The 1149586-nt window shown below is 38.6% G+C and overlaps 3 protein-coding genes, 1 non-coding gene and 3 pseudogenes across 5 annotated transcripts; 3 read left to right on the top strand and 4 right to left on the bottom strand.

Moving 5' to 3' along the window:
* Positions 1–50095: 50095 nt before the first annotated feature.
* On the bottom strand, positions 50096–50199 carry LOC115835314. Its single transcript, XR_004030301.1, has one exon. It is a non-coding gene; the product is annotated as a small nucleolar RNA U13 (small nucleolar RNA).
* A 3315-nt stretch (positions 50200–53514) lies between these two features.
* LOC115835206 lies at positions 53515–55501 on the bottom strand (annotated as a pseudogene). The gene has a single exon (XR_004030202.1). The product of XR_004030202.1 is annotated as a cysteine protease ATG4D pseudogene (transcript).
* A 40654-nt stretch (positions 55502–96155) lies between these two features.
* LOC115835209 lies at positions 96156–98878 on the top strand (annotated as a pseudogene).
* Positions 98879–144532: 45654 nt separating this feature from the next.
* Positions 144533–319060, bottom strand: LOC115835067 (UDP-glucose:glycoprotein glucosyltransferase 2-like). Its single transcript, XM_030812463.1, is given in 32 exon segments — positions 144533–145219; positions 148488–148572; positions 149713–149808; positions 152537–152622; positions 156232–156316; positions 166152–166237; positions 166569–166684; positions 166687–166726; positions 173351–173540; positions 176732–176811; positions 179720–179822; positions 183414–183509; positions 184039–184163; positions 189975–190106; positions 192030–192242; positions 208928–209062; positions 216706–216841; positions 217657–217742; positions 218994–219113; positions 238905–239055; positions 241412–241503; positions 252331–252391; positions 254870–254969; positions 258809–258909; positions 271081–271153; positions 274537–274633; positions 288666–288840; positions 298971–299083; positions 299556–299686; positions 307518–307556; positions 307559–307599; positions 318774–319060. Coding segments are annotated over 32 exon segments (3588 nt in total). The 5' UTR covers positions 318932–319060; the 3' UTR covers positions 144533–144973.
* Positions 319061–347666: 28606 nt separating this feature from the next.
* On the bottom strand, positions 347667–356019 carry LOC115835207 (translation initiation factor IF-2-like). Its single transcript, XM_030813585.1, has 2 exons — positions 355034–356019; positions 347667–348538 (listed from the first exon to the last, which is right to left on the bottom strand). Exon 1 carries the CDS (start codon positions 355926–355928, stop codon positions 355077–355079), a length of 852 nt encoding a protein of 283 aa, XP_030669445.1. The 5' UTR covers positions 355929–356019; the 3' UTR covers positions 347667–348538; positions 355034–355076.
* HS6ST3 (heparan sulfate 6-O-sulfotransferase 3) lies at positions 355964–1132388 on the top strand. Its single transcript, XM_003257426.3, has 2 exons — positions 355964–356751; positions 1125313–1132388. The coding sequence occupies exons 1-2, from the start codon at positions 356045–356047 to the stop codon at positions 1126019–1126021; spliced, it is 1416 nt and encodes a 471-aa protein (XP_003257474.2). The 5' UTR covers positions 355964–356044; the 3' UTR covers positions 1126022–1132388.
* On the top strand, positions 849098–850543 carry LOC105739777 (annotated as a pseudogene).
* Positions 1132389–1149586: the final 17198 nt, after the last annotated feature.

Below are 1149586 nucleotides of genomic sequence, written 5' to 3'. Positions count from 1 at the left end.
TAGCATTAGGTATATCTCCTAATGCTGTCCCTCCCCCCTCCCCCCACCCCACAACAGTCCCTGGAATGTGATGTTCCCCTTCCTGTGTCCATGAGTTCTCATTGTTCAATTCCCACCTATGAGTGAGAACATGGGGTGTTTGGTTTTTTGTCCTTGCGATAGTTTACTGAGAATGATGTTTTCCAGTTTCATCCATGTCCCTGCAAAGGATATGAACTCATCCTTTTTTATGGCTGCATAGTATTCCATGGTGTATATGTGCCACATTTTCTTAATCCAGTCTATCGTTGTTGGACATTTGGGTTGGTTCCAATTCTTTGCTATTGTGAATAGTGCCGCAATAAACATACGTGTGCATGTGTCTTTATAGCAGCATGATTTATAGTCCTTTGGGTATATACCCAGTAATGGGATGCCTGGGTCAAATGGTATTTCTAGTTCTAGATCCCTGAGGAATCGCCACACTGACTTCCACAATGGTTGAACTAGTTTACAGTCCCACCAACAGTGTAAAAGTGTTCCTATTTCTCCATATCCTCTCCAGCACCTGTTGTTTCCTGATTTTTTAATGATGGCCATTCTAACTGGTGTGAGATGGTATCTCACTGTGGTTTTGATTTGCATTTCTCTGATGGCCAGTGATGATGAGCATTTCTTCATGTGTTTTTTGGCTGCATAAATGTCTTCTTTTGAGAAGTGTCTGTTCATGTCCTTTGCCCACTTTTTGATGGGGTTGTTTGTTTTTTTCTTGTAAAGATGTTTGAGTTCATTGTAGATTCTGGACATTAGCCCTTTGTCAGATGAGTAGGTTGCAAAAATTTTCTCCCATTCTGTAGGTTGCCTGTTCACTCTGATGGTAGTTTCTTTTGCTGTGCAGAAGATCTTTAGTTTAATTAGATCCCATTTGTCAATTTTGGCTTTTGTTGCCATTGCTTTTGGTGTTTTAGACATAAAGTCCTTGCCCACGCCTATGTCCTGAATGGTATTGCCTAGGTTTTCTTGTAGGATTTTAATGGTTTTAGGTCTAACATTTAAGTCTTTAATCCATCTTGAATTAATTTTTGTATAAGGTGTAAGGAAGGGATCCAGTTTCAGCTTTCTACATATGGCTAGCCAGTTTTCCCAGCACCATTTATTAAATAGGGAATCCTTTCCCCACGTGTAGTACTTTTCTATGATGACCCGGGCCGCCTTCTTCACGGTTTTGGTGCGAATGCGGCCCATGTTAGCGGGTCCTTGGTAAAAAAGCGAGCCCTTCTTAAAGAAACTACCATAGACAAACTTCAGCCAAATAAAAGCTCAATGAAAAAATTGCAGTATAACATCAATTCTACTGGCAGGATTAAGACCAAAACAGATCTCATGCTAGGGTTGAGGATGAAAAGTTAAATCTATAAATTCTGATGATGTAGAAGTGATGTAGCTATTAAAATTTTGGAGGGTGAGATAGTGAGAAGGTATGAGGTGACCTAAGTACTATGTTTTTGTTTTTGTTTTTTCTTGAGATGGCTCTGTGGCCCAGGCTGGAGTGGAGTGGCGCGATCTTGGCTCACTGCAAGCTCTGCCTTCCGGGTTCACGCCATTCTCCTGCCTCAGCCTCCGGAGAAGCTGGGACTACAGGCGCCCGCCACTGCACCTGGCTAATTTTTTTGTATTTTTTAGTAGAAATGAGGTTTCACCATGGTCTTGATCTCCTGATCTCGTGATCTGCCCCGCCTCGGCCTCCCAAAGTGCTGGGATTACAGGCATGAGCCACCGCACCTGGCCAGTACTATGATTTAATAGTTACAGATTGAGATACAAGAAATCATTGAAATCTGGTATAAAAATAATAGATGGCAAATATATTTAAGGATAAAAGTAAATACTAAAAAAGATAATAAACAAAAATCAGATAAATGGGGATGTAGAAACAAAAAAATATACTAACATTATTGTTCGTAATCAGAGTAATTCATACTGTCTAAAAATAGATGATTAAGTATTAAATAATTATAGCTATCAAAAACTTTGTAAAAATAAATGCCTCTAAGATGGAGAATGGGTACCTGGGAAGACAGGAGAAACATATTTGTCTTTTGCTTTGAGACAGAGTCTTGCTCTGTCATCCAGGCTGGAGTGCAGTGGTGCAATCTCAGTTCACTGCAGCCTCGACCTCCAGGGCTCAGGCAATCCTCCCACCTCAGCCTCCCGAGTAGCTGGGACTACAAGGCTCATGCCACCACTCCTGGCTAATTTTTTGTTTATTTTTTGTAGAGATGAGGTCTCCCTATGTTGTCCAGGCTGGTCTCGAACCCCTGAGCTTAAGTGATCCTCCTGCCTTAGCCTTCCAAAGTGCTGGGATTACAGGTGTGAGTCTCCGTGCCCAGCCAAGACATATTTTTCAATGTATATTCTTATACCTTTTAAAATTTGTACCATGTTCATGTATTAGCTACCAGAAAATAGAAAAACACAAAATAACAAAAACAAGGTGAAATTATAAATGTAAACATTAGAACAAAGCCACCAGATTTTCCAATTATCATAAAAACCACACCAGGCCAAGTGTGGTAGTTCATGCTTGTAACACTAGGGCTTAGGCAGGCCGAGGCAGGAGGATCACTTGAGGCCAGGAGTTCAAGACCAGTCTGGGCAACATAATGAGACCCTATCTCTACAAATATAAAAAATTAGCCAGGTGCGGTGGTGCCCACCTGTAGTCCTAGCTACTTGGGAGGCTGAGGTGGGAGGATCCCTTGAGCCTAGGAGTTTGAGGCTACAGTGAGCTATGATCACTCCAGTGTACTCCAGCCTGGGTAACAGAGCAGACCCTGTATCAAAAGCAAGACAAAACAAAATGAAACAGCACATACACCCAAACTATAAAGAAATCACAGCTTATAGAAAGTATTTTTTAGGCAACGAAAATATTAAAAATGTAACAAAATAGGATGACAGAACTAAGACCAAACTTACCTCCCACGTTTATAGAGGTGGGTTAATCTCACCTGATAACAATAAAAAGACTGATTGAATTACTAGGTAAGACCCAACTATCTGTTGTATACAAGAAACATCTGAAACAAAGTGGAGCAGAAAAGTTGGGAATAAAAGGATGAGCAATGGCATTAACTTAATATCAATTATTAAAAGGCTACACCCTTGGCCGGGTGCAGTGGCTCATGCCTGTAATCCCAACACTTTGGGAGGCCAAGGCGGGCAGATCACTTGAGGTCAGGAGTTTGAGACCAGCCTGGCCAACACGGCAAAACCCAATCTCTACTAAAATACAAATATCAGCCGGGTGTGGTGGCATGCCTCTAATCCTAGCTGTGTGGGAGGCTGAGGCAGCAGAATTGATTGAACCCAGAGGCAGAGGTTGCAGTGAGCCAAGATTGCACTACTGTACTCCAGCTTGGGTGACAGAGTGAGACTCTGTCTCAAAAAAAAAAAAAAAAAAAAGTGAAAGGCTACACCCATGGAATATTGTTATCAGGTGAGACTTCCCAAGTAGCTGGGATTACAGAAATGTGCCACCATGCCCGGCTAGTTTTTGTATTTTTAGTAAAGATAGGTTTTCACCATGTTGGCCAGGCTGGTCTGGAACTCCTAACTTCAAGTGATCCACCCGCCTCAGCCTCCCAAACTGTTGGGATTACAGGCATGAGCCAGTGCGCCCAGACTTAATTTAGATCTTTTCAATTAGGAAAGAGTTGGAATTTTCTGGTTCATATATTGGTCATTTGTAACTCTTACTTTCTTAATTGTTATTCAATTACTTTGGCTATTTTTCTTCAATCCATTATATTGTAAAAAAAAATGTAAGTATTGAATGTCAATGAACTTTTCAAGCATCAAGAAGTACGTAGGACGGGGTGCAGTGGCTCACACCTGTAATCCCAGCCCTTTGGGAGGTTGAGGTGAGTGGATCGTCTGAACTCAGGAGTTCGAAGCAAGCATGTACAATACGGCGAAATCCTGTCTCTACTAAAAATACAAAAACCAGCTGGGTGTGGAGGTGTGCACCTGTGGTCCCAGCTACTTGGGAGGCTGAGCTAGGAGGATCGCTTGAGCCGAGAGGTTGAGGCTGCAGTGAGCCGTGATTGCACCAGTACACTCCAGCCTGGGTGACAGAGTAAGACCCTGACTCAAAAACAAACAAATAAAATAAAAGACATACCTAGATTTTGTTTAATTATCATCTCAACTTTGGAAGGGCATAGTGACCTGAAAAAAACTGCACAAACTTGCCATTCAGATTTTCTTTCCTAAAGAGATGCTGACAAGTATTAAATAGCAAAGAACAGATGTGATTCCCTTCAGGCTCCATGTGCCTAATCAGGAAATTCTAAATCATCTAGGAAAAGGCAAGGGAAAAGGGCTGCTCTGCATCTTTCTCCTCTTGCTACCTTTTGTACCATTTCTGCTACTAGAGTGAGGGTCAAATTGTCTTGATAACTAAATCTAGGCACAGCGGGAAAGCAAGAAGCAGAGTTAAGTCATGATAGAAAACCTTTCATACTCCCCTATACTGTCTTTATTGAATGCATGAAAACATGAGTAAATGCATCTTTTAAGGGTGTAGAAAACTTAGGTTGCTGGGTTTCAGTTTAGTCAAAGTATAGTCGCATAGCCAAGAATGACCTTTGGAGAATAACGTTGGTAGAAAGGCTTCTACAGCAGCTTATTGAATGGACTCATGTTCTTAGCCTCACTTATTATTACATTTTATTGCAGGTATTTAATAAGTTCTTGATAAATACAGATTAATGATAAATATCATTGCCATTTTACAAATCTCATTAACAATATATTTAAGATTATTCATTATTCTTTTCACTTTATTGATAAGGAAGTGGTGCCCAGAGACTTGTCAAAGTTCATACAGTTAGCAATGAGATTAACCAGGCCTAGAACCAGAGATTTCAAATCCATGCCTTTCTCTCAATGCTGTATACAACTGTAATTTCCACTAGGTTACTGCCTTGCTTCCTAATAGTTATGCTAAGCTCGAATTCTTCAGTCTGCTATTAAAGGTTCTCCAGAATTCGGGTTAACCTTATCTTCCAGTCTTTTTTTTTTTTTGAGATAGTCTCGCTCTGTTGCCCAGGATGGAGTGCAGTGGCACGATCTTGGCTCACTGCAACCTCCACCTCCCAGGTTCAAGCAATTCTCCTGCCTCAGCCTCTCAAGTAGCTGGGACTACAGGCACGTGCCACCACGCCTGGCTAATTTTCATTTTTTCAGTAGAGATGGGGTTTCACCATGTTGGCCAGGCTATTCTCAAACTCTTGACCTCAAGTGATCCGCCCACCTTGGCCTCCCAAGTGTTGGGATTTCAGGCGTGAGCCACTACACCTGGCCTGAATGTTCTTGTATATGTCTTTTTGTGGATATATATTTCTTGGGAGAATTCCTAGGAGTGAAAATACAGGACATTATGCTCATTAAAAGTCCTAGACAGAGAAACCTTGAATTCTGGACAATTGGGGCGCTTACCTAGCTCAGAACTACTTTACTAGATTTTGATGGGATTCTGAACTCTGCTTGTATTTTTTTTTTACAAGAAAATTAATCACTATCAAACTATCAGGATATCATTAACATGTACCTAATATACACTCTGGGCACCTTGCATCATACATCATCTCCTATGCTGTTATTTACTAGCTGTTCAACCTTGGGCAAATTACTTAAACTTCCCAATCGTCAGTTTCCTTATATGTAAAATAAGGATTAAAAAGAGCACCTACTTTGGAGAGTTTTTGTGAGAATTAAATGAAATAGTGCATATAAAGTCCTTATTAAATTGTCTAATACATGAAAGTGCTCAAAATAATAACTCATAATAATCATTATATAACATCTTACAACAACCCAATGAGAATTACTACTAATTTTCAGAAGCAATAAACAATTTGTTTTATTATAGTTACAGAATGAAGAGTGGGATGCAAATATAGGTCTACTTTGGCACATAAATTTGGCACCAGGCTGGGCGCGGTGGCTCACGCCTGTAATCCCAGCACTTTGGAAGGTGAGGCAGGTGGATCACCTGAGCTCAGGAGTTTGAGACCAGCCTGGCCAACATGGTGAAACCCTGTCTCTACTAAAAATATAAAAATTAGCCAGGCATGGCGGTGCATGCCTGTAATCCCAGCTACTCAGGAGGCTGAGGCATGGGAATCACTTGAACCCGGGAGCCAGAGGTTGCAGTGAGCCAAGATCATGCCATTGTACTCCAGCCTGGGTGACACAGCGAGACTCTGTCTCAAGAATAAAAAAAAATTGACACCAAAGCCTGAGCCTGTTCCACTATATCATTTTGATGGGATAGGTTTTTTCCATAGAACATGTCATTTAATCTTTTTTTTTTTTCCTGAGACAGGGTCTGGCTCTGTCAGGCTGGAGTGCAGTGGCACATTCTTGGCTCACTGCCACCTCTGCCTCCTGGGTTCAAGTGATCCTCCTACCTCAGCCTCCCCAGCAGCTAGGACTACAGGTGTGTGCCACCATGCCCGGCTAATTTTTGTATGTTTTGTAGAGACGAGGTTTCACTATGTTGCCCAGGCTGGTCTCAAACCCCTAGACTCAAGTGATCTACCTCCCTCAGCCTCCCAGTGTTCTGGAATTACAGGCATGAGCCACCATGCCTGGCCTCATTTCATCTTCACAGCAATTCTGTGAATGATTTCTGCCAATTTGAAAAGAACAAGAAGGCTTTGATGGAAAGAATATCATCAACTAGAAAAAAAGTGGTATGAGACAAAGTATCAGAGAAACTTGGAATATGATTTAGTTTGCTGTGATTTTTGTCAAACAAAACACAGATACCCAGAAGTCTTTTCAAGCTTTCCAGGGTTCCATGGGGTTATTCTGCCAGTAAAGGTAGGATTGAGGTGGGTTTTTTTTTTAACTTTTCTAAAAATTTACCTGTAGATTTCAGTTCTCTCTTCTTTCTTTTCTAGTGCAATTGGTCCGCTATTATAATCACAGCAGGATTACAAATGGCACACTCAGATGAGAGTGTGGGAGATTTTAATAAAGGAATTATTTATACAAGGGTGGGCAGAGTGAAGGCAAACCCACAAGACACAGTAACGGACCATGGGGATGAAGAGTGGGAAGGCGTTCCCACCCCTGCATCTGCAGATGCCATGGAAGGGCATGGCTATGGGTGTATTATGGAGAAAATCGCTCTGTCTGTAGGAGAGGACTGCCCAGCAGTGTGTCCCTTGGTGGAGGGACTCAAGATCTTTGTGATGGCCTAGCAGAGTGGAAGACAGGGAACCCTGACCTCCCTCTGTCTTTCTTGGATCTGTGCAGGCAATGGCGACACACTCTGCATGTGACTAGTGCAGTCAGATATTATAATGCACATTTTACAGATGTGGAAGTAGACTCAGAGAGTCTTAATAACTTGCCCATGGTCATAGAGCTAGGAAGTGAAAGAACTGAGATTTCAATGTGGGTTCAGGTCAGTGGTTCTTAACACTGGCTGAACATAAGTATCACCTGGTATATATCACTTCAATATTTTAAGAAAATACTGAAGTCTGAGCCCCATGCTCCGAGATCCTGATGTAATTGCTCTGGCTTGGGGCCCAGGCAGCATATTAAAAGCTCCCCAGATGATTCTAATGTGCAGCAGGGGTTGAAAACCATGGTTTGATTGAACTCCAATATCTGTGCTGTATTTACGGTAATATGAGCGGCTACGGGCATAGGGCTAGTGACAGAGAAGTTACTGATTGAGGAAACCCACTGTCTTATGCTAAGAATACCACCAGAATATGTTGAAACCAGGGAGTGCCCTGAGATGCTGGAGGCAGTTTGGAGGAGTGAGGGGAGACTGCTCAGAGGAGCTAAAGCTTGTGCTGGGCTGGGTGGTAGTGACAGTAACAATACTTGCTTAGTGTGGTTTTCTCATGGGCCGGCCATTACTCCAAGCACTTATTAGTAGTAGCTAATTTAATTCTTATCACCACCCTATAGATAGGTGCTATATTGTCGTAATTTATTTATAATCTATTAATTCAATTAATGTTTTATTAATATGTTTTGTCCATTTTACAGATAAGGGTGCTAAGACAGAGGTTAAGTGTTATATTAGTCTGTCCTCACACTGCTAATAAAGACATACCTGAGATGGGGTAATTTATGACGAAAAGAGTTTTTTTTTTTTTTTTTTTTGAGACGGAGTCTTGCTCTGTCCCCCAGGCTGGAGTGCAGTGGCGCGATCTCGGCTCACTGCAAGCTCCACCTCCCGGGGTTCACCCCATTCTCCTGCCTCAGCCTCCCGAGTAGCTGGGACTACAGGCGCCCGCCAACACGCCCGGCTAATTTTTTGTATTTTTAGTAGAGACGGGGTTTCACCGTGTTAGCCAGGATGGTCTCGATCTCCTGACCTCATGATCCGCCCGCCTCGGCCTCCCAAAGTGCTGGGATTACAGGCTTGAGGCACCGTGCCCAGCCAACGAAAAGAGTTTTAATTGATTTACAGTTCCACATGGCTGGAGAGGCCTCACAATCATGGTGGAAGGCAAAGGAGGAGCAAAGTCATGTCTTGCATGGTGTCAGGTAAGAGAGGGAGCATGTGCAGGGGAACTCACTTTTATAAAACCATCAGATCTCGTGAGACTTATTCACTGTCATGAGAACAGCATGGGAATGACCTGCTCCAGTAATTCAATTACCTCCCATCAGGTTTCTCACACAACATGTGGGAATTATGGGAGCTACAATGCAAGATGAGATTTGGGTGGGGACATAGCCAAACCATATCAAGTGTCTTGCTTGAGGTCACACACAGATATAGGTGGGTTTAAACCCAAGCATTTTGACTTGAGAGCCCATCTGTGTTAGCGCTATTAACATAGGTGAGGCTGGGGGTCAGGGGGAGAAGAGGGAAGATGGAGGGTAGAGAAGGTGGTGTTCTAGGCAGAACCTAAAGCAGGTGAAAGATGGAAGCAGTCAGACATAGAGAGCATTTAGTGGATCTTTGCTGGAGCTTGGGGTGAGTGGTGGGGGTGGGGGACAGGGGGCAGGGACAGTGCATTTCCCAGAATGGGGTTGCATCACGTGCCTTATTCTAAAGGCAATAAGCAGCCAGAAGAGAGTGACTTGGTCAGATGATCTGCTGGTACCATTTACAGTGGGAATCGTTGTAGAAAACCTGTGTACGCCAAGGTCAGCAGCAGCAAGAGGTTCTGGGGAGGCATCTGTGCTCTTCAGGGTGGGCCACTGAGAGGCCCCAGCACCTGTGTGACATTTAGAATGTACCCAATGCCAGAGGACCTGGGCAGCAGCCCAGAGGGAGCCCCAGCCATGAGGTGAAAGCTCTGGACTAAGGTTCAGCCTTCCTCCTGGTTCTCTGGCACCAGGATTCTTATACAATTCTGTGAAAAGTAGGAAGAGATCCTCTCTCATGTTGAGGGAGTGGGTGAGGCAACTCACAGTGTAGTGGGTTTATCTGACTTAGAAAAAGGAAGAAATGTGAAGTTTCTCATATTTGAGTACTGAAGAATAAAAGTCTCATTTTGCCACAGAAGAGGAGAGGTATATTAGTCCATTTTCACACTGGTATAAAGAACTGCCCCAAAGTGGGTAATTTATAAAGGAAAGAGGTTTAATTAAATTACAGTTCTGCATGGCTGGGGAGGCCTCTGGAAACTTCCAATCATGGTGGAAGGCAAAGGGGAAGCAAGGCACCTTCTTCACAAGGCGGCAGGAAGGAGAAGTGCTGCGTGAAGGGGGAAGAGCCCCTTATAAGGCCATCAGATCTCGTGAGAATTCACTATCATGAGAACAGCATGGGGGAACCGCCCCCGTGATTCAATTACCCTCATCTGGTCTCTCCTTCGACATGTGGGGATTATGAAGATTATAATTCAAGATGAGATTTTGGGTGAAGACATGGCCAAACTATATCAAGAAGGAAACTTTTTTTAAAAAATAGAGATGGGGTCTCACTGTGTTGTCCAGGTTGGCCTCGAGTTCCTGGGTTCAAGCAGTCCTCCTGCCTCGGCTTCCCAAAGTTCTGGGATTACAGGTGTGAGCCACTGCACCCTTTTTTTTTTTTTTTTCAGAGCCTGGAGGAAAGGATTTGAGGGTAGGATTGATGTGATGAATTTTCCAGTGGAGGACAGACTTGGAGGTTGAAATCGTAGCATAAAGAAATTTAGGATCTGGCAGCAATGTGGCTGAGGTAAGGGAAAAGGAATATGAAGTCAGATTTATGACATCAATATCAATTGAAACTGTGTAGGTAAATTCTAAGTTTTGCAAAAATCCCCATCAGGAGGAAGAAAATGGCAACAATCCATCCCACCCTGCTTCCCCTACATCACCTTCCCCTCAAGTATCAGCAGATTATACCTGCCAATTGCTTGGTGGTAAACATGCGATTACATTTGTTTATTTATTTCTAGTCTTCACAGCCAATGAGACTGGTTTCGATCTAGGCCGCCTAGCTTAATGAAATCAATGGATTAAAAGCTTAAATCTGTACTTTGGTTTAAACTTCTTCTTTCTCAGCTCACAGGATATCTCAGTCCTTGGACCTCATCCCAGGGATGGAGAGGTTTTTTTCTTTTAAATGAACTGATTGGATGTAGGTTTAAGGACTGTGTGAACAGACCTTTTCACATAAAATAATAAAAGTGATATTGACCCTGGCTGTGAGACTGAAGCCTTGTGGCTTTGCTGAAGAGTGTTAAGAAGAGCAGACTGCAAAGGCCTGAGGCCGCAGAAACTGCTTAAGAATTGTAAGTGGCCTATTTTACCCACAAAAACAACCAGGGAAACATTTTAATCTTCTTCTTGAGTCCAAAATAGAGATCTGATTTTATCTCCTCAAGGCAGAATAATTTCATATGGCCATAAATAAGCCAAAGGGGTTTCCTTTTGCTCCAACTAATTGTTGTAGAATAGCTGAGCTTTTTCCTACATGGATATAAAGGTAGAAAGAACAGTATGAAAAGCGCCAGTTTCTTACCACCTGGAATTAATGTAGGATATTTTTGTCATACGTATCTTTTTATTTTTATAATGAAAGGAAGTATTATGGGGAAAACTTAAGTCAGGGTTCCCCAACCCCCAGGCCACAAACCGGTACCTGTTAGGAATGGGGGCCACGAGCAGGAGGTGAGTGGCAGGTGAGTGAGCATTATGACCTCCTGAGCTCCGCCTCCTGTCAGGTCAGCGGTGGCATTAGATTCTCATAGGAGTGCAAAGCCTATTGTGAACTGTGTGTGCGAGGGATCTAGGTTGTGCACTCCTTATGAGAATCTAATGCCTGATAAGCTGAAGTGGAACAATTTCATCCCCAAACCATTCCCCCCATCCATGGAAAAATTGTCTTCCGTGTAACTGGTCTCTGAAGCCAAAAAGATTAGGGACTGCTGCCTTAAGCGACATTTGACCTGTGTCCCATTCATGTTCCCACCACCACTACTATGAGTTTTGTAGGTATCTTTTCAATTAATTCTATGATTTCTTTTCCTATACATCTATACAGGTTGTGAGTATTCTTTTTTTTTTTTTGAGATGGAATCTCACTCTGTTGCACAGGTTGGAGTGAAGTGGCACAGTCTCAGCTCACTGCAACCTCTGCCTCCCGGGTTCAGGAGATTCTCCTGCCTCAGCCTCCCGAGCAGCTGGGACTACAGGTGCCTGCCACCATGCCTAGCTGATTTTCGTAGAGACAGGGTTTCACTATGTTGGCCAGGCTGGTCTCGAACTCCTGAGCTCAGGTAATCCACCTGCCTCGGCCTCCCAAAGTGCTGGGATTACAGGTGTGAGCCACTGCGCCCGGCCCAGGTTGTGAGTATTCTTAATCCAAAAATCTGAACTCCAAAATGCTGCAAAGTCCAAAGCTTTTCGAGTGCTGACATGATGCTCAAAGGAAATGCTTGTTGAAGCATTTCAGATTTTGAATTTTGGGGTTAGAAATGCCTAATAGGTAGGTATAGTATTCCAGAATTCTAAATATTCAAAAATCTGAAAAAGTCTGAAATTCTAAACACTTCTGGTCCCAAGCGTAAGGAATGCTCAACCTGTATGTATGGATGTGTGTGTGTGTGTGTGCGTATTTATATATATATTTATAATAGATAAATATATATATATTTATAATAGATATCTATTATAAATATATATATATATATACACAACCAGTAGGTAATATTGTTTTGTGAGTTGGTTGTTGCTTTCAGTGTAAATAAGTAGTGTCATGCAAGACATATTCATCTGTATATTGATTTTTCCACCCAACATTGTTTTTCAAACATAGTATGTTCATACAAATAGATTTAGTTCATTGCTTTTAACAGCTTTATAGTCAATGTACCATATTTTATTCAGTTTCCATCTTTAACAGTCTCATTATTATAAACAATACTGCAATAAACATCCTTATATATGTTTCCTTGTGCAAATGCATAGCGGCTTCTGTATGTTATATACTGGAAATGGAATGGCTAGGTTGTAGAACATGCACATTTTCCATTTTTTTAAGCACCTATTGATATGGTCTGGCTCTGTGTCCCCACCCAAATCTCATCTTGAATTGTAATTGAAATCATAATTCCCACGTGTTGGGGGAGGGACCTCATGGGAGGTGATTGAATCATAGAGGCAGTTCCATCATGCTGTTCTCATGATGTTGAGTGAGTTCTCATGAAATGTGATGGTTTTTTGAGCGGCTTCTCCCCTCTTCTCTCTGCACTTCTCTCATTCTTCTCCTTCCTGCTGCCATGTGAAGGACATGTTTGCTTCCCCTTCTGCCATGATTGTAAATTTCCTGAGGCCTCCTCAGCCATGCTGAACTGTGAGTCAATTAAACCTCTTTCCTTTATAAATTACCTAGTCTTGGGTATATGAGAACGGACTAATATACCCGCCAATGTTTCTATCCCAATTTACCCTTCTTCCAGAGGTATCTTAGACTGTCAGTGACCCATTTCCCTCCATACACATAATCTGGAATCATCTAAACCCAGACTTTCTACAGTCTTCCCATCATGCTCATAATAAAACACAAACTTGTCCACTGGTCAACAAGCTCTACAGCCAGGCCCTTTTCCTCACTCCAGCCTTAGCCTCACCTCTTAATGCTCATGCTGCTCCAGCTATGCTGGTTTTCTTCCTTCCTTCCTTCCTTCCTTCCTTCCTTCCTTCCTTCCTTCCTTCCTTCCTTCCTTCCTTCCCTCCCTCCCTCCCTCCCCCTCCCAGCCTTTCTTTCTTTCTTTCTTTTTTTTGACAGGGTCTCACTCTGTCACCCAGGCTGGGGTACATTGGCATGACTATGGCTCACTGCAGCCTCCACTTCCTGATTATGGCACACTGCAGCCTCCACCTCATTGCAGCCTCCACCGTCCTCCCACTTCAGCCTGCTGAATAGCTGAGACTACAGACACCATGCCTGGCTAATTTTTTTGTATTTTTTATAGAGAGTGTTTTGCCATGTTTCCAAGGCTGTTTTTGAACTCCTGGACTCAAGCAATCCTCCTGTCTCAGTCTCCCAATATGCTGGGATTGCACGTGTGAGCCACCACGGCCAGCCTGTGCTGGTTTTCTTGATATTTCTTGACATCTCAAGTTTGTTCTGTCATCAGAGTTTTTGCACTTGCTCTTTCATTAGACTGGAATACTCTGGTCAGATTTTTCTCATGGCTCGCTCCATTATTTCAGGCATTCTCTAAAACAGTTCCCTAGTATGGCTCTTTTCTTGGACCACCTACCTAAAACACCTACCTCTCCTTCCAGAGCGATTCTACCATTCAGCATCCTCCTTACTGCATTTTATTTTTTATTTATAGCACTTCTCACTATCTACATTATATTATGTATTTTTTTTGTTTATTGCCGCCTTCACTAAAACATGACCCCTGTGAAGGCAAACAACTTGCCTCTTTTGTTCATTGCTGTGTTTACTATCCTGGGACTACCAGAATAGTGCCAGGATAGTAAATGCTTAATAAATGTTGAAGGAATAAACATAATTGTGGAAGAGCAGGGATGGAGGGGTGACTTGCAGGTATTAGAGGGATGTTAAACATTTTTTATGCATTCACACCTCCAGCCTCATACCCTTGTTTTGGAATATGCTTTTCCGCATGATGGAAGCAGACAATATTCAGAAAGAACTGGAGAAGATATTGAAATACTGGAAACAAAAATCTGCATGAACATCTTTTAAAAGTCAAGTTTAAATCAGAACACTGTCTGCCCAGGATAGTGCAGCGGATTCTATGTGTCCTTTTTTTTTTTTTTTTAATACTAATTATTTTTCATTTATTTATTTATTTATTTATTTTATTATACTTTAGGTTTTAGGGTACATGTGCACAATGTGCAGGTTTGTTACATATGTATCCATGTGCCATGTTGATTTCCTGCACCCATTAACTCGTCGTTTAGCATTAGGTATATCTCCTAATGCTGTCCCTCCCCCTTCCCCACACCCGACAACAGTCCCCGGAGTGTGATGTTCCCCTTCCTGTGTCCATGAGTTCTCATTGTTCAATTCCCACCTATGAGTGAGAACATGCGGTGTTTGGTTTTTTGTCCTTGCGATAGTTTACTGAGAATGATGTTTTCCAGTTTCATCCATGTCCCTACAAAGGACAAAAACTCATCATTTTTTATGGCTGCATAGTATTCCATGGTGTATATGTGCCACATTTTCTTAATCCAGTCTATTGTTGTTGGACATTTGGGTTGGTTCCAACTCTTTGCTATTGTGAATAGTGCCGCAATAAACATACGTGTGCATGTGTCTTTATAGCAGCATGATTTATAGTCCTATGGGTATATACCCAGTAATGGGATGGCTGGATCAAATGGTATTTCTAGTTCTAGATCCCTGAGGAATCGCCACACTGACTTCCACAATGGTTGAACTAGTTTACAGTCCCACCAACAGTGTAGAAGTGTTCCTATTTCTCCACATCCTCTCCAGCACCTGTTGTTTCCTGATTTTTTAATGATGGCCATTCTAACTGGTATGAGATGGTATCTCACTGTGGTTTTGATTTGCATTTCTCTGATGGCCAGTGATGATGAGCATTTCTTCATGTGGTTTTTGGCTGCTTAAATATCTTCTTTTGAGAAGTGTCTGTTCATGTCCTTTGCCCACTTTTTGATGGGGTTGTTTGTTTTTTTCTTGTAAAGATGTTTGAGTTCATTGTAGATTCTGGATATTAGCCCTTTGTCAGATGAGTAGGTTGCAAAAGTTTTCTCCCATTCTGTAGGTTGCCTGTTCACTCTGATGGTAGTTTCTTTTGCTGTGCAGAAACTCTTTAGTTTAATTAGATCCCATTTGTCAATTTTGGCTTTTGTTGCCATTGCTTTTGGTGTTTTAGACATAAAGTCCTTGCCCACGCCTATGTCCTGAATGGTATTGCCTAGGTTTTCTTGTAGGATTTTAATGGTTTTAGGTCTAACATTTAAGTCTTTAATCCATCTTGAATTAATTTTTGTATAAGGTGTAAGGAAGGGATCCAGTTTCAGCTTTCTACATATGGCTAGCCAGTTTTCCCAGCACCATTTATTAAATAGGGAATCCTTTCCCCATTTCTTCTTTTTGTCAGGTTTGTCAAAGATCAGATAGTTGTAGATATGCAGCATCATTTCTGAGGGCTCTGTTCTGTTCCATTGATCTATGTCTCTGTTGTGGTACCAGTACCATGCTGTTTTGGTTACTGTAGCCTTGTAGTATAGTTTGAAGTCAGGTAGCGTGATGCCTCCAGCTTTGTTCTTTTGGCTTAGGATTGACTTGGCGATGCGGGCTCTTTTTTGGTTCCATATGAACTTTAAAGTAGTTTTTTCCAATTCTGTGAAGAAAGTCATTGGTAGCTTGATGGGGATGGCATTGAATCTATAAATTACCTTGGGCAGTATGGCCATTTTCACGATATTGATTCTTCCAACCCATGAGCATGGAATGTTCTTCCATTTGTTTGTATCCTCTTTGATTTCATTGAGCAGTGGTTTGTAGTTTTCCTTGAAGAGGTCCTTCACATCCCTTGTAAGTTGGATTCCTAGGTATTTTATTCTCTTTGAAGCAATTGTGAATGGGAGTTCACTCATGATTTGGCTCTCTGTTTGTCTGTTATTGGTGTACAAGAATGCTTATGATTTTTGTACATTGATTTTGTATCCTGAGACTTTGCTGAAGTTGCTAATCAGCTTAAGGAGATTTTGGGCTGAGACAATGGGGTTTTCTAGATATACAATCATGTCATCTGCAAACAGGGGCAATTTGACTTCCTCTTTTCCCTTTATTTCTTTCTCCTGCCTGATTGCTCTGGCCAGAACTTCCAGCACTATGTTGAATAGGAGCGGTGAGAGAGGGCATCCCTGTCTTGTGCCAGTTTTCAAAGGGAATGCTTCCAGTTTTTGACCATTCAATATGATATTGGCTGTGGGTTTGTCATAGATAGCTCTTATTATTTTGAGATACGTCCCATCAATACCTAGTTTATTGAGAGTTTTTAGCATGAAGCGTTGTTGAATTTTGTCAAAGGCCTTTTCTGCATCTATTGAGATAATCATGTGGTTTTTGTCTTTGGTTCTGTTTATATGCTGGATTACATTTATTGATTTGCGTATGTTGAACCAGCCTTGCATCCCAGGGATGAAGCCCACTTGATTATGGTGGATAAGCTTTTTGATGTGCTGCTGGATTCGGTTTGCCAGTATTTTATTGAGGATTTTTGCATCAATGTTCATCAAGGATATTGGTCTGAAATTCTCTTTTTTGGTTATGTCTCTGCCAGGCTTTGGTATCAGGACGATGCTGGCTTCATAAAATGTGTTAGGGAGGATTCCCTCTTTTTCTATTGATTGGAATAGTTTCAGAAGGAATGGTACCAGTTCCTTCTTGTACCTCTGGTAGAATTCAGCTGTGAATCCATCAGGTCCTGGACTCTTTTTCGTTGGTAAGCTATTGATTATTGCCACAATTTCAGAACCTGTTATTGGTCTATTCAGAGATTCAACTTCTTCCTGATTTAGTCTTGGGAGGGTGTATTTGTCGAGGAATTTATCCATTTCTTCTAGATTTTCTAGTTTATTTGCATAGAGGTGTTTGTAGTATTCTCTGATGGTAGATTGTATTTCTGTGGGATCGGTGGTGATATCCCCTTTTTCATTTTTTATTGCATCTATTTGATTCTTCTCTCTTTTCTTCTTTATTAGTCTTGCTAGCGGTCTATCAATTTTGTTGATCTTTTCAAAAAACCAGCTCCTGGATTCATGAATTTTTTGAAGGGTTTTTTGTGTCTCTATTTCCTTCAGTTCTGCTCTGATTTTAGTTATTTCTAGCCTTCTGCTAGCTTTTGAATGTGTTTGCTCTTGCTTCTCTAGTTCTTTTAATTGTGATGTTAGGGTGTCAATTTTGGATCTTTCCTGCTTTCTCTTGTGGGCATTTAGTGCTATAAATTTCCCTCTACACACTGCTTTGAACGTGTCCCAGAGATTCTAGTATGTTGTGTCTTTGTTCTCGTTGGTTTCAAAGAACATCTTTATTTCTGCCTTCATTTCATTATGTACCCAATAGTCATTCAGGAGCAGGTTGTTCAGTTTCCATGTAGTTGAGTGGTTTTGAGTGAGTTTCTTAATCCTGAGTTCTAGTTTGATTGCACTGTGGTCTGAGAGACAGTTTGTTATAATTTCTGTTCTTTTACATTTGCTGAGGAGAGCTTTACTTCCAACTATGTGGTCAATTTTGGAATAGGTCTGGTGTGGTGCTGAAAAAAATGTATATTCTGTTGATTTGGGGTGGAGAGTTCTGTACATGTCTATTAGGTCCACTTTATGTAGAGCTGAGTTCAATTCCTGGATATCCTTGTTAACTTTCTGTCTCGTTGATCTGTCTAATGCTGACAGTGGGGTGTTAAAATCTCCCATTATTATTGTGTGGGAGTTTAAGTCCCTTTGTAGGACACTCAGGACTTGCTTTATGAATCTGGGTGCTCCTGTGTTGGGTGCATATATATTTAGGATAGTTAGCTCTTCTTGTTGAATTGATCCCTTTACCATTATGTAATGGCCTTCTTTGTCTCTTTTGATCTTTGTTGGTTTAAAGTCTATTTTATCAGAGACTAGGATTGCAACCCCTGCCTTTTTTTGTTTTCCAGTTGCTTGATAGATCTTCCTCCATCCCTTTATTTTGAGTCTATGTGTGTCTCTGCACGTGAGATGGGTTTCCTGAATACAGCACACTGATGGGTCCTGACTCCTTATCCAGTTTGCCAGTCTGTGTCTTTTAATTGGAGCATTTAGCCCATTTACATTTAACGTTAATATTGCTATGTGTGAATCTGATCCTGTCATTATGATGTTAGTTGGTTATTTTGCTCGTTAGTTGCTGCAGTTTCTTCCTAGCCTCGATGGTCTTTACAATTTGGCGTGTTTTTGCAGTGGCTGGTACCGGTTGTTCCTTTCCATGTTTAGTGCTTCCTTTAGGAGCTCTTTTAGGGCAGGCCTGGTGGTGACAAAATCACTCAGCGTTTGCTTGTCTGTAAAGTATTTTATTTCTCCTTCACTTATGAAGCTTAGTTTGGCTGGATATGAAATTCTGGGTTGAAAATTCTTTTCTTTAAGAATGTTGAATATCGGCCCCCACTGTCTTCTGGCTTGTAGAGTTTCTGCCGAGAGATCAGCTGTTAGTCTGATGGGCTTCCCTTTGTGGGTAACCCGACCTTTCTCTCTGGCTGCCCTTAACATTTTTTCCTTCATTTCAACTTTGGTGAATCTGACAATTATGTGTCTTGGAGTTGCTCTTCTCGAGGAGTATCTTTGTGGCGTTCTCTGTATTTCCTGGATCTGAATGTTGGCCTGCCTTGCTAGATTGGGGAAGTTCTCCTGGATAATATCTTGCAGAGTGTTTTCCAACTTGGTTCCATTCTCCCCATCATTTTCAGGTACACCAATCAGACGTAGGTTTGGTCTTTTCACATAGTCCCAAATTTCTTGGAGGCTTTGTTCATTTCTTTTTATTCTTTTTTCTCTAAACTTCCCTTCTCTCTTCATTTCATTCATTTCATCTTCCATCAGCGATACCCTTTCTTCCAGTTGATCGCATCTGCTACTGAGGCTTCTGCAATCTTCGCATAGTTCTCGAAACTTGGCTTTCAGCTCCATCAGCTCCTTTAAGCCCTTCTCTCCATTGGTTATTCTAGTTATCCATTCTTCTAATTTTTTTTCAAAGTTTTTAACTTCTTTGCTATTGTTTTGAATTTCCTCTCATAGCTCAGAGTAGTTTGATCGTCTGACGCCTTCTTCTCTCAACTTGTCAAAGTCATCCTCCATCCAGCTTTGTTCCGTTGCTGGTGAGGAACTGCGTTCCTTTGGAGGAGGAGTGGTGCTCTGCTTTTTAGAGTGTCCAGCTTTTCTGCTCTGTTTTTTCCCCATCTTTGTGGTTTTATCTACTTTTGGTCTTTGATGATGATGATGTACAGATGGGTTTTTGGTGTGGATGTCCTTTCTGTTTGTTAGTTTTCCTTCTACCGGACAGGACCCTCAGCTGCAAGTCTGTTGGAGTTTACTAGAGGTCCATTCCAGACCCTGTTTGGCTGGGTGTCAGCAGCGGTGGCTGCAGAACAGCAGATTTTCGTGAGACCACAAATTTAGCTGTCTGATAGTTCCTCTGGAAGTTTTGTCTCAGAGGAGTACCCGGCCGAATGAGGTGTCAGTCTGTCCCTACTGGGGGGGTGCCTCCCAGTTAGGCTGCTCAGGGGTGAGGGACCCACTTTAGGAGGCAGTCTGTCCATTCTCAGATCTCCAGCTGCGTGCTGGGAGAACCACTACTCTCTTCAAAGCTGTCAGTCAGACAGGGACATTTAAGTCTGTGGAGGTTCCTGCTGAGTTTTTGTTTGTCTGTGCCGTGTCCCCAGAGGTGGAGCCTACAGAGGCAGGCAGGCCTCCTTGAGCTGTGGTGGGCTCCACCCAGTTCGAGCTTCCTGGCTGCTTTGTTTACCTAAGCAAGCCTGGGCAATGGCGGGCGCCCCTCCCCCAGCCTCGCTGCCGCCTTGCAGCTTGATTTCAGACTGCTGTGCTAGCAATCAGTGAGACTCCGTGGGCATAGGACCCTCCGAGCCAGGTGCGGGACACAATCTCCTGGTGTGCCGTTTTCCAGGCCCATTGGAAGAGCGCAGTATTAGGATGGGACTCACCCGATATTCCAGGTGCCGTCTGTTACCCCTTTCTTTGACTAGGAAAGGGAACTCCCTGACCCCTTGCACTTCCCGAGTGAGGCAATGCCTCGTCATGCTTCGGCTCGCGCACAGTGCGCTTCACCGACTGTCCTGCACCCACTGTTTGGCACTCCCTAGTGAGATGAAACCGGTACCTCAAGCAGAAATGCAGAAATCACCCGTCTTCTGTGTCGCTCGGGCTGGGAGCTGGAGACCGGAGCTGTTCCTATTCGGCCATCTTGGCTCCACCTCTCTATGTGTCCTTAAACTATCCAAAATTTGTGTGTCACACTGGTCTCTGTTTTTAAGTTATGCACAAGAGTTGACCAATGACAAGAAGGCCATGGAAGATGTATTAGTTACCAATCGCTCTGTAACAAATCACCCCACAGTGTAGTAGTTTAAGAAGCATACATTTATTATCTCATAGCTTCTGCAGTTCAGGAATCTGGAAGACTTAGCTAGGTACTCAGCTTCTGGATTTCTCACAGGCTGTAAGCAAGGTGTTGGCCAGGGCTGTAGCTATCTCAGGGCTTGACTGGGGAAGCACACACTTTTAAGCTCACTCATGTTGCTGTTGGCAGGATCAGTTTCTTGTGGGCTGTTGGCTAGAGACATCAGTTCATGCTGGCTGTTGGTCAGCAGCCACCCCCAGTTCTTTGACACATGGGCCTCTCCAGCACAGCAACTTGCTTCATTGAAACAAGCCAACCAAGAAAGCAGTCGAGAGGCTGCATTCAAAACAGTAGTCATAGGCATTTATAATCCCATCTCAGAAATAAATTCCATATTTTTTTCCATCTTCTTTTTATTAGAAGCTAGTTCTAGCTCCCACACAAAAGAAGCCGATTCCACAAGGGAGTGAATACCAGGAAGTGGGGATCACTGGAAGTCATTTTAGAAGCTGTTTACCACAGAAGGAAAGCAAGAGATGAGCATATATGGGCTAGGGAGGGGAGCTGTTATTTGGTGACAGAGAATTTGTTCTACTTTAAATTTAGTTTACAAGCTTGAAATGTTATTTCTTACCACTTGGATGAAACCGAATGGCAATTTAAAAGCATAGATATTGTGTTAAAGCATAGAGAATGTATACTGTGTTAAAGCAAAGATAAATTATTCTGACACTTGTTAAAAATAGCAAGGAAGACTTTATTCATGACTATTGCAGCAGGGGAGAGAGCATGAACTCAATTCCAAATACAGCAGGGACAAGTGAGGATTTATTGTCAATGGGCAAGGTGAGGCCAAGGATGGAAAATGACTAAGAGAATTGTTAGGTATCAAGGGAACAAGAGAGAGGAACTGATTAGTTTCGAGGGTGAGGGAAGAGGAGTTCGACTGGATATCAGGATGGGGATATTCTTGATAAACTGATTTAGCAGGATTCTTTGCTAAAACTGGGCTCAGTAGGCCAAGGCCAAGGCCTAGTTGAGAAGAGGGCTGAGAAATGACTAAAGTTTGTTTAAGGGGAAGTCCTTCTCAGTTATCTTCTGTTAGCATCTATACGTCTCTGGCACCCCTTTCACTCAGTAGCAAACACCAATCTATTGGCATTGCACACATAAGGGTGGGGCCCTAATCCCATAGCACCGGTGTCCTCATTAGGAGGAGGAAGAGATGCCAGAGCTTGCTCTCTCTCTGCAAATACAGAAGAAAGGCCATGAGAGGACACAGGAGGAAGATGGCTGTCTGCAAGCCAGGGAGAGAACCCTCACTAGAAACCTAACTCATCGGCACTTAGATCTTGGACTCTCAGCCTCTAGAAATGCAAGAAATAAATGTCTGTTGTTTGTACCCGGCCTGTAGTATTCTGTTATGGCAGCCCAGCCGACTAAGATACCCACCATTCTCCAGTCCATGTCATTTCCCTCCCTGCTGGCAACTTCTTAAGACAGTTTTGGCTGTTTCTTCTGGCATATATCCTGTTCTAGATTTCTCAATAGTATCCTTTGACTCATTGATTTTAGATATTACCTATTAATTTCCTATTATGGCAGTTAAGTATTTACCTTTGTTGTACTGCTTCCTCTCTCCCGTCCTCCCACTGGAGTGACATTACAATTTTGGTTAAATCAATATGTAGAATTTATGTAATTTTCTGAATTATTGGGAAAACTATTGGACAACACCATTTGACCTGAATCTGTGCAGGGGTTCCTCTGTGGGGGCAAGTTGCTTGAATTGTGGAAGGGGAAAACAATTGCATCTTGAAATCAGAATATGGATAGAGTGGGTGGAAGTGGCTGAATCACTAATGTTCCTTCCTTTTCCCAAATGCGTCCGTCAGATATGGTGCTCTCATCCATTATTCATACCCTACAGAATCGGAGCTACTCAATCTCAAAATAAATAAATAAATAAAATAAAATAAAATAAAATTAAATTAAATTAAAAGGCCCAGCATGGTGGCTCAGGCCTGTAATCCCAGCACTTTGGGAGGCTGAGGCGGGTGGATCATTTGAGGTCAGGTGTTCGAGACCAGACTGGCCAACATGGTGAAAACCCATCTCTACTAAAAATACAAAAATTAGCCACCTGTGGTAGTGTGCGCCTGTAATCCCAGCTACTCAGGAGGCTGAGGTATGAGAATCACTTGAACCCGGGAGGCGGAAATTGCAGTGAGCTGAGATTGTGCCACTGCACTCCAGCCTGGGCAATAGAGGGGGACTCAGTCTCAAAAAACAAACAAACAAACAACAACAACAACAAAAAACAAAACCAAAAACCAAAAAACAAAAAAAACCCCGAACAAACAAACAAACGAACCAAAAATACAATAGTAGCTAAGGAAGCCAAAAGGGGCCAGAAGGATTCTTCCTACATTTTTGCCTCCAGGGTAATGGAAAGGAAATTCCTTCTCTTAAAAGAAACCTGAGGCAAGAATGACACTCCCTCCTACACAGTCCAAATGACTTGATTTTTGTGAGCCTGTAGCCGTGTTTGAGGCTCAGCTGTTCTCCAGGGCTGGAGGCTTCCCTGTGCAAGTGGGCCAGCACAAACATTCACTGGGAGTTGAGTGTGGTAAGTAGGTACCAAAGAATGAGCAGCTTAGGAAGTTCAAAGTGAAGTGTGTGGCAGGTCGGATTCCGTAATCACTTGCCCTTTGAATTGGACTCCACCGTTAATCTGCCATGTTCAGTGTCCTGCTAAACAATAGACTTTTTAAATGATGCACACACAGCCTTAAATTTGCTGAGCTATTCTCATAGTCAGCCGAGCTCATTTCAAAGCATTCAGACTGTACCACAATTAGCTGCTGACACTATCCTAAAATAATATAAAGCCCGGCCAGTAATTATACACTAGAAGAAACTATGTATAGAAAAGCTGATTAACTTGTAGGGTGGTGCAATTTTCTGAGCTGTGAACATTTCAAACAGAACCGTAGCAGTCATGTTGGTATGGGTGAAAATCCAACTGCAAATCCTTAGCTAAATGTTTAACAACATCTTGCTCTAAAAGTGTCAACCAAGACTTCAGGTTGATTCTTGGATCTTCTCTTTGTGGGTCAAGGGACTGAAAGGGCCAGGTCTTTCTCGAGTTTACCTGCAGGTGGCACTGCAGGGATAACCTCCACTAACCCAGCCGATGTGTCAAGGTGACCACAGCCATCACACGATTGTTGTTATTGTCTTCATCATCACTGACATCTTCACAGTCATCGTTAGCATTGTTCTCTCATCAACTAATGGCATGTGGTGCAGTTCTAGATTTCAATTGTCTCCGTTCTGTACCCATCTCACATGTGTACAGATTTGGCATTGGGATTCTCACCTTTGCTCCTGATTCTTTGCTCCTGTGATGTCCCTCGGCTGGGATGGCCAGCAGTGCCCCTCCCTGCCTTGTTTCGAGGGGGTGTCCTGTGTGAGTCCCTGCTGTTTCACTCAAGTTCCTGAGACAGCTCAGGGAGGGCTTCTGTCAAGCAGACAAGCTTTCCCTGAAGAAGCTTTGCCCTGTTTCCCTGGCACCTTCCTACCTTACTAAGGTCTTGCTTCTTTCTTCTAAAGTCAGTGTCTAAGATAAGTCTTAAGCAGATGTCTCCTGGGCTTCCTTTTGTTTACAGCCAATGTGCCACCCAGCTCTCCAGAGCAGAAGGTAGTTCTTGACCCCTTTGCTCACTTCCTGACTTCAGTCACTGGTCTCTCCTTTGTACACAGAGTGCTCTCCTCTCCTCTCTCTCTTAAACTTTTAATTTAGGTTCAGAGAGTACATGTGCAGGTTTGTTTTATGGGTAAATCATGTGTTGCTGAAATTTGGTGTACAAATCATCCCATCACCCAAGTAGTAAGTATAGTACCCGATAGGTAGTTTTTCAACCCATGCCTCCTTCCTCCTTTCCCCCTCTAGTAGTCTCCAGTGTCTATTGTTTCCAGCTTTATGTCCATGTGGACCCAATGTTTAGCTTCCACTTATAAGTGAGAACATGGCAGTTTTGGTTTTCTGTTCCTGTGTTAATTTTCTTAGGATAATGGCCTTCAACTCCATCTATGTTGCTGCAAAGGACATGCCTTCATTCTTTGTTATGGCTGTGTAGTATTCCATGGTGTATATGTACCATATTTTCTTTAACCCACCATTGATGGGCACCTAGGTTGATTTTATGTCTTTGCTATTGTGAATATTGCTGTGATGAACATACCAGTGCATATATCTTTTTGTAGAGTGATTTATTTTCTTTTGGATACCTACCCAGTGATAGGATTTCTGGGCCAAATAGTAATTCTATTTTTAGTTCTTTGAGAAATCTCCAAACTGCTTTCCACGCTGGCTGAACTAATTTATATTCCTGCCAACATTGTATAAGTGTACCTTTTTCCCAGAAACCTCACCAATATCTGTTAATTTTTGTCTTTTTAGTAATAGCCATTCTGACTAGTATGACGTGGTATCTCAGTGTGATTTTGATTTGCATTTCTCTAATGATTAGAGATATTGAGCATTTGTTTCATATGTTTGTTGGCCACATGTAGGTCTTCTTTTGGGAAATGTTTGTTCATATCCTTTGTCCACTTTTCCTAATGGGGTTATTTGTTTTTTGCTTGTTGAATTGTTTGAGTTCCTTATAGATTGTGGATATTACACCTTTGTCAGATGCATAGTTTGCAAATAGTTTCTCTCATTCTGTAGGTTGTCTGTTTACTCTGTTGATAGTTTATTTTGCTGTGCAGAAGCTCTTTAGTTTAATTATGTCCCACTCGTCAATTTTTGTTTTTGTTGCAATTACTTTTGGGGACTTAGTTATAAATTCTTTACCAAGGCCAATGTCTGGAATGGTAGTTTCTAGGCTTGCTCCTAGGATTTTTATAGTTTTAGTTTCTAGATTTTTACAGATGGTCCATAACCATCTGATCTTCACTGAAATTGACAATAAGAAGCAATGGGGAAAAGACTCCCTATTCAATAAATGGCACTAGTATAACTGGCTAGTCATATGCAGAAGAATGAAACTGGGCCCTTCCATTTCACCATATACAAAAATTAACTCAAGAAGGATTAAAAACTTACCACCCTCTTGACATCATTCATGAGCTCCTAGAATTCAGGGGCTTTGGTTTATTTATTGTTATATCCCCAAAGGTGGTAAACAGCCAAAAAACTAAAGAACAAAAGCAAAAATCCCCATAATATATTTTCTTAAAGGCAGAGATGTGGAAAGGAAGATAAATTTTTGGTGCTCCTTTTACTGAAAATTTTACTTTGGAGATCTCTCCAGTTTATGGGGGAAGAAGGAAGAAGCTACAGGAAAGCCTGTTCTTTGGTTCTTTGAGGAAAAATTGTTGTATTTCCCTCCCTCGATACAGAAATGTTGGATACTACCTTGCAGCAATTACCACCTTTTTCCTTGTTGGTAGAAACTTTGAATCTGTGGCTCGTTCACAGTCCCAGGAGGTAAATCATGATTGACTTAAGTGACAACCTCATTCACATTCCTAGGGAATGGTTTGAGGCTGAGTTCTGGCTAATGGGATCTGAGGGTATCTTATTTGAAGATTTGGGGAGAGATTTTCATCACGAAAACAAAGAAAACCCTAGGGTGAAATGCTGCTATTCTAGACTAGAGGTCGTTGAGTTAGTGTGTGAGACCTGGAATATCTGCAGTCGTCTTGCAGCCAAGAGGAGATTTTGCTCTCATGCTACCGAGATGGAAAAAGCCCCTGGCTCTTGAGGACATAGTAGGATCATGGATTTACCTAGGCTTGAACTTGTCTTTCTTCTGGACTTATTATAAAATAATATTTTATTTTAACTTCTATTAGTTGGGTCTACTCTTCTTATAGTCAGAAGTACCACAATTGATGTACCTATAATCTTTTTGTAACATTTTTCTCAATCATTTCCCCAGTATTAGCTGAGGTCCTTCCTAAACTGTGGGGAGGTAGAGGGGTTGGTTCAGTGGAAGGAGAATGAGTGATGAGACCTATCGAATGTGTTAAATAGCTTTCCTTTGCCCTTCCAGATCCATTTTCCACTGTTTTGTATTCCGCTCTAAGCTCCAAAGTAGGGGCAGGGATAACCTATATGGTTTCTCTGTTTTCTCATGTTATTGAGAAGGACAATAACCAACACCTTTTTGAGCTTCCAAATTATATGTTAACATATGATTCTCTCCAAAGTCTTCTCATCAAACATCATTTGACCCGTAGTCTTCTTTTTAATTTTTCCCAAGACCGACTCCCAAGAAAATATTTCCCAAGAAAATATATCAGTCAGTGTCCCAACAAGAAACAGGTGACTCACTCAAATTTGGATAATTTGAAGAAGGTTTACTTACAGAAGTGTTTGTGCAGGGTGGTGGATCTCAAGTAGATTGAAGTCCAATATCAGTTAGAAGCCTAATTCTTTCCAGTGTTGTGAAATTAAATATCACCATATTCCTCTCAGCTAAATTCTTCCCTTTCTTCTAGAAGGATTTTCAGTTACACCTTTTCTGGAAAGTTTCCCCATCCTTCTGCATTAGTCTGTTCTCACAGTGCTATAGAGAACTACCGGAGACTGGGGAATTTATGAAGAAAAGAGGTTTAATTAACTCACAGTTCTGCAGGCTTAACAGGAAGCATGACTGGGAGGCCTCCGGAAACTTACAATCATGGTGGAAGGCAAAGGGGAAGCAAGCACATCTAACCATGGGAGAGCAGGAGAGAGGGAAATGCCACACACTCTTCAACCATCAGATCTCGTGAGAACTCTCTATCTCAAGAACAGCAAGGGGGAAATCTGCCTCCATGATCCCATCACCTCCCACCAGGTCCCTCCCTCAACATTGGGAATTACAATTCAACATGAGATTTGGGTGGGGACACAGAGCCAAACCATATCACCTTCACTAACCAAAACTTACTGAGATTTTGACCTATAGTTGGACTCTACGTTGATATTCATGCTCAACAATTGGAATTCCTTGGGAACAGAGAACACATACCTATGAAACCTGTCATTAAACTGGGTAATAACACCAATATAATTGTATACTTTATTAAGATACATTTAAATTTTGGTAAAATATACCTAATTTACCATTTTAACCATTTTTAGTGTACGAGCTTTATAGCATTACTTACCTTCACATTGTCACGCAGCCACCATCACCATCCATCTCCAGAAATTTTTCTTCATCTGAAACTGAAACTCTATACCCTTTAAAAAATAATTTTAAACACCTATTTAGTACCATGCAATTTAGAAAAATTAATAGACTTTGTTTTGAGACAGGATCTTTCTCTGTTGTCCAGGCTGGAATGCAGTGGCATGATCACGGCTCACTGCAGCCTTGACCTCGTAGGCTCAAACGATTCTCCCATCTCAGTCCCCCAAGTCACTGGAACTACAGGTGTGTGCCACCACACCTGGCCTTTTGTATTTTTTGTGGAGACACGGTTTTGCCATGTTGCCCAGGCTGTAGACTTTGTTTTTTAGAGTACGTTTAGATTTACAGAAAATTTGAGCCCATAGTACAGAGTTCCCATCTCCCCATTATTAACATCTTGCATTTGTAGTGTACATTAGCTACAATTAATTAACCAATATTGATAAATTATTATTAACTGAAGCCCATACTTTATTCGGGTGCCTTTAGTCTTTATCTAATTATCTTTTTATCTTTCAGGATCACATCCAGGACACCACATTACATTTATTTGTCACGTTTCCTTGGGTGCTCTTCATTGTGACAGTTTTTCAGACATTTTTTTTTTATGACCTGGACAGTTGTGAGAATTATTGGTCAGTTACTTTATAGAACGTCCATCAACTGGGATTTGTTTGATGTTTTCCTTTTTGTTATTTTATTTAATTTTTAGTTTTTAAATATTTTATTTCATCTCCTGCCCACACATTGATGTCTGATATTTTCATGATTAGACTGAGGTAATGGGTTTTTGGGAGGAAGGCCACAGATGCTAAGTACCATTGTCATCATATCACATCCAGGGTACATACTATCAACGTGATTTATCACTGTTGATTTTGACTTTGACCACCTGGCCGTAGTGCTGTTTGTGAGGTTTCTCCACTATCAAGTTTCTCCCGTCCCTTCCACATTGTACTCTTTGAAAGGAGGTCACTGTGCACAACTCACACTTAAGGAGGAGAGAATTATGTAGTTATTTTATTTATTTATTTATTTTTTTTTGGGATGGAGTCTCACTCTGTCGCCCAGGCTGGAGTGCAGTGGCGTGATCTTGGCTCACTGCAAGCTCCGCCTCCCAGGTTCACGCCATTCTCCTGCCTCAGCCTCCCAAGTAGCTGGGACTACAGGTGCCCACCACCACACTTGGCTAATTTTTTTGTATTTTTAGTAGAGACGGGGTTTCACCATGTTAGCCAGGATGGTCTCGATCTCCTGATCTCGTGATCCACCCGCCTCAGCCTCCCAAAGTGCTGGGATTACAGGCGTGAGCCACCGCGCCTGGCCTATGGAGTTAATTTTTAAGTGATTGTGGGAGACATTTTCTGAAGCATCTGCCCAGCTCACATGACCTCCCACTCCCTAGGAAATGCCCTCTCTCAAGTCCATAAGGATACCCTCCCAATTCCTCTCTTAAGCAGCCAGAATTGTTCTGTGAAATCCTTTTATCTTGGTCACAATGACTGGAGAACATAGGGTCAACAGGATTCTTTCCTCAGGTGCTGGAAATGTTAGGGCAAGTCAGGCTTTCTGTGTGCCCAAGTTCAATACAAAGCTACTAAATTAATGACTACTTAATAATATCCTTTGATTGATTAACTAATAATTATATAAAAGCCTAGTTAAAATACTTCCAACATTGTTGATTTTCTCCCTATCATCCAGTCCTCCTTCCCACCTTTACCACATAAACCCAATTTTACGTTTAATGCAACTCACTCTCTACTCTCTACTATGCAACTCACATGCCCCAAGGACGGATTCCCACCACTAGCCCCAGGAGGGGGCCCAATTGCTCCAAGAGTAATCCCCTTTTTCTTGCCTGTCATAAGTTCGGGAATAGACATGTGATCCAACTAAGGACAATGAGATGTGCAGAAAGTTTGCTAGAGCCTCCCAGGAGAGTTCTTCTTTGCTCTTTTGCTGTTGCTTTGAAGTGACCTATCTCTTCTGGATGTTGTCACATATTAAGACTGGGACCATTGCACTCATCTTCCCACCAGCCCAAGGAGGCAGCTGGCACACAAAGGAGGAAAACTTACAAAATGTCAGGGAAATGGAACAAGAACCATGCGAAGGCCCAACCTATCTCTAGACCAGGGCCACTCAAAATGTAGGGTGTCTGGGAACTGTTTGTTACCATTCTATGACGACATAGACATAGAAATTGAGAGACATGCTTAGGAATTTTTGTAGGGATTTGATATTGCAATAGCCTCCAAGTGTGTGGTCAGTGCAGTTATCTAGCCAAGTAGGCTCTAGACTAGTTGGGGTGTTGTCCAACAAATGGGTGAGTTGTAAGTTGTGCAAACTGTGTACAAATCTTGTGCTTTGTAACCATGTAGCAATCTGCACTGAATTGAAAAATTAAATCAATGCAAGAACTGTCCACAGATATTTGGAGAAACACTGCTATAGACTTCAATAATTATGTGAGTCAATTAATTTCCCCAGCATTTAAGACAATAAGGATTTTCTTTTCTCCAATTCACAGCCCAAAGCATCTTATGTTATACTGTAGTGAATCTAGTAAAAAGACAAGAGACCACATAGACATTGGTGGTAGCGTATACACGTAATTAAATAAATGTCTATATATGTGTGCGCATGTTTTCACCTAACTCTGTGCTGGGTAACCATTTCTCAATGTTAGTGATTGTAAAAATTTGAAAAAGAGAAGTTATTTTGGTATCTATTGCCAGCTGCTGGCACTTCCCAGTTCTAGTTCTTTGATTTGAATATGATGCTGTGATGTAACACACGGGAGAGATACTAGAAGAACCAAAGTTCCATTTGTATCTCTAGGGAGAGAACTCATAAGAGTAAGGAGAGTTGACTATATGTCATTTTCCAATTATATTTTTAACTTCGTACTTCAAAACTTTTCTAGTTTTGAGAGAACGTCAATGTAATTTTTTTTTTTTTTTTGAGACAGAATTTTGCTCTTGTTGCCCAGGCTGGAGTTCAGTGGTGCGATCTCAACTCACTGCCACTTCTGCCTCCCAAGTTCAAGTGATTCTCCTGCCTCGGCCTCCCAAATAGTTGGGATTACAGGCGCCTGCCACTACGCCTGGCTGATTTTTGTATTTTTAATACAGACGGGGTTTCACTATGTTGGCCAGGCTGGTCTCAAACTCCTGACCTCAGGTGATTTGCCTGCCTCAGCCTCCCAAAGTGCTGGGATTACAGGTGTGAGCCACCGTGCCCAGACCAATGTAATTTTTATAAGTTTTGGGGGTCATAACCTTTAAGGGGTTATCAGAATTCTAATTTGTAAAAGTATTATTTATAAGTTACAAAAATAACACTTTGCAATTCTTATTTTTTTCCTAGGGATACAAACTAAGAAAGGGCTATAATGAAATTATGATTGTGTGCAAACAAATAGAATAGATACCTTTGTTAATGGAGGTAAAACATTTTTGTGACCATTCTTTTTTGATATTATTTTGATCCCAATGGAATGTTTTTAGAGTCTCAGATTATTTTTCACGTGGGGAATGACTATTTCATTTACCATCCCAAAGATAGTCTTTAAGCTAGTGATCTGGGAAAGATTGCTATGTGAAATTAAAAACTTTATTCTTGCAACAATGATGAAATGGGCACATCTTTTTAGCCTTGATGGAATGAAGCCACATGACAATTAATTTATAGTATGCATTGCCTCAGCCATTAAGAGCTTTGGAAGGACTCCTGGTGTTGAAGGATGAAGCAGATGGGGTGTTCTAGAGAACTAGAGAGTTTATTTTGGCTTCAAAGCTGGTTACTATTATAAGAGATAGAAAACTGGGCAATAGCAAGCTGCAGCAGAAGGGACGGCCTCAACAGATGAGCCTGATGTATTATTTTAAGAACTTTCTTCCAAAGCCAAGTCATAACACCTCATTGCTTTGTACGAAATAAAAACACATTTTCTTTATAGGACTTGCTTTCCTTGAAAATGATAAAGATCAATTGCATGAATAGGGATTTTATTTTAATATAAAAATATGGAGCTCTTAATTAATTTACACAATAAAATATATTGTTATGTGCCTTGTTGGTACAGCTGTATCACTATACAAGTGGCATTCTGTAACTGGTCCCCTGGTTCCATTAAAAAAATTTGGTTGTGGCTGGGCATGGTGGCTCATGCCTATAATCCCAGCACTTTGAGAGGCCAAGGTGGGCAGATTACTTGAGGTCAGGAGTTCAAGACCAGCCTGGCCAGCATGGTGAAACCCTGTCTCTACTAAAAATACAAAAATTAGCCAGATATGGTGGCGCACGCCTGTAATCCCAACTACTTGGGAGGCTGAGGAAGGAGAATTACTTGAACCTAGGAGGCAGAGGTTGTAGTGAGCTGAGATCAAGCCACTGCACTCCAGCCTGGGCAACAAAGTGAGATTCTGTCTCAAAAAAAAAAACAGTTGGTTGTATGCTTGAGACAGTAGTGTTCACTAAAAATTCCATGGGCTCCCCTAGTTCTTCATTCAGTCATAGTTGAACTGGGGCCCTGTATCTAGATCAGGCTGATGTGCCATGAGAAAAATGAATTTTTGTCACTTTTGGACTGAGACAGTTAAAAACAAGCATAGGCTTTTCATCATCTTCTTGTTTGGTGTGACCATTTTGACATGGAGGAGCCACACAACAGAAGCAGCCTCTATCTTTGAGTCATTGCATCAAAAAAACATCCCTGGAGAGCTCTTTACCTGCACTAGACATATTGTGAATAGTGGAAGGAGACTTTTACTGTGATACCCCAGTGAGATTTGGGTGTCTATTTGTTACCACAGCACGGGCTAGTGTTATACTGACTTTTATCCATAGTTATAAATTTCTGTTCTTTATAAATTACCCAGGCTCTGATATTTTGTATGTGTTTGTCCATTTGTACTGCTATAACAAAATACCAGAGGCTGGGTCATTCATAAAGAACAGAAATTTATTTCTTACAGTTCTGGAGGTGGGAAGTCCAAGATCAAGGTGCCAGCAGACTTGGTGTCTAGTGGCGGCTGCACTCTCTGCTTCCATGATGGCACCTTGTGACTGTGTCCTCATATGGCAGAAGGTGCAGGGGCAAAAAGGGCTGAATCCTGGTGAAGCTTCTTTGATAAATGCCTTAGTCCCACTCAAGAGGGAGATGCCCTCATGACCAAATCACCTCCTCAAGGCCCTATGTCTTAATATTATTACATTGGAAATTAAGTTTCAACATGAATTTCAGAGGAGTACAAACATTCGATTGTGACAGAATTGGTAACTACTAACCAATTTACCACTTGTAGTGTGTAGATAATCCCCAGAAGCGGAGAGACTGATATGTGCTGTAGATGTGGGTGCACGGTTGAGTTCCCAGGGGCCCTATTGTGCATTGCTCATTGGCCTCTGTACTGTTTCCACATGTGCAGAGCTGTGCTGGGAGCTATAAGAATGTAAACAACAACAAGAAAACGATCTTAGACCTAAATCAACTCAGTCCAAGGAGAAGAAACATACACTTCTTTTCTTCTATAAGCTTGCAGTCTATCTATTAGGAGAGCGAGGACAGGCACCCAAAAATTAAAATATAAGGTAGAGGGACAAAGAATATTTCATTGGCTTGGGGAGATCATGAGCTGTAAATAGTAAATGAGTCTGTGTGTTCTGGGCTATAGTACCATGCAAATTTGGAGAATAAAGGTATTTTAATGAGATTAATATGTTTGAAGGTTAATTTTTATTTTTATGTACAGTAAAGGTAATATTAAATCTTTATCCCAGTTTCCTGACAAGTTCTTTAGCCTTGCTTTTTGAGCTTAGCAATGAGAGCCATAAATTTGATAGAATGTTATCCCCAATGATAGCAGATCTTGTCATATCTGTCATTGTAATTGGTCCTGGTAGTTTCCACCTGCTTAGCTAGGGCTCCTTTGTCTTCTGAGTTAACCTATGTAAAGGCAATGGTGGTGCATGTCTTTCTGTGGATGAAACATCCCACCAGTCTGGCTTTTCCCTTGATAATGAACTAGGAAACTCCCATTTTAGACCCCAAGGCAGCAGGAAGAACAACCAGCTCAGTGGAATCCACACATGTGCAGTCATCCCCAGGTGAGCCTTCTTGTTCTCCACCAAGGTGGTGACTTTATAAACACCTGCTTAAAGGACTGGCAGTCTCAGTGGGGATACCCCTTTTCTGGCAGCTCTCTGCTTTTTTTGCTCTGTGCCTGAATGTAGTTGGCCACTTTAAGCAATTGAGTAGCTGTTTGACTGGCCAAGGTCTGAGTGAGCTGGTTCATCTCAGGGGATGCTTTCAAACACTTATAAGGGAAGACTCTTTGCCACCACAGCTGGATATAACAGCTGCATTTGACAAGCAGACAGAGGTGATTATTGCATCCCATTTTGTAGGCCTAACCAGGAATGATAATAATTTCTTTCTTTCTTTCTTTTTTTTTTTTTTTTAAGACAGAGTCTCGCTCTGTTGCCTGGGCTGGAGTGCAGTGGTGCGATCTTTGTTTACTGAAATCTCTGCCTCCTGAGTTCAAACAGTTCTCCTGCCTCAGCCTCCTGAGTAGCCGAGATTACAGATATGCACCTGGCTAATTTTTGTATTTTTAGTAGAGACGAGGTTTCACCATGTTGGCCAGGCTGGTCTCAAACTACTGACCTCAGGTGATCCGTCTGCTTCAGCTTCCCAAAGTGCTGGCATTACAGGCATGAGCCACTGTGCTCAGCCTGGAAATAATAATTCACTTTTGATTTGAACATTTTAAAACATTTTGATAGCATTTTAAATTTTGGTTAAAATAACATGTGCCATATTTAAAATCAACAAGCCCCTGTCAGACCTGATGCCACCCGTTTCCCTGATGGTTTACATTTGTAGAGAGGTTTTCCAGATTCGCCTTACAGAAATAAATCTGGCCATTCAATGTCAGTCTAAATCTGTACTTCTAGAACTCAACATATGTAAATATGACCAAACATTGAGATTTTTTTCCTCCATAGTAAAGATTTATCTTTTTTTTTTTTAAATGGACTGTATCAAATCAATTTTTATACTTCTTTCCTCAGTAAGCAAAAATAAATTTTTCATGTGCTATAAAGCCAGCATTAAATCTTTATGTCCTCTGCTGATTAGAAAGTATGATATTAGCAACACTAGGATATTTATGCTCAGGATTCTGTAATTATTCTAAAATACATGCTGTCTTTTGTTTGTCTATTTTATCTGGGTTGCTCTCTCTTACCTGGTATTTGAGAAATCTACTAATGAGTTCAAAGGGAATAAAAATTAGGATACTAGATTATTATTATTTATATATATATATTCCTAGAAGAATCTAGGCCTGATATAACTTTTATAAGGGACTATTGTTCTAGGATCATTTTATCTGTTCATTATATATCCTCCAAACCAAATTCTCTAGGTTTTTATTTTATTTTATTTATTTATTTATTTATTTTTTTTTTTTTTTTTTTTTTTACATTTCTTCCCCTGGAGTGCATGGCAATCTCGCTCACTCCCCCCCCCCCCCCCCCCCCCCCCCCCCCCCCCCCCCTTTTTTTTATCCCCCTCTCCCCCTCCCCCCCCCCCCATCTGGATACAGAAAATTTTTTTTTTTTTCTGGAAATAAACGAGGCACTCCATGGTGGAATAGAATAACAGATTTGCCTTTTGGGAGTTGGGAAAGTTCTGGTGAAATGCCAAGTGCTGAGCTGCAGGTTTTCAAAATTGTTTATTATGAAGCTTAAAGTTGTTGGAAAAATATCACATATGAGACTCATGTCATTGCTTCTGACAGTGAAATAGGTCAGCTGCCCAGGTGGTGTCTAAGGAGAAACCTACAGAAAAAGATAATGTATACATCTCTTCTTCAGCCCAGACTCTGTTAGCCGTCTGTATAAGAGGCTCAGTGGGGTTGAAAATCTTCAGTACCATTCCTTGGAAACAGACTCATAGTCTGGTGGTCTGACTTTTATAATCATGGTCATAGTTATTGAGAGGTCTGTTTTTTTTTACACTTTGCAAATTCCAAATTAATCCAGTATGGATGTGTTCACAGTACTGTGTAACAGCAATGCCTGTTCTCAGGAGGCATATGCTTAGATCTCTTTGTACAGCAAATCAGCCTGAAATTCCATATGTCATTATTCTGACTTTAGTTCATATGGTGAATTAACTGCAAGCTTATAATGTGCACAGAAACAGCAGTGACGCAGAAGAAGGGGCGGGAGGTTCCAAGAATGACGAATGCCAGGTAGGAAAGTGGAGAAAGGCCAGAACATGAGCGCCCTCCCCAACAATTGTGCAGGGAAAGCTTTCTTGGTTTTCTTTTCCCCAGTGGGAAAAATACTTCATTAAGAAAACTGGTCACTGTAATCCCAGCTACTAGGGAGGATAAGACATGAGAATCGCTTGAACCCAGGAGGCACATAAAGTATTCTTTATCTTGTAGACAGATGATGATGTAAATTGAATTTACTAAAGAAATGACATATTCATGGAACCATTCTAGTATCTAATAAACTGTTACAGCTTGGTTAGCCCATCTGTGGGTGAGGTCACTGCAGTCAGTATGCACATACCCACCCCCAAATCGGCAGAGAACATCTGCAGAAGTGAGGCTTCTTCACTCTTCCCCCTTCCTGGAATGGTGGAGCTGGATTCTGAAAGGGATTCCTGGGCTTGAGAACGTTCTGGGCAGACCCTGAAGGGGCAAGTCCATAGTACACAATGATGTGGTAACAAGACAAGCTTCTTATCAAATCCATTAAGCTATCTAAACTGCACAATATCTAGCAATGAATTTAACCAAAGAAATGAAAAATCTATACAAGGAAAATGATCAAATATTGATGAAAGAAATTGAAGAGGACACATGAAAACTGGGAATATATTCCATGCTCATGGATTGGAAGATTTAATATTATTAAAATGACAATTCTACCCAATACAATTTACAGATTCAATGCAATCCCTATCTAACCACCAATGATCTTCTTCACAGAAATAGAAAAAACAATCCTAAAATTTATATGGAACCACAAAAGAACTTGAATAGCCAAAACAACTCTGAGCAAAAAGAATAAAGCTAGAGGCATCATATTACCTAACTTCAAAATATACTACAAAGTTATAGTAACCAAATCAGCATAGTACTGGCATAAAATCTGACACATAGACAAATGTAACAGAATAGAGAACCCAGATATAAATCCACACACTTATAGCCAACTCATTTTTCACAGAGGTGCCCAGAATATACAATGGGGGAAAGGACAGTCTCTTTAATAAGTGGGGCTGGGAAAACTGGATTTCCATATGCAGGATAATGAAACTAGACCTCATCTCACTATATAAAAAAATCAATTAAAAAGGAGTTAAATATTTATTATTATTATTATTTATTTTTTGGAGACAGAATCTCGCACTGTTGCTCAGGCTGGAGTGCAGTGGTGTGACCTTGGCTTACTGCAACTTCCACCTCCAGGGTTCAAGTGATTCTCCTTCCTCAACCTCCCGAGTAGCTGGGACTACAGGTGCCCACCGCCATGCCTGGCTAATTTTTTTTGCATTTTAGTAGAGATGGGGTTTCACTGTGTTGTCCAGGCTGGTCTTGAACTCCTGGGCTCAAGTGATCCTACCACCTTGGCCTCCCAAAGTGCTAGGATTACAGGTGTGAACAGTGTGCAGTGGGCTGCACCCAGCCCAAAAATGAGTTAAATATTTAAATCTAAGACAGGAAACTGTGAAACTACTAGAAGAAAACATTGAGGAAATGGTCTCAGACATTAGTCTGGGAAAATATTCTTTGTGCAAGATCTCAACAGCAGAGACAACCAAACGAAAATAGGCAAATGGGATTACATCAAGCTAAAAAACTTCTGTACGGCAAAGGAAACAATCAATAAAGTAAAAAGACAACCCATGTGATATGGTTTGGCTTTGTGTCCCTGCCCAAATCTGATCTTGAATTGTAGTCCCCAGGTGTTGAGGGAGGAATCTGGTGGGAGGCGATTAGATCATGGGGGCCATTTCCCCCATGCTGTTTAGTGAGTGAGTTCTCATGAGGTCTGATGGTTTTATAAGTGTTTGACAGTTCTCATTAGATCTGATAATTTTATACATGTTTGACGGTTCTCACGTGATCTGATGGTTTTGTGTTTGAGAGTTCCTCTCTCACACTGTCTCTGTTGCCTGCTGCCATGTAAGATATGCCAGCTTCTCCTTCCTCCATAATTGTAAGTTTCCTGAGACCTCTCCAACGATGTGGAACTGCGAGTCAATTAAACCTCTTTTGTTTATAAATTACCCAGTCTTGGATAGTATCTTTATAGCAGTGTGAAAACAGACTAATACACCACAGAATAGGAGAAAATATTTGCAAACTACACATCTGTCTAGGGATTAATAACCGGAATATAGAAGGAACTCAAACAACTCAATAGCAAAAATGCCAAATAATCTAATGTAAAAATGGGCAAGAGATCCAAACAGACATTTTTCAAAAGAAGGCATACAAATGGCCAAAACGTATATGAAGAAATGTTCAATATCACTAATCATCAGGGAAATGCAGATCAAAACTACAATGAGATACCATCTCACCCCAGTTAAATGGCTTTTATTAAAAAGGCAGAAAATACAATACAATAAAAAATAAACTGCACAGGTAATAACAATCTACAATTTGAAATTTGAGGTATCTCTTTGGAACTCCATTTGCTATAATCTGAATGTTTGAGACCCCTGAAAATTCCTATGTTGAAGTTCTAACACCCAAGATGATGGTATTAGAAGGTGGGACTTTTTGGAGGTGATTAGGTCGTGAGGGTAGAGCCTTTATAATGAGATTATTGCCTTTATAAAAGAGGCCCCAGAGAGCTGGGCCCCCTCCACCATGTGAAGATGCAGAGAGGAGACACCATCTATGAACCAGGAAACAGACCTTCACCAAGCTTAAAATCTATTGGTTCCTTGACTTTGGACTTCACAACCTCCGTATGTGAGAAATAATTTTTTTTTTTTTTTTTTGAGACAGAGTCTTTCTCTGTCTCCCAGGCTGGAGTGCAGTGGCGCAATCTCGGCTCACTGCAAGCTCCACCTCCTGGGTTCACACCATTCTCCTGCCTCAGCCTCCCGAGTAGCTGGGACTACAGGCGCCCGCCAATACGCCCGGCTAATTTTTTGTATTTTTAGTAGAGACGGGGTTTCACCGTGTTAGCCAGGATGGTCTCAATCTCCTGACCTCATGATCCACCTGCCTCGGCCTCCCAAAGTGCTGGGATTACAGGCTTGAGCCACCGCGCCCGGCCAAATTTTTGTTTTTTATAAGCCTTTCAGTTTATGGCATTTTGTTATAGCATTCCAGACAGATGAAAACAGCATTCAACATAAATTTCATTCCAGGAGTGAAGCTCAAGCTCAAGAAACCACTAAAGATATATCAGTGACTTGAATAAATTGTTAGAAACTTTATTTTAAGCATTTATGTTTCAGAATACAGTATATATTCAAAAGACGGAAGTTAAATAAGGAGAAATGTTTGCAAGAGAAGGGATCTGGCTAAATATAAAGGGTCCCACAGATACATCTAGTGCATGGGCTCATCTAGCGTGGAATACCGTATGAAGCAGTTAAAATATTTAAGAATGTTCAATATTTTTAAGTGCCGGCAGGGTTTCGTTCATAAATTCTTATGGCCCAAATGAGGCAGGGAAAATTCTCAACCTTTTTGGTTTCGTTCATAAATTCTTATGGCTCAAATGAGGCAGGGAAAATTCTCAACCTTTTTATAAGTGGCCAAACTGTAGCTCAGAGGGATCTGGAAAGGAAAAGACTTTTCAATGTTACACAACAAAAATGAAAAACAGACACCAAAAATAGATTTAACTGCATTATGCTTTGCATCATATTTTAAAAATGTCTAACTGTTTTTGTCTTAGAAATGTATTCTCACTGAGTACATCAGGTAATTCTCCAAACTAAAACCTTCAAGGGAATAGAGATAGGAAAGAAAATCAGATTTTATCTTAAATTTTTGCCTGATTTGAATTTTTAGAAATCTTAATACTAATATTAAAAATTTTCTGCTTTTTGAGTTGAAGTATGACTCATGTACAGCAAAGTACATAAATCTTACTTAAGGCATTAGCTCAATTAATTATATACACTTGTGTAACCATCATTCAAATTACATTTGGAATACTTTCAGTACCCCAGAAGGCTCATACTGCCTCTCAGTCAATGCTCCCTCACAAAACACCCACTTCTCTGGCTTCTCTTTAGCCCCACAGATTACTTTTGCCTGTTTTGAGCTTTTTTGTGCTGGTTTCTTTTGCTCAACATTTTATCTGTGAGATTCTTCCTTGTCTATAGCAGTAATGTGTACTTTTCCATTGCTGTGTAGTGTTCCATTGTATGAATATACTACATTTATTTATCCATTCTCCTGTAGATGGACAAAGGTTGTTTCTGGTTTGGGAACTATTTTGAGTAACACTCCTATGAATGTTCTTAAACTTATCTTTTAGTAAAGATAACCACTCATTTCTGTTGGTATTACACCCAAGAATGAAAATGCCAGGTCATAGGGAATAACTCCATTTGGCTTGGCAGCTACTACCAAATGGTTTTCAAACTAGTGGAAGGGCTGAACCTTCCACAGAATGTAAGAGTTCCAGTTGCTCCTCATCTTTGTCAACACTTGGTTTTATCTGTCCTTCAATTTTAGGTGTCCTGGTAGATGTGTAGTGGTATCTTACAGTAGTTTTACTTTGTATTTCCCCAATAACTAATGATGTTGAGCACCACATACATTTATTTATATATATATTTTTGTATTTATAAATATATATCTTATATTTATAAATACATAAATATATATTATTCTAATACAAACACATAACATATTTGCATAAATATATATTTATTAAGATAAATATATTAAATAAATACATATATAGAGATATATGCATGTATTTTGAGACTAGGTCTTGCTATGTTGCCCAGGCAGGTCTTAAACTCCTGGGCTCAAGTTATTCCCCCCACCTCCGTCTCTAGAGTAGCTGGGACTACAGGCATTTGCCACAATGCCCGATGATATGAATATTTTTAAAAAATACATAAATGTATTACTCTATTTTTAGTTTTCCACGTGTCTTTCCAGTAAGGCCCATATGTTTACATAATTATAATGAGAGTACATTTAGAATTTTGTGTCTTTTTAAACTAATCATTTAAAAGGTTATGTCCTTTATATTTATCCTTTAAAATGGCTTCTTAATATTCTCCTGAGTTTGGTGTCACTAAGACAACTAGTTTACTTAACGATTTCCCTCTTGTTGATCATGAGGGTTATCTCCTGTTTTCCTGCTGGCTTATTATTGTCCATAAAGAGGAGAAATTCAGATGCACAGCCTGAGGGAATGTTTTAATATCATGGAAATGATCAATAATGAAGTGTGATGTGCCAGTTAAGTATGTTTGGTCCTTTGAATATGGTTTTCATTTCTTTCCCAGTATAACCTCTGGAAGTAAGCATCATCTCTATTTTACAGAACAGGAATCTGATACAAGGCTATGTAACTTGCCCACTATCATACACCCAGTAGGTGATAAAGCAGGATTTCTAGCCAAGGTTGATGATTCCAGAACTCTGACCAACCACAGAATGGCTGCACCCATCCCATTGTCCATGTGCTTAGAAGGTTCCCAGCCCCAGCTCCTGGTTCTCCTTGCAGACTCTCCTTGCCTACCCCTCACTCCCTGGCCTCCTTCTTCGCATCATTGTTTCAGATTGCTGTTCCAAGTCTCCATACAGCATACGACTTTCCCACACTGTCCATGGGTTCTCATCTGCTTCATCTCAGGACGTCTCTTCAGAATGAACCAGAGCTCAGGATGGGGGCAGGCCAGGGGTGACCTTTAGCATGGTGGCTCCTGGAATTCCAATGCCCGATGGAGCCAGAGGCCTGGCCTTTCTGGAGGAGAGTTTGGGAACCTAGGCTCATTTCTATCACTTTGGCCTCTGGATAAATTTCAGAATTCCAAAAGTCTCATAGGGTTTGGGTGAGAATTAAGCATAAGTGAGCTGAACAAAGCCCAGAGACAGTGCACTGTCTCTTGCTCTTGGAAGTGCTCTTGCACTTTCTAGTGGAAGGGCTGAACCTTCCACAGAATGTCACTGAGCATGGGCAGGTGATGCTTCTCCTGGATGCTTGCTGGCAGTGCAGAGGCTCGATTATGCAGCCTACTGCACTGGCATGAGGGAAAGTAGGGTACAGAACTCACCCTAAACTACCATGTTGTTCTCACTTCATAAGGTCAAGGGAACCAAATGAGACAGATGTGAGCACACTTTAAAGTTATAAAGTGCAATACAAATGTGAGTTTTGATAATGATGACGAGCTTTACTAACCAGCTGTCTCGACATTCCGATTCCTTGCTAGGATGTCTTTGGCTTCTTAGCATGTGGTAGCATTTTCATTTCCTCATCCAAGTGATGCAGAGAGTAGGCGTGAAACTAATGTCAGGCTGCCTGGGTTGGAATCTGAGCTCCACTATGCAGTAACTGTGTGCTCTGGGCAAGTTATTAATTACTCTGAACTTTTGATTTTTTTTCACCTGTAAAATGGGTGCTACAATCTGAATATTTGGGCCTGCACAAAATTTGTAGGTTGAAACCTAATCCCCAGTGTGGTGGTATTAAAAGGTAGGGACTTCAAGAATGGATAAGATCACGAGGGTTCTGTGCTCCTGAATGGGATTAGTGACCTTATAAAATAGGCTGAAGGAGCTTGTGTCTCCTTTCCATCATGTGAGGACGCAGAAAGAAGGTGCCAACTATAAGGCAGAGAGTGAATCTTCATTAGACACTGAATCTGCTAGCACCTTGATCTTGGACTTCCCAGCCTCCAGAACTATGAGCAATAGATTTCTGTTGTTTATAAGTTAGCCAGTCTGTTATTTTGTTGCAGCAACCTGAACTAAGACAATGTGGATTAAGAAGGGTAATATAATCCCCTCATAGGGTGATTATGAAGATTAAGTAATATGAATAGCACTTAGTGCCTGGCATAGAGGTAGTTTTAAACAAATGTTATTCATGATTTACGTGTGTGTATGTGTGTGTCTGTGTGTGTGTGTACATGCTTAGGGGGAACCTTCCAAAAATATTTAAGTATGTCACAATCATACTTTAAAAATACAATACACAGTGAAACCCCATCTCTACTAAAAATACAAAGAATTAGCCGGGTGTGGTGGCGGGCACCTGTAGTCCCAGCTACTACTTAGGAGGCTGAGGCAGGAGAATGGCGTGAACCCGGGAGGCGGAGCTTGCAGTGAGCCGAGATCCCGCCACTGCACTCCAGCCTGGGCGACAGAGCGAGACTCTGTCTCAAAAAAAGCCAAAAAAAAAAAAAAATATATATATATATATATAGTTATTAATTATAATTTATAAATTAACTGAAATTATAATTTATTTATTACAAATTATAAAGTTCTTTGTAATTTGTCCTACTGATCTCACCAGCTTACCGTTCCACCCATCCTGCACACACAGGCACACATGCCACTCACTTCAGCCACAGCTGAACTCCTGAGTTCTCACATAGTGTTGTGCCTTTACTTCCTCCCAACATCCCCTGTCCTCTCTGGAGAAGCGCAGACTAGAGCTGGGGAGTTTCTCCTAGTGTCTGGTTGTCACTGTTTCCAGAGGCTCTGCTGGTTTCCTTCTCCCGGGTTCTGGGAAGCAGTCTTGCAGCCTCATTCCTGCTTATGCTGGTTGGTGTTTCTTTCTTGCAACCAAAGAGTTCTGTTACTAGGACCTGCCTCATATGAGTCTTGTGAGGTTCAATGAGATGACTCATGACCTGTATCTGTCATGATGCTTTACACATCCTGAATGTTTAAACGTCATTATCATTGTATGCTCCAAGTTGTTGATCAGTGGTGGATCTATGCATGTGAATAAACAAAAAACTTGGCGTGTTTCCTTCCAGAAGGTTATTTCAAGTTGTGGATTGGAAAAGGATTTAGTTAAGAAAACAGAATGGACTTAAGGTGACCTGACTCTGAAGTTCTACAAAGTCACATTTATTTGAGAATGTTCTTGGTGAATAAAAGCTTAACACATTTTCTTTAGGATGTGATGGTTGCCTGAGTAAATTGTGAGGGCCACGTTTAGTGTATTCTGATGGGAGTGAGAATACCTGGGTTCCAATCCCAGCTCTCACCCTTATTAACTGGGTTATCTCAGGGAAGTGGTTAAATTTCTCTGCACCTTTGTTTTCTCATCTGTAAAATGGATATGGTAGCTACCTCCAAGACCGTTGTAAAGATAAGATGAATTGGCCAGGTGCGGTTGCTCATGCCTGTAACCCCAGCACTTTGGGAGGCTGAGGTGGGTGGATCACTTGAGGTCAGGAGTTTGAGACCAGCCTGGCCAACATGGCGAAACCCTGTCTCTACTAAAAATACAAAAATGAGCCAAGTGTGTTGGCACATGCCTGTAATCCCAGCTGCTTGGGAGGCTAAGCCAGGAGAATCGCTTGAACCTGGGAGGCAGAGGTTGTGGTGAGCCGAGATTATGCCACTGCACTCCAGCCTGGGCGACAGAGAGAGACTCTGTCTCAAAAAAAAAAAAACAAAATGAATTAATACATATGAAGCTCTTAGCATGGTGCCAGGCATGTAGCACTCAGTAAGAGTTATCTCATATTTAATCATCTAAGTTTCCTTTATCATCCCAACATTAGAAGATTGATTATTTTTAGCTGGAAATGATCTTAGTGCTCATACATGCCAGTGTTTGACAAACTTGTTTATTTCTTCTTCCTTTTTAAGCAATGAACTCTTTTTTCCTAGTGAAACCTATGTGGAACTGTGGCAGCTGAGGCTGGGGCCACCATGAGCCCGTGAACACACAGCATTTTTGGACCATCTGGAGGCTTCTCTTTTATATCTCTCAAGGAGTAGGGGTGGGAGGCAAATAATCAGAGGTGATAATACCTAACTGCTAACCCAGACATGTGTGGATCTCTAGGCAAGTGGTGTAAGCACAGATCCGGGCCCAAACCCCTTCATTTTATTCACGAGGAGGCTGAGTCGCATGAAGCGGCTAACAAGGAAATTTAAAAGTGGCAGAATTAGAACTTGAACTTGTCTGACTTAAGGCCAGTGAACTGTCAGCTAAGCTGCTTCTTTAGCAAGAAGAAGACAACAAGAAGAACATTGGGTTTGGAACCAGGAGAACTGGCTTTGGATCCTGGCTTTGCAATTTGCTAATTTTATAACCTTGAAGACAATTTTTACCTGTCCACTCAGCCTAAAAACCATGACCTCCCTTTTCTCTACAAACTTCCTCTGCAGTTTGGCTCCACATTACTGCACGCTTTGTCCACAGTAAATGAGTGCTATTATTTTATTATTCTTTGAGAAAAGGTGGATCCTTATTCCTGAAAAGTCCATTCCTGTGTAAAATGCAGGTGTTGGTTTAATTAGAACCAGTTGATGGAATCAGGTTGCCCAAAGTAACATCTGTAGCACTTCCTTCTGAATCTTGATTTAAAAAAAAAAAATTTTTTTTAGAGTAATAGTACTATGGACTCCATGACCTTAAATGTGGATTTGCAGAATCATAATTAAATTCTGCTCTCTATTGGCTCAACGCTGGTATTTATCTCCTTCAAAAGTCATTCTTTGAGGCTGGGGGTGGTGGCTGATGCCCGTAATCCCAGCACTTTGGGAGGCCGAGGCAGGGGGATCACATGAGGCCAGGAGTTCGAGACCAGCTGGCTAACATGGCGAAACCCAATTGCTACTAAATATGCCAAAAAAAAAAAAAAAAAAAATTAGCCAGGCATGGTGGTGCCTGTCTGTAGTCCCATCTACTTGGGAGGCTGAAACAGGAGAATCGCTTGTACCTGGGAGGCAGAAGTTGCAGTGAGCCGAAATTGTAAACTGCACTCCAGCCTGGGTGACAGAGTGAGACTCTGTCAAAAAAAAAAAAAAAAGAAGTCATTCTTTAAGCTGTCTTTCTCGTGCATGGGGATTCTTGATTTGGCCCTGAATAATTTTTCAGCCTCATCTTCCCCATTGCCAAATTCATACATATTGAAACACTTGTCATTCCCCAAATACTCCAAGCTCTCCCTGCCTTGCCTTCAAACATAATATTGTTCCCTTTCCCTGAAATGCCCTCTCCTGTTGGGCTTCCTGCCATCGTCCTTCAGGCCTGAGTTCCAATGTCTTAGTTCCTCTGAGTGGCCTCTCCTGACCCTGCTGGCTGGGTCTGCTCTCCTCATCTGTGTGCTCATAGATTACAATCTGCTGGTATTCTCTTGGGATTGTCAGTTGTCTTATCTGGCTCCCCCACTATGAGCTCTTTGAGGAAAGAAATGTGCACTACTCGTGTCAATACTCCCTCCAGGACTTACAAGAACTCATGGTGGAACATGAACAATCCATAAATATTTGCTGAATGAATAAAGAATGAATCAATTCTTTCTTACAAGGGAGGTAAAATATAAAGACATTATTAGATAGTGGTGGTCAAAACTGGTTTAACCTCTGTTCATTAGAAGTGAAACTGCAGCCTTTAATAGGTGATTTGCTGAGATTCAGTAGCTTTAAAATGGATTTTAGTAAGGTGCCTTTGACTGTGAGTTTCCAGTTCTTTTGGAATTTACAATCTCCCTGTCTCCTTTTGTTTCTGAAACAGTTTTGAACCAAAGGTAATCTCAAATTCAACCTACTATTAATAAACCTACCATATACTTGTTTTCTTGCTTGTATTTGAACTTATGACAATGTTACATTTTATTAAGATTTGGAAAAGACATTCCAGAACCTGATGAAGTACAGTTGCTACCACCCTTACTAAAAAAGAGTAAATTTAAAAGATGTTTGCTCTTTCTTCTCACTTAGAAATGTTCCCATATCAAGTTTCATTAAATAGAGAAAGACATTAAAACTGTAGAGTTTTTCAGTCCTTAAGACTTTAAAAAATGGGTCTTACATGTTAAAAATTAATACTTCTTTGCCTTCATTTCTGGACCAAACCACATATCATCACCAAGATTGCCTGGTTGGGAAGAGTTTGCAAAGTGAGTTTATATAACGAGGTTTCATTGAGCTAACTGCTTCCCCAAAATAGCATCCTTCATTTGGAAGAGCTTGAAGTTCAGATAGCTGTTCTTCCTTTGTTAATTTGTTTTCTAGTGAAGCTAAAGTTCCTGTCACAGTTTTATTTTTATTGTGACAGTGGTGGGGGAGCAAAGAAATTTTGTTTGTAGTCTTGTGAAAGGAAATTAAATCTTAGGACCCCAAACTCATTAAGCCAAAGGGAAAAGTCAATCTGGGAGCCGGGTCACACAAACCTACCTCCCTCTTTTTGTTCCTAAATAGGATCGCTACGAGATAAAAAGCTACACACCTCCCCCCATAATTTGCCCACAAGAAAATTCCTAGTGAGCTGCAAGATCTTTTAAGGTGTTTCTGTGAAGATTTCACCATGGCAATGTAAAAGGATAGCTTCCCTTTACAGGTGCAGTCACCCCAGGCCCACCAGACGCAGATGCATATCTGATTGCTCCCCTGCCCCATTTTGTCTATGTTATCTTATGTCAAATGCAGATTCCCTGTATTTTTCCTCTGCTCCATTTGTCTATGTCATCTTATGCAAAAAAATGCAAATTAATCGAGCCAGACAAAGGCATGAATGACTATTTTTCCCTATACCCCTCTTGTATGAAAATTGTGTATTTCTTAATATCCTACCATTTCCCCTTTAAATTTGGAGCCCTCAAAATCACCCTCGGAGAAAGGCATAGACCTGTCTCCTGGGTGTGCATCCTTAACTTTGGCAAATAAGCCTCCTAAAATGATTGAGACTTGTCTCATCATTTTTCTTGATTGATAGTCTGTTTCCATTATTCAGATGTATCATTTCCCCTGTACCAACAGTGCCAACTTGGCTGGTTAGAGATATCGTGAAATATACTCTAATTTCTTTTTTTTTTTTTTTTTTTGAGACAGAGTCTCACTCTGTTGACCAGGTGGAGTGCAGTTACGTGATCTCGGCTCTCTGCAACCTCCACCTCTGGGGTTCAAGTGATTCTCCTGCCTCAGCCTCCCAAGTAGCTGGGACTACAGGTGTGCAATGCTGTGTCTGGCTAATTTTTGTATTTTTAGTACAGATGGGCTTTTACTATGTTGACCAGGCTTGTCTCAAACTCTTGACCTCAGGTGATCCGCCCACCTCGGCCTCCAAAGTACTGGGATTACGGGTGTGAGCCACCGCGCCTGGCCTCTAAGTTCTGATATTGTGTTTGTGGCTCATGTTGACAGACAATGTCACAAGGTATGATCAAGTCACAATAAACTCTGTCTTTGTATTGGTCAGCTGTAGCTGCAGAACAACCTCAAGATCTCAATGGCATACCCCAGTAAACGTGTATTTCTTTCTTATGAGTTTACAAGTCAGCGGAGACAGCTTTGTCTCATGTTGAGGGTTGACTGTGGTGGCCCTGCTCCATATAGCTCTCTTCCTCTCCTGGTTCCAGCATGTTGGCCAAGGCCTGTTCTATAATCTCGGTGGGTAAAAATGTGTTATCTTTCCTCCTGGCTAGGCAGAACCTGCTAGCCCTCCCTGGATGACCTGTCCTTCCCTTGGTTCTTGCTGGTACTCTGTGAGTTCTGGGTTTCTGCATTAGTGTCCACCTGGCTCCTGGTAAAGGAGGCCACCCAAAGCCTCTGGTGTTGATTATTTTTCCCTTCAGTGTGGCAGGCCCTATGATTCTTTGAATTTAGCTGCCTCCTGAGTCTCCCCTGGGGACTATGGGAATGTCTCGGTTCTGCTTATGTTATTGGGAGCCACAAATAGCCTGAGCAAGCAAAATATTAGGGTGCTCATCAGGTGAACCATTGTCTTAGTTATGGTTCTTCAAAGAAACAGAACCAATGGGGGATATCTCTATCTCTACCCCTACTCTATCTATCTATCTATTTATCTATCAATCTATCTATCTATCTATCTATCTATCTATCTATCTATCTATCTATCCATCCCTTCACCCATCCATCCATCCATCATCTATTTATCTATCTAAAAGGAGATTTGTTATGAGGAACTGACTCACATGATTATGGAGGCTAAGAAGTCCCATTATCTGTTGTCTGCAAGTTGGATACCTGGGAAAGCCAATGGTATAATTCAGTCTGACATCCAAAGGCCTGACAACTAGGGAAGCTAATGGTATAAATCCCAGCCTGTGGGCAGGAGAAGATGAGATGAGATGTCCTAGCTCAAGAAAACGGGGTGGCAAATGTTTTTTCCTTCCTCTGACATGTGTTCTATTCAGGTTTCCAAAGAATTGGGTGAGGCTCACTCACATGAAGGAGCGCCATGTAATTTACTGAGTACACCAATTCAAATGCTAATCTCATCAAGAAACACCCTCCCAGACACAGCCAAAAATCATATTTCACCTGGACACCTTGTGGCCCAGTCACATTGACACATAGAATTCACCAACACAACCATGTTGTGCTTCCAGATTTACTCTGATGTGTGCTGTGGTTTAAAATGTTGATGTCCACTCCAAAATTCATGTTGAAACACAATCTACTTTGTAGTGCTGCAAAGATTGCAAAGAAGTGGGATCTTTTGGGGTGGATTAATGCCCTTATAAATGAGTCTCCAGAGAGACAGATCATCCCTTTTGCTCTTTCGCCTTCTGATATGCAAGATGACCCTCACCAGACAGTGAATGCTGGTGCCTTCATCTTGGACTTCTCAGCCTCTAGGACTGTAAGAAAATACATTTTTGTTCTCTATAAATTACCCAGTCTCAGATATTTTGTTACAGCAGCATAGATGGACTAAGACAATGTCTGCATCATAAGCTAATGCAGAACAATGTGTGGGAGGCCACTTTTTAGGATTCATAATGAGGAAAAGGGGCAACCCTTCTCCCTCCCTGCCTCACAGCATCTCTTTTGGTGTCCCCAACCGGTACACCTAGATGAGCCCTCCCTTGGCTGGGGAGGACCGCCATTCCCCCTCTGCCTCAGAGAAGGTGCTTGGCAGCCATGGTCATCATCCATTCTAGGGAAAGGCAATGGAAAACTCCACTTAGGCCTCAGTTATACCCCTTTTCTAGTCCAGTTTACCCAGACAGCCTTGTCTTAGTGATATTGTTGGGCATTTTCCAACCCATTCATGAGTGTGGCACTTTGACTATTGGTTCTCTATGGTTTAGGTTGAATTATATGAATGCCAACATTCAACATCACTTCTTTTTTCACATCAGATGGGTAATGTGCCAACATCGTAACAAGATCTGAGGGAGGCACATCTCACATATGAGCCTGAAAACCCAATCATCACACTTAGGAGCTACAAGAGGATCTTGACATCATTTTGACTGAAGCATAACAGCATTTCCATATGGCTCAGCCCATATGCTAACTGGTAGAATTCCTAAAGAGGAGGATGAGTCTTAACCTGCTTCCCTCCCCGTTCCCCCACTGCACTTCACATTCTGAAGGTCTCAGAAAGCACAAGTTCTGGAGGAAAGCGGACCAAGCAAGAGGTTGTCAGAATTGCTGCCATGAGCCGGGCAGTGGCTGTGGAGGGTTTATGCACTGATCAGGGTGCCCAGGCACTGTAAGTCCTCTTCCCACACTGGGATCTGTGATCCAAGAGTCTGCTTTCTGCTCTGTGGCATCCAGAAGGGAAAGAAGTTGCAGCTCTAGTTTCACCTGGAAGTTTGGCTCCTGCCCCAGGTGGAGTGATGCACTTATGCTTTCCACATTGAAGAGGACTGCAGACTGTGCTGTGAAATGCGTCTGTGTGTGTGTGTGTGTGTGTGTGTGTGCAGATGTGCATGCAGGTGTGTGTGCAGGTGTGTGTGGGTCAGAGGGGCATGGACAGAGGTAGTGGACAGGCTTGATGGGAGGGGCTGGAAAAGCAAAAGCCAAATACCTCAGTCCTTAATGGATGGTCGGTTCGCTCAGGCTTTTGAGGACACGCCGGCCCCAGTGCAGACCCAATTTCAAAGATAGCTCAGGCCAGTCAGGGAGGGAAGGTAGGTCAGGGCACAACTGTATCCCCAAAAGGAGCTGAAATTGTTCTTTTCTCTGCACAAGGATGACGCAGAGAGAGAAGCAGAGCAGACATAGCCATTTTCGTAGTACTTTCTCAAATCGTTTTCAGATTTGGGAATTGCGGTTTCTAAAAGAAGTAGTGCTGTGGCTAGCTGCCATCTGATAAGAGCCATGGAGGTGTTTTTAGACAGTCTTGAAATGTGTGGCTTTGCAGCTCCCCATGTGACAGCAGGCAGTACAATTCAATTTGGACCAGTTGGGGGAAGGCCAATTAGACTTTGTGGGAATTCTGAATAGTAGACTATCTTAAAAGAAGTGGCATTGTGTTGTGTTTTATTTTTCAGATGTGTATATAGGGATTCAAGCTGTTGATGGAGTCACTATGAGTAGAGGGCCTGCTGTCCCTTCTCCCGACCCATCCCAACCACCCTGTTACTCAAACTGCCTGCTCTCACCCAGGGGGCTGGATATGCTGACCTTCACCCTTCTCCCCATGCTCTGTTCCCCAGGAGGCCAACCTCTGTAGACAGCAGCTACCTGGATTTCTGGTTTCTAGTGGAAGATGGCAGGGTTGGGGGAGGTGATGGGAGGGAGGGAGCAGAGAGTCATCAGTGTTGCTTTCTTGCCCCTTCCTGAAGGGCAGGGTTGGCAATGGCTGCCTCCTCTTCTGAAGCCCCCAGCTCCACTGATGGCCACCTGTGGATGCAGGTCTCACTGGGGCTTGGAGAACCTGCCCAACTCACTCCTTCAGGCAAGGGGTGGTGGTGGATTCCTGCTGTTTCCACCCCAGGGCACTTCGTCCCAGCCACTTTCCCCTGAGTCTGCTCAGAGCATCGCATAGTTTCCTCATTCAACTCTCTTTGGAGCTGCCATCTGTTTCCTGCTGGAACCCTGACCAGGGTCCCCAATGACTGCCTAATCCATGATTTATCTGGATATATTTCAGCACTTTTCTTTAGCATCTAACTGTGGACATCTCCCTGTCTATAAGTCCCTTCCCTCTGGGCTCCCCTGTCTCCCTCTCCCCTGCTTGCCACCCACCTCCTGGAAGGCCACCTCCTCCTCGCGTCTCATTCCTTATTCTCCCCCAGATGATCTTGACCACACTCATGGCGTTGACTGAGCAAAGGGAACTAACCTTCACTGAGTGTGTCTATGATTGATATCAGGGGCTTTATCCCATCATTCATCTGAATGTTGAATACTTAGTGTCTTCCAGGTATCAGGACTGTTCTGGGGCTGGGGATATGTTATCTCTTTGACTCTTTACAACAAGGTATGCACCATCGTCTCCGTCTTATAGATGAGGCTTCTGAGCTTCAGAGAAGTTAGATACTGTGCCCAAGGCCAGGCTGGGATTGAAGCCCACTTTTCTGCCTCCAAGGTTGGAGCTCCTCCTTCTGTATTGTATTGCCAGTGGAGCACTTCTTTTACCTTGCTGAACTTGAGATGAACTTAGCAGAACCTTTATATATTCTAAAAACAGCCTTGTCTGACTTTGGCGGTTTGAACTGTAGTAGAACAACATTTTTTTGCTAGCTCATTCATCAGAGACATGTGCCTGACTCTGACTTTGAGCCTCTGTTTGCTCCGTCATTCACTGTGATTCTAAAAATTACCCCTGGCTCCCCAAGTGCTCAATTTTAGACTCATGGTCTCCTGACAATACAAGATTAATTTAAAACCAGAGCAGCAGGATTTATTCCAGAGATTTCTTTTCATGTCAGAAATTTGAAATAGGAATCATTGTTTGCATCTTCTTTCACTCTACAAAAAGAAAATGCAGATGAACCTTTTTCAGGGTGTAGGGCCAGGGCTACCCTAAGTTGCAGCCTCCGAAGCTCCATCATCACGATTATTCAACTGTTGTGACCTCATTAAAAGAAACAAAGAAGGGATGCTTAGAGAATGGAGTCACCACCTAGATCAAGCTTGGGCTGTGAAATTCAATTAACTTAGTTTCAAAATCTAGTTGAGTGATCTTGGGCAAGTTACTTAACTTCCGAGTCTTGATTTTCTCAGCTGTAAGCAGGGAATGATAGAGGTGAGTAAACCACGTATGCACACTCAGCAGTGCTTGGTGAATTGGGTGATAAATATTGGCCAGCTACTTTTGGTAGAGACCACAAATGTTACTTTGGTGAAGACTTGAGTTACTACTGGGGTTAAGTTGGGGAGGGAAATCACTTCATTGGCCTCCCACCTCATATGGTTTGCAAAGCAAAGTACTGGGGTGAACCTTCAACAGTTTGTATGAGGAGTTCTATACCTTCTAAGAAAGAAGGGACTAAGACTCTGACCTCTTGTCCCTAAGATTTGAAGCTCAGAACAGTCTTCAGGAAGGTTCAGGAGGATGCTGAGCAGGGTCAGAGTGAGGAGGGCCCTGAAATAAAACTACCAACAGGGTAGAAAGAAGTGGGCTGTGGAGGTTGTGGTGGTGGGTGCCTTTGGCCTTGAGTGAGTGAAGAGAGAAGAATCAGATGGCCCTTGTCCCTTGAGAGGCAGTCCCGTTTTCTGCTTGTCCCGACCTAGCCTTCCTGAAGCAGACTTTGGCCTTAGAGGAGTGGCTCAGAGGAATTGCCTAAAAAAAGACCTTGTATAGCTTAGAGTGAAATTCTTTTTTTTTTTTTTTTTTTCAAGTCACACAGCTTTATTGGCCCCCAGCAGCCACAGTTCCCCCAAGGGGGCTTTGGGACAGGGAGGGCCCGGGCATCCAGTGCAAACTACAGTACGTGAGTCAGGCCCTGAGGGGGGTGCCCGGGGTCCTCCCTCCCTCCCCTGCCAGGAGGGCCCCGCTGGTGGGAGACAGGTGCATATGGGCTCTGTCCCTGGCTGAATGGCCCCAGACTGGTTGCAGTTGGGCTTGAGGGACTGAGAACAGGAAGTACCATCATCACTGCCAGAGCTCAAGATCCCACACCTGACATGACATACATAAAAAAATAAATAGTGTTGCATCTTTCCCCTCATCCCCTCCCTTTATGAAAACACAAAGTCCTCAGAGCTGGGGCGTTTGGCCCTGAGGAGCCGCCCTGTGCGAGGGAGCTGGAGTGTGGGCTGGGAGAGCTGGGAGCAGAAGTCGTCCAGGCTGTGGTCCTGAGCATGGCTCTCGGCCAGGTTGAACATGGGGTACCGCTCCGTGGCTGAGGAGGAGCTGAGGACCTTGGTCAGCTCTGGGCAGAGTGTCTCAAACTCCTTCCTGTCTCCAGCATAGAAGCCCACAGTACAGCTTGGGTCCATCTTGGCGAAGGCCATCTTGCGGGGCGAGGTGCAGTGGAAGGACTCCAGGGGGAAGTCAGCCTGGCTGACATCCACAGTGGGCTGGCAGTAGTGAGGGTCCAGGTACAGCAGGAAGTCATCTTGGTAGCCAACGAAGTACAGTGAGTGTCGCGGTTTCCCACCCATGATGCCCAAGCACAGCTGGCAGCGCAGGAGCTCCTTCATGCAGGGCACATACACGGGGTCGAGAGTCTCGCCACCCAGTCGCACGGGCACCAGGATGACCACAGACTTCCACTCGGCTGTGGGGTCTGGCCTGGCCACCAGGCGTGCCACATCCTCCTTGTACACTGTGCAGTCCTGAGAAACGTACACCACCAGGCGGGTGACCTCGGAGCAGCTCTCCACGGCTTTCCTGAGGATGTGTGCCACCAGCGATGGCCCATACCAGTCACCTGCCTTCTTGCCTGAGCTCTGTCCAAGCTCCACCAGCCCGTGTAGGCCAAAGGGGGCCCGGGGGTGGTCGGCGAACCAGGACACAATCTGCCGGTGCCGGCCTTCCTGCTCCAGCTCAGGGGCACCCTGGGCCCAGCGTGGGGGCATCCAGCGGGCAGGCCCATGGTACCTGCTGGGAAAGGCTGACCCTGACAGCTCAGGGGGGCCCAGGCCCGTGCCCTCGGCCCATGTCCAGTCTCTGGGCAGGAAATGCAGCAGCAGGCCCTGTGCCAGCATCATCTGGCCGCTGCGTAACATGCACCCCAAGCCACAGTCCGAGGTCAGGCAGCCCCCGGGAAGGGGCGGGAAGTCCCGGCGGTATGTGAGCCACAGGCGGGACACAAAGTCCCGCTGGAAACGCTGTATGTCACCCTCGCCCTCGAAACGGTAGCGGCAGCCACAGAGATGGATGCTGGAGATCTTGCTAAAGCTGGTCCGGCTTTTAACCACCCGACCGTACTTGACGTTGTTCCAGGCTGTCAGGAACTTGGCCTTGAACTTGTCCACTTCGTCCGGCTCACTCCGGCCAGCCCCGGGAGAGCCAAGAGCGGGGCCGCTGGCTCCGGAGGGCCCCAAGCCGTTGGGGTCTGGGCCTCGGGCGGGCGGCGCGCGTCCTCCGGGCTGCTGCTCCGGTACTGCGCGGCGGCCGGCAACACCGAGTTCATGGACGCGCCGGGAGGGCAGACCGAGGGCCCGGGTGGGGGGCTGCGGCCGCTGCCCCCCAAGGGCGACCCGCAGCCGGTTCACGGGGCCCGGGGAAGGCGCTACTCGGCCCCCGTCCCTAGGGTCCCGGGCCGGCAACAGCCGCCGCCGTTGCTGCCGTAGCCATCGCCATCTTAGCGGGCGTGAAATTCTTTTTGATACAGACAGGAGATAGGGAAATACTGGGCAGAAGAGGGCAGTTCCCTGGCATAGGCCCCACCCCCAAGCCTGGAAACCTCTGGCAATAAATGGGAACAGGCATTCCTGTTTTTGCACCCAAATGTTGCACTTTTGGCCCATGACACCTCCCTATCCTGTACCCATATAAACCCCAAACCCTAGGCTCCACAAGCAGGTGGAGACAATGAACAGAAGAGCAGAGAAACAGAAGTGTGGTGCACCAGAAAAGGAGAGAAGAGAAGGAGCGTTTTAATTTTGAGAGGAGTTTGGCTTGGGGACGGTCAGTGAGGAGATCGGCCACGGGACAGCTGAACTCCAAGGGAAGATCATCTTCCTACTCCATCCCCTTTCCAGCCCCCATCCATCCCACTGAGTGCCACCTCTGTCACCCAGTAAAATCCCTGCATTTACCATCCTTCAAGTCCATGTGTGACCTGATTCTTCCTGGACACCAGACAAGAACCTGGGTACGTGTGTGGATACCTGGGTGCCAAGAGGACACTGAGTTGGTTAACACTTAAGCTATCTGTAGATGGCAGAGCTAAAAGAGCACTGTAGCATGCCCACTGGGGCTTCAAGAGTCACAGGCACACACCCCTAGATGCCACTGTGGGGCTGGAGCTCAAAAGTGCTCATCCTGGCTCCTGCACCTGCCCACCTGCATGCTCCCCCTCCTGTAAGGGGTTTGAGCAGCGGTGGAGGCAGAACAGACAAGCCACACCCCTGTGGCACATCCTGCGAGGGCATCAGGGAACTCTCCCATTTCATTTTGACTGAGTTTTGGTGTAAGGAGACTGAAGCAGGCAGGACAGCCTGAAAATCTCCTCCTGCCATGGGTGAGTGAAGAGATTCCTCCTGGATATGAGGGAATCAGATGGGCAGGGGCTAGACCTTCTGCTGGTCAGCGTAATTGGGCTCATGGCATCATAGTGTGGGAAACTACCAGTCTATCAGTTACCAGTCACATATATAAAGCATTAAGCACAGTGCTTGGCACATAGTAGGCTATCAGGAAATGGTAGGCAGCTATGAGTAATGTTATGTTACTAAATGTCAACAAAAAGAGTCAAACTCTGTAAAATATTTGAAAAGATATATTCTGAGCCAAATATGAATGACCAATGGCCTGTGACACAGCCCTCAGGAGATCCTGAGAACATGTGCCCAAGGTGGCTGGGCTACAACTTGGTTTTATACATTTTAGGGAGACATAAGGCATCAATCAATACATGTAAGAGGTACATTGGTTCATCTAGAAAGATGGGACAACTGGCAAGGGTGGGGGCTTCCAGGCCATAGACAGATTCAAAGATTTTCTGATTGGCAATTGGTTGAAGGAGTTATTATCTAAAGACCCAGAATCAATTGAAAGAAATACCTGGGTTATGATAAAGGGTTGTGGAGACTGAGGTTTTATCACGCAGATGAAGCCTCCAGGTAGAGCAGGTTTTAGAGAGAATAGAGTGTAAATGTTTCTATCAGACTTAAAGAGTCTGTTCTGTTAGTAATCCCAAAAGGGAGGGTATCATGAGGTGTGTCCAACTTCCCCTTCCCATCATGGCCTGAACTAGTTTTCCAGGTTAATTTTGGAATGGCCTTGGCCGAGAGGAGGGGTCCATTCAGATGGTTGGGGGGCTTAGAATTTTATTTTTGGTTTGCATAAGAGAGATCTCGATGAGAAGAATGAACCACTCAGGCTGAGGGAATAGGGAAGGAGGGTGAGACACTGTTACAGCCCATCACCTTTGCCAGGTGTCAGGCCCAGTGGCTGGCACCTTGGGCAGGATGGGAATGGTCTGTGGGAGGAAGCCCAGGATTATTCCTATACTTTCGCCTATAGGGGGTGTCACCCCCTGTTTTATTGCCCAGAAGCACAGTTGAGAGAGGCCAAGCATTGCCTAAGTCCTCAAAGTGGGAGCTTTAGAGCCTTAGAATCTTGGAAGGATCCCAGAAGCCATCCACCTGTGTTTTGGTAACCTGCGGTTACAAAACATTTTAAAGCAGTAAAGTCCTTCTTCCCTTTTTTCTTCAATAAAATTTAGATGATATCCTGATACATAAAACAAATAAAGTGGCATTTTTCTAATAAGGTATATTTGCAAGTGGAAATGTATTTTGTTGATTTGTGTTAGCATCAGTCAGTGAGAACAGTAAAACTATTTTGAAAAATCCAAAAACTCATAATTGAAGCTATGGAAGCTGGCTTCAATCTCCCGTCAGATCTGGCAGTCATAAAATTCAAATCAAAGTGCAAATGGAATCCAAGAAGGCCCCCGAAGACACTCAGCGTTCCTCAAATCTAACTCATTGTATTAGTCATGGTCTCAGCAGGAAACAGTTTGCATTCTCAAACTGAGGGACTTTAAGGAAGGTCTAAACTTACTAAACCATCCACAAAGGCAGGAATAGGGAACCATACAGGATGCTATAATAACCCAGGGCTAGTTGTTACCCTCCTGGGCTGAGGGGCCTGGCAAGGGACCCATTACCAGAAGCTGAATGGGGACAGACAGGGCTGCCTCGAAAGAGCAGGGAACTTCAGGAGAGGGACATTGTTACTCCCAGGAGATCCCGCAGGAAAAGAGCAGGGGGCAGATGAATACCCCACCCTCACTCTTGGGATTCCCTCCTAATCTCTTCCTGGGAGTACCTGATGGCAAACTGGAAGCCACAGGGCAAAAGAGCCTTGTGATATCATTCCTACAAGTCAGCGTCCGAGGACAGAAAGTAGGTTGCAAAAGGTGGAGAGTGAAGCTAGAGGAGCCAGAGGACTGCTCCGCCCCGCAAATGCACCCCTTCCCCTGTTTTAAAGTGGGCGAGAATGAAGGCTCAGAGAGTTCAGATGACTTTCCCAGGGTTACAAGGTTAGAAGCAATGGTAGGAAGCCAAGTGCTCCAATCTCAGCTCAGCCCTCTTTCCACTGTGCTTTTTCATCTCCGTGAGCTGAGGACTACTGTAGATATGGAAATGGTAATGTCATCCAGTGCATTTTTGGATCTAGAGTTAAGGGAGTAGGCTTAGCCTAGTCCAGTAATTTCCTTTATTAGGGTCAACTATGGTCCACCGTTGCTGTGTAGCCCAGTGACTTTGCAAGTCTAAAGAGAAAGCATAGCTATTTAGGGGACTAAGACATCAAGAAGCTCTTTGGCTTTCTGTCCCACCCTGGCAGGTCAAACACTTTCTCAGAAAGGGCAGGAAGAATGTCAGCCAAGCAATGTAAGGGATTGTATGGATCATGGGTGCTAATTCTGACCCAGAAATATCCAAGAGGACCCACGTCTGCAAAGGCTGAACAGCTGCAGAGAATTCTTGGATCGCTGGTGACATTTGTGCTGTATTCAGCATGCTCCCCAAAGATTCTGCCCTTTGCCTCCTTCTTTTTTTTTTTTTTTTTTTTTTTTTTTTTTTTGAGACGGAGTCTGGCTCTTTCACCCAGGCTGGAGTGCAGTGGCGCAATCTCGGCTCACTGCAGGCTCTGCCTCCCCGGGGTTCATGCCATCCTCCTGCCTCAGCCTCCCGCGTAGCTGGGACTACAGGCACCCGCCACCTTGCCCGGCTAATTTTTTGTATTTTTTTAGTAGAGATGGGGTTTCACCGTGTTAGCCAGGATGGTCTCAATCTCCTGACCTCATGATCCGCCTGCCTCGGCCTCCCAAAGTGCTGGGATTACAGGCGTGAACCGCCACGCCCCTGCCCCTTTGCCTGCTTCTTATAGAACTTTGGCTTAAAAGGATCTCGTCTAAAAGGACATGTCCCTTAAGATGGTGGATCATAACTGGTACCTAGTGCTCTTGCTATGGTTTGGGGAAATTAGTGGCAAGGATCCTTGCCTCCATGAACTCAAAGTCATTTGCAGTTTGAAGCAGCTTTTGGATGGCTTGTGTGAGAGTCTTATGACTCCTTCAACTTGGAAACAGCAGACATGCAAGCTTTGTGGTGAGATGCTGTTTACTTATGGATGGTTTAGGACATAAGAGTCAGCTCACAAAGAAAACACACAAGCCAGAGTCTCTGTAAGCTCTAAGCATCCTGGGTGTTCTTTTGCCACAGGTAACCGCCACATGGCTACTTCTCATCTAGCCGGCCAGTGAGATTCCCCTTCTCCATGGTTGCCGCCTCCCTGTATTGCTGGTTGCCTCCTTGAGCTTATCCATGTCCTGCCTGCCTTTTCAAAAGCTGTTTACTTAGTCATGGTTGACATAAACTCCGTGCATTTTTCTTTCATAAACTGTGAGGACACGTGGGTAACCTTGGTATCCCAGGCAACTGTGGGGTCATTCTGACCTGCTCTTCCTCTCCTCTCTTCTAAAGCAAGAGCTCAGGTTCCCTTTCCTAGTTTTTCAGATGAAATAGCACCAATCTGTAGCTTGGACAAAGCTGGTTCTTTCTTGTTCAGTTCCGTAGTCAGCAGGGTCAATACCATTCGCTTACAATGCGTGGTTCTAATAGGACTATGCCCTCCAGGGGCCTTGTTTTAACCTAGAAAATGATGTGACTTCCCTATTGTCTAGGATCGGGATGCAATACTACAGTGAGCCATTTACACTTAAGTGGGCTTGACCACCAAACTATTCTCTACAGAAAACATTTTTTTTTTTTTTTTTTTTTTTGAGATATAGTCTCATTTTGTTGCCCAGGCTGGAGGGCAGTGGTGTGATCTCGGCTCACTGCAACCTCTTCCTCAGGTGATCTGCCCACCTTGGCCTCCCAAAGTGCTGGGATTACAGGCATGAGCCATCATTCCTGGCCAATTTTTTGGTTTTGAAAGACCTCCTTACATATAGGCATCACTTAAAAGTTATTCCCACAGGATGACTCTCCTAGTACAGCATCATTCCAATGCTTCAGTTCTACCCAAGATCTAGCCTATAATAAATCTGCACAGTGCAATGTTAAAACAAAAGGCCATGCAGTGTCTCACAGTCTCAGCAGGAATATCAGGTAGGAGCATCAGAGTTTTGCACAGGTCGCTATAGCTGAAATAGGCAATTTGGTCTTGTTTACATATGCCAGGGAAGGAAAAGGGTGGCCAAGTCTGGGTCTTTGCTGTAAAATGTACATACATTCTTTCACTTGATTTAAAAATCATGAAAAAACTCTTTTTTTTTTTTTTTTTGAAACAGTCTCCCTCTGTGCCCAGGCTGGAGTGCAGTGGCATGATCTTGGCTCACTGTAATCTCTGCTTCTCGGGTTCAAGCGATTCTCATGCCTCAGCCTCTGGAGTAGGTGGGACCATAGGTGCACGCCATCATGCCCAGCTAATTTTTGTATTTTTAGTAGAGACAGGGTTTCACCATGTTGGCCAGGATGGTCTCGATCTCTTGACCTCGCGAACCGCCCGCTTCGGCCTCCCAAAGTGCTGGGATTACAGGCAGAAGCCACTGTGCCTAGCCAAATCTCTTAATAATACAGTTTATACTGAGTCCTTCTCATAGACTCATTAATCACTCTTCCTTGCTCTCTGCGAACCTAAAGCCTTATTTAATTCTGATGAATAAATATAAATAGCACTCTATATTATAATTACATCTATATTTTAAATATTTTAATTCTTTTTTTTTTTGGCTAAGACCCTTTAGCGAATGTCTTATTTTCACTTAAAAGTATGCAATTTCTTTCCCAGCTTCTCCAAATTAGCAAATGTTAAATAGTGCATTGTTAATAGGAGGTTTGACCTATCTATTCAGCTGTGCTGTAATTTTGTGAATAGGGCTAGGATTTAGGAATAAATTTTTGATTGTTTGGTATGTAGTAATAGTTAAGTAATAATTTTCTTCAAAAGGCAGATTTCCTGGCTAATGAGTGACTTTTCTAACCTAGCTTACTTTGAAAAAATATACATTTATTTTAGAAGAGTTTTACATTTACAGAAAAATTACAAATATAGTACAGAGTTCCTATATATCCTACCCCAAGCTTCCTCCATGACTAGCATCTTACATTTGTATGGCACATCTGTCGCAATTAGTGAAGCAATATCGATATATTGTTATTACCTAAAATTCATACTTTATTCATATTTCCTTCATTTTTACCTAATGTTCTTTTTCTGTTCCACGGTCTCACCCAGAATACCATATTACTTTTAGTCATCATACTCTCTTAGGCTCTTCTTGGCTGTGACAGTTTCTCAGATTTTCCTTTTGAAATGGCCTCATTGTCTGGAATAGCACCTGAGATTCATTGTCTCATGTCCATGGAGAAAGAGGGCACGGTCACACAAAAAGTGAGGTTGAGAGCAGAAGTTTAATAAGCGAAAGAAAGAGAAGAGCTCTCTGCTGCAGAGTGGGGTCCTGGAAAACGGGTTGCTGGATCTGTGGTGAAATGCAGGCGGTTTTATAGATGAGCTGGTAAGGAGGAAGACTGGTTAGACCAGGTGTGCCATTTGCATAGGACATGAATATCTGGTAGCCCCCACTCTAATCTTTTATTATGGAGGTAGGTTCTCTGCCTGAGCTGTGCCGTTTTTTTTATTACTGTACACATAGTAACAAACAAATGGAAGATGGAGCCTCCATGTTGGACACTCCTGGCTCCCAGGTAGCTGTTTTCTATTGGCACAGCTGCTGGCATTCTCCTGTGAATGCTGGCATCCAGCTTGCTTATCTATGTTTGCAGCTCGATTTTTCAGGCTGCTGTTTGTTAGGAAAAAAATAATTTCTTGGGCTGCTTTTTGTTAGAAGGGAAGCTCTGCCGAGGACTCTTTTGCCCTACTGTCTGCCTAAATAATTTCTTTCTGCCTCCTGTATCACTTGTTTTTGTTGACCTTGACAATTTTGAGAAGTACTCGTCAGGTATTTTGTAGAACTGGGATTCTGGGCAGAGTATATACATGTATTATTGGAATTCTGCACAGGAGACTCGTCTCTTCTCCCCATTTATTTATTTATTCAGTCACTTATTTATGCCATTATAGACTTGTGGATACTTATTTTGTGTTTTGTGTTATAATCTAATACTACTTAATATTGTTGCTCAAATCGTTCTACCTTCAGGCACAGAGAACTCTTTCACTTAGTTCCTGTGTCACTTTGATATACCCACATCCTTGTGGAGTTTTAACATTTTTCTTTACTTTTTTGAGCACTTTCTTGATTTCAGGCACTATAAGATGCTCCAGTTGAGATAGCCAAGTATAAAGGAGACCCCGGAGAATCTCCAACTGGCCTGCGCACTGGGAGAATGGGGTGGAGCCAGGGAAGTTTGCGCCGTTTGCAGGGAGGAGGAGCCTGGCCCCTCCTGTTCCTGTGTGGCAACCTGGGATTCAATCGGTGAGGTGGAGAGCCAGCCTGGTAGCAGGACTTCATCTCACTTTGCTGTGTTGTTCTAACTTCTTCCTTTTCACCCAATAATTCCATTCACCCTCACCCTTCAAAGTGTCTACGAGCCTATTCTTTCCTGATCTTGTGACAAGAAACTGGTTTTTTCTCCAACACAGTCCTATTTTGTATATTTCCTGCTCTAACCTCAGATTCAGCCATTTCTCCAAGGACCCTTGGTTCCCTTTATTGGAGAATGGCATTAGAGACAAAGATCTGGGCATTAGGTGTGCTTGTGGCTGCAGGGGTGTCATTACTAATTGGCCCTCTTAGCTGACGAGCAAAAAGATACGTGAAAGGAAAATAAATCTTGGGACTCCCGAATCACTAAGCCAAAGGCAAAAGTCAAGCTGGGAACTGTGTCAGGCAAACCTGCCTCCTGTTTTATTCTGTTGAATTTCACCCTGGCAATGTAAGTTGACAGCTCATCTTCACAAGTATGGGAAAAGGTCAGAACTCAAAGTCATCCCTCTGCTCGCCAAATGCCTATCTGTTTGTGTCTTCGGCCCTATTGTTTATTTTACCGTATGTAAAAATGCAGATTCACAGAGCCAGACCTCTACCTTGCCCCCGACCTGTAAATTTTGTATTTGGTGAAAGGCTGATCAAAAGCTCAAAAGAATGCAACCCTTTGTCTCCTATCTACCTACACCTTTAAAAAATTTCTTCCTCTCTCCCCAATATCTGCCCTTTTCCCTTTAAATATTACAACTTTCAAAATTATCTTTGGAGAAAGTCATAGACCCAGTCTCCCAGGTGTGTGTCCTTATCCTTGGCAAAATAAACTTCTAAACTGATTGAGACATGTCTCAGATGCTTTTTGGTTTACAGATATATAAGCCATGTGTTTGTAGACATTCAAACTGCCATTGAAAAATTCTGAGAAAATTATGACGAGTGTAAGAGATTTGACCTAACCAACTCCATCTTGCTTCTAACCCCCGAGCTGCCCTTGTTCATTTTTGGGCATAGGCTGAACTAACTTCGGGAGGAACTTAGTTTATAGTTTAACTTTGAAACAAAGACAATAACAGCCCTTCCAGAACAAACCCCCTTCCTACCTGAGGACTAGACTGGCTTTGTAGGACTAACAAATTAGCCACAAGATTAGAAATTATGATTTAGGAGTCTTGCAGCTGGAGGCTAAAAATTCTGACCCTCTCCAAATTGCTCCTGAGGATAACATCACTATTGTAAAACCTAAGATCAGTGCTTGAGATATTTTGCAGCCCCCATACTTGATGGATAGGCTGACGCCACCCAGATGGATAAACTGGCTCATCTGGTCTTGTGGCCCCCACTCAGGAACTGACTCAGTGCGAGAGGACAGCTTCGACCCAACCAATCAGCAATCCCAACTCACTGCCCCCTACCCACCAAATTGGTCTTAAAAACACCAATCCCTGAGTTTTTTGGGGGACTGATTTGAGTTACAATAAAACTCCAGTCTCTGTACAGCCAGCACTGCATGAATTAAACTCTTTCTATATTTCAATTCTCCTGTCTTGATAAATTGGCTCTGTCTAGGCAGTGGGCAAAGAGAACCCATCAGGCGGTTATAAATTTAGAAATATTTCTATATATAATCATCTGTACCTATATTAAGCTAATTATGAGTTCATACTGATGTCTTTAGCTCTAACCCATTACCACATGAATCATTCTAGCCACCTCTCCTTGCTTATCTGTAAACTGCTGCTCCAATAGTGAGAAATCTGGCTTCCGCCATCTGCCATCCATTTCTTTCTCTTTTCTTAGAGAGAGGGTCCCTCTCTATTGTCCAGGCTGGAGTGCATTGGTGTGATTATAGTTCACTGTAACCCCAAACTCCTGGGCTCAAGTGATCCTCCTGCCTCAGCCTCCCAAGTAGCTGGGCCTATAGGTGGGTGCCACCATGTCTGGCTAGGTTTAAAATGTTTTGTAGAGACGAAACCTCATTATGTTGCCCAGGCTAGTCTTGAACTCCTGGCCTCAAGCAATTCTCCCACCTCGGCCTCCCAAAGCTCTGGGATTATAGATGTGAGCCACTGTGTCTGGACTGTCATCCATTTTCTTAATTGTTGAATTCCAGAATACAGGTACAGTGGTTTCAGAATTGTTAACCTGTACCCTCATGTAAATCTACATTATCACCCAAAGTACAGTCTTATATACAGTTCCCTTTGCCTTTAGTCTCACAGACTGGTCATTTCTAAAGTTACTTAGGTCAGCACCTGGTGTGGTTTGGATCTATGTCCCCACGTCACTCTCATGTTAAATTGTAATCCCCAATGTTGGAGGTGAGGCTTGGTGGGAGGTGATTGAAACATGAGGGCAGTTTCTCATGCGTGGTTTAATACCATCCTCCTTGGTGCTGTTTTCATGATAATGAGTGAGTTCTTGTGAGATCTGGTGCTTAAAAAGTATATGGCACCTTCCCCCCAACTTTGTCCTGTGCCAGCCATGTGAAGTGTTTTGCTCCCCCTTTGCCTTCCGCCATGATTGTAAGTTCCCTGAGGCCTCCCCAGAAGCAGAAGCTGCTACGCTTCCTGTACAGCCTGCAGAACCATGAGCCACTTAAACCTCTTTTTTTCATAAATTACCCAGTCTTGGGTATTTCTTTGCAGCAGTGTGAGAATGAACTAATACCCACCCTTTCCCTTTACCCTTTCAGTTGTGTTGTTTCCTACATATGTAATAGAGTCAGATTGTTTTGTTACATTGTGCATACCATCCTGGGATTCCCCTATACGATTTTAAAAAAATTTGCTTACATTAAGGTTCATTCTTTGTGTTGCAAATTTCCATGGATTTTGACAAATGTATAGTGTTATGTATCCACCATTGCAATATTATATAGAATAGTTTTATTGCACTAAAATATTCCCACACACTTCACCTATTCAACCTTTCTGTCTCCCTAATCTGCAGGCAACCATAAATTTGTTTACTGTCTTTATAGTTTTGCCTTTTCCACAATTTCATACAAGTGTAATCACATAGTATCCAGCCTTTTCACGGTGGCATCTTTTACTTACCAATATGTATTTAAGATTCATCTATTTCTTGGCATGGCTTGATAGTGCATTTCTTCTTAATCACTGAATAGTATTTTATTGCATGGATACCGCAGTTTGTCTATTCATCTATTGAAGGACAGCTTGGTTGCTCCCAGTTTCTGGCAATTATGAATAAAGCTGCTATAAACATTCACGTGCAAGTTTTGGTGTGAACATAAACTTTCAAATTAGTTAGGTAAACACTTAAGGAGCTCAATGATGGATCAAATTGTAAGACTCTATTTAACTTTGTAAGGAGCTGCCAAACTGTCTTTCAAAGTGTCTGTACCATTTTGTGTTCCCATCAGAAATGAATGAGGGTTTCTGTTGCTCCATATCTTCACCAGAAATTGGTATTGCCAGTGTTTTAAATTTTAGCCCTTCTGATTGGTATGTAATGCCTAGCTGGCCTTAAAAAATTTTGGAATATATAATAGCTCTCTTAACTGGTCTCCACTTAATGGTCTTGACTTCCACTTAAGGGACTCATGGATCAAACAATATTCTTCACTCTTCCTTTAAAACACAGATGGCTGCTCCGTGTGCTGTTGCCTCGTGAGATGATGCTGAGTTCTCTCTGCTTTGCCTGTGCCGCTAAGCCCCCATCAGTAGAGATGATATGCTTACCAAGGTCAGTTTTGTTTTTGTATGTTTAGGCCAGACATATTTGTTATTGTAATTATGTAATTGATTGAAATATTGACCTATAAAATATAAAGGTGAAATGAGATTTTTTTAGCTGTAAAAACTTAATGGTCTTCATTTCATCTGGCTCCTTTCCACTTAATTCAGGTGATTGTATGCTTTATTTGCAAAAAGCTCTGGGTATGTATTTCAGGTATATCAATAAGGATAATATCCACATCACTCTATTTTTCATCTTCCCAAGAATATTTCTGTTGCAACTGATGCTTTTTTTTTTTTCAAAATCCTTGGGGGAAGATTTAATGCAGTATAAGTATAGTGTGCTAATGCATATTGATTTACATCTTTGACACCACTCACAGAGTAGAAGCTAAAACCACCTTTGTTTTAAGAACTGGTTTACAAATGTTATAGCAAACTAAATATGGCCTGAGAAGGGCTCTGTACTTCTATATCTGAGTCCTTGTTGACGAACTGTAACCTAGCTTAATAGGCAGACAAGGTCGGGCATGGTGGCTCACACCTGTAATCCCAGCACTTTGGGAGGCCGAGGCAGGTGGATCATGAGGTCAGGAGTTTGAGACCAGCCTGGCCAACATGGTGAAACCCCATCTCTACAAAAATGCAAAAATTAGCCACACATGGTAGCACACTTCTGTAGTCTCAGTTACTTGGGAGGCTGAAGCAGAAGAATCGTTTGAACCTGGGAGGCGGAGGTTGTGGTGAGCCAAGATCATGCCACTGCACTCCAGCCTGGACAACAGAGCAAGACTCCATCTCAAAAAGAAGAAAAAAAAGAAGCTATAGTACTTGCATCCTGGGTGAGCAAAAAATATTTGTATGGAGGCCGAGTGCAGTGGCTCACACCTGTAATCCCAGCACTTTGGGAGGCTGAGGCAGGTGAATAGCTTGAGGCCAGGAGTTAAAGACCAGCCTGGACAACAAGGTGAAACACCTTCTCTACCAAAAATACAAAAATTAGCTGGGCGTGATGGCACATGCCTAAAATCCCAGCTACTCGCAAGGCTGAGGCAGGAGAACTGCTTGAACTCGGGAGGTGGAGGTTGCAGTGAGCGGAGATTACGCCACTGCACTCTAGCCTGGCAACAGAGCAAGACTCCATCTCAAAAAAAAAAGAAAATTTTCCAGCCAGGCGTGGTGGCTTATTCCTGTAATCCCAGTACTTTGGGAGGCTGAAGCAGGCAGATCACCTGAGGTCAGGAGTTCGAGACCAGCCTGGCCAACATAGTGAAGCTCCATGTCTACTAAAAATACAAGAAATTAGCTGGGCGTGATGGCAGGCACCTGTAATCCTAGCTACTTGGGAGGCTGAGGCAGGAGAATTGCTTAAACCCAGGAGGCAGACGTTGCGGTGAGCCAAGATCGCACTGTTGCACTCCAGCTTGGGCAACAAGAGTGAAATTCCATCTCAAAAAAAAAAAAAAAAAAAAAAGATAATTATTTTCCACCTTAAGACAATAAACCAACCAATGACTAGTCTCCATTGTGCTGGAAAACAGGACTTTCATAATAAATTAATTTTTTAACGATAAGTGAGATTATGGGGTGGGCACAGAAATGTAATGCCAAATTTAAAATGTCAGCAATTAAAGACCAGAACTAGAGATGAAATCTGTTTAATTGACAACTCTGATGTGTTGGAGACTGATAAGCACTATTTTTTCACTCTTTGTATTTATAATTCTGTAATAGAAATGAATGTTCTTGTCAAACAGAAGCCTCTCTTGCTGGAGGAGTGAGCTTGAGCAGCTCCTGCGCATGAACAGAAAGCCCAACCCAGAGGGCTTAGCTACTTTGAGCTGCTTTGGTCTGGCTGTTGGTCTTCCAGGTCCGAGCACAGCATGTGAAAGGCAGTACGTCTGTCATTACTCATCGTCATTTTACCCTAAATCTGCTATAATTCACAGTGATCACTTAATTTGAGCAGTTACATAATTTTTAGTTACCTTTTTTACTGTTCTGTATTTTAAAAAATTCTCAAGGGGGAATTTTTATTTTAGTAGTCAGAAAATAAGTTATTACAATAATAAAAAATAACTTTATGGATTTTGAAACACTTTACTGTTTGCAAGATAATTTGATAACTGCCATCCTCAGTGACTGTCACAACCACCTCTCTGATCTCTGTAATGTATCCACTTGCAGGTGGACTTTGGTCCTTGTCTTATCGTCTTCTGCCCACCAGAAGTCCTGCTCCACAGTTCTCCAGCCCCCTCAAACCTGGGGGCCTTCACCTCAACTCCAGTTCTGTCACCATCTTCTGGAGAATACACATGGTCACTGAGTCTCAGTCAGTTATGGCTCAGAAACACTTTTGAGGTTATGAATCCTCTCTCAGGGAGAAAATGATCTTTCAGACCTCACTTGATATTTCCCCAAAAGTTGCAAGGGGTTTGCAAACCCCTGGGAGCCCATCCATTTGCCCCTGCCTGGCCTGAAACTTCTCTACCCCTGGAATCTTGGTCCTAACCTGTCATTCTGAGCCACAACTTATCCTTCCAACGCTCTCCCTCCTTTGCAACCACAACACCTTTTCTTTGATCTCATCAACACTTCCAGGCCCTAATTTCCCATCAGTCTATCAGAACCCACCTGTAGTAATGTCTTTTCCTAAGTAGCTCAAACACCACAGTCCAACATTCCAACTTCTTTTCTCTCCCCTTTCTTTTTTTTTCTTTTCTTCTTTTGAGACTGAGTCTCACTCTGTTGCCCAGGCTGGAGTGCAGTGGCACAATTTTGGCTCACTGCAACCTCCGCCTCCTGGGTTCAAGCGATTCTCCTGCCTCAGCCTCCTGAGTAGCTGCGACTACAGGTGTGCGCCACCATGCCTGGCTAATTTTTGTATTTTTAGTAGAGATGGGGTTTCACCATCTTGGCCAGGATAGTTTCGATTTCTTGACCTTGTGATCCGCCTTCCTCGGCCTCCCAAAGTGCTGGGATTACAGGTGTGAGCCACTGTGCCTGGCCATCTCCCCTTTCTTTATATTTAGCCATCCAGAAAACTCTAATCCTGGATCTAAACCACTGTTCCCCTTGTCCTTTCTTACCCTTGCACCTCCTAGTCCTGCTGGGGAAAATCAGACAACTGATAACAGTTTGCCATTACACATGTATCATCTCCAACTTCATCTACACCTTAACACTACCCAGCCGCCTCCCCTATGAACCCAGCACCTGTTTCCAATGCCTTTGCCCTCCTCAAACTCCCCCACACCCTCCTGGCGCTCAGTCATGACCTTGCCCTCTACAGATTCAAAACGCTCTTCAAGACCTTTCCATCACAGCTCCTGGAGCCTCTACTTCTTTCCATTTGCAAGCCTTCAGGATACTGTAGGAGCCCCTTAGAGCAGCGATTTTCAGTGTTTCCTGGACCAGTGGCATCAGCAGCACCTGAAAACTTGTTATAAATATTGTTCTCATGCCCTGTCTAGATCTACTGAATCAGAGACTCTGGGAGTGGGTCCCAGCCCCCCGAGTTTTAACAAGTCCTCCGGATAATTCTGATGCACATTAAATTAGTGGGAGAACAATTGCCTTAAAATAAAATGCAGCCTCTGCCTGATTTTTTAACCTTCTGCCTTGTCCCATGGCCAACTCCTCCATTCTATGGTACTCTAACCATGCAGAACTGTGGTACTAATCATTCTCCAATCTGATTAAGTTTCCTCCTGGCTCAGGGATTTGTAAAAGCTGCTACCTCAGCTTGGGAATCACTGCTGCTATTTATTATTCCCCTCACCCCTTGTTTCCCAACATGACAAGCTTCTGGGAGTTCCTTCCTCCTAGAGTTGAACTCTGGATGTGAAGACAGACTGGGATGTGAGCTCCGACATTATCAGCAGAGGCCTCTGGGACTCCAGGACTAGTGAAATGGAAGAGTTTCCTGACCCCCTCGAGGGACTTGTGACAGGGGTGTGGGCTCGTTTGCTCTTGCACTCAAACCCCTTATGGAGGGGGAGCACACACGTGGGCAGGTGCAGGAGCTGGGGCAAGTGCTTTTGGCCTCCGGCCCCATTGTAGCGTCTAGGGGTGTGTTACGATTAATGCTCTTTTAGCAGTTGCTGTCTGTGAATGGCTAAGTGTTAAAACAGCTCAGTGGAGAGTCAGGTGACTGCCTTTTACATCCTGCCCTCCTGGTACCTGGCTCCTTGTCTGGTGTCCAGGTAGAATCAGGTCACATGGACTTCCAGGATGGTGAATGCAGGGACTTCATCACGTGATGGAGGTGGCTCTTAGTGGGATGGACGGGGAGCTGGAAAGGGGATGGAGTGGGAAGATGATCTTCCCCTGGAGTTTGGCCATCACGCAGCCAATCTCCTTTCTGACTGTCTCCAGCTGAACTCCTCTCAACATTCAGACACTCCTCTTCTCTCCTTTTCTGCTGCTCTGCCAGTGGAGCTTGGGGTTTATATGGGCATAGGATAGGGGTGTGGTGGGCCAGAGTGATCTTGGAAAAGGCAACATTTGGGTGCCAAAACAGGAATGCCTCTTCTCATTTAGGGCTATGGGTCTGCAGGCTTGAGGGTGGGGCCGTTGTCAGGGAACTGCCCTCTTCTACCCAGTATTTCCCTGCCTCCTGTCTGTATCACTAGGAACCCCATGCAAATATGGGTGAGGCTCTTGCTGTGCCGATCTCAAATGAGAGGTGACTTGAAGGAAGAGTGTGTGTGGAAGGGGAGACAGTCATTACAAGGACTTGTCTCTTCATTATTTTGTGATAAAGGAAAGCTAAATTAAAACTCAGCCTGTGTTTCAAATGTCATTTTTTGCAATTCTTTTTTTTTTTTTTGAGACTCACTCTGTTGCTCAGGCTGGATACAATGGTGTGCTCACAGCTCAATGTATCCTCAAACTCTGGGCTCAAGTGACCCCCCTGCCTCAGCCTCCTGAGTAGCTGGGACTACAGGTGTGCACCACCATGCCTGTGCTAACTTTTAATTTTTTTTGTAGAGATGGGGTCTTGCCATGTTGCCCAGACTGGTCTTAAATACCTGGCCTCAAGGAATCCTCCTGTCTCAGCCTCCCAAAATGCTGGGATCACAGGTGTGAGCCACCACCTGACTGCAAATCTTGAACATTGAGTTAGTTCTTGTTACGCAGATTGGGTTATCAGCTTGGTTGGAAGCTAGAGAACTTCAGGTTGGGTTAGGGGAAAGGGAGGGCAAGGGAATCTGTCTCTGGGTTACCTAGCTGCCTCTGTGGTCTCAGTTTATGATTTCACAAGACGGCTTTCACAAAGGCATTGGGTATTCTTGGGACAGATGGCACTCTGTGTCATTCAAACCGATTCCAGGAGAAAGAGGTCTGAATGAGGAAATTCACATGAAGTAAATTGCTCACCTTTTTTGGGTAATTTACCTCTTTTATGAATCCAAGCAATCATCTAGACCTAAGACGATGGCTTCCTACTGAATCATCCACTTTGGAATGATGACTCCACTTCCGTAGGAATGCATTTTGCTCACCTGGCTGCACTATTAGAACAAGCCCATCAGTTTTCAATGGTCATTCACCAAACAGTTTCAATTTGGTTAATTTCCTGTTATTTCTACCCAACTTGAAGCAAGGCCAAATTTTTTGTTGTCTCTTGGATGCTTTTTGGTTCCCTGTAAATATGAGACCTACCTATGTTATTAATAAAATCTGATGGAATTTCTTGGTATTTTTCATGCTGTTTTCAAGTCTGATCAGGAGGTAACCTGAGCCCTGGACCCAAAGTGAACAAACATTCTTCATAGCTACTGTGACCTGTTAATTTAAGCCGAACTCACAATTTTTCAGTTGTTCCAATTCAGACTTTTACTACAATCACCTAATCTTTCATCTGTGATATTATCTTGTGAATATTTCAGAATTTTCATGGCAGCATTGTCTCTCTCTACAGTATAGAAAAGGAATCATAGGAGTCTATATTTTGAAGCTTCACAGATACTTACTATGTGGCATTTTCCAATTTGTCTTAAAATGTTGCTTTTGTATTATAACAGTTTCCTGGATTACTTAACAACAATTCCATTATTTCCTCTTGTTTAAGACTAAAAAAGAGTAAATATCTTTAATAGTTTCTGATTGTACTGTTAAAGTTACAATTGTGTGTTTAGATTTTCCATATCCTATTTTTTTTTTGTTGGCTTAATCTATCAGTTACTGAAAGGTTTATTAAGCTATCCTACTATGATGGCTGAGTTTTCAATTCCTTTTAGTAACGATTTTATTTTTGCTTTACATACTTTAAGGCAATGCTGTTAAAAACATACAGGCTCAGAGTCATTATAAGTTCAAGCTTACTGATAGGTATTAACCAGTGTATGCTTAATTATTCAGTAGATTATTAAGTATATATCACTTTATATTAATGTATTAATTATATATATTTATGCTAATATAATTAGACTAGTTTTTTTACTGTTACTGCAATAAATTACCAGAAACTTAGTGGCTTAAAACAATACAACTTATTATTTTATAGTTCTGTACGTTAGAAGTCGGACACAGGCTGAGCATAGTGGCTCACACTTGTAATCCCAGCCCTTTAGGAGGCCAAGGCAGCAAGAGCACTTGAGGCCAGGAGTTGGGACCAGCCTGGGCAACGTAGTGAGACCCTGTCTCTACAAAAAGTTAAAAAATTAGCTGGGTGTGGTGATGAGTACCTGTAGTCCCAGCTACTCAGGAGGCTGAGATGGTAGGATCACTTGAGGTCAGGAGTTCAAGACCAGCCTGGCCAACATGGTGAAACTCTGTCTCTACTAAAAATACAAAAATTAGCCAGGTGTGGTGGCAGGTGCCTGTAGTCCCAGCTACTTAGGAGGCTGAGGCAAGAGAATTGCTTGAACCTGGGAGGTGAAGGTTGCTGTGAGCCGAGATCTCGCCACTGTACTCCAGCCTGGGCCACAGAGTGAGACTCCGTCTCAAAAAAAAAAAAAAAAGTGTTCATTTCTGGAGGCTCTAGGGGTGGATCTGTTTCTTTGCCCTTTCTGACTTCTAAAGGCCACCTTTATTCCTTGGCTCATGGCCCTCTCCTCTATCTTCAACACTAACAATGTTGCATCCCTCTGTGCCTTTCTTTCATAGGGACACCTTCCTTGGTGATATGGTTTGGCTTTGTCCCCACCCAAATCTCATCTTGAATTGTACTCCCATAATTCCCACCAGGAGGGACCCGGTGGGAGATAATTGAATCACGGGGTGGTTTCCCTCATACTGTTCTCATGGTAGTGAATAAATCTCTGGAGATCTGATGGTTTTTCTCATTCTGTCTTTGCCTGCTGCCATCCATGTAAGACGGGACTTACTTGCTCTTCCTTGCCTTCTGCCATGATTATGAGGCTTCCCCAGCCATGTTGAACTGTAAGTCCAATTAAGCCTCTTTCTTTTCCAAATTGCCCAGTCTTGGGTATGTCTTTATCAGCAGTGTGAAAATAGACTAATACAGTAAACTGGTACCAGTAGACTGGGGCACTACTGAAAATACACCCAAAAATTTGGAAGGGATTTTGGAACTGGGTAACAGGCAGAGGTTGGAATAGTTTGGATGGCTCAGAAGAAGACAGAAAAATGTAGGAAAGTTTGGAACTTCCAAGAGACTTGCATGGTCCCTAGAGATTTGTGGAACTTTGAACTTGAGAGAGGTGATTTAGGGTATCTGGCAGAATAAATTTCTAAGCAGCAAAGCATTCAAGAGGCGCCTTGGGGGCTGTTAAAGGAATTCAGTTTGATAAGGGAAATGGAGCATAAAAGTTCAGAAAATTTGCAGTCTGACAGTGTGATAGGAAAAAAAAACAATTTCTGAGGAGAAATTCAAGCTGGCTGCAGAAATTTGCATAAGTAATGAGGAGCTGAATGTTAATCCCCAAGACAATGGGGAAAATGTCTCCAGGGCATGTCAGGGACTTCATGCAGGCACTCCCTTCACAGGCCCAGAGGCCTAGGAGAAAATGGTTTTGTGGGCTGGGCCCAGGGTCACCCTGCTGTGTGCAGTCTAAGGACTTGGTGCCCTGGGTCCCAGCCACTGCAGCTGGGACTAAAAGGGGCCAAGATACAGCCTGAGCTGTTGCTTCAGAGGATGGAAGCCCCAAGCCTTGGCAGTTTCCATGTGGTGTTGAGCCTGCAGGTGCACAGAAGTCAAGAATTGAGGTTTGGGAACCTCCACCTAGATTTCAGAAGATGTATGGAAATGCCTGGATTCCCAGGCAAAAGTTTGCTGCAGGGGAGGGGCCCTCATGGAGAACCTCTGCTAGGGCAGTGCAGAAGGGAAATGTGGGGCCAGAGCCCCCCCACACAGTCCCCACTGGAGCACTGCCTAGTGGAGCTGTGAGAAGAGTGCCACTGTCCCCCAGACCCCAGAATGGTAGATCCACTGACAGCTTGTACCAAGTGCCTGGAAAAGCCTCAGACACTCAATGCCAGCTCGTGAAAGCAGCTAGGAGGGAGGCTATACCCTGCAAAGCCACAGGGGCAGAGCTGCCCAAGACCATGGGACCCCAACTGTTGCATCAGTGTGACCTGGATATGAGACATGGAGTCAAAGGAGATCATTTTGGAGCTATAAGATTTGACTGCCCCACTGGATTTTGGACTTGTGTGGGGCCTGTAGCTGCTTTGTTTGGGCCAATTTATCCCATTTGGAATGGTTGTATTTACCCAATGTCTGTACCCCCATTTGTATCTAGAAAATAACTAGCTTGCTTTTGATTTTACAGGCTCATAGGTGGAAGGGACTTGCCTTGTCTCAGATGAGACTTTGGACTGTGGACTTTTGAGTTAATGCTGAAATGAGTTAAGACTTTGGGGGACTGTTGGGAAGACATGATCGGTTTTGAAATGTGAGGACGTGAGATTTTGCAGGGGCCAGGGGTGGAATGATATGGTTTGGCTCTGTGTTCCCACCCAAATCTTATCTTGAATTGTATTCCTATAATTCCCGTGTGTTGTGGGAGGGACCCAGTGGGAGATAATTGAATCATGGGGGTTGTTTCCCCCATACTGTTCTCATGGTAGTGAATAAATCTTATGAGATCTGATGGTTTTTTCAGGGGTTTCCGCTTTTACACCTTCCTCATCCTCTCTTTGCCTGCTGCCATCCATGTGAGATGTGACTTGTCTTCCTTGCCTTTTGCTATGATTGTGAGGCCTCCTCAGCCATGTGGAACTGTAAATTCAATTGAACCTCTTTCTTTTGTAAACTGTCCAGTCTTGAGTACGTCTTTATCAGCAGTGTGAAAACGGACTAATACACTCAGACAGAATTCCTTCTACAGCCCTTTCCTGCTTTTCAGGACTCTGTGATTCCATTGGCCAACCTTGATAACCAGGGCAATCCCCCTATTTTAGGGTCAGGAAGTTAGCAGCCTTCATTCTGTGTGCAATCTTAGTTCCTTTTTGCCATGTAACCTAACATAGTCACAGGTCCTGGAGACTGGGATATGGGCATGTTTGATGAGGGGCATATTCTGCCCACTGAACAGTTATAATCATTTATTTTTGTTAGTATTTGAGTAGTAATCTCTTTATTTTTAACCATTGTGAGTTCTTATAGGTGTGTCTCTTGAAAATAGCATATAACCAAATTCCTTTTCTTCTTCCTTCCATCTCTCGTTCCTTCCTTCCTTCCATCCATGTATCCATCCATCAATGAGATACTCTTCTAATGCAGAATTGAGTCAGTCTACATGTATTCTAATTACACATTTCTTACAGGTCTGTTTCTACCATCTATCTTTTTTTGTACTTTTTATTTGCTGCTTTAAGAAATTTCTTCTTTCCTCTTTGCTGGTTTAGAAACTGTACATTTTATTTGTATTCTGTTGGTAGTGATTACTCTTATAATTTAACACACATTGTGGATATTAAGAAGACCAAAGTTAATCACTCTCTTGATGTTCTTCCTACACACACAAGACCATTTTACCTTTAATCCCCCCACCCCGGACCCCTGTCTAAAATGCAATTGTTCTCCAGCATAAAGTTTAGCCCCCGTATTAGTTAGCTAGGGCTGCTGTAAAAAGGTACCACATACTCGGTGGCTGAAACAACAGAAATGTTTTGTCTCACAGTTCTGGAGAATGGAAGTCCAAGTTCAAGACCAGGTTGTTCCTCCTGAAGGTTGTGAGAGGAAATCTGTCCTATGCCTCTCACCAGCTCTTAGTGGTTTCCTGGCCATCTTGGCTTATAGATGCATTGCTCCCATCTTTGCCTTTATCTTCACATGGCATTCTCCCTGTGTGGGTGTCTCTGTGTCCAAAATTTCCCTTTTTATGAGGACACCAGTCAGTTTGGATTAGGGCTCACCTAATGACTTCATTTTAGCTGAACTATTACATCTGCAATGACCCTATTTCCAAATTAGGTCATATTCTGAGGTCCTGGAGGTTAGGATTTCAACATATGAAATTTTGGGGGATACAGTTCAGCTCATAACATCTCCCTACCTTGTTTTTACAGGCTTCAAATTAGCCATTATGTTTAGATTTACTTATTTGTTTACCCAATATTTTGCTCAGCATTGCTTTCTGTAGATTACTCTTTACTTTTGGATTTAATTTTCCTCTACCTCAAGTATATCTAGTCTTGATTTGTTTGCAAATGTCTTTATTATGTCTCCACCCTTTTATGACATTTTAGTTGGATGTAGAATTCCAGATTTACAATTATTTTCTCTTAGCACTTTGAAAATATTATTTCAGAGTCTTCTAGTTTATTTTGCTACTGTTGTGAAGTCTGAAATTAATCTTTAATTTTTTTTTCCCCGAAGAGAGGGTCTTGATCTGTCACCCAGGCTGGAGTGTAGTGGCATCATCATAGCTCACTGCAGCCTTGAATTCCTGGACTCAAGTGATCCTCTCACCTCAGCCTCCTGAATAGCTGGAACCACAGTTTTGTGCCATCACACCTGGCTATTTTTTTTTTTTTTTTAAATTTTTGTAGAGATGGGGTTTCACCATGTTGCCTAGGCTTGTCTTGAACTCCTGGACTCAAGTAATGCTCCCATCTTGACCTCCCAAAGCACTGGGTATGAGCCACCGCACCTGGACAGTCTGAAATTAATCTTATTGTGATTCCTTTGTAGATGATATTTCATTCATTCATTTTTTTTTTCTAATGGCGTTAAAGCTCTGTTGTTTGCTGCAGTTAAACCACACTATGTCTAGATGTGGATTTATTTTAATTTATTTTCCAAAAGATTCATTGTTGTCCTGAGTCTACAGAATCATGCCTTTTGTCGTTTCCAGAAAAATCTCAGCCTTGTGTCTTAGAATGTTGCTTTTGTCCTGTTTTCTTTTCTTTTTTTTTTTTTTTTTTTGAGATGGAGTTTTGCTCTTGTTGCACAGGCTGGAGTGCAATGGTGCCATCTTGGCTCAGTGCAATCTCTGCCTCCTGTGTTCAAGAGATTCTCCTGCCTCAGCCTCCCAAGTAGCTGGGATTACAGGCAGCCACCACCATGCCTGACTAATTTTTGTATTTTCAGTGGGGACGGGGTTTCACCATGTTGGTCAGGCTGGTAGTTTTAGCAGAGATGAGGTTTCACCATGTTGGTCAGGCTGGTCTCAAGCTCCTGACCTCAGGTGATCCGTCTGCCATGGCCTCCCACAGTGCTGGGATTACAGGTGTGAGCCACCATTCTCGGCCCTGTCCTGTTTTCTCTTTTCTATCTCAAACTTTTTTTCTCTTCAGTGCAAGTTTTACTGAAGCATAAAATATATTAAAAAGTACAAAAATTAGAGGTGTTCAGTCTGATGAATATTCACAAATGGAAATCCCTGTTTAACCAGCATGCAGACCCAGGAACAGAACAGCACCAGCACCCCCAAAGCCTCCTTAGGCCCTCTTTGGGTCACTGTCTACCTCTCATCAAGGGTAAACACTATCTTGACTTCTTTTACCATAGATTAGTGTGACCCGCTTTTCAAATGTATAAAAATGAAGCCATACTCTAATTCTCTTTCACTCAACATTATGTTCGTGAAATTCATTCATGCTGTATGTATGGTAATTTATTCATTCTTATTGCAGTATAGTATTCCATTGTATGCATTCCACCTAGAACTTTCACGAGAAGCATGTTGGACCTTCTCTCCTGTCCTCCATATCACTTAACTTCTCTTTCATATTTTCTGTCTTTTAATTCACTGTGCTTCATGCTGTGTAAATTCCTCAGCTCTTCCTTCATGTTCACTGAGTCTCAGCTACCTCAAATTTGTGGCTTAATCCATCAATTGAATTTTTTATTTCAATGACAATCTTTTCTCATAAATGTTAAAGTTCTGTTTGAGCCCCTTAAAATATACTTGTTCTTTTTTCAGAATGTTTATCTATGCGTTTAATTTTTTAATTCTATTTTTAAAATTAAACATATTTATTTATACTCAGATGGCTCTGTTAAATGAAACTTTAGAGGATCTAGTCTTGATATTTGTTGTATCTGCAGACTTTTGTTCTTGGTGCATTTTTTTTCTTGTGAATTTTATAATCTGAATTGAGAGCTGATTTTCCAGTGGGATTTTACCTCTGGGACTGCAGTGCGGTCTTGTTGGGGGACATGCTCTTTGGAAAGGTTTTATGTATACTTCTTCCTGGAGCCTCAGAGGTATCATAAGATGGGGCTAGCTTTTCTATTAATTTGTTGGATTTCTTGGATTAAAGGTTTCTAGAGTATAGAGGTGTTTATATATATATATATATATATACTCTAACATATATATACACACATATACGCGTATACATATATATAATTAGGCTTGAGTAAGGTCCAAGTGTTGGTTCTGAATTCTCAGGGGATATTCTCCCTTCCCCCTCAGAATCCAATAATGAGACAGACAACAATCTTTACCCAATAAACTATTTGCGATCTAGAGAAATTTTAAAAGTGACACAGTACTGTGACTTACACGACCAGGGCACCGGACTCCAAGACAAAAGAAGTGAACGCTGGAACCCAAGAACGAGTCCCAAGACTGGGACTTTAGAGAGTCTTGTTGGAGGAATGGGGCAGGATAGAATCTACACATTAAGCAAGGATTGGGAATAGGATATCAGAGCGCAGAACAACCTATAAGCAGGTGAAGTGGAAGGGGAGGTTCTGGAGCTAATTCTCATTGCTGCGAGCACTCGCATCGGGATCACGTTCAAAACCTCTTTACGCCAGGCTGGAGCCCTTCCCTGGACTGGGCCAGGTTCTTAATTGCACAGAATCTGGCCAGTCTTCATTTGCAAAATTTTGAATTATGGGAAGTTGTCTCCAGCAGCATCCTTTGGTCCTTTCTGACATTTCCCACCCCACTTGCTACAGCTGCTCTCTTCCCCGCCAATTCAATGCCTCCAGAACAAGGGTCTTAACCTCAACTGCCTGCGGGGAGTGGTTGAAGAGGCAGCTAACTTAAATTAATAAAATGAGACAGGATGGTGACTTGAGAGATGCAGAGCTCCAGGGGGATGGGGCTCCTCTACTCCAGCTTATTGTTAAGTTCCAGCACCGCCTGGCTTACAAATTTGGATTAAAAAAAAAATCTAAAAATGTTGGCAACTCATTCAATTTAAAAATGTGCTTTGCTCACCAAAAGCACAGCTGTGGCCACATATGGCTTGCAGGCCACTAGTTTACTGCCTCTGCTCTGAGCTGCCTTTCAGGGCCTTCCAGGGCCTGAATCCCCTGATTCCATGGCAGCCCTTCTTCCCTCCAGGCCTGCTGGTCAAATAATGCCTCTCACTGTGCACATCATCTGTACTCTCAATTCCTCACCAAACTCCCCATTCCTTGACTGACCATGTTTGAACACATTCCTGCTGGTGGTGAGTTCTCCCAAAGTATGTGGGACTGAATTATAGTGTGTAACGCTGGCAGGGAAACCAAGGGAAGAGTATTTTGTTCGATGCAGGTCATGTGGGGTGTCAATGGAGTGTGGGCTTCACAGCCACATGCTCATGATCCTGCCTGTCTACCGACCAGCTGAGTGATCCTGTCCAAGAGGCTTCATCTCTCAAAGCCTTGGTTTTCTTATCTGAGCAATCTGGAAAATCATTCCTGGCAGTGTTGTTGTAAAGCTCTTTTAATTTCTGTTGTAAAGTCAGTGCTTATTTTTGCTCAGACTATGGGAATTCCACAGTTGAAAGGGCCCTTGGAAATCACCTGTCAATCCCCTCACCATGCAGATGTAGAAATGAAAGGGTTTGGTTCAAGGAATCAGTCCAAGGTCTCAGCCAAATTAAGAATTAGTTTGCAAAAAATTTTTTAATGATACATTTTATGGTAGAATTGGCTATAATATCCCATAGCTCATCCATGCAGCAATATGAATTAATTACTAAAGCAGGACTATTGCTCCAAAATCTATCAATTAGAGTACTGGGGAGAGAAACCGGGTACTCACATTTCTTTCATTTATTATCTGTGCAACACTAACTTAATCTCTCTAAGCCTCATTTTGGCATAAAAAAAGTCATCGTGATAACTTCTTTGCCATCTGACTGTTACTCTGAGTGCTATCGACGCATTATTTCACAAACTTGCAGCACACACATGGTCTCATCATCTCTTAAAAAATGAAAACTAACCCAAGATCATTATCAAAATTTTTTTTAGAGGTGAGGTCTGTCTATGTTGCCCAGGTTGGCCTTGAATGCCCAGGCTCGAGCAATCTTCCTGCCTTAGCCTCACAAGTGGCTGGGGTTACAGGCCACACCACCACACCCAGCTCCGAGGTCATTCTTGACTAGTGGAAAGGCTGGTATCTCCTTCTTAGGGCTACCTGCTCCCCCAGTTGTTTAAAAACCTGAGGGTTATAGTGTCTAAGGTGGGAGGTGGTAGGGGGTTGGGTGGTGAAGCCAAAGTTTAATCAGTTCGCCGTTGTCACGGCTCCTCTTCGCCACACTGTGTCAATGTCAGAGCCACCTCTAAGCCCCCCAGGGACTTTCCAGAAGTTAGGGAGGAATGCCCGTCTGGGTATGCACAGCCCTGTGGACCCTTTGTGTGGCATGTGAAACCTGGGCAAGATCTCAGCTCCTACTTGCTTCTCTGAGCCACACGTCCAATATCCCAAGTGGTGGCCCTGGTAGGGAGGACGCCTCATCCAGCACCATCTGACAGAGATGCTGACCTGATGCGGACTGAGCTCTGTGTTTATCACTGTGGTTCTCTGAGGGAGGACCCAGCCCCTGCCCTCCTTGTGCTCCTGAGTTTACAGCTTTCACAGCTCAGCTGTTTCACTTCTTCTGGTGGCCGTTCCAGGAGGCAAGAGACACCTGGGGAGCACCTGTGTCATCTCTTCCTCCTCCTTGGGGAACCACAAACTTCACCATCAAAATACAGAGGGCCTGAGTTCTGCCCCTTTGGTAAATTCTAGGGCCAACTGCCCTTCTTCCAAGGGCCTGAATACCTACAGGAAGGCCTTCTCCTGAGAGTGCTGTTGGGACTTACTTACCCTCTCGATATTGATACAAGTAGCTTCTAGAACATGCTGTGACTAAGCGAAACCAAAAAACCCAATGCAAATTAAAGTTCCCCAGAGCCATCTTGATACACGTAGGCATCATATCGTATTAGACATTTTTAAAAAAATTCTGCAGTTAATGCTCTAAATCAGGTGGAATGTGAAATCAGCTGGTGGCTTCATAATCCTCAAGGAGCTGGACCGTCCAGGAAACTCTGCAATCCTTTTTTGGATAGACTGGCCCCGGCTGGCTCTCATTTGCATATGAAATTGAGGGTGCTTCGACATCCTTCGAGCCAGGTTGCACAACTCTCAGCTGGCCTCCCTTGTGACGGAGAAACAGGGGCCCAGCCTGGGGTCAGGGCCTGGAATTGCTTCCTTTGGGACTCAGCCAACCGCAGGCCTTCCGCATTAGCATTAGTGCTTTCTTCCATCAGAATCAAGCTGCACCCCAGAGCCAGTCCCTGTGCCAGAATCCAGACAACCACTAGATCCGTGGTAGATTACTATAAACAATACAGGTTTTTTTTGTTTGTATGTTTAGAATTCTAGCAAGACTGACCAATTTAAAAAAAACTATCAGAGCTCAGTGAAATCAAACCAAGGATTAAGTGAAAACACCAGCAAACAAAATCGATAAATCAGTAACTTAAAGAATGGACCTTCGAGGCCTGCTGTTCAGAGTGCTTTGCCAAGTGACGTAAGGGCCAATGACTTGAGATGCAGAAGAAAAGTTGGGAATGATTTTCCTTAGCGGGAATTCATTTATTTTGCGTGTGCGCTGACAGTGAAGGGCTGAAAGCGATGCTATATCGCCCCCTAGTGCCAAATATACGCACATTATCTATGCTGCTTGGGCTCCAAGATTGCCACGGCCTTCTCCAAATAAAGCCAATGCATTTTGATGAAATCTAACTGCAACAAATCACATGTGACAGATACTAAAAACAATTATTCCAAGACATTCCCTGCCTTCTACTTTATTTTAGTTTTTACTTCTCATCTTAAACTTTTATTAAAATATATTTGACTGATTAAAGCAAAGATGGTAACCATGTCTAACATATGTGGAAATAAAATTATTGATAACAACAGCACAAAGATCAGAAGGCAAAGATTGAATTGCCTTGCTGTAATGTTCAGGTATTATACATTAATCCATAACATACAAAGGAAATGATTCCAGAAAAGCATATCTAAAAGAATATTATAATTGTGAGGTATTCTTTTCTAAATTTTAATTTTTTCCAGATTTATTAAGGTATAATTGACAAGTGAAAATTGTATATATTTATGGTATAACATTCAATGTTTTGATATAGGTATACATTGTGAAATGACTAAATCAAACTAATTAATGTATCCATCTCCTCACATTCTTATCATGCTTTTGTGTTGAGAGCATTTAAGAGCTAATCTTTTAGCCTTTTTTTTTGAGATGGAGTCTCCTCTGTCATCCAGGCTGGAGTGAAGTGGCGCGATCTTGGCTCACTGCAACCTCCGCCTCCCAGGTTCAAACAATTCTCCTGCCTCAGCCTCCCGAGTAGCTGGGACTACAGGTGCCTGCCACCATTCCTGGCTAGTTTTCCTGTTTTTAGTGGAGATGGGGTTTCACCATGTTGGCCAGGATGGTCTCGAACTCCTGACCTCATGTGATCCACCTGCCTCAGCCTCCCAAAGTGTTGGGATTACAGGTACGAGCCACTGCACCTGGGCCACAATTTTCAAGTATACATTGCTATCATTAACATTTATTAACTATAGTCACCAGGCTGTAAAATAGCTCTCCAGAATTTATTCCTCTGGTCTAACCAAAACTTGATACTCTTTAACCAACATCTTCCCGTTTCTACTTCCTCTTTCCCTGTAGCCACCATTTCACTCTCTGTTTCTGTGAGTTTCACATTTAACACTCCACATGTAAGTAAGATCATGTGGTATTTGTCTTTCTGTGCCTGGCTTATTTCATTTAACATTATATTATGTCCTCTAGGCTCATCCATGTTGTTGCAAACACAAGGTTTCCTTTTTTTAGTGGCTGAATAGTGTTCCATTGTGTATTTACACCATATTTTCTTTATCCACTCATCTGTTGCTGGACGCTCAGGTTTATTCCCTATTTTGGCTATTGTGAGTAATGCTGCAGTAAACACGGGCATGTAGATAACTCTCTGACATGCTGACTTCATATCTTTTGTATATATAGCCAGTAGTGGGACTGCTGGATCATATGCTAGTTCTATTTTTAGTTTTTGAGGAACCTCCATATTGTTTTCCGTACTGGCTTTGCCTATGTATGTTTCCACCAACAATATACAAGGGTTCCCTCTTCTCTACATCCTTGCCAACACCTGTTATCATTTATTTATTTTTGATAACAGCCATACTGACAGGTGTGGGGTAATACTTCACTGTGGTTTTAACTTGCATTTCCCTGACAATTAATGGTGTTGAGCATTTTTTTTTCACATGCCTACCTTCTGATTTCTATGTCTTAATTGCACTGATCATGGAAAAGGAGTGAGAAGATCTGGGGAACTCACAATATATTTGGGAAGTTGAAATTTGATTGCTTGTGAAATGGCAGGAAGTGAGCAACAGGAGAGAAGTCTGGATGAGCAGGAGGGAGGGTGTCCAGAGCCAGTTCAGAAAGCCCCACCCTTGTCTTGTTTTTGGAGAAAGCAAGCAACGATTAGGGTCTTTAGGGAGAGAGAGTCTAATGGAAATTTTTAGGAAATTTTGCTATTTACTCTTCAAGGATTTTTGTTGTTTGACTTGCAATGAGTCACAGGACTAAGCTAGATCTTAAGTCAGTAGCAAGCAGGCCACATTTCATTTGTGTTACACATTAAAATATGACATCTCATGCTGTTTTGATATTTTTGGTAGCTGCGTGGGTGAAGGGCTAGAGGGGATAAACGTGTCAGAAGAACAGTGGGATTCATTAATAAATACTGACAAATATCTATTGGGCCTTCCTTATGTGCCAAGCACCTTCCTAATTGTGCCCTAATGGAAGAGAAAATGGAAGTATCGTGGACGTCTGGGAGAAGGGGGAGTGAAATGAGATGGAAAGAAGGTTAACTGAGGTGACAAGGCCGCTGATGGAAGTAGAAAATTAATGAGCCAAGAGCCCTTATAATGGATCTCTGGCCAGTGTCTGCTTCCTCCCTTCTCTGGGGCACTGCTTGATGTCAGCACCACTGCAGGGCAGGAGCATTTTTTGAAAAGTAGTGTGAGTTTCTCTTCATGAGATTTGCAAATATGTGTCTTATTTAAGTCAAATAAGTTGATATTTTTCTCCATGGAGCTGTATTATTAGTAAATATCAAATATGACTCTTATGTAGCTCTGTGTCAACTTTCCAGCACTTCAGCAGTCTCTGAATGGCTATTATACTGCCCATTCATTTTTCCACCCATTCACCCATCCACCCACTCATCCACCTACCAGTCCATCCATCCATCCATCCATTCATCCATCTACTCATCCACCCTTGCATCCATTCACCTATGCATCCATCCAACCATCTACCCACCCATCCATCCATCCATTCATCTACCCACTCACCCACCCATTTTTCCAACCAACCATGTATCCACCTACCCACCCATCTATCCATCCATCCACTCATCCGTCTATCCTCCCATCCACTCACCCACTCACCCATTCATCCACTCATTTATGGTTCCTCCCATCCACCCAACCATTCATTTAACCATCTATCCATCCACCTATTTTTCCATCCAACCATCTAACCATCCACATACCCAACCATCTATCCATCCATCCATCTATCCATCCATCCATCCATCCACCCATCCACGCATTTATTGATCCTCCCATCCACCCAGCCATTAATCTAACCATCCATCCATCCACCCATTTTTCCATCCAATCATCTAACCATCCACACAACCAACCATCTATCCATCCATCCATCCATCCATCCACCCACCCATCCACGCATCTTTTATTCTTCAAGTATTCAAGTATGAGTCAGGCAGTCTGTTAAGCATTAAATATTTACTGGTGCTCAGTGCTTAGGAGGCACAGAGGCAGTTTCTCATGGTTTAGCACCATCCCCCCCAGTGCTGTTCTCATGATAGTGAGGCAGTAAATGATAGTGAGGCAGTAAATTATCACGAGATCTGGTTGTTCAAAGTACATAACACCTTTCCCCCTGTCTTGGTCCTCCTCCTGTCAGGTAAGACACCTGCCTCCACTGTGCCTTCTACCATGAGCAAAAGCTCCCTGAGGCCTCCCTAGAAGCAGGTGCTGCCATGCTTCCTGTACAGCCTGCAGACCATGAGCCAATTAAACCTCTTTTCTTTATAAATTGCCCAGTCTCAGGTATTTCTTTATAGCAATGTAAGAACGGACTAATACAGGACCTTTCGTCCATTGCTTATCTCCTCTGAACCTTGGTTTGGCATCTAAAAAGCAGTGATAGCAATACTTCTTTGCAAGGACTCAATAAGGCAGTATACTCATAGATTCTTTGCTCCTAATATAACATCTATAACATAGTAGTTGCTTGTAATCATTTCTATTGCTGCTGTAACAAATTATTACATAGTTGCTTGAAACAACACAAATTTATTGCCTTATATTTCTGTAATTTAGAAGTCTCATGCTTGGCTTAGTGAGAAGTCTTCACTTGGCTCAAATTCATGTGTTGGCAGGGCTGTGTTCTCTTCTGGAAAGTCCAGAGGTGAATCAGTTTCCTTGCCTTTTCCAGCTTCTGGAGGCTGCTCACTCTCCTTGGTTCGTGGCCCCTCCTCCATCTTCACAGCCAGCAACATCACCTCTCTCTGACTTTCTTCTCCGGTCACATCCTCCTCTGACTCTCTTCTGCTTCCTTGTGTGCTTGTAAATGGATTACATTGGGCTCACTCAGATAATTTAGGATAATCTATTTTAAAGTGAGCTGATTAGCAACCTTACTTCCAGCTGCAACTTAATTCTCCTTTACCATGTGATACGGTTTACCTCTGTCTCCCCAGCCAAATCTCATCTCCAATTGTAATCCCCACGTGCGGAGGGAGGGAGGTGATTTGATCATGGGGGAGTAGTTTCGCCCATGCTGTGCTCGTGATAGTGAGTGAGTTCTCAGGAGATCTGATGGTTTTATAAGCGTCTGGCATTTCCCCTGTTTGCGCTTCTCTCTCCTGCCACCCTGTGAAGAAGATGCCTTGCTTCCCCTTCGCCTTTTGCCATGATTGTAAGTTTCCTGAGGCCTCCCCAGCCCTGTGGAACTGTGAGTCAATTAAACCTCTTTCCTTTATAAATTACCCAGTTTCGGGTAGTATCTTTATAGCAGTGTGAAAATGGACTAATATGCCATGTTACCTGACATATTTCCAGGTTCTGGGGATTAGGATGTGGACATCTTTGGGAAGATCATTATTCTGCCTGTCACAGTGCTCAAGATAATTCATTATGATTATCACTTAGATATTCAGAAACTAAGCCATATCTGACTGGTTTCAATAACCTGCTGATCTGGATGTGCCCTGATTTGGATCGAGGCTGCTTTCTTTTTCTCTCTGGACATGATCTATCCCCTACAGAGAGCTGAGGTCTTTTTTTGTTTTGTTTTGTTTTTTGAGACAGAGTCTCGCTGTGTCACCTAAGCTGGAGTGCAGTGGCATTGTCTTGGCTCACTAAAACCTCTGCCTCCCGGGTTTAAGCGATTCTCCTGCCTCAGCCTCCTGAGTAGCTGGGATTACAGGTGCGCACCACCACACCCAGCTAATTTTTGTATTTTTAGTAGAGACAGGGCTTCACCATGTTGGTCAGGCTGGTCTCGAACTCCTGACCTTGTGATCTGCCTACCTTGGCCTCCCAAAGTGCTGGGATTACAGGCGTGACACCGCGCCTAGCCAGAGCTGAGTTCTAAGAAGCCTCCAGTTGTTTTTAATTACTGGGCAGAAACTTGCATGTTTAGCCCCAGCTCCTACCCTGGGCACTTCACTTACTGCCACAGATCATCTTGAAATCTTTAGTTCAACAAGGCTGCCTCATCCAGCTATCTTTTCTAGGCAGCCACATGGCATTTGAACTGGGGAAGAGGTTTGGGGATGTTCTGGTCATCTACTGCAATATAAGAAGCCACACTAAATGGCTTTATCAACAACCGTTTTATTCTATCTCATGATTCTGTGAGTCACAGATTTGGGCAGGGCTCATCTGGATGATTATTTTCTCCACATGGTTGTTGACAGGGTCCCTCAGTAATGATCAGCAGCCAGAGGGGCTGGTCAGGAGGGGCCAGGGTGCCTTCACTCACATGCCTAGTGATGATGGCAATGGCTGGGAGGCTGGGCTCGGTGGGGACTGTTGACCCACCATAGCCTCTCAAGCATGGAGCCTGCAGGTAGTTCGAGTTAGTACCAGTAGCTCAGGGCTCCCAAAGACGATGCCGTTGTGGTGGCCAGGTGGAAGCTGCATGGCTTTGTAAGCCAGCCGGACTCCTAAGCCACCCAGGTCCCGTTCCCTGTTCTTTTCTGGCTTCTACAGTCACACATCCACCCAGATTCTAGAGTACAGACTGTAGACCCCAGCTCTCATCAGGGAGGGTATCAGAGAATTTAAGGCCATGTTTAAAAGCCACCGGAAGGTGCTACTGAGTGTTTGGGCATCCTTAGGGATGCGACGGGAGGCATGGGACATTTTAGTGCTGGGCTAAATAGTGGTTCTTGAGGTTTTTTTAAAGGGCGACACAGGGATGGATATTCCTTTAAATTCTGATAGGAACTAAAAAGTTTATTTTTGGGAAAATGTCCAATACCTGCACCTGTGTGCACATCCACACAACTTGATATATCATTTCAGGAGGCCCATGGATCTGAATGGAACCCACCTATGGACTCTAGGGTGAGATTCCCTGGGTCCAGGTAGACCTGAGAGTCTTTCTGAGGGAAGGGGACATACGTATAGGCTGACATCTGGTGGTTATTTTAGAAAATTTCTGGCTCCTGGCTTTGGCCAGGATGTGAGGTCACCTACTGTGGTACTGTGGTATGAAACACAAAAGAAGAAGGAGGAACAGGTGTGGGCTGTGCGTGTGTATATGTGTGAGAGAGAGAACGTGTGAGAGAGAGAATGGGGCTGGGACATATATTGAGCTTGGGTCTGAGAGCCATCTCGATGAGTTTTCGGGGGATAAATCAGTGGATTCTGTGTGCATTATGTGTGGAAAACCTTAGGCCGGGGCATTTCAGGCAGAGGATCACTGTTGAAGACTCTTCTGGGTGGGGACTGGTCCAGAGAGCTTTTGAAAATAGTGAGGAAATAGGTCTGGAACAGTCAGCTCAAAGTCATTCCTGAGTAATGGCAGGACTGGAGTGAGACCCCTTGACCTCAAGCAGCAAGTCAAGTGCTCTTTCTGCTGCTGGGAGCCTTGTTATGTTTCATTTTGGAGGTCACTGAAGGTTTCAGGAAGGGAAGGACAGCTCCCTCTCAGTCTCACAGGGCTGCCTATCCGTGGAAAACAGCATCTGTCGTTTTGGCCTGCCCAGCACCATTCCCCTTTCTTCTGGACCAGCTTGCAGGTTTTCCTTTGAGGAAATAACTCTTCTTCCCTTCTCAAGTCATGAGGTTCAGGAAAGATGAACCTCATGTGCTGAAGTTAGGGGTGGGCATTACTGTTGCTCGTCGCTGGACACAGTAATTGATTGAAAGATGGCCTTGCAAGTGTCCTGCCTGGGAACTGGAGACACTCTTTCTACTGGGGTTGCAAACTAGCCAAGGTAAGCCTGAAGGGAACCATATTGTGAATAATATGCAAATGAAGCCAGCCTGGAGAAGATCAGTGGTGAGAGACAGAGTGTGAGGTCCCAGGTCCTGCATTCTGTTGGGAGCCACTGAATTTGTTGTGTCTGAAGCTGGTCATACCCCTGGACTTTATAATTGTTTCAAGAGCCAATCAATTCTCTATTTTGACTAAGCCAGTTTAATTGAGTGTCTGTTGGTTGTACCTGAGGGAGTACTGCCCAAAATAGAAAGTGTCTCAGTTTGATAACTTAGGTGATTAGCATTGCATTAACATGACCTCAAGGACTAATTTAGTTACTACACGGTCCAGTTAGCATTGCTAAGAGAAAGCTATGCTCCTTGAACATCTCTAATAAAAGTAGGATTTTGAGGAAGCAAGGATGTCTAACTACAGACAGTTTTCACTGCTAGCAGAACAATGTAGTGGTTTTCCTGCTGATAAGGGATCAGCAGTGCTATCTCTACATACAAAGAAACGAATGTCCTGGAAATAATATAGGTGGTACATTAAAATAACAATACTGTATGTTTTCAAATGAAAATGATTTTGACACATTTGCCAACATCCTGAATTGCATTAATTTTGTAATTAAACTTCAGGGAACACTGAAAGTGTGATCCAATAATAAAAAGCAAATGAATCATGGACCAAATTCATTGTGTTAAATCGTAGTGAGCTTTTAAAGGGGAGTGGAGGTGGTATCAAAATCTTTTTTTTTTTTTTTTTTTTTTTTTTTTTTGAGACAGAGTCTTGCTCTATTGCCCAGGCTGGAGTGCAGGGGCATAATGTCAGCTCACTGTAGCCTCCACCTCCTGGGTTCAAGTGATTCTCCTGCCTCAGCCTCCCAAGTAGTTGGGACTACAGTCATGCGCCATCATGCCCAGTTAATTTTGTATTTTTAATAGAGACAGGGTTTTGCCATGTTGGCCAGGCTGGTCTTGAACTCCTGGCCTCAAGTGATCTGCCTGCCTCAGCCTCCCAAAGTGCTGGGATTAGAGGTGTGAGCCACTGCTCATTGGCAAAATCTTTTGAAAGGAAGGAACTTTAATACTGAAAAATCGTATGATAGTAACTTATTTCCTTGCAAAGTAACTGTAACAATAAATGAAAATCTTTCAACCTCTTTCAGTATGAACAGTGCCTAAATAAGTACTAATCTGATTTCAGAATTTTGTTATTTTGTAACAATTTATGACAGAACCAATTTCAGTTACGCATTTCAATACAATATGGTATAGGAAACATATTAAACTTATGACACAGAGGAGGTGTGAAATGTGTTATGTGAATTAATTTGAAATTTGTCTGCTTGATCTGAAGACAGATTGGGACATCTATCAATAATACGAGGGAAGAAATTTCTCCCTGGACTTATCAAATAATTTTTTTCATTTATCTTTTTAGGCTCTGAAGGCTGTCAATTCTGACAGACTTTTAAAGATCAACATTTCATAGAGTCGGAATTGAGGTCCTGAAATAATTATATTCTCAAACTTTTGAGAATCATTAGGATTATGAGTGTGTTAAAAAAGGATATAACTTAAACCTGTGTTTAAGGAGATTAAATTTACTTATAAAATAATCTCAAAGACCAAAGTATCACTGAATCAAACCTCTCAGAACCTGAGTTGATAATAATGATAGCAGCAACAAAGCAGTTGGCTGTATGCATATTACACTGTTGGGAAAAGCTTAGAATAGAGCCACCAACCACATGCCATACACAGTATAAAAATCCAGACAGGGGATATCTGTTATATGATCAAACAGTTAAATATACTTGACCTCTTCAAAATCAGACTAAAACAAATGAAGTAAGAAGCTCAAAGAGATTAATCCATGCTGCAACCGAGGAATGAGATGGGCTTAATGTGAAATACAAGGTCAAACTCAGCTAGCTTAAAAGAACCAAGATTTAAGGTGAGTGGTGTGTGCTTGAGACATTAAAGGTTTAATTGAAGTCAGGATTGTTACTTAAAAAACCATGAAATGATTAGATTCAAAAGAAGTTCATTGATTTCACCTAAAAATGCGTTGGAACCTAATGAGAGAGTTGGACCCTGAGTGAATGCCATGATCCAAACAAGAGGGTCTCAATGTAAGGAGAAGCCCATGGAACTGCAGTGAAAACTTGAGAAATTAAAAGAAAGGCATCAGTGACACCATTAAAGCAAATCAGGCATGTTTTCATGGAAACGGGATAAACAGATGACAGAGATGTTACAAGGCCAAGTGATTATCGATTTAAGCAACAATGTGGAGGAGGTAGGACAACTCTTTTTCACCATAGAATACTTTTCTCCAGCATAAATGCTAAAAAAATTTTTTTTAAAACAATTTAAGGCTGGGTGTGGTAGCTCACACCTGCAATCCTAGCACTTTGGGAGGTGTTTTGGGAAGCAGGAGAATAATTTGAATCCAGGAGTTTGAGACCAGCCTGGACAACACAGCAAGACCCTGTCTCTACAAAATTAAAAGCAAAAAAATTAGCTAGACATGGGGGGTATGCCAATAGTCCTAGCCCCTTGGGAGGCTGAGGTGGGAGGATCACTTGAACCCAGGAAGTTGAGGCTGCAGTGAGCTGTGATTGCAGCACTGCACTCCAGGCTGGGCAACAGATTGAGCTTCTGTGTCAAACAAACAAACAACAATAACAACACAAGAAAAAACACAAAAAGAATTTAATTTCTGAGAGAGCGAGCGATTAGAACTTTTTAAGGAATAACACTATCTGATGTTGCCAAAGAATGAAGAAAAAGATATGTAGCACATGCCTTGGTTCGAAGCTTTCTGTTGACCTTTCACTGGGAGGAAAAGAAAACACACATTAGATATTAACATCCAATCAATGCCTAAACACTAAGTCTATTTGGGCTGGTATTAATATAATTACACTAGCTTTCTTTCAATTAACATGTATCTGGGATATCTTTTCTCAATTCCATTTTAAAGGCTTAAGTATTTTTTTTTATTATTATACTTTAAGTTTTAGGGTACGTGTGAACAACGTGCAGGTTAGTTACATATGTATCCATGTGCCATGTTGGTGTGCTGCACTCATTAACTCGTCATTTAGCATTAGGTATATCTCCTAATGCTGTCCCTCCCCACTCCCCCCACCCCACAACAGGCCCTGGTGTGTGATGTTCCCCTTCCCATGTCCATGTGTTCTCATTGTTCAATTCCCGCCTATGAGTGAGAACATGCGGTGTTTGGTTTTTTGTCCTTGTGATAGTTTGCTGAGAATGATGGTTTCCAGCTTCATCCATGTCTCTACAAAGGACATGAACTCATCATTTTTTATGGCTGCATAGTATTCCATGGTGTATATGTGCCACATTTTCTTAATCCCATCTATCATTGTTGGACATTTGGGTTGGTTCCAAGTCTTTGCTGTTGTGAATAGTGCCGCTATAAACATACGTGTGCATGTGTCTTTATAGCAGCATGATTTATAGTCCTTTGGGTATATACCCAGTAATGGGATGGCTGGGTCAAATGGTATTTCTAGTTCTAGATCCCTGAGGAATTGCCACACTGTCTTCCACAATGGTTGAACTAGTTTACAGTCCCACCCACAGTGTAAAAGTGTTCCTATTTCTCCACATCCTCTCCAGCACCTGTTGTTTCCTGACTTTTTAATGATGGCCATTCTAACTGGTGTGAGATGGTATCTCATTGTGGTTTTGATTTGCATTTCTCTGATGGCCAGTGATGATGAGCATTTTTTCATGTGTCTTTTGGCTGTATAAATGTCTTCTTTTGAGAAGTGTCTGTTCATATCCTTCGCCCACTTTTTGATGGGGTTGTTTGTTTTTTTCTTGTAAATTTGTTTGAGTTCATTGTAGATTCTGGATATTAGCCCTTTGTCAGATGAGTAGATTGCAAAAATTTTCTCCCATTCTGTAGGTTGCCTGTTCACTCTGATGGTAGTTTCTTTTGCTGTGCAGAAACTCTTTAATTAGATCCCATTTGTCAATTTTGGCTTTTGTTGCCATTGTAAGTGTTTCATATTAACTCTGATAAAAAACATATAACTACATTTTATAAACACAGCCTTGTACCTGAAGATTTAAGTCCATTTATATTTGTCATAATTACTAAATTTATAAATTAGATTTATTTGTACCTGGTTATCTTGTGCTTTTGTTTGTTCTCCCTTATTCTATACTTCATTTCTTCTCTCTTCTCACCTTCTTTTGGACTGATTATTATTTTCTCGTTGTTTTTCCTCTTCCATTTTGAAAGTTGTATACACTGTATCTAAAGGAAAGCAGTATTTTTATCCTTCTCCCCCCAAACACAAGAAACTCAATATTATTCTCTTCCCATCTGTATGCTATTGCCAAATATTTTAGTCCTATCATGCTTTTCTAACTCCAAAAGATATTTTAATTATGTTTCATTCCATCAATATTAGCTTTGGTTTACCCACATTTACCATATTCTTTGTTCTTTAATCCTTTGTTTACATCAGACTTTCCATCTGGGATCATTTTCTTCTGCCTGAAAAAAATATCCTTTAGAATTTTCCTTACTGGGTGTTTAAATGTTGCAAACTCTCTGAGTTTTGGGTTGTTTAAAAATGTCTACTTAGCCCTCATACTTGAGAGATGTGGAACCTGGGATTCAACTTCTGCATCAGTGTTTTTATTCCTCTCAGTACAGATCTGCCATTTTCTGGCCCCCATTGTTGCCATTAAGAAGCAAGCTATCAAATTAAGCATCACTTCTTGAAAGGTTGTATGTCTTCTCTCTATAGAGGACTTTATCTTCTCATGGTTTTCAGTTTTCATTTTGCTGTGTCCAGGAGTGCAGTGCAATTCTATGCATTTATCCGGCTTTATGGTTATATTTATAGCTTTTTTTTGGAGACAGAGTCTGGGCTCTGTTGCCCAGGCTGGAGTGCAATGGCACAATCTCGGCTCACTTCAACCTCTGCCTCCCAGGTTCAAGCGATTCTCCTGCCTCAGCCTCCTGAGTAGCTGGAACTACAGGCATGTGCCAACACACCTGGCTAATTTTTGTATTTTTAGTAGAGACAGGGTTTCGCTATGTTGGCCAGGCCAGTCTTGAACTCCTGGCCTCAAGTGATCCACGCGCCTCAGCCTCCCAAAGTGCTGGGATTAGAGGATTGAATCACTGCACCGTTGGGTGAGTTTTCTCAATCTGTAGATGGTTTTCTAAAAACCCCTCAGCTGTTCTCTCTTCGAATATTGTTTCTACCCAATTCTTTCTTTCTCCCTGTCATTCTCACATCAGACCTGTGTTAGTCCTTTTCGTTCTGTCCTCCATGGTTCTCAAACTCTCCTGTTTCTCATCTTGTTTTCTCTCTATGCTTTATTCTTGTGGTTTCTTCAGGTTTGTCTTTAAATTCACTATTCTGTCTTAGGCCATATCTTACCTTCTGTTTTTAGAAGCAAGGTAGTTCTTCCAGAAAAGAACTGCACTTGGTTCCGCTAGGCAAGCAGCACTACTACCAGCCTGGGATCACTTTAAACTACATTTTTGATGGTATGTTTTTTAGACAACATAGATTGTGTGAATTTGGGTTACAAACCATGTGAGGGCCAGTGTATAGTTGCAAATTCCCAAAGGAGACTTTCCCTGTATACTCAGTGATATGGTTTATATCTCATCTTGACAAATCTCATCTTGAATTGTAGCTCCCATATTTCCCACAGGTTATAGGAGGGACCTGGTGGGAGATAACTGAATCATGGGGGCAGTTTCCCCCATACAGCTCACTTGGTAGTGACTAAATCTCATGAGATCTGATGGTTTTATAAGGGGTTTCCCTTTTTGCTTGGTTCTCATTCTCTCTTGTTTACTGCCATGTAAGACATGGCTTTTGCCTTCCACCATGATGGCAAGGCCCTCCCAGCCACGTGGAAATGTGAGTCCATTAAACCTCTTTTTCTTTTAAATTACCCAATCTCAGGTATGTCTTTATCAGCAGCGTGAAAACAGACTAATACAGTCAGTGACTCCAGATAGTATGTGTCCTCACTGTCCCCTGGGGAGAGGGGCAGAGAGCATGTTTATTTGTAGGGTATAGGCTTTGGGGTTCAGGGTTTATATGTGGGGGTGGGGTTTCTATTAAATCACAACCTGGTTGGGCCCTAGTCTTTGTCTCTGTTTTTCCATACCCTGCAAGACCTTGAGCACCCAGGCTCAAATTCATGGCAAATATCCTCAATGCAAAAGTTGTCTCTGCTTTTGTTTCTGGGTGCCTGTCTCGATTCAGTTTTTAATCTGAGGATTCCTTACTTTCTTGCCAGCTTGGAGACATATTTATGATGGTGAGTTTTTTGTTTGTTTTCATTTTATCAATCATTTTAATTGTTTTTAATGGAAATGAGTCAAACTGTATATATAACCCAACCTTATTTTTTAAAAATTCACAAGAACAATGAGAAGATAATACAACATGAACATAGGTGCTGCTGCTACGGAAAATTACAGAAACCCACTAGAGTGAGCAATGGATGGAGCTGAGGCAGAGCCACAGCTGCCTTTCTCAGGATGTCAGCTGTTGCTAGGGAAACCAGCTGAATAGAGGGCAATTACCTAAGGAAGACTCTGAGGAGAACTTTGATAAACTGGTCAGCAGGTTATAAGAACACATGCATCTTGTTTTATGATTGACAAGTGTTTCTGTAATATCTGCAAGACCAGCCTCTAAGTAAGTGTGGTTTACTATTTTATTCAGCAATAATTTAATAAGTGTCCACACCATTCCCGGCTCTAGATGCTTAGTGAATGTTCGATGAATTCTCTGAATTTGCAGAGACATGAAAAAAGGCATCCAAGTGGGCAGCCTTGATTAACTGGTCATCCATGTCATTGACTCCAAGTTTTAAAATAATGCAATAGGCGGCCGCAGTGGTCAGAACACAGAAGCTTGAGGCAGATTCTGGTGTCACCCAGAGCGACTACACCAACATTCCGGTGTGGGCAGTGGTGGCGGCCGGCAGGCAGTGAGAGGAAGCCCGCTAGGAGTGCCCTCGTTCCCCGCCTCTCTGGATGAACCAGACGGAATAAGCCGCGCCTCCCGCAGGGGCTGCACCTCCATGAATCCCTAGTTGTTTTTTTTTGCTTTCTCTCCCCTCTCCTCACCCCCACTCCGAGCTCCGTCCCGCCTTCTCCCTTCACTAGCGGCAGCCGCGTCCATGTGCGGAGTCCATACCAGAGCGCGATGGCGTCCAACCCCCAACGGGGGGAGATTCTGCTCAGGGAACTGCAGGGGGATTCCCGAAGTCTTCCGTTTTCTGAGAATGTGAGTGCTGTTCAAAAATTAGACTTTTCAGATACAATGGTGCAGCAGAAATTGGATGATATCAAGGATCGAATTAAGAGAGAAATAAGGAAAGAACTGAAAATCAAAGAGGGAGCAGAAAATCTGAGGAAAGTCACAAGAGATAAAAAAAGTTTGGCTTATGTAGACAACATTTTGAAAAAATCAAATAAAAAATTAGAAGAACGACATCCCAAGCTGCAGGAATTAAATGCATATATTGTTGTATCAGATCCAGAAGGTATTAAAGATTGCCCAAGGACTCCAGGTAAAAGATTTCTCAGAGTTCCTCAAATGAATATTATTATTGCCATTTGGAGAAGGCTAGTAAGAAGAGCTATTCCTACAGTAAATCATGCTGGCACCTTCAGCCCTCAAGCTCCTGTGCCTACTACAGTGCCAGTGGTTGATGTACACATCCCTGAGCTAGCACCTCCAGCTAGTGATTCTACAGCAGTGAAAGTGGACTTTGATCTTGAGCCTGAACCTCCTCCAGCCCCACCACGAGCTTCTTCCCTTGGAGAAATAGATGAATCTTCCGAATTAAGAGTTTTGGATACACCAGGACAGGATTCAGAGACTGCTTTTGATATTGAGAATGACAGAAATAGTATACTTCCAAAATCTCAATCTGAATACAAGCCTGATACTCCTCAGTCAGGCCTAGAATATAGTGGTATTCAAGAACTTGAGGATAGATCTCAGCAAAGGTTTCAGATTAATCTACAAGATTTCAGGTGTTGTGCTGTCTTGGGAAGAGGACACTTTGGAAAGGTGCTTTTAGCTGAATATAAACACACAAATGAGATGTTTGCTATAAAAGCCTTAAAGAAAGGAGATATTGTGGCTCAACATGAAGTAGACATCCTAATGTGTGAAAAAAGAATTTTCGAAACTGTGAATAGTGTAAGGCATCCCTTTTTGACGAACCTTTTTGCATGTTTCCAAACCAAAGAGCATGTTTGCTTTGTAATGGAATATGCTGCCGGTGGGGACCTAATGATGCACATTAATACTGGTGTCTTTTCTGAACCAACAGCTGTATTTTATGCTGCTTGTGTAGTTCTTGGGTTGCAGTATTTACATGAACACAAAATTGCTCATAGAGATTTGAAATTGGAAAACTTATTGCTAGATACAGAGGGCTTTGTGAAAATTGCTGATTTTGGTCTTTGCAAAGAAGGAATGGGATACAGAGATAGAACAAGCACATTTTGTGGCACTCCTCTATACCTTGCCCCAGAAGTATTAACAGAAATTTCTTATACAAGGGCTGTAGATTGGTGGGCCCTTGGCGTGCTTATATATCAAATGCTTGTTGGTGACTATCCCTTTCTTGGTGACAATGAAGAGAAAGTTTATGACAGTATTGTAAATGATGAAGTAAGGTATCCAAGGTTCTTATCTACAGTAGCCATTTCTATAATGAGAAGGCTGTTAAGAAGAAATCCTGAGCGGCGCCTTGGGGCTACTGAGAAAGATGCAGAGGATGTAAAAGAGCACCCATTTTTCTGGCTAATTGATTGGAGCGCTCTGATGGACAAAAAAGTAAAGCCACCATTTATACCTACCATAAGAGGACGAGAAGATGTTAGTCATTTCGATGATGAATTTACCTCAGAAGCACCTATTCTGACTCCACCTCGAGAACGAAGGATACTTTCGGAAGAGGAGCAGGAAATGTTCAGAGATTTTGACTACACTGCTGATTGGTGTTAAGTTGCTAGACACTGCGAAACCAAGCTGACTGACTCACAAGAAGACCTCTTAAAAATAGCAACCCTTCATTTGCTCCCTGTGCCACCAATAGCTTCTGAGTTTTTTTTTTTTTTTTAATTGAAACACGTGAAGATTTGTTTAAAAGTACCATTCTAATACTTCTTCAAAAGTGGCTTCTCGTTGTACTTCAGCGTAAATATGAGCACCGGGAACAGTTTCATGGAGTTTAAGTTGAGTGAACATCGGCCATGAAAATCCATCACAAATACTTTTGGATCAATAGTCTATTTTAAAAAAGAAAGAAAAAAACCGCTTTTTTATAGTCCCTAGCTTTGCCATATGCCCGCCTTAAGTGGAAGGAAAATTAATCACTTAACGATGTTTTACAAAAAGCATTCCAAGCCCTTTTTTTCTTTCTGTAAAACATAGTTAAGTGATTAATTTTCCTTCCACTTAAGGCGGGCATATGGCAAAGCTAGGGACTATAAAAAAGTGGTTTTTTTCTTTCTTTTTTAAAATAGACTATTGATCCAAAAGTATTTGTGATGGATTTTCATGGCCGATGTTCACTCAACTTAAACTCCATGAAACTATTCCCGGTGCTCATATTTACGCTGAAGTACAATGAGAAGCCACTTTTGAAGAAGTATTAGAATGGTACTTTTAAACAAATCTTCACGTGTTTCAATTAAAAAAAAAAAAACTCAGAAGCTATTGGTGGCACAGAGAGCAAATGAAGGGTTGCTATTTTTAAGAGGTCTTCTTGTGAGTCAGTCAGCTTGGTTTCGCAGTGTCTAGCAACTTAACACCAATCAGCATGTTAGGGTCACTATACCTCAGGAATAGCAAGCTGTTAAGTAACCATACTGAATTAACTAATCACAGTGAGCTCATCTCTTAAAAATTGTTCAGGTGTAAATCTTATGAGAAACATGAGAAAGCACACTGATTTATGGAGAGTTGAGCTAAAAACATTTATAAATATTTGCTGGGATGTTTTAGCATCTTTTCATTGTACTCTGAGGACAATTAAAATTGTCCAGAGATGATTTATATTACCTTCCAAATTGTTTATGTGGAAGTTTCTCTAGCTCTTCCACAATTTCCCCTCCGCTCCTGTTCAGCATATCACCTGGGGTTCTGGAGTGCAGTGTAGGTCATGTGGCCCCCTTCCCACCTTCTGAGAGACAGAATTTGGTTTTGTTTCATCAGACACTGAAGACTCTTGTCATTACTTAGGAGAAGACTGGGGGGTGTTTAGATCTTTATGCTGTATCCTCAGTCTCTGGACAATGCTTCATAAAAGTGGTTTTGCAAATGATTCAATCTCATTGGCCAAGCCAATTAAGTCGAGATTTTTTTCATGGTTTTCAGTGCATTCGCAGTATGTTTCAAACTCAAGCCCTCTCCCCAAGCCCCTGCTTTCTTGCAGGGTTTAGCACTGCTGAGTGGGTGTTGGCAGGCATGAAGGAGTACTTTCATATGTGACCACCCGAATACTCTGATCAGAATTTCCGAAACATGGGTCCTTCCTTCTGTTTGGAAAATGCCTAACGAAGTAAAGGGAGCCTGAAGGATAGTTCCCTGGCTTGCAGAGATTTCTGACCCTGATAAGAAAATTACTATATGAGTTTGGCCAGCCCATATTCAAATGGCCGGCTTCAGCCAACTTCTGTATTCTGTGTCCTTGTTTTCTTGGTGGACCAAGGTATGACTTTCCACTTGGACAAGTGTGTTATGTCAAAGATGCACACAAGAGGTTCAGGGTAGGGGAATGAATTGTTACTGTAACCGTGCTAAAAATTTCAAACTCCCAGAAAGCTGAGATTTCAATACTTTCCTCCCTAAAGTGAAGATCAAATAGCCAAATACTTTTCTAGTGCAATGATGATGTTTCTTCTTGTAATGCCAAATGCTAAAGTAGGAATGAGCTCATTTACCCAACACCATGAGAGTTAACGGAAATGTCCCATATTCCCAATCTAGCACCCTCTAGGGTCCTTCCTTGCTTTATTTTTCTCTATAGAACTTAACACCCTCTAATGTACTACATTTTACTTATTTTAAAGAAAAATTTTGCCTCGATTCCTCTCTATTACACACACGTGAGAATATAAGTTCATGAGGGCAGGAATTTTATTTTTGTCTTTTTGTTTACTATTGTATCTCCTACACCTAAAAGATTCCTTGGCACAGAATAAGCACCTAATAAATAGTTTTTGAATGAATGAATGCCTCAGAAGATGGTGTTTTCTCAGGTGAATATTTGACTTTCTCTCCCAATCCACCCACCTAGAAGCTACATCTCTTGAATAGCTTTGAGGTCTCACTCCTTTTATAGCAAAGGCCGAGAAAGACCTGACAAATAGTATGGTCATTTCTGAGGGTTTAGAACCACTGTGAAATAGAAATAGAGTCTTAAAACCCCCAGGGCAGAATGAAACAGAGTCCTTGTGGCACAAAGAAATCCCAGAAAACTTTAAACCAGATTCTCTGGCTTTGGCAAGGCAGGAGGTCAGTCAGAAGTCAATATTCTCCTACCTTGCTAACTGCTAGAAGACTTGCTTTCCTATGATTAAACAGAAACCAGTTCCTGAAAAACAATGTCTGGAAGATTTCTCCACCAATCTTAACAGACCACCTTATGTTGTGGCCAAAAACTCCCTTGCCCCCATTATGGTTTTGGTGGGACAGCTAACCACTCTTGCAAAACATTGCTGCTTAATGAATGACGGCCCACCACAGACTGGTGCTGGCCAGTCCACTCAGACTGCATGCAAGATGGGTTTGTGCCCTGCGTTTCACCTTTTGACATAAAGAGACAAATTTCACTTCATTTTAATGTTAAATTTCCACTCCAAAGTGAACATGGGATGTATGTAACATATATGTTTGTTTGGCTTCTCTCATAAATATTTATGGATTCTCCTATAACCCACTGAATATGTAGCTATAGCTAACCTGTCAGGCATAAATCCTAGCTTCCCCTTATTTTTCTCTGAAGTGAGTGCTTTTGGTTTAGGCCGGAGGCTTCATTTCCCAACCTGCAGACTGTAATCCTTTATAGGAAACAAAGCTGTCCTTTTCTTCCTCCACAGACCACATGGTCTTTTGTTAATACTACTGAGAAACCTTCTGGGCAATGCTAGGCTCAGTCCTCATTTACCAAATCAGCGGTCCAGACACAACATGGGAAACATAATCAGAGAACAGAGACAGATGAAAAATCTCATTTACTCCATGTACAATTGACAATTGCCACTTTCCTTCTCTTCCTCAAACACTTCACATTAAACATTCAAGTAAACTAAAGGAGGAAGATAAAGATAAAAGCCCAAACAAAGCCAGTTATGGAAAAATGCTATAAAGTTCTGTGGTTTATTTCACATCTCTTTAAAGGGAAGTTCCTCTCTAAATGCCTATATCCTCCGCACTCAGGAACATTCAAGCCTTTACAGAACATACATTTGCTCTGCCCCCATTCTGTGCCAAGCCTGTGCTATGCACCAGGGATTGAGCTGTGAATAAGACAGACATAGTTGTTGCCTTTTCCAAGTTTGGGCCTAGTGGTAAATATTGACTCGCAGTCATCTGAAACCCACTCATGATGTTACTGTACATCATATTGCATCTATAAAAACTGACCCGAATTCATGAGCTGGTAAACTCTATTCGTAAAGTGCCAGATAGTAAACAAATCTTCTGGGTTCTGTGGACCACTCAGTCTCCGTCTACTGAACTCTGCCACTGTAGCAGGAAAGCTGCCATAGACCATATTAGTGAATGACCATGGTGCTGTTCCAATAAAGCTTTACTTACAAAAACAGACACAAGATGAATTGGCACTTAGATGCTATTTGCTGACTGTTATTTTAACTGCTTTGTTGTTTAATATTCAGGTGCTAGAGATGTGGCTCAGATACAATTTTTCTTTAGGTCTCAAATTTTCCTATAGTTTGTATATAATGATGTATGAAAGTGCACGTTGTTCATCTACCAGTCTTCAGCAAGCACTTCTGCCAGGTTGAAGGATACAGGTTATACTGACATTGCCTCTGGGATCATAACTGCCAAATCTGCGTGGTTGTTCCTTTCTCCCAACACAGATTTTTTTTTCTACCTCCAGATATTTTCTACACATCCTTGAGTGCAATACCCAGAGAACAAAATGGCCCACTGACCCCAGCCATAGGCTAGCTTAGTACTCTAAGCTTGCAGTTCTTACAGAGTGGAGACAAGGCTGCCATTTTGTCATGATGTTTGTTCTGATGCTTTGGACCTCTTTATTACCTTCTCTTGTTGGCATAGGCCTCAGTCTGTTAACAGTCTGGCTGATCCTGCTTCCAGATATTGTTCATTTCTTTTTCCAGATCCACATTTTCCCTTTTCCTCATTGCTCTCTGCCCCTGAAGCTGACTTGTATGAACTATAACAAATCTCAATCTCCCTTGCTTCCTTCTGGGTCCAGCCAAGGAGGACTCTTGTCAAGAGATCTGAAAGAGAAAGGAGAATGAGGATGGATACTTCCTCCCCTGATTCTCCTCCTGTAAGCTCACCTGGGGCTGGCTGCATCCCTGATTGAAGGCCAGTGCTCCTCTCAAAGCAACCAACAGGCCTGAGCTGCCTTCTAGATGCCACCGCCACTTGTTCTCTTTGTTCCCTCAGCTCTGGGAATGGAGACAGCAGAAGGGTTTCTGTACTGTCCCCGTGCTTCCCCTACACCTCACCGGTATTATTGTAACGTAGTCACCGTATAAATAATCCCTTCCTGGATTATTCTACTTGGATTGTGCCATCTATTCCTATGAGGACTCTGACAGATTTGGGCCCTTGGCTACACCATTACTGTGCCCTCTGGCAGAGGACAGGCTGTGGAGAGACTTCTAGAAGCTTCTTCCAAAAACTCCCTCCAATACAGCATCTGTAGTTGTTAAGCCACCCAAACGTTGAATCCCTCTGAATGCAGTGCTCTACCAGCAAGAGAAGTCAAGCATGAGCCTCAAAACTGGATGTCAGGTAGGTCTGGAGGGTTTGGCTCACAGTAGCAGTCTACAGGGTATGTGTGACCGAACGAAACAGGCCCAGTGCTCTTACTCATGAGGTGGAATTCCTGAGCTTCAGCAACTCAATGCTGCTGAATCTTAGAGCCAAGTGCAATTCTTAGCTCTTTGTGGACCCCAGTCAAAGGAGAAATAAACCCTAGGACAGTTCCTGGAAACAACTTGCAGAATGTAGTTTAGCTGGAAGATTTTACTATTAAGTACCCTTTTAAGAGAAGGTTTGCGGCCGGGCGCGGTGGCTCAAGCCTGTAATCCCAGCACTTTGGGAGGCCGAGGCGGGCGGATCACGAGGTCAGGAGATCGAGACCATCTTGGCTAACACGGTGAAACCCCGTCTCTATTAAAAATACAAAAAATTAGCCGGGCGTGTTGGCGGGCGCCTGTAGTCCCAGCTACTCGGGAGGCTGAGGCAGGAGAATGGCGTGAACCCGGGAGGCAGAGCTTGCAGTGAGCCGAGAGCGCGCCACTGCACTCCAGCCTGGGTGACAGAGCGAGACTCCGTCTCAAAAAAAAAAAAAGAGAAAAAGGAGGTTTGCACAGCGATGGACAGATTCTGGAGCCAGCTGTGCATTCCATCCCAGCTGTGTGTGATGTGACCTGGAGTAAAGTGACTTAGTTATTGTGGGTCTTGGTTTCCTCATTTCTTAAATAGGGATGAGATAATAGGGGCAGCTATGAAAACTAAATTGGTAAATATTTGTAAAATATTTAGAACAGTGCTTTGTATACCATAAGTACTGTAAGCATTAGCTATTACTGCTATTATTGATGGAGACACTCTTTTGACCATCTTTTGTGTTGAAATCTGCTTGCTGATGCTTAGACGACTCTCCCGTCCCAAGATACACCTACCTTCCTTTCTTTCTCTCTTTCTCCGTCTCTCTTTCTTTCACCAAGTTTGGCTCTGTTGCCCAGGCTAGAGTGCAGTGGCACGATCTTGGCTCACTGCAACCTCCGCTTCCAGGGTTCAAGCGATTCTCATGCCTCAGCCTTCCAGGTAGCTGGGATTGCAGATGTGTGCCACCACACCTAATTTTTTTTTTTTTTTTTTTTGGTGGAGACAAGGTTTCGCCATGTTGGCCAGGCTGGCCTTGAACTCGTGGCCTCAAGTGATTCATCCATCTCGGCCTCCCACAGTGCTGGGATTACAGGCATGAGCCACTGAGCCCAGCTCCAGACATACCTTTCTTACCCCCAAATAAAAGAACCCATTACAAAGTGCAGTGACTTGGTGTGATCTGCAGAGATTTTTATATTGGGCTATAATTTCCAAGGAGAGTTTAATTCAACTCTTAGTAAGTGTAGAATGCACCCATCTTCACTGCATCTTCCATCATGCTAGGTGCAGAGGATGCAGCAGTAAATGAGAAAGCCCAATCCTCGCCTCCATGGAAGTGCTACAGAAAGATACTGCTCAAACTGGGAGTCAGATGTCTTCACAACCCGGTTTAACTTAAAGTCAAGCCATTTGAGAAAAATCAGCTGTGAGCTGGGCCTCCTTGCATCTCCCTGAGCACAGGGCAGCTAGCTGCAATCAAGCTGTGACTCACTCAGACTTTTCCCATCAAGACCCTTAAGTTCTTTCTGTAGATTCCCTTGATGTGAGAGTAAATAGAATATCAAAGGTGATTAGCACCTCTGCTCTGAAAGAAGCTTGTAGCAGCACAAATGGATTTTGAATTTAAAGGACTTGAAATAAAGAGAAAAAGTCTTCTGACTACTTTTTCTACAATGAACATGCACTGCTTTTGTGGTGAGAATGAAAAGATTTTTTGATTAAGAAAAGTTTACAGTTAAAGAAAGTATCTTTATTAAAGTCTCATCAGGCACATAAATAAGACACATCATAAGTTAACACTAACTATGTTCAAGAATGTGTCGAAAAACCATTTGAAAATTCTCAAGCATTCATGTTTCTTTTTTGACTTTGAGAATTAAGAGTCCCAGGATGAAGGACGGGACCATCAAAGGCCTGGCAAAGGCACGTGAAGCAACCCAGAGTAATAATATTTCCAAGAAAGCCAAAGGTTCCAGCATGCTTTTGTTCTTAAACAGTAAACATTGCAGAAAATGCAGTTAACATCGCATGACACTATTCCTTCTCGCTTGTAGAAAGCTGGAGTTGACACTTGTAATCTAACTACCTTTGGTCCATGTAAGGTACATGGATGTGCTTTGGTCAAGAATTAGGCTGAGGCAGACATCCAAGCCTGCATGGGTGAGCGAGTTTAGCGTGCAGATACACACTCCACTTGCTACATAACCTGTTTTTGTAAGCTTATACTAGGCTCAGAGCCACTATTGTTTGAAGAAGGTATAACTGCCCTGCGGATGCTATATAGGCGCTCCTATGTGGCTTGTTCACGCTCAGAGAAAGAGAGAAAATCAAAGCTGTCTGTCTTGCAGATGGATGGTCGGGGGGAGCCAGAAACTGGCTTGTGCTCAGGGAGAGAAAGAGTTAAGCTGCTGACCCTGAAGGGAGAGCTGGCCACACAGCTGTGCCTGGGAACGTCTGAAGCAAGCAGCCGGAACAGTGCAGACAATGTAAGAGAGCTGCTGCTGACAGAGCTGCTGAATAAAACCATATTCACCTGCCTACGCACCCCACCACCCCCAAGTGTTCTTTCAGCTATCTGCCCATCCACCCACTCCCCTTGGACCTCAGCTAGGGCTCGAACCTCACCCCGGGCATGACATTTGGCACAGTCATGGACTTGACAGTCCATTCCCTTTCCACTCTGGTTTTCTTGCAGAAGAGGAAGTTTGGTAGAAGCAGGCTCATCCTTTTCCCTCTTGTCCGAAGTTCCTAAAGACCCTGCTGCATCAGTTAGGAATGAGTTTAGTTGTAAAAACAAAACAAAATGAAAACCAGAAAACCTGAAGTCATTTTAAGAATTAGAGGTTTAATTTTGTTGTAAGAAACCCAGAAAGGCCTAAAGTTGCTGTCGCTGCCCAACAAAGTCATCAAGGACCCAGCCTCTTCATATCTTTTGGTTTCTTCTTTCTTTTCTTTCCTTAGTAGAAGACCTTTCATCTTCATGCTGTGGTCTCAGGGTTGCAATATGGTTGCTGTATCTCCACAGCTTAAATCTGAACCATAGGCAAAGAAAGATGGAGGGGAAGGAGTTTTCCGCCAAATCTCTCTTTTCATCAGGGAAGCGTAATTCCCACTCATAAGACTTTAACTTATATCTGGTTGGCCATAATTATCTAACATGTTCACCCCTAGCCACAGGGGAGGCTGGGAAAAAGAAAGTTGATGATATTTGGGTCGGCTTGGCAATAATGTTTGTCAAGGAACTCCCATAGGATTTTCTTGTGGGCAGATTCTAAAGCAGGACTTGCTCATTCTAGAAATAGTAGTCAGAAGCCTTTTCCTCCCCACTTCAAGTACTTTAAATTGAAAATCCATTTGTGCTGCCAGAATACTTGGAGAAGAGGTGATTAGGACCGTTGATGTTCTGTTTACTCTGTCATCGAAAGGCACAATTTTAGATTTTCAATGCTATGGATAAAATGGATTTAAGGAATAGTCGTCTTTCAGTGGCTTCCCATTGATCTTTGGATAGAGAACAAAATCCTTAACTTTGCCTCTATGATTCTACACGATCCACCTCCCATCTGCCTCTCCACATGTATACCTTTCTACCCCTAGCTTCCTGATATCCAGCCACATTGGCCTCCTGTCATTCCTAAGATATCTCATTATTGTTCCCATCTCAAGGCCTTTGCACATGCTATTCCCTCTCTCTGGAATTCTCTGCCCTCATCGTATCTATTTGTTCCTACTTATCTCACTTCAGACTTCTTCTTGGGGAAGATTTCCTCACCTTCTAAACCAGATAGGGTCACCTTGATTTTATAACATCCTGTGCTTTTCTTTTTTTGCACTTCTAACAATTTTGGGGTGTGTAATTGTGCAACTGTGTTAGTTCCTGTCTATCCCCTCTGTGATAGGAGGTCTGAGAGTGAGGGCATTACCTGATTAGTGTGAATGCAACCCCAGATCTGAGGATGGTACTAGGCACCTTAGAAGAATTAATGAATATTAGAATGTAGAGTAAACAATATATATATAAATGCCTATTTTATAATTTGTCCATACTTATCATAGAACATTTGAGCTGTTTGTAGCTTCTTCAGTGCTACTAGCTGTGACTGTATGTATGTGTGGGGTGTGTATGTATGTGTGGGGTGTGTGTGTATGTGTGTGTGTGTGTATTTAATATGCAATGGATAATGTTATTGGCAATTAGAAAGGTGTCCCTCTTTTTAAACAGTAACTAGACAATCCAAGAAATTATGGACAATGCAGTATAAATTATAGATAGTTCCACAATTGAGCAATTAATTTAGTTTCAGTAGAATTTATGAGGTAAGGAGAGAAATAATATGGTGTGGTAGAAAGAATCCTAGAACTGGGCTTAAATCCAAGTGTGGCAAACAGTTTGTTTATTCATTCAACAAGCAATGTTGTTCATTCATTATGTGCCAGCAGCTGTGTTTTTTACTGGCACAAAAAATTTAGCAAGACCTATTTCCTGTAGAAGAGATGGCAGTTGCTGTGGAGGAAAGTGAGGATACTGTGAGGACACAGAGGAAAGTGTGAGCTCCTTTCCTTGTGAAGGCTTCACAGAAGAAATAATCTTTGAGCTGAATCTCGAAAGATGTGAAAAAGCTGCAAGAGAGACAAGAGGAGAGGGAGATGGGCAAGCACATGCAGAGGTAGGTAGACAGAAAAAAAGATTCTACATTTCCTGAAGCCTTGTATTCAGGTATGACTAGAGACCAGGTACACAGGAAAAATGGTAGGATATAAGGCCAAAAAAAAAAAAAAAAAAAAAGGAGCTAAGAAATTTCTTCCCAATGCTAGAAAATTTGTTGATGATAGAGCAGCACTGAAGACCACTGAACAATGAAGCAACACCATTTTGTCTGAATTTCATAGAGCCTCTAGCAATGGTATGAAGGGCACAGAGGAAGCAAGGAATAGGGCAGAGGAGAAAGGAGAGATTTATCGAGTTGGTGGAAGAGCTTCAGGGTGAGATGGGGCAGTCTCAATCCTTGGCAATACAGGAAATGTAGATTTGAGAAATATCAGGTAAGTAAAATTGACTAGGCTTGATTGTCTCTAGCTGACCTCCCTGCCTCTCTGGTGGCCCTCTTTAAGCCAGAGTTCTGTTTCTGTAACATAATTCTGATCATGCCCCATCTCATTTTAAGTCTCTGAGACTTTACTCATCTAGGAAGCCTGGTTTTCAGGTGTAGTGAGTAGTAACCAATCTAGTTCCTCAGGTAACTAAAAGCTTACAACATAATAAAGTATGTACTTGAGGCTGAGCTTCTAGGAATGACACACAAAACAGCACAACTGGCTCATCAAAGGTGCTGCTATTTTTGCAATAGTCAGGAAACTGGGGAATCAGGACATCACAGCCACAACAGCAACTAGGAACTAAAGTTCAGGAAGCCACCACCATGACTTGAGCTCCATGCCCCCATGTAATGCCAACAAATGGATAGTCCACACAAAACCACTCAATAGCCACAAAGCCAGGATTAGACAATGGAACTCCTGATGATGCTACTACAGGAAATAGGCCTTCTGAAAGAAAAGCACAGGTTATGCCTCGCTTCCCTTTCCAAATATTGTATGGTGTGGTTATTTGGTTAAATACTGACCCCAAGATGTAAAGGGAGTTGGGGAAACATAACCTTTAGTTTTCTACCTTTTTGCATGCAATAAGGTAGATCACAAGGCTATTTGAAGAAGCCGACTGAGCCATTCAATGACATCTGCTTCAGCATATTAACCAGGATCTCAATTATCTGTAGAACTTCTTAAAACTGCATATGCACAGGCTTCACCCATGAGGTCAAGGGCAGATCACTCCAGAGAAGCCAATAGTTTTCCCTTCAAGTTAATATTTTAAAATGTTTATTTAGTAAAGAAGTAGCGATAGAGAAAGTCTAATTTTCAATGAATAAAAAGCGTTTTTATACTTTTGGTTGAATAGAAACAATTTATGTTATCACAGCGTATTATAATTTTTTATAGTTTTTGTTTCCCCAAAATACTTCTTTGGCAATTTTTAAACCAGACAGTAGATTAGGAAAAATCATGAGTTTGAAATGTTTGTTGATAATATTCTTACAAATCAAATGAAAAATGTGTATGATTTTTAGAGAAAAAATGCCTAACCTCATTCATGAGAAAAAACTGAAATTAAATTTTTAAAAATTACCTAAATTCAGACCAATCATTTTCCTGAAGACAGAAAATCAGCAAGGGGTGAAGTGGGCTGTATTCTTGAAGGCACTGGTGGATTTATCAGTTAGAGCAGATTTATTGGGGCACAATCCAAGGGAAGATAAAAATTCAGAGAGGGAAAATGTCATTTAATACTCCTTTTTCCCCTGAGGGTGTTTGCTAATGTCAGTGAGACTGCTGACATTCTGGCTGGTACAAGACTGCCTTGAACTGTTGGGAAGTAAACACAGCAGTTCAGAGCCTGTCAAGGGTAGAGGTCATAGCAAGTGCTTTACTTTGCATTGTGACCTTAAAGAAAAAATAAGCCAGAAGTAAATAATCTCCCACAAGGGCAGTAATCCATTTTCAAGTGGTCTGGCTGATTAAAAAAAAAAAAAAAAGAACTCAATTCTGAAATTGAATAATAAAATTATGGATTGGTAGTATATCAGTTGCCTAATTATTTTTCAAATACAGTATCTGGCACACAATAAAAGATAACAAGTCACATGAAAGGACAATAAAACTTGAAGAAAGACAAATAGAAACAAGCAACAACAGAAACAGACCCTCAAGAGCTCCTGATATTGGAATTACCAGGCACAGATGTTAAAAAACTATGCTTTTGATGTCCAAGGAAATTGAAGAGTGAAAATGTTAACAGATAACTTAAAACCATTAAAGCAATAGGCAGCAGATTAGAAAAGAACCAAACAGAAGTTTAGAATTAAGGCATACAATAACTGAAATTAACAACTCAGTTGACATGGTTAGTAACAGATTAGACACACCTGAAAAGAGAATTTATGAACTGGAAGATAGATGAAAGCAAAATATTCAGAAGAAAGCAAGAGGGACAAGATTAAAACAAATGCAAAATTAAAAAAAAACAACATAGGGGTAATGATGAGAATAACCAAACATGTTTTTGCAAATCCAAAATAAGAAAGAGGAGAAAATAAGAATGAAACCAAAGCAATATTTGAAGTGATAAAGGCTGAAATTTTCTTAAATTAATTAAAGACATACATCTACATATTCAAAAATTCAAACTGGATAAATAAAAAGAAATGCACAACCCAAATCCATCATAGTGGAATTGCAGCAAACCAAAGAACAGAGAAAAAATTTGAAATCGGCCATAAAAAAAAGAGATTGCTTTTAAAGGAGCAATAACTAGATTTCAGCTGACTTCTTAAAAACAATAATGAGTATTAGAAGACATAAAATACTATCTCCTGTGTGCTGAAAGAAAATAAATGCTATTGTATAATTCATACCCAGTGAAAATACACAGAATAAAGATAAAATAAGAAACATTTTAATGCAGAAATAAAACATCATGAGAATTTTCCACCTGCAGACCTAAATTACTCTTCAAGGAGAAGGAAAATGATACCAGTAGAAAGTCAAATATTCATGAAGAAATTAAGCAATAAAAATGTCAAGCATGTGGATGTACTTAAATGAGGAATACCAAAAGTAATATCTTGGGAGTCAATAAATATATAGAATTAAAATAAAGGAAAATAAGGGTATGTAAGTTGAGAAGAGCTTAAATAATGATAAAGTATGCTTGACTTATTGCATTGCTAGGGAAAAGCATAACCATTTCACATAAAAATAGTATTTAAAACCATGGCTGCTTGTGATAGTTGCTGAGGTAACCACTAAAATAATAGTAAAGGAAGGCAGAACTTTCAAACTAGTAGAAGGAAAAAATAGAGTAGTCAAAAATAATCAAAATGAAAGCAAGATGTTCTCTCCTTGCTTTGAGAGACAAAAAAGAAACTAAAAAAAAAAAAAAAAAAAAAAAACAAGTAGAAAGCAAATGATAAGATGGTAGGCTTGTCTAAATGTATTAGGAGTTACATCAAGGATAAATGACCCCAAAAGTTTTGTTTCTAGTAAAGATGGAATAACAGGAACCAGATTTATTCTCCCATCTTAAATAATCCCAAAATGGGCTTCATATCTTTTGGGATAAAAATCTTTAATAAAGGCATAGTAAAAAAGGATATTAGGTATAGTAGAACAAATACAAGATTTATGGCACATTTCTCATCAGAAATAATGTAAGTGAGAAGACAGTGGGACATCTTTAAAGCACTGAGTGGGGGAAAAATCCTGTCAATCCATAATTCTATATGCACAAAAAATATTATTTATAAAGATTTATTTTTAGCACACAAAAGCTGCAAAAATTTATACTTTGCAGTTCTGCACTACAAGAATGTTAAAGGGCATACTTTAGGCAAAAGAAAAATGATATGAGAGGCAAATGTGTTTCTATACAAAGGAATCTGTAGCCCAGTGGTAACTATAGAGGTAAATATATAAAATCTCCTTAAAAGACAATTGCCAGTATAAATAAAAATAATGATAGCATAGCATAGAATTTATAATTATGTAAAAAATAAATAAATAAATAAAATGAATGACAACATTACCACAAAGGCTGGGAGTGGAGAAGTGGAAATGTACTACTGTAAATTCTTATGCTACACTTGAATAGGACCAGGGCTAGGGTAAGGCAAGGGAGGCACTTGCTTCAGGCACAAAATTTAAGGGTACTTCAAAACTTCATTGCTCAAGATAAATAGTAATTTAATGTAATATTTTAAAATATAAAATTGAATGCAAAATCCATAATTAACAAAATATCAAAATTTAAAGAAATGTTATACCAAGTCATGTTGGAACTTAATGGGAGATATCAGTAACTACTATTCTGTCTTTATTAAAAATTTGGTATTTTGTTTATTATGGAATTTTTTGCATTAATTTTGATTTTTTTAAATGTTGCTTCCAAACATTTATCTTGATTGCTGAGTTTTGGGGAGTATCCTTAAGTTTTTTGCCTCAGGCCTAGTCCTGTATCTGGGGATGGGACCCGGATATTTACATTTTTTCTTTCTTTTTTTTTTTTTTTTTTTTTTTGAGACAGAGTCTCACTCTGTCACCCAGGCTGGAGTGCAGCGGTGCGATCTCAGCTTACTGCAACCTCTGCCTCCTGGGTTCAAGCCATTCTCCTGCCTCAGCCTCCCAAGTAGCTGGGACTACAGGTGCATGTCACCACACCTGGCTAATTTTTTTTTTTTTTGTATTTTTAGTAGAGACAGGGTTTCACCATGTTGGCCAGGATGGTCTCTATTCCCTGACCTCGTGATCCACCCGCCTTGGCCTCCCAAAGTGCTGGGATTACAGGTGTGAAACACCGCGCCTGGCCTTGCATTTTTCTTAAGCACCAAAGGTCCTCCTCCTGATTGAGAACCGCTAGTAGAGAAATAATTTCAGTCTTTACCTTGGCATACAAAGTTCTGTATGAATTCAAATGAACTAGCTCTTTTTGTTTGTTTCTTTGTTTCTTCTTTCTATTTTTTTTTTCAAAAAATACACAGAGGCATCATATCTAATCCAGACTTAGGATTCCAGAGAAAGTTTTTTGGAAGAAGTGACAATTGAGAGATCAAAGGATAGAAGAGAGGACAAAAGAGTTTCAGTCAGAGGTAACAAACAGCATTCTCAAGAGTTTGGAGGTTCCAAAGACAGTGGGGTATTCAAGGAGCTAAAAGAAGTTTTGGGCCGGGCATGGTGGCTTACACCTGTAATCCCAGTACTTTGGGAGGCCGAGGTGGGTGGATCACTTGAGGTCAGGAGTTTGAGACCAGCCTGGCCAATATGGCAAAACCCCATCTTTACTAAAAATACAAAAATTAGCTGTGCATTGTGGCAGGTACCTGTAATCCCAGCTACTCGGGAGACTGAGGCACAAGGATCGCTTGAACCCAGGAGGCAGAGGTTGCAGTGAGCCGAGATCGCACCACTACACTGCAGCCTGGGTGACAGACTGAGACTCCATCTCAAAAAAAAAAAAAAAGTTTGGAGCAGAGAGAGTAAGGTGGAAGGTGATTGGGAGTAGAATGACATGTAGCAGAGAGGAAGAACAGAACACATTCTGCAGTAACATATGTCAGCAGTTCCAAACTGCTGACTTGATCTGGCCTGCAAATATATTACATTTGACCTGCATGGTGTTTTAACATTACTTAGAGTTAGCTGATAATATTTAAAAAATTAGAAGATTTTGGCATAAATATCTGTGTTTCCAGGGTACCCTTTAAAATAAAAGTACAAGACTCAGCTCTGCTGGACATACATTTTTCAGGTCAATTGGAGATAAGCAGGAGAAGGTTCTTCAAGATAGGGCAATGGTTCCCAATTTTGTCACAGTCCCCAACACTCCATATTGTCTCGATCATATTGTTTTCCTTTGCATACGATTTTTATAGACATGTGAAGTTGCAAACCCTATGATAAGCTATATGTATATGGGCTATTTTAGTGACAATATTTTAGTGAAACAAGCCAACTTTAAAAGATGGAATTGGCTGGGCACAGTGACTCACACTTGTAATCCTAGCACTTTGGGAGGCTGAGGTTGGTGGATTCCCTGAGCTCAGGAGTTTGAGACCAGCCTGGGCAACATGGTGAAACCCTGGGCGTGGCAGCGTTCACCTGTAATCCCAGCTACTCTGGAGGCGGAGACAGAATTGCTTGAACTCGGGAGGCGGAGGTTGCAGTGAGCCGAGAACACGCCATTGCAATTCCATCCTGGGCGACAGAACGAGACTCCGTCTAAAAAAAAAAAAAAAAAAGATGGAATCCATTGTCTTACATAACTAGACAGCCTACAGCCAGACAAGGCCTCAGACTTAGCTGGATATAGATAAAAGCTCAGGCAGTAGTATCAGGACTCTCTCTCTCTCTCTCTGTGCGTATGTCTTTCTATGCATTTCCTTTACATTATAGCCTCTTCCCACATGGTGAAAAAATGGCTACAACAGGCTAAAATATACAGTTTCCCAGGTTAGTAACCTCACGGGGGAAAGTCTTCTTTGTCCTCACATCTATTTATCAATCTTGAAAAACTCTGATGCTGCTTGGTCGCCTACATACTCCTGAGTCGAACACTGTACCTAGAAGGAATCAGTCTCTGCTTGCAGTCCAGATCATTTGTCCATGGTTTGTGCACTGCACAAAGGCATCTATCTGGTCACGGGGAGTGAATGGGGGCCAAAAGCCAGGCCCATTTGCTCACCAGGCTATGTATCCTGGCATGCAGCTGCATTTTCTTGGAGGGAAAGGCAGCTTTTCATTTGCACAAGATGGTGTCTGCTTGCCTGCCGGGGTATGCATAGGGCTGTTTCCCCATGGACGGGGTGACTTTTATAATTTATCTGTGTAGGGATGGCATCTTATTCTGGCTTAAAAACAGGAGTTGCATTGGGTAGTGGTGGCCCTGTATGTGTTTCCTATGCCTGGCCAACTCGTGACTTTTATAATTTATCTGTGTAGGGATGGCGTCTTATTCTGGTTTAAAAACAGGAGTTGCATTGGGTAGTGGTGGCCCTGTATGTGTTACCTATGCCTGGCCAACTGCTCATTAGTTGAGGGCATGCAGTTTCCCCAAAGGAATTTGAGCAGTCAATACGTACTTACCATCTGTCTTAAGAATTTGGCTTTTAGGCCAGGTGCAGTGGCTCACGTCTGTAATACCAGCACTTTGGCAAGCCAAGGCAGGAAGATCGCTGGAGCTCAGAAGTTCAAGATCAGCTTGGGCAACATAGTGAGACCCCATCTCTACAAAAAATGTCTTAAAATTTTAGCCAGGTGTGGTGGCACACACTTGTAGTCCCATCTACTAAGGAGGCTGAGGTGGGAATGAGGGGATCACTTCAGCCCAGGAGGTCAAGGCTGCAGTAAGCTGTGAATGTGCCACTGCACTCCAGCCTGGCAACAGAGTAAGACCCTATCTCAAAAAAAAAAAAAAATAGAATTTATTCTATGTAAGATAAGAGAGCCATGGAAGAGTTGTAAGCATTACTTAATTTGCATTTTTGAATGGACAGCCTGCTTTCTTATTCTGTCTATATGCATTTTTTAGTTTAGAGTCAAACATTTCATTCTTGTATTTTGACTCTAACAAAAGTATTAACTATGGTTATGTTTTGATTAACAAAAAACAAAGTGACAAGAGCAGAAATAATTAAGGAAGGGAAGGGAAAAGGGAAGGAGAGTTAGAAAGTCTGCCCAGGCAATCTGGCTGTAGTAGGGAGAATAGGTTTAAGGGGAACAAGACTGAAGGTGTGATAGGAGGTTGTTGACATCACTCAGGTGGAATGATATCTGCCTTTCCTGCTCCTCTCATCTACCTGGGGACATCCTGTGGAACTTTCAAAGCTTAATGGAAAAGACACTTTTTTCAAGTATTCTTGACTCTACCCCAAGCTGAATTCAGACCTTTATTCTCTGTTATACCACAGCATTCCTTTAGAGCACTTCACTCACTGTTTATTTGCATATACTTTCTCCATCCAGACACTGAAACTCTGGACAGACTGTATTCTACTTAATTACTAAGTACGAAGAGTCTAGCAGAGTGCCTTTATGGAGTCAATGACAAGTCAATGCTTGATGGATAAATGGATGGATAAATAGATGAATAAATGAAAAAATAGAAATGATATAATTTGGGATTAAGAAAAGAGTTTAAAATTTTCCTAAATTTTTATGTAATTGAAATATACTTCCACTATTATCTGACATAAACGTTGTAAGAAAAGGAACAAATTTGGTGCACCACAATGAGCTCAGTTTGGGACGTGAAGCATTTGTGGCTCTGTGGAACACCTGTGAGTCCTGGGCAGTTGTAAACTTCTGGGCTTTGGGGATAAAACTGAGGGCTTGAATAAGCTGATCCCCAGGTTACCTTCAAGTTCTATGATGCTAAGTATAGTACTTAAGGATAAATAAGAGTAGAATTTATGAAGATTTCACATTAGTTTTTAAATGTGGAAATGCTCTGCGGTGAGCAAAAAGGCAAAATTGGGTGTTTGCTTTTTAAAATATTTGCTTTTCTGATGCCTTCCTCCACTCTTCAAATTGATACATACAATTTATATTTAAATGAAAGTGAATTCAAATGGGTTTATCCTTGGGTGATAACTCTTGAGATACTTGTCCAACATGTTGCAAAATCCAGGCTGGAAGTTATTCTTTTAATCCTTGTAGCTGGATTCTAAGAGGGATTGGGAATGGCTTCTGAGAGGTCCTGAGACCAGGACAGGTCGCAGAGGCCACAGACCACAGAGTTGATTAATTGGCATCCACTTACTAACAAGGATACACGAGACAGTCTCTTAAACCTCCTTTAATCCTTAGATTCCTTAGTGTTGGTCTCCACCTTCTTCCATGGAGCCAATATTTTTATTGTCCAGGCCTATCATTTAGCTAACTCCACAACTCTTACTGCCAAAACCAATGCTATCATTTTCCCCTTTGGTGATTAACTCACACAGCCTTGGACCAAAATGTACATATGCATGCCAGCAGTCAATGTTTTAGCTCCTCTTCTATCAAGACTGTCCCTCTGCCCAGGGCTAAAAAAGTCAGAAAGACGGGAGCCAAACAGTACTGTGCTTTTCATATTGATTCTCCTTCTTACAGTAATCATTTTTTTACAGACTTCTGAATATTTTATAGTATTTCTTTATTCCCCCCTGCTCAAGCCCTCACTCAAGCTACTTTTCATCTTTTTAAATACTGTAAAGAAAATGGGTGTGGATATAAAGTTTGTTCTACTTATTTGCCCAGGCCCTAGAGATTTCTGATTTTCAAACAGTTGATGTGTACATTTACAAACACAAATACCCACAAATAAAAATGCCACAGCCCCTGATTTGTATTCACTTTTCAAGGCACCTGTTTAAAGCCAAGTAGTTTTAAATCTTTAAGTCATCTGTATATATCCACACAATCACTGGGCTCTGCAGCATCTGACTCCATTTGTTTCTGATCCAATACAGGAGATTTCCAGTGTATTGTAATTCACCTTTTGTTTTTTCAATAGCTATGATTATCACATTGTTGTCACAAACTCCTATTTTAAAAGTACAAAGAAAGCCATAAAGTTAAAATTAAAATACGAGGATTTTATGTATCACGTTATACAAATAATGCTTAAATTGACAATCCTGTAAAATCTTGAGTAAATGTTTTAATCTACAGAGATTCAGATATAATCTGTGGTTCAGAGTCTGTGAATGTATTCAGAGTCATTTCAGATGAAGTTCATTTTATTAGGTTTTAGTTATTTGGAAGTGTGTAGGCTGTTTCAGCATTTATGGTAATATCAGTGAATCAGAATTTTTTGTTGTTGGTTTTTTTTTTTTTTTTGTAATGGAGCAACACATTCTATTAGTCAGCTTGGGCTTCTATAACAAAATACTACAGGCTGGATAGCTTAAACAACATCAATTTATTTTCTCACAGTTCTGAAGCCTGTAAGTTCAAGATCAGGGTGCTGGCAGAGTTGGTTTCTGCTGAGGCCTCTTTTCCTGGCTTGCAGACAGCTGCCTTCTCACTGTGTCTTCATATAGCCTTTTTCGCTGCATGTGAGTGGAGAGAGAAAGAGGTCTGGAATCTCCTCCTCTTCTTATAAGGACACCAGTCCTATTGGATTGGAGCTCCATCCTCATGACCTCATTTGTGCCTATTTACCTTTCTACTGGCCCTATTTCCAAATGTAATCACATTGTGGGTTAGAGCTTCAACCTATGACTTGAGGTGGGAGGACATAAATCATTTTATAACACATATCCAGTAAACACAAAGAAGAAAAATGTTTCTAAAATTAGGGAAGTTGAAGGGTGGACCATTCCCACCAAGAATTAGCTAGTTATTGGGAGAAAGAAAACTTCTGCTCTTCAGGTGGTCACTGGATACTGCAGCACGTTTTTTTACCCACCTTCCCTCCTGCTGTCTGCTTCCCACCAACCACGTAGAATGTCCTTGTCTTCTCTTTACCAGATTATACGTCAATATTGGCCTCTTGAATCAGAGTATTTAATAAACCAGATAACTCAATTTCTAAGATCCTGGAAGAAAGAAAGGGGCGGACCAAGATGAGGGTGAGGGCTGGGGAATGTATTAAGCATTTCTACTACAAAAGCAAGGAGGCCAAATAGTAAATACAGCTCCAAACACACTCTCTGGTCTGTTATTCCAATTTTAACAATTTCTTTTTGCTAACCCTGTTCTAAAATCAGTGTTTTTCTGTACTGCTGAAAGAATATGTTGATTTGCTCTTGTCTTTTAAATACATGTTTTAAAATTACACATTGTTTTCTATTTAAAATGTCCCCTAAATTTAGTTCCCTAGGGAAAAGCCTGGGTTTTCCAATTCTAGCCACAGGTGCATCAGGAATAACTTCAGAACAACTCAGGATTGTCCCCATGTTTTAGCTGAGGTAACCAAGGTTGGTAGAGGTGAAGTTTTTGGTCAAAGTCATGCAGCTAGTGAGTCAATTGGAATTCCCACCAAGATTTCACACATCCCAAGGGCTATGCTCATTTCTTTAATGAGAAAGGGAATTATTACATATAGGTACTCTGTAATTTTCATTAAAGAGGAGAATCTCCGTTAACAAGAATCCAAATACCTGTGACCCTCAATTTCTTTTCATTAACTTTCCTTTTTAAGAGAAAAAGAAAAATTATAACAGTAATGCTGTTAATAGCAATAAAGATATAAGTATTTATATATATGATTCCAGTGACTATTCTGTCATTCCCCTAAACACACATTAGGCCTAATAATCTAATATTGTAAATGTTGTATAAAGATTAGTATTTTCAGAGATAATCCCAAGCCTTTTAAAATAACCCAAATCAATGCCAAAAATATCCATTAAGCTAATTGAACCAAGCTGAATAGTGAGGCAGGAAGTAGACATATTTTATTTCATTTAAAGAATACTTAGATCTTATACTTCTTTTCTTTTTTTCTTGGTCTACAGTGGCTTGTCTGTTCTGACATATTATTTTAAGTAACATTTTCTACTATAAGTAATTGCTCATTGTGGAATTTGGAAAATATAGAAGAAAAGCATAAAGAAATTTAATAATTCAGAGATAACATGTTATATTTTGTTTTTGCCGTACATAGATATCTATATGGCTTTAACTTGCAAATTTGGCATTATTCAGTATATCCATTCTTTATTCTGCTCTAACATTTTACGATTCATTTATAATTCTTTATTTGCATAAATATACACAGCCTAAAATATTCTCCTGTGGCTATATCATGTTTTAATAGTTTCACTGATGAATATTTAAATATTTATATATAATACAACAACTAATATATAGGTCCTCATATCACTTTTTCTTAGGTTAGATTTTTAAAATTAAATTACTTCATTAAAGGGTAGAAACATGTTTGAAGCTCTTGGTAAGTATTATTAAGCTACTCTCCAGGACTGTTGCAACACTCTTGGGTCTACCTTACTATACCACTCCCAGCAATAGGTGTTATTGCAGCATGAATAGATTGATAATTTTATGTCATTGTAAATTATTTGCTTTATCAGGTTTAAAAAGTGACCTTTTGGTTCATAGGACACATTTTCCTAAATATTCTGTTATCAAATAAAACAACAGTAGAATTGTAGTGGGAATTGTGCTAAGTGATTATCTCTTTTGGTTCAAATCACAATCTTATCATACATGTAGTATACTCATTTTCTTAGAAAGGTTCAACCACTTGCCCAAGATAACCTAGCTAGGAGTTGGCACAGAACCAACCAGGTCTGACTCCAAAACATATGTAAAATAGTATTTATTTTTCATTTTAACTAATGTAGTTTTATCAACACATTAGGATCAGACACCCCAGATTCCCTCATTTTTACACATTATTGGAATGTTCCAATCTCTTTCTTTCAGCTTATTTTCTGAATGAATTATCTACAATGATCATTTTATCAATTTCTTCAAAATTGGCATTTTAATTGATGTTGCATTAAGGGCATACATTAAATTCTTGAAAAGTTACATCTTAATAGCATCAGGTCTTCCAGCAACATGATGTCAAGATGCTCTTAGAAACCTTATTTAGTTTTGTGGTTTCTTCCACATAGCTTGTTCACCTTTCTTGGTGAGGTGTTTTCTGTTTCTTTTTTTCTAACATTAATGAGTGGGATTTTAAAAAATTATCTTTTAGCTGACTATGGTTAGCCCTGACTTGAAATCAGTCCTTGGTATCTATGGGGAATTGGTTCCAGTACCCCTCTCAGATAAAATTTGAGGGCACTCAAGTCTCTGATATAGAATATGTTAAATACTGATCATGGCAATCATATGGGAAATTCTTTTTTGTCCTTTACCATACTAGGATTATCTCTAGAATTTTACCTTCATGTGTGTGTGTGTGTGTGTTCATTTACTGTGGACCCAGGGATAATGCAATCAGTGGAAGTTCCACCTTGACTTTGGTGCTTTTTCAGTCTTTAGTTTTCAGTATTGTCATGCAATTTAATGGGGAATTAGGAACTGGTATATGACCCCAAAACTTGGTGCTATTGTAACTCTGAAATGAACATACAAATTTTAGAAAGATTTTCAACAAATGGTGTAATATATTATTGCCTAATTAACTTTAAAATGTAATCCATTTCCCTAAGCATCTCAGTCTTCTGAGGTAAGATTATAATTGGCTTTTCCTAATTAGATTTATGCCACACTCCATTATTCCCCATTATACATGCTATTTCCACCGCCCTCCAGAATTTATAGTTTTCCAGACCAGGACTAGAGAAAGTAAAGCCTGGAGTTCATAAAAAAACTCCCGAGCTGAAAGTCTACCCTTCACTCCACTCTCTTGGCCTAGACCTGTTCATTTGTACCCTGGAACAGGGACATTTCCACCACATGGTTCTGCTGTTCTCATATCCTGCACTCTGGTTCCCGCAACTCAAAATTCATGGTAAAAAACACGTGTTACTAACAGAACCTAAACTTTTTCTTAACCTCATGCTTATGTCTAGTCTCAGGACTACAAGGAACTGGAATTTCCTGAAGATAAAAATATATGGGCCTATAACGGTGAAGACATGTCATTATGCATTGTCAAAACCCATAGAATGTACAGCACCAAGAGTGAACACTAATCTAAACTATGGACTTCGGGCGAACATGATGTGCCAATGCAGGTTTAGTGATTGTAACACATGCACCACTCTGGTGCAGGATGTTGATAGTGGGTTAGGCTGTGGGTGTGGGGGAAGGGAGTGTATGAGAACTCTCTGTACTTCTGCTCAGTTTTTCTGTGAAGCTAAAACTGCTCTAAAAAGTAAAGTGTATTTAAAAATATATGTTTAAATAGCCCTCAAATACTATCTGGATGTCACGCCCAGAGACTCTCTGGACTCCATCTCTGCCTCTGTTAAATGCCTCGCATCTTCCCACAGGACATTCTTAGGTCATTGCTTAGGAATCTAAATCCAACAGGGCTAATTTCTCAGGACTGCTCTCTGCTCCCTAATCAGTCTTCCTGCCCACCTCTCCTTTTGTTTCTTCTTTTATTCCTGTGTTCTTCCTGGAATGCTATAAATAAATATTTTAAAATCTTTCTCTTTATGGAAAAGCCACAAAATTATTCTATAAACATTAAACATTGACAAGAATAAATGTTAACGAATAAACAAATGACAGAGGTCACAAGACTTGTAACAAATAGTCCCCACTTTGTGGCTGATGGCGTCATTTACTACAATCATACAGTGTGCTCTTTTGGGGATCCACAGAAACATTGGTGTCGATCTCTAGAGTTGGTTATTTTTATCTCAAGAACACTTAGGCCAGGCGCAGTGGCTCACGCCTGTAATCCCAGCACTTTGGGAGGCCGAGGTAGGTGGATGACTTGAGGTTAGGAGTTCAAGACCAGCCTGGCCAACAGCATGAAGTCCGTCTCTACTAAAAATACAAAAATTAGCCAGGCGTTGTGGTGGGCACCTGTAATCCCAGTCACTCAGGAGGCTAAGTAAGGAGAATCACTTGAACCAGGAAGGCAGAGGTTGCAGTGAGCCAAGATTGCACCACTGCACTCCAGCCTGGGCGACAGAGCAAGACTCTGTCTCAAAAAAAAAAAAAAAAAAAAAAAAAGGAAAAATAAAACACTGTAAAAAAAAAAAAACACTATAAATAGTATAATTTTGTTTTCCTCTTGGTTTTGGCTACCAGGGAACTCAGAATTAAGTAAGAAGAACTCAGCTTTCAAAAATACAGGCCAGCCTGGGCAACAGGCAAGATTCCATTTCTATTTTTTAAAAAAATACAGGACCATTTGTCATGCATTGTGAATAATAACTTTACCTGTGAGGTTTGTTTTTTTTTTTTACCTTATTTTTCTACTATATTCTCTTTGCCCTTATTTCCTATTCGGTTTATGTGGTATGCATTTCTACAAGCCTCCCAAGATACTGAAAGGCAAGAAGAAGTGTTTTCATATGACATTGCAATTCTCAGCATGAGTGTCTCTGGCTTTGCAAATTTTCATTGGCCTGTGTAGTCACATGCTGTCTTTCCTTTGACATTCGATACATACCTGAACCATATAAGCCCAGGAAGGCAGCACAAATGCAAATGTTAGTTTAATTCAAATATAATTGGGAATCAAATTTTTCAGAAAGGTACATCATGCAATGAGTTCCTAATACAAGTGAAAGTGACTTTAGTATTAACTGCAAAATTATCACTAATACTATTATTATCTGTGCTATTTTTTCTTCATCTGGTTGGTATATTTAAAAAAAAAAAAACTAACCAAAATTTGGTTGGGAAATTTTCCTCTTTACAACATAGTACATGAATCAGTAGGAATTGTTCATTCTTTCTGTTTTGTTGTTTTAATGTAACCACGGAAACATGGAGAGTAACTAATAAATCCTTGATGATACTCAGGCTGCCTTTGATTTTACTGTCCTCTTGTTTCTGTTGTTAATGTTGGGTTAACTGCAGCACATAATTTACTAGATAGCAACAGTAGGTCTGTGCCATATAATTTTTTATTCAGACCTGTAACAGTGTCTCATACATAGTAGATGCTTCATATTTGTTGAATGAAGGATTCTAAGAATAAAGGAATGAGTGGATGAAGAATAAAACAAGTCAGGCTAAATCTTAAAAATGAACTCTGGCAGGCCAGGCATGGTGGCTCATGCCTGTAATCCCAGCACTTTGGGAGGCTGAGGCGGGCTGATCACAAGGTCAGGAGATCGAGACCATCTTCGCCAACATGGTGAAACCCCATCTCTACTAAAATACAAAAAATTAGCCAGGCGTGGTGGTGCGCGCCTGTAGTCCCAGCTACTTTGGAGGCTGAGGCAGGGGAATTGCTTGAACCCGGGAGGCAGAGATTGCAGTGAGTCGAGATTGTGCCAGTGCACTCCAGTCTGGCAACAGAGCGAGACTCCACCTAGAAAAAAAAAAAAAAAAGCTCTGGCAAGGCTGTGTAAGAGAAAGGGATTCCATTGTGGGTAACTCAGAATTCATGGTAGAAAACACCTGTTACTAAGAGAAGCTAAACTTTTTCTTAGTATTGGAATTGCCAAAACATTGTTTTAGGCTTTTATCATTCCTAAGAGGTGTTATTTAAAGTTGGATCCCTGATAAGACTGTTGCGATGGTCTAAAGGATTCCAGGCACCTGCATTTTATCTCATGTGTCAACTGTTCTTCCTTGCTCTAAAAAAAAAGGCAGCTGGAAAAGAACCAATTGCAGGGGAAGTAAAAACAAAGAATTCAACAGCCAAGCTTCATCTTATATAGTGCAGGACTGGCTGCTTAATTTGAAGAGCCTTGTGCATGAACTCAGAGCCTTGTTCAAAATTATTAAGAATTTCAGGACTACAACAGAGCACTGAACCGAGCTTTGATTTCTTCTGAGTGTGGGGTCGTTTACACATAAAGCTAGCTCTGCATACGTTTCTAGTTCCTTATTGTTTTTGAACAAATAAAATTGAGTAGGTCTGATATAAGCAAGCCTTATATGAGATGGTATCTCATTGTGGTTTTGATTTGCATTTCTCTGATGGCCAGTGATGATGAGCATTTTTTCATGTGTTTTTTGGCTGCATGAATGTCTTCTTTTGAGAAGTGTCTGTTCATATCCTTCACCCACATTTTGATGGGGTTTTTTGTTCTTTTCTTGTAAATTTGTTTGAGTTCATTGTAGATTCTGGATATTAGCCCATTGTCAGATAAGTAGTTTGCAAAAATTTTCTCCCATTCTGTAGGTTGCCTGTTCACTCTGATGGTAGTTTCTTTTGCTGTGCAGAAGCTCCTTAGTTTAATTAGATCCCATTTGTCGATTTTGGCTTTTGTTGCCATTGCTTTTGGTGTTTTAGACATGAAGTCCTTGCCCATGCCTATGTCCTGAATGGTATTGCCTAGGTTTTCTTCTAGGGTTTTTATGGTTTTAGGTCTAACATGTAAGTCTCTAATCCATCTTGAATTAATTTTTGTATAAGGTGTAAGGAAGGGATCCAGTTTCAGCTTTCTACATATGGCTAGCCAGTTTTCCCAGCACCATTTATTAAATAGGGAATCCTTTCCCCATTTCTTCTTTTTGTCAGGTTTACCAAAGATCAGATAGTTGTAGATATGTGGCATTATCTCTGAGGGCTGTGTTCTGTTCCATTGGTTTATATCTCTGTTTTGGTACCAGTACCATGATGTTTTGGTTACTGTAGCCTTGTAGTATAGTTTGAAGTCAGGTAGCATGATGCCTCCAGCTTTGTTCTTTTGGCTTAGGATTGTCTTGGCAATGCAGGCTCTTTTTTGCTTCCATATGAACTTTAAAGCAGTTTTTTCCAGTTCTGTGAAGAAAGTCATTGGTAGCTTGATGGGGATGGCATTGAATCTATAAAATACCTTGGGCAGTATGGCCATTTTCACGATATTGATTCTTCCAACTCATGAGCATGGAATGTTCTTCCATTTGTTTGCATCCTCTTTTATTTCATTGAGCAGTGGTTTGTAGTTTTCCTTGAAGAGGTCCTTCACATCCCTTGTAAGTTGGACTCCTAGGTATTTTATTCTCTTTGAAGCAATTGTGAATGGGAGTTCACTCATGATTTGGCTCTCTGTTATTGGTGTATAAGAATGCTTGTGATTTTTGCACATTGATTTTGTATCCTGAGACTTTGCTGAAGTTGCTTATCAGCTTAAGGAGATTTTGGGCTGAGACAATGGGGTTTTCTAGATATACAATCATGTCATCTGTAAACAGGGACAATTTGACTTCCTCTTTTCCTAATTGAATACCCTTTATTTCCTTCTCCTGCCTGATTGCCTTGGCCAGAACTTCCAACACTATGTTGAACAGGAGTGGTGAGAAAGGGCATCCCTGTCTTGTGCCAGTTTTCAAAGGGAATGCTTCCAGTTTTTGTCCATTCAGTATGATATTGGCGGTGGGTTTGTCATAGATAGCTCTTATTATTTTGAGGTATATCCCATCAATACCTAATTTATTGAGAGTTTTTAGGATGAAGGGTTGTTGAATTTTGTCAAAGGCCTTTTCTGCATCTATTGAGATAATCATGTGGTTTTTGTCTTTGGTTCTGTTTATATGCTGGATTACGTTTATTGATTTTCATATGTTGAACCAGCCTTGCATCCCAGGGATGAAGCCCACTTGATCATGGTGGATAAGCTTTTTGATGTGCTGCTGGATTTGGTTTGCCAGTGTGTTACTGAGGATTTTTGCATCAATGTTCATCAAGGATATTGGTCTAAAATTCTCTTTTTTGGTTGTGTCTCTGCCAGGCTTTGGTATCAGGATGATGCTGGCCTCATAAAATGAGTTAAGGAGGATTCCCTCTTTTTCTATTGATTGGAATAATTTCAGAAGGAATGGTACCAGCTCCTCCTTGTACCTCTGGTAGAATTCAGCTGTGAATCCATCTGTTCCTGGACTTTTTTTGGTTGGTAAGCTATTAATTATTACCTCAATTTCAGAGCCTGTTATTGGTCTATTCAGAGATTCAACTTCTTCCTGGTTTAGTCTTGGGAGGGTGTATGTGTGGAGGAATTTATCCATTTCTTCTAGATTTTCTAGTTTAGTTGCGTCAAGGTGTTGATAGTATTCTCTGATGGTGGTTTGTATTTCTGTGGGATCAGTGGTGATATCCCCTTTATCATTTTTTATTGCGTCTATTTGATTCTTCTATCTTTTCTTTATTAGTCTTCCTAGCGTCTATCAATTTTGTTGATCTTTTCAAAAAAACAGCTCCTGGATTCATTGATTTTTTGAAGGGTTTTTTGTGTCTCTATCTCCTTCAGTTCTGCTCTTAGTTATTTCTTGGCTTCTGCTAGCTTTTGAATGTGTTTGCTCTTGCTTCTCTAGTTAATTGTGATGTTAGGGTGTCCATTTTAGATCTTTGCTGCTTTCTCTTGCGGGCATTTAGTGCTATAAATTTCCCTCTACACACTGCTTTGAATGTGTCCCAGAGATTCTGGTATGTTGTGTCTTTGTTCTCATTGTTTTCAAAGAACATCTTTATTTCTGCCATCATTTCGTTACATACCCAGTAGTCATTCAGGAGCAGGTTGTTCAGTTTCCATGTAGTTGAGCAGTTTTGAGTGAATTTCTTAATCCTGAGTTCCAGTTTGATTGCACTGTGGTCTGAGAGACAGTTTGTCATAATTTCTGTTCTTTTACATTTGCTGAGGAGTGCTTTACTTCCAACGATGTGGTCAATTTTGGAATAGGTGTGGTGTGGTGCTGAAAAGAATGTATATTCTGTTGTTTTGGGGTGGAGAGTTCTGTAGATGTCTATTAGGTCTGCTTCCTGCAGAGCTGAGTTCAATTCCTGGATATCCTTGTTAACTTCCTGTTTCGTTGATCTGTCTAATGTTGACAGTGGGGTGTTAAAGTCTCCCATTATTATTATGTGGGGGTCTAAGTCTCTTTGTAGGTCACTAAGGACTTGCTTTATGAATCTGGGTGCTCCTGTGTGGGTGCATATATATGTTTAAGATAGTTAGCTCTTCTTGTTGAATTGATCCCTTTACCATTATGTAATCGCCTTCTTTGTCTCTTTTGATCTTTGTTGATTTAAAGTCTTTTTTTTCAGAGACTAGGATTGCAACCCCTGCCTTTTTTTGTTTTCCATTTGCTTGGTAGATCTTCCTCCATCCCTTTATTTTGAGCCTATGTGTGTCGCTGTATATGAGATGGGTTTCCTGAATACAGCACACTGGTGGGTCTTGACTCTTTATCCAATTTGCCAGTCTGTGTCTTTTAATTGGAGCATTTAGTCCATTTACATTTAAGGTTAATATTGTTATGTGTGAATTTGATCCTGTCATTATGATGTGAGCTGATTATTTTGCTTGTCAGTTGATGCAGTTTCTTCCTAGCCTTGATGGCCTTTACAATTTGGCATGTTTTTGCAGTGGCTGGTACCAGTTGTTCCTTTCCATGTTTAGTGCTTCCTCCAGGAGCTCTTTTAGGGCAGGCCTGGTGGTGACAAAATCTCTCAGCATTTGCTTGTCTGTAAAGTATTTTATTTCTCCTTCACTTATGAAGCTTAGTTTGCCTAGATAAGAAATTCTGGGTTGAAAATTCTTTTCTTTAAGAATGTCGAATATTGGCCCCCACTCTCTTCTGGCTTGTAGAGTTTCTGCTGAAAGATCAGCTGCTAGTCTGATGGGCTTCCCTTTGTGGGTAACCTGACCTTTCTCTCTGGCTGCCCTTAAGGTTTTCCTTCATTTAACTTTGGTGAATCTGACAATTATGTGTCTTGGAGTTGCTCTTCTCGAGGAGTATCTTTGTGGTGTTCTCTGTATTTCCTGAATTTGAATGTTGGACTGCCTTTGTAGATTGGGGAAGTTCTCCTGGATAATATCCTGCAGTGTTTTCCACCTTGGTTCCATTCTCCCCATCACTTTCAGGTACAGCAATCAGACGTAGATTTGGTCTTTTCACATAGTCCCATATTTCTTGGAGGCTTTGTTCATTTCTTTTTATTCTTTTTTCTCTAAACTTCTCTTCTTGCTTCATTTCATTCATTTGATCTTCCATCACTGATGCCCTTTCTTCCAGTTGATCGAATTGGCTACTGAGGATTGTGCATTCGTCACGTAGTTCTCGTGCCTTGGTTTTCAGCTCCATCACGTCCTTTAAGGACTTCTCTGCATTTGATATTCTAGTTAGCCATTCGTCTAATTTTTTTCAAGGTTTTTAACTTCTTTGCCATGGGTTCGAACTTCCTCCTTTAGCTCGGAGTATTTTGATCGTCTGAAGCCTTCTTCTCTCAACTCGTCAAAGTCATTCTCCATCCAGCTTTGTTCTGTTGCTGGTGAGGAGCTGCGTTCCTTTGGAGGAGAGGTACTCTGATTTTTAGAGTTTCCGGTTTTTCTGCTCTGTTTTTTCCCCATCTTTGTGGTTTTATCTACCTTTGGTCTTTGTTGATGGCGACGTACAGATGGGTTTTTGGTGTGGATGTCCTTTCTGTTTGTTAGTTTTCCTTCTAACAATCAGGACCCTCAGCTGCAGATCTGTTGGAGGTCCACTCCAGACACTGCTTGCCTAGGTATCAGCAGTGGTGGCTGCAGAACAGCAGATATTGGTGAACCGCAAATGCCGCTGCCTGATCATTCTTCTGGAAGTTTTATCTCAGAGGAGTTCCAGGCCGTGTGAGGTGTCAGTCTGCCCTTTTTGGGGGGTGTCTCCCAGTTAGGCTACTCGGGGATCAGGGACCCACTTGAGGAGGCAGTCTGCCTGTTCTCAGATCTCAAGCTGCGTTCTGGGAGAATCGCTACTCTATTCAAAGCTGTCAGACAGGGACATTTAAGTCTGCAGAGGTTACTGCTGCCTTTTGTTTGTCTGTATCCTGCCCCCAGAGGTGGAGTCTAGAGAGGCAGGCAGGCCTCCTTGAGCTGTGGTGGGCTCCACCCAGTTCGAGCTTCCAGGCAGCTTTGTTTACCTACTCAAGCCTCAGCAATGGCGGGCACCCCTCCCCCAGCCTCACTGCTGCCTTGCAGTTTGATCTCAGACTGCTGTGCTAGCAAAGAGCAAGACTCCATGGGCATAGGACCCTCCGAGCCAGGTGCAGGATATAATCTCATGGTGTGACGTTTGTTAAGCCCACTGGAAAAGCGCAGTATTAGGGTGGGAGTGACCTGATTTTCCAGGTGCCATCTGTCACCCCTTTCTTTGACTAGGAAAGGGAATTCCCTGACCCCTTGCACTTCCCGGGTGAGGCGATGCCTCGCCCTGCTTCGGCTCATGCACGGTGCGCTGCACCCACTGTCCTGCACCCACTGTCTGGCACTCCCCAGTGAGATAAACCTGGTACCTCAGTTGGAAATGCAGAAATCACCCATCTTCTGCGTCGCGCACGCTGGGAGCTGTAAACTGGAGCTGTTCCTAATCTGCCATCTTCAAAACTTGTAAAATTATTAAACAATAGGGTTGAATTAGGAGCATGACCATCTTTTATTTGATATATCTTCAGAATAAAATAGCAACTCTACGAACAGTTTTTGAAGGTCAGGGTTAGCTACTGATGATGTTTTGCTCCAGTACCTTGAGTTTGCCTGTAATATTATGCCTTTTCTTTTGAAGTTCAGAGTAAGGGCCATTAGTGGATTCATCACTTAGTTTGATATATCCAATTACCCATTTGAGACTGTTCTTCAGATAGATAGAGTGCAACATGTTTTCAATACGGTCGTCTTAGATGAACTGACTTCTAGTTGACTCTCATAACAAATTCTCATACGTGTGCATATAGACATATACACATATTATATGCAGTACACTTGTATGTACATAAACTCACACACAGATAAGACATACACACATATATATACGCTCCCGCCTCATGTTTGCCAAGATGGAAGTGTTATTCAGAATCACTAGATTGTTGTTAATTCAGTATTTAATAAGTATTATGTATTTTTCCTTTAATAATATTATGAAACCATGATTCTCAGATATTCATGTCACAACCAACTCTTAAGCAGTTTATGATTGATTTGGGCATCACCTCCGGAGCATATTGGTAAGAAAATGAAGTGGAAATTGTCCAGAAAGCACTGTCTTCATGATGCACAAAGGGAGAGGCTGAGATGTCAAGGTGTGCAAATTGATAAGCCACATCATCTCATAGGAAATCCCCCAAATTGAGGATTGGGGTGATAGAGGATGTTAGTTGTCCACACACTTTTCTTACCTTGGCATTTTCAAGAGTCTCGCAGTTGCATGGTGGTGGTAGTATCTTTAAATTGTAGTTTAATATCTATAGATCCATTGTAGCTTAGGGAGCTGATAATAGGACCATTAATGTCTAGAGGAATGACATTATGTTTCTTGGGTTATCAAGCTCAGATGGATTTGGTAAAGCTGTTATTGGCATTTTTTCTTCCTGTCTCTAGGCAAGAAAGGAATAATTCTCTCTTATTACCCAGAGAGACTTCTATGCAGAGAATTACTTATACACATTATTTAAATGTGAATGGTTATTTAGGAAACCGATATTATGGTCACTCTTTGTTACCAATACAATATTTAGATTAATTTCAGAGCAATTTCTATTTTTTTTAAGACACATAACAGTTTATTTATAAATATGAAGCATATAAAGAAAATTCTCAAAGCTTTTGAGAAACAGATAACATCATCTTTTAAAAAAACCGCTATTATCAGATGGATATAAGATCTTTAGACAACAACTGTGGATGCCAGTGTATATTTAAATTATAGAAAAAGTACTATGTAGAAATCATTTGAAAGCATTAAAATAAAAATATTATTTTAGAATACAAACTAGCCATTAAGAACATGAAGGTGACCCGAATAAATGCAAATATAGTCCACGTACTTAAACTACATCAATGAAACAACCTAAATATCAATATAAAATCTACCAACATTGCAGTTATTTGTTTAAGAAACTTGATCAATTTACTCCACAATTTATATAGAGAAGCAAATATCCACTAACAGGTGAGCTAACCTGCTAACCAAAAAATAAATTTTTGAAAGAGGGATCATCCAACTAAGGTTTTAGAAAGTAAAAAAAAACAAAACAAAACAAACAAAAAAAAAACAAAAAAAAAACATGATGAATATGATTACATCGAAATTAAGGATTCATATCAGTGAAAGATGTCATTGAAGAATCTGATAGTGATATATTAAAAGAATATATTTGCAATGTCCAAAAGAGACAAAAAATGATACCAAGAAAATGCATGGAATTCTTATAAATCAGCAAGGATAAGAAATTTAAAAATAAAGAAAAATTCATAAGAAGATAAATGCTTAAGACTAGAACAAATATGAGGAGAAATTCAAACTCCTGAGAGACAGTGAAATGAAAGATGAAGAATATGAATATGGTAATTGTCAATATTTTGATTCCCTTTGTACCAGGTCCTAAAGCAAGGTCTCGTTGCAGGTAGTTGTGGGAAGTACTCACAATAGTGAGAGGGAAGTACAAGTGAGGGGGTCTGGAGAGTGAGCTGTGAAAGGGAGACAATCCAATTAAGTATGTCTAAATGAGCAGGTGACTGCTATGGGGGACTGGTGCTTGATCCTGTCAACAGTTCTGAGGAAGCACATGGAATGTGCTTATGCCGAGGTTACACCAAAGTTACACCAAGGAATTGAGAAGTGTGGAATACATCCGCTAACTTGTTTTTCATGTGTTGTGAACTCCCCTGTGGACACCAAATTCCTGGCACATGCAGCCTTCACTGAATGTGGGTTGAGCAGATTCCAGTGGCTAAATCTTTCAGTCAGAGGAACATAGGAAGCAGACACTGGAACTGAGAAGCTATCAGCATGTATGGCTGCTGGTAAACTCAGAGATGAGCATAGAGGGCAAGACATTTACCACATCTGCTACAGTCTACCAGAGCAATTTCTATATAGGCATCTTGAACACCTTCTGTTGATATTTCAGGCAGTAAGTCTATACACTTATATTCCTAGTGTATGGTATAAAGAAATAATTCAGCATGGCTGAAGTTATTACAACATTATTTCTTGGTTCACCAACAATACCTCAAAATAAAAGAAGAAAGTTTTTCTTTTTCAGTTTTGCAGTCACACTAGCCACATTTTAGGTGCTCCATAAACACATGTGGCCAGTGGCTCCTGCTTGGGGGAATGCAAACCTGGGATGTTCCCCAGATTGTAGAAAATTCCACTGGACAGCACTCGTTTTTTCATCCCAGAGAAGGAGTTAACTTAAATAGAACAATATAGGTTGGTGAAGGAATCTGTGAAATAGTATTCATATTAGAGTTTTGTGTAAAAAGGCCATGATTATAAGTTTATATGCTTATATAAAATAGACTAAACCAGGCTGATTCTATTATCTTTGACCATTTGTAGGGTAACTTAACTATTTAGATTCTTTTAAAATATGCTGATATTTTATACTGAATATTTTAGGTAATAAAAACGTGGATCTTGGTAATGAACATGGGTTTTTTTCTGAATGAGGAGAGTGTATTTACATAAATGCAATATAGAATGAACACATATGATGGAAACCCTGCCTAATCCTTAATAGCATTGCTATAATTCTCTGTAATTTAAAATTTCCTTCCTTAGTTGTGTAAATAGAATTAGTTGTGTTAAAGGAGTCATAGCAAGAAACAAAACCACTGGATTTTTATAGTCAGTTTTAAAAAAAATAGTATGTGGTTAAGACTAGGGCCACGGTAACAATTACAAGAGGATGATCAACGAATGGGCTTTACTTCCCAGCTGTTTCACCAGATGGCCATGGCTAGGTACTTTGTACCTTTTAAACAGGATATATATAATAGAATGAAAATAATTCCATTGAAACCTTATAGATTTGCTGATAATAATACCTCCATGTTTTCCTTTTTTAGTTTTCAACAGAGATAATATTTCTTTATTATATAATAGGTTATGCTCACCTTTTACATTTTTAAAGAAACATATTAAATATCAGAATAGAGAAGTGTTTCTTGTTGTTTTTTTTTTTCCAAGTGTCATTGTGATTTAGAAGCAGTTGCTGAGGAGAAGCCGTGTTAACAACAGTTGATGCAGTTGCAAATCTTTCTGTTTTAAGGTTTTTAAGGGCTGAGGGTTCTCCCCACAGAGCAATCCTGGCTTCAGTACAGATGTTGAGCTCTCTTTAAAAAATAGTGCTGAGCCCGATCCAGGTGTTTCCCCATTGCCCAGCACTTTGATTAACCTTTTATGAAGTATCTGCCCACAGAAATCTGGATTAGTGTGCTCCCGTGTGTCTTATTAAAAGCCTGCCAGGCTTTATTGAACACTGTGTTTATACTTTCTGTTCTCTGGACAGTTTTGGTGTCTGGTAAGTATCAAATGGAAAGCATCAGCATACCCTACGTTAACAAGGATGTCTGATGTTAGCTGCTGACTTTAGTTTGGAACAGGAAATATCAAGGTTTGATGTACTGCTTGTCAGGGAAGAATGACTGTGGTTACACATACAGGAAGGGCATTGGTTTCCCATACATAAATGCTTAATGGAGGGCCTACTTTGCTTCGTTGGGAGACATGTGAATAGAATTTTCTGCTATTATTAAATCTTTGAGATAGGGTTTCCAAGTGTGTGCCCATTGTCTAGTCTAGTCCTGGGCCCTCAGTACAGGAACCACTAGCCATATATACTATTTACATTTAAATAAAAATTAAACAAAAATTAAAATTCAGTTTTGCAGTCACACTAGCCACATTTCAAGTGCTCTACATGTGTCTGGTGGCTCCTGCATTGGGAAATGAAAACGTGGGACATTCCCCCAATTGCAGAAAATTCTACTGGACAGCACTGCCCTGAATTTTAAATACCAGACTGACCTATACACTACAGAGTTTCTATTTATACTCTACATTTGTAAAAGGATTTCTCCAATGAGCTTGTGGATTCCTTTAAATTTACAGTATTAATATCAAAAGTATCAGCTCTTCCCTAGAGGAGCGATCAGCTCCCATTACTTCTAGCTCAACATTGAATCTTTGGGTGAGAGATTAGACTTTGATTTCAGAATGGGTTCTTGGCATAGCCAATGTTTTTTAGATACCTGGGTAACTCACAGGAATAGACTCTTGGAAAGTGAGGGTAGTCTGTAGATTGTGAACTACAGAACAGTGGTGAGAAAAGCTGGCACAGAATTCCTAGTGTTTAGAAAACGCTAACATTTTTCCAGGCTATTTGTTTTTGTATTTTATAAAATTAACAAAATAATTTACTATTTATATAGCTGTTAAGATGACTTTAAATGGATGAGATACTGATTATGTTACCCTGATATTCATTTTTTACCTACATTGAATGAATGGGTTCAGGCATTTTTAAATTTCCCAACTTATCTATCTTTTATAATACGAAAATGTCTTTTAAACTTTTACAGTTTCATTCGAATGTTTTACCAGGAACATTTCCACCAGTTTTGCTATATCTTCCCTTCTCTTTATTCTAAATTGATAATACTTTAATTAATTAATTAATTAATTTTTTTATTAATTTTTTTTTGCACACAAAAACAATTAACATTTTCTAAAAATACATACAAACAAAAAGATGCGTATCAAACACATTAGGAAGGTTGCACACGGGAAGTCGGGGAACAGAAATGGGGGGTGAGAATTAAAATAAATGAGAGAGGGACTTTATATGGATCAGTGATAATAACTCAATCCTCTATTTGACAAAGAAGAAGGAGAAGGAAGAGGAAGAAAAAGAAAGTGGGATAAAGGATCAGAAAGGGAGGAAAATAGAAAAAATTAGAGTATGACTCCAGGGTAGACCTGTTTTGTTGTCACTGAGTTGGTGGGTTAGTTTGTTGTATTTTTCCTATGTTTTGCCATGTTGGCCAGACTGGTCTCGAACTCCTAGCCTGAAGTGATCAACCCGCCTCGGCCCCCCAGAGTGCCGGGACCACAGGCGTGAGCCACCACGTCCAGCCCCCACATTGCTTCTGGCCTCCGTGGTAGACCTCCCAGATGGGGCGGTCGGGCAGAGGCACTCCCCACATCCCAGACGGGGCGGCCGGACAGAGGCGCTCCTCACTTCCCAGACGGGGTGGCCAGGCAGAGACGCTCCTCACTTCTTCCCAGATGGGGCGGCCGGGCAGAGGTGCTCCTCACCTCTTCCCAGACGGGGCGGCTGGGCAGAGGTGCTCCTCATTTCTTCCCAGACGGGGCGGCCGGGCAGAGGCGCTCCTAACTTCTTCCCAGACGGGGTGGCCGGGCAGAGGCGCTCCTCACTTCCCAGACGGGGCAGCCAGGCAGAGGCGCTCCTCACTTCCCAGACGGGGCAGCCAGGCAGAGGCGCTCCTCACTTCCCAGACGATGGGTGGCCGGGCAGAGGCGCTCCTCACTTCCCAGACGGTGGGTGGCCGGGCAGAGGCGCTCCTCACTTCCCAGACGGTGGGTGGCCGGGCAGAGGCGCTCCTCACTTCCCAGACGGTGGGTGGCCGGGCAGAGGCGCTCCTCACTTCCCAGACGGTGGGTGGCCGGGCAGAGGCGCTCCTCACTTCCCAGACGGTGGGTGGCCGGGCAGAGGCGCTCCTCACTTCCCAGACGGTGGGTGGCCGGGCAGAGGCGCTCCTCACTTCCCAGACGGTGGGTGGCCGGGCAGAGGCGCTCCTCACTTCCCAGACGGTGGGTGGCCGGGCAGAGGCGCTCCTCACTTCCCAGACGGTGGGTGGCCGGGCAGAGGCGCTCCTCACTTCCCAGACGGTGGGTGGCCGGGCAGAGGCGCTCCTCACTTCTTCCCGGACGGGGCGCCCGGGCAGAGGCGCTCCTCACTTCTTCCCGGACGGGGCGGCCGGGCAGAAGTGCTCCTCACTTCTTCCCAGACGGGGTGGCGGGGCAGAGGCGCTCCTCACTTCCCAGATGGGGCGGCCGGGCAGAGGCGCTCCTCACTTCTTCCCGGACGGGGCGGCCGGGCAGAGGCGCTCCTCACTTCTTTCCGGACGGGGCGGCCGGGCAGAGGCGCTCCTCACTTCCCAGACGGGGCGGCCGGGCAGAGGCGCTCCTGACTTCCCAGACGATGGGTGGCCGGGCAGAGGCGCTCCTCACCTCCCAGACGATGGGTGGCCGGGCAGAGGGGCTCCTCACTTCGCAGATGGGAAAGCCGGGCAGAGGGGCGGCCGAGCAGAGACGCTCCCCACCTCCCAGACGGGGCGGCGGCCGGGCAGGGGCTGCAATCCCAGCACCCTGGTAGGCCAAGGCAGGCGGCTGGGAGGCGGAGGCTGCCGCGAGCCAAGACCACGCCACCGCACTCCAGCCCGGACAACACCAAGCACCAAGTGAGCGAGACTCCGTCTGCAGTCCCAGCACCTCGGGAGGCCGAGGCGGGCAGAGCACTCGGCGTCAGGAGCTGGAGACCACCGTGGCCAAGATGGCGAAACGGCGCCTGCAGCCAAAGGAGAAAAAGCAGGCAGCAGTGGTGGCGCGCGCCGGCAGTCCCAGGCAGTCCGCGGTACGGGGCAGCAGTGAGCCGAGTAGATTGCAGCCTGGGCCACAGAGGGAAGAGAAAGAAGGAAAGGAAGGAAAGGAAGGGAAGGAAGGGAAGGAAGGGAAGGAAGGGAAGGAAGGAAGGAAGGAAGGAAGGAAGGGAAGGGAAGGAAGGAAGGAAGGAAGAAGGAAGGAAGGAAGGAAGGAAGGAAGGAAGGACTTTATTAACACAGTTCCTTGGATACTAACATCTCTTGCCTAGTTTATAGCTTTCACCCACAAACCAGTTTTGTGGTCTCTAGTTTGTCTCCTCTCTGGTCTATTCTCAATACTGCTACTAGCGTTATCTTGCTAAAATGCACGTTTGATCATGTCCCAAACCAATTAAAACTCTACTGTTAGATTCCCATGGCTTGCTATATTACAGACTCTTTAGCATTTTGTTCAATGCCCTATCACATTGGATCCCTAGTTACTATATTTCAAACGAACTGTTTTTTACTGTTTTAATCTATATTTCAAACTATTTTTTCCTATTTATCTAAAGCATTTCTAATAAATACATAAGTCTTTATAATGAACTTTTCCCTTTCTGCAGAGGTTTCTAGTTTCTCCCCTATCTACTTGTTTCCCACAATGACCATTTTACTTTACTGTGCACATTGAGGTGATTTTCTTTCCTTCTTTCTATTTCTACATTTTCACTTATTTTCTTTCTCTGCCAGTCTTTTCAGGGAAAGAAATATTGCTTCTCCTATCAAAGTAATTAAACCAAACCTGAACTCTTAATCCGTCTTTTAAAACCTGCAGTGGTTTCCCTATAGTGTGTAGGTTAAAGTGAAAAAGCTCTTTGGTGTTCCAGGAACAGCAGGGTTCCTCCCAAATCTACTTTGCCAGCGTTAGTTCTCACACTGTTCCTTCCCTGAGTGGTCCCTGCAAATGGAATCATTCTCTGTGCCCTTGTTTTGCTTATACCCTACCTTGCCCGATAATCTTTTTTCTAAATATAGTTCTCTCCCTCATTTGTAATCATTTTTGAGCTTCCAGACAAAAGCTGTGTCCCAGATGAAGGCATTTCTGATTCCCCCAGTGTGCAATGCCCATGTCCTCATCTGCACTCCTATAAAATTTTATTATCATTTCTACTGGCATTCATAAGCTCGCCTACTCATAGAGGAGCTTCTTGGTAACAATTTATTGCTAATTCAGCTTCTCTTATTCCCTACAATGCCTAGCACACAATCTTGCATATAGTACATGCACCAAAAAATGCATCTTGAATCAATGAATGAGTGGAATAACTTATTTCCAAGCCTGAATACTTTATTAAAAGCTATTTACAAAACCATACTTATTTTAAATAAAAATTTCTTAAAAAAAAAAAACCTGTTGTTTTGGCTCTTCCATGAATGAATTCTGGATTAGGATGGGGAAGTAATTAATTTCTTACTTTAACTGGTTAGATATGTTGTATTTAGATAATTACTGAAATGGTCCAGCTTGCTAGATTTACATATAGAGAGCTGTCTTATTTAATAGTAGTAATTTCATGTATTCTTTGTGCTCTGCTTATATGCTAAGATGTCAAGATTTTCAGTAGAAAGGAAATAATTTCAAATTAAGCAAACAGAGACGTGTATGCACTCTGATAAGCATGGTTTGGCATGTGCACACACAAAACACATAGCATGTGATGGGAGGAAGGAAATGGTGAAATTGAAAGATGGGAAAAGTAAATGGGCAAAAGGCAAAATCTATAGTTACACATTCTTAGAAGCCTTACTGCTGAAATAAATAGTATAAAGTAAGTTTTCTCTTTAGGCTCTTTGGCAAAGAACACTACTTAGATCAGACACCTGGATTTGTAATTGTTCATTTCATAGAGAATTCTCTGAGGCTGAATGCCTTGCCCTCTTCCTGTGCACATTCTTTGAATCCTGAGACATCTCTAATAGTCTGCTACCTAAATCAAGATAAAGCAACACCCAGATTGTTCTACAGCAATTGCAAAATTTTTTTATTCCTGAACTCCATTTCAACTTTGTAGATATTAGTTGACCTGTCACACAGAATGAGGTTATCGTGTTTGACCTCTGTGTCCTCTGCCTATTTTAAGGGCAGAAAGTAACAGCTCAGCAGAAGTGAAGCTGAGTACCTATTCTCTGTCATGCAGCTTTACTTCTACTAAATACATGGAATTAAGTGGAAGAAATTTTATATTGCAGGAAAAAAGGATTTCCAATACCTGTTGGAGATAAGGGAAAAGCAATATCCTTTTTAAATTTGTAAGTTCAGTTGTAGTCGAGAAAAATGTATTTTGGAATATTTAACTTTTAAGTAAGCTAGAAGTTTAAAGGTACCCTGTTTCAGTAATTGTTTCTGGATCTTTTACGCTAGGGAAATGAAAAGTCCAAATGCACTGCTTCTTTGGGCTATTTCTCGTGGTGGATTAAACTCCTTAATTTCAGCCCTTAATCCAGGCACAGGGAAATTCAAAGACAAGAGAGTTGCTGCTTGTGTAGAATTTGCAATCTATTGGTTGCAGTAACCAAATAAATGAAAATATGGTGACACAACGTAAGTTTGAATACAAAAGTCTGCGGAGGTAGGACTGCATCTTTCTGATTCACTGCTTCGTTCCTGGCATCTAGCACAATGCTTTGCACATGGCGGAAGCTCAATAAGTATGTGTTAGATGTGATATGGGATTTTGCAGACAAGGAACTTCTAGATGTAGTACTTGATCCAGTTCATAGAGGGCTCCCCACTGGAGCCACCTGAGCAAAGTCTTGAAGGTAATGTAAAAGTCACCATGCATAGAGAAAACGGCCACCAGATGGAATTGACTGTGAAGGGCATTCCAGAACAATGGAACAGAGTGGGAAAAGCACAATAGCATGAGAGAACATGCAATGTTTCTGTTGGATCCAGGGTCAAAAGGAAAGTCTCTAGAGGCAGCAAGTCCAAATTATGAAAGAACTTGGGGAATAAGTGATATATTTGCACTTTAGCATGAAGTCTACCAGGAGTCCATGAAGCATTTAGCAGAGTGGTATACTCAAGTTTGCACTGAAGAAAAATTTCACTGTGACATTGGTGTTTTGAAGGAAGGGGAGAATGGGATAATCCAGGCCAGAAAATTAAAATATTCCAAATTATGATATGAAAAAGTTGTATTAGCCTATTCTCACACTACTAAAAAGAACTACTGGAGACTGGGTAATTTATCTTTAAAAAAGGATATGTAAACACATATATATTTGAAGATCTCCCAATTTTCAAGAATGATTAAAAAAATCAATTCCTTATCAGTGTGGTCTTGAATAACTCATTGATATTTTGACATATAATTTCCCACTTACGAACATCACACTCCGGGGACTGTTGTGGGGTGGGGGGAGGGGGGAGGGACAGCATTAGGAGATATACCTAATGCTAAATGACGAGTTAATGGGTGCAGCAAAACAACATGGCACATGGATACATATGTAACAAACCTGCACATTGTGCACATGTACCCTAAAACCTAAAGTATAATAAATAATAATAATAATAATAATAATAATTTCCCACTTACTAGATAAACAAAGGGACTAAGCTTTCCACATTATCTGGAGCCTCTGTTAACTCTTTTCCTTCATTTTTACTTTATTCCCCCCATCTTTATCCCAACCATACTGACTTTCTTGCTATTCCTCAAACACAGAAGGCCCACTCCCACCTTGGGACATTTACATCAGATATTCTCCTTGGCCTGCATCTGCGTCAGCTTTTATGCCTCCATCTAAAATTCACTCAAAAGTCATCTTCATAGGGACATATGGGCACCCAATTTATACCTGCAAGCCCCAGCCCCTATTCACTATTCTGAACTCTCTATCATGCTTTCATGTTTTTTTTTCTCCAAAACATTTATCTTTAAATATTATTTTTAAATTTTATTTTTCTACTAGAATGAAAATATGAGCTAAAGAAATCTTGTTTTTGTTTTCTGATGTCTGAAGTCTTAGGAGAATATCTGGCACATAGCAGGTATTCAACAGATGAATGAATGAATAAACATGCATGGTTGTGATAAAAATAAGAAAAAAGAGTCTTTCGCTTCTGCTGAAAGACTACAGAGTCTTTTGCTTCTGCTTAAATTATCTAAAATGTTTCAGATGCAATAATGAGGAAATTGATAGGATATTAGGAAAACAGTGCTTGTGAGGTGAAAGAAAATGTTAAGGCAATATCAGGGTGGGGGTGCACTGGATGAAGGGAGTTTGTCTTAAAGATCAGAGAGAGAGACTTGAGCATATTTACACCATGATAGAAGAGAGTAAGAAAAAACAGGGTGATATGGTTTGGCTGTGTCCCCACCTAAATCTCATCATAAATGGTAATTCCCATAATCCCCACCTGTTGTGGGAGGGACCAGGTAGACATAATTGACTCATGGGGATGGTTTCCCCCATCCTGTTCTCTTGACAGTGAGTGGGTTCTCATGAGATCTGATGGTTTTAAGAGGGGCTTCCCCCTTCACTGGGCACCCATTCTCTCTCCTGCCACCATGTGAAGAAGGACGTATTTGCTTCCCCTTCTGCCATGATTGTAAGTTTCCTGAGGCCTCCCCAGCCATGCAGAACTGTGAGTCAATTAAACCTCTTTCCTTTATAAATTACCCAGTCTTGGGTATATCTTTATTAGCAGTGAGAATGGACTAATACAGAGGGTAACTAAAACAGGGCATAAAGTAGAAAGAAGAGGTTTGAGAATGGAAAAGTGAGGATAAAATACTATTAGTTTTGAAAATGTTGAGCTTGAGGTGAAAAAATTATGTATAAGTAGAGATATCCAATAGATAATTACATAAACAGCAGTAAATTGAGAAAAAAGCTCAAAATATAAGACTTTAAAGTTTATGAGCACAGAGTTGGAACAGTCTATGTACACACACTCAAAATTATTCTGTTAACATTTTACTTACCTGATCTAGGTTTGAAAGACTGTTTGGATCTTGACTGAGAGCTTGGTACTGGCTCCTGAGCCTGTCACCTGCTCCAATTCTCCTGAACTTCTTGAGATCCACTACATATAAAGCACTGCAAAAATGAATTACTTCTTGATAGCCTATGTTGTTTATGTAGCTTTAGTTTTACTTTCCTCCAATGAATGTCTACAGTGACGGTATTAACTACAGATATCCTAGGATCTAATAACAATTAATCCTTTCATAAACTTGCTCCTAATATCTAATACTGTTTCCCAGGAGTTTTAAGTTTGTTTTAATTTTGGTAGAACCCATAATCTTTTAGGGTCACCCCAAGCTTTTCCAAGTTGTCATGCAACTCATGGCCTTACAAAAGGCCACGAGGCTTTGAAGATATAATCTTAATTTTATTTCACAAACCAAGTTTAAATCTTCTGGAGTAGTTAGGAGCCATATTACTTGGGTTTAACTCCTAGCTCAGTTATATACTAGCAGGGTAAGCCTGGGCAAATTACATAAATGCTGTATGCCTCAGTTTCCACATCTACAAAATGGAGATAATAACAGTATCTCAAAAGAGTGTCATAAAGATTTTATGACTTAATATACGTAAAGGCTTACAAGAGTGACTGGCATGAAATGAACACTATGTAAATGGTTGCTTTTACTGTGTAATTTTTAAGAAAACTGAAAGTTGTAATTCAATACATTATTTATTTACTAAATGGTAAGGGTCTGACTTTTCTTACCTGATATGGTATTTCCGTCTTAAAAGATGTGATTCCCAGTATCCTGTTTTCCAGAAACGATATCCATCCATTTCCCTGCGGCTATCACAAAATGGAGTATACCCATAAGGAGTTCCATCCAGATCGAAATCTCGAAGTTCTTTTAGATCATGTCTCACAATCTAAATAATTAAAATAGACTGTCTGATAAAGACTGTAAAATAACATAAGCCCTTTTTTATGGGAATCTCAAATCATTATTACTCTACTACAGAAATCCAAAGAGCTGTATTTTCCTCACAGTGCTTTCATGTAATATGAATTTACTGAATTTAACATTTATTCCTCTTGTCCTTACAGGTTAAAGGTAAACTAAAATTTATATTCCTAGTCTTTAAGACAGTGGTCTTACTCATCAACAAGAATATTTTGTTATGTCCTTTATAAACAAGTCATTTTACGAATCAGACATTTGGGGAAGGGGTTAAATATTATATAAGTGCAGAGCTCTTAGTTTCTCAAAGTATAAATAACAAAATCATTCCATGCCAAATCTCCATTATTGTATATCGGCATATGTTAAGTTTGAATCATAAAAAAAATCTCCCAATTATTCTAAATAGCTTGAATAAAATAATATCAATGTTATTTTTTAATACGCTCAAGCCTTCTAGAACAATATTAGTGTACACGTTCAAAGAAAGGTAGGAGGAAGAATCATATTAGATATTATGTGTGGGGCTCAGATGGGAGGATTTCTTGAGGCCAGAAGTTTGAGACCAGCCTGGGCAACACAGTGAGACCCTGTCTATACAAAAAAAAAAAATTAGCCAGGCCTGGTGGTGTGCATGTGGAGTTCCCGCTCCTAGGCTGCTGAGGTGGGAGGATGGCTCGAATGCATGAGTCTGAGGCTACAGCAAGCTATGACTGTGCCACTGCACTCCAGCCTGGATGACAGAGTGAGACCCTGTCTCTTAAAAAAAAAGTGTGTTTAGAAATGCTATTTTCTTAGTTTTCTTTGTAATGTTTCATATTTATCAATTTGGAATAGAGTACAAAAATAATAAGTTTAGAATATGAGTACATTCTAATATAGGACTTGAAAATATACTTTTTGTTCCACATAAATTCTAACTTATCCATTTAATTTATATTTTCATGTACGTATTACTTTTTTCTTAGAAATTCTGTGTATTTTCAAATTTTTTTTTCCCACTAATGATTCAAAAGCAATGCAAGGAGGGAAAAAGGAAAAGCCATAATTTTTGGACATATAAATTTTGAAAGCAGAGGGCCTTGGGTTTGTTTTTTTGTTGTTTTTGGCCAAATTTATTTGCTTTTATTTTTAGAGACAGGGTCTCACTCTGTCACTCAGGCTGGAGTGCAGTGGCATGATTATATCTCACTGCGACCTCTAATTCCTGGGCTCAAACTTTTCCTCCCCACCTCAGCCTCCAAAAGTGCTGAGACTACAGGCATAAGTTGGCCAAATTTAAAATGCTCTTTTCCTTAAGTGATAGAGTGATGAGAATTTGGTTATTGGTTGAATGCGAAAGAATGCTGTTGAAGGTGGAAGAATAAGAGTTGTATGTAACTGCTAGCTTTTCTAGCAAGAAGAAATTCCTAATTTTAAACAAATATCAGCTCATAATTTACAGGAATTCATTTAACTACTCTTACTATGACTAATATAAGTATCTGTTTTAGTTCTCAAACGTAAAAAACTACTACTTAGGAGAGAAAACTTCCATGTCCTAAATAATAAATGGTACTTCTTACAATACCTTCAATTTTCCCCTGGAATTCTGACTTTTTGTTTTTAAAGATACTTTGCTTATATATCACAATCATATCTTAAGCACTGTAATGAAGATAATAAACATGAGCAACATGAATTAATTTCTATATTGATAGAAGTGTAAAAAATGTTTGTGTATTACTAAAAATAGTAGTTAATCTTATTACCTGGACAGCATCAACAAAAATGATTTTGTCCACTGCTAGTGGGAAAAGAACATCAAGGAAAAGAATTTTGTAACCCCAAATAATCCTTTGTCTTTCACTCTGTTGACGAAGCCAACGGGGCCACCTATATTGAACTAGTTCATATTGGAATCCATACTCTTTAGCCATGTGAGGAATTACTTCCTAAAAACACACACACAAAATCAACCAATATGTTCAAGAGAAAGTAGTTTTGTTTTAGAGAAAAAAAAACATTAAAAAGGTAAAGTTTCCTATAAATTGTTATAAACGAATAGGCAAGATGTCTAAATACTACTTCTATAACATACTTATTAATGAGAAATATTAAAATGCTAACAAATATGAAAACACAAGTATAAATAAAACTATTAATTTAATGTCATTAAAAATAAGTGTACTATATTATTTAACAAACTTATTAATGGAAGATAAATGTTCCCATACTTTTATTGTTAACATCTGACTTGAGAAAACTGACTTAAAAAAAAGCCTCTGGATCTTGGAACACCTACATATCAAATAGTTCATGTATATGTCAACAGGTTGGCTGGTCAGAGATGTAAAGATGAAGAGAGGATACAAAAAACACAAAATAAGTTCTAAGCTGATAAATTAGATTCTATACAGGAGCTTCATGTTTGAGATATATCATTATTTAATTCAAGGATTAAAAATACAAAGTAGTGATTATGGTCTGAATATTTCATATTTGATTCAGTATCTTATAGGATTAGAAGTAGCTTATTCCCTGTTTAAAGCAGAAGCAGTTAATGAAATATACTGTGGGCTAAATTTAGTTCAAGAGCTCAAATATTGAGAGAGAGAATGAAAAAGGAATTGGAAAAGATGAATTAATAAATATAGAATTTGCGTTTTACCACTTGATTCTTACTTGAAACTAGTTTCTGGTTATATGTTTAATTTTTTTCTCTGACTTTGCAAGAACAATGTAGATTTAAAATATGTTTTTTTTTTAAAGGCAAGAAGCACCAATTTTATCTGTGAAATCTTGAAATTAGGGGTACAACAGCTGCCAGGAGTCATTGTTTTGGTTTCAAAATAAAATAAAACATTCAGATAAAATAAAAAGAATATTTTTTCTTCATTAAATATGTGTTCAAATATTCACTGAAACAGGCACTGTTCTAGGATCTAAGGGTACATTAGTGAACAAAAGAAATATAAATTATGACCTTCATTAGGCTTATATTTTAGAGGAAGTAGGTAGAAATAAACTATTGTTATCTACAGAAAAAAGTGCTATGAAGAAAAATTAAAAGGGAGAGGGAATTATAGTTTGCATAGTGCCGTCAGAAAAGAATTATGCCTAAGTTTAATGTATAATTTTAGCAAATATTTGAATGAAGAGAGGAGGTATGACTTTTCTAAACTGGTAGGAACAAATCTAAAGTAGCTAGCGGTTTCTGTATCTGGCTGCTGGTTTACACAGATGTTTGAGTTTGTAAAAATCCAAAGCTAAATTTCATGATTTGTGCACTTTTCTGAGTGTATGTTATATTTCACTAAGAAGTTTTCAAAAGAAAAATTTTTTAAGAAAGAAACACATCCCAAAAAGAAGGAAAATATTACTTCAGATACAGTATTTCATTTGGCCATGCAGCGGAACAAGACTTTCTAATCCAGACATAGCACTATTGTTCTGGTGAATAATATCTTTTCCTGCTAAGAGAATCTTTAGATTTTTCTATCTCAGTTTATTTGGGTTAAATACTCCCTTATTCAGTGTCTGACTACTAGAAAAACATGTTAAAAATTAGTAGAAAAATAGTATAACTTCTTATCTATACTTATGGGTTCTTTTTCTGTTTTTTGTTTTTTTTTTTTTTTTTTTTTTTTCTACTGTCAAATGAGCATAGGAGGAGACACTGTTGGTGGTGGAGGGCAAATGGGCTGTTACATAAGGTTAAGCACCTGAGGTCTGAATGCCTGGGTTCAAATCTCAGCTGTGTTTCTAATTAGCTGTTTCATCTCAGGCCTATGCTATAAAGGATGATTCTTGCTCAAAGAAAGGTATGGCCCTTCACCCTATCTCCCAGGAAATATCCTCTACCCTGGCCCTTCACCCTATCTCCCAGGAAATATTCTCTGCCCTTGGAATTTCCTGCCTAGTAAGAATGTCTACGTTTACCTGCAGATCTTGGACCACTCTAGATTTTGTATGCTAATGATGTTTTTGTAGTGAGGACCTTGGGCCACAAAGCATCAGTTCAACATCTGAAGGGCTTAGAGGCTAAGGTTAGCCATGCAGGCTGTTAGCCAAGTCCATACAGCTGACCCTCAATAAAAACTCTGCACCCCAAAGTTTGAATGAGCTTCCCTGGTTGGCAGTACTCTATGAGTACCCTCACACACTGTTGCTGGAAGAAATAAGTGCTATCCACTGCGAGGGGATTCTACTGGGAGAGGACAATTGTTAACTTTGTGTCTGGTCTCCCTGGACCCTACCCTAAGCATCTCCTCCTTCTGCTGATTTTATTTGTGTCCTTTTGCTATAAAAACTGTAACTGTGAGGACAGCTGTTTTTTGGAGTTATATAAATCCTTATAGTAAGTTATTGAATCCAAAAGTGGTCTCAGGTACCTCTCAACTGTGCAAGCTAGTTATGTAACTTTTGAATCTTGGTTTTCTTATCACGTGGGATTGTTATGAAAAACAATTGAATAACATCAGTTAAACACTTGGCATCATGCCTAGAAATATTAAGGAATAAAAGCATGCTTGGCTAGTTTTACTTCTGTCCCACTGCTTTTGGTCTAGAAAAAAAAAACTCATTTGAAATGCTGTTGAATGAGACACCAAATTGCTGTGGAGACACTAAATTTCATGGAATTTGATTATGCTGTAGGGAGAATAGGAAGAAACACAGTATACTTTGTAGCAGGAGTATAGGGCTGAGTAAAGGGTAATAGCTGTTGATCACCTGAAATCTTCTCAATATAAAATGCCTCAGGTCATGGTGCCCAGCCATCAATGCACTACACAGACGAAAGAGCTTTTTCGTTTCAGTACTGTAAAACTGTTTTCCATGCTATAGGTATAGTCTTTGTATTTTCTTGATACTACTACTGTTTCTGCCTATCTTTGCAAAAATGACAGAAGCCATTTCTTTTAATTGAAAATCTGTATATATTTTCCATTGCCAAATTGTATTTAATTACTCATTATCATGAAAAACTACTAGTCATTCTGATTTTGATTTTACTTAAAAATATACAGTCTTCTACTGTCCTCTCTTTGAACGTCTCTAAATAAAAATTGCACAGAATTTTTCTTAAGCTACATAAAAATACTAAATACCATTTTTTCAAAAAGCTCATTCTGAAAAGAGAAATGTCATATAAACTTACAATGATACAGATAATTTACTATTCAAACATTAACCATTCTACAAAAAAAGCTATGTACTTACTTTAAATGTCGGTGAGAGATAATTTTTTAGCAACCAGAATTTCACTGGTGTTTTGGTGTTACGCAAAACAGAAAGCATCATAATTCTGTATAAAAGAATATTAAACCCAATATACATTAACAGTAAAAGGAGTTCATATGTATTTTTTAACCTTGAAGTGTTTTTTAAAATTTAATTTTAATTTTTTAAATTTTACTTTAAGTTCTGGGATACATGTGCAGAACATACAGGTTTGTTACATAGGTCTTTTAAAGGCTTTTAAATAATTGAAGCTATGAATTAGAAGGTTTTCACAATGAAATGTGAAGAAATAAACTAAAATATGGTTTATCAAGTATGTAATGTGTAAGGATGAATACATATACATCATGGTAGCTTCATCTGGGTGCAGTTGTCTGTGACTGTGTGATTAATATTAAGTCTACAAACCCTGAAGAGCTGAATGATCTATCTATATTGACAAATTCACTGGATGGGTCATTTGGTTTGCTAACCTAAACTTCCAAATGGAAAGGATACAAATGAATCTGAAGTTCCATTTTAATGTATCAGTGCTACAATTCAAATATTTTTGAGTTATTCTCCGTGACCTTTCTATATAAACTGTTTAAAAATAGCCTTTTGTACTTTGCAATATGCATTTCTCCCCTCATTCCCTTTCTTTTTATAAAACAAGGTTTTCTTCACTGGAAAAGGATAATTTACTATAGTAAATTATATATATATATAGTAAATATTGTATATATAAAGTACTGTAAATATATATATATCGTTTGTGTATATATATATATTCTTACCTATCCAAAATGTCTATTTGCTAGCTTTGAAAAAAACCAATATTCCAAATCAAGCCAAACTCATGAAATTTCATATTTATATATACTTACCTCATAATTTTAAGTAAAAAAAAAAAAAAAAAGGTGTAAAGTAGTATGTTCTTTACTATTTGGGTAAAAGGACTTAAAAAACTGAAATAAATAAATATACACACATATATATTTACGTGTGTGTGTGTGCGTGTGTGTGTGTGTGTGTGTGTGTGTGTATCTCCTTAGCAGGGTATAAAAATAATACTATGGGTTTCCTGTGAGAAAAGGAACTGAGTATCAGGGAAACAGAGGTGGGAGTTTTTTTTTCCCAGTGTATATTCCTTTACTTTTTTTTTTGAAATTTGAACCATGTAAATATTTCTTTTTCAAAATATAAGGTTAAAAAATATACCTACCTTAAAAAACGTTCATATAAATGACGAGAAGCAACTGAAAAAATGTTTAGGACATCTTTTTCCTTTTTGTCTTCTTTATGCAAGCTTACTGTGAAACTTGGAATAAAAAAGTAATTGACATTTCTTATACATATGGAAACATTGTATGCCTAAATACTAAATGTAAGCAATAAATATAGAAATGTATTTCAAAATAGTTAAGCTATAAACACTCTATAATATTTACAAACTAATATTAAAATATTTGACAATGTCATTTGAAGCTTTATGAGTTTTTAAAATTTGTAATGTGGAATATAATTATATTGTCTCTAGGTGAATGGGCTGGTATTTTTGAATTTTTGTGAGTTGCCAAAGGTTGTTTTCAGAACAAAGAATGAATTACAGCTTGACATGGCCATATCTAGCGTACTGAAACTTTAAACAGGCCAATGAGGGAAGGAACAGAATGCATTAAGTGTGGAACTACGGCACGGCAAGAATTTATGTGCTAACAGGGTAGGTGTGTGAGTGCTGCTGATGGGGCTCACCCAGGCTAAAATATTTTTAAACCATCTACAATTTGGAGCTCCTCTGACCAAGCAGACTTTCTCCTCCACGCAGGGTGTGGAGTACCCTCTTGGTACTCTGGATGACTTCCATGACAAAGAAAGCACTAGGGAGCCATGTCTACTCACTGGTTTACATCATGGTAGCGTCATCTGGGCCCAGCTGTCATTTTCATTACATTTTTGGAGCTAGACCAGCTCCATTTCATTTTTGTATAGGTCCATTTCATATATAAAAATGACTGAATCTTTTATTTACAGTATTAATAATGTATAAATTCATCTTTTTCTTCCTAAACATTTATTTTAAAATACTTTTATATAAACAGATATTTAGAATGAATCAAATTTGGTAAACAACTTAAAATCACCATCAAAGGTATTTTGCAAAATATAAATTGTTATAACAGAAGTACTTTTCAAATCTGGTAATCTCCCAAATAAGAAAAGAAGTTGATTCAGTGGCAAGAAAAAATAATCATTCTAAGTTAGGACTAAAACTAAGATGAAAAAAGTCAAAGCATCATAAGACACACAATACTATGTATCTGGAGCAGTTAACATCCCAAAAACTTACCATCTCTGTTTCTAACAAAGCATTTTGTTTTTGGTATCCTTTTTATATAGCAAGTGGCTATACCATAATTGAACAGTTATCCTTAATCATTCTTATCTATATCTTCTAATTTTAATGGAAGCTCTTAGACAGATACTCTTAAAATTGCTCAGATTCTATTCCATTATCCCCTGTCAAACATACCTACCCTCCAAATCATCTCAATGAGTGGACTTGATCCTTTCTCTATCAGTAACTTGTTCAAAGCACACACTGTACAGTAACATGATTTTTCTTACCAAACAAGGAGTCAACTATAGAAAAAGAGGCTTAAACTGGGCAAAATCCAAAATGATGGAAGTGCTTTTGACTAGTATAACCAAATATATTTAAGTTGTTGAATCTATTTTGGCTAACATTTCTATTTCTTATCTTTGATCAAAATGATTAATGGTTTGCCATCATAGCTCATATTGGGTTCCAATCTCTAAAATGGACATTCAAAGTTCTTTACAATATGCACCTACAGGAGACAGCTTTTGTTTTTGTTCACCTAACATCTGTTCCCCTTCTAGTAACAACCTGGCATTTTGGGGGGAATCATTCCTCCTCCCATCACATTCTATGAGGTTTAGGTGGGACAGGGCTTCCCACCAGTTCTGGAAGTAGGCATATGACTCATGCTTGGTTATCAGAGTCACAGAAATCAGTTCAGTTTGGGACACACAGCTATAGTTGGACCCATGAGTCAGCCTTGGAACTTTTATTGGTACTGTTTGGAAAGGGGCAACTTCCTTCCACTGGAAACAGTAAACTTTTAAAAGTCTATCTTAAAATGGAGGAGACACAGAAACAGTAGACCTAAGAGATGGAGAAAGACTGTTTCCACATCACATCACCCAGTGGCCAACACGAGGTGTACTCCTGGATTCTTTAGATATCTGAGCCCATATATTCCTCACGTATGTTTCTTTTTCGAGACAGGGTCTCACTCTGTCACCCAGGCTGGAGTGCAGTGTTGCAATCTTCACTTACTGCAGCTTTGACCTCCCAGACTCAAGCAATCCCCCCACCTCAGTCTTCTGAGTAACTGGAACTACAGATACATGCCACCATGACTGGCTAATTTTTAAATTTTTTGTAGATACAGGGTCTCGCTATGTTGCCCAGGCTAGTCGTGAACTCCTGGGCTCAAGCAATCCTCCTGCCATCACCTCTCAAAGTGCTAAGATTACAGGTGTGAGCCACCATGCCTGGCCTGTGTTCTTTTTTAAACTAACAATAAAACAGTATAGGTATCAATCTAACATAAACAGTCCCTATTATTTTCAAGTTGCAGCTAGCTAGGCTACTTTCTTTGAGGAACACACTCAATCATTTTGTCTTCATGTAACTGCCTTCACTCAATCTTTAACTTTTGAAATCCTGTCTGTCCTTTAAAACAGATCTTTACCACACACTTCTTCAAGGAGTATTTCCCGAGGTTCCTTGTAAGTGGATATATAATTTTTCTCCATTGGTTTGTATAGTATTTTATTTTCATCTGTCTTATAGCTCTAGTTTCCTATCTTGTACACAGTAGTAACATTTATGTATTTATCTTATCCCTCCTAGATTAGAGGACCTTTGCCTTACTTAAATTTTCACTACCTGTGGAACTTCCACATACTAGACTTCTGGATCAATCTAGTGATGTATTAAAATATTCATTAGTAATTACCTTTTAATGGAATCCCACAGTCCTTTTGTTTTTTCATCTTCATCGGTAAGGATATCTTCCTTAATTTTGTCTGTTTCTTTTTTCACCTAGATAGCATGGCAAAAAAGATTAGAATTTGCCTGCTTTAAATATTATGCTGTATGGTTAGAAAGTGAAACATATTGGGTGAGATTACCCATAGAAATCTAAGATTGACAGCTGCAGTAACCAAAGACAGGCAATATCTTAGCACAATGTTGTAAACAATCTGATCTTCAACTATCAATTCAACCTCTTTGTTCAGTTTCTTCAGTGGTTACCTCCATACTGCTAAATAATGTGCTTACACTTGTGTTTACTAATTTATCAGCTTTAGGCATTATCTACTAGTATTTCTGAATTCAGAGTTTAGACATTATTCGCTCTTTGTGATGACAGATGAATAGCTCACTAATCATCATGCTTCCCTTTCCCTATTTGTCTGGAAATTTTGGTAGTAATATGTTTATCTTCAGTTCTTCTATTGAGTATGTTTTGTCACTTTAAATAATATTTAAATCTCTTATTTTTTTATTCCCACAATCCCAACAGTTTCTCTTGTATAATCTGTTTATAAGGACACTACTATTTCTACAATTTCCTTCTACCTCCCAACTTATATTAAACCTTGACTTTAGCATTTGTAAATATTGATAACATTTACATTTAGTTCAGTAAACATAATTGTATCTGTTGCATTTTGCTATGGTGATTCTAAAACTTGAAAATCAGTAAGAAGTTTTCATTATGACAATGTAAAGATTAACCACTGAAGAGTTGGAAAAGCTACTAAAACTCTATTTCCTCTGCACAGTTACAGTTTTAGTATAGTAGAGCACAGTTATAGTTTCCTCCTATGGCCACTGTGCCACTCCTAGGAGACTCTTGCTGGTTCAGATGAATTCTCCTTTCTTACATTCCACCAGCAGAGAACTATTTTTTCCTGGAATTTCATTGTCCTTATTTTTTCTTGTAGGGAGACATACAAATATGTCTTCTTTATCACAGACATAATCTTTTCCAGTTTATTACTCATGTTATCTAATTGTCTGGAATTCTTGTCTACCTAAGACATTTTTCTTAAAGCTCAACAATTAACTGTTTCTTTCTAGATTTTCTTTACATTGGTTTACAGATTAGTTTCACCATTTCTTGAACTACCTATCTTCTTTCTTGATCTTGATCTTCATTGTACTGGCAAACGTCTCCAAGAAAGGGTATGAAAAATAATTTTTCTAAATCTTCACACTTCAGAAACTAACATTTTACCTTCACATTTGATTAAGAATTTGGCTAGATACAGAATCTTGGGTTCAAAATAATTTTCCTCAAAATACTGAAAGCTTTGTTTTGCTGTCTTTTAACATCTAAGTATTTTGAAAATGAAATTCTGATGTTAGTGTTGTCATTCTATTGCAGTGACCCACTTCTTCTTAGTAGCTATTATAATCTTATATGGGCCATTTTCATTCATTCTACTTCGTAATTTGTGGACTCTTTTGACATGAACATCTTCTCTCTCAACTTTACGACACTTTCCCTCCTCCATGTTCTCTGTTGTTTCTGGAATTCCTCTTAGTAGGCTACTGGATTTCATGGGCTGATCCTCTATGTTGCTTATCGTTTCTCCTCCCTGTTTTTCTGTCTTTTTAGTGTAATTCTGAGAAAGAGGTGGTTAGGAGATAAAACTGTGTTATTAGAAAACAAACTAAAGGCAGCCGGGCATGGTGGCCCATGCCTGTAATCCCAGCACTCTGGGAGGCCAAGGCGGGGTGATCACTAAGACCAGCCTGATCAACATAGTGAAACCCCACCTCTATTAAAAATACAAAAAATACCCACAAACAAAAAAATTAGCCAGGCATGGTAGCACATGCCTGTGGTCCCAGTTACTCAGGGGACTGAGGCAGAAAGATCACTTGACCTTGGGAGACGGAGGCTGCAGTGAGCCAAGACTGGGCCACTGCACTCCAGAGTGAGCAACAGAGCGAGACTCCGTCTCAAAACAAAAACCAAAACAAACTACTGAAAGACCTAGGGTATGGGTAGGCTGCAGAATATTTCTAATTGGTATCTTTCATCATTCATAAAAATTCTTAGCCATTATTTCTTCAAATGTTACTTGTACCCCATTCTTTAATTATCTTTGAAATTCCACTTAGTTTACTTTTATTTATCCAACAAATACTCAAAGTGCTTTATCTTATCTTCATAACAGTCCTGTAAGGTATATTCTATTGTTAACCCCATTTTACAGATGAGGAAATGGGACAGAAAGAGATTAAGTAATCTGTCCAAGGTCACACAGCTAGTGAGTGGCAAAGCCAGTTTTAAATCCACTACTGGTAATCTTAGACTTTCACACTAGCGTGTGTGTGTGTGTGTGTGTGTGTGTGTGTGTTAATGCTCTCTTCTATATTTTCTTTTTTTCCTGTCTCTGTTGCATTTGGTATACTTTTTCTGGCCTATCTCCCAACTTGCTAATTTTCTCTGAAGGCATGTTAAAGCTATCTACTGAATTATTAATTTTGGTATTGTATTACTCAGTTTCCAAAGTTCTACTTTAAAAAAATCTGACACGCATGTTTTACAGTTTCATGTTCCCTGCAATTATTTTTAAACTCATCTTTAATTTCTTTAAAAAAAAAAGTACAGCTGTTTCAGAGGCTATTCTAATAATTCTAGTATCTTGAGTCTTTGTGTATCGGTTTTCTGTTTCTGCTAGTTTTGTGTATTTGGTTAACTTTGACTATGAGTTGGCCTTCACACTAGAAAAATTTGATTTGCAGCTTAGGCCATTGTAGTCTTATTTCAGAGATTTATGGATGTCTCTTCCAGATATCTCTATATCCTATCAATCTGGAACAATTTTAGTACCAATTCAAGGTTCAGGATTCCCTGGCCTACTTAGCTGACACAAATTTGGGCTAAAAGACTATGAGGAATAATTTTTTATGTTTCATCCTTAGCCTGAAAATAGAGCTAGTTTATTGTAGAGAGGGTCTTCTAATAGATTATTTTATGTGTGTTCTGGGTTCTAATTTTTGTCCCCTAACCCATCAAATTAAATAAAAATGGCAAAGTGTGACAGGACAGAAAAATGTTCCCAGGACAATAGTAGCTTCCTTGGGTCAAGAGAAGTTTCTGTGCTTGCTTATTTCACTAGGCTCGCATTTTCCCTTTAATTTTGGTTTTGGGTTTCCTTATTATCTTATTATCAATTCCTCATTGTTTTTAAAATTTTTAAAAATTTTTATCTAATATTTTCACTAGTTTTAAGCAGGAGGGTTGGTCCAAAAAGAATCTGCTATCATTAAAAACTCCCTTTCTCTCCCTCATTAAAAAACAGCACCTTTTCTTTTTAGAGCTAATTTTTCAGTGCATGTTCTTGATCTCATCTGTAGAGTCCAATTTGTAATGTTATTTGGCTACAGACAGATTTAGTAGATATATTTACAGTTATCATAATGTAAAAAAAAATCCTTCTCTTCTATCTTCAAGTTCTGTTTTCCTTTGTGAACTTAATCCTCTTCTTATTTTACTGCTGGAGTTCAAACATAACATTTTAGGTTGTAAAATTGTAAAGTTAGTTGTAAAATAAATCAATTAATTAAAAAACAAAGAAGATAATTCTTAATATTAAGGACAAAGCCTATAAAAAGTTCTGCCCCACATACTTTTACTTCCAGTATCCTGCTTTTGAAGCTGTTTAATACAACAGTGATATCTTCTAGGTCTGCTTGAGAGTCAGTTCCTTCATGCCTAAAAGTAGAAAAATGTGTCCATAATTAATTTAAGAATAGACATACAATTATGATGGCATAACAAATAAACTCATTTTGCAATAAACGTTTAAGTCCAATATCACTAGTGCATATATCATGTTTTTCTGTTTCTATAGTCAATTAAGATATATTATAATATGCTGTAGTTTTCAAAATAATCCAATAAATTTTAACTCAGTACACATTAATATTGTAAAAAAGTAACTCATTAAATTCAATACTACCCAATCACTCTGAAAGTTCAAATTATGACTTATCTTTGCTGTTATATACCAAGGCTATCACACAACTAAAATCTTTCACATCCCTGATATATTGCAATGATAATTACAACTTTTTTACACTGCAAAGTTGTTTATATATATCAAAGGAGTTCTACACTATCCAACTTTTTAATATCCACCAGCCATTTTCAAATGCCAAAATTTGAAGTACATTGTTAAAATAATGAGACTGAAAATGTGTCTATGATGTCCATATGCATCACTTGAATGTTTCCATTTTGTATTACATATAATGCAGTTTTTTTCCGCCCATTTTCAAAATTGCTTAAACAAATACGGCAACTGTGCTCCATAATTATTTTTTCACACTATTCTCACTATGGACTAAAAAGTTCTATCATATTTACAATAAAGTTGAATTTTGTTGAAGGGGAAGCAATCAGATGTCAAATTAGTAGTTACTTTTGAGTTGTTATATATAATATATACTTTTAACATTTTTCCAAAATGAACACCTGGGGAGTCTAGCACTATCATGACTGACACGTCTTTGACTTTCTCTTACTCCCAATTCCTGAGCTGAGGTGGTTAAACCAAAGTAGCAGGCAGAACTCTGTCCAACAATCACCACTAGAAAACAGAAAGAAGCCAGGTGTGATGGCTTACACCTGTAATCCCAGCACTTTGGGAGGCTGGGGTGGGAGAATCGCTTGAGTCCAGGAGTTTGAGACCAGCCTGGGCAACACAGCGAGACCTCGTCTCTGCAAAATTTTTTGAAAAATTAGCTGGATGTGGTGGCCAGCGCTGTGGTCCCAGCTAGTCAGGAGGCTAAAGTAGGACGATTGCTTGAAACTGGCAGGTTGAAGCTCCAGTGAGCTGTGAGCCGTGATTGTGCTATTGCACTTCCGTCTGGGCAAGAGAGACCCTGTCGCAAAAACAAAACAAAACAAAAAAGGATCTAACTTGTATAGTAGAAACATTGTCAAATTTCTTAAAAACTTTCAGCTGCTTATGGCCACAAACACTACTCAAGGGCATTGACAACTTTAGCCATTTAATCCCCTGTCCACTGAGACCCAGAGAATAAAGCCAGCTAGCACAGCACTACAGCCAGACCTAGACAAATTCTAACGCAAATCTCTTTCCACTTCCATCAGGTAGCAGAGGTAGTAATGGTGACGAGCTCTCACTTTAATTCAGGCACTGTTTTTATTTATTATACTTTAAGTTTTAGGGTACATGTGCACAACGTGCAGGTTTGTTACATATGTATACATGTGCCATGTTGGTGTGCTGCACCCATTAACTCTTCATTTAACATTAGGTATATCTCCTAATGCTATCCCTCCCCCCTCCCCACTCCCCACAACAGGCCCCAGTGTGTGATGTTCCCCTTCCTGTGTTCATGTGTTCTCATTGTTTAATTTCCACCTATAAGTGAGAACATGCGGTGTTTGCTTTTTTTGTCCTTGTGATAGTTTGCTGAGAATGGTTTCCAGCTTTATCCATGTCCCTACAAAGGACATGAACTCATCATTTTTTATGGCTGCATAGTATTCCATGGTGTATATGTGCCACATTTTCTTAATCCAGTCTATCATTGTTGGACATTTGGGTTGGTTCCAAGTCTTTGCTATTGTGAATAGTGTCACTAGAAACATACGTGTGCATGTGTCTTTATAGCAGCATGTCTTATAATCCTTTGGGTATATACCCAGTAATGGGATGACTGGGTCAAATGGTATTTCTAGTTCTAAATCCCTGAGGAATCGCCACACTGACTTCCACAATGGTTGAACTAGTTTACAGTCCCACCCACAGTTTAAAAGTGTTCCTATTTCTCCACATCCTCAGGCACTGTTTTAAGCACTTCATAGATGCTCACTTGCTTAATCCATACAACCATCCTTTGAGGAAAGTACAATTATTATCCTAGATCCAAATTGAATCTAGATAGTCTGGCTCTTCACCACTGTACTATCGGACCTTTACCAACAATGCTAAGCACCTGAAACCTCTGGATACATGAGGAAAATGAGCAGCTTAAATGAAGGGAACAAGCTAAGCAGTCAGAGGAAATGGACTTCATTGATAAGGCATTAATGCAGAAAAAAGGGAAGCATTCAAATAATTCAAATTCTCAATGAGATTCAAGAGAATACTGAATCTCAGTAAAAGCCATTTACTTCAAAATGAAAGAATTCACTGTGTGTCAGAAAGCATGATTAATAAAAAAAGCACTCATACATGTGTCTCCTGAAATTCTAAAAAACAATTTATATTTTCAGAGAAGAAATGTAAATCAGATTGGCTTCATATTTTTCATCCAAAACACTAACTGGTAAGAACAATGATGAAGCCTTGTTTCAAGCATTCTGAATAAAATTATAATGCTGTTATTCAATACTTAGGAAAGTTATAATTCATACAGAATTGCAAAAGAAATTTTTAAAGCTTTGAGGACCACCTCAAAGTTTTAAACATTTGAGGGTACACCACCAATGTCTCTGAAAAAACTTATTTGTGGAAAGGTGGTGTATATTATGATATGGCAGGCAACATCCCACCTTTAGCATACACTGCAGTAGTTAGAAAGATACACCCATTTTTGTTGTTGTTGTTACTCAACTCTTTTGCAGCTAAGGTTTTGGTTGATAATTAGATTCTGCTAAACAGATAGATACATTTGCATGTTATTTGGAACTTAGAAGTGAGCGGGGCAATGTGCTGATGCTTGCCTAGCTTCTTTTGTCAAGCACAGTCATGGAGACATTGAGGTTTTCTACTTCAGTGTTCCAGTGTGTAATTGCTTAGCTTTCTGGGTACCAAAGGCCAGTTGATGTGTTGCTGGCAGCAGCTTCTAGCTTTCTCTCACTTCTGATGATGGGAAAGTAGCAGCTCTTTCTGGTTGGTCAGTTCCTTGGCTTTGTTCTCAAGCATTCCTAGGATCCAGCCCTCCCGGAGAGCTTGCTCCACCAGTCCTTCCCAACACAATGTAAAAGCATCCAATTGCTTGTGTTAAATACTTCTATGATAATATGGGAAGTCAGCCATCTGCTACGATTTGAATGTCCCTCCCCTCCAAAACTCATGATGAAATTGTATTGCCATTGTGGCAGTATTAAGAGGTGGGACCCTTAATAGGTGATTATAGGTGATGAGGCTCCACCCTCATTGGGTGGAAGTGGTGCTACCACAAAAGGGCAAGTTTGGCCCTCTCTTGCTCTCTCTTGTCCTTCTGCCTTCTGCCATAGGGCAATGCAGCAAGAAGGCTTCTGCCAGATGCTGTCCCTCAATCTTTGCAACCTTCCAGAACTATGAACCAAGAAATTTCTGTACATTACAAATTGCTCAGTCGCAGGTATTCTGTTACAGCAGCAAAAAATGGCCTAAGACACTATCTAAACAAAAAATGAATGTGAAAATTAAAAGACATATAAAAACTGTGATCAATAGTGAATTCATTAAAATTTACATTTAACTAATGGTAATATGATAGTAAAGAACTAAATAGAATATTGGGGGTAGGGGTAAAAGGATGCTAGAATGCTTCCACTGAAACCCCAATGAGATAGCTACCGGACACCGAAGTGAGTATGCATAGTCATCCATTCTCAATACCCTCACAATATGCAGATTGCCCCTCAGAGAGATTAAGCATATAAAAATGTTCAGAAAAGGGATTGTGTGAGATGAAGGCAGAAGAGTTTCCTTACAGAGAGCTGTTGTCAGATTGTGAGTCTCCACCACTCTACTCTATGAGGACAGAAGCGGAAAGAGTATTGCCTTCTCATTCTAAACTCAGTAAGGTAGCCACTTTAAGGAGAAGACACTTTGCGATACATATTCTGAAGTTGGGATGCACAGAGGACTCATGTCGGGGAAAGTTAAAAGTGTACATGGAGCAGGACTGGATATTTGAGGACTGATTTATTGCTCTAATCGAGGAGTCAGGAGAGTGCTTACTGCCTCTGCAACTGGTCTGCACTAGAGTTTGTTGGGCAACTGATGTCTAGGTATTTCCACAGATCAGATGCAGCCAAGAAGGAGAGCGATTTGGTTTTGTTGTTACCACTGGGTAGTCATGTGTCCTGCCAATATGGCAACCAGGAGGTATGAGGAGACCACACCAACAGAACCAGGAAACTAAAGGAGAGTGAAGTACAGCAATAGAAAACTTTTAAGAGTCCACAGAGAGTGAGTTTTAACTACTGCAGAGCCAGCAAAGTTACGGTGGACCAACTCGAGTACCTGCGGAGAAAGAACGGAAAGCCTTGTTTGATATCTTTGTCCTTCCTCCTATATAAAACATGGGAGAAACAGTTCAGTCTCAAAGGTACCAAACTAAAATTGATTACAAGTGTTACTTTGGCAGAAAAGATTTTTGTAAAGATTTCAAATGAGAAGTCTAGCACAATAATTTGGCATTGAAGGTGCATAAATAAAGTAATATTCTCTACAATTAATTAGGAAAATCTGAGCAGCATTTGTCTAACTTTGGTAGAACTACAAAGAAATAAAGGAGAATAATTTTGAGACTTTTTGTATTCAAGGTAAGTAACAGCCAATACGGAGTATACACAAATAATCTGCAGTTAATGACTACAAAAAATTGACAGACACAGAAAGTACACATTGTGGGCATTATGCCTCAGAAGTGGAAAGCCAAATTTAAAAAAATCAAATAATTTAGTCATGGCTTTAAAATCTGAACTTAGAAACTCATATCAATATTATTTTAGCTTAGATTTTTAGCAGGTTTCAGGAATATTTTTCCTAATTATAAAGGTAATATCAATTAGAATTAAAACATAAATTAGGATAAACAACATCAGTTTTTGTTATATTTTATATTGACCTCGTTAGACTTTTTATTACACAGTAACATGTATTTTTTTCCATTTTGGATAGCTAGTGACATTAATCATATGTGGAATTAAATTATGACTAAGTATATGGTTTTATTGTTTATAAGTAATATAAACAAATTTGTAAGTTATTTCTACTGCCAAAAGTTGTCTGTGAACGAGAAAAAAACAATTTGCACTAATATGTTAGTGATACTTCAAATATAATATCAAGAACTATTTTCTCTCTAAAACATCTTTATGAACTGTGTCTGATAGAAAATAATAGTAAAGAAGATAAAACAGGACCTAAATCATGTATAGTTTTAGTTTTACATAATACATGTGCTATTGTATAACTGTATTTGTAAAAGAAGGAATAAGTGGAGAGGAAATGGACATTTACTCAATATTCTACAATGATTTTCTCATTTAGTCCTTAGCAAAACCCCACAAGGGAGGCAGGATTATTCCCTTTTGTAATGACGAAATAAAGACCACAAATAGCAAAGAAACTTATACAAGATCATACAGATAGTTGGTGGTACAGAAGGGATTTGACTCACAATTCATATACAGGGCTTTCCCTTTGCGAAACATAATGGTGAAACGGTAGTGGCAGATACAGAAATGCTGAGTTCCTGGCAATGCAGTTTGCACAAAATTTAAAAAGCTGAAACAAAGCATGAATGCTTCTTAAAATTACATCTTGAAACCATGGCTTTTATAAGGGTCAATATAAATGTTACAGTCTATTTTGCTCATTTTCTGTACTACCATAGCACTCTTTTATAGCACTTAGAACATACAATAGTCACTCATTTTCTTGACTATCTTTTCTACTGGAATGAGTTTTGGGAGGGTAGGAACTGTGTATTTGTAATGGGAATGACACAGCAAGGTAGCATAGGTTGCTGCATAGGCATTAGAACAACATACCCAAATGGGTCCAGCTGGTAGCCAAAGATAAGAACTTAGAGGTAGCCCCTTCCTGCCTAGCAAACTGGGCTTCTGTTGTCCTGCCTTCCCTTCAAACAGACCAAAAGTGACCCATGCTCTATTCCCTTGTATATACTGCTAGTTGCATGCATGCTCTCTCTTTCTCTCTGCCTGACTCCTCTTCATTCTTGCCTGATGTGACCTAGAGATGGAGCTCTTCCTGCCCAGGATTTGTAATAAATCTTTGAACTTATTTCTTATTGTGGTGGTGTATTAAATTTGCACCACCCATTGGAAGAGCCAGGGACTATCCCAGACCGGGTTTTCTCGGGGATGCTGGGGAGAACACAAGGTTGGGTTCCCAGTGTCACCGCGATAGTCAGGCAAGCATAAACTGCACATGGGTCAGACAAGAGCCACACGGGCATCTGTCAGTATAAACAAGTTTCCTGTGTGAGGGAAACTGGGTCTGGGGTCAGACAACTATGAATTAGACCATCCACCAGGTAAACGAAGTGTCCCATGAAAGGCACACAGTAAACATTCACATCCAGCTGCCTTTCATTCCTCATCAGGGCAAGGTCACTAGCCACTCCAGTACTGGAACTCAATTTGGCTGGGGGTTCTCAAAACAGCATTCAACTGCTTATCTCCAATACTCGTCCTTATTTTTGCCTGCTTATTCCACCGCACCAAGTGATTTCTGTCACTATAGTTTGTATTATCTAGTGTTTTGTAACTTATAAAAGGAGACATGCAGTAGTACAGCAACCCCCACTCACCCACAGGGTATAGGTTCGAAGACACCCAGTGGATGTATGAAACCATGGATGGTACCGAACCCTAAATGTATGTTTTTCCTATACATACATGTCTATGATAAGGTTTATTTATAAATTAGGCACAATACTCTTGCCTTTTGTGGTCATTAAGTAAAACGAGGGTTACCTGAATATAAGCACTGTGATCCCATGACAGTTGATCTCATAACTGAGAATGCTACTAAGTGACTCATGGGCAGACACCTGACAAAGGAATGATTTTCCAGGTGGAACAGAGCAGGATGGTGTGAGAGGTCATCACATTACTCAGCAGTGCATAATTTAAAACGTAGGATTTGTTTATTTCTGGAATTTCCCACTTAATATTTTTGGACTGTGGTTAACCATGGGCAACTGAAACCACAGAAAGCAAATTCTTCTTCTCCCCTTTTCTCCCCTTCCTCTCCATCCCCTTCCTTCTCCTCCTTATTTTGAGACAGGGTCTCACTCTGTTGCCCAGCCTGGAGTGCAGTGGCATGATCATGGCTCACTGCAGTTGCCACCTCGTGGGTTCAACTGATCCTCCCACCTCAGCCTCCCAAGTAACTAGGATTACAGGCGTGTGCTACTGTGCCTGGCTACTTTTTTGATTTTATGTAGAGGTAGGTCTTGCTATATTGCCCAGGCTGGTCTCAAACTCCCGGGCTCAAGCAATCCTCCCACCTTGGCCTCCCAAAGTGCTAGGATTACATGTGTGAACTACCATGCCTAGCCTAAGTGTAAATTTAAAGTTTCTAGGAACTGTCCAATTGTTCAAAAGTGGTTGTACCACTCTACATACCCAATGGAAGTGAAAAACAGCTCCTGTTACTCCATATCCTCACCAACACTTGATATTGTCATTCTTTTTATAAAGTTAGTCATTTTAATAGACATGTGGCATATCTCGTGGTTTTAATGTAGATTTTCTTAATGACTAACAATGTTAAATACATTCTGTACTTATCCATATATCTTCTTTGGTAGAGTGTCTGTTCAAGACTTTTGCACATTTTTTATCTGGTTATTTGTTCTCATATTGAGTTCTGATAGTCTTTATATATTCTGTATATAAATTCTTTGTCAGATATATGCTTTGCAAAGATTTTCTCCCAGTCTGTGGATTGTCTTTTCATTCTCTTTTTCAGTCATTTACATAAACCCTTTTAGTGTGAATATTAACGCATTCTGCAATACAAATGATGTTTAATAAAGGGCTTTCTCAGATCCTGCTGGGATATACGTCATAATATATGACATGTGTACTGTATTAACTTTCCAAACGAAAAACTTCTAAACTCTAAAACACATATGGCCCTAAGAGTTTTAGATGGGAGTTGTGCATGTCTACCCTCTTCCTGGAATGTTCCATCTATGGTATGACTAGTAACTTCCTATTAATTCTTCAACTCTCTTGAGGTACTATATCATCTCTAATGTCAATACTGACTTCCTCCTACCCACCTCTACCACAGAACTAAGCATCCCTGGCTCTGTGTGCATAAGCCATTAAGCACATTTATTAACTGACACTATGAGCTAGGTACAGTATAAAATAAAGGGGAAAGAGTGGTGAAAAAAAGATACAGTAACCCCTACTCCTATATTATCTTTGTTGAGCACAATGTGTGGTATAATAAAAGGTGCTCAGTAAGTATTTATTGAAAGCAATGAAATCTAGAGATATTTATTAAGGGTATAAAAAACTTTATCAAGAGTTGGCAAACTATGGCCAGTAAACCAAATCAGGTTTATGGTCTATTTTTTTAATAGCCCTAAGCCAAAAATGATTTTTACACTTTAAAATAATTGTTAAAAAAATTTTTGACAAAGACCACATGTGCTCTCAAATGAACAAAAATACTTACTTTTGGCTCCTTACCAAAAAAGTGTGATGACTCCTGCTTTCTACTATGGCTCACTGATCAACAGGAAAATTTTTGTGCAAAAAAACAATTCCAAACTGAATATAACCAAAGGATAATGGTGTTGTTATGTAAGATATAATGTATACTATATTGTCATTAAATGATCAAAATATCAATTATGCTGGTACAGGGAAAAGTCTAAGAGCCTGAATTTGTGGGGGCGGGCCTGGCATTGGGGCTGGGCAACAGCCCGGGGCTTCTGGGGTAGGCCTGGTGGTTGGGCAGGCTTGGAAACTGAATCTACCAGGCAGATTTGGAGCTTGGGGCTACAGGATCTGGCAGCTCAGTCTTCTGGTACCAGCATTAAGTTGGGGCTGTGAGGCCTACCTGGCTTTGGGTTTTACTGGGGTGAGCATGGTTTTGGGGTCCAAGGCAAAGTCTGCTGTTCACTTCCCTCTCCTTCCTCCAAGGGGGTATCTCTCCAGCTGTGCTGTATCAGGTGGAGGAAGGAGTGATGCATGTAATGTAAATTATCCTACACTCTTCAATGTGTCTTTCTTATTTCTGTGCTACACTGCAGCGCTGTAACAGCTCACCTCGTTCCTTAGTTTTTATTAAGGTAGTTTCATGTGTGGAGTGGATAGTTGTTCAAATTGATGTTTCTGCATGGGTACGAGCACCGGAATGTCCTATTTCGCCCTCTTGCTGATGTTCAGACCTAACCCAGTCATCATTTTTTTTTTTTTTTTTTTTTTGAGACAGAGTCTTGCTCTCTGTCCCGGGTTGGAGTGCAGTGGTGCGGTCTCTGCTCACTGCAACCTCCGCCTCCCGAAGGTTCAAGCAATTCTTGGGCCTCAGCCTCCTGAATAGCTGAAGTTACAGGTGTGTGCCACCATGCCTGGCAAATTTTTGTATTTTTAGTACAGATGGGGTTTTGCCGTGTTGGCCAGGCAGGTCTTGAACTCCTGGCCTCGTGATCTGCCTGCCTCGGCCTACCAAAGTGTTGGGATTACAGGCTTGAGCCACTGCGCCAGGCCAATCTTAACACTTTAATTGTTGTTTTGATTATCTTGGTTGTATTACACTAAAAACGTATTTATGTGTAAAACTTTAAAAGCAGTCTGCATAACTCACCCAACTATTTGATAAATATCTTCAGATTTTCCTTGGTGTAACCTCAGCATCCAAGCACCTGAGTTTGCTTTTAATTGAAAATACCCCTTTTAAGATGAGAAAAAAATAATCATTGAGTAATACGACTAAAAACCATCGAATTGCTCATGAATACACGAATGATCCAAGAAAGTATTTACTAACTGTAGAATGAATAAATTCTATAAATCAATTCCAAGAGATTTTACAATAACCTGTTAAATTATGAAAGTATGATTTTCCCCATTTTTGTTTTATTTATCTTATTCAAAGATTCAATTTTGTTTTCTGCAAACTGTTCCGCAACAGCAGAATAAAGATTATTTCATTTTACTCTTAGGAAAACAGAGAATTTCACCAAAACATCAAATTAAATATCATCAATTAAATAATACTTACATGATTGGCCATCACTATTGTATCAACCACAACAGGTTTATTTTTTGTGCCTAGTGTGAACTGCAGACCCCGAGGAGGCTGTTCTGTCACTTTATCCAAGCATTGTCCTTCCAGTGTAAGTATTCTAGTTCATATTCTGCTGTAACAGTTTTCTCACTCTGTGGAGGAAGTATGTCATTGTTTTTGGTGTTATGTAAAACTCATAATACAAAATTTTGAAATAAATAAATGTGATTATTTTAATATTGGCCAATGTATTTTGGTGGGTAACTTTAAGTCTTTGTTTTACACGAGTGAATTCATGAGTTGAATTGATTTCTTCAAGACAAAAAGCTTATGATAAAGTTTTCTTTTTTCACGACATCAGCTTTATCTGAACCTCATGATATATGCACCAATATAACCAAGCAGGAAAGACATGAACATGAGATTTAGATGGGAAATTCCTTAAAGAATCTGCTTCAGTTTGCTGTTGTCCTGAAGCTCTCACTTCAGACTTGGCAAGAAAGCTAACTTACTATCTATTGGCTTTCTTGTAATTAAAAAATTAATGTCTATAATCAACTAATTATAATTGATCAATATATTTTTAAAGTTAATTTTAAAAAATAAAAATTAATTTTCCACTTCCAAAGTGGAAAGAAGAAAAAACAGAACACACCTCAACAGAATAAACACTGATATAAACATCAACACACTGATTTCCATTTCTTGTCTTCATAAATTTTTTTATAAGAAAGTAACCTGCCTTTTCATTAAACATGGTTTTCTAAGAACATGTCTCTGTCTCTATAAACATCATTTTAAATGGCTGGACATTCCAGTTGTTTCTGGATTTTTCTCTATTGCAAATGTTATAATAAATATTTTCAAGATAAAGCTTTTTCTCTACTTCATATGAACGGCATAACTAAACATGAAAATAAATCAAACAGTGATTTCACAGACAGAATTCTGTTGAGATTAAAGACAGCAATGTTACCTATATCTAATCTTATTTCACCATATTAGGTTTTCAACACTATTGTTTAGTGTGTTTAGGATATAGACTATTTGGATATATTCTGTATTGTATAGCTGTTTTCCTTGACTGCAATTATCTCAGAAATAATTACAATATTTGTTTACAGCATTTCTTTCTTGATTCTTGTTATTTTACTGCTTTTAAGAACAAAAAATAAGTAACTTCTTTGAAGACAGTATTTATTTCAACAACTTTAGTTGAATTCTGAATTAGTTGTTGAGTTTACTATTCTAGTGATGAACTTTATATAATTTATTAACCTATTTCCAGAGTCTTTATAGCAATTTACTTGACTGGAAAGATTTTCATGGGATAGTCTCAGAATAATATGAGAATGTTAAAAATTAGAAAAAGATTGTAGAGATCATGTAGTTCAACACCCTTACTTTACAGACAAGGAAGCTATACACCAAAGTGACTATAAAGTAAAGCTTAATTATTTTATTATGAATTAGATACTAGGGAAGAGTCTAAATACACTTACCCAGTTTGTGAATAACAGTATCTTCTTAATTTTATAATATATTAACGTGAAAATTTCTCTTGTTCCTGTGTATTTATATAACAGACTTCAATTCTGTTGACTTATTCAAACCACAACATAAAAACACAGCCAATTCCTTTTCCAAAGAGTTCTTTCTAGTGAATATTTTAAGTTTTCATAGAGGTGATTTAAGTTAAATTAGTTCCTATTTTCAAAGCTCATTTATTTATTTGTTTGTTTGTTTGAGACAGGGTCTCACTGTGTTGCCCAGGCTGGAGTACAGTGGCACGATCTCGGCTCACTGCAACATTGTCTCCCAGGCTTAGGCGATTCTCCCACCTCAGTCTCCCGAGTAGCTAGGATTACAGGTATAGGCCACCACTCCGAGCTAATTTTTTGTACTTTTAGTAGAGACGGGGTTTCACCATGTGGGCCAGGCTGGTCTCGAACTCCTGACTTCAAGTGATCCACCCATCTTGGCCTCCCAAAGTGCTGAGATTATAGGTGTGAACCACTGCACCTGGCCACAAAGCTCATTTTTAGCAAAAATATGAAAGTTAGTGATTTTTTGATGCTTATGTTTCCATCTTCCCTTTATATTTTTATTTTCTGTTTTAAATATTAATTGTTGATACCAGATATAAATTTAATAGCTTTCAAATATAACCTTGAGAATGTATTAATTTTTTTATTATACTTTAAATTCTGGGGTACATGTGCAGAACGCACAGGTTTGTTACATAGGTATACACATGCCATGGTGGTTTGCTGCACCCATCAACCTGTCATCTACATTAGGTATTTCTCCTAATGCTATCCCTTCCCCTAGCTCCCCCGGCCCCATGACAGGCCTCGGTGTGTGATGTTCCCTTCCCTGTGTCCACAGAACATATTAATTTTTCTAATAGGATATTAATTGTGTTGTTCTTCTGTGGTTGAATAGCTGTCTTCCTTTAAGAAAAGGTTAAGTTTAATTATAAAGATTAACATTTGGGTTTGTTAACAATTGTCTGTAAATATGTTAATCTAGTATTTTTGTTGCTATTGAACGTGATTTTGTGTAACTGCAGACACATTTTCCCAAGTTATTAATAGCAAAGCTATAACACATATCTTGATCTGTGATCTGAACTCTGACAAGCTATCTGATAGTGGAGATGGATAAATGATAGTACATCTTTTTCTTGCATCTTATCTCAAGGCAGGTGAAGGCTGAACTTAATGACTTTAGTGCAATCTGAACTTTAAGAAACTATTCAGGACTCTGGGCAAAAATCCAAGAAAAAAGTTAAAGGAATTAGTTTTAGATAATTTGGTGGTTTGAGGCATATAAGGTACGGTAGTCTTCCTTTATCTGTGGTTTCTCTTTGTACAGTTTCAGTTACCCTCAGTCAACCATGGTCCAAAAATAAGTGGAAAATTCCAGAAATAAACAATTCATAAGTTTTAAACTGTGCACTGTTCTGAGTATTGTAATGAAATCTCGCATGACAGTGCTTGTGTTCAAGGAACCCTTATTTCACTTAGTGACCCCAAAGCACAAGAGTAGAGGATGATGACCTACTTCTATAATTGTTCTATTTATTATTAGCTACTAAGGTTAATCTCTACTGTGCCTAATTTATGAATTAACTCTTATCATAGGTAGATATGTATATAAAAAAACAAAACATAGCCAGGCGCAGTGGCTCATGCCTGTAATCCCAGCACTTTGGGAGGCCGAGGTGGGTGGATCACAAGGTCAGGAGATCAAGACCATCCTGGTTAAGACGGTGAAACCCTATCTCTACTAAAAATACAAAGAATTAGCAGGGGTGGCGGTGGGCACCTGTAGTCCCAGCTACTCAGGGGGCTGGGACAGGAGAATGGCATGAACCTGGGAGACGGAGCTTGCAGTGAGCTGGAGCTTGCAATGAGCCGAGATCGTGCCACTGCACTCCTGCCTGGGCAACAGAGCAAGACTTCATCTCAAAACAAAACAAAACAAAACAAAAAACAAAACACTGTATATAAGGTTAGGTACTATGTGTGGTTTCAGGTATCCACTGAGTGGGTGGGGGTATCTTAGACAAATCCCTTGTGGATTAAGGGAGACTTCCATAGTACATGTCTTCTGATACATAAATTTTCAAGTTTGTTAAGGTTTTGTTTAAATTTCTAAGTTTTGCAGAAGGGACAGAACTCTTCACTGCAAATGTGACCTTTTCCCAAATTTTATAAGTGTTTGATGGTTTGAGATATAAATTTCATATATTATGCACTGAGAGAATAAACTGAGCCTAAGATGAACAGTGTTCATCTAATTCATAATATAGTATTATTTAGGATCTATAGCATATCTCTGGCAATCAAACAGAAATTCTTTCACAATTATATTTGTAATGCATATATCAATAAATATCAATAAAACTGGTATCAAAATTATTTATGTTTCAGAGGGATTAATGCATTTTTCTGTGAATTCATTTTAACAGAGCCATATCCTATTCCTGTTAGCAATCTTTTATTTATTGCATCTTCTCTTGCCTTGGTAACTACCATTGTTGTTTCAGGTATTTTGACATCTTTCATATATATATATATATATATATATATATATGCTGTGATAAAATATAATTAGAGAGTCTTTGGATGCAGTTCTAACAATAAGTGCTGAGAAGAGCAACACGTCTGAACTCCAGGTAAAAGTAACTGTCTCACTTTTAGTATTTTTTTTTTTTTGAGACAGAATCTTGCTCCGTCACCCAGGATGGAGTGCCATGGCACAATCTTGGCTCACTGCAACCTCTGCCTCCCGGATTCAAGCAATTCTCCTGCCTCAGCCTCCCGAGTAGCTGGTATTACAGGCACGTGCCACCATGCCTGGCTAATTTTTCTATTTTTAGTAGAGATGGGGTTTCACCATGTTGCTCAGGCTGGCCTCAAACTCCTGACCTCATGATCCACCCGCTTTGGCCTCCCAAAGTGCTGGGATTATAGGCGTGAGCCACCGTGCCCGGCCTAGCTTTCTTAATCATTTTTGTCACCTTTAATTATGAAATTAATGCTGGTTGTACAATAATGTCAATGTAGTGACAATCACGTGAACAAAGTCCTGCCAAGGGAGAATTTTCCCAGATCAAGTTTCTTCCAGGTGTTTGTATAGTGTTTGGGAATTAGGTGTAAACAGGAATATTTGCACAAGTTAGTAGTATATGGTGGTAAATCTCTCATTGTTAGTCTCATTTTTGCCAGAGTGTACGTACTTTTCCCTTTTATCTAAAAATCCTTTGTACTATACCAAATGCCTTTGTTATTTTTCCAGGATGGTTGCAGAATATTTTAAGTATGTATAGCACACAATGAAAGAGATGAGACTGAGGGGTAGTTAACTTTTACAGATGCTAGAATTTATAATCTCCTTTTGTTTATTCACCTAAACTATGAAGACACAGGAAATTTTCCTTCATCCTAGTCTTCTAACTTCAGAGTTAGAGCTAGTGTTCATCTGAACAACTTCTAAAAAGACACTATTAGATTTGACACTCAATACAAAAAAATTGTACTTAATCTCCATCAGCTGTTGAATAGCTGCTGAAATTTTCACCAGCAGACTCAATTTAAAATCTTTCCTAAGCTGTACTAATTTCTCCCACTACAAACACTTCACACTTTTGGATAGCACGTTTAAAAGTTACCTTATTGAGTATATTGCCACACTCTCTTCATGAAGAATTCCAGACTATGTTAAGAGATCTGACTGATCATGGAAAAAACGGCGATTTTTTTTTTCACTTCTTGTAAGATTCATTTGTTAAGTTTTTCTCATTAATGCTATTAGTTTGCTGCCTTTTCTCTAAATTTGAAGGACTGATATTAGAAGATGGTTATGACTGAGTTTTAGGTTCTTTTTTAGGTGGGTCCAGTTGGGAGTGATGGGGAGTATGTTACAGAAAAGTGATTTAGGATCCCACAGAATCCACACACGAGTGGATCAAAATAAACTTTCCTAGAAGGAAAATCTTTAGGCAAAAGATAGTGCATAAGAAGCATGAGAAATAAACATTATAAACAATCTTAACCAAATTATTACAGGTAAATGTTTATGCTTCAGTCAAGGCAATGGCTATATTCTACAGGAGGTATCAGACACAAAGAGCTGGAAATAGGTCAGAGGGAGGACAATAAGGAGAAGCAAGTATTTTTTCCTCATTTTCTGGATACCAAGTGATATGGTTTGGCTCTGTGTACCCACCCAAATCTCATGTCTAATTGTAATCCCCACGTGTCAGGGGAGGGCCCTGGTGGGAGGTGATTGGATCATGGGGGCAGATTTCCCCCTTGCTGTTCTCATGGTAGTGAATATTCATGAGGTCTGATGGTGTGAAAGTGTGTGGCACTCCCCTCACACTCCTGCTGTCATGTGAGATGTGCCTGGCTTCCCCTTCCACCATGATGCCATGGTTGTTTCTGGAGGCCTCCCTAGCCATGCGAAACTGTGAGTTAATTAAGCCTCTTTTCTTTTTAAATTACCCAGTCTCAGACAGTTCTTTATAGCAGTGTGAAAACAGACTACCACACGTATCTTAAATTCTTCCAAAATGCTTCCCTTTTTTGTGGTTTCTGAATTCCTTTTCTCATTCTAGATTCAATGCTTAAAAGACTCAGTTTAATACTTTCTTTCTGTGCTGTGAATTACAACAGCTGAGGAAGAGAAGTCTGACTACTCACTAGACAAGGGTCATACAGGGGGTGATGAGAAGCAGGTATACCTGGCCTGTAGTATACCACAAATTTTGTTTCCTACTTTCTACCCTAATGTAGTTAGGACTACTTTCTCTGGCTATGAGCTGTGAGGCCAAAAAAACAAACAAACAAACAAACAAACAAAAAAAACCACCAACAACAAAACAATTTTGGGTGAAATTTGCTCTCTGAGTTAAAAAACTAAACTTGAAGAGCAAAATAAGTACTTGTACTAAGTTGCCAAGTGTTCCTCTCCATATTTTTGACATTGCTCATCTTAGAGAAATGTCTTTGCAAGCTAGTAGTCTGAGGCAAAAAGAAAGAAAGAAAAATGTAGACACACCTAGGAACTTGGAAGACTTGAGAAGCTGAGTTTGGAAATTAGAAAAACTTAAAAATCAAAGGAAAGATTGGATCAGGACCTAGAATCATAAAAAAGAATATTCTGGTTAACATTCATAGTATGATCGCTCACTTGCTACAATTGTAATAGCAGATAAGAATTTATCCTGTTTCTCTCTCTTTATATGACTATACACAATAACTTACATCCTTTAAGTGAATATTATCAAGGTCACAGTTGCTGTGTACTGTTTCAACCAACCAGCCTTCTGGAGTAATCATGTTGAGGATTAGGAGGGGTGATTCAGGAATATCCAAAAATTTTGCCACTGGTCCAAAAGAAGAAACGTCATTAGCCCCTGACATCAGTTCTGGTTCCAGAACAAAACGGTAAAAGCTGTTAATAAAACATAAAAATACATAATGTGACCAAAACTGAGATTTTCTTTTAAAATATTTTTAAAATTGAAAATGGCTTAATGATCTGACCAGAAGTCTACAATGAAAAAGACTAAGGTGCATTATACTGCAGAAAAATTAATGCTTATAAGAAATAGACAATCATTATTTTGTTGACACTACTATCTAAGTCTATGTATATTATCTACCATTGTTAACTATTCCTTAATGAACATGATTAGAATCCCTTTAAGATGTACCTGACTTATGCAGGTTCTAGGAGTTTATGATCTGTTATTGTATTATGATTTGTATGCATCCTCCTTCAAATCTGACCATGGTCTATTTTTCAGCTATTTTATTAACTTTTACCACCACTAATAATATGAAGAGAAATGGTAGGAAACAAGTGAAATTCAAGCTGAAATTCTAGTACCACTTTTAAAAGCTCAACTAAAAACAAACAGGATTAAGTTGAAAGCAACTGCTTAATAGCACTTTTAGACTTAACTTCAGTTTTGCTGTATTTTAACCTCATCCTTCAATACTGTGCACAGAATTATTATGTTATGCTATCAAGGCTAGTGGCTTTTACTATTTTGAGCCTGCAGTCAAGGTGTCAGCTGTAGTTCTCTCAAGGCTCAACAAGGGTAGGATCTACTTCCAGGTTCATCTAGTTCCTCAAGGGCTGTCTGAATGAGGACAGCAGCTCCTTGCTGGTAGTTGTCTGCAGACTGCTCGCAGTTACTTCCCAAAAGGCACCTCCAACATGCTTCAAAAGAGAAGCACACAGAAGAGCCACAGAGAGAGAATGTCAGCAAGACAAAAGTCACAGTCTTTCATAACCTAATTGTAGAAGGGAAATTCCATCACTTTCGCCATATTTTGTTTTATGAGAGCCAAATCACTAGGTCTAGCCCTCACTCCAGGAGAACTTTCAGAGTGTGAGTCCCAGGCACTGGTGATCACTGGGAGCCATGTTATGCAGATAGACAAAGAAAATAAAAAGAGGAGAAACAGGAGAGAATACAGTCATGAAGTAAATGTTCAAAACAAATTCCTGCTGCAGTGGAAATATCAAAGAAAAGTATTCTCTGAATGTTGTAAGGAGCAATTTCTTTGTGATTTAGTAAATACAATTTCAGTGGCAAAGAGAAAGTTAAAGAGAAACTGCAGTGGAAGGTACAGTGAATGAGATACGATGACAGAGTCTGACCATCTTTGAAGAAATTTAGTTAAGGAATGAAGAAGAGGGAAAAAAGACTCTAGAGGAGAGACAGTTAAGGGAGCAACTTTCAAAAAAATTGAATAACTTTAAGGACTGAAAGAAAAAAGCTAGTATAGAGATTAAAGATCCAAAAGAGAGAATATGTGATATAGCAAGGATCCAGAACAAACAGGAAAGCATGAGATCAAAACAGAGAGGGAATGTTTACCTAAAAAAGAAGAAAGATGCCTCATTCTTTCCCTGCAATACAGGAAGGCTGAGGAAGTACAGCAGTTAAGAGTAATAAGTTGAGGGGATTCCTGCCCTTAACATGTCTCATCTCTGAGAAGAATAAATTTACTAAAAGGAAAGGGCTGGGAATAAATGTGTATGCTAGATTGCTTGATATATGCTACTGAGTCAATAAGATTCTGTTGAACTACCAGTTAAAAAAACAACTGTACACTCTAGTACATTATTTCATTTAGAAAAGTCAATTCTTTCCCTCCCAGTAGATTATGCTTGCTTATATGTTCAGTAATCCTATTCTTTATTATATAATGTGATGTTTTACAGAGAGGATCCCTACTCCTGTGAATAAAAATCCTGTACTCATGGAACTAACCTTTCAATTAGCAGCTAAAAAATTTAAAGTTTTTGTTCAGATGTAAAAAGGCACGTGATAAAATTTAAAATACAAAAGATAAATGAAAAGCATAAAAATTCAATGAGATATATGGACAAGAGTCTTGAGGGACAATGAATAAGTCCTAAACTTTCACTTAAATTTCCCACATTTTCCATTTTATTGCTTTCCAACTATTAAAAATACTTAGGTTTAAAATGCCTGCTCTGGCTGGGCACAGTGGCTCATGCCTATAATCTCAGCACTTTGAGAGGGCAAGGCAGGTGTATCTCTTGAGGCCAGGAGTTCAAAACCAGCCTGGAGAACATAGCAAGACCCCGTCTCTACAAAAATGCAAAACAAAACAAAACAAAAAGACTGTGCGTGGTGGCACGCACCTGGGAAGTCCCAGTTACTCAGGAGGCTGAGGTGGGAGAATCACCTGAGCCTGAGAAGTCGAGGCGAGGCTACAGTGAACTGTGATGGTGCCCCAGCCTGGACAATGGGAGTGAGAACCTGTCTCACACACACACACAAAAAAAGTTCTGCTCAAGGCAACATCTACAGTATGTCAGTTGTAACAAATACAATTTGAAAAGTAAACAAGGAATGAACAGAATGCTACCTTTCTGTCTTGTGTATGCATACATTTTTTGTTTAGAATTACATAATTAAATAATACAGAGATGAGCACATTAAAAAGTCTTAAAAAGCTATACTAGTGCAATGGTACATATACTCTGTTTTCTGCCCAATGACGCATGAAGGAGAACTGAATATTCCTATCAATAAGAATGGCTCATAATGAATGACAGTGATTCTGATCCACAAAGAAGAGAAAGGGTGTATTTTTGTCCCCTCTTGAGAGAGAATGTTATTTCAACAGAAGAGTGTTAATGGGGAATATTTGTATATAATTATAAACAACACTTTTTTATATCTCTGGCAGGTTATTCTAAACTAATTGTATCCTAATGCCCCCAAATAGTAAATGTGATGATTAATAAAGATCATTTTGGTAATTCTGCTAAACCAAAAATGGTTTAATTCCACCTTATTTCCCATTGATATATTTCTAAATAGGTATTCCTAAATCACATTTCCAAAAATACCTATGAATAAATATAAATCAATGTAAATTCTGTAATTAGGTCAGATCACTTTGCTGAGTTAGGTTATTTTAATTTTTATATCAATTTTATGTCAGTTAAAGTAAGTAAATAGTCTGACCTTCTGACTTATTTCTGTGAAGCATCTTGTGAAGAAAAGAAAAAACCAGGTCCAGAAACAATGATTGTTTTTTTCTTCTCAGCATTTACAAATTTTTCAAAATGAAATTTTGTTCACTCAGACTCACCTGTCTAAAGGGGCTTCTGAAAGCCTGCCCCTACAGTTCATGAACAACTTTATCTTCATGTTGATAATCTTGCCAAGTACCTATTGGAAAGAAATTCCCATGTTTGATATTAAATAATATTAATAGCTAATATTTATTATGTATTTACTATGTACCAGGTACTATATTAAAACTTTATGTTCATTATCTCACTTGATCCTTACAACGCCCTGCTAAAATAGTACTTTTGCAGTTTAGGTACAGAGACATTAATGTGCTCAAGGTCACATAGAAACTCACAGCACAGGCAAAATTTTAATCCAAACAGTTGATTTCAATGTCCCAGGGTTATGCTGCTTGCCTTTTGCCTAAAGTGACTTTTTTTCATAGTATCTAAATTTCCTTAGTATTGAAGAACAAGGAAAATAATTACTAGGACCTTGATCTGCAAATACAAAGTGGTGACCTTACAACAACATTGGCAGTATCCTGATTCTTTTGGGATTTGGAAGTTCTTGGCTACCTACGAATAAATACTTTCTTTTCATTTCCCTGGATCATAAGAAGTAGAGGAAGAATTACTAATTTTGATAGTCCCCATCTCCACATAGGCAACATGTCAGTGAAGATTCAAAAGCTATTAGATAACAAATGATATAGGTAAAGGGAGAAGTAACAAAACAGATATATGTAATAGAAAGGATACAGGCTTGATGAGAAATTAGAACATAAAGACTAAGGATTTAAGAGATTTGAGTTTCAATTCTTACTCTATCACTCATCATTATCTGCTACTCTGGAGGTCACTGAACCACTGTTTTTCTCAAGTGTTAGATGAGAAACTATCTATTTCTTCCAATAAATTATCCTTTTATAAAGTAAGAAATAAAGTGACTCAGAAATAAAGTGTGCTATTATTACCAATGATGGAAACTGGAATGCAATTCCATATTTTATATCTCTGTATAATTCCCTATTTCCCTATTTCTTTTCTTTCTTTTTTTTTTTTTTTAAGAGACATAGTCCTGCTCTGTTGCTGAGGCCAGACTGCAGTGGTGTGATCATGGGTCACTGTTAACTTCAAATTCCTGGGCTCATCCAATTCTCCCACCTCAGCCTCCTGAGTAGTAACTATGACTACAAGTATGCAGCATCATGTTTGACTAATTTATTTATTTATTTTTTTAGAGACAGGGTCTTGCTATGTTGCCCAGGCTGGTCTTGAATTTCTCAAGTGATCTTCCTGCTTTGGCTAATTCCATATTTCTTACTCCTAAATTCTACTTTTATATAAAAAAACTTACAAATTTAAGTAATTTTTTTTGAATAATGACTCTCCATAGGAATAGGGATTTTGCATACTAAAGAGCATCATACTAGCTCCACTCCTTTCAGATGTGATTGCTTTCTAAAGAATAATCTGAATAGTATATCTCAAGACATAGAAACTTGAAGGTATAACCAATGCTAAAAGAACAAATAGGTAAATCAGCTATGGTTTGTCCTACTCGTTTCATAAACTGAACAGCTAGAATGACAAAGTCTTTCCAAAATTATTTGTGTCCACTCATAAAATGTCATTTTCCAATGAGATTTGGCAGTGCACACTAAATTCTAAAAAAAATTGCATTTTGAAATTTCGATATACAGCAAATCATATGGCTTGATCACTTACATTTTCACCAGACTCAATATCTAATTACTTTTGCCTGTTTCAAAAGTGAAGTCAATTACCAAAGGACAAATAGTTTGTAAAATTTTCAATATCACTAGAAAAACATACAGCCTTCTAATGGGACTAGCTTATTCAAATTTAACTACTAAAAGCTGCATTCTAATTTGAATGTTTGAAATTCTAAGTAAAATGGTAAGCCACATAAGTCCTTTTGGAGACTGATATCTGTCTCTTCACATTCATTTTCCTCTTTCATAGGGAAAGAATTTCCAGGTTAATGCAGGACTTGTGGCCATAGTTTCCAGCCTCCTTTGTCATTCAGTGTACCCAGCCTGGGGACATTCTGGTCAGTGAGAAGTGATAGGACAGCATACATCTAACTTTGGGGTTGTGCTCTTATTCTCCCCTTCCTGCTGGCAGAAGTGCAGAGATGATGTTAGGGCCTGACTGGTGATCTTAGGTGCTTCGTGACAGCTCAACAATGACAGAGGCAGTGCCTGAGTCCCTCACACTGTGTAGCTGCCTTAGCAACCCCAAGGCAGCCTACGAGACCAGGAGATGAAAGAAAGAAACTTCAGTCTTGAAAGCAGTGTTATTTTGGCCTTTGTTACAGCGGCCAAACCTATAGAATACAAACTCCATGTTTCCCCTTTCCTCAGCTTCACTTGTTTGGCTAACATTATTTATTATACTTTAAGTTTTATCCAATTAAGCTTAAGCTTCAGCTTCTCCAAAAGCCACACTTCACAACACATAAAAGACACCTGTATTAGTCTTCTCAGGCTAATATAACAAAACACCACAGATGGAGTGGTTTAAACAATAGCAATTTATTTTCTCACAGTTCTAGAGGCTGGGAATTCCAAGATCAAGATGCCAGCTGATTTGGTTTCTGGGGAGAGCTCTCTTTCTAGTTTGCACAGGGCTAACACATCACTGTGTGCTCAAATAACCTCTTCTTTGTGAAGTCTCCCTCTCTTCATCTTTTAAGGCCACCAATCCTATTGGATTAGGGTCTCACCCATACAACCTCATTTAACCTTAATGATCCCCTTAAAGCCCTATCTCCAGAGAGAGTCACATTGGGGGTTAGGGTTTAAAGTTCACTGAGACCTATTTCATGTGTTGAAATATGAATTTTGTGGGGAATACAATGCAGTTCACAGCAACACCCTGTGCACGGCTCCATCATTTCATTTTCTACATTGAAATATGACACGCTATTAAAACGGTGAAGAATCAAGAGCACAAACAGCTGATTATACTTGAAAACAGACTTGAAAAAATTATGAATTTAAAAACAAAAATATTTAGTCTAATTTATATTATCTTACAACCAATAACTGTGCCATTTTCTGTGCTTCTCTTGTTAATGAATCAACAATAGCAATGACATTGAAGAACATATCATTCTCTTGAGGATTCATCTTTATAACACTAAGAAAATAGAAAATAAGATGAAAGATGATGTGTTAAGTTTATACAAATAACTAATCATGATCTTAGCTATATAATTCTTATAAATTGTTTTCTTTCTCACTAAAATTGTAAAATACTGGTTATTTCACACAATGCTTGCAAATTTGAAAATCTGTTTTCAACAAATTACAAAACTGAAAAGAATGAGAGAAAATGAAGTAAGGTTTTATGTATGAAGTGATTTTTTAAAAGACTTTCAAAGAATGATCTCATTAGTGTAAAAACTCTGATAATTTTAGGCCCTCAAAATTCTCATGGATTGTACAATTTAAAAAATAAAGCCAAGATGCTTTTGTGTTAGTGGAATATATTTCTTTAGATTTGAGAATAAAATTAACTATTCATACTTTATTAAATTTAGTATTTCAAAAAATCAATATACTATAACAGGTAAGTTCATTAATCATACTTTATTTTGATCCCAGTCTTCCTCTCCTCACCTCATTCCCTCTGTCCTATCCGTTTTTATCTTTCACTGATAAAAGTTCTAAATTAGAAGATGGACTAGTTTTTTAAAGGGAAATGAGAAAATGATTAAAAGTATAGAATAGGCCAGAGGGAGACAGTCAATTCTACATTTAATATAATTAAAAGTTAATCGTGTATATTTGATTAAAAGCAGAGAATATTCTACTGAATTACTGTTTTAACACTATAATCATGTAGGAAATATTTTTCTCAGATGTAGGATGAATTAATTATACATTTTACATATTACAAAGGAAAAAGGTTACCAAATCAAGAGGTACACATGTAGTTACAGGAATATTAGTTTCTTTGGCAGGAAAAGGCTTTCTGCAGTGAGGGGATTAATTGCTCAGCAATTTTTAAAAAAGCTAATATAAACACTTACTTCAAATATGGGTCATCTGAATACAAAACTGCAAGACATTTTATTTTCTATGCAGTTGACGATTTAATTATCTTAAAATAAGAGGGGCATAGTCAGACAACAGACCTTAATGGATAATTATTGCTAGACCTAAGAGCCACAAATCAGACGTTCTGCTATTAAAGTGACTCTCAACAATTGTTGCTTCCTGTAGTTACCTTGGTGAAAATTTTACAAATTACTATCCTACTTTGTAACACCACTCAAAACTGGTCATTTTATGTATGCTGTATGAGATGCAATTATGGCTTCAGTATGCATCTGTGTACTGCTGCTTTTTTCTCCCAGACTACTGCTAATTCTATGAAGTTGTATGAAGCAGAATTCCATAGTCCCCACCATCTGATTATACATGTACAAGACAGTTTTCTGAGTAGAATCCTGAGCCCACTAGTAGGTAGTACACTGACTAACCCAATAATAGAACAGAACATCCTATTTCTCATGCAATATTAACAACAAGATGCTAACTACCACCTATTTAAGGAAACAGATTTGTACTCAATTGCCAAAAAACTATTGATACACTTCATGTCATTAGCCAGAAGAATACTGTCAAGCACAGTGACAGTTAACTAATTATTAAAGCCCACGTCAGAAATAAAAGGGTGAAGCACTGCTTAGGTATACACAGTTAATCAACTCTTACAGATATATTGAACACATTTCAAACAGGCTGTTGCAATAGAAAACTCTGAGTTGAATTTTGTTATGATACTGTTAACCTATCTATAAAATAGGTCAAGTAATCTACCTTAAGAATATTGAAAACACTGTTCATTATATAGCATCCTCTTTATAAAGGCTCCTGGGAGAAATTCCTCTGTCCTCCCTCTCCTAAGAATAATTACATTTCACCTGAACACCTAGTTTGTTTTCCTCTCATGAACTTGGGAACTGTATAAACTGGAAAACTTGGAGCCAAATTCATGGTATGCTCACGACAGGAGGGTCATTATTGCCGCAGCCTGCAAGGCTTCCTTCAAGACCTCATAGTTTCCACACAACTTACATTCAATGTTGGAAGTTTCTGGGATGATGGGGTGAGTAGTTAGGATTGCTATTTTTGCCTTTGTCTAAGATGTTAGAAGAATGTCAAATCCACAGAGTCTAAATGGAAGGGAATAGGCTAATATAGAGATCTTTCAGGGCTGGGGAAAAAATATAATTGTTTTTTCTCATTTTTCACTTTATTCCAGATTTCAATATACTCCTACTCTTTTCCTTCTCCTTTTGCAAACCTTCTAATTTAAGTTACTTTGTCAAATTTAAATTTTCTTATAAGCCAATTTAAATTTTAAAAGTTGGAATTAAGATCAAACATATCAATACAGAAATAACGGATTTATAACAAGTGTTTTAACATATTTAATTATAAAATGACTCCCTATAGACATAGAAGCAGAATGGCAAAGATATAATGCTGTGTTTAAGTATATATATACATGTATACACACACATCTCTCTCTCTAAAAAGCTGTGAATAAATATTTTTATGTGATTTTAGAAGTATATGCATATGCTCATGAAATATACAGATATAACTATGGAAATAATACTGATAATTCATAAATTCAAATGTAAAGTGACCTGAAGTATTTGCCCATCACTGTGGCATACTGTATTATCCTAATTATCAATTTCCAAAGGCTCACTGACATTTTCTAAAATTCAATAACAGAGTGTAACTTTAATGTAGAAATTGACATATAAATTTAACTGTATTTATAAAACATTATTTTTCCCTTGATAGGAAAGAATGCTCTTTGACAGATAAAAAATGGTATTTCTAGAGAAAATTATTAAAGGTGGTAACTGTAAGACACTTGAGTGAGCTCAGGGAATCTTCAGTAGTATTTTTCAATAAGGCAGTTTAGCTACTTTTACAATTAACGAGGCACTCTCATAGAGAATATGGGCATAGAAATCACATATGACAGTGATTAAACAGCCTTGTATTTCCATCCTACCACAGGAGCCTGACAGAGTAAATCCTTGGACCCTTGGTCCACGCAGCAGCTTTATAATGTGTCAACTTGACCAGGCTAAATCATATTTTCCAGAATGTTTCTTGCTTGGGCGGGCAACAACAGAGATTCTTGGGAGATCTAGAGGACAGAGAGGCAGCAGCAGCAATTTTGCAGCTCACACCCTTGCTGCTGATTTCACCTTGCTGGCCTGAGGCAGCAGCTGGGCCTACAACAGTTCAGCTTTGCCTGGACCCTCCCTTCACTCCTCTGAACTCTTGCGCATGCATGTGTGTTTAGCTTTGTGACAGAGGCCACCCTACATTTGATTAATCAGAACTCTTCAGTCACTTTACACATTGAAAATATAAAGATAATATTATTTATGACTATCTTGAGATACTGCAAAAATTACAAATGATCTTAAGCATGAAAGATATTAAAAATATGACAAATTATACCATGTTTAACTTACTTGAAATTTCGTACCCTCTCTCTCCATATATATTACCCTTTATTTACTAGAATATATAACTAACTGGAATTTATCTTCCTCATACTGTCAAATACATTTATTCCCTAATAAATAACTTTTAATTCTACCTTAAATTTTACCATGTTTTGAAAACAAATGGAAATAATTGCATGCATTAACAGAAAAACCACAAACAGATACGATTACACTCTTACCTGTGATTCTCCCTAAGAAATGTGACATCATATCGAGATGTACGCTTAGGCACAGAGGACATAAGGGCATCGACTTTCATAATAAAGTCACTCATGCTACATAAGACAAACAGTGTATGAGTTTTTTGGAAAGAGTTCCATATTTCATGTTACAATTAATACTTCAAGAAAGGCTTTATATATCTGAACATGGTTAAATCTACCAAAGTAGACTGCAAAGGGAGACCTACGTATAACAGCATTTCTCTAAAACAGTCACAGCCTTCAACACAATAAACACCAATAATGGATATTTACATATGAAGCAAAAGCATAAACACAAATATGGGAACCATGCATACAACCTTTAGGAAAATGGTTACCTCTTGGGGAGGGAGGAGACTGGGGTGGATGGGTAAGAAACAAGGAGAAAGACAGAGCCAAGGCAAAGAAAACATTAACATCTACAGTTTTGTGTTGGTGAGTAAATGGATGCCTTTTATTATTTCCTTATATTCTTTACATATGCCTTTTATTATACCTTTACTTGTCTATATATTTGAAATATTTTCTAATCTTAAAACAAAAACATTAGACTCAAAATACCAAACCCAAAATGAATTGCTCTTAGAACTTATATACTCACTTATTTGCGTTGATTCCCATATTTTCAACAATGCCTTTAATTTTCTCTCCTAAATTACTAAATGTTATCTTTTCCAACAAGTAAAAATCTTCTACATAAACATCTTCATCTAAAGGTCCTAAGAACTTAAAATAAAAACAGTTATATTATCATATATCTTCTAGAAGATATCAGTTTAGGAAAAACATTTCCTTATCAAATATATATTTCTTTGTTAAGCAAAAATGAATTAGAGATTAAAGATATGGTAGCTATTAATCCTGCCATTTACTAAATACATGAGGAAACAAGATATACTTTCTCACTTTGATATTACAAATAACATCTGTATAAACACCAAAATCAAAGTGACAATATAAAAATTAGCAAATTATTTCCATTAGAAAGTTTTACTTTGAAACATAAATCATAATTCATGAGTTTAAACATAAATCATGATGCTTCCAAATACCATTTCAAACTGAATTCAATTTTGAAAGCAATCCTATATTTTTAAAAATCTTTTAATTTCAATTTTAACTGAATTCAATTTTGAAAGCAATGGCCTATATTTTTAAAAATCTTTTAATTTCAATTTTCTTTCACATTCATCTATAAATTGTACTCTACACTATATAGACATGAATTACTTTATAAGAAAGCCATAAAATAGCAAAACCCAAGAAACAAATCACATAAAAATCACATACTTACTGTAATAATACCAACCAGTCTTCTTTTAACTGATACTGTATAAATGGTTAGGAGCCTAGCAAGGTCACCTATATTAACTTTAAACCAGTAACTACAAAGTTAGAAGCTGCCAAATTGCCACATACCTAATTTCTCAGGATGGCTCTCCCATCACAACCACTACTGACTCTACTACCATGAGCACTTTCTGAGGAAATTAGTACGTACAATCATTCCAACACCACGTACACAAAGCCCTACCGTAGACTGACATAATCTTATGTATAAAACAATTATATTTAATGATAATCAGAAAACATGTCAACCAGATTATTTTTTTCTTGGTAAAAAGACCAGAATGTAATGGCTGTAGCCAGATTTTCTCACTTCCCCTTCACCTGCTTCTACAGTTCATCTTTTCTAAAAATTACTGAAGCATAGTTCTTGAATCTTTCTATCCCATTTTCTCATATCAAAGGTGACTAACTGGGATTTTGGCATCCCAACTAAATAAATATCATGTTTCACCTTAAATATAAAACATGGGCTCTTAAAAACACAAAAATGGGCACTATAATACTAAAAATACTCATATAAACATTTCATTGTCTTAAGACGTGATATAATGTTTAAAGCAACTTTGAAAGCACATTCAATGTTACATTTCTGAAAGACGAATCAGCAGTCTTGGAAAACAGCTGAATTTTATCTATACTACCTCTAGTGACAGGGGCAGTTTTGTTAGTAACATAGAATAAGGAAATAAAATCTTAAAAGTATTGTCTCAAGGGGTTAACTACATTGGCTATCTTTATTGATTAAATTTACCAGAAAACTGGCTGTATTTTGCTTACGTTAAGCACAGCATCAAATAGGAGAAACCTAATGTTTCTGTGTCTTAGTTCTATTTAAAGTTGAAAATTTGTGGAATAAAGTAACTTAAATAGCATAAAATCACATAATGTCCAGGTTGTGAAAAAGAACAATAAACTTGAAAATTATGTTGCTTAAATCTTCTTCATAACATTTGAGAAATGTGATTTTTCAGTTATATAGAACAATTGCCATAACAGAAATGCATTACTTCATTTGACAGGTCATTAAAATTGCAGAAAACTGTCAGATTTTCATCCACATACTGAGCTAAAAATGTCTCTCTACTCACAGAAGTTTGATCAACTAGTTTTGATTTTATGCTAACTTTTAGCTAGTGTAACACAAATTAAGTCTACAAATGCCCACTATTTTTCATGATGCCCTTCAAATATTGAGAGAAAATAGCAGTTAATATTTACTGAAAATTTACTCTGTGTTTGGGGTCCTTCTATGTGCTTTAAATATAGGAGCATATTTAATCACCCCAACAGTCCTGTAAGACAGATTATTATCATTCTCATTGTCCAAATGAAGAAATCAGGTGTCACAGTGTAATATAATTAATGGTGCAGCTGGAATTTGAATCCAGATCTGACTATAAAACAAAAAAAAGACCCTGCTTTTTTTTCCTACTCCCTGCTACCCCATGTCTTTCAGCAATTGTGAATATGTAGTGTAATACAAATAAATATTATAACAATGGCATTGTTTGTGGCATTAATATTAAATATGTCAATTTTAAATTATTCAGTGTTTTTAATAAACTGTGTGATCATCATTGTACCCTAGTTGTTGATCATTTATAAACAATTTTAACTTTTCATATGTTCCAATTCTAATGGAAACATTTGAACAGGCTCAGAATGAAGATTTATACTAAAATATCATACTTATTTCAAGCATTGAACTATCTGATTCCAAATTTTTATAACATCTGCCACATTGCTGTGATTATTATACTTAATAGCATTACTTTCAGAGTGATAAGCTAAGTATTGAATTATCGCTTATAAACCACAGACTGATTTTCCAATATGCTTTTCTATTAAAACCACAGTTATACAAATAAAAGGATAATTGAAATTACATTTTTCCATTAGTCAACAGAAAAAGTCAACATAATTTGACTTAATATCTATCTCCAGCCCCAATCCTTCCTCTGCACTACACTCAATCACCTTCTTAACATGTCTTTTTGGAGGTCCAAACTGAATTCTCTTTCCTTCCTCTTATGCTGCTCCTGACAACCCCACTCATCCTGCAGCCTTCCTCATCTTGACTCACAGTAACTCCGTTCTGCCAGTAACTTAGTTCTCTCACAGCTCACACCAAAGTCCCTGGACAATTCCTGTCCATTCTTCACATAAAATACATCCCATATCCACTTCTTACTACCACCACTAGAACCATTCTGGTCCATGCCACCATCATCTCTCATCTGGACTATTGCATTATCTCCCAGCTGGCTCCCTGACCCCCTATAGTATATTCCCAATGTAACAGCCTCTAGTGATCCAAGTAAAACATAAGCTAGACGATGCCAATCTCCTGCCCAGAACTATGCACTTCCCAACTCATTCAGAGTAAAGTGGGAGTCCTTAAACTTCCTATAAAACCCAATATGATCTGGCCCCCAGCTACTTCTCTGAGCTTCTCTCCTGACTGCTCTCTTCCTACCTGCTATTCTTAGAATAGCAGACATGATTCACAGGATTCACAGACATGATCTCACCTCACGTCCTTTGCATTCACTGTACTCTTGTCTAGAACAATCCTCTTCCAGATATTTGACATGGCTTCCTCCTTCACCTTCTTTGGTTCTTTGTCCAAATGACACTGCTATGAATGTGCTATGGTTTGAATGTCTTTGTCCTCTCCAAAATTTATGTTAAAACTGAATCCCCAACGCAACAGTGTTGGGAGCTGGGGCCTAATGGGAGGTGTTTAGGTCATGAGGGCTGTGCTCTCAAAATGGACTAATGCCACTATAAAAAGGCTTTCAGGAGTGGGTTTGCTCTCTCCTGCCATGTAGGAACATAGCATTCATCCCCTTTTTGCCCCACTGCCTTCTGCCATACGAGGATGCAGCAAGAAAGCTCCCATCAGATGCCAGTGCCTTGATCTTGGACTTCCCAGCCTCCAGAAGTATGAGAGAATAAATTTCTGTTCTTTAACAAATTTCTGAGATTATATAGTCTCAGGTATTTTGTTACAGCAGCACAAAACAGACGAAGACAAAATGTGTCCCTCAAAACCCATGTGTTGAAACTTAGTGGCCAGTGTGATAGCATTGAGAGGTGTGGCCTTTGGGAGATGATTAAGCCGAGGGCTCTGCCCTCATGAATGGAATTTGTATCCTTATAATAAAAGAGTTCAAGACTGAAGGGAGCACTCTGTTGCCCTTCTACCTTCCACCATGTAAAAACAGAGCAACAAGGGGCCATCCTGGAAGCAGAGAGCAGCCCTCACCAGACATCAGTGGCAGCACGTTGGCCTTACATTTCCAAGCATCCAGAAGTATAAGAAATAAATTTCTGTTCTTTATAAACCAGCCAGACTGTGGCATATTTTTATAGCAGCATAAACGTACTTAAGATAGATGCCTTATCAGTAAGGGTGCTGTTTGTTGTCTCTTTCTATCCATCAAAATATTAGCCCCATGAAAACATAGTTGTTTACTGCTGTGCCTTGAGAATCTAGAAGAATGTTTGCTTCACAGTAGGTGTACGATTAATATCTTAATATTTTTGTCAATTTTAAGGAAAGGACAAAACACAGTTTTACGTTTATGAGAAATAAGTTGAACGTAACTGTATCTAGTGTTTGCTATCATTAATGCCAGTAACACTATATGAATTATATCAAAATGACAAGACATAGGGTAGCTTTTCCCTAGTATATAACTAAAAGGCAAGGCACTAGATAAAACAGGTGCCACTGTTTCCCTCTTTATCCCTTAAAATGCTTGACATGGTCAAAGATAGCCAAAAGCTTTAGAACTGTTTTTAAAAGCTGTATTTCCTCCCAAAATAACTTTTAAAGCGAAAAAGCAATGCCATTTATAGAGCTCTACATATCTCACTACCAAAATTCACCAATACTTTTACAATAAATGGCAGCTGTTATCATGTGTAAAATAGCGCTGTACATAGATGAACCTGAATCTAACATGCAGGTGAACAGAGTTCATAAATAAGTGAAAAACAAAACATTAAGAGTGCATTAGAACTTTGAAGATGATTTAGGGATATGTAATTTGAAAATTCAAGCCAAAGATATGTGAAATGCACTGCATTTGTTGATTTCTTAATAAACCTAAGCACCAGATTCAGTTTTTTACTTAAACAATTTGTGTGAAATAAAAGACTATCATATTAAAAATATTAGTATATAGATATCATCCACTTATTTTGTATGTGTCTGCAAAGACTGTAATCAGAAAAACATATTAACAGAAAAACCATTATGTAAAATTATATATAGTAGGATTATAAGGATGTATTCTAAAAAACCGAAAATGGCTATCTATGTATGGTAGAAAAAAGGGCTGAAAGGAAAGACAATAAGCTATTAAGTTTTATTAGGGTGGTTGGAGAGTAAGAGATTTTCTTCCTATAGTTTTTAAATATTTTATTAATAAATACTACATGGCAATTTATACTATTTGATACTTCAAAATGTAAAATAGTTATCTAATGCCATTTAACAGAAACAACTGTAGGAACAAGAAAAAAGATGTAATAACCTACTTACTACACCTACTACAATAGTGGTTCTCAATGACAAGGTTTTTTTTTTTTTTTTTTTTTTGAGACAGAGTCTCACTCTGTCGCCCAGGCTGGAGTGCAGTGGCGCAATCTCAGCTCACTGCAAGCTCCGCCTCCTGGGTTCAAGCCATTCTCCTGCCTCAGCCTCCCGAGTAGCTGGAACTACAGGTGCCCACCACCACGCCCGGCTAATTTTTTGTATTTTTAGTAGAGATGGGGTTTCACTGTGTTAGCCAGGATGGTCTCATCTCCTGACCTCGTGATCTGCCCGCCTCGGCCTCCCAAAGTGCTGGGATTACAGGCGTGAGCCACCGTGCCCGGCCTGACAATGTTTTGATGATGTGCATTAAGTTGTTTCTTCTAATACTTACATTAGAACAAAATAAAAGCAAGACACATAAAGAACATTATTCCTTACCCGCATCATCATTCTCATTGAATGGGGGAAAGAATGAAGAAATGGGAAGTGTGTCATGACCCCATTTTATTTATGCTGAGTTGTGTCTGGTGTCTTCAGCTCATGAACACCGTCCTCTGTATGTGTCACATCAGGGGAACTGTGACAGAAAAAAGGCATTGCAGTGTCACTGAGAAAAGAGAGCAATAGCTTTTTCTGCTTACTCTCCCATTGCTGACAATACCCATTTCTCCAGGATGCAATTTAAGTACATCTTGACACAACAACTGGTAAGTTAGAAAAATATTCACTCCAACAGTATTATATTTTTTCTCAAAAGCATTCTTATCCATCCCCTAAAGCAGAAGTTAAGATTGATGAAACTAATATGAGAACAGTAAATATATTAAATCATTTTGTTTAAAAAACTACTTTAATATTAGTATAAAATTTTAAGTAATACTTTAAAAATCATTATTTAGTATAATTTTCTTCTGAAAGAACATTTTTAAAAAAGAATTCTGTTTTGACAAGTCATTTATAACATGCTTAAATCTTGTTACAAGTTGATACAGTTTGCTATTCATTCTTTGAGAATTTCAGGGAAACTACCAGACTAGTAAATTACTAGGGAACATCAATTTAAATAAAATTTGATATGAAGAAAATGAAATTAAATATTTATTAAATTCTGAACTCAGTACCTCTTATTTGGTATTCTCAATTTAAAAAGTGTTTAAAATGGAAATACTCCTTTCTCCCCATTATACTAATCCCAGAAGACCAGTTTAGTAATAATATATTTAAATATGGAAATAATAAAAGTAACCCTTGGTCAAAGTGAAAAAATACATGGACATTCACAGAAAATAAACCACATATATGCTCACTGCACCTTCATACTAAGGTACATTTCTCTCTCTCAGTACTTCTCAAACTTTAATGTACATACCAATCACCTGGTATCTTGTTAAAATGCAGAATCTACTTCAGTAGAATCCAGGCCTTAAATTCTGAATTTCTAACAAGTTCCCAGATGCTTTCATGATGATGAAAATATTTTCCCACATTGTCCAATATGGCAGCCATGGCTTCACATGGTTATGCGACATTCAAAATGTGGCTACTATGACTGAGGAACTGAATTTAAAATCTTATTTAAGTATAAAATGACCATATGTAGCCAGTGGCTGTGGTGTTGGACTGTGTAGGCCCTGATCTTCTTTATCTCCAAAATCCCCATTTCAATCATCCCCTTTCTGACCACAACCTCATGACCATCCCCATCCCTAGATCAACCATTACTCAAACTTTCAGTCCACAGACTCTATCATTTATTCACTGTCTATCATCCTTCCCATGGCATAATTTCTTTTTAACCAAGTTCTATCTCAGGGTACTTTACTATAACCAAAACTTCTCCATGTTTAGCTCCCTTGAATGCTCCCCCTCAGTCATATTCACTGGTCCAAACCCCAACCTTGGTTAAACACAACTCTGCTGAGTCTGCAACTGGATGAAAACAGTAAAATACAGCTGGAGAAAAACATATGACCAATGCTGATCTCGCTTTAAATTTATTATCATTAATCTCAAGTGGGCCCTCAGCAATGACCAGAAATCTTCCTTCACTAATGTATTTAATTTACTTTCTCACTCTCAGAATAATAGTAAAATATTCGACATTTCCTCTTTTTGTCATCGACCCTTTAAAAATACATACGGCCACTCTAATACTTAGCAAATGACCTGACTTTTGAAAGCAAATCAATCAAAACCACTCCTAGATATTTTGTCTGTCTTTCCTCCTACAATGTAAGCTCCACAAAGAACACGGACAGGGACTCTATCTGCATGTTCACAAGTTTATCTCCATTGTCTGATAAACAATCAATATGTATTTTTTGAATGAATAATGATTGTTTCTTCAAAAGGATCATCGTTGAAATTCCCCCTATAATGGACCCCTTCAGTGAAATACCTGAGATTTACTTAACGCTTTAACCCCCAATTCTTCACTTAAGTACATATCCTAACTAGAATGCCATCAACTTTAAGAATCATGAAGTAGTTAATGAAACATATGAAATCTGATTTATTAAATGCCTCTGTGCAAAGTCATATCATTTAATGTTTATCTTTTCCCATTTGAAAAGGAATGTTTATTATCTCCATTTGTTTAAACCTATCAATGTTTTTCAGTAACAATATCTCCAAATACACTTACACTTTTAAAATATGCAATACGTACATATTTAATATTTCAAATAGCTACTGACCTCAATAAGGAATGTTTTAATTTTATCTCCAGAGTAAATAGCTGTAGCAGTTTCTTCCTTTGCCAGTTGCCCAAGAAAGCTTCTCAAAAACATGTTCTTCTGTTTAAGAAAAGCTGCCAAAATTCCTCTAGAAATAGCTGTGTTCTCTTCATTTATTTTTGATGTAGGATTATAAATAATCCCCAACCGACTATGAACACTTGTTTTCTGCAAACATATTTATAGATTAAAGAGACCAGTATCATACATATCATTTTACAGGTGAATATATTTTCTTTCCCATCCAGTTTGTTCACTGTATCATGCACTATCTTTCACTATCAAAGCCCTCCCATGTTTACTGTACTAAATGTGATATACCACTGAAAAAGCCTGACAAGCAATCATTTTACTAACTCTAATTCCTTCACATCTTTGCATAATGATTCGTTTGTAATGTAACATTATATTTAAGCTTTTTGTGAGTATGTGAAATAACACAAATAAAAAATACGCAAAACAAAATGTAGAGCTCAGTGAATTAACCCATAAACCTACTATCCTGGTCAATGGCACTGCCTGCAACTCCAAAACTACTCCTCAGATCTCTGTCAATTACCACACCCTCCCACTTTTCTAAAGACAACCACTCTCTTGTCATTTATGGTAATAACAACTTTGCTATTCTTTATAGTTTATCCCCTAAACTTGCACTGCTAAACATTTAATCAATTTTAAATTTCACATAAATGGAGTCATGGAGTATTATTTTGTGTTCTTTCCCCACTCAATAATGTGAGATTTATCAATACTGTTTTCTGTAGCTGTAGTCAATTTTTAGTACTGTACAGAATTCCATCATATGAATATATAGTCTTTTATCTATTCTACTGTTGCTGGACATCTGAGTTTTTTCCAGTTTAGAGCTCTAAAAACAGGATATACATATCTTCCATTTCAGAAGATGCTAAATAGTTTTTCAAAATAATATACATACTAGCAACATACAACAAACAGTTCCATTACCTCACAGCCTAAGAAACACTTTGTATTGTCAGATTTTAATTTAAATCATTCTCGTACATATGTAAAGATATCTCATCAGGGTTTTAATTTTCTTTTCTCTTATCATTAATGATACGAAACATCCTTTGATATGTTCTTTGCCTTCTTTTATGACTTGCCTGTTCAATCTGCTTCCAGTATTTTTTGGATTATCTTTTTTGGCCCCTGACTTGGAAGAGTTTGATTTCTAAGACTTAAGGGCTTTTTTTGGTTATATGTGTAGAGATATGCTTCTCCCATTCTACGGCTTGTTCTGTAGTGTACTGATGATGTGTTATGATGGGAAGCAGTCCTTAATTTTAAAGTAGTTCCATTTATTGGTATTATACTTGATGGCTACTGGGTTTTGGGTCTCATTTTAGAAATCTTTCTCTACTCTAAAGTCAAAAAGAAAATCTATATTATCTTTAAGAAGATTTATTGTTTTGCCTTTTATGTTTAGCTCTATAATCCATCTGGTATCAATTTTTGTGTATGACGTGAAAAGGGGAAAGTGTCAAAGATTACCCTTACTGTTCCATAAAGCCAACTTTGTTATAAATCAAGTGTTAATACATGCATGGCTCTATTTCTGGGTTCTCTATCCTTCTTTCATTGCTCTATTTTTCTATCCTTGTGCTAATACCAAACTGTTTTCAATTATGTAGTTTTACCAAAGATCTTGATATCCAGTAAAGCAATTATCACTTTTTATGCTTTAAGATTATTTTAGCTACTCTTGGTGCTTTGAATTTCTGGATGAGTTTTTGAATCTGCTTGACAATTTCCACAAAAACTTCCAGTGTTTGATATTTTTCATACTATTGTAAGTGGTATCTTTATTTAAACTGCATTTCTCATTTGTTGCAACTCTTAGAAATATAATTAATTATTGGACATTGACCTGGTATTACACAACCTTAAACTATATAATTAATTCCAATAATTTATATGTGGATATGTATGTATTTTCTGTGTAAACAACTTGGAATGGCAACTGGAAGATAAATCAATAAAGATTATACAATCTGAAGAACAGAATGTAAAAAGACTGAAAAAAATGAACAGGTTCTCAGAGAAACGTGGGACACCATTAAGCATGCCAACATATGCATAATAGAAGACCTAGGAAGGGAAGAAAAAAGAAACATAGAAGATACTTTAAAAAACTACTGAAAGTTTCCCAATTTTGATTAATAACATAATTTACAAATCTAAGAAGCTCAATGTACTCCAATAAGGATAAATGTAAAGATATCCACAGCCAGACGCACCAGTCAAAATGTTAAAAGCAAAAGCTAAATCTCGAAAAGAACAAGAGAAATGCTTTTTTCGCTGTATACAAAAGAATCTCAATAACATTAAAGGCTAACTTCTTATCAGAAACAATAGAAGCCAGAAGGCAATGAGATGGGGGTGTTCCAAGATGGCCGAATAGGAACAGCTCCAGTCTGCAGCTCCCAGTGTGACTGACGCAGAAGATGGGTGATTCCTGCATTTCCAACTCAGGTACCTGGTTCATCTCATTGGGACTGGTTGGAAAGTGAGTGCAGCCCAGGCAGGGTGTTGCCTCACATGGAAAGCACAAGGGGTCGGGGAATTTCCCTTTCCTAGCCAAGGGAAGGCATGACAGACTACCTGGAAAAACGGGACACTTCTGCCCAAATACCGTGATTTTCCCAAGGGCTCAGCAACCGGCAGACAAGGTGATTCTCTCCCGTGCCTAACTCGGCAGGTCCCACACCCACGGAACCTTGCTCACTGCTAGTGCAGCAGTCTGAGATTGAACTGCAAGGCGGCAGCCTGGCTGGGGGAGGGGCGTCCACCATTGCTGAGGCTTGAGTAGGTAAATAAAGTGGCTGGGAAGCTCGAACTAGGCGCAGCCCACCGCAACTCAGCAAGGCCTACTGCCTCTAAACTCCACCCGCGTGGGCAGGGCTTAGCGGAACAAAAGGCAGCAGACAACTTCTGCAGACTTAAACGTCCCTGTCTGACAGCTCTGAAGAGAGCAGTGGTTCTCCAAGCGTGGTGTTTGAGCTCTGAGAATGGACAGACTGCCTCCTCAAGTGGGTCCCTGACCCCTGTGTAGCCTAACTAGGACACACCTCCCAACAGGGGCCAACAGACGCCTCATATAGGCAGCTGCCCCTCTGGGACGAAGCTTCCAGAGGAAGGATCAGGCAGCAATATTTGCTGTTCTGCAGCCTCCGATGGTGATACCCAGGCAAAAAGGGTCTGCAGCGTAACTCCAGCAAACTCCAACAGACCTGTAGCTGAGAGACCTGTCAGAAGGACAACTAACAAACAGAAAGGAATAGCATCAACATCAACAAAAAGGTCATCTACACCAAAACCACATCTGTAGGTCACCAACATCAAAGACCAAAGGTAGATAACATCACAAAGATGGGGAGAAACTACAGCAGAAAAGCTGAAAATTCTAAAAATCAGAGGGCCTCTTCTCCTCCAAAGGATCGCAGCTCCTCGCCAGCAACGGAACAAAGCTGGACAGAGAATGACTTTGACGAGTTGACAGAAGTAGGCTTCAGAAGGTTGGTAATAACAAACTTCTCTGAGCTAAAGAAGGATATTCGAACCCATCTCAAGGAAGCTAAAAACCTAGAAAAAAGATTAGACAAATGGCTAACTAGAATAAACAGTGCAGAGAAGACCTTAAATGATGTGATGGAGCTGAAAATCATGGCATGAGAACTTTGTGACACATGCACAAGCTTCAATAGCAGATTCGATCAAGTGGAAGAAAGGGTATCAGTGATTGAAGATCAAATTAATGAAATAAAAAGCGAGAAGACAAGGTTAGAGAAAAAAGAGTAAAAAGAAACGAACAAAGCTTCCAAGAAATATGGAACTATATGAAAAGACCGAATCTACATTTGACTGGTGTACCTGAAAGTGATGGGGAGAATGGAACTAAGCTGGAAAACACCATTCGGATATTATCCAGGAGAACTTCCCCAACCTAGCAAGGCAGGCCAATGTTCAAATTCAGGAAATACAGAGAACATCACAAAAATACTCCTCAAGAAGAACAACCTCAAGACACATAATTGTCAGATTCACCAAGGTTGAAATGAAGGAAAAAGTGTTAAGGGCAACCAGAGAGAAAGGTCGAGTTACCGAAAAAGGGAAGCCCATCAGACTGACAGTGGACCTATCAGCAGAAACCCTACAAGCCAGAAGAGAGAGGGGGCCAATATTCAACATTCTTAAAGAAAAGAATTTTCAACCCAGAATTTCTTATCCAACCAAACTAAGCTTCATAAGTGAAGGAGAAATAAAATCCTTTACAGACAAGCAAATGCTGAGAGATTCTGTCACCACCAGGCCTGCCTTACAAGAGCTCCTGAAGGAGCTCCTCAAGCAACTTCCTGAAGGAAGCACTAAACATGGAAAGGAACAACCAGTACCAGTCACTGCAAAAATATGCCAAATTGTAAAGACCATTGGTGCTATGAAGAAACTGCATCAATTAACAGGCAAAATAACCAGCAAACATCATAATGACAGGATCAAATTCACACATAACAATATCAACCTTAAATTTAAATGGGCTAAATGCCCCAATTAAAAGACAGAGACTGGAAATTGGATAAAGAGTCAAGATCCATCAGTGTGCTGTCTTCAGGAGACACATCTCATGTGCAGAGACACACATAGGCTCAAATAAAGGAATGGAGGAAGATCTACCAAGCAAATGGAAAGAAAAAGAGAGAAGGGGTTGCAATCCTAGTCTCTGATAAAACAGACTTTAAACCAACAAAGATCAAAAGAGACCAAAAAAAGCCATTACATAATGGTAAAGGGATCAATTGCACAAGAAGAGCTAACTATCCCAAATATATATGCACCCAATACAGGAGCACCCAGATTCATAAAGCAAGTCCTTAGAGACCTACAAAGAGACTTAGACTCCCACACAATAATAATGGGAGACTTTAACACCCCACTGTCAATATTAGACAGATCAACGAGACAAATGTTAACACGGATATCCAGGACCTGAACTCAGCTCTGCACCAAGCAGACCTAACAGACATCTACAGAACTCTCCACCCCAAATCAACAGAATATACATTCTTCGGAGCACCACATTGCACTTATTCTAAAATCGACTACATAATTGGAAGTAAAGCATTCCTCAGCAAATGTGAAAGAACACAAATCACAACAAACTGTCTCTCAGATCACAGTGCAATCAAATTAGAACTCAGGATTAAGAAACTCACTCAAAACCACTTAACTACATGAAAACTGAACAAGTTGATCCTGAATGACTACTGGATAAATAACGAATGAAGGCAGAAATAAAGATGTTCTTTGAAACCAACGAGAACAAAGACACAATGTACCAGAATCTTTGGGACATATTTAAAGCAGTGTGTAGAGGGAAATTTATAGTACTAAATGTCCACAAGAGAAAGCAGGAAAGATCTAAAATCAACACCCTAACATCACAACTGAAACAACTAGAGAAGTAAGAGCAAACACATTCAAAAGCTAGCAGAACGCAAGAAATAACTAAGATCAGAGTAGAACTGAAGGAGACAGAGACATAAAAAGACCCTTCAAAAAATCAATGAATCCAGGAGCTGGTTTTTTGAAAAGATCAACAAAATTGATACACTGCTAGCAAGACTAATAAAGAAGAAAAGAAAGAAGAATAAAATAGACACAATAAAAAATGATAAAGGGGATATCACCACTGATCCCACAGAAATACAAACTACCATCAGAGAATACTATAAACACCTCTACGCAAATAAACCAGAAAATCTAGAAGAAATGGATAAATTCCTGGACACATACACCCTCCCAAGACTAAACCAGGAAGAAGCTGAATCTCTGAATATACAAATAACAAGCTCTGAAATTGAGGCAATAATTAATAGCCTACCAACTAAAAAAAGTCCAGGACCAGATGGATTCACAGCCGAATTCTACAAGAGGTACAAACAGAAACTGGTACCATTCCTTCTGAAACTATTTCAATCCATAGAAAAAGAGGGAATCTTTCCTAACTTAATTTATGAGGCCAATATCATCCTAACACCAAAGCCTGGCAGACACAACAAAAAAAGAGAATTTTAGACCAATATCCTTGATGAACATCAATGCAAAAATCCTCAATAAAATACTGGCAAACCGAATCCAGCAGCACATCAAAAAGCTTATCCACCACGATCAAGTGAGCTTCATCCCTGGGATGCAAGACTGGTTCAAGATATGCAAATCAATAAACGTAATCCATCACATAAACAGAATCAACAACAAAAACCACACGATTATCTCAATAGATGCAGAAAAGGCCTTTGACAAAATTCAACAGCGCTTCATGCTAAAAACTCTCAATAAACTAGGTATTGACGGAACATATCTCAAAATAATAAGAGCTATTTATGACAAACCCACAGCCAATATCATACTGAATGGGCAAAAACGAGAAGCATTCCCTTTGAAAACGGGCACAAGACAGGGATGCCCTCTCTCACCACTCCTATTCAACATAGTGTTGGAAGTTCTGGCCAGGGCAATCAGGCAAGAGAAAGAAATAAAGGGTATTCAATTAGGAAAAGAGGAAGTCAAATTGTCCCTGTTTGCAGATGACATTATTGTATATTTAGAAAACCCCATCGTCTGAGCCCAAAATCTCCTTTAGCTGATAAGCAACTTCAGCAAAGTCTCTGGATACAAAATCAATGTGCAAAAATCACAAGCATTCCTATACACCATTAACAAAGAGAGAGCCATATCATGAGTGAACTCCCATTCACAATTGCTACAAAGAGAAAAAAATACCTAGGAATCCAACTTATAAGGGATGTGAAGGACCTCTTCAACAAGAACTACAAAGCACTGCTCAAAGAAATAAAAGAGGACACAAACAAATGGAAGAATATTCCATGCTCATGGATAGGAAGAATCAATATCGTGAAAATGGCCATACTGCCCAAGGTAATTTATAGATTCAATGCCATCCCTATCAAGCTACCAATGACTTTCTTCACAGAATTGGAAAAAACCACTTTAAAGTTCATATGGAACCAAAACAGAGTCCGCATTGCCAAGACAATCCTAAGCAAAAAGAACAAAGCTGGAGGCATCACGCTACCTGACTTCAAACTATACTACAAGGCTACAGTAGCCAAAACAGCATGGTACTGGTACCAAAATAGATATAGACCAATGGAACAGAACAGAGCCCTCAGAAATAATACCACACATCTACAACCATCTAATCTTTGACAAACCTGACAAAAAGAAGAAATGGGGAAAGGATTCCCTATTTAATAAATGGTGTGGGGAAAACTGGCTAGCCATATGCAGAAAGCTGAAATTGTATCCTTCCCTACACCTTATACAAAAATTAATTGAAGATGGATTAGACACCTAAATGTTAGACCTAAAACCACAAAACCCTAGAAGAAAACCTAGGCAATACCATTTAGGACATAGGCATGGTCAAGGACTTCATGACTAAAACACCAAAAGCAATGGCAACGAAAGCCAAAATTGACAAATGGGATCTAATTAAACTAAAGAGCTCATGGCAAAAGAAAACTACCATCAGAGTAAACAGGCAACTTACAGAATGGGAGAAAATTTTTGCAATCTACCCATCTGACAAAGGGCTAATATCCAGAATCTACAAAGAACTCAAACAAACTTATAAGAAAAAAGCAAACAACCCCATCAAAAAGTCAGCAAAGGATATGAATAGACACTTCTCAAAAGAAGACATCTACACAACCAACAGACACATGAAAAAATGCTCATAATCACTGGTCATCAGAGAAATGCAAATCAAAACCACAATGAGATACCATCTCACACCAGTTAGAATGGCAATCATTAAAAAGTCAGGAAACAACAGATGCTGGAGGGGATGTGGAGAAATAGGAACGCTTTTACACTGTTGGTGTGAGTGTAAATTAGTTCAACCTTTGTGGAAGACAGTGTGGTGATTCCTCAAGGATCTAGAACTAGAATTACCATTTGGCCCAGCAATCCCATTACTGCTTATATACCCAAAGGATTATAAATCATGCTACTATAAAGACACAAGCACATGTATGTTTATTCTGGCACTATTCATAATAGCAAAGGCTTGGAACCAACCCAAATGTCCATCAATGATAGACTGGATTAAGAAAATGTGGCACATATACACCATGGAATACTATGCAGCCATAAAAAAGGATAAGTTCATGTCCTTTGCCAGGACATGGATGAAGCTGGAAACCATCATTCTCAGGAAACTATCATAAGGACAGAAAATCAAACACTGCCTGTTCTCACTCATAGGTGAGAATTGAACAATGAGATCACTTGGAGACAGGGCGGGGAACATCACCCACCGGGGCCTGTTGGGGGATGGGGGCCTGGGGGAGGGATAGCATTAGGAGACATACCTAATGTAAATGATGAGTTGATGGGTACAGCAAACCATCATGGCACATGTATACCTATGTATCAAACCTGCATGTTGTGTACATGTACCCTAGAACTTAAAGTATAACAAAAAAAAGAAGGCAATTAGGTGATACATTCAAAGTGTTAAAATATTCCTTACGACTACTGTAAAGTTTCTTAAAACTACTGGCATCCACTTAAATTTACAAAGGCAGAAGAAAGCAAGCTACAAAAGGAGAGAATTAAAGATTTGTCAATTTCCTTGGACAAGTGAAAAGTAACTATTTTGTTTTGACTTCAGTATGTTTGATATATAGAAAGGATAATTAATAGAATTAAAACTCTAAGTGGCTGGGCACAGTGGCTCCTGCCTATAATCCCAGCACTTTGGGAGGCTGAGGCAGGTGGATCACCTGAGGTGAGGAGTTCGAGACCACTCTGGCCATTATGGTGAAATTCCATCTCTACTAAAAAAAAAAAAAAAAAAAATTAGCTGGGCGTGGTGGTGCACGCCTGTAATCCCAACCACATGTGAGGCTGAGGCAGGAGAATCACTTGAACCTAGGAGGTGGAGGATGCAGTGAGCCGAGACTGTGCCACTGCACTCCAGCCTGGGCGACTGAGACTCTTTCAAAAAAACAAAAACAAAAAAACAAAAACCACCCCACAAAACTGTTAAGTATAAAAATTATGAAGAAATTTTAAAAGACTGATAGTTCTGATATAGACATTTTTTAACTGTCAAGAACATCACACACTAATTTAAATGATGTCAAAATGTAAAGTGACATGCAAAATATTAATCTACAAAATGCTTCTATGGGTCAATGATAAAATCCTAACACTTACAAGCCTGATATTATCTGGCACCTCATTCTTCTGTTATCTCATCTCTTCTCCTTGCTGTGTTCTAGCCCTACACTTTGCTGTCTTCTTACATAAAGTATGTTCTTGCATTAGAACCTCTGCATCAGCTAGACACTCTGGTGGGAATATATTTTCCCTCAGTATTTGAATTGTTAATTCCCTCAGTTCCTTCAGGTCATTGCTGAAATGTCATCTTCTCAATGAGGCGTATCCTGCCAACCTTATTTAAAATTGTAATCTGTCTGCAACCTGACTCTCTGCTCCTGATTTTCTCTTACCCAGTTCTTTTTCTTTTTCCATAGCATTTCTCAGCTTCTTGACATGTAACTCAATTTACATATATGTCTATCACTTATTGTCTGTCTCCCTATGCATGCTACCCCTGCTAAAATTTAACCTGCACAAGAGAAAAGATCTTAATATTGTAAACTAATATAGCCCCAGAAGGGAAAACATAGTCACTCAAATACTTAGCCAGTAAATGAATAATAAATAGATCATATATGAAAAGGACATACTTATTTAGATGCAAAAAATACACTTATCCCTGTGGAAGCTTTAGCCACTCCAGCCAGGGTTATAAGGACAGAGCTCTGATCTCTCCCTGGGACAGGGCTTCCAGGGGAGGGTGGCCACCATCTCTGCAGATTGGTTGACTCAGCTGTTCCAGCCTGCTGGCTTTGGAGAGTCCAAACAGTCCAGACAAGGAAGGCTCCCCCACCAACAGGGCATAGCTGCTCTACCCAATCATGGCCAGACTGCTTCTTTAAGCAGGACCCCAATCCATTGCTCCTCACTGGGGAGGACCTCCCTGCAGAGGCTTCAGCCACACCAGCCAGGATTATAAAGACAGAGCTTTGATCTCTTCCTGAGACAGAGTTCCCAGTGGGAGGAGCGGCTACCATCTCTGCAGTTCGGTTGACTCAGCTGTTCCACTCAGCCGGCTCTGGAGAGTCCAAACAGTCTGGGTGAGAAATGATCCACCCCAACACAGCACACCTGCTCTACCAACAAGCAGCCAGACTGCCTCTTTAAGCAGGTCCCTGATCCTTTTCTTCCTATCTGCATAAGATCTCACAACAAGGGTCTCCAGCCACCTGCTGTAGGTGTGTTTGGGCTGGCAATAGGTCTGTACCCACCTAGGACAGAGCTTCCAGAAGGACCTGGCTGCCATCTTTGTTGTTTTGCAGCCTTCACTGGTGATACCTCTGGGTACAGGAAAAACAGAAGCAACTAGGGTCTGGAGTGAACCCTCAGCAAACTGCAGCAGACCTACAGAAGAACGGCTTGACCGTTAAAAACAAACAGAAAGCAACGAAATCATCGTCAACAAAAAGGACCCCAGAAAAACCCCATTCAAAGGTCAGCAATCTCAAAAATCAAAGGTAGATAAGCCCACAAAGATGAGAAAAAATCAAAGCAAAAATGCTGAAAATTCAAAAGGCCAGAGTGTCTCTTCTCTTCCAAATGACTGCAACACCTCTCCCCTAAGCAGACAGAACTGGGCCGAGGTTGAGATGGCTGAAGTGATGGAAGTAGGCTTCAGAAGGTGGGTAATAAGGAACTTTGCTAAGCTAAAGAAGCATGTTCTAACCCAATGCAAAGAAACTAAGCACTATGATAAAACATTACAGGAGCTGTAAACCAGAACAATTAGTTTAGAGAGGAATATAAATGACCTGATGGAGTGGAAAAACATAACATGAGAACTTCACAATGCAACCACAAGTATCAATAACCACACAGACCAAGCAGAGGAAAAATTTCAGAACTTGAAAACTATCTTGCTGAAACAAGGCAGGTAGACACATTAAAGAAAAAAGAAAAGGAACAAACAAAATCTCTTACTATAGGATTATGTAAAAGGAGCTGTGACTGATGGGGTACCTGAAAGAAACAGGGAGAACAGAACAAAGTTGAAAAACATACTTGAGGATATCATCCAGGAGAACTTCCCCAACCTAGCAGGAAAAGCCAACATTCAAATTCAGGAAATGCGGAGAACCCCAGTAAGATACTCCATGAAAAGATCAACCACAAGTGATATAATCATCAGATTCTCCAAGGTTGAAATGAAAGAAGAAATGTTAGGGGGCAGCCAGACAGAAAGGCTAGGTCGTCCACAAAGGGAAGTCCATCAGACTAACAGCAGACCTCTCAGCTGAAACCCTACAAGCCAGAAGAGATTGGGGCCAATATTCAACATTCTTAAAGAAAATAATTTCCAATTCATTTCTTAAAGAAAAGAATTCTTAAAGAATTCCCAAAGAAAAGAATTTCCAGAATTTCATATCTGGCCAAACTAAGCTTCATAAGTGAAGGGGAAGCAAATGCTGAGGGAATTCATCACTACTAGGCCTGCCTTGCAAGAGCTTCTGAAGGAAGCATTAAGTATGGAAAGGAAAAACTGTTAGCAGCCATGACAAATACACACTGAAGTACACAGACCAGTGACACTATGAATCAACCACATAAACACGTCTGCAAAATAACCAGCTAGCATCATGATGACAGTATCAAATTCACACATAACAATACTAACCTTAAATGCAAATGGATTGAATGCCCCAATTAAAAGACAAAGAATGGCAAGCTGGATAAAGAGTGGAGACTCATCAACACGCTGTCTTCAAGAGATCCATCTCACATGGAAAGACACACATAGGCTCACAATAAAGAGATGGAGGAAAATTTACAAGCAAATGGATAACAGAAAAAAAGCAGGGGTTGCAATCCTAGTTTCTGACTTTAAAAAAAGGTCAAATAAGAACGTTACATAATTGTAAAGGGTTCAATTCAAGAAACGCTAACTGTCCTAAATATATATGCACCCAATACAGAAGCACCCAGATTCATAAAGCAAATTCTTAAGAGACCTACAAAGAGACTTAGACTCCCACACAATAATAGTGAGAGACCTTAACACCCCACTAACAGTATTAGACAGATCATCGAGACAGAAAATTAATAAAGATATTCAGGACCTGAACTCAGCTCTGGATCAAGTGGACTTGACAGATATTTACAGAAATCTCCACCAAAACCCAACAGAATATACATTCTTCTCATTGCCACATGGCACTTACTCTAAAATCGATCACATAATTGGAAGTAAAACGTTCCTCAGCAAATGCAAAAGAAGTGAAATCATAACAGTCTTTCAGACTACAACACAATCAAATTAGAACTGAAGATAAAGAAATTCGCTCAAAACCACACAGCTACATGAAAATTGAACAACCTGCTCCTGAATGACTCTTGAGTAAATAATGAAATTAAGGCAGAAATCAAGAAGTACTTTGAAACTAATGAGAACAAAGAGACAATGTACTAGAATCTCTGGATGCAACTAAAGCAGTGTTAATAAAAAAATTTATAGCACTAAATGCCCATATCAAAACGCTAGAAAGATCTCAAGTTAACAACCTAACATCTCAAGTAAAAGAACTTGAGAGCCAAGAGCAAACAAACCCCAAAGCTAGCAGAAGACAAGAAACCATGATCAGAGCTGAACTGAAGGAGTTAGACACACAAAAAACTCTTCAAAAAAAAAATCAACCAATCCAGGACCTGTTTTTAGAAAAAAGTAGTAAAATAGACCACTAGCTAGACTGATAAAGAGGAAAAGAGAGAAGAATCCAATAAACACAATCAGCAATGATACAGGGCATCAGAACCAACAACAAGTTCTGAAACTGAGGCAGTAATAAATAGCCTACCAACCAAAAAAAAACTTAGGACCAGATGGATTCACAGCTGAATTCTACCAGAGGTACAATGAAGAGCTGGTATCATTTCTACTGAAACTATTCCAAGAAATTAAAGAGGGATTCCTCCCTTACTCATTCTATGAGGCCAGCATCATCCTGATGCCAAAACCTGGCAGAAATACAACAAAAAAGGAAAACTTCACGTCAGTATCATTGATGAACATCAATGCAAAAATCCTCAATAAACTATTAGCAAACCAAATTCAGCAGCACATAAAAAAGCTTATCCATCAGGATCAAGTTGGCTTCATCCCCAGGATGCAAGGTTGGTTCAACAGACACAAATCAATAAATGTGATTCATCACATAAACAGAACTAAAGACAAAACCACATGATTATCTCAATCGATCAAGAAAAGGCCTTTGATAAAATGAGACATCCCTTCATGTTAAAATCTCAATAAACCAGGTATTAAAGGAACATACCTCAAAATAATAAAAGCCATATATGACAAACTCACAGCCAATATCATACTGAATGGGCAAAAGCTGGAAGCATTTCCCCTTGAAAACTGGCACAAGACAAGGATGCCCTCTCTCACCACTCCTATTCAACACAGTATTGAAAGTTCTGGCCAGGGCAATCAGGCAAGAGAAAGAAATAAAGGGTATTCAAATAGGAAGAGAGGAAGTCAAATTATCTTTGTTTGCAGATAACATGATCTTATATCTAGAAAACCCCATCATCTCAGCCCAAAAGCTTAAGCTGATAAGCAACTTCAGCAAAGTCTCAGGATACAAAATCAATGTGCAAAAATCTCTAGCACTCCTATACACCAACAACAAGTAGGCAGAGAGCCATCCCATACACAATTGCTACAAAATGAATAAAATACCTAAGAATATAGCTAACAAGGGAAGTAAAGAATCTCTTCAAGGAGAATTACAAACCACTGTTCAAAGGAAATCAGAGAGGACACAAACAAATGGAAAAACATTCCATGCTCATGGATAGGAAGAACGAACATCATGAAAATGGCCATACTGCCCTAAGTAACTAAGAACACTGCCACATTTTTATATGCCGTATGAAAAAACATCCATTTTGCTAACTTTATCTGTCCTTTCCAAACATTGCTAAAAGGAAAGTAATTTACCTACAAGGAGTCAAAAAACTTTTTCTGTAAAGAGCCAGAGAGTAAATATTTTAGGCTTTGTGAGCCACTCAGTTTCTGACACAGTGACTCCACTCTCGTTACAGCACAAAAGCAGTCACAGACAACATATGAATAAACAAGTATGGCTGTGTCCCCAAAATACTTTATTTACAAAAACAAGCAGTGGGTGGACTTGCTGACTCTTGGTGTAGAGTATGACATTTACTTAATAAAAATCCAAACATTTATCGGCATCAGAGACTTATTTATCCCTGTATTTATATGTTCAATAAACACTTATTGAATCCTGCCACCTGCATTAGGCTAGATACTGTGATTATAGAGCTGAAAGTCTTTTCTCAAGGGGTTCACATACATACAGACAAAACACAGGCATGTAGAAGACTCTATGGGGCCCAGGAGAAGCACCTAATCAAGCTGGAGTATGGAGAGGAAGGGATCATACAGGTCTTCTTTTAGGGAGTCATACTAAAAATCTTAAAGGCTTAATAAAAATTTTCCAGGGAGATAAAGTAGAGAAAGACATTCCAAGTGAAGAGAATATAGCAAGGGAAGTGAGAGTGCAGTATACTTATGCAATAGTAAATTCACAGTTGATATGGTTTGGCTGTGTCCCCACCCAATTCTTATCTTAAATTGTAGCTCCCACAATTCCCACATGTTGTGGGGGGACCCAGTGGGAGGTAATGAAATCATGAGGGCAGATCTTCCCCGTGCTATTCTCGTGACAGTGAATATGTCTCATGAGATCTGCTGGTTTTATAAGGGGGAATTTCCCTGCACAAGTTCTCTTCTCTTGTCTGCCATCATGTGAGACATGCCTTTCACCTTCTGCCATGATTGTGAGCTTTCCCCAGCCACACGGAACTGTGAGTCCATTAAACCACTTTCTTTTGTAAATTGCCCAGTCTCAGGTATGTCTTTATCAGCAGCGTGAAAATGGACTAATACAGCAGTGTTTACACAGTGTGAAATATGGGGGACAGCTGTCAGATATGGAGTTAGAGAGGCGTGTAGGCAGAGGCCAGATCATGAAGGTCCTCAACATTTGAATTTTAGCTTATGAGTTAAAAAGTGACTAAATAACTCATTTGCTATCCAGTACTAAGTATTATCATTATTATAGCCAGCATTCTCACAAATACTCTAGGAAGCCAAGTACTACTATTACATCAATTTTACAGATGATAAAACAGATACACAGAGATTAAATCACTTCTTATGTTACACAGCTACAATGTTTTGGAAGTGGAATTTGCACCCAGATCTGTCTGACCAAGAGTCTGAACTCTTAACCACTGTACTATACCATCTGTACATTTAGTGGGCACCTACTATGTATTAGGTTTATGAATGCATGTAAATGATATGCAAACTCTCTCCTAAAGAAACTTATAGTTTAATAAGGATAAACTCCTCCACTCCTTTCCTTCTTGGCAATGGCATCGACACTACCAGTTAGTTAGTTGTTCAGCTGAACCCTGGGAGTTACCCTTGACAATTTGTCATCTCCCCTCTACCTTATCCAACCCAGCAGCACCTGGATGGTACTTCCTAAATAATTCAAGTACGTCCATTTTCTCTGCCTCCACTTCTTCCAAAAGCCACTAGTCCATCTCACATCTCTCACATTATATTTCCTAATACATATCACCACACCCACTCCTCCCCACCACAATCCATTCTCAACAATGGACAATGCTCTTTAAAAAAAAAAATGCATGTCACTGTCACTTCACTACTTAATGCCTTTCAGGTTTTTCACTGTTGCCAAGAACTTCTACTGATATGAGTGCATTAAATATTGTTCACAAGACCCTGTATATTCAGACCCCTTGCTTGCCTCTCCAGCCTTACCTCGACTGTACCCCATAACAAAGGAACAACGTATGCTTTCAATCTACACAGTAGCAACATCAGCTTCTCTCAATTCCTTTACATCTCAGACCTCAATATTTTTCTTTGACTGGAATGTTAATCTCTTACAACCCCCTTGTTTTCTTTTGTCTAACTTTTCCTCCTGCTTCAGGACTCTGCTTAAATATCACTTCTTCAGAAAAGTATTCCTTATCCCTATGCCCCAGAGCATTCCTCTTTCATTCAGTGTGTTGTGTATTTGGTGAGTCCCTTCTAATGAAGGCTCATATACATTAATTTTTGGAATTTCTTTGTACTATTTCTCTTTCTCTGAAAATTTCTTCGAGTTGTTGCCTTTTTTTTTTTTTGGCTCTTTCCGAATCTTCTGTGTTGAGCCTCTAATTGTTTACCTTTTAAAAAATGACAAGTAAAAAATATATATGTTGATGATATACAACATATTTTGATATTCATATACATTGTGGAATAGCTAATAAAGCTAATTGTCATATGCATTACCTCATATACTTCTCATATTTTGTGGTGAGAATCCTTAAAATGTACTTAGTAATTTCAAGTATAAAATATGTCATTAACTACAGTCACCACCATGTACAATAGATCTCTTGAAATTATTTCTCTAGTCTAACTGAAATTTTGTATCCTTTGACCAATATCTCCCCAATTCTGCCATCCCCAGCCTCTGGTAACCCCCATTTTACTCTGTTTCTGTGAGTCTGACTTTTTTTTAAGATTCTACCTGAGTAGAGATCATGTGGTATTTGTCTTTCTGTGCCTGGCCTACTTCACTTAACAAAATGTCCCAACTTACCTTTCTTTCTTCATCATATTTAGAATGAATTCCCAAAATATCCGAAATATTAGCATGAGGAAATGTATTTTGGAGAACACTCTTCACATTGTCCACAGTGAGTATATTTTGATCCTTCTTCACTTTTTGGTACATCTGTGAAAATTTGGATATTATAATTAATTTTCTTCTTACAGCAATTAGTTTTCTTTCTTTTCCTTCGCATGCAGATAGATTTTTATTTTGTAAGTTGAAAACATACTAACTACATATACACACATACCACATACAAATAATTTTAACCATATATCATCTTCTAATAAAGATGGTTTTAAAATATTCTATAGTTTTCAAAAATATCATAACAAATTTATGTTTTACTCTATTTTGATGAAACCAGACACCATTATTCTTTTTTTTATTTTTATTTTTTTAGATTTTTTTATTTTTTATTATTATACTTTAGGTTTTAGGGTACATGTGCACAATGTGCAGGTTTGTTACATATGTATCCATGTGCCATGTTGTTTTGCTGCACCCATTAACTTGTCATTTAGCATTAGGTATATCTCCTAATGCCGTCCCTCCCCCCTCCCCCCACCCCACAACAGTCCCCGGAGTGTGATGTTCCCCTTCCTGTGTCCATGAGTTCTCATTGTTCAATTCCCACCTATGAGTGAGAACATGCAGTGTTTGGTTTTCTGTCCTTGCGATAGTTTACTGAGAATGATGTTTTCCAGTTTCATCCATGTCCCTACAAAGGACATGAACTCATCATTTTTTATGGCTGCATAGTATTCCATGGTGTATATGTGCCACATTTTCTTTTTTTTTATTTATTTATTATACTTTAGGTTTTAGGGTACATGTGCACAATGTGCAGGTTTGTTACATATGTATCCATGGTGCCACATTTTCTTAATCCAGTTTATGATTGTTGGACATTTGGGTTGGTTCCAACTCTTTGCTATTGTGAATAGTGCCACAATAAACATACATGTGCATGCAGACACCATTATTCTTAACAATGATTACCTTTTTTAATGTATGTGTAATATATTCTGACATTTCAGAAATGCTTTCATTTTTTATTGCTTTTCTGTAATTTTTTTTTTTTTTTTTTTGAGACAGGGTCTCACCATCGACTAGGCTGGAGTGCAGTGGTGCAATCATGGCTCACTGCAGCTTCAACCTCCCAGTTCAAGCAATCCTCCCACCTAGCCCCCTAGGTAGCTGGAACTACAGGAACTTGCCACCACACCTGGCTAGATTTTTTTGTATTTTTTGTAAAGATGGGGTCTTGCCATGTTGCTCAGGCTGGTATTGAATTCCTGGGCTCAAGCAATCCACCTGCTTCGGCCTCCCAAAGGGCTGGGCTTACAGGAACTTGCCACCATACCTGGCTAAAATTTTTGGATTTTTTGTAAAGACGGGGTCTTGCCATGTTGCTCAGGCTGGTCTCGAACTCCTGGGCTCAAGCAATCCACCTGCCTCGGCTTCCCAAAGAGTTGAGACTACAGGCGTGAGCCACCATGCCAGGCCTTACTAGTAAGTATTTTGACTAAACCTTCTCTGCACCTCTACTCTTCCCCAGTCTCAAATGTTCTAAACACAGTTGTAGAATGTAAGCTGTTATTCTTTTTATCTTTTCTCATTTCTTTCTTTAATAAGTACTTAGAGATCCTCTGTCACCCAGGTGCTGTTTTAGGTTTTGCACCAAGAGAGATGGCATCTCTTGAGTAGACGACTAAGCTGAGACATAAATATGAACACTGAGCTAGCATTAAGACATTCTGGGGAAAGAAACTTACAATCAGAAGGAACAAGTAGTAAGTACAAACACTATTAGCAGCATTTGATATATCACTTAAGAATATTGCTTTTGGTCCCAATTTACTTAAATCATTATTGCCAAACATAATCTTCATATTGTGACTAAAATGATCCCCATATTATATTCCTCACAGTAAGAAATTAATATTCTTTGCTCTCCCTTTATCCCTGTAAACTTTGTACCCTATTCCTTTAAGAAGCAGCACAGGTATGTAATTAGACTGAAGAGTTTCATTTTATGAGTTTTTCAATTTAGGGGCAAGTTTTCTCCTCCTATCAAAATAGAACATAACGTGATCATAACTCAAAGAAGTGAAAAGTTCAATCTTCTGTAAAACATAAATGGAGGTAAACTTTGTACCCTATTCCTTTAAGCAGCAGCACAGGTATGTAATTAGACTGAAGAGTTTCATTTTATGAGTTTTTCAATTTAGGGGCAACTTTTCTCCTCCTATCAAAGTAGAACATAATGTGATCATAACTCAAAAAAAGTGAAAAGTTCAATCTTTTGTAAAACATAAATGGAGATCACAAAAATGAGACTCTGAATAAAGCAAAAGATATAAGAAAAGTCATTCAGATTAGTCATTTTACTAACTAGTCACTTGAAAATATTAGATACTCCTATAAAATAAGGTAGTCAGAATGCCTCGTGTAAGTTACTCAGACATATCAACTCAATCCTCTTACACATTTTTAAATTTTAAAAATTATTTTGTAACTTGGTAAGCAAAGAGGAATACACATGACATACACATTATAAGGCATAAATAACAAAATAAACAATTCTTATGAATAAACCATGTAACATAAGAAATGGAACATCACTAATACCATGAAGTACAACTTCTCTCCCAATACCATTTCCTTATGCTCCAAGAGATGCAAGCATTGTTTTGAATTTGCATTTATCATTCCCTTTCCTTTTTGAATTCTAGAGTTTTATGCGAATAAGTATTCCCATACTTAGTTTTGTTTGCTTCTGAGCTTTAAGAAGTATACGGTATGGTGTTAGTCTTCTATGACTTCATTATGTTTCTAATACATCCATGCTCTTGCATATGATATTTCATTCTAATATGCCAAATTCTACTTACCTATTTTGCTACTGATATGTGTATTTGCTTTATTTTTATTACAGTTTGTTGCTATTCTGAATGATTCTGCTAACAATAGCCTCCTAAGGTGCAGGTACAACAGCTTCTCTTAGGGTGAGGGTGTGTGTGTGTGTGTGTGTGTGTGTGTGTGTGTGTGTGTGCTGTCTGTAGGAAATGTGGAGATTTAACTTCAAATATGAATTATTATGAGATTGTTTTTTTCAGTGTGGCTCTGCCAATTTAGATTCCTACAGGCAGGGTAGCAATATAAAGGCATTCCACTGCTCTACATTCTCATTAACACACGATACCTTCAGCTTTCTTAATTCCTGCCAAATTACAGGGTATAAAATAATCTTGTGGTAGTAGTCTTCTTATTCTTATTTGCATTTTTCAAATTTGTAAGATAATTATCTTGTTTAGTTACCATTAATGGTAATAAATATTTACCACCAATAATTTCAGTGTATTTTTATTTACCATTAATGCATCCTCTATTTTAAAAATTATTTTATGCATTTCTCCTCTTGGGTCATTGGTATTTTTCTTTTTGAATTGTAGGAAATCTTTACATCTCATGGAATATAAATATTTTATTGGCCATATGTATTGTAAATACTTCTCCTGCTTATAACATTTTTCCCTATTTTTCAATGACATATTTTAATGAGCACTGGTTTTCATTTGTAATTTAGCTGAAATTATCAGTATTGTCCTTCAGACTTAGAGCTTTTTAAGTTTTAACTAGGAAATCCTTACCTTGGGGTCCTAACTTCTAAATGTTTTAAAGTTTTGTTTTCCACACTTACGTTTTTAAGCTAACTGAAATGATTTTTACACAAGGTGTGAGGTCTTATTTATTTGCATTGGTATAGCCACTGTTGAACCACAGTTGTTGTAAGTCCACTTCCCATTTACTGTAATGTCACTTCTGTATTCTTAAGTTTTGGGACCCCCATGTTCTTTTGATAGATATGTCTTTCCCTTGAACCAATACCACAAACTTTATACCTCTTATTACCTGGTATGACAAGTCCCATCACTTTATCCTTCAAAGTCTCACCCATTTTGAGTCTTCATTCTTCCACATAAATTTTAAAATAATCATCACATTTCACAAAAATCCCCAGAATTCCACTGTGGTCGGAAATGCATTCAATTTATAAATCAACTGCAGAAAACAATATAATTATGAAGTGAAATATTTCTATTGATGAACATGGTAGAGCTTTTCATTCATTTAGGTAAACTTTAATGGCTATAATTCCAAATTTTCTCCACAAAACTGACCTTTCCCCCCAGCCCCCAGGTTTCCTAAGTATCTTTTATTTGCTCTTGTCATTGTAAATGTAGGAGTCATTATATAACGTACTCTCATGAGGATAAGGATTGTTGGCTATATATGTTATTACTTTATCCAAGCACCTAAAACAGGGTGTGGTATGTAGTAGGCACTTAATAAAACTGATGAAAAAAATTAATAAATATTTGTTGTTAGAAGAGAGAAAAGCAACTGATATTAGTATACTGATCTCATATCCAGTTACTTTACTAACCTCCTGCGTCAAATCTCACAATCAATGGATTCTTTTGAGTCTCTTCTGTAGGCAACTCTAGAATTTTAAGTAAGAATTTATTTCTTTTAAATATTTTAAATGAGTATTTCCTTTACTTATCTTATTGCACTGACTGGAACTTGAGGATTATACTTGAAGTGTTGACAGTGGGTACCTTATCTTTTTCCATTTTTAAAAACAATGCTTTCTATCAGTTTACTGCTAAGATGTACTGTCATCAATTAACAAAATTCCCTTACGTAATAGTTTGCTAAACATTTTGTTTCTTTATGAGTTTTTTAATCCTAAAAAAGCTTTGAATTTTTTCAAATGTTTCTTATGCATCTTCTTGAATAATATATTAACATGGTGAATTATATTTAGAGATTCTTTGAATTTGCAAATACTTTCTTTTATTCATTAGATAATCTCACCCTGTCATGATAGTTTACTTTTTATATATCTGCTGGATGTCTTTTGTTAACATTTTATTTAGAACTCTGGCATACATATTCTCAACAAAGAAGAGCCTATAATTTTTCCTTTTCTCTTTTTGTCAGGCTTTGACATCAGATTATATTAGATTCATACACTGATTTAGGTAATATTTCCTCTTTTTCTATTCTCTAAAAGATATTTTAAAGATTGAAATTATTATTTCTTCAAACATTTGAATATTTGGTAGAATTTGCTGTGCTAGTTTTAAAACATGGTCTCCAAATTCTTCAACACTCCTTCCATTGAGAGGTGGGTATATGAATCTGAATCTGTGACTAAACAGAATACAATGGAATAAACTGAAAGGAATGATGTACCCATCTCTGAGCCTTGGCCTTAAGAGGCTGGAAGTTTTTACCTGGTGTGCTCATCTGGAACCTAACCTCTATGATAGTTTGTCAATTTTATTTGTTTTTTCAGAATATCAACTTTTATATTCTTGATCCCATAACTGTATTATTTCCTAGTTCATTAATATATATTCTTATTACTTTCCATCTACTTCTTAAAAATCAGTTACTCATTTCTGAATGGTTAACCAGTTCTTTTAACCCCTTCTTTTCTAACTAAAAGACATATTTTTCTCTTCTGTTTTGAATGCAAAATTATCTCATTCTCTGATTGTTGGATTTTATATTTGCCTTTAAAATTAATCTTAAGTGTATTGTTAAAATCTTATATATTTTTACTGATTTTTAATCTGCTTCACCTATTAATAAATGTTGAAATAACCTACTACTATTATAGTGAAACTGTCCATTTACCTCCCTTGCTATCAAATTTTGTATTGTATATTTTGAAGCTACATACAACTTTAGTACTTTTTCTTAAAGTTTATTTCCCCTAATATTTTATGGCTACCTTAGATTTCATCTGTGAAATAGTCACCTTGTGTATAATTTTCTATCTTTTTATATCTTTTCTTCTAGTATGCTAAAGTTTAATTTACTCACACTTAATATGGTCACAGATATGGTTGGATTAACTTTATTATCTGCTATTTATCACATTTCAATAACTTTCATATATTTTATTATTATTTTGGTCTTATATTCCTCTTCTCTCTTTATAGTGCTAAATAGCTTCAAATTACTTAATTGAGATAAGGTAATTAGCTCACTGAAAACAGGCAAACACTTTTAAAAGATTTTATCATTCATGTATTTTCCTAAAAACTGTGCCTTGTTCAAATTATTTCCCCTTCTCTCTCTCCTTCTAATTGTTTAGCACAACTTACAGGCTGTGCCACAAATTTAATACTTACTTTTATGCTGCTTTGTATTAAACCCTGTGGTTTCAAGTATAATTTGTTTTTCCAAGAGATTATATATTAATAGTATTGTGCTGAACACTGTAGATTAATGCCATCACGTGTAAATTAATGTCTGATAAAAAACACTTACAAAACAGAGATTCAATATTAATAATTAAGATAACTTAGGTAAAGATAATTTCTGAATATATTCAGGTTTCTAAGTTTTGAATATCATAATGATCCTTTACAATAAAATGGTTGAATCTTAATAAAAGATATAACTCAAATTGACTATGTCCCTTATAAACTCTTACACCAGTAAGTTAGTAAAACAAATAAGCTGAGACATAATATTGACACATATTCCATGGCACTATTTTATAGAGCAAACCCCCCAAATCACTGAAGTATAGTTTCTATACTCTAGCTCAGTGAATTAATAAGGTATTTAATGATTTTCCTGGGAGTTACAGAAGTAGGGTAGGAAATTTGCACTACTTTGGAAATTCCTTTCTCAGTTGGAAGAAGAGTCATTCCTTGATATAATATTGATTGACAAGCTAAAGTCCAATGAATATAAAAATGATAGAAGTTATTTTATAAGCTATGACTTGACTTTTCTTAATAACAATATAGCTCTTTAATACATACATATTTCCACAATGATCCATAACAGAATTTCAAAACCTCAATTATGAAATAATCTTACTATCTCTTGTTCTTCCTTAATCGGGTTCTTACCAATTTCTAACATCTGTTATACCATCTCTGTCAGACTCTGTATCAATCTTACCTCTTTCACACAGTTTGCTGTCAATAAATGACTTCCCCCTTCTTTGAAACTCTCTAGGAAGTGTCTATATGCTATGTCATTCAGAATATTTAACTCTGCAATGATTTTTTGTTTTTCCATGAGACAGGCTCTCTCCATTGCCTGGGCTGGAGTGCAGTGGCTCGATCTTGGCTCACTGCAGCCTCAACCTTCTGGGCCCAAATGATCCTCCCACATCAGCCTCCTGAGTAACTATGACTACAGGCATGTGCCACTGCACCTGATTTTTTTTTTCTTTGGTAGAGACAGGGTCTCACTGTGTTGCCTATGCTGGTCTCGAGCTGCTGGTCTCAAGTGATCCTCCTGCCTTGGCCTCCTAAAATGCTGGGATTATAGGCATGAGCCCCTGTGCCCAGCCTGCAATGATCTCTTTAATCAAAGCCTAGTTTAAGAATTTTTTCTTAAATAATCATTTTCTATTAATATGTTTTCCTCTAAACTTACATATACAATTTAAATTCCTTTATTGGCTGAGTAAACCTTAGTAAATTCAAATATTTTGGTAGAACCTCAGTTGCCCAATTTATAATGTGAGGATAATATGTACTTCAGCAGGGAGTTACAGAAAACAAATTCATCATCTGTGTTAATCTCCATGATAGTTTATAAACTTTGAAATGTTACAATAATAAATGTAATGCAAAAATTATACATTCTAAAGAATTCATAATAATAGTAATGCAAAAATTTTACATTCTAAAGAAATCATATTTAGTGCATAAACTCACATGTACTATAGAAATAAATGCTTCTGATTTATCAAATTCTTCTGCAATATAGTTGAAAGCTCGCCAAAGAGCAACTCCAGCATCACTTGCTCCATCAACTTCATCATCTGTATTAAGAATGAACACAAAACCAATTCTGGAAAAAGAAGATGAATAAGGACTGTTATAATTACCTCTTGAATCACAATAAACCATTATTTAGAAACATTATTAGACTATAATATCTAGATGGAGTGAATGTATTAATAGACAGAGAAAAGGAGAATTTTATCACTTCAAAAGTTTGAATGTAATGCCTATTCACCAAAATCCACATAGCTACTGGATTCCAGCAAAATATCAAACTGTCTCCCTCTGGTGCTATCATTATCAAATGGCCATGTTCTTTTGTACAAAAACGGTAAATATACTTTTTTTTTTTTTTTTGAGACAGAGTCTCGCTCTGTCACCCAGGCTGGAGTGCAGTGGCACAATCTAGGCTCACCGCAACCTCTGCCTCCTGGGTTCAAGTGATTCTCCTGCCTCAGCCTCCCAGGTAGCTGGGACTACAGGCACGCACCACCATGCCTGGCTAATTTTTGAATTTTTAGTAGAGACGGGGTTTCATCATATTGGCCAGGCTGGTCTTGAACCCCTGACCTTGTGATCTGCCTGATTTGGCCTCCCAAAGTGCTAGGGTTACAAGCATAGGAAGCTGGACCTTTCTATAAGTTTCCAGAGTGATCAGATTATTCTCTCAGTAAGGTAATAAAGTAAACAACATTACAAGACAGATTTGATAAACAGAGTCTAACATAAAGGTATATAATACTTCACAACATGCAGCTGTGTTATGTCAGGCACTAGAGCTAACCATCGCTTTGAATGCCCTATTAATACTCTGTGTAACACAATATGAATAACATTGAATTTCCTTTAGTTGACAGTTTAATGCTATAAAATGACAATTACCTAAGGGGAACTTCGTGAGAATAGAAAAGATCAGCAAGTTTTATAAAATCCAAGGTATATTCTTGGGCCGGATCAATAAACAGAACCTAAAAGAAAGTATATAATCACTATTTCAACACCTTAGAATCTTCATGAAATTCAAGTTTAGACTAATTTTTGTGACTGAAAGTATGAAATTCAATGTGTAATTTTTAAAGAAATTCTAGCAATTCTAAGGAATATCTATACACACACATGCACACACACGCACACACACACACAAAGGATTTCACAATTTATGAAGGATTTCTAAAAGCTGCACATCCAAATATAATTATACATGGAATTTAACATCAGGCTACTCATCTTCTTTTTGGAAGCCCAATATATTTTCTTTTACCTAAATTGAAATACCTTATTCTAAATGTTCATTAGATTTTCTATGATAAATTTTTTCAAAAGGAAATAGAGGTTGAATTTTGACCAAAAAAAAAATAGCATTAACATAACTGCTTTATCAAGACTGCTGCAAAAAATATCTTATTCATTTCCTATGTGAAAAAACAGCTGTAGGTATTTTCTCCAACTTTCAAAGTTCCAATATTAATGTTTAGATATTATTGGGATAATAAAATTATATGCATAGATGATAAAGTGGTATTTATGTATCTTTCCCTAAAATTACTATACTTTAATCATTAGTTCTTTTTAATAAAGAAGAAAAAGTTCTGTCACAAATTCTTTTGAAAAAATGTAAAAGTAACATTAATATGGTTATTATAAAATGACATAACGGCTAAAGAGTAAGGCAGAACATGTGACTAATATGGTTTGGCTGTGTGCCCACTCAAATCTCATCTTGAATTGTAGTTCTCATAATCCCCATGTGCCATAGGAGGGACCCAGTAGGAGGTAATTAAATCATGGAGGCAGTTGCCTCTATGCTGTTCTTGTGATAGTGAGTTCTCAGGACATCTGATGGTTTTATAAGGGGCTTTCCCCTTTTGCTCATACTTTTCCTTCCTGCCACTATGTGAAGAAGCACGTTTGCTTCCCCTTCTGCCATGACTGTAAGTTTCCTGAGGCCTCCCCAGCCATGCTGGGGAGTCAATTACACCTCTTTCCTTTATAAATTACCCAGTTCTCGGGTATGTCTTTATTAGCAGCATGAGAGCATACTAATACAGTGACATTGCTAGTTGTTGATACCCAGTCAGCCATGCCACCTAAGCTTGCTGCTTCAGGCAAATACTTATTTCCTTACAACTCAGATGCCTATTCATTGACAGAAGGATAATCCAGAAAGAATGCTGATATCTTTATAAGATATATATGTATAATCAAAATATAAAACTCACCAAATTATGAAAATTGCACCTTATGGAAGGTATACTTCCAGGATATATTGGCTTCAGAAGTTTCTGGCAAATTGTAGGCCATGTAACACACAAATCATCATTTTCCAAGTCATTAATCCACTAGAAAAGAATGCAGACATTTGTGAAAGCTATATCAACACTGAAATCATTTTCAAAGCCAGATTTTTACTATATCAAGTGACAAATAAAAATATACATAGAATTTTCTATATTTCTGATTAAATATAGAAGCCAGTTTAATATTCTCTAAATTAAAGAATACATTATGTGCAATAATTTTATACTTGTGTAGCCTTTTACATTAAGCCTTCTCTCAAAAACAATTGATTCCTTTCACTTGTGTTTGTTTTTCATATCCCAACATAAAATTGTATGAAAATTACTCTCCAAAAACCACTTAAGAGAGATGAATATGTATTTTAATTATCAGTAGTAAATCAAGCCCTCTCCATCTCCCCTCTCAATTTAAAGGCTTGGATATAAGGAAAATAAAACGGCTTATAAAAATTAAATTATAAAATCAACATCTTAGAAATCAAGTTCTAATCCACTATACAAGCTAGAGAAAACATATAAACTGCTGTTTAGAGGCATGTGGTCGGGGAAGCAACCACCAATCAAGAAGTGAGGCGTTATGGTCCTTGAAAGAAGGAGGCATAAGCAGCAAGCTCCACATTCACCTAAACTTCATCCCTGGGTCCCCAGATTGCGTCCTGGAGGAATACGGAGTTGGAAAGCAGAAGTCAAATTACAGGCTGCCAAAGTGGTGAGACTTGAGGGCAGGATGCAGGGTGAGAGGGTAGGAGAGAAAGAAACTGCAGGAAACCAGAAAAATCTCCATACAAATTCCTCTCAAGTCATTTGCTGACTCCTATCCTGCACATATATATGAAAACACCTCTACAAAAGCCAGAAGGAAAGAGAAACGGAGAGGTTGAAACCACAGCTATAAAATAGTATTGAGAAGACAGAGACCAAAGTTCAAGTACTATATACACTGTAGACTTTCATTTGAGACCCAGTAAGGCCAGATCCTAGAAGTAAGACACAAAAATAGTAGAGCCTTCAGAAAGCCTAAAAACAGGCCTCAAGAGAAGCAAGTGAGCACCTGGCACTCAGGCTACAACAACAAACCTTAGCTCTTTGCTTCTACAGCTTTTCATCGATTTCTGGCTCTCATAAAAAAAAAAAAAAAAAAGTCATGCAAAGAGAAAAGGACCAAATATTGAAATCCAACAGGGAAAAAAAAAAGACAATAAAAAAACCCCAAAGATTACTTAGACAAGGACTTTAAAATAACCATCAATATATTTTTTAAAAAGCACAAAAATTTATAAAAAGAAAAATTTTGACAGAACTAAAATCTATTTAAAAAGAATCAAAGAGATATTTAAGATTTTTAAAATATAATATTTATAATTAAGAACTCTAAGAACTTATTGGGTGGGTTTAATTGCAGACTGTACACAGAAGAGACAGGGATTAGTAAATGTGATAACAGATCAACTGTTATAGTAACTAAAGTACAAAGGAAAGAAAAAACAAACCAAACAAAGTGTGAGAGAGATTAGGAATATATGAAAAAGATCTAGCATATAGGTAACTAAAAATCCAAGAGGAAAGGAGAGAAAGACTGAAGCAAATAGTACTTGAAGAAATTAGGTTTCTACAGTAATTCAGATAATCCAGGTATGAGTTTATTGTGGACTGAACTAAGTCAGAGGCAGTGGCTTTAGAGAAAAGGTGACAGAATTAAGAGATACACACAGGTAGATGAATAAAACAGAGGAATTCAGGGTATATGTTCCAATAGCTAAAAGAAACGATGTCTAAATAAAGGAAGGCATGAAGACAAATCAATAAACAGACAAAAATTATAAAAAGAACCAAATAAAAATTTTGGAATTCAAAAGTATAATAATTGAAATAAAAAAATAATGAGAGGAGCTCAACAGCATATTTGAGCAGACAGAAGAATTAATGAATTTGAAGGTAAGTAAATGAGCTTACTCAGTCTGAGGAAGAAAAGAGAAAGGAAGATATAGGTGCAGAGGAGTCTAGCACCAAAGGGGAAACAGGCCTTATCTTGACCCAAAGGCGGCTGAGGGTGAGAATTTGGCAGCTCTTTGGAAAGGGCAATCAGAACTCCCATTCCCAATGGAGCTCAGAATCATACAGAGCCTTCAAGCAGTGCCACTTTTCCTGACTAAAAGCAAGTGTGCCTAGACAGACAAAATGAGACTCTCAACTACAGTGCAACTAAACTTGTGGTCTGAAGACTGTTAATAACCTATAAGTACAGAAATTGAGATTAAGTGTTCAACAACTTGCAGTAGTTTGACATGGCCATGACATTTGAGCATGTATCAGTCTCATTTCACTGAACATGGTATAGGCTAGCTTGCGGTTCATCAAACTCCCGTGATGTGCCACATGTAGTACAAAATACATATTACAGCACTTTGGGAGCCTGAGGCAGGTGGATCATGAGGTCAGGAGTTCGAGACCAGCTTGGCCAACCTAGTGAAACTCCGTCTCTACCAAAAATACAAAAATTAGCCAGGCATGGTGACACACACCTGTAGTGCCAACTACTCAAGAGGCTGAGGCAGGAGAATGGCTTTAACCTAGAAGGCAAAGGTTGTGGTAAGCTGAGATTGCACCACTATACTCCAGCCTGGGCAATAGAGCGAGACTGTCTCAAAAAAAAAAAAAAAAGATACATATTAGTCATAGGAGTAGGACAACATATTTATTGGCAATGGGTTAGGGAAAAAATGTTATTCTCTTACTATGGATAGTTTAAGAAGTAATGCTCTAGCACTTGGTGAGGGATATCTCTGAAAAACCACAGGAAAAAAAAAAGAAAAAAAAGAAATAAAAAAAAAAAAGATATGATGGCCCCAGGTTTTGCTAGGGTCCAAGATGAAAGCATTACCTGTGGTCATTCTGATAAGATTTTGGCAAAAGATATACCCATCCCCTAGTATCTGTAGGGGGATAGGTTCCAGGACTCCCCGAGGATACCAAAATCTAAGAATATGCAAGTCTCTAACATAAAATGGCATAGTATTTGCATAGAACCTACTCACATCCTTCCATATACCTTAAATCATCCGAGATTACATATAATGTCTAATACAATGTAAATGCTATGTAAATAGTTGTTATATTGTTTTAAAATTTGTATTTTTAAATTTTTTTTTTTTGAGTATTTTCATTCCATGGTTAGTTGAATCCAGGAATGTGGAACCCTTGGATATGGAAGGCCAATGATATTTTACATCCATGATCTTATTGAAACCTATTTAACCAAGTCACAAGGAAAAAGTGAGTTTGTGGGTTTTTTCCCTTCTATGAAGATAATATGAAAATCATAGCTTATGAGATTAGGAGACTGACATGTTTTAATTCACCCTAAAATTGTATTATTGTCACCAAGTTTACTCTTTGCAGCTAAATTAACTAAATTCTCCATACTCATGTGGAAAAGAAAACCTTTGGAGATTGATCAAGAATGTAAGACAACTATATAAAAACTATAATGAAAATATGCTATGATCCAAATGTCTTGATGTCTTTTATAGAGTGACTCTTACTGAATGAGACAATGTTATGACAATATGTACCTAAAGAAATTATTATACTTTAAGTTTTTTAAATTTTAAAGATCTATTATGATTATGATTCTTAACATTACTTTGGGCATATTTTCTGTCATTTTAAATTGGCTTTTAAAAAGTTGACTGCTACAGACCATCCTGGCTAACACGGTGAAACCCCATCTCTACTAAAAATACAAAAAATTAGCCGGGCATAGTGGCGGGCGCCTGTAGTCCCAGCTACTCGGGAGGCTGAGGCAGGAGAATGGTGTGAACCCGGGAGGTGGAGCTTGCAGTGAGCCGAGATTGCGCCACTGCACTCTGGGCTGGGCGAAAGAGCAAGACCCCGTCTCAAAAAAAAAAAAAAAAAAAAGTTGACTGCTACAACAGTGAATGAACACATTATATGTGAAATTTCAACACCAAAGCTGGCTGTGATAAAAGATAAATGACACTGTTACCATCAAAGTGCAAAGCAAAAGGAGAGTTTTGGTTAAATCCAGAAAACCTTGAATCTGTCTTTGTTCCCTTCATGCTACGTCTAAGTTTATGGAAATCTATGTGTGCATTATATACTTTAGTATTCCGTAAGAAAAATTTTGCAATGTCTTTTTCTTTTCAGAGAGCTGAAGGACAAATGATCCTGACAAGGGGGACAGTCAGAACCTGCATACTTTGATTGCAATACCAGGGCACTAGTGTCAAGAGTTACAAAAGAAGAAGAGCCTTTTAACTTTGGCGGGAGTGCAGAAGGGAGGACCAAAATTGTAATTTGAACACATTATTAAGATCATATAATGGAAAAGGAGGAAACTGTAAAGTTTAAAGAGATGAAATAAAGGTAGAGGTTAATTAGAACTACCAACATAAATATATGCCCTTTTAAAAGAAGAACATTTTTTCTTGCTCTGTCTTCACTCTTTTCTACTCTGAATATTTTATATGAAACAATATGCAGTGCACATCTAATGCCCAGATTTTGGTCGTTAGCACTATTTTCTACAGAAAAAAACTTGGTGAATAGGCAGTTCCACATTTGGAGAAAAAAGAATCAAGATGATTTATGAGACACCTTGTCAGAAGGGGGTAGTGTTTAAAGAATAAAGAGGTCAGTTTGAAGGGAAGGCTGCCAGAGGCCATGTGCTGATTATTTTAGCATCTAAAAGAAAATAGTTACTATAGTTAAAAAGAACTTTTAGTGTTTGTGAGAGTCCCTAAGCATGATGCTCAAAAGGAAATGTCTCAGAGATAAGTCAAATATACTACAGGTTGAGCATCCCTAATCTGAAAATCCAAAACGTTCCAAAATCTGCAACTTTTTGAGTGCTCACATGATGCTCTAAGTAGAAAATTCCACACCTGATACCTTTGTTTTCTGATGGCTCAAGTACACAAACTTAGTTTCATACACACAATTTAAAAAAAAATTGTCTAAAATTACCTTCAGGCTATGGGCATAAGGTATACATGAAACATAAATAACTTTCATGTTTAGACTTGGGTCCCTTTTCCAAGATATCTCATTATGTATGTAAACCAAAAATAAAATTCTATGCCCCACAACAATCTGAATGGACTCCTCCTTTTGGCAAGGGCATTCCAAAGTTAACCTGAAAAACTAGCTCAGGCCATGATGGGAAGGGGGAGTCAGATAGGCCTCATTATTCCCTCCTTCCTTTTGGAATTCAGACACAGCTGACTAGCATTAACATTAAAGCAGATCTTAAGACTGATAGAACAGATGCTTTAAGTCTGATTAGAAAGATTTACCATCTATTCTTTCTGAAGCTGCCACCTGAAGGCTTCATCTGCATGATAAAACCTTGGTCTCCACTACCCCTTATCTTAAAACAGACATTCCTTTCTATTGATTCCAGATAACAACTCAGCCAACTGCCAACTAGAAAATCTTTGAATCTGCCTATAACCTGGAAGGCAACTGCTTCCAGTTTTCCTGCTTTGCCAGATGTACCAAACCAATGTACATCTTACATGTATCAATTGATGTCTTATGTCTCCCTAAAATGTATAAAACCAAGTTGTAGTTTGACCACCTCGGGCAAATGTTCTCAGGATCTCCTAAGGGCTGTGTCACAGGCCACTGGTCACTCATATTTGGCTCCAAATGAATCTCTTCAAATATTTTACAGAATTTGATACTTCATCAACACATATATGCAAATATTCCAAAATCCAAAAAATTGAAATCTGAAACCCTTCTGGTCCCAAGCATTTTGGATAAGGGACACTCAACTTGTAATGTGTAACAGTTGTCTATGCCTGATGTCTTACAAGAAAGTAGAGGGCATAAAGAACAAATCACTGAATTACTTAAGAAATGTGAACTACTTTGGTTTGTTTACTCAGTGTAGCACTGATCCTTCAAGTAGGACAAACTGCTATCATAATAACCATGATTGGTATTTGTAGATTCAACAAAATGTTTTAAAAAGTCAAAATACTATGTTCCTATTTTTAATTATGAACCTTTAAACAGGATGAATTACAGGAATAGATCTCAGGCGGCCTAAAGTCTGTGTCCACCAGGCTATGGTACAGCTGCAAATCATTTTTTACAAGTTACTTGTACCTGGTAAATAGGTAGATTAGTTTCCAGAAAAGTTGCAATAGGCCAAAAAGGTAAAAAATGAAACAAAACAGAAACCTAGTGAGAGTGGGAAATGCAAGCTTAAGAATCTAGATAGGATCGTTATGCAAATCAGGTGGTACCTGGGTGTAGGCTGTTGCTACTCATACGGTTCTTTTCTGTTAGTTGCAAAACAGTAATACTTCTGAGTGTACAAAATGAATAAAGGTGTTCCCTCTCTGCAGGACAAATTATAAAAGGATGTAACCCTTCCTCTTATCAGGCAGGGCACACACGGGACATGGCCAGGAGAAATGTGCTCAGAGTTTAGCCCCACACTCTTTCCCTCAACCAGGTACACAGGGGCAGTAGAGGGGTTGGTTAGAGGGTCAAGCCTCCCTAAGCTTTCAGTTTTCAAAGTGCTCAAACAGGGCTGCTGCATATTATTGTTCATTTTTTGTGCAGACTTCTTCATTTTAAGAGAAAGTCTATAAAGTGACATTTCTTTTGAACTTTAGGAAATGTTTAAACAGATGCAGTAAATGTAACTAAGTAATATGATGTCACAGTTATGAGCATGAGTTCAAATAACCTTTTAGTGTCTCAGTTTCTTCATCTGTATAATGGGGATGCTATCAATACCTTTCTAATAGGGTTGCTGTGCAAATAAAATGAGATAATTCATTTTAAATGCTGAACATAGTATCTGGCACTCAGTGCTCAATAAATTTAAGCCACTGTTGTTAGTAAAAGGCAATCACAAAACAGAGCAGGAAATAAAATTTAACGACAAGCTAAAACAATCTTGATAAAGAAGTATAAAGTTGGAGAACACATACCTCTTGATTTCAAAACTGACTATAAAGCTACAGTAATCAAAACAATGCAGTACTAGAATAAGGACAGACATACAGATCAATGGAATAGACTAGACAGCCCAGAAATAAATCTGCATTTATGATCAATTGATATCTGACAAAGGTGCCAAGCAAGGGTAACCAAAAAAAGGTGGAATTCATAAAAATTAAAATTTTGTTGTACATCAAAGGACACTACTAACAGAGTCAAAAGGCAACCTGCAGAATGGGAAGAAATATTTGCAAATCATGTATCTGATAAGGAATTAATATCCAGAATATATAAAGGACTCCTACAACTCAACAAGAAACAAAGAACCCAATTTAAAGTGGGCAAAGGACTTGAATAGATATTCCTCTAGAGAAGATATACAAATGGCCAACAGGTATTATGAATCAATGCTCAACATCACTAGTTATTAAGGAAATGTAATGAGAACCACAATGAGATACCAGTTCACACCCATTAGGATGGCAATTACCACAAAGCAAAACATGCCAAAACCACAAAATAACAAGAATTGGTGAGGACGTGGAGAAATGGGAACACTTGTGAACTGACAGTGGGAATGACGAATGATGCAACAGCTGTGAAAAAGTTTAGCAGTTTGTCAAAAAAGTTAGACACAGAAATACCATATGATTTAGCAATTCTACTTCTAGGTATATACCCACGAGAACTGAAAGCAGAGATTCATACAGGTACTTGTACATCAAAGTTCATAGCACAGCATTATTCACAATAGCCAAAAGTTAGCAGCAGTGTAAATGTCCAACAGATGAATGGATAAACAAACTGTGGTATATACATTCAATGAAATATTATTCAGTCTTAAAGAGGAACAAAATTCTGATACATGCTACAACATGGCTGAACCCTGAAAACATTATGCTAAATGAAATTAGCCAGACACAAAAGAACTAATATTGTATAATTCCACTTATATGAAATATCAATAGGCAAATTAATAAAGATAGAAAGTAGATGGAGCTTACCAGAGTCTTCAGGAAGAAGGGTATGGGGATTTATTGTTTAATGTGAACAGAGCTTCGTTTGGGATAATGAAAAAGTTCTGAAAATAAATAGTGGTGATGGTTGTACAACACTGTGAATGTACTTAATGCCACTGAATGGTTAAAAGAGCAAATTTTATGCCATGTATATCTTACCTGAATAAAAACTACTTTGTGACAATCTCCTGGGACCACAACCTTTATGGAGGGTGGGTTCCAAAACCAGCTATACTGCTTATGGACTGGAATTCCTGGGGTTTGGGGCCTGTGGTAGTCTTGACTAATTAACAGTCTTATCAGTGCTTATGAAGAGATAGTCTGCTGAAAGCAGCAGGGTGGCAGAGAAGGAGGTACACCATCTGAGACTGATACCTGAAAGCTTGCCAGAATCTGAGAGACAACTCAGGGAAATGGGGCTCTGCAGAGTGTGGGGACAATGGGAGCAGCATAAGGGCTTAAAAGTCCAACTGCTCCTTCACACACAGAGTGACTGTCGTTCACTGCCAACCTTAGAAGAAAGCTAGGATATTACTTTACAAAGAGAATTGGAAGGTTTCTTTATAGGTCTGTTTACTATGTCTAGAATAGCCTTGACAATTACTGCCCTAATTTTCTGTGTGACTCTCTCTCAGCATTCTTTTCTACAAAACCTAAAAAGCACAAATTTTTAAATATCAGATACAAGTATTAAGATTACTTACAAGGTCATTCATTTTTCTGACATAACATTTTTAGAAAAGACATCTGCTATTGAGATTAAAGACAAAGTAAAAGTAAAATCTAGCCAATGAAAGAATACGGTCTAAAGAGTGGTAGAAGACAGTAACAAACATCTATAACAAGTCACTTTGTGTTCTAGAAAACACAAATGATAACTAATTAGTAATTTGTTATTTATCCTGAATCTGAAGTTTCTGATGTTCAGGGAAAGTGGCGTTTCTTTGGGGCTGCTATAGTCCTTTGGCTCTGAGAAGGCAGATACATTTTTTTTTTTTTTTAAGACAGAGTCTCGCTCTGTCGCCCAGCCCGGAATGCAGTGGCGCAATCTCGGCTCACTGCAAGCTCCACCTCCCGGGTTCATGCCATTCTTCTGCCTTAGCCTCCTGAGTAGCTAGGACTACAGGCGCCCACCATCACACCCAGCTAATTTTTTGTATTTTTAGTAGAGACGAGGTTTCACCGTGTTAGCCAGGATGGTCTCGAGCTCCTGACCTCGTGATCCACCCGCCTCAGCCTCCCAAAGTGCTGGGATTACAGGCATGAGCCACCGCATCTGGCCGAAGGCAGATAAGTTTATGAGCAGGAAGCTTTTTCAGGTAAGACAAAATTAACTATAATAACTGAGATACTTCAGAGGGAATCACTTACATTTTTATATAAAACAATTAGCAAAAATTTCAGAGAGGATTTTTCCCCTTAAAAGCTTTTTGTTTTGTTTTTTTTGTTTAAAGAAGGGGCTTCAAGATGGCTGAATAGATGTATCTGCTACTTGCCTCTTCCATGGAGAGGAACCAATATAGTAAGTAGATAATCACACTTCGAATAGGTCGTCTAAGGGAGAACACTGGAATTCACCAGAGAAGTGACAGGAAAAACCGAAAGCAAGAAAGGAGAGGGAAATAAGGCAGACTGCTAGGCTGGGATTGGCTGGAAGCCTAGACAGGTTCCCTAATGCAAGGAAAGTCTAAATGAGAGACCCTGAGCAGTCCACATTTCCACTATGGACTCCTACTATCCTAACCATGGAAAAGACCCTTGATCCTTATGGGCTCTGAGACTAACTGAGGGAGCTACCTGGAGATTGCACAACGCCACTGATCCAGAGAGGGAGCTCGTGCCCAGTCCCACAAACCCGAGTCCTAAGCCACTGCGGTATGGCATCATTTCGAGAGCCCAGCTCCCCCAGACTGTGTCCTGCTCTGGGGCCTAACAGCCCCTGCATCTCCATATCTCTGGGGTCCCATTGACATTCCCTGCTAGGGCCAAGGCAGAAGCCACTGGCAGTCACACTGCCTCCCCAGAAGAGGGACAATCACACATTTCCATGCACCTGAGGACAAATTCCATTTGCTGCAAACTGTGTGTGTGTGTTTTGGGGTGGGGGGACATAGGATGAGCAAAGCATGCCCCAGCCACCTGCCTCCAACTGCTCCTATTGAAAGTGACTTCACCCTCCCCAGTAGCAGAACAGCAGCACAGCTGCTGCTGCCTCTACCTGAGCATTGCACCTTTGGCTGGTGGATCATCCCACTCCCCTGCTGCCCACCAACCACAGCCAGAGCCTGAATGTACCAACATGGGGCCTAAGAACCATCTTGCCTGGTTCTATCACCCCCAGTACCTGAGCATGCTGTCCAGGGACCTGGGGATCAGCCAGTTCAATCCATTACCATTGGCATCTGAGCACACCTCCCAGTGTCATGCCCACCCAACCTGCCACTACCATCACCTCAGGGCCTGGGCAATGGCTGACCCAGCCCATCACGGCTACTGCCAACACCGGCGTGGACCCTTAGGTCCTACAGAATTGTCCCACCACTGCTACTGCCATTGCCCATGCCACAACCACTGCTCCAGGTACTCAAGAGCCTACCTACCACTGTCATTCCCAGCACCCAAGCAAGTCCTCTAGAGGCCCAAGAATCAACCTCCCTGCACCTGCTAACACTGATGCCAGTGTACACCACCCTGGGGGCCAAGGCTCAACCCACCATTGCCACCTATAGGGCCCTAAGTCTGGCCCTACTGGTGGCCCACATTTCAGCACAACTTCATCAAAGCCTCCACTAGCAACTGTGCTATAAGCCACCTAGGAAACAGAGACACCACTGATACTGTTTACAGATGAAGAAATCATACAGAGATTACCCTACTGCACACATTGAGAATCAATGCCAAAAAGTGTCCTATGCAACCAACACCACAGATGAATGGTCAGGAAAAAGTCTTCCCCTAACAATGGAAATTAAAAAAAATGGAATAAGTAATGTTACCCCAGATGCATAGATGTCAACATAAGGACACAGGAACATAAACAAGCAACCTCCAAAGGAACACAATAATTCTCCAGCAACAGATCCCAATCTAAAAGACATTTATGAAATCCCAGAAAAACAATTCAAAATATTGAAATTAAGCTCAGTGAGCTATAAGAGAATACTTTAAAACAATCCAAAAATATCAGAAAAACAATTCAGGAAATAAGTGAGAAATTTGCCAGAACCAAATAGAAAATTCATTGAATGAAATGTAAAATGTATTGAAAAGCTTCAACAGTGGACTAGATCAAGTAGAATCAAGAATCTCAGAATTTTAAGACAAGACTTTTGAAATATCCCAGTCAAATAAAAATACACACAAAAACGAATAAGCAAGGCCTATGTGACATATGAGACACCATAAAGTGACCAAATATTTGAATTTTGCTGTCCCAGAAGATTTTAAAAAAGTATTAGAAAACCTATTTAATGAAATAACAGACAAAGACTTCCCAAGTCTAATGAGATTTAGACATCCAGACACAGGAGGCACACAGATTCCCAAATAGATACAATTCCAAAAGGTTTTGCCCATGGCAAATTACAGTCAAACTGTCAAAAGTTAAAAAGAAAGAGAGATTTCTATAAACAGCAAGTGAAAAGCATCTAGTGGGAACACCCATCAGATATAACAGCAGATTTCTCCACAGAAACCTTACAGGCCAGGAGAAAATGGCATGATATATTTAAAGTCCTGTAAGAAAATGCCTGCCAGTTGAGGATACTATACCCAGCAAAGTTATCCTGCATAAATGAAGGAGAAATAAAGTCTTTCCCAGACAAGCAAAAGCTGAGGGAATTCCTCACCACTAGACCAGCCCTGCAAGAAACGCTTAAGGGAGTCCTACACCCAGAAGTGAAAGAATGGTATCTACCATCGTGAAACATAAATACCACTGGTAGAACAAACCACTGAAGTCAGAGAAAAGATTCAAATGTTACCAATACAGAAAACCAACAAGACACAATTGTTAAAGAGAGAAAGAGAGAGAGAGAGAGAGAACACACAAAATAAACAGAAATCAACTAATAAAATGACAGAAATAAGTCCTCACATATCAATAATAACCTTGAATGTAAATGAATTAAACTTTACACTTAGAAGATACAGACTTGCTGAATGGATTAAAAAACATGACCCATCCATACACTGCCTAAAAGAAAGTCATCTCACTTGTAAAGAGATATATAAACTGAAAGTAAAGGAATGGAAAAAGATATTCCATGCAAATGGAAACCAAAAGCAAGCAGGAATAGCTACACTTTTATCAGATAAAACTTTAGGTCAAAAACAGTTAAAAGGACAAAGATGGTCATTATATAATGATAAAGGGATAAATTCTTCAAGAAGGTAAAACACTCCTAAACGTATATGCACCCAACACTGGAGTACCTACACATACAAAGCAAACATTATTACAGCTAAAGAGAGAGAGAGAGAGAGACTCCAATACAATAATAGCTGGAACCTTCAACACCCTACTCTCAGCATTACCTAGATGGAACATTGAAAAGAACACTGGATTTAAAATGTACATTTGGTGAAATGGACTTTAGAAATTTACCCAATATTTCATCCAATAGCTACAAAATACACATTCTTCTTGCCAGCAGATGGAATATTCTCCAGGGTACACCACATGTTAGGACACAAAAACAAGTGTCAATAAATTTTTGGAAATTGAAATCATATCAAGTATTTTCTCAGACCACAATGGAATAAAACTACAAATCAATAACAAGAGAAACTTTGGAAGCAATACAAACACATTGAAATTAAACAACATGCTCCTGAATAACTACTGGGTCAAGGAAGAAATGAAGGAGGAAATAAAAAATGTCTTGAAACAAATGAAAATGTAAACACAACATACTAAAACCTGTGGCATACAGCAAAAGCAGTGCTAAAGAAGTTTGTAGCAGTAAGCTCTTATATCAAAAAGGAGAAAGATGCAAATAAACAATTTAATGATGCATCTCAAGGCACTAGAAAAGCAAGAACAAACCCCAAATTAGCAGAAAAGATAAATAAGATCAGAGCAGAACTAAATGAAATTGATACTAAAGAAAAAATACAAAGGATCGACAAAATGAAAAGTTTGTTTTATGAAAAGATAAACCACTTGATAGACTAACCATGACAGAGAAGACCTCCAAAAAAGTCAGAAATGAAGAAGCACACTGATATCATATCAACATAAAAGATCATCAGAGACTATTATAGAAAACTATACACTAACAAATTGGAGACCTTGGAGGAAATGGATAAATTCCTGGACACATACAACACACCAAGACTGAATTAAGAAGAAATAGAAAACCTGAACAAACCAATAATGAGTAATAAGATTCAATCAGTAATAAAGTCTCCTAACAAAGAAGAGTCCAAGACTAGATGGCTTTACTGCCTAATTCTACCAAACTTTCAAAAAAGAACATGAATTCTCCTCAAATTATTCCCAAAAAAATGAAGAGGAGAGAATTCTCCCTAACTCACATTCTATGAAACCAGCATTACCCTGATACCAAAACCAGACGAGGACACAACAATAAAGGAAAACCACAGCCAATATTCCCGATTCTATTAGTCTGTTTTCATGCTGCTGATAAAGACATACCCGAGACTGGGTAATTTACACAGGAAAAAGGGTTCAAAGGACTTACAGTTCCACATGACTGGGGAGGCCTCACAATCATGGCAGGAGGCATGGAGGAGCAAGTCACATCTTATATAGATGGCAGCAAGCAAAAAGAGAGCTTGCTCAGGGAAACTCTCCCTTATAGAACCATCAGATCTCATAAGACTTAGTCACTATCATGAGAACAGCACGGAAAGACCTGCCCCCATGATTCAATTACCTCCCACTGGGCCCTTCCCACAACACGTGGGAATTCAAGATGAAATTTGGATGGGGACACAGCCAAACCATATCACTGATGAATACAGACGCACAAATTCTCAACAAAATACTAGCAAGCCAAATCCAAAAGCATATCAAAAAGATAATACACCATGATCAAGTGGGATTTACCCCAGAGATGCGAGGATGGTTCAACATACACAAATCAATAAATGTGATACATCACATCAAAAGAAGGAAAACAACATATCCTCTTAATAGATGCAGAAAAAGAATTTGATTAAATTCAACACTCATTCATGATTAAAAATTCTAAACAAACTAGGCACCAAAGGAATATACCTTAGCATAATATAAATGCCAGAAATGACAAACACACAGCTAACATCATACGCACTGTGGAAAAGCTGAAATGTTCTAAGAACTGCAACAAGACAAGGATGCCCACTTTCACCACTTCTATTCAGTGTGGTACTGGAAGTCCTAACCAGAGCAATCGGGCAAGAGAAACAAATAAACACATCCAAATTGGAAAAGAGGAAGTTAAACTGTCCCTCTTTGCACACAACATGATTGTATATCTAGAAAAACCAAGGACTCCACCAGAAAATTCTCAGAACTGATAAATTCAATAAAGTTGCAGGATATAAAATCAGCACACAAAAATCAGTAGTGTTTCTATCCACCAATAATGAAATAGCCAAAAAGAAATCAAAAGGGTAATCCCATTTACAATAGCTGCAAAAAATACTTAGGAATTAATTTAACCAAGGAGGTAAAAGATCTGTACAAGAAAAACTGCAAAACACTGATTGAAAGAAATTGAAAAAGACACAAACAAATGGAAAAACGTCCCATGCTCATGGTTCAGATAAATATTAAAATGATGATACTGTCCAAAGCAATCTATAGATTCAATGCAATCTCTATTAAGATATTGTCATTTTTCACAGAGATAGAAAAAAAAACTAAAATTCATATAGAACCAAACAAGAACCTGAATATCCAAGGCCAAAACACCACCTGATTTGAAAATAGTTACAGTAACCAAAACAGCATGGTACTGATATAAAGACAGACACACAGACCAATGGAAGAGAATAGGGAATCCAGAAATAAATTCACGTATTTATAGCCAACTGATTTTTGATAAAGGTGCCAAGAACATACATTTGGGAAAGGACACCCTCTTGAATACATGGTTCTGGGAAAATCTGATATCCATATGCAGAATAATGAAGCTAGACAGCCGTAACTTACCATGTACAGAAATCAACTCAAGATGGATAAAGACTTAAACATACCCCAAAGTATAAAACTACCAGAAGAAAACATAAGGCAAACACTTTTGGACATTGGTCTAGTAGGTAAAGATGTTATGGCTAAGACCTCAAAAACATAGACAACAGAAGTAAAAATAGACAAATGGGAAAAATCTTCTGCACAGCAAAGAAAAAAATCAACAGAGTGAAGAGCAAGTCTGTTCGATGGGAGACAATATTTGCAAATGATTCCTACAGGGACTAATATCAAGAATACACAAGGAAGTTGAACAACTCAACAATAAAATAAACAATCTGATTTTTAAAGGGGCAAAAGATCTGAATTTCTCATAAGAAATTATACAAATGGCAAACAAGTATATAAATAATGTTCAACATCACTAATTATTAGATAAATGTAAATAAAAGTGACATGGAATATCATTTTACCCCAGTTAGAATGGCTATCATTAAAAAGATAAAAGAATAGCAGATGTTGGTGAGGATGTGGAAAAAGGAAACTCTTATAGACAGTTGCTGGGAATGTAAACTAGTATAACCACAACGGAAAACACTATGGAGATTTCTCAAAAATCTAAAAACTGAACTACTCTTCAATCCAGCAATCCCATTATGAAGTATTTATTGAAAGGAAAAGAAATCAACATCTCAAAGAGATACCTGCACTTGCATGTTTATTATAGCACTATTCACAATAGCAAACATATATAATCAACTAAGTGTCTATCAACAGATGAATGGATAAAGAATATGTGGTTTACATTCACAATGGGGTATTATTTGGCCACAGAAAAGAATGAAATGTCATTTTCAGCAACATGGATGAAATTGGAGGTCACTGTGTTAAGTGAAATAAGCCAGACACAGAAAGACCAATATACCGTGTTCTCACTCACAAGTGGGAAATAAAAATGTTGACCTCATGGAGTTACAGTAGAATGATAGATACCAGAGGCTGGGAAGGGCGTGCTGGTAGGAGGGGTTAATGGAGAGGTTAGTCAATAGGTACAAACAAAAAAAAGTTATCTATACAGTTAGATAGAAGGTATAAATTCTACTATTCAATAGCAAAGTAGGGTGACTATAGTTAGCAGCAATATATTACATAATTCAAAGTAGCTAGAAAAAAGGACTTGAAATGTTCCCAACACATAGAAAGGATAAATACTGCTAGTGATGGATACCCCAAGTACACTGATTTGATCATTACACATTTCACATACATAAGAAAATATCACATGAATCTCATAAATATGTAAAATATTGTGTATCAATTTAAAAAAAACAAAAAACTATTTTCTTATGATCATGTAAATAATACATACCCATGGTTAAAAGTTTGGAATTCACAGAACATGATGAAAAAAATTAAAACTACCCATTAAACCACATCACCCATTAATGCTTTAAATTTCGATATATTTCCTTCTGATCTTCTGCCCATATTTTTACATGACATAATTCTATATTTTTTACTTAACAGAATCATTATCTTAAGTCATATTTATAAACATAATTTTCATGTCAATAATACTCGATTGTGTGAATGTAAAATTTATAACACTTCTCTGTTAGGTAACTAGTTTCTATTTTGTTTGTTTTCAAAATATGTAGTGATAATCATATCTTCGGGAATAAAGCTTTTTTTTCATTTCCCACTATTACTAGATAAACTATGTATCATTATAAGGGTACCGCAGGCATAACTTTTTTTTTTTTTTTTTTTGAGATAGAGTCTTGCTCTGTTGCCAGGCTGCAGTGTAGTGGCACCATCTCAGCTCACTGCAACCTCTGCCTCCAAGGTTCAACTTATTCTCCTGCCTCAGCCTCCCAAGTAGCTGGGACTACAGGCACATGCCACCACACCCAACTAATTTTTGTATTTTTAGTAGAGACAAGGTTTCACCATTTTGGCCAGCATGGTCTTGATCTCCTGACCTCGTGATTCGCCCACCACATCCTCCCCAAAGTGCTGGGATTACAGGCGTGAGCCACCATGCCCAGCCCTTTTTTTTTTTTTTTTTTTTTGAGATGGAGTCTCACTCTGTTGCTCAGGCTGGAGTGCAGTAGGGCGATCTTGGCTCACTGCAACCTCCACCTCTCAGGTTCAAGCGATTTTTCTGCCTCAGCCTCCCAAGTAGCTGGGACTACAGGCACGTGCCACCAAACCCGGCTAATTTTTGTACTTTTAGTAGAGACGGGGTTTCACCATGCTGGCCAGGATGGTCTCAATCTCCTGACCTCGTGATCCACCCGCCTTGGCCTCCCCAAACTGCTGGGATTATAGGCATGAGACACTGTGCTTGGCCAGGCATAACTTTTTAAAAGGATATGCTGATTTACACGTCCTCAGTTAAATTCTAGTTTTTAATAGGTACTGAGATATTATTTCATAGTGGTTATTATTAGGGTATTTACATTTTTATGTTATTGTGAATAAATCATTATCTTCCAAATATATTTTGAAAGAAAAGCTTTTGATCTTTATCATGTCACTTCAAACCCATTTTATTAAAAGCCTTTTATTATAGCTTTCTTTGAGGAGTTTCAGTTATACAATCTTGTCACACAACATTTTTATTTTCTCATTTCTAATAGTTACTCTTTTTATAATAATATTAAATCATAATTATATTGATCATGTTGTAATTGTAATGCTTCCAGAGTTTCATCATTAAAAATGATGTTCTTTGTTATTTTAGATAGTTACTTATTCATTTAGGGAATATTTATATTTATCGATACCTACTAAAACCAAGGACATAATGGTAAGAGAAAAAATGAAACAAATTTCTACCTTCAAGAACTTTATATATACTCTAATAAAAAAACAGATATAAAAGCATCACAGGATAAATGTAAAACTATAACTGTGCTAAGTATACAAAGGGATTAATAGTTCTGACATATAATGTATGTATATGTGCTGATATAATTTGGATAATTGTCCCCACCCAAATCTCACGTTGAATTGTAATCTCCAATGCCGGAGGTAGGGCCTGGTAGGACGTGTTGGGTCATGGGGGCAGATCCCTCATGTCTTGGTGTTGTCTTTGTGATGTGAGTTCTAGCAAGACCTGGTTGTTTAAATGTATGGCACCTACCCTCCAACACTCTCTCACTCCTGTTCTTGCCATATGAGATACCTGCTCCCTCTCTGCCCCCTGCTGTGAATTAAAGCTTCCTGAAGCCTCCCCAGAAGCCAAACAGATATTGGCACCATGCTTCCTACAAACCCTGCAGAACTGTAAGTCAATTAAACTTCTTTTCTTTATGAATTACCCAGTCTCAGGTATTTCTTTATTGCAATGTAAGCATGGCCTAATACATTTGCTACACCCATACATGTATACCTGTATGAAGAATCACATTATACACATATACATGTGTGTATGAAAGGGTTAACTCAACAGGCGTGGGTTGCTCACACCTTGGATATTCCCAAGAAGGGTCTGTTTACATGACTGTCTCTTGACTGGGTCCTGATAATTAAGCTCTTGGAATGTTCTGATTGATAAAAGAGTGTTTTGCACAGTTAGAACCCTGAGCCATGCTGCAGTAGTTCCAGCAGTTTGTCTAGAGAGTTTAAACAATCTGAGTTATAATAAACATCTGCTTTTCCTCAGTCTGGAGCTTCGGCCACTGATGGCAGGTACAGAGAGCCACTGTATGTCTACATGATGGATCGTCTCTCACAATCTTGAACTCAGGCTCAAGTAAGTGAGCTTCCCTGGTAGGGAGCACCTTGCACATATTGTCACATATCACATTAAGCCTACAACTCCACTATGAGGGAACTCTTGGAAGCTTACACCTGGTTTATTCTGGACTTCACCCCTGCTGATTTTTTCACATCATTTTGCCCTACTAAGCCATAACCATGAATATAACAACTTCTGGGTCTTGCAAGTCCTTCTAGCAAATCACTGGATTAGAGGGTGGTCTCTGGGGATTCTCTAACACAATGTGTAGATTTAAAAAATCATCTGGATTGTTAAGGAAAGTTTCTCTCAGAAAGGGCTATTTCAACCTAAGTTTGAAAAAGGAATAGGAGTTAACTGGATAAAGAAAAGAAAAAGTGCTTTCTAAGCATGAGATAAAGGATAGTGGTGAAAAGAACATTTCACAGTCTAAGAAATGAAATGAAAGGTGACAGCAGCCGTCTGCAGCCTCATAGGCCATACTCAAGACCACTTCTCTGCTTAAGCAAGAAAGGGTAATAAGATGAAATTTTTTTCGAAAAATCACTTGGGCTGTAATGCACACACCAGAACCTTTGGAGGCCACTGCAAATTGTTTAGGCAGGACTTTCATCATGTTAAGGTAGCACTTTTATACACCTCAGATTTTAACTATGTATTTGGCGTCTTGTTGTTATTGTTCATGTGGTTATTCTGTTGTTATCTCTGAAGGTGGAAAGGACACTGAATGAGAGTGAGTAGGTATTCTTGTGACAAAACAGAGACTATGAAGAAGGAGAACGAAGCTGCAAGTGGGAGAGAAGATGGGTCTATAGTTTTACTTTCTCTTTTCACTGAGAACTGTTCCAAAATGCTGACATTTATCATCAGGCCTGCCGATACTTCGTTTTATGTTAAGCCTTAAGTATACTACAGGTTTTAGAACAAGGAATAGCATAAGCACTTACCATTATAGAAGAATGTAGAATATCTAATACATAAGTATATTCCCAAATGTGTGAATTTAATTTTAAAAATTTGCTCATATGTTCCCCATTGATCCCAAGATTGCGAAGGCCATTCATCATTTTTCCTTCTAATTTCAGCATATCCAAAATACTATATATTCAAAGAAAAAAAGTTTTATTTTGATTTTCCAAATTAAAAACAAATCTTTTAAAGTTTGATGGACTTCTTAAAGCATTAGAAATGAGATTTTTTGGTATCTTCATTAATAGCATGAAAAATATATTAAACTCATTAAGAAATAAGGCAAATAGTTCTAATTAGTTATCCAGAGTAAACTTACATAATTTTTTTAGTGGTAGTAAAAGCTTATTATTATATAAAAGATAAAACAACAAAGACTATTGTATTCTTTATCAAAGTAGTGAGGATATGATCAGCCCTGAGAAAGCCAAAAATGAGAAAAAAAATATTAGGTCACTCTTTTGACAAACCTACTAAAAAATAATGTAAGATCGAACAAGACATAAAGTATAAAATTCTAATACAGAGGAAGCTCCATTAAATCATGAAGTTCACATGTGTTTGAATACAAATTTAAATTTTTTGTTACATATAATTTGATAGTTCTTAAACATAATAGAAAGTATTACTGTAAACAACCAACAATAACCCCATTGACAACAAATTGGGGAATCTAAATGTTTAAACTACTCTTCAAGTCTGTGGCTGAGGCGACTATTCAGAGGCAAAAATATAAACGGGACTCTTTAATGGGCTAGAACAGAATGTTTTAATGTAGATATATAAGACCCTGCTTATGTACTTCATCAGTCCTACTTGCCTTTCTCCCCAAAGTCACATGTTCCGACTGTCTCAGCCTCCCTGGGGGTGAGATGTAGGCCTTTATAGAACCAATGCTGATCTAATCCTAACCCATGGAGGCTCTGGCTCCTCCCACTACTCTCAGGATCAGAGCAAGAAGGGCTGGGCCATGTATGGGGCATGTTATTGGTTCTCCACAACCCAGTAATGCAACGACTGACAGGAGATAGGAAGGGAGCACAAAATAAATCCTTACTCCTGTTCTTTCCCCACATGGCCAATTCCAAAGTATTGGTTGCATAAAACCTCTCTCTATATAATGTCTCTGTAATATGACATTTTACTTCCATTTCCTTATTTTCTTCCATTCATCTTCCTCTTTGCATTAATTTTATTCCACATCCTCTGATCTTTTTCTGAGAACTTTTTTGATTATGCTATCCTCAAAAATGTCAGATGATACAACTATTCTCACATTTTGTCTCTTCTTCTTTTAAGAGAATCATGGTAGCATTAACTAGTGATCAAATCAATGAGGAATAAAAATGTAGCACACATCCTGCAAATCACTAATGACCAGGTGTAGGAGCTGGGGGGTTTTATTTTTTTAATAACCTACAGCCTTCCTAAATTATATGTGAAAATATTCCTGCCATAAAAATTTCCTCATACACTACCTTAGAAAACTTTCTAAAATCTCCATACCATTTCTCTACTTCCTTTAAACCTGTTTTCACTGCTGCTGGGCACATATATAATTTTTGTTCCCCTGAAATTTACAGGCTAGCATTTAAAAACTTCTCTACTCTTTCTATGTGTATTATATATATCTATCTTAGGTTATTATTTTTACAATACTAGGTCCAAGAATTCAAGTAACGAAAGAGAAAAACCCCATTTGAGATAAAACTGTAAAAAATGTTCGGTAAAACTACTTCTCAGTCTTTCCAATATATTTTCCAACATATTTCCGAACTGATAAGAATTTAAATAAACAATTCAAATAATTTCACTTCAACAAAAGTATATTCAATTGAATTAAAACTGAATCTCTGAATTAAAGTATGCTTCCTAAGTTCATCTAATGTTCCAAATATTAATTTTAATGTAGTTTTCTGTTTCTCTATAAAAGTAACTCTTCTGTTTGGCCCACAACTTTTAATTTTGGGTGAGTGACCATTGATAGAGCAAGGACTTCCTAATTCTGTCCTGTTCAAAATTCTGAGCAAAAAAAATTTTGAAGAATTTTTTTTTTTTGACAAGAAATCAGATAGCATCCAGCATTCAAATACAAGCACTTTAAATTCCTCTTGTCAATTTCTCTCTTCTGGGGAAATACCCTACATTAACTTCAGTTCCTATCTGGTCTCTGGTTGTTCAGTCCAGTTCCAAATAACTTCTCTGCTAAATCATCAATCTACTCTTCAATAAAAGACAGTTTAGAATGACAAAGTAATTATAGGTCTAACCCTCATCCAAATAAATATCTTGACTGTTTCTCCCAGTTCTGATACTCTAAGACACTTTGGGCTTGCCCATTTTGGTAGAAGAAAGCTGTTTTGTACAATCAAAAACAGGTATTTATCTTTAAAGTGATCTTCATAATTTGACTCATACTAAATTCAAGACAATGCTTACTTTTACATAAATCACAGTTCATTTATAGCAATAATTTAATACTTACGTAAAAGGGTCATAAACATCCATATCAACATGAAGCCCATTTATAAATAGACGAGCATCGCCTGGCTGAATTTTAAATCTATCTTGAAGATCCTTGAAGTAGAGCAAAGCAATAGTTAACCAGTGATAGAACAATAGTGATCTATATTAGGGGTCACCATATTATTTCTATAAAGAGTCAGAAAGTAAATATTTTAGGTTTGGCAGGCCATACAGTCTCTGTTGCAACTATTGATCTCTGCCTTTGTATCTTTAGATACTATGTAAACAAATGGACATGCCAATGTTTATCGTAAAAATTAAGCTTTTAGGTCAGGCGCGATGGCTTACGCCTGTAATGCCAGAACTTTGGGAGGCCGTGGGTGGATCACCTGAGGTCAGGAGTTCAAGACCAGCCTGACCAAGATGGTAAAACCCCATCTCTACTAAATACAAAAAATTAGCCGGGTGTGGTGGCACATGCCTGTAATCCCAGCTACTTGGGAGGCTGAGGCAGGAGAATCACTTGAATCTAGGAGGTGGAGGTTGCAGTGAGCCAAGACTGCGCCATTGCACTCCAGCCTAGGCAACAAGAGCAAAACTCCATCTCAAAAAAATAAATAAAATAATAAAAAATAAAAATAAAAATTAAGCTTTTATTTATAAAAATAGGTGGCAGACCATATTTGGCCTAAAGGTAGCAGTTTGCCCAGCCCTGATCTCAGTGATGGGGAAAATCTTAAGATAGATTAGAGACAAAATTCAATACCTGAATATTCTGATTTTATAATACATGATATTACAGTTCTAATGTTACAATAATTACTTATCTACATTTCATATAGTGTGTGTATGTGTACATATACAATTTGATAGTTGGCACATTCCTATTTCTTGAGGCAATGATATGCCAAAAGTAAAACTTTGGCCTATGTGTAAATATTTGGAGCTCACTCTAAATTCATGAAAGTTTCCATTAAAGCTGTATTTGAATTTTCACTCTTTCATTCAGTAAACATTTCCTGAGTGCCTGCTATGTTCTAGAAACATCTCCAGGCACTAGAGCAGTTAATAAAAGTAAAAAAGGGGATGTTCTTGTCACTAAAGCAAAGTAGTCAAGATCACAGTGTAAGTATCCAGTAAGATCACAGTGTGAAGATCATGCCTAGTTTAATCCTGATCTTTCTACTTACTAGCTGTTAAGATTTGGGCAAGTTCAAATCACTTTCATAATCCTCAGTTTCCTCATCTATAAAATGGGAATAATTATATCTATCTCACGTTTGCTATAGTTTAAATGTAATATACATCTATGTCTTGTCACCTATAAAGTGCTCACAAATGAAAGCTGTTATTATGAGGGAAGGCAAATAGATTTAGGAGGAAAAACAACCAGTGTATTTCAACGACATCATATGGTAAGTCACATAATAGGGACTTGCGTGAACTACTCTGTAAAGGCAGAGGAAGCAACTAACTTGAAGAGATGCAAAGAAAGCTTGACAATGGTGAATTTTTCTTTATGATTATCACTCAACAGATGAGCTACACACAGAGAAGGGAGAGGAGGAACTTAACAGAAAGTATTTCTACTTGTTTTATACAGAATCCTGGCAAAAGATTAAACCCTAATATGAAAAGGTTCAGAGGTAAAATTTTTATTTGTCTTTAGCTACTTTAGATGTGCCTATCAAAGTCACTTAATTAAGAAATCTATGTTCCAACTTCAAAATCTACAGATGCCTAGTGAATTTATATTTCCTGCTGTTTTCCCCCAATCTGGCATCGAAACTTCACACACCCTGATTGAAGCTTTCTCCAGCACCTCATACATTCGTTTTAGTGGAGCTCAATTGTAAGCAGAAAGTACACCAAGCATGCAGATCCATACTAAATTGCTAAATCCCTCAAGACTGTTTGTCAGGCCCAGTGCCTTGAACAATAATGCTCAGAAAACAGGTAACAGACTGAACTCAGCGAATCTGCTTGCTGAAACACTGTCAGAGAGAAGAGGTTTACCTATGAGAGATTCGTACTTACAAATTCTTCTTTCCTCTGCCCCAGAGAGTTAGCCTTAAGTCCTGAAAAACTAGTGTATATTTGAGTATGTAATTTAAGGTGGCCTTTCTGAAATGAGGAGTAAGAATTCAATTTCTAGCAACATGATAAACAAAGGATCCAAAAATTCTCTTACTAAAAGAAAGTATCAAAATGCTAGATTAAAATATTAATAATGAGACTGGGTGCAGTGGCTCACACCTGTAATCCCAGCACTTCGGGAGGCTGAGGCCGGTGGATCACTTGAGGTCAGGAGTATGAGACCAGCCTGTCCAACATGGTGAAACCCTGTTTCTATTAAAAATAGAAAAATTAGCTGGGTGTGGTGGTGCATGCCTATAGTCCCAGCTACTCGGGAGGCTGAGGCAAGAGAATCGCTTCTCCCCAGGAGGTGGAGGTTGCAGTGAGCTATCGCACCACTGCACTCCATCCTGGATGATAGAGTGACACTCTGTCTCAAAAAAATAAATATGAAAAATGTCCCCTAAATGTGGCTCAGAGTTGAAGAAAGTATTTACCTAAGGACAGAGAGGAAGGAGGAATATGAATATAGAGATGTAAATAAACACTAAAGACCTTGCCTGGAGGAAATTTAGAGTTTCCTAGATGACCCAAGACTTGGGTTTTTAAGGGCAAATCTCAGAAGAGTAGGAAATTTAAATTCAGGACCCGCATCCAGATATCCTTATGCACACATCCAGATATCCTTATGCACACATAAAGTGCTACACTTATGGTGAAAAGGTGAATTAGTAAACAAAATGCTCTGCAGTAACAGCATAGAAATTTGTCTATCTCACCTTGGTTCTTGGTGGAGGAAGAATAAGTCTCCCAAATGAATTCATGGCCTCTAGCTTATTTTCATATGGGTTTGGAGCTGGATTTCATACTATATTTATGGTCCAAAAAACTTAGATTTTTGTATTTAAAGTGCAATTAAACTAGTAGCCCTCTTAGGCTTGAGCAGAAATAAATGCAAATCCTAAAGGAGAAATATAAGCTCATTTTTTCTTAAAGAAGAGGGAACCCATTTATTCTAATATGTCTCCTTAATAACCAATGGAGCTGAGCTATTACCTGAAGCTAAAGAAATTCCAGTTGATTTGATCTCAGAAGACTGGTTGAGATTTATGATGTTAAAATGGTTTATAAACATGTTTGTGTGTTCCTAAGGTGAAATGATACACACTCTGAAATTTAAATTTTTCTAAAAAATTTTATTTTTAATTTTCATGGGTACATAATAGTTGTACATATTTATAAAGATCTTGTGATATTTTGATAGAAGCATATAATGTGTAATGATTATATCAGGGTAGTTGGGATATCCATCATCTCAAATATTTACCATTTTTTAATGTAGGGGACATTCCAAATCAACTCTTCCAGTTAAAGTATACAATAAATTAATGTTAACTATAATCACCCTATTATGCTAATGAATAGATCTTATTCCTGACTGCATTTTTGTACCCATTAACCAACCCCTCCTTATCTTCCCCAGCCTCCAATAACCATCGTTCTACTCTCTACGTCCATGAGATCAGTGTTTTTAGCTCTCACATATGAGTAATAATTTGCAGTATATGTCTTTCTGTGTATGGCTTATTTCACTTAACATAATGTCCTCTATTGTTGGTAAAGATGACAGGATTTCTTTTTTATGACTAAATAATATTCCATTGTGTCTATGTACCAAATTTCCTTTATCCACCCATCCATTAATGGACACCTAGATTGATTCCATATTTTAGCTATTGTGAATAGAGCTTTAATAAACATGGCAGTGCAAATATCTCTTTGATATACTAGTTTCCTTACTCTTGGGTATATATCCAGCAGTGGGATTCCTGGATCATATGGTAATTCTATTTTTCATTTTTTTTGCGAACCTCTATACTGTTTTCCATTGTGGCTTTACTAATTTACATTCCCACCAACAGTGTATAAGGGTTCCCCTTTCTCTGTATCCTTGCCAGAATCTGTTATTTTTTTTGTTTTAGAAAAAAGCCATTTTCCATACCGTCCAAAGTAATTTATGGATTCAATGCTATTCCCATCAAGCTACCATCAACTTTCTTCACAGAATTAGAAAAAACTACTTTAAATTTCATATGGAACCAGAAAAGAGCCCGCATAGCCAAGACAATCCAAAGCAAAAACAACATAGCTGGAGGCATCATGCTGACTTCAAACTATACTACAAGGCTACAGTAACTAAAACAGCATGCTACTGGTACCAAAACAGATATATAGATCAAAGGAAGAGAACAGAGGCCTCAGAAACAACACCACACATCTACAACCATCTGATCTTTGACAAACTTGACAAAAATAAGCAATGAGGAAAGGATGCCCTATTTAATAAATGGTGCTGGGAAAACTGGCTAGCCATATGCAGAAAACTGAAACTGGACCCCTTCCTTACACCTTATACAAAAATTAACTCAAGATAGATTAAAGACTTAAATGTAAAACCTAAAACCATAAAAACCCTAGAAGAAAACCTAGCAATATCATTCAGGACACAGGCATGAGCACAGACTTCATGACTACAATACCAAAAAGCAATTCCAACAAAAGCCAAAATTGACAAATGGGTTCTAATCAAACTACAGAGCTTCTGCACAGCAAAAGAAACTATCATCAGAGTGAACATGCAACCTACAGAATAGGAGAAAGTCTTTGCAATCTACCCATCTGACAAAAGTCTAATATCCAGAATCTACATGGAACTTAAACAAATTTACAAGAAAAAACAAACAACCCCATCAGAAAGTGAGCGAAGGATATGAACAGACACTTCTCAAAAGAAGACATCTATGCAGCCAACGAACATAAGGAAAAAAGCTCATTATCACTAGAGAAATGCAAATCAAAACCACAATGAGATACCATCTCATGCCAGTTAGAATGGTGATTGTTAAAAAGTCAGGGAACAACAGATGCTGGAGAGGATGTGGAGAAATAGGAACGCTTTTACACTATTGATGGGAGTTTAAATTAATTCAACCATCGTAGAAGACAGTGTCGATTCCTCAAGAATCTAGAATGAGATATACCATTTAACCCAGCAATCCCATTAGTGGGTATATACTCAAAGGATTATAAATCATTCTACTATAAAGACAAATGCACACGTATGTTTACTGCAGCACTATTTACAACAGCAAAGACTTGGAACCAACCCAAATGCTCATCAATGATAGACTGGATAAAGAAAATGTGGCACATGTACACCATGGAATACTATGCAGCCACAGAAAAGAATGAGTTCATATCCTTTGCAGGGACATGGATGAAGCTAGAAGCCATCATTCTCAGCAAACTAACATAGGAACAGAAAGTGAAACACTGCACGTTCTCACTCATAAGTGGGAGCTGAACAATGAGAACAGATGGACATATGTGGCCTCTCAGGGGGTAGGGGGCAAGAGGAGAGAGAGCATTGGGACAAATACCTAATGCATGCAGGGCTCAAAACCTAGATGATGGGTTGACAGGGGCAGCAAACCACCATGGCACACGTATACCTATGTAACAAACCCGCATGTTCTGCATATGTATCCCAGAACTTAAAGTAAAATTAAAATTAAAAAAAGAGCAAACTTACAAAAAAGAAAAAAGCCATTTTAACAGGTGAGACACTATCTCATTGTGGTTTTGATTTGCATTTCCCTGACGATTACTGATGGTGAGCATCACTGTTTGCCATCTGTATGCCTTCTTTTGAGAAATGTCTATTCGAATTTTTGACTATTTTAAAATTAGATTATTCATTGTTTTGCTGTTGTTTGAGCTCCTTATATATTCTGGTTATTAATCCCTTGACTGTTGAATAATCTGAAAATACTCTGTCCCATTCTGTAGATTTTCTCTTCACTTTGTTGACTGCTTCCTTCTCTGCACAGAACATTTTTATCTTGATATGATCCCATTTGTCCAAATTGCTTTGGTGGCCTGTGCTTTTCAGTTCTTACTCAAGAAATCTTTGCAGAGACCAATGTCCTAAAGCATTTCCCCAATGTTTTCTTCTAGTAGTTTCACAGTCTCAGGTCTCACATTTAAGTCTTTAACCCCTACTGATTTGATTTTTGTATATGGTGAGAGATGGGGGTCTAGTTTCATTCTTTACCATTAAAATTTGAAGTCAAATCAGATGTAAATCTTAATAGAAAGGTTGTCATTTTCAGAATAAGGAATAAGACAAAGTAAGACTTAAAAAGTATGATTTACAGATGTAGTTTTGGGAGATGATGTTCTAATCTAGGTAATGTCTCCAGAACTCTGTAAAATTTTCACACAAAGTAGTTAGAAATAATTAGAAGCAACATGAACTTTTATTTGGGTAAGGTGTAATCCTTTATTTGAGTATCTAAATTTTAGTTAATTCAAGTATCTGTATTTGGTTCATTAAGCAATTATGTAATTGAAATTATTTGTTCCACTCTGCTGAATCAAAAAGTTACCTGACCACCTGATCATATCCTCATTTTATTTTGAAGCAAATAAAAAATGTCATGGAACTATAATTTAACAGTTCTTGCAGTCAACAACAAAGATACATGTTGGGTTGACAATTTAAAATCACCAAAAGCAGATTCTGCCCACTCACAGCAAATTAATAACAATTATGAACTTCCAAAGGAAATTTGCTGTACTTTGGAGTTAAAGCAGTTGTCTCCTAAATAAAACCAAACTCAAATTCAGTTACGCAACTTGAGCATAGTCATAGTTTTTGAATAATCTTTGCTTGAGTCCCAAGTCAAAAACTATATAAAAAGCTACACTAGAAGAATTATGCTAATCCCGGCACCCTTCAACCATTTCATCCCTGGCTCTTATGGGCAAAATTTTCCCCCAAAGTTTCTTTTCCATCCTCTAGTATTTCTTCATGCAAAAACTAGAATAGGTAAATATGTATTCTCATTTCCCCTGGTCTCTTATGCAAAAAAAAAAAAAAAAAAAAAAAAAAAAGACAGACTTGCTCACAGAATGTCCTGCCAACTTTTTGAAATCTTTCTTTCTCAGTTTAATTCTGATCTGTATTTTTCTTATTATGAGTAAGCAAAGATTGTTATTATATATTTAAAGACCTTAAATTAAAAAGGACAGGAGAGTTAGCAGACAGCCCAGAGTGGGAGAAAATCTTCACAATCTACACATCCGAAAAAGAACTAATATCCAGAATCTACACAGAACTCAAATCAGCAAGAAAAAAAATCCCATCAAAAAGTGGGCTAAGGACATGAATGAGACAATTCTCAAAAGAAGACATACAAGTGGGCAACAAGCATATGGAAAAATGCTCAACATCACTAATTATCAGAGAAATGCAAATCAAAATCACAATGCAATACCACCTCACTCCTACAAGAATGGGTATAATTTAAAAAATCAAAAAGTAACAGATGTTGGCACGGATGTGGTGAAAAGGGAACACTTTTACAATGTTGGTGGGAATGTAAACTAGTAGAATCATTATGGAAAACAATGTGGAGATTCCTAAAAGCAGATCTACCATTTGATCCAGCAATCCCACTACTAGGTATCTGCCCAGAGGAAAAAAAAAGTCAGTATATGAAAAGGATACTTGCACACGCATGTTTATAGCAGAACAACATGCAATTGCAAAAATATGGAATCAGACCAAATGCCCTATACATACCACGGAATACTACCCAGCCATAAAAAGGAATGAAATGGCATTTGCGCAACCTGGATGGAATCGAAGACTATTATTCTAAGTGAAGTAACTCAGGAATGGAACACCAAACATCATATGTTCTCACTTATATGTGGGAGCTAAGCTATGAGGATGCAAAGGCATAAGAATGACACATTGGACTTTGGGGACTCGGGGGAAAGGGTGGAGGGTGGCAAGGGATCAAAAACTACACATTGGGTACAGGGTACACTGTTCAGGTGATGGGTGCACCAAAATCTCAGAAATCACCACTAAATAACTTATTGATGTAACTAAACACCATCTGTTCCCAAAAAACCTACTGAAATTAAAACAAACAACTGATCAAAGCAGATGGTTTGGGTTTGGCTTGGTTTTTAACTAAAGCCTTTGCGCCCTCTAGTGGGAAGATGGAGCAGCCCAGCATCCATAGTGTGTGCTCTTCAGAGCTGGATGTCGCTTTGGAATCAAGATTCTTGGGAGGCCAAGGCGGGCAGATTACCTGAGGTCAGGAGTTCGTGGCCAGCCTGGCCAACATGGCGAAACCCCGTCCCCACTAAAAATACAAAAATTAGCCGGGTGTGGTGGCGTGCACCTGTAATCCCAGCTACCCAAGGAGGCTGAGGCAGGAGAATTGCTGGAACCCGGGAGGCAGAGACTGAAGGGAGCCGAGATCACGCCACCGCACTCCGGCCTGGGTGACAGAGCAAGACTCCATCTCAAAAAGATTCTTCCTGTTTCCTTTTATATTTGGGGGCAGGATGTTTCTTTTATTTATTTATTTATTTTAAACTAAGTGTTTCTTATCTCCTCTACTTGAAGGTCATATCCTCTTTATCTCCTTAAGTAAAGCCAAGAGCTCTGCAGTACCCCCAAGTGAGAACGATTATGCTTAAGACACTTTTGTTTTAGTTTAGTCCCAGACCCAGAGGAAAATCTTTCAAATTTCTTAAGTAAATCCTTAAAAAGTGTAATTTACACCAGAGCAATTGACCTGGCGTAAATAAACTGCAGCATGAGAAGAAGAAGAAAAAAAAGACCATTATTACTTCTTTTTTCGGTGAACATTTTGTTCACGTTTTGCAGGAAATGTACTTTTCGGTTGGTATGGATGAGATGCTGTAACAGAAACACACTTCCAGGGCTTTCTCGTGTCCAATCCATGTGCAATGCAATTGCAATGAATAGTCCAAGATTTTTTTTACCTTCTCATCACAACCACCCTCTTCCCCAAGGTTGGAATTTCAGTTTGTTTAATTACTTCTCTCACATCCCATGAGCCAGTGGGTAAGATGGACTGCTAGTCCAAATGCCCATTTACCCTAGATTAGTTACATGAAAGACATTGTCATCCTTGTCTTTCTCTTATCAGTGTTCTCTGGAAGTAGTAGGTGATCAAGAAGACTATCTGCAGTGTCATGATTATTTAGTTTACTAAGTTCAAGATTTCTTGCTCTGCAGTCAAAGCTCATTTCAAAACTCTTTCATTGCCAATTCCAAATGGCTGACAGGTAGAAAAGGTGATGGCCATAGTGGCCCTGAGTAAGCTGGCATACTCAGGTTGCCAGCATGGTTCTGATATAGCAGTTAGGAAGAAATTATTTAGGCAGATAGTGAGTCCTCGGTAAGGTTTTCATTTTAACGAAAAGCAGCCCCCAAATCATTTTATTTTCTAACAAAGAACAGCCTGTAAAATCGAGCTGCAGACACAGGCAAGCAAGCTAGAAGCTTGCATAGGTAAATGCTGGCACTGTGCCAGTAGGAACAGGTTACCTGGGACCAGGTATATTCAAAACGGCAGCTCCATCTTCCCTTCTTTCCAGCCCACGTGTACAGTAAGAAGCAGATAACACGGCAGAAGCCAAGTGGAAAGCCCATATGCATAATAGGGTGGAGTGGTCAGCCTTCCCTGTGCATTATGTAAAACATCATACCTGGTCCAACCAGTTTGTGGGCCCTATTTAAATCAGACAATCCTCAAGCCTATTTGTAAAATCCAGTGCACTCTGTAGCCAGCCCGAATTCCCATTCAGGTGCCCCTCTCACAAGAGAGAGCTGTTCTCCTTTCTCTTTCTTTTGTGTATTAAGCCTCCGCTCCCAAACCCACTCCTTTGTGTGTCATAAGAAAGCAATCCATTCTGCATGAAGAATGTTAAGAGCAATTAGGAACATCACAGAATGGACCAATACCACAAATCCGTTTTGAAGGATACACAAGAATTTGTAAGGTGGTCAATGAGGCAAAGAATGTCCCAGGTAGGAATGATGTGTCGTGGTTCCTAACACCTGTTCTCCAACGAACTATGCATCTTTTTCTTCATTACCATCATTGTAGTTGTCATCATCAAAACAGCTGACATTTGTTTATGGCTCACTCTGTCTCAGTATGATGGGCACTGCTGGCTGGCTAAATTAGCACCATACCCAGGCCACTTCTCCTTTGCTTCGTTACTAGAAAAGTAAACACTAGCTTTTCTAGCTTCCCTTGCAGCCTAAGGTGGCCACATGGCAAAATCCTCACCAATGAGATAGAAATCAATCTGCTAAAATGTTCCAAGAAGGTTTAGTGAGGGTGAATGTGGTTGGTACCATCCTCCCTGCCTCTTTTGGCTTTAAATACAGATAAGAAGTGAGAAAAATGAACTCCTAGTGTTTAGGGCCCTGTGAGTCTGGTATGATACTACTTAAAGCCAAACCGGTCCTACGTAATAAAGCCAGGCAGTAGTGAAGCACTTTACAAATATTAACACAACTAGAATTATTTGGGGTCTATGGATAATTTAAGAAACCATTTGGCAGAATTTTATCAAACCACTGATAAATTGTATTCTATCTGCTGTAGGATTCTAACGTTCCAGTGATCTAACACTGACTCAGTCTTCACAAGCTTTTAAGCAAAACTAATTACAAGAAACAGAATAATTAACTCACAGCCTTTATTCTTTATCCTATGAAGAAAACCATACTACGTCGGAAGAAATTCTGGAATATACTGTGAAATAAGTAGAAGATATGTCAGGAAAGATTGGCTGATTAAATGCTCATATAGTTGACAATATAAAAATAGAAAAACCCAGACTGTTTTAATAAAACACTTACAAATTACTATTTCTTTTTTTGTATGAATATTGAAGATCCAAAGTCAGAAACAGTGATATTAGTTGGGTAAATGTTTTGAAAAAAGAATTCAAACAAACCTTTTGATTTTCCTTTATTTCTTCTCTCATATGTTGATTTACAGCAATTCTGGTTAGAGATCTGGAAAAACGAATACTAATATAATTGATCCTTCCTTAAATGTTTAGGACTGATGCATATAACCCAATGTAATCTAATACTTTGGATAAGAAGCTAAACACTCCAAATCCTTCGTGACTGAAAAGTATACATTTCCATACGGCCTAATTTAGCTTTCATTTGACAAAAGTATTTGGTTCAAGTGGAATGGAGGCTCTCAAAATTTCATGTGTACCAGCTGTATGCAGTATGGATTGTCATCATTTACTATGACTTATTTTTTGAAAACACTTCGTTAAAAAAGCTGTTTTGTGCTGTTTTGTCCAATAGAGAAATTTTGTATGAAATTACTAATGTATATGTACATGAATATATGTACATGATGAATTTCAGTTAACCTGGGAACTTACCAGAGTAGACACATGTTCTAAAAAACTGAAATCATGGCTTTACATTACTCACTCTTTCAACTTTTTCATTTTTTTTATTAAAAACATTGTTTTAGAGACAGAGTCTCACTCTTCTACCCAGCAGGACTGCAGTGGCATGATCACAGCTCATTGTAGCCTCGGATTCCTGGGCTCAAGTGATTCTCCCGCCTCAGCCTCTCAATTAGCTAGGACTACAGGTACACACCACCATATCCAGCTAATTTTTCAATTTTCTTCTAGAGATGGAGTCTTGCTATGTTGCCCAGGTTGGTCTAAAACTCCTGGCCTCAAGTGACCCTCCTACCGCCACCTCCCAAAGTGCTGAAATTATAGATGCGAGCCATTGCACCCAGCCTATTCACTCTCGAAGAGTTTATAATTCACTTATAATTTAAAGACAGCAGAAATGTCCAAAATACAGTTCCTATGAACTGTATTCAACTTGATAATTCCTAAACATGACTAGCTATATATCTGTCAATTTTATAAATAGAATTAAAAAATTAAAAGATTGTTAATGCAAAGTTCTGCTTTAAGGAAAACTCAAGTAGAAAGGTGTACCTTGAAACAGCCCACAATAAGTATGTATTATTTCCTAAAGTTTGGCAGCATTATGAGAAATTACAATTAAAAATTTAATAAGGCAAATTTTTCATTTATTTAGCAAATATTTCATTTCAACAAACATTTACAGATTGTCTACAAAGTGGTTTTAGAGATATGCTCAAGCCTACAATTTAGCCATTAAGCAATGTTAGCATATTTTATAATTTTTTCTTAATTACAGATTAACAGCAGAGTTTTGCATCAGAACCTCTGAACAGTTATACTGACTTAACATCAATAGAGCTAATCAACTGTCTGATCAAGACTAAAGTTATTTTACTTTATTTGTATTTGATCTAATAATTTTTATAATGACCATTAATTAAAAGTATTATGGCTGAACATATATGACATTTATACACACCCATATATATTTCATGTTTTATTATATAAATGCTGACTTCTCAAATTGCTAACTGTTTAAAGTTGAGTGAAAGAGGGATATCAATATATTCATTCTTAATCTGTAAATAAGGAGACAAACTCCTCTATTTCAAGGTACCACCAAAAAATTCTTGGTATCTTGTAGCCAACCATGTACTATTTATTTACTTTCAAAATTAAAGAATACATATATTGAAGATTCTGTAATTTGTACAATGAATAAATGTACAAAATAGTGTCTGGGACAATAAGAGGCATAGCAATCATTCTATGCTTAGGAAGGTATGCTAAGCTAGTAGACTGCTCTCCAATTCCTCTCAATAAAACACCATTGTTGCACATGCACTGCGACTTGTCAAATATTTTATCTCTTTAGTATAAGCTAACTCATATTTTACTTGTTGCTAATTTTATACTCTGTCATTCCTAACGAGAATACAATTGCATCAAAGTTGTGTCATATAGTAAATTCTCATAATACCTGGTAACTTGCATTGCATGCACCGGTCTCTTTAAGCTATGCAAATGTATTTCCTACTGAAATGGAATATATGTTTAATGTAACATCAGTATTCATGGAAGCAGTTCAATTAGACATCCTCTTGGCAAAAAAGTACTCCACACAATATTCATGCAATTAAGATATTACCAAACATTTGGACTCTGAAAGGGTAAGAATATGATTTGGCAGTACTTTGGGCATAGATCTCCTACTTAGAATAATACTTTTTTATCATCCTCCATAAGGGAAAGAAGAAACACTCCTTCATCATTTATTGCTTAAACAAGTTTTTCCTTAGATTACTATGCATGATTTTAGAAAATTTTTTAGGAAATTTTTTTCCTATTTGCCTCTAACAAGAGTTCTACCTTATAGTGCATACACACATGTATGCACAAGCCAATATTTTGCTCTAATCAAAAAAATATATATATCATGAAAAGGCCCTGATTTCACAAAAGCTATATATACTAGAATTAATTGACACCTTCATGTTAAATGAAATCAGCTATTTTCATAAAACTCATTTAATAGAAAGAGTTCTGGCTACAATGAAACCTATAAACTTTAACATACCTGGCTTTTATGGGGAAGTTCTGTGAAATGTCTTTCATTAATTTAATGGCATCATAAACTGGAGTGGACATTATTTGAGAAGCTGCTTGAAAACTAAGATCTGGAAGGAAAAATATTATTAAGGAATCTAGCATAGTATTAGACCTTTATAGACATTTCCATGAAATTGAAATACTTGACTCAATTCTTCTTGCCAAGTATTAGTATACAAACATGTTAATACTGTTACATCTGCATTTTTAAAAAGTTTTAAATGTAAAGTTACCACTTATTTCCAAATATAAGCTTTATACTTTTATGAATGATTATTTAATACCTCTTATTTTCACAAATTACAGTATAATTTCGAGAGAGATATATGAAGAGAAATGCTCTCGTAAAGCTTTTTCTACACTTAAATGAAACATATGACAAAAAGTCAAAAGAATAATGAAGAGGAGTAAAAAGAGCTTTAAAGAGCCAATTCTGAAAAGACCTTTAAGAAAGCTCCACTATGTTTAACTCAGTAAACAGAAACATTCACTTTCTCTTTCAACATTGTTTCACCTTTGTGCTTAAATAAAATCCTAAACTTACTATTATTTTATCTGATACAACAGTCCTACAAAAAGAAAAATGTGTGTTGCTAACTGTGGTTAGTTTCGAACATGTCAGAAGAATTCATCTTAGTATTATTACTTTGTCAAGAGTCAGAAAATATTCAAAACTAAATTCTTTCATTACCTACCTCAATAGTGAGGCAGATTTTTTCTCCTTTAGCTTAAGGACAGGATACTCACCCCACCACTGAACCTAACCATCTGGATATCTTACAATGACTTTAAATCAACCTTTCAACACTAGTCTCATTATTTCTGAGTCCCATATTCAGCCCCAAAGCCTGCTTACATGTTTTATATATTCTCTCTACTCAGGCTCAAGCTAGAAATCCTAGAATTATCTTTGACTCCTTTTCACCTTCTAAATATTTACATGCCTTCTACCACTATTTCAGTAGTGTCTAACTAGATTTCCTGCTTTTAGTCCATTCAAATACATCTTACACAGACATTAGGGAGTCAACTAGAACTAAGCTGACTATGCATACTCTTTGCTTAAAGGCCTTCCAAAACACCCCATCACTTATACTTTTCTAAATTATGCAAGGGCCCCTTAGAGAATATTTTGAAGGCGGCTTAAAACATAATTATAGGCCAGGCATGGTGGCTCAACCCTGTAATCCCAGCACGTTGGGAGGCTGAGGCGGGTAGATCACGAGGTCAGGAGATCGAGACCATCCTGGTTAACACGGTGAAACCTCGTCTCTACTAAATATACAAAAAATTAGCTGGGCGTTGTGGCAGGCGCCTGTAGTCCCAGATACTCGGGAGGCTGAGGCAGGAGAATGGCGTGAACCCAGGGGGCGGAGCTTGCAGTGAGTCGAGATCACGCCATTGCACTCCAGCCTGACAGAGCGAGACTCCGTCTCAAAAAAAAAAAAAAACCTAATTATAATTTTTAAAAAGTGCTAAAATAGAGACATAAAAAAGGATCTAAAAATAATTGAAGATACTAGAAAGAGATTATCTGAAATTATGGATTTAGGAATATAAGCTCTATTAGAACTTAGAGAAGAGCTTCACAAACCATGCTAAGGGGTTTAAACTTAATACTTCTAATGGATGTGCATGAAATCAGTCCTTAATGATGCAAATGACTTGGCTAGCTAGTCCTATCAACCCCTTCTTACATTCAAAGTCTCTCCAGAAGTATTTGCCTTGGAAAAACAGAGCTTTCTCAGATAAGAGGACTGCATACTTTGTTTGCCCCCCCGGCATCCACTCTTTCCTGCTCTGGGCCCCCAAAAGGCTGGCCTATCTAAACTGCATCAATAAGCTCCCTTGCCCTCAGACTTCTAGTGAGATTCAGCCAATCCAAGTAACTAATATGGGATCAGTAAGCAAGAAAAGAGTAAGGATTGGAATAGTTACTACCCAGATCCCTCCTTGAGTCACAGAGGGCAGTCCCTCAGGGTACTACTGCTGTGTCAAGCAGCTCTCTCGACACACTCTCCAGGTTTTGGTAACCACTCTCTCCTCTTGCTCCCCCAAGATTAGGGGTAGAAAATGTTTCCCTCTAGTTGCAAATACCGGAATCGAATAATCCATTCCTTGTTGGTTTCCCTCAATCATGCCTGTCTCTGTAAAAAGTCCCTTTATTAAACTTTTTTAGTTTGTGTGTGCCAACATTTTCCTGTGGGGACTAATGTAAGGCCATTATTTGATCAGGGATGTACAAGTGATAAAGCCTGGCTGATTTGACACAAGGCCAAAATCAGATTTTCATTTTAGAAAGATTATCTCAGTAACCTTATTGAGAATGAATTTGAACCTACTACCTCAGTTTAGTGTTATCATGATGTCAAGTGAAAGAACAGTCAGAAGGGCTGCAGTATAATAAAAGGAGGTCTAAGCATGAGGTCTAGATGAGACATTAAATAGGAAACTGTACACCAGAAGGGTCCAGGGAGAATAGATTCTATCAATTCAAAGAGGTAGATTCATTATAGTAAATCTGTCGTAACAATGGCCTTGAATCTTATTCTGCTGAATGATTTTTCTATTGATATATTTATTTTCTAATGATACAGGGCTTAGTTGATACAACATTTGTATTAGGTAGGTAAAGAATAGCAGAAGTTATAAAACTTAATAGATTGGGTCTTGCACATTCTGCTATAATTTTAAAATGTAATATTCAATATTCTGTTAAGTGTATATAAAGTTTACCTAGATACCATATGGTACAGTATAAAGAATTTACTTGGACCAAAATCTTCACTTATTAGCTGTGTGGTAACTGGCACTTAAATAAGATAGTTTATATGAAATGACCTTGTAAACTATAATCCAGATGAAATATAAAATATTATTTGTATGTTATAAGTAAGTTATACCAGTGAGAGTGGCCTGTAAATATCCTTTCTTATTTTAAAAACAGAAAGTAGATTGGTGGTTGCCTACAACTGGGGAGTTGGGAAATGAGGAGTGACTGCTAATGAGGGTGTTAATTTTTTTGGGGGATGATGAGAATTTTCTAAAATCAACTGTGTTAAGAATGGCAGCATTCTAAAAATATGCTAAAAACTATTGAATGGTAGAATTTAAAAGGGCAAATTGAATAGTATGTGAACGTATTAGTATGAATAGTATTATAGTAATGTCATTTACATCACTAATATGTCTATAAAATAATCTATATCATCTGAGATATAAAAGCTTATTTAACAAAACAGCTTATTAAGCTGTTATATTTTTAAAAGTTGATAAAAGATGACAAAAGTTAGATTATGCAGAAAGATGACATGTCCCCATGACCTACTAAATCATTACAAATAAAGAAGAAAAATTATAAATTGAAAAGGACTTAAAAGTTCAAACCAAATCAAATTTTGTTCACAAAATATCTGCTTGTAGGTTTTCAATGCAGAAGCTATTCCTAACTTTGTAAAACTGCATGTCCTCCATTTGATGTTTCCACTAAAAATTTATCAATGAAACATGCAATAGTCTTAACAGGATCTAAATTCCAAAGAGAAGAAAACCAAGATTAAGTTTCATTTTCTCCTTACCTAGGAGTTAGGATTTTTCATCAGTTATAGTCTCCAAAAATGTGATATAATACTTGAGACTAACCTATAAATCAGTATATACTTTTGAAATAACATCGAATAACCTCACTTCATATAATTTTAAGTCTTGCAAACATAAAAACATAGCTTGCTTGAGAGATGATCTGTTAAATAGGTATTGCCACAAAAAATCATAATTTATATTATTCACTTCACTAGTCATTAATACTGTCCATAAAATAATCTATATCATGTGATATATAAAAGCTTATTTAACAAAACAGATCAGTTACCAAAATGCTGTGTTAAAGTATCTCAAAATACTATACCTTGTAGTTCCCAGACTTTCAAAGGCGTCATTTGTTTGTTACTCTCAATCAGGTATTTTTGGAATGCTGTCAGATTATCTCTAAGATCTGAATATATTTCTCTGCATCAAAATATTAAGTGATGTTAAGTAGCATCACCTATCACAAACCATTATACAAACAGCATATTTTTGAGATTACATATTCCATGTAATTAGACATAAATGAATCATTCATCATTAAGATAATCATAAATTGTGACACAGCTATATTCACAGAACTTGAAAATAATGAGGAAGATATACAGGTCTCTTTTATTAAATATATGAAACAAAACAAAATCTGCAGGAATATACTCTCAATTGTTAGTGTCAACTGCAAGCAATGCAAGGATGAGGGCAGACTTATGTTTTCATATTACATACTCTTTGTTTAACATTTTATAAATGGCAAGCCTTGCTTTTATAATTGAAAATAAAAACTATAAGGAAAGACAAAAATGCCTCATACAGAGTTTATTTCTGAAAAGTTCCATCTTTGATTCTTATAAAAAACTAAAATAAGATAATTTTACCCATTGTTAAATATCTCTAGGCATCTTTTAGAGAAAGCCAAATAATGATGTAGTAGAATGGTATTTTACTATACATGCAATCTAAACTGTAATCTTCTTTCCTCTGTCACTCATGAAATCAAGACATGGTGCCATTTCAGATTTAAATGGAGAGATACAACTTAAAAAAATAACTTTACTATCAGCACAACTTACAAAACACATATTTTCTTTTTATTATACTTTAAGTTCTGGGATACATGTGTAGAACGTGCAGGTTTGTTACATAGGTATAAACGTGCTGTGGTGGTTTGCTGCACCCATCAACCCGTCATCTACATTAGGTATTTCTCCTAATGCTATTCCTCCCCTAGCTCCCCACCCCCGACAAGCCATGGTGTGTGATGTTCCCCTCCCTGTGTCCATGTGTCCTCATTGTTCAACTCCCACTTTTGAGTGAGAACATGTGGTGTTTATTTTTCTGTTCTTGTGTTAGTTTGCTGAGAATGATAGTTGCCAGCTTCATCCATGTCCCCACAAAGGACATGAACTTATCCTTTTTTATGGATGCATAGTATTCTATGGTGTATATGTGCCACATTTTCTTTATCCAGTGTATCATTGATGGGCATTTGGGTTGGTTCGAAGTCTTTGCTATTGTGAATAGTGCTACAATCAACATATGTGTGCCTGTGTCTTTATAGTAGAATGATTTATAATTCTTTGAGTATACACCTAGTAATGGGATTGCTGGGTCAAATGGTATTTCTGGTTCTAGATCCTTGAGGAATTGCCACACTGTCTTCCACAATGGTTGAACTCATCTACACAAATACCAACAGTGTAAAAGTGTTCCTGTTTTTCCACATCCTCTCCAGCATCTGTTGTTTCCTGACTTTTTAATGATTGTCATTCTAACTGGCATGAGATGGTGTCTCATTGAAAACACATATTTTCAATAGTCAATAGACAAGAAGACTTTGAAAAGTGAAATAAAAAATACAGAATATACATAAATATGGTAATCTTATAGTTATGAATAAATATATACAGTACAGTGTCAATATCTTACAGGTTTACTAAAATGTGGGATCATGTTTTGAAAACAAATCAAAATTGCGATGATAATAAAAGTACAACGGCATTTCTTTCTAAAAGAAGTTCACTATGAATTAAACATTTCCTTTTTTAATATTTTTAAGTTATCAGATTATAAGTTTATAAGAGCTACTATACCAATTTTCATATTTAATCATCATCTTAGTAACTTCCACTGCTAAAATTCTTTATATAATTTAGAAAACATATGTATTATTCAGAAAGTACTTCAAAGAATTTTTGCTTTGAAATGAGCAGTCACTGAGTCACTGCGGAAGACTAATTTTGAGTATTCCCTTTTAAAAATGAATAGCCTTGGGAGGCCGAGGCAGACGGATCACAAGGTCAGGAGATGAACACCACCCTGGCTAACACGGTGAAACCCCGTCTCTACTAAAAATACAAAAATTAGCCAGGAGTGGTGGCAGATGCCTGTAATCCCAGCTACTCAGGAGGCTGAGGCAGGAGAATTGTTTGAACCCAGGAGGCAGAGGTTGCAGTGAGCCGAGATGGCTCCCCTGCACTACAGCCTGGGTGACCGAGCTAGAGCTAGACTCCATCTCAAAAAAAAAAAGAAAAACAAATGAATAGCCATATGAATTTTAGAATAGATTCTTCTAATTCTGTGAAAAATGACATTGGTAGTTTGACAGGAATAGCATTGAATCTGTAGATTGGCAGTATGGCCATTTTAACGACATTCATTCTCCCAATCCATGAGCATGGAATGTTTTTCCATTTGTTTGTGTCATCTATGATTTCTTTCAGCAGTGTTTTGTAGTTCTCCTTGTGGAGATGGTTCACCTCCTTGGTTAAATGTATTCCTACATACCTTTTTTGGTGTGTGGCTATTGTAAATGGGATTGCCTGCTTGTTTTGGCTCTCAGCTTGAACATTATTGGCTTTTAGTAATGCTACTGATTTTTGTACACTGATTTTGTATCCTGAAACTTACAGAAGTTGTTTATCAGTTTTAGGAGCCTTATGGCAGAGTCTTTAGGGTTTCCTAGGCAAAAGACATGAACAGACACTTCTCACAAGAAAACATATAAGCAGCCAAGAAACATATGAAAAAATGCTCAACATCACTAATCATTAGAGAAATGCAAGTCAAAACCACAATGAGATACCCTCTCACATCAGTCAGAATGGCTATTATCAAAAAGTCAAAGTAAAAGATGCTGGCAAGGCTGCAGAGAAAAGGGAATGCTTATACACTGTTGGTGGAAATGTAAATTAGATCAGCCACTGCAAAAAGCAGTTTAGAGATCTCTCAAAGAACTTCAAACTACCACTGAACTCAGTAATCTCATTACTGGGTATTCACCCAGAGGAAAATAAATCATTCTGACAAAAAGATACATGCACTCATATGTTCATCATAGCACTTATTCACAATAGCAAAGACATGCAATCAACCCAGGTGCCATCAATGGCAAATTGGAAAAAGACAATGGGATACATATACCACCATGGAAAATCCTGCCCTTTGCAGCAACATGAATGCAGCTGTAGGCCATTATCCCAAGTGAATTAACACAGGAACAGAAAACCAAATACCCTCTGTTCTCACTTACAAGTGAGAACCAAGTATTGGGTATACATGGACATAAAGATGGGAATAATAGATACTGGGGTCTATTAGAGTGGGGAGATGGCAAGGGCTGAAAAACTACCTGTTGGGTACTATGCTCACTACCTGGGTGATAGGATCATTCATACTCCTAACCTCAGCATCACATAGTATATCCATGTAACAAACCTGCATGTGTATGCCTTGAATCTAAAATAGAAGCTGAAAAAAAAAAAAAAGCAGAGGGAGCCAAGATGGCCGAATAGGAACAGCTCGTCATCCCAGCGTGAGCGACGCAGACGGGTGATTTCTGCATTTCCATCTGAGGTACCAGGTTCATCTCACTAGGGAGTGCCAGACAGTGGGCGCAGGACAGTGGGTGCAGTGCACCGTGCGTAAGCTGAAGCAGGGCGAGGCATTGCCTCACCCGGGAAGTGCAAGGGGTCAGGGAGTTCCCTTTCCTAGTCAAAGAAAGGGGTGACAGACGGCACCTGGAAAATCAGGTCACTCCCACCCTAATACTGTGCTTTTCCAACGGGCTTAAAAAACGGCACACCAGGAGATTATATCCCACACCTGGCTCGGAAGGTCCTATGCCACGGAGTCTCGGTGATTGCTAGCACAGCAGTCTGAGATCAAACTGCAAGGTGGCAGTGAGGCTGGCGGAGGGGCGCCCACCATTGCCCAGGCTTGCTTAGGTAAACCAAGCAGCCAGGAAGCTCGAACTGGGTGGAGCCCACCACAGCTCAAAGAGGCCTGCCTGCCTCTGTAGGCTCCATCTCTGGGGGCAGGGCACAGACAAACAAAAAGACAGCAGTAACATCTGCAGATTTAAATGCCCCTGTCTGACAGCTTTGAAGAGAGTAGTGGTTCTCCCAGCATGCAGCTGGAGATCTGAGAACGGGCAGACTGCCTCCTTAAGTGGGTCCCTGACTCCTGACCCCCGAGCAGCCTAACTGGGAGGCACCCCCCAGTAGGGGCAGACTGATACCTCACTCAGCCGGGTACTCCTCTGAGACAAAACTTCCAGAGGAACAATCAGGCAGCAGCATTTGCGGTTCACGAAAATCCGCTGTTCTGCAGCCTCTGCTGCTGAGACCCAGGCAAACAGGGTCTGGAGTGGACCTCTAGCAAACTCCAACAGACCTGCAGCTGAGGGTCCTGTCCGGTAGAAGGAAAACTAACAAACAGAAAGGACATCCACACCAAAAATCCATCTGTACATCACCATCATCAAGGACCAAAAGTAGATAAAACCACAAAGATGGGGAGAAAACAGAGCAGAAAAACTGGAACTTCTGAAAAGCAGAGTGCCTCTCCTCCTCCAAAGGAACGCAGTTCCTCACCAGCAATGGAACAAAGCTGGATGGAGAATGACTTTGACGAGTTGAGAGAAGAAGGCTTTAGACGATCAAAATACTCCGAGCTACAGAAGGAAATTCAAACCAAAGGCAAAGAAGTTAAAAACTTTGAAAAAAATTTAGACGAATGTATAACTAGAAAAACCAATACAGAGAAGTGCTTAAAGGAGCTGATGGAGCAGAAAGCCAAGGCTCGAGAACTACGTGAAGAATGCAGAAGCCTCAGGAGCCGATGCGATCAACTGGAAGAAAGGGTATCAGTGATGGAAGATGAAATGAATGAAATGAAGCGAGAAGGGAAGTTTAGAGAAAAAAGAATAAAAAGAAACGAACAAAGCCTCCAAGAAATATGGGACTATGTGAAAAGACCAAATCTACGTCTGATTGGTGTACCTGAAAGTGATGGTGAGAATGGAACCAATTTGGAAAACACTCTGCAGGATATTATCCAGGAGAACTTCCCCAGTCTAGCAAGGCAGGCCAACATTCAGATTCAGGAAATACAGAGAACGCCACAAAGATACTCCTCGAGAAGAGCAACTCCAAGACACATAATTGTCAGATTCACCAAAGTTGAAATGAAGGAAAAAATGTTAAGAGCAGCCAGAGACAAAGGTCAGGTTACCCACAAAGGGAAGCCCATCAGACTAACAGCTGATCTCTCGGCAGAAACTCTACAAGCCAGAAGAGAGTGGGGGCCGATATTCAACATTCTTAAAGAAAAGAATTTTCAACCCAGAATTTCATATCCAGCCAAATTAAGCTTCATAAGTGAAGGAGAAATAAAATACTTTACAGTCAAGCAAATGCTGAGAGATTTTGTCACCACCAGGCCTACCCTAAAAGAGCTCCTGAAGGAAGCACTAAACATGGAAACGAACAACTGGTACCAGTCACTGCAAAATCATGCCAAATTGTAAAGACCATCGAGGCTAGGAAGAAACTGCATCAACTAATGAGCAAAATAACCAGCTAACGTCATAATGACAGAATCAGATTCACACATAACAATATTAACTTTAAATGTAAATGGACTAAATGCTCCAATTAAAAGACACAGACTGGTAAATTGGATACAGAGTCAAGACCCATCAGTGTGCTGTATTCAGGAAACCCATCTCACGTGCAGAGACACACATAGACTCAAAATAAAAGGATGGAGGAAGATCTACCAACCAAATGGAAAACAAAAAAAGGCAGGGGTTGCAATCCTAGTCTCTGATAAAACAGACTTTAAACCAACAAAGATCAAAAGAGACGAAGAAGGCCATTACATAATGGTAAAGGGATCAATTCAAAAAGAAGAGCTAACTACCCTAAATATATATGCGCCCAATACACGAGCACCCAGATTCATAAAGCAAGTCCTTAGTGACCTACAAAGATACTTAGACCCCCACACAATAATAATGGGAGACTTTAATACCGCACTGTCAACATTAGACAGATCAACGAGACAGAAAGTTAACAAGGATACCCAGGAATTGAACTCAGCTCTGCACAAAGTGGACCTAATAGACATCTACAGAACTCTCCACCCCAAATCAACAGAATATACATTTTTTCAGCACCACACCACACCTATTCCAAAATTGACCACATAGTTGGAAGTAAAGCACTCCTCAGCAAATGTAAAAGAACAGAAATTATAACAAACTGTCTCTCAGACCACAGTGCAATCAAACTAGAACTCAAGATTAAGAAACTCACTCAAAACCAATCAGCTACATGGAAACTGAACCACCTGCTCCTGAATGACTATTTGGTACATAATGAAATGAAGGCAGAAATAAAGATGTTCTTTGAAACCAACAAGAACAAAGAAACAACATACCAGAATCTCTGGGACACATTCAAAGCAGGGTGTAGAGGGAAATTTATAGCACTAAATGCCCACAAGAGAAAGCAGGAAAGATCCAAAATTGACACCCTAACATCACAATTAAAAGAACTAGAAAAGCAAGAGCAAACACATTCAAAAGCTAGCAGAAGGCTAGAAATAACTAAAATCAGAGCAGAACTGAAGGAAATAGAGACACAAAAAACCCTTCAAAAAATTCATGAATCCAGGAGCTGGTTTTTTGAAATGATCAAAATTGATAGACTGCTAGCAAGACTAATAAAGAAGAAAAGAGAGAAGAATCAAATAGATGCAATAAAAAATGATAAAGGGGATATCACCACCAATCCCACGGAAATACAAACTACCATCAGAGAATACTACAAACATCTCTATGCAAATAAACTAGAAAACCTAGAAGAAATGGATAAATTCCTCAACACGTACACCCTCCCAAGACTAAACCAGGAAGAAGTTGAATCTCTGAATAGACCAATAACAGGTTCTGAAATTGTGGCAATAATCAATAGCTTACCAACCAAAAACAGTCCAGGACCACACGGATTCACAGCCAAATTCCACCAGAGGAACAAGGAGTAACTGGTACCATTCCTTCTGAAACTATTCCAATCAATAGAAAAAGAGGGAATCCTCCCTAATTCATTTTATGAGGCCAGCATCACCCTGATACCAAAGCCTGGCAGAGACACAACCAAAAAAGAGAATTTCAGACCAATATCCTTGATGAACATTGATGCAAAAATCCTCAATAAAATATTGGCAAACCGAATCCAGCAGCACATCAAAAAGCTTATTCACCATGATCATCCTAGGATGCAAGGCTGGTTCAACATATGCAAATCAATAAATGTAATCCAGCATATAAACAGAACTAAAGACAAAAACCACATGATTATCTCAAGAGATGCAGAAAAGGCCTTTGACAAAATTCAACAGCCCTTCATGCTAAAAACTCTCAATAAATTATGTATTGATGGGACGTATCTCAAAATAATAAGAGCTATCTATGACAAACGCACAGCCAATATCATACTGAATGGGCAAAAACTGGAAGCATTCCCTTTGAAAACTGGCACAAGACAGGGATGCCCTCTCTCGCCACTCCTATTCAACACAGTGTTGGAAGTTCTGGCCAGGGCAATTAGGCAGGAGAAGGAAATAAAGGGTATTCAATTAGGAAAAGAGGAAGTCAAATTGTCCCTGTTTGCAGATGACATGACTGTATATCTAGAAAACCCAATCGTCACAGCCCAAAATCTCCTTCAGCTGATAAGCAACTTCAGCAAAGTCTCAGGATACAAAATCAATGTACAAAAATCACAGGCATTCTTATATACCAATAACAGACAAACAGAGAGCCAAATCATGAGTCAACTCCCATTCACAATTGCTTCAAAGAGAATAAAATACCTAGGAATCCAACTTACAAGGGATGTGAAGGACCTCTTCAAGGAGAACTACAAACCACTGCTCAATGAAATAAAAGAGGATACAAACAAATGGAAGAACATTCCATGCTCATGGGTAGGAAGAATCAGTATCGTGAAAATGGCCATACTGCCCAAGGTAATTTATAGATTCAATGCCAACCCCATCAAGCTACCAATGACTTTCTGCACAGAACTGGAAAAAACTACTTCAAAGTTCATATGGAACCAAAAAAGAGCCTGCATCGCCAAGTCAATCTTAAGCCAAAAGAACAAAGCTGGAGGCATCACACTACCTGACTTCAAACTATACTACAAGGCTACAGTAACCAAAACAGCATGGTACTGGTACCAAAACAGAGATATAGATCAATGGAACAGAACAGAGCCCTCAGAAATAACACCACATATCTACAACTATCTGATCTTTGACAAACCTGACAAAAACAAGCAATGGGGAAAGGATTCCCTATTTAATAAATGGTGCTGGGAAAACTGGCTAGCCATATGTAGAAAGCTGAAACTGAATCCCTTCCTTACACCTTATACAAAAATTAATTCAAGATGGATTAAAGACTTAAATGTTAGACCTAAAACCATAGAAACCCTAGAAGAAAACCTAGGCATTACCATTCAGGACATAGGCATGGGCAAGGACTTCATGTCTAAAACACCAAAAGCAATGGCAACAAAAGCCAAAATTGACAAATGGGATCTAATTAAACTAAAGAGCTTCTGCACAGCAAAAGAAACTACCATCAGAGTGAACAGGCAACCTACAAGATGGGAGAAAATTTTCACAACCTACTCATCTGACAAAGGGCTAATATCCAGAATCTACAATGAACTCAAACAAATTTACAAGAAAAAAAACAAACAACCCCATCAAAAAGTGGGCGAAGGATATGAACAGACACTTCTCAAAAGAAGACATTTATACAGCCAAAAAACACATGAAAAAATGCTCATCATCACTGGCCATCAGAGAAATGCAAATCAAAACCACAATGAGATACCATCTCACACCAGTTAGAATGGCGATCATTAAAAAGTCAGGAAACAACAGGTGCTGGAGAGGATGTGGAGAAATAGGAACACTTTTACACTGTTGGTGGGACTGTAAACTAGTTCAACCATTGTGGAAGTCAGTGTGGCGATTCCTCAGAGATCTAGAACTAGAAATACCATTTGACCCAGCTATTCCATTGCTGGGCATATACCCACAGGGCTATAAATTATGCTGCTATAAATACACATGCACACGTATGTTTATTGCGGCACTATTCACAATAGCAAAGAGTTGGTACCAACCCAAATGTCCAACAACGATAGACTGGATTAAGAAAATGTGGCACATATACACCATGGAATACTATGTAGTCATAAAAAATCATGAGTTCATGTCCTTTGTAGGGACACGGATGAAGCTGGAAATCATCATTCTCAGTAAACTATCGCAAGGACAAAAAGCCAAACACCGCATGTTCTCACTCATAGGTGGGAATTGAACAATGAGAACACGTGGACACAGGAAGGGGAACATCACACTAGGGGACTGTTGTGGGATGGGGGGAGGGGGGAGGGATAGCATGAGGAGATATACCTAATGCTAAATGACGAGTTAATGGGTGCAGCACACCAACATGGCACATGTATACATATGCAACAAACCTGCACATTGTGCACATGTACCCTAAAACTTAAAGTATAATAATAATAAAATTTAAAAAAAAGAAAAAAAAGAAAAAAATAGAAGCTGAAATAAAATAAAATAAAAATAAAAATAGCCCAGTGTTTCACATGATCTTTTGGAGAAAATGCAATTTAATCCCATAAAAAGTTATATTCAAAAGAGAAAAGAACTATAAATTCCAAGATGTTGAGATAGCTGAAAATGGAATAAAAATGTATTGTTAGCTGCTAAATAAATACCTTACTTAGAATAAATCCATTTTGTAAGATGTATTAACATTTTAAGGCCACTAGAGTATACTGTCTGGCCAACATACTTTAAAAATGTAACACAGTTATCCATATAAATTAGCATAGTCTCCAAAAATCTTACCCTTACTGTATATAGTTATCTACTCATCACCAGGAGAACCAACCTGAGAGTTCTTCATACATGACTGTAATACTAAACAAGAACTAAAGGTGTTAATAAAAATATTTCTTTAATTAATTTTGCCTGGATAAAGAAATCATAAACTTTCACTTGTAAATAAGGGAAAATGTACATGAAATTACAGCCATTCCCATTTGCAAGTATTCATAGAGCACTCACCATCCTATTCCTTGTCTTCAATCAGCGTGGCAGGAAAAAGAAAGGGGGGATATAACTTTAATTTTTGAAAGGTTACTTACATGTGTATATGAAATGGTAATTTGCAGTACAGAAAATTTGAGTAATAAATGTTTTCTCTTCTTTTGGGCTATACATTTGTTCAAGCTAAAGATCCAATATTATCAATGATTTTTGTAACCCATCAGATCAGTAAAGTTCTAGATTCTATAAAGTTTTTAGTTTTCTGTCAGAACTTTATCAACTCGTGTTTCTCTAAGCACACTAAGTCAAATTTAACATATGAAAAGTGATTTTAAGTATCTCATACTTTATGAATGTCAGATGTATTAGAACTCCTTAAAAATAAAGAAACCAATATAATAAAGAGGAATATTTACCACAGCTTGCCAAGTTAATTAAAAAGCGGTAAAAATAACAGAGTTTAAAAATAGTAAATATTAGCTAACATTATTACTACAATATATATTTTAAAAAATAATGATTTACTTAATTTTTTTCCTCAAAAGAAATTCAATTTAGGCAGTATTTTTTTCTTCGCAGCATTTTGTGAAACTATTTTAACAAATAATAACTTAATAATTATAATTTTCATTAATTTTATTCATGTTTAACAAACAACATTAATGCTTATTATATGCCATGAATTGTTAAAAATACTTTATTAGTAAATTATATTATTTATTCTCTCCAAATTTAGAAACTTCCTAAACAAGTATGTACTATACCAATTATTTACTTGACTTTTATGGCAGCTCTGTTAGAATAAAGAAAATTACTACTTTCAAATACAGGAAATCATAATTTGTATGGTGATAGCACCATATAGTGCAAATGAAGAACAGGATCAAAAAATGCTACAAGGCTAATATTTAACAATTTATTTGTTGCCTTATGTTTGTTGTTTCATGTCTTTGAGGTTTAGCCATTCTATAAATGAACTTTATTTATGGGACAAATAATTTATTCTGGGTAAAAGGAGAAAATAAATACATGCGTATTTAACAGCGACCAACCATAGGTATCAAAAGTCTTAAATTTCAAATTTTCTAGTTATCCCAGGGACACCACCGGAGTTTCAGAAATAAAATCCCACTCTCAATGTAAACATAACAGTTGTATCTAACTAATGAAAACACTTCCATCTTTATGATTAATATGAAAATAAACTTCAATATTAAGTAATTCAATATATGGCAAAGGTTTCAGAATTTTTTATAAAGAGCTGTTATAATTAGTAAAAAAGATAAACAAATGAGCACAAGTTAGGAACAAGCAATTTACACAAGAAGAAATTCTAAGGCCAATAAACATGAAAAAAAGTTAATCCGTGCAATAATAAACTGCCAATAGTTGACTTTCTTGGAGACAAATTATAAAATTGGTTCAGTCCAGTGAATTAAATACACTTAAAAAAAAAAAAAAAGAAACACCATTTCATTTATTAAACTGAAAAAGTTTAAAAAATAGTATGAGTGGTTATTAAAGTTCTGGGAAATGAACAGATTTCACATCCTGGGGTGAGTGTCCATGTTAATACAATTTTATGAGGGTAGTTTACAAGTATGAATCAAAAATTTCAAGAAGTACATATACTTTAGCAACTATTTTCCCGAAATTTGTGCTAAGGAAAGTCTGCAATGCACACAAACTGGTACACACACACAAAAAAATTAAATGAAAAAGTAGGGAAAGAATTTAAAGTCCCGTTCTATGGGACTGTTTCAATAAATGATGGACTATCCACAAGATGTGAAAAAAACAGGTACACACTATGGTTCTACTGTGCAAAACAATATGCTGTGTATGCATTTATTTGATGCTATAAAAATATTCACAGAAAGACTGGAAAAACATACTGTACACCAAAATACTATGAGTTATCTCTTTCATTGTGAAATTAGTGATTAGTTTTAAAGGTTGTGCGTTTTTGCTTTCCGTAGCTTTTTGACATTAGCCATATGTTACTTCTGTAATAAATAAAAACAATCGTGTGTGTGTGTGTTTGTACTTTCTACATAAAAGAAAGGTGAAACATATGGCAAAACAGTATATCAAATTAATTCCTTAAAAACAAATGGGTATAATAATACCAATTTCATTTCTATTCAGACTTACTTTAGTTTCCAAAAGAGAAATCCTTGAACTTCATTTGTTTCCGTCTCATCCTCTACAGTAGTATTAGTCACAGCTACATTTTGGAAATAAAACAAAAATATTTTCAGACTGGGAAAAGAACATGTAATCAAAAATTAGAAGAACTTGGCCAGGTGTGGCAGCTCACGCCTGTAATCCCAGCACTTTGGGAGGCCGAGGTGGATGAATCACTTGAGCTCACGAGTTCAAGACCAGCCCAACACGGTGAAACCTTCTCTACTAAAAATACAAAAATTGGCCGGGCGCGGTGGCTCACACTTGTAATCCCAGCACTTTGAGAGGCCGAGGCGGGCGGATCACGAGGTCAGGAGATCGAGACCACGGTGAAACCCCGTCTCTACTAAAAATACAAAAAATTAGCCGGGCGTGGTGGCAGGCGCCTGTAGTCCCAGCTACTAGGAGAGGCTGAGGCAGGAGAATGGCGTGAACCCGGGAGGCGGAGCTTGCAGTCAGCCGAGATTGCGCCACTGCACTCCAGCCTGGGAGACAGAGCGAGACTCCGTCTCAAAAAAAAAAAAAAAAAATACAAAAATTAGCCAGGCGTTGTGGCATGCACCTGCAGTCTCAGCTACTTGGGAGGCAGGAGAATGGCTTGAGCCTGGGAGGTGGAGGTTGCAGTGGACTGAGATCACGCCACTGCACTCCAGCCTGGGTGACAGAGTAAGACTGTCTCTAAAAAAAAAAAAAAAAATTAGAACTCACAACGAAATGAAATTCCATTTGTTTTACCTTGTTTTTCCTTCACGGACCAGATTAATACATATATATGCATGTGTACAGGCTAACATTCCTAAGTGTGAGCTGTCTTTTTGAACATGCTTGATTAAATACTTAGCAACTATAATACAGTGCTTTATAGATTAGTTAATAGTCAAGTTCTATTTTATAATCAGAAATAACCCAAAGGCCTGTAACAAATGCTGGGTTTAGCTTTTAAGTGAGGCAGGAAGTCCAAACCCTAAGTTTAAATATAAGTTCCTACATATTTCCAACACCTTTAAAGATAATCAAGGAATATTTAGAAAGACACCAAAACTCATGGTCTCAAAGAATAAAGATATAATATTTTATAGTCATTTCCCTTCTCCCTTACATACCAAATAATTATACTATACAGACTGGTTGGTGGAATATGTGAAGGCTGCTTTAGGATCATAAAGACTGTGACCTCTTACAGTGTGTGGGGTGGCTATCAGAGTGCATCAGAGGTCAGCAATTATGCTTACCCTTTCTTACTTTTCTGAAACTCTGAATCTCTAGGACTATAAGTAAAAACAACCCTGGGTACTTTGATCTAGTCATCCTTTTCCTCTTGTTTGTTAATTCATTCATTGAGCAAACATTTATTGACTGCTTACTATGAGGTGTCTATGACAGGATAGACACCAAGAACAACAGAGACACAAAAGATACAGACCATGAACTTTTCTAAAAGAAGGCACGGAAAGATATGGGATATAGAAAAGAGAAGAGCATTCTCTAACAGAGCAGCAAGATAGGCAGCCATCTAAGAGGCACAGACTGATATATTTGAGTCTTAAAAGATATGAAGTCTGGCCAGGTGCGGTGGCTCAAGCCTGTAATCCCAGCACTTTGGGAGGCTGAGGTGGGTGAATCACAAGGTCAGTTCAAGACCAGCCTGGCCAACATGGTGAAAACCTGTCTCTACTAAAAATACAAAAATTAGCCAGGTATGGTGGCAGGCACATGTAATCCTAGCTACTCAGGAGGCTGAGGCAAGAGAATTGCTTCAATCTGGGAGGCGGAGGTTGCAGTGAGCCGAGATTGCACCACTGCACTCCAGCCTGGGTGACAGAGCAATGATTCCATCTCAGGAAAACAAAGATATGAAGTCTTTAGAGGAAATGAAAGAAGCGAAGACAGTGGTAGGTGGAAGGAACAGCATATGCTAAGGGATGAATGTAGGAGAGGTCAAAGACTTCCCATGGAGCCCATGCATAAAAGCACCCAGGGAACAGAAAATTATTCTAAATAATAAGTAGTTTAGTGTTTCAGGCAAGAGGACACAAATTAGAGAGGGCTGAAGGACAGTAAAAAGGCAGTAAGAAATCAGACTGTGAAAAGCTTTGTTTGCTATGTTCTGAATTTTTGAGGTTATAGGGAGCCACTAAAGGATTTAACCAGTGGAATCACAAAGTCAGATTTTTCAACATCAGAAGTTCATTTGGAAAGTACTGTGGAGATTAGATTGATTAATCTGTTTTGAGGGGTGGTGAGATTGAGGGCACTGAAGACCTAAGATCAGACAGATGGCTAGTTAAAGGTCTGATACATGTATACAGAGAGAAAAAAAGAACTGCACTAAGGAGTGGCAACTAGAATTGACAGGCGAAGACATATTCCAAGTGTGTGTAAAAGGCTGATGACAGAATGCAGTGCATAATAATACAGATGATACATATGTCACCATCTGACTTTTTAAAGAAAATTCTATAAGCGCAAGAATAGCTAAAAATGCCTTAAATTACTATCGTGACTATAAGAGAGTAAATTATAAAGCATTGTAGAGCTATACACAAGCTATACAGAAATACATAAAATCAGAGTATTATTTTTACTATACTTTTTCAGTAACTCTTTAACCAAAAATATTTAAATTACAGTAATACAGATCTTTATTTGAAGCACATTCAGTAGGAGGAGCCAGAGAGAAGTCTGTGATGAAAGCAGGGCCTCTATATGAAAAAACAAAGTTGAAGCAGGAGCCTCATCTGAGTGCATATAAGAGAATAAATGTAAAACTCTTAACCAAGAATCAGGCATAAATAAATTTGACATGAACCAGGTAATAGAAGACTTCCATAAGTGTTCTGAGAACTTGTTCAGTTTATTTAAGTCTCCAGAGTCTCTTCATCTAGAGTATACATTTAGTTCATAGAATACAGATAGATATTGGTTAGTAGATCACAAATCTAATGAATCTACCTCATCTAAACAATTCATAGGCCTCTGTCATCCTGCTTCAGGAAAGAAAAAATAAAACTACCATCCTAATTTCATTACAAATAAATATTTCAGACAAAACTTCCTTACATGGGCGAGACCCAGATGCCTATGCCAGTCACCTCTAGCAATAATCAGCCTCATCTATTGCCACAGTGTACCTTACATATACTATCAATTGTTATATGGTGCTGAAATGGTTGGGAGCCCATCGGGTATAAGCAAAATAACATACAATTTCATATTTTTAAAGAAATTTTGATAACCAATAATCTTAAATACATTTCTTTCAGCTTAAAATTTAATTCCAAATTTTAATGAAGAATAGGTCCACCCCATCTCTAGCCTCAAATGAACATATGTAGGATTATACTCATTAAATTTTTAAAAAACGAAAGTATGTAAAAGCCTCCAACTTTTCATTCTACTCAAGTGCTGAGATAGAGAACTTACTTTTAACTTGGGTATCATCCAGTGCTTTGTATTCTGTACTCTTAATTGCTAGCTCCACACCATACCCAGATAAGTACATTTTCCGTGAGCTTGGTTTCTGTGCAAACACATTTATTTTATAAAAAGAGAAAACAGTCAAACATCTTGTTTTAAAGTCAGTACCACGATGTATTCGGACACAAGGGTAAATTAGTAATATTGAAGGTTTTTAATCACTGTGAAAAATTTGGGGGTTGTTTACATTGTCTCTAGCCTATCAAGGAACTAGAATTTGGTTAATGACTACTCTGTAAAAGCTTTGTCATGACTACTGTTTTAATTACTTTTTAATTTTTACAATTAAAATAAAAAATATCTGATCTTTTTCTGTTATTTCTTCAATGATGAGTTAATTAACAGAGGATCCAATACAGACAAGTTTCAACAAAACTGTTTTCCTTTTTGGGGATCCCCAAAAGATTTGCAAAACCAAAAATGTTCTTCACTTGCTGGTTGTCTAGATGTAGGACAACTAGAGTGCTGCCAAAAGCAAACACTGGAAAGTAGTGGCAAAGGAGACAAAAAAAGTTAGTGCCGTGAAATACCTGATAAAAGTTTTCTTTGTTTCTCAATGATTAAAACATACCAAATGCCACAAATTAACATCTGTTCTTGCAGTAAGGAGCTACAGTTCACTAAAACGGAGTGGTCCGAAATGTTTATGATCAGAATTTTAGTACCTTTAATTTTGTTCTTTCTATAAAGGGCAAATATTAAATGTACTCCTAGAGATTACCTCATCAAGCAAGAGAAGTCACCATATTTTATTCAAAAGGAAGAAACCTGGATGAACACACATAATAGTTTTAAAGTTGTTCCCGCTTCCAGACTGAAGTTCTTGTTGGCTGTACTGCAACCATTATCATTTGGCATATCTCAAGGGGTTAGAAAACCACTTTAACCTAGAGCTCAGCAAACTCCCTGGAAGATGCCATGTGTCTTTGCTTAATTCAGGTTTGCATAGGGACAGTTTTGCATGATAGAGGAAAAGGTAGAGATTGGAGGGAAGGAGAACTTTAGTAGTGTGTTATTCTTTGTATTCTCTTCTTTCCTCCCTAAACTTTCTACCAAGCCTTATTGATATGCATATGGCCAGAGTAACTGTTCTTTGGCCTGTTCTATTTCCAAGTAAGAATATGTAAAAGTTAGCTTCAGATATTCAGACAAATACTTAACACTGCTGCCCACACTAAAATTTAATTTGCTAATTTCTCAGGCCCACATTATATGAAAGATAGCATGTAGAAAATGGGTTATTTATAATTACAGTAATCTGACAAAGATGAAAATTTTTAGAGTTTTCAATTTCATAACAGCTCAATTTAAAACTACATTTTGAGTATCTAGTCAAAAGACCAATCAGTTGGTGGCTAAGTGAATCTAAACTATAAGGCCATGTATCTTGTTATAGTTCATAAAAGAAATGCAATTTCACATAGTCAATTTCCATTATCAGTTCTGGAAAGTTATTAGCTCCTCAGTAATAACAATGTTTCCTAAATTCATACTTACTTTCCTCATTTGGAAATGTGTTGATATAAAATTTGAATTGTAATCCTGTAGTTTAGTAAGTTTGGATTTGCAAACCAAACTACCAGATCAACAGGTTAAAAAAAAATCTTTGTTTTTCTATTTCTTTTTCCCCCACGAAAAGGCTTTTTTTCCCCCCACAAAAAGGCATATGTTAAAAGCGTAGCATAAATATGTCTATTTTTATTAGAATTACATGTTAACTAGATTTACATTACAGTTATTTTGAACATAAAAGATGTCATTCATTAAATATAAGGCTATAATTTGATGTTACTAAATGCCCAGATAGTTAATATGATTTTACAGAAGCACACTTAATGGTCACATTCTCTATGTCAGGCCTCTGAGCCCAAGCCAAGCCATCGCATCCCCTGTGACTTGCACGTATATGCCCAGATGGCCTGAAGTAACTGAGGAATCACAAAAGAAATGAAAACACCCTGCCCTGCCTTAACTGATGACATTCCACCACAAAAGAAGTGTAAATGGCCAGTCCTTGCCTTAAGTGATGACACTACCTTGTGAAAGTCCTTTTCCTGGCTCATCCTGGCTCAAAAAGCTCCCCCACGGAGCACCTTGCGACCCCCATTCCTGCCCGCCAGAGAACAAACCCCCTTTGACTATAATTTTCCTTTACCTGCCCAAATCTTATAAAATGGCCCCACCCCTATCTCCCTTCGCTGACTCTCTTTTCGGACTCAGCCTGCCTGCACCCAGGTGAAATAAACAGCCATGTTGCTCACACAAAGCCTGTTTGGTGGTCTCTTCACACGGACGCGCATGAAACTCTAAATAATAACTTGAGACCGATTCTCAACAGATGGGCATAGCTCCCCAGGGGCATGTTAGAACCACTTGGGAGAACATTTAAAAAAGACAGACAATTAACAACAACAAGGTTCCTTGCACAGGTTTACTTATAGATTTTCTTATAGATTTTTATAAGAAATAGCTATTTTATAGACATCTACTTTTATAGATAGTTACAGATTTTCTCCCACCTTGCCACCTGAAACAGCAAGTCCAGCCTCTCCTCTTCCATTTCCTCCTCAGCCTACTCAACATGACTATGAGGATAAAGACCTTTATGATGATCCACTTCTATTTAATGAAAAATATATTTTCTCTTCCTTATGACTTTCTTAATAACATTACTTATCTAGCTTACTCTACTGTAAGAATTACAGAATATAATAATACATGTGACATGAAAAATATGTGTTAACTGACTGTTTCTGCTATCAGTAAGGCATCCAGTCAACAGTAGGTTATTAGTACTTAAGTTTTAGTGGAGTCCAAAGTTATACGTATATTTTTTAACAACATGAGGGGTCAGTATCTCCAACTCACACATGCTTAGGGGTAAACTGTACTTGTATCTCCCACTCCCATTCCTATTCTCATTTGCCTCTCAGCTCTGCCTTACCTGATAGAGAATCATAGTCTTAAGGTGCTACTGTTATTGATGGGAATGTATCCATCCTTCTAGCAAACTCAGTTGGGAAAAATTGAGAATTATTGGCATAAGATGAGGAGACAATATAAAATGTTTTGAGTGCACACTATAGACCCATGACTCTGTCCTCTTCTTTTACATTTATTTTTTCTGAAAACACTTTCATCACCATCTAACATAAATCTGTTTTACATCTCTTGCCACTAAAATTGAAGTTCTCTGAGAATAAGGGATGTTTCTCTCTTATTCACTGCTACATGAACCAATGCCTGGCACAGAGGCATCCAAATATTTATGAAATTAATGACTTAAATATGTAATCATTTACGAAATGTACACACACCCACACTTTCTCTTTATCTCACTTTACAGATAATCTTTATGTAGATTATGCAAATATCTATATGCCAACACACTCAAGAATATTTAAGATTTTCCACTTCTACTAAATAGCAATAACTCACTCAGAATTATACAATGAACAATTAAAATTGAGAATGTGAAGAACACTGAGGGAAAAAAATATATTTTATATGATGTTATTGTAGGGCAAGTCCCCAAAAGATCTTGGCAACCCAGCTCTTCCTCGCTTTCTTACTTGTAAATCTCAGAATAACTGTAGAATGATGTGCTAGAAGTGCAAGAAATATGAAGAGCCAAGCTCTGTTCCCATCGCTCCTAGAACAAGATGTCTTGAGATGCTTTAGCACAGCTCATCAAGCTGCTCCTAGGTATAAAACCCAGGGCAGAGCAGGCTTTCAGAGTTCCTCAGCTGTGGTGCAACATGAACGACGTGCACGTGAGACTCCATCCATCCTGGACGGCTATCCTAAGCTTTGGGGGATGAGCTTGCCATGAATCCTTAGGTGTCTATTGTCCCTTGCTGCCTGTCTGTGAGTAATAAAGTTGCTTCCCTAAACTTGTTGTGCGAGTGTTCTGTCTCACCAGACTCATGCTAGTGGATTGATACTGGTACACAGTATTGGCAAGGTGTTTACAGTCCTCCCCGGGATTGATACCAGTGCACAGTGAACTTGCATTATAAAATTATCAAATATATAAAACAAAATTAAGATACTGAAATAAGCTACTTATCTTCTATCACCAGTACTAAGCACAGTGCCCAACTTACAGGCATTTGTGGAAGATTATTATAAAGGTCACAAATGAATAACTCCTTCCCATGTCCAGACTCCTTTGCAATGTGACCTTGCTACTCCTCACCAGAAAATTGAGTCTATTTTTCCATTCTTTTGAACCTGGCTGGCCTTGTGACTTGCTTTGACTAACACAAGGTGGCAGAAGTATCACTGTATGAGTTCTTGGGCATAGCGTTTAAGAGGTATTGCAAGTTCTACTCTTTTCTTTTTGGGACCCTAAGCCATCGTGATGTGAAGAATCATAGTCTAACTCTTGGAAGATGAAAGGCCATGTAGAAAAGACAAGAAACTCCAGCTAACAGCCTCAATTGCCACACAGGTCTGTCAGAATAACTCGAATCCCCAAGCTCTAATCCAGTACTGAATGACCCCCACTGCATGAACAATACCAGCAGAAAAAGTGCCCCGACTGTCAACCCACAGAATAAAGAGAAACAGTAAGTCAATATTGCCTTAAGCCACTAAATTTTGAGAAGATTTGTTACAAGGCAGTTCAGACACAGACACAGCATCTAATAAATGTGCATGGAGGAAAGAAAGAAGGAAGAGATGACAGATTCCTCTAACAAATTTCTAATTCAAAGAATACCTAGTTTCCTCATAAATAGTAGTAACTTAAGAGTTTTTCATCCTCTACAATCATATATTACTGCTTTGAGAAGTTATAAGGTAGCTTCAATTAGCACTAAGAAACTTAATTTTGGATTCCCCATGTAAGCAGCAAAGCTATGGTATCAAAGTAACTCTAGGAAAAAAAAAACATTTGTTTTTTGGATTTTTTATTTTTAATTATTATGGATACAGAAAAGTTGCACATATTTATAGGGTATATGTTATAATTTGATACAAATATACAAAATGTAATGATCAAATCAGGGTATTTGGGATATCTATCACCTCAAACATTTTATCATTTCTTTGTGTTAGGAACATTCCAATTTTTGAAGTCAGGGAGACAGAGACTAGAATGATGGTAGTTACCAGAAGATGGAAAAACTAGTGGGGATGTGGGGATTAAGAGGGGATGGTTAATGGGTATAAAAATACAGTTAGGAAGAATAACATCTAGTGTTCAGCAGCACAATCGAGTGACTATGGTTAATAATTTATTGTATATTTCAAAACAAGGAAAAATAATTTTATAAGCATTACATCCTTATTAAAGAGCCACCTAATTATGACCTCCTCTCTCAGAACTAGAATGTCTCATCTTTCTCTTTCTTTAGTGGACAGATATCAGAGGGCCTCAGAATCATATGCTATATATTCCCAACCAATGTGCCAGATCTAATGAAAGATCTCCAGGAGTGAGAGCACTGTATTATTTAAAAGAACACTCCAATTGGTGTTGAGGTAGAGAATGAGACTGATAATGGAAAACAAAATAACCTTTGACTTTATTTTTAAAGTTTTATTACTTAAAAAATAAACTTGAAAAGATAAAATGTTAGCTGTCAATTCTGGGTAGTATATACAAAAATGTTGATTATTTTTAGGCTTTTTGTATTAGAAAATTTTCTGAAGAAAAAATAAAGCAGATGGAACGAGAATGATAACAGAAGAAAAAGGCACCTGTGGGAAAGTGAACATCTGAATACCTAGGACAGATACCACCATATGCTAGTGAAGCTGGTAAAGATATTTAGCTAGAAATCTATAAAGCTTGCTAAAGGCTAAATATGGGTTAACGTGAGAGGGTGAAGCCCCTGGTAGCTCCAGACATAGCAAGGCTGAAACCCTCTTGCACAGGGAAGACTGGGGAAGGTCCTGAGAAAGCTTCTACTCTAATGCTGACAGGCAGAGAGGAAAGAAAAATCACTGCTGAAATCCACTTCAGACCTATCTCCCCTACGGAACCAAAGCCTTAATCTTCAGAGGCAAGGGCAACAAAATTGCAGCTATGTAGTGTACTGGTGGAAGCCCACTGAAGACGGGAGAAATGGAATAGACGAAAGCCTTAATCTGAAGGAGGGACAGGAATACCTGCCAGGCCCAACATTCTGAGAGAGGATCAGAAACCTTGAGGCCCAAATTTACAGTCTGCCTAGAAAGGAAACTTAATTGGAACATCAGAGAATATCCCCTTCCTTACCTGCCCCCTCACCTTCACCTCAAGGCCAGTCTAACAAGGGTTGAGTAAAGATAACACTGAAATACAGGTGGGAAAGCTATAAGAAACACATTGTCTTTGGGGAGCTGTACAAAGGGAAGATCCAAATCTAAGTGGGGAGACCTAAAGCCAAGTGAACCACAAACGTGAAACCCAACCCAACTCCTGACCAGAACAGCTCACTCCTGCATACATGAAAGGCATGGCCTACACTAAAGGCACGGTCAAGGCTCCTACACACAATGTTGAGCTTTCAACAACAACAAAAATCACAAGATGTCCAAGAAGTCAAGGGAACAAAAGTCTGAAGAGACAAATCAATCAACAATTTCAAAATCAGATGTAAAAAGAAGTTGAAACTTTCAGGAGGGAATTTAAAATAACGATTAACATGTTAAATGCTCTAATGAAAAAAGTAGAACATATGAATGATAAGAGAGGCAAATTCATCACACATATTAAAACTGTAAGAAGGAGCCAAATGGCAATGACAGAAATTAAAAGCACTGTAACAGAAGTAAAGAATGCCTTCAACAGAGTCATAAGTAAACTTGATATAGCCAAAGAAAGAATTGGCTGGCCGGGCGCAGTGGCTCATCCCTGTAATCCCAGCACTATGGGAGGCTGAGGTGGATGGATCGCCTGAGGTCAGGAGTTCGAGACCAGCCTGACCAACATGGAGAAACCATGTCTCTACTAAAAACACAAAAAACTAGCCAGGCATGGTGGTGTGTGCCTGTAATCCCAGCTACTTGGGGGCTGAGGCAGGAGAATCGCTTGAACCCAGGAGGCGGAGGCTGCAGTGAGCTGAGATCGCACCACTGCATTCAAGCCTGGGGGACAGAGCGAGACTCTGCCTCAAGAAAAAAAAAAAAAAAGGAATTGGTTAACTACAAGGCAGTTCAATAGAAATTATTCAAATTGAATTTAGGAAGAAAAAGTAGTAGAGAAAGAAAGGAAAAAATCCAAAAAGCAAACAACAGCAAGAAACTGAGCAGAACACTCAGGAGCTGTGAGATAGTAGCACACATGGGAAACATCATGAGTGCCTAAAGGGAGAAATATGCCTCAGGACAAAGACAAAGAGGAAAGGCAGGACTGCCGTCCCCAGTCTTGGAAATTCTAACTCTGCTCTGTAACTTGAAGAGGAGAGAACACCTCCAAATTCATTCTAGGAGGCCAGCATTACCTTGATACCAAAACAAGACAAGGACACAACAAAAAAAGAAAACTATATGCCAATATCACTAAGAAACACAGATGTAAAAATCCTCAACAACATATTAGCAAAATGAATTCAGCAACAACTTAAAAAGATTATGCACCATGATCAAGTGAGATTCATCCCAGGGATACAGGATAGTTCAGTATACACAAATCAATAAATGTAATACACCATATTAAAAGAACCAAGAACACAAAAACCATATGGCAGTTTAAATATGTGCTGAAAAGGCATTTGATTAAATTCAACATCTCTTTCTGACAAGTAACTCCCCCACAACAAACTAGGTATAGAGGGAACATACCTCAAAATAATTAAGGCCATATATGACAAGTCCACAGCTAATATCATATGGAAACAGGGAATAATTGAAAGCCATCCCTCAAAGATCTGGAACAAGACAAGAATGCCCCCTTTCACTATTTTTATTCAATGTAATACTAGAAGCCTTAGCCAGAGTAATAAGGCAAGAGAAATAAAGGGCATCCAAATTGGAAAGGAAGAAGTAAAATTACCCTTGTCTGCAAACAATATGATCTTATATTAGAAAAACCTAAAGACTCCACCAAAAAACTGTTTGAACCAATAAATGAATTCAGTAAAGTTACAAGATATAAAATCAATATACAAAATTCAGTACTATTTATATACACAAACAGCAAACAACATTCTGAAAACGTTACAATAGTTACAAATAATATGAAATACCTAGGAATTAATTTAACCAAAAAAGTGAAAGACCTATATTAATACAAAGAAAACTACAACACTGATGAAAGGAATCGAAGAGAACACCAAAAAATGGAAAGATATTCCATGTTCATGGATTAGAATTCATATTCAGACAAATGCACCAATGGAACAGAATAGAGAACTCAGATGTAAATCTACACATTTGGAACCAACTCATCTTCGACAAACATGCCAAGATCATACACTGGGGAAAGAGCAGTCCTTTCAATATGAAAACTGAACAACCATAATGCGGAAGAATGAAACTAACTAGACCACTATGTCTCACCATATACAAATATCAAATCAAAATTGATTGAAGACTTAAATATAAGACCCAAAACTATGAAATGACTAGAGGAAAATATTGAAGAAATGCTCCAGGACATTGGTCTGGGCAAAAATTTTTTGTGTGAGACTTCAAAAGCACAGGCAACACAATTAAAAATAGACAAGTGGAGTTAACATCAAGCTAAAAATCTTCTACACAGCAAAGGAAACAATCAACACAGTGAAGAGCCAATCCACAGAATGGGAGAAAATATTTGACAAATACCCATCTGACAAGGGATTAATAATCAGAATATATAAGGAACTTAAACATACCCTTTATCACCACTCCTATTCAACATAGTCCTGAAAGTCTTGGCCAGAGCAACCAGGCAAGAGAGAAATAAAAGGCATCCAAATAGGAAAAGAGAAAGCCAACTATACCTGTTTGCAGACAACATGATTCCGTATCTAGACAATCCCATAGTCTCTGCACAAAAGCTCCTTGATCTGATAAACAACTTCAGCAAAGTTTCAGGATACAAAATCAATGTACAAAAATCACTAGCATTTTTATACAGCAACAACATCCAAACTGGCAGCCAAATCAGGAATGTAATCCCATTTACAATTGCCACAAAAATAAAATACTAATGACCACAACTAACTAGGGAGGTGAATCTCTACAACGAGAATTATTAATACAAAACACTGCTCAAGGAAATCAGAGATGACACAAACAAATGGAAAAACATTCCAGGCTCACAGGTTGGAAGAATCAATATTGTTGAAATAGCCACACTGCCAAAACAATTTACAGATTCAAGGCTATTCCTATCAAACTACCAATGACATTCTTCACAGAATTAGAGAAAGCTATTTTAAATTTCATATGGAACAAAAGAGCCTGAACAGTCAAGGCAATCCTAAGCAAAAAGAACAAAGCTGAAGGTTACAGTAACCAAAACAGCATGGTACTGGCATAAAAGCAGACATACAGAGCAATAGAACAGAATAGAGAGCCCAGAAATAATGTCACACACCTGCAGCCATCTGATTTTTGACAAAGCTGACAAAAGCAAGCAATGGGGAAAGAACTGCCTATTCAATAAATGGTGCTGGGAAAACTGGCTAGCCATACGCAGAAGACTGAAACTGGACTCCTTCATTATGCCATAAAAAAAATCAACTCAAAATGGATTAAAGCCTTAAATGTAAAGCCTAAAATTATAAAAATCCTCAGCCGGCCATGGTGGCTCAAGCTTGTAATCCCAGCACTTTGAGAGGCCGAGGCGGGCGGATCACGAGGTCAGAAGATTGAGACCATGGTGAAACCCCGTCTCTACTAAAAATACAAAAAATTAGCCGGGCATGGTGGCGGGTGCCTGTAGTCCCAGCTACTCGGAGAGGCTGAGGCAGGACAATGGCGTGAACCTGGGAGGCAGAGCTTGCAGTGAGCCGAGATCGCGCCACTGCACTCCAGCCTGGGTGACAGAGCGAGACTCCGTCTCCAAAATAAATAAATAAATAAAAATCCTCAGAAGATAACCTAGGAAATACCATTCTGGACATGGGCCCTGACAAAGATTTCATGATGAAGACACCAAAAGCAATTGCAACAAAAACAAAAATTGACGAATGGGACCTAATTAAACTAAAGAGCTTCTGCGCAGCAAAAGAAATTATCAACAGAGTAAACACGCAACCTACAGAATGGGAGAAAATATTTGCAAACTATGTATCTGACAAAGGTCTAATATCCAGAATCTACAAGGAACTTAAATTTACAAGCAAAAAATAAACAGCCCCATTAAAAAGTGAGCAAAGAATGGGCGCAGTGGCTCACGCCTGTAATCCCAGCACTTTGGGAGGCCGAGGCAGGTGGATCACGAGGTCAAAAGATCAACACCATCCTGGCCAACATGCTGATACCCTGTCTCCACTAAAAATATAAAAATTAGCTGGGCATGTGGTGGATGCCTGTAATCCCCGCTACTTGGGAGGTTGAGGCAGGAGAATTGCTTGAACCCAGGAGGCGGAGGTTGCAGTGAGCCGAGATTGCGCCACTGCACTCCAGCCTGGCAATAGAGCAAGATTCTGTCTAAAATAAATAAATAAAGTGAGCAAAGGACATGAACACTTTTCAAAAGAAGACATATGATATGGCCAAAAAGCATATGAAAATATGCTCAATATTACTAATCATTAGAGAAATGCAGATCAAAACCACAATGAGATACCATCTTGTATCAGTCAGAATGGCTACTATTAAAAAGTCAAAAAATAACAAGATCCTGGTGAGTTTGCAGAAAATAGTAAATGCACATACACTGCCGGTGGTACTGTAAACTAGTTCATTTAAAGCAGTGTGGCAATTCTCAAAGAATCTGAAATAGAACTACCATTCGACCCAGCAATTCCATAACTGGGTATATACCCAGAATATAAATTGCTCTACCATAAAAACACACGCATGCATATGTTCACTGCAACACTTTTCACAAAGCAAAAACATGGAAATCAACCTGAATGCCCATCAATAGTAAGATGGATAAAGAAAATGTGGTACATGTACACCACAAAATACTACACAGTGCATGCTGGGCTTAATTCCTAGGTGATAGGTTGATAGGTGCAGCAAACCACTATGGCACACATTTACCTATGTAACAAACCTGCACATCCTGCACATGTACACCAGAACTTAAAAAATTAAAAATAAACCCTTCCTCTAATATGATAGTTAATAGTGGAAGACCAAATGCTTTCTCCCCAAATCAGGAAAAAGGCAAGGATATCTTCCCTCACCACTCCCCATTCAACATTGACTAGAAGTCTTAATCATTAAAATAGGGTTAAAAAAAAAATGGCATATAGGTTGAAAAAGAAGAAAAACACTGATGAAAGAAATCAAAGGATGTCTAAATAAATCAAGAGACATAATTTTCAATTGGAAGACTGAATATTTTTAAGATGTTCTCTCACAAATTTAACTTATATGTTCAATGTAATCTCAATCAAAATGCCAGCAAGATTTTTTGTAGATACAGACAAGCCGATTTTAAAGTTCACAGGAAGAGACAAAGGAATTAGATCAGCTAAAACAATTCTGAAAAAGAATAACAAAGCTGGAGGACTAACACAACCTGATCTCAAGGCTATAAAGATAGAGTAATCAAGCAGTGTAGTACTAATGTTGGGATAGACAGATAGATCAATGACACAGAAAAGCAAAGCCAGAAATAGACCCATACAAATACAGTCATTTATATTTTACAAGTGGATAAAGGAAATTCAATGGAGAAGGATAGTCTTTTAAACAAATGTTAAAACAACTAGATATCCATATGTAGAAAAATAAATCTCAACATCTATCTCACAAGTTGCACAAACCTTAAATGGATCATAAACCTATGTGTAAACATAAAACTATAAAATGCCTAGAATAAAATCTGCATGACCTTGAAATGGGTGATGAGTTTTTAGATATAATATGAAAAATATAATCTATAAACAAATGATGAACTGGACTTAATCAAAATTAAAAACTCTTCCTCTGCAAAACACATTAAGAGAATTACAACATAATTCACAAACTGGTAGAATATGTTTGTAAATCATGTATCTCATAAATGATTTATATCTAGGACATAAAAAGAACTCTGAAAACCCAACAAAAAAAGTTCACCAAAAAGAAACTCATGAAAAGCCAGACAACTTCATTAGTCATTAGAGAAATGCAAATTAAAACCACAGTGAAATACCACTGTGTACCTAGAACAGCTATAATAAAAAAAACTGACATTAACAAATGGTGGTTAGGATTTAGAGCAGCAAAATTATCTTTCCTGGCTAAGGGGAATGAAAAACTGTACAACCACTTTGAGAGACAGTTTGGTATAGTTTATTATGAAGTTAAACATTGACTTACCATACAACTCAGCAATAGAACTTCCAGGCATTTATCCAAGTGAATTGAAAACATATGTTCTTTCAAGAATCTGTATGTGAATGGGATGGTACTAAGGTGACTGACAGATGACTCTGTGTGATTGTTGAAACCCAACATTGTACATCACAGATGATACTTTTCAAAAAGACATCTGACTAGATTGTGAAATAAAAATATGTTCATAGAAGGCAAAGCTCAATACATATGAAGAAAAAGTCTCTTCAAAATTAATCAGAAAGGTCCAATTCATTCCCGTATGAAATCCCAACATGTTTCATGTAACCTGGCCAACTAATTCTAAAATTAACATGGCTACATATCATGCAAGAACAGCCAAGATATTTAGAAAAACAAAAATTAAGAAGCAGAGTTATACTACCAGATATCAAAATATATTTTAAAGCTACAGCAATTAAAATGATGTTATATTTGTGTAGAATAGACATATATATCACTGCAACAGAATGGAAAGTCTAAAAACATATACATGTCTATATGAAAAATTAGCATATGATGGAGTAGAATAAAGACTTGACTGTTCAACGAAGTATGTGAAGACCAATAATTTTCCATATGGAAAAAACAGAATTATATCTCTACCCAGTAGTATATTCAAATAAATTCCAGATGGATTAAAAACCAAAACAAAAAATAGAACTTCAACTCTTACAAGAGAATGTCCTTGTAACAGCATAAAGGAAATCGTTAAGGTAAAGTTGAGTAAATCTGACTATATCACAAGTAATATTTGTAAAATATGTCATAAACAAGTTTTAAAAAAATATCAGAAGACCAGAAATGCACTAGGAGAAGATGCTGCAAAGTATGGAAGAAAAGATTAGTATTCAAAACAGGTTAAAAACACCTATAAACCAATGAGAAAAAAAAGAATCCAATTCAAAAATAGGCAAAGGCTATGGACAGGCAATTTACAAATATATTTGTAAGGTTTTAATTAGATTAAATATTAGCATATAATCTTAATAATTTGGGAAATGCAAATTAAAGCACTCCATGTTGGGAAGACAGTAGTAACAAAGCAAAGTCCTTCCTCTAATGGCCATTATATTCACATGCACGTGTGTGTGTGTTTGTGTGTGTGTTTGTGTGTGTGCATGTATGTGCTCTGAAAGTGTTAAATAAACTTGAGGAGATACAGTAATAAGTGCTATGAAATCATTAAAACAGAAAAATGTGATAGTGTCATAGCAATGGCAGGCTAGAGGAACGGGGAACAATACAGCACATACCAGATACCTGAATGAAAAGTAGTCAGGTCTCAAAAGAAAGAATTAACAGTATTCCAACGCCATGCTTTGCACTTTGATCTAATACTGTATATATTATCAGTATGTTGAGTAAATCAGATTTCTTAATTGCGAATTCTTAGCAAGCATTATACACATTATTGAAGTATGTTTTTGTTTTTTATCCAAGTTTTAAATTTGTGCCAGATATAAGGCAAAGAATTATAGACATGATACCCCCAGAAGAGACAGAATCCCAATATATTTTTCCCACATGAAATTCACATTTGTTAAGTTAAAAAAAGTTAGATAACTATTCTAGTGAAAATTAATATTTAAATCTAGTAAGACAATTATCATAATAATTGTTTTTTTCTACAGCCAAAAGTAACCTTGAGCACATACCTGAATATAATGGCGAAGAACATACAGAATTTCCTCATTTTGAGCTTTTTCAGACAATACTTTGTGAAATGCACTAAATGTTCTAGTACCCATTTCAGCATAGAGAATCACCACTGGTAAGTTCTCTTTGTTTGTAGGAAATGTATGATCTCCTTTAAATAGATAAGGTCTAGTCCTAAGATAAAAGCAAAACACAAAGTTTTGAAAAAAATTGAAAGTCAACGGCGTATCAATTCTGTATAATTGCTGCTTATCAAACAATTCATAATATATGTAATCACAGAAAAAGAATTTAAATTTCATGTGATGACTTTGTACACATAACTTGAACTAAATGACAGAAAAGAAAGAAAACAATTTGGTTAACCCAAATCTAATATTAAAAATATTTTATTTCCCAACAAGGTTTATTATCTTTAAACAATAACATTATGGCAGCACAATTCTCAGTGAAATAAAATTTATATTTTATTCAGTTAGAAGGTTATAATTTTTCATTACAGCTCATATTTCCTGAAAACAAGGTACAAATATTTACGGATCAAAGCAAAAGTACTACCTTATTTAAAGATTATCAGTACTTAGTATGAACAAGTACTCGTCAAATCCCCAAGTATAAGCAAAGAAACCAGGACTCTTATGGTCTAGCACTATCATCAGTAACAGACTTTAACTGACTTATTTGCCAGGCACTGTGCTAGGTTCTTTACACTTATTAGTAAATTCTATTTCACAAGAAAAATTAGACAGCTATCATCACTGAAACTTTTAAGTTTCTGAGGTTCAGATAAGTTAGCTATTCAGGAAAAGATCAAATGGAAAGCCAGAATTTCAACTCATGTTTATGGAATTCCAAAGCCCATATGTTTTGGCAATTTATACAGGTAGAAAGCAAACCAAGAGACAAGGAAGTTCAGAGTAACAAGGATGTTGAGAAATAACCTTTTATTTAGTGAATTCTGATGTCTACAATCATTCAGTCAATTACTACCTTTGGATAACAAATGTTAAGGACAGAAGAAAAAAGGGTATGAGTAACATTCCTACAGCATGTTCGTGAAAAGAAGGTGGGTTTTGAAATCACGCAGAATTGGATTCAATTCTGGCTTAACTACTTACTGACTCAACATATTCTAAATCAAAATCATTCAAGCATTCAATCTTATTGACTAACAGAATAATTTGAGAGATTTCCACAGTTATTTGGCTTAGAATTTGTGACATTACTCAACAGCAATATAGAAATGTGTTTATTAAAAGTCTGTAAAATTATAACATTCAAGCATCCTTATATTAGTTTACAGAAATGCACTAGAAGATGTACAGTATGTATACCCTTCCACTTTTTAAATAAACTTTTCATTCAAGTATAAAATCATCACACATTTATTCACTTTAATTTGATTACTGGTATTCATGATGTGATTTTTAAAATACTACTGTCAATGCTTGGATAGCTGAAGCACAAAATAAATAGAATCTTAGCCCCAAATAGAATTTCACTTCATAACAGATGAAGAGACATGAATGTGCAAAATAAGAGACATTGAATTTGCTGTTTTTCTTCATGAGATGCTATTAATAAATGCTAAAAGGATACAAAATCATACTTCACATTTGAAAAGAAGTGAAAGATTCTTGCATGAAACTATTAAAATTATTCTCATAAATTTTTACTGAAATCTTGGAACTCAAATGTCACTTACATAGCAGCTGGATTATCATTTTATAAACCTGATTTTATCAGTATCATAGAAGTACATTTAGTAATTTATATAAGGAATCTTAAATTTTAATGTAAGTCTGAGAAATTCTTCCTTCAAAGAATTTACTACTGTTGAAAACTAGAAAGGCAGCTGGGCGCGGTGGCTCATGCCTGTAATCCCAGCACTTTGGGAGGCCAAGGCAGGCGGATCATGAGGTCAGGAGATCGATATCATCCCGGCTAACATGTTGAAACCCCGTCTCTACTAAAAATACAAAAAATTAGCCAGGCATGGTGGCAGGCGCCTGTAGTCCCAGCTACTCGGGAGGCTGAGGCGGGAGAATGGCGTGGACCCAGGAGGCAGAGCTTGCAGTGAGCCGAGATCGCATCACTGCACTCCAGTCTGGGCAACAGAGTGAGACTCCGTCTCAAAAGAAAACTAGAAAGGCTGCCAATAAAACTATGCTAGCAGATAAATGTTGAGGTTGAATATAAAAGGAAAAGTTAGAGGAAATGGAACAGACTTTACACACAAAGGTAAGGGCTCTCTACCATTTGCTGAGTCTGTAATTGACAGTACCTTCCTTCCTGTACCTATAGACACATAACTTTCAAAATTTGCTTTTATGATTAATTCAGGAACTGCTTGGATATATCATAGGTAGAAAAATTATACCTATAGAGGATGGCTGGATAAGAGGAAGGCAACCTTTAAAAATTCAATAATTATATTTAAAAGTAGCAATTTACTGAACTGACTAAAGTGTTAAAGAGAATTAATACAAATTAGCATTGGTAAAAATTTTAGAAGTAGAGTGTAAAACTTCAGCTTTCCGAAGACAATTTTGGAGTATACATTTTAAAATACATGTACTTACCTAGAGATTTTAGTTTTAGAAATTTAAGAAAATAACCAAGGTAACTATGCAAAGATATATGTACAAGGAAGTTCAATTAGATATTGTTTACTGTAAACTACCTATATATCTACCACAAGGAGTGGAATAATGAAACCTATTTATTCATTTCATTATAGTATCATTCACTCAATATTTTTCAGCATCTACTACATGGCAGGTGAACTTTTTGGCAACTGCAGTAAAGGTCACCCTCGTTATGCCTTAGCAAATAACTTGGCTGCATTGTGCTTATGCCCTAGGGATCTGTGGAAGTTTGAACTTAAGAGGGATGACTTAAGATGTTTGGTGGAAGAAATTTCGAAGCAGCAAAGTATTCAAGAAGTGGCCTGGCTGCTTCTAACAACATATGTTCAGATGCGGGAGCAAAGAGATGGCTTTAAGTTGGAATTCATATTTAAGAGGGGAGCAGAACGTAAAAGTTTGAAAAATTTGCAGCCCTAGCCAGAAAAGAAAAAGCCCATTTTCAGGGGAAGAATCTAAGTGGGCTATTGGGCAACCACTTGCTAGAGAGATTTGCATGACTAAAAGGGAGCCAAGGAGCTGACAGCCAAGACAATGAAGAAAAGGCCTGGAAGGTATTTCAGAGATATATAAGGCAGCCCCTCTCATCATACACTCTGAGGCCTAAAAGGAAAGAATGCTCACTGCCCTGTGCCATGCCAGCAGGCTGCAACTTGCATCCAGCTGCTCCACTTCCAGCCTCGGCTCAAAGGGGCACAGGTAAAGCTCAGGTCACAGCTCCAGAGGGCACAAGCCATAAGCCCTAGCAGTTTATACATGGTCTCACGTCTGGAGATGCTCAGGAGACAAGCATGAAGGAGGCTTGGAGGCCTCTATCTAGATTTCAAAGGATGTATGGAAAAGCCTGGTGCCCAGGCAGGAGCCTGCCACACAGGCAAGGCCCCCACAGATATTCTACTAGGGCAGTGCATAGAGGAAATGTGGGGTTGGAACCCCCACACAGAGTCTCTACCTGGATACTGCCTAGCGGAGATAGTGGAGGGGAGGGCTGTAACCCTTCAGACCCAAGGATGGTAGACTCACCAGCAGCTTGCATCTTGTGCCTGGAAAACCCAGAGGTACTCAACCCCAGCCCATGACAGCAGCCACGTGTGTTGTATCCTGCAAAGTTAGAGCGCTGGAGCCGCCCAAGGCCTAGGGAGCCCATCAGGATGTACACCAGGATGTGGGACATGGAGTCAAGGATTACATGACAGCTTTAAGATTTAGTGCCTGCCTACTGTGTTTCAGACTTGCATGGGGCCTGTGACTCTTTTCTTTTGGCCGATTCCTCCCTTTGGTAACGGGAATGTTTACCCAATGCCTGCACCATCTCTGTACCTTGGAAGTAAATAACTTGTTTTGATTTTACAGCCTCATAAGTGGAAGCAGATGAGTCTCAGATGGCACTTAGGACATTGGACTTGATATTGGAATGAGTTAAGACATGGGGAAGAAATTACTGTAATTTGCAATGTGAGAAGGACATGAGATTTTGGGGGCTAGGAAAAGAATGATATGGTTTGGGTATTTGTCCCCTCCAAATCGCATGTTGAAATGCAATTCCCAGGGGCCCCCCTTTCTCTCTTGCTCCTGCTCTCACTATGTGACGTGCCTGTTCCAGCTTCGCCTTCTGTCATGGCTGTAAGGTTCCTGAGGCTCTCACCAGAAGCCAAGCAGATGTTAATGCCATGTTTGTATCGCTTGCAGAACCATAATCCAACTAAACCTCTTTTACTTATAAATTATCCAGCCTCAGGTATTTCTTTATAGTAACACAAAAACAGCCTAACACATAAAGTTGGTACATACCAGTAAGTTTATTTATTTACATGTAAGAACACATAACTTTATGGGAGAAGGATCTAAGATACCCTTTATAGTACAATAAATGTTTTTTAAAGTATATCTGTATATGAATATATGCATTAAAAAAGAACATACATTAAACTGTTAGCAGAATTATGGGCCATTTTCCCTTTCTACTTTGCATTTTTCTAAAGTATTTGAATCTTTTAGAATGACCATATAGGATTTTTTTGAACATACATTAAACTGTTAGCAGAATTATGGGCCATTTTCCCTTTCTACTTTGCATTTTTCTAAAGTATTTGAATTCTTTTAGAATGACCATATAGGATTTTTTTTTAATTTTAAACATACAGCTTTCCATTTGGGACAAAAGTTTAAAGCCACAAAAAAGACGGTCATATTGATTTGAAGTGGCATTTGGAGAGCAGTCCCTGACACTAAATTTTACAGTATCTCCAAAAATATTTACAAAGACTCAGAGACAAAAATTCTTAATGAAGTTGCAAACTAATAATAACTTTATATCATAAATTGGGAGTAAAGTCTACTAACTATAAAACCTATGCTGTTCAACTTAGAATCATAACTGACAGTAAACCTTACCACTTAAAACAAGAACATGCCAGTAAAAAAAGAAGAGTAAACTGATTCTTCATCTCTCCCTATTTCCTATTCCCTGGTTCAAAAATCTATGGTCTGGAACTACCCCAAAACTTTATAGACATAATATTAAAATGTGAATGAAGGCCAGGAGTGGTAGCTCATGTCTGTAATCCCAGCACTCTGGGAGGCTGAGGCAGGCAGATTGCTTGAGCTCAGGAATTTGAGTCCAGCCTGGGCAACATAGCAAGACCCCGTCTCTACAAAAAATACAAAAATTAGCTGAGCATGGTGGTTTGCACCTGTAGTCCCATCTACTCAGGCTGAGGCAGAAGTGCAACTTGAGCCTGGGAAGCAGAGGTTGCAGTGAGCCAAGACTGCATCACTGCACTCTAGCCTGGGCACTAGAGCGAGACCTTATCTCAAAAAAATAAATAAATAAAACAAAATAAAATATGAGTTATATATCTGGGGGAAAGTGACAGCAATCATTACCATCCTAAATGAGTATAACTTTCTCCCAGTGGTCACTCTACTTTCCAACATGTAAATAAAACTACTGTTAAGAAGAATTTTAAGAAATTGGGACAATGAGAATACCACATAGTAAAGAAAAGCAACATTGATGACCTAAATATGTTATCATTGAAAAAAAAAACAAAAACCAAACCAAGTGTTTAGGTCAACCACAGACAGAAGAAAATATATAAATGCAAAACGTATTAGATTAGAATAAAAAAGCAGAAAAAATTTGTCAGTCATTTCTTTAAAAAAGATAAAAACCTAATCTGGAAAAACTGAAAGAAAATGAAAACTAAAGAAAATCTAGGAAGGAGAAACATATCTACAGAGAGGAAAAAATTAAAATATTTATATTACTATAAATAACCTATGTAAAAACATAAATTATATGCTTAAATAAGAAAAAACCATTGACCAATATTGATAAGGTGTCACAAACCCAACAGTATATGCCTAAAGTTCACAAAAGGAAAACAAAATTATTAACTTTGCCCTTTACAGACAGAGAGGGGGAGAATGTTTCTGTCAGGCTGCAGAATTGTTTTACCCTACTTACAAGCTAATACGTTAGCTTTTCATTGTTTCATGGATTCTGGCAAAAGACAGAGACTTCTGAGTCAGAAACAAAGAGCTTGATTACTTGTGGCACAGCAAGCAACATGAACATTAGTATGTTTACATGGGTTCCCCATGGCCCCACATTCCATAGGGAGAAGTATGATGGACCCACAAGAATTCTACACAGGCAGTGGGTACGGATCACATCTAAAGAACACTGAGTGTGGGAAACCCATCATTTAATAATAAGCAGTAAGTAAGCTGCCCTTTGTCCCAGGAAGAAACATTAACTTATCCCTCAAAGTCACTCACTGAAAACACCCTGAGAAAAGGCCATGGTAAAGAGCAGTCAGGGCCTCACACAGTCTTGGCATAGTCATTTTGTCTCTATTCATACTTATCAGGGAATGGGTCTATAATATGTACATCTATAGGAGTAAACCAGACTGTCAGATGGGCAAGTGCAAATTACTTTCACAGTGTGCAAGCCCCAAGGAGTGGTATTTTTAAGCTACCCATCTGTAGTCTTCCAAGTGGCAGACCAGACAGGTAGGCCATTGGCAACAGCACAAGAGTCAGTATAAATGTATTATATTTCACCAAGGGGTCAGATTTTGTTCAGAGAGAAGATGACGGCCTTGAGTTCTGCCCACTGAGTAGAGTGACCACTTCAGCTTTGGGTTCTACAAGGCTTATGCCTGGTGGAATGGTAGCAGAGGCAGCTCAAAGATCCCACCAGCTGTTAACTTAGCTAAACATCCTAGCAGCCTGGCCCACACATTTAGGGAAACCGCTGTGAACTGAGGGCCCTTTTGAGCCAGAGACCTTACTTCAGGTAGTGAAATGGGTTATTTAGTTCACTCCCAAAAGAGTAGCTGCCACTTTTTCACATATACCTGATACCATGCTAGGGCTCAGAAGCTGGGCTTTTGAACATATAATTTCCATTTGAGCAGGGAGGCTTGTTGGGTCCCTTTTACCTTGCCAGACACTGACTCCTAGTGGAACTACGTGAAAATGTAAATGTCATGTGGTAGAGTCACAAGGCCTCCATGGGTCAGGCGTTCAGTTTCAACAAGAGCTTAGCAGCAGCTTAAGAACTGCTCATTTTAAAAAGGGGTGTACTAAGTGGCTGAGTCAGGCAGGTGGCACTATTATACTTGGAAACAGTCTCTCAGGGTAGTCCAGCAGCTATGAAGTCTATATAAAGTTGTAATTGTCCTTTCTCCTCCTGGGATTGATTCTTTGTTGTTTCTGCTGCACCACCTGGGGGTGTCTATGTGTGGTAGTCTCTGAATGACAGTTTCCCTCTGGGCTTCACAAACATTGACAGCATTCACAGTGTAAGCATGTAAAATACCAATACCAGTTATATAATCAGAGCTGAAACAATAAACCATTAAATGAGTCAAGTTTGAGTGCCGTTTCCTTAGGAGCCCAGATCAAAGAACATGGGTCAGACTACAACACAGTAATCAGGAGACTGCTATCACCCACCAAGAGTACAGGGAGAAAGAGGTGGGCAGTGGGAAGAAATGTAAGTATTGACCTTTTTTCTTCTCGCCCATGGGCCCTTAGGAACTTCCTCTTCCAGAAGCTATGTGTCAGTCAACATCCCACCCATGACAGTCTCCAAAACTATCAAGAACTGTAAAAGTCTAAGGTATGATTTTACCTGACTTACAAACTAGTAAGTTAGCCTTTTACTCTTTTATGGATTCTGATAGAAGACATAAGACTCCCGGGTCAAAGACAAATGACTTTACTGGTTATGACATAGAGCAAGCAGTATAAGCATTATTATGCTTGTCCCCAAAGTCCCATAGGGGGTGAAAAAATATGGACTTAGATGGATCCTACAGAGTTGGCATATGTTTCCGTTAAGGAACACTGGGCTTGGGGAAGCACTGTTTTATAGTAAGCAATAAAACTTGCTTGCTCCCTGTCCCCAATCCCAAAAACAAACATTACCTCATTCCTCAAGATTGCTCACTGCAAACACAACCCTGAGAAATGGCCCAGGTAAAGCATTTTTTGCTGGTCAGACCAAGAAAGAACATGCAAGGACTCACAGGGCCCATGGCAGATGGACTTTCCTAATAGTTTGATGTTAATTTTTTTGTAATCTTCAAGATACATTAGTTTCTATAATTATAAAAGTTGACATCAGAAACCAATGACAATAAATTTTAAACATTACAAAATTTCCTTTAAAAGATGCACTAGGAAAGGAAAAAATATACATTAGTGCTAACAATTTCATAGTGAGTCTAACAATGCCATAAAGGAATAGATAATTCCTATATTAACTCATCCAGAATAAGAATAATATGGCTGCCTAATTCACTTTATGAAAGCAGAATGACTGATAAAAATTAAAGATGTCAAATAATTTCAATAAATGTACAGCTATTCATTTATTAACACAGAAACATGAAAACAAAATGAAAGCAACCTTAATTCAAAAGCAAATTAAGATAATCCCACACCATTAATAATCAGTAGTTTTCCTCAGAATTGAAAAGCAGGTATAATATTTCAAAGTATTTTGTAATACATTAGTATGCCCAATGAGAAAAACCTTGTATCCATCTCAATAGATGAAAAAATAATTGATAAAATAAAGCAATTATTGGCCAGGCGCGGTGGCTCACACCTGTAATCCCAGCACCTTGGGAGGCCGAGACGGGCAGATCACGAAGTCAGGAGATCAAGACCATCCTGGCTAACATGGTGAAACCCTGTCTCTACTAAAAATACAAAAAATTAGCCGGGCGCGGTGGCGGGCGCCTGTAGTCCCAGCTACTCGGGAGGCTGAGGCAGGAGAATGGCGTGAACCTGGGAGGCGGAGCTTGCAGTGAGCCGAGGTCGCGCCACTGCACTCCAGCCTGGGCGACAGAGCGAGACTCCGTCTCAAAAAGAAAAAAAAAAAAGAAAGAAAAAAATAAAGCAATTATTTCTGCATTTAAGTTTTAAAAGCAGGTGTGAACAGAGAAACATGCCATGTTATCTGATAAGAGATTCAATACAACACACATGTAAATTTTTCCTAAATTAACCAATACTTTTAACATAATTCTAATTAAACCCTAAAAAGGCTTTTGGGGAAGGGGAGCTTGGGGAGGAAAAGGATTCTAATGTTAACTTAAAAGTATCAACAAATACAAGGAACTAAGGCATTCTGGAGGAAAAAAGAGCAACAATCAAGAAGAAATCCTCCTGTCAGAAACTGGATAATAAAGCAATAAATATTAAAACAGTATGGCACTACTATAAGAAATAGATAATGGAGCAGAACAAAGAGCTATGAAATAGACCATAATATAAATATAATGAATACAATTGACTAGCTACCTGAGGAAAAAATCTGGTTGGATTCTTACCTTTTGATGAAAATAAATTACAGATAGATTAAAAGTTTAATGTAAAATAAAAGGAAAAACTTTTAGAAAGCTACAGAAAGAATTAGTAAAATCTCCCAATCAGGTTCGGGAAAAACTGTTAGTATAAAAACAATATAAAAGTCACATACACAGGAAAATTTGGCTACATAAAAATAAAAGCCTTTTGTATATTAAATTCAATACAAGAAAATGTTAGAAATGGTTTGTTAACAAGTGAGTTAAGTATTAATATGCATAAATATATATTACTGTTTAATAGAGCTCTTTCAAAATTAAAAAAACTATTATTTTTTAAAGTATAAATAATCAGGCAATAAAAATATACTGGTAGTATTACTCTAAAAAATCACTAATAAATTAATAATTTACTTCTGATTTGCCATTTTTTAATACTTGCAAAAAAGCAAAAAAAAAATAGTTTTGAATATAGGAAGCAACCTCATCTATTGTTTTGATTACTTTGTTATTCAGTTTATATATTCAGTTTATATTTAAAGAGCTATAGGCCAAATAAATTCATAGTTTTGCATGTTTATTTCAAAAAACAAGTTATGCTTATATGAAACATTTCATATATTTTATGTTATTTTGGCACAATTTATATGCTAAAATCAAAAGCTAATCAAGACAAAACATTCTCAGATATATTAAGGTTTTCAATACAAATCACATTCTTGAATATACAGTGTCTTAGAATATTAAACTTCTTTATTATAAGACGTTTCTGCTATTGAACTCTCCTCTCTATAACCACTTCTTTCATTATAGGCTATTATTAATTTACCTTGAAGCAGCTTTCTTCAGCAGCTTTTTAATCTCATTAATTTTACAGGTGTGCTTCTTATGAATAACTACAAATGCATTACAACCATCTGGTGGTGGCTCGTCAGCTGCAATCTAAGATTTCAAAGATTATATTTAGCTACAGTAGTTCATAATTACAATATGATTTTAAAACCCTTACACATTACTTTGATTAAAATAACTCATCAACTACTATTAAGTTATTGCTCTAATTAAAGTAAAAAAACATCTATATGTAGGCAGAATCTAAGACATATTTTAATAAAATCAACTTTATCCTAGGAAAGACATGCTTCATAGTTATTGAAAAAATTATATTAAAATTTTATGATATTTCATTTCAATGATTTGTCCTCATAATTTCCTTATCCCAAATAACTATAAAAACTACAGAATATATTCAATTACATTATAATAAATGACAACAATAATATAATCAATGATAGGCTATGGAACCAACTATAAACTTCAGATCATTTTGAACTAAAGATGTTCATATTAAAGAGCTCTATGTACATTGCTAGAGTGCCTCTTTGTCAAATACAGATTGGGTATTTTTACACACCTGCTGAAACATCTGAATAGCTGGGGAGTATGCCCTTATAGAGAAAGCAAACTTTAAGAGGTTGATGTGTAAATTGTCTAGAAACTGTCCTGCTTTCTTCAGGATTAAGTTGTAATAAGAATAATCTGATTCTGTAAAAAGAAGTCAAAAGAAAATAATGTTAGCATTTTATACACTGCACACTGGCACATCTTCCATTGTAAGGCTAACTTAATGTCATATAATCATATCTGAAGTTTGGTTATGGATAATACTAGAGAAAAATGGAAAAATCAAGATCTCAGTTCTATAATCAACTTCATTTTGGATCTTCCACAGTAATGTCCAAGTAATCAACATGAGACCAGGTGAAAATAATCTTGCCATTAAAATCTATTTGGAAACACCAACATTTCAGACCAACTTACTCCAAAGTTATGGGGTTATATTACAAGGATAAGATATAAGTCCTACCTACAAGGCAGAAATTAACAACAGCAGAAAAGTTAAATAATATGATTGTTAATGAATTCTAAAGTACCTGTATGAATAAATTCTACTGAGATTTAGTGCCGATAGCCAAGTATAATTAGCCAAGTATAATTAGTGTATCCAGAATACTTTTAGGAGACAAAATTTGAACCAGGTCTTCAAAACTAAATGACATCTTGTCTGGAACTTGAACAAACTAACCTGAGCTGCAAGTTGCCTACTATAAACCCTATTCAAAGAACTCAAAGACATAAAGGAGGAGGGATCCTAGAATTTAATTAAAAATTCTCCAACACCCCTGGGGAGACAGAGATCACTTGAAAGGGAGAAGGCAGAAAAGTGCAGCCTAGAGCTGAAGAAGACCTGGTGGCACTAACAGGGATAAGCAGGGGTGGGGAGAACTTTGTCTGTGCCCTTTTCCTTTCTCTGCTCTTCCCTGGGTGTAACCATTGACTGCATTGTGTCAGAAAACTGTAATGCCATTCCAGGGCCAGCCAGAGATGGTTGCGTAATAGCAGGGCAGCTCTGGAGTCCATTTGGTATAGGCATCCATAGAGGCTGGCCTCTAGACATTCTCTGGTAATTTATTCTCCTCTACATCTTGGCACTGGGTTATCAAGTGATAGAAATTTCTCATATAAAAGAACAGAGTTGAGGTAGATGAAGAGCAGTTCCCCGTGGATATCTGATGTGAAAGGGATAACAAGAAGAATGTGGTTAAACCAGACTGCAACACCAGATACTCTCTTTCTGAGAGGAGGAAAAGGATATTCTGACTGGAAGGAGACATTTTGGGGTTGATTGGAAGACTGGGTTCTTTGCTGATTGTGACAATGTTTACTAATTGCTCCAAAAGTGCTGGGCCCTTGACCCTCAGTTCCTCTCTTTACCACAACCCATTCAGGGTACAGGTGTTATCTGGCCCTCCAAGTTGTCCTGTGGGAACTGAGGCTCAGGCAACCAGTGCAAATATGTGGACATTGTGGTTATTGCTTTTGCTGTATGTAATAAAGCCTTCTTCTGTCTCTGAATCAGGGGTCTCAGGTCATCTGTCAGCATCCATGAAACTAATCTGTTATCTTTGCAAATAGGGTAACATCTCAGACCCTTCACAGTACTTGACAGATCTGACAACAAAATGGAATGCTGACAAGATATGTGGATTTCTGGAGAATAAATGACCCAGTCCCATGGTCCAATTAATAGGATTTGAGAAGAGTGCTTGAGAAGTAATAGTGGATATTCTGACAAAACTGTGCAGTCAATCAGGCAATGAGTCATCTTAATTTTGCTGCCTACTAATGAAGAGAAGAAGAAGAAAGGGTTGCAGGCCAAGGGAAATAAGTTCAAAAATATCTCCCAAACAATGTCTTAGTGGCACCTTATGACTAAATTCCTCCTATGGTCCATCTTGCCAATATTAGATCCTTTCAAAGATGACAATAAAAAGTCTCAGAGTTTAGTTCAGTAGGTCCTGGCTGATATAAAGAAGCTATGAATCACTCAGGAGATTTCCTCTGGTCAGTTATAAAGTCTTTCAGTTCTGATCCAAGAGTCTTATGTTGTCCATCTGATTCCTGAAACTGTAGCAAGCTAAGTTTTCAGCTTGCAAGCAGGGTAAAAATTTCAGCCCCTTCACAGCTCTTGACAAAAAGCTCAGAAATGAGATGACCAAAAAAAGAGGGAGATATGAGAAGTTTTCTGAAAGAATACAAATAAGAACTAGAAAGGAAATAATACTGGAAAATACAGATTAAATTAGAAGGAGCACAAGAGTAAACAGACACCGTGGAAAACAGAGTAGGAGAAATAGAATACGCAGAGGAAAAGTGATAAAAATGAAACAAATAAAAAGGAGAGAAGGGAAAAATGACTTGAGAGTAAATGACAAACACAGAAGTCAGGCAAAGGAGATTAATTTATGTATACTTGCAGACCCTAAGGCAGAAAATCAAGGGAATGGAACAGAATAATTAAAGAAAACTATAATCCAAGACAACTTTCCAGAATTAAAAAGAATAAGGAACTTACATACCTAAAACAAAAAAGACACAGAATGATCAGCATTGCAACATTCTCTAGTTTAAAAAACAAACGAAAAACAACTCTGGGGCTCTAAAGTTAAAAATCAGAAGTTTAGAATTCACACATGAACAATTAAGTATGTGAAGAACTCAAGAGCTATTTTTCCAAGAGTTATTCACGAGGCACCAACCAGACAGCAAACTTTATATAACCAAGAAATAATTGGAGAAATTGCAGCATAAAGTCTGATTGTGAGCTCTATACCATCTCTACATCAATTCACAAAGAAGTCATCAAAAAGTATTTGTATAATTGTTTAATTTGGTGCCTCTTATTAAGCTACAAACCATGAAGGAAAGGATCTTTTCTATCATAGTTTTTCAACTGTACATTTCTACTCCTGGCATACAAAATAGGCATTCAATAAATTTCTTTAATATTTAATAAATATTTTAAATAAGTTTCTTCATTCTAAACAATATTTTCCTAATCCAGTAGCTTTAAACAGTTGACATATGAGAATAAGCATTGGCTCTTTCACTCTTAATTCTTTAACAAACTATAGATGATTTCTCAGAACTTGGGAGATATGGTGAGTTTTCCTCCAAGAATCAAAAAATAATGCAAATAAGATTCGTGTTCAACAGTAAAAGCAAAATAGAAAATAAATGTTATTTTAAATAATATTCTTAAAATACATTATAGTTACAAGTTCAGCAAGAAAACAATAAAAATTAAAGTAATAACATCTAAAATATGACTACATCAGTCAAAGGATTGGTCACCCATGGAAGCAGAGAAAAGTCAAAAGAAATGTGAGTAGTGCCTGACAACAGATATCAAATTTTGTCAAGGTCACCATCAAGGTTGTCCCTTATGTAGTAATGAATGTAGGATTCAGGAGTTTATAGAAAGTAAACTTTTATAATTTAGATATAACTAGCAAGATCATCTCTATTATGAAATGGATGCATTGGGCTATTTTGGCTGATTTGTTGATAACTAAATCCATGCTCACCAACCACCTGCTAAAAATGCCCCTTCAATATTTTCTGCCTTTATCTTCAACCTCAGCTTTTACTCAATTTTTGACTACTGGCACCTAATATTCAAAAATCACTCTTATTAAAAAAAAAAAAATAAGTGGCAGCCTCCACAGCCAGCTACTGACTCATCTTATTCCCTTCACAGTCAAAGGTCTTAAAAGACTTGACATGCAGCTCTACTGGAAGAGGACATTTTGGGGGTGGTTGGAGACTGGGTTATTTGCTGATTGTGACAATTTGACGAGAAACTCAGAAATTAGATAACCAAATAACAGAGAGATATGACAAGCTTTACTCACATCTTAACTTACTAAAGTCTTGATTACTATACCAGTGAAATGGTTCTCACCAAAGGCACTAATAATTTCTCTGTTGTTAAAAGTAGTAGGTGCATAATATTCATATTACTTGATCTGTCTACAGTATTTGATAACATCAGTCACTTACAACTTAATATTCTCCTGGCTTTCATGACCTAATACTTTTACAGGATTTCAGCTACCACTACAGGTACTCTTCCTTAGTCTCCATTGTGTGCTGTTCTTCTCATCAGATTCCCTTAAACATTGCTGTCCTCAGGGTTCTGCCATTGGGCACTATTTTATTCTCATTCTGTGCCTTCTCCCTACAACTTAAATTACCGTTTTTCATGTTGATCACTCTGAAATCCTACCCTTTATCCTAGAATTTTTTTTATCTAGATCTCTCAACTCATATATCAGCTTACCGATATATTTATATTTGGATATTTCACAAGCATTTCAAATGTGGCACATCCAAATTCCAACTACCTTCTTCCCCCAAATCTGGTTCTTGGGTAAAAGTAACTATGTTAGAAAGTCTTAACATTTTTTGAAAATTTCTTCCATTAATAAAATACAAAAGCAGCTTTGTGTAAAAACCACTAAAATCTTCAAGGACTTTGAAAATGACATTCTTATATGCTGAGCAGCATGTGAAGAAGTAAAAATAAACAGGGATTTTGAAATCAGATAAATCTTGGGTGACATTTCTCACCTCACAAAACTACATAGGTTAACTAATATGCCACTTGAATCTTGAAGCATCAATAAATACATAAGTCTGGCAGAACCATATAAATTCTATTTAAACAGGCAATTCATTGCTTAAAAAGTCTTAATTTGCTGGCATATCATATAAAGTGATTGCATTAAATGGTATAAAACTAGTACTTGAATTCAAAAAGGTAAATGTTCACTATCTACAATTTTTTTAGGCAGGTGGATCACTAAGACTTCTTCTTTAGTAAAGAGTATTTAGAAGGTCTCATGGAGATTCAACAACCTAAATTATTACAAGTAACAGAGGATTATTACATGTTTCCTCTAAGATGTCTTGAAAACAAATTCAGTAAAATCTGCTCATTAGGCCAGGCGCGGTGGCTCAAGCCTGTAATCCCAGCACTTTGGGAGGCCGAGGTGGGCGGATCACGAGGTCAGGAGATCGAGACCATCCTGGCTAACACAGTGAAATCCCGTCTCTAATTAAAAAAAATACAAAAAATTAGCTGGGCGTGGTGGTGGGTGCCTGTAGCCCCGGCTACTCGGGAGGCTTAGGCAGGAGAATGGTGTGAACCCGGGAGGCGGAGCTGGCAGTTAGCCGAGATCATACCACTGAACTGCAGTCTGGTTGACACAGTGAGACACCGTCTCAAAAAAAAAAAAAAAATCTCTGCTCATTAATATATTTCTCATTTGTACCATTCTTTTCCACATTTAACAAGGTCAGCAATAATATCACCACATGCATTAGACTCTGCCATTATAAATAAAGCCAACGGAATTATATTTTACGTGTTAGTCTTTTTTTTTTTGAGTCAGAGTCTCACTCTGTTGCCCAGACTGCAGTCCAGTGGTGTGATCTTGGCTCACTGCAGCCTACGCCTCCAGTGTTCAAGTGAGTCTTGTGCCTCAGCCTCCCGAGTAGCTGGATTATAGGCCCGCACCACCACGCCCAGCTAATTTTTGTATTTTCAGTAGAGACGGGGTCTCACAATGTTGGCCAGGCTGGTCTCAAACTCCTGGCCTCAAGTGATCTGCCCACCTCAGCCTCCCAAAGTGCTGGGATTACAGGCGTGAGCCACTGTGCCCCGCTAGTAATTCTTACTTTAATACAATTAGGTTCAACCCTCAAAACACTTGAAATACCTCCTTCCATATATGATTGATGTAGAGTTTAGGTACTCCTGAGCTTATATTCCAGCTTGTTAATGATCTGCCACCAGATTGTCCAGGTATATCATTTCATTTAGGTATAAAATATGCTGATATATTTAAGTAACTTAAAATGAATTTGAAATTTACAGGAGTTAATTTTTAAGATTGTGTCTCCAATAAAAAATAGCACTGAATAAGGCCAAAAAGCATGTACTGAGAACAACATATATGGGACAGATACACTGAGGATTTTAGGTGAGAGACACGAGATTTGGTGTTAGGATTTTTTAAACTATCTTGGATACCTGACATTAACCATGAAAACCTTACATATTAATCTAGCCTATTTTTACCTCAATTACCAAAACTATTAATAAGATTACTAGGACAAATATGAGGACAACAAACAGTAATTTCCTAATGATTTGAAAGTAAACATTACTAAGTGATCAAGGTTCCTCCACACGTTCCATTCCGGTCTCTTCTACTCATTTGTGTTCCCTACTACCTGGCTAAATCTCATCATTCAAACTCAGCTCCAGCATTCAGCACTGAAAATCCTGTCTTGCTGTCTCTGGAACACTGACTAGGTGCCTCTTTTATGTGTTTTCATGTTATGCACACCCCAATTAAAGCTCTTATCACCTAATAGTGTACATCACTGTTTTGCAGTCTCCTTCATTATATTACGAAGTCCTGAGGATGTAGATCACATTTATTCATCTTTGTATTCCCATCATCTAAAGTACCTCCAACATTTCTTATGACTAAAAAGCTTTTTCAGGAAAAAATTTTGAAAGGAAAAATTATTCGCTTTTGGAAATATTTCAGTTGAAAATGTTATTAAAAGCATGTCTGATCTCTTTATTTTTAAAATCTACTTTGTGAAATCACAAAATCACTGAACTTCAAAGCTGCCTGAGCCAAACCGGCTTCAGTAAATGAGCATTTAAAACATCTGAAACTTAGTTTATCTTACATTTACACTCAGGAACAAAATAATAAACTATTTTAATCACCAATAGTAAGAAGATGTCTCTATATCTAAATGGCTGAAGATTTTACTCTTAAGGGATTCCATGCTCACGTCATCTATTCTAGTCTCTGCAGAGATAGGAAAATAATAAACACATTAATAAACACTTTTTAATTCTGAGGAAGATATATGTATATATAGGTATATACTCTCATATACATATAAAAACAGAAATTACTATCTTACAGATAGTGAAATGAGAGCATATTAGTTACCTGGCTTTTTGAGGTATTAAAAGTTTCTTTAATGGTTTAAGAGTCAAAGTATTCTGCCAATAAAAATGCAATATACATGTCAGTATACATTAGCCCAAACACACAGAATGTATAACAACAAGATTGAACCCTAATGTAAACTATGGACCTTGGGTAATAAGGATCTGTCAAGGAAGGTTCATCAACAGATAGACATGTACCACACTAGTGAGGGATGTTGATAACAAGGGAGGCTATTTATGTGTAGGGGAAGGGGGGCATATGGGAAATATCTGTACTTTCTGTCCAATTTTGCTATAAACTTATAACTACTCTAAAAAAATTAAGTCTACTTTTAAAAAAGAAAAAAATGTACTATTACTAGATGCAAAATTATTATTTCAAAGAAATCTAGGTAAAAAGAAAACTAAATTTTTTTTGGGGGGTGACGGGGGAGACAAGGCCTCTCTCCATCACTCAGGCTGGAGTGCAGTGGTACAAACACAGCTCAAACTCCTGGGTTCAAGTGATCCTCCGCCTCAGTCTCGCAAATGCTGGGATTACAGGTGTCAGCCACCACACCTGGCCAATTTATTTTATTTTATTTTTTATTTTTTCTATTTTAGAAACAGGGCCTTGCTATACTGCCCAGGCTAGTTTCTGACTCCTGGGCTCAAGCAATCAATCCTCTGGCCTTGGGCCTTCCAAGTAGCTGCTACTACAGATGCAAACCACCATGCCCAGCTAACAATTTTGATTTCTTCTTGATGAGAATGCAATATCCAAACATGACTAATTATATGAGGTATCTTATAATAAAGTATTAAAACCTTATATTTTTGGAAACAGATGCTTAGAATGGTTTCTATTAAAGCATATTTTCAAATTTAATGTTCAGATTTACTAACCCAGTGAAGCATTCACACTTAACCATTACCATTAAAAAATAATAAACATTACAATGTGTGTACATAAATACAAATCTTACAAGTTAAAATTTACACATCACCTACCTGTTTGCTTATAAATTGCTAATTCTTTTACGGTTTCCAAAACTGCCAAAATTTTTCATTACTTTCTTCTGCCATAAATTCACTATTAAAAAAATAGAAGTAATCAGTTAACAGATGGAATTTAAAATGGTTTAGACACTATCAACTGTACTCAAGAACCAAATTATATCTATGGCAAAAACAAAAACCCCTAAAAATTAATGTCAAATTACTAATTTCCATTTACTATAACACTGGAAAAACACACACTGACTATTCTTACCTGAGATATCATTCTCAACTATAAACATATAATCACGTCAGGAAATGGCTTCAGGAGAAATTACTTTTGGCTTTTCCTTGTTATTAGCAACAATTAAAAAATTGATAGTTTATTCTATCTTGCCATATGAAATGCCACTGAGAAATACAAAAATGATAATTAAGATAGAACATTACATAAAGGTAAAAAGTAGAAAAAAAAGACCACCGGTTTTTCATAAACAAAAACTGGTTCTATAAATATTTTATAGAAGTTATATTATCTATTGCCTTTACTTGTGTAGAAAATCTTTTTTACTATTTAAAACAGAAAAGATCTTAATTTTAAAAATAGGAAATCAGTGTACTGCACTATGTCTTTGGCCATAAAGCCCAATGAAATTTCCATGGTATTTAAGAAAAAATGGCCAAAGCCATTTAAAGCCTTTCAGAAATAATGAAATAAATGAAAGATTTAGTTCTGCACAGAACAAAACACTAGACAGCTAAAACAAATAAGGTTAACCATTTAAGGTAGAAACAAAACAGCCACCAAACAGATGGTGCTGATTACTTGTTATTGCCCACCTTACCTTTCTCTCTAGGCTTGGTAAACTTAAACTAATGCTTAAAATAAATGGAAAGTATTGAGAACATCCACAACACATACAGACTAACTAATTCTTGTGAGTCTGACATGGCCACTAAAAAGGAAAAAGGAAGTCAGAAAGACTGATTAATTCAACATAAACACAACAAGCATAGGAATTTAGAGTAATAAGTAACTTCAAATCAACACTTGGCAAGACTTAACTGATTTGACCAAACAGCTACAGACATGCTCATATACTGTGCAACCACAGGTAAAAGACTTCTTCCAACTACCAGAATCTGTACATCTACCTAAGTCTGATCCTTCAAAGTGATCGCCTTAAGAAAGTGTTCCAGCTAACAAGGAAAGTGAAGGACCTTTTCAAGGAGAACTACAAATCACTGCTCAAGGAAATCAGAGAGGACACAAATGGAAAAACATTCCATGCTCATGGATAGGAAGAATCAATTCTGTGAAAATGGCCATATTGCCCAAAGTAATTTATAGATTCAATGTTATTCCTAGTAAACTGATGGCAGCAGTGACCTGTCTAGAGTGGCCGCTGCAAAAACAACAGCTGCAGCAAGGGAGACATGGCCAGGGTTGTGTACTCCATGGAGCTGGTGGGAGCAGGGAACAGGTGGAAGCCCCACCCACTTCTGAGTTGGCAGGGTGGAGGGCCCACACTCCCCAGGTGCAGCTGTCCGGACCTGGACATCCCTGTGCTCTTGGGGGCTGAAGGCAGGTAGGAGCCCATGCCTCCTCCTGAGTTGGCAGGGTGGGAGCCCTGCACTCCCTGGGTGCAGCTGCAACCACCCAGCTGCAGCTGTGGACCAAGGCATCCCTGCACTCTCAGGGGCCTGCAAAGCCCCCTGTCCCACCACAGGCTTGAAAGTGCCTGCTCCTGCTTCCTGGCCTCTCCCTGCTCCCAATCCCTGCTCCAATTTCAGAGCAAAGTTGCACCTGAGCCTAGAAGCTGTCACAACCTGGCTTGGTGTGCACATGTTTGGGGTAGTGCTGACATGCCAGCCCCCTACCACCTCAGCCCCCTCCAGACTTTGGGCACCAATGGGGATGGGAGGAAGGCCGAGAGGGGCCTGGGGGCAGCTTGGCACAAGCCTGAAAGGTGCCCATGATGCGAACAGCCTGGGTGCCACGGACACGGTAGATGGCAGGTTAATGGTGGCAGGGAGCAGATGGGCAAAAAGGGATGGGTGCCTGGTGAAGCCCCACCTTCAAGCTAAGGACAACCTGAAGCCTGGGGGCTGGGCTACCTCTTCCACGGTCTGCAGTGAGAACTTACGGTGTTTTTGTCCCGGCCTATCCAAGGCTTCCCATGGACCAATCAGCACACCACCCCCCCACTCCCCCCCCCCCCCCCCCGCCCATCTGAAGCCCATAAAAACCCCAGACTCAGCCAAACTCAGGCAGATAATGAGATGACCTGCCTGTGGATAGGAACTACGTATTCCAGGTGTCCTCTCCCAGACATCGGGATGACCTGACTGCAGGTGGAAGCTAGCCACTCCATTTCTCCTCTCTGCTGAGGGCTGCAGACTCCACAGAATGACCTGCCTATGAAAAGGAGCTACCCACTCCAGGTCTCCTCTCTAGTGACAGCTGCGCTCATCAGGACGACCTGCCAGCAGAAAGGAGCTACCAACTTCAGTTCTCCTGAGAGCTGTACCGTCTCTCAATAAAGCACCTCTTTGCCTTGCTCACCTTCCAGTTGTCTACATGCCTCATTCTTCCTGAACATGCAACAAGAACTTGGAACTCACCAAATGGCAGGACTGAAAGAGCTGTAACACAAACAGGGCTGAAATACGTACCCCACTCACCACATTGCAGGCAATGAAAAGGAGAGAAGAGCTGCAGCCCTTTGGGGAGCCCAGACCTACAGGCTCCCTGAGCCAGAGCTGTGACACTCTCTTTAGGGCTGTGTGGTTCCTGGTATCTCCAAACTTCCAGGTGCCACTGCATTCCACCACAGTGCCTGCAGTGGAAGCCACCTGCAGTATGCCTGGTCGAGCCACAGTCTTGTACAAAGCTGGCGCCTGTGCCAGTACCCGGAGCTGCCCACCCCACTGCACCTGGCACTCTTGGCTGTGCGCAGTGGCCAGATCCTGTGCTTGCTCACACACTCACTGCCACCCTGCACCTGGCTCGCCCTCGGCAGGTGTGGGATCCAGGCCAGTAACACAGGCCGAGCATAGCCTGCCGGGCCGAGTGGACAAAATGAGCACAGCAGGCCCCAGCAAAACTCGGGCAAAGGTGCTACCAACCATACAGGTTTCCGACTGGCAAAGCCAAAACCCTTATCACAGGATCCTTATCCTGTGACAAAACTACCATTGACATTCTTCACAGAATTAGAAAATATGAAAAAGAGCCCAAATAGCCAAGACAATCCGAAGCAAAAAGAACAAAACTGGAGGCATCATGCTACCTAACTTCAAACTATACTACAAGGTTACAGTAACCAATACAGCATGCTACTTGTACAAGGACATACACATAGATCAATAGAACAGAATAGAAAACTCAGAAATAAGACTTCACACCTACAAGCATCTGATCTTTGACAAACCTGACAAAAACAAGCAATGAAAGGATTCCCTATTTAATAAATGGTTCTGGGAGAACTGGCTAGCCATATGCAGAAAACTGAAACTGGACTCCTTCCTTACACCTTATACAAAAATTAACTCAAGATGAATTAGAGACTTAAATGTAAAACCTAAAATTATAAAAACCCTATAAGAAAATCTAAGCAATACAATTCAGGACATAGACACAAGCAATGATTTCATGACGAAAATGCCAAGAGCAATTGCAACAAAAGCAAAAACTGAAAAATGGGATCTATTTAAACTAAAGACTTTCTGCACAACAAAAACTATCACCAGAGTGAACAGACAACCTACAGAATGGGAGAAAATTTCTGCAATGTATCCATCTGACAAAGGTCTCATATGCAAAGTCTATAAGGAACTTCAACAAATTTACAAGAAAAAAACAAACGACCCCATTAAAAAGTGGGCAAAGGCAATGAATAGACACATCAAAATAAAACATTCATGCGGCCAACAAACATGAAAAAAAGCTCCACATCACTGATCATTAGAGAAATGCAAATCAAAACCACAATGAGATACCATCTCACACCAGTCAGAATGGTGATTATTAACAAGTCAAGAAACAACAGATGCTGGCAAGGTTGTGGAGAAAAAAACGCTTTTACGCTGTTGGTGGGAATGTAAATTAGTTCAACCATTGTAGAAGACAGTGTGGCAATTCCTCAAAGATCTAGAGGCAGAAATACCATTTGACCCAGCAATCCCATTACTGGGTGTATACCCAAAGGAATATAAATCATATTATGAATATACATGCATACATATGTCCACTGCTGCAGCACTATTTACAATAGCAAAGACATGGAATCAACCTATATCCCCATCAATGAGAAATTGAATAAAGAAAATGTGGTATATATACACTACAGAATACTATGCAGCCATAAAAATGAACAAGGTCATGTCCTTTGCAGAAACATGGATGGAGCTGGAAGCCATTATCCTTAGCAAACTAACGCAGAGACAGAAAACCAAACACTGCATGTTTTCACTTACAAGTGGGAGCTGAATGATGAGAACACATGGACACACAGGGGGTAACGACACATACTGAAGTCTGTTGGAAAGGTGCAAGGGGACGGAGAGCATCAAGAAGAAAGTTAATGGATGCTGGGCTTCATACCTAGGTGATAGTTTGATCTGTGCAGCAAACCACAATGGCACACATTTACCTATGTGACAAACCCGCACATCCTGCATGTGTACCTTGGAACTTGAAAGTTCAAGTTAAAAAAAAAAGTATTCACTTAAAGTTATTCCCCCAATACATCACTGCTCTAAGCACTTTTGGAACTCTTCTGGAATCTCAGAGGCCATTTACTGGTAACTCATTATTAATCACTGAGGAGCAAACATCCTTGAGACCATCTAAACCACTTCTGCACCTGGTAAAAGGTAAGATATTACCTTTGAACAACGTTTTTGTTTGTTTAAGACAGCATCTCCCCTTGTCACACCGGCTGGAGTGCAGTGGTGCAAACATGGCTTACTTGAGCCTGGGAAGTCTCAAGCGATCCTCCCACTGCAGCCGCTCAAGTAGCTGGGACTACAGGCACATGCCACCATGCCCAGTTCACTCTTTTGGACAAAGTTTTTGTAAAGGTAACAAACTGGCATTTCTAATTGTTCACTTGCCTTATAAAATATATGGCTGAAAATAAGTGTATTTCTTCAAAAAATTCTGCCCAGAGAAAATAGTTATTTCTACAAAGGGTGTTTTTATACGCACTAAAGAGTTTGACAGTAATTATAAGTGGAATTTCAAAAATATTTTCAGTCAGATCAACACAAGTAGAATAACTGCAGTTCAGATGTACAAATTAAGGTATGCATATTGTAAAATGCTAGCCTCTTCAGCCTATAACCACCTCTAGCCAGAGTCTTGCTCTGTCACCCAGGCTGGAGTGCAGTGGCGCAATCTTGACTCCCTGCAACCTTCACCTCCCTGGTTCAAACAATTCTCTTGCCTCAGCCTCCTGAGTAGCTAGGATTACAGGCATGTGCCACCACATGCGGCTATTTTTTTGTATTTTTAGTAGAGACAGGGTTTCACCATGTTGGCTAGGCTGGTCTCAAATTCCTGACCTCATGATCTGCCCGCCTCAGCCTCCCCAAGTGCTGGGATTACAGGCCTGAGCCACTGCGCTTGGCTGCAAATTTTATCATATTATAAATTTCTTTATACAGGGGACACACCTTATTCATCTTTGTTTCCTACATAGGACTATACTCAAGTTATGCACTCAAATTTCCAGGATGAACTGAAAAATATCTGTGTGTGTGTGTGTGTGTGTGTGTGTGTGTGTGTGTGTGTGTGTGTATGCATTTATAGATTTTGGTTGGGAAGCTCAATTTTTGGATTTAAAGCATTATTCTTAGAAATTTCCCTTACTTGTTCCCACATTATTTTCCTTAAGTTCCTATCTGCTCAGCTCCTTCAACCTATTCAATGCTCTTCAATTCTTCTACTTCCACACTTACTCTTCTCAACCTCTTTCATTTTCCTACAATTTTAAGAGAAACATAAACAAATTGAAGGAAAGCAGAATAATGAACTACATAAAATAAATTTTTTGAAGTGCAGTGGTTGAAGAAACTACAGGCTTTTGGCCCGCTATTCTCACACAATGTGTCACACACAGAAACAGATTTGGTTCTGAAAGAGAGGATCAGTAGATAAAAGGTATAGAGAGAAAGATTTTAGTTTATATAATAAAGGACCTCCTACAATTTTGATTTGTTCACAACAAAACAATAAGGCACATGAGGTAACACTGAGCATCCTCTCTGGATTTTCCAAGGACAAATTAGTTTCCACAAGTAAGGTATATTGTAGAGGTAATTCTGATGGTGGCTTAAAGTATACCTTTCCCTATAAAAAGTACCTTTTGTTGAATTAGCATTATTGAGTACCTAACTTTTGTGCACTGTGCCTTGGCAAAATAAACATGAATAAAAAACAGTTTTGTCTCTGAAGCTCACCTTTTAACAACAGAGATTAGCATATATGATACCTTACAATAAGGATTATTACAGAAATACTGGCCAAATGTTATGAGAGAATAATAGAAAGTTATTAATTTTGTCATGGGAAAGTATCAGGCAAGATAGAATAATATGGTATGCCCACAAGGAAGGTATCAATGAGGAAGACTGTAACAGAATGATATATTACTATCCTAGGGCTACCACACCACTACCCAAGGATCCTCTACACATCTTTCCTGGATAACACCATGTTTATACTGGGCTTCTGCTGAGATAGTTGAGTGGATTCATGAATCACAGGTCTAACCTATTCAGCAAGAGAAATTTATTCTCTCATAGTTCTGGAGACCAAAAGTCTGAAGTCAAGGTTTGAGCAGAGTTAATGCAAAAGATTCTAAAAGCTGCCCTTTTTTTGTTGGGGCCATCATTCAAGCCACCCTCTAGCCCCCAAAAGCCCCCAAAATCCACCTCCCCTACATAAAACATATTTCTCCTTGCCAACAACCTCCAAAAACTCAACCAATTACAGCATCAATTCTAAGTCCAAAATCTCATGTAAATATCATCAACTTCATTTACAAATTTTATCATCTAAATCATGTATGGGTGAGACTCTGGGTATGATCCATCCTGGGGTAAAATTCTCCCCTGTCTACCTGTGAAACTAGAAAACAAGGTATGTTTCCAAAATGCAATGGTGAGACAGGCATAGGATGGACACTCTAATTCCCAAAGGAAAAAAACAGAAGGAATAAAGGGGTCACTGGTCACAGGCAAGTTCAAAATCCAGCAGGGCAAATTTCCATTATGTTTCAAAGCCTGAGAATAACTCTCTGTGGCCTGATGCTTCACCCTCTGTGCTGCCTGCCATGGTTCTGCCTGCAGAGTTATTCTTTCTTTCTTGAAAGGGCAGCACAATGTTTACAGCCAAGTAGCTCTATTAGTCCATTTCCTGCCTATAGAATTTTGGAAGTCCAACAGCCTTCTTTCGTTTTGTCTTGTCTGTCTCTTTTGGTCCAAGCTGATAGTGTTTCTAATACATTCCACAAAACTTTGTAAGACTATTGTATATTTCACCAGGAGCCACATCATTACACGGATCCTCCCCAGATCCTTCCTGGATATCCCCAGCTTCTTTATACCAAGCTTCTGGGGAGATGGTTGAGGGGACCCATGAATCACATGCTTAACCTGTTCAGCAAAAGGTTGTCCTGCCAGGTTCCTGTCTTTCTCTCCAGAGCACACATTCCCAACACTGAGTTTCCTAGTTGTAGCACCCTTTACAATCTGGATAGGCTGAGAACCTCCAAAATCATCAAGTGTTGGTTCCTTTTTCCTTACCTGTTCCTTTTTAAATTTATCTCTTTCTTCTCTCATTTTAATATAAGCAGCGAGGAGAAACCAAGCAGCACTTTAAACACTTTGCTTGGAAATCTTCTCAGCTCATATCCAAGTTCACCACTTTCAAGATGTTTTCCACAAACTGTAGAAACCAAGTCAGCCAGTATCGTTATCACTATATAACAAGGGTTACCTTTCTTCTAGATTCCAATATAGTGTCTGTCATTTCCTTCCAAGCCATGGCCAGAACAGACTTCAATGTTCATATTTCTACTGGAATTCTCTTCAGGATGATGTAAGTATTCTCTATGATGAGAGAAGTTTTTTCAACTATGCCCTTTAATCTCTTCTAAGCCCTCAGCAGAATCACCCTTCATGTCCAGATTTCTGCAATCTCCTCAAGGCAGAATCTATCTATAGAGATATAGACCAATGGAACAGAACAGAGCCCTCAGAAATAATACTACACATCTACAACCATCTGATCTTTGACAAACCTGACAAAAACAAGAAATGGGGAAAGGATTCCCTATTTAATAAATGGTGCTCGAAAAACTGGCTAGCCATATGTAGAAAGCTGAAACTGGATCCCTTCCTTACACCTTATACAAAAATTAATTCAAGATGGATTAAAGACTTACATGTTAGACCTAAAACCATAAAAACCCTAGAAGAAAACCTAGGCAATACCATTCAGGACATAGGCATGGGCAAGGACTTCATGTCTAAATCACCAAAAGCAATGGCAACAAAAGCCAAAACTGACAAATGGGATCTAATTAAAGTAAAGAACTTCTGCACAGCAAAAGAAACTACCATCAGAGTGAACAGGCAACCTACAGAATGGGAGAAAATTTTTGCAATCTACCCATCTGACAAAGGGCTAATATCCAGAATCTACAAAGAGCTTAAACAAATTTACAAGAAAAAATCAAACAACCCCATCAAAAAGTGGGCAAAGGATATGAACAGACACTTCTCAAAAGAAGACATTTATGCAACCAACAGAAACATGAAAAAATTCTCATCATCACTGGCCTTCAGAGAAATGGAAATCAAAACCACAATGAGATACCATCTCACACAAGTTAGAATGGCCATCATTAAAAAGTCAGGAAACAACAGGTGCTGGAGAGGATTTGGAGAAATAGGGACACTTTTACACTATTGGTGGGACTGTAAACTAGCTCAACCATTGTGGAAGACAGTGTGGCGATTCCTCAGGGATCTAGAACTAGAAATACCATTTGACCCAGCCATCCCATTACTGGGTATATACCCAAAGGATTATAAATCATGCTGCTATAAAGACACATGCACACGTATGTTTATTGTGGCACTATTCACAATAGCAAAGACTTGGAACCAACCCAAATGTCCATCAATGATAGACTGGATTAAGAAAATGTGGCACATATACACCACGGAATACTATGCAGCCATAAAAAAGGAAGAGTTCATGTCCTTTGTAGGGACATGGACAAAGCTGGAAACCATCATTCTCCACAAACTATCGCAAGGATGGAAAACCAAACACCACACGTTCTCACTCATAGGTGGGAACTGAACAATGAGAACACTTGGACACACAATGGGGAACATCGCACACCAGGGCCTGTCGTGGGGTTGGGGGAGTGGGGGAATAGCATTAGGAGATACACCTAATGTAAATGATGAGTTAAGGGGTGCAGCACACCAACATGGCACATGTATATCTATATACCTGCACGTTGTGCACATGTACCCTAGAACTTAAAGTATAATAGTAAAAAAAAATAGCTGGGACTTAATTGAACTAAAGAGCTTTTGCACGGCAAGAGGAATAGTCAGCAGAGTAAACAGACAACCCACAAAATGGGAGAAAATCTTCACAATCTATACATCTGACAGAGGATTAATATCCAGAATCCACAAGGAACTCAAATCAGCAGGAAAAAAAAAAACAAAACAGTCCCATCAAAAAGTGGGCTAAGAACATGAATACACAATTCTCAAAAGATATATAAATGGCTAACATGAAAAAATGCTCAACATACTAATGATCAGGGAAACACAAATCAAAACCACAATGCGATACCACCTTACTCCTCCAAGAATGGCCATAATAAAAAAATAAAAATAAATAATAGATGTTGGCATGGATGCAGCAAACGGGGAACACTTTTACAGTGCTGGTGGGAATGTAAACTAGTATAACCACTATGGAAAACAGTGTGAGGAGTCCTCAAAGTACTAAGAGTAGGTCTACCATTTGATCCAGCAATTCCACTACTAGGTATCTACCCCGAGGAAAAGAAGTCATATGAAAAAGATAGTTGCACATGTATGTTTATAGCAGCACAATTCACAAGTGCAAAAATGTGGAACCAATCCAAATATCCATCAATCAACAAGTGGATAACCTGTGGCATATACATCATGGAATACTATTCAGCCATAAAAAGGAATCAATTAATGGCATTCACAGCAACCTGGATGAGAGTAGAGACTATTATTGTAAGTGAAGTAAGTCAGGAATGGAAAACCAAATATAGTATGTTCTCACTGATATGTGGGAACTAAGCTATGAGGATGCAAAGGCATAAGAATGACACAATGGACTTTGGGGACTCGCGGGAAAGGTTGGGAAGGGAGTGAGGGATAAAAGACTACAAACTGGGTGCAATGTATATACTGATGGGGTGATGGGTGTACCAAAATCTCAGAAATCACCACTAAAGAACTTACTCACGTAACCAAACACCACCTGTTCCCCAATAAACTACAGAAATGAAAAAAAAATTAACTGTTTTAGCATCAAATACATGCAACTTATGTGGAGTGATGGAGTCTCTTTTTAGGGACACACACTGTTGCTGTGGTGAACAGCCATTAAGTCATTGGTGTAAAACTTCATTTTTGCTAAGAGAAAGAACTTCCTAATTTTACTCAACTAGAATACTAAGGGGCAAAATGCAATAGCTACAAGTTTTGTTCTGCAGAGTAAATGATAGGTCATGAACTAATTCCGCTGGAAGAGATTCAGGAAAAATATTACCTTGCAGGAAGCTGCCCTCCGCATAGCAAGCCTAGGAGCTGATGGTATGATGTCATCATTACGAAACTAGGTACTTTAAGCACTGTCTGAACAGAACTGCCTACCCCAGTGGAAGCTCTTGCGTTAAGTGCCACGCGTAAATGCTAACACATCCCAACATATTAAAGCAGAGCAGGGAAGCTTTAAAAACTGTAGGTAAAGTAAGACTGAGGGGGAAAGGAACTGCAAGTGAGTGCTGCACGGGAACCGAGAAGCCGCCCCAGGTCGGGAAGGAAGGAGGTGGTGATGCTCAGGGCCAGAGCGAAGGCGTCTGGAGAAGCCGGGTGGGAGCCAGACACCCGCTGCCGGCACGAAGAAAGAGCGGCTGAGGGTGGCAGCGCGCCCACACCCGCCCGGACGAGGGCCCGGCCCGCACCCACCTTGCCTCCAGCAGCAGCGGGGTCTCGGGCCACTTCGCGGCCAAGTGGGCCGTCACCGACTTGGACGCGGCGACCGTCCCGGCGCCGAGCTGCGAAAGCCACAGCGCTGTGGAGCCTAGGAGCAGCCGCACCACGTTCGTGGCTTTCGCTGGCGCCATGGCACGGAGAGAAAAGCGCGAGTCCCTCGGACCCGGTACCCACAGTCTGTGGCCGCCACGCTTCGGCCGGCTCTTCCAGGCGCGCGGCTGCCCACTTCCGGTGGGGGGAGCTCGAGTCCGTTACTGGGTGCCGGGTCCAGGCCGGCGCATGCGTGTCCCGCTCCGGCGCGGTTTAGTGGGTGCGGCCTCGGGAGCCCTAGCCAGCCGGACGCTGGGTCACGTCCGAGCCGCCGGGGCGGCGTCGGGTTGCTGAGCGGCGTCACAGATGCTCCCGCGGGTCCATTCCCGGGACCTTGGGTTCTCGGACAGAGGCCTTGAGACACGGGGCGGGAAGCTGGCTCTCCAGACCGAACTAGGGCTGGCTGGAGTGGCCAAAATCTGAAAGCAAAGTCAGGACCACTTGCATATTGTCCACCTTTCACATAGGAGGAAAATAAGGCCTGTAAAAGTTGAAGTCCCCACCTCACGCAGTTCTCAAGTGTTATTACAGGTTGGAGTCACCCGGGAGAGCTTTTAGAAGGCCGCCGCCAAGGCCACGCCCCGTACCTGAGAATCTCGGGAGGGGAGTGAGATGCGGCATCAATAGTATTAGTTAAAATCCGCAGGTGATTCCAGTGTCCAATCATGTTAGGAAACCCGTGACTTACGGGTGGCTCCCAAACTTTAACCACTTGCTTGTTAAAACACTGCAGAGCGGTGGGCCTCCCCACAGTGTTTCGGATTCAGCAGATCCCTTGTGGGGGCCGAGAACTTGCATTTTATTTCTCCCAAGTGCGCAGATAATACTAGTGGCTAGAAATCACGCTGGAGTCTTTTCCACTGGAAGGTGTGGTCCAGGGTAGGCATCAGCTGTGAGCCCAATGGAAATGCAGAAGCTCAGGCCCCGCCCCAGACCTAATGAAGCAAGATCTCCAATTTAACGGGAACCACAGGTGATTCCTATGCACATTAAAGGTGGAGAAGAGTGATTTAGAGGATTACATTTAAAAGTGCACAGAAAAGTGCCAATAAGCCTGAGCATGGTGGCTCACGCCTGTAGTCCCAGCACTTTGGAACGTCGAGGCGGGAGGATAGCTTAAGCCGAGGAGGTCGAGGCTGCAGAGAGCGGTGATTGCGCCACTGCCCTCCAACTGGGCGATAGAGGGAGACCCTGTTTCAAAAAAAAAAAAAAAAAAAAAGGCTAATAAGTGATAGTTGTTTTGTCAGAGTAAAATATATAGTAAAATAGTTTAGGGGATGCACGGATTTTTCTCTCCTGTTACTCCTTTGCTCTGTAGGGAAGCTGGATCTCTTGAAGTTGCGGAAACATAGTCATTCCCTGTTTTCGTTTCATTTGCTTAGTCAGTACCCTTCCTTAGAAAACCCTATTCCGCTAAGCAGTTCTACGAATTTCCAGAATAATTTCTCACTTCCAAAGTTTAGCCTTCATTTCCTGATTTATCCTACTTGGTATGATCTATCCTTACTTTAAATTTCCTCTTTATTGTAACTGCCATATAGCACTTAAGTTCTCACTTTAATATTTGAGTACGGTACTTACTTATTTCTCCTGTGAGAGATGGTATATTCCCCCAGAACTCATGCCTTGTTCATCTTTGGCATCCCTTGCAGTACCTAGCACAATACTTCACATTCACATGTTATTTGGGGGCTCCATGAAGATTGAAGAACCCTTGCTTTATGGAAAGAAGATAGAAAGCTAAGGCAAATGCGCTTCATTTCTATCCATAGTGTAAACGAGAAAAATACATTACGAATCTTTCACAATTATTTGCTTTAATTAACTCCCCATTTCCACTCATATTTAGACCGAAATTTTTATTGAGATTGTGGGATTAAGGAAATAAAATATTGACAGTGAATGTCTTAAATGTCAGCATATCCAATGGGCTGCAAATCTTTAAGAAATAATTGGCCATATAAAAGGCACATTAAATAGACTATTAAAGGACACTAATAAAATGTATATTAGTAAAAATTTCAGTATATGTGAGTTCAGAATAGTGAGAATGCTCATTTCTCTTTTAAAGAGAATAAAATTAATCTAATCCAGGCCATCTATGTATATATTTGTTATACATTTTATCTTACATGGTGTTCTCCTAGAAATTTTAATTTGGAACATTCCTCAGAATGATGATCCCCAAGCTTGTTTCCCCATCTATACAGCAAAAGGATAAGACAATGTGATATTTAAGGTTCCTTCTATATGTGATTCCTATGTGCAGATAAAAAAACTAAAATGCAAAAATTGAGTAAATTAGCAAAGTCCACTCAAGTCAGTGGAGTAGCAAAGTATTTTAAAATCCACTATCAATAACCCTTTGGCACAGATTGGCTTTGAACTAGGGACCTAACTCTACCTAAGTCTTTTTAGCAAAATACAATACAAAAGTTATTCACTGCAGGATAAAAGGAATGAAAATTGATGAAGGTAGCAGTTTCTATCATATGTGGAAGAAGTGATTAATGAGTGCTTTATAATAAGAATATTGTGTTTAACAGAATAAGTCATCTTGAATTTAATGATATATATTTAATGATAATAATGGCATGACATGAGTATAAAGTTACTGCCAAATTATTGCGTTATATAATAAAATTTTAATTTTCTAAGCCTACATAAAATCCAGTGGGTGAAATCACTTTTAAAAGTATTATTCTGTAGGTTTTCCAGATTTCCCTCATAAGAAAGACCCTATTCTCCTATTCTCATTTTATTATTAAAAGATCTTTTGTCCTGGCGTGGTAGCTCATGCTTGTAATCCCAGCACTTTGGGAGGCCGAGGCAGGTGGATTGCGTGTGGTCAGGAGTTTGAGACCAGCCTGGCCAACATGGCGAAACCTCATGTCTACTAAAAATACGAAAATTAGCCAGGTGTGATGACAGGTGCCTGTAGTCCCAGCTACTCGGGAGGCTGAGGCAGGAGAATCACTTGAGCCCAGGATGTGGAGGTTGCAGTGAGCCGAGATTGCACCACTGCACTCCAGCCTGGACAACAGACAGGATTCCATCTGAAAAATAAATTAAATTAAAGACCTTTTTCTTTTTCTTTTTCTTTTTTTCTTTTTTGATATAGAGTCTCTGTCACCCAGGGTGGAGTTTTTTTTTTTTTTTTTTTTTTTTTTTTTTTTTTGATATAGAGTCTCTGTCGTCCAGGGTGGAGTGCGGTGGTTCTCTTGAGTAGCCGGGACCACAGGCACATGCCACCATGCCTGGCTAATTTTTTGTATTTTCTGTAGATGTGGAGTTTCACCATGTTGCCCAGGTTGGTCTTGAACTCCTGGGCTCAAGCGATCTGTGCATCCCTGCCTTTCAAAGTGCTGCGATGACAGACATGAGCCACCGTGCCTGGATATTATTTAAATATCTTAAATACACAAAAGTTTTCTACTCATTCCAGTTGGGAAAAATTTAGAGACTTATGTAATTTGTTATATCACTATTCCCTAGACAAGATTATACCAAAATCATAATCAAATGAGTGTGGTTTAGGTTTTTTGTGTTTAGTTTTAAGCTTAACTCTTTATAGCTTTTTTTTAAAATTTAAGGGTCTGCAAGTTTGATATTTACAGGTTTGCATATTTTATTTAAGATAGATAATAAATGCCTCACAAATGTCTAATCCCAGTATGTTTGATGAACTTTTTTAGTGGAGCTTTTTACTGCAGTGGCTTTCAAGTAGCAAATAAAGGATGTGAAATATATAATTTTTAAATTAATCATTTTGGATGATGTAAGAACTTGAGCTTTGCTATTTAACAACAACCATCTATACTTATATGGTTAAATCGAAATATTTTTAATGGTGGTAAAATACACATAAAATTTACCATTTTAACCATTTTTAAGTGTACAGCTCAATAGTGTTAAGTATATTCACGTTGTTGTGCAACCAGTCTCCAGAACTTTTTCATTTTGCAAAACTGAAACTCTGCACCCACTAAACAAAAATGCTCCATTCTCTCTCCAGCCCCTGGCAACCACCATTCTACTTGCCATTTTTATGAATTTGACTACTCTAGATACTCATATAAGGAGAATCATACAGTATTTGTCCTTTTATGGCCATCTTATTTCACTTGGCATTATGTCCTTAAGGTTTATCCGTGTTTGTACCATGTGTGATAATTTCCTTCCCTTTTAAGGCTGAATAATATTCCACTCTCTGTATATACAACATATTGCTTATCCATTCATCCATCCATGGACACTTGGGTTGCTTCCACATTTTAGTTATTGTAAATAATGTTGCTATGAATATAGGTGTACAAATACCTCCTGGGGACCTCACTTTCAATTCTTTTGGATAATCTACCCAGAAGTAGAATTACTGGATCACATGGTAATTCTATTTTTAATTTTTTGAGGAGCCACCATACTGTTTTCTGCAGTTTACATTCCTACCAACAGGGCACAAGTGTTCCAATTTTTTCATATCCTCCCCAACACTTATTTTCTCTCTCTGTGTGTGTGTGTGTGTGTGTGTGTGTGTGTGTTTAATAGCAGCTATCCTAATGGGGGTGAGGTGACGTCTCATTGTGGTTTTGATTTGCATTTTCCTAATTGGTCGAAGTATTTTTGAAACACAAGTTTTGGAACTCATTTCAGAGCCAATTTCCGAGCTGCTCAAGAGAATAATTTCCATAATTGTATAAATGCAAGACAATTTCCTTTGTTCTCTGTCCATGTTTCACTGAATATATTGCTTAAAAGATTGACTTGGGCCAATAGTATCAGTACCTCCAAAAAAGTAGCTTAAACTAGTAAGAGACTCCATTTTCTTTCTCATAAACCTGGAAATAAGCAGTCTAGAGCTTCTATGGCAGCTAACAATGTCCAATCGTTGTGTCTATCTGCCATTTTTGATGTGTGGATTTTAATTCATCATCACAGATGGCTTCTGTGTCTCCAGGTATCATTTACGTATTCCTGGCAAGTGGAAGGTGAAAGAGCAAGGGCAAAAGGCAAAACCTGGATGTCAATTGAATTGGTTATATTTAGTAAACTTTCCCAGAAGCCCTATCAAATAACTGCCCCTGATGGCGTATTAATCAGTTCTCAACCAGTTCTCTGCCCTATGGTCATTCTTTGCACAATGAGAGGCTGGGAAATGTAATTTTATAGCTGGGCATACTTTCTTCCTCAAGATAATTAGAGTTCTGTTACTATGGAATTGGGGAGTGAAGTGTGTTATATAGACCCCTGGCTGTGTTTGCTAAACCCATGTATTCTTTCTACTTTCCACATCTCATTTTGAGGCAATAGGTTGGCCTGGAAACCAGGAATAGTAAAATTCTAGAAGTCAGAGGATAATTTGTAGAACAATATTAGGAAACAGATTGTCTACTGTTAGGAAGTATCTTCTAGCCTAATGTAAGTACAATAATATGGGTTTCATTGGTTGAAGAAAGCAAATGCTAATCATTTGAAAGTCAAATTGCAATAAAAGTGCCTTTATTTCAAAAATACTATAATTCAAATGCAACAGAATATAAAAATTTAGGGTTGAATTATTGTCTCGAATCTGTTATATTTGCAGCTGGAAGTGCTAAAAATCACTTTGTCTAAAATTAGTTGTATCAAGTATCATGAGCCAAGAAAATTTACGTCATTTGTGTAATTTTGGTTTAAAAATCCTCTTGACCTGGCAACTGATCTTAATACAATCAAATAATAACTTGTTTCATTTCAAAAGTCAAAATTTGATTATTCTTGCCTAGCTGAAGAAAGACCAGAGAAATTCATTCTTCCCATTTACTTATTCATCTGCTTCTGAGTTCATATTTCAGCTCTAGAATTAAGAAGGGAAGATTCTGGAAAAGAGAGAAAGAAGCATGGAGGCTTCTTTCAAATGGAGAATTTATTTTTTTATTTTATGTACTATGTCAGATGGAGATATTGAGGTATAGGCAGAGAAATGGAGAGAAAGTGCAACCAAGTTTTACAATGTTAGCAGACTTGGTAAACCTTTTTATTTATTTTCATTTTTGTCTCCATTCCACTTAGACTCAGTATAGTTCTTTATTCTCTTTTTTCTTCTCATTTCCTTTCTATAAGTCATCTGATATCATTTATTTTTAATTTAGTGTGAATGTATTTCAGAACCTAAACTAGAGTTGCCAGAGTACTATTTGAAAGAGCTGGGTGTTCTGTTCGAAGGTCATTCAGTACTCCCACTTGCAGCTATACTGGAAGAAAGAGGGACCTGAGCATGACCTAAGAGAGCACAGGTTACTCTGCTTAACAATAGAATCCTGTTTTATCTGTGCTTGTCTTCTACACTCTTACCTGTAGTTCAAACTTGTTTCCTCACATCAACACCTTTAGCTCAGCAGCCTGGCTTCCTCCTCCCAAGCTGGAGCATCACCCATTTACACTAGCCTTGTGGTCTTACACCTCAGATATTTTTTTATGTTCTATCATTTGGCATCCAGAACATCTGGGACTGAACCTTCTAAGGAGAGGTGGGCTGCATATGGACACACTTCTCAGAAACATCCCAGAGGAAGCTACGAAATAGGCAAATAGGAATCAGAGGCTACATATGACTGGGTAGAGAACAAAATGTCCTGAAATTTGACTACTGGGGAGCTGGGTTCAGGACTTATGCATTTTAGTGCATCGTATTAATATCTTAATATGTGAATATAATAAAGATTAAACTGCAAATGTGGGCACTTCATAGATACTAAAAATCAACAAAGAGACGATAAAAACTAAGAACAATTGCACTGATTGAGATGAACTTCTCATTGTTTTTTTAATTCCTTGTAAATGCATCACAGGAAGTATATGCAAAACTATATTAAATAAAATAATATGTATAAAATGCCTTGTACATGCCAAGTGTATGAAAGGCACTTAAAACTGCAAATATAGGCTGGGCGTGGTGGCCGTCTGGGAGCAATTGGGAGGCCAAGGTGAGAGGATTGCTTGAGCCCAGGAGTTCCAGACCAGCCTGGGCAACATAGTGAGACCCCATCTCTACACATAGTAATAATAATAATAATAATAATAGTAATAATTAGTTTGGTGTGGTTGCAAGCACCTGTAGTTCCAGCAACTTGTGAGGCTGAGGTGGGAGAATGGGGTTTATGACCTCACTGAGCTTATGAGGTCAAGGCTTGAGTGAGAGTGACTGCAACACTGAACTTCAGCCTGGGTGAGAGAGTGAGACGCTGTCTCAAAAAAAAAAAAAACTGCAAATAATTAATTATATATTATCATATAATTATAATTATATATACATTATATAATAAGTATTTGATGAAACTATTAATAGGTGTTTTATAAGATTATCTTTAATGTTCATATTATTATAACTTTAGTGTCCATGTAGCAGAGTTTTCTATTCATAAATTTTCCAAACTTGTGGGAACACATTGGTGTGGTTTTTTTTTTTATTAAATCCTACTGATAATTATAAACCATATCTTCATCTAAAATTTATGTTCCAAGTTCCTATAATTCAAAATGTCAGAATAATTTCTGCCATTGATTCTGAAGGTGTCTCTTTCCTACCAGTTTCTCGGCTGTTTTGTCTGGATGCATATTTAAGCATTTGGCTTTCATTTTTATCTCTAATTCATTCAGGCTGGAAGAGTTGAACAGTAATACCAGCTGGCATAGAGTTGAGCCTGTATCAGCATATTGATGTTCCTGCATCAGCATATTGACGCTAGTGACACCAAAATGTTTCTCTGTCTCACTAAACTGCCTCACATAGGCATTAAACAAGTGTGGTGACAAAAGAGAGCTGACAGTAATCATCCCCAGAATGGATGAACCATTGCCCATTGGAAGAGAAAACGTTTCACAGTGAGTTGGTGCATTATCACAATGACATGAAACAAATCAACATATCCCAACTCTCAATAATAAATAAGAGTAAGTATATGACATTCTGCTAGTAGTTGATGATTAACTGTTGAGACTGTGACACTTTTGGTTCTGAATGTAATTAAAAACAAAAGTCACCATGATAAAGATGCTTAGAAAAAACTGCAGCTGCTGCTCAATCCTGATGTGAAGACTAACTAGCTGATCAAGTATTTTTTTAATTTAATTAACTTTTTAGTGAAAGAAAAACATATATACAGAAAAGTTCCCACATCATACTTGTACAGCTCAATGAATTTTTTACACAGGTATAACATTTGTGTAACCTCTACCCAGCTAAATGAATAGTACATATTGGTAGCACTTCTCTTGCCTCCTAACAGTCATTACTCACATCTTTCTCCCCAAAGCTAATTCATTAGCTTTCATTCATTCATTGACTAACCAGAGTTCTCACATAATCAATTAATTTTATTTGTATCGTGAATCATAATTCTGTGCTACTTTTGAGAGTGGTTTAAAGTGGGGAGTGCACTACCAGACACATGTGATAGATTATTCTACAGCAATATGAAGAAGAAGCTTGAGCCGCAAAGACCAGGTAAGAGATGATTAAAATAGTGTGGGTAAGACAGGGTAAGGAGTCAACAAAGAACTAGCAATAGGATTTGTAAAGAAGAAACAACAAAGAGCCTGAATAGCCAAAGGAATCCTGAGCAAAAAGAACAAAGCTAGAGGCATCATATTACCTGACTTTAAAATTACCTGATATTACAACGCTGTAGAAACGAAATCAGCATGGCACTGATATAAAAATGGACACTTAGACCAATGGAACAGAACAGAGAACCAAGATATAAAGCCACATATGTACAGCCAATTAATCTTTGATAAAGCCAACACAAACTTACATTGGGGAAAGGACACCCACTTCAATAAATGGTGCTGGGAAAACTGGATAGTCACATTCAGAAGAATAAAACTGGACCCCTATATCTTACCATATACAAAAATCAACTCAAAATAGATTAAAGACTTAAATGTAAGACTCAAAACTATAAAAATATTAAAAGAAAATAAGCCAGGCAAAAAAGGCAAATATCACATGTTCTCACTTATATGTGGGAGCTAAAAAATTTCAACACATGGAGGCAGAGTGTGAAAAAATAGGTAACAGAGACTGGGAAGGGTGAGCAGGGGAAGGAGAAAGGATGAAGAGAAGCAGGTTAAAGGGTACAAACATATAGTAAGACAAAAGGTATAAATTCAATGTCTGATAGCAGAGTAGGGTGCCTATAGTTAACAAAACTATAAAATCTATTGTATTTGAGTGATGGATACCCTGAATTTCCTAAACTTGATTACTACATGTTATATACATGTAACATATTTTCTCATGTACCCCATAAACTTGCACAAATAAAAAAAATACATAAAAAGAAGAAACAAACATGCATGTCTGATTTGTATAGAGCATGAGGGATCCAGGTTGACTTAAAGGTTTCTAGCTGTGACAACTACATGGGTGTAGTTCCATTCACTGAAAGAATGGAGCAGGTTTTAGGGGTAAAAAGGTGAGTTCAGCATTGAACATACTGAGTTTGAGGTGCAAGGTGGCATGGAGATGGGTTATTTAAGATATTAGGAAGTCAGAATGTAAAATATTTATTGATTGAATGTCTGGGGGAAGAGCTCAGTAAATAAATAAAGGTGTGAGTGATGGTCCTGAGGACTCTGGCTTGGGCAAGTTGGTGAAGGATACAGGCATTCACTGAGCTAGGGGAACTGATAAGTTTTGGGCGTACTAAGTTTGAGGCATCTGTTGGGAGCCATCCAAATAGGAATAGGTTATGGATAACTGGATATATGAGTCTGGGCTCAAAACATGGATATTTTTGAAGAATATAAAGTAAAATGAGATGTTTAAAGGCACTCTGGAAAGTATGGCCTGCTCCAGCTATTAGTTGCTATTCTTTTTGTTGACTCAGTTTGAAAAAGCCCTGATAGGGACATCCAACTAGTACATTATTAATTGCTGGAAAAGAAACATCATTTGTGGTTTTGTGGAGGTAAAAGAAGACATCAACACTTTGCCACTGATGACAATGGCATCATGCCAGTCTTAGAAATCATTTCAGGTAGCATTCATCAGAAACCATTCACCTAAATTTTAACTGTGAGGCAATTCACTTCCGTAGGAAAGGAATGTTAATTTATTTTTTAAAATTGGTTACTATCAATTGTGGCACTAAAAAATGCTTTTAATTGCATAAATAATTGGTGAGAACTGAGGTATGAAACCAAGGCAAGATAGGAGGGACAGAAACTTGAACATGAATGATAAACTGGACAAGAGAAATCAATGATTCATTCAATCAGTTGTAATGCATATTCGTCAGGCACTACACTAAGTATTGGGGATGCCAAATATAAATATGTCTCTTCTTTTGGGGTCCCTATAGATGAATATGGGGACAAATGTACAATAATTATTGTGGAAAAAATGTTAGTTTTGATAATGAAGATACAAGAAACACCCAATAGCAGAATAGGGGAAAGGAGTACTTAATACTCTCAGTAAGGAATGCTTCACAGATAAAATGGTATGAAATAAGAATTGAGGGATGAGTTGAAAATCAACTGGCAGGAAAATTGATGAGACTTCCACTAGCCAAATTTATGATACTTTGAAATAAAAGGTGATGGTACTTAATTATGGCACATTGAATTAAAAATATGCACAGATCCATAGTAATAGTTAAGAAAGAAATAAAGAAAGGGGGTAGGGTGCAGTGGTTCATGCCTATAATCTCAGCACTTTGGGAGGCTGAGGTGAGAGGATCTTCTCAGCTTAGAAGTTTGAGACCAGACTGGGCAACATGGTATGACCTTGTCTCTATAAAAAAATTTGAAATTAGCCAGGCATGGTGGCATGTACATGTAGCCCAAGCTACTCAAAAATATGAGGTAAAAGGATCACTTGAACCCAGGAGTTTGAGATGATAGTGAGCCACTGCACTCCAGCCTGAGTAACAGGCTCAAAAAAAAAAAGAAAAAGAAAGAAGGAAAGAAGGAAAGAAAGAAAGAAAGGAAAGAGAGAAGGAAAGAAAGGAAGGAAGGAAGGTGAATTTACATAATGAGTGTGGTTGTATTTAGCTTTTAGTTCATTTGGCACACCTGCCCCGTCACATTGTCTAGGTCCTGGATCACTCTAGATTTGGGTGTAATATGGAGCCACCTCCACTGTGTGCCACAAAGGTTCATTCATTCATCATTTAATTTGTCCCCTGCTACAAGTCCTGAGGAAGCAAGACTCAAAAAAAAAGAAAAAGAAAAAGAAAGAAAGAAGGAAAGAAAGAAAGAAGGAAAGAAGGAAAGAAAGAAAGGAGAGAAGGAAAGAAAGAAAGGAAGGAAGGTGCATTTACATAATGAGTGTGGTTGTATTTAGCTTTTAGTTTATTTGGCACTGCTGTCACACCTGCCCTGTCACATTGTCTAGGTCCTGGATCACTCTAGATTTGGGTGTAATATGGAGCCACCTCCACTGTGTGCCACAAGGGTTCATTCATTCATCATTTAATTTGTCCCCTGCTACAAGTCCTGAGCAAGCCAATGGGGAATCAATGATACATCAACCAACCAAGCAATCAAACCAAATGAAAAACAAATACAAAATCCCTGCCTTTAAGGAGCACAGTTCATTCAGGGTGAAAGATAAATGGCCAGTGATAAAAATGACATGATAACTGATGAAACAAATGTGCTCACAGAGCCATTTCTCCAAGACTCCACCAAAACAAGTGTCAGGAAGCCAGGAGAGAGTTAAAAGAAATCACAGGGAAGCTACCAGAATTCTGAAGAAGTTGTCCTGTCATTTCCACCAAAACAAGCAGCACCTTTTTGGAATTTTGGTCTTTGTGATTATATTAGCGTTCTCTGGAGAAACAAAACCAGTAGGATATATGATATAGATAAAGGAATTTATTATGGAAATTGGCTTATGTGACTATGGAGACTGAGAAGTCCTGTAATCTGTAAACTGGAGAACTAGGAAAGTTGGTGGTATAATTCTTAATCTGAAGCCAAAGGCTTGATAATTTGGAGGTCTACTGGTGTAAGTTCTTGGGTCCGAAGGGCTCAGAAAGGGGAGCTCCAGTGTCCAAGGCAGAAGAAGTTTGGTGTCTCAACCCAAGAAGAGAGTGTTTTCATCCTTCCTCTGCCTTTTTGCAGTAGCTGAGCGGGCCCTCATTGGACTGGATGATGCCTGCCCACATTGGAGACAGTGATCTTCCTTACTCAGTCGGTTCATTCAAATGCCAATCTCTTCCAGAAACACCTCCACAAACATACTCAGAAAAAATGTCTTACCAGATATTGTGGCATCCCTTAACCCCTCAAGTTGATGCATAAAATAAACTATCACAGTGATCTTAAAGGGATACTATCTCAGGAATAAGATAGTGTACTAAGCAGTCCTTTTCATGCTCATGCTTCCTGTTTTACCAGTCCAGACTCTTGATGCCTCCCTGCTCTCCCTGTCCTGACATCAGAACTTCTTGGACCTTAGACCAGTGTCAATGTTGGCATGTGTGATTATGACAAGGTCATTTTAGGCCCTCTGAGTTACCTTATATTGTTAGAGCCCATGCCGGACTCCAAATCTGTGTTCACTGTGCTACCATAATGTGCTTAACATATCACCAGAGAGTAATCTCTGTTAACAGACACCTTCAGACTTTCTGTTCTTACTGTAGGAGACAGTTCTCTCCTTAACTTTCTGTAGATGGCTCTCTCAAGCCATGTATAAACGGAACCTACATCAGACTCGAGCAAAAACAAACAGTAACATCATTCTCCATTTGCTGCTATTAAATGCACCACTGCAATTTCTGGGTATAGAATTTTCAGGAAGTTTAGGAAAGACGTTGCCTAAGTTCTGGTATTATATTCAGCTTTAACCAAATTGGGAATGAAGCTCATACCCCTATTAAAGTCAAATCCTTATGTATTTCCAATGCAGTAGAGCAAAACACAAAAACTCATTAATAGCTAAAACCAAACATTATCAGGCAATCAGCATATTTGATTCAGGCTTTTGGAAATACAATAAATCACACTCTGATTATAGCATTTCAAATTGGTAGACTAAAGAGTCTCTAATGAATTAAATACTTTCTTCTAAAAAACATTGACTCTGTATACAACTTACCATTTTCATGATTTTAGACAGAAATTAAGTGACAGTCATTTAATCACTGAATTCCTACAACCACTTATATTGAGCAGAACTATGGTGAACATGTAAAAGTTACTTTTCAACAATGCAAATGAACATCTTATATTTTTTTCCATTAGTTTTGATATGTAAAATTTTCTACTGAGGTGATTTACATGGGGTCATAATTATAAAACATGGAAGAAACAGCTTTAGAATCAATGCAAAGTATAAAAGGCACACATGAATGGATATGTATAAAAGTATAAAAATCTGCAGCCATAAGCTATCACACATAAAATTAAAATGCGTTTATTGCTTTTGGCTTTGATTTTTTTCTCCCTGTTATTAAATAATTATAGGGATCCCTTGAGTTCAGTTGTAATTACACATATACACATTATTATGTTTCACATATATATACTACACATATAGTCTTTAAAGCTGAACTAATATAATAATATATATGCAAATTTAAATGTATAAAATTCAGGTAATTAAAAATTATGATTCCCTAAACAACATTAACTTACAGATAGTTATAAATCATGGCATTACATGTTAGATTTATATCACAATATGTATCTCTGGTAACGGGATTTATGGTGTATGTATGAGTTTTTAAAATTTGTTGGCCGGACATGGTGGCTCACGTCTGTAATCCCAGCACTTTGGGAGGCTGAGGTGGGTAGATCATGAGATCAAGAGATCGAGACCATCCTGGTCAACATGGCAAAACCCCATCTCTACTAAAAATACAAAAATTAGCTGGGTGTGGTGGTGCGTGCCTTTAGTCCCAGCTACTTGGGAGGCTGAGGCAGGAGAATCGCTTGAACCCAGGAGGCGGAGGTTGCAGTGAGCTGAGATCGTGCTACTGCACTCCAGCCTGAGCGACAGAGCAAGACTCTGTCTCAAAAAAAAAAAAAAAAAAAAAGTTATGGATCAGGCCAATCATTCTCTGCCCAAGGTCTCCTGCTAAGCAAAATAGCCCTAGATGATTGCATAAGTGTAAGTGGCTACAGTGATATCTTATGACCCTGTTCCCTTGGCCATAGCAGAGATAAGGGATGGGTGGACAACCTACTCAAGTTTCCCTAATGTATAGACTTGTCAAGGGCCTGAATGGTGATTCGGGTTGAGAGCTTTGCACGAGAGAAGACTTGTCAACTCATTACAAGAATTATATTCTCACAGTGATTTTGAATGTGAGACTCAGAAACGGCTGTAGCATGTTAATAGGGGAACATTGCAACAGAGATTCATAAAATCTTGTTCTCTGAGGTGGTAGCTAGGTAAGCCAGTTGCCAGAACTGGTTCTAAACACTCTTCCAGGTCAATCTCTATTATGGATAAAACTGTATTCCCCCAAAAGATATGCTGAAGTTCTAAGCTCTGGTACCTGGTATCGTGACCTTATTTGGAAATAGGGCCTTTGCAGATGTAATCACGTTAAAATGAGGTCATTAGGATAGGCTCTTACCTAATATGACTGGTGCCCATAATTATAAGAAGGGAGAAGAACATTGTATGAGTCTGTTTTCATGCTGCTGATAAAGACATACCTGAGACTGGGCAATTTACAAAAGAAAGAGGTTTAATTAGACTTACAGTTCCACATGGCTGGGGAGGCCTCACAATCATGGCAGAAGGCAAGGAGGAGCAAGTCACATCTTACTTGGATGGCGGCAGGCAAAAAGAGAGCTTGTGCAGGAAAACTCACCCTTACAATGACCATTAGATCTCATGAGACTGTTTCACTATCACGAAAACAGCATGGGAAAGACCTGCCCCCATGATTCAATTACCTCCTACCAGGTCCCTCCTACAACACGTGAGAATTCAAGATGAGATTTGGGTGGGGACATAGCCAAATATCAAATATCAAGTGAAAACACAGACCCACAGACCCACCAGAGGAGGATGCTGCATGGCGAAGGAGGCAGTGGTTAAAGTACTCCAGCTGCAAGCCAAAAGCTAGGAAGAGGCAAGGAAGGATTCCTCCCTACAGGTTTCAGGGGGAGTATGGCCTTACTGACTCCTTGATCCCTGACACCCAGCCTCCAGAACCAGAAGACAAATTTCTGTTGTTTTAGGCCATTCAGTGTTGGTACTTTGTTATGGTGGCCCTCAGGAACAAATACACTTTCGAAGAGTCAGCTCTGACAAGTTTCCTGTTCTCTCAAGAGGACTGGTTGCCTGACTTCTGGATTCCCATGTGCCTGAGCTTCACATTCTTCTCCTTTCCGTGTGCCAGGAAATGAACTGACCCCATGTTCCTTGCAACCAAAATATCAGTATAAATTGGAACCAGGAGTGGGGCTATAAACACCAGAAGCTCACAGGAAATGAAGGACACGTGGAACTGGTTTTGGTGATGAGGCAGAGAAATGGGCAGGGGAATTCCCTTCATGCCTGCAACAACGTGCTGGTAGCCTGTACTTTGTGGTAATGGAAGAATTAATTAAGCCATAGCCTGTTGTCTCTAGATGCTGAGACAATATACTGAATATACCGACCAAAGCAAGAGTTTCAGGGCTTTTGTAACTCTGAAGATTAGGTCCAAAAGGCCGGTAGGATTGTAGGGTCAGCTAAATTCCTGACAGGTCCATATCTCCATGTGAATTTAGGACATAATTGTCAGAGTTTGGAATTATAACAATAAGAAAATCTGAGAAACAGGAGAGGTTAAGTGACTTGCTCAAGGTCACACCAATTTTATGTATATTTTGCCACAATTAAAACTACTAAAAATTTTAATAAAAGCATTCCACTTGCTATGAGTCAGGCAAAAAAAAGTTAATTATTTCAACTATAAAAGGATGTATTGAGGATTATACATGTGACTGTTGAAGGTTCAAATTGGAACAAGATTGGTACCAAAGGCCTCATATTCTTTTTCTTTCTCTCTCTTTTTTTTTTTTAAACATGGAGACAGGGTCTCACTCTGTTGCCCAGACTGGAGTGCAGTGGTGCAATCTCAGCTCACTGCATCCTTGACCTCCCAGGCTCAAGCCATCCTCCTGCCTCAGCCTCCCGAGTAGCTGGGATTACAGGAGCATGCCACACCCAGCTAATTTTTGTATTTTTTGTAGATATGGGGTTTTGCCATGTTCCCTATGCTGTTCTCGAATTTGTGAGCTCAAGTGAGCCACCTGCCTCGGTGGATCATTGTATGATCCACCTCCCAAAGTGTTGAGATTACAGGCATGAGCCACCACGCCCGACCTCATATTCTTCACTGAATATTATCTGTTGGACCAGTGAAGGACTTGTCTTTATAGAAGTTTTGCTACTTTAATGTGAGTGTTTTGCTAAAATGTCCCACTAGGGAATGGGGCAAAAATTTAGGATAATCTAATCTTTATGATCCTTACAGAATGGTTCAAATGTGGAGAGTGCCTTACTGAATCTAAAACTTTGGAAATATTCATGGCATATGGAGGTGAAACACAGTTATAAAAGATGTAATGGGGCTGGGCATGGTGGCTTATGCCTATATTCCAGTGCTTTGGGAGGCCAAGGCAGGAGGATCTCTTAAGCCAAAGAGTTTGAGGCCAGCCTTAGCAACATGCCAAAACCAGTCTCTACCAAAAAAAAAAAAAAAAAAAAAATTGGCCAGGCGTGGTGGCATATGCCTGTAGTCACAGCTAAGACTGGAAGACCACTTGAGCTCAGGAGTTTGAAGTTGCAGTGAACTGTGAGGGTGCCATTACACTCCAGCCCGGGTGACAGAGTGAGACCCTGTCTCTAAAAAAATAAGTAAAGGGACAGTGATCAAGTACTTATTTGCTTTTTAAGACTTTGCTCACAAGAACACACACAATTCAGCTCTGTAGTACTTACCACAAATATGCAGTCTCAGGAGAATCTAACTTTTCTAGCATATATGTCCTTGATTCCACTCCTAGTTTTTCAATGGAAACTTCGAAACAAGGGTGGAAATCTTTAATGTTATCCCATTGTGTCTCTGAATGGTTAAATAAAATTGAACATTAAACCTAAGCCTGCTTCCTGAATGAGGAAAAGGGAAGATAAAGGGTCCTCTGGTCTTCCTTTGGCAGATTAAAAATTACACCAATCTTTAACCACCCTCTTTTCTCCTCCACACCAAGCAAGCCAACAAGCAAGCAAACACAAGCACTTGCCCAAAAAGTTCCTGTGCTGCTTTGAGCATCTTCCAACATTACACAGAAATTAATTCTACTCCAAATACAAGTTTTTCACCTTCACCAAGAAAATGCACATGTTGGGAGCATGCTAATTGATCAAGGACTGGCAGGAGAGGGGAAGGCGGAGTAGACATTTATCATACATCAACCCTCCTTATCATCTCAACCCTCACTGTGATATAGAGAGGGCTGTCTCCATTTTACCTAGGTGAAGATGTTTATTCACTCGGTCAAGATTACTCAGCTAGTGGCAGAGACTAGTTTTGTCTGACTCCAAGCTAGGTGCTTTCTCTAACATATGACCTAGGCTCTCATTCTAAGAGACTGTTTGTTCATGGATTAAGTGATTTTTGCTTAAAATTTTCCAGAACAATCTTGTTTTCTTCAGACCTTGCAACAGCTCAGATCCCTTTTCTTAGGTTAGTACATGCACACACTCACGTCATAAAGGTGATAAAAGTCAGCTAATTGGTGATTCCCAAGTTTCCTAGGTATCTTTGATAGGCTTAATAAGTCGACCTCTGCCAACGAATGCTTTTTTAGGCAGAGCAACTGGATGAGAAATATTTTAAAACAATGTTGATAACCAACAATGATAAGACTTCCATTGAAGCTGTCTAAATTTTAATATTTTATGTATATGTATATAATGCACATTCTTTGAATTTGGAAAACCCTATTTCCAAGTGAATGTGTAGATTCTTTAATAAGCTGGTCTTAGAAAAAAAGAATAGACCATTATTTAATTCACAAATATAATTTAAACTTTACTATTTTAGTTCTACAATTTCCAATTTCTCTTTTGCTTATTAATCAAAAACTGTTCTCTTTCTTGGCTTGGAGGAGATGATGCTAACAAAATGTAATGTAATTGTTTAGAAGTAATTTTCTCCAGAGATCTAGGAAGCTTAAATAGTTGAGCTTCCTATTACTTTTTGCCCCCTGGGTCTTACATTAGTTCTGCACTGACTTGTCTGTGTATTTGTAAGAGTAAATGATTAGGGAGGAGAGGCTCCAGGGGACTGTTCTTGGCAGTAGCAGGTTGCGTTTAACTACCTTCTGCTTGCATGCACCTGATGATGTTGGTTATTAACAGAGTTTTTAGGAATCAATGACTACAATATCTCTTTGCTTAATAGGTGTACGCAAAGGAAAAAAAAAGATGTAATAACACTTACCTGCAGGTGCATTCTATGGTCTTAATCCAAGAAACAGAATTTCGTAGTGTTGTTGACAGCTGTTTTACTTGTTCCATGTTTTCATTGCACAAGTTGAGCCATGAATATTCAAAATATAGTCTGCCTGACTGTGCTACCCATGGGAAAAATCAACAAGAAACGATGTACGTGGTAGAAAGTAATGGCCAGCAAAGGCTATTGGAAATGGAGTGGTAGGAATAAAGTATAAACAAACCAGAATGACGGTTGAGATCATTAGTGGAGGATTTTTGAAAATGAAAACATGTTGAAATGTTGAAGTCATCATATGAATGAATATTGTTTGATACTTTGAGGAACCTGATGACCTCCAATTCCTCTACATTGTCTTACTGCTCCAGCTGGTATGGCTGAAGATTACATAAAGTTTTGTGACTAGTTCAGAGAAAAATGTAAAGCATATGGTTTTGTATCCTTGCCCTACTATTTTTCTAGGGAAGGAGTTTCTTATTTTTCTTACCCTCTCTTTTCCTTATCTTTCTTTCTTTCCTTCCTTTTCCTTCTCTTCTCTACTTCTTTCTCCTCTCTCTTCTCTTTGTCTTCCTCCTCTTCTTTTTTTTTGGAAGCAATGAACTCTTCCTTGCTGCTGGGTGGGGAGAAAAACTGGAGAAATGGAAAGCCAGGTGGCTGTTCATGATAAACAGAAAAGGAGACATTCAGAAGGAAAAATCTAGTAGAGGGATAGGAGGCTACAGAGGCAATGGCCAGCAGTGGGATAGGAGAGGGAAGAGGAGGGTAAGTTCATGCTGAGGGGCCTGCAGAAGTGTGGAGCTAAATGGTACATGGAACTTCTGAAGGAAAAGGGTGGTATAATAAGGATTTTAAGGAAGGGTTGCTATGGGATGCATGGTGTCATTCCCTTATCTGTAATTCCAACCAAATTATTGAAAAGGTCAGATTGTGTGTGTGTGTGTTACATCAACACATGTGGCTGAGCACTAGGTAAGAGAGAGCTGACCCACTGAGACACCCAAAGAAGAAACAGTGTAAAAAAATATTTAAAAATAGGATTTACTCCCTTTATTGTCTTCTGTAGTCGAATGAGACCACTCACTGCTTCCTGAACCTTGTTTGTCCCTTCTTACCTCCACACCCTTGTGCTTACACACTCTCAATCTTAGTATCTGCCATCACCTCTGTTCCACGCTGCTGTCAAAATCCTACTAATCTTTCAAAGCTGAAATGCCACCTTTCCCTTTAAGCCTTCTCTGACTTCCTGGCTGGAATTTATTTTCTTTTTAATTCCTATTCCTACACTTTGCTTCAACCACTGCCTTGTCTTACAGCCACATGGGTTAGTCTCCCTCTGCTAGAGTGTGGGAGCCCTTCCTAAGCAGGGATCCTGTTCTACTCATTTCTGTGTCTCACCCAGATCCTTAGCAGAGGCTGAGTAAACATTAATGGAACACTAATGAAATAATGTGTGCTTGGATCATCAAATACAGTTTTTTAATCTGCATTTTCTCTTATAATTCATGAGTTATTTTTTATAAAGCTCTTTTGTTGGTAATATTTCCATAGTACAACATTGAAAGGTAAACTTGGTAACACATTTTAACAGCTAATATCATTCTAAAACAAGCAAGATGAAAAAGTAATACAGAACTCCTTTAGATAATACTATTTACTTATTTATTTATTTTTTAGAGACAGGGTCTCACTCTGTCACCCATGCTGAAGTCCAGTGGCATGATCATAGCTCACCTTGAACTTCTGGGCTCAAGTGATCCTTCCCCCTCAGCCTCCAAAGTAGCTAGGACCATAGGCATGCACCATCAAACCCAGCTAATTTTTTTTTTAAGCTTTTTAAGAGACAGGCTTTTGCTATGTTGCTCAGGCTGGTCACAAACTCCTGCCCTCAAGTGATCCTCCTGCCTTGGCCTCCCAAAGCACTGGGATTACAGGTGAGAATACTATTTACGATTTCAGTTACTAAATTACAACAGGTACTCTTCCATTTGGAAATGTATTTACAAAATAGAATTGTGTGGAAATGGAAGACAGCAAAACTGACAATCTGAAGGTTTTTTTTTTTTATGAATGGAATGGGTCCATGCTGTTATCTTTGTCTAAAATTTAAAAAGAATTGTCAAATGCAAGTTATTCAAGAATCAGGAAATGTAAGTAACCTGAGGTGGTAATTAGAGGTAGTTTACATACTTCCCTTATGAAAAGGATAGATACTTATACTTGTACACATTTCTGTTTTCATATGGTCCCTGTGTTTCCTGGCAAGAGGTAAGAAGATAAATTCAGATCTGAGACACTGCTTGGAGGAAATAACAGGATCCCAAAGAAAATGAATGAACAACAGCTACATATACTCACATAGCTAATCTCAAAAACATATTGATTAGTGGAAAAGCAAATCACAGAAGAATATATATAGGATGAGTCCCCTTATGTGAAGTTTAAAGCAGATAAAGCAATGTATTGTTGAGAGATGTATGCATAGTGTTAAAACCATGGAGAAATCAGAGAATGTTAACAAAAAGTTCAAGAGGTGAACTTTATACCTCTGGAATGTAGAAGAAAGTATGAAAGGGAAGGGAAATTTAGGAGGAGATAACAGGGTCCTATCTGTCCTTTCTCTTTCTCTTTCTCTCTCTCCTTCTTTTTTTCTTTCTTTCTTCCTTTCGAGAAGGAGTCTCACTCTGATGCCCAGACTGGAGTGTGGTGGCGCGATCTCGGCTCACTGCGACCTCCGCCTCCTGGGTTCAAACAATTCTCCTGCCTCAGCCTCCTGAGTAGCTGGGACTATAGGCGCATGCCACCACACCCGGCTAACTTTTGTATTTTTAGTGGAGACAGAGTTTCACCATGTTGGCCAGGCTGGTCTCTAACTCTTTACCTCAGATGATCCGCCTGCCTTGGCCACTCAAAGTGCTGGGATTGTAGGTGTGAGCCACCGCACCTGGCCATAATATTTTATTTCTTGAGCTGGGTGGTGGATTTTAAAACTCTACCTCTGTGTTATGTACACTGTGTATTTATGATATAATTAACGTTAAACAATAAATATACAGTTGTTCCTCAGTATCCATGGAAAATTGGTTCTAGAACCTCTTGTGGATATCATAATCCATGAACATTCAAGTCCCTGATATAAAATGGCTGTAGAATTTGCATATAGCCATGCACATCTTCCTGTACACTTTAAATCATCTCTAGATTACTTTTTTTTTTGAGACAGAGTCTCGCCTTGTCACCCGGGAAGGAGTGCAATGGCGCGATCTAGGCTCACTGCAACCTCTGCCTCCCAGGTTCAAGCGATTCTCCTGCCTCAGCCTCCCGAGTAGCTAGGATTACAGGCTCCTGACATCGCACCTGGCTAATTTTTTGCATTTTTAGTAGAGATGGGGTGTCACTATGCTGGCCAGGCTGGTCTCGAACTCCTGACCTCAGATGATACACCCGCCTCGGGCTCCCAAAGTGCTGGGATTACAGGTGTGAGCCACCACTTCCTACCTACTTTTAATACCTAATATAATATAAATGGTATGGAAATAGTTGTTATATTGTATCGATTAGGAAATAATGAAAAAAAGTCTGCATATGTTCAGTACAGATGTAATATATTTTTGGAATATCTTCAAACCGAGATTGGTTGAATCCACGGATGCAGAACCCACAGATATTGAGCGCCGACTGTATATAGTAACTTCACAGCCTGTTGGAAAAGCCACCTACATATAGTATATGATAGAGAGCTGTGTCCAGGGTTATGCAAAACTACAAGATAAACATATCACTTTGGGGTATCATTTTTAATCCAAGAGTTGTCGGCAAAACATCTTAAAGCATTCTGGAATGTTTTATGAAATGAAACAAAGCATTGGCATGAAGTTTTTAAGATAAAATATGTCCTGTTGCTATTTACACAAGCCATTTTAAGCTTGACCCCAGACCACTCAGGATGCTTATTTATTGCCCTTTGTAGTAATAGATAGTCTGGGGACAGAATTTGGGAAGCCCCAAGGAATTGAGGAGAGAGGTTCAGCCTGAGCCAACACGGAAAGTAGACTCATGCCTTCCTTGTCGCAGAACACAGCAAAGGGGTACTACTTATGACTATAACCTGGTAGCATATGGTGCTACACAAACTTGCTTCCTTTTGCTATTTTAGATAACACTGAGCAAATTCCTTTAGAGGAAAAATTCTTTGCTGAAACTGCTGTTATCCTTGGTGCCCCCTAGAGGTTATTGGGGATATGGTAAAAAAAAAATGGTCTCTAGTCCTGAAGTGACATTTGTACTAAGCCATTTCTAAAAGAGTAAGGGATTCTAGAGAGTTTATAGGGGCTGATGATATACCTAGGCACAAAGGGCCATCACAGAGGGATAGAGGACTTCAAGACACAACAAACAGGCATCCTTAAAACTTAGGAAGGCTTTTTCAAACACCCTTTGATCCTTTGTCCATATATACATTGGCTGTCACTTATCCAAAGGAAAATGTCAGTCTTCCTAATATATGTACATCAAGATACAGTGAAAGTTGTCTCTCAAGGTAAGCAGGGCAAGGAAATTCAGAAAGTCTAGATTTATCCATTCAGTAAACATTTATTGAGTGCCTACTGTATGCCAGATACCATGCTAGCCCATGGGGTTCCAGTGACGAGTAAAAGCATCATTGCTGACATTTGGAACATATGTCTAGTAAAGAAGATGCACAGTAATCAAATAACATACAAATAAATGTGTAATTGAAGAAAGCTAAAATGCTATGAAATGAAGGTACATGGTGCTAGAAGAGAATGTGCTGCATAACAGAAGAATCCGACATAGTAGTAGAAAGAATTAAAAAAAAAACACTTCCCCAAGGAAGTAAGATTTGAGTTGATATCTGGAGGATGAGTAGAAATTCACTTGTTGAATTGTTGGGGGAGTCGTGTTTCAAGAACGAAACAGCATATGCCAAGGTCTGTAGGCAGGAGGTAATATGCATGGTTCATTCTAGAAAATCAAAGACCAGTGTGACTATAGGAGAGCAAAGTGGGCATGGGAAGGATCCTGAAGGCCATGTTCAAGACGTGATTCATTTTCTTAAAAGCAATGAGAAGTCATTAAAGTATTGTAAACAGGGGACTGGCATGATCTGATATATGAAAAGAATATGATGACTTCAAGGTGTAAGACACAAAAGCAGGGAGACCAGTTAGGGTGAATTGTGAGCCAAAACAGTGGATAATGGTAACTTAGCTTATCATGCTAATGGAAATAAAAAATGTTTTGAGAAGTATTTAGAGGTAAAATCCATAGAACTTGAAAATGGATTGAAGATGAGTGGTGAGAAAGAAGAATTGTCAGGGATGACTCTTTGGTTTCTGGCTTAAGATGGTTTTGCCACTGACTTGGGGCACCCATAAGAGAAAGATCAGGAATTTTGTTATAAACATGTTGAGTTGGTGCTATCAGTAAAAGTACCAAACAGAGATATTGAGAGGAGAGCTGGCTACATGCAGGTGCTTACATGAAGGGAGAAGTTTAGGCTGGAGATAGGAAGGTCTGGGAGTCCCTGATACATAGCTCTAAGAAGAGTGAAAAGGAGTGATCATAGAGCTCAAATAACCTATGGCAACTGTACATGGTAACCTATCCTTTATAGTCCTATTGGGTGTGACACAGGAAAATGAGATTCCCAGATAAAAATCATTCATTCATTCAATTATACAAAAAGCCTCTAATATGTGTCAGTTATTGAGCTATGCATTAATACTAATCCAAAGAAGAGGAAGATACAGACTCTGCCCCTGAGTAGTCCATAATGTGTTGGGAACATCAAGCTTCCAGGCTCCAGCTCCTCAATTTAATTAAAAAAAATGAGGCCATGGAGAAATCCATACCCCACTCAAGAGAAACAATCACCCTTACCTACTGAGCCCATAGATTCTCAAAACGCAGTATTGCTATCCACCAGGAACAAAGCCATTGCACTGATTCTTTGAGGAATCAACAGTCAGTTTAACAATCAGCATCTACTTAGAACAGCCTGGGCCTTTTACAAGCAAGAAGGGCCAGCCAGAAGCAGAGCCAAAGTCTTGTTTAGAGCAGTGGCCCTCAACTTTGGCTTTACATTGGAATCACATGGAGAGTTTTAAAAATTCTGATGCCTGGATCCCAGATTCTGATTTAATTGATCTGCAATGTTGCCTTGATATTAGGAATTTTTAGAGCTCCCAAGATGATTCCATTGCTCATCCAAGGTTGAGAATCTCTGGTTTAGAGCAATAAACACCCAAAGACTCACCCTTTCCCACCCATACCAGCTTTTTTCTTGTATGCTTACCTGGAGCAAGCCTTTGTCAGTCAAATCTGAACCTAACTCACCTACCTATCTTGAGTCCTATTAATCACATTTTTACCTGTCTGATTCTATCATAAGTCTTTATTCTTAGAAAAGCCTATAGTTATAGTCTAAGTCTCACCTCAAATAAAAATAACAGCAATTACACTCTTGTGCTTGGCCTTAATCCAAACCTACACACTTCATGTATTCTGCAGTTTACTCAGGGAATTTCTACCCTTCTTACCACCTGGGAACAGGGACCAGGACAGTGCCCAAGAAATGTTTGTGCACTTGGGTTTTGGGGGCTCAGGAGTCGGGAAGGAGCAAGGAAAACAGAATGTGGACAGTGACTCATGATGAGATTAGCAGCAATCCTGACTCGATCCAGAGTCACCACTGTGACAGTCAATTGTCACTTTCCTGGGGTCACTGTTGGGCTGTGGAAACCAGCTTACTGGCATTTGTAGGTAAGTCTGAAGTGCCCTCAGCTTCAGAGAAGAGGGTATATGATGATTTGTGCAAACTTTCAGATTCAGCTATTTGTACTTTGACATACCCCAACAATGAATCAATAAACACTCATGACATTGCATCCAAGACGTGTCTAGCATAGATATCCTCACCTCTGTGGAGGCCCACGAAGCCAGAGGAGACCTCCAGGAAAATACCTGTAGTCAAGCAAAGATGAGTCTATTGCTTTCTGCAGTTAAAAGACTGCACGCCATGAGGAACCATAAATTGTCTTTCACAGAGGGAGTTAGGAGGAGCTTATTTTAAGATTTGTGCTTGTGTTAAGTGATTTGGGGGAGGATTCAAAAAGCAGGGGTCTGGATTGGGATCTGTCAGAAAGCAGGCCAATTAGGTGAATGGGTGTCTTAATATTTTTTATTTAAGGGGCAGGAGGGATAGAGCAGAGCTAGAGTTGACTTTGGAAAGGAAGCAGTTGTCATGCATTTTCTTTGGAAGATGTTTGGTTGTTTTGTGGTTGCATAGTCTCTTTGTTTTGAACTCTGTTCAGGCAAGTTTACGGAGTGGTCTTTTTTGTTTACTTTATAATTATGGTGAGTTCTCACCTGATGCTGAACTAATGTGAAGCTGTTTATATTCAACAGGAAAACACTGTGGCCTAGCTGGTAGCAACTAGGCCAGCTACTAGCTGACAGCTGTTAAGGCTATGTTTTTCTTTTTAACCAGACAATTTGGAGTCAGGGTAAGGATGACAACAAGGTCAAGGAACGATTAGGGATGAGGGATGGAACGGAAGTTAGGAAACATGAGCAGAAAAAGCTAATCTAAACAGGCATAATAGGTCTGTCACATTTCTTCAGCTAGAAAGCCCAATCAATCATTCCAAGAAAGTGTCTCCTCATTCTCTCAAAATTCATTTGTATGAATGGGCCAAAATACAAACCTTTTTTTCTAAATAGCGTATTTCTTTCATCCTCCTCTCTTTCTTTTTACTCTGTCCTTCCTTCCATACTCTCATTCATTAATTCGAATCAACCAACCAATAACTGACCAGCCAATATTTTATGATGTACCAGGCACTGCACTAGTGTGTAGTTTCTACTGAAACATAACAAATTACCACAAATGTAGTTGCTTAAAAAAAATCACATTTATTAGTTCACAGTTCTGTAGGACACAAGCCCAGGCATGCCATGGCTGAGCTTTCTGCTCAGGGTCTCACAGTGCTAAAATCAAGGTGTTAGCTGGGCTGATTTTCTGTCTGGAGATGCTGAGGAAGAACCTGATTCCAAGTTCATTCAGCTTTTGGCAGAATTCAGTTCCTCAAAGCAGCGTGATTGAAGTTACTGTTCTCTTGCTGACTGTTGGTCAAGGACTGCTTGCTCTCAGCTCCCAGAGGCTACCAGCAGTTCTCCGCTATGTGGCCCCCATAGACAGTTCACGATATGATTATTGCTCTTCTTCCAGGTCAGCATAAGTGTGTCTTTCTCCCATCCAAGTACTAACCAGGCTCATCTCTGCTTAGCTTACAAGATCAGACGCGACTGGTTGCATTCAGGGTGGTATGGCTATACACAGGAGTGTGTCTTTGTAATGTCTTCCCTGCAACCAACTGAAGACAATTTTCTACTTTTAAAGGTCTCATGTGATTAGGTCATGTCTAACCAGGATAATATCCCTTTTGCCCTATAACATAACATAATCACAGTTTTTGCCCATACTCAACAGGATACGATTATACAAGGGTAAGGGTCATTGGGACTCATCTTGGAATTCTGCCTGCCTCAGATCAATACAGATATCAATAATCAATAGTGCTTCCCCACAAAGAGCTCACAGACTTTCATAAGAGTCAGCCATTTAAACATAATTTAAATAAACAGTATGGTAGTAGAGCTACATAATTGTAGTAAGGTTGAATAAATGGAGGCAATAATTAACTTTACCTGGAATAGAGGGATTATGGAAATCTCTATACAGAAGAGAAGCTATTTCAGTTGAGTGGAAGGACAAGCTGAATCACCAGGCAGAGAGGATGGAGAAGAGTTTTCCTCATGGAAGGCTGCCAGGAATAGAAAGAGCGTGTGTGTGTATGTCTGTGTGTGTGCGTATCTGTGTGTCTGTGTGTGTGTTTGGCATGTGGTGGGAAGGTAAGGTGGGAGGCAAGGTCTTTGCCATTAGAGCATAGTAGAGTGAGAAGAGGGAGCTGATGATCTAGACAGATAACATTCAGAGATAAAGTGGTAGAGCAGGAGCTGGTAAAATAGACCCAGGGAAGAGCAGTAGTCAAAGACCTGGTAGTACTTTTTTTCATTCTCCGCAAGCAAACACTCCCCTATGGGTGGTATGCTTGATTTGGTTAAACAACCATCATGTGAGGCACATGATCATTTTATCTGGCTCTGCCATTTTGCGCTTTTAGCAAATGGAACTCACAAAAAAGACCCAGAAAGACAGATGTTTCAATTTCCTTTTTTCGGGGGAATGAGATGTTTTTGCATTTGCTACGTGAGGACAACACCTTAGAGTAAGACACTTAAATGATGTATTATTGCCTTATAAAATCACAAGAACAACATTTAACTAACAATAATTGGGGAGAATTAACATTAAATGAGCAATTCATGGGAAAGAGTGATCAGTAGACATCTACAGTGCATGGAAGCAGGAAAAATGAAAGAGCAATTGTTTCAAAATGACTTTTTGTGCATAAAATATATGGAATTTGAGTGTCTGGAGTACAATTAAGAATTAATTAGATAAAAAGCCATGAGCCTCACAATGTGATTTTAAAAACAAATACTAATATTGATTAATTGAATAACAATGAATACACACTGCCGAAGTTATATGTAAGACTTTGACTTGGGTTTGGGTACGAAGATTTATGCCCACATTAAATTGTGGATTTTTAAAATATTAAGAATATGCTTCTTGATAAAATAGAAAACTAGAACAATCATAAGCAGAACTCAAAGCTTTACGAAAATGCTCTCAGGACAATAAGTGTTTACTGCTTGATCTCTTAGAGGAAAAAAAGGAGAAGTAATTATACAGGTTTGGAAGATAAAAAGGTTCTATTTAATAACCATTATAAGGTAGCAAAAAATAATTTTGTCGGGTAGCTAATATGCTTCCATGGCCAGGTGACCAGTGTTTTTGATAAATGAATATGTATATTCATATATATGTGTGTGTGTGTGTGTGTGTTATATGTAATGGAATGTTGCTTTTGTGTGGTATAATTCAACAGACATTTCGCTAGGAACATTGGTTTAAATGATGGCAAAAGGTCATACTAAAAAGGTTGTTATCAGCAGTAGGAACACATTGAACGATTTGCCAAGGGAGTCAAAGCTTACTTCACCTTAGATAAAATGTAAGCAAGAAGTGTGAGGGTTTTCAAGCTAGGGATATGTTAGCAAGGTAGTTTGTGAAAACTCTTTTGGCAATTTAAAAGGAGAACATATTTACTTCTTAACATGTTCAAAGAACATTTATTCAGATGCCTAGTAAGTGCAAAGCAGTGTGGTAAGTACCTAAAAAACTGAGAGTCCTATTTAAAAGCTGCTCTTAGAAGCTTCTGGATCATCTGTCTTTCTGTGCTGTTGAAAAAGGCCATCCTAATGGAGCAAAGAACAATTACCTAAAATATCTCTCAGAGCCTGCTTTAGACATTGGATTTCTTATGATTAAAAAAGTATACACATATATGAAGAGAGAGAGAAAAAAATAAAATTCATGGCCAATGTAGAAAAGAGGAGGATTACATCCTGATTTGTGATATAAAACATTAGGAAAGAGAAAATAGTTTTTACCAAATGTGTTTCTACCTAGGATTTTTTTTCCAAAGGTAATAATTAAACTAAAGTTATCTGTCTTGCTGTAGACAAATTAAAGTGTATTTTTAAAGTTTGCTTTCTTAAAATGTAAGTAAACATTTTGAAGCTCAAAGCCATTTGAAAAACACTAACATTTTAGTTTGCTAAGAGAAAGAATAGTCCTCTACACTGATTTTCATGCCCAATCATCTGTTTTGCCTCCCATATTAATGACCTTACAGTTCACTTAGCTTTCCAAGCTAGCATACTTTGAGTCATCCTCAATTTCTTCCTCTCTCACCCCTTCCTACTTAGTCACTGAATCCTATTGATTCGGCCTTTGGAATATTTCTCAAATGTATACACTTCTGTTCCATTGCTATTCCTTTTGTTTGAGGTCTCATTTCTCTCTTGGACCATGGTAATTGCTTACTTGGTCTTTTACAGATTCTGTCAACAAATATTTATTGAGCACTCACTGCTATTATGTTACCTATGTTATTAAAACCACCACATTTTAATCTCCTGTCCAGAATTATTGCATGAAATCCAGATCCTATATCCAGCTATTTATTTGATATCTCCATTTAGCTGTCTCATTAGCAGTCTAAACCTAGCTCATCTAAAGCAGAACTCAAAATTCGCCCTTGCTGCTCCCCACCCTCAAAACCTCCTAACTTTTCTCTCTCATTTTCCTCTTTTTAGTAAATGGAACTATGAGGCTTCCAGGAACTCAAGAGACACCCCGAGAAACATCTTTGATTCATCCATTGTTCACTTCCTCTTATCCAATCTTTCAGTAAATCCTGTTGATTTGACTTCCAACATCCATCTTGGATGCAATCACTTCTTTCTACCTTTGGAATCAGACTACCTGGTTCAAATCTGAGTACTATCACTTACTATGTTACTTTGATTTCAAATGGTTTCAAAATCAGACTTTTCAAAGGGAAAAAAATGGCATCATTTTAAAATTCTAAAATGTGTCTTTACTAAGAGCCAAAGTATAAGGACAGTGAGGAAAAGTGTGTTCTTAGCCTTTTTATGTCTTCCAAACTGGCTTTTTTTTGACAGAGGAAAGACAGGGGGGTTTCTAGATACGCGATAGGAGTGGAATTAATGGCTAGGAAAGTTTGTAGTCTGCAGTTTGGTGTTTGGTCAGCACCTCACGATGATTTATTTATTACTGGCATTTATTTGGTGGGGGCAATGATAGAATTGTCTTGCATTCATGTGACTTGCCAATATTGCCCTACATTCAGAAACTGGATTACCCTTTGATGTATAGTAGGATTTCAAGATAGAAGTTATGTTTTTTGAGATATTTTATTTTATTTTTGAGATGGCGTCTCGCTCTGTTGCCCAGGCTGGAGTGCAGTGGTGTGATCTCGGCTCACTGCAAGCTCCGCCCCCTGGGTTCACACCATTCTCCTGCCTCAGCCTCCCAAGTAGCTGGGAATACAGGCGCCCACCACCATGCCCGGCTAATTTTTTGTATATTTAGTAGAGATGGGGCTTCACCGAGATATTTTATGTTATAGAGAAGTATTTTGACTTGATATTTTTTTAAAAGCCTACTTAATTGGGGCACATTATACTTCCCCAATTTCTTCACTCTCAAAGTCTATAATTTGTCTGGGTGTGTGATTGCTTCAACTAAGGTTTTTCTCTTCGTTTTCTTATATGTCAATTTTTAAGTCAGATTTATTCTTAGCCTATCACTAATTTTAATTCTGGTGTCCACAAACACCTCTGCTCTTTTAATTTCTTCTTGAAATGAATGTCTTCTGCTCTTACTTCTCTTATGTCCAAACTTGAGATAGTTAAAAGACATAAGCATCTGAGAACTTCTTTATGTTGTCTACAGTAGTCAGGTCTCAGCATTTACATGGTGCAATACACAGTGTTTTATTAATTACTTTCTTTTCATGTTTCATTTACATTACAATTAGAGCATTATGTTAATTTCTGAGAAATTGTGTGTAGGTAGATTCTATTATCTATGATGCTTAACTTGAGATCATTAAAGGGATTACTTCAAAACATTTTTTCAATAAAAATGAGTGCTCCATCTGATGGGGTTAAACATCACTGGTTTCCATGCTAACAGGCCCTTGAGAAAAGGCCACAGAAGAGCTGAGGTGGCAGACAGAAGTGGCCTCGCAGTTCAGTGGAGGAAGATGTAGAGCATGTGGACATGACAGCTTAGATTCTAACAAGGCAGCAGAAGACCCAGCAGAAATCCAGGCTTGCACCTGCGACCAAGTAGGAATAACTGCACATGGAGGGGGTGAGAGGGAGCAGCGGGAAAAGGAAACGCCCCTGCAGACCACAATTCCCTTAGCCGGTACGAAAGGGCTTAGCTCACTGCAGGAGAAAGCAAAGGGGAGGGGAGAAACATGAATTTGACTATTTATTCCAAAGACACAGAGATTAACTCAGAAGTGACTGAATTAACGTAAGTTGAATGCTTCTCATTTCCCTCTGTATCAGGCAATAGAATCTTAAAGGCAAAATCTCATTTTGTTATTTGAAAATGAAAGAGGTGAAATCTTTCCATACCAGGCCTGTGGACTCATGTCTGTAAATTATTTTCCCCACCATTGCCAGCCTAGCCCAAGTCCCCATCATCTCTTGCCTGGAGAACAACAGTTACTTCCTAATTGATTTCCCTGCTTTCTCTTTTGTCTTTCCTAATCCATTCCTCACGGAGCCCAGTGAGCTTTTAGTATCAATCAATCCTGTCATTTCCTCAATGACTACTTCGCACCCACTATCATGGCTCTGACCCCAAACCTCTCTCTCTTTCGTTTCTCTATCATTGGTCTGTCTGGAGCCCCCTAAACTCTTTTCTGCTCCAGACCTTTGTGCTTATTGTTCTGCTTAGAAAGCTCTTCTCCAGGATGCCTAGCACGGCTAGACCATTCTAATCCTTCAGGACTTCGCCCCTTTGCCTCTATGTAACAACAGTCTTTTCTGACTCTCCAGTAGAAAGGCCTGCCCGATTTCCTCCACCCTGCCATGAATTGTCATATCACCCTGCTATGTCCCCTCTTAGCACTTGTAATGATCTCAGTTGACATCCCTTTTGATGACAACTCCATCCTTTCAGTTGTTTAGGCCCCAAACTTTGGCAACATCCTTGACTCCTCTCTTCCTCTTTTACCCCACATTCAATCTGTCTGGAAACTCTGATGGCTCTGTCTTGAAAATGCAGGCAATCTGATCTCTTCCGACCACCTCTGTAACCACCCCGTTTTGGTCTGGGCCACCATCAATCTCACCTGATTACTGGAATAGCCACTTAACCAGTTTTCCTGCTTCTGTGCTTTTCCTTTTACAGTTGACTCTCAATAAAACACTCAAAAGGAACCCTTTAAAACTGTTCAAATCCTCCAGTGGCTCCTCATTTCTCAGAGTCAAATTCTCACAATGGCCCACAAAGCCTGACATAACCTTCCTTCCACTATCTCTCTGACTTCTTCCCTACTGTTTTACCCTGCTGGAATTTAAATTTTTGAGGGTAAAAATTATTGTCTTTATTGTTCATCAGTGTGTCCCAAATACCTAAAACTACATGGCATACAGCAGGGGCTCAATATATGTCTTTAGATCGAATGAATGAATCTTGTTTACTTCTTTATAATTTATTTTTCCACTGTTAGACTATAAGCTACATGAGGACAGGATCCTTATTCTTGTTTCGTAGCATATCTAAAGCATTCAGAAGAGTATACAGTACGTAGTAAATGCCCAACAAGTCCTTATCAAAGAAATAAAAGAATATCTATTGGGAAAAGATTAGTGCATCTACTTACACTATACTGAGTTAATGAATACATTATACCTACAGATGGTTTCCATTCATTCTCATAGGCAGCTATCTACGGTGGATGTTATACAGTAAGGCAAAGAATGAACTGTTCAGATAATAGAACTTTATGGAAAGTGGTATGTAGGGTCATGGCCACCCCAAAGTTACAATCATGTAGTGAACTGGAATATATCACAATCAGTATATATCCCAATTCTTTCTGCCATTGGTTCTAACTATGTGGGCTCTGTCTGCTTAACTTCCTGAGGAAAAAGAAAGCTGTCACTTTGCTGGTTATTTGCAAAACTGCTTACTCCAGGGGCTTTTGTGGGGAGAAAGATTGTTACAAAACTGAAAAACAAAAGTCATTTCAGTATACAAGAGCACTTTCTATTCTTGTAGGAGAGAGTCATGCTGCCAATGACTTACATTATATGTTTTATTTTCATCTCTATTGAAGGGCATTCATATCTCTCTTCCTCTGTGCAAACGTAGGGGATCCAAAACTATTCTCTGTGATCATTTGGATTGTTAATCTCTCCAGGGTTTCTTCAACATTCTCAAGGCAGTTTCTGGCACCAAAGGGAAAATGGAGAAGTTGAGATGCAATTTTATTTCCCAATTGAACTTGATTAAATGGGGACTGTTCTAATCAAAAGTTTGAATCCTGGGGGAGTGCGATGTTGTTAACAGGTTTAAGAATATTGCAGAAGAACAGGGAGGAAGTATACTAAAGTCAAGGCAGAGAAAGAATCAGGCAAGAAAATAATTGTAGTAAAGCTTATTAAGGCATAACATTAGGTGAACAAATTGCTTCACAGATAGTGTTAAGCTCATTGCTAGACTGGCAAAGGAAGTAGAAGAAAGCTCTTTGAAAACATTATTTTTATTATTTTAATGATTTGTGTAGGAATCATAGTAGCTGCAATCTGTTAGGGAGAAACAATTGCCAGCTGGTGTCATCGTGGAGTAACTACAGTAGGCTGAATGCAAGTATGTTTTGCCTTTTTACCTGGAGAGCATTCAATTTTAGAAAGTTTCTATTCATTTTTGCCTGAATGTGAGGTCTGCCCTTGTAGATAAGGGAGCCTGTTTATGGTGTGATTTAAGAGCTTTGATTAGGTTCACACCAAGTTCCACAACTGTAATAGGGAGACCACACCTGGGACAGACTGTATTTACACGACCAAAGTTACCTATTATTAAAATATGAATTTTTGAGTAAATGCCTGAATTGTCTGTGTAATTGCCTTGATTCAATGCATTGTTTTCCTTATGGTTACCTCAAGGAAATGGAGTCGCTTCATTAGCTATTTTACTGAAAACAAAACGAGATTTTCGGGGATAATGTTCTTTGAAAAGTGTTAAAAGTACACTTATTTATGGAAATACACGTTTTGTTAGCAATGTAGCTGCTACATGTTTATTGTACGTTTTATTTTTACAATTCTTCTAAGTGATTTAACAATTATACAATCATTTTATGATTGTTATTGTTATTTTTCCCTCTTTCTTGAAACTAATAGACTAAGTGACAAAATACTGCAGGACGTAGAATTGCTCAGCTTTGCCTATAAAGTCAGGAGGAGTGAGAACATAATTTTTCTATTGCAATTCTGTTGTCTCTTCCTGCCTCCTGATTCAAATGGTCTCAAGAGGGGAGAGAGGAAATTACGGGCTCTGTTGCTGATGTTTGTTGAACTTCTTCAGTGAATGTATTTTGGGTATGTTAGCGGTTTCTAATTTGGCTTTGCTTTCACCTAGCTTTCCTTGCTTCAGTTTCCTCATCTCTGAAATGGGATATTATACTTCTCTTATCTCCTTAGAGTGTTGTTCTGAGAAGCAAATGAAATAATGGCTAGGAGAGTGCTTTCCACTATACAGACTACCACTAGCATTCTGGTTATCCATTTTGGTAGCTAATAAGCTGATGTTTATCCATGTGATATCAAGCAATTTTATAGGAAATGAGAAGCTTCTCAATAAGGTGATATAAAAAGGTATAATGATGTTTCACTTAACTAAAGCAGAGGTATGTGTATATTAACCATACACATTCAGAAAATAATTGTTGGGTTTTATTGGTTTTTGTTTTATCACAGTTTCTTGCTGTGGAGTGGGGTGTGATGCCATTAATAGGATTTCAAACTTAAGTGAGAGAAAAAGAAATAGAATCAAATAAGCTTTAAAGAAGCTGATTCATCTCACCCAACACCTTTTCTACTAATATAGCCTCCTACATATTAGGAAAGGCACGGGTTGAAGTTGTTTATAGAGTTGAAAACAGGAAAGGAAGCAGAGGAGGGAAGTTTTATTGAGAAGAATTCCACCTGTCTAAACAATGAAAATAGTATCCTATGGGCAAGCTTTAGCATCCCTGAGAGAGCTCTGGATCTTCACTGATGGCTGCAGAGGGGACACCCCGATAAATAGATGACATCGACAGAGTGTCTCAGGAAGAAACAAGTGCATGGATTCATAAAGAGGCCAGATGGGAAGGCGGGCTGCTATGAAATATTATAGCACACCTGTGGAATACGGTAGTGTAGCTGGGAGGGACACACTGGCCTGGGCCAGGGAATCACACTGCATCGTCCTTACCTTTAAGACATTGCTACTCCCCACTTGGAAAATAGGTCGAGCAGGTCTAGGGATTGTGGTAGGGCAGTTACAACAATTTGATCGTATATCCTTTCACTATCTGAAAAACAGAAGTTGTTATTGAGCAAAGATTTAGTTCTGGGGTAATACTAAATGCAACATCTAGATGTTTGAAAAATAAAGTTTCCAAAAACATCTGCATACAAATTAGTGCTTACGAAATATAGGCAAGCTTAACTCTTATCTTCCACCATTGTTGGGAAGGAATAAATCTTGAACATTTAGGAGTTCAACGTCTATTAGTAGAATGATTTTTTTAGTAGGTGATCCCTAAACTCCTTTCTATGTTCTAAGTACTGCATGGTTGAGGGCTGGACTGTCTAGTGCTGAAAGAAAGTGTGTATTGAACGTAGAGCCTGATACACAGTAGGCGCTTAATGGTTAACTGACGCCGGTTGAATATAGTTGCATAGTTGGACGCACCAGGTTTGTTATTAAGGGAGGACCAGCATAAAACTCGAGCACCAGTTAGAATGTCTTGGGTAGAAATTCACAGCAGTATGGAGCCACGTTCCCCTGCTGAGAAGGGAACTGCCAACCCGTGTAAAGTCTGGTCTAGTGAGTCTTCCCGGGAGTGTGCAGGTGTTATTCCTGAAAATAAGGCCGGCCACTACCAGACGGAGAAGCTGCCCATTTTAAGGTCTCAGATCAACGCCAGCGACGCTTACCTCGGGGCCTCTTCTCGCCCCACCTTTGCCTTTCTGCCAAATCTCTCCTTGCTCCAGGCGGAAAGGATTCCCACCCCCAGCTGCCTCCTCCGAGCCCCGCGGAGCAGCGGACTCCTCCCCTGGAAACTCCTCCGGGGCTGGGGAAGGCTTTGGCGCATGCTCCGTACCTAGGGCAGGTTTTTGCTGCGGGTAGCAGGGCTCCTGTCACACCGGCTGGCGGGTTGTGGCGGTGCCAGCCTGTGTGTGCGAGTGTGTCTGCGTGCCTGCGCCTGGGCGGACAGCCCGGAGCGGCAGTGCGACTAGCCGGGAGAGGCGTCTCCGCTGAGGCGCCTCGCCCGCTGCCGCTGCGCTGCGGGGGCCGCTCTGCAAAGTTGCGGCGAGCGCCGTCAGCCTTCGCGGCTCCACAGCCCCGCGACCTGCCGGCAAAGGCGCCGGGCGCGCGTGCCGGGCAAGGTGCCCGCGGCCGGCCGGGGCGGCGGGAGCGGGCCGCGCCTTCGCCCTTGGCCCGCACCCTGGCGAGCCTCATGCAGCCCCAGCGCTCGCAGCCGCAGCTACCGGCTGCCCGGCTGCGCGCGGTAGGTCCAGGACCCGAACCCCGCTCCCCAGCGCCTGAGCGCCTGCAAGCTGCCGGCGGGATGCCGCGCGTCGCCTGAGAGCGCCGCGCCGGGGCGGGAGCAGGGAGCGGGCCGGCCTGGGCGCCCCCGGGAGCGCAGGGCGCCCCACGCCGCAGCCGCAGCCGAGCGCGCCGGCGCCCGCCTCCCAGGCCCCGGCTCCGCAAGCCCCGAGGGCCGCGGGGCCGCCAGCCAGCCATACGCCTCGGCGTCAGGGGCATGGAGGAACGGCGGGCTCCGAGCCGCGCCCCGGAGTCCGCGAAACTTCCGAGCGGGCGCCCGTCCGCCCTGCCGCCGCCGCCGCCGCCGCTTCGCCTGCCGGCCTGAGAGCGGGACCATGGATGAAAGGTTCAACAAGTGGCTGCTGACGCCGGTGCTCACTCTCCTCTTCGTGGTCATCATGTACCAGTACGTGTCCCCCTCCTGCACCAGCTCCTGCACCAACTTCGGGGAGCAGCCCCGCGCGGGGGAGGCCGGCCCGCCCGCCGTCCCGGGTCCCGCCCGCCGGGCTCAGGCGCCGCCCGAGGAGTGGGAGCGGCGGCCTCAGTTGCCCCCGCCGCCCCGGGGGCCCCCCGAGGGACCTCGGGAGGCCGCGGCGCCAGAGGAGGAGGACGAAGAACCCAGAGACCCCCGGGAGGGGGAGGAAGAGGAGGAGGAAGACGAGCCGGACCCCGAGGCCCCCGAGAACGGCTCCCTGCCCCGGTTCGTGCCGCGCTTCAACTTCACCCTGAAGGACCTGACCCGCTTCGTGGATTTCAACATCAAAGGGCGCGACGTGATCGTGTTCCTCCACATCCAGAAGACCGGGGGCACCACTTTCGGCCGGCACCTGGTGAAGAACATCCGGCTGGAGCAGCCTTGTAGCTGCAAAGCCGGCCAGAAGAAGTGCACCTGCCACCGGCCTGGCAAGAAGGAGACGTGGCTCTTCTCCCGCTTCTCCACCGGCTGGAGCTGCGGGCTGCACGCCGACTGGACGGAGCTCACCAACTGCGTGCCGGCCATCATGGAGAAGAAGGACTGTCCCCGCAACCACAGCCACACCAGGTACTGTCCCCCACTGCGTCTCTGTTCTTCCCCGCCGCCCCCCCTCCCTCTTCCCCAGTCCTGACCTAGAGCGACCCCGCCCTCCCTGCCCCTGCCGATGGTTTCCTGGCGTCTTCAGCGGTTGGCGCTGTGGCTTTGGGGAGGGATGAGAAACCTCTGGATAGTGCCCAGGTCCTGAACTCGTTCTTCCCCCAGGCCCCACCGCTTCCCGCCACCCCTCTGCCTTCACCCTCTAAGATGTGCGGAGCCACCGTGTGGATCCTTCCTGGTGCGTGCCTAGCACGGCCTGGCCTCCCTCCCAGTGGACGCTGGAAAAACGCCCTGAAATGGGGAGGGGATCGCGGTCTGGGTTAGACCAGCCTTGTAGAACTGTGAACTTAAGTTTTGGGAGTGCAAACCCAAACCCAGGAAAAGGAATGGGGAGTAGAGAGGCAGGGCAGGAGTTTTCCAGGCGTGGTGAAGCTGGAGACGAATATAATCCCTCCATAAGTGGCTTTTGGGTGGCAGCTCAGGAAACAGTCAATCCTCTTGATGCCACTTTGAAGACACACGTGCAAATTCCTGTTCTACCTCGATAGATAACTCTAATTCTGGAGATGGTCTTTGTTACCCAGCAGTGCCAGGATTTGGACTCACCTGTCCTCAGATTTCCATGCTCTTCCTAGGCCATTACATCAACTTATTCCAAAAGTATGTTAAATGCCTACAGGGTGCCTGACAGTGTGCTAGGTGTTAAGTGAGTATAAAGATAACATAACATCCCTTGTTTTCAGGATGGAATGACGTTCTTGATCCCCTGCCTCCCAGCCTTAAAAAACAGTAATACAATGGAGAATTAGGAAAGTTAAAAATCTTAATAGCCAATGAAACTGCTTACATTATTAACATGCTTTGAGAGAGACATGGGCTTAATAATTTGGTTGAAGGTTCTTTCTGCCCATTGCAATTTGAAGATTAATCTGACATGCTTGCTAAAGGACGAAAATATTAAAAGCTTGGAACGCTAATTCATTGAAGTTTTTATCTTAAAGGTTTCAAACAATGTGGTATGAGGAAATAGGAATTTAAAAGCTCAAGCTCATTGTGTTGATATCCCAGATAGCGTTTGCATTTGACGTTATAGAAAAGCTTCATTTACTGGAAGCTACCCAAATTCTGGAATTTACCACCACCGAAGCATCTAATTCTACTTCATTTCTCCAAGAATGAGCAAAATTTCATTACGGGATTTTTTACTCTGGCAATTCTCCAGATACTTTCCCTCCTCCCTGCTCCTTTTCCTGTTTCGTGCACATTGGTTAGAATAAGAAACTGGATTTGGAATGAGGGCATTAGGCTCTTCCCTTAGTATATTTTACGGATCCTTTGCTTTTAAATATTTTTAATAGTGTATTACTTTAGATCCTGCCACTCTCTTTTAGCTTAAAACAGTTTTTCAATTAAGTATTACTTCCAAACCTCCTAACACATAACACTATTACTTCAGTGAGACACAATTTCTGCTACATTTCATCCAACCTTGTACTCCCTGTTTAGATTAATTCCTGATTGACCCCAAAGGGTTTGCTAGACTGCTTCCCAGCTTCCATTTCACTAAAACCGGAGTCTTATTGATTATCACATAAAAACGTCTGATTACTGTTCACTAGGGGCTGGCATTATTTTTGTCCCAGGTTCATAAAAGTCTTAGTAAATAGATGAAGATTTTAAAGGACTTAGAGGAGGATGTGGAATCTAAAAATAATTAGATTTTTGCTTAGTGATGAATAATGTTACTACAGACCCTGAATAGGTGACAAGCAGTAAGGTCTCACTTCTATAGGAAATACTTAATATCTCTTTATTCGGTTGACACAGGAAAACTCCACTGTGACTGTTTAAACATATGATTTCTAGTGTATGGTCAAGTTATTTTCTTTGTTTAGTAATGGAGCATAAACATTCACTTCTCCCTGAATCACAAGTTAGCAGGCAATTAGTCACCCTGTTCTGGTTTCCTTTTCTTTCTAAAAAAAAAAAAAAAAAAAAAAAAAAAAAAAAAAAAAAAACATTTTTGGTAGTATTTTATTTTTACCTCATTTTATAATCCTTCTTTCTTTTCCTTCCCACCCTCTCTCTCTCCCCAGTAATTCTCAATTACTTTCTTGCTCTAGATACTGTAGGAGGGAATAGTTGTGGCATATGTGAAGTGCCCTGCATCAAAAGCTATAGGGAAAAAGTTGAAAGGATGTTAACAGTAGCATCTCTCTAGCAGAGAAGATTGAATTAGTTGTCTGTCATTGTAATGTCTGTGTACAGCATTCTACAGTCAACTAGATTAGCCTGGATAATGGAGGGTATATTTTCACAATGCAAAATGGCAGATAATCTATTGGTACATAATGGGAACAAGGTTCTACTTCAAATAGGGCTGACTCTAAGCAAAATTGATAAGTGGATCTTGTTGATTTCGGTTCCCTAGTCTTTCTGCTTTTGGTCCCCCCAAAGCGCCTCCTCCCAATTTCGCTCAGAGATCAATGCCCTTATGGATCACATAATGGGTAAGAGTAAGGATTCTGGAGTCAGATAAATATGACTCTTTTACTTAGTAGCCATGTACCCAGGGGTAAGTTACTCTTTCTGAGTCTCAGTTTCTTCACTTTTAAAGTGTAGATAATAATTAGTATGGCCATTATAGGGGTGTTGTGAGAACTAAATGAATCAATGCATGCAAAATGCTTAGCATAGTATATATGCATAGTATAATATGCTGGCATATCGTACTTACTATGTGGATATATAGTAATACTGCAGTATCAGTTGTTAATTGCAACGATAGGTTCCCTACTCAAGGCCTTCTTCCTAAAAAATCATGAGGTCAGTTTCTTAGAGAAGATCTGTATAAATGGGTCACCTTTCAGAGATACCATTTCATGATTACTTGTATTAAGCATCCTAGGTTGCAAACTTAAATAATAAGTTGAAAATTATGGCCATTTGGGCATCAGTGTTTGCAGGGGGCAAGGTGGGGAACAAAGTTGGGGGCACACAATATAATTGGATATACATTCCGTTGGTAACACAAAAAACTATCTGGAATGGTGAGAGAGGTGAGAACATCTAGGACTGAAGGTAGAAGCAGGAAGCCAACTCTGAAAAGAAATAATGGTGAACTTGAAGAGGCCATCATATGGATTATGTGGGTCGTGAAGGGGCAGGACCCCGGGCTGGTGGTTTGAATACAGCACAGAGGTAACTTCTGACCACAGAAACTGGTTAGAATAGGATGATGGCACATCAGAATTACCTCTTTTATCATATCACTGATGATTTTTTCCCATTATTTTTGTGTTGCTTTTCCCCCCCAGTTATTTTTTTGGCAGGTTATTCTTTCTCACTCTTTTTATGCTTCCTTCTTTATTACTGTACACCCCTTAATCTGCATGTCCAGAGCCTTAAAAGACTCCTTTTTAGCATTCTTGAGTATGTATAGAATCATAGCATTTTATGGCTAAAAAGGACTGAAGAGAGAATCTAGTCCCACATTTGTCATGGGGAATGTAACCATAAAAAGGTGAAATGATATACCTAAGGTTTCTTGAGGGAATTCATGTCTTCATTTTCATAATTTATATTCAATGTTTTGCTTACTCTATGTCTTCTGTTTACTATGGAAAGTGTAGTGGAGTGTGCCTTAAGCACCTGCTTACTATGTGCCAGGCACTATGATAGTTCTGGGAATTGCGTTTTGAATATTGGCAGCCCTGTGTAGCCTAGGCTTCATCTCTGGTAAGTGAGTATCACTCCCATTCTTAAATAATGATGGAAAGATATTCTATCTGCATCATTTTGTAGGATAGAATGGCAATTTTTCTCTTTTATGACCTGTATTCCATTAGTTTTGTTAGAATAGTTTGAACCCTGTGGATGTTATATTAAATAGGACCTTCTGTGTTGCAGGTTATACCAACCTAACCCAAATTTATTTCAGCCAGAGGGGAATTATTGGCTAACCTAGTCACCCCACCCGAAGGTTGGGGAGAGGTGGTTTCAGGAATGACTGGAACTGGAGATTTGGGGTCTTTCTTCCCATACTCCTTTCCATATTGATCTTATTCTATCAAATTGGCCAATTCCACAAGATGGGAAATGTTCTTCATATCTAATAGCTCCACAAGCCGAGAGGGAAGCAGGCCTTCTCTGAGTTCCAGTTTGAAATTTTGGGGAATGACTCTGATTAGCCCAGCTTGGAACTTGTGACTATTCTTTCAGTCAGTCATTGTGGCCAGAGAGAGAGATAAGGTTATCTGACTCACCTTGTATCACACAGCCATTTATATGACTGGTGTGTGTGTGTGTGTGTGTTGTGTGTGTGTGTGTGTGTGTGTTACCAGGAAGAAGAGGAGCTGCCATAGATACAGGTCCTGGATGGACCACTGGATTCTGGACAACCCCTCCAACTGTGTCAACTGTAGGTACAAATACATGAGAAATAAATGAACCTTCAGATCTCTTTTTTTTTGTATCCCACTTAGGAAAAATTTTAAGTCAAATTGCAACTCGAATTTATTTGCAGCATCTGGAAACCATGTCATATGAGAATTAATTGAAAGAATGTGTAATATTTAATATGGAGAAGAGAAAATTAAGGAGAGACATAAAAGCTGCCTTCAAATAGTAAAAGGAATGAGATGTGGAAGGTGAGGGAGGCTTGTTCTGTATTGCTCCAAAGGATAGAACTAGGATAAGAACTGATGGGATTTCAACTCAGAGTAAGAAAGAACTTAATAAAATTTATAACTGTCTAAAAAGAGCATGAACTCTTTGATGCTCACTCTCAGTAAAAACTCGAGGAATGTCTGGTTAACTACTGATGTTGTAAAAGGAATTTCTTCTTGGGAAAGGCTTAGCCTGGATGGCCTTTTATTTTAAGTTTCGTTAGTTCTAATGTAAGCTGAGTGCAGGGTATCTTTCTTCTCCTTCCTACCCCATGCATAGAAAAGAAAAAAAGGATTATAAATGAACTAGTCCTCTAGCATTTGTAATATTTCTACCAAGGAAACTTTTTGTAAAGTCTGATGGTATAGACTGTTTTACACATTCAGGGCCAAAAGCAATAAATGGGTCCTGTGTATTAGGTCGTCTGCTTCTTAATAATAAGTATAAAAAGATAAGATGAGAAAACATAACACAACTTGCCACAAAAACCAGAACCACTTTGAAACATTATCTGGTTATTGCTTTTCCTTTAGACAGCAGGCTAAAATATATAAGGAGGTTATAGAGCTCTGTTTCAAAGACTAGACTATTATGGACGGTACTGCTTTCTAAAGCATAAGCTGTTTGATGTCTCTTCTAATTAGAATTGTTGAACTGCCAAGAAGGTTAATTTTTGCCATAAGGTTTTTGTAGTGTAAAACTAAAGAGCAGTGTAAAACTAAAGAGATATGAGATTGTTCTGTCTGTAGGCCATATCTACTGATTTGTTCATTATAGAGTCTCCTAAAGTACTGCTTCTGCTTCAAACCAACAATATTTGCTATAAATCAGAAAGAGGTTAAATTAAACCATTTCAGTTTTTTGAGTAGTGAAGACATGAATTGGAAGTAGTAAATGGTAATAGATGATTTGTGCTTCTGCCTTCTTCCTGATGGTTACCTTGGAATTTTTGATTGGGTTGATTTTAGAGAAATTGAAGTGTATTCATAATAGAAGTGAGGCAAATTTAGCTGCCAACAATGTGGATTTACTTAATCTTAGACTCTTATATTATTATTCCCCAAAGCTAATTATTATCATCTCATTTTGACTAAAGACAATCAGAAGCTTATGGCATTTGAAAGTTATTTATGCTTGATAATGAACTAAACAGTTTAATTGAGACTGGCAAATCCTAATGTGATTTTAAGAGTCATGAAATAAATTATTGGGCCAAGAAATAGGTTCAGTATGAAAACAATTAAATGGAAAATCCAAATTAATATTTTGTAGTAATCACTTACCTTGTTTTTGAGTTCGTTAGATTGTGGATATCATTTATAAATTCCCTGTTGATTTTAATTGGCCAAATTAATGTTTTGTAGTAATCACTTATCTTGTTTTTGAGTTTGTTAGATTGTAGATATCATTTATAAATTCCCTGTTAATTTTAATTAGCTAATACAACTTTGTTTAAATTATAGCTGAGCATTCATGTGTTGGAAAGAATAGTAAACATTTTTTAACTTGGACAGTGTTCTTTGTTTTTATCTTCCTCTGGCAAATACAGTTACTCAGTAAGACACATGTAAAGTGCCCAGCATAGAGATTAATTTATAGAAGATTCTTAATAAATGTCAGCTTTTAGATTACCTTGAAAACATAGCAGCATAACTTGACAAGATTGTGTTATTTAAAAGATAGAATTATCAAAATTCCAAATGACTCTGTTATTTCAGGTGCAAATTCTAATTATTAGTGGTTGCCTTCCATAATTAGCAAGATGCCCACTCCCCAGATTCTCTAGAAGAGAAGTAAAAGTAAATATGGAGACCAGAGCTTATTGGACTTATTGGACTTATTGGACTTACTGGACTATTGGACTTATTGTTGGACTATTGAGGACTATTGAACTTGTTTCTCCTATTAGACTGTATGCCACACATCAGAAATTCATTTGTTTACTGACAGATGTATTTGCCTCTTGAAAAGGTTAATGTAATCATTCATTTGTGCTTTAGAAAAAAATCAGCCTAAACTGAGAGGATGTGAACTCTGATGTAGGGTGGAAGGATGAGAGAGCTATATATATTAATATAACCTCTGGTTTATACAGATGCTGGGTTACTACTGGTCAAGGCTAGGTGGCTGAGGTGGTGGTGGTTGGAGATCATAATATTGGAGAACAATAGAAAGAGATGATGAATTAGAAAAAGACTTCAAGAGAGATTGGAGGAAAACAATGACAAATTTATCAGCCACTGAAAATCATGCGAGTGCTTGATTTGTGAATGTAATTGGGGTAATGTTTAAAAGCATGGACCCTGGCCAGGCATGGTGGCTCACACCTGTAATCCCAGAACTCTGGGAGGCCAGGGGTAGGTGGGTCTCTTGAGCCCAGGAGTTCGAGACCAGCCTAGGCAACAAAGTGAAACCCCTTCTCTAAAAATAAATAAATAAATAAATAAAATAAAAAATAAAATAAAAGCATGAACTCTGAAGTCAAACTACCTGGATTTTAATCTGATTCAGTCATTTGCTGTCATGTGGCCCTGGGTTAAGTCAATTATCTGCTCTGCACTTCAGTTTCCTTCTCTGGAAAATGTCGGTAAGAAGAGCACTGTCTCATGGTGAGCTTTGGTAACCCATGTAGTACTCTTAGGACAAAGCCTGACACATAGTGAGGAAATCATAAAGGAGTTAGCTATTATTATTTTCTCCTGAGACTCATCTCATGCATATATGTTTGTTGTTGTTGTTGTTGTTGTTGTTGTTGAGATGGAGTCTCGCTCTGTCACCCAAGCTGGAGTGCAGTGGCATGATCTTGGCTCACTGCAACCTCCGCCTCCCAGGTTCAAGCAATTCTCCTGCCTCAGCCTCCCGAGTAGCTGGGATTAAAGGTGCCCACCACCATGCCCGGCTAATTTTTGTATTTTTAGTGGAGACGGGGTTTTACCACGTTGGCCAGGCTGGTCTCGACCTCCTGACCTCAGGTAATCCGCCTGTCTTGGCCTCGCAAAGTGCTGGGATTACAGATGTGAGCCACCACGCCCCACCACATATATGTTGTTTTTATGTAAAAATAAAATGATAGCTAAACCTGTACCACCTTTTTTGAATTTGGAACTTCTCCTCCTGAATAGTGTAAAAATGAATTTTCAAGCTGTGATGCAAAAGAGAAGCCGTAAATGATAAAGTCAATATTAATTCTTAGGATGCTGTGGATATCCACTGGGCACTCAGTCCAAGAATGGAAACTTGCAGTCTTTTCCCCCCCAGCATACAGTTTATTTTTTATGGGAAATTAATGAAACAGTAATAAAAATGTTTAAACATATACAATTAAATTCATACATGAAGCAATCCTGCAGTGAAATTGAATTAGTTGCCTGTGGGCACATAAATATTTGTAGTTCATTCCTATTATTAATATCTTACCATGCTTTTATTGGTGAGTACTGTGTCATTTGTTTTCAGAACCTTGCATTTGACATTGTATATTTATGTTTGCTCCTGCTTTCTAGTTTTTTTAATAAACATCAGAGGGTATAAATGCTAATCACCTCGATGTCCTCGGTATTTATTTATTAGATTTACAAAGTATTTCTTCCAAATAATTAAAGGTTCTGGATATTTAAGCATAAACCTGAGAGATGGCATCTGTATTTTGTGGACTCTAGAAATGTGTAGAAACCTCAAATGTGAAAACATAGACCTAGAAAGAAGAGCAAACGTGGTTTTAAAGAAAGACGTGGTAACTTAATGTGTGTCTGTAAATCTGAGGGTAAGAGCCCCATAATATAGTAAAGAACAAGGTGACATGCCAAGAAAGAGATATCACACAGTGATCATATAAAGTGTAAATTGGAAGAATGATACAAAGGAGGGAGAGAAGAAGAGCAAAAATAGTCAAGGTAAAGAATGAAATCCTAAAATAACTGAATCAGAAAGAAGGTAATATTGAACATAGAAGACAGAAATTTATCTGGTGTGCAATGGTTTGTCTCAATGGTGCAGTTAGGGGAAGTAATCCACCATCCAGAAGGCTATCTGATTTGGAGGTCGAGTATATTTAAGTGCTACTAATGTATATTTATCTACTTGTACATTCTTTTTCTGTATCATGCTGCTGTTTTAAAGTATTGGTAGCTTTACAGGTCCTGGCAGCAAGCAGAGGCACACTTTGGGATTTCAAAGGAACTAGTTTGAGAGGTATGGACAGGGATAGGGAAACCAATATTGGACCTCAAGGTAGCTTGCAACCAGTAACAAGAGGAAACTGTTAACCCCATTGAATGTGAAGAGGCAAAAGGAGAGAACTGTGTTATCAGTATTCTTTGGCTGCTGGAGGCTGACAGGAGCTCCAGTTTCAGTAGTAGGAGAGAGCCGAAGGAGAAACTTCTGGAGAGGAGGTGTTTGCAGAAAGCAGCCACTGCTAGAGCTATACAGCAGAGGCCAAGAGAAAGGAGTGGGAGTGCTTTCTCCTCCCACCTGTCCATTTCCTCCTATTGTCTTCCAGAGTGAATCCACTTAGAAGCTAAAGGGCAAGAGAGCTGATGCATTCCCTGGCCTTCAGCAAGTCAGAGAAAGATGGTAAATGGATTTGGGGTCCAGTGATGGGAGGGATGAAAATGGAGACTAACTTGCACAGTGTCTAAAAATAGTTTGAAATTTCTTCTAATTCAGTTTATGGATGCCCTGGTTGTGTTCTACAAATGAGACCAAGAACAGATACCCCATATTTTAGTACCTGTACTGCCTGTTTTTCTGCATGGACCATTAGTCTCCACCTAAAGAATGATGAGTGCAGCAAAGGGCCGCTCTCCAAAGGAACAGTTACCACAGACAAAGTGACTTTTTGTTGAGTAATAAAAATCATGCTAATTTAGATGTTTGTCATCTTAGTACCCCAGAATCATCTGATAATAGTGACAGATTTGGCCAGTCGTATCTATATTATGATACACAGTAGACAACGCACATTTTATAAATTTGAAGTTATATAACAATATTAGTTAAGGCATGACAAGTAGTTTGCAAAACTGGCTGTAGTTTGCAAAAACGTTTATGAGATGAGACCCTTTCTGCTGCTTAGGTTTTCTTCCAAGAGCATTAAAATTCTCTAGAGTAATATTTATGAGCTTTAAGTCTCTGAAGGTAACAGATGAGGGAAGAAATACATTGTGTCATGTTTGAAACTATCCTCATAGTTTTAATTTTAAAGGACTTTTGAAGCAATATTTCCACATTTATTTTGGGGGAATGTGATATGTTGAAAGTACACATGCGTGTACCTTTTGGTGCAAAATATTATTAAGAGCTTCTAATACTAGATACTAAAAATATTTACATAAAATTGGTATCTGACAAAACTTGGCACAAGAACCCTCAATTCACTGCTTGAATTCTGAGAGTCAAAATGCCATCAGCAAAACACTGTTCAACATATATATTTATAGATGACAAAATCCATATCCAATACCATGTCTGTTGGTAGTATATCTGTTGACATTGGTACATATATATCACGTTCATTTCTCCCATCCAGAGGAGGAGATTTTGAGTTGCTGGGAACAATGCCATCCATGGAGAATATAGCAACCTGAATCCTCTCTGTCATTGTACCTCCTTACACGGAGCTGTCTTTTCTCTCCTCTCTCTCTTTCTCTCTCTTGCACGTGCACATACACCATTTTATGACATAGCTAGAGTCATCAATGGCCTGTAAACAAAAGGATCATTTTCAGGTCTTTGTCTCTGAGGCCACAAAAAAATTGCCTGAGGAATTGTTTTCTGCTGGCTATGAAAGTTATTAGTTCTAAGGAATGTGCACTTTGTTGGTCTGAATTTAAGTCCAGTGAATTTTAAAAATCTGGGAGAGGTATCAGAGAAGGTACTTTTTTTTTCCCCCACACAGCTTCCTTGAGTTCCTTATTGTGCCTTCTGTATATTCGATGAAAGAGGTGGACTAATGGATATTTCCATCTGTAATATTTCTATGAATAAACATTTCTGTCACTACTTTGATTGATAAATATCAAAACTACTTGTGTCTAAAAACTTCTCACAACATGAAGGAACCTGTGTACATTGGAAGTGTCCAATTTATTATTGGGTGCATTCTTAATTTAAAAATATTTGCTAGCTGGGCGTGGTGATGGGGACCTGTAGTCCCAGCTACTTGGGAGGCTGAGGCAGGAGAATTGCTTGAACCCAGGAGGCGGAGGTTGCAGTGAGCCAATATCAGGCCACTGCACTCCAGCCTGGTTGACAGAGTGAGACTCTGTCTCAAAACAAAACAAAAATAAATAAATAAATAAAAAATTGTTAACTCTTATGGACCATTCTTTGTGTTTTAAATTCAGACTTAGGCCTAAAACACCACTGCAGATAATTTCTTTGTTTTGAAGGTTTTATTCTCCAAGTTCCTTATGTGTGCTATAAAGAATAATTAATGTAATGAAAAAATCAATATTGTGTATAAATTATTTACGCTTTACTATCATTGTAATTTTCTCTTCAACACCTATTGATTGGCAACAATTCATTTGTTAATTTCTTCCTAATAAGATATTCACTGTATTAGGTCTGTAGTAGTGCTGTCCCTGCACTTTCGCAAGCAAGTCATTAATTACTAATGATACATGGAACAAGTTAATTTACTAGTGAGTGGTATGAGATGGAAAACAGGCAAAGGGAGTAATTTGAAATGCAGTCCTATAGAAACACTGTGTAGGCGGACAACTGCTAATAATTCAGTGAGTATACTCTTGCAGGATATTAATTTGTACTTTAAAATTTTATCGGTATGTGTTTTTCTTGGCATATATGTGTTTTCTTTTTAAAATTAATTTTAAAATCCATGATTCTCTTTTTCTGAGAGGGGGATGGAGGGGCTGGTGGTTTTCCCTAACCATTCACAGTAATGCCCTGAAAATGATGGTTATTAAATAATGTTTTGACAGTTGATAACAGAGTTACTTCAGAGTTTAGGAAAAATCTGAGACCTTTGTGAAACATAGAGAGATGAGTCCAAGAAGAAATCAAACTACGAAATTCATGGCAAAGAGAACTTGTGCATTGGATAATTTGGCAGAGTGGTATCCAGAAAAGACCTCTAAATTTGTAATCAGGCAACCAGGGTTTGAATCTGGGCTTCCTCACTTAGTCGTTCACTTATTTATTATATCATTTCCTGCCAACATGTCAGTTTCCTGAGGATGGTGAGTTTGTGGTCTCCTCTGCATTATCAGTGCCTAGAGTAGTGCCTGATACATAATGGCTGTCAAACAAATGTTGACTGAATAAATGAAAGGATGAAGCAAGCGTAAATAAATTTACTAATTTATGAGACAATTTGGATAAGAATGTGTGCCCTATATCCTGTTTTTTGGAGTTGTGGAGTGAGAAAATGACTACGAAGGCACTTCGTAAATTATACAGTACTGTGCTATACAAATTTAAATTTATATTGACGTAAGAAGGCTTTTGATATAAAATGGAAAAGGAAAGTTGGATTTTGAAAATGCAATGAATATGTAATTCAGCTTTTATAGAGCATTTCAAAACACTGGAATGACAAAGATGAAGTTGAAAATATTCAAAATACACATTTAGCTCAACAACTTGTTAGAGTAATGAGCAGTTCCTTTTAAAACAGGACATTCTATATCATAAATGACTTATCGAAGTGCATAAGTCTTTCCCTTAGACCATCAGGAAACCTTTTTTCCTCCTAGGGATTTGGCATAGATCAAGGTTTGAAAGTTTTTTTTTTTTTCCATTGCTTTACCCTTTTGAGAAAATTATCATGAAATTAATATTTTAAATTTTGTGTTCATGACTGTATATAATAGAAATAAATTATAGCTACAGGTTAATATGTCCTGAAAGTGACCTGAGAATGTAATTTTTCTTCATTTAAGAAAATGAAGAAAATTTCTGATTTGAGAAAACTGTTGAATTGTTCTATGCATACTTGGTTTTGCAGTTAATTACAAAGAAAGCAAGAAGTTACTTTAGAATAGAAAATAAAATCTTCCAGAATCTAAAGTTTGCATTGCAATAAGATCTACTGGCAGGATAATTTTTGCTTCTTAATGAGCCTGTTTTCATATGTGAAGCCTAGTACTGATTAACTCCAGGATATGACAGATTTCCATGGCTCGAGACCTAGAATACATGAACTCCTGGGCTGGAGTAAGTCTTGGAGGAAGGTCAATAAGCTTATAGAAAATCCTAAGATTCACAGTGTGATTTTCATGCTTTGACATTTGGGGCCTTGCTGACCCTGAAGGGACTGCCTCTCCTAGGGTTAGCTAATTCCTAGAGTTAGTAAATGACTCACCTTCCAGCACACTTTTCATATGCAAACCAACCAATCTAGATCCCACACCCGTAACTACTTTCTTTAGTGGGCTCTTAGAATACAGTCCACTATCCCACTGCCTTAATCACTCCAGGGCCAGACACCAGACAGCTGCCCCAGGGCCTACTGAAATGATTCAAACTGGCCAGTCCTAAACTTGCTTACCCCGCCTCACTGGTTTCTTTCCATGGAAACCACAATAAAGACTCTTGGCCGTGTTTTCCCCTCTCCCTCTGCTTCCTGACTGACCCTCGTGCTTCCCTTTGTGGCCCGGTGTGGTGTGGCCTGCTTCTTATTTCCAGGGATCTCCCAGGGAGCATAAAATCCTTCTTTTTCATGATGATTGTCTATGTGTCTGCTTGTCTTACTGTACTTGACTAAAACAAAGCCTGGGTATCCTTAAAACAGTTATCAAGATTGGAAAGGACACAATAATGTACAGGGCAAATAATGTAATTAACTAAAGGCACAAAGATGGAAAAAAAAAAAAAAAGAAGAAAAGTGCAGAAGCCAGTGATCAGAGTACAGGTGCAAAGTCAGATTGGGACTAGACATAGGATCAGACTAATTTGTGCTGTCACACCCATGATGAGGATCGTGGATTGGTTTGAGAGATTGGAGTGGGATCAAGTCTGCAAGTCAAATGGTTCCAAGCTGTGGAAGGACATGGAAGTAGGAGGAGGGAGGGAGAGAAGGGAAGGGTTTACAGCTGGGAAACCTAGTGAAACCTGACACAGACAATTCCTTATAATTTAAGTAATGTTATAGGCCAGCCACGGTGGCTCACACCTTTAATCCCAGCACTTTGGGAGGCTGAGGTGGGTGGATCACTTGGGGTCAGGAGTTTGAGACCAGCTTGGCCAACATGGTGAAAACCTGTCTCTACTAAAAATACAAAAATTATCCAGACATAGTGGTGGGTGCCTGTAGTCCCAGCTGCTTGGAGGCTGAGCCAGGATAATCATTTGAGCCTGGGAGATGGAAGTTGCAGTGAGCTGAAATCATGCCACTGCACTCCAGCCTGGGTGACAGAGTGAGATTCTGTCTCAAAAATAAAAATAAAAATAAAAAAGTAATGTTATAAAACACTGAATGGTTGGCAAGAGAGATATAATAATATTTAATTTTGAAATTATTTTCTTTCTATTGCTAACTAGATTGATTGGTTCGTTCATGCTTGTACATAGCCCAATACCAGGCCCTGTGAAGAATACAAATTGAGTAGAAGACTTGGTCCTGGCTTGCAAAGAATGAAATCATCATTATGTAACTCATGGACAAAATGACTTGGAAATATTTACATCACAACATTTTAGTTAATTCCTGGTACTGTAATCAGAACTATTTATAAAAGTGCTGAAGAAGGCAATTGCAGTAATGAACAAGGCAGGCAATGAAGGGTTTGTAGTGACTGAAGTCATGGGGTGATATTGGGTTGGTTGTAGAGCTGTATATAGAGGGTTCTGAAAATATGCTAGGCTGAGGAAATTATTTTTGATTCAATATGAAATTCAGAGTTACTTAAAACTCTTAAATAGTAGCAGTTGCTAAAGTATTAATATGTCCAATAAATTCTCTGATACTCTTTCCTTGAAGACGTGAAGCTTAATGCATCCCTTCATGCCGTGTATTGGCTTTAATGACTTGATTCTAATTAACAGAGTACAAGCAAAGAGAAGATGAGATGCCCCTTCTGAGTTTAGGTTACAAAAGGACTGTGGCTTTTGTTTCAGTGTACATGCTCTCTGTCTGTCTCTTGCTCTCTCTCTCTCTCTCTCTCCACTTACTCTGGGGGAAGCTGTGTTCTCAGCAGCACTATAGAGAAGCGTACTTGGCAAGAAGTTGAAACCTCCTTCCAACAGCAGTGTGAGTGAGCTTGGAAAAGGATCCTTCGGCCCCAGTCAGCTCTTTACAGACAGCAGCCTTGTGAGAGACCCTGAGCCAGATTTGAACACTAACAAAAATGAAAAAACAAAGTAGGGTGATATTTTTAAGAAGATAAGAGACAATCTGATCACAGAGCACAGGAAGTATCTCATCTATCTTCTTCTCTTTTTAACCAAAATGAAAGCAGCGTATTTGAGTACAGTTACAGGATGGTTGGTGGAATTGATAGTTGAAAGATGAGATAGTTCTAATCTGATTGCATCTCTTTTCTCTATGAAGTACAAAGCAAGGTCATTAGCTGAGAGTCGTGAGGAAAGGGAAGGAATGTCGGAAATTTGAGAAGAGCAGAGATGTGAATAATTATCTTAGAAGTTGGGAAAACACATTTCCTAGGGAAGTAAGTTGTCTGGCAGTATTGAGTTCTGTTTTGAGATCTGTGATTATACATTTGAAATCAGTCCAGTTAGAATGGTTCTGTAATTTTCTTCAGTAACATTTAACTGTTCGGATAGAGGCAAAATTACACAATTGGGTTTAACCAGCACTGGAGTTTTACCCAGTGAGTAGCAAGGGAGTTATGGATATTTGCAAGGGAGCATTTTAGTGCCAGATCATGTCATTTAGGCTGGTTGGGAGATAAGCAAGGATATGAGGGTGGGTGATAGATAATAAGAAAAGTGGTAGGGTCAATATTATATGTTAAGGTTGATGATAGTTTGGGGGTTGTAGGAGTAGGAGTGCTGGAGAGTTGGTATAAGTGTGCTGGACTATAGGAGATAATGGTCAAAGAAAAGGGCATTTGAAATTGAGATGCTGGAGTGGAGACTGTTCCTTGTATGGTCTCTGTAAATGGCTGCCTAAGATGGGGCAATGAGTGATCATTGGCGCTAAGAAGGTGAAAGAATGATCTGGACAAGGTGTTGGATAGGTTATCCATGAGAATATTGATGTCAAAAATGATGATAAAAGTAGAGTTGGAGAGGAATGTAGAGTTGGACCTCCTGGTGCTGTAGGTCAGGAGGTCCACAGTGCTAGCCCCAGGGGTGAAGGGTGACAATGATATGACATGTGCTCCAGAAGACTGTGGGAATATAATTATTCTTTCCTCTGCAAGTCAGACTTCTCAGCTGTTCAGTATTGCAGGACTGTGGGAAGTGTTGCGGGAAGTCAGGGACCCCGAATGGAGGGACCGGCTGAAGCCATGGCAGAAGAACATAAACTGTGAAGATTTTGTGGGCATTTATTCATTCCCCAAATTAATACTTTTATGATTTCTTACGCCTGTCTTTACTGCAGTCTCTGAACATAAATTGTGAAGATTTCGTGGACATTTATCACTTCCCCAATCAATACTCTTATAATTTCCTATGCCTGTCTTTACTTTAATCTCTTAATCCTGTCATCTTTGTAAGCTGAGGATGTATGTTGCCTCAGGACCCTGTGATGATTGCATTAACTGCACAAATTGTTTGTAAAGCATGTGTGTTTGAACAATATGAAATCTGTGCACCTTGAAAAAAGAACAGGATAACAGCAATGTTCAGGGAACAAGGGAGGTAATCATTAAGCCTGACTGCCTGGGAGCTGGGAAGGACAGACTCATATTTCTTTTATTGCCGAAAACGGGTAAGAGAAATATCACTGAATTATTTCCCTAGTAAGGAATATTAGTAATTAACAGCCCTGGAAAAAGAATGCATTCCCAAGGGGAGGCCTCTAAAATGGCTGCTCTGGGAGTGTCTGCCTTATGCAGTTGTAGATAGGGATGAAACACACCCTAGTCTCCTGCAGCACCCCCATGCCAGCCTGGCAAATTCTAGTCAGACCAATTTTCTGCTCTTGAACCCTGTTAAGATGTTTATCAGTGACAATGTGTGCACAGTGGGACATGAAACTTCATCAGCAACTCTAGTTTCGCCCTGGCCTTGTGACCTTGCCCTGCTCATTTGCCTTGTGATATTTTATTGTCCTTGAAGCATGTGATCTCTGTGACCCACATCTTATTTGTACACTCCCTCCCCTTTGAAAATCACTGATAAAAACTTGCTGGTTTTGTGGCTCAGGGGGCATGATGGAACCTGCCAACATGTGATGTCTCCCCCGGACACCCAGCTTTAAAATTTCTCTCTTTTGTACTCTTTCCCTTTATTTCTCAGACTGGCCGACACTTAGGGAAAATAGAAAAGAACCTATGTTAAAATATTGGAGGCTGGTTCCCCTGATAGGAAGGAAAGAGATAAAGGGCAGAGAAGAGAGCAGAAAATAAAAAATAAGAAAGATAGAAAAGAAGTTGCCACAGGAAGTTAAAGAAAGCATTGGAAGAACCTGAATCCTGCTCTGTGGAGAAGGGTAAAAAGCTCCTCATCCTTCAATATCCCATCAGGTGCATGGGAACTCCAGGACAGTAAGGAGGTCACAGGGCAGCATTCCATGAAAGGTTAAATCTGTGACAACCACTCCTATCTCTATCTCTATCTCTATCTCTATCTCTATCTCTATCTCTATCTCTATCTCTCTATCTCTATCTCTATCTCTATCCCTTTATCATCTGGATCTTTATCTCTATTGTAACTATGTTTATATTTAACTCTATCATAGTTAACAAGAAATGGTTAAAAATTGTTCAGCATTCATTCTTTATGGGGAGAAAGCAGAAGCATGAACAGTATTTGTAAAGTTGGCTATTTAAAGGTATTTTTACATTTTAATCTTTGGTGAAGGACAGGTTTGTCACAAGCATTGCCAGATACATGAGATTTTCCAGTAGACAGATGACCTCACAGGGAATAGAGTCTGACTATTGGATGTGAGCTGGGCCCTAGTGTCTGGAAACCAACTGTGACTCAGCAGATCATATGTCAGTGTGTGAGTGGATAGGTTTATGGGAAATAGAGGTTTCTTGAGGAGGCAACTCATGTTCATAAAAATGGGTTAGACTATTTGAAACCACTTGTGGTTTTGATGAGATGGGCTGGAAGAAGGATGCATTAGAGGATAATTATTACAGTTTCCAAAAGGTTATGCATTGCTTATGTGTGCAAGGGAACTCATTCACAGATTGGCCTGTGTTTTGTCTAAAGCTTGATTCTCTCCACATTTAGGAAGCTACTTACATTTGTCAGAATCTGATATCTGTTTGTTCTGTTCTGGAGAAGTGTTAAGAAAGTACAATAAGTTGCACTGGTGTTAGTGACTTTGAGGTATCAGAGAAGTCAAAGGGGATGAAGGAAAGGCCTAGAAATGAAGATCCAAAAGTGGCCCAAGATAGCTGGGATAAGAAGGTGCAGATGGTGAGCTATGCACCTCAGTCAGTTGTTTATTAAGTCCTTACATCTAGTGTTCAGTAATATGGCACATCCTGGCCAATGTGAACCACTATCTAAGTTATGATGTGAGCAGGTTGGAAGTGCTGGGTGCTGGGCTGGGCATTGGAAATAAAAAGGTGAATCAGATATTTTCTTTTTCTCAATGAACTTACAGTGGGCAGCCACCAGTATGCAGTGAGGGACATGCTGTGGTGTGGGCCCAGAGCTGCAAAGCACAGAGGCAGAGCATAGCCAGAGTGGGAGAGGCTTCTGAATTAGTCCATTTTGTGTTGCTATAAAGGAATACGTGAGGCTGGGTAATTTTAAAGAAGAGAAGTTTGTTTGGCTCACAGTTCTGCTGGCTATATAAGCATGGCACTAGCTTCTGCTTGGCTTCTGGTGAGGCCTCAGGAAGCTTACAATTATGGCAGAAGGCAAAGGGGGAGCAGCCACATCACATGGCAAGAGAGGGAGCAAGAGAAAGAGGAGGAGGTGCCAAACTCCTTTAACAGCCAGCTGTCTTGTAAACCAACAGAGCAAGACACTTGTGACCATGTGGAGAACACCAAGCCATTCATGATGGACCCACCCCCATGACCCAAACACCTCCCTCCAGCCCCCACCTTGAACATAGGGGATCACATTTCTTTTCTTTTTTTCTTTTTCTTTTCTTTTTTCTTTTTGAGACCGAGTCTCGCTCTGTCACCCAGGCTGGAGTGCAGTGGCAGCATCTCGGCTCACTGCAAGCTCCACCTCCTGGGTTCACACCATTCTCCTGCCTCAGCCTCCTGAGTAGCTGGGACTGCAGGCACCCACCACCACACCCGGCTAATTTTTTGTAATTTTAGTAGAGATGGGGTTTCACCATGGCCTCGATCTCCTGACCTTGTGATCCGCCCACCTCGGCCTCTCAAAGTGCTGGGATTACAGACATGAGCCACTGCACCCGGCCGGGGATCACATTTCAACATGAGATTTGGAGGGGACAAATATCCAAACTGTATCAACCTTTTTGGAGGAAATGGTTTAATTATAAAGAGTCATCAGAATTCAGAATAAGGAGTGGTTAATTTTCCTTGAGGGGTGTGGTGAAGACTTCAGAAGCAGTAATTCAGGCACTATGCACAACTTACTTACCTTTTCAAGGAACTTTTCCCAGATCATTTTCTCACCATTCTTCCCTCGTTTGTGTCCTGATGTGTCTTGATGACATGCTGTTTGACTAGTATAAAGATATACCATAGGTGATTTATTATTAAAAATATTGGAAGTACCATGGTTTATGAAAAATGCTTATTTTAAAAAATAAATTAAAATTCAAGTTGACTGTGCAGGATCACTCCCATGTTCTGTAATGCTTTCTTGAGTGAGATACAAAGGGAGTAGATTTACAATGTGTCCTGAAGGAAAAAGGTTGATTACTCCATTTTTAGCATATATAATTAAGAACAGATGAACAATAATATTCAATTATCATATAGCTTAATTACTTCTGAATGTGCATATTAAGGCACATAACCTTCTAAGGCTAACTGCCTACTTCCAAAGACAATTTGAGGTGGATTGCAGAATTAAAATAGGACAATTAAAAATAGGAGTAAAACTAAAACCAATGAAAAGGAACAGAAAAATATGTGTGCCAGACATCTAGGTATAATTCCTTTTTGCACTTAAACAGGAACTTAAGCTTTTAATATCTTGGCTTCTAAGGCAAATAAATAAAACAGAGAGCCCTTGTCATTGGGTTAAGTTTGTCTCAGAAAAAAAAAATTCCTTTTTTTCTGACCTCCGGAAGGAACTTTTTGCTTAAAGGGACATGGGATAACATCCTGAACAGTGTTTCCACAATAGTTTTGCAGAAGACAAAGGAATATTCTTCAAAAGACTGTTTTTCACATCCACTCTATGAAACAGAGATTTTGGTATATCAGCAATAAGCAACTAGACAATATAATGAAAAGATCTCATTCACTGTAGTGACAAAGATATAAAATATGAGGGAATAAGCTTCATTAGGGATGACTGTGACCTACATAAAGAGAACTGCAGATTTCAATGGAGATAAATTGAGGCTTGAATGAATAGAAAAATGTTTTCTGAATGGAAGAAACCATATTATAAAAATTTACAATTTATAAATTTAAGAAAAGAAATTACTAGTCCTTTTTTGACAAAATCATTCTAAAATGGTTTGAAAAAAGTTAGGATACCGTAAGTATTCCTGAAGAAGAAAAGTGACGAGGTAGAGTTATTCCCTGATATAAACCATGTTGGAAACAAAATCACTTAAATTTAAGGAGGTGTTTACAATAATCAAGCTCTCCTGTTCTTGAGCCAAACTCAGCCTCCTCAAGGTCGCAGACTCATCTATGGGGAGAAGCCAGACTCAGAGTCGAGGCCAGGTGTCTCTGAGCAGGAGCTCAGTGACTTGTTTTCTAGAACGTTGGAAAGCGCCCCCTCTCCGCCGCACCCCCCATTAACAGATTGACCGAGTATGACAGGAAAGGAAAGGATTATTGACGTTCTTAAAGGCATTCAAACTGGTAGAAAACATCATTACATTCTTAATAGATAATTGGGCAAAACTTATGTACAATTTTTTCATTAAGAACCTTAGTAAGTAAATAACTAGAAAAGTATTAACCTCATCTGTAAGCAATGCAAGTAAAATATAAATTAAGAAAATAAAGTAGCTTACACTTACTAAATAAGTAAACATTAAAAAGCATAGATATAATATTGGGTTCTCATGAAATTGTGGTAAAATGGGTTCATTTGTAAATTTGGAACCTTCCATTGCTGGTTTTTGGAAAGGAGTCTGACTATATATTAGGAATAAAAAACCTGCCCATGGATGTTTGTACCAGGAATCTCACCTCTGGGAATTTATCCTAAGGAAATAATTCAAGAGAAGAAAAGAAAGAAGGTATATGCACTAATATATTCATTTTACCATTATTTATAAGGGCAAAAAATTGGAAAAGTGGAGCAACTAGGAATTTGGATAGTAGGGGAATGGTTAAACTATGGTACAACAAATTGATGTAATATTATGCCCCCATTAAAATGATGATTATGAAGAGCAGCATATTAGGATATGTTTGAGGCACTGTTAAAGAAGACACAAAATAGTATCTATTTAGTGATCAGCTTTCTATACTTATGGTCAAGTTCTACAAAAAAACATAATAAAATGAAGAAAGTTGTGAAAATGTGGGTAATTTGAATTTCTTTTCTATTTTCTTTATTAATATAATAATTTTTTTTTTCTTTTCTAGTGACAGGGTCAGTCTCTGTCACCCAGGCTGGAGTGCAATTATGTGATCATAGCTCACTGCAGCCTCAAACTCCTGGGCCCAAGTGATCCTCCTGCCTCAGTCACCTGAGTAGCTGGGGCTGCAAGGTTGCCACCATGCCTGGCTAATTTTTTCATTTTTTGAGGCGACGGGATAGCGCTGTGTTGCCCAGGATGGTCTCGAACTCCTGGCCTCAAGTAATCCTCCTCCCTTGGCCTCCTAAAGTACTGTGATTACAGGGATGAGCCACCGTTCCTGGCCCTTTCTTTTCTTTATTACTATTAAAAGCAGCATGAAGTAGTGGTTAAGATTGTGGATTCTTAGATTTCTGGGTTTGTATCCCACTTCTGCTACTTACCAGCTGTGTGACTGGGGAAAGTACCTTACCATTTTTTGTGCCTCAGTTTGCTCATCTGTGAAACAGGGATAATAGAGCCTACCTTACAGAGTTTTGAGGATTACATGAGCTAGTGTTTGTAAAGTGCTTAGAAAAGTGTCTGGCGTATATAAAGCCCTATGCCAGTGTTAGCTATTAGTATAATGTTGCTTTTCATAAGATACAGATGGGTGTAAAAACCCCCAAATAAATAAAACACTGCTCTTGTCACAAAACACCATGCCCCCAGGCCTGGTAAATAGACACTGACTTCTCATAAATAAGTCTTTGTGTTGGGAGCAAAGCTATTGACACTGGACCGTGACTTCTTTAGTGCAGGGACTCTACCCGTTTGTATTAACATGCTGGGCCATGGTAGGCAATCAGTTTTTGACTGAATTTCTAGAGATGTGACTTTTTGATTACTGGGTTTAATAGTTAGTCTGAGTTTAGGTAACCATAGGAATTGTTACTCCTAGACCTTGTGGTGACCTTTGGCCCCATGTTCCTGCCTCCATTTCTGTGTGCTTGCTACTAGTTTTACAAGACATGGTTAAGGGGTCATTCTATTGAAGGGGTCAGGGGCTTTTTCTTGGCACAGACATGGAACCCTGTTGATATGTCTGTTATCACATTATATTACATTTTTGCATTAGTTGGAGCTCACATACTTCCAAGTGGCAGATATCAATCTAACTAGGCCATGTTAAAAGTGGTGTTTTTGTTTTTTTGTTTTACTTTAAGTTTCGGGATACATGTGCGGAATGTACAGGTTTGTTACATAGGTGTACGTGTACCATGGTGGTTTGCTGCACCTATTGACCCATTCTCTAAGTTTCCTCCCCTCACCCCCACATCCCCCAACAGGCCCTGGTATGTGTTGTTCCCCACCCTGTGTCCAGGGTTTTCATTGTTCAACTCCCACTTATGAGTGAGAACATGCAGTGTTTGGTTTTCTTTTCCTGTGTTAGTTTGCTGAGGATGATGGCGTCCAGCTTCATCTGTGTCCCTGCAAAGGGCATGATCTCATTCCTTTTTGTGGCTGCATAGTATTCCATGGTGTATATGTGTCACATTTTCTTTATCCAGTCTGTCATTGGGCATTCGGGTTGGTTGCATGACTTTGCTATTGTAAATAGTGCTGCAATGAAAATACAGGTGCATGTATCTTTATAGTAGAATGATTTATATTCCTTTGGGTATATACCCCGTAATGGGATTGCTGGGTCAAATGGTATTTCTGGTTCTGGATCCTTGAGGAATCACCATACTATCTTCCACAATGGTTGAACTAATTTACATTCCCACCAACAGTGTAAAAGTGTTCCTATTTCTCCATATCCTGGCCAGCATCAATTGTTTCTTGACGTCTGACTGGCGTGAGATGGTATCTCATTGTGGTTTTGATTTGCATTTCTCCAATGATCAGTGATGTTGAGCTTTTATTCATATATTTGTTGGCTGCATAAATGTCTTCTTTTAAAAGTGGTGTTTATTTTTAAGGATGCTGGGGAAACACAGCAGCGTCTCTGGAAAACAGACAATAGAACAACAGGTGACAGGAAGAGTCATAAGAACCCGGTCAACTTCCGGGAACTCAGCAGCAGGAATTAGCTCTCCTTCAATGACTCGAGTGCATAGTCTGTTCACTTACTGGCTTCTTTTACACTGCTACTACCTGAATTGCTTCTCATAGGCCTGATTATATATTTTTGGCAGATAAATCTGACTGGCCCACCTCACCTTTTTGTGAGGTCCCATGGATTGCCAATCAGCTATAGTCAGGTGTCTGCCCGGACCCAACTCTGGGGTGGGAGTGGCAGGAGGGAATATGCTGGTGATGATGTACACATGTGGTCTCCCCTAATCAGTAGAGATTTTCCCTGGGGCAGGCTCTTTGAGAAAGAAACAACAGCATGCAGACATCTCCAAAATGCGTTTAACGTGCAGTGAAATCTCCCCTCCCCACTCCATTCCCAAGCCATGAGGTTTTCAACAGCAGATAAGCGTATTATTCATCCATGAATTCTAAGCAATCAGGGTGGTGTCTGGCATGCAGAAAGTGCTCAGTATGCACTATTGAACTGAACTTTCAGATACCTGATAGTTCACTCATTATAGCAAGTGATAAATTGCAGTAAATTTCCAATGAATGCCTGAACACTGCTATTTTAAACTGTTGATGAGAGAGGAGGGCTAGAGAGAGAGGTGCATGGAGCCAAACCACTGTTTGGTTGTGATTATGTTGGCACCTGACTTGTGTTCTTACCATTCCACTTATTCAGAGAGGCTCAGAGAAACTCAAAGTAGGTAAAAATATACTTAAGGAGAGATGAGCATTTCTATGAAGGGGAAAAGCTGGGGTTTTGGAGGATACACATTAATTTTGATGTTGAGCTTTATCACTGACTACATATATAAACTTCAGAAAGTCACTAAGCCCTGTGATCTCCAATTTACTTATCTGTAAAATGAGATAAATAATTTAGCCTAGTTTTTAGGATTGCACATTTAAGATTGTGAAATAAAATTTCTAGTATAAGTAATTTAATTCTCTTCCCTTTCACTCTCCTTGCTTTGTACTTCCTTAAATGGTTTGAGGGTTATTTTGAATGGAGTCCTAGGAGTCCTTACTTCTGTAGCATGAAAGAGACTATTTTGGTCTGAATATTTCATAAGAGAAGAACTTTCAGGAAAACAATAACAAGATTAACATTGTAAGATGCCCCCTATGGTCTAAACACATCAAAATAAAGCAGAAGAATAACAAAATCATAATAAGTATCACAAAGGGAAAATAACCTTTAAAAACAATAATTGCAAATTTAAAAAAAGAAAACCAGTTGTAATTGTGAAAGTATTTTAACACCAAAGAGGAAGAACACATTTTCAGGACCATGCATTTACATTGGTTGAGGTGGAAAACAAATACCAAGAATCAGAAAGAGGTAAGATTGAATGATGATATTCACTGGAGAAGATAGAAAAGAAAACATAATATCTGTAAAAATATGCAGTGATGACGAATGACTGCAGCACATGGAAATGCTGCAGAAATGCCAAAAAATAAGGCAGGCAAGGAGGGGTAGGCTTAGAGCATTGAAGTGAAGCTTTATATTAGTTGTAAACTATAATGTTAAGTGATTGAATTAAAAATATGTAATAGACTGCATGAATCTAGAAAATGGATTGAGATAAATCTGTGCCTAACAGGGGCATTGTTATGGGCTGAATCATGTCCCCTGCCCCCAAATTTATGTGTTGAAGTCCTCACTCACGCGTACCTTAGAATGTGACTTTTTTTTTTTTTTGAGATGGAGTCTTTCTCTGTCACCCAGGCTGGAGTGCAGTGGCCTGATCTTGGCTCACTGTAGCCTCTTTCTCCCAGGTTCAAACAATTCTACTGCCTCAGCCTCCTGAGTAGCTGGGATTATGGGTGTGCACCACTATGCCCAGCTAATTTTTGTATTTTTTTAAGTAGAGATGAAGTTTTACTATGTTGGCCAGGCTGGTCTCGAACTCCTGACCTCAAGTGATCCACCTGCCTTGGCCTCCCAAAACACTGGGATTACAGGTGTGAGCCACCACGCCCAGCCAGAATGTAACTTTATTTGGAGGTAGAACCTTTGAAAAAATAAGTAAGGCTAAATGAGGTCATTGGGGTGGGTCCTAATTCGATATGACTGGTGTCCTTAGAAGAAGTAGAGATTAGGATACAGACACATGCAGAGGGAAGATCATGTGAAGACAGAGATAAGGTTGCCATCCACAAGCCAAAAAGGAAGGCTACAGCATGAAACCAGTCATGCCAACATTTTGATCTTGGACTTCCAGCCTCTAGAACTGTGGGAGATTAAATTTCTGTTGCTTCAGCTACCAAGTTTGTAGTGCTTTGTAATGGCAACCCTAGGAAACTAATACAGATGCCAAAAGAAAATGATGGACAATTTCCATAGAAACCATATGAAGGAAGTAGAAACTTCCTCTGATTTGGGAAAGAAGAACTTGTGAAAGGAGAGATAGGAAAAATGTTGAAATGCGTTCTATCAATACTCCTAATTGAGAACATTAAAGATATTTGCTGGAGAATTATTAGTGGAAAAAATATAAAGGACAAGATGAATAACTTATGTTACTAAAGGTATACAAATGACTGTGTGTTTAGAAAGCCTAAGAAATCAACTAAAAACCATTATAGTAATAAGAGTTTAGTACAATTACAGCATATAGGATAAATCTGTAGTCTCTAGTGCTTCATATACATATAAAATATAATATAAATTAACCTCTTATAAATAGCATTAAATAATTTCAGTTAATTTAATGCAGAGTATGAAAGCCATTTAAGGGAATTTAATATAATAGGAGATGATTTTTTAAAATTGGAAAAAACTGAGTGATGTTTTACTTGAATGCTTTCTAAGTAAACTGATGATTATAGTATCTCTTTATTAAGTATAATTTAATAATAGATATTGATTTACTTCGTAAATCATAAAGTAAGATTTGATGCTAGATATTGTTTTATTATTAGAGTTCAGGATAGCAAAATTGAGACTCAGGACACATTTGGGCGGAAAATAGATTTTAAGATGGTCTGAACTACTTAAGGATTGAGATAAATAAAAAATGCCTGATTGCTCAGTGATCAATCATTTTGACTTCCTGATTAAGTGAAATTTGCATTGGATCTATCCCACTTCCTACTATAGAGTATAATTAATCTTGAAGACTGTGAGCCAGAGGGCCTGGAGGCTCCTCTGTCTATTATCTGAGTGTCCTTGGGCAGTTATTTAATACATTTCTGCTCCTCCAGTTTTCACTCTGTACAGTGGAGATGGGGTTGTTGTGTGAGGACGAATGAGTCCTAAAATATTGCCTTTCGATTAAAATTACTTTCACAGACTATTTGCAGCATTAAATATAATACGGAAAAAAAAAAAAAGGAACTGTGTTCCACCCTAGGGGATTATTCAGGATGGAATTGTGTCCCCTCTTCCAGAAAATCAGTTGAAGTTCTAACCCCTAGTACTTCAGAATGTGACCTTATTTGGAAATAAGATGGTTGCAGATGTAATTTAGTTAAGAATGGATCATATTGGATTAGGGCAGGCCCCTAATTCAATATAACTGGTGTCCTTCTAAGAAGAGAGAGACACAGGAAGAATGCCATGTGAGAGGGAAGGCAGAGGTTGGAGTTATGCAGCTATAAGCCAAGAAATGGCAAAGTTTCCTGGCAGCCCCAGAAGCTAGGAAGAGGCAAGGAAGGGTTCCCTGCAGGTTGCAGAGGGGCTGGGGCCCTGCTGACATCTTGATTTCAGATTCCTGGTTTCTAGAACTGGGAGACTATATATTTCTGTGGTTTTAAGCTACCCAGTTTGTATTAACAGTACTAGACAATCCTAGGACACTAATAAAGGGACTGTGCAGCTTTTGCAGTAATTTAAAGCATGTTCTTGACTATGTTAAGGCAAGAAAAACTGCTTACAATACATTAATAACTGAAGAGCAGGTTATAAGACGTTCTATATGCTCTGTCCTATTATCTAAAAAATACCAAAATGTATATATGTATATTCCTTCAATTTGTTTTCTATACAGCATAGAGTTAAAACAAATTTTTTTTCTGATTAGTAGTATTTTGAACTTTATTTCCTTTATTATATTTTTCTGAATTATTCAAATTTTATAAGGAGATACAAATCTATGAATTTTTTTTTGAAGAACAATGTATTTTACTTGGTTTTGTCTGCTGTGATTTAGGCATCTATGTCACCTAATAAAAAACACAATTATAAACATTTGTTTTTCAATGTAAATTTCTCTGTATGGAGCTTGGCAGAACCATTATCAGCTCTGACATACAAGAGGCCAAACAGTAACAAATCAGTTAAAATGTATAAAATTGAGGAGGCTGACATATCTAAAGGACATGTATTACAAAAGCAGTGGAACGTTATATATTAGGTCATCACAGGTCAGTCTCATCTGGAGACTGGATAAAGTTTGGGATGAATATAGCGGGTTCTGAAGTGATGAATAGCCATAGGGCCTGGCCTGGGCTGGATAGGAAAAGTGCCTAATTAAACTTGGGCACAAAAGTTTCATTTCCAAGTCTGAGACCTAAAACAGAAACTGCTAGAATGGGTCACAGAGGACTTAAGTTTATTTGCATACCTATCTGAAGAATATTTTAAGTGATTTATAAGTGTATTTCCATCCATCCTAAGGTTTTAGAAATGCCTTCCTTTCCTTTTGGGGTTTTAAAAGTATATAATTTCTGAGTTACTGATTTTCTAATACTTTGAATTAAGATGTATTTAATTTAGCTGAATTGAGCTATATCCGAGCAAGTAGATTTTATGGGTGTCTTGGTGAAGTTTATTAGAGGCTCATTAAGGAGCGAAGCAAAGGTAGAATAAGGCTAGAATGATTAGAGATGAGGGTCACCTGAGAGGTGTGGAATAGCGATCTCTGCAGAAAAGGCATACACTTACTGCTATTATTCATTTACAACGTATGTTGACATCTTGTGGGCACCCTCCTTCCCTTTGGGCAGGTGGAACTTCTTTCATGCTGTCAAACAATGGAGGAAACAAATGAAGCAGTAGATGGCCACAATTGCTAATAGCCCTAACCAGTTCATAACAGCAACCCTAGGCGTGAGGTCAACTCTCCTCCAGTCCATGGTTTCTTCCTGGTAGCAGTGGTTATAAGTAGGACATTATAGATCGTGAAATCTTGGTTTATTTTTATTGGCTATGGTGACTCCATTTGGAGGAGCAGCTGGTCCTGGGCTCCCAGAGTTTTCCAGCTGGGGGACTCCCTGAGTCATTTCTCATTTACCACCCAATGACTCCCTGAAATTCATCCCAATCTTGAAGAGAAACTCACAAGATTACATGTTACTCCATATTGGTTACTAATTATTGCTTTATATACTGTAATTTTTCCTCATATACTGGCATTAACATGAGAAAAGGGTTATCATTACCATGGCAATGAAGAGTAATGTTTGTGAAACCCATTGCCCCAAAACACTTTATTCCCTTTGGTCATACTCATTTACTCTTTCTTTTTCAATAGCTAAGAAATTTAGACGCAATTCCTCTGAGCTGGCTAGTGCAAGAGATTTACATGCTAGTACTTCCTTTAATCATCAAAATAACCCTTTCAGATATTATAATAATAATTATTATTACTATTATTATTATTGCTATTTTACAGCTGAGTAAATTGAGGCACAGAGAAGTAATTTGCCCAAAGTCACAAAGATAGAAAGTAGTGGAACCAGGATTTGATATCAGGAGTTCTGACTCAAAAGCCTGCATGCTTAGCTATATATATTTACTTCTTTCCAACTATGGCTTTGATTCTGTTATCTTCAGTTGTCACACGACATACAAAGACATGTTCTTCTAAATCTATTATTATAGAATATTGTACTCATATTTTAATTAACATAATCTCATGATTATACTCTTGCAAACCCTGTAACTAAATATATGTATTTTCTGTTTAGTCTAATATATTTCTCTGCTCACATTGTTTTATAGGAAATTACACTGACGCAATGTTAGCTTTCGGATACACTGCCAGAGATCACTGAACAGAAAGACACACACAAAATTAAGATACTCTAATCACATGCTTTATTAAGTCAATGTAAAACATATAATGAAAATCAAGGGGGAGAAGATACAGTAGGTTAATGCACTTAGGGTAGTATACAAGTGGGGTGGCTAGGCAACCTGAATGCTGGGTTATACAATGTTCGTATATCTGTCTCTTTGCTACATCAGCCTTTCAAACTGGGGCTGTGGTTACGAGGATGAGAATGGGGTTTGAGGAAAGGAGCCCTAACAAACAGATGGAAGGCTTCTGGGGGACAGACCTGCTCTATCCGAGAAATACAAGGACAAGCACACCTACTAACAGCTTTAGTGTGCCAGTTAGATTGCCAAATAACTTTGGGTTTTATCTGTATTTTTTTGGCAGAGAGCATGTAGGGGCAGAATGGAACTGGGTTAGATAGCTGATTTAAGGATAACAATAGTTGTTAGCCCAGACTGGCGTAGTTTTACTCAAGGACTTGGTCTTTTCAAACCTTCCAGTCATCGAGCAATGTTCTTGTTTATTCCATTATATACCCCATCTATTCTGTCTTCAACATACCTTGTAAGTTGAACTTACTATCCATATTTAACACATTGTGATGTCACCATGTCTCACAAGCTACTTGTTATCTCTACTTAATATAATATTCCCTTTGAATTTTGCCTCTTCTCTTAAGCTGTTAACTTACTTATTACCAATGCTTAACAATCCTTGAGTTTTATCTATGCCGTTTGTTTTGCTTATATTTTTTTAGAAGAATGGAGTATTCTTAAATAATGGAGTAAATACATATTATTCAAGTGCAATAGATTTCCTTTCTTACCATCAACTAATGAGGAAAAAGTATCCAGATTAAATAGAGTTTTAAATTCAGTACTCAAGTGAGGATTGGACAAATGGTATTATGAGTGGGTGGGTTTTTTTGGTTGAGGTATCAGAAAAGCTTTTGGAAAAGGAGAGTTGGAGCCAATGCTCAGGTTCTTTATACTGGTTAGTTTGATTTCCTTTGTCTTACGTCAACTCATGAGACCTTTCTGTCACTCTCAGAGAGCAACACGAATGTTAAGAATTTTCTCAACTGGTTTCCATTGCTGAGGAAAACCATTCCCAGAAGTCTGGCGTTGAATATGACCAAAGTAGATATAAATTCTCTTCCCTTAAAGCAGCCTGGAATAAACTAGGGTTTATTCTCAGCGGAGTTTTGGCATGATGTCTTTTGTGAAAAGGGTAAACCTTTTCCAGCTATGATTGCCTTTATAACTCATCTGTACCTTAATTTTCACAATGAGTGGAGGATGCAGGTACAGGATTTATGGGATGCAAAAATCCTTTTGAAGCTTCTTCCAGAACAGCTACTTTGCTGAGGGTTTGAAATACTACAGTTAAGAATCCTCTTAGAAGTATTATAGAAAAGGACCACCTGGTTCTTATAGAAAATTAAAAATGCAGAGCTTATTGGAATGTTAGTTGTATGCATGGGCAGTTTAGGAGGTTTGACCAGTAGCATCAGGGTTAAGCCTGTTGAAGATCATGCATTTTGGCGCTCATATATTTTCATATGGGAACTGAATTATCCCAGATATTAAAAAGAAGAGAAAGTAAAATGTTCAGGAGCTTTCCTCGATAGTTTTTAGAACTGGGGCTTATTACTCTCTTGATGGCAATTTCTAGCCTGTTGTTCTACTGAATTGCCAGGAACAGCGATGCTAGGTGTGAAGTTATTAACCATCTCAGGAGGGCTATCCTTTAGGACAAGGAGACCACCAGGAACTTGAATGGGTGAACTGATTCCAGGCATTAAAGGTCTTTGTGGACAAAATCATTTAGCCATGCTTCTTCGGTGGATGGACCCCACCAGTCTGCTTCCTTACTGTGACACATCTCATTTCTTATTTAATGGAATAGATATAAAATAAATAACTAAAATAAGGTAAATTAAGGAAAAAAATAAGTAGATATTGTTTTATTCCCATTCAGTAATGGAGTATGTAAACAACTTTGACCTGAAAAACCTGTAAACATGTAACAGCAGTGAGGATGGATGATTCTTTGGTATGGTGTTTGGGGTTAGTGTTGGATTTCTACTTTTGAGCCAGACACACCTGGGTTACATGCTGAGGGCATAACCAGGTAAAGAATATTTCGCTGATCTAAGGAGTCATCCACATTAAGACCTGGTTTAACTAAGCAGTTTTCTGACCTCACCACATGTGGCTTGCTACATGCTATTAAAGATTCTTGCTTTTGATGATACATGTAGACAGTGCAGGTAAGATTGAGTACTGATAAGCAGCACAACTTATTAGACGTTTAATGTATGGTATGCTACCAATGATATGCCACCCCTGAATATAGACTGATAGCTATAGAGATATGCCATACTCTTGGAGGATATTTTACTGTGTGACATTCTGCCATATCTAGAAAAGTAAGAAAAAAGATATTAGAGTAGGATAACTTGAGAAATGATTTTTAGATGTTGAAATTTAGTGTGCAGCCAGTGATTTAAAGTAAAGCACTGGCTATTTGGATTGCAATTAAGAATGAGATTTTTGAATATTTATTTCTAATTTATGTTGTACATACTGCAAGGGTATCTGAGGTGGCGTGAAATTAAAACCACCAAATTGCCATTAAATCAAATATAAAGAGTGAGATATAAATAATGAAGCAGGGGGGTGGTTTTAATAGAATATCCTGGTTTAAGGTAGCAATTACAACTGGGGGAAATACTTCCAAGTTTACTGGAGTCAAGATCCAAATGGAAATGGAATGAGTTAAATAACTTTCCTTGTTTAATAATGAAAAATTTACTGGTGTGTTAGGAGAAAACTTTTAACTGGCACAAAATTCTAACAAGAATTTATTGCATTGATCTTAACTTAAGGTGCATTAAGCTTCATAAACCAACCTCATTTCCAGTTCTGTCTTACTTATTTAACTTTATTAACCTCGTCTCTCTCACTTATTTTAAATTTATTCTATCATACTACATTTTCATATCTTTGTAAGCCACCAAAATCCTACATAGCATAAGGCACAGTATAAACTAAATAAAAATATGTACCATGATGAGTAGGGTCTTCAATTACAGTTTTTATACAATATGCAGAATCATTTAATGGGGTCATTTATAACTGACTCTTGAAAAAGTGTTACAAGTAATGGCAGGTGGTCAAGATTCTGCTACAACATTTTAGCCAGTGACCATGGCTATTTAATTTTAATTCCGTGAACGCATGTGCTTCCTTTCCTCCTGATCTGTCATAATTACACTTCTCCCAGACCTGCCTGCTGACCTCATATAGACCATTAATCCCTTAGTCCTCTCCTTTTTCCACATCTGCTAGTCAGCCCCTTCTTGACTTCTATTCTTTTCCAACCTAGTAGGGGCCATGTGGTTTATCATCCCAACTACTCTTTCACCAGCATTTTTAACTGTGCTACACTTGGTCTCCTCAAGCACTCCACTCTGCAAAATCTGGAATCAGGATTGATGCTACAGTTTGCTGCTTCCTCTCCACATGACCTTAGTCGTTGAACCCTTGTCACAGGTGCAACTAGCCGGGGCTGGCATCATGGGTGGTAAAGGAATTTACTAAGAAAGTTGTAGGTAAAGAAAGGCAGAGTTACTAGAGAAAGTAGGAAAATACATTGCAAGGGTGCAACGGGCAGCATAGCAGAAAAGGGGCTGTCTGCAAAGAGGCAGGGGCTGGAGGGAAGTCCATAGAGTCATGCTGCTGGGGCTCCATGCACATAAGGGTGCAGATAAGGTTGTGCTGCTGGGGTTATGTACGGTATTTGGGAACAGGATGTTGGGCCAGTGGGTTGTCTGTGATTGGCTGTCTCTTGGAACAACTGTACTCCCCAATCTGCGACTCTTCATTGTTGTTTATTTATCTTATTAGGGCTCCACAACCCTGTTGGAGGAAACCACGCAAATGTTCAGCCTGTTGCCATGACATCATCAAGGGGTCCTGGCTCATCTGGGCCTCTGTGCCTTCAGTTTTTCACCTCTCTCTTTAGTCTTCTCCTTCACCTCCTTTCCTCTACCCCCCAGCTCTCATTCTCAGTAGATGGCCTTTGTTTGCTGCTGTGTCAAGAAAACTGGGCCTATAAAGGTTCTCCCCACTTCTTCTGACTTCCACCTGAAAATTTAGCTACCATTTCAGCCATCTTTATTCTGTTTTTTCCAATCAAAGACAATGAAGTGTTTGGCACTCTATTTCATAACTGTAATGGACTGAATGTTTATGTCCCCACAAAATTAATATGTTGAAGCCCTACCAAACAATGTGATAGTATTAAGAGATGAGGTCATGGGGGTGGAGCCTCATATGCTAATGTTGGCTACTGTGCTAATTCCAGTGGATACTTGCCATTCTTCTATGTCAGTGGTTCCCAACATTTTTGGTACTAGGGATGGGTTTTGTGGTGTTTCCACGGACTGGGAGTGGTTGGAGGTGGGGGGATGGTTTTGGGATTAAACTGCCCCACCTCAAATCATCAGGCATTAGATATTCATAATGAGCATCTAACCTTGATTTCTTGCATGTGCAGTTTACAATAGGATTTGTGCTCCTATGAGAATCTAATGCTGCTGCTGATCTGGCAGGAGGCAGAGCTCAGGTGGTATTGCTCGCTTGCCTGCCACTCACCTCCTGCTGTGCTGCCTGGTTCCTAACAGGCCACAGACTGGTATTGGTCTGTGGCCTTGGGGTTGGGACCCCTGCTCTATGTGATTAATTTCTGGTTGAAGCCGTCTGTTATCAGGCTTTCTTGATTCTCCTTTTATCTCTCTCACTATTGCCTTTTCTGTCTTTCTAAAGTTCTCTTTTATCCTACCAATGCCCTTCAAATGCTGGTGTTATTTAGATATATGTCCTTAGTTCTGCTCTTATTCTAGGTACGGTACTTGCAGGATCTCACACATTTTTGTAATTTCATCTACGCCTTGTGTGCTCATTGGTTGCTTAGGAATCAGAGTGAAGTCATCTAGAGCTGTAACATTCTGGTTATTTGAACTGCTTAAATATTAGAATCCAGAGAAGTAGGAAGAGGTAACAGCTAGCATATTCCCAAAGGTTTTGAAATAAGATCCCCATACCCACTGCAACAGAATCACTTAAATGCATATACCCAACCCTATCCCTGAATTTCTGAGTCAGTGTGATTGGGATGGGGCTTGGGAATCTATTGTCAAAGGCTTCGTGAATTGCTTCTGTTGCACACTTATCGAGTGATTACTGTATGTTAAGTACTGTGCTAAGTTAGAAAGCCAATATTTTGTTATGGAAATTTAAAACCCTTATCTGTTTTCTCCAGTTAATGAGTAAGTTTCCTGACTGCAGGATGACCTACAGGTGGGATCAAAACTTTCTTCTAAAAGCAGCTCTGAATGTGCTTATAACTAATAGAGTTGACGCAGTGTTTGGTTCTGTCCTGTGAGGCATAGCAGTGTGGTGGCCCAGAATATTTAGGAGGCAAAGATTTGCCGATTATTTGTCCCATGGATATCCTCTCTGGACAGTTCCTGACATCGAGCTGTGCTGTGTCAGGATGGGTCCAGCATGGGTTGGCTTTAAAGTGCATTCCAAGATAACTAAGTGGAAGAAGTTGCAAGCTGGATGTCAGCTGAGGCTCTCCTCCTTAGTTGGCTCCTCAGGAAGGTGCCGAATGGTTTTGCCCCACTTTGGTGCAAAGCTCGTCTCCCTTCAAGTTCCCAGGGCCTTCGTTTTCATCTGTTAGTTTACTGGAGATTTGGGGCTCATGCAGGAATTGCATTTGATATCTGCAGCCTCTCTGCATCTCCTGGTTCACCCATTTCCTGGCTTTTCTGTCTTCTTTCTCTTCCCTTCAATCACATTCTCTCTCTTTCAAGAACTAGACACCTTCCCTTCTTTGTTTGATGCAGAGAGCTTGATAACCACCATTTAAAAATGTGAATGTGCCTGGGAGATCTTTCCCTTCATCCCACGAGGTTTATCAAAGTATTTTTTTCCCCCGTGCTTTTTTTTTTTTTTTCTTTGAGGCGGAGTTTTGCTCTTGTTGCCCAGGCTGGTGTGCAGTGGGGCGATGTCAGCTCACTGCAACCTCTGCCTCCTGGGTTCAAGTGATTCTCCTGTGTCAGCCTCCCTAGTAGCTGGGATTACAAGTGCTCGCCACCACACCTGGCTAATTTTTTGCATTTTTAGTAGAGATGGGGTTTCACCACGTTGGCCAGGCTGATCTCCAACTCCTGACCTCAGGTGATCGGTCTGCTTCAGCCTCCCCTCCAAAGTGCTGGGATTATAGCTGTGAGCCACTGTGCCCAGCTCCCCTTAAGAGCAATTCTGGCAATAAAATTTTCTCTGTCTCACTTTTTAAAATGTCTCAATCAAAGCTGTTTCTTAAACATGAAAATGTTGGTGGTGATATAGGCAACAGCCTGAGTGGTTTATTCTGGCCGTGGTTCTGCAAGAAGATCGTTTTGTACTTCTGAGGAAGGATGCCATGGGAAGTAAACATGCATCCAGGTAACCTGGTAACTGTATTAAGGCATATGGAATAAGTTACAGAGGGTGGAACCTGCGGCATAGTTTTGGTTTAGGTAATTTGGGATTGGAGTTTGATTTATTGAAACATCTTCTATTCTGGTTCTTGTGGTTCTGGTACAATAAAGTCACTTCATGTCCCTGGGATCTCTATCTGTTAGTTTATATGAAACCAAGAATGACTGGGAACCAAGAATCAAAGTTAATTTGGAGCTTATCTTATCTTAAAAAATTAATCTGACTTATCTTGAGTAATAGTAATGGTCTTTTGTGTGATGATTTGAATTGTGTTTTCCCAAATTTATATGTTATCCTAATCCCCAGTACCTCAGAGTGTGGCCTTATTTGAAGACAGAGTCTTTACCAAGTTAAAATGAGGTTATTTTAGGCTGGACCTGAATCCAGTATGACTGGTGACCTTACAAAAAGGGGAAATTTGAAGACAGACTCACAGAGAGCGAGATGGGCCTGGAATAAATTGTTCTCTCATACTCCTTAGAAGCACCAACTCTGTAGATTGCTTGATTTTGGACTTCTTACCTCCAGAACTGTGAGGTAATAACATATTTCTGTTGATGAAGCCACCATGATGATGGTACTTTGTCATGCCAGCCGTAGGAAACAAATTAGCAAACTAGTACAGTGTGTCTCATTCCTGGTGCAGAATTAGACTAAATAATTCAGCTCTGTATTTGGAGAGGGGAAAATAATAGCAAAGAGTTTGAAAGATATTCCTACCAAAAATGAGAATATGTAATTTTGGGGAGAAGGATTCTAACTTTTTGGTATATACATTAATTTATACTAGGGTTTTCAAACTTTACTTGGTAGGGAACCTTTTTGGTTTTTTAAGAGTGCTAAAGGACACACTAGCAGAATGGCTTTGCTTTGGTTGAAGGGGCATGTATGTGGTGCTGGGAGGGCATTGGTGGCTGTCACCCTCCCCTGAGGTGTCCTGGAGCCTTAACCCTTTAAGAGACAGTGGGAATATTGTTGGCAACTATTCTGAGTTGATCTAGAAGGAACTGTGCCTGAAGGGTTAATTAGACTCTGCAGGGATCAGGATTTGTTATCATTAAAATGAGTAATATTGTCCTATAGGCAAAACGTGATTTCTGGAAAAGAGATTAATTACATCTGTCGTTTGAGATGGTTGACCAGATACTATTTGAGGGAGCTTTTAGGATCTCAAGACATGGGGTGAATACCATGGGGAAAAAATAACATACCCAACCAATCATCGTGAACTTGTCTTTCCTTAATTCCTTTTTCTTGAGGTAATGCCAGGAGCACCTATATCTCCAAATCTGCATTCATTATTGGCCCTGTTGGTTAAGCCTTGGGCTTTTCAGTCAGCTCTGTGGTATTGCATTAAAAACTGCTTATAAAAGGATTTACATTTAATGAATTTCTGTGCAGCTTTCTCTGAGCTCTTTATCCTATCCTACCTAGTCTGGAACTTCCTCCTTCAATTATTGCTGCTTTCAGATTTTCAACCTCTTCTCTGATGGCTCATTCCTTGTAGTTATTAGAAATGTCCAAGCCTTACCCATTTTGCCAAACCCTAAGATACCCTCTGCTGGCCCTGCAGCCCTGCTCAGCTACCTGCATTCTTAACACTATTCCCTCCCACTACCAAGCAGAGTATTTGAGGGCCAGGGGGTGTCAGGGACTGCGTGAGCGACTGCTGTGGCTAGTAGTACTGTTTCTGATCTTTCTAGGCTTTCCTCAGCTCACTGCCCTCAGCTTTCCATTAAAACTGCCTTGAAATCCTTTGCCAGAAACTGTAAGTCTTGGAAGGTCAAATCTTCACATCTGCTGCCTTTGTGCTGAACTCAAAACAAGTCATTAACTACATCCAAGAGAAGCGTGTATTTTACTTTACTAAAGAACCTCTTCTATTCATTGAAACTGCTTCCATTTATTCTTTAGAATGTTTTTCTTTGTTTGTTAGTCTACTTAATGCTTAGGATATTTTTTCTTTTAAAAAAATTAAAAACAATCTTACTGGTTTAAGTTAAAACATCTTATTGAGGTTTACTTTCTTTAAAAAACATTTTTTTAAAAATTGACAAAATTGTATGTATTTAATAAGGTGTACTCGTGATGTTTTGAAATACGTATATTGTGGAATGACTAAATAAATCTAATTAACATTATGTATTACCATACATGCTTATCATTTATTTGTAGTGAGAATGCCTAAAATCTACTTTTCTAGCAATTTTCAAGTATATAATACATTGTTATTAACTATGGTCACTAAGTTAAGTTTCTTGACCTTATTCCTCCCATCTAACTGAAATTTTGTATCCTTTGATCAGATCAACATCTCCCTAGTCTCCTGTCCCTCCCCTAACTCCTGGTAACCACCATTCTACTCTTTACTCTGAGTTCATTTTTTTTAGATTCCACATATAGATGAGATCATGTGGTACTTGTCTTTGTGTGTCTGGCTTATTTTATATAACATAATGTCCTCTAGGTTCATCCGTGTTTTTGCAAATGACAAGATTTCCTTCCGTTTTTCAGACTGAATAGTATTCCATACACACACACACATACACACACACACACACACACACACACACACACACACCACATTTTCTTTTTCCATTCATCTGTTGATAGACATGTGGGTTAATTGTGTATCTTAGCTATTATGAATAGTTCTACAATGATCATGGGAGTGCAGATATCTTTTCAATACATTGATTTCCTTTCTTTTGGATATAGACTCAGTAATGGGATTGTGAGATCATATGGTAGTTCTGTTTTTAATTTTTGAGGAACCTCCATACTGTTTTCTAAACTGGCTGAATTTTTTATTTTTCATTTTTTTTAAGACAGAGTCTTGCTCTGTCACCCAGGCTGGAGTGCAGTGGCACACAATCACAGCTCACTACAGCCTCGACCTTACAGGCCCAAGCAGTCTTTCAGCTCAGCCTCTTGAGTGGCTGGGACCACAGGCATATGCCACTATGCCTGTCTAATTTTTAAATTTTTTATAGAGATGGGGTCCCACTATGTTGCCCAGGCTGGTCTCGAATTCCTGGCCTCAAGTGATCCTCCCACCTCAGCCTCCCAAAGTGCTGGGATTACAGGTATGAGCCACTGCACCCCCCAGCTAATGGCTGTATTAATTTACACTCCCCATCAATAGTGTACAGGTGTCCCTTTTTCTCCACATTCTCACTAACCCTTGTTATCTTTTGTCTTTTTATTAATAGCCATTATAACAAGTGTGAGGTAATATCTCATTGTCGCTTTAATTTGCATTTCCCTGACGATTAGTAATGTGGAGCATTATTTTATATACATGTTGGCTACTTGTATGTTTTTTGAGAAATGCCTCTTCAGACATGTTTATTTGCCCATTTTTTTAAAATCAGGTTATTTGTTTTCTTGCTATTGAATCTTCTGAGTGCCTTTTATATTTGGATATTAACTCATTATATACATGGTTCGCAAATATTTTCTCCCATTCTGTGGATTGTCTCTTGACTTTATTGTTTCCTTTGCTGTGTAGAAGCTTTTTAATTAATTAATTAATTATTATTATTTTTTGAGATGGAGTTTCACTCCTTCACCCAGGCTGGAATGCAGTGGCCCGATCTCGGCTCGCTGCAACCTCTGTCTTCCGGTTTCAAGTGATTCTCCTGCGTCAGCCTCCGAGTAGCTGGGATTACAGGCGCCCACCACCATGCCTGGATAATTTTTGTATTTTTTGCAGAGATGGAGTCTTACTATGTTGGCCAGGCTGGTCTCGAACTCCTGACCTTGTGATCCACCCACCTCGGTCTCCCAAAGTGCTGGAATTACAGGCGTGAGCCACTGCGCCTGACCTATTATCTTTTTTTTGAGAGGGAGTCTCACTCTGTTGCCCAGGCAGGAGTGCAGTGGTGCAATCTCGGCTCACTGGAACCTCTGCCTCCTGGGTTCAAAGGATTCTCCTGCCACAGCTGCCTGAGTAGCTGGGACTACAGGTGTGTGCCACCATGGCTGCCTGATTTTTGTATTTTTAGTAGAATCGGGGTTTTGCCATGTTGGCCAGGCTGGACTCGAACTCATGACCTCAGGTGATTTGCCCGCCTCGGCCTCCCAAAGTGCTGGGATTACAGGTGTGAGCCACTCTGCCTGGCCCTGTGCAGAAGCTTTTTAGTTTGGAGTAATCTCATTTGTCTATTTTTACTTTTGTTGCCTGTGCTTTTTTGATCATTGACAAAAAAAATCATTGTCCAGAGCAACTCTTGGAGCTTTTATGTTTTTTTTTTTTTTTTTTTTTAGTAGTTTTACAGTTTCAGGTCTTACATTTAAGTCTTTAATCCATTTTGAGTTGATTAAATGGATTAAAACATTTAATCCATTTTGAGTTGATTTTTGTCTGATGTGAGGCAAATGTCCAATTTCATTCTTCCGCATACAGATATCCTGTTTTCCCAACATCATTTAATGAAGAGACTGTCCTTTCCCCATTGTTTATTTTTGGCATCTTTGTTGAAATCCAGTTGACTGTAAGCGCATGGATTTATTTCTGGGCTCTCTATTCTGTTCTATTGGTCTGTGTGTCTGTTTTTATGCCAGCCCCTTGCTGTTTTGATTGCCAGTTACTTTTGTTGTTCTTTTATTTCTTTATCTTATGAATTTTAAAAAAGTTTCAACTTTTTTTATATTTGTCTTATTATAGTTACACTCTTAAATGTCTCAGCTTATGGCTTTATGTATTTTAATGTCTTTTTCTAATACTTTTAATACTTTATATGGTAATTTTTCACTTGTGTGTTTTTTTTTTTACCCCCTCTTTTTTGGTGTCATGGTTTTACCTTTATTTATCTTCTTTTCATTTTCTGTATTTAATATTTTTTATTTTGCTCTTTTTCTGATTTTTATTTTTTACCCATTTCTATTTTAACAGTGTCATAATGTTTTCTTTTTATTTCTAAGCTTTTGGTATCTATTTTACAGACTTTTACTAGTTATTTGCATTGTAATATTCAAAACCCTTTCATGTTTGTCTATTTCTTGTTTTCCTGATATATTCCATTGTTTTATTTCTTAAAATTACAGACACACAAGCATTTTGTTGGTGCTGAAAATTGTAAGGACATTCTTGCCTCTGTAGTCTTGGATGTTTTTGTCCTGGCCGTCTCTCACAGTTGCTCTTTTGGGTTTGCAGAATCTCTCTCCATATCCCTAGTGTGAATTCTCCAGGTAAAGTGAAATAATCACGGATACCCCTAGAATTGCATATGACACATTTTTGATCCAAGAATAATAGTTTTCTTTATGGAAGGGGCATATTTTATGTTAGAGTTTCTCTTTTTTTGCGTCCCATATTGGTCAATTGTGTATTAGACTCTGCACAGTCTCACATCCATTGTGACACAATCATTGGGACCTACAAGTTTCTCAACACTGTGCCACATTACTGAAAGAAGAGGTCAGAGGGGAAGGCTGCTCCTGAGACCTGGCATTGCTGAAGAAAATCCTAAAAGACCATTCTGGAAGGAGGCTGTATAGTGAGACCACAGTCATGCTCCTGAAATCTGTTCTACCTCAGCCTGCCTTGCATGTTGAGTTTGCCCTGCCACCCTTCTTAGCAGGTTTATGGGAGACTCCTGGGTGTGTTGATCTGCTTCCTTCATTCCCACCTGTCCCAGGAACACGTGGGCTGCAGTTATGACCATGGACTTTCTTTTCTTTTTTAAAGAAAATACAAGCTTGGACAAATAAAAGTAGAACTCTACTGCTCTCTGTTATGGTAAGAACACACAGGGAATCATAAGTCTGGTCTGGGACATATACTTTAAAAATAGAATGGTGAGGTAACTTAAAAATCATGCCATATGAGGAACAGTTGAGGGAATATTTAGTCTAATTGTAAGAGGAATTTAAAGAAAATTTGTTTGCTATTGGCGGTATCCCTAGGGCTGTCATGGAAGAGGAGTTTGCTAACTAGGGCAGAACTAGATGCAATGGGTGGAATTTACAGGGATCCAAGTTTGGCTGTGTTTATGGAGAAAAACAATTCAAATGTGAAAACTTAAACCGCACAGCATACTGCTTCAGAGTGGACCAAGATGGGCTAATAGGGCTGTTGTTAGGGAGGTGGTGTGCCTATTAACTTCAGTAGGGATGGTGCCCGGTTCAAGAGGCCAGAGACCCCCAGTCAGTGAATTAGGCATAGGGTTTTATTGAGGACTTACAGGGATGGCTCAGTGGTAGCAGGACAGAAGAACCACCACCACTTATAAAAAGCATGCAGTTTATATAGCATTTTCACTGAGCACCTCCACCCCCACCAACAACCTACACCTGACAACCTTCACTTAACCCAAAAGAAAGGGCCTCTCTCCCTCGTGCAGCCTGCATTCCACCGGTGGGCTCAGATAGTTCTCCTAGATAAGGAATAAATATTCTGACTGGCCACACTTGGAACTCCCAACACACATTCAGGTGTGTCTACCATATAGGGTCATTCTGAGGGTGTGCTTAAGGTAAGTTATCACTGTCAGGTGCACCTACAATACACAGGTGTGTTTACCCTATAGGAGGTTAGAAGGTTCTGTGATTCTTTGACCTTGTGTTCATTTTACCTCTGGCCTTAAATTGGATTTTTTTAAAAAATAAATTTTATTGTGTATTGTATTAGTTTGTTCTTGCACTTCTGTAAAACAATACTTGAAACTGGGTAATTTATAAAGAAAAGAGGTTGAATTGGCTCATTGGCTTCCACAGGCTATATGGAAGCGTGGCAGCATCTGCTTCTAGGCAGGCCTCAGGGAGCTTTTACTCATGGTGAAAGGCAGAGCAGGAGCAGGCGTCCTACATGGCAGGAGCAGGACCAAGAGAGAGAAGAGGGAGGTGCTGCACGCTTTTAAACAACCACATCTTGTGAGAACTCTATCACTATACAGTACTAAGGTTGGGGGGATGGTGCTAAACCGTTTATGAGAACTCCACCGCCATGAACCAGTCGCCTCCCACCAGGCCCCACCTCCAACACTAGGGATTACAGTTCGAGATTTGGTGGGGACAAAAATCCAAACTATATCATGTATATTTAAGGTATACAACATGATGTTATGAAACATATATATATAGTAAAATGGTTACTACAGTGAAACAAACTAACATATACAAATGATTTGATAAGCCTATTTCAAAATAGGGTATTTGTATTTGCAATGAGTTTCTTCATCTACTTTTACTTATTTTGTTAGAGGAAATCCTTTCTCCTCAGCATCATCCTTGGTTATATACCATCTAGGTGTTGATGGTTTTCCTCATGTCCTGTAGACTTTGTGGAGTCAAGGGGTCATGCTAGACAAAAGGTCTGAGCATTGAATTGGAATCATTTTAGAGCTAAACCCTTAGCTTTCTAGAGACTTATCCCAGTTTTCTTTAATGAAATATAACTAATGTGTGATGAAATGCACAATCTCAAAGTATAGTATGTTCTGGCCATTGTATATATCTTGCAGCTACCTGCTGGATGTTCTTTCTTTCTTTTTTTTTTTTTTTTTTTTTTTTTTTGAGACAGAGTTTCGCTCTGTCACCCAGGCTGGAGTGCAGTGGCGCAATCTCGGCTCACTGCAAGCTCCACCTCCCGGGTTCATGCCATTCTCCTGCCTCAGCCTCTCCGAGTAGCTGGGACTACAGGCGCCCGCCACCACGCCCAGCTAATTTTTTTGTATTTTTAATAGAGACAGGGTTTCACCGTGGTCTTGATCTCCCGACCTCGTGATCCACCCGCCTCGGCCTCCCAAAGTGCTGGGATTACAAGCGTGAGCCACCTCGCCCGGCTTGGATGTTCTTTCATGCCCCCTTTTAATTGATTTCTTCCTCCACCCCCACCCCCCCTTCCCCCATTCAGTAACCGCTTTCTGACTTCTGTAACCATTGATTAATTTTGCCTGTCCTTGGGCTTCATATGGGTGGAATCATACCACATGTACTAATTTGTGTCTGACTTTCTTCAACCAGCATGTTTTAGAGGCTCATCATCTATGTTATTGTAGGTATGAATAGTTTGTTTATTTGTATTGCATTTTATGGTATGAATACATCATTTTTCCATTCTACCCTCTGGAGATTTTGTTTCTTGCTACCTAGGGGAACAATCCTGAATATTTTTTTTTTTTTTTTTTTTGAGACAGAGTCTCACTCTGTCACCCAGGCTGGAGTACAGTGGTGCGATCTTAGCTTACTGCAACCTCTGCCTCCCGGATTCAAGCAATTATCCTGCCTCAGCCTCCCAAGTAGCTGGGACTACAGGCATGTGCCACCACGCCTGGCTAATATTTGTATTTTTAGGAGAAATGGGGTTTCACCATGTTGGCCAGGCTGATCTTGAACTCGTGACCCATGATCCACCCACCTTGGCCTCCTAAAGTACTGGGATTACAGGCCTGGCCTTTCTGCGACTGTGGGCCAACATGTCAGCATTTGACCTTACAAGGCCCATCCCTGTTTCAGGCTGCCCAGCGAAGCAGGCAAGGAAGTTGCAGGGACAAACCTGAACATTTTTAAAGAACTTTGAATTCTTTAGGCAAGCTTCCTTCTGACCTCATTACTTAATATTATCATGTTTTTACATCACTGTGCCTATTTTTATTGAAAGAAACAAGTAAGAAGATAATTGATGTGCGGTGTAAAATGCTGATAAGTAATGTCTAGCTCCTGGATAGTCTTCCATGAATGTGAGAGCTTTAATGATAGCAATTAATAGTTTACCTAATTTTGCCCCCAATACTTTTAGACCAATAGGATAAAGTTGAATGCCCTGGAAATCTGTGAAAGTTTAGTGAAGGTTTTAGTAAAATGAGTTTCAGCAAATTTAAAAGTAATTTACAAAATCTGTTATGAATTGCACAGGAATTGAAATGTCACTTCCTCAAATTTATAAATAGCTTTACATGTTCAAAGTTATATTCTTTTTGAAATAAAGTAGTGAATTATATTTGTTATCACTTTATACTAGCTAAAGATTGAAACTAACCTACTGTGCAATAATAAGAGAACTGGAAAAACTTATTTTATCAGCTTTATTGAGGTATGGTTGATATATAATATATATTTACAGTTTATAAATATATATAAATATATATATTTAGTTTATAAATATATAAATATATATATTTAGTTTATAAATATATAAATATATAAATATATATTTAGTTTATAAATATATAAATATATATATTTAGTTTATAAATATATAAATATATATATTTAGTTTATAAATATATAAATATATATATTTAGTTTATAAATATATAAATAAAAAAAATAAATATATATATTTAGTTTATAAATATATAAATATATATTTTTTTTTTTTTTTTTTTTTTTTTTTTTTTTTTTTTTTTTTTTTTTATTATATTTATTTTATTTATAATATATAAATATATATATTTAGTTTATAAATATATAAATATATATATTTAGTTTATAAATATATAAATATATATATTTACGGTTTATAAATATATAAATATATATATTTACGGTTTATAAATATATATGAATATATATATTTACGGTTTATAAATATATATGAATATATATATTTACGGTTTATAAATATATATAAATATATATTTACGGTTTATAAATATATGTAAATATATATATTTACGGCTTATAAATATATGTAAATATATATATTTACAGTTAATAAAATGTGATACATTTTCACATGTTTGTACCATAAAACCATCACCACAACCAAGATGATGAATACATCCATCATTTCTAAAAGTTTCCTTGTGTCCCTTTAAAATTTTTCTCTCCTGTCCTAACTTTCACCCAGTCCCATCAACCGCAAATCAGATTTCTGCCAATATGTGTTAGTTTGCATTTGTAGAGCTTGGTTAAGGGGATAGTAAAATAAATTATGGCCTGTCTACATTGTGTTAAAATTAAAATAATGCTTTTGAAAAATAATTACATGGGAAGTGCTTACGTGAGATACAGTGGAAAAAAGGATATAAAATTATAAATACAGACTGATTTTAAATTAGCACACACAAAATGCCATTAGCATGTATAGAAAAAAATGAAGGAAACATATTAAAATATGGTTATTTCTGGGTATGCATGATTATGGGTGATTTATTTAATTTATACTATTTTATATTTTCTAAATTTAGTAAAATCAGAATACATTATTTTACAATCAGAAAAAAAAGTAAAGCAAGCCTTGAATTAGGCGATCTAAGTATACAGCAAACATTTTATAATGGATTTCCACTTGGTTGAGGAATTTTCACTTGAAGATGTCAACTGTAAATAGTTAAGAATGTGTTCTCTAAGTGAAAGGAAAAGTTGTGATAAAGCAGCACTGTTTTTTTCTGGAAGTGCTGGAGTGCTTTGGATATTAATATAGTTTTTCTGAGTAATCATGTTAATAACTATGGTATGTGAAATAATTCCTGCAGTAGCTCACTGCTTAGCCTTCTGGAACTGAATGCATTATGTGAGCGCTCTTGGTAATGAAGGTCGCATATCAAAGGAAAGAATACATGAAAAAAGGATTAGAACAAAAAGAGCTAAAGCCATAACTCTACATCCCTGTTATAATGAATCCTGTAATTTGACGAGTGTAAGCGGGTAAAAAATGGCATTTAATAAATTAAGGATGAGCTGATCTTCCCTGTTGTCAGTTGGGAATGAAACTCTTTTCCTGAAATACTGTAAGATTCAGCAAAAAAAAAAAAAAAAGTCCATGTATAAGTTAATTTGGTATATATATATAAGGAAATTATAATTCTTATAAAATTATAATTCATGGTGAAGTGTACATCATGAAGAGGTGAAGAGTAATTTTTCTTCATGAGTTTTGCATAGGGCTACAGTATATGAAACATAACAATGATTACAAAGTTTATATATTTATTTTTACTTCAACAAAATAGTAATTGCCTACCTTGTGTTAGTAGGCCTCTAGGAAAAAAATTTTTAAAAAGCAAAGACTGGTATCTCTGTTCTCAAGACACATAAAGTTTAGTGCATTATTTGGGTGCAGTACTTGGGCCTAAAACCAAGTATCCACAGTCGACCCTTAAACAACATGAGTTTGAACTGCAAGGGTCTAATTATATGCAGATTGTTTTCAATAAATATATTGGAAAGTTTTTCTTGAGGTGTGGGACAATTTGAAAAAACTCGCAAATGAACTGTGTAGCCTAGAAATTTCAAAAAATTAAGACAAAGTTAGATAGGTGATGAATATATAAAATGCACATAGATACCAGTCTATTTTATTATATGCTACCATGAAATATACACAGATCTATTATAAAAAGTTAAAATATATCAAAATGTATGCAAACACATACCATACATGGTGCCACAAATGTAAACAAACATAAAGATGCAGTATTAAATCATAACTGCATGAAATTAACTGTAGTATATATTGTATTACTGTAATAATTTTGTAACCACCTTCTATGGCTATTGCAGTGAGCTCAAGCATTATATAGGTTTAAAACGCCATGTGACACTAATTCAGTTTACTAGAGAGCTGTTCATCTCTCTGGTAAATTGCTTATTGCGGTAAAAAGTGATCTTCCTTGGTTCTGGTATATTTTTCATAGTATGTAGTGCAATACTGTAAACCTTGACTAACACCATGGGACCCAAATGTAATGGCACTGGTGATGCTGGAAGTGGTCCCAAGAAGCAGAGAGACGTCATGACATTACAAGAAAAAGTTTAATTGCTTGATATGTACCATTGACAGAGGTCTACAGATATGGTTTCCTGCTATTTCAAAATAAATGAATTTTGCATAAAGACCATTGTAAAAAAAAAAAAAAGGAAATCTGTGAAGCCGTTGCTGAAGTTACACTAGAAGGTGAGAAAACCTTGTACTTCTTACGAAATCCTTTTTATCTCATATCAAAAATGCAGCTTTTATGTGGTGCAGGATTACTGTAAGAAAGGCATAACTACAGATTCTACTATTGATTAAAGAAAAATTGAGATTATTACATGACAACTTAAAGAAAAAGGAAGGTGAAGGATCAAAGCTGGAGAATTTACTATCAGCAAAGGATGGTTTAATAATTTTAGAAAGAGGTTTGGCTTAAAAAATGTCAACATAACAGGAGAAGCAGCTTTTCCTGACGAGTTCCCAGATGCCAGCAAGAAAATCATCAAGGAGAAAGGATTTCTGCCAGAACAGGTTTTTAATGAAGACAAAAGTGTCCTATTCTGGACAAAAGAATGTCACAAAAGATATGTATTAGGAAGAGAAGGGATTTAAGACAGGAAAAGACAGGCTAACTCTACTGTTCTGTGCAAATGCAGTCGGGTTTATGATGAGGACTGAATTTATGAAGCTGCTAAGCTCGAAACCTTGAAGGAAAAAGTTAACACCAGATGGCAGTCTTTTAGTTATACAACAAGAATGCCTGGACAATAGGAACTTTATTTCAGGATTGGTTCCAAAGATGCTTTATTCCTAAAGTCAGGAAGTATCTTGCCAGTAAAGGACTTTTTTTCTTTTCTTTTAAGAAACAGGGTCTTGCTCTGTTACCCTGTTGCCCAGGCTGGAGTGCAGTGGCATGATCATGGCTCACTGCATCCTCAAACTCCTGGGCTCAAGCGATCCTCCCACCTCAGCCTCCCAAGGAGCTGAGACAGGTGTGCGCCATCATGCTCAGCTAATTTTTTTTTCATTTTTGTAGAAGGTGGTCTCGAACTCCTGGCCTCAAGTGATCCGCCTGCCTCAGCCTCCCAAAGTGTTGGGATTAAGATGTGAGCTACCATGCCTGGCCTATTGACTGTCTTTTAAATTTCTTTTGATATTGGACAGTGCCCCTGGCTACCCAAAATGCATCAGTTCAACACTGAAGGTTCCAAAGTGATCGACTTGCTCATCGACTTACTCAATGTCTCTAATTCAGCCTTTAGATTGGGGGTTCATAAGGACCTTTAAGGCTCATTACACACAGTACTCTATGGAAAGAATTGTCAACACTGTGGAAGAAAACCCTGAGAGAGAGAACGTCATGAAAGTCTAGAAGGGTGACATCTTTGAAAATGCCATCATTGTTACAGAATAAAGTTGTAAATGCCATCAAGCCTGAAACCACTAAATTCCTGCTAAAGAAAACTGTCCAGATATGCATGACTTTGCCAGAGTTATGACAGAGCCAATCAAGAAATCATGGAAGTGATTGTGGTCATGGCCAAAAAAAAAAAAAAAAAAGGGGTGGCCAGGGGAGGTGAATGTTTTCAAAATGGGCATCATGGAGAAATTCAAGAGCTAATAAAGGGTCAAATGTATTTTGAGCCTGAAGAAATGAATATTTTCAATACTTATTTTCATCCATTAGTATACTAAAAGGAAATGAAAATGACAGCATCAATCAATATAGTTAACAATTTACATTAAAATTAGAGTTTGGGTAATTGTTAACAAAACAAAGTATTCTCTAAAAATATTTGAAGGTAATTATACATTTTTTCTCACTTATTTTTAGTGGCATTGTCCTTTTGTATTTTTTGGATAAGTCATTCTCCTGGAAAACACTTTTCCCAAATAACTAACAATTAATTATCTTGCATCCAAGATCTAATATTAGTGAAGTTGAAATAAGACTGAAAAGAATCTGGTACTGAGTCAGTGACTCCTAAGGCAGGTGTCTCAACTCTCCACCAAAGTGTAAATGGATGGTATCATATTCAATCTAGTAGTAGTATAATGTTCACAAGTACATGCATCATACTTTGTATGATTGGAAGGGAATATATTGTACTCTAATTTTCCTGTGGCAAAAAGGTGTGTGAACTGTGGCTATGGGTAGTTACGATACACGTGAACATCTCTTACCATAGTATTATTATAGAAGTTTAGAAATGTGGTAAACATATATGTCAGAAACAATGGTGTAACATGAATACACATGAATAATTAGTGCAATTAAATATTTTATCCTTCTTGTGTGCCTATAGCCTATTTTTCTTCACAAATCCTTCTACTTATTAAAGTGAGCTCATTTTCAGGGATGTATTAGAAAATAAACAGTAATAATGATATTTCAGTAATGTCTTTAAAAAAAGATATTTCAGAGTTAAAGTGCTGATGCTTTCTGAGAGCTTAATTGTATTTAAAAATAAATGAAATTCTGATGACTTACATCTTTTACCTCCCCCAAACCTTCCTCTAATGTAAATCCTATTTCATATAAAACTCCTTAAGCAGAACCTGACATCTTTTAAAATCATTCACTATCATAACATAATGTAATTGGCAAGTGTTTTTCACTTCATTTGAAATGTCTCTGTGGATGAACACAGATCCTATTGATAGCAGCCATCAAATGCCTCACTATCATTGTATAATGAAGCTAATATCACTATGAAATAAGAAAATGAGCTCTGAAAATCCACGGAGCTCCCCAAAACTTTTTGACAGATCGAAACAAAAACTTTGAGTAAAAATAGTGACACAGTAATGTCTCTTAACCATTTTGTATTTAGGCTGATTATCTGATATATATTCTTGAAACTACCTTGTCTGTTAAAAAATATATAAACGTAATATACTAATATATAAATATAATTTTCTTAAGCAAACATATAAATATATGTTTATATAAATATATAATATATATTTTAAGCAGACAAGGCAGTTTCAAGAAGAAACTTAAGTATTTTTAAGTGGTTTATTGCAAATGATTATAATTGAATTTCTAAATTATTTAAAGTGAGGAGATATCCAAAAATAATACTATGATTTAAGTATTTGAGATCATTTTTATTTTTCAAATGATTACCATTTACCAAAAAAAAAAACTGTCCTAATTAAAAATGAATTATTTCCCTTTCTAGACACACTCTAAACAAACCATTTAATTAAGTTCACTCCTGATTGTTTGGGAGCTGGTTACACAGTTTGTAGATAATTCAGGCCCTCTGTTTCTTTTATTTCTCTGGCTACTGTCTACCTTCTGTTCATATCAGAGCTTAGTGGCATCCTAATGGGGTTGGATGATAGAGGGGGAGCAATGGAAGAAGCAAGTTAGATGAGTCAATGTTTTTCTTATTAACATTAGGAAAATGTTTTGCCCAAAAGCTGTTAGTTAAAATCAGGCTTTCAATGTACTGTTGATTTTAATTTATGGTATGTGTGTTTCTCATTAACTTGGGGGAATCTTAAACTTAATTGAAAATAAAGGCAGCATGATATAGTGAAAAGCTTTGAAATCAGACACAATGGGGTCCAAAATCTACCTCTGCTGTTGCTTAACCATATGACTTTGGCAAGAGCTATTTCTTCATCAGTTCAAGGAGGATAAAATATCTGTTTGGCAGAGTTATGAAAATTAATAATCATTTATGTTAAAAATCTAGTATAGAACATATTAGTAATTTTCACCTGAGTGTGTTTTATAGTTTACTACAATGTGTTTAATATCAGAGGCAATTCCTTGATTATATTAAGATTACTAAGTATACTGTAAAAAATAGTTATTAGAAATGTCAGCTTCCAAACTTTTGATGCATAAATGTAATAACTCATTACTAACATAATTCTATGAAGTTAGTATCCCAGCACATAGAAAAACACTTGCCACTTTTATTCAATGCACAGGAGATTTCCATCAGAATTAGGAGATAAACCTTAATCCTGAGAGGGTTGAAAGTGGAAATGCAAGAGATCCAAGTTCTTTTTCAGGTTGTGTTCACCATCAAATAGTCATGTATAAAAATACCTCATCTTATGTAGTTTATGGACTAGATGTGATCTTGAAGTTGCTTATAAATAAAATGCTTTTCTTTTATTTATTTATTATTATTATACTTTAAGTTTTAGGGTACATGTGTACAACGTACAGGTTTGTTACATATGTATACATGTGCCATGTTGGTGTGCTGCACCCATTAACTCGTCATTTAGCATTAGGTATATCACTTAATGCTATCCCTTCCCCCACCCCCCACCCCACAACAGTCCCCAGAGTGTGATGTTCCCCTTCCTGTGTCCATGTGTTCTCATTGTTCAATTCCCACCTATGAGTGAGAACATGCAGTGTTTGGTTTTTTGTCCTTGTGATAGTTTGCTGAGAATGATGGTTTCCAGCTTCATCCATGTCCCTACAAAGGACATGAACTCATCATTTTTTATGGCTGCATAGTATTCCATGGTGTATATGTGCCACATTTTCTTAATCCAGTCTATCATTGTTGGACATTTGGGTTGGTTCCAAGTTTTTGCTATTGTGAATAGTGCCTCAATAAACATACGTGTGCATGTGTCTTTATAGAAGCATGATTTATAATCCTTTGGTTATATACCCAGTAATGGGATGGCTGGGTCAAATGGTATTTCTAGTTCTAGATCCCTGAGGAATCACCCCACCGACTTCCACAATGATTGAACTAGTTTACAGTCCCACCAGCAGTGTCAAAGTGTTCCTATTTCTCCACATCCTCTCCAGCACGTGTTGTTTCCTGACTTTTTAATGATTGCCGTTCTAACTGGTGTGAGACGGTTATGATTTGCATTTCTCTGATGGCCAGTGATGATGAGCATTTTTTCATGTGTTTTTTGGCTGCATAAATGTCTTCTTTTGAGAAGTGTCTGTTCATATCCTTTGCCCACTTTTTGATCGGGTTGTTTGTTTTTTTCTTGTAAATTTGTTTGAGTTCTTTGTAGATTCTGGATATTAGCCCTTTGTCGGATGAGTTAGGTTGCAAAAATTTTCTCTCATTCTGTAGGTTGCCTGTTCACTCTGATGGTAGTTTCTTTTGCTGTGCAGAAGCTCTTTAGTTTAATTAGATCCCATTTGTCAATTTTGGCTTTTGTTGCCATTGCTTTTGGTGTTTCAGACATGAAGTCCTTGCCCATGCCTATGTCCTGAATGGTATTGCGTAGGTTTTCTTCTAGGGTTTTTATGGCTTTAGGTCTAACATTTAAGTCTTTAATCCATCTTGAATTAATTTTTGTATAAGGTGTAAGGAAGGGATCCAGTTTCAGCTTTCTACATATGGCTAGCCAGTTTTCTCAGCACCATTTATTAAATAGGGAATCCTTTCCCCATTTCTTCTTTTTGTCAGGTTTGTCAAAGATCAGATAGTTGTAGATATGTGGCATTATTTCTGAGGGCTGTGTTCTGTTCCATTGGTCTATATCTCTGTTTTGGTACCAGTACCATGCTGTTTTGGTTACTGTAGCCTTGTAGTATAGTTTGAAGTCAGGTAGCATGATGCCTCCAGCTTTGTTCTTTTGGCTTAGGATTGACTTGGCAATGCCAGATCTTTTTTGGTTCCATATGAACTTTAAAGTAGTTTTTTCCAATTCTGTGAAGAAACTCATTGGTAGCTTGATGGGGATGGCATTGAATCTATAAATTACCTTGGGCAGTATGGCCGTTTTCACGATATTGATTCTTCCTACCCATGAGCATGGAATGTTCTTCCATTTGTTTGTATCCTCTTTTATTTCATTGAGCAGTGGTTTGTGGTTTTCCTTGAAGAGGTCCTTCACATCCCTTGTAAGTTGGATTCCTAGGTATTTTATTCTCTTTGAAGCAATTCTGAATGGGAGTTCACTCATGATTTGGCTCTCTGTTTGTCTGTTATTAGTGTATAAGAATGCCTGTGATTTTTGCACATTGATTTTAAAAAAGAATATTTGAATATTTTAGAAAACCCTGATGTTCAAAGAAATTACTCAGAAACTTCTGATAGAAGCCTCCTAATGTGTATTTGGATTTATTCAAGATACAGTTATCAATCATGTCATAAAGATGATGTCTCTTCTTCTCATTCCTGCCTGACTCTGTTTCCTTGGACTCTTATGTCAGCCTGTAAGAAAAGCAGTTTTATTAATGAAGTCGTATGCAGGTATAGTCACTTTGAGAATACATCTCTTGCAAAAATTGTTTATTGAGTACTTTATGGTTTCTTTAAAGTTATTTAAAGAAATTCAGAGAATACAGGGGTTAGTACATTTAATAAGGAAACAATTGTATTAGCTAGTTTTGAACTGTCAAATGGAGTTGAACCATGGATGAGGCAGAAGATGGTTTTGACTTGGAGAATTCAGCTGCAAAAGAAGGTTGTTATACCATCTATCATGACCAATACAGGAAAGTTTATTGTACTTTCCCGGTAAGGAACTGAGGTGCAGAAAGATGAAGAAAAGTCAGCAAAGTGATTAAGTATGGTTGAAGGACCTTTTAAAAGTGAAACTTTCATTTTCTCAAATTTCTGTACTTCCACACATTTTAATTGAAAACAGAGCAAACATGTTTTGTCATTCTTGATAGTGATCAGCAGAGCACATAATAAAGGATTAGCTCCATTATTAATCATTGGAGTGAGTGTCATTCATAGTAAATCCACTTTCATTAATAAATTAAGGCTGTGTATCTTTCCCACTTTATCCTGTATTTTTCAGGTTACCCAAAATCACTCAAATCACAGCTAACTTGCCCTTTGACCACCTCATTAAGTGTCTCTTACAGAGGTTCCCAGGTTTTAGTTGTCGTGATAAGTCATAATGAAACTGAAGAGTCACTAACCATCATTCTACAGCAGGTCCTACAGTAAGTTGTTTTGTTCAATATTGCTTCATTATAACATTGTTGAGAAAAAACAAATTGATTCCTGGCTGGGGCCACTGTCTTCTGGGAGTTTGCACATTTGCATGTTCCCCAACCTCTGGCTGCATGGGTTTTCTCCAAGTATACTCTGGTTTCCCTCCACAGCTCAAAGCTGTGCCCACTGGGTGAATTGGCGTGTCTATACCATCCCAGTCTGAGTGAGTGTGAGTGCGCCCTGAGATGGGATGAGATGGTGTCCTGTCCAGGGCTAGTTCCCACCTTGCACCCTGAGCTGCAGGGAGAGACTCTGGCCATCTGCCACCCTTAACTGGAATAAACAATTTGGAAAATGCATAAATGAATGAATGACCACAAATGATTACAAAATGAAAATTTGTAACATATACAATCATAAAAATGCATAACAATAAACAATGTAGTGTGAAAGCACTCAGCAAGCCTACCATATGTGTTACTGCTTGTTTTTGAACTGTGTGGTCGTAGGAGGTGCTCTGGACAATTTTCAAATTGCAAACATTTATTCACTGATTTCACCACCACCACTGTGACTGTGTCACTCACTGATGACCCAAAAATTGGGTAAATAATTATCTTCCTTGTCTGTATTAATCTTTCTTAAATGTATGTATAGCTCACATTTATTTCAGTGTTTAATATTAGAAGTGTTTTGGTTCTTTATTTAGAAGTTTGGTGATGTTTTTGTGACCATAAACATACCATAGCAACTTAACTCTTGTTTATATAGTAACTAGTCTATGGTAAAATTGGTTTTGTAACACATTGTTTTGCTTAAAGTCACGGTTTCCAATAACCTACTGATGACATTGAGGACTTACTATTAAGTGCATATTGGACAAAACTATATATTCAATGAGAGATTAAATATATCTCACAGTCAATTAATTCAAAGATGGGAGAGTATATCCTGAACATGGTCAGGCAGAAATACCTGTGAGTAGGGTCTGTGGAGACAGACAAAAATAGAGACAGAGCAAAAAGGGAGGTGAGACTGTGCTAGTATTTAGCTACTTCTGACTTCTGACCTGCAGACTAGAGCTATTTATTAAGTGAACACTTAAGTTAATTAAGAAAATGCACTGAAAGATTGATGTTTACACAAAGACTACCAAAGAAGTGGAAACAGCAACCTAAAGATAATGAATTTCAGGAAAGTCAACTTTAGTAATTTAAATATAAGAAAATGACCTGTAAGTGGAAGGACTCATGAAAATTAGATTATTTCTTAAAGCAACAATACTTATGAGGATGGCAAGAGGATGAAGAGAACAGGGTGAAACCCAGGTAGCTACACAGAGCTGCACATTGGAAATGTCTAAGAGTAAAGATTAGGAATTAGAGTAAGCATTAAACCAGAAATAAGGCGTATCAATGATGGCGTGAAAAGATAAAACCAGGAAACATATGGTGACTGCAAGGTGAAATACACTAAGGGACAAAATATTCTTTATGTATGAGAGGAAAACAAGACTGAGAAAACACATCCTCTTTATTAGATGCAAAGGAAAAGAGGATTGGTTCCAAAAGAAAATTCAGTTGTCTTTAAAGAAAATTTTTGCCTTCGTAGTAAAATACAGTCTCTCATTTAGAAAATGGAATAGGAAACAATGTGGTTGAAGCACAGGGAAACAAACTAGACTTGGCAGGGAATTGATCAAAGATCATTTAAATAAACAGGTCTTGATAACTTTCATATTAGAATGCCAATTATTGATGATTCGGGCTCTCAGGTGCTAAAAATAACACCTTTTTGATATAGTAGAAAACTATTCTTGGTGATTTTTAGATCACTCTGAACTGTTAGTGCCTGCTTCTTTATGCTGTGCGTCAAAGGACACAAAGGACACAAAATGAAAGTTTATTTTTTATTATGAGAGTAGCTCATGATCATTTTTGTAATGCCTTCATTTTTATAGCATTTTTCATTTTTCTTTATAGCCACAATTTTCTCCCATTCTCCTGTTTTGGGAGAAAATGCTCACCTCTTATTAAAGTGACATGCATTCACAATAAGAATTATAGCTCTCTCTCAAGTGAGAAAAGCCAGGTTGTTTGTCCCAAAGCTGCCAGTGACTCAGGGCATCAGAGAAGAGTAAACCAAAACATGAGTTCGTGATGCACCATCATCTTATTTTTAAAAAGTAAACATTTTATTTGGATCAATTAAAGAAAATATAATGCATTTTTTAAAAAATTTACACAATCCTGCCCTATAATGGCAGTTTGAAAATTTTATGTCCATGACAGAAATACAAGGTACAACTTTGTATTTTACAGCCAAAGGATTTGAAGAACGTGGAAAACTTTCATGAAGGAATGCAACAGTCATTCATTTGCAGCTGAATAATGCCTGTATTTGGAATTTAATGTATATGTTTTCTTAAGATATCCGAGAATGACTCAATTAATTCTATAGAGAATAAAATGTTATCTGAAGATAACTTGTTATCTGAAGACAACTAGTTTTACCAGCAGTGAAATTGCTAGTGGTGGTGTTAGGGCTTCTTTGTTCTCATAGGTTGGTGAGTGGGATGGAGGGTTACAGCTCTTTTGTTTCTGCCACCTGCAGCTTGGCAAACAGGAGTGTTAACAGCTCTTTTGTTCCTGCCGTCTGCAGCTTGGTGAGTTCCAGGTTCTTGTTCCACAAAAAGAGGAATAAGGTATGTGGACACCGGAGAGTGAGTGAGGCAGAGAAGAATTTTATTGAGCGACAGAATGAAAGCTCTCAGTGGCAAGAGGGAACGCTGAAAGCTGGTAGCCGTCTGTGAGGCTGAGTCTGGGCTTTTTATGGGCTTAGAATGGGGGAGTGTGTGCTAATTGGTCCATGGGTGGTCTTGGGAAAAGCACAATTCGATTGGTTAAGAGGCATCATTCAGAGTGAACCAATCATTAGAGTGGGTAAGCCAGGGATAGAAGTTCTCACTCTGGTCATGGACTCTATTGGGAACTGGCAGCTTTGTTTTCAGGCTTTAGACTTTCCTTGGTTTGAAGGTTGGGTTTCAGCAGGGACCTGTCCCTGTCTGCCTAGGAATTTGTTTGTCTCCTTTCACTATCAGTAGAATATTGACAGAATATTTACAGTTTTAAAAAAATAGTTAAATGGAGATAGATTTCCAGCAAAGGTCTACATTTTACCACAAAGCTTGAGAGGAAGATCTACACCTATGTTTAAAATGATTCTTCTATCATTTTTATGACAGCACATCAAGCAGTAATAGCATTGGAAATGAGACTGGATTCCTTTCCCAGTGGGTCCCCTGTGACTTTGAGCAGGATCCCCAATTTTCTGGTTCTTGTGTTACCCTGGACTAGATGTCCATGAAGGACCCTCTTGGGAACTCTGATTCTATGCTGTATTTTGAATATGAAGTTTTTGACAAAGGTCTTAAGTAAAAGATCTGAATGTACTAAACTATATAACTATATATAATGTATAACATAATATATAATGTGAATAAACATGTATGTCTATATTCTTAAGGGGAACTTGAGTGAGGAAATGTGGACGGCAAATCTATTACTATTTCCTTTTGGCATGTAGGTTGTTTGAAAACATTTCTGAGGAGATGCTTCATAGACAGCGGATACGCCTACCAACAGGAAATTGATGGTAGGACATCCATGTGACATAATTCTAGCCAGTCCACTAAAAAAAGGCTACCTGGATACAGGCTGGGCACTGTGGCTCACACCTGTAATCACAGCACTTTGGGAAGCCAAGGTGGGTGGATCACCTGAGGTCAGGAGTTTGAGATCAGCCTGGCCAACATGGTGAAACCCCATCCCTACTATAAATACAAAAAGCTGGGTGTGGTGACGTGCACATGTAATCACGACTACTTGGGAAGCTGAGGCAGGAGAATTGTTTGAACCTGGGAGGTGGAGGTTGCAGTGAGCTGAGATCCTGCCACTGCACTCCAGCCTGGGCAACAGAGCAAGACTCCATCTCGAAAAAAAAAGACAATATCTGGATACAAAATAGTACAAACAACGCAAGTTCCATTAAAAAAAAATTACACCATGAAGTCTAGATGGATATACACACAGTGTCAACAGTGGTTATCTTTTGGTGGAGAGATTATAGTTGACTGTTTTATAAATAGAAAAACATTACTATAGTAATTTCTCAGTGCTGCTGTAACAAAGTGCCACACATCAGGTGGCTTCAATCAACAGAAATTTATTGTCTCACAGTTCTAGTGGTCGGAAGTCCTAAACCAAGGTGTTGGCAGGGCCACACACCTCTGAAACGTGTAGGAAAGCATCCTTCCTTCCCTCTTGTAGCTGCTGGTGTTGGCTGGCAATCTTGGATGCTCCTCGGTGTTCAGCTGCAGCACCTCAGTAAGACTCCATCATCCATGGTAGTCTTCCCTCTGCATGTCTGTGTCTCCACAAGGCACCCCTCTTCCCTGCATGTCTCTCTCTTCTTATGAGGATAACTTCTCATAGTGGATTAAGGGCCTGCCCTAATTCAGTATAACCTTGCTTTAACTAATTACATCTGCAAAACCACCTTATTTCCAAGTAAGGTTACATTCTGAGATACTAGGGGTTAGGACTTCAATGTGTCTTTTTTGGGTGGGGGGACACAGTTCACCCCATAGCAATCCCCATATTCCAAATTTATCAAATAATCTATGTTGAAAATAATCTGCTCTTGAATACTTTCTTTTCTGTCTCTCAAGATATAAAGTTACATTGACTCTTCCTTTTCCCCTGTATCCAGGGAGTCCCACGTTATTGAGATTTTCTGGGATACAACATTTCTTAAATATCTTCTTTGCTATTATTGCCACTCCCTAGTTGAGACTGTTTCTAGCTGAGATACTAAAGTATATTTCCAATTGGCCCCTTTTCTTTTTTCTTTTTTTTGTTGTTGTTTTGAGACGGAGTCTTGCTTGTCACCCAGGCTGGAGGGCAGTGGTGCTATCTCGGCTCACTGCAAGCTCTGCCTCCCGGGTTCATGCCGTTCTCCTGCCTCAGCCTCCTGAGTAGCTGAGACTACAGGTGCCCGCCACCACACCCGGCTAATTTTTTGTACTTTTAGTAGAGTTGGGGTTTCACCGTGTTAGCCAGGATGGTCTTGATCTCCTGACCTTGCGATCCGCCCGCCTTGACCTCCCAAAGTGCTGGGATTACAGGCGTGAGCCACGGCACCTGGCTCCTCTTTTTTAAATACTATCAGCAGTCTGTTTTATATGCTTCTGTATGATTCCCTATGCAATCCATTCCATTTCTAATGTGTGTTTCTAATCTTATTGTTCCCTTTCTCCAAAACCTCCAATGGCTTCTCTGAATGAAATTTCTAAAGCTTACTTCTTTGGCAGTCAAGGTCATCCATGATTTGACTCTCTCCTTTTTATCCAGTCTTAGTTCTCACAATTCTCATACACAAATTCTGTGCTCTAATCTAGCCTGACTGCTTATGATTTTCCAAAATTGCTGTACACTTTTCTATATCCTTAGTTTAATGCACGCTGTCTGCATTCATTGAAATGCCTTCCCCGTTTCCCCTCCCTACCTGTTAAACTAGTTACCACTCTTCAGTAGCACCTGAAATACCATCTCCTCCCAGAGCTTTTACCAGTTCCTTCATTTGGATGCTCTGTCACCTTTATTTGAACTCCCAGGTGCACACGTGAGCATATGGACACACACACCTACATCTCCAACCCCTAAATTATAAAGCCCTTGAAGGCAGCGTGTGTGTCTTGTCCATCTTAACATTCCCCACAGTGGCCTAGGATGCTGCCTTGAATCTGTGAGCCCTCATTACAGGCGTTGAGTTGTTACTGATTAGAGCACACAAGAGAGTGATGTAGAGTTCAGAAGCACGAGCTCAATCAACAGGAATCAGAGTGCAGATAACCAAATGCAAGAAATAACTTATTAAATCTGTGCAATGCTGGGGATATTTCCCGGGGGAAGAATTCTGCAGCTGCTGTAGGGAATGATACCTTGGCTTTCCTCTCGGGGTGTCTCTTCCCCCTCTGAGCCAGGGTTCTTTTATTTATCCTGCCCCATTTCATCCCCGCTATATGAAAGGTTAGGTTGTAGCTCCTTTGAAAATGGTTAGAAGATGTGGCCATTGGATCAATTTCCAGGACACATAGTTTATCTGAATCAATCTCATGTTCTGTATGCAGATATCACCAAAGTGAGCAAAGTATTTAACTTGAGAATTTTATATTATCTACCTAAATGTCATTTCTTCTATTAAAACTACCAGAATGAAAAATTATGTTTCAAATAATAGTAAATTACATAGGCTAAACTTTGAAAATATAATCAGTGATGTCAACCTTTATTAATGGAGGTATCAGTTGAGGAATTTGCAACCAGAATATATATGCTAAATGCACTTGCTAAAATGTCCTTTTCTAAATTTCTTGGAATCAATATTAGTATACAGTGCATTAATATAAGGCTAGATGCTTAGCGGTGAGGGACACCGCTCGGACACTCACCGAGCGGTGAGTTTTCATTCCACTCCATCGCTGGCTGATTGGCTTTGCCCAGCTAGTTAGCCATTCCAGACCCACGTTTTCTCAGTTGTAATATGGGAAAGCTAATACCTACCTCAGAGGTTTGTTATAAGAATAAAATGAGATATTTTATATAAAACACTTAGCACACTATCTGGCACTTAGTGATTTTTCAGTGAAATGAGGTGATTAATATTAATATTAATTATAATATTAATATTAAGTAATATCAGATAATTTGAGATTTAGTGTAAGCATCAGTTTTAGAGTGGCAGACTCATCAGTTTTATTTGCATTCATTGAACTGTTTCAACAGTGCTTTTAAAGGTCAAGGGAGAGATAGGGAATAAGATAATTAATTTATCTTTAATTGGCTGGCGTGCTGTATTTAAAGAAAGCTTTTAATTTCAAAAGATAACTGTAATTATAACAGATAGGTAAGTTTTAGGGAAAGTAAAGACTTTTAAAGCCTCCAGATTGTCCCTCAAGTAGTGTCAGAACTTAATGGTGAAGTGTTTCTACAATATTTTAATTTTCATCTATTAATGATGGTGATTTCACTATTCAGCTTAGTGTAACATCAGTAAAATGTCAAGGATAATTCTAATATTTTTACGCTTAGTATTAAATAATTTTATGATTAAAAGAGATCGCCTCTTACAAATCATTAAAAAAGAAGCTTTAATAGATGAACAGATAAAGATAATGAATAGATGACTCACAAAGGAAAAGTATAAAATAACCATGAGAAATAACCATTCTCTGTAATAAAGGAAGTAAAAATTAACACAATGAAGTATGTATTTTTTCTCTTTCTAGCCTATTGTAATAGGAAAACTTTTTAATAAAGAGTCAGGATCTAGTGACATTGATTACTCACCTAGAATATTGGTGGCAGTGAAATTGATGCAATACTTTTAGAGACAGTTTGGGAATATGTATCAAGAATGACATAAATATTTATACCTGTAGACTCCCAATTCTGTCTTTGGAAATTAAAGCTAAGAATATAATACAAATGTAGAACAATATATTTGCAACAAAGTGTTCATCACAATGTTATTTAAAATTATGCAGACTAGATAGAAGCAGTATTAATGCTCAGCACTATGGAAATGGTTAAGTTAATCATTCAGTTATATATTGTTCGGTCAATACACGTGTATTACAATACATGTAAGACCGTGTACCAACTTGAAAAATGTTTATAGTTGTATTGAGAACTACAATATAACATTATGTGTATACCATAATTAAAGTTTTATAAAAATTTGCATGGAAAAAACCTTAAAAGCCCAAATAATAGTAGTGATTACCTAAGAGAGGTGGTATCATGATTCTATTTCTTCTTTCTACGTTCTTTAAATTTTCTTTGCTATAGTTTTACAACAAAATTCTAAATGAAATAACAAAAAAGTAATGCCTTTCTCACTGAGATTTACTTTTGGGCAAATATATTCTTGCCTTGTGGACAAATTTATCTTGGCCTCTGGGGCAAAAGCTGAATGCTTAAATAGGTATTCATTAGCCCTAGATTTGGCACTAGGGAAGGAGGAAGACACCAGAGGTTAATACAAGTTTTGATTGGGATAATTTATACAATGAAAATTCATGTCCATGCTATTCTGGCGAGTTTTCCTTTAAAAAAGGTTAAGGATTTTTTTTAAAAAAGGCTAAGAATGGCAAGCATTTTAAATAATAAAAACCTGATGATAGAAAATGTATTTCAGTATATACCAGGTAACTCTAGCTTCCATGGCCAACAACTTAAGCAAGATTAGTTTATCTCGATCTGCAATTTATCATACTGTTTTTCTGTCAAAGTATATGAAATTTTGGATTGCATTTAATTTTCCAAAGATGTTTCTCTGAGTGAATAGGAAGGAATCATAAACATGTGACATTGTTTGGTAAATAAGTCACAGAGTTATGAAACTTTTTTTTAAAGCTTACTGAAGACGTATTTTTAGCCAAACTCAAGGGTCACTTTTTCAGTGACCTTCGAAAGGCTTAGGCACGTGATTTCTCCCCGTTTGAAGCATTCTCTCCCTTTAGCTTCAAGGAAGTTACACCCTCATAATTTTCATTCTCTTTCTCTCTTCTCACAATATAGAATCATCTAACAATCTATAAAATACCTAGCTAATAGCCATTGAGTTTTACTATGGAGTTGGGACAATTTTAAGCACTTTACAGGTATTAATTCAGTGAAGAGTCATAGAACCCCTTTGAGGAAGATAGGGTCATTATCCCCATTCTATAGTTGAGTAAACTGAGACACAAGAGAGAGGCAGACTCACTCAAGTCCCTTAGTAAATGGCAGACCTGGGACCGGAACTCAGCTGTGTGATATCCTAGCATCGGTGCTATACCGTGGCATCCTCCTGCTTCTTACAGTGCAGACAAGAAGCACTGAGAATGCTGAAAACCCAGATATGGTTTAGCGAGGGCAGGCATTTCTAGGAGAAATCCAGAGAGTGAAAGGTACGCAGCTGTATGATTAGGTGGCATGATAAAAGCATATGTTTTAGAAGACCTAGAAGGCTAACAGAATTGAATACCACTTCTTACCATCAAATTTCAGAATGGTAGAACTGAGTTCCTGGTGATATTCTTAGGCAAGATTCCTGCTGACTTAGGGCAGTGTCGGCCACCATGACAGTCAAAGGATGCAGCAGGATTAGTTTTGAGGACATGGGCTTTGTGTGGGGAACAGGATTGGTTTATCAGCTCCACTAACTTTGAGACTTTGGGTTTGTTTCTTGACTTCAGGTCCTGAGATTTGTTTCCTTCTCTGTAAGGATATTACTGCTCCATTTACCACTCATTAAATAACTTGATAATCATACTGGCCATTCATAGCTCATTCAGTAATTACATGAGAAAATATATTAAGAGCTCATAGCACAGTGCCTCGCATAAATGCAGGCAGAGTATAGGATTGACATTCTCTTATGGGAATAATGATGCCTGGCCAGGAACCATATGTCAGTGAGCCAAGGGAGCACCTTCAGGCTGTTCAGTTTTTACCTCAGAAAATTGTTTTGGGTCACTCCAGCATGTGGCAGGAGCTAGCATTTATTGTCTGGGTAACCTTGGGCAATTACCAAACTTCTCTGAACTTCCATTTACTGATCTGTTAAACAAGGATAATGACATTTACCTTGCAGGGCTCTGATGAGCATTGAAGTCAGATAATAAGGTCTTTAATTGGTAACCTACTTTCTTATTGCGTTAGTATTTGCTGCCGTTTAGTAAATGTTACCATTGGAAAAGCCTTTGTCTCTGGTTTCTCCAGTTTTCATTTTTATTGCCATCTTCTTCGGAGCTTAGCTTCTTCTCCCTGTCTTTCAATGGGATAATGAAATTATATAGATTTTTAATTCCCCAAAGTTTAGAAATGAGGAGAAGCTCATCCAAGAAATTATATCCTGGAAAATAAGAAAGGATAAAAACAATTTTATAAAACAAAATGTCAGCTGGCAGGAAGAGATATTTCTATTGGTTCAGAAAAAGGCAAATCTGAGTAGGAGTAGACACAGCACTGACATTTCAGAAAGCAATGAAGTATTTGGTCAGAGACCTGTGAGATAATTTGTCATTTTGGACTTTTAAAGGAGGAGTCAAGAAAGCAACAGTCGGTGGCTCGTGCCTGTAATCCCAGCACTTTGGGAGGCCGAGGCGGGCGGATCACGAGGTCAGGAGATCCAGACCATCTTGGCTAACACAGTGAAACCCCGTCTCTACTAAAAATACAAAAAATTAGCTGGGTGAGGTGGCGGGCGCCTGTAGTCCCAGCTACTCTGGAGGCTGAGGCAGGAGAATGGCGTGAACCCTGGGGGGCGGAGCCTGCAGTGAGCCGAGATCGCGCCACTGTACTCCAGCCTGGGCGACAGCGAGACTCTGTCTCAAAAAAAAAAAAAAAAAAAACCAACAGTAAGCAGTTGGCTGACTTGGGAAACTGGTGTGCTCAAGAGAATCTCTTTTATTTGTTCAGTGCAGGTAACTTTCGCTGGATAAGAACTAGAGGGTTATGTTTTGTGAAAACACTTATTTCAGGAAGAAAAAAATAGTGTCATATTAATCACCTCTTGAGCTGTTTTTGTGGTTTTACATAATGATTAGTGTGCAAGAGGACTCAAAAAGTGACTTAATATAAGTGTTATTTCGAATGTGGATTCTATATAAACCTTACCAGACAGATGGATTAGCTCAACGAAGCAGATATCTTTGGAGACGCACTGTGAGCTAGGACACAGGGAGGAATGCAAGACAGCCCCTTCCTTCAAGGAACAATGAAGACAGAAACAGAAATGAAGTGGGGCGGGACTGTACAAAGGTACCGTGGGTGCCGGGATGGTAAATGCTGCGTTACTGGTGTACACAAAGTGGTTTGGGATCATCGAGGAGGAAATGAGTTTTCTTAGGAAGATGAGAGAAAACGTCACAAAGTATGTGACACTTGAGTGGCCATCTGAAGGTTAAGAGCGATGTAAAGGAAGGACACCATTGTATAAGAGTATCAAGGCTGTGGGCCATTCCCAGGGGAGAACTGTGGTGTGGTTAGATGGGTTGCCTGGCTGTGCAGGAGGAATGCTAAGAGATGAGGCTGCAGAGGGAGATGCCGGAAGGAGGTCAAAATGATTGGTGGTTTCTGCTGGGAGATGGCATGGATCTAAATTGGGAGCAAAAGGAAGTAGGTTTGAGGGAAGAGAAGGTAATTTGAAGTGGAGCCTCACAAGGTATACAGGAGAGAGAGAGTAGAGGGAACCCCAAGAAAAAGGTGGAGAACCCTTAGAAACAAAGGCCAAAGAAGGAACCTGCAAATAAGACTGAGAGAGACCCTCACCAACATGGTGAAACCCTGTCTTTACTGAAATACAAAAAAAATTAGCCGGGCATGGTGGTGCATGCCTGTAGTCCCAGCTACTCGGGAGGCTGAGGCAGGGGAATCACCTGAACCCGGGAGGCCGAGATTGCGGTGAGCCGTGATCGCGCCATTGTACTCCAGCCTGGGAGACAGAGCGATACACCGTCTCAAAAAACCAAACACTGCATGTTCTCACTCATAGGTGGGAATTGAACAATGAGAACACATGGACACAAGAAGGGGAACATCACACTCCAGGGACGGTTGTGGGGTGGGGGGAGGAGGGAGGGACAGCATTAGGAGATATACCTAATATTAAATGATGAGTTAATTGGTGCAGCACACCAACATGGCACATGTATACATATCTAACAAACATGCACATTGTACACATGTACCCTAAAACTCAAAGTATAGTAATAATAAAATTAAAAAAAAAGAGAGAAGAAGAGAGCCTTGGAAAACAGTCAGAGTTGTAGGAAGACAGCCGGGAAAGTTTAGTGTTAGAGAGTCCCAGGGACAGTGTTGGGCCAGGGAGGAGACAACATTAACACAAGCTAGGGAGAGACCAAGTAGAAGAACTGAGAGCCCAGGAACCAGGAGGTCGCTGGTGACATTCCTGAGAGTGATGCTGGAGTTGGGAGAGCAAGAGCCAGGGTCCTTTGGGATGATGAGTGAGCAGGAGGTCTGGGGGCAAGGACACATAGGCAGAAACTGTCACTTAGTGAATCCTTTTGGCAGGGAAGAGAAGAGAAGGAAAGAGTTTAAGGAAGGGGTTGTGTGTATGTATGTATGTGTGATACAGAAGACCCCCTGAATATGTTTGTGTGCTGACAGCAAAGCCAGGAAGGAGGGAGCAGTTGGGGGTACAGACAGAGGGGAAGGAGTATCCAGAGGAAGTGACAGCGGCTGGCTGGGATAAAGAGCAGGAATGGGAGGGCGAGTTCCTCAAGAAGCAGGACACGTTTCCCTCCAAGACAGGAAGGAAAGACACAGGGATCAATGAAGGTGAAAAGGAAGAGAGCGAATTGCAGGTACTCCCTGGTTTTCAAGTCTTGCCTGAGGGAGCAGTGGTAAATAAAAATAGCATTCATTTTATTTTATTCTTTTTTTTCCTTGGAGTTAGTCTTGTTGTTTGCTTTTTAAAAGAAATAAAGATACTGTACCAGTAAACCATTGCAGGTTTGCAGAAACAAATCATTACCCATAGCTGTCACACATGCCAATCTGGAAATGGTTTTCTTAAGGGAGAGAATTCCGGGTCACATCTTTCCAATGTGTTTCTCATATAATCAATATCCAGACTGTTTGAGATCAGGACTGGGGAAGTACTTGAAATGACTGACTGGTGTTTATGTCCTACTGGTTATATTGTAATTTGTAATAATAATTTCAGCAGTCATTGACTAAATGTATTACACAAAACAAAAATGAAGTAATACCTTGGTAAGAAAAAAGCTGCAGATATTAATATCTAATGTTCATTGTATGAGGTCAAACCATTTGACTAATTTTGAGCTACAAAAAGAGCAGTTTCATGGAGTTCAATCTGATAATAAGGCTAAAAACATGGGAGTTTCTGAGCAAGCGTATCCTTCCAGTGAACACTTATGAGGGGCAGTGTCTGCAGTGGGCAGAAGCCAGAACTGTGGCACCAGAGAGGGCTGGGAACATGTCTCTGCTTGATCTCTTATTAGCTGCATGACTTTGGATGTATGACTTCATCTCACTGAGCCCCAGTTCTCTCATTTGTAAAATGCAGTAACGATAGAATCTATTTCGTAATATTTTTATGAAGATGAAATGAGATAATTTGTGTTGTTCTTAGCAACATGCTTGGCACGTAGTAAGCACTCAATAGCTAATACAGTGAATAATAGCAATAATAACTTAAAATCCATATAGCTATGTGAGGTTTTCGTAGAAGCATCTTGTTTTTAATAGAGGACATTGTATGGAAGGAAAATGCTGAAAATGGTAGAAATTAATGTACACTAAATCTGGTTATGTTTCTAGCTTTCTAAAGTCTTTCTAAACAGGTTGACTTAATATGGTTTCCCTGGGCACCTAGAAATCATTATGCTGTTCTGATGAGTGTGTGGGTGAATACTTTGTTTATAATTAATTAGTTATGTTCTAGAAGCTCTTTGAATTGAGTGAAGGGTTGAAACAGAACTCTGTGGATTGTTAAAGGTCAGTTTTATTCATTATGCTATAGTAAGGGTTATTTCCTTTAGGTAAAGAGATCCAAGCTATCCTGTTCTTATATTCCTGACCATGGATGCTATGTAGTATGTAGGAGTGTCTACAGAGGTAGTGATTGATTTTAAGAAGAGTTGAATGCTGCCACCAAGTTTCTCTCTCATGACCCCGAGTTCATTTAACTTCCATTTACTCTGGTTTACCTATTAGAAAATGAGAATAACAACAGCTTCCCTTATAGCTTGGGGCTATTCTGAAGACAAATGAGGCAAAGTGTGGTGTTTAAGCATTTATTTAGTCAACACACTTTTACTTATTTTCTGCTTCCAGAGGTTGTACAATCTGATGGGGCAGATGGATGCACAGGTACACTACAGGAAGGTAAATGCAGTGAAAGATGCTTGCAGGCATGCAATAGAACCCACAGGGCTGGGATGGCCCTGGGAGCTTCTCACAAAGGGAGGTGGTACTTAAGGCTGGTACAGGCTCAAAATTTGAAGAGGTAATTCCTGTTTGCTATAATTTAGAGCTATAATATGAAATCCTGGTTTGACTCTGTACTTCCTTAATGCTTAATTCCTTAATTCCTTGAAATTAATTTTATAAATACATATTTGCCAAATAGCACTTCTAGGCATTGGCGTAAGGTTCAGCTCTTTAAAAAAAGTTTTCCAGTGCCTATTATATGCTGAGCATTGTGCTAGGTTCTGCTTGAAATATGGCAAGAAATAATAAATAACTTTTGCCCTTAAGATGTTATGACCTAGTTGAGGATTCTAATGCATTAAGGCAGAAAGAGATAAGTACACTAACAGAGATATGGGACCTTATAGAGGCCCAGTTAAAGAAATGTCTATAACAGATTGAAAGTTTCATAGGAGAGATAGTAGGATCTTATCTGGATCTTGACAAGTGAATGGGACGTGGAAGTGAAATGAGTAGTGTCAGTGAAGGTGGGAAACGTGAAATTGCATAGATTCTTTGAGTAGCTGGATGGCTAGAGGGCAGAGTTTGTGAAGAGATGCAGTAAAAAATAGGTTGGAAAATGAGATGAAACTGTATTCTCCACTGAGATTCCTAACATGGAGTTCTTTGTGGAATGGAAGATCTAGGAACATGTTTTACTACTCTTTAGGTAAAAGAATAATACTAAACTCAATGATCAGGCCCTGTCAGTGTGCAGATGAGCTATGTTTAGTTCAAGATTAGTAAAGAAAGCCTATTCTGAAGTCTTCCCTTCCCACACAAAACTCAGAGAAATATTTGAAAGGAATGAGTATAAAACCAACAAATTCATATCTGTGCTAACAGAAGAAAGCAAATGGGTTAAGCAGAAGCACATAAGAGCACAAGCGAAATTTTTCTCACATAAAGTAGGAATTCAGTAAAGAATTACAAAGACCTGTGGAAGGCTTCCATCATGAAAGAGATCACCATTAGTTATTACACAAGGATTTGCTCCCAAGGAAATAGAAAAAATACGAAAAATACTTCAAAATGAAAGTATTTCATATCTTTAGGGTGATAAATGTCTTCACATTTATAAACAAAAACAAACGTTTACAAAATAAGAATGGACATTTATGAAGAACCTACTTAAAGATCTTGGAAATAAAAAATAAAATTATTAAAATGAAAAACATAGCTAATAGGCTGTATCACAGCCTGGGAACAGCTTAATAGTACACCAGTGATTTGGGAGATCAAGGAATTTTCCCAGAATACAGCACAGAAATAAGGATATAAAAATGTGTTTTAAAAAATTTAAGTGACATGGTAGACGGATTCATAAGCTCCAATATCCATCTAATGAAATGAAAGAGCAGAAGGTGAAAAAGAGAATGTAGAATAAGGGGAATGTAGAAGAAAGAGTTGAATATGTGAGACATTTGGAATACTTGTCAAATATCTAGATATCGAGTGTGAACATGGGAGCTGAAGAGGATCCAGAGAGACTAAATAGGTAGGTGACAGCGCCACTGAATACGGAAAGAAAAAGAAATTTGTGGGCAAAGCATTTATTTGTTTTGGGACCTTTGGGTTTGGAGGTGCTGGAGAAGCATCCCTGTGGACGTTTTTATCCAGTGCTAGAAACTTTAAGTCTGGAAGCTCAGAAGGGAGGTAGGGAAGAGAACACAGAGGCGATACTTGAAGGATTTCAAGTGTATGATAGAATGGAAAATGTGATAAAATGTGGTGTGAAGAATTCTATTTGATATACAATTGTACTATGTGGTTTAACTTTATTAAATCAAAGTCAACTGTGATACAATGAGGTCTGCCCCATTAAAAATTTATCACAGTTAAGATGAAAGGCAATACATTTTATGTTATCTAGCAGTTCTTTTTCATGTTTTGTGTTTTGTGTTTGGATTATGTAGTTTGGTTTATATTTGATATGTTAATTAACTATCGTGTTTGGTTGTTATGAATGTTTTTCCTTGTAAACAGTAATGTGGTTTAGTTTTTTTTTGTTGTTGTTGTTCTACCATCCCCTTCCCAAAATCAGTGACTAAATTATGATGGCTACTAAATGATGCACGTAGGAGGTTCCCCCAAATAATCTGATAACAACAAATATGATATTTTAGGACCTAACTCCAAACTTCTAACAAGGGGTGGAATGATCATAGTTGCGAATTCTTAAGAAAGGAGGGAAGTTTCTGATTTTATAGAGTTGTTCTTTTGTATGTGGAGTAACATGCTGCTTTTATGAGGCAGTGGGCATATAAGTGCAATATTTTTTCTGTGTTGTTTCAATGTATTCTGGTGTTTAAGTCTGAGATACATTTTTTTTTTTTTTTTTTTGAGATGGAGTCTCGCTCTGTCACCCAGGCTGGAGTGCAGTGGTGCCATCTCAGCTCACTGCAAGCTCCGCTCCCCGGGTTCACGCCATTCTCCTGCCTCAGCCTCCTGAGTAGCTGGGACTACAGGTGCCCACCACCATGCCCGGCTAATTTTTTGTATTTTTAGTATTAAATATACAATTTAATACTAGGATGATCTCGATCTCCTGACCTCGTATTAGCTAGGATGGTCTTGATCTCCTGACCTCGTGATCCGCCCGCCTTGGCCTCCCAAAGTGCTGGGATTACAGGCATGAGCCACTGCACCCGGCCCCTGAGATACATTTTTTAAAAACTGGACCAGCCTATAGAATTTTCCTTGGTGCCTGTCCAGGTGGTATTTTGAACTATGGTGCTCTGTTAAGAAAAATGCCATCAATAATGGCATAATAGTATAATATAATAGTATAGGATTAATTTATAATGATAGGTATAATGATATTTAATATATCAATAGCTTAATAAAAAACCCTTTTCCCCCCTAGCATGGAAATATATCATTATTAAAGTACTACTGCATGAAATGATGTACTTAGATCATTCTGTTGTGGTAAATTCTTCTCAGTAGAAGTTCTGAATCTGCCAGCGTTGACAGTTCTTTATTCAAAAGTGTAGTTGCTAGCAGGGGTCTTTTTAGTAGAAGAGTTTAGATATATTACTCATCAGTTCTTAAATATGTATAAAACTGGAGAAACATTTTATAGTCTTGTTGGCATTCTAAGATACATGATTGGACTTCTGGGAAACATAGTTCTCAATCTTCACTGATGCCCCAGGAATGATTCCTGGTGCTTTACTGCAGGGACTGTGGCTATCATTGCAGTGAGGTCTTGTTCCCTGTCTTGGGGGAAGAGTCACTTTAAATGGGATTAGGCTTTCTGCTCAAGCTTATTTTGCAAATCCAGAAAGTGCCCATGAGAATTAGCCTACCCATCTGCATCTTTTTCACATACATGCCAACTGTGTCTCCATGTATATAAAGCATTCTTCAAAAAGGGGCATGCATGCTTTCCAAGGATATCATGCATGACTAGTGTTAAGGGTTTGCAGTAACATGCTGCTTTCAAGATTCTCGACTTGGCCAAGGAAGGAGGATCACTTGAGGCCAGGAGTTTGAGACCAGCCTGGACAAAATAGTGAGACACCGTCTATGCAAATTAAAAACATAAAAATTAGCCTGGCGTGGTGACATGTGTCTGTAGGACCAGCTACTCGGGAGGCTGAGGCAGGAGTATTGCTTGAGCCCAGGAGTTTGAGGCTGCAGTTTGCTGTGATCGCACCACTGTGCTCTGGCCTGGGAGACAGAATGAGACCCTGCCTTAAAAAAAAAAAGATTATCAACTTTTACATTTATTTGTTTTTAAAATTGCCTGAGAAAGTGTCTGCTCCACACATTCCTCTTCACCTGTCTGAAGTGTTAATGTGGTACCTTTGCCCTAGGATTAGAAACTTTCCATGCACAGAAGAAAGGGATGATTAGAAATATTCGTTTTAGCTCCTTTAATGATTAGTTAAGGAAATTGAAACCTGTGGATTTCCTGTCTTTCTGATCTTACATGTATTTCTAATTAGGATGAAGCTGGGCCTTGCAATGTAGATTAATGGTACTGATTTTTTTTTAATTACAGCTGTGTTTTCCAGGACTAACAAAGTTTAAAAGATACATTAGATAAAACCATGGATACATATTTCATATGGTTTCTTTCTGATTCAGTGGCGTTCTCCAGTAAGATAGTTAAAACCTATTTTATCAAAGCATGTCATGAAATACTGATTTCAGTTAAAGTCAAGCCTCACCTGATTTTGTCCTATATTTTACTATTTTGTACCTCTTATTAACAAAAAAATTAACTTTAAAACTTATAATGAAAATTTGGGGTGGCAAAAAAATATGTAAGGAGGTACATTTTTCTTTTCAAAGTTATTTTAGGGGGAATGTGAGCAGAGCATTTTGAAGAACACCAAAAACAAGTCTGAAACATCACCTAGGCTTGTCTGGAGGCCTCAATTGGCTCCTTCTTTCTATAGGTTTACCTCTTTTGGTGCAGTACATATGCAACTTTAGAAGCCCCATGGCTTCCCCTGTATTCTCTCTGGGGGCTTTTGTCCTGGGGGACTTCTGTTGCCCTGGAGGACTCCTTAGTTTATGAAAGGCAATAACAGAAGGCAGGCTTCTAGGAGACAACTGGTGTGTTCTAGACCTTCTCTTTTGATTTGTCAGTGCCAAATCCAGAAAGGATGTGTTGCTGGTTAAGACTGCTGGTTATTCTGTGGTAGCAAGTGATCCTAAAATCTTAGTGGCTTACAACTGTGGAGATGTAGTAGCTCTTGCTCCTGCTACATGTGTGCAAATGGGTCAGCTGTGGCTGTGCTTCTGTTGTCATCACTTGTGAACCTAGGTGGATGGGTCATGTCTGGGAAAGAGACCTGTGGTAGTGGGAAAAGAGACCAAGCAAACCGGAGGCTAGGTCCCAGAGCTCGCACCTGGCCTGGAAGAGACATATCCCTTCTGCTCACTTTTCATTTGTCAGAGCAAGTATGTAGCCAAACCTGTGTCAGTGGGGTGAGGAATACGGTCCTCCCTTAGGAAGGGGTGGTGAATATTGAAAGAACTAAGTTATGGCAGGGTACGGTGTTTTGGCAGGGTACAACAAAAATTGCATAAGATAAAGTTAAACAAGCAAGGAAGGCTTTATTTAAGGCTGTTGCCCTAGGGGAGGGAGACCAGAACACAGTCTGAACTCAACTCTGCTGAAACAAAGGATGGGAGGGTGGAAGAGGTTATTTATTTATTTATTTATTTATTTTTGAGACAGTCTCACTCTGTTGCCCAGGCTGGAGTGCAGTGGTACGATCATAGCTCACTGTGGCCTCGAACTTTTGGGCTCAAGCAGGCCTCCTGCGTCAGCCTCCTGAATATCTGGGGCTACAGGCACATGCCACAGAGAGTTTTTAAGAGCTGGAATGGAGGTTGGTGTGCTAATTGATCTTATCCAAAGGAAAAGTAAACTTTCTCATACTGCTCTGACCCCTTGGTTCCTACTCTAGCCCATCAGCTCACTGATACAGCCTAACCGATTCCTGAGTGTTCAGCTACCAAAACCACATGGAGAACATCCTCTCTCCTTTAAGCTCTTTGCATGGAATGGGGATGAGTGGATGGAGTGTGGCTCTTGAAACCTCTCAGGTCTATTGATTAGGAATTTAATATAGTCTACTTAATATAGACTATATTAAATTCCTAATATAGTCTAGATTTTATAACTTTGTTCTTTTTTGCTTTTCTTTTCCTTTTTTTCTTTTTGTATTTTTTTGTAGAGACGGGGTTTTGCTATGTTGACCAGGCTGGTCTCAAACTCCTAACCTCAAGTGATCAGCCCACCTTGGACTCCCAAAGTGCTGGGATTATAGGTGTGAGCCACTGTACTCTGCCATAACTTAGTTCTTTCAAAAGAGAGGCAAGGGGACTGATATGGTTTGGCTGTGTCCCCACCCAAATCTCACTGTGAATCCTAGTTCCCATAATCCCCACGTGTTATAGCAGGGACCAGTGGGAGGTAATTGAATCATGGGGGTGGTTTCCTCTATGCTGTTCTCATGATAGTGAGTGAGTTCTCACTAAATCTGATCGTTTTTTAAAGGGGCTTTTACCCCTTTTGCTCAGTACTTCTCCTTGCTGCTGCCATGTGAAGAAGGACATGTTTGCTTCCCTTTCCACATGATTATAAGTTTCCTGAGGCCTCGCCAGTCATGCTGAACTGTGAGTCAATTAAACCTCTTTCCTTTATAAATTACCCAGTCTTGGGTATGTCTTTATTAGCAGCGTGAGAACAGACTAATAATACAGGGGCAGTCTTTGAAGTTGCAAAGACTAGCAGTCAGATCCCTGACACTTACCTCTCTTACTTCCAGTTTTCCAAACAGAAAAGTGGAGATTTTCATGCATATCTTACAGGGATGTTGGGATAATTTATCATAATGTTTGTAGATACACATTGCTGGCACACAGTAAGCATGTATAAATGGTAGCCATTATTAAGAAAGAGATATCTTTAACTCATCTTTTTTTCCCCTCTGCCAGAGTTATTTCTCCACAGCAATCATAATTCCAGTGTTTGTTCTGGAAGAAGCACACACATCTATTTTTGAATTAGCTTCTGGGGGCTGCAAAGTGCCATGTGTTCTTGGTTTATCTTTCCTCAACGCCCAGGAATCTCCCATGCAACTCATCTGCTCTAAGTCAAACAGGGCTGCAAGAGGTCGGATCATGTGCAGAACAGATTGGAGCATTATCTATCAGGCTGCTGGGTCATTTACTAAGCCATGGTGCTTTGCAAATATGAAGCATCTTGAGGAAAGGTTTATTAGACAATCTTTACTGTGTCCTCACACTAATGCCGCATTAATCATGCTGAATCGTGCAAGTACTCAAGTGTTTCATGAATAGGTGATTAATTAAGATGTTATATGCAAGTGTCATACAGTATATGAGAATTTTTATGGAAATCATTAACATTTCTATGAAAATTTCTCCTTGAGCCTTTTTATAAATATATGCCTAAATATGTGGTATCTCTGATATATAAATAAACTCTGTATATATGTGTGTAAAGTGCTGGATGATGATTAAGATTTTTGTGCTGTGGGCTTAGATTATAAAGCTGGAAGCTAATACTGAAAATTTTTCCAAGTGTCATTAAAACTTAACACCATTTTTTTCAGTTTCAAAGAATAACTGACAAAATTGAACAAATCAGGAAGTTTTATTGGCAGTAATATTGTGTTTCTTAAACTCTAGTTGCCTTGGTTACTCTTGGAATATTAAAATAATCTGGGCCTCTGGACCGTGAAAACTAGTCTTTATTTATTTTGGGCCCATGATGGTGCTAATTAACCACTCTCTAGGGCATGCATGGAGGAAATGTATGTGCTGTCTAGAAGGAGGGATGGCTATGGAGCCAGCAGTTTGGGTTTCTGAGCTCCCCGGGAGAATCATTATCTTTAAGACACGCAAGTCCTTTCCTGAATGTTTCTGGTACACAAAGGCACATCACTGACCAGTTGTTTAAAATTACTATTTTACTTTTGTTTTATATAGGTTGCCTATACTCCCTTAGAGTAACTTCCAAGATAAAATTACTATTTTAGGTCAGGTGCAGTGGCTCACGCCTATAATCCTAGCACTTTGGGTGGCCGGAGCGGGAGGATCCTTTCAGCCTAGGAGTTCAAAAGCATCCTGAGCAACACAGGGAGACCTTGTCTCTACAAAAAATTAAAAAATTAGCCAGGAGGTGGTGTGCACCTGTAGTCCCAGCTACTCAGGAGGCTAAGGCAGGAGGATTGCTAGACCCCAGGTAGAGACTGTAGTGAGCTGGGATCATACCACTGCCCTCCAGCCTGAGTGACAGAGTGAGACCAAAAAAAAAAATAAAAAAATTACTATTTTAGAATAGAGAGCAGAGAGCACCTATTGATTCTAATACATGTCTGTTATTTTTACTTTTTAATTTTTTATGATAGATTCGGGGTACATGTGCAGATTTGGTACATAGATATGTTGGGTAATGGTGAGGTTTGGGCTTCTACTGCACCCATCACCCAAATAGTGAACATTGTACCAAACAGATAATTTTTCAACCCTCACCCCTTCTGACCCTCCCATTTTTGTCTTTTCCTAGTTAGAAGATTATTATTATTAGCTGACCTGATTATTGCTCTCCACCCAATCCCCTTTCTCAGAGATAACCAGTGCTGAAAGAGGCATGGTCATGGGGTACTTCTGAAAAGGTGGTGGTTCTCTCATGATTATTTCTGGCCTGCTGTTGTACCTAGCACTGTGAAGGGCTGCAACCTTATCCTAGAATCAGCACATCAGAGTTGAAATGAAACTGAAGATTTTGCTGAGCTCAGCCCGCCTTTTACAGATTAGGTGACTGAGGGTCAGAGAAATGGGATTTTGACTGGGAGTTTCTCATGTCCAGTGTGGCATTTTTTTTCTCATTCTGGATTAGAGTGAGGAAAATACCACCTTTTCCATGTAAACCAGAGTCCCTTATTTAAATAACACTGCTATAGGAAAGTGGTTTGGTAGCATTGGAATATTAGAAGTTGTCTTGATAGAGTTACAAGGCATAGAATCCCAGAGTTGTTTGGAATCACAGAGTGGAAAGGATCCCTGAGCAAGTGTATAACCCATCACGCCGCCTTCAGGCTCCAGCAGGACTGTTTTTAATACTGTGCATACTTGCTGCTGATGTCTTTGCAATCATGAGCCCTCAAAGGTGTGGGGAGCCAGGCACCTGTAGTCTCAGCTACTCAGAGGGCTGAGGTGGGAGGATCGCATGAGCCCAGGAGTTCTGGGCTGTAGTGTGCTATGCCAATTGGGTGTCCACACTAAGCTTAGCATCAATAGGATGACCTCCTGGGAGTGGGGACCACCAGGTTGCCTAAGAAGGGTTGACATGGCCTGGGGCCAGGTGGAGCCGATCAAAACTCGTGTGCTGATCAGTAGTAGGATACGCCTGTCTGCACTCCAGCCTGGACAACATAGCAAGACCCTGTGTCTTAACAAACAAACAAAAATAAGATAAAAATTTTTAAACAGTGAGGGGCTACAGATGTGAGGAGAGCATGGCTCAGAAGCAAGGGTATTTGTCTAAATCAGTCTGTTTTGTTTATTTACCATATTAACCAATCCAGTTAGAATTATTGCCTGTTATATTGTTGAAGGATGGGAAGAAGAATCAGAACTTGCTTATGATAAAAATAAGCCACCTGATTTGTATTTTGAAGGGCTCCCATTTGTGTTGTTTCATGACCATCACATAATCCACACTGATAATATAAGTGTTTAATTGACTAGAAGTTAATTAACACAATCAAGAATAAACAACACAAGAGGGGAAGAGGGATAAATGACACCGGGTGCTGTATCCTTCCCATCAGCCACTTATATTCAATCTGCACCACCAGGTGGGGAAGGTATTGTTAGCATCTTACAGATAAGGACACCAGGAACCAGGAAAGTTTGATGTCCTTCTTAAGGTGACGCAGTTAATAAGTGGTCATGCTAGGATTTGAATCTGGGCTGCTGCTGCCAATGGAAGAGAAAACTTTAAATAGAGAATAGCAACTTGATGTCAGAGAGTAGCACAGCCTACTTACATTCTCTTCCTCTTGCCTAAAAATAAGTCATTTCATGTGATCCTGTTAGTGAGCTCTTCCTGCAGGGGCAACGAGGCAGCCAAGCAATTTTCTAAAGTCTGCAGGTCTCCAGAAGTTTAAAAATGGTGGGAGAGAGGGTTTTTTTTTTTTCAAAAGCTAACACCTGGAGAAAAGCTGATGAGTAAGGAAAATCTTAGGACTCAGATTGCTAAAGACCTCACTGGAACTGTCATGGGGAGCTCATTGCTACAGAGGAGGAAAATGGAGATGAGAAAACAGTGAATCCATTTAACTGCGTTACTGATAGGCACAGGAAGTGGTAGAAATGCTATTATGTTCTGGAAGCTCAAAAACCAAAATGAAAAATTGGACAATTGAAAGCAAGTGAGGCCTTGATGTAGCACAGAAACGTGGTGTAGGAAACTGTATTGAATTTCTGGAAGTAGGAATGCCAGATCAAGGGGTTTATATTATTTAAAACACACAGGCGCGCGCACACACACACACACACACACACTAATTAGATTGTACTGAAATTATTTTAAAAATGTTTGGGAAAGAGTTAATCTCAGGTCATGCTGATAAGTGGGACTTTATCCACATATAGATTAGTTAGATACCTTTTTATGAAGAAATGTTGAAGCTATATTTTTGGTGAAGACCACAAAATCCCATAATTTTAGAATCAGCTATGATAGGAAATGCTCAGATGTTAAATTAAAAGGTGAATATTATTTTAAAAATATGAAACCTTAGAGATAATGGTTGAGAACAAAGTACCCATGAACATGAAATCCTGAATTTCCATGCATTTATCTTTGACCATCTCCTTCCGCCTTCCTTGACCCTTTCTCACCCCTCATCCTTGCATCTGTCCTGCCTGAGTGGTTTCGCAAGTCAAAATGTCTTTTCTTTCTTTAGCGACAGGGAAGCATGGCCTAGCTGCAGGGCTGTCCTCATGGAATGGAATTGCCCTCCCAGAGTTTTCTTTGCAGAATTCTTTGATTTGGTGTCCAGGACGCTTGCTCAGGCCTCTCGGGTTATCGGGATATATTTTCTTTGACAATATTCTTCTCCCAGTGTGACCCAGCCAATCTCACACTATATTAGAACTTTGTAGCAAATTATAAGTTTTGTTTTCTGGCCTCGACATGCAATATTGTGGTTTTTCTGTAACTCCTGTGGCAGAGATTCTCAGAATTCATCAGTTCATGGAGCCCTGAGTTTCTCAGTAATTCATTTCAACAAATAAATTTAATTGTTCTGCTTATTAAGTAGTTAGGTTCAAAGAACTTAATGAGTAGCTACGTCCTAGCCATTATAGCCATTTGAGAAATTAATAGACATAGATTGAAGGAAAAAAATTTATATCTTATAAATAACTACAATTACTTATTAAGGGAATATGGTTTCTTGTTGAGTCCTGCACAACTTCACAAACCTCATGTTCTAATAATTATGGCTGTTTGAGAAATTAATAGACATAGATTGAAAAAAATATTTTTATTTAATTCATAAATAACTACAATTACTCAGTAATGGAATATGTGTACTTGTTGAGTCCTGCACAACCTCACAAACTTTGAAATCATATTGGACGCCATCAACCTCATTTTTCATTCCACAGTGATCTTCATGTGGATACTTGCCTTTTATCACTTCAACTGCCAAAACCCAGCTTTGCAAGGCAATGACATCATCAAAGGGTATATCATGCAGTCCAATGTTGAAACCATGAACCATCTTGAGGTAGTAACTTTTGCAGTGTCTGTCAGATGGGGCTCTGCTTTCTTCAGAAATTAAAAAGCCCTGTGAGTTCACCATAGTGGCCTAAAGTGCAGTTTGAGAATCACTAATGAATCCACTTAGCATTGGGTCCACTTATTACTTTCCTGTTACTTACTCTCAACAGATATACTGTCTTGATTTTATAACAAACATTTGCTATTTCTTTGTACTAGGAACATATTAACACTATCAGTGTTTATAAATTATTATTTACAATTACTATTATAAGTATTTTCTAAACTTCCCTAAAACAGTCACTGTAGAATTCAGTCCACAAGTGGCTCAGGTGCATCTTATTTCTAGTATTAGAGAAGATCTGATACAGTTAGGGATGAAAAGGAGAAAGCAGAAGAACACGACAAATTCGTCATCTTAATCTCTAAAGGTGTTGCTTACATTGTCTTTTAATAAGCAAATAGTGAGAAGTATTAATGTAATAGACATAGAAAAATAATAGTACTTATGTCTCACTAGGTGCCTGCTTTTTGCCAAAGTGCCAAGAATTTTACGTGTTATCTCATTTAAATCCTATCAGCGGTACTCTTCATTCAAGCGTGCATTCAATAAAATGGATTGAGCAGCTGCTATGTGCGAAGTTTTGTTTTAAGGGCTGCAGATAAAGATGTGAACAAAGTAGGTAGAACCCTATTCTCAAGAAACTTACAATCTAGTGTTGGAGATAGGCAACAAACAAAGAAAAGAATAGATACACAGTCATTGCTGATAGATATATGTGCTGTGATGAAGAAAATAAATCAGATAAAAGAGAAAGAGAATGATAAATATGTCATTTTAGATAGTCAGGGATGTATCTCGGTAAACTAGGTGTTATTATCCTCATTTTACAGAGAAGAAACTGAGTCTCCCAGAGATTAAGTGACTTGTTCATGATAGCACCAGTAGCAAAGATCCTTCCTAGGATTCAGGTTGCCCTAATCAAGGAATTGGTGCTACTCAAAAGTCTTGAACGAATTCAAGGATAAAATTTATTAACATATTTTTCTAAGTGTGTGAATTGATATGTCATTGTGTCTAAGTGTTGAGAATTTCTACCATTAACTCCCATCTATAAAGAGCTTGAGAGCTACAGAAAGATCAGTCTCATTTACATACTTACCAAGGAGATAAAACCTATTATGAGAGAGGTGGAATCATCAAATACCCAAGCAAACATTGCCTAGTGTAATGGAGTGAAATCATTTCTCTGAGGACAAACAAGACTTGCCTGCTATAGACTTCTTTGAAGAGGCAGAGTCACAGGTTGTAAAAAAAAAAAAAAAAAAAAAAAATTGGAGTCCAGAGGACAGTAACATTTACTTAGTTCAAGAAAGAGAGATCTTTTTCATTTTAATTGGCACCTAGTAAATAAGAAAAAAAATCAATTGAGGATTGCATTCCAAGTTAAGCACCTTAATTTCTCTTTGTGTGTGTGTGTGTATGTGGATAGTAATGTGTTTGTATTATTATTATAGTTAGTTACATGACAAAGAGAGCAAGAGAGTGATGGACAGAAGGAGGCTGAGTTAGCTCCAAGGGGCATGTGTAATCTGTAGGTAAACCATACTTGTCACACTGTGTTTTGGGCATCAAAGTAAATTATCACCTGTTAATACTACTTTTGGAAGGCTTTTAACAGATAGGAACAGTTGTCAGTTCCTTGGTGCTCTGGGAAACAGGTTATAAGTGAGAGCATATAAATACCAGCTAATCATCATTTTATTCATTCTCATTTTTTTTTTTTTTTTTGAGACGGAGTCTTGCTCTGTCACCCAGGCTGGAGTGCAGTGGCGTGATCTCGGCTCACTGCAAGCTCCGCCTCCCGGGTTCACGCCATTCTCCTGCCTCAGCCTCTCCGAGTAGCTGGGACTTCAGGCGCCCGCCACCACGCCCGGCTAATTTTTTGTATTTTTAGTAGAGACGGGGTTTCACCGTGGTCTCGATCTCCTGACCTCATGATCTGCCTGCTTCGGCCTCCCAAAGTGCTGGGATTACAAGCGTGAGCCACCATGCCCGGCCTTCATTCTCATATTTTATTTCCAATGCAACTATTATGAAAAAATTCTAAGCATACAGAATGGCATTACGTAAAGACTATACAGCTTCCCAACCCCAGCTCCACTCCTCAGAGGCAATCATTTCCAGATTTTTCTGCCTATATGTTTATAATATTCTATGTAATGCGTTATATGTTTATCCCTGATTTTTCAGCTTTAGATAATATCTCTTGAATCCCAATCATGGAAGAGGAATTTATCTCACACATCTTTCCCTCTTCCCTCCAAAATTTTTAGATACTTAATTAATTTATTTATTGAGTTGGGGTCTTACTGTGTCACCCAGGCTGGCTTTAAACTCCTGGGCCCAAGCAATTCTCCCACTTCAACCTCCCAAGTACTTGGCATTTCAGGTACATGCCACCATGCCTGGTATAGTAGATATATTATTTTTGGATCTTTGGTTGGGGTTCCTAACTTCAAATGTATACCTATATATGACTTTCTCTCTCTCCATTTTTTGTTCAATTACTCAAATTATCAGGATTTGTATAAATTCTTTTCTAAACTATATTTAAATGCTTAAAAACTGAAAACCAATAAGGAACACTTACACTATTATGATCAAATAAATATTATTTACTGTAGAATCCAGTGTATGATTGGACCTTCAGAGAATATAGTCTTACAGAACGGATCTCTTGCTTCTTAATTATAGTCAAAAGATATTTCTCTCTCTCTTGAAAAAAAAATTTAAGCCTTGGCTTTTGGGTACAACTTGCTGTTTTTCCTGGTGTTTCTAATAGTGTTGCTTTAGGTTTATAGACACAATGAAGATAAGCATTCTTTACCATACCATTAAATCTTCCAGTTTAAAAAATTATGGCTTTTATTAAGTGAAATGTAGAAATGTATTCTTGGATTTATTATTTTTGGGTTTGCATGCCTGTCATTCTAGAATTTTTTCGTGACTGCTGAATTAGTCTTACCATTTCTTGGATCCCCTATACTCCCTTTTTTTTTGAAATCCTTTATGTAATTTTCTTATAAGATACATGCCAATGTTCTCACATTTGTGTAAATGTCTTTATTTTGCCCTCTCATTTAATATTTGATTTGAAATGAAAGTTCGGGTGAGTGGAAATGCAGAGGCTTGAACTGATTTTCTCAGGAGCATGTGCACTTTCCCATCGTCTGATGTTGTTCGTGAGCAGTCTGATACCTAGCTCCTTTCCTTTTGTAACAGTTTTTTTTTCCTTTGAAGATTTTAAAATATTCTCTTTGTCTTTGATATGTGAAGTTTCACAAGGCTGGGTCAGGTTGGATTTCTGTTTGACACTTGCTGGTTCCTTTCAGTTCAATATCATCAGCTCTGGGAAGTGATTGTTTTTTTTAAAAAAAATTTCTGCCTTTTTTTTTGTTCATTTTTTCCTGAAATTCTTATTAGATAGTTGCAGGATCTGAATGGATCCTCCAGACCTATGAACTTTTCTCACATACTTTTAACCTTTTTGTGTATTATTTTATGTTTTGTGTAATTACTTCAACTTAATCTTCTAGCCTTTCTAGTGAATTTGGCTAAAAAAGAAATCTAATTTCCCCTCTTGTTTTCTTACTTCTCACATCTTCAAAGCGGTTTATTCTTGTTTTATGGATGCAGTATCCTCTTGATTCTCTCTGAGGATACGAATTAGGTTTTAAAATTATTATTTCTTTTTTTTTTTTTTGAGACGGAGTCTTGCTGTGTTGCCCAGGCCGGTGTGCAGTGGTGCAATCTCAGCTCACTGCAGCCTCTGCCTTTTGGGTTCAACTGATTCTCAGCCTCCCAAGTATCTGGGACTACAGGTGTGCACCACCATGCCTGGCTAATTTTTTGTATTTTTAGTAGAGACGGGGTTTTACCACGTTGACCAGGTTGGTCTTGAACTCCTGACCTCAGGCGATCCACCTGCCTCTGCCTCTCAAGGTGCTGGGATTACAGGAGTGAGTCACCATTCCTGGCCAAATATGTTTAAATCTGTGATTTTATAATAAAACAAATAACTTTGCTCAACCAAAAAGAAAACCAAAAACAAACAACCTTTCTTCACACAACTCATGAATTACCTCTGTAAGATACAACACTCATTTTTTGAAAGTTGTTTAATAAAGGAAAAGAACTGAGGTGTGTCATGCCTTTCTTATATAAACAGTACCTAAGGATAATCAAATATTTGATGAGAGGAAGTTTATAGAAGTATTCTAGATAATAAATGGAGGAATGAAAGAATAAGAATATAATTCTGATGGAACCCTAATGAATACCTTGTTCTAGGCAGTGATTATCAATGGTTGCTAACTTTGGAAAAAGAAGGAAAACCAGACCTTAGGTACTTTGTAAGAGAAGTACACACACCATCCTTGAAGTGGTCTTGCCAAAAAAAAAAAAAAAAATGGAACCCAAATCAGGTCATGCTTCCAACAAACGTGTCCACATACAAGAAATATGGACAATAGTGGAATGTATTGTGACATCATGAGGTGGCAATCCACAAAATCCAAACTTTGAGAAACTCTATGGGACAAATGGTTTTCTTGAACAAATTTAAATTGCAGGGAAGCAAAAAGAGATGGAAAGAAGCAATTGCAACAATGCAAAAATTGACAAGTGGGATCTAATTACACTTAAGAGCTTCTGCACAGCAAAAGAAACTGTCGACAGCATAAACAGACCACCTACAGAATGGGAGAAAATATTTGCAAACTATCCATCTGACAAAGGTCTAATATCCAGCATCTATAAAGAACTTAAACAAATTTACAAGAAAAAAACAGACAACCCTATTAAAAAGTGGGCAAAGACATGAGCAGACACTTCTCAAAAGAAGACATACATGCGGCCAACTAGCATATGAAAAAAGCTCAATATCACTGATCATTAGAGAAATGCAAATCAAAACCACAATGAGATACCATCTGATGCCAGTCAGAATGGCTATTATTAAAAAGTCGAAAAACAACAGATGCTGGTGAGGTTGTGGAGAAAAGAGGAATGCTTTTACAATGTTGGTGGGAGTGTAAATTAGTTCAACCATTGTGGAAAGCAGTATGGCGATTCCTCAAAGAGCCAAAAGCAGAACTGCCATTTAACCCAGCAGTCCCATTACTGGGTATATACTCAGATTAATATAAATCATTCTACCATAAAGACACATGCACATGAATGTTCATCACAACACTATTCACAATAGCAAAGACATGGAATCCACCTAAATGCCCATCAATGACAGATTGGATAAGGAAAATGTGGTACATATTCAAAATGTAGTATTATGCCACCATAATAAAGAATAAGATCATGTCCTTTGAGGGAACATGGATGAAGCTAGAGGCCATTATCCTTAGCAAACTAATGCAGGAACAGAAAACCAAATACTGCATATTCTTATCTAAATGATAAGAACTAAATGATAAGCTAAATAATAAGAATAATATGAACCCAAAGAGGGAAACAACAGATATGGGGGTCTTGTTGAGTGGTGAGTGTGGGAGGAGGGAGAGAATCAGAGAATATAACTGCTGGGTACTGGGCTTAATACCTGGGTGATGGAATATTAATAACATGTGCAACAAACCCGCATGACACATACCTACCCCCGAACCTAAAATAAAAGTTAAAAATAAATAAATAAAATTAAAAAAATAAAAAGATACAGAAAGGAAATCTGTAGAGTATAAGAAATCAAGAGACTTATCAACCAGTCATAATGTATGCTCCTTGCTTTGGAACCCAATTCAAATAAACAATTGTGGTTTTAAAATGATCATTTATAGGACAATTCAACACTGAGTGATGATATCAAGGAATTTTTGATTTGGGGAGGGCTGTGATTTAGGTATTGTGGTTATCATTGTAAAGGGGAGGCCTTATCTTTTAGAGATGTATAACTATATGTTTACTGATGGAGTGTTTTGGTGTCTGGGAATTTCTAAACAATTATGTGGGTTGAGGAAATAAGTTGAGGTGGATAGGGCACAAGATTGGCCACGAATTAATACTTTTGAGGCTGAATATTGGATACATGGGAGTATATTATATTATCCTTTTGAACCTTTTATATGTTTGGAATATTTTTATAAGTACAAAATAATAAAGAATAAGCTAGTTTGGGTCAAAATTGGGTAGCAAGAATGGATTTCTTTGGCGATTCAGTGGGTCTTCTTCTCTGTGATGAGGGCTGACTTTGGGCTCCATGTTGATTGGTGGGGACTTTAAACTGGCCAACTTCACGTGAGGGTGTTTGAGGTATGCACTGCTTTTTTCAAATGCCAAAAGAAGGACGGCTTCACTTTGGGGGGACCAACTTCTACCCTGGAACTATACACTGCGTTGGTAAATTCTTTGCAGTGTAGATCTCATGCTTCCTCTTGGGGCAAATGTCTTGGTTGTCTGTCTAGCTGTGAAGGTGAGAAGTGTTCTTAAAAAAGCCTTTCTGTAAGTTAGCCTGATTACCATTCTGCAGCGCACTGGGGATACTTTCTACCTGAGATCTCTTAGGTTGGAGTGAATCTCTCTGTTTCTAAGCATCATTCCTACCAGATGCCCATAGGATGGCTTTGTTCTTGCTCTTTGGGAGACAGGAATGCTTCTTCATAGATGGGGAGTTAAAGAATAGGGAAGGCTGGAATCACCCCCTGGGCACAGACAACACTGCCTCATTGAGCACATGTCTGATGAAATTAAAATGAAAGCTGGATCTTTCATTTAAATTACTGAAAGTTGTTGACCAGGTTTTATATAAAAGAATATTTTCAAAACCTGAATTACATTGGCATTGGGCCAAATACTAAGAAATGGAGAGATTTACTAACACAAACACTAACATTTACTACAACACAGAGAATCTCAGAATTTTAAATAAGTATTCGGGAACCAGGTTTGAACAGTGAAATTTTTAGACTGGGAAATACCAGACTCCACTAAGTAGTAAAATGCTGAAGTGGTTGGTATAAAGTTAAATGGTGAATATCTCTCAAAATAGTGGGTAGAAAAGAGAGTTGAGTGTGAGTGTGCCATGGCCAAGTTACCTTCAAAAAAAGAAATCCAGACTATATTTTTAACAGATGGAACCCCATTTAATAGGGGTTCTGTTACCACTGTAATAGGACTGCATTCCTGAAGGTCACTATTGACCATCAGCAAAAACATCAGCAAACTCCCTGCATCTGTAACTAAACTCTATCCCTTTCAGTCTCTTTTCTGCAAACCAGTATTATCTTTATAATTCCCATTGAAGTTTCTGATAATGCCATCTTTTCACTCCTTGAGCTCATCACCTTGGAGTCATTCATTTATCTACTCGTCCATTCACCATGTATTTATCAGTGCCTAGAATCTACCAAGCTCTGTGCTAAGTGCTGGTCCCACTGTGGGGAATAAGATAAATGTGGTTCCTGCATTCATAAATAGTCTTGCAAGGATCATTCGTGACCTCTTCTTCTTCTTTGGGCCAACATGCAGGAGACTACTACTAAGCCAGCCTCTTGCATATTATCACCTGTTACTTAGCATCTCTAAAATACTACTCACTACAGTCTGTCTTGGATTGTACTTATGAGTCTATCTCTTCCACTAGATTAGGAATAGCAACCATTTATTATGTAATTTTTTCCCACTTTTCCTGTCTTTATTTATGTTTTGTGTTTCCTGCTATTTTATTTTATTTTATTTTATTTATTTATTTAGAGATGGCATCTCACTCTGTCAACCAGGCTAGAGTGCAGTGGCACGGTCTTGGCTCACTGCAACCTCTGCCTCCCAGGTTCGAGCGATTCTCCTGCCTCAGCCTCCCGAGTAGCTGGGACTACAGCTGGGCATGCACCACCACACCTGGCTAACTTTTGTGTTTTTTGATAGAGATGGGGTTTTGCCATGTTGGCTAGGCTGGTCTCAAACTCCTGACCTCAAGTGATCCACCTGCCTCGGTCTCCCAAAGTGTTGGGATTACAGGCGTGACCCACCGCACCCAGCCTGTGTTTCCTGCTTTTAGGATGCAATTGTGTGATTTCCCAACTATGTGGACACACACACACACACACACACACACACACACACACACACACGCCAACCAATTAAACTCATGTGCATTAGTCAGGGGCTTTAAAACAGATGACCAAATGCCTAAAGCTACACTTCTGCTCTCTGACCTGTAGCTCAATCCCTTCCTCCATATAGCCAGCTTTTCCTACGAGGAAGAGAATGAAAATTATGTCTGTCTTTCTTCTCTGATCCTAGGAATTATTGTTAGAAATCTTCCACCTCAATTCCAAGTTTTTGTTGTTCTTGTTGCTTTCGAAAAGAAAAAAAGCTTTTATTCATAAAACTTTAGAGATTTTTGCCAGAAAGACAGCAAAAGAAATAAGGAAGGGCTAATAAATATTTATTGAACTTTTCAGCTGTTTTTAATGATATCAAAAGAATCTTGCAAACAGTGAGATTAATTGTTTAATAGAAAATATTTGACCTCAAAACAATAAGAATGATTGAGTACTTGTATGTACCTGGCACTGAGGTAAGTGTTGTATGTGGAATAACTTATTTAGTTCTCACAACAATTCTATGAGGCAGGTACCTTTGCTATTTCTATTTTACAGCAGATTAAGACTCTGGGGCTTAAAGCCATTAAATAAGTTGTTCATAGCTACCAAGTGGTGAGTCTGAGATTTGAACCAAAGACAATTGAATTAAAGTAACAAACATAATCCATCCATCCTTTCCTTCCTCCCCTCCTTCCTTCTCCTTTTTTTCTTTATTAATGTGGATAACTTATAAAGAGGCATAGGGAATAAGAATGTATGACTACATTGGTATGGAGCTATGGAGAGTTAATTTACCACAACATACTTAATTTTTATAAAATAACATTCTGCTTAAGGTAATAATATTAATGTTCTATTATCACGTGCATTGGTTATTCAGTGAACAGTAGTGGCTAATTTAAGTTGTTAAATTTTACTCTATGTAGTAGAGAAATACTTTATCTTATTATATATGTTACTCAATATAATCGAATTTAGCAATTTTATCTTCTAGGATATTTGGTACTGGATTATAAAAATTATTCCTACTCAAAATTTCATGGTATATTACGGACCTTTTTTTTCCCCCAAACTTTCAACTGTGAGAAACTTCAGAGGCACATTTCCTCAAAAAAGGAGCAATGGGTCTTCAAATGCATACACATTGATATTTCCTACTGCGAGTCATTTACATTGACATGTTTTAGCTATTGCATTGTGCTCTTAAAATGTCAAATGCAATTATCGTAGTTAGCAATGACTGGAAAAACTTTCCTCTGAATACTTTCCTGAGGAAAGGAGAGGTTTTTTTCTGCCTCGTTTGAGCTCAGTGGCCAGCAGTTTCATGGGTCTCTAGCTGTGCTGCAGGCCTCTCAGGGCCCTGGCCTGGTGGAGTTGCAGATGCTCTGCTTTTCAGAGCTCTTGCTGGGGTCTCTGTCTTAGAGGTGCACAGGAGGCACATTCAACTTGGAAGGCTGATCCTGGGATGGAGGATGCTTGCTGCCATTTCAGAACTCTGTGACTGCCCAACATGCTCCTAAAACGGAATCCACCTTCGTGAGATCTTTTAGATTGAGTGTATTTGGGAGTTGGCTAGAACCCCCGCCCTTCAAAGCTGTTTCTCTAAACTAAAAAGAGCCTTTTAATTTATATCCACACCTCTGTCCTGGTTTGTTGCAATTTATCTTTTTTTTCTCCCCGCCACTGCAGGATGTTGTAGAATATTTGCTTGATGATTTTTACCCAGTAGTTAGCTTTACTTAGTAATACCTTAGAGGTTTAGTAATTTCTGTCTTTAAAAGCCTATGCACCTACCCTGTTTTGTTTTATCTGCTCCGTAAATTAGAAGAAGAAATTTGTCAGATGAGAAATGACAGCCTCGAAAAAGTTCAGGGACTCATGAAATGACATAACTAGTTGGCAAAGGAATCAGAACATCAGAGTTCGTGACTATTGGTCCACGCCTCTTGAGACTAGACCATGCTGTTCATATAAAACATTCCCAAAATAGCACTTTCTGTAAAGTCCTCTCTTACATTAATTTGAGTTTCTGAGACTTTGCCATATTGTCAACCCTTGACTTTTGCTAAAATAATATTGAACCCTGCAATTCATTTTGACTTCTGGGGCACAGTGATTCCAGCAGTTGCTAAAAGTATGCTGGGCCATAAAGGCGATGTCTTAATGATTTAAGACAAGAATCTTTTATTCCTAAAATAACTCTGCTCACTAATGTGATCAGGGAGCTCAATTTCAGTTTGACAGAGGTTTCAAAATAGAACTTCATGAGGGAAAACTGCAATTAGATATTCATGGGTAATATTCTTAAGTTTGTGAAGTTAGAATGTTAATGAAGAGGAGTATTGATTTTATTTGTTTAATTATACTACATTTGATGTTGTATCTGCTGCAGATTAAAAATAACTATATTGTCGTTACTTTGCCTTTTCTTCTTGTTCAGTACCTGTTATGAATGAAGGCATAGAATTCTTTGCAATCGGCAGCAGACATAGCATCAAATGTAATATACCTGTTGTGAATAAGCAAATAAAATATTTAACAAAATTCCTTGTACTAATACTTAGTTGTAAAATAATGTCCTGGTCTCACCTTCTTATATCTGAAGCCTCTCTTCTGAACTAAAGACCTCCATGAGATTAGGAATCAAGTGAAATCAAATGTCAGAAAAATAGCCTAGTCACTCACAAAGTTAGCTTTCTTTTCAAAGTCTTCTGCAATTTCTTTCTTTGTCCAAGTATTTGGAGATTAAGGATTTCCATTTTGTGGAGGACAGCTGTTGTCAGTAGCCTCCTCCTGGGTGAATTAAAGAAGTGATAGAAATTGTTTGAGAGCTGATTCTAGATGGCAGTAGAAACTAACATGGGACATGGCCCTGTTGTTTTTCTGTTACCAAATGTTGTGGATAATAACAATCATTTTGATAACCTCCATTTTCTTGGAAAAATGACTGAATTGAAAATATAAGCTTGGAAATTACAGAGTGCTATGTTAAAGCTTTTTTTTGGGGGGAAATCTCTTATAAAAGTTGATTTTTCTTCTCCTTTACTGTTATCTAAGAGGTATACCTTCATGTTCGGTAAGAGAGGCTGAACTGAATTGAAACGTTGATTTCCACTAGGGTCCCACACCTGGAGAGACTTAGATGCTCGAGGTGGAAGAAGGTTTGGGATGATCTTCATTTTGTTCAGTGTGCCTTAGGGGAAATTGCTGTAGGCACCTCGAGATGTTTTCTAACTCTTCTTTCCGGTACTTAAGAGTTATAAATTATCCCCCATCCCCTTCTAATTATAAACCTATCATAAAACATTTACTCTTTCCCTTTCAATTTGAGGCCCAGATAGATGTTGTTGTGGGTTCCCTTACTCTGTCCATGGCCACATCATAAAAAATATCTCCTTCTAAAGGAAGTTCTTACCTGTGCTACAGTATGGATGAACCTTGAGGACATTATGCTGAATGAAAGAAGCCAGTTACAAAAAGACAGATACCGAATGATTCCAGTTACATGAGGTACCAGAATAGTCAAATTCATGGAGACAGAAAATAGTGGTTTCTAGGACTCGGGGGAAGGGAGAATGGGGAGTTAGTGTTTAATGGGTATGAAGTTTCAGTTTTGCAAGATGAAGAGAGTACTGGAGATACATGGTGGTGATGGATACATAACAATGCAAATGTAATTAATGACACTGAATTTTTTACACTTAGAAACGGTTAAGATGGGCCAGGCACGGTGGCTCACGCCTGTCATCCCAGCACTTTGGGAGGCTGAGGTGGGCGGATCGTGAGGTCGAGAGATGGAGACCATCCTGACCAACATGGTAAAATCCCGTCTCTACTAAAAGTACAAAAATTAGCTGGACATGGTGGCGCATGCCTGTAGTCCCAGCTACTCAGGAGGCTGAGGTGGGAGAATCGCTTGAACCTGGCAGGGGGAGGTTGCAATGAGCCAAGATTGCACCACTGCCCTCCAGCCTGGCAATACAGCGAGACTCTGTCTCAAAAAAAAAAAAAAAAAAAAAAAAGAGAGAGACAGAGAAATAGTTAAGATGGTAAGATTTATCTATGTGTATTTTACCACAATTAAAAAAATGTTTTTAAGTCTTCTTTTGTCATGCTATCTGTTGTACTTGGATTTTTTTCCTCCCTAACTCAGTTATCTCACCTTTTCTAATTATTACTTAAAAAACATTCAGCTACTCGAATGCAAAATTTGTATCCTTTTCTCTCTTCCCACACATCCAATCCATCCCTGAGTCTTGGTGACTTTACCCCCAGAATGTATCTCTACACCATCCATTGCTCTCAGTCTCTACCACAGTGGCCCTAGGCCATGCCCTTTCCCCTGCGGCAATCACCTGACTGTTCTTCAATCATGTCCTTTCTAGCTTTTCTCCTGGTTCTCTTTCTGCTTGAAATGTTCTTCCTCCATATTTCACTAGACGGGCCCCCTCATCTTTGAGGACTTCCTGTAAAAGTCCTGTCTCAAATAGGGCCTCTCTTACCCTCTGTTTTAACATGTCCTTCCTCCCTGCCCCCACCCCAGCCTCAGTTATTCTCAATATCAACCCCCATTTATATTCTATAGCACACTTACCACATTATGTCCTTTTCTTGTTTGATTGATTATTGATTTTCTTCTCCAGGGGAATACAAATTCTATGAGGGTAAGGATCTCATCATCTTCCTGCTATCCCCCCAGGGCCCTGGCACAAGGTAGTGAACATGGTAGATATTCAGTGAATTGACTGAAAATATATATCTATGTAACTTTTCTCATTTTCACAATTTACAAATAATTTCTCTAAGAGTCTTAGACATACTACAGAATTCATCATGACATTGTAAAAACATGGATCTGAAGAAATTGTGTATTTGTAGTTTGTTCCAAAGGTATTTAAAATATATGATCTTAATAACTCATAATAAAAATGAGAAATTGTGCTGTAAAAGAAGCAATCTAGAGTCAGCCATTTACCAATTTGGATTTTACAGAATGCTGTTTGTCCATCACATAGCTGTATTGAGTTTTTCTGTGAAATTGAGGTAATAACACTTGTCCCATCTACTTTGGAGCAGTTATAAAGACTTTGTTTTTCTCCTTATTGTTTGTAGAGTGCTTTAACATTTATAAGATGCTTTCTTATTTATGCCTCATAGCAACCAAGTGAAGTAGGTATGACTATCTGCCCTTGAAAGAAGAGAAACTTCATTTCCAACATCTAGTGAGTGGCAGGGTGAGGCCCCAGCCAAGGCGCATTGGCTGCACACTTGTTATTCTGTCTTCCGCACGATGCTGCCTCCTCACTGTGCCACAGCTGAGGGCAGAGACCATTTCAAACATTCTAAAGTGCTATGAAAACACACACTCTTATCATTGTGATTTTTGATCAAGACGAGTTTTTACCTATAAAAGTTTACTGCATTTTCTCCTGTTATTAATTGTCTAAATGCTTGGCTGATATACGAAAACACACAAACATATACATTCCACATCATTTTTTTCAGTGGCAACGGTTCAATTCCAAAATTTTATATATTACTTGAATTTAGAGAGAGAGAAAATGAAAGTATTTGAAATACTTCAATGTTCGGAATTTCACTCTGTGTTTGCTTGCCTTAGATGATCATGCGTTTGGTAATGGGAGGCCATTTACCGTAGGATATTTGTAATGGGAAACGTTTATTCACATGTACAGAGCCTATCTGCTCCTCCCAAATTGGGCTGAGGTGCTAAAAAAAAGTGGAGTAGGTCTAAATAAGGTTATATACTGTATGTTTATGTGTATGCATGGATCTAAGAGAGTATGTATGTGTGGATATAAACATATATATATATGCATGCATATGTATGTATAAATACATATATATGCATATATGTGTATATGCATGTATATGTACATTATAAACATAGATATAATTTTTTTTCCCTGAAAATGAGCAAGCTGGCTATTTTTCTTGAGGCATCCCCATTCGTATATGCATGAAAACAGATGAGGTCTTGCAAAGTGTCTTCCTTTTGTGAAAAATGAAAGAAGAAAGGAGAGATGGCTCAGAGCACAAAGAATGCATGCTCCCTCATCTGCAGTTCAGCCTGAGAAAGGTGGAGCTCTTGGAATTTCATTAGCATTTGCCTTACCAGGTCTCCTCTACTGGCAGGAATTCTGGAAGAGACTGCATATGATTGAATCTTTCTTTAATCTGCCTCTGGTATCCTTTCTCCTGCTGAGACTTATGGCACAAGTTTAAACTCTGACTTTACATTATTATGCACTCAGTGTTTGTTCTGTGGATGGGTCTTGAAAGTTTGATGTGATTCAAAGTAATGTGTGGATGCCTTTCCACTAAGGAGACCTTTGTGTCTGGGCGTAAAACACCCCAGGACTTAAAGCCTCATCTAAAGATATTTGAAAATCCAAGTAAATTGTATACATCAGGGTCACCATTTTCTATTATTTTTGACTCTGTGGGCAAATGTATAGAATGCTTCTCAGAGGGAGCCTATGACATTTTTCCCCTGAATGTTCCTTCACATATCCGTTTCTAATCAGACTCTCTGATGGATAAGTCTCTTTTGCTGTTCTTAGCTCTGTGTGTGAGTACTCATAACTCTCAGCGTGGGTTTTTCACCTTTATTCACAATGGGCTGATGGAGCATTTATTTTATTGTCCTTCAGGTGCCACCAGTGATGATGCTAGCCTCGAGGGCAGATGTGATTGAAGAGGCCACTCTATGATTAACAGTTTCTGCGATGTAATTTGCTATGAAAACTGTTTCTTGGTTTGTGGCTCAGGACTCTCTTAGCTATGATCAGATCTGATTTACTGGGGGCCCAGGCTTTCATTTTCACAATCTGTCCAATACTGTTGCCACAAGTGAGGCATCCAAACACATGTCCTCTACTGTGGTGGTGGCGGGGCTACTTCTCAGCATTTTGCAGGTAAAAAGAACACTCTTTGAGTCTGGGCTTCAGTGTGCCTTTGTAAAACTTTTGGTACTTGCCTGCATTCTGTTCACTTTGCAGCAACTTTTGTGATATCATATATCTGTCCCACATCTGGTTAAGAATATCTTTACGGCTGAGAATACCACTTCCAAGCTGATCAAATAATAAACAACAGATAGCTGCCATTTACTGAGGACTTGCAAGGTGCCATGCGTCCTACCTATGCCATTGTATTTATTTTGTTGCCCAGAAGGTAAGGCAATAGTCTCATTTTACAGATGAGGATATTGAGACTTAGAATATGAAGCAATTTGCCCCAGGTTTCCCAGTTAGTCAGTGGCAGAGCCAGTTCAGAGCTCAGGGCTCTATGACTCCAAAGCCCATATTTTACTTGATGTGACCGCAGTGCCCCGTGGCTTCATATTAGGTTATAGAATAGGTTCTGGCACTTGAATATTGGCCGTAGACTGCTGGTGAAGTGTGACTCAGTGACTCTATGGCCAATTTTCAAGACTCTAAATGTATTATTTATGGCAGATCCTAAACATTCTGACATGTCATGGACTTGACACAAGGAACCACCCTTTGATTGGCCAGCCAATGCTGTGTTGGTGTTCCATTCTACCTGTCCTCCTGCTGACTTGGCTAGCAACTTCTTTATCTGTCCAGCAGCTGTCCGAGAACTTGCTACCCAAGTAGTAGAATTCAGTGATAACTTCTTTCTCTCCATTGATAATGAATGCCTTTAAATGAAACTCCTTAAGAGGAGGTTGGTGTCTATGTTGGTCCTCTTCTGGCACTTGTGAAATGTTAGCCATTCAAGTTCTAATCATGTCATTTGTAGAGTGGTGCTGGTTATATGCATAATTACCTACGGTATACTGGCATACAAAACGGACATATGTTTATCTTCTGGTGTGTTCCTCTTCCCCCAATGGCACCAGGTTATGGGAGTATTGCCTCTGGCCCACATCCCTGGGGTGTCACTTAAATACTATCACAAGTGATGTTTACTGTAAAGTACTGTGTTTCATTTAACAAACATGAGAGAACTTGGCATAGTATGATATCTAGGTGTATTGGCTATAGTTTAGTAAGTATGTTTATGGTGATTTTAAGATAAAGTTGAATATTAGTCTTAATTATAATTTATATGTAACATTGTTACATATAACATTTTGAAACATGTTTGTTTCAAAATCAGGCTGGGCGTGGTGGCTCATGCCTGTAATCCCAGCACTTTGGTAGGCCAAAGCTGGAGAATCTCTTGAGGCCAGGAGTTCAAGATCAGCCTGAGCAACATAGTGAGACCCCCATCTCTACAAAAACAAACAAACAAACAAACAAACAAAATTAGAGGAAACTTTCTAGAAAAGTAAGTAAAATCTTGATCAACTTAATCTTTTTGAGTCATTTTCCCCATCAGTAAAACAGAGATAATATATATGCTTCATCACTTAGATATTTATTGTTAATGGAGGGGAATATATAGAAAGTGCCTTGGATGGTGCTTGGCATATGAGTCCTCAAAATGGCATTTCTCTTTTCTTATAAACTGGGAATCATTGCAAAGTAATTTTTAACCCATTTTCTTTGGATTTTGTTTATCATTATAGTTATTAATGTGTAATTGTTATTATTATCAGATGATTGCATTGGGGATATTTATTGTCCATAATTAGAAGAGTTGGCTGAAAGATGTGAATATGAGTATCTAGGTTAATTGTATGCTGGTATACAAGCTTTTTCCCAATATACTATTTCATATTTAATTTTTGACAGAAATATTAAGATCAATATTGTCACATCATAGAAAATATGTAGCTATGGCTAGCACTAATATGGTATTAAATCCAGGTATTTATACTGTTTTATTTGGGGGAATCATTTTAATTAAGCAAGAATGGAAAATACATTTCAGTTCATTTTTCTTCATCTATAATTTTCTATAAATAAAATTTCATGACTTGATTAAATCTATAGGAATTATAAGACTGTAAAAGAAATGAAAATTGACTATTTTTATTATTATTTTAATTTTAATGCTCTTTTTATTTATAGTTTTATTGAGTTTTCTTTCAGAGAAGCTTATGAACTGTAGTCTTAAAAACTTAAAACAGAGTTCATGAGTGGGGGCTGAATACATGATGGGGAAATAAGTCATGGGGATTGTAACAGAGTCAACAATAGCAGATTCAAACTGAATTACATTTAATAATGAATCTAAGTTCCTGTGTTGTCCAACCATTAATTTTCAGTTGGACACTTGTCACTAGGTAAGGTAAAAATGACATTCTCTTGGCTGGGACTTCCCTGTAGCATGGATCTAGGATGTAGGGCTATCTCTCGACTGAGTTATTTGACATGGAATTTGTCTGTGAGGTCCTCATCTTGAGGTCTGCACTTTCGTTTTACCATTCCAGAATCAGGACCCCCTGATTCTTCTGGGGGTCCAAGAATCAGTCAACATTTGCTGCAGTAATAACTGTCAAATCCCAGTGGCTTACACCAGAGAAAAATTGCTTCTTGCTTATGTTACTTGTGGCTGTGGATTGGCTGTGGCTTTTGCCCAGGCTGCGGGATGACTGTGGGTCAGACATTTCTGGACCCTAGACTGAAAGGAGCCACTCCTGTCTGGGACCTCTCATTGCAGTGGGCGTGAACCCAAGAGACTAAATCAACTACATGATCAGATTTAAAGCCGGGGCATCATGTTTGCTCACAGGGCTTTGGCTGAAACCAATCACACGGCCAATTCCACAGGGCGGGGGTAGGGCAGGGACAGGAGAGTAGATATTTGTGAGCGGTAGTGCAGCCCACCTCACATTGACTCAGATCTTCTGAATCCACCTACATGTTAGGGAAGAAATGAGATGGTAAAAATTCGTAATATATTGTAAATTCCCTCACCTGGCATTTATTGAACCATGTAGTAGGCTGTAAACGTTAAAAAGATAAATGGCCCACAGTTGATGTCCAGTGGAAACTTATATAGTGTTTGGTAGGATCATATGTATTTGCAAGTGACTACAACATATCCATCCATTCATTTGTTAATTTGTACAATAAATACTTAGAAGCATTTACTGTTTTGCAGGTACTGTTCTAGGTGCCAGCTCCTTTGCGTTCTTATTGGGTCTCTGCCTGGGCATTCTCCTTCAGTCCCCTGGCTTCAGTTACCATCTGTATGGTGGTGACTGAACCCATTCTCGGGCACAGACTCTGTCCTGAGCTGCATATTAACTATCTTCTACATGGATACATGTACTTTTATTGGTTTATACCTCTCTAGTACCTCATATTGAAATCAAACTCCTTGCACTTCCCCAAACTACTCTCCCAATGAGGTCCCCACTCACTCATGCAATCAGTTATTCATTCATTCATTCATTCATGGCATTCAACAAATATTTACTGACTCCTTACCTTATGCTAGGTGCTGCTCAAGGTATTGGAGATAAAGCAATGAACAAAACAAGCTTCCTGCTTTCCTAAAGTTTACATTTTGAAGGTAGGGAGACAGCAGGAAGCAGGTACCAAATAATAAAGGAACTAAATACAGATAGTGAGTGAAAATACTGGGAAATAAAAATAAAATAACAGATAGGATAGTTAGGGAAGTCCTTGTGAGGAGAGGTGGCGTTTCAGTATGGACCTGAATGGAAAGAAGAAACCAGGAATGTGAAGAGCTGGAGAAACTCTACTTCAGGTACAGGGAGCATCTGGTGAAAATGCCGGAAGGTGGGGCATGCTTGAAGAGGGCCAGTGGGGCTGAGTGACACAAAGCCTAGATGGGATTGGAGAGGTGGCCAGGACCCAGACATGATAGGCTGTGAAGGCCGCAATCAATGTTGTCCAAGTGTGACGAGAAGCTGTTCGTGTGGCTCCATCATCAAGCCAGAAGCCTGGTCATCATTCTTGGTTCCTGTTTCTTCCTCATTCTTATGTCTAATTAATCTTTGTGACTTTCTGTTTTCCAAAAACTTCTCAGTTTTACCCACCTCTCTACATTCTCACTGCTACTTCCTCAGTCCATGCCATCACCATTCATGGCAGCTTCTGACTGTTTTTTCTGCCTCTAGACTTGCCTGCTTCCAACCTGGTCTCTACCTCACTGCTAGAATGACCTTTCTAAAATGCAACTTTGATCAAGTCCATTCCAGCATAAAGACATTCAGTGCTTCCAATTGCCTTGTGCTCCAACCTCTCTCATCTTTGCTGCACATACACAAAAGAGCACAGTCCTACTGTGCTATAGTCCTTGTAGTTCTCTGAATGTATCACAGTCTCTCTCACTTTTATGACTAGGAGTGCTTAGTTTTTGTGCATTCTGTTTCTTCTCCATTCCTGCACCTGGATAACTTCAATTACTCCTTCAAGGCCTAGACACAAGTAGTGTTTTTCTTCCCTAGCAACCCAGTCTGAGTTAATTACCTCTCTTATATGCACTTACTGCCTCTTGAGTTGTTCCTTCCTATTTTAGCATCACTCCATATTTTACTCATCTGTCTTTCCCATCATGGTGTGAGCTGTTTGTCTTATTTACTCTCCTATCTGAAAGGCCTAAAACGGTGCCCTAGTACTAGTGGATGTTTAAAAATTTTTGTCGATCGAATGAATATATACATGTAATTCAAAAGGCCAAAGATGTGAAGACAGAGGATCTTTTTCTCTATGGGTCAACCAGTGCTTTGTAAATAAAACATGCTATATAAAAGCTAGCTGAATTAAGTAAAGTGGCAGGATATAATATAAGCTGTTTCTTGAAACCTAAGTACGGTCAGGCATATGGAAAGAAAAAGAGCATTCTTTCAAGTCAGAGCGCATAGCAGCTTAGTGCAGTGGAGAGAACATTGAGCCACACAACACCAGAGTTTGACTCTTGTTACTCACTGCAAGACTTTGGCCAAGTAATTTACCCAGTGCATACTCAGGAGCCAGAGACCTGGGTTCAAATCTGACTGTGGCATTTACTCATTATGGCCTTGGGCAAATTACTAATCCTCGCAGGATTGCTGTGAGGATTAAAGGAGATAACAAAAGTGCTTAGAAAAGTGACTGGCAAATATTATTACTGTTATTATTAGTATTCGAATTCAGATGTCAATATTTTCAAGATATATAATGTTGACCAAATAAGATAATTTTTTTCCTATTATAGATACTTATTTTACTTTATTTTAGATTCAATGGATACATGTGCATGTTTGTTACATGGATATAGTGCATGCTGGTGGGGATGGACTTCTAGTATACCTATTACCCAAATAGTGAACATTGTATCCAATAGACACTTTTTCAACCTTTGTCCCCCTACCACCCTCCCCGCTTTTGGGGTCCCCTGTGTCTATTATTTCCATCTTTGTGTCCATGTGTACCCACTGTTTAGTTCCCCCTTTTAAGTGAGAACTTGTGTTATTTGGTTTTCTGCTTTTCTTTCTTTTTTTATGGCTGTGTATATTCCATGGGATATATATATACACCACATTTTATTTATCCAGTCAACCACTAATAGACATTTAGGTTGGTTCCAGGTTGGTTCCATGACTTGGCTGTTGTGAACAGTGCTGCAATGAACATATGTGTACTAGTGTCTTCTTCATATAAAGGTTTATTCTACTGTGGGTAGATACTCAATGGGATTACTGGATCGAATATGATAATTTTTAAGAAACATGATGGATAGTAAATTAGTATAGAAATAGAATGAGTATAAAGTTGGGAAAAAGTGAAAAATGGTGCAATATAAGGACGGGTTGAAGGAAAAAGTTTTTCTGAGCTCTCTGAGAAGTGTTATTGCAGTCAAGAGTCTTCTGAGAGATCTTGGAGTGTCTGTCAGCCTCCTTGATTGCTGCTGTTCCTCTCTCAGCAAATTGCAGAGCTGCCAAGTCCATGACTTCCTTGATGCTAGTCCTGTCTCTAGCACTTCCTCCCACCCTTCTGATGGCATTGGCTCCAGGTTTCTGTCCAAAGCGAGATGAGAGAAATCAAGGTTGCTGAAGCTCAGAGATCTCTTTGCTTAGGGTTTAGGTGGGATCTGCTAAATCCAGGGGATTTTCCCACCTCTGTCTTGTTCCTGAACAAAACCACTCATGTTTTTATTGCTGGAGTAGCGTCATCTTCTCAAAGCCGAAAGAAATAGGAAGGAACATGGCTTGACAGTTCAATTCCATTCCATCAGCACTTTCAGCTCCCACTGCGTACTTGATTCTGTATTACTTGGGGATGTCATTAAGGTAGTGTAAATAACTAAAATGGGGAAGAAGTGGTTGAGTAAAGGCAGAGGAAAAGAAAAGTGAAGGGGACTTTGGTATAAGCTTTCTAAGAGAGCTATGAAACATGATGGGGGAGGCTAGGGATAAAAAAATGCTGAACTTTCAGACAGCGATCAATTTAAACAGGTCAGAGACTGTGTTGTGGATATGTCTTAAATATTTAGGGTGATACTGATTATGGGCACACTCTTCAAAACGAGCAGATGTTACAGATTTTGAAAAGAAATCTGAGAGGAGAAAAAGAGAGAGAGGCAGGCTAAAAACAATAATGATGTAGCCTATGTCTTTAGAGTTGCTTTGATAATATTTGAATGTACATTGCATAAGTGTGCAGGGCATTTAGAAAGAGGAGTAGTGAAGTTTCTTATGGGAATTCATTAAGCCCCTTTCTAGCCATCTTATTATTTTGAAAATTGAATCAACTCTTTCAGGCCACCAGAGCTAATTAATACTTTGGGTAATCTGCTACTTCATTAACTGGAACTCCTTGAGGGACCCAGAAAGCTTCCAAATGTGCATTCTAGGAATAATTCTGCTGCTTTTCAGTAATAATAACAACGGACATGAGTTATCGGACATTTACAATGGGCTAAGCACTGTGATCTGAGCTTTGTGGAATTCTCTTTTAATCTGCACAATAATCCTGTGAGTAGACATTTCCCCCTGCCCATTCTCAAAGCCCTCGTCTCCCTTATTTGCCGCCATTCCACATATTGCAGCTGTTTTTCTGGCATCCTCATTTCATTGTATATACGATATTGGGAAACCAGGAGGATACAAAAATCTGCTTGTAGGAAATGCATTGTGTCTGCCTAAACCTGATTGCCAGGAAGCTAAACCAAAGAGCCATATGTGAAATAGACAGAATGCATTTGAAGATATTTAGCCCTGACCTCTGAATTTTTAACATAATCCCTTTAGAGAAATTATTGTCAATTATAAATTCAGGGAAGTATGGAGGTCTTTATTTTCTAGACTTATCTTGGTACCCAGAAAATTCATTTTTTTAAATTAAAAAAAATTATTTTCTCCGAGCTTTATTGGAGTGTAATTGACAAAATTATATATGTTTAAGATATATGATGTGATCTCTTCATATACATATACATTGTGAGGTGATTATCATCATCAAACTAATTAACACATCTGCCACCTCACATAGTTAACTATTTTTTGTGTGTGGAGCAGAGGATACTTTAGCAAATTTCAAGTATACATTATTACTAATTATAGTTACCATACTGTACATTTGATCTCCAGAACTTATTCATCTTGTAACTGAAAGTTTGTATTCTTTGACCAAATCCCACCTCCCCCACAAGCCCCTGCCATCCATTTCACTCACCCCCAAGACTCTGGCAACCGCCTTTCTACTCTCTTCCTATTAGTCTGACTTCTTTAGACTCACATTGTTATGTTCCTCTTATTTCTTTTTATTCCCTTTAGCCTTTCTTATAACAGTTATCTATCATTTCTATTAGGTAAATTGATCCCATTTCCAAACTTTAATTAACATTTTGTTATTGATTAGACTTAGAGGTCATCTGCTGCTCGTGGAATTAATGTGAATATTATTTTTAATGGTTATTTTAAAATGCAATTTCATTGATTTCAGATGTAAAACCATTACTCCTTTCAAGAGAGCAATATGTTGGGGGGAAAATGATGCTTTCACTGTTACTAGTTCAAGATTTGTCTGCTAGTTTCAAGGATTTTCTTTTTTAAAATATCAAAACTAAAACGGGAAACAAAAATAACATTAACAGACCCACATAGGAAATTATATTATTTGAGGATGTCAAATTGGAAGATGGAACGTGTTTTTTTTGCAGACTTCCCTGCGTCCTGAAGATAGCAATGAATAACAGAGAAAATCTTTAATGCCATCTTTGAGCTTTTGCTTGATAAAAGGAACTACTGTATAGCTTCGAAGGTTTTTAAAAAAACACTCTTTGCAGAAATATTTTATCCTTTCCAGAGCTTCTTCTCATCTCTGTGCATAAGTGCGGTCCCAGTGGCATGCTTAATCCATCTTCACAGCCCTACATATCTTCAAGTGTGTGCATAAATTCTATCAGGAAGGAACTACGACCTCGTCGTGAATAACTGCAAACAACAACTATGTGTGGGACTCTATTGCTTGATGTAAACATGGCCCTGGGTGATCACTCTGCAGTTTGTCTTTTAGGGTTATAAGGGTGGGAGTGAGCTCCTCAACTTGGTAGCCGACACCATGCACTCAATAGCAAGCATTTGCTGTAGAGTCAGTACCTGAGACACATTGCTTGGCTATTACTGTCAATTATCATCTACTCTTATTCACTCCAAGTGCTCACAGATGGCAGAAAGTAATTCAGAGCCCTTTGTGCCTCAGTTCCCTTGTTTGCCAAACCGGGATATTCTTGTATCTCTCACATAAAGTTATTATGTGAGTAAATGAAATAAAACACCCAGAGCATCTTAAACAGTACCTGACATGTAGTAAAATATGCGCTTGAGGCCGGGCGCGGTGGCTCAAGCCTGTAATCCCAGCACTTTGGGAGACCAAGGCGGGCGGATCACGAGGTCAGGAGATCGAGACCATCCTGGCTGACACGGTGAAACCCTGTCTCTACTAAAAATAGAAAAAATTAGCCGGGCGTGTTGGCAGGCGCCTGTAGTCCCAGCTACTGGGGAGGCTGAGGCAGGAGAATGGCGTGAACCCGGGAGGCGGAGCTTGCAGTAAGCTGAGATCGTGCCACTGCTCTCCAGCCTGGGGGACAGAGCAAGACTCCGTCTCAAAAAAAAAAAAAAAAAAAAAAAACAAACAAACAAACAAAAAAAAGCGCTTGATAAATGTTAGTTTAAAACATTTTTTTTTCTGCTCTTAAGAGTAGGCTTGACTTCATAAATCCCAGGAACCAAACGATTTCTTTCTATTTTACATCTGCTTTTACTTGTGTGCTTTTTTCCTCAAGTGTAAGGCATCATTTTGTACTCTTACAGTATGTTCCTGAGAGCACAGATGTGAGTGAAAGTGAAGAGTGATTTAGTATGAAGTGTCACGCTGGGTCCGCACATCAACTGCTTCCTCTCTGCCACTGGCTGAGGCAGCCACAGCTGGTAGCCCATAGGATTCCTGGTGGCCACCTTCTACCCTCCTACTCAAATCTCTTCTTATCTGGTCTCTGCCATCCTTGTTGCTTCAGTTTCGTAGCTGGTCTGGCCCTCTTGGCCTCGCCTATTTGGATTGTAACCCAAGTGTATAGTCTGTTGGGAGTTTGATGGGCATCTCCTAAGTGTCTCCCCCGAGAATGTCTCCTCTGCTGTCTACTTTTTGAAAGGTAAATCAAACAGGAGGGGAAAGGTACTGCATTGACAGAAATCCCCACAATAGCCCTATACCGTGGATATTGAGTCTTCTTTTGGACAGTTGATACAAAACAGCATAGAGAGAATGAATAACTTCTCAAGGCCATGGGACCAATGAATGCTTTGCTGTGCTTTGAGGAGCATGCTGATGATGACTGTGACTTTGGTAACTGTTTACGTAGCTCAGAGCAGGGGCTTAAAAAGACATGGGTGTGCAGAGCTCACTTGCAGCATGCTGATGTCACTGGAGGTAGAGCTGTGCTAGGTGGGCAGCAGTCATGGAGGGACCTTTCTGAAGAGACTCACCAGTGACATAGTTGGCTTCTGTCCTTCTCTTGCTTTGTTACAGGACCCCAGTATTTAGCTACTGATATTGCCATAGGGCAGAGAGCTTTATTCAGCTGCAGCTGCATCCATGGCATCTGCTGATCCACTCACAGCCTTTGTTTTTCAGAGTCAGGAAGTGCCTTCCTTACTCCAAAATGCGACTTTCTGACCAGTGTTTCTGCACCATCCTGAGGTTTATATTTCTGGCTCTGCTATTCTTTCTCTGTGTGACCTCCAGATGGATCTATGTGATTCACAGAGGACTGGCTCATTGTCAGTGACATGACAGGTGATTGAAATGTATTTGATAGATGATAGAAATTTTCTTTAGCATTTAGGGCCAAAGTACATCTGTATTAGTCCGTTTTCATGCTGCTGATAAAGACATACCCGAGACTGGGAAGAAAAAGAGGTTTAATTGGACTTACAGTTCCACATGGCTGGGGAGGCCTCAGAATCATAGCAGTGGCAAGAGAAAATGAGAGAGAAGCAAAAGCGGAAACCCCTGATAAACACATCAGATCTCGTGAGACTTAATCACTATTGTGAGAATAGCACAGGAAAGACAGGCCCCCATGATGCAGTTACCTTCCCTCCCACAACATGTGGGAATTCTGGGAGCTACAATTCAAGTTGAGATTTGAATGGGGACACAGCCAAAACATATCATTCTGCCCCTGGTCCCTCCAAATCTCATGTCGTCATATTTCAAAACCATTCATACCTTCCCAACAGTCCCCCAAAGTCTTAACTCATTTTGGCATTAATGCAAAAGTCCACAGTCCAAAGTCTCATGTGAGACAAGGCAAGTCCCTTCTGCCTATGAGCCTGTAAAATCAGAAGCAAGCTAGCTACTTCCTAGATACAATGAGGGTACAGGTGTTAGGTAAATACAGCCTTCCAAATGGGAGAAATTGGCCAAAACAAAGGGGTTACAGGGCCCATGCAAGTCCGAAATCCAGTGGGGCAGTCAAATTTTAAAGTTCCACATGATCTCCAGCTTTCACAGGCTGGGGTTTTGTGTCTGTGGCTTTTCCAGGTGCATGGTGGATCTACCATTCTGGGGACTGGAGGACAGTGGCCCTCTTCTCACAGCTCCACTGGGCAGTGTCCCAGTAGGGACTCTGTGTGGGCACTCTGACCCCACATTTCTCTTCTGCACTGGCCTAACAGAGGTTCTCCGTGAGGGCCCCGGCCCTGGAGCAGACTTTTGCCTGGGCATCCAGGTACTTCCATGTATCTTCTGAAATCTAGGCGGAGGTTCCCAAACCTCAGTTCTTGACTTCTGTGCACCCATAAGCTCAACACCATGTGGGAGCTGCCAAGGTTCGGGGCTTACACCCTCTGAAGCCACAGCCTGAGCTATATGTTAGCCCCTTTCAGCATGGCTGGAACAGCTGGGACACAGGGCACCAAGTGCCTAGGCTGTACATAGTGCGGGGACCCTGGGCCTGGCCCACGAAACCACTTTTTCCTCCTGGGCCTCTGGGCCTGTGGTGGTAGGGGCTGCCATGAAGGTCTCTGACATGGTCTGGAGACATTTCCCCCTGGTCTTTGGGATTAACAATAAGCTCCTTGCTACTTATGCAGATTTCTGTAGCCGGCTTGAATTTCTCCCCAGAAAATGGGTTTTTCTTTTCTGTCACATAGTCAGGCTGCAAATTTTCCAAACTTTTATGCTCTGCTTCCCTTATAAAACTAAATGCCTTTACCAGTACCCAAGTCATCTCTTGAATGCTTTGCTACTTAGAAATTCATTCTGCCAGCTACCCTAAATTATCTTTCTCAAGTTCAAAGTTTTACAAATCTCTAGGGCAGGGGCAAAATGCTGCCAGTCTCTTTGCTAAAACATAACAAGAGTCACGTTTACTGCAGTTCCCAACAAGTTCCTCTTCTCCATCTGAGAGCAACTCAGCCTGGGCCTTATTGTCCATATTGCTATCAGCATTTTGGGCAAAGCCATTCAACAAGTCTCTAGGAAGTTCCATACTTTCCCACATTTTTCTGTCTCCTTCTGATCTCTAAACTGTTCCAACCTCTGCCTGTTAACCAGCTACAAAGTTGCTTCCACATTTTTGGGTGCATTTTCAGCAATGCCCCACTCTCCTGGTACCAATTTACTGTTAGTCTGTTTTCATGCTACTGATAAAGACATACCAAAGACTTAGAAGAAAAAGAGGTTTAATTAGATTTACAGTTCCACATACCTGGGGAGGCCTCAGAATCATGGTGTTGGCAAGAGAAAATGAAAGAGAAGCAAAAGTTGAAACCCCTGATAAACCCATCAGATCTCGTGAGACTTATTCACTGTTATGAGAATAGCATGGAAAAGACCGGTCCCCATGATGCAGTTACCTCCCCCTAGATCCCTCCCACAACATGTGAGAATTCTGGGAGCTACAATTCAAGTTGAGATTTGAATGGGGACACAGCCAAACCATATTAACATCTAAACACTAACAATATATAAATGAATGTGCCTTACAGAGTTAAAATAGGGCTTTGGCAACATGCAATTGTATTCTGCATGTACATTGTGGAACAATTATGGTGAAGGTGAGATTTTGTATATATGATATTAGATTGCTTTACTTAAAAAAGGAGCAACCACAGAGTACATCTTGATAGTTACCTATTTATCCCTAGGACTTCAATTATATTAATTTAAAAATTAATTATAAGCTTGCTGGATGAAACTTAGCAGGCTATTATGTAGCCAAGTGCCTACTCAGCATTAAATTCATTTTAATAACTGAGTATTAGCTATAAAGAAATGAGAACCATTAAATATCTATTGATTTTTGGGGGGTTTTGATTTCTTCATTGCTTCTGTGTATTTCATTTCATTTTTAATTTTAAAATCTAGACTATTCTTATTCTAAGACAAAGCCGAGGCTCTGGCAAATTGTAGCATACTTTATTTTAAATTTTGACTTGAATTGTAGAAGATAGGCCTACCAAGAAACAACCCATTTACAATTTTATTCATTTTTTGGCTAGAGAAAAGCCTAGGAATGCCTCTTAGCTAGTGTCATAGTCAAAGGACGTGCAGATTCTGGCTTCATATTTTTTTATATAGCTTGCTAGCAGGCCAAATGAGAATAAGATTAAAATTAAACTTCCTCAGACTAGCCACCAGCCTTGGTAGCTGACTTCTAGACTCTTTTTAGGAGCGGAAAAATATTTCTGACACTGAAAATGAATTACATCCGTGTTTCAAGTCTCCAAATAGAATGTCTTCAAGAACTATAGGCCATACTTAGTTCTAAACAAACACTTAAAATGAACTTCCCTCATGATAAAGTATCAGAACTGAAATTTGCAAAGATCATTCAGCTGTGTGCCCCAATATTTCAAAAATGTCTGGCATAGTTGGAGGTGGAACCAAAAAGTGGGCTTAACCATTGGAATTCTAATAGTCAACTCTGCAATGGCTGCCCATTTCACTCACAGTAAAATCTCATACCCTGCAATGGCTCTCGAGGCCCACATGATACAACTCCCTTATTTTTTGGAACTTATCTCTTATCACTCTCCCCTACTTTCTTGACTTGAGCATCTTTGCTATTTTGACAGGCCTGGCATTCTCCTGCCTTAGCACTTTGCACTGGCAGTTCCCTCTGCCTGGAAGGCTCCTCTCTTAGGTATTTTACATGGTTAATTCCCTTAAGTCCTCTTTGTGCTCCAATATTGCACTCTTATAAAGCATACCTTGACTATCCTATCTAAAGTTGCAACTTGGCCATCTTTCCTCTTCTCTCCCCAGACCATGGCATACCTAGTCCTCCTGACTCTGCTGTAGTATTTCATTTTGGCACATTTTATAACTATATTATTTTTTCCCATTTGTTGTGTCTCTTGCTTTTGGATATCTTCCCCCAAACTACTTGAGGGCAAGAATTTTTGTTTTGCTCACTAATGTATCTCAGGTACCTAGAACAGTGCCCAGCTATACTTTTGAGTGGATGACTACAGAATATACCTTACATCATATTCAGAATGCCTCTCATTTCAAATTCCTCCCACTTTAGCTTTTGTTTAATACATGATCCTACTTTGCCTCTGGACTGTAACCCTCCTTCATTCCTAGCCTGATCCCACCATCCCATTTTTGTGTGTGCTCTAGTGCCACCCTTGGGCCTGTCAGGACAGAGCCCAGGCTAGAAAACTTATGGCTGTGAGTTCATGGCAGGTGGCCATGGTATTCTTCCTGGTTATCTCTGAGATTAGAGACACAGTTGATAAACGACAGCCTGCCAGGCATCTATTACTACATCCCAGCTCTGCATGGGAGTGGGTGTGCCTCCCGCAGATGGCTGTATGCAGATGCACCTGTTTCACTCTGAGCTCTGGCATGTCTCAGAATTTCTGACGATAGGGGCTAAATAGATGAATCGATTTGGGGCCTGATTTAAGTGGTGAAATTCCTCGCCTCAAAGGAAGCTTGGCCTGCAAAATGGCATCATCAGAATTTCAGATGAGAGCTGATCTGCTTTCCAATTAGCTTCCATTTCAAATTTCTAAATTCCTTGTGTGGAGGAAGCCATCCTAGATTAGGCCAGTTGGGATAATGATATCTTCCACCCCAGGTTTCTGTGACTAATATTGGTCTTTACTTGTGAAGGCCACAAAAAATTTAACAAAATAGTAACATTAAAAAATTGATATTGAAAGTAAAAGTTCATTATTTTTCATGGAGAGTTATGTTTTCTGCCATTGCATGAATAATGTTACATTAAAATTTCATTCCTGTTGAATTGGATTCCTTCCAGTGCTCAAGGTATATGACTCTAAGAGCCATATAATATGTGGTGTTAGCACTCTTCTTAGAGTGTAAGCTTTAAATCTGCATAGAAGAATTCTAAAAAATGAGCTGAAGATTCTCTGTATCCCCTGCTTTTAGAACGTTCAGCAAGTACCATGTGAGAATTATATGAATACGTTTTCATGAAATTGATGAGGATGGATATTTAATATTTATTAGGTACTAAGAGTAGCACAGTTTCATTACATTTTTCAATGTAAAATAGATTTCCATCTATATAGTCATTGGACTTGTTAGTGTTGCAAATGTAGAAAATACTTGTTTGTATCTTGTATGTGTGTGTATATATGAAATAGATTATTTGTGCCAAATATTGGATGCTTATTTCAAAGGAACTGGGCCCTTAAAATTAAGAATTTGCATATTGTGAAATAAAATGAAACATTTAGTCAAAATTAAAATTGTGATGAGTTTGAATATCCAAACCATCTTAATATAGATCTGTTTTAAAATAAGCACTCCAAGATTAACACCTGCATGTTGCTGACTACCTTGATACATTGCAGTGGCTATAAAAAATGATTCTATCCCCTAAATCCTCCTTTTAATGTCTTTTAAAAAATGAATTGATCTGACACCAGTGAAACTTTTTGTAATGAATCACACCAGATAACTGCATTTTAATGCCTTGATGCCCTGTGAAATGATTAGAGGGGGTAAAGGGGAAATGTATTTTTCTTATTCAGGTACTCCTCACATCCAGTTGAAATTTCTGATCAAAGGTTTTAATGCTTTCTAGCTACTATCCCTTTTGCATTCCAGGTCCTTTTCATGTGACTGCACTGATTTCATCAAATACCTTTATTCCCTGCCCCAATCATCTATAACCACTGACACTGCTGTCCTGTCTCTCAGTGATTTTGCACGTCATCTCTTCCATCCCACCGTGCCATGGCTTCCCGCTCACTGCCCTGTGATCATTTGTGCTTCAGCATCCCTGATGCAACCCCAAGAAATTGAATTGGAGTAGCTGCTCTCATTCATCTGCAGCTGCTCCTGGCAGAGCTGCCCGAGAAGGCAGACCACTCTGATTTATGTTCGTTTCTTTCCATCATCTTGACCATTCCAAGAGCTCTCAAGGATTTTTCACCTCTCAAAATTTTAGGAACCTATCTCACAGGTTACATAGGGCAATCCTGATGAGATTCACTGGGGATTTGTGACTGACTTGCCCATTATGGAAATGACTCAGGTCCACAGAATGGAAAGTCTGGAAGCAGTTTGTGAAAATTATCAGTCCTGCTCTTTGTTACTGTAGCTCTGACTTTTTCAGTATGTGATAAACTCCAAGATGAACTGAGGGAGGCAAATTTATTCTAGGTTATTGAGAAGGTTCAACAGACTCATCAATGATAAAGGTCTCTTCCCATTCTTTCAGTTCTTCAACTCATTCACTGATTCACTCACTCCCTCACTCATTTACTCACTCCCTCACTCATTTACTCATTCATGTTACTGCCTGCCTGTTACTTATGGCACCAGCGATATTTCTCCATATAGAAGCATGTTGGGCTGGACCTCTCACTTTCTGTTTTAAAATATAAACCCGGCCATAGTCCTTTTGGGCTGCTATAGCATAATACAATAGACAGGGTGGCTTATAAGCAACAGGAATTTATTTCTGACAGTTCTGGAAGCTGGAAAGTTCAGGAAGAAGATACCAGGTAGATGCAATGTCTGCTGAGGATCCTCTTTCTGGTTGATCGGCCGCCGCCTTCTCTCTGTGTCCTTACATGGCAAGAGGGGGCAAAGAAGCCCCCTGGGGTCTCTTTTATCAGGTCACTAATCCCATTCATGAAGGCTTCACTTCTACGCTGTAATCATACCTCAAAGGCCTCACCTCCAAATCCATGACATTGGAGATTAGCTTTCAACATATGGATTCTGGGGGGACATAAACATTCAGTCTATAGCAAACACCATACTGTTAAACTATCCTAAACTAGTGTTAATCTGTTTTAAAATTAATTTGCTTCCACTGTCTTCTTTCAACATTTCCAGTTTAGAGCCTCACACCCCCTTCTTACTTGGACTCCTTTCTGTGAGCTGACTGTTCACGTGGGAAGGATGCTAGAAGCCAAATACCATATGCCAAATGCCTTGGATGAAACTTAGAGGGAAACACTGGCAGTGGATTCAATCTTGCACACTTTCCTAGTGAAAGGGAGTTCAAAGTGGGTTCAAATTTAAAGTATCAGGAAAATACAGAAAAGTAAGGAAATACCATTCCGAATTCCATGCCTTTTGGTATTATAAAAGAAATGAAATGTCAGAGTCCCTGTACATCCCTCTACCCTCACAAAGATTACTATCTATTTGGTATTCATATTTATATCTTTATCTTAAAATATCACATGTGATTATAAAGCCAAAAAAGGAAGCAAGCAAGCTATTCATCAAAAGGAAACAAGTTGAATATGTTTTCATACATTCATACTATAAACTGTTATGTGACTATTAAAAGAGCATATATGTATTAAGCTTAAAATCAAATGTCAGATTAATACGTGTCATAAAATTTAATTTTGATTAAAATATGTATATATTGGCAAATCATAGAAAAGCAGGGGTTGCAATCCTAGTTGCTGACAAAACAGACTTTAAACCAACAAAGATCAAAACAGACAAAGAAGAGCATAACATAATGGTAAAAGGTTCAATGAAATAAGAAGAGCTAACTATCCCACATAGATATGCACCCAGTATAGGAGCACCCAGATTCATAAAGCAAATTCATAAAGTCTACAAAGAGACTTAGACTCCCATAAAATAATAGTGGGAGATTTTAACGCCCCACTGACAATATTGGACAGATCATTGAGACAGAAAATTAAAAATATATTCAGGACCTGAACTCAGGTCTGGGTCAAGTGGATAGATATCTACAGAACTCTCCACCCAAAAACAACAGAATATACATTCTTCTCATTGCCACATGACATTTACTCTAAAATTGATCACATAATCGGAAATAAAACACTCCTCAGCAAATGCAGAGGAACTGAAATTATAACAAACAGTCTCTCAGACCACAGTGCAATCAAATTAGAACTCAGGATTAAGAAATTCACTCATAAACCACACAACTACATAGAAATGGAATAATCTGCTCCTAAATGACTCTGGGGTGAATAATAAAATTAAAGTAGAAATCAAGAAGTTATTTGAAACCAATGAGAACAGAGACAATATACCAGAATCTCTGGGATGCAGCTAAAGCAGTGTTAAGAGAGAAATTTATAGCACTGAATGCCCACATCAAAAAGCTAGAAAGATCTTAACAACCTAACATCTCAACTAAAAGAACTAGAGAACCAAGAACAAACTCGAAATCTAGCAAAAGACAAGATATAACCAAAATCAGAGCTGAACTGAAGGAGATAGAGACACGAAAAACCCTTCAAAAATAAACAAATCCAGGAGCTTTTTTTTGAAAAAGTTAAAAAATACATAGACCACTAGTTAGACTAATAAAGAAGAAAAGAAGAATCCAATGAACACAATCAGAAATAAGGGGGGTATTACCACTGACCCCAAGAAATACAAACAACCATCAGGGAGTACTATAAACACCTCTACACACATAAACTAGAAAATCTGGAAGAAATGGATAAATTCCTGGACACATACACCCTTCCAAGACTGAACCAGGAAGAAATTGAGTCCCTAAATAGACCAGTAACAAATTCTGAAATTGAAACAGTAGTAAATAGCCTACCAACCAAAAAAAGCCCAGGATCATCCAGATTCACAGCTGAATTCTACCAGACGTACAATGAAGACCTGGGACCATTTCTACTGAAACTATTCCAAACAATTGAAAAGAAGGGACTCCTCTCTAACTCATTCTATGAGGCTAGCATTATCCTAATACCAAAACTTGGCAGAGATACAACAACAAAAAAGAAAACTTCAGGCCAATATGCTTGATGAGCATTGATACAAAAATCTTCAACAAAATACTACAAATTGAATTCAGCAGCACATCAAAAAGCTTATCCACCACGATCAAGTTGGCTTCATCCCTGGGATGCAAGATTGGTTCAACATATGCAAATCAGTAAATGTGATTCATCATATAAACAGAACTAAAGACAAAAACCACATGATTATCTCAATAGATTTGATAAAATTCAACATTCCTTCATGTTAAAAACTCTCAGTAAACTAGGTATTGACAGAACATACCTCAAAATATTAAGAGCCATATATGACAGACTCACAGCCAGTAATATACTGAATGGGCAAAAGCTGGAAGCATTCCCCTTGAAAACTGGCAAAAGACAGGGATGCCCTCTCTCACCAGTCCTATTCAACATAATATTGGAAGTTCTGGCCAGGGTGATCAGGCAAGAGAAAGAAATAAAGGGCATTCAAATAGGAAGAGAGGAGTCAAATTATCTTTTTTTTGCAGATAACATGATCTTTTATCTAGAAAACCCCATCATCTCAGCCCAAAAGCTTCTTAAGCTAATAAGCAACTTCAGCAAAGTCTCAGGATACAAAATCAATGTGCAAAAATCTCTATATTCCTAACACCAACAACAGGCAAGCAGGGAGCCAAATCTTGAATGTCCTTCCATTCACAATTGCTATGAAGAGAATAAAATACCTAAGAATACAGCTAACAAGGGAAGTGAAGAAACTCTTCAAGGAGGGCTACAAACCACTGCTCAAAGAAATCAGAGAGGCCGGGCGCTGTGGCTCACGCTTGTAATCCCAGCACTTTGGGAGGCCGAGGCGGGCGGATCACGAGGTCAGGAGATCGAGACCACGGTGAAACCCCGTCTCTACTAAAAACACAAAAAAATTAGCCGGGCGTAGTGGCGGGCGCCTGTAGTCCCAGCTACTCGGAGAGGCTGAGGCAGGAGAATGGCGTGAACCAGGGAGGTGGAGCTTGCAGTGAGCCGAGATTGAGCCACTGCACTCCAGCCTGGGCAACAGAGCGAGACTCCGTCTCAAAAAAAAAAAAAAAAAAAAAAAAAAAGAAATCAGAGAGGGCACAAACAAATGGAAAAATATTCCATGCTTATGTATAGGAAGAATCAGCATTGTGAAAATGGCCATACTGCCCAAAGTAGTTTATAGATTCAATGCTATTCTCATTAAACTACCATTGACATTCTTCACAGAATTAGACAAAATGATTTAAAAATTTATGTGGAACCAAAAGAGAGGCTGAATAGCCAAGAGAATTCTAAACAAAAAGAACAAAGCTGGAGGCATCATGCTACCCAACTTCAAACTATACTGCAAGGTTACAGTAACCAAAACAGCATGGTACTGGTACAAGAACAGACACCTAGACCAATGGAACAGAATAGATAACTCAGCAATAAGATCACACATCTACAACCATCTGATCTTCAGCAAACCTGACAAAGACAAGCAATGGGGAAAGGACTTTCTATTTAATAAATGGTGCTGGGACAACTGGCGAGCCATATGCAGAAAATTGAAACTGGACCCCCCCTTCCTTACAACATGTACAAAAATTAATGTAGGATGGATTAAAGACTTAAATATAAAACCCAGAACTATAAAAATCCTAGAAGAAAATCTAGGAAACACCATTCAGGACATAGGCACGGGCAAAGATTTCATGATGAAAAGGCCAAAAGCAATTGCAAGAAAAGCAAAAATTGACACATGCGATCTAATTAAACTAAAGAGCTTCTGCACAGCCAAATAAACTTTAATGAGAGTGAACAGACAACCTAAAGAATGGAGAAGATTTTTGCAATCTATCCATCTAAGAGAGGTCTGATACCCAGAGTCTAAAAGGAACTTAAACAAATTTACAAGAAAAAACCTAAACAACCCTGTTAAAAAGTGGGCAAAGGACATAAATGGACACTTCTCAAAAGAAGACATACATGTGGCCAACAAATATGAAAAAAAGCTCCACATCACTGATCATTAGGGAAATGCAAATCAAAACCACAATGAGATACCATATCATGCCAGTCAGAACAGCTATTATTAAAAAGTCACAAAACAACAGATGCTGGTAAGGTTGCAGAGAAAAAGGAATGCTTTTCCTTTTTCTTGTTGTTCCTTTTCCTTTTTCTTGTTGGTGGGAGTGTAAATTAGTTCAACCATTGTGGAAGACAGTGTGCAGTTCCTCAAAGATGCAGAGGCAGAAATACCATTTGACCCAGCAATGCCATTACTAGATATATACCCAAAGGAATAGAAATCATTCTGTTATAAAGATACATGCATGTGTATGTTCATTACAGCACTATTCACAATAGCAAAGACATGGAATCAACCTAAATGCCCATCAATAATAGACGGGATAAAGAAAATATGGTACATATACACCATGGAATACTATGCAGCCATAAAAAGGAATGAGACCATGTCTTTTGCAGGGGTGTGGATGGAATTGAAAGCCATTATCTTCAGCAAACTAATGCAACAGAAAATCAGACACCACATTTTCTCACTTATAAGTGGGAGCTGAATGATGAGAATGCATGGACACATGGTTGTGGGGAACAACACACACACTGGGGCCTGTAAGTTGGGGCCATGGGGGAAGGGATAGCATCAAGAAGAATAGCTTATGGATGCTGGGCTTAATACCTAGGTGATGGGATGATCTATGTAGCAAACCACCATGGCATGCATTTACCTATGTAACAAACCTGCACATCCTGCACAGGTACACCAGAACTTAAAGTAAAAGTTGAAGAAAAAAATGCATATATTGGTAAATTATAAAAAAGGAATAGATGATATAAACAAAATCATTTCTATAGTTTCATTTGTTGCTTTATATTTTTGAACATTTCAAAAATATATATTACCATTATAATTCTAAAATCATAAAATATTAAAGAACCTCCCACTCCCTCCACATATTTTTAAAAATTTCCCTCCAACACTCAGTCATGATCAATATATTGGTCTTCAACTGACATTTTTTATTTAATGTAGATATTTTTCCATTAAAAATTATTCTTTTCATGACTACAAAGGATATATTATATGTATATGTCACACCTCCTTGGGTCTTTCAGTCCTGATGGATTTTTAGGCTGTGTCTAAATTTTTGGTATTACCAGCAATGCTGTAGGGAGCATTGTTGGCTCTAGATATATAGGTACATAAGCAATTCTTTCTGTAGGATGAATTATTAGATGGGGGGTTGCCAGAAATGTAAATTTAGTATTTTAATACCCTGCCTAATTTCCGAGGGTTCAACTGATTCTTCAGAGATTTACTAATACCAAGTATTTTAGAATAAAATATTTTCTTTCTTTCTCATGACACAGGCCAACTATTGTTAGAATTTGAGGATCAGTTACTGTGTTTTTTATTTAGTGTGGTTGTGTTTGGGAAGAATCACTGTATAAAGATAACGTGCAATTTTTATTTGATGGTTTACCCCAAACACAGTGTTAGACAGTGTGAAATAGTAGCAGTCCTCTTCTTTGATATTATTTAAATAACACACTTTGATATCTTCAATTAAAAGGGTACGAGGTGAAAGAGAATTTTTGTTTTTTGTTTACCCTCATTTATCTTGGGAATAGTTGTTAATACTTCAGATAACAAGGCAGATTTTTCCCATGTATAAATATCTTCTTGGAAATATGGAATACTGGGGAAAATTAGCAGGCACCTTTTTTTTGGGAAGACAAACACTGTTTTTAACATTACTGCTTCACTGAGCCCATTAACTGCATGAGTTTATGCACACTCCAAAGTTATGTAACAGATAATTTCTGATTTTTAATTTGGCTTGGGATATAATACTACCGTAGACTTTTCAATTGTAAATAAGTTTTGAATACGGATTTGACTAGTAAGAGATACAGAGTGTAGACATCAATATAGTAATATAGATGGAAAGATGGATTGTCTATGTAATTCCTTGATCTTACAAGGGAGATAATTGAGAACATGAGCCACTGAGCAACTTATAGAAGTTGTGGGTTAGCAGTAGTGGGGATCGTATTAGAACAAGGTGTCTCAACTCCTAGACCAGTGCTCTTGCCACCCACCATGCTGGATTTTGTAGAGAAGGTCTGAGGTCATGGAGTGAATGCTATACAAGGGTACCACAGTGTAACAGATGGTTGGTGCTCCCCAGCTTTTTTCTGGTTTCCTGTGAGAAAAAAAATCTTCATTATTGTTGGCCTCTAGACTTTCTCAAGCTCATTATCTGTTATGAACAAGGAGTCATGAGAATAGGTGGATGTAAAAATAGTGGGTCTGATAGTAGTAAAAGTAGCTGATACCTTTTTGGGAGAATTTCTAGTAAAAAAAAAAAAAAAACATTTGGCTATAGCAGTGTCAGCAGGCCCTTCTACAGGTTGCCCATGTGGTGGCCCCTGCCACCTGCCCCACCTCTCATTCCACCCACCCATCCAGGCTTTTATTTCCTCAAATATTTCAACCTTAATCCAGCCTAGGGGTATTGTACTTGCTATTACTGCTGTTAGCCATCCTTATACATAGCATGGCTTCTGTCTCCTTGGTGTTCAGATGTTGGCTCCAATGTCACTTCTTCGGAGGTCATGTGTGACCTCTGTATCCAGTAGGGGTGACCATACCTCCTGTCCAGACTTGATAACATTGTCCTCTTTAACTTCCTGTCTAATTATCACTGTCTGAAAATATAATTTTAATTTGTTTGTTCTTTGTCTGCCTTCCCCAGGTAGATTGTAATTCTGTGAGGACAGATCTTCCTGGTTTGGTTTACTGCTATAGAACAGAGTAGATGCTCAGTGAATTATTATTGAGTGAATGAATGACTGAATGGTCCTATGGAATACTGCCTTGGTTGAGATATTTTTTCCCCCTCTGTGTACTTTTTTGCTATTCAGTTTAATTAAATATGCCCGCTAATATTGGGGCATTTTAAGAAAAAGTTTTAAAAGCAGAAAGTATTTTGTACCAGGAATTAAGGAAGAGACAAATGTAAGCCAAAATATTTCCATTTCAAAATATTTTCCTGTTGCCAAAATTTCAAACATTGAACGGTCCTGCACCCAACCTGTGATAACTAGGGAGAGAAGAGACTTTTCCTGAGAACCTTCCTTGGAAATACACTCCCCTCTCACCACTGCAGAGGCACAGGCAACTTTACCAACTTTGGCGGGTCCTGAGGTGTGACCCTGGGTCTCCAGGGTATTCAGCAATCTCCTGCTCACATACCCATAGCCTTAGTAGAATTAAAGGAGAACAGATGTTATCTTTCTGTGTATTTTTTTCGATCACATGAACTTAGTTGCCTGTTTGTGTCATTGTCAATGTTGTTATCATTTCTTTCTTTTTTTTTCCTTTCTTCTGAGATGGAGTCTCACTCACTCTGTTGCCCAGGTTGGAGTACAGTGGCACAATCTCAGGTCGCTGGAACCTCTGTTTCCCGGGTTCAAGTGATTCCCCTGTCTCAGCCTTTCGAGTACGTGGGATTACAGACATGTGCCATAATGCCCAGCTAATTTTTGTATTTTTAATAGAGACGAGGTTTCACCATGTTGGTCAGGCTGGTCTCAAACTCCTGGGCTCAAGTGATCCGCCTGCTTCGGCCTCCCAAAGTGCTAGGATTGCAGGCATGAGCCACCATGCCCAGCCAGTGTTGTTATCAGTTGTTATAATTTCTATGTTTATTGTCTTTTTTTTTTCTTGGAGACAGAGTCTCACTCTGTTGCCCAGGCTGGAGTGCAGTGGTATGATTTTGGCTCACTCAACCTCCGATTTCTGGGTTCAGTTGATTCTCCTGCCTCAGCCTCCCAAGAAACTGGGATTATAGGCACGTGCCACTACGCCCAGCTAATTTTTGTATATTTTGGTAGAGACGGGGTTTTGCCATGTTGGCTAGGCTGGTCTCGAACTCCTGACCTCAGGTGATACATCTGCCTTGGGCTCCCAGAGTACTGAGATTACAGATGTGAGCCCATAATCCAGCATTATTTCTATGTTTATTATCATGGCTATTATTTATTTAGCTGGTGAGATAAACTTCCAGCCATGGGTCTTCTGGAAACCTGACCACTGTTCATCTGGAGCCAGTCTTGCCTCACCCACCCACTCTGACTCAAACCATGGCCCACAGCACCTCTGGAGTTGCCTCACTGGTGTGCACCCCAGCACCCTGGTGATAACCCCATGACTACAGTTTCAGCTTGCACTTTCTGGCTTATGTAAATAGATGTTTGCTAGGCTTCTTGAATCTCAGCTTAGTACTTTTAAGGACTGAATTAGTTGCTCCAATTTTCAGAGCACAGAGCTGTGGATTATCTAAATGTCTTTTATAATATGAGAATATCCAAAGCCTTTAAATATATTGTTTTCTATTATTGTATTAGGTATTTTCTTATTCCAAAAATCTTTATTTTCTTCTCTTCTAGGACAAAAAATGACAATAAAGAGGATGCTATTCTTTCATGGAAGTATGGCACCATAGGTAGTTGTCTTTATATTGTGTTTCTGGGAAACTTAAAATTTTACATTCGGGTTGTATGGAACTCACTGAAATGTCTACACATTACAATGATATACTGCTGCTTTCCTCTCACTTACCCTCCTTTTGTCAAGAAAACACAAAACCTTTTATAGATATTAACTTTCAACAACCCCAGAGGACGAGATGAATGGGAACTGGAAAGAAAGTTACAGAAAGGATAGGCAATTTTCTTGCCATCGTAGAGTATACCAGAAGCAGGCAAGTTCTGTTAATTTCACAATTTCTCAAACCAGAGTCAATTTGAGTATGCCTCACTAACTTAAACACTTACATCAAAAGGAGCTTTTGTCTGACTGGTCAATTGCCGCCAGTCATATTAATAGGAAAATATCTCTAGGGTAAAAATTAAAAGAAAGCTTTTTTGTAGAATTTTTTAAATGTGGTGAGAGAGGAATTGAATTGAAATACCAGCATCAGTTTTAATGCCTGGGTTTTTTAGTTTTAGCCACACACACAAGAAAACATGAAGATGTTATATACGTTAGGCACATAGTAGGTACTTAATATATATTTCATTGTTTTGAAAATATCCGTGAAAGCCTATTTTCATTGGGGATTATTTAAATGTCTTCAAAAGACAAGTATTATCAGTATATGATGAATTTCAGTGTGTGCCTGTCTCAGCAACAAGCAGCATCTTCCTAAACAATTAGAGAAAATTAGGAAAATTCTCTGAATCTTATGTGCTTGTAGATCTTGCGTGTATGTTTTCAAATTACATAAATGTAGTCAATTACATATTTTCAGAGAAAAACAAAATGCATTCCAGTTTGAAAGTTGGAAGTCCAGGCACCTTGGCTCATGCCTGTAATCCTAGCACTTTGGGTGGCTGAGGTGGGAGGGTCACTTGAAGCTAGGAGTTTGAGGTTTGAAGATGGGTCTCAAGTGCTAAGTTACTTTCTATAGTTTATGTTATTTTATCCTCTTGGTTGACTGATACTTTTTTGGGGGGTGAAGTGTGCAAGAATTTGGGGAGCGGGAAGACTAGGGATAGAGGGCACTGAATCATAGATGTGATACGAGTTTGCTGCTTCAGTGGTTGAAGAATTCTATTATCATACATGGCAGACTCTACATGTTCAAATAATAGTATTTCATTTTTCATTCCTAGTGACTAGATTAACTATTGAAAATATATTTTCTCTCTCCAGAACCCAAAAAGAGAAGAAATTTTCACCAGCTAAATTTATTAACTTGTAACACTAAAGCAGATGGTATGATAGGAAAATATTGATTTTTCTATACTGACAGAGCAGCTGATAACTTATTTTTGGTTTGACTTAATGTATAAACTGTGAGTTAGGTCAAGGGATTTTTATGCGATTTTGTACTGGCTTATCCTGGACTTTACAAATCCAAATATTGACTTTAAGAAACCTGACTTAACCCATTGGGGTTTTATAAGATGGCCCCAGGTTTTCCTTAAAATTTTGGTTCCCTTGTATATGTACTTTTTATAGAGTTTCTATCATGTAGCCATATAAAGGAAATGATCCAGTGTTGGACTGTGCCACTGTGGTGTCCACACTTATGACCCTTTTTTGTGGTCCCTGTGTTCCTTTGCTTTTTTCTCTGATTTTGCTGGGGACATATTTTTAACTGTTTGTGTTGTTCAGTCTTAAAGATTCCACTTTGTGCTTGTGAGGTCTCCTTTGTTCCTACCTGTACTATGACAGCTGAGCTGAACACCAAGGGAAGCAAATTCATGTCTCCTACCCTTTGGCCTATGGCCGACTGCCTCTGTGCAGGACATTTTTTTTTTTTTTTTGAGATGGAATCTTGTTCTCTCGCCCAGGCTGAAGTGCAGTGGTGCAGTCTCAGCTCACTCCATGCAGGACATTTTAATGTCAGGGAATGGTGAACCACATTAACAGTCCTTCTTTATAAAAGGAGAGAAAACTAGGAAAACTCCTGGAATCAGTTTTGTATGTGGATGTAGCATGTAGGTGTTTAAGGTATGTACATTTAGTCATTTTCAGAGATAGGAAGAATGCATTAACTTTGCAAATGGGTCCCAAAGGATACGTTTGGATATTTTGATACTGAAATATTATTACAGAGTATGTGCATCCTAGATTTCTAGGTCCTTATTTCACCGGTTACATCTACCTTGGCTAATGGCGTTCTTTACTCTCTGTTTTTATTGTGAAATATTTATACCTATGAGAAAGTACAGAGAATAATGTAACAGCACCTACATACCCATTCCCTAGTTTAGTAAATAAAACCTAACAATTGCAGTTGAAGGTCTCTGCGGGTCCTCCCAGGTCTCATAACCAGGAAGCAATTGCTAACTTGAATTTGGTGATCATTGTCTACATGTTTTTATACTTATCCTACATATGCATGTATGTCTAACCAAAAACTTTGATTGTTTTTCATTTTCAGAAACTGTATATAAAAGGCGTCATCATGCATGCTGCCTGATATGATAAGGCTTTGTGTCCCCACCCAAATCTCATCTTGAATTGTAATCTTCATAATCCCCATAATCTCATTTGGGGATATAGTGGATGGGGGCTCTTGTACAAAGGAATTGCAGCTGCTCACATAGCCCCACGAATCCCCCCAAGAGGTCGAATCTCATCTCGTCTCTGACCACTACTTCTCTCTTGGGGAATAGCACTGCCATGGTGGTCTGTTTTCCCCAGACACCTGGAGTTCTAGTCAGTTCATCTCGTTATAATTTTTTAAAATAAAAGCTTTGTTGCTTAAAAAGTCCTCATTAACTGTATTAGTCTCTAAGGGTGGGCCATCTGTTCCCGAAACTAGTATTTGAAAGTTTACTAAATACCGTGGATGTACATTATTTTCAATTTTTAATTTTTGTGGGTACATAGTAGGTGTATATGGGATGTGCATTACTGAGGGCCCAGAATTGGTTGGTAGAAATTTAACTGAGCCGGGAGCTGTGCGCATGTAACCATATCGTGACCTGAATATCTCTCCAGTTAGCATAAATGAGAAACCTATAGATCGTAGAAATGTCTGTCTCTAAATTTTAAAAACAGAAATCAAGCAGTTTATTATTTATATAAGTAAATGAAGATGATCACTATAACGTTAAGACCAAAATTAAGAATTTGAGATTTAGACCATTCAAATACAACAGAATTCTGAGAAAAAGAGAGACGTGCTGCTTAGAATGTGAACTGAGCAGTGACACGTCTTTGGTGCCTGCCTGTATGTAGTTGATTTGACAGATTTTGTCTGATCCCCACCTCTGCCCTCACACTTCCTCCTCCCTGAGACACATTTTACCAGAGTGGGAGGGGGTCATCAAACCACAGGGGTGTTTAGAAATGAAGCAAGGTTTTTGCTGTGGGATGAGGATGGTGATAAAGGCAGCTTGCTTTTCGGGCCCTTTATCTCTGTGTTACAGTGTCTGTGTTACAACAGCAGTTTCAAAATATGGACCTGTTTTGTCCAACTGGCGACGCTGCATATCAGCAATGTTCTCGAGGAAGCAGGGACTCCCTCCTTGCGATGTGTCATGTGCCTGTTTATGGCTTTCTGTTCACCCAGTGATTAGTACTTCTTGGTTGTTAATGGGTAACGAGACACAGCTTGGATAGCTTGGAGAGAAAATCATTGGTCATTCCATTAAATTGAATTCTAGATGTGAAATGCCGATGGCAGTGGGTTTATCCAACCAATCACATAAAGAAATGTTTCCTTTCCCAAGTGTTACCAGTCAAAATTATTTCTTGGTGATATAAAACTCTGTGTACTCTTCTATAGTTCTGTGAAAAATGAATATTAAAAAAGACTTAAGGGGAAGCCCTAAAGTGGGAGTTTAAATTTTGTTTTTAAGTCTAAAATGTGAGATTCTTTTGTAGTTTCAATTTCTTTTTTGTTAAAAAAAGCTTTTTTCTGTTGAACTTTTTTCTTTCCCCCCCCCTTTTTTTTTATCAAAGTAATATATGCTCATTGTAGAAGATTTAGAAAATAGTGCAAGGTAGAATTAATATATAGTGTCACGGTTAGGATATGGGCTATGGAGTAAGGTTTGAGTTTGTGGTTCCTGGCTTTGTATAGTTGGACAATTTACTTAGCTCTTTCTCATGCTGCATTTTTCATCTTTTTAATGGGGTTAATAAAATCTACACACAGGGTTGTTGTGAAGGTTAACCAAAGTCATTACTGCTCTTGACAATTGGTAGTTGTTGCTGTTATCAACCTATTTATGGGAGGTAATAATGCGTAGTAGTGAAGAGCATGCTTCCGGAGCTGACCCCCTGGGCTCAAATCCCATTTCTGCCACTTGCTTCCTGGGTAAACATGCATAAGTTCTTTAACGTCTGTGTTTCTCAGTTTCCTCATCCATACAACAATCATAGAATTGTTCTGAGAATTATACAGGTTTATGTTCATGAACAGCATAAAATAATACCTACCACATAGTAAGTAAATGTTAACCATTATTGTTGCACAATTTCTGGTCAATCAATGCTGACATTCTAGCCTATTTTAATGGTTTGCATTGCATATACATTTTGATTCTACTTTTTCACATAACCAAAGTCCTTTCCCATGCTGTAAATAGTCTTTCTGATGACTGCTTAATATTCCACTGAATGGGTGTGTCATGATTCACTGAGCCGTTGCCTCAGTGTTGACTACTAAAAGTTTCTTTCCTTCCTGCTCCCCGCCCACCAATAAATAATATTAGGAGAAATATTCTTGTGCTTACGTCCTTGTTAAAAATTCAGATTATTTAAGGGTGGAGTTTTAATTTTGACAATACCTTCTGTGTACAAAGAAGTATGAGATACCCATGACTCAACAACTGGATTAGTGCAAGCTAGAGTGTCATCATATATACTTCAGATCATTCCTTGGCTAAGAACTGTGTCGTTGTGGGGTGGGCAGGGACGAGTGAAGTGGTTGGGGGGTAGGCACAATCTGCAAACAGGTGCCCGGAGGAAGCTTGGAGGCTGCTTCCTCTCAGGCCCCTCTCTCCTGCCCTAGAGGGAGCCACTGTTGCCGTTTATTATCCCGGCCAAAGCACAGATCATCCACCATTTCCTATTTTCATTTAGCACACTAAGACAGGTTACCGTTTTCAAAGGGAATTTTACTAAAAATAAAAGGAACATGCAAGGGGAAGGAAAAGAAAACCCGAGAAACACAGTCCGCTTTTCTGTCGCTGCGAGCCTTGTTTCCCCTGCTCCTTCAGGTTCCTGAGTTCCCTCTGCAGAGAGAAGTCACTGTGACCACACCCTGTCTTCTCTCTCTTTCTGTGTTCTGCCTGCAACCCCAGGGTGTGGGTCTGGAACCTGCTCATCTGCTTCTTCGATCCAATGGCTTGTCCTCGCAGGCCTGAGTTGAGGAGTTGGGTATTGGGGAGCCAGATGGAAGTTTCCCAGGGGTCTGGAAAGAAGCAACCTATTTTGAACGTCATATCTATTCTGAAAAGCAGGGGATCTGACAGTAGCATTTATTGAATGACATAATTGTACTAGCTATTTCTCATATACAATCCAATTTAATTCTTCCCCAACTTGAAGAGAGGGTTTATTTTTCTCATTTAATGGATGAGAAAACTGAATCTTAGAGATTTAAAGTACTGTGCTCAAGGCCCATTTTTTGGCATGGGTATAACCCAGGCTATTTTTACTCATCTGGTTCCCCTCCTTCAAAATGGAAGCCCCATTAGATAATTCCCAGCCTTTGCATTTGTTCAGGGCATATTGTGTGTGTATCACTAAGGGCCTTACTTGTGTTACTTACCTCACTTAATCCTTGCAGCTTCCTAACGAAGTAGATGTTATTCTCTCTCTCTCTTTCCATCCATCCATCCATCCATCCATCCATCCATCCATCCATCCATCTCTCTATCTTTAGTTTTACAAATGAAAAAACTAAGTCACAGAGAGGTTTAATAAATTCTGGCAGGATCTTAAAGTTTAGTCAAGTAGGGCAGGAATTTGAAACTAGTCTAACTTCAAAATCTGTACTGTTAATAACTGTTAATACTGCAGAGAAGCAGTATGTATGTTTGTGTGTGTGACTATGTATGTATATAGGTGTGCATGCATATGCATATACATGTTTATATATTTATATACATGTATGTGTTTATGTGTGTGTTTATGTGTATAGTTAGATACATAGATACATAGATGAATGGGTGGATGGATGGATAGGTAGGTAGATAGATAGATAGATAAATTTCTTTGCCCATTTCATTTACTGCTGTATTTCTAGCACATAGAATAATGTCTGGCACACAGTAGGTGTTTAATAAGTATTTTCTAAATGCATGAATACATTTTCATGAGTCCAGGTCCCAGTAAGAAAGACATGAAAGAGATGATGTCAAAGTAAAATATTTAAAGGAGAGTTTAATTATGAAATGACTCCTCTAAATATGCAAGCCAGAAGACCCAAGGATGATTCTGGGACTCAGGAGTGGCATCAGCAATGCTCCTCACCATCTCTGTGTCCCCAGAGAGAAGCAGGTGGCTACTGAAACCAGACAAGAGGACCAGTGAATGTCAGGCAAGGGACACAGCAGCTGAGGGGCCCCCAGGGTGGGAGCCAGGCCTCACACTCCTCTCTCCCTCTGGTTCCCTGCCTGAACTTCCCAACCACCAAACCTAATGGGAAGCCGGGGGGCAAGGGAGCCCCTTTCCGTGGTCTTCACGGGACAGCCTCTGGGGCAGAGAGGAGGGTGGAGAAGGGTGGAAAGACCTGGAGGGGCAGGGGAAGAGATCTGGCAGCAAATGGCTGTGTGCGCTAATCTGTCTGTTTCCAGGATGTCACGGTTCCTCCGGGAACATGCCAGTTACCAAGTGTCAGGACCCCATCACTCACAGCCACGTGGGGGAGAAGACAAACATTAGGGCCATGTTTAAAAGCATAAGCCAGTAACTGGCCAGAGATGGAAACTGCCAGGAAGACACGTGTTGTGGTCTGGGTAAGTTGTGAAGGTATGTGCTGAAGGGCTGGGTTTAGGCAGCTCCGGAGCACTCTGTCTTGATCTAGTGGATGCTGTTTGCTGCTGTCCATCATTCAACAGATGGGCTTTCCTGCTGCTGGACTGAGTCTCTGTGGGTGTACCATCCTTCTTCAATTGAGGCCTGGACTGCTCTTGGCCAGGATCATCTCTGCTATTTTGCTTTTCTCTCCAGTCCCCAGCCCACACTACTTCTCAGTGGAAGTTTTCAGTTAAGAATCTAGAGTTGTAGCCTGTGGTGGAATGTCTGTTGAGTCTTTTTCTGCCTTCCACAATGATGCCAATGGCTTCCTAAGCCATCCCCTCACAGGGCCGCCATCTTTTCACACGAGGGTGCCCTTGGGACTAGCTATGACCTCTGCCAGTCCCTGTACATTTTCCCATTGCTAGTCGGCCTAAATTAAGACCCTTGCATACAGGCATGTTTCCAGAGCCACACTAACTCCAATAGCTTGCCTGGCTCACAGATGATCTCACTCCCTTTCACCTTCTTTTCAAAAAATTTTAAATTAATAAGAATTGTATATAATTATGGTGTACCATCTGATATTTTGTAATATGTGTACATTGGGGAATTGCTATATCGAGCTAACATGTATATAACCTCACCTACTTCTCATTTATTCATGGTGTGAACATTTAACATCCACTCTCTTAGTTATTTGCTTTCACCTTCTGCCTAAAGCTGTCACCTTACATAATTCCCTTGTTAAATGCTTGGTGTTTTTCTTTCCTTCTGTTTGCCCATTTTCCCTTCCAATATAGTTTTATCATCCTTGTTAAGGACTTTTAGAGGCAGAACACCATCTAAATAATACATTGCTGTAGGTGGTAGAGCTTGCATTTCTTGGCAAGAATAATACTTTGTGGTGATGATTTCCTGTGACTGTATTTTCAACCCTATTCTTTGAACATGGCATGTTGATAAAAGTGTGGACGATGGAGAAACATAGGCCTGAACTCACATAACCACAGGCAGGATTCTCTTTACTTTTTTTTTTTTGAGACAAAGTCTCACTCGGTCATCCAGGCTGGAGTGCAGTGGCGTGATCTTGGCTCACTGCAACCTCCGCTTCCTGGGTTCAAGCGATTCTCCTGCCTCAGCCTCCCAAGTAGCTGGGACTACAGGCGTGTGCCACCACACCCAGCTAATTTTTGTATTTTTAGTAGGGGTTGCACCGTGTTGGCCAGGATGGTCTTGATCTCTTGACCTCGTGATCCGCCCACCTCAGCCTCTCAAAGTGTTGGGATTACAGGTGTGAGCCACAGCTCCCAGCCCACAGGCAGGATTCTTAAACTCTAGTGGGATCATTAATTCATTCACTCATTCATTCATTCCAAGAACATTCATTGAACGCCTCCTATGTACCAGGCGGTTTTTTAGGCAAATTGGAGATAGACAAAGCAGACTGCACCCTTCCATCTGGGAGCACATTCCTTTATAAGATGGTGAACATAGTGTCTATCTTGGAGAGTGGTAGGATTTGGCGCATAATAGTTGCTTAATAAATCTTATTCGTCATCCTTTCCATGCAGATAATAAATCTGATATTAGATGCATTTGAAAGACTTTCGGGAAAGATCATTTGGCGGGAAAATATTTTTGTAAGCCCTTTATAAATAGACACTTTTCAAGCATCATTAAAGTTTTAAAATTTCTGATTTGTCTTCTTGGCTTTTGGGTTGTAAAGGAAGGCACTTTTTTTTTCTCTAAGGGTATGAGGTAGAGCAGTTATCTCACAGTCATCTGAAGTCATTTTTCCTTCTTCTGCCACCTAAATAATAGCTCTAATTAACAATGATAGAGGTTCTCTCCTTCTCTAAACTATCAGCTTATTTGAGCTAGCCAGGTTGTTTGTGATGATCTGTTTCATGTGGACACTGTCTTTAAAAAATTTAAGAAACTTTGTTTTACCTTCTTTCCCTGCTAATAGCTTTATATCTCTTAATAAATCTGTGACATTTTATCTGGCCCAGGACTTCTATAAATTCACATATTAGATGGCTGAGCCATATGATGTAAATTTTTAAGGCTGTCCCACTGGCTTCATGAATTTAATTCTGTAATTGTTGAAATTAATGTTGTCTGACAATGTCATGATTTTCTCATTTTTTTAATGCCTCAGTGTTGAAGCATCCTGTTTGCAGTTACTAAAACCATGACAGTCCACTACAGAATATTAACTGCATTAAGAAATTACTCAATTACTCAATTTGAGTGTTCCTTGTATTTCCTGCTGCAATACTGACTCATAAACTGAATTTAAAATAATTAAAAATGGAACATCTTAAATATTATTATACATTTGGATCAAATGAATGGATAGAAATAGCTAATAAAGAATAAAATTTACCTTTTCTAGTGTCTCAAATAGTCCCTCTGCTCTCCCTCCACCATAAAAACAAAAACAAAAGAAAACCTTTTTTTTAGCAGGAAAAATAGGTGCTGCTTTTTGGTTGAGAAACTACTTTGTGATACTCCCACTTTTGATTAATTAGAAAGCAGTTAAGGTCAGAGAGAGTATTTCTGGGAAATACCTATTTGTGTGGGGTACATATAACTATTATTCAAATTATTGGTCAAGGAAAAGTAGCAGTGATGCTAGAAAGTTGCTGTGTGATCCCTACCCTTCTGTGGTTTTCAATTCTTTATTGTTTCATTGCTTATGGGGTATTCCCAGCTACAGAATTCAAGCTAGGGATTCTGACTGTCTTAAATAGTGTAGTGTTCAGAGAACAATGCTCATGGTAGCTTTCAATAAGTATTTTTTGAGTGAATGTGATCTGATTCTAATTAACTGCATTGGGATGGGGAGAAGGTAGGATTTAGGGGAACAGATAGATGCAGGTGAATGCTCTAAAGTCCATTCAACAGGCAGCAAATAGTAGAGGTCAGATACAGTACAGATGTCAAGGAGTGATGGGGTAAACTGGTGATCCCTAGAGTCTAGCAAGCTAGGAGCTGGCTGCAAAAATCTCATATATCAGAAGAAACAAGGCTATTGACACATGACCCCTGGAATTCTAGATAGTTGGAGAGTTTATCAGCAGGTTGTATGATGTAAGCAACATAGAAGAGCCTACGTACTGGAGTACTGGGATATAAAATAAGACATAGCCTTACATTAGGTCATTTGCCACTTTAGCATGGATGACTGAAAAATATTATATCTTCTCTTTGAAATGGAAAAAAAATCAATCAACCTTAGTTGTAATAAATGTTCTTTTAAGATGGTGAATTAACTGTTATTTTAAATTTTATAATAGATTTTCTATGGCTGAACTATAAACTGTAGCATGTTGATTTAAAAATGTTCCAATTTTGAAATACAGATGATGAAATTGACAGTGTGATTAGATAAAATCAAGGATATTTTTCCTTGGGCAACTGTAAAACATCAATCAAATTCTTTATTTAAAACTTCGTAAGACAGTCTAGAGATGCTGAAGTAAATGTGACTTCCCTCTTGGACACTTTATGATGTAACAGGGAATAAATTGATTTTATTTCTTAACAAGGCACAAACTACATAAGACAAAGAATGAATAAAAGCCTTGAAATGGGCTTTAGTAATTTCTTTTTTTTTTTTTTTTTTTTTTTTTTTTTTTTTTTTGAGACGGAGTCTCGCTCTGTCACCCAGGCTGGAGTGCAGTGGCGCAATCTCGGCCCACTGCAAGCTCCGCCTCCCGGGTTCACGCCATTCTCCTGCCTCAGCCTCTCCGAACAGCTGGGACTACAGGCGCCCGCCACCACGCCCGGCTAATTTTTTGTATTTTTTAGTAGAGACGGGGTTTCACCGTGGTCTCGATCTCCTGACCTCGTGATCCGCCCGCCTCGGCCTCCCAAAGTGCTGGGATTACAAGCGTGAGCCACCGCGCCCGGCCGGCTTTAGTAATTTCTAGGCCCTGTAAAACGCTGCAGATGTCTGTGCTGAAAGGTGATGTGCAACATTTCTTGTGGTACAGCATCAACTTCATTTTTCCTGGGCTGAAGATTAATACCACAGGAAATTAAAGAACATAGTAAAGCTCAGAGAAAACTGGAGGCAAAATAGCTGGTGCAAGGTCAATATCCAAACAACGAGGTAACAAGATCAGCAAATGCTAACAGCAGCTTCTAACTTTCTTTAATGAAAATTGCCCACTGAAATAACACCAGGTAAGTGGGCTTAGTTTTGTTATGTTGTTGCTGGATGATTTCTCCTTAGAGCATTGCTCTTTCTATAAGAGTACGGTATTTAGGCCTATTGCCCTGACAGCTGAATCAGAAATGGAAAAATCAGAAGGAATTTATTTACAGAGAATTATTGTGTCTGCTAGTGCATTTTAAATAAATATTTTACAACTTAGGACTTCTATGCCTTCTATGCCATTTTTTAGATTTCCATCCTTCTCCATTTGAATATTAATTTCTCATTTATCGGGGAGCATGCTTTAGCTCATAGAGTTTCAAGTTAGGACTCTTTTGTAAGGAGTAGGGATGACTCTTGTAGCCTGTATATATATATGTTTCAGTGGGGTTTGTGGATATGACCTGGTAAAAGGTGTCAAGTTAGGAGCTTCTGTGGCATTGTTATAACATGGAACTGCAAAATTGATTATGTTGTGCATTTTGATTTGGAAATGGAATATGACTGCATAATATGCCTTAGTGTGGATGGATGTGTTTGTGTTTTAAGTGACTCTTACTATTGTTAGCCATGCTTGCTTTGGAATACTTGGTCTCATGAAAGAACAAAATGATATTTTTCAGTTGAATTTTCAGTATTAGTATGTTAGCTGTGTAATCCAATCAGGACAAGAATGGGAGAAATCATGAGTGACATTGGAGCAGGGAAGCAGAGTTGGACAGGAAGGTGAGGCATCTTTATTCTGCAATAGGAAACATGATAATTGCCATTTAGCAAATGCCCTGATGATGAGGTGGCCTCATATGTAGAGGCATGCTTGTTGTGTTGGACAGCACAGCCCCCAGACTCTGGAACAGGACAGCTTGTTCCTATGCCCTTTGCAATGTGGTTGCCTCCACAGTGGCTTGAACGCCTCACTGACACCATTCAGCTAATTTCAGCTTTGGTGTTGGCAGTGTTAATATACACAGAGCATTTTTCTGATGCCCCAGCCTGGGCCTGAACCCAAGAACCTTCTCTAGTGTTGACATTCACGGATGGACCAGAGCAATTGCTTTCAGAATAGAATAGCTATACTTTGTGGTGATACAAAATAACCCCTTGAATGTTCCTTCTGGAATGGATATGGGGGGAAAATTTTTTTCATTTTTTATTTTTAGGTTATTTCTTTATTTGTGTCTAACTTGGAGGATGGTAGGAGAAGAAAGAAGATTGCTTAGATGTTTTAATAACATATATGCCACAATTTTTGACTATAACTATGTAACTGACCCTGATAGTTGCTACCATAAAAGGTCAACAATGCTTTCCTTGGATATGTAGTTGGGGGACTTCAATCTCCCTCTCTAAGCCACGGGCAGTTTCTTCCAGATGGCAGCTAGTTCTTTATATAATCTCAAGCAAAATATTCCCTTCCCTCCCCTGCCCTCCCCTCTCAATCTTCCCTTCCCTCTTCTTCTTCCCTTCCCTCCCTTCCCCTTTCCTCCTCTTCTCTCCTCTCCTTTTGCACAGTATAAATTCAGTAAATGTATAAGAGCATGACTCAGCCTAATAGCAACCAGCTGTCCATCCTAGAGGCACACATAGCTCCTTTCCATGTTACCTGTGGGTTTTTGAGATGTTCTAATTTCTGAATCAGGATATCAGCCTCTGTGGTGCTTTCAGTTATCCTGTGGTTCTTCAGGCTAATGATTGCAAATGAGACCCCAGAGCCCATCACTGTTAGCACTGCTGGTTTGGAAAGAGAAAAGTCTCGAGGCCTATACCAAATTCTAACTTGAGAAATTTGAGATGAGCTGTTTGTCACCTTTTTTTTTAAGTGTCTCTCCGTCTGCTAGGCTGGGGTGCAGTGGTGCCATCACCAGTTCATGGCAGCCTCGACCTCCTGGGCTCAAGTGAACCTCCTGCCTCAGCCTGCAGAGTAGCTGGGACCATAGGTATGCCCCACCATGCCTGGCTAATTTTTTAATTTAAGGCAGGATCTCACTATGTTGCTCAGGCTGATCTTGAACTCCTAGGCTCAGTGATCCTCCTGCCTTGGCCTCCCAAAGTGCTAGGATTACAGGCGTGAGCCATGACACCCGAACTGTATGTCACCTTTTAGAAATTAACAGAACAACTTTGCTTATATATGTTCACAGTATTATGTTCTAGGCAGAATATAAATTGTCTTGTTTTAGGATAAAAGGAGACGGAGTTACAATTAGGCAGTGCTTGATCATTGAAAGTTACAGAGCCACCTAATTGTTTCATGATGCTGTAGACCAGTGATCCTTCTACAGGATTCTTCTGGTAAGAATCTCACATTCTCTAAAAATGAATGTCTGCTTTACCATCCATTACTTTGATTTCTTTTAGGCCATCCTTAAATAATTTGGGCATACTTTTATGTTTGTTTAAGTGGAGCGTGTTTGCATTGTTACTGGGAGTGTGTTTAATTTTTCCAAAGGGTAATTGAATTATTCTGAAGTTGAATGCATGGTTTATGCACCACAATATATTAGCTTGTAAGTTGGCAATTGAGAGAGTCCCTAAGAATGAAACATTTCCTTCAAGCGTTGTAAGTATTTTGGGAGCTTAAAATGTGAATTTCGATCACAGACATTTTTTGTAGATGGTAGACTTAATTGGTCACACCTGACAGGTCTACCCATATGCGAAGCCATTTGAGAAGTAAATGTGCATCACATCAAGTTTGGCCTAATTAAATTATCTGGGGTAAGTAAGTATGTGGAAATGCTATGCCATTACTGTAAGTCACCTACACCAGGAGGTGCAAACAATGAGCTATATGGGGTTTATTCCTTTTGGAAGTCTTTTAATGAACTACCAAATAATTTTCAAAGTCCACAAGTTAGGAAACATCAGACTTTAGTATTTTAAGTCTTGTTTTTTTCCCCAAAGGGGAACATTTTTACTGGACATAATCACCTTACTTTGGAATATTTTCCTCACTGCGTAGTTAGGATTATTTTAGATAATCATGTTGAATATGCAGCTCTTTTTTTTTTATTGATGGAGGAGGTAGTACTGGGAAGCAATAGATCTAAGTGTTCTTGTACATCCATCCCACCTTGCATCAGTCTATGATAGAACATTTTATTTTAATAACTTTTCTCTTTTAGTAAATGATACATTTACAAATGGATTCTGGGTTTTTTATTCTGTGTTATTTATCTGGCAATTCTATTTACCCAGATTTTTTGGTTTTCATGTCTATATTTTCTGTTTGTGACCAACTAAAATTCATGAAAGTTAAGTATCTCAAGATTTAAGAAAGAATCAAAACTAAATTTCAACTGGGTAAAAAAGGGGGAATGTAAAAGAGTGAATAGAAGTATAGAGAAGTAGCTTATGAGCATGCCACCATTTATATGGAGAGTCCTGGGATAATAGTATTAGGAAATTTGGTTTATGGTCTTGCCAATGACTGGCTGATCTTAGTTAAGTGCATTTTGTTGGGTCTCTGGGCTTCTGTTGCCCTCAGTGGTGGTGGGAATAATCAGGTTTCAGTGAAGACACAACCTCAAGTGTCACTGTAATGTAGGCTGATTGGTTTTGGAGAGGGTCTGCCCTGTCAAAAACAGATTTGATATATTAATTTAAATAATTTAGAACACTTAAAAACTGCCAACCAATAGATTTATGTACATTTCAAAGAGGTAATACCTTGAAGATTTTTATGATTAAGATAAAGAAATTGGCCAGACGTGGTGGCTCACGCCTGTAATCTGAGCACTTTGGGAGGCCAAGGCGGGCAGATCACCTGAGGTCGGGAGTTCAAGACCAGCCTGACCAAAATGGAGAAACCCCGTCTCTACTAAAAATACAAAATCAGCCAGGCATGGTGGCTCATTCCTGTAATCCCAGCTACTCAGAAGGCTGAGACAGGAGAATTGCTTGAACTTGGGAGGCGAAGGTTGCGGTAAGCCAAGATCGTGCCATTGCACTGCAGCCCTGGCAGCAAGAGCGAAACTCCGTCTCAAAAATAAATAAATAAATAAATAATAATAAAGAAATTAAGACATTATAATATCTTTTGTTTTGGTGGTGGTTGTATATATTGTTGCTAATCAAAATATGTGAACCTTCTTCTGACACATACTATTTAAATGGAACAACACATTCTGTGTTTCAATTTCTGTCTTATACATAGCAAATATTTTTCTGTTTAAGTAAATAAAATGGCATAGTTATGTTCTTGGGGGCCTTTAAATCTAGGATAGACATCTTGGTATGAATACACATTTATGGCACATACATATGGTAAAGTGAAATATTAAACCAAGATATGAAGGAATCTTTTGTCAAGTACAAGGCAAAGTTTTTTAACAATGGTTATTATTGATGAGAGCCAGCTACTCTTAACATTATTCACATTAATTGATTAGACAGTAGTGTCTTGGTGCTCCATTGTGATATCATCTGGCTAGTGTGCTGCATAAATATTTTTATATCATTTAAAACTGTGGCCTGTAAAATCCATAGTTGTAAGGATTAGTGCCTTTATCTTGACACAAGATAGAAGTATTTTTGGCCAATCTCTTGGGAAAAATATGCCCTAAAATACTGGTTTTACATGATCCCATATTTTGCAGGTTCCATACAAAAGTACAAATACAGCTTCCATATCAGATATATTTCTTCTCATCAACAGACTATATTTACTACAAACTTTGGGATAAATATTTACCCATTTTTGCTCTAAAAATAGATGCTTAACAGCACTTGTGGAGAGTCACGCTAATCAATTTCATCTGGCCTCTAAAACAGGTGTCATTTTGATAAATGGTCCTAATTAAGCTGAGATATCAAGTAGGATGCCGATTGAGTTAATGCATTGGCACCTATATGGCCACGGTCAGACAAGTACAGATGTTACGATGACGTAAAGGCAGCCCTTTATTAACTTGGTTAAATTTTCAAGTTCTACATCTCCCACTGTTTGATCAAAGAACCTCTGTACTGTGACACCACTGGCTTTAACTTGCATTTATTCACATGGTTGCAGGAGGCAAAGGTAGCTATGGAAAATTTAGTTCTTTCAGGTTATTTTTTAAATGACTGATTTCTATCCTGCAGTGAGAGACAAATGCATAAAAATGATTAATTAGACAAGAAGCCTCATTGTTTCCAATCTATGATTCATATTTTTTTCTGCACAACATGGATTTCAACTGCTGGAAACAAAGCTCTTTTATGTCTTCTTATATTAATTTCAATACAGATTGTCCAGGTAGAGAATGTGCAGAAGGCCTTCATTGCATGCTTCTTCATGATTGTTGGTGCAAGATGACACAAGGACTGACCTTCTCTTTTGAATTCCAGTTGCTTTATGATCTCACAGTATCAAATTACACCATCAACAATTCTACGGTTGGGTATTCTAAGAGAGGACTTGTAATTTCTCTTTTTATCTCTACTTATTCATTAAAAAATTTCATGGGAATAGGAGAGGTATGTTGAGGGCATATTTTAACAATCTCGGAGAACTTAGTTCAGTTGATCTTTATTAGAAGGTTATCATCTCAGCCTTCTAATAAAGGATCAAGTAGTAGATATTTCAGGCTTTGTGGGCCATATGTTCTCTGTTGCAGCTACTAAACACTGTTGTTATGATGTGAAACCAGCCATAGATAATACATACGTGAATAGGTATGGCTATGTTCCAATACAACATTATTTATGGCTATCAAAATTTGAAATTTCATATAATTTTCATGTGTAATGAATATATAGTTTTTTTGAGACAGAGTCTTCCTCTGTCACTCAGGCTGGAGTGCAGTGGCACGATCTTGGCTCATTCCATCCTCTGCCTCCCGGGTTCAAGGGATTCTCCTGCCTCAGCCTCTGAGTTGCCAGGATTACAGCTACCTGCTACCACACCCAGCTAATATTTGTATTTTCAGTACAGACAGGGTTTCATCATATTGGCCAGGCTGGTCTTAAACTCCTGATCTCAAGTGATCCGCCTGTCTCGACCTCCCAAAGTGCTAGGATTACAGGTGTGGGCCACCATGCCCGGCCTCTCATGAATATTCTTTATTTTTTTATGCAACCATCTAGAAATATAAAAATGTTCTTAGCGTGTAGCCATACAAATACAGGCAATGGGCCAGTGTTGGTCCATGGGATGTGGTTTGCCACCCCTTATTTTAATGCATTTCTTGAAACTCTGTGCTAAGGAATTAAGCATTGTTTCTGCCTTCAGGGAACTTTTCATTCAGATGGAGAAAAGTCAGCCACATAAAAACAGATCAATGTAATAAAACAGAATGTCATTAAAGGTTAAAACCGAAACCATACTAATTCTCTGGCCAGCCCCAGAAGGAGGAAGAGGGACCAGGAGAGGGTGAGTTAAGGAGCAAGCATTGCACAGAGGAATGTGGTTATGGGAGTGGGTGTGAGGAGAGCAGTGTGGATGGAGAAGCAGAGATCCTAAGAGGCATGCAGCTCAGACGAGAAAAGGCAGAAGATGCTTTTTAAATTTAGGAAGGGTTTCAAGTTATCATAAGGGAGCCAAAACGTCACCCATTTCAAGATCTGGTTTTGCTCTTTTGTATAGCCATCAAAATACCAAAAAGTGAAATTAATTATATACTCAGTTTGAATGCCATGGTCTATGCTGAAAAACCCAGGAGGGGTACTGATTCTGGTTTTCTCTGATTTTTGGGGCCTATCACTTTGGTGCTGGACAGCACTTGCCACTTCTCATTCCTCCATGTACGTTTGGTCATTCGGTAATCACTATTACACCACCTTCTGTGAGTTAAGAATTAGACTGGTGCATTAGTCAGCTCAGGCTGCCATAATAAAATACCATACTCTGGGTGGCTTAAAAAACAGGCACTTATCTCTCACAGTTCTGGAGTCTGGGAAGACCAAGCTTAAGGTGCTGGTGCATTTGGTCCTAGTGAGGGCTCTCTTCCTGGCTCACAGATAGCTCCCTTCTCATGGTGTCTTCATGTGGTGGAGAGAGAGACAGGAAACCTGCCCTCTAGTGTCTGCTCTTACAGGGCATTAATGCTATCATAAAGATCCCATCCTCTTGACCTTATCTAACCCTAATTATCTCCCAAAGGCTCCACCTTCAGTTACCATCATATTTGGAGTTAGGGCTTCAACATATAAGTTTGGGGGTCACAAACATTCAGTCCATACCAAATGGGTATTGAGGATATAAATAATAGAAAAGAACATAATTTCAGCCTTCAAGGGGTTCACTGTCTCAAGGGGAGACCCCACCCTTTTAGGCTCTTAGTATTACAGAATGGTACATGATGAAATAAAGGGCATATTGCAAGGGAGGATTCAGGCAGAAGCACTTAACTCTGCTTGGAAGGTTAGGGCAAGGGAAGGATTCACAGAGAGGGAAACATTTAGGCTGTGTCTCAAAAGACAAGTAAGAAGTAACCAAGAAGAATATTCTCTACAGTACATGTGGAGTTAGGAAAGCACGGGGTATGTTCAAGAATTGCAAGTAACTCAGGTTAGAGCGTGGGAAGAACATGTTGAATTGGCAGAAGATGAGTCTAAAAGAGCATCAGAGCTTAGGAGTTTGAAAGATTTTTCATATTAAGGAGTTTAAACTTTATCCTGTGGGTAATGGTGAGTTGTTGAAGGACCCTGAGAAGAGTAGTGATATACTCATTTTTGTCTTTTAGACTGTAATGTAGAAGATGGATTGGAGTGGGCAAAAGGATATGGCAGGGAAACAAGAGCCCATCATTTTGGTCCATGTGAGAAACGATGAAAAGTTAAAAAGGCAGTGAGGCTTGGAACGGAGAGGGTAGAAAACTCTCAGGATACTGGTTTTAACAACTGTATAGATGATCAACCAGCTAGGGATCACTGGATTGATTTGACGGGAAAGGTAAATTGAGTTTTTGGAGATGCTGAATTTGCGGGTCCAAGTGTAACTATTCAGATCCTAGGTGAAATATAGGTCTGGAGATGCAGACTTGGGAGTCACTCAGCATGAAATTGTAGTCAAAGCCTTGGGAGCTGAGGAAACAGGTCAGGGAGTGTGAGTTATAGGAGAAGAGGAGGTCCAAGGATGGAATTTGGTGAAGACCAATATCTGGGAGGAGCACAGGAGCAGTATGGAAGCCAAGAGAGGCCTGGATGGGAATGGAGGAAGTGGAGACATGAGTGTAGACTTCTCTCACAAAAATGGAACTAAATTGCTTTTAGGGGACTCAAAGTCAAGAGAGGCTTTCTAAAAGATGGACAGTATCTGAGCATGTTCACAGGCTGAGATGATGGGGCCAGTAAAGACAGATGGTTCACGATATAGCAGAGAAAGGAGGCAGGGTCCTGAAAATGTTAGGATCCAAATGATTAACTTGGATAGGAATGGAACCCAAGACAAACAGAAAGAGGTGAAGATACTTGCGGAAATTGACAAATATAGTGGTTGAGGATTAAGAAGTTAAGGCAGCTCCCACCTGGAATCTACATCTTGTCTATATGGGAGGTGGTAAGACCACCTACTCTGGGTAAGGTGGAAAGAGAGGTATGAAGGGTAATGTGGAAGCGGCCAGTTAGGAAAGCAGAGAGGGGCTGCCTCAGTGAAACTCCAGAGTGTGTGCATGTTGAGGGAGGGATTGGAGAAGAAAGCAAGTGGGGCCAGTACAGGGCTCCTCCATCCTTACTGTGCCTATTGATCCTGTGGGAATCTTGCTCACATGCAGATTTTGATTCATTATGTCTGGGGTGGGGCTTGAAATCCTGAATTTGTCACACTCCCAAGTCCCAAGTGATGCTGATACTATAGTCCTGTATTAGTCCATTCTCACACTGCTATAAAGAAATGCCTAAGAATGGGTAATTTATAAAGAAAAGAAGTTTAATTGGCTCACGGTTCCATAGGCTGTGCATGAAGAATGGTTGGGGAGGCCTCAGGAAACTTACAACCATGGCAGAAAGCAAAGGGGAAGGAGGTGTGTCTTACATGGCCAGAGCGGGAGGAAGGCGGGAGGGGAGGTGCTACACACATTTAAACAACCAGATCTCATGATAACTCAGTATCATGAGAACAGTACCAAAGGGGAAATCCACCCCGTGATCCAGTCACTTTCCACCAGGCCCCACCTCTAACATTGGGATTTACAATTTGACATGAGATTTGGGCAGGGACACAGACTCAAGCCATATCAAGGCCCATGCACAAAAGTTTGAGTAGCAAGAAAGCAGGAAATTTTTCTGGAACTGGCTTGTATACACTTGCTGTATTTACTAAGATTATGTGTTTATGTGAAGGGTGGGGTCAGATGAAGACTGCTGATAGAGTACATAGGAGGTCTAACCTTCTGACTCTAGCCTTGGTCTCTGTACTGACCAGTCATAAAGTGTAAATACAAGCTATTGTTCTCTATGATGTTGGAAATAAAAATGTTAATGGCACCAGCATGAATGATTGTGTGCTTGTTTCCAGCAGCATTTGTCTGCTTGGGTATAAAAGGGATACACATAGCCCATTGTTCTGAAGGGGAGTGTGGTAAGAAAGTTGAAGAAATGTGCCACATTGACTGGATTTGGAAAAGAGGTAGAGCACATAGCCTCAAGAGGGTGTTAAGGTGCAAGAGTGAGAAAAATGGATTGTTGTGAGATTATGTTCTCAGAGTGTGAATTCAGAGTATAAGATGCTAGAGCAGAGGTAGGTAGCCTAAGATATGACACAGTTCAACATGGCTATCGGTGTGGTTGTTAAGTAGGTGTTGGGATGGATGGCAGGAGTTGAGGATCAGAGAAAGACAAATGTGAAAGCTTCGCTGGTTGTGAAAAAGATCATAGGATTGTAATAATAAGGAAAAGGAGGTGTTGGGGATAGTAGAGTCAGAGGTCATGAGCCTCTGAGAAGTGTCCTACAAAGGTAGAAAAGTAACCAGAAATGGCAGACAAAATATAAACAAGAATGCTTGTGTATTGGGTGTGAGAGAATGTGCAGTCTCCACCAGAGAGGGCTATAAGGGGAAAATCAGTATCTAGGAAGTGCGGGATCTAAATAGGGTGGTGAAGAGCTCTGAGCATCCTGAGATAAGCTTGAAAAATCACAGATGGGAGTGTCAGGGGGACGGTGGTAATGAGCAGGAGGGTTTCCAGGGAGCCCAGAGACAAGGACTGGAGAGGGATTGGCTGCGGGGGAATCAGGTGGAACCAGGGAAGGGAAGATCAGTAGGAAGATGAACATGCGAGAAATGATTGGTACCTAAAGATGATTTCCCTTGGTGCTGTGCTCAAAGATAAGGAGAAGCAACAGAGATTTTGTTCACTGGTCTAGGGGTTCTGGCTGAAACTTGGGTAAAAATGTTGTTGGGAAAGAAATTAGCAAACGTGTTCCCAGGATGGATGTGTTGGGTGGTCAGGCCTAGTGTGTTTCATGATGTATGTGGCCTTGGTCAGCCAAAGAAGAAGTCTGCTTATTTTATGCCTACCAAACAAGAAACCTCTACAGGTTTAATTTCATACTTTTGGTAAACATGTTAACCATTCTTGTTGAATGACAGTGCAGAAGAATCTATTGCATGATTGATACATTGCCTTTTTAAAAATAAAATATTGATTTTGTGTAAAGAATATGTTTTCCTCTAATTGTAGTGTGGAAATATTCCTATAAATTGGAAAACAAAAAAATTACAATAAAATGAATTTCTAACTTCTTGCCCTAAGTGGGACCACTGTTAGGCTGGCAAGAGTAGAATTTCCATCCAGAAAAAGGACTTTTAATTTATTTTTTCTTGAAGTTATATAAGGTATTATATGCAAAAGGCTTGTCATGGCTATGGAATGGGTAGAATATTGCAGTGTTGCATCATTGGTTCTTCTTTTTGTTCCTTTAGTTTTGTATAGTAGCTATTACTGTACCATTGAAAGCAATAGCCAGTGGAAAATGTGGTTTTGAACTTGATGAATATAGAACATTCATTTTATCATAAAGGGTTTGGAATAACTAAGAAATCAACTATAGTTTGAAGAGTTCCAGCAAAACTGAAATGGAAAGAGCAACAGTGATGAGGGCTAGAAAGGATACATAACAAATGAAAATAAAGCCAGTTATGAGGAAGACCGAAAACACAGAAGAAAATTGGGAGAATAATAAGGGAGATAATGAAACACAATAGAAAACAATGAGATGATAGCCATTTGTGTTTACCTGGGAGCTTCACTCAGAAATTAAACTTGATAGGAAGAGGGAATGTGGAGAAGTTGGGCAGCAAGCTGATAATGACTTGGTACCTGAAGTTTAGAGATGTGGTCAGAGCAAGTCTGTTAATAGGAAATAAAATCTATGGAAGGAATTTAAATATAATTCAGGGAGCGTTCGGGGATTTAGTGTTAAGGATTAACATGGTCAAAATTACAGCAGGAAATAATTTGCATTCAGGATGCAGACTCACAAAGAAGCCAGGGAGAGGCATTTTAGGGGAAAGAATGTGTTTACCTTACTTACTGTGTGTTGGATGGGACACACCATAGCACATCAACACACCCAGGTTCTGCAGTGGATGCAACTTATAAACAAGACTCTTTCTTTTGGGTCTTTGTTTTTTCATCTGTTAAAAAAAAGAAAAAGGAAAGAAAAAGAAGCCAGGCGCGGTGGCTCATGCCTGTAATCCCAGCACTTTGGGAGGCTGAGGCAGGCATATCACCTGAGGTCAGGAGTTTGAAACCAGCCTGGCCAACATGGTGAAAACCCGTCTCTACTAAAAATACAAAAATTAGCCGGGCATGGTGGCACGTGCCTGTAATCCCAGCTACTAGGGAGGCTGAGGCAGGAGAATCGTTTGAACCCGGGAGATGGAGGCTGCAGTGAGCCTAGATCGTGCCACTGCACTCTAGCCTGGGTGACAGAGGAAGACTCTGTCTCAAAAAAAAAGAAAAAAAAATATGTATTAGTCTGTTCTCATGCTGCTAATAAAGACATACCCAAGACTGGATAATTTATAAAGCAAAAGAGATTTAATAGACTCACAGTTCCATATGGCTGGGGAGGCCTCATAATCATGGTGGAAGGCAAAGGAGGAGCACAGACATGTCTTACATGGCAACAGGCAAGAGAGAATGTGAAGGGGAACTCCCTTTTATAAAACCATCAGATCTCATGAGACTTACTGTCATGAGAACAGCCTGGGAAAGACCCACCCCCATGGTTCAATTACCTCCCACCATATCCTTCCGATCGATGATACGTGGGAAGTATGGGAGCTACAATTCAAGATGAGATTTGGGTGCGGCACAGCCAAACCATATGAAAAGAATATACCGAAGCTTGGCAAGGTACAAGGGCACTCTTAGATGCTGCTTATACAAATTTCCTCTGAAGACAGTTGGATAATATGTTTCAAAAACCTTAGAAATTCTCATTTTCTATGCCTAAATAATACTATGTCAAATGATTTGTTGTAGATAATAATATCTAAAGATATCTTCAAAGATTTATGCCTAGGGTTGCTCATACAGTATTATTTATAATATCCCAAATTTGGAAACAACTGAGACATATAAAAATAGTAAATTGCATAAATAACTCTCAGCTGGTTTATCCAATGTGATACCATGCATTTATTAAGACCATGTTATAGAATAATCTTTAATGTTGTTGGAAAAATATGATATACAGTTAAGGAAAAGAAGTAGTTTCCCATAGTTCGTACAATATGGGGAAATAATATATATGACTAAATGTATAGATGGGTACTGGATATTATTATTTATGATTGCTAGTAAAAAAAATTTATATTAGGGGACTATCTAGAAATCTAGCTTTGAAGAAGTACTCTGGTTGAGCTGCCAGACCACAAGGATTTGAACTAGTCAGAGCAGGCAATCAACTGATGTTTGAAGGTGGGCTTCCCCACAACCCTATCAAGCAGAAACTGTTTTTATCAAAGTGGAATGCAGGCTGCTTGGTGCCACACATAGAACCAGCAAAGAGGAAGCCACAAACAGGTCCTAGGGGAGTAAGATGGGATCACCATTCCTAGTAAATAAATCTAAAACACCAACAAAAAGTTTTCAGTGAAATGTATAATAAATAAAAAGGGCGTAGCATGGGTTGTTTTTTTCCCTTGTCATCTATTATTTTTTTAAAGATTTAGCAATCTCCTCCCCCAACCACCATTCAAAAACCCCTGAACAGATATAACACCTTTACCTCCAAATCCTAGTTGTCATCTACTGATCTCCTGGTCATCCCTTTTCGTTCATTGAAGATTAGCTCCTGATGCCAGTCTTATTTCTGTCCCCAAACCAGATTATTATTTTTATGGCTGTATTAGTCAGGGTTCTCTAGAGGGACAGAACTAATAGGATACATGTATATATGGAGGGGAGTTCATTAGGAGAATGGGCTCACATGATCACAAGGTAAAGTCCCACGATAGGCCGTCTGCAAGCTGAGGAGGAAGGAAGCCAATCCAAGTCCCAAAACCTCAGAAGTAGGGAAGCCAACAGTGCAGCCTTCAGCCTGTGGCCAAAGGCCAGAGAGCCCCTGGCAAACCACTGGTGTAAGTCCAAGAGTCCAAAAGCTGAACAACTTGGAGTCTGATGTTTGAGGGCAGGAAGCATCAGTACTGGAGAAAGATGATGGCCCGAAGACTCAGCAAGTCAGCTCATTTCACCCTCTTCTGCTGCTTTTTCTAGCCATGCTGCCAGCTGATTGGAAGGTGCCCACCCAGATAAGGGTGGGTTTGCCTCTCACAGTCCACTGACTCAGATGTTAACCTTCTCTAGCAACACCTGCACAGATGCACCCAGAAACAATATCTTGCATCCTTCAATCCAATCAAATTGATACTTAATATTAACCATCATAGGCAGCTTTGACACCCATTCACTCATCCAATCCCTGGCCTCTTGGTTCCCTTATCTTTTCCAATAATCACCTTTTCTACTGTCCCCTGCAATATATTCTCACTGTCCATTCCTCACCTCTGCCACTCTCTCTTCACTTTCCTCCATACCCAGCTTAGACTCCATAGTTACCCCCATAACTCCCATGCTAAAGCCCTCAACTTCTTAACCTTTCTTCTTCTGTTATTTATTTCTAGAAAAACTCTGATGCCATGAGTCTGTCATTCACTGTCTCCTTGCCAGCACTCAAGCAGCTGAATATTCCTAGAGAAGAAATACACAAGAGGTGCCAAGATTTAATTTTAAATGCATGATCAAAAACCTCAAATAGCCAGTCAGCACCAAACTGCTATCCTACTATACTTCTCCAATAGGCTTATTTTCCCACTTCCTGAAATGGCTCTGTCCTTTCATCTGCTCTCCTCAAATCTTTTTAGACCTCTTCTTCCCACTTCTCTGTCAGCTGGTGTATTAGTCCATTCTCATGCTGCTATGAAGAAATACCCAAGACTGGGTAAGTTATAAAGAAAAGAGGTTTAATTGACTGACAGTTCCATGTGGCTGGGGAGGCCTCAGGAAACTTACAATTATGGGAGAAGGCACCTCTTCACAGGGCGGCAGTAGAGAGATTGAGAACTGAGCCAAGGGGAAAGTCCCTTATAAAACCATCAGATCTCATGAAAAGTTGCTCAGGAGAATAGCCGGAGGAACCACACCCATGATTCAATTTACCTCTCACCGGGTCCCTCCTACGACCCATGGGGATTATGGGAGCTACAATTCGAGATGAGATTTGGGTGGGAACACAGCCAAATCATATCAGCTGGTGACCTTGCCTCTTAGGCCATTGAGAAGATAGAAGCCAACAGAATGAAGTTTATTTGCTTTTTCCTAACCAAATCTATAACTGCATCTACATCATTCTCCCCTTTTATTACAATAGGGAAAATATCCCTCGTCTTCCTCCTCCTTCTCTTCCTTCTCCTCCCCCTTCTATTGCCCTTCCTCTTCCTCCTGTCAAAGCCAGTTCTTTTATTTTCCACTGGATTCTATTCCTAATTTTCTGCCTTCTGTGAGACTTCCTTCTCTAACTCGTTTCTTCTCTTTGCATCATTCATCTCTTCATTATTACCAGATCAGTGTTTAAAAATAAACCTCAAATAGTTGACCCCATATTCCTACCTTACATCTGCTCCATTCCTATTTTCTTAGTAATTACTGTCTTTAAAAAATTGTCTACGTGTGCTGTCTCTAATGCTTTACCTCTAATTTTGTTTTTAACCCCAACTGAGTAGTTGAAACTGTTCTCATCGAGGCTTTGTATGGGTTAATTCAGTGGAGACGTCTTTGTCATTGGTCTTAGGGTTTACTCAGTGCTGGGTTTAGTTGACCACTTCCTTCTTGAAACATTCTGCATTTTGCTTTTTAAACTCCAGACCCTCTTGTTTTTCTTCATATCTCACTTGATGACTTTTCATTGTTCTGCCTCAAAATGCTGGTGTTTCTGTCAGCTAAACCTGGGCCTTGGTTTTTAACTCCCCTACCCCTATACCTTCTCTCTGATAGATCTTATTCTCTACCTGTGAATCTCAAATTGCCATCTTGACATCTTCAGTTAATTATCTTATGAGCTTCTTAAACTTAACTTGTCCAAAGTGGCACCTTGAATTCCATCCTCCAAACCTGTTCCTCTCTCAGTCTTCCTTATCTCAGTAAAGACTACTACCATCTATCTAGTTTAGGAAAGAACTCTGGGGGGTCATCCTTGCTTGTCCCTTTTACCTCTCATATGCAATTTGTCACCAAAATCTATGGCTTTCCCCTTCTATATATCTCAAAACTGTCTGTCATAGTACAGGCCCACGTCTACCATCAACATCCTAAGCCAAGCCACATCATCCCTTACTTGAAATTACTCTCCCTGCACCCAGTCTTGCCACTTTTCGTCCATTTGTCAGCTGAAGTGCTTTCTTTTTTGAGAAAAAGCCAATATAGGCTCTTTATGATGGCCGACAAGGCTCTTTTGTTGTCATTCCAGCCTGATTCTGTGCCTGTCTGTCTTTTGCAACTGCGACCTCATTCTTAGGTTTTAGATTAAATGCAGTTAATTCAGAGAGGCATTCCTCAACCTCGTAATTAAAATGAATTCTTTCTTTATCATTATTCTCTAGCACAGTACCAATTTAGTTTTAGTTTTCTTTACAACACTTATGGCTTAGGATTATGCATATTTGTGTGTTTATTGTATGTTTCCTCTGCAAGGCTGGAAGCCCCAGGAAATCAGGTTGTTGGCCCCTCCAATCACTGTTTTACCCCAGTACCCAGCACAGTGCTTGTGCATAGTTGATAGTGTGCTTTCAATATGTTTATGAAACAAATGAATAGACAAATATTTGCCAAGTGTTTATTCTACTTGGTGCCTACGTGAAGAGAAAGGGTAAAAATGATCCAGAATGTAAGATGATTATCATGTGCCTGGGTGACAGCATAAGTGGTAAGGGTTGGCAGTGCAACACGGGGAAACAGAAAATAAACAGCAAGATTTAGACCTTGAAAAATGACAATTATTGTATCTTTTCAAAGATGGGGAAGTAGGGCAGTGATATGGACTGAGGAAGGAATACTCAGAGTTCCGTATTCTGTTCTTTATATGGGAGACCTTATCCTTACAAAATCTCTTCAGGCAACCTGACTCAAAAATAGCATTCATGCAATGACTCAGAATGGAATACAGAACAGAAACCACAAAGTAATTAAAGTTGAGAAAGTTTGTGCACCTTTCAGGTCATTAATATCTATATACACCCAGTGAATGCGTACCATGGAAATGGTTCATGTGAAGGTTGATTATTTACATGACAGATGCTTATTGATTATCTAAGAATTCCCTGGATGATTGTCTTATGCCTTAGAGTGTTAATATGAAAGGCATCCCTTCATCCGGCTCTGTAAATGAAATCAATCATTTAGCAGCAGTTGCCTTATCACATTGCACTACTTTATATGAAAGATGCTATCCATGAAAGCAATTATAATGGGGTGGTTTAATAAGGCAAACAGTGCCGGTGAATACAATTCAACTGTATTCTAAGCAAATACAATGCTTTTTGCAAGGCATTCATTTGTTTTATTAAAGCCAATTACACATTTGTTTTTGCTAATTTTTACTGTACAAAAGAAATTTGAAATACTTAATAGTCAATTACTGTGAGCATGCAGATAAAAATAATGAATGTTATCACACAAAGAGTTTATATATAAAAGGCAAGGCAGACACAAATACAGTATATGGAAATTTGTCAGAAATTAATAACTTCTATTTTAAGCCTCTCTGGAGCATGTGGGGGAAGGAAATCCTTTAAATCAGTGAAATTCCTACATGAATCCATGTAGGTGACTGCTGTGATTCTATCTAAAAGGAATACTGGTAAAAGCTGCAGTCGGTGTCCACTCAAGAGAGCTGGCTTTTTCCTTAATAGCATCTTTAATGCAATAGAAAAGCAAACTCTTGGTGGTTAGATCTCTATGTTTAGTCACTTTGGAATCTTTGATGCTTTTATAAGTTGTTGGAAAAGAAACGCTAAATTTGCCTTCAAGTGATAATGGAGAATTGTGTATTACAAGCAAATTTGGGGTCAGGGAATGGTGAATATACTGATAATAAAATTTTGGTTATGAATTAATAAGAAAACTTTTTAACTTGACAACTATTCATTCATGTAGCACTTACAGCATTTCAGGTTCAGTACTAGGCATACAAAAGCAAGATAGATAAGATCCTGGCAGTATAAATTTGATAGTCACAAAGTGAAATGAGACATTAGACAGGTTGCTCCAGTGACATATTATGTGTGCTGTGATTGAGAAATTAAGAGCATCACAGGTTAGGGGAGGGGAGTGGATGGGGAAAGTGAGATGTTGATCAAAGGGTACCAAGTTTCAGTTAGACAAGAGAAATAATCTTTAGTACTCTATTGCTAAGAATGGTGGCTGTAATACATAATAATGTATTGTATATATTTTTTAAAAAGTTCCACAGGAGCATTCATCTGCTAAGTTAGGGTTGAGGGAAGTCTTCCTGAAGGAAATAAAGTTAAACTAAGCCTTTTATTGAAGTAGGAATTGGGTAAAGAGGATGAAGGAAAGAGCCTGTATGTAGGTTCTGGAGCCTTTGAAAAATGGAAAAACATCCAGACTGGTGAGAGATTGGAGTGTAGAGAAAAGTGGCAGAGATGGGTCCAGGGGATGAACTAAGAAGACATTGGCAGTGCCCATGAGCCATGATAAAGGAACTTGTACTTTATCCTAAACCTGGGATGCTATTGGAGATTTTAAGGAGAGTCAGGACATGATCCAGTTTTATTTTATCCTTTTAACCTTTCTAGCTACAGTGTGGTTATGCATTCTAGGCAAGGTAGTATAGAGGCTTTTTCTTGGGCAAGGCCAGGGGCAGGAATAGAGGCAAGTGGACAGATTCAGAAAGTGTTTACGAGTTAGAATGACCAATAGGTAAGTAGATAGTTGGTTGTGAATCTCGGGAGACACAAGTGGCCTGAGATATGCCCTGGCATATGAAGGGTGGACCTGCAGCTTATTCCTACTGGCCACATTGCCTCCCTGGGCCCCACACAGAAGCAATAGCATTTATATTGGGAAACTGAATGATCTAAATGAGAGAGTAATAAATCTTTTTGCAACTCAGGTCCTTTCTGTTTTTTTTTTTTCTTTTCCATAAAATGAAAGAAATGCCTAATAGAACTGTCAGCTGATAGATCATTAAAATAATTTTTGATGGTAGATCACTATTTGGTTTTTGTCATATAACTCAAGAGTTTAAAGAATTGAGTGACATCGCAATAATACAACTCCTTCCATTTCTATCACCTGTTTGTGTAAAAAATGTTCTACGCACTTACATAAAAATGAAAAACAGGAATAAATTCATGTAGAACATTGCCTCATTCTTTCAATAAGTTATATTATCCATGGACCCATGAAATAATTGAAGAAAATAAAAAGCATTTAAATTAATAGTTCTATCTAAATTTTGTTTTATATAATTAATATATATTTGTCAAAATACAAAATATGTTACATTGAGTTTATCAATTGTATTTAATGGTAATTTAATGAGAACTCAATGCAGAAGAAAAATATTATCACTTAGAAACTTATGGTCCCAGGAGATTCAATAAAAATTAAATTTACCAACTTTTTTTTTTTTTTTTTTGCAGAGATGGGTGATAAGGTAATCAATAAAAGATTTTCAAGCATAAAATATATTACATTGGGTTAAAATTTTGTTGTAGAAGTAGAACAGAATTATGAGTTCAAAGATGAAAAGGAATGATGTAACATTTTCTTTTTTCTTTTTTTTCCTTTTTTTTTTTTTTGAGATGGAGTCTGGCTCTGTCGCCCAGGCTGGAGTGCAGTGGCGCAATCTCGGCTCACTGCAAGCTCCGCCTCCCGGGTTCACGCCATTCTCCTGCCTCAGCCTCCCGAGTAGCTGGGACCACAGGTGCCAGCCACCACGCCCGGCTAATTTTTTGTATTTTTTCGAAGAGACGGGGTTTCACCGTGTTAGCCAGGATGGTCTCGATCTCCTGACCTCGTGATCTACCTGCCTCGGCCTCCTAAAGTGCTGGGATTACAGGCGTGAGCCACCGCGCCTGGCCTGTTGTAACATTTTCTAATGTTAAAGAAGTGGGGGGCTGGGTGCATAACTAAAACTTTATGCCTATTGAACAGCAACTCCCATTTCCTCCTTTCAATAGCCCCTGGCTACCACCATTCTACCTTCTGTTTTTGAGTCTTTTTTTTTTTTCTTTTTTTGAGGTAAGGTCTCACTCTGTCCCCCAGGGTAGAGTGCAATGGTGCCACCACCTCGGCTCACTTCAGCCTTGACCTCCTGGGTCCAGGTGATCCTCCTGCCTCAGCCTCCTAGGTAGCTGGGACTACAGGTGCACTCTTGGATAATTTTTTGTCTTTTTTATAGAGATGGGGTTTTTGCCATGTTGCCCAGGCTGGTCTTGAACCCCTGGGCCCAAGTGATCTGCCCACCTTGACCTCCTAAAGTGCTGGAATTACAGACGTGAGCCACTGTGCCCAACCCAAGTCTATTTTAGGTCCTTACATAAATGGAATCATACAGTATTTGTCCTTCTGTGACTGGCCTATTTCACTTAGCATAATATCTTCCAGGTTCATCCATAGTGTGGCATATGAAACGATTTCTTTTTTAAGGTTGAATCATGAAGATAACGAGTGTTGGTGAGGTTCTGGAGAAATTGGAACTCTTGTTCCCTGTTGGTGGGAAGGTAAAATGATACAGCTACTATGGAAAACAGTATAGTGATTCCTAAAAAATTTAAAAATAGAATTACAATAGAATCCAACAGTCTCACCTCTGGATTGCTTCTTTTCAATTCTAAAAAAAAATTGAAATCAGTATCTCCAAAAGATATCGGCACTCCCATGTTCATTGCAGTATTTTTCACAGTAGCCAAGAGATGGAAAGAACCTGAATGACCATCCACAGATAAATAGATAAAGAAAATGTGGTATACACATACCGTGTATGTAATTTTAATTTTTCTTATCTTATTTACAAAAAAAAAAAACAGTTGAAATTAACTTTAATATGTTTTTAACTCAGTACATCCAAAATATTGCCACTTTAACATGTGATCAATACAAAACGAACTGAGATACTTAATGTTCTTTTTATTTTGCACTAAGTCTTCAAAATCCAGTGTGAATTTACACATGTAGTACATCTCAATTTGGACTAAACACCTTTCAAGTGCTACTAGTCATATATAGCTAGTGGCTTCCATATTGGACAATGCAAATCTATACGGCAAATATTAGTGCTAAAATTTTATTTTCATTTGCTAGTTGTTTCTTGAGCATTCTTTGTTTTCTTAGCAGACCCTAAGCTTCTTAAGGGCAGGAATCATATTTTTAAACTCCTTTGATACTCTTAAGGTATTCAGCATAATGCCCAACCTAGTAAGATAGCTTGATACATCACATTTGTTGAATTATTTTGACTAATGAAACTTTTTGTCAAAGCACCTTCATAATGCTAGTCTGCTGACTAGTCCTTTGGAAATTGGATTGCTCTTTTTGGAACAACAAAGTTGTCAGAGTTGTAAATAATTGACAAGGCTGCTAATAGCTGCTGCGTGTGTAATTAGACAATCATTTAAATTTGTGAGCATCCTGGGGGTGGGACTGAGGTGGCTTTTCAGCTACTTTGAGTCACAACAGCTTTTATTTTAAGTATGGACATCTTTACATGCAAATTAATAGTTTGGAAGGCGTTAGATGCTCTTTAAAAAATTATGAGTTTAAATTTTCCCTGGGATGCTTATCAATTGGTTAATATTATCACACCTATATTTGACTTATCTGACTTACTTATTTTCACCTAGTTTGAAAATAAATTGACTTAGCTGTACTAACTAGTCCCTTAGAAACTTTTTCTTTTCTGAGGGGGTGGTGTGTGGAAAGGGGGGCCGCCTAGATTCTGGAAATATCTTTATCTCCTTCTGATAAGCCTTTATGCTGGGAGCAGTGGCCTTCAAGATAAACAAACTAAAAAAGGTCCCCCGAGAATCTTAATTTGTTCAAATTAAAATGAATGTAGGAAGATAATAAAGCTGTTTTTAAAAGCTAGTCTCAAATTTAGCACAGTAGTTTAACCATTCCATTGGGAAAATTACATCACCGTTACATATAGGATTAATGAAAAAAATAGTAATTATTCAGGTTGTAAGATTTTTTCTTTTTTTGACTTCTAGCATTTTGAATACAATATGAATTCAATAGTGCAAATTCTTGAACTGAAACTGAGATTAGAAAATCTCATAGGTGTACTGAATAGGAAAGAAGGTTGACAAAGCGATCACTTTGTTCTGATGACTTTATGCTAAAGTAAACATATCACATCAAAACCAGTATTATAATTGAAAGTCTTGTTTGCATTTGCAGACCAGAGTTCTTTTGCATGAAAAGAGAGCTTATTTTTTTTTCTGTATTTATGACCACTATGTTAAATTAATCAAGGAGGTGTGCTAATTTTCTTCTAATACAATTGATTTTGTGAAAATTAAGGGAATAGAAGATGTCATCATGATGAATCAGAAATGCTTAATCCTATCACAATACAAAGCAAACTGAGTTGTCATGCATTCCATCTATTTTGCTATCAATCAATGGAAAAAAAATAGCTGTTTTCTTCACCTAGTTCTAGATAATTCACAGACGTGAAGAGGATTATCCAAGCTAGTTTTAAATTTATAACAGAAGAAATAGAACTGAAATGTGACACCTCTGGTGCTAATTATTGAGATATATTCTGCCAGGGATTGAAATCTATGGGTGGCCTATAACAGAAGTCTGCCAAATATGTATTCTGTTCATAGATAATGAACTGTTGTCAGTTTTCCTCAAGGGAAATTTGAGTGTATTATATTTTCTCTCTAAGATAGGTGTAGCTGTTTGAAAATAAAATTGTTGTTGCTGCTAATACCTATTAACTTTTAATGTTATTCACATGCCTGTGCTCAGAAGGCACAGCATGTACAAAATATTAATTTTAATCTGTTTCAGTCACAGCAAAATTTTACTTCATAGCCTACTTGGTTGAATGAGATCAGCAACTGTGGTACTAATTTTGTGTGTCATTACTAAATCATCCCAGATGATTGAAATCAAGTTTCCAGTGTTGCTTTGCAACCAACATATGACATTTGCAAACAATGGGATTATTCCTGAACTCTCCTTAGAGCTGGTCCCTCTGTCATCATATTGAGTTTGAAACTTACAATGTACACAAAATTCAGAGAATTGACTTACAGAAGAGTACAAGGGGTAGAGCATTAAGACTGCAATCTTACAGTCACCAAAAGTGAGTTACAGAAGAGTACAAGGGGTGTAGCATTAAGATCACTATCTTACCATCTTCAATGAATGTAACTTAATTATTTTTTCCATCTCAAGTCTTTTGACAATTTAAGGTAATAGCTGTCAATTTGGAGTTTCCTCGGTCCATTTATGGTGTCTACTTTCTCATTGGTTCCAGCTAATTTCCAGGGACCGTATAGATGTTGAGACCTGAGGGTTCACTCTGGTCCTCTTTCTAGACCCTATTGGTTGCTCCCTACAGATTGCTGATACCAAGTTATCCTTGTTCTGATGCTAAGGTCTGCAGGGTCCAGATTGCCTTTAGAGCCATTTCTTTATCCATTAGGTACCCTCTGGGCTTGTCTAGGGTGACTAGACACCCCATACAAACTATAGTAGTCTCTTGGTAGGATTGGAAAACAGGCTAAGAGGCAGCATATTTTTCCCATGAAATCTACTGCTCATGCTAGATTTTTGGGTTTTTAGATGTAAAAGTCAAGAATTTGCTTATTTGGGTCTACTCTGAAATAGAAGCCCCCAAGTGCCTACCTGTTTCCTAGATTTTGAGAATGTGGGAATAGGGGAACATCCTGGGATAATAGGGAATATAGAGGGGGAAACTACATTAGTTAATATGTTAAATTATTATTTTCTACAAGTGTAAACAAACCAAATCGAGTTTTGGAAATGTTAAAAAAAGATTAGGGTTAGTCAATCTGAGTAACAGAAAGCTATCTAAAATATTAATGGAATATATTCTGTATTAGATTAAATAATATGTATGTAGGTACATGAATGGCTGTTTTGTTGTGGCTTGTAGTGACCTATTAGTTTCTCTCTCTCAGAGGCGAGCCATATCTGTAAAAACCAGATTTAGTCCAGTACTTTAACAATTAGAAAACAGAGATCCATAGCATGAAGACACACAGCCAGTGTAGCCAACCAGGCCTTGAAACCAGATTCTCTTACTCAGAATTCTTTGCTCATTTCCTCCCTCCCTGCCCAAGACAGATTATTTTGCAGTGGAAGAAAATTAGGTTAGTTATCAGGGTGAACTTTTTGATGCTAATAGGTTGACACATTGAAATACATTATCGAGGACATTTGCAGTGGTTATTTTAAAAAATGGTTAGGCAGCTACCTTTTCACTCTGGTCTGGGGACAGTCCTGTGGAATCAGGGCTTACTGAAGTTGATTTCTTCACCCTGGTTTTTAGATTACATGATTTTAAGGCAGATACTTCAAAGAAGGTTTACAAATAATGACTTGATTGAAATATTTACCAGAGAAACTGCCCTGGTAGCTTCTCTAAATTCCAGAAATACAGTGTTTGTTTCCTTTTTTGTGTGTGTAGAGGGAACATCAATCTGCCCTTTCAAGCAAATGTAAGGATTTTTCAAGATGTTTAAAAACAGGAGAGTGAAATTGTCTTCAGATCCCTAGAGAAGACTGGATTGCATAGAACTTTAGCTTCTTCCCCATGATGGAATGGATTTCCATCGGGAGAGGATTTATAACTTAATGGGCAGATAGTGTAAAAGATGTGACAGGCTTCAAAAGTAATTTTTCAGTGGGACTATTCCTTGAGAATGGTAATTGATTTCGCTTAGTATCTGCTGCTAAAAACAAACCTGGACGACTGTGTTTCATTAAATAAAAAAAATAGAGCAAAGTATTCACATTCTTGTGAGGATGTGTAGAGATTTAGATAGATTTTAGAGAGATTATTTTGTATTTCATTACACCCTGGGCTGAGAGAGTTACATTTTGGAAAGCAAATCAGACATTTCCTTTCCCTCTGGTAATATTTAAAATCTTAACTTTCAAGAGAAATCTCTCAGAATAACTTTCCTCTCCCATCCTAGACCCCAGAACACCTCTCCAGTCCTTGGACCCTTTCCTCTTGGTGGCAACGTGTCTATTGAACAGGTAATTGGTAGGGGAAATTCTTGTTTTAATACAGCCCTGATATGATTTTGCTCTGTGTCCCTACCCAAGTCTCATCTCAAATTGTAGTCCCCATAATCTCCACGTGTCAAGGGAGGGACCTTGTGGGAGGTGATTGGATCATGGGGGTGGTTTCCCCCATGCTGTTCTTGTGATAGTGAATGAGTTCTCATGAGATCTGATGGTTTTATAAGTGGCAAGTTCCTGCTTTGCTCATTCTTCTCTCTTGCCACCATGTGAAAAAGGCCCTTGCTTCCTCTTTGCCTTCCACCAAATGATTATAAGTTTCCTGAGGCCTCCCTCAGCCTTGTGGAACTGTGAGTCAATTAAGCTTCTTTCCTTTATAAATTACCCAGTTTTGGGTGTTTCTTTAGAGTAGGGTGAAAATGAACTAATACAAGCCCCTTCCTTCCTTTCTCTCTCTCTTGCTTCCTCTCTTCCTTCTACCTTCCCTTCCTTTTTGTAGTGGATGGCTATGAACTGGCAAATCAGCATGACAGCATAACAGAACCTACTTTTAATGTGGCTCTATTTTGTTAACCTAGAAACCTAATGTACATACTGCATACTGCAGGTTCATACTTCAGCATACTCAGTTAATTTGAGGGTATTTTAAATTTTATGTAATCTTAAGATTATAGGGATAGGGTTAGTTGTCTTTCCAGTATACCTTCTCACTTGGGTGTCAACTCTATAACAGTAATCCCTTAGACACAGAATTCAAAATTTGGATTCAATTCAGAATTAATATAAGACAAGTTAAGATAATCATCTTATAAATCAGACTTACTTATAGCCTGTTTTCCTTTTAAAGTATACAGTGTCTTTCAGTTTGTAAACTCTCATTGTTCAAATACTTGCCCTAAAGATTTGCAGACACTTTAACCCTAAACTCACTGAATCAAACTGTCACCATAATTAATATACGTGCCTGTACCAACAAAAACCATTTATTGTTGTACAGATCAGACAAGACTATGTAGTGTGAGTGGGCTGCAGCCTTAAGCCCTTGGCTCAGGTTGTTTTAAAGTGTTTGCATAGCTTCTGTGACCTTCCCCATCCTTTTCCTAGAGGGTTTGGCCTTTCCTGAGTCTCAGTTCACTTCTGCCAAGAGCCTGGGCGCACTTCTAACTAGTGTCTAATTTAAATAGGGTCTTTAGTATTCTTACATATTATGTTGTTGTTTATTCAAATTATGGTGCATAATTCCTTGCACATATAAAAGGAAAATGTAATTTCTATTTGATACTATAAGGAAGGTTTCTTTGTGTACTGCATACAAACATACTCTCCAAACAGTTCATTATGTGTTAAAGAATTCGGTAATTGATATTTCAAACAACTTAATTTATATAAATCAGAAATCCTTGCTGGATTTGGGTGGCTATGCAGGTGTTTACAGCGATTTTATTCATATTTGAGGAAATTGGACAGGTATTTGGATGGGTTTGGGAACATATTAATTTTCCCAATTAAAATTATATATGATAAGCTCCTACCACCTGAAAACTGCTATTCAAAGTATTTTTTTAAATTTAATTCAGATGAGGAATGCCTGTTATTTCTATTCTAAGCAAGCACATATACAATTTATATAGTAGCCTATGCTAGTCAAGTTATCTCAAAATCTTGTGCATGAGAAATTTTCACATCTGCCATCTAGTGTAATTGATGTGGCCACCTTTTCTGTCACCCAGTAGGTTTATAACCTTTCATGGATTTCTTGACAGTTCTCTGCATTGTTGGTGCCATTTCCTCCTCCTGTCTTCTGAAAGGTCATTGTCCTCTGGTCTTCTCTTTCCTCTCTTCCCTGAAGACGATTTTTATTCTCATTCATCTAATATCAGCCTTTGGGGAGACAATGCTGAATTCTTTATCTCAAACCCTGTTCTCTTTCATATCCTCCTGTTTCCCATTTTCGACTAGTTGCTTTTCTACATTTGTGTCCCAGTGCTACTTCAAATATAACATAGTAGGGAGGAAATACATTATCTTAACACTGGGCCCCAGAAATCCCTCTCAGGAGGTGGTGGACTTTGCTTAAGATAATGCATTGCTATTTGCTGCTGCAAACTGAAACCCGAGAAAAAAGATTGACAGAAGATAAGGTGTAAAAAGGAAGCTAAATCACCCTGGATGCATAATGAACAGAGATTTGAGGCTGGAAGGAAAGGAGAGAAATGGAGTAGGAGGTGAGGAGAGGGAAGATAAGAGAAGTGGCTGAAAAACTGACAGAGAAGTAGAAACAGAGTTGGTAGAAAAGGCCAAAGAACTTTGTAAGGACAGGGTAGTTTGCTAGTCAAAATTAGATTATTTACATTCTTTGCAGTATGAATGACTTCATCTCCCCAGCATAATCTGCTACATCTACAGTAGCTTTCTGTAGGTGAATCTTTTTCATGTCAAAATCTGGAGATAATGGCAGCATTATTCATAGTTGCCAAGAGGTAGAAATAACCCAAAATGTGATATATACACACAATGGAATATTACTCAGCCTTAAAAAGGAATGAAATTCTGATGTATGCTACAACATGATGAACTTTGAGGACATTATGCTATGAAATAAGCCAGATGCAAAATGACAGAAATTTTATTATTCTACTTAGATGAGGTATCTAAAGAAGTCAAATTCATAGAGACAAAAAGTAGATTAGAGTTTATGAGGGTATTGTGCAGGAATGAGGAGGTATCATTTAATGGGTATGAAGTTGAAGTTTCGGATGATGAAAAGTTCTGGAGAAGAATGACAGTGATGTTTGTACAACAAAGTGAATGGTTTAATGCCACTGAACTGTAACACTTAAAAATAGATAAAATGGTAAACTTTATGTTGTGAATATTTTACATCAATAAATAATTTAAAAATTCTGTAGATAGAAGCAGTATACTGTGTCTGGTATGTTACAGTCTGCACAGGATGACAAGATGATCCAGAAACTGAATTACTTCAGCAGAGGTAGCGTTCTAGGACAGAGGGAGAACAAACCCCATAAAACCCCTGTGGTGGATTGAATGGTGATTCCCCCAAAGGACATGTTTGTTTTCTAACTGCTGGAACCAGGGAGTGGGACTTTATTTGGAAAAAGGGTCTTTGTAGATGTATAAGTCAAGAATCTGGAGATGAGATCACCATGCATTACCTGGTGGGCCTTGGATCCAATGACAAGTGTCCTTGTAAGAGACAGAAGAGAAGACTTGGAGGAGAAGGCTGTGTGAAGACATATGCAGAGATTGGAGTGATGCCAAGCATTGCTTGCGGTCAACAGAAGCTGGAAAAGGCAAGCAAGAATTCTCCTCTAAGAGTCTTCAGAATAACAGTCCCTGTCAGTACCTTGGTTTCACACTTCCAGCCTCCAGAATTGTGAGAGAATACATTTCTATTGGTTTAAGCCACCAAGTTTATGGTAATCTGTTACAGAGGGCCTAGGAATACAATACATCCTTCAACTTCTCTCCGTTCTGCAAAATATGACTAGATACTGGGCAGTACGTACCTTCTACACATAATTTGTTGAGAGTTTTCATCCTGAAAGGCTTTTGAATTTTGTCAAATACTTTCTCTGCATAGATTGAGATAATTATATGCTTGTTATCCTTTATTCCGTTATTGTGGTGGATAACATTTATTTATTTGTAGACTTGAGCCATCCTTGCATCCCAGGGATAAATCTCACTTGCTGATATTATGGTGTATAATCCTTTTAATGTACTGTTGAACTTGGTTTTCTAGCATTTTGTTCTGGATTTTTGCTTCTGTGTTTATAAGAGATATTGACTTGTAATTTTCTTTTCTTGTAGTATCCTCGTCTGGCTTTGGTATCAGGAAAATGAGTAGAATGAGCTTGGAAGTTTTCCCTTCTCTTCAATTTCTTTGGAAGCGTTTTAGAGGATAGGTGTTAATTCTTCTTTAGGTCTTCGGTAGAATTCACCAGTGAAGTCATCTGGTCTCGGGCTTTTCCTTTTGGGAGAGTCTTTAAAAAATTACTGATTTAATCTCTACTTGTTATTGATCTGTTTAGATTTTCTGCTTCTTCATGGTTCAGTCTTGGTAGGTTATACATTTTTAAGAATGTATCCATTTTGCCTAGGTTATCAAATTTGTTTATGTATAATTCTTAATAGTAATCTCTTATTATCCTTTGTGTTTCTGTGGTAACAACTGTAATGTCTCCTCTTTCATTTATAATTTTATTTATTTGAGCCATCTATTTTTTCCCTAGTCTAGCTAAAGCTTTATTGATTTTGTTTATCTTTTAAAAAGACAACTTAGTTTTGTTTATTTTTTAAAATCTCTATTTCATTTATTTCTGCTCTAATATTTATTATATTTTTCCTTCTAATGTTGGGCTTTGTTCTTTTTTCTTGAGGTATAATGTCAGATTGTTCATTTGAGATCTGTCTTTTATCTTATCTAGGCCTTTATTGCTCTAAATTTCCTTGTTAGAACCACTTTTCTTGCATCCCATAAGTTTTGGTGTGTTTTATTTTTATTTTCATTTATCTCAAGATATTTCTTGATTTCCCTTTTTATTTTTTCTTTGACCCATTATTTGGTTGTTCAGGAGTGTGTTACTTAATTTCTATATATTTGTGAATTATCCAATTTTCCTCCTGTTATTCTAGTTTCATACCATTGTGGTCAAATAAAAGATACTTGTTATAATTTTCATCTTCTTAATATTGTTAAGACATTTTTTTAATATAAAATCTATCCCAGGGAATGTTCCATGTGTGCTTGAGAAGAATATATATTCTACTGCTTTTGGATGTAATGTTTTGTATATGTCTGGTCAGTCCATTTGGCATATAGTGTTACTCAAGTCTATAGTTTTCTTATTAATTTTTTGTCTGAAAAGTGGGCTATTGAGGTCTCCTACTATGATTGTATTGCTGTGTATTTATTTCTTCAGTTATATCTGCTTTGTAATATTTAAGTGGTTTGAGGTTAGGTACATGTATATTTACAATTGACGTATTCCCTTGATGAATTGACCCCATTGCCTTTATATAATGACCTTCTTTGTTTCTTGTGACAGTTGGATTTGAAGAAGGAGTCATTTCCTCTAGTCTTTACTGATTGGCTTCAGGAGACAGAGATCTTCACCAGTGAGCCCACCTGGCAATTCTTGGGGTCTCTTCGACCTTTTCTATGGATTGCCTCTCTCCATGCCTCCTGTTCCCTCCAATGGAGCAAGTCTTAGGATTGTTGTGCCTTCCCTGATTTTGAAGTCAAGTCTGGTGCTGAGAACCTCCAATTTATTTAGCCTAGGGCAGTGCCTTAAAGTGTTTTAAGTGTTCAGGTTTCTCCCAATCCATCAAAGTTGAGCCAGTAGCTCAGATATGCACCTTTTGTTGAGATCCATGTGCTGTTTGTGTGAGTGATATAATTTGGATATTTGTCCCCACCCAAATCTCTTGTTGAAATGTAATCCCCAGTGTTGGAGGTGGGGCCTGTTCGGAGGTGTTTGGATCATGGGGATGGATCCCTCCTGGCTTGGCACCGTCCTCACAATACTGAGTTTTTGCAAGATCTGGTTGTTGGAAAGTGTGGCACCCCACCCCCAACTCTCCCTTGCTCCTGCTTCACCTTCTGACATGAATCAAAGCTCCCTGAGGCCTCTCTAGAAGCCAAGCAGATGCTGGCACTATGTTTCCTCTGCAGTCTGCAGAACCATGAGCCAATTAAACTTATTTTCTTTATATTAAATAAATTACCCAGTCTCAGGTATTTCTTTATAACAATGCAAGAACAACCTAATACAGGGATCTTATGTGAGCCGTGCTCAGAGACATGTGAGGTATTGCCCATTGGGACCACACAGGGTGCTATGGTATGTGTTGGCTGGTTGAGAAGGTTCTCAGGTGAGTCATCCTCTGGGCTTCATGGGTGGGCCTCTTGGTGGAGTTTGTGAGCCAGTTAGTAGAATCTGCAGTTGGCTGTTGAGAACTGCGGGCCAGTTGCTGTGTGCTTCTTCCCCTACGCCTTGCTCCTAGATGTCCCCAGGTGTTTCCACTGTGCTGACTCTTTCAGTTCTAGGTGAGGTGCAACATAAGAGGACCTCTTGGGTCGCATCCTGCAATGCTGGGAAAGTGGGGCTCTCACTTTTCCCCATGGAAGAAATCATGGGCCAGGGGGGCCTTTCATACTGAGCTGTGCCACTTTGGAAAGGGATGACACAAGTGAAGTGGCTGCTGTCCTTACTGTCTGCCATATATCCACTCCCAAATTTTTTTGTGTCATTGGTGTGCTGGATACTCACCTAGACTTCAGGGCTCCCACAAAGTACTCTCATCCATGAGTGGTCGCCAAAATCAGTATTTCTCTGGAGAGATGAGAGCTGGGGCTTCAAATTCCACCGTCTCACTGATGTCATGCCTCAGTTACCTTCTCATTTTTCTTTTCACTCAAAATTCCTTTACCTTCCCCCTGGCAGCAGACAGTGGCACTAGTGAATAAATTATTTTCTTTCTAGGTATTAAATAGCTACCATTTATTTACTTGTCTGCATCCAGATCAAAATGAATATAGTATTGCTATTGGTATATGTGTCCATGTCCCTAATATCATGAGCTTTTCTATGATGGGGCTCCATTAATTTATCTTGTCATTCTTTCTCTCTAAGGCAAGACTTTGCAAAAAGAAGGCATTGCATACTGAAAAAGATTGACCATTTTTTCTTTATTAACCAAAGAAATATGTGCTTATTACTGAAATTTCAAACATGGCATACATGTAGAAAGTGAAAAGGGCAAGTATTATCCTTAATTCCAATATTTGGAGTACAGCCTTTAATTTTCTGAATGTGTGTAGGTTACAAATATAACTTTTCCACCATAGAGCAAATTGGTCTGTAATATACTTTTTCCAGGCAGGTGCGGTGGCTCATGCCTGTAATCCCAGCACTTTGGGAGGCTGAGGCAGGCAGATCACGAGGTCAGAAGTTGAGATCAGCCTGGCCAACATGGTGAAACCCCGTATCTACTAAAAATACAAAAATTAGCTGGGCATGGTGTTGCATGCCTGTAATCCCAGCTACTCAGGAGGCTGAGGCAGGAGAATTGCTTGAACCCAGGAGGCAGAGGGTGCAGTGAGCTGAGATTGTGTCACTGCACTCCAGCCTGGGCAACAGAGTGAGACTCTGTCTCAGAAAAAAAAAAAAAAAAAAAAAAAATATATATATATATATATATATATATACACTATTTTCTTTTCACACTTACATAGTGGACATCCCTCCTTATCAGTGCCTGGTGATCTACCTTATTTCCCAAAAGCCTGGCCCTTTACAAAGACAATTTGTAGCTTATTTTCACAGTTCCTGCTGGAAGAGCTCAGTTGGAATCAGCCAAAGAAAGTGATGTCATTTCAGGTTTCTAAGGTATGAAGATATAGAAAATCTCAAAGGGAAGGACAGACTCCAGAGAGAAGCTCAGAAACTGTCTAGCTTAGCAAAACCAAAGAAAGTAGCCTTTTTGCCTAAAAGGAAAAATTTTGCTTTATAAGAAGTAACTTCAAGTTGTTCCAGAAAAGAGGTTGTATGTTCTGAAAACCCAAAGAAAAAAGCTGACTAGCACGATTTTTGACCTTGTGGCTTTCTCCATAGCAGTGAATAGAAAGCCAATATTCTGTGAGAATTTTAAGTGGATTTCAGCTGTTTAAAAACCATTTGTAAAATGAACGTGTCAGAGTAAATGGTGAAAGTTAGATTAGAAAAGATATTCCATTTTCCTTGCTTTTGGAAATATACTTAACTTTTTAGATCCTTTTCAAAATTTATTCAACAAGTAATTAGTATCTGTTACCTAGCTGGAACAAGGTTAGGCATTGGAGACTCAGAGATAAGCATCTCCATCCACAGGGAGTTGATCTTCTAAGTTAGGGCTGTGGGGCCTCCCCTATCTGCTACAGGCTTACTGTGACAGCAAACAGTTTTTATGTTATCCTATTTTATTGCATGATGTCTTCCTGCAAACAAGGATAGAAGTCATTTACAAAAGCTGAGTTTCAGGTTAATAGCGAGAAGTCAAGAAGAGACAATCCCATAGAAGTGAAAACATTATCAAATTTCTAATTATAGAATCAAGTATATTATATAGGCCTAGATTTTCTTTCTAAACTTTACAATGTATATATTTGTCTAATACACTAAAAATATATTAAGAATTAAAACCATGTGATTTAAATTCATTTACAAATTTTTTTCCCATCTAAAATTCTAGGGCTCTCAACTTCACGGAATTTTAGAAGATAGAAGATATGTATTTTAACATTGGGGCAGGCTTTCTGGTTGTAATTTTTTAGGAGATTCAGCAGGCAGTTAGGATGTGGACTTTGATGGAGACTTACCAACTTCCATATAAAACTTGCTCAAAGAGTATTAAAACTAGCCTTTGTCTTCTCTTCATAAGAAATCTGTAGAAAACTATCCATGTGAACAGCTCTAGTGATGAAAGTTTCTCTTTGTATCTGAATCACTTTAGTGCTTCTCTGATTTTGATTCTGAGTTCACAATTTTACAGATCTCTCCATTTTTGCTACACCTACACCTCAAATTGAAGGCATAATGTTTGAACCTAGTTCTGTCATTTATGTATGTCATTAAATAATTACCATTTCCTTCACAAATAAACTCACCATTGACCAACTCATGTCCCATGAGCTTTTGATGTCTTGCTTTTGCCATGCTTAATGATAGCATGCATTTCTTAAGTTACATTAGCACTGACATTAGCATTTTTATTTTTCTGTCTTCTAATCTGCTTCATAAAACAGAAAAGATCAGCGAAATATTCAAATACTTACACAAATGCTATTGTATAGACAATGGTAGTGCTGTCACGCCATAGTGTATGCCGTCAGGTGATATATGGTCACTGCAATTGGTACTAGAAAGAAATGGAGTTTCACCGTATAATAAGTGACAGTAAAGGTTGTATGAAATGTGAGTACCTTGTCACATGTATTGAAACATTCCATCATCTCAAAAGTGCGGCGAGGGTGGGAACTACACATTCCATTTTATTTCAACAGTGTCCGATTTATTAATTTACTTGATCAGTGCTACAGTAACCTCCAAGCCTCAGTTTTACTCTTCTTCTTTAAAGAGGATATTGATTCCTATTTACAGGGTTGTTGTGAAGATTAAATCATGTGATTACAGGGTTTAGCACAGTTCTGGCTGTGTGGTAGGGATCAGGAAGGCAGCTTCAGCCTCTTCCCAGCCAGCTGGTAGTAAATGCCTGGAGAGCAGAGACCACTTTTTCATGCATTTACAGGGCTTTGCACAAGTTGTTTCATAGTTAATAAGTATTTTTTATTGTTAGATTTTCCCTGATTAGAATGATTTAGTAGTAGAACTGAATTTTAGATGAAGAGTCATAGGGCAAAGGTGGTAAATTTAGAGATCTTTAGATGAGCTGTGCATGGTCATCTGCAGAGATAATTCTCTCCTGGATGTATTAAGAGTTACAACCAACCCTTGGTTGTCCATGGTGAGAATTGCAACATATTTTATCATCCAAACCAGTATGGTTTTGAGAGTGAAAGAGTGTGCTATAAATATTTACGTCGGGACAACAGGAGGAATCTGGAATGGTCCTAGGCAACCAGGGATATATGGTCTCTCTATTTGTGGTTGACGTGCTTCATTTGGGATCTGGTTTAACATTTCAGGTGCAGCATTTCTCAAAAGGGCTTCCTGTTTCTGTTGAATTAACATCATAACTGCATTCTAAGGATGAGTGGACTTATTTCTGAGGATGGCCTTTCTCAGAAGCATTAGAAATCCTTCCAAAGGCAGAGTTTCGTCCCTTCACTGTACTTAATAGTGCCAGTACTTAATGGTTCCAGGACCTTGAGATTAATGAGTTTAACAAGAGACTAGAGGATTTTCCTTTCCTAATCCTACTATGCTGGCCTCAGAAGAGTCTTTGCCATCTATCTACTGTGCATCTGCAGGAAAAGTTTAATTCCAGTCAAGTAATAACACCTGTAATACAGAGCTCTATGATTCAAAGATTATTTATAGATTATTTGTATCTTTCCAATTATCCATGCTGATATTCCTATCCAAGGTTGTTACCGGGATTATCATATTTATCTGAGAGGCAGCCTACCTGGTAATTTGAACAAAGACTAGTGCCAAACTGTTTGGGTTTGAAACCTTGCTTTACCCACTTATCAATTTTGGGACCCTTGACAAGTTACTTAATTTTTTCAATTTCTTCATTAATAATATAATAATAGTAGCTACTTCATAACATCGTTGTTAATTCATTTATAAATTAATTAACATTTATAAAATGCTCATTACCGTGCATACTACTTAGCAAGAAGCATATACATGTTTCTAAGTAAAAGTATAAATAAAGCTTCTACATATAATCAGGTACTGATGACATTAGGTTTGAAATGCTTGCAGACATAAAAATGGGAGTAAAGGAAAGAATAAAATAAAAGTGAGTGCTATAGACGGCACAGAGTATTAGAGAGAAGAAGAACAGTAGGAAATACATTCCACAGGAGATTTTAAGATAGAAATCTTTGTGTTACAAGAGCTGATATTTCACTGGGTATAATGAACCCAAAAGACAAATGTCACTTTTCCTTTGCTTTATTCTTTGAGTGCAATTGAATTTTGCAGGGATGCCAGTGCAATTATTTTACTGTTGTTACTATTATCACTATCATCAATATTTTAATCATTGTCATAAAATATTAAATTCCACTGGACTTGATGGCAGTTCACTACATCAGTTAAATACAGTGGTCCAGCCTCAGGACTTAGAAGTTCTGAAGTGGTAGTTCTTTATTGAAGTCTGGATGAGACCGAAGTGGATTTAGTATGTCTATTGTTGAGTTCTTTAAATGAAACAGGAAAATGGAAACATTCATAGAACTGACGGCACAGTATCTGGCAATGACTGCTTCTAAATCCTAGATAACAAGATCTCCGAATCACTTCTACAGGATGATCTGAGCAAGGTCATCTTATTGTCCAGTTTCTAGTTCTCATGTCACATGTTCAAAACAACAACAACAACAAAAACCCCAAGAAGTTTAAACGTTAGAAAAACACAAAGAAATGGAGGAAAGGCTTTTGGGCTTTGGAATTAGGTAGAATCGTATTAAAATTCTGGCTGTGGGATTAATTGTATGAGCCTCAATTGTTTGTTGAACTCTCTGAGCTTGTCTATGAAATGGGATTGGCAGCCCCTCATACAGTCAGAGTAAAGATTAAACAAGATCATGCTTGTCAGAGCAATGGGCACTTAGGATAGGCTCTTTCCTTTCACCTGCCATTCACCAGGCTGTTTCTTGGTCATAGAGATCAATGCCTTTTTATTAGTATATCCCCAACATCCAACAGTGTCTGACCTATAGTAGATATTGAATGGATATTTATTCATTATCAAATGAATAATGGTCCAACTAAATCCATTCATTCATCATCCATTAATTATTATATGTCAGTTACTATGCTAAGGACTTGAGAAATAGTGATGAACATAGCATGATCTCTTCCCTATAGGTGGTTATAGACTAGAAAGACAATTACATGGTAATGAGTGCACTGTAGAGTCTGTAGAAGGGATTATGGGTGCAGAAATGAGGAAGTGTCTCACTCTAACTGGGGAAAGCTTCACAGAAGAAGAGGTATTTGAGCTAAGTCCACCAAGCAGATATAGTGAGGGGAAGGATATTCTACACAGAGGGAATTACATATGCAGGAAATTAGGGGAAGGAGAGAGCACGTTAACTTGCTGTAAACTGCAAGCACTTTAGCTTATCTGGAAAGCTGTGTGTGTGTGTGTGTGTGTGTGTCTGTGTGTGTGTACATGGGTGTCCTTGCACTTGTGCACGGGATGGAGGACCCAGAGTAAAAACTCAGGTGGTGGCAAATCATGAAAGGCCTTTCAAGACATGATAAGGCACCTAAACCTTATCTTAAAGACATTGGAGCCTGTGGAGGATTTTATGCAAGTACTGACAGGCACAGGCCTAGAAAGCTCCCCTGACTGTCATAGGGGATGACTGTGGTCCAGGTGACAACAAGAGGATGTGGAAGCACACAGTGGCTCTGGGAAGAGCAATGGGATAGGTCAGAAATCCTAGGATACAAGAATGACAGGACTTTGGGGCTGATTGGATGTAAAATCTAGACAAATCCAACCCCGGTTTGAGTTGACTCAGTAACAATTCTTCAATATTTGAAGAGCCGTGGAAAACATTTTGTATTTTCTTGTGATTTTCTAATTTTACTATAAAGATAGCATTTTAACATGTGAAAGCCACAACCCCAACCTGTCATCTTTTAAATTTTTCTTTGGTTCTTTGTGCCTCATGTCTTTATAGACATTTAACTTTGATCATTGAGTTTTGGATTTTTCTATCCATTTTACCTTCTCCTTTTTCTACCTGTTGTTGTTTAACTGGAGAACAAAATAATTTTTGATCAGCATCTCTGTCAGAGAAAGAGTAGTCACAGATAAAGAGGAGAGGTGAAATTTTTGTTTCTTGTTTATTTGTTCAAATTATATTTCTATTATAATATAAAGTTTAAACTGTTGGCTGCATTAAACCATAATTTGGATATGTAGCAATATTTTTCATAAAATATAATTTTCTTGGTGGTGCCCTCATTTGAGTCATGATTATGTTGTTTCCTTCTGAATTCTGTAGAGACACAAAATGAGTCAATTATCAGAGCCTTCTATGTATCTTCTTCTGTTGCAACTGTCAAAAATAATGAAAGCATCCAATACAACTTCTAAATGTGAATATTCTTCGATATCCTTGCTTGAATCATTTGATCACCACTTTGCAAGGATCCTAGCTTGAGTGGCCTTTGAAATATTTTCTTTTTGCTGAGTGCATTTATGTTTTTCCTTCCTTCTGCCTGCCTGCCTGCCTGTCTGCCGGCCGGCCGGCCTGCCTGCCTTCCTTCCTTCCTTCCTTCCTTCCTTCCTTCCTTCCTTCCTCCCTTCCTCCCTCCCTCCCTCCCTCCCTTTTTCTTTTCTTTTCTTCTCTTTTCTCTCTTCTCTCCTCTTCTCTTCTCTTCTCTTCTCTTCTCTTCTCTTCTCTTCTCTTCTCTTCTCTTCTCTTCTTTTTCTTTTCTTTCTTTTTTTGAGACAGAGTCTTGCTCTGTCGCCCAGGCTGGAGTGCAGTGGAACGATCTCTGTCGGCTCAGTGCAAGCTCCACCTCCCGGGTTCACGCCATTCTCCTGCCTCAGCCTCCCAAGTAGCTGGGACTACAGGCACCCGCCACAATACCTGGCTAATTTTTTGTATTTTTACTAGAGATGGGGTTTCACCGTGTTAGCCAGGATGGTCTCGATTTCCTGACCTCGTGATCCGCCCACCTCGGCCTCCCAAACCAAAGTGCTGGGATTACAGGCGTGAGCCACTGTGCCCGGCCCTCTTTTTTGTTTTATTTTATTTTAATTTTTTTAGATAGAGTCTTGCTCTGTCACCCAGGCTGCAGTGCAGTGGCACAGTCTTGGCTAACAGTAACCTTGGCCTCCCAGCCTGCCTCAGCCTCCCAAGTAGCTGGGACTACAGGCACACACCACCACACCTAGCTGATTTTTGTATTTTTAGTAAAATGGGGTTTTGCCATGTTGGCCAGGCTGGTCTCGAACTTCTGGCCTCAAGTGATCCGCCCTCCTTCGCCTCTCAAAGTGCTGGGATTACAGGTGTGAGCCACTGTGCCTGTCCTGGATTTTCTTTTAGTTGAGTCTGTTTGCCTCTAATGTTACCCCCTTTATAACGGGTGACATTCTGGGTTTTCTAGTAAAAGCCAAATAGGATTCATAAGAACAACAATTCATATGTTTGGTCATTTTTTTTTTTAGGAAAAACTGTTCAATTTAGCAAATTCATTATTTTAAAAAAAGTCTTTGAATTGTATCTTAAAAGTTTTATATTTAGTTTCACAGGTATTCATTAATAAATACCAGTAAGTTTTAATAACATATAATAGGAACTGATTGTTTAGTGGTTGTAAAGCTAATATAAACAATTTAGAGTCATGAATATATATATATATATATATATATCCCTAAAAATATATATATACATATATATGTGAATGATTATATATATATATGTATATACACAATGTAATAATGATAGGCTTGAAGTGGTTGGGGCTAAAGTTGGATATAGAGAGTACCAACTGAAAAAGGGCATATGGAACTGTGAACGAAGAAGGAAATTGATTGCACACTGCTGCTTTTAAAATGTTAGTAAACATCCTTGATGATAGATTTTATTTTCAGTATTAAATGTGCACAAATACAAGACTATAGTGGACCTGTAGCAGAGGGCCAGAAGATGGCCTGGTGAAATGGAGAAAACAGAGGAAACTGGTTTTCCTCAGCTCTGGCAGCTGAACGATTTTGCATGAGTCACTCAATCTGTTTAGGCCTACCTTTCTTATACAGAAAGTCAGGAAACTTTAGAGTCTTTAAAATGCTATTCTCCCAAGTGTGGCAATTGGTGTAAAGATAGAAATATGTAGACGCTGTGGCTCTGTAGAGAATATGGTCCCTGTTCTATTTTTTAAATTGTTTGGTTTTTGACATTGAAATATGAAGATAAAGGTATTTTATGGTTCTAGACTAATCCATTTCAGCCTAGTCTGGTCAGTGTGTTTGGAATCTACAAGAACACAGGTAACCTGAACCAAGGCTCTTATGGAAGAAACCGAGAGAAGGATCAACCGCTTTTGTAGAGGTACAATAAGAACCCTAGAATCATCTTAGAAAGTAAATGTGTATTACCATGACAGTGAGACGATTTATTCCTGTGGTGTTTATCTGGGATGAATGAAGGTTATCAGACTGGTGCATCATGATTGTCATTCAAGAATGTCTCAAAAGTAAGATATCAACATCATCACAACTAGGTATCTTTATCCCCAGGAAATTAAGAGGGGCCATTTAACTATCTGACTCTAAATAAATAACAGTGAGAGAAAAAAGTCATCAGCAGGTGGAAAAGCTAAAGAAACATAGAAATAGAAGGCAAACATTTTCTATGTTTAAAAGACCGTTAGGGCCCAGGGACCTCTTGTCTAGTCTGGAGTTGTTGGTCGAGATTTAAGGCAGAAGCATTTTAGTGGGAAAGTCAGAAATCCCTGAAGAGTCTGGGTGGATATTTCTGTCGTCTGTGACGTATGTGTCTGAGGATAGCATGTGTCTTTTTGGGGAAAAATCAAGAAAATTATGACCAAGCCTAGATTGTAATTGTTCCTTTACATGGTGCCTTTTAAAGTTTTTGACTTGATGAAATGAAAAATCAGACAGTAAAAAATACAAAAGTAAGATTATCTGCAAACAGTTTTTAAGAGCTACATGGTCAGTTATGTGTCCGTCTACCCATTCTGAGTTTACCAGAGCAGAAATTAGTCCTTATCCAGCTAACCTGACTGTTGTACTCATGCATCAACCAGAGAGCTGGGAAAGTTCCTTTCTCTTTAGCTTTCAAGAAAGGATATCTCTTAAAAGAACAGGAACTAATCAGAAGTGACATCTGCAATTAAGTCAAAATAGGGCACACGGTATTATCAGATATGAGTATAGAAAGTTTTTATTTTGTGTGACTTCCCTGAATTTATTTATATTATTAAATATGAGTACTTAACTGTGTTTCTTAACTTGTTTTATACCTTAGACATATTTGTTTGTCTGTGGTAGCTTATGTATGACCTCTCAGAATAATGTTTTCTTAAGTGCATAGAATAAAATACATAGGATTACAATAGAAACCACATATATTGAAGTATTGTTTTTAAAGTTTTACAAAACAAAAATCTGAAATGAGATAGATGTCTTAGGTACCATGATTTTGAAGTAACGATGAATATAGTTACTCTTGCAAAATAGCTGTTAAAACCTCATGTGATAAGAAAACATATGTGAATTCTATTGGTGACAGTCACAAGTTTGGCTAATACTATGGTGACATGTCACGTATGTTTATAATTCAAGGAAACTTAAATTTCCACTGGAGGTAGAGAAAATAAAGTTTCAATATAGTTTTCTATCCAAATAAATGGACTCCCTGAGTTCTACTGTTGATCCTTTTGAGAGTTCAAGGAGCCCAGGTTGAGAACCATTCACTTAGAAAGTTTTCTCAGTCCATATTCTACAGTTGACTTAACTTTCACAGAAGAAGGGAAAATGCATGTGAGCACCCACATTAATATAACAAATGGAAAATAAATGAATCATAATATTTATTATAATTAGAATACTGGATCTAATTGAAAATAATGATGTGTTTGGGAATACCTTTCTGGCCCTAGCTTTCTCCTTAAGACATAAGAATATTAATATTGTTTGGGTGGAAAGTTATTCAAGAAACATGAACAAATTTTCAGAAAATGAGGATATTGTTAGTGCCCATGATACATAGTTCTTAAGTATTTAATAAATCACAAAAGATTTAGTATAGATTATAGATAGTGGGAGCCAAGATTCAGACATTTATTACCTGCAGTAGACCATTGGCTTACAAAAGACAGATCTGGACAAGAACAGAGCAGCCACTGACCCAGGTCCAGATCTGGATATTTCACTCTGATTTACAGTGTTTTCTTTATTAACAAATCCCTGGGAGGGTTGGGTAGGGGAGGAGACAGGTTTTTTTGACAGTTATTGAGGGGTGAGGGAACTTGCTGCAATGGCAGCCACATGCCTGTTCTCAGAATGGAGCCTGGCCTCCTGGGTTGTGGGGACCACTCTCTGGCCCACCTTCCAGGGCTAGGAGCCAGCCAGGGTGAGGGATTCACCTCTATACTCCTTCCCACCCCTAGGTGTATAAGAATGTTGGAGAATTAATGGCTTCATTTGGGTGAACATCATGCCTGGAAAACAAACTCATGCCTATGATTTTTTTTTTTTCTGTTTTAATCTCAGTTTCTCATAGCAAAGAATGCTATGAATGCATCTTCCACGTTTATGCGGGTATCACTATGCCTCCCTGGACTGGCTGTGCAAATACTAGAAGAGGTATTGAAGTGAGGTAATGGGTGAGATCTCCAGAATAAAGATCACAGAGGGACTGTGCCTTCTGTTCACATAGAGCCATTTTTAACTAGCTTTCACTGAAAGGGGCTCCAGAGCCTGCAAAACCAAGTGCCAACTTCTCCCTTGCTGCAGAAAACCCCGATTTCTAGGAAAGTGTTTTGGCTGGCCCTGGCTTGTCCATACTTGGGAGGCGACTCACACAGCCCTTGGACCGTAGCAAATTAGATCTCTTGTATTTCTGGTACTGCCAAATAATGAACAACCTGGTCTCTCTTTAAAGTTGTTCTGTCTATAAAGTGGAGCCTGGCCCTCATGAATGGCTGAAAACAAAGTATCTGATCAACTCTGAGCTTAAACCTATGTAACTTCTATTGAAGCCCTTTTCCCAGTTTTATTTTACGGTGCAGGGAAGTGAACTCTGGGGATCTGGGGAGATGAGAGGTTTTGCGGCTCTCCAAAGCAATCCAGTGTCACTATGGGTTATTTCTAAAAGGCAAAGGTATAAGGCTTGGTTTGTACAGCCTTTTTAAAAATTATTTGCCAGTGTTATAAGTTGACATTTCAAAATGCTGAAATTTGAAAATAACTTTTTAAAAGTTCTAATTAAGCAATAATAAGTGGAATTGACATTTTCTACCATTCGCTGAGCAGTTCCCTAGCTAATAACCCCTGTGTATGAAATTCCCAACCCAAAGACATTATATAAATATAGAATGATGTTGTGGCACTGGGTAAGAAATTGGAGTCTTAGAGTCCAACTTACTTCCACTCCATTCTTCATCCCTCTGCAAAGTGCTATTGATGTTACCCTAAAAAGAAAAAAGGAATTACTCTTTCTTGGAAATTTTGAATTGAAATTGACTTTCCTTAAGCAATCTTAATTTAATTAATATGCACACACTTTTTTTTTTCCCAGACAGGGTCTTGCTTTGTCACCCAGGCTAGGTGTAGTTATGTGATCATGGCTCACTGTAGCCTCAAACTCTTGGCTCAAGTGATCCTCCCACCTCAACCTCACAGGTAGCTGGGACTACAGGCGTGTAACACCATGCCCAGCTAATTAAAAATTTTCTTTTTTTGTAGAGATGGTGTCTCATTATGTTTCCCATGCTGGTCTCAAACTCCTGGACTTAAACAATCCTCCTGCCTCGGCCTCCCAAAGTAATGGGATTACAGGCATGAGACACCGTGTTTGATGAGCACAACACTGTTGACTCCAATTCATTTAGCATCCCTTGTAACACTCCAGCTATTTTTTGTAGCGTGAAAAGTAAAAATTCCTATTTAGGAATTTAAGAACTATAGGCACATAGGCTGGCCCAAAAGAAGGAAAGCTTTATGATGGAGTAATTTAGGATTATGATGGAATTGCAGACCCATGGTGGTGTGGGGAGGGGTCAGTGGACAGGACGATGGTGACCTTCCTTCATCTTGACCAGAATAGAGCCAGTTTATACTTGTTATCATGGTCTTTCTTTTCTCAGAAGGTTACTCATTTGGATGATGAAATAGTTGGTCACCCTATTTAATTGCCTATGAATTCCGTGGTTACTCAAGATATAATGTAAGCAACACTGGTGGTAGAATAAAAATATCTGGCTTCAATTCAAGTCTGTGAGGAATATTGGGCAGTTTGCTTCACTTCATTGTGGCTTTTTCCTTATCTGTAAGATGGGGATAACCTCTGTAGAGTTAAGTAGAATTCTGGACTACTCTATGCAGTAGGAATTATCATCCCCATATTATGATGCTCTTGCAGGGTTTTTTTTTTTTTTTTTAAATACCCTGCAACAGCACCATAGCAATGCTTAGCAAGTATGGATGCAAGACGTTTTAGTCTAGTCTGAATTTACTGCCAATAATTGGGTCTCTAAGTAGTTGATATGTTGAATCATCTGATGTTTTGTGGAAAATACAAGTTGCTAACTCCCCTTCATTGGGCACCTCAGATCAGAGTGTCATTCATGTTAACTAGTTTTGGGGACCCAAAGTTCATTCCTGACTCTGATCCTGAGAGGGTTTGGTGCAGGCATTACAATATGCAGAGGTTGGAGAATCATTTGCAAAGGGAATGTGAGGCTGGGTGTAAAGATTCTGAGATTACCTGGGACAGAGGTCTGGGCTGAAGGACAGGATAAACAGCAACTTACTTTTTGTTGTTCCCACTTTACACAGTAGATATGTGTCAATAAATATTTGAAAGTAAAATTTTACATTATCCATTGATTCTCCACTCAAATTTTGCTCATCTTTTTTTCCTAAAAGGGTGGCAGAGTCTTTTAATTGACAGAACAAAGGGCTGGGAGACCCAATTTTAGATTTGCACTAATTCCCATTTTGACGGTGGGTACATCCCTTGAGATTTCTAAAATTCTTTTCACTTTCAATGATTAGGAATGTTGGATCAAACAAATACACTATAGCTAATATATTTGACTTTAGATTTTAATGAGTCTTTCATTCATGCAACAAGTGCTTATTAGATGCCTGTTCAATAAATGCCTATGTGCCACACACATTCCAGCTACCAATAAATCCTACCAATAAATCAGAAGTGAACAAAATAAATATAGTACCTGCCTCCAAGGAAAGGTCAGTCTGCGTATCCTGAGCTGTATGTTCTAACCATTTCTGAAAGATTGGTGATATGGTTTGGCTGTGTGTTTCCACCCAAATCTCATCTTGAATTGTAGTTCCCACAATCACCACATGTCATGGGAGGGACCTGATGGGAGGGACCCAGTGGAAGGCAATTAAATCCTGGGGGCGGGTTTTTTTGTGTGCTGGTCTCATGATAGTGAATAAGTCTCACAAGATCTGATGGTTGTGTAAAGGACAGTTCCCCTGCACATGCTTTCTTGCCTGCCACCATGTAAGATGTGCCTTTGCTCCTCCTTCACCTTCCACCCTGATTTTGAGGTCTCCCCAGCCATGTGGAACTGTGAGTCTATTAAACCTCTTTCCTTTATAAATCATCCACTCTTGGGTATGACCTTATAGCAGAGTGAGAATGGACTAACACAATTGGCATCTCTCATCTTGTGCTTTAACAGGAAATAGTATTTTAGGTTTCTTCTTCTAATTGTATTTAACCAATCTAAATCTTTTGGAATTTAAGTCTAAATTCTAATTCTAATTTAACCATTTCTAAACCTTTAAATCTAATAAACTTCTGGTTTCAACTTAAGCTATTTTATTTCTACTTTTCCTCAGTGGGAAGGGAGAAAATCTATTCTCCTGACTATTTGAATGTCCTTTGTGTTATTAAAAATCTGTGTTAGTCCTTCCAAGGCACCGTGTGAGTAATACCATGTAGTTACTTTAAGTTTCATGATGAACTCAACTATTAGCTTACATCTTAATTTCTTTTATGCTAGTATAAACTATTTTGTAAATTTTAAAGTCTGAGGCTGATTTTATAAGTGCTATATTATAACATTAGCAAGATGGTTCCCACTAGGATGAGAAATTGTGTGAAACTGGTAAGTCAAGAGTTTCATGTGGTGGAGAGGACAGGGGAGTAGGCAGGGGAAGGGGCAGTTATGTTGTTCCTGCTGGGAGGTTGGTTACCATTGGGCTTATCATGTGAGGATCTTGTTGATAGGAAGGACTAAACATGGAACAGATTCTCACCTAAACACTCAGGCCTCTTCTCATGACTTGTAGGCAGCTTCCTTCTTGCTGTGTGCTCACATGACCTCTTCTTTATAGACAGACAGACACACACACACACACACACACACTCACACACACACACACACACACACACTCAAAGGGCAAAGAGAGAGAGAGCAAGCTCTGATGTCTCTTCATCTTTTATAAGGACATCAATCCTATTGGGTGAGGGCTCTACCCTCATGATTTCTAATTGTAATCACCTCTTTAAATGCCCTGTACTTAATATAGTCCCACTGGGGGTTGGGGCTCCAACCTGTGAATTTTGGGGAAACACAATTTAGTCCTGTATTAGTCTGTTCTCACACTGCTAATAAAGACATACCAGAGACTGGGTAATTTATAAAAGAAAGAGGTTTAATTGACTCACAGTTCCATAGGGCTGGGGAGGCCTCAGGAAACTTACAATCATGGCAGGAGAAGCAAACATGTCCTTCACATGGTGGCAGCAGGGAGAAGTGCAGAGTGAAGAAGGGGAGAAGCCCTTTACAAAACCATCAGATCTTGTGAGAACACACTCACTATCATGAGACCAGCATGGAGGTAGCCAACCCCCATCAATTACCTCCCACTGGGTTCCTCCCATGACACGTGGGGATTATGGGAACTACAGTTCAAGATGAGATATGGGTGGGGACACAGCCAAACCACATCAAGTCTATAGCAATATGGCTTAATGTGAGAGCATAGATCACATTTTTGGTTTGAGAATATGGTATAAAGCAACTCTTCCTAAAATTTCATTAGTAATCATGATAACTGTTACTGGATATAGATGTGAGATATTCCCATATTACACAACACTGAAAGACACCAACTTGAAATGGTTTGATTTAATTATACCATTTATATTTTGTATATTACATCTTGTATTTATATGCAATACAACTTGACATGAAAAATTGGAAGACACACACACACACACACACACACACACACACACACACACACTTTGAAAACCATCCATGAATCACATTCCTTCAAACCTGGGAGCTGAGTAGGTTGACCACAGGTAGCATCTATGCTAGCCCATAAGCTAGCAGCACTCTGGCTGGTAAGCAAAAATATTGGAAATAAAAGTATCCCATGAACCACATTTGACTTTATAGCCTGAAAACATTCCTGAATGATTGTGTAACTGTTGTTATATTGTACTGTTATCTTAATGTTCAGTGCTCTTACAATTTATAATTGTTTGTATATACCATAACAATGGCTCAGAACTCATTGAGTGGTAGTGTCGTTAAACATGCCCCCAAATCAAGAGCCATGGAATGAAATTAGATGTAATAAGCTATGTAAAGGGTCAAGGTTTTATGGTTTTATGGGTCATTTATTGTGTAATTTTTATGCTATTTCATATACATAAAATGTATATTTAAAAATGAAATTACATGGCAATTGTGCTAGATTTATGAAGTCTTGGGATGTATCCCCCTGCCTTACAATTTATTACAATAGAAAAATTAGTGTTGAATTATGTGAGTTTTGAAAAATGCATGGTGTTTATCAACCTCTTCCTCAAAAAAATGTGACCGCTTCGTGCATACTACAACTAAGCATCAATAGCTTGTTAACCTAGAGACAAGGTGGGGGGAAGTCATTCTGCTTTCCATGAAATGTGCGCTTCTGCCTTTTCAGAATGTACATTTCTGTGATTATTTAAATAATCTTTAATTGAAAAATTGTGTCCATTTCCTTGAATTAGCACCAGGATGAAATTAACGTAATAATATCAGGAATACTAGACCCAAGGGAAAGTCGTCTTTAGCTTTGACTAAGTTTTCATGCTAAAGTCAGCTTTTCCTAAAATTATTTGACATGTGAAACACACCTCCACCCAGAATCATTAATGTGCAATTTTGTCAGGAAGCCAGAGGATAAGCAAGATGATCTGATGTCCTTTGCAGTCTGATAAATGTAGGTAATTGTTGGCAGTTCATAATGTAGCTATGTTAGATTTTATCTTTTCGTTGAGCCCAGCTTCTCTGCTCTAATCAACTATCTCAGCCACTTGGAGAATCAGCTGATAAACCTTGTTGGTCTCTAGCTCTCTGTATACAATCCCTTCCTTCCAACAAGACTTATCAGAATGCAACCAAGGGCAACCAAACTGTCCTTTGGTCAGCCGTGAGAGCTTAGACGTACCTGGTTATCTGTCCAGTGGTCTAATTCTTTTCCCCAGATTCCACTCCCAATTTGTCTCTTTATATGCCCATTCCTTGTAAAAGAGGCGGAGACACCACAGTGTGCTCTGTCTCTTTGCACTTGAGTGTGTGTGTGCACAAAGAGGTCATGTGAGCACACAGGGAGGAGGAGGCTGCCCATGAGCCAAGAGATTGAGGACTCAGAAGGGAACCTACTTTGCTGGCACTTTGATCTTAGTCTCTGAGATACCAGGACTGTGAGAAATAATTTCTATTGCTTAAGCCATCCAGTCTATGGGATTTTATTATGGCAGCCCAAGCAGACTAATAGACCTATTATTCTTTAAAATGGAATATGTTTATTTCAGTTTTGATTTTTTCTAAGTTGTCACTAGTGATTATACACATTCAGTTGTCTCTTTTAATTTGAAACCTATTATTTTAATGTAATTTAATTTAAAAAGTTGGATTATGAATTTACCTTCACTTCTGAAAATTTGACCATTCATGTTGACCAAGCTTAGTGTTATGAGGATTCATTCAGTCACTCACTTAGATATAATGCTGAGGGTATATAAAGAGTCGTGCTGGGCATCTGGAAGGAGAAAGCTAAAGAATTCATGGTCCCTGTCGTCAACAAAATTGTCTGTTGAGTGACAGAGAAGAGAAATGCACATATAACAAGACTACAAGGCAGACTGTGGAGACTGGGAAAAAAAAGGAAGCTTGAAACAATGGAGCTCAATGTCATACCCTCTCTCTCTGCACTGTGTCTCCATCAGCCTTTCATTTGCTTGCCAGGACCCAGATCTTTCCCTCCTCACAGAATTCAAATGTGCTTTTCCTTCCCTGGAATGTTCTTCTCCACCCCTTCACCTACCAACTTTCAGAGCTCAACTCAAGTACCGTTTCTTCCAAGTCTTACTTTAGGAAGTTTCCCTGAAATGCCTGGTTATGGCAGAGTCTCTCTGGTCTGTGCTATTGAGTAATTAGGTTTCTGGTACTTATCACAATTACCAGTGACAGTTCGATAAATGTTTAACAATTGGCTCTTTGAGGGGAAGAAAGGTGCCCTGGTGTATAGAGTTTGCTGATTTTGGTGGTGTAAATACTCCCAGCATGGTGATTTCAAGCTGCCAGTGTGATGACATTGAATGTCGAGTTGGGAAGAGAGGCTCAATAGCAAGTCATTACGTAGAATTTACACCATACAGATGCAAATACGTGTGTGAAGAATCCCAAGAGCACAGAAATAGTAAAATAGGAAGTGGTAAGCTTAAAGTTTCTCATATAATTAATTTAAAATTTATATAATTTAATTTTAATATGACTATTTAATGACCGGGTTGTACAAAATTCCTGCTTTCACTAGCAGCTCAGACAACCAGTAGGACCTGGCTCCAGCACATCACTGACAATCACACAGTTACAGGTGTAATCAATTATTCAATGCCTGTATTCCCCATGAGTATGTAAGGTCCTAAAGGCAGGGACTGTTCTTGCCTTGCTGTATCAGTGAGTTTTGGGTCGGGACAACAGAAGCCAGTTAGATATTCTGAATGGAAAGGGGCTCATACAAGGAACTAGAAACTTACACTACTTTGGAAGGTCATGGATGCAAGTGCTTGGGAGCAGGTGACATGTAGGAATTTACACAGAAGCTGTCTGAGAGAATCTCCCAATCTCAGTGGGAATTTCGTCTGCTGATCTTAGCAATTCTCAAGAACTGGACTTCTGCTATGAGTCTCCTTGCAACTGCTGCCAGAGAAGTCCAAATCCCACATGGATACCTCTCATTGGATAACTCTAAACTGACACCATATGGGATGGGCATCCTAAAGACTCGTTTCAGGGCTCTCTGCATTTCCTAGAATCTTTACAAGGGCAGAGATAATACCAAAGGGATGATAGACAATCTGCTTCTTGCTCACTAACATAGCACCAGCACTTAGAATAGTGTCTTACAAATAGTAGGTACTTAGTACATCTTGGTTGAATGATTGAAGCCAAGGTATTTATTTAAAGTCCATAACACAGCCATTAGAAAGAGTAATAGCCTTTAAAGCAAAGGATTTTTTTGGGCATGTCACTAAATCATCCTGACCTAGTACATACGGCAGTTCAGATAAGTCTGACTTAAGAAATAGTTAGTATTCTGAAAGTTAATGTATAACTTACTTGCTTGGAATTCAAAACATATTTCTGCATAATAACAATGATATAAATGGTAGTGAGGTCTCTAGACTGGTCCATAAAAAGCCATTTCACTCACAACCGTGCTGAAATATAACACTAATAACATAATAGCTCACAACCTTATAAAATATTCTATGAGAGAAAATGCATTTCAAGTCCCAATTCTGGTGCTGGAGCCCCATTTTTTGCTTTTTCCTCTCTGGTGATGAGTATAGGAATTCCTCCTCCCCAATTCCTGTTTAGAATTTGAGCAAGGGGAATAGAAACTTCTTGATGTATTCTCAGTTTTAGTCATAACAGAGGAAGTTAAGTTCTGAGTACCCCAATAGTAGTAGATGGAAAATTCTGGGTGGGGGGGAAAGTTCCAGTAGCTATAATGCAAAAGAAGTAAATTCTATGTAAGGAATATTGCTAGTGTTTTATATTAGGGTCTTTTGCGTTGTGCTTATTTAATTAAAATCAGAGTTTTCATTGCAATAGACTATAAGCTATACAGTTAAAATTAAATTGGAATAAGCTATATTAAAATTTACATTGAGATATTCTTTAGTAGGTCTTACCAGGTGAGTGAACCATACCTTGGGGATATTAACTCTAGCAGTTCTTAAAGGAATCACTTAGTAAATTACTGCTACAATGAGCCAGAAAAATACCCTAAAGAATACTAAGTGCATGAAGCTTCTGCAGGAGGGATCATGTCTTATACATTGTGTTATCCTTCAAGAGTTAGCACTAAGTCTAACAAACAAGGATACAATGAATGTCAAATGAAATCATGCAGCTTTTTCTAAGAGCTAAGTTTAGAAAAGGCATCATACACTAAAATAAAAGAATTGAATCTAAAGATCCACGTAATATTTCATTAGAAAGACTGAGTAAGAATGATAGGAAAATTGATATACAGTTAAGGGGAGCTAGAGTTTCTAAGTCGTTAGTGCTGCTCGCCAAATAATGCAAGTTCTTGGCCTTCTGGGTAGGGTGGCCCTTCCTGATGCCTCATGATGAGGTGGGGCTATGGCTAGTTCTGGCCAAGGAATCGTTGATAAAAAATAATGCTTGTAGATAATTCTTATAGTCCAGTGCATTTAATTGCTAGTTTGAGATGCTAGGACATTTTTCCCCCTTGACTATGTTGACTGGCAGAGTTTTAGATACTGACCGCTTCATCAGCTTGGGTCCCAAGTGATGGCTGGTGGCAAAAATGAGAAGTCAGTAGGGTGACCATATAATTTTTCATTCCAACCAGACCACTTTTGAGACTAAGAGGAGGCTGAGACAACAGGTATAAACCAGAACTGTTGTGAGTAAACAGGGATGTGTAGTCACTTAGAACTGAATCTTTGTTCCTTTAAGCTCCTGAGGCTTGGAGTTGTTTGTTGCTGATGCATAACCTCTTCAGACTGATAACTGGAGTCACTGCCAGAACTGAAGGTGAGATTCTCTTTCTGGATTGCCTTTCATTGAGTGTGCAGGTATCGGATAGGTTTCAAATAACAGAAACTCAACTGAAATTAGTTGAGGCAAAACCAAAGGAAGTTAGCAGCACCTGGAGTCTAACGAAGAGTTAAAAAGTAAGACAGTGAGAAGGCACAGAAAGAGCTCCGCCTCAGGAACGATGAGTTTGGGAGCCAAACCCTGCCAGGCCCTTCCTTTCTACCTTCTGACTCTATTTCTCTCTGTGTGGCTTCCCTCCCTCCCTCCCTTCCTTCCTTCCATCCTTCCTCCCTCCCTCCTTCCCTCCCCCTCCCCCTCCCTTCTCCTTCTCTCTCTCTCTCTCTCTTTCTCTCTTTTCTTTTCTTTATTTGATTCTTTCTTTCTTTCAGACAGGGTTTTGCTCTGTCCCCCAGGCTGTAGTGCAGTGGTATGATCATGGCTCACTGCAACCTCAAACTCCCGCTCTTTCTTATTAAGGCCAACTTTCTTGCACAGTGGTATCAAATATGGCCACTAGCAGCTCCTGAATTCTAAAGTTCTGACTGTTTCCATCATCAAAGAAGGACAGACTTACACATGTTCTCTGAGTCCAGTTTCAGAACTCCCAGGCAGGGGTTTCTGTTGGGCATAAGCTTGGAAAAATGTCGACCTTTTAACCAACCAGCTGAGGCCAGGAGGTTGAGCCCTGTAGGACCAAGGCAGTTTCCCTAGGAGCTGCGTTAAACTAGGGAGAGGAACACCTTCAAGAAGAAGGAGAGTGGGGTGCTAGGAAGACAAGAACCATAGGTAGTTACTCCATGTGTGTCCATAATGTGTGCAGACACCATTAATAAGGTAGTTGGGTGGAACTTTTCTTGAGTTATTGCTGGAATTTGGAAACGTATAACATTCTTTCCTCTATATTTTCTTTTGTGATTTCTTTTGGATAAAAGTCTCACATTTGGAAACAGCTAGCTGGAAAATGATGAGTTGTGGGGCCAAGGGACTAAGTAAAGCTAACTGACCCACCTGAGCATTGAACCAGAAATGCTGCTCTCCATAGAATGATATTCTAATCAACCAAGCGAAGCTGTGGGAACATAAATGACGTAATGACATTGAAAGTGACCTTTTAAAGCTGACCATAAAATTCCATTATCAGTGATTAGCTAACCTAGTCCTTTACACACACACACACACACACACACACACTGAAGAATTAGATGACATCAACTGAAGCCTGCCTTCAAGGTTAGATTGTGGGGCCTATGATTCTGTTGCAGGCTTCAGCACTGGGTTTATTTCCTAGTGCCTCCTCTCCAGCCACACCTTAGCATAGTGTTTCACTCATTTTCAATGTAAATCTTGGGAGTAAAAAAACCTACTCCCAACAAGGTTACCAGCCAAAGTCTCCTACAGCTCTGAAGGTACCTATGATGAAGGGTTGTGTCGTGATGAAAATAATTGCTTTAGTTAGCCATTAGACAGGCTTCAGGGTCAACATGACGATGGGTTCCTTTCCATGTTTGATTTAGTAGAAGCAGTTAATGATTTTGTTTTTATTATCTTTACCCCCCGCTTCAGAATTATTTACTTAGCACATGGAAGGCAACAGATATTTGTTATTATAAAATCAATTTCATGCCTGACTAGACCGTCTCTTCCACCTTGGTCATTACTCTTTGAGCTTTGGGTGTTATCGTGGGCTCATTTATGTTTATACTACTAGATGGCAATGGGCCCTACCAGTAATTATTTGGGGAATTTGAGTCATAGAGCAACCGGCAGTGCATTTTCATTCCATTTTCAGAGAATTTCCATGTATTCATTTTTTCCCCATTTCTATAGAAATTTCTAATTTCTAATCAATGTTTCCAAAGTCATAGTATCACAACATACTTTCTCCAGTTACCTACATGATATTAAGAATGAATTATGTATCTAGGATTAAAATGCAATATGAAAAAGAAGTAAAACACACATCCATAAGCTATCATTTTGGTTTAAAGCATTCTTCTTTGAAATCTTTGTTTCCTCAAGTTGTGTTCCTTTGTTTTCCACAGCTTTTATGCAAGGCTCAAGGTGACAATCAAGACTTTTCTGAAATGTCAGTAGCTGTGAAGTTAAATAATCCAAATGCCAGTACCATTCTTCTCTCTGTCTCTCTCTTTTTTTTTTTTTGGTGGTGGTGGTTCTGAATTAATTTCCAAAGCTTACATAAAATTATGTGTGCAAAGCCTCTCCATGCCTGTTAAGCACAGCCTGGGTGTAGAGTTGTGGGTATGGGGTAGGAGTTAGTTGGCCTGGTTCCATTAGGACTTGCCCTCTGTTCCCATCATGCCTTGACTCTCCCATATGCCTTACCATTCCCATCATGCCTTGCCATTCCCAGCATGCCTTGCCATTCCCAGCATGCCTTGATAGCCTCTGACTTCCCTTTGTTGCTGGTGTGGAGGTTTTACCAGTCAGTGCAGTTTCACTAGGAGTCAGAAGAAAATTTGCTATCCCACTTGTCTAAGCAGCCCACCATTTTTCCACTGAGGCGGAATTCCTGCCTTGTTCCTCCCTCCAGCCCTGTCTTGTATTCTGTGGAACGGGACCCAAGACATTATCCTGACTGATACCCAACAGACCAGTTATCTGGAGCATAATGCCATTCTCTGATGCCATCACCTAATCTTTCCTTTTGATTGGCTTTGACCTTCAACACCCTGCAAACATTTCTTGAGCAAGTCCCCAAACCTGACTGGGAGCACTAGCTCAGCTTCTTATTGGCTGTGTGATGCTCAGCAAGTTGGAAAAATTCTGAAACTCAGTTTCTTTATTTTGGAAACAGGACCAGTATAAATAGTCACCTGTATGTAGCTCACAATTGTTCTAAAAATTCAATACAGTAAAGCATGTGAAAGTGTCTTGCACACATTGCTATACAGGTTAACTATTTTATTTCATTGGATTTCTATTGAAAAATAAGCTCTATAATCTTTATTAGCTAATCTCTCCTAAATTCTTTGCTGGTGTTGTAGTTTAATGTTTGGCATAGGTTATGTGGAAGATTCTTAGACTTTTAAGTGTGCCAGAATCTTCTGGGGTGATTTATAGAGATGGGTCCATGCCCACAGATTCTGGCTTTAGGTTTACCATAAGGCTCAGGAACCTGCATTTTGAAAAGCACCGTGTATTAGTTTGCTTTGGCCATGCTACCAAGATACTGCAAGCTGGTGACTTAAACAACAGTCTTGCAGTTCTGGAGGCTAGAACTCCCTCCATGCTCTTGTTGGATAAATACTGCCAAGAGAGTAGATTTACTCACTATTCAATTCTCTGTCCATGAAATCCTCACAACTGGAAAGAATGAAATGTTTATGCATAGGCCGAGTCCTGCTTCAGCCTGGGACAGATTCCACCACTCTTGCCAAAGTCCCTGTTTGGACATATTCAAAAATAAGTTGTTTTCTTTCTGGAATGCCCTTCCTGTATTTTGCTAAATATACTTTCTCCATATTTCAAGTTCCATCCAAGTCCACATACCCAGTGAAGCATTCCTTGAATAGCACAGTCTTCATGGATCTAGCTTACCTCTGACGTTATGGTTGAATTTTACCCTCTGTCTTTGTCTTGTGTCATTTACTGTATTATAAATTGGTTGCAACCAGAGATTATGTGTTATGTTCTGGTATTTCTCACCACTTCTATTATAATGTGGAGACCTAGTAGGTGTACAGTAGATACCACTGTCTTGTTTAAGAGCTATATGAATGCAGAGACAAAGATTAGAGCTCCTGTGCTACAAAGTAAGAATTTTTGAAAAATACAAGTCAATTTCTTTATTTATTCAGAAAGGTGATAGATTTTCCAAATATCCTTGGCAAAGGTTGATGGTTGAGGATATTGTACTAATTAAATGGAATATATGCATTCATTAAAATTATAACTATGATGATTATATATCAACATGAAAACGTCACAAATTCTTTTTTAAGTGAGGAAAACAACATAAAATTATATTTATACTACAATTACTGCTATGAAAAAGCATGAATAAAGGCTGGGAGAAAACACAGTTATGAAAATAGTTATATTTGGGTGATAGATTAATGAACACATTATTTTCTATTTTTAATACTACAATACTGCTTTCATGAAAATCATGGGAAACATAACAGTGATAGTTTGGATTGTTTTCAGCTATCGGAAAAATATTCAGCTTTTGGGAATGGAAAATGACATGAGCTATACAGAGATTTCAGCAGTCTTCAGTGCATGAGCTAATTCTGAGAGCATTGTGCATTAAGTTTTAGCTTAACTAATAATGAGGACTCAGTTAACACAGGAGGTATTTTAAAGACATGGCTGACATGGCTAACCTGTCTTAGGGGAGCCATCTTGGAAACTTGCTATTTATCTATACTTATTGTAAGCTCGATATTTCAATTTCCTCCCAGGAGTAGAACTGCCAGTAGGATATCTGAAATTCAAGACCTATGACAATCAATACCTTAAACTTCTTGTACTCAAAATCCACATACAAGCGCTTTTTGGAACTGTCTTGCATTTTGTTTGTGTGGCAAGAAACAGTTTCTGGTCTTTGAATCATCATGTCCTTTTCCAGCATAATATCCTGTGGGGTTTTCATCAGGGAAGAAAGGCAGCACACCGCAGTAAGATTTTGCTATGATTATCTCATCATCTCTTTTCATTTGCAGTGCCACTGGCAAAACTCTTTTTTAAAGAAGGGTTCAGCAAAATGATTGGCACTCAGTAAGTGGCTGATATTGAATAGGAAAAGCCAAGAGCTAATTTGAAGTCTTTATATAATGTTCTTTGTTTAAAAAATTGAGAAAAAATCCAAAATTAGAATAGTAAGAACTAGAGCAGTCTTGCACCATACTGTTTTAATTGGCTGTTGCTCATGAGAAGAATCAATAATTTCTTTTGAAGTTTCGCATCAACTGCTTAATTTTGATCAAGTCTTGTAATTAATCAGGTGTGAATAAAATGAATCAGCTATAATTTTAACCGTGTTTTCTTAAAAAATAGCTACAATGATGTAAGTAATGGGTTATCTAACCTTATTCAAGGCTTTATAAATGATTTGAGCAGTATTTTAGAGGAACTACAACTTATCAATTAACTCATGAGTTTTGGCAATCACATTTTCAATACCTTTTAAGAACAAATTTATTGAAATGTTAATGTAATTTTGTGTTCTTCAGGTATTATACCTGTTTTATTTTAATCATCAAGTAGTAATATAATTCCTGCTGAATTTCCAACAGTGTGTCAGCCCTCATGGAGGCAGAACAATGAGTGAACAATGAGCAGCCCAGGTTACAGACTTCATCCTCAAAGATCTTACAGTATAAATGGAGGAACGGATAATACATTAAACCAGCACAGAGTAATTGACTTTCAATGTATCATTTTAATTATATATAAATAAAGTAATTTCAGAAAAGGAAGAAAGCTTGAATAGCCAAAGTTCACACAGATGGTGAATGTCACAAACAGAAGTCAAATCCAGGCAATCAGAACTAAGAGTTTTTTCCTTTAATCATTATGCTCATGCTGTCTCTCCACATACTTACATTAATGATTACATTGAATTTGTTTGCTCATAATATTTATTGAACACATAGTATATGCTGTGTATAGTAGATATTTTGGTGAACAAGGTATATATGGTCTCTAGCATTGTGGAGTTTATAGTTGAGGGCTAGGAGAATATAAACATTAATCAAATAGCTATATAAATTATAAGTGATACAAGGGAGCAAGTTTCAGAGTGTTAGAAGCACTCAACAGGAACATCTAATCTTGTCTCAAGAGGCTAGAAAAAGGTTGATTGCGGAAAGAAAACTGCCAAATTAAGAACTAAGAGCTGAGTAGAATTTATCTAGACCCCAGCCATGGCCATTCTTATTAAAGAATCCTGTGGCTTCTGTTAGCTGTTCATCTACTTTCTTACCTGCTCTATTTCCCTTTCTTCTTTCTTGCCTTCTTTATCTCAGAACTGCTCTTTTGTCTTCTGCACATCACATAAAAGAGTAGTCATTAGCATTCAGTCAGCCTGCTTCTTTAATTCTGTATTGGGAGTAATTTGGCAATGTTTGGAAATTCTCAATTGTGCCTATAGTTTGGTGTTCAGAGGTTTCTTCTCAGTGTCACCTCATAAAACTATATTTTTTGCTACTTTAATTTTATTTTTTAAGATTGTTAGTATTTTTACAAGATAGCTAATCATTTTGTATAAAAAATGGCAAGGGATTACAACTCCCTAAAACGTTTGAATTTTTATTCCTGTCGCTTCAACTGTATGTGGACATAGCTTCTGGGTTTGTCAGCCCTTTGCCTTGGTGTCCTCAGTCAGTAGCTTGGCAACATATTACACTGGCAGGTTCTTATTGTCTGTCAACATAAAGCTTGCTTTGTGTACAGTATTAGCTCCTGGATGGTTCTGCAAAAGCGATGTGTCACTGAAATTTTCTTTTTTGACAAGTCTCTTACCTGGTGGTTAATAGCTGCAATGAAATATTTTTTCTTCAAGAAATGAGCCATTTCTTCTTGGCCATATGTTCTAGTCTTTGATGATATATTTGCCAAAAAATTGCCAATGAAACCTTCTTTTTTTCTGTCCATTTAAAAAAAATCTACCATTTCTCCATTCTACGTTTATTATTTCTATCAGCAAAGTGATGTGTAACTGCAGCCTCTCAGGTATTATATTGTAAACCAATTGAGTGATTCCCTTCAACGTGAGGGACCCAGTGTAGAGAAAGAAGAGGTGACAAATTCAGGATGTATTCCATTCAGCAACAAATGAAATAGAAAAGTAGATTTTTACTAAATTGTTTGAACAATCAGAGAGTTCAAACTCCCCAAAGAGGGTATATATTTTGTAATCAATATAAAATGAGTTACGTTTTTGTCCCTCTTGAACTACATAACACAAAACCTGCTGGATGTATTTACAGTTGCAGAGAAATCTAGAAGATAGGTCTAGTGTAGTCTGTCTTAAAAGAGCTTTGTGGCCTGTGCAAAATTCATGAAGATGTACCTCAATATGATAGCCATTTTCTGGCACAACAGTTAATATTGCGACAGAATAAGGAGTACATGTGACAGAGGGACAAACCACACATATAAAGACACCATATCTTTGTAAAACAAATGCTAATTTCAATGTAAGATTCAAATCAAAGTAACAACAGGGGCTGTGAATTGTAGATACTGGTTTTTCATATCCTGCTTCTCTTAAGGGCAGCTCTTTTTAGCATGCTCCCATGCAGCAACAGAAATTTGTATCTTTTTTTTTTTTTTTTTTTTTTTTTGAGATGGAGTCTCGCGCTGTCACCAGGCTGGAGTGCAGTGGCACAATCTCGGCTCACTGCAACCTCTGCCTCCTGGTTCAAGCGATTCTCCTGTCCTAGCCTCCTGAGTACCTGGGACTACGGGTGCGCACCAGCACACCCAGCTAATTTTTATATTTTTAGTAGAGACGGGGTTTTACCATGTTGGCCAGGATGGTCTCGATCTCTTGACCTCGTGATCTGCCCACCTCGGCCTCCCAAAGTGCTGTGATTACAGGCATGAGCCACCGCACCCAGCCCAGAAATCTATATCTTTAAGGATAGTTGATTGCTTTGAGCTCTGTAAAGAAAATCAGCCAATTTCTCATAAATGTATTGCTAGCAAGAAAACTAGAAACAACTGCGCATGCTTTTTTTGGAATCAACAAAATAGGTAAAATTGCAGTAAGAATGATTCAGACAACTGTGAGGAGAAAGACTAGTAATACAGGTAATGCCTCTTTAGCACTACAATAGAATTTTGAGGGCTATTGTGAGATTTTTGTCCCAATGGCTTTAAAAATAGCCATACTGTCACCAGTCTGAAGTGGTTAACTTGCCTGCATTCAGAAGTATTTACTAGACATCTTAAAATTACTGGAAATGTTTTTACACTGGGACTTGAATTATCGTTCTGGTTCTAGTACTAATTAGTTCTATGGTCACAGGCATATTTCCAAAAAGAGAAAATGAAGGAGTTATGTTGGATACTCTTTGAGGTTACTTAGAGCTGTGAATTCTTTCAGACTTCCCTCATGAAACATTAGGTAACTGCAGTCTTCATATTTTGCATGACTGTCTGTTGTCCTCATGGCAAGATTACTTGTAGTCAATGCTACAGGAAAAGCTCAAGAGATCTGTAATAAGAATTTTTCAGTGGGTCCACTTGGTGACATAGCTGGACTTAAGAGCACTGGTTGTGATAATACTTATGTAAAGTTCTGTACTTATGTGAATTCTCTGAATTTTATAAGTCCTGTTGATAGGTTAACTTCTGTTGTATTTTAATCTTCTGACTCTTCTCAGTAACTATTCTAAACTTTTCAAAATGCCTTCACATCTAATGTACCTTCTTTGATCTGCAAAATAAGCCTGGGAAGAGAGTATGTCATGAGTCCTCTCCCTGAGCCCAGTCATGCAAAGATGTGAGAATGTTGGAATGGAGGTGGAAGAAGGGGGGACTCTTCTGGAGTTGGTATCCCATGGAAGAGAGAGAAGTCAGTAGCCAGGAAGTCTGGTCAAAGTCAGTGGCTGGGAGGAGTCCAGCTAGATGTGCATTGGCAGAAGCATGACCTTTCACCAGGTGAAGGTCAACATCCAAGTGGTCAAGGAATAGTGAAGCAGGTGAGGAGCAGACAAGATGTTTCAGGAGACACATCCATATGTGTTGAATTCCCGTACAGAGTAGAGGAAGAGCTGGGTATACTCAGTAACCAATGAGGAACGTATGTGGGTCAGTGGGGTAAACGGACTTACCCAAAGTTGTTCTGTCCTCATGACATGGGATGCCAGGAATTAAACCTACATCTTTTGCGTACAATATCTCATTAAAATATTTAGTTTATTCTATTTCTAAATACAACATTTAGTTTCTTCTCCACCCTCTCATTGTCAGGATTAGGGTATTCCAAGTATGTTGAATAATATGTAAGTTCTTACATAGAATTTTTACACTGTCTCATGACGCACTAACCTGAAAGCAAATTTGTGAAACAATATCCTGGTCAGGAGGTGTATCATGAAAACCCGAGGCTGCATATTTCCTCAATAAGGTTGCTTTCCTTGCAAGCAAAGTTTTAGAATTCAGGGTTTACTCAAAGGGCTGTTGTGATCATGAATTTTTAAAATCAGGTATTGTTTAACGTAAAATAGCAAATAAGGAATACAAGCCTGGTTACCTAAGAGCAACATTGTTGGCTGGAAAACCCATTCACTCCACAGCTGTCCCTAAAAAGTCCCTGATGAGTAACCTGGCTGCATCTCTTGAATATCTCTCCCTCACTGTGCTCCAAGCATCTGCTATCCCAGACTCATTGTTTGTTTCTGTCATTTCAGAGACATTGATGATGGTGATGCAGGGTGTTTTTTTTTAATTTGCAGAAAAATGCAAGCAAATGTTTGATCTATAAGTTCATTTATTTGTATATTTGTTTTATTATTTGTTACCTTTCCCTTTCTAAGTAATAAAGTATTCTTTATTATTCACCTGGATTAAATCATTGTTCTTGCTTAGTAAGTCTACAAGCTGCTAAGTAAGTCCTTTCCAGTTCTCCATCCCAGCAAAAGCTGTTATTTATGACTGCAAAGACTATTTTCATTCTAATGAGGTTGTTTCCTCATTTTTGAAAATGTTTATCATGTAATATTTGAACATATAAACTGTAGGTAACGTCATCCTAACAGGAACACCTGTGAATCCCCCCTTCCATTAGGAACTGGAACAATTCTGTTGCATCTGTCTTGTCCTCCTCCCCTACTTCATCTCTGTGCACCCCTACCCCAAGAGGGAATAGTGTCCTAAATTGCCTTTTAATTTATAGTTTCATCACCTACACCTGAATGACCAAACAATATACCATTTAGTTTCACTAATTTTTTAATCTCAAAATGGGTGTGTATATGTGTATAATTATCTATAATTTGCTTTTTTCCAACAAAATTATGTTTCTAAGACATTTCTGTTACTGCTCCTTATGGGACGGTGCCTTTAAAAGTTTAATGTGCATACAGATCACCTTGGGAGCTTGTTGAAACATGGATTCTGATGCAGTTTGTCCACAGTGGGACCTGAGGCTCTGTATTTCCAGCAGGCTCCAGGTCTTGCTCATGCTCTGGCTTGCGGGTCACCCTTTGACTAGCAAGGTTATAGAGGGTACAGATGGTTCACAATGAATAAGTGTTGTCTTACTCTAAAATTGATAGTTTGCTTATTAAATGCCAGCATACCTTCCTGAAAACATACATTTTTATTCCATTTGTTTCTTTCCCAAAATATTAACAGAAAGATGGAGATTCCGAAAAGAATTGTGGGACCAGCTTCCTTTGACCCAAGCACAATGATGAGCAATGCTTTTATCTAAAAGCCGTGGGGTAACAGGGAACCAAATTTTTCCCCATTGACGTTTTGGTTGTGTATTAGTCAGGGTTCTCTAGAGGGACAGAACTAATAGGATAGATGTAGATGAAGGGGAGTTTATTAAGGAGTACTGACTGACACAATCACAGGTGAGGTCCCACAATAGGCTCTCTGCAAGCTGAGGAGCGAGGAAGCCAGTCCAAGTCCCAAAACCTCAAAAGTAGGGAAGCCGACAGTGCAGCCTTCAGTCTGTGGTCAAAGGTCCAAGAGTCCCAAAGCTGAATAACTTGGAGTCTGATGATGTTCAAGGGCAGGAAGCATCCAGCATGGGAGAAAGATACAGGTTGGAAGTCTAAGTCAGTCTAGTCTTTCCATGTTCTGCCTGCTTTTATTCTGGTTGTGCTGGCAGCCGATTAGGTTGTGCCCACGCAGATTGAGGGTGGGTCTGCCTTTCCCTGTCCACTGAATCAAGTGTTAGTCTTCTTTGGCAACACCCTCACAGACACACCCAGGAATAGTACTTTGCATCCTTCAATCCAGTCAAGTTAACACTCAATATTAACCATCACAGGTTGGATGCTTTTTTCCTAAGCTTTTTGTAAAGAGGTTACTGGTCTGCTTGCTTGCTTTTCTTTCTTTCTTTCTTTCTTTCTTTCTTTCTTTCTTTCTTTCTTTCTTTCTTTCTTTCTTTGAAAACTGAGATTTTCAGGAGAGGAGAATGTACATTGGCTATGCATATATTAATATCTTAGGGCTTTAGGATTGAATGCATATTTTCTTCCTTTCTTTCTTTCTTTCTTTCTTTCTTTCTTTCTTTCTTTCTTTCTTTCTTTCTTTCTTTCTTTCTTGAAAACTGAGATTTTCAGGAAATAAGAATGTACGTTGGCTATGCATATATTGATATCTTAGGGCTTTAATGCATATTTTTACTTATTAGTCTTGCACTTCATCGCTTCATGATCTTTGGCTTTGGTAAGGTCTTGACAGTGTAAGATAATCAACCAGTAAAAAAAGAACAGGAGGCCGTGTGACAGAACTTCAAGCACCTCTTCAGTGTGATTCAGCTGAAAGATCTACAACTCTGACATGTTGATGATTGATCATCCTTGTGCTCCCCAGCACATAAATTTCAAGGAGCAGCTGACACTTCTGATCATCTTAAAGATATACTATTTAGCAATAAATTAGCTTCCAGAGAGACTAAAAGATACTTTTATTTAGTGCTATTTATTCTACTTCTAAATTCACGATACTAAGTTATGAAACTGTAATCACCTTCCGTTTTAAGAACAGCCATTTAGCCATTGAGAAGATGGAAAATATGGTCATATATTATATGTGACTTAATGAAGCAGTACAGAATAGGGAATTGGGCTCTTAGATTCTAATAATTATCTGCCTTAGTGAGAGAAATTGGTGTTCTGAGGAATAAGTCAGGAATTAGTTCACACAGTATTTACCGTTACTCTAATGCTGAATTTGGTAGGCGCGCTGTGGATTGGAGAGTCTTTCTGGCCTGTTTGGAGATATAAGAGGCGAAGTTTAACTTAAAAGGACAAGGTATGTTTCCACTGCAAGGAAGAGAAACTTATCTCAAATTGGTTTAAGCAAAAAGGGGAATTTCTGTGCTCACATAACTGGCAAGTCTTATGGTTCTCTAGCTTCAAGCATGGATAGATCCAGGGACTTAATCAAGTTATCAGATTGATATCTCTCTCTTTATCTCTCTTTCTTCTGCCTCCCTCCCTCTCTCTTTCCCTCTGTCTCTCCCTCTTTCCCTCTCTCTCTCCCCCACTTTCCCTCCTTCTCTCCCTCCCTCCCTTTCTCTTTCCTTCTGCCTGCGCTTCTCTTCCTCTCTCTCCCTCTTTCCCTCCCTCCCTCCCTTTCTCTCCTTCTGCCTGCGCTTCTCTTCCTCTCTCTCCCTCTTTCCCTCCCTCCCTCCCTTTCTCTCTTCTTCCTGCCTCTCTTTCTCTTCCTCTCTCTCTCCCTCTTTCCCTCCCTTACTTTCTCTTCCTTCTTGCCTCCCTTCCTCTCCCCTCTCTCTTTCTCTTTCCCTCACTGCCTCCTTCTCTCTCTTTCTCAGTTCTGTTTTCCTTGGTGTTGGCTTCATTCTTCCCAGCAATTGTCCAGGTTGGCAACCTGCAGCTTGAGGCTGACATTGTCTGACAAGTGGCAATCTCAGAGAACAGAGCGAAGCATTTTCTGTGTAGCTTAGGCAGTTCATTCTCCCCTTCTGCTTTATTTTAGCTTCTCCCTCTTTTTCTGCTTTAACGGTTTAATTCTTAATCATTTAGCCCTGAAATCCCTCCTGTTTCCTTCCTGAGTTACCCCTCTTTCTCTATAGACCTACATGCAGTCTTTGAAAGCTCTGGATGTGTGTGTGTGTGTGTGTGTGTGGGGGGGGGTTATTTAAAATTTTATTGTGTAATGTTTAACATCCTGTAAAAATGTTCATTATACATTAATACAAAAGCAGATCTCCAGTAGCTGTAGACTATGGCATCCTTCAAAACACAGATGAATAGAATCTCTAGGTCTATAGGCATGAAGACATACAGATAACAACAAGATATGCAGTAGGATATTCTCCACAGAGTTAACAGTGGTTATGGCTAGGAAAGCATTAATTTCAAAAATTTAGCTTAGTATCCTGAAGTCTTTACTTTGGGCAGTTTGTATTACCCAGAAATGGCACCTTCACTCTCCTGATGGGAGATATGCTTGTCTGTGCTTGGCTCTGTTACCCTGGGAGCTGAGTTGAGAGGAAGACTGGGGGTTTTAACACTGGGTATGTGGACTTTTGCCTAATGCTCCTGTTTTCAGAATGGTACAGACACTTACCCTTAATTATACCTTATTAAGATATAATTAATAATTATACCTTATTAAGATATAATTAATATTATACCTTATTAAGATATAATTAATAATTATACCTTAGGTGAGGTGGTGTATGTGTGTGTGCATGTGTGTGTGTGTGCATGCGTGTGTGTGTGCATGTGTGTGTGTGTCCAGGCTGTGCTGAGCAAAGCAGCAAAGCAGATCTGGGAGAGAAGCAGAATCCCCCAGCACCCATGACACCAATGCCAGGGCAAAGCCTCTCCTCTGGAGGTCCTTGGAAGACAAGAAGATCTTTGTCTCCAAGGCACAGTGTAGTAGAAGTTGACTCCAGCAGCCATAGTCCCTAATTCTCAATGTTTTCTCATAAAAGTAAATTGGATGAGCCTCTATGTAACATCTCAGACATCCCTGTTGAATTCATAATTAAAAATCTAAATGAATTATTTTTTATTAAGGTATACTTCCAAATGCTTAATATCCATGAGATAACTCTGATTTACTTCAAGAAGGCTTAACCATAAAAATATATAGAAAAATCTTATATAATACCTTAAAATATTTTAATATTTGGCAATTTTAAGACCCTTAAGGAGCTTTAGCTTTTTAGAGCTATTTTAAGATCTTTAAAGAACATTATCCACAGATAGCTCAATATAAGTGATTACTTAACTATCAAGCCACGTGTGGAAAGTAGTTTAGTGAACATTTTAAAATGGAATAATACCTAACATCAAATTTAAAGTAACATTGGTGATTTATTTAATTTTTCTTTTCATGGAATTTATGGCTCAATGCTGAACATAATTACAATATTTTTTTATCCCCACTTCATACAGAGATAAATATTTCTACTCTAGTTAATTTTTCATTCTTTTTGCTATTAACTTAGTATGTTAGTAATTGCCATAAAATGGAAATAGCTAACAGGCATTGAGTGTTGTATTAGTCTTCCTTCTTAGCTCCTGTTTCTCCCATCTCCTTTTTATTCTTTAATTCTTTACTTTTTTAGTGAAAAAATCATAGCAACTAACATTTAGTTGCTATGTGCTAGGCTCTCTGCTAAATGCTTTGCATATCCTAGATTATTTAATTCTCATAGTGATCCTGTGGGGATTGATGGTTATCTCCATTTTGCAGATGTGGAGGCTGAAGCTTCAAAGTTTAATTAGCAAGTTTGAAGCTTTGTATGCTGTATAGCAGTGGTTCTCAAAATGTAGTTCCTAGACCAGAAACCTCAACTTCATTTGGGAACTTGTTAGAAGTGCAAAGTGTTGGGATTCACTGCAGATTTACTGATTCAGAAACTTAGAAGGTGAGGCCTGGAAATCTGTTGTAATTAGCCCTAAGGGTGATTTTGATCTATACATAAGTTTGAGTAGTCACTGATGTAATCCCTCTCTGAACCTGATCTGAAAATTGTTGTATATTGTTGGCTTTTTCCTTTGTTATAAATATACACATAAAGAATTTGTTATTGTAATTTATATTACATTTTTTAACCTCTGAACAAATTATTAAAAACTCTTGTGTTTAGATAGATTTCTTATAATATAGTTTATTCTTGTGACGGTTTTTTAAAATTTGTATTTTGGACTAGATTACTCAAAATGTTACCAGCTAGAATCTGAGAATGCTGTCATATATTAGAAAAAATAGGTACTATGACCAACTAGGGTTACTGTCTGGGAATATAAGGATGGGTCAGGTATCAGGAAATCTATGAATATAATTTGCTGTATTAACAAATTAAAGCAGAAAAATTCATTACATTCATTGAAAAAGTGTTTGATAAATTTAGCAGCCATTCCCAATAAAAATTCTAAGCAAAATGGAAATAAAAGGAAAATATTTCAGCATGATAAAGACCATTTACTAATCAGCATGATAAAGACCATTTACTAAAATAATCAGCAAACATCATCTTAAATACTAAAACCCTAAATCATTTTCATTGAAATCTGGATAGAGAAAAAGATGCCTTCTTTTGCTTATTAACATTGTTTTGTAGGTTGAAGTAAATGCAACAAATCAGGAAAATAAAATCATAGATATGAATATAATTAAGGAAATAGTAAGGTCAACCTTTTTTTTCCCAAAGAGATTTCTTACATATCTAGAAACCCCAAGAGATGCTGCTAAAAATGGCTAGAATTGATGAGGGAATTTTATAAAGAGCCTAATTATAAGATAAATATTCAAGCTTTCTTTATACTATTAATGGTCACTTAGAAATGGAAATAGGAAAAGTATTCCAGTCATAAAAATGACAAAAAATTTAAAATACTTAGGTTTAATTTTAACAAGAAAGCCACAGAATTTATAGGAATGCAATTATAAAAAATTATTGAAGGATATAAAACAAGACTTAAACAAATAAGAGAACTAATACTCTATTTGTAATATATAAACTCAATGCCTTTTCATTTAGAAACTCAAGTTATTTTTTGAATTGAATTAAAAAATTCAAGATTAAGAAAAAACACTGGAGAAAAAATAAAATATAAAGAAGAATAAAAAGCCATTTTCTTGCTGGATATCAAAACATACTGTAAAACAACTGTGATGACAACAATGTTGTATGGGAATAGAGCAAAGATAGATTGGTAGACTGGAATAAGTACCCTGAAACAGATCTCACTATATATGGGAACAATCCATGATAAAGGTGACATCTTATTTCACTATGAAAAGAATGATTTAGTTAATTTAGTTAAATAATTGCTCACACAACTGGCAATCAAAATAAATGGTTACCATTATTTTATAAATATACAAAATTAATTTCAAGAGAGTAAAAGACCTAAATTAAAAAATAAAATTCAAGAGGAAGATTAATCATACCTGTATTAACACGCAGGTTGTGGAGACCTTTCTAACCAAAACAGGAAGTCTAGAAGCTATTAAAGAAAACACTTTGGCCATCTAAAAGTAAAATATTTGAGTATGGCAGATGCTACAAAGACAATAAACTGGCCATAGCTTGAGAGGATACTTTTGATGTATGTTTTCCAAGGAAGTAGAGTCTGAGGCTGTGATTCAAGGGGTGAAGCGTTATCTGGGAGGTGCAAACCCAGGTTAGCGAGAGTGAGGATTAAAGAAAGAGAAGCAGGAGATCATGACGTGTTACTGCTTCCCAAAAAGACATATAAGATGCAGCAAGTCACTTGGCTGGCATATTTTCTCCCCATATGACCCTTCTCAAATGAGCTGCAAGGAGGACTTATCTTCCGAGAAGTCTATGGGAAGGGAGGGAGGACAGGGAATTTGTCCGCCTAGCTAGCCCCGCTCTGTGTCTTGTTTCCTGTTGGTCATTGATTGTCCTATGGGCAGTTAGCTTGCAGAGGGTGTCACTAGAGCTCCTTAATGCTCCCCCCGATGCCAGTTCCCATGTTCCCCATTGCGATGTTTCATGATAGTCTGGAAGTGGCCCAGAAACTGAGCATGTGGTTGGGGAGTGCAGCATAGCAGAGGCCAAGGGGGATGGCCTGACTCATCCAGGGTTTTCATCTGGTTGCATCCCTGTGGTGTTAATGGGTTTAACAGGCAGGTAATATGACCAAGGGGATCCGAGGAGAGGCAGGAGATTTGTATTTGGTACAATTGCAGAGATAAAAAGGCCTTTCAAAGAAGTGCAAATCCCAAAAGACACCCTGACAAGGCGAGTGACCACCTCGGTAGGTTTAATATTCAGGGCATGTGCCACCATAAGAGGATTGGAGCCAAGAACTGCCCCATGCCTCGGAGGGTTCCTGCTTTTTCTCACATGCATCCTGCTGCCACTGCTCTGGTCAAAGCTACCATGAGCTCTTACCTGCATTAGGAGGAGGCAACCTTTACATTGGCCTTCCTACCTCTACTCTCTTCCCACTGTCAGTCTATTCCCAGTATAGCAGCTGGAGTAATCTCATTAAAATGGAAGTCACAGCACTTCATTCCTTGGCTCAGAACCCACCTATGGCCTCCCACCTCTTTTAGCACAAAAGCTAAAGTCCTTACAATGACCTGTAAAGCTCCACCTGATGCAGCTGGTTGTCACCTCTCTGATTTCATCTGCTACCACAACCACCATGTGCCTCCTACATCCAGCCACAACTGACCTCTTCACTGTTCCTCCCACAGGCCACGCATCCTCTACCCCAGGGCCTTTGCACTTGCTGGTAATGCCCTTCTCTGGGCTATCCATTGCCTTGTTTTCTTGCTTTCATTCTCACCATTTACTCAGAAGCAACCTTTTCTGTGAAGTCTTTTCTGACCACCCTTTAAACATTCTCAAACTCATCCCTGACATTTTGTATTCTTTATATCCTGCCTATTTTTTCTTTTATTTTAGCATTTGCTAATACAGCATACTGTATATTTTACTTACTTATTTTTTTCTATTTTCTGTCTCTCTAGAATGTGGCCCCATCTGTGTGTCATTCAGTACTTAATTCTTAGGGCCTCATATAGTCTCTGGCATATAGTAGATGCTCAATAAATATTTGTTAAATGAATAAATGACCAATGAAAAAATAATAAGGCCTGGATTCTGCCAGCCTTGGGCTTGCTTAGTATTGATGACAAGGGTTGGTGGTTGTGTGGAGACGGAGTGAGGTACCCTTGAGTTTTCAACATGCCTGGTGCAGCCCATGTTTTGGGAAAGGATAGGAACTGCCATGTTCCTGAATATGGGCTAGGAAACAAGGAAAATCCACGTGCTAGTGGGGAAAGATGAAGAAATCTTATTGGGAATATAAAATGTCTGATTTGGATTTAGCTTGATAATAAGCTTTTGATTTTAATAAAAAACATGGATGATCCTGACAAGTGAATAAGATAAATGCATTTATTTAAAACAATTATTCTCAGAAGATAAAACTCTTTTCATTTAATGATATGAAGAGTTATCGAAATATTGTTTTGTGCTGTGATGAAGCTTTCTGTTAATGACTTAAAACTGGTAAAAGAAGTGCTGCTAGCAAAATTAAAACCAAAATATGATTGGTTTTGGAAAGTTTATCTAGGCAGGATTCTATTCCAATGAAATCAATGTAAAACAATGATCTGATTCACCATGCAGGAAGATCCTAATGATTGTTTTTTGGACAAAAAGCACATTCTTGTTCATACCATGGAGTGCTTACTGAGTACATATGGTTTGTCTCATTTGTCAAACTTGTGTTCCATAGAAAGCTATATTACAAGATGCTAAGAGTTATGTTGTAAGTTTTCTTTTTCCGTGATTAAATATGTTTAGAAAATCTTGACTTATCAGATGGTAAATATCTAAGAAAGGTTTTGAAATATGTTATAACTCCCTTATCATGGAATACTTTTTTTGTAAAACACCTGTTAACATGTGTAAGAATGGTGTTCTATGTAAGTGAATTTAGGATACATTTAGCCTAAAATGTTAATACGAAGTTTTTAGAAGTTTAGAGAAAATGTGTGTGTGTGTGTATATAAAAGTTTAGAAGGTTTATATTACTTTAAAGTGATAGTTAATTTTGACTTTTCTGATGTTAATTAAGCATCTGTACATGAAAGACCATGATAATCCAGTTATTTTATTTTAACAAGGTAAGTTTTTTATTTTAAATTTTATTTCTTTGGGCAGTGGAGTGATTCATCATGGATTTGAGGGGGTGTGTCTGTTGAAATGTTTGTTATTAAAAACAGCCATTTAAATTAAAAGTACTTTATTAAAGCCAAATGGTATTTTGTTATTCAGGACATTTTGTAATTTACTGAAGGAAATGGGTGAATTTTCAAATTCTTAATTTTAGTTACCTTTCTATTAGAAGTATAAAACTATAAATATAGTACTTCAGCTAAATAAACAGTTAGTAGGTTGACAAATATTTATTGAGCTTGCTACTGTGCCAGGCACTAATAGGCACTGGGGACTGACAGAGATAAGAACTCTATTCCTAATGAGAATTCATTATAAGGCACAATTCAGCTTGGTGAATACATAGCAAGATTATTAGAATAACTTTAGTCCTCTTTCTAGTTATTAAAATGAAAAAACAAGTTTTCCGTTTTATTCCATTTCAAACAATTTCACATTTTAGAGTGAAAATTCTAAATAATTTGAAACATTTCTTAGACAAAATGTGCTGAAAATGAATTGCTCCTTTTATATGCTGCATTATCAGGTCCTAGTTCTCAAGTCATAGATTTAGTTCACAACTAACGGATGATGATTAGTGATGATGAATCCTGTGGTTTCTCTTTAGAAATGAGAGACTGTAGAGATATTAACATATGACACCTCTACCCCAAATCAAAATTTTATTATTGAATGAAATAGTATACATATTTATGAAAAAATAGTGCCCTGAAAGAGAGCAATAAAAACTTGTAAAATTATTATTATTATTATTATTTATTTTATTATTATTATACTTTAAGTTTTAGGGTACATGTGCACAATGTTCAGGTTTATTACATATGTATACATGTGCCATGTTGGTGTGCTGCACCCATTAACTCGTCATTTAGCATTAGGTATATCTCCTAATGCTATCCCTCCCCACTCCCCCCACCCCACAACAGGCCCTCGTTGTGATGTTCCCCTTCCCGTGTCCATGTGTTCTCATTGTTCAATTCCCACCTATGAGTGAGAACATGCGGTGTTTGTTTTTTTGTCCTTGTGATAGTTTGCTGAGAATGATGGTTTCCAGCTTCATCCATGTCCCTACAAAGGACATGAACTCATCATTTTTTATGGCTGCATAGTACTCCATGGTGTATATGTGCCACATTTTCTTAATCCAGTATATCATTGTTGGGCATTTGGGTTGGTTCCAAGTCTTTGCTATTGTGAATAATGCTGCAATAAACATACGTGTGCATGTGTCTTTATAGCAGCATGATTTATAATCCTTTGGGTATATACCCAGTAATGGGATGGCTGGGTCAAGTGGTATTTCTAGTGGTATCCCTGAGGAATCGCCACACTGACTTCCACAATGGTTGAGCTAGTTTACAGTCCCACCCACAGTGTAAAAACTGTTCCTATTTCTCCACATCCTCTCCAGCACCTGTTGTTTCCTGACTTTTTAATGATGGCCATTCTAACTGGTGTGAGATGGAATCTCATTGTGGTTTTGATTTGCATTTCTCTGATGGCCAGTGATGATGAGCATTTTCTCATGTGTTTTTGGCTGCATAAATGTCTTCTTTTGAGAAGTGTCTGTTCATATCCTTCACCCACTTTTTGATGGGGTTTTTTGTTTTTTTCTTGTAAATTTGTTTGAGTTCTTTGTAGATTCTGGATATTAGCCCATTGTCAGATGAGTAGTTTGCAAAAATTTTCTCCCATTCTGTAGGTTTCCTGTTCACTCGGATGATAGTTTCTTTTGCTGTGCAGAAGCTCCTTAGTTTAATTAGATCCCATTTGTCGATTTTGGCTTTTGTTGCCATTGCTTTTGGTGTTTTAGACATGAAGTCCTTGCCCATGCCTATGTCCCGAATGGTACTGCCTAGGTTTTCTCCTAGGATTTTAATGGTTTTAGGTCTAACATGTAAGTCTTTAATCCATCTTGAATTAATTTTTGTATAAGGTGTAAGGAAGGGATCCAGTTTCAGCTTTCTACATATGGCTAGCCAGTTTTCCCAGCACCATTTCTTCTTTTTGTCAGGTTTATCAAAGATCAGATAGTTGTAGATATGTGGCATTATTTCTGAGGGCTCTGTTCTGTTCCATTGGTCTATATCTCTGTTTTGGTACCAGTACCATGCTAGTTTGGTTACTGTAGCCTTGTAGTATAGTTTGAAGTCAGGTAGCATGATGCCTCCAGCTTTGTTCTTTTGGCTTAAGATTGTCTTGGCAATGCAGGCTCTTTTTTGCTTCCATATGAACTTTAAAGCAGTTTTTTCGAATTCTGTGAAGAAAGTCATTGGTAGCGTGATGGGGATGGCATTGAATCTGTAAAATACCTTGGGCAGTATGGCCATTTTCACGATGTTGATTCTTCCAACCCATGAGCATGGAATGTTCTTCCATTTGTTTGTATCCTCTTTTATTTGATTGAGCAGTGGTTTGTAGTTCTCCTTGAAGAGGTCCTTCACATCCCTTGTAAGTTGGACTCCTAGGTATTTTATTCTCTTTGAAGCAATTGTTAATGGGAGTTCACTCATGATTTGGCTCTCTGTCTATTATTGGTGTATAAGAATGCTTGTGATTTTTGTACATTGATTTTGTATCCTGAGACTTTGCTGAAGTTGCTTATCAGCCTAAGGAGATTTTGGGCTGAGACGATGGGGTTTTCTAGATATACAATCATGTCATCTGCAAACAGGGACAATTTGACTTCCTCTTTTCCTAATTGAATACCCTTTATTTCCTTCTCCTGCCTGATTGCCTTGGCCAGAACTTCCAACACTATGTTGAATAGGAGTGAATTGTTGAATTATGTGTGAATTTGATCCTGTCATTATGATGTGAGCTGATTATTTTGCTTGTCAGTTGATGCAGTTTCTTCCTAGCCTTGATGGCCTTTACAGTTTGGCATGTTTTTGCAGTGGCTGATACCGGTTGTTCCTTTCCATGTTTAGTGCTTCCTCCAGGAGCTCTTTTAGGGCAGGCCTGGTGGTGACAAAATCTCTCAGCATTTGCTTGTCTGTAAAGTATTTTATTTCTCCTTGACTTATGAAGCTTAGTTTGGCTGGATATGAAATTCTGGGTTGGAAATTCTTTTAAGAATGTTGAGTATTGGCCCCCACTCTCTTCTGACTTGTAGAGTTTCTGCTGAGAGATCAGCTGCTAGTCTGATGGGCTTCCCTTTGTGGGTAACCTGACCTTTCTTTCTGGCTGCCCTTAAGTTTCTCCTTCATTTCAACTTTGGTGAATCTTACAATTATGTGTCTTGGAGTTGCTCTTCTTGAGAAGTATCTTTGTGGCGTTCTCTGTATTTCCTGAATTTGGATGTTGGCCTGCCTTGCTAGATTGGGGAAGTTCTCCTGGATAATATCCTGCAGAGTGTTTTCCAGCTTGGTTCCATTCTCTCCGTCACTTTCAGGTACACCAATCAGACGTAGATTTGGTCTTTTCACATAGTCCCATATTTCTTGGAGGCTTTGTTCATTTCTTTTTATTCTTTTTTCTCTAAACTTCTCTTCTCGCTTCATTTCATTCATTTGATCTTCCATCACTGATGCCCTTTCTTCCAGTTGATCAAATTGGCTACTGAGGATTGTGCATTCATCACGTACTTCTCGTGCCTTGGTTTTCAGCTCCATCAGGTCCTTTAAGGACTTCTCTCCATTGGTTATTCTAGTTAGCCATTCGTCTAATTTTTTTCAAGGTTTTTAACTTCTTTGCCATGGGTTCGAACTTCCTCCTTTAGCTCAGAGTACTTTGATCATCTGAAGGCTTCTTCTCTCAACTCGTCAAAGTCATTCTCCATCCAGCTTTGTTCCATTGCTGGTGTGGAGCTGCGTTCCTTTGGAGGAGAGGTGCTCTGATTTTTAGAGTTTCCAGTTTTTCTGCTCTGTTTTTTCCCCATCTTTGTGGTTTTATCTACCTTTGATCTTTGATGATGGCGACGTACAGATGGGTTTTTGGTGTGGGTGTCCTTTCTGTTTGTTAGTTTTCCTTCTAACAGACAGGACCCTCAGCTGCAGATCTGTTGGAGTTTGCTGGAGGTCCACTCCAGACGCTGCTTGCCTAGGTATCAGCAGTGGTGGCTGCAGAACAGCAGATATTGGTGACCCACAAATGCTGCTGCCTGATGGTTCCTCTGGAAATTTTATCTCAGAGGAGTTCCAGGCCGTGTGAGGTGTCAGTCCGCCCCTACTGGGGGGTGTCTCCCAGTTAGGCTACTCGGGGGTCAGGGATCCACTTGAGGAGGCGGTCTGCCTGTTCTCAGATCTCAAGCTGCATTCTGGGGGAATCACTACTCTCTTCAAAGCTGTCAGACAGGGACATTTAAGTCTGCAGAGGTTACTGCTGCCTTTTGTTTGTCTGTGCGCTGCCCCCCAGAGGTGGAGTCTAGAGAGGCAGGCAGGCCTCCCTGAACTGTGGTGGGCTCCACCCAGTTCGAGCTTCCAGGCATCTTTGTTTACCTACTCAAGCCTCAGCAATGGCGGGCACCCCTCCCCCAGCCTCACTGCTGCCTTGCAGTTTGATCTCAGACTGCTGTGCTAGCAAAGAGCGAGACTCCATGGGCGTAGGACCCTCTGAGCCAGGTGCAGGATATAATCTCATGGTGTGACGTTTGTTAAGCCCATTGGAAAAGTGCAGTATTAGGGTGGGAGTGACCTGATTTTCCAGGTGCCGTCTGTCTCACCCCTTTCTTTGACTAGGAAAGGGAATCCCCTGACCCCTTGCACCTCCCGGGCGAGGCGATGCCTCGCCCTGCTTTGGCTCACTCACGGTGTGCTGCACCCACTGTCCTGCACCCACTGTCCGGCAATCCCCAGTGAGATAAACCCGGTACCTCAGTTGGAAATGCAGAAATCACCCATCTTCTGCGTCGTGCACGCTGGGAGCTGTAGACTGGAGCTGTTCCTATTCTGCCATCTTCAAAACTTGTAAAATTATTAAACAATAGGGTTGAATTAGGAGCATGACCGTCTTTTATTTGATATTTCTTCAGAATAAAATAGCAACTCTACGAACAGTTTTCGAAGGTCAGGGTTAGCTACTGGTGATGTTTTGCTCCAGTACCTTGAGTTTGCCTGTAAGATTATGCCTTTTCTTTTGAAGTTCAGAGTAAGGGCCATTAGTGGATTCATCACTTAGTTTGATATGTCCAGTTACCCATTTGATACTGTTCTTCAGATAGATAGGGAGAGTGCACCATGTTTTCAATACGGTCGTCTTAGATGAACTGACTTCTAGTTGACTCTCATACAAATTCTCATACGTGTGCATATAGACATATACACATATAATATATGCAGTACACTTGTATGTACATAAACTCACACACAGATAAGACATACACACATATATGTACACTCCCGCCTCATGTTTGCCGAGACGGAAGTGTTATTCAGAATCACTAGATTGTCGTTAATTCAGTATTTAATAAGTATTACGTATTTTTCCTTTAATAGTACTATGAAACCATGATTCTCAGATATTCATGTCACAACCAACTCTTAAGCAGTTTATGATTGATTTGGGCATCACCTACGGAGCATATTGGTAAGAAAATGAAGTGGAAATTGTCCAGAAAGCACTGTCTTCATGATGCACAAAGGGAGAGGCTGAGATGTGAAGGTGTGCAAATTGATAAGCCACATCATCTCATAGGAAATCCCCCAGATTGAGGATTGGGGTGATAGAGGATGTTAGTTGTCCACGCACTTTTCTTACCTTGGCATTTTCAAGAGTCTCGCAGTTGCATGGTGGTGGCAGTATCTTTAAATTGTAGTTTAAGATCTGTAGATCCATTGTAGCTTGGGGGCCGATAATAGGACCATTAATGTCTAGAGGAATGACATTACGTTTCTTGGGTTATCAAGCTCAGATGGATTTGGTAAAGCTGTTATTGGCATTTTTTCTTCCTGTCTCTAGGCAAGAAAGGAATAATTCTCTCATTACCCAGAGAGACTTCTATGCAGAGAATTACTTATACACTTTATTTAAATGTGAATGGTTATTTAGGAAACCGATATTATGGTCACTATTTGTTACCAATACAACATTTAGATTAATTTCAGAGCAATTCCTATATAGGTATCTTGAACACCTTCTGTTGATATTTCAGGCAGTAAGTCTATATACTTGTATACCTAGTGTATGGTATAAAGAAATAATTCAGCATGGCTGAAGTTATTACAACATTATTTCTTGGTTCACCAGCAATACCTCAAAATAAAAGAAGAAAGTTTTTCTTTTTCAGTTTTGCAGTCACACTAGCCACATTTTAGGTGCTCCATAACCACATGTGGCCAGTGGCTCCTGCTTGGGGGAATGCAAACCTGGGATGTTCCCCAGATTGTAGAAAATTCCACTGGACAGCATTCGTTTTCTCATCCCAGAGAAGGAGTTAACTTAAATAGAACAATATAGGTTGGTGAAGGAATCTGTGAAATAGTATTCATATTAGAGTTTTGTGTAAAAAGGCCATGATTATAAGTTTATATGCTTATATAAAATAGACTAAACCAGGCTGATTCTATTATCTTTGACCATTTGTAGGGTAACTTAACTATTTAGATTCTTTTAAAATATGCTGATATTTTATACTGAATATTTTAGGTAATAAAAACATGGATCTTGGTAATGAACATGGGTTTTTTTCTGAATGAGGAGACTGTATTTATATAAATGCAATATAGAATGAACGCATGTGATGGAAACCCTGCCTAATCCTTAATAGCATTGCTATAATTCTCTGTAATTTAAAATTTCCTTCCTTAGTTGTGTAAATAGAATTAGTTGTGTTAAAGGAGTCATAGCAAGAAACAAAACCACTGGATTTTTATAGTCAGTTTTAAAAAAAATAGTATGTGGTTAAGACTAGGGCCATGGTAACAATTACAAGAGGATGATCAATGAATGGGCTTTACTTCCCAGCTGTTTCACCAGATGGCCATGGCTAGGTACTTTGTACCTTTTAAACAGGATATATATAATAGAATGAAAATAATTCCATTGAAACCTTATAGATTTGCTGATAATAATACCTCCATGTTTTCCTTTTTTAGTTTTCAACAGAGATAATATTTCTTTATTATATAATAGGTTATGCTCACCTCTTACATTTTTAAAGAAACATATTAAATATCAGAATAGAGAAGTGTTTCTTGTTGTTTTTTTTTTCCAAGTGTCATTGTGATTTAGAAGGGGTGGCTGAGGAGAAGCCGTGTTAACATAACAACAGTTGATGCAGTTGCAAATCTTTCTGTTTTAAGGTTTTTAAGGGCTGAGGGTTCTCCCCACAGAGCAATCCTGGCTTCAGTACAGATGTTGAGCTCTCTTTAAAAAATAGTGCTGAGCCCGATCCAGGTGTTTCCCCATTGCCCAGCACTTTGATTAACCTTTTATGAAGTATCTGCCCACAGAAATCTGGATTAGTGTGCTCCCGTATGTCTTATTAAAAGCCTGCCAGGCTTTATTGAACACTGTGTTTATACTTTCTGTTCTCTGGACAGTTTTGGTGTCTGGTAAGTATCAAATGGAAAGCATCAGCATACCCTACGTTAACAAGGATGTCTGATGTTAGCTGGTGACTTGAGTTTGGAACAGGAAATATCAAGGTTTGATGCGCTGCTTGTCAGGGAAGAATGACTGTGGTTACACACACAGGAGGGGCATTGGTTTCCCATACATAAATGCTTAATGGAGGGCCTACTTTGCTTCGTTGGGAGACATGTGAATAGAATTTTCTGCTATTATCAAATCTTTGGGATAGGGTTTCCAAGCGTGTGCCCATTGTCTAGTCTGGGCCTGGGTCCTCAGTACAGGAACCACTAGCCATATATACTATTTACATTTAAATAAAAATTAAACAAAAATTAAAATTCAGTTTTGCAGTCACACTAGCCACATTTCAAGTCCTCCACATGTGTCTGGTGGCTCTTGCATTGGGAAATGAAAACCTGGGACATTCCCCCAGTTGCAGAAAATTCTACTGGACAGCACTGCCCTGAATTTTAAATACCAGACTGACCTATACACTACTCTACATTTGTAATACTCTACATTTGTAAATTATACTCTACATTTGTAAAAGGATTTCTCCAATGAGCTTGCGGATTCCTTTAAATTTACAGTATTAATGTCAAAAGTATCAGCTCTTCCCTAGAGGAGCAATCAGCTCCCATTACTTCTAGCTCAACATTGAATCTTTGGGTGAGAGATTAGACTTTGATTTCAGAATGGGTTCTTGGCATAGCTCATGTTTTTTAGATACCTGGGTAACTCACAGGAATAGACTCTTGGAAAGTGATGGTAGTCTGTAGATTGTGAACTACAGAACAGTGGTGAGAAAAGCTGGCACAAAATTCCTAGTGTTCAGAAAACGCTAACATTTTTCCAGGCTGTTTGTTTTCGTATTTTATAAAATTAACAAAATAATTTACTATTTATATAGCTGTTAAGATGACTTTAAATGGATGAGATACTGATTATGTTACCTTGATATTCATTTTTTACCTACATTGAATGAATGGGTTCAGGCATTCTTAAATTTCCCAACTTATATATCTTTTATAATATGAAAATGTCTCTTAAACTTTTATAGTTTCATTCGAATGTTTTACCAGGAACATTTCCACCAGTTTTGCTATATCTTCCCTTCTCTTTATTCTAAATTGATAACACTTTAATTTATTAACACAGTTCCTCGGATACCAACATCTCTTGCCTAGTTTATAGCTTTCACCCACAAACTAGTTTTGTGGTCTCTGGTTTGTCTCCTCTCTGGTCTATTCTCAATACTGCTACTAGCGTTATCTTGCTAAAATGCACGTTTGATCATGTCCCAAACCAATTAAAACGCTACTGTTAGATTCCCAAGGCTTGCTATATTACAGACTCTTTAGCATTTTGTTCAATGCCCTATCACATTGGGTCCCTAGTTACTATATTTCAAACGAACTGTTTTTTACTGTTTTAATCTATATTTCAAACTATTTTTTCCTATTTATCTAAAGCATTTCTAATAAATACATAAGTCTTTATAATGAACTTTTCCCTTTCTGCATAGGTTTCTAGTTTCTCCCCTATCTACTTGTTTTCCACAATGACCATTTTACTTTACTGTGCACATTGAGGTGATTTTCTTTCCTTCTTTCTATTTCTACATTTTCACTTATTTTCTTTCTCTGCCAGTCTTTTCAGGGAAAGAAATATTGCTTCTCCTATCAAAGTAATTAAACCAAACCTGAACTCTTAATCCATCTTTTAAAACCTGCAGTGGTTTCCCTATAGTGTGTAGGTTAAAGTGAAAAAGCTCTTTGGTGTTCCAGGAACAGCAGGGTTCCTCCCAAATCTACTTTGCCAGTGTTAGTTCTCACACTGTTCCTTCCCTGAGTGGTCCCTGCAAATGGAATCATTCTCTGTGCCCTTGCTTTGCTTACTCCCTACCTTGCCTGATAATCTTTTTTCTAAATATAGTTCTCTCCCTCATTTGTAATCATTTTTGAGCTTCCAGACAAAAGCTGTGTCCCAGATGAAGGCATTTCTGATTCCCCCAGTGTGCAATGCCCATGTCCTCATCTGCACTCCTATAAAATTTTATTATCACTTCTACTGGCATTCATAAGCTCGCCTACTCATAGAGGAGCTTCTTGGTAACAATTTATTGCTAATTCAGCTTCTCTTATTCCCTACAATGCCTAGCACACAATCTTGCATATAGTACCTGCACCAAAAAATGCATCTTGAATCAATGAATGAGTGGAATAACTTATTTCCAAGCCTGAACACTTTATTAAAAGCTATTTACAAAACTATACTTATTTTAAATAAAAATTTCTTAAAAAAAAAAAAAACAAACCTGTTGTTTTGGCTCTTCCATGAATGAATTCTGGATTAGGATGGGGGAGTAATTAATTTCTTACTTTAACTGGTTAGATATGTTGTATTTAGATAATTACTGAAATGGTCCAGCTTGCTAGATTTACATATAGAGAGCTGTCTTATTTAATAGTAGTAATTTCATGTATTCTTTGTGCTCTGCTTATATGCTAAGATGTCAGGATTTTCAGTAGAAAGGAAATAATTTCAAATTAAGTAAACAGAGACGTGTATGCACTCTGATAAGCATGATTTGGCATGTGCACACACAAAACACATAGCATGTGATGGGAGGAAGGAAATGGTGAAATTGAAAGATGGGAAAAGTAAATGGGCAAAAGGCAAAATCTATAGTTACACATTCTTAGAAGCCTTACTGCTGAAATAAATAGTATAAAGTAAGTTTTCTCTTTAGGCTCTTTGGCAAAGAACACTACTTAGATCAGACACCTGGATTTGTAATTGTTCATTTCATAGAGAATTCTCTGAGGCTGAATGCCTTGCCCTCTTCCTGTGCACATTCTTTGAATCCTGAGACATCTCTAATAGTCTGCTACCTAAATCAAGATAAAGCAACACCCAGATTGTTCTACAGCAATTGCAAAATTTTTTTATTCCTGAACTCCATTTCAACTTTGTAGATATTAGTTGACCTGTCACACAGAATGAGGTTATCGTGTTTGACCTCTGTGTCCTCTGCCTATTTTAAGGGCAGAAAGTAACAGCTCAGCAGAAGTGAAGCTGAGTACCTATTCTTTGTCATGCAGCTTAACTTCTACCAAATACATGGAATTAAGTGGAAGAAATTTTATATTGCAGGAAAAAAGGATTTCCAATACCTGTTGGAGATAAGGGAAAAGCAATATCCTTTTTAAATTTGTAAGTTCAGTTGTAGTCGAGAAAAATGTATTTTGGAATATTTAACTTTTAAGTAAGCTAGAAGTTTAAAGGTACCTTCTGTTTCAGTAATTGTTTCTGGATCTTTTACGCTAGGGAAAAGAAAAGTCCAAATGTACTGTTTCTTTGGGCTATTTCTCATGGTGGTTTAAACTCCTTAATTTCAGCCCTTAATCCAGGCACAGGGAAATTCAAAGACAAGAGAGTTGCTGCTTGTGTAGAATTTGCAATCTATGGGTTGCAGTAACCAAATAAATGAAAATATGGTGACACAATGTAAGTTTGAATACAAAAGTCTACGGAGGTAGGACTGCATCTTTCTGATTCACTGCTTCGTTCCTGGCATCTAGCACAATGCTTTGCACATGGCGGAAGCTCAATAAGTATGTGTTAGATGTGATATGGGATTTTGCAGACAAGGAACTTCTAGATGTAGTACTTGATTCAGTTCATAGAGGGCTCCCCACTGGAGCCACCTGAGCAAAGTCTTGAAGGTAATGTAAAAGTCACCATGCATAGAGAAAACGGCCACCAGATGGAATTGACTGTGAAGGGCATTCCAGAACAATGGAACAGAGTGGGAAAAGCACAATAGCATGAGAGAACATGCAATGTTTCTGTTGGATCCAGTGTCAAAAGGAAAGTCTCTAGAGGCAGCAAGTCCAAATTATGAAAGAACTTGGGGAATAAGTGATATATTTGGACTTTAGCATGAAGTCTACCAGGAGTCCATGAAGCATTTAGCAGAGTGGTATACTCAAGTTTACACTGAAGAAAAATTTCACTGTGACATTGGTGTTTTGAAGGAAGGGGAGAATGGGATAATCCAGACCAGAAAATTAAAATATTCCAAATTATGATATGAAAAAGTTGTATTAGCCTATTCTCACATTACTAAAAAGAACTACTGGAGACTGGGTAATTTATCTTTAAAAAAGGAGATTTAATTGACTCACAGCTCCACAGACTACAGGAGGCATGGCTGGGGAGGCCTCAGAAAACATACAATCATGGCGGAAGAGCAAAGGGGAAGCAAGCATGTCTTCACATGGCAGCAGGAGAGAAAGCGAAGGGAAAAGTGCTACACTTTTTTTTTTTTTAAACAGAGTCTCACTCTGTCACCCAGGATGGAGTGCAGTGGCGTGATCTGGGCTCACTGCAACCTCTGTCTTCCAGGTACAAGCAATTCTCCTGCCTCAGCCTCCTGAGTAGCTGAGATTACAGGTGTGTGCCACCACACCTGGCTAATGTTTGTATTTTTAGTAGAGATGGGGTTTCACCATGTTGGCCAGGCTGGTCTCAAACTCTTGACCTCAGGTGATCCACCTGCTTCGGCCTCCCAAAGTGCTGGGATTACAAGAGTGAGCCACCACACCTGGCTGTGTTACAGAGTTTTAAACAACCAGATCTCCTGACCCACTCAATACCAGGCGAACAGCAAGGGGGAAATTCATGGCCATGATCCATTCGCCTCCCACCAGGTCCCTCCTCCAACACTGGGGATTACAATTAAATCTGAGCTTTGGGTGGTGATACAGAGCCAAACCATATCGGAAGTCTTACTACAGAGATAAATTTACCAGAACATTTTATCAGTAGAAGAGAATATTATTTCTTTCATGAAAAAAAGTTTAGAGAAGATGAATATTTATTAATCGTTTATCTGGCTTTTAAAAATCAAGTCACTCTATGGGTTTTTCTTTTAATATTGGGAATCAAAGGTAGACTTTATGTCTTTTTATATTAAAAATATATAGCTTAATATGTTCATAAAATAATTATGTTTGCTCTGTTAGGTTGCAGATTAAAAAATTGATAAAAATGTGTAGTTTAATTTACTTTGAAAGATGTTTAATAATGGTAACAACTTAATGACCTCATGAGAAATATTTTTAAGAATGTTAATTGGACAACATTTTGCGTAACATCAAAAAATACCAGAATTACCATTAGAAGGAAGACATTGAAGTCTAGAGTTCTGGAAGAAAGAGGTACTTGCCTTATCTATGCCATGATTCTCGTTTGTGATTAGCTTTCTCTTTCAAATGAAACAATGTTTGACTGACAGAAGATGCCTTTAACTATTATGCTGCACAAGAGATGTAAGCTGAGTTAGTCCCTGTGCAAACCAAGATGTATGGTCATCTCTGTGAGCAACCCACATTGCATTGGAAATAATTGTCAATATATATTTTGATATATTTGTTATTCACAATGTTAACTTCTAATCCTCCTCCTATATACAATTAAACAAAACAAAACATAAAACATTTCACTGTAATATTTGCCAATCTTATAGACCTTGGTCTGAAACACTTTGGCAAGAAGAGAGAACAATGGGAAAAGAAAGTTTATTGATTATCTTACACTAAAGCCAAAGTAATAAGATGAACTAGGAACATTCTTTGAGGCCTATCAGAGTGATCCGAATGTTCAGGTTGTAGAGAGGAACGTAGGGGTAGCAAGGTGCAATGGGAAGAAAGCTTTGTTCTATCAGCCAAAGACTTGGGTGCTGGTCCTGAGTGTGTATTTCTCTATCTCTGTGACCATGAGATAATACTTAACCTCTCTGAGCCCCTGGATCTTCCTTGTCTTTCAAATGAAATCTGAATTGTATGAAATAAGAAATAATTTTCTAGCCGGGTGCGGGGGCTCACGCCTGTAATCCCAACACTTTGGGAGGCCAAGGTGGGCGGATCACATGAGGTCAGGAGTTCATGACTAGCCTGGCCAACATAGTGAAATCCCATCTCTACTAAAAATACAAAAAACAAACAAACACCAAAATTAGTTGGGCATGGTGGCGGGTGCCTGTAATCCCAGCTACTCGGCAGGGAGAATTGCTTGAACCCGGGAGGTGGAGGTTGCAATAAACCGAAATTGCACCACTGCACTCCAGCCCGGAGACACAGCGAGACTCCATCTAAAATAATAATAATAATAATAATAATAATAATAATAATAATAATAATTTTCTAAAAGTAAGAAAAATATCTACTCTTTTAATTCATGGAAGAGATACATGTTAAACTGTAATATGATAGCATTAAGCTTATCAAATTGGCGTGTATAAGAAAAATAACATCACAAGATTGGGTGGCAGTGGGGGTTATATTAATAGTTTACTGCTGGAGGTGTATCAGTTGAGGAAGGCTCTCAGGAGGGCAACCTGACAATATGTATCAATGGCCACAAAATTAAAAAAAAAATTCTAAAACTCTATTTGACTACACAACTCCCTTTCTAAGAATTTACCATAAGGAAGTAATCAGATTGTCCTATAGAGATTTATGTACAAAAAGATCCATTGTCGAATTATTTATAGTAGCATAATAATTGGAAAGAAATGCCTAGTATTAAGGGACTGATTAAATAAATTATTACATATGCAGCTGATGCTAACAAAATTTCATAGCCTTTTAAAATACCCTTGAAGATTACTTAAGGATATGGGTAAATCTTTATAAAAAGGATAAGGAGGTATTCAAATAGATAAATGGTTATTTATAACTCTTTATCTATTGTTGAATAAATAATTCACAAAATTGTATGTGTAATATGATAATTACTTTGCAAGAAAGCACATGTATAATATGAAAACTATGACATTTATATACATGAGATTTATACGTAATGACTAGAAGGACAACACCAACATGTTAACAGTAGCTATCTCTGTGTTGTGAGATTAGAGAGAACTTTGGCTTTCTATTTCAAAATTTTCTTCAATAAAATATTGTTTATGTATTTCTCAAAGAATAATAATATACGTATGATATATAATATTGAGATATAATAAGTGTGATAATGATTACGCTTTTTGAAAGTTTGCTAAGGTAGATGATTTATAGTGTGCTATCTCTTGTTTTAAGGTTCTATATACCTATAATTTTATCCTAAAACAGGAGTTGGAATACCATGGCCCTTAGACCTCATCTGGTCTGCTACTTTATTTTGTAAATATAGTTTCATTGGAACACAGTCATGCTCCTTCACTTATATGCTGTTTATAGCTATTTTCATGCTACAGTGTTAGGGTTGAGTGAATGTAATAGAGACTGTACGGTCTGCAAAGTTCTAAAATATTTACTCTCTGCCCCTTTACAGAAAACGTTTTTTGGCCCTTATTCTACAGTGTTGAATTGGAAATTTCTATCATTTAAAAATGCATGAATTCAGTGAAAATATAGTTTCATATTAATGTTTAACAAAAATGTTGATGCCTAATCTTCTCTAAAGGTCTATATTTTAATAATTTTGTGAATATTGAATTCGCACGGCTAAGAAAGGTCAAGATCCAAGTTGACTCTTTTGCTGAAGAATCAGAGAAGCTTATATCTAGTGAGGACTGCAGAGATCTGGGCTGCTGCCATTCCTTTGTGACCTGACCTTGTGGGCTACAAAATGTTATTTTCAATCTAGTTTTGCAGGAAGGAGAAGGGGCTAAGTGTTGCTTTTTTGCAAAATGGTTACTCTGCTTTCCAACTGAAGGTGAAATGTTGCATTCATTTCAATAGTAAATATTTATTGCCTGAGGCATTCTGTGGGGGGCTGTGCTGGGAAGGATGAATGAGGAGTCCCTGTCTTTAAGGAACTCGAAGAAACAAAATGGAGAGATGAACATTCTGGACAAGGGTAGAATCAAAGGAACACAGGCCTGTATGGCACAGGAAAGATGCCTGAGATCTGAAAAAATATCATGGTCTATAGGTATTTGGAAAGACGAAGGTAAAATATGTGAATAAATCTGTGAAAGAATTGAGTGAGAGTTTTGCATTGATTTTGGCTGGGATTCTTTTTCGCTTTGTTTTGTAATTATTTAATCAAATTCACCTAAGATTTAATGACTGGAACTAGGAAGATTTAGCTTAAGAATGTGATTTCCGTAGGGCGCAGTGGCTCACGCCTGTAATCCCAGTAGTTTGAGAGGCCGAGGTGGGTATATCACCTGAGGTCAAGAGTTCGAGACCAGTCTGGCCAATATAGCAAAACCCCATCTTTACTAAAAATACAAAAATTAGCCAGGTGTGGTGGTGTGCTCCTGTAGTTCCAGCTATGGGGGAGGCTGAGGCAGGAGAGTCGCTTGAACCCAGGAGGTGGAGGTTGCAGTGAGCCGAGATTGCACCATTGCACTCCAACATGGGGGTCAGAGAGAGACTCCATCTCAAAAAAAAAAAAAAAATGTGATTTTTACCTTTCAAATATTTTCAATTTTGGCATGTTTTCTACTCATGCAGATTCTGTTTTGATTGGTCCTCACGTTACTAGGTTAGTCATTGATTATTTCTTGGATTATTTTGAGGGTGGAGTTGCATCTCATCCAGAATAGACAGAAAGAGGCACCAGAGTCTCCTGTGCTTCTGAATATTTTCTTCTCAATTCTTTAATTAGACATGTATTTGATTTAAAATCCCTTTCTTTGCATCAAAAATGTGATTAGTCTTAAGAAGTATTAAATTATTTATTATACATTAGTGCCAAGGCATAATCAAGGGACCATCTAATGGAGATGTGCCTTAGTTAATAGGAGTGACTGATGTGACTGATGATGGTGGGAGGGGGAAAGGGTGATCATTTTGGAGCTGGGGATGTCTTTGGAGGACACTGAGAACTCTCTGATTGCCTGGGCAAGAAGAGAGAGAATAACATATATAATGTGGAAAGCTTCAAAACTGAACTACATGAGAATTACCATTGCATGTTTTTCTTTTTCTTTCTTTTTTTTTTTTTTTTTTACAGAATCTCGCTCTGACACCCAGGACGGAGTTCAGTGGCACGATCTCAGCTCACTGCAACCTCCGCCTCCCGGGTTCAAGCAATTCTCCTGCCTCAGCCTCCTGAGTAGCTGGGACTACAGGCACCTGCCACCACGCCCAGCTAATTTTTGTATTTTTAGTAGAGATGGAGTTTCACCATATTGGCCAGGCTGGTCTCGAACTTAACCTTGTGATCAACCTGCCTCGGCTTCCCAAAGTGCAGGGATTACAGGCATGAGCCACTGGATGTTTTTCTAATGATTTTCCTGCTCTGAGCTTTCCATATTTATATCCTTCCACATGTATTTATTCATCAAGAGATCACAGGAATCTAGTAATTCTTCAGAAATCGATTCCTGTCTCTAGATTATAGCCATTGTATACCTGGATCTTATTAGGAATAGAAAGCCTAATGGATTTTTATTTGGAAAAAAATTAAGGGAACACTATTGACAATGATAAACTCGGTTGTCAAATATTATCATTCATAATTACTTGGTATATTTATAAATATTTCTGAAAAATTCATATTTATCCCCTAAGTAAATATTTAACTTTACCATACTTCATGAATAGTTTAATCTTTATATTCTTTGATAGGCAATAAACTTTGACAGCAAATTTTTGTTGAAATACAAAGAACATATAAAATGCATCATTTATGGAGTTTTCTAACTTGCCTTATTCTTCTCATCAAGTTTTAGACAGCTCTGTGTTTTGCACAAATTATACAATTTATGCTGTAGGATCTGTACAGATTTTACTGTGTAAATATACATATTGCATATAGAATTTCTCTGTATGAAAATGAAAATAATGTAAATTTTTTACATTATTATATTTACATAAATAATATGTGACTAATTTTAGAATCTAATACTGGGTCTTATGTAAATCATTAATCATTTAACATCCTCAGTAGTTATACCTAAAAATAATTATTAGTTATTTTTACTGCAATTTACATGTGTCCCACAATAATATACATAATGTATATATTATACCTTGGGGATACATAGTTGGTTCAAGATCAATTTGTTATTTGCTTTGATATATATTGTTATCTGGGTCATGGTTTGCTATTCCCCCTTAGTTATTTATTTATTTTTTTTGGAGACAGAGTTCACAGCTCATTTCTATTAACATTTATGTACCAGATTTCCTTTCTTTCTTTCTTTCTTTCTTATTTTTTTTTTTTTTTAGGCAGGATCTCACTCTGTCGCGCAGTGCCCAGGCTGGAGTGCAGTGGTATGATCTTGGCTCACTGCAACCTCCGCCTCCCAGTCTCAAGCGATTCTCCCACCACAGCCTCCGGCGTAGCTGGGATTACAGACGCGCACCACCACACCCAGCTAATTTTTTTTTTCTAAGATGGAGTCTCATTCTGTCACCAGGCTGGAGTGCAGTGGCGTGATCTCAACTCACTGCAAGCTCTGCCTCCTGGGTTTAAGCAATTCTCCTGCCTCAGCCTCCCAAGTAGCTGGGACTACAGGTGTGTGCCACCATGCCCAGCTAATTTTTGTATTTTTAGTAGAGACGGGGTTTCACCATGTTGGCCAGGATAGTCTTGATCTCTTGACCTTGTAATCGGCCTGCCTCGGTCTCCCAAAGTACGCCCAGCTAATTTTTATATTTTAGTAGACATGGGGTTTCATCATGTTAGCCAGGCTGGTTTCTAAGTCCTGTCCTCAAGTGGTCCACCTGCCTTGGCCTCCCAAAGTGCTGGGATTACAGGCGTGAGCCACCGCACCTGGCTGCTTAAAATTTATCCAAATTATTTTTGCTTCAGATGACCTGTATGAAGGTGAGTTAGATTCTGTCCCTTGTAGAGTGACAGTGCTCATAAGTTCTTTATCCTTTCCAGGAGGACCGGAAGAATCCCACTGACTGCTGCGGGAAGGACTCATCTTTTGAGTCAGTTTCTCTGCTTGTGCTGTGTGCACTGCCTGTGTTCTTGCTTCTGTGTGCACGTTGATAGCTTCTTTTTGTGTTCTAGGATTGCTGTCATGAAGTGTTTCACTCAAATAAATTGGCTCTGTTCTTCAGAAGAAAATAGATTTACCTCCCTACAGAACAAAATTCTAGATGTCCAGAAAGCTGGACGTTAACAAATAATTTTCATCATCATCATTTATACCAAACGGCTTTTGGAAGTGCCTTACCTGGAGCTGATCCCGGATTGGGTGCACAACAGATTGGCAACACTGATTCAAGTAAAGTGAGTAAATACAAAGGAGATTCAGACAGCTCCATCAATGTTAGGATCCAAAATTCATACACTAAATAGATGATTTAATAGCATTATGACCCCCAGGGGAATAATGATATAGGAAAGGGTAGTGGTAGTGTGCCATTAAATTTCTGTTGGTCTTCTACATTCAGTTAGTCTAGGAAGTCATTAAGAAAGAGGAGGGATTTTAAGATGATTCCGTGAAAGAAAGTGTGCTCTCTAATATCATGTCTTGGGTAGCAAATCACTATTTGAGTGTTTTTCCTGCATTCATAATCTTAGGCAATTATTTGGACACATAGGCATAACATATCCTCAAAACAGAGAGCAATAGCCACACATTTCTGCAAACAATGAAAATAATTATTAAATGATTCCTGGAAAATATGGAAAAAAGAAACTTACATCAGTAGATGAGTAATATCTTAATTGTGGGCATTTTGCAACACTATAGACAGTTTTGATTTTTTTAATGCTACTTTTGATAAGTCTGTTAAAAAAACTGCCAAGGTATATTTATTAATATAATACATTAGATAGGCTTGAGATGACTTCTGTACCTGTGGTGTTTACTGATTTTTTCTTTTTATTGATTTATTGTGACATAGGAAATAATTTATTGTCTTTTGAGTTATTCAAAAATTCTAGTAATAAGATATCTTCTTAAATGGGCAGTAAATATTATATGAATATTAGTTCATGATACAGAGTGGGATTTATTAAAATGAAATTTATCACCAAGAACAAATTCCTATTTCATATATGTATTTTCTTAATATACTTTCTGTGTGCTACTGTAAAGATGCTGTAATTTGCTTTTTGAAATTACAGCTCTCCACGATGAGAGGGAAGCTTGATTTGATTAATTATGCTTACAAGCTGTTAGAGTGGGGGAAAAAGAAAACGGTTTTGACTTTAGTTTTTGCATAATTGCTGCTTTTTGGATTTACATTACTTCCATCAGTTGTTGAGAAATGAAGAACTAATTTATTTTAAAGAGAGAGACAAGATGAAGAGTCAAGGGTATCAATACTGAAAAGTAATAACATTTAACTACCACTTTAATATGGTGATCAGTAAGATGAGAGAAAGTATTTATTATAATGATAGTGCCAGACTTCATGGATATTTTTCAATCTATAAGAAAATACTTATTCTTATATTTAGAGGACTGATTCCTTAGATGATTTTCATTTTACTTAACTGATACCATTAGACATTACGTTAAAAGGAACACAATCAATTCCTTATATACTGCTTCACTGAAAGCATTTGCAATGATCTTCGAGGTTAGTATTCATTATCCTACAAGAAGAATAACAGATTCATTTCATTTCTTCTTAGTCAAATAATTATAATTAGAGAATATTTATTGCTGATACTGGAACAATGCTTTAAATGTCAGAAAACAAAATATAGGCAACCCAATATCCAAAATCAGGCACCTGAGTTTAAAAATTAGATATAGTGGGCATTAAAATAATCAACATGGTTTCCTCTTCTCTGTAATTAATGAGTAGATATTTGCATCAGGCAGCAGACTTATGTAAAAGACTTTTACGGTGGAAAAGACTTATTTAAATCCATCTTATTAACTCTGGAATGGTAGAGGCAAAGGTAATTTCTGAGGGACTATTTTCATTGTTCCTTCTATTTCCATTCCATCCTTATTCCTTTCTTCCTGTACACTCTTAAGTCTGGTATTCGGCAAGAACCCCTCTGAACAGCCATGTTTGGTTAAGATTAGCTTGTTCTTTTCAAGCTCACAGCTTCATAAATATGCATTCTATTCTGGGAAGCAAAGATTCTATCCATGACAATTTGCTGTCTAGTGGTATGCATGATATAGTCTGTTATAATGGGAAAATTGCATACACATGTTGACTGAAGAGAGTTTTACCGATAGGAAATCAAGAAACTTCCTGGGAAGATTAGGAAAATTAACCTTTGTCTAGCGTCAAGGAGAGAAATTATATTTGGCATATTTCCTCTATATTTGTACAAAACATTTACATAGACTTCAACTGTGGAAAAACAATTTTAAATATTTTCTGAGTGAATTTCAGATCAAATACACACTTGGCATAGTTTGCAAATATTTATTTTCCTCAAATTTTATTCTAATATTGTTCTAGGTTATGTACTGGGATCCCGTGGTACTTGCATCTACTCTTAGTGTTTACCACCTTCTGGTTTTCATTATTTGTTTTTCTCACTTAGCCATACATTTTTGAAGAACGAGGGGGTGGCATTTACTTTAGCATCTGCTTGGTTTCATGCTGAGCATAGCGCATAGGCATAAAGAATGCTCAATAGGTACTGTCTAATTGAATGGTGATAATTAACATCAATGATGATAAAAATGACTTGGTTTCTGACTGTGATAAAAATTTAAATGTAACATTTTAGGAGGATGGTGCTAGCTTATTTATTTGAAATATTTCATTGAATTCCTGTCCCAAGTAGTTAGTTTACTTGGTGGAAAAATTTTCACATATAACAAGGCTACTTAAATCAAGTTCTATAGTCTGCTGGGGCCCCATAGATAGGTTTAACATTAATGCAAACTCTGAAATAGTTTGCAAAATGTTGCATGCATGTGCATTTTTCTGGAGAGAGAATGAAAGCTTTTAATAGATTCTCAAAGAGCTCTGTGACTTAAATAAGATTTAATGACTGAGTAGTTGTTTTGGCAAAAAGTCCAGATTTTGTCAGTTGTCATATGTTCTCTCTATTCTTATCATTTAAATTAAACTTTGATAAAAATTTAATAAGATCGTATGTTCCTATTCAACACTGTATTCAATTTTTTTAAATTTAAAAACACATCAGTGTCCTTATTTTTAACTATAATAGGAAACTTTACATGAGAAGAATATTGTTAGAGAAAATCAATAGCTAATAGTGGGGAAAGAAGCTATAAAACTTAGGTATAGTGGATATATAGTTTATAATTCAACACATTTTACGTAAATAAAATACATTTATAAATGCATAGAATAAAGACAGGAAAGATGTCCTTGAATTGTCTACAATGATTATTCCTGGGTGAGTCTTACAAGATTTTATTTTCTTCTTTTGGCTATTACAATCTGTATTTTAAAATCTACTCTTCAAGAATTTTCTATGTGTATAGTGAGTATTGCTCAAAAGTTCTTTCTCTTAGTTGTTCTTTGCATTTTTGTCATGCTGATTATTTTTCTTCAAGCATTTAAATATAAACACATGCATATACATGTACACATATACATACACAAATATATGTATATAGAATCAAACAGAGAGCAATCTGCTTCAATGACATTAGAATACTTTAAACATTATTGAAATGAAATTTATTTATCATTGTGTTGTGGTACCCTATGCTTCTATGGCCAATAAATCTATCCTTTGCTTAAGAGTCTTGGGTTTGCAGAAGGTGGAAGGGTTGTCTCAGCTTTTTGGATACAGGTAGAAAGTTTGAGAGATTCTAAAAATGGGCTGGAAAAAAACAAGTTAAATCTAACAACCAGTAATGAAAAGAATGGGAGATGCCCATATTATCCATACAATTAGAAAAGATGAGGAAGGAGATTTGAGATATGCTCTCTCTCTTTCTATCTCTGTCTCCCTCCCTGCCTCCCTCCCTATCTCCCTCCCTGCCTCCCTCCCTCCCTATCTCCCTCCCTCCCTCCCTATCTCCCTCCCTTCCCACTCTGTGGCACACATAACATACGCGTACGTCACAACATACTGCATCCACGTACTCTTTCATTGTATGTGGCACTTTTTTGGCTTCTTCTCTTTTTCAGTGCTACCCTTCATTTAACTACAGTTCACCTTAAAAATGTGTTTTTATTTAGTTGAAAGCTAGGGACTTATTAGCAAATACTATCTGTTGCTTCCTGCTACACCTGTCTCTTCCCTGTATGTGTTGCATGTATACCTCAGACCACCCCCACAAAACAAAGTCCCTTGAAAATCATGAAATTCAGACTTACATGTGGAAGTTCAAAAATATTTTTACGTCAGATGCAGATAACTCGCATGAAGCCAAGAGAGCAAATAAGCAAAAAGGACTCTAATGAATGAATTTGATAACTAGGTTTCTTTTTTAAATGAAGCTATAAAATACTCACCACCATGCTATGTACCACATTTATGAAAAGAATCCTGGTATGTGCATAGCCATGTAAGCCGTCAGTGAGTCTCATATTCCATTGATAGGGAACAGTCGGGGAAGGTGGATTTGTGGGCTTAGTGAAGAACCTTGGTAGTGTTGCTATCCTACTTGTTCTTTCATTTCTATCCTCTCCGTTCACATGCCACAACCTCTGTAACTGTGGAATGGCAGCATACACACATTTCTTGAATTAACAAAATGCATGAAATTTAAACTTTGGCAATTGGTGGGAAGTTTTTGGGGGCTGGTGGGCACTTTCCAGAAGTCTGAAAAGAGAAGGCAAAGGAAGGAGACAAAGCTCATCAAAGCAAAGGGGCCACCTGTCCCCTCATTCTTTGATACTCCCGCCAGAGTAGTCGTCATGAAACATGGGTTTAAAGCAGGTTAAAATGAATGCCCAAGTGTTGGCTGGAAAGAATCCGTAGTCTGTCTTGTTAAGGTAAACTGGATTTCTGTTGAAAAACCTCTTTCTCTTCTACACATATGTCATATATTGGAGGTGGATGTGATTCAGACCAAATAGAACATTTTGCAATATCCTATTCAGAGTAATTGATTCAGAGTTTGAAAGAGATTTTCCAAGGGCTGGGTAAATCTAAGGAAGATGTAGGTCCGTAGCTTCTGGCAACTGTCTAGCCACCAAGTAGAACTTGGAAATAAAACCATTGTGGAGAAGAATGAGCTTCAAGAGGGAGAGAGTGTGGGCTCTGGGGACACTAAATAAATCTCTGCTAGCTTTCTCCTTTTCTTTGGCTAGTAAGTTCATTTTTTTTTGTTTAATTAACTTAGAGTTGTTTTTGTCATCTAAAACACAAATATTTCTAACTGACACAATGTCTTCCCTGTCCTGAAATCACACAGATTCTATATTAGCTGCATAGTAACATAGAGCTCCTTAGTACCCAATGGGCACTGCATAATCTGAACCAACACTGCCTTTTTGCTTCTTTAGATTTTGTTCTGCTAAGCTTCTAAATTCTTAAATTGTCCACTTAACCCAATAGTATCCAGCCCTTCTTCGTTTCTAAGTAATGCTTTAGTTAAACTTCTCAGACTTGGATATGTAGTATTTTCCAATTTGCGTTATGGTTCATTATTTGAATTATGAGTTATGTATATATTTAAAAAATCACCAATCATATATTGTTTGAGTTTTCTTCATTATTAGTTTCTAACATGATTACATTGTGGTCAGTGAATGTGATATGTCTATATTCAACTTTTGTAATATGTACATATTTCACTTTATAATTTTATAATAAATTATAGTTTGTTAATTTCATTTAAATTGTTTTAAATCTGTTTTAGTTTAGTTTCCGTTATTGTTCTCTGTCATCAGTTGGTTACTGAAAGAGCTCTGTTAAAAATCTCCTTAATAAAATTAATTTTTCAAGTTCTCTTTTATTCTGTCAAATATGGCTTTATTAATTTGGAATTTATGTTATTAGCTGTTTATGCATTTAGAATAATTACATTTTCTTGGCTGGGCACAGTGGCTCATGCCTGTAATCCTAGCACTTTGGGAGGCCGAGTCGGGCAGATTGCCTGAGGACAGGAGTTGCAGACCAGCCTGGCCAACATGATGAAACCCCATTTTTACTAAATATACAAAAATTAGCCAGGCGTAGTGGTGGGTGCCTGTAATCCCAGCTACTTAGGAGGCTCAGGCATGAGAATTCCTTGAACCTGGGGGGCGGAGGTTGCAGTGAGCTGAGATCGCACCACTGCACTCCAGCCTGGGCAACAGAGTGAGACCCTGTCTCAAAAAAAAAAAAAAAAAGTGAAATTATTACATTTTCTTGGAGGATTGAATGTTTTAGTATTATGTAGTTATCCTCTTTTTCAGTAAAAATATTTATTGCTTTAAAATGTATTTGTTAGTATAAATAGTGGTATCATCTTCCTTTTGGGCAGTGTTTGCCTGTAGACTATTTCCATCTAGGTTACTGGAAGCTGGCAAGTGCCTCGAGGTAGCTGCTGGATTGAGAGCCTGCTTCCCATCTTGGATTCTTGCTCTTGCTTTCTATTATTTTAGGTTTTCCTTTATTTTCTTATTGTCTTGCAAACTCAGCTGCGCCCTAGAACAGATTTTTAAAAAGAATTGGATCCAACATTTTTAGGAAGTTTATTTTATCTAGTATCTTATGAGAAATAAAAATTATTCTCCATTTTCTGCCCATTGAAATCCCTATCATGTTTAAAGACTCCAAAGCTACCTCTTTGGAAAGCTCTTCTGTCAGACAGAATTAATCCCTCCCTCTGGATTTCCCCATATTATTTATGCCTCGATTTAGCACTCATTTCATTTTGTCTTAGACGATTCTCATTTACGTATCTTAGGTCATGCAGTTCTTTTCCACTTACCTTCAATGGTGTCTTCCCTCTTCTTGCCCATTTTCCTAAATGCTGTAGATTCATCCCAAGTCTACTACAAATGTAATGTCCCCCATGATAGCCTCAGATATTCTGTTCCTCGCTGATGTGTTTCATTTCTGAATTCCTATTACCTTCTTAGCTTAAGTCACTGAAATAGCACCTCTGATTCATAAGCTTGCCTTGTTCTCTAATTTTATGATGGTCCAAGATAGAAACCAGAAAGAAGTTAGTATATTCTTGTTCTGACCCGCGCAGGTTGTCTGTGTGAGTCTCCTTGACTCTTTAATTGTAGATGAGATTGACTTGATTGACCACTGCACACTGAGCATTTGCCTAAAATCCTCCCCAACGCCGGAAGTGGTAGTTCACGCCTGTAATCCCAGCACTTTGGGAAACCAAGGCGGGTGGAACACCTGAGGTCAGGAGTTCAAGACCAGCCTGAGCAACATGACGAAACCCCATCTCTATCAAAAATACAAAAATTAGCTGGGAATGATGATGCGTGTCTGTAGTCCCAGGTACTTGGGAGGCTGAGGCAGGAGAATTGCTTGAACCCAGGAGGCAGAGGTCTCAGCAAGTCAGGATCACTCCACTGCACTCCAGCCTGGGTGAGAGTAAGACTCCGTCTAAAACAAATAATAATAAAATAAAATCCTTCCCAAGCTCTTTGGCTTTTCCCAGGCTGGAGTACAAGTGTGGTTCTCAAGTTCACCCAGATATGAAATTCATTATCTTACTTAATTTCGACAAAGATACTCACACACATAAGGCAGTTACCTATAATATGCTTTACTAAGATATTGAGAAATTTGTATTCCAGCAATGCAAGGAAATTTAACTTTATTATTTTCCAGTTATTTTCTTAAAAAGTTACTCATCTATCCCATCATCAGAAAGAAGACGAAAGAGAAATTCTTCATGCCTTTGAAGCCTTTGGATGTAACTCAGCATTGCCAGACTAATGCTTATTCTATTCCCAATAGATAAAGCAGTCTATATGTCTTTGGAGAGGGTAGATATTTTACGTTAAAAAAATAGACCAACATTGTGAATAATTGTTGCACTCATCAACATGGATGAATTTCAAAAACATATTGTGGAATGAAAGAATCTCAGAGGAAAATAAATTCAGAATTATTCAATTCAAATAAAGTATAAGAACAAGTAAAACTAAACTATTTATTGTTTGAGGTTATGTATAAAGGTAACAAAAATAATTTGGGGGCATCTGGGAATCCTCTATTTATTGGCCAGGGAGTCGGATGCAAATATTTCATTTTATTACTGATCCTTAAATTGTGCATATACACGTATACATTTTCATATACTTCATATAATTTCAAAATATAATAAATAATAAATTAGGCAACAAAAGCAAAAGCAAATAAAATATACCAATATCAACAAAGCAGAGCGTGTCAGAAACTATTAAATTTCCCAAGTCTAACACTAGATCTGTAGATGAACAGACCTTACCTAAATGTCTTTGACCTTGGGAAAAAATAAAGTACAATTGTTACTAAACAGAAAGTCTTTCTTCATGCTGAATATATCAGCTGTAGAGGAGAAAATCAGTGACTCATAACATACTACACCCAGTGTCTGCACAAAGGATTTATATTAATTATTCTTGGTTGGTTCAGACATATTTCTCTAAGATCTTGACAACTGATATTGGTTGGTTATGACCCAAGCCATTACAAATAAACCAAAGAAAGGGACTGTAATCATTTCTGTGAAAATAGAAAAGTTTAAATATAGCCAATTATTATTAATAGTTGCAGAATAAACAAAAATAAACATACCATTGTTTAAGCTGATAACTAGGGATCTTTACTCAGTGTGTAAGAATATGCTTTTAAACATTTTATTTATATTTAGAACAATAACTCTGCTACCAGTTTGCATTTAGGTTTTTAGATTAATATAGGATCCTCTTTCAGAGATTAAAAATGAAAAAAAAACTAACATTTTTTTCCTATATAAAATGTTCCAAAGCTCATGATAAAATTAAAGCTTTATATAATACAGAATGCAGTTTCCTCATTTGTATGCATTACTTTATTTTCTTTTTATTCTCCTGTTACCCAATATAACAAATAAAAATGCCATTTTGTAAAAAAAGGACTGTTTGTGTTAATCATATGGCTGTACGTATTTTCACAGACTTTATATCTTTAACCTGTGAGTGTTTGTATTAATATTTCTCAGCATTTTCAATAGCAAGCTTGCTAGTCATTTGAATAGGTAAAACAGATACCCAAGAGAGATGTGACTTTTTCATGAAGTCAGTGGGTTTTCTTTATAAGAAAACCAGGTTCCCAGTTTTCCTCTTTTAAGAAAAATGAGAGTTGACACCATTGTGCAGAAAGCCAGATATACCTCAAAACTTGGCTTCTCCCCAAAACTTCGGAATGCTCACTTCTGGTTGTATTTTTAAAAATATCATTATTATGTTGATATTTACAGTTCGTATTGAACATGTATTTGGAGTATAGACTCATGGTAAGTGCTGCTTTGTTTTCATAAACCAGTGCTTGTGGACCACTATAGATTTCTAAGGTATAAGATTATATATATGCATATGCATGTATATGTAGACACATACACATATATGCATATACACATGCACTACATACACCTGTGTGTGTGTGTGTACAGTGGATGTGTATGACTGTGAGTATGTAAAAGTCTCATTTTAAGCAAGGGCTTCAAAACGAAGAATCAGATAAAAAGAAAACATAACTTCCGTAAGTTCCAAACTATCCCAGGATGCTCAGCTCCATTGCCTCCCTGGGTTTTCTCCAAATGCAATTTATTTGTCATGGATTTGGAGGACCCGTGAAGATGAAATGCAGCTCTAGCAATGGAGAGGGGATAGCTAGGGAAGGTCTTTGTCCATTCAACACACACTTCAGGGGAGAAGCCCACTATTCTGAAGTTACCATTTGGCCTCGTCTCCCCTAAATGATGAGAAAATTGCAAGTCACATCCAGTTTGTTAGTTTTATTTCAATTATGATAATTTTAGCTGAAAGCTAAATTAGAGCTTAATTTTAGTCACAGCCAGCAGGAGCAGATGCTACTTTTCTGGCTCCTGGACATTTCTTCTCATATGAACAAACACGCCTACCCCCTTTCTCTTTTCTCCCTACTTTCTGTATCCCATCTAAAGCAACATAAGAAAAAATGGATAGGCATTATTAAATCACAAGTAATCACTTTCTATTTATTATTTGGTGTTTGCGTATAAATGATTTCTGTTTATTCTATAAGTGCCTTCCACACTGAAAATAGCACACTGTTGATCAGAAGACAGTTATATAAAAATAAGATGATTTTATTTATTTTTTAAAATTTCAACTTTTATTTTAGATACAGAGAGTACGTGTGCAGGTTTGTTATGTGGATATACTGCACCCAGGTAGTGAGCATCATACCCAATAGGTAGTTTTTCAACCCATGCCTTCTTTCTTCCTCCTTCCTCTAGTAGTCTGCAGTGTCTATTCCTATGTTTATGTCCATGTGTATTCGATATTTAGCTCCCATTTATAAGTGAGAATATGCAACATTTGGTTTTCTGTTCCTGCATTAATTCACTTAGGATTATGGTCTCCAGCTCCTTCCATGTTGCAGCAAAGGACATGACTTCATTCTTTTTATTGCTGTGTAGTATTCCATGTTATATATATCATGGAATATATATATTTATATATATGTCACGTTTTCTTCATCCAGTCCACTATTGATGGGCACTTAGGTCTTCCATGTCTTTGCTATTATGAACAGCATGGCAATGAACGTGAGGGCATGCGCCTTTTTGGTGTAATGATCTATTTTCCTTTGGGTACTTAGTAATGGGATTGCTGACTTGATTGGTAGCTCTGTTTTAAGTTCTTTGAGAAATCTCCAAACTGCTTTCCACGGTGGCCGAACTAATTTACATTCTTAGCCAACAGTATATAAACGTCCCCTTTTCTCTACAGCCTTCCCAGCATCTGTTGTTTTCTGACTTTTTGTAATAGCCATTCTGACTGGTGTGAGATGATATCTCATTGTGGTTTTGATTTGCATTTCTCTTATGATTAATTATAATGAGCATTTTTTAATATGTTTGTTAGCCACTCATATAGTCTTCTTTTAAGATGTGTCTGTTCATGTCATTTGTTGGGGGGATTTGTTTTTTGCTTGTTGATTTGTTTTAGTTGCTTATGGATTCTGGATATTAGATCTTCATTAGATGCACAGTTTGTGAATATTTTCTCTCATTCTGTAGGGTGTTTCCTCTGTTGAGGGTTTCTTTTGGCATGCAGAAGCTCTTTAGTTTAATCAGGTTCTACTTGTAAATTTTTGTTCTTATTACAGTTGCTTTTGGGGACTTGGCCAAAAGTTATTTTCCAAGGCTGATGTTAAGAAGGGTATTTCCTAGGTTTTCTTCTAGAGTTTTTATAGTTTGATATCTTACATTTAAATCTTTATTCCATCTTCAGTTACTTTTTGTATATGGTGAAAGGTAAAGTTCCAGGGCCAGGCATGGTGGCTCATGCCTGTAATCCCAGCACTTTGGGAGGCTGAGGCAGGTGGATCACCTGAGGTCAGGAGTCTGAGACCAGGCTGGCCAACACGGCAAAACCCTGTCTTTACTAAAAATACAAAAATTAGCCAGGTGTGGTGGCAACTGCCTGTAATCCCAGCTACTTGGGAGGCTGAGGCAGGGAGAATCGCTTGAGCCCGGGAAGCAGAGGTTGCAGTGAGCCTAGATCATGCTGTTGCACTCTAACCCAGGTGACAGAGTGAGACTCCTTCTCAAAAATAACTAACTAACTAACTAAATAAATAAATAAAAACAAAATAAAGAAAGGTAAAGTTCTAGTTTCATTCTTCTGTATATGACTAGCCAGCTATTTCAGCACCATTTATTAAATAGGGAATCCTTTCCTCATTACTTGTTTTTGTTGGCCTTGTCAAAGATCAGGTGGTTGTAAATGTGTGGCTTTATTTCTGAGCTTTCTGTTCGGTTCCATTGATCTGTGTTTCTGTTTTTGTACCAGTACCATGCTGTTTTGTTTACTATAGCCTTATGGTATAATTTGAAGTTGGGCAGTGTGCTGCCTCAGATGTTGGTCACCTATGAGGTTCAAGTTCTAACAATGACATTGAAAGAAAAACTAATTTTTGACATACAGATATTCAGAAAGGAAAATGTTAATTCTGCCTTAATATCTGTCCTTAGCTTTTAAAAAATAATAGCCTTATTAAGATATAGTTCATCCATTTAAAGTGTACAACTCAGTGGTTTTTAGTCTGTTCACAGAGTTGTGCAACCATCACTATAGTCAATTTTGGAACATTTTCTTCAGCCAAAAAAGAAACCCTGTGTCTGTTAGCAGTTGCTCCCCATTTTTCTCTAACATCCCTTAGTCCCTGGCAATCACCAGTCTACTTTCTGTATCTATGGGTTTGCCTATTCTGGACATTTTCTATAAACAGAATTTGAAAAAAGTGGTCTTCTATAAATGGCTTTAACTTATCTTTAACTTATCACAATATTTAACTTATCACAGTATTTATCGCAATGTTTTCAAGGTTCATCCATGCTCTAGTGTATATCAGCACTTCATTTTATTGTGGAATAATATTCCTCTCTATGGATAGACCACACTTTGCTTATCCATTCATCAGCTCATAGACATTTGGGTTGTTTGAATGTTTTGGCTCTTATGAATAATGTTGCCATAAACATTCATGTATGAGTCTTTGTGTGGGCATATTTTTTTAAATTTCTCGGCCAGGCGCGGTGGCTCACGCTTGTAATCCCAGCACTTTGGGAGGCCGAGGCGGGTGGATCACGAGGTCAGGAGATTGAGACCACAGTGAAACCCTGTCTCTACTAAAAATACAAAAAAATTAGCCGGGCGTGGTGGCAGGCGCCTGTAGTCCCAGCTACTCGGAGAGGCTGAGGCAGGAGAATGTGTGAACCCGGGAGGCGGAGCTTGCAGTGAGCCGAGATTGCGCCACTGCACTCCAGCCTGCGTGACAGAGCAAGACTCCGTCTCAAAAAAAAAAAAAAAAAAGAAAAGAAAAAAAAATTTCTCTTGGATATATACCTTGGAATCGAATTATTGGGTCATAGGGTAACTCTATATTTAACCCTTTGAAAGACTGCAAGACTTTTCCCCAAAGTGGGTGCATCATTTTCCATTCCCATCAGCAGTGTGTGAGAGTTCCAACTGCTCCATGTCCTAGGCTTTTAATTGAATTTTTGATGTTGAGCCACACTAGAATAAAAGTCTATACTTAGCTGCAACATTACAATGTTAACACTAGAAGCAATATTTAACAAGCTTGTTATGACTTTTGCAGGTGCATTTTAGGATTTCGTTTTAAAGCACTTGAGAACAATCTTTCTATAACTCTTTGCTGGGAGTCAGAAAGTTTTCCAATACTAGAGCTCTCTGAATACTGGGAAAACAAGATTGCTGCCCCAGAAATTACTTTTCTTTGTTCTCTGCGGACATCAGATATGAGTCTGTGGTTTGGGCTTCTGATGAGTTTGTTCGTACGTGATTCAATGGTGGTGAGTTTTTCGGTTTACTCCTCAAATGAGTTTTTTTTTTTTCTTTCTGCATGCTGGTGGAAAAGGGAAGATGAAAAACAAACAAAAAGAATCTATCAGAGACCTCCCTGATGCAGTGTCTTGGAGAGTTCATGTGTAGTTTCATCTGGAATTCTCCTCTTTTTTGGTCCTGAAAAGTCACTCTTGTGCACACATGAATACTTTGATATTCTACACACTGTTTTATTGGCAAGATGCTTGTCTTATATTCCTGCCCTTTGGATTCTGAAATGTTGTTTACTTCTCGTTCACAGCTCCAAGTACATTTGTGTCTCTTCCTTGACACCAAACTGAACTGTTAGGAGAAGAGATACTGAACCTTCACAGTGCCTTGAATTATATTGTCTCCTATCCCAGAGTTTTCATTGAGATGTGAGAACATTCAGTTCTAATAAGTTTTAGTTGCGTTTTACAATTGTACGTAAGCAGTGTTGTTATTGAAATAGACTGTGCCGAGGCATAAATATGTACAGAAAGCTGACAAAGAAACACAGAAGGCTTGAAAATGGGCCTTTCTATCTTCGAGATTGGATTGAGATGACACTCACCACAATGCTAATTTCTACTTTAAGTTTTCTGTACACTGGGGTGTATCTTATTTACTACTATTTGAGATGGCATTTCAGCTGTCTTCAACACTGTCAACAGCTGCTAGCCCCAGCATGGCCCAGCAGCTGGTGTGGAGGGTTTGGGGCTGGGCCCAGCATCCCCAGCGTTGGAGAAGAGCAAGAATACTGGGACTCCTATTTCCCACATGAGTGAGACGTTGGGTCAGTCTGTTGACTTCGGTCCTTGGGGAGCCCCACTTCCTCACAGACTCCTGCTTCTGTGTCATGGCCCATGATGTCAGATCAGATTGATATGGTTGCTGGTCCAGGTCAGCTTGGCATTTGTCTCACGCCCTTGCATATTATAATGTGGATTTCTGACCCCTTCCTGGGGCTGGTGCATGCAGGAAGCATGATTTTCTTGGTCCAGATGCTATTCTTTGCACAATTATCCCCTTTCATTCCCTCCTGATTATGATGAATAATCAGCAGCCTTTTTTTTTTTACTTTGTCTAGTGAACTCAACTTTTTTTAAAAAAAGAAGTAAGTTAAGGTGGCTTCTTTCAACTTATTGAAGACAATAGGATATTAAAAAATGTGCTTCGGTCTATCTGCTTTGAATCTCATGCTGTTAGACTAAATCACCTGTGATCCCTCCACGTTGAAGTTGTCTACCTATCCCCACATTATTCCCCTCAATCCTTGAAGATTTGTCTCACTTTATAGCACTGTCGTAATTTCTGGTGATCTCATGATCTTTTCTGTATTCTTGCCCCTCATGTCCTTTATCACCACTCTTTTGCTGATGATTTTTTTTCCTCCAGTCTTCCTCAGCTAGTCCAGACTATTTATCATTGTTACTTATCATGTGAACTCCTCCACGTCTTAATTTCAAGAATCTCATCCTCTGATCACCACGTCCTAGATTCCCAACTTATTTTCTCTGTATCATGTTTCCAGTAGTTCTTCATCTTCTCTGGGAACTACAATCCACTGGCTACCTCCTTTTCACTGTCTCTCACTGTCCTCATTCCTGAACTTCCTCCTCACTCAGCGTAAATTCCACAGTTGGTCATTTTAGCCCCTCTCTTGCCCTTTCCCTTGATGTTCCTGCTCCTCTGTCACTTCATTGGACTTTCCCAGCAGTGCCTCAGTCCGTGGCAGATTCAACCCTCTGCTCCTCTGCATCTGTACCCATGCAGATGAATGTGGCCTGGGAAAAAATAGACAACCATGCTGGTAGGTTTCACTTAGAGTTACAGCCATGAATCTCAAATGAGCTTGTACCATGCTTCCCTGGCCCATTCACTTTGCACTCTCCTGGACTATCTCATACATTCCCCACCAAACTCCCAATAATTCTCCATCATCATTCTCAGCTGGTGACTTTATTCTGACTTCACTGAAAAAAAAAAAAAGGAACTCATCAGAGCAGAACTTCTGGATTCCCATCATCTTCTCTATCCACTCACATACTCTGCCTTCATAACAACTACCACAGACAAACGTTTTCCTGTCTATATCAAGCCAATCCCTCAACCTAATTGGTAGTTTCTACCACTCTGTCTGTTCAAGAACATTATTCCAGGATTTTCCTGCTTCCTGACCTGCATAATCCAGTTTCTCTCTCTATTTGGTTATCCATATCTACATTTTAAAAACGCTATTTCTGGCTGGACGCTGTGGCTCATGCCTGTATTCCCAGCACTTTGAGGGGCCGAGGCGGGTGGATCGCTTGAGCTCATGCTCAAGCGCTTAAGCTCATGAGTTTGAGACCAGCCTGGGCAACATGGAGAAACCCCATCTCTACAAAAAAAAAAAAAAATACAAACATTATCCAGGTATAGTGGTTCACGCCTGTAGTTCAAGCTACTCGAGAGGCTGAGGTGGGAGGATGGCTTGAGCCTGGGAGGCGGAGGTTGCAGTGAGCCGAGATTGTACTAGTGTACTCTAGCTCAGGTGACAGAGCCAGACCTTGTCTCAAAAAATAAAATAAAATTTAAAAGTAAAATAAAATAAAATAAAATAAAATTTTTCCCCTATTAAAAGAAAATAAACCCTTGCTTAACTCAACATCACTCTCAAGCATCTGCTTTCTCTTAACCACTTTAGAGCAAAACTCTAAAAAGAATCTACTGTCTCCATTCTACATTTTCCTTTCTTTCATGAACCTGCTATAATCAGGCTTTCTTTGTGTCACTCCATTGAAACTGCTTTGTCAAGGCCATTGATGGCCTACATGTAGCTAAATCCAATGGTCAGTGGTCAGTTCTCTTCTTACCTGCCCTATCAGCAGATTCCACAAAATATCAGCTCTTTCATTTTCAAACACTTTTTTCACTTGATTTCCAGGACACTGTGCTCTCCTGGTGTGCCTCCTGCCTCACAGGTGATTCTTCCCAGTCTTCCTTGCTAGTTCCCTTTCACCCCTTCAACCTCCTTGCACTGGTTCATCACAAGATTCAGTCCTTGGACCCCTTCTCTACTTCTCCATGCTCATGACTCCAAATACTATCTATATTTTACACTTCCAAATCAATACCCCCAGCCTACATATCTTTCCCTCATGATTAATATATCGAATTGCATATACAGTGACACTTCTTTCAGATATCTGATAGATTATCTCAATGTAACATCTCCTCTGATAGATTATCTCAATGTAACATCTCCTCTGATAGATTATCTCAATGTAACATCTCCAAAACAACCATCTGAACTTCTCTCCAAATCTACACCTTCCACAGTCATCCATATCTTAGTAAATAGAAACAATCCTCTGGGTGTTCAGACTAAAAGTCTTGTATTATCTCTAACCTCTTTCCTTTCTGATACCTCAGACTCAACCTTTAAGCAAGTCCTATGAATCTGTCTTCAAAACCTACCCAGAGGATGACTACTCTTTGCCACCTTCACCACTACGCACAGGTCTTCCTAACTGCCCTCTTGACTTTCACGTTTGCTTTCTTGAACATTATTCTCAACATGGCAGCCACAGCCTCATAGTTCATGGCAGTCCTTTGCTCAAGGCCTTTTGGTTCCAGCCCATTGACTCCTTGCTGTTTGTGGAGCACACACCCACTCAGGACCTTTGCCCTCCCTGTGCCTCCTTCCTGGAGCCCTGGCCCCCATGCGTCCTTCCTGTCTTTAGTCAGCATCATCTCCACTGAAGAACCTATTTAAAGTTGCAATCTGCTGCCTTCTGGCACTTTCTATTTTCCTTCCCTTCTTTATTTTGTGCAACAATTATAACCATCTTACATGCTATATATTTTACATCTTAATTTGTTTATTTTCTTCCCACCACCAGCAGAATATATACTTCATAAGGGCAGGAATTTTTGTCCATTTTGTTCAGTGCCAAGAACAGTGCCTGGCACACTAAGCACTCAATAAATAGTTGTTGTCGCAGGAATACCATGTGGGATTTAAATTGGGCTTTCTTTCTTATTATAACCTACCTCTTCCCACAAAGGATATGAGGTGACAAGGCTCCTATAAATGAATCACATTGAGAAGCTGGATGTTTTATTAGTCCCCTGTGCCTCCATGCTCACCATGAAGATTTGCAGTAATAGAGGGTAGTAAGCTGGACTAAGAGAGGAAACTGACAACGACAGTTTTTAGCACTAACAGGCTTCCAGAAGTTACAGAAAACTCCTTTAAACATCTCCAAAAGCTTTATTGAGTGTCTAACCACTCCACCAACATAACATATCTTTAAGATAGGAGTATAAGGTACTCTAAGAGATTACAAATGCCGTGATCTCCAGCACACCCGGAGAGCATAGTGTCCTGGAAATCAAGTGAAGAAGGTGTCTGAAAATGAAGGAAGTAATATGGTGTGGAATCTGCTGATAGGGCAGATAAGAGGAAAACTGACCCCTGACCGTGTGGTATATTAAAGAATTCAAGGGAAGAGATGACAAATGCTGTGAGAATTCATGATATTTAGTTAGTACCTGTTAGGGGTTGAATTGTGTTCCTCTCTCCAAAAATATATTGAAATTAGAAATCCAAGGCCATTGTTAATGTGACCTTATTTGGAAATAGGGTCTTTGTAGATGATCAGATTAAGATGAGATCATTGGGGTGGCCCTAGTCCAATTTGACTGGTGTCTTTATGAAAATGGGACACTTGGACACAGAGACATACAGAGGGAAGATGTTGTGAAGTAAAGAGGGAGAACACCATCTATAAGCCAAGTAATGCCTGGAGCTATCCAGTAGCTAGGAGAGAGGCCTAGAATAGATTGTCTCTCCCAGTTCCCAGATGGAACCAAGACAACTGATACCTTGATCTCAGACTTCTGGTCTCTAGAACTGTGAGACAATCCATTTATGTTGCTTTCGCCACCTAGTTTGGAGTGCTTTGTTATGGCAGCATTATCTGATTTTAGTTTTGTTATTGTATGTAGCTTGGGCATAACACTTTAGGACTGACAATTTGTTTAAATCACAGAGCTTTAGATTTTAATTATCTAGAAAAAATTTCCACCTATCACTTACCAGTAAAACCATGGTGTATACTGTAACATTCCCAGATATTCAATGAAAAGAAATATTTTTTCCACTTTTTATATGCATAATTGAGAGGGCTAACTTTACAAATAGAATGAAAGATCATATTGTGTTATTTAATGCTATACTTTTAGAAGTATTTTTGATACGTATTTCTTTTGAAATGCAGTTATATAAATGATACTCCTTCAGCGTTTTCTAAGGTAAGGAATAGTTTTACACACAGTTGACCTTCTGTATCTGCAGGTTCTGAAGCCAAGAAATCAATGGCCTTATCTTAATCTGATTATCTGCAAAGACCCTATTTCCAAAACTCAGACCAAAAATATTCTTTAATAAATAATTAAAAATAACAATACAACAATAAAAAATAATGCAAATGAAAAAACAACACAGTAGAATAACAAATAGTTGCCATGCAACTATTTGCATGGCAGTTATATTTTATTGGGCATTGCAAGTAATCTGGAGAAGATTTAAAGTATATGGAAGGATGTGTGTAGATTATATGCAAATCCTATGCCATTTTCTGTCAAAGATTTGAACATCCAAGGATTTTGGTATCCTTGGGAGTTCTGGAACCATCCCTCATGGGTACTGAAGGACAACTGTAATCTTAAACATTTAACATTAATGACTGGCACTATGAATGGAGTCTGGAAAAAAAGGGTTTATTTGTTGAGGGGCTAAAATTGGTCATTTAAATTGGTTGAGAAAGTTTTTAAGATATTGTGAAATCCACTTAAATTGACAGACTTTAATGTTATTAAGAAGTGGTTTTGTGTGTTAAAATCATTTCCCTCCTGTATTCATTATGTATCTTAAGATATGGTAATATATACACAGAACTATATTTTAAAAATACTTAATTTAGTTTGACATTATTGTGAGAAAGAAAAGATCTAAGAAGAGATCAGTGGCTTAAAATTCCATAGTGATAATGAACTTGGAGGAAACCTTGTATACTAAGTGAATTATAGTCTAAAGATAGTGGGAAAACTGTACTCAAATAATAATATTGAAAAACATCCAATTTATTCTGCTTATGAAGACATAATTTGAAACATATCTGATATATTCATTTTTTTCCTGTTTTGTTTTTTTATTCTGCAAATTTCATATCATAGTTTTAAATTTTGTTACACAACAGTTTTGTAGAATACATAAAAGGACTGTAGATTTGGAGGTATATGGCTCTTGCAGACCATGTAAAATTTTGGATCTTAGTTCTAGCTCTAGTTTTGCTTACTAACTGGTAACCTTTGAGAAAATCTTATCTTTTTATTTTCAGCATCTGTAAAACTCTAACAATCTGTTGAATTTGCCTCCTGAAAGTCTTTGTGGAGCCTGACAAAGTTCAGATATGTGGTTCTGTCTTCTGAGAATGTAGTCTGTGTGGCACAATTTGAAATGTTCCCTTGTTTTAGGTGGACTTTTTGTCTTCCTCTGCTACTGGCTGTAATTTCCCTTAATTGTTAGAGGCCCTCTTTGGACATCTCATTTGAAAAAGTACTGCTCAATCTGTGAATCTCGAAGAATGCCACTGTGAACAAAGGGATTGCAACTAAACAAAATGAAGGCATTTTACATTTTGTACAGGAAATTGCTTAATATCTAAACCATGAACTGACTTAAATGACTAAACCATGACTGTGTAGTGTAGTGTCTATTTACATGTTTATCAGAAACACATAATACCTTGTCCTGGATGTTTGTATCTCCCCCAAATTCATATGTTGAAACCTAATCACCAATGTGATGGTATTAGGAGGTGGAGTCTTTTGGAGGTGATTAAGTCATTAGGGCTGAAAGATTCCTCAGAGAGCTAGATCAGCCTTTCCACCAGGTGAGAACACACAGAGAAGATGCCATCTATGATCTAGAAAGCAGGTCCTCCTTAGACACCAAATTTACTGGCACCTTGCTCTTGGACTTCTCAGCCTCTAAAACTGTGAGAAATAAGTTTCTGTTGTTTATAAGCTACTCAGCCTTTGAGATTTTGTTATAGCAGTCTGAATGGACCAAGACACATGGGTAAACATTTATTTGACCACATCTGCTTAAAAAAGGAAATGGAAATGCAGGCATGTTGCTGGTCCTTCTTTTGGGCCATAGGCTAATATTGAGAACCATAACTGCATATTATGACATCTGAGTTCAGAATCAAAGCAAGGGAGACTCTTTGGAAAGATTCCATGTCTATAATTCACAGTGTAGATGCAGAGCAATTCCCACCAAATGCTTGTGTTCTTTCCTGGAAGATCATTAACCTAAAGTGATTACTTTTTAGAGAGAACTGCTGTTAAGACTTGTGGTAAAAGTCAGGTGCAAGACCAAGGAAAGGTGACCAGGGCAAGGAAGACAGTTTGGGAGCTGAATCTCTCCTCTCTTTTGGGGGGTCTGCAGTGCTGGTTTGTATGGAGGGCTTTGGGAAAGCCTGTAGCTTTACCCAGCTGCTGACAAGCTTTTGGAGTAGCAATAGTTCTGGGATTTGCAGGAGAAATACACAGGGGTGGAAGTTTGAGTTACGTACAGGGTAGAAGAATGCAGTAAAGCATTATAAACAAATTCTATAAGATGTGGATTTGGGGGTAGGTGCTTTATAAGATTTAAATATTTTTTTGATGGCAGGACACGCCACACTGACACATGAATAGATGAAAGGCAAAATACTTGGTTACTTACAGCTCCAATTGAAAGAAGGCTTCCAAATCTTCCAGGCAGGACCATACAGTGAGTTGCATCCAGGGACAGGGTAACAGCAAGCTGGAGCTCCAGGGGGAGGCTTACATATAGCAAGTGGGGTGGAGTTAGGGAGGTTTTGATGGTTCTCTTTGGGTTGGCTTGTTTGAATAATTCTGCGGGTTCTGGGACATAGGGTACCTGTCTGGTACCTGGCACCAGAGCCTTTAGGGTGGGTACATTGTGGCCCAGAATATGAGAGCTCTATCAGGAAGTGACTGTAGTGCGGATTGAATTAGCTGGGCAAAAAGGGGAGCTGACTGGCTTCTAGCCAGGGCCTCAAAACTGGGTAAAGGCAGCTTACAAAAATTATAGTAGTGATAGAGTTTGAATGTAAGTTCATGCCAAGTCTCGTGTTGAATTTTAATCCCCAATGTTGGAGGTGGGGCCTGGTGGGAGGTGATTGTATCATGGGGGTGGATCCTCCTGATAGTGAGTTCTTACACAATCTGGTGTGTGGCACCTCTTCCCAACCCAAACTCTGTCTTGTTCCCCACTTCACCTTCCACCATGAGTGAAAGATCCCTGACGCCTCCCCAGAAGCAGATGCCAGCATTGTACCTCCTGTACAGCCTTCAGAACCATGAGCCAATTAAACATCTTTTCTTTATGAATTAGTGCATTCGTCAGTTCTCACGCTGCTAATAAAGACATACCTGAGACTAGGTAATTTATAAAGAAAAAGAGATTTAATGAACTCACAATTCCACGTGACTGGGGAGGCCCCACAATCATGGTGGAAGGCAAGGACGAGCAAGTCATATCTTACATAGTGGCGGGGAAGAGAGAATGAGAGCCAAGCAAGAGGGGTTTCCCCTTATAAAACCATCAGATCTCCTGAGACTTATTCACTACCACAAAAACAGTATGGGGGAAACCGCCCCCATGATTCAGTTATCTCCCACCGGGTCCCTCCCACAACACTTGAGAATTATGGGAGCTACAATTCAAGATGAGATTTGGGTGGAGACACAGCCAAACCGTTATCAATTACCCAGCCTCAGGTATTTCTTTATAACAACACAAGAATGGACTAACACATAGGTATAAGTTCTTGATAGTCATTCTTTAAGTACCTAGTTGATGCTTCTTCTTAGCTCTCCCATCAGTTGGTTAGTGGCAAAGGAGGATAGGTGTTCAAAGAACTTAATGAGCTTAGAAAACATCTTCCAGAACTTGTGTACAAATTGGGCTGGGGGCTGGTGGGCATCTTGACCTCCCATGGAGGCTGAGGATCTTGTTGACATGAGGAAGGTGTTTGTTGTTACTAACTGGGGGTGGCTGGTGCAGGAGGTGTCATGTGTGCCATGTGCCCATCAAAGTCCATCCCCGGAAGCTGGAGAGCCTAGGACCACGCCAAGGGAGAAGGTAGAAATGACATCCAGTGTGAGGTGTCCCAGGAACTCTTGCAGGCTAAAAGAAGTTGAAAAGTTTCTACAGTCACCCAGACCTGTTTTTGACCAAGGTAGGCATTCCAAGTGATGGTATATTTACTGACAACACCATATTTGTCATTCAGTGGTTTGAACTAACCTTGGTGATGATCAGGGTGGTTTGGGGGCTCCTGTGACATGCTTGACTGCCGGCTTTGCCCACTGAGCAGCACAGTATCTTGTCTTAAGAAAGCTGGCCTCGCTTTCTCATCCCTGTGGCTCTGTTTCTTTGGTACCTCTGTAAATAGGACTCTACTTACTGCATACACCAATGTCTTTTAGCTATAGCTGGGGTGAATGTTGCCATGGCAATTCTAACTTCTGGAATGAGGAATCTGTGAGGGGGCAGTTTTAACTGGTATGCATGGCTGCAGTTGACTAAGGTGCCCGCCCACAGAGTGTAGTTTTATAAATTAGCTGGAGATTGGTGTAGTCCTCCTCTTTAGAGGTGATTTCCTCCGGCCTTCAGGGTCCTCGTTGATAGGATATTAATGGCTTGCGTATTTCACTGTTTTGTTTTCTTAAAAGATATATAGAAAACAAAGAAAAAGACTCCTTTTGTGAGCGTCAGGGGTAGAATCATTCCTTGATATCTTCTATATATGAGACTTTCTTTAGATTATCGGTACCTAGGATGTATTATAAGAAACTTAAGTGTTTGACATTTTTAAAATACTGTGAATTCTAGTTAGTTTATCAGTATTTTCTTAGTTATTTATGTCTTAAATGTCACAAAATATTGCATCCCTAAGCATCTGTTAATAAGGTGAGAGTTTTGACTAATTGGAAATGATACATAGAGAGTGTTACATTATTATTCATATTTTCATATTTTTTGTTGAAATACTCTGATTTTCTTATTTTTATCATATTTAAATAGGTGCTTAAAAAAGGACAACTAGTTCTATAAGACTTTTAACAGAAAAGTAATTCCCTGTCCATCCTCTGCTCCCCAGATTCCCATGCTTCAGAGACAACTACTTTGAGCTCTTTGAGCTGCTTCTACTATTTGCCTCCGTGTTTCTAATACCATGAGTTTTCCATTTTAGGTATTATCTACTGACTTATTGGTTGTCATGGGCTGAATTATGTCTCTGTTAAAGTCACACATTGAAGCTCTAACCCCCAGTAGTGCAGAATGTGACTGTACTTGGATATTGGGTCTTTATAGAGGTAATTAAGTTAAGATGAGGCCATAGGGTAGGCCCCAATCCAGTCTGATTGGTGTCCATCTTAGAAGAGGTGATTAGGATACCAATATGTACAGGGGGAAGAGAATATGAAGATACCAGAAGAAGATAGCCATCTACAAGCCAGAGAGAGAGAAAAAGCTTGGAATGAAACCAACCAACCCTGCCTACACCTTGATCTTGGACTTTAGCCTCCAGATCTGTAAGGAAATAAATTTCTGTTGTTTAAGTCACCCAGTCTGTGATATTTATTACGGTAGCTCTAGCAGATTAATACATTGGTATGGAAGAAAGATAATACTTTAGCTTTCTTATACTCTTATATTCTTATCTTGAGTTTACATATACAAACATCTAAATTTATCAAATTATTCTTGGGGTTGGAATATTATAAAACTATTACTCACAGGTGAGCCAAGAAGTACACTGTGATTAAATAACCTTTTGTTCTTCCCAAAATTAATAACTGTCCACTTACCATGTGATTAATTTTCTATGACCAGTTACTACTTTATCCTCAACCCTGACATAATATACATCTCTTTTCAACATTTAAAAACAGGAAGTGATTTATCAGTTTTTTTTTTTTTTTTGAGATGGAGTCTTACTCTCACTCTATATAGTGCCCAGGCTGAAGTGCAGTGGCCAATCTTGGCTCACTGTAAGCTCCGCCTCCTGGGTTCACGCCATTCTCCTGCCTCAGCCTCCCAATGTAGCTGGGACTACAGGGCCCTGCCACCATGCCCGGCTAATTTTTTGTATTTTTAGTAGAGACGGGGTTTCACCATGTTAGCCAGGATGGTCTCGATCTCCTGACCTCGTGATCCGCCCGCCTCGGCCTCCCAAAGTGCAGGGATTACAGGTGTGAGCCACCGTGCCCAGTTTGGTTTTTTTCTTAAGGAAATTTCTTCTGGATTTTGCTGTCAGCTCAATCTTGGAGTCTCCAGTGTCACCCTGAGAAGGGTTCGTGGGATGTGAAATGTTCTATTCCTACAGTTGTTTTCATTGTTTCCAGTTTCCAGCATTGCTGTTGAAATACCTGAGGCCACTCTCACTTCTGACCCTGTGTTGTGACTTCACCTGCGCCTTCTCTACTTAGAACATTGTAGTTCTCAGTGCTCTGATATTTCACCGTGATCTACATCAGGGAAGGTATTTTTTCATCTTTATAGCTGAGAATTTGGTGAGCTCCCTCATTTAAGAAATTCATCTTCTAGAATCTGAACCGTTAAAAGAAAATATTTTAATTTTATAATTTCCCTCTCTCTATTTTCTCCGTTTTTTTTCTTTCAGGGGCAACTGTTATTTGGAAGTAGAACCTCCTGGATTGATTCCTGAATTTTCTTATAATTTATCCCCTAGAGTCCAACTTTTTAACCCAGTTGCTAGAAGATTTCCTCCTTTATCTTCCAATCCCTTAAGTCATTTTTCCATTTGTGTAATCATATTTTAATTTTTAAAAATTCTTTTTGTTATGGACATCAGAACACTGGTGGCACTTGTTTCCTGAATAATTTATAGCCTCCTTTTTCTGTTTTTAGATGTGATACTTTCTTATCTCTCTGAGGATATTTAAAATATAATTTAAAAGATGTTTTTTTCTCTATTGTCTTTGCCATGTTTAGGTTCTTGTTTCATTTTGACTACTTTGGTCCTCAGATTTTCTAGAGGCTTTTCTCCAATGTTTGGTGGCCTCTGGCTGCAATTGCTGTGTAAGGGTGAGTCACACAAAGGAATGGAATCACAAATGGCCGGTGAGCCACATTGCTGGAAGATCACCAGCTTTCAGATGTGGAGGTGTTTCTCTTGGGTCTCAGTGCACAGGGGAAAGGTGTGCTTAGCTGCAGTATTCGGGGAGCTACTAAGGGACGGGGACCCTGGGGCTCACACTTCTCTGCAGATTTTCACTTATCCCTGGTGTACTGTACATCTCTGAGCTCAGAGTCCTTCTCTCTTACTGTCTCCAAGGTAATCTTGCCGTTCTCTGCTGGAGCATGAAAGGGGCAGTGACCTGGCCAAGAAGAGTTAGAGAGAGCAGCTGGAGACCTCAGTGCTTCTTTCGACAGACATTACCAATATCTGTCAGTCGTTCGTATGCTGCCCTACTTCCAGAGACTCCCGGTGCCTCAAATTCCTGGGGTTTTGGGTTATGGAATCTCTAGCTTCAGGACTTCCTCCTGCCAGTTTTGGTGTCAGCCCTCCCGTCTCGTGTCAGTTATACCAGTCTCTTTGCTTCTGTCTCCTTCTCTCTCTTTACAGTTGTAGGGCTGCACCTTTGGTGCCCCTTTCTCATCATTTGGTGGGATACAGGAGGCAGCAGCAGTACCCACATCAGTTCCATCTATCAGATTTCTGGAGGAACTACCTTACACTGAAATTCTCTTTGAAAAAAACAAGGCTTTTTGCTTTTGAGGTCTTGAACAGTCGAGGGTAGGAAGTGGTGCTTTCTTTCTGGGTTAAAAAATTGGTGATCTTTCGAGGTCAGAAGATCGAGACCATCCTGGCTAACACGGTGAAACCCCGTCTCTACTAAAAATACAAAAAATTAGCCGGGCGTGTTGGCGGGCGCCTGTAGTCCCAGCTACTCGGGAGGCTGAGGCAGGAGAATGGCGTGAACCCAGGAGGCGGAGCTTGCAGTGAGCCGAGATCGCGCCACTGCACTCCAGCCTGGGGGACAGAGCAAGACTCCGTCTCAAAAAAAAAAAAAAAAAAAAATTGGTGATCTTTATAGCAGCATGATTTATAATCCTTTGGGTATATACCCAGTAATGGGATGGCTGGGTCAAATGGTATTTCTAGTTCTAGATCCCTGAGGAATCGCCACACTGACTTCCACAATGGTTGAACTAGTTTACAGTCCCACCAACAGTGTAAAAGTGTTCTTGTTTCTCCACATCCTCTCCAGCACCTATCGTTTCCTGATTTTTTAATGATGGCCATTCTAACTGGTGTGAGATGGTATCTCATTGTGGTTTTGATTTGCATTTCTCTGATGGCCAGTGATGATGAGCATTTTTTCATGTGTTTTTGGCTGCATAAATGTCTTCTTTTGAGAAGTGTCTGTTCATATCCTTCGCCCACTTTCAACCATCTGATGATTTTTGACAAACCTGACAAAAACAAGCAATGGGGAAAGGATTCCCTATTTAATAAATGGTGCTGGGAAAACTGGCTAGCGATATGTAGAAAGCTGAATCTGGATCCCTTCCTTACACCTTATACAAAAATTAATTCAAGATGGATTAAAGACTTACATGTTAGACCTAAAACCATAAAAACCCTAGAAGAAAACCTAGGCAATACCATTCAGGACATAGGCATGGGCAAGGACTTCATGTCTAAAACACCAAAAGCAGTGACAACAAAAGCCAAAATTGACAAATGGGATCTAATTAAACTAAAGAGCTTCTGCACAGCAAAAGAAACTACCATCAGAGTGAACAGGCAACCTACAAAATGGGAGAAAATTTTCGCAACCTACTCATATGACAGAGGGCTAATATCCAGAATCTACAATGAACTCAAATAAATTTACAAGAAAAAAACAAACAACCGAGGGGGGGGAGGGATAGCGTTAGGAGATATACCTAATGCTAAATGACGAGTTAATGGGTACAGCACACCAACATGGCACATGTATACATATGTAACAAACCTGCACCTTGTGCACATGTACCCTAAAACTTAAAGTATAATAATAATAAAATTAAAAAAACTGGTGATCATGATTTTTTTTTTTTACAGAACAGTCAGTTAAAGTGCTGCCTGCTGTACATTGGGATATAGATGTTGTGCTTACCAAGGATGGTATATTAGGGAAATAGGGAAAATTTAGGACATGAAGTGTGCTGCTCCTCCATGAAGCATTTGATGATACTCTTCAAGAAAGAGAAAAGACTGAGCCAAGGGTGGTGTGTTTAAACAACAGCAACAACAACAACAAAATGACACACAAGAACAATTAGTTTTGTTAAGAAAACGAAAGTAGGTTGGCAAACTCATTGAAGAAGAACAAACCCTCTTTGTCTAGAGCCTAAAATCATTGTTGGTTGGTTTAAAAGGCAAATTCTCTCTCTAGAGCAAGCAGACACAGGGAGGTGGATTTTATACAGGAGATAAAATGGGGCCAAAAAAAAAATAGCCTGAGTTATCAGGATCTCTCACATTCTTCTCATGAAGCTTTTCCATCTGCAAGGTGATCAGGCCTGAGGGGAGAAAGTGCTTAAGGCATGCTTCCTTGCACAAGGCTATAGTTTCTAATTGCCTGGGAGCAGAAGCCATTGAAGTGAAAGCTAAGGGCAGGGCCCAGGAACCTGTGTCAGGGAGACACAGCCCCCAGTAGCAAAGATTATCAAGGGATCAAATAGACCAGGAGTTTATTAAGTAATTGAAGAACTGGATTGTTCTTCAGTCAGTGGATTATAGCCATGGCTGCCCAGCTCTTGGGACAATCCCTAGGCCTCCCCAGACCACCCCCATCAATTGGGAGTAACAGTGGGTTACTATCTTTATCCCAGTCTTGGAAAGAGGCTCTTGATCCTCATCTGTGTATCTATCTGTGTGCCCTGTGTAGATATGGAGGACAGTGGAAAAGGAAGATGCTCTTTGCGGGTGTAACCACAAGACTTTAGAAGGCAGATGATCAAGAAATTATTTCCAGAGGGAGCTGGGGTTGGCAAGTTTGCTGATGAAGAACTAACTCTCTTATTCAGAACAGAGAATGCTGACTTTTTTGGTCCAGTTGCGTAAGGTGAACCAAAAAGCTCTGTGCACTGTTTCCCAGACTTTCCCCTTTTCTGAATTACTTTTTTATATTAATTTTTTAAATTGCCACTATGTTGTTTTTATGGGCTATTATGTATTAGGTATGTTGGAAATAGTTTATCTTTTAACTACATGTTGCTGAATCATAGGAAACTGTATTTGGACCTAAGAAATGAACAACATATCACCCAGAGGTCCTGGACCTGAACCAGTTGCAGGAATGAATACTGTCTGTGAAAACAAAAAGCAACACAATCCAAAGGACACCTTACATGGGAGGGACAGTTGGTGGTTGATTCAGAGCAGTGAGTTTGGAGATAGATGGGCCTCGCTCTGTCATTTACACTGCTCCTTGAGCACATTAACTTCTCTCAGCTACATTTTCTTCAAATATGAAGGAGGGATGATAATAATCCCTATGTCATAGGGTCATAGGGTTGATGTGAAGAGTACAGAAGGCAGCATTTGAGAAGCACTTAGCAGAACGCCTGGCATAGAGGGGGCGTTTGATCAGTGGTAGCTGTGAGGACCCTGATTCTGATGGTGATCACACTATAGACACAGGTGCAGTGCCACACTAGGTGCCAAGACACTGAAGAACTGCTCAGGTTTCCCAAGCATGCCACCAGCACTTCTCCCTGGGTGTCCTTTCATTTACAGGTCTGTTTCTCATATCAAGCCCTACTCTGCCTGGGCATTACCATGAGATTTATAGCATTCCTGTCTCAGGGCTTAACATACTATTCTATATAAGAGATGGTCAGTATGTTTTTTGCATGAATATCTATTTATCACTAATTCCATCCTTAAACCAATATTCACCCCAGAAGTCTTCAATTGCCTTAGCTTCCAGTTTATTTTTTAGGGAAATATTGGATGTTTTATTCTCAGACATCATCACTAAACTAACAAAAAAAGTCATTGCGATTCAGTCTTTTCTGGTTGTACGTGAAAAATCAAGCATTTATTCCCAAGTAGTCTTCTACAGTGTTGGGGGAAAATGGCATACATTTACTATGGAATAAAAATAATCTATAAGATATTCTTTATTTTATTTAGATCTGTCACAGAATTTGGCCAGTTTTCCAATGGAGAAGAGAAAATGCCATGTATTGCTTTTAAAGACATTTACAGTGTTTCAAAGTGGTATGAAATATGAATATAGTTAATTTTTACCTCTTCAATGTATAGATTAAAACAATCAAATAAAGACTTCAATTTTTAAAAAATATATTAAACTTGAGACATACTTTTTGACTATTATTGGGAGGGGCTCATATTTCATTTTGGAGAAGGACTAATTTTTCTTCACATTGAGCAACCTGAACCACATCAATCTTAAAAGGAAGCAATTTATAAATATATGTGCATACATATATGTGAACAGTTTTGAACATATCTGGTGCAGCCCATATATAAATCCATAATTTTTGTAAATTATATTACGTACAAATTCCTTATAGTGAAGGGCCCGCTCTAACAAATTTCCTATGTTGTGCTTTTCAAACTAGAATATTCTCACCCTGGGGGTCTACAGTAATGTGCCCACAGGTGTTGTGAGACCCTAGGGTGAATATGACATGTGACATAACTACCTGGGATGTCCACTTAAGTGGAAATTTTGTCTTGAAAAAATATGGAGGGGGAAAAATGGAGATTGATGGGCTCTTTTAGGTATTTCTTAGATGGAATTAAAACACTTTTATAACAAAACATAGGAAATTGGGTAAAAATTCTTATGGACTGTTTAAAAGTGGAAACTTTGAGAATATGTCTCGCTTGCTAAAAGTAGGACTCCCAAACTCTATGGGATGCATTTTCATTTTTCTCTACCACTAGTGTTAAATTTTCAAATAAACTTTACTATAAAGAGTTATTTAGTGTGCCTATTGTAATTTACATATTTAGCAGTGATTTTAAGTGTACCTATCTTCAGCAGATGGAGTATATTCTAAGTGAGGTCCCAGATGAATGTCCTGAAATTGAACATATCTGTGTGTACTTTTCTATTTGTTATCTTCTCTCCACCACTGAACCTCCTTTCTCCCCTCTCCACAAAAAAAATTGTTCATTATTTTCATCAGAACCATAAAGGGATCTATGATAAAAATAATATTAAGAACTCGTTGATTTAAATTTTTCTTTAAATTTTGTCATTCACAGTTTGAGGCACCTATGGGCAAATCGTTCCTTTTCATGTTTGGACATTTATGATTTGAGACTCAATGTCAGTTTGTGTTTCTTTGCATATCATTTGTTATATTTAAGTTATTTGTCTATCATATCTCCTTCCTCTAGACCAAGTTCCATGAAGGGTAAAATACATGACTATTTGATTCAGCTGTAAAGTCTAGGTATCTGATACTATGCCTGGCTCAATCATACGTGTTGGGAGTTGAGCTGAATCCCAAAACACATTCATAGAGTTCCCCTGAAGCATTGCCCTTGTAGCCAACAGAACATTCTGTCGCACATTTGTTTGAACTTAAATGAGTCAATTATCATGTTTACTTGCTAATGTCATCCTATCAATTGTGTTTTAGAGTGGGATATTTTGAAGAATAGCTTCTCCTTAACAAGACAGAATCCAGACAAAGCAATAATCTGTCTTTACTCAACCCAGACCTAATATGTTAATTCTGATTTAATTTAATTTTCTTTGGCTCATGGCACTGAAATTTTCAAATGGTTCATTTGGTGCTTAATTATCAGCTAAAAATTTCACCCTGTCTAGAGGGAAGCCATGCTGTGTCAAGTGCAGATCATTTATCTCAGCTCATTTCTGGTCTTCTCACTGTTGTTGGGCTTTGTGTTATTCAAGAAGAAGTGTTTCCATCTGTGACTCATTTGGAGACAGCGGATATATTTTAGAAAGTATATATCTTAGCCCTAACTATTGCAGGTCTAAATGCTGTGTCTTGCAACTTCATGTCTGTATTCTGTCCTCAGTGTTGTACTGCTTCTCTGTTCTCTTAAAGGGTCTTGGCATAACAGCCAAACTAGCTACGGTGTCATGGATACTTTCCTTTCATCAGAACGGAATTGCATACTAATAGGAGTTTCTGATTCTTCAGCATCAGTGACAATCAGACTCATTAGTCTATGCTTTTTCTGCCAGAGCACATGCTATCTTGCTACCCCTTATCCCTCCTGTATGAGTTTACTGTTGCTGTTGTAACCAAGTACCACAGACTTAATAGTATCAAACAAAACAGATGCATTATCTATCGGTCAGAAGTCCAACACTTGCCTCACTGGGCTAAAATCAAGGTGTCAGCAAGTATGCATTCTTTTCTTGAGGCCCTGGGAGAATCCACTTTCTTGCCTTACCCAGCTTCTACAGCCTGCCCACATTCCTTGGCCTGTGGCACCTTTCATCTTCAAAGCAAGTAATAGAAAGTTGAGCCCTTCTCATATTGTGTCATTCTGACCTCCTTCTTCTACTTTTAAGGATTCTTGTGATTACATTGGGTCCACCTGATAATCTAGACTGATCTCCCTATCCTGAGGTCAGCTAAATTCCTTAATTCCCCTTTGCTGTGTAACATCACATATTCATAGGTTCTGGAGATGCAACATGGACATATTTGGAAGGAAGTATTATTTTTCTTGCTACACTTCCCATTGTGTTTTTTCTTCTAACTCTTGTACTTTTATTTATCTTTCCATTTCCCTTATTTCTTTCCTGCCACTCCTTAATTACAGTTTTTTGTTTGTTTTTGTTTGTTTTTTTGAGAAGGAGTCTCGCACTGTCGCCCAGGCTGGAGTGCAATAGTGCGATCTCGGCTCACTGCAACCTCTGCCTCCTGGGTTCACGTGATTCTCCTGCCTTAGTCTCCCAAGTAGCTGGGATTATAGGCACGTGCCACTATGCCTGGCTAATTTTTTGTATTTTTAGTAGAGACGGGGTTTCACCGTGTTAGCCAGGATGGTCTCAATCTCCTGACCTTGTGATCTGCCTGCCTCAGCCTTCCAAAGTGCTGGGATTACAAGAGTGAGCCACTGTGCTGGGCCTTATTATTACAGTATCTTTACTTGTCTCTTTATTATCTTATTTATTTTAACCTTATTTAACATATACCTATATAGTGTGTATTATGTAGGTATATATACGTAGGTGTCAGAATAAGCTCTTAAAAATGTTAACACTTTAATATTCATAAGAACTCTATAAGGTTGCCCTATGAAAGGATCTACTTCTAGGTCCCAGAGAAAATACTAATTTGTCTAATTATTCAATAATCAATACAATCCTTTCTTATTCATAAATTTTACTTATGACCGAAAGAAACTAATACAACTATAGAAATAACAAGTGAGGAAGGGGATGCTTATATACCTTCTGTGAGATAAGTATAGTTGTCTTCATTTCCAAGGTTGAGTCTCAAAATGTAGACTTGCCCAAGGCCAGACAGTTGGTAGCTGATAGTCAAAATGCCAAACTTACAATCTTTGTATCATATGATAGTATCTTGACCTTATATTTTTAGGTTTGATTATGCATTGCTGCTCCTCTTTCTCTTTGCTACTGATTGGTCATTTTTTGAACCTAGTGAGTGGGCATATTGCATTTTGGTGTGTGTTTATTAAATTTATCCTCTCTCCTGTGGTGGTTAGTGGTACACACTGACCCTGAACTGCTCTCTATTACAAAGAAGCGTTTGGTTTGTATTTCACTTCTTTCTTTTGATGTTCCTTTCATGCTGGCTGTTTCTGTTTAATGAAGGTCATTGCTTGTGAACAATGTTGTTGTTCTGGAATACTATCCTAGGAATCACTGTGATAAACCTGCTGATTGAGGTATTATATGAATGCCTGTTTTGCTCATAGATAGATGAGAAATCTTATGACATGATCTTGTAGCTTTCTCTCTTATTATTTGCTTGTCCGTGTATAAATAATGACAGAATAGATAATTCTTTTTCAGTTGTGTGAGGATCAGATTTGAATAAAAGTAATAGCGCATGATCATATTTTCCAGTAAAATTATCTTCAGGTTTCATGTGGAAGAAGCATTTGGGTTAGTAATAATCTTGGCCCACAGCATCGATTAAGGCAGCATTTGAGAAACATCCTAGAATGGGGGATGCTGGAGACATTTTGTCCTTGTTTTTTTTAGAGATACATTTGCATCGAATTAGGCAGGCTTCAGGAGGATTCTCCCTTAGAGTGAGCTCATAGTGCCTGTTTTTCATAAGGCTATCATCAATCCTTGAGAAGTACAATTGCTTAGAAAACAAAATACAGCCTCTAGCAATTTACCTGAAATATTCTTATTTATATTGTTGTTTCAGGACTTTGCTATTATCAGGCTAGAGAGCTTTTTTCTAAAGCGTGTTTGTCTTAGTGACTGGATTAATTTTTAGGTGTGTGTGCATATATCTAGTGCCTGGTATTATTTATTAGAACTGTATGAAGATGTTATGTTGCTAATGGATTCCAAAAACCAGTAGATGTGCAAGAATTCTATTTGTCCCGTAGAATCCATTTACTCCCCACTCATATTTACCATTTACATTTTCTACTGTTTCCTTCACATGTACTAGGGGACAATATCGTACCACGTTGTTTGTGGGTATCCTGTGTGGCAGCAATCCCCAACCTATTTGGCACCAGGGACCAGTTTTGTGGAAGACAATTTTTCCACGGATTGGGTTGGGTGGGGATGGTTTTGAGATGAAACTGTTCTACCTCAGATCATCAGGCATTAGATCAGAGGTGTCCAATATTTTGGCTTGCCTGGACCACATTGCAAGAAGAAAAATTGTCTTGGGCCACACATAAAATACACTAACATGAATGATATCTAATGAGCTAAAAAATATAATCACCAAAAATGTCTCATAATGTTTTAAGAAAGTTTATGAATTTGTGTTGAGCCACATTCAAAGCTGTCCTGGGCCGCAGGTGGGCCCATGGGCCACAGGTTGGACAAGCTTGCATTAGATTCTCATAAGGAGCATGCAACCTAGATCCCTAACATGTGCAGTTCACAATAGTTTTCACGCTCCTGTGAGAATCTAATGCTGCTGCTGGTCTGACAGGAGGCAGAGCTCAGGTGGTAATGCGCTCTTGCCTGCTGCTCACCTCCTGCTGTGTGGCCCAGTCCCTAACAGGCCATGGATCAGTACGGTCCATGGCCCAGGTGTTGGGGACCCCTGCTTTATTGAGAGAGTAAAGTATATCTGATTACTTATCTGTGTTAAGTTCTCTGTTGGAACCAGTTGTGTTTGTGATTGTATTAAATATTACTTAAAATAACAAAGCTGGCTAGGCGCGGTGGCTCATGCCTGTAATCCCAGCACTTTGGGAGGCCAAGGCAGGCAGATCATGAGATCAGGAGATCGAGACCATCCTGGCTAACACGGTGAAACTCCGTCTCTACTAAAAATACAAAAAATTAGCCAGGCGTGGTGGCAGGTGCCTGTAGTCCCAGCTACATTGGGAGGCTGAGGCAGGAGAATGGCGTGAACCCGGGAGGCGGAGCTTGCAGTGAGCTGAGATCGTGCCGCTGCACTCCAGCCTGGACGACAGAGAGACTCCGTCTCAAAAAAAACATAATAATAGTAATAATAATAATAAAAACAAAGCCAAGAAAAACAGGTACTATAATCTCGTGTTTGTATAGTCCTGCTAGAGAATTGGAAATGTGCTAAAACTTGGGCATGTTTTACACTGACTGAGACACACTAACGGTGGCCCATGAACTGGCCTGTAAGGCAGACTGTCTCACAGATGGCGCCCAGAGCTTCCAGCCCCTGGGATTAATGATCTTGTGTGATCCTTTCCCCTTGAGTAACTTTCTTCAAGTATAGAATATGGTAGCATTGAGAGGATGTCACTTCCATGCTTAGGTTATGAGAAATCATCACTGCTATCATGCTGGCTGACTTTATAGCCTTCTTTGCTTGCATGCTTTGATGAATCAAGCTGTCATGTTGGAGAGGTCCCCATGGCAAAGAATGGAGAGCAGCCTCCAGCCAACAGCCAGTGAGAAGCCAAATCCTGCAAATAACTACATAGGCGGGGCGCGGGTCTTTTCCTTGGTTGAGGCTACAGATAAGACTGGAGCTTTGGCTGCCACCTTCATTGCAGCTTGTGAGCGACCCTGAAGCAAAGGACCCAGATAAGCCGTGCCTGGATTCCTGATCCACAGAAACTATGAGATAATAAGCCGGAACTGTTTCAGGCTGCTAAGTTTTGTGATAATGTGCTCCACAGAAATAGATAATGGATGCAGCCTGCTTTCCTGAATTTGTCTGCCAAAGCATCCATTCTGTCATGAAACATATGGAGTCGCCAACAAAAGCACGTTACGGTTGACCATTCATCCCAACCACTTTTATGCCTCATTCTGGTCTTTTCCTGCCTCTTTTAAGACCCAGGCTTGATGAAATTATCATTGTTTCCTCAGTCATTGTTCAGAAAATTGAATTTCGTAAATGAAACCCGGGCGAAAGCGCCCTTGTGTGCTTATTCCAACATTGCTGTTTGGGGGAATTTGTAAATTTTATACTGCAGGACCACCTAATATTTGAAATATATAATAAATTCCTTCTTTATGACTCAACCATGGTTAACATTAATAGAAATTAATGATATAATCAGAAAAGATGTTGGGCAGTGATGCCACATTGTTTTTGGCCTTATAATTCAGAGGAACAGAACATATAATACATGGTCTGTGCTAAGGAAAAATTCCACTCTATCCTTGGCTCCCTTTTGCTATATCTTTCTTTTCTCAATCACCTATTGGATCCCAGTGAAATGATACTCTCCAGGTACTTATCTGACTTCCCCTCTTCACTCCACACCTTCCACTATAACTGGGCTGAGTCCTCCGCTCTGTGCTTTCATTCCAGAGCACTTCTACTGTAGAGTTGTTGTTTAATTCTTGACATTTCCCAGTAGGCTTCAGGCCAATTAAAGCAAGGAACAGAAATCTCTTATTCATCCTATATCTCTAGCACCTAGCACACTCTTTGGCGTAGAGTAAACACTCAGTAAATATTTGGTGAAGAAATATTTTTTGAATAAATTTAAATGTCAACACTATGCAATCAGAGAGTTCTTACCAATGGAATCAGAAAAAATGTGGGAGGAGGTACTTGCCCTAGCAAAGCTGCATGGAAAGAAAGAAAGCTAAGACTTTCTTTTCTGCAGTATTAAAGCAGCACTTGTCTGGAAAATTCAAGGATGTCAACTGAAAGAAACGAATACAACTATAGATTCTGCAAGAGTGAAGGCCATCTCGGAAGGTGTAACATTCAAAATTCATTAGAGTCAAGTTGAGGACCTATTATTGTAGTTCCAATTACTCCTCATCAGGAGTTGTTGGCTATTCACATAACACTGAAAGCTGTGGGTTGTGTCTTTTTTTTTTTTTTTTTTTTTGAGACGGAGTCTTGCTTGTCCCAGCTGGAGTGCAGTGCTTGATCTCGGCTCACTGCAAGCTCGCTCCGGGGTTACGCATTCTCCTGCTCAGCTCCGAGTAGCTGGGATACAGGCGCCGCCAACACGCCCGGCTAATTTTTGTATTTTAGTAGAGACGGGTTTCACCTGTTAGCCAGGATGGTCTCGATCTCCTGACTCGTGATCCGCCGCTCGGCTCCAAAGTGCTGGGATTACAGGCTTGAGCCACCGCGCCCGGCCGGGTTGTGTCTTATTTAGAGGGTCTGAGGGAAGGTGCCTCAAAGTACTCCAGTATCTGAAATAGTACTAATCAATGACTAACCATGTAAGATGAAACAGCTTTGCGACTTAAATGGCAAATATGCTTTCAATAGCATTGTTTTTTCCAAATAACTATTTGTCAAGATTACTTACTGAAACCAACATGTGTACTTGTGTATTCATTGAAAAAATGTTAAATATTGTGTTGTAAAGGTGCCCTCACAGAGGGACTTGAGCTTGTTTTTACAAGGACTGCAGGCATCTATTTTGCTACTCAGAGAGCTAGCATCCAAGGCAGTTGGAATAGCCTGGCTTCAGAGAGGTCTCAACTCATTTCCCAAGGCACACTTAAAAGGTGTGGGCACATCTTGGAGCAGCCAATCTCTTTTCATCTGCATCTCTTTAGTTCACACATGATCTTGAAGGTTGTACTTTTTGCTCAAAGAGGAGCAAGTGAAGAAAAGCTTGATAACTAACCACGTCCTTAGTCACATGTGGCAGCTGAGTTTTACTAATCACATCACCAGTAAAAGTCAGGGATGTTTTGAGTGCAGACAACCAATAGGGAAAGAGATTTTAAAAGTTTAGGGGTTACAAAATTAAAATTTCATGCCAATTTGTATCCTGGAACAGTGTTTTTGTCTAACTAGTGATACCCTAAATGTGATACTTCCTATAAACAGGAATTTGTAAACCTCAATGAAAGATTTGATTTCACATACAATCCAATGTTTGACTCTAATTCTTTCCGGAATTGCAATAATGATAAAGTAGTAGTGCAATTTTCAGTTAACATTTTTGGATTAGTGGAGATTGGTCTGCTAAGTTAAGGTTAAAAAGCAAAACAACTTGTTCTGAAGTTTTTAGCTTTTCTCCATAATTTCAAATAAGCACATCAAGAGTTTCTTTTCTGCAGTATTTTTTTTGTGTTTGTGTGTTCTACATTATATTCTTCTTAAGAAAGTGATTGTGTGGTTCTTTTTTATTAGTTTGTTTTGGAGTCATATTGTTCTTTGTTTATTTCTCTCTCTTTCCAAACAATTCTCTCCAAAAGTGCTGCGTCACATTTTCAAAAATTGAAATAGAATGTCACAACACCTTCTGAGAAAGGAAACATCCGGGGATATAATACTTCGACCTCATGAAGATTGAGAGTATAGGGATTCACTTTGCTTCTGAAAGCGTATTAATGGTATAGCTTAATGCAAGTCTTAGCTTGCCAGTGATGTTTCCTTATAGCATGTTTATCTTTCAAACTTTTATTTTTGGACTTTATTGCAACATAAGGCAAAAATTTAAACTGCTTTGTTCGTTTCAGTTCAGCAGAATTAAAAGAGGAAGAGAAAAATTTTACAAAGAAAATATGATTGAATTGTTAATGCCATATGACCTCAATATGTTTGGTAAGCAAAGATTAAGGAGACTCTATTCATATAAAAAGCAAATAATGTTGGTGTAAATGTTGACTGGAGTTCTTATCAGGAATACAGGAAATTAACAAAGTATCTTTACTTCAGATACCACCTAACCTCAGTTCAGGTGGTATCTGAAGTAAAGATGAAACTCTGTCTTTCATTACTAAGTCATTGGAACAATCTTACACTATGCTTCTGAAGGGCATAGCTGGGTATTAGAACAGAGTATTTTGCAGTCCTAAGTGTGTAGACTCCAAATCTGCAGAGTTCCAACAATCATGAAATTTCCTTGCCCAGATTGCATAGTCTGCCTTGTTTCTGCTATTATTCATATAAATTCTGTAGCTACATTAAGCCAAGCTACTGAAATTAGTATTGAAATAAATCCAATTTTCCACGTCTATTGTTTTTCATCATGCTCACAACAGATGTTAAGACTTGAAAGGGTCTGAGCTGAACATGTCTGTGGTTCCAAGTTAAGAACAGAAATAGCCAGCTTACATGTTATCGTCATGGTCTGTACTCTTGTAAATCCCATAATGTTTGGTGTGAGATGACTCTGCTAATGTTGCTCAAACCTGCTCACAAATCTGGCGTTGTGATCAGTCACTTTGAAAAGTCTTGGCATGACATTTGTCCGTAAAGCATAGAAAAGGGTCTTCTCAAGCATAAATATCATTTATATGCAAGATATGTTTCCAGAATTAGAATCTATAAAATGTGGGGGTCTCTAACTCTAATCTTATATGTTCATTTTGCCTGCAGTATAAGGGGCTAGATGTTCTTCTGTTAGACATAGATAAGGAAAAAATTGACACTGAACAACTGTAGGAAATAATGAACCTTTTAGTTTACCTAGTTGTTATTTTGGCTTTCTTTCCTCCACATGGATATAATAACGAAATTGAAAATCCTTGGAGGATGTTTTAACACCTGCTAGTGTATTTCCTTCATGCAGCACAATGAAGAGACAGGGTTTGCAAGCTTCCAACATTATTAAAAATCAATTTATCAGTTACAGTGTAGCTTTCTCATTTTCCCGGGTCTCAAAAATGCTCCCCATTGCTTCCTGTCTGTCCAGTTTCATTTTGAAAATTGTTTCTTAACTTAAATATTTCAGAAATTGCATTTCTTTTGAAAGTTATTAAAAGGAAAATTATTTGGGAAGACTTTTTTCCCTAAGTAATGTCGAGACATTATTCCCTTTTAACTTCAACCTTTTTCATTGAGAACCATGTTTTTATTTATTTCTGTAGTTCTAATTTCCACTTCCCATGGTTTAGAGAAATAATTAATTCTTTTAGTTAAAGGTCACGTAGCATTAAGGATAATAAATGAAAGATAATAAACTATGACAACTGCCGTCTCTTACATTTTTAGTCATATTATTAAGAACCTGAAAGCAAGGTTTAATTTGGTATAATTCAAAAATGAGAGGTTATGAGGTTATAAAATAAAAATGTTGTCTATTTCAACTTCTCCAAAGTGGGGAAGGTGGCAGTCTTTTTTTTAAAAAAAAAAAAAAAAAAAAAAAACGGTCTTGCTGGGTTGCCCAGGCTGGAGTGTAGTGGCATGATCATGGCTTACTGCAGCCTTGACCTACTAGGCTCAGGTGATCAGCCTCCTGAGTAGCTGGGACTACAGGGGCACACCACCACATCTGGCTAATTTTTCTATGTTTTACAGAGACAGGGTTTCACCACGTTGGCCAGGCTGGTCTTGAATTCCTGGGGTCAAGAGATCTGCCAACCTTAACCTCCCAAAGTGCTGGGATTACAAGTATGAGCCCCCATGCCTGGTTGGTGACAGTGTTTAACTACAGGAATATTCAGAATAATGGAAGAAATCAAACTGATGAATACTGATGGCCTGTAATGTCTTCTACCATAATATATTCTTAGAGGTAATATTTACTACTTCAGCCAGTGAAATTACAAAGGAGAAAGAAATAGCTATAAAATGGAAAATAAAAGGTGAAATTATTACTTGCATATGGTATGATTGCCCATCTGAAAAAATGCAAAACAATCAGTGTAGCTTCTAGCAAAAAGAATTTAGCAAGTTGGCTGGATATGAAATTAACAGAAAATTAACAGTATTAAATTGATAATATCAATATAATTTAGAGAATAAAATGGAAGGAAATATAACAGCAACACAAATAATAAAGGAAGTTATGCTAGACCTAGGTGAACAAGATTTAAAATATCTACTAATTTAAAAAAGTCTTCAATCAATGGAAAGACAGAAGTTCTACTTAGGTAGAAATATTCAATAATATGAGGAGGTCCGTTCTATGTAAATGAGTCTATAAACTCAATGCCTTTCTAATAAAATTGCCAATAGGAAGGTATATTTGTTATATATTGTTGTATAACAAATTAACCCAAACTCGATGACTTAAAACAACAATATATCTTTGTTATTTCATATAGTTTCTGTGTGTCAGGAATTTGTGAGCAGTTTTATTGAGTGGTTCTGGGTTGGAATCTCTCTTGAGGTAGCAGTCATGCCTGCTATCATTTGAAGTCTTGGTGTGAACTGGAAGATTCACTTCCAAGATGGTTCACCCACATGGTGATGATCATTGGCAGTAGGTGTCAGTTCCTTCCGTGTGGGCCTCTCCAGAGGCCACTCAAGTGTCTTTACAGCATGGCAGCTGACTTCCCCAGAGCACGTGATCCAAGGGACACGGTGCAGTGGAAGCAGAAAGGTCTTCTATGGCCTAGCTTTGAATGCCACACATAATCACTTTCATAATATCCTATTGGTTACACAGGCCAGTCCTAGATAATGTGAGAGGAGGCTGCCCAAGGACATGACTTCTAGGAGTCATAGGTCATTAGTGACCACCTCGGAGGCTGCTACCATAGAAGGTTTAAAAATTGGGAAATCAGTCCCAATGTTTATAACAGAAAAACAAATATCTGCGAATAGCCAAAAAATGTTCTAGAAAGAAAAAGCTAACATTTATTAAACACGTAGTCTTTACTAGGCTTAATTATAAGCATTCTGTACAAATTATATCAGTTATGCCTCCTGACACCTCTGTGAAGTAGTTATTATTGTCCCATTACAGGTGGGAAATGGGGACACAGAGAGATTTAAATAACTTCTCCAAGGTCCCACATTAAGTGGCAGAGCCAGCACTTGAACCCAGGTTGTGTGGCTCTACAGCACATCCTTAACTCTAAGTGGAAAGAGGGTAGAGTGTTTACTAGAGCTAGCGTATTCTTTTTTTTTTTTTTTTTTGAGATGGAGTCTTGCTCTGTCACCAGGCTGGAGTGCATTGGTGTGATCTCGGCTCACTGCAACCTCTGTCTCCCAGGTTCACATGATTCTCCTGCCTCAGCCTCCAGAGTAGCTGGGACTATAGGCGTGCACCACCACGCCCGGCTAAGTTTTGCATTTTTAGTAGAGACAGAGTTTCACCATGTTGGCCAGGATTGTCTCGATCTCTTGCGTATTCTTAAATCTACAGTAATGAAGACAATTCTTCATTACTGAAGATAGTACTAATAGGGAGACAAATTAATGGAAGTGAATAGGTTCAAGTACTTATGCGAATTTAGTGTAGAATATGGGTGGTCTTTCAGATTAGTGGAAACAATTTAATGTATGGTATTGTGGCCACCAGGCTAACCATTTGGGGAAAGTTAAGCTAGAGTCAATCATTCTTTACACTAAAATTCCACGAATAAAGGATGAAAATATAAAACTTAACTGAATGAAAGTATTAGAAGAAAATGTTACCAAACTGTTTTTTTCAAATAAATGGGAAAAGTGTTTGTTTTTGTAACCTATAAGTAATCTAGAAAGATAATGATCAATTTGACTACATATGGAAAATATATCATAAGTAATCAAAAGATAAATAACAAACTAGGGAAAAACATATACCTTTACTTATGCAACAGCCAAACCTTTGATTTCCTTATGTATAAAAGTTCTTTTAAAATCATAAAGATATTTAATTCAATGACAAATTATAAAGAGATAACTATTGCCAACGTATAAAGGATTTATAAACATACAAAAAGTGCTCAATTTCGCATTTAAATAAACTTATTTTCACCTACCACACTGGCATATAGCAGGAATGAAAATTTTGCTAATTCAACAGTATTATCAAGGGTATAGGGGAAGAGGTAACTGTCACATACTACTGGCATTATCTCTCAAAATGAAATATTCCTTGACTTTTTGACCCACTAATAGTTACTCTAAATGCACGCTATCCCATCTGCTTAAAGATATATGTGCAGTTAATATTGCAGTATTGCTTGAAACCGTAAGAAGTAAGCAAATAACTGAAAATTGTCAACCGTATGGAACTGGTTAAGTAAGTTATGGTATAACTACACAGTGAAAAACTATGTGTGTATTTATTAAAGAGAGTTAGCTGACAGGGATATGCTGATATGAAAAGTGATGCAGATACAGTTTGGGAACCCTAACATGCAGAACACTGGTTGCTATAAAAATCATATTTGTTTAACAATAACATCAATAAAGGATTCACTTACATTTATTTTTGTACATTTGAAATTTCTGCAAGGAAACTCAGATAAAAACAGATGCCATTGAGAAGTAGGACTGGGGGGTCTTGAGTGGGAAAAAAATCTTAATTTTAATCATTATTTTCCATTTTGTACTCTTTTACTTTTTTGGTCATGCATCTATATTACTTTTACAATACAAATTAATACCTAATTAAAAAATCTGTGATAGGGTTTATTTTTATGATATATGATATGAAACTCCATATATCTTCAAATTTATGTCTGGTCCCATGAAGAATTAAATAATGTTACTGATTATTAGGTGGAAATAACAAATAATAATGTACATGTTACCATTACAACAATGTAAATTGCATAGAGGTGACTTAAAATGTAAAAGAAAAGGTAATGTAAGGATTGTGAGATTCTGTTTAATCTTCAACACAAATTTACTCTCAGCATTAGTAGTTTAATATAAAGTACCCTGAAAAAAGTCCATTAAAATCTAATTAAGGAACTACTTGCTGTCAAATGTAGAACCATATTGTGTGTCAGCATTTCCAAGTGTTTGACTCCAGACTATTCTGATTCAAGCTACCATAAGATAAGCAATAATTTCCCCAACTACCAAAATTATATTTCCCATAGAAAATACCAAATCCACTTAAAATGAAATTCCATTGAATATCTTAAGCAACTAAACAAAAAACTAACCAGCATTAGAATGTGTCCACCTCCAGGACTTTGTATGAAGCAGATATAAATGGTCAAATTTAGACAATTTAAACATCAAAAAAGGATAATTATAATGATGAATTAAAGCAAATTAAATAAAAGGTAAAAGCATGATTGCTTTGAAGAATCTGGGCGAAGTAAATTTAAAACCCCCTGGAAAGGACTCATCACTCTCAGTGCCATTAAGAACATCCATGATTCATGGGAGGAGGTCAAAATATCTCCCTGAACAGGAGTTTGGGAGAAGTTGATTCCAACCCTGATGGCTGACTTTGAGGGATTCAGGACTTCAGTGGAGAAAGTAAAAGCATGAGTCTATAGTTATTACACACACACACACACACACACACACACACACACACACAGAGGCATAGATGATAATGTGGGTTTGGTGCCAGACTGCCACAATAAAGCAAATATAGCAATAAAGTGAGTCACATAAATTTTTGGTTTCCTAGTACATATAAAAGTTATGTTTACACTATACTATGGTCTATTAAGTATGCAATAGTATTATGTCTAAAAATGTACTTACATTATTTAAAAAATATTTTGATGCTAAAAAATGATAATTATCATCTGAGCCTTCCATGAGTCGTAATTGCTTTGCTGGTGGAGCGTCTCAATTTTGATGGCTGCTGACTGAGCAAGATGGTGGTTACTGAAGGTTGGGTGACTGTGGTGATTTTTAAAAATAACAATAAAGTTTGCCACATTGGTTGACTCTTCCTTTCACAAAATATTTCTCTGTAGCATGCAATGCTGTTTGATAGCATTTTTATGCACAGAAGAACATCTTTCAAAACTGGAGTCAATCTCATCAAACTCCGCTGCTACTTTATCAACTAAGTTTATGTAATATTCTAAATAACTCGTTTTCATTACAACAACGTTCAGCATCTTCACCAGGAGTAGTTTCCATTTCAAGAAATCGCTTTCTTTGCTGATCCATGAGAAGCAACTCCTTATCCATTTAAGTTTTATCATGAGATTGCAGCAATTCGGCCACATATTCAGGCTCGTATTCAAGAGAACTCATTTCATATGATATGAACTCATTCTCATATTCAGGAGAACTAATTCTAGTTCTCTGGCTATTTCTACCCCATCTGTGGTTACTTCCTCCACTGAAGTCTTGAACCCTTCAAAGTCACCCGTGAGGATTAGAGCTTCTTCCAAAATCCTGTTCATGTTGATATTTTGAATTCCTTCCATGAATCATAAATCTAAATGTTTTTAATGACATCTAGAATGATGAACTCTTTCCAGAAAGTTTTAAATTTACTTTGTCCAGATTCATCAGAGTAATCGCTATCTATGGTAGCTATAGCTTTACAAAATATATTTCTTAAATAATGAGACTTGAAAGTAGGTATTACTCCTTGATCTGTGGGCTGCAGAATGGATGTTGTGTTAGCAGTAGCAGCATGAAAACAACATTAATCTCCTCGTACATTTCCATCAGAGCTCTTCGGTGGACTAGGTGTGTTGTCAATGAGTAGTAATCATTTGAAATGAAGCATTCTTTCTTAACAGTAGGTCTCAACAATAGGCTTAAAATAATGAGTAAACCATCTGTAAACAGATTTGATGTCATCCACGCTTTTTTGTTCCACTAATAGAGCACAGGTAGAGTAGATTTAGCATAATTCTTCAGAGCCCTAGTATTTTCAGAATTGTAAATGAGCATTGGTTTCATTAAAGTCACCAGCTGCATTAGACTCTAACAAGAGAGTCAGCTTATCTTTTGAAGCTTTGAAACCAGTCATTGACTTCTCTTTAGCTATGAAAATCCTAGATGGTATTCTTTTCTAATATAAGGCTGCTTCAACTACATTGAAAGTCAGTGTTTGTATCCACTTTCATCAGTGGTCTTAGCTAGACCTTTTGGATAACTTGCTTCAGCTTCTCCAACAGCACTTGCTGCTTCACCTTGAACTTTTATGTTATGGAAATGGCCTCTTTCCTTAAACATGAACTCATCTCTGCTAGTTTCAGACTTTGCTTCTGCAACTTCCTCACTTCTGTCAGCCTTCCTAGAATTGGAGAGAATTAGGGCCTTGTTCTGGATTACGCTTTGGCTTAAGGGAATGTTGTGGCTGGTGTGATCTTCTATCCAGATTATTAAAACTTTCTTCATATTGGCAATAAAACAGTTTCACTTTTTTGTCAACTGTGTGTTCACTGCAGTAGCACTTTCAGTTTCCTTCCAGAACTTTTCCTTTGCATTCACAGCTTGGCTAAATGGCGTAAGAGGCCTAGCTTTCTGCCTATCTCGGCTTTCAACATGCCTTCCTTATCACTCAACTTAATCATTTCTAGCTTTGTATTTCAGGTGAGAGATATGTGACTATGTCTTTCACTTGAACATTTAGAGGCCATTGTAGGGTTATTAATTGGCCTAATTTCAATATTGTTGTGTCTCAGGGAATAGAGAGGCATGAGGAGAGAGAGAACGCTGGTCAGTGGAGCAGTCAGAACACACACATTTCCTGATTAAGTTCACCATCTATTTATTTACTTATTTATTTAAGACAAGTCTTGCTCTGTTGCCCAGGCTAGAGTGCAGTGGTGCAATCATAGCTCACTGCAGTCTTGAACTTCTGGCCTCAAGCGATCCTCCTGCCTAGGCTTTCTGAGTAGCTGGGACTACAGGTTACAGGTTCTCACTATGTTACCCAGGCTGGTCTCAAACTCCTGGCCTCAAGCCATCCTCCTGCCTTGGCCTCTTAAAGTGTTGGGATTACAGACGTGCGCCATTGCACCTGGCCAAGTTCACCATCTCATGTGGGCTTGGTTGTGGCAAGCCAAAACAATTACAATAGTAACAGCAAAGATAGTATCACAGATCACTATAATAGATATAATAATGATTAAAAAGTTTGAAATATTTTGAGAATTTCTAACGTGTGACACAGAGACACAAAGTGAGCACGTGCTGTCAGAAAAATGATGCGAATGGATTTATTCAAAGCAGGGTTGCCACAAACCTTCAATTTGTAAAAAAAGTAACATCTGTAAAGTGCAATAAAGTGAAGTGCAGTAAAATGATCTATGCCTGTAGAGTACATATATGGAAATCTCTTTTAAAAAATAAAAGTGGAAGAATGCTAACTAATAAATACAGATGACAAGACAGGTTAAGAAAAGTACAGCGTTGTAATCCATTTTAATAATTGATCAGACAAGGTTCATCAGTGAATACTAAATCTTTTGGAGAAAGGTGGTGGGGCACAGGGTGTTCACATGTTCTCATACTATCTCATCACAGGCTACCTATCTAATACCAAGTGAAAAATGTACTTTATGTTGTACCTTATCCATGTGATTCTTGGTAGTGGAACAATCTTGTAGTCTATGACTCCAGAGTTGATGTGATATCACCTGGGTAATATTCTTGCCAAATATTACCAGTCTAATCATGAGGCAACCATCAGGTGAATGCAGAAAGGCAGACATTGTGACAGACAGCTGGTCTGGGTTTTTAAAAAAAACTTAATGTCATAAAACACACAAAAAAAGCAGAGAGAATATTTAAATTAAAAAAATTAGAGGGACCTAAAAACAGAATGCAGTGTGTGGAGTTTGGATAGTGGGTTAAAAATAAAAAGAAAAGAGAGAAAACTATAAATGATATTTGGGGGCTTTGGGAACAACTGGAACAATTTGAATATAAATTGTATATCAGTTTATATATTGAATTTCTTAGTTGTGATTATGGTTTTGTAGTTATTTAGGAAAATATTTTTATCTTCAAAGGTGCATGCTGAAATATTTAGGGGTATTATGCTGTCTGCAACCAACCTTCAAATGATTAAGAAAGGAAGTATATATATAACCTATCTGTCTGTCTGTCTGTCTATCTATCTATCTATCTATCTATCTATCTATCTATCTATCTATCTAGAGAGAGATGACACAGAGAGCAAATGTGGCAAAATAATAATTGATTAATCTGGGTAAATGTACACAGATACTTACTGTAATATTCTCTGGGTTTGAAATTTTGCAAAAATGAAAAGAAAAATATTAAATATGGATTAATGGCTTGCACTCTTTCCAGTGGATGCTTCAGAAGGTACTCGGTGCTAACTTCATCTTTACTTTCGGGGGCAATTACAGTGTTTAGGGGAGGGTGCTTGGGAAGGACCTAACTCGGCAAGATGAGTGGGATTCTCATTCTTACTAGAAACAAATACATTATGATTGATAATGTAAATGAATATACTTACAGAAGCCTCAGCTATGATGACTTTTTTCATCCTAAAACTTTTTGTATCTTTAATGAGATTGTTTGTACTCCACAATTGACTGGCTGTCAGAGTACTGAATAGCTCATCATAAAAGATGTTTGCTTTTAAAATTATTGAATTGGATTTCTGTGTAGGAATGTGGAAAACTATCTACTTATGTAGGTTGATTAATCAGTACACTTTTAGAAAACCTCGTTTTCTTTCATTTTAACCATTAACAGGCTAACAAAGTGTGGTTCTCATAGGAGCAGCTCGATATCACCTGGGACATTTATTATGGTTTCAAATTAATCAGAACATTGGGGATGGGGCCTAGAAACCTGATTTTAACAAGATTTCTATTACTGAAATTGATAGGTTCTTTCATTGACACATAGGCTTTCAGGAATGGCACCAGTCACTTTGCTGGTCATGTAGGGCCTTGGGGAAGGGAATCAGCATCATGCTGATTCTGAAGTTATTCATACCATTGGTCTGAACATACTGCAGGCACTGAAAATCTTCAGATTTGGCCTTAGAAGGTAGGGCAGGAGAAAATGGATTAATATTTTCAAGGAGAGCAAGTTGCAAAACACTTCTGTCCATTATTAGTTTCCAGCAGGAGTTGAAGGGAAGATTTGGCAAAGGAGAAACTTGCACTGAAGCAGGAGTTGACATGGAGCTGGAGGAACAAGGATACACTCCAGCCACCCCTATTCCACCACTGAGCAGGGGTGAAGGTCCATGGGAAAGTCGGAGAAGTGACGTAGTCTAGGTCATCCATATAGAAAGTGAGAGCACACTTCTGGAGGACAGGGCAGAGATGAAGTGAACAAGATGCTCTGCCAGCTTGGGGTGCTCCTAAGCTAGGAGCAGTGTTGGAGAAAATAGGAACTAGCCCTATCGTTGAAGGATGGGGTGCTGGCACAATCCAAAAGCAGCAGGGGACCTTCCTTGGGAGGCTGAAAGAGATTCCACTTTGTAGGGAGGATACAGAAAGACTCACGGGACCTTAGCATCTGGGCCAAAAGTATAGGCATCCTTTGGATGTTTTATAGGAGCTACTGACAAAAAAAAATAGGGGAATGTCTTATTTAGTGCTCCATTGTTGGGGGACAGAACAAAGGAAATTAATATTGAATCCCTCTAGGGATTGCGAATGATTATACCTTCAAGCTGGTTGTGGAAAAAGAGAAGAGAAGCAAGGCAAATCTGATATTTAGTACAGGCAGTATGGGCTAGGGAAGGGTGCTGAAAAAAATTTCAATCACCCACTGTCAGAAAGAGCTACTAATATCCTGTCAGGCTAGACCTCTATTGATACCAAGGTGGAAACATTACGGTTGTTTTGAAATTCTCAAGAGACAGAGACTGCCCTGCCTTATGTTGTTTTTGTATTATCAAAAAAACAAAACAAAAAAAGTCCGGTGCAGTGGCTCAACGCCTGTAATCCCAGCACTTTGGAAGGCTGAGGCAGGTGGGTCACTTGAGGTCAGGAGTTTGAGACCAGCCAGGCCAATATGGTGAAACCTCGTCTCTACTAAAAATACAGAAATTAGCCAGGTGTAGTGGTGGGCACCTGTAGTCCCAGTTACTTGAGAAACTGAGGCAGGAGAATACCTTGAGCTTGGGAGGCGGAGGTCGCAGTAAGCTGAGATCTTGCCACTGTGCTCCAGCCTGGACGACAGAGCGAGACCCTGTCCCCAAAAAAAAAATGCAGGAGGAGGCAAAAGGGCATTTTTCTACAATATATTTATGAGTGCTTAACCAAGAGACTAAGATATTGGAAACACTACGCAAGAATGGTGTATTAGTTAGATAAAAGGGTTAAGATTACTAATTGGGCTATTAATAGCTAACAAGTTGATTCTCTTGATTTAGAGAGTATTTTGATACATATTATTTGATTAAGTATGATTTGTTATACCTGTGAGTAATATGGGCACACTTTTATCCACATATTGCAAATGAAGTTACTGCTAACAGTAATTGACATGGCTCATCCATAGAAGACCATGATTCCAATCCATTCTCTGACTTCTTGCTTTATCACAGTGCTCTGTTGAGCCTATATAAAAAACCCTTTTGGCTCTTTTTAAATGACTTTCTTTATTTTATCTTATTCTGAATAATGTATAATAGAAAAAATATAAGAAGTTTTAAAAGACTAATTTAAAAGGCTGTTAGGGAAAGCTAAGATAGTTTCATCTTCTCATGTCTCAGTTTGTATCCTAATTCACATCATTTAAAAGTAACACTTAACTAGATTCTTCCCATCTGACAGACTCAACTATTTGAAAACAACAAAAGGGTGAGTTATCCATCCCTGGAAGTGCTAAAACAGAGAGCGGGCTGCTTGCTTATTTTGGGATTAGATAATCTTTAAGATCTGAGTGCCAAGACTCCATCAGAAGCTGGAAGCAAATGAAAAACCAGTGGTAAAAAACCTACCAACCAACCAAAGAACAACAAAACCCAGTTTCTCCAACAAAACCCAGTTTCTCCATAGTTAAAGTAGATGCTACAGCGTCTGGCTATCTAATTCAACTTACTTCGTTCATTAGAGATGCCTTCATGTAGCCTTCAGTCTTGCTTCTCTTGTTTGAAAAACATTACGGTCTTATTTTTTATGATTTTCTAGATCAGTGGTTCTCAATGTGTGACTCTCAGACCAGCAGATTTGGGATCACCTGGGAAACTTGTTAAAATGCAAATCAATCAGAAACTCTGGGAATGGGGCCCAGCAACCTGATTGTAACAAGCCCTCCCAGTGATCCTGATGCAGCTCAAGTTTGAGAACTGCAGTGCTAGGCAATAGGTGAGTGGAAGTTGCAAATTAAGTTCAGTGGGAGAGTAATAGCAGAGGGAGGCGAGCTAAAAACAAAGAAATTGAATAAGCCATTCTGGTCAAGGAAGATTTAATGTAGGGATTACCTGTGCAACCCCTGTTATTACTGTGATAATGCAGTATGATTTTGTTTTCTAAAAAACAAAGTAAATAATATTTAATAACGATTTCTAACAATATTTTTTAAATTAAAAAAACTTCTTATTGAATATAATTTGATTGCAGAAAAGTTTATTTAGCTCTTGGGTTAGAATGTGTTGTATTCATTGGGTTATTTTTAGTTTGTTAGTGGTTTTAGATAGGATAGGCCAAACTACTATAACAAATCGACCCAAACACGTACAATCTTATCTCTGTTTTATTTAAAGTCCAAGGTAGATATTTCTGAGCAATAAGAAGCTCTCCTTTACTCAGTAATTTGGAAACCAGACTTCTTCTACTTTATGTCTCTATCATCCCTCGTGCCTTGCTGTGTGAATCTCGCTGGTGGAAGAGAAAGAGAGAGTTGGTGAGTCACACCCAATTAAGAAAATGCTCAACTCATGGATCTCTCTTCAGGAGAAATGAACATATACATGTTCATGCAGAAACCTGCACATGAATTTTCATAGCAGCTTTATTATTACCCAAACCTGGACACAAACCAGATGCTTTTCAATGGGTTAATAGTTAAACAAACTGTGATATAGCCACACTACGGAATATCACTCAGTAATCAAAAGCAAGCAACTATTGATATATGCAACAAATTTGATGAATTTCAAAGGCATTATGCTGAATGAAAAAGCCAGTCCTAAAAGATTGCATACTGTGATTCCATTTGATTCCATTCCGCATGATTCCATTTATAAGACATTCTTGAAATTACAAAATTATAGAAATAGAGCATGGATCAGAGGTTGGCATGGGTTAGGGATGGGAGAGGGAGGTCATGATTATAAAAGTGTAGCACGAGTGACAGAATCGTTCTGTGTCTTGATTGGGGTGGCAGTTACACAAAGCTATACATGTGATCGAATTGCATAGGACTACACACACACACACACACACACACACACACACACACACACACGAGTGCTTGCAAATCTAAATACATTCTCTGGATTGTACAAATGTCAATTTTCAGCTTTTAATATTCCATGATATGTATGCAGGATGCCACCAGTGGGAGTGGGTGAAGGGTTTATGGGGTCTTCCTGTACATTTTTTTTTTTTGCAACATCCTGTGAGTCTATAGTGATTTCAAAATTTAAAGTTTAAAGCAAAGAAGTTGACGCAGAAGTGGCACACATCATTTCCTAAGCCTTCATTGACAGGGAGGAATTGCATGGCCACATGTAGCTGCAAAAGTACAGGGGAAATTGGAAGAGGAGAAAGGATTTTGGCAGGCAGGTAACTTTCTCTACCATAACAAAAAAACACTAATTTCCCAGTGAAACCCAATTGCTAAATCCAAAGGCATTTATGCCAATCCATACTACATTCTTCTTATTATTCTCCTATAGCCTTATCTTTTGTAAACACTTGTGTGGTTACATTTATTCAATAGCAGCAATCAGTCTTTTTAGACCATCACCACAAAATACCCCTTCATCACAAAGTTAAAAAAAATGGAAAAGTCAAAAGAGTAAGGTATTTTTTATAATGATACTTCATCGGGTTATAGATGAGAGAAATAAAAGATGAGAAGGAAAGGGTGAGATGAAAATAAAGTTCCTTCAATTGTATGTATTCTATTCAGCAAGTTTTAGGGCTCTATAAATATTATGTAATGAATTTTTTTTGAAATGAAAAAAGAGAACACTTGCTATTTCTCTCCCTTGTTGGAATTATTTTTAAAACTAGAAAATAAATGAAAAATATAAGAAAAGAAAAATACACCTTTATAAAATAATCTTTTTAATGTTTATTTTGGTAAATATTGGATAAGTTGAATGAGTCTAAAATTTATTTTACTCAACATGCTTGAAGAAAGAAAATAATTTATAAAAATACTGGAAGCACACCTATCTAGATACCTATTACTTAAAAAAAGAGGTAAATAATGAGTGTTGGTGAGTATGTAGAAAAATTGGAACCCATGTACACTGCTGATGGGAACATAATTGGTGCAACCACCATGGAAAACAGTTTGATGATGCCTCAAAAAGTTAAACATAGAACTAGCACATGCTCTGGCAATTTCAGGGACTCAAATAGATACTTATACACCCATGTTCATAGCGCATTATTGATAATAGCCAAAAGGTGAAAACACTCTAAATGTCCACAACACATGAATGGATAGACAAAGTATAGCACAGCATATACCTACAATAAGTGTTTTATTATAAAGGAATAAAATCTGATGCATGTTGCAACAGGGATGCACCTCGAAAACATTATGCTAAGTAAAAGAAGCCAGACACCACAGAACAAGCATTGTATGATTCCACTATTATGAGGTACTTAAAGTAGTCAAGTTCATAGAGACAAAAAGCAGAATGGAAGTTACAACGGTGTGGGTGAGGGAGGAGCTGAGAGTGATGGTTTAATGAGTACATAGTTTCTGTTTGGGATGATGAACAAGTTCAATAAATGGATAGTGGTGATGGTTGTATAATTTTGTGAATGTACTTAATACCACTGAAGTGTACACTTAAAAATAATTAAAATCTCAAGTTTTGTGTTACGTATGTTTTACCACAATAAAAATGTAGGAGGAAATAGTATTGGAAGAAAAATATTTTAAGACTTTAAGTCAATGGCTGTTTGTGCTACTTTCATATATTACACAGGATTATGTCAGACCTTCGTCTGAAAGATGAAGGAATAGATTATCTCAATTTATTTTAAAACTCATCGATGATCTCCCTTCTAGGTAGTAAACATTGTCTAATACAGAATTGCCAAGGGCTGATGCAAAGGGTTTATTTATTTTAAGTACTTACTTAAATGGACATACTTCAAACTCTTAGATTCTTCCTTTCCCTCCAATGCGACCCAGTGGGGTTGGACCAGGCACTCTGTTTTGCTAGGTCAGGTTTAGTCCAGGTTTTAAGTCAGAATGTCCAGGTGTGAATTGACAGAAGCCTGGACAGAGATGTTTTAGATGTAGTTTGCCAGGTCTGGGAGGAGGAACGCCCCTCACTGGACTCTCAGATGTTCCTCCCTAACCGCTCATTTTCAGAACATGGCACCCTGTGCCACATGAGGCATTGTGGGGATTCTGGGTGTGGTTTAACTAAAAACATATGTTTTGTGTTTATGAATATTCTTATAGTGTTATTTTCCAATTTTCTATGCCAGCCTGCCACACTGGCATTGTCAGGACATGAGGTAGGGGTACAAATATTAGTCTTGATCAACCACATTTAACAAGTATTTACCCTATTTTTTCTCTTTTTTTTCTGCTCCACCCTAGGCATTGGAATGTTATAGGCAAAAGTAAAAGATTAATGATAAGGAGTTCAAAATCATACTTATTATACTATTCTACTTATATTCTATGATTCTTTGTGAAAACTCTTGTGTCAACTGTAACATGTAGTGTGCATTAAGTAAATGTTAATAAAAGTTGTTTCTAACATTGTTATTTGTGACTATCTAAATAGAAAGATTAAAGAGAGGCCATGAGTAGGAAGTATGAATATTTTCAAGTTTATCAGACTAGGAACTATATTTTCTTCTAGGAAACATAGTTATAATGCATATAAGGGAAAGAATATATTTTCCGGGAAAAAAATCGAAATTTTTGTGTTACAATTTCACCACTTACTAGCTAATACACTTGGGTAAGTCAAAAGCCCTGAACCTAAATTTGCTAATATTTAAAAATAAGAATTTTAGTAAGACAACTCCATAAGCTTGTTGTCATAGTAAATGACATAAATTACAAAGAAATCCTTAGAAACTCTAAGGGACTTTACAGAGGTATTTATAATGATCATATCTACTGCTGAATTAGTCCTACTCCTTCCCTAGGGAGATGACTAAAGGATTAGAAGATGTTGAATTTTTTATACACTTGAATATCTTTGAATTCTTTTCAGATATATGTAAATTAAAATTTTTCATTTTCTTATAATTTAATATGTGTAAGAATCTGGCTGGGTGTGGTGGCTCATGCCTGTAATCCCAGTACTCTGGGAGGCCGAGGCAGGTGGATCACCCGAGGTCAGGAGTTTGAGACCAGCCTAGCCAACATGGTGAAACCCTGTCTCTACTAATACAAAAATTAGCTGGGTGTGATGGCATGCACCCATGATCCCAGCTACTGGGGAGGCTGAGGCAGGGAGGTTGCAGTGAGCCAAGATTGTGCCACTGCACTCCAGCCTGGGTGACATAGCAAGACCTTGTCTCAAATAAGTAAATAAATAAAATGTGTAAAAATCATCTGGGGATCATGTAAAGCCCTAGAGTTCAAGGCCCATGCACAGAAATCCTTCTTTAGTGAGTCTAGGCTGGTGGTTCTCAATTTTGGATGCACATCAGAATCATCTAGGGTGTTTCTAAAAATCCGACCCATGCCCAAGATGCACCCCAGACCAATAACATCAGAATTCTAGCGGTAAGACCCAGGCATAGTACCCCAGATGATTCTGGTGGGGGTAGCCCAAGAACGGTTGCTTAAAAAAAAAAAATTCCTGATATGGTTTGGCTGTGTCCGCACCCAAATCTCACCTTGAATTGTAATAATCTCCATGTGTCAAGGGTGGAGCCAGGTAGAGAAAGTTGAATCATGGGGGCAGTTTTCCCTATACTGTTCTCATGGTAGTGGATAAGTCTCACAAGACCTGATGGTTTTATAAATGGGAATTCCCCTGCATATGCTCTCTTGCCTCTCACCATGTAAGATGTGCCTTTGTCCCTCCTTCGCCTTCTGCCATGACAGTGAGGCCTCCCCAGCCATGCAGAACTGTGAGTCCATTAAACCTCTTTTTCTTTATTAGTTACCCACTCTTGGGTATGTCTTTATTATCAGCATGAGAACAGACTAATATGGTCTGTAAGGAATAAATTGCTAAACTGAGCCATGAATAATTATGATTTGCATTTTTCTCTTGTATAAAGGAAAATGCCAAATAGATTAAAAACCATATTTAACATGGTTTTTGTAAACGGAAAGCTGATAGAATACACATACCTTAATTCTTTATGGTAAAACTTTATGTAACCCTGAAATTATATTTCTAGACAATGGTGACATTATAAAAACAATATTGAAAAATTAATGATAAAAGGATTTGCATTTTAAAATATTTTAATTTCAGGATAATACGGTTCAAATTATTTTTGCACTGCTTCTTTCAAATCTAATGTCTATGGATTTTGTTCTCTGTAATTAAATTAGTGTGTTTTAAGTAAATATTGATTCACAACTCCCTCAAATCATAGCTGTTGACTATGACACTGGTACACTCTTACTGTGCTTTCTTTCCTGGATTCATGCCTAATATCCTGCTTCTCAGTTTTTGTTTTTTTTTTGTTATACTTTAGGTTTTGGGGTACATGTGCACAATGTGCAGGTTTGTTACATATGTATCCATGTGCCATGTTGTTGTGCTGTACCCATTAACTCGTCATTTAGCATTAGGTATATCTCCTAATGCTGTCCCTCCCCACTACCCCCACCCCACAACAGTCCCCGGAGTGTGATGTTCCCCTTCCTGTGTCCATGAGTTCTCATTGTTCAATTCCCACCTATGAGTGAGAACATGCGGTGTTTGGTTTTTTGTCCTTGTGATAGTTTACTGAGAATGATGGTTTCCAGTTTCATCCGTGTCCCTACAAAGGACATGAACTCATGATTTTTTATGGCTGCATAGTATTCCATGGTGTATGTGTGCCACATTTTCTTAATCCAGTCTATTGTTGTTGGACATTTGGGTTGGTTCCAAGTCTTTGCTATTGTGAATAGTGCCACTATAAACATACGTGTGCATGTGTCTTTATAGCAGCATGATTTATAATCCTTTGGGAATATACCCAGTAATGGGATGGCTGGGTCAAATGGTATTTCTAGTTCTAGATCCCTGAGGAATCGCCACACCGACTTCCACAATGGTTGAACTAGTTTACAGTCCCACCAACAGTGTAAAAGTGTTCCTATTTCTTCACATCCTCTCCAGACCTGTTGTTTCCTGACTTTTTAATGATGGCCATTCTAACTGCTGTGAGATGGTATCTCATTGTGGTTTTGATTTGCATTTCTCTGATGGCCAGTGATGATGAGCATTTTTTCATGTGTTTTTTGGCTGCATAAATGTCTTCTTTTGAGAAGTGTCTGTTCATGTCCTTTGCCCACTTTTTGATGGGGTTGTTTGTTTTTTTCTTGTAAATTTGTTTGAGTTCTTTGTAGATTCTGGATATTAGCCCTTTGTCAGATGAGTAGGTTGTGAAAATTTTCTCCCACTTTGTAGGTTGCCTGTTCAATCTGATGGTAGTTTCTTTTGCTGTGCAGAAGCTCTTTAGTTTAATTAGATCTCATTTGTCAATTTTGGCTTTTGTTGTCATTGCTTTTGGTGTTTTAGACATGAAGTCCTTGCCCATGCCTATGTCCTGAATGGTATTGCCTAGGTTTTCTTCTAGGGTTTTTATGGTTTTAGGTCTAACATGTAAGTCTTTAATCCATCTTGAATTAATTTTTGTATAAGGTGTAAGGAAGGGTTCCAGTTTCAGCTTTCTACATATGGCTAGCCAGTTTTCCCAGCACCATTTATTAAATAGGGAATCCTTTCCCCATTTCTTGTTTTTGTCAGGTTTGTCAAAGATCAGATAGTTGTAGATATGCGGCATTATTTCTGAGGGCTCTGTTCTGTTCCATTGATTTATGTTTATGTTGTGGTACCAGTACCATGCTGTTTTGGTTACTGTAGCCTTGTAGTATAGTTTGAAGTCATAAGCATTCTCGTACACCAATCACAGACAAGCAGAGAGCCAAATCATGAGTGAACTCCCATTCACAATTGCTTCAAAGAGAATAAAATACCTAGGAATCCAACTTACAGGGGATGTGAAGGACCTCTTCAAGGAGAACTACAAACCACTGCTCAATGAAATAAAGGAGGATACAAACAAATGGAAGAACATTCCATGCTCATGGGTTGGAAGAATCAATATCGTGAAAATGGCCATACTGCCCAAGGTAATTTATAGATTCAATGCCATCCCCATCAAGCTACCAATGACTTTCTTCACAGAATTGGAAAAAACTACTTTAAAGTTCATATGGAACCAAAAAAGAGCCCGCATCATCGCCAAGTCAATCCTAAGCCAAAAGAACAAAGCTGGAGGCATCACGCTACCTGCTTCTCAGTTTTTATTGGCTCTTTCTTCTGTTCTTAGGACAGTTCCACATCTTAGATGTTAACAGTGATGGAAGTGAAAGGGATGTAAATGAGTTAACCTTGAAGCTCTTTACAAAATGTAAAGAAGAAAAACATGTTACCCATTATTATTGCTGGTGCAAAGAATTCAAGACTGTTCTAGACGTCAGTTACATTGAAGCAACAGTGGAGGAAGCAGGTCATATCCAACCTAATTGGAAGGGCTTGTCTTGAGACCCAGTAGGTTTTGTAACCTAATCTATTTGCCAGCTGCCCACTGCTCCACTTTTTTTCCCTTGGTGACTGTTCTAACTTTACATCCACACTGAGCAGCGTTCTTTCAACAAGTTTCTTTTGATAGTTCAATGAAAACTCATTTCATGACGTTGATGGTTTTATCCTTTTGTAAATGTACGAAGTCAAAGAAAGAGTGCACAGAGCACAATATTTCACCCCCCAAACTCCAGACTCCCCACATGTTTTTGCTCAGGGTTCCTTATGGTTGCTTTGCCTCTACCCCATAGAGCCCAGCGTTGCTGGGAACTCCTTTATTACTTTTCTCAGACCCTGTGAGTTTCCCTCTCCCGTTGTGTGCATAATAGTTCACTAACTCTAGGTTCTTATTCTATGCTTGCAGGTTGAAACCTATTACCCATCCAAAAGTAAGGGGCTGGCAGTCATAGGACCACCCTATTTGGATTGAAGATAGGGTACCTGTGAATTATACAACAAAAATTTCAGGAACTTGGTAGTAAAAGGAAGGCTGGTTTGTATCAAAGCATGTTGTATATAAATGCCTATTATATTAAGCTTTACTATATGTGAAGAGGACGTATTTTCAATCCAGCTGGTAGACTCGTTCGATGAAAAAAAAGACTTCTCACATCGTAAGCCTGAATCCAGACTCTAGCCAGCAAGCCTGATATTCAGAGCTTTTTTTTTAAAAAAAAAAAACACATAATTTTCTTCTTCATTTTGAATTACATGGTATAACTCAGTATCTACAGCATAATTCTTCATTTTAACAGAAACATAATAAAACTGAGTAAAAATTCGATTTTTGTCAGTTATGTATTTTCTCTCCTTAGTTAACTATCAATTATTTAGAATTTGTCTCTGTTAGAAATCATTCCATCCATTTTTCCTCTTTCTTTTGTTTTTGAGTTTAGACAAAATATTCTGGATTCATAAGGGAAAGGAAAGGAGATTCAACTGGAGTAAGTTAGTTATGATGTTGGAAAAACTGGGTAATGATTCAAGAGTGGGACTACGGGAACTGCTGACACATGCCGATGTTTATTATAATTAACAATCCAAGTCTTTACAGACTTCCTAATCCCTCTTTGCGTAAAAGTGTAAGGGACATGTTTGTCCCCAGGCAACATTTATCTTACTATCACTGGCATCTAGGAGAGACATAAAATTCCATCACAATGTGCTCTGTGTTTGGACTGAGGAGGATTAAGTCTGTAAGAGAAAAATGGCATCTCACTGGTGTTGTGGGGGTGGGGAGGGTGGGTGTGAGAGTTGGGGGGAGGTTGCCTACCCATAGTCTTGATGGCGTGATATGAACCCAGTGCATTTCCATAGGTTCATCCCTTCTTCTAGAACAAAAACCAAATCCTCTATTACTGGGGGCATGCCCTCTTGCAGCATATTAAAGAGAGGGGCAGACACTGCTTGGAGCAAAGCCACCAAGCAGCAACCGGGAGATACTCCTTTGGAACCAACTGCAGGAGAGTTTGCAGACAGATACTTGGTTATCAAATCAAAGGATCACCCCGTCTTTCCCCAGTTTTCTGCTTAGTGAAGCAGAAAGCAGACGCCTTAAGGGACCCAATTGCCTTAGGTATTGTTAACAGCTGTCTGAGGACACCGTGTGAATATAATTGGGGATCCCAAGATATCACCATGTTTTGAGCTGCCACTGAAGTCTTTCCAGGCAAAGCCCAGAGAAAGAAGATACTGCAAGTTGTATTTTTCATACAAATGTGCAGAACTTCTATCAAGCCCTGCACATTTGTTAGCACCTCACTGGCCTCTGTCATCTGAGTAGCAGACACACAACAAGACTGATGAGCACAAGGATGAGGATGGTAGACAACTCTTCAGGGTGATTTCTTGGGCTTCGCTGCACATCAATCAGTACAAAGTGGAGCAGAAGGTATAAAGCAGGGTGGGTTTTTCCCCCTCTGAAGAAAGAGGGGAAAAATGATGAAGCTTTATGTACTATTCACCTGGAGAAAATTTGGAATGCCAGGGCATTGGTGACTGTTTTCAGAAGGTATTTTTTTTAAGGCTATGTTCTTTCTACCATTTTTTAAAAAGTTTAGTAGAAACTGGGTGAAATTCCTGAGAGTATAATTATATTGATGAGTTAGTGGATGGCTTGAAGCCTGAATTTTCCACTAATACAGCAAGTCACTTCTCTCTGGTCCCAGTTTCCCAAGATAAAATAGGAGGCTTGGTCTAGATCAATGATTTGTAACCCTGGCTGCATATTAGGACCATCTGGCAATGGTAAAAACAAAAACAAAAGAGAATAAACAAACTCATGACTGGTTGCCAGTCCAATAAATTTTGATTTATTCGGTCTCAGATGGAGTCTAGGCATTGCTCCTTTAAAAAGTTCCAAGGACCCCAAGTGATTCTAATATACAGCTAGGGTGGAAAACTAGCTAAAGTTATTTTCTGTAACTAAAGTTATTTTCAGCTGCAGTGTTTCAAAATTGTTTATATGCAGCTTTTCTCTCTCCCTTCAGAACAATGAAATATTTGTCTGTTCATTTGTTGATTCCTTATTTTTCTTTAAAAAATTTCTAATATTTTGTATGTAAAAATTTTTATTAAAAAAATTCTGTAACATATATGTAAGTTATGAAGCATAACAATAATATGGAAAACCCCTCAACACATTATCTAGCTTAAGATGTAGAATGTTACCACCACTGTTGAACTTCCTGATATGTTCTACTCTAGAATGTCATGTCTCCAGACCCTTTCAAGGGTAATCAGTGTTATAGATTTTGTCTTCATCACTCCCATTTTAAAAAATCTGTTATTGGCCAGGCGTGGTGGCTCATGTCTGTAATCCCAGCAATTTGGGAGGCTGAGGCAGGCAGATCACCTGAGATCAGGAGTTCGAGACCAGCCTGGCCAACATGGCGAAACTCTGTCTCTACTAAAAATACAAAAATTAGCCGGGCACAGTGGTAGGCTACTCGGGAGGCTGGGGCAGGAGAATCGCTTGAACCCCTGGAAGTGGAGGTTGCAGTGAGCTGAGATCGTGCCATTGCACTCCAGCCTGGGTGACAGAGTGAAACACCGTATCAAAGAATAAATAAATAAAAATAAAAAATAAAAAAATCGATTATTACTCTATGCCTATTACTAAACAATATATTGTTTGGTTTTGCTGGATTTTGAGCATCATATAAATAATATACTTATGTTATTTTATACAATTAGCTGTTTTTCACTTGAAATTATTTCTAAGTCATTAATGCTGTGTAGCTGTATTTCATTTTCATTGCCATATAAAATTCAATTTATGTGAACATAGCATAGTTTGATTGAGTCATCTTGTTAATGGATATTGGGTTATATGTTACTCTACCCAATATTGTGAACACATGACATTATCAACCTTTAACATTTTTGGCAATCTCATATATATATTAATTGGTATTTCATGGTGGTCTTAATTTGTATTTACTTGATTACTAAATATCTTTTTAGAAATCTTTTTTATAGCTTTCTTGAAGTAAAATTGACAAATAAAAATTGTATATATTTAAGATGTACAATGTGATGTTTTGATATACATGTACAATGTGACATGATTACCACAATCAAGCTAATCAACCTATCCATCACCTCACATAGTTACGTGTGTGTGTGTGTGTGGGTGTGTGTGTGATGAGACTACTTAAGATCTCTCTTAGCAAATTTCAGGTATATAATACATAATTTTTAGCTATAGTCACTATGCTGTACATTAGGTCTCCAGAACTTATTCATCTTATAGCTGCAAGTAAGTATTTTTTAACTAACATGTCCCCATTTTCCCCACTCCCAGCCCCTGGAAACCACCATTCTGCTCTCTGTTTCTATAAGTTTGACTTTTTAGATACCACATTTAAGTCAGATCATTCAATATTTGTTTTTTGTATCTGACTTATTTTTAGCATAATATCTGCCAGGTTCTTCCATATTGTTGCAAATGGCAGGATTCCCTTCTTAGTTTTTTAAAGGATTAATAGTATTCTATTGCATATATATGTATTCTATCTGTTTATATGTTTATGGGTGTTCTTTATCCATTCATCTGTTTGTGGACACTTAGGTTGTTTTCATATCTTGGCTATTGTAAATAATGCTGCAGTAGACATGAGCATGCACATCTCTTCAAGATTGTGATCTTATTTTCTCTGGATATGTATCCAGGGGTGGGATTGCTGGATTATATGATAGTTCTATTTTTAATTTTTTGAAGAACCTCCAAATTGTTTTACATAATGGCTGTATCATTTTATATTCCTATCAACAACATATAAGGGTTACCTTTTCTCCACATTCTTGTCAGCGCTTGTTATCTTTTGACATTTTGATAATAGGCATCCTAGCAGGCATAAAGTGATATCCCATTATGATCTTGATTTGAATTTCTCTGATGACTACTGATGTTGAGCATTTTTTGCATACCTGTTGGCCATTTGTATATTTTCTAAAATGTCTATTTAGTTCCTTTGCCCATCTTATAATAGGGCTTTTTTTGTTTTCTTGCTATTGAGTATATGAATTCCTTGTATATTTTGGATACTAATTCCTTATCAGATATAGGGTTTGGAAGTATTTTCTTCTATTCCTTGGGTTCCCTTTTTATTTTGTTGATTGTTTCCATGTGCTGTATAGGAAATTTTTAGTTTGATGTAGTCCCATTTGTTTCTTTTTGCTTTTGTTGCCTGTGCTTTTGGTGTCATATCCAAAGAAATCTATTGCCCAGACCAATGTCATGGAGCTTTTCTTGTATGTTTTCTTCTAGGAATTTTATGGATTTAGGTCTTATGTTTAAGCCTTTAATTAATTTGAGTTGATTTTTATGTATAGTATAAGAGAAGTATCCAATTTCCTTTTTTTGCATGTGAGATAAAGATCCATTTTTTGTTTTTGCATTTTATCCATGTGGATAGCCAGTTTTCCCAGCAGTATTTATTGAAGAGTTCACAGATTCTTTTGCTTGATCAGTTCTGCTACTGTGCTCTCTATTGTATTTTAAAATTTCATTCATCGTACTCTTTTAGAATTTGGATTTTTTTAAAATTTCCATCTCTTATTGAACTTACCCTTTTGTTCTTAGGTCAAAGAGAAATTTTTTTCTCTTACAGTTCTAGAGACAACGAATTCAAAATCAAGGGCTTGACAGGACCATGCTCCTTCTGAAGGCTCCAGGGGCAAATCCTTCTATGCCTCTTTCAGCTGCTGTTGGCTGCAGGCCTTCCTTGGCTTGTGGCTGCTGTAGCACTTTAATCCCTTCTTCTATCTTCACATGGCCTTCTCTTCTTTCTATGTCTCTCCTTTGTACATCTTTTATAAGGACACTTGTCATGGGATTTAAATCCTACTTGGATAATCCAAGATGCTGTTATCTTGAGATCCTTGGTTATATCTGTAAAGACCCTTTTTCCAAATAAGGTCACAGTCACATATTCCTGAGCATTAGGGTGTGGACACATAATTTTGAGGGCCACCATTCAACTTACTAAAGGCCCCTACCTTCCTGAAATTGAAGTACATGATCTTTAAATATTCCAATATTTGGAAACCATGCATAGTGCATACATAAATTGAATAGGACTACATATGTATTTTGTTAAATGATGTTCTGAAAAAGGATTTTGGTGATGTATCATTTTTATTAAAATAAAAAGAGTGAGAAGAGTATAAATGTGATTGTTACTTAAATAATTTAGAAATCTAACAGAATGAAGCTTTCTGAAGCGTAAGCTTTCCATTTTCTGTGTGTCATTACTTGCATTCCCCACCAATTTGAAAATGGGACTGTTTAGATTTTTTTCATGTTGTTAACAAATATGTGATTTAAGGAGATGTAAGAAGACTGTTTTATGTGAAGATGTGTGTGTTAAGCAAATTTTTCCTCAAGCATTCTCTGCTTATTTCAGTCATGTCTGCTGACATCAATTTGATTGAAATAAGTGGCTGGGTTTTTCCCAATGTAATCCCAGGGGTATACAAATCATGGTGTGTCTGACACACTGATATCAACATGAAAAGCACTGCTATGTCTGACTATCACAACTTCCAAGTTGCAATTATCTTATTTTGTTGTGATGTTAGTTTAAATCTGCTTTCCTTTTCCCTTTTAGGGTTTTGACCATGCTAATCATGCTTTGCATTCAGGGGGAACAAAATGATTGTTTTGTAAGAAGCAGCATTATAGTTATTTGGTCTGGTTTCTTGCCGCCAAAACAGATAAACACCTTGACTAGACCAGTGCAATCTCTGTCTCTCCAGAAAGAGAGTGCCTGTCTTAATGCTTACTAATCTGTTGCACAGTTAACTATCCTGTCAAATGTCTTTATATTATTATATTATTATTTTAATCTTTACAGTATTTTTGTTTGTTTATATTGATTTATCAATAAAGAACTGAAAAGAGGGTTAAATACATGAGGAAGATAATTCAATCTAATTGACAATAATTGGGACATTTTTATAATACTAATTTTTTGAAGTTATTTTTAATGTCTTTTTTATAGTTTTATTTTGAGTCTTTTGCAAACTTCACGTCTTTTCCAGCTTTACCTATTAATATTTGCTACTTACGGTTATCTTGGCTTGTGGGATTTCCCATTCTCTGTGATTTCATCAGATTTCTCCTTCATGTAGCATTCCTCAAATCTTTGTCCCTCTCTCTTCCCCAAGTTCCAAGCAAGAGCAGATCTTGAGGACCTTCAAGTCATCCCTCCAATGGACTTGCAGGAACACTCTCTTATTCTTTATCATTTCCACTTCTGCAAAGAGCTTGAGTAGCTTTCTTTAGTCATTAGATGTTTGCCATGGGATAAGGACTAGGAAAATGCCATGAGGGTCTTGAGTAGTAAAAAAACATAAGCCTGCAGGCATCACAAAAAGGTCACTATACATCAGAGAACAAGGAGTTCCAACTTCCCTCCTCACTGACCCCTCTGTCCCTCCCTTTGCCTCATGATCAATATCTATAAAACAAGCACTACAATAGATAATCCATACATCCCCCTCCAACTCCAAAATTATATTAATATTATTATTTTCTTCTAACTCACTAGCTGGCCCAGATGCACTGCATTAATTTTACATATCAACTAAGTAACAAGAAGCTTCTACTTTACCATTCATAAGCTTTTCATGCCACACAGACCCTGGGAGGTTGGCTTCTGCACACCTGTTTAACCATATCACAGGCCAGTCTCCTCCCTACTCACTGTGCTGTAGCCATCTTGCTTCCATTCTTGTCCCTTCACTTAGAAAGCTCTCTCTTGCCTCAGGGTCTCTGCATTTGCTCTTCCCTCTGCTCAGCACACCTTTCTCTGGCCTCTTCTTGCCTTGTTCCTTCTCACTCGAGATTTAGCCAAAACACCACCCTCTCAGTAAGCATTGCCTGATTACTTCGTAAAGACCTGTCCCTTCACTTGTTCCCCTCCAACTCCTAGGTGCTTCCCATCACTCTGAATATTTTCTTTATAGCCTTTAGCATGACCTACAGCAATCTTGCTTTCTTGTTTTGTTTTTATTGTCTACCTTCCCTCAGCACCCCAGTATATAAATGCTTTGAGGACAGGAATCATCTCTGGGTTATTTCTGTTGTATTCCAATGCCTAGAAGGGTATATAGATAGATGCACAAAAAATACTCGTTGAATGAATGACTTCATCTTCCTGAGCCAATTGAATTGCTCTTCTATAAAGCACATTTAATAAATTATCATCATCTCTCTCATAATCTCTAACTTCAAGCCTGTGACCTGGGTCAGTGTGTATAGCAGGGTGCTTATTTTGGTTCTCAATTATTTGTCTTTATTGCTTATTAATATCTCTCAACAGGCGACAAAAGCCAATTAACATATGCCACCTAAACTCTAGAAAATTATAATGTACTAACTACATTTGACCTTGAATGAAAATGGAATGCTGGTATTTACTTGATGTGGAAAATTTATCCATGGACTTAAAAAGTCAAATGTTATTGGTGAAGATTTTCTTTACAAATATTACTCTTTGCGACACTAGCATTTCATTAGACCCTGGGAAGAGAAAAGCTTCTCTCTGTGTATAAATTTTTAAGGATGTATTTCAATGATAATTTAAGCCAGCATTTCTCCCTTGATTTATTTACATTTTGTCTTCAGTGTTTTGAGTTCTTGGCATTTTGTTTCTTTAATAATTTTGGTTTTGAGATTTGCAAGTCAAGCAATATGGTAATCATGGCCCCAGAAGCATATGGAACCCTGAATGATCAACATAATCCAGGCTTCCACCAAGTAGATGATGTGACTCCAGTCGTAAGAGCAGATGGAGTTAAAAAGAGTGGATAATAATATCCTAGGGACTAAGCTAAGTGAAGAAAAATAAACTTGCCTTCATGGTTTAACTAAGATACAAGTTTATCTTTTATAGAACAAATGTGCAAATATGCTGCCACTAGCATTTGGGCTTTTCACGAAAAGTGCTTTTGGATTATGAACTACACATGCTAATTTGTTACCATAAACCCCATATCACTGTAGGAGACTCTTGGTAAATAGATGAATGCTTGGCAGCCATTGTACTATCTTTCATGTCAAGCAGTCAGACTGCAAAGTGATTCAATCTGGACCTAAGTTTGTTTCTTTAGTGTCACATTCACGTGACACTAGTATGTCATATTCTCAAAATGGATTGTAGTGTCTTGCTAAGAAAAAATTGAGTTTCATCAAAACTATCCAAGGCTGGTAGCATGGCAAGAACCTGACATACCAGGGATTGAATCCTTGATCTACCTTTACCATTATCTATGACATCTATTGACTATGATATTATCTATGACCTTCAGCAAGTTACTTAGTCTTTATGAAGCTTCTCATCTATAAAACGGGAAGAGTAATGCTGATCTCAAGAATTATTGCGAGCGTGTCATGAGAAACTTTGTAAATTCCTATAGTAAACATTCAGTAAATACTTATTTTTTCTGTCTTCTCTGCTCTCCCTTTCCCTAGAAACTTTGTCTTTTGAAAGTTAAGGGTGGGCATGGGGGCTCATGCCTGTAATCCCAGCACTTTGGGAGGCTGATGCTGGAGGATCACTTGAGGCCAGGAGTTCGAGAACAGTCTGGGCAACATAGCAAGACCTCTATCCCTACAAATATATATATACACATATATATATACACATATATATACATATATATACACATATATATATGGAGAGAGTACAAATTTATACTATATATATTTATACAAATATATACAAATTTATATATATATTTATATATATTTATGTATATATATAAAATTAGGCCGAGTTTTGTGGCCCATGACTGTAATCTGAGCACTTTGGGAGGCTGAGGTGGGAGGATTACTTGAGCCCAGGAGTTCAAGACCAGTCTAAGCATCATAGTGAGACCCTGTGTCTACAAAAAAATACAAAAATTAGCTGGCTGTGGTGATGCCTCAGCTACTTGGGAGGCTGAGGTGGGAGATTGCTTGTGCCTGGTAGTTCAACACTGTGGTGAGCTATGGCCACACCACTGCACTTCAGCCTGGGTGACAGAGAAAGACCCTGTCTCAAACAACAACAACAACAATAATCATTAATAATCATAAAAGTAAGTTGAAGCATTGTCCTTTTTAAGAGAATATAGCTTAATTTTAAAAGCGAAAATACAAACATGTATATAATTATTGATGGTAGTTCTCAAGTATTTTTGCTACATTTAATTAGATCTTCTAGACATCGTTATGAGCACTAATAGCAGCAGTTGTACAAAAGAAATAAAAGCAGTAGTACTGAGATTTTTTTTCTAATTAAAGAATCAACATTCCTACAGTGGATGTAAACTCTGCAAAATAATGAACCAAATGAGACATTAAGGCACAGACTTAGGATACCGGTGCTGACATCTCTGTTGTTACCATTTGACGTACCCCTTGAGGCAAAACAATATAAGCATTGTTGTCAAAAGAGCAAGAAAATTAAGAGACTGTGATAGAAATGTGACACCATGGAAGAAAGAGGGAAAATCCAGGTCGGGTATATAAAATAACTTGTTAAAGGACCAGGACCAGAGCTCATAAAAATTAGAGAAATAAATGTTTTGTTAGCAAAGGACGTGCAAGTTGGGGTAACAGAAAGAGGGATACAATAAAATACCTGGCAGGATTTTTCCCTAAGAAATTTCCAAAGGAAGCCTATTTTATTTACTGGTTTTTGATGGAATTGATCGAGTGACGTCATTTATAAAGTTAGTCTTGTTAGTGTCATTTGACAGTTTTGGGGAAGGTTATTTGTCAGTATTGGGGAAGCTTAAAACAAGAAGAGGGACCCCAAATCTTGTTTTTGCAAGTGATTGAAGAATGTTATTGAATACTGGACTTTAGGCAACATGGCATCATGCTAACTATGAACCAGGTGCTCTCCCAGGAAACACAGCAGTGAATGAGATGCTATTCCCACCTTCTTCAGTCCTGCAGTGTCATGAGAGTTATCTGTGGTTTTAGATTCATAGCAGTGAATCTAAAGCAAAGCCCTCACTAAAACGAGGCCTTACTGCAGTAGTTTCTGACTTAGCATCGGAAGAGGTGTGAGGGCTTCCATGAGGCTGGTAGAGGGCCTTTTAGGGAAACAGTCTTAGAAGAACTCTTCATGCATGTAGGCAGCTCATCCAACAAGCTACCTCATGATTCCTTCCGGGTGACTTCACCTTGCTTGGCTTTATCCATCCATTCCCAGGGCTATGTCCTGAATCTTACTAGTGTTTTTACTTTTGTGTTCACTTATTTATTCATTTTCCAAACATTTATTGAACGACTGAGTGGGCCAAACACATTGTACTTTCTATGAGGGCCCCTTAACTGAGGGTCAAGTGGGGCTCACATCCAGCCCTTGTTTTTGTTCCCTGGTAGTAGGCACAGGGCTGTGTCTGCTCACAGGCAGGGGTATCTTTTCATTTGCCGAAAGGAGTTGTTCATTTATCCAGCTGTGCTCAGAGGCATACCTCTACCTAAAAAGCGGTGACTTTTCTAATTTTTACAAAAATACTGTATGGATTGGCAGCATCCCTGCTGGGTTTCACAAACTTGACGAATAATCAGAAACTCTCTCAGTGAGTGGCATCTGCAGCTGGTTCATCTCCAAAGCTTAAATCCGGAGAGATGTCCTACTCCTGGTCTCTCCCCTCAGCTCTTTCTACGGCACTATGCCTCGCTCTCAAATCACTAAGTCTTATTGATTTAGCCTGTGCATATCGAGCCTCCTAAATGTTTTTGTCTTTTTTTAACCATCCTCTTTCCATTTCTCCACTGATGATCTGCTTCAACTGGATTATTTTATCACATTTTCTTGGCAACAGACTCTTTCACTTGGGATCATTCTGCACATTGCCATAAATGATTTAACAAAAAAATATTTAATTTAAGTTCTGTTTGCTATGGTCTGAATGTTTGTGTCCTCCCAAACTTCATGCATTGAAATCCTAATCCCTAAGGTGATTTTATTCAGAGGTGGGGCCTTTGGGAGATGATTAGGTCGTGAGGGCAGAGCACTCCTGGATGCGACTAGTGTTCTTCTAAAAGAGGACTAGGAGAGACTCTTGCTTGTGCCCTCCTGCGAGGACACAGTGAGAAGATGCCATCTATGAACCAGGAAGCAGGTCCTCACTAGACACTGGATCTGACAGCACCTTATCTTGGACTTTTCAATTTCCAGAGCTGTGGGAAATAAATTTCTATTGTTTATAAACTACCCAATCTATGGGTATCTTGTCATAGCAGCTGGAAGGGACTAAGGAATTATTCAAACGGATTTTACATTTTCTGAAGCAGTATTTTTCCATGTGGAGTTGATATAATCCTCAAAACAGGCAGATCTTTACCCGATAAAAATGCAGATTTCTTAGCCACATTCTGGATCTACTGGTTATAATTTCTGATTTGGGAAGTATAGTGTGGGCTTTAGAATCTGCACTTCGATAACCTCCCTAGGTGATTATTACAGACTTACGTTTGAGAACTGGGTTAAAAATTGCCTACAGTGAGGCTGTGCTTTATCAAATATTTCTTTCTAGAAATATTTCTAGAATTGTGGCAACAGCCTAGTGCATAGATGAGCACTTTATTTTTTTGAGAAGTGAATCAAGAGGAAAAAAGAAATAAATTCTAAAACCAGTTTCTATTAAAATGATAAGATGTTTGGGGTTTCTGTGAAATCACATAGTTTTATAACTAAAACTGCTTTGAGAGAAAGGTTGGATTCAACCTTTACTCAGACAGAAAATTTCCTTTCCACATCCTTGATAGGTAGTCACTGAACATTTTAAATATTTTCAGCAAGCAGCTCTCTGCTTCATAGAACATTCTGTTTCAGTGTTGGTGGCAAACGGTTTCAGTTGGTTGACTTTGTGCTTGCATGTGCTCATGTGTTTGTGTTCCCAGATGACATATGAATCTTATAACAGATACTAGTTTTAAGTTAGAACTTTTTTTTTTTTTTTTTTTTTGAGATGGAGTCTAGCTCTTACTGCCCAGGCTGGAGTGCAATGGTGGGATCTCTGCTCACTGCTACCTCCACCTCCCAGGTTCAAGTGATTCTCCTGCCTCAGCCTCCTGAGTAGCTGGGATTACAGGTGCCTGCCACCATGCCTGGCTAATTTTTGCACTTTTAGTAGAGATGGAGTTTCACCATGTTAGCCAGGCTCGTCTTGAACTCCTGACCTCAGGTGATCCACCTGCCTTGGCCTCCCAAAGGGCTGGGATTACAGGTGTGAGCTACTGCACCCGGCCTAGCACACTTTGTTAAGATGACAAGTTCTTAAAGATTATTTTCAGGGATCTACTTTATCAGTTTGTATAAAAACTGTAAATTCTTTTCAAAACATATATCAAAACATTCAGAAAAAGTCTAGCCGCTACATAAAGAGTTTTGGATAAAGTAGCTACTGATACCTTAATGTTCTAAATAAACAATTTCTTGCTTAAAAGTTTTTACTTTTATGTTCATTTGTTTCTTCATATTCCAAAACATTTATTGAACAACTGAGTTAGATTCTTTCAATGTAAAAAGAAATGCGTAAGACCTGGTCACTACTCACAAACAGATCATAGTTTAGGGAAAAAGACATGGATAAAAATGCAATGTGCCAAGTTTGAAACTGAGATGTTCAGAAGATAGACGGAGGCATAGCAGCTGAATTCAAGAAGTGGCGTGGAGATAGCTTGAGCTGGACATATCATTTTTTATAATTGAATCTGTGTTTAGCATAGAAAAAGAGAGGACCTAAACAATACTAAGCTATTTTCAAATACTTAATAAAAATTATGACTGCACAGGATAATAACACATGAATTGTGTGCTGCTCTTCCTTATCCATGCTTGAGGCAATGGATAATGCTCTTTCACTTTGTACGCTCAGTGGGCACTGCCATTTTCTTTGGTGGTTAGCAGAACTAAAATCAGTAACATTTATAAGCCCAGCTTTGTATTTCTAAGCTTATATTTTTCAACTCTGCACCTGGCGAAGATTGTTTGTAAAATCTATATTATATATACATACATATATATGTCTATGTATCTCTCTCTCTCTCTCTCTCTCTCTCTCTCTCTCTCTCTCTGTCTCTCATTCCAAGGCCAGTGTTTCTTTTGGTGGTGGGGTTAAGAGTGCAAACTCTGGGTCTATCACACTAGCTGGTTGCCTAGCTTCTCTGAGCTTCAATCTCACTGTCTGTGAAATGGGAAGAACAATACTGCCTGCCTCACATGACAGTTGTGAGGCTGAAATGAGCTCAGCACACAGTCTGATGCTTGGATATTTCTCACTAAGTGCTCACTGTCATTCATGGGGTGGGGATAGCTCTGGAGGTCTGGATAGCTGTGGCTGTGGAGTCTTAAGGCCTGGCTAGGATCGCCTGCTCTGTCATGTACTTGCCTTGCATTTTGATGGCTTTTTTGTTTGTTTGTTTGTTTATTTTTACCATTGATGAAGGAGAGATTCCCACCCTAGAGTTATGGGGATGGCCTGCCACACAACACCAGACACACAACATTAGACAGGCGAGATTAACAGCAGTTTCTTAGTTACAGATTCTTACAGCCTGGGGCAGGAGGATGCTGGCCCATGCAGGGTCATCACACAGGTGCTGCATTAAGGAACATTTTGAACAAACAAGTGCTGTGGGAGGCAGGCTTGGTAGTGTTAAGAAGGTACAGTGGCTCATGGCTCCCAAAGGAGGATGTGATTGGCTTGTTTGAATAATTTTGTGGGGTGATAGGGAATAGGAACCTGCTACTCAGGGAGAAGCAGGAGCTGCGCTTGGTCCCTGTGATAAGGAGAGTTGTTTTGCTAGAGGACCTTGTCAATGGAGCAGAGTGGGGAGGGCAACTTTTCATTAGGCCATTCAAGGCCTTTTTAATTTTATCAGATGTTAAGGAACCACATAATATTGAACCTTAGTTTCAGGTCTTATACCATACTCTGTGACTGAGAAATTTACTTTCATTTCATTGCAACTCTATTTCTTCCTTTCTAAAAACGATATGGCTTTAAATGAATGGGTCTTATTAACTACAGTCTTCATAAATATGGAGTGTTATTAGGTAAGCTGTTATTGACTGTGATTTGGAAGATATTGATGGTATTCTGGTTATAATGTTCCAGAAAATATATCTTGATAAACTCCATTGCATAAGTCAAGGTCATGCTTTCATTCTTACTGAAACGTCCTTCTTTCCTTTTAGAATCAAGAATTATGTGTCAACATAGAAAATTAATGAGTTTCAGTAAGTTTTGCAATAATATAACAAACATAACTGTCAAACTTAGTCATATCACTTTGGAAATTGAAGCCCAAGGGGTGTGCACTTCTAGAAAAGTATGAATATAATAAAATTTACCTTGTAGGTAGTGGATATCAGTTAATGTTTCTCACTGATTATGCTTCTCATGTCAATATTTGCATCTGAAAATAATATCAAAGTTATGAAGAACTATATTATTAAGATTTCTTCTCTCTCCTTATCTACTTTCCTCACCCTAAGCCTAACTTATAATTTAATTTTTCATTTTTGCTACATTGTATTAATAGAAGTGAATATTTACATCAAAGAGAAAAAATACATGCACATATATAAAATATTTTCATTGTGTGTTTGTGTGTATGTATGTGTATGTATAATAGCATAAGCTTTCTGAATCTACAGACTAGGTATGAAAGGTTAACAATTTACCCCCACACTGTGGTATACATTTGTATGAGGTGATTTACAGGGACCAAGGTGCCTAATCTAGAAAAATTCCTCAGTTATATAGAGGCAAGTTTGAGAGGTGAGATGGATGAAGTAAAAGTGGGAGAGAGGCTGGGCATGGTGGCTCACGCCTGTAATCCCAGCACTTTGGGAGACCAAGGCAGGTGGATCGCTTGAGCTCAGGAGTTTGAGACCAGCCTGGGCAACATGGTGAAACCTCGTCTCTACTAAACACACACAAAAATTAGCTGGGCGTGGTGGCATGATCCTGTAATCCCAGCTGAGGCAGGAGAATCTCTTGAACCCGGGAGGCAGAGGTTGCAGATCATGCCGCTGTACTCCAGCCTGGGTGACTGAGCAAGACTTGGTCTCAAAAAGAAAAAAAATAGTGGGAGAGAGGGACTCAAGACAATCCAGACTCTAGGGGAGATTATGAGAATCTATCCTGAGGGAAGAAGTTTCTGGAACAATGAACCACACCTGGTGACAGAAGCTGAAGCTGAGGGACAGCAGGGTTTCTAGGTCACTCACCAACTAATCCTGCTCTTGCTTAGCCCTTGACTGTTTGTGCACAGCCTTATAAATGTGAACCATGAAAGCCTCAAATCCTGGGGGCCAAACGGTTCTGCAAGGGGACCCCCTCAGAGTAGGGGGACATAGAGGAAGGGGTTAGTTTTCAAGTGGCCAAGAGGGGGAAGCACAAGGTAGTGGGGAGCAGCAGGTTGACCTCAGGGTGAATTCTGCTGGACAGATGGGGTCCGAGGTTAGGTCAGAGGTCGGGATGAGGCCCAAGTCTTGGGGAGCCCTGAGCCCGACAAACACAACCTAAGAAAGCTTCAGCAAGCGGGGGCAGACTTCCATCCTCCAGAGAAGCCTGAGAAGAGACACTAAAGGAAATGGCAGATGGCGGCTCACAGCAGTGTGGGAGTGGCACTGGAATGGCTCCCAGGGGTGCTTGGAGCACATGGGGGCACCTCTTGAGGACTGCCTGAGATAGCAGAGGCAGAAACAAACCAGGAAAAGTGGAGGCTACCCAAGATCCTGAAATTATATTTGTGGAAAGGAACCTCTGACAGAGCCATAGGTGGGTCTATTAATGTAACTTCATTTGCAGTTGGAGTGAGTTGTCCTTGGTCTTTCAGACTCTGACCACATATAAAATCACTTTTATTTTATTTTATTTTATTTTATTTTATTTTATTTTTGTTCTTTTTATTCTTATTTAAAATCACATTTGTTTTAATTCGCAAATGATAGTAACTCTGAGTTCTGACCTTACTTGCAGCAAATCTTATTTTGTTCCTCCTTCTGTTATATCCAAGAACGTCAAGTGTGATTACTGAAAGCACAAAGTTAGTGCCCATTAGTCTTGTCTTCCACTAATTCCAGGTAGTTGGAAGTATTACTTTGTTTGCCAATGAGAGTTTTTTTCTATTGCTAATTTGTGTCCATTGCTGTGGCTGTGGGTGGAAATGTCCCTTCCTCGCCCTGGTGTTAGGTTTAGACAGAGGTGTGACTCTTGCTTACGGTGAATTTTATCTCAAGGTCCTCTCCAACCTGGCCTGAGTCAGGGCTAACTCAACAGGGTTCAGAAACATAGAACTCAGGCTTTGTGTTCTCAATACCTTCCATCCCAGAAGACTCCTCAGAAGCAAATTTCCAACAACCTCAACCTTTACTTCCCAAAGCTATGGGTAAGGGACAGAATGATTGCATCCACTTACTACCCAAGCTCAGATTCTAGTTAACAATCTTGTTGTATACTCCAAAGATAAAGTGTTGAGGACTTGCTTCATTTTATGATTAAAAAATACTCTTAAAAGGTTCTTTGGCCAGGTGCGGTGGCTCATGCCTGTAATCCCAGCACTTTGGGAGGCAGAGGCAGGCGGATCACCTGAGGTTGGGAGTTCGAGACCAACCTGACCAACATGGAGAAACTCCGTCTCTACTAAAAATACAAAATTAGCTGGATGTGGTGGCACATGCCTGTAATCTGAGCTACTCAGGAGGGTGAGGCAAGAGAATCGCTTGAACCCGGGAGGCAGAGGTTGCAGTGAGCTGAGATCACGCCATTGCACTCCAGCCTGGGCAACAAGAGCAGAACTCTGTCTCAAAAAAAAAAAGATTTGTTTCGAGATTAAAATAAGTTTTCCAAGTGGAAAAGTTCTAGCTCCAAAGAAAGAATGTAAGTGAATATTTGTCAAAATACACTTCACTGCCTTTTAAAAAATAAAGCCTCCCTCTGCAGCTATTTCATATCTATAAGACCTCAATAACATTCCTCTGTGCTAACTCATTCATACTGCAACACAGCATTGGTTATAGGAAGATGTTAAAATCACACTGGACTTTGATAGTAATTCCAGATCTTCCCCAGCCTGCTACTTCTGTGCTACTTCGGCAAAAAGGTAGATAAGTCCCTCACTGGCCTGAAAGACAGAAGACTCTGGGATGGGCTAGTGGATGTGGACCACTCTTGAGCTGCATGACCACGGAGAAGTTAACTGCCCACTACAGATATATACAGAATTAGGAGGTTTGGACAATGAGCATCAAAATGTCTTCTTTGACACTTTGTGTCCATCTCTTAAGCATTCTTATTATGTAAAGGTAGATAATGCTATCATTAGTCACAGGATTATGTTCTATTTTGAAGTAAAATTAATTCTAATGACAGTTATAGTAATAATAAGAATTCTTTTTTGAGTGCTTACTATTTTAGATACTGTAATTTGCATGAATTATCTTATTTCATTAAGGTGTGCATTAAGTATACATTACTCTATCCATTTTATAGAAGTTAAGTAACTTGTCCCAGTCATTCATCCAGTAGGTAGCAGATCCCAGATTTAAATCTCGGCCTGGGCTCTTACTATGTACATGTAGTGCCTGCAGAAAAACACACGAACCAAAGCTCCAGCATGACTTAGCTATGAAATCATGATAGGCTTGCATCTGCGAGTAAGAAACCGAAATCTAAACCAAGAAATGAGGTCATAAAAGAGGAGACCAGGAATAAATTGTGTAGAAAATAAAAAGGAAAAGATCCATAAGAGAAAACATCTTGGAAATTTGCTTTATAGTGACCCAAATTGACCACCTGCCCTCAGGGACAAAGCAACAAATTGATTTGCGTAAATAAATATTGACGTGACAGGAAGTCAGACACATGAATTATGTGAGTAAGTGTATCTATTGTATTTTAAACAAAGCAGCACCAAAAGCAATCTGGGAAGAAAACTGTTGCAGCAGAATGGAGACTCCATTCTGCCGATATACTTTCACTTCTAAAGTAATGTGCAGAATGATGCTTTTGCCCCAAGCCAATGCTCCTTCCAGATTTTTCCATTTCCCTCAGCCTGACACGTTGGACATCTCACAGACTTTTTTTTGTTCTTTTCCCTCCAGCTTTATTGAGGAATAATTGAGAAATAAAAGTTGTATATTGTTTTTAAAAGTTGTAAAGATGGTAAATTTTATATGTATGTTTTACCTCAATAAAAAGTAAAAAATTGGCCCGGCACGGTGGCTCACACCTGTAATCTCAGCACTTTTGCAGAGGCAGGTGGATCACGAGGTCAAGGGATCAAGACCATCCTGGCCAAAATGGTGAAACCCTGTCTCTACTAAAAATACAAAAAATTAGCCAGGTGTGGTGGGGCATGCCTGTAATCCCAGCTACTTGGGAGGCTGAAGCAGGAGAATCGCTTGAACCCAGGAGGCGGAGGTTGCAGTGAGCCGAGATTGCATCACCACACTCCAGCCTGGTGGCAGAGTGAGACTCCATTTCAAAATAAATAAATAAGTAAAATAATTGCATATTATTAACTATAGTCGCCATGCTGTATATTGGATGCCTAGAATTTATCTCTTTTTTTTTTTTTTTGGAAACAGGGTCTTATTCTGTTGTCCAGGCTGGAGTGCAGTGGCATGACCATGGCTCATTGCAACCTCGACCTCCCAGGCTCAGGTGATCCTCGTGCTTCAGGCTTCTGGGTACCTGGGACCACAGGCATGTGCCACCATGCCCAGCTATTTTTTTTTTTTTTAAGAGCGATGGGATTTCACCGTGTTGCCCAAGCTGATCTCGAACTTCTGGGCTCAAGCCATCCTCCCGCTGTGGTCTCCCAAAGTGCTGGGATTACATGCATGAGTCACTGTGCCTGACCTATTTATCTTACAAACTGAAAGTTTGTACTGTTTGACCAGCATGTCCCATTTACCCCAACCCCTGGCCTCTGGAATCTACCATTCTACTCCCCGTTTTTATGAGTTAATTTTTTTTAGGTTGCACATATAAGTGAGATCATATAGTATTTGTCTTTAAGTGTCTGGCTTATTTCATTTAGCATAATGTCTGCCAGGTCCATCTATGTTGTCACAAATGGCAAGATTTTCTTATTATGGCTGAATAATCTTACACATACACACCCACACACTTCTTTATTCATCCACCGACAGACACTTAACGTTGTTTCCATATCTTAGGTATTGCAAATAACGCTGCAATGAACATCACAGTGCATCAGTGTCATTTTTGACATCCTTCTTTGAGCTCCCTTTATCATGATTTAAAAAAAAAATTCTTATATAGTTACTGTGCACTAACATACAATCAGAGAGACACAGTCAATGTTCTCCTGAAGCCTGCTGTTTATTGGAATTACTTGTGGCAGAGGCTTTGGATCCCAGGAGAAAGATCCTAGCCAGAATGTGGTTGTTCTTGCTATAGTTGAACTCTGGTGGAATTGGGAGAGATGATGAGGATTGCCGTGGGGTTTCATGGGAAACTAGTGAGGGAAATAATCCTAGATGAATTCATGTAAGCAATCCATCCACAACCTATATTCCCTATTGATCCTTGGGTCTATTCTTGCCTTTCCATGTTTTCTGCTCCTATAGAGCTCAAGTTTTCATTATGCTCCCTTTGGTTTTTATGAGAGACTCTTCTAACTGGTCTTCAAAGTGTTACTGAAACACCAGGTTTGGTCCAGGTCCTGCTCCTTGCTGCACAGAAAACCAATCACTGAGACAACAATTATTGCCAAGGAAGAAGGCTTTAACTGGATGCTGCAACCAAGGAGATGGGAGATCAGTCTCAAATCCATCTCCCTTACCAACTAAAATTAGGAGTTTATATAGCAGAGAAGAAATGTAACCATTTGTAAGAAAATAGGAACTAGAAAGGGATAAGGAAGCAATCATGATGAATGAGGAGTCTGGCAAATCATTGTCTGGATGTGGTGATCTAGTGAGTTTCAGTTCTTTTATATATATACATAGATAGATAGATTTTTTTTTGAGAGACCCGAGAATGCAGATAAAACCAATGTAAGTTTCAAGCTGTAAGACCACTAGGGTCAGTTTCTATGCTTATCAAAAAAAAAAAAATGTTTATGGGACTATTGTCAGTTTCAAAAACATTCCTTTTTCTAGTGCTTTTTGCTTAGTACAACCATATTTGTTTTCCTGGTGTATGAAGTCATTGTTTTACTGTTAAGCCAAAGACTACTGAGTAGTCAGTGTCTCTATTGTTTCTCCAAGCCCAGGCCAAGTTCTTCATTTTATAATTTAAAGATCCCCATCGGTTGTTGATTCCTTCCCTATTCAGACACCTCTGCATCAGTCTTGTCATTTCTCAGTGCTATCCACCACCTAATCTAGTCCCATCTGACTCATTATTTCTCTCCCACAACTATTTATTTCATTTCTACTCAAAAAAGCCACATTTGGTTTATCTCTTTGTGGGTGTGTGTTTTTTATATAGAACTATTTTTTTTTCTGGAGCTGTTTCATACAAGTTGCAGACATGATCCATCACCCCTAAATACTAAATACTTCAGCTGTATCTCTCTGGAAAACAAAAGACATTCTCCTATGCAACCATAATGCCATTGTCATACTCAAGAATTAAACACTGGAGCAGTAGTATTATTTAAGATGCAGTCTATATGCATATTTCTCCAATTAAAAAAAAAATAACCTCGCTGTTTTTCTTCATTCCAGGATATAATCAAGGAAATGCAATGCATTAAGTTGTTATGTCTCTTTTGTAGCCTTTAATCTGGAATACCCCTGCATAATGTTTTGTGTTTGGAGACATTCATATTTTTGAAGAGCACATGTCAAGCTTTTTATAGAATGTCCCTCTATTTAGATTTGGATTTGTCTAATGATTTTAGAAACCAGCCCAATTGTTCCATAGAATTGATGTTTATGGTTTCTTTTGAATAAACACAGAAATTGACCCTCCCATTCTTAAAACTTGAGAAAGTTGCCTTTGTCTTATATGAGTTCTTTTGTTAGAAAGCTGACCATCAGGCCTCCGGACAGTATCAAGGAACTGAAACTCAGCAGGTCACTGCATCTGGGTAATGAAATGCCAGAGCCCTCACCCCTCATGACTCCCTAATGGCAACCTGCTTCCTGTTGAACAACTCTTCCTTACCCCTCCCTAGTTCCTGTGTTCCCACACATGGTTACATTCTTCCCTGCTATATTAACGCCTAATTTTAATCAGCTGAGGGGACAGATTTGAAACTGATCAGGTAGCTGCAGTACACAATTAAAGCCTTCTTTCCTGGCAATACTTGTTGTCTCAGTGATCAGCTTTCTGTGTGGCAAGCAACAGGACCTAGACCAAACCTCTGTTGTTTGGTAACAGTTTCCTCATGATTATGTTCAAGTTAAGTATTTTAGCAAAAACAATGCATAGATGATACTGATTTACTTTTTCACCCTTTCTTTTCTGATGTTGCTCTGTTGCTTGAATGACCTCTCCCTTCCATTTTGTTATCACAGTTCCCTTCAGTTAAATTTGGAAAATTATTATGTGATCCTTCCATTGTGCCATGTGATCTGCATAAAGAAAGCAGAAAATTCTCCTTTGGGGACAGCCCCCATGGCATCCAAAGAATCTTCTCTAATGAATCCTTCTTACTTTGGTCCTGTCTTTTCTGAATTTCTATGGCACTATCTTCTACAAACTGCAAGCTTACTTTGATTACTAATGTTCAGCCTTATAAAATGATACACTTTTTAAAATGTGAAGTTTCATGTCCACTAAGATTCTAAGTTCCCTGAAGGTAGATGCATTTTTTTTTTTTTTTACCATTTTTTCTTGTTTGTTGTAGCACCCAACACTGTGCTAGATCAAAGGCAAGTGCTTAAAAACAGTTAAGAGTGGATTCTGTTTTTTGTAATGCCTTCTTTGCTTCTTTTTCAAATGAAGGTAATTGTTGACAGCCTTCTGCAATGAAAAGGAGCCATGATATAGCTAATATATTAATATATAGCTTTGAGATGCATTAGATGACTTTTGAAAATCATCCTTTTATATCATCCTTATTATGTTTGTCTAAGACCATAATGGGTTTGTGTTCCCTGAGTAAAAACTTGAACACTGTGGAAAGATAATCAGGAGTGTGGTGAATGACTCTGATTTTTAAGTTAATATAGATGATCTTCAGAGTAAATAATCCACACCTGCAAAATTAATCATTTAAACCCTTTCTCTATATACTAGATTAGATGGTTGAGCCACAATGTTATTCTGCACAGGAATGATTCTTCTTGTGGAGCTATTTGTCATTTGTCTGTGTATGGTGGTTAAAACATTTTCTTTTCTTTTGGAAATAAATGAAAGGTAGTTCAGAATGCAGAGAATTATAATACAGCCAAATATGGAGATGGGACAGAATCCAGTGGAGAGGCTGGTGTTTTAAAAAGGGCTTTTAAATTTTGCTTCGTACTTCATTATTCTACACTGGGGGAAAATGTGTTTACAGTCATGGACCAACTAAATTGCTCCAGTTACCCCAAGGCTCCAAGTATCATCTTCCCCATGCAGAATCAAAGCTTTCATTTATCATTATTTGCTTATTTACTTATCCATTTATTTATTTATTTGGGATTCACCAAGATCCAGAAGATTTGCGTGATGATCTTACAGGCGGTTCTGTAAATTCTCTCTTTTCTGCTCCTTTGTGCTTCAGGGGCCATTTGCAGGTGACTGTGCCAGGTTCCTTGATTGCCAGCCATCTGGTGTAGGTTTCGCCTCTGAGTCTTAGGGCCCTAGAGCCTCAGCAGTGGATTTACCACCAATTCTGATATAAAACAACGATTTGGCCAACTTTGATGGCCTTTAAACTGTCAACTACCCTCTGGTTTGCCTGGACTTCCATAGATTCATCTGTGGTTTGATTTCTGGAAAATAAATGTCAAGGTATTTAAACATATACTTTTGGTCACATCCAAATTAGTGTGTATTTCATTTGCATTTAAAGAGCTTAATCATGGAGCAATTGTGAACGAATTCTATATGGATATCCAGAATGAATCAAAACAACCATGCTGAGTCATTTGAGTAATGAGTTGGATATGGTTCTAAGATCAGCGAGTCCATGAATTATAATTAAAAGAATTTAATGTTCACAAGGATGGTGTGTTGTATAGTTTCTGAAGGATTGTTATCACATTTATGCCTGATAAATATATTCTTCATGAATACGCTAAGGCAATATTAATGCACTGAACTAGATGGGGTTATAAGGAATAATTAATTGAAATGATTTCATAGGCTTCTGCAAACAAAGTAGGTTGTGTAAACAATCTTTCAAATTAGAATGGGCCCATAGGCCTACAGCTGAAGAAGTGTATGAATATACCTACAATTTCTGATAATAAGGAAGGAAAAATGTTATTCTTTCCATACTTTTTTAAAGTTCCTGGAATTTCCTACCTGATATGGTTTGGCTCTGTGTCCCCATCCAAATCTCACCTTGAATTGTAATTCCTCACAATCCCCAAGTGTCAAGGGTGGGACCAGGTGGAGGTAGTTGAATCATGGGGGTGGCTTCCCCCATGCTGTTGTCGTGATAATGAGTGAGTCTCAGGAGACCTGATGGTTTTATAAGCGTTTGGCATTTCCCCTGCTGGCACTCACTCCGTCCTGAAGGGCCTGCTTCTCCTTTTCCTTCCATCATGATCGTAAGTTTTCTGAGGCTTCCCCGGCCCTGTAGAACTGTGAGTCAATTAAACCTCTTTCCTTTATAAATCACCCAGTCTCGGGTACTTCTTCATAGTGCTGTGAGAATGGACATACACTACTTTTGGCTACATCCTTAACCTAACATAGCTGGAAAAACATTGTAGAAATCTTGTGAATTGGTTAAATATTTGATAAACTCATTGAAAATGTGGCCAAATGTACAGGGATAGAAAATTAAGCCATAGTTTAAAAGTATGGATATATAGCATAAACAAGTCTAGATATCTCATGTAAGACATGATGACTGCGGTTAACAAAATTGTACTGGACTCAGAATTTTTGTTAAATAAGATTTTAGCTGTTCTTGTCATAAAAAAGTAACTGTGTGAGATGACAGATGTTAATTTGCTTCACTATAGTAACGATTTTACTATCTATATGTACCCTACAACATCATGTTGTAAATCTCAAATATGCACAATAAAATTTTTTTTAAAAATAAAAAAACCTCATAGGTTGGAAATAAATATGTATATCAAGTTGATGTAAATTATTGCTAATGATTTTAAAATCATTTATGCCCCTTGCTCCAGGGGGCATAAGTAGGAATATTTTTCTCTGTATCGAACACACTGATAGGGAGACCTAACATTTTAAAATGCTATTCAAGCATTTATCTAGAAAGATAAGTAGTGAATTTCAGTCTCCCTAAATCTCATCTCCTCTACCAAAAGGCACTATGTATGAAAATATGAGTGTATAATATGTAAGCTCTTAGAACATGAACACAATGGATAAAAGACTATTAGAAATTAAAGGGATCTTAAAAACCATTTAGCTGAAACCCTTTATTTTATAGATGAGGAAACTAAGGACTAAATAGCTGAAGGGATCTCCCTAAGATTTTAACAGAAACAGAATCAAAATAGGAACTCTGGTTTTCCATATCCTAGGTCGTTGCTTTTTCCACATTCCAGGAGAAAGTGGAAAATTAAAATTTAAAACAATTTTATGTTTACTGAGGCCGAACTCAGCAAGGAAGCCGATAAGAGGTCACCAAAAACTTGAAATGTCACTTGTGAACTTGGTGTGCAATTTCTTTTTTTGGTTCTTTCTCTTTTACTTGTAGCATATATGACATATATATGACAGTATCTCTTTGGGGCTAAATTAATTTTTTTCTTTGCCATTTTACTTTCAGTGAGATTAGAAAATATCTTTACTATTGATACAAACTATCTTTTTATTTAAAATTATCTGTAATTTCTGTATCATTCAAAATATTGTATAGACTATATAATTCAGTCCCATAGCGTGAATTCAATGATTCTCTTCCATTAGAAGCACTCAATCTACATGTAAGAACGTTAAAGATATTATATTGCTAAATGTACTGCTATGATCTGAATGTTTTTCAACCTCCACCAAATTCATGTGTAGAAATCTAATCACCAGCATGATGGGACTTTGGGGCGGTGATTAATCCCCTCGTGTAAAAGGCCTCCGAGTGTTGCCTTGTCTCCTTCTGCCATGTGAGGATACGGTGAGAAGAGGCTTTTTATGAACGGGAGGGAAGCAGGCCCTCACTAGATAGTATGTCTGCCAATCCCTTGGTCTTAGAGTTCCCAGCTTCCAGAACTGTGAGAAATAAATTTCTGTTGTTCACAAGCTATGCATTTTTATGGTATTTTGTTATAGCAGCCAGAGCAGATAAAGACAGACACATACAATATCCTGAGATCATTCTTCCAGTCTTCTACAGATTCTTCCCCTTCTCTTACCTGCAACACTCAATCTGTCACCAAATCCTGCTATATTTTATCTGTTAAGTATCTGCTAACAAGTGCCCCCTTCCTTACTCTTTCTGGGCAGCTGTTCTAGTCCAGGCTGTATCACCTCTGGGTAGAGGCTTACTGCAGCCTCTTAATTGACCACCAGTTTCTGTCCTCTTTGGTCCATCTCATACAGTTCAGGTTTCTTTACATCACCAAGTTATTTTTCTAAATTTCCAACCACTCCATAGCTTAAAAACTGTCATTGTTTCCCATCATTGAGATGCTAAAGCCCTAGTTCCATTGCAGCCACATATAATGTTCTTTGCTTCTTTAAACCTATGTTTCTATCTTTTTTGCCAGGCTGATCCCTGATCCTTAACGTCCCAGCCACACTGTACATCTCAACTCACATGATCTTTTGGACTTCCTCTTCTAATTCCTACTTTTCCTCCATCCCAGCGAGTCTGGCAAATACCTTCATCTTCAAGATGCACTTCATTGTCTATACTCGCTTGATAGCATTGCATTCTCATTTGTTACGTTTTACTCTCAGTACATGTAAGTTTAGAGACGTATTGTTTTTGTGTTTGCTTTTTTTGGCTGTGTGTTCCCATTACTTTTTGCTTTGTGGAACCCAAATATAGTTGATCCTCATTATTCAGATTCCACATTTGAAAATGTGTCCTGCATACTAAGATTTATTTGAAACCCCAAAATCAGTACTCATGCACTTTCATAGTCATTTGTGGAATGGCAAACAATTTGAGTTGTGGGATATGCATGTTCTTAGCTGGGGTCAAACAAAGCAACAGACACTCTGCCTTCTTGCTTCAGCTCTCATACTATAGATGTCCTTTTTGTGCTCTGTATTAGCCTGTTTTCACACTGCTGACAGACATACCTGAGACTGGGGGCGGGAAAAAAAAGTTTAAATGGACTTACAGTTCCACATGGCTGGGGAGGCCTCACAGTCATGGTGGAAGGCAAGGAGGAGCAAGTCACATATTACATGGATGATGGCAGGCAAAGAGAGGAGCACTTGCGCAGGGAAACTCCCGTTTTTAAAACCATCAGATCTTGTGAAACCCACTCACTATCACAAGAACAGCACGGGAAAGACCTGCACCCATGATTCAGTCACCTCCCACCAGGTTCCTTCTATGACACGTGGGAATTGTGGGAGTTATAATTCAAGATGAGGTTTGGGTGGAGACACAGCCAAACCATATCATGGTCTATTTTCACAATTTTGTGCTTTTTGTTGGTGATTTTGGTGTTTAAAATGGCCCCCAAACATCCTGCTGAAGTGCTGTCTAGCGTTCTTCAGTGTAAGGTTTTGTGGAGAAAACACACCTGTGTTAGAGTAGCTTCATTTGTTACCAAACGCCAGGGGTTTGGTCTAGGCTCTGTTGCTCATGTCTCAGAAAACCAATTACTGAAACAGCAAATATTGTCAGGGAAGAAGGTTTTACTTGGGTCCTGCAGCTGAGGAAATGGGAGATCAGTCACAACTCCATCTCTCTGACTCAAATTAGGGCTTTATGTAGCAAGAGAAAAAATGTAATTGTGCGTGGGAAAACAGGAGTTAGGGAGGGGTAGGAAAGAGGAGTTTGGTCAACAGGAAGCAGGTGGCTGGTTGGGCAGTCATGAGGGGTCTGGTGTCTCATTGTCCAGATGTGGTAATCTAGTAAGTTTCAGTTTCTTTATATTGTCTGGGAGGCCTGGTGGTTGGTTTTTTGAGAAGGAAACTCAGATAACACAAATGTAAATTTTAAAAATGTTCATACTGGGGGGTCAATTTTTATGTTTATTCAAGGAAGCAATAAACATCAATTTCATGGGACAATGGGGCCGATTTCACATTCAGGCATGAGTTATAGTGTTGTTGGTCATGACTTCAATGCTAATGAATCAAGAATAATATATATTAAATAAGGTATCTTTAAACAGGAACACACGTAAAACAAAGTTGTGTATTGATTAGTTGATGAAAATGTTATGAGCAGAGGTTCATAGGAACTTAATCCCATATTTCTTCTAGGAGCAATGATTCCATATTTGCTTATTTCATGTTTGCAGTAACTTTAATAGAACAAAATTATTGCAAATAATGAGCATTGACTGTAAATATTAGGTGGAAGGACAGATGAATAAATGAGATGCATCCATAGCTTCCCTTTCCTTCCCCAAGTTTAATGGTTTATGAGGGTCAGAGTTTCATTCCAGTAGCCTTAATGAGAAAACTCATTGAAAATTGAAACTTCTTCTTTGAAATAATTCTAGTTGTTTTACCTTTTCTCAGGTTAAGTAACTAGACACACCTGTGCATTAGCATCATGTGTGGGAATAGGAGGGAACCAGGCTTTGAAGACCTGGTTGCAGCCTTGGCTTTCTCTCTGAGCTCTTAGGAAAATTATTCTCTGAGATTGTTTAATCATTTTTAAAATGGTTGTGAATAGCATCTACCCTTTCTATGTCACCGGCTTGCTGAGAGGAGTGTGAAGAAAGACTGAAATGACAGATGTGAATACTGTCTGTAACTGGAAAGATGTTGAACAAATGTTTAGATACATTATTACAATGCATTTGCAGTATTCCTCGAGTGAATAAGGCCCACTCTCTGCTGCAGCAACTGCTTTTCCAACTCTGTCCATTCCCTTCCCTTCTCCATGCCCTTTCTGACATTTTTATTAACACCTCTACCTAGAAGAAAGACTATTAAGCCTTTTGTATGTGGTCTTTAACAGTTTGCTTCAGCACATACCTGTAGGCTGACTGCCTTCCAAATTTCCACTGGGATCTATTATCATTTTATCCTTTGACCTGGTCACCCTAAACAAGATGAGACTAATTGATTAATTAATTTATTCATTCAATAATTATTGAGCATCTCTTCTGTACCAGTAATTATGGTCAGTGATGGAAATGCAATGATGAGTAGGGAGAGGATGAGGCCCCTGTGCTAACAGAGCTTCCAGGCAACTGGGGTGGGGTAATTAGCCTCAATAATAAAGCAAACAGCACATGAAAAAGAGAACACGACCCCATGAACACTTGGAACAAAAACAGCTGACCCAGAGGGTTGGTTTGAAGAAAGTGATGGCAGCCTGAAAAAGTGACACATGATCTGATGTCCAAAGAATTAGTTGGGGCTAAGTTGGTGAATGAAGTTGAAATAGGGTTAGGAGAGGGCTTTAAATATACCAAATGGGTGAACAGTCTGTGCAAAGGCCCTGTGGCAAGCTGGAGAGTGGCACATTTAAAGGAGTGAAAATAATTGGCATGGCTGAAGAGCAGTAAGCATTGGGAGACTGACAGGAGAAAGGCTGGAAGTATAGGAGGAAGCAGACCCCTCAGGGCCTCAAAGGCCATGTTGATGGTTTGATCAATATCCTGGGAGCTGTGGCAGACTATTCAGGGGTTTTATACATAGGGTTTACATTAGCATATTGTCATTCTGAAAGGATCATGGGGTGATATGGTTTGGCTGTTTCCCCACCCAGATCTCATCTTGAATTGTAGCTCCTATCATAATTCCTACCTGTTGCGGGAGGGACCTGGTGGGAGATGATTGAATCGTGGGGACAGTTTCTCCCATACTGTTCTCGTGATAATAACTACATCTCATGAGATCTGATAGTTTTATAAGAGGAAGCCCCTTTCACTTGGCTCTCTTTCTCTCTTGCCTGCTGCTGTGTAAGACGTGCCTTTCACCTTCCACCATGATTGTGAGGCCTCCCCAGCCATGTGGAAGTGTGAGTCCATTAAACCTCTTTTTCTTCGGCTGGGCACGGTGGCTCATGCTTGTAATCCCAGCACTTTGGGAGGCCGAGGCGGGTGGATCACGAGGTCAGGAGATCGAGACCATGGTGAAACCCCGTCTCTACTAAAAATACAAAAAATTAGCTGGGCGTGGTGGCGGGCGCCTGTAGTCTCAGCTACTCAGAGAGGCTGAGGCAGGAGAATGGCGTGAACCCGGGAGGTGGAGCTTGCAGTGAGCCGAGATTGCGCCACTGCACTCCAGCCTGGGCAACAGAGCGAGACTCCGTGTCAAAAAAAAAAAGCAAAAACCTCTTTTTCTTCATAAATGATCCAGTTTCAGGTGTGTCTTTATCAGCAGCATGAAAAAAGACTAATACACTGGGCTTGCTGTGTGAAGAATGGATTGTAGAGAGGTGGGAGCAGCCCAGAGGAGACCTAGGGAGACATTAGGTAGTAAGCTGTTATAATCATCCAGGAAACTATTAAATGTGTGACAATTTGATGTCCAATTTATAATAACTTAAAAAGTGAATGGTTTAAATAGTTTCTTCTCTTTCATTTTATAACCTGAGTCCTTTCTTAGTAATTATTATCTTCACACTGATGCTATAAATTTTGAAATAATGCCTATAGACAGGCATATATTTTTGGCAGTACTTGGAGAACATAAAAAGGTTACTTGCTTGCCAATAAAAATCTTGATGATTTTACTTTTTAAAGAAGGGAAAGGTAAGCACTTAAGAATTTAAACTTTGTGGCATTGCTTCTTGACTCCATTTATTTGTGATTGTAAGTATGCAGAGTTTTTGTTTTGGAAAAAGAACTCAGCCGGCAGAGGCTGTGACAACGGAAGGGAGATGGGCTTGTTTAAAGACAACAAGAATAAAGTCTCCTGTCATTCCTTATAAAATATTAGCTGTGAACTTCCAAGTTAGAAGTAAAGCTGTAGGGGTGGGGTGAGGAAACTGAGCCATCCAGAATTTAACTACCCCAGTATTTGCTCTTAGTGGATAAGGCCACTGGGTTGGCATCCAGATGCTAGTGATCGTTTTTAGCTCATGATGCCAGAAAATGGTTCAATAATGAAAGTAATTTTGGCGATGAGTGATCTTAGCCACGTGTCTTATGAAATTTTTGATAGGGTACAATTTTAAATGACCAGGCAAATATATAGAAACCAAAATATGCTTTTTTAAATATTCTCAATCTCTCTTGGCAGATGGAGTCTTTGTGTTCTCTTAGCTTTCTCCCCTTAGTATCTGTGCTGAGGAAGCAGGGTAAACCAGATGTCTGATTGTAGCTGAGGCCCTTTCACATGTTGAACTTCTCCACAGCTATGCCTGTGGCCCTTACTGCCTACCGAGGGGAGTGCTTTAGTCAGACACAGTCACCCAGCTTCCCCCATTTTTTTTTTTTTAGAATGGAATGGCCACAGCTGGTAATCAAGTGTTTAGCAGTGTTTAAGGCACTAGCACATCTTGAGATAAGGGATAAAGTGTCACTTTTTAGACTCCAGCAAGGCATCAGGTTTGTCCTCCCATCCTCACTCCTGTCCTGCGTTCATTTTGACTCTTTGGACAAGGTAGAGGCTCTTCAATCTTTTGTAGTCTCAGTTTTAAGTCAGCATGGTTTCATTTTTTGTAAAGCAATACCTAGCGTTCGATAAATTAACTTTAGAGGTGATATGGAGCGTATCTGGTAGAAATATGATTTGTATAAAACTGTATAATCCTCATTGTGCAGAACTTGAAGAAAAGCATGAGTATAGCATATTAACAATAATCTTTGCAATAAAGAGCTTAGGATGTGATCCTATTGTTGGAATTCATACCCTGCCTTATGGTACATTGTCTGATATGATGATACAGAATGGTGTAAGAACACTGCAGATTTAATCTCATTTTTGTATAGAGTGAGGCTTGGATTTTTTAAAGAAAAAAATGTCCCTCAAAGGTGACAGAATCGTAGTAGCAAATACTTAGAATCATTTAGTTTTATGTACTGTGTGAAACTAATGGATATTTTTATTATTTTATTAACTGTAGGAACAACATTAAGTGGTGAGGGTGGCTAAAATGTTGAAATAATTGCCACCTCTCCCTGCTTATGCTGTGAATATCTTTCTATTAAGGCTTCATTTGTTCATCTATTGCTTTGTGGTCTTCTCAAAAGAAAAGCTCCTGGCTAATGCACGTATATTATTTGGAAGATTTCTATTTGCTCTAGAGGGTATTGGAGAGACTCTATTCCTTTTTCCAGCACTGAGCTGAAAGATAAATTATCTTTTGTAATGATAATAATATTGTAAAAATTTTTATAGTACTACTGGAGAATGACAAAGAGGATATTTATTAGCATTACAGCATCCCTGTGAAGTTTCTAGTAGCTGAGATTGTTCCTATTTTGTAAGAAAACAAACTAGTTAAGTCACATTTATCTTTAATAGCAGACTAAACTCTAGTCTTACTTCTAAGTAGGTGCTCCAGCACTAAGTCTGCTGTTATAGTAAGAATATGTCCTTCTTTTCTTCCCCCACCTCTGCTGCCTTCTCAACTCTCTTCCCTGCCACAACCCTGCTCTCTCTCTCATCCCATCCATCTGTTTTTTTCCTCCCAGTATGTGAAACGCCTACCAGCACATTCAGAGATGGCTTTGAATGCTGACTTAGATAATGGCGGACTTAGTAATTCTCATTTCATGTGCTCCTCCCCAGTATGCCTGTTCTCAATGCTGTCCTATCATTGCACTTAGGAAAACTATTTTGGGGGGTCTGTCTGGACCCCTGTCTGCTCCCAGTTTCAGTAGGGTTGAATCCTTGAGGACAGAATTTTAAAAACATTTATGATACTTATTTACTTTTATGTACTTGGTTATATGCACACTGCCTTGGGCATAGAAGGCACTAGGTGGATTTTTAGTAAAGGAGGGGTATAGGGGATAGAAGGAGGGAGAGAAGGAGGAAAGGAAGGAAGAAGGCAGAAAAGAAGAAAAATAGGGAAGAGATAAGAAAGAGGTGGAAGAATGAAATAATCTTCTACTTATTAGCTATGAGGAAGTTTGCCTGAGCCTCTGTTTCCTTATCTGTAAAATGGGGAAAATGATACCTACCTCCCATGTTTAATCAGGAATTACTGGCTGGGCACAGTGGCTCATGTCTGTAATCCCAGCACTTTGGGAGGCAGAGGTGGGCGGATCGCTTGAGGTCAGGAGTTTGAGACCAGCCTGGCCAACATAGAGAAACCCTGTCTCTACTAAAAATTAGGAAATTAGCCAGGTGTAGTAGTGGACACCTGTAATCCCAACTACCCTGGAGGCTGAGGCAGCAGAATCGCTTGAGCCCAGGAGGCAGAGATTGCAGTGACCCGAGATCACACCACTACACTCTAGCCTGGGTGCCAGGGGGAGACTCTGTTTTTTTTTTAAAGGAATTACCTCAGATAACATTTATAGGATATCCAGTATAATTAATTCGTTTCTTTGCAATTCTTCCCTTTGAAAAATTCTATCTTTCTAGAGGTCTTCCAAATTAATCCTGCCCAGCCCAGTATAGAAATTCAAGTCCTTGGCATATAGATATATATGTTCTACTGCATTAAGCTGAATTTTAATGTTTCCTTGATGTCTTCCTTTTTGATCTTTTCACTTGGGCTGTGTGGTGTGCAGAGCCACCTTTTCCCATCTCCTGATCAGTGATACCATTGATAGCTTGAAATTGGCCATGGAAATTGACAAATGTCCCCATCCCTATCAGTTGTTAAACACTTACCAGCACAGCACTGCTTGTGTCCCTCCTGCCCTGCACTACAGGTGGCCCTTGGGCAAGGGCAATGGGTGTCCTGTTAGCAAATATCCCTTTAGGACAATGCAGCACTTACAAATGGTGACAACATTGATTTGCCTAAAAACAAAAATGAAAAACAAGTACATGGCAAAGGTAAAGCCAAGGAATTAAAGTAGATAACTATAATCACCCTTCGTCTTAGAAATAACTGCCTTTGGCTGGGTGTGGTGGCACAGGCCTGTAATCCCTGCACTTTGGGAGGCTGAGGTGGGCAGAGTCACTTGAGGTCAGGAGTTTGAGATCAGCCTAACATGGTAAAACCCTGTCTCTTGAGGTCAGGAGTTTGAGACCAGCCTGGCCAACATGGAGAAACCCTGTCTCTACTAAAAATTAGGAAATTAGCCGGGTGTAGTAGTGGACACCTGTAATCCCAACTACCCTGGAGGCTGAGGCAGCAGAATTGCTGTCTCTACTAAAAATACAAAAATTAGCTGGGCGTGATAGTGGGCGCCTGTAATCCCAGCTACCAGGGAGCCTGAGGCAGGAGAATCGCTTGAACCCAGGAGGCAGAGGTTGCAGTGAGCGGAGATTGCCCCCCTGCACTCCAGCCTGGGCAACAAAGCAAGACTCTGTCTCAAAGCAAAACAAAACAAAAACAAAAACTGCATTTTTAGATTAAATAATTTACAATATAGGTATCTACTTTTAAAGCGTGTTGTAGACTTATTAAATATGACTTAGCATTTATGATGTCCTGTAATGTTATTACTATATTATTAAATATTTCTGAAGATATATTTTTCCCTTTGATCCACTCATTCTTTGTGTAATCTATTTTTGTCTATCTTAATACTTTACATTTTCACAAAGGTTAACCCAAACATTCTCTTCAAGCATATAAATGCCCACTTCTTTGACTCATCAATATAAATTGTTAAAAAAACTGTTACATTTCAATTTATTTGTGGACAAGAACTTTATTGCTTCTCCTGCAGAAAGATCAATGGAATATTTATTTTTTTTCTGGCTTCCAGGGCCTTTTCACCAGAGAAGGTAGTAGGCTGATTTACTGAAGAATCCTGAAAATTCCTTGCCAGAAAAAAAAACACAAACAAAACATAAAGAGCCATTAAGTTCACTGCCCTTCCTGTGCTTTCATAGGTATAGTTCTTTGGAGTTCACACAGAACTTACAACAGAACAGCCACAATACGGCTTAGTAAGCACTTACAGTGTGTGAAGAGCTTTACACATCTCACTCTCATTTCATTTTCACAACAGCCTTATGAGGTATCTAGACCAGGTACCACTATATTCTTTTTTTTTTTTTTGAGACACAGTCTGGCTCTGTCGCCCAGGCTGGAGTGCAGTGGCGCAATCTCGGCTCACTGCAAGCTCCGCCTCCCGGGTTCACGCCATTCTCCTGCCTCAGCCTCTCTGAGTAGCTGGGACTACAGGCGCCCACCACCATGCCCGGCTAATTTTTTTTGTATTTTTAGTAGAGACGGGGTTTCACCGTGGTCTCGATCTCCTGACCTCGTGATCCGTCCGCCTCGGCCTTCCAAAGTGCTGGGATTACAAGCGTGAGCCACCACGCCCGGCCAGTACCACTATCTTCTCCATTATACAGATGAGGAAACTGAGGCTTAAGACTATAATGATTTGCTGAGTAATCTAGTTACTAGGCTTCCAAATGTAGTAGACATTTCCTTTGCTGCTGTATAGGAAAATGAGGTTAGGGTTCTTACCAAATTCTGCTTCTTTGTAGTTGTGTGGCCTTGTGCAAGCCACTTAACCTATCTTTGCATCATGTTTTGTACTCTAAGATGGGGATAATAACCCTATCTTATAGAGTCATTGTGACTGTTAAATATAATAACGTGTGTGCAAAGCCCACTGCACAGGAAGTGCTGAACACATGCTGCTTTCTACTATGTTTCTTGTCGTGGCAACTATTGTAAGAAAGTTTTCCAATAGCATCCTGTCCTGTCTCATTTTAGTTCTTAATTATCTATTGCATTGTATTTATTTTTATTTTTTTGAGACAGAATATTGCTCTGTTACCCAGGCTGGAGTACAGTGGCATGATCTCAGTTCACTGCAACCTCCGCCTCCTGGGTTCAAGTGATTCTCCTGCCTCAGCCTCCCAAGTAGCTGGGATTACAGAGACACGCCACCATGCTCAGCTAATTTTTGTGTTTTTAGTAGAGATGGGGTTTTGCCATATTGGTTGGTGTTGAACTCCTGACCTCAAGTGACTCCACCCCCCTCGGCCTCCCAAAGTGCTGGGATTACAGGAGTGAGCCCCCAAGCCCAGCCCCATCTGTTGCATTTTAAAAAGTTGACTGAAAGAAGTTAGGTTGCTATCGTAACACAATTGTTTTACCTTTCCCACTGTGGGAACAGACCCTAAGGTGACCCCAATGAGTCATACCCTGGTGTGATCCACTACCCTCGAACAGGAGGCAGAGCTTGTGACTTGCTTCCAGCTGATATAAAATGGCAAAGGAGAGATGCGCTGTCCCTCCTGTGAATATGATATGCTGTATAAGACTTGTCTTAGCAGTTGCCGGCCCTGAAGCCTGCCTCTAGGACAGTTCTAGGAGCTGAGGGTGGCCCCTACATGACATCCGGCAACTAGACAGAGACCTCAGGAACTGCATGTTGCCAACAGTCACATGAGTTTGGTTGAGGTCCCCCAGCTCGGAACAGAATGCACCTTGGTTGACAACTTTTGAGACCCTGAGCACAGAACCCAGCTATGCTGGGCACAGACTCCTGACTCATAGAAACTGCCAGATAATACATGTGTATTGTTATAAGCCACTAAATTTGTGGTAATTAGCTATGCAGCAATAGATAACTAATATACACATCAAGTCAAGTTTCTGAATACTTTTCTGATTTTGACCAACCTTTGCCAATTAGTATTAGACATTAAGCTATGTTATTAATTTGTAATTAGAGCACAATAAAATCTAGTTTTTAATTTTTTAATAAGCGCTATTCATAGTTTTTAATCATGGCATGTGAAATTACAGAGATAAAACAGACCCTTTTAGACTCAAAGAGACCTTAGAATTAGCCTAAACTTTTTATTTTATAGATGAGAAAATTTAATCACATATAACGTGTCTGTAACAGGGTTTAGATTAATAGCAAGATTACTTACTGTTCACACCTCTTTCTACTACATTGCATAGCCTCTATGCATTTTGAAATCTTCACTGAGATTTTTATATCATCATCCTGAAAGATGGCCTTAATTTATATAAATATTCTTTTTATTGTTTATTTCTAGAAGTGAAGAAATGCCCAGAGTTACTTTGTACAAATACAAATAAAATATATGAATGTTTGGCCTGCGCCAGAGGGCTGCCTATCATAGCGTATCACTGACCATTGCCAGATCTGAGGTGGGCCTGGAGATGTCTAAGGGTCTCGCATGTCCACTGGCTGGTGCCATCAGTCATGCTGTCCCTCTTCTTACGGGCTTTCAATAGATGAGTTCTGACTTACAACTGAAAGACATAAGTTTAATAAGTTTATTTGTGTATTTATTGTAGGATGCAATATTAGTTGTCACCGACTCATAATGCCTATACTACAAGTAAAAACTATACTCCTTGCTATTGAAGTCTTTTCCTTAGTGATCTGGTCTAATTTACTATGTCAGTCCTGGGACCCTCTGCTCCAGAACCCAAGCTTTTTTTTTCAGGGGAGATTGGTCTTATCATTTTCTTTTTTTTTTTTTTTGAGACGGAGTCTCGCTCTGTCACCCAGGCTGGAGTGCAGTGGCGCAATCTCGGCTCACTGCAAGCTCCGCCTCCCGGGTTCACGCCATTCTCCTGCCTCAGCCTCTTTGAGTAGCTGGGACTACAGGCGCCCGCCACCATGCCCGGCTAATTTTTTTGTATTTTTAGTAGAGACGGGGTTTCACCGTGGTCTCGATCTCCTGACCTCGTGATCCGCCCGCCTCGGCCTTCCAAAGTGCTGGGATTACAAGCGTGAGCCACCGCGCCCGGCTGGTCTTATCATTTTCACTTCTAGGTTTTGTTCACACACCTCACTAAAAGTTTGAGTCCTGTTTTTCATTCAGAGAGGGAAGCTCAGGTCTTTCACCTTTTCAGTGGGAGCCACCTCTGCTCATCTCAATATACTGGAAATGTTCCCTTCAATTCAGTAGTGCTGAAATCACACACACACACACACACACACACAAAGACACATATATGCAGACACACATATACACACAGACACATACACACAGACTCATATGCAGACACACACAGATACACACACATACACACAGACATACACAGACACACACATAGGCACACATACACACACACACACACACACACACACACACACACACACACACACATTCTTGACTCCTGAATAGGCTGGGAATTCCTTCAGAGTAGGGAAGAGTGTCACATACCAATTTTTGTACCCCGTAATATCTGGTAATGTGTCCTGAGGGGTATTAATTTGAGGTTTGTTAACTGATTAATGAATTAATTGGTTAGTGTGGATAAGGAAGTGGTAATGGATATAATTAGAGAGGTGATAACAGGAACTTATCACTGTTGATGGGCACTGGGGAGTTGGTAATGGCTGTAATTAGAGACCTTTGAACAGGAGCATATCAGAAGAGGGATATTGATGGGAAGATGAAGCCACAGGAGAGGAGTGACGAGAGAGAAGGTATTGGGACTGAAGGGCTGAAGGAATATCCTACCAATGGCGCAGGGCTTTGTGGTTTGGGAATTTGTCTCCGACAAACCTGAGAGTAGTAAAATCCGTGGTGGTTTGCACAAAATTTGTTTCTTTCCTCGCGTCTTAGTCACTTTAACATCCTTCAGTTATACTCCATCAAGATTTCCGGACGTTTTCTTTTCCTCCCCCGAAGAGTATTCTACCTCCTGGTTTCCAGACTCAGAGTGTTAATTTTTAATATAAGGGAGATAGAAATGGACAGTGTAAACAGCTACAATCTAAAACTCTTTATTTTAAGCATACCTATCAGGAATGAAAAGAGGAAAATTTGAATATGAAACTATCACTAATATAAAATACATTGATTATTCAATGTTTATTTTCAGCTGCATAGAGAAGACATCAAAGTAATTAAAATGATGTGGAGACTGGGAGGGTGCAGAAGGAGGCTGGGCCTTCCTTCTATTGGGAGTCTTTTAACAGAAAAGTTTCCTTGCCTTTTGTACCTTACTGCTTTTCCCCCCAATTGAAAAGACCAGTCTTTGTTACTATTGAACATCATTCTATTTTTAACTCTGACTCATAGGGGTCATTTGAAACTGTGTCTAGCCCTCTACACCCTTCAAGTTGATGTCAATAAAACTTAATACACATTCTTTGTTTTCTCATCATTCAAGACACCATTCAAAATGTCAGCTGTGTCAGGTCCTGAAATGGACCTTCACAGACAGATAACTGTCTCAGAGCTATGCCCATGTGTCTTGCCTCTGCAGGCAGACAGCATCTGACTGTGCCCCGTGAATCTTGGTAGCACTGTCCTTTCTCAGTTTCTTATAGTTTTATTTGTTACAATTGTCACAAGTATACATATTCATGAATCAAAAATACTTTATAAGGACTGTTACTTATTTATTTTGAGACCAAGTCTTGCTCTGTCTCCCAGGCTGAAGTATAGTGGTGCGATCTTGGCTCACTGCAACCTCCACCTCCCAGGCTCAAGCCATTCTCCTGCCTCAGCCTCCCAAGTAGCTGGGATTACAAGCATGCCCCACCAAACCCAGCTAATTTTTATATTTTTAGTAGCGGTGGGGTTTCACCATGCTGGCCAGGCTGGTCTTGAACTCCTGATGTTGAGTGACCAGCCCGCCCCAGCCTCCCAAAGTGCTGGGATTGCAGGTGTGAGTCACCTCACCCAGCAGGATTGTTATTTATCATTTAAGTTCATGCAATATTAATTTGTAGCTTGTGAACTAAATAGTTCATCAAATCCAAATTATGAACTACTTAGGACTCTTTGTCTTTTGTTGTTGTTTGTTTTTGAGATGGTGTCTCGAAACATTGCCCAGGATGGTTTTGAACTCCTGTGCTCAAGAAAGTCTCCCGTCTCAGCATCCCAAGTAGCTGAGATTACACACAGCTCAGTCTCTCAAGTAGCTGAGGTTACAGGCATGCACTACTGCACCCAGTTCTATTTAGGCCTCTTTAAGGTTGATGTAAGATATGTTGAACTTATTAACTATCTATATAAGACCTGGATGGATGTATAAACTACGAGACCTTAAGTCAAGTTATTTAGCCCCTCAGATTCTCATCTATAAAGTGGAGATAACAATAGCATTTACCTCATAAAATTGTAATGAGGATTAAGTTGGATAATATGTGAGCTTAGAACAGTCATTTATATAATGAATACTATGTAAGTTTTAACTGTTATTATTAAGTGCTTTAGAATGGTTAATAATATGGCTGATCAGTTTTAGGTCTGTATTTAGTTGTAGTATAATTTAATTTTAAGTGTGCAGCTTGATGACTTTTGACAACTGTATACATCTGTGTACTCCACACCTCAATCAAGAAATAGAACATTTGCATTACCTCAATAAGTTCCTCGTGCCCCTTTGCAGTCAATACACTGTACCCAGAGAAAACCGTTTTTGTTATTTATATCACCAAAGATTTCTTCTCTCTGCTGTAGTAGAGCTTCAGATGAATGGAATCATAAAGTGCATGCTGTTTTGTGTCGTGCTTTTATTTGGAAATATATTTTTGACATTCACCCATGTGGTTGTGTCAGTAGTTCAATCCTTTTCATTGCTGAGTGGTGTTCCATTATGTGAGTACATAATTTGTTTATCCATTCTCCTGTTGATGAACGTGTAGATTGCTTCCAGTTGGGGCTTTTATGAAGAAAATTGCAATACATTTTTTTATATACACCATTTTGAGGATATATGTTTCCTTTCGTCTGGGTAACACCTAGGAGTAGAATCACTGGTGTGTAGGATAGCTTTGAAAGAAACAGTATAACAGTTTTCAAAATGGTTTTAACATGTTATGTTCTCACCAGTAATGTATGAGATTCCCAGTTGTTTCATGTTCCCCCTGATCCCTGTCTTTGTAACTTTAGCCGTTCTAGTGGGCATGAAGAGGATCTCATCATAGTTTTCATTTCCATTTCCCTGTTAACTAAAGATGTACTTCTTTTTATGTGCTTATTGGCCCTGCAAACATCTTTGTTCGTGAAGTGTCAGTTCATCTTTTGCTAATTTTTAATTGATTCATTTTTATTATTATTTTTATGTGACTTGAGTACTTACATAACAATGAAGTTATTTATGTATGTACAGCCCATTTATGACATATGATTCCATTTGTCACTGGAAGGAAGTCACTGCCAAAATGGTTAACCTATCCTCAAATAGACTCAGTAGAGTACCAGTACCTTGGTTTCAGAGTTTTACACCACAGTCAGAGCCAGAGCAGGTGTTGCTGCCATCTGAGAGTGATCATCATTTGCAGATGCTGCATATGGTATCTCCAGTAACTCAGATCCCACATTATGTAGTTCTGAACATTTTTACACTTTTGTGACTTAATCGTTTCCTTCCTATACTTGTTCTAATTTGTCTCTTCAAGAAGAAAAAAAAATCCCCGTGAGAATAATTAGCTTTTATGAATTGGTTATTTGAAGCAACTATTTGTTTCCTTAGATGGAGGAGAGCAACTGTATGTTTTCGGGGGACAGGTTGGGAGAAGGCTCCATCTTCTATGTACAACAATATAGCTGTGAAATTTCAATGCTTTCATTAGCGTGTATCAGGGTCATTACAGTAGTGACAGCTAAGAAATGTTAATACATACTTAGAAAATGTGTTTGTTAATGGTTCTCAGGCAAAGACTGTGACAGAGCTGCCCCTAATTCCATAAACATAAGGCATATTAATCCCTTTAGTTGACAGGTGCTTAAATGGGCAGATTGGATGAGTAATTGGGTTGTTCTCCTAATCCTTAGCTTTGAATATAAATGAGAAATGTCTCCATATTTTTATTTGTCTTTAGTAACATCTTCTAATTGATTTATTTTAAAATGAACTGTTTCTGTAGAATAGTGATTTCTTTTAGCATCTGTTGTTCATGTGAAAGGAGTTGCAATTATAAAACATTTATAAAAGTCCATACCTTTTAACACTCAACCATTTTTCCAAATCCCATGTAAAAGACTGGGGAAGTTATCCCCCAGTTAATTCATTTTAAATCACATTTTATTTTTGGAAAAAAAGCCCACTATTCCCTAGGAATAAGACGGATTTCTTTGGAGGATGTTCAGTGCCTTATATGCCTGTAGGACACAATTTAGTGCAATACTGTATGTCCCAAAATTGTTAAGGTAGTTGCCTAAAGAGCCTAATGTATTCTCAAGAGGCAGCTCCTGTCCTGGAAAGACCTGGCTGAATATTCTTCTCTACCTGATGACAGTGAGCAAAATTACTTAACATTTTAAGGAGTGGGCTGACATATTTCTGAACCTTTTGTTGCAGACTCTCACCTGTCATTGTGATGAAGGATTAGGGAAAAATGTTAGAGCGAGAGTCATGGCAGGAGAGGAATAGAAGACATTGTGTAGAGCAATATAGGAAGGAAAGTTTGGAAGGAAAAGTCTGGGAGTTGTAGAGCATCAAATAGGGCCAATAAGCCAAGAAGTTAGCAAAAGGCCAATACCTTAAAAACAGCAAAAACTTCACGCTAATCCACAGTAAATCAGAGGACAGTGGTGAGCTGGGGAAAATTAGATCAGATAATAGAATTCTGTGCTAGAAATCCAAAGAAACGCAAGGGCAGGTGATATGGTTTGGCTGTGTCCCCACCCAAATCTCATCTTGAATTGTAACTCCCACAATAGCCACATATAATGGGAGGAACCCAGAGGGAGGTGATTGAATTATGGGTGCGGATCTTTCCTGCGTTGTTCTGGTGATAGTGAATGAGTCTCATGGGATCTGAAGATTTTAAAAACGGGAATTTCTCTGCACAAGTTCTCCCTTTGCCTGCCGCCATCCACATTAAGATGTGACTTTCTCCTCCTTGCCTCCCACCATGATTGTGAGGCCTTCCCAGCCAAGTGGAGCTGTGAGTCCAATTAAACCTCTTTCTTTTGTAAATTGCCCATTCTTGGGTATGTGTTTATCAGCAGCATGAAAATGGACTAATACAGCAGGGGATCACCAGAATAGCCAAAGTTTGCATGTATATTTTTTCTTTTCCTCAATTTTAGAGTTAGTTCTATATTTTATGTCCACATATGCCATCATTTGTACAAATATTTGAGAACTTAGTTCATACAGACATGTAAGTTTTTCATTTTTTAGCCTATTTAATGTTAACAAATGTTAATTTTGTGGCAGGTTGAACAATGTGAATATATTGCTACGTATGGAAATATGATATTACCGTGTTTGGTCATGATTGATGGGAAGGCCTGGAAGGAAAGGTCCTTATCTGTTCATTTTCATACCTTCTGCATCTAACACCATGCCTTATTTCTCATAGGTAAGCAAGGAATATCAGTGAATGGAATAAAATCAGATTCAGGAGCTTTCTATCTGACATGGGTATTGAATAATGATCATTCTTCATAGAGTGCTACAAACGCTTTTTCTTAAATATTAAGCACATCCTATATTTTCTACCTTTTTTGCTGATATACAATTCCCTTCTTATGCAAAAAGATTACCTATGGCATAGCAGAGCAAGACTCTTTGTAATGACTGTTTCCCTTGGTGCAAAAGGCCTGCTGGTGCAAAAAGGGACAGGTTTGTGAGAACAGTAGATTTCAGAGGATTGTTTATATTTCCTTGCAAGTGCCTTTGGTGTGGTCTTTGGTTTCTTTTTAAGGAGTCATTCGAATTCATAAAATTTCAGAGGTGAATTTTGAGCCAATTTGCTCCCCTCCCGTCTCCCACAAGAAAGGGAAATTCAGAGATTTGGAAAGTTAGAACAATAGGAAATAAAATTCTCACCTTTTTCCATTAAGACTTCGGAGAATGCTTTTTATTCTAATTCACTTCTCAGCTGTGTGATTAATGTAGTTTCCTGGGAATTTGTAATCTTTTTATGCTAGGTACCACAACTGTTTAAGGATCTGGAATACTAATGAAATTAAAATGTTGTATTTATTTTGGATTAGTTCGGTTTAATTACAGTCTCAGCATTTTCTAATCAGTTTTGTATTTTTATTCAGACATTATTCTGCTATCACACACAGATAATTATGACAGCTCCTTAATGACGAAAACAGTGTAAAAGCATTCAACTAACACTTTGAAGAGAATATAAGACTTATACCATAATTCTTAGGCTCAGTGGTACCGATGTCTTTGTTCTCAAGTACTAGTGAGTACAACCATTACCTATTTTTGTGCGTTTTGCTTAGTGTCATAAAATTACAGTACTTGGTTTGTTTTCGTGGCTATGAAAATACCAGTGCTATTCATTAGCTATAACCTAGAACACTGAAGTGCTGTGTGTATTCGTCTTGCATTGGAACTTTGGAATTAGCAGAATGTTTTAGCTATCATTTGCATTTCACAACCAGGGAGCTGTTCAGCTTAGACAAATCTAACAGCAAGGTAGGAATTGCGCTATATTTATTCTCGATTTTTCTTGGAATGGCTTGATTTCTAAAAATGCAGTTAGTGTTCTTTTTAGGTAGCAAGAATTGTAAAATGTAAAAGAGCAACAGTGGCAACTCATTTAAGCACAGTGTGGCTTAAATAGGGGTGGGGAGAATGCAGATCTTTAAGTTAGGTAGAGGTTTATATCAGGTATTTTGTCTTCTGTCAGAAGTTTCTCTAAGGAGATTTTGATTTGACACAGTTCATATGTGTCAGACAAAAATGTATAGGAAGCCCCCTGTGTTCTCTTTCCATAACGACCCATTTGATCAACTTTTATTAAACATTTTTTTGTAGACAAGATACATATACAACTGTACATTTGGAATGTAATTTTATGTTTTTAATGGACATTGCATCCTGATAGTCATTCTACAATTCAGCTTCTAGATATTTGTATTAACATCTTATAATGCAGTGATTTATAAAAAGTTATATCATTTTATGGGATTTGACTTTAAATCCTGGGAATATCTTTGAAATGAATGTATTTGTTAATATTTAAACTTAATGCAATAATCTGTTAATGTTGAAACTTAAAGTATTCTTTGTGAAATTTTAAATTCAAAAGGGGAGAGCTATTTATAGTTTCTATCAGTTTGATCTTATATAAACCATAATTCATCTCTTCAGTGGTCAATGATTCTTACATCCTTATATACTTCTTCAGGCAGTACATGGTATTGATTAAGACCTTAAACTTGGCTCTTGGATAGACTGGGGTCATATCTGTGCTCAGCCATTCACTCCCTGTTTAACTTTACTAAGTCTTGGTTCTTTCACTGGTGAAACGGGGATAATAATAGTATATACCTTATAGAGTTGTGATGATTAAATGGGCAAGGCCATGTGATATGCCTAATATTGGGCACATATTAGGGGCTCAATAGGTGTTCACCTGGTTAGATAGGTTGTATTCACATTGATACTTTCTTAAATGTGTCCCTCAGTGAAGTGGTAATTACTTAAATCAGTAGATAAGATTTTGATAACCTAGCAAGATCGCAGCACTGTGCTGGGTGCCGTGGGACATATAAAGCAGAATATGAAATTGTCCTTGTACGTGAAGAATTTATATTACAATTATAGATGGGGAAATAAGACTCGAATATTTGAAAAGTTTGAGAATAATTTTAAGTAAAATAACAAGGGAAATGCTAAAAGAAAAGGATAGAAAAAGATTGTTAAGTAAATGATGGAGTAATAAGAATCTTAGAAGTTAAATAAAATGTCAAGGCTCAGGATTCAGAGAAGATTAGGTTACAACTCCAAACTCCCATATTGATAATATTCAGGATTTTTAGCATTATTATTATTATTATTTTGAGACAGAGTCTTGCTCTGTTGCCAGGCTGGAGTACGGTGGCATGATCTCGGCTCACTGCAACCTCTGTCCCTGGGTTCAAGCAATTCTCCTGCCTCAGCCTCCCGAGTAGCTGGGACTACATGCATGCGCCACCATACCCAGCTAATTTTTGCATTTTTAGTAGAGATAGGGTTTCATCATGTTGGCCAGGATGGTCTCGATCTCTTGACCTCGTGATCCGCCCCCCTCTACCTCCCAAAGTGCTGGGATTACAAGTATAAGCCACCACGCCCAGCCTGCATTATTTTTAATACTGATAATGGAAAGTATTATCCATTCCCCTCCCCCAATATTCATATTTCAAAGTAGATAGTGTGTTAATATAGTGCAACATATGAGTCCAGTGGCAATGGCTCACAAAAATGCATGAAAAATATTCTCCAAACTGGAGCACATTGCACAGATATGTAGCGAAAATATAAGCTACAATATGGTAGCTTTACTTAACTAATATATAATAAATGAGAATAGAAGATGAGCATCATTTGCATGTATTTGTTATCGAATAGGCAGTGTGTTTGCCAGGAATACAAAGAGAAAGAAGACGTAGCTCTGATCCTGAGAGGAAGATAATCAGATGGGGGTGAATGACAGGTAGGCATATAGATGAACATAGAAGCAAGACAAAAATATACTAATCAGGTCAGGTGTGGTGGCTCATGCCTGTAATCCAGCACTTTGGGAGACTGAGGCGGGTGGATTACCTGAGGTCAGGAGTTTGAGACTAGCCTGGCCAACATGGTGAAACCCTGTCTCTACTAAAAATACAAAAATTAGCCAGGTGTGGTGGTGGGGGCCTGTAATCCCAGCTACTCAGGAGGCTGAGGCAGGGAGGATCTCTTGAACCCGGGAGGCGGAGGTTTCAGTGAGCCGAGATGGTGCCACTGCACTCCAGCTTGGGCGACAGAGTGAGACTACGTCTCAAAAAAAAAAAAAAAAGAAAAGAAAAGAAAAGAAGATACTGTAGTCGAACATCGTGCAGATGTTCTGGGAGGCCAGAGGAATGTGCCATTTGAGTTATTAGAAAAAAAGAAATGAATAGAAATACCCGAGGGATTCTGAGTAAACAGTAATAACTTCTAATGGATAAACTAGGGAAGACTTCATGAAGGAGAAGGTATTTGGCTGGATATTGAAAGAAGGTATTTGACTGGATATTGAAGGGAGATCATCTCAGCAAATTCCCCAAATGTGTGATATTTGTCCATGTCTGGCATATGCAGGATCGAATTTGTATGAGAATCCTGGACAAAATAGTAGCATGCTACTCCATGCTGATAGCCAGTAGCTCTGTGTCCAGTCATATAGCAAGGGCTAATGAATATTTGGTTGAATAAAAAATATTTCATTTATATTTTGCACAGCAGAAGCAAGCTGGGATTAGGGAAGTTCTGTATAATGCTACTATTTTTCATTTATCTTCTTATTCCCTACAATGCCTTGCACATGGTAGGTGCTGAAATATTTGTTAAACTTATGACTCCTGGGTGGGAAGAGTGTTGATAATGAGGCCTATGTTGGAAGTAAACATGCAAGAGTTTTCCCACGGCTGAGTGTCAGGTTGTATGCTAAGTTTAAAAATGCGTTTGTCATTGTGGTGCTGGCAGAAGATATCAGTCAATACAATAAATAAATAGGAACTTCTATTTATCGAGTGCTTCTAACTTTCCATATGCTATGATAAGCATCTCATATGAATCGTCTCTAATCTTAAAGCAGTCTGCAAGCAGATCTATCTATTTTGCAGATAATGGAATTAGACACCAGGAAGTGAACTGACTAATTCAAGGACACAAAATCAGTGAGGCCTGAAAATGAGCCACAAACAGAAAGCCCCTAAAAAGATCTGTTAGACCATATAAAACATCTTATGAAATGTGGTCTTAAAAACAAGCTTGAAAAGAAAGATTTAGTCAATAAGTGAGACTGAAGTAAATTTTAGTGGGGAAAAAGTTATATTCCTACCTCGAACAGTATGCCAATATAAATGCCAGGTGGATTACAGAGTTAAATAAAATAAAAAGAAATAATAAAAGTACTATAAGGATAATATTTTCCTCACATTCATATGGAGAAAGACATTCTATGTATAAAATCGTGAAAGGAACAACAATGAAAATAATGATAGTTTTGACTACATAAATATTTACAGCTTCCATAAAGCAAAAGAATCAAGACTCAATGCACAAAGTTTAAAAGCAAATGGCAAACTCTGTAGAACACTTAGACAATACACATCAAAAGGTTAAGATCCTTGATATAATGTTACATAATATAATAATAATATAATAATGAAGTTTTTATAAATCAATAGGAAAAATACAAATTATGTAATTAAAATAGGCAGAGGAAATGAACAAGCAATTTTCCAAGGAAATACAATTGACAACAAGCGTGTATAGCCTCACTGATATTCAAAGAAATAAGAAGTAAAGCCATAATGGGATATCTTATATTATCTATCAAACTGATACGAATTAAAAAAAAAATACTTTGTCCTGGTGAGAAACTGTGAAAACAACACCACCACCACCACTCTAATATACTGTTTGAGTATTTGTTGGAGTGCTACCCCCAAGAGTGAAACATTGAGAAAAAGTAAATGTCTATAATAGGGTAGTATAAAAATATGGTTTGTTAACCATAATTATTGTTAGCCAAATTATTCCAGTTGCATTCAATGTAATATTAGTTAGCCATATTTAAATATAGTATTTAATGATACAGAAAGCACCTAGTAGCATTGTTTTAAATAAACAACACTTATGCAGAGAATATCACTTTGTCAAAATTGGAATACAGATAAATAACAAGACTGGAAGCAAATACATCTAAATGCCAATCATGGTGTCTAACTCTGGTTACGTTATGGAAGGTATATTTTCCAAATTCCCTACACTTTAGAAGTGATAAAATAGAAATCTTTAAAAATAATGAGAGAATGCTTTGCTACACAGCTTGAAATTATATGTTAACCCTGGAGCCCATAGCCAGGAATAAGGATGGTACATTTCCAGGTTAAAGTTCTTTGACCTCACCATCACAGCCCTACAAACCATTATTGGTGGGATTTGGGTGAAAAAAGCAACCAGTGAAGACCACCTAGGGTTCAAAATATGTATTTAAAATGATTTATGTGTTGAAGATTTAGATCAATTTTAGGATTTAATGAATAAAAGACAAAGATTTTATTTGGAGAGGAAAGGAATACCTCTCAGCCACCCCCACAGTCCCCCATTCCATCATGATGGCTTCTGAGTGATCTTGACCAGTGAGGAAACTGCTTCTCCAGGGCTCACACTGGCAGCCTGGGAACAGTTGGCTACAGAGGAGAGAGCATCAAAGCCACACAGAGGAGCCAGAGAGTTCTCATGGCAAATATTTTGGGGCTTACATAGGCTGAAATGAGGAGAACATTCTAAGCAAAGGAAAGATATTTACAAAGGTTAAGATGGGTGAGATAACATGGCAAATTCTGGTAATACAAACATTTTGGTGGGAGTGGAGCTAAACGAGGTTTTGGGGAAGTAGTACTAGATGAGGCAAAGAAGTGAAAAAGGTCCAATTCCTGTGGTGAGCCAAGACTTCATCTTGCAAGACATGGAAACCAAAATAGGCTCATAGGATAGGGGTGGCACACTCAGATTTGTGTTTTAGAAAGACCATCCGTTATCAAGCTAGAGAACAGATTGGCAGGAATCCTGATTAGAGGCAGGGCAATTAGTTAGATATTGCAGACATTCAAATGAGAAATAGTAAAGACGTGAACAAAGGAAGTGTCAGTTAGGGATGGACAGAAGATGGATTTGAAATACAAAAGGGAGGTAGGAACAACAGAACTAAATGATAGATGAATAGGGGGAGTGAGTGATAGGAAGAAATCTATAATATCTTGAAGTTTCAGGGTTGAGTCACCAGGGGAATGAGGAAGCACTTGATACAAACAGGAAATTAGAAGGAGAAGCAGATTAGGAAACAGAGGAAGGTGGTATGCCTGGTATTTCTTTTCTTTTCTTTTTCTTTCTTTCTTTTTTTTTTTTTTTTTTTTTTGAGACAGATTCTTGCTCTGTAGCCAGGCTGGAGTGCATGGAGTGCAGTGGTGCGATCTCGGCTCACTGCAACCTCCGCCTCCTGGGTTCAAGCCATTCTCCTGCCTCAGCCTCCCAAGTAGCTGGGACTACAGGCATGCACCACCACGCCCAGCTAATTTTTGTATTTTTAATAGAGATGGGGTTTCACCATGTTGGCCAGGATGGTCTCGATCTCTTGACCTTGTGATCTGTCCGCCTCAGCCTCCCAAAGTGCTGAGATTACAGGCGTGAGCCACTGCGCCTGGCCATGCCTGGTATTTCTAAGAGGAGAAGTCCAGCAGAGGACTGAAACTGTCTTTGGGGCCCAGAAGATGATCAAGATCAGAGATAAAGGTTCTAAGTCAAAGGTGGGAAGGAGAACACATTCTACAGAGAGCTTTTGTAAAGAAAAGAGGATGGGATGATATAATTCTGAGAAACATTGCCATTTGGATGCCATGATCCATCTCATTCTTAATCCATTAGAACAAAATGGATTAAGAAGATTCTTGGGTAGAAATTGTCAGGCACAATGGACAGAGAGCTAAGAGAAGAATCAAGAGTATGTGCTGTTATAGAGCCAGAAGAGAGAGAATTTCCACCATAAGAGAATGTCAAAACCACAGAGAAGATCAGTGAGGAAAGTATTGAAAGGTTTCTGTTGGATCTGTTTCTTCCAGTACTTTGTAGGCACTCAGTAGAAACATCTCCAACTCAATTTGAAGTGAAAAGGTTTTAAAGGAAATAAATTCAGTTAAAACCCACAAATTTCCATGTTACAATACATGTTTGCATGTACTGTATATTATATATATATTTTTATATATAAAAACATATATAAGCCTTGGGCATAGTGAGTAATCAATATTTATTGAATGAACAATTGAAGAAAGAGAAAGAAGAAAGAAGGCAATATAAAGGGACCTTTGTGTGGTATCCCTTCTTTCCACTTTTTCTCAAATCCCCTTCTTCCTCTGTTACTTTGTATCTACTCCCAAGAGTAAAAATGGACTGCCTTTGTTTCAGGCCTGAGAACATGCCCATCAAGCACCATAGACACCTGCTATGTGAGCATACTCTTAACTTGAATTGCCTTTTTGAAGGGGTGCTTTCTGTATTTCACTCTCATTATCACATGACATTGTTCTTTTAATTGGATTTTGAGATAGCAGCTTCAGACTTGATAATGTTTCATATTGCCATGAGTATTATTTATTGCTTAGATAGATTGTTTCTTAAGTTTGTGAGTAACGGTAGCTTGAACACTTAAAATAATCTGGAAATAAAGTGAATGGGTATAAGCAGTATAAAATTGAACAGACTAAAGCAAATTATTTTATCTTTAGAATGAGCAGAAAATAACTAGTACAGTTTTGGAGTGAAGATATTTCAATAAACATATGGTCAGAAAAGAAATTGGGGGTAGAAGAAATAGAAAACCAGTGCAAATTAGTTAAGAATTTTCAAATGATTAATTTTCAAGATATTAAGCTTGAGAATTTATAGAGGATACTGAAGCAAAACAATTTTTAGAAGAAGTCTTCACTATTCAATTTCAACAGCATTCAGGTATTCACTACATGTTTTGTTTTACTTGCCAGTTCCGTCTTGAATTTGCTTATAAATAGCTACGGTTGTGAGAATAACATATTTGATGGACATTTAAGGCTTGAATGCCTATCATGTGACAATAATTATGATTTGGGTTTTGGATCTAAATCTATCTCTGAATTTACAAACATCATCAGTCTGGAACCTGATGACACCTAATATAATTGTCCTGTAAATACCTTTGATTGATGCTGCTATTTAGCATTTGACCTCAAAATCCGTGGTGGAATTCCTTTCTTCCTATAGTTTTTGGTGAGATGAAAAATAGATTGTTAGCACTTAGGTTTCAATTCTGAATGCATTTCATGTTTGCAATTATGTTAAACACAAGCAACAAAGTGTTACATAAATTAAACTGGACGATAGCCAAATTCCTTTCAGAAATGACAAAGTCAAAAATGAGAGAAAGCCTTTCAATGTTCTTTTAAACCTACGTGGTGAGTTTTGCTGACTTTGTTACAGTTCTTAAGTTCTCAACTAATGGCCTTGGTTAGTGAAGCCTTTAAGAAATAGGGTATTTTGATAGTGTGTATTAAGGAGATCTATTTTAAAAGAGTAAAAATTTCACCTAGGCCAGGCCTTCAGAGAGAAAATTCATTTAATTGTGGTTTACTAAGTGTTAAATAAAGCAATTAAGAAATGATATTATTCATATTATTCCTCAGCCAATTAGAATAATTGAATGTTAGAGTTTGAAGGGTTCTTAATATCATTAGTCTGACCTTTTAATTTGTATATGCAAAATATGAGGTCCAAAGAGGTACATTTACCCAAAGCCAAATATTAGCTAGGTTTGTGTGATATACACTTCAACCCAAATTTCTTGATTCGTTTTTTTTTCTTTCTTTTTTGTGTGTGACAGAGTTTTGCTCTTGTTACCCAGGCTGGAGTGCAGTGGTGCGATCTCGGCTCACTGCAACTTCTGCCTCCTGGGTTCAAGTGATTCTCCTGCCTCAGCCTCCTGAGTAGCTGGGATTACAGGCGCCTGCCACCATGCCTGGCTAATTCTGTATTTTTAGTAGAGACAGAGTTTTACCATGTTGGCCACGCTGGTTTGGAACTCCTGACCTCAGGTGATCTGCCCACCTTGGCCTCCCAAAGTGCAGGGATTACAGGTGTGAGCCACTACTCCTGGCCTTGATTGATGTTCTAATACTCTTTCTAAACACAGTATGATATCTTGCTGAATAAATACAGGCTTTTTTTCATTTTGTACAAAATTGACTGATTCAGAGTCAAAAAGTGGGATATTTTATAAGAAAGGATGGAGCCTTTCTCAGAACTCTTGATATTCGTGCAAGAAATTAAACCCCCTCCCTTCAAAAAATGAGATCATTTAAAAAGAATTCAACATGTTTTATTTTTCTTACTTAGCTCCTATAGTTATATTAATTACTCAGAAATGTAGCTTTAAAAATAGGATATTTTACACAAAACTGAGAAAATTCATGCTTGGACATTACTGCCTTGCAGTTATGGTTCTTTGGGGAATGGGGTGACCTGTTCAACCATTGTGAATCTTCTCACAGTGTAACATTAATCAGAAAATTACAGTTCCTGAGGGAAGTTGTCTGGGAACATGATGTTCTGTACAGAGGGGATGGGAACCTATGAGGAGAGGGAGGGAGGTAGAGTCATCTTACTCCTTTGCCGGTGAAATCGCAGGAATCCATGAGGAGCCCCAAGTCGTGCTGATAAAAGGGACACAGCATAATACAACTCCAAAGCCTCTCACAGCCCAGTGATGCACTTCCATTATCTTCTTGCTAAGCTACGACAATTTTCATTGCCTTTGGAAGAAAAAAAAAATAAAGTGCTCTTTTTTTATTTGGATTGAAAGGCACACCATTTTGAACGCTGTTTTTGCTGGTTCTGCTTAATGAAGCAGCTTAGGCACCTCATGACTGGGACAGCCGGAGATGGGGCAAATAAGGCCAGCTTGCATAGCTGTCTAGATGTGCACAGTGGCACGGAAGACCTTTGATTGGCTTTAGAAAATAATGGCTGATGTTCTCTGTGGATTTTGCAAGAGAATCTTACTGGGAAAAAAAGGGGGACATGTTTCATTTATGCCACTTCCTTCTGTTACTGGCAGCCCTGCAAACGATCTGGAACAAGTGGGCACACCAATAAGCAAAGAATGTATTTTATAGCCTGTCATACTCCAGTTGTCTTATTTTGATGAAGATATATAAAGGGAGGATCATATTTGTACTTGATCTTGTGTTCGGAATCTGTAAAGCACTAACAAAATAAGAGGTACAGTTTCTCTTCGGTAAGTTAGTTGACTATTAAAACTGAGAATAATTTTCTTGCAATTTCACAGAACCGTTTTTCATCGGTGGCAGTCATCATTTGGGGCAGGAAAAGGAGAAGCAGTCTATCAAAAACAGATAAAGAAAAGCCACACCACAGCCTGCTGTTTCTGCTATTTTGGATGATCGAGCTTGTGCACAAATGATATCATGACAGATTCATTTATATGAAATGGCCATTGCTGATCTCCTTGCCAGAAACTAGATTGCTTTTTTATTTAGGAGATTTTCAGAGCAGTCCTTAGCTTTTTTAGTTAGTGGCAAAATGGCACCTGGCCAAACTGCCTCTTCTCATCCAGTTGGTGTTGCCAATATCTTGGGATGCATGCATTAAAATATATTTGCAGTCAATTGAAAAAATATTTTTCATTTTAAGCGTCTTAATCACTTGCAGACTTGGAATGGGTAATATCCCATTAGTCTAATACTAAGATTCATACCTGGAATGGTATAAATTTTGCAATCACTAAGCATAGGGTTAGGATTAAAAACAACAACAAAAACAACCTATGGATACTTTTTCATTTAATGGCATTTGCTATTATTGATCATCTCTGGAATGCTGAAAGCATTTTTGTTTGCTGGTTGTTCACGCCAAATTTATTGAACGACTGAACTCAATAAATTGATTGACTGGAGAACTTAAAGGTGTTACAAAAAAGAATCCTTCTTTAGAACTGTAAACTGTAAGTGTGTTTTTTTTTTTTTGAAAGCTCTTTCACCAATTTCCACTGTCCCTTCAAGGGCTTGCCTGCTTGCTTATCAGCAGAGGCATGGGGTAACTTTTTTTTTTTTTTTTTTTTTTTTTTGAGATGGAGTCTTGCTCTGTTGCCCAGGCTGGAGTGCAGTGGTGCAATCTTGTCTCACTGCAAGCTCTGCCTCTCAGGTTCACGCCATTCTCTTGCCTTGGCCTCCCGAGTAGCTGGGACTACAGGTGCCTGCCACCACGCCCGGCTAATTTTTTGTATTTTTTTGAGACAGGGTTTCACCATGTTAGCCAGTATGGTCTCGATCTCCAGACCTCGTGATCCACCCGCCTCTGCCTCCCAAAGTGCTGGGATTACAGGTGTGAGCCACCGTGCCTGGCCGGCATGGGGTAACTTTTACACTGCCAGCACACGTTCGGAAATTCTTAGCAAGGGACTTTGGAAGAATTATTATCAGATAAGTGGACATGCTTCGGAATTTTATTTTGCAGTTTGCTTCTCTTCTTTTTTCTTGGAGGTACCAGCTGTTGGTGTGTTTAGTGAACCAATAAATTGATTCATTTACCAAATGCTATGTACAAGGTACCTGTGCAAGGAGCTGGAGGTTTAGAGCGAAACAAAGATCTCTGCCTTCATGAGCTTACATTCTAATGCAACATTCTTCTTCCTTGCCCTACTCTTCCTCATAGCCAGCCGAGAAAGAGAGAGGAATTAAACAGCGATGATAAAAGCATCAAGTTTTACTACTGATTAAGCTGATTAGAGAATGGTTGTCAATGTAGCACCCCAAAGGGGTTTGCTAATTAATCTTTTACTTCTTTACTAGACTTGGATGTCTATGAGAGGTACAGCCATATCTGTTTTCTTTACCATTATCTATACAGGGCCCAGCATGGTGAAAAAAATAGCATATATATATATATATATGTGCGTGTATGTGTGTGTATTTGTACATATATATACACGCACGTATATACATGTATATATGTAAATAAACATTTAACTAGATATACACATACGTATATATTTATATACGTATGTGTATATATAGCCTATTTCACACACACACATATAATAGTCTATCTCATTCACGGTAACTGTGTTTTACAAAGTTGCCGTGAAAGCTGAATTAATGAATACTAATTGCTTTTAGAGGAAATACAGGTTTAGGTTCCTGCAAGTCTCCAGTCACAGTATTTTCATCAATGAATTGATATATCTTCTTGTTTTATGTGTGTTTCTGTTGAAGAACACACATGGACATTTCCACTTGTATTTATTTAATATGTATTGTCAATTCATTAACACAGCCATGACATTATAACTCATGCCTGAACAAAACTCATCTGACACATGTATTTTCTTCATAAGGCACATCTCAGCCTTCTTGTGCTTAGGACTACCAGGCACTCTGTCAGCATGGTGCCTGAGACCATTTTAGATAGTGAAATCACCAACAAAAAGCACAGAAATGCAAAACACATGGCACTAAATAGACCATAAAAAAACTTGTTTGCAGCATGAGAACTGAAACAAGAGGGTGGAGGGTAGCCTTGTTCCACCTCCATTGGGAATAGCTCAAATTATTTGCCACATTGAACATGCAGTATGAATGACCGCAAAAGTTCTCTGAGTATTGACTTTGGCATTATGAACGATTTTAGCAAGTAGGCGATTTTGCAGATACAAAATCTGCAAATTGAGGATTGACTGTATATATGATATATGCTAAATTGTGCCTTCTGTCTTGCTCAGTGAGTTCTGAGCTTTATCTTTGGATGAGTTGCAATCCAAAGCCTGGAAATGGCATTTTTGGCTCCAAGCAGGGAAGCAAGATAAGCCCTGTCTCCTTAAGTGGTAGCTCAGCAATCTGACCTCCTCTTTCTTCCTTTTCTGCCTATAACCTGGTAGGTGCTATAAGAGATGCAAATGGTTTAATGCTTCAATCAACCACCATGCCTTGTAACTGGCCATGTCCCAGGTGCTGCAAATACTGAGCTGGAGAGGAAATGTTGGAAGAGAGGAGGCCGGCAGTAACAGTGTGCAAAAACAAGAAAACAAGCTGTCTGAGCTCTACCAGGCGGTAGCAGGGCCACGCTCTCTGTTTTGTGCCAGGTTCTTGCTTCTCGGCTCTAACTCCAGGCTTCACTGGGTCATTCCACACTTCAGAAACCTGCCGGCCTTAGCTTCCTCAAGATCAAACCCTTCTCAGCCAACTGGCTGTCCTTTCAAGGCAGGAGGGATCTGACCCATGTCTGCATCTTTGAAAGTCTAAAGCTCAGCACCAGGGGCATGAAACGCCCCGATAAATGCCTTCTTGATTGATTAACTGTCTTGAGGCTTTTTACAGATTCTAAGTCAGACTTTTTTTCTAGTATCAATTGAATAGGCGGATGCCTAAAATGCCTTTATTGTGGAGAAAAGCCTTTCATTCTGTAATTATAGAGGCAAGAAAAAGATCATAAAAATATTCAGTTGTAACAATTTAGTGTGAATGCTTTTCAGTTAAAATGTAATTAGTCAACAAATGTAAATCACTAATTATGAATTCCTTTTCCGTTTTAATGTGAAACCATCCTTCAAGACTCTGGCGCAGGAAGAGACCTTAATACTGAAGCTGCATAAAAGTGTAGGGGGGAAATAGAATGGCCATTTATAGAACAAAACAAAACAAAAGAGAAAATGTGACCATTTTGCATCTGATTGAGCCTAGACAGAGAAAAGATGGGTTATGATATGTGGTATTTGCAAAGGCATCAGCCCTCCTTGGCATGATGTTTTGATGATAGATAGATAAATGGAGGTAGATAGATGGATAGAGAGATAGGCAGATAAATTTGTATAAAAGAGTATATTTGTTTTGTTTTCTAGGGCTGCCATAACAAAGTACCACAAACTGGGTGGCCTAAAACAACAGTTTATTGTCTATAGTTCTGGAGGCTAGAAGTCCAAAGTCAAGGTGTCATAGGCCATGCTCCCTGTAAAACCTGTAGTGAGAAGCTTTCCTTGACTCTTCCAGCTTCTGGTGTTTTGCTGGCAGTCTTTGGCCTTCTTTGGCTGTGGATGCATCACTGCAGTCTCTGCCTCTATCACACATAGTCATCTTCTCCTCGTGTGTCTGTGTCCACATGGCATTTCCCTCTTCCTATAAGGACACCAGTTGTGTTGCTTTAGGGCCCACTCCAATGATCTCATCTTAAATCGATTGCATCTGCAAAGACTCTATTTCCAAATAAGGCCATATTCACAAGTACTAAGGGATAGGGCTTCCTCATGTCTTTTGAGGGGACACAATTTAACCCCATAATGAAAGAGTTACACTATCATTCATAAAAATCCTGTGTATAAGTTTGGGGTACAACCTCATAGTCATAGCTTAGGTTTCCTTTGGACTGCTTCCCTTCCTGCTGCAGGGTTTCCTTAAGTTTTCCAGTGAACAGTAGCAAACAACTCACTTGGTATCTGCCTGTGCTGACACTTTGTGCTCTAAGCAGCTTCATTCTGGCTGGGCAGGGGGAAAGAGTGCTGGGAGTCCCTGGTGAGTACCTGGGTTTATATGAAGGGATTATGGTACATCTTTGAAGAAAAAAAGTCAAATGTTTGTGTTTGGAAGGGCTCCTGTGTTATGCCTGCTTTTCTGGAGATCTTTATGCATCCTCCTCTCCTTTATTCTCCTCACTCTCCCCACATCCTTTATGTGGTCCTGTTTCTTTGTCAGATTGATGATATACTTGCTGAATGTACTATAACATATCACTTAGACTCGGTGGATGAGGAATTTTTATTTGAAAAATTTATTTTGCTAGTTTGGTGAATACTTGGGGGAATATCTAACTTTAGAGCAACAAATACACATTTTAAATATTGAAACATAGCTGATAATTGGTCAAATATGTACTAGTATTCAAGTTTATAACTGTTTCATCATCATAGTGCCCATGTTTGTCCTTTTTACATCATCTTCTGTTATGTACATTGATATGATGAGCAGTTCCTCAACCTCTAGACCACAAATGCTGTATCAATGGATATTTGGTGCGTTTTACTTATAAGCATGATTTCATTTGGTTTTGAAACATTTCTGCATAGACAAGGAGTAGTATAGTTATTTTTACATTGCCTGAATGGAGTGAAAGAGAGTGTGAACCATTTGCTGAGTTCACGTGGTTAGTGAATGAGAATGTCTTCTAAACCATGGTTTTCGTAGCTCCAGTTTGACCTTTTTTCCTACTCCATTACCACCTTTCATGCAGTTGAACCTTTGTTTTTCTTCAACTCTTATGAAAATGCAGCCACAAATAATTTACTCTCTGTGATGCTTTATTGAGAGTTCCTGACCAACATTAGACCCCAGTTATGATGCCTCCTCTGGAGGTTACTTACAGGTAGAAATCAAAGTTGCATATTAAAGCTAATAACAAATGTTAACATCAATATTAACAAATGATAAATATTCACTATTTATCATTGAATTATTAAAATATCTTTGTTTGGGCTGTTGCACAAAAAGTCCCTTTGTATAGTTCACTGTAAAAACAAGATTATCTTTAGTACCACAGTTAAAAAAGAAGAGAGATTCGTAATTGTTTTGTCACCAATTCATTAATGACTTCCTCTCTTCCTGTGGAGAAATTTAGTTATTGTCAATGCCCCAAATCTTCAGGGAAGGGAAAAGATCTGCAGTGCTTTACAATCTGCTGAAGTTGCATTGCAAATCTGATTATAATATTCACTTACTTAGAATATTTCAATAACTGTCATTTTACTCAAGGTAAAAACCAAGCTCCTCTTGAGCATGGTACATAGGTCTTTTATGATCTGACCTCTGCAATACTCAAATGACATGTAGTCACCTGAATGTGCCATTTTTCTTCTCATCTTGGCTCATGGTGTTGCTTCTGCCTAGAGGCCCCTATGTGCTTGATTTGCCCAATGACCTGCATTCATTTCTGAGGTTCTATCTTAGTAATCACTAGTAAAGGTGTTCCTAACTCACCAAGAAGAATTCAGTGCCTTCCGTCTCCATGTTTCCATAGTATTTTGAAAACGACTCTGATAAAACAGTACACATATTGTTTGTTTGCATATCTATTTTCCATGCTACACTGTGAGCTCTTTGAGGTCAAGAACACTGTCTTTTCATCTTTACATGTCCAGTTTATAAATTTAGATGTTTGGCATGTAGATAAGTAAATGTTTATTGAAAGAATGCATGTTTTCATGCCTTGGCTCATTTTCTCCACAATTCAGCTTTTTCATATCTTTACATAATTTGTTTTATCATTCATGAAATAATTATCACCTCCTTCTGAATATATTGCACGTTTCATGCTTCCCTGAATAACACTGATTCATTTTAACACTATTTATCTTAGAAGTCTTTTTGTAATTAAAACAAAATTACGGCACAGTGTTAAGATATACTTTTTGTCATGCGCTCTCAGCCAGTAAGAGCGATGGCAGTCTGTCCTGGACAGACTGCTTAGCACATCGCATTGCAAACTCTCAGGCAGTGAGCCACTGAGCTATTCTGAGTTGAGTGGGTTCTGCAACACGTGTAGTTTGGTCTTCAGTGGCCTCTCTTTTGTCATATATTTTATATTTTGGTGAGCATTTCTGCAAAACAGGAGAATCCTTTTGATGTTGCAATGTGAGTTTTATAGCAGCTTCAGAGTTCTCCAAGTGGTGTTCTAGAAAATAGAGGACAATATTTATCAGGAAACTAGGACTTGGTAGAAGATCCTTGACACAAGGCATGGCACATATGTATCACAACAGACTGGGCAGGGTGTTCAACAGTTAAGAATGATGTCTGGAAGAAATATTGCAGAAAGTATATCAGAATTTCAAGGGATTTTGAGAAGGATGAAGGAGCAATTGCCACTATGTGGTGTGTCTCCATGGGCATGATAATTTGATGACTTCATGTCATGTGAATTGCATTAGAACTAATTCTGTTAGAGCTCCTGTTTGTAGGAATGCACCCATTCACCCATCATTCCTCACTCCTCTCCTGTAAATGAGGTATGTGTATACTTGTGGAATTAAATGCAAGGTAACCAAGCACTGGATAGGAAGGAATCAAGAAACTAGCCAAAGGCAATAATAAAAAATAGATTATCCCATTTATCTTTTACTTTTAAAATAAGTTTTCTCCTTTTGACTTGCTTTCTTAAGCATCAAGCCCTACCACCTAGCTTATGTAATACTATCAAAACATCACAAGTAATATACTTTTAAATATGGACATTAAAGGAAGCCTAAATATTTTATGGTAAGAGCACTAACATGAAATAAATATATAATTGAAATTAAAATAATCAATGGGGAATAGAACACATGCAAAAGCCTTTTTTTTTTCCTATTTTTCAGGAGCTCATATATTTCTACCAGGGTTTTCCAGGTTTTTGGAAAGTAGTCATCCAGACAGAATCCATGAAGCTACAAACTCTTTTCTCCTCAAGAATGAGGGTCCCCTCTTCATTCTAATTTGGGTATTTTACTTTAAATCAAAATGCCCATTCATTCGTGAGCTTTCACTCAATTACTCAGATTCATGCATTCATTCCAAACATATTTAGAGAATTCCCATGATGTGCCTAGCACTGTTCTGCGTCTTGGGTCCTGGGTCCAAAAAAAGTTTCTTTCCTTGGTGATCTTATTTTTTAGTGGAGAAGACAGGAGATGACAAAATAAAGGTAGATGCTGTCAGGTAGTAACAAGCATGGTGAAAAATAATAAAGTGAGTAGATTGGCTGGAGAGTGTGCTGGGTCCTGGTGGAGTGAGGGTGACTGTCTGAGATGGGATGGATAGTCAAGACCTCTGAAGAGGTGACATTTGGGTACCTGGAAAAAATGAGTGCCAGCCATTTGGATTTTTTCAGGAAGAGCATTCCAAGCAGAAGGAAGAGTAGGTGCAAAGTCTCTGTGGAAGGAGCCTGCCCCACAAATTTGAGAACCAGCCAGGAGGCCAGTGTGGCTGGAGCAGAATGGAGGCTGTACTTTGTTGGCCACTGTAAGGATTTCTGTCTTATTCTCCCTGTGATGGTACACTTCCACTAACGTAGGTTTTAGAGGGATCAGTCTGGATACTGTGTTGAGAATAGACTAGAAGGGGTGACGATCATGGAAATAAGGTCAATAATGAAGTCACTACCATATTCTAGGTGACTGCATAGCACGACCTGTGGGTTTCCAACTTGTTTCATTCCCCAAACATGCAATTGTATCTTGGCTGCAACAATCCAAATTATCCACATGCATTAAATATTCTAAGCCTGTTATTCCAATTTTACACTTCATAAAGACTGGATTCAAAACTACCTAAGGGACTATTCATATTCATATTACAAGTGTATGTTTCCCATAAAACATCACTTTCTCTAGCCAGTTCTGTAATATGAAATCCAATTACAATGACCATATTTATTAGAGATAAGTTTTTTTGCCACAGTTGACATCACCAAACAAACGAATTCCAAAAGCATGGAATATTTCCAATCAAAATGAAGATGTCTTCATTCATATTCACTTTTATTTTAATGAAACTTAAGTCCAGCCAATTCCTGTTGAATCATTATACCTATAAATGATTTCAATGAATCAGTTTCCAGACACAAAACACAATTACATAAAATATTATAAACCCTGATGTCATTTGTTAGTATTTCATTTAGAAATATTATATACATTAAATGGGCACACCTTTTGTTTTTGACAAACATCCTTTTACATAATGAACTTACAATAAACCCTGAAGTGCCATCTTAGTCCCTTTGAGTTGCTGTAACAAAATACCATCAACTGGATAGCATACAAATGATAGAAATTTATTTCTCACAGTTTGGGAGGCTGGGAAGTCCAAGATGGAGGTGCTGATAGGTTCAGTGTCTGCTAACAGCCCACTTCCTGATTCGTAGATGGTGACTTTTTCTGTGTCCTTATATGGCAAAAGGGGTGAGGGAGTTTTCTCCAGCCTCTTTTATAAGGGCATTGGTCCCATTCATGAGGGATCTGCCCTCATGACCTAATTGTCTTCAAATACCATTACACTGCACATTAGGACTTAACATATGAATTTGGAGGGGATGTAAACATTCAATCTATTGATCACATAATAAAATAAACATAATTCATGCTAGTATATAAGATTCGTGGCCCTCATTTTTTTCCATTAAGCAATATTCAAGATAGGTGCCACTAACCTACCATACACATCAAAATAATGTACAAATGGGATGTGTAATTCTGGAATATTATTGTGGATGAATATTGTAGCAGGTTTTTGGGGGGATAAAGAGAGAGAAGTTGTGGTTGGCTGATATGATCTATCTATCAGGAGAGGGGTAAGTATGATTACCGGCCCTAGTGAGAGACTACCTACCTGGGTGAGAGCCCACGTTCTGCCTTCTATATGCATGTAACTATAGGCAAATGACCTGTCAAAGCCTCTTCTCTGTTAAATGGGAATAAGCATGGTACCAGCCTCTTAGATCATTGTGAAGATTAGATAGCTAAAATGTTTAAAGTGCTAGCACAGAAGCATGGCAAGCACTAAATAAATGTGAGCTTTTATTATTATATCCTGCAGTTTGCTGCCTAAAGCCTTGAAGAGATCTGCTCTTTTTTTTGAATTAAATGTCCTAAAGGAATCTCTGTTTGGCATATATGAGAACATCTGCCAAGTCCATATTTGGCTTTTCAAAGATAAAATGTTTATGCAACAAAGACGTTCATACACAGGCTTCATTACTAAAAATTTTAGTCAACTAAATATTAGTTTCATGTCGTTCTTATAAATTGCTCTTGTTTTCCTGAGTTTCCTTTCTTATTTGTAAAAAAAATGAAAAATCAATATTTTCATCTTTAAATCATAGATATGCAAAATAGTTAATTATAAACCTTCTGTGTGTGTGTGTGTGTATATGTGTGTGCAAATACAGCGAGAGACCCCTAACCCTGCTCCTTCCCATAGCCCTGCACAGACACCTCAGGCAGGACAGTAAATAACCATTCTCTACTAACCCCAGACTGTCAGCTGGATTGCAGGTACAATTTGGTGTCCAGGCCAATTACCAGAATGATTTCTTTGGGGGAGATACATATCACAAATGGTGGCTTCCAGGGCTTTTCAATAGGTTAAAGATTAGGAAACACAGCTTTTCCCTATAGGTAGGTGAATTTCTTTCATTTATTGCACGAGCCCTTACTGAGCATGCTCTGTTATTCACACAAGTCTGGTGCTGTGGATGTTTCGAAGGATAGAGAAAAACAAGTCAGTGCCCCCCAAGAGAGATGAAGGAGATCTTCATATGGAAACACAAAATAGGAAATAGCCACTTGTGTAGGTCAAATATTGGTTAGTCCATGATTCAACCTAAATTGTATTTTTAAAAAGGGTAAAATTAAAAAAAAAAATGGCAACCTTGCTGTAAGACCCAGTAGTAAAGAGGGGAGGAAATGTGCTTCAGGCAGGGGTCTCTTCAACCTGTCACAGCTGTGTAATTATGTAAAGCTAATAAGCTTCATAACCTCATTTCAAGGTTACTGTTGTTTGCACTGCCTCTATTTGTGTTTTTTGAATCCAGCTCGTAAACCCTATAATTAGAAAGAAGCATCAAAGTGCCTACTTACACACTTTTTATTTGTTTTCTAAGGTTGTAATTGTCTATAAGTGCTTGCATGGCTGACAATTCAGCAAACAGAATGGTTTCCAAATACTCTCATTGCAGCTTTCTTGATATTTCTTTCTGTTTCATTCCTCACCTTGAAGCAATTCAGTTTTTCCCAGCTTTAATTCCACTCAAAAGTAGGAAAATGTTTATTTTCAATTAGAGTCTTACATAGCTTGATGGTTTCCCTTTGCCATTTTAAAGGGACTAGAGGAAATTAAAATCTGAGACAGTAAGTCATTTGACTTTTTTTGGTAAAATGATTGCTACTTTCTTCTCTTTATTGGAAGGGTTTTGAGATTTATCTCTGGAGTCAACTGCTTCTGTGTTCCTGGTGCTCTATGCAGTTAGCTGATGAGAGCTCTTCTGAAGTTGGTCCCTGTTCTCCATGTGTCTTCTAAAGAATTTCTTTTGCTTGTTTCCTTAAATAGTATGTTGCACAAGTTGAACTTAATTGATTTTGATGATACATGCTTACTCCTGAATAAATGATAAATATGACTGCCTGTCTTTTGCAAAGGTTTTAGTTCTGTTCTGTATAACATTAACATGGACAAACTAGTCGAGTTGTTCTCTACACATATGAAATATCTGGGGATAATGTAAAAATTTTGAGGTCCAATCAAATCCTGAAATAATTACAGCAGAATTGGGGGTAGGATTTGAGCCTCAGGAATTTTTAAAGCTTCTCAGGTGGTTCCAATATTTGGTTAAGAATGAAATCCATAGTTAGAATGGATCTACTTAGGTGAAAGTATGGTTGATGGGGACGTAGAAATTCATACTTAACCAGGAGAACAAACATGGTGCATTGGAATTAAATGGAGCTGGGTCTGAATTCCAGTCTATCACTTGTTATGTGACCTCAGATGAATCACTGAAATATGTTTGAGCTTCTTTTTCATCAGATGTCACATTTTATAAGTGACAGTGCTATTGTGGGGATTAAATAAGATAATACCTGTCAAATAGTATCAGTAGATCTCAGTGAAGGTTCGCTTCTTTCTCCCCTCCTTTTTTAATATAGAGTTTATTTCAGGGAAGACTTCACAATGATGAAAATATGTGATTTTTCCCCACTAGTGGTGTTTTATTAGTTCATTTATTTTGTTATTTGATTTTTATATTATTAGTCATAGTACATATTACTTTTATAATACATTATTTGTATTATGATATATTATTTTAATTTTGAAATAAATTTAGAATGACAAAAACATTGCAAAGATAGAACTGAGAGTTTTTGTATATGCTTTATTCAGCTTTCCCTAATATTTAATGTCTTGCATAATTATAGGACCTTTATTAAAACTAAGAAATCTACGTTGGTACAATGCTGTTAACTAAAGTATAAACTTTGTTTAGATTTCACCAGAGCTCCATAAAGGTCCTTTGTCTGTTCCAGGATCGAATCCAGGATCCCACACTGCATTTAGTTCTTATGTTTCCTTAGACTCCTACAATCTGTGGCAATTCTTGGACTTGTCTTGCTTTCTTGACCTTGACACTTTGAGAGTACTGATCAGTTGTGTTGTTGAATACCTCACAATTTGGGATTATCTGATGCGTACTCATGGACAGATTGAGTTTAGGCATTTTTGGCAACAATACCATAGAAGTAATGTACCCTTTTCAATATGAGGGGTACATGATGTTGGTGTCTGTGGGGTTCTTTACATAATTAATAATAATTAGGGAAATGAGACACATTTGAGGGTGCTGTATTAGTTTGATAGGGCTGCTGTAGAAAGTATCACAGATGTGGTGGGCGGATCACGAGTTCAGGAGATCAAGACCATCCTGGCTCACATGATGAAACCCCATTTCTACTAAAAATACAAAAAAAATTAGGGGGGCATGGTGGCACACGCCTGTAGTCCCAGCTACTCGGGAGGCTGAGGCAGAAGAATCGCTTGAACCAGGGAGTCGGAGGTGCAGTGAGCCTAGACCATACCACTGCACTCCAGCCTGGGCGACAGAGCGAGACTCCGTCTCAAAAAACAAACAAACAAAAAAAGGATCACAGACTGGGTGGTTTAATAAATAAAAACTTATTTTCTCAGAGTTCTGGAGACTGGAGGTCTGAAATCAGGGTGTCAGCAGGGTTTGTTTCTTTTGAGGTCTCTCTCCTTGACTTGTAAATGTCCATCTTCTCATGGTGTCTTTATATAGTCTTACCTTCTGTGTGTGTGTCTGTGTCGTAACCTCCTCTTCTCAAAAGGACACCAGTCATTGGATTAGGGCCCACCCCAATGACCTCATTTAATCTAGTTACCTCTTTAAAGACCCCATCTTCAAATAAAGTCAGGTACAAGGAGATAGGACTTCAATATATGAATTTGGGGGTGGCAATTCAGCCCATTCCAGGTGCTTATCAAGTAAGAACATAGACTGAAATAGAACAGGCAAAGGATTTAACCAGGAATGCAAGTGCTCTGCAGTGCTCCTTAGAAATAGAAGCAGCTTCTTGGCAAATTGGAGAAAACCATCACAGCAAACATAATGAAGCTCGATGAGGACAAAAATGCTCAATGGGAGAACCAAGCTGCTTAAGCAGTAAATAGAAGATGGTGGAAGAACATGATGGGGATGGGTAGGAATGGTCCTTGTAGTTATAAATGACTGTAAGAAAATCACGTGCCCGTATTGCAGCTGTAAAAGTCAACGTGCTATGGTGATGCTGCAAGATATTTAAAGGCACAGAAGTTTTTTTTAAAGAAACATTGAAAAGGGCTTATTCAGCCAAAAGAAGAAATTGCTGATGGGGGATTTAATTATCTTTGAGTACTGTATGTGCAGGAGCTGTTAAACCAAGGACAGTGACCAGCTGTTTTGAAACTTTACAAGAACAGCTTTTAAGTAAACAGGCTTAAGTGACAATGAATAAGGTTCAGATTAGAATAGAATAAAAATTTCCTGATAGAAACAGTGGTTAAATACCGAAAGGTTACCTATAGAAGCAGCGTGATATTTTAAAATGAACGTTGGATTGAAGTTAGATATATCTGTTTTAAATACCAACTTACTATTCCACTACATGATCTTAGACAAAGAACTTAGCCCTCGTGAAAACACTAACAGTCTCATTTTGGGGGGAGTTAACTGAGCTACTATATGTAATTTTGGTAGATTTACTAATGTAAATGTAGAAGATTTAGAACAGGGCTTGCTGCACAATAATTGTTAGTTTGATCAATCACTACTTTCTTCCCTGTGTAAGTTCATTTCCTAGACATGTCTAAAGAGTACAGTGTTCTTTGCTCAACCTGAGCTGGTGTATATGTGGTATTATTTGAAGTCCAGAGAAATTATATTTTCAGCCCTTTAGCTGTAAGACTTTACATTTCCTATCGCAAAGTGGTTTTTAGGCTTAAATTCCTAACCCTCTAAGAATTCAGGTAAAGCAGATAGTCTGTAGGCTCAATAGAAAATTATAGGGAATAGGAAAACTCTTTTTTTTTTGCTGTCAGAATAATGCAGGCTCTTGTGTTTGGGAAAAAGCATGAATTATTTGACAAATCATAGTTTATAAAATTCCGCTATGGTTAGCCGCTGTGTGTTACTGGATTTTATAGAAATATTTTTCTGTTGTAGATTTAAACCCCTTAACAAATAATAGACCCTGACAGAAAGGCATGATAAAATATAGGGGCTCATTCATAGAATCTAAATTGACGCTGATCACTATGCTTTCACAATTTGATTTAATGTACCTGCTGTGTGTTCATCCTCTGAGACAACATTGCAGCTAGTGTCTTAGCATAGCTGTGGATGCTACAGGCTTTGAGTTCTAATTTGGAGTATTACCCTTTTTCAGTTTGAGGAAATCTCACAGTCTTTCGATTTTCTATCTATGAAATTAAAATGAACCTAATTTCCGGCTTCATTGGAATTATTTATTTTATGTGTAATGCCTACATCTCGTAGGTTTCACCAGTTTGGGTAATACAAATGATGTCACATTTAGCAGTCAAATTCAAAGTTGGCTGTCTTTGTCTGGCAAACTGTAGTAGGTGAACGCCCTCCCTCCTGGATTCTTCAGGGTTACCTACATTATCTAATATCTTTCCAGGACGGTGTCTCCATGAACTTATGATGCTACCCTGGGCACTGTCTGGACCTGCATTCCACTTCAGAGAGCTGACCTCAAGCTCTCCTGAGGTGAGGCCTTCATTGTTGCCATGAACCAAGCCTCTATCCCAAGTGTCTAAGTTGGCTGTTGTACCACTGCTGTTGTACCACTGCCCTCTGTGCTAGTCTCAGAACGCCCTGCTCTTCTCTTTACCACCTGGACTTCCAGCCATTCCCTACAGTCTGAGTTCCAAAATGGCCCAGAGTAAGGGCACCCCTGAGGCCAACTTCCCATTGACCACTAGTGCCGGTTTCCTCAAAGGCGAAGGTCAATTCAGCCACTCCCTTCGGAAGCTGCTGCTCTGCTCAGCTGTGTCATGGTAGCCCCACTTGACCACCGGGTCTCTTTTGCCAGCGTCCTCCTGTTTCCGTGTTTCAGAGGCACATTTTCTCTCCACTTATGTCTACCTCTTGAGATAGCTTCTTTGGGTCCCAGCCTAAGAAAACAACATTTAGCCCAGTGCAGTGGCTCATGTCTATAGGCCCAGGTACCCTGGGGCCAAGGTGGGGGATTCGCTTGAGGACAGGAGTTCGAGACCAGCCTGGGCAGCATAACAAGAGGCCCATCTCCAGAAAACAGTATAGCAGGGTGTGGTGGCACCTGCCTGTAGCCCTGCCTACTCAGGAGGCTGAGGCAGGAGGATTACTTGAGCCTAGGATTTGGAGTTTGCAGAGAGCCAAGATTGCTCCACTGTGCTCCAGCCTGGGAGACAGAGTGAGAGCTTGTCTCTAAAACAAAAAACAAACAAACAAACAACAACAACAAATAAACCTAAACCAAAACCAAAACCAAACCAAAAAAAGGAAATTAAAGAAAACAACATCAAGAGAGGGAAAGGGCTTCTCTCTTTCCACTTTAGTTCCCTCCTCCAAATCTCATTGTCAGTCTCTCCAGAGCGATTGACAGTGGGAATGTCCAATCCCTTCAGATCTTGCTTTCCACCACAGGGGTGTGGTTTTAACCTTTCTCTCCCAAGGCCTGTTACTAAACCTCTCCCTTGCATCTTCTTCTTCTGAATTGCAAAAACAAAGGATAGGCCCTTTAATTGAGGCATTTCTTAGCATCTGTGAATTTCATTTTTACATAATGCCATGTGTTAGACTTCTGCTGGACAGTCCAGATTGGGCTCTGTCAAGCTAGTCCAGCTCCTTTTCAAAGATCTTCCACCTTCTTCGTGCTCTCGGGCTCTGCTCACCTGAGCAGACAGCTTGAATAAAGCAAATAGTTGCCCACAAGAACAAGTGATAGTTGGCAATCACTATTTGTCCAATTAGACGTCTGTGCTCAGTGATGCAACCCTTGCTACTACATAGATCATCTCTTGCAGGGCAACTTAGTTCCTCAAAGCCCCAGCTCCTCAAACTTTCCACTGTACAATCGGTTATTTGTTTTATATAGTCATAACTCAGTGGTCTATACCTGTGTCTTTTCCAGAACAAAGGCATGGTCAGCACTAAAGGTACATTCTTCTTACTCCATTTCATTCCCTCATAGCACAATCTTTGAAATGAGTGGTCCTCTCCTGCTTTTACGATTTCAGGCTCAAATCTCTCCAACCAGAAGTGGGTGTTATTCTGGCCCCTTCCCAGAACAAAGTATGGAAATAGAAACTTCCATTTCTTTTTGCCCCTTTTCCTTTACTTTTGGAACTAAAATATTTGCCAAAGTGATACCTTATCCCTAACTTGGACCAGCTAAGGTGCTCTCTTATGTAGAAATTAATAGTTTCAGAAAGCCCTTCAAAACTATGGCTAATGACTCCTGTAGAAATATGCAAATTACCTCAGTGGTACAGGTTACATTTACTATATATTTTACATTGCTTTCCTAATACCGAGAAACTTTATAGTATTATATTTAATGGTGTATGTCATCAGATCTTTACCAAATAATGAGAAATTTTAATTCTCTTATCCCATTGTTCTTTTCTTTTAAAAAATATCTTTTCTAGCATATTGTTAATAAAGGGAACAAACATTTTACTGAAACTTGGTTCATTGGCCAAAAGAGGTCCCATATCACTGGAGTTATTTACTGTTTTGTGGTATTTGTATTCTCTGAATTTAGAAGTTTATTTGTAATGCAGTAATATAATAACCAGACTTACTCTGAAAAAGCTAATGGAGCTAGAAAATAAAAGTTTCACAGGCCTCAATCAGGATGAAGTCATCACCTTCTTATACTAAATGTTCTTTAGCAAAAGGTCAGCAAACTCATCTTCATTCTTATAAAACGTGGGCAGGAATGAGGAGAAAGTGAGAGGATGAAAATGAGAGAATCAAAATTACTTATAATTATATCTCTATGAAGTAATAATAACTTTATTATCATGTTGCATATGTGGCTTGACATTCTAAATGAGCTGCATGAAATTAGTACCAATAAAACCATAAAGACAATTACTGGCAAATGTATAAAATAAAAGGTCTTTAAGCTCTTTTTAAAATATTGAAAGTCGTAAGAGAAGAGTGCATGGTAATTTTCCCTCTCATCTTTGACTTTAAATCCTGGGCAGGCCTATTTGGCTAATAAATAGTAAGAAAAACGAAGCTGGGAATACTAGCTAAAGTCACAAACCAAATTTGTTCTTTTAAAAAATTGTTTTTTTCTCACTCCGTGTTCTTTGTTTTTTGTTTGAGATCTAATAATTGAATGATAATAAAATTCTCAGTTCTGATAAGAAACAGTTAATAACAAGGTTGTACTTACGTATTCTAGTCCCTCAGCTGACCAAGGTGGCTTCTTTAGGCGGGGGAGAAGATAGAGGTAGTTAAGTTTGAATGAGGTCATTGGGGTGAGCCCTAATCCAAAAAAGACAGGTATCCCTATAAGAAGAGGAAATCTGAATACAGGAATTGATATGGTTTGGCTGTGTCCCCACCCAAATCTCACCTTGAATTGTAAGAATCCCCATGTGTCAAGGGTAAGGTCAGGTGGAGATAACTGAATCCTGGGGTTGGTTTCCCCCATACTGTTCTCATGGTAGTGAATAAGTTTCAGGACATCTGATGGTTTTATAAATGAGAGTTCTCCTGCACTGAATGAGAGTTCTCCTGCACATGCTCTTTTACCTGTGACTGTGCAAGATGTGCCTTTACTTCTCCTTCACCTTCCCCCATGATTGTGAGGCTTCCCTAGCCATGTGAAACTGTGAGTCTATTAAACCTCTTTCCTGGCCGGGTGCAGTGGCTCACGCCTGTAATTTTAACACTTTGGGAGGTTGAAGCTGGTGGATCACCTGAGGTCCAGAGTTCGAGACTAGCCTGGCCAACATGGTGAAACCCCATCTCTACTAAAAATACAAAAATTAGCCAGGTGTGGTGGCAGGCATCTGTAATACCAACTACTTGGGAGGCTGAGACAGGAAAATCACTTGAATCCTGGAGGCGGAGGTTGCAGTGAGCCCAGGTCATGCCATTGCACTCCAGCCTGGGTGACAAGAGTGAAACTCTATCAGAAACAGAAACAAAAACAAAAACAAAACTTCTTTCCTTTATAAACTGCCCAGTCTTGGGTATGTCTTTATGCAGCATGAGAACAGACTAATACAGGGGTGTACAGAGTTAAGACCATGAGAAGAAACAGGAAGAAGATAGCAATCTGCAAGTCACGTGGAGGGCTCAGAAGAAATCACCCTGCCTACTCCATATCTTGATCTCAGACTTTTAGCCTCCAAATTGTGAAAAATATTATAGATTTTTGTTGTTTTAGTTGTTCAGCCTTTGTTATGGCAGCCCTCACAGACTGATAGTATACCCCCAGGTTGAAGTATTAGTATTATAATATTAACTTGAGGTGTATTATGCCCCTAGGATTTTTCTTCTTATCTTGCTACTATAATATTAACCTGGGGTATAACACGCTCTCCAGGATATTTTCTTCTTATTTTGCTGTTCATCAATGCTAATTATCACAGTGGTAGCCCAACTCCCTTCCTTCCTTAACTGGTGGCTGCCTTGGCCCTGGGCTTAGTTGTCTAGCCAAATGGCTCCCTACAGGCCCCTTGCCCTTTACTTGCACAACTGATTGGCCTCCAAATACAGTTCAGGTTCACCCAAAGTTGGATACCAGCTCTGAAGGGCACCAGGACGTATTTCAGAGAGGTCTTTATTACAGTCCTTTCTTGGTGCTGGTGCCCTGGCTCTTCTCTTACCAGGCCTTGACCTCACAAGCTCTGCCAAGATCCAGGCTTCTCTCCCCAAGCTGCCCACCTTTCTTCCTGAGCTTTTCTGGGTGGTCTCATACCTAGATGAGATTATCTTTACCTTGATTGCTTTTATGACAACTAAACATTCTTTATGTTATCATCATTTTCTGATTTGTACACTAATACTTTTGTTCATTTTTTATCGTCCTGCAAGATTATTAATCCCTTGATTAATTATAAATTATAAAAAAGGCTTATTGAAAGAATTCTAGATTGGATGCCTTCTTTCTTGATCAAATAATACCTGGTTGCCCCTATAATGGAGTTGTTGGTCTTGATGGACAAAACCATTTTTGTCTACCTAACTTTAATTTTTTTTTCCTTTCTGTCTGGGTAAATTTGCAGTCCTGCTCCCTACCCTCAACCCCAGTCCATCTTTCCTGAGGGTGACAATATTCAGTGCTAAAAAATTCCTTGAAGCACTCTGGAAATTTTAAAAGTGAAAATTCAAGTTGCAGTGGTTAAATTTGACCAACAGCTCATGTGGTTTCAAAGACAATTTTGAAAATGGAAGCCTCAGATAGAAATTCTCCTCATTTTTCCTTCATTTATTCTCAGAAATTGACATATTTTTTCCATGTTTTCTTTTTTCCTTCCTTTCCGAGATAGAAGTGTCTTCATTCCCTTCCAAGGTGAATTCCTTTATGGAGTCTGTACGTATTTTTTTCATGACTGATTTTGACTCGACTCTTCTCCATGAAATGTGTCTTCAGTTTGTTAGCTTGACATACTCATCTTGCCAGCCTCAGTGCCAACCTTCCTCCTTTGTGAGGCCTTTCCAGATTCCCACTGGACACTTAGGTGCTCCTTTCCCCATATATTCTGTGCCTTTGGACATATGACCATTAAAACAAATAACTTAGGGCCATTGTCTGTATCCCAACTAATCTGTAAGTCTCCCGAGGAAGGGGAGTGACAAGCATAGTGCTAGGAAGCCCTCCCGTATTGGTTAAGTGAATAGATGGAGAATTCCCTCATTCCCTTGTTTCTTTAACCTTACTTCTAAGTAGGGTCCTTTCCCTCAACCTGTTAACAAACTCTAGTGTGATCTTTAAACAAGCAAACAAAAATAAAAACAAAACTTCTGTGTAGTTTTTCCCTAAGTTATCACTACATTTTTTTTATCAGACTTTAGAAAAGAATCACGAATTCTTTGTACTTCATTTCCCATTCACTTTGAAACAATGAAATCTGTCTTTAATGATCTCAACTATAGTAACATTGCTTTTCTGAAGATCATGAGTAGCTCCCAAGTACCATGTCACGTAGTTGTCCCAGGCCTTATTTATCTGAACTCTTAGCTGCATTCTCTTTCTTGGAAAGAAGATCTTGCTCTTTCCTAATTCTCCTTCTTCTCTTTGTTGTTCTCTTTGGATGTCTCTCTTTCTGCCCGGAACTGGAAGTTAGAATGCCCAAGCACTCATGGCTGTGTCTCCTACATCACTGTGCCTTATGTTTTTCTTGGAAACAGTCATTTGTTTTAAGAAAAAGTCTTTTAACCAAATTTATCTATTGAGACATTTTATCAGTCCTATAGAGGAGAAATCGAAGGTCAGCATTATCATTTCCTGGTCTAAATTTGTAACTCCCCAGTCTTGCAAAATTTTGGAGTTTAACTATTTACGTTGGAATGTATTTATCTGTACCTTTGTATAAATCCATATTTTAAAAGTTGAATTTCATATTCACAAATATGTCAGTGGTATGCTTTCTTCACAGTACTGTACACAGTTACCACTGACATTTCCTTGGTGACTAAAAACCAAACACACCTATGTTATTGGTCAAATTGTTTCCTTCTCCCAACTTCATATGTTGAAGCCCTAATCCTCAGTACCTCAAAATATGACTGTATTTGGAGATGGAGTCTTTGGAGATGCAATTAAATTAGAGTAAGGCCATCAGGGTGAGTCCTAATCCAACCTGACTAGTGTCCTCATAAGAAGAAGAAATTTCATCATATAAAAAAGATACAAGGTGTGCACATTCACAGAGAAAAGGCCATGTGAGGACATAACAAGTAGGTGGCTGTCTGCAAGCCAGAAGAAGAGCCCTCACCAAGAACTGTATGGGCTGGCACCTTGTTCTTAGACTTCCAGCCTTCAAAACTATAAGAAAATAAATTTCTGTTGTTTAAGCCACCCAGTCCATGGTATTTTGTTATGGCAGCCCTAGCAAACTAATATAACCCCTGCAGCAAAAGTGAACATTCAAATACGTTTATTGGTAAAGTTCTAGGTGGAGGGCATTAAAGGCAGAAAAAGGGCCGCCATTTTTTTTTTCTATTGTTCTTTTAACCCTTCGTGCTTTCCTTACAAATTCAATGGGGGAGCATATTTTAGGACAATGTTCTAGAAGGCTGTAGTAGCTACCAGATATGTTGTGAGTGTTCCTCACACAACCCAAGTCACCGTGTGGTCTGTTTTCTCTTTGTTCCTATGCTAAACTCCTCTAAGTTTTGATCTTTGAGTTCTGCATTTACCAACTCAAGATGCCTCCCTGTTCTTCATGCACATCCAGATCCGGCTCATTCTCCAGCATGGCCTTGTTAATTTTCTTTCCTTCCAGGAGATCTCCCAGGCCACCCATTCTGCACTGACGTCTTTCTTAGTCATTCTGAGTCCCTTGTTGCTCCTGATACTAATTGCTGAGTATCATCAGCTACTTTGTTTCATTATTCAGGCTCTTCAATGTTTGTCTTCTTTGAGTCTTATTTGCTTTGAAGATTTTACATTTTCTGAAGGCAAGGAAAATACTATCACTTCTTTCTCATTTCCAGTCTCCTCCCCACCTTTCTGCCACATCTTTCTCCCAGCGGGGCTAGTGTACCACTGAACACATGAGGATGTTTAATTCTTGAGTTAAATTCAGAGAATCGGACAACTCATTCTTCATGATGATATGGGGTAAAAACAAGGGATCAGAAACAGAGTTGATGGGAACTATCAATGTCTGTTTTCAGAAATGAAGGGGACATTTGAATACAAAGGTAGATTATTATTCTAGATTGAGGCATTGCCTTTTCTTATTCAGTATCTTTCTTGCTGTAGTCAGTTCATAACATGCTAGGGAAAAGAGAACTGCTATTGACAGTTCAATACATCTGATGAAAAGGCACTTAAATTATTTTAGGGGAACTTTTGTTTTCTCAGTAACCCAACTGGGAATACTCTTCATGTTAAAAAGTATGAGGATTGGTCTCTTTTCTAATTTTTCTTTCTTGCTTGTGTAAATGCACAATAAATTCCTTTGACAGTCAGAGGCACAGACAAATGTTATTGGAAATCTCCAACCTGTATTAGGAAGGAGTAACGCTCTTAACAGTGAACTCGCTGGGGGACACTCTGTTATGATGTCATGACTTCTTACTCTTTACAAATGTCAGCAACATTCATCTTTAAGAGTTTCACTGCCCTAAACGTATATACTTCTTGCCACTTGTTCATTCATTCAATATAAACACCACTGTGTCCAGGGTCTGATGTCTATTTTCAGTTCAGACTGGTTCTTGTGTCTTAATACACACTGTTCACTGTGTAATAATTTGATGTCCTTTCTTCTTCATGTTTGGTATATAAAACAAGAGCATTTGAAGGTTTATTATATGCACAAATTTTAACCATATTCTGATGAAAATCTTAGATTCTGACTTAGTGTTTCATCATACTGCATACTCTTCTGTGAAATTCTTATTTTACAGATAAGGTCCAGAAGGGTGCAATGACTTATTCAAGGTCACACACAAGGTTAGGGTTGGAACCAGAAGTCATATCCAGAGCTCCTAACTTCTAGTCTGGTGTTCTATCTCTCTCTACTTGGCTCTTATTTGATCCACTGTAGCTCATCACAGAATAGCTACTTTGGGCATTCCATTGTTATTCACATTTCTGAGTCAGAGGAGTTGGCTTACTGTGACTACCACTTCAGTCAAAATATACTGAGAGACCTCACAATTAATTGTTCCTGACCAATAATGCCTGTAGATAACTCTAATGAAACTTCTTAAATGTCTTGAGAAATTATCTATAAGGCCAGGTAGTCCAGAATTCTGAGATCTTTCCTGATTTAAAATATTATGTTTATGGCTGGGCACAGTGGCTTATGCCTGTAATCCTAGCATTGTGGGAGGCCGAAGTGGGTGGATCACTTGAGGCCAGGAGTTTGAGACCAGCCTAGCCAACATGAGGAAAACCTATCCGTACTAAAAATACAAAAAAATTAGTTGGGCATGGTGGCCGGTACCTGTATTCCAAATAATCAAGGGGCTGAGGCAGGAGAATCGCTCGAACTCAGGAGGCAGAGGCTGCAGTGAACCAAGGTTCTGCCACTGCACTCCAGCCTAGGTGATAGAGCAAGAATCTGTCTCAAAAGAAAAAAAAATGGTTATATGTGGCTGCTAGAGATCTTCAATTAGATCTTATATTTGAGTGTGGGCCACATTTTTTAGTGGAAAGAACAGTAGAATAGGAAGCAGAACACTATGGTTCTAGTTCTAGCTCTATCACCAGTTGGTTTTGGTCCTCTTTATCTATTAGAAACATACAATAACACCACTGAAAGCTGTTAAGATCCATCCAGATAATATGTGTATTTCTAAAAGTATAAAAATGTAAGATAGTAATTTTAGACTGGCTGTGGTAATCTCTTAAATTATAGCAAGATGGTTCCATTTGTCATGTAGAAATAAAATGCTAACTGTAATTGCAAGGGACATATGTTTAGTGGTTCGTTCAAAGCAATTCAAATAAATTAATTGTAAATCACAGCGAGGAGACATCATGTGTAGAGGGTGAGAATACAGATTCTGGAACCTGGTTGTGTGTCATTTATTTCACGGCTCCGGCACTTAGCAGCTGTGTGACCATGGGCAAGTTACTCTTCCTACCTGTGCCTCAGTTTCCTGTAAACTGTGAATAGTAAGAATCCTGCATCTCTAGGATTGTGTGAGAATTGACAGAATTAAGATATGTTAAATGTTTGGAATGATGTCTGACTCAGAATAGGTGTGAATGTGACTGTTAGTGCTAACGTAGTACATGTCTAGAGGCTAGGGTTGTGTGGTTAACCAGAGTTTCAGCTGCCAAAACAAGAATAGAAGATTGTGAATAGAAGATTCTGCATATGAGAGGATTCTAATTATGTGATAAATTCAAGTCAGGCAGTCTGGGTAATTTTGGGTAGTCACTGGTCAATTTTCTCTTTTGCTTTAGATGGGTAGACAAAACCAGACGGAAATAGAACTCTCTTCTAAGTATGGTGAATTGGCACCATTTCTAAAAGGCCTGGGGCTTATTTACTGATATGTTGATAGAGTGATATGCTCCATTTATACCAGTAAGTATTCTTTGGGCAGATCTTGCCTATTTATATGTGTGTGTATGTTTGTTTGTTTGTTTGTTTGTTTTTTTGCTATTAAGGCTAAACTTGAAGTTAATTTTCCCTAGTATAGAAACAAAGAGAGTTGGCTGGGTGCGGTGGCTCATGCCTGTAATCCCAGCACTTTGGGAGACCAAGTAAGGCAGATCACTTGAGGTCAGGAGTTCAAGACCAGACTAGCCAACATGGTGAAACCACATCTCTACTAAAAATATAAAAATTAGCCAGGCATAGTGGTGCACACCTGTAGTCCAAGCTACTTGGGCGGCTGAGGCATGAGAATCGCTGGAACCCAGGAGGCGGAGATTGCAGTGAGTAGAGGTTGTGCCGCTGCACTCTAACCTAGGTGACCAAGAGAGATTCTGTGAAAAAGAAAAAAAGAAAAGAAAGGAAAGGAAAGGAAAGGAAAGGAAAGGAAAGGAAAGGAAAGGAAAGGGGGTTTTCTTAGTTCAAGATGGCTTGCATATGCTTTTATCTCCTCTTATTCTTGAGAATTTATTAATACCACACTGAAGAAATAAAACTGGTATCATCACATACAAGTGAAGAGAAGGGGAGGGGGCTGTGCATGGACAATGGGGTTCTAGAAATTTTTGGATGATATAAAATGGAAGAGTATTGATAACTATTCAGAGCAGCAGAGACTACAGTGGTTTGACTTAAGGAATCCCAGCAAGACTATAAGAAATAGTCTTGAGACTATGAAAAAAATGGTTGACAGTGAGAAATGCAGAGGAATAATTAATCCCTTTACCCCCTACCTTTTCTCCAGCATGTATTGCCAAGTTGATTTAAGAAATAGATGGAGGACTGCAGTGGACTGAATGTTTCTGTCTCTTCCAATTCCTATGTTGAAACCCTAACCCCATGGGATAGTATTTGGAGGTGGGAACTTTGGAGGATGATTAGATCATAAGGTGGAGCCCTACTAGGATTAGTAGCCTTATAACATGAGGTCAGAGAGCTAGCTGGCTCTCCCTCCACCATATGCAGATTCAACATGAAGACTGCTGTCTGTAAACCAGGAAGAGGGCCTTCACCAAGCACCTGACCATGCTGGCACCCTGATCTTAGATTTCCAGTCTCTAGAACTGTGACAAATAAACGCTTGTTGTTTCGAAGCCTCCCAGTATATGGTATTCTATTACAGTGGCCCAAACTAAGATAAAGACTTGAAAAAATTTGAATATACTTCTTTTTTTTGATGAGTAGGGGACAGGGGAGCATCAAGAAAATGAATGGCAGGGATGGTGCCCCAGAGCAAAACTCTCCACCCAGCAGTACTTGAGGAGCCATTGGCACAATGATGGCTCCTCACTGGCTCACCCTAAAGTCGAATTGGCCTGTTGACAAGCCTCACCCATGAACACAGAGACACAATTATTATTATGAATGAACACTGCAAAGAAGCCCAAGACAGCTGATGAAAGTCTTCAGCATTACAGAGAAAGAGCTACAAAAATATGGAAAAAACTAATCTTAAAGGAAGCAGGTGATTCAGAGTTCAGAAAGCGCAGAAAATAAAAAAGTTATAATTGGCCTCCTCAGAGAGATGTGAGATATTACATCCATAAAACAGGAGCATGATGCTGTAAAAGTGAATAATCAGGGAATAAAGGTATATTTACCTTCTAAAGGTAAAAAATATTACTATTGATATACAAAATACAATAGAAGATTTGTAAGTTAAATTTTTAAGATATCTGCGAGAATATAGCATAAAAAAACAAGAAAACAGAAACAAGAGAAAAAGACAAGACACAGAAATCAATCTATAAATGTTCAATGTTCAACTGGTAGGAATTCTAGAAATTAATAAGTGATAAAATCAATGGGAATAAATTTGTAATCATATAAGTAAATTTTCCAGAGTTAAAAATTGTCACAAATTTTCACATTGAAAAGACAAGTGGGCTGATCGGAATGATAATATAATTTTTTTTTTTTTCAGACAGAGTCTTACTCTGTCTCCCAGGCTGAAGTGCAGTGAAGTGACCATGGCTCATTGCAGCCTTGACCTCCCAGGTTCAGGTGATCCTCCCACCTCAGCCTCCCAAGTAGCTGGGACTACAGGTGTGCACAACCATACCCAACTAATTTTTTGTAAAGACAGAGTTTCACCATGTTGCCCAGGCTGGTCTCGAACTCCTGAGCTCAGGTAATCCATCCATCTTGGCTTTCCAAAGTGCTGGGATTCCAAGCATGAGCCACTGCCCCTGGCTGAAAATACCATTTTGAATCTTTAGGACACAAAGGTTAAATGAAGAGAATTAAACTTATTAACTAAGAGAAAAAAAAAGATCCACATTTTCTCTGACTGTGCATCAGCACACTGGATGCTAGAAAGCAATTGAACACTGACTTCCATCTCTGAAAGAATTCTCAGCCAAGAATTCTATGTCCTGGTAAATTATCAATGAGGAAACCAGAATAAAGTCATTTTCAGTTATGCACTCTTTCTTAGGAAGTTACTTGAACATGCATAGCAGAAAAAGTGAGGATGAGAATTTAAAAAATGAAGTTATGAGCTTCAAATAGCCATGCATCCAAGGGAGAAGCAAAACTGCAGGATGACATTTCTGTAGCACACCTAGGGAGACCAGGTGGGAGAGAAGAGAGGACTTCAGGAAGCAGGGTTCTAGAAAACAATGAGCTCAATATGATAAAAAGTACAATTGGAAGTAAATAAAAAAAAGTCTGAGAACATGATAAAGGAATCGAACTTAAGGAAAAAAACAAACCAAAAAACCCACTGAAATTCTAGGAATAACAAACAGCTTTACAAGAAAAATCTTGGTCCGCGCATGAATATCCTAAATTACATTAGGAGACTGGTCAACTTTAAGAAAATGGAAAAAATTTCAATCCATAGAAAGAATGAAGAAGAAATTGAGCAATATTAGGTAAAAAATGGGTAATTCTCCCAACAAAGACAGAGAAAGGAAAAATATACAAGAAAACATTATTTAAAAAAAGCAGACTAAAATGTAGCCTAATTTTGATCAATATTTAAAAAAGGAATCATAACACAAATTTTAAAAAGCAGACTAAAATGTAAAATCATTTAAAATGTAAAATTTGAGAAATGATTTTTTTTGTGAAAAAATTTTACATTTTATAAATGTAAAATCATTTTAAAAGAGCAGACTAGGCCAGGAACGGTAGCTTACGCCTATAATCCCAGCACTTTGGGAGGTTGAGGCGGGCGGATCACGAGGTCAGGAGACTGAGACCATCCTGGCTAACATGGTGAAACCCCGGCTCTACTAAAATTACAAAAAATTAGCCAGGCGTGTTGGCGGGCACCTGTAGTCCCAGCTACTCGGGAGGCTGAGGCAGGAGAATGGCGTGAACCCAGGAGGTGGAGCTTGCAGTGAGCCGAGATCGTGCCACTGCGCTCCAGCCTGGGATACAGAGCGAGACGCCATCTCAAAAAAAAAAAAAGACTAAAATGTAGCCTAATTTTGATCACTATTTAAAAAAAGGAATCATAACACAAATTTCTATTTAAAATGGCATTATTATTTATTCACTTATTTATTGTTTCTTCATTACTAGAAAGTAAGCGCTATGTTGGCCCTGTACACCACTCTATTTCCAGCATGTGGAAGAGTGTCTGAGCCTGAATAGTTACTTAGTAAATATTTGTTGCTTGAATGGAGAAGTAAATGGTTTCCCTGTAGTTATGGCAAAGTAAGTACTTGTTAGTCATTTTCAGCTTTTGGAATCAACCTGTAGAAAAAGACTTAGTTCTAGTTATGGGGCAGATACTGTCCTAGGTCTTGATATTGTTGGTCCTGATAACTGTAAAATTAATCATCACAGATTGCACTTACATAGTATGAACCACAATCCTGATACTGCTGTACGTATTCACGTACACAAATTCACTTAACCTTCACTATGAACTATTTACATTATTATTATTTCCATATTACACCTTCCACAACAGCCAAGAAAAGCTGAGAGATGGCAGGGACGAGGACTGATGGAGAAAAGTATAGAGTGTGAAGCAGGCAACTCTTCTTCTATTATAGATCCTTCTGGGCTACTTTCTTTTAAATCATGGGCATGATAAAAAACTTTGATAAAAAATTAAAAAGAAATTCTCAAATGTGGCAGGCACATGGGGCTGTATTATATAAAGGGAAGCACCATACAGTGTGACACAGTAAGACTTTGTGGCGTCTTGGGAATGACCAGGAGTAGTAGTCTATTTCACATGGCATGTAGATTTTAAGGCACTAACTGGGTATTTCGGAATGGACCCTGATGTGGGAACAAGAGGGAAACTTCATTATGATGATTTCCCACTAATGCACATTACATGTTAATTAACATTTACTTAAACAGTGAGGTCTTAGTCTTGTTTCTATAAGTTGAACAAAATTTGAGTATTGCAAACAGCAGAATAATTTAATCAATCATAATTTCTTAATGCTAGGATCTTAAAATTTTTATTTTTGTACTGGAACACCAATGGGATTGTTCATAAACAATATTTTATACTATGCTTTCTGGGTTCAATATGATACAAAATGATAGGGTTTCTTATGTACGAATATATTTAGTAGAGTTCACCTTTCTATGAGCAATAAAAGGACTTGAACATGATAAACAATACGATTATATGGTATATAAAACAGGTATTGTTACTATGCTATTTATATATGTGATTTCTCTCAGGACAGTGATGTAAAACCAAAGGATTCATCTAGTAGTTTCTTACAGACTGAATGGATGGCATTGGCTGAAACAGCACTTTTACAGCTTTCTGTTTTTTCACTTTCAAACTGCGCTTGAATCTCGTAGACATACTCTTTGAAGATCAGAAGATTTAGAGCATGCTATGCTCTTTCTAAATAAAAGCGTAATGTAAGTGGAAGGAGAAATTGTTAAAAAAAAATGGGGGTATCAAATGTAGTGAATGACCTCAGCATATTTAGAGGTCGATTGTAGAGTCAGAAATGAATTACCCTGCATTAGAGATGCTGGATGGTACAATAGGTTGTGGAAATTGGAAAGAAATAGGTAAAAATAATAGGTCAAACCTATTACATTGGCCTTTCTTCAGTGTAATTTTGTGCTGGAAAGCATTGAACCAGATATTACCGTGTGTTTACTGAAGAAGAAAACATTGAAGCTATTACAATTTTTATGAAATAAAACAATCAGTTGAGTAAAAACTGTGTCAGGAGATGCTTGACATGGGTGTTTGTATCCAGGGTATATGACAGCTAAATGAGTTTTGTTCATTCACATTCAATATTTATACTTAAGTAGTTTGAAGTCTTATAGATAATGAATACATTGTTAAACCCAGAATGCCTCCTTTTAAAGAATAACTAAAGCCTATTAGTATGGAAGCAATATTTATTAAACACTCAACATTAATCCCATGAGAGTACACTATATATTTTCTTTCATACCATTTTGGCAAAAATAATAGTAATTTAAAAATTACAATGTTATGGCTGGATGTGGTGGCTCACACCTGTAATCCCAGCACTTTGGGAGGCCATGGCAAGCAGAACACTTGAGGCCAGGAGTTCGAGACCAGCTTAGCCAACATGGTGAAATCCCCGTCTCTACTAAAAATACAAAAAATAACCAGGCGTGGTGGTATGCACCTGTCATTCCAGCAACTCGGGAGGCTGAGGCATAAGAATCACTTGGACCCAGGAGGCGGAGGTTGCAGTGAGCCAAGATCATATCACTGCACTCCAGCCTGAGTGACAGCATTGAGACTCTGTCTCAAAAAAAAAAAAAAAAAAAAAAGTGCCCGGCGCGGTGGCTCATGCCTGTAATCCCAGCACTCTGGGAGGCCCAGGCGGGCAGATCACGAGGTCAGGAGATGGAGACCATCCTGGCTAACACGGTGAAACCCCGTCTCTACTAAAAATACAAAAAAATTAGCCGGGCGTGGTGGTGGGTGCCTGTAGTCCCAGCTGTTGGGGAGGCTGAGGCAGGAGAATGGCATGAACCCAGGAGGCGGAGCCTGCAGTGAGCTGAGATCGCGCCACTGCACTCCAGCCTGGTTGACAGAGCAAGACTCCGTCTCAAAAAAAAAAAAGTTTTTTTTAAGTAAAAAATATTTCATTTGGCCGGGCGCGGTGGCTCACGCTTGTAATCCCAGCACTTTGGGAGGCCGAGGCAGGCGGATCACGAGGTCAGGAGATCAAGACCACGGTGAAACCCCGTCTCTACTAAAAATACAAAAAAATTAGCCGGGCGTGGTGGCGGGCCCCTGTAGTCCCAGCTACTCAGAGAGGCTGAGGCAGGAGAATGGCGTGAACCCGGGAGGCGGAGCTTGCAGTGAGCCGAGATTGCGCCACTGCACTCCAGCCTGGGACAGAGCGAGACTCCGTCTCAAAAAAAAAAAAAAAAAAAAATTCATTTATGGAATTTATGTTAGCTGGATATCAATCTCAATCTCTATACTTTTATAAAAAGTTGAGTTCCAAAGTAAGTTAAATTTTTTTTTCAGACGTATTTGTTTAGACCAGTAAACTGAGGCTAAATTTAATTAGCTGCATCTTAGTATGCACATTGACATACCCAGCAGTAACACCTTCATATATGCATGCTTTTCTCTGATCTCTGCTACTTAATGAAGAATGAACTCTTTATATGTGACAAGACTGGTGCAGAGTAACAAGTGGGAGTATTTTTCCCCTCTCACAATGATGGGAGAAAATAATTGGCAGGATCTCTGGTGTGACCTCCCTCTTCACAGGTATTGTTCGGCACTCCCGACAACCTTGGACTGGGTGTCGCTATTCTTATTCTGGCAGTTTCTTTTTTTACTGAATTCTTATGCAACTTTGGCGTGGAAAAGAATAAGCATGTTGATGGGTCCAGGAGAGCAGTGTGTGAGATCCATCGGCTAAAAGTAGAATGTTCTCAATTAACTTTTTATTCACAGAGACAGCCAATGCTGGTGTGGCCATCAGAGCACTCTAGGACTACGCCCTCATGCTATAGCTATGTAAAGAAACTGAGTTCTAGAAAGACAAGCAGTTCGCCCTCGAAATGTGGCCCTTCTCCTGAATTCCTTAGGTCATATAGTGAGACTATTATCTACTTCATTCTCTGGCCAGAAACCAGGAAGCACACTCATTTCCACACCTCTTTTTCTCTAGGTGTGCTTTTCAAGTCCTTTTTTCTTCTACCTTTTTAATCTCCAACTTATCCATTTTTTAGCTAGAGCCCTCAATTTCTGAATTATTCCAATATCACGTATCACCCTGCATGCCGTCCTGTGTTCTGTTGACTGGGATTTCCCTGGCTCTTAGATGAGCACCCTCAGCAAAGCACCAACTTCTATCTTCTTGTTAGTCCTGCTCAACTAGTTAAGCAGCTGAACGATTTCTGGAGGCAAAGCTCACTGGCATAATAAGGTCATCCGCTTTCATGCATTCTCTCCATCCATAACTGTCGAAAGTCAGCCCTTCTTCACCCCCCCCCTTCCCCTTCTCATCCCCGTTGAGACCTCATCCTCAGCTCCCAGAAGACCTGCCCTTGTGCACCCCTCTATCCAGATCTTTGTATTTTCTTCATTTCCATCTTATTGTTATAGGAGTTACTAAGAAGTTATTTTAGGCAGATAGAGAGGAAAAGGGGTCCTGGGGAAGTTTTTGTTTCTTTTAAAGCAGCTCCAGAAACATTTCTTGTCTAGCAGGAAAGCCACCTTTGACATGCAAATGCTGGCTGTTAGAAACTGGGTCCACCCAAACAATGGCGATTGCTGCTGCCTTCTTCTTGCCCTTGGCCTACATGTCCCTGTCAACATGGCTGCCCCCACATATCCCCACGTGTGTAGAACATCATGGCCCCTGTATTTCCATATTACAAGAGTAGGGTGGGAGGGCCAGTTTTTTCTAGGGCTAAGTGAATTACATGCCTGGTCAAACCAATCTCCTGAGCCCTATGCCAATCAGACCACCTCCTCATATAACTGGCTGGTGTCCACCCTGCAGTAGTAGTTTCCTTTCTCGGCTTTGGAGCCCCCCTCCCTCTGTCTCTGTACAGGGAGCTTCTTCCTTCTGTCTTCTCCGTTCTTTCTTGACTATTAAACTTTCCGCTCCTTAAAACCACTCCATGTGTGTCTGTGTCGTTTTATCAAAACTGGTGCGAGGACCAAGAACCCTGGTGTTCCTCCACTCATCAGAGCTGTATCATTATTATAGTCTGAGGAGATGATGCTGTTCTTCCTAATCATAGAGCCAACTTTTGTCATTGTGGAGGCTTCACCTAATTGTCCATGGTACAGTTATTGCAGCTGGTTGAAGCCAGAGCTATGACACTTCTCAAATCTTCTTTAGTTCTGGCCTACAAATTTGAGCATATGCAACTTATTTTTTCTCTTGGCACAAAGTTTCTTGGTTACCTTTAAAAATCGGCCCACTAAACATACATTTTACTGTCTTAAATTCTATGCTGCTTATATACACCTGCTTAATTGTGTCTATTCCTTAAAATTTAATCAACCATTGTCATCATCCTTATATAGGCTACCAGAATGTCTCTCTCTCATGTATGATCATGTTTCCCCCTCGCTTAAAATTACTCTATGGTTTTTAAATTACTTACGGCTAAATACCAAACCAAATGCACTACATGCTCATCTCAGTCTACTTCTGGCCAAACTTGCAGTCCTCATTTCTCACTGCTCTCCTGAGTACAGCTTTCTTCTGGGTATTTTCAATGTTTACTATGGTGCAAGACACCTAATAAATACTCAAAATAATGGTGATATCCGCCCTAAGCCATTTATGCTTCTAATAAATCATGTTCTCTTTGCCCCTGTACATTTTTTCCTTGTCTAATACCCCTGCAATTTCTCTTCCCCCTCATCCGCTTGACTGTCTAGGCTGAACTCCAGAGGGCCTCCCCTGGGGACCCCTCCTACCTAATGTCTCTCTAACAAAGTGTCCTTCTGTATCCCCGCATCTCTTCTGTAGCACTTAGTTTGTGTTGAAATTGTTTGCCTGTCTGCATTAGATCATGACAGTATTTGTTTAGTTCATCTTTGTATGCCATGCCCTGCCCGTTTTAGCAGCCACAGAATCAGCATACATTTTTGGATGGGGCATAGTTTTTATTTTCATCTTTTCTCACCTTTGGCATAAGTTGGTGTAATCTAGAAGTCTTTTCTTTAGAGACAGGGTCTCAGTTTGTGGCCCACCATGAGTGCACTGGTGTGATCATAGCTCACTGCTGCCTCGACTTCCTGGGTTCAAGGAATCCTCCTGCCTCAGCTACCTGAGTAGCTGAGACTACAGGCGCGTGCCACCATACCCGGCTAATTTTTAAATTTTTCATTGAGACCAGATCTCACCATCTTTCCCAGGCTGGTCTCAAACTCCTGGGCTCAAGTTGTCCTCCCTCCTTGGCCTCCCAAAATGCTGGGATTACAGGCTTGAGCCACTGTGCCTGGCATAATCTGGAAGTCTTTAGAATAACCATGCTTACTATGAACTCTTGTCCAAAAAACATCCTCTCTCCCCTTCCACCCCAGGAAGATACTGCCAAGGCGCTCCTTCTGACATCTACATGCCAGTCTGGGAGAAATAAAATTTATCTCTCTGCTACCAGTCTGATGATTACACCTCTTGCAGAGTTCTGTAAGGGAGGATACTTCTCATGATTCAGGCCTTTGTCTCTCTTAGTTTACTCCTGGACAATGGCTTCATTGTTACCAAATAAAGCTACCAAGCAGATCTCTTTATAGGGTAGGCCCATGTTAAATCTCAAGTAATCAAATAAATTTATCCTCAGGAGACCATACGTCCATATATATATTCTCATATGTATATACATGCATATGTAAATGTACATATTCACATATATGTGTATAGCTCCATATCTAATCAGTGTATATATTTAAATGTTCGGAACACTGTAACAATATAGATGTTCATTATTATAGAGAATGCAAGTAGTAGGCTATCTAGCTTTTTATTACAAGAGACTTACTTCTTAGAAACAGTTTCCAAATATATTGAGCATTGTTGGATGACTTTTGTTGTCCTTCTCCATTATAAAAATGATGATAGAATTTAAAAGTTAGAATTTCTATGAGATGAGAGGTGTTGTGCATTACATTATATTGCTTTGCTAAAACTCTAATTTGACTTATGAAAACTACAGATAAAACACGTACCCTGGATTTTAAGAAAACACATCAAAGAGCAGCCCCAGGTTGGACAGTAATTTTTATTTTGGTCCTTTCCCCATATTTATGCCTTATGTTCCAAAGACCCAACTAGTTGTTTTATGTGGAACTTGCCCTTCTGACCTCAAACAAATGTTTTGCTCCATGGTAGGTCAGTGAATCTGGAAACATGCTCTCCGAGAGATGGGTAGTTTTTATAAATGAATTGGCTTGAACGAGTCATTTTTCGGGGGGATATACAATTGGCTTTTTATCAGTTTTATGACCCTATTTGATAGACTGTTACTTTCTTTTTTCCCACTGGTATTTGCCATAGGAACTTTTATGATTTGTTTTGGGACTTATTTAAAAACATGTCTATTCATCTGAACAGAACATTGATGTTTGTGAAAAATCTCACTGTACTTGACTTTTTATAGAATTATTGTGAGATCTATTTATTTTTAGATAAAGATGTCTTTAAACATTTTGTGTTGAATACAGACCCCTGCTTGCCTATCTCTGTGCTTTTATTCTAGCTGGGATTTCAATGACTATTGAGTATTTTTTCCATACCCTGGAGACAGGCCATCTCTCTTTCATTCTTCAGTACAAATATTTATCAGTTTCACAAGAAGTTGAGATGATTGTCTTGAGCATATAAATTGCCCCAGAGGTTTCTGGCTAACTTGTCTATAGAAACTGTGCCTATGATTAATAAGCAATTATGCCATAGCAATATTTTCTTTGCTGAGAAAAAGGCAGTAACTGTCCCTGCTCATTACGAAATAGATGTGGCCAAAAGTGCAGTTGTAGCCTGTCACAGAACATTTGGCACCTCTGCTAAAGAGGTGGAATTATGATACTAGAAAAACAGTCTGGGCGGGTATGAAATATGCTGCTGTTAGACAAACACTTGGCTGTGGCTTGTGAAGTCCTAATGGGAGCCCTTCAAACCCCTACCTGAAGGCCTCATTTGGAATCAGTTTTTGCCATGTCAAAAGACCAACCAATATTACAGAAGCGGATTTAGTCTCTCATGAAAGCAGCTACACCTAAGCTAGTTTATTGCTAACTTTTTCCATGTTTCATAGAATAGTATTACCTCATTAAAAATCATGTGTAATAGTATTACACATTAAAAATCACCCAATGTTAGGGGGCAAAGGATGGGTAGATGGTAGTCACATTACCTATTTTTCTACTATTGAAATAAACTCAATGATGTTGATATAGACGACATAATTTTATCCTTAAAGAAAGCCAAAATATATTTTTATTTTGAATTTCCAGTATTGGCAAGACTGGTTTTGCATCTCTTTGTTTCAGTTTCGCTCTAGTCTAAAGGTTAAGGCATAGTCATATTATGCAATCTTGAGTGTTCATACCACATCTATAAAATGTAAAATGCTTTATCTTAGCTTTCCAAGCAAGGGTATTAATTTAATTCAGAGGCTGCACTTCAGGATTTTAGCTAAATATTGAAGTTTGAATTCTCTGCTGAAGCCTCATTAGTAGTGATTAGGTAACACAAATGCATCTCTGATTCATGCATGTCTAAAAATGATTATGAAAAGCCGTCTTGTGCAGCGTTGATTGTTTTTATGTACAGTTTTGTCCTTCTAGGCCATCTTCTTCAAACACTGTAATCGAATTGGCCACCTTTGGGATATAGCACTGGCAGACTGCTTGTACTCTGCAAATTAACATTATAGGTATGGTTCTAGAAATTGAGAAGATAGATATTTTTGTGACAATGAGAGGTTGGGATTAAATGTACAGAAAAGGAAATTTATACTAGGAGGTTTTTCCTTTTTTTAAGATACTATAAATTTCTAAATGAATTCCTGACATTTGGAAATGTTTTGATAGTCCTTCATTTGTATAAAGCTTTATGTGTAGCAGCCTCATTGACTGGTTTTTGTTTAGTCTGGTTTTTATGTGATCGTTTTTACCTCTGTTGAATTGGCGAAAAATAATTTAACATTTTACCAAGGCTTTAGCTGGCACAAGAAAACTCTGAATCCAGCCAGGAATTTTTCTGTGGCCTAATTTTCACATTGCAATGAACATAAAATTTGCATCTTGTTTTATTTTTCACTCTCTTTACTGGTATTTGTGTAATGCAGAATTAAATGTTGTGGAGCATTAACTAACCAAGGAGAGCATAACCCTCAGCACATCTATATAGTAAACCTGTTAAATTCATAGAGATTCAGAACTTGAGGGTAAATAGCTGTCTTTTGGAACAATATTGAGTTTGTGCTCCAAACAAATGACACCACTGAGCAGCAGGAACTCAAGTGTTGAAGGAGACATTTTTCTTACTCTAAGAAATTACAAAGTTCTCCTTTTTTTCCCTTAAAAGACTGACAAAAATCCATTGACACAAAATAATTTAGCTTACTTTTAATATTTTGAAGGCAGACTGCAAATTAATATATGCAATCACAAATCCAATTTTCAATGTCATTCAAATTTTCTTTTCAAAAATGTGAATTTTAAGAAAATTATATTAGCTTTCTGATTTTTTTCAATTACCAACGGTTCTATCAGGAATCACAAAAGTCTTGTGTCTTAAAATAATATAATTTTTTCTAATATACAATTAAGGGAACTGTTAGATTATTTAGGGAAATATGGCTGCTCCCAAGTCTTGGAGAAGTTCTTTTATGCCTGGCTATTAATTTTCTTTTGGCACCTATTCTTCTATTTTTTTTTATTTCCATACCCTGGAGTATGAAATTCCTCTGTGTTTTTTAAGACATTCCTTTATGTTTTTTATTTCCCCCCCAGGGTGGGTTAGAGAATCCATAGGAACTTTCTACCCTACTACCTGGGAGGAGTTGCATGATGAAATTTTACCCTGCTTGCAAGCTAACAGGTTACCCTGCCATAGTTTCATGGATGCTGGCAAGAGACATGAGACCCTTGGGTCAGAGACTCATGGCATGACAGGTGCCATGAGCTTTGGGGTTGCCCCTGCACCTCCAAGTCCCATAGAGGAGATGAGGAGCACCCTAGGTAGATGCTGTGCACACAAGGATTTGTGACACAGCCAAGGACCCCTGAGCATAAAAAAATCCCAGTATTTTACAATGGACCATGTGTAAACCAGACCAACCATTGTCCTGGAGGAAAATGCTCTTTAAAAAAAAAAAAAAGATTTAGAGAGTACGAGTACATTCTCGTTACGTGGATATATTGTGCAGTGGTAAAGTCTGGGCTTTTACAGTAACCATATCCAAATAGGGTAAATTGTACTCAATAAGTAATTTCTTATCCCTCACCCCTCTCCAACTCTCTCACCTTTTGGAGTCTCCAATGGCTATTATTCCACTTTGTATGTCCATGTGTACACATTGTTTGCTATAAAAAAGGAAGATACTATCTTTATCGTCTAAGACTGTTTGTCACACAAACACCCTTGAAAGATTAGGCCAGCACAAAAGCTGCTATAAGATGTGCAGAAACACTGTGGAGAATCATCTCTCAACAGCCAAGTGAAAATAACCAGGCCGTGCCTCAATATGCCTTTCCCTAGGTAGTACACCCATGGTGTCCTTTCAGTAGCATTGAAGGAAGCAGAAAACGGGTTCTAGGGTAGAATTATTATTGAAGCTACAAGCCATTTTATTAGCTACTGGTTACTTTGCTCATTCAGAAAGCTTCAAAGTCACCATCCTCCTGGAAATCAAATGGACAGGAAGACTAGGATTACATCACAGCACTGCTTAGTACATAACACCCCTTCTTTTCCCCAACTCTGAATAATCTGAAAAATTTAAATATTTCTTGGCTAACTTTTGCTGGCAGTAATGAAGAGAGTCAAGTTTGATCAAAACATTGATATGGAAAAGGGTATCTTAAGGAGAACTACACTTCCCTTTCTGAGTCTTTTCCCCTTTATCTTAACCTCCTTACCATGCCCTGTTGGTCATCATTGGAAGGAATTGTGTAAGATTCTTGAAAGAAGTTGACAAGAAAGGGGAAGAATCTCTCCCTTCTCCCTCCACCACTCCCCCACCCCTAGCTTACCCTTGGCCTTCTGAGCCCAGAGTTTCTGCTGTCTTAGTGTTGGCTCTCCACTCCCCCACCCGTAGCTTACCCTTGGCCTTCTGAGTCCAGGGTTTCTGCTGTCTTAATATTGGCTCTGTGGGCAGTAGACGTTGTCAAGATTGAATATGTTGCACTGGGCCTTTTCACAGAGCCTGTGGATTAAGGGTCTGGAATTTAGGGCATGTATTAGGAACTGGATGTGTCTCAGTTCTGGGCCATCAGTGAAATCATAGTGCAGTCTGTGCTGATGCGGACCAGCCATGGGGGAGTAGGATTTGAGACCTTTGATTTTTCAATGTGAGTATGAGAGTGACTATGTATAATAGCAATCATTGATTTTGGGGATAATTTAATGAAAAATGTAGTACTATGAAAATTTGATTTTGCTGTATAAACCTAACATTAATTGTAGTCATTTAAGTGAACGACTTAGCATTTATCTCTAATTACCATGCAGCACAATGATTATTCATAATACTAACTATGTGTCAGATCAATGTTTTTAAGTTGCATTGATTATAACACTAAAATCTGCTCATGTGTGATGCCGTCTTCACTTGGACGGGCGTTTGCTAAAGGAGCAGAGCTTTCTACTTACAACTTAAAACATTTAGTTTTTTTTAATGGATGGAGAGACTCATTTGCATTAGAAAAGTCAGATTTGCAGTCTGTTTGACTGTGAGTCACTATAGACAGTAGAAGAACCCTCAGATCATGAGGATAGTGGTTAGGAATAGGAGCACTGACATTTTAAGACTTTGAGTCTAAAAACTGATTATGTGGTTCACTTCTTATTTTATTTTTGCCACTTCTGCTATTACCAGGGAACGATATTATTGAACTCTAAAAAAAAAATGCCTTTATGCCAGCCAAGCAGAAGAGTATACAATGTCTTTGATATGCTGAAATAAATTGAAGTTCAATGAATTACTGTGTCTGGGAGGGTGTGTGATGTAAATTCCTCCCCTTTTCTGCTTTCTGGATCAGGACTCAGCTTCTATATTTTTGTCTGTACATCTGACTACTAATTTTACCAGTGTGTATTAACCAAGATCATTTTGCATTAAAGTTTAATGATTTGGCATGATGTTAAAATGTAGTAAAATTAAGCAAGGACTCTAAAGAGGGAAGTAGATCCCAGTAAGTATTAGTTGCGGAAAATAATGTTTTCACCACTACAAGGGGTTGTTGTTGTTGTTGTCGTTGTTGTTTTTAGACAGCGTCTCACTCTGTCACCCAGGCTGGAGTGCAGTGATATGATCATGGCTCACTGCAGCCTCCTGGGCTCAAGCCATCCTCCCACCTCAGCATCCTGAGTAGCTGGGATTACAGGCATGTACCACTATGCCCAGCTACATTTTTTTTTTTTCTATTTTTTGTAGAAACAGGATCTCACTTTGTTTCCCAGGCTGGTCTTAAATTCCTGGGCTCAAGTGATCTGCCTGCCTTGGCCTCCCAAAGTGCTTGGATTACAGGCATGAGCCATCACACCCAGCCTACAAAGGGGTAATAGGGTATCAGTTTCTCTATCACTTATAGGTTATCTACTGTGTGGTCAATATATTTGTGTCTCCAGCCACTAACTGATAGATAAAACAAAATTAAAGGCAATTAGGCAAAAATTTAAAGCAATAAGGCTTGAACTTGAGTAAGTGGCTACATTTATTTGAGTATAGTTTTAAAATAAAAGTTTGATGGTTAAATAATTCAGAATTTTGCCTTTATTGTAAACCAGTGTGAACTATTTATTCATATTCAGGTTGTTAGCTAAAGACTTTACAACAGTTTCAAACTCTTTGATGCTGGCTCTATAATGGAAACAGAAAGCCTGTGCTTTTGTGAAACAGAGGTAGCCGGGCCAGTGGAATTACTGTGAAGAAATGACCGAATGTCTTTCAAAAGCTGATGGTTAAACCTAGGCGTCTTGAGTTGAGTATTCACAATTTCTTAAGTTGTTCCTGGTACAGTGATGAAGCTATGCTATCCTTTGTGAAGAGTCAATTTCACTGAGTGCTTTTTATTATGTGTATGTTTAGTTGGACAATGGAATTATGAAAACTCAGCTCTTCCAGGTAAACTTTTAGAAGGACAAACACATTTTTTGTCTTTTAATTTAGGTGTAGTAGAATGACTACAGTAGGTATTCCAGGAATAGAATTAGTGTATAATCACTGCTTTGTTATAATTACTGATGTGTAATACTCAAGAAAACTAGATTGATCTAGCTGTATAATCTGCATCTTGACTCTTTGTGAGAAATAATTTCTGCTGTGTAAAACTGAAGAAGAGTAGATTAATCAGAACATGCATTATCTATTTATAATCAATTTTCAGATGTGACACAGTGGTCTCAGTTTATCTAGATTTGAATATCCAGTAGCCCTCTACCCCAATTACATGAGTTACTGACATGCAAATGCATTTTCCTAAGTTGTAAGTAAATACATTTTTCTTAGGGATAAGTTATACAATATTTAATCCTATTTATACATTCTGCTAGTATCTATCATGTATATCTGTTACACATGCCCGTAAAATATCAGTCCTGATGGCCTTAGATTTTAAGTTCCTAGAGGACAGTTTCACTTCTACTTTATTATGAAGTTAGCTGAGAAAGTGATCTAATATTGGGGCCTTTCAGAAACATGTTTCTCCCCGGGGATGGTGGTATTAATGCTGAGGTTTTCTTGCTCTAATCTTCTTTTTCCAATAATTTCACTTATGTGGAATTTATAAAACTTTACTTATATTTACATCTAATTTATTCAAATAAGTCATGGATTTTACCCTGTAGTCTTGATGTTAAATATCTTTTTCGTCCTCTGATTAAGTATTTGTTGCTGTCTAGAGTTCTTTGGAAAATATAGTCATTATACATATTTAAAATGCATATTTATAAGATAAATTAATCTTTCTGAACTTTTACTATAGCAATCCTTAGCATGTGCAAATGATTTTAAACTTCTAGAATTTTAATTGTAATATTTTAATGCAGTAGTAAAATAATAGGTAAAAAATATTGATCTATATGACTTCAAGTTCTATCAGTTTTAGGGAGGCTGATTACAATTAGCTGAATGACCCTCGTTAGAATCCCTGCTCTTATATTGTTTTTACTCTGAAATATATTTCAGTGGACAAACACTTATTCTTTTAATAGAAAATGTATGTTATTTGAATGTAGCTAGATTGACATTTACCTTTAAAATACTTAATGGAAGCAGTTTGCTTAAGTTGTAAAAATGCTTAATGTTCCCAACCTTAAGATGCCAGGATGGACTACTTTAAGATAACCCCAACCTCAAACAATATAAAATTATTCATCTTAACTCTCAACTTCTGGCTTCTCAGGTGGGAGAAAGAGAAAAATTGTTCTTTGCTTGGTGACAGTGTGGCAGTGACATAAATGTGATGCACAAAGTGAACACATAAATAGTATTTCAGAAACAGAAAATCATCCGAGTCCCTGTTGATTATCGTATAGATACTAGACATTTTAATGGAATTGCTTCTTAATTACCGAACTCTCTTTGATAGCCATGAAAAAAAATTGGATTGGACAGTATTGATTCCAAGCACTTCTGTTCCTCTTTAGGGAAATTCTGAGCTGGCAAAACACATACAGATGGGCAGACAAGACTGCTTAGTTTGCCCTCTGCTGAATTTGATCAATAGGAACCTATTTCTGTATCAAGGAGAAGTGGCTGTGTTAATTTAGACCTGGAAATCTCATCATTAGATACTCTTGAGTAAGAAGATTTAAAATATTTTACTTAAGATATAAATTGCATGTAGGCATTTTTTTTTCCAGGAAAACTTGTTTTCCTTTTTCTTCTTTTTTTATAATCATGTCACCTGTTTCATTGAGTTTTTTTCTTTTTTCCTCAATAAGAGGGCTAAGAGTCTATATACTATTGGGTTCAGTAGCTAGTGGATAAGCCTCCTATTTTACTAGCTAACTTTTTTCTTTTTCTTTTTTTTTTTTTTGAGACGAAGTCACGCTCTGTCGCCCAGGCTGGAGTGCAGTGGCGCAATCTCGGCTCACTGCAAGCTCCGCCTCCCGGGTTCACGCCATTCTCCTGCCTCAGCCTCTCCGAGTAGCTGGGACTACAGGCGCCCGCCACCACGCCCGGCTAATTTTTTGTATTTTTAGTAGAGACGGGGTTTCACCATGGTCTCGATCTCCTGACCTCGTGATCCGCCCGCCTCGGCCTCCCAAAGTGCTGGGAATAAAGCGTGAGCCACCGCGCCCAGCCGATAACTTTTTTCTTTCTAGTAGTATTGCATATAGTTTTAGGAACCGGGGAGGAAATAGGATTAGCAAAAGATAAGACCCAATTTGCCTACTAACATGTAGTGTCTTTTCTTCTATCGTTACCCAGGTAAACACAATTCCTGCTTTGTATTCTGTATTCTCATACTGTGGTCTTACCTTCATTCATTCCAAAAGCTTTTACTGAGTCCTTTGCTTGAGGGTAATGGTTGAAAACCTGTAATCAAGAATATGCTGGATATTAGGAATGCCAAATTCTGTTATTCTGTTTTAAGCATTTATTTATGTAATCATATTGCTAGTTAAAAAAAAAGAGAGAGATGAAGTATATGGATTGGTTGCACTACGTCCGATTTGTGATGCTTCCATTTTATTACAAAATATCCAGAGAAGTTTTTCTTAGATATTTTCTGCTCAGTTCTTTTAATGGAGCGATTTCTCTCTTTGAGTTCAGACTCACTCAAAAGGGTCAGAAGTAATGGAGAAAGAACAAAGCCTTAGCAAGCAGCTGCATTTCATAGTCAAGGTGCTCTGATTCTGATTTGACTTTATTTTTTAACATTTGGAATAGGTTCTAAGGGACTGTCCTGCCTACCTCATCTGTTACATTTGTCAAGTTCTCAAGACAAAAAAAAAAAAAAAAAAAGAATGGTCTTTGAACTGCAGTTTGAGATTTGAAATTCCTAGATCATATGTCCATTTTTTGCTAGATGTTTTCTGAGGGATATGGGACATTATTAAAACCACCTGGGAACTGGATACTGCAGGAGACACTGATAAAAATGAAGAGGTTTGTAAGAAAGAGGTGATATGGCTGGGTGTGGTGGCTCATGCCTATAATCCCAGCACTTTGGGAGGCCAAGGAGGGGGTGGATCACCTGAGGTCAAGAGTTCGAGACCAGCCTGGCAAACATGGTGAAACCCCGTTTATACTAAAAATACAAAAATTAGCTGGGCATGGTGGCATGCGCCTGTAATCCCAGCTACTTGGGAGGCTGAGGCAGGAGAATTGTTTGAACTCTGGAAGTGAAGGTTGCAGTGAGCCGAGATTGTGTCACTGCTCTCCAGCCTGGGCGACAGAGCAACACTGTCAAAAAACAAACAAACAAACAAACAAACAAAAAAGGGGTGATGTGAAAAGCAGTGGAGCATTTACAATTTGTAATTGATCCTGGCAGGAGAGGCTCTGGGATGTGGTAGTAGGTACTTCCTGAGGATATAATTAATACTTATTTGATGTTTACTAATTTTATCATAAATAACGAAGAAAAAATAAATACATATCTATAGAACTTCTGAAGGAAAGGAAGAGAAAATGCTTTATCTTGTTCTGAACCTGAGATATCACTGACTTCAAAAAAGGGCTATCAGGATCATCATGGACTTGCTTCTCATGAGATCATCTTGGTTATCATATTGGAAAAGTTAAAAAAAAAAACTGAAAGTCACACTAATTTCAGAATAGAGTATAATGCAATATGGAAAAATACTGAGTATATAGGCATAGTTCTTAGTAGGTCAGTATCTCTGCTATCAGGGGTAGGCGTCAGTTTTGAAAAGAAGATGGACTCTGATAATTCTACTGTTGCTGTGTTGCAGTGTGTTAATTCCTACATATTCATTTGGATAAAAATGTGATTGTAATTTTTCTCTTATATTTCAACAATTCTTGGTACAATTGCATACATGTTCCTTTCTCAGCTCTAGGTACACACATTAGCTACAGCTCCATCCCAAGAATGATGTCCTCTAAGTTGTAAAGAGATTTATCAGTGTTCACATTTGCTTTTGTACCTTTAAAATGATAAATTGAATAATAGGGTAATCAAGATCTACTTTAATTAGCTGGATACGGTGTGTGCATATATTTGTAGACCACCATTTAAAATTCAGTGTTTGAAAGCTGTAGGAGTGATGTAAAGTTTGACCTGAGAAACATTTTGAAAGGTTATTTGCTTGATTCTCCTTGTGAGTGTAATGATGATTAATGACCAAAATGGTTTACTTCAAATACTTCTGAGTAGCTAAATTTGCTATATTGCAGTCATTAAAGGGAGGCATTTTATTAGAATCTTATACCTGAAGCTCAAGATAGAGCCAAGATATACACAACACAATAGGCAAAACCAAATTCCATGAAAGAGTGTTATTTCTCCCAGAATTGAACCATTTTTCTATGTGTTTCTAACCCCACCACTGTGCTATTATTAGTATTTGGGAGCAGAAAGCAAACCCAGAATCAGACAGGAAAGTCTAGCTTCAGACTATAAGATAGTACTGGGAATTTAGCAAATTAAACAAGTGTATGCTGTGAAAGTAATTTATCTGCTTGAAATTCTACTTATTTAAGTTGTCGATGGTTTTATATGTAGGAGAAAAATTCTTTTAGTTTGGTAACTAAGCTTTATCTTGGAATTGTTTCCTTCTCAGAGTTCATATATTTTCTGTAAGATTCAGTAATGTTTGGTACATATATTTAGTTTATCTTCTTTGAGCTATCAGGTTTTGGAAGTATCATGGTGTTTTCAAAGACAGCTGGGTTAATTCAGCTGTTGGCCTGGTCTATACACTTTTTAAGACTAGATGCAGTCAGTTATGATGGATGCATTTGTTTTTCTTCAGAGAAATACATGTGCATTGGTATTGATTTTTGATATTTTTATATTTTTATACTTAATGGTAAACTGTGGGAGGCCATTACTTCAGCTAACAGAGGCTTTAAGAATTAGACAGCTCAGATGACTCTAAATTCTATTTGTAAGCAGTTTTCAGTTAAGGAGATAGGTCTGGCAGTGTGCCCACTCAGCACGGACCTATTTGACTTGTCTCTCTTTCAATGGTGTGGTTCAGAGCATATTGTCAGGAAGTATAACTTATGTTCAAACAATGCATGGGAGCTGGACATCTATTGCCAAAAACAAGCTGCCTGGGGGCAGAAATGAAAAAAGCATCCTAAGTGCTATGGAACAACTCACTGTAGGCTTTTAATTATCTGCGATTTACATAAGCAACTCTACAAAATGGGAGATACACCCAATTAAATGACAGTAAATTTACTTTGCTGCAGAATTCAATAATTTACATCTTGGTTTCCCCGCATTGCATTGATTACTGATTTGGTAGCAGATAAAAAAGCATCTGGGTGAAATTTAACCTACATATATTCAAATTAACTATAGAGATGGATTTATCTGTGTATTTATTTACTCATTTATTCAGTATTTTTATGTGCCAGACGTTGGGAATGAGAAGATGTATACACAGCTTCATATCCTTCAAAAACTGACAGTTCAGCAGAAGTGACTGACATTTAAGTAAAAATTATAACGTATTATAAGAAGAAAAACAACAAAATATGTTTAATGCAATTGTAGTATTCATTTGTTCATTTAATAATATTTTCTGAGCCTCTACTACATGCCAGAGACAGAGTGGTGAGCTGAGGTAAACATGGTCCTAGAAATAAAGACAGGTCAAATGTTCTTAGAAGAGCACAGCCACTAGGACACCCATTTCTGGTAGTATGAAAGGCTACCTGATTAAAATAACCAAAGACTGGCAAAAATATATTTTAAAAATCTTTTAAACTGTATTGCTGAACTAACACAAAAAGGTCGAATCTGAAGAGGCCAAAACTTAAGAGCTGGAATTCTGCAAGGTGGATAAGCTCCAAAGTTGGCTTTCACCCTGAGGTTTTCTGCCAAATCCACAAAACCTTGAACTTTCACATCTGTGCCAAGTGACTCCACCAGATACTTGGGGAACGGGTAATCTATACTCCCTCTGAAAAGGAGTAAGAGACAGCAATTCCAAATTCATTACATGGGGCAAGCACAACCTTGATACAAAAACCTGATAAGGAGATTAGAAAAAAATAAAAAGTATAGTCTGCTTTCTTCATGAATGGGGATATGGATATCTAATAAAAGTTGTAAGCACATGAAATCCAGATACATCTAACCAGAGAGTGTATAATGATCAAGTTGTGTTATCTCAGGGGTGTTAAGTTGATTTAAAATTAAGAAATTGATTATTATATCACACAAAACAAATTAAAGGATTTTTTGAAAACTTTTGTTTTTCAGACAGGGTCTGACTCTGTTGCCCAGCTTGGAGTGCAGTGGCGTGATCGTGGCTCACTGCAGCCTCAGCTTCCTGGGCTCAAGCAGTCCTCCCACCTGACCCTCCCAAGAAGCTAGGACAACAAGTGTGTGCCACCATGCCAGACTAGTTTTTAAAGTTTTTGGTAGAGATGGGGTCTTGTTGTGTTGCCTAGGCTGGTCTCAAACTCCTGGCCTCAAGTAATCCTCCTACCTCAGCCTCCCAAAGTGTTGGGTTTACAGGCATGAGCCACTGTGCTCAGCCTAAAAACTTTTAATAGATTGACAAAAAAGGAATTTGAAGAACATCAGCATTTATTTATGACTTGAATAATTTGTGGCAAACTAGGTGTATAATGAAACTTTATTAGTCTGACAAAAGGGATCTATACAGAACCTACAATAAGCATACACCTACTGGTGAAATATTGAAAGCATTCTTTTTAAGATCAAGAACAAGATAAGAAAGCCCACTGTCACAATTCCTCATTTTTATTATACTGGAAATTTCAGCCAATGCAATATGACAAAGAAAAAGAATGACTGGAGGAAGAAGCAAAACTCATTGTTTAAAGGTTATCGATGAAGAAAACTCAAAATGATTTACAAATATATTGCTAGAATTAAGAAGGCAATTTAGCAAATTACTGGATATAAAATCAATAAATGTATGTATCTGTGTGTGTATGTATCTATCTGTCTAAATGAGTTGCATTTCTAGATGCTAGCACCAAGAATTTGGTGTAGCAATATAAATAAAGTAACAAGAAATAAATCTAACAAAAGTTTTGTAATAACCATATTTCCATTTAGATAATGTGTGAGGTTAGGCAAATAGAACTAGGGAACAATTATAGATTATAAATTTGATTTGAAAAAATTAAAACCAAAATGGATGGAGAGCTATATCATGTTCCTAGCTAGGAAGACATTAACTTTTCCCAAGTTGATTTATAGATTCAATGCCAATTTAGTCTCAATGGAGTTGTGTGAATTTTGTAACTAGACGAACTGTTTTATAAAAGATTTATTTGAAAAAGGAAAGTGCAGAGAATACCCAAGACACCCATGAAGAAGATGAAGGTAAGACAAACCCTTTCAAATACAGGCTTATTTAAATCTGTATTCCAGCTTAGACACTATAGGGAGTTAGAACTAGAACCATGGAGTAAAATGTAGAGCACACCAAGAACTCAGGCAAATATTAAAACTTCATTTATAGAAACAGCATTGTAGAACAGAGGTAAATGTAATGTTGCTAGGACAAATAATTAATCATATGATAAGAGTGAAATTGGGTGCCTGCTTCCATACCAAGAGTAAATTACAAGTAATTAAAAAACTTAAAAGTGAAAGAGAAAACTATAAAATGTTTAGAGGAAAATATAGGATTATGTTTTTATGACCACAGGGTAGAAAAATATTTCTTGAACAAGACACAAATAATACAAGACACAAAAGAGCAAACCATTTAGTAAGGATTTTAACTTGACCATATTAAAACTAAGATATTGTTTATCAAAAGACAATGTAAACAGAAAAGACAAGCCACAAATTGGCAACACATACAGCTGGGAAATAACTAGTAGGCAGATTAAACAAAAGAACTTCCTCAAATCAGTAAGAAAAAGACAATTCAATAGGAAAATAGAAAATAAACACAAGAAAAAAGGAATATAAATGACACACAACGTGTGAGAAGATATGAAATAACATTATTAGTCAAGGAAAGAATTCAAAGTAAAGTGAAATACCTTTACCACCCACTATAGCTGTCAAACTAAAACGTGTTGTGAGGTTATACCAGTGGTGGAGAACCCACATTCACTTTTGGATTTCTTAAGAAATTTAAACATTCATATACTACAATTGAATCTGTCCCATTAGTCCCATAGACAGGTTTTTTTGTTGTTGTTGTTTTTTTTTTTTTTTTTTTTTTTTTTTTTTTTTTTGATAAACATAGAAATTGACCCTTCTGGTTTTAAAGCTTGAAACTTATGTTTGTTTTATCTGAGTTATCTCCTCAGAAAAGGACCCTCAGGCCTCAAAAGAAAAAAAAAATCAAAGATCTGAAACTCTCCAGATCATTCATCTAGACAATGAGATGCCAAACCCCTCATTTATCATGATTGCTTCCTTACCCCCCCTACCCAGTTCCTGTTTTCTTACACATTGTTACATTTCTTCTCTGCTATATAAACTCCTAATTTTAATTGGTCAGGGAGACGAATTTGGGGCTGATCTCCCATCTCCTTGGCTGCAGGTCCCGAATAAGGCCATCTTCCTTGGCAACAATCATTGTCTCAGCCACTGGCTTTCTGTGTGACAAGCAGCAGGACCTAGACTGAACCCCTGGTGTTTCAGTAATACCATGACTTAAAATACCACTTGCAGTGTATATCCTAGAAAAATGCATAACTCTACAAAAATGTTCGTAGCATCAAAGTTTGTAATTGCTAAAAAGTGGAAACAAACTTACTTATATAAGTAAAAATAGAATATATAAATAAGTAGTTATATATATAATGGAAGAAGAGGGAACTGATTTTCTAGAAATCATGATGCATTTAAGAAGTATTCTCAGTAGAATTTGATCACGTACTGGAAGGTAGGTAATGTAAGATGACAGGAGTAGAATGATTTTCAAGTTCTGATTTGGGCAATTATGTGAATAGTGGTGCCACCAACCATAACAGTTTTTCTAATCCAATCATTGATATATTGATCTTAAATTATAAAGGCAGGGTAGCCAGAGAAGCTTCTTGTATTTTGATTAATTTTAACACAGCACGTAGTTATCCACAGTGTCCATAGTAAGTGCATTATCTACTATATTGGCAAGATGCTTCGTGTGTGTGTGTGTGTGTGTGCATGCGCACACGCGAGGAACTTTAATGGTGAAGTTGATACAAATAGATGCTCCAACTCAATAGTTATAAGTAGGCATACTCACCATGTGGGCAAAAACTAGGAAGTTTGATAACACCAATGATTAGGTTGTAGATGGGGATGCTTATCCACTTCTGTTGGGAATAGATATCGGTATAACTACTCTGGAAAACACTTTGGTATCACTTAATACACTTGAGTCTGCACATAACTCATGAAGCCAGCAACTAAATTACTAAGTGGACTCCCCAGAGAACTTTTGCATATTTGTACCAGGAAACATTCATACAAATATTCTTAGTAACAGAATATGGAAACAACAACTCAAATGTCCATTGATAGTAGAATCAAGAAATACATGGGGGAGTACTCATAGAAGGGAATATCACACAGCAATGAAAAGAACTGAAATACAGTTTGAGACTTCCCACGGATAAATCATGCACAGGCACAAGGAGGAACGAAAAGAAGCAAGCCTCCAGTTGTACATAGTATACGGTTTCATTTACATAAAGATACAAAACACAATTTTAAATACATTACTTAAGGATGCAACCCACAGGTGGCAAAACAGATGTTAGGCTCAGGGAGAGAGAGAGGATGAGGATATGCTTAGAAAAATATGGTGTGATCATGGATGGAGCAAAAAAGAGAGTCTGAGGTAAGGTACAATTTTCTGCTTTTGAACCTGGGAGGTGCTTACATAGGTATTCACTTGGTTCTGCTTCTTTAAAATGTTCTTATGTTCTATACACATTGTGATCTATATATTTTGATCAGTGTCTCAATAAATTTAAAAATGAAGCAATAAACCAAAATATTAACAACACTCTCCATGAGCCATAGAATTAAAAATAATTTTAAATTTTTAAAGATTTCTTTTTGTTGTCTAAATTTTCCAAATAAAAATGTTAATCTAGGCCGGGCGCAGTGGCTCACGCTTGTAATCCCAGCACTTTGGGAGGCCGAGGTGGGCGGATCACGAGGTCGGGAGATGGAGACCACGGTGAAACCCCGTCTCTACTAAAAATACAAAAAAATTAGCCGGGCGTGGTGGCGGGCGCCTGTAGTCCCAGCTTCTCGGAGAGGCTGAAGCAGGAGAATGGCGTGAACCCGGGAGGCGGAGCTTGCAGTGAGCCGAGATTGCGCCACTGCACTCCAGCCTGGGCGACAGAGTGAGACTCCGTCTCAAAAAAAAAAAAAAAAAATGTTAATCTAAAAGGAATGACACATTTTCTTTCATTTTTTTATTTGTGTGTGTGTGGTAAGAACACTGAAGATCTACTATCTTGTCCGGCACGGTGGCTCACGCCTGAAATCCCAGCACTTTAGGAGGCTGAGGCAGGCAGATCATGAGGTCAGGAGTTCGAGATCAGCCTGATCAACATGGTGAAACCCTGTCTCTACTAAACATACAAAAATGATCCAGGCGTGGTGGCATGCAACTGTAATCCCAGCTACTCAGGAGGCTAAGGCAGGGGAATCGCTTGAACATGGGAGGCAGAGGTTGCAGTGAGCCAAGATCACACCACTGCACTCCAGCCTGTGCGACAGAGTGAGACTGTCTCAAAAAAGAAAAAAAAAATGTACTATCTTAGCAAATTTCAAGTGTACAATTCAATTACTGTATTGTTAACAGTCACCATGTTGTACATTAGATCTGTAGAACTTATTCATCTTGCATCACTGGAACTTTGTATCTTTTGACAAACGTCCCTCCATTGCCCCCTCCATCTACCCGCTGTCCCACCTCTTCAATTTTCTGCTTCTACGAGTTTGACTCCTTTGGTTCCACATATAACTGAAATCATGCATTATTTGTCTTTCCATGTCTGGCTTGTTTCACCTGGTATAATGTTCCTCAGGTTCATCCATGTAGTCACAAATGTCACGATTTCTTTCTTTTTTAAATCGAAGAAAAGAAAGAGAATGAGAAATAAAGGAAATGGTAACTATGGGAGGTGATGGCTATGTTGTTAAGTAGCTTGACTGTGGTAATCATTTCACAGTACATGCATGTATCAAACCATGAAGTTGGATACCTTAAATATATGCAATTCTATTTGTCAATTATACTTTAATAGAGCTAAAAAAATGACAGCCATTATGCTATTATTTTTAAGTTGGAAATCTCCTGTGATGAGAAGAGTGTATACGTGTCCCATAAGAAAACTCTCTGGTCACAGTAGAAGATAGTGGGTACCCCTGAGTAGAATTTGATTTTTCTATACTTAGCAGGGATGTTAGGGTTAAAAGTTAGAAAATTATACAGTGTTACTGAAGCCAAAGGTAGCACAAGAAGCTGCTTTCCTTTGTTTCAATCATTTCATCTTCCCACCTATACCTTTGATATGTTCTTTCTGACTCCCATTGCAACATATGTATAAACTTCTCTTCTGCCTCTCAGTCGGCTGTGCTTGCTTGAGTTCAACATATCACATATACTGTTCCCAACCTTGTATTTTTCCTAGAAGTTTCAAAGTTTGATTATATTTCCCAACTCTTCTTGTGTTCTATTTGCCTATTCTATGGGAAGCTCTCTCTCAAGCATCACTACTCAATGTGATAAGGAGAAAGAAGGCAGGACTGTCATCTTAGCACTTGGCACCATCCTCTGCTTGAATCTGTCCTGAGTCCCGTTTCTCTTTAATTAGTCTCATAGGAAAAGAGAAGCAAGATCATGCTGCCAAATGGGATATTTTTGGAATTCTCATTCTTTTATAATTGTGCCCCTGGTCATTTTGAATCTTTACCTTAGTAGAGTTTCTAATGAAAACCAGATGGTAGACAGGTTTAGTGTGTTGAGCACCTAACATGTACAAGGCTTGTTCACATTACTGAATGTACAAGGCCTGGTTTGTTTCCTCAAAGAACCTATAATCTAAAGGAACAGATATCTGTGCTAATAATAATTAATAATAATAAGTGATGATAACCACAGCATTAATCTAGCATTTCCTGTATGATAACCATTCTTCACATATTAACCCACCTAATCCTTATAACAATTATGTCACATGGGTATACCATTTGTCACCATTTTGCAGATGAGTACATTGAGAAGAAGAAGGAAAATCATGTGCCCAAAGTCCTATAACTACTAGATGGTACACTGATAATTTAAAAACCAGGCAGCCAACTCTTGACCCACTGTTTATACCCAGTACACACGTGGCATTCAACCGCAGTGTGAAATAAAGCAGAGCCCAGGGTTGGTGCAAGAGCAAGATATGGACTGAGAACAGCATTAGTCACTATCAACATTGTAGCTGAAACCCAGGAATTCAACTAACTTCATTAAACCCCTAATCCTGGGGGGATGTATTCAGTCCTGTGTTTCTTTACGCTGACATCTAAGGGCTGTGTTTTCCTAATGATTACAACTTCTGTTTTCTTTAACCATACCTTATTGTTGACTTTTCCAAGCAGTGATTTGCATTTTAGAATGCCAGAAATTGCTGTACATGTTCCCAAATAAGAACTTTAAGCCTTAAGTTTAAGAAAATGACAAATCAGGCTTAGAAACAAATGTACAAATAAATGTAGCATGATGTGCTAGGCATCTTGAATGGGCATTTTTTCCTCATAAATTATAAGAAGTCTCAGAAAGGAAGAAATTGGGTGTCTTTAAATGGAAATGAATTTGAATAAGAGCACAGAAATGGAACTGATAGAACATTTATTTGGTTGTATGATCATTTAATTGAATTACTTTGTGTGGCCATTTTAATTTTATTTAACATTTAACAGGACATACACACACACACACACACACACACACACACTCCATAATATTATCAATTCCATCTTCTTTTTCTGCAAGGAAAATGAGGAAGCTAAAAGTAAAAGACATGCTATTGCAGGGCTGTGGTTGAATTATAGTTCCCACTGCAAGTTTAAGTCCACCCAACATGCACCCACTAAGAGCAGGATGTTATCATCATAAACAACAAGAAAAATCTACTCTACGTATCCTATACAGCCTTGTTTACAGAGCCTGTGGAAGCCATAATTTAGAATTTTGGACATTTTTAAGAAGTGAAATCTCTACTTTGGATCTTTTGGCATGAAACATAAAATATAACAGCTCACAGGAACATATGCCTTCACTGAGCTTCTCTCTTTGGCAAGCCCTGAAAAAGGGCATTTTCGATGACTTTTCCATATTGATCTCCTTTAAGGAAGCTAATAAATAATTTCAGCACCACTATTTTCCTCCTGTTTATTCATATCTTTTTCTAAAGAAAAAAATATTTTTCTAATGAAAGAAACAAAACAAAATATTCCATGCTGTGTCTTTCTTTTGATGAGGGCCAATGTGGTAAGTTTTTTTTCTCCCTCATAAAATTGTTTACAGGAAACAGTGGGAGAGAACTAAAGAATAACGGTTTTTCTTTAGCAGCTGGAGGTTGTCTGAATGGAGTCTTCAATTCCCGTGCATGTTTTGTAATGCAGATTTCTTTGAAAATGGTCTTGCCAGTGCACCTTAAATACATTTTAGAATTATCTTACCATGAAATTAGTTTTCTCCGTCATTGGCTTAGTTGAATCCCTCCCCCAACTTTTTTTTTTTTTTTGATCAATGCTGGGACATTAAAAATAAAGGCGTGGCTGCACATGCTATTTTTGGAAGTTCTATCAAAATTCCATCCTTCAGCAGGCCAGTGTGCTTTGAGCAGCAGGTATTTATCACAGTACCGCTAGATGCTATCCAGCTCCTCCATCTTTCACCCTGAGGGTTAATTCTCCACTTTCCATCCTTGCCATTGGCCTGTATTTCTATGGTAATTAACCATAAATAGAGCAAGGAAGGAGTTTCAGGAGCAAAAGTAGCCCAGAACTTGGTTGCCATTGAATGAGCCATTTTAAAAATTACTGAGTCAAACAGCAACTCATGGTTCAGAGATCATGCTAGGAAACTAGCTGATGTTGATGATATTTGTAGAGGTGGTGGTGGACATGAAAATAGAGATAGTAGTGGTGGTGATGGTGAGGGTGGTGGTGGTGATGGCGATGGTGGTGATGGTAATGGTGATGTGGGTAGAAATTAATAATGGTAGTAGTGGCAAGGTTATGGCAGTGACTTAAAAGCATCCCAATTAAGGGTCTGGGAAACGTGACTGGTACAACACTTGTACAAAAATTTCTGTGCTCTGGTCATTTTACATCAGATAGTGTTCTTTTCATGCTAATACTTTTCTGTCTCTAAAAACACTATTAATTTTAAGAAGAAAGTCTTTATCAAATATTGCTACATACATACATAAAATTCTTCAAAAGCAACAAAATAAAATTTCAAATTATTTGTTTGATATACATTGAGTACCCTTGGAAAATGAGAGTTGTAAAAGAAAACCAACCCTGTAATATAGTAGTGCTAAAAATCTCCCCATATTCACTTTTTCTCTTGTTGTTGTACCTGAGAGGATTGTCTTTGTGTCATTGCTGGTTGGCACATGCTTTTTTCATTCCACACTTTGAAATATGAATCTATTACAAAAGGATCATGTTGGTGAGGCACTGGGGATGAATAAGTTAGGAACAGTAATTAGTTTTTAAGCATTCGCTTTAAGGATGGCGAAGCATTTTCCCCTCCCCCAAATATTAAATAATTTCCTCTCAAGCAGTTGGTTTATAGGAAGAACAGTTTAGTTTAAATTTGCATATTCTGAATGGACTGTCTTTATCTGCTTGACACATTACTTCCCAATTTCATTGTACTGTCCCCTCTGCTCATCATCTCTCACAAAAGAAACCCTCTTCAAGATATGTCATTCTGTGTCTCATATCTGGAATGGGAAGCCCTTCCCACTTAAACAAACAAAAAATCTCCCCATTGTCATCCTGTGTATACCCCTCCCCACTTAGAACCTTGCCTCTTCCATAGTCATGCATCTTGAAAATGTAGGAGTTGTCTACGTTTATTTCTGTTTTCCCACTCAGCTCTTCAACCCACTGCACTCTTGCCTCTGTCCTCACCACTCCACTGAAATTTCTCTCAGCATTGGCCATTGCCCTTCTTTGCTCAGTTGCGAGGCCATTTCCCAGACATTTTCCTGCTTACCTGCATGGTTTGTGACCCTGTTCCTTACACCCTTTTTGGTAAAGTGTTTGGCCACCTCCAATTTACCTTTTAGGTCTCAGCTTAACTATTGGTTCCTCCAAGAGGACATTGTGGAGGCCTCCAAGTCTGGGAAAGAAATAGTATCTGTATTTTTTTTGTCATAACCCAGGAACGGTTAAAAAATTTTATTCATTTGTCTGACCTATTTGCTTTATATCCCTGATGCCTAGCTCATGTATGACACAAAGTAGGCATATATTTTCCTCCAGTTTCTTTTGGATTCGAGTAACAGAAACTTCCACCAGCATAAGCAAAAGGAGAATTTATTATTATGACTTAGAGTTACACCTTGGGTCAAGCAACAGAAAGTGCTGCCAGGGCATGGAGGACTGAGAATAGGAAGAGACAGCTGTAGGAACCAAGACCATTTATCTTGGATGTCCTCTGCCTTCAGGGGCCAAATAACTACTAGCTTCTGCTTCTTTCTGTGTTTTGGCCCAATTTTTTTCCTTCTATAGACCAGATTTCCTCCTTCTCAGCATCCTTTTCCCTCTTCTGAGTTTATACGTCCTCAGCTCCGGTCCTCTATGCTGGGGGAGCAGAGAGAAGTGGTAGAAACGTGGCTTCTGGGGTTGCACCTTGAGGGTGTTAGGATGTCATGGGCTGCTCACAGGATGGGGGTCATGAGCTGAACAGGCACTCAGTGTATGTCTATTTCAATGCTTGCTTAAAAATCCAGTGAATGATTGAGTAGCTGACTTCCAGGATTCTCTTATCTAAACTCTCTGAAGACTAATATTCCTCATTTACAAGAAAGTGAGTTTATCCAGGATAGCTTCCATACTCCTCTACACTTTCATTATTGACACAATGGGATATATTGTTCTTATCAAAAGCGCTAATAGTCCTTATGGATTCTGAGTTGACCATCACCTTATTTTGGTTTAAGAAGCAGGGGTTGGAGGGTAGGGAATGGAATCAGTGCTTATATTAGTCAGCTATTGCTATAATATAAGGCAGAATAAGAAGCAATACTCCAGATCTCAGGGACTTATAACAACATGCATCTATTTTTCTTGCTCATGGGTATGTAGGAGCTGAGGTTTGGCTCATTTTGGCTGAGGTTGGTTGGGTTTGGTGCTTCTTCAAGGATCGGAACTGAAGAGGCAGAGGCTACCTGGGGCTTACTCTTCTTGGGCAGCAGCCTTCATGGAAACATGGGCTGCTTCTAAAGGCCTGGGCTCAGAAGTAGCAGCTGTCACTACCACCCACATACTATTTAAGGCCAGGGACAGGGCCAAGCTAAACATTGGTGAGATGTATACTTCATCTTCTCTATTCTATTGCGAGTTCCTGTGGCAGTGGAAAGGAGTAAGAATTGGGAACAAGAACCCAATCTACTAGAATCCTAAAATTGCTTACATGATTTCAATGACTTTTTAGTTTTCAAAGTGAAGTTCAAATTCTTTAAGCATGCTAGGTGGCTATGTGTGCAGCTGCAACTGGGTGATCTCTTCAGCCTCATTTCTTTTTCATTTGCCCTTATATATGTACAATTTGGCTCAAGCCAAGTTGAATTTCTGTTGAGCATAGCATATCTCGCATGCTGTTCTTTCTGACTCCCCTCTGGCCTTCTTTATTTAGCTAACTCTTATTTTACCTTTAGAACTGAGGTCAAGAAAAGACTTCTTCCTGGAAGCCCTCCATGATTCCATGAAACACACATCGGTGCCCTCCTCTGTGCTTCTTAGCAGCTTGTGCTTGTCTCTAGCATTGTACTTATTATTTTGTGCTGTGTCATTGCTTCAGCCATCTGTTCCTTCAAGTAGAATTGAACGTTCCTCAAAGGCTATAGCAATACCTCAGTTAACTTAGTGTCCTTAGAATCTAACACAGCACCTGACAGTTAGTAGTTATCTAATCAACAATGTTTGTGAAATAAAAGAAGAATGAGAAGATGAAAAGATGAGAGGAAGGAAGGGAGGGAGAGAGGAAAGAAAGAGGAAGACAAGGGTGGTGACTGGTTACTTGTAAGACAGTTCATTCACTGGAAACTTATAAATTATTTATTCATTAATATTCATTCACAGTAAGCCTATGTTTGGAATATCTTATTTCTATAGTCATGAGGTGGTAGCCCTTAACCAATATACCATTGTTGGCCTGATTTTGTAAGCATTATTTTTTCATCTAGAGAATCCATGTATTTAGTATGACAAGCACATACTCAGACCCTAAAAGTCACTTTCTAAAGCCAAACGTGTGCTCTTCCCCACCTCCTTGTAAATACTTCAAGGCTACTACCTTGCCTAGCAGTGTCTGCCTGAACATGGGCAGTTTTAATTACACAGGAAGCACTCTTGCCCAGCCATTGACTGATATGTAGTTAAAGACATAGCCTGGAGTACCCCTAGTGGAATGCTAATAAGGAAATGGAGACTTAGTTGTTATTAGGTTATTTTCTTATTGGAAAAACTAAGGGTGATGAATGTAGCCAGGACTGAGCTCTTCCATATTCCAGGCATGTATCAAAAAGAGTTTATCTTTATCTGAGCTCTCGTGCCAACCTTCTTAGAGCAAGTGACTGCATGACACATCACGGTAAATAACTTCTTAAAAAAGTATATGCTGGCTTGTTTTAGAATGCATGTGCTCTTTAAAAATAGGTAGGGAGTTTGACACACACCTGATTGCCTCTGAGATGAAATCCGAAGTGTCTGGCATCACTCCCTCTTCTGGAGAAGGTTTCTCATCATCTCACCTCTTGTCTCCAGCTGCTCAGGCGGCAGCTAGGTCTACAGAGGCGGCGTCCAATTACTCAGAATATCTGCCCCTGCTCTTGGCAGGGACTTACACTTCCTGGCTTTTGCAGATGATGGATGGCACTTTTTGTAAAATGAGATGCCTTTGGAATAGGAAGGTCGAGTCGGGAAAAGGGTAGGTCTTGATTCCCACAGGACAGAGTAACTGAGAATGTGGCTGGCCAAAGTCAAGAGGCCACTGAGCACAGGCTGCAGAGAGATTTCATCAGAAACCAGTGAGGACAGTGTTGCTCAGGAACACATTTGCTACTCCTAAGTGAGAAACCATAGTTGTTTCTTTGTTTAATGTGAATTTCTTTCCAGTCTATTGTTTTCACCTGGTAGAATGGGAAGGGCCTGGCCAAATGTGGTGAGCGTTCCCGTGTTGTCGCGTGGCTTTCCTGGGAACCACAAAAGGAGTGGAACTTTGCAGAGACTGCTGTCAACTTACAATGAGCAGTGAAAATCAATGAGAGGAAAATGGCCCATTTTTGCTTCATTGATTTTTGCTGGTCAATGAATCCTCTTCATTTTATGTACCCCCCTCCTTCAATTTTTTTCCTCTGTTGGACACATCTTAATTTTACTGCTCTGCATTAAGCACAGTACTGAGAGTGACAGTTTCTTTAATCACATGGAGTTGTTAGTGATGGCAACGTGTCAGATTTGGAGAGGAGCACAGTGAGATGAGACTGAAGCTTGGGAAAGGTGACGATGGTGTATTAGCATTGAGTAGGTTAGCTTAGGGACTGGCGTGACTGTGTTCAAACGGATAGGAAATGTTTAAAAATAAAACAGGAAAGATGACAGATGATGAAGAGCAAATGTAGGGCCCTGGGAAGACAGCAGTGCTAACTCGGTGTGGGTCCAATCACAGAATTTAAGAGAGATCTTTGCATTATACAATCATTATGCATTACCACATCAATGTTTTTGTGAGAATGCAAAGAAAATATAGCATTTGCTGTACAGTAATAGGAGTTTAATGTAATACGTTAATAATTTGTAGTGATTTTCTTGTATTCAGCCACCTCACTAGGTAGAATAATAATCGGCTCCAATGAAGAGAAATCAGAAGTCCAGAAAAAACGACCTCTCTGGAATGTTTGCCCCAGGGAAGCTTGTTCAACTTAATAGGAAAAGAATGAATAGAAAATTATCATCTCTATCTAGACTAGTTTTAATTATCTTTTTCAAACTATCTTTGGATTGCTCTGTCTGTATTAAATTTTCAGATAAGAAACTAAGGCACAGGGCATTTTAAAAAATTGCATAAGATCAAATAGAAACTGAGTGCAGTGCTGAGAGGAGAACTCAAAACTTCTTTTGTCTATGGATTGGCTATTGAAGCACGTTATCTTATGGGGAAGCAGTTGACAGTAATTGGGATTTCCTTAGTAGAAAATGCAAGGTTCAAAGCTAAATGCAACTCTATTCTCTCACCAGTGAGGCTACTTTTTTTTTTTTGTCCCTAAATAGACCTTTTAATTTATATTTTGCTTTTGGAAATTCCTGCTCTGCTTCCCCGAACAGTCCTGAACATTTTTAGGTTGAGAACGTATTGCATTCTCTGAGCTATTCTACTCGTCAGTTTTCCACCTTTCTGGTTTTGGATCAAGAAGATGGACCATGACTTAGAAGCCTGCTCCGTGGTTTAAGCTATGCCTTGCAACAGGACAGTTCGTGCTCCTATAGCTCTGGGCACACTAAACGGGGATGACAGGAAGCTGATAGCAGCTATTAGAACAGGTTCCAGGAATGCACGTTTTCCTGAAGGCTTTGGGCACTAATACAAGCATAATGGTTTAGCTGCTTGATAATAAATATATAATGTGTCCTTCAAGCTAGTTTTCACAAGTTTTCTTTTATTCCCCTGGAAATGTCTGCATGTCCCTTGACCATCAGCAGTCTGTTAAGACATGTATCAGCAAAAGCTATTTGGCCAGAATACAGCTCTGAGAAAATAGCTGCATTACCCAGCAACTGGTACTACCAAAAAAAAAAAAAAAAAAAAAAAAAGAAAGAAAATTATCCTAAATTGTTCTGAATTTAGTTTTTCTAATTATATTTACTAGTTAATTAAGGATTTAAGTCATTCAACAATGGTCACAGGTCAAAAAAGAAAATCAATTGAAATCATTCCAAGTTTGTCCATTGGTAAACCTGATGAGTCACCATAGTAAGCCAAACAGACCTCTGGCCATATGCCAGAATGAGGAATTTGCAAATTGAAATGGAGCTCATGATAATTGGATTAACCTCATCCAAGAACCCTCACGTGGCTAAAAGGAGGAAGGGCAGGAAGAATCATGAAAACAAATAAACAAACCAAAAAACCATCCTGATCCCTCAGCCCTCATATTCAGACTGCTTTCGAAGAACGTAGGCTCACCTGCTGAGACGCCTTGGAGGCTGGTAAATTTTTACTTGAAGAGAACAACAATAACCTGAAAATAAGAGGTAGCTACATTTCTGTTAAAAGGGATGAATGGTACATTCTCATAGCTGGTGAAAGGTGTTAAATTTAAGAAATAATCTGAAATGGACATGATAAGAAGAAGCTATCTTTATCTTTGCTGGAGTCTTAACACTCCAGAAACACTTCTTAACACTCCGGATAATTAGGTTAATTTTTTTTGACAGATGCTAGAGGTCTTTAGACATGTACAATGGATGGGTTGCTGATGGGGACAGAGAGCCAGAGAACTAGACTTGAATGATTCCTTGAGACAGTTTTCTTTTTCTGTCTTTTCTTTTTTCTTTTCTTTTCTTTTCTTTTCTTTTTTTTTCTTTTCTTTTCTTTTCTTTTCTTTTCTTTTCTTTTCTTTTCTTTTCTTTTCAGACAGTCTTCCTCTGTCACTCAGGCTGGAGTGCAATGGTGCGATCTTGGCTCACTGCAACCTCTGCCTCCCAGGTTCAAGAGATTCTCCTGCCTCAGCCTCCAGAGTAGCTGGGACTATAGGCGCCCACCACCATGCCTGGATAATTTTTGTATTTTTAGTAGAGACGGGGTTTCACCTTGTTAGCCAGGATGGTCTTGATCTCCTGACCTCGTGATTCTTCAGCCTCGGCCTCCCAAAGTGCTGGGATTACAGGCGTGAGCCACCGCACCCAGCCGGGACAGTTTTCTACCTGCAGTGACATTAGATCTTGTGAACGTCGCTGGTGTTGCTCACTTGGATGGGACCTATTTGGGGTATAGTGTCTTGAATCATAGAAAGGGAAATATGTTTGTGCTGTTAATGATGGGAAACCAATTCCTGGGGAAAAGCTGTTATAAAGAGCTGGTGGAGTGAAGCTGAGGATGACAACACCTTGATCTGATGGTATCCTTGAGTTCTCCTAAATAATTCAGAACATTTTACACAGTTGAAGGGTTGAAATCAATTGTAAGGAGGAATTTCCTGAAAGTCAAGACTATTTAATATTGGACATGAGTTACTGAGAAAGGTTACTCTTCAGCTTCCCATGTGTAATGTTTTAAAAATCAACTCCTTTTAATAAAACCTTGGCCATGTAGCATTTCATTGCATTTTCCTCATGAGGACCCAGAGGCTGAGTTTAAAGTTCTCCCCATTCCTCCCTCTCCCCATCACCTAAATTACACTCTACCTAGCACTAGCTGTAAGATGATAAACCTTTGGAGTTCCTGATCAGAATTCTCTCCACCATCCTGTTGCCTCATTTAGTTTAAGCAATGTGCCTTTTGAGCTGGGAGACTGGGATAATGGAAGAAGAGAGGGATGCGAATGGAATTTTCCTTTTAGTCATCAAACTCCTTTAGGAATGAAAACAGCAAGTAACACAAAAAACTAAAAATTACTATATTCTTCAATAGGTGACAATGGCTATGCTTTGTTGACACTAGTGAGATTTTTATGTTCAAGAAGTAAATGTGTTTATGTATTTGTAGGCTTAGGTCCTTAGTGTAAGAGAACTGGCATCCATGCCTGCCCTATACCTTTGGTTCAATCAAAGAAGGAACTATTTTTTATGATTAACTAGCAAGTCTCATATACACTCAAAACAAAATATTGTGTTATGGGCCGGGCGCGGTGGCCTCACGCCTGTAATCCCAGCACTTTGGAAGGCCAAGGCAGGCGCATCACTTGAGGTCAGGAGTTCAAGGCCAGCCTGGCCAACATGGCAAAACCCCGTCTCTACTAAAAATACAAAAATCTGCCGGGTGTGGTGGTGGGCACCTGTAATCTGAGCTGCTCAGGAGGCTAAGGCAGGAGAATCTCTTAAAGCCGGGAGGCAAAGGTTGCAGTGAGCCGAGATCGCACCACTGCTTCAGTATAGCCTGGGCGACAGGGTGAGACTCCATCTCAAAAAATATATATATAATAATAATAATATATTGTATTACCAATCTGCTACATACTACACACACACACACACACACACACACACACACACACACACACACACAAATCCAAAGCTAACCCAAACCAAACAAAAACCTCTTTTGGCCTGGGTATCAATAAAACCAAAGTATCAAGAAGAGGAGGGGAACTTTTCCCTTTGAGAAATTTTATTTGAATTAAATATGGCTAGTAGTTTGTAACTAATTAATATTTGCTCAGAGAGAAAAAATAGGACCTAGCTTAGTGCCCCAGGCCTGCAACAGTGGGAGCTCAATCAATATGTGTTGAATTAATGACTGATGGGAACACTTGAAGACCTGAAATTAAGACTTAGTAATTTTAAGTGAGGATGGATTGCTCAGTTTTATTTGTGTTCATTAACTGCCTGCTTCTTTTTGGCCAGAGACAGAACAGTGAAAATGTGTAGAGAAGGGTTTTAAGGACGATAAGAGAAGAGAACATGGAGAAGGCAGGCAGTCATCGCCGGAGTCCTAAGCGGCAATACAGGAAGAAATGTCAGAGTAGGTTAAAACTTAATGTACATAGTGAAATAGAAAGGATGAGGATGACAGAAGCAGCTGGCAGGGGGGTTAAGTAAGAGTCCATTATCCCCCATAGAGTTCCATAGTCTCATCTCTAGTCTAATTGTTTACTCTCTTCCTGCTTGAAATGAAATCTGATCTCACTTCCAGGTGTTTCCATTGCTGCCATCAAGCCAGTTTTTATATGATCAATAATAATAATAACAAGAATACTATTAGACCTACCATTTATATTTAGCATTTGCTTTGTGCTTCTCACTCAGTGCCTGTTTTATGTTCGCAACTCTAATTTTTACAACTCCATCATGCAGATACTACGATTTACAACTGTATCGGGGAGATATATACAATTACTACCATTTTACAAATGGAGATTTGGGGGCTAAGAAGGATTAAGTTGCTTGCCTAGGGTCACACAGTTTCCAAGTGGTAGAAGAAGAATGTAAAGACAGATTGATTGGACTCTTAAATCCTTTCTCTTTCCTTCTGTCCTATACCTTTGGAATAACTGAGAAGGGAAACCAGGAGAGAGGCACATTGGATCCAAGCATTCTTTCTTTCACTTGTCCGTTTCACAAATACCTGCTGGGTCTCCCCCATGCTGGGCCCTAAGAATGGAGTCACGACTAGAGAATAGTGTCTGTGTCAAGGAGCTCTCCTTCTAGCAGAGGAGTGTCAAGGGGACAGGTGATTCTATATCCTGACCTTTAGCAGGAGTGAGCAGAGGTTGACACTGGAGCACTCAGTTCAGACTTAAGAAGTCAGGAAAGGAAGCGTTTGCCTAAACAGGTTCCTAAGGAATTAGCCTAGAGAAAGGTGGGCAGGTGGACAAAAGTGTTTCAGGAAGGTGGAACAGTGAGGCTATATAATGGTAGTTCCAGAGAAATCAGGTATTTCTAGGACTGAAGCATAGAGAGTGGAAGGTCAGGAGATGCACATGGAGAGGGGAACGATTAGGAGGCCCTTGTAGGCCATGGAAGGAGTTTCCATTTTTTCCTTGAAGGAATGGGGAATCATTGAATGATTTTAGGTAAAGAAGAAAAAGGCTCAGGTTCGAACTTTAGAATGATGACTCTGGCTGTACAGGAAAATGGATTAGAATGGATTGAGAGGCAGGGAGATCTGTCCCATCAATACAAGTGAGAGGGAATGGTAACCTGATTTAAGGTAGTGACAATGGTTAGCATTGGATAGATCTGAGAAATATTGATGAGGTGTAATTAAGAGAAATTGGTGATTAATAATATGGACAAGCAGATGGTATTAGATTAAACTAAGTTACACTGCTGTAAAAACATGACCCACATCTCTGTAGCTTAACAAAAGCTTATTTTTTTCTTACACAGAGTCTATTGTAGGTCTAGGTAACTCTTTTGGGCACTCGTCCTACATGCTTAGCAATGCAGTTGCTTCAGCCTCTATTACCTTCATCTTAATAGGAGAACTCCTCAGCAAACACCATGACAGTGAGAGACAATGGCTGGGGAATTGGGGTGAGCTTTTCACCTTAGCCCAGAAGTGACCCACTATATTCTGCTCCCATCTCCTTGTTTAGAACTAGTGGGCCCACCCAGTGACAGGAATGCCGAGAAGTACAGTTTTCTGTGTGAGCAGGAGTGGGAAACATTACAGATGTTGGAAAACACTAGTATCGTCTACCACAAGGACTAGGAAGCTCTCCATTTATTTGTTTATTTGTTTATTTATTTAAGATGGAGTTTCACTATTGTCACCCAGGCTGGAGTGCAGTGGCATGATTTCGGCTCACTGTAACCTCTGCCTTCTGGGTTCAAGCAATTCTTCTGCCTCAGCCTCCCGAGTAGCTGGGATTACAGGTGCCTGCCACCACACCAGGCTAATTTTTGTGTTTTTAGTGGAGATGCGGTTTCACCATGTTGGCCAGGCTGGTCTTGAACTCCTGTCCTCAGGTGATCTGCCCGCCTCGATCTCCCAAAAAGCTGGGATTACAGGCATGAGCCACTGCACTGGGCCTCCACTTTAAAAATTTAAGAATGTGTATATGTGTTTAAGTGTGACTGTGTGTGTGTGTGTGTAGAGAAGGGAGTAGAGTTTGTGTGCAACATCACTGGACTTAATTTTCCAAGCTCTAGGCTGCTGATTCATAAGATGGGGAAGGTATGCATGTCCTAGTACCTTTCATGAATTTGGCTGCTTTGTTGTGAAAACAGCACCAATGATATCAGAGTGTCTTTTTGTACATCATTGGGTTCTAGAGGCTTCTCTCCACTGTGCTACTCCCTGATCCCCACTTCTGTCTACCTTCTGCCATCTTGGTGTTATGTTTCCCTTTAAAAGTGGTTTGCACGGAAGTTTAGTGCGATACTGGGAAGTGACTTCCCAGCAATCCACAGTCTTTGTGTGGACTATCCTACATTGTGGATTCATCTGAGTGTGGCCTTGGTGTACTCTGGAGCTCATAGTTCCCAGGTACTGAAGAAATGTTTACAGCTATTTGAAAATAGTGGTGTACTAAAGAGAAACTAAATGCTTCGGACATCTTTTGCTTAGATTCATTCTAAACCATAAATGGTAAATCATAAAGATTGATTAATCACAAAAACATTTTCTCTATTTAAAAGCCTTTATTTTCTATTTCATAACCTGGGATTTGGGGTTTTGATAGAGAATGATAATTTCTTGATATTCTCTGCATAATAATTTTCGAGATCCGAATTAACTCCCAAGTACCTCATGCCCATGTCTGTCCTTTGCCTCAGACACCAATTAAGTCAAAGTAAGATGAACTGTCTAAAATCAAAGTGCATGTGACCTAGGATTCTTGTCAAGGCTGTTGAGAAAAACATGTGATAGGAAGTGATAATTTTTTAAAAATGTGCTTGTTAATTTTAAAAAGCAATCACAAGTCACAAATAGGAGCTCTGTTCCCTGCTTTTCCTCCTGTGTAAGTGAAGAGGGAAGCAGTGTGTTCCTTTTAGGTGGGATCTGGGGTCCATTTTTCTCTAGAGTAAGCCCATAGTAAGCTTTCAGTACATGAATTAAGAGTAGAAAAACAAGACTTAATCAAGTGTTGCCTTGCCAGTTGAGGATTTGTTCTTCTCCAGAAGCAGCTCTGCTTAACCCCCAGACTGATAATAACACTAGCAGTTACACAGACTCACTCTCCACCAACCTCAAAACTTGGCGTTTCTCTGTTGCCTTCCCCAGATGCCTTCTGCAGTCAGAAAACTCATGCAGTGCCGTCCTGCCCCTCCGCTCTCCAGCTCAGGGACTTTGGGCAACTTGCAGCCTCTCTAAGCCTCAGGTGATCAGCTAAAAAAGAAGGAGCAGGGTGGTGATCCCTGCCTGTCTGTCTCGCAGGCTTGCTGTGAGGTGGGATAACATTATGTGTGCCAAGTGCTTTGGAAACTGGAAAGCGCTCGGAGCTCCAAAGGAAAACTAATTATTTTTCAAAATTCTCTTTCTCTGGCCAGGCTCTCACCTCTCTCACCTTTGTTTCTTTCTTCCTTTCTTTGTTCTCTCTGTGTCCTACTCACCTCTGTCCTCTTCGCAACGTGCTCACTTCCTTGTTCTTACATCTCCACCTTCTGTGCTTCATTAACTCCAAAAATAAAAGAATAAAAATGGGGGGAAAATCCCTTACTATTGCTGAAAGTTTCAGCAAAATGCTCTCTTGTCTTTCTCCACGCTTATCCTCAGGTATGTTATTCACAGTGTCTCACACACTGGATGCCTTATAAATATTCTTATTAATAATAACCCAGAGAGTTACTTATTTCCACACCAGTGATGATATTTACTGGTTACCTATGACACTGATCTTCGGGGTTCTTTCTCCTGGGGCAAATGCATGCTCATTATTTTGGTCTGTCAATCTGCTTTCTTTGCCATAGATCCCAGTGGAGGCTGAATGAGAGACTGGTTATGATACAGAGATCATTAGCTTTCAAATCTGGCTCCTTGAAACCAAATAGAATGTATTTTCTGCTCATATGACAATAATTTTTTCATCTCTTTAGATTCACATTTCTTGTTTTCTTTTTCTTTTTTTTTTCTGTAAAGTTTGGTCTCCTCTGCAGTGTTGTTAGAAGCCCATAATAATCAAACGACTTGATTAAGGTCATTTCCTGGGCTGAGGCAGCTGAATCTATCTAGGCCCTGATCAGCTTTCAAAATAACTTTCCATCAATTCCATCCAGCAATTGTCTTTCGTCACCTCAAGTTCAGTCAAACATTAAATATAAAGAAGTGGGTAAGATAGAAATCTATGGAAGGGTGCAAAACTAAAAAGGCAGATTAATCTGCATGAGTATGTTTCACTTTTAGTTGTTCCTAGCAGACCCTAGGAAATATTGTTAAATGGAAAAAATTTTAAAGGTATGCCCATGCCTTTAGTGATTACTTTTTCTGACTTCTTGGATGCATCCCCACAAATGTGCATTTTCTTCCTAATGTTACTTTTAGCATGTCATACACTAAAAGTAGTTCTTAATCCACCAGCTGATTTGATAGTAAGTGGTGTTTATTGAGTACTTACCTTGTGCGATACTAGGTGCTGAGGATAAATAATATGAATGCAAAAGCAGACATAGTCACCATCCTCATGAGCTTACAGTCATTAGTTAGAATATCACATTCATGAAAGTATAAAAGCAAACAGAACTAACTTCCTATGGAAAGGAATATGGCTTGATGGTTTGATGAATGCATTTAACCGTGGGAATGGTCAGATTTTGTATGTATGACAGTCAGGGAAGTTGTACTAGAGATCTGAAAGTTGAGAAGTGAGCAGGCGTTCCCCAGATGAAAGGTGGCGCTTATGAGGTGAATATTCCACTAAGAGGGAACAGTAGGTGCAAAGGCCCATTGGTGGGAAGAACCTAGAATCTTTGATGAACAGAAAGGAGGAGAGTGTGTTTGGAGCTTAGACAACAAGAGGGCAGTGGTTTGGGATGGGGCAGAAGAGGTAGACAGAATAGGGCACCAAGGCCATATAGACAATCCCTGCAAGATCATATGAAGGACTAAAGCATTTTAATTAAATATTGTAACATGATTAGACTTTTATTTGAAAAGAGATGTTTGGCTTTGTTTTGAAAGAAGAATAAAGAGTGCTTTCAGAATTAGGAAATTGAGAAATTTGAAGTATGGAATCTGTGGCTCACTGTCACATTACTTATCACATATTACTGGGCATCTTTGTGAGTTACGTTTCTTACTTAAGAGATGAGTATCTTTGACAGGGGAATTTCCTTTTGGTTATGCGTTATCATACCCTATGGTCTCCAGCCTAATTATCAAGGAAGTCATTATGGTTAGTGTTCGGAATGGCTCACAAGCAGTCATCATCAAACCCAAGGTCATCTAGGTTTTCTCTTGTGTTATCGTCTAGAGTTTTAAAGTTTTGCGCTTCACATTTAGGTCTGTATTCCATTTTGAGTTAATTTTTGTGAACAGGGTGAGGTCTGTGTCTAGAGGCAGTTTCTCACATGAGGATGTCCAGTTGTTTCATTACTCCTTGTTGAAAAGACTATCTTTCCTTCATGTATTGTCTTTGCTCCTTTGTCAAAGATCAGTTTACTATATTTATATGGATCTATTTCTGAGCTCTATATTCCATTTCATTGATTTGTCTGTTCTTTTGCCAGTACTACACTGTCTTGATTACTGTAGCTTTTTTTCAGCTTTATTGAGGAAAAAATAAGTAGGACTTGTATATGTTTAAAATGTAAAACTTGATGTTTTGATATATGTGTATATTGTGAAATGATCATTGCAATCAAGCTGATGAACATATCAATCACCTTACTCTCCTTCCTTCCTTCCTTCCTTCTTTCCTATGTGCTGAGAACACATAATCAGTGTGTGCACATTGTTAATGTAAGGCATATTCAATGTTTCAATGTTAGCAAATTACAAGTATATAATACAGTATTGTTAACTATATTCACTATGCAGTACATTAGATCACCAGAATTTATCCATCATGCATAACTGAAACTTTGTATCCTTTGACCAACATCTCTCCATTTATCCTTCCCCCGCCACCAACTACCATTGTACTCTTTGCTTCTGCAAGTTTGACTATTTTAGATTTCACTGTAAGTGAGATCATACAGTATTTGTCTTTCTGTGTCTGGCTTATTTCATTTAGCATAATGTCCTCCAGATTCATTTATGGTGTGGCCATTGGCAGGATTTCCTTTTTCTTAAGGCTGAATAATATTCCAATGTGTACAAATACTACATTTTCTTTATCCATTCATCCATTGATGGACGCTTAGGTTGTTTCCATATCTTGGCTATTGTAAATAATGCTGCAGTGAACATGGGAGTGCAGATACCTCTACCATACTGATTTCATTTCCTTTGGCTATATGTGAGATTGCTGGGTCCTATGTTAATTCTATTTTAATTTTTTGAGGCACCTCCATACTGTTTTTCATAATGGCTGTACCAGTTTGCATTCCTACCAACAGTGTACAAGAATTTCCTTTTCTCCACGTCCTCACCAGCAGGTTTTATTTTTGTCTTTTTGATAATAGCCATTTTTACAGATGTGAGGTGATATCTTTGTAGTTTTGATCTGGGTCTTTTTCTTATCCATATAAACCTTAGAATCAGTTTATCAATATCCACAAAATAACTTGCTGGGATTTTGATTGGAATAGCATTGAATCCTGTATATCAAGCTGGGAAGAACTGACATCTTTATAATATTGAGTCTTCCTATCCATGAACATGGAATATCTCTTCATTTATGAATTTCTTCTTGAAATAGTATTGTGTTTTCAATGTCAAATTCCACTTGTTCCATGCTGGTGTTAGGAAAGCAATTGACTATTGTATATTAATCTTGTATCCTGCAACCTTGCTGTAATTGTTTACAAGTTTCAGGAGTTTTTTGTCAAATCTTTAGAATTTTCATCACAGATAATCATCTGTGAACTAAAGCAGTTTTATTTCTTCCTTCCTAATCAGTACATATTTTATTTATTTTCATATTACTGTATTAGCTAGTACTTCCAGTATAAAGCTGAAAAGGAGTGGTGAGAGGGGACATGATTATCATGTTCCTGAAATTAGTGGGAAAGCTTCAAATTTTCACCATTAACTATGATGTTCATGATAGAATTCTTATAGATATTCTTTAATGAAATGGATGGATGGAGGAAAATATATGAATGAACATGACTTCTACTGACATGACATGTATGGAGTTGTTTTGGTCTAGCTCATGTAGGCTATAATACTTCATAGCCTTCAAATTCTTTTTAGAAATATATCAATTTCTTTCTTTTTTTATTATACTTTAAGTTTTAGGGTACATGTACACAACGTACAGGTTTGTTACATATGTATACATGTGCCATGTTTGTGTGCTGCACCCATTAACTCGTCATTTAACATTACGTATATCTCCTAATGCTATCCCTCCCCCCTCCCCCGACCCCACAACAGGCCCCAGTGTGTGATGTTCCCCTTCCTGTGTCCATGTGTTCTCGCTGTTCAATTCCCACCTATAAGTGAGAACATGCAGTGTTTGGTTTTTTTGTCCTTGCGATAGTTTGCTGAGAATGATGGTTTCCAGCTTTATCCATGTCCCTACAAAGGACATGAACTCATCATTTTTTGTGGCTGCACAGTATTCCATGGTGTATATGTGCCACATTTGCTTAATCCAGTCTATCGTTGTTGGACATTTGGGTTGGTTCCAAGTCTTTGCTGTTGTGAATAGTGCCGCAATAAACATACGTGTGCATGTGTCTTTATAGCAGCATGTTTTGTAATCCTTTGGGTATATACCCAGTAAAGGGATGGCTGGGTCAAATGGTATTTCTAGTTCTAGATCCCTGAGGAATCGCCACACTGACTTCCACAATGGTTGAACTAGTTTACAGTCCCACCAACAGTGTAAAAGTGTTCCTGTTTCTCCACATCCTCTCCAGCACCTGTTGTTTTCTGACTTTTTAATGATCGCCATTCTAACTGGTGTGAGATGGTATCTCATTGTGGTTTTTATTTGCATTTCTCTGATGGCCAGTGATGATGAGCATTTTTTCATGTGTCTGTTGGCTGCATAAATGTCTTCTTTTGAGCAGTGTCTGTTCATCTCCTTTGCCCACTTTTTGATGGGGTTGTTTTTTTCTTGTAAATTTAGGAGCTCTTGGATAATAGATAGATTGGAGGTATAGCATGATTAATATCAGTGACAGGGGAGCCTGAAATGAGAACAGCCTTGATATGACCTATGATACCCTCAACTGAGAAGGCAGTAAACTAAGATGACTAGCATTATTCAGTAGCAAAAATGCCCTTGAGTCAGACTTCATCAATAGAAAAAATGTTCAGTTTAGGAAGTGCACATTCTGGCAAAAGTTGTATAAAGGGATAGACTGACTGGGAACTCTAAGAGATAAAACATTATTTGGAAAGTTTCCATGTAAGGTAAATAAAGCTAAGATTGGACCCTGTTCAATTATCAATTACCATCAAAGACCATTTATATTTGGCTGATCATCTCTTGGGAAGTATCTCACATCCACTGCAGTTGTGTTTGGTTTGTTTTTACAGAAGTATAAAAAAGAGATCTGACTCCTTTTGTGTGTTTTTTGGTTCCTTTACTTCCCAAAGGAAAATGAAATGATTATAAATATGAAAAAAATAAGAAAACTCTAATAGTGCAATGTATTTTTGAAGGGCAAGGCAGGACCCTCTTGCTTGTTTTGAAAGGTAAAATTTCAGGGGGATATTTGAGGTTTTCAGAGCACATGTTGAGTTGATGTTGGCTTAGGTTGGTCTGTGTACCTTATTTCCCTAGAGGCTTTATAGGTAATTGTTTAAAAAAGTCTTAGAAAATGCATCCCTCTTAAATTGAATTTCTAAATGTGACCTTCCTGCAAAGTAAAAAACTTGAATTTCAACAGGGACTAATATTTATTGATGGGGCTGGTATCAGGATTGCTTTTTGGTAATCTCAGGTTCATAACTAACTGATGGTCTCCAGTTTTACCCGTTTATATTTCCACATTCATGTAGAATATTATACGTTCAAGGACAAAGGCCATGTTTGGTATGTATATGCTATGTCTTCTAGAATTAGCTCTTAATATATTTTAGAGGTGTGATCAATATTTAAACAAAGTAGAGCAAACAGTTAGACCCTGAGTTACATTCAGACCATTCATATTTGGCTTATCATCCCTTTTTAACATGAATTTGGATGTGACTTAAGGGTTCCTGCAACTGAATGTGGCACATTGATAAGGTAATGCATACTCGGTGTTTTCTCTATTGCCAAATTACCTTCAAAATGTGACTGGTTATGTACATCTATCATTGTGAATGGAAACAGCTGTGTACCACCTGAGACTGTCTGGTGTGGGTGGTCAACCACATCACATACAAATTAACTCAAGTTTACTTGTCAGGAAAAAAAATTATTTAACTCTGCAAACTCACACAATCAGAATCTGTACAGAATGTTTTTCTTTGCAAAATGTTTCATTTTTATTGTTAACCTGTGCCTTAGATTTACCCAAAATGATTTTTCTTTCTTTTTTCTCTCCTTTTGGCCTCCTCTCTTTGGATGTGTATGCACCCCATGAACTTGGCTTCTTCTCTCCTGTGTAACAGGTAAGAAAGGGCAATTTTGCTATTTATATTTTCTCCTGTGTTCCAGTTATAGCTGGCCAGAAACATTCCTAATCTGTCCCATTGCTGCACTTTAATAGGCTGAGAATATGTCCTTAAACTTGGAAACCGGTACCTGTTAGGATGCTTCTAAGATGAAAGCTTTAAATTAATAATGATACATACTATACAGTGTTATTTAAATCATGCACTGGTAGTTGTAGTATATATCAAGGCATTTTAGTAAGAGCAATGTGTTCCTGAAAGTTAGACTGTAAATTGGTTCATCATTCTCTGTTGGCTTATGTCGTAACTTGTGATTGAGTGTCCATGGACAGTGCTGGCTTATGTTTTTAAAAGCTGAGCTTCTTTTGTTTTCTAGTTTGTTCACCCTAAAGTGGTTGGCTATTTATGAAGGTTAGGAAAATGCACTTGGTGGTTAGAACTGGGCCATGAAATCTTTTGTCAGTCAAATTATCTTGTACGTGGTGATTAATCACTGCCATCTGTATGATAGTTTTTCTTTTTAAAGTGGAAAATGCATGTAATTAAAAGAATATTCTTGGTCACTTTGAATGCTTCTACTTCATTCTTCCATTCCATATATTCAATCTTACTTTCAATACCTGTGAATATATTTCCTATCACTCACCACAACATTTTGAGATCCTTAAAAAGCATTTTTTTCTACTTCTTGGGGAAAATAGGTATAAAAAATTGTCAAGAATGTACATACCATGGTCTGATATGTTTAATACAGTGTGTGTGATCCTTGGGGATGTGTACTTTGTTTACTGAAGAGGAAGATTAATAACACATGTGACACTCAGAAATATTTGTGAGAAACAATAAATAACATTGTAATGGGCATGTTAACCAAACTATTCTTTTAGAGTCTCTAAAATACATCTTTATATTATTGACATAAAAAGAAATAGCATTTCTTGCCTCTATTAGTTTTCATCCCTCCAAAAAGCCTTTAAGGTTATAATTTAACATTATATTTTTAGCTTTTACCAAGGCTTCTTATAGCAAAATGATTACTTATAGAACAAGCTCCAGTCAGTAAATGGCTCTTCATGTTAATTAGTGGCCCTGAATCCCTCAAGACACACAATAAACTCGCAAGAATTTGTGGCAGGAATGTTTTTCTGTATATACAAACACACACACACACGCGCATAGTTTTTTTCTAAAATTAGTAAAAAATAAAAAACATGTTTCTATTTTTGACTGCCAACTGGCAAACTTAGAATTAAATTTTATGCTTAACTAGAGTAAGTGTCTCGCCTTAGTTCTTAGTGAAATTTTTTATTTCCAATATTTTTTCATGTTTTCTTTAAAAATTAATTATTTTTAATAGCACTGCTTATATGTGTTGTCATATCATGTCTCTTTCTTTCTTTAGGCAAGGCTGTAAATGGTAAATAATATTAATATGGATCATAATAAGAGCGAACATTTTTTAAGAGTTTCCTAAGTGCCAGGCACTGGAGTAAGCATTTTACACTTTAAGTTGTTTAAATCATACACTCATGCACACCCATGCACTCTTACACTTCTTATATATGGAGCAGATTTTGTTGACATTTAGGGGAAAGAGTATATTTATATCATAGCATATCAGATAACACTATTCTTAAAATGTCTTCTTCCACCTAGCTCAGCCAGTCTTCTCTTTTCTCACTTCTGCCCCCTTCCTTCTTATGTGCAAAAATAAATTTCATTCTATTTTCTTATGTAGAGCAAATTAGCTCCATCCATCCCTTCTACTCATACTTAGTTCTGAGCCTTCCTTTGCATATTACAGAAACCCAGAGATGCATTAAATAGCCTCATATGGGGACAAATACATTAAATTCCTGAGGGTTCTTTCAGTTTTATAGGCAATAATTATAAGCAATGGTACTAGTTCTTGGAATTATATTCTTTAAAATATTTTTGGATTCAGCAGCAGCTGAGTTTAATTCGATAGGAAAGCATCCATAATTAGTTCAGACCCAGAGCCTTAATTCTAGAACTGTTACATGGTTATGGTGTTTAGCAGAATAAGGGCATCTGACATGTGTTTTTATGGTAGTAGGTTCCTAAAGAAGAAAGTAGAACATGTGCACACTAACCTAAATGAACTGGTCATGGGGAGTAAGGTGATCAACTATAAACAAGCATTTTCAGTGTATTTTTAAGGTTCATAAATAAAAATATATGTGCAGGACAGAATTTTAGGGACATTAAAATGATTAAAATGAAAAAGTATTACAATGCTAAAAGATTTATGAGATGACTATTTTGCATTGACCAGACTAAGAATGCATTTAAAATATTAATATGTGTATTACAGTGCTGAAAATGCTTAGGACATTTAAATGACATGGTTACAGACTCTGTCTTTCCAAGTACTAAACAATTGCATTTCATGGTTCTGATGTCACTTGAGAGGCATATTTTATTGAATCGCCTGTATCATCTGGCCTATAAATAGAACTCCCCAGAATATCTACAAAGTGGTAATGCATTAAATATAGGGCTTTTCACAGCACTTGCAGGGTAGTAGGCAAACTCGTTGATAACCCCACGCTCTGTTTCTATTATTGTATTACCATGGGCTATGCTGCTTCACATCTTAGAGCATATTGTGCTACTTGCTGTCCCAACAATCAATATTGAGTCACATCTGGATAGCTTGAGCAAGCCACCTATGGCGAACCATGCAAGGACCTTTTCTGCTGCCATGTATTTAGGATATGGTTGTGTGTGACTTGAGACTGCTTGGGAGTCATTCTGAACATTTTCATAATGACTTCCTCCGTAATCAGTCTGGGAGACCATAGGGTATATGATAGTTCTTAATATGATTTGCTTTCTTGAACTAGTTCTAAAGAAGACCCATGTTGATCTGAGTCTCATACTTTAGCTAATTAAGTTCAAGGGAAACACCATTTATCTGAGGGAATTATCTCATTATTTTTTGCTAACCAAACACATTTTGAAATGCATTAAAAAAAGACAAGTGACCACTGCTGAAAGCTATTCCCAAAGCCATATGCATACCATCTGGTATTTCTTCCCACGGCCACTGTTTCAGTATTCTGTGGCAGGTCGGAGGGAATCAGGGACACATTTCATACTGCCATGAATAAAAGAGCAGGGAAAGTGAGGACATACTTTGTTTTCAAGGGAAAGAAAATGATTTTCTTAATATAAAGTTATTGGTAACTTTATAATTTAGTACTAATGTGCAAAAAAAAAAAAAAAATACCCAGAACACTTCAGACTCATGATTATGGGACTTTGAGAGGAGTGTGGTGAAAATGGGGGTTCCCAGTTGTCTGCTGCTAAATCAGACATCTTTGGTAAATGAATTATCTGCCACCACCCACCTGCGTTCCCAACTTGCATACTCGTAGACATATGGGACCCACCAGGCCAGTTCTGGTGATAATTTATACCTTAGCTATTAGCAATATTTCCTGTTGGTCAGCCCATATACACATGGCCTCTTCCAGTCTCTGTCACATGCTAAACCCTTCATGTAGCCTAAGTCATGCTGCCTGTATTCATTTTGGTCTCATTTTCAGATCTCTCAATTCCAGCCACTTTTGCTGATAGATGTGCCTCAAAGATCTCCCAGACAACTTTTTCACTTTTTAATTATTTTCCACCCAGAGAATGAATGGAGATAGATCTAGTCTCAACCCAAATTTTGTTACTAGAGCTTCAATTCCACTACTTACCCCACTTAGTGGTTGTTTTCTGGCCCCCCACAATGACAGCGGTTACCTTAATGACTATCCTTCTCAATGGCGTATTCATTTTACAGAGGACAAAACCCCCTGATTTATCTCTTCCTCTCTTGCCTATGGATTGATCGTAGGTAGGTAAGATTGCTTTCGTTGTGCCAGGTACTATGAGCATGTCTCACAATTCACAGATGCTGCCATTTTGTTGGTTAATCCATATTCTTCAGGGTCTGGGTTCATTCTCTCTGCTTAACTGCTAAATTCACCCATTCTGCAGACAGTGACACTCTTTCTACAGCAACTAAAAAGATTCTCAGTTCTCTCAGCCAACTTTGGAAAGGTTAGCATCTTATGTTACTTCAAAATTTGTTCTGGTAAGGAACATCTGCAAGTTTTTTAGGGGCTAGCTGTAGGGCTGTTGTATAATACCACTCTGTGTTGTAAGCACATCTACCTCCCTCACCCTGACCTGGTCCTATAGTAGGGGGCATATCTTTCAACTCCCCCTTAGTAATTTGAGTACTTTGCCTTGCCAGGCATCCTGTCTCTGTCTCCTTCCTTGCAGAAATGTAGTCCCAGTGTCTGCGGATAGACAATCAGTCCCAAAGTATCTTCACCGTTTCTAAGAGGGCAATTTTATTTTTTGAAGAATGGCCTGTACTGAGACCCTAATACATATTTGAGGGTATCTTTCTGAGTTTGGACTCCTCCAGGACTTTTAAACTCAAATTAAAATTGATTTGAGTCTTCTTATGTATTAACAGGAAGTACAGTAGCTTCCTTTTGGGATCTTTCCTCTCATAAATTTTCCTTGAAACCTGAGGGCTTGCTCACTCCAAATGGGGGTTGAGAGGTCTTAATTTCTGTTATAAGAGAAGAGAGACTGAATTCTCATCAGTTTGCTAATGCTGTTGCTTGCTTGCTGCTGCCAAGTTGGGTGGCTGTTGACAAAATCATGCTCTCCGCTCCGACAGATGCCGCGAATTCACATCTTCACACTGGCCAAGGGCACTCTGCCAATGTTGACTTTTGAGCGAGGACAACTTTAATTTCTCAGAGCCATGCTCAGAAAAAGTTGCCCTTCACTTGGCTTCCCAAGGTCATGTTTCTTGCTGTTTAGCTCATTTAGTCCTTTTTCAGAACCACAGCCGCTGTTCCCTGTCTGTTCCTGAAGACATACACCTAGAGGTTGGGTAGCTTTTTGTCGTTGCTTTTAAACACAAAAAAAGATCTGACTATACCCATTTCCCAGACAGTTCATCATTTGGAGGGAGGTTACCTTAATGATTCCAGGAGCCTCTATAATCATCCCTCTCAAGGTTTCTCTCAAAGATTTCAAAGTAATACTCTAAGATCTCTCTCAATAAAGCATTTTTTTTTTTAAAATCACAAGTTAAATTGCCAATAGAGCATTTTGCTACACATATATATCTAAATAATGATGATCATTTAGGTTTTAGGAGGTTTTACAGGGTCTAAAGTGGCTCATTATTGCATTCATTTTTTACAGCCATTCTGTCTGCAAGATCAATGTTATCATCTTTCTTTGTGACAGTGTGGGTACTTTTGGTTCAGAGTAATATTGAACTCATCTGTTAAAATAAATTAATATTTCCCTCTTGACCTTAATATATGATCAGGAAAAAGTTGATCTGTCGATGTATAAACTGAATGACACATTCTTACAATAGCAAAATATTAAATGTGTTGTAGTATTGCTTTGCCAAAAAGCTATGAAAAAAGGATAAAGTTTTCTCTTTCTTATATTTTTATGGTTATGTCTTTTTAACTTCAAATAACACATGCTGGAGATCAGAGTAGTGGAAGGTATAGAAGATTGTGAGAAAAAATGTTATGATTTATTAAAGGAAAATATCAGCATTTCACATTTTAAAACAAATATAAGGACTAACTATTATGAAAATTTTTGCAGAAGGGCTAAGTGAATTACCTTGGATCTCATGCATGGTCATTATTTAAAAGCCATTAGTTCAGAGTCATGACTCAAATATAATTCCTTAATCTCTGATCTTGTCTTTCTACTATGTCAATGGTTCTTCGTCTTTGTGATGCATCAGAATAACGCCTGGAGCTTGCTACAATTTCAGATGCCTAGAATCACGATGTACCTTTTGGCTGCATAAATGTCTTCTTTTGAGAAGTGTCTGTTCATATCCTTCGCCAATGATAGACTGGATTAAGCAAATGTGGCACATATACACCATTGAATACTATGCAGCCATAAAAAATGATGATTTCGTGTCCTTTGTAGGGACATGGATGAAGCTGGAAACCATCATTCTTAGCAAACTATCGCAAGGACAAAAAACCAAACACTGCATGTTCTCACTCATAGGTGAGAATTGAACAATGAGAACACACGGACACAGGAAGGGGAACATCACACACTGGGGCCTGTTGTGGGGTGGGGGGAGGGGGATGGATAGCATTAGGAGATATACCTGATGCTAAATGACGAGTTAATGGGTGCAGCACACCAACATGGCACATGTATACATATCTAACTAACCTGCATGTTGTGCACATGTTCCCTAAAACTTAAAGTATAATTTAAAAAAGCAGAAGAACCACGATGTACCTGTTAAATCGCAGCCACTAAGGGAGGGTCCAGGAATGTGTACTTCCATTAAGCTCCAATAGAAAATTTGAAACATCCTGTTTCAAAACACACACACACACACACACACACACACACACACACACACACACACGAGGTAAGAGATAAGAAAAAGATAAAATATGCCTTTCAGCACGTCTTAGGTATACATATGCTGGCTCAACCCCATTAGTGTGGGATATTAATAAACAGGTGATGGGATAAAACTGACTGCTATATTGTTCCTGGTCCTAATTATCTGTGCTTTGGCATCACTAGTATTGTTGGGAGGTCTTCCTTTGAATCTCTCCTTGATACGTGCTTAAGGAAGTATAGCAATATGAAGAATACTTGGAAATGTTTCTGCCCTTGGGACAAATCTGGTTTCGTGTGCCTAACTACATTGCTCCCGTCCTCTGCTTTCTCAGTGTTTCACCTCGTTTCTTTCCCTCCTCTACCTTCCCAGCTGCTTTTCCTCTCTTACTCTGTCTTGACATCTTTTTTACTCCTCCTAACTGATATCATACTCTTCTCTTTTCCAGAATCACTCTGAGGAAGGTTTTGTTTTGTTTTTTTACACAGCCCATTTATAACACCTAGTTCTTTTATCAAATGCATTCAAGAATTTTTTGCTGCAGAATTTGTTAATGAAAAGAGAACTCTTCTCTTTCGATACTAGCATAGAGGTTACCATGTCATGAGGATTTTTATTTCTAGGGTCATTGTCGCTTGTAACAAATATCCCTCTCCTTTTGTTTTTACTTTTGGTTTTTGGCTGCTTAGCAGTTTTCTTATTACAAATATTTTAAAATAGACTTCATTAAGTGAAAACACCTTTCCTTCATCATTACCCCCTTAGAATTTTAACAGTGCTTTAAACACTGAGAGTTGGTGGTTTTCCATGTTAAGTGGAAAGAGTTGATGAGGAAAATCGCTACGGAGTAAGTGGGGAGATTGTTCTTGTTTTGTTGATGGCTTCTTTTAGTGATTTCTTCAGTCCTGATCAAGCTAAGATTATTAAGAGCTTAATGAAAAGAGCATATTGCCTCTTTATTTAAACAGCCACTTAATGAAGACTCTAATATCATTCTAGCCTGGGGCAAGGGGAGTGTAATTGATGTGACTTCGTAGGGCCACAAATTGTCAGTTGTGTAAACGTGTGGCCAAGACCCAACTCTCAGTATTTTTGAATGCATCCCTTTGCAAACCACTAATACTAGATTTGCAAAACTTTACACTGTGAGCAAAGCGTCTTAAAAAAAATACTCATTAAGGTTTGGATGTATTCTCACGTATATTGCCCTCGTGAAGAGGGCAGTAGTTCCTCTCCCTCTTCAGCATAAGGCCCCCACGCAAGGCAGGCGTGAGCAGCATGCTCTGGCACTTCCTTGGCTGTAATCACTGCCTGAACCCCGTGTTAATTGGGTCTTGCAAGGGCAATGGCAGAGGCAAAAGGCAAAAGGCCTCATAAGTGGGATGTGGCCCCAGGCCTGTCTTGCTGTTTGGGCCACATTAGAGGAAGCAGGGTGAGAAGAGGGCAGTGAGTTAAGGAGCACTGGCCACAGTAAAGGGCACTCACTCCAAGGCCAGGAACTGTACTCCCATCCCATTCCACCCAACACCTTTTTCATCCCATTCCTAAATGCCCCACTCCTGACTACAGTGGCCACATTTTATCCCTAATATTCATTTTATTATTGAATTGGGCATTCTTCTTGGGGATTGAGTAAGGAATGTGGGGAGAGAAGGTCTGAAGTTCCTAGAAAATATTCTGTGGAAGTCTGGAAGATTGCTTCCAAGAAGGCCACCATCAATGCCTTCCCGCTTTGTACACTCACGCTGCTTGACCCATCAAGAGGGACATCCGTATTCTGTCTCCCTGAATGGGCCAGTCTTCTGACTGGCTCTGACCACCATAATGTGGCAAAAGTGACATTCTAGGTCTTCCTTCCTCTTGGAAGCCAGCTACCAAATAAGAGATCTGACCTGAAACCACCGTGTCTCACTTGCCTCGTGGAGAGGCCATGTGGAAAGAGATATGCCTGCTCCCACCTTTCTACCCAACTTTTCCAACCATTCCAGGTGGGATGCCAGACATGCCAATGAAGAAGCCATCTCAGACATTCCTACCCCAGAAAACACTATGTGGAGGAGAAAATGCACAGCTCCGCTGAGCTCAGCCCAGACTGCAGAATCACAAGGAGAACACATTGCTGTTTTTTTTTTAAGCCATTAAGCTTTACGGTGACTTATTACACAGCAATAGACAATTGAAATAGTGGCTGATACCTGTGAAAGTTTGAATAAACTTAGGTCTGTAGAGGTCCTTGTCAGTGGGGATGGAAAGAAAGCCAGGACCAGACATAACCATCATTTAGAAGACTAACACACATATAGGGATACCTCATGGGGGCTGTGTGCTGCCCCAGAGGTGGTGCTTAAGGGCGCATAATTTGGACTTAACCTTGTCTGGTGGGAATACCCAAGCTGGTCTGATCCGGCAGGTGGGACAAGACAGCAAGGAGTAGCCATCACTAGTCCAGGACAGGTGGCAGGATGGCAAGGGTTATTTCGGGCACCGAGGGAAGATCTCTAGTCCAAATGAAAACATGGAGAATGAATCCAGGAAACACATCGGAGGACAGGAAAAGGGAGCTGGTGGTAGATATATGTGTGCTCTGAGCCCATCCGTGGATCAATCTCAGGCCCCACCGTCTAGTGGATATAGGACTGCTAATGTTACTGTCTGCCTTGGTGAGTTCTGACCCATGAACTTAAAAGGTTGGTCCTGCAGACTCATGAGCACCCTGAGGAATGTGAGGTACAAATAGTGAGGTATTCCAGATTGTTGCATAGTTATTACCATCTTTCAATCACTCCCTGAGACCCATCTAATCAACGACTTATTAATTTACAGTACTTCCTATGTATATGCCAAATCGATCCATTTTTATGTACCCTCACAATAACCTCACCGTGGTCTAAGCAGCCACCTTTCATGGAGTAGACAGTTGCAGCAGCCTTCTAACTCCTCCCTCAGCCCCTTTGCTCAGACATCTCTAATTCATTCACCACAAGGCCCTCAAAGTGATCCTTTGAAAATAAAATCTGATTGTGTCAGTCATGTTCTGCTTCTGTCCCTCTGATGGTTTCCCACTGCCATTAGGCTAATATTGTAAAATTCTGAGCAAGGCTTCAGAACTGGTTAAAATCTGTTCCCTGCGTACTTCTCCAGCCCTATATCATGTTGCTTTCTCTAATGACTTTAGGCTCAGACTTCTTGACCTTCTTAAAATGCCTAGAATATACCATGCTGTCACTGTAGGGTAAACTTCCCCTTTGCCCTCTGAGCGTTTAGTAAAAATCAAGGGACAGAAAGCAGATTAATAGGAGAAAAGATGTACAAATTCACCAACATACATGGGAGAGAATCACAGAGTGATTGCCGCACCATGCAATGGAATAAAGATGTGATGTTTTATACCCTTCTTCTTAGGAGAAACGAAGATGGGAGAAGTGTGGATGCTTTTACGGGGGTAGAAAATGATTTTGGGGGGAATTCAGTGGGCTTGAAGAACATAAAATGTTCTCGGACAAGGTCTTTTGGGACCACAGAGCAGACAATGGTTTGTGACAACAGAGTTTGTCTTTCTTCCTGCAATATGAGTTCATTTAATGGTAACTCAGGGAAGAGACCAGAGGCAATTGTTTTCTTCTTTGGTGAGCCCAAATTTAGGTAGTTAAGGGAACTTCAGAGAACAACTTCATCCCCTGCTTTGGAGAGACAGAGGATTGAGAGACAGGAGGTAGAGCAGAGGGAGGTCAGAAAGACCTTGAGGCTTCTTCTTCAGTAAAGCATGTCAAGGCATCATCTTTTGGGGTATCAGTTTCTGAGTCCCAGCAGCACTCACCTCTGGGCCTCTTTAGGATGGCTCCTTGTCTTTTAAATCCCAGTTTAAATGTCTCCTCCTGATTGAAGCCTTCCTTTTCTACCCATAGTGACCACTCAGCTCTTACTACATCACCTGATTTCAATTTCCTGTATAGAACTTCTCACTAATGATATTTTTCTTATGAGTTCATTGTTAATTTTATTCCCAGAAGATCTAGACAGGTTAGTTCCTGTAACATGTCTTCCCCTAGACAGGTACAGTCCCCCTTTGTAATGTCACTGTTCTTTTAGTTACTTATTCAACTTGTATCCTTTATAATAAAATGTGAAATTCAAAAGGGCAGTGATCACACCTTCTTGTTCAGCCAGTGTCCCCAGTTCTTATTTGGTTGGTTTGGTTTGAGCTGAATTAAATCTTTTCCCTGTCATACTTCTCTACCTTGTGATTGGGAATATTGAGTTGCACTTAGAAAAGACTGAGTCATCCAGGTACAACAGAATATGTTAAATAAGATTTCTCATCTTTCAGATTCTTATGAATTTTCTATCATTCTGGTCAGTGTGGAACATTCGTGACAAAGGGAATTAGACTGGAAAGACTGTTCAGACATTTTTTTTTTTTTTTGAGAAGAAGTCTCACTCTGTTGCCTAGGCTGGAGTGCAGTGGCTCGATCTCTGCTTACTGCAACCTCTGCCTCCCAGGCTCAAGCGATTCTCCTGCCTCAGCCTCCCCAGTAGCTGGGATTACAAGTGGCTGCTACCATGCCCTGCTAATTCTTGTATTTTTAGTAGAGACAGGGTTTCACCATGTTGGCCAGGCTGGTCTCAAACTCCTGACCTCAGGTGATCCGCCCACCTTGGCCTCCCAAAGTGCTGGGATTACAGGCGTGAGCCACCATGCCTGGCCCTGTTCACACATTTCTTCAACAAATGATCATTGAGCACATACTACATATCAGGCATTGTTTGGGGTCATGGGGATACAGATGTGAACAAAAGAGCCACGAATCTCTATCGTGGAGGAGCTTACATTCTAGCAGAGGGAGACCTTGGTTGTTTACTGAAGTTATTAAGTGAGTTTAAAGGCAAAGGAGAAAGATAATGTGGGGCTGGGGTGACGAGGAGATAAGGACAGCTGTTTCAGGTGGAATACTCAGGGCAAGGAAGGCCGCATGAAGAAAGTGACATTTGAGGCAAGACGTGTTAGAGTGAGGGCAGGAACCCTGTGGCTTTCTGGGACGATCACTTTCTGGGCAACATGAACAGCCTGGGTAAGACCTGGGTGTCCAGGCTGAACGCACTGGGGAGCCGTTGGTCTGCTTGAACAGAAAAGCAGCATGATCTGACGTCAGTGTTTTGTTTTTTGAAATTACAGCTTTATTCAGATATGATTCACATATCATAAAATTCGCAATTTTAAAGTATATAATTCAGTGGGTTTTAGTATATCTGCAGTTGAGCAACATCCCTGCTGATTTCAGAACATTTTCATCACCGCACAAAGGAGCCGTATACCTGTTAGCGGTCAGTCTCCACTCTTCTCTGCCTCCTTCCTCTGGCAACCACCGATCGACTTTCTGCGTCTATGGATTTGCCAATTCTGGACATCCCATATAAATGGAATTATACAATCTGCGGTCCTTTGTGACTGGCTTCTTTCACTTAGCATAATGTCTTCAAGGCTCATACATGTTGTAGCAGGTATCAGCACTCCGTCTCTTTTTATTGCTGAGTAATAGTCTGTGGTAAGGATATACCATAGTTTGTTTATTCATTCATCAGTGGTTGAACATTTGTACTGTTTCTACCTTCTGGCTGTTTTAAATAATGCTGCTATAAACATTTGTGTACAAGTTTTATATGAATATATTTTAATTTTTCTTGGGTATATACCTGTGAGCAGAATGACCTCTGTTACTATTTCGTCTGCTACGCTGAGACTAGACTGAAGGGAGCCAAAGGTATACATGGGGGGACCAAGTTACTAGGCTGTTGCAGTAATCCAGATGGGAGAACAGGGTGACTGCAGGATAAACTACTTTTGACCCACTAGAAGCCCTAGGACATAACTAAGCCATGGACCTCCAGTGATAGTCACTCTCTTCTGCTCAGGATGAGCCATCACAACACATCGACAAGTCCGCCTCCCATCCTGGGAATGGTGTAAAAACCCACATTTAATAAATTATCACTCTGTGACATGTATTTTCTAGAGAGAGATTTTATTCATAGATGTAATGATACTGTCCCAGATCAACATGAAATCTATTAAAATATAATGCTCTAATAATATTAGAACTATAAAACTAACTGTAGTTGGCTTGCAAAGAGTAAATGTGTGGCCATATTATTGAAGTCCTTTTACTAATTGTAGACATCCTAAGCTGTGAGACAGATTACAATTTATAATGCAGTTTGGCAATCTGAAGCTCTCTCTCTCTCTCTCTTTTGTAGAGTGAAAGCTTGGGTGGAAGGAATTGCAAGAGGAGATGGGTAGGATTAGAAAAAAAAATATAGCCCACCTATCTACTGACTATAAAATGCCTTTTGGTGGAGGTGAGAGGCTAAAAGAGGAAGAGAGAAAGATCTTACAACCCACATCTATCAAGCCACTGATGCGTCTGGCTGATGGGATTAGTCATTAGTGTGTTGTGCCTATGCTGCTATTTGGAACCTAATGGTCTGTTTGCTCAACAGAAGGGTGTCAATTCTTGGAGCACCCATAGCATATAAAATTGGTTTCTAAATAAAGGAAAGTGGAGTAAAATGTACTGAGTGCCCACTACTGTAATATACTTTTTCACATTCAACTTGATTATATCCTCTGAGCAGATGCTGTGCTTAAGAGAATGAATCCTGGAGCCAAGCTCCCTGTGTTCAAATTCTGGCTCATGCCACGTATGAGTTGCTGTCTTTGGGCAAGTCGTGTAACTGTGATGTGTCCTGTGCCCTCACCTGTAAATGGAGATAATAGTAACCTACTTCATAGGGCAGTTGTGAGGATCCATCAATTAAAAGCATTTAGAACAGAGCCGGGCCTTTAGCAAGTGCTCCAGGAACCAATATTTGAACAAAGTTCTGCCACAGAGCCTGGATTCCTTTCTTCTACCCTGAATGCTGCCTCTTCCCAAAATGGGACCAATAGGTTGCATGTAAGCTATTGATCTTCTAATTTACCTATTACATTTCTGATATGCTAACAATTCCTGATGACTGTAGGAACCGGAAGTCCTATAAAACATCAAATGAATCCAGTTAAATTTGTTGGTTGTTTAGGGTTTTAGCAAACTTGTGAACTTGTCCTTTGACATATACATACCACAAAACTTTTGTTAGCTAGCATACAATTGTAATGCTGAATGAAGAAAATTTCAAAAACAATGAGTCTTAATTCATGTTGCTCCTCCACTCTGACTTTTATTCTATCAGTTTCTTCTCTCTTTAGACCTATAGCCAAACATATGGGCCATAAATTGTATCTGTTTGTTAAGGCCTTGTATGACAGGTAGATCTAACTTTCCACCTTTAAGAAAAGATGGCATAATAACTAACAATGTTCTAGTGACCCTCAGGTACCCTAACCTTACTGTGTAGGTGGCACTGTTCAGTTGGCTTACTGTTCCTGACCAGATTAGAGATTTATCTTAGGTGATATCTGAAATGCCAGTTTCTGATATCTGGTAGTTTCATGGTCTGGACACCTAGCAGGCAATCAGTAAGTATTAATTGACTGATTTGATTTCTACAGCTTTCTGGTTAGTAAAGCACCAGCTTTACTGTGGCTACTCTGTGCCTGTGTCTGTAAGTCTCTTCATGTGCCTTTTTTTTTTCTGTCTGGCAGTTTTGGACACTTTAAATGGAAACAGATCACAAGTTCTGATGTGGAGAGGGAAGTGGGTCAAAGTACTCCTGTCATTTTCTTACAAATGAGCTTTTTTGCTACAGTTATTTAAAGAATGTATTTATTATCAAGCAGGGACAAAGCAGACACACAACCTCTGTGTAAATTTGATGAAGTCCCATTCTCTTAGATGCTATAATCATGACCTTTCAAGGAAGATTCACTGGAGTCAGATATACAATATCCCAAAGTAAGAATTCCGTACAAGTTTATGTAGGTGGCTGTATGCAACTGGTGGTCTTCTAATGCCCGTGTCTGGAACGGGAACATGCACCATCTCTCATGGTGCAGGTAGGTTATAGGCATCAGTAGTTCTTATACTTTGTTTATTCAAGGGTGTGAGTGTAACTTATCTATGTAAAATATTTTAGCCAAGCCATATATCTTGAATACCAGTGAGAACCCAATTCCAACATCCTTTGTGTGGAAGAACAAACCATGAATTTGACCAAGGAAAACCTAATAGAATCTTCTCTATAGGGTGGTCACACTGGTGTGAGCTTCCATCTGTCAAGTGGGAATTCCTGATCAGGTCGATTGACTGCAACTGGAGTGTAACTTCAATAAATCATACATAGCAGATTCACTGTCTGTGCTGACTGAAAAGAGTTTTTCTTCTTAAATGAAAATTTAGTGAGCATCATTTTGTGCCTGTGTGATTTTTTTGTGTGTGAAGATCTGAACCCCTCTTGCATTATCACTTATTTTCTAAATGCATATACTAAATGAAATAGAGAAAATTTGGGAAACAGCAGCTTCTCGTATTCCTCCTCCTTCTCCTTCCTCTTCTTTTTTGTTATATTCCCACCAAACCCTCCTAGAATGTTAACAACAGAGTGAATCAACACCTTTTTGGAACTACCCATTGGTGAGAAACTGCCATGTGAGGCCTAGGTCAGGGCAGTATCTGTACTGGCCTAGTGTTTAGCTATGAAGATAACATGAATTCACAGAAAACAATTAGACAGCAACACACTGGAATATTTCATTAACAAGGAAAGGATAGGAGACTGTAAATGATACAGAAGACATCAGGGGAAGATCATCATGACATGACGTATTCCTGGAACAGCTCTTGGAGACGGTGGGCCTAGTAGGAAGAGTGGGATTTATTACTGGAGGAACACAGGAAGGCATTCCAGCCTAGTGGGATAGAGGTCCTTACGGGGGAGAATGAGCATGATGTCTTCCAGAACATCAAAGAAACTGGCCTGGCAGGGGTGGAGGGAGTTTGGACTAAAGATAATAGCTCACATTCATTGAGCACTTCTTATCTTCCATGCCATGTGCTAACTACTTTAAGTCTATGAACACATTGAACTCCTTCAAAAACCGTATTGTATTAGTCTGCTTGGGCAGCCATAGCAAAACACCATAGACTGGGGTGCTTAAACAACAAACATTCATTTCTCACAGTTCTGGAGGCTGGGAAGTCTGAGATCAAGGCATGGGGAGACTGAGTGTCCCATGAGGGGTCCTCTTCCTGGCTTGCAGATAGTTGCCTTTTTGTTGTAGCCTCACAAGGTGAAGACTAAGAGAGAAGCAAGCTCTCTCCTGTTTCTTCTAATAAGGACACTAATCCCATCCATGGGGGCTCCACCCTCATGACTGAATTTCCTCCAAGAGGCCCTGCCTCCAAATACCATCACAGTGGAGTTTAGGGGTACAACATATACATTTTTTCAGGGACACAAACATTCAGTTCATAGCACTTAGGAAGTAGTTGCTACTGTTGTTCCCGGAGTACAGAAGATGAACTAAGCCATGGCAAAGTTAGGTAGCTTGCCCAAAGGTCACATAGCTGATGAAAGGTGGGATTTGAGCCCAGGCAGCCTGACTCCAAACAGTACAACTCTCACATCCATGAGTGCTATGCTATTTTGCCTCCCTAGTGGCCAGTGGCTGTGGTAGCTGGTGTATTGTCAACAAGGGTAAGTTGTTGGAAATCTTGGAAACTGCAGATATTTGAAGGAGATTCTGAACAGGCGTTAGCAACTGCTTCGCAATGAATGTTACTGGTGGGGTTCAGTGAGGTTTAGGATGTAGACAGGAAAAGGAGACATCGAGTAACAGAGAGAGACAGTCGGAAATAGGCAGGCACAAAAAGAAAATAATAATAAAATAAAATAAATAAAAGTAAAAGAGAGAGGAAGAGGGCGAGAAATCAGCTATGGTACAGAATGATGGGGTAGCACAAACCTACTCCTTAGTGATATTTGGTGGCATCCTTGCTCTCTGATGCTTTGACTTAGTCCCAAGGGACCTGACATAATTAAACATGACCTTCTCTTCCCCCTCTTCAGAAAATAAGGCTCATTATATTATGAGCATGTTGTGATATCAGACAAGTTAAGAGACGTTCAGTTGTGATAGGATGCCTTATAAAAATATATAAAATGTTGTTACGTAAGTCTTAATGTAACAGACATAAACTAATACCACAATTTCAAGATGTAACTGCTAAATGTAAAAATAAAATTTAAGATAATAAATGTCCAACAGTCAGGCTTCTCTTCCTGTCACTTTTGGGAACTATTACCCTAGATGAGAAAATACTGACTCAAAATACTGTGTTACACACTCAAGTGCTGATTTTTGTGGCATCCTTTCTGTGAGTGTGTAAATAATGGCTTATCCAACATAATGGAAACATTTCCAGAATTTTCTAAACGATCTCCCAAAGCAGCCGAAAATAGCTTTAGTGTGGAACAAATTTATTCCTTTGTAATTGCTGCTTTCCATCCTGTGCAATCACATGGGGGAATTCCCAAAAGATAGGCAGGCTGCGGTTTAAATCCATCAAAAACATGCAAGAAAATGTGAACAGGCAGGCCTCCACTAAATTTCAAAAGCACTAATGAGAACAGCAAGTGGGTCATGAAAGGGAGCCCCATCATAGAATGTTCTCCCCACATTCCTCCCAGCACTGAGCCCTTTTAGGTGGAGGAGCTCTCCATTTGGGAAATATTTCTAAGGATTCTCAAAGTGTAACTCAGGCTGAGATGGAATATTTGAGTGTTGCCTAGTTTGTGCCTGTGCCTGGGTTTGTCCAACTTACATATGACTTTTGAACTCATACCTCCCTATAACTCTCTCTGTCACCTAGAGAATTACTGACATATGCAAAGTACTCAGCAAGCACTTGGATTGAAATGAATTGAGGAAAACACATTTGCAGGAATTATTTACTTGTCTTCATTTGTTCTAAAAATACATTGCACATCAAGACAACTTCACATGGGTAGACTTCTAGTTATTTGATGAAGGAATTTATTGAAGCCCTTTAAAAATTCCTTTCATAAGCACGCAGAGAAAAGATATACATCTCTTCTTTACGCTCAATAAAAACTGTATGTCACATTAAAAATAGAACTAAGAAAATGGTGGAAAATGGTTCCATGCATACCTTTTCTGCAAAGGGCTTTTCTTTAAGATTTTTGCTGTACCAGTGCTTTTAATTGGATATTGTTTTAAATTTAAAAGCAAGCTGCTGGTTCAGGCTGTTTCTGATATTAATGGTTCTGAATTTCACTTTGCCACTGTGTCTCTGAGATGCTGCATGAAGAATCGATACTTCTGTTTCTTTACCTGCTATGCCACTGTGTGACCTTGAGGAAGCTTCTTATTCTTTTTAGGTCTCAGTTTACCCACCTCTAATAAGGACCTAAATAATGCAAGGATTTTTTTTAATAAGATTTGAATAATAGATGTCTGAAAAAGCTTTTAGATTTAGAATTTGAAACCTCTGTATAGTTGGCAGTGATAATAATACTAATAGCTTGGATTAACACAGAACTTTTCTTCCAAAAACTCTCACTACTTTTAATTATTTTTCCATTTGTTCTCAAAATGCTCTTAGTAGGTAAGAATGAGACAGTTTCAGGTTCCTCATTTTACAGATGAAAAAATGAAACAGGATGCTGGAATGAGTACTAATTTTCAAAAATAGAATTTCTGATTCCAGGAATATTTCCTGATTTTAAAATGGGAAAAGTATTTTCACCATGTACTATATACAAGTGGGGAAACTTCCCATGAAGGCTGCCTCTGCAAGTTGTAGCTGCCATTAACTCATCTCTTAAACAGGATAGGAAACCATCTTTTGTAGTTATTGCTTATTTTCCTTTTGAATGCTGCCCTTCTATTTAGATGGTAATTATTGTTTCAGTGCTCAATGCAATCAGTGAATGGAGAGAGAGATCCATGTTATTTCTGCTCCTGTGAAACTGATTACATTGGTATAGTCTTGGATAAGCACTTATAAGGCACGTACAAATATCATTATGCTGCCATACAGGTTATCCATATGCTGGCATTATGGTTTTCAGATGACTTCCACCTGTAGCAGTGTGTAACTGAAAACCAATCACTCCTCTCCTGAGAACATCACAATTCCTGCTGCTGAAATGGAAATTGACAGGAGGAGTTAGATACAGCTGTACCTGATCGTCAAGGGATAAATTATTTTGTGTAATTGTTAGAGCCTTGCTAAGACCTAATGGAATGAACATGTTGTTTTCCACACCCGTGGGTATGGATAGTTCTTACAAATATTGTGTGCTTGGATTTAAAGTAGTGTGAGACTGTCAGTCTGTTGACAATGAGAAAAATTAATTTGAACTGCTGATAAGGAAGGGAAACAGACACAATGAATTAAATTTAATAGACTGAAAAAAAATTGGTTTCTTCTTACTATTTCCATGTGGGAATATGTCAGACTTCATTTAACTCAGATAACTACAGATATCAAGGACAGCCACACTGCAGCCTCTGTTGGAGAATTCTGCATGGCAATTCGGTGCATCCACTATGGACACTGTTTTGGTCAAACTTACCTTTTAATGTGAAATGGAATGATGTATGTCCTGAGCAGAAAACAGAGTGTTTGGCTGTCAATGACAAATCAGACATTGTTTCTTTTCACTATACTTTGTGGTTTTGCCTTTTCGGTAATGAACAATGGAGTAAGGCCAGACCCTGATTGGGATCTCTTTCTGAGATCCTACGAAGAGAGCTCTGATCTCTGGAAGAGGAGGTAGGGTTTTGCAACTAGGATCTCACTCAGAATAACAGTTTCGCTTTCAGTGTTCTGCAATTAATATAAGACCCTGGAAAATTAATGGGCATAGATAGCTTGTTGCTTTTTCTCTATATCTCTACTTACTTTTATAGCCTAACAGCTCATAAGAATGGCTCCAGTCACTGCTACCACGTCCTTGCTATTTTCCTTCATTTTATTAATAATAATAACATTATTATCTCTCTAAAAAGGCTACATGCATCTTAAAAATTTAAACAATTAAAAAAGACGGCTGGGCACGGTGGCTCACGCCTGTAATCCCAGCACTTTGGGTGGCCGAGGCAGGTGGATCACAAGGTCAGGACATCAAGACTATCCTGGCTAACACGGTGAAACCCCGTCTCTACTAAAAAATACAAAAAATTAGCCGGGCGTGGTGGCGGGTGCCTGTAGTCCCAGCTACTTGGGAGGCTGAGGCCGGAGAATGGTGTGCACTTGGGAGGCGGAGCTTGCAGTGAGCCGAGATCGTGCCACTGCACTCCAGCCTGGGTGACAGAGCGAGACTCCGTCTCAAAAAAAAAAAAAAAAAAAAAAAAAAAAAAAGACAAGGAAAGTGAACATCCTATTCAGGTAGAATCATCATTATTATTTGGTGAGCATCATTCCAGAAAAATAATATTGAAATAACTTTAGAATGTATTATACCATACACATGATTTTAAGATTAACTATTCAGTTGAATTTTACTTGAAGTTAACAAAAGAAGCTGACAGAACCTAGCACAATTGAAATTCAGGTAGGTACTTTACCAAAAATATTGGAACCTGAAGGTGTCTAAGGTTAAAAATAAGAGTGATGAAGAACTTTTAAGAGTTGAAATTACAATGCTTGTTATACCTACATGTTTGAAATTTAGACTTTACCTATTGACTCTCTGCTGTGAAAGAGGAGGAAATTAGCATATTTGTACCCTTTGATACCCACCACCCACTATTTTTATTAGTTACATGATTATGTTTTGTTATCATAGCTTATAACACTCAAATTTTGCAGGGTAATATTAATCCCCATGGTTTCATAATTGCTGTTAGATATTTAAATTAATAGACTGCTGAACTCAAGTCTTTCTACTATAAATTTTCTACTTGTAGTTTTCATTTTTTTGCCTTCATTTATTCCATAACTGGCTGGATCTGTTCAGTAGCCATCCCCCTACACGCCTGATCCTCCACAACCTCTGGCATAATTTTCTTTTTTCTACAGTGGCTTTTGGGGCACTAGTGGTTTTTTGTTACACAGATGAATTATATAGTGGTGAATTCTGAAATTTTAGGGCACCCATCACCTGAGTAGTGTACATTGTACCTAATGTGTAGTTTTTTTATCCCTAAACCCCTTCCAATCCTCCTCTTTCTGAATCTCTAAGGTCTGTTATATCAGTCTGTATGCCTTTGTGTACTCATAGCTTAGTTCTCACTTATAAGTGAGAACATATGGCTTTTGGGTTTTCACTCCTGCATTACTTCACTTAGAATAATGGCCTTCAGCTCTATCTAAGTTGCTACAAAAGACATTATTTTGTTCTTTTTATGATTGAGTAGTATTTCATGGTGTATATGTACCACATTTTCTTTATGCACACATTAGTTGATGGATACTTATGTTGGTTCCATATCTTTACAGTTGTGAATGTGTTGCTATAGACATGTGTGTGCAAGTGTCTTTTTCATATAATGACTTCTTTTCCTTTGAGTAGATACCTAATAGTGGGATGGGGATCAAATGATAGATCTACTTTTAATTCTTTAAGGAATCTCCATACAGTTTTCCATACAGGTTGTGCTAATTTATATTCCTACCAGTAGTATATAAGCATTCCCTTCTCCCTGCATCCAGGGCAACATCTCTTGTTTTTTTACTTTTTAATAATGGTCATTCTTGCAGGAGTAAAGTGGTATCTCATTGTGGTTTTACTTTGCATTTCTCTGATGATTAGTGATGTTGAGAAGTTTTTCATATGATTATTGGCCATTTGTACATCTTCTTTTGAGAAATATCTATTCAAGTTCTTTTCCCACTTTTTCATGGGATTATTTGTTTTTTCTTGCTGATTTGTTTGAGTTCCTTGTAGATTCTGGATACTAGTCCTTTGTCGGATATGTAGTTTGCAAATATTTTCTCCCATTCTGTGTGTTGTCTGTTTACTCTATTATTTCTTTTGCTCTATGGAAGCTTATTAGTTTAATTAGATCCCATTATTTTTCTTTTTGTTGCATTTGCTTTTGGGGTCTTAGTCATAAATTATTTGCCTAAACCAATGTCTAGAAGAGTTTTTCCAATGTTGTCTTATAGAATTTTTATAGTTTCACGTCTTATATTTAAACCTTTGATCCATCTTGAGTTGATTTTTGTATAAGGTGAAAGATAGGAATCCAGTTTCATTATTCTACATGTTGCTTCCAATTATCCCAGCACCATTTATTAAACAGGGCATCCCTGCCCCAATTTATGTTTTTGTATGCTTTGTCAAAGATCAGTTGGCTGTGTGTATTTGGCTTTGTTTCTGTGTTCTCTATTCTGTTTCATTGGTGTATGTGACTACTTTTATACCAGTAACCTGCTGTTTTAGTAACTGTAGCCTTGTAGTATAATTTGAAGTCTGGTGATGTTATCCTTCCAGATTTGTTCTTTTTCCTTAGGATTGCTTTGGATATTTGGGCTCTTTTTTGGTTCCATATGAATTTAGGATTGTTTTTTCCAATTCTGTGAAAAATTATCTTGGTATTTTGACAGGAATTGCATTGAATCTGTAGATTGCTTTGGGCAGTATGGTCATTTTTACACTATTGATTCTCCCAATCCATGAGCATGGGATGTGTTTCCATTTGTTTGTGTCATCTGTGATTTATTTCAGCAGTGTTTTGTAGTTCTCCTTGTAGAGATCTTGCACCTCCTTAGTTAAGTATATTCCTAGTTATTTTTATTTTATTTTATTTTATTTTATTTTATTTTATTTTATTTGCATCTGTTGTAAAAGGAATTGAGTTCTTGATTTGATTCACAGCTTGGTCATTGATGTATAGTAGTGCTACTGATTTGTGTGCACTGATTTTATAACCAGAAACTTTAATGAATATTTTTGTCAAACCTAGGAGTCTTTTTTTTTTTTTTTTTTTTTTTTTTTTGAGACGGAGTCTCGCTCTGTCGCCCAGGCTGGAGTGCAGTGGCACCATCTCGGCTCACTGCAAGCTCCGCCTCCCGGGTTCACGCTATTCTCCTGCCTCAGCCTCTCCGAGTAGCTGGGACTACAGGCGCCCGCCACCACGCCCGGCTAATTTTTTTGTATTTTTAGTAGAGACGGGGTTTCACTGTGGTCTCGATCTCCTGACCTCGTGATCCGCCCGCCTCGGCCTCCCAAAGTGCTGGGATTACAAGTGTGAGCCACCGCGCCCGGCCCAAACCTAGGAGTCTTTTGGAGGAGTCTTTAGGATTTTCTGGGTATACAATCATATCATATGCAAACAGTGATAGCTTGACTTCTTTTACAATTTGGATGCCTTTTATTTCTTTCTCTTGCCTAATTGCTCTATCTAGGACTTCCAGAACTGTGTTGAATAGGAGTGGTGAAAGTAGGCATCCTTGTCTTGTTGCCACCCTCCAGCCTGGTGCTGGGGAATGTCTGCAAGGAATCCGATGATGTGACCTGTCCTCAAGTTTCCCCACCATGGGTAGCAGCAGCTCTAATGGGGGTGGCAGAGGAATGATGCCCACTCTGTGAGATTTCTTGGTGATTGATAGCCTTAGTGTGTTGGCTCTCTTGAACACCCAGCATAATTTTCAACCTCAGTTCTATAGAATGGATTGTTCCTGCTCCTTAGTTCATGTGACACAATCCCTCTTTAAAAAAAATTATTATTAACATTATTAATGTTATTATTAATTCAATTTTTTTTTTTTTTTTTTTTTCTGAGACGGAGTCTCACTCTTTCGCACAGGCCGGAGTGCAGCGGCGCGATCTTGGCTCACTGCAGGCCCCGCCTCCTGGGTTCACGCCATTCTACTGCCTCAGCCTCCCAAGTAGCTGGGACTACAGGCGCCAGCCACCGCGCCTGGCTAATTTTTTGTATTTTTAGTAGAGATGGGGTTTCACTGTGTTAGCCAGGATGGTCTCAATCTTCTGACCTCGTGATCCGCCCGCCTTGGCCTCCCAAAGTGCTGGGATTATAGGCGCGCGCCACTGCACCCAGCCTTATTAATTATATTTTATTCCCTAGTGTCATTCTCCTCACTCAGCCCCACAGATAAGCATTCTAACGTGTTTGATGTATATCTCATGCATTTGAATAGTTTTTGCTTTCTTGTAAAACATGTAGTGTTGTTTTTTTACATAAGTGACATTGTGGTAAAGGCCTCATTGAATTTCTTGCTTTTCACTCTACATGATATTTATAGCTTTTATTTATGTTTCTGCATGGATCATCAACTTTGTTACTTTGACCACTGCATACATTTCTGTATAATTTTTTTGTCCAAATGGGATGCTTTGGAAACTGAAAAGGGCCTCTTGATAATTACACCAGGACAATAGTCTAGATGTAAGTTGGGATTGACTCAGCACGCTGAGATGCATGGTCACCTTATCCATCTTTTCTACATGTTTTATCTTTTCAGCACTGTGTTCATGGATACCTGGATTGTATTAAACACTCTGCCATCACTGACCATGCCGAGATGGACATGCTTACATATATGAAACTGAGTGAAAAATTTTTTTAGGAATTTATACCTAGAGGTTGCCAGGTCAGAGTTGTACAATGGGGTAGACTTTACTAATAGCTACTTTATGCTCCAGGATGACTGCAGCTGTGTAAGCTTTATCATCAATGCAGGAGGATTCCCATATCCTCATCCCTCCAATAGCCCACAGTAGGCAGCAGTCTAGTTTTTCACAATCTGATGGCTTCAGAGTAATGGATCAATGTTATTTTAATTTGAATTTATCTAAGAACTGATGAATTTGAGCTTGTTAGTTTTTGTTTCTTCCTTCATTGAATTGCCTACATGTATACTTAGACCATTTTTAAAATTTGGTTTCTTATTTTTGTTCGTTTGATTTTGATTTGTGGGCATTCTAGATACGATTCCCTTGTTAATGTTAGACTGTGAACATCTGTCAATCTATCATTTTTGTTTGTCTATTAACTTTGCACTTGGTGTCCTTAGGTGAACAGAATTTTTTATTTTTATTTTTTTATTTTTTGTTTTTTTCATAGATCTAAATTTATTTATTTATTTATTTTAATTTTATTATTATTATACTTTAAGTTTTAGGGTACATGTACACAACGTGCAGGTTTGTTACATATGTATACATGTGCCACATTGGTGTGCTGCACCCATTAACTGGTCATTTAGCATTAGGTGTATCTCCTAATACTATCCAGAATTTTTTAATTTAATCAAATCCATCAATGTTGGTTTGTGTCTGTGCCTTGAGGCTTACGTTTAAGAAGTCCTTCTGCATTCTTAAGTTATGACAATCTTTTCCATCATTTTGCATTTAATTTCTTTGTTTTAATTCCCACACTTTGGTTTGAAATCTACTTTTGTGTACTCTGTTGGACAGGAATTCAGTTTTACTTTTATCCAGGTAATGAGCCAATTTCCCCCATATTATTTACTAGACACACTAATATTTCTCAGTTGGTTTAAGGTACCAACTTTATCATATATGTATGTACAAAATTACATCTAGAAACTCCTTTCAATTATATATCTCTCTACATAGAAAGATATATAATTGTATATAGAGAGAGATTATTTCTTTCTCTTGCCTAATTGCTCTGGCTAGGACTTCCAGAACTGTGTTGAATAGGAGTGGTGAAAGTAGGCATCCTTGCCTTGTTGCCACTCTCCCGTCTGGTGCTGGGGAATGTCTGCAAGAACATTCTCTATATAATTATATCTTGAAACTCGTTTTCTTGCCCCAGTACCATATTGTATTTGTTACTATGACTCTGGTATATTCTAAAAATACCTCTTAGGACAAGTGCCCTGTCTGCTTTTCTTTCACAATATTGAACTAACTGTTCTTGAAACTTTTATTGAAATTTTCAAATAAGTTTTAGGATGAGTTTATCAAAATTCTCCAAAAATCCATTTGGACCTCTTGATTGTGGCTGTACTGAATTTTGTATTGACTGATGAATAATTGATTACTCCTTAATATCCAGTGTTCCCATTGAAGAGTATGAACTATCCATCTATTGTGGGTTGTTTTTTTTTTTGGTTCTTCAGTGGGTTTAAAATTTTTCTATTATACATTAGGGAATCATGAATTATTTTTAACTTACTACACACGTATCAATTTGTTGCTATTGTGAGTGGTTTATTAGTTATGTTTTCTAGTAGTTCATTGTTGTAGAAAAATGTCACTGTTCTTACAAGTTTATTTTGTACCTGTCAACCTCACAGAACCCTCTTATTAATTCTAGTGGTTTATCTGTTGATTCAATTGGTTTTTTTCTGTGGGTAATTATATCATCCATTAATAATAAAGGCTGTTTTTTTCTTCTTCTCTCTTTTCTGATCCTTAACCTCTCATATTTTTTGTTGTTGTTGTTGTTTCTTATAGTATGGGCAGATCTTTCACTACAGGAGGAGCGATAGTATTGCTCAAAAGTTTTAAGGACAGCATCATGGATGTTGTCTTCCCTTGGTTCTTATACACTTGAGAATATCTTTCTGTTACACCAATTGGATGATTCTAAAGTTATTGAAAAAAAAATCTTTTCCTTGAAATTCTATGGACTTCTGCACTATTACATAGCTGTGTGTGTTGCTTTGGATAAATCTGAGATCAATCTGTATTTTTCTCTTTTTAAATGCCTTTCTTCCCCCTCCCCCCTTTCCTGGATGTCGATGTTATCTCTCTCCTTATCCTTGAAGTTCAGTGACTTTCCACAATATATTTTGGCCTTGATCTTTCTGTGTATTTTTTTTTTTCTGGGGCAAGATCTAAAGATTCCAGCCTTTATTTTAGGAAAGTTTTTCTATCTTGTCTTTGAACACTTTTTAAAAATTTATTCTTTCCCCTGTTCTCTGCTTTCTGAATACCAATAGTGCTCATTTGGGGTTTTCTTTTCTTTTCATGTCTGTATGCATTGCCATAATAATTTAAATAACTTTGCTAATTTCCATTTTGTTTCATATAATTTTCACCATGATACTGACATTTTTAATGTATATCAGTTCTATTTTTTATAAGTTTGTATTTATCTTTCCCTTCCACTTCTTGCCTGAGCTCTGCCAGGTTACTTTTTATTTCCTTACATTGTCTTAAATATTCTTTGAACTCTTGTATCTTTTCTTTAGAATCATCACTCTGTCTATAATTTATTTGAGGTAACAGAGAACTGCAGTCATGCGTTGCTTAAAAATGGAGATACTTTCTGAGAAATGCATTGTCAGGTGATTTCATTATGCCCCATCATAGAGTGTACTTACACAAACTAAGGTAAGAGGATTTTTAAATAGGGTGATGATAGAAGTGGTTCAGTAGGAGGCCATCTTTGAGCAGAGGCCTATATTGTTGAGATGCAATGAGAACGAGACCTGTAACTATTGAAGGAAAGTTTCCAAGCAGAGAGGAGGCCCTGAGACAGGAATGTTCTAGAAGTGTGTGAGGAAGAATAAGGAGTGCAGTGTGGTTGTAGCGATGTGGGACAGGAGAGTTAGGAGATATGCAGTTGGAGGGTGGGCAGGAACCTGACCGTGAGCCTTGCAGGGCCTCAGTGCGATGAGAAGCAGTAGGGATGTGAGTAGGGAAGTCACCTGATGTGGCTGATTTTTCAAATGTTCGCTGTGGATGTAGTATCGAGAGTAGAGGAACAAGAGAAGAAGAGGGGGACAGAGAGATGAATAGGAATCAATTGTCATAACCCTGAGATTCAGTGATACCAGCGTGCAGTAGGTTGATGGAAACAGAGCGAGTGAGAATTTCCTGGATTTGGGCTTTATACTGAAGGTGCAGCCAGCAGGATTTGGTGATTAATTCAATGTGAGATGTAAAGTTTGAAAGGAGTTCAATTTCAAGGTTTTTCTCACTCTGATCATTGGGATGAATGGAGACGCCATTTTCTACAGGTGGCTGCTGTGGACTGAATTGTGTCCCCACTCCCTAAATTCATGTTAAAACCCTAACCTCCAATGTGACGGTATGTGGAGATGGGGCTTTTAGGACGTAATTAAGGTTGAATGAGGTCATAAGGGTGGGCCCTAATCTGATAGTATTAGTGGCCTTAGAAGAAGAGGAGGTCATGTGAGCACACAGTGAGAAGGCGGCTGCTGATATGCCAAGAGAAGAAAGGAGGCCTCAGAGGCAGTTGTACCTTGCTGGCATCTCCATCTTGGACTTCCAACCTCCAGAACTGTGAGAAATAAATGTTTCTTGTTTTAGCTGCCAGTCTGTGATATTTGTTATGGCAGCTTGAGCAGATTAATCTGGTAACCCCGAGTAAGGTGCCTTTTATTTATTCACTTTTGTGATCTTGAAGAGGAGTTATTAATCAAAGTGTTTGACTTTTGACAAGTTAAATTTAAGATACTCTCAGGCATGCAAGTGATTGTCTGGTAGCAAGCAGTTCAGGGAATAAATACTAATAAAGATGAAGGTAAACTAATAGTAATTTCTAATAAAAACTTAGATTAGTATTTGAAAGTCAGAGCCACCTCAAGGCAACAATGATTATGCACTAAAAACAAAGTGTCTTTTCTGAAATTGTCAAGAATTTGATCTGTCCCTCTGTGCACCTTTGCCTGGAAAGTAGGAGACTTGCAGTTGATTGGCAGCTGCACACGCCTTTCCTAGAGTCCACATTAACTTTAGGAATAATATAACATTAGTTTGCGAATGCCAAATATTGGTAAACTTGAATAAACCATGAACACGCAGCTCTAATAAAAATTAAAATCTGTGGGGTTCCTTGTTATTCCTTTATGAGAATTGAAGACAGCAATTATTATTGATTGAATGAGTCCACAGTACACTAGGAGACTTTCTAAGTCCAAATTGTGGGGATTGGACCATGATTTGAAGCACTCAGTTAGCAAGCTCCTTGCTAATAGTAGGCATGAGGGGATGGCCTTGTTCACATTTTAGTAGAGTTGCTTCTGCTTTATTCTTTCCTGCACATGCAGAGCATATTCACATTTTATGCATTTACATGTGCTAGGAAGCCTTTTCCCTGATCTGCCTTTGCACACTCTTACTCATCTTTCTCCTTTCATCTTACATGCTACCTCCTCTGATATGGTTGGCTGTGGCCCGACCCAAATCTCATCTTGAATTGTAATCCCCATAATGCCCACGTGTCAAGAGAGGGATGTGGTGGGAGGTGAGATGTGATGTTTTATAAGTGTTTGACAGTTCCTTCTTCACATGCTCTCTCTCACCTGCTGCCATGTAAGACATACCTCTTCCCCTTCTGCCATGATTGTAAGTTTCCTGAGGCCTCCCCAGCCATGCAGAACTGTGAGTTAATTAAACAAACCTCCTTTCTTTATAAATTACCCAGCCTTAGGTATGTCTTTATAGTAGTATATAGTCTAAGATACTTTATAGCAGCGTATAGTATAGTCTAAGATACTATTCAGACTCCCTGAAGTAGACAGGGGCTCTTTATGCCATAGACTCCTACTGAAATTCTGTGCAGAGTTCTGTTTTACCAGTTATTTTGTTGCATTGTTATTCTAGTGCACTCTATTGTTTGTCTAGATGATGATGATGAAGATACTAACAGCATTAACTTTTTTTTTTTTTTTTGAGACACAGTCTTGGTTTGTCAGCCAGGCTGGAGTGCAGTGGGGTGATGTCGGCTCAATGCAACCTCTGCCTCCTTGGTTCAAGCGATTCTCCTGCTTCAGCCTCCCGAGTACCTGGGACTAGAGGCACACACCACCATGCCTAGCTAATTTTTTTCTGTATTTTTAGTAGAGATGGGGTTTCACCATGTTGGCCAGGCTGGTCTTGAACTCCTGACCTCAAGTGATCTGCCCCTCCTTAGCCTCCCAAAGTGCTGGGATTATGAGCGTGAGCCACCATTCCCAACCAAAATTTATATCATACTTACTTTGTGGCTGACAAATGCCCTGTTTACTTAACTTATACCTCTCATCTCTATATTCACACATATATTGAGTACTTAATAGGTAGTCAGTAATTATCAATTAAACAGTTACATGTTGAGTAGTATTCTTCTGGATTGTCACAAAAAATAGCAAAACATTGTCCCTTCCTCATATATTTTGTTGAAATATACATGCTATCAAATTATTATTTTTTAAATAAATATTTAATTTATATCTTCAGTTTTCTGTGCATAGCATAAAACAGCAGAAAACTCTTATTGGTTCAGAGTGATCATTTGCATTAGAATTTCAATGAACACATTTAAAAGAATTGCATTTACCCTAGTCTTGGTGGACCGACAACCTAAATAGTTTTCAAAAGTTTTAGATGTTAGCCTCAGCTATTGCCACAACAATGTAGTATAACAAACGACCCCAAAGTCTAATGGCATACACAATACGCATTTTTCTCAAACAAAGGCCTGTGAATCTCTGGGGTTTAGCCATCAGGTCCTGGTTCAGTTCGTTTTGGTTCAGAGCCACGGTGAGGTTCAGGTCTGCTCTATGTATTTCTCATTCTTCTACGACCAGTGGGACACATGGGCAGGCTCTTTTTAAGGCAGTGATTGAAAGCTCCCAGAGGAGCAAGAGGCCTTGCTTAGAACTGGAGTATCATCATTTTCACCTAAATTCCACTGGCTGAAGAAAAATCATATGGCCAGGCCAGGTGCAGTGGCTCATGCCTGTAATCCCAGCACTTTGGGAAGCCAAGGTGGGAGGATCACTTGAACTCAGGAGTTTGAGACCAGCCTGGGCACCACAGGGAGACCCCTGTTCCTATTTAAAAAAAAAAAAAAAAAAAAAAAAGCCTGGTGTGGTGGCATGCACTTGTGGTCCCAGCTACTACTCAGGAGGCTGAGGTGGGAGAATCACTTGGATCTGGAAGGCTGAGGCTGCAGTGAGCTGTGATTGTGCTGCTGCACTCCAGCATAGGCAACAGGGCAAGACCCTGTCTCAAACAACAGTAACAACAAAATCATATGGCCAGCCTAACAATGGTAGGGCCAAGAAGGATAGGCTTCCCAGGGAGATTGGGGGAGAGGGCAGACACGGGGAACAATGATCCAATCTACCACATTGGTCTTTTATATTTTCCTTGACATAGAAACTTTGATAACTGTAGTAGCCCATGCACCTTTCTTTCTTATTTTTAGGTGTTGGCTACATTTTCCTTTTTTTCTTAACTTTTATTTTAGGCTTGGGGTACATGTGCAGGTTTGCTACATAGGTAGACTTGTGCCACAGTGGCTTGTTATACAGATTATTTAATCACTCAGGTACTAAGCCTAGTACCAAATAGTTATTTTTTTCTGCTCTTCTCTCTCCTGCCACCCTCCACTCTAAATTAGGCCCCAGTGTCTGTTGTTCTCTTCTTTGTGTCCGTGAGTTCTCATCATTTAGCTCCCTTTTATAAGTGAAAATGTGCAGTATTTGGGTATATTCCCAGAGGAATATAAATCATTCTACCATGAAGATACATGCACGCAAATATTCATTGCAGCACTATTTACTATAGCAATGACATGGGATCAACCTCAATGCCCATCAATGACAGACTGGATAAAGAAAATGTGGTACATATACACCATGGAATACCGTGGAGACATAAAAAAGAATGAGATTGTGTCTTTTGCAGGAACATGGATGGAGCTGGGGGCTATTAGCAAACTGACACAGGAATAGAAAGCCATGCACCTTTCTTAAAGGTGCTCTTTTCTCTGACCATTTGGGTTTCCTTGAAATGCTTCCTTTCCCTTGTAGGAGACACCATCTCCTAAACAGATTTTTATTAAAATAAAAGCAATGAGATCCAGAACATTCTGAATTTCTTTCTGATTAATACAAACGAAATATTGATTAAATATGTCTTATCTGTGTTAATGGGCATGATTGGAAACTAATTCTTATTCCCTTTTTTATGGGAAGCAGTTGGAATAGTATGAGTTAATTTAATTTGAGCAACTAAAAGAAGTATGTTTAATCTCTGTAATATATTCTGTATATTATGTAGCAACTTCAAAATTGTTTACAAAAAATATCACAAAAAATATTATCTTGTGTACAAAACTATCAGCTTTTGTCACTATCTGCCAGGTAGTAAAAAGAAATTCTGTAAACATTCTGTCTTATTATTTGCTTGGTATGAGTAACATTTCTTAAAACTAGTAACATAGTCATTTCTAATCATTATCAAATATTATGTACTATACATAATTATATATGCTATACTTTATTTTTATAGGTTGAGAGAGTACATTTGCAGGTTTTTTAAGCTGTAAACGTTAGAATGTCTGGATTAAGACAGCAATAATTTAATTATCCATCTATATTGTGTTCCTATTAAAAGCAATGATCAGATGAAAAACAAATGTCTGAAAGCATTTTGTAACTTCCGATTTATTAGGGAACATTCTGTATTGTCTATCCTTCATTCAAAGTCATTTTGTAGTTTCTGAGTTGTCTTATGAAGCAGGATTCATGCTAAAATCATTTTACTTATTTCTAAAAACTACAGGTTTCTATTTTCTATCCTTTCTATGTACAAGCTATTGGAAAACATTTATTTTCACATTTTGACTGAAATGACTTTAGAATAGTTAGAGAGTTTATGATCCAAATATGTGCTTTCTATTTTAACGATTTTTATTGGTAAGTTGTCTAAAATGATAAAACACTTATTTAAAAGCTATTTACTTGGCACAGAGTTCATTCTCTTTGCTTTCAGAAGATGTGTTCTTAGGGGCAGGGCACAGAAAAGCCTGGGCAATCCCCTTCATCTACTGCAAGGTTAATGCTGCCTTTGAGTCACTTTGTTAATGACTGGCGGTCTCAGTTCCGATTCACTCCAACATTTTCCTAATTGCCTGCTAGGATTGGTATCGTGTTTCATAGTCTGTCTCCTAGAGAAGAGCTATGGCTTCACTCAATGACCTATACACTTTCCCTAAATTTTATAACAGAGATTGGCTATTTTGAGGTGAAGTCTTGTTTTGCTTTGAATCACTGTATCTAAACTGAACTTATGTGTGTTAACCTACCACTGGGGAAGAGAGGAACAAATGGGTGGATGTTTCTGGGCATGGTCCAACCAGTGGACATTTCTTGGATTCCAACAATAGAGCTGGAAGTGAGCTGGCCACTGTAGAGTATATAAAGATGAGTAAATAATGATTCTGCCCTTGGGTAGTTAAAACTTATTTGGGAAGACCTTTATTTACCTATTCATAGCTTAGGAGATGGTATGGTGCACAAACTTTGGAATCAGGACAAATGAGTTTATATCCTACCTATATGAGTTATTAGTTGTGAAACTTAAAGGGAGTTACTTAACTTTTCTGTGACTCAGTATAAAGAAGGCAAAATGATACCACTTATCCCATAAAGTTGTTCTGAAATGAAGTTCCTGGTTCTGCTGGTGCTTACCTCCATAATGCTAAATTATAGGTATATATACTTAGGTCTTGATTTGGAAAATGTGTATGTTACTTTTGGACCCTTCAATATGAAAAATGAAGCATTATTTGATTTTCCCAAGCCTTTCTTTCCTCTGTGTCTCTAAACTAACGGTTGTCTTTATTATATTTAGTAATTCTACTGGTTACCTTTTGACAAACTATTTGAACCTCTTTTCCTTGTTCCATCAAGTTTAGACAATATTTTGTCACATGGTTAGCCAGTTTTCCCAACACCATTTATTAAAGAGGCAATCTTTTCCCCATTGCTTGTGTGTGTCAGGTTTGTCAAAGATCAGTTGGTGGTAGATGTGTGATGTTATTTCTGAGGCCTCTGTTCTCTTCCATTGGTCTGTATATCTGTTTTGGTACCAGTACCATGCTGTTTTGGTTACTGTAGCCTTGTAGTATAGTTAGAAGTCAGGTAACGTGATGCCTCCAGTGTTGCTCTTCCTGCCCAGGACTGTCTTGGCTATTCAGGCTCTGTTTTGTTTCCATATGAAGTTTAAAGTAGTTTTTTTTCCAGTTCTGTGGAGAAAGTCAGTGGTAGCTTGATGGGGATAGCATTGAATCTGTAAATTACTTTGGGCAGTAAGGCCACTTTCATGATATTGATTCTTCCTATCCATAAGCATGGAATGTTTTTCCATTTGTTTGTGTCCTTTCTTGTTTCCTTGAGCAGTGGTTTGTAGTTCTCCTTGAAGAGGTCCTTCACATCCCTTGTAAGTTGCATTCCTAGGCATTTTATTCTCTCAGTAGCAATTGTGAATGTAGCAATTTGGCTCTCTGTTTGTCTGTTATTGGTGTATAGAAATGCTTGTGATTTTTGCATATTGATTTTATATCCTGAGACTTTGCTGAAGTTGCTTATCAGCTTAAGGAGATTTTGGGCTGAGATGATGGGGTTTTCTAAATATACAATCATGTCATCTGCAAACGGAGACAATTTGACTTTCTCTCTTCCTATTTGAATATCCTTTATTGCTTTCTCTTGCCTGATTGCCCTGGCCAGAACTTCCAATACTATGTTGAATAGGAGTGATGAGAGAGGGCATCATTGTCTTTTGCTGGTTTTCAAAGGGAATGCTTCTAGTTTTTGCCCATTCAGTATGATATTGGCTGTGAGTTTGTCATAAATAACTCTTATTTAAATTTTGAGATATATTCCATCAATAACTAGTTTATTGAGTGTTTTTAGCATGAAAGGCTTTTGAATTTTGTCAAAGGCCTTTTTTGCATCTATTGAGATAATCATGTGGTTTTTGTCGTTGGTTCTGTTTATGTGATGAATTATGTTTATTGATTTGCGTATGTTGAACCAGCCTTGCATCCCAGGGATGAAGCCAACTTGATTGTGGTGGATAAGCTTTTTGATGTGCTGCTGCATTTGGTTGGCCAGTATTTTATTGAGGATTTTTGCATTGATGTTCATCAGGGATATTGGTTTAAAATTCTCTTTTCTTGTGGTGTGTCTGCCAGGCTTTGGTATTAGGATCATGCTGGCCTCATAAAATGAGTTAGGGAGGAGTCCCTCTTTTTCTGTTGATTGGAATAGTTTCAGAAGGAATGGTACCAGCTCCTCTTTGTATGTCTTGTAGAATTGAATTATGAATCCATCTGGTCCTGAACTTTTTTTGGTTGGTAGGCCATTAATTATTGCCTCAATTTCAGAACCTGTTATTGGTCTATTCAGAGATTCAACTTCTTCCTGGTTTAGTCTTGGCAGGGTGTATGTGTCCAGGAATTTATCCATTTCTTCTAGATTTTCTAGTTTATTTGCATAGAGGTGTTTATAGTATTCTCTCATGGTAGTTTGTATTCCTGTGGGATCGGTGGTGATATCCCCTTTATCATGTTTTATTGCATCTATTGGATTCTTCTCTCTTTTCTTCTTTATTAGTCTAGTTAGCAGTCTATCTATTTTGTTGATCTTTTCAAAAAACTATCTCCTGGATTCATTGAGTTTTCTGTGTCTCTGTCTCCTTCAGTTCTGCTCTAATCTTAGTATTTCTTGTCTTCTCCTAGCTTTTGAATTTGTTTGCTCTTGCTTCTCTAGTTCTTTTAATTGTGATGTTAGGGTGTTGATTTTAGATCTCTCCTGCTTTCTCTTGTGGGCATTTAGTGCTATAAATTTCCCTCTACACACTGCTTTGAATGTGTCCCAGAGATTCTGGTATATTGTGTCTTTGTTCTCATTGGTTTCAAAGAACGTCTTTATTTCTGCCTTCATTTTGTTATTTACGCAGAGTCATTCAGAAGCAGGTTGTTCAGTTTCCATGTAGTTGTGCGGTTTTGAGTGAGTTTCTTAATCCTGAGTTCTAATTTGATTGCACTATGGTCTCAGAGACAGTTTGTTGTGATTTCTGTTATTTTACATTTGCTGAGGAGTGTTTTACTACCAATTATGTGGTCAATTTTAGAATAAATGCAATGTGGTGCTGAGAAGAACGTATATTCTGTTGATTTGGGGTGGGGAGTTCTGTAGATGTCTGTTAGGTCTGCTTGGTCCAGAGCTGAATTCAAGTCCTGGATATCCTTGTTAATTTTCCATCTCATTGATCTAATATTGACAGTGGGGTGTTAAAGTCTCCCATTATTATTATGTGGAAATCTAAGTCTCTTTGTGGTCTCTAAGAACTTGCTTTATGAATCTGGGTGCTCCTGTATTGGGTGCATAGGTATTTAGGATAGTTAGCTCTTCTTGTTGAATTGATCCCTTTACCATTATGTAATGGCCTTCTTTGTCTTTTTTGACCTTTGTTGCTTTAAAGTCTGTTTTATCAGCATCAGGATTGCAACCCCTGCTTTTGTGTGTGTGTGTGTGTGTGTGTGTGTGTGTGTGTGTGTGTGTGTGTGCGTGCTTTCCATTTGCTTCATAGATCTTCCTCCATCCCTTTATTTTGAGCCTATGTGTGTCTTTGCACATGAGATAGGTCCTCTGAATACAGCACACCAATGGGTCTTGACTCTTTATCCAGTTGGCCGTCTGTGTCTTTTAATTGGGGCATTTATCCCATTTACATTTAAGGTTAATATTGTTATGTGTGAATTTGATCCTGTCGGTATGATGCTAGCTGGTTATTTTGCCCATTAATTGATGCAGTTTCTTCATAGCATCAATGGTCTTTACAATTTGGCATGTTTTTGCAGTGGCTGGTACCAGTTGTTCCTTTCCATGTTTAGTGCTTCCTTCAGGAGCTCTTGTAAGGCAGGCCTGGTGGTGACAAAATCTCTCATCATTGGCTTGTCTGTAAAGGGTGTTATTTCTCCTTCACGTATGAAGCTTAATTTGGCTGGATATGAAATTCTGGATTGAAAATTCTTTTCTTTAAGAATGTTGAATATTGGCCTCACTCTCTTCTGGCTTGTAGGGTTTCTGCCAAGAGGGATCCACTGCTAGTCTGATCAGCTTTCCTTTGTGAGTAACCTGACCTTTCTCTCTTGCTACCCTTTACATTTTTTCCTTCATTTCAACCTTGGCAAATCTGACAATTATGTGTCTTGGAGTTGCTCTTCTCGAGGAGTATCTTTGTGGTGTTCTCTGTATTTCCTGAATTTGGATGTTGACCTGCCTTGCTAGGTTGGGGAAGTTCTCTTGGATAATATCCTGAAGAGTGTTTTCTAACTTGATTCCCATTCTCCCTGTCACTTTCAGGTACACCAGTCAAACATAGATTTGGTCTTTTCACGTAGTCCCATATTTGTTGGAGTTTTTCTTCATTTCCTTTCACTCTTTTTTTTTCTCTAATATTGTCTTCTTTATTTCATTAATTTGATCTTTAATCACTGATATCCTTTCTTCCACTTGATCGAATTGGCTGTTGAAGCTTGTGTATGCTTCACGAAGTTCTTATACTGTGTTTTTCAACTCCATCAGGTCATTTAAGCTCTTCTCTACATTCGTTATTCTAGATAGCCCTTCGTCTAACCTTTTTTCAAGGTTTTTAGCTTCCTTGCAATGGGTTACAACATGCTCCCTTAGCTCAGAGAAGTTTGTTATTATCGACCTTCTGAAGCCTACTTCTGTCAACTTGTCAAACTCATTCTCCATCGAGTTTTGTTCCCTTGCTGGTGAGGAGTTGTGTTCCTTTGGAGGCAAAGAGGCATTCTGGTTTTTGGAATCTTCAGCCTTTCTGCTCTGGTTTCCCCCAATCTTTGTGGTTTTATCTACCTTTGGTCTTTGATATTGGTGACCTACGGATGGGGTTTTGGTGTGGATGTCCTTCTTGTTGATGTTGATGCTATTCCTTTCTGTTTGTTAGTTTTCCTTCTAACAGATAGGCCCCTCAGCTGCAGGTCTGTTGGAGTTTGCCGGAGGTTCACTCCAGACCCTGTTTGCCTGGGTATCACCAGCGGAGGCTGCAGAACAGCAAATATTGCTGCCTGATCCTTCCTCTGGAAGCTTCATCCCAGAGGAGCACCCACCTCTATGAGGTGTCTGTTGGCCCCAACTGGGAGGTGTCTCCCAGTCAGGCTACACAGGGGTCAGGGACCCACTTGAGGAGGCAGTCTGTCCATTGTCAGAGCTCGAACACTGCGCTGGGAGCACTACTGCTGTCTTCAGAGCTGTGGGGCAGGGACGTTTAAGTCTGGAGAAGCTGTCTGCTGCCTTTTGTTCAGATACGCCCTGCCCCCAGAGGTGGAATCTAGAGAGGCAGTAGGCCTTGCTGAGCTGCAGTGGGCTCCGCCCAGTTCGAGCTTCCCTGCAGCTTTGTTACACTGTGAGCATAGAACCACCTGCTCAAGCCTCAGCAATGGTGGACGCCCCTTCCCCCACCAAGCTCCAGCAACCCAGGTTGATCTCAGACTGCTGCGCTAACAGCGAGCAAGGCTCCGTGGGCATGGGACCTGCCGAGCCAGGCATGGGAGGGAATCTCCCTATCTGCCAGTTGCGAAGACTGTGGGGAAAGCGCAGTATTTGGGCAGGAGTGTACCGTTCCTCCAGGTAGTCACTCAGGGCTTCCTTTGGCTAGGAAAGGGAAATCCCCAGACTCCTTGTGCTTCCCAGGTAAGGCAGTGCTCCGCCCTGCTTTGGCTTGCCCTCTCTGGGCTGCAACCACTGTCCATCCTGTCCCAGTGAGATGAATCAGGTATCTTAGATGGAAATGCAGAAATCACCCATCTTCTGCATCAATCTCACTGGGAGCTGTTGACTAGAGTTGTTCCTGTTCAGCCATCTTGGAAGTGACTCCCTATTTGTATAAGTTTAAAGGATACAAGTGAAGTTTTGTTATACAGACATATTGAATAATGGTGAAGTCTAGGCTTTTATTGTAATTATCATCTGAATAATTTTTTAAAGTTCTCTTTGTTTTCTGGATTATGTTTTCTCTCGTATCAATTAAATTTAAGATGTTTGGATAAGAAATAGACTGACACCTTGATCTTCAACCTCTCTCCTCACACTAGTTTTCCATAGGCAAATTGCTTAATTTCTATTTAAAAATAGATAGGGGTGGTTACTTCATTTATTTTGCCTAGAGGTGAATTCTGAGCTGCCCATTGTTGGCACCTGCTAGAATAAAGATGGGAGGTTAGAAACTGGTATATTTCTATAGCCACCCATTTCATTTTCTGTTTCCCTCCCCTCCGTTCCTAGTTACCAGTGGAGTCTGAATTTTCAGGTTGCTCTGGTGCTTCTCCAGGAAGATAGGCTGTTACCTCTACAGCCAATGGGTTATACTAGCTACTGACAATATAATGCAGCAGGAACTGTGGACATTTTCCTGATGTTTTAGTGTTTTACACACACACACACACACACACACACAAGCACACACACACACCACTCAAATTCAGGTCTTTAATTATCTGTTTTGCTATCATTTATTTCAGATGACTTCAAATCCATGACTTTGAAAGATCTTCAAATGAAATTATTTTGCCACCTAGTTAGAATGCTTTGGTCTCATTGTCAAGTTTGTTTTATAATGTACCTATTAGGAATGAACATGACGAGAATCAGTAAATAAGAAATCTAAACATATTAATTCACTTTTTCTACAGCTACTTACTGTGTACGCTATGATGTGGGCATTGTGTTAGGCTCTGGTGACAAAGCAATTAAAGACACTGTTCCTGACCTCAAGAACTTTGTACTTTAGTCAGCAAGATATGCAAGTAAAACCACAATGTAATACTGTGTATGCTTACCCTTTAGGCATTCTCAGGACATTGTATAAATACAGGCATGCATTATGATACAAACTGAGTGAAGAGGAAAGGTTTTCAGTAGGTTACTGAGTTGAATTTGGAGGAGTTTTGGAGTTAGCCAGGAAAAGAGAAGACATATAGTCTGGGCAGATGGAGTGCCTTAGTTAAAGGTACAGAGATTTCTAATTTCGGGAACTACAGCTTGTTCAGTATGTTAAAGGTGTATTATGCATATGGGAAGATGAAGATGAAGGTGGGTAAAGATCCAGGGGGGACACAGATCCCAACCACGGTGAACCTATGTGATGCACCGCTGACGAGCTTGGAATTTACCCCGAGGATGAGGTGAACCACTGAAGGATTTCAAATAAGTGAGTAGCATGATCAGAATTACATTTTAGAAAGGTCACTCTAGATGCTGTGTGGAGACTTAGAATTATTTCCTCTAATCAGTGTGATGCTGTGGGGGATTTATTTTATTTCTGCTGAGATCCAGCATTGTTAGTTAAGGGCTAGGCTGTCTGCTCACCTCCTTATTCTAATCCTCTCCAAATTAGGAGTTATCAGTGAAGATTCTCGGTAAATTGGCAACTCACCTTTTTTTCCCTAGTACCATTGCTAGGGGTTGGATTGGGAGTGGTTAGAAGTGTGAAGCTATGACAGAATGTTCTGCTTTAATCATGGCCACCGTTTTAGTAAAACTTAGGGTATTAAGTCGGATGCTTTTCTTATTTAGTTGCTGCTGATAATTATTGTTATTGTTATTGCTAGCTAGTGTTCACAAGTTTTTTCTTCATCTCATTACATATGGGAGAAAGCAAATGCTGTGATCTAGTTTCTTCCCCACCTTTGGTTAAATTGTGCTTTCCAGGACAATAGCCACTAGTCACAAGTGGCTGTTGAACACTTGAAATGTAGCTAATCTGAATGGAGATATTCTGTAAATGTGAAATACACACTGATTTCAAAGATTTAGTAAGAAAGATAAGAAAGTATAGCATTGCAATAATTTTATAGTGAATACATATTGAAATTATATAATATTTTAGGTATATTGAATAAAGATAGATTTTTAAATCATTCCACTTATTTCTTTTTACTTTTGTAATGTAGTTTCTGGAAAATGTCAAATTATATATTGGTTCACTTTTTTTATTATTGTTTTTTTAGAAATGGTGTCTTGCTGGGTCACCCAGGATGGATGCAGTGGGACAATCACGGCTCACTGCAGCCTCAAATTCCTGGGCTCAACTGATCCTCCCAACTCAGCTTTGCAAGTTGTTGGGATTACAGGTTTGAGCCATCACACTGGGCTCACATATTTTTACTGGACCACAGCGACTTAGAAAACTCTCCTTTATTCATTTAAAAATAGCATATCAACAGTGTTTAAGGGATTTTCTTTTTAAATTAAGTTAATCTATTCGGATAATAAGTATTTATTGAGTACCATGTTAGAACTGTGGTGGCAAATAAAACAGTCTTAGCTCTCATGGAGCTTATATTTGAGTGTGGGAAGCAGACAATTCACAAATAAGCCAATAAATACATAATGTAATTCTAGTTAGTGGCGAGTGGTATGGAGGAAGTAGAGCAGAGTACGAGAATTTCCTGAGGCTCTGCTGGGAAAGACAGAGCCTCTTGTAGATAAACGGGTCAGATAAAGCATATTGGAGGAGATATCCCTTGAACAGAAACTACAAGTGATGAGGAGTGGCAAGCTAGGTGAACTTCGCAGGTGAGAGGATCACCAGCAGAGGGAACGGCAAATGAAGAGTCCCTGAGGCAGGCACAAGATCAGTGTGTTACAAAAAAGTGCTTGTGGCTGGAGCAGAGGGAGGCAGGAGAGTGGTAGCAGATGCCGTGGCTAAGTAGGTAGCATTGTTCTCAAAGTAAAACTCACAGACCCCTGGAGATCCCAAGACTGTCAGGGGTGTCTTCAGGGTCAAAGCTATTTTAGTGTGTTAATATTTGCACTGATGATGGAAGCCATGGTGGAGCCCTAGTGCCTTTCAAGGTGGGGGCACTAAACTCTTGTAGTCCCTATATTCTCATTGCCATTCAGGACCAGTACACATAATGCCAGCTTCACTTAAGAGTGACCTTGGTAAAGCAGTGAAATTATTAATTACATTAAATCTTGAGCTGTGAGTACACATCTTTTTAACATTCTTTTTAATGAAATGAGAAGTACATGCTAAATACTTCTGCTGCATACTCAGATGAAATGGTTATCCCAAGGAAAACACCAGGGCGATTGAATTTTAAGGTTTACTTGCAGTGTTTTTCATGGAACACTGTTTTTACTTGAAACAGTATCTTACAAATTAGTTATTCAGACTCAGGTATTTAGCAAACATTTTCACAAAAATGAACTTGTGACTTCAAAAGTGAGCCTATTCACTTTGAGGAAAACAAATGACATTATTTGTTGCTAATGATAAAATTTAAGATTTCAAGAGAATATTAGAACTTTTTGGAAAAGTGTCAGCCTCCATGAGCTGCTCGACAGGGACCCAATACTGATGAAATTCTTGGTGAAATTAATAAATATGTTTTTGATATTACGTAATAAAATATGCCAACATTTAAAAGTTCTGCATAACTCAATGAACCTATAGTTTCCAATGTTCAATACATAATATCAAAAATCATCTCTGGGTAAAAGATTCATTTAAAGTTGAAGACAGAACAATGTATTTTACTCTAACACTGTACAAAAGGTTCATTCATAAAGCTTCAGATTCCACATTGCAAATAACTCTGAAGACATTACCACTTACACGTACCAAAGAAAAATATCCCCAATTATCTGAAAATACTACTAAGATATCCCTGACTTTTCGAACATATTTGTCAGGACTAGATTTTCTTTACATCCTTCAGTGAAAATAACATACTAAAATGGATTAAATGCAGAAGCAGATAGGGTAATCCAGCTTTCTTTTTTTAGGCCAGACAGTAAAAAGATTTGCAAAATATGAAACAATGGCACCCTTTTCAGATTTGGGTAGGAAGTTAGTATAATGTTTTTTCATAAAAATACTTTCTTACCATGGCATATATTTACTATTGCCATTTATAAACAAATTAGTAAACTAATATTTCTAATATTTCTCATTTTTAATTTCAAATGCAGTAGATATCAGCAGACATAACCTACATAAACAAAATATTTTGGGGTTCTTCAATAATTGTTAGGAATTTAAAGAGTCTTTGAAGCCAAATTGAGAACTGCTGATCTAGAGTTAGAAATTTTGATTGTATTCTAAGTATAATGGAATAGCATACTTAGAATTTAAGCATAGGGTATGACAAGATCTAATTTATATATAAAGTATTACTGTAGCTACTGAAGACAAGGATGTATCATAAGAGGGGCTATATAGAGGCCAGTTAGGATGCGCAAATTAAGAGATGAAGTCTTGAATCAGGGTAGTCATGGTAGATGCAGTAAGAATGCATTGGATTCAGATATATTAATATTTACAAGGTAGAACCTGAAATTTACTGATGATTCATATGTCTATAATATTTTACCTCATTCTTATTTATCCATATGCCTTTCTACCTTTTGATCATATGCATACATGAATTTATGTAATTGCAACCATAGTTATCTTACATTTTATATTCTTCATTATTTGGTTATCTTTTTATTATAAACTTTTTAACATGTAGAGTCTTGATCTTCCTGTTATTCTCAAGTTTGCCTATTACTGTGTAAACCAAATGTGCCATAATTCATTTATGATTTTTGCTTATTTAACATTTAGGTGATTTTTTAAATATTAGAGCTAAATCACATTGTATTTATCTGCATTTATAATGGCTTTCTTCTATCAAATTGTTTTCTTAGCATAAATTTAGATAGGATCACCCTTTTATTATACAAGAGCAAACTGTCTATTTTAAACAATACTCATTTTTCCTCTCCATTATTCTAGAGGTTGCTGGTAATAAGGCCAAGTGTGTCCAAATTTTATTTGTTTCAACACCTCAAGGAGTAACATGAATCCAAGAACGTGTAGGGTAACAGACCAGAAATTAGACTTGGGGCTGCTCTTCAAGTTCTATGGTTAGATTGGAGATAGTCTCTGATGAGCATTGAATGATGCTCTGAAGATGAGGCATTTATAGGCAGAAAAAGAGTGACCAAAATCATTGCTACTTAGAATATGGTCAGTGGACCAACTGCATAGTATTTCATTAAGAAAATTTGATGGACTTGTTGTTTTTGTTTGTTTTGCAAATGAAGTTTGGGAGTAAGGACTTGGAGCATTGCCCATCGGACTTCCTCTTTTCAGCTCCCAAAGTACCTCTTAAGATTCCTAGGGATTAATGGAACGTAATTTGAAATCCCATGATGTGGATAGTGAATGCAGTCACTCAACTCACATGTAGTGCCTACCTTCTCTGTACCAGATTTGCAATAGGTTCTGGGAAGATAAGATAAATAACTCCTTACTTGAAAGTTGACCCAAATAGAAGCCTCAGAACTTCATCTTAATTCTTCCTTTACACAGATATTCTTTAACTAATCAGTTTCTTTTTACTTTCTTTTTTTTTTGGAAACAGGTACTCACTTTGTTGCCCAGGCTTGAGTGTGGTAGATCAATCATAGCTCACTACAGCCTGGACCTCCTGGGCTCAAATGATCCTCCCACCTCAGACTGAGATAATAGGCATGAGCCACCATGTCTGGCCTAACTCATCAGTTTCTAAAACCATTCTTTCTATTTCTGATATGTCTTTCAAATCTATTCCCTCCATTGTATTTCCAGCAACAGTTTGGTCTTTGTCATCAATCACTTGGACTACTACTGGACTGCCCTGGCTATGGTGTTTTCTTACTGATCATTTATCCTCAAACTGTTGTCAGTCACCCACTACCCTCTTGAGACACAAATTTTAATGTGCATTAGAACCACCTGGGTTCTTGTCAAATTGCAGATTTTGATTTAGTGTACCTGATGATTCCGCATTTCTGACAAGTTTCACGTGAGTTCTGTGCGGTTGGTCCATTGATCACACTCTGAGTAGCAATGATTTAGATCATTCTTTATTGCTTCTAAGCACCTCATCTTCAGAGCATCATTCTATGCTGATCAGAGAATATCTCTAATATCTCCAATATATTCTAGCCATATCTGTTTCCACTTTCTGTCTCCACACACTCTCCTTTCTGCCCTCATCATTGTGCTAATAATTCTCCTAATAAACAATGAATTTATTTGTAATAAAGTAAAAGTTCGGAAATCCCTCTTTCCCACCATTTTGCCCCATAGCCAGGCTCTGAGAGATCTAAATTCTCCTGATTTGGTGACAAATTAATATTTGCAAAAACGAGAAGTTCCTTGGATTAAACCATATTTTACAGATGTTCATTTATTGTTTTCACACGTACTGTGGAAGATTTTATTTATTTCCAAGTAGTTACTGTAAGATCATTACAAGCTCAAAGTTTAGCAGAGTGTACTGAGAACATTCTCTCTTTGTATTGGCTGGATACTAGTTAGCATAAATTTCAATTCATGATAATTATAAGAGGCCTTGAGCTGTTTCCTCTATTTATTGCTCTCCGATGCAGGTCAGCAGAGCAGAGGGTGATCTGTGACCCATTAATGCTTTTGCAGCCATTACCATCTTCATTTCCTCACCCGTGAAACGGAGGTTTTATTTGCCTTACCTGCCTACCTGGGGTGTTATGAAGGCCAAATGAGACAATGACAATCTTAACAGCAACCATCACCACTATTCCTTATCTCATAGAATTACTTTTCTTATTGTAAAAGCCACTAGAAGTCGAGTAGCTGATATGTGCCAGTCATCACTGTTGGGGCAGCGTATATAATAAGTAATTCCTGCTGCCTCTCTCCTGAGTCCTTTCACTTTTGAGAAATAAACACAATGGTCTCCGATATCAGTTTTATCACAGACAAAGCTGGAGGAAGAAAACAACTTGGATTTGAGGCCCATCTGGGATTCCTTCTCTTTCTCTCCTAAATAGAACATACCTACCTCCCAAAGCCGATGGGCTAGACAAGTAACAGCCATCTGGTCACCTGAGCCCTACCTGATCCCCAGCAGGGCAAAGGCCCATCCCAGGCTGGATCCAGAGTACAGTAAGGCCTCAGTATGCTGTCACCCTTTCCTGGGAAGCTAGGAAAGACTATATCAGGAAGACTGAGAACTGAGTCCCCTATACTTCTGAAAGGGGAATTCTTATTTGATGGTGAATAACAGGCATCTAAAAAGAGGGAAACATTGTTTATTCCATGTATACATTATTCTGTTTAATCCCTGCAACTGTACTTTGGTATACATTATTTTCCCAGTGAGAAATACAAGGCTTAGCATGTTTTAGAAACTTGCTCAAGTTCTTTCAGCTAGTTTGTATATGCAAATGTGTTGCACACTCTCAACTCTTTAGTAATAATGAAACGCTTGAGGTCTGGGGTTTTTTTTTTTTTTTTTTTTTTGAGACGGAGTCTTGCTCTGTTGCCCAGGCTGGAGTGCAGTGGCGCAATCTCGGCTCACTGCTAGCTCCGCCTCCTGGGTTCACGCCATTCTCCTGCCTCAGCCTCTCCGAGTAGCTGGGACTACAGGCGCCCGCCACCACGCCCGGCTAATTTTTTGTATTTTTAGTAGGGACGGGGTTTCACCGTGGTCTCGATCTCCTGACCTCGTGATCCGCCCGCCTCGGCCTCCCAAAGTGCTGGGATTACAAGCATGAGCCACCGCACCCGGCCCGGTCTGGGGGTTTTTATCAGGAAAAGTATTTGCTAACTATGGGACTGGTTCACAAGGAGTAGGTCAAAAGGAAGATGTTGATAGAAGCCTAAGATATTCTAAGCAGGGCTCAAAGAAGGTGAGAAAATGCTTGACCTGAACTTCAGGAAGTCAAAAAATTACTGAAAGCACGGAGATCTGAGTTTGAGAATGAGGCTGCAGGAGAAAATTTGTGCCAGGATAACAAAGAGAACCTTTCCTAATAGTACTAGGGACCCAATTGTCTACTTAAACCACTGATGGAACAAAAAGTGGGTGGGAGGGGAACAAGCATAGACAATCATATTCTCAGCCACTTTTGCTTGCCTGATGAGACCAAGCTGTCTCCAGTGTTTCCCTAAAGTGGAAGCTGTTTCCAGGAGGTGGTCTGCACACAGCATTTCTAGGCAGGAGGTTAAAAGCTCTAACATAAGATGCATACTTAATGTGATTTTCTGCTTCATTCTCCTTTAAAGATAAACTGGGGAAGCTAAAGTGTCAATGTTTGTAGCTTCGTTCTCTGTTGTAATTGGATGATGTTGCTTGCATTTGAAATGGGAGCCAAGCGAAGTGAAACTAAAAACTTCTTAAATGGTGCTTTGATTTTTCAGGGGAGTAGAGACACAGAGACTGATGAGTTATTTGGACCCTCCTAAGAAAAATCCCCAATGTTGTCAAGCCCTCCACGTTTATTTACTTAAAAACAAGCTTCTCATTCCTCAGAGTTTCAGAAATGATCCTGCATGTTATTGACAAATAACAATTTAATGGACAGCCTGATTAGATGGCCACAATGAATTAGCTATCGGCCTGACAGCCATGCAAGCATTATGTTCTGTATCTGTTTACTCAGCACTAGGTGAAATACAGAAGTCTATTGAAAATCAGATTTCCATGCTGCTTTGTCAAAGCAAATTTAATCACAGCCAGAACATGTGGCATCCATCATTTCCACTTCAGAAGACATCAACGGGGGCAGATCAGCAACAAGGAGCCGAGCTGCCATGGCTGTGCTCCACTCACATGAAAATTAAATTTAACTATAGATCCTTGATAAATGAGGCCGCGGAAGCCATCAAACATGATGACTAAGTGCTCGGTATTAAAGTCATCCCCAGAGGCCCCAAACTGGAAAGAAGCACAGTCTCATTTGATCCGGCCTTGAGGTCTTTGCAGGCATTCACACCTCTGCTATGGACAGATAAATATGGGCTTTAGCATACTGCCCCGGGGGTCCAGATATTATTTTTCTGGAACTCTTTACTTGGTCTTTGCTTTTCCAGAAGTTTCTGTGAGAGCTGTCATAGTCACTTGCCCTATCCATCCTTTCCTTACACACGCCTTCCCTTTCTCATCATTCATTCCGCCCATCAGGCATTGCTTCTCCAGCCCCCAAATGACTCTTGGATCTCAGCTGTTTTTAAAATGTTTCTTCTCTGGCATCACACATTATTCCTCCCTCAGATTCCAAGTTAGGGGGAAATAAGACCACAGACGCAGTTTTGTGGGCCGCCAAGACGGTGAGCTGTTTGAGGGCAGGGACCATTTTATTGATTTATTTTTTAGCCCTAGAGCCTACAGCATATGACACATAGACCGGGCTGGATTCCTGTATGTCAAAGGAATGGATGAGCAAATGGATGCTCGTGGAACTCAGTGGAATGTTCTAATCTAGGATTTAGAGCTGTCTCTTTCCTAATGTAATCCAGATATATATACTGGCTGTTATCTGCAGGATAATTATGTATACCCACTTCTTTGAAATTCAGTTTTGATGACTAGCTAATCAAACTGACTTTTATATGTCTCAGTTTTAAATGGTGTATTTAGTCCCATCCATCCCGTGTGGTTGTTAGGGGGTCTAAATGCAATAATTTATTAATACTGGTTGGCACAGGACCTCCATACATGAAGAATCAACATATGTTAGCTTCCATCATTGTCATCATCATCACCATTGTGGTTGTCACTATTTATATGCTGTTTGCTCAGCACCAGTCTTGGCATTGCCATAGAAGACAAGGAAAAAGCCACACATACAGGAACAATATATAAGAGGAGGCTGGGCATGGTGGCTTATGCCTGTAATCCCAGCGCTTTGGGAGGCTGAGGCAGGTGGATCACCTAAGGTCAGGAGTTCAAGACCAGCTTGACCAACATGGTGAAACCCTGTCTCTACTAAAAACACAAAAATTAGCTGGGCGTGGTGGTGTGTGCCTATAGCCCCAGCTACTTAGGGAGGCTGAGATAGGAGACTCCCTTGAACCCAGAGGTTGCAGTGAGCAGAGATCACGCCACTGCACTCCAGACTGGGTGACAGAGCGAGGCTACGTCTAAAAAACAAACAAACAAAAAAAGAGGAATGCAGAACAGACTGTGAAAGCATAGCCTTTCAAAGTAAGGCCTGTCCAGTTGTGTATCGAGAAACCTGACTTAGTGGGAACATATCTAGGCCTTGGAAGGTAAGTCATTGTAGGCAGAGAGTCCTGAATAATGTGGGAAATAGACGTGTGCCTGGGACTGGGGTAGACATATGCATGGATCCAGGAATGGGGCATGAAGGAGACAGGTCTAACTTTAGTAGAAGAAGGTTTGATTGAGGATTCACAGAAGATTATTCTATAGGTATGGGTGGAGTTAAAAGTTGGAGAATCTTGGCCGGGCATGGTGGCTCGTGCCTGTAATCCCTGCACTTTGGGAAACCAAGGCAGGCGGATCATGACGTCAGGAGATCGAGACCATCCTGGCTAACACGGTGAAACTCCATCTCTACTAAAAAAATTCAAAAAATTAGCTGAGCATGATGGCACACGCCTGTAGTCCCAGCTACTTGGGAGGCTGAGGCAGGAGAATTGCTTGAACCTGGGAGGTGGAGGTTGCAGTGAGCCAAGATCTTGCCATTGCACTCCAGCCTGGGCAGCAGAGTGAGACTCTGTCTCAAAAAATAAAAATAAAAAATAAAAAAAAGTTGGAGAATCTTAAAAGCTAGGTAGGGTTTGAACTTGTAGCTTGATACATATGCATGGAGATCTGGTTCTTTATCAGGGAATCACATATAAAAGTGAATAATTAATATAATGGGGGATGAAAGGTTGGGAAATGAGATAACAGGTAGCAGATGAGGGAATATGAGTAAGGGACAAACATAATGCATCTTCTAGAGGAAGAATCAGTGGGTTTGGGTGACTCTTCTGTGTTCATTGCCAGACAGTGAGAAGCACATTGCTGTTGAGAAGCAAAGTCCCTTTCCTAATGCCAGCAAGAGGGAAAGGCAGGATGAGTTCACCTCCCTCCAAACTGATTGACTTGCTGGAATAATTTAAAGTGTTACTAATTGAGAATAACTCTACAGTGTGAGAGCACTGTGCACATGGAGTTATATTTATACCTCCTTTCTAACCTCATCAAATGCCAATTTAAAAACTTATAGTCAATAATCAAGCACATTTTAACTCCCCTGGAAAAATTATGATGTGCCCTTAAGTGTACACCCATGCTTAAATTTTCAACGTGAAGCATTCAAAGGGAGTTTGGACTGAGTACTGTCTACCTTCTTAGCAGATTTACGTGAACATTTTTTGCAGTTGTTATAAAAATTGTTAAAGCCTTTTCCTGGTATCTCTTGGAAACACTTAGAAGCTTTGGCAGAAATCGTTGTCTTTGGTCTAATCACATATTTCCAAAGGCAGTTTACAAAACATGTTATTTTGCTATTTACTAATTATATTTATTTGATACAGCAATCACTTAATAGCCTCTGGCTGCATTTACAAATAGTATTGCAAAAGCTCCCGCTGTTACACTTATAATTTATTATAGACAACATAAAAATAAGATGCTCTCCCTCCGTGTGCATAACACACACAGGGATGCTTAGAGAAAAATTCTGTACAGATCCAGAATGATCAAATATAAAGGGCAGTTTTAGCTGGGAGCATTCGTTTCTTTGTAGACAGCTGGAGATTGTGGCTCTTCTCTATATGTGGTTGGAGACAGGAGAGGCAAAGTCTTGCCTGGGATACTGGCTTTAGTTGGCCAAGAAAGGTGGAAAACTGTGTCCTCAAGGGACAGATTGGTGCTTGCCACCCTCTACTGTTTTTCAGGATAATCTGAAACAGCCAGGTAGAATGTGGTCGTCAGGGATCTCAAAGAACCCATGACTAGTAATACTTTCTCTGGATATGTTTATGCAAAAATAGACTGTCTTATGCAGAAACCACCAAAGTTGTGTGGTTTCAGTAGTATGCCAACAGCCCACTTTTTTGGGGGGATTGGAAGTCTTCCACCTACCTATACACGTGGTCCATTTTAGCCTCTTCTCATTTGAATAGTCATTCTTTAAACATTTATCACGTACCTGCCTTGTGTAAGATGTAAGAATCCTCTGCGAAGCCCATACTCTGGTAGTTAGAATAAAGCACTTCTCTCTTGCTTCCTGTATCAGTCTGTTTTCATACTCCTGATAAAGACATACCCAAGATTGGGTAATTTATAAAGAAAAAGAGGTTTAATGGACTCACGATTCCATGTGGCTGGGGAGGCCTCATAATCTTGGTGGAAGGCGAAAGGCACATCTTACATGGATGCAGGCAAGAGAGAATGAGAACTAAGAGAAAGAGGAAACCCGTTATAAAACCATCAGATCTTGTGAGACTTTTTTTTTTTTTTTTTTTTTTTTTTTTTTTTGAGACGGAGTCTCGCTCTTTCACCCAGGCTGGAGTGCAGTGGCGCGATCTCGGCTCACTGCAAGCTCCACCTCCCGGGTTCACGCCATTCTCCTGCCTCAGCCTCTCCGAGTAGCTGGGACTACAGGCGCCCGCCACCACGCCCGGCTAATTTTTTGTATTTTTAGTAGAGACAGGGTTTCACCGTGGTCTCGATCTCCTGACCTCGTGATCCGCCTGCCTCGGCCTCCCAAAGTGCTGGGATTACAAGCGTGAGCCACCACGCCCGGCCTCTTGTGAGACTTAACTACCATGAGAACAGTATGGGGAAAACCACCCCCATGATTCAGTTATCTCCCACGGGTCCCTCCCACAACATGGGGGAATTATGGGAGCTACAATTCAAGATGAGGTTTGGGTGGGGACACAGCAAAGCTGTATCATCTCCTATACCTGAGGAAGACTCTATAACAAGAGTCATAACAGAAAAGTGGTTTTCACTCCCAGTTGCAATTAATTCCATGTTAATCCCCTATTAGGCCTTGATTTCTCTGTGCTTCTTCTGCCCATTAAAATCATTTATTCTATTTCTTACATGCATTCACTTCTTTCCCTAAAGCTTCTAAGATTGTAAACATCTCTAAGGATAGGGGACATGTTTCATGCATACTTATATCATTGACTTACTTAATGACTAGAAGTAGGGTGTTATTCTCAGTTTAATGTTAAATACAATATGACATCAAAAATCATTTTATCCTGGATCAGTTAATTTCATTAATGTGTCTCAAAAAGCAATGACACTAATCAATAAACCAATGCTAGGACTGATACATTTTTGATGGTAAGTCGAGTGTCAGAAGTGTCTGTTTTATAAATAAGAGTGGGAGAGAGTCTGCCTCTGTTTGCAGAGGCATAGGGTAAAATAGAGATTCATCATGGTGGGAGATGCAGGTGGACCGTGATGGTTTCAAAGGGGAAAAAGGATACCAGAAGAAGAGGTGGGCATGAGATAAAGTCACTCCTCCCTTCAATCTTACAGTTCTGCCCAATGCCTGGCATATCTTGAAGGTTATGCTTCACCTATAATGGATGCAAATAAACCATAGACCGATGCAACTGTAATGCTTATGCTGTGTACTTCCAAATAGGAGGACCCAAACACGAATTAGAGCCTGAGGTTCCTTGTCCAGCATATTAGCAAAGCATTTTAAAGGAACTTCACTACATGCTCCAAATAAATAATGTGATTTATGCAGAAACAGATGCTATTTTATTGTTCTAGTAGAATATGTGAATAATTTATGCAGTAAGTCCAATCATACTTTGAGAGAATAAATGATGATAGTCATGCCTTTCTCTTGCCTTATATATTAATTATAGAGATCTAATGCATTATAAATTTACTAACAATTTGAAAGAGGAAAATAGTTTTGTTTTAAAATATTATGATATATCCCAGTGAAACATTTGAGCACATTAAAATTTATTTATTTATTTTTGAGACAGGGTCTCACTCTGTCACCCAGGCTGGAGTGCAGTGGCATGATCTTGGCTCACTGCAACCTCTACCTCCTGGGTTAAGGTGATTCTTGTGCCTTGGCCTCCTGAGTAGCTGGGACTGCAGGCACATGCCACCATGCCTGGCTAATTTTTGAATTTTTGGTAGAGATAGGGTTTTGCCGTGTTGGTCAGGCTAGTCTCGAACTCCTGGTCTTAAGTGATTCGCCTGCCTCGGCCTCCCATAGTGCTAGGATTACGGCGTGAGCCACCATGCCCGGCTAAGCACATGAAAATCGATTTCAGAACTATCTATACTGCATAGAAAATTCAAGATAAATTGGGAAAAATCTTATCTAAAAATATTTGCACCTTTTGCTTTTTCAGTGGAATTTATACCATTTCCACTCTTTCTTGGTAAGGATAGGTGACAAAAGACTTGGGTCAGAGATGATTCTGCATTTCCAATTGTCTATTGATGCTGTTTGGGCATATTCCTTGTTCTGTGTTTTTCACATGATCTCAACATTTTTCTTCTGCTCCAGTATCTATATGGGCTGTGCTATTATCCAGGCGTAGAAGTGGCTTACTCTTCCAGGGTTTCTCAGGGAAGTATTTTCAAATGAGGATTATGTCCAGTGAATCTGGAAAAAAGTGGCCAACAGAGTAGGTGCTTTTATACTTTGGCCATACTGGTTGGAAATAGGAACATAGAGAAAATAGGGAAAGTATAAACTTAGAAAACACTGTCAGTTTATGTTCTCTCCTAGCATTCATTGTTTCACTAGCGTTCTCTGTAAACCTTAATCAGAGCTCGAATGTGTCTCCATCCTATGACTACGACTACAAAATTTAACCCAGTGAAAGCATTTGCACAACTCAGTTTGGACACTTTTTTTTTTTTTTTTGAGATGGGGTCTCACCCTGTCACCCAGGCTGGAGTGCAGTGGCAAGATCTCCACTCACTGCAACCTCTGCCTCCCAGGTTCAAGTGATTTTCCTGCCTCAGCCTCCCAAGTAGCTGGGATTACAGGCACCTGCCACCACGCCAGGCTAATTTTTTGTATTTTTAGTAGAGACAGGGTTTCATTGTGTTGGCCAGGCAGGTCTTAAACTCCTAACCTCATGATCCACCCACCACAGCCTCCCAAAGTGCTGGGATTACACGTGTGAGCCCAGGCACTCATTTTTAAGTCTGTTTATTTTTCAGTAGTTCTTAATTGTTTTTCCACCATTTTAATTTATTCCTGGAATTGAAAAGAGAAACATTCTAATGGATAATTGGCTGCTTATTAATAGGTGTTTAGTTCCCCCAGTGAACCACCCCTAGGTTCAGAAAGCCACGGTTGCTTCCTTTTGTATTTGGACACATTCACTTGTTCTACCAGTTCCCTGTTAATATCTTCAACTACTCCCTTATGGCTCATGCAATAAATGTGCCTGGTTATTTTCCTGTAGCCCAGGGACTAAACATTCTCCATATGAGAATCTACTTTATTCCTTCATGCTCAGAGTCTTCCTGATGAGTGACAAGAGCAGAATGTTGGGTATAGGCCATTGACAGGCCTGACAAGTGGATAGTGGCTGCTGGCTAAAACCCCATCTCTACAGATAACTCTTTCATAGTTACACAACATTGAAAACTCACTTGGAGATTACCAGACAAAGTTTTGAACTTTTCCTGGAGGTTGGGTCTTGCTGCATGGTGAGCACTGCTCTACACCCTACTACCCACCTAACTCTTTGGCAAGTTCAGCCTGATTGCATTTCTGCCCAGTCACTTCCTAATAAATGTTTTATATTTATTTCTTGTAAGCCACTTTCCAAGACAAATTTTACCTTTCCCTGAATGCCCATTCTAAGGTTTTTTCAGCACTCAGGTATAAAACCTAATTAAAATGCCCAAATATTTATCATAAGCCTGTGAGTGTATACATCTGTTTGTCTTTTTCTTGCTTAACTTGTCCCTTCACTTACATTGGATCCATTTTATCTGCAAAATTATAAGCACGTGAATAGCAGGAAACATTTAGGGATGTCTTCCAACCCTCCTCCCATCCACTCCAATAGGCCACTCCCTCCTTAGGCAAAGGAGCCTTTATCAGCCTTGTTTAGATTTGGTTAATGGATTCTTCACTGAGGATAATGTCTTAACTTGATATTTTAAGCCATGCCATTAATTACTAACATGCTCTTGTAACTTAATGCCAGTTCCTTCACTTTGTTCTGCAAACCATTTTTGTTCTAAAATAAATTTCATAAAGGAATCACTTCTCTTTGCTTAGTTTCAGACGTCTAAATTAGCCCTAGGCATTCCTATTTATTTCTGGTTCTGGGGACCTTCTGGAATTAGATCTGACACAGAGTCCTCCACAGGGAGCTGGCAGCTGGCAGCACCAGAATGGATGATGCACTGAAGGAGTGTAGAGTCAGAGTGACCTCAGGAACAGATTAATCTCCATCTATGCACAGATATATGTCAGACTTATTCCTGAGAGCTCTGATATACAGAGCCCAAAAATCTTAGGGCTGGGGAGGATACTAGAGGCCTTTTATTTTATTTATTAATTTATTTTTATTTATTTGTTTTTCTGAGACAGTCTCGCTGTCTCCCCCAGGCTAGAGTGCAATGGCGTGATCTTGGCTCACTGCAACCTCTGCCTCCCGGGTTCAAGTGATTCTCCTGCCTCAGCCTCCCAAGTAGCTGGGATCACAGGTGCCCACCACCACACCTGGCTAATTTTTTGTATTTTTAGTAGAGACGGGGTTTCACCATGTTGACCAGGCTAGTCTTGACCTCCTGACCTCAAGTGATCCACCCACCTTGGCCTTCCAGAGTGCTGGGATTACAGGTGTGAGCCACTGTGCCCAGCCCCATTTAGATCACGTCTGACATTTTACCCATGAGACTGAGGCTCAGAAAGAAGTGACTTGCTGGAGTCATAGAGCCGATTAGTACAAAAAACAGTGTTAGAACCCAGGTCTTCTGGTTCCTGAAAATGTACAGGGATTTGGGTATTTAAGAGTTGCAGTTCTTCCTGCTGATTTTAGGGCTTAACATGTAAGGAAACCTGAGAGTTAACTAGCAAAATTGAAATGACTATAATAAATTAACAATGTATATGGTGCCTGGGAGCTATGATTACAGGTAGTGTAAAAATGCAAAATGTAATGAGAATGATAACTTTAGTGAGAAGCTTCTGAAAATGGGATGATATAATTTCTGCCTAGGGCCAAATGGGAGGTGCTTCCCACAGCCAGCTGATACTCTGTGACTTCATGGAATGTATAAGAACGTTTGCCCAGTATGCCATGGCTTGCAAGTATGATGCCCAAAACATAACATTATCTTCATCATTCCCAAATTATTTATAAGAGTGATTTTCCTGGTAGACTACAACTCATTGTATCATTTGATTTAGAAGCAGTTCCACAATTTACCAGTTGCTTTTCTTATGTCAATCGAAATAGAACAGTATGGGAGTAAAATTTAACACAGTGTACATTTTCTGGGAGTTTTGTGTTTGCTTTCTTTCTTACTATTATTGGATCAAAACACTTTTACCTCCTGTGGATTAGTTATGCATATCTACAGATCTGAAACCTTTTTGATTCAAAAATCCCTAGGGGCAGAAAGCCTCTGGGATAAATACTTAACAAATTATGTTTGAACAATTACATAAGAAAGAGATGGTCCCTGGCTCATTAAGAACAACACATGACCAGTTACTTCCTTGTATTTGTAGCATTACTGGACTGGCAAATGAAGGGAAAAACCATTACCCATAGAGTTTAGCTTTATTCATTGAGATAGCCAGCAGCTTTCTCCCAATATGGACATGCTCCTGGTAGGTAGGGAGAAATTGGGCAGTATGATAATAGAGTCAGATGGGCTCCTTTCACTAAAATATCTGTATGCAAAATATTAGATTCATGTTACGCTAAAATATATCTGCAGTCCCACTGGTATGTTTATGTAATTACATAAATACATAATCTAACAAAGTAACAGCCTCCCACGCTTTCAAGGGTCCACCTTTTCTGGCATATTTGGGAAGTGGGAACTTGTTCTCATATTACTCCTAATGCCATCAAGGGGATTCGCTTCACTCCTTGACTGTTCTGACACCTCCCAGCCACAGCCCCTTATATTTGTTATATCTTCTTGTTCATGAACTTCAGCAAACTGGTAAGTGTGGGAGTGACTGCATTCACCTCCACCACTCTACCCTTTTGCTGCTCACATGACCTCCACTCAAGATCATTCAAGTATGTCCTATGGGGAAGAGGACGACAACGGTCAGTCTCTGGGAGGTATTTTCTCAGGGACATAGTCTAGGTCCTTGCTCTGCCACTTTCAAGTTCTGCCCCATCTCAGTACATCTTTCAACCTATCTTTCTAGCCAAATGTATAACTGAGTACTTCTCTGTGCAGTGTTCTAGATGCTGGGACAATGAGAGGAGAAATGTTGGTGGTTCCTGCTCAAAAGGAGATTTACATTCTGGTGGTAGGAGAGACACAATTAAAAATAATCAAACAAACAAGATTCTTTCAGAAACCAACGAGAGCTCTGAGGAAAGAACACTTTTCATTCATCACATACCATATCCCTATCTTTACATATCTGTTGTTTGGCTCCCCTTAGGGATTGCCACCACCATGAACAGAAAGGAATTTATTTATCTTCCTATCTCCCGTACAGATTATGGAGGATGCAGCAGCTCCCAGCAGTGCATTTCTCACTACCTGATTTGTTCAGTCTAGAGTAATCTCCTGCTGTACTTCAGGCATCCTCCTCCCCCAGGTCTGATTGGGTCAAGGTTTCCTGTCATCGTGTGGTGCAGTTTGTCTGCTCATCTGGTTGTCATCCACTGGGTGATCACAGGATCCAAGTAGACACTGAGCCCCAAGAGTAATTCTCAGAGCAGTCAGAAGACACATTGAGAAAAAGAAGCACAGTCTTCACAGATGCCCCTGCCCACACCAAGGAAACCACTCAACAACTTCATGAGTCTTCTTGGCTGGCAGATGTTTGCTCTTTACACTGGAATCTTCAGAGATATAAAAGATAGAACTATTTCAGGCCCGCCTTCTGTCTATGGGTCATCTCTTAGCTATACAAAGGTTGAGCAGAAACTTTGCTATTAATATTTTTCCCCATTAAATCTGAAGCCAAGCCAATTTCTTGACCTGGGCATTCTCCGTTCATCTTTATTTGAAGGGAATCAGTTTCAGGACCCATTCCTCTCTCCAAATAACTCTCCAGGAAAGTGTGGCTGATTGTGCTTCAGTTATATAGGAAACATACATATCAGTTTTGGGCATGACACAAACTATGAAGGATGACAAATATGTTTTAAAGCATCTCTTCATATGACCTATTAAAAATGTTGAATACACCGGGCCAAAAATAGATGACAGAATCAAAAATTTTTTTCTTAATAGGATGGAATGATATGTTTCAACCATGGATATATAATATGATGGGGAGATATATATACTGAATTCTAAACCTTGTCGGCACTTGTTCAGGGTGAGGGAGATCAGGCATAACTTGACAGTAGTTGATCTGAAAAGACCCTAAGGGCATCAGTAGACCATGAACTCACCCTACATCCACAGAATGGCATAGTAACAAAAGGGCAAGTGCCTAGAACCAGGGACGATATATTCCCACTGACATCTGCACTGATAAACTCAAATCTGGAACACTGCGTCTAATTTGGGGACTAACTCACTGACAGGGATACTTATAAACCAGAGAGCATTCAAAGTATGTTGGCTCCAGTAGAAGGGCATTTGAAAACGATATAATATAATGAACTGTTTCTGGAACTGAAGAATTTAATACAGAAAGAGAAGGCTCATGGTAGACATAAGTTTCTTCTAGTATTTGCATGGCTAGTGTGTGGAAGAATGAGTCGGTAGAAGGCATGTTGTACAAGACAATTGATGGCAGACGGATAGGAATTTCAAACTAGAACAGTCCAACAGTGGAACAAGCTCTTTAACAAAAAAGGGAGCACTTTGTCACTGAAAATGATCAAGTAGGGGCTTGATGTAAATCATTATTACCTTTATTTTATTCAAGTTATTATTATGATCTTTGTGACAACTCTTTTTAGTCTTTTTTGACCCACAATATGGAAAAATTCGAAGTATGAATATTTTTCAGCGTTGACCCTCTCATCTTTCTCCTCTCTTATTTGTGCATAAAGTTTTCATCACCTTCCGAAGTGCCATCCTCTCTGGTGAATGTCTGATGGAGCATGGTAAGTGGTAAATTACTATGGCCTGGAAGGCTCAGTAATTACCAGGAAATGACTTAGGCACTGGAGAAAATCTGGCTCATTCTATTATTTAAAAATGAGCCTTATTAAGAAATTCACAAATGTATTGCTTTAAGATGAAGCTTGCACCAGAAGAAATATTTGAAAATTATACAAATAAAGAAACTCCTTTCAAAATTAGTATTCTGGAGGAAATCAGATGAGTGTTTATTAACTAAAAAAATAGAAAATGCGCTCCTTGCCTGGTGAATATATAATAGAAATGCGTGAGAACATCGCTGTATAATGCTATCTAAGTCTTGCTGGCATTCTTTATGCAGCCTGTGTCAGCCATGAGGAAGTCATGGTGGGTTCTATGTAGGACTAAAATTCATTTGTCTTTTGAGTCAGTGTTTGCTTACATTTCTGCTACTTATCTGGATCGTAAGTTTGATAACTCAGCTTATTGTGCTCATGTTATCCACATAAAAATGGAGTAATTATTTCCGTTTGCCTCATCAAACCATTGTGAGCAGACTTTTCAGCTGAACATAGTAAAGAGAAATTAAATGACATCCTTCTACGACCAACGCTGGCATATTTGCTATTTTGCACTCCCTTCATAGGCAAGACTATGCTTTTGAAAAACCTAGGAAATATTTTAGAGTTTATCTCAAATTATACTGAAGCCCACCTCGATGATCATGGGCAGAAGAAGTGGTGTATCTCAGTGCTGTACTTCCAGTGGAGATCAGACTTAAGCATAGTAAGTATAGTTTGTGTGGAACTTTTGTTTCTCTCATAACTTCAGAAGAGAGAACCAAATCTCTATAAGGAGATAATGTATCCTATTGTCTTTCAGGTGATTCTTTGGACTGTTAATTAGTTTCAAAATCTGTTTATTACCTGTGTTCTTATTGCCATTGTAAAGATATATCAGTTCATTAGTTTTCATCTGTATTCCTAAGGAATTTAAAAACAGAGGTTCCAAGTAGGAAAATCCAATAGCTACTTCGAGAGCCAGCGGATACCATCCACAGATATTAAGAACAGGTAGAACGTTAGCTGGGAAACAGGAAGTAGACAAAGCAGTCCACAAATGTCTGCTGAACTCTACATTTTGAACAGACAGGGCATGTCTGTCTTATTTATGTTTGTATCTCCAGGGTCTAGCACAGTACCTGGCACATAGTGGGCACTTGAGGAATATTTGTTGAATTTGCAGTAAATCGTAAATGGAAGGGTGAATTGGAAATGGAATGGCCTTACAGTATGGTCTCTGAGTTTATTACTCAAGTTATTTAGTAACAGTGGTGATTTAAATTGCACATTGTAACTTTGCTTAATAATATTAACATCCTGTTAGCATACATAGTAGGTCTCAAGCTGGGCTTCATCTGAAACTCAAAAATTTCAATGCCCCGGGCCGCCCCCACAAGACCAATTCAAGCAGAACCTTTAGGAGTGGAACCCGGATAATAGAATTCTTTAGGGCCCTTCAGAAAATTCTAGAGAACCATTATAGGGGTGAGTGTGGGGTGTGTGTGTGTGTGTTCACACGTGTGTGTGAAACATAATTTAAGCTCCATATTATGAGTTTCACTTGATACTACTTTTCTCCTTTGGCAAGGGCAGGGATTGAGGGTCTGGAGGGGAAGAACTTCCACCAGACTATAGAAAATGCATAAATATCTATGGAGGAGTTGGTGCTATAAATCATTTCACTATTAATTATGCCATGGCCTGTTTTTATGTTCACTCTTCTTTATAAATGAGATGAAATAGCTTTACAATGTGCCTAACATCGTTTTAAAATGCCACATAAATTCACTCCTGTTTTTATGGGGTTGAAAAATTTTAACACAAAAATAATTTGCCTAGCTTGAAGAATTTGCATAAAACCATCGTAGGGGTGTGTTAAAAATTACTCTTCTTCCTTTTAATGTAAGAGCACAAGACAGGATGGAGGATAGATTTCATTCTTACGGTGCCCCAGGTGAATCTCACATTTGCATATTAAAGATTCAATTTAAAACAAACTCCCAAGTCACAATGGGCATTTACCCTGGAATACATATTTCAGCATCGGCCTGGGACCATGCAAGGAAAATTCCTAGAGGGATGGCAGAGTCCATAGTTGTTCTAGCTATGCACCTCTTGTATTTACCTTTACAAATGTTAGCAGGAGAATATGGTCCCGGTAGCCCACCCCTGATGCCAGAAAGAAAATGGTAAATTATAGAAACAAAATGGTATAGCAGTTTGACTTTTACTTCTCAAGATCTTGTGGTTCCATTATCCCTGGCAACAGCTGGGCTGTCTCATGCCAGTGAGTTGGTGAAAGCTAACACGTGCTATTGGAAGTGAGGAGATACTGGGAGTAGCTTCTCTCTTAGGGAACAATAAATATTACCTAAAGAAATGAACTCTGGAAAGAACAATTAGATGGTGCAGGGCATGTGTGCAAGTTAAGATATGCTTGGGTTTGGCTTAGGTAGCTGTTGATATCAGGACATCAACTTGGTACCAAAATTAGCTCAAGGCAATCCATCAACAATTCTAGCATTTCTTTTCTCCTTTTTGGGTATGCTCAGCCCCTCAGTCTAGTATTTCCTTATTCACTAAATGACGCTGAAAATAGCCCTACCATCAATAATATCTTTCATTAGTGTTAAATGACAAGTACTACGTTAATTTGATATTTATTAATTTCTTAATATTTATTTTAAAACTTAAATGGGATAGAATAGCTTTCCCTTAGATTAACTTTAGTGGTTTCCTTGTTTAAAAAGTTAAAGCTTACAAAGAAAAAGAGAGAGAGAAAGAGAAAGAGAATTCAGCTTAGGTATTTCTGCAGAACATTTAAATTAATTCTTCTCTTTGTATAGTGTCACTGCTTTATCTGCCACCTTGATTGTTTTTGCCTCATCTTCGTTTGTGGCATAAGTTGTTTGGAGTTTGGCCAGCGTATCTATATGAGTAATGTGTTTACTGCTACGATGGGGAAGGTTCCAGTTTTAGTGCTTAGCATTGCTTGGTCTGTAGTTTGTTCTTGGCTTAAACGACTTACAGTACATGGGGTGTTTTAAGGCCCGATAATCTTTTTTTTTCTTTTTTAATCCTAGAGATTTGCTTGAAAGATGAAGCTGTCACAGAGGCACCCAAGGAAGTCATGACAATTCTCCTTCACTGTGCAGCTTTATTTAGGAGAAATGCAGAAAAGTGCAGAAGTTACAAGAGTGTAATGTTTACAGAAAAACAAACCTAGTTTTTTTACATTTTGTTCAATGATTTTGTTTTGTTTGAAGTGTTGCTTCTCCTGCGCGCCCCCGCCACCCCCTGCCTCCCACCTCCTTGGCCAACCCAACTTTTAACCCAAAACATTTTCCAGTTCTTTTTGATTGAAAATTGGGTTCCTGTAGAGGAACTCTATCTTCCTCACATGATGACCAAACCCGGGCCTCCAGACTCTTCCTCCTTCAGTAGGTTACACATCACATCCAGACGCACCTTGCTTATCACATCCCCGCCCTCACTCAGAGACATCCAGGGACATGGACATCTGCAGGAATCAATCCCATGGCACCAATTTCACTTTTCTATCTTCTTTCACACTATATCCCTGTAAGAGCTCTGCTCATGTAAACTGGCTTACGCATTGTCACCCCAAACTGTCTTCTAGTATCTCAACTTTTCCTGTTTTCTCATACTATTTAGTCTTCATTATTGCTTTGTGTATTAGTCAAGATTCTCCAAAGAAACAGAACTAATAGGAGGTATGGACTCAAGTGCACATGTATGTGTGTATGAATCTATCTATCTGTGTATCTGTCTACCTATGTGTATGTCTATCTATCTGTCTATCTATCATCTCTCATCAAATAAAGAATTGGCTTGCGCCCAAATCTGCAGAGCCAACCTCCTAGTTGAAATCCGCAGGTCGTGGACCTGAACCAGAAACGGCTAATATTCTAGTTTGAAGGTCATCAGGTCAGACAGGCGAATTGTCCGTTATTTGGGAGAGTGTCAGCCTTTTGTTCTGTGTAGACTTTCAGCTCACCCACATTAGAGAGGGCAATCTGCCTTACTCGGTCAATGGATTTAAATGCTAATCTCGTTCAGAAACACTCTTGTGGAAGTATACAGAATCATGTTTGACTAAGTGTCTGGACACTCCATGACCCAGTCAAATTGACACATACAATCAACCCTCACACTCTCCTTACAAACACTTGAAGCCAGTTATGGTTACTCGCCTAGAGACAAAGTTCTTCAACCTGAACGTCTTGGGCCTTCAGCCATTGCTCATACAGTGCAGTTTGAGGTACATTAGCATCCTTGCTGCCCTTTCTCCTCACCTCCGCACAGTTTTATCCCAAAGCAGGGGTCTGGTTTTACTCCTCCAGTTCTCCAAGACTGACCAGACCTCCCGTGTTTTTTTGGTTTTATTCTTTTGAGGCACTCAATAAAAATGATTCCTGGATGTGTATGCAGAATAAAGAACTTCTGTAGCCTGTAGGATCCATGGTTTATGTTTGGTTAAATGCAAGTGTTCATCTATTTGTGTTTTTCAAATACCTAGTTTATCAGACTGGGAAGAAATGGTGGCATGAGGTTTGGAGTTTTTGAAGCTGGCTTTATCAGAGAACAGTAGATTGGAATATTAAATCCTCATTATATCAAGGGACAGCTGTGGCTCTGATTTGATTCCAGGCTTGAATAGAAATTGTTAAATTGTTTTTCTAGAAGTAATAAAAAATACTAATGTTTAAAATGAATGCTCTTTAATTTTATAAATTATAGTAAAAGGTTATCTGTCCTTTGATTAAATCATCGTAAAATATAAACTTCAGCCCAATAATAATTTTTCACTTAGATTACTTTCAGAGGCATTGTTTTTACCCAGGTAACAGTTTATGAGAAGCCTGAGAACAATTCTGATTGTGTCTGTAGCACCTCAATAGCTGTACCAAGATGTTCATGGTCTTTGAGCTTACCATATTTCCATGCCTTGGCCCATTCTGTTTATTCTGCCTGAAACGCCCTCTCATGCCTGCCCACCCAAGACACCTTCTTATTCATAGTGCTTCAGCTCAATGGTGTCTACTCTGAAATACCTTCTCTGACTTCAGAAGGCCAACTTTGGTATTCCTTTCTGGCAATAATGCACTATGTACATTCTTTTATCATCTCACTTGTCACATTGTATATTCTCTATTTCCACATTTGCCTTTCTGCAACAACAACAGTGCCTTTAAAAGCGTCACATATTAATACATACTTGTTACTATTATGCTTCTCATATTGGCGATTCAATGGTGAGCATTATGGATGTGGTCTGTTAGGGTTTGGTTGTATGTCCCCTCCAAATTGCATGTTATGTGACCTTTAATGTTGCAGATGGGGCCTAGTGGGAGATGTTTGGGTTGTGGAGGTGGAACTCTCATGAATGGCTTTGTGCTGTCCTCCTGGTGATGAGTGAGTTCTCTGTCAGTTCATGAGAGCTGGTTGTTTAAAAGAGCCTGGAACCCCCTTCTTTCTCTCCTGCCCCCTCTCTTGCCATGTGACATGTCTGCTCCTCCTCCACCTTCCACCATCAGTAAGAGCTTCCTGAGGCCTCACCAGAGGCTGAGCAGATGCTGGTGCCATGTCTGTACAGTCTGCAGAACTGTCAGCCAAATGAAGGTTTTTCCTTATAAATTACCCAGTCTTAGGCATTCCTTTATAGTAATGCAAACCAGACTAACACATGCTCCAACCTTGTGAACCTTCAAGCCTAATGTGAACCGAAGCCATGTCATCTTTGTCACCAGTACTTATTAAATCAACAAATATATAAAAATGGATTTCTGCAGTAGACTCCTTAAATATAGGGACAATATTTTATGTTCTTTTTTTTTGTTTTTTTGTATACTCAAAACTTGGCATAATTATGTATTGAGTGAAGGGAGGAATGATTAAGTAATTTCATTGTTGACTTTCAGTTTTAGATGAGCAAATAACTTTTCAGAAAAAACTCATTTAAATGTTTATGTTAATTTCTTTTCATAAATGCTGTTTTGAAGCTGATAATTTTAGGGGTAATGAAAATTCAAAAGTCAGGTCATCTCCCAGGGAGAGTGAGTAGGAATGATATGACACTTTTACCAGCATGAGATATTTAAACAATTCTAATCGTAGTTTCAGTAATTATAAAATTATTAACATCAACTTTCAGTTATCTTTAGACTTCAAAGGTAGAATTTAACCTTTAACTCTGTCCAAATCTGTCATGTAAACAACCTAAATTAACTACCCTTTGAGATCAAAAATTAATATCTTAAACGGGTTTACTCAGAATATGCTAATTCTTTCAAGCTTCCTGAAAACCAAATTCAAATTCAAGACAATTAAATGTTAATAAATTTCTAGTGATCAGAGAGACAAATACAAGGAAGATTAATATTCTTTCTCCATGCTTTGGAGACAGGCTCTCAAAGTGATCAAATATAATGTTACCTTTGAAAGTGACACCTTACATTACAGTGCTTGGATGTCCTTCTATAGTTAATGAACAGGCAGAGGTTTTTTCTTCTTTCTGAGCATTGAGATAGGTGCAAGGGTTGGTGAGCTCCCTTGAGGAGGTCATAGTAAGAATAAAAATGTATGTATTCATTCGACAAGTTTTTGTTGAGAAACTGTCATTGGCAGACGTTGTATTTAACACTGGGATTATAGACAAGAAAGGCATGGATCTTGTCCTGTGGAGCTTACTCTTGGGGGGCAGGGGGATAAAAACCACAAATACACAGAAAAATAAACACAAAGTAATTAACAAATAAAGACACTGTCATTTGTAAATACTCAAGAGAGCATTGTATTTCACAACTCACATTTTGACCTAATTTTAGGAAGGATTTAGCCAGAGCCTTGCATTGGGGATTTAACTGTAAATGTTTACTCAGGATGCAAAGTTTGCACAGAGCCTCAGAACCACAGCCATCCTTTCCTACCGCTCAGCACACATCGCCACCCCCTGGAGCACACTTTCTCACTTGAGGAAATAAGGCTAATGTAGGAAGCATTTAACTCAGCTCTATGCCAGCTCTGTATTGACCTTGTATGTTCAGCTCTGTAATTTTAAGACTTCATAAATATAAAAATACTTACTTTTTATCATCAGTTTGGCTTTAATTTCTCTTCTCTGGGAGAACTGTAAACCTGCCAACTTTAAAGTTAGTTGATCTATTTATTCTGAGCTATAGGAATACAGAATAAGTCAGCTGTTATTTTTTTAAAAGTTAGAGCAATCTTAACTGATACCCTAGGGAAAAAGTTTATTGCATGCAGTAAAAATGGAATTTGGTTTATTTCCATGGTTTTGGAGCAATTCAGTGTGCACGTATTTATTGCTTACATGCATGCTATTACACTTATTACAGAAGAACAGAAGCTTAGGATGATATTTTTAATGTCCTTCCTCTTAAACACGTTTTACTTTTCTGAAGCTCTTTTGTATTTTTCTGACCAAGCCTCATAGGATCATCTGAGGACAGGCCTCATTGTCCTGCATCCTGATTAATAAGATCAACACAGGGGCAGCTATGGACAGCAGCTGACCCCAACTACTCTGAAGGTGACATGCTGTTTGTTCTGGGTGTTTCTGTGTTCTCTATAGCTGGCCTTCTGCAAGTGGTCGCGTCTGTGGTCAGAACCAGGTCAGCTAGAGTGGAAGGGTCAGGGGGTAAGGGTTCAGGGTCCTAATTGAGACTTTCCCTCCTGGGGGCTATGGGCACTGTGGATGTCATCCTGCTGCCCGCTCTTGATGAAAGTCTTGTGGGACTGCCAAAGCTGGACATCCAGGCCAGCAAGAGCTAGCACAGGGAGAGCTTCCTAGTAAGGAGTAATAGGGGCATCTGGACAAGTGGTGGAGCTTGGCAGCAGTTTCATAGGAGGCAGGCGTTTGGCATCAAGGGTTTACTTCAGCAGGTGGGGGACACCTATCTTAGGTTCAAAGGTGAGAGTACATACTGGAGGAGGTATAAGGATGGTACTGAGAAGCATAAACTGAAATGCAAAGTTCAGAGGACAGGGGGAAGGGGATTAGTAAGGCAGAACCTCAGCATAAAGCAAAGGAATCCAGCTACCAGAACTGGAGTGCAGGCAGAAGAAGAGGTAAGTCCAGTTATAATGGCTGAAATTGTAGCAAATGCCCTTGGAGTCTTACAGGGGTTTGAGTTGTTTACCTGCAGGGAGAGGAGTGAGGTAGGGGCAGAGAAAGGACACACCTGACCCTAAGGATTAGCAAGTCCTCCCTGGGGTGTGGGACCTTGGAGTGACTGGAGATACTGTACCTTGTGAAACGCGGTGTTTTTGAAGGAGTCTGTGTAATTCCCCACATGCACAGTTTGTTTCCTTATCTTTTCTCAGTTCTACATTGTGGTCCTTCTATTCCTGGCTTATAGCCACTTCCTAGGGATTCAAATGCCCATTGCTCAATATTCAGCATATGCTTACTGAGCACCTATTATGTACAAAGGCATTGTGTTACATCCTCTGAGGGCTCCAGTGGTCAATGAGTCAGAGTCTGCATCTTCAAGGTGTGGACACTATGGTGCTGAGGCATGAAAAAGATGCGAATAAGCCCAAGTCGAGATGCTGGGTGGTGGATGGGATATGAGTGGTCCAGAAGACCACAGCTGTCTAGGGGCAAAAAGATAGGGTTCCAGGAGTGTTTATGGAAGGTTTCTTAGAGGAACCCTTCCTTGAGTTGAACCTTGGAGATTGACTTTCAGTAGGTATAGGGCAAGGGATAAGGCTGAGGAAAGAGCAGGTGTAGAGATAGGAAAGCATTCTCTTGGCGTTTAGGACAAGGAGACAAGGTTGGAACTGAAATGTAGCCCTGCACAGATGTGCCCACATTTGGTAGAGCCTATGTGTCAGATTAATTCCACTAAATTACGCTGAAGCTTCAGGTAGTAGTTCCAGAGCTTCCTTGAATATTTTATGCAAGACTAATACAATGAAGGAGCTGCTTAGTTTTACACAGGGTGAATTAAATGGGCACGTAAGGAAGAAAAGCATGTCAGAACACATATGCAATTGTGAGAGCATCATGAAGAGCTGTGATGGTAACAGCTTGATGAAGGAGAGTAAAGAACCAAAGATGGCTGCTGTTTTGAATCCAGCTGACTCAGAGACTACTGGTACAATAAATCGCATTAGGGAAGTCTGTGCGCATACGTGCGTGTGTGTGTGTATGTTTGTGTGTGCGTGCATGTGCGAGGTAATGAATGCAGAAGACTGAAGTACAAATAGAAGGATTAGGCAGCTAGCTAGAAATAGATGTGAACATGTTCAGGCAATTAGAATGTGGTGCCACAGCTCGGAATGTGTTAGGGATTGAGAAAGAAGAGAGGTCAGAACCTTGGCTTTCATATTAATTTAAGGCACAGAAGGAAAACAAGGAGCAATAGAAAGAAACAGAGACACAACCATTCAAAATAGATGACAGCCAGGAAAGTGCGTTACCAAACAAAGAGGTGAGAGTTTCATGGAGAAGATCTCATATCTTGCTGTATAATAATTCAAATTTACCTATCTCTATGTAAAAATGGTATTATACATAGGACAGAAGTCACCAATTAAGATGAATAAGAGTATCATATTTAATCAAGTGCATACATCCATTAATATCCATTTTCAGAATGTAAACGGCTTAAAATAAAAGCTGACAGGAGTCCCCTGTGTCTGCTATAACAAAACTAATGTTCACTGTATAAATAACTTTCTATTTTGCTTCTCTGGTGAAGAATCTGGGCACAGCCTCCTTATCTGTGGACCGTTGGGGTCAAAGAAGGAACTGGTAACATTGCACAAAATCCCATTTTCATCACCACTGAGCATGGGAGCTCCTCCTCTGTGTCAGCAGCCCACACCTTCCTCCAGGCATGGAGCCCAGGGCCATAGTGCAATCTCATTTTGGTATTTCCCCTCATGAGCTTGGAAAAGACAATTTGAGACTTACTGTAGTGTGGGGACTGAAAAGTTCTATATGGCCAGGTGCAGTGGCTCATGCCTGTAGTCCTGGCACTTTGGGAGGCTGAAGCAGGTGGATCACTTGAGCTCAGGAGTTGGTCTCGAACTCCTGAGCTCAAGTGATCCATGGCAAAACCCTGTCTCTACAAAACATAGAAAAATTAATCTGGGTGTGTGTTGTACACCTGTAGTTCCAGATACTTGGGAGGCTGAGGTGGCAGAATTGCTTGAGCCCAGGAGGTGGAGGCTGCAGTGAGCTGTGGTCATGCCACTGCACTCCAGCCTGGGTAACAGAGTGAGACCCTGTCTCAATACATATATACATACATACATACATGCATGCATACATACATACATACAAACATACATGGTTTTGTAATCTGCAGAGTAAAGTGGGATGCTGTATGCTTGAAAATTGCTAAAAGAATAGATTTTAAGTGTTCTCAAAACAAAACATTGATAAGTAAGTGAGATAATGTATATGTTAATTAGTTTGATTTAGGTATTTCACAATGTATACATTTTCAAACATCATGTTGTACACTATAAATATATACATTTTGTATTTCTCTATTAACACAATGAAAAGCATTAGACCTAATTCTTCAGAACCAGTGGTCAAATGGTTCACAGTAGGGAATAGTGGGCTTGGTGCATATTTTCAAGCAAACATTTGCCTTAAATTTCAAGTTAAATATGCTATTTTTAAAGAACACCATAAGATAAGATAGCGATATATAATGAGACTAAAATTACAGCCTTACTACAGAGCTCACTAAGGCTTAATGATGGAAAATCTACAGTGACATCGTATTTGGTGTTATCAGGGCTTGTCTACAACGTGCTCTTAGTGTTAGCAAATATGGTTTATATTATGTATGAATTACTTGGTTGTAGATGTAAATATCACTTCTATATTTAGACTCTCCTGTTGGGTTCTGCCTAGAGCTCTATGAACAACTTTTGTTGTTAGAAAATTTATGATCTGTAATTTGTAGACATGTCCAAAAATATACCAAAATGAATTAATAAAGACACTTTAAACAGATGGTTCTTAAAAAAAAACTTCTATATGGGATACAGTATACTGAACTGAAATGAGATGTGGAAGACAATACATTCTTCTCTGAAAATCTTTGCAGATGTCAATGACAGTAAATGCTAGACAGAGACAATAAATTCTGGACTTTTTAACAGGAAAATTGCTTGGAACAATTTATTTCCCCAGGATCTCAACCACCTTAAGTTAGCATCATAGATCATTGTATCTTGATCTCCTGTGCATATGAACTAAGGAGAAATGGAAAGTTTCAGGAAGAGTCTGAAGGTCAAGTTGGCCCTAAGCTTTAGCTTCTTGAACCTAAACCACTCTTATTGCAGTGAAAATGAATTTTTGATCAACCCACTATTGACCATGTGTCCTTCCTAAGGCTATTTTTAAATTTGGAGAGAGGTACAGCAGGGCTTTCCTTGGTAGTAGAATAGGAGGGGCCTGGTTGTTCATAAAATATTGGAATAGCCTTAGGTTTTCATGCTTCTGTATTTATACGACTTAAAAGAAGAAACCACGCTGGACTTGGAGGAAAGAGATTTAGGTTTTAGTGCTAGTTGTGGTACTAACTAGTATATAACCAGGTCATTTACATTATGGTCCTTATATTTCTAACTTTAAATAAAGTTATTTTTCAGCATAAGCAATATTTTATTTGGGTTTTACACCCATTCGTAGAAACTCATTCTTGGAAATTGATATCTAAACAAACATCTTCAAATTTGTTTGAAGCTTTGTCCAGAACTCATGATGTTTACATTTGTCAAGTGGAATTACCCCTTGACCATTAAAAAAGAAATCCTGCTTGGATGTACTTTTGAGCTGATTAGGAAAATTATTTGTTTTGAAAAGATGAATGCATTTTAATACTGGTTGATGAGGCTTGATTGGACTATGCAATACAGGTGAGGCAGTTTTTTATCCTGATTTTGATTCCAACTATTTTGTGTGTGTTCCCAACCATCCACTTCTATGAGAAGAGCAAACAACAGGAACTGTAGCCCAAGTATGGGTGAGTCATTACTCATAAGAACGACAGAAAAGCAGTTTCCAATGCTACAAGTGACATTAATGCTATATAATCATGGCTCAGGATATTTCGGCTGCCCTCATTTTTGTCGGCAGCAGCAGCTACAGCAAAGTGCCATTGTTGGGTATGCTACAAAGAGATGGCCCTCTATTTGATGTCAGTTCCAATTTTTTGAAACACTTAATCCACATGATTTATAGGTCATCTTTAAAGTTCAGATGTATTCACCAACTGTGAGGTTCTAAAAACAGCCAGTCCAGCTGTTCATAAGTAATATTTGCTACTGAAATCCAGATTCAACAGATGTGTATCAAGTACTGGATATTTTCACATGTATAGGCTCATTGTACCCTTGCAGGTACCTGTGAGGTGGGTCTTGTATCAGTTTTCATAGATGAAGGTATACTAACAAAGGTTAAATGTCTCATCTGAGCTCATACGACTAACAGTGGCACATCCAGGTCTGAACTGTTACCAACAGGAGTGAGTGCTGAAGGGCTCCACCTCTTAGGTTCTGATACCTATGCAGCCACTGATCGATGAGCTGAAATGGTGGTCTTATAAGTAAAGAGAAAAGAATATCCCAAGAAAAAATATGAAAGACACCACACCAATGAGAAAACCCAGCAAACTCAGACCTTCCTGATCTTTCAATGAAAGGACAGTCCTCACATGCCCAAGGTTTGGACTGGATTGCTGGGAAAATTTGTGTCTTTCAGCCTCTCAACCTAAGCGATCCTTCAACAATCTTTGCAAGTACATGAAGAATAAGGATATCTACACTGAGGTCTCATCATCCCAGGCTGTTAGTGAACTGCTGCGTGGGGCTAGGTATGTCCAAACCATGGTTCACTTGGGTAGTTTATGCCTTCAAGGCAGACATCCTCTATCATGATAATAGTATTTTCAGTACTCACTCAATCTCTCTGCTGCGTTTGACTCCTAGCTCAGACCAGGAACAGAGTAAGACAGTGGTTAGAACATTGACTTTGGAGTCAGACAGTTAAGTTTTCTCATTTTTGATACTGACTGGCTGTGTGTTTTTAGGCAAGATAGTTAACCTCCCTGTCCCTCAATTTACTCTTCTGTAAGATGACAATAACAATAATAGCTACCTCGTAAGGTTAGCAGGAGGGGTAAATAAGTATATAAAATCTCTATTTGCTTTGGGCTGTCCAATTATCATCAACAGGCTGATAAGTGTGTATGTGTAGTTATCGTTTTTTCTTTAAATTCTTCTTTTTGATTCTCTTTAGCCTTTACCTTTTTGCTTTTTTGCTTTTGTATCTCTATCTTCTCCTCAATGCTCTTTAAATTCCTGTTTTATAAATAAATGTGTCATCCAAACATACTTTTCCAACAACCCATTCTTTGGGGAAAAAAAGTACAGCTCTAATTATCACCTAGGTTCTGATAATGCTCAAATTGAGATGCATTTTAAATGGGTGGCTTTTGAGAATGTACTGTGTGCCAAGTTCTGGGAGAGGGTCTCTTACATGTATTTTATTGATTTCTCTCAAATGCACGTATATACTATTATTTTGATATTAAAGAAGAGAAAGTTAAGTCTCAGAGAGATTTACTAACTGCCCTAAGTCTCACAGCAGGTAGATAACAGTTATCACTGCTGGCTGCCTGCTGAGCTATAAGAGGTTCATTTTTCACAAACCATTTACAGATTCATTTACAAGGCATGTAATAATGTTCTGAAGAATTTGGGCAGTATGGCAAGTGTCAGGTAAGAGGGAACATGTAACTTAAAAAAGATAATATAGTACAAAGAGCTCAAGGTCAGTAGTCAGCCTTGTTGGAATTTTTTTTGTTTTCTTTTTAGAAATTTAGGGTCTGTTATCTCAGGCTAGTCACAGAACCATTTCAATCCTCATTTTAAGAATGAGAATCATAACGTCAATGGGAGCTTTTTAAAATAGTATGGATAAGAGAGGTGTTTGTAAATCTTCAGTCATTATAGAAATGTAAATTTTATTACTCTTATTATTTGCTTTTCAAACTTACAGAATTCTACTTGTAATCTCACACACAGATTGGTGAATATTAATTAACTCTTGGGCAAGATTCATTCTGATTGCCTGATATAATTTTGGCCAACAAAAGATGGAGAATGGTGGGCTTGTTTTTTTTTAAATCGTATTTTGACTTCAGAAGGAAGCTCTGCTACCATCAAACTGAATTTTGGAGCCATTTTAACCAATTCTAAGTGAGAATCTATGTTATCTATCTATCTATCTATCTATCTATCTATCTATCTATCTATCTATTGAGACTGAGTCTCATTCTGTCACCCAAGCTGGAGTGCAGTGGTGTGATCTCAGCTCACTGCAACCTCTGCCTCCCGAGTTCAGGTGATTCTCATGCGTCAGCCTCCCTGATAGCTGGGACTGTAGACGCCCCCCCACCACACCTGGCTAATTTTTGCATTTTTAGTAGAGATGAGGTTTCACCATGTTGGCCAGGCTGGTGTCGAACTCCTGGCCTCAAGTGATCCACCCACCTTGGCCTCCCAAAGTGCTAGGATTACAAGTGTGATCCACCATGCCCGGCCGGTCAATTAAATTTTATTAGTCAATAAAGCTACATATCATCCCAATCCCTCTCTTTCCCGGCCTAGTTTATTCCATTGATATCTAGCTGGTATTTGGAGATTCCATCTTAATGAAGCTAAAACACGTGAAGATATGTGTAGATTATATCTTTGGTTCATTTAAGGGGCTAGGAAAAAGGGGTGTAGCTGTCTCTTTAATCAAACAGACCTCAGGCTGTTTCAATGAGAATAACCCAGGTGCTGATCACCTTAATGACAAAACTATTTTAAAAAGCATTTTAAACACATTATACTGTAGATTATTCTTTTTTTTTCTTAATGGAGCTGTCCTTGAAGGACCATTATGCCATTCCTTTCAGATGTTTAATAAAGCAAAAGATTATAATGATCATGCTTAAGAATAGGTTTTGTGCAGCTGAGAACTGCAATATAGCAATCTTTGATCAAATCATCAAGATGCTAAAATGTATTTTTAGTGGAGTGGTGATCGGAGCTTTATTAAATTGGTTTAATCAGTATTACCTATGACCATTCATACAATTATAATTTTAATTATTGTCATCCTGATCAAAACACATGTATTTATGGCTCCTTTGTGCATATTCCTAATTTGAGATCTATGAGAATTTCATCGCAGGCCCTCCACAGGCTTATAGTTGGCAACAACCCTGATGCTATGTAAGCAACTAAATAAAGTATGGGTACATTATTCATTGTAGAAAGTGCTAGTGTGGGGCTTTGAGTGTGGGCCCCCTGAATGTGCTTGTTTGGGTTCAGATGTACATTGTGCTTATTAGTGATTGTGTGTTAGACATGTAACTCAATCACCTATGATAATAATGTTACCTTATGAGAATTAAATGAGAGATAGTTTGTTTTATGTAAACTGTTAGCATCAAGCTTTTAGCAAGTGTTCAGTAAATGGTAGCTCTTTAAAAATAGTACACTATGCCTCACAATAAGAGGAGCCATGTGTGACAAACCCACATCCAACATTATACTGAACAGGGAAAAACTGGAAGCATTCCCCTTGAGAACTGGAACATTACAAGGATGCCCACTCTCACCATTCCTATTCAACGCAGCACTGGAAGTTCTTGCCAGAGCAATCAGGCAAGAGAAAGAAGTAAAAATTCATCGAAATAGGAAAAGAAGAAGTCAAACTATCTCTCTTCACTGATGATATGATTCTATACATAGAATATCCTGAAGAATCTGCCAAAAGGCTCCTGGAACTGATAAACAATTTCAGTAAAGTTTCAGGATACAAAATCAATGTACAAAAAAATCCAGTAGCATTTCTGTACACCAATAATGAATGAAGCTAAGAGCCAAATCAAGAACGCAGTGCCATTTACAATAGCTGCAAAGTATAGAATACCTAGGAATACATCTAACCAAGGAGGTGAAAGATTTCTACAAGATCTCTACATGGAGAATTACCCAACACTGATGAAAGAAATGATAGATCACCCAAACAAATGAGAAAACATTTCATGTCATGGATTGGAAGAACTAATAATATCATCAAAATGGCTATACTATCCAAAGCAATCTAGAGATTCAATACTATTTCTATCAAGCTACCCATGACATTATTCACAGAACTAGAAAAAAAACTATTCTAAAATTCATATGGAACCAAAAAAGAGTGAAGCAGTCCCAAGCAAAGAAACAAAGCCAGAGGCATCACATTACCTGACATCAAACTACATCATAAGGCTACAGTAAGCAAAACAGTATGGTACTGGTATAAAAACAGACATATAGACAAATGGAACAGAGTAGAGAATGCAGAAATAAAGCTACACACCCACAGCCATCTGATCTTCGATAAAGTCCACAAAATAAGCAATGGGGAAAGGACTTTCTATTGAATAAATGGTGCTGAGATAGCTGGCTAGCTATATGCGAAAGAATGAAACTGAACCCCTGCCTATTACAGTATACAAAAATTAACTCAAGATGCAGTAAAGATTTAAATGTAAGACCTCAAAACTATAAGAATCCTAGAAGAAAGCCTAGGAAACACCATTCTGGAAATGGATCTTTGGAATAATTTATGACTAAGTCCTCAAAAGCAATTCCTCAATAAAAACAAAAATTGACAAGTGGGACCTAATTAAATTAAAGAGTTTCTGCACAGCAAAAGAAATTATCAACAAACAGGCACCCTATTGAATGGGAAAAAACATTGCGAAACTATGCATCTGTCAAAGTCTAATATTCAAAAACTATAAGGAATTTAAACAAGCAAAAAACAAATTACCTCATTAAAAAATGAGCAAAGGACAGGAACAGACACTTCTCAAAAGAAGACCTACAAGCAGCTAGCAAACATAAAAAATGCTCATCATCACTAATCATCAGATAAATGCAAATCAAAACCACAATGAGATACCATTTCACATCAGTCAGAATGTCTGTTATTAAAAAGTCAAAAAATAACGATGCTTACAAGGCTGTGGAGAAGAGAGTATGCTTACATAGTGTTGGTGGAAATGTAAATTAGTTCAGTCACTGTGAAAAACAGTTTGGAGATTTGTCAAATAAGTTAAAACAGAGCTACCATTTGACCCAGCAATCCTATTGCTGGGTATATATCCAAAAGAAAAGAAATCATTCTGCCAAAAAGACATATGCATGAGTATGTTCATCGCAACATTATTCACAATAGCAAAGACATGGAATCAACTGAGGTACCCCTCAATTGTGGGTAGATAAACAAAATGTGGTACATATACAACATGGGATACTGCACAGCCAAAAAGGAATGAAATCATGTTCTTTGCCACAACATGGATGCAGTTGGTGGCCATTATCCTAAGCAAATTAACACAGAATCAGAAAACCAAATACTTCATGTTCTCACTTATAAGTGGGAGCTGAACAGTGGGTAGTCATGCCATAAAGATGGCAACAATAGACACTAGAGACTACTTGAGGGAGAAGGGGGACAAGTGCTGAAAAACTATTGGGCACTATGCTCAGTACCTGGGTGACAGGATCGTTCATACCCCAAACCTCAGCATCACACAATATACCCACATAACAAACCTGTACATATAACCCCTGAACCCAAAATAAAAGTTGAAAAAATAACAATAATATGCCGAGCATCAGAGACAATATTAATAATAATTAATAATTTTAAACTGTCTTTATCACATTGCTCTTGACCATTCAGATTTTTAAAATCTAGAGCCAAAGGACTGACAAAGGAAGTTGAATCTCTTTTTTTTCAGCATCATAACATTAAAAAAATCATTTCTAGCAACTGAGTTCCTGTAAAATAATCAGCTGTGTTTCATCATGTACATGCAATGTGCAGGAAGAAGGTTTGCCTGGGATCAGTGTCTGTCACCCAGAATTCAGGATCTAGGAGCCCTCCATGGAACAGTCAGGGATGTTAGAGCTCTGAAAGCGTCTCTGGAAGAGGTGCTTTCTTTGTGGCTCACAGAAGGTCAGGATAGGAGAGAAAGAAAGCAGCAAATGCTGAGATGAGGGATTCAGGTGGAAACTGTCAGGTTTCCGAGGGCTGGCTAAGAAAGAGAAGGCTGCTCCCTGACAGCAGGCCTAGACTGAGCAATGGAGCCAGTCAGCAGAAATAGCAAAAAAAAAAAAAAAAAAATCCAAGGCTGGAAAGCCAGTTAGCAATTCAACCTATATCATATTTTCTTTTGATCCCAATTTAATTTTTCTAATAAATCAAACCTTCTAATCATCTTACATAGATATTTTAATAAAAAGAATACATGACATAGGTTGGCTGTGGCTTAGGCAAGGCTGGATTTCCATCACATTGTCTCAGACCCTATTCCTGGTTAAATTGTGAGCCTATTACACTTAAGTATATCATATCATAAAGGAGAGAAATAAACTTAAAAAGAAATCAAACCCCAGGTATCATAGGTGGTAACAGAGTAAATCAAACCCCAAGTATCATAGGTGGTAACAGAGTAGCAGGATTTGTTTTTCTTTGACAGTTCTTATTATTTTTTGGTCTCTGCTCCTTTAGAATGAAGACTCATTAGTCTTTTATTTTTAAAAGTTGAGAAAGCTGCTCTATCTTTAGATATTTACTTTTATGCTTGAAAAAGTCTTGCAGCAGTGGAAGATAAACGTTTCAAGTTACTGTGAGGAAAAATCCCAAGTGTCTAAGAAAGAGAAAGAAAAGGCTGGTCACAGTGGGGCAGGCCTTACTGGCAAAAGCTGTAATGGGTGATACAGGGAGCCTGGGATTGTCCTGCAGAATCTTATCACTCTATAAGGTTAAGTGACTTGCTAATGGCCATGTTGTGGAAGGCATGCCTGATGTCAAAGTTCAACCCCTTTCTTGATGATACAATCTCTATGTTGATAGGTTTTTGGAAGAGAAATGAGCCCAATCAACCTCTCCTGCACACCTTCTTACCCACTTTCATCTTACTGTCTTAGCCCCAAGCCTGAGGCTCATGCCATATGGATACGGCCAACCTGTGTGCAAATACCTTTTAGACTTTTCTCCCGCTTCTATTTATTGCCTTGCAGATAACAGGAAATAATATAATTGGTCATAGCCCCTTCAGGTATAAATGATAATGATACATATCTACTTTATGACCTTACTCATTTTTCAGTCCCCCTAAATAAGACCAATAAACTACTTTGTTGTTCCTTGCAATTGAAAATGAAGTAACAAGTTCAGCAAGTGGTGCCAGCTGCATTTTGAAAGTTTCCACAGAGCATGAGTAATTAGGCAACTTAGCACAGTACTTCTGGCTGATGCATTTTGTAGAACTTTTCTTCCACCTATTCAGGAATTCTTTGCTTGGGAAAAACTCAGATGATGTGCAGTTATGCGTTTTTATGTGGAGATAGCACATACTTGCAACTCTTTTGTCTTATAAAATTACTTGACACTATTTTTTCCCCTTTGTGGTGAACTGCTATAATCTGTCTTGGAAAGTACTTTTAAAACACCAAAGATGAAGTTCTATTTCCTTCACAGATCATTGGGTGCTTTGCCTTAGCACCTTGCGTAATGAATGTCTCATTGGCACACTGCTTAAGCATCATTTAATCACAAAACCTGAAGAAATTCCCTATTTGACTAGGAATGACTCTTAAAACCATAGCAATATACACATGAAAATACAAAGAAAAAAAAGCACAAGGTCATGTAAGAATTAATGTGGGATGCTTTCTCCACAAAATGACCTGGGCAAATCTAAACAAAGAGCTCCTTAATTAAATTTGCAGAAATGGCACATGATCTCACTACACTGATTCTTCCCTCATCTCTAGTTTTAAGCAAGATATTCCTCATGACCCTAAATAAGTACACAATTGACCACTGGAATAGTCCTCAAATAGAGGAATACTGGAATAAACAGAAAACCCAAGTAATTTAAAACACTCGTAGTAACTAAATTTCCTACTAAATCCATGAGAGACTATCTATTTTCCATATGCATTTGCAGAATAAAAGCATTCTCTTTCACCTGTGTCTTTGATGAGAGAAGAAATTAGAAGTGCTATGGCAGGTGGAGTGCTAGAGGAACAAGATCAGAGACCATGGTGACATTACAGCTGCAGCTACAGTACATAAACTTGCATATGTGAGAGTGAGGAAGATCTCAAACATGGAGAGCTCGGGACTTCTGCTTGACATAGTGAACTGGCCACACACATTTATCTCTCTCCCCTTCTAAAACCCTTCTCAAAATGAGAGTAAAGGAATTAATGGGGCATTAACCCACAGGAACCTAGATAACAAGAGAGGAGGCAATGCTGAGAAGACACTTGAACAAACTTTGGAAGAAATTGAGTGGAGAAGTGGTAGTTAATTTAGCAGAGAAGTGCATATTTAAACTTCTATAAAGTAACAGAAGGGGATACCAACGAGGAGTGATCCAGTTTGCCGCACAGACTCCCTTGAAATGTCCACCATTTAGATCCTCAGATCTCAAAATAGGTAGGGTAAAGAACAGGACAGGTATCCCAAGTGCCCTTCCTCACCCATAGCAGCCATGTTAGTATCATTTTCCTATTCCATGGCAGTGACTGGAAATGGTTTATTGTCTGAAAAGTTTGAAACCAAGAGGCCCCAGGTTAAAGGATACTAAATGCAGAAGGTGGCATGGGAGAGATGGGACACTAAAAGGGAATATAAATGAACCTTTAAAATCTGAATTAAAGGACCTCAGCTCTTAGTATACCAGAGACCAAGTGTGCTTACTGTTCAGGAGCTCAGAGAAACAAATTCAGTGGCTCCAAAGAAGAGACTTTAAGGTTCTAAAATTTGTGGGTATCCTAAAGAAAAGCCTGGCTTATAGTCTGATCACTTCAAGCTCAGCAGTCAACAAGCCCTGTCAATGTACATAATAAGATCCCCCCCCCAACCCCAGTAAACTTTCTTAAGCCTCAGCCTTAAATGGAAATTGACAGACAAGGATTATCAGACATCTGAGAAGAGCATCCTCCATGAAATTATAAAAACAAATCAGAAATATAAAGACAGAGGAAACAGAGACATAATCAGGATCAGAATAAAAGGTACCCCATGCAGACTTATTCATTCATGTAATAAGTATTCTCATAGAATACCTATTACCTCATAGAGGTAAAGTATTGTATCTGTGAAGTACTTTGTACTGTGAAGTACTATTGTACTGTGAAGTACCTCATAGAGGTAAAGTATTGTGTCTGTGAAGTAAGAACTGGATGCTGTAAAATAGAACAGTCGAGGAAAAAGAAAGAATTCTTTGGATTTAAATATATGCTACTTGAAAAAAAAAGTTTCAATGGAATGGGAGAGAAAATTAAAGAAATTTCCCAGAAAAAAAGACAAAGGATAATAGGAGGACAAAATTAATAATATTAGAGAATCAATACAGAAAGCTAACATTCGGTTGATAGAAGTTGCAGAGAGAATAGAGAGACTGAAAGACAATGATCAAATAAACTAATAATTTTTTTAGAACTGAAGGAATGCACCTCCTTTGAAAAGACTATGAATGAAAACCTTGCAGAAAGAGGTAACATTATTTTCAACTTCGAATTCTTTCAGCTTCTCTTTTCCTGGGAAAAAGACCCAGAAAAGCTCTTTTTCAAGCAAAAGAGTAAACATAAGACATTTTGTTCAGGACTCAAATATTTGACTCTAGTAAAAACTCTTTAAAAAAAGCTATTAAAGGATATTCTTCGGTAAAGAAGGTTATTCTTGAAAGAGGAAAACATAAAACCAAAGAAAAGAGCCAGCACTGGGAAAGAGCAACAGGAAGACCCAATATGACAACTGGGTAATTTATTAACTCTTGTAAGAGACAAAGTTGAACCAAAAAACTAGACATAATTGTAGGCTAGTACTTAGCTGTAGTGTAAACAATAGTCATAATAATGTAAACACTGATCATTCCTAAGCCAAATTTATTACAAACCATATTGAGAAGATGGGGAAGGAAAGTGTTGTGGCTGAGTTAAAGGTTCAACCACAAGCATGTCAAAAGCTGATCAATTAAAAAATAACATTATAAACATATCATTTGGAAATGTAGGAACAAATAACAGAGGAAATGACTTAAATATATCCAATTTTTCTTTTGGAATTAAGGGTTTCAGAAAAAAACAGGAATTTCTCATCAAAGGGCTCTCTAATTTTACAAACCGGAATAACTATGTTCCATAAGCAAAAACTTGGAAAGACTGAAAAAATGTACATATAGTTTATTGGAGGTATAGATAGATGGATATTTCCTATTAATGATACCATTGTTTAGTATCGCTTTCCATTTTCTCTTTTTTCTTTTATGCTTCTTTTATCTTCTTTCTTCTTTTCTTCTTCTCTTTTTTCTTCTTCTTCACCTACAGTTCTTCCTCCTCCCCACACCCACAAGTCTTACATTAAAAATCCCACTAAGTACTGAGCAAAAATTGTATTTCAGATTTATTTTTTAAAAACCCACTCATAATCACATCACTGTAACATTCCAGAGCTTTAAGCATAAATAGAAAATAATGAGTTACCAGAGACAGGGTGGTAGAGGTAGGAGGAGACCACTTTTCTGAAGGTGTGCAAACTTGATTGGCATCAAACTTTCCATCAGCAACATTGGACACAAAAATAATATGAAAATATCTGCGGGGAAGTAACTTTAGCTAAAAATTCTATATGCATCACTCTATTATATAATGAGTAATGATAAAATACAGGCATTTCTAGGTATTGGAGGATCAGAAAATTTTTTACACACACACCCTCTTTAAAAGAACTGTCATCTTAAGATACAAAAACACAAATCATTAGGGGAAAGATTGTTAACAAATCTGACTCCATAAAAATAGAAAACATGATAAAAGTCACTAAAAATAAAGCTGGAAGAATATATTTGGGACATGTTTCATGAATACATACATAACATCTAACATATGAAACATTTATAAAGTCAATATGAAATAGAAAATATACCAACAAAAAAATGAGCAACCAGAACAAATGATCATTTTTTCCAAAGTGGAAAGGCTTATCATGGCCTACAAACAGGTAAGAAATTGTCAGAGCTTAATCTAATTGGGAGTCAGGGAAATGCATAAGAAAAGATGGGACGCCATTTCTCACCCACCAGATCGGTGAAAGTTAGAATTTCTTAGATCATGTAATTATGGGCATATAGTGCAACAAGAACTTTCATATACAGCTGCTGGGAATTTGTATAGCCATTTTGGAAAGTAATTTGGCAGCATTTATGAAAATGAAAAACGTGCATGTCTTATGACCTCGGAGTTCCACTACCAGGTCTCCAACACAAACTGCTACCCATAAGCTCAGTAGAGATGTACATGGGTATTCATTACAGCATTGTTAGAAGTATGAAAGATAGTGACATGGTTAGATATTCTGTGATATAGTCATATTTCAGTGTATTCAGCAAATACCATCATTTGGCTCTCTGAATCTTTTTTTGAGACGGAGTCTTGCTCTGTCACCCAGGCTGGAGTGCAATGGCACAATCTCAGCTCACTGCAACCTCTGCCTCCTGGGTTCAAGCGATTATCCTTCCACAGCCTTCTGAGTAACTGAGATTACAGGCATGCACCAGCACGGCAGGCTAATTTTTGTATTTTTAGTAGAGACAGGGTTTCACCATGTTGGTCAGGCTGGTCCTGACCTCGTGATCTGCCCGCCTCGGCCTCCCAGAGTGCTGGGATTACAGGCATGAGCCACCACGCCTGGCTGGCTCTCTGAATCTTTACATTCAAGTGTCTGTATATTATTATTTCAATTTCATCACATATTTCATTTTCATACCATAATGAACATAATGAAATAGTTTCTCATCTGTTCTCATTTAGAGAACAGATCATGTCTGAGAACACAGGGTTTGGGAATGGATTATACATACCATATGCCATATATTTTAATCTATAGTTGCTATGATCATGTTTTGGTGGTATACTCTGTTTGTCCTGCTGAAAATTTTATTCCGGACATATCAAATAACACTTGGTTGCAATCCACTGCAATCTTAAGTGAATAAGCTAAGTGTGGCCTGTGATAACAAATTCTTTTCCAAAATCATCCGTAAGTGTGGAATTTATAAGCATGGAATTTTTTCTGTTGCCTGAGTGGGAATGAGGTAACACTGTCTAACCATATCTGAGATTCAGCTAGGACTTGGTTATCTTCATGGAAAGAATGTTTCTGTGTTGCTTTATGGCTTTAAAACAGATATACTTTGTTTTCTGAACTAATTATGATCTCATAGTGAAAAACTGAATGCATTTTACTTTATTCTTCTTTTCATTGTGTCACTAATAGTTCCTGGCATCATACCGGGCTTCTCCTAGACATTCAATAGCTACTTGCCAAATTACCCTGATAATGTGACAGAAAGAAGTTACTGGCCTGAGCTCTTGGCTGTTAACTTCAAGTAGAATGACACCTTCACAGGAAATGTGACACTGTGGGTCTGGTCCTGATATTCTCCATTGTATCCTTGGAATTAGGCCAGCCACCTTGCCGTAAGTCTGAAAAGGAGACTGACGCCAAGGATAGCAGAGCAGAGAGATGCAAAGAGCCTGGGTCCTTAGTACTATCACTGATCCAGCCCTCAGCCCATGTATTCTGTCCGTATCCTATTATATGGGAAAATACTTTCCCATGAGGTTAATTCTATTACTTGAGGCTGGAAGGATAACAACTGGTGAAAATGAAAAGAAAAATACTGACTTGCAGTTATTAAATAGTTAAAAATTGAAAATCTTTTTTTTCATAACACCCACATTTTCCTCTGAGTAAGTGGTAAGATCTGGGAAAACAAATAAACCTCAGAAATAGAAATGGTTGAATACTCTAGCTGAAAGGAAATAAGGACCAATTTGTCTAGCCCATTTATTTAAATAGGGAATGTGGTGTGCAGAGAAATGTAAACCCTGCTCAGGGTCACTCAGCAAGTTTGGGGCATTTCAATATTAGATCTCAGGGCTGTGTTGGCCACTTCATACTGTCTCTCTACGGGGTTGTCAAAAAGAGTATTAAATGGAAAGAGGAGACTGAGACCTCAACAAAACAGCTACCATTTCTGTGTGTTCATCAATGCCTGCTCACCTAAAACTTCACAGGATCCTTTAAAATTGCATCATTAACTTGAAGGGATGTATAAAACTGAGACATTATTATTTTATGTTTCATTTTATAGGAATATACAATGTCAACACTTCCAGTGTTGTTTATAAATAATTAATAATTATAGGCACATTAGGGAGTTAAGGATTTTTTAAGCGATAAATGTGTCTGGTTTGGTTTATATCCTTTCTGATTAATGCACAACCTATGATACTTGTTCATTTCATCCTGATTTAATTGTGAAATGTTATAGTCTTAATTTGGGGCCTACATTTTTATACCATACAGTTTCTTTGCTCATACCTCTTTGCCAACTTAATGTTTAATATCATTTGTATTCCCACACCTCTGAATATTAAGCCACAGAAAGATTTTTTGGTAATATAACGTATAGCTTCCATCAGAAGTGCTGGTGGAATTAATATCCCAGATTAATGCAACATTGAAATCTAAGTGTGTTGCACATTAAAAGGATAAACAAAGCTGCAGGCACTCTGGTTTGCAGCCTAAATTAGAGGTCAGGAGGTTGAGACTTTGGGTCTACACATGATGTTAAAAGAGTTTTCATCATCACTGGCCATCAGAGAAATGAAAATCAAAACCACAGTGAGATACCATCTCACACCAGTTTGAATGGCCATCATTAAAAAGTCAGGAAACAACAGGTGCTGGAGAGGATGTGGAGAAATAGGAACACTTTTACACTGTTGGTGGGACTGTAAACTAGTTCAACCATTGTGGAAGTCAGTGTGGCGATTCCTCAGGGATCTAGAACTAGAAATACCATTTGACCCAGCCACCCCATTACTGGGTGTATACCCAAAGGACTATAAATCATGCTGCTATAAAGACACATGCACACGTATGTTTATTGTGGCACTATTCACAATAGCAAAGAGTTGGAACCAACCCAAATGTCCAACAACGATAGACTGGATTAAGAAAATGTGGCACATATACACCATGGAATACTATGCAGCCATAAAAAATGATGAGTTCATGTCCTTTGTAGGGACATGGATGAAACTGGAAACCATCATTCTCAGTAAACTATCGCAAGGACAAAAAACCAAATACCGCATGTTCTCACTCATAGGTGGGAACAATGAGAACTCATGGACACAGGAAGGGGAACATCACACTCCGGGGACTGTTGTGGGGTGGGGGAGGGAGGAGGGACAGCATTAGGAGATATACCTAATGCTAAATGACGAGTTAATGGGTGCAGCAAACCAACATGGCACATGGATACATATGTAACAAACCTGCACACTGTGCACATGTACCCTAAATCCTAAAGTATAATAATAAAAATTAAAAAAAAGAGTTTTCGTCATACACAAATCTATGCACCCCTTGCCTCCTGGCTGTCCGTTGGCCACTCCCACTGTGGTTCATTCTAGAAGCATTTATAGAACACCTACTTAATACCCAATGCGGGGCAAGATGTGGAAAGCATGTTGGCAGGGGTAAAAAGTAAAGTACAGGTGACCAAAGAGTAGCAGAAATATGACAAGGAATAACACAGTGACTCTGCCCATGAGGAATGTATAGTCTAATGCATGAACTAGCTCGTCAAGTAATTATGACACATTATGATAAGTACTATAGTAATGGTTTGACCAAAGTACTATTGAATATAGAGGAGGGTACGGTTGCTTGAGGCTTCTCTGAGGATATAACATGTAAGCTGGATCTTTAAATATGAACAGAATTCTGTGTGTAGACGAGAGAAGGAAGGATGGGAGTGTTTTGGGCCAGAAAAGATTATTCATAGTGGTAATAATGTTAAGAAAGTTATTGGTGAAGCATCTGTGAGAATGTAGTTCAGGAGGTCTAGGGTAGAGATGTGCATGGTGGGAAATTAAGCTCAAAAATCTAGATGATAAAAGACCGATGGAACAATTCAATGAATGTTCACTTACTCTGTTCACTGCATGATTTATAGTTAAAGGCTTCTTTCTTCCTCTCCAGGCATGTTGGTCAACTCTTCTTGTTGATCAGTTATTTGTTGGTCTGTTCATGGTAATCTGCTATGTATGGCCAGGCCATCCTTCATGTGCATGCAAATCAGTGGAACAGGTTAGCTTTTCATCATATAGAAAGGATAAAAGGCCACATTTCACGGCTAGGTAACTTCAAACTGAGCCCTATTTAAGATTGCATCTATGTCAATATAAATAAGGTCAATGATAAACAATATCAGCAAGCAAACAGCAATAAAATAAGGTGAAATGGACTCTATTATTGAGCAATAAATGCATGTTTATCTGTGTCAGGTTCCTCTTTATTAATAAGTTAACAGCATAAAGACTTTTCCTTATCATGCATATGTTTCTCTATATAACAAATTAGTCTCCAAGATTCTTTTGCTATCCTTGCCAAAGCTAGTCTTGCAGTAATTGTTGCTTGAGAAGAGAAGATTACCCATGAGTCTAGGTCTTAGTCATGTTAATTGTAGATAAGGAGCTATCATTTTTCCTTGACATTAGAATGGCTTAGGGATAGTTGACTCAGTTTCCTTTCCAAATTAAACCTAGTGTTTAGGAAAAAGAGTCAAAGATAGTCTATATATTTGTACCTATCTCATAACAAGAAGGATTCACATGTACTGATCCATGAAATGCTGAAAACAACACACTGAAGGGCAATCCCAAGTTCCTGAAACCCAGCAAGTTTAAGTCCCCATTGCACATATGTGTACCATGCACCGTGTGCTTTAAGGTCAGAGTACATGTAAAGTCATAGAAATAGAGACCTTGGCAATGCAAAATGACATTAGAGCTCATCTAGCCTAAGCCAGAAGACTGTGCTCCATCCTAGAAAGCCTTGTAGAGGAGTGGAAGGGTACACAGCAGAGAATCAGAAGACCTGGGTTCTAGGCTCAAGAATTTAATTTCTGCTATTAATAGATCGTGGGCATGTCCCTTAACCTCTACTTGTCCTCACCGCAGAGAGATATGTTGGGACACAAACTAGAAAATATTTATGGACTCTCTGTGAGTAGTGAAAATGAATTATTATTATTATCATTATCACTGCTTATAGTAGGAAGAGCATTATTGCTATGAGACTTTCTGATCATTTAAGTAGAACTAGACTATATTTTACCTCTCTACTCTCTGGAGAGAAAAGTTTGGCATGCCAAGTTTGAAATAAATGAGATTCAATAGCACGTTTTTAATTTGCTAAAATATTTTCAAATGCTTTCCAATGCCATTTGCATATAAACAATTTGCTAATTACAGATAAATTATTCAGTTATTAAAATAGGCCCTACAGTATATAGATCTGGCAGTATTTTAGTGGTTGCTTTTTCTTGTATTACTTCAAAATAATTGATTTGTATTCCTTCAAATGTATTTTATTGTAGACTTTTTTTTTTGCCAATTCACTTGTCCTTACTTCATACTCCATTCCTCCCGAATATTCTGAATCAATAAATCTTTAATGAACTAGTTCATCTAATGCTTCAAACAACTTTTAACTCTAAAGCCTAAACTGTTGGTGCTGCCTGGGTCTCTGCCTGCAATGCGCTATTGCATTCAAGACACAAGGGCAATATTCTAACACAGTGACTGTTCATCTTCCAAGATGCATATTGGAAAAGTGTCCCAGTGAAATATACCTTATCCATTCGAATTGCAAGAAGCAATGATAGGCACATTGTATAACACTGAATAATCCCCAAATCATTCATGTACATCAGACTTCAGAGTATGGTGTTTGCATTTATATTTCATATGATAGTTATCCTATTCAATGAACAATTCATTTTCAATGTTATAATGAATCCTCACCCTAATTCAAGGACATGGTGCAGAGAAAAGAACTTAGACTAAGTGGATTCTAATCCCGTTTCTACTAACGACTAGATGTGTAACATTGAGCAAGCTGCCTCACCTCTCTGGACCTACTTTGCTAGTAGACATTAAGTTCAGGTTAAAAATAAGAATGTCTTAGAGTTCTTTTCTTATTTCTCTTTCCTGTGCGATATCTCCCTGTCTACTCTTAATGAAAATCGTGTTTTATATTTCTGACTAAAGTACCTTTTATTTTTTTCTTTTAACTTTAATTTTAGATTAAGAGGTACATATGCCTTTTTATGCTCTCTCAAAACTTTTGGGCCTGTGGGCCTACTTTTCTCAGGAGCCCACAGCCAGATGCATGGCTCCATGAAGCAGAAAGCGGAAGCAGAGCATGAGAGGTCCTGTCCCTGCAAGAGCATCTGGGCCAAGAGAAAAGATGCAGGAAGAAGGAATGGAATTGGAAGGAAGAAGTCTCATTTCAGAAACAAAATAGCTCCCCTCCTCTGTTGTAGCTGTTCCTCTGGCAATACAAACTTTCTGATTTCAGGGTCTGCAGCATTCTAGAACTCGAGCACCCAATCAGGATAGGAAAAATACATCCTCCAGTGGAGCCCAAGTTGGCAGCAGGCTGTTGGGGGAGCAAGAAGCCCAAATTATCTGGAAGTGAAACATACAGTCATGAGAACGAGTCCACAGCCTTCCCTGGCCCTAGGTCAGGACCTCTTCAAAATTGCCAGCATGTCGACAGCAGCAGCAGATAGGAGAGTGTGTTGGACTTAACTGTGGGACCTGGAAGCTCTCGCATCACATGAATGAATCCAGCATCAGGAGCACTGAGCCCTCTCCCCGAGTCTAATGGAATGGCAGCTCCACAAAGAATCTGGAGGTGACTGCACAGATGTGCTGCTACTGCTTTACTGAACTCTACTGTCAGCTCTATGGCTTTCCACAGCCACAACTTCCTAGATTCACCAATGACCCCTGTCCGCTCTTTGTGACATGGAAGACAGGGAGGGACAAGTGGCTTTATGGCTGCATTGGGACCTTCTCAGCCATGAATCTTTATTCAGGACTCAGGGAATGCATGTTAGCCATTGCATTTAAGGACAGCTGATTTCCCCTCCATTCTGAGAGGAGCTGCCTAAGCTTTTCTGCTCTGTCTCCCTCCATACTAACCTTGAGGATGCTAGTGATTACCTGGACTGGGAGATAGGGGTCCATGGGATTTAAATTGAATTCATTAATGAAAAAGGCATCAAACGTACAGCCTCATTTTCACCTGAGGTTGCTAAGGAACAAAACTGGAGTCAGATCCAAACAATAGAGTCCTTGCTCAGGAAAGGTAGCTTTAAGGATCAATTACCAGCGAATTTGGAAAAATGGTCAAACTCACCAGGTACTAAAGTGAGAAGGTGACAATCAGTTTTGCAGAGTATATTGCTTCTTGACAGCACTGTTTCCAGAACCATACCCTTCATGCCCCACCCCCTACAATCATTACTCCTGGCACATGGCTGCATGACCAGTCCCACATCCCTGTGGGCACCAATGGCTGTGACATCACTGGAACAGGTGCCTCCTCTTCCTGGTCCAGTTACTTCTATTACGGCACCATTTTCAGCTTCTATTGCCAAGTCTGCCTCCCCTTAACTGAGGGGTGGTAGGTTACACTGAATGAAACAGAACTTGAGGGGCCCAAGCCTTATCTCAGCCTTCCCTCCGTATGAGGTTCTGGTGGACTGGGGCTCCTCCCTGACTAGTGGGAATTACTGTGTGGGTTCAGAAGAGCCTTGTCTGGTATTCGCCACCTGGGTTTGGCCATTCTCTGAAGCTGGAATTGATGATCGACGAAGGTTGAACACACCCCTGCAGCTGCCCCAGATCAAGTAGGTGTATTCCCCTGGTAGTCTGGGCAATGGAGACCAACAAGAAACAGTTTTAGGTTGTTTCAAATTCCTGTTTTTAGACTTCCAGTTTATTGCATACCAGGAATTGAATACAACCCTGATGATACGTAAGTGGATGCCACATCAGGGTTGGATGTGGGGATTACAAGTTATTCAAGGCTTCTGGACAGAGACCCCCATCAAGATCAGAAGCCTTTTGGATGGCGTTGCAGATCTCATTGCTTGGCAAGCCATAGATATTTTCGTTTTCATCCCACTCTCAGTTGGGTTTTTTGGCACTCTTCCTCCACCGAGCCTCCGGATTACTGAACAGACCTCCGTGGTGTAGCCTGCTGAAGAATGGAATGAAGACACCCATGGGAAGGTGTGATGTCACCACTGCACACAGGTGTGAAAGGAGAGGCCTCCTCCCTACCACTCGTCTACCTCGCTCCCCTACTGGTAACAGTGACTATAGTTGGACCTATGTTCTCAGAAACACAGATGAGCAAACAAGCAGTTGAGTTAGGCTTTAGGAGGACACATCATAGGAGAGAATGCAGGGTCTCTGAGCTGGTTTTCTTTTCAGGCAGACATCCTGAGGGACCAGGAAGCAGGGGAGTCCTTTTTTCTAGTTTGCCTGTAGAAGTAGGAAGACTATTGATGTTCCAGTCCTTTCAGGACTTTACAACATAGCTGTGTAATTTCACAAGGCAGATCTTTAGCTTGCCTAACAGGTTTGGAATCTTCACCCCACCAGGGCAAATTTCCAAATAGCTTGTTTTAATCTAGGCCATTCCAACTTTCATATGACGTATTTCCCCTTTTTATTGTTGCTGATTTCCATATTTCTGTCAGCAAGTTTTCTTCTCCCCTTGCTTGGTCTTCATTTGTTTGGTGACAAAGTTCATAGAACTAGGGAACTTGGAAGATGCTTTGAAAACATTGTCACAAAGGCACTGCTAAATGATGCACAGAAGAAGTGGCCAGTGGGAAGAAGGGATCCCAAGGACCTGACACTGGTTTTCAACAACATCTCAAAAAACTCATCAAGTGGATTGGTTGCCACGCCAGTGAACACAATGTTTTGATTTAATTATTTTTAAAAGTTGATGTGGTGATGGGGTGGCTTCCTGAAATGGGCAGATATTCAAGTCAGAAGAGCTTTTGCATTTTCTCCTGCCAGGAATGGGGGAGAGGGAGTGGGGGCACATATGAAAAAGAACACGTGTAGTGTTCTAGGCATTGCTGTCAAGTTTCTGGAAAGGAATGGGCGAGGGTGTGTTGATTTGCTTGGCACTGTCCTGTGCTGCTCAAGAGGACCTGGGATGTGCAAGAGAAATGTGGTGACATGGTGCCCAGGCCACAGCCCCCTCACTGCTGTACTGGGTTCCCGCAGCCTGCCACGTTTCCCTTGACAATGTAAATGAAGATGGAAGGATTGTTTTTATGACTTCCTGCTGGTGAGAATAAATGTCTTGTTAAAAACAGATGGGGCAACAGTTACTCTTAGGTGTCATGGACTGATGTCAGGGTGATCAGCTCTGGACTAAGCCACCCACCTCCAATTTGAAGAATTATATAGGGCTGCACTCATTACTGTGCAAGTGTTCTAGGTCAAAAGTTGTGTTTAATTTCAAAGAATAAAGAAAGCAAAAAAATAGTGCTAAACTTTCACCCTTGAGCATGCACACTTAGTGATATTGGCCACGCAAGAATTTACAGTGCCATGCTCCTTAAGCTGATTTTTTTCTTGTAGAATTGTTGGGCCAGGTGCAGTGGCTCATGCCTGTAATCCCAGCACTTTGGGAGGCCAAGGCAGGCAGATCACCTGAGGTCAGGAGTTGGAGACCAGCCTGGCCAACATTGTGACACTCCCATCTCTACTAAAAATATAAAAAATTAGCCAGGCATGGTGACATGCGCCTGTAATCCCAGCTACTCAGGAGCCTGAGGCAGGAGAATCGCTTGAACCCAGGAGGCAAAGGTTGCAGTGAGCTGAGATCATGCCACTGCACTCCAGTCTGGGCAACAGAGTGAGACTCCGTCTCAAAAAAAAAAATGTTGCTCTATTTGCTCCATTTATCTTCCCCAATGTATAGATATTTTTCTTTTATTTGTTTTCTTATTATAGTTTAAGTTCTGGGATACATGTGCAGAACATGCAGGTTTGTTACATAGATATACAAATGCCGTGGTGGTTTGCTGCACCCATCAACCCGTCACCTACATTAGGTATTTCTCCTAATGCTATCTTTCCCCTAGCCCCCCACCCCTGAGAGGCTCCGGTGTGTGATGTTCTCCTCCCTGTGTCCATGTGTTCCCATTATTCAACTCCCACTTATGAGTGAGAACATACAGTGTTTGGTTTTCTGTTCCTGTGTTAGATTGCTGAGAATGATGGCTTGCAGCTTCATCCATGTCCCTGCAAAGGACATGAACTCATCCTTTTTATGGCTGCAGAGTATTCCATGGTGTATATGTGCCACATTTTCTTTATCCAGTCTGTCCTTGATGGGGATTTGGGTTGGTTCCAACTCTTTGCTATTGTGAATAGTGCTGCAATAAACATAAGTGTGCATGTGTCTTTATAGTCAAATGATTTATAATCCTTTGGATATATATACCCAGCAATGGGATTGCTGGGTCAAATGCTATTTTTGGTTCTAGATCCTTGAGGAATCACCTATCCATCTGACAAAGGGCTAATATCCAGTATCTACAAGGAACTTAAACAAATTTACATGAAAAAAAAAACTCCATCAAAACGTGGGCAAGGGATATGAACAGACACTTCTCAAAAGAAGACATTTGTGCGGCCAACAAACATGAAAAAAAGCTCATTGTCACTGGTCATTAGAGAAATGCAAATCAAAACCACAGTGAGATACCATTTCATGCCAGTTAGAATGGCGATCATTAAAAAGTCATGAAATAACAGATGCTGGAGAGGATTTGGAGAAATAAGAACGCTTTTACACTGTTGGTGGGAGAGTAAATTAGTTCAACCTTTGTGGAAGACTGTATAGATCTCTTTTATTTCATTTTATTAACCATGGAGTAGGATACCTAGCATTTAAGAAAACGAATAGAAAATTTAAAATGCCAAGTGGTGGTGAGAGAAATTCAGTGCCCAAGAATCGGGCTGGTTAAGTGCAGCACCACACCGAGGTGGACTCTGGTTTTTGGAGTGAAGAAGCCTTCCTCCCTGCACATTCCCTCATCCTCCCACACAAGTCCAGCAATGGAAATGCTTCATTTCCTCTTGCCTTGTCAAGAGGACTCAGGAGTAAACCAAGGAAAACTATTTGGCTCCATGAGGAATGAGCACTGTCAGTATCCATCCTGAACGGGGCCTAGTCAGGAAGCAGTCTGGAAGTGTATGGTCAAGGTTGCCTCATAAAAATGTGTGGCTGGTGGGTCTCAGAAAAAAATGCCAAGTCTGGGTCATCCACCTGGCAGTTTTCCATGCAGAGATGAAGCTCCGAGCTGAAGCTGAGTTGCCTTCCACACACTTGACGAAGGCACTGATGAGGGTGCCCACTACCCTCAGTGTGAGTGGTGGGTTTAAAGAAAAGGGAATGTTTTCTGCTGTTTCCTTTGTCCTTGAGTTGCTCAAGCTGAAGAGGAGGTAGCCACTGTTTTCTTTTATTTATTTATTTATTAGACAGGGTCTCACTCTGTCACCTAGGCTGTAGTGCAATGGTGTGATCTCAGCTCACTGCAACCTTTGCTTTCCGGGTTCAAGTGATTCTCCCACCTCAGCCTCCCAGGTAGCTGGGATTACAGGCACACGTCACCATGCCTGGCTAATTTTTTTGTTTTTAGTAGAGATGGCGTTTCACTATGTTGGCCAGGCTAGTCTTGAATTCCTCACCTCAAGTCATGAGCCACCGGGCCTGGCCAGTAGCCACTGTTTTCAAGGAACTAGCCCAAATTCTCTGGCTTGGTTTGGAGTTTGTTTCATCCCTAGCTATGAGTGCCTTTTGGTCTAGAAACTTGGCATGTCTCATAATAACCCACAGCTAGGACATTCTCTGTAATTATGAATTGTCCTTGTTTTACATTAAAAGAGTATGTCTTTGATTGCTAGAGTTTGCACGATTAAATTATTTCCACTGTGAGATTCTTAAATTTTTTGCTTCATCATATTAAAACAACTCATATTAGAGGCCCTTTCAACATGAAAGCTTTGTAGGTGAGATAGTATATATGTATTTTACTGTTTATAATAAAAACCATTAATACAAATAAGTCCTGGGTTTTAATTTTAATATTTTGTACAAGATCTGTTTTCCATGATGTGTTGACAGCTATAATTTCACTGACTGTTGATGTTATTTTCTATAGGGATTCTGGAGCCTAGGGCGCTATGTGGTTTTTTTCATTTTCACTTTTAATACCCTGAAGCAAGAGACTATATGACCTTCAGTGCAAAGACTTCAGACCAATTCCTTGTATTACACTTGGTTGCCTCTTAGCTATATAACTCCTGAGTGCAAATCAACAAACTCTTTAGTGAAGTATTGTAGAGAATAAATCATAATGGACTAAAAAAAAAAAAAAACTTTTTAGATCCTGGAGGACTGTGAAGCTGCCACACCAGTCCATGGATTGCCTACTTACACAAAAGAAAAATAAACTTCCGTTGTGTTAAAAAAAAAAAAAAATGTTTGTAGAATTGGTAGAATATTTGGCTTAGCCTTTCATTTAAACAAGAAAAGAAGTCAACAAGCCAATGCTAAGCAAGATATCATCAGGGCAAAAACATCAGTTGAGCTCATTCAAGAAATACCATTATTTTTTTCTACCCAGGAAGCCTAAGTTCTAGCCCTTTCTCTGCCACAGACAAATTAAGTGACCTTGAGTGAGTCACTGTTTAGAGTTGCCTTGGTGGTATTTCTAGAGTGACAGAGGTCATGGATACTCACTGTGATCCCCTGTGAGTGCTACTGGTATGATATGGTATGATTCTATGCAAATGATCTGACAAAAGGAAGTCATGTGCTGGATAATGAACAATATAATCTCCCTCTTAGATAATTGAATGCTGCTATCTTATATTTGAGTTGATAATTAATTTTCTCTGTTTAGAGATTTTTCACATTTTCTTCAACTTTATTTACTATATAATACCTTAATATATAAACTAATCAGTAACTGGTATCCTTATATAAATATTTTTCTCCAAAATCCCTCTAAACTGCCTTCTAAGAGTCAATTTGACTGAGGAATATTTTTTTCTTATTCATTAATGAATAAGCATCTTCCAGGACCCCATCCAGACATATATATAAATATATATATATTTATGAAGAATGTAATCCATACTCAGCTTTCAGTTTCACATAGCATATTAACATGAGCCTTTCCTAAAAGATTTCTGTATAACATTATCATTTTCACCTTCACTAACCAACTCTGTAATGGAACCAGCTAAGTCACGTATGTTTGCTACTTTGGTCAACGCTTTGATTTTTTTTTTTTTGCAAAATAGTTGTACATTATAGATGAGTTCTCAGCAGTAAGCCCATTTAAAATTTTTTATGCCTCATGATCCTGACAACACATCAAGAGGAGCTGATTTAGGAAAACACAGATTGTTTGCTAATCCCTACCGTGAGTGACTTTCTTACTAATTATTTTTTGACTTTGAACCTTTTAAAAATTTTCTTTGAAGGTAATTATTGTGTGGAAAGATTTTTTTGATTAAGCAAATATTGACTTTAGAACCTCTCTTTAAATCATATTCTTTTTTAAGGTGCATGACGAAAATAAATTACTTAAAATATTGTTTTCTATGTACTCATTTATGTAGATTTTCCTATTTACTTACATAGAAGATTTTTCTTAGAATTCAGGCTTCTCATCTATTCCCTTATGTTTTAATAGATACATACAAACCCACAGAATGCTTTATTTCTTTATTTCAAGACTTTAACATTTAAATAATCAGCCTCCTAAAATGATCGAAAATTGGATCTCTGAGTTTTAATAATCTCATAAGAAGTAAGAACAAAATAATGGAAGTTTTAGTTTTTATTGGTGATAGAATCAAATTTATCTGTAGAATAAAATGAGATAAAATGGTTTAATAGAGGTGCTTTATCAAATTACTTTAAACAGAAACGTTAAAAGAACTTGCTTAATTTCTATTTCTTACATGCTTTTTTTGATTAGTTGATTACAGGGAAAATTACAAGTTTCAAACCATACTAGTATACCATTTGAAAAAGGAATAAATTCAAGCCCATTTTTCTCTTTGTATGCTGAATATATTGCAGAATAGTCATTTCATGCAACAACTACTTTTTTTTTGAGACAGAGTCTCACTCTGTCTCCCAGGCTGGAGTGCAATGGCGTGATCTTGGCTCACTGCAACCTCTGCCTCCTGGGTTCAAGCGATTCTCCTGCCTCAGCCTGCAGAGTAGCTGAGACTACAGGTGCATGTCACCACGCCTGGCTAATTTTTTGTATTTTTTTTAGTAGAGACAGGGTTTCACCATGTTAGCCAGCTTGGTCTCGATCTCCTGGCCTTATGATCTGCCTGCCTTGGCCTCCCAAAGCTCTGGGATTACAGGTATGAGCCACCGCGCCTGGCCAACAACTGCTTTTTGAGTCCTTTTTTGGTTGATAAGCACTGCTGGAAGAAGTAGCACCAGACAGCTTTTGTCCTCAGGAAGCTGAGACAGTAGTCTTGGTGAGATAAGTACCCAACAACACCTACAGAATGTATGCATGTTAGCTTTCAAAAAGCAAAACAAGGTAATGAACAATGTTGGTACAAAAGAAATTTTAGAAAGTAAGTCAAAATAATCTGGATTGAGAAAGAGGAAATATGGATTCATGTACTCATGGCTACTGGAGGTGTGGGAAAAAAGACCAAGCCAAGGGGAGCAGGGAAAAAAAGGAGCTTGTTGAGGATATAGACTTCACTGAGAGTTTGTACTGAGGTGGGGAACAGGAAAGTTCTAGAGATCTCCAATGCTGGCTGGGAAGGCATTTGAGTGGAATCCAATTCTAGTCATAATACCAGATTCCAGCCAAGACACCTAAGCAAGTGAGGACTTGTACAATCTGTCTAAAGAGAACATTTTCTATTCAACTCCAGCTGTTGTAGCCATGAACAAATGCAGATCTGGTGTGTCTAGATCTTCAGATTTTTCAAGGCATCCAGACACATAGATTTTAAAGAAAATGCTCTTCATTTTAAACATTGACTCCTTTTTAAAAACCACTGCATGAGCCAAATTAAAGATGTCTGCTGTCATGATACAGCCTAACAAATACCGGTTTGCAATTCTGCACAATCTTGAGAACCACCAGAAGCTTTAAACATGAGAATGACATAATGCTAACAGAATTAGAGAGAGGATCTTGGTAATCATGTGAGAAATTAGCAGGAATCACATCTACACAAAAGTGGATCTGTGGAAGCTAGGTCTGACGGTATAATTTAAAAGTAATTTCCAAAGAAGTGACAGAATTTGCAAAGTTTATTAGTTCACATATGAAAATAAAATTCATGGAAAGAAGCCTATCCCAAGATCTTGGACTTGAGATTCCAGGAAGATGAAGACAGAAAATGGAAAGTTGAGGACTTACGGGACAATGAGAACCATTTCTTAAATATGTTCCAGTTTTCATGGAGATACTGGAGGGATATCCTGAAGCAAGTTGGAGATTTTGAACTGATGAGTAGGAGAAGTAAATTTCAGAATTGATTAGGTACTTATCTGATCTCATGTATAAATAATATATATTTGTACATATTTCCTCTTCTACATATAGAAATCATTTATCTTTCATATTTGAACTTGGGCAATGTAGCAGATCAGCTCATTTTCCAAATATGTTCCATCCTCTATTTACATATGCATATATTTGTCCATTCATGCATGCATAGTGTTGCCAGATTTTGTAAATAAGATGCAGGAAGCCCAGTTAAATTTTGATTTTAGATAAACTACAAATAATTTTTTTGTATAAATATGTTCCAAATACTGCATGGGATGTTTTATACCAAAAATTATTCGTTGTTCATCTGAAATCAAAATTTAACTAGGATTCTATGTTTTAGCTGGCCACTCCATGCATGAACGCTTCCAGGTCATCATCCTATTTCTCTAGGACCCCAGCCATAGTCTTCTTACTTGCCCCTTTGTTTTCACCTTTGCCCCTCTAACTGCCTTTTTGCATCCAACAGGCAGGGTGATTTTTAAAATTCTATTTATGTCATCTCTTTGCTTAAAACGTTTTAATGGCTTCAATTTCTCTCTTTTTTTTTTTGAGATGGAGTCTTGCTCTGTCACCCAGGCTGATGTGCAATGGCGCCGTCTCGGCTCACTGCAACCTCCACCTCCCAAGTTCGAGCAATTCTCCTGCCTCAGCCTCCTGAATAGCTGAGATTACAGGTGCACGCCACCACGCCTGGCTAACTTTTGTATTTTTAGTAGAGATGGGGTTTCACCATGTTGATCAGGCCGGTCTCAAGCTCCTGACCTCATGATCTGCCCACCTCGGCCTCCCAAAGTGCTGGGATTACAGGTGTGAGCACCCGGCCAATGGCTTCACTTTCTACTAAGAATAAAATTCCAACATCTTACCATGACTTTGATCATCTAGTCCATGCTTTCTGCCCAACCTCATTTTGAATGTGCTTTTCTCCACCACACTGGTTAAGTTTAGCTCCTTTACCCTTCTTAATTTTTTTCAAATCATTCAAACTGGTTTGTACCCTAGGGCTTTTGCACTTGCTATGCTTTTTGCTTGGAATGCTGTTTCTCCAAGATTTTGTTCATATGGCTCTTTATCATCAGTCAAGTCTTAACTCCAATGAGACCTCCTTAGAGAGGCCTCCCCTGATCACTCTTATCTAAAGATGAGTTTCTCAACCTCTACACTATTGAGATTTTGGATTGTCTAATTCTTTTTATTTTTTGAGACGGAGTCTCGCTCTGTCGCGCAGGCTGGAGTGCAGTGGCGCAATCTCGGCTCACTGCAAGCTCCGCCTCCCGGGTTCACGTCATTCTCCTGCCTCAGCCTCTCCGAGTAGCTGGGACTACAGGCGCCCGCCACCACGCCCGGCTAATTTTTTTTTTTGTATTTTTAGTAGAGACAGGGTTTCACCGTGGTCTCGATCTCCTGACCTCGTGATCCGCCCACCTCGGCCTCCCAAAGTGCTGGGATTACAAGCGTGAGCCACCGCGTCCGGCCGTCTAGTTCTTTTTGGTTGGGTGTCCTGTGCATTGTAAGATGCTTAGCATCCCTAGCCTCTGTGAACTAGCTGCCTTATTAGTGACAATTAAAAATGTCTTTAGGTATCACCAAATGGCCTCAGGGACAAAATAATCCCTGGTTGAGAATTGCTAAAGCAAACAGCCCCCTTCCATTTTATTTCTCTTACACTATCATATTTACCAAACTTCACAGTACTTATGACTATCTGCATTCATTCTATTTGCATTTGTTACTTGTTCAACATCTTTTTGTTTGTTTTTGTTTTTTGAGACAGAGTTTCGCTCTTATTGCCCAGGTTGGAGGGCAGTGACACAATCTCGATCTCAGCTCACTGCAACCTTCGCCTCCTGAGTTCAAGAGCTTCTCCTGCCTCACCCTCCCAAAAATTATCTGTGCCACCACCCCCAGCTAATTTTTGTATTTTTAGTAGAGATGGGGTTGCACCATGTTGGCCAGGCTGGTCTCGAACTCCTGACCTCGTAATCCGCCCACCTCAGCCTCCCAAAGTGCTGGGATTACAGGTGTGAGCCACCACACCTGGCCTCAACATCTCTTTTTCTCCCTCACTAGAAGTGAAACTTAATATGTGGAAGATTTGGTCTGTTTTATTCACCAGTCTATCCCAATTTTCTAGGACCATGCCTGGCACATAGAGGTGCTCAATAAACATTTATTGAATGCATGCCAAATAACCTAATATTGACAAGCTAACATGTCCCAGGTACTGTTAGGCTTAAGTGGCATAACAATGAATAAGACATTATCCCTGGTCTTTTGTCTTGGTATCTTACACAGAAGAGCAGCCTTCAGCTCCTGGAGAAATGTAATAAAAATTTCAGGCCCTACAGGCTACTGAAACCTTTTATAAGGTCCAGGAAGCTAACCATGATAGAGTGCATGGGTCAGTCCCATACAACAACGAATTTTTCTGCCCCAGTAAGAACATTGTCCCGGAGAGAAACACTGGCTGAGCCATTGAGGGTTCACTTGCAGAGTTGGGAATATCACCACTGGGCACAGACCACATGGAGGAGAATTGGGGAAGGGAATTTCACAAATGAAATTTAGGGTACTCTTAGCAGAATACAGTCAAATACTTGGAAAAAACAATGCATATCATTTACAATGGGGTAACTGTATCAATGGGAAGTTGCTGAGGACTTTCTTTGAATATGGAGCTTAAATGATTGCCTGGAAAAATATTTATTTAGACCATATTTGTTGTACCATATTACTAATTAATGTATTAACTGTGATTCAATATAATTGCTATTAATGATAACAAATTTCTAGACTATACTTAGTGCTATTATAGAGGACTTTTTTCTTTCTTTTTATAGGGTTTAGTTATATTTTAATGTAAACTTAAAAAAAGTAAAAGTCTGTCATACCTGCTACGAAGTTCACAAATCATAAGTATGCAATTCAATACATTTTAAAAAATTTTTAATTGACAGAAAAATTATGTTCATTTACTGAGCACAATATGATATTTTCAGGTATATACACATTGTAAAATGACTAAGTAGCTAATTAACATATCCATTATCTTACATAGCCATTAATTTATATCCACTTTTCTTGTATTTTTCAATAATACAATATATAATTAACTGTAGTCACCATGCTGTATAGTAGATCTCTTGAAGTTATTCCTCCTATCTCACTGAAATTTTATATCCTTTGATCAGCATCTCTCCTCCTTCCTTAACCTCCCCAGCCCCTGATAAACACCATTCCCTACTGTCTATTTCTGTGAGAGCAACCTTTTTGGTTCCACATATAAGTGAGATAATGCAGTGTTTGTATTTCTGTGCTTGGCTTATTTTACTTAACGTCCTCCAAATTCATCCATGCTGTAGCAAATGGCAGGGTTTCCATATATTTATGGTTGAATAGTATTCCATTGTGTATATATACCACATTTTCTTTGTCCATTCGTCCACCGACGGACACTTAGTTGACTCCATATTGTGACTTTTGTGAATAGTGCTACAATAAATATGCATACTGATTTAACTCTCTTTGGATCTATACCTACAAAGTAGTGGGATTCCTGAATCATATGGTAATTCCATTAAGTTTTTTCATAATGGATGTACTAATTACATTCCCATCAAAAGTATACAAGGGTTTATTTTTTCCCACATCCTTGCTAGTACTTTTGTCTTGCTAGTTTCTTTTGTCTTTTTGATAACAGTCATTATCTTGTTAGGACTTTTGCTAGTATTAGTATCTTGATAGTACTTTTGTCTTGCTAGTATCTTTTGTCGTTTCGATAATATAATATTCATTCTAACTGGAGTAAAAAGATATCTGGCTTTGATTTGAATTTCCCTGATTAGTGACATTCAGCATATTTAATATAGTTCTTGGGTATTTCAATGTCTTTTTTTTTTTAAGATGATATCTAGCTCTGTCACCCAGGCTGGAGTGCAGTAGTGCAATCTCGGCTCACTGCAATCTGCACCTCCCAGGTTCAAGTGATTCTCCTGCTTCAGCCTCCCGAGTAGCTGGGACTACAGGCACACACCACCATGCCTGGCTAATTTTTGTATTTTTAGTAGAGACAAGTTTTCACCATGTTGGCCAGGCTGTTCTCAAACTCTTGACCTCAGATGATCTGCCCACCTCAGCCTCCCGAAGTGCTGTGATTACAGGCATTAGCCACCATGCCTGGCCTTGAATGTCTTCTTTTGATATATGTCTATTTAGATCCTTTGCCCATTTTTTGAGCAGATTGTTTTCTTATTATTCAGTTGTTTGGGTTCCTTATACATTTTGGATACTAATCCCTTGTCAGATGTATGGTTTGCAAATACTTTCTCCCCTTCTGTGTCCTGTCTCTTCACTTGGTTGTTTTCTTTGCTGTGCAGAAGCTTTTAAGTTTGATGTAATCCCATTGGTCTATTCTTGCTTTTGTTTTCTGTGCTTTTGGCGTCATATTTAAAAAGTCATTGCCCAGACCAGTGTCATAGAACTTTTCTCCTAATATTCTTCTAATAGTTTCATGTCTTCCAATGAAGTCTTCAATCCATTTTGAGTTGATTTTTATATATAGTATGCGATAAGGGTCTAATATCATTTTTCTATATATAATTGTCTGTTTTTTATTTCAGCAGCATTTATTAAGGAGACTTCCTTTTCCCATTATGTGTTCTTAGAACCTTTGTTGAAAGTCAGTTAACTGTAAATGTATGGATTTATTCCTGGGTTCTCTCTTCTGTTCCCTTGGTCTGTGTCTGTTTTTATGCCAATACCATGCCGTTTTTGTTCTTGTAGCTTTGTAGTATATTTTCAAGTCAGGTATTATGATGCCTCCAGCTTTATTTATTTATTTTTTTGCTCAACATTTCTTTGGTTGACTTTTTTGTAGGTTCCACATAAATTTTAGGATTTTCTTCTATTTTTGTGAAGAATGTCACTGATATTTTAATAGGGATTGCATTGAATTTGTAATTGTTTTGGGGAGTGTTTTAGTCCATTTTGTATTGCTCCAACAGAATACCAGAGACTGAGTAATTTATAAAGAAAATAGGTTTCTTTAGCTCATGCTTCTGCAGACAGGGAAGTTCAAGGTTGGGCAATTGCATCTAGCAAAGGCCTCAAATTGCATCATTACAAGATGGATGGCATCACATGGCAGGAGCATGTGCAAGAGCAACTGGAAGCATGCCAAGATGAGACCAAATCCAACAGGTGGCTTCACTTTATAACCACCTACTCTTGTGGCAACTTATCTAGTCTTGGAAGAGTGATAACTCATAGTTTCCTGAGAGATGGCATTACTCCCTTAATGAGGGTGGATCCCTAATGATCCAAAGGCCTATTAAGGTCCCACTACCTCTCAGTACTGTTACAGTAGGAACCAAGCTTCAATATGTATTTTGGTGGGGACAAATAAAGTTTAAAACAATAGCAAGTTGTATGGACAATTTAACAATATTAATTTTTCTAAGCTATGAACACAGGATACCTTTCCATTTGTTTGTACTATCTTCAATTTCTTTCATCAGTGTTTTGCAGTTTTCAGTATGGAGATATTTTACCTGCTTGGTTAAACTTATTTCTAATTGTTTTATGTTTTGCTGCTATTTTGAATGGGATTATTTTCTTGATTTCTCTTTCAGATAGTTTGCTCTTAGTCAATAGAAAATGTTTATTTTTATATGCTGATTTTATATGCTACCACCTTACTGAATTTGCTTATTATTTCTAACAGTTTTATGTGTATTGTGTGTGTCTGAAGTCTTTGCAAACAGGGACAATTTACCTTTTTTTTTTTTCCGGTTTAGACACCTTTTGTTTTCTTGCTTAATTGCTCTAGCTAGCTAGAATGTCCAATACTATGTTAAATAGAGTGAAGAGACTGAGCATCCTTGTCTTGCTCTGAATCTTTGAGTAAAAGCTTTCAAAGTGTTCCTACTGAGTATAACATTAGCTTTGGGTTTGTCATCTATGGCCTATATTGTGTCGAGGTACATTTTTTCCATACCTAATCTGTTGAAAATTTGTGTCATGAAAGGATATTGAATTTTGTCAAATGCTTTTTCTGCATCTGTTGAAATGATTAGATGGTTTTTGCCCTACATTCTGTCAATGTGATGTGTCACATTTGCTGATTTACATAACTTGAATCATCCTTGCATCCCTGGGATGAATTTCATTTGATCATGGTGAATGATCTTTTTAATATGCTGTTGAATTCAGTTTGCTAGTATTTTGTTGATAATTCTTGCATCTATATTCATCAGGTGTATTGGTCTGAATTTTTATTTTTGTAGTATGTTTATGTTTAGTATCAGGGTGATGCTAGCCTTGTAATTTTTTTTTAAAGTGTTTCCTCCAGGCCAGGCATGGTGGCTCACGCCTGTAATTCTAGCACTTTGGGAAGCCGAGGCAAGTGGATTGCTTGATCCCAGGAGTTCGAGACCAGCCTGGCCAACATAGCAAAACCCTGTCTCTACTGAAAGTACAGAAAATTAGCCAGGCATGGTGGCACATGCCTGTATTCCTAGCTACTCCAGAGGCTGAGGCAGGAGAATCACTTAAATCTGGGAGGTGGAGGTTGCAGTGAGCCAAGATAGCACCACTGCACTCCAGCCTGGACAATAGAATGAGACTCCATCTCAAGAGAAAAAAAAAAAAAACCTTTTCCTTCTCTTGAATTTTTGGAAGAGTTTGAAAAGAATTCTTTTTAGTTCTTCATTAAATGTTTGATACAAGTCAGCAGTAAAGCCACCAGGTCCTGGACTTTTTGTTGATTAGAGATGTTTTATTACTGATTCAATCTCCTTATTCATTTTTGATCTGTTTAAATTTTCTGTTTCTTCATAATTCAATCTGAGTAGGTTGTAAGCATCAAGGAAATTATGCATTTCTTTTAGGTTATCCAATTTTTTATGTATAATTGTTCATAAAAGTCTCTTATGATCCTTTCTATTTCTGTTGTGTCAGTAATGTCTCCTTTTTAATTTCCAATTTATTTGGGTCCTCTTTCTGTTGTCTTATTACAGCTAAACTTTTTATCTATTTTGTTTATCTTTTCAAAAAACAAATTTTAGTTTTGTTAGTCTTTTATATTGTTTTTCTTGACTCTGTTTTATTTATTTCTGTTCGGGTCTTTATTATTTTCTTCCTTCTTATAACCTTTGGCTTACTTTTGCATTTTTGCCTAATTTCTTGCAGTCTTAGATTATTTTATTTTAGATCTTTCTGTTTTTTGATGTGGGTGTGTATTGCTATAAACGTCCCTCATAGAATTGCTTTTTCTGTATTTTGTATTTCTGTATTTAATTTATATAATTAAATTACTTTTGACTATAGTCACCCCGTTGTGTTAGCCAATACTAGGTTTTAGTCCTTCTTTCTGTATAATTTTTTACCCATTAACCATCCCCACTTTCCCTCCCACCATACCCTTTCTAGCTTCTGGAAACAATCCTTCTGCTCTCTATTTTCATGAGATCAATTATTTTAATTTTTATCTCCCACAAATAAGTTATAAGATGGGGAGTTTGTCTTTCTGTGCCTGGCTTATTTTCACTTAATAATCTCGATTTACATCCATGTTGTTGTAGATCACAGGATCTCATTTTTTATGGCTGAGTAATACTCCGTTGTGTATATGTACTATGTACTGTGTTTTCTTTATTCATTCATCTGTTGATGGACACTTGGGTTGCTTCCAAATCTTGGCTAATGTGAATAGAATAGTGCTACAATAAATATGAGAGTGCAGATATCTCTTTGATGTACTGATTTCCTTTCTTTTGGGTTTATACCTAGTAGTGGGAATGGTGGATAGTATAGTAGCTCTATTTTTAGTTTTTTCAGGAAACTCCAAACTGTTTTCCATAGTGGTTGTACTAACTTACATTCCCACCAACAGTGTATGAGGATTCCTTTTTCTCTATATTCTCATCTACATTTGTTATTGCCTAACTTTTGGATGAAAGCACTTTTAACTGGGGGAAGATGACATTTCATTGTAGTTTTGATTTGGGTTTCTCTGATAATCAGTGACATTTAGCATATTTTCATACATTTTTTCCATTTGTATGTCTTCTTTTAGGAATTGTCTACTCAGATCTTTTGCCCATTTTTAAATTGGATTATTAGATTTTTTTCTTGTAGAGTTGTTTGAGCTCCTTTTATTTTCTAGTTATTAATCCATTATTAGATGGGTATTCTGCAGATATTTTCTCCCATTCTTTGGGTTTTCTCTTCACTTCATTGATTGTTATCTTTGCTGTGCATAAGCATTTTAAGTTGATGTGTTTCCATTTGCCCATTTTCGCTTTGGTTGCCTATACTTATGGGGTATTACTCAAGAAATCTTTACCTAGTCCAGTGCCCTGGAGAGTTTCTCCAATGTTTTCTTTTAGCAGTTTCATAGTTTGAAGTCTCATATTTAAGTCTTTAATCCATTTTGACTTTATTTTTGTAAATGGTAAGAGAAAGGGGCCTAGTTTCATTCTTCTGCATGTAGATATCCAGTTTATCAAGTACCATTTATTGAAAAGACTGTCTTTTCTCCAGTGTATGTTCTTGGTATCTTTGTCAAAAATGAGTTTACTATAGGTGTATAGATTTGTTTCTGGGTTCTCTATTTTGTCCCTTTGGTCTAGGTGTCTGCTTTTGCCAGTACCATGCCTTTTTAGTTACTATAGCTCTGTAGTATAATTTGAAGACAGGTAAGGTGATTCTTCTAGTTTTGGTCTTTTTGCTCAGCATAGCTTTGACTATTCTGAGTCTTTTGTGGTTCCACATAAATTTTAGGACTTTTTTTCTATTTCTGTGAAGAACATCACTGGTATTTTGATAGGGATTGCATTGAATCTGTAGAATGATTTGGGTAGCATGGACATTTTAACAATATTTAGTGTTCTTCCAATCTATGAACATGGAATCTATTTCCAGTTTTGGAGTCCTCTTCAATTTTTTTTATCAGTGTTTTATAGTTTTCGTTGAAGAGATCTTTCACTTCTTTGGTTAAGTTAATTTCTAGGTATTTAATTTTATGTGCAGCTATTCTAAATGGGATTACTTTTTAATTTCTTTTTCAGATTGTTCAATGTTAGCATGTCAAAATGATACTGATTATATTATATGTTGATTTTGTATCCTGTAACTTTACTGAATTTGTTTATTAATTCTATCAGTTTTTTAGTTAAATCTTTAGGGTTTTCCAAATATAGGATCATTTCGTCTGTGCACAAGGACAATTTGACTTGTTCCTTTCAAAATTGGATGCCGTTTATATCTTTCTCTTGTCCAATTGCTCTAGCTAGGACTTCCAATACTATATGTAATAACGGTAGAAAAGGGGGCATCCGTGTTGTGTTCCTGATCTTAGAAAAAAGGCTTTTTAGTTTTCCCCTATTCAGTATGATGCCAGCTATGGGTCTGTCATGCAAGGTTTTTATTATGTTGAGATATGTTCCTTTTATACCCAGTTTTTTTGAGAGTTTTTATTTGAAGGAATATTGAAATTTACCAAATGCTTTTTTAGCATCAGTTGAAATCATTAAATGGTTTCGTACTTCATTCTGTTGGTATGGGGTATCACATTAACTGATGTGCAAATGTTGCAGCATCTTTGCATCCCTGAGATAAATCTCATTTCATTATGATGAATGGTCTTTTTAATGTGTTGTTGAATTTGGTTTGCTAGTATTTTGTTGAGAATTTTTGCATCCATATTCATCAAGGATAATGGCCTATAGTTTTCTTTCTTTAATGTGTCTTTGACTTTGGTATAAAGGTAATACTATCTCATAACCCATTATTTTAAGCTGATAACAACTAAACACTGTTTGCATAAACGAATAAACAAACAAGTAAAAAAAGCTAACAAAATCTCTATGCCTTCACTTCATCCCTTCTCTTGCTTCTTAACTTTGTGTTATTTCTATTTATATTACTATCTTATTGTACTAAGTCTGTCTTTAAAAAGTTGTTGTAGTTATTTTTGATTGGGTCATTGTTTAGTGTTTCTACTTAAGAAAAGGATAGTTTACACACCACGATTACAGTGTTATGATATTCTGTGTTTTTCTGTGTACTTACTATTACCAGTGAGTTTTGTAATTTCAGATGATTTCTTTTGGCTCATTAACATCCTTTACTTTAAGACTAAAATACTCCCTTTAGCATTTCTTGTAGGACAAGTCTGGTGTTGACTAAATTCCTCAGCATTTTATTTATTTATTTATTTATTTGGTCTGGGAAAGTCTTTATTTCTCCTTCATGTTTGGAGGATAATTTCACTGGATATACTATTTTAGCATACAAGTTTTTTTTTTCCCTTAAGCACTTTAAAAATGTCATGCCACTCTCTCCTGGCCTGTAAGGGTTGCACTAAAAAGTCTGCTTCTGGATATATTGGAGCTCCATTGTATGTTATTTGTTAATTTTCTCTTGCTGCCTTTAGGACCCTTTCTCTATCCTTGACCTTTGGGAGTGTGATTATTAAATGCTTTAAGGTAGTTTTCTTTGGGTTAAATCTTCTTGGTGTTCTATAATGTTCTTGTACTTGGATATTGATATATTTCTCTAGGGTTGGGAAGTTCTCTGTTATTATTCCTTCAAGTAAACTTTTTACCCCTACCTCTTTCTCTACCTCCTCTTGAAGGCCAATACCTCTTAGATTTGCCGTTTTTAGGACATTTTCTAAATTCTGTAAGTATGCTTCATTGTTTTTATTCTTTTTTCTTTTTTGTCTCCTTTGTGTATTTTCTTTCTTTTTTTTTTTTTTTTTTTTTTTTTTTGAGATGGAGTCTTGCTCTGTCACCCAGGCTGGAGTGCAGTGATGTGATCGTGGCTCACTGCAACCTCTGCCTCCCGGATTCAAGTGATTCTCCTGCCTCAGTCTCCCGAGTACCTGGGATTACAGGCGCACACCACCATGCCCAGCTAATATTTTTTGTTTTGTTTTTTGTGTTTTTAGTAGAGATGGGGTTTCGCCCTGTTGGCCAGGCTGGTCTTGAACTACTGACCTCAAGTGATTCACCCACCTCGGTCTCCCAAAGTGCTGAGATTACAAGCATGAGCCATCATGCCCAGCCGACTGTGTATTTTCAAATAGCCTGTCTTCAAGCTCACTAATTCTTTCTTCTACTTGATTAATTCTGCTATTAAAAGACTGATGCATTCTTCAGTATGCCCACTTCATTTTTCAGCTCCAGAATTTCTGCTTGATTCTTTTTACTTATTTCAATCCTTTGTTAAATTTATCTGATAAAATTATGAATTTCTTCTCTGATTTATTTTGATTTTGTTTGCTTTTTGAGGTGCATATATATTTATAATATCCTCTTGCTGAATTGACTCCTTTATCATTATGTAATGAACTTCTTTGTCTCCTTTTGCAGACTTAAATTCTATTTTATCTGATATAAGCATAGTTATTCCAGTCCTCATTTGGCTTCCATTTGCATGGAATATCTTTTTCCATCCTTTCACCTTTAGTCTATGCATGTGTGTACTTACTAGTGAAGTGAGTATCTTGTAGGCAGTTTATAATTGGGTCCTTTTTTTTTTTTTTTTTTTTTTTTTTTGAGATGGAGTTTCGCTCTTGTTGCCCAGGCTGGAGTGCAATGGCGCGATCTCAGCTCACGGCAACCTCCGCCTCCCAGGTTCAAGCAATTCTCCTGCCTCAGCCTTCTGAGTAGCTAGGATTACAGGCGTGTGCCACCATGCCAGGCTAATTTTGTATTTTTAGTAGAGACAGGGTTTCTTCATGTTGGCCAGGCTGATCTCCTACTCCCGACCTCAGGTGATCTGCTGCCTTGGCCTTCCAAAGTGCTGGGATTATAGGTGTGAGCCACCGCAACTGGCCAGGGTCTTTTTTTTTTTTTAGAGAATATAACATATTAACATTCAAGTGAGCATTCATATGTGAGGACTTACTACTGCCATTTCATTCATCGCTTTCTAGTTGTTTTGTAGATCGTTTCTTTCTCTCTTGCTGTCTTCCTTTGTGACTAGGTGATTTTCTCTAGTGGTACAGTTTGATTCCTTGCTTTTTATTTTATGTGTATCTACTATAGACCTTTGCTATATCATTACCATGAGACTTAGAAAATATATCTTGTAGCTATAAAAGATTATTCTAAACTGATGAGAACTTTGATCACACTCTGACACACACACGTGTACACACACATAAGATATGCTTTTACACCACTCCCTTTTCCCACATTTTGAATTCTTAATGTCACAATTTATATTGTTTTGTGTTTTATATCCTTTAGTAAATTATTAGAGCTATGTTTATTTTTAATAGTTTTGTCTTTTAACCTTTGTACAAAGGTATAGTGATTTATACACCACCATTATAATATTAGAGTATTCTGAATTTCATTGTGTTCTTACTTTTACCAGTAAGTTTTATACTTTCAGGTATTTTTGCATTACTTATTATCATTTTTTCTTTCAATTTTAAGATGGCATTTCTTTTAAGATGTTTATGGTACTGATGAACTTCCCTAGTATTTGCTTTCCTGGGAAAGTCTTTATTTCTGATTCCATTCTGAAGGAGAGCCTTATGGCTACAGAATATTTGGTTGGTAGCTTTTCTTTTTTCTCTTTAGAACTTTGTCGTTTTTGTTTTTGTTTTGTTTTTGAGACAACTCTCACTCTGTCACCCAGGCTGGAGTGCAGTGGCACAATCATACCTCACTGCAGCATCAACCTCATGGGCTCAAGTGATCCTCCAGCCGCAGCCTCCTGAGTGGCTGAAACTACAGGCATGCACCACTGTGCCTGGCTAATTTTTCAAATATTTTGTAGAGATGAAGTCTTGCTATGTTGCCAAGGCTAGTCTCAAACTCCTAGCCTCAAGCAATACTCCTGTCTTGGCCTTGCTAAGTGCTAGGATCCTTTAGAACTCTGAATTTATCATCCCATTTCTCATGACCTGTAATATTTCTCCTGAGAAATTTGCTGCTGGGTGTATTAGATGTGTTAAAACTCTTTTATATGTTATTTGATTTTTTTCTCTTGCCGCTTTCAGGATTTTTTTTCTTTCTCTCTTTTTTTTATTTTGACAGTGTGATTATAATATGTCTTCGGGTAGTCTTATTTGGTTTGAATCTGATTGGTGACCTTCAGCCTGGATATTTACATCTTCCAGGTTTGGAAAGTCTTCTGCTACTAGTTTTTTAGATAAGCTTTATAGCCCTTTATCTTTCTGTTCTCCCTCTTACATTCTTATGACTTGAATATTTGCTTTTTTGATGTTGTTTTGTGAATCCTTTCTTCATTCCTTTTCTTTCTTTTTTATTTTTCTTTTTCTGACTATATTTTTTCAAATAACCTGTATTCAAGTACACAAGTACTTTTTCTCCATCATCGATTCTGCTGTGATGTTCTCTATTGCATTTTTTAAATTTCTTTTATTTTTTTTCAGCTCCAGGATTTGTTTGATTTTTTTAAAAAAATTCCAAGCAGCATGATTTATAGTCCTTTGGGTATATACCCAGTAATGGGATGGCTGGGTCAAATGGTATTTCTAGTTCTAGATCCCTGAGGAGTCGCCACACTGACTTCCACAATGGTTGAACTAGTTTACAGTCCCACCAACAGTGTAAAAGTGTTCCTATTTCTCCACATCCTCTCCAGCACCTGTTGTTTCCTGTTTTTTTAATGATGGCCATTCTAACTGGTGTGAGATGGTATCTCACTGTGGTTTTGATTTGCATTTCTCTGATGGCCAGTGATGATGAGCATTTCTTCATGTGTTTTTTGGCTGCATAAATGTCTTCTTTTCACATGCACACGCATGTTTATTGCGGCACTATTCACAATAGCAAAGAGTTGGAACCAACCCAAATGTCCAACAATGATAGACTGGATTAAGAAAATGTGGCACATATACACCATGGAATACTATGCAGCCATAAAAAATGATGAGTTCGTGTCCTTTGTAGGGACATGGATGAAACTGGAAAACATCATTCTCAGTAAACTATCGCAAGGACAAAAAACCAAACACCTCATGTTCTCACTCATAGGTGGGAATTGAACAATGAGAACTCATGGACACAGGAAGGGGAACATCACATTCCAGGGACTGTTGTGGGGTGGGGGGAGGGGGGAGGGACAGCATTAGGAGAGATACCTAGTGCTAAATGACGAGTTAATGGGTGCAGGAAATCAACATGGCACATGGATACATATGTAACAAACCTGCACATTGTGCACATGTACCCTAAAACCTAAAGTATAATAAAAAAAAAAAATTCCAAGCTCTCTATTCAGTTTCTTATTCTTATCATTTATTGTTTCCCTGTTTTGAATTAAAACAATATTTTGGTTTCAGTAGCTTTGGAGATACAAGTGGTTTTTGATTACATGGATGAATTATATATTGCTGAGGTTAGGGCTTTTAGTATACCTGTCAACCAAATAGTGTACATTGTACTCAACAGGTAATTTTTCATCCTTCACTCACCTTCCACCCTCTCCCCTTGTGAATCACGAGTGTTTATTATATCACTCTGTATGTCTTTCCATATCCATGGCTTAGCTCTCATTTATACATAAGAACATATGGTATTTGGATTTCTATTTCTGAGTTACTTCACCTAGGATAATGGCCTCCAGCTCCATCCCAGTTGCTGTGAAAGACATTATTTTGTTTTTTTATGGCTTATTAATATTCCGTGGTGTGTGTATATAGATGCTGTGTGTATATTACATTTTCATTATTAACTCATCAGTTGATGAGCAGTTAGGTTGATACAATATCTTTGAAATTGTAAATTGTGCTGCAATAAACATATGCAGGCAGGCACCTTTTTGATATAATGACTTCTTTTTCTTTAGGTAGATATCCAGTAGTGGGATTGTTGGATCAAATGGTATATCTACTTTTAGTTCCTTGAGAAATCTTCATGCTGGTTTCCATATAGGGTGTACTAATTTATGTCACCAGCAGCAGTGTATAAGCTTTCCCTTTTCACTACATCCATGTAAACATCTATCATTCTTTGACTTTTTAATAATGACCATTCTGCTATTATTAAAAAGTCAAAAAACAACAGATGCTGGCAAGGTTGTGGAGAAAAAGCAACATTTATCTACTGTTGGTTGGAGTGTAAATTCATTCAATTATTGTGGAAGACAGTGTGGTGAATCCTCAAAGTCCTAAAGACAGAAATACCATTCAACCTAAGAATCCCATTACTAAATGTATACCCAAAGAAATGTAAATTTTTCGACTATAAAGACACACACTTGCGTATGTTTATTGCAGCACTATTTATAATAGCAAAGACATAGATTCAAACTAAATGCCCCTCAATGATAGCCTAGATAAATAAAATGTGGCATATGTACACCATGTAATACTATGCAGCCATAGAAAACAAACAAAGTGAGAGCATGTTCTTTGCAGGGACATGGATAGAGCCGGAGACCATTATCCTTAGCAAACTAATGCAGGAACAGAAAACCAAATACCACATGTTCTCACTTTTAAATGGGAGCTAAATGATGAGAACACATGGACACATAGAGGGGAACAACATACACTGGAGCCTACTGGAGGGTGAAGGGTGGGAGGAGGGAGAAGATCATGAAAAATAACTAATGCATGCTAGGCTTAGTACCTGGGTGATTAAATAATCTGTACACAAACGCCATGACACAAGTTTACCTATGTAACAAACCTGCACATGTACCCCTGAACTTAAAATAAAAGTTAAAGAAAAAAAAAAAGGTCATTCTGGCTGGGTGAGGTAGTATCTTATTGTGGTTTTAATTTGCATTTTCCTGATGATTGGTGACATTGAGCATTTTTCATATTTTTTGCCATTTGTATAGCTTCTTTTGAGAAAAATATGAACAGATACGTCTGTTCATGTTATTTCCTTACATTTTAATGAGATTATTTAATTTTTTTCTTGATGATTTGAGTTCCTTATAGATTCTGGATATTATTTCTTTCTCAAGTGTATAGTTTGCAAATATTTTCTCCCATTACATAGGGTGGCTGTTTACTCTGTGGATTATTTCTTTTGCTGTGTTTTTCAGTTTGGCTATGTCCTATTTATTTATTTTTGCATTTGTTTTTGGAGTCTTAAGTTATAATTTTTTTTGCATGGTCCAATATCCAGACTTTTTTTTTCTTCAGTTTTCTTCTAGAATTTTTATGATTTAAGATCTTAGATGTAAGTCATTATTCCATCTTGAGTTAATTTTTGTATCTGGTAACAAGGATCCAGTTTTATCCTTTGGCACATGGCTGTTTAATTTTCCCAACACCATTCACTGAATAGAAAATCCTTTCCCCAGTGTAGGTTTTTGTCTGCTTTGTCAAAGATTAGTTCATTGTACATATTTAGCTTTATTTCTCTGTGTCTATTCTGTTCCACTGGTCTCTGTGTCTGCTTTTATACCAGTACCATGCTGTTTTCATTACCATAACCTTATACTGTAATTTGAAGTTAGATAATGTGATGCCTCTAGATTTGTTCTCTTTTCTTAGGATTGCTTTGGCTATTAGAGCTGTGTTTTGGTTCTATATATATTTCAGGATTGTTTTTCTAATTCTGTGAAAAATGATCTATCTGGGTATTTTGATAGGAATTGCATTGAAACTGTAGGTTGCTTTGGGCAGTATGGTCATTTTGATAATATTGATTGTTCCAACCCATGAGCATGGAATATTTTCCAATTTGTGCCATCTATGATTTCTTTCATCAGTGTTTTGTATTTCTCCTTGTAGTGATCTTTTACCTTCTTGGTTAGATATATTCCTAGATATTTTATTTTTTATTTTTTGTAGCTATTGTAAAAGGGTTTGAGTTCTTGATTTAATTCATCTTGGCCATTGTTGGTGTGCTACTGATCTGTGTACATTGATCTGTAACTTGAGACGTTACTGAGTTCATTTATGAAATCAAGGAGTCTTTTGGAAGAGTCTTTAGGTTTTTCTAGGTATAAGGTCATATCATCAGCAAACAGATAGTTTGACTTCTTCTTTTCCAATTTGGATGTCCTTTATTTCTTTCTATTGCCCAATTGCTCAAGCTAGGACTTCCAGAGCTATGTTGTGTAGAAGTGATGAGTGTAGGCATCCTTGTCTTGCTCCAGTTGTTAGGGGCAATGCTTTCAAGTTCTCCCAATTCAGTATGATATTAGCTTTGGGTTTGTCTTATATGGTCTTTATTATTGTAAAGTATGTTCCTTCTATTCCTAATTTTTGAAGGTTTCTATCATAAAGGAATGCTGGATTTTATCAATTTTTTCTGCCTCTGTTGAGATGATCATATGGTTTTGGTTTTAATCCTGTTTATGTGTTCAGATTTATTGACTTGTATATGTTGAACCATCCCTGCATCCCTGGGATGAAACCTACTTGATTCTGGTGAATTATCCCTTTGATATGCTGTTGGATTCAGTTTGCTAGTATTTTTTTGAGGATTTTTCCATCAATGTTCATCATGGATTGGATATTGGTCTGTAGTTTTTTCTTTCTTTCTTTCTTTTTGTCCTTTTCTGGATTGGGCATCACGGTGATACTAACTTTATGGAATAGTTTTAGTATGAATGGTGTCAATTCTTCTTTGAATATCTGGTAGAGTTTGGCTGTGAATCTCTGGTTCTGGGCTTTTTCTTGTTGGGAGATTTTTAAAATACTTATTCATTCTCACTGCTTGTTATCGGTCTGTTCAAAATTTCTATTTCTTGCTGATTCAAGCTTGGAAGATTGCCTGTTCCCAGGAATTTATCTATTTTCTCTAGATTCCCTAGTGTGCATGTATATGAGTTATTCATAATAGTCTCAAAGGATCTTTTGTATGTGGTATCAATTGTAATGTCTTCATTTTAATTTCTAATTGTGCTTTGAGTCTTCTCTCTTTTTTTTTCTTGGTTAATCTAAGTAGTGTTATATCAATTTTGTTTATCTTTCCAAATAATCAACTTTTTGTTTCATTGGTCCTTTGTATTTTTTTGTTTCAATTTTGTTTATTGCTGGTCTCATCTTTGTTGTTTCTTCTATTAGCTTTGGGTTTGCTTTGCACTTGTTTCTCTAGTTCCTTGAGGAGTGATGTTATGTTGTAAGTTTGTGATCTTTCTGTCCTTTTGATGAAGCATTAGCATTATAAACTTTCCTCTTAATACTGCTTTCACTGTATCCCAGAGAGTTGACAACTTGTTTCACTATTGTCATTCATTTTTAAAAAATTTTCTAATTTCAATCCTGATTTCATTGTTGACCCAGAGAGCATTCAGGAGCAGATTCTTTAATTTCCATGTGTTTGTATGCTTTTGTGAGTTCCTCTTGAAATTGATTTCTAGTTTTGGGCCAGTGTTGTCTGAGAAGATACTTGGTATAATTTTGATTTTTAAAATTTTATTGAGACTTGTTTTGTGGCTTATCATATGGTCTATGTTGGAAAATGCACCATGCACTGATGAGAAGAATGTGTATTCTGCAGTTTTTGGGTAGAATTTTCTGTAAATGTCTGTTAGGGCCATTTGTTCTAGATTCCAGTTTAAGGCCAGTGTTTCTTTGTTGGCTTTCTGCCTTAATGCTGTCAGTAGAGTGTCTAATGCTGTCAGTAGAGTGTTGAATTCTCCCACTATTATTGTGTTGCTATCTCTTTTCTTAAATTTAGTGGTATTTGTTTTATGAATTTGGGAGCTCTGGAGTTAGGTACACACACACACACACACACACACACACACGTATATATATAGGATTGCTATATCTTCTTGTTGAACTGATCCTTTATTATTATATAATGACCTTCTTTGTCTTTGTTTACTGTGTTGTTTTAAAGTCTGTTTTATCTGAAATAGGAGTAGCTATTCCTACTCCCTTTTGGTTTTCATTGTGTGGAATATTTTTTCCCACCTTTTGACCTTGAGTTTATATGAATCTTTACAAGTTAATTGGGTCCCTTGAAGACAGCATGTATTTGGTGTGTTTTTTAAATTTATTATGCCAATATGTACCTTTCAAGTGGGGCATTTAGACCATTTACATTCAAGTTAATATTGATATATGAGGTTCTGCTCTAGTCATCATGATGATTATTATCCAGTTGCTTTGTTTTTTTCATTGTGTTACTGTTTTATAAGCCCTATGAGTTTTATGCTTTCAAGGTTTTTATACTGGTGTGTAATGACCTTGTTTCTATATTTAGAACTCCTTTTAGCATTTCTTTTCAGGCTGGTCTAGTGGTGACAAGTTCCCTCAGCATTTGCTTGTCTGGGAAATACTTTGTTTCCCTTTCATTTGTGAAATTTAGTTTTGCCAGATTCAAAATTCTTGGCTGACAGTTATTCTTTTTGAAGACACTAAAGATAGGATCCCAACCTCTTTTGGCTTGGAAGGTTTCGTTGAGAAGTGTACTATTAGTCTCATAGGTTTTTCCTATAAGTTATCCAATGCTTTTTTCTCATTACTCTTAGAATTCTTTTTTCCATGTCAACTTTAGATAGCCTGATGATTATATGCTTTGGTGGTGTCCTTTTTTGTAATGAATCTCCCAGGAATTCTTTGAGCTTCTTGTATTTGGATATTTAAATCTCTAGCAAGACCAAGAAAGTTTTCCTCACTTATTCCCTCAAATAGTTTTTTTCAAATTTTTAACTTTTTCTTCTCCCTCAGGAATATATCCCCATAGCTGTTGGAGACTTTGTTCTTGTTAATCTTTTTTGTTTGTTTGATTGGGTTAATTTGTAAGTTTTGTCTTTATTCTTTCTTCTACTTGGTCTAGTCTTTTGTTAAAACTTTCCACTGTATTTTGTAATTCCCTAACTGTGTTTATAATTTCCCAAAGTTCTGTTTATATTTTCTTTTATAAATATCTTTAATGTTTCTTATTTGTATCCTGAATTGTTTAATTTCTTTACATTGGTTTTAACTTTTTCTTGGATCTCATTGAGCAAATTAATAATATGCATTTTGGATACTTTGTCTGGTATATCAAAGATTTGATTTTGATTTGAATCCACTGCTGGAGAGTTAGTATAATCTTTTGGGGGTGTTGCAGAACTCTTTTTTTTCATATTACAAGAATTATTTTTCTAGTTCCTTGTCATTTTGGTAGACTATTTATTCTTATTATTTCTTAATTTAGTTTTGATTCAACTGGATTTTTAAAAAATTCCTTTTGAGGATGTGACTTTAGTATGTATAGTTTATGGTCACCTAGCTTTGGATCTGGGTGCTTTCCATGACAAAGACTCTGTATAAGTTCCTAGTTTATGGAGAATCTTTGGCTTTCTCAGATGCTAGTTATAGTAGTGATGTGCTGGGTATGTGAGCAGGTTCACTGTCTCCTGTGGAGCCAGAATGGCAGCAGTCTCATGAAGTATATTCATTCAATAGTGATGTGCAGTTTTAAATTTTTCCCCAGTATTTTTTAAACTGCATTAAACAGGTCAGCCTCCACCCCAGTAGGAGGTGCCCATAGGTAAAAACCAGCTGTGGCTGAAGCAGTTGGGTATATGCAATACCCCAGTGGTGGGCAGAAGTCCTGTTTCCCTCATTTCGCAGAATCTGTATCTTTTTTGTTGTCGCTGTTGTTGTTGTTGTTGTTTACTGAGCTTCCTTAAAATAGTTATTTTTTAATTCTTTATCAGGCAGTATATCCATCTCTATTTATTTGTGGCCAGTTTCTGGCATCTTATTTTTGTTCATTTGGTGATGTTATGTTTTCCTGATTGTTCTTGATCTTTTTTTATCATGATGTCTGTGTATTTTTAATAATAGGTACTTATTTGATTCTTCATACACTGATTTTGGCTGGGAAATCCCTCTAGCCAGCATAGTTCTGTGACACACCAGACGTCTGAGGCCTTCTATAGCAGGTGTGGTGCTTGGGCAGGTCAGAAGCCTGGGCACTGCAGCAGCTAGTGCAGCACTATCGGAAGCCTGTGTTAGATGTGGCCAGTGCTGCTCTGGGGCACACCAGATGCCCAGAGCTGCTGAGGGCTTTCTGGAGTATGGGCCCACTAAAGTTGTCCCAGCAGTAGTGTGGCTCAGAGATCAAGTTCGCCATACTATCTTGAAGCCTGATGCTGTGTGGTCTCTCCTTATGCCACAGTGGATCTAGAACTGATGTCTGTGAGTACTATCCTGGATTATGGGGCTGTGGGGGTTCTGCCTGGTGCTGTATTTTACTGTACCAGGTCCAACGTTGGAGTCCAAGGTAAAGTCCTCTACTCAGCTCTCTCTTTTCTTCAAGTGGACAGTTATCTGTTTTTGCAGTGTACTTCCTGGGTTTGAAAGATGGATGACATGTTTAATGTAAAATTGTCCTTCCTACCCTCTTCAGTGTGTCTTTTCTTATTGTCATGCTATAGCCAGGTACTATGCTGTATCACCTGGCTTTCTTAGCTTTTGTGAAAGTATTTTTGTGCATGGATAATTATTAATGTTGTTTTCGTATGGGAAAGATTAATGGAGCATCTTACTCTGCCATTTTGTTCTGCCCTTCTCCACAGTGCATTTTCACAATGGGACTCTACCTATGTAATAGCCACCTACCTATATTAGGTAAAAGAGCATGGCCAGATGCTCAACAGCCCCTTTTCGTCCCACTCATTTTGTCTATCTTTCCCCTAAATCAACCATGATGCCGATTTCTGTCATCACAAAGTGATTTTGCCAAACTTTGAAGTTTATATAAATTGAATTATACAGTGTTTGTTCTTGTCTTTGCCTTCTTTTGCTCAACTTTATGTTTGTGATGTTCACCTATGTTGTTTTTCTTGTGGTAGTTCATTCATTTTCATTGCCTGTATTATACCATTGTATAAATGCATCACAATGTATTTCTTGATTATATCTCGGTTATTTTTGGTATGAGCTTTTACAAATAGTGTCTCTATAAATACTCATATCCATAAACTCTGTAGGTATATGTATTCTTTTCTGTGGGGTATATACCTAAAAGTGGAATTGCTGGGCCATAGGGTATGTGTATGTTTAGTTGCAATAGATTCTGCTGAACAGTTTTCCAGAATGATTGATTCAATTTACTTGCATGAGAAGTAAATTGCTCTATATAGAAGAGAATATTTTAATGTAATAACTTATATGATCATGTTATGATGAAAATAAGAAATGTGTTGGCTTAAGAGAGACTGGGCCTAGTTTGTAATAATTTAATGTATGCTTGGCATACTTCACAATTTATAACAAAGCTGATCACTTTATTTTGTGAAATTTTACCCATGTGACTACTTGAACCTACTTCAGATCAGATCATGGTGGCAAGGATCTACTGAGGCTAGGAAATTTAAATTATCTACAGAATACTGGGGATATAGGAATAACTTACTCTGTATGTGTATAGTGTTCCTTTAACTAAATCATAAAAATCATTGCTGTTTTATATGAAAAGTTTATGAGGTCACATGAATGCTTGCTTACTGTGCATATGGTAAGAGCTGTGCATTTCAAGTTAAATATAGGAGCAGTTCTGGCTGTAAAGAAGTAGTTTAAGAAATCAAGAGAACTATAAACGACCATCTGCTCTATTCTCCATTTTTATTTGCTGAATTAACCCAGTGCAATATTTTAATGAATAATGGGTTGGTATTCCATCTGCTCATTAATTTTTTCACACTATAGAATAATCCATCATTTTTACTGAGTGGAAACAATTTTCTACTTTGTAAAAATATTTTTTAAAATAGAGTCAGTAGGTATAATTCAAATTTCCATTAATTTCAAGTGTATTTTGGAAATGAAGGTGCTGAGAACATCTTTAGGGTCCTAGTGCTAGAAAAAGAATTTCAGTTCTTTGAGACGACAATGCATATTGGTTGATGTGTATCTTTATTTTATCAGATACATTTGTTTTGGCTTATTTTGAAATAACCAGAAAAGAATCTTTCTCTGTATAATCAAAGGTTGCAGAGATGTAAATGGCATCAATGATAATATAACACTTCGTTAAGAAGAGTATAATGATTAGTTCTTTAACAATAATGTAAAATATATGCCATTATCAGAATTGAGCTTATAGTATTCTAATTCTGATTCAATGCCATGAATCTAAAACAAGTTGAGCATATTAGTGTGTGTGTACATGCACATCTGCACGCATTTAAATAAAAATTTCATTTAAGTGTATTTTTACTTTGTTTCTTCTTTATTGCCTCTGTCTTTTATTTCTCTTAAGTTGGCATGGCACATTATATGATTTCGGACCATTTAAGGTTCATGTGTCCGGGAGCAGATGTCAGTTTAATGGCATCTTTAATGCCTGCTGTGCCACTTCCATAAGTAGATTCTCTGAAATAGAATTTGACCAGAGGGTTCAGACATTTGGAGACCTGATTGGTGTAGTGAGAGGTGAAAAAGAAAGGGAAGGGGCTTTAAAATATTCCAGTACTGATGATTTCTAAGATTTCTACATCATTTACCAAACTTTTTCTCTTCTGGTGGTTTTCCAGCTCGATCAGTTCTAAATAATTTATCAACAGATTTTGCAAAGGCTCCACACCAGTTCTTATCAGTTCTAGGACCTGAGGGTATTCTTACCTATCAGTGGAGATATATTATTTCCTTTAAAGATAAGGGGTATGTTGTGCAGAAAGAATGGTGAGTAATAAGTAAAAATATTCCTATGGATTATAGGAGCCTAAAATATATATTATTTTGAAAGAATTCCTAAATGCTGAAAATTACGACTTACTGCACGAATCATCATGCTTAAAATAGGTAAACCACCTTAGAGGCACACACTTTAATCCCATCAGGTTTTATTTATATCTTTTTTTCTGTTGGAGTAGGTAAATTAAAGCCATAACTATTTATTTACTTCACAGAGCTTTCTATGAACTATTACATATTTATATGTCTTGAGTCTCTTGGTCCCCACACATTGTTCATATAATCATCCACATCCATTTTTCTCCATTTTGCTAACCAAAGTATCTATATAATCAGGACTATTACATCTCAATATGTAAAGTAAATGATATATTGCCTACTTTTTCAAGAAAAGGTTTCCTTAAAACTTAAAGACCATTCAAAAAAGCAACTCAGGAAAGTTAAATGACTCATTTAATTTCAAATGGTTCAATATTTTTAAAAACCCAAGAATTTCTGTTTGGTGAGCTTGTTTACAGCAAAGGAAACTATTAACAGAGTAGACAGGCAACTTACAGAGTCAGAGAAAATATTCATAAGCTATGCATCCAGCTTGTGAATCTGGATGGAATCTGTATCTGGAATCTGTAGGGAATTTAAACAAATCAACAAGCAAAAAAAAATTTAAAAATGGGCAAAGGACAGGGACAGATACTTCTTAAAAGAAGACATACAAGCAGCCAACACACATGAAAAATGCTCATCATCACTTGTCATCAGATACATGCAAATCAAAACCACAGTGAGATACCATCTCATACCATGCAGAATGGCTATTATTAAAAAGTCAAAAAATAACAGATGTTGGTGAGGCCATGGAGAAAAGGGGACACTTATACACTGTTGGGAATGTAAATTAGTTCAGCCACTGTGGAAAGCAGTTTGGAGATTTCTTAAAGAACTTAAAACACAACTACCATTGGACCCAGCAATCCCATTACTGGGTATGTACTCAATGGAAAATAAATGGCTCTACCAAAAAGACACATGCACTCGTATGCTATTTGAAGCACTTTTCACAATAACAAAGATGTAGAATCAACTTATATGCCCATCAGTGGCGGACTTGATAGAGAAAATGTGGTACATAATACACTAGGGAATACTATGCAGCCATTAAAAAAGAATGAAACCATGTCATTCACAGCAACATGAATGCAGCTGGAGGACATTATCCAAAGCAAATTAACACAGGAACGGACAACCAAATAGTATATGTTCTTACTTACAAGTGAAAACTAAACATTAAATACACATGGACATAGAGATGGGAACAATAGATACTAGAGACTGCTGGAGGAGGGAGAGAGGGAGGAAGGGAATGAGGGCTGAGGAACTGCCTATTGGGTGCTGAGCTCAATGCCTGAGTGACAGGATCATCCATACCCCGTACCTCAGTGAAGCACAGTGTTCCCACATGACAGATCTGCCCATGTATCTCCTAAATCTAAAATAAAAGTTGAAATCATTTTAAAAAAAGAAAGAATAGAAATAAAAGAAAAAGAAATTAAAACTACAAGGAAGACAAGAATGAATACATGTAACAGATAAATATCTTTAAAGCAATAGAAGATGAAATAAGAGGAAAACTTTAAAACTGAAAAATAAACAAAGAAAGCAATAAAAAAGATTCAAGAGAAAATGACAAATGTTGAAGACAAGAAAAAAAAGTTGAATATATGCATAGTAGGAGTCCCTGTGAAAGAAACTTGGAAGCAAGAAAACAGAACAAACACTAAAATGAAAATTCAAAAAGCTTTTCTAAGTAAAATGTGAAGCTGCCTACTGAAAGAGTACATCACATCCCTAAGAATATTGACTTAGAATTGTGAACACCAAAACATGGTGATAAAGTTACTGGACTTTAAAGAAAAAGAAAAAATCATTTGGTTATGTAAACAAAAGGGAAAAAATGACTTACAATGGAAATAAAATTAGATAATTACCACACCTTTCAGCATCAGTGCTTTATACCAAAAGAAAATGAAGAAACATATGTAAGATACTCAAGGGAAAAACACACAAGACATGGATTTTATTTCCAGAAAATACAGCCTTCTAATGTCTAGTAAAGGACACAAGAAGACTGTCCCCAACATGTAAGAACTCGGATCCTCTAAGCACTTCCTGAGGAATTTATTAGAGAACAGGCTTGAGACAAGCAGAATAACTAGAGAGACATCATAAGAACTGGTGGAGAACATTAAATAAATAGTTACTTGTAGAGCTTAAAGTAAATGGGGCAGAAAATGAGAGGGTATGTGATGGCCATATGAACTGAGAGGACAGACAGTGTTAAGTACTTTACAAGTGGGAGGAGAATGGAAAAGTAAACCTGTATTTTAATGTTTTTACTAATCATATTGGTGGTGGTATTATTGTTAGGTTCTGAGACTATTATGTATGTAATATGGAAAAAACTAATGAATAATTATGGAATAGTCTGGATGTATCATCCTGTGTCCTTGGGAACCAGATTTTTGGTTTTGAAGAAAGTAGATAGCGGTGTGCTAGAGAAAAAATTAAGTTAAGTCAGGAATTTGAATCTAATCTGAATCATCAAAGTAAGTAACCTCAAGATAAATTTTATTTTCAAATGCGTACTTCCCAGTTCTGTGCACTGAAAAAGCCTAGAAACACCGATATGGCCTAAAAAGTGGGCTCCGAAAATCTTGTAACGGTAGCTATCAAGGAAGCTTTCAGAGACTGTTAGATCCATGTTAAAAGTTGCCAACTGAATTTGAGCTTCAATAATGTTAATTGTAGTAGATTGAAGCCCATCAAATATGTTAAAATCTTTGAGTTCATAATGATATTTAAAAACAACAAAAGAATTATTCATTTTGGAAGATAATAGGAAACCAATCATTATATTGAAAATTAGTCAATAAAGGGGAAACATATAAACATTTATTCTGACTTTCCTAAATGAACTATACCACTAAGTATCTAAATAGTAGATGTGGGAATATTTCTTTATAAAAGTAATTTCAACTAATAAATGAAAAATGAATGATAGAATGTTGCCATTTTGCAATTTCCAATGAATGAATATGGGCATTTAGCAGGAACAGCTGCTAAGATCACATAACAGAGATGACCGGATGTTACGTGCCTCCTATAATCCTGCCAAATGCCACTAATAGTCATGACAAAAGATTAAACTTGAGTCTGATGCTTCTCTGGATCCAGCTGCAAATTGCAGAAGGCTATCAAGAGGACAAAGGAACATGCTGAACTGCACTTTCAAAAGGATGTGTTCTGTAAAATCTGGATTCTGGAAAACTCTATAGGTCAAATTGTCTGGGTTTTCCAAAAGATAAATTGCAGGGAAGTGGCAGATGTGGAGGAGGACCCTGTAGATTAAAAGCGACTGAAACTATATCACGTTTTTAAAAATGAGCAAAACTAGAGTAATTAGAGACAGATATTGGAGTGATAAAGCTATTTTTAAAACACAAAGTTAGGTGTTATAAAAATGAGGAGAATGATGATTTTGGTGAGGGGAACAGAGTTGTGAATGGAATGGGGTTTCTGGAATGTGCAGTAAAGTTCTATTTCCTCACTGAAGTGGCATCACTGCTAATAATTCATTAAGCCATACATCTTTTGTGTGTGTGTATGTGTAGACAGATAGATAGATATCTTTTATTTATTTATTTATTTATATTTATTTATTTATTTTGAGGCAGAGTCTCGCTCTGTCACCCAGGCCGGAGTGCAATGGCACAATCTCGGCTCACTGCAAGCTCCGCCTCCCGAGTTCACGCCATTCTCCTGCCTCAGCCTCCCGAGTAGCTGGGACTGCAGGTGCCCGCCACCACACCCGGCTAATTTTTTTGTATTTTTAGTAGAGACGGGGTTTCACTGTGTTAGCCAGGATGATCTCGATCTCCTGACCTCGTGATCCACCCACCTTGGCCTCCCATAGTGCTGGGATTACAAGTGTGAGCCACCACGCCCGGCCTCTTTAATTTTAAAATAAAAAGAATTTTAAAATTTCTGTTTGGTAGAATATAAATATAAAAATTACTAGACAGCACCAAATTATAAAGAGAGGTTTTCTCTGCTGGTTATACCTTGAAGATTTTTATATGTTTTTCCTTTTTTTCATTCTTGTAAAAGTTAGTTTTGAAGCAGGCTACGGATGTCTTTGGAAACCTGCGTTCAGAGAGATGACACTGTAAATTGTTTCCGGAGACTACAAAGCATAGAAAACTCATGACAAGCCATTGTAAACTGAGGCATGTGTCTGATATATATCTTATTGACGAGGACTCTGTCAGTCAAGGCAGTGCTATGACCAGAACTCAGTCGATGCTGTCTCCCAACTTGTGCCAGATGATCCATCTGTAGCCCTCTCAGCTAGAGTTATGTATCTGCAAGATCATAGGAACATTTTCTTCAATTATGAAGAATGAATGTAATAGGGGAAAATTGTTATATTCTATGAAAAATTACCTGTATTTTTAATGAAAATAATTCCATTAAAACATACTTCAATTGAAAATATATTAAACTTTAATGCTTCTGATAATATTTGATGATGGAAAAGGAACTAGCAAGGGCAATATAGCCTTCTCCTTAAATCTTCAGGAAAGCATATATGATAGGAACCAACTTCCTTTCTCTTTTACGGAACAATTAGGTAAACTTCATAAGAGCAGCTATTATGCTTGTCTTCTTCATTGCTGTATCTCTAGTGACAACACAGTACATGGCACACAAGCACATGGGAGGGAGGATCTCAGAAAACAGATTCAAACATAGAGGCATGACTCTGTGAATGGCTTCTGGCATTATATAGCCTGGTTCAAATCCCAGCTCTTAAAGTTAATGGCTTCTGTAGCATTGGAGAAGTTACTTAATCACTCCAAGCTTCAATTTATGCATTTCAATGTAGAATTAACTACCCTTCTGGGTCATTGTGAAAAATTAAGATTTTATACATAAAATGTTCAGTTCCATGCCTGGCAGAGTTTGTGTTCAATAAATGGTAACTATTTCTTATAATACATTCTGTTCCAGCTAGAATTATTTATTCATTTTTAAGCAAAAATTTGGGATGGGAAATGAGGCTTATGCATGAATATAAAAAATCCTAGAGGATTTCTTAGGACATTACTGATTTTCAGTGCCCCCATTATGATTTATTCTAATCAGCACCCAGAAGTATCAGAAACTGGTGTTATTCCCCTGTATAATGAATTGATAGCTAACTTTTAAATTCACGTTGGCTTCTTTCTTTGTTCCTTCCCTTTTGCCATGTATACCTTGGTGTCCAGAAAGAAGGAATAGCACCAATAGCTTGAAATCCATCAGACAGTAAAGTATGTTATCAAGATTCATAAAGAATGTTTGGCTTGTGTTGATTATCATGTTAATTAGAATACCTTCTCTACTGAAATGTTCTATACAATTGATGTTTTACTTCCTCATGTCTCAAAGCATATAACTTGTAGTTTTCTGAAATGGAAGAGACAGATAGTACCAAATCTTTGCTTTACAGCCCATTCCCCAGAGAAGTTTGTAGCTGTGCTGAAAAAAAAAAAAAAAAAAAACCCACAACTTCAGGCATATTGCTCGAAAGATATACTGACATATCATAGAAATGTTTTTTAACCTTATCATGAAAAGCACAAGGGTATTGCCTATATGATCAGCCAAAGAAATGTATCAGGCTTAAAAACAAGCAAAGACCAGAGACATATCGATTCTCCTTTTCAGTGTTACCTTTCTTTCTTTTCATTGCTTTCCCTTTTTCCTATTGTTTTCTTTATTTTCTTCTACAATTTACCTATCAACATTTTTAAAATGAAGGCAATTAAAAATAGACATTTTTTGATGAAATAAAAATAAATACAATTACATTTAAAGAGAACATTTGGAGAGATTTAGTAGTAGTTTTTATATCAAATAATAATTTTAATAGAAACAAATATTTTATTTCAACAAATGTATGAATGCCAATTTAATGCAAGCAGTGTGCTAGGAACTATGATCCTAGTGATAGAAACAAGATATGACCTCTACTTTCAAAGAGCTTCCAGTCTATTCAAAGAAATGAGAAAATGAACAACTATGTAAAATAATTAAGTTAAAATGAAATGTGTGTGACAAGAATACAAAGCCCAAAGCCTCTGCCAAGAAGTATCAGAGAAGTCCCCATCAGAGATTTGGGATTCTGAGTTATCACTGAAGGACTGAATAGCCTTTGCTCAGGCATACAGGGAGAGAAAATGCATTCCAGGAAAAGGAATGTCATGAAAAGTCATCAAATTATGAAGATTCAGGGACTAGCAATGGGTCAAGCTTGGCTGAGGCAGAGTGAGCATGGACAGAAGGGTGGAGACAAGACTGGGGTCAACAGGAAGCATCTTGAACAGAACATCCAGGAAACTGGACAAAGTAAGCAGGGGTCATCGAGTGTTTCTGAGGAGGAAATGATCTGGCCTGTGTCAGGAAAGTAACAGATGGCATTTGCAAGAATGGATTCCGGAAGCAACAACGTGGAGGCTGGTAGACAGTTAGGAGGCTGACTCGTCCACCTAAGAGATTGTGGGGACTTGATTTGGAGTGGTCTCATATGGGGATAAAAGAGAGAGGAAGAACTCGGGGATGTACAACTGCTAGGGGAGATATGGTGGGCAAAGAATGGGAGGAATACTTATTGGGAGATGTCTCCTAGTTTGAGTGATTAGGAAGATGTTACTGAAGTCATGAACTGAAATAGGAAACACAGCGTGAGGTGCCTGCTTAGGTCCTGAGAGCAGCAGCTGACTCTCTTGGCCACACCCTTTCTTCAGATTTTTCACTTGGCTTCCCAGACCCCTGCTCTTTCTTGGTTTCCCCCAACCCCATTGGCCCCTCTTTATTAGGGTCATTTATTATAGCTTCTGTGTCTTCACCACCTCTGCTTGTTGGTGTTCCAAGGCTGAGTAATTGACCCTCTTAACTTATGTGTCCTCACTCATTTTCCAGTTTCATGGCTCATAAAGTTATTTCCAAATATAACAAATTTAGCTCCAGCTCCAAGCTTTTCACCCTAATCCCAGACTCATACATCCAGCTGCTTACTGGGCATCTAATAAATGTCTGAAACTTAAAATGCTCACAAATGAAGTTGTGATCACTACTTCAAGGGTGATTTTTTTCCTAGTTTGCATATCTTATTTGATACCAACTACATTGCTCAAATTCTTAGAGTCATCCTGGACTCCTCTCTCTCACATAGCAGCTGCAGTGCCCCTTTTAAAACATCTGTGTAATAAAATTGCCCTTACATTCTAAATTCTCGAGTGGTTTCTCATCCCACTCAGAGTGCACGGTACAGTCTTTATGATGATGTCTGAGGCCTTGTGTGACCTGTCCCTCTGTTACACTCTAACCTGGCTTCCTTCCACCCCACTTCTCTCTGGCTTTGCTTCATGGGGGCAAGTCAGTCTCCCCTGGTTTCTTCAACACTCTGAGCAACATTCTTTCTCAGAGCCTTTTCACAAGTCTATCCCTCGTCCTGTAATCTTCTTCCAAAAGAAAGTTGCAGACCTCCTCCATCACTGATTCAGGTCTCTGCTCAAAAGTCCCTTTATCAGAGAGACCACCTTGAGTAAAACAGCAATAAACGACCTCCACACTCCATTCCCTTACCTTGCTTACTTTCTTCATGTTTATCACCACTTGACCTACTATACAGGTGTATAGGTTGGTCTCTTTCTGATAGAATTTAAGCATCTTGAAGTTTTATTTATCAGATATCTATGTCAGGCAGACTTTTAAGAACTTTACAAATGTTAACTCATTTAATATTCATAACCACCTATGCCATAGGTGGTAACATTTCCATTTTATAGAGAGAAAATTGAAGCACAGAGAGGTTAAATAAATTACTTAAGATTTCACAGCTCATTTGTGGTAGGCCTGGGACTCAAACTTAAGCAGTCTGGCTGCTTCACCACCACAAGTTTTGCTTTTGGGAACAGGGACTTAGTTTTGTTCACTGCTTCGCCACTTGCCTGGCATTGAGAATGTGACGTGGCTCTGTGTGTAATGAATGAGTCAACTTGGATATATTAATTTGAGGTGTTGGTACAGTATCTCTTTCCCATGATGTAGAAATAGAATGATAAAAATTCAAAGTTTGTTTTAATTCAATCATTATGTACTATTCCTTGTAAGAATATCATTTAAGTTTTTTTAAGTTCTCTGCATTTTAAAATCTGTCTACATGATTCCATTTTCTATTAAAACACTGCTATTGTAAACTCAGCAGTAAATACTAAATATTAAATACTTGACTGCTTTCTTATGGCCATGGGCTGAGTCTAGCAAATTAATCAAAAGAGTGCTTGTCTGTAAAATTTCTTCCTTTTAATTGCACTGTGGGAAATAGTCAATAAAATATTTGATGAGGAATGTTAGCTAAATCAAATTGAGTAAGCTTCTATTGATCACGACAGGTGCCAAGCACTCTGCTGTGCAGTGAACATAAAGACCTGTAAGGTATCCCTCCATCTGAGGAGTTCACATTCCGGGAGACAGACTAGTAAATAGGTACAAAAGTTATTACTGGGCCGGGCGCGGTGGCTCACCCCTGTAATTCCAGCACTTTGGGAGGCCGAGGCGGGCGAATCACGAGGTCAGGAGACGGAGACCTGTCTCCGGTGAAACCCCGTCTCTACTAAAAATACAAAAAACTAGCCGGGCGTGGTGGCCGGCACCTGTAGTCCCAGCTACTCAGGATGCTGAGGCAGGAGAAGGGCGAGAACCCGGAAGGCGGAGCTTGCAGTGAGCTGAGATCGCACCACTGCACTCCAGCCTGGGCGACAGAGCAAGGCTCCATGTCAAAAAAAAAAAAAAAAAAAAAAAAGTTATTACCGGAGTGCAGCAGAAACAGAGCTATCTCTTGGGAGAAATGGGTAAGGAGGGAAAGGTGACAGGAAAGGTTTGGTGGAGAGGATGTTGGGTGTCCCAAGAGATGAGTATTTGCAAGACCAACTCAGGGTTAGGAGCAAAATAGGGCCAAGGGTGTTGGTGGGGATGGTGGGTTGAAGGCTTTCTAGATGAAGGAAAAAACATGAATAATAGAAGCAGCTTATGCTGTGAATCTGTATGAGTTGATCTTTCATGAGGAAAAATATCTATTAACTTGTGAAAGTCCAATTTATTACTAGCTCAGTAAATTCTATGAGGCTATTGAAGGATCAGAACTACGTATGTATAAAGATTGCTGACAGGAAATAAAAATAATGTGTTATCATTTTATAGGCATTTAAAAATATATTTTCTTTCAATTATGAAAATGTAAAATGATGGTTTTATTTAATTTCTTTCTGTTAGAATTGACATTTTGCCACAGTTTCAGAAAGCAACCAAATTTCTACAAATGCTGGTTAAATTTTTACTGAATTTTAGGTTTGTTTTCATCTCAAATACATTTTTATAGTAAGACTATTCTTAGCATTTATTTATAATATATCTTTTAAAACGAATCCAATCAGTTTATCTGAGGGTAGAGTTTGGCATAGATATTTTGTGGGATTCCATACATTTTTTACAAGATATCTTGGCCTTTTTAAAGAAAATTTTATATAATAACTCATCTTAGGTTTATGATTTTGAAAATTTCTTATATTAGTATTAGATTGGTGCAAAAGTAATTGTGGTTTTTGCTATTAATGGAATGGCAAAAACCACAATTACTGTTGCACCAAACTGTAACATGCTTTGTAACTTACAAAGACTATTGCTTCAAAAGTTTACTTTACCTATATTGCTTCAGTTGACCGACCCTAGCAATAGTTCTGTGAATTAGACAAAAGATAGCTAGTTCAGAATTCCATGTACACATCCCTGATTCTCTTTTTACCCACCCTTCAAATGACGGGATCTGATGAGTTCAGCTAGCTGTTGAGAGCATGTAATTGCAGAAAAGGTGTCAGGGCACCATGCAAGATTGTTGATCAGATGACATGATGAGAGCAATGTCGATGGACGGTGGGTCATGTGACCAGGGTTTTAATCAATCTTGGCCCATTCATCACCTGGATGTAGACCCTGCATATATCACTAGACTTTGCTGAGTCTCAATAAATCATATCTGAAAATAAGTTGGAAGGGAAGAGACAAAATCATCTCCAAGGTCTCTCTCTTCTAGTTTGAAGTTCTGAACCTTGATGTGAACTCAAAAGTAAATGAAGCAGAATAAACACAATCATTACAAGACTCTGTTAAAAGGTTCTGATGAAGCATGAAGGTTTTTAAGACCTTGCGACACAAAGTGCCTATGGACATGTGATCCTAGGCATTCTACAAATAGGCAGCATCTCTTCGTATGGAATGTACCAAAAGCTGATTTCATATCCACACTGGTACCTTTTGTTATATGTGACCTGAGTTTACTCTGGGAAAGCAGTTGCTCCATGGAAGTGATCCACTTCTAGGAGGAATTTTTTATTTTTCTTAATTATAGCAAATGAAACTTTCCTACTAACAATTTAGAGAAGGGATCAAAATAATTACTTTCAGATATTGCAGATTAATGGAAACACAGTTGACACTGGCTAGGAAAAGTGTTTTCCTGTTTCTGGTTAGATGGTATTTTCTCAACCATCTGCCTGTGAAATGTGGAGTGAAAAACTTATAGAAGCCATTTTTAGAAAGCAAGAATGGGTCGGGCGCGGTGGCTCACGCTTGTAATCCCAGCACTTTGGGAGGCCAAGGCGGGCGGATCACGAGGTCAGGAGATCGAGACCACGGTGAAACCCCGTCTCTACTAAAAATACAAAAAATTAGCTGGGCGTGGTGGCGGGCGCTTGTAGTCCCAGCTACTCGGAGAGGCTGAGGCAGGAGAATGGCAGTGAACCTGGGAGGCGGAGCTTGCAGTGAGCCGAGATCGCGCCACTGCACTCCAGCCTGGGTGACAGAGCAAGACTCCGTCTCAAAAAAAAAAAAAAAAAAGAAAGCAAGAATGGTATAATATATTGATATTCCAGATCATATATTTATTTTCTCATGTTATCTCTTATATACGAAGGCACCTGTATCCCATGGTAATGGTCGAGAATTCATTATTTTCTTATTCACTAATCCATAAACTAGACAGTTGACTGGAAATCAGTGCTAAGATTTATTGTCACAAATGGTACATTTTCTAGGGAAATGCAAAACTTTATTTTACATCATCTTGGATTAAAGACTACATTTTATCACCAGTTTTTTAGAAATTTCCTTTTCTGGAAATCTGTGTTCCTATTTGGAAAAATTCTTAATACCTTCTCATTATCAGCACTGCCACCAGTCTTCATCTTTGTAATAATTCCTATGTAGATGCTAATGCACACAAACCCAGCCTATGTACCCCTGCTCCCAGGAGTAGAAAACATTCTAACCAGGGCCCATATTTTTAGAATTTCATAGAAATTAGTCTGTTTTACAATACTAAGATTGCTGCATGAGAACATTGGATCTCTGTCCCTCCATTTCTATAGATTACACAGAACTATTAGAAAAAATAGTTTCATGAACCCAAAGCTCAAATTATTATTTTATGTCTCTGAGGTAACTTATTAGTCAGTTGTAATAATTCTATTTCCTTTCTTCAGGTAAAGTAGAAAAAGTTGGATAATTCTTTGAAGGCTGGATCAGTATCTTATTAATTTGTGTTTCCTTTGCACCTGGTAGGTGTCAGTAAATTTCTGTTGAATAAGCCAAGGGCCTCATAAGCTTCCAACAAAGGACAAACACACAAGATGCTTATTAGAGAATAACTCTTAAGATAATAGTGGTTAAAAGGTCATCTCTTCTTTCCGTAAATGTGTTCAAGAAACATAAGAGTTCAGAGTGAACTGAAGCCTTCTGAACCTTAATATACCTAGTGCTGGCATCGTAAACTAATTTATAGATATGACTTCTGTAGTATGTCATGGAGATAATTTGTCTACAGTCATTTCACTGGCATCACTGAATAGCTATTCTGTAATAAAAGTCCATCATTATTATATTGAATCAGACTTAAATACAGAATGTAAGTATTGTAAAATACATTTAAATACCTTGATTAAACCTTACTAACTCAATTTCAATGACATTTCATTCCTCTAGTCTCTTAGTTTTTGTCCCTTACATGGTAAATCCATTTTCTTGGCTTCTCAGTGTGTTCATTGATTCTATTTTTCTATTAGTTACATAAAAATTAGGATATTTATCTGTTATGTTAACTACAGTTACTTAATAGTTTTAAATTGTACAACAGTGAAGCTAGTTCAGATATATTTCTTCATGGTTGAATTGCATTTTAAGAGTCAGTCAGTACTTCCATCATAATCTTTCACTAATGTTTGTTCCTTCCTCAGCATCTTTTGGATTCCAGCTGTTGCTAATCCAGTCCAAGGCTTTCATGAAGGGTTAGAGTTTAGCTCCAATTTAGCTGAGCCAGTAAAAGGAAACCTGAAGTATACTTACTGTGGTTTCATTCGAGGTCAACAAGAGATGAACAGGATGCTAGAATTAACTCAGTTTCTCTAGGTCAGTGGTTGGCAAGGGTTGGTTCCCAAAGCAGCAGTATCAATCAACATCACCTGGGAAATTCTCAAACAACTAGAGCAACTAGAGCCATAGAGTGAGAAACTCTGGAGGTGGAGCCCAGATATCTGGTTTCACAAGCCCTCCAGGTGATCCTAAGCACACTCAACTTTCAGTCCCACTGCCTTAGGTCTTCTCTTAATATGAAGTGTTCTCCAGGGATTAAAACAACTAAGAATAACATCCCATCTTAGGAAAGTCCAGGTAACACAAATCTCAATTAACTTAAACTGAAACTCAATACTACACATGGGTTTCTAGGTCAGACAAACTTGAGCTTGCACTCCAATGAACAGACTCTTACCTCACTCATCTTGGGCAACCCCTGTGAGCCTCAGGTTCTTTTGTTTGTTTTAAGAGATGGGGTTTCACTCTGTTGCCCAGGCTGGGGTGCAGTAGTGCGATCATAGCTCACTGCAAGCTGGAACTCCTGGGCTCAAGTAATCCTTTCTCACAGCCTCCTGAGTGGCTGGAACTACAGGTGTGCACCACCACACCTGGATAATTTTAAAATTTTTTTGTAAAGACGGGGTCTTGCTATGTTACCCAGGCTAGTCTTGAACTTCTGGGCTCAAGCAATCCTCCAGCCTTGGCCTCCCAAAGTCTAGCGATTACAGGCATGAACCAACATGCCCTGCCTGGTTCTTCATTTTCAGAGTAATTTTTACCTTTCTGGGCCATTGTGAGGATAAGGAATGATATATGAAAAACAAGAACCAGGGTTGCTTTTATCACGTCACTAACAAGGCATAGGCATTGGGGCCCTCATTTGCATAGGTTCCTTCTAAATAATATGCTTGAGTCTAATTTTATATTTGAAGTTTACACTCTCTTAACTTACGGAGGACTCTCAATTTATATTGGCTTCAGGCCCCATAGAATCTGGAGGCATTTCTGGCGTGGTACAATGCCTAACACATGGAAGAGGATTGACAAGTGTTAGTATTTTGGTATTGAGTCTATTCTCTATTTCTGCCACCTTTTGTCATTCACATTCAAACCTTGAACGGTATACTAGAACAACTTACCAGCATAGCACACAGGCATATGATGGACCCATAGTACACATTTATGGATGACCAGGCCATTGAACTCTATTTAGGAAACAAAACTTGAGTGCCAAGGGGGTTAATCTCTCACAAAACAAGAGCCTGCATGCTTCTCAGATCAGGCAAAGATTCTAGCCTTTTCATTTACATTTAGCAAATATTTGGCAAGCAAAGTATATGGAGAGAGTTGGGTTTTTTTTTTTTAAGGCAAAAACCTTTTTAAACCAATGTGAAGTTGCTTAAGATTCAAGTGATAGTTCTTCTCTAAAAGTCAAATTGTATTCTTTGCCCTCTCTTTGACAATGATTATAGTAATTGAACAGAATGTAGTCTTCTCCATTGAAGTGTATGAATGTAGACACTTAAGGTAGTATTTTCAAAGAAGCATGAATAGACTTAGCCATGTGTCTCCTGTTAATACCAATGGTGTCATGCAAGGAAGAAGTGCTTTTGGTCATTGGATTGAAAACATACTCCATGACATTAAATGCAAGTATCCTTTAGTATCATCAATTATCCCATTTTTCTTTGACTTCTTTTCAATTAATTTTGTTCTGGAATGTAGAGTTATCTGACTTTTGTCTGGTTTAATGATGGTAGTGCTTGCATTTTTAGTATTTATCAAGTGCTGACTGGATCTTTTTGGTTGAAAAGTTGGTTAGGGAAATTAGTGTCAAGCTCACTCACCACCATAGTAACCAAATTTTAATACCTTCTGGGGATACAGACATTTATATAATCTAACTCTGTGGCACTGAGGTGCAGTGTATGTAGTGTATTTATGATTGAACAGAAAGTTTCAAACAGCAGCCTGTGAAATTGGATTTTAGATGTAATGTACCATAAATAAGTGCTATAAAGATTGCCTTTAATGCTATAAATCAGATTTTATTGGTTTCAGCTATCTCATTCTGGTTATTGTATTACCCACAAAATCAGAGGAAATCAAAGAGCTGGAATATTTTTTATTTTAATATCCCATATTCTACAGTAATGGCACATGCACCCTTACAGCTTCCTTTTTGGTTAGGTTGGACGAGGTTGACAGGTGGCAGGCCCCAGCAACATATCAGTGGCAGTATTGGTGTAAACAACGAAACTTTGGGGCTTGAAACAGTTTAAGATTTCCTGTCTGTGAAACCTACAAGGTAGGTGAATTGGCAGATCCCTCCCGTCTGAGAAGCTGGTTGTCATGTTCTTCATGCTAAGCTGACACCTATAGAGATTGGCAGGTGATGTGTGCTTTGCATCTTCTGGAAAGTTTATAGACTTTGGTGATGAGGCTATCTATCCATTGGGGATGGGGATGCCCATGCATGACTTACCCGAGTTATTTAAAGCACCCAAAACTGTTCCTATAAAAGAAAGTTGTCTGCTTAAACAATCTCTCAATATTTGATTTACAACCAATACTTCTGCACCCCTCCCTAACACTTTGATGGTTTTCTATTAAGTATGGTTTAGTCAAGAAAATTGACTGTTTTTTTTTAAAATGCTTGGGAAAGCTTACAAATGGACTGTTAGAGCCCAGGAGGCTACAGTAATCTAAAAATGAACTAGTTAGGTTCAGAGCAGTATTCAGGCTATTTAATGTGCAGTTTGTGCTTATCTATGGTTTTCCTCAATGTGTACTTACACAAGTACCCTGGGTTCGAGAAACAGTGAAGCACCTACACAGGCCGTTAACATCTGACTTTCATTTCACTGTTCAAGGTTGAAGCCTTAGTGTAATCTGAAGAAGCCAAGAGGACAAATGGGATTTCTTGAACAGAGGTCATCAGCAACATACATCCTCATTACGCTTCACTTTTTGATTATTTTATTTTTACTGTGGCATATACAATAACAGTATATTATTACATACTGTTAATATGTTCTCATTAGTTCCCCCATCTGTAAAATAACTGTATTTAGCAATCAGAGAAGATATTGAAATCTTGTGTTTTATCTTCATTAAAAAGAAATCTAATTCCACAGATGCTTCAGTGATCTTTAACCTTTTGGAAATATAAGCCATATATAATGTCTGAGTTCAGCAATTAATATTTTTTTAAAAAAATAGGAAATATTGATGCCACCTTTACTGGCTACAAACTAAGCTGGCAGAACTAGGGCGATTATGCTGATTGGGGCTTGACATTTATGACTGCCAGTTCACTGCTGAAAATACAGCCAAGGAGCTCAGTCCTAGACCTGGGAGGCAGCTGGATCCCAGGGTGTGCTTTGGCACTTGTTTTAGGCTGTGCTCAATTTCCTGGGAGCCCCAAGGGCTGCCTGCATTGAACAAGGATCTGTTGCTGTCTAGAAGTGCAAGTGCAGCTGCCAGCGGGAGCAAGGGGGCTCTTTTCTTTAAACACTGTGACTCTTGTTCCATGTTCTTAATGGGGCATGAGTGTCTCCACCCAAATCTTATCTTAAATTATAACCCGAACTGTAATCCCCAGGTGTCGAGGGAGGGAACTGGTGGGAGGTAATTGGATCACGGGGGCAGTTTTTCCCATGCTGTTCTCGTGATAGTGAGTGAATTCTCACGAGATCTGTTGGTTTTTAAAAAGGCAGTTTTTTCTTGCGGCTCTCACTTGCCTCCTGCCACCTTGTGAAGAAGGTGCCTGCTTCCCCTTCACCTTCTGCCATGATTGTAAGTTTCCTGAGGCCTCCCAGCCATGTGGAACTGTGAGTCAATTAAACCTTCTTTCTTTAAATTACCCAGTCTCAGGTGGTATTCTTTATAGTAGTGTGTAAACAGGCTAATACAAACCTCTTTCCCTTTCTCTCCAAGGCTGACCTTCTTCAAGGTGCTATTACCAACCCAAACCCTCCAGATTGATTTAGTTTCAGACTAATTGTCCTAATTTTTATAACTTTGTTGTCCCTCTATATATGACTTTCTTTAGGCAAATGCTGAAAAAAAATAAATTGATGTCTTGGTTTGTTTGATTTGCCTTACCTCATCTCCTGTCGTAGCCTAATCAGCCGAGATCACCAGAAATGGATTTTTACTCAGCGAAGTCAGGTTTATTGCACCATTGCAATGAGGGAGATCACATACCAGGGGAATTGTGAGGTGTCTCACCAAACAAAGGAAAAGATAGAGGTTATTATAGGATTTTGAGGGATAATGGAGTTTAGGTGAAACTTAAATAAAGCAGTATTTGGATAGGCTCAAAGCAAAGCAGGGCTGTGTGCAAAGGGTTTAACATCAAGTCTGGACTGTGAAGTGGATCTAAGGTCCTGTTTCCTTGGAAACTACACAGTTAAGATAAATGTAGAATGTTGTGTCCAGAAACCCCTTATTTGGAGCTCTGCACCTGGATTTGAAATTGTGGCTGATTTCTGTGTCAAAGTGATTTAAATCCTCTAGGCAAGAATGGGATGTTTCATTTTTACTGATATAATTTCCAAAAAAAAAACTCAAAGTTTTTGATAGGTTATGACTTTAGACAACAAAGTATCTTGAGTAAAAAAGCAGTAGTCGCTGATAAAGGGGATTGTTATGACACTTCGTAGCTGTGGTAACTACTTGGGAGAAATATCATTTCCTGGTAAATTGTCAGCTGGCTTTATTTGCATCTATTATTCCAGTTTGTTGAATGGCCAGGTGTTATTTTTTTACTTTCTCAGTCTGACTAATTTTTACTTTTTTACTCTCCATATCATTTAGAACAGTTAGTTTGTAAAGAAAAATACTTGACATAAATGGGATTAAATGGTTAAGAAAATGTGTGGGCTAACAACAGAAAAGTCAAGGAATAGAAAGGGTTTCAGGCAAGATTTGATCAAGCAGCTTTTAAAACGATTACTATAAATATTTTATTTCTGTCTCTTCCCATGGCTTTCTGTACTGTCTACTTTTCCCACATCTTAAATATGGCTTGTTTGAAACTCACAATGATTAAATTTTTGCCTTTTTGTTGTTTCCATCGTAACTCTATTCTTTCATTAATTCACATTTTTCTCAGTCCTACTTAATAATTTTCTTAAGAAAATATCAATCTTTTAGTTCTTTCATTCTGTCTTCATATGGGTCTTATTTAGCTGTTTAATATGTCTCTTGTATTTTATATTTTAATTACTCCATTTCTAGACATTCCAGGTGGTTATTTTCAAGTCTGCCTGGCTTTATAACATCACTCATGCTTTTTACACAATTTCAATCTCCCTTTTTATGTCCTCAATCATTTTAAGTATATGTAATTTTTATTCTACATCTCATAGTTCTATTATCTGAAATCCTTAAGATCTTTTATTTTTTATTTATCTGCTGACTCTCACATAGTGAACTTTTTTCATTTTATTTGGTAATTTTGCATCATAAACTTATTTTCTTTTTACTTAGTGGTGTCCTATACACCTTAGGTATAAGCATTAGGGTGGGGGTACAGGTGGAAGGCAGGAATCCCAGGATTATTACCGGCCAAGAATCAGGGTAAAGATTCAGATCATGAGTCTATGTGACAGCATATCTGTAAGTATATATTCTCAAGGAAACGTTGATTTGCCCAGACTCTAGTATATCTCCCTGTGCTGGGGGGCACTGGGCAGGGACAGATCCTCATTTTTATTCATTATTTTTCAGAGGATTAGGCTTTAAACTTTACCTACGAACCCAGTTATAGCTTTCTAACTTTTTGCAGGCAGCATTGGCCTATCTTGGACTTCAATTGAAAGCTGTCTCTCTGGGTGTCACAGAGGTAGCTCCTGCAGCTTCTAGGGGCAGGGATACATAGCCAGTCTTGTTCGTGTTCAACCAACAAGATGAGTGTCTGAGTAGCTCTTTCAGAAAACCTAGGAGGTATTCAGCCCCCTCCTGCCCCACTTTCTTTATCTCATTGGGTTACGTTTCATTAACTGTTTTGAACTAAACATTGGGAAACTAAATGATTGGGAAAAGCTGATTGTTAAACCAGCTGGAGCCCACCTCACTTGTTGAGAGTGGTGTTACCTTCCCCAGTGCTATACAGGGTGCCTGGGTGAGAGAGGGAAATCCAAATGGAAAGTGGAACACTGATGCTAAGAAAGCAGGGCTAATGTAGCCAATGTCACACATTCGCCCATTGCATTACACATACTTTAATTTAGTTCAATTCAACAAGCATTTATTTAGTGTCTGTTTTTTCCATGACAGGAAACAGTCCTGAACTTAAGTTGCATAATTATATTCCTTACTGAGAAAGATCTTTCTTCCACTAAGTATCTACCTTTTGTCAAATCTTACTTGGTATATGAAATGCTACCTACAAGTTGGCTTTTTTCGTGATACGGTATTATTGGTGGAATATGTTTTATTTTTTATTGTGAAACATACAAAACATAAAACACGTATTATACACACACGTGTTTATGTGTGCATATATACATGTATAGGTCTGTGTGTATATATATTTCATAAAGAATAATAATAAAGTGAAAATCTGTATGCCATTACAGCTTAAGTAATAATACAATACCAATAGCTTAAAAGCCCTTTCTACCTGACCACAGAATTTTTACTTCCTTCAAAGGTAACACTTCTGATTTTTGTATGATTGATACCTTTGGGTTTCTTTATTCTTCCACATACATATGTAACCATAAACCATATTTGTTTTCAGTTTTGCCTAGATTTGTGTTTCATAGAAATGGAAGAATAGAGTTTATTTTTCTAACTCGCATTTTTTTTCCATTTTTATTTTAGATTCGGGGGTACATGTGCAGGTTTATCACAAGGGTATATTGTGTAATGCCGAGGTTTAGGATATGATTGAACTGGTCACCCAGATAGTAAGCATTGTACCCAATAGCTAGTTTTGCAGCCCTGTCTCCCATCCCTCCCTCCCCACTCATGTGGTCACCATTGTACCTTGTTCCATCTTTATATCCATGTATACCCAATGATTAGTTCCCACTTATGAGTGGGACATGTGGTATTTGATTTTCTGTTTTCATGTTTGACTCGCTTTTGTTTGCTCAGTTTTGTTTTTCAGATTCACCCATGATGGTGTGTGTAGCTGGTGTATTCATCTTGTACACAACCATAAAATATACCATTGAATGAATATAACACAATTTTTGATTCATTCTATTGTTATTTTTTTTTCCAATTTGGGTTATTAAATAGTGGGTCTGTAGACATTTTTGAGCCAGTGTTTTGGTATATGTAATGCAGGGCAGATTCATGGCTTCATTCACTCAGGAAAGAATTCAAGAGCAAGCAGGCAGTGGAAGAAAGCAGTTTTACTGAAGCCACACTGCCACAGCTGAGGGACTGCTTCTTGTGGAGCAGAGCTAGCCCATAGGCAGTGCACAGGGAGTAGCAACCTGTAGGCTGTTGGCTTCCTGCATTGATACCCACTTTTAATTACGTGTGAATTAAGGGGCGATTTATTCAGAAACCTCTAGAAAATGGGCAATAACTTCCTGGTGTTGCCATGGCGTTTGTAAGCTCTCATGGCACTCGTGGGAATGTCTTATGCTGATGGGCAGCAAGGGTAACTAAAGGTTGCTTTTGGCACCACTTGCTGACTTGGGCTGGTTTCCCATCTGGTTTGGGAAACAAGTCCTTCCAGTCCCCTGTCTCACGTGTGTCCAGAAGTTTCTTTGAGTATGTATCCAGCAATAGACTTGCTGGGCTCTAAGTCATTTATATGCCCAACTTTACAAGGCATAACAAGTCGGTTGCCAAAATGACTATCAATTTACATTCCTGACAGTCTTATATGAAAGTTTCCATAGCTCCATAGTGCTTCCAACACTAAATTTTTAATAATTTTGCCAATTAACACTTATTGTTTAGGTATTAGATCAAATTACATTTTAGATTATTATATTTTAACTAAATTTTCCTAATTGCTAATAAAATTGAACATAGTTTCTTGTGTTTATAAGCCTTTTTGTATATGTTAGTTTGTGAAATGCTTATTTGTGACTTTTGCCCATTTTTGTTCTTATTAAATATTGCTTTATATATTGTGGGTTCTAATTTTTGGCACATATATGAGTTGCAAAGAACTTGCCCCAATTTCTGTTAGTCTTTTTGCTCTCTTTATGCTTGTCTTTGTGAAGAGAAATTCTTTTTTTTTAATTTTATTTGAGACAGAGTCTTGCTCTGTTGCCCAGGTTGGAGTGCAGTGGCGCGATCTCGGCTCACTGCAAGCTCCACCTCCCAGGTTCACGCCATTCTCCTGCCTCAGCCTCCCGAATAGCTGGGACTACAGGCGCCCACCACCACGCCCAGCTATTTTTTTGGTATTTTTTTTAGTGGAGACAGGGTTTCACCATGTTAGCCAGGATGGTCTCGATCTCCTGACCTCGTGATCTACCCGCCTCCGCCTCCCAAAGTGCTGAGATTACAGGCGTGAGCCTCTGCGCCCGGCCTGTAAAGAGAAATTCTTAATTTTAGCATAGTCCAGTTTGTCAGTATTTTCTTTTGTATTTTGCTATTTTTCCATATTGTCTACATATATTTCTATGCAACAGTTCTATAAAAATATTCTCCTATATTGTCTTTTAATATGCCTAAGTTTGATTTTTGTGTATGATAAGGTATGCAATCTCATTTTATTTTTTTAACATGGAAAACTAATTATCCAGTACTATTTATTGAAAAATCTACCCTTTCTCCACAGCTTTGCAACTAACTCTGTCAATTATTAGTTTTCACACATGCTCTCAATTAAAGCTCTCAATTTTGCTTCATTGGTTTATTTAAATGTATTTAAACAAGAATGTTACTGTCTTCTTATATAACACAATAATAATCATAATGTTGATATATGGTGGGACAAGTATTCTATTTTACTTTATTCTTCAATTGTACCTTGGTTGTTCTTGATCATTTACTATTCCATGTAAAATTCTGAACCTATTTGTCTACAGAAAAATTTGGGATGAACTGTTATTTTCATAATATTGGGTCTTTCTGTTCATGAACTTGACATTTCTATCAAATTTTTGTTTTTTGTAGACTTTTCTGTTTAAAATTTGTATTTTAAGAAAAAATGTTGCATATCATTGGTTAAATTTATTTCTCAGTACTAAACATTGTTTGGTGCTATTCTACATAGTATTTTTTTTTAAAAAAATGCATATTGTTACTGGCATATGGAAATGCAGATAATTTTCGATACTCATTTTGTATCTGTTTTGCTAAAATCTCATACATTGTACACTTTATCAGTAACTTTGTTTTGTATGCTGAGAATACACTCATATCATTTACAAATGAGGATAGTATTGTTTTTCCACTCTGGTTCCTGTATTTTTATTTTCTTACTATAGGCAGGAATCTCTCATTCAATGTTTTTAAAAGAAAAAGTAATACAAGTCATCCTTGTCCTGTTCTGACCTCCAAGTTAATGGTTGCAAAATATATTTATTGCATATGTTTTTATACAGCCTCTCTCAGAAGTAAAGGTGTTTCTTGCTATTAACTTCATTAACATATATATTTTGGTTTGGTTTAATCATAAATGTGTGTTGAATTTTAACCAATGTTTTTGTGCATCTGCGTAAACGATCAAGTTTTTCTCCTTTTATCTTTTGAAATGATAAGTTAGAGTAATCAATTTTCTAACTATCTCGTATTCATGGAGTGAAGACAACTTGGCTATGGTGAGCATCTTTTTAATACCATGATAGATTTTACTTGCAAGTGTTTGGTTTAGGAATTTGGGGACTTCTATGTATTCATGATTTGTATTAGACTATTATTTTATTATCTCATACTTGCCTCTATTTTACTGTTTGTTTTAAGGTTATATTACTCTCATAAACATGTTAGAGTATGTGTTTGTCTATTCTCTGAAGTAGTTTGTGTATGCCTAGTATTTTTTATTTCTTGAATATTTATTTTAATAGTAAGACTATGTAAAGTTATTCGGGCCTGCTATTTTCTCTTTATGAAAATATTTTAAACTATGGATTTACTTGTACTAAATATAGCTATTTATGTTCTCTCATTTTTCTTGAGCCAGTTTTGATAAGTTGTATGTTCTAAAAATGTATCCATTTCACCTATGATTTCAAGTGTATATTATCTTTTAAATGTCTTCTGTATCTGGTTATATCTTCTTTTTCATCTCAATTATTGTTTATTTGTATAATCTCTGTCTTTTTCTAAATTAATATTATCAATTATTTGCCTATTTTGTTTTCAAAGAAATAACTTTTGACCTTTTAATGTTTTCTGGTGTCTATTTGTTTTCCAATTCTTTATTCTCTTGGTGAATGTGTTTATTTAATGTGCTTTATTTGGGTTTATTCTATTTTTCTTTTTCTAACTTTTTAAGTTTGATGCTTAATTGATTAATTTGACAATTTTCATATTTTTAATGTATGCATGTAAGCTTATAAATTTCTCTCAGTATTTACTAACTTAATCCCACAAGTTTTAATATGCAGTATTTTAATGATCATTCAGCAATTCATTTTAAGATTTTCCGTTATTTCCTCTATGAGCTATGTTTTTCAGAAGCAGATGAGGTTTTTATTTATTTATTTATTTTATTTATTTTATTTTATTATTATTATACTTTAAGTTTTAGGGTACATGTGCACAATGTGCAGGTTTGAGTTTTTAAAATTCCAAATATATAATTCTTTTTCTAGGTATCTTTTTGCTTTTTATTTTTAACTTCTTCATGTTTATGGAGTATGGCCTACATGATACCAATCTTTTGAAATATATTGACACTTATTTTATGGCCTCTTCTGAACAATTTTTAGAAATAGTTCATAAATTCTTAAAGAGGAGGCTGTATTCTAAAATCATTTTGTCCATTTAAATTGAATTGATGCTGTCCAAATCTTTACTTACTGGTTTTCTGTTTGCTCAATCTATTAATTTTTGAGAGATTGCATTGAAAGTTCCCAATATGTTGGTAAATTTGTCAACTTCTCCCTGTGTACCTATAATTTTTCAAAGCATATAATTCAAAGCCACATTATTACATTTTATATAATTCTAAAATCACTATGTCTAACTGGTTAAACTTTTTATCACTTTTTTTCCTCCTTAGAGTCTACTCTTTTTGTGATATTTTGGTTAGCATTTGATTGGTGTGACTCTTTTTATCCTTTTACATCCTTATATGTTCAGAATGTGTGTGTGTGTTGTTTAAGATATGTGTATATTTGCATATGTACGTACACATGAATGAAATGTGAATCCGTATATGTGTGTGTATGTGTCTACTCTAATAATCTCTTTAAATTACTGCATAGCTTATTTCATTGGAATTTTATTTTACCGTCAACTCTTGCTCATTTTCTGTCATGTCTTGTTTTTATATTTTGTCTCATTTTTGGCCCCCTTTGGAATTTCATCTGTGTACTTGTTTTTGAAGTTTATTCCCTATGCTTATATTTTTAGCATTTACTGTGGATATGCTAACATGCATAATTAGCACAGTTTAAAATTAGTCCTAATCTTACTCTCATTCCAACTGTTCCAAAGACCTTAGAATGTTTTCATTTTAACCACTGCCCTCCCAACTTGTATACTGTTATTTTCCACATATTATGTTTCATCTTTTTATAATCCTCAGAAATTAAACTGTCTTATACATCATTGTTTCTTTGTATTTATCATATATGTGCCAATATCTTTGCTCAGAATCCAATCTTACATTTCAGGCCTTTCATCTTGACTAAATTTCTTTCCTCTTGAAGCATATCCTTTAGAATTTCATGTGGGGAGAGTCTGTATGTAATGAACACTCATAGGTTTGCTTTTCTGATAATGTCTTTATTTTGCCTTTGTTCTTGAACATTAGTATTGTGGATATGGGATCCTAGGGTCACGTCATGCATGTGTTCTCTCAATGCATTGCACACTGCCTTCTGGCCTCTATTGTGTTGAGAAATCAGTCATCAGTGTAATTGTTCTTTTGTAAGTGATATTTATTTTATTCTCTGCTTCCTTTAAATATCTGTTCTTTATTTTCAATGTTATGTACTTTCATTATCAGTATTTCTAGGTGTGGATTTCTTTTTATTTAGTTACTTTGGAAGCCATTGAGCTTTTTGTATCTGAGGTCTATTGTCTTTCAAAATTGTTGAAAAACATTTTTCAATGATTTGCTACCATTTGCTAAATGCAATGTTTTTTTTTTTCCTACCAATTTTATTCATTAGCTCCCCTTGAAATATCAGGTAGAGGACTTCAAACTTTCTCAGTCTAGTTTCTCTATATCTTTTTCACTCTTTTCTATTTTCAATATTTTTTTCTCTGAGTTGATTACTTCAGGTTCATTAATTCAGGTTCATTAATTCTTCAGCTATGTTGAATTTACTGTTAATTTATCCTACTGAATTTTAAATGTCATTTAAAAACTTTTAATACATTCACATGTTATTTTAAAACCTAGTTTGTTAAAAAATTATTTTTTTGATATTTTCAAGACTTTCTGGGAGCATGCAAAACATAATTCTTTTATATTATGAGTGCTATGGACTTAACATATGAAGTATTTGTAGGCCATCCTGCTGTCTCTCATTCTTGGTGTGCTGTTTCTGTGTGTTGTGGTTTTTAAATTGTAATTTCCTTGTTTTTATTAGAATGACCTTGAGAACCATTTGATCTATGGCTTGATGTTGAGTTCCTCCAGAGAGGATTTCCCACGACCACTGGAGACACATTTAATTATTCGCTATGCTCGGGATTTTCCAATTCATACAAAAAGCATGAATGTAGGTCACATATTCCTTATTCCCCACAGTGATGAACATAACTACTAGTTCTCAGATTTACTTTCTCTTATACCTAATGGCAAGTGCCCTCACTTGCCTTTCCTGCAGGTGTTTATCATTTACTCTTCCACTTTGGGGTCACAGCTTTCTATAGGGTTCTATTAAGTTCCTCACTTTGAGCAGACCCTGGCTCTTATCTCTTCCTCCTATACCCTGAGAAGCTACCCAAATAGAGAGTCAGGGTCAAGATTTGGCTAATATTCTCGGGACATCTGAGGCTTTGATGCTGGCTTGCCTTTCTGGATTTTGGCTTTCACTTTATTTGGGGGTTTCAATTCATTTTGGATTCCTTATTTTCTCATCAATTTAGAGATTACTTTTAAAACATATCTGTTTTAAATTATAACATTTTTTCTTTTGGATGGTTTTGATGGGAAGTTGTTGGGAAAATTCACTTTCAGAAATGGGAAGTCCTTTCTACGTTGTCTTTTTGTGTACTGTCTGTTGGAATAAGGATGTAATTAAAAATTACTTTGAGTCTCACATTTTTTAGAAGTACAGCTTATTATACACAGAAATCAATGGGTTTCAGTATTCAGATGTTAAATAAAGGCAGAAACATGCTCAATGTATAAGCACAAATGCATATGAGACATTGTTGCTAATTTCTTATGAGGAAATAAAGATCTTCAGAGCTAGACAGTAGTCAAATGAGCTGAAAAGGTGCTGGTGATATATATAGGCAGGCACCTTGGTTTCAAGCACAGGGTTGGCATACACAAAATAGCTCATCTTTTCCCAAGAACTTCTCAGCCTTTCAGAGTGGTTTTATTCTAGCATAGTTTATGCACCCTTCCTCCCCTTTGTGCCTTGATATTGTCTGTCAATTCTCTTCTGTTTCTAAAGGTAAATATTTAGCAGCCTATGGTGCTGTTTAGATCAAAAGGAATAGGAATTATAAATTTTTTTTTGAGGCGGAGTCTCACTGTGTTGCCCAGGCTGGAGTGCAGTGGCACAATCTTGGCTCACTGCAAGCTCCACCTCCTGGGTTCACACCATTCTCCTGCCTCAGCCTCCCAAGTAGCTGGGACTACAGGTGCCCGCCACCATGCCCGGCTAATTTTTCCTATTTTTGCATGGAGACGGGGTTTCACCATGTTAGCCAGGATGGTCTTGATCTCCTGACCTCATGATCTGCCGGCCTCGGCCTCCCAAAGTGCTGGGATTACAGGTGTGAGCCACCACACCTGGCCGGAATTATAAATTTTTAATCATGAAATATCAGCTATAAATGGTATAAGTTTTGTTCTCAAAAGATTGTTAACAGAAGACACTAACTTTGTCCAATAGTTTTCAAATTTAATCAGGTAAACAAGCAATTTTTAAGAATAAACAATGTACTTTGTGTGGAAAAATAAATCCTTATGACCAGTTATTCTACATGAAGATTCTATTATCATTAAGGGCTGATTCTCAGCCCCAGTCTGTATCATCTCATAGTTACCTACTGATATCCCAGACATGTTGCAAAATTCCCAAAGTGCAATTAACCTCAGCACATTATGGCTGTATGTTGTATTTCTTAACAACTCAAGGTTTTCTCCAAGTAATATTGCAAAATGGAATCAAAATCCCAATTAATTTCAATTTGCTTTGGTAGGGATGTCACATATTCCTTAAACATTTTCAGTAATGATAGGTCATCAGAATCAGTATTGTGAGGTTTGTGAAAACTGCCTTGAAATCAAAATAAGAGACTCAATGCCAAAGCAGAGTGGGAAGAGCTGCCATTTGTCAAGCCCGATGCAGATGTGTCTGGAAATCTATGCAAGGGTGACTGGGCTGTTCCATTGATTGGACTTGCTATGGTTTGAATGTTGGTGTCTCATCCAAAATTCATGTTGAAACTTAGTGGCCAATGCATCAATATTGAGAAGTGAGGCCTTTAGGAGGCAATTAGGTCACGAGAGCTCCACCCTCATGGGTGAGATTAATGCCTTATAAAAGGGCTTAGGGGAGTGACTTTACCCCTTCATCTCTTCTGCCCTGTGAGGATGCAACATTCATCCCTTTTGCCCCTTCTGTGCTTGTTTCCACTAAGTGAGGTTGCAGCAAGAAGGACCTTGTGAGACATCAGATGCTAGTGCCTCAATCTGGGACTTGCCACCTCCAGAACTGTCAGAAATAAATTTCTGTGTTTTTTGTTTGTTTTTTCTGACCCATTCTAGGGCATTTTGTTACAGCAGCAGGAACTGACTAAGACAGGACCTAATGGAGAGTTCTTTTAATTCAAGAATATCAACTGGTGAACAGTTGTTTTGGGGGCTCCTGGATATCAGCTAATATGCTTTGATTTCTGATTATCAAAACATTGTTTGCTTTCTGCAATTCAATCTTTTTAAATGCTGTTGCAGAGAAGTTCCAAAGCACCAACCCTTGGATACATGGAGAATTTAGGCTACCATTAAGAGTTTAAATGTATGCTCTCAGTGAAGGAAGATGGGATCACTGGTTTTGACATTTAGCTATGGCCTGCCGAGCTCTGAGAACAGTATAGGACATAAACAGGATTCCAGTCTTTAGTAACTTCCACACTAAAAGTGAGTCACTGTTTTGTAGCAATTCCATTTCTTTTCATTGTTAGCGTCAGCGATGGAACTTTGATAGTTCAGGCTGTACACAACATGCATGATTAAAGAAAACAGTACCTCTGGCCAGGTGGGGCATCATCTGAATACACCAGGCAAGATATTGTTAGATGTAAAAATCTGGGAATACATGAGTGAGATGTGCATGTTAACAGCGAAATCACTCAGGTCATTTATTTGTGTTTCTCCTCTCACTGTGCTGAAAGCCACACTTGTAATCAGAACCTCTTCTAATTTTTTTTTCTCTGTTTTTTCATCTTGCTTTCCTGTCATTCTTCTAACACTGGAAGTAGCAGAATTGGCATTATGCCTCACCCCTGCAGTGAGTGAAAACATGGAGGAGTGATGCCAGTTCCATTCCATAAATCGGCACGGGTTTGCATGTCAGCAGGGACAGTGTTCCTTAGACTTCCGCATGGAAAAGCAGGAACATAAAGGGGAGGCATATGCGCAAAACACAACGGGGGACGCAGACATGAAGAGCAACTGCAGAAACAAAATAAGTCTCAGCTTGCTTCGGGAACACACAGCACACAGTTCTGCCTGTGAAAGAATAAAATTTTTAGTCACAGAAAGATGAGTTGGGGACTGAGATATTTCTTGAGCACTGATTAAGTAAGTGCAGTATGCTCCAAAGGCATTAGAGAGTGAAAACTCTAGAAAAACTTTAAAGTGGAGGAGAATTTAGAAGTCCATTAGTCTATTATTTCAATTCTAAGATAAAAGAATGAAGACCTAGAGATATAATGGACTCAGCTGTAGGCACTGAGCACAGTGAAGAAATTCGTACTGAAACTCTGACCTTGTAGAGGTTTAGTAATAAGTCTTGACGTTTCCAATGTTCATCAGTATTCTTGTTGGCCACCTGTTACCTCAAATATACACGTAAATGTGGAAGTGAATGTTATGGATTGAACGTTTGTGTTCACCACTCACCTTAGATTCATACGTTGATGTATGACTGAGAGTAAGGTGATGCAAGAAATGCTGCATCTAGAACAGGCAGAATGGGAACAACATTGTCCTTGGTTAGACATGGAAGTGAGTGGCTTGAAGTACTCACTAGGCCTTGGGATATGTGAGTCTGAAACTCAGTGAAGGGTCAGAGATTAAGATTAAACCTTGTCACGTTGATTCCCAATGTGACAACATTTGGAGGTGGGGCCTTTGGGAAGTGATTAGGTCATGAGGATGAAGTTCTCATGAATGGGATTGGTGCTTTTAGTAAGCGGACTCCAGAGAGCTCTCTAACTCTGTTTCCGCCCTGTGAGGATATGAGGAGGCAGCCATCTGCAGCCTGGAAGAGGCTCCTCACTAGAATCCAGCCATTCTGGCTCCCTGAGCTGGGACTTCCACCCGCAAGAACTGTGAGAAACAGATGTCTGTTGTTTTTAAGCCACTCAATCTATGATCTTTTGTTATAGCAGTCGAACTGAGCAATGGGTCCTACTTGTGACAAGTGAGAAGGGAGCATGTCCCTGGCTTCTGCATTTGCACCTCAGCCCTTGCCCCATCTGTCATTGCTGATAGGTACAGCAAGGAGATGTGGAGAAGTCAGTCAGTAAAAGCTGTCATCGGAATGGCTTGTTTTGTGTCACCAGTACTAAATAAGGACCTGTAAGTTTAGAGGTTTCTGTTCCTTTGAAACTCAACCTTTGTCCAACAAATAAAGCCTAACTCTTTACATCCTAAGGTGACAGAGTCAGAGAAGACTTAGTCTCCTCCATTCATTCATTTATATATTTAGCAAACACTCAGTATGAGTGTCTTTGCTACTAGAAAAGTATTTGAAGACTTGCTTATTACCAAAAAGATTAGCTGTTACTCTACATTGGCTTCACTCTACCGCAATGTGGCATTAACACTCTTTCCTGCCTTTTCTGTGAAAAATCTTTCCTACTGAGCCTCCAGGAACTCTTATTCTGTCTCATGTATGTCTCTGAAATATATTCTCATCATTTGCAGAGGTGCCTGCTTCCCACCACCCACTAAAGTGGTGTCTGTTCCCAGAGATTCTCGACTACTGCTTCTCCCTTTCAATGAGTTATTCATGGAAAATTGCATCTACTCCCAAGGATTGTTTCTACTCCTGTAAGTTTGAGTCATTAGGTTTAATCTTAGTCTCTGACTCTTCACTGAGTTTCAGACTCACATATCCCAAGACCCAGTGAGTACTTCAAGCCACTCACCTCCCATGTCTAACCAAGGACAATGTCGTTCCCATTCTGCCTGTTCTTGATGTGGCATTTCTTGCATCACCTTACTCTCAGTCCCAATTAACACTGCCCTAATAGAGGCTCCCGTGGTCTCTCATCAAGATTATTAAAATCACTTCTCAGTTGGGTTCCCTATTTTCAGTCTTGCACAAATAAATGTTACTCTCTTTTATATGTTCTCAGTTTAAACTATTAAAAACACAGATATGAGTCTGTTTCCCTTAGGATTAAACTCTTTCAATGTCCATCTTTTTCATAAGACGTAAGTTTTTTTTTCCCTTAAGTGCTTATTTGCCTGGACACTGCCTACCTCTCAAGTCCCAATGTCCTGCTGGTCCCAGCCTAGCCCTTGAAATTTGCAGGGTAAACTGCTTGTAAGTTCCTGCTCATTTCTGCTATTCCATGCCCTTCTGCCTTAGCTTATGCTGCTGCTCCTGCCTGGAACCCACTCCCCTCTTCACTAACTCTTGACTTGAGGCCGGGCACGGTGGCTCACGCTTGTAATCCCAGCACTTTGGGAGGCCGAGGCGGGCGGATCACAAGGTCACGAGATCGAGACCACGGTGAAACCCCGTCTCTACTAAAAATACAAAAAAAATTAGCCGGGCGTGGTGGCGGGCGCCTGTAATCCCAGCTACTCGGAGAGGCTGAGGCAGGAGAATGGCGTGAACCCGGGAGGCGGAGCTTGCAGTGAGCCGAGATCGCACCACTGCACTCCAGCCTGGGCGACAGAGCGAGACTCCGTCTCAAAAAAAAAAAAAAAAAAAAAAAAACTCTTGATACCAATTTCTTTTTCAGGACTAATTCTGACAGTCTTCTCCCAATAGTCTTCCTGACTGCACCACCAGGGTTACATACCCATCTTGCTGTGCTCCCTTTAGCACCTTGGGCATAGCTCTAGGTAACCTCCAATCACATTGTATACAAATATTATGCTTATGCATCTGTGTTCTGACTAGAGTCTATGTCAAGAGAAAGAAGTATACAACCTCATCTTCTCCATGAAGGAGTTGCAGTGCTCCATACGTAATAGGTAGACAACAAATATTTCTTGACCTGAACTGCTAGACCCCTTGCTACGTGCCAGAAATTGAGTGATGAGCACTATATTGGCCCTTCCTCTGGGAGCCCACACTGGATGTGGGAGATGTATGTACTGGTAACTTTTAACCCTACATGAATATGATATATAATACTACGCACAGGGTATAGAAACTACCAACTCAGCCTATAGCAAGAAAGCAGAGGAAAGGATCAGAAAATTCTACTCCTCAAATAATGTGAACCTTCAGCTCTTTTCTTCCCTTACCCTCTTCTGTACTTGACTTCGTCAATTAAAGAAACACAATCCCTTAAAAACCTGACTGCAGAGGCACAGACTACTTCATCGACAATTTGATGAAATCCAGAGCTTTCCCTGGGCGCCATTTCTTTCATCTGGCTTCTGCAAGTGTTTAAGCCAAGAAGTGAGGGTACATTTGCGTTTGCCAGGGACTTGCAAAATGTGCTTCTGACTGGCAAAACACAAAAAGCTTTAAAAAGTGAGGAAATTGTACAGCAAGCACTGCCATCTGATAATAGCAAACAGGCTCACATTTGTACAGAAATTGGTAGAAAGGCACTTACTAAATAGTATGTGGCTGATAAGAGAACTAAATAGTGCTATTGCCAAACATCACTTTTGTATCTGCACTTCATACCTACTGACTTTGGATGAAGTTGCCCACACAGGGCTGAGAGGAGAATTTGGCTCCAAGTGTGCAGTTTGGCCATGGGTGTAGCTCTGACTATGGAGAAAAGAGCAGCATGCCATTGGAGGTAGGGTCTGGACAAAACAATTGATTTCTCATCCTATCTCACAGGCTCCCTTGGGTCCAGAACACAACATGAGTCATTTTATTTACTCTTGGTGCTTTGTGGTGCCAGAGTTAACAGCAGCCCAGCTCTGAAAGGAAGCTTGACATATTTTTCCAGGAGTCCCTATTGCTAGAAACTCAGAATGGAATTGACATAAGTCTAATGAAATCAAAGCTCTCTCTTCCCCTCCCTAGAATCACAGAAAGCAGTGGCATTTGGAAAATTGTGTTTTAAACAAGTTGACGAGGGCAGGAGTTCAGTAGAAGCTAGTTATAAATTTATATATATTTGGAGATTTCTGCTCTATTCCTTTCCATTCTGCTATTTAAAGATAAATCATATTCAGCTTTAGGGAGTTTAATTTAAATATCATGCATGTACACCTGAGGATTCTTCTTAAAAAAGGAAAAAGAAGTTTTAGAACCACATAGGTTATGAAAAAAAAAATTTAAATTTAAAAAAATACAAGTGTTTTCTTTAATTTCATCCTAGAAATTATTAATAGAAGAAGAAAAAACTTAGGGAGGTTATTATATATTATTTATGCACTTAAAATTTGCTGGTGCTTGATGAATTCAAAGGTTATTATGTAACTCTGTGTTAATTTGAACTTTGTTAGTTGGAGAGAGGCCCAGCTGAGACTACCTTTATGCAAGATAGGAAAAATGTTTACCTTACCAGATTGGTATGATAAACAATACTGGGAGCAGGAGTGGAAAAGTGTCTATGTAAGGAGCATTTTTTAAGCACCTGATATTTTGTGCTGTACACTGTGTGGGTACAGAAAGATTTCACGCTATCAGGATGTTAGAGTTGAGAAAAATACAACACACATGTGGTTTAGAGATTAATTTTGAGGTCTTGACAAAGTTACTTAATCTCTCTTATGTTTAGGTTTTTCATCTGGAAAACGGAGATACTTACCTCAAAAGCTTGTTCTGCTGATGAATTGAGATACCGTCACGCCTGAGACATAACAAATAGTTGATTCTACTAGCTTGTATTAGTATTAAAGCAAGAGATGAACAAGGCAGGTGACAGATGATAATTAAGAGCAAGGCCTTAGAAGTTACATGGTAATTGGCTCAACAAATATTTATTGAATACTCTGCAGGTACCAGGAATTTATTAGATGCTGTATATTCAGTGGTGAACAAAAATGGAGGAAAGAGAGTAAACAAGTAAAAAGAAACAATAATACATACTTTCTTCCCCTCTAAATGGTTAATGCCTTCTTGCAGAGTCGTTCTTTTTATGTAAAGCCCAGATTAAAATTTTGTCTTTGTTTTGCTTCTACATGGTGTTTCCATGGTGCCTGAGAAGGGTGCCTTGTAATGGGTTGATTCAGAGACACTCCTCTGGTTTAGAAGCCACTTAGGGTTGTTGAGGGACACGGTCAGCTATGGCATTCTTATATCTTGGGTGATAGCTGTTTGCATTTCTGGAGAAAACACCTAGGCGTTGTGAAGAAACACTTGTAGCTTGTTTATTCCCTAGCATGACCAACCACCTCGGTTTTCCCTGGACAGAGAGGATTCCTACTACTTGGAACTTTCAGTGTCAATCCTGGGAAAGTCTCAGGCAAACCATGATGAGTTGCTCACACTACTTATCTTACCTACTTACCTATCATCAGTACCAGAAATATAATTCCACACTGTAAAAAGTCCTATGAAGTAAGAGAATAGGATGCTGTCAGATAGAATTACAGTGGGGTCCTTTTATATGTTGGGTAGAAAAATATCTCAAATGAGGTAATATTTAAATTGAGAACTCAAACATTAAAAGGAATTTAAGTTTTGGCTACACATTTGTTTCTTATTAATTGGTTAATCTTAGGCAAGTTACATACCCTCTCTACTGCAATTTCCTCATCTGTAATAAGTGGATTGATATGGCTTGGCTGTGTCTCCACCCAAATCTCATCTTGAAATATAGTTCCCATAATCCCATGGGAGGGACTAGGTGGAGGTAATTGAATCATGGGGGCAGTTGCCCCTATGCTTCTGTTCTTGTGACAACGAGTTCTCATGAGATCTGATGGTTTTATAAGGGGCTTTTTTCCCCTTTTGCTTGGCACTTCTCCTTCCTGCCATCATGTGAAGAAGGACATGTTTGCTTCCCCTTCCACCATGATTGTAAGTTTCCTGAGGCCTCCCCAGCCCTGCGGAACTATGAGTCAATTAAACCTCTTTTTTAAAATAAATTACCCAGTCTTGGGTATGTCCTTATAGCAGTGTGAGAATAGATTAATACATGGATAATCATCCTATGTAATCACACTATACTTTATAGAGTACTTTGGAGAATTAAATAAAAATAAGATACACTAAAAACTTAAAAGATTTCCCGGCCATTGACTTTTAATTCATTCAGTTTTAGCAATATGCATTTAAAATCATTTTGACTTGTTTTATGGCCTAACATATGGTCTATATGGAGAGTGTGCCATGTGCACTTGAGAAGAACATGTAGTCTTCTGTTGAGGGGAGACTTCAACAGATTTCTGTTAGGTCCAGTTGGTTTGTAGAGTTATTCAAGATTTCTGTTTTATCTATTATTGAAAGTGGGTTATTAAAGTTCCCAACTATTATTGTTAGAATTTCTATTTCTCCCTTAAATTCTGAGTTTTTGTTACATGTATTTTGAGACTCTTGTTAGATGCATATATGTTTAAAATTGCTATAATTTCTAATAAATTGGACACTTTTATCAGTATAAAATGTCCTTACTTGTTTCTAGTAATGATTTTTCTTTTATAGTCCATTTTGTCTGATGTTAGTATAACCACTCAGGTTCTATTTTTGTTACTGTTTGCATGATACATCTCATTGTGTTCTTTTACTTCCAACCTATTTGTGTCTTTGAAAGTGTGTCTCTTTTAAAAGCATGTAATGGGATTATATTTTTAAATCCATTCTAATATCTGCCTCTTGAAAATAATAATACATATATTAAACTTTTAAATGTAAACTCAAAAGAGCTTTTTTTAAAAAAATATTTTCAACTTTTATTTTAGATTCAAGGGATACGTGTGCAGGTTTGTTATTTGGATATATTGTGTGATGCTGAGGTTTGGGGTATGATTGATCCTGTCACCCAGATACTCAGTATAGTGCCCAATAGTTACTTTATCAACCCTTCCTCCCCTTCTACCCTCCCCCAACAATAGTCCTCAGTTTCTATTGTAGCCATCTTTATGTCCTTGAATACCCATTGTTTCACTCTCTATTATAAATGAGAACATGTGGTATTTGGTATTTGGTTTCCTGTTCCTGTGTGAATTTGCACAGGATAACGGCCACCAGCTGCATTCATGTTGCTGCAAAGGACATGATTTCATTAGTTTCTTATGGCTATGTAGTTTTAGTATTCCATGACATAAATGTACCACATTGTCTTTATCCAGCCCACTGTTGATTGCATCTAGGTTGATTCCATGTCTTTGCTATTTTGAATAGTGCTGCAGTGAACATACACATGCATGTGTCCTTTTGGTAGAATGATTTATTTTGGTGGGTGGGGGGGGGTATATACTCGTTAATGGGATTGCTGTGTCAAATGGTAGTTGTGTTTTAAGTTCTTTGAGAAATGTCCAAACTGCTTTCCACAGTGGCTGAACTAATTTACATTCCCATCAACAGCATATTAGTGTTCTCCTTTCTCTGTAGCCTCACCAGCATGTTATTTTTTGATTTTTTAATGATAGCCATTCTGATTGGTGTGAGATAGTATCTTCTTGTGGTTTTGGTTTGCATTTCTCTGATGATTAGTGATGATGAGCATTTTTTCCTGTTTGTTGGCTGCTTGTATATCTTCTTTTGAGAAGTGTTTGCTCATGTCTTTTGTCCATTTTTAATGAAATTATTTGGTTTTTGCTTGTTCAATTATTTAATTTCCTTATAGATTCTGGATATTAGACCTCTGTCAGATGCATAGTTTGTGAATATTTTTTCCCATTCTATAGGGTTTCTGTTTATTATAGTTTATTTTGCTGTGCAGCTCTTTAGTTTAATTAGGTCCCACTGTCAATTTCTGATTTCATTGCAATTGCTTTTGAGGACTTAGTCATAAATTCTTTCCCAAGGCCCATGGCCAGAATGGTGTTTCCTAGTTTTTCTTAGGATTCTTATAGTTCGAGGTCTTACATGAAAATTTTTCATTCATTTTGAGTAACCTTCTATATATGATTATAGATAGGGGTCCAGTTTTATTCTTCTGCATAGAGCTAGCCAGTTATCCCAGCACCGTTTATTGAATAGAGTCTTTGTTGCTTTTTTATTGACTTTGTTGAGGATTTAGATGGGTATAGGTGTGTAACTTTATTTCTAGATTCTCTGTTCTGTTCCAGTAGTCTGTGTGTCTGTTTTTATACTGGTACCATGATGTTTTGGTTACTGCAGCCTTACAGTATAGTCTGAAGTCAGGTAATATGATGCCTCTGGCTTTGTTTGTTTTGCTTCAGATTGCTTTGGCTATTCAGTCTCCTTTTTGGTTCTATATGAATTTTAGAATAGTTTTTTTCCTAGTTATGTGTGAAATAATGTGGGTAGCTTGATAAGATAGTAATGATTCTGTACACTGCTTTGGGCAGTATGACAAATGGATTTCCTTTCGTTTGTGCCATTTATGGTTTCATTTCATCAGCGTTTTAAATTTCTTCTTGCAGAGATCTTTCACCTCTTTGGTTAGATGTATTCCTAGGTACTTTTTGTTGTTGTTGCTTTTGTAATTGGGATTGTGTTCTTGGTTTGGCTCTCAGCTTGAACTGTATTGCTGTATAGAAATGCTACTGATTTTTGGACACTGATTTTTTTAATAGTGATTTTTTATACTGGAGTTATTTATCAGAGCCAGGAGCCTTCTGGTCTCTAGGGTTTTATAGATATAGAATCATATCATCCATGAAGAAATCTCTGCCTGTTAATTGAAACATTCACTCCATTTATATTTAATGTAATTACTGATAAGGTGGGATTTACATCTGCCATTTTGCTATTTGTTTTTCTATATGTCTTGTGTCACTAATGCCATGTCCATTACAGCCTTCTCTTGTGATAAATAGATATTTTCTGGTGTACCATTTTAGTCCCCTTGACATTTTTAAATTATATTTTTTGAGTTACATTCTTAGTGGTTGCCCTGAGGATTACAATTAACATCTTAATTTATAACAAGGTAGTTTGGATTTATATCAACATAGTTTACTACTATGCAAATATTTGTTCCTATATAGCTCATTTCTTTCTCCTTCCTTTGTGCTGTTGTTGTAAAAGAAATTATATATTTACCCATTTTGTGTCCATCAACACAGACTTAAAGGTATTTCATTATGAAATTGCCTTTTCTGATAGGAGATAAAGGGATTAGCAACAAACAAAAAACATTTATAATATCTCTTTTTAAATGTACCTATGTAGTTAGATTTACCAGTTCTCTTTATGTGGATTTGAATTACTGTTTACTGTTCTTTTACTTCAACCCAAAGGACTCCTTTTAGTATTTCTTATAGGTCATGAAATAAAACAAATTTTCTCAGTTTTGAAGGGGGGGATATCTTAATTTCTATTTCATTTTTGAAGAATAATTTTGCTGGATATAAAGTTTTTGGTTGCTAGTTTTCTTTTTATTGATACTTTAAATATGTAATCCTACTGTCTTCAGGCCTTCATAATTTATTATGAAAAATCAGCTGTTAATCTTATTAATGACCCTTGTATATAATGAATCACTTCTTTCTTGCCTCTTTCACTATTTTCTCTTCATCCTTATCCTTGACTTTTAGCCATTTGATTATAATGTGGCTAGGTATGCATCATTTTGAATTTATCGTGCATGGAGTTTTTTAGCTTATTGGTTGTGTAGATTTATATTTCTCATCAAATTTGGAAGTTTCTGCCACTACTTCTTTGAATATTCTTTATGCTCCTTTTTGCTGCCCTTTCCTCCTTTATTTTGGGACTCCTAGTATGTACATGTTGGTTCACTTGATGGTGTCCACAGGTCTCTGAGGCTCTGCTAGTTTTCTTTTATTCTTTCTGTTTCCTACCTAGATAATTTTAATTGACTTATCTTCAAACTCACTAATTTTGATTCTGCCTGCTCAGATTTGCTGTCGTGCCTTGAGCCATGTAGTGATGTTTCTACTTCAATTATTCTTTTTGCCATCAGATATTCTATTTTATTCTTTTAAAAACAATTCCTATCTTTTTATTGATATTCTCTATTTGGTGAGGCATCAGTTTCACATTCTCCTTTAGTTCTATAACATGGTTTTCTTAAATTCTTTAAGTATAATTAAAAAAACTGATTTGAAGTCTTTGTAGTAAGTCCAACATCTGGCCTTCCTCAGGGACAGCTTCTTTTTTATTTTTTTATTATTATACTTTAGGTTTTAGGGTACATGTGCACAATGTGCAGGTTTGTTACATATGTATCCATGTGCCATGTTGATTTCCTGCACCCATTAACTCGTCATTTAGCATTAGGTATATCTCCTAATGCTGTCCCTCCCCCCTCCCCCAACCCCACAACGGTCCCCAGAGTGTGATGTTCCCCTTCCTGTGTCCATGAGTTCTCATTGTTCAATTCCCACCTGTGAGTGAGAACATGCGGTGTTTGGTTTTTTGTTCTTGCAATAGTTTACTGAGAATGATGGTTTCCAGCTTCATCCATGTCCCTACAAAGGACATGAACTCATCATTTTTTATGGCTGCATAGTATTCCATGGTGTATATGTGCCACATTTTCTTAATCCAGTCTATCGTTGTTGGACATTTGGGTTGGTTCCAACTCTTTGCTATTGTGAATAGTGCCGCAATAAACATACGTGTGCATGTGTCTTTATAGCAGCATGATTTATAGTCCTTTGGGTATATACCCAGTAATGGGATGGCTGGGTCAAATGGTATTTCTAGTTCTAGATCCCTGAGGAATTGCCACACTGACTTCCACAATGGTTGAACTAGTTTACAGTCCCACCAACAGTGTAAAAGTGTTCCTATTTCTCCACATCCTCTCCAGCACCTGTTGTTTCCTGATTTTTTAATGATGGCCATTCGAACTGGTGTGAGATGGTATCTCACTATGGTTTTGATTTGCATTTCTCTGATGGCCAGTGATGATGGGCATTTCTTCATGTGTTTTTTGGCTGCATAAATGTCTTCTTTTGAGAAGTGTCTGTTCATGTCCTTTGCCCACTTTTTGATGGGGTTGTTTGTTTTTTTCTTGTAAATTTGTTTGAGTTCATTGTAGATTCTGGATATTAGCCCTTTGTCAGATGAGTAGGTTGCAAAAATTTTCTCCCATTCTGTAGGTTGCCTGTTCACTCTGATGGTAGTTTCTTTTGCTGTGCAGAAGCTCTTTAGTTTAATTAGATCCCATTTGTCAATTTTGGCTTTTGTTGCCATTGCTTTTGGTGTTTTAGACATGAAGTCCTTGCCCACGCCTATGTCCTGAATGTTATTGCCTAGGTTTTCTTGTAGGATTTTAATGGTTTTAGGTCTAACATTTAAGTCTTTAATCCATCTTGAATTAATTTTTGTATAAGGTGTAAGGAAGGGATCCAGTTTCAGCTTTCTACATATGGCTAGCCAGTTTTCCCAGCACCATTTATTAAATAGGGAATCCTTTCCCCATTTCTTGCTTTTGTCAGGTTTGTCAAAGATCAGATAGTTGTAGATATGTGGCATCATTTCTGAGGGCTCCGTTCTGTTCCATTGATCTGTGTCTCTGTTGTGGTACCAGTACCATGCTGTTTTGGTTACTATAGCCTTGTAGTATAGTTTGAAGTCAGGTAGCATGATGCCTCCAGCTTTGTTCTTTTGGCTTAGGATTGACTTGGCAATGCGGGCTCTTTTTTGGTTCCATATGAACTTTAAAGTAGTTTTTTCCAATTCTGTGAAGAAAGTCATTGGTAGCTCGATGGGGATGGCATTGAATCTATAAATTACCTTGGGCAGTATGGCCATTTTCACGATATTGATTCTTCCAACCCATGAGCATGGAATATTCTTCCATTTGTTTGTATCCTCTTTTATTTGATTGAGCAGTGGTTTGTAGTTCTCCTTGAAGAGGTCCTTCACATCCCTTGTAAGTTGGATTCCTAGGTATTTTATTCTCTTTGAAGCAATTGTGAATGGGAGTTCACTCATGATTTGGCTCTCTGTTTGTCTGTTATTGGTGTACAAGAATGCTTGTGATTTTTTGTACATTGATTTTGTATCCTGAGACTTTGCTGAAGTTGCTAATCAGCTTAAGGAGATTTTGGGCTGAGACAATGGGGTTTTCTAGATATACAATCATGTCATCTGCAAACAGGGACAATTTGACTTCCTCTTTTCCTAATTGAATACCCTTTATTTCCTTCTCCTGCCTGATTGTTCTGGCCAGAACTTCCAGCACTATGTTGAATAGGAGCGGTGAGAGAGGGCATCCCTGTCTTGTGCCAGTTTTCAAAGGGAATGCTTCCAGTTTTTGCCCATTCAGTATGATATTGGCTGTGGGTTTGTCATAGATAGCTCTTATTATTTTGAGATACGTCCTCAGGGACAGCTTCTATTGATTGCTTTTTCCCTCTGTGTTTAGGCTCTCCTTTCTTGTTTCTTTGCATGTTTTGTAATTTGGGGTTTAAAACCACACATTTTAGCTAATATAATGTGGCAACACTGGAAATCAGATTCTACTCACTCCCCAAGATTTGTTGCTATTTATTATTTGTTTGCTTAGTGACTTTTCTGAGTAAATTCTATAAAGTCTGTGTTCTTTTTGTGTGTGGCTACTAAAGTTCCTGCTAGGTGACGTCAGTGGTCAGCTAAGATTGGAAAGAGACTTTTTTATATGCCTGAAACTAATAAATCTCCGAAGCCTTGCTGAGCTTGGTGTGTGTACAAGGGAATACTTTTAATACCCATCTAGGCTGCTCATTCTTAGTCTTCATTTTTTTTACTCATACAGAACCCCATGTCTAGCCAGAGGTTAGACTTTGTTAGATATTCCTTGGCATACAGACAGCCTTAGCTATATGCACACCCCTACACATGCACAAGGGCTTCTAGATTCCCAGGAATTTGTTGGGTTTCTCAAACACTCCTATGGACATCTCATTACCTATGTTTTCCTTTTAAGCTTTTTGTTTAGTGTTTTGTGTCAACTGTTATCCACTGCTTCAGGTAGTAGTTAAAATTTAAACAATTGCCTCTGAATTGTGTGTGTGTGTGCACAAAAAGGCTTTTTAAAGCCTTTTTGTGAAAGCTCATTTGGTGAGCTTTTTGTAAAGTTCACTGGGTGAGCTTCACATCACTTCAAGTACCAACAGCCCTGTGAGTGGAGTCTTCCAGGGAAACATTAGACAGGCCAAATAATGAATAATTATCTGGAAATAGGGCTTTGAAGGGGTTCTTACCCTATTTTACCCCCTCCAAATGGCTTCCCAGGCTGCTGGTGTTAATTATGATTGTGGCCTGTTGGTTTTTAAGGTTACCTCAGAAATGAGGGAGGAGGTGGATGGGCATAGGGCAAATTAAAATAACTTACAATGTGCTTTTCTTAATAAAATTTAGCTTTTTTTGGGAAAAATAAATGTTCTCTGAATTGCTGCAAGCCTTTGGGTTAATGGCTAGAGTTATAAAAAAGTTGATTCTGACATTTTTTGCCAATATTTTCATTGCTTTTATGAAAGATAATCTTTTTGGATGTCCTTACCAGCGTTTTCCACTGATGCCACTTCTCACTATTAAAAGACTCAATAAATGATGTTTGTTTATTGTTATCAATTAGCTAACCAACCTCATGAGATGAACATTATTATCATCATATTACATATGATAATGAAGCACAAAAGAAAAAAATACTTTCTATCTTCCACCTCCTTTTACTGCACTTTTCCCATTTCAAGTGCCAGCGAAGCTTCTTATTAATATCCAGTCTCAAGAAAAGGTTTGACATTCATCAATTATGTCATATGGATTTAGGGTCATGTGTTACTTCTCCCAGGAAAATGTGTACTGAGTCAAAACATATTCCTATTCTCTTAAAGGTATGTGAAGCCTCAGTGACAAAACTGAAATTATGATTTAAGGAAAAGAAGCCCTTGAAATATCTGAAATAGCAATATACAGGCAATAAACCTTAGTCTTGTTAGTGGGTTTAGTTTGGAGTCCACCATTGCCCATGGGCGTGGAGATCTGCCAGGGCTCATGTGAGATGATTAGGGCACTGCCTCACGGGTGCAGAGTGCAGAGAGTAGAAGCAGCCTAGGAGACTGATTAACATTCTTGGTGGAATGTGGTGAGGACTGGCTTCATAACATGCAGACTGTGACTCAAGATAGGATATGAAAATTAATAGCAGAAACCCATGGCTGTGCCTTAGGATCAGAATTGTCATAGGAACATATTACTCAAGAAAACAAAATTGTCAGACCCTCCTGTTGGCTTCTTGATATGGTAAATAGACAAACCATGCTTCAAAAAAGAAAGCTCTGGAATTGGTTTTCCCTCTATGGATCTTTCTGAAGGAATAGCATGCTTCCATAAATCACAATTATTATAAGGATGATCTCAAAGAAAATTTTTTCTTAGGTGGGAGAAATACTCTGCTTGATAAACTAGATCAGTCTTTTACTAGAAATACTAACTGTTTGAATTCAAATATGTGTGCTCAGGTCACTAGCTATGCACCCTGAAGAGATTCAGAGGCCTAATGATTTTTTTTTAAATAAATGTATTGCCTAATAGGGTTACTGGCATCAGAACATGGGTTAACTCTGTAGTGCTTCTCACTTCTGGTAAATTCTCTCACAATGCTTTTAAGAGAAGGATTGCAAAGATAGAAAGTTAGCACAATCTTGGGTATGTACTAAAGCCTGTTGTGTTCTTGGTGTCTTTTCTGTTTTTTCTTTGTTTTGTTTTCTTTTAGGAGGAGCAAGAGCAAAAACCTGATGTTAATCTGGTTTACTTTTAGCCACATAGACCTGTTAGATCACATGACTTCAGAAATAATTTTATAAACGAATACATTAAGGCCCAGAGAGTCTGAGTAACTGTCTAATGGGATCTGTAAGAGTCATAGCACTGGACTTTAACCCTATACCTATGATTCCTTTTGTCTAGTATCTGTTCCATGTCGCTGTTCTAATTCATGTATTCCACCGAGGTGAAATATAGTATTGATTTGAGAGAGGCTGAACATGCATTGAAATCTCTATAAGTGTGTTTGACCTTATTATAAGCACTTTGGCTAGAGGATTCATACTGTCTGAAACAAATCAAACATATTTAATAGAGAGCAGCATACAGTATGAGCACTGTCTTAAGATATAGCTTGTATTGAACTATACCATTTTAGTCTATAATAAACTTAGGAATGATGGCTCATCTTAAATGGTTGTTTTGAGTTTAGCTCTAATTCAGGCAAGAGAATTTAGACTCTGTTTATCAGCTTAAAGGGGAGGAAATGCCATGGAAATTGCTAAGGGAAGTTCTGGGTTTGTTGTACTGAAAATAGTTTATAAACAATTTGGTAGCACATTTTCCCTCTAGTTTTCTGTTTACTCAATGGTCTACTTGGGACTAGGAGATCTTTCAGATTTCTGAATCTATAATTTTCAATTGGATGCTATTACAAAAAAAAGTTGCTACTAATAGCCAAGATGAAATTCAATAGACTTAGAAAGACAATTTCCTAACAGATAAAACTTAGAATTTTCAAGTGTACAAAGGAAGAAACAGACGGACCAGTAATAAAAGCCTCCATTTAGAGGGTTAAAAAATAAATAATGTCGCCATGTTATGCATTGTGATTATGAACTGCTGAATTGGCGTTTGCAGTGACAAGAGTCTCCAATTTATTGGATGCATGTCATTGGAATTTGTCCTTTCTTTTTATGAGTCTTTCCATGATGAATGCCAGTGCTGGGAAATGAAGAGCTCTTACCCTTTTCATACTTTGCTGGATGCTGGTGAACTTGCCAATTGATGCTTCTATAATTTTTGCTTCAAGGTCACCTGAGTGAACAGAGTCATCCAAACAAGGTCACTGACTATGTTGAATGTGAATCATTCTTTCTTGAAAAGAAAAGTCACAGAAAAATTAGGACACCAGGATATAATTACTATAAGATGGAAAATGGATTAAGAGAATATTTTGTTATAAAATGTAATTCATTTAAAATAAAAAGTGATAAATAGTGCTTGGACAACTAAGGTCATTTGGTGTGCTCTCAGTAATTCAATTAGGGGAATCTGAAAGTGATAAGTGCATGGTAGGTGGGAGCTGTAAAAGCACTGGACTGTTAATAATTTGAGACTTTCTCATCCCTTTATGCCAATGAAAGTGGATCAATTATGTGAACGTGCAGGTCTCCGTATTGTTCTCATTTCACATATGGGCCCTGATGGAGATTGCATAAGGACGCCAAACAGTGAGACAGAGCTGTGTCTTTTGAAAGAGGTTCACTCTCTTCAACTGGATTTTCATTCAAGGAAAAACTTAATAACTGACTTTTTCCCCTTTTTCAAGTCACAATTTCAATGTCCTGGGAACAGAGAACACCTTAGATTCAGAGCCTCTTCTAAGATCTAGGGCGGACATTCAACTACAATTTGAGAAGACATTTAGCATTTATTATAGCAAGCTAGGACTAGCTGAGCTTCCCTAAGAGTGCAGACCCACTGAACATGTGTGTTAGATGATTGCTGCTTTTTCCACAATAATTCTTAGACTTAGGTGGCCTTCTCTGCACCATCCATCAGATACTAGAGGTGGAATCTAAATTTAATTCAGACCAAAGCAAATCTGCTACTAGTATTAATACTTTTCAAATGAAAAAAAATCAAAATACTTAATTTGACAATTACAAATATATTTATGAGAATAATGAGACTGTTCTGGAAAATTCCAGAAGTATGATTACCATTTGTATGCTGTAACCCAAATCTAAATAGAACTTTAAAAAAGTGATATCACATGTCTGGTTATCCACAACATGAGTTGCATCTAAATAAATGAGAATTAATCATGCTGTTTTATTCTATTCTTCTTCAACAAAGTTGCACAAAGAAAAAGCAAATTGTCTAGATGCACCCGTCCTTTCCTAATGCACTTTTTTCAGTATTAGTCAGTGTAACAGTCTGTTTGACTGGTTAAGTGTGATGCCTTGTACCAAATGTCAGCTGGCTTAAACAAACTATCAGACGTAGGTTTGGTCTTTTCACATAGTCCCATATTTCTTGGAGGCTTTGTTCGTTTCTTTTTATCCTTTTTTCTCTAAACTTCCCTTCTTGCTTCATTTCATTCATTTCATCTTCCATCACTGATACCCTTTCTTCCAGTTGATTGCATTGGCTACTGAGGCTTCTGCAATCTTCACGTAGTTCTCGAAACTTGGCTTTCAGCTCCATCAGCTCCTTTAAGCCCTTCTCTGCATTGGTTATCTTAGTTATACATTCATTTATTTTTTTTTTCAAAGTTTTTAACTCTTTGCCATTGGTTTGAATTTCCTCCCGTAGCTCGGAGTAGTTTGATCGTCTGAAGCCTTCTTCTCTCAGCTCGTCAAAGTCATTCTCCATCCAGCTTTGTTCCGTTGCTGGTGAGGAACTGTGTTCCTTTGGAGGAGGAGAGGTGCTCTGCTTTTTAGAATTTCCAGTTTTTCTGCTCTGTTTTCTCCCCATCTTTGTAGGTTTTTCTACTTTTGGTCTTTGATGATGGTGATGTACAGATGGGTTTTTGGTGTGGGTGTCCTTTCTGTTTGTTAGTTTTCCTTCTACCAGACAGGACCCTCAGCTGCAGGTCTGTTGGAGTTTGCTAGAGGTCCACTCCAGACCCTGTTTGGCTGGGTGTCAGCAGTGGTGGCTGCAGAACAGTGGATTTTCGTGAACCACAAATTCAGCTGTCTGATCGTTCCTCTGGAAGTTTTGTCTCAGAGGAGTACCTGGCCGAGTGAGGGGTCAGTCTGTCCCTACTGGGGGGTTCCTCCCAGTTAGGCTGCCCAGGGGTCAGGGACCCACTTTAGGAGGCAGTCTGCCCGTTCTCAGATCTCCAGCTGTGTGCTGGGAGAACCACTACTCTCTTCAAAGCTGTCAGACAGGGACATTTAAGTCTGCAGAGGTTCCTGCTGAATTTTTGTTTGTCTGTGCCCTGACCCCAGAGGTGGAGCCTACAGAGGCAGGCAGGCCTCCTTGAGCTGTGGTGGGCTCCACCCAGTTCGAGCTTCCTGGCTGCTTTGTTTACCTAAGCAAGCCTGGGCAATGGCGGGCGCCACTCCCTCAGCCTCACTGCCGCCTTGCAGTTTGATCTCAGACTGCTGTGCTAGCAATCAGCGAGACTCCATGGGCGCAGGACCCTCCGAGCCAGGTGCGGGACACAATCTCCTGGTGTGCCGTTTTCCAAGCCCATTGGAAAAGCGCAGTATTAGGGTGGGACTGACCGATTTTCCATGTGCCGTCTGTTACCCCTTTCTTTGACTAGGAAAGGGAACTCCCTGACCCCTTGCACTTCCCGAGTGAGGCAATGCCTCGCCCTGCTTCGGCTCGCGCACAGTGCACTGCACCGACTGTCCTGCACCCACTGTTTGGCACTCCCTAGTGAGATGAACCCAGTACCTCAGATGGAAATGCAGAAATCATCCGTCTTCTGCATCGCTCACGCTGGGAGCTGTAGACCGGAGCTGTTCCTATTCAGCCATCTTGGCTCCGCCAATGAACTCAAACAAATTTACAAGAAAAAAACAAACAACCCTATCAAAAAGTGGGCAAAGGACATGAACAGACACTTCTCAAAAGAAGACAGTTATGCAGCCAAAAAACACATGAAAAAATGCTCATCATCACTGGCCATCAGAAAAATGCAAATCAAAACCACAATGAGATACCATCTCACACCAGTTAGAATGGCCATCATTAAAAAGTCAGGAAACAACAGGTGCTGGAGAGGATGTGGAGAAATAGGAACACTTTTACACTGTTGGTGGGACTGTAAACTAGTTCAACCATTGTGGAAGTCAGTGTGGCGATTCCTCAGGGATCTAGAACTAGAAATACCATTTGACCCAGCCATCCCATTACTGGGTATATACCCAAAGGATTATAAATCATGCTTCCTTGAAGACACATGCACACGTATGTTTATTGCAGCACTATTCACAATAGCAAAGACTTGGAACCAACCCAAGTGTCCAAGAACGATAGACTGGATTAAGAAAATGTGGCACATATACACCATGGAATACTAAGCAGCCATAAAAAATGATGAGTTCATGTCCTTTGTAGGGACATGGATGAAGCTGGAAACCATCATTCTCAGCAAACTATTGCAAGGACAAAAAACCAAACGCCACATGTTCTCACTCATAGGTGGGAATTGAACAATGAGAACACATGGACACAGGAGGGGGAACATCACACTCCGGAGACTGTTGTGGGGTGGGGGGAGGGGGGAGGGAGAGCATTAGGAGATATACCTACTGCTAAGTTACGAGTTAATGGGTGCAGCACAGCAACATGGCACATGAATACATATGTAACAAACCTGCACATTGTGCATATGTACCCTAAAACTTAAAGCATCTTAAAAAAAAAACAAACAAAATTTTGTATTAGCAAGTCTGGGAAACGACATTGACCATTCAGAAAATCACATGGTATAAGTGTTGGAGTATACAGATGTTATGATAACTTTTTTGTTAACAGAAAGCTGAAAGTTTATAAAAGTTATTCTTACAAAGTTGAAACTGACATCCTTTTATAGATATGATGAAGAAGTTGTACCCATTCTCTGAAAGGGTAAATTTTTTTTTCTGAATCTGGTATACTTTCATTTCACGGGGAAACGTAGAAAAAAGAAAATAAGAGATACTTTGCAACAGTAGCAAAATGATCATAGCTTGAGAAACTATTCTGGAATTTAGCTTCTTATCTTTTTTTCTTCATTTGAAAATCTTCTGAGCTCTTTAATATGGACATTTACCTACATCTTGCTTTTGGTTTTCTTTTTATTATCATATATCCTTGGGAGATTTTATCCTTTCCTTTGGCTTTAATTACCACTCGTTAGAAATGATTTCTCAAAATATATTTCATAAGTCTAGTGTTGATCTTTGCACACTATGTATCCGGTAGTGACTAAATGCAGTGACTTCAAGTTTGTAGCTCAAAATTGGCCATGATGGAGCTTTTATACCAGAGCAATTGGCAAATGCTACAAATTACACTCCCCTCCCCTGGAGTTGGTGGTTAAATATTCACCAGCACAACACTAGCTGTCACCTGAATTTTGTAGTTACACCTCAAATATAACATGCCTAAAATAGAACTTGTTTGTCTAGCCAACCATCTCTCACCACACTCAGATTTTCTCTTATACCCCTAGGGATGTTAGTGTTATTCTACCCAAGCTCTTGAGTGCCTCTGGACCCAGTCCTTGGTCCTACTCTTTTCTCTGCCAGATCTATACCTACTTATTTGGTAATTTCATCTTGTCTCATGAGTTTACCTTCAGTTCATATGCTGAGCACTTTCCACTTTCTTTTTTTTATTATTTTATTTTAACTTCCAGGGTACATGTACAGGATGTGCAGGTTTGTTACCTAGGTAAACGTGTGCCATGGTGGTTTGCTGTACCTATCAACCCGTCACCTAGGTATTAAGCACTGCATGCATTAGCTATTTATCCTGATGCACTCCCTCTCCCATGCCTCCACAACAGGCCCCAGTCTGTGTTGTTCCCCTCCCTGTGTCCATGTGTTCTCATTGTTCAGCTCCCACTTATGAGTGAGACCATGCGGTGTTTGGTTTTCTGTTCCTGTGTTAGTTTGCTAAGGATAATGACTTCCAATTCCATCCATGTCCCTGCAAAGGACATAATCTCATTCCTTTTTATGGCTGCATATACTTCCCAGTATATATGTACCATATTTTCTTTATCCAGTCTATCATTGGTGAGCATTTGGGTTGATTCCACGTCTTTGCTATAGTGAATCAGAGCACTTTCCACTATCTATATTGATCTCAGACCTCTCTGTAGACCCCTATATTTGATCTCCTATTTAATATTGATACTTGGACATCTTGAGCTCAACATGTGATGATCTGGACTCCTGATTTCCCCCACAGGTTTGCCCCACAATCTTTTATATCTCACTTTATGGCAATTCCAACTATAATAGTCTACTCTCACGGTGCTAATAAAGACATAACTGAGACTGGGTAATTTATCAAGGAAAGACGTTTAATTGGCTCACAGTTCACCATGGCTTAGGAGGTCTCAGGAAACTTACAATCATGGCAGAAGGGGAAGCAAACATGTCCTTCTTCACATGGTGGCAGCAAGGAGAAGTACAGAGTGAAGAGTAGGGAAGCCCATTATAAAACCATCAGATCTCGTGAAAACTAACTTACTATCATGGGAACACCATGATTCAATTATCTCCACCTGGTCCTTCCCATGACACATGGGAATGATGGGAACTACAATTCAAGATGATATTTGGGTAGGGACACAGCCAAACCATATCACCATCTCTCTAGTTGTTGAGAAAGAAACAAAGAAAACCTTTGAATTTTCCTCGACTCTTCTCTCTGTTTCATGCTTCACTTCCAATTTGTCAGGAGGAAATCTTGTTGCTTCTACCATCAAGATACCAGTTGATTCTGTTCACTTCCTCCACCTTCATTACTGTATCCTGGTGGGACCATCATCGTCTCCCACTTGGATTATGGTAGAAGCTCCTCAAGAGTCTCCCATTTTTTATCCTTGCCCCTTTACAGTTTTTCCTCAATGTACACTCAAAGTAAAATTCTTAAAAATGTAGATCAGATAATGTCACTCCCTGACTTGAATTCTCCAGTGCCTCTCATTTCACTCAGAGTAAAAGCCAAAGTCCTTACTATGGCCTGTAAAATACTGTAGATTTTGCTGTGATCTTATTTCCTGTCATACTCCTTCTTGCTTACCCTGCAGTAGCTATGCTGGCCTTCTTGCTGTTTGCTGAACTTCACAAGCTCCTGTTAGTTATTCTTTCTGACGAGGATGCTCTTCCCTAAAGACTCACTTGGCTAATTCTCCCACTTCTGTCAACCCTCTGCTTGTTTCTCCCTTTCCTAGTAGGGCAGACCCTGACAACTCTATTCAGTATGGCATCCTGTTCCCACTTCTCTCAATGCTGATCCCCCATACCCTGCTCTACTTTTTCCATAGCATTTTACATCTTCAAACATACTATATAATTTATACATATGTCATATGTCATATGTATATGATATACATATGACATATGTATATGATATACATATGTCATATGTACATGATATACATATGACATATCTGTCATGTATATCCCCATCTAGCTGTTAAGCTGCACAAGAACAGGAATGCCAATCCTTTTGTTCTCTGGTTTATATCAAGCATGAAGAGCCGTGACTGGCACTTAGCAGACACTATAAATATCTAAGAATGAATGATCTCCTTTGAAAGGCAATTCATTCTTGACTTTCATTTCTGTCTTATGTCTACTCTATATCGAAGTCATTCCTCTTCTACATTCTTTCTTGGTGGGTCACTTCTGAGGGACTCAAGGAATAAGGTACATTCTGAACAAATGAGTCACTTTTGGGGTTTTTCTCTAGAAGCTGAGGCTGGGATGAAGGATATGTTTATCCGAAACAACCAAGAGCAGAAAGAGTACAAGAATTAGTACCGAATGTCAAATTGAGGAAGTAGAACTTGATTTAAGTCCAAGAGGTGTATGGAAACTTAAAACAGGCAGCAGGGTGGAAGACTGAAACATAAGAATGATGTGGGTGAATGCATGGGGAACCGAGTGAGTGTGAATTTCACACAATGGCTACAGGTAGGCCTGAAAGTCTTGTAGTCTGTATGTATTGTCTTGCAAACTTGTTCTATGTGTGGGTGGATAAGTCTGTTAAAACTATATAATACAAGTAGATAATTCATACTGCCTTCCATTCATTCTGTCCATTAAATTTCCACTATTGTCTAAGTCCCTTTTAACTTCAGTCTGTCATACTACATCACGGAAATAGCCTGTTCTTTCTGACACCCCCTCTCTAATCCATTCTTTTTCTCAATACCAGGTTCATCTTCCAGATCATAGTGTTGACTTGTCATTATTTCCTTTCCAAATCCTTTAATACCTCCCTATTGGCTACTGGAAAAAGTCCTGACTTCTTAGTCTAGAATTCAAGGTTTACTTCTAAACTGTATTTTTAAAATTCTTTCCTTCCAATTTTTCTACCATCAATTATTTATTCAACAAATATTTATTGAGCTCCTACTATATGCCAAGAAGTAAGTATTTGTTGTCCTAATCCATTCCTTAAATCAACGTTATATGTTCTTATCTCTACTCCTTTCCTAATATCATCCTCTTTTTCTGGGATGTTCTTTTTTGCCCACTTCTGACTAAAGGAACTGTATTTATCTTTCAGGAGTTAGTTAAAATGCCTTCTATCCAGCATGATAATCTGTGACCCTACCAGTGATTGCTTCATCCTCAAATCTAGATTCATCGGGGCACCTACACCAAAATCTTGCCTCCTCTGATATCCCCAGCTGGGCTCCCTTATGCACCCTGCTCTCCAGGTGTGTGAATCAAGTGGCCCATCCATGAGCATGCTGTACCCTCCTCATCACATGCCATCACTCGTATTTCCCTACTGGCTTGCAGAACAATTCCTTCTTCAGCTGTTAAATTATTCTTGCAGAATAATTCCTTCTCCAGCTGTTAAAATGAGCTAAAAAACTTCTCCTTCAAGTAACATTTTCCTATGTCCTTCCCACCTTGGACCAAATCATAAAACTCCCTCCTTCCTCCAGTGCCTGTCAGCATCTAGTTGTATCTAATCAGGACACTTGCCTCATATTACTTGTTTATTATTTACGTGACTTTTCTCACTGAAACAAAGTTCATTTGGACTCCAGAACCATGTTCTAACCTTGGCTCTTTATCCCCACAGTACATGGTCCATTTATTTATTAATAGAGAAGTCTACAGTTAGTATATGCGTAATGAATGGAAGTATTCAGATTTGGCTCCATATGTTAGAGTTATGACACATATCAGACATAAAAAGTATTAATACCTGGTATATAGTCTCAGGCATATATATACATGACAGATGTGTATATACATATACTTGTATTAAACTTCTATTATATATAATATAGTTGTGTAATACAGTTTATGTATATGCACATCTGTCTGTGTATAAAATATACTGTATTGTTTCTACTACATATCTGATATGTATATATCACACATACATATCCATATATAATACTGTATTAAAACTCTACCATTATATATAATTTCTGTAGCTATATATACACAAACACACATCTATGTGCATACTAGTGTATACATACATATGAATGTGTTTTATATGTATACATATATATATTTGCTATGCAGTCCCATCCCTTTCCTCTCCCCTTTTTTCTTTTCCTTTCTTCCATTTCTTTCCTCCCTCCCTCCCTTCCTTCCTCACTACTTCTGTTCCTTCTTTCTTTCCCTCATGTCCTTCCCTCCACTCCTTCTTCCTTCTGTTTGTCTGCCTCCTGCTTTCTCATTTGTAATCTTTAACAAATGACTGTGCTTTAATGTACTTCGTACACACAATAAAAGATATTGGTATTTAAAATAACCAATATCACCTTGTACTGAATTGTTGATATACAGCCCTATGATTTGAAAGCATCTCATCTGTTTGTTCTTGATTGTACAGTGCATCAGAACAAATTGTTTTGTACGTCTCTATGAAAGGAAGATTGGATTCAGCAACCCAGGTGTTTGGCAATCTGTGATGTGAGTTATGCCTCCAGTCTTTGAGGACCTCTCTAGGGGAAAGGGTTCTGAAAACATTGCTGCAGTTAGCAATAGGATTCATAATTACTCTCAAACTTAAAAAGGTGGTGCTGGGTCTCCAACCTCATATTTAGTAGCTCTTTAGATATACTGTAAAATAAGCAGCACTTACAGAGAAAAGTGGAGAAAATTTTTTATTTTGTCACAAAATTCAAATCACACTACAATAGTCATCAATAAATTGATGACCCAACTCTGATGGTTGACTGTTTGTTCTCCAAGAAAATAGAAATGATCTTTTTAAAAAATGTTTTGTTTAATGTCACTGCTGTTTGGGGACTCATTTTTGCTAAGCTCTTTTCTGAGGTGGATGCAGAAAAGGTAGGGGAACTTCACTGTATTATTCAGCCCAGTCTTGAACCAAGAGTGACTTTCTGAGGATTAGGAAACCTCAACTGTTGGTTCACAGCATGTGTTTGATTTTTTTATTTTTTTTTTATTTTTATACTTTAAGTTCTAGGATACATGTGCAGAATGTGTAGGTTTGTTACATTGGTATACATGTGTTATGGCGGTTTGTTGCACTCATCAACCCGTCATCTACATTAGGTATTTCTACTAATGCTATCCCTCCCCTAGCCCCTCACCCACTGGCAAGCCCTGGTGTGTGTTGTTCTCCTCCTTGTGTCCATGTGTTCTCATTGTTCAACTCCCACTTATGAGTGAGAACATGTGGTGTTTGGTATTCTGTTCTTGTGTTAGTTTGCTGAGAATGATGGTTTCCAGCTTCATCCATGTCCCTGTAAAGGACATGAACTCATCCTTTTTTATGGCTGCATAGCATTCCATGGTGTATATGTGCCACATTTTCTTTATCCAGTCTATCATTGATGGGCATTTGGGTTGGTTCTAAGTCTTTGTTATTGTAAACAGTGCTGCAATAAACATACGTGTGCATGTGTCTTTATAGTAGAATGATTTATAATCCTTTGGGTATAGAACCAGTAGTGGGATTGCTGGGTCAAATGGTATTTCTGGTTCTAGATCCTTAAGGAATTGCCACACTGTCTACCACAATGGTTGAACTAATTTACACTCCCACCAACAGTGTAAAAGCATTCTTATTTCTCCAATCCTCTCCAGCATCTGTTGTTTCCTGACTTTTTAATAGTCAGCATTCTAACTGGTGTGAGATGGTATGTCATTGTGGTTTTGATTTGCATTTCTCTAATGACCAGTGATGATGAGCATTTTTTCATATGTTTGTTGGCCACATAAATGTCTTCTTTTGAGAAGTGTCTGTTCATATCCTTCACCCACTTTTTAATGGGGTTGTTTGATTTTTACTTCTAAATTTGTTTAAGTTCTTGTAGATTCTGGCTATTAGCCCTTTGTCAGATGGATAGATTGCAAAAATTTTCTCCCATTGTGTAGGTTGCCTGTTGACTCTGATGATAGTTTCTTTTGCTGTGGAGAAGCTCTTTAGTTTAATTAGATCCAATTTGTCAATTTTGGCTTTCGTTGCCATTGCTTTTGGTGTTTTAGTCATGAAGTCTTTGTCCATGCCTATGTCCTGAATGGTATTGCCTAGGTTTTCTTCTAGGGTTTTTATGGTTTTAGGTCTTACGTGTAAGTCTTTAATCCATCTTGAGTTAATTTTTGCATAAGGTGTAAGGAAGGGGCCCAGCTTCTGTTTTCTGCATATGGCTATCCAGTTTTCCCAACACCATTTATTAAATAGGGAATCCTTTCCCCATTGCTTGTTTTTGTCAGGTTTGTCAAAGCTCAGATGGTTACAGATGTGTGGCATTATTTCTGAGGCCTCTGTTCTGTTCCCTTGGTCTATATATCTGTTTTGTTACCAGTACCGTGCTGTTTTTGTTACTGCAGCCTTGTAGTATAGCTTGAAGTCAGGTAGCATGATGCCTCCAGCTTTGTTCTTGTGTTTGATTCTTGTCTTCCATTCTGTGCCAAAGAAACACAGGCTGAATATGAGGCGATGTATGAAATATTTTCAATTTTTTTAAACTACTGCTTGTAAAAAATAAATATCCTGATTGAAACAAAAGATGTCTGTAGTGAAGCAGACTCTCTCTGGTTCATTTTTAATCATCAATTTAAGAACACACACTCTATCTGTATTACTTTTACACATTCTAGATATGCCTGCTCCTTAAGTCATCACTATTAGAAAAGAGCCTGGAGTTCATGTGTCTGAGGTGGTTATTTATCTTGACAGAGGCAGTGTCAATTTTTCCCCTGAAGAGTTTACATTACGAGATTTTGAAGAAGGAACTTCTTGGCTGTCTTGGCTGGCTCACCAGCGATTTTCCTTATGTTTAAGCTGTTTATAAGTGAAGGAAAAAGATCACCTGAGCCCTTAGGGCATTGTTAAGTTTATATTTTCTCTCTGCCAATATCCATCAAGGGGGAGCAAAATGAGCATCTTAGTTCCTTATTTTATGCTTTTCAGCTCAACCAAACTTCTCCATCTAACACACTCATGATGACAAGGACTAGAGAGATGGTGAACCCCTGACAGTCACCTGTCAACTTTCCTTAAAGAGAGTAAATCAGGGGACATTTCTGATGTGTTAGAAATGTGCTTCAGAGTCTAGTTCAATGGGGACTACCAAAGTGTTGGAATGCAAAAGATTATTGCATATTTCCAGGAAGGGGATTGCAATAGAAAAATTATCATCCTTTTGAACTTTTACTCAGAACTTGTGAATGGAGTTGTCAAATGGAGGATTGCTGATTATTGTTTAAGTCTTTTCATTTGTATCTATCCTAAAATTGTCTTCTTGGAAGTCTGTATAAAATAACTAATTCTTCTATTTATAAGATTTTTTTGAAGCTTCTGATATATCTATGATGAGCCATCTCTAGGAAAAAAAATTCTGATTTTTTTGTTGACAACAATCACTACTGTTTAGTGCTGAGGAAAAGCATACTGTAGATAAAGAATGAAACGAAGTCACCAAATTCCTACTGATATTGTCCCTTCCATACTAACCAGATATATATTTTGTTCCTGGGAATTGGGTGACGTTGTCTGGGAAAGGAGAGATAGGTAACACTATTGCAGAGAGAAGAGCTCTTTCTCCTAATCTTATTTACTTGTCAATCTTCTATCAGACTTCTCAGCGTTCCACTTCTTTCTGGAAGGAGATTGTGCATCTCAAGAACGAAGACTGGGTGTAGTTCATGATAGTAAAATATGTCACTCATTTTCATTGTTATTATGATTACCACAATTATAATTCAGAATATGTGCTTGACAAGAGGAAATTAGATAATGTATAAAACATACCAATTGATATAATCCCCTCAAGAGCTTCCAATTTAGACTAGTATTTCTGTGCCTTTGTTCATCACCTAAGAGAATTACAAAGATTATCTTAGGGCTACCTTTGAAGAAGCATTATTGAAAATAACTAATGTGGTATTTGTAAAATGCAAGCAAAATAAATTAGAGCAATGAGTCTAGATTCCAGGTCTAAAGTTATATGCTGAATTGAGCAGAGGAGACCACTAAAGCAGTTTAATTATTTGCTCTCCAATAATACTGTCCATCCATGATTTCTCAGATGATTTGCAAGTTATGTATCTTTACAAGATTCCAGTTATGTCACATACCCTTTTTTTCCATTAAGGGAAGCCTCATTTTATTTCTGTCACAAATCAAAAGTTCAGATCTAGAAATTATTAGAAGTAAACTCATGTTCCAAAAGATACGACGGAAATCCATTGTTGGAACTAATTCTGACCACATTTCAAACTTCTGCTCACTTTGAAAGTAGAATAAAGGCCAGGAAAAAAAAAGAGATAATGGAAACAAAATATGTTGATGTGGAAGAAATGTGTTTAGGGCTAAGGCTTTGTGCTCAAGGACAGGGTCACTGTGAACTTTTCTGCCTCTGGACAGTGTGCGGCTCTGAGCTCTTCTGTGGTAGAATGGAGGAAGGAGTCGCAAAAACGATGGCATAGGAATCCTGGTGGAATCCTTCAATGAATTGGCTATTCTGAGAAACCAAGGCTGATGTTCCTGAGCTCCAAGCTTTAGGCAAGTTCTAAACCTTATATTTCATAGCAAACTGACTGGATTGATGAAAGTATATAGAAAATAATCTTATGCTTGCTCTAAAGCCATGTTTGGAATGTGTCATGGCCAGATGCAGTTTGTCAAAACCTGAATGTGTTATGGCCAGATGGATTACTCTGGCTTTTCTTTTGTGTGTGTGTGTGTGTGTGTGTGTGTGTGTGTGTTTGTGTGTGTGTGTGTGTGTGGGAGAGAGAGAGAGAGAGAGAGAGAGAATGAATGAGAATGTACATGTGCACATATGTATTACCCTGCCACACCTGGGATGTGCCTCAAATGGCAAAGCAGGAAATAATCAAAGGTAGAACCCAACCATCCCTAATATTTATTCAGCACAAACAGAGATGTATTCTTTCCTAATTTTTATTTATTGCAAAGCAAAATTATTAAAATAACGAGGAGAAATTTTAAAAAGAAAAAAGATATTGTCTTACCAATCTAGAACTCATTCACCTTTATGATGCTTTAAGGCCAGGCACAGTGGCTTACACCTATAATCTCAGCACTTTAGGAGACTGCGGTGGGAAGATCACTTGAGCCCAGGAGTTTGAGACCAGGCTGGGCAATGTAGGGAGGTCGCACATGCCTATGGTCCTAGCTATTTGGGAGGCTGAAGTGGGAGGATCGCTTGAACCTGGGAGGTCAAAGATGCAGTGAGCTGAGATCATTTCACTACACTCCAGCCTGAGCAACAGAGCAAGATCATGTCTCAAAACAAACAAACAAATAAGCACTTTAAGATCAGAACACAATGTCCTGTCAATTATTGTTTCAAATGAAAAGTTTTAGGTTTAAAATGCTTTGCGTGAGTGATCATGGTCTACACATGCCATTGGTTGCTTTTTCAGAAGAGCTTTTGTAAAGAATCCTTGACGGTGGACATGCTAATACCAGAAATACTTAAAGAGATCTTACAGAACCTTACATGGCAGCAGACATGGAGAAATAGATGAAGGGAGAGGGGATGGAAGATTGTTCAAAAACTTGTTTTATCCAGTGGAAATTCAGTGTTTGAAATTACCACCCAGGCAATTGTGAAGAACAAGGCAGCACACCATAGCTAGTAGCTGAAGTCAGGCTTTAGTCCTCCCATAACAGTTATGAGACATTGATCATGAGGAAGCACAATGAAACTGAAGCAACACTTGACTTGGCAGTTACATGTAAGTGTCACATCAAAATCTAGAACAATTCTGGCATTCCGGAAAGTTCTGTTGTACCTCTTCCCTGTGGAGCTGATTTTTGATTTCTGCCATCACTTGTTAATTTTGCCTATTCTTAATGTTGATGTAAATGGAATCATATCATCTGAACTTTTGTTGTGTGTGGATTCTCAACATAATGTCTGTGAGATTTATTCACATTGTTGCATGTATTATTAGCTTGTTAATTTTTTATTGCCATATACTCTTCTGTTATATGCCACAATTTATCTTTCTTCTTCTTCCTCTTCTTCTTCTTCTTCTTGTTTTCTTCCTTTTTTTTTTTTTTTTTGAGATGGCGTCTTGCTCTGTTACCCAAGCTGGAGTGCAATGGCATGATCTCGGCTCACTGCAACCTCTGCCTCCTGGGTTTAAGTGATTCTTCTGCCTCAGCCTCCTGAGTAGCTGGGACTACAGGCATGCACCTCCACGCCTGGCTAATTTTTTTTGTATTTTTGGTAGAGACCAGGTTTCACCATGTTGGTCAGGATGGTCTCGAACTCCTGATCTCAAATGATCTGCCTGCCTTGGCCCCCCAAAGTGCTGGGATTGCAGGCATGAGCCACCTGCCTGGCCTTATCTTTCTTCTATTGATCATTATTTGGGTTGTTTCCAGTTTCTGGATGTTATGGATAAGGCTGTTATGAATGTTTTTGTATGGCAGTTATATGAACTATTTTATTTATTTATTTTATTTTTTGTTTTTATTTTTAAGATGGAGTTTCACTTTAGTTGCCCGGGCTGGAGTGCAATAGCATGATCTTGGCTCACTGCAACCTCTGCCTCCCAGATTCAAGCAGTTCTCGTGCCTCAGCCTCCCAAGTAGCTGGAATTACAGGCATGCACCACCACACCCGGCTAATTTTTTTATATTTTTGGTAGAGATGGAGTTTCACCATATTGGTCTGGCTGGTATCAAACTCCTGACCTCAAGTAATCCACTGCCTCTGCCTCCCAAAGTGCTGGGATTACAGGCATGAACCTCTGTGCCTAGCCTATGTGAACTCTTTTACCTTGGCTTTATGCTTAGGAGGAAAAACATATGTAGCTTAAGTAGAAAATGACAGTTTTCTGAAGTTGATGCAACAGTTTATTCTTCCTTTAGCAAGATATGAATGGTCCAGTTACTCTGCATTATTGCCAACAAGTAGCATTGTCAGCTTTTTGGATTTAGCTATTCTATAGAGAATGTAGTGGTTTGGGGTGGTTATTTTAATTTGTATTTCACTGGTGATTGATTACATTGATATTTGCTGATTTGTCCTTTGGATATTTTCTGTTGGAGAGTGTCTTTAAATCTTTTGTTCAATTTTAAAAATAGTTTCATTTGCCTTTTTCTTATTAGTTTATGGGAATTCTTGAGATAGCCCATATATAAGCTCTTTGTTAGATATATGTATTATGATTATTAATATCTTATCTCTGGATTATTTTTTCAATCTCTTCATGGTATATTTTAATAAATTACTTCTTAAATTTAAAATTTATAACTTTTCTTCATTGCATTTTTTTGGTGTATTAATGAAGAAATAGATTTCTGACCTAAGGTATGAAGATATATGTTTTCTACTATAATAGTTTTTATTGTTTTTCTTCAATTTTTGATTCATCATCCATCTCACATTAATTTTTAGAATATGGTATGAAATAATGGGGCAGTGTTCATTTTTTTGGTCTCATATAGCTATCTAATTGCTCCAGAACCATTTATGGAAAATAAATTCCTTTTCTACTGAATTTTAGTGGCACCTTTGTCACAAATCAACTGACTTCATGTGTGTACATCTATTTCTGGACTATCTCTTCTGTTGATACATAAACAGAAAAGTTTATATATTGGTTAAAAGTTAAAAAAGATGTGTTTTGTAACTTTTTCTCACTTATTATATTAGGGTTATATTTTCATGACAATAAACATTCAACATAATGCCACTTTTAATTGATAGATGGGATTTGATTTATAGATGCACTAATATTTACTTTATCCTTTAAGGCTTGTGAACTCAATGATTAAATTTGTTTTTTTATTAAGTACACTGAATCATAATGCACCCTCATTTCAAACCAAAGCTGTAGGAATAACAAGACAATTAAATTTTTAATGAAGAAAGCCTCTATTTTATAGTGTGAAATGCATTAATACAGTATCAGAAGAACTGAATTTCTATCAAGATTCTACCACTTATTAACTGTGCAGAATAATTCTCAGCTAAAATTTCAGTACAATAACACCTGCCTCCCAGGATTATTTTAAAAATAAAACATACTAAAGGGCACAGGAGCATTTTGAAAATTGTAAATTATTATACAAAACATTTTTGTTACAAATAAACAGTAGAAGTTTGACAAATGTAAAATCATACTAGCCAACATTTATTCATACACAATGAGGAAAGGATAGTCTTTTCAATAAATGGTGTTGGGAAAACTGCATATCCGTGTGGAAAAGAGTGGAATTTGACCCTTATCTTATACCATACATAAAAATCAACTCAAAATAGATTAAGGACTTAAACTTAAGATCTAAATCTGTAAAACTCCTAAAAGAAAACATAGGGTGAAAGCTCTGTGGCATTGGACTTGGCAATGATTTTTGCTTATGAAACAATAACTAATATTAATAGAACTCAAAGAATTCTATTAATATCAAACAATAAGACCCTTAAGACAATAAATATTAGGAACCATGATGGTTAATATTAAGTGGCAAATTGATTGGATTGAAGAATGCAAAGTATTGTTTCTGGATGTATCTTGGTGTTTCTGGGAGTTTCCAGAAGAGACAGACATTTGAGTCAGTGGACTGGGAGAGGAAGACCCACCTTCAGGGAGACCCACCCACAATGTGGCTGCCAGTGTGGCTAGAACAAGCAGGTAGAAGAAGTGGGAAGAAGGTAGAAGAAGCAGACTTGCTGAGTTTTCCGGCCTTCATCTTTCTTTTGTGTTGGGTACTTCCTGCCCTCAAACTCGAAGTTCTTCGGCTTCTGGGCTCGTGGACTTATACTAGTGGTTTTTCTGGGGCTCTTGGGCCGTTGGTCACAGACCGAAGGCTGCACTGTTGGCTTCCCTACTTTAGAGGTTTCAGGACTTGAACTGAGCCACTACTGGCTTCCTTGCTCCTCAACTTGCAGATGGCCCATCGTGGGATTTTGATTATCTGCCTCGAAGATCTACCTAATACTGTTGGTGGTGTGTTGAAGTCCCCCACCATTATTGTATTTTGGTCTATCTCCTTCCTTAGGTCTAGTAGCATATTGTTTTATGAATGTGGGTGCTCCAGTACTGGGTGCATGTATTTTGATGATTGTTACATCTTCTTGTTGAATTGATTCCTTTATTGTCTTTTTTTTTTTAACAGTTATTGAGTTAAAGTTTGTCTTATCTGATGTAAGTGTAGCTACTCCTGCTTGCTTTTCTTTTTCCAACATTTTACTTTGAGGCTGTGAATGTCTTTACCCATTAGGTGGGTTTCTTGAAGCCAGTATATAGGTGAATCTCAGTTTTTTAATTTATTCTGCCTGTCTACATCTTTTAAGTAGAGCATTAGTTCCTTTATCTTCAAGGTTAATATTGACATGTGAGGTTTTGTTTCTGTCATGATATTAATAGTTGGTTCATAGGCATAAATGTGTGTTTGCTTTATAAGACCTGTGAGATTTTTAATTTCATGTGTTTTTATGATGGTGAGTTTTGCCCATTCTTTCCCATGTTTAGAATGCCTATGGCATTCCTTGTAGGTCTGGTCTATTGGTGATGAATTCCCTTAGTGTTTGCTTGTCTGGGAAAGACTTTATTTATCTTTTATTTTTTGAAGCTTAGTTTAGCAGGATACAAAATTCTTTTCTGGCAGTTCTTTAGGAATATTGAAAATAGGATGCCAATTCCTTCTGACTTGTAAATTTTCTGCTAAGAAGTCTACTTTTATGACTGGTGGTATTACCTTTATGGATAATTTGATGCTTCTCTCTTGCTGATTTTAGGATTTTTTCCTTTACATGGACTTTGAATAGCCTGTTAACTGTATGCTTGGTGATGTGCATCTTGCAAACTATCTTTCAGGTGCTCTGAATCTCTTGTGTCTGAATATCTACATCTCTAGCAAGCCTAGGGACATTTTCCTGAATTATTTCCTCAAATAGGCTTTCCAAACTTTTTACTTTTTCTTCTTCTGTCTCAAGAATGCCCGTGACTCATTGGTTTCATCACTTTACATACTCTCAAATTTCTTGAAGCCTTTGTTCATTTTTTTATGTAGTTCTTTTTTTTTTATTCCATTTCCATCTGACTGGGTTAATTCAAAAGACCTGTCTTCAAGCTTGAAATTTCTTCTGCTGCTTGGTCTAGTCTATTGTTGAAGCTTTAAAGTCTATTTTGTAACTTCTTCAGTGAATTTTTCCTTTCCAGAAGTTCTGTTTGATATACTTTTTTAATCTATCTCTTCTTTCATATCATGTTTGTGTGGTGTGTATGGGGTGTGTGTGTGTATGTGTGTGTCAGCTTTCTCTTGGATCTCATTGAACTTCCTTAAAATCTATATTTTGAATTTTTAATTTGTCATTTCAACATTCTCATTTCAGTTAGAGTCCATTGCTAAAGTGCTAGTGTGATATAATGGGAGTGTCACAACACTCAGTCTTTTAATGGTGCCAGAGTTCTTTTGTTGGTTCTTTCTTATCTGGAGAAGCTATCACTTCTTAATTTTGAATTTTCTTTGCTTTGGATGGGATATTTTCTTTCCTCTTGAGAGTGTGACTTTATATTGGTTAGGGTCTTTGTTCTTCTGTCAGCAAGTTTTATATTGGGTTGTACAGTTCAACCTCCAGGCCAGTAGTTGGTGCTTATGGGTAATAGCCAGGAATGGTAGAAGCAGATGGGTGTGTGCTTGATTTTTGTTTGTTGGGAGGTGCTCTCTGTTCTTTCAGGTAGTGGGCTGGTCTGTGGGATGCCTGCTGCCCTAAGTTCCCTGTTTAGCTGGGAGAGGGGACAAAGCTGGGAAAAGCTGGACCACCATGCTCACCCACAAATACCCCAGTGATGAGTACAGGCACCAGCCCCGACAGGGGTGGCTGGGGGAGCTCCTGGTGAAATGAGCTGAGGCCACTGCAGAGGTCAAGGAGTCTGCACCAGCTTCATGCCCTGGACAGGTGGGGATGTGATCTGTTTCCTAATCACACCCCTGTCCCAGGGATGCTGACTCTTAGTTTAGACTGTTATTTATCTCCAGGCCACAATGTAGCTGAAAGCTGTGCAAAACTTCTGTCCCACAGTTCTCCATGGGAAATTTGAGTAAGAATATTTTACCAAAGATGTCATGCAACTGGCTAATAAGTGCATAATAAAGTACCAAACATCATGAGTCATTAGGGAATGCAAATTAAAGCCACAATTAGATGCCATTATATATCCATAAGAATGGCTAAAATCAAATAGATGGAAGGCACAGAGTATAGGTAATAACATGAAGAAACTGAAACTATCATCCATTTTTAATGGGAATATACAATGCTACATCGACTTTGGAAAACATTTTGGCAGTTTCCTAACAAGTTAAATATAACTGTACCACACAACCCTGTTCCCATTTCTAGGAATTAACACAAGAGAATAGAAATATATGTTTTCACAAAGAATTGCATGTGGATCACAGCAGCATTATTAATATAATAGTCCAATTCAAACGTCCATAAATTTTAAAATGTGATATATCCATTTAATTAAATGCTCTTTGGCAGTAAAAACAAGAAAATACTGATATGTAATACAGAATGAGTGAACCACAAAACATTATCCTAAGTGAAAGAAGCCACACAAAATGAACAAATCTCTGTATTGTATGATTCCGTTTATATAAGATATCCATAAAAGGCATATTTACAGAGCTGGCAGATTAGTGGTTGCCTGGGCTTGGAGGTTGAAGCAGAATTGAGTGCAAACAGCTTTAAGGGAATTTTTTTTTAGTACTGAAAATGGCCTAAAATTGCTTTGTGGTGATGGTTTCCAACTCTATAAATTTATTGAGAATCATGTAGTTCTACATATGCAATAGGTAAATTTTGTGGTGTTATATAAAAATCATGCATTAATCAAGTTGTATAAAAAGGAAATCTCAGCTTTCTCATCTGTAAAGAAGGGATATATACAACATAGTGTGTGTGTGTATGTGCACCCATGCATGCTGTGTGTATGTAAGAAATAATTCACAGGAACAGCTTTGTACAGTGCTTGATAGTAACAGTGAGTCAATGTTTCAGTGTTTGTCATTGTGGCTGTTATCATCATCATCATCATCATCACTGTAATCTTTATATTGAGTTTAACCATGTCATTTCATCACCCAGACCCCAGTTGCTGTGCTGTGCCATGCATCAGAAAATACTATGCAAGCTAATACAGATTAAAAACATTGAAACTTCATAGTCTCTAACTTTAGCTGAATATTAATGCTTCCTGGAAGCCCTGTGTCTTTCATTTCTACCTTCTCCAATACTCTACACTCAGGTCTTCAAAACCCCATCTTCCTCCTCTCACTCACTCTGACGTGTGAATTTCATCTCCTACTTTACAGAGAATGTAATATAGGTGACAGGATCTCTTTTGAAAACAACTTCTGCATCTACAACTATCTTTCCATCTTCTTTCCTAAGACAGTATCAGAACTGTTTCTCTTCCTTTTCTTGGGCAGTTCTTACTTCCATGGCCTGATCAAGTTCTCTGACTTTCCCAGGGACTTTACCCCATCTCTTATAATAACTCTACTGTATCTTAAATTTGTCTATTTCTTCTTTTTCTTCTTTAGCATTCTCTCATTAATAAAGCCAGGCTAAGCGTGGTGGCTCATGCCTATAATCCCAGAACTTTGGGAGGCCAAGGCAGGAGGATTGCTTGAGTTCAAGAGTCCAAGACCAGCCTGGGAAACATGGTGAAACCGCATCTCTACAAAAAGTACAAAAATTAGCTAGGCATGGTGGTGTATGCCTGTAGTCCCAACTACTCAGGAGGCTGAGCTGGGAGGATGGCTTGAGCCCAGGAGGTCAAGGCTGCAGTGAGCTGTGATCATGCCACTCACTCCAGCCTGGACAGTAGAGACCCTGTCTCAAAAAGATAAAATAAATAAATAAATAAACAAGGCCAAAAAGAAGCATTTGCTAACCCAAAGCTTCTTCATTCTTCATTTAGTCATTCATGCATTCATTGATGTATAAGATACATTTCAATTGAATGCCTACATTGTGCCACATACATAGCAATGGAGCTGGAGACATCATGGTGAGTAAGAGAGAAATGGCCCTTGTTCTCATGGTACTTACAGTCTAGTAGCGAAAGAATACTAAAAATAGGAAAAAAACTAACTCGTTTTAATTATGCATAAGTACACCAAAGAAAAAATGTCAGAATGCTAAGAGAACATAAAATAGAAGCATTAGGGACAGTTCGCTGAAAAAATTATATTTAAATAAATTTTGAAGAATGAATAGAGTTTAGAAGGCAGTTGGAGATTTAGGGTAGAAGAGTGGGAAAAGAATTTCTAGCACAGGGGCAAAAATGTACAAATTTCTTGAGACTAAACATATGAAAATAGCTTGGGTTTTGGAATAAACAGGTCTGATTTGAATCACAGCTCTGCCACTGGCTTTGTGGCATGGTGTGATCATGAGCATTAAGTAATAGAACCCATCTGAAGATCCCAGAGTACAACGGACTCTTATTATCCTACAGGAATAATTTAATACTTTAAGTCTTGTTATTACTCATGATAGCTCTAGTTATTATTACTTCAAGTTTTAAAAGTGAAGTCAGAAACTCACAGGACTTGATTGGCCCAAGGACACAGACTAGTAAGTGTTGAGACAGATTTTAAACTAAGCCTTTTTGAGTAAACTATGTTACCATAATATGAGTACATAGTAGGTGCTTGTATTAGTCCATTCTCACGGTGCTAATAAAGACATATCCGAGACTGGGTAATTTATAAAGGAAAAAGGTTTAATTGACTCAGTTCAGCATGACTGGGGAAGCTCAGGAAACTTACAATCATGGAGGAAGGGAAAGCAAACATGTCCTTCTTCACATGGTGACAGGAGGAGAAGTGCTGAGCAAAAGGAGAAGAAGCCCCTTATAAAACCATCAGATCTCATGAGAACTCACTATCACATGAACAGCATGGGGGTAAGCCCCACCATAATTCAGTTACCTTCCACCAGGTCCCTCTGATGACATGGGGGGATTATAGGGACTACAATTCAAGGCGAGATTTGGGTGCAGTCACAGACAAACCATATTAGTGCTCAATATTATTTTTCTTTTCTTCTATCCCTTTATTATTCTCTTCCCTTTGATCTGGTAAGTCTGTCATCAATTCATTAAAATGCATCACATTCATGCTGATTTTCCTCGTATAACTTTCTTTTCAATATTATTAGATTAAGATTATTATACTATTATACTATAGTACTATTATGGTTAATTTTTCAATGGCTGAAGATATTTTAATTTTCTCTTTACAATTACTCTCACTTGATACTTCATTTAGCATATTACAGCAACATGTTGAACTTCGGCTTCCTTATTTCTAACATAAACGATATGAACCTTAGAAGTATCATCATTTCCACCTCTAACAGGTTGTGAATGTACATTTCTGGATTTTCCGTGTGACCTCATTTTCAAAATTTTACTTCTTTATAAAATAGTTATATTTTATGCCTTCATGAAAATAACTCATACAGGTATTGCACCTTGTTTTCAAGATATGCAATTTATATATAAGACAGTGAGTCTAGTTTGGTTACTATTTTATGTAACATTTTACATTAATATGTTTTAATTGTATAATGTCATCCATGATGAACTACGCCAGTAAATTTGCCCATTTTTTATTATGTAGGATGTCATTTAGTCATAGAATCAAAAATATCTTTCTCATGCTAAGATACAGTCTTTCAAGCCAAGATAAACACCAAATGTCTCACTTGTATTTCTTTTATTTATGATACTCATAAAATCGTATGACTACAGATTGTACATAGAGTAATTTATATTTTGCTAATGCAAAATTCTATAAATCATATTAAATATGAATTAAAACTACATTTGTAAGGCAATATTAAAACAGAGAAATAGCAGAAAGTAGCAGATAACTTCAGGTAGATTTTTTTTTTTTTTTTTTTTTTTTTTTTTTTAGATTTTCTATTCCCTTAATTTCTAAGTTCTAACGAAATCTTCTGAAAGGGTCAGTATCCAATTAAACTCTTGCATTAAACGTTGAATACAGAATCAGTTGCTTCTTTACCGAAAATATGCCTTCTGGAAACTTCTATAATGCATGTCAAGTTATAGGATAAAAAAAGCCCATTTGTTATCCTAGTTCAGAAATAATTGCTTGCCATTAGGTTGGTGAGAACATAAATTTTACTCATTTCTGTCATCTAGCTTGTCAACTTCCTAAACTCCATCTCCATCTGCCCCTCCAGTGACAAGCTGAATATTATTTAGCCTTCCACCAAAATGATAATGACTCGTAAATGTAAATTTCATTGAAATCACACATGTGGAAACATTTATTAACTTATTTTTTTAGAAATAGACAAATCTGATGGCTTGATTTTTGTTCAGCAATGTTATATATAAAAAATCTCCCCAAACTCATTTGCTATTCTTGTTAAAATGGTGTAAACATTATTGACTTTTTCCTTTTTTGCAAGAATTATACATGCACTTGTCTGTAAGGCCTTAGACATTACAGTGTCACAGAAGGGGTACTTACTATGCCTTCCTCTAGGATGGGGGAAAAAGCCACCTGCATGTGCCCTTGTGCCAGAATTCTTGTTAGTAAGCCCAGAAGCCACATTTTAGCACTACAGTCTATGACTCCAGGGAAAATCTTTAATAAAAACAGCTATTTCCAAAGCACCTACTGTTTTTGTTTTTCTCCCTCTAACATTCACCAAGTCCTTACTATCTGCCAAGCTCAGTTTTAAGTAATGTATAAGGGTTAAGTCATTTTAATCTTCACCACAGCTTTTGCAATAGATACTGTTATAATGCCCATTTTGCAGATGAAAAAACTGAGGCACAGAGAGGTCTCCTCTCTCTCTCTCTCTCTCTCACACACACACACACACAGCTGGTGAAGAGTGAAGCCAGAATTTGAACCCTGGCAATCTTGTCTGGTGGAGCTACTCTGTTACAGGCAACATGTTTTATCTTTAATGGATTATCTCATTCAGTCATGAGAAAAACCTAAACAGGCAAGATGAGAAAACTGATGCTGAAAAAGGTTAGACAATATTCATGAGGGCACACAACTAATGCAACTAATAAGTGGTAAAGTAATGCCTGTCCGATGCTAAAGCACATGCTCAAATGCTTCCTGACACAATAAGACCTGCTGGCTCACCTGCCCATACCCTGTGAGGCAGCTCCCTTCTGCTGGGGGACAAGGCAGGAAAACCTCACAGAGCTACTGTTGCTGCTGCATTCTATCCCATTCCTGGCAAAATCTTATTGGAGACAGAAGAACTGGCCAGTGCATATTCACTGCTGTGTCACCCTGGTTCTGGGAAAAGAGGAAGATAAGAGAGGGAGCTGAGCACAGTAGTGCCAAACCTTTTTTTTTTTTTTTTTGGTATCAGGTACATTCAACCTATTCATCTAGATATTTCAAAAAAAAAAGGCAACAGTTTTTCTATAAAGATAGGAAATCCTTGCACATTAGTCTTACATTTACCCTTGAGGATAAGAATTCTTGCTGATAAGAAGAGAGCTATAAAATATGGATACCATGTCTCAAGTATTTAAGGATAAAGCGATAAACATGCAGATGGAGCCATTAATGAACATTAATTGCTTTAAATTAGGTTTTATTGTGCAGTGGGTAAATTGGAAAGTACACATTTGCATTGGTAATAGAAAATTAAATGCTTCAGGAAGCAAAATATCACCTGATGTGCTAAAACCTGTTATTTGTGGTAGACCTAAAAGGAAACTTGAAGGGCACCGTGTATTCAAATAAAATAAAATAAACTAAGCTGGAGGCACACGTATTTATGAGAATCTTCTTAGGTATAAACCCTATATGGATATTGAGTTTGCGTAGGCCAAGGAAGGTCCAGATGGTGACTGGTTTAATGTTACATGTTTACTGCACTGTGTTGCCAGAGAGTGGTGGCACTGTAGTGCACTGTGCAACTGTAAATCTAAGAGTTAGATGGGCCTTCAGGAGGTAATTGGATCCCTCCTTCTCCCTCCAGGAAAGACATGTCTTGAAATCTTTCAGGACAGATTGTTGCCTACCCAAGTGTTGGAAGCACTTGGAGGGAAAATGTTGCTGCACCTTTCTCAACGGCCCATTTTTCTAGCTGGAACCCATCTGAGCTCACATTGAGGAAGCCTTCCTTTAAGTCTGTTCAACAATGGCTTAAACTCATATCTTATTTAATTTCTAAAGAGTTGGTAACCAGGACATATGCATGGTTTGGTGGTTCTTCAACTTTCCTACTCCTGGATAGAAGTAAACTTTTTTCTTCTCTTTAGTACTTTTTTCTTCTCTTTAGTACTTTTTTCTTTTAATTTTATCTTCTTACCATTGTTTTGCTCTGGATCCTGCTGTAGCAGAGATAGTGTTTAAAATAGTAAAAATTCTCCAGTAAAAGAACTACGTAATAAAGACCCTCTGTCCTAAGGCTAAAGTGGTAGGAAATTGTCTTTATAGTTGTTATATTGACTTAGTTGTGCAGCTGTTTCTTAAGACAGAGGAGAACAGGAGTGGGTTTTGAGGAAGAAGAGGAAATTAAGGCTTAAGTAGCCTAAAATACACTGGTGTGGAGTTCAGGAGACAAATAGGGGCTAGAAATTTAAATTTGAGGACCACCAGTTTTTAGATTATTTTTAAAGCCATGAAATTGGATGAGATGACCTAAGGAGTAAATGTAAAAAAGTGAAGTTAATATAAAAGTGCCTCAGGGCACTTTGACATTTAGAAGTCTGAAAAGAGGGACAACACAGTAAAGAAGACTAAGGGAGCAAGGTCAGAGATAAAAAAGAAAAATGAGAAGCATGTGGCATCCTGGAAACCAAATAAAGAAAATGTTTTAAGAAGATGGGAGTGGCTAGCTGTGTTTAATGCTGCTTAGAGGTTGAGGTTGAGTGAGAGGAGTTTCTCACTGGCCTTGGCAAAAGCATTTTTAGTAGGTAATAGGGACAAAAGTCTGTTTGAGGTAGATTCAAGAGAGAATGGCAGATGAAAAGCGGAGCTAGTGAATATAGACATCTTTTTCGGGAGTTTAAAGAGGAACAGAGAACAGGGTGAGAGCAGAGGGGATCGTGAGATCAAGAGTAATTTTTTTTTAAAGGCATGAGATCTTATAGCAAGAATGTGTACTAGCGGGAATAATTCAGTAGAAAAGAGAAATGGTGATGATGGAGAGAAAGGAAGTTCCAGGGAGAGGATGGAATACAAACCACAAGAGTGGTATTGATCCTAGATTCATCCAGGGAGAGTTCATCTATGGTTATTGGATGGAAGTCAGGTTGTATGAGTACAGATGAAGGTTAGCTTACAGATTTAATCAAATAAAATATTGAACTGTTCTTTTTATATTTTTGAATTAAATTTTCATTTCCTGGAATGAAATATTTTCTTATACTTTAAAACAAAACATTGGCCCTTGGAGGAGGACCTGTCCTACCAAATGGACAATGACTGGCCAACAGAGATGGAAAATGTTTTGCGTCTGTGCAGCCAGAGGTCGTGCAAGTGCTTTCTGCTGGGCAGACATAGCTGTGCTTCTTGGGGGCCTACTGCTGATATTCCCCTCTGGCTGCTCCTTGACCATGTCTCTGATACCTGGGATCAGGTCTCCAGTGCAACCAAGGGCAGGCTATGAACTTTAGCAGCTTTAGGGATAGGCTTTACTTTACTGAACACTTAGGGGTAATGAAAGTACACCACTGGAGAGTAACTTACAAATATGACTAGAAGGGACCCCTCAGCCTAAACCTGACCTCAAGAGAATTTTTGCTACAGCAGCTGCCTACCTGCTTCCACACAGGTTGGAGCCAGCTAGCTCTCCTCATTGTTAGAAATGCTCCAAGTGTTGTCAGAGCTTTGTGTACAGGCTTGGATGCCTTTACCCCGCCCTCCCAAATTCTTTTGAAACCAAATCAGAAGGAAGTCTCTTCTCCCTTACATATTTCAAAGACGGCTCATTTCCTACACCAGTATTTACCCTCTTCCCAGTGTGATTGAGAGTGGCAATTCCCTTCAACTGAAGCTATGCCCAACTAACTACAAAGATGTATCTTGGATCCATGTCCAGGATTGACCTATGGTAGGACAGTTACCATAAATCAGTTGCCAAGTATATTCATGTGCTAGGGCTGCTGTAACCAAGCCCCACAGACTGGGTGACTTAAATAACAGACATGTATTTTCTCACAGCTTTGGAGGCTAGAAACTCAAGATCAGGGTATTAGCAAGGTTGGTTCCTTCTGAGGGCTGGGAGGAGATCGGTTCCAGGCCCCTCTCCTTGACTTACAGATGGCCTTCATGTTCTCTTGGTGTTCTCCCTGTGTGTGTGCCGGTGTCCAAATTTCCCCCTTTTATAAGGACACTAGTTATATTGAATTAGGACCTACCCTAATCACCTCATTTTATTTTATTCATTTTTATTACACTTTAAGTTTTAGGGTACATATGCACAACGTGCAGGTTTGTTACATATGTATCCATGTGCCATGTTGGTGCACTGCACCCATTAACTCGTCATTTAACATTAGGTATATCTCCTAATGCTATCCCTCCCCCCTCCCCCCACCCCACAACAGGCCCCGGTGTGTGATGTTCCCCTTCCTGTGTCCAAGTGATCTCATTGTTCACTTCCCACCTATGAGTGAGAACATGCAGTGTTTGGTTTTTTGTACCTCATTTTAATGTAATCATTTCTTCAAAGACTCTCCAAATAAGGTCACATTCTGAGGTAGGATGGGTTAAGACCTCAGCATATGAGTTTTGGAAGGGCATGATTCAATTCCTAACACCAAGTTAAGATTTATTCAATTTAAAAAAAAATATTTTTAACACACTAATACCTAAAAACAAAATAGTGGTTTTAAAAGTTAGAATATTACATAACATGATGAAATCAATACTCTCCTGCTCCACCAGCTCCATCTGCAATATTTGCTCCCTACCAGTAGCCACATTCAAATATTTATTCTTCTGTCATTTATTCCCATGTTTCTAAATACCATGCTCACACTGCTATTAATTTGCATGATAAATATTCTGCATTGGCTCCATAGTATGGAATATGAAGATTTTGCTCTCTTGTGTCCTCTTATACACAATTCCTGTCCACTCCCGATACAGATGTATTACCAAATGGTTAGTCAATGTTTATTATTACTACGTATTGTTCACAGTTGATCCACAAGGACATCATATTTCCTTTCTTGTACTATATTTTATTGTATGTAGAGCTTAAAATTGCTTTGTTACTTTGCTTAATTTTTGTGCCTGTCACTAATTCATCCCCAAACATTCTACCAATATTTCAAACTCCTGTCAGTATGGTCAAACATAGAAGGTCATCTCAAGAGCCTGCGTGTTTTCCTTGGCAACCCCTCTCCATCAGCCCTCCATCTCCAACCTCAGCTGTGGACTCAGACTATTTTATAGTGATATCCTGGAGCTTCCCTTCAGATTCATCCTTTGAAGTCTTCATTGCTCTCCTATATTGGATCCCCCACTTCCTGGATCTCCATCCTTCTTTCTTGGTTGACTCCTTCATTTTGATGGGGGCACATACTCCAATGGCTTCCTGAGAAAGAGTGCATGGGGGATAACTGTTTGAAGACTTTGAATATCTGAATATGACTTTAGTTTACCCTTGCACATAACTGATAATTCACTTACCTGATAATTCACAATTATGAATGGCAAATCATATTCCCTGAGAAATGTAAAGGCACTCTTCTATCTTCTTCTATCTTTTAGTATTTCTAATGAGAATCTTGGTTCAGTTTTGACTTTTGACGTCATGAGGGTGTATTCGTTTCCTCTGGTTGTTGTAACAAATGACAATATACTGGGTAGTTTAAAGCAACAGAAATTTGTTGTCTCATAGTTCTGGAGGCCAGAGCCTGAAATTAGCAAAACTGGGCTGAAATCAAGATGTCAACAGGGCCATGCTCCTTCCAGAGGCTCTAGGGGAGAACCCTCTCCTTTCTTTTTCCAGTTATCACATCAGTCTTCAAGGCCAGCATCTTTAAGTCTCTCTGCTAAACCTTCACATCACTTTCTCCTCTGTGTGTGTTAAATCTTCCTTTGCCTCTCTCATAAGGAGGCTTATGATGGCTCTTAGGGTCCGCCTGATAATCCAGGATAATCTCCTCATTTTGTGATTCTTAATCGCATTTGCAAAGATCCTTTTCCCAATTAAGATAACATTTACAGGTTCTAGAAATTAGGTACCGATATCTTCGGGTAGCTATTATTCAGTCATATATAAGAAGTAAACTGGTGTTTCATTGCTTTTAGCTGTTACAATCTCTTCTCTCTGAAATTTCAAAATAATGTGTTTAGTCTTTGTCAATCATTTTGTTTTGTAGGCAATTAGAGGGCAATTTAATCTAGAAATTCATGTTCTTTATTTCAGGGGTATTTTCTTTATTGATTTTTGAACTTCATTCTCCTATATTTTTCCTGTTCTCTTTTTAAAGAATTCCTCTAGTCAGTTGTTTTTCCTGGGTTCTCCTAGGTGGATTCCCTAATTCACTTAAATCTTCTGTTGTGTTTTCTATTTCTTGAACTTTTTGTTCCAGTTTCTGAGATATTTCTTCAATTTATCTCTTCTAACCCTTCTGCTGATATTTTGCATTTCTGATATTAAAATGTTATTATCTAATTTAGTGTTCTTCCTTATGCCATCCCAATTCTTGTTTCACGACCACAGTATTTTTTCATTTCTTAGGAATGATTATTTAAATTAGATTTTGAACTTTCTGTATCATCTCTTTTTTTCCAAGTACTTTAAAAAATATTTTTTCCCCTCTTTCTTTCATTTGAGAAAGTTGCTTCAAATGTCTGGATATTTGCTCATATTTCATGGTGAGGTGATAAAAACTTAAAAGCCAATCACAATGTGAGTCAGCATTTTTGCTGGATGATATGGTTTGGATTTGTATCCCTACCCAATCTTATGTCGAATTGTAATCCCCATTGTTGGAGGAGAATGGGAGGTGACTGGATCATGGGTGTGGCTTCCCCTTGCTGTTTTCATGATAGTGAGTGGGTTCTCATGAGATCTGGTTGTTTGTGGAAGCTTCTCCTTCCCTTTCTTTCCCCTGCTCCCCCCATGTAAGACAGGCCTGCTTCCCCTTCACCTTCTGCCATGATTGTGTGTTTCCTGAGGCCTCCCAAGCCATGCATCCTGTACATCCTGTGGAACCATGAGCCAATTAAACCTCTTTTCTTTATAAATTACCCAGTCCCAGGAGGTTCTTTATAACAATGCAAGAACAGACTAATACACTGCATAACCTCCAAAGGTCAATTTCTCCAGTCCTTTTTTGTTTCATATAGGTGGTCCTTCTCAGAGAGGATTTAATCCTCCAGGCTTCTCCTGGGGGTGTGAGCCAGGCTACCAGCACTCTGGGAACAGAGTGAAGTTAAGGGGCTAGGATTCTCCTTCATGAGCTGACTCTCACATCGTCCCCCTATTAGACATTTCCTCCATGGCCCTCACATGGACTCGTTGTTGAGTTCACCTCACTGATTCATTCTCAGCAGAAAGTAAACATCACTTATTCAGCTGGGGGATGCTGGAGACACATAGAACCTCCAGTTCTGAGCCTTTTTGTGATTCTGCAGTGGTCCACTGCTCACTTTTTCATCTAGCCCTGTCTCTGTTCCTCCTCCCATGTGTCATACACTTATATTTCAGCTCTGATTTCAAAAACTGTGTTGATGTCTGTCACTTGCTCTGGTCTCCTCTCTCATTCTCAAGAGAAAGATTTTTGTGAGTTTATGCCCTTTTCATCCCTTTACAGTTCTCTCTGTCATGTTTCAGGAGGAGAGATAAATGCATGGATTTCACTTACTATGTTTAACATTAGTTGGAAATAACAGTAAATGCAGTAGATCATCCATTCCAGCTTTTGCTGTGCTGTGCTCAGTCTAATTTCAGGCCTGCAAACCTTTATTGCAGGAGTCCAGTCTCCACTCCTGATCTTTGAAAAACTAATGTTTGGACAAGAATGCGAACAGAAACAAAACATAACATACATGCACAAATACACCAACTCTCCCAGTATAAATTATAATTTTAAGTATAAATTTAATTCTAAAATTTAGATCGCCCTAAATCTCTATCTAAACCCAGATTTAGAGAAAATCAAGAGCTACATTTTCTGATTTTGAGATAAAATATATATGTGGCATATATATTTATATGAGAACATATATGTATACATGTATATATGTTACATTTAAATATATATTTATATATTTATATGTTACATTTAAATATATATTTATATATTTATATGTCATATTTATATATGTCACATTTGTTTATTTATGTGTGTTTGTCGCTCAGTTTCCAATATAAAAAGATGTATTTATTTTTATTTCATTCAGAAGAAAGAGCATTTGGGTTATTTCATTGAGTGTAGGGCTTCCTCAAGAAAAAAATGGGTGGGAATATTGTCATATCTGTGGAATGACAATGTCCTACTAGAGGGTTCTCTCCCAAAGGCATATTGAATTTTACCTTTGGAGTCTTCTGCCATTTGGAATAACTGTTTTTCCAGTTTCAAAACAATGTAAGACCCTCTGCATATTGAGTTACATGACAATGTTTTAAGAAAAAGTGTGAGGCAGGAAAGATTATTGTAAGGGGAAAAATGAGGATTGGAGTTGGATTTGGAAATAAGCCTGAAGCAGCTTGAAGCACTCGCCTCTCTAGTTTTCACATGGTCTCTCCCTGTGCTGTCACTTATTTCTGTATGCCTGCATCCCCCTTTTGATTTTAACTGTCAACCTACCGTATCCACCAGTAGGATTCCTGGAGTGAGCCAGTCTGTTTTGGTAGCTCCGGATCATTGTCTGATTGGGAAGTGATCTGTGCTCCTGGCCACCCTATAGGGTCAGTCAGCCTAGAGATGAGTTCCCCTCAGGTCACTTGATCATCCTTGGTCCAGTAAGATCCACCCATGCACAGGCATCCCAGAACTGCTTCTTGGAACAGGGTCCCTGTTAGTTTGCTAGGGCTGTCATAACACACCTCCACAGACCAGGTGGCTTAAGCAACAAAAAATCATTTTCTCACAATTATGGAGGCTGGGAGTTTGAGATTGATGTTTCAACAGGGTTGATTTCTTATGAAGCCTCTCTCCTTGGCCGTCGTTCCCTGTATCTTCACATGGGGTCTTCTCTCTGTGAGTCTAGGTCTGAATTTCCTCTTCTTATACTGAGATAGTGGAGGTGAGGAGGACTTCATTATATGAATTTTGGAAAGACATTATGTAACCCCTAAGAGACTCTATATGGGCAGAGCCACTTGAACCAGAAGTCGAATCTCAGGGTGCAAACACTATCATTGACATACCCAGTACAACATTCACCTCCATTACAGGTCCAATAAAGAGACATATATTTACTAAATTAAGTGAAATTGAATTATTCAAGATATGAGCCACTTATACCAATTGTAGGTGGGACCAGGCTCAATAAATTTCCAAAATTGCTTAATGATTCACATTCCATCCCAAGAGGAACAGATAAGATTTTCTTTTTCTTGAAGTCCTTATTCCTGGGTTGTAGTAGTCTACCTCAAAGTTTTTGAGGTCTAAGTCATAATTTTCTAAATTATTTATGAACATGTTCCTCAGAAACGACCAGAAAAGGTTGACAAGTCTTATGAACTCAAGATAAATGACACCTTCTTCTCTCTTTCATCTATAAGATCCACTACTCTGTCAAAGGAGTAATTTAGATGGCTGTGATTTGTTCCTCAAAAAGTTATTTTGCTTCTTCTAGCATCCTCTCCTTGGGTGTGGTAATCAGCAGGTTTGGAGCTTAGCTGGAAAATCTCACCAAGTGAACTAAAAACAGGAGGAGAGTCAAGGTCATAGTAAGTAGCATTAGGAGATATACCTAATGCTAAATGAGGAGTTAATGGGTGCAGCACACCAACATGGCACATGTATACATATGTAACAAACCTGCACATTGTGCACATGTACCCTAAAACTTAAAGTATAATAATAATAAAATTTAAAAAAAGTTGGCTTTTTAATTTGTCTTTTTTCAAATACTTACTACATAAAGATGTGTGCAGCAAATCTCTGTGGTAGAGCAAGGGTCATCTCTATCAGTGGTTGGGGAAATTTTCAGATTAAGAAAAATTAATTGCTTCATCAATTGGAACCTAGGTTACATTATATGGGGGCAAAGTACAAGAATGTCTATATTGTCTTTTAAGAGTCAAAGTTTTCTGTATTTAATTGGGTTGTTTGGGTTTGTTTGCATTTTGATAGGATAGTTTTTCTACCAATAAAATGAAATAAAATGTAAGATAAAAATACCGTTAAAAGAGGAGGCACACTAGACAGATTTATGACAATTACATTCTGATTGGCTTTGCATCCTTCCACTTTTTGCCAGCAGATATGGTATCTGGCTAGATTGAAAGCCTTTCTGTTAATAGGATGTGAGTAGGCCAGTCTTCCTACAATGGTCACGTGTATTTCTTGGCATTTTAAATTTAATTTAGGGATGTATATATGTATACACTCACACATATATATACACATACATATGTTATATATGCATATATGTGTGTGTATATAGATGTTTATATACACACATTTCACACATTTTTTATTCAAGAAAAATTAAAGTGAAAGAAAAGATTACATATCATTTTTTCTTCCCTAAGCTATATTTCTTGCTTGAAAGATTGACTTTCAGGATATTATTAGCAATGCTGTGCCCATGTCCCTCTGCACTCAATTCTTATATTTATCTTATGACATTGTGTAGTAAATATTTGATTACATCTCTTTCTCTCCTCTAGAATTTGCGTCATCCTAGACTCAAATCTTATTTAAGATTTAAGTGAATATTGTACTTGGCTAAAATGTTTACTTATTTATTGTTTCATACTGAGTTGTTTAATTTAGAGAAATATTTTTAGAGCTTGGGCCTGTAATATTTGTCAATACCATTTTTAATACATATGTTCTGTCTTAGTCCATTTCATGCTGCTGTAACAGAATACTGCAGACTAGGTAATTTATAATCAATAGAAATGTATTGACTCATGATTCTAGAGGCTGGGAAGTCCAGGATCAAGAGGCTGGCACCTGGTGAGGGTCATCTTGCTGCATTATTCCCTGGCAGAAGGTGGAAAGGCAAAGAGAGGGTAAGCAGAAAAGCAAGAGGGGAATGAACTGGCTTTTAAAATATAAATATAATAAACTCAGTCTTATGATAACAAACACACTACTACAATAGCGGCATTAATCCGTTCATGAACGTGGAGCCTTCTTGGTCTATTCACCTCTCATTAGGCCACACCTGCCAACAATATTGTTTTGGGGATGAAGTTTCCAGCATATGCTTTTTAGGGGACACATTCAAACCAAGGCAATTAGTATAGCATGATGGCTAGTATTTAAAACAGAATAAAGGCCAGGCACAGTGACTCATGGCTGTAATCCCAGCACTTTGGGAGGCCAAGGCAGGTGGATCATGAGGTCAGGAGTTCAAGAACAGCCTGGCCAAGATAGTGAAACCCTATCTCTACTAAAAATACAAAAAAAAAAAAAATAGCCATGTGTGGTGGTGGATGCCTGTAATCCCAGCTACTCGGGAGGCTGAGGCAGAGAATTGCTTGAATCCAGGAGGCAGAGGTTGCAGTGAGCCAAGATCGTGCCACTACACTCCAGCCTGGGTGACAGAGTGACAGAGTGAGACTCTATCTAAAAAAAAAAAACTAAACTAAAAACAGTATAAAAGCAGGATTGGCCTTCTTGACTCAAAAGCAATGTGAAGAATTGACAACAATATAGAGTTGCTTAGATATGGATTCTGATTCACCTCATTATTTGTACAACTACTAATTACCACCCTATCCATTTCATTGTTCATTTATTTTTCTTATCAATCCAACTATTGATGCAGCCCTTAAAGTATGAGGAGTATCTCACAGAGAACAAAGACAGCAGAATTTCAGACAGATGTTTTTGTTATTTACAAAACAGTGCATTAAAATGTCAACCCCGACTTCACCCTGGGTGTGGAGATGATAGGAAAATTATATGTATTTCCTGAGCTGGTCATAGAAGAAAGAAGTCACTCCTGTAGAAACCAAGGGAATTAGTGCCTTGGCTCTGTTCACTGAGTCACCACACCCTCACCTATCTAGCTTGCCTCAACAAAATTCTACTATGCTTCTTATTTCAGTTCCACAAGGCAATATAATCTTCAGGTGGTGGTTGGGTAGGGCCAACACGTATCTCTGGGTTCCAAGCATCAATAGCATTTATAGAATGTTAACATCGTAGTATCCTAATATAACAACTAAAGTGGACTGAAGTCTGAGCTAATTAATTAACAATATGAGCCTTGAGCATCTCCTTTAAAATCTCTGAGCAGGCTTGTTTAAAGCCCACTGCCACATCCCTGTTTGACTCACCCCAAGAGACTGAGACCAGGGACTCCTAACCACCTCACCCCCAAGCAGCTGTACATCTTCTTCATGTAAAGTGGTAACATGGACACATTCACACAAGCATATTTGGATCCTTTTATTTACTCTCCTGTTTCTCATCCCTCACCACCACCCATGCTTTAAACCTCAGCCCGAAAGTAATCGCCCAATGCAGAGCCAAAGACAGTTTATCCTTAGCAAGCCCCTGCAGCTGCTTTCTGGTCTTTTTGATGTGCTTCCCTTTTGTTTTAGTAGGAGGAACTCACTTGAATGCTGCTCTTCCCTAGCTTCCTGCCCCTGTAGCCCCCTTCTTTCCCAGAAGTTGCCTGCTGGTTACTGTGGCAATGGTGTTGCACACAGCAGATTGTTCTTTGAGGTATATATCACACATTCATTCCTCAAACATTTAAGGATCTGGTATGTGCTGGGATCCAACAATGGGATCAAAAGGTCCAAGAGACTTGGTGCTGGTCTTAAGAGCATTAGTCTGGCAAGGGACCTTGGGCATCATAAGAAATGGGGATACCAAGACCACAAAGATCCTGTTTCAAGCCTAAAAGCAGAGGTGGTAGCAACATGGGGAAGGAAGGCAAACGGGGGAAGTGGAAGGCCACTCTGGGATGTAAAGAAAGGGACCCTGAGTCCCATCCCATCCATCCAAGACAGGTTTGGTGCCTGCGTGATGCCGGTGTCTGTGGATGAGAGCCGGCTGCTATGAAAGACTTTAAGCCCATCCCAGCACTTCTCTCTGGAGGACAACTCACACAAACAGGCTGCCACACAGTCCTTGGCCTCTCAATCATTTTCTGCACTTCTTGATGGCATCTAGGATCCTAGCCTTGTCACACCACCATGCCATCACCACCTGGTCAGCAATCCCTTGACTCAACCCAAAAAGATGTTGTAGTGCAGCCCAGTCCTGCAATTGGAATGTGGAACCTGGCAATCTCCCTGCATATTTGTAAGCCCTATGAGATCCCCAGACTGCTCTGAGGGAGAGTAAAGAGGATGAATTTAAACTAAGTGTCATTTGAGGCTGGGTGGTTAGGCACTCATGTACCTGTACCCTGGAGGACGCTTTAGTGCACTCCAATCTGGGGTTAGAGGGAAGAGGACACTTTCATCACACAAGTATGGTAAACTAGATTTCAACAGAGGTGTAAACAGTGTACTACCACACCTGAGGGAAGTTTTGAAACCATCATACTCCTAAGAGGTTAGATCATAGTTGTTGGTCATATCTGCATGGGCTGCCATGGACCAACTTGTGAAAAAGACTGGCATGAGGGGCTGACCCGCCATCTTGATATAAGCATCTTCCCTTCTAGCCATGGACACATTTTTCTTCCCACTTCAGGAATATTTAAATTTCCAGGAAATTACATACTTCATGAAAAGTCATTTCTGGAATCCAGGCTTGATGAAAAATATTGGGGAGGCATTAGGAGCATGTGGGTGGGTGAGAAAGAGCAGGAAGGCTTTGGAGCCACATAAACATCTGGGAATGCTGGCTTTGCCACTGACTAGTTATGGGACACTGGACAAATTATAAGTTTTCAGGCCTTCGGTTTTAAAATCTGTAAAACGGGGCAAAACTACTCAGCATCATAAGTTGTTTTTTCCTAAAATCCTCAAAACGTGCCATATAGATATTCGTTTTCTTTGCCTAGTTGAAATCGTGGACTGTGCTTATAGGGGTTCTCCACAGTTTTCGCTCAAAGAAGAAGAGTGCTGGATCATGTTAATTTTGTTTGCATTGGTTTGATACATAAATATCGTAAATAACTACAAAACTATGCTTTACGTTGATCATGATAAGAATGCTTTGTTAGATATGTCATTATGAAGCTTTTTTGCAACCATTTACCTTTGTCAAATCTGGGAAATGGATGTAGACTGTTCTTTCTCTTCCATCCGCTACATTCAAATGCTTGTCAATACCTTCTCTGCATTCCAATTTCCTCAGTTACAGGCTCTCATGATCTCTTAGCTTATGTCTTTTCATTCCCACTGTAAACCATTTTCTACCCTCCTGCTACTGGACTTACCTTCCCAAAAAGCAAACTGATCCTATCACTCACCTCATTACATCTTTCATTGGACTTTCTGTCCTAGATTGAGAAGGATGGGCATGCAAGGTCCTTAATTAATGAAATAATTAATTTTTAATGAAATAATTTTAAAATGTATTTTCTTAGCAACAGATTATTTCTTCAGAGGAAATCTGATTTAAAGCCTCATATGGAAAATGAATAAAACTGGGCTGCTTTGCTTAAGCTCTGGAGTGGAAATCTGGAGCTCAACACAATCTCTTCCACTACTCCCACCTCCCCCTTTTTCCTGCAGCAAGTCTACATAGCCCAATTTTTAAACCACTAAGTCTGGATTTGCTGAACTTATGGCCATTTATTGAACAGTCCTTGTTCTCTCATGCCTCATCTAGAAATCTTGTTTTGTCCTTTCTTTTTCACACCTTCTGTGTGAAAAATACTTCCTCATCCTTTAGTATTCTGTTCAAACATTACCCCCAGTGCAAAGTCTGTGCTGACTATCTGGACAAAGTCATGGGTCTATTTTCATGTGACTGCTTGGCTATATTGTCATCTGTTCCACCGACTGAGATGCTGGAAGCCAAGGAAATGTATTATTTAACTTGGTGCCTAGACCATAGTGAGTACATCATAGATACGGAGGGAGCTAATAAAACACAATTCATAAACTTACTAATTATTTTTCTTCTCTCAAATATTAGCTGGTACTCAGGTCTCAGTCTGGATGTTGAGAATGTCTGTCCATATTCAGACCTACATATATTTATACATGCATATATGCCTTTGTAGCCACAAATACATACTGAACTCATTGAAATTATGTTTGCACATAAATATTTAGGGGGCATAATAACTATTTAAGGCACACAATCTCTGTATATTTTGTTTTCTCTTTATATTCACCAAGCTCAGTAAAATCTTGCCTCCTGAAGCTAAATGTTTTATTCCTCATCCATGTTTAGTTCATCTTTTGTTCCTACGCAGTTATATTTAAAGATTTGTAGAAACACAATGATTGCTTGATGCATGCAGAATTATCAGAGGAGCTCCGGCTGTAAATTGGGCAAATGTAAGAGAATGATTTTGACTCCAAAGGCCACCAGTGAGTCTTAGGAAACTGAACACAGTGGACTATGCCATAGATCCTGGAGCTGCAGTACCTGGATTATAGACCTGATACAAAAGAGACTTCGTAATCGCACATTTTTTTCATTAAGCTAAAGTGCTTCAGGTGAATTCATGGTGGAAACCTCATTAAAGGCCAATAAAGAAAGAAGCTCTTGTATTGATATTTTTAAATAAATGATGGGTTTATTTCTTTTATCTTGATCATGATGCAACCTTGCATCAGTTGATGGATTTTTCCCATGTCTTTTGTTAGTACCAAGTGAAAATAATTCCAGAAAAGCATCTTATTAGTGTCACCTGAAAAAGAAAATCGTTGACACATATTCAGAAGCAACTTTATATGCTCCCATTCATTTTTATAAACAATAAATTACTTTTAGGTATTTTATGGGAGACTTTTTCTTTTTCTATACAACACCCTACGTGCATTGAATGGAAGGAATTTTATGAAGGTTTGTTTGATGCAACAGAGTTGTTATAAGGATTATTTGCATTACTTGTCCTAGTCTCTGCCTTGTATATTTAAAGTATCTGCTTATCCTTCTTAATATTGACAGTATGTTAGAGATGGGAGTGTATAATATATCGCTTATGATATTTAAATGTCAAACACTCCTTCATCTAGCTAGAGTCCAGCTATATATAACTGCTCCCATTAAATCTGTCTTATCTGTGCCTCAGTTAGAAATGTCAATTAAAGGAGGAATTTAATCTCATTAGAAAAGCTCAGTGACAGTGCCATGATATTCACATTTATCTGTCAAATTGTGTCTCTTCCCACATTTTGATTTCTTAATTAAACCTTGATGTGCCTTAGCAGAATTTTTACTGATAGAGACCATTCTCTAAAGCAGTCTGTCCTTCTTATTGTATGTTTAACACATTGTAAGAGCATGCATACTAGCAGGTATTATTTCATCATTGGTTTAATACATTTATAATTTATTTATTTTTGGCACTTCGTCTCAGGCAAGTGCTAGCCAAAGCACTGTGGAAACAGAACTGGTAGCCATTCATACCAATAGATGTTAGTTTATTTGGCTAAGAAATTGCATTGTTGTAAAATGATCATCAGTTCTGGAAGAATAGTGTCTCATCATATGTTTACTTTCTATTGATGTTAATAAACTCTTGCTTGGATTTTTCTGCAGGAGGTGAAAACATTAGTAATGATAATAACAAAACTAAACAAATCCTTAGTCACATAGCATAATAGAAGACAATTATTTCTATCTTTGGTTTAATAAACTTTGTGTTAAGAAAATTACAAACCACAGAGTTAGAATCTGAAAACAATTAAATGCTATTTAATTGGATCTGGAGGCTAGAGTTTGTTTTTAACAAAAGCAGGCATTTATATGCCAAATTACTCTGCATACTTTTCTAATTGAAATGATCTTTGTACATGGGAAGATCTGAAAGGTTGAGAGCTAAGTCACTTTCTACAAGTCCTTTAATATTTATTTACCTAGAAATAGTTCAGCAGTTGTAGTTTAGGGGAAAGAAGTTTTGGGTAGCAGAGACAAACACTGATTTCATACATATATGCATTGCCCCAGTAACTAAACTATTTTGCTCAGAGTGAAAACATTCTACATTTTCTACCATATGTAATTTCTAGGAATCTGAATAAAATAATGTATCTTGTCTCTTGATCTTTTTAAATTTTTTTTCTTAATGTACCTTTTCATTGGTTTTTCTACATGCATGTTCCAAAAGTTGGTCTGTTTTAAACTATATTTCTGCATCTAGAGACATCCTGTTCTAGGGAAATGGGAGATGTCTAATTTTTTGAACAACTTTAAATAGCTAACTTAAACGTTAGCATTAATAGTTGACACCATCCGACACTTTTGAAATGAAGTCTTCACTTGTAGTCAGAAATATAAGTGGAATCAGGGCTAGGCGACTTGTGTGTATAATTTTAGAGGCTTCTCCAAAACTGAAGCCTAAGAATAAATTTCTCTGTATGCACATATTGGTAAGGGGTGAGAAGCAGGCCAGCTGATCCTAGAAATAGATTCCATGGCAAAGGTAGCCTGTTGCTTGATAGAGGGCCAAACTTTGAATGAGTCTGGGATCTGAAGTATTCCCATTGTGTTGTCATCCTTTCACTTAATATCCTTTCACACGCTTGCTACTTGAACTGACAGCCCTAACCTGTTATCACTGGGTAGTGCGGCACCATGACATAAAATGTACAGCTAATTACAATGCACTTCACAGTGGCATATGACAGCAAGGATGCTAGAAGAAGACCCATCCAAGCAAGAAGCTCCTAGTTGCATTTAAGAGCTGCTTCCCAGGACAGTGACAGTAGAGAAATGCTCTGTGTATATGTGTATATAATACATATATAATGCATAGATTGCATATATGTGTATATATGTATACACACAACACAAACATATTTGTACAGCATTGATAATTTTGTTGTTTAGCTTGCAGCAAAGATATAAAGTAAAAAAAAAAAAGATCAATACGTAAATTGAGTATTCAGCACACAGCAAACAGAAATGACCTATTTGGCAGGGGCTGGTTCTCTTAATCTGACAGTCTTCTATTTTTAACTGATAAGTATCATTTAGCTATTATTCTCTCTGCCATGATTTCAAAACAAACCAGTGAAAAGTGATATTTCAGGTTAAACTAATCATTTTGGCACTACATGGCCCAGATATTGATTATTTTGCTTAAGTCAAGAGGATTTATGTGCAGATAGCTTATTCATCTCATTACCTCATTTGGGGTTTCTTGTCATATAAAATATAGAAATATGACTACTGGATGTGGAAGGAGTACTAACTTTTAAGTATTTGGCATAGATATATGAAATATCAAAGTCTATATTGTATTTTGTTGCTTTATTCAAGTTTATATCATAAGCACATATTTATGGTTCTGATCAGCCATCTATATGGTGGGTTTCATGCCACCAGGATGTAGTATTTGTGTTAGATACTACATAGAAAATGAACATGACATCGTGAGCTAACACACTGATGCAGTTATCATATATTGACCGTGCACACATCTGAGGCTTTATGCAGTTAGATGTGTAATGTGTATGCACAGTGTCCACCCATCTGAGAGCATACCTCTTCCATGATGGAACTAATGGAAAAAGAAGTAGAATTATACCTCAAGGAGATAAAATATATTCTCTTAAACACATACACACAATGGGAAAGGTAACAGCTACTGCCATCTCATTCCCATTTTCCTTCATTGACGCAGAGTAGTTTCCCAAAACTTCCAAGGAGCCAAGAAATGTGATCCACATGCCCGGCATGCCACTTTCATTCCCTGACAAGTCATAAGGGCCAGAAAGTAATTCAGAGAATGAGATGTTCAAAGTGCATTTTAGGTGCTCACTTAATGACAGTGACAGACAAAATCACAGTTATATAGCTTTGGGGTTATCTTTTAAAACAGAAAATAATTTCATTTTTGGAGTGTACAACTTTACTCACCTGAGTTATTACTTTCCCACTGGAAACGTAACCCATCATTAAATTTTCATCCAAGGAGGAAGGCGTTTGCCTGCAGTTACACACAACTCATCATCACACTTTCTCATTACCATACACGTCTCCTCCAATTCAGGGTCTCATTTTCCTTAGAAACACAGCTTGAAAAGCTTCCTCTTCACCTATTTATTCAAGCAAATGATGACCTTTCAAGCCAAGAAAATAACTATCACAAGTGAAAAGGTATTTTTATTGACGTGGAGACCAGATTGTTGCTTATTCCACAGCAATGTATTTATCCCCCACACTCAATAATTATAGTTTATTACCTGTGTAAACAGTGCTGAAATGGTATTTAGTAAAACTCAGAGGTCAAAGCCATCTAAAAAAAGTGTCTTGAATTATTATTTTCATTGAATGCAAGGTAACTGAAACTATTCCATGGCTGCAGTGCTGGCTAAGCACATCTGAGAAGCTTTGATCATCATTTTTTATTGTTGTTTTTGTTGTTGTTTGATTTTAGTACATCTAATCTTTCTATTACTGAGACACTGAAAGCACAAGATAGCTCATCTGTCAAGAAGTTTATGACAGTGGGGCTATGTGTCATGGAACTAAATATTAAAACAGAAAGGTTTACTGACAAAGCAAGTACTCTTAACGTCAAGAAAAGTTACAATGTCATATATTTGTATCAGGCCCCTAATCAAGTTTGTAACATTCTCACTCTGGGGCTTCATTTCCCTATTGTGGAAAGAGACTTAGAAGATAACAGTACATAACATTGGTTTGAGGGATGGGATTCATAGCCATAGGTAACAGATACACTTTATTACACATCTGTTATCTATAGTTACTTTTCATGCTATTCCTCATTGTGTAGTCCAATACATGTGATAATCAGATATATTAAAATGTGGGTTTTGGTATTTAATACTCAGTGGAGATAAAAGCACAATTTAATTTATGCATGCTTGCTACTCTCTTTCCTCAGGGCCTCTTTTCTCCTTTTTGTTAAAGAAACACTGAGCAAATACCAAATATATACTGAAAAAGCAAGAAGTGCTTTTTTTTTTTTTTTTACAAATATGGTGGCAAAATATTCATTTTGTGAATATTTTTGTTATAACAAATATACAAAATAATTCTGTTAAAAAATAATCTGTACGGTGAGACAAATTTACACCTTCTAGCCCCAGTGAATAAATTGTTTTATTCATGATAGAATCTTTGTGTGCTTTCAAGGCAGGCTATTAAAAGTTTTTTCTGGTGGAAACTTCTGGGTTTGGGATGAGTTTTCGTGCTATAACACATGGTGTGTTCTTTTTTGTGTGTGCGATTTGGTCACAGTTGGCTGAAAGTCAATTACTTTGAATTTGGGCAACTTATGTTTGTAACACATCTAGACAGGGTGAATTTAAAGAATGACTACAATATGCAGAATGTCTGTAAACATGCTCACAGTTGAGTTCGCTTTGGTATTTTAGATTTGTAGGAAATGAAGGGCAGAAATGATTACATATTTCTAACTCACATATAAGCAAATCTCTGAAAAAATATGAAGCATTTTCCGTCTCTAAAATGATCTAGTAGTGTGCATGTCAATCTGAGAGGCAGTACACACTACTATATGTATGTATCTAAATATTATTGCAGATAAGGGCAGGTGTGGTGGTTGGTGGCATTGGGAATAAAGTAGTAAAAGTTGAAGGGGCTTGTCAAGGATTGAGACTCTCCATCTTTTTAGGCATATGGACAATAGATGGAGAAGAGAAAGCCAGTAAGACAATGACTGACATAATTTCTCACTAAACACTGGCTAAAACAATGAATGAGACAAACACTGCGTTAGTCCCCATTTTGCATAATCTTGATAAATCTGTGAAAGGATTTGACTATCTCTGGAAACCATCATTCTTAGCAAACTATCGCAAGGACAAAAAACCAAACACCGAATGTTCCCACTCATAGGTGGGAGTTGAACAATGAGAACACTGGGACACAGGAAGGGGAACATCACACACCGGGACCTGTCATGGAGTGGGGGGAGGGGGAGGGATAGCATTAGGAGATATACCTAATGTAAATGACGAGTTAATGGGTGCAGCACACCAACATGGCGCATGTATACATATGTAACAAACCTGCACATTGTGCACATGTACCCTAGAACTTAAAGTATAATAATAATAATGATAATAATAATAAGACTATCTCTGGCTTCAAATTTGTCAATGAATGCCTTTCAAACCTCCCTCTGGTGGTACTAAGCTAGGCCAAGGGAGCGTGGCTGAATGCTGTGCTTCTATAAGTTTGTTTTATATTTTAAATTGATTTTAATAGTGGGATTTATGTGTCTTCATCAAGCTGAGCTGGTGGCGTGAAGAGGCAGGATTGGTTTAGTCTGGATCCAAAGAATGCAAGATGCAGGGTGCTTTCTTCCTTCTGCTTTTAATTGCTGCTGCACCTTTGCAGGTCTTAGGAAGGATAGTGCTGAAGGAATAATGGAGAAGAGATGCTCACTTGATATAGAGCTTTATTCTAACCCCATCAACTGTCAAATTAACAACCTCTAAATTTAAGAGTGTTTTTGTTAAGGAGTTTTTCTTGAACTTATGAATCTGTCAGTTGTGTGTGAACTCCCTCTCCTTTAAGGTGACCTATTTAGCATGATGAAATATATTTATAATCTTCATTAAATAAGCTGCCCATCATCATGCAAAGCGCCCAACTTGATATCCCTGGTGTACGTCCTTCATCCACCCACTGTGGTTAGAGTACACTGTGCTTTGCCAATCCTCATTTACCCAAGTTTTTTCTCTCTGAGCATCCTCCTCACTACTGTGTGTTTGAATCCTGCTTATGCTTAAAAATCCAGCTGAAATCCTGTCCTCCTAGAGGTCTTTTCGATCACCTCCATCCAAAGAGGCACCATCTTTGGAGTATCTATTTTTTGGGCCTTGTGCTAGGGGCTTGCATTTGCCAGTGTAGTGGATATTGATTCACACTTTATAGTCTGATTGTGTTATGCTGTTTATCAGTTGTGTGACTGGGGCAAGTTATTTAACTTCTCTTATTTTCCTCTTCTGTAAAATGAGTGTTATCAAAGTACAGCCTTCAAAGGAGTGTTCCGAGGCTCACATAAAAATGACATAGATAAGGGTTACCACTGTACAGAGTCAGCACCTGGCAAGTTATTACTACTCCCAAGCCTCATTAGGGTCCTGGAAGGCAGGTATCAGTAATCTCTTTACAGCTAGTCAGTAAAGGAACTGGAATTTAAATCCAAATGTTGGGGACAATAAAATCCAGGCTCTTTTCTATTTTCCATATCTTTCCCTCATCTAAATTTAAGAGATTGATCTGTAGCAAATTTAACATTTATGATAAACTATATTCTGGTATAGTTTATGCAGATGCCCTATAACCCCAACTACATTACCAATGGAAAAAAAGGGCAGGTGCATCATGGCTTATACTTAGTAAGAGGGTCCCCCAAAATGTGTTAATTGGTTGCTTAGTCATCAGGATCACCCATTGTGTTTGTAGTTTTTGCTTTCTTTCTTTTTTTGGTGATTGTGTGGAGATTGGCATATGGAAATAAGAATACCTGCTTTATAAACATCAAGAAAATGCAGCACAAGTTGTGGTCCATTTTTAGAGATAGATAGATGTGAAGAAAAGAGAGTGGCTGCTCCCTTGGCTATTCTTTATTTATTGTCCAGAAGTTTGTCAATGGATGTTTGTCAAGAAATAGAATTTTAACTTCGGAGGATGTGGGCCACAGGCACCTCTTTTTTATTATACTATGCAGTGTCCAGTTTTGATTTTGCATTAACATTGATAACTTAGCTATATGATAGACTGGTAAGATTCACAGGAGAAGGGAGTAAAACAAGTAGGAAAAATTGGCGTGTTTTGAAGAAGCCACTAGGTGTCCTTTAAATGATCATGTTTTAAATTGCAGGGAAGAAAAAGCTGTGATAGATGCTGGAACAGAAATCCCTTCTTAAGGACTGGACATTGCAAAGTCATAGATTTGAGGTGTTGGACTCATTCCTTACCTCCTTACAAGGGGGTTTTATACCATCCCATTCCGACAACATTAGGTTTAATAGCATGAATGAATCTTTGAATGAAATGAAATAGAAACTTAAAGGAAAATATTATCATTTAAAATATACTGGAAAGAGAATTGATGGACTCTGAACCTTAGGCAAAAGTATAAGAATACTAGAACATTTGGTTTGATTACTCAGGTTATAATTTATATGCAGACATAAGAGACTGTGTGTGACTCACTATTCAAAATGTAATCAAGTCATCCTTGATAGATTGGTATTTTGAGTTCTCATAACAAAAGCTTTTTTAGACACTATTGCATGACTCCCTTCTGATCTGGTATTTGGAACCAGATAATGGGATATCTTATAAATACACATAGACTTCTCTAGTATGTGCCCCAGGACCTGCATGGATCATCTGAAATAAAATCATCTCCTGGGCATGGAAGGAATAAATGCTGAGGAATTACTCTTGACTCTGGCATCTTGTAATATTTACCTCCATTTGCCTGGACAGAGATTACCCTTCAAGTGCTATCAAGAACTTATGAAATTGGTGAAATGCATTTTTTTAATCACTTTTCAAAAATGCCTCTGTGCAGCAATCATTACTCTGCATGGAAACTACCTAGGGGTAGGGAAATAAAATTCATTACAACCACATGGGAAGGTCTTATCACTTGTGAAATGAACACATGTAGTAGATATAAGGAAATAATCTGAATATAACTTTTATTCTTCTCATTGTCATTGCTCAGCTATGACTTTTTTAAAATTTTCCATCTCTAAGTTGAGAATCGAATGCCTACCTAATAAATTATTTATAGAGAAACATAAAATGTTGAGTGTCTAGCACAGTCCTTGGCACACAGCAGGCTCCCAATACTTTCCAATTCCCTTCCCATCCCATACAGAATCCATCACACTGCTCAACTATTACTGTGTCTACACAATGGCAAATATTACATCAGAAAGTAATAAATCAAAACACATGACTAGTAGCCTTTAATGGATCTGCTTCATTTCACATCTCAGCAAAATGTTTATTTCAAATTAATGTGTCCTGACATAAGGAGGGGGTGTTTTCAGCCAAAATATTCAATTTGCAGCTGCTTCATGATTGATAAGTTGTCACAGGGCCATGTGTAAATGATTGCTCTGGTGACAGGCTACTGAAGATAAGGGATTTAAACTGGGATGTTAAATATAAGATGGCAGTCAGCTTCCATATGTCCCTAGCCTCACTTATTTGAACTCCATAGTCTTTAAAGTGTTGAGCACTTGAAGGAACCCTGTTGTCTTTTTTCTTACCACTGGTAGTCATATATAAAGAACAGAAAGATGGGACAATCAGTTGGAATTTAAATAAAGATTATTATTTAGGTTTTTGACTTTGTAAGATGGCAATATTGGCCCAGCACATTTTGAGAGTTTGCTAGCCAGCTCAGACAACTCTGATCAGTTCTTTTTCTTTTTTATTTTATTTTTCTTTCTTTTCTCTTCCTCTTTTTCTTTTCCCCTTACTTTTCTTCCCTTCCCTTGCCTTCCTTTCCCTCTTTCCTTTTCTTTCTTTTCTTTTGCTTTGTTCTATATCTTTGGAACAACCTGAACACTCACTCAGCAGAGAAAATATGTCAAAGATAAATAGAAAATTTGGATGTGTAACCTAAAGAAATTAACTCTTACATGAGTTCTTGCTCTCAGCTGGCTCTTAATCAAGGCACTCTTTAATCTCATTTAACTCTAACACCAGTTGATTACCATCAGGTAGGTATTAATATTGCTACTATACAGTAGAAGAAAACAGTGATAGAAATTAAACAATGCATGTTCAAGGACATACAACTTACATGTGAGAGAAACAGCATTCAAATTTGAGCCTCAGCCTAAATACAGTATACGGTACTTGTACTCCAACTGCCATAACTAAATTGTGTTTATTATGACTCAGAGAAAGACTAGTCTTAGAATATTGAAGATTGATCATTTGGTAATTAGGCAAGATTGAAATTTTTGGAGTCATTCAAACAAATATTTCTAGAAATAATTTCTTCATTTCTGCAAAATTATGTAGCCCTGGGGGCCATGACATGGTACAGTTGTCCATCATATCTATGAGGGATTGGTTTCAGGATCTTCCTCAGATACCAAAATCCATGAATGCTCAAGTCCCTAATACACATCCTACCATACATTTAAATCACTCTAGATTACTTATATTACCTAATACAGTGTAACACTATGTAAATAGTTGTTATAACATATTATTTAGGGAATGAAAACAAGAAAAAAGTCTGTATATGTTCACTACAGAAACTTTTTTTCCAGATATTTTGTATCCATGGTTGGTTGAATCCACGAATGTGGATGGAACCCACAGATACTGAGAACCAACTGTATATTCAAGGACACTTGCCACTATTATATTCCCAAATCTGTTGGGAACTTTAATCACAGATTGCATTCAGGGGCCTTGTGCAAAGCCTGAAGATAAAAATAATTAAACTACATTAAGATTCCATGCTGAACAATTCAGCAGCATCTATTTTTATGTGAATATTAATAATGTTTCATGGGATAGCAGATGTTCATTTTTCATTTCTTTTTTCTGGAATAGCTTTTTTTGTAAACAAAAATGTATATTTTTCATTCACTTATTAATTTCGATCTATTCTTTTGTGATTTATTTATGTCTTGCATTCAGAATTATGCAAATCCAATTGCTACTATCAAAACTTACTATGTAGGAGAAAATATGTTGTTGTTAGATTGTGCTTTTTCTAATGCACTATTTGAGGGACATTGTACAGTCTATATTTTACAATGCTCATATTGTAAATTTTGCTTCAAAAGGCCATTTGTAGCTAACTAATGGTTCCCATTTGAGAACTTAAGTTTCACATTCAGGCACAATAGCCTCCAAGGGTTGATGTCCATCTACAATCCCAATTCATACTTTCATTTTAGTTCTCTAAAATAATACCCTTCTTCTATTACCTCACTTTTAGGTAGATAAGGCTACCTTCTCTACAGGTGATGGGTAAAATAGCTGATTGTCCTGTTTCACCTGTTTTTAATAAAAACATAGAAACAGATCCCAAGCTCATCATTGAATATGGAACAACCTTCTCTAATGTCTGATAGAAATAATTTTCTATGGAATTATTTTTTGATTTGGCCAGATTATGATGATGATGATTATTATTATGATTATTATTATTATTTTGAGATGGCATTTCACTTTTGTTGCCCAGGCTGGAGTGCAGTGGTGCAACCTTGGCTCACTGCAACTTCCACCTCCCGGGTTCAAGGAATTCTCTTGCCTCAGCCTTCCAAGTAGCTGGGATTATAGGCATGCACCACCACGCCTGGCTAATTTTGTATTTTTAGTAGAGATGGAGTTTCACCATGTTGGTCAGGCTGGTCTTGAACTCCTGATCTCAAGTGATCCACCTGTCTCGGCTTCCCAAAGTGCTGGAATTACAGGCGTGAGCCACCATGACCAGCCGGCCAGATTCTTTAGAGTTGCATTATAGTTACTGTGTAATCCAGATTGTTTCAGCTATTTATTCTCATGGTAAAATGATGATTACTGTAAGCAGAACCTAGGAGGAATTAGGCAGAGTCGGTGTGATACCATCCTTTACAAAAGTTCAAGCCAGAATGGAACACTTTAATATTTACATTCTCAATCTCTGAACATCTTTTATTTGGGAAGTAGAGAGACAGAAACAGAGACTTTTCTTTAAACTAAAGTTACATGGGTCCAGATTTAACCCTTAATTCATATTTGCTGCTGTTCTTAGCAATTGTTTATAACTTAAAACTCCAAAGGCAGCTGAGCTTGAGCAGTCATTTCCTTCTTATATCTACAGGAAGTTATATCTTTTTTTTCCTGTCTATAGTTTTACTTCTTTTTTTAACTCTTATTTTAAATTCAGGGGTACATATGCAGATTCATTATATAGGTAAACTTGTGTCACGGGGGTTTTCTGTGCAGATTATTTAGTCACCCAAGTATTAAGCCTAGTACCTATTAGTTATTTTTCCTGATCCTTTTTCTCCTCCCACCCTCCATCCTCTGAAAGACCCCAGTGTGTGTTGTTCCCCTGTCCTTGTGTTCTCATTATTTAGCTCCCACTTATAAGTGAGAACATGTAGTATTTGGTTTTCTGTTCCTGCATTAGTTTGCTAAGGGTAATGGCCTCCAGCTGTATCCATGTTCCTGCAAAGGATATGATCTCATTCTTTTTTATAGCGGCATAGTATTCCATGGTGTGTATGTACCACATTTTCTTTATCCAGTCTACTATTGATGGGCATTTATGTGGATTCCATGTCTTTGCTATTGTAAAGAGTGCTGAAATGAATATATGAATGCATGTGTCTTTATGATAGGTTGATTTATATATTTATATAGATAGAATGATTTCCATTCCTTTGGGTATATACCCAGTAATGGGATTTCTGGTTCGAATAGTAGTTCTGTTTTTAGGTCTTTGAAGAACTGCCACACTGTTTTCCACAATGGTTGAACTAATTTACACTCCCATCAACAGTGTATAAGTGTTCCTGTTTCTCCACAAATTCACCAACACCTGTTATTTTTTGACTTTTTAATAATAGCCATTCTGATTGGCGTGAAATGGTATCTCATTGTGGCTTTGATTTGCATTTCTCTAATGATCAGTGATGTTGAGGTTTTTTCATATGCTTTTTGGCCATGTATATGTCTTCTTTTGAAATCATAGTTTTAAATTTTATGAGGGAAAAAAACAGCACAAACTTGATGTATCAAAACAAGGGTATGTGCATGTGCATACCCACACTGATTTTTACAGCGACACAGACACCTAGAAACTTAGGGTCAAAACTGTCTTTAAAAAACTTTTGGTCAAAAGTCCCAGCTGTTTGATACTTGCTAGCACATCAGTTAAGTGTTTGAACATGCCTAGTGATGAGAAAGCTCATTTCATGTAGGAATACTTTTGTAGTTTTTTTAAAAATTATTTTTTATTTAATGTCCTTCCTTATGTTGGTCAGAAAAAAAAAAAAGCCAGCTATCTCTTTAGATTCTGCTCATTGGTCCTAGTTTACTTCTTTGAGGCAAAATATTGAAGGTGGCTTTCATGTAACCCCTGATTTCTTCTCTAAATCAATCATCCCACTGAACATAAGACATCTTCTAATTCTATCCTTTGTGATGGACAGTCTTCTTTGAAGGTGTTGCAGTTGCCACTGCCCTTCTGAATGTCTGATAGCCATTCTCACATCTTACAGGTGGCCATGAGAAATAGGCATACAATTCCTGGAGAACAATTTGGCAATATATAACAAAAGATTTTAGAAAGTACTTACCCTTTTTATTGTTTTTGTCTTGCCCTTTCTGCAAGACTGGAGTGCAGTGGCACAATCATGATCATAGCTCACTGCAGCCTCGACTTCCTGGGATCAAGCAATCCTCCCACCTCAGGATTCTGAGTAGCTGGGACTACAGGCACATACCACCACCCTCAGCTGTTTTTTTTTTTTTTCTTTTAGAGATGGAATGTCACTATGATCCCCAGGCTGGTCTTGAACTCCTGGTCTCAAGTGATCCTCCCACCTCAGCCTCCCAAAGTGCTAGGATTACAGGTGTGAGCCACCATGCCCAGCCAGTATGTACCCTTTGATATAGCAATTTCTCTTATAAAAATTTAGCATAAAATGTTGAGAAGTATAAGGTTCATATACAGTGATGTTCAACCCAACATTAACCATGTTAACAGTAGTAATGAAAATTTGGGGAAAAATATCCAAAAATAAAGGGTTAAAGAATCAGGCCTTCTGGCTCCAAGTGTTAAACCAAGAATATATGTTCATAACTTCTTGCTTTGTGATAACTTATTAAAATTTAGTAGTATAAATCCATAAGCAGTAAAGAACACTACATAGGGAGAAGAGTCTCTCAGCGGATGAGAGAGTTCAATAAATTTCTAGATGTATCAGTGAGGGTCCTACCAGAGAAATTGTAGGAGATATGTATTAAGAAATCTACTTTAAGGAATTGGCTTACTTGACTGTGGGGCTGGCTAGACAAATATGAAATCCATAGGCCAGGCTGTCAGAAGGGCTGGCTGGAACTTTCTGGCATGGGCTGCAGTTGCAGTCCCCAGGTAGATGTCTTCTTTCTCAAGGGTGTCTTGGCTCTGCCCTATGGTCTTGCAGCTGAGTGAGGCACACCCAGGTTATTTAGGATAGTCTCCCTTATTTAAAGTCACTAATTACGGGCTTTAATCTTATCTACAAAATACTTCACAGCAACTGCTAAATTAGTGTTGATTGAATAACTGGGAACTGTGGCCTGGCCAAGTTGACACTTAAGACTGACCATCGCACTACAAAATATAAAATGGATGGAAGTATGTGCTCTGATGAAATGGAGAGAAAGAAGTCCCAAAATATGTAATACACTGACCAAAAACGGCAGAGGAAGGGGCTGACTGGCCTGGCAGAACTCCAGGAACAGTGTTCAGGCAGGACTGGGAAGTCAGACTGAAAAGTGTGTTTACGGGAGGTCTGTTGGTCTCCTCACATATTTCTTTCTCGCGTTCTTGCACAACAGCACACAAATGACCTTTATACCTGAGCAAAAACATGGAAAATTTTTCTCTAAGAAAGCAGAACTACCACCTGGAAAGAATTAGGACAGCCAACATGGGTTTTGACAGACAAGAGTAAAGCCTGCCTCATTTGGCATTTAGAAGGGGTCCCGAGCCTGGCAGGGAACTCAAGATCTGCTCTCACCAAACCAAAAAATAATGAATGAATGTAGTCCACACATACAGACATGCCTCTCAGGCAGTCTGTTTTCTCATTCTTAAATATAAATGGGCAATCAGAATCTTCAGACATTTGAGGAAGAATGCAGCACTAAAAAAAAGCACAGTAAAATAAATATCCCAGAAAATTCGGGAAACAGAGATCACTTATAGTAACTATAACTATTATATTCAGGGAGATTTGAGAAGATAATACATTCATAAAACAAAAAAGATGCCATGAATAAGAGAGACAAAAAAGTACCCATGGAAATTTTATATATATATAAAATGTATAGATGTGTGTGTATGTGTGTATATATATGTATATGTTATGTATATTTGTATGTTCACATATATATAAATGTGTGTATGTGAATCTTTTTAAATGAGCAGATTGGGTGGACAAAGAGGAAAATATATTCCAAAAATAGTAAAAATCTAACAACTGGAAAATATGAGATAAAATGTTAGACATTAGGACCAATCCGTGTACTCTTAACATATGGCAAGTAAAAGTTTCACCAAAAGGAAAGAGAAAATATAGAAGGAGAAAATAGAAAAGAGATAATGCAATAAACTTTTTAGAACTGAAGAGGACAAGATCTTTCCAATTAAAAATTTCTATGAAGTGCTGAATAAGAAAACACCTATAAACATATAATGAATAAGAAAACACCTATAGCTAGATACAGCAAAATTTCAGACCACCAGAAATTTTAAAAAATCCTAAAAATGTCCAGATAGAAAATGTTAACAGAAGTGCAGCCCACCTTTGAAGGACGTCATAATCAGCAACACTATATCAAAAACCGGTTTCAAGCCAATCCGATGACCTCTATGACTTTTTTGATAAGATATTAGTAAAATTATTTGCTAACTTTGCCAAAGTTAAGTTATAAGTTAAACTCTGTATATCTCAATGGCCCATCCAGCTCAATTAGGCCTTCAAGACGTGGTACGATGGTACAATGCCTTTTCGAAGACAATGGTACAATGCCTTTAAACTAAAAGTGTAAGGGAAAATTGTTTTCTGCTGGTTAATGGTTATCTTTGAGTGGCAAAGTGACCACTTATTTCATTTGTCTTTGAAGTGTTTTCATATTATTCTCTACTATTTTCCAGAGAAGGATGTAGTATGTTTTTATACTTTTTTTTTTACTTTTTATTTTTATTTTTTTAATTATACTTTAAGTTTTAGGGTACATGTGCACAACGTGCAGGTTTGTTACATATGTATACATGTGCCATGTTGGTGTGCTGCACCCATTAACTTGTTATTTAACATTAGGTATATCTCCTAATGCTATCCCTCCCCGCTCCCCCCACCCCACAACAGGCCCCAGTATGTGATGTTCCCCTTCCTGTGTCCATGTGTTCTCATTGTTCAATTCTCACCTATGAGTGAGAAGATGCAGTGTTTGGTTTTTTGTCGTTGGGATAGTTTGCTGAGAATGATGGTTTCCAGTTTCATCCATGTCCCTACAAAGGACATGAACTCATCATTTTTTATGGCTGCATAGTATTCCATGGTGTATATGTGCCACATTTTCTTAATCCAGTCTATCATTGTTGGATATTTCCAATAACAGACAAACAGAGAGCCAAATCATGAGTGAACTCTCATTCACAATTGCTTCAAAGAGAATAAAATACGTAAGAATCCAACTTACAAGGGACGTGAAAGACCTCTTCAAGGAGAACTACAAACCACTGCTCAATGAAATAAAAGAGGATACAAACAAATGGAAGAACATTCCATGCTCATGGGTTGGAAGAATCAATATCGTGAAAATGGCCATACTGCCCAAGGTAATTTATAGCTTCAATGCCATCCCCATCAAGGTACCAATGACTTTCTTCACAGAATTGGAAAAAACTACTTTAAAGTTCATATGGAACCAAAAAAGAGCCTGCATCATTGCCAAATCAATCCTAAGCCAAAAGAACAAAGCTGGAGGCATCACGCTACCTGACTTCAAACTATACTACAAGGCTACAGTAACCAAAACAGCATGGTACTGGTACCAAAACAGAGATATAGACCAAAGGAACAGAACAGAGCCCTCAGAAATAATGCTGCGTATCTACAACTATCTGATCTTTGACAAACCTGACAAAAACAAGAAATGGGAAAAGGATTCCCTATTTAATAAATGGTGCTGGGAAAACTGGCTAGCCATATGTAGAAAGCTGAAACTGGATTGCTTCCTTACACCTTATACAAAAATTAATTCAAGATGGATTAAAGACTTACATGTTAGACCTAAAACCATAAAAACCCTAGAAGAAAACCTAGGCAATACCATTCAGGACATAGGCATGGTCAAGGACTTCATGTCTAAACCACCAAAAGCAATGGCAACAAAAGCCAAAATTGACAAATGGGATCTAATTCAACTAAAGAGTTTCTGCACAGCAAAAGAAACTACCATCAGAGTGAACAGGCAACCTACAGAATGGGAGAAAATTTTTGCAACCTACTCCTCTGACAAAGGGCTAATATCCAGAATCTACAATGAACTCAAACAAATTTATAAGAAAAAAACAACCCCATCAAAAAGTGGGCAAAGGATATGAACAGACACTTCTCAAAAGAAGACATTTATGCAGCCAACAGACACATGAAAAAATGCTCATCATCACTGGCCATCAGAGAAATGCAAATCAAAACCACAGTGAGATACCATCTCACACCAGTTAGAATGGCAATCATTAAAAAGTCAGGAAACAACAGGTGCTGGAGAGGATGTGGAGAAACAGGAACACTTTTACACTGTTGGTGGGACTGTAAACTGGTTCAACCATTGTGGGAAGTCAGTGTGGCAATTCCTCAGGGATCTGGAACTAGAAATACCATTTGACCCACCCATCCCATTACTGGGTATATACCCAAAGGATTATGAAAGACGCTGCTCTAAAGACACATGCACACATATGTTTATTGCGGCACTATTCACAATAGCAAAGACTTGGAACCAACACAAATATTTTTATACTTTTAAAAGTGTGATATGCAGAAGCAAACACAAAATACAAAATACCACATATTGCCGAATCAGTGCTAAATAGTGCCGCTTTATTACACAACACCTTTAAAATATTTCATTTGTACTAAGTGATGAACTGAGATTGTATTAGCCTTCTTGGTGACAATAGCTTTCCTGAATCTTAATGAATTTATTGACAGTCTGGACCCCTAAACTATTTTTCATCAGTATATCCCTTAGACATCTCTCCTGTATTAGTCCATTTTCACACTGCTGACAAAGACAAACCTGAGACTGGGCAGTTTACAAAGAAAAAGAGATTTAATAGACTCACAGTTCCATGTAGCTGGGGAGGCCCCACAATCATGGTGGAAGGCAAAAGGCAAATCTTACATGGCAGCAGGCAAGAGAGAATGAGAACCAAGTGAAAAGGGAAACCCATTATAAAACTATCAGATCTCGTGAGACTTATTCACTACCACGAGAACAGCATGGGGGAAACCGCCCCCATGATTCATTTATCTCCCACCAGGTCCCTCCCACAACACATAGGAATTATGGGAGCCACAATTCAAGATGAGATTTGGGTGGGGACACAGCCAAACCATATCATCTCCCTTGCTCAGCACCTGAGCATTTCTTTCCTGTTTACTTGTTTGTAGTTATGTCAAAAGCTTTACATTATTCCTTTTAAATTCTTTTTATTTGAACAACCATCATGTATGTTGTTGAAATTTTTGTGGATGATTTTTATCTCATATAAGAAATCTAAACTAATATATCTGTGAGTCTTCATGCTAAAATAAGTTGAATCCTTTGCTTGTCACACTGTGTCTGGGTCTGTGTAGGAAAGGAGGAAAAATTATCCACTGTAAGGAGAAATAGAATTTAATTCCTTCTGGCTCGAAAGAGACTGCTTATCACACTGGAAAAGGTCAGTTGCAAAATTGTTTCCTTCTGGCCTAAAATAGATGGCACACTTCCCCTAGAGTGAATGATTCACTCTTATCTCTTTGGATTTAATCCTGAGGCTGGAAAATGACTTAATGAGTATAAACTCCTTACTCATGTCAGGCAAGGGCATTGGAACATCTGGGTCTCATTTACTTCACCGGAAGCAACATCCCAGCTAGTGAAGATTTACCTCATAGAATAAAGGTCACAATTTAAAGGTGAAGAGTTTATTCACAGACTTGTTTTGATCAGCATATTAAGCAGAACAATTTTTTTAGCTGATTTTGGGAGAAAAAAACACGTTGGATAATCATCAGTGGTTTTAAATAGTTGGATTGATCTATCAATCAAAATTACCATCTAACAAAAGAAGTACTATACTTACCAAAGTCACAACATTTCTATCATGACGACTGGTGCAGTGTATGATTAAAACCCGCCTTTCACTTTGTTTTCATTTCATCTAAGACACTACGTGCAATTTGAGACAGGTGAAATGTTAATTACTGGTCTGATGATGTAGAGAATGACTAATGGAATAATGTAGTAGCTCACCGAGATTCCACATTATGTATAGACAAATCCTAATTATGGTATTTAAGAATAAAATTAGAAGAGGCTGGGTTTTAAATAACTATTGGGAGTGGTTAAATATACACACTTAACTTGCCTTCATTTTTTTTTCTCAGGTGTAGAAATAAAATTCAACACTGTGGAGTTCACAAAGCTGGGAAGAAAAGTCAGTCACAATTTAATACTCAGAACACTTTCCTGTATACTGGGCACTTCATGGTCTTAAAAAGGAGTTCCCATGACAAAATTGTTTATAATTTAATGAGGGAGATGAGAAAGATGCAATAACTGGCCTATAAGCATGACCAGGCACGGTGGCTCACGCCTGTAGTCCCAGCACTTTGGGAGGCTGAGGCAAGTGGATTTCTTGAGCTGATGAGTTTGGGACCAGCCTGGGCAACATGATGAGACCCCATCTCTACAAAAAAATACAAAAATTAGCCAGGCATGGAGGCGTGAATCTGTGGACCCAGCTACTCAGGAGGCTGAGGTGGGAGGATCACTCAAACCCAGGAGGTGGAGGCTGCAGTGAGCTGACATCACGCCACTGCATTGCAGCCTAGATGACAGAGTGAGACCAAAACTCACAAAGAAATGGTCTATGAACAAAGGGAGCTGAGGGAAACATGATATAGCACATACAACAGATGTAAGGACAGAGGCTGCATAGAGGTGAGCACTGGAATCCACAGGAAGATGGGCTGAGAGATGATGTGAAAAGGGAGATGATGAGATGGACCGCATCGATGGAGTTACATATCTTGGTGAAGTCAATTAGAGGCAACATTGGGTTATGGTTTCATTTTAGTTGTGTGAAAAAAATCACAGATGTAGGAGAGGATTAAAGAGGTTGTAGTCCACTCCCCTTATATCAAAAGCTGTCTGCAGCCCTCCCAGTAGGACAATCCAAAAGGAATCTGCTTTGTCTTTAGGGATTTCCTTGTCTTTATTTGTAGTCTCTGGGGCCTTTCACACAAACCATTCTGGCAGTTCAATGTCCAGACTGGCTGGCCCTTTGGGGACAATCTTTCTATGTAGTACAGTTGGCATTTTTTAAAAGAAAATACTGTCAGTTAGTGTGTAAGTGAGCCAAATCAATAACATTAGCTGATAACACATATTCCTGCCATGCTTTCAAAGTCTAATCTTGAACCTACTGGGGTACAATGAGGATCACCCACTTTTTTCTTGTTGGCACTACCTTGGGTATCAGCATAGCTGTATAAAGCCTGCTGACTGCTTCTCTATTGCAAACCTACAAAGTGAATTGCTTGCATGTACAGAAAAAATGAAACTTTGGAGGGTATACTCTTTTAATTTCAGAAAGCATTCAAGAAAAACAAAACTAAGCCTGTTGGATTTCAACCTCTTTAAAGAGCTCTTAAATATCTCACATACAATACTCTTAGTATTAAAGTTCACAAGGCATATTAGCTGGACACTCATGTAAAAGGGGTGAGAGATGAAGAGGGTAGGTGACCTTGGAAAATAAATTAAGCCTCAATTTCCGAAGCAGGAATGATATACTTGGAAGTGTTTATAAACTATAGAAGTTACACAGCATACAGTGTTGTTATTGTTGTTATTTTATGCTCTATAACTTTGGGCTAGCCCATTCAACTACTCTAAGACTTCTTTCTTTGCCTGATAAAGTGATGGAATTATAGAATCTCCAAGGCCAGGCTTCTTGCAGGTCTAAAATATTTATGTATATTAGACACATTTACTCCATGAATTCCTTACATTAACTTCAAAATCAAATCCTAATACTAGGCAGAATAAAACTGTTACCAGTAAGAGCATTTGCTCACAAGTAGCAAACCCTGTGTATCTATGAGGTAGCTTCCACTGAAGACTAACTTCTCTAAATGATCTGTTGACATCGGCATTGCTCATCATTGATGCTCTTACACAGCTTGCTTAAGAACTGTATTTAACAAATGGCACTGAGAATTTTTAGCGTTAACCTGAGAAGCAGCTCTGCTCATCGGCATTTGTTAAGGTTGTGAGAAGAGGAAGCAACCTGTAATTTACTGGTGCATCCTAATTAAAAATGGAGAATGAAAATAATGTTGTGCTCTCATCAGAGGCACTTAGCCTGATTGGGTGCTTGGTTTTTGTGCAGCATAAAATTGCTGCAAATATTTTCATATGTCTAAAATGGGGATAACAAAGAAAATGCAATAAATTCACCGGCATCAATGTTACCACTACTTACTGACAATTGCTCCATTATGTTCTATTTGCTGGATTTGTTGGGATTATTTATTTCACTGCTGGGGCATTTTACAAAGGATTCTAGATATTTTCTGTTTTAAAGGAGCTTGGCTTAAGCATGTTGATATTAGTCCTTACCCTCAAAAGAGTCTGATGTGGTTTGGCTCTGTGTCCCCATTCAAATTTCATCTCAAATTGTAATCCCCGTTTATCAAGCGAGGGACCTGGTAGGAGGTAATTGGATCATGGGGGCAGTTTTCCCCATGCTGTTCTCATGCTAGTGAGTGAGTTCTCACAATTTCTGACGGTTTAAAAGTGTTTGGCTTTCCCTCTCCCCATCCCCAGAAGCTGCCATGTAAGACACGCCTTGCTTCCCCTTTGCCTTCCACCATGATTGTAAGTTTCCTGAGGCCTCCCCAGCCATGTAGAACTGTGAGTCAATTAAACCTTTTTCCTTATAAATTGCCTGTCCTTAGGCAGTTCTTTATAGAAGTGTGAAAATGAACTAATACATAGTCCCAAGTAAGCACTTCCTAATTAACTCCAAATATCTCAGATAGTTCCATAATTTGTGCCAAAGCAAATAGAAATCAATGGGTCATAATATCAGCACAGAGTGGACTGTGTCTCTGGCTAAATTTCAGAAGATCAGGTGGAATTCTGCACGTGATATTCCTATAGTGTCTGTCTCCTGTTTCTAGAAGAAGTCCCAACCTGGAAGTTTTTGGTTCTCCACATACAATGTGGAACTGGTCTGGATAGCATACAGGACTTATTTCTGAGCTATTCTGCCATAAACACCCTTGTCAAGAGAAAATATTAGTAATAAGAACAGTCAAATTGATGTGGATGCCTCAAGTAGGAAGGTAATTATAGATTAATAAATTATGATTTGATGAGGAACAAAGATCAGAAATCAAGATGGTTGAATGTATATAGAAGCAGTAGATCTATAATTCAATATAGAATTAAGGTGTTGCTCTTGAGTTGGGTACCCTGAGGCATGGGCTGCAGAGAAGCCTGAGGAAGAAGCCAGATGCAGGTCCTCTGAAGAGTTGATCTCATGGGGCTTAGCAAAGAGGAAGCCAGGTATGAGGAAATGGGATGAAAACTATAAAAACTGGAACACCAGGTGGCAGGGAGACTGACTCAGAGGACTGCAAGAGAAAGAAATTCCCCCAAATTCCTAAATGTGTGAGCGCACAACTATAATTCGTAGGTAACTTGAGGTTTCTATCAGGGATGGGGAGGCAGCTGTTAAGGGTCCAAGTTGCCTGGGATTCCATAGGGGTGCTATCTGGCCTCTTTTCAGAAACTATTTAAGCAGTATCATTTTGTTAAGAGACTTTATTATGATATTTTAAAAATAAACTTTAGAGCAGTTTTAGGTTCACAGCAAAACTGAACAGAAAGTGCAGAGAGTTTCCATATACTCCTGCCCTCCTGTATATGTATAGCCTCCCTCACTATTGACATCTCGCATCACAGTGGTATATTTGCTACAACTGATGAGCCTACACTGACACATCGTTATCACCCAAAGTCCATCATTTACATTCAGGCTCCCTCTTGGTGTTGTACATTCTATGGGTTTGGACAAATGTATAATGATTGGCATCCACCATTATTGTATCATCCATAATAGTTTCACTACCCTAAAAATTATCTTTGTTCTGCCTATTCGTTTCTCCCTCCTCTCCAATCTCTTGGGACTTTTAAAACTGCATATGGACAAAAATAAGGATAACTTTGAGAAGGGTAAAATGACAAGAGTCAGGTTAACTCTTCTGTCAGTGTGATTTTTACACAAATTCTACAGGTGATAATATTCATGGGATACTGTGCATTTTGGCATATTTCTCTTCCTGGGAGCATTGGAAATCAGAAATTTCATATGGGTGCTGCAAAAAGATACTGAGCCTTAGGGGACCATCCCAGCCTCTCAGTGTCCCTCTTCCTCCCTTGCACTCAGATGCTGATGGTCCTTCTGTGGGCCCATAGGCGAAACTTGAAGATGGGTTATTTCCAGCTCAAGCTTCACCATCCTCTCCCTATTTCTCATCCTCAAAGGGCTGCTTTGTGCATTCCTTCCCAAAGCAAGTCCTTGCTTGTGGCATGGGAAGAACCTCACAGGCAATCAAAAAGCATCCTTTACCATCAGGCTCACCAGAGCAGGAGCTGGTGTCTCCAAGGCAGCATGCTCAGGCTCCATCCACCCACCCCACTGGCCTCTGCATACAGGCATAGATGACTCTAGTCTCATTGAATGTCCAGCTGTGGGTTCCATCACTAAACTTTTGCTGATTTTATCCAAGGGAAGGTAACAGGGACAAACAACTCTCACTGGCTCTCATCTTCTTTTCCTTTTAGATATCTAAATATTCTCTACTTTTAGTAGAGGATTTTTCAAGTCTAGGCTCATCTGAGCATCCTTCCTTTTGGAATAATCCATTGGTTTCTTTCCTCACCCACTTGCCACAAAACATAATCTTAAGTTGTCTTTTTATTCTTCATAAGAAAGGAAACCACTTACAACTGTTTCTCTTATTTTTTAAAATACATCTGTCCCCAAAGAGCAGAAAGGAAATGTGCATGATCCTCTTCCCCTAGGACCATATCCTCCTAACAAATGAACATTAGTTCCTGGATGCTGTGTTTGAGATTCTGTGTTACACCCAGAGATGGACCAAGAAGGAGGCAGTGTTGTTAGTAGCCTGAGTCTCAAAATCAACAAACAAACAAAATCTCTAGAAACTGAAACATTACTGGAAATGTAACAGCAAGAAAAATTATATATATAAAATGTAATAGAATATATATTATATATATATATATATAAAATCAGGGAAGGTAGCATTTGGTTTAAGATGAATAAGTGATGAGTTACTAGGTGTTATATTGAGGCTCCCAAGAGGTGGGCTTTTATAACAACCAATGGTCAAGTAAATATCTTCTCAAGACCGTGGGTCATTTCAATTGCAGGGCTTTTGTTTTGCTGAGAGGGTACCTATGAGTTTGGGAGAGCGGAGTTTCTCAGGACAAGAAAAGTAAGACTGACCATTGCCCCCAAAAATCCATCGTCCCCTGCTTTCCCTTCTGCAACATTCTGCCTCTTCCACGTAGACATTTTTTTAAAAAAACAATATTTAAAGACAGCTACAGTAGAGGAGTGACAAGTTATTAACCTGCTCAGGAGGCTCACATGAGTGAGTCTAGTTCTGATTGTACCAATAGATAAGATTCTTTCTCATTCCAACCCTTGCCATTTTTGAGCATGGGGAGAGGTTGAGATCTTGCCTTAACAGCAGTACTCAAACCTGGCTTTGCATTAGAATAATCTGAGTAGCTTTCAAAAAAAAGAAATATATATGTTTCTTTCCAATGTGAAATCAGACTAATAAAACATGCAAACACACACGACTACAATTTCTTTGAGTTTAGGAAATGTGTCTTATTCATCTTTGCATCCTGGAGGCTTGGATTGGCTATGGGTTGAATTTTTCTGTCCTCCCAGAACTCATATGTTTAAACTCTAACCCCTATTGTGATGGTATTTGGAGGTGAGGGTTTTCCGAGGACTTAGACCACAAAAGTGGAGTCTTTATTAGTGGGATAAACGCCCTTATAAGAAGAAACAAGAGAGAGATGATTTATCTCTCTTCCATGTGAGAATACGGCAAGAAAGTGGCTGTCTATAAATTGGAAAGAAGCCTCACACCAAGAACCCGACCATGCTGGCACCCTGATCTCAGACTTGTAGCCTTCCTAACTATGAGAAATAAATGTTGTTGCTTCAGCCACCCAGGCTATGGTAGTTTGTTACAGCAGCCTAAGCTGACTAGAACAGTGAGCAATCAGTAATCTGTATCAGTATCTCTAGAAGTGTATCAGTATCTCTGTATCAGTATCTCTAGAGGTGATGCCCATAAATCTGAATTTTAAAGCCTACCCATTTCATTGTGATGCATTTAGCCAGGCCTGACTCCAAGAACGTACATGGGAGAAGCACTGAGGCAAACATTGTGGCAGTGTGCATATTGAGTGTGCTTCCTTCTAGCTTCTGTATATGTGCACTGGGAGTCAGGCACCTTTGACATTTTCTCCTTTGCAGTCTGTGTGCTCAGCTCCTACAAAGATGCCCTGACAATCCTAGTTCTCATGTACATGTAGAAAGAATGGAAGATGAATCTGGGATTAGTTTATTTCACTCTCCTATTCATTTTTCCATAGAGAGCCAAGCTTAGCATGCAGGGTAAAACAAAGGAAAAGTATTCAATGCCAGTCCTCAGAATGAGAAGTTAATAGTGAACCATTTCAGACCCTCTATTGACCATTAATGATCTAAGTGAAGAACTGAAGTTAGTGAGGTTTGCTGATGGCATAATCAGCGTCAGTCAGTAAGAGTTGCAAAGGAATAAGGGCATTCCAGATAGGCTTTAAAGTTAGGAAATCTAATAAAATAACTTCTAAGGATATTGGATTTGTGAACCTTTCAGCCATTCTGCAGAAATGCACCAAGTGCTGGTGTCATGAGTTCAAGAAAACAGCTGCCAGAAATCATTATGGGACTCTGGTTTACATGTTCGCAACTTCATAGTGTGTTTGTGGAAAATGAATAAACAATGCACTTAGAAGCCACTTTACCCTTTTCCATAATTATTTGAGTACAGTTAAAGACTCTGGATTAGGGTTTCTGAAAAACATGAGATCATATGAAAATCTGGACCTTCTATCTAGAACATATAAGATGGAATTCTTAATATTAACATTCTGTTTTTCCAAAGCATGTCCAACTTGAGAATACCCCAATCTCTTTCTCCGGCCTCTGTCAGGCCAATTGTCTTACAGAGGGAGGTCAGAAAAATATTGATGCGTAAAATCAATAATATTCAATTTGCTTAGCACATCCTACACTTATTTTCTTGTCACCTGTACTACTGTCCTCCTTCCCTCCTCATAGAGCCTCTGTCCTCTCCATCACACCGGCCAGGCATATACATAACTAAGCAGCTTTCATGCACAGCCTGAAACCTAATTCAGTCCAGGAAAATGTGAATTCACAGAGGAGAAATCTCCCAAGGATCCTGGCCAGGCCACATCAACTGAGCTGGGAGAGTTCAGTTGTTCTTTTCAACTCATCTGGGGAGCAGTTAGTTCTCTGGCATGGCAAATTATGGAGAAGGCCTGTCAATGAGGGACAAAGGAATGGAAAGGCAATGTTACAACGTAGATGCTCTTCAGTTGTTAATGGATGAAAGAAAGGATAGGAGAAAAAACAAAGGTTGGATACCCCTGTCCCCACCCCGTTCCTAAACATTGTCTCTTCTTTTCCCTCTATCTCTGTTTAACTTTCTTTCTCACACTCAACATGTGGTATGATTTGGCTCTGTGTCCCCAACCAAATCTCATCTCAAATTGTAATCCCCATAATCCCCATGTGTTGAGGGAGAAACCTGGCAGGAGGTGATTGGCTCATGGGGGCAGTTTCTCCCATGCTGTCTTGTGATAGCGAGTGAGTTCTCACAAGAACTGATGGTTTTACAAGGGGCTCTTCTCTCTTCACTCACACTCTCTCCTGCCTCCTTGTGAAGAAGGTGCCTGCTTCCCTTTCACTTTCTGCCATGACTGTAAGTTTCCTGAGGCCTCCTCAGCCATGCAGAACTGTAAGTCAATTACACGTCTTTTGTTTATAAATTACCCAGTCTCAGGCATTTCTTTATAGCAGTGTCAAAACAGACAAATACACAACATGTAAACACACACACATGACTACAGTTTCTTTGAGTTTAGGAAATGTGTCTTATTCATCTTTGCATCCTGGAGGCTTGCCCAATAGTAAATGCTATGGTTTGAATTTTTGTGTCCTCCCAGAACTCTTATGTTTAACCCCTATTGTGATGGTATTTGGAGGTGAGGGCTTTTGGAGGACTTAGGCCACGAAAGTGGAGTCTTCATGAATGGGATAAACACCCTTATAAGAAGAAACAAGAGAGAGATGGTTTCTCTCTCCTCCATGTGAGGATATAGCAAGAAAGTGGCTGTCTGTAAATTGGAAGGAGGCCTTGCACCAAGAACCCGACCATGCCGGTGCCCTGATCCTAGACTTGTAGCCTTTATAACTATGAGAAATAAATGTTGTTGCTTCAGCCCCCCAGGCTGTGGTAGTTTGTTACAGCAGCCTAAGCTGACTACAACAATGAACAATCAGTAAATGTCAAATAGATTGCTCAAGGTCAAGCATTTTAAGATATACTTTTTAATTTGAATATCCATAGGAAGTGGTAAATTGAAACAAAATTCCATCTTTCTTATGATTACCTTTTGGTAGCTTGGAGAAAATGTAAAGAAACCCATGCACAATTCAAACAAGGGCTCTAAGTGGCAGAGCTGTATTTGAATCTGCATCCTCAGTCCATGTCCTTAACTGCAACTCTGTGCTGTTTCTCAGTCACCTGGGGAGGAAAGGCACATAAGGTAGATGAAAAACTTCTGCTGCACAGTGAATAGTCACTTGGTTGTATTACTGCTGTGGTGACTATTATTCTAATTTCCCTACTATATATCATTAGGCTACTAAATGTGTAACTCAGGATTTTGAAAATGGCCAAAAAAGACAGCCAAAGAAAATAGGATGAAGTAGTAAGCAGTGTCATCTGAAAATAAATTTAGAAATGAAAGATAAAGCAAGACCTCGGTTGCACTGGCCACACTCATTTGGGGGCCTGACTCAGCAGAGCTCTGGCTGCAGGCAGCTGGTGCTGGGTCACGCCTGCACCCCACACCCAACAGGGAGGCTTCCTGAGCACAGCCCATCCAGAGCTGACTGCTTCAGGGCCCAGAGACTAAAGTGAAAAAACTAGGCTACATCAGGCCTTGGCCTTTCTCAGGTGAACACAAATAACAGTAGATTTTCTCTGCAAGTAAATACACATGATAGGCAGATAGCACATTCTTTTCGTTATTCAATAAACGTTTGTTAAATACCTACTTCAGCCGTCTCTCAGCATGAAGAGAAGCAGGCTGATTGCACTGTCGTGGGTCCCCCAGTGCACAGGCCTGAATACTGCGGGAGGACCTAAGTCATCACTTCCACCCGCTGAACAGGTGCTGCCTCCCAGGCCACCTCCTGCCCCTCACAAATTCAAGCCGAGATGCCCCTGCGGAGACACACTGTTGCTCTTGGCCTGGTGACCAGCAAGTTTCTGTGAGCAGAGTGGTGAGGATTCTGGATGGGAGATCCATGTACCTCTGCCCTGGGAAGACAGGCCTAAATTAACTGTCCCTGTTCTTTAAGAAGAAATGGGAGCTATCTCAGAATGGACTTAGCAAGTTGGAACTGGATGAATCATGTTGATATTAGAATAGCACATTTCTCTCAGACTTCTTGATGATTCCATGCCTCAACTGGTCTTCAAACAAAAAGCACCCTTTGTCCTACATCTTCTTTTGTCCCTTTTATACTACATCTGAACCTGTTTTATGTGTCACCTGCCTCATCCAAAATGAGGCAAGCAACCTGTGTTTCTTCCTTGGCTCTTGCATCTTTCTTAGCCCTGCACCTGCACCAGGCAGTAACCTCAGCCTGGCTTGTCTCCCCCTTGGTTGGCCACACCTCAGCCTATAACCTCTGACCTGCCCAAAATGAATAACCCAACCTCTCAATTTCTCAGAACCTGGCCAGCCAGAACACCTAGCAGTCATAGAACTATTTGGAGAAAATAAAGGAACTGAACTAAGTGCTCTAATGATACGTAATATATAACTTCCTAAATATATTCATAATTTATTTATAAAGTAATACTGTAGTAATAAAATAATAAGGAATAAGTAACATTTTAACATCTAGATGCATTTTTATTGGGAAATATATGAATTTACTAAGTAATTCTCTGTGTGAAAATAGCATATAGGCAATTGTGATACAATGACCCACATCTTTGTCTGTCTTCACTCCCTTTTGCTTTTGTCATTTCCTGTCCTTCTATGAACCTCTTAGTTTCCTCTTTGCATTCATGTATTATTTTCTCCTAGCTTCTAAGGATGTCTCTTTATCAAACCACCATCCAAAGCATCAGTTAAGCACTTGCATATCCATAGGACTTTTTCAGGGGCTGCCTTCCCACATATTTTCTATTTATATCATTGTGTGTCTCATTTCGGACTTCCCATGTGTTTCCCAGTACATTTTGTGTCACGCTCTCCCTGTGGGTTATTCTTTATGGGTCCATGTTTATTTATGTTTCTACATTGTGGCCTTATAATCCACATTGTGACCAACCTGAATTAATTTATTATCGCTGGTATGTTCTGCATAAAGAATGACATTGAATATGGTTGCAATAAGTTGAGTGGATCAGTTAGTATTCCACTTGTGAAGGTAGGATTTCTTATTATGATTCTCTGCCCCAGTGGAATATAAAATATATGTATTGTGTTGAATTCCATTTTCCTGGGATAACAGATGCTTTTCTCTAATATGGTGTATTTGTCAGTGATTCATAAGCCACGTGTGGTTTGATTTCATTTCTAATCTATTGAATGAAACAGTCCTGATTTTTCTTCACTTCAGTCAGTGACCTGTGGATTAGGGATTATGTGAAGGCTGCCTAGGTTCATGAAGAATGGTTGACTCAAGTGGAGGTGAATGGCAGAGGGAATTAGGACATGAACAGCAACGTAAGAGACACAAATTCATCTCTCTTGATGTCCAGATCTCTATAGATACTTCCTAATGCTTGCAAGAATTTGGAATACCGGTAAAGCAGAGAAGAGATATCAGTTGATGACTTGGAGCTATGGAATGAGTTTCATGGTGATAGAATTTATTAGAATGGAATTTCATATGAACTCAGTGAGATCTGAGGCTCACTGAAGCAAAAGCATAGGGTCTCTATTATTCCAGGGTAGGGATTCAAAGGTATTGTGTGGCCACATAACAAGATAATAAACTCGCCACCAGCACTGCACTTTAATGCTTTGGGAGTGCCAAATAGCAGTTTCTCCCAGGGAAGAAGAGTTGGCCTGCCATCCAAATCAGTCAAGGTGATTCAATTTCATATGTCGATAGGCAACTGTCAGATGGCTTCCGAAGGTCCACTACAGTTTCCTGACACTCTTCAGCCCAGAAAGGCTTTCCAAGAATCTGATGCAAATTCTGGTCTATGGCTGCCTCCCCACACACCCAGTTCATTTAAAGGACTCAGTAGGTGTGATTTTTATTCTTTCATTCAAACAATGCAGTGGAAATGTAAGTGGTTCTAAAGGGAGAAAAGAACAGAAATAGAAACCAAGGCCTGTGCAAACTGAATCAAATGGGATTTTTAAAAACGGTAAAGCTTCAAAGCTTATTTTCAGAAGAAATTGTCTTCAAAATGACTCCTACTGAGTAACATAAAATGAAAATCCATTTGAGGATATAAAAAGGATGCACCAGCTTTCCTTGTTTGGTACCACAACTTTACTATTGTGAAATGTCATCTTTTTCTGTGCTAAATTTTCTTGGCCTTTTTTGGGTGTTGATGTTAATGGGATATTTTCAAAATTCCACATCTGTCCCAAGCTACAAAGAAGCATTTATAGCCACAAGTTTGTAGGACTGCTAGTTACAGGAGTTTTAAATATGGACTCTAAATATTCTACATCTTTCAAAACCATTGATTGCCATTGATCAAATAGAACTAAACTGCTTTTGAGGCTCTTTGGATCCCTTGCATAAATACATATTGAGGGGCTGTTTTAAATGTCTATTAGATCTTAACATTTCTCTTTGGAACCGTTACCATTTATCATATGACTGTAAATATAGATTCACAGATGTTTAAAACACACATTATTTACCTGGCAAGGCTTAATGGCTCCAAAAAATGCATTAAAGCCCATTTTTAACTCTTCTCCAAGAATAGATTCTGAACACCTCCCATATATGAATTTTATTTTAGACCAGCGGAGGAGATTATGCTACTGAGTAATTTACCCAATGTTTTAAATAAAATATATTTTCAAGGCATGTGCATTCAACAATTTTGTGACTCTTTGTAAAAGTAATTTGCTTTGAGTAGGGCTTTGGTAGAAGCAGCCAGACATGGTTTTACTAAAGCATTTTTTTTTCACATAAAGCCTTAAAAGAGAAATAAGTTCTTTACCTTTAGAGTGAAAAATTATGAGATTTTCCATTTTTATTAGTTTTTCAATGGAAATACATATATATGGTTAAAATCAATATCTCAGAAGACCTGATAATAAAAAATAAATAATTATTGGGGCAGAACAAAGAGCCTAGCAATCTCCTTCACATTTATGGAAATTTGGTATGACAGGAGTAGCATATAAACCAGTAGAGGAAAAATTGGCTGTTCAATAAATGTTGTTGAGATAATTGGTTATCCATAAGGTTAAAATAAGACCCTTACCTTGTACTATGTCCAAAATAGCTCCCAAGGGGTTAAACAAGTGAATGTGAAAATGAAAAAGTTTAACATTTTTAGAAGAAAATATCAGAATGTTTTACGACCTTAGGGTAGGGAGAGATTTCTAAAGGTACAAAACCTCCAAACCTTAAACGAAAATACTGATAAATTTGAGTATATTAAAATGTTTAACATCTATATAAAATATATACAAAGTAGAAAGATAACCTAGAAAACATTTGTAATGTATGTCACAACAGATTAGTATGATATAGATAACTTCTACATATCTATTACAAAAAAAAACACAATTGAAAAATGGGCCAAGGGTAAAGAGTAGGATAAGCATAAGAGAGGAAGGGCAAATGTCTGATACACATATGAAAAGATGCTCTACCTTACTAATGATCAAGTAAAGGGAGAATGAAGCAAAGCAATGCCGGTTTTACCTTCTCAAGTTTCCAAAATTAAAGTTTTAGGATGCCAAGAGTTGGAAAGATTTGAAGCAAGAGGAACACTCATGTGTTGCTGGTAGAAATTTTAACTGGTATCATTAGTTTAGAGATTGATTTGGCGTGATATACTAAAGTTGAAGTTGTGCATTCCCTACTCTCTAGCAACTCACTGCTAGCTACTTAGCGTAGAACAATGCTTGCACATGTATATTGATACATAAGTAGATGTATATTCCTTTTAAAATTGTTTTTTTAAAATGGGTCTTGCTATGTCATCCAGACTGGAGTGCAGTGGTGAGATCATAGCTCACTGAAGCCCCGAACTCCTGGGGTCAAGTGATCCTCCTGCCCTAACCTCCTAAGTAGTTGGGACTACAGCTGCACACCGCCATGCCCAGTTAATTTATTTATTTTTTCTTTTTTTGTAGAGACAGGGTCTTGCTATTTTGCCCAGGCTGGTCTTAAACTCCTGGTCTCAAGCAATCTTCCCACTGTGGCCTCCTAAAAGCACTGGAATTATAGGTGTAAGTGACCACACCTGGCCCTAGGATATTTATGATTATTTATAATAGTGAAGATTTGCAAACAGCCCAACTGTGCGTTAATGGAAGGATTAATAAATATATTGTAATCACAAATACTATATTAAATAACAGAAACAAAAATCCTGAATGAAGAAGTACGGCTACATATATCACGATGGAAAAATCTTAAACAAATAATATTGAAGGAAAAATTGGCAAACTAGTTACTTAAAGTAAAAAACAATACGATGTATTTTATGGATTTATGCCTATGAAGAAAAAAACATTCAAATGAATGAAGAACCAGTGTCAAGCTAGTCATTAACCCTGGGAAAGGTGGGTAGATGATGGATTAGAGAAGTACATTTAGTTCTTTAATTACGTTTTACTTTTTTTACTTAAAAAAAACTCTAAAAACTTTGTAAATTAGAAAAACTAGAACAAATATGGCAAAATATCTAAATTTGATAAATTGATAAATTTGGGATATACTTCGATATTTATTATGTTATCTATACTTTTTTGAATTCTTAAAATATTTCTGATTTAAAATTTAAAAAAAATTAAAGTAGTCTCCTTAGACTTTCTTTCATTTTCTGTACCACTTCCCAGAGGCAACCATTATTAACCACCCTTAGGTTTCTTCTAGCAGTTTCTCCTCTATCTCTAGTTAAGCCGAATATTCCACTAATTGAAACAATATCTATTTCCCATAATGAAAGTTTTTAATTGTGCTCAAATACACCACTTTTTACCTTCCCTCAGCAATTTTTAAGCATAGTTATATCAAGATTTTTAGTTCCTTTATTGGTTCATATACAGTTTTAAGAAACATGTTATATCTGAGTCTTAATTTCTAATTCCATGCCTTATAGATAGTATTTATTGCTGCTCTCCTGGAGACACTTTACTGTTTTCCTTCCCTTCCATCTCTGAGACTTTTTCTTTTATAATTTTACATCATTCAGATTGATAATATCTACATTCTATTCCATAATCATCATATAATCTTCTGCACCTTTTCTGTGTGGTATACTAAAAGATCAAAATTAATAAAGACTATCTGTAGTATTGTGATTATTTTAAGTGATTTAAAACACATTCAAGCAACAAATTATAGTTTTATTCTTTTTCCCATGTTTGTTTTTACAATTCCTGGAAATTTTAATCACTCTTATTTCTTGAATTACCTACCATTATTATTTTCTCAAAATTTTCAGATGTCCCATAACATCAAGCATTCCATTGGGGGGCTAAAATGATTAGGAAAGATTTTTGTAAAGTAGAAATTAATCGAAACAGATAACTGAAATCACTTACTAGACGTCTAAAGCCTAGAAGAAACTACTGAAAAGCATAACCCATCATTGTTAAATGGCAAAGAATTTTTTAATCTTTGGCTTTATATTATACAGTTATTTCTTGAAGGAATAGCAACTAAGAGTGCAACTTAAATTCCATCTCTAGGAATAACCAGGAGAGTATATTTGATCTAGACTCACCATCAAATAATGACATGTCACTAAGTAATTGCAACTCTCTAATATGATAATTAATGAAAAATGCTCACTGCAGTATTTGTCTATTATCATCTATTTACCTATCATTTATGATCTATTATCTATGATCTATGAATCATCTATCATCTACCTATCATTTAATCAATCATCTATCATCTATCATTTCTCTATTATCTATCTATCCATCCATCTATGTAATCTAGATATCTATCTATCTAAATAGATGCCTATGTCTAGCTATTTTATTTCTGTTCTTTTTCCATAAAGCACACAAAGTGGTTTTCAGACTTTTAAAAGATAGCATACAATAACTGTAAAGTGAAAAAGAAAATAAGAACAATGATAAAGATAGCAAATTCTCTTGACTCCTCCATTAGTGTAGGTAAGTAGGCCACGTGTAAGATCAAGCATGAGCTAGGAAGGTAATGAAGTAACACCAGGCTGTAATGGAAGAAATCCTAGTATCATTTTCCTTCATTCAGGAGGGACTGACAATCGGGTCCAGCAGCTGAGACCTATGAAATGTGGAGTTCAGAGGGGAAATTGCACAGAAACGGGGCAGCACAAGAACACCTAGTCCTTTGTGTCTGGGATGCTAGTAAACATCCAGGAGTAATTTGTGAGCAGAGAACACTGCTCCGTTTTTGAACCCATAAATCTGAAAGGGATGTAGTCAAGAAAGAGAAAGAAAGTATAGTTTTATAGAGTAGGGACACTTATGTGGCAGATCATATGATTCTGCTGTCCACTTGCATGAAGTAAATCTCCTACAGTGCATTCCAGTGGGTGAGTGTTTAGGTAGGCAGATGGGTGGCCCATTGGCTCTTCTAGAATTGATAAATTATACTCTTAGAGGGAATGGGTTCTGAGAAGAATAAAAGTGTCTGGCCCCAAGCAAATATGAAATGCCGTATTTACTGTCTTTTTCCACCTCATTGTCTTCCAAACACTTTTTGAGAATATATCACACACTACGTACTTTCACATAAAGGACTGCACTGAATCCTCATGCTAACCCTGCAAGCATGTTTCCTTATTTTTATTTGCAGAGAGGTAAAGAAGAAAGAAGTAAGTAAATGAAAATATAGCATAGCTATTAGTTACTAAGTACTGTGCCAGGTACCATTCCTATTTAATTTTATTTATTCCTCACAACTCCATGAGGCAGGCCTTATTTCCTTAATTTTACAATGAAGATATCAAATCTCAGAAATGAGACAGAACTCTCCTGGTGTCAAGCTGGAAATGGTGAACGTGAACTTAAGCCTGGTGTGTTTCCCCCAGAACTTACCTCATGGAAGGGAATTCCACACAAGGATCCCATCAGGTGCTTTAGCAGTTGCACATATGTGTGGGGAAATTTCATTTTTAATGCATCACTTGTCTATACATCTAAAATAAAATATACTCAGAGATGTGATATCCCAGATTTTCATGCACTGGGGACCATTACATTTGACTTTCCCTGACTTGCAAAATAAAATTGTCACAAACCTGCTTTACCCCAGTCTCCCTGTCTCAGACTTCACTCCATAATCCTTGACACCTCCCTCTTCCCCAGCCTTCCATGGCCAATGGATCCCACAATCGTGGAGATATCCTAAATGCTCCAGTCTGGGTCAGCATCCCACCTAACATTTGCAAAGCACTGTGTAGGACTTATTGCAGTGATTATTAAATAATTATCTGTGCAATTAATTTTGTTTATGTCTATCTCCCCCACAAGATTTAAATTCCATGAGGGTAGCAAACAGTTTCTCACCACATATTTCTAGTGGTGACCTATTAAATCTAAAAATAAATGCCAGGTTAAATCGTTTTTGTGCAGGCCTCAGATCAAAGCTTTCCTTCCATCTCTTTTTAATTGAAGAGTGTCTTGAGATTATAGGACATGCTGCCATGCTGTTAAGGAACTGTTACCAACTGTGACTCCTTTTCAGCATGAATCAAGATATTTTTTCTATGGGATGGAATCAACAACAAAAAGGGCAAAAAAGAAATTGGATGCTGACCTCTGTTACTACCAATTTCTAATTTAGGGATCCACCAAAATAGCCATATTGTTTGGTGATTGACTATAAAAAATAAAGGTTATAAAATTGAACTTATGACCTACACCTAGCTTCATAAAATACCACTTTAGTCACTTTTATATAAAGTGAGAGGTCATGAATAATTGAATAATGACTGATACAACTCCCAAAAAATACTACTGGGCACAGAAGAGGCCCTCATTAAAATGTGTTAAATGACAGAATGAATTTAAAAACTAAAGAATGAATGAATGCCTGTATCTTGTAAATGCCTGCATTAGCCATTGTGACTACTATTTTCCACTTTATTCATCAGCTATCTCTGTGCATCCTTTCTCTTTCACTTTGTAGTAAAAAGCTTTAGTAAAGGTGTACCTTTATAAAGATGCTTGTTCCTTTAGAGAGTCTAGGCATATACCATCCAAATTTCTTTACACAATCTTTGAAATAGCACCGAAGAAGTTTCTATTTCGGCTGGTCATGGTGGCTGACCCTGTAATCCCAGCACTTTGGGAGGCCAAGACAGGCAGATCACAAGGTCAGGAGATCAAGACCATCCTGGCTAACACGGTTAAACCCCATCTCAACTAAAACTACAAAAAATTAGCAGGGTGTGGTGGCAGGCACCTGTAGTCCCAGCTACTCGGGAGACTGAGGCAGGAGAATTGCTTGAACCCAGGAGACGGAGCTTGCAGTGAGCCGAGATCATGCCACTGCACTCCAGCCTGGGCGACAGAGCAAGACTACGTCTCTAAAAAAAAACAAAGAATTTCCTACTTTAAGAAGCCAGAAAACTGTGAGACCAGTGTTTATTCTTGGCTTAAAAGACAGCAGAAAGAGCAAGAGAGCCTGTTTGATTTCATGCTTTTTTTTTCCTGTAATGTTTGTGTTTTGACTTTTAAAATTATTAAGATTTTCATAAATATTTGAACCCTGTGAAAATAATCTCATCAGCATTCTTTTTCTAGGTCTGTAAAGCAATTACAAGCTTACAAGTGCTATTTTATTGTAATAAAAAGGAGAGTATTGGTGATATGTGGTTTGTGCTTTATTAAAGCCAGCTTGCTTAGACTTTAAAATGAGTAATTGCCAGCATAATTACTGTTTTACATTATGTGATCTGCACTCAGCTTTTTCGGTGAATCAGATGTCTTTCCACAGGTTTATGATGCTGTTGCTCACAGGACTAAAGAAAATCTAGTTAAATAATTTAGCACCTCTGCCATTACCTATAACTGCGAATCTCCCTTTTGCTAAATTGGCCTGGAGCTTCTTTAAGCCCAGAATAAAAATACCCACACACACCCTTGACTGCCTTGAGAGCCCTGTCTCCCTAATATGCTCATTTCTTCCTGTCTCTTCTTTCTCTCCTGTCCGCTGAAGGGCTCACGCCTTCACAGGCAGCTGCATTTCTCCTTGGGTTAAAGGGAGTGCTGTCTCATTCTCACAGACAACGGGCTAACAAATTGCAGGGTGCATATATCATGGGGCTCCAGATACCAAAGCATCAGTTATGTCTCATCTTTGTTTCCCTACTCTTCCTCTCTCTTGCCTTCTTTTTTACATCCCTAGACACTGAAGGCAGTAATTAAACCCGTCACTCTGCCTCCTATAAATGCCTGCAATGTATATAGGCTCTAAGACCTGGTTATCACTCATCCTGCACTGCCTTCTAAAGAATTTGGTTTGTTTGTGTGGTTTTATCTTACAAAATAGATTATAAGCTGTACAAGACCATGACCATCTTCTTCTTATGTCTTACTCATAGTAACTTGGATATAGTAGATAGTAATTAAGTATGGAAGGGAGAGACTAACCCTAAAGGATGCCTCTTCCCTGGTCTGAATTAGCCCCTGAAAGCCCCAAATAAGGATGAAAACCTTAGATTTATATTCATTCTCCCACCATCCTTGGGTTTGGCATTAGCTTTATTTTGCTTTTGAGGCTTATGGGGGTCAGAAAAAAAAATGAAGAGAGAGTCTTTCAGTGACATGCTTGTGGTCTTCTATTTTCTCTCTAACTTATTTTTAAGTGAGCCAGCATATCTGGTTAGCTATAGTTATCATCACTGAGTAGGCTCCTGATAACGCATTTTGTTGCTATTTCACCATCCTTTGCTTTTATCCTCATCTCAAAATAGACGCAACATGTACTGCGAAAGGAAATTTCTTCTATTGATGCAAAGCAATATGGAAATAAGATTTTCCTCTTCTGGTTATCATCATTGTATCTTGATAGGCCTCTGGCTCCTAAGATGATGACATAGATATGTTTTGCAGTATTTTGAAGTTCGCTGCTCACTTAGGAAGTCGTGTTTTATGTCTTTCCTATAGCATGTTTAAGGGTGTCATTAAAAGAACAATTCACATTAGCATATCATCCTGTTCTCTCTTCTCTGCATATCTTTATAAGAACTCAGTGAAATACTATATAATGATAAACACTGCAAGAAGCCGAAGAAAAATTATACAATTTATAGAAAGACTTATGGTGAGCAGATAGTGGGGACCTAGAAACTGTGAATTAACAAGCAGCCTCTGCAGCAAAGTTTTAAATTCTTCAAAACCCTCTCCTGCTGATTGTCTCTCTACTGAGCCTAATGATAATTCCTCTTGTTATTGAAGAGCAAGGTGTTTATGTGTTTTTATGGTGCATATCACCTGAGCATGAGGTGCTTAGATATATAATTTTAGAACAAGACACAGCATTTTTATATCTTTATCTACTTAATGACCTCATATTTGTCTCTCCTCTGATGAGCCAGTGATTTGTGTTTCACTTAGGGGTCTTCAGGGATTTACCACACATACAGTGTTGTCTCTGAGGGAGATTTTTCTATGACCAAATTGAACTGGGTTAATTAGAATGTTTGCATAAATAATAATATCTCTCTAATAATAATACTGTCTAAGAAGTTTATATTCAAGGAATATTTACAGACATATCATTTTCATGGAAGAAACGCACCTCAGGTATTGACTTTACTGAGCTAATGTCGAACGAGCCAATCTGGCCATGGACTAATAATAATAATAATATATTCTATACTTACAGATTTCTCAAGCCATCCCCAACGCTTTCATCGGTATTACCTTATTTGATTTTCAATAGTAGAAAGATTGTTATACAATCTACATTACCTTATCTAAACACATAGGGCCAGATATGTTTCTTAAACAAAAGTTTCAGACTGTTGAAGATAGCATTGTGCGTTGGCCGTATATTACATGACACCCAGGGCTTGTCTGGCAGTTCCAGGAGCCAAGCTCATTAAAATTACTGCAGTGAAACTTATGAATAGCTAAACAGAATAATTTAAGTAATAAATATAAGAGGTCTTATTTCACTTTAAATCAGGTTTTGACAATCAATGATTTAGGGGAAAAAAAGGAGGGTTTTCAGAGATTGGGGATTTAACATTTAAGTAAGAGATGGTTACCCTGTATGAAATACATGTGGCTGGGTGCAGTGGCTCATGCCTGTAATCCTAACACTTTGGGAGGTTGGATGGGCAGATCACCTGAGGTCAGGAGTTTGAGACCAGCCTGGCCAACATGGTGAAACCTCGTCTCTACTAAAAATACAAAAACTAGCCAGGCGTGCTGGTGGGTGCCTGTAATTGCAGCTACTTGGCAACTGAGGCAGGATAATCACTTGAACCTGGGAGGCAGAGGTTGCAGTGAGCCAACATTGTGCCACTGCACTCCAGCCTGGGCAACAGAGTGAGATTCCGTCTAAAAAAAGAAAGAGAAAGAAAGAGAGGGAGAAAAGAAAGAAAGAAACAAAGACAGACATGTTAAAATCCCAGGTTTTCACTGGCAAAGCCAAAAATATTCCATAGGATATTGCATCTCAATTTCTTGATATAAAAATAGTCTCACAAATTTGTCAATGCACTGTCCTGTTTTTTATAAAGTCTTTAATCATTCCACTTGAGTCTCCTGCTTCTTTTTTGAATTCACATTTATGCTTTTCTCAAGAAACTTTCCCCCTGGGTCATGACTCTTATATTTTCTATTTTCAACTGTAAAAAGAACACATGGATCTTCACTTTGGATCCAGACAGATCTAGATTTTAATCCCACTGAGGCTTTCAACAACTTACTTGAACTCTGGGAACCTTATTTTATTCACCTCTACAATGGGAATGATAATATCTATCTTGTAGTTTTTATATGAATGTTAAAATATATATGTTGGCTGGGTGTGATGGGTCACACCTGTAATCCCAGAACTTTGGGAGGCCGAGGCAGGGAGATTGCTTGATCTCAGGAGTTCAAGACTAGTCTCAGCAACATGGCAAAATCACACCTCTACAAAAAATACAAAAATTAGCTGGGCATGGTGGTGTGCACCTGTAGTTCCAGCTACTCGAGAAGCGGAGGTGGGAAGATTGCTTGAGCCCAGGAGGTTGGGGCTGCAGTGCGCCGTGACCATGCCACTGCACTCCAGCCTGGTCAATAGAGCAAGACCCTCTCTCAAAAAATGTGTGTGTGTGTGTGTGTGTGTGTACAAGATGCAACAGTGCTTAGCCTAAAGGAATTGGTAGCAGAGATTGCTCAGTGTGTACCCAATGTCTCTGTTATCCTCTTCTCTCTTGATGGCAGAACCTTAATTTTAGCTGGTGCATGGCGACATCCCCAGCCTTCCTTGTAGCTGGGTATGGTCATGACATGAAGTTACGGCCAATGAAATGAAAGCAGAAGTTCTGGGTGGCACCACCCAGGAGACCTTAGGAAACAGTGGGCATGTTCTTTTTGTTATTTCTGTTTTTCCTTCCTCTACCCTGGGATCCCCATAAGGTTCTCCAGCAGAAACCCCTGGACTGTGATGAAGAACCTCGCCCTACGCATGATAGAGTGATGAACAGAACAAACCTGGGTGGCTCCTGATGACTCTACGGAGCTGACCTCCCAGCCCTGCACTGCCTATGCCCGGTTTCTTGCATATGAGAGAGAAACAAAAGTCCATCTTGTTAAGCTACTGTTATTTAGAGGTGTCCGGTGCCTACAGCTAAACCTAATTCTAACTGATAAAACTTGCAGTAAATGTTTCTCACTTCTCATAATCTGCTTTTCAGTAGTACCTTTAAACTCTCTTTGCAGCTCTTCTGAACCTTCCAGTCTGGGTTTACTGGGTAATTCCTGTGTTGCATTCACAGCCCAGCCATGGATAACCTCCCAGTCCTCTCCCCTGGCAAGTGCCTTCTCTTTCTCTACCCTTCAACATGATTTTGGTTTAACCAGCAGTTTGTAATGTAAGGCATTTTACATGACATTTCTGTTTTATCCCACTTTCATTTCCTGCAGGCTCTTAAAGATCTTTTTAATGGTCTCATCTCAAATTCCTTTAATTCCTATTTTATGATTATAGAACTCTTTTGATGTTTCATTGTGAAATACTTTACCAAGCTTCCTTTTAGCTTCCTCTCTTCCAACTTCTTCATCCTATCTTTTCTTTCTTGTTATTCTTTTCTTTAGTCTCCTTTTTCATTTTACAAAAAGTTTTCTCTTTATTGCTTTATTTCCCTCTTGGGATCATATTCTTCTTCCCAGCAGGCTCCTCAGCTTCAGAAGTGAAGCTCATATATCTTTCACAACACTCTGGAGAGATTAAAGCCAATAAAAAGCAATGTGCACATTATATTAACATTTATGAACACTTAAAACACACAAAACAGTAGTATATATTGTATGGGTACACTAAAATGTAGAAAAAGTTTAAAAAATGCACTGAGCAGATAGAGATCAGCTTTAGTGGTAATTACATATGTGGAGACAAGGAGTGAACTGGGTAAGGCAGGGATTCTTTAGTTATAGCTCTAACTTTTTAAGCAGTGTTCTTAAGGTATAATTGACACACAGTAGCGAGGCATTTTTAAAATGTACAGTTTCATAAATGTTGACATACGTGTGCATCATGAAGTCATCACTACAATCAAGATACTGAACAGATCCATCCCTCAGCCCGGAACCTCTCTTTGTGCCCTTTTGTGACTTCTTCTGTTGGCTCCCCACTCCCATCCTTATCCAGCAAACACTCATCTGCTTTCTGTGACTATAGATTAGTTTTCATTTTGGAGACTGTTATAGAAATGAAATTATAATATATATACTCTTGAGGTTTTTTCTTGCTCTAGCTTCTTCCTCTCAGCATAATTAGTTGAGATTCATCTATATTTTGTGTACATCAATAGTTCATTCATTTTTATTGCAGAGTGGTAGTTCGTTGTATAGAGATACCATTATTTGTTTATCTGTTCACCTACTGGTAGATAATTTGGTTGTTCTCAATCTTGGGATATTATAAATAAAGCTGCTAAGAACATTTCCATCCAAGCCCTGCATGAACACACATTTTATTTCTCTTTAATAAATACCTAGGGATGGAATGACTGGATCTTATAGTAGGCATATGTTTAACTTTTTCAGAAATTGCCAAATGGTCTTCCAAAGTGGCTGTAACATTTTATATTCCAACCAGCAGCATATGAGAGTTCCACTGCAGAGTAATTACTACAATTACTCCACATTGTCCCCGACACTTAGTATTGGGAATGTGAAGTATCTAAGAGATGTTTAGCAGTATCTGATTGTGCTTTTAATTTGCATTTCCCTAATGACTACTAATGTAGAGTATTTTTATGAACTTATTTGCTCTTCACATATCTCTTTAGTAGCGTATCTCTTCAAATGTTTTGTCTATTTTTATTGTTATTCATTTTTAATTATTCAGTTTTGAGAGTTTTTTTTACATATTTTAGACACAAACCTTTGGTCAGATATGTGATTTGCTAACATTTTTTCCATGATATTTGGCTTGCCATTTAATTCTCTTAGCAGTGTCTTGAAGAGCAGAATTTTAAAATTTTGAGTAAGTGAAGTTAATCATATTTTTCTTTTATGGATTGTAATTTTGGTGTCATATCTATGAAATCATCACCTAACCCAAGGACACAAAGATTTTCTCCTGTGCTTTTTTTCTATGTTTTGAGTTTTAGCTTTTACTTTTAGAATTATGATCCATTTCAAGTTAATTTTTGTATAGGTACAAAATGTAGATAGAAGTTCATTTATTTACTTATTTATGTAGTATTTATTTATTTTTGCATAGGGATATCCAATTGTTCTGGCACCTTTTGTTGAGAACACAGTTCTTCACTGAATTGCGTGTGTGTGTGTGATTGTGTGAATCTATCTATCTATCAAGAAAGGAAGAGAGAATGTCAGGACTCTATTCTGTTCTCTTAATATATTTTTCTATCTTTGCAAACACCTCATTGTCTTGTCTTCATGCTTTATGATATGTCTTTTTTTTAAATTTATTTTATTTGTTTTTATTTTTTTAGACAGAGTCTTGTTCTGTCACCCAGGCTGGAGTGCAGTGGCGCGATCTCAGCTCACTGCAACCTCCGCCTCCCGGGGTTCAAGTGATTCTCTGGCTTCAGCCTCCTGAGTAGCTGCGATTACAGGTGCCCACCACCGCGGCCGGCTAGTTTTTGTATTTTAGGTAGAGATGGGGTTTCGCCATCTTGGCCAGGCTAGTCTCTAACTCCTGACCTTACTATCCACCCTCCTCGGTCTCCCAAAGTGCTGGAATTACAGGCATGAGCCCTGGCCTATGATATGTTTTTAATTCAGATATATTAATCTGTCAATTTTGATGTTTTTATCTAAGGTAGGTTTGCTATTTTAGATCTATAGCATTTTCATATGAATTTTAGAACATCTTTACAACTTCTATAAAAGCTCTTGCTGGGATTTTGATTGGAATAATATTAAATCTATAAATAATTTGGGGAGAGTTGAAATTATAATAAGATTGATTCTTCCTATCTATGGATGTGGTATAAGTTCCCATTTAGTTTTTCTCATGAATGTTTTGTTATTTTCAGTATACAGGCCTTACATGTCTTTCATAGGATTGATGCCCAAGTATTTCATATTTTTGATATTGTAAATTAGTCTGCTTTTACATTTCAAATTCCTAGTTTTTATTGCTAATATATGGTTGCTAATGAGTTTTTAAATATTGATCTTTATTATATAACCTTACTAAACTAAATTATTTTTGTAGCTTTTCTTGTATAATTCATTGGACTTTCTGCATAGACAATAATGTTATCTGTGAGGAAAAACAACTTTATTTCTTCTTTCCTGTATGTCAAACCATATTGCCCTCTACTATAATTTTCCATATGCCTTCCTTTAAGATTTTTGGAAGATATTTTTATTGGTTGTAGCCACTTTTTTTTTCTTTCAGTACTTTAAGCTTATTGCTCCATTGTCTTCTCATTTACATTATTTCCAGTGAGAAATCTGCTGTTATCCTTCTCTTTTCCCTCTGTATGTTTCATGTCAGCCAGTAATTCATATACTTGTGCTGCTCAGGGCTCTGTTTTCAGTCCACAGCTATATAGTAGATAGGTCTGGATTCATGTGCTTTCTTTGCTACTCTGTGTGATATTAGGCAAGTTATCTAACTATTCTTAGATCCCTTTGTCATCTATTTAAGTTTCATACCCACTTCTTTGGTTAAAGTCTATCTTTCTATCAGTTTGAAAGGAAAAGGATCATTTTCTGTCTGGTTTGATATTCTCTACTCAGCACCTAATATTATCTGTCAGAAAAAGAATGTGAACTTAATAAATGGAGTTAGATACACTTGCCTTCAAGCATAAAAGATCTTGAGGAGACCTTGGTTTTTTCATCTGTAAAGTGAGGATAATAAAGGTGCCTATATTATGGGCTTGCTGTGAATAATAAAGGTTCACAATCATGAAAAATATTCATCATAGTACCTGGCACGTAGAAATACTCAACATGCATTTATTCTTCTGATACTCAATAAGCATTAGTTCTTATGATGATCACTATTATTATCATTATCATTAACATTTCAAACTCCACTACACTAGGTCAACTCACCATCGCTTCTCATTTAGATTGTTACAGTGGCTTTGCATCCCTTTTCTCCTACAATCTGTTCTCTGCTCCAAAGCCAAAAGTGCTTATTGTAAAATAAAAATTGTAATCATATTGTTCTCAGCTTATGCTCCTTTAACAGCCAAAATAAAAAATAAAATAAAAAATATTTTTTATTTTTATTTATTTGTCTCAGGAAGGAGCCAGAATAACACGTTAGCTTAAAAACTACTTGGTAATCTGTTCTTTGTCTCCTTTACCACATACCTCATGGTTTGGCAACATTTTCTCACCCCAGTTCCATTCAATCACAGTCAATTACTCAATCTTAATAAATTACTTTTTACTTCTCTTTTCCCATAGAGTTATGCTTTGTTTCACCTCTCAGCCTCTTCCCATGCTATTTCTTTCTGGAACACCTGCATCATCTGCATTATTCATCTGGCTAATTTCTATACAACTTTCAAATTTTATTTCCACTGCCATTTCCCCAGGAATCTCCCCAACTGCCTAAGTCTAGTTTAGGCATTGTTTGATAAATTTTATACAACCCTTTTAGTCGTCATCATAGCTCTGGTTAGGCTGATTGTAATTCTCTCTTTTCTTATCTATCTAGTCCACTGGTTTTAAACTTTTTGAAGGCAAGAACAATGCCCACCTACCACACTGCTTGGCAAAATGTACCTTCTCAATAAATACTTGTTGGATAAATGAGTAAAATAAAGTAGGAAGAACAAGTACATAAATACTGGAAATAAATACAAAATAAATAAGTAAAGTACACTTTTATTATTGTATATGTTCAGAGGTAAGAGGGATTAGTTCCAGTTGGTAATACTCTAAAAATATTTAATGAATAAATAAGGAAGCCCAATATTATATTCATTCACCTAACTTATGTTAGACTCATGTGGAATTCAGGATTCAGGTCTTATAGATTAGGGCAGTTTCCATGGTATCATTCTGTCTCCCTAAAATATGGATGAGACAGAGAGATACTCTAGAGTTGAGATTAAACATAATTCAGGGGACACCTTAAATATTTATAAGAAATGTTTTTTCTAACATTTAATGACATCTATTCCCGAACATTGTCTTCTACCCACTCACCGTTTGAGTAATTTTCTAGATGTTGCATTGTGCAAAATATGAATAGAATAGTGAGTCCTTTTCAGAATTATAAGGTCAATGATATAGCATTCTTTTTTGTCACATTCTCATAGTATGACAAGCTCAAATGTAGAAAGGCGTTATCTTGGAACGCAGTGAATGTGGCACCTTCCCACAATCATGATTTTAATCAATCATCCCTGTTCTGACACATGAAACGTAATCATGTTCAAGGGAGAGCCACAATTGCTTTGTTTCCTGAGCTGCATTAAAGGAAGTACTTTCTAGCATTCAATTTCCAACCAAATATAAGACAGAGTGTTTGTGATGATGGAAGTTACCTTCCTCCTTCATTCGGTGTAGGTTGGAAAGAGAGAGAGTGAAAGAGCCAGAAGTTTGCTTCCTATCAAATTGTGAGTTTTCATCTTTAGGTGAGTGATATGTGCACTGTGAATCCCTCATGTAAGAATGCATAGGGTATGCTAGAGGAGTAAGAACTGAAGCTTTCTTTCATTGTCTAATCCAAGAACGAACTTAGATAACAAATATAGTATTTTTGATAGAGAACAAAAAAAGAATAGGGTTCTAGTTGCAGTGGCCAATAATGGTGCCCATTAGTGGGGTGGGAGTGTGGGGAAGGATGACTTTCCATTAGGGTATTAAATAGAATGGCCACTCTGGGCTGGAATGCAACCTGTGCACTCTGAGCACAGAACCTTCACACTCTGAGCACAGAACCTTCACAGACTTCAAAAAGTAGTGCTGTCCTTGCATCATCCCAGCCTTGATGTGAATGCAAAGAGTACCTTCAAAGGATCAAAGAGAAAGCATGGGCCATCCTGTACCCTGAACTAAAAGCAGGACGATGGAGCAAAACCTGGGTGCCATGAGATTACTTAATTCAGTAATCTCTTCCAATAGTGACTTTATTTATTTATTTATTTATTTATTTATTTATTTATTTATTTTGAGATGGGGTCTCATGCTGTTGCCCAAGCTGGAGTGCAGTGGCCCGATCGTGGCTCGCTGCAGCCTCTGCCTCCTAGGTTCAAGTGATTCTTCTGCCTCAGCCTCCCAAGTAGCTGGGATTACAGGCCCATGCCACCATGCCCAGCTAATATTTTTTGTATTTTTTTTTTAGTGGAGCCAAAGTTTCACCATGTTGGCCAGGCTGGTCTCAAACTCCTGGCCTCAAGTGATACCCCACTTCAGCCCCCCAAAGTACTGAGATTACAGGCGTGAGCGACCACGCCCGGCCCCAATATCACCTTCTGTTTTGGTATTTGTTTGACGCTTTTAAAAATAACTTACATGTTTTATACTCAAATCACCACAAAATATTATTAATTCATTTGGATAGCAATTGGCTTTCCAGTTACCTCTTCATTTTCTGTGTATGTAACACTTTGCTCTCTTTGGATTTTATTGTTTTACTGACTTCTCTCACCTCTGATACATGCTCAATCCAATTAACATTTATTTTATTTTTCAAATTTTTATCCTTTATATAGAATACAATGGTTTTTAACATGAGATTTCATGCAATTATATCTTTTCTGTGTGCGTAACCTTCATTTCTTGCTATTATTAACCTTTGCATATAATATTATCTCTCTGTTTTCACTGGTGAGCTTGACAATTCCCTATTTAGTATCATTTGGAAATTTCATTAACACAGGTCTTTTTCCAGATCGTTAATAAAGTTGTAGCTCAAACTGAATCTGACATTTATTCCCATGGCTCCCTTCTGGTCATCTTCTTGCAGCTCAACATGTTGCCCTTTATTATAGGTTTTTTTAAATTATTTTTCTGCCAGCCACTTTTAAATCCTCCAAATATTTCTAATATCTAGCCATTTTAAATAAATTTTGTGATTGGTGTTTCAGAATCTCATAGAGTGCCTTGCAAGTAAAAAGCACTAGATAAGCACTAGTAGAGTTAATTGGATCACCAGGTCAGCCATTAGCTTTATTCAGTTGTATTTGTCTCTCTCATTCTTACCCTCCCCCACAAAAATCTTTTTGTGTGTGACACACTTTTTTTGACAGATAAAAGTGTGTGTATTTATCATGTACAATGTGATATATTTTTTTGAGACAGGGTCTCACCCTGTTGCCCAGGCTGGAGTACAGTGGCACGATCATGGCTCACTGCAGCCTTGACCTCCCAGGCTCAAGCAAACCTTCCAACTTAGCCTCCCAAGTAGCAGGACCACAGACACAGGCCACCAAACCCAGCGAATTTTTTTAAATTTTTGGAGAGATGGGGTCTCACTCTGTCATCCAGGCTGGAGTGAAGTGGCACTATCATGGTTTACTGCAGCCTCGGCCTCCCAGGCTCAAGCAGTCCTCCCACCTCAGCCTCCTGGAGCTAGGGTGACAGGAACACACCACCAAACTCAGCGAATTTTTTAAATTTTTGTAGAGACAAGGTCACGCTGTGTTGCCCAGGCTGGTCTCAAACTCCTGGGCTCCAGCGATCCTCCTGACTCAGCCTCCCGAAGTGCAACATGATGTTTTGAAGTATATACCTGTGGAATGGTTAAATTAAGTCAGTTAACATAAACATTACCTCGCATAGTTATCATTTTTGTGATGAGAACACTTAACATCCACTCTGTTAGCATTTTTCAAGAATGTACCATCATTAACTACAGTCACTATGTTGTACAATAGATCTCTTGAACTTATTACTTCTTTCTAACTGTAAATATATATCCTTTAACCAGCATCTCCCCAAAGTCTCCTCTTCCTCTAATGACCTCAGTCCCAGGTAACCACCATTTAACTTTTTCCATGAGATCAACTTTTTCATATTCCATATAAATGAAGTCATGTGGTATTTGTCTTTCTGTGCCTGGTTTATTTATGTTATTCAGTTAACATGATGTCCTTCAGGTTCATCCACGTTGTCACAAATGATGGGATTTCCTACTTTTTTATGGCTGAATAGTATCCCATTGTGTATATATGCCATGTTTTCATTATCCATTTATCTTTTCATAGATACTTAGGTGGATTCTGTATCTTCGCTCTTGTGAATAGTGCTGCAGTAAACATAGGGGTCCAGATGTCTCTTCGATATATTGATTTCATTTCCTTTGTAAATATATATGCCCAGTAGTGCAATTGCTGGATCATATGATAGTTCAACTTTTAGTTTGTTTTGTTTTTTTGTTTTGAGATGGGGTCTTGCTGTGTCTCCCAGGCTGGAGTGCAATGGTGTGATCACCGATCACTGCAGGCTTCCTCCTGGCTCAGGCAATCCTCTTGCCTCAGACTCCCTAGTAGCTAGGACTACAGGCATACACCACCACATACAGCTAAATGTTTTTTTTTTTTAGAGATAGGGTCTCGCTATGTTGCCCAAGCTCGTCTTAAACTCCTGGGCTCAAGCAATCCTCCTGGCCCCATCTCCCAAAGTGCTGGTATTACAGGCATAATCCACCACACAGAGCCTATTTTTAGTTTTTTGAAAAACTTCCATACTGCTTTTCATAGTGGCCATATTATTTTACATTCCCACCAACAATGTGCAAGGCCTCTCTTTATGCACATCCTTGCTAATACTTGTTATCTTTTATCTTTTTGAAAATATCCATTCTAACTGGAGTGAGATATCTCCTTGTGCTTTTGATTTGCATTTCCCTGATGATTCATGAAACTGAACATTTTTTCATATGCCTGTTGGCCGTTTGTATGTCTTCTTTTGAGAAATGTCTGTTCAGGCCTTTTTTAAATTTTTAAATCAGGTTATTTCCTTGCTATTGAGTTGTTTGAGTTGTTTATATTTTCTTCTAGTAGTTTAATAGTTTAAGTCTTCAGCCCATTTTGAGTTGATTTTTGTATATGGTGTGATATAAGGGTCTAAATTTATTATTCTGCATGTGAATATCTAGTTTCCTCAACACCATTTATTGAAGCCTGCTTTTTCCCCAATTGTGCGTTCTTGGTGCCTTTGTCGAAAACAGTTTCTGGGGTCTCTATTCTGTTCCATTAGTCTGTGTGTCTGTTTTTTTTTATGACACTACCACTCTGTTTGGGTTCCTATAGCTTTGCAGTATATTTTGAAGTATGGAAGTGTGATGCCTCCAGCTTTGTTCATTTTGCTCAAGATCATTTGGCTATTCAGGGTATTTTTTGGTTTCATACAACTTTTAGAATTGTTTTTTCTATTTCTGTGAAGAATGTAACTGGCATTTTGATAGTTATCAAATTTTGCATTTAATCTATACATTGATTTGAGTAGAATGGACATTTTAACAATAGTATCTTTTACAGTCCATGAGCATGGGATATCTTTCCATTTATTTGTGACTTCTCCAATTTCTTTCATCCACGTTTTATAGTTTTCAGTGTAGAGATCTTTCACCTTGTTTGTTAAATTTATTCCAAAGTATTTTTTGTAGCTATTGTAAATGGGCTTGTTTTCTTGATTTCTTTTTCAGATAGTTTGCTGTTAGTATATATAAATATACTATTAATTTTTGTGTATTGATTTTATATCCTGCAACTTTACTGAATTTGTTTATCATTTCTAACAGCATTTTGGTGGAACTTTTAAGGTTTCCTATATAAGATATGTTGCCTGCAAACAGGGACAGTTTAACTTCTTCCTTTCCAATTTGGATGCCTTTTATTTATTTCCCTTGGCTACTGCTCTGGCTAGAACTTCCAGTACTATGTTGGATAGGAGTGGTGAGAGTGAGCATTCTGGGCTTATTCTGGATCATAGAGAAAAAGCTTTCAAGTTTTCCCCATTGAGTATGATGTTAGTCATGGTTTGTCGTCTATGGCCTTTATTATTTGAGGTGCATTCCTTCAATATGTAATTTGTTGAGAGTGTTTATCATAAAATAATGTTGAAGTTTGCCAAATGCTTTTTCTATATCTATTAAATGATTATATAAGTTTTGTTTTTCATTCTGCTATTGTGCTGTGTCACATGTTACAGACTTCTAAAAACAATGTTTAGCCATGTTCTCTAGTCAGTTTAAGTACTTAAGGATTGTACAGTTCTTTTGATAGTTTATATGCTATCTTATTCCAGGTAGTGATATAGATAATAAAAGCAAGCAAGACATCTAAACATGATATATATTCTATAACAATTTTGATATTCGTCAATTTTAAAAATGTCTTTGTAACCCTACCTTAATTCCTAAGGAGATTCCTTCACCAATGAAATGGGTATAATAATAAACTCTGAGGTTTTGTGAATGTCATAGATAATGTAAAGAGCTGGGAAAACTCTTGGCATACCATGAGCTCTGGACTTACTCCTGCCCCATTTCCCCAATCACAGAAGGTAGTTCTGTCCCATTGTTTAAGAGAGACCTTTGATTGGCTTCTTCTCTTTCTCCTCCACATCTAATCAATATCTAGTCCCATTGCCCCTTTCTCCAGAATACCTCAATTCCTCCCACTGCCACCATAGCCTTGCCCCTAGACCACTGCTACAGACTTTAAATTTTTCTGTTTCAATTCAACCTACCTCCAGTTCACTGCCTAGAGCAGCCAGATTTAATTTTTTAAATGTACACATCAGATCCTGGCCATTTCATTGCTTATACCTTGCCGAGATTTCTAACGGCTCTGAAATAAAATCCAACCTCTTATTTACTTATAAGCTGGCCACTTCACTCAGACTCCAAGCTCCATGAGGACAGGAGCCAGATGTGTCATTTCAGTGCATGCTGGCAGTGTGCAGCAAATTGCCTGACACCCAGGAAGTACTCACAAGTAAGTGCTGCACAAAGGAAATACTCTATACCATTGCTACAAGGAATAATGAAAAATCATTTGCTCCTAGCTTGGTCATAGACTTTCTTCCTAGGTCAGTATTTTAAAATAAATTGTTTAAAGATGTCTAGCCGTGAGGTGTGGTGAAACTGATTTCTACTACATTAGTCCCACCTTCGTTATCCAGACTTTGACATTTAATAATCATTGAGTATTCAAGAATGCTGTTCTTATAGATTAAAGTAACTATTTGTTAGAGAGGAGGGAACTGAAATTAAAATGGAGAATCATTTGATGAACATTATATTCAAATCATTAGAATTTCATATAGATGTAATTGCTCCCTCAGAAATAGATTAAATATACACAGCATTTTAAATGACATTTTTACATTGTTAAAGCACAGTTGATTATAAATTATGAGTCTTTTAAACCAGGCATGTTTCCTCTCCATCAGTCAGTGTTATCATGGCCATCTCTTTAATAAGATTATTTGCTAATGCAAAACTGAAATGAGCAATGCCTGAAGCAGCATTAACGCAGAGTGATCAAGTGACAGCATACCCACCATTTGATTCTCTTCGCCAGATCAGTGTCTGGAGAAATTTGCTTTCCTTCATTCACACCCACCAGTGTAGCTTCTACTAATGGGTATTTTTTTTTTCGGATGAGGAGTCACGAGTACCTTTAAGCTTTGAGGTGCTAATCATTAGCAGTTAAGAAGCATCTTCTAGAACTAACTCTGGCATTCTCCCCAAAAGCTGATGGTTGAGATGCTGCAGAGCTATTTTGGATGCTGGATTTTGACATTTATACTCATTCAAATTAAAAACATAGTATATTAAGTTGACAAAGAAAGTAAAGTCATCATGCTTTCAATTGAACAATGCAGTAGACTGCTCAGCTGAGTGCATTAACCAAAATAGTCTAATGTGCTCTACCTGCATTTTTAAAAAAGATTCTGGGATGATATATGATGGAAATCATCTAAAGAAAAAAAAAAGGACCCACAAAATTTCCAAGGGCAAAATTATTTTTATTTTATAAACCTAAGAAGAGTTGATGTGTTTTGCATGGGGAATCTGGGAGGGAGATATAAGAAAGAATGATGCATGTTCAGAAATACTTGAAATCACACTGGAAAGTTATCAGAATGGAAACATGTCAATAATATCAATCATAAGTTACCTATATCTTTTATCAATCTAAGTATTCACTATAAAGGAGGCCTTGACATAGATAAGGGAGGATATTAAGCATTAAAACTTGTTAAAAACATAGGAAGGATATTGGTATATTAGATCAGAAAACAGAGTGCCATATCCTAAGGAACAAACAATGAAGAGACCCAAGATCTTCATTCCTGCAATTTAAGAGTTGGCCCTGTCTACCTTTCCTATTTCCTGAATTCTTTGTGCTAAACCAATGGAAACTATGCTCTTTTGTATCATATACTAAGCAATTAAAAATGAGTAAAATCAGTACAAGTGGAGCTGAGACTAAATATATCTATCATGTAAAAAAGTTTAAGCTGTTTAAACTTACCTAAGGGAAAGATTCTCAGGCAATACAAAACACCGTATGCTGTAGAAAAGGAAGACTCCTGAAACCAAGTGGTATGTATACACTATGGAATACTATGCAGTCATAAAAAAGGAATGAGATCATGTCCTTTGCAGGGAAATGGATGGAGCTGGAAGCCATTATCCTCAGCAAACTAGCATAGGAACAGAAAACCAAATATGGCATGTTCTCACTTATAAATAGGAGCTAAATGAGAACACATCAACACACAGAGGGGAACAGCACATACTGGGGCCCATCAGAGGGTGGAAAGTGGAAGGAGGAAGAGGATCAGGAAAAATAACTAATGGATACTAGGCTTAATACCTGGGTGATGAAATAATCTGTACAGCAAACCCCCATGACACATGTTTACCTATGTAACATACCCGCACATCCTGCACGTGTACCCCTGAACTTAAAAAAGAAGTTAAAAAAACAAACAAGTGACCAACAAAGAGAAGAAGTCACAGGATAGACAAAGATACCCCAAGCAAAGGCAAATGCAAATATTAATAAAGTATTGACAACATTGTTGATATCAGATGAATTTGATTCCAAGGCAAATTTAGACAAAGAATGGCAGTTTATAAGGATAAGAGTGCAGTTCTAACAGTGGAAGTATCTAATCACCAAATAATGTAGTATCAAAATTCATTATAAACATCATCATAAATACAAGGCAATATTAGAGACTTTAAGCTATTTATTATAGTCATCAATACACCCAATGTACCAAACATAACTAAGTGTATAGAAAACCTAAATAGCAGAATTAACAAGGTAGATTTAATTCACATAAGTGTGTGTATATAGATACAGATAGATATAGATATATCAGACTCTTTACCCCCAAGAGAATAAGAACATTTGCAAAAATTAATATACTAGCCATACATAAAACAAACTTGGAGACAATAAGAAAATCAAAACCCAAACTGTAATACATTCAGAAAAGACTGATGAAAGCATGATATGTCAGAACCTATAACATACATCTGAAGTCAGGCTCGAAATCATAGCACTAACTGATTCACTAGCAAAAAAAGCTAAACTTCTAACTAGGAAAAACAAAATAATAAGAGGATAAAAACAAATTTTAATTATTTAGAAAATAGAAAAATTATACACCTAATCAGGAAACCCAAAAACTGATTAACAGGAAAAAAGGGGCAAATTATTAGCTAATTTAAACAGAGAAATAGAGAAAGAAAAATTTATAAAAATTGACAATAAGTACAAATGCAGTGGAAATTAAAAGAATCATAAGAGACTATTTTGCTCAGTTTTATACAAGCATAATAAAGAACATGAATGAATGAAGAGGATAAATTTGTAAAGAAACAGAATATAGAAAATCTATACAGACATATTTCTATAAAAGAGATTATTTTCAAAGCACAGGCTATTGAAATGCTAAATCACAAAAAACTCTCATGCTGTTCAAACTGTTTCAGATTATGTAAAAACTAAGAAAGTTTCTATGTTATTTTAATAAAGCTATCATCTCTAGGCGAGAATTTATTTTCTTGCCTTTCCAGGTTCTAGAGGCCTTCACTTTTGGCTCTGACCCCCCTCCCATCTTCAAGCCAGCAGTCACATTGTTCTGACCTGGCTTTCTGACATTCTTCTCTTTGCATCTCCTTCTCTTTCTCTCCTGCCTCCCTTCTTCACTTATAAGAACCTTGTGATTACATTAGGTCTACCCACGTAGTCCAGGATAATGTCCCCATTTTAAGATCCTTACATTATTCACAAAGTCCTTTTGGCCCTGTAAGGTAATATAGTCACAGGTTCTATGGATTAGGATGTGAGCAGCTTTGGGAGGCCATTATTCTGCCTCCTACACTATATTACCAAAGATGATTATCTTTATTAATATATTTATTTGATCACACCCTATGTTCACCAAAGATGTGGATCAATAGGCATTCTCAGACATTGCTGAAGGCTGGTGTAAGCTTTCTGCATGGCCATTTGGATTGTCCATAAGATAACAATTGCACTTTTGGGAATTTCTCTTTCACATTCACCCACACATGCTAAGGACGATTGTATGTACAAGGATATTGACTGCAGTAACATCAAAGAATGTTCATTCTTTGAGCTGGTTAAAGAAATTCTGATAAAATGGAATATACTGCCATCGATGATGCTGTTCTGTTTGTATTCAAATGGAAAAAATCTCCAGAATGCAGATCATGTTTCATTGTTTATGAGAGGAACTTTTTAAAAATTTTTAAGCATTTTAACATCTCGGAAATCAGGATATATATTTCAAATAATGGCCTATTATTGTTTAAATAGCAGAACATTTTTTCCTTTTGTAGTGGCAAAATAGTAATGGTGTGTCTTGTGGTCAGTGAGAATGTAAATGTGATGAAATACTGAAATTAAGTGAAAAAAGTTGAGTTTAGTGTGTAGCAATGTATCATAGGTGCAACAAAATAAATATATTTAAACCCAGTTACATTTTCCTCTTAATGAGATCATTACTATCAGCCTTCAAACTAGCTTTTTATTTCTCTCATGCAAAAAAATCTCTTGATCATATTTAACCCCTCTTATTACTCCTTTTCTTGACTCTCTTTTACAGCAAAACACCTCAAAAGAATTAGTCCATATTTAATTTATCTAGTTTCTCCTGTACTTCCTACTCCTAAATCCACTCTCATTTGTTGTTGTTCCACTAAAACTCTTCTTGTCAATATTACCAATGGCCTTGATCTTGATAAATCATTTAGCAGCATTAGACGCAACTGTCATGCCTTCTTGCAATATTTTTCTTCCTTTGGCTTTCAGGACACCGCACACGTTTTTTTTTCTTCCCCTTTCTACTCCTTCTTAGTCTCTTTGCTTTTTCCTCCTATCCCTTTTACTAGCAAGTGTTAGAGAATCTCAGGGCTCCATTTTTCACACCCCTTCTGTTCTCTATCGACATTTGCTTGTGGGTGAGTGTGTGTGTGTTGGAGTGGGGGATTCTCCTCCAATTTCACAGCCTCAAATATCACCTCTTTGCCTTTGACTCCCGAGTGTTTATCTTCAGCTCAGACCCATTCCCTAACTTTATACTAGTGTATCCAACTGCCTACTCAGCATTTCCAACTTGATATCTACAAGCCTCCCAATCTTAGGATATCAGAGACTGAGCTGCTCACTTTACCCCAAAATATCTATTCCTTCAGTCCTCCCCTTCACAGGGAATGGCCACTTCTTTTAGTTGTTCTGGCTAAAATTCTTAGAGTCACTGTTGACTCCTGACTTCATCTCACAACCCACATCCAAGCCATGGTCTATTCTTGTTGACTCTGCCTGTCCAGTACATCCAGAATTGGACCATTTCTCACCATGATGGTTCTACACCAATCTTCATCTTTTGACCATATAATGGCAATGCTCTTTTTAATGGTCACCCCACTCCTTTTCAGGCTATTCTCAACAAAGCATCCAGCGCAGCCCACCAGAATGTAAGTTAGATCATGTCACTCCTTACTCAAAACCCTTCAATTACTTCCTATATATTTTTTTCAGAATGAAAGCCAACTTCATCACCATGGCAAATCCCAGCCTGATGTGGTCCACTGTGGACCTCGACCTCATTTCCCACTTTTTGCTGCCACTCTTTCTGGATGCTCTTTCCCAATAGCCACAGTGCTCACTTATACTTCCCCTTCAAGTCTGTGCAAATGTCACTGTTTCCATGAGACACTTTCTGACCACTGTAAAATTTTGCCACCTATTTCTTCAGCCTCCCAAGACTCCCTACCTACAGTCTCTGTTTGATTTTTTCTCCATAGTAACAATCATCTAATAGATTATAAAATAGCATATTTATCTTATTCATTGCATGTCTCCCCACACCAGAATGTACACTCCTTCAAGGTACGTGATACTGACTCTCGTTCACTGTCATATGCCCCGAATTCAATGCCTGACACATATACAGTGCTCAGTAAATACTTGTTGTAAAGGCTATTGGTTCTTCATATGTACATGGCATAGTTCTGGAAGGATTCATGAGAGAATGAACACAAAGGCTCCTCTCTGGAGAGAAACTGGATTTCTGGCGGACAAATGAGGAAGGGAAACATACCATTTATTTTATACATTTTTAATCTTTGAATTGTATGCTTGTGTTATATATTTAAAACAGTCAAATTCAATTATTTACAAACAAATGTAAAATATGAGGGAAAGGCTAAAATCTCAACTATAAGTGGGGATGGAGTAACACCTTTTGAACCAAGAGTATGAAGCCTTCCATGCCTATTTGGGTTTGTTAATCACTCTCTTTGCCACGGACAGGGTTTTCTGCTAGTGATATGGTACTTTAATACGTCAGTAAGGGGAGAATTGGTGATATTCTCCATCACTGGTTTATTTTCTCTCGTGCCATTGCTTTACTTTTTAAGAGAATTAATGGAAAAGTCGTGTTCAGGAAGGTAGTGCTCCTCAGATCAAAGTCAAATTAGTGCTTCAGCCACAAGAACAAGATTTCATCTCCTCTTCTAAGGGGGAGACAGAAGTCAGCCTGAGGCTGGCAGATGGATAACTGCTCACAAATGGACCAACTCAGAGTCTTTGGCAACAAGGCTGAGGCAGAAACAATACTTGATTAAACAAGTGCCAGATAGCAGCACGTAATTGTGGGAGGTTAGAAGTAGCAGTTATGATACTGCTAAGCAAAGGCACTTTGTTAGCTTTAAGCGTTTTCCCCTTCAACAGAAATACAAACCCACGAGGAGAAATAATCCATTCTTTATTATTTCTAAAAGTAACTTTCTGTCTGGAAAACAATTTACTGCCACCAGAAATGTCTTCTTTTAGAAAAGTGTATAATTGGCTGCCATTTGACATTGTGTGGCATTATTAAAGTCTTGAAATTCTCATAATGTGCATTCTTTTTGTTCTTGCCACTGAGCAACGTTTTCACAATCCCGAAGATTCCCTTGCTATTTTACCTAGCCTAATCTATTTCAAAAGCTTCTCAGCCAGAGACAATTTCAAAAGAACCAGGTTCTTGGTACAACTTTATAGGATTAAATGTGTCAGACTAATATAAAGATCAAATGTAATCATGGTTATTATTATTTTGATTAGCTTTTCTATTCTGCACACCGCACTTCCAAGACCTTGTCAACTAATACCTAAACTTCTAGTTTATAGCTTCCTTGTAGAATTCTATATCCCTTTGTTCTTGTGCAACTACCTACTTCAATGTGGCAAACATTTATAAAGCACCACTGTGTGCAGAGTTGCCAGGACAGACCATCCAAAGGTAATCTTGCTGAATCTTCATCTGAGGGAGGTTGCTTGATAAAAATACAAATCCCAAGATCTCCCCACTGACTGGCAAGCTTTACCCTGTGGCTTTAATACACCCTAAGGTTTGAAAATTGGAAAATAAATAGAATAAAATGTATTAGTTCCTTTGAAATATACAATGTCATCAGCTAACACATTCCTTACAAATGAAGCAGTTTGGTTTTATTGACAAGCAAATATGTCAATAGCATGAGCACTTCACAAAAATCTGCTCATTGAACACATGGATGGATAGATGGATGAATTCAGCACAGACTGAATATGGGGGTCTGATGACCACACTGCTCCATTCCCTCTTCCCATTCATGCTACTCTGACTGCCTTCTATGTGATTCATTGGTTTCCCAAGGTTAACAAAACATCCCCTGTCTCTGCAAGCCAGATTAGGCTTTGTCATCTTTAAAGTCATATGAACATCCTGTTGAGAGAGTGTGTGAAAGCAGTAGTTATGACAGTTGTAAAAATGTACAAAGTGCTTCACTTACTTTGAATGAATCCTACTTAATTTAAGTGGCTATGAAATAAACTAAAGACTGAAAACAGTGTACGTCACACCCAAGCCAGTGGCAGGAGGCAGGGGAGTACAATTTAAAAATTTGAATACAAAAATATGGCAGAAAAGGAGGAAAAAATAGATTAAAGCAGAAAAAATAGGAACAATAAAGTAAGATGATTAGAAGTAATTCCAAATATATCCATAATCTCAATAGATAGATGGCCAAACTGTAGCTTTAATACAGAGATATTCTTTTGAATAGAAGAAAATTAAAATTCAGCTATATTCTAAGTGATACACATGAAATGACGCCCCTGAAACATACAGACACAGACGATTGAAAGTGAAAGGATGTAAAAAGATATACCAGGCAAATGTTAAAAATAAATGCACTTGTGGTTGAGGCCACTACAGTCACGTTATTTGCTACCTGTCACTGTAAAATTTCCAATTCATGCACATCTTAAAAGAACAAGAGCACACAATTAAATATCACAATTTCAGGTGCATGATATTTCAACTGCATATTCAGACTTGTTTTAAATTCTGAGATCATTTTTTTTCCTAGCAAAATGCCAATTTCTAAGTTTATTTCTATAAAATAGTCTTATTTTTATGATTAGGGATATGAATTTCATTTTCTTATTAAAATGCTGCAGATGAAGACACATTTTATATGAAACAAGTTTCAGTAGGAAATTGCATCCTATCAGTTTCACTATAGCTCATGAATGTGAATATCATGATGCTACAATCTAAGTCCAGTAAAAAATCTGAATGTAGGGAATACTGAGAACTAATAACTTCCTTAATAAAACCCAGTTCAGATTGTCAATGTTGGGGTGGAGCGGATCTTCTCTGGAAGTGGAGAGTGTCCCCTCTAACCTTTTTCCTGTCCCCCTAGGATAAAAGAGAAACATGGCTGATTTTTTGTAATGGTAGTACTTATTTTTCATGTAGCAACAGTAAGGAATATGAGCTCTCCAAAAAGATCGTGCTCCATCTCCAACCTTGGTTGATCAGGTCCAGTTTTTATTAATACCAGGGAAGGTGTGGGGTTCTTTATGGTTGAACCAGTGATTAATTTATGCTGTTTCAGATCATTCTTTGCTCTGTGTTATTCATCAGGAGTTTCTTAAAAGAAAGTCATTCAGTGTGGAAAATTGAGTTTGAAAAACATTGAGGGGTCCAAATTTGTGCTAAAAGAATGTGAAGGATATTGAACAGTCACTCGGGCAATCCCATTATTGACTTGCTGTGGCCTCATAGGCAGTCCTTGAACTGCTCATTTGTATTGGGAAGGAAAACCTCTAAGATGACCCAGCTTTCCCTGGAGAACTTGGTCATTAAGCTTCCTCTATTCTTCTCTTCTAGGAGCGCTGCATACTGTGAGTGAAATCCCATAATGACAGTAGAAATCTTACTCAGTGAATAACTGGTCTTTCTATTAGTTTTTGAAGTGAGGAAATGGGGGCACGTTTCTTTCTAGTTTTTCTGAAGCTCTGAGTCCTTGTGGTGTGTGAAATAAAACCGAAACACAGCTTGTGGTCTTTTCTTTCTTAGTTTGACAATGAGGGTGTTGTGAATTGTGAGATTTCAAGAGGGCTCTGTTGTAATATACATTTGGGGTAGGGTCTAATTTTTGAAGATTTATCAATCCGGTGCTTGAAGAGGCATATCACAGGAAATGTTTTGTACCTTACAACTCTTTTTCCTGGCTATGATTTATTGGAGCATGGTACTATAAATCATGCTTTTTGACTCCCCTTTCTTTTTCTGAAATAAGTGACTCATTCTGCAGGGCCAAGCTTGTGCTTTTTTTCTTTTTCTCCTCTTTTTGAATTTTCACTGAAAGCCTTGTTTCAATCTGCCCCAAACCTATGCATGTGATTTTTTAAATTCTCATTTAAAGAATATTTCTATAAGTCACATCTCATCTAGTAAATGCAAGAAGTTAAACATGTAAAACATGTGAGTTTTTCATAAAATGCATAGACTCCAAGATATAAGCTACATTATTACTGGAAAGCATGTTATAAATGAAATTTTGTCTTATTTTTATTTTTTTCTCTTTCCATAAGGAGTGTAATTTTCACTGGGCTTGGAAAATATGAATTCAAATTACAAGTCAGTTTGCATGCAATGTTTATTTTTTAAAGCCAAACTTCTGGAAAACCATAAAGAAAATAATCGTATTTTTTACAACACTGCAGGTAAACAACAAGCATGTTTAGAAACTAAGAGATTTTAAAGTGAACATCAGGGTAAATCAGTAACTCCTACATAGAGGGAAGAAATGATTTTCTATTCAGGATATCAAACAAAACTAACACGATATTAATGGCTGAACGAACAGGCTTTCCATTTGCACTTGCATGAGGGGGAGGTTAAGGATTGGCAGTTGCTCATATAAATCAAGTCTGGTAAGAACCGTATGAATAACTGTTTGACATTTTCAGTTGGAAAGGAGCAGCTTGTCTTCAGTTCTGAGAAGCCTTCCCCTTGTGACAGTCATCTTTTTCCTCTTTTGATGAACCAGATTTTTAATACCAACTTTGCATAAGCAAATACACTGCAGTCATGAGGGCAAAGCTTTCTGCGGTGGCAGTGTAGCCAAGATGAAGGGGGAAAATGTGACCAGATTTGCCCATCAAAATCAAATCTATTGCTTGTGTATTTGCCTGGGCAAATTTTAAAATGGGCAAAGAGCCCATTTTTACCTGGGTTCTTTCTACATACTTGGGCTGTGTTTCACAATTCTCAAGTCCAAAGGAACAAAGGGAAAATGGTGACCTATAAATCAGATTGCTTTCTACTTTTTGTCAGTTTCACAGAGGAATCTAGTTTCTTACTGATCAAATATCTTACATAGCAATTCCATGTTGAACAACTACTAACCCAAAATTTCCTTCTGAAGGCCTGCTAAATGTCCAGAAATTTGTATGATTCATATCCAAGAAGATACATTGCCTCTTAAGTACAAAGATCACCCAAGACACCTGACTTCTGCTCCAATCTCTACCACTGCTCGTGCCATCCATGCAGCCACCTAACCTCTTGACCTTTGCAAAAATGAGAAAATTTACATAAATATTTTCTAATGCACCTTCTAGATCAAACATTATAGCCTCAATTATTTTAAGCTATCCTCAATTTGAACCTATTTCCCAAACTATGGAGGAATTAGGTGGAAATCAAAAGGCAAAAGAGAACAGATAAAGTGCAAAACAATGGTAGTGACAAAAGGTGTTAGGATTTAAGGCAGTGCCCAGCCATATGGTTGTAAAAGTGATGACCTCTCTCATCTGGTGTAGACAAATACAATTCCATGTCCATTTAAAAGAGATTAATCAGATCTTCAGGAGCTATGTGTGAAAGTATAGCTGGAGCCATTTACATTTTAGCAATGTACCAGAAGTCCCAAGAGTAACCTTGAGAGAGTCACCATGCCCCCACTGAAATTGGTTTGGTTATGGAGGAAAAGGATAAAACCAGACCTTTTTGCAAAGGGCAAAGAATTTCTAGGATGGGTCAATTACAGTTAATGCAAATTCAATACCTCAGAATTCATTTCAATGCATTAGATTAGTTAGGTCTCTGGCGTGACTCACACTGGAGGTGGTTTGATATGCACTCCTAGAGCTTTCTGCTTTGATTCCAACATTACTCTTATAGCCAACTTCCTGCTGGCCATGCCCTGCATACAAACTTCCTCTTGAACCCGCTTCTATGTTCTTGACATTGTTCCTGGAACCTTGCTTTCATCTTCAGGCTTTCCCATCGCTGCAGAAATACAAAGCCCAGGCAGTGTGTTGTAGCATGTATAGTAGCAGTTTCTGATTGGTTTTTCTAATGGGCGTAAGTTGTCTAGTTTTAAAAAAAAAAGGATACCCCAGAAATATCAGGACTACACCCAAGAAATGCATTTGATTTGTTGTAAGTACAAAAACTTCCACTTGAAACTTGTCCAGCCCAACTCCCAATTTAAAAAGAGTGTATTTTCTTGCCAGGATTAAGGAAAAGTAAGGGACTAAATCCAGGCACTTTTATATAGTTACGTATCTAACCTTCTTAATAACCTTTAACATTTTTAATATAATTCCAGTTTTGCATTGAGGAATTGAAAGCTTAAAAAGGTTAAGTAACTTATCCAAGGTCATAGACTTAATATATGGGAGAATTGGATTAAAACACCTGCCCCCTAAATTCTATTACATTTACCTGGCTATCTCCTTTAACAAGTACATAAAATAACAGTTATATTCATTTCTCCCCAAATTCTAAAGGTGTAAAAAAGGATATTAATTGAAAGATATAAACAAGGAATATAGAATGTGCTAACCATATTGTTAGCTAGTTTAGATTAGATAGTTCAATGCTTTGGGTAGAATAAAGAGAAATGTAGGTGCTTCCCATATGCGATAGGAATTCCATTTTTTGCATTTTAAGAATAACATGATTTTGACTTCTATATTGATTCCAGTTGAAATCATGAAGCATAATTATAAATGTTTGAGTCATGAATATTAACAATCATTTTTAAGTTAAAAATATAACATTTGAACACTTCCTCTGTAATTGTTATTTTGAAAATTCTGTTTTTACATCAAGATATCCCCTGGAACTCCAATGTAATTAATGGTATTATATCTTTTGATTTCTAAAGTGATTTTAGGAATAGACCTATATGGGAGTCATCAATAGCCCTGAAAAATCTAACCTCATTGATAAAAAGTAAATTGCTAGAGAACATCACTTAAAGCTGGAAGGTTCTTATGCCATTGATTCTTGCCATGGTACTAATAGATATTTTTGGTTTGATGTCAGTTGTTTGTCAGGGAATTATAATAATATTTTTCAAAAAGCTTTGCTTTGACTTCCATTATACTGCGAGACTATTTTTTTTTCCCAACCTCCCTACCATCTGTCTTGATTCTACATTGGAAAGTCTCCCAGATATTCCATCCAGAAGGGCTAAGTGAAATCAATATGGCAACAGCAGATTGCTGATGCATTCCAGCTTTTAAGTGGGATGTTGTTATGATTAACAGTGGCCCAGCTCTTTACCTCTCTATTATCCCATTGCCATCTCAGAACACTTCAGTTGCTCATCAAATTCAGTTAATTCTATATACTTCCTAACAAATGCAGCATAAGGCTGAAAGAAATATGAAGAAAAAAGATCAATTATATTTAGCTTTTGGCGGGATTGGAATGATATGGTTTTCCTTTTTATCTATTTTGGTTAAAGACTGATCAATATATAAGAAGACCATGTGTTTTAAAATAGGTGCTATGAAAATCATTACAAGATCTTTTCTTTTATGTGCCATATGCTTAGCTAGAGATTGTGTAGAAAACTTGAGATTTTAAAAATATTACTATCCCAAATAAGAATCTTTTAAATACTTTATGGCTAGTTTTATCTGTATAATTAAGGTGATTTTCTTTATAACATTATAACTAATAAACTTTATATCCCTTTATATCATATCCCTTTATATTATGCAGCGTGTGGCTGTTGATTTTTCATAATCTAGCTACTAATAAATATATATATATATACACATATATATATAACTAATAAAAGTGAGGATATTATTAGGAGAAACCATTTTGTAGTGAGGCAGTTCTGGTTAATGAGAAGGATCTCACTGTGGCCATGGAAATGAGTGGTTGAAGCAGACTGAGGTTCAGGGGAACTAGAGACAGTGTGCTCAAAAAATGATGATGCTAGGGTGTTGCATATGGGAATGCATTCCCATATGAAAGTCTCCCAGAATTGGAGTAGTTATTAGGAAGATATATTCAGGAGGCATTTTATTGCAAGTGTCAGGAATTCTAATTAATGCAAAAAGTTAAGTTCTTTGGCTTTTATAAGTGAGAAGGCTATAGTCTGTCTCACTGCACATGTGATGTAGGACATTTTTCTTGATCCATCTCTCCTATTGACTTGTCTCTTTCACTTTTGTGTTTACTTCATTCTTTGTTGTTACAAAACAAATACTCCCCATATGGCATGGAAGAAGCTCGTGGCATCCCAGATTTCTACCATCCAGGTCATCAGAGTACAAAGAGGACTTGCGTCTTTCAAAGCGCACATACAACTCCCAGGATAAGATTCTCTGTACCTCTGCTTGGATCCTGTGCCCTCCCCTGGACCAATCACTGGTTGGAGAAACAGAGATCCTATGCATGCTAGACAAAGCTTAGGTCAGGCTTGTCTACCCCTGTAATCCAGAATGTGGAGTGTTATGAAAAGGGTAGGAATCAGGGGGAAAACCTTCTAAAACAGTTGAGGACGAAGACCACAAGCCAGGAGCAAAAGTCCCAAGTTAATATGGAGGAAAGTTTTTGGTCCTGGCTAATGAGTTAACCGTGGCTAATCTTACACAGGAACAGTCTAACTTATTCAGTTGTACAGTATTTAGCTAGTCAGAACTGTGCTGGTTTGCAAATATCTCAAATGCAATCTTTGTTACCCTCCTTGTATACTTTTCCATAAATGTTTTGCCTGGTCTCACCCACTACAATGTAAATGTTCAAGCTTCATTGAGTGACTATGCCTCACTCAATGAAGTGTCACTTGAGTGCTTGAAGTCACTTGAGTCACTAAATGAGTGACTTGCCTACTCTTCTGCCTGGCTTGTAGTAGACCCTCAAAAATGTTTGTGAAGTAAATAATAATAATTATACTCCTTCCTTCTTTTATAGTGCAACTAGAAGAGTCTGGTTGTCACTAAATGCTCTGTATCGGTACAAATTCTTGCCATTTTCATTGCCTTCGTTTGAGTTGGCACTTGATAATATCCTACAAATTTCTGGTCTCTCCTAACCCCTGCCCTTCCTATTATACTTTAGTTTAGGAAATAAATGTTTCAGTTAAATACTTTTAGCTTGTCAGATTTACCCTCACTGCCCTCCTTCCATTTTTTTCTCTGCTCTGTTAATTTCTCACTAAACTAAAATTAACAGTTGATTCCACAGTTATTTGAGGAGTTATTAAAACTATCTAAAACAAGCAACTTTCAGGTATTTGAGTATTTCCCCCAGTATCACTGCAAATATGCTCTGTCTTCAGCACAACTACATTTTTTAAAATTTTGCTGTAAAGTGATAATTTCAACAGAATACTTTGTGCCTAATAAAATACTATCATTAAGGATAAGTCAAGATATTTTTCACATTTTAAGTGAAAAAAGCATAATATGTACCATCTGTCTTGTTATTTATGTATCATTATGTATTTAATTACACATATCTCTCTATATGCATATATATAGTTTGGATTATACATATATACTCAATTTGTCAGTAAACATATAGATTAATTTTGCTAATGTTTAGGATTCTTGCATTTAATTCATAAAAGAGAGTAATTTTTGGATTGTATGTATATGTTCATGAGTGTTCGCCTAGCCCAACTTTGGAGCCAATGTTATATCAGCATTGTAGAATGAGTATAAAACCTATTTTTTTCTAATCTCCAGAAGAGTTTAAGTCAGATAAATACATTTTATTGCCTTGTTTTTTTGGTGTTGACTTATAAAATTATGTGGGTTGGTAGTCTAAATTAGAGCTAAAGATTCAACAAATTTTAATTTCTTCTATGGTCACTCATCTGCTGAAGTATTTTAAATCTTTTTGAGTCAATTTGTATAATTTGTATTGTCATTGAAAATGGTCCTTTCCTGCATATCTTTAAATGTATGTGTATAAGATTATGCATAGTATTCTCTTACAATTATTCAAGTCATGTCTGTATGTATATAATATTGCTTTTCTGATATTATTATTTATATTTCTATCTGATTTGTCAATTACCTAATCCGTGGGCATAAGAATAAGTCGCACTTAAAATTCTTGGCTCTCAGTGTACTATTTGATAATTAAATTGAAAAAGGTATAGTTTTGTGTAAAGAGTTTAGTAACTACAGAGACCTTGAACACACATTTCCGTTTATCAATGTTATCAGTTTAACAAGAAGACAAGTGAAATAATCAAAAGTTCCAAATCCCCTTATTTACATATTTAAGTTACCCTAGCACCATAAAAGAGATATGGTAGCAGTTACCAAGCATTGCCAGGCTGGCATTTGGTAAAAAACTCACAAAGTGATAGTTACATGGCCCAGGAAAAACTACTATCCTTTGGATATGCTGCTTAGGTTTGCACAAGCCCCAGGGAAGACCAGGGATTGTAAGAAACATGATATTCCATGTGGCAACCTTCAGTGACACTGAACTGGTGGTCATGACCTTGGCCCTGTCCCAGACCACTCCTTCCTCACTGGCTGAAGGAGACAAGCCACATCCTTTCTTCAGCATGCCTCTGTATTCGAAGTGAAGCGAAGATAAAGGCATAAGCCATGTACTTCGTGATGACTCTTTCATTAATCAAACAGGAGGAGTGTTACTGTGAATGAGACATTTGTTTTAAATGCTTTGTATATGTGTATTTATGTGTATATGTATGTGCCTTTTGGCAAAAAAAAAAAAATCTGTTTCAAACGAAGGAATGCTGCAAGGTCCTTAGACTCATATATAAGTCTGACCCCTATGCCTTCTGTTGAGAGGAAATGATTAACCATGTAGACATTCAAGAAAGACTGGAAACTTTGTCTGATAGGTAGGAGACGAGCCATGACGTATCAAACTGAAATATCCTTCACTTCCCTTGAAAATTCTGTCGACCTAAATTAAAATGTAAGTGAGGATTTCAAAATATAAAAAAGAAACATGTCAATAGCATTTTAGTTTCAAAATGAAAAGAGCTTAATTTTTTTGCTTATAAAAATTACAGTCTTATTGAAACATTTTCATACAATATAGAGAATATAGAACTAAAATTGCTTATTTTCTTCCATACAGAGAGAATCAATATCTGGCTAATACTCTTTTCAGACATCTATCTACGTTTATTTATCTACATATTTGCATTAAGAGAATCACACTCTTTTTTTTTACCCTCATCATATGTTTTGAATATTTATTAAAACAGTATTTAAAATAAAATATATAGAGATATGCTTACTGATGTGGCTTGAAGGGTGCTCCTCCTCCCAGAATATGTCCACTTGGAACTTGTGACTATGACCTTATTTGGAAGTAGGGTTATTTCCGAGGTAATTAAGTTTAAAGACATTGAAATGAGATCATTCCAGACTATCTGGATGAGCCCTGTAAATCCAATTTTGTCATTATAGGATAAAGGCAGAAAGAAACTATAGAGACACAGAGAAGAGGGTAGGGTAAAGACGGAGGCAGAGATTGGAGTGATGCAGCCACAAGCCCAGGAATCCTGAGAGCCACCAGAAACTGGAAGGGAGGGACAGAATCTCACTTAGAGCCTTTGGAGGGAGCACAAACTCAATACCATCTTTATTTCAGACTTCTGGCCTTCAGAACTGGGAGGGAATAAATTTCTGTTGTTTTAAGGCACCAAGTTTGCAGTAATTTGTTATGGCAGTCCTAGAAAACCAATATAGACACATAGGAATTTATATAAATGAATACATTTTTTAAATAAAGCCTGGATTCCTAATGTGTTCCAAGAAGGCAGGCATGTAACTAATTATAGTTAATGCAATGTTTCTCTTTGATATTCTGTTTAAGGAAAAAAAGGCTCTATTTTCAGGGGCTTGTGTGTATGTGTGTGTGTATATATATGTGTACATATACATATACACATATGTGTGTATGTGTATATATATACGCACATATGTACACACACATATATAGTATATTTATGTTGCATAACATTGCCTTCTCCTTTAAAAAAGTTTATATATATATAAACTATGTATATAAAATCATATGAAAGTTATACAAATAATTTAAAAGCTAAGACTCACAAACTGTTCACTAAAGTTAAGAATGGGATTATTACTAATACTGATGAAGCTCCTTGTATGGTCTCCCACATGCCCCTGTATATCCTTCCAGTGTAACTACTCTAACTTTTAAAAATCATTTCTTGTTTTATAAAAGTGTTAAAAATGCATATGTTTCCTGAAGTACTATACTGCTTTTTTTCGAGTTTCTGTAACGGTATCACAATCCATGTAGTCATTTCAGATATGCTGGTATCATTCAACAAATGTTTCTAACATTTGTCCATGTCCTACATTGGTTTGTGTATCTGTTTTTCTGTTGATGGATACTGGAGATATTGGTAGCATTGCTAGTACTTGCCATTTACAATCATGCTTGAGCATGCATCACTGTGTAATGGACTTGCACATTCTCGGGGTGTGCACATGTTCAGGTGTACAAGGTAATGTCAAATTGCTTTGCAAAGTTTAAATACACCCACCAGCAGTGTTGGAACGCTTTCTGTTGCTCCATATTCTCTCCAAAACTTGATGGTGAAAGACGTTTTTATTTTGCCAGTCTAGTGAATATAAAATAGAATCTCTTTGTGATCTTGCTTTGCATTTCCCTAATTACTAGCTGAGTTGAGTGCTGTAAAATATGTTTTTAGAGCATTTTAATATCCCACTATGTGAAATACCTATTCATGTCTTCTGTTCATTTTTCTACACAATCATTTGTCTGTTTTCTTTTGACGTTTAGGATTTCTGGACACATTCTAGATACCTTGTCAGTTACATATGTTGTAAATATTTTCCCCTGGTTTGGAGCTTGTCTTCCACTCTTTATATTTCTTGACGATAAAAGTTTATATTTTAATGTGATGAAATATATCTATTAATTCTTTCATGTTTTGTTTGTGTCTTTGAAAAATTCTTTCCAAATTCTTAAGATATAAAGATATTTTCCCTATATTTTTAAAAGCTTTAAAATTGCCCTTAATATTTAACACATATAGAATTTCTTTTTTGTGAATGGTGTGAGGTAGGGTTCAAATATCATTTCCCCCACATATCACTAAACAGTTGTCCTAGAGCATGTTTTTGAAGAGGCATCTCTTTTCCCAGAGATATGTGTTGCCAGCCACATCATAAACCAACTGTCTGGCCTCTCTGTTCAAGTTCATTGGTGTTTTCATCTATCCTTGTAACAATACAACAATGTTTTAATTGCTGCGGCATTAAATTGTTATTATAAGGCAAGTTCTCACAAACTATTAATCCTTTTTCAATAGTGTTTGCCTCGTTGCCTTTTTATATACATTTTAGAATTATTTGGGGCAAGATTTTTAAAAACAAAACAATCCTCATGAAATTGGAATCTTTTAATACATTTGGAGTGAATTATACCTTTTAGGATAGTGAACCTTCCTACCCCTGAACATGTTACATCTCTTCACATAGTTATGACTTCTTTGATGTTATTCAGTAAAGTTGTAAAATTATATCCATAATGATCTACATCTTTTATTAAATTTTTAGATACTGTATATTTCTGTTGTTATTTTAAATGTTATCTATTTGTTAACTATACCTTATTGTTATTCATGGTATAAAATTCAAATGTTTGATCTTATTTTTAGCCAAATTGCTAAACTCTCTTATTAATTCTAATAATATCTGTTAATTATTTTGGGTTTTCTTTATAGATAATTACATCTTCTGTAGAAAATGACTCCTTGGTTGTTTTTTCTGTTCCAGTGTTTGTATTTTTAAATTTATTGTCTGCATGTAACTGCACAAGCGAGGACCTCTAATGCAACTCCAATAGAAGCAGATAGCGGACATACTTCTCTTGTCTCTGACTTTAAAGTGATTAACCTTACTTTTAGGGATTACACTGTACTGTTAGAATTTTTTTTTTTAAGACCGAATCTCGCTCTGTTGCCCATGCTGGAGTGTTGTGGCATGATCTTGCCTCACTGCAACCTGTGCCTCGTGGGTTCAAGTGATTCTCCTGCCTCAGCCTCTCGATTACCTGGGATTACAGGCACCCACTACCATGCCCAGCTAATTTTTGTATTTTTAGTAGAGACAGGGTTTCACCATGTTGGCCAGGCTGATCTCGAACTCCTGACCTCAAGTGATCCACCTGCCTCAGCCTCCCAAACTGCTGGGATTACAGGTGTGAGCCACCGCACCTGGCAAAAATGTTTTTTTGATCCAGGTTTTTGGAGCATTCCTTTACTGAACTCAAAACATCCCCTTTTTATTTCTACCTTTCTAATGATATGTATCATGAGTAAATTAATTTTATTATTGGCCTTTCTTCATCAATCGAGAAGATTTATTATTTTTTCTCCTCTAATCTGTCAACATGGTGAATTGTATTTAAAGATGTCTTCTGCCAAATCCATTTTGTAATTCTGGCATAAACTAGGTTTGATCATATATAATGCTATATGGTCATATCTCTTTCAAACATTACAGATTATATTTACTGATATTTTGTTTAGGATATTTAATGCCCTTGGAAGAGCTCAGAAGCTAATTATCCTTTCTTACACAGGACTTGTATACTTGAGTACCAAGGGTATAACTACATAAGTGAATACGGTGGCATCCCTCTTTTTCTATCCCACTTTTGTTTACCTGAAAATGTCTTTATTTAAAAGAAAAGTTGATGAGAGAACAGTTCAGTGGGTCTATAGCTCTAGGTTGAGGGTTTTTAATTCTCAGCACATTGAAGATATTATTCTATATTCTTCTGGCTTCCAGTGTTTCAAAGAAACTTGGTGACTCTCAATCTAATTGTTTTACCTTGCAGAAGATCTGTGTATTCTTTTTCTTTTTGATATCTTCTCCGTTCTTTGAGATTGTTTAATTTCACTAAAGTAGTCTAAGTATGGATTTCTTTATATTTATAGTTCTCTTTATATAATATCAATATTACATATTACATTATAGCTGTAACATACATATATATCATATATAATAATAACAGGCAATCTCCATGTCTAAATCTGTAATTTGTTTTTCCTGATCATTTTATGTTGGTATATTTCCTTCTTACTTTCTTAATTTTTTTTGAAATTACACTAATGTTAGGACTGTGGGATGCACAGATCTTAAGTATATAATTTGTCAATCTTTGATAAAGTTATGTATCTGGGAACTGACCCCCAACTTAATATATACATTTTCTTCACCCCAGAAAGTTTTTTTTGTACTCATTTCTGGTCAGTTTCCCCACCTGTAGATAAGCCATTGTCTTGACTTTGATCACCATAAATTAGTTGTATCTATTCATGAGTATAATCTAAATCAAATTAAATCGTCTACACACTTTTGTGTCTGCCTTATTTTTTCATAAATATGTCTTCTGAGACTCATTCATGCAGCTGCATGTATCAGTAGTTCAGTTTTTTGGTTTTTTTGTTTTTGTTTTTGTTTTTCTTTGAGATGGAGTCTCACTCTGTCGCCCAGGCTGGAGTGCAATGGCATGGTCTTGGCTCACTGCAACCTCTGCCTTCTGTGTTCAAGGGATTCTCCTGCCTCAGCTTCCCAAGTAGCTGAGATTACAGGTGCCAGCCACCACGCATGGCTAATTTATGTATTTTTAGTAGAGACAGGGTTTCACTACGTTGGCCAGGCTGGTCTTGAATTCCTGACCTCGTGATCCACCCGCTTTGGGCTCCCAAAGTGCTGGCATTACAGGCATGAGCCACCACACCCAGCCAATATTTCAGGTTTTTTTGCTGCTGAGGAGTATTGCTTTGTACGAATGTAAGCCAGCTTTTAAAAATCCATTTTCCTACTAATAGACTTTTGGGTTTTTACCATTTCTTTCCTATTATGAATAAAGCTGCTCTGAACATTGATATATGTAATTTTTGACATATATTTTCATTTCCCATTGGCTAATACCTAGGAGTGGAATTGCAGTGTCATACAGTAGGTGAATATTCAACTTGATAAGAAATCACCAGTTTTCTTAAGTAGTTGTACCAGTTCACACTCCCAACTGTGTGTGTACCATTTGCTTCACATTCTTGCCACCCTGGGGGTTATTAGTCTTTAATTGTAGCCATTGTAGTAAGTGTGGAATGTTAACTCACTTTAGTTTTAGCTTACACTTCCCTGTTTTTGAGTGATGTTGAACACATTTTTATTCTTATTAGCCATGTGTATATATCTTCTCTTTTTGGCCGATTGAGTATCTTCTTTTGTGACCTGTCTGTTCAAATCTTTCCCCCATTATTAACTGGGAAAACAATATTAGTTGTTTTCTTTTTTGTTAAGGGTTTAGAAAAGTTGTTTGTATATTCTGCATACAAATCCTTTGTCAAATATATGAATTGTAAATATTTTCTCCCAGTCTGTGGTTTGCATTTTCATCTTCTTAACGTTTCATTTTGGTGAGCAGAAAATTTTAATTTAGATGAAATTGAACTTATTTTCTTTTATACTTAGTGTCTCTTGAATATGATCTAAGAAATTTTTGCATAATTAGAATTGCGGGAATATTCTCCTACACTTTCTTCTAGATACGATACAGTTTTAGTTTGATGTATCCCTTATGCATTTCAGAATCAGCTTGTTAATTTCTACCAAAAAAACCTTGCTGGTATTTTGATTGGGATTTTATTTAATCTGTGGATCAATTTGAACATACTGGATCTTAACAAAAGAAAGTCTTTCAATGCATAACCATAGTGTATAATATTTAAAATTTGTCCCAGTATAGTTGTCTTTTGTTTGTTTGTTTGTTTTTATTATTATTATACTTTAAGTTTTAGGGTACATGTGCACAATGTGCAGGTTTGTTACATGTGTATCCATGTGCCATGTTGGTGTGCTGCACCCATTAACTCATCATTTAGCATTAGGTATATCTCCTAATGCTGTCCCTCCCCCCTCCCCCCACCCCACAACAGTCCCCGGAGTGTGATGTGCCCCTTCCTGTGTCCATGTGTTCTCATTGTTCAATTCCCACCTATGAGTGAGAACATGTGGTGTTTGGTTTTTTGTCCTTGCAATAGTTTGCTGAGAATGATGGTTTCCAGTTTCATCCATGTCCCTACAAAGGACATGAACTCATCATTTTTTTCTTTTTTTGAGATGGAGTCTCACTCTGTTGCCCAGGCTGGAGTGCAGTGGCACAATCTCAGCTCACTGCAAGCTCCGCCTCCCGGGTTCACGCCATTCTCCTGCCTCAGCCTCTCTGAGTAGCTGGGACTACAGGTGCCTGCCACCACGCCTGGCTATTTTCTTTGTATTTTTAGTAGAGACGGGGTTTCATCGTGGTCTCGATCTCCTGACCTCGTGATCCACCTGCCTCAGCCTCCCAAAGTGCTGGGATTACAAGCATGAGCCACCGCGCCTGGCCGAACTAATCATTTTTTATGGCTGCATAGTATTCCATGGTGTATATGTGCCACATTTTCTTAATCCAGTCTATCATTGTTGGACATTTGGGTTGGTTCCAAGTCTTTGCTATTGTGAATAGTGCCGCAATAAACATACGTGTGCATGTGTCTTTACAGCAGCATGATTTATAGTCCTTTGGGTATATACCCAGTAATGGGATGGCTGGGTCAAATGATATTTCTAGTTCTAGATCCCTGAGGAATCGCCACACTGACTTCCACAATGGTTGAACTAGTTTACAGTCCCATCAACAGTGTAAAAGTGTTCCTATTTCTCCACATCCTCTCCAGCACCTGTTGTTTCCTGACGTTTTAATGATGGCCATTCTAACTGGTGTGAGATGGTATCTCATTGTGGTTTTGATTTGCATTTCTCTGATGGCCAGTGATGACGAGCATTTTTTCATGTGTTTTTTTGGCTGCATAAATGTCTTATTTTGAGAAGTGTCTGTTCATATCCTTCGCCCACTTTTTGATGGGGTTGTTTGTTTTTTTCTTGTAAATTTGTTTGAGTTCATTGTAGATTCTGGATATTAGCCCTTTGTCAGATGAGTACGTTGCAAAAATTTTCTCCCATTTTGTAGGTTGCCTGTTCACTCTGATGGTAGTTTCTTTTGCTGTGCAGAAGCTCTTTAGTTTAATTAGATCCCACTTGTCAATTTTGGCTTCTGTTGCCATTGCTTTTGATGTTTTAGACATGAAGTCCTTGCCCATGCCTATGTCCTGAATGGTATTGCCTAGGTTTTCTTCTAGGGTTTTTATGGTTTTAGGTCTAACATTTAAGTCTTTAATCCATCTTGAATTAATTTTTGTATAAGGTGTAAGGAAGGGATCCAGTTTCAGCTTTCTACATATGGCTAGCCAGTTTTCCCAGCACCATTTATTAAATAGGGAATCCTTTCCCCATTTCTTGTTTTTGTCAGGTTTGTCAAAGATCAGATAGTTGTAGATATGTGGCATTATTTCTGAGGGCTCTGTTCTGTTCCATTGATCTATGTCTCTGTTGTGGTACCAGTACCATGCTGTTTTGGTTACTGTAGCCTTGTAGTATAGTTTGAAGTCAGGTAGTGTGATGCCTCCAGCTTTGTTCTTTTGGCTTAAAATTGACTTGGCGATGCAGGCTCTTTTTTGGTTCCATATGAACTTTAAAGTAGTTTTTTTCCAATTCTGTGAAGAAAGTCATTGGTAGCTTGATGGGGATGTCATTGAATCTATAAATTACCTTGGGCAGTATGGCCATTTTCACGATATTGATTCTTCCAACCCATGAGCATGGAATGTTCTTCCATTTGTTTGTATCCTCCTTTATTTCATTGAGCAGTGGTTTGTAGTTCTCCTTGAAGAGGTCTTTCACATCCCTTGTAAGTTGGATTCCTAGGTATTTTATTCTCTTTGAAGCAATTGTGAATGGGAGTTCACTCATGATTTTGCTCTCCGTTTGTTTGTTATTGGTGTACAAGAATGCTTGTGATTTTTGTACATTGATTTTGTATCCTGAGACTTTGCTGAAGTTGCTCATCAGCTTGAGGAGATTTTGGGCGGATACAATGGGGTTTTCTAGATATACAATCATGTCGTCTGAAAACAGGGACAGTTTGACTTCCTCTTTTCCTAATTGAATACCCTTTATTTCCTTCTCCTGCCTGATTGCCCTGGCCAGAACTTCCAACACTATGTTGAATAGACCAATAACAGGCTCTGAAATTGTGGCAATAATCAATAGCTTCCCAACCAAAAAGAGTCCAGGACCTGATGGATTCACAGCCGAATTCTACCAGAGGTACAAGGAGGAACTGGTACCATTCCTTCTGAAACTATTCCAATCAATAGAAAAAGAGGGAATCCTCCCTAACACATTTTATGGGGCCAGCATCATCCTGATACCAAAGCCTGGCAGAGACACAACCGATAAAGAGAATTTCAGACCAATATCCTTGATGAACATTGATGCAAAAATCCTCAATAAAATACTGGCAAACCAAATCCAGCAGCACATCAAAAAGCTTATCCACCATGATCAAGTGGGCTTCATCCCTGGGATGCAAGGCTGGTTCAACATATGCAAATCAATAAATGTAATCCAGCATATAAACAGAACCAAAGACGAAAACCACATGATTATCTCAATAGATGCAGAAAAGGCCTTTGACAAAATTCAACAACCCTTCATGCTAAAAACTCTCAATAAATTAGGTATTGATGGGACGTATCTCAAAATAATAAGAGCTCTCTATGACAAACCCACAGCCAATATCATACTGAATGGGCAAAAACTGGAAGCATTCCCTTTGAAAACTGGCACAAGACAGGGATTCCCTCTCTCACCACTCCTATTCAACATAGTTGTATTTTTTTATTATGGAAGGTTTCCATACATTTGGTTAAGTTTATTGCTAAACATTTTATTTTGTTTAATGTTACTGTGAAATAGTTGTAAATTTCATTTTGCACTTACTTGCTCCATATCTATCTATCTGTCAATCCAGTTGAAATTTGCAAATTGTCCTATCTTCTGAGACATTGCTAAGTGTACATTGTATTCATTTTCTATGCTGCCTAACAAATCACTGCAATTCAGTGGCTTAAAACAATACACATTTCTTTTCTTACAGTTTATGTGGGTTGGAGTCCAAGCAAAGTTTAGCTAGGGCTTCTGCTTAGTGTCTCCCAAGGTGACAAGGTCTTGACTGGAACTGTGCTCTCATCTAGAGGCATACCTAGAGAAGGATCTGCTCCTCTGTTTTTAGGGTTGATGGTGGCATTCCTTTACTTTTGGCTATAGAATTCATATAATCTTGCTTATTTAAATCCAGCAATGAAAAGAAAGACTCCACAGTGAGTCTATATAACAGCATGTAACCACGGTAATGGCACCCTTCACCAGTCATATAATGTAATGTAATCAAGGGTGGCATCCCAAATCTTTGACATATTCTATTGGCTAGAAGCAAGCCAGTGGGTTGGCCCATAGGAATAGTGAATTACATAAGGATGTGAACACCAGGAGGTACAAATTATAAATGCCACTCAAAGTCTGTCTACCACACATATATTATTTCTAGTAGAGGTCTGTAGATTACTTTGGCAGATTGTCTGAAAATACAGATGATTTTGCTTCTCCCTTTTCAATATCTGAGGTTTTTTTAAAATACACTTTTACTTACATTGTTGTACTGGCTTGTACCTCTAGTAAAATATTGAATAAAATTGCTATGATTTGTCCTGATCTTAGGGTAAAATATTTCAATATTCTATCACCAAATATGCTGGTAACGGTAAGGTTTTTGTAGATATGCATTATCTGATTGATGTTTCTTTCTATTGTAAGTTCGCTGAGAGTTTTTAAATGATGACAGAGTATTCAATTTTGTCATTTTTTCCTGCATTTATTGAGATGCTCATGTAATTTTTCTCCTTTTTTTAATGAATATAGTGAATTACACTGATTGATTTTCAACTTTTAAACCAATCTTCCATTGCCTGGACAAACCACATTTCTTCATGATGCATTATCTTTTTTACACATTATGAATTTAGTGTGCAAATATTTTGTGTGCATTGAGGTTCTTGAAAAATATTAATTTGAATTTTTCTTTTTTGAAATGTCTGTCAGATTTTAGTCATAAAGCTATGCTGGTCTCATGTGCAGAGGTATACATATTTTCTCTATTTTCTAAACATATAAATTGGCATTTCTGCCTTAAATTATAGAATGACCAGTTAATCTACCTGAGACAGAAGTTTTCTTTATGGAGATGTTTTTTATTATGAATTTAATTCCTTTAATATATGTGTATTTTAGCTATTCATTTTTTCTATTTTTCTTGTGCCAATTTTGAAAAGGTGTATTTTTAAGAAGGTTGTCTATTTCATCTAAGTTGCCAATTATTTTGCAATAAAGTTGTTCCTTTTAAAATCTTCTCCGTACTGAATCTATTTATCTATTTAGTCTATCATTTATAATTTGTGCTTTGTCTCTTTTTCTATTGATGCTGCTAGAGGTTTATGATTTTTTAAAAAACATATTTCAAAGAACCAAATTTTAGCTTACTTAATTCCATCTGTTGATCTTGTTTCTATTTTGCTGAGTTCTGGCCTTTATTATTTTTTCCTTCTTTTGGCTTATTTTGTTTTTCTTTTTCTATTCACTTTAGGTGGAAACATATCATTTTTATTAAATATTAGTATACATTTCCCTCTAAAAATGTTTAGCTTTATCCCACAAATTTTGATGTTTTTATTATTATTCAATTAGAAATATTATCTAACTTCCTTTGTATTTTTCTTGACTCATGAATTATTGAGATCAGCCAAGTTTAATTTCCAGATACTTGAGGATTTTTGAGATGTCTTATTGTCATTGACTTCTAATTCCTCTGTGGTGACAGCTATTCTATAAAATTTCCATTTTTCTTAATTTATTGAGACTTATGATACAACATATCAATCTTAGTGAACTTTTCATTTTGCGCCTGAAACAAATGTGCATTCCAACTGCTGTTGTTGGATGTAGCATTCTATAAATATCATTTTGTTTTGCCCTTTTTCTCTCTAGTTGTTTAATCAATTACTGAGAAAAATACATTACAATTTTCTATTATCCTGAATTTCTCTATTTTTCCCTTTAGATTTCTCAGTTCTTGCTTATATTTTGAATCCATATTATCAGATTTCACACATTTTTATTGTTATGTATTCCTAAAGAATCAACCTTTTTATTATAACATGACTCTATTTCTTGTCTTGAAGTTTACTTTGTCTTACATTGATATATTACTACCTTTCTTATATTTACATTTTACATGGTAAATCACTTTCCCTCTTTTTGTTTTTAATCCATCTGCGACTTATACTTGTTAAATTATGTCTCTCATATAACATATAGTTGGGCCCTACATTTTTACCCAGTTGGAAAATTGCTGCCGTTTAATTGTAGTGTTTAGTCCATTTATTTTAATGCAATTATTATTTTATTAGGTTTTAGTCCACCATTTTGTAGTTGATTCATCCCATCAGTTTTCCGTTCCTCCTTTCTTGCTTTCTTTTGGGTTAAAAGAACATTTTCAAAATTTTAGTTTTATCTAATGGCTTTTTTTGTATACCTTTTGTGTGTTTTTATTATATTTACACTAGGGATTATAATATGTACAATAAACTTATTATGATCTACTTAGAGTCAGTTTCTCTACTTCATATAAAACATGAGAATGCACCACAACACAATTCATACCCCCATTCTTTGTGTTATTGTTGTGATATATTTTAAATCTACATATGTTGTTAACCCCACAATATAATGCTATACTTTATAAATTATAAGTATATAATTTATAACTGTAAGTGGCTTTTTAAAGAAATGAACTGTTTGGTAATTTGGGGTTGTTAGCTCATATTTGATTGAATTTAATGTTTGAGAATTCTTAGAGTGCAAATTTGGAACACTTTCCTTCAGAGAAGATCTGAATGAATTTCTAAGAGCTACTGAGTGTTACCAACCATGGATGTGAAGGGGCTATCCTAATAATTGACTCTTAGCTTCAATTACTTCTTATTCCATAATATAATCTCCTGATTTCAGTTCTATTATTAGAGCCCCAAGAACTCCAGCTTTAGTGTTTGCCTTCAGCCCACCTTTCAGTACTTAGGACATGTTTTTTTTGCTGTTGTTGTTTATCATTTAAAGATTCACCTTGTTTTGTTAAAAATTCAGCAATGGTTGTATGATATATCTGCAATCCAATTGTAACGTAATGGGAGAGGCTTCAGATTATTTAGTCTATTGTATTTCTAGAAGGAAAATTCTCTATCTTCTTTAAAGTAAAACTCTTTAAATTTTTTCTTTTATATTGCATTACCATGGGAACATTTTTAAATTATAAGGATCTGAAGTTAGAAATAAAAGCCTCCCTTCCTCAGTCTTCAGATACAAGCATGTATAGAATTTTTATCTTCTTTTGATTATAATTATGATTTTTAATTATATACCTTTACTTACAGTTCTTGATTTATTGACTTCATATGGAATTATTGACTCCCTGCTATGAGAGTTGAGAAACCTACCACTCATATTTTTGCTCCATTTTACTTCTGCCTACCAACTTAGGCACATGATTTTGCATTGTCCAACCTTATAACATTTACATTGTTCTGTAAAAATAATATGTTATGCTTTGTATAAAGGCAATTTTTAAAATTTAAGTATTATTTTAAAATCTGCATTTACAGTATTAGTGAATGTAAGTATTAGGCTTACGTAGCAAATTTTATTCACTGTAGTACCACGAAGCATTTGAACTCATAGTGAAAATAGATAATGTTGCGGGAAGTCAGGGACCCCAAACGGAGGGACCGGCTGAAGCCATGGCAGAAGAACATGGATTGTGAAGATTTCATGGACGTTTATTAGTTCCCCAAATTAATACTTTTATAATTTCTTATGCCTGTCTTTACTGCAATCTCTAAACATAAATTGTGAAGATTTCGTGGACACTTATCACTTCCCAAATCAATACCCTTGTGATTTCCTATGCCTGTCTTTACTTTAATCTCTTAATCCTGTCAGCTGAGGAAGATGTACGTCACCTCAGGACCATGTGATAATTGCATTAACTGCACAAATTGTAGAGCATGTGTGTTTGAACAATATGAAATCTGGGCACCTTGAAGAAAGAGCAGGATAACAGCGATTGTTCAGGGAGTAAGAGAGATAGCCTTAAACTCTGACTGCCGGTGAGCCAGGCGGAACAGAGCCATATTTATCTTCTTTCAAAAGCAAATGGGAGAAATATCGCTGAATTCTTTTTCTCAGCAAGGAACATCCCTGGGAAAGAGGATACGCGCCTGGAGGTATAGGCCTATAAACAGCCCCCCTAGGTGTGCCCGTATCTTATGGTCGAGGCTGTAGGGGTGAAATAGACCCCAGTCTCCCATAGTGCTCCCAGGCTTATTAGGAAGAGGAAATTCCCACCTAATAAATTTTTGGTCAGATCGATTGCTCTCAAAACCCTGTCTTCTGATAAGATGTTATTAATGACAATGGTGCCGGAAACTTCATTAGCAATTTTAATTTCGCCCCAGTCCTGTGGTCCTGTGATCTTGCCCTGCCTCCATTTGCCTTATGATTTTCTATTACCTTGTAAAGTACTTGATGTCTGTGACCGACCCACACCTATTCGCACACTCCCTCCCCTTTTGAAAATCCCTAATAAAAACTTGCTGGTTTTTGCCCCTTGTGGGGCATCATGGAACCTACCGACATGTGATGTCTCCCCCGGATGCCCAGCTTTAAAATTTCTCTCTTTTGTACTCTGTCCCTTTATTTCTCAAACCAGCTGACTCTTAGGGAAAATAGAAAAGAACCTACGTGAATATCGGGGCAGGTTCCCTGATAGATAATATAATCATATATTTTTACATCATTAAATCATGTATCACATATCAATAAATTGCTAGAAGGAGAATCATCCAAACATCTCAGACTAATGGATCTTCTGTTATTATTTTATAAGTTTAAATTCCATATTGTTCAATTATTTTATTTCTTGCATTTCTCATCAAGAGGTTTTTTCTGCTTTTTTATTAGCATAGGAAGCATTGGTAGTAAAATTAGCGAGTTTTTGTGCTTCTAAAAGGGTGTATTTTCTTTGTACCCACATTGCATTTATAGATTGGACGGGTAGATAATTTTATATTAAAATTTTTTTCTGTGCTCTTGGAAATCATGACTATGTTACCTTTCAGCATCCAATGCTCTTGCTAAAAAGACTAAGGTTAATCTTCTCATCTTTCTTTGTAAGCCACCTAGTTCTGTCTCTGGAAACTTTTAGCATTTTCTCTGTATATATGAAGTGTTTAATTTTTTTTCACTTTTTTTTTTTTTTTTTTTTTTTTGAGACAGGTCCTCACTGTGTTGCCCAGGCTGGAGTGTAGTGACACAATCTCGGCTCACTGCAGGTTGGACCTCCCTATGAAGTGCTGGCAATTTTTTTATCAAGGAGCATAGTTGGGGCAAAATGGTCCAGCTGTTTCATCAGCAGTTATATAATTAATTATCCTGATGATTTTCTCTCCAGTCCACTCCTATTCCTCTTTACTGATTTGTAATTTTATAATTTCATTAGGTTTTGGTGGCTCCTTTGGGTGAGACAGTTCTTATCTTTGTTGTTGGGTTACGTATCTCCTACCTTTGATTTTTTTCATTAATATTATTCCATATTTTTTCAAGTAAGTAAATATATAAACATCTAGGCATCTACCACCCAGAATGAGCAACTGTTTTAATTTATTTCAGGTAATTACTTTTTTTAATAAAATAGATGAAGTTGAAGGCTGGTGTGTGCCCTTCCCAATCTAATCTTCCTCCTCTCCAGAGGCCATCATCACTCATGTAAATTAGGTTTGCATCCATCTAGTTCATATCTTCATAATTTTATTTCATACATTCCCATAAACAATATGTAGTATTGTTTTGAGAATATTCATTTACATAAGTATTATATTGTGAATGGAACACACATAATTTTTCAAATTGCTTGTTTTTACACAGTTCCATATATTGACACACACAAGTACACATATTTACTGCATTCATTTTAGGCCATTTTATTCTGACCTTGAGAGGAAAAAGATGTATAGTATTTGCCCCGTGCCCTGTTTTGCACTCTGAGCCTAATAATAAATTTAAAAAATAAGAATTGTTTAAACATGAAATGAATGAGTATAGTATTATGGTATATATACACATAGTTATATAGACACATATGTACACACAGCTATATATTTACTACATTTATTTTTATGTTTATATATATATCACACATACATATATGTGTAAACTAATGAGATTAGAACTTACATTGCTTGCAATTAAAATCTGTGGATATTTAGATACCTACCATCAAGCCAAAGTTGGGGAGTTCTTTAAAAATGCCCTAAATATTGGCTGCCCATGGTGGCTCATGCCTGTAATCCCAGCATTTTGGGATGCTGAGGCGGGCAGATCACCTGAGGTCAGGAGTTTGAGACCAGCCTGGCCAACATAGTGAAACCCCATTCTACTAAAAATATAAAAAAATTAGCTGGGCATGGTGGTGGGTGCCTGTAATCCCAGCTACTTGGGAGGCTGAGGCAAGAGGATTGCTTGAACCCAGGAGACAGAGGTTGCAGTGAGCCGATACGGTGCCACTGCACTCCAGCCTAGGTGACAGAGTGAGACTCCATCTCAAAAAACAAAACAAAAAATGCTCTAAATATTGAGTGTGTTGGGACACAAACTGTAAACATTTCCTACTGCATCTCCTCAGCAATGGAAGGTGATGGCTTCAGTTGTACTGATCTCTCTTGTGGGTTGGTTCTGTGTAGGCTCCAGCTGGAATCTTATTCTCTGATCTTCAGGTGTCCTTGCCACACTGTGAATAAAATTAACAAAGGGTTGTTCATTGGCTCAAGGGCTCTTATCAAGACTGCTTCTTTATGGGAGAATAAGGTATATTTATTTGATGTTCAGCCTATTCTTTAACCACCCAAGTCACTGACTTTAGATAATTAGCAGTTACTAAATTTATCTTGAGGCTGACAGGTCATCCCTACATGTCCTTATCCCCTCCACTGACCTTTCTCTCCTTCATTGGTCTCCTCGCCTCTTTCTGTTCTTTTAGTCTGTCTTCTCTCCATTTTTATGCCTTAAATTTCAGAAGCAATACAATAACATGAAAAAGAGAGACTATAACCAAGTTTCCATCCCAATATGGTCCGTGTTCAAAAGGTGATTTAGTTCTTCTTGAGAAACATGATTCACATATATGGGATGATGTGGCATGTTGCTTGTTTAGGTTCTTTGGAGATACAGTCTGAGTCAGGAAGAGGGTGTGAGGAAGCAACTCTGAGAAAGAAAAATGTGGACTACTAAAAAGTTTTCAGGGCAGTTAATTTTACAAAGTTTTTTTAAACATTAGACGTAAGTATATATGAGAATATTTAATAGAAATATGTTTAATAGAAACATTTATATATTTAATATATTTCTATGTAATATAAATAATAAATGTATCAGTATAATATGTTTAATATTAATATATTTATATAACTAGCAGGGAGTCATGGCACACATCTCTAATCCCAGCTACTCAGGAGGCTGAAGCACGAGAATCACTTGAATCTGGGAGGCAGAGGTTGCAGGGAGCCAAGATGGTGCCACTGCACTCCAGCCTGGGCAACAGAGTGAGACTCTGTCTCAAAAAAATTATATAATGTATATTTGTGTAACAGATTTAATGAATTTTATGTATTTAATAATATACAAGATATATTTAATATATTAAATTTATTTATTTATAAAATGAGGCAGCATTACCTAACTGCATCGAGTTCAAATCCTGGCTTCACTACTAGGAGCTCAATGGCTTGGAGAATATTCTTACCTCCTTTTGCTTTAGTTTCCTCATATATAAATTGTAATGGTGCCTACCTCATAACGTTGCTGATTAAATGAGTTAATTTGTGTAAAGTGCTAAGAATATTGCTGAATATATAATAAGTCCTGTATGAAACATCCTAACTAGATAAAATAAAAAAAATAAGTACACAGGAAAAAAATTGGACAAGAATGTAAGATACAAGTCATATTGCAACAATCTGTTTTTCAAGCATAATTACTCTTGGGTAAGTGTGAAGTTAGAAACTAAGCAGATCTTCAAAGGAAAATGTAGTGTGCAGAAAAATAGTAGAAATGAAAATATTACAATGGCTTTCCATTATACCCACCAAATCACAGTCATTTGTAGCTTAATTTAAAATGGTTCATAGTGTTCTTAATTTAACATTTACTCACATTCACGTCTTTAGATTCCAAGGATTTCTTTACATAGTCATGCTTCTCCTTTAAATAAAGCCTTTTCTATTGAGTACATGAACAATGCTAATTTTAGCTCCAATTGTTATATTTCCAAAGAAGCTTTAAAAAGTGTTATGCTGGACTGTTTTCAAAGAACAATTCTATAACAAGAAACTAGACTGTAGTTTGAAAGTGATTGGTCTTATTAACTAGAGAGGGAAGCATGGTCTGATGGAAAAGGAAAAAAAGGGACAAGGTGATGATTATATCTTACACTTTCATCTTAGGCTTTCCAAAGCACCTGAAACCAAGCCTCATTATCATTTCTTTAAATAGATGAAGCAAGTGAGATAGTGAGTTAAGTGTGCTTCTCAAGGTCACACTGTAGCTTGCTAACATAGCGATAAAAGTCCAATATACTTGATTAGTGTCGTTGCCCACTCATCCTCTCGGCATCGATTAGATACAGAAAGTAGATGGGCAGGATGGTCTTCGAAGTCTTTCCAGCCATGCCAACTTGCTCAGTGGCCCCTTTTTATTAATCGTTGATTGCGCCAAGGAAACCTTTCCTTCACACTTTCTGTGCAGGCAGGATCCTCGCTTGTTGAGAGGTGAGAATGACATATCTGTTCCCCGGCAATCCTTTTTGTGCCACTTTGGCTCTTTCTCATCTTTTCAACTCTCTGGGAAGAATTTAATTCCACAAGGGTGTTTTTGCTTTTTATGGGTCTTTGTTCTATTGATCACTTTCCCCTTGGAATGCCTGTTGAATTTGTGGTTGGTTTCAGAAGGCTTTGTGGATTTCATTAATTGTGAATGACTTTTGTCTTCTTAATTTTCTTGAGTTTAATTCATTGGCCATGTCATTAAGCCTAGTTACCCATTAGCCATGGAAGCCTATTGAAATTGAAATGGAAAGTAACTAAAATTTAAAATTCGGTTGCACTTGCCATATTTCTTTCTTTCTTTTTTTTTTGAGATGGAGTCTTGCTCTGTCACCCATGCTGGAGTGCAGTGGCACAATCTCTGCTCACTGCAAGCTCCACCTCCCAGATTCACGCTATTTTCCTGCCTCAGCCTCCCAAGTAGCTGGGACTACAGGCGCCCGCCACCGCGCCCAGCTAATTTTTTGTATTTTCAGTAGAGACAGGGTTTCGCCATGTTAGCCAGGATAGTCTCAATCTCCTGACCTCATGATCCGCCCACCTCGGCCTCCCAAAGTGCTGCGATTACAGGCGTGAGCCACCGCGCCCGGCCACACTTGCCATATTTCAAGCACTCAGTAGCCACACATTGTCTGTGTCACCTTTAGCCTCCTCTCCCTGGAGGGGAAGAATTGGATTAGATGAATGTAAGATTTCTCTGGAACTACCATTTTGTGATTTTTCCAGGGACTTTTCTTGGGTTTGGAGTACTACCTTGAGTGCAGTTTCTTGAAAGTTTCTGTGAGCAGAGATGTACGCTCTCTCTCCCTCTCTCTCTCTCTCTCTCTCTCTCTCTCTCTGTCTCTGTTTCTGTGTCTTTCTCCATCCAACATAGTGTACCTCTCTTATATTCACCTTGTATGTTGGAACCAAGTGCTTGACAAAGAATATGGTAATGTATTCAACAAAAGCTTTGTGTACTAAATATAGACTGAGTTTTAAAGAGCATTTTTTTTTCTTTTAGGAGTGTTGGCAGGTGTTTTACTATGAAACACGTCTCAGAAAGAGATGAGGACATGTTCTATTTTGAGATAAAAGCTTTATCTGAGATGTAGAAATGACACTATAATAAATGCCATTACAGTTAATGAAATCAGGATAGCAGTTGATTTTTATTTGATTGTTTGAGGCAAATTCTTCCAAATTTTCATGTACAAATTTTAAGCATAAACTGGCAGTACAACCTATTGTCAATCAGTCAGAGCTACTAAGTTGGTCTAAGCTCCATTCCCTTTTGTAGCCCTGGGTTGTAAGAAAAAAGCATAAGAAAAACAGCTGTTAAAAGTGGAAAGACTAGAATTTACCTTGTCTTTACCATTACTTACATGAAAGGGCAGCAATTAATTATCCCATGAGAAACATTTATAAAGCTTAGTTTACAAACTAGAAAAAATGATTTTTAAAATCCTGTAATGCAGAATTTCTGTTTATACCTTGAAAAGTAAATGTGACCGTGTGGTGTTAATTATCTTAAAAAGGGAAATTTTAAAATCCTGACTGCAGCAGATTTCCAAAGCACTGATTGTACATGCTAATTGTCTTTTGCTTGTTATTTCAGTTCCTTAGCTAGGAAGATTCTTAGCTGTGTCTATTTTCCCCCTATTTTCTTCAGGCAGAAATTCCCTTAGGGTGACTTGCCTGACAAAATCGTTAAGTAGACGTTTTATGAGCCTAGGTGGGATAACATTTGGAGATGACTGATTACATGATTGCAGCTAATTGTTTGTGGGACTTGGAAAGTCTCTAACATCTTTAAGGGGAATCCTTTCACTTGTAATCCATCAAAAGAATTGCAGTTTTCTCTGAGGATAAGCTTCCTTTGGGGTGTCACAGAGAAATATTTCTGAGGCAACCTTGCACCAGCTTCAGTCTTTTTATTTTCTGATGAAAATAATAACCTCTTTGTCACCAAAATACAATTTATAGCTACCAGGCCATCCCCAGCCACGATGTTTGCCCTTCAACAAGATTATTTGAGACCTCTTCTGGTGGCATGCAGGAAATTATAGACAGTACTGACTTTGTCCCGTTAGAACCCCACTGATCTAAAAGAATTGATAAACTTAACAAACAAGCTCATTCTGAGGGTAGCTTGCTTTTGAACAGAGCTAATTTATGAGTAAATTGCCTTAAGCATGTTCAACTTTAGTGTATTTTTATGCAAAGTATAATTATTACTCTGTATTTTCAGCCTGTTCATCAAAGGCTTTGAGATAGTTTAATAAGTTATAGTTAATGAATAACCACTAACTGTGAGACTGCAGTGACTCCATCGTGCCTGGAATCCCCAGCCCCACATCAAAATCCTATCCATGATCTTTGTGTTTTATATCTACATCAGGACAATACTAGTAACATAGCAAGTATTCAACAACTATTTTCAGTAATTCATTAAGCAAACATTCACCAAATACCTTCTATCTGTAACACAATGTGACTAACTTAGTCACTGGAATTATAAACCAATACACAAGCACAGATGTGTACATACACACACATATACACATGCACCCCACCCTCCAGGTTTAAGAAAAGGAAGGTCATCTATGTCTCAATCAAAGCTCTACCCACCTTGTTCTCATTTTACCACTGGTTTGGAAAAGTGTGTGATATTGAAGTTATGAAAAAATGGCTTTGGTATGTATGTGTTGTGTAGGGTAGTGAGAATTGCAAAAGCATAAAAAATCTTCCTCATTTGTAATCTGTTATACATCTTGTACACGGCTTCCATGGTAATTTCATAAACTCTTGAATTGCAACCCTGAAATAAAACTGGTTAGTGGATGCTGTGGCAAATACAGATTTTGACAACATTTCTGTTCATTGGAGGCCTGAGCATTGTTTGGTGATAAATACTAGCTGATGCCATGTGGAAGGGATAAGGATGAAGAAATTAGACTGGGGACTGAAGAATGCGGCCTGTGGTGCAAAGCCTGCATAGTACATATATAGTCCAAATCTACATCAGCCCAGAAATTAATTATTAAGTGGGTAAGAAATTGTACTCAGAGCTGAAAGTGAAAAAGACAGGTGTCAAGACAACTCTGTCAGATAGATCCTCCTCAACCAAGCCTAGCTAAGAACCTGGGTCTTTGGAAGGAGCTAATATTACAATCAGGTAACTTCCCTGTTCTGCCCCCTTTGGAAGCCATTATACTTTTGCTCTCCCATGTAAGCTAGAAATGGGCCAGGAACTGGAAAGAAAAGCATCCCTGAGGTCATACCACATTGTTTTCTTTTCTGTCTTCTCATTCAGGCAGGCACAGTAAAGTCTTAAGACTCAAGCTCTTTTCAAGGGCCTGAAAAGAAGAATGCTTTCATTATTTTTCCAATCACTAGCTCCAACCTCCTCCTCTCTTTGTTTACCTCGATGATACTTGGAAGGTAGGTCACACTTGCTTAGCATGCAGACACCACTTTTAACTACCTTTGAAGCAACAGATTAAGGTAAAAGGAAATGAATATTGTATATGCAAAAGGGAGAGTGCTTAGCGTCACTCCCTCAGCTACTTGACCGTGCGGAAAAGTAATTGCCAACAGTGATTTGGGGCCTGCATTTTGCAGGCAGTACATTTAAGTACATGTATAAGCCTTTCTTAGCAAATGATCACAAACTCTGACTCTGTCACTTTTGTATTCTTATCTAGCTTTTTCTTCCTTTCTCCTCAGACACAGTTGTTAGGGTACAGAATTTTAACATGAATACTCAAACTCCATTTCTTGTGCTCTAACTGGAGTGTGATTAAACTTAGAATAGAATGCATTCCTTCCTGCCACGTAAACTGCAACGCAGGAGGAGTAACAGACTCTTCACACTACTTTACTTGTTCGGATCCCATGAGTGTGCCCTTCATAGAAAGCAATATCCAAACTCTTCAGTTAGCATGCAAATGATGCCATCGATCCCGTGAGCCATTTAGATGGAATCTGAAAGGCCATGTTCATGCCATTTAGTCTGCTTGCTTATACCACTTTATTCACAGCACAATATCGAGCTGTCCCCTTGAGTCAAGAAAAACTCTAGACCCATACTTCAGAAACTTTACCAAGGAGAAAACATCTCCTGCACAGTTTGTAAACAACGATTCCTGGGCTAGACCCCAGAATGTAGCAGGTTGACAACGGGAAAGACCTGATCATTGTTCCAGCTCTAACAAACTCTGAGAGGATTCTGATGTTGATGGTCCATGAGCCATTTGGGGGAACACTGCCCCTTGCAGAATGGCCCACATTGAAACCCCCCAAAACCAGGTACCTAAAACAATGCACATGTGCACGCACGTGCCCCCCCCGCAACCAAACACACACACAATCTGCTTTTATTTAAGGCAGGGGATTTGGTAGGTTCATTTCAACAGGGCAGTAACACTTATCTTCTTTACAAGACATCTCAGCTGCCTTTAAGGAAATAGCAGGGAGAGTTAGAGAGCCATTAGGATGGACCATTGAGAACATTCCTGACTTTAAAACCCCAAACAAAGGAGAAGCCGTTAATGCAGACATACATTCTGTGCCTGCTAGGAAAAGAGTATTGCTGACACATTGTTTTAGGACCATTTAAAACCTCTAATCAATTGGTAATTATTAATATTTATTACTGCTCTGATGAAACCGTCCACATATATTTACTTTTTAAAGGTTGGTAATAAAAGCAGATAAACTGATAAACAATTACTCTTTTGGGGGACTTTTCCCCTGTTTAATTTGTTTCTCATTCCTAGCTCTCTCTGTGTGTGTGTGTGTGTGTGTGTGTGTGTGTGTGTGTGTGTGTGTGCGTGCATATGTATTCTAGTTTTGCTATGAGGAGGAAGTAAATTAATACCTGTACTCTACTCTGTTCTTATTTTGGAGCCATACAATTACATCCTTAAGTTAATTATGCCAGCAATTTAAAATAATCTAAGTTATTTGGGAATAGTTATTCAGAACGAATTGCTCCTTAATGCCTCTACACATGGACTGGTTTGATGGGAGAGCAAGAAGTCTGTAGGTCAGTGCAATATTTCTTTCTGCATTTTGCTGTCAGTGGCTTTCGCTCTTGCCCTTGAAAGACTCAGAAGTACTGGATAAACCACATTATACCAGTCCTTATCTTTGTTATGGGTATTAGGGACAGATATTCTCATTAACTCTCAGCTTGTGAATTATGGGCCAGCCATTTACTGTACAGAATAATAAATTGTCCAGAACTATGTGTGCACAGTTATTGGTTCTGAATGTTGGCTTTCCTGCTCAATGCAGTCTAGTTATTTGTAGAAGCCAGTCTGGAGCTCCTGTGGGTGAATTAATTAATTGAAAATGGATCCTGATCATGTTTTTTGCCATTTACCGATTCTCAGTTTCTCTTGAGCATAATTTTAATGCTTGCATATTCTAATTTTTTAAAAGACCGGAAACTTAAATATATATCAGAACTAATACTTTCATATTCTTCTTACATGCCTGCTTTTTGGAACCAAGTGATTCTTAATTGGATATTATATTTACTTGACATGAATAGTGGTTTTATAAGACAAAATTTTGCTTGCAGCAATATATGGTAAATGATAATGCAAAACAAAGTGTGCTTGATTCTCTCAGTGGAGAGGAAATAGAAGGATACTGGGGAAAAAAGCTAGTAGATTCTATGGCACAGTGAGCGTTCAATAAATAGGTATTGAATTAGAGATTGTCTAATTATTGAATAGTAACCACCAGAATTCAATAGAAGCATTTGAAATAGTGTTCACTTTCATCAAGCTTGAGTTGGAATCTAAGATCTGTGGCCACCCTTTAGGGGCCTTGTCTGCTGCTGTGCAGGTTGCCCCATCGAGGGTAGTTTTAATGAGGTTGCACGTGCATAATCAGCTATTGTCTCTGAAAGGAGGGTGTCACCGTTGTAAGGCAGTTAGTCCATTGGCACAATGGCTGTCTTGGATCAGCAATGTATGGAAAGCAAGAGGCCTCTTTTAAAAGAACACAGGGTGTATATGTGCCACGTTTTCTTAATCCAGTCTATCATTGTTGGACATTTGGGTTGGTTCCAAGTCTTTTCTATTGTGAGTAGTGCCACAATAAACATATGTGTGCATGTGTCTTTATAGCAGCATGATTTATATTCCTTTGGGTATATACCCAGTAATGGGATTGCTGGGTCAAATGGTATTTCTAGTTAGCAAACTATTGCAAGGGCAAAAAACCAAACACTGCATGTTCTCACTGATAAGTGGGAATTGAACAATGAGAACACATGGACACAGGAAGGGGAATATCACACACCGGGGCCTGTTGTGGGGTGGGGGGAGGGAGGAGGGATAGCATTAGGAGATATACCTAATGTAAATGACGAGTTAATGGGTGCAGCACACCAACATGGCACATGTATACATATGTAACAAACCTGCACGTTGTGCACATGTACCCTAGAACTTAAAATATAATAAAAAAATTAAAAAATTAAAAAAAAGAATACAGGGAAACCAGATAAGCATTCTAATCATGTAATCACTCTACTGTTCACAGAAGTATAAAATAAGCTGACCGAAAATGGCTGAGGGGGTAGGGGAGGAGAAACCTAATGATTCCAGCTCAGAATGGAGAAAGCAGATGTACATTTAGGAGTGTTGTAATAAACAAATGTGCGTTATTTCCTCTTCAAGGTGCCAAGCCTTCCAAGATTTTGGCAGCTTTGTCCTGTGACACAGCAGGCATTCCATTCTCTCCCAGGCAGTTAGAGCAGATCCTGACATGACTGCTTTTGATACTCATAAACACAACCTGACAGAAAAAACTCCTGAATACATTAGGCATCAACCTGAAGACAGACTTCTAGGAGGTAAAACAAAAAAGATAAAAGATGTAAAAGATAAGATATGTTTTGCCGAGGAGGCCATCTTCCCCCTGTTTCCTTAACAAGGATGAGCAGGCATGATGAAATACTATGAAATACAAGTTGATGTGGTGTAATCATGACAGAGTTTATGTTTCTGGTACTGTTTTGTATTTTTGTTCTTTCATATTTGGTCTTTATTTTTTAATTCCACAGCATTTCAGCTTTGCTAAGGGAGAGCAAAGGAAGCTATCTGGGTTTGTGATGGGGCCAGGATTTTATATGGGAAATAGAATGCATCTGGCAGCCGAGACGTTGGTGTGGGCCCTGGAAATCAAAGTGAGACATGCAAAAAGGGGAAGTGAAACTTGCAGACCTATCAGAGTTGGGGCTACTTAGACCAGCTGCCTTGGGCCTCCTGCCCATTCCCAGTCTGGAGATGCATCTTCGAGAGGCAAAGGGGCTTGCATTATTTTAATAGAGGTTTTAATAAGCCTCATTCCACTGCATCCCAAGACCAGGAATTATAGATTCCAGTGTTATTCTATAAGCAAACTCAATTAAAGAAGAGCACAGAGAGCAAGGTTATATTGAGCAAAGGCAGAAGATGGGCCCCAGAATAAAAAAGCCATGTTTTTGTTGGGCCATGATTGTTGAATACTCAGAATATTTTAATATGAATATATTGACAATAAATAGCAAGAAATCAAAGATCGTGTTGGACTTATCTATTGAAAAATTTATTCCAAGGGCAACAGTATGAGGAAATAAACTGATATTTATTAAGCACCTTCTATGAGCAATAGGGCTAGAAGCATTCTTTGAACAATGACTAACGGATGTTAAGAAATCCATCGAAGTTCCCCGTCCTGTGTCCATGAGTTCTCATTGTTCAATATCATACTCTGGGGACTGTTTTGGGTTGGGGGAGGGGGAAGGGACAGCATTAGGAGATATACCTAATGCTAAATGAGGAGTTAATGGGTGCAGCAAAACAACATGACACATGGATACATATGTAACAAACCGGCACATTGTGCACATGTATCCTAAAACCTAAAGTATAATAATAATAATAAAAAAAGATTATGGTATACACATACAATAAAAAAAATTACTCAGCAAGAAAAAGGAATAATATATGCTACAGCATGGGTGAATCTCTATGCTAAATAAAAGACGCTAGATTAAAAAAAGAAAAAAAAAGAAAAAGAAATCCACCGAAGTTATGTGGGTACATCAGTGTTTATGAATGGGTATGTAATAAGCCTTCAATAAGAAGAACATTTCTGCAAGTTATTGTAATATTAGCCAAAACATGGTCCTTCCTCTCATGTAGATTACAGTATTGATTGCCATCTTGAGAGGTTTTGAATTTCTTTTTTGGGAATGGAAAAAGTTTGAAATTTTCTCTGTTGAAATTCCTGGAGTGGCTGGCAAGATAGCTGAATAGGAGCAGCTCCAGTCTGCAGCTCCCAGTGAGATCAACACAGAAGGCGGGTGAGTTCTGCATTTCCCACTGAGGTACCCAGCTCATGTCACTGGGACTGGTTAGACAGTGGGTCCATAGAGGGTGAGCTGAAGCGGGGTAGGGGGGTAGCGCCTCACCCAGGAAGTGCAAGAGGTGGGGGAGCTCCCTCCCCTAGCCAAGGGAAGCCCTGAGGGACTGTGCCATGAGGAATGGTGCATTCAGGCCCAGAAACTATGCTTTTACCATGGTCTTTGCACCCTGCAGACCAGGAGATTCCTTTGGGTGCTTATGACACCAGGGCCCTGGGTTTCAAGAACAAAACTGGGTGGCTTTTTGGGCAGACACCGAGCTAGCTGCAGGAGTTTATTTTTTTCATACCCCAGTAGCACCTAGAATGCCAGCGAGACAGAACCGTTCACTCCACTGGAAAGGGGGCTGAAGCCAGGGAGCCAAGTGGTCTAGCTCAGTGGGTCCCACCCCCCTACGGAGCCCTGCAAGCTAAAATCCACTGGCTTGAAATTCTCGCTGCCAGCACAGCAGTCTGAAGTCGACCTGGGACACTTGAGCTTGGTGCAGGGAGAGGCATCCACCATTACCGAGGCTTGAGTAAGCAATTTTCCCCTCACAGTGTAAACAAAGCCACTGGGAAGTTCCAACTGGGCAGAGCCCACAGCAGCGCCTCAAAGCTGCTGTAGCCAGATTGCCTCTCTAGATTCCTCTTCTCTGGGCAGGGTATCTCTGAAAGAAAGGCAGCATCCCCAGTCAGGGGCTTATAGATAAAACTCCCACCTCCCTGGGACAGAGCACCTGGGGGAAGGGGCAGCTGTGGGCGCAGCTTCAGCAGACTTAAAGGTTCCTGCCTGCCAGCTCTGAAGAGAACAGAGGATCTTCCAGCACAGTGTTTGAGCTCTGCTAAGGGACAGACTGCCTCCTAGAGTGGGTCCCTGATCCCTGTGTCTCCTGACTGGGAGACATCTCCCAGCAGGGGTTGACAGACACCTCATACAGGATAGCTCTGGCTGGCATCTGGCGGATGCCCCTCTGGGATGAAGCTTCCAGAAGAAGGAACAGGCAGCAATCTTTGCTCTTCTGCAGCTTCCTCTGGTGATACCCAGGCAAACAAGGTCTGGAGTGGACCTCCAGCAAACTCCAGCCAGTGTGCAGAAGAGGGGCCTGACTGTTAGAAGGAAAACTAACAAATAGAAAGGAATAGCATCATCATTAAAAAGGACATCCACACAGAAACCCCATTCAAAGGTCACCAACATCAAAGACCAAAGGTAGATAAATCCACAAAGATGAGGAAAAACCAGCTCAAAAAGTCTGAAAATTTCAAAAACCAAAATGCCTCTTCTCCTCCAAAGGATCACAACTCCTCGCCAGAAAGAGAACAAAACTGGACAGAGAATGAATTTGACAAATTGACAGAAGTAGGCGTCAGAAGGTGGGTAATAACAAACTCCTCCGAGCTAAAGGAGCATGTGTTTACCCAATGCAAGGAAATTAAGAACCTTGAAAAAAGGTTAGAGGAATTGCTAACTAGAATAACCAGTTTAGAGAAGAACATAAATGACCTGATGGAGCTGAAAAACACAGCACGAGAACTTCGTGTAGCATACACAAGTATCAATAGCTGAATTGATCAGGCAGAAGAAAGGATATCAGAGATTGAAGATCAACTTAATGAAATCAAGCATGAAGACAAGATTAGAGAAAAAATAATGAAAAGGAATGAACAAAGCCTCCAAGAAATATGGGACTATGTGAAAAGACCAAATGTACGTTTGATTGGGGTACCTGAAAATGACGGGGAGAATGGAACCAAGTTGGAAAACACTCTTCAGGATATTATCCAGGAGAACTTCCCCAACCTAGAAAGACAGGCCAACATTCAAATTCAGGAAATACGGGGAAGACTACAAAGATACTCCTCGAGAAGAGCAACCCCAAGACACATAATTGTCAGATTCACCAAAGTTGAAATGAAGGAAAAAATGTTAAGGGCAGCCAGAGAGAAAGGTTGGTTTACCCACAAAGGGAAGCCCATCAGACTAACAGTGGATCTCTCTGCAGAAATCCTACATGCCAGAAGAGAGTGGGGGCCAATATTCAACTTTCTTAAAGAAAAGAATTTTCAACCCAGAATTTCATATCCCGCCAAACTAAGCTTCATAAGCGAAGGAGAAATAAAATCCTTTACAGACAAGCAAATGCTGAGAGATTTTGTCACCACCAGGCATGCCTTATAAGAGCTCCTGAAGGAAGCACTAAACATGGAAAGGAAAAACCAGTACCAGCCACTGCAAAAACTTACCAAATTGTAAAGACCATCAACACTATGAAGAAACTGCATCAACCAATGGGTAAAATAACCGGCTAGCATCATAATGTCGCAATGGAATGCCCACATAACAATATTGGCCTTAAATGTAAACAGGTTAAATGCCTCAAGTAAAAGATACAGACTGGCAAATTGGATAAAGAGTCAAGACCCATCGGTGTCTGTATTCAGGAGATGCATCTCATGTGCAAAGACACACATAGGCTCAAAATAAAGGGATGGAGGAAGATTTACCAAGCACATGGAAAGCAAAAAAAAGAAAAAAACAAACAAAAAAAAACGGGTTGCAATCCTAGTCTCTGATAAAACAGTCTTTAAACCAGCAAAGATCAAAAAAGACAAATAAAGGCATTACATAATGGTAAGGGATCAATGCAACAAGGACTATCCTAAATATATATCCACCCGATACAGAAGCACCCAGATTCATAAAGCAAGTTCTTACGTACCTACAAAGAGACTTAGATTCCCACACAATAATAGTGGGAGAACTTAACACCCCACTGTCAATATTGGACAGATCCATGAGACATAAAATTAACAAGGTTATTCAGGACTTGAACTCAGCTCTGGACCAAGTGGACCTAATAGACATTTACAGAACTCTTCACCCCAAAATCAAATGAGTATACATTCTTCTCAGCACCACATCACAATTATTCTAAAATTGACCACATGATTGGAAGTAAAATACTCCTCAGCAAGTGCAAAAGAATGGAAATTATACCAAATAGTCTCTTGGACCACAGTGCAATCAAATTAGAACTCAGGATTAAGAAACTCACTCAAAACTGCACAACTACATGGAAACTGAACAACCTGCTCCTGAATGACTACGGGGTAAATAACGAAATGAAGGCAGAAATAAATAAGTTCTTTGAAACCAATGAGAACAAAGACACAACATACCAGAATCTCTGGGATGCAGCTAAAGTAGTGTTTAGAGGGAATTTTACAGCACTAAATGCCCACAGGAGAAAGCAGAAAGATCTAAAATCAACACCCTAACATCACAATGAAAAGAATCTAGAGAAGCAAAGGCAAACAAATTCAAAAGCTAGCAGAACACAAAAAAATAACTAAGATCAGAGCAGAAATGAAGGAGATAGAGACATGAAAAAACCTTCCAAAAATCAATGAATCCAGGAGCTGTTTTTTTGAAAAGATTAACAAAATAGGTAGACTGCTAGCCAGGCTAATAAAAAAGAAAAGAGAGACGAGTCAAATAGACACAATAAAAAATGATAAAGGGGATATCACCACTGATCTCACAGAAATACAAACTACCATGAGAGAATACTATAAACACCTCTACACAAATAAACTACAACATCTAGAAGAAATTGATGAATTCCTGGACACATAGACCCTCGCAAGACTAAACCAGGAAGAAGTCAAATCCCTGAATAGAGTAATAACAAGTTCTGAAATTGAGGCAATAATTAATAGGCTACCAACAAAAAAAAGCCCAGGACCAGATGGATTCACAGCCAAATTCTACCAGATGTACAAACAGGAGCTGGTACCATTCCTTCTGAAACTATTCCAAACAACAGAAACAGATAGACTCCTCCCTAACTCATTTTATGAGACCAGCATCATCCTGATACAAAAACCTGGCAGAGTCACAACCAAAAAAGAAAATTACAGGCCAATATCCTTTATGAACATTGATGCAAAAATCCTCAGTAAAATACTGGCAAACCAAATCCAGCAGCACATCAAAAAGCTTATCCACCACGATTAAGTTGGCTTCATCCCTGGGATGCAAGGCTGGTTCAACATACGCAAATCAATAAATGTAATCCATCACATAAACAGAACCACATGATTATCTCAATAGATGCAGAAAAGGCCTTCAGTAAAATTCAACACCCGTTCATGCTAAAAACACTTAATAAACTAGGTATTGATGGAATGTATCTCAAAACAATAAGGGCTATTCATGACAAAGCCATAGCCAATAGCATAATGAAGGGGCAAAAGCTGGAAGCATTCCCTCTGAAAACTGGCACAAGACAAGGATGCCCTCTCTCACTACTCCTATTCAACATGGTTTTGGAAGCTCTGGCCAGAGAAAGAAATAAAGCGTATTCAAATAGGAAAAGAGGAAGTCAAATTGTCTCTGTTTGCAGATGACTTGATTGTATATGTAGAAAACTGCATCATCTCAGCCTGAAATCTCCTTAAGCTGATAAGCAACCTCAGGAAAGTCTCAGGATACAAAATCAATGTGCAAAAATCACAAGCATTCCTATACACCAGTAACAAACAGAGAGCCAAATCATGAGTGAACTGCCATTCACAATTGCTACAAAGAGAATAAAATACCTAGGAATATAACTTACAGGGGATGTGAAGGACCTCTTCTAGGAAAACTACAAACCACTGCTCAAGGAAATAAGGGAGGACACAAACAAATGGAAAAACATTCCATGTTCATGGATAGGAAGAATCAGTATCATGAAAATGGCGATACTGCCCAAGGTAGTTTATAGATTCAATGCTATCCCCATCAAGTTACCACTGACTTTCTTCACATTATTGGAAAAGGCTACTTTAAATTTCATTTGGAATAAAAAAAGAGCTCATATAGCCAAGACGATCCTAAGCAAAAAGAACAAAGTTGGAGGCATCACACTACCTGACTTCAAACTATACTACAAGGCTACAGTAACCAAAACAGCATGGTACTGATACCAAAACAGATATATAGACCAATGGAACAGAACAGAGGCCTCAGAAATAATGCCACACATCTACAACCATCTGATCTTTGACAAACCTGACCAAAACAAACAATGGGGAAAGGATTCCCTATTTAATAAATGGTGTTGGGAAAACTGGATAGCCATATGCAGAAAACTGAAATTCGACCCCTTCCTTACACATTATTAAAAAAGTGACTCAAGATGGATTAAAGACTTAAATGTAAGACCTAAAACCATAAAAACCCTAGAAGAAAACCTAGGCAATACCATTCAGGACATAGGACTGGACAAAGACTTCATGACTAAAACACCAAAGGCAATGGCAACAAAAGACAAAATTGACAAATGAGATCTAATTAAACTAAAGAGTTTCTGCACAGCAAAAGAAACTATCATCAGAGTGAACAGGCAACCTACACAATGGGAGAAAATTTTTGCAATCTATCCACCTGACAAAGGGTTAATATCTGGAATCTACAATGAACTTAAATTTACAAGAAAAAAACAACCCCATCAAAAAGTGGGTGAAGGATATGAATAGATACTTCTCACAAGAAAACATTTATGTGGCCAACAAACATTTGAAAAAAAAAACTCATCATCACTGGTCATTAGAAAAATGCAAATCAAAACCACAATGGGATACCATCTCACACCAGTTAGAATGGTGATCATTAAAAAGTCAGGAAACAACAGACGCCGGAGAGGATGTGGAGAAACAGGAACCCTTTTACACTGTTGGTGGGAGAGTAAATTAGTTCAACCATTGTAGAAGAAGTGTGGCGATTTGTCAAGGATCTAGAACCAGAAATAGCATTTGACCCAGCAATCCTATTACTGGGTATCTACCCAAAGGATTATAAATCATTCTACTCTAAAGACACATGCACACATATGTTTACTGCAGCACTGTTCACAATAGCAAAGACTTGAAACCAACCCAAATGCCTATCAATGATAGACTGGATAAAGAAAATGTGGCACATATACACCATGGAATACTATGCAGCCTTAAAAAAGGATGAGTTCATGTCCTTTGCAGGGACATGGATGAAGCTGGAAACCATCATTCTCAGCAAACTAACAGAGAAAAAGAAAACCAAACACTGCATATTCTCACTCATAAGTGGGAGTTGAGTAATGAGAACACATGGACACAGGGAGGGGAAGATCACACACTGGGGCCTATTGATGAGTGGGGGGCTAGGGGAGGGATAGCATTAGTAGAAATACCTAATGTAGGTGACGGGTTGATGGGTGCAGCAAACTACCATGGCACATGTATACCTATGTAACAAACCTGCAAGTTCTGCACATGTATTCCAGAACTTAAAGTATCAATAATAATAATAATAATAATAAATCCTCCTCTGAGAATAGAAACAGAATTTACTCCATAAGAATTTGTCCTATGGGAATGGGCTGTTACTGAAATGTTTTGAGATGCTCAACGACTATATGAGAGCTACATTTGAGAAGGATCCTTGTGAATATAGGGCAAAAAATACATTTGAGTTTGGAGGTCATGTGGAGGGAAGACCATGCATTCAGGGATCTGGACATTTTGTGGATGAGTAGCTAGCAGGACATACGTGTCAAGATGATGTGACAGTTGTTGGAAATGCAGAGTCTAAAAAGAGATTCAAGGTGGAAACGTAGAGTGGAGGAGTCCTTCACATGCTGTGCGAAAGTGAACATGAGGTCAGACCAGTGAACATGGTGAGACAACTCATGGCTCTTTGGCTTTGGGGCTTGTCCCAAGATTAAACATGTATATTTACTTAAAAAAAAAAACAAAATAAAACAAAAAAAAACTGTTCTTATTTATAATGCTTATATTTGGAGGCATTTGCATCTGTGTGACTACCTCACAAAGATCACATTTCAAGTTGAGAGACTGGAAGGAAGTCAAGATAGGTCATAACCTATGATCAGATTGGAATGCTGTTAGTGGAATGTATTGCTGAATGGCATGATTATTTTTAAAAGCCTTGGCTTGATCCTGTCAGTGTGAGTAGAGCAAAGAACTAGGACGAGGTAATTAGAAGGCTGAGTGAGCAGAGGGCATGGAGGAGATGGATCTCAGTGGCAGACCTGGAACACAGTTCCTAAGGCAAGGCTCAGAACCGGATTTGTAAACAGAACTGAGAGAGAGGGGAAGTACCAGAGAAAAAAGTGAACAGGTATCAGAGACTCAGAAGCTGTGAGGGAAAATGGAGAGTAGAGCTGAAGGATCCATGCAGAGAGACCGATGGCACCTATAGAAAGCAGTAGTAAGCACTTTTGATGTTATGCCAAGTGTTTGCCTCATCTTAGGTTAGTCGTAGTTTTCGTGTATTAATAGGAACCAGCAGCCTTAGTTGGCCAGCCCAAGTCTTATAAAAAGAGATAAATAGGAAGCAAGGAGCTGGACAAGGCAGTTCTTGACATATTCACTCCAGATAAGACCTCCATTTCCTAGAGTAGGGAAGAAGTAATTTCCCTAACATTTTCCCTATTTCCTCCCTTAATCTAGCGCTATAGTTCTTAAACTTTGGATCGGGGGCATTTTGAGAATTGAGTGAATGCTGGAGACCCACTCCTCTCCAGACAACTGCAAAGACTCATGTACTCTCAAATATTTCCTATAATTATATGGGTTCACAGACTTCTCTCAGACCTCTGGCTGAGAACACTAGTACAGGATAAGAAGTCAGCTCTCTGTGGAGCACCTTCTAGCTGCTGTTGAGGGCAAGTTAAAGCCTCTGCCTCCTTCTTACATGTGTATAGCAGGCAGAAGATGGAATGGAATTGAGCTAGTGTCCTCACCTCTCGATTATTCCTAGCTGCACATGTGTCTATGGGCAAGCTGGTCTGGCAGAAGGACATTCTTACTGGGAAGTGTGAGGAAGGATAAGTTTGCAGGCCAAACAGCAGCAGCAGCAGCAACACCAGTGACAGCTGCCAAGCATCTGAGGCCTATTAAGAGCCAGCAACTAGATTATATAGTTTACCTTACTGCATAAACATTATCACACCCAATTTACTGATGTGGAAACTGAGCCTAGAATAGTCCATTTTAATGCATCCAGAGGCAGATAGCTATGTCTGTCTAACTATGAAGACTTGCTCATTCTTCCGTCTCTCCAATTCCCCCATTTTCCTTGTGGAGATACTCTCTTCTTCCTGCCCTTTACAGAGCAAAAATTAATCTTCACATTTTGGAATTTCCCTATTCCATGTTAGCTGCCAAGCTAAATAGGGCTGCCACTGGCCCATAAAGTGCCTCTGTGTGAATTAGGGAAAGGCACTACACGTCTTCCAGGTGGACGCAGCCCTAAGCCAGGGCACACGGTTGACTGAAAGCATGAGCTGGCTTTCAGTCCCCTTGCCCCCTTTGACCAGATGCCCTTGTGAAGTGAACAACCTGCCCAACTCTACATAGCAGGCTTGAGCCAAATTCTTCAAAATGCTATCACAGCTGAAGAGCCAACAACAAAGCTTTGTTCTCAGGAAAAGCTGTAGTGTATTCATGACAGTTCCTCACTGATCTTGATATTCAGTAGCTGTATCTTCTTAAACAAATTGTTCTGAAGTTTACTCTTTTGAAAAGGCATGTACTATAAAAATGGAAAGATAAAACTCTCAACAGGAAACCAGGGCAGATCATAACTCTGCTGCAGTTCAACAAATGAAAATATATCAATAATGAGATGAGGCCCAATTCAAAACAACTTATGTTGTCTTTGGGCCTCAAAAATAATCTCTTTCCCATTATTAAGGAAAACGTGAATCTTTTTTTCATTTCTTGTAAATCCAAATCTTGTTTCCAAGAGATGATCATGTTCAGCTAAAATTGCTTCCACTTAGCTATTGTAGTGGAGTGACAAATACATTATTGTTGGTGTTTATTGGCACTGTTATTAGTCGGTTGTCAAATCTTGAAGGCAAAATCAGAGACTGAAACCCTGAAAGAGTAATCTTATTTTCATAAATATGTTCCCCCCAAATTATATCATGCCTGACATCCACTTAGCCTTAATATAAACTCTGAAATCTGTTAGGGAAACACATAGAAATGATAAGGCATATTGTGTGATATATTTGCATCCGAAATTATTGTGAACTTTCATGTTTGTATCAGCTGCACTGGTGTTTTTCCAGAGTCTGATGGTTTTCTTCAGAGAACATAATCAATTTACCAATCTAGCCCTGAGACTGCCCCCCATTTCCTCTGTTTATATACGTTAATCTTAAAGCAAAGAAGGCTGCTGAATTATTTAAGAAACTGAAGGAGGCAAAAATCATCCCAGAGTTAAGGATTACCGATTTTCTCATTGTTCTCCAAAATAGTTGCCATGAACACATCAGCCCAGTGCTAAGATAACTCTTCTTTGTTCCTAATCGGGTTTGGTTGGGACTCTTTCCTTGCATATGGGTGTGGCACTGTGGGCTGCTAGGTGGTCACTTGCCAGCTCTGAGATTGTGAACATACAAGGGGGATTTGGAATTCGGGAGGCTTTATTAATCAAGGATTTGGACTAGAAATGGACAACTTGTGATACAGGGAAATGGAGCTGGCGGGTTCAGTTGGCAAATGTGATGCTCTTTGATCTTAGTGCTGTCCCGTTTATTTTGCCCTTAAGTTCCCTGTGCCTGGCTTTTTCACTGCTTATCCTTGCTGTGAGATAAAATTATCCATACTAAGATTGTAAGTTGCCTATACTAGGAAAAGTTTGATATTACATAGTCCTTTAACTCCACTGGTGAGCAGAGAGGGAGGAGAACCTTTCTGCCCACCCAGCAGGCCCGTTTTAAGGCTCATCTGACATTCACTTAAAATCACTCATTCTAAGTAGAAAGAGGAAAAGCCTCCCCCTCCCAGAAATACCTCAAGTGGGAAGTTCTGGATCTGTATTATAATGGGAGGGAAAGAAAATGAGCAGCCATTATCTGTGGCAAGAAAGATGAACTCTGAGAGGCCAGAAATTCTCATCTATAAGAACAAGCAGAGGCACTGGACCTGAAATAATTCACAAATAAGTTGAGTAAATTATTTTGAACAATATGATTAAATGAGGGCAAAATAGAGCACATTATTTGTTCAAGGAACAAAGAGTTTTAGGAACCAAGCATCTTAGGAAGATGCATGAACATGACACAAAAATATAAAAACAGAATTATGGAACTGGCTGAACCCTGACTGTCTCAATGCACTAAGGATGTATGTTAGGGCCATTTCTTTCTTAGGAATACAACAGCTATGACTAATCTTTGAGCTCCTGAACTGGGCTGATTTGTCCCCATATTGCGTTATGACTGCTTTTCTTACTTCTCAATCTATTAGGGCATTTGACAGCCTACAAACTGAACATCAGGAGGCTGGCTGATTTTTTTTTTAATTTTTATCCAGTGTGTTACTGTTTCATAACTGCAGAAATCTCTGCTACTTTCTTACCTTGTCTTGATTTTTGTTATTGCTTTAAGTTTCATATTCAAAACAGTTTTTGTTTTTCTCTTAAATTGTGAATCCTACAACTGATTACTATGTTCTTCTCCCCTCCTCAACTATGGGGCATTAGAAAAATAAAGCGTTTTTTTTTTTTTTCTTTTCTGTCTTATGTAAGGAGGAAAATGTCTTCCAGGGGCTTGGTCATTGACACCCTCATTTATGGACAGGATGGAGCCACTGCAGGTTTGTTAGGCAATTTGAGACAATATAAACCATTTCCTTTTACTGGGAGCTAAGCAATGCAATTTTCAGCCATGAGAACTCTTGGATAGGAAGATAAGATGTGATTCAACAGAGCCTGGAAGTGATGTGATCTTGCATCGTAAGATCACATGAAAGCTGTTATTGATTAGTTTGAAAAGAGACTGCCTTAAAACCATTATATTTGGTGTGCCATTGATCTTCAGAAACTCTCAGGGTGCTGCACCCCAGCACTTCTCAATGAGTTTAATAACAATACCCTGAAGAAAGAAATATTCAGAAGAAAGAGCAGAGGACAAGAGGTCCTGGAGGCCTCTCTTGATCTTCATATTTTTTAGCTCTCCCAGCTGTAGCTCTTTGATTCATCACTATTGGGAGATTGGAGGCTGAGGCTGAAATTCACTTCTTGCTGAGAAAAAAAAGAAACTTTGATATAAATAAATAAGTTGCGTGTTTATTTGTATCAATATCTGCTTTATCTCCTTATGAGAATCTGAGAAGAGATTAATGACAGTAACAAAACCCCTTGAGAAATAAATATGACCTACTTGACTGACCTATCTGGCTGAAAGACTGCCTCCAGAAGTGGGGTTGGCAGATATAACAATGAAGGGAGGAAGGAGAAAGAATTGCAGCCTGCTCATCAGGAATTGAGTCCTGAGCTTTATAACTTTTTTTATTTTCATATTTTTATTTTTCTTAGCTGAGAGGTAGAGAGCTGGATAAAGTAACATATGCTAATATATATTATTATACCCAAGCACACACACATATGATGTTGTGGGACAATTTTAGAATAGTGTTCAACAAGAGCATGATAATGTCATCATTATTTTTTTGTGGGCAGATAAAATGAGTTGGATTTGCTTAGAAATCAGTGGTGAATAGATTTCTATTTCAAACAACTAATTAGTCAGCTGAAAATATTGTTCAAAATGCATTTTACGGCTCTTATATATTATCCTCAAGGAAGTATAAATTAGGTGCCTCAAATTGAACATGCAAACAAGATCCATATCAACTCACTGGATTAGTTAGACTTGACTCTCTAATTCTTTTGTACCTTCTGTCAAGCCCTTCCTCAATGAAGTAATAGAAACAGTGTTCCATGAAATGAAACCCTAAAATGTTCCTCATAAAAATATAACAGGGATTAAATGCTTTTAATGTAAAAATCAGTATTCAAAAAAGTTTCTTAGGCTGGGCGCAGTGGCTCACTCCTGCGATCCCAGCACTTTGGAAGGCCAAGGCAAGCAGATCACTTGAGGTCAGGAGTTCAAGACCAGCCTGGCCAACAGGGTGAAAACCTGTCTCTATGAAAAATACAAAAAATTAGCTGAGCATGGTGGCACACACCTATAATCCCAGCTACTAGAGAGACTGAGGTGGGAGAATCCCTTGAACCTGGGAGGCAGAGGTTGTAGTGAGCTGAGATCATGCCACTGCACTCCAGCCTGGGCAACAGAGTGAGACCCTGTCTAAAAAAAAAAAAAAAAAAAGTTTCTCTTTTGAATTTTGATGATATGAGTCCAAAAAGAGCCTCCTGGCAATTTGTTAGTGACAGAGGCAGTGTGCTAGAGAGATGGATGCTCACCTATGCTCGTGAGAAAAGGTGTGCCTTTGATGAACATGGCTTGATTAGAATCAGAATGTAGAGTGGTAAATGGGTCTCAGAAATAATGAAATCTTTGGCAAATGAAGAAATAACTCAGATCAGTCAAAATCACACTTTAGAGTGCTACAAAACTGAGCTACATGAAATTGGTTCAACCTGATTCTACTGGTCATGATCTCCCAAAATAGCCATTTCACGTGGTTCAACCAAATAGAATCTGAGCTGCCTGTCTCCCGGTCCACTGTCGCAAGTGGGCAAAAGATAGCAGAAACCAAAGGCTTTGATTGTGCCTTGTGCTTGAGTACCTGCAAAGATTCTCCTTCCAAGGTCAGACAGGTAAGTGCAGCATGGGCTGGAACAACAACAACAACAACACCAAACTGAGGGACTCATGCAAACAGGAAAGCAACAAGAGACATGCATACACACACAAAAAGAGGCAAAGAGATACATGAAAGAAAGGAGCACCTACTATGGAACCTGCACAATTCTGGACATACACATATACATAAAATTCTCACAGAAATATTGCTCTGTAAATAGTGTCTTCACTTGGCATATCCAGAACCTGAAATTCAGAGTTAAAAGCACTTTCTAAAGATGACATTGATAATATAAAGGATCATGGCTGCTCCTTTGCTTAAAGAAACAATAACAACAAAAACCTATGGCTTTCCATTGCCCTTAAAATCAACTAAACTTTGTGCCATAGTCTAGGGGGCTCTACAGGATGTGACTACTTCACCTCTCTCCTTTACGCCCCTTACAGCACTGCAGCCACATTGCCTCTTCTTTTGCTCCTGGAACACACTGGATCCTTTCTTACTCCGTTCCCTTCCACTTGCTGCTTCCTGCAACAGAGCACTCTTTCGCCAGCCCTTTGTGTGAATGGTTCATTGCCATCCTTCAGGTCTCAAATGTCCTATTCTTCTCAGACCCTCTAACTAAAGCAGCACCTACCCCATTCTGCTCCAGTTCCATGTTCATCTCCCTGTTCAGTTTCTTGGTAGCACTTACCATGGTCTATAATTACATTTATTTATCTACTCTAGTGCTATCTGCTTAGTGTCTGTTTCCCTCATGAGATTGTAAATTCCTTAATGTCAAATCATCTGTTTTATTTATCTTTCCCCAGATCCTGGCATATACCTGGCACGTGGTAAGGTGTACAGTAAATAGTAACTAATAAATGGATATGTTTTGGGGCAAAAATTTAAATTCAGGCCTGCCCCTAAATCATGTATTTCTTCCACTAAATTATAAGGATCTCCTATTGGTGGTTACACAGATCAACAGTTATATGCAGAGGCAAAGCACATTTGCTCAAATAAAAGTTACATACTTGCATGGGAAGGCATTACAAATTTAGGATAATTACACATATGATCGTAAAAGACTTAATTTTTAAATTATTTTTAAATTTACATATAGTCAAATTGACCTTTTGTGGTGTACAGTTCTATGAGTTTTAGCACATGTATGGATTCTTGCAACAACCTCCACCACTGAGACGCAGAACAGTTCCGTAATTCCCAAAATCTCCCTCATGCTACCCTTTTTTAATCAAACCTTTCCATCATGCCAATTCTAGGTAACCACTGATCTGTTCTCCATTACTATAGTTTGTCTTTTCAGAAAGTCCTAAATTTGGAATCACATAGTATGAATCTATTTGAGATGACCTTTTTTCACGTAGCATATTTCCCTTGAGGTCCATTCAGTTGTCTGTGTATCTTAATTGTTCTGTGTTATTAATGAGCAACATTCCATTGTATGGATGTCCTACAGTTTGTTTATCTGTTCACCTGTTGGGGGAGATTTGGATTGTTTCCAGTTTTTAACAATTATGGGCTGAGTAACTATAAACATTTGTGAACAAGTCTCAGTGTGAACATAAGTTTTCATTTCTCTGGGGTAAATACCGAGGAGTAGGATGACTGGGTCATGTCATTCCTACGACAGGAGTGGTAAATATATGTTTAGCTTATTAAGAAAATGCCAAAGTATTTTTCAGAGTGGCAGTTTTTATTCCTATCAGCAATATATGAAAATTACAGTTGTTTCCCATCCTTCCCAGCATTTGTCATTATCTTTTATGCATGCATGTATGTATGTTTATATATGTATGTATGTATGTATTTACTTTAGCCATTCTAATAGATGTATGATAGTATATTATTGTGGTTTCAATTTGCATTTCCTTAATGAGTAATAATGTTGAGATATGTTATATGCTTATTTTCATCTGTATATCTTCTTTACTGAAATGTCTGTTCAAATATTTTGCACATTTCTTTTTTTTTTATTTTTTTATTTTTTTATTTTTTTATTATACTTTAGGGTTTTAGGGTACATGTGCACAATGTGCAGGTTTGTTACATATGTATCCATGTGCCATGTTGATTTCCTGCACCCATTAACTCGTCATTTAGCATTAGGTGTATCTCCTAATGCTGTCCCTCCCCCCTCCCCCCACCCCATAACAGTCCCCGGAGTGTGATGATCCCCTTCCTGTGTCCATGAGTTCTCATTGTTCAATTCCCACCTATGAGTGAGAACATGCGGTATTTGGTTTTTTGTCCTTGCGATAGTTTACTGAGAATGATGTTTTCCAGTTTCATCCATGTCCCTACAAAGGACACACACTCATCATTTTTTATGGCTGCATAGTATTCCATGGTGTATATGTGCCACATTTTCTTAATCCAGTCTATCGTTGTTGGACATTTGGGTTGGTTCCAACTCTTTGCTATTGTGAATAGTGCCGCAATAAACATACGTGTGCATGTGTCTTTATAGCAGCATGATTTATAGTCCTTTGGGTATATACCCAGTAATGGGATGGCTGGGTCAAATGGTATTTCTAGTTCTAGATCCCTGAGGAATCGCCACACTGACTTCCACAATGGTTGAACTAGTTTACAGTCCCACCAACAGTGTAAAAGTGTTCCTATTTCTCCACATCCTCTCCAGCACCTGTTGTTTCCTGATTTTTTTTTTTTTTTTTTTTTTTTTTTTGAGACGGAGTCTCGCTGTCGCCCAGGCTGGAGTGCAGTGGCGCAACCTCGGCTCACTGCAAGCTCCGCCTCCTGGGTTCACGACATTCTCCTGCCTCAGCCTCTCCGAGTAGCTGGGACTACAGGCGCCCGCCACTACGCCCGGCTAATTTTTTTTTTTGTATTTTTTAGTAGAGACGGGGTTTCACCGTGGTCTCGATCTCCTGACCTCGTGATCCGCCCGCCTCGGCCTCCCAAAGTGCTGGGATTACAAGCGTGAGCCACCGCGCCCGGCCGTTTCCTGATTTTTTAATGATGGCCATTCTAACTGCTGTGAGATGGTATCTCACTGTGGTTTTGATTTGCATTTCTCTGATGGCCAGTGATGATGAGCATTTCTTCATGTGTTTTTTGGCTGCATAAATGTCTTCTTTTGAGAAGTGTCTGTTCATGTCCTCTGCCCACTTTTTGATGGGGTTGTTTGTTTTTTTCTTGTAAATTTGTTTGAGTTCATTGTAGATTCTGGATATTAACCCTTTGTCAGATGAGTAGGTTGCAAAAATTTTCTCCCATTCTGTAGGTTGCCTGTTCACTCTGATGATAGTTTCTTTTGCTGTGCAGAAGCTCTTTAGTTTAATGAGATCCCATTTGTCGATTTTGGCTTTTGTTGCCATTGCTTTCGGTGTTTTAGACATGAAGTCCTTTCCCATGCCTATGTCCTGAATGGTATTGCCTAGGTTTTCTTGTAGGATTTTAATGGTTTTAGGTCTAACATGTAAGTCTTTAATCCATCTTGAATTAATTTTTGTATAAGGTGTAAGGAAGGGATCCAGTTTCAGCTTTCTACATATGGCTAGCCAGTTTTCCCAGCACCATTTATTAAATAGGGAATCCTTTCCCCATTTCTTGTTTTTGTCAGGTTTGTCAAAGATCAGATAGTTGTAGATATGCGGCATCATTTCTGAGGGCTCTGTTCTGTTCCATTGATCTATGTCTCTGTTGTGGTACCAGTACCATGCTGTTTTGGTTACTGTAGCCTTGTAGTATAGTTTAAAGTCAGGTAGCGTGATGCCTCCAGCTTTGTTCTTTTGGCTTAGGATTGACTTGGAGATGCGGGCTCTTTTTTGGTTCCATATGAACTTTAAAGTAGTTTTTTCCAATTCTGTGAAGAAAGTCATTGGTAGCTTGATGGGGATGGCATTGAATCTATAAATTACCTTGGGCAGTATGGCCATTTTCACAATATTGATTCTTCCAATCCATGAGCATGGAATGTTCTTCCATTTGTTTGTATCCTCTTTTATTTCATTGAGCAGTGGTTTGTAGTTCTCCTTGAAGAGGTCCTTCACATCCCTTGTAAGTTGGATTCCTAGGTATTTTATTCACTTTGAAGCAATTGTGAATGGGAGTTCACTCATGATTTGGCTCTCTGTTTGTCTGTGATTGGTGTACAAGAATGCTTGTGATTTTTGTACATTAATTTTGTATCCTGAGACTTTGCTGAAGTTGCTAATCAGCTTAAGGAGATTTTGGGCTGAGACAATGGGGTTTTCTAGATATACAATCATGTCATCTGCAAACAGGGACAATTTGACTTCCTCTTTTCCTAATTGAATACCCTTTATTTCTTTCTCCTGCCTGATTGTTCTGGCCAGAACTTCCAGCACTATGTTGAATAGGAGCGGTGAGAGAGGGCATCCCTGTCTTGTGCCAGTTTTCAGAGGGAATGCTTCCAGTTTTTGCCCGTTCAGTATGATATTGGCTGTGGGTTTGTCATAGATAGCTCTTATTATTTTGAGATACGTCCCATCAATACCTAATTTATTGAGAGTTTTTAGCATGAAGTGTTGTTGAATTTTGTCAAAGGCCTTTTCTGCATCTATTGAGATAATCGTGTGGTTTTTGTCTTTGGTTCTGTTTATATGCTGGATTACATTTATTGATTTGCGTATGTTGAACCAGCCTTGCATCCCAGGGATGAAGCCCACTTGATCATGGTGGATAAGCTTTTTGATGTGCTGCTGGATTCGGTTTGCCAGTATTTTATTGAGGATTTTTGCATCAATGTTCATCAAGGATATTGGTCTGAAATTCTCTTTTTTGGTTAAGTCTCTGCCAGGTTTTGGTATCAGGACGATGCTGGCTTCATAAAATGTGTTAGGGAGGATTCCCTCTTTTTCTATCGATTGGAATAGTTTCAGAAGGAATGGTACCAGTTCCTCCTTGTACCTCTGGTAGAATTCAGCTGTGAATCCATCAGGTCCTGGACTCTTTTTGGTTGGTAAGCTATTGATTATTGCCACAATTTCAGAACCTGTTATTGTTCTATTCAGAGATTCAACTTCTTCCTGGTTTAGTCTTGGGAGGGTGTATTTGTCGAGGAATTTATCCATTTCTTCTAGATTTTCTAGTTTATTTGCATAGAGGTGTTTGTAGTATTCTCTGATGGTAGATTGTATTTCTGTGGGATCGGTGGTGATATCCCCTTTTTCGTTTTTTATTGCATCTATTTGATTCTTCTGTCTTTTCTTCTTTATTAGTCTTGCTAGCGGTCCATCAATTTTGTTGATCCTTTCAAAAAAAACCAGCTCCTGGATTCATTAATTTTTTGAAGGGTTTTTTGTGTCTCTATTTCCTTCAGTTCTGCTCTGATTTTAGTTATTTCTAGCCTTCTGCTAGCTTTTGAATGTGTTTGCTCTTGCTTCTCTAGTTCTTTTAATTGTGATGTTAGGGTGTCAATTTTGGATCTTTCCTGCTTTCTGTTGTGGGCATTTAGTGCTATAAATTTCCCTCTACACACTGCTTTGAACGTGTCCCAGAGATTCTGGTATGTTGTGTCTTTGTTCTCGTTGGTTTCAAAGAACATCTTTATTTCTGCCTTCATTTCATTATGTACCCAATAGTCATTCAGGAGCAGGTTGTTCAGTTTTCATGTAGTTGAGTGGTTTTGAGTGAGTTTCTTAATCCTGAGTTCTAGTTTGATTGCACTGTGGTCTGAGAGACAGTTTGTTATAATTTCTGTTCTTTTACATTTGCTGAGGAGAGCTTTACTTCCAACTATGTGGTCAATTTTGGAATAGGTGTGGTGTGGTGCTGAAAAAAATGTATATTCTGTTGACTTGGGGTGGAGAGTTCTGTAGATGTCTATTAGGTCCACTTTATGTAGAGCTGAGTTCAATTCCTGAATATCCTTGTTAACTTTCTGTCTCGTTGATCTGTCTAATGCTGACAGTGGGGTGTTAAAATCTCCCATTATTATTGTGTGGGAGTTTAAGTCCCTTTGTAGGTCACTGAGGACTTGCTTTATGAATCTGGGTGCTCCTGTGTTGGGTGCATATATATTTAGGATAGTTAGCTCTTCTTGTTGTATTGATCCCTTTACCATTATGTAATGGCCTTCTTTGTCTCTTTTGATCTTTGTTGGTTTAAAGTCTATTTTATCAGAGACTAGGATTGCAACCCCTGCCTTTTTTTGATTTCCAGTTGCTTGATAGATCTTCCTCCATCCCTTTATTTTGAGTCTATGTGTGTCTCTGCACGTGAGATGGGTTTCCTGAATACAGCACACTGGTGGGTCCTGACTCCTTATCCAGTTTGCCAGTCTGTGTCTTTTGGTTGGAGCATTTAGCCCATTTACATTTAACGTTAATATTGTTATGTGTGAATCTGATCCTGTCATTATGATGTTAGTTGGTTATTTTGCTCGTTAGTTGCTATAGTTTCTTCCTAGCCTCGATGGTCTTTACAGTTTGGCATGTTTTTGCAGTGGCTGGTGCCGGTTGTTCCTTTCCATGTTTAGTGCTTCCTTCAGGAGCTCTTTTAGGGCAGGCCTAGTGGTGACAAAATCACTCAGCGTTTGCTTATCTGTAAAGTATTTTATTTCTCCTTCACTTATGAAGCTTAGTTTGGTGGGATAGGAAATTCTAGGTTGAAAATTCTTTTCTTTAAGAATGGTGAATATCGGCCCCCACTCTCTTCTGGCTTGTAGAGTTTCTGCTGAGAGATCAGCTGTTAGTCTGATGGGCTTCCCTTTGTGGGTAAGCCGACCTTTCTCTCTGGCTGCCCTTAACATTTTTTCCTTCATTTCAACTTTGGTGAATCTGACAATTATGTGTCTTGGAGTTGCCCTTCTCGAGGAGTATCTTTGTGGCGTTCTCTGTATTTCCTGAATCTGAATGCTGGCCTGCCTTGCTAGATTGGGGAAGTTCTCCTGGATAATATCTTGCAGAGTGTTTTCCAACGTGTTTCCATTCTCCCCATCATTTTCAGGTACACCAATCAGACGTAGGTTTGGTCTTTTCACATAGTCCCAAATTTCTTGGAGGCTTTGTTCATTTCTTTTTATTCTTTTTTCTCTAAACTTCCCTTCTCTCTTCATTTCATTCATTTCATCTTCCATCAGCGATACCCTTTCTTCCAGTTGATCGCATCTGCTACTGAGGCTTCTGCAATCTTCGCGTAATTCTCGAAACTTGGCTTTCAGCTCCATCAGCTCCTTTAAGCCCTTCTCTCCATTAGTTATTCTAGTTATCCATTCTTCTAATTTTTTTTCAAAGTTTTTAGCTTCTTTGCTATTGTTTTGAATTTCCTCTCGTAGCTCAGAGTAGTTTGATCGTCTGAAGCCTTCTTCTCTCAACTCATCAAAGTCATCCTCCATCCAGCTTTGTTCCGTTGCTGGTGAGGAACTGCGTTCCTTTGGAGGAGGAGAGGTGCTCTGATTTTTTAGAGTTTCCAGTTTTTGTGCTCTGTTTTTTCCCCATCTTTGTGGTTTTATCTACTTTTTGTCTTTGATGATGGTGATGTACAGATGGGTTTTTGGTGTGGATGTCCTTTCTGTTTGTTAGTTTTCCTTCTACCAGACAGGCCCCTCAGCTGCAGGTCTGTTGGAGTTTACTAGAGGTCCACTCCAGACCCTGTTTGGCTGGGTGTCAGCAGCAGTGGCTGCAGAACAGCAGATTTTCGTGAGACCACAAATTCAGCTGTCTGATAGTTCCTCTGAAAGTTTTGTCTCAGAGGAGTACCCGGTTGAATGAGGTGTCAGTCTGTCCCTACTGGGGGGGTGCCTCCCAGTTAGGCTGCTCAGGGGTGAGGGACCCACTTTAGGAGGCAGTCTGTCCGTTCTCAGATCTCCAGCTGCGTGCTGGGAGAACCACTACTCTCTTCAAAGCTGTCAGTCAGACAGGGACAATTAAGTCTGTGGAGGTTCTTGCTGAGTTTTTGTTTGTCTGTGCCCTGCCCCCAGAGGTGGAGCCTACAGAGGCAGGCAGGCCTCCTTGAGCTGTGGTGGGCTCCACCCAGTTCGAGCTTCCTGGCTGCTTTGTTTACCTAAGCAAGCCTGGGCTATGGCGGGCGCCCCTCCCCCAGCCTTGCTGCTGGCTTGCAGCTTGATCTCAGACTGCTGTGCTAGCAATCAGCGAGACTCCGTGGGCATAGGACCGTCCGAGCCAGGTGCGGGACACAATCTCCTAGTGTGCCATTTTCCAGGCCCGTTGGAAAAGCGCAGTATTAGGATGGGACTGACCCGATATTCCAGGTGCCATCTGTTTCCCCTTTCTTTGACTAGGAAAGGGAACTCCCTGACCCCTTGCGCTTCCCGAGTGAGGCAATGCCTCGCCCTGCTTCAGCTCGCACACAGTGCGCTTCACCGACTGTCCTGCACCCACTGTTAGGCACTCCCTAGTGAGATGAAACCGGTACCTCAAGCAGAAATGCAGAAATCACCCGTCTTCTCTGTCGCTGGGGCTGGGAGCTGGAGACCAGAGCTGTTCCTATTTGGCCATCTTGGCTCCACCCCTATTTTGCACATTTCTAATTAAGTTGTCATTGCATTTTAAGAGTTCTTTATGTATTTTGTAATCACCTCTTTGAATGATATGTAATTTGCAAATGTTTTCTCCCAGACTGTAGCTTGTCAGTTCTTCCTCTTGATAGTGTTGTTCTCAGAGCAAAATGTTCCGTTTTGATAAGGTCAAATTTATCAATATTTTTATTATGATTTTCTTATGCTTTTGGTGTCATATGTAAGGACTCTCAGCCTAACTCAAAGTCAGGAAGGTATTTCTAGTTTTACATTTTATATTTAGCTTGATGATCCATTTTTTAGTTAATTTTTATATAAGGAGTCAGGTTTAGGTCAAGGTTTATTTTTTGACCCATGAATGTCCAATTACTCCAACACCATTTGTTGAAGACACTATCGTTCCTCCATTTGATTGTTTTTTCACCTTTGTCAAAAACAGTTGAACATACTTGTGCAGATCTATTTCTGGGTTCTATGTTATGTTCCATTTCTATCCCTTTGCCACAACCACATAGACTTGGTTCCTATAGCTTATAGTAAGCCTTAAAATCAGATAGTGTGAGTCCTCCAACATAAATCTCTTTCCAAATAGTTTTTGCTACGCTTTTTTGGCTCTCTAGTTAAATTTTAGTGGCAACTTACCTATATCTATGAGACATCCTCCTGAGATTTTGATTGGTATTTCACTAAATTCATAGATCAACTTGGGGAGAATTGGTGTATTCACTATATTGAATTGGTATCTTAACTATATTGGTATCTTAACTATATCTTAACTGTGTCTTACCTGCAGTGAAATATCTTGATATATCATGGTCATCTATCTATGAACATGATCTATCAGGGCAGTTGTTAATTCTTTGATTGCTTTCATCAGGCTGTAGTTTTTAGTATGCAGTTTTGCAACTCTTTATGGAGTGTTCTACAAATGGGAATTAGATCCATTGGTTGATGGTGTTTTCAGTTCTACATCCCTGCTTATTTTCGTTCACTTGTTACAGTGGTAAATGAGGGGAACATATTGAATTGTGACTTGCCTGTTTTTCCTTTCAGTTATGTCCATTTCTGCTTCATGGTTTTTGAAGTTCTATTGTTAGGTGCATACACATTTAGGATTATTATGAGTCCTTGGTGAATTGACCCTCTTATTATCATGTAATTTCCTTTTTTTATCCACAGTAATTTTCTTGGTCTAGAAGTCTACTTTGCCTGAAATTAATATAACAACTCCAGCTTTCTTCTGATTAGTGTTTGCATGAGTAACATTTTTTATCCTTTTACTTTTAAATTACTTATGCCATTATATTTAAAGTAGTTTTTTACAGGTAGCATATAATTGGATCTGTCAATCTTTTTCTTCTAATTGGTGTGTAGACTATTTACATTTCATTATTGGTATGCTTGGTTTTAGGCCTACCATTTTTATTTGTTTTTTTCTTGCTTGTTCCCTTTGTTTTTAATTCTTTTCTTTCTTCATATCTGCTCTCTGCTAGATTACTTGAATATTTTTGCTACTCCATTAAGTTTCTCTATCAATTTTTAAATATTTCTCTTTGTATTGATTTTTAGTGTTTGTCTAGGGATTATAATATACATACTTAACTTTTTATAGTCTACTTAGACTTAATATTTTATTACTTTAAGTGGAATATGGGAATTTTATCAATATAGAGGTCCTTTGGCCCTTCTCCCTTTATTTTGTAGTCTTCATATGTATTACATCTACACACATTGAAACCCCAGTCCGACAATGTTACAATTTTTGCTTTCAGTTATCATTGAAATGGATATTAGATCCATTGGTTGATGGCTCAACCAATCATTCATATTTAAAGAATAACATGAGAAAAATAGTCCATCATATTAATCAGGTATCTGCCATTTCTGTTGCTCTTCCTTCATTCCTGAAGTTCCAAGTTTCCCACTCATATCATTTTGTTTTTATTTAAATAACTTTTTTATTTTACAGCAGGTTTGCTGATAACGTATTCTCTTAGGTTCCATTCTTCCAAGAATGTCTTTATTTCACCTTTATTCTCGACGTATATTTTTGCTGATGTAGACTTCTAGATTGAGGGTTCTTTTCTTTCAACATTTAAAAAATGTTGTTGCTTTGCCTCCTGGCCTCTGTGGTTTATGATTAAAAAAAAAACCTAGCCATTTGAATCTTTCTTCATTATGTATGTAATACAATACTTTTATCAGGTTGATTTTAAGACTTTTTTCTTTGCTCTTAGTTTTTAGCAGTTTGATTATGATATGTCTGGGTTGGAATTTTTTTTAGTTTATCTTGCTTGGGATTTATGAGCTTCTTAAATCTGTAAGTTTGTTTCCTATCAAATTCAAGATGTTTTGGGTCATTATTTCTTCAAGTAATTTTCTGCACCATGCTTTTTCCTTTCCTTTTGGGATTCTAATAACTCAAATACTTGTTGGTATTTTCCTGTGGGTCCACAAGGCACTGTTTGTATTTCTCAATCTCTCCATTTTTTCTTAGATTGCATACTTACTATTGATCTACATGTAAGTTTACTAACTTCATTTTGCCATCTGCGGTCTGCTATTGAGTCCATCAAGTGAATTTTATTTTCTTAGGTTCTTATATTTTTTTCAATTTTAAACTTTGTTTCTCCCAATCTGCTGATAAAACACACACATGCACACACACACACACACACACACACACACACATTCCTCTTATATACTATATACAGCACTTATAGTCATTGTTGGAAATGATCAAAAACTTATGAAGTCCCAAGAACACACTCAATGGGGATAACATATAAAATTAGGAAGTCGTAAAAACTAACTCAAGTTTCAAATATTTATGGAGTCTCTACTGCATGTTAAGTAACATACTGTATGAAATATATAGACTGTTGAAAATGAGAAAAAAACTGAACATTAGGAAGTCCAAAAGTATTCTAACTTAAGATTCAGATTCAACCAATATTATTTAAGTTTCTACTGCATGTTAAGTACTATGCCAAGTATTCACACAAATATGATTTTCCATTTATTTATTTATTTCAAAATCTTGCCTGTCCAAATAGAACTTCAGAAGACATTCTGTTAAACTTTGGTAGTTTTCAATAATATCTATGCATAAGAATTTTTTGAGGCCATCATAAAATATACATTCTCGGATCCTGTGCAGGAAGGTTTGCATAATATGTCTTGATAGTAGTCACCTTCACAGGTGATTCTAAGATTCAAATGCCCAGCCTTGATTCAGAGTGACTTTGGCTGCCTCATGAATTAATTCCCTCACAAAATTCTGAGAAATGTTTACCTAAACATTTAAACATTTCCCTTGGATGTACCACCTCCTATATGTGTAATAAAATCTCTTTAGTGTTACAAGAGAACATATGTGCTTTGATTTTGTAAGTTGTTAGTCCTGAATTAGTGTTTCTAGAGATCTTTTTCTGCCTCCAACCCCCACTGATATTAGATACAGTTTGGAGGAATCTTCTTTTTCCTTTAGCCCTTAGTGACTATTTCTAGGACCACGTCCTCAAGTTTTGCAACGTGAAATATATTCTACTGAGGTTGAGAGATGACTCGCTCATACAGCAGTGATAATTTTTCCAAATTATTGAATCTTGACGAACCTCTATTACATTGGGAAGCTTCTATTTGCTGTGCTAATTTTCACCATCCTCTAAGTTCTGACCCTTGGATCTTTTAGTGTTTGCATGCTAATTTTCCGTTCTTCATGGTCAATATTAAGCAATTAATATAAGTACCTATTAGGTATAGGGTGAGACATGGAAAGTACAAATTGTGTGATCTCCATCTTCCTGTCTTGTGGCCACAGCAGATATTATTTGTTGATTGTCCCTGGTCCCTCTGAGCCCAGATGTAGCCTCAGAATCCTCCTAAACACAGGGGGCCAGGCACCCCAAAAAAACCATCAAACTTGACACATGGGATGAAGTTTATTTACCATAAATATACCAGGCTATAAAAAGTAACAGTGTGTGTTATTTGGAAAAATAACACCCCCATTGTCATTCTCATGTGAGAAACCTTTATAAGTATGGCCAGATATTATAGAACAAGAAAGGATACCTTTACCTTGAAAATACAACACTGTTCACCTCTTCCTTTGTCTGCCCTTCTCATTTATCTGCTTGGATTTCAGTTTGTGCTGTCCCATAGTAATGCCGTGTGTTTTAGATCTTTAACATTCTGTCCCTGATAACTGTTTTCAATTAATGATGACTTCCTGTAAGTCTTTGTTAAGGGTTTGCCTGTTTACTTTTGATTAATATAATAGTTTTATGAGGCAAACTAATATGGTTATTATTTACTGGTGTCCTTATGTATTTTACATATAAATAGTATACACACAAATATGCCATACCATATATATGGTAACATATACATTGCATTATATATGAATGTGTTCATGCATATATACTTTTATATACATATATATGTGAGTGTATATATTAAACACATACACACATATTACTCTAGGTCTAAAATGAAAAATAATTGTCATTTCACTACAAGTTAAAAGAAATGGAAAAATTAAAAATCGTCTTTTGTGGACAAGGAGATTGTTTTCTGAGCACTTTGCGGTCTTTGTGAAAAGAGGTTGCCCATGGTTTCACAGCAAGATTGAAACTAATGTTCAGTGGTGGAGTTACACACTTGAGCTGAATAATGGAAATATACTTTGATTCTGAATTGGAAATGACGGTTCTGATGGCTTCTTGGGAGCTCACAGCCCTAGCACATCTTGACATTTTGAAAAAAACTAAATTTCGAGTTGACAGTGTGACGCCCCCTCTGGTGCTTCTCAGAACACTTCCTATTTTTGTCACCATAGTCTTCAACTTCTCTGTGGTTGCCCTTGGAAATTGCTGATCTCCAAGCTCCCTGGCCATCTATTGCTTATAAGAGCCTGTAAAATAGTCTTTTACTTGGCTTCAGGCATTAACCTAAAGGCCAGGACATTGCCTTTAGTCCATATGGGTACAGATTGCCAGTTGGGAGGACATTTTAGAACCTGTGTTTTGACCTGGTCAGAGAGGCCTCTGGTCCATGTTCACCTTTCCAGAAAGAAGGGGGACTATTGACCTTGAGGATAAAATATTTCAAGTGCAGTAGGGGAAGTTTTCCTATAAAAGTGAGCACAGAGCTTCGCTTATCTGGAGATTTTGCAATGTGGCAGCCTGGCAGTTTGACTAGAAAATTTTGATTCTGCATTATCATGCCTCTTGTAATGAGAAACTTGTGGTGGCATGTGTTTATTAATCTTAGTTAAAAGATACCTGCCCATATGGTTTATACCTGGGAAACATTTGCAGTCATCAGTCTTTCTCTAATCAGCAAGTTTTGCCTTCCCTCTCAGCACCAAGTTGCTTCTCTTTGGTCATGTGTGGTCCATGCTTTGTAAGTTAGAAGTATGGGGGAAAATGAAACAAATTGCTTAGCCATGAGGAGTGAGTGACATTGCGTCTCGCCAGCATACCCTCGTAGCCTTTGACCTTTTAGTTGAGAGGATTCATTTCACGTTATTCTTTCCCTTACAGTCTCAAAGTCCTGGTAATGAGGTGCCCTCCTTGTATCCTCTCACTCCGACAGGCTGTACTGAGAACAGCTGCACACAGCAGGATTCTAATCACCACTTTGCAAGGGCTAGGACTGACAAGGCAATAGAAATGGGTGCTGTTTTTTGATTGGAGAGGTTCTCCTCACCATTCCAGCATCCATTACCATTGCTTCCTGGAAACCCCCGGGTACCTTTTGCTTGCCATAGAGGCTAGACGTCTATAAACAGAAACATTATTCTGGAGTGAAATTAGCCAAGATACTAAATTGATAAATGTGATGGCAAGCAGACCTGGTAGATGGGAGGCAGAGAATAAGCAGAAATCATCTGTGAAATACAAAACAGCCCAGCCTATTAGAGAAGGAGGGTTGGTGAGTGGTGGGCCTGCCCATGGTAACACGTTATTTCTCTGCATCCCATTATGTCAAAAGGAGATTTACTGTATTTTTACCTCAATGTTTCCTGCCAGCTTTCGGGTCGGAAGACTGCAGTGTGTGACCTGATAATTTAAACAACCATCATTAGACGATGCACATTTGATGTCTAATTAAATCTCTTATACCACAGGATCACAACCACATATTGTCATCCTGGGATCTTTAGAGTCTGCTACATCCTGGAAAACAAAAATGTATACAATCAATTCTCAGAAGGCTACAGAGCTTGGGATTTATTTCCACGCCAATGCTCTGGGACCTATATGCTAGTTTTAAGTAATCCCTCAGGAGGAAATAAGGGTATGATTCTAAGAATTATCTCCCTTACCAAATATTGTTTAAAGATAATAATGCATTTTATTTTAGTTTTGTCATCATCACCCAGATATTTTCTTATTGATGGACTACTGTGACATGCTAAGGAGGAATGGAGTCATGGAGTTAGATTTTGGCATGTATATACCTGACTACTTTTGTTTCTGCTGATTTTCCATTTGTGGGAACTTTTGTGTCCTCAAATGCCAAGGGAGCACTGGTTTTCTTTTTCTGAAAAAATCCAGATGCTTTAATGTCATCCTTCATGTGTCAATTCATTTTTCAATCCCTGATCACAGATTAAACAGTAAAACTTTAAGACACTCACCTTCTGTGTGAAAATGTAAAACTCTTAACTTATTATAAGTATATGCAAAACACATCTGATAAATATTCCTCTGTGCAGGTTAGAATTTTAGGAAACTATGTAATAAAAGATAGGATCTGACTTGAGAAATTTACAGTCTTTAAAAAATAGACATATGTTAACAATGAAGATTCTTTTCAATATTTAGATTTCCTGAATATTTGTGGCCAAGTTTTTAAAACATGGATTTTAAAATGTCTCTACATAATTTCAGTGCTCTGGAAACAAAAGTAAATCTTCTATTTGACAAATTACATTACCTGCAAATAAGATATTTGGCCAAGTGTGTATTTTTTTTCTCCCTCATTTTTTGGGCTGATAATTGGACTTATATTCTTGAATTCTAGTCTTGGTTTCTGATATGAACTTGAAAGATGAAGAAAGGAAACAGGTTACATTGTGTCAGGTTCAGGATCACTATACCATCCTCTGAAAAAATAAACCAAGATAGAGCATGTTGTTTCAGCCCACAATTCTTGATTTGATGTAGAAGGTCATCAGATGGAACATGAAGTAGAGATGGGCTTTCTAACCAGCTGTGTATTTCCGTTCCAGCTGACTGACAGCACAAAGAAAATGTGTCAGTCATGAATATTAAGTTTCTTTCTAGCATTTTTCTTCCAGATGGAAGCAACATGCATATTGTAGCAATGCTTCTTCCAGCTGATGAGTTTTCTTATTTATATTTTTGGCAAAGTATATTGATTTTCATCTGTGACTTCTACCTTAGTACCCTACTGTCTGGTTTAAAAATATGTTCAGCTTAGTTTTAAAAAATATAGCTCACTTCCTAAAAAATTTACTTATGTCAAAGTCATTCCAGCACAGCCTTTTTAATATCTCAAACCTTTCACTCTTTTTTTAAAATCTTCTTTACTGTCTTTCAAAGTACACATTTATACACCTACCTTCATAAGTGACTGGTAACATTGTTACCCAGTCTTATTACCACAATACTATAATAATATTAATAATCAATTTTAATATTAAAACCTTCTATTTTTAATCTTGTCTTTGTGCCAGGTGCTTGAAATATGCTTGATATTTATTACTATTATTAATTTCTCTGACAAGTCTCTGAGTTTAACATGATTATTTTTATCATATGGATGAGAGGACTAAAGACAAAAGAGGTTATATAACTTTCCCAAGTCCATGGAGCTCATCAGTGGCAGAAGCAGGATTTGAAAGCCAGTCCTTTTGAATCCCAACCTCATTCTCTTAAATGCTAAGCTATCAACATTCTATTACACTGGCGATTCTATTAGTCATTAATAGCTGCCTTACATTTTTCAAACAAAAATGCAACAGGAATATAACTGTAAAATTATGTTGAAAGATTGTTCTCTTACTCATTCCAATTTCCAACTTTTTGCAAATTATTTCCAGGCTGACCCCCAGAGGGCCCAAAGAGAATCCTATCTAAAGTGATGGGTTTTATGTTGGGAAACCAGTTTCCATTGAAGAGCTTTCTTCCCTACTTTTATCCCCATAGCAACAAGCATCTGTCTGAATTCTCCTTTGCAATTTCTGCCAAGTGGCAAGGAACTGAACTTCCTAGAGGGGCTGCTGCTGGTTTGAGATGAAGCCAAGTGGCCCAGCACAATGACGATCACTGTGAATGCCCAGATGTGGCCTTGGTGTCCTGATATATCTGTTGACAGGAAACAGATTTTTGGAGATCTCTGGAAGGAAAAAGGCTATGAAAGCCCAAATTACCATCATCATAGTCCTTGATGTCACCATTAGTATTGATAGAAGACCTGTTTCCAATATGTCTGTTACCTTTCAGAAGCATTATGATTCACGGGTTTTAAGCATCTAATTTATGCAGCATTTATGCAGGCTTTAGTTTGTCTAAATCAATCACTGAAAATGAAATCTTGCCTTTTGATGTGTTGCTGGCCCTTATTTGAATGGGAAAAGGGAAACTTCACATTTGAACATTTCAAGCCTCATCATATTTTCCTTTTCCACATGACAGCGATAAACAGATCTTGGCAAAACCTGACACAAAGGAAATTTTTAAAATGAACCCTACTGTCATTTCTTTTGAATGATACAGCAAATAAACCAATAATTCAAAGGATCACTTCACTGAACATGTAGACTTCTAAAGCAAGACAGCAGCTCAGACTAGTGGTAGGAGGAAGCACTGTTCAACTTAACGAAGTTTCCAAGGTTAACTTTTTAAAGAAAACTCATATTTTTGGAATGTCTGTGATGATTGGCTGAGAGAAAATGTAATAGAGTGAAAAGACATGGGCTTTGGTGATGGAGAAATAATCTCAGATGCTTTATAATTATGAGACCTTGAACGCATTATTTAAATTCACCAAGTTTTGGTTTCCTTAATAATCATACAGAAGTAAAAACTAGCAGCTTGCAGGTTTATTGTCAAAAATAAGATTGGGGTACGTGAAAGTACCAAGAAATGCCGTGTTATATAACAGTTATTCAGGAAGCTGGCTACTACTGTTTTACGCTCATTGTATTTCCTAACAAGTCATGGTGTTATTACTTGTCTATGAGGAGAGGTGATAGAGTAGATGAGTATTTATTTGGGAGGGGACTATCGATCAGGCCATAATACAGTGAATATCATCTGTGAATCCTCTGCATATGAGGGGGTGTCTTTATGAATCTGAGGACTCTGACTACCACTTGCCAGGCATCAAACTACACAAATCAATAGGCTGAGGACATCTGCCACCTTTCAAAGTCCTCATGTTTGAAAAAATCCATTTATGAGATAGAGAGGGTTGGCCCTCCAAGGGAAGACACTCAGAGAAAGAGATCCAGTTGGATGATCCTTTTAATTATATTTATTGACCCTTCAACTGGAAGTCACCCAGTTCCCAGACAAGGATGCACAAGGGAGATTTTAGGCTGCACTTTTAATGGAAGTGAAATGCTGCAGGGTAAAGCAGAGAGCACAGATGTTTGCAAAGCCATGAGATCTGGGGCTACACTGATACAGGCACCATCTGATGACCAGACTGTCCCAGTAAACGGGGTCCTGCTCAGAGTTCTGATCTAAGCACTTCATTGCAAAACTGGCAAGCTATAAACCCCTGGAGTAGCTCCAGCTGAGATGAAAACAAAGGCAGAAAGAATAAACAATTTGGTTAATTGCGTTTGAATGATAGAATTGCAATAAGGGACCAATATAAGGTGCAATAAGAGGGATGTTTAAAAATTCTAATAAACCTTGAAGAAATAGTGGTCTTGGCACTCTGAAAACAACAACAATGGCAAAGCTATGAAATTGTAGCACATTGACTGGAAATCTGTTTGAGAATGAGGTTATGGGAAACAGAAATTAATGGTTCTTTTTTAAAAATCTGTTTCTATGACTTCAGTTATTTTACAATTACGCTTGAAGGGGATTATGTAGAAAAAACAAACTTTTCCTCCACTGTCACCCCACAGCAATCAACACAGAAGACTTATGTGCCCTCTAGTCACCAAGCAGTGTGTGGGTGACTACCACTCACCAGCAAGAAACCCATCAGTTCTGCAGTGGACTCTAGCTGAGTGTCCTTCAATTCAATTCATTCCAGACACCATCTACCCGAAGATAGCATCAGATCCCATGGGTTGAGGGCTCAGTTCCCAAGACTGCACACTACACCACACTTCTGATGCAATTCACAAGCCCCTACACCACACTTCTGATGCAATTCACAAGCCCACAGGTTGGTTTACCTGTGCTTCTGACTGACTATAAATAAGAGTTCCCACAACCCCTTCTTTGGGTTCAATTAATTTGTTAGAGCAGCTCACAGACCTCAGAGAAACACTTACCCTTACTGGCTTATTATGATGGATATAAACAAAAAGATACAGATGAAGAGATGCAAGACATATGGGAAGGGGCATGGAGTTACTATCCCTTCCCCAGGTGCGCCACCCTCCAGGAACCTCCTTGTCTTCAGCTATCCTGAAGCTCCCCAAACACTGTCTTTGGGAGGTTTTATGGAGGCTTCATTACATGGGCCCAACTGATGAAACCAATCAACTCAACCTCTTTTCTCCTTGGAGACCGGGGAATGGGCTGAAAGCCCCAACCCTCTGATCCTACCTTTGTCTTTTGGGTGACCAGCTCCCATCCTGAAGCTACCTAAGGGCTTCCAGCCAACAGTCAAGTCATCAGTGTTCAGAAAAACACTTACCACTTTGAAGAGTCCAGGGATTTTAGGAGTTGTGCACTAGGAGACCGGGATGAAGACAAAATAGATATTTCACAACATCACAGGGATCCTATAGTTACTATGCAATTTGTAACCATTTAGCTGTCATATGTGTCTCTGAGGAAGGTCACTTAATTTCTCTGCGCCTCAGTGTCCTCATCTATGAAATGAGGATAATAATGCCTACCTTGTAGAGTTAGGGTAAGGATAAAAGATTATATACGCGTCTGTGTGTCTGCATGTGTGTGTAATCTGCTAGGGTTGCCATAACAAAATACCACAGACTATATGAGCTAAACAACAGAAATTTATTTTCTTACCATTCTGGAGGCTAGAATTCTGAGATCAAGTTGTCAGCAGGTTTGTATTCTTCTGAGACCTCTTCTTTGCTTGCAAATGGCCACTTTCTCACTGTATCTTCACATGGCCCTTTTTCTGTACATACGTACACCAGTGTCCCTTTGTGTCCAGATTGCTTCTAATAAGAATACAAGTCAAATTAGATGAGAGCCCACCCTAACATCCTTATTTTAGCTTAATCGCCTCTTTAAAAGCCCTATCTCCATATCTAAATACAGTCACATTCTGAATTACTGGGTATTAGAGCTTCGACTCACGAATTTTTTAAAACTGTGTTTGAACATATTTATGGGCTAAATTGTGGTCTTCATCCCAGCTATGAGCTGGTTTTGGTCTTCATCCCAGTCTCCTAGTATACAATGCAACTCCCAAAACCCTGGACTCTTCAAAGTGGTATCTTCTTGAATACATATATATATGGAAGAAGAGAGAGAGAGAGAGAGAGAGAGAGAGAAAGAATAGTTCAGAATTACAGCTCCCTAGTAGAGATCCACAAGCAATAGCCCTTGTTATTCTTGGGCATTATTATTATTGTTTTTGTTGTTCTCATATAATTTGATTTTCAGATCAGGTATATAAGATGCAAAATATTACAGTAATTTTATATATAGGTAGGGAAAACGAAATGCAGAGAAAGCAAAATGCTTGCTCAATATTATGTGGTATATGTCAGTTATAAAGCTGTAATTTCACCTCATTTCTTCTGACACCCAGTTTTTTTTTGAGCACATTGTGCTGCCATCAAGTATTTGTACAATGATTAGAGAATTGATTTTCCTGTTAAATTCATGACTATCTGTCCCAAAGCATTTATACTACACCTATTCCAAAGAAGTTGTTCATCAGAGCAGTGAAGTGTCTGAACAATTAGAGTATTCTCCAATCAGAGACAAATTCCACTCTCCTTTCTCAGAATTCTGTGCTTGTATCTGAAGGTCAAAACTTTGAAATCTGGGGCAAGGTTAAAAAATGTATAAGACTTTTCCATTTCTGGGAAATTCTTTATCTTTGTTCAGGATGGAAAGCAATAAGTAGAAATCTACTTCTTTCATCACCAAATCCACCCACGTATCTGCATCTGTCTTCACCCTCCTTACTGGTTATCTTGTTATAATGAATAAAGTCCCCCAGATCCTACGAATACCAGATATCTCACCACTAGCTCCCCTTCTCGAGAACTTTATTCCCACCATCACTTCACTTCTCTCTGCTCCATCAATTTCTCCCTCTTTTGTGCATCATTCACATTAGTATATAGACATGTTTCATCGTCTGTTATCTCAAAAATAAAAGAAAAAGAAAAACACCTTTGGTGGTCCTCTAGTTACTGCCCTATTTCTATTTATCCTGTCCTAGTAAAACATAAAAAGTGCCATTGTCCCCAATTTATCAGCCCTCCTTTAATTCTCAAGCCAATCCAATCATGTTTTCATCTCATGGCTCCCTAGAAATCCTTAGGTTCTCTTCTTTGTTCTTATGTCATTTGGTCTTTTAGTAGCATTTGACACAGTTGTCCACTCCCTCCATCCTTCATGAATGCTTCTTCTCTTGGCTTTTTGGTCAGCACATTCAGTGTGTTCTTTTCCTGCTTACATCAAGGCTGCTCCATCTCTGTGTCCTTGTTTGACTCTCCTCTGACAATCTCTGGCAATCCCAAGGATGCAAAACATTGAGTTCCTTTCAGATTCAAGGTTCCAAAAGTATCTTCCCTCAGATTCCATGTTCCTAAGAGATCAGATAAAGATACTCTTATTTTTGCTCTTAATTCTGGATTAGGTGTTTTAAAAAGGCTTTAAGTCCTATACACAGATGCTGTCCAATATACCATATGTCTTTCTAGGTTTATTTATCCTGCTGCTTGAATGGTGTTAATTTTCTCACTTGATTTGTTTACCTGTTGAAAACAACTGTTAGGGTTGCCTTTCTATATGTGTGTTTGTGTGTTTGTATTTTAGATATTATCACTGAGAATCTACACTTTGAAAATGTTCTCTTACGTAATCTCATGAACTGCCCTTATGAGATAGTGGCTGTTGTTCCTTGAGGGACAGAAACTTGAGGCTTAAAGAGTTGAAGTGTATTATTCAAGCTCAGACAGTCCACGACAGAGTCAGGATCCAACTCCACGCCTGTCCCTCTTGCTGGTGCTCTACAAACGTGCAATCTTACATTCCACATTTCTGGAGCAAACTGGGACTGGGGAAGGACATGGCCATTTCTTTTGGATTTGTAAGAATGTCTTGGCAGGAAACAACAGAGAACTTAGTTCAACTGGAATAAATCATAATGGGATTTATCATCTCACATGAACAGAACTCCAGAGGGATGTCACAGGAAGATCAGTAGCTCAAGAATGTAAGGACTCAGGTTCTGTTTTGCTGTAGTTACAGAAGTAGTTACAGAAGCACTCCAAAATACATTATCCAGCAATGGAAGAGGAAGGAGTTCTGACTTAAGAAAATTATCAGGGAGGAAAACTCACAGAAGCCCCCCAGTCAACATTCTCTGACATCTCATTGACAAAACTGGCTACCTGCACACCTGTAAACCGGTCCTTTACAGCAATGGACCCATTGCTAATGGCCTAGACCTATCAGGATGTACCTGATTCATGGAAAGCTGCAAACCAGAAGAAAATCAGGGCTGGGTCAGAATGAAAGAAAGAAAAGTGACTATTGTATAGAAAACCAAGAGGGTCTACTCCATCTCTCAAGGAATAATTCAGGCACAATATCTGTGTCTGCACATTTGTGTTTGTGTGTGCTTCATTTTAAAGCTTTTTTCTCTTTTAACAAAAACACACTTTGTGAGGAAAAGCTTTTCAGCTGTTCTTCATACATACTCTTTTTCCAACAGTCTTATTAGCTACTATGTTGGCAAAAGCCTTAAACATGCATCCTGTGGTACCAAGAATGCTTACTTATCCGTCATTTGGTCTGTGACTGCTCTGTGTAAAACGTCCAATTCTTCAAGATGTACTGATATGCTCAGGGATTAAACACACATTCCCAAACCATTCAGGAACTTGGGCAATTATAAAGTTTTCTCCTTAGAAACAAGTTACCCAAGCTATATAATCTCTGATCATAACCAACAAGTTGAACATCTTTCAGTAAATTCTCCTTGGATTCCCCATGACCCAGATGCCCTGTGCTGGTCTCACTTTACTCTTATTTGTAGATTCACATTTTCAAATACTTTTCCCATGCTCTTTCCTATGGCTCTAAAATAAACCATATTTTCAAGTGGCATTTTAAAGTCTTACCGTGAAAGTACCTTATCAATCTGCATATTCAGTTTGCTGCAGATCACATCTTGTCCAAGCTCACACATCAGTACATAATCTCCCTCATCCCCATTAACGTGGAAACAGATAATTATTCTACCCTGAATCTTCATTTTACTTTATGACAAACCTGTCACAACCAAAAGACTTTCAAATGATGAATTCCAATCTTTTCCCAACTGCTCTGGTTGTCGGAGTTACCCATGGGATACAATTAATAGCACCATTACCTCATTCCCCCAGTGGAGGCTGGACAAGTGTTTGTTGATGCCAGTATTGCATGTCAAAATTGTCCAGCCTATTTCAAGTCCTCTTACCATCTACTGCCTACAGTTGTTAATTTTTGAGAATATAATAAAGTACCAAATAACAACACTTCTCATCTTTGCAGAGCTGACAATTAACTAATTAGCCCATTAACTCATTTAGCCAGATTTGTACCAGTAAGTTAAGGGCTTCGGGAGGTATATTAATCCTTTAAGGCCACTAGAGCAACATTTGCAGCTAATGGGCCCATATTCTTAACTTACTACCAGGAAGGGACTAGGGTATTGTTAGGAAATAGAAACCATTAATCCTCACTGTACCCAGAGGGGCAGGTGAGAATGACTTTGCACAAATTGATGAGAAAAATGTGTTTTGTTTTGTTTTTCTCTTTTAAGACCAAAAAGAGACCTGAGTTAAAACCACTGTTGGAACTCAGTATATCCTGGCAAATAGCCCTATATTCAAATTTGAAATCTTGCCAGAATTTATTTGTTTGCCTGTTGATAGTTTTAGATCCAATACTGAGAGTGGGGAGGCAAAAGGTTTCGTGTTGGGGCATGGGTAATTCTAGCATCTGGAGTCTTTGACAGCAGGAAAGGAAAATTGTGATTTTGTTTCTATTCCATAATGTACTTAAATAAACACTTAGTAATGTGGAATATATATCTAGATGGGTGTGTGTTGGGGAGGGGAGGGATTATGCAAAAAAGACATTTCTAACACAATTTGTGCTCTGCAGAACCAGACAGACTGGAAGTAAGGTGTGGGTCCTGCCCTCAACAGCCTGCAGCTTATCTGAAGGAAAAGCCTTTCGGTCCCATCTCTCCTTCTGACTCTGGTTGGACTTGGACAGGGATCTGGGGGTAGCATCTAAAACATGAGCTTATAAACTTGTACACCAAGGCAGTGGAGCAGTCACTTGTGTTAGCATTCTACATGGGGTTTTCAGCCCTGTTTAGCCAAAAAAAAAAAAAAAAGGCATAGAGTCAAGTTACCAAATCCTGGAAGGCCAGAATTGGGAACGGCTAGTGGTAGTGATGGAAGGGTGTGCAGCTAAACTTGTTGGAACAGAGAAAAGTGAATCTCTATAGAGAAATGTGGTGCAGATGGCAGCCCCAAATGTCCTTTATGTGGCTTCTGAGGCCATGTGGTATAAAGAGGAGGAGGGAGGTCCCTGGAATGGTTAAGGGTGTGGCCGGGAGCTTACCAACACATTTATAAAGTTATTCTCATTACACATGCAGAGCCATAAATCCTTAAGGGCTCTGTGTCTGGCTGCTCCCTTTTCTTACCTGGCAGATTAATTGCAGTTACTACTGGGAATAAAGAGAAATTGACTTTTTGTTTCTTTAAAAGTAATATTAAAATTCCTGCTTATATAGGTTCACCATGCGATACTTAGGTTACCTACAAAACCTGCAAAGAATCATTTTTTTTTTTAGCGATTGTGATGTGTTCCCAGGGTTCTTCCTTCCTTCAATGCAGTTTCTGTGCCAAATCAGAAGGAAAGCTTTCATTTCAACAATAAGTAGCATGGAATGCGGGAGAAACCACATCAGACTCTTTGACAGGACTGTGTAAAAATTCAGCGAAAGAGAAGCTTCAGTGGACTTCTATACAAAAAAGGCTGAAAGCTACAATTTAGAACACAGAAATTGTTCCTGCTTTGCTACTTTCAGTACAAGTCCTTTCAAATCTCTGTGGTCCATCTTTCTTCTTTGAAAATGAACATACATATGTATTTATGTATTAATAACTCACCTTGTTTCACAAAGGTTGTAAACCTGTATCTGAAAGTGTGACAAAAATGACCTCAGAAATACATAAATGAGAAAATTGGTCAAAAAAACAAAATGAAGCTAAGGTTATTTTGGACATACATAAAGTAATTTCACTTGGTAGAGGTGGCCATGAATGTGCTTTGGAGCTTTCCACTGATAGCTGCCAAGAGGGTAATATGGTTTGGCTCTATGTCTCCACCCAAATCTCATCTTGAATTGCAATCCCCATGTGTCAGGGGAAGGGCCTGGTGGGGGGTGATTGAGTCATGGAGATGGACTTCCCCTGGCTGTTCTTGTGATAGTGAGTTGCCACAAGATCTGGTTGTTTGAAAGGATGTGGCACTTCCCCCTTTGCTCATTCTCTCTCTCTCCTTCCACCGTGTAAGATGTACTCTGCTTCTCCTTCCCCTTCCACCATGATTTTAAGTTTCCTGAGGTCTCCTCAGCAATGTGGAACTGTGAGTCAATTAAACCTCTTTTCCTTATAAATTACCCAGTCTCAGGTAGTTCTTTATAATGGACTAATGCAGTGATTACAATGATGATGATGACAATGACAGTCATGATGAGACAAATAGCCAATACTTATTGTTTACTATGTGCCAAGCACTGTGCTAAGTAAGCATATTGTTGGTGTTAACACATGATGTCCCGTCTTATACCCTATTAGCTAGGTACTTTATTATTTCCATCTTTCAAGTAAAGAAACCAAGACTTGACCATGCAATTAACATAAACAGATTTTTCAAAGGAAATAGAATATGGAGCTTGATATTTCTCCAGGAATCACCAACAGAGGTCACAATGCAATTTAGTGACCAATATCCCCCAAAATATTTTTATGGTGAAACTAACTGAGTTAGCATTAGAAATGCATAAAGTTGTTACTTTGCATTGATATCCAAGTGAAGTTCAGTTACCAAAAAAACCTATTAGAAACTACACAGCTTTGTTTCATGAATGCAGGACTCTAATGCTCTGGCTTAACCCAAAGACATATTTTAGGGTATCTGGAGGCATGGGTAGTGCTGTTCTCCAAGGAATCTTCCTCAAATTCTATTTCAGGGTTTTTATTAAGTACTTATGCACCCTAACAAATCCTGGAATTGCAGGTGTCAATATCACTTGTCAAGTATAGCACATAGCTACAAGTGGGATTGATTCTATCTTATCAGTGTGGTGGAAACTAACCAGGACAAATAAGCAAACAGGTCATTGTAAATTCACCCAGAGAATATCCTTGGCAGGTCCAAAACATTCCTGAATTGTTTCCAAGCCCCAGAATAATGTATAATCAAAGATCGATTAATGCATATATTCATGCTCTCATAGAAATTTTATTGGGCAGGTGCCAGGTATTAAAGGGATAACAGACCTAGCCCTTGTCATCACTGAACATATGACCTAGTAATAGATACTGATAATTAAATAAGTGATTAAAATAAAGCACAGTAGAACCATGATAGGATAGCGTTTTGGCCTCTGGGAACATTGGAAATGTGTCTCCTTCCTTATGGCAACAGGTGAGAAAAGGCTTTCCTAAGAAAATGTCATATAAGTACAAATTAGAAGGAATAATATTAGGATCTAGTCAAGTTATTGTCACAATAATCTGCTTGGGAGAAAAGCATATTAATGCAAATACTACAAAATATTTACCTGGATCACTAGTAAAAATAATCAAATCAGCACCAGTAAAGCACCCACTGACTCTTCAGTATTTCTGTTAGTTGCTTTGTAAAGTGAAGCCTTAGTTAACTGAAAGGGTTGATGCACATCTAGAGCAAATTAACTATGAATCAGTTTAATGTTGACTATTCAATTGCAGGTGAGATTCATATATTCTCAGATTTTGACAGATTCTGGAATGTCCAAACTTTTTATAAGCTGATATACGCCAAGTCTGTATCTTCACGTGGGACAACTGCCTGTTAGATCCCCTCTTTTATGGCCTTCCCCCCGGGAAGACACGTCATAGAAGATAAGAGCAAGGCTTCTGGATCAGAAATATTTTGGGTTCAAAGTTTTCCTCTGCTCCTAATTAGCTGTGAGACCTTGGCCAAGTGACTTAAATTCTCTATGGCTTATTTCTAAGCCTCTGGAAAGTGGAAATGACAATTTTAATCACCTGGTGAGAATCACTTCTGAAGAATAAGGGAGCCGAAGCCCTGAAGCAATGAACACCACGCCTGTGCAAACGCTCAGAAAGATGCTGGTTGCTGTTGTGACAATTACATCACAAACCAAACTCTGTCTTCCCCCATCTTTCCTCCTGAATGCCTAATTGAGTCACTGTCCTCCTGTTACGGGTTAAATGCTGTCCCCTAAAAATTCATATCTTGAATTTCTAACCTCCAGTACCTCAAAATGTGGTCTTATTTGGAAATACAATTGTTGCAGGTAATTAGATAAGGTTATACCAGAGTAGGGTGTGTCCCCTGCTCCAGTATAACTGGTGCCTTTATGAAAAGGGGAAATGTGGACACAGACATGCACACAGGGAGAATGCCATGTGAAACGAAGGCAGAGATTGGGAAGATGCAACTACAAGCCGAGAAACACCAACGATTGCCAGCAAAATGCCAGAAGTTAGGAGGGAGGCCTTTATGAAACAAACAACTAAGTAAAGAGTATTTGAGATGATTGTCGTAAGAATTTAACTGAATAAACAAGGAGATCAAAGCTGTAGTGTGAAGTGAGCATCTGTATCAGTGGCACAGAATGAAAAATACAAAAAATTAGCCAGGCGTGGTGGTGAACGCCTGTAGTCCCAGCTACTCGGGAGGCTGAGGCAGGAGAATGGTGGGAACCTGGGAGGTGGAGTTTGCAGTGAGCCGAGATGGTGCCACTGCACTCCAGCCTGGGTTACAGAGCAAGACGCCATCTCAAAAAAAAAAAAAAGTGTAGCATTATAGATGTGAGACTTTAACTGTAATTTAAAAAGGTAAGCAATGCCTAGATATACTATTAAATATCTATTACACTCTTAACTGTGGTAGATCAGGTGAGTGCCTTCCAAAAAGAATTTCTTGTCTCAGGGGACATCAGACGTACATACATAAAATAATAAATTGGAATTTGTTTTGACTGGACAGTGCCAAAAATAATGGAACAGAAAATAAGAGTCCTAAGACAAAGAAAAAAGAGACCACTGCCATAGAGAGGAGGCTTGGTCGGAAAAGCAATAGAGAATGTATTTGAGCCCAGCCATTAGTATGGATAAGACATGAAAAAGTACTTTTGTCAGTCATGAGTGCTGTTCACCAGTATTTTTTGTCTCATTCCAGCCACTAGTAGGATTGTACATCCTGACCCCATTGTGGCTGGGTGGGACCATGTGACTAGTTTCAGGAGAGTGAAAGTGGTAGGTGTCACTTCCAGATCAAAGCATTTAATGGCCAATGTGAGTCTTTCCACAGTTCTCTTTATCCTCTGCTATGGCAGCCAGCAATGTTCGAATTGGCTGTTTCATTGCTTAACTCTGCAGCATGGTTCGAATTGGCTGTTTTGTTGTTTAACTCTGTAGCATGGAAGATGAGGCTAGCCCCATGCTTGCTTTGGATAGACACGTGACTTGAACGTAAAATAAGTCTTTGTTGTTTTTAGTCATGGAGGGTTGGGGGCTGTTTAGTTACTGAAGATAACCCAACCTCTTCTGACTGATCCAGCACTTGTAGAAAATGCAGAAGTGAAAGCATGGATTTGGGAATGTAGAAGTCACAAGTAGGTAAATTCTTTGGAAAGCATAATTTCAAAAAAGCAGTAGGTTCTGAAAAAGAGATGAGGGAGCCCAGATTGCAGAGAATTTCACATGTCAGATTAAGAAGCAGGAACTTTTTACAGAAAGCTATTGTTGGTTTTGAGGAAAGGGTAGATGAGAGAAGTTAACTTGATGCTTAATAGGAAGGAAATCGTCCTTGGGAATTAAAGAGGAGGACAGGGATGAAAAGAGCCCAGCCAGGCTACAGCAGGATGCAGACGGAAAGTGAAGAGACAAAAAGTTTTCCTGAAATGATGGCATTACCCTCCATCAAACCACCAAACAAAGCAAAACAAAATACATGCCACTCTGGGGGAGGATTTATAGATTCACTTCTAACCATTTGAGCTATTGGCTTAATATTTTAGATTCAAGGAAAAAGCTCTGGGTCCTTGGATTTCACGTTCATCATGTTTGAGTTATAGTTCTTGTTAGTCCTGTAATAATGTATTCTTTTTTTTAAAGTGAAGCCTAGTAATAAAATCTTTATTGTAATCCAATGCTAACATGACTCTCCCTAACTAAGAATTATGTTTGGCAGATTTAAGCAACCCCAGAAAAGATTCAGGCTAGGAATTTAGAAAGAGACACGTTTGGTGAAAAGAACATCCTTATGGATCAATGTTATAGGGGGATTTCCTAAAAATATGCGATTTTGTATCCTGTCTTGTTTTTTGCTTTTAGATTTGGAACTAATGGTTTTCAGTGTTTAATTTATTTAAGAATGGCCAGGCGACATATTAACAAATGCAGAGCCCTCAGGTCCACTGCAGAGGGATTCTGATTCAGCGAGGCTGGTGGAAGAGGGCCAGGAGCTTTCACATGAAGAAGTAGCTCAGGTGATGCTGTACAGAGGAGCAGCAGACCACACCTGGAGGGTCACTGTAATGACTCTGAGCTCCCAGACTCGGCCATGAGCTCTGGGCGGGCAGAGGTGTGTTTTATTTATCTTGGTATCCCAGGTGCTTAATTCCTCTGCATAGGAGGCAGAACTGTATAAGGCTGCTTTGCAGTAAGCCAGACAGACCTGGATTTCCATGCTGGCTGTAACTTACTAGCTCTGTGACAAGAGCTTTAACCTCTTTGGTCCCTTGAAAGGTGAAGATAATGACACCTTCCTCCCTGAGGCTTATGGGGCTCACATGAGGTTATGTTTCCGTAGAGCTTGGCACAGGGCCTGGGGCCTGGGATTTGGAGTGAATTACTGGTACTGGTATGATAGTGAGATAGCTGGTACTCAAGAATGCTAGCACCAAGGTACAGGACTAAGGAAAAAAGTGCCAAATAGGAATCAAAGTTCTGCTTGATTAAGGGCTGAAATAGCATCCAGTACCCTCTGATGCTGAAGCCAGGTAAAGGGTGATCTAGAGAATGTGGTTTAGACCCAAAGGCCGCTGTGAGGCACCCCAGCCTCCCAGGCAGCCTGACAGAACTAAGTACACGGTAGTCCTACCATGATGACTTGTTTTGAAGGGTTAGTGACCTTTCCTATCAGGAAACCTTGTTCCATTTTGTCCTGGACTTTAACCAACATTATTAGAAGTTTCTTCTCTTTCCTTCAGAAAGGAAGGGAGATGAAGGGGTAGAAGAGAGAAGAAGGAAGCAGACCTTCCCCACCCCCAACCAGGCACATCAGAAGTGTTCCATAAATGGTGTCTGTTGGGCTGTGATTATGTACTATTATGACCATAAAACTCTGTGAATGTTGAGAACCGCTGACCTTTACTTAATGCTTACTCTATGACAGGCTCTGTGCAAATTCTCCATATTGTGTCTCAGTGAATCCTCACAGGAAAACCCTAGAGGTTAGTACTATTTTTATCACCATTTAGACATAAAGGAAGTAAAGTTCCAGAAAGGTTAAATAATTTGTTCAAGTAAGTGGTGTCAAAGCTTGGCTTCTGTCTAATGAGCGAGTCTTAGGATGATGTTAAAAATGGATTTCTAGTTAAGTAGAAAATAGAGGGAAAGCATGATTTGCCCTGAGTGTGGGGTCTTTGCTGCCAACTGAGAGCTTGCATGCGTGTTAAGGGGTGAGGGGATCTACTTTGCCTTTGCAGAATGGCAAACTATCCACAAAACACAAGATGAACAAAACAAATGAAGCCCAAGACCTTAGGCAATCTTTCTTTTACTTGTGTTAGTCAAAAATAAGAAATTACAATTCAAGTTTTCCTGTAGTCTTGATTATAGGCCTCTGAGCTGTGAACAATACACCAAGTACTAACAATAGAGACCATCCAAAAACAAATTCTCTAGAGATCCCCCCGACTCCAATGGGTCTGTTTAGGACAAGTGATAAGGAAACAATGTTCTGTATGAAGCAGCAGCAAGCCCCTAGACAGTTGAATCTTTTTCTTGTTAATGAAGTAAAATGAACATTTTTACTGATGTAAAACCAACATCAGAAATGAAAAGCCATTCTTGTTACTTACCTTGGGGCTGCAAAGGAAATATCCACTTCGCATGTTAGCTAAGAAGTGATAAGGCACCATTAGGAGCCCGTGCCACCTCGCCTTGGCAGAGAGGACCAGGAAGAAATGGTCCTATTTTTAAAGGGCTTTTCAACTTCTGATATGATTTGGGCCCTGTTCCTAAATCATCTTTGAATGAGAATAGCAATTCTTTTTCACCTACTTGGCTGGAATGTTAAAGAATCTTTGGAGAATGTTCAATGAATGTCTTGAGCTCTATGTAAATAGGAAAAGTGCAGTTATTTGAGAAAAGAATATCAAAGAAGAACTTAATATTATTCCATTTTTGCTATATTGGGAAGCAAATGCATTTATTACAAAGTGTAAAAAGGCAGAATTATTTCATAGAATAGAGCATCCAGTGGCTGCAACATAGTAGTATTTAAGTATCTGTTGAATGAATTAATAAATAAAAAACACATAAATAGGAGACCTCATTAAAAACAAATTAGAAAGTTGAGCACATATAATAAATAACCATTTGTACCTACTATTGTAATTTAGTCTTTTATCACCAAAAGAAAGCGTTGTTTAATATGTGAAGAACATTAAGGCTAAAATTCAAAGATGAAAGCATAAGAGAATTGGCAATATCTGGGTCTCAAGCTCAAGTCTCAGCTAAACTACCAAACTCAATTTCTATTAGATTAGGAAGAATATGCTTAGAACAGACTCAGGCAACGGGGAAATCTTGACCAAACAATGGATGTGCTTAGGGTGTGAGGCAGGGGTGGTAACGTTAGAATCAGAGCCTGAGGGATGTGGGGGGGTTGGGGTGGGATGTATTCTTCACTACACTTTCTATGAACTGAGGACTTCATTCTTATTCAAGGTCACCTTTGACTCTGACATCCTGAGTAGAGTGGCATCCCAACCTTGCACTAGCTAAAGAACTCAGCCCCCTTTCCTCCATTGCCCCAATCTGCCACCCACACAAGATGTTTGTTTGTATAGAAAACTTTACTGATGGCTTGGGGTGGCAGAATCACGTGGAAATCTATTTAAAAATTAATACTAGTCATCCCTGTTCTTCAAATGTTTCAACAACTCCACCAACAAAAGCTTCTTGCTGTCCAATATTTCCCCATATGCCTTTGCCTTTCTCTTTCTTGAAGCCTTTCTTTCCTTTTTACTTCCTCTTACTCCAAATTCAAGTTAGCTTCTTCTAGAAAATATTTGAGCCCTTGCTTTAATCCAGCTCCAGCCCCTCCATGCTAAGAATGGAGCATCTTCTATATAAAAACCCACCAATGTAGACATGTTACTGAGCAAAACCAGTCCTCCTGAAAAGAGCTCTAAAGTTGACTCTTAAAATACCCTTCCAACGTTTTTTTCCTCCTCACTAGCACAAAAAGACAATGATGATCTATCTGCACAGAACGGCAGTTTGCCTAACAATTATTAGCTTGCTAGCAGTTACATTTTCTTCTTTTCAAGCTTTGAGATCTTTGTTACTCCACCTCTTAAGTGAAACTGTTCCCATTATAAAGTTGTCAACCCATTATGGCATCTTTTCCCCTTTTGGATATGAGGAATTATTTTTGTATTTAAAAATGAACACACACACACACCCCTTAGGCTTTGTGTTGGGCCTTTCTTTGGGAACTGGGAACATATCTTTGATACCCAAGTTAGGATTTGCTGAAAAGCTCCATGTTTTCAGTGACTCTTGGTTATTTGAACCTGGGGAAGTCTGGTGTAGGGTTATCAGCTTCCTCTCATGGGAGCGTCTGAGGACGGAGACTCGGGATGGCAGGGCCTGCTTCCTGCTATGCTCTCCTCTGATCACAGTACCTGTGGGATCAGCACTCTCTGCCCTCTAATCCTATCTCTCATCTGGCAGAGGAACTGTATTTAAAGCACTTGCTTTTGAGACGGTTGGGTATCAAGATCAATTTTGCAATTTACTTTCAGAAGGATAGCAGCCTAAGTACAGATTTACCAAGCCCACAGCTATCTTAGAATCTGACAAAAAGGAGTAAAAGCAAAAATAGGACAGAAAATGTTAAAAACACAGAAAAATAGTCTGGTATAAACTCTGTATTCAATTTTAGAAGAATCTGCCCCACAAAATGTTACTTGGACTTAATGGAAGGGTATCAAATGGCCTCAACATGCAGCTCTTCTTCCTGAAAAGGATAAACGCCATCTGTGTACCCCACCACTAACATTGTCACTGAACAAGGAATGAGACCCTGGGGCACAGCCTCCCCACTGGTGTTCTGCTCTACTCCTGCCTCTGATATGTAGGAGCCCAACATGTATTTGTTACTCAGTGAATAGAAGCTTTATGTCTTTCTCTATCACGCAGCAATATATTAACTCTCCACTATGGAAAATGAGGAAATTCTTGCATCTTTACTTCCCTTGACAACCCCTCAGCTCACTCTATGCCCAACGTCTACTGGCCTTATCTTCACTCTGTAAGGTTTTTGAACATTCACATCTGGCCTTCAATGTAGCATAGACTTTTGAACTTGTTGTCTAGGATGACTCTAAAAATCAAAAAGCCAATAAACAACATACATAATGTGACCCTGTAAATACTCACAAATGATGTGATTGAACTCACAAACAAAAGAATGGACACAGGTTCCTCTAATCCATGCCAAGGTCAAACGGATTCTACTTTCTTACATTTCTAGTCCTTAAAATAATGCCACGTTTTAGTTTGCATCACAGATGGTTGTAACTTTCTCTTTCAGCTTTTTGTTTCTTCTAGGAGTTGCTAATTGTCTTTTATCTTATGGAAAGAATAATTCTATGACTCTTTCATTATTATTATTTAAAATATTCAATCTGTGAATTCTGGTATCTATTGAAAGGTAAACAATTTCCTCTCATGTATGTTTCCTTAAAAATATCTGAATTGTCATCCTTGTAAATCTTTTCCTTGCAGACTGTGTTAATTCCAGGGTCTTAGATCCCATCTCTTTTTTATAGATTCCTTCTTATTTATATTGGAATGCTTTTTCAAATACAGTCCTTTTTTCCATAGAGTGCAAAGAAAGCAAATACTCTGTATTACTATTTTTTATTTTACTTATACACTTAATTGATAATTTGGCTTGGTATAAAATTCAATGTTTAAAATAATTTTCCCTCAAAAATTTGAAGCTACTGATTCATTATTTCTAGTCTTCAGAGTTCTGATGAGAAAATCGTGGCGAGTTGATTTTTATTCCATGTATCTAATCTCTTTTCAGGTTCTTCCTCTCTGGAAGCATTTGGATCTTGTCTTTATCTTTGGGGTTTTAACATTTCATTCAGATCTCTTAAATTCATTCAGGCCCTTTCAATTTCAATGCACAGTTTTTTAGACTTAGGAAATAGTCTAATTTTACTTTTATTCTTCTCTTTTGGTTTCGTTTCTCTTTGCTCTCTATTGGGGATTTTTTTCAAGATGGATATTGGACATACAGATTCCATCTCCTTGTCTCTTACATTAATTTCTCATATTTTGCATGTCTTTTCCCCTAGCAGATCATTTCACATCTGACAAGTTGCCGGGTCCCCACCATTTGTCTTACCTATTGGTTTATTTTCAAGCTCTTCATATATGAGTATAAATTAGTTTCTAAGAACTTCTTGTTCTTTTTTTCTCCTGTTCTGTTGTGGTTTAATAGATCACATAATGAATAGTCATCAGGATAATCATAATAATATTTTTAAAGTTGTCTTGTGTTCCTCAAATATTTAGTATTCTTGACAGTCCATTTGTATTTATTGAAAAGACTCAGTTTATTAATGTGTGCAGCTAGTGAAGGTCTCTTCTTTCATTACATTCATCTGTCTGTGCAATAACGATATGCCTTGTTTTCATTTCCTATGGCCACAGTGACAAAAGTACCACTAACTGGGTGGCTTCGACAGCGGTTTATTCTCTCATAGTTCTGGAATCTGGAAGTACAAGATCAAGGTGTCAGCAGGGTTGGTTTCCTCTGAGGGTGGGAGACACTGTGCCAGGCCTCTTCTCTATCTTCTGGAAGTCTCAGCTGTTTTTTGCCTTGTAGATGGGGTTCTCTGTGTCTTCACATTGTCTTCACTCCACATGTATCTATCTCTATGTCTACATTTCCCCTCTTTATGAGGACACCAGTCATATTGGATCAGGGCCCACTCTAATGACCTCACCTTAACCTGATTATCTGCAAATACCCTATTTCCAAGAAAGGTCATATTCCCAGGTATGGGGCGGTGGGGTGGTGGTTAGGACTTCAACATCTTTTTTTGGGAACGGACACAAGTCAACCCATAGCATCTGTCAATGGGAGAACAATGATGGATTTTGTGTTGATTAGTAAAAATCAGCAGTTGGGCTGGTCAGTTCTTCATTGAGAAAGACTAGTCTTCTGAAGCCTCACCCCTAACTAACCCCACCCATCATAGCAGATCATTTAATCACTCAATTTCTTTAGAGAGCAGTTGTCTGATAAAATACTATTGTGACCAGATGCACTACGAAAGGGGAAGGATGGTACAGGAAGGGTCCACTTATTTTCTTTAAAACACCAACCTTTGCCTTCTGCTTAAAGGAGAGGAATTCCTTCTCTTTATAATTTTAAGTTATTTAAGGTCAAAATGTATTTTAAAGAAATGTACTTAAACTTGCCTAGATATGCTGTGTTCAAAGCCACGATCCCCCATGAGCTGCTAAGAATCTGGAGGTTTCTACCTGTGGAATGCCTGTCCATCTCCTTCAGGGGTCTGCTTAAGTCCTAGCTGCCCTTAGGAGGGACAGGGCTCTGAATGGGAATTAAGCAGAAGGTCCTTGTCTGTACATACAAGCCCCAGACTAAATTTAAATCCCCAGATTGTGGCTGCAGTGTTCTAACAAGGAAGGCCTCACATATCCCGATGGTGCTTGAATGACAGCAACGCTCTAGATAGATGCTGGAAAGCACAAAGGTGACTTGCCAAGTGATTAAAAGGAAAGTTTTCAATGGAAGGGTTCCATGGAAGGCCAGACCTGAAAACAACAAAACAGGGCTGTTCCTAGAATTCTAGAAGTCACCTTTGGAAATTCTAAAGAGAAATGACTGAGGCAAATTAAGAGGGGCTACTGCTCTTTAAACTGGGAATGAAACTTGAGGGTACCAGTGACTCTAAAAGTCCTAAGCCGAAAGTCTATGCAGTTTACATCAAGGTTTGGTTCACGTTGTACTGGGGGCATTTGCCAAGCAATGTAGGATTTCACAACAGAAGAATTTGCTGTCCCAGAATATGTCTCTTGGGAGCCTGAGTGAGAACACTGGCCTTCCTGAGCCAGGGATTTAACAACAGTGATTCCTAATTTCAACAACCAAAATGAATGTGGAAGCATGGTGCGTGAAGACCCTGATTAGGAGGGACAGTCGTGCTGCCCTGTTCTCCCTGACCCCTCTTCAGGAAAGCCAGCTGTCCAGGGGAAAGGTATCACATCCCCCATGTGCCACAAAAGTGCTCCTGCCCAGTGGCAGACCTATGCTCAACTTTCCTTGGGATGATTTTCTCATTAGATTAGAGAAAAGGCAGTTGTCAAAAAGCCATTTCACATCAACGCTCCAAGAGGCTTTCTGAGTTTGTGTAAAGATTATTTGGGTATTTTAACTACTCTGATAGAATGTTTTTGGGGCATGTCTGTTCCTCCATTTTCCCTTTGATAAGGGTGCTAGGTGGTATTCTCTCTTCTGCTGGAGATGCGATTCCCATCTGTCCTTATTCTGCCCAAGTGTGGTAGGAGATTCGGCCCCTATCTACTGGCTTGAACAGAAAATTAAAACGCCCTCTTGAATTCCAAGTGCCTTTTGTGGTGCAGGCTGTAAACACCATCAGCAGCATCAGGCTCTCAGCATGAGTTGAATACCTCCAGAACTAATGGTTGTCGCAACTTCCCGCTGCCCCCAGAAAGGGTCATTGCATTTTAACTGCCGTGTCACCCTCCATGGTTGTTTGGGGGGTGCACGATGTAGGAGGAGGAGGCAGACAGCCTTTAAAATCCATCAGAGGTCAATGTATTCCATTATATACACAGTTCTTCACATTCAGTTTTAACCTTTGGTGAAATTTGCAGTGTTGGGATTTTTTATGCTAGAGTGGACGCAGGAAATCACAGGTGCAACTAATTTCAGCTTTGACTTACAATCACTGTGGGCCCCTTGAATTTTTATATGAAATTCTCTCTTTAGCTTGAATGTAAAGTGTCAGAAGTCTGTAGCCTGTCTCTGTAATATACATTAATAGGTAATATTGATTTGTGGAAATTAATTACTAGAAAAACAGCTCTCGGCACTTAACTAGTGTTTGGGAAGGTTTGAGAGCCCCCTTGTGGCTATAATCTTCTTTAACTGAAAATCGATAAAAAGCTTTTAGGTGGTTTTTTGTTGGATTTTTGTTGATGGGTCTTCCCCTCCCCCCGCCTTTTTCTTTTGGTTGCAGTTGTTTGCTTGCTTTAGTGTATGCTTTGAATTGTTTTTCATTTAGATTAGTGTCAATATAACACATCATTTCAAGAAAAGACACAGAAATAGTAGCAGATGTCAGTAACAGGTGACCTTTTTTTTCTGCTTATCACCAAGAGAAATAATCAACACAAAGGGGCATGTTTAGGGAAGTTCACTAAGCAGGGAAATTACAGTTGTATTATTCTGTTGCTTAAGGGATGCACTCCCTCCCAACACACCATTTTAATCATGTATTGATTGCACAAATGAAAAAGCCACCTCTTGTAGCCCTTAGCTACATTTGCTTTGAAAGTCTTAAAGATTATATTCTCAGATTTACATACAGCAGTGAAAAGTGGGATAGTGTCCCCATTTAAGTGCTTTAAAATCTCTAAGAAATGAATGTTGAAAGCTATTACCTCTCAAAGCTTCAATCGTGCCTGAAGAAAAATATTTGCAACTTAAGGTCAATGCTCCACATTTGAATTGATAAAGGGAACACCCAAGGCAAAGTTTAGACAGAACGAATTGATTTTTTTCTGGGAGACTTAAATTATCATGCATACATTTTTCTAAATGTCTGTCATTGCTTTATTAATTAGGCAGAATTGCAGCTTCAGAGCCACTGCAGCTGAAAGATCCCATTGAATGTCCATGTGCTAAGCTGGGCTTCTGGAAGAAACTCATGCTAATTATCGTGAATAAGTGGATTTTGAAGAGAACCTGATTAGGGCTCTGCATTATTTCCAGCATAATTTGGTTTTCCCTAGATTAGTTTGTGGAGTGACACTGGCCTCTAGTCACAAATGAGTTACTAGCACTGCTTGTTGTTCCTAGCATGAAGAAAAATATCGTGGGTGGGAGCTGAAGAACAAAAAGAGAAGCAAAAATGAAAGAGAAAAGCCCTGTTGTTTGGGCCTGGATAAAATATATTAAAGTTAAAGATGGTATCTGTTTCCTATTTTGTCTTCAATGCACAGGTGCAATTAGCAAAAATCTTAGTTACACCACTTGGTTGGGAGTGAGAGAGGAGATTAGTGCACAGGTAATGCTAGCCAAGGTGAAGTGTTGAGAAGCAACCACTTTGCTCTTTAGAAGCTGTGGAAAATTCCAAGCTCCCACACTGTCCTTCTTGGTCTTTTTTTGATATAGAGCTTTTGCAATGTGCAAGGTCATTTCAGAATATTTATAAAAGTCTACAAGGGTTGTATCAAAAGAACTCCACATCCACATTGACTAAACTCCCACTAGCCAAAAATTGGATAAATTGATGATCAATAAGGATCGTGACTACAATGTATTGAAACTTCTTAAGTATATTTAGATTCATGAGCTTATGGGATACTAAAACAAACAGCGATAAAAATCCCCTTTGGGGGAGACTGTAAGAAAGCAACCCACTATTTTGAAAACTAGTAAGTAAAATGAATCAAACATTCATTTGCCTTTCCTATGTGAACTCTACCTCAGGATGCCAAATAGTTGATAAGGGAAAGTTTCTTTTTATAGAGGCATTCCAGCTAATAAATGAAAAAAGAAATGACAGAATAAGACTTTCACCATTTTGCAACCCCCTTCTGGATGAACATCAGTGGCCACTGCCATCAGAAAAAGAGAGACCCCTAGACTTTATGCACCTCCAGACTGAAGTCTGGAACGCTACCTACTTAGAAATGAGTGTATTATTTAAGAATGATTCTTCCATCATCAAAAAAACATACCAGAAGACATATCTATATTCTGGAATTTCTGGCTCATTCTCCTGGGTCTCCTTTTTCAGTTGATTTCAAAGAAAAAAATGAGCTAGTATTAGTGAAACCTCCCAACTTGTAGAATAAAGCACTAATTTTGTGTTTTCTTTCTAATTCTTAACTATGAGCAAAATAAGACGGTGTTGGGTAGTCACTTGATGACTCAGCACCTTAAGGTCAGGCCACACAGTGTACCATTATATCATAAGCACTTCACATAGTGTTTCTCATGAGATACAGAACCAACACATGTATTTAAACAAAGAAACTAAATGAGCACAGGAGATGAAGAAAAAGACGTCCCAGCTCTACTACTTTTTACTTGTTGACCTTAAGAAAATCCTTGGATATGGCCGGGCACAGTGGTTCACACCTGTAACCCCAGCACTTTGGGAGGCTGAGGCCGGTGGAACACCTGAGGTCAGGAGTTCAAGACCAGCCTGTCCAACATGGTGAAACCCCCATCTCCACTAAAAATACAAAAATTAGCCAGGCATGGTGGCAGACGCCTGTAATCCCAGGTACTTGGGAGGCTGAGACAGGTGAATCATTTGAACCTGGGAGGCAGAGTTTGCTGTGAGCCGAGATTGTGCCACTGCACTGCAGCCTGAGCAACAGAGTGAGACTCTGTCTCAAAAAATAAAAAAGAAAAATCCTTGGATATCTCTGAGCATCAGTTTTCTCATCTGTAAAAGTGGACGAAGAATCTTTCCTTTGGTGTCTCTGATATAATCTTGTAGGAAGGATCAAATGAAATAATGGATGAAGAAAGTAGTTTGAAAACTTAAAAAATGTTAGGCAAATAAAAATTTGCTTTAGGTTGTTTTTTAAATATTCATTAACACATCTTGTTTAATAGTTGAAACTTCACTCTATTTGGACAGTTTATGAGGCTCTAATAATCATGGAGAAGGGAGAACGTTGAAGTGTGGAGTGTGTATATAAATGGTGAGGATCTGCTAGGTATCAGCTACTGCCGGGCCCTTTATATTCATTATCTTATTCAATAATTCCCACAACCCTATGAAGTAAGTACTGATACTTCATCTGTTTAGATGAGGAAACTAAGGCTCCCAGAGGCGAATAAGCTAACCAAGTCACACTGAAAGTGAGGTGGGTTTAATGTTGGGACTCAAATCTGTCTGACTTCAAACCTATTTTCTTTTCACTCTGTATGAAGTGAAGTTCCCAACATTCTTGAAATTATGCACTCATCTTTGTCCAAAGGAGCACAGTTTGACTTGTACTTTTCTTAAATCCCTTCCTGAATACAGGCTTTGGGACAGCTAACTTCAGGATTCAGCAACCTTCTCTGAACACTTTTTTGAGTCTTCGTAGCATTGTATTCAAGATCTATTTTAAGGCCAGAAAGAGCATTATGGCATGGAATGAGCTTTGGCTTTATTTCAATTCTCTTGCATAGCTATTTTCAGCCTTTATTGTTCTGAGATTACTACAGCTTTTGGCTTCTAGATTCTTTAGGTGTGTTAAAAATGAATGCAACTGCAGTAATTCCCTCTTGTCTCTAATGCCCCTTCCTCAAGTGTAAATTTGTTACAGCTTTGTGGGTGTGCTGAGCTCAGGAAAACTGTTTCTGTAGCTTCTTCTAAGCTGTACATATTCAGAGCATCCTCTGGATCCATGCACTCCTGTGCTAAAGTAGAACGGAAGCCCTGTGTTCCTTCTGCTTCCTGTCCATCCCTGGCCTTGCAAGATGCTGCTTCTCTCTCATCTCCTGCTGCCTCCCTGCAGGTAGACACAAATCCCTCACCCTGTGATGTTCATTTTGCATCTAGAGCTTTGAGTTCAACAAAGCCTAGGCCACTGCATCAGTAAGTCATAAACTGAATCTCCAAGACAGCCTGATTTTTACAAGATGATGGAAGAAACTGCCAAAACTATTATCACTCTGTGAATTACAGACATCATCTAAAAGTAGTACATGACTCAAAGGGTTGTTTTGATGGCTAAATTGGTGAGCACAGGCACAGTACTTAGAAATATCCTTGGACATAGTATGGATTCAATAAATGTTGGCCACTATTATTGTTATTCATATCAGTTTTTCATTGCACATGGAACATTCCATATTTTGAGTTAGCATTCCTCTTTATCATTACCGAGGAGATGACCTCAGAGACAATCTTTGTTTGAGACTTGGGAAGGAATGGAATCAGATTGGAATTTCACAAGTATTTTTGTTTAATATGCCAAAATGATTACCCAGTCCTGATAGCAGAGTGAACAAAAAATCCTAAAACAGAAGTATCCTTCATATAACAGAATGGCAAAATCTAGACAGAGGGGATTTAAAAATATATATATTCTTGTGATGTTTTTGGAAAATATGCATCAGAGCTGTCAAATATAGATTCTAAATATTGGCACACATGCCTTGCTCTTAAATATTCTGATTTACTTCTTTTCCTGTCCAAATTGGCTGGCGCTAAGCAGTTACAACGGAGACACCTCATGGTTTCTACCTGTGTAATTCTCACATTCCCTAAAAGCAGTGCCTGAGAAATTAGCTAAGACGAGAGCATGGCTGAGCATGGAGGGCCTGATAACACAATCTGAGTGTACTATCTGGTGTTCTGCTTTGCCCAGCTGGGATTAGAGCTGCGAGTGAGACTGAATTGGGCCTTATCTCACTCCAGGGCGGCTCCAGGCTTCAGGTGGATACCCGCATGCATAAACCACAGCTTTGCAGAGCGCCTTGAGACATCCTCATGCCCAAATCCCAATGATGCAGCGCAAAGCAGGGCGCCTCTGAACCAAATAATCACGGAAGTCCCTGAATAATGCATGAGAGCAGGACCCTCCCTGGCACATTTGAAACTGTACTGGGAGGAACTGTACTCAGCAAGATAGCAAAAACAAGCCCCTGGAACATGCATTCCCTGAAATTTATTCTTGCAGCAGCCACTTGGGGGAAAGTGAAAGCAAATGTGACAACCACCGGAAAATCATGGCATTTTAGTGAGTTCGATGCTCACAGGTTTCCTGTCAATATAAGGCAGCGACGTGGCAAGATTTGAAATTTCCTCTTATTGATAAATACCATCTCTCTCTCTAGGGAAGCAGGGGGTTGACTGATCATCATTAAGAAATGACCTGTATGATCGAGAAGCCTCTTCTTTGATGCTTTTGTTTGGTTGGTTTTGTATAATATGTGGCTTCCCATAATTAAAGTTAGCTGACACCCAGCCATTGCATACAAACTACATCTCAAGAGGTCGTTTCTTCGAGGACTGCCAACGAACATAATCGGGTGAGGGACCTCCATCTTTCTTATCCAGATGTTGGCTTTAATATATCTGCAGTGCTGATGAGTGGGATTTGATTCCACAAATGTTTAGTCTAATTTGACATTCCAGCTGTTCATTAAGTGGAAAATAAACAGTCTCTTTGGAAAGTTGTTTCCCCAACATCATGTCACAAGCTCTAACCAGACTGTCCTGGAATGGCAGTCTCAGACCAAAGTTTCACACAGAGCACCTTCCTGTTCCAGCCAGGAGGGAGCAGCGCCTGTCTCCAGCACCCTCTTGGCTCCCAGGCAGCCATGCTCCCTGTGCCCCATGATGTCAGGCCTCATGGAATAGTCAAGTCTTCTCCGGCTTTGACTGTGCCTGGATACTGTTGGCAAAAACCATATTGAGGCATTTTGACAATGAAACAGGAAGGATTCTCTTGACTTAGGAATTCTACTCCTAGGAATTTATTCTCTGCACAGATATTCATGGCTTAGAATGTTCATCAGATTCTTGTTTAAAATAACCCCCCAAAATAGAATGTCCCTAGTTGTCCCAAACTGGAGATTGGCCATACAAATTATGACACATCCATAAATGGAATATTATGCTCTTCTGGAAGAACATTGTATTCTTATGAAAGAATATTAAATAAAATGGAAAAACATTCACCATCTTTTTAAGTTAAAAACATGTTATAAATATGTTGTGCATTATGAATTCAAAATGTAAACATATTTATAACTTTAAATAATAATCAAATATATGTATATATCTAACTGTGCCTGTGTATGAGTAAAGTGATTATAGGTAATTTTTATTTTCTCCTTTTTTTTTTTTTGAGATGGAGTCTCACTCTGGCATCCAGGGTGGAGTGCAGTGGTGCAATCTCGGCTCACTGCAACCTCCGTCTCCCATAGTTCAAGCAATTCTCCTACCTCAGCCTCCCAAGTAGCTGGGATTACAGTCGCATGCCACCATGCCAGGCTAATTTTTGTATTTTTAGTAGGGATAGGGTTTCACCATGTTGGCCAGACTGGTTTTGAACTGACCTCAAGTGATCCTCCTGCCTCAGTCTCCCAAAGCGCTGGGATTACAGGAGCAAGCCAAAGCACCCAGTCTATTTTCTTCTTTTTTACTGTTCTGCAGTTCCCACATTTTCCATAATGGTAATACATTACTGCGTATCCAAGTGGGGGAAATAATAATAAAAAAAGCAAGAACAACTAAATCTAAACTATTCTTCCTTTAAAGTTATCAGGTGTATAAGTAAGGAAAGCCATCCGAGCCTCTCCCCTCCTGAGGGAAGCCCTGTGGGCACTCCTATCCCCTCGTCTTACCTATTGAAGAGAGTCAAGATCCATGGGTAGTAAGCAAAATAAATATGCCTGAGCCCAAAGGGTCTGACTGCCTTCTAAGTCAGCTTGAGGGAGAAGGTAATGGCAGCTTGGTGCCGTGCGACACACATGGCTTCTGTGTGAGGTAAGAGAACCACATGCATGCATCTAATTTCCTCCTCCTCATGTTGTGGACACCCTCGGAACCAATTGCTCTGACACACACCACTGTCAGCTTCCTAAAGCTCTTTATTATGATACTTCGGAATTCTAGTCTCCAACTTCCCACTGGCTTAGAACATCATTCTTAACTTCCTTAATTTGTTCTCAAGACTTGAATCAAAGGCCTTTTCATAGCTGTGTCAAAGGGCAGTCTGATTGCTAAGCCTTAACTGCCGCAATACTCGTATCAAATACTGTGCAGGGCAGACAATACTCTAGTGAGATAATGAAGAATGAGTAGCTCATGATGAGTGTGCAGCAACAAAGAGAGCCAAGAAATTAATTCCATTCTGAACATTTGGAAACTGACTCCTGCACACAGCAGAGCAGGGCAGAGGGAGCTAAGCTTCACTGTTTTAAAATGCACACAGCAACTTATGTTTAAGATGTGCTGGTCACCTGTGCATGCTCCATGGAAAGGATCAGGATCCTCACAAGATCTAGGAATCTCTGAAAGAATGGCTGGTAAGTGTTATATATTTATTCACTCCACAAACATTGAACAACTGAACATCCATGATGCATAAGGTCATGCATTATACATCCTGTGGAATCAAAGGTGAGTCAGGCAAGTTTCCCTCTCTCAAGTTGTGTAAAGCCTGTACAAGTCAGACTGGTCGCTAGAATAAAGATAGTGCATGAGGGGATCTCTGGTTATATGGGGTAATGGGGGAGAAATCCCCTCCATGGAGGACGTGAGAGCAGGCTGGGTAGAGGAGTTCCTACCTGATCTGGTTTCTTTGAATGCATAAAACTGTGGAGTGTGGAGCTATTAATTTTGCTGCTTTGTTTTATGAGGGTTAAGCTGGTGGTGGAAGGAATCTATTTACTAAACTGTTGTGAACCTAGCATTATGAAGTTCTTTCAAGTGTATTCTCATTGGATAGGCAAGTCATAGCCTCATAAAGATGAGTTTGTTTTAATCACCACCAGCAAAGTGATTCCAGGGACTTATACTCCTCATTCTACCATCTGGATGAAGATACTAGCTCTGCCTTTTATCTACTGCAGTATTGAAAAGGAAGAATTTGCTAGAAGGAAAGAAAGAAACAGAGAAGAGGAAAAAGTAGCATAGAGAAAGCTGACAACAGAAAGCTGGGGACAGCAGTGGCAGGCGGGTGCATGGCATTTCCTGAATCTGTCCTGGATTCTTTCTCTTCAACACCCACAGTTCTGGGGTTGTCTCTGCTGGTCTCTTACCATGGCTGCTGAATGTCTCCTGTGATCTCTACCTACTTTAGGTAGAGATCTTTAATACTGTTTAATACTTTAATAGTATTGCTGAATGAGTCTTTCTAAATTAACACTTTCAATTTCAGGAATTCACAATCACATTCAGAGCCTATGGCAATTGGGTCTCAACATCCTGCTCCAGTCTATGCCCTCCTTCCATTCATTCATTCATTAAATGAACGTTTAGTGAAACACACAACATGAGCTTCCTGGTCAAGTCTCAGTACTCTGCTCTAGGTACATTCTTGAAGTGCTCTCTTAAATATTCTTCGTCCACTCCTGACCTCTGTAACTTGCTAATGAATGCATTTTTCTACTCTACCACACCTGTGCAGTAAGACTTGAGGGCATTTTTTTCTTTTTTTATGTTCTCAACATTTCCTGAAGCAGTTCCTTACACATAGCAAACCCTCAATAAGCATGTGTTAATTAAATGACTTGCTAATTAAAGAAGAGAACCAATTATACAATAAACTGCTCAGTGAAACATAGGTTCTTGAAACAGTGGGGAAGAAAACCAGTAAGTTTAATTTTAAAAATAAATAAATAAACCTCATTGTTACTAATTACTTGTTGTATGAACTATTCTCCTTTTTGCAGTGAGTCTGTGTTGACTGTTTCACTCCCTATCACCTACCATCACAATCAAATGACAAGTGCATTAGAAGATTATATATTTTTTACTCCTTGCACACATTTTAGGCATTTTAAAAAGTATCAGTTTAGTTTTAGGAGAGGAAAGAAAGGCATATTTATCAAAGGCAATATTAGATTTAGTTATTAAAATATACTTATTTCATGTAGTGATAATGTTCTTTTACATAACAATTATTTTTTTAGTATCTGCTGTGAGTAGGGCTCTGTGGTAGGTGCTGGGAATTTTGCTAGGGATCTGAGGCCTAAGGTAGGGTTATCAAAAAGGACGTTAGAGGGTAGACGTGACCAAGACTGTTACATTTAAGTTAAAAGTGCAGTAAGTGATGCAGTAAACTCTATAGGCTGGAAAGTCAAGGAAGATGGATGTGAGCCTTGAGCTGGTCCAGGGAAGATGGCAGGATACCAAAGGGCAAAGAAAGGGAAAGGCTTTCAAAGTGAGAGAAGGCAGTCATACCTTTGTGTTGTATTTAGGATTTTTTAACATGATCACCTTACAGCAGAACAAAATACTAAAAGTGGTTTGAAACCAGTTATGGAAATGTGTGTGTTCCATTTGGTGTAACTTCAGTTACCCTTGATGGCCCATATTATAATTATCAGTTAAAATGATTATTGACTTAACCTCATTCCCTAATCTTTCTCAGTACACAAATGTTTGCTGTCATAATACTCATGGCCATGGAACAGCAGTTCTAAAGAGCTCCAATTGCTTTACAGACATTCTTAAATGAATTCACCCAAGCCCTCAATGAAGTAGGTGACAAATGGAAGATCTGCTGACAGGATGCTGTCACCGTGGCAAACAAAGCTATCTGTCTGAGGGACTGTTCCGGCCCAGGGAGATTGGTGTAACATTCTCTTAAGTTGGTAGTTAGCATTTCTTTCACTTTACCAAAATCACTCGGTGCCTAAGATCTCCTTGGGGACATGGAATATTAGTCTTTGAGTCCCTAGTGCCTAGTCCCAGTGTTTGGCAAATAGATGGGGCTTAATTAAAGTTTGGAGAATTAGAAAATGAATGAACAGATAGATTGAAGGTGGGGGCATAGGAGTTTGCTTATCTATTGTTTCACTATGTGGGAAGAGCTTAGGTTAACTGTAAGGGAAAACATACAAACAAGTGATACTGTCTATGCGTAGGAGATGGAATTAAATGGAACAGAAGGTTCTCTGTATTGTGGCCACACAGCTCTCGGGTGCTGCCTGTTCTTCCTCTCTAGTCTTCATTTTACCCACTTAAAAATGATTTGGAGTTCTACCAACCAAGGGGGTCAACTTGAAACTAACTCTGCTCTGACATCAAAACAGAGAAACGTCGTAGTGGAACACTTTTATTGATGAAGTATAAAGTCTTCCTATCTTATGGATCTGAATCTGAGTGGCCAAAAGCCACAGGATTAATAATGACATGCTGTATGATATTCAACTACAGTAATGTAGTTGATATCGAACTCCATTGCGCTGTTGAACAAGTAAGACCTAAAAAATAAAGTTGGACATTTCAGTAGTACTGGATCCTTTAAGTCCTTTCATTAGAGACTGAATTGGGAGTTACGGGAGCAGGGGAAAATGAGTTGGGAAGAGATTCATGAAACCAAAGCAAAGCTCATCAACAATGAAGGTTAGGCATGTGGCCTGGAGACAGACATCATGTCACCAATGACTTGTGTAGTTTTCTGTCTGAAAGTAGAGAAACAAGCGAAAAGAGAGAAAAAATTGATATGAGAAAAATGATTTAATTAATCATATTTTCAGTTTTTTTCTTCTTCAATAGTTGAGTGTTCTTCAACCCTATTGGTTTCAACCCTATTGGTTTACCATTTATTATTGAGTTCTTCAACCCTATTGGTTTATCATTTATTATTGAGTTCTTCAACCCTATTGGTTTATTATTACTTCTAACTTTCTATTTAGTCTGCTTTGCAGGATTGAAACAAACAAAATGTACATGAGAGTATGTCTGTCTAAAGCGATTTCCAGATGCTTTTAGCCACTCAGATTCAGAACCATAAAATATGATGACTTTATATTTCATCAATAAATATATTCCACTAGGCCATTTCTATGTTTTGATGTCAGAGCAGAGGTAGTTTCAAGTTGTACCCTCTTGGCTGATAGAATTCCAAGACATTTAGGACTTATTTCACTCATGTAAATATCATCCTACAATTTGGCTAGTCAATGTTTGATGCAGTCTTAAACCGAATAAAGTTAAATTTGGAAACAAAACCATTTTAAGCCTAAACCAGTTTCAGTCAGCTTTAAAATTATGTGGAATGAAGATTTCCAGTGGAATGATGGTACTGGAAGGTCCATGGCCAATTTTCTCAACTGAGACAAAAGCCTGAAACGTGAACGCGTCCCAAAATAGGACTAAAGCAGGACTAATAATGGCATGCCATATGATATTCAGCTATAGTAATATCCACTCTGAGCACAACTTTATCATCAGTACTTCCTCTTGGAGCCCAGAAGCGGTGTCAGTCACTTTCTGCTTTCCCTGCTGACCTTTTGGGAAATTATCTGACACTGATGGAATTGTCATTCTGTCACAGTGAAAGACAACAGAGTCATGGAAAATGGTGATTGGCAAAAGCAAGAGCTCAGACTGGTCTGTCCTTGGCACTTTCAATAAATTTTACCTCCTGATTTAAAGGAAAATGAATGTTACTTAAAGATTTTGAAGTTTCTTTAGCACATTTCAAAACTGCCTGGCTTACCTAGTGGTAAGGCTAGACAATCAAGATAACAGAATATAGAAAATGTTTAGTTTTAAATATTGTAGCTCATCAATTCCTTTTGAAAAGCAGAATAACATTGTACCCTTACATTTCTCATTTTTTAAAATGTTGCTTTTAGTTGGTGTGTATTTTTTTTAATTCAGTTTAGCTTGGGCAAGTTAAACACATAATAGGTTGAGTTTTTCCTACAAAATAGGAGGTTTTCCTTCTTATAATATAGTGACTATTTTTGAAGTAAATCAGACCAGATTCATCCAAGTTCTATAACTTACTACCAAGATAATCTTGGGCAGCTTATTTTATCTTCCCAAATCCTTAGTTTATTCAACATTAAGTGAAATAAAAATAAATAAAAATATGCACACATCTCATAGGATTCTGGAATGGGTTAGACTCTTACTTAGCGCCATGCCTGGCACTTCACAAGTTTTCTACATCAAGGGTCTTGGGCACCAGACTATAGGTAAAGCATTTAACATCCAAGTGTTTCAGTGAGTTTATCTAAATAAAAAATTTGCTGTTACAATTTAAAACAAAATTAGAAAACTTTTGCCCCAAGAACTTGAAAAAAGTATTTTTTTCTAAATGGTATAGGAAGTGATCAGTTAGTCCTGAATGAATAAAGTATCTCCTTTAAATCTAAGTCTGCAATAATTTATTCTTTGCCTCTAAAATTATTAGGCATCTCTAGAGGTTGAGTTTCCTTTCTTGGGAATTAGGAATTTGTTCTTTTCCATTGATTTAACTTCTCTATTGAGCTTCTTATTCTCTCTGTTGACTCTTAGTTCCCACAAACACTCAAAATATTGCATCATTTTCTTTTTCCTTTTCTCTATTAACCATTCCTTTGAAATCAATGCTAAAATTTTCTTACCGAAGCCAACTTTCAGAGTGTGGTGGCAAAGCAGTTCTCTTCTGCTTCAAACCTGTCCCAATGTGATAACATCAACCTTTAAGAAGTGGAAATGATTGTTTTGAGAAGAAGCGGGGAAAAGCAACTTCCCAACTGCTCCAACTTTTTTTTTTCAATTTTTCTTTTTTTTTAAGTTCAGCAGTACATGTGCAGGTTCGTTACACAGGTAGACTTGTATCATGGGTGTTTGTTGTACAGATTATTTCATCACTCAGGTATTAAGCCTAGTACCCATTAGTTATTTTTCCTGATCCTCTCCCTCCTCCCACCCCCCACCTTCTGATAGGCCCCAGTGTGTGTTGTTCCCATCTATGTGTCCATGTGTTCTCATCATTTAGCTCCTACTTATAAGTGAGAACATGCAGTATTTGGTTTTCTGTGTCTGTGTTAGCTTGCTGAGGATAATGCCTCCAACTCTATCCATGTCCCAGCAAAGGACATGATCTCATTCTTTTTTATGGATGCATAGTATTCCATGGTGTATATATACCACATTTTCTTTATCCAGTCTATCATTGATGAGCATTTAGGTTGATTCCTTGTCTTTGCTATCACAAATAGTGTTGCAAAGAACATATATGTGCATGTGTCTTTATAATAGAACAATTTATATTCCTTTGGCTTCATACCCAGTAATGAGATCGATGGATCAAATGATAGTTCTGTCTTTAGGTCTTTGAGGAATCAGACATCCTTTGATTGAAATATATAGGAAGTCTCTGATTTATGAGGGCTTGGTTTGCTATTTTTAAACTTTACAATAATGGGAATGCCATAGGCATTCAGTAGAAACCATACTTTGAGTACCCATACAAGCATTCTGTTTTTTTTTTCATTTTCATTAAGATATTTAATAAACATATGAGATATTCAACACTTTTTTATAAAATGGGCTTTATGTTAGGTAAATATGCCCAATTATTGACTAATACAAGTATTCCAAGCACGTTTAAGTTTGGCTAGGCTAAGCTATGATGTTTGGTAGGTTAGGTGTACTCAATCACTTTCAACTTAGGATGTTTTCAAATTGCAATGGGTTTATTGAAATGTAACCCCATCATAAGTCAAGGAGTATCTATAGTCAGGCACACCACCATTTATCTTTAAGTACAAATGCATGCCCTAACAACATACAGGAGTGATACAGGGGAGGAATATCTACAACTGCTCCCTTTGCTAACACAGATATTTGAAAAACTGTGACAGTGCAGTGGTAATCAAAAGTCATTCCTCAACAGACTCCTGCTGTCTATCTATCTTATATATCTGTGTATCTATATATGTGTATTTATTTTATCATCAAGTTTCTTTGAAGAGCAGACACTGAGTTGAATCAAGAAAAATGACCTGGTTTTGTTCCAGCCCTCTGGACGCCAGGTTGAGGACAGGCATGCTGGGTAATACTGCTTTCCACTGAGTACCTGCTAGGTCACATTGAGGCCTACCTGGCAGCACAAGCCTTGGTTCCTGGGCTCTGTATTGCACCAAGACATTTGTACAGGTGTCAGGGCAGGCCTGGTGTTCTTTTCAGAATATTGCAGGGCTAATTTTTTCTCCCTAGGGGAGCTCTGAGTTATTCCCTAGGGGAGCTCTGATCTATCCTAATGTCTGGAGCTGGCCTCCCTCAGTGAGCCAAGGACTGAACTAAAATTGAATTGGAATCAGACTGGCTTGTGCTAAAGGGCAAAAGGCTGCAGTGGGATGTGAGAGTTGGAAGACAGCTTGGGGGCCTGCTCTGCAGTGGGGTCCTTTCTATGGCTTCCCTGACAAATGGACTTCCAGACTCTGCTGGAAAGACGGGGTTGGGGTGGGCAGCCCATTCCGTTGGTAGGCTTCTCAAATCATGAAAAGGATTGTCCTTATTTTAAACCAGTATTTACTTTCCTCTAATGCCTGCTGTTTCTCTTTCATTTCTCAACTTCTCCATCTCCCTTCCTGCCTCTTAACACTTCCCTTGTCCTTTTAAACTACGATTATCCTGATCTCTATGTGATTCTTCTAAAGAGAACCATTTAATAATGGGTTTATTTTCAGTAATCCATTAGGTGGAATTAGATAAGATCCATGATTGTAATAACCACAGAACCTGAAAATTAATGGGTGGTCAATACATAGAAATTACAATGTAAATACCAATATGATGTACAGGAAAGCAGGGGAGATTTGAAATCAAATAGGCCTAACTTAGACTGCAGGTCAGGTATTAACTTGCTCCAGTGTCACTTTTCTGAGCCTCTGTGGCTTCAGCTTTTATTTTAAAAAGTAGCGATAAAACCCATTTTACAAAGTTGTCTTGAGGATCATCTGTGCAAAGCATCCATAAAGCGTGTAGCACAGTTCCTAACACATTGTAGGCACCCAGTAAATACTAGTCTCCACACCCAACCCATCCTTCCTCAACCAACCTACCTCATAATCCCAAGTAGCAGTGTAAAGAGTTTAAGGAGGCCAGCAGGTGCGCTGGCTCATGCCTGTAATCCCAGCACTTTGGGAGGCCAAAGCGGGTGGATCAGTTGAGGTCAGGAGTTCAAGACTAGCCTGGCCAACATGATGAAACCCCATCTCTATTAAAAATACAAAAATGAGCTGGGTGTGGTGGCAGGTGCCTGTAATCCCAGCTATTCAGGAGGCTGAGGCAGGAGAATCGCTTGAATCTGGGAGGCAGAGGTTGTGGTGAGCTGAGATTGTGCCACTGCACTCCAGCCTGGGTGACGGAGCAAGACTCCCTCTAAAAAAAAAAAACAAAAAAACAAAGAGAGAGAGATTAAGGAGTTAAGGACAATACGCGTTCAGCTTTGTTCTTTCTAGTCCCATGTCCTTGGATAAATCACTTCACCTCCTTCATGTAATGCTATCATATAGAACCCCATCTACCACAAAGGTTTGCTGTAAGGATCAAATGAAACAGCAGATGGGTAATAACTTCAAAATCATGGTATTTTCTCTAAATGGAGGGTATTGTTATCACCAGCAGTAATTTATCAGTGAATAATTGCTGAACGAATGAATGAATGAACTATCTATTCTTTCCACCCCATGCCTCCCTACACTGGAGCAAGGAGGAAAAGCCCAACAAACTCAGTATTGAAAATCGGTACATACGTCTTTATGGAAACATATGCACATGCATCAATAGGCACAAATGCAGGCAGATACTCTCACAGGCAAATACTCTCACATGAACATTTGGCAAAAGAGTCCCTTGACTCAATGCTGATGTAAAATTATAAAAATTTAGATCCCTCCTGTTAGAGTTGTCAACTACTGATGCTCTTCCTCTAATTTCTTCTAGGAATTTTTATTACATCACAATGTTACGGGATCCAGTGTCACGTTACCTGAGCGAGTGGAAACATGTCCAGAGAGGGGCCACGTGGAAAACCTCTCTTCATATGTGTGATGGAAGAAGCCCCACCCCAGACGAGCTGCCTACCTGCTACCCTGGGGATGACTGGTCTGGGGTCAGCTTGCGGGAGTTTATGGATTGCAGCTACAACCTGGCTAACAATCGCCAGGTGCGCATGCTGGCTGACCTCAGCCTGGTGGGCTGCTACAACTTGACTTTCATGAACGAGAGTGAAAGAAACACCATCCTGTTGCAGAGTGCAAAGAACAACCTGAAGAACATGGCCTTCTTTGGGCTCACTGAGTTCCAGAGGAAGACACAGTTTCTCTTTGAGAGAACATTCAACCTCAAGTTCATCTCCCCCTTCACACAGTTCAACATCACGCGGGCTTCTAACGTGGAGATCAACGAGGGCGCCCGCCAACGCATTGAGGAGCTAAACTTCCTGGACATGCAGCTTTACGAGTATGCAAAAGATCTCTTCCAGCAGCGCTACCACCACACCAAGCAGCTAGAGCACCAGAGGGACCGCCAGAAGCGGCGGGAGGAGCGGAGGCTGCAGCGAGAGCACAGGGACCACCAGTGGCCCAAAGAGGATGGGGCTGCAGAGGGGACTGTCACCGAGGACTACAACAGCCAGGTGGTGAGATGGTGACCCCCTGCCCTCTCCTCTCTCAGGAGGGGGAGGATGAGCAGGCACATTGACCTTCTGTTGAGGTACCTCGGAGAAGCTGGGCCATTCTGAGGACATCTGGCTGTGTGTGCTTGATTTGGACATCTTCCTTCTTTGTCTTCATTTTTATCCAGCTGGAGATTATCCATCTTGTTTTTTTTTTCTTGACATTTTGCAATTGGTGATATCAAGTAGGGTAGGAGTGCATCCCATACAGACCGTTTTAGAAGGCCAAGGAGAGCCACACCGAAAAAGGAGACAGTTCCTGTGATCTCCTTTGCAGGAGCATAGAATAGTTTGGGTACCAGGAACCCACAGAGGCACACATGAAAAGCCAAATTATGGCTTGGATGTTCTGCTGAAACTGGTCTATGTCATACTGTCTCCTGTTATGAGAATATCAGTCGGTATAAAGAGAGAAAAAGAGAAACACATTTCAGCCCTTAGATGAGGTCTTACACCAACCCCCACTTGGCTGTTGGCTGTCATCTTGAACTCTATTTGAATGTGACTTAAATCACAAGTAACGTGTTTTGTTGTTGCAGTTGTTTTGAAACAAAATTATCCAATTATTGACCATGGCTACAGACCCACATCCTACAAAATCCTGACACCATAACCTTAAGCCATGCCTTTCCTTCCATCTTTTAGGGAACAGGGAGTGGATCCAGGACAGGGGAGGTTGTAGCCCCTGAGAAATGAACATTGGTAGGAGCATTTAAGAGAAAACTTGCTTATTTGCCTAACGGGGTCTCACTTTACCAATTGTTACTTTCAATGTGAAGAATGAATGATAAATTAAGAGAAAAAAATATCAGGAAGGTCAATATATGCCTAACATTTCTAAACTGGCCACATAACCTTAGATTTTAAAGGAATATTTCAGAGTTTAACATTTTTGGAGAAGTTATGTTCTTTAATCCGGTACCACCAGTCTTGAAAATTTGCCACCACAGAGAGAAAGATGTTTTTAAAAGCTTGGCCCAAAGAATAGGAATTTAGCTAGCATGTATACAAAATACATTTGAGGTTACTAAATGAATAAGAACTCTGAATTAGGCCAGGAGACATGGAACACCATTCATGGGATGGTTATCACAGGAGTTTAGACAGACTCTGCCTCGCAGCATCTTGAATATCTCCAGCCTGTTCACTGTTTTCTTCCCACACAATCTTTACCTGTTGTTAGACTGTAGCCACAGACAGTAAATCAGGCCAGAGTGTCTAAAAATGGACAAGAAATGTGCTGCATTGCTGAGTTCTTATTTTCGCCTTTTCATAATCCCAACTACAATAACAAGAATTTTATTGAATAATAAGGGGATATGTATGGAAGAAGGAAGAGAAAGCCTTTGTCTAGCATGATTAGGAAGATCAGAGTGAGTGGGAAGTTTCACAACGGATTGATCTGATCAATCCCTTCAAGGAGCTGAAGGCAAAATGTGTGAAACCCCTAAATCAGATTGAAAAGCCTATTTCATTGACATCCAACATGTTTCATGTTTAAGCTAGCTTTACCTCAGCCACTTCTCAGCCTCCAGAATACTCTCTCTGGGGCTGTGAGTCAACTGGCCCACACGCATTCATGGAGTGCTTACCTGCACAGAGGGAAGTCCAGCAGCTCCACCAGATAGAGATCTGGAGATGCTTCCCTCACTGTGCTTGGCTTCATCTGGGGTGCAAGGGAAGGCATTATCGGGTGGCTCCCTTGCTCCAGGAACTGAAGGAGGCCCTTTTCACACCTTAAATATATTCTGCACAACAAATGGATATTGTTAGTCTCCACTTCATAGATGAAAATAGTGAAGCCCACAGAAAATGAGTAGCTCCTCCGCAGGTTGTAAGCTAGGTCTAGCTGACTGCAAAGGCCAAGTTCTCTTTACTCCATCACCATATCCATATGGAATAAGGGCTCATCCTACCTAAAGCTTCTTGCCAATAATGCAAGAAGCCAGCTGCAATTTCCCAGAAGCATTTGTCTCTAACCCATGTGGGTAACCCGACCATGACAGCACCACGCTAACAGTGACCCAGAGCCATACTGCCTTGGGTCAGTCCAGCCCCCTCCACATCACTGAGCCATCAGTGAGCTGAGAGATCAATGACTTTTTCGGCAGCTGTGTTTCTTTAAGCCATATACAAGGGTAAGTTAAAAGGGGCCAAGTAAATATTGCTTGTTAGTTGGTAGAGATTAGGCTCACAAAATATTTCTTCATTTCCAGTGATTTGTTCCTAAGGTAAGAAGGGAAGGAGGATTGCAGCGGGGATTAATAAGCGTCTCTCTCTCTAGCTTCTCATCTCCTTGTTAGGATCTAATGTTCTGCCTAGAATAGCAGGACTGCAAATTACCCTTCTGCCTGCCCCTGTGACACACACACACACACACACACACACACACACACACACACACACAATCCGGTGTTTTGTCGTGTGGAAAATCAAAACAAGTTAGAAAGCATTCAGATTGTTTCTTTTAAACTCACTTTAAAATTTTGGCAAGGAATTCATGCATAACTGAGACTTGGAGGCAGCCCCTGCTCACTTCATGCTGTTCCTTAGGCACCTCAAGATTGGTATCAAAGGCTTCCACTGCCTTCTCCTGAAGGCATGATGTATGGGGCTCCACTTGAGACCAGGTATCAGGATGTTCAGAGGGAGCCAGCTCTTTATGTTGGCCCCAGGCCAGTGCTGAGCAAATTAAAAAGACCGACATGGGCTTCCTCCCTCATATCATTTCATTCTAAAGCAGCAAGCTTGTCATACCCATGGGGTCCTATGTTGATAGAAATGGAGAGGTAGGGATGCAGTTTATTCTCCAAAAATTGACTGCCCACTTCCATGCTGAGTGATGCTCAGGGAAATGATGCCAGCAGAAGGGGTCTGGGCCTAAGGATCCATGGAAGTCAGGAGCATTAAATCCCAAACCAAACCAACTCCAGGTATATCAGTGTCAAAAGCCCAAGAAAAGACAAAAAAGAAAAAAACAATCCCTAGGGGTTCTATGACCCTATTGACTCCTACAGTCCTTTCCCTTCTCTTGGCAATGGAAGCTCCAGTACCCAGATTGGAGATTAGGACGAGATGTCTTTGTATATATGTGCACGTGTGTGTGTGTGTGTGTGTGTGTGTGTGTGTGTGTGTGTTTTATTAAGGACTAAGATACACACTTATCTATTCTGTCTCCTTCTAGCTTTTAGGCAGCCTACTCTTGGATACTGGAGGAAACTGCCCTGAGAATTATTAGAATGCTTATAATAATAATTGGTAACATTAACAATCAGTGATAGACAACAGTGAGGCATATCATGTGTTTTTATTAAAAATGATAAAGATGTGTTTCTTCTCATCTAAAGGAGGTAACTTTGTCATAATTAGTTTGATTAAAAGTTTGAAGTATGAGGACTCTTTGTTATGCCTTTAAGGTAATTTTTTTAAAAGATCTGAGTAGACATAGTACTAATATTGGCAAGAAAGTCCCCAAGATAGACCTAGCAAGGAGATAAGAATAGATCATTAAAAAATAAATATAAATGGATTGGATAGAATTCCCATTCAGCTGTTTTAACACAAATTCAAAATAGTGACTTAACGTGGAAGCTATTTCTCTCTTACTTAAAGGCAAACTGGTTTTACAGCTCTGGCATGTGACGTTACCAGACGCCTAGGCCCTCTCCTGTTGCTCTGTCATCCTAATGTGCTGCATCCACCTCACAGACCAAGATGGCTGCCACAGCTCCTGCCATCACGTTTACATTTAAGATAGTAGAGAGGAAGTGGAGGGAAATTGCACATATTGCTTCCAGTCACATCTCATGGGTTAAAACCTAGACATTTGCCACATCTAGCTGCAAAGAAGGCTAGGGAATGTCTTTATTATTGATTGTCATGTGCCTTGATAAGCATAGGGGGTTCTGTTATTAAGGAAACAATGTGAAACAATGTGGAAATTAATACTGATAAAGACTATCAGTATCTGATACAAAAGGGAACCAAACAATATTTCAAGTGCTTTTTAATGTCACTTACTTCATCATATGTTTTGTGAAAGATAAGACTAAAATTCATCACTTTGTGTAGCATTTAATGGTTTTCAAAACATTTTTGCATGTGCTGTCTCATTTGGTCCTCATTACATTCTTGTGTGCTAAATAGGACCTCTATTCATTACACAAGTGGCTAGTTTGGGATGGAGAGTCAGAGATGTTGAATGATTTCCCAATGACTCTAATTTATGAGCAAGAAAGTTGTTTAGAGCCCCAGCCTTTTGACTTCATATCCTTTCTGACTACTTTATGCAGCTCAGCATCAGTATTGGGATTGGGAACTGCAAGAATATGAAATCTAAATCTTTATTGATTTATATCCTTCCTTACCTTTTTTGACATGGAAAATGCCAAAGACACTGGTCAAGTTTACTCTCAGCTCCCTACCTCCAATGAGGGGGCCTCTTATTAGGAATGAAATATCCAAGAGATGAGCGGTGTTGCAGGGGAGACCAAAACTCAGAGGAGGCATTCAAACACTTCTAGCAGGGTGTCTACTCCATCCAACTCAAAACCTATTCAATATGAAGGCCGAGGGAATGTGCTCACAACTCCCTATTAAGGGAAATCAATATAAACCTTCCCCCGCCCCCCCAAAAAAAAAACTCTCCCTTTTTTATGTCTTCTTCCCCAGGCTCCTGGTACTTTGTCAGCAACATACTGCTTTCATTCTTAAAGGTTTCATTGGCTGTTAAATGAGTCCCTTTGCATACTCACTGGAGAGAGGAAATGCTTTAAGTTGTCCTAAGATAACATCTGCACACAGAGAGTTTATCTGATTCCTTATCAACCATGATCTCTATCTGAGGTCCTGTATAATGGGATCATTTAGAAATGGGGGTTAGGGAGAGTAGGAGTAACACTAGAGAAAATTGTGGCTCCTCAAAGGAGGCAGATCTTTCCAAGGTGGAAAGGTAATAAATTAAATATATGCCATGCAGTACTGAAAAAATAGAAAAATGACTAAGATACAGTCTCTGTCCTCTAGAACTGGGGCAGCCTGGAAACATATGGACTATAATTATTTTAGCTATTTAAAAGAAATGAGTGAAGAGGATCTTGAGAGAGAACCAGAGCATTGGAATGGTTGTAGGGACTGAAAGCTGAGTTGGAAGGATGAGATCAAAGAGAAAACTGGGTTGGACTTACACAAGAATACCCTGATCTGATGGCAGCTGTGACTCCAAGGTTTTCCTTTCCCATAGTTGCTGTGACCCCATTGGTCACCAGAGCAACCGCATGTCTTCAGGCTGGGTATTAGGGCTGGCTGGGTCTGATGATTCTACCCATTTTGTGCCATCTGAGGAGCATGCGAGGGTTCTTTCTTCAAGGCACTTTCGGCCTGCCTTCTTCTCCCCTTCCATCATCTCCACTGGACATAAGCCAATGCCTGCTCTCTTCTCACCACATTCACCTGGACAAATCTCAACTAATTCCTTGAGACTTCAAATTAGCCCTTCTGAGCAAGTGGGCAGGTTCTGAAACCTGTGTGTTTTGTAGCCTAATGAATTGATGGAATGCACATGAACCCATCTTCACAGCATGTGAAAGAACCAACCTGCCTGGCAGAGGTGCAGAAATTTCCAGAGGACTGGCCTAGCTATAAACACCAGCAACATCTGCAACACAAAAGCCCTTGAACTTCTAGGCAAGGACTCATGCTAACCTAGCAGTACTCCAGGTTGAGAACGCAGATGGACAGTTGTCTCTTGAGCCTGTATTCCAAGATGTCTGCGGAAAGGATTGCAACTGTCATCCTTTGGCACACTCAGTGGAACCTGTGTGAGCTACATGTTCTGCTGCATTACGGGAACTCATCAAAGGGCCAGATTGACATCTTGCCAGAAAAACCAGTGTTTTGAGGAGCAAAAGTTTTGTGTACTTCGGTGATTGTCACATTTGTCTTCCACCTCCTTGACATTTATTTGTTAATCATATGATCATTTTTTTTTTCACTTTCCTTTTTTTCTTTCTCAGAAGTACTTCTGGGGCTTTGCTTGCATTATTTCTCTTTTAATGTATCATTTCAGTGTTGGAAAGAAAAATCTGGATCTTTACGTGGTGACCCATTTTAGATGTAAAGATAGTTATTCAGTAGATAGTAAATTATTTCTCTTAAGAGATATTTCCTTTTATTTCTGTACAATAATATGTATGAACTCAGTTACTAGGGGACTGTATTGTGACATTATCAACCTTTATTGCTATTTAAAAATGATAGTTTGTAGAACTGAAGATTTCCATTGATGTGAAGCACAATTTAATGAATAAGTTAAAATATTAAACTGTTGTGGTGTCAAGAGCAATTGTTTTCCCCTGTGTTTTTGTCAGAGACATTTTTGCAAAATGAGCAAAGTCGCTAAAACACTTTAAGGGATTTATGGAAATGGAATCCGTAGGATCAGCTTTGTCAAACTCGGGAAATCCATGCTTTGGATGCAAATGTGGTTATTGGATGTGAAACATGAAAAGCCATAAAAGACAAAGAAAATACGCATTGAAACAATGTAGAGCCTCTGAGGCCAGAGAGGATTTTATAAACTCTCAAAAACATAAGCTTCTAAAACCATGGTTCTCAGTAACTCTGCCCCTCGCTGCCCACCCCAGCACATTGAAATCCACTGTGAAATGTGAAAAAGCCTCCTGCAGATGAAGGGATGAGGTACAGATTTGAGAAACAGTAGTGGGAGAGAAACAGGGATTGGAGCAAAGGATCTGGGAATTCAGTCTAAAAGAAAGAAAAAGACGAAGGAAAGGAGGGAAGGGGGAAGGGGAAGAGAAAAAACAGCAGAAGAAAATCACAAGCACTAACATGGGCCTGTCTCCACAGTGTTAAAGTGTATTTCTCCAATATGAGATTTTATTTTTAAATAACCAGTCCTGTAATATAAGCAAAGAAGGAGAAATTTCTAGTAGAGGAAAAAGCTCATTCATTCAAAAATTTCTTGAACAATGCAATTTACTTGATACGGTTTGGCTGTGTCCCCACCCAAATCTCATCTTAAATTAGTTTCCATAATCCCCACGTGTTCTGGGAGAGACCAGGTGGAGATAATTGAACTATGGGGGCTGTTTTCCCCACTCTGTTCTCGTAATAGTGAGTTAGTTCTTATGAGATCTGGTGGTTTTATAAGAGGCTTTTCCCCAGCTTCATTCTGCTCTTCTCCTTGCTGCCACCGTATGAAGAAGGACGTGTTTGCTTCCCCTTCTGCTGAACTGTGAGTCAATTAAACCTCTTTCCTTCATAAATTACCCAGTCTTGGGTATGTCTTTAGTAGCAGCATGAGAATAGAATAATACATTTTTTTTTTGTTCTTTAGAAGTGGGAATTGTGGATTCCTTTCTTGCTTATGGGTGAGATTTGTAACTTTAGAAAAATGTCATCTGACCATGTCCCTGTATCTAATGGGAATCATAGGCAAGGGAACTTGGCTTTAGAACAACCGAAGTAGCCACAGGAAAAGCTCCAAAAGACAGTGAAAGTCAAACACACACAAACATGGCATGCATGTGCACGCACAGGCACACACATGCATGCACACACACGGAACAAATACACATGCACACACACACGTGCACACACAGAGTGAAAGAGTTAGGGGGCTTTTGTCTTCCAAGAAAAACCTCAGATAAGAGAAGGACCTAGGAATCCTAAGGTTCACTTCTTTTCCCATTCACCTTGGAAATAGTGTTGAAAATAAGATTGAAAAAATGTCGAAAATATTATTAAAAATCTACTGTCAATGTAATATGGTTTTACTTTCACAGATTAGTTTTCATATAAAGTATAAATTTGCAAATTAATGGAGTATAAAATAATCCAATGTATATTTTTATTTCATATAACATTAATTTTTTATTATTGTAAAGTAATACATCATCTTAGATAATATGGAAAATACTAGTTTAAAATCCATACATTACAGAACCAGACTCCGAGATTATTTTGATCAATCTCTTTCCATACTTTTTATGCATTAGCAATTATGATACAATTTTAAATAACCAGTATTTTTAGGAAATTGGAATCATACAATCTATGCAGTAGAAACACATATATTAACATCTGCATAACTATTCTTTTAAAATGCAATTTTAATAGCTGCATGTAATTTTGCCATTCCCATATTTTTGGTCATTTTGGTCATTTTCAATTTTTCCACTAATATAAATAATACTGAAATTAATATATTTGTACCTAAGCAGCATCTATGTAGAAGGCTCTGTAAGCCTGTTTGAGATAGGACAGTGGACCACTTTGTTGTATCATCCCAAAAATCTGGAAAGAAAAAAATATTCAAGATTGTCAAAATTGCCTAGAAGCAGCTAAATGAATTGTCAACAAAAAATTTCATCTACCTAATCAGAGAAAATTATATGTATCTCTCTAGAACCACCCCACCTGGCCTAGGACTGAAGTGTTCATTCTTCAAGATATTGGGAGTGTTGGCTGCTGACCGACAGCTCTCAGCTGAGTCTCTGTCAAGGACTTGCCCTTAGTTAGAAAGAGACACTTCTGCCAAGGTCATGCCATCTTTGGGACCATCTAATGATGTTGCTGTGGAGGTGGAGGCCAGGTCTTTTAACTAGAAACAACTCTGAAAGATCATCTTAGCTCCAAAGCTCCCCATAGGATCAGCTGAGGACTCTGTTTCAAAGCACCTCAGTTCACCATTTCCCTCTGCCCACTCTGGTTCCTTTGCTCCCCACAATGTGTTCCCAATCAACTTTCCACACAGACATCTCCATCACAGACTGTGCTTTCCAGGACACTAGACCATGAACTTGCCAAAGAACCCCAGGTTCTCATCTCCGTAGCCTTCTGCCTGAGCTACTTCCGTGTCTGAGTACCTGGAGTTTTGCCCTCCTCTCTTTTGAGCTCAGCTATGTTTTTTAACCTATTTTGGCTTATTTTTTCCAATATTTCTACCTGTTTAAAACTGAAAGAGGAATCTGTGTTAGCTCAGTTGGTCAACTTAATGGAATCAGTCTGCTCTTAAATTTAAAATTTTCCTTTAAGTCCGTGTTTCTAATGTTTTTTTTCATTTTTTAGCTCTTCATCACATCCTTTCCATTTTGAGGCTCTAGATTTTCCTGATTAACTTTCATTCCTTTTCTACTGTGGGGAATTTTCTCTCTGTTTGCTCATCTCTTCCATAAACCTTCCTGTTCACATTCATTCCCTTTTATTTTTGTTTCCTATTTGTGCCTATAATTTACTTTACCGCTTTTATTGGTCTAGTTTTTATCTTTTTTAAAAAAAAAATCAATTTAATCTCTCTCTTAATGCCTTTCATTTTTATTCATCGTTTATACTCACTTCTCCATCAAAGTTTAATTTCTCATTGCTGTTTGTAGCTGTTCCTTTCATTTTTTGAAACAAACTTGTTTTATTTCTATTATTTTTAATAAGTAATGCTCAGATAATTTCACCTACAAAATTTTTACTTTGTGAACTACATTGAGGTTCATTTGGGGTTTTGTATGGGATCAATTTTTTTTTTTTTCTTTTTTTGAGATGGAGTCTCACTCTGTCACCGAGGCTGGAGTGCAGTGGCGTGATCTCAGCGCACTGAAAGCTCTGCTCCCAGGTTCACGCCATTCTCCTGCGTCAGCCTCCCAAGTAGCTGGGACTACAGACACCCGCCACCGTGCCTGGCTAATTTGTTGTATTTTTAGTAGAGACAGGGTTTCACCGTGGTGTCGATCTCCTAACCTCGTGATCCACCCGCCTTGGCCTCCCAAAGTGCTGAGATTACAGGTGTGAGCCACTGCACCCAGCCGTATGTGATCAATTCTTATAAAAATTTCATGGATACCTAAAATGAATATGTATTGTCTTTTCAAATTATATATATATACAGACATATATATAAAGTATATATGTAAGTATATATTATATATATAATAATTTGAATTATATATTCCTGTTTATATACACACATATATATGCATAAAATCATATTTAATTTATCAGAGACAGAATGGGTACAAAAACCTCCCTCTATAACTGTGTTTTTATCAATTCCTACCAGTTTTTAGCTTATATATTTTGGGGATTTGTTATTTAGTGTTCATGACTTTCATATTCTTCATTGATGAGGCTACCATTCTCAATAAAAATGACTTTTTTGGCCGGGCACAGTGGCTCACGCCTGTAATCCTGGCACTTTGGGAGGCCAAGGCGATCGGATCACGAGGTCAGGAGATCGAAACCATCTTGGCCAACATGGTGAAACCCCATCTCTAGTAAAAATACAAAAATTAGCCGGGCGTGGTGGCTGGCGCCTGTAGTCCCAGCTACTCAGGAGACTGAGTCAGGAGAATCGCTAGAACCCGGGAGGCGGAGGTTGCAGTGAGCCGAGATCGCACCACAGCACTCCAGCCTGGTGACAGAATGAGACTCCATCTCAAAAAAAAAAAAAAAAAGAAAAAAAAAGAAAAAATGACCTTTATGTATCATTTAATACATTGTGCTTTAAATCATTCTCTTGTTTTTGTATTATTTTAACATTTTGTCATTTATGAATCACGTATAGTTTTTTCTTCACATAATCTAAATCTTTTTATTTGAGAATTGTTATAATTTATAGATTACTGACTTCTGTTTTCTTCTTTTATGATTTTTACTATTTATGCTTTTCTGTTTTATTTTCTCTTATGATAGGCTATCATTTATTTGAATCAATGTTAGAAATGCACCCACATTCATTTGACTTTCCTTTATGTAATTTGAAGATGTTCACATTTATATGCTTCCCTTTTCCTACTTCCAAGTATTTTTTTAATTATCTGGATAAAAACTCTGGGTTAGAAATAAGACTGCAGATTCATACTATTATTGCTGCTATACTATTATTATAGTTAGTATGGTAACTATATCAAAAGATGTGGGGAAATTATACAAACTGAAAACTCTCACCCAGATCTGAAAATACTGAGTCACTTTCAAAGTCAAGCCCCACAGTTCTGGGTAATGCTTGCATGTATCTGATCATTTAAATTATTCAAACAGTTGTTGCATGTGAAATAAGAAGACATGAAGATAAAGAGGAAATTAGAATCTCACAAATTAGTGTTTAAAAGCCATGGGGACAGCTTGCTTTCACAATGTCATCAGTTCCTTGAATAATATGTTTGTTCAGAGAAAAAAAACAAAGAAATGAACATTCTATCAGAACTACAGGAATGCAACTGTTTTCAGGTTTAATTTGTGACTAGCTAAGCCCATCATAACATACACAGTGGAGAGGAGGAAGGAAGTGACCTTCTGTAGTAGATAGCATGATTATTTTCTTAGTTTGAGAATATAATTTTTTAAATATTTCCATGTAAGAACACTGGCAATTTTAATATTACAGTAAGAGTTACTGAATAAATATAGCACAAGGCATTTTTTCTGGAAAGGAAAGACAGTGCCTTCACAAATCCATGGTGCTCATTTTATCTGGGGCACAGCCAGGTGCTAATATTCTCCCCTGCTTGTCTCCATCCCTACAGGTGTTAGACTACAAGCAGTCATTAAATCCTTGCAAATTAGGGCATCACTCCCAGGAGCCCTGCCAGGAAGTCTGCCAGGTAAGGTTTAAGCAGAAGCATATATATTACTGTTCTTCTAAGAAGCCATTGCTGATGGTTAGTATTCACTTGTGCAGCTGTGAGTCACTGCCATGAATCTCCTGCCACTCCCATCCTGCTCTTCATGAGAAGGTAAAAGCGGAAGCACACACAATATGTTAGCCCAGTCACCACGGATGAGCCATGATCTTCCACTAACAGCCTCATTTTCTTTGCTATCTAGGAGAGAAAGCCATCCCTAGATGAGATTCTCACATTTAGAAAAGGTACTCAATACATTCAGCATCGCACCATGAAGTTGCACATCTAGGTGTTATTAATTACCAGTTTTACTAAAGGTCATAGCTTTCATTAATTTTTAACAGTCCCCAAACTCAGACTACCAAGGTTTATTTCCCCCATAATGATCTCTATGACTTGATAGAGCATCAGTAGAGAATGTACAGTATCTTCACAACTTTCTAAATCTAGAACCCAGAATGATGATAATTTAAGTCTTTTCACTCTTTCTATCTTTTTATGATACCTTTTTATTTCCATTCTAAAAATTTTCACTAAAATTTTTCTATGAGCCAAACACAAAACTAGATGCTAAATTAAAAGAATAGGGTCGTTTTGACCCAAACACTGTTTTTAGCATCTCTTTAGCACTCACAAACCAAGTGTCGGAAGAATCTAGAAAAGATTATTCCTTGTCCCTCACAATAACCTTAGAGAAACTCTCCGCCCTCAACCATCTGTACCTGCACACTCCACCTTTCTTGTTCCCTGTACACAACTTATTCTAAATCAGTATTTTACTCTGTGCCCAGATGCTCTCAGCCTGGACAGTCTTCCCTTGTCCTTGTGCCATAATCCACAATCACAGACCCAGCTCTACCTCACTGCATGCCTAGCTCAACATCCAGGCATCCAGCTCAGTACAAGCTTGGATTCCTGATAGCCCATGATTAAAGGTCAGGGGCATCCTTGACTCTCTTTGATCCTGTGCCCCAGACTTGAGATCCTTAAAGTCAGAGACACCTTTTGCCTGTTCACTATTGTTCAATAATTCTGAGCCTGGCACATAGTAGGTACTCTCAGTAGAGCATATCTACTATATCTACTATGGCATATATATATAAAATATTTTATTATAAAATATATTTATATAAGTATATAAATATATATAAATATATAATATTTTATATATATAAATATATTATATATATATTGGAATATTTTATATATATATGTTGGAATTATCAGCATCACGATGTGATGCTGAACGTACTGGGTACCTTTTCTATATACATTGGATGAGTAAATTAGTAGGTAAAAGAATCAATGAAAGGATGAATCCAGACAAGCTAAGCAAATCCCATAGTGTCTTCAATGACCTATATTCTAATGAGTCCCAAATGGACAGTGTTCTCTAGGTCCCTAGTTTTAGTGAATTTGTGAACACTTGCACCTAAATGTCTTTCACCCACCCCTTCAATTCAACTTAACCAAAATGAAACTCATTATCTGCTCTTTTGCTGTTGAAAAAAATCTGTTTTTCCTTTTGTATTCCCTTATAGCTCCCAATTGAGTCATGACCTGTACAACTCATGGGGTCACGCAAGGTAGAACCCCTACTCACCCTAACTCCTCTTACCCATCTTCATAACACTGTATCTAAAGTCCCTCTCCTACTCTCCATACCCACAACCACCAATCCAGTTTAGAATTTTATCCTATCTCATCCTGTTTGCCAATAGGAGCTTTTAAGACTTATTTTAATCTTCACAGAAATACCAGAAGGCATTATCTTTCTTTCTAATTAGAAAATTGAGTATCAGAGAAAGTAAATAATAACCACCTAATGGTTCCATAGTTGATAAATATTGGAATTAGAATTTGAAGTCAGTTTTGCTTCAACCTAAAGCCCAAGTTCTACTAGGCAATGATTGTTCTTCAAGCCTCCAAAGCCTTTCCTCTCAGCTCAACTTACTGTTTCAAAGACCTGGTCATGTCACTTCTGTGGTCAACCTTCTTATTGGTGACAGTTGACCTTATGATAAAGTAAATGCTCTGCAGCATAGCAATTAGGACCCATCAACCTATACCCTGTTCCCAAACCATGTCATCTTGCTCTCTCTGAAATCTGATCTATGTTCTAGTTACACAGAATATTTGGAGAATTCCCCCAAATGTTCTAGGGAGAAAAATGCCTCAGGAGATCATTGGGTGGGTGAGGGTGGAGTTGATTAAGAAGATGAGGGAAGAAGAAAAAGGATGGCAGAGACCTGGACAACCCTCAGGGTGGTGGGCTTCTGATAGCTGAGCAGGCAACTGTGGTTCTACCTTCAGTGCAGAAGGAAGAGCAGAGAGGAGGAAGGGATATTGAGAGAGAATTCTTTGATCAGCTATACACTCTAGAATCATAATAGCCAAGAATATTCCAATCTGACATTCAGATACCATTGCAATAATGAAGTCACACGCTATAGGCAGGAGACTATGTCTGTAAGGACATTTCTGACTCTTCTAGTGAAAAGTTTTTGTGTGCCTGTTATAACAAGGAGGGACCCACTGGGGAAATTCTGTCCTAGTTCTACTGCATAGCTGTCTTTGGAAAGAGATCCTAAGTATGTATTGTCATCCCAAAAAAACAAAAAACAAAAAAATTTCAGCCATCTGCCAAAATTACTGAGGTTGGTGACAAAGAAGAGATCTGATTATGTTTAGTATAATTTTAATATTTCTATTTTTATTTATTCGAGGACATGTAGTCCTAATCTAACATTTGGTAAACCAGATGTTTATAGTTTATATTTCCCACTGATAATACTATTCTTGATTCTTTTGCCTAGATAAGTGGGAGCTTATCATGAAGCAATATATTTTAGTTTGAGTTTGGCCTTTTAGTTTCTTTTTCTACATTAGGACTCACTATCTTGTTAGCATGTGGTTCCTGGGCTGTCTATGGATTTCTTTGATGAAAACCTCAAGGCAAATTGGTTTGCTTTACTTCCTGAGATGGTAATTTAGATAGACAAGGAGAATCAGAGTCCTGAACACTCTCATTGGCCTTTCATGATCACATCTTCCTGCAAACAATCAGAAACAGGTAATAGTGGCAAATTAACTCCTTGCTGGCAAAAAGAAATCCATTCTAGACTGAGGATCAGCCCAGCTCTCACTTCAGCTCTGCCATCAACTCCTAGAGTGCCTCATCACGAAGCACCAACATATTTTCAGGATCAAAAACAGGTATTCCAGCAGAAGCCCTGGCCTGCTGCCCGTTCCACTCTTTCCCACCCCTCACTCCATCTCGTGCTGTAAGTCTGTGGACACCTCAGGCCAGAGGTGCAAGCTGTGGCCAACCCTCCCATCAAACACTTACCCATTGGATGGACTCCCCAACCCAGGCCAGGATGTGTAGTAGCGCTCCTCACACAGGGGCACCAACTGCAGGGGTCTGACCTGCAGACCCTGACCCAGTGACGGATGAATGAAGTACACTGTCACACAGATATTCTGCTTTGCCATTCCAGCTGAGTGTCCAAGCCGCTTACAGACTCCAGCAGAGTCCTGTAAACAGCTGTGGCTGTGGCCCTGACCAGCTAGTGAGACTCGTGTTTATTGGTAGAGATTAATCAATAAAGGCTTGAGTCAACACCACTAGAGGGTAATTGACATTGTGGACTTCCTGAGTAGAAAGCACTTAAGCACCCACGGTACATCAAAGGTTAGTCTTAAGACCACAAGAGTAAACAAGCTAGCTAGATAACTTCCCCATATTCCTTTGTTATTACTCTAATTTATTTAGCTAAAGATCAGGTTGCCTTCAACCATATATATTATCAAAGTTATGCAAACTCTCAGGCCTTCCAAGAGGGTTTGTGGCTATCTTAACTAATATTTTTCCTACCAGCCTGACTGAACCCCAACAAGGATGGATCTTGGGAAGAGGTTTGCAGGTCCTGTAGGCTATGAGGGGTTGTTTGGGGCTGATCATTTTGGGGTCCTCAGTACCTGGAACATGGAATAGAATGGGGGAGGGCCATAAGCTTCAGGGGACACATCTATCCTGGCCCCACAGTTTCTTTTCCCCACAAGGAGGTGCATGGCTGGAGGAAGACCGTGGGGGCTGTGGTTGCTGGGGTCCCAGGGCTGGTGTTCATGCTCAGCCCCTCTGGGCCTCAATGCTGGTAAGAAGTGACAGGATGGCTGGCCCAGATGTCGCAGGCAAGCACTAGTCAGAGACTGCTTGAGAGGTGGAAGAGGGAGTTGATTGTCTAGTTGTGATAATTTCCTTGGCCAATCATAGGACGTACCTGAAGTTCTGTCAAAAGAGATTAACTCCTTTGGGTATTCAAATGCAGAGAATCCCTAAGAATCACATTAAAATATGAATGTCCACAACCCCTGTTCTCTTCATCTCTGTATTTCCAGGCTCTGGAAATGTAATGTATAAATAAATATTAGATGAATGTAATTGAATGAAAATTCCTGAATGAGGTCATGTCTTAAGGTCTTCTCAGGTGACATCTGAACAGATACTCTTTTCCCATGATGGTTGGCTAGGAGGGAAGGAGGCACTGGAATGGAGGCAAGCCTGTGTGAACTCTCACGGAGTAGGCTGCTGCTTCAGATTTTGTTGCGCACCTGCCCTAGAAATAAATCAACCTTTCCTAATCCTCTGCATAGTGGGCAGGGGGCTTAGACAAAGTGGGAGGGGACAGCCCTTAGGGTGACACTTCGCCTGTATAATCACGTGGGCTGTCTGTCAGAAGCATGACTCCCAGAGAGGTCAGCATGTTCCTTTCGGGCCTTTCAGACACTTTGTAGGCAAGTCAGTGCCCAACATAAGCCATTGGTTATTTTCAGGGATGTGGAAACATTGACTTGCTCTGGTTTCAGATCTAACCATCCTATTTCACAGTACATTTCATGCAGAACTGCCTCAAATTTTCCCGGCAATAAGGGGAATATGAAGTCTAATTAAGTAAATATCTGATGTATATTTGTATTGGACAGTCTCCACGAACTGGAAGAAGAGGCTTTGCATTATTACCTTTTGGGTTTGTGAACAATTTTGTTTTCTAGAATGAAGTTGCAGAGTGTACTGCAAATATAAATGGAGGAGTCAGTTCCTTTATTTGAGGCACCTGACCATCTTCCATTGTCACCATGGAGATGCCATATCTGCTGCTCCTAGGGGAAAACATGGCCCTTTGTCATTATCAAGTTATTTGATCCTCTCTTCTTTTCAGCAGACACACAAACATACACATATAGGACGTTTTAATGCCTTCTTATTGAAGATCATAAGCCTTTGCGTGTAGCTTTGAACCATCCTGTCACCTGGAACATTGGTTTACAGAGGTGGGAACACAGCTCATATAGCTTCTCCTTTTGCTAATAGTTTAACCTGTGGTCCAAGATCTAAACATATGGTATTGATGGTCAAGCTCGACATCACCTTCCAAATAGTCTCCTCCAAAGCAAACACTATTGTGAATATCCTTCCTGTGTCTCTGCTGCCATCACAGGGCGAGAAATCAGGGCCACGGATTTCCATCTTTATCCACCTCCATCTTCATCTACAATCTCATCCCAGGCTGACTAGATCACCAGCAGACTCCACTCGTGTCTACAGCACCGAGTAGTTGAGACAAAGTGCAATGGGGTTGATGGTAGACTGTGTGACTGTTCACTGAAGTCCTTGTGCCTCCCTCGGGGAGGGTTATAGGTTACCCTTCCCTGCCCCATCAGACTCAGGCAGGGTCAATGAAATGTGACTGGGGAGAAATGTTGTCACTTCTAGGCCGATGTTTTAAGAGCAAGCATGTGCTTGAGCGTGCTTGACTTCGTTCTGCCCAGCAGCCAGCCATGCTCGGAGGAGTGGCTGCTCCACCAGCCTGGCTCTCCAAGTGCAGATGATTACGGGGGCGACTGAGTGAGGAGAGCCCCAGCTGATCTGCGGTAGACAGACAGTGTGAGGGAGAAATACACCTTTGTTGCTTTAAGCCGCTGAGATTTCCACAGCCTAGTTTGAATGATACAGAGTCAAGCATTAGTTATTTTCAGAATGGAAAGTACGTTCCAACTTTGGCTCAGAATACCTGGCTTCTAGTTCTGCCTCTTCCTAGAAGGGAGATATCAGCCAAGGTGTTTAAACTTTGTGAGTCTCTGCCCAGCCTATCAATCTCACAGGACCATTGAACAAAATGAGATAACAAGATGCTTCTGCTTTACAAATATACTAGCGAGAGTATTAGCACTAGCGAGAGTTTCTGAAAACCAGAAAGAGCAAGAATTCGGGTTCTTTCGCTCCTGAGTCCTCCAAGGGCTTCCTTTCCCTCCCTTGTTCTAGGCAGTGAAGGGGATTGCTGTCCAACTGAGATGTGACAAATGGGGACCTGTCGAGGCTTGATGATAGGAAGGTGACAAAGAAAGAGAAAGAATGGCTTCTGTCCTCAGGAGGCTGGCCCCTATAAGAAATAGCACAAAATATCCAATAAAGTTGTTCAGGACACTTTCAATGGACACTTTTTCAATGGTGGGGGCAAAGCAGAGATGACAGAATGCTGACTCACAACCTGTGGCAGCCCCCAGGGAAACCAACCCATTCTCTATGGTGACCTGGCCAGGAATCCAACCTACTGTCTATCTCCCGTGAAGGGCAAGTTGCATGAGATATGGCAGAGAGGGATCACACCCATCAGGGCAGTTTACTGGGACAGAAGGAGGGGAAAGTTGCCAGTTTTAACCATGTGCGCTCTCTCTCTCTCTCTCTCTCTCACACACACACACACACACAGACACACACAAACACACACACACACAGACACACACACACAGCAATTGTTGAGGTCATTGTCATTTTCTTTATGTTTCTCAATGAGAAACCAGAGGCTCAAATGCTGGCCTGTGTTCTTCAAAGCCTGTACTCTCCAGCCAGCCACCCTCCTGCCTTCCTGGGGACTGCTTTGAGTGGCACTTCCTATCATATGTGGACATGGAAATGCCAATGGCATATTCCATTAAAGCTTGTGCCCTCTCTCCTTCCCTCCGAAATTAGGTGGTTAAATTTTCTCTTCACGGGGTGGGCCTTTGGCAGCTTCCACTGCCTGCAAGGCCTAATTGAGCAGGAGTCTCCCCGGGGCTCCGCGCTGCTATTTCCTGATGAGCAAGGGGAGCAGGGAGCCTGGAATGCGACCACTCTCATTAATGAGGGACCCCCCATTTGTCATTCGTCTTATCGCATCATCACTATTTTAATTAACCATCTTTGCCATTGGGCCTGCAAGTAATTGTTCTCTGCATTGTTCAAACCACTAGGATGGATACTTTTCAAGGTGCAGGCTTTCCCCTCCATCACCCATTACTAATTAAAGCAGGAGAAGCTCTTTTAACTCTCTCTGCAGAAGGCCGACATGTCAGGTAGGATGCAACCCTCATTAGCACGGGGAAGATTACAAGCCCTGCTGTTATTATCCAGGCCCCAGGCCCCTTTCTGAAAGTCACCACTTGCTAAGAGGGAGTGTTGATCTGATGTAGATGTTTGACCTACAGAGCAAAGGTAAAAGATAATTTTTTATTCTAGCAACAGGATGAGATGGCATTTACCTTCCTATGTGCTGGGTAATTTTCTAGTTAAGCAGCAGGTAAAAAGCAAAGAGAAGAAAAAAAACCCTCCAAAGTCTGACTGTGGAAAAGGTTATATTAAAAGGAATCCAGTAAAGAAAGTTATACTGCAACCCAGAATTGTGAAGATAAGGACTCTCCTGGAACTGGTTCTAGACAGAAGGCTGTGGTGGTACAAGTTCACTGAAATGCCGGCTATGGAGATAAACGTGACAGAAAGAAAAGCAAAGTCGAAGAAAAACTTTATAAAGTGTGTTGTAGAAATGGCTTCACAAAACTGCTTCCAGATCCAAACAATGAAAGGAAAACCAGGTGTGGCTAAAACAAGCAATTTGAATGGAACTGATGACTGATCATTGTTCCAAATCTCTGAAACGTAGTATGACCGACACATCCTTGTGATATTCACCAATGATCTATCTATGAGCCTGTGCAAAAAGCAGCAGGTTCTCCTAATCCTTCTGTGACTGAGGTCTCTTAAATCCATTTGTGGGACTATCCCTGATTTAGTTCAGGACCCCATTTCTTCAAAGCTATTCTTCCTTCTGAGAGGCTGACTATAGGAAAAGACAAGGGCTAGACCATATATCGAAATAGAACTCTGACCCACAACCTGCAGCAATCTGTCCAGGAAACCAAACCATTCTCTCTGGAAACCAGGCAAGGAATCCAACCTACTGTCCGAAAGTCAATTGTGTGAAAGACCACTGTCTCTACTAATGATCCAGGAAACCGAATGATAGCCCCTATATTGATCAGCTTCAAATGGCCAGGACATGATTAATCTACACTTCCTGGATTTTTGTCCCCACTTCTAACTTAGGACCAACCAAAGAATTCAAATATGCCCCTGATATGGTTTGGCTGTGTCCCCACTCAAATCTCATCTTGGATTGTGGCTCCCACAGTTCCCATGTGTTGTGGGAGGGACCCAGTGGGAGGTGGTCGAATCATGGGGGCAGGTCTTTCCCATGCTGTTCTCATGATGGTGAATGGGTCTCACAAGACCCCTTCTCTTGTCTGCCACCATGTGAGATGTGCCTTTCACCTTCTGCCATGATTGTGAGGCCTCCCCAGCCACGTGGAACTGTGAGTTCATTAAATCTCTTTCTTTTGTAAATTTCCCAGTGTCAGGTATGTCTTTGTCAGCAGCATGAAAATGGGCTAACACACCCCCTAAGTAATCACATGGCTGCCCTGCTCCTAGTTGGCCGCCCCCGGTTTCCCCAGGCCAACGGCCTCTGTCTGACCAGGGCACACCTGAAGGCATCCCTTGTGTCTGCCATAAAGCTGTCCCACTCCTCTGCCTGCCTTTGAATCGCTGCCAGACACCAGTGATGGTGGCCAGCTCCCTTGCTACACAGCAAGCTCCAGATAAATTGCCTTTGCTCTTCAAATTTGGTTGGTCATTGTTTCCACACTTTTCTCTCTATCCTCTGCTCCAATGCTTCTTGGAGTCTATCTTTTTTTAATTTTCTTCTATGTCAGGGTCACATGTTTAACAACTTCTTATTTTCATTATGTAAGACCCTTTATTTCTTTTCCAGTGAAACCATCCCAAGTTATCCCAGGTCAATTGGTGCATTAGTTATCTATTGTGAAAGAAATTACCCCAAATCTTAGCAGCTTAATATAACACCCATTTTATTATCTTATGGTTTCCATGGGTTAGGAATCTGGCCATGGCTGAGCTGGATACCGCTGTCCCCAGTCTCTCTCAAGGCTGTAATCAAGGTCTCTCCAGGGGCTGTAATTATCTCGAAGCTCACCCGGGGCAGGATCTGCCTCCAAGCTCACTCACTGGTTGTCAGAGGGCTGTGTTTTCTCATGGATTGCTGGTCTCAAGGCCTCAGTTTCTACTGGGCTCTTGGTCAAGCTACCCCCCAGTTTCTTGCTACATAAGCCTCTCTACAGGGCAGTTCACAGCATAGCATCTGGCTTCACAGAAGTGGGCATTAGAATGAGAAAGTTTCAGCCAGATGGAAGTCACAGTCTTTTATGATCTAATCTCAGAGGTGATATCTCATTACTTTGGCCATATTCTGTTCATTAGAAGCAGATCATCAAATCCAGCCAACGGTCCAGGGGAAAGTATCACACAAGAGCATAAAGGCCAGGAGGCAGGATCATTGGGACACATTTTAGAACACCACCTGCTACAAAGAGTCAGGGAGTATGTGGCCTGCTCTCTTTTCAAGCCTATCTGTGTTTCCTCTGTGCACAAAACTCCCCCTTATTCTTGAGCTAGTCCCTCCTACCCACTCCTCCCAAAATGTACCAGCAAAATCTTCCTCTTTTCCCCTTTGAGTAAACATCGAAGGGCTCTATTCTTTTCTAAGTTATTTTATATCTACGTTCTCACTTCCCCCTTACCATAGAGTGGCCATTATTGTTTCTAGAACTCTAGGGAGATTATTTTGCTTGTGGCCTCTGGCAACAGAGCCCCGGGCAAAAGTTTGGGTTCCCCTTTCCTTCTCAGTGAACTCAGATCACCAGACATTGCAGTTCTGCCTAGAATCCTGCTTTATACTATTGGAAGAATCATGTGGGTCAAGAGATGTGCAAGCTCATGACTGTTTTAAGGTTGCCAAAATTAAGGATGCCACTGCTTTCTGGGCTAGAGTGGTGTTGACTCTTGTAATTGCATTAAGAGGGAAATTTCAATATTTAGATATGATATATAGTTTTCAGCTCACAAATACAGGTAGCATTCATGGATGTTCTGAACTGATCAGGACTCCAGAACTGGTGTAGCGACATGACGAGGTGGACACAAAAGGAATTTGCCTTTTGCCTCTAGCCAACAGTCACGCCACTGTTGAGTGACAAGGGGGAATTCTTCCCACAAGCTGAGGGGATGTCCTGATCTTTTTTAATAACCCTCCCTGGGGCAGAGATTGCTGCCCACAATGAAATTTATTAATAACCTCCCCATGCTTTAATCCTATAAGGCCCATGGCAAATTTCCATTAGATGTTTCTTCCAATTCCACTGGGAAACAAGGGACAAATCTCTATATGCAAATTAAGGAGACAAACTTCCTAAACAAAGGAACTTCAAAGAAAGAATATGTATATATTATTCATTTGTCTCCAGTGCAAATCTATAGACATTGGAAAAGGGGATTGACTTTGGCCTACCTCAATCATGGAAACATTTATAATATTAATAACCTCTGATTCTATAAGCATAATGGGGGAAAATGCCATGTGGCTTTGCTAGGGAGTCTGAAACACATTTGGGAATTTTTCTGAGGATCCCCATAACATGCTTTAAGAATGCAAAGACAGGCTGGGCACGGTGGCTCATGCCTGTAATCCCAGCACTTTGGGAGGCCGAGGCAGGTGGATCATCTGAGGTCAGGAGTTCGAGACCAGCCTGGCCAACATGGTGAAACCCCCTCTCTACTAAAAATACAAAAAAGTAGCTGGTCGTGGTGGCAGGTGCCTGTAATCCTAGCTACTCGGGAGGCTGAGGCAGGAGAATCGCTTGAACCCTGGAGGCAGGGGTTGCAGTGAGCTGAGATTGTGCCACTGCACTCCAGCCTGGGCGACAGGGTGAAATTCTGTCTCCAAAAAAAAAAAAAATAGAATGCAAAAATAATTTATGAATGTGTTTATCACACTTATTGAGGCAAAGAAAAAACTCACAGATAATGCAGGCTGCTTCTAGTGTATGGCCATTTCCATTTCGAGGAGACTGGGTGACTTCTCACATCCCACACTATTCCTTCCACCCATCCTCAATATTCAATGTTCATTCCTGCTGGACTATTTTATCTCTAAGCATTTACTAAGCTCTCCTGGTGCTCAAATTTGGAGATATGAGGACTATAAATTGCAGAAATCATTATCCTTGGCAAGATCTAAAAAGCTCATTTTAAAATTAGCATGCAATATCCAAATTCGTTAGCTGTCACTACAACTTCCTAGCTACACCCTGCTTCCCAAGTGGCAGAGTTAAATTGCTCATTCTTTTAATGACTCCTCATCCAAAGACCACAGACATCTCAACAAGCCCAGACCAAACCCATCCTCTCTCCTACCATGAATCTCACTCCCCTTCTCTTTCCATCATGTCTTGATTACACCAAACATATAATTAGTCACCAAATTCTGCAGTTTGTTCTTCCATACTTCTCTCACCATGATTCTTTTTTTGGAACTTACAGACTCGTCCTTGGTCAACCTTCCCTATCTCTTTCCTGTCTTGTTATCATAGCCTTTTACCTACCCTCCATCTTCTGCTCTGAAATTACAGGGAATTCACAAAACCATAGGTCAGGTAATGTCACTGCAAAATTCTG

This window comes from Nomascus leucogenys, chromosome 5 (assembly GCF_006542625.1).
Source record: "Nomascus leucogenys isolate Asia chromosome 5, Asia_NLE_v1, whole genome shotgun sequence".
Taxonomy (NCBI): domain Eukaryota; kingdom Metazoa; phylum Chordata; class Mammalia; order Primates; family Hylobatidae; genus Nomascus; species Nomascus leucogenys.
Note: the sequence above shows the minus strand (reverse complement) of the source record. Positions and strands in the feature narration are given on the sequence as shown.

What these genes read in the sequence shown, in the direction of transcription:
- LOC115835207 (XM_030813585.1), bottom strand. Translation starts at nt 355,928, where the DNA reads ATGCCCCTGACGCCGAGGCGTATGGCTGGCTGGCGGCCCCGCGGCCCT.
- HS6ST3 (XM_003257426.3), top strand. Translation starts at nt 356,045, where the DNA reads ATGGATGAAAGGTTCAACAAGTGGCTGCTGACGCCGGTGCTCACTCTC. An exon ending in CGCAACCACAGCCACACCAG is followed by an intron (nt 356,752 to 1,125,312) that starts GTACTGTCCCCC and finishes AATTTCTTCTAG; the next exon opens with GAATTTTTATTACATCACAA.